Source organism: Acinonyx jubatus, chromosome D3, assembly GCF_027475565.1.
Source record: "Acinonyx jubatus isolate Ajub_Pintada_27869175 chromosome D3, VMU_Ajub_asm_v1.0, whole genome shotgun sequence".
NCBI classification, from domain to species: domain Eukaryota; kingdom Metazoa; phylum Chordata; class Mammalia; order Carnivora; family Felidae; genus Acinonyx; species Acinonyx jubatus.
This window is the reverse complement of record NC_069392.1, coordinates 29,955,815-31,094,263: the sequence shown is the minus strand read 5'-3', so window position 1 is coordinate 31,094,263 and position 1,138,449 is coordinate 29,955,815. Positions and strand designations below refer to the sequence as shown.

At 39.7% G+C, this 1,138,449-nt stretch overlaps 8 protein-coding genes, 2 long non-coding RNA genes and 1 pseudogene across 57 annotated transcripts; 7 read left to right on the top strand and 4 right to left on the bottom strand.

The window, feature by feature from the left end:
* Positions 1-45,432: 45,432 nt before the first annotated feature.
* On the bottom strand, positions 45,433-130,105 carry PTPN2 (protein tyrosine phosphatase non-receptor type 2). Of its 5 annotated transcripts, XM_027068413.2 has the most exons (11): positions 129,876-130,105; positions 107,063-107,153; positions 83,956-84,056; positions 78,482-78,580; positions 74,415-74,552; positions 66,655-66,864; positions 64,690-64,842; positions 57,841-58,022; positions 53,341-53,442; positions 52,452-52,544; positions 45,433-45,802 (listed from the first exon to the last, which is right to left on the bottom strand). In XM_027068413.2, the coding sequence occupies exons 1-10, from the start codon at positions 129,942-129,944 to the stop codon at positions 52,493-52,495; spliced, it is 1,197 nt and encodes a 398-aa protein (XP_026924214.1). In that variant the 5' UTR covers positions 129,945-130,105; the 3' UTR covers positions 45,433-45,802; positions 52,452-52,492. The 5 variants fall into 5 exon arrangements, with proteins under 5 accessions (XP_026924214.1, XP_026924215.1, XP_026924213.1 ...); XM_027068414.2 differs by lacking the exon at positions 52,452-52,544 and having other exon boundaries at positions 129,876-130,102; XM_027068412.2 differs by lacking the exons at positions 45,433-45,802; positions 52,452-52,544 and having other exon boundaries at positions 52,651-53,442.
* Positions 130,106-223,640: 93,535 nt separating this feature from the next.
* On the top strand, positions 223,641-256,755 carry SEH1L (SEH1 like nucleoporin). 2 transcript variants are annotated; one of them, XM_027068410.2, is made up of 9 exons: positions 223,641-223,905; positions 229,045-229,095; positions 231,452-231,598; positions 238,499-238,710; positions 246,250-246,348; positions 250,758-250,898; positions 251,624-251,781; positions 253,098-253,248; positions 255,960-256,755. In XM_027068410.2, the coding sequence occupies exons 1-9, from the start codon at positions 223,795-223,797 to the stop codon at positions 256,153-256,155; spliced, it is 1,266 nt and encodes a 421-aa protein (XP_026924211.1). In that variant the 5' UTR covers positions 223,641-223,794; the 3' UTR covers positions 256,156-256,755. The 2 variants fall into 2 exon arrangements, with proteins under 2 accessions (XP_026924211.1, XP_026924212.1); XM_027068411.2 differs by having other exon boundaries at positions 223,644-223,905; positions 254,316-256,755.
* Positions 256,756-260,406: 3,651 nt separating this feature from the next.
* Positions 260,407-386,651, top strand: CEP192 (centrosomal protein 192). 7 transcript variants are annotated; one of them, XM_053206755.1, is made up of 46 exons: positions 260,407-261,492; positions 262,149-262,321; positions 268,018-268,185; positions 268,909-269,034; positions 276,711-276,886; positions 278,877-278,929; positions 282,103-282,223; positions 290,559-290,707; positions 291,858-292,002; positions 293,321-293,454; positions 306,744-307,104; positions 307,560-307,703; positions 314,611-314,675; positions 315,331-315,540; positions 317,550-317,676; positions 319,068-319,186; positions 325,087-325,909; positions 326,004-326,130; positions 335,024-335,192; positions 337,305-338,226; positions 339,424-339,572; positions 341,168-341,398; positions 345,537-345,662; positions 345,855-345,998; positions 346,120-346,183; positions 346,818-346,957; positions 347,056-347,148; positions 347,656-347,774; positions 348,704-348,880; positions 353,570-353,660; positions 353,808-353,984; positions 355,204-355,464; positions 355,710-355,825; positions 357,610-357,719; positions 360,354-360,504; positions 365,449-365,627; positions 366,236-366,359; positions 368,122-368,227; positions 368,661-368,868; positions 371,525-371,604; positions 372,552-372,647; positions 377,225-377,344; positions 377,800-377,921; positions 380,512-380,638; positions 381,092-381,150; positions 386,204-386,651. In XM_053206755.1, exons 3-46 carry the CDS (start codon positions 268,022-268,024, stop codon positions 386,343-386,345), a joined length of 7,647 nt encoding a protein of 2,548 aa, XP_053062730.1. In that variant the 5' UTR covers positions 260,407-261,492; positions 262,149-262,321; positions 268,018-268,021; the 3' UTR covers positions 386,346-386,651. The 7 variants fall into 7 exon arrangements, 5 of the variants coding, with proteins under 5 accessions (XP_053062730.1, XP_053062725.1, XP_053062729.1 ...); XM_053206750.1 differs by having other exon boundaries at positions 260,408-261,492; positions 380,509-380,638; XM_053206754.1 differs by having other exon boundaries at positions 260,408-261,539; positions 380,509-380,638.
* A 35,934-nt stretch (positions 386,652-422,585) lies between these two features.
* Positions 422,586-423,500, top strand: LOC106986352 (transcription elongation factor A protein-like 3; annotated as a pseudogene).
* Positions 423,501-456,951: 33,451 nt separating this feature from the next.
* On the bottom strand, positions 456,952-476,595 carry LOC113602177 (uncharacterized). Of its 3 annotated transcripts, none has more exons than XR_008291811.1 (4): positions 476,462-476,595; positions 464,642-464,718; positions 460,058-460,229; positions 456,952-459,777 (listed from the first exon to the last, which is right to left on the bottom strand). It is a non-coding gene; the product is annotated as an uncharacterized LOC113602177 (long non-coding RNA). The 3 variants fall into 3 exon arrangements; XR_003423523.2 differs by having other exon boundaries at positions 460,151-460,229; XR_008291810.1 differs by having other exon boundaries at positions 456,952-460,229.
* Positions 475,410-917,516, top strand: LDLRAD4 (low density lipoprotein receptor class A domain containing 4). 25 transcript variants are annotated; one of them, XM_053206361.1, is made up of 10 exons: positions 476,074-476,213; positions 532,538-532,627; positions 544,449-544,553; positions 547,885-547,975; positions 548,688-548,796; positions 661,221-661,692; positions 719,125-719,265; positions 888,696-888,850; positions 908,592-908,645; positions 910,122-917,516. In XM_053206361.1, exons 6-10 carry the CDS (start codon positions 661,653-661,655, stop codon positions 910,650-910,652), a joined length of 921 nt encoding a protein of 306 aa, XP_053062336.1. In that variant the 5' UTR covers positions 476,074-476,213; positions 532,538-532,627; positions 544,449-544,553; positions 547,885-547,975; positions 548,688-548,796; positions 661,221-661,652; the 3' UTR covers positions 910,653-917,516. The 25 variants fall into 25 exon arrangements, with proteins under 25 accessions (XP_053062343.1, XP_053062339.1, XP_026924204.1 ...); XM_053206362.1 differs by lacking the exon at positions 544,449-544,553; XM_053206368.1 differs by lacking the exons at positions 476,074-476,213; positions 544,449-544,553; positions 547,885-547,975; positions 548,688-548,796 and adding exons at positions 475,410-475,752; positions 609,271-609,375.
* Positions 917,517-930,446: 12,930 nt separating this feature from the next.
* On the bottom strand, positions 930,447-958,132 carry FAM210A (family with sequence similarity 210 member A). 9 transcript variants are annotated; one of them, XM_053206713.1, is made up of 7 exons: positions 957,913-958,103; positions 955,689-955,857; positions 953,925-954,000; positions 953,013-953,182; positions 940,887-941,373; positions 935,416-935,527; positions 930,447-931,371 (listed from the first exon to the last, which is right to left on the bottom strand). In XM_053206713.1, exons 5-7 carry the CDS (start codon positions 941,339-941,341, stop codon positions 931,138-931,140), a joined length of 801 nt encoding a protein of 266 aa, XP_053062688.1. In that variant the 5' UTR covers positions 941,342-941,373; positions 953,013-953,182; positions 953,925-954,000; positions 955,689-955,857; positions 957,913-958,103; the 3' UTR covers positions 930,447-931,137. The 9 variants fall into 9 exon arrangements, with proteins under 9 accessions (XP_053062688.1, XP_053062689.1, XP_014933047.2 ...); XM_053206714.1 differs by having other exon boundaries at positions 955,689-955,786; XM_015077561.3 differs by lacking the exon at positions 953,013-953,182.
* Positions 958,133-958,184: 52 nt separating this feature from the next.
* On the top strand, positions 958,185-993,476 carry RNMT (RNA guanine-7 methyltransferase). 3 transcript variants are annotated; one of them, XM_015077555.3, is made up of 11 exons: positions 958,185-958,326; positions 960,916-961,370; positions 962,999-963,134; positions 966,372-966,497; positions 968,999-969,114; positions 970,742-970,923; positions 971,480-971,644; positions 974,802-974,919; positions 983,778-983,879; positions 985,243-985,276; positions 988,884-993,476. In XM_015077555.3, the coding sequence occupies exons 2-11, from the start codon at positions 960,954-960,956 to the stop codon at positions 988,919-988,921; spliced, it is 1,434 nt and encodes a 477-aa protein (XP_014933041.1). In that variant the 5' UTR covers positions 958,185-958,326; positions 960,916-960,953; the 3' UTR covers positions 988,922-993,476. The 3 variants fall into 3 exon arrangements, with proteins under 3 accessions (XP_014933041.1, XP_053062685.1, XP_053062686.1); XM_053206710.1 differs by lacking the exon at positions 958,185-958,326 and adding an exon at positions 958,380-958,920; XM_053206711.1 differs by lacking the exon at positions 958,185-958,326 and adding an exon at positions 962,671-962,840 and having other exon boundaries at positions 961,231-961,370.
* A 44,432-nt stretch (positions 993,477-1,037,908) lies between these two features.
* Positions 1,037,909-1,042,764, top strand: MC5R (melanocortin 5 receptor). The gene is made up of 2 exons (XM_027069260.2): positions 1,037,909-1,038,142; positions 1,039,465-1,042,764. The coding sequence occupies exon 2, from the start codon at positions 1,039,491-1,039,493 to the stop codon at positions 1,040,466-1,040,468; it is 978 nt and encodes a 325-aa protein (XP_026925061.1). The 5' UTR covers positions 1,037,909-1,038,142; positions 1,039,465-1,039,490; the 3' UTR covers positions 1,040,469-1,042,764.
* Positions 1,042,765-1,057,220: 14,456 nt separating this feature from the next.
* LOC128312430 (uncharacterized) lies at positions 1,057,221-1,112,388 on the top strand. The gene is made up of 3 exons (XR_008291749.1): positions 1,057,221-1,057,518; positions 1,068,031-1,068,074; positions 1,111,458-1,112,388. It is a non-coding gene; the product is annotated as an uncharacterized LOC128312430 (long non-coding RNA).
* Positions 1,112,389-1,120,463: 8,075 nt separating this feature from the next.
* Positions 1,120,464-1,121,466, bottom strand: MC2R (melanocortin 2 receptor). The gene has a single exon (XM_015077553.3). The coding sequence runs from the start codon at positions 1,121,464-1,121,466 to the stop codon at positions 1,120,573-1,120,575; it is 894 nt and encodes a 297-aa protein (XP_014933039.1). The 3' UTR covers positions 1,120,464-1,120,572.
* Between the last annotated feature and the right edge of the window lie 16,983 nt (positions 1,121,467-1,138,449).

The window sequence follows — 1,138,449 nt, the reverse complement described above, 5'->3', positions numbered from 1 at the left end:
TATCCCTTGGATAAATACCTAGTAGTGCAATTGCTGGGTTGTAGGGTAGTTCTATTTTTAGGTTTTTGAGGAGCCTCCATACTGTTTTCCAGAGTGGCTGCACCAGTTTGCATTCCCACCAGCAGTGCAAAAGTGATACTCTTTCTCCGCATCCTCGCCAACATCTGTTGCTGCCTGAGTGGTTAATGTTAGCCATTCTTTCAGTATATTTAAAGAGTTGTTTAGCCCTCAATTTCACGACCTTTTTTTTTTATCCCCCAAAGAATCTCCTTACTCATGTTAATGAATTTTTTTTAGCAGTTAGAAAAGATCTCTCCCCTTCCCCAACCCCTGGCAACAACTAATCTACTCTCTGTTTCTATGGATTTGCCTCTTCTGAACATTTCATATAAATGGATTCATAGAATATGTGGCTTTTTGTGTCTGGTTTCTTTCACTTAGCATAATGTCTTCAAGGTTCATCCATGTTTTAGCACATATTAGTACATCATTCCTTTTTACTGCCAAATAATATTCTATTTATGGATTATACCATGATTTCTTTATCCATTCATTAGTTGATGGACATTCAAGTTGTTATACTTTTTGACAATTACAAATAATGCTGCTATGAACATCTGTGTACAAAATCTTACATGGACATATGCTTTCATTTGTTTTACATACTGTATTTGTCTGATTTCTCTAGAAAAACAGAATACATATGTAAATATATATGTATTAGTTTGATATGTAAATATATATGTATTAATCTGATACATACATAAGTATATATGTATATCTGATATACTATAAGGAATTGGCAATTGACTCACATAGAGAGTCTCTAAGAAGCCCAAGATAGTCAGGTCTGAAGGCAGGAGAAGATAGATGAAGATTGATGTTCCAGCTCAAAGACAGTCTGGCAGAGTGAAGTCTCCCTTACTAAGTTTTTCTCTTCTATTTGGGCCTTCAAATGACTGGATGGAGGCCCATCCACATTGGGAAGGGCGATTTGCTTTACTCAGACTACCAATTTGAATATTAATTTCACCCAGATACTCCTTCGCAGACACACCCAGAATACTGTTGAAGCTCGTATCTGGGCACCTCATGGCCCAGTGAAATTGACACATAAAATTAACTATCACAGATATACACTTTAGGATTGGGATTGTTCCATCACAGGGTCGGAGGGTAACTCTTTTAACTTTTTTGAAAAACTGTCAAACTGTTTTCCATAGTGGCTGCACCGTTTTACGTGATCTCCAGCAAGGTATGAGGGTTCCACTTTCTTCACATCCTTTCCATGGCCACCCTGGTGGATGTGAATTGGTACCTCATTGTGGATCATTTGCACTTCGTTAATGACCAATAATGTTGAGCATCTATGCATGTGCTTATTAGCCATTAGTATATCTTTGGAGAAATGTCTATTCAGATCCTATGCCCATTTTTTAATTCAGGTATTTACCTTTATATTAGTAAACTTTAAAATTCTGGGTAATAGACCTTTATCAGATATTTGATTTGCAAGTATTTGCTCCCATTCTATGGGTTGTCTTTTTTACTTTCTTTTTTTTTATATTAACCCCTTTATTTTATTTATTTTTTTTCAATATGTGAAATTTATTGTCAAATTGGTTTCCATACAACACCCAGTGCTCATCCCAAAAGGTGCCCTCCTCAATACCCATCACCCACCTTCCCCTCCCTCCCACCCCCCATCAACCCTCAGTTTGTTCTCAGTTTTTAACAGTCTCCTATGCTTTGGCTCTCTCCCACTCTAACCTCTTTTTTTTTTTTTTCCTTCCCCTCCCCCATGGGTTTCTGTTAAGTTTCTCAGGATCCACATAAGAGTGAAACCATATGGTATCTGTCTTTCTCTGTATGGCTTATTTCACTTAGCATCACACTCTCCAGTTCCATCCACGTTGCTACAAAAGGCCATATTTCATTCTTTCTCATTGCCACGTAGTACTCCATTGTGTATATAAACCACAATTTCTTTATCCATTCATCAGTTGATGGACTTTACTTTCTTGATAGAGTCCTTTGATGCACTAAAGTTTTTAATCTAAAATGGATCTTTAAGGGGTGCCTGGGTGGCTCATTCGATTGAGCATCTGACTTCGGCTCAGGTCATGATCTCGTGGTTTGTGAGTTCAAGCCTTGCGTCAGGCTCTAGCTCGGAGCCTGGAGCCTGCTTCGGATTTTGTGTCTCCCTCTCTGTCTCTGCCTCTCCTCTGCTTGTGCTCTGTTTCTCTCTGTCTCTCAAAAATGAATAAATGTAAAAATAAATAAATAAATAAATAAATAAATAAATAAATAAATAAAATGGATCTTTAAATTGAGCAATATAAGCTCCCTCCTCCTCTCCCCTACAGAATCTTGAGTCATATCCACATTGCATTAATATGAGTACATTTTTTTTTTATCTTTACACCATAAGAAAATAAGTCTCTTTGAATTCACAGAAATCTAGAGGCTTGGGCTTCCCCACACCACAGTACTGGAGTTGGAGGAAGTTTAAATCAGCTTATGGACCAAGGGCCCCAGCTCTCATTTGGGTTATACCACTATTAAGGACATCTTGGTTACTATGTTTTATTGCAAATATTGGTTACTACTTTTATTTCAATTAACACACTAGGTTAGCAATACTTTGGGTAAAATAGACTTTTGTGGTTCAACTTGAGACTATATTTACAGCACTATTCCTATGGTGAAGTGTTTTTTTGAGTTCTAAACAACCACATGGTAGAAACACACAATCCACAAACAAGTTGGGAACTACCTGCATATGATTTCATGACTTATTTCAGTCTTACAACTTGGTAGATTTTGAGTACTAAATTTCCATCTCTTGCAATATGTATTTATTCTTAGGGAATAAACTCTTACCTAAAAGCAGAGATTGAATAAATAGACAAAAATTGTTGAAACAAGATCTTTTTCATTGAAAGAAGACATTTTTATGTACTTAATATTTACCAGCTTTTAAAACTTCTTACTGATAAATAGAATATTTTCCTAATTATAAAATCAATGCATGCTTATTGCAAAACATTTAGAAAATACAAAAGAGCATAAAGAAGAAAATAGGTATCATCTATAATCCTTATAGTCAAAATGAAAAGCTGTTGACCTTCTGGTGTAATTCTACCCATATATGTATATACATAAATGTATGAAATTCTAAAATGGGAGGGCGCCTGGGTAGCTCAGTCAATTGAGCATCTGACTCTTCACTTGATATTAGCCAAAAGGCCGAGAAGTGATGAGCATCTGACTCTTGATTTCGGCTCTGGTCATGATCCCAGGGTGTGAGATCAATCCCCATGTCGGGTTCTGCACTGGACGTGGAGTCTGCTTGAGATTCTCTCTTTCTCTCCCTCTCTCTGCCCCCTCCCCCTCTGCTCTTTCTCCCTCTCTCAAAATAAAATACGTTTTAAAATTGAGATTGTATTGTATGCAGAATTTTGTATCTTTTAAAAACAATTCTCTAATTATATAAGTGATGAATACACTCTCACTATAAAAAATATAAAGAATACAGATGGAAGGAAAATGCTTCCTCAGTTCAACCTTCCTGTCAAGCCCCCTCCTCTCCAGAAAGACCACCATGCAGGTTTGTCCTGTATCCTCTCAGACTTCCTGTGTATTCCCATTATGCAGGAATTCAGTAGGTCTACCTTTCTATTAAAACATCCAGTAGAGGGAACCATTAGACTGTTTTCTCCTTTGACATGTAAATTATACCTCCTTTTGATTTACAAAAACCTAAGCATCTTGGATGTCATTTACACAATGCAGAATGGTACATCGATTTAAAAATGTTATTTCTACTGACTAGTTTCTAACTTAAATAAAAAATTTAAATCTTATTTTCTCCCTTCAACTATCTTGTTGGTTTGTTTTTGCTTCCTTGGACCTTGAAATTATGTGGTTTTTTGAGGATACTTCTACTGGGTAAATTTATGAGGGAAAAAAATCCTTGCTGTTGGTAGAAATGTAGTTGTCTTTTTTTTCCCCCTTTGAGAAGAAGATAAGTCAGACACAATAAAAAAAATAGGTGAAGATGAAACTTAATGTGACAGTAATTCCATTCAAAATCCTAAATAGATTAGAATAATTGAATAGTCTCTTCATTTAGATACTCTGAAAATGGTTTACTCCAAAATGATAAATTCTGTGTATGTATTTCAGTAATACTTTATGTAAATAATATTCATATTTTTAATTCCACAGCAGTTCTCAAGAGAACCAGATAAAACCTGTGAGTATATTCGGTCTATTGTGCTGATGCTGTGGTGGTTTTGTTCTCATAGCCTTTGTTGATTTGCATTTTAACTAAACTACCCTGAAAATGGTGGTTAGGCAATGAGGTGTCCTAGTTGTGAGAACTCTCCAAGTAACAGACTCTCTTTCAAATGCCAACACTTTTAATGTTTAACCATTGGAAGGAAACGTTTCCAATGAGTATTCTATGGTTCACCCAGCTTTCTAAATAGAGGATAGTGAACCTAAGTGTTGTTATTGTTGACTATGTTATATTTTTAAACCCTGTGCAGTTGTCTCTGTGAACCATGATTTGTTTTTCTCTCCTAGACAGCTAGGCGTATCTTCCTAGTGCTGGTACATACCATATGCTTAATAAATGTTTGATGGAAAGAAAAAAAGAATGATGGGAGTGTCCTTCTACTGTCATTTTGTGTGTAATTAACAGTCCCTGCCTCAGCCATTCATACTGTGTCCCCCACCATGATTCTTTCACCCCTCCCTGACCCTTGCACATCTAATCTGCTGTGTACAAAAATAAAATAGGCAAGCCTATTTCTTAAAACTGTAGTACGTAACAGTGAATTAACAGCCAGTGGAGCTCAGAATGAAAGCCTGAGGGACCTGGTTTGGAGCTGTGTGTCAGCTACTACCCTCTCTAAAACACTGATTCATCCTTCTGAAGTAGGTGGCCCAAGACTGAAGCATTTTGTGAAATCCATATGTAATTTATCTACAGACGTGTTATAAACAAGATGTCTTTGGAACAATGAAAACTTAAAAACAAATGAAATTGGAGATTTGTTAAACGTAAAGTTGGGACATCTATAACATCTTTAAAAATGGTCTTAGACAATAGTTCACAGTGACCAAGATGTAGAAATCAATGGAAATCTGTTGGAAATGATGTATGTATGAAATGAGTGTCTATTTTATCATTTACCTTGAAATTAAAAAAATTTAATGTTTATTTTTGAGAGAGAGAGACAGAGCATGAGTGAGGGAGGGGCAGAGAGAGAAGGAGACACAGAATCCAAAGCAGGCTCCAAGCTCTGAGCTGTTAGCACAGAACCCAACATGGGGCTCCAACCCACTAACCATGAGATCATGAACTGGGCTGAAGTCAAACACTTAACAGACTGAGCTACCCAGGCCCTCATTTATCTTGAATTTTTAAAATTTTGTTTAACATTTTTATTCAGTTTTTGAGAGGCAGAGAGACAAAGTGTAAGCAGGGAGAGGCAGAGAGAGAGAGAGAGAGAGAGACGGAGACAGAGAATCTGAAGCAGGCTCTGAGCTGTCAGCACAGAGCCCAATACGGGGCTCAAACCCATCAACTGCAAAATCATGACCTGAGCCGAAGGCAGCTGCTTAACCCACTGCACCACCCAGGTGCCCCTCATTTACCTTGAATTTTGATGCATCCATATACATTTCTTTAACCACAAAAACATGTTATGGAAGAATAATGACTTGAAAAAAATGTTCATTTAACCATATGGTTAAATCAAATGGATTACAAACACTCTATCATATAATCTCAATTTAGGGGGAGGAAAAATATGTACACTATGGCAAAAAGTTGGGGTAGCTATTTACCAAAATGTTAGCAGCAGTTATTTATGGCTGATGTTTCATATTTTTCTATTTGTTTACCCACAAAACTTAAATTTTCTAGGGTTAACATACTGTTTTTTGAAGTAAAGGGGAGAAATGTTATATCCCAGAATACTTTGCTTTAGAGAACTTTAGTGCCTGAGCCATAGAGGGCGCCCTCAACAGCAGACACACAAGTCCAACCACCACCCACAAAGGAACCAGGTTCTTAAAGGTAACAGGTTGCCGAAATCAACTTGATGTTCTCGTTGTTTCAATATTGCCACTAAATGGCAGGAGTTACTTGTGCTTTCCATACTTCCTTTTGAGCCAGACTATAGTCTCCTCATATTCAGAAGAAGGCAACATTTTCCAAATTCAGTCTAAAGGGATTGATATTTCATGGGAACAAAACAGGCCAATTCCAATTAAAGTGATAATAATTTAGGAGAAAAATCTGGAGTTAAAGAGGTTGCCTAGGAAACAGGTTGTGATGTAATCATAAATTTACTTACTATCTTTGGTAAAATGACTCCAAGAAGAGAGTATAAAGCCAGAGGTACAGTAACTAGAACATGCTTTGTGTGTGTTTTTACTTATGAATAAATCATGTCAGATAATTTGCATTGTGAATAGGGTTTAGAACAGCTGATGTTTATCAATATATATTTGAAATGATAGAGATTTTTTTAAACTTCAATATTTAATATCTTCAGTACCATGGCTTAAAATTCCATCATGCTGCTGGTTCTTAAATTTATATTTCCAGCTCAGCTTCTCCCCTGAACTCAAGATGTAAACATCTAACTGCCTACTTAGCATGCCAAATTCATGGGCATGTAGGAGATATCTGTACTTCACTATGTTTAAAACCAAACTGCTGCCATCCTGGTCAAACCAATTCCTTATTCTTTCCTACCCCCACTAAGGTTTTTCACTTCCTTCAGTTGCTCAAGCAAAAATCCCAGGCACCCTTCCTGTCTGTTGCAGTTCACAAAGGCACAATCTGTCAGCAATCCCTGTAGGCTCCCCTTTCACCATATCTACAACTGACCATGTTTCACCATCTTCACCATCACCTGCTGAGAGCCACCATCATCTCTAAAAGAATTGTCTCTTTGTCTCACCTCACCAGTCTGTCCTGCAACCTCTTGTTGGGGATCCCCAAAGGCTAAACCCCTGGAAAGGAGTGGGCAATGGAGCCTGCAGATGTGGTCCTGTCAGAGTGGTCCTACGGGAGGGAGACAGGACAGAGAAGGGTGGACAGAGGACCCCAGGCACTAACAGACACAGGGGGCTGGTGACTTCATACTTGAAGAGCATAACTGGACCCATCGTGTGGAATTTTCAACTTACAAAGTAGTGTAGGAGAGGAAAAACAATTTTCCCTCTACCCTTCTAGGTTCTTGGCTGAGGAATGCTCCTCCCAATAATAAAATATGGATTAACAAGACAAAAATAAAAAATTTAAATTCTGTATGAACATATGTGCATACAGGAGCACCACCTTGTATACCTTTAAGACAAAGAAACAATAAATTTGTGAAGAATTGACAACCCAAAAGAGTTTGGGCTAGGAGTATTAATATGATGACGATGTCACAGGTTTTCTGTATACAGTCTTCTTTGCCTTAAACTCTCTGTCTCTGGTGATAAGGAGGGCTTCTACCCTCCTGGTACAGGAAGATTATCTTTCACAAAAAAGATTTATCTTCTGCTTTCATGGGGGCAAAGGAGGATCAGAGTATCCTTTGTGCACCAGCTGTTTCTTAAGTTTGTTTATTTCAAAATAATCCACATGCCAAAGTTACATATACCATATGCCAATATTTTGAAATGACATTCTGAACCTCTACAGTATCATTGTTGGTCAATCTCTTATCACATTAGTTATTTCTAAAACTTAAACAGTGCTATACATTTGAGGGGTACAACATAATTTTCCATTTAAAATTATGTTGGGTAGCTAGTAACATTACTGGTCACATTTGAGGCATTTAAATATACTGTGGCACCAGGGAAAGGGGAGAGAAGTTGGTGGAGAGAGGTGGGCTCAGTACCCAGTGATGATAAGGGAATGAGTGGAGGCAGCTTTCTCACAAATTCATACCAGGGTGGCAAAGGGACCTGCCAAGGAAGGAAACATGGTTCACATTCATGACCTCCATTTCCAGGACTGGAAAAACAAATGTACATCCCATGGATGGCAATGAGCAGACTGCATCTGTGTAGGCAGATTGTTCTTATTTAAAATAAGTCATATCTAGGCACCTGGGTGGCTCAGTTGGTTGAGTGTCCAACTTCAGCTCAGGTCATGATCTCACAGTTCCAGAGTTTGAGCCCTGCATCAGGCTCTGTGCTGACAGCTCAGAGCCTGGAGCTGCTTCAGATTCTGTGTCTCCCTCTCTCTCTGCTCCTTCCCCGCTCAACACTGCCTCTCTCTCTCTCTCTCTCTCTCAAAAATAAATAAACATTTTTTTTAAGTTAAAATAAGTGATGTCTTGGCACCTGAGTGGCTCAGTTGGTTGAGCATCTGACTCTTGATTTTGGCCCATGTCTTGATCCCAGGATTGTTGTGAGATCAAGCCTCACATTGGGCTCTGTGCTGAGCGTGAAGCCTGTTTAAGATTCTCCTCTGCTCCTCTCCTACTCACTCTCTAAATAAATAAATAAATAAATAAATAAAGTCACGTATGCTTTCATGTGAGCATGTGTGTGCACACACTTAAGATGATACACTTAACGTTTAGTATTCAGGCATGTTTTCTTTTCTTTTTTTTAAAGTTTTTAATTTCAGTTATGTATTTTAACAAACAGTGTTATGTTAGTTTCAGGTGTACAATATAATGATTCAACACTTCCACACATCACCTAGTGCTCATCATGACAAATGCAGTCCTTAATCCCCATCACCTATTTCACCCAACCCCCCCCCCCCACCTTCCTTTTGGTAACCATCAGTTTGTTCTCTATAGCTAAGAGTCTGTTTCTTGGTTTCTCTCTCTCTCTCTCTCTTTCCCTCTGCTCATTTGTTTTGTTTCTTAAATTCCAAATAAAACTAAAATCATATGGTATTTTTCTTTCTCTGACTTATTTAGCTTAGCATAATACTCTCTAGCTCCATCCATGTCATTGCAAATGGCAAGATTTCATTCCTTTTTAGGACTGAATACCATTCCATCATATATATATATATATATACCACATCTTCTTTATCCATTCATCTATTGATGGATAGTTGGGACTTCTTCCATAATTTGACTATTGTATATAATGCTGCTATAAACACAAGTATGCATATATCACTTTGAATTAGTATTTTTGTATTTTTTGTTAAATGCCCAGTAGTGCAATTACTAGGTGGGAGGGTAGTTCTGTTTTTAACTTTTTGAGAAACCTCCATGTTGTTTTCCACAGTAGCTGCACAGTTTGCATTCCCACCAACAGTGCACAAGGATTCCTATTTCTCCACATCCTTGTTAACACCTGTTGTTTCTTGTGGTTTTGATTTTAGCCATTCTGACAGGTATGAAGTGATATCTAATTGTAGTTTTGATTTGCATTTCCCTGATGCTGAATGGTGTTGAACATCTTTCCACGTGTCTGTTAGCCATCTGGATGCCTTCTTTGGAGAAATGTCTGTTCAACATGTCTTCTTCTCATTTTTTAAGTTGGATTATTTGTTTTGGAGGTGTTGACTTGTATCAGTTCTTTATATATTTTGGGTAGTCACCCTTTATTAAGGATATGTCATTTGCAAATCTCTTCTCCCATTTGGTAGGTTGCTTTTTAGTTTTTATGATTGTTTCTTTTGTTGTACAGAAAATTTTAACTTTGATGTAGTCCCAATAGCTTAGTTTTGTTTTTATTTCTCTTGTCTCAGGAGACATATAAATGTTGTTATAGCTGATGTCAGAAAAATTACTGCCTGTGTACTGCCTCTTCTAGAATTTTTATGGCTTCAGGTTTCACATTTAGGTCTTTAATCCATTTTGAATTTATTTTTGTGTATGGTGAAAGAAATGGTCCAGTTTCATTCTTTTGCATGTAGCTGACCAATTTTTCCAACACCATTTGTTGAAGAGATTGTCTTTTTCCCATTGTATATTCTTTCCTCCTTTGTCAAAAAGCTTTTTAAATGTTTATTTATTTTTAAGAGGGGGGAGACAGCATGAGCAGTGGAGAGGCAGAGAGAGAGGGGCACAGAGGATCCAAAGCAGGCTCTGTGCTGATAGCAGTGAGCCAGCAAACCTGATGGCTCAAGCTCACAAACCATGAGATTATGACCTGAGCCAAAGCTGGACGCTCAACCAACTGAGTCACTCAGGCACCCTGTCAAAGATTAATTGACCATATAATCATGGGTTTATTTCTGGGTTTTCTATTCTGGTTCATTGATCTTTGTGTCTATTTTTGTGCCAGTACCATACTGTTTGATCACAATAACTTTCTAGTATAACTTGAAGTCTGGAATTGTGAGAACTCCAAATTTGAGGGTTTTTTGTTTGTTTGTTTGTTTCCAAGATTGTTTTGACTATTTGGGATCTTTTGGGATTCCATACACATTTTAGGATTGTTTGTTCCAATTCTGTGAAAAATGCTGTTGGTATTTTGATAGGGCTGTATTAAATCAGTAGATTTCTTTGGGGAGTATAGACATTTTAATAATATTTATTCTTCCAATCCATAAGCATGGAATGTCTTTCCATTTATTTGTGTCTTCCTCAATTTCCTTCATCAGTGTTTTATAATGTTCAGAGTACAGTCTTTTACCTCTTTGGTTAGGTTTATTCCTAGGTATTTTATTATTTGCTGTGCAATTGTGAATGGGATTGTTTTCTTAATTCCTTTTCTGCTGCTCCACTATTAGTGTATAGAAATGCAACAGATTTGGGACACCTGGGTGGCTCAGTCAGTTAAACGTATGACTTCAGCTCAGGTCATGATCTCAGCCGTTCACGAGTTCGAGCTCCATGTTGGGCTCTGCTGACAGCTCAGAGCCTGGAGCCTGCTTCACATTCTGTGTCTCCCTCCCTCTCTGCCCCTCCTCTGCTCACACTCTATCTCTCTCTCTCAAAGATAAATAAACATTAAAAGAGAAAGAGAAAAATGCAACAGATTTCTGTATGTTGATTTTATATCCTGCCACTTTACTGAATTCTTGTATCAATTCTAGTAGTTTTTTTGGTGGAATTTTTAGGGTTTTCTTTATATAATATCTTGTCATCTGCATATAGTGGAAGTTTTTCTTCTTTACCAATTTGGATGCGTTTTGTTTCTTTTTGTTGTCTGACTGCTGTGGCTGGGACTTCCAGAACTATGTTGAATAAAAGTAATGAGAGTGGACATCCTTGCCTTGTTCTTGACCTTAGGGGAAAAGCTCTCAGTTTTTCCCCACTGAGTGTGATGTTCACTGTGGGTTTTTCATATATGGCTTTTATTGTGTTGAGGTATGTCCCCTCTAAAACTACTTTGTTGAGGATTTTTTTTTATCATGAATGGATGTTGTACTTTGTCAAATGTTTTTTTCTGCATCTATTGAAATGATCATGTGGTTTTAATTTTTTTTTCTTGTTGATGTGATGTATCATGTCGACTGATTTGTGAATACTACACTACACTTGCATCCCAGGGATAAATCCCACTAGATCATGGTGAATGATTTTTTTTAATATATTGTTGGATTCTGTTTGTTAGTGTTTTGTTGAGGATTTTTGCATCTGTGTTTATCAGAGATATTGGCCTGTAGCTCTCCTTTTTTGTGGTGTCTTTATCTGGTTTCGGTACAGAGTAATGCTGGCCTCATAGAATTAATTTGAAGTTTTCTTTCCTCTTCTATTTTTTGGAATAGCTTAACTCTTCTTTAAATATTTGACAGAATTTTCCTGGGAAGACTACTGGTTCTGGACTTTTGTTTGTTGGGAGTTTTGGGTTTTTTTTAATGTTTATTTATTTATTTATTTATTGGGTGGGGGCGGGTTTCAGAGAGAAAGGGAGAGAGAGAATTCCAAGCGGGCTCTGTGCTGATAGCACAGGGTTGGTTGCAGGACTCAATTGCACAAAGTGTGAAATCATGACCTGAGCTGAAACCAAGAGTCAGACACTCAACCATCTGAGCCACCCAGGTGCTCCATGTTGGGAGTTTTGTTTTTTTTTTATTACTGATTAAATTTCATTGTTGGCAATTGGTCTGTTCAAATTTTCTATTTCTTCTTCTTCAGTTTTGGTAGGTCATATGTTTCTCGGAATTTAGCATTTAAGCATTTTTAAAAATTTCTTTAAGAGAGACAGAGACAGAGAGCACAGGTGAGGGGCAGAGAGAGAAGGAGAGAGAGAAAATCCCAAGCAGGTTCCGTCTGTGCTATCAGTGCAGAGCCCGATGTGGGGCAGCAACCATGAGATCATGATCTGAGCTGAGATGAATAGTTAGGCACTTAATTAACTGAGCCACCCAAGTGCCCCTAGCATTTAGGCATGTTTTAAGGCTTTTTTATACAGTGCTGAATGATCAGTTTTCCCAACTAAATTCAACATGCTGAGTGACAATTCACTGAATATTTATTTGGAGGAAGATAATTAGTGGCTTCTGAATAGAAGCCAACACTGTGATCTCTTCCAACTCCTACTCCTTCCCACCCACAGCATGGTTTCCCACTTCCCTTCCAGTGTAAAATGATTCCTCCCAACATTGCTGTGACCAGCATTTTCCCAACCTAACCACTGTTTTCTCTGTCATGGCTTTTTTTTTTTTTTTTAAGTCAGACAGTTGAGTTTCATAGAAATTCATTCTTACTTTTTAATATCTCACTTTTCAGTATTTGACATTTTGAACATTTTTGGTCTTGAGACAAATCTGAAAATAGTAATTACTCAGTAAATATTTATCGAGCACCCACTATGTGCCAGGCACTTTTCTAGGCCCCCTTGGGAAACTAACATTCTAGATCGGCCATAAGTAAGAAGCATAGGAAAAATGTACCCTGCGTAACATGTTGAAAGGTGGTTAAGTGCTATGAAAAAAAGTAGATTCGTCTGGGAAACAGTCACCATTGCCAGATCACTTTTTTATGTTCCTGTCTCAGAAATATCTAATGCTTCCTTCAGTGTGTCACCCAAGCCTTTCTGTCTGTTCCCAGCCTACTCTCCCACCTCATTTGGTCCTGGGCCATCTATAAAAACTCACGCTTGGGCCCTCACTGTCTCCCACTGCCCTCCCAACTCCAAGCATTTGTTTGGATTGTCTCTTGAGTCTTGGAATGTGTATGGATGTGGTCTATAGAAAATGGTGGTCCACTCCCTAAAGTGTTTGGAACCGCTGGAGCACACACGCTTAGCCCATTGACCTTTGAACTTCCTGGTGTTTCTTGTCTGTCCCTGACATTCATGTCCCTAATCAAGTGCTTCCTTGAATTGCTACTTAATGATTACTGAACCGTGTGTACAGATTATCTCCCTGTGTAGATTATCCACTCCTGGGGGGCAGGAATCATCCTTCGGATTTAACTCAACTGCTTTCTATGTATATAATAGGTCCTCAGAAAAATTCCTGTTGGTGAATAAATGAAGGATAAACCATGTAAGTGGAGACATTTGTATACAACTTCTGAGTTGATGGACCAGACCTCCTTCCGTACTCCCCGAGGATGAAAACAAGGAAAAACAAGTGCTGATTTTGTCATTCTGTCTGCCAAACACCAGTTTTCAGTCTTTGCGCAATTGCTTATAAAACTGATTTGACACAAGACATGGTATTTCCAAGCCACTTATATTTTCTAGGATTACTCTCTGAAAGTATTCTGTAAAGGATTTTTGGTTGCTTGCTTCTAAAATTCCAGCTAATGTATGGCCTGCTTGGTTGTTAAGTAATTAGAGTCTCATTCAGTCAAGTCCTTGTCTTGGCTGCAAACAAGTCTCACTGAATTCAGTTCACCTTGCACAGCCATACCCAGTGCCATAATAAGAAACTCTGGGGGCACCGGGATGGCTCAGTCGGTTGAGCATTTGACTTCTGCTAAGGTCATGATCTCCCTGTTCATGGGTTCAAGCCCCCCGTCGAGCTCTGTGCTGACAGCTTAGAGTTTGGAATTTGGATTCCAAATTTGGATTCTGCTTTGGATTCTGTGTGTGTCTCTCTCTCTGCCCCTTCCCGAACATGCTCTGTCTCTCTCTCTCAAGAATAATAAATAAACATTAACAAAATTAAAAAAAAAAAGAAACTCTGAATGCTGTCATTACAATTCAGAACTTGAGAAGCTTTTTTTCAAGAGGCAGTAAATGTCAACATCTTTGAGGACATTTCTTCCAGGAATTGTTTTTCAGTGACTGTGCACGCAAAGGATGAAGAGGCGAGACCACAAAAGGTGGTCCGTGTCTTGGCAAAGTCAGCAGCCTGCTCCGGGAGATGTGGGGTTTGCATGAGGAAAACCCAGCCACACCATAGGTTTTATTAACAGTACCCTCTTGAAACTGCTCTGAATTTCGGGGCGCCTGGGTGGCGCAGTGGGTTAAGCGTCCGACATCAGCCAGGTCACGATCTCGCGGTCCGTGAGATCGAGCCCCGAGTCAGGCTCTGGGCTGATGGCTCAGAGCCTGGAGCCTGTTTCCGATTCTGTGTCTCCCTCTCTCTCTGCCCCTCCCCCGTTCATGCTCTGTCTCTCTCTGTCCCAAAAATGAATAAACGTTGAAAAAAAAAAATTAAAAAAAAAAAAAAAAGAAACTGCTCTGAATTTAAACACACAGTCCGAAAATAATTAAAGCACCAATTGATGAGCTTTTAAAAAATTTGTTAAAAACGATCATTTGGAAGCCCCTGGGACAAAGAGTGGTGTCAAATGTCAAAGAGGAGTACAGTGGTCAGCTCAATACTCTAAGTACAGACAAACTCAGGGCTGTTGCAAATGGTGCATGGAATCTTTGAGACTTTGGATAAAATCTGCAAACGAAGCCATGTCCAGTGAAATCATGAAGAGACAGAGCTGTCCTCGGAGGCCTCTATTTCCATGTCTGATCTGTCACCCTTTTTTCCTGGAACCTCTTAACTTCTTCACCTTCTAGCTCTCAGGAAAATGCAAGATATAGACTATGGTTTTACATAGAGTTATTGGTTTTTGCAAGAGAATTTGGAGACAGGTCTTTGGGGTAAAACATGAAACCTTGACCTTGGGAGCTCAGGGAAAGGCCTCATGAGAATGGCCTCACACTTCACGTGTGGAAGGTGAACTGCACAGCTGCACTGTGTCAGCGAGTGCTTCCCTGGTTGGGCTTTGGGTTTTTCTTCCCCTTTACCCTCAGAGCACTGGATTTGGGCCTCCAGCCATAAGAGATGCTTCTCACTGTCTGAACTCTTCCAAATGCTTCCTTCCACTGGGGTGCTCCCAGTCACAGTGGGGTCTGACAGAACAGAGAATCAGAGCCCATACTCATGTATAGGTGTTTGGAAGAACAAGAGCCTAATGGAATTGACCATCAATCGCGAATTAAGACAAATATTTGAAAATGGTTAGCCAACCATGTAATAGCTTACACTTTAAAAAGGTGAAGCCCCATAATTCTGCCCTGAGTTTCACTTAAAAAAAATGTATTTGGCCCACTGCTAGGGACATGTGGTATTCCCAGACTAAAACAAGTCCAAGATGGAGCTCTGTAAGAGGAACAATTGCCTAGTTTTGCTTACCCACCTTGTGTTCCAGAACCACAGGAAAATAAAGACCACATGTCAAATCCACACAGAGGGATTCTTTAACTTGGGAATGAATACATAGAACAAGGAGATTTGTTAAGAATGGGTGACTCCAAATTCAAGAACGACATTGCATGTAGTTTCCTGTATCTTCATTTTAGAACGTGTGTGTGTGTGTGTGTGTGTAGTGTAGCATGGTATAGTACAATAAGGTAGAGTGTAGTATAAATGTGACTATTTGCTTGTGAATGACAAAGCCTCAAAATGGTGTAAAGAGCATAAAAGGAGCATTTTTTAAAACTTAGTAATAGTAGAGAGAAGCAGAGTCTGTTGCTTCAAACACACTGTCACCTGGGCTTGGTGCCTGTCCATATCTTAACCCTGCTGTGTTGGACTCACTCTTGGTCAGATCCTCTCCGGGGAACGTCCCAGCAACTCCAGGCTTACACCCTCCAGTCTTAGGACCAGGGCACATGCTTCTGTTCTCCAAGGGGCCTGCTCAACCTGGGAATTCAGGCCATATCCTGCACCAGTGACCACATCTGGGATAGGCCAGGAAGTCCACTTGAGTGATAGGAAGTGGTGGCAATCAACCCCACCAAAATGCATGCACTGAGTGTGCATAAGGAAGATAAAGGAGTCATACCAGAGAGAAGTGGTAAGATGTTGAATCGGCAAAGATAGCAGGGCCCCACTAACAGGCATTCTAGATCCGTTCCTGGGATTTCTGCCTCTCCTGGATGAGGACACATGCAGCATTGGCCACCTGGTAACTTCAGCGGGCCTTGGCCTCAGGGTGAGTCAAAGCTGCGGACAGGGACACAGGACCAATCTAGGGCCCCAGGAACTTTTTTTTTTTTTTTTTTGCTTAGTTTCTTGATGCCTTTACTAGTCTTCTAGGATTTCTCATGATGCCACAGAAGATACATTAAAAATTGGGAAGTAAAAGTTCATGATGGATCATAGCAGGTAAATTCAATAGCATGTGTTCAGTCTTCACTCTTAAGTTTTGTCTTATTTAATTTCTAGAAATGTATTCTACTGCCTTTTGTATTTCCTAGATTTTGAAAATAAATATAACATAAATCTAGAATTAACCAACCTCTAATCTGTGGCTCTGCAATCTGGTTCTCTCATTCCTTTTTTTTTTTTTTAATATGAAATTTATTGTCACACTGGTTTCCATACAACACCCAGTGCTCATCCCAACAGGTGCCCTCCTCAATGCCCATCACCCACCCTTCCCTCCCTCCAACCCCCCCCCCCCCCCATCAACAGAGAACACTGGGGCAAGTAGGGCGCCATGTATTAAGACACGGTTATAATTAACTTGGATCCTGCCCTATTTCTGGACCCTTCTGTGAGATACAGTTCTCTTATTATTTAAGCAAGTCTGTGTCAAGTTTGTCGCTCACAGTCAAAAACATCCTAACCGATAGATCTATAATCTGAAAGATGAAAGACAAAAGGCACATTGATTTTTAAAAAACGATATCTTTTGACCCAAACGTCTGGCTCTTGACTTCAGCTCAGGTCATGATCTCACGATTTGTGAGTTCAAGCCCCATGTCGGGCACTGCGCTGGAAGTGCAGCGCCTGCTTGGGATTCTTTCTCTCTCCCTCTCTCTCTGCCCCTCCCCAGCTTATGTGCTCTGTTTCTCTCTCTCTCAAAATAAGTAAATAAACTTAATAAAAAAAGAAAAAGAAATTAAGAAGTGATATCTTTGTTATATCACAAGTTTTCTGAACCTGAATACTGAGCTGTGTCTCCTACGTGACAGTTTGTTTTGGTATACTTTGTAAATTCTCCTGCTTTACCTCAGCTCGTTAATGGAAAACATTTAGAGCAATCTGGGACTCTGAAAACAACTTTATGAATATCTGAAATAATTCAATCAAAAGTTAAAAGCCATATTGGGGCGCCTGGGTGGCTCAGTCGGTTAAGCATACGACTTTAGCTCAGGTCATGATCTAGCAATCCGTGAGTTCGAGTCCCACATCAGGCCTGCGCTGATAGCCTTAAGCCTGGAGGCTGCTTTGGATTCTGTGTCTCCCTCTCTCTCTGCCCCACCCCACCCTTGTGCTCTCTCTCTCTCAGAAATACATAAATGTTAAAAGTCAAAAGCCATATGGACATTTTTTCAATGGGGAGATCAGCTCATACCACCTGAAATGAACAGTTTAGCATCATCAACTGTGGAAAAAACAGGTATCGTGTGTAGTAATTAGAATGCAATATGAAGTATACAGCATCACTCATGAAGACTTGTCAAAAGTATTTAACCTGAATTTAAGTAACCTTTTAGATCTAATATGGAATCTAATATATGGGAAACATAGGGGATAGAGGAGTAAGTTAAACACCACCATGAGGAAATAGATGAATCTAAAAGGTGGGATATTTTACAGGACAATAGTTGTATTAGTTCAGGTGCCATAACAAGATACCACAGACTGAGGGCCTTAACAGACATTTATTTTCTCCCAGCTCTGGAGGCTGGAGGTCCAAGGTCAAAGTGCCAGCAGTGTAGGTTTCTGGTGAGGCCTCTCTTCCTGACTCAGAGACAGGTACCTTCTTGCTGTGTCCTCATATGGCCTTTCCTGTGTGTGTGTGTGTGTGTGTGTGAGGGGAGAGAAAGAGAGAGGTTTCATGCTTCTTCCTCTTCTTAAAAGAACACCAGTCCTATCAAATCAGGGCCCCACATTCATGACTTCATTTTACCTTAATTAGTCCCTAAAGCCCCTACCTACCTCCAGATATAACTAGGGATTCAACATATAACTTTGGCGGAGACACAATTCAGTCCATTCAACATTCGTTGTTCAGGCTCTCCAACAAGTCAATAACATTAACAAACAAAAAAGGTAAGGGGGCCTTACCTAGGAAAAACACCTAGAGATATAACAGCCAAATGCAATGTGTGGTCCTTGATTGGATCCTAGATTAAACAAATCAGTTATAAAAGATACTTTGGGGACAAAATTGAAGAAATTTAAATTTTTAATTTTTCTTTTTAATTTTTAAGTTTGTTTATTTGAGGGAGAGACTAAAAGCATGAGTGGGGGAGGGGACAGGGAGAGACAAGAGAGCAAGAATCCCAAGCAGGCTCTGCACTGTCAGTGGAGAGCCCAATGCAGAGCTTGAACTCACGAAATGTTGAGATCATGACCTGACCTGAGCCGAAGTCTGACACTTAACAGACTAAGCCACCTAGGTGCCTCCACTAAAGTTGAAGAAATGTTAATATGGATGGGATGTTAGATGGCATTAAGGAATTCTTAATCTTGTTAGATATTATAATGGTGTGTGGTTATGTAGGATGTTTTCTGCATTTTTTCAGAATTGTATAATAAAGCATTTAAAAGGACATGAATGATTTATGTAATTTATTTCACAATACTTTACAAACAACAGACACAGCAAATATGGGAAAAATATCTTTTTTTATTTTTAAAACATTTAATTTTTTTATTTTTTTTTATTTTTGGAGAGAGAGAGCACGTGCAAGTAGAGGAAAGGACAGAGGGAGAAAAAGAGAATCTTAAGCAGGCTCCACACCCAGCATGGAGTCTGGTGAGGGACTCAATCCCATGACCCTGGGACCCTGGGATCATGACCTGACCCAAAATCAAGAGTAGGACACTCAGTTGATTGAGTGCCCCAGGAAACATTATTCTTAAATCTAGTTGATGGGCATATATTTATATAATTCTCTCTATTTTCTCTGTATTCAAAATTTTTATAAGTTAAAAAAATGCACACAATTTTCAAAAATAATGTCCTTATAAGATGCTACTGTATCATTTCTATATGAAATTCTGCTAAAATTAAAAGGTGCCTTATATAGTTCTATTAATACTTTTACAATTAAAAAACAGACATTACACATTTGTTTTCTAGAGCTGCTGAAACACATTACCGCAAACTAGATGACTTAAAATAACTGAAATGTATTCCCTCATAGCTCTGGGGGCAGAAGTTCAAAATCAAGGTGTGAGTGAGGTCATGCTCTCTCTTAAGGCTCTAGAGGAGGCTCTTCCCCTGCCTTTTCCAGTCTGTGGTGGTGGCCTGCAGTCCTTGGTGTTCCTCAGTGTATAGCGTCATCACTCCAATCTCTGTCTCTGTCATCACATGGCCCTTACCCTGTGTGTCTGTGTCTGTCTTTTCTCTTTTTTATAAGGACACCAGTCACACTGGATTAAGGGCCCACCTATTCCAGTATGACTTCACCTCAACTAATATCCCCAGTGACCCTACGTCTAATTAAGGTTCTGGCAAGAACATGATTTTGGGTGGGCACTATTCAACCCCCAGTACTCATTACCTCAGAGGTTCTGCAAATCCACCTGGACATATTTGGCCAGGTTATCCCAGTAGGCTATTCCCGGATGTATTTAAAATTCCTGAAGGAACTTTAAAGTTGTTCCCCAGAAGTATTGAAATAAGATGTAAACTGATGGCTTAATATAGGACCAGAGATAATAGGTTCCCTATTTGCATCAGGGGTACCATGAGGATAATCTCTGAATACCCTTCTTTACCTCTTCATGTCAGTATTTTATTTTTATTTGTATTTAATTTTTTTTTGGTTTTCCTTTGTTTTTATTTATTTATTTAATTTTATTTATTATTTTTTTTAAATTTACATCCAAATTAGCATATAGTGCAACAATGATTTCAGGAGTAGATTCCTTAGTGCCCCTTGCCCATTTAGCCCATCCCCCCTCCCACAACCCCTCCCGTAACCCTCAGTTTGTTCTCCATATTTATGAGTCTCTTCTGTTTTGTCCCCCTCCCTGTTTTTATATTATTTTTGTTTCCCTTCCCTTATGTTCATCTGTTTTTTCTCTTAAAGCCCTCCTATGAGTGAAGTTATATGATTTTTGTCTTTCTCTGACTGACTAATTTCACTTAGCATAATACTCTCTGGTTCCGTCCACGTAATTGCAAATGGCAAGATTTCATTCTTTTTGATTCTGAGTAATACTCCATTGTGTGTGTATATATATATATATATATATACACCACATCTTCTTTATCCATTCATCCATCGATGGACATTCGGGCTCTTTCCATACTTTGGCTATTGATAGTGCTGCTATAAACATGGGGGTGCATGTGTCCCTTCGAAACAGCACACCTGCATCCTGTGGATAAATGCCTAGTAGTGCAATTACTGGGTTATAGGGTAGTTCTATTTTTAGTTTTTTGAGGAAGCTCCATGCTGGTGCAAGTGGCTGTACCAGCTTGCATTCCCACCAACAATGCAAAAGAGATCCTCTTTCTCTGCATCCTCGCCAGCATCTGTTGTTGCCTGAGTTGTTTATAATGTTAGCCATTCTGACAGGTGTAAGGTGGTATCTCATTGTGGTTTTGATTTGTATTTCCCTGATGATGAGCGATGTTGAGCATTTTTTCATGTGTCAGTTGGCCATCTATCTGGATATCTTCTTTGGAGAAGTGTCTATTCATGTCTTTTGCCCATTTATTCACTGGATTGTTTTTTGGATGTTGAGTTTTAAGTTCTTTATAGATTTTGGATACTAACCCTTTATCTGATATGTCATTTGCAAATATCATTCTGTCGGTTGCCTTTTAGTTTTGTTGATTGTTTCCTTCACTGTGCAGAGGCTATTTTGATGAGGTCCCAGTAGTTCATTTTTGCTTTTGTTTCCCTTGCCTCTGGAGACGTGTTGAGTAAAAAGTTGCTGCGGCCAAGATCGAAGAGGTTTTTGCCTGCTTTCTCCTCAAGGATTTTGATGGCTTCCTGTCTTACATTGAGGTCTTTCATCCATTTTGAGTTTATTTTTGTGTATGGTGTAAGAAAGTGGTCCAGGTTCATTCTTCTGCATGTCACTGTCCAGTTTTCCCAGCACCACTTGCTGAAGAGACTGTCTTTATTCCATTGGATCTTTCTTACTTTGTCAAAGATTAGTTGGCCATACGTTTGTGGGTCCATTTCTGGGTTCTCAGTGTTTTATTTTTTAACAATGTTTTTAATGTTTATTTTTTTGAGAGAGAGAGAAAAAAAGAGCAAGCATGAGTGGGGGAGAGGCACGGGGTAGGGGGGCAGGTTCAGAGGATCCAAAGTAGGCTCTGTGCTGACACCAGAGAGCCTGATGTGGGGCTCAAACTCATGAGCCATGAGATCATGACCTGAGCCCAAGTCACCGCTTAACTGACTAAGCCACCCAGACACCACCATATCAGTGTTTTAAAACAAGAAAGTTCTGGGGAGCCTGGGTGGCTCAGTCATAAACGTCTGACTTCAGCTCGGGTCATGATCTCAGGGTTCATGACTTGAAGCCCCACATCAAGCTCTCTACTGTCAGCACAGAGCCTGCTATGGATCCTCTGTCCTTCTCTCTCTGCCCCTCCCCCATTCATGCTTTCTTGCTCTCTCCCTCTGTCTCTCAAAAATGAATTAACATTAAAAAAAAACAAGAAAGTTTAGAGATTTTTATAACTTTTAAAATACAAAGTATTTTGGTTTTACAATTTATTTGCTTAACTGCTTGTAAAGAAGTTAATATCGTGTCACCTCCGGAACCTGGTAAGAGAGAGTAGAGTACAAATTACACAGATATTTGGTTTTAGGATGAGGAAAAATGTGTCCAGTTGTGAACTAAATATGAAATGGTTTGTTCTCAAATACACAAATGTACTCCGTGAAATAAGACTGCATGAGTCTATTCTTAGGTCATTATAATTAGAAGATTCTTTCCCTGGAATTTGTGTTTGTCACTGAGTTTCTCAGTTATTTATTTTATATCAGATTTATAAGGTCCAGGAATCCTACTTAATGCAAAGGATTATCTCTGGTTCCATTTAAGTCAAACAAAATTGAATAATAACATGGATACACTATCAGAAGTGTATATATTTATTAGCAATGTTCCCACCTCTCCTCACCTCACCCTCCTGATGAGTTCCGATCGATACAGGAAACCATTGCTAACATTTTGAGGTCTGTCCTTGAAAACCTTTAAGAGGAATATATAAAATGACTTCTATGTTTCTCAGTATGAGTGAATGTGTGTGCTTATTTGTTTATACAAAAATTGAATTATATCATATGTATTTTGGGACAATTTGGTATTCTTCGTAACTAAGCAATATGTCATGAACACTGTCCCGTGTCAATATATAGTATTCCATTATTCATATATAACAGTTTATTTAATCCAAGCCCCTTTTGATGCACACTTAAGTTGTCTCCAATTTTGAAAGCCTCCTTTTAGCCGAGAGTTCTCAACTGACAATGACTTTTCATTAGCAGTAGCTGTAGTTCAATCTCTTTAAAGGAATCTGGAAAAATAAGATTGGCATGGAGCAGTCAAGGACTTAGTTAAAGGAACGTTTAAAACTTTGTTTTTCCCTCCTCAATTTTATCATTGACACTAAAATTAACAAAACATTCAAGAGGAAAAAGCAAAAGGGACTTATGATTTCTGGCCCAGCATGTAAGGAGCTTGAAAGTTGTCACTGTGTTCTAACAAGTAAAAAGTTGAACAAACTGAGAAAGTAACTCTTCTTAGATCCGTCAGAGAAGTAGGGTCACACTGCAAACCTCTGCTCTCAAAAATAGGCAGAAAAAGAGAATCACAAGTTACCAGAACAGAATCCCAAGTGCAGAAACCCCTGGCGGAACAAATGCCAAGGTAGGAAAACCTCAATTATAACTGAAAACCTGCTGGAGGCTCACTGTGGGCTAGTCTGAGAGTTAAGCACTTCAGGGGGAGTCAAAGGGAGGGGCCTTTTGTTAGCTTTACCTCCAGAAGTTCTACCAGTTGCTCACAGTGAATACTGGAGACAAATATCCTCTTGTTTCTAACAGAGGGAGGGAAAAGTAATCATTTTTAAATTCACCAGAGCACTCTATTCTTCTTAACAAAGTCTGTTCTCAGGAGAAACTATTTGCCAGAGCCAAAGCTGCTGGGGTTTTATCAGAGCTGAAACTACCTGGGAGAAAGGAAATCTCCAATTTCAGTCCACTCTAGCCACCCAGTTCTGGGTAAAGTGGTAGAGGTGGAGGTGGGGGAATGAGAAGTACTTGGGAAGATCAATCCAGGGACATAAGTTCATTTAAAGACTGAGACACAGGGGCGCCTGGGTGGCTCAGTCTGTTAAGCATCAGACGTCGGCTCAGGTCATGCGTGATCTCGTGAGTTCGAGCCCCACGTCAGGCTCTGTGCTAACAGCTCAGAGCCTGGAGCCTGCTTCTGATTCTGTGTCTCCGTCTCTCCCTGCCCCTCCCCCACTCATGCTCTCTTTCTCCTTCAAAACTAAACATTAAAAAAAAAAAAAAGACTGAGAAACAATTATAAGTCTACAGAATGCTTTCCCTCTCCCCACACCTTACCACCACATTACTAAAGACGTACTGGTAGCAGTTCTTTTTACTTGGTACACATATATTGCTATAAAGAAAAAATTAGAAGACATATTGATGGCAAAAAACACAGTTTGAAGTTTATAGCAGCATTGTCAACAATAGTCAAATTATGGAAAGAGCCCAAAGGTTTATTGACTGATGACTGGATAAAGAAGATGTGGAATACTACTCGGTGATGAAAAAAGATGAAATGTTGCCATTTGCAACAATGTGGATGGAACTGGAGGGTATTAGGCTAAATGAAATAAGTCAGTCAGAAAAATACAGATATCATATGTTTTCACTCCTATGTGGAATTTGAGAAACATAACAGAAGACCATAGAGGAAGGGAAGGAAAAATAAGTTACAAACAGAGAGAGGCAAATCATAAGAGACTCTTAAATGCAGAGAACAAAGAGGGTTGATGGGGGTGGGGAGGCAGGGAAAAGGTGTAATAAGCACTGAGGAGGGCACTTGTTGGGATGAGCACTGGGTGTTGTATGTAAAGTGATAAATCACAGGAATCTACTCCCAAAGCCAAGACTACACTGTATACACTGTATGTTAGCTAACTTTTTAATAAATTATTAAAAAAAACAATTTGAAGAGACAAAGAAAGCATTAGAAGCAGATATGGCAAGTATATTTGAATTATCTGACTAGGAATTTAAAACAACTCTAGGGGTGCCTGAGTAGCCCGGTTGGTTGAGTGTCTGGCTCTTGATTTTGGCTCAGGTCATGAAGAATCGTAGGATGCAGTCCTGTGCTGGGCTCCATTCTTAAGATTCTCTCACTCTCACTCTCCCTCTGCCCCTTCTTCCACACTCTCTAAAATAGTAATAAAAAAACCCAACTCTAATTAATATAATAAGGGCCCTAATGGAAAAAGTAGAATGCATCCAAGAACAGATGGGCAATATAAGTAGTGTTGAAAATTCTAAGAAAAACCCCAAAAGAAACTAAAGACCAACAATACTGTAAGCAAAATGAAGAATGGTTTTCATGAGCTCATTAGTAGACTAGAAACTGCTGAGGGAAGAATCTCCAAGCTCATGAATATGTCAATAGAAACCTCCCAAACTGAAAAGCAAAGAGAAAAAATGACTGGAAAAAAAAAGCCCAACAAAACAGAACAGAATTTCCAATAACTGTGGGATGACTAGAAATGGTGTAACATAGGCATAATGGGAATACCAGAAGGAAAAAAATAGAGAAGGGACCAGAAAAATACAATTTAAGCAATAATACATGAGAATTTCCCCCAAATTAATGTTAGATACCAAAATATAGATCCAGGAAGCTCAGAAAACACCGAGTATGACAAATGCCCAAACAAATAAACAAAAGAACAAACCCCCCCACTATACCTAGGCATATCATTTTCAAACTAGAGAAAATCAAAGATAAAGAGAAGATCCCTGGGGCACCCGGTTGGCTCAGTCAGTTAAGTGTCCTACTCTTGATTACGGCTCAGGTCATGATCTCACAGTTTGTGGGATCAAGCCCCACATCGGTCTGCACACTGTCCGTGCAGAGCCTGCTTGGGATTCTCTCTCTCCCTCTCTCTCTGCCCCTCCCCTACTCACTCTCTTTCTCTCTCTCTTCTTCTCTCTCTCTCTCTCTAAATAAATAAATAAACTTTAAAAAGAAAAAGAAAATCCTTAAAGAACCCAGAGGAGGAAAAACACCTTACTTATAAGGAAGCAAATATAAGAATTACATATGATGGTGCCTTAGAAAGCACACAAACATGAAGAGGGTGGAATGAAATATTTAAAGTATTGAGAGAAAAAAATCTACCTATTAGAATTCTGTGACCTGTTAAATTATCCTTCAAAAGTGAAGGGGAGGGGTGCCTGGGTGGCTCAGTAGGTTAAGTATCCAACTCTTGATTTTGGCTTGGGTCATGATCTCACAATTCATAAGATTGAGCCCTGCATCAGGCTCTGCACTGATAGCAAGCAGCCTGCTTGGGATTCTCTCCCTCTCTCTCTGCCCCTCCTTTGCTCTCTCTCTCTCTCTCTTTCTCTCTCTCTCTCTAAATAAACATTTTTTAAGTGAAGGGGAAAAGGATTCTGGAAAGATGGTGGAGTAGGAAGCACCAGGAATCTTTCTCCCTATGCAGACAGCAATTGCACTGGTAAAATATGTCTGATGTAACTGTTCTGGAACTCTAGATTGTATTGAAGGCTTGAAACTTCCACTGGAAGACTTGGATGGTAAATTGTGTTTAATTTCAGTCAATTTCAGCTCTTAGCACAATAACAGCTACTCGTGCCCCAACATGTAGCAGGCAGCCATGCACATGTTCCAGGAGCAGCTTTCAGAGTGTGTGGGAACCAAGGTGGTGAAAAAAATCCAAATATCAATGATCTGTGCTCTGACTTATGAGTGATCAGAGAGCCCTATGAGGGGCTTGAACTCACAAACGATGAAATCATGACCTGAACCAAAGTCAGATGCTTAACCGACTGAGCCACCCAGGTGCCCCCATGATTGCTTTTTCTGATGTACACTCAACAACATTATTGTTGTAAGTGAAACTCAGGTGATTTAATAGGCCAGTGGATTTTCCCTGCTTCAGTTTTATTCTTTTCTCACTTTTGGGAGCCAGACATTAAAGACTAGGACAATCAGAAGCAATTTCATATATGGGGGGAGTTGGAAAGTCACTATGTGCCAAGATAAAATGCAGGCTCAGAAAAGACCTGAAAAGACACTAATTTACACTTCAGTCTTGTCCTTGATATATAGAGAGCTGACAATAATAAACAAAGAGGAAGAAGAAGGAGGAAGAGAAGGAGGAGGAGGGGAGAAGGGGGGAGGAGGAGAAGGAGAAGAAGAAGAAGAAGAAGAAGAAGAAGAAGGGGAGGAGGAGGAAGAAGAGGAAGAAGAGGAAGGAGAAAGTGAGAGAAAAAAAGAAAGAGGAGGAAGAGGGGGAAGAGGAAAGGAAATAATGGAAAGAAAATTAAAACCCTGGGGAAAGGGGGAAAATCTGATATCCAGAATTATCATTACTAGATTCAAATGTCCAAATGTTCAACAAAAAATGACAAGGCATATAGAAAGTATGGCCAAAACAAACAAACAAACAAACAAACAAATAAACAAACAGACAAAACTGTCCCTTAGAAAGAGCTGATGGCAGATCTACTATACAAAGACTTTAAAACAATTATCTTAGGAGCATCTGGTTGGTTCAGTCAGAAAAGTGTGGAATTCTTGACCTCAGGGTTGTGGGTTCAAGCCCCACATTGGGGTAGAGATTACTTAGAAAAATAAACTTAAAAAAATTATCCTAAAGAAGCCAAGGAACTACAGGAAGTTGTGGAGAAAATCAAGGAAATGACATATGGACAAAATGGAAATAATCAATGAAGAAATAGAAAGCCTAGAAAATAAACAAAATAAATTCTGGAGCTGAAAAGCACAGTAACTGGAATGAAGAATTCACTAGAGGGATTCAAAGGTATATTTGAGCAGGCAGAAGAAACAATCAGTGAATTTGAAGATTGGAAAATTAAAATTACTGGGTCTGAGTAACAGAAAGAAAAAAATTGATGAAAAGTGAATAGAGCCTAAAGGACTTGTGGGATGCCATCAAGTGGGACAGCACACACATTACAGGAGTCTCAGAAGAAGAGAGAGAAAAGGGCAGTGGGAATATTTGAAGAAATAATTGTCAAAAATTTCCTAAATTGGATGAAAGACATGAATATAAACATCCATGAAGCTCAACAAACTCCAAGTAAGATGAACTCAAAGGGATGCACAAGACACATTATAATTAAAGCATTGAAAGGCAAAAAACAAATTTGAAAGTGGCAAGAGAGAAGCAAATTGTCACATACAAAGGGCCCTTAATAAGATTTTCAGTAGATTTTTTTATCAGAAACTTTGGATGCCAGAAGGCAGTGGGCTGATATATATAAGGCACTAAAAAGAAAAAAAAAAGTCAACAAAGAATCTTATGTCTTGTAAAACTATCCTTCAAAAGTGAGGGAGAATGAAGACATTCTTAGATAAACCAAGCTGAGGGAATTCATTACCACCAGATATTCCTTGGAAGAAATGTTGACCACAAAAAAAAAGCTACAGAACACACACACACACACACACACACACACACACACACACACACAAGAGAAGGAAATTAAAACATTCTACTACTAAAAAATCAATAAACATGAAAGAAGACAGTCATGCAGAAAATGAGCAATGAAACCTATATGACATATAGAAAACAAATGACACAATGACAGAAGTAAGTACCTTCTTCACAAGAATTAATTTAGGGGTGCCTGGGTGGCTTAGTCAGTTGAGCATTGGACTCTTGATTTCAACTCAGGTTGTGATCTTGCAGTCATGAGATTGAACCCTGCATCAGACTCTGTGCTGAGAGCATGGAGCCTGTTTAGGACTCTCTCTCTCCCTCTCTCTCTGTCCCTCCCCTGCTCTCTCTCTCTCTCAATAAATAAATAAACTTAAAAAAATATTTTAAATATAAATGGGTTAAATGCTCCAATCAAAAGACACAGATTGGCAGAATGATCTAAATATAGGCTGTCTACAAGATATACTTTATTTTAATTTTTTCTTGAGTGAGAGAGAGAAGGTGCAAGTGAGCAAAGGGCAGAGAGAGGAGAGAGAATACTACAAGAGTCAAGAAAGAGAGAGACAGAGAGACAGAGAGACAGAGCAAGAGAAGTGGGGTTCACCTGAAGCAGGGCTCGTGTTTACCCGAAGTGGGGCTTGTGCTTACCCGAAGTGGGGCTTGTGCTCACCCAAAGCAGAGCTTGAGCTCACCTGATGTGGGACTCAAACTCACAATCAAATCATGACCTGAGGCAAAGCCAGATGCTTAACCGACTGAGCCACCCAGGTGCCCCTACAAGAGATACTTTAGATCCAAAAACACAAATAAGTTGTAGGTGAAAGAATGGAAAAAGATATTCCAAGTAAGTAATTAAAAGATAGCAGGGGTGGCTATACTAATATCAGACAGCATAGACTTTAAATTTTAAAAGCTTACAAGAGACAAAGGACATTGTACATTGATTAAAGCTTCAATACAGCAAGAAGATAAAACAGTTATAAACAATTACAGACTTAATGACAGACCATCAAAATAGGTGAAACAAAAATTAATATTTGAAGGCAAAAATACACAGTTCTAAAATAATTGTTGTAGACTTCAATATTCCATTCTCAATGGATAGAACAACCAGACATGAAATAAGAAAACAGAGGACTTAACACAATAACACAACTAGGTCTAACAGACAGATGCAGAACACTCTACCCAACAAGAACAACAGAATACATATTCATCTCAAGGGCACATCAGACATTTTCCAGGATAGATCATTTGTTGTGTCACAAATTAAGTCTCAATGGATTTAAAAAGACAGATAATATACATAGTATCTTGTCTGATCACAGTGGGATAAAGTTAGAGATCAATTACAGGAAGGAAATTGGAAAGTTCACAAATTGTGGAATTTAAACAACACATTTTAAACAACCAATAGATCAAAGAATACATCACAAGAGAATTTAGAAAGTAAATAGAAATAAATGAAAACATAACATAATATGTCACAACTAATGGGACACAATGAAAGCAGTGCCAAGGGGGAAATTTATTGCTCTGAATGCTTGCATTAAAAAAGAAGAAAGATCTCAAATGAGCAAATGTATTCAGGTAATAGACAAAGAAAATTAAACCAAAAGCTACCAGAAGAAAGAAGGAAATAATAAAGATTCGAGCAGAGATAAAGTTGAGAATAAAAACAACTGAGAAATCAGTGAAACTGCACATTGGTTCTTCCAAAAAATCAACAAAATTGACAAACCTTTAGCTAGATGGACTAAGAAAAGAAGACTCAAATCACTGAAGTAAGAAAAGAAAGTGGGGACATTAATGCCAATTCTAAAAAATAAAAAGGATTATAAGAGAGTACTATGTACAATTGTATGCCGTCAAATTGTTTAACCTAGGTGAAATGACAAAACCTGTCAGACTAAATCCGAGGAGATAGAAAATCTTAATAGAAATAGATGTGTAACTAGTAAGGAGATAGAATCAGTAATTACGAATCTCTTAATTAGAAAAAAACACACGAAAACAAACAAAAACAAACCCTGGATTTAATGGCTTCACTGGTGAATTTTACCAAACATTAAAGAAGAACTAACTTCAGTCTTTCTCTAACTTTTACAAAAAATTAAACAGAAGGGAACAACTTCCTAATTCATTCTACGAAGTAAGCATTATCCTGCACTAAAGTCAGAAAACACACTCCAAAAAAACCTAAAGACCAATATCCCTTATGAACATTGATGAAAATGTTATGAAAATCCTCAACAAAATACAAAATAGCAAACAGAATTCAGCAACATATTAAAAGGATTATATACCATGAAAAATAGGATTTTCTTTCTTGGAATGTAAGGATGGTTCAACATAAGAAAATCAATCGATGTAATACATCATATTAAACAGAACAAAGAACAAAAACCACACGATCATCTCAATTGATACAGTAAAAGCATTTAACAAAATTCAACACCCTCTCATGACTAAAATACTCAACAAACTAAGAATAGAAGGAAAATACCTCAATTAATAAAAGCCATATATGAAAAACCCACAGCAAACATCATACTCAATAATAAAAGACTAAAACCTTTTTCTCTAAGAGCAGGCACAAGGCAAGCACATTAACTTTCACCACTTCTATTTAATAAAGTAGTGGACATTCTAGCCAGAGCAATTAGTTAAGAAAAAGAAATGAGGGGCTTCTGGGTGGCTCAGTCGGTTAAGTGTCAGACTTTGGTTCAGGTCATGATCTCACTTATGATTTGTGGGTTCAAGCCCCATGTCAGGCTCTGTGCAGACAGCTCGGAGCCTGAAGCCTGCTTCAGATTCTATGTCTTCCTCTCTCTCTTCTCCCCCACTGCTTGCATGCTCTCTCTCTCTCAAAAATAAATAAACATTAAAAAACATTTTTTTAATGAAAATGATATTTGAAGTCAGGAGAAGTCAGGAGATGATATGCAGTTGATAGTCATAGAAGATTAGGACTGTCATCTTTCCATCAAGGAAAACCTTTTCTTCTGTGCTTTGAAGCTCTGCAAAACTGTCTCGCAACTTCATCTAAGCTAAAAAATAGTTTATAACTCTTTTTTGGGGGGGTATGCTAATTTCCTCCTCAAATTTAGATGGAGCTAGAGATGTTATTATTGGTCTTTTTAACAAGCTACAAAAATTATATTAAATTACAAAAGAACAGAGGATACCAGATCATTCTTCTTTCTGATAGCACTGTACTCAAGAATGTGTGTTGGTAAAACGAATTGCACATTGTCCTTTTGTGTCCCCCCAGAACCACCCTGTGCAGATGCAGCTGGTAATAGCATGTGGCTGCCCTTCTCTGTCCTCTGTGCTCCCCCTGAAGATGGGAAGAAGCATCACCTTGGTTGCAGCATATAAACATCTCTAGCCCAATGTCACATCACCAAAACAATAAAAGATGTCAGAGACCTATTAGTGCAGTATAGAAAGACCAGGCCTCCAAATGCACAAATATAGATTGATAGCAATGAGAAAGAATAATGAAAAAATAAAACACCATGAAATGTTAAGAAACAGCCTCAGTGTCAATAATTCTGAGGCAAGGCATCAGGATAGATAATATCTTTCCTTTGAAAAATCTGCTTGACATCCTACAAAGATTTTATTAGTTTTCCTTTAAAATGCCTGTGTCTGCCACCACAGCCTATATCTGGTATAAAAATATTTCTGTGAAATGGTATTTTGTCAGAGTTACCACTGCTGTCCCTTTCCTCTCATTATCTTTACACCCTAGCCAAGTCTTTAAAATAATCTGGTCTAAAACTTCTACTGCTTCAAATTTCTTGGAAATGGGTGGGGTCAGGGGGAAGGACCCTACAGACTTCCTTAAAGAAGGGAAATCTGAACTGAATTCCCAGTTTGGCTCCAGTTGCAACCTCAGTGACTACAAGGCATGTTCTCTGTGAATGCATGCTTTAGCTTTTTGGTATCACCTCCCATGCGTTACTTCCCAACTGGAGTTCCCCTCAGTGTAAAGGGTCTGAATCAGCCACTAAAATGTAGCTTAAAATTCTTCATGAAATTTCACATATTTAGATAGGAAAAGGTCAAACCCAGAATTACTCCCACCAGCAAAATATTTTGGTCAGGAAGAAGTCATTATAAAAGTAACACAGGCTAGCTGCAAAAATTTCAAACAGAAAAGATGTGTAGAAACAAAAGGGATAAAGCCCAGTTCTATCTTAGTCCCCAGGCTTACATTTTGGAGTGATTCTTTCCAGCTGTGTGTGTGCGAGCAAGCAACGTGATACTCTTACTACACCCACTGTTATTGAATTTTCTCTTTTGAATTCACAATATGTCATGGACATCTTCCATATTATTTTTAGCAGATCTTTTGAAGTATTATTTAATGGTGCAGATGTTACTTTTTATGTAATACATGGCCATGGTAAAATAGAAATATAAGTATATATTTAAAATATAAATATTAATATGCTTAAAACATAAACATATATATGTAACAGTACCAAAAGCTGTATTTCACCCCTACCTTCTCAGACTGCTAGTTCTCCCGTCGTGCTATTTGAGTTTTTCTTCTTGGTGGATCCAACCAAAGACACTGCTACTGCTATGTAGATATGAACTGACACCCCCCCTCCCGCCCTTCCCATCCTTCTGCAAGTCACAAGGTGACCTTCTCCCCTTTCAGTCAGACATATCCAAACCCAACTTCAGTCTCAGGAAGGATTGTCCTGAGAGGAATACAACAAGAGAGGGCCTGTGCTTAATGTTGGACTTAAAATCTAGGTTATGTAGGCTCCTGAAACCCACAGAGTCAACATGAAAGCAAATGTTTTGCTAATAAGAGTTGGGCTTCTTTAAAAAAATAAAATAAAATTGAGTAGTAACCTACCGATAGTGAAGTACACAAATCTGAACTTTACAGTTTGGTTAAGTTTTAAATATGTCAACTTCTGTGTAACCTTCTCCAAAGTTAAGATAGGAAACATTCCCAGACATCTAGAAAGGAGTCAGGCTTTTGAGAAAGGAATAGAGGTTTGAGTGCCAAAATGCTAAGAACCCAAAGGGATTAAAGCAGAGTTTATACATTCAAATGTCTTCAAAAAGAGATAAAATGTTCTAGGAGAAAACATTTGTTTCCCAGGAGACACCTGCATCCCATTAGAGCCAAGAATGGGGTGTTGCAGACTGAATTGTGCCCCCCTCCCCAAATTCACATGTTGAAGCCCTAACTCCAATGTGACTGTTTTTGGATACAGGGCCTTTAAGGAGGTACTTAAGGTTAGAGGAGGTCATTAGAGTGGGGCTCTAATCCAACAGGGCTGGTGTCTTTGCAAAAAGAGGGAGATTCCGGACAGCTTGCTCTGTCTATGCACGGGCGCCCAAGAAAAGGTCATGTGAGGACACAGATAGAAGGCAGAAGTCTCCAAGTCACCAAGAGAGCTCTAGCCAGAAAGTGAATTTGTGGGCACCTTGATGATGAGCTTCTATCCTCCAGAACTGTGAGAAAATAAATGTCTGTTGGCTTTTCTGCCAACCATCTGTGGCTTGTTTTGCAATACTATGGGCAAGGGACAATAGAAACCCCAGAGAGAGTCTGAGAGATAAGAGGCCTGGGCCCTCTTTTCAGGGTACAGCCTGGGGGACTGCCAGCCCCCCAGATGTCCCTGGTATCACAGGACATGGCAGCAGAGCAAATGTAACAGGCAGCAGTAGGAGGTGGCCCCCTGAGCCTTCCTCCCCATCCTCAAGCTTCCTGAAAGGCTGAAAGAGGGCTGCAGGGGCCTCAGGACTGTGGTTCCAGCCAATGCGCCCCAGGCTGCACAAACTGAAGCCCATGCAGGAGATGTGCCAGGACCACAGTCCCACCCTTCCCCACCCTCTGTGCCAAGATGCAGGTGAGAACTTGGATGCCTCTGCAGAGAGAAGGAGGGATAGAACCTCGGGTTTGCACCTTCACCTGCCTCCACTGACCACATTTACCTGAAAGAGAGTACTTTGCTCTTCTGCTTATCAAGCAGATCGAACACTCAAGGAAAAATCAGGTTCAGTTATAGGAAAATATTAACAGCTCTCTAAACCTAAGCTGTGACCTGTGAAATGTGTCCTAACAACAAAACCAATTATGTGGATGTGGTTTATGCATGTATATGTGCATGCTCGTGTGTGTGTGTGTGTGTGTGTGTGTGTGTGTGTACACCTTTATATATCCCTGACCTACCTATCTGCCGTTTTTCTAGTTTACAAGTCTTTTAGATTTGGTTTCTGGGAAACCCAAGATAGGGGCTGGTTACTAGACCATTAAAAGCTGAATATCTTCTTTCCCTGCAGATTCCAGGACCATTAAGGCAAGGACTATTTAACAGGAGAGTCACTAAGAAACTGTACCACACACCAGAATACTATTCCTTCCCCCAAGAATTGGATTAGCTTTAATTGAAGGCAGCACGACTTGCAAATTCATAATGCCAGTGTTAGCAGTTTGGGGAAGCACTTGATGGTAAATACCATTGCAAGGAAGGATTCAGGATAAGTTCTTCCCATTCTCTCTAGAGAGTGGTCTATTTCAGCAGTTTTGCTGATCTGGTTCCAGAAATCCTTTGTGATATCTAATCCTAGTATACAAATATTAGCGATGTGGTGGCTTTGGAATATGTCCAATTTTGTTAGGCTGAACTACATTTCCCAGAATTCACCTCCCTGTACATTTCCAGTTAAGGTGGCCATAAGAGACTTACGGGAGATTTGGAGGGTAGACTTGAAGCAGTAGACATTATGTGGCTTGTACACACTGCCACCTACCAGTGGGCTCAACTTGCGGGTATGGGAAAGCAGTGGGCTGCACTGTTCACCTTCCCTGAACCAAGCTCTGGGTCATGGTTGGACGTCAGCTTTGTGACAAATGGCACCAGCTTCTCCTGCAGGACACCCATACCACTAGAGGCTGACAGAGCTGTCACAGCTTCCAGCCCACCCTCACGGGTCCAGCTTATGCTTCTGAGTTCCCACTTGTCCTTGCTTTCCCCACTTTATAACATTTTATAACCATGGCCCACCCGTGAACCTCAGGTTTTAGCTGCAGGTGCTGAGACAACAGCTTTAAAGAGCCTGTTTAACTGGCTTCCCCAAAGTACAAGAGGCCAAATCCCTTGATAGTTTCATTTATGCCTACATATAACCATACCTCCCAGTGGTTCTGCTTCTTGAATTGATCCCTGACTGATAACAGAATCTGGTACTGGAAGTGGGGTGCTTCCAGAGGAACAGAATCTTGTTTTTAAAAATTTTAAAAATGTTTATTTACTTTTGAGAGAGAGAGAGACAGAGTGTGAGCAGGGGAGGGGCAGAGAGAAAGGGAGACACAGAATCTGAAGCAGGCTCCAGGCTCCGAGCTGTCAGCACAGAGCCCCGACGCCGGGCTCGACTCACAAACTGAGATCATGACCTGAGCCAGTCAGTTGCTTAACCGACTGAGTCACCTAGGTGCCCCAAAGAATGGAATCTTAAAGCTGAGTTCTCTCAATTGATTCTAGGCTTTCTGAATTTGGTTGTCTGGTCTAATTAGATTTAAGGGTATTAATGACTCTATATCCAGTGTAACAGGGACACTGACAGTCTGTGGCATGCTCTGGCAAAACAGTTTACTCAAATTATCATTTGTAGATACATGTAATCAGATAGATACCTAGAAAAGGCAAGGCTCTAGATGACCAAGCACTTGCTGCCACAGATGACATTAGTAAAAATAAAGACTATAATAAAGCTATTGGTTTGTTTCTAAGTGTGCTGGAGAACTTGGGAAGAAAGAGAATAAGAATCTTAAGGCTTTAAATTCCCAACTCAAAGTCCACATAAGGAATCTGAACATTTCTATGGCTGCTCAAAACAAAACCCTAATCACAGGGAAGGCTAAGGTTTCTTTTTCTTTTCTTCTTCTTCTTTTTTATTGCTTACTTATTTGAGACAGACAGAGAGAGAGAGAGAGAGAGAGAGAGAGAGAGAGAGAGAGAGAATCCCAAGAAGGCTCTGCGCTGATAGAGCAGATGTGGTGCTCAATATCATGAACTGTAAGATCATGACTTGAGCCGATATCGAGAGTCAGACACCTAACAAAATGAGCCACCCAGGTCCCCTAGGGAAGGCTAAGATTTCTGAAAAGCACACCCCAAGTCTAACCTAAGCATGGCTGAATTACAACATGGATTGAATTGCCTCCCAGGGTCTCTTGTGTTAACACGAGTTAACTGACTAGAAACGATGCAGACAATTGGAATGGGGCCATATGGCAGGTCTACTGCATCAGACAAAGAACAACATTTCCTAGAATCTCCCTCTCTGTACAGCTCCAGTTTGGAGGTTGCCAAGGACAGAAACATCCACAAAGTTGTGAGTGTGGAAGTGAATATCCCAAACACAAGCAAATTAATATTAAGAATTGCTCAAGATACTTTAGTAACAAAAAAATTCAGTGGGAATAATTTCTTTTGACTCATATAGCTTACAAAAATGATGTCTGGGTCCTACAAGTATCAATTCATAAAAGACACTGGCACATTTTGATAATAATATTGCATTGTTATGTTTATCATCCATTCTTCCATACATACCATACCCTGCACCCAATCCTGGCTGGAGTAGTGGTATCCTTGAAGTTTCTATTAGAGAAAGTACAGGTCATAGAAAACTCAATACAGAAACATGAAGCCTTACATGGACAAAATGGTGCCATGTCCATTCTTCCAATGTTGCATTCTAGAATTATTACTTGAGCACCACAGGTGAAATGTAAAGACACTGTGTCCTGTGCTACATGGACCCAGAAATGCAGTGAGTGATTGTTCCCCAAACCAAACACATTTACCAGGCATTCAGCTTCCTGCTTGGATGTCAGCAGAAAAGGGCAATGGATTTATTCTTAATGCCTATACTAGGTTGTGTGTGGGTGGCTGAACTCCATTTGTACAGAGCAGCAATATACCCAGCTGAAATATTTAGACTTCCTTGCAACTAAGTGCGTGCATGTGGACAAATTCTGGCAAAGGAGGTGAGAGTGGAATGCCAACTTCAGGAGAGCCTGCTTAACACAAGCTGAGCCAGGGGGGCTATTGCTCTCCTGGAATGTGAATGTGATAATTGGAGTTCCAGCAGCTATCTTGGACTTCAGATAACATTGAGAATAAGACCCATGCATGGTGGAGTAGAGAAACAGATAGCATGTGGCTCCCTGAGTTGCCCAACCAGTCCTGAACTACATGTGCCTGAATTTCTATCCTGTAAAGGCCATTCTTTTATCCAATCTGTGCATACTAGCCACAATATTTCTTAACTGGTATACTTTGTGACCCTGAGGGATTTCCATGTTCCAGGTGAACTAACTGCATTGGGGCTGTTATGGATAATGGGACAGGCCAAACCCATTCTATTGTCACCTCCACAAATGGCCACTGGCCATTTGGGGTGAGAAGGGGTGAGAAGGTTATGAGAATTTGGTCTCCTCTCAGGGAGCAGCTGACAACTCCATCTGGAAGCTCATTATTCTGAGAAGTAACACATCCAAACCTGATTCCATTTCTCCTCACTTGGCAGCAGGGGATTGCATTATCCCCCCACATCTCGTTTTACTTCCTGCTGTCATGGCTCTTTCAGCTCACTGTCAGTGCCTAGACAGGCACTGTAAGCTGCTTCCAAGGCTAGAAATGGCAGCATGGCTTGGCTGGGTGCTCTGGGATGATGGTCTCCCAAGGCTCAGTGAGCCTCCCTGGTCACAAGGGCTCTCTCTGCACCTGCTCCTCTCTCCTAACCTCTAAGAGGTGCCATGGCCCCTCTAGTTCCATTTCCTCCAGTGCTTTGGTTTGTTCCCTTCACCAGGTACTCGTTTTTCCTTTACCCCAACTTTACACATTCTTACCAATGAACACCAATAATTTGTCCTCCTCCAAGACAAATGATTTCCTCTTTTCTCCACAGCGTCCATAACATTCTTCCATATCTGTAACAGTCTGTATATAGCCACATGTAATATATCTTTTAAAATTTCTATCTCTCTGTAGAAAGAAGTCCGGCTCAGCATTTTAAATCTAGGTGACAGATAAAAACTTAATTGTAGAATTCACTCAGTTTGAATAGATCAATATAAATGTTTGGTAGAAAGTAGTAGAATTGGGCGGGGGGAAAGGGGAGAGGGAAGCAAACCACAAGAGACTCTTAATGACAGAGAACAAACTGAGGGTTGACAGAGGGAGGTGGGGGGGTGATGGGGTAGATGGGTGATGGGTACTAAAGAGGGCACTTGCTGTGATGAGCACTGGGTGTTGTAGTGATGAATCACTGAATTCTACTTCTGAAACAAATGTTGCACAGTATGTTAACTAAAATCTAAGTTAAAATAAAGTAGAATCTCTGGACTGCATTACAACAATGTTTTATTCATCTCTTCCTCAGATTAAAAGCCCTGGACTCAAGCAAAGTTTCCATAAAACGCAAAATACGCACCTTGCCTTCCAACCCCAACACTTCTAGTTTATTACCATCCTTTTCTATCTAAGTTGTCTATGTTATGGATAAAAAGCAATCTCAAAGTATCAGTGGCTTAACACTACAGTTCATTTCTCACTCTCATTACACGTCCCCTGAAGGCAAGGAATTCCGTTTGATATGATCACTTTTAGGGACTCAGGCTTGCAGACTCTGCCATCTTTTAACTAAACTATCAGAACACCTGGCCTCAGTTGCCTGGGCAGGGGAAGGGCTGGGAGAATTGCGCGTGGGCTTTCCCCACCTCACTTCTTTTTCATATCTCACAGTCAGAACTAGTCACATGCCCAATGAAGCTGCAGGGGTGGGGCCGGGGAACGGAAATTCGAAGAGTAAACAGAGTATTTGGTAAGGAGTAAAGGTCCCCATCCCTGCCATAAGTTCTACATAGAACTAGACTGAAATCAGATTTAACAGTTAAATGGAATCATCTTACAGTCATTTGAATTAAGAATATTTAATTTTCAGGGACTCATGGATGGCTCAGTCAGTTAAGCGTCTGACTTCAGCTCAGGTCCTAATCTCATGGTTAATGAGTTCAAGCCCCGGATCCAGCTCACTGTTGTCAGAGCTCAGCCACTTTGGATCCTCTGTTCCCCTCTCTCTCTGCCCCTCCCTTGCTTGTGCACTCTCTCTCTCTCACTCTTTCAAAAATAAACATTAAACAAAATTTTTTAAAAGAATTTTTAGTTTTCTACTTAGAAGCTGTTATTTTTCAGGCATAATATTAGTTTTTATTCCTTGTTTTAATATCAACTTTTTTTTTTTGTCTCGCTCTTTTAACATGCACAACTTACAGAGCTTTAGCACAGATCTTTCCAATCTTACCTGTAACAACAGCAAGACTGATTCACACAGGTCAATGTAATTACTATATAAAGGAATCTGATTTCTTTTCCCCTCCTTGCAATTTCCTTCTGTACCCCACGGCACACTTCTCCCCACAAGACATGAAAAGTTACCACATTCCTCAGCTTCATTCTCTCCTCCACACCTAAAATGGTAGTTATTCAATTTCTGTTTGGAATGCCACTGCATGGCAGTCAGAGGGGGTGTTCTTGGGACCTCTCTGATCCCACTGACTGATCAACTTTTGGCGGGGGGACCTTAAGTATTCCTACAGCCTCGATCAGGAGAAGCTTGGAATTGTGCTGTGCGCTGGGCTGCCTTGCTGTTATCTCGGTTTCCTTAAGCTGTTCACTGGGCCAGGCAATCTGAAGTACTGATCAGTGGATGAATTTTGCTGTATGGTTTGCTCTTAATGAGTCCCTCAACCACCCAGATGTCTCATGCCACATACCATCAGGTCTCCACCTCGGAAGTCAGGTCACTGCTCACTTCTTGGGTTTCTGAAAATGCCATCCAAAGTACAATCGTGGTGGTGGGGTTTTCACATCAATCTCATTTTGACAGTAGCTGCAGCATTTCAAGTGGGTTAAGAACTGCTGGGCAGAGATCCATCCAAAGACCCAGCAGGTTACATTAAATTTCTGATTCAATTAAGATAAACTGTTATCAAAAGTAAGGTGATCACCACAGGGCCGTGGCAGATATAGTTTATTTTAGAGGAGCTTCCCTTAAACGCCAGAACCCTCAGGAGTTATGTGCCTGTGAGTCTCAAAGACCACAGGGCAGTGTCTCACCAGGTCTGACAGCTTTGATTGTTGCCTTGCCACTGCTCTTTCCAAACTGGGGGCTTCTACTGCCATTCCAAAGAACAGACAGGAGCAATCTAAGCAGTTTTCTTTAACCTAATGCCATCACAAATTGGTCTCTTCTGTTCTTGAGCCAAACTTCTTGTGAGGCCCTATCCTTATCCAAGGAGAGTAACAGAATGTGCCAGCATCCCTGAATAACAACTCTGCTTCTGATTTCCCAAGTCTGAAAAGCCCTCTTCTCCACATCTAAGTAGGTACCTCTGTTCATCATGGCACTTTAACACTAGTTTTAACTGCATATTTGCTTATTTACATGCTTACTGTTTAGCTCTCCCACAAGACTGTAGTCGACCACAACCATGTTCTCCCCCGATCACTGAATACGAAAGCCCTAGTACAGTGCTTACCACATAAGCGTTCAATAAATATTCATTCAACAAATGAATGAGCAAGGAATATTCCACTAATTCCAAATAGTTTGGCATAGCAGCCGCTTAGGGTGCCCATTAAGAACAGGTAGGCACGCCTAAAGCATAAGCAACAAAAGCAAAAATAAACAGGTGGGACTGCATCAAACTAAAAAGCTTCTGCACAGCAAAAGAAATCATCAGCCAACTGAAAAGACCATCTACAAAGTGGGAAAAAGATATGCAAACTATGTATCTGATAAAGGGTTAATATCCAAACTGTATAAAGCACTCACACACCTCAACAGCAAAAGAATCCAAATAATCCAATTAAAAAATGGACAAAGGACCTGAACATTTTTCCAAAGAAGATATACAAATGACCAACAGGTACATGAAAAGATACTCATCGCCAGTCACTAAGGAAATGCAAATTAAAACCACTGCGATATCACCTCATGCTTGTCAAGAGGATGGACGTGGAGAAAGGGAACCCTGGTGCATTCTTGGTGGGAATGTAAATTGGTGCAGCCACTATGGAAAACATTATGGAGGCTCCTCAAAAAATTAAGAATAGAACTACTTGTCATCTAGCAATTTCACTGCTGGGGGGATATATCCAAAAATAAACACTAACTCAAAAAGGCATCTGCACTCCCATATTCATAGCAGCATTATTTACAATAACTAAAACATGGAAACAACCTAAGTGTTCATCAATGGGAGAATGGATAAGAATGATGTGATAGGTGTGGAATATTATTCATTCATAAAAAAAACAAAACAAAAAAACAGCAACAGGAAATTCTACCGTTCGTGGCATGGATGGACCTTGAAAGCATTTTGCTAAGCGAAAGAAGTAGAGAAAACCCAAATACTGTATAATGTCACTTAATATGTGGAGTCCACTTATATGTGTAAACAGCAAACTCAGAGAAAAAGAGATCCAACTTGTGGCTACTAGAGGTGGATGGTGTGGGGAAGGTGAAGTGAGAAAAGGTACAAACTTCCAGTCACATGTATTAGGGATGTAATGTGCAACATGATGACTAGACTTAACACTGTTGTGTGATACGTATGAAAGTTGTTGAGAGAGTAGATCCTGAGTTTTCAGCACAAGGAAAATTTATTTTGTTTATTGCATCTATATGAGAAGGTGGATATTAACTAAACCTACTTAGGGATCATTTCACAATATATGCAAATCAAACCATCATGCGGTACACCTTACACTTAGAGTGATGCGTGTCAATTATTTTTCAGTAAAACTGGGGAAAAACAAAAAACAACAAAAAAAGGAGGATAGTCAGGAAACAGCCAAAAGATGAAGTGGTGTACGCAGCATGCTGGGGCTTTGGGATTTAAAATGAAGGCAAATTTTTCTAAGGTGCCATTAGATCATCTTAAGAAGGTGACACTCAGATCTTTAAGTCACTTGGGGAGGCTGTGCAGACTGGATTGGCACAAACAGGCATGCCACAGGAGGCACGAGAGTCTACTGCTGTGTTCCCCATCTGTAATGAAAGTTTAAAGAAAAATTAACAGAACTCTGTGACCGACTGGATGCAGAGCCTAAGTAGAGGAACTTACAATGAATCTCCAGTTTCTGGTGGGTGGCACCAAATGAACTAGAAAATACAGGAGGAAGGTAGCATTCAGTATTGGAGTTTAAGAAATTTATGCCATTACCATTTATGGAACTGGGTACATAGCTTATAACTCAGAGCTGACATTGGAGCAGGAGTGGAAGAAGTTGCATATAATCAGCACAGAAGAATCAGATAAAGACTTGGGCAAAGATGAGATCATTCAAGGTTAAGTGTGTTAAAATTAAAATCCAAGGCCCAAAGATGGAGTCCTAGAGTCAGAAGAGAAACAGAATGAAAAGACAACCTACTAAATGAGAGAAAATATTTGCAAACCATGTACCTGATAAAGGTTAGTCTCCAAAATATATAAGGAACTCCTACAATATCAGAAAAAACTAACAAACCAGTTGAAAGGCAAAGAATAGACATTTCTCCACAGAAGACATATGCATGACCCACAGGTGTAAGAAAAAATGCTCAACTCCACTAATCATCAGGGAAATGCAAACATACACACACACACACGATATCACCTTATACCTGTCAGAATGGTATTATCTAAAACAAGACAAAATGTGTTGAAAATGTGGAGAAATTAGAACCCCTGTGCTCTGACAGTGAGAATGCAAAATGGTGCAGCTGCTATGGAGAATGGAGGTTCCTTCAAAAATTAAAAATCCAACTACCATGTGATCCAGCAATCCCACTCCTGGGTATCTATCCAAAAGAACTGAAATCAAGGTTTTGAGGAAATATTAGCCCTCCTATGTTCACTGCAGCACTCACTATTCATGACAGTCAAGATGTGGAAACAACCCAATAGTCCATCAACAGATGAATGGATAAAGAAAATGTGGCATACACAGTTGACTCTTAAACAACACAGGTTTGAACTGTGTGGATCCACATATTAGTGGATATTCTTCAAAATATATTACAAGTATTTTTTGGAGATTTGCAACAATTTGAAAAAACTCACAAATGAACTGTGTTGCCGAGATACATCAAATGTTAATGTTTCTAATACTGTATTATGAATATGACTCTAATGCAATATGCCATAAAAATTTTATAACAGTTCATTCATTTCTGTAATGTTAGGCTATCTTGCAACAATCATATTGATTACACCAAGCCACTGTGAAATAACCGTACTGATCACATTAGGTTACCATAACGCAATCATATTGCTGCTTGTTATCAATGCATGAAATCATTATTCCTATAAAGAAACATTAATTTCTTTTTCACATTATCTTTTCATTTTTGATCTAGTGTTAGTAATATGTATCACATCTACAGTTTTTTTGAATCATGTAAGACAATACCGATACAGGTTCTGACAGACAATTTCATCTTACACACACAGAACATAAACTTATGGTAACAATATAGTATAGTACTTGAAATGTATTTTCCTTATGATTCTAACATTTTCTCTTCTCTAGCTTACTTTATTGTATGAGTAGTACATAACACAAGTGCGAGATATGTGTTAACTGTTTATGTTATTGGTAAACCTTCCAGTCAACAGTAGGCTTTTAGTAATTAGGTTCTGGGGGAGTCAAAAGTTATAAACAGACTTTCCTGTGGGGGTTAGCACTCCTAATCCATGTTGTTCAAGGGTGAACTGTATATATACAATGGAATACTATTCAGCCTTATAAAGGGAAATTCTGCACTATGCAAAAACATGGATAAACCTTGAGAGCACTATGCTAAGTAAAACAAGCTAGTCACAGAAAACCAAATACTGCATGATTCCACTACATAAAGTACCTAAAATAGTCTAATTCATAGTATCAAAGAGTGGAATGGTGATTGCCAGTGGTGGGGGTTGGGGACCAGGAGGAAGTGGGAATTATATTCAACAAGCATAAAACTTCAGTTAAGCAAAATGAAAAAGCTCTAGAGATCTATCAAACATTGTAACTACAGTCAACATAATTTACACTTAGAAATTTGTTAAGAGGGTAGATCTCATGTTAAGTGTTCTTACCACAATAAAACAAGAGTCAGGCAGAAAGGTAAAGAAAGCAGAGAGGTCTCGTTGAGTCTAAGGAGAAAGTTTCAAAGAAGGAGTTCTTAATATTGCTGTCAAGAAGTCATATAAGGTAAGAATTGAAGAGTTAACTATATTTGGCTACAATACGAGCTAAGATGACTTTTCTGGGGCATTTCTGTAGTGATACAAGACAAAGTCAGACACTCTTGGGGTAAAGAGTATACGGGTAATGAGGAAATAGAAGTAGTTAGTTGAGTGTGGATGACCTTCAAGAACTTTGTTGACACAAAAGATGGATTATCCTGGGTGGCTCAGCTGGCTAAGCATCTGACTCCTCGATGTCAGTGCAGAGCCTGCTTGGGATTCTCTCTCTCCCTCTCATCCCCTCCCCAGCTCGCACACAGGCGTGCGTGCTCTCTCTCAAAATAAGTATTTTTTTAAAAAGGAGGATTATCCTCCTGCACTACTTTATGGTATAATGAATTTTTCATGCATTCTTTATGAAAGATTTACTAGGGATCAAGAATTTGCTTACTCCCAAAATAAACCAGAAACACTGGAAAGCAAGGCAAAATGAACATAAGGAGAGTCATTACATTTTTAAAAGATGAAACAGATGTATTCAATAAACAGTATTATAAAAATTTCACAGTTGGCAAAACAAAACCAATTATGAGTTTCTTATACTGTTAAGGTGATACTCACATGACACACTGGCTTGTGTGTGTCTAGACAAGAAGAATATCACCAGTAACCTGACAACTGACTGCATACACAGCCCAAACATATCGCTTGGTTGGGAAATTCGATGGTAAAGAAGCCAAAAGCTTCTCACTCAAGAGGGAACCCTTGGTCATTTTATAACAGGAAGTGTTTGAGGAACACACAACATCCAACACAAGAGTAACACTATGATTTTAAAAACTGCATTGAGTTGCTACATTTACTTAAAAATAATTTAATACCATAATCCATATTAATATTTTTTCCAAGTAACAAAAGGAGTATTATAACTTTTCTTCTGTGCTTTCATCTAACCTATTCTGACAGGAAGACTACTTGAGAGGTAACTAAAGAAAATTTTTAAAAGTAAGTGACCAACATTTTGAACCGATTTCAATTTAAATGTCGATTATGAGTTATAAAAAAGTGAGAGTAAACTCTTAAGGAAAGATTCATTATCTAAAGCAGTGCTGTCCTAAGATAAGGCACACAAACCAACATAAGTCTATTTAATAAAAATATTTAATGCTGCCAAAAAGTATAAAAATACAGTAGGAATGGCAGTACAATACAAAGTAGTCTCTCCTAATTTATTTCTTTTACATCTTTCTACATTTCATACACACATTAAAAAAACTTAACAATACATCAAATTAGAGGGTTCTGCAAAGTCTTCTGCTGGTGGTGCTCTTCTTTCCCTGGATGTAAAGTTTACTCTGTAAACAGACAAATGTGAGGCAATCTACAGGTTTATCAAGCCTCACTTTAGTTTCCGGAGTGGGCTTCAGGTCTTGCTTTGCACATCAATGGTTCAAAATTTATAGCTGCAGAATATTCTCAAGTCATGAATATTTAGGTGTCTGTCAATCTTGGCCTAAAACATAAAATAAGAAGTCATCTATTCAATTCAGATTTACCAAACACACAGACATACATAGACACACACAAACATAAAAGGACTAACAACGAACTAAAAAAGCAACTAAAAAACATTCCAACGTATCACATTCAACCACACTAAGTGCTTCACTGTTATCTTGGTAAATCTGCTTATGTGCTCGATTTTCAAACAGAATTGGTGGTGTGAGGGAGACTCATGTTAAAGCACCGTAACTCATACGGCTTTATCAAGAATTACTAACTATGAATTTCTCAGGTCATCCTGCATTACTCAAGAAATGACCTCCATGTGAAATACTGACAGACAGACGGGTTTAAAAAAAATGTACCCACAACAGTTTAGCAAGATTATATGGTATGTGCTAGACTTACCAATACTTTGGAATTCAATGCAAAAGTCTAATCCAATTTGGACCTCCACTGTATCATACTGCTAAAAATATTATGAACGTAAGGTCTGAACATAAAGTTGGCTTATATCTTTAAGTCACGGACTGTTAGCAGCATGCTTTTTTGTCCTGAAGGATAACACTAATGATTATAGCAATACAGAACCGAAGTGACATCATTTAGGTTACTACCAATATAAAAGAAAACACAGACATAAAATAATTGACATATTGTATTTTAATGTCAAAAAGTAAAGATTAATGAGAGTTCAAACAAGCAAGAGACAGATGATATAACTATTTTAAGGGCAGTTTTTGATGGTATTTCACAATATTTGCAAGTAACTGAACTCTGGAGGTAAATGTTATTTCCATTCTTCCCCTGACTTCCTTCGCTATGACACACACAAAAAACCCCCAAATCTAAATAAATACTTATTATTGTCTCCATATGTATAAATAGGAATATAAACCATACCCACACATTCTCCCGTAACGTTTAGTCAAAAACTTTCAAATACTACAAACTGGGCTTTTTCCTAATGACCGGCTCTTCCTACTGAAGAATAACAATACCAAGCACCTGGTCTTCTGAATACCCCATTTCTCTTGATTGTCCAGCACAGAGAAATGTCAAGTCACCAAGAAACATTCTCATTAGTTGTCTGTGAGTCACAAAACCTACTACGGATGCTTACTGCTGGGTTCTGCTGAGCCCTCAACCAAAGCAGACATAGTAAGGAAAAGTGCTTCTTACTGACTCTGATTGCTGTAAAAAACATATTTATTTCCCATGCATTGAGAAAATCTGCCCATCAAAACAAAGCAATTTAATCCACTCAATCAAAGTGAATCAAATAATGGTTTGCTTTAGAGAATATTCTGGTGTTGTTCAGTGGCAGTTCAACCTGTTTTCACAAAAATTGTTGGAGGAAAAAACTTCGATTTGTTTCACTTAAAAAACAAGAAGAGGGTTACTTTGGTTTTTAACAAGTGGTTGTCTAATTTTTTCCACTTAAGTATTTGAATATTCCATAAAAAACAAAGTCATAATAGAAGCAGAGTGAGGTATGGAGCTACTGGAATTTCACAGACAGGAGTCTGAATTTCAGCTGTCATGTACTAGCTGTGCAACTGTGGGCAAGGTACTTATTCTCCTCTGACTTACTTTTGTTATCTTAAAATAGGGTAATGTATGTAGAAGAGGTATTAGGCAGGTCAAATTTAGATTATGCAGTTAAGCTGACTGGCAGAACTGCAGGTGTCCAATAACACATTGCCGTCTCCCCCAGCAGTGTTAAAGATTCACTTACCAATGGCAAACTATTACTTGTAACGACTAAAAGAATTTGACAGCATTTTTAAAAATTCATTTTTTTCTTTGTAAATATTATTCTGGGGGATAGGAAAAGTCAGATGGAATCACTGGCAGTGTTAACTATTTTAAAAGAATGTATTTGTTTGCAGGACTGAGAAGACAGGCTTTATTTTAGGAAAAAACATGTTCACTTGAATCACTTTTTGCTGATTTAACAAGTCAAAGGTAAAATGGGTTCAAACAAATCAAGTGGAATTAGCCGTGCGTACTGCAAGCTTTCTGTGGAGAAAGCGCCTGTGCATACTGCCCACTGTCATTCTGGAACAGGGCCAGATTTACAGACTGAGCATGATCTTCCCAAGCTGGCTCCATACCTGAAGTAATAGAAAGTCAAGCTGCATCCGAAGTATTTTTTGCCACCAGATATTCACACTATTTTTTACTGAAAAGAATCACAAAACCTTTTGTAAAGGTGAGCAAAGAAAGCATTGCCTTGTAGAGAAAACAAACATATCTAGTCTCCCTTTCCTGAATTCACCAAACTCAAAATAACTTCGGTTTTTTTATAGTAGTAATCTGAAATACCGACACCATCACATCTACAAAAATCTATGTCAAATTAGAGCAACAATAAAGAATTGATGCTTTTCTTTAAAAAATGGTCTCTATTAAGAAAAAAACCTTCCATGCAATTCTTATATACTATAAATACTATGTATATAATATATACTATATATAATATGCTATGTATATAATAGGTACTGTGTATATGTATATATACATATATATATATATACATATATACACACATATATTAATACTACCTAATGAAAAACCACAGTACTAAAGTAGACTCTGTAATATCGCCACTATATCCTGTAATTCCTATATTCCGCTCTACATTATGAAACCAAAATAGAAGGAGTTCAAAAGATTGAACTTGGCAGTCTCCCAGTGGACTACCCAGAGATGGTCAGAGCTCTTTAAAATTTTTCACTGTCAGGTTGTTACTGATAAAGACGAAGCCTTTCATATCAAGTAAAAGCTTCTCATCTGAGTCACTGCTTCCACTTGGCAATGCCCTGTGATGGAATAAATGACAGTGAGGAAAACATTTTCCCCAAAGAAGTTTCCAAAATTTAATGGCTATTTCTCTGAAGAATGTTGAGGAAAAGCACTTATGCAGAATTGCTGTTGCTGGAGCAATCTGAATGTGGTAAATATTGAGAAAATGCTTGCTGATGAGGGAAAAATGAGATGGCTAAACTCATAACCATTTTCCTAGAAGTTTGTTCTTTAGAACACTACCCATGGAAGTGAGTGGCTTAAAATTCCCAAATTAAAAGCTTAAATTCTCAGGTCTGGAGGGACAATGAAATGGCCATCTCATGGCGAGGACATGGAAGTAGCTGAAAGCATGCAGTATCTGGACTGGGGAGGCCCAGGCAGAGCAGGCACTGTGCAGCTCACACAACCCGAGTCTCTTCCCACCGAAGCAAGTCAGCACTTATGCATCACAGACCTGATGGAACAAGAGAGAGCTGAAGTTCTAACATATTCACTCTTGTAGGAGCTATGGATGACGTCATCCTGAAATAGTGCTTTGAAGATAAATATTAAAAAAATGGAATCAAATCTAAACAAATGAACTAGGGAAAGAGATAAAAGAAACAGGTCAACTCCAGGATAAATCATTCAAGGAATGACCAAGACCCACATATTAAGTCAGTAGAACTTAGTTTGGTTATGTGGAAGAATATTACCTTCAAAATATTATTTGTAAGATTTTGTGCCCCTATCCTCTAAATAGTCAAAGTCAAATGAAAGGTTTCTTAAGAGAGACTTTATTATTAGCTATTGATGTAGAAAGGAGAACACAGAACAGACACTTCTGCACTTAGTTTCAGACCAGATCACTGCACCAAGGTCTGACCTCAGCTCCCCCCCACCATTGGGGTGCAACAGATTTCGGACATCTAAGCCCTTAATCCTTATTCCCCACTCCCCTGCCAAACCCACATGGACTGCTGGACAAAAAAAAAAAAAAAAACAAAAAAAAAACCAAATAGATGTTTACAGAAGGTGTGATTCCTCAACTCCTGCCTGAACATAGGAAGAAGTGGATGACATACATAATGGCATTAGGCTTATAAGAGACTATATCAAGAAAAACCTCTGTTAGGTTTTGCGTCTGAAAGTAAAAACCAAGGCAGACCAAATTTTAAAATCTGTACAATAACCAGGCAGGCACCCTGGGGATGTAGGTACTTGCTGAAATAGAATATACAAAGGTTAATGACAGTATTTCTAATATAATCAGGTTCTGGCCTGTGTCTATTTACATAGAATCTAGTCAGATATTTTTCTAAGAGGGAAAGGACTTGTAGGAGGTAAGTCTTTCTTTGAGAATGATCGATTCTAATCTACAGAGCCTTTGCAATGACTGCAGCTAAAAGAACCTAGCAATGTTAAGTCTCAGGTTGATTATGGCTTAATAACAACACCTACTTCAAAAGCGTATTGTAAGGATTTAATAGGATAATCTATAAAAGTGCATATTAGCACAGTGCCTGGTACATAGTAAATGATCAATAAATGGTAGCAGTTTATTGGTACCAATCAATAAATGGTACCAATACTTTGAACTGACACTGAAAACAAAGGACTTGATATAAAAAGTGGAGGCTGCTCCATTCCATAAACTACTTTTTAAACCAATATGTATTTTTTGATTCATACCATCAATTCTTGTGTATTTAAAATGAAAGGGACAAAAGCACAAATGTACATAAAATTAACTTAAGAATTACTTCTCGTAACATACTTGTTAAGCAGAGATATTAAAAAAACAACAACAACAACAAAAAAATCAATGCTTTTTTACTTCCTCTTTTTTGTTCATTCCTTTTGGTAGAAATATATCAATGCAGAGTCAGCATTAATTTGAAGATAGAAGAGGAAAAGGACAGAGCACATATATAAAATATATCCTAAACATGAAGAATGGTCTTTATATTGATCTAAAGTTCTCTATACACTTTCACATGTTACTTTTTTTTTTAATCCTCTAAGGATTCAGGAAAAGGTATTATTTTTATTTTATATACAGATAAACTAAAAATGGAGAACTGTTTTTACATGTTATATATAAGCAAGCATAGATAAAAATTGCTAATAGGCCAGCATAAAATATTTAGCTACACTTGGAAACAAATACGTGACCAGTTGGTATAGCCAGAGAAGACAGCATTAAATCAAAGACAGCTGTCAGTTTATCAGCAGGGACAGATATGAACACAAATGCACTATATATTAATGTAGACATCCTTTCTTAAAAATGATAAAGCCTCTGGCTTTTTAAAAAACCTTTTTTTCGTCCTTAACCTATTCCAAAAATAATACTACCTCATTAAAGTCAAACTACACAACTGACTTTTAAAATCTGTTATAATTAGAAAATATTAGGACACACAAATTTTGTAAAATGTAAAACCTACCGCGGATTGCTAACTTTGTCGTCTGGCTGTTACCCGAGAAGGCAGGAGCCCGGTCTGTGTCCTTCCCTCTGACTAGCACACCACTTTCAATAAAGGGGCCAGGATGATGACCCTGGGCACCACAGCACATGTATTTTTAATAATTAGTACATGGAACCCACCAAAAATATTATTACTGGTAAAAACTTAACACACTATCCTTCAGGATCTGTTTGAGAGGAAAGATGACTAACCCCTGCAGAAGTTTATCAACAAATGTTTACTACACTGAACATGATTAAGATATATGACAAAAAACACCACTCAGAAGGAAAGAAAGCAGACAAAAAGCAAAGCTAAAATCCAGAATCCAGGGAAACACATTTACCCTGCAAAGGAGCATCATTATCAGCATTTGTTTTTTGTAAGAAGTTTTTACCTTTTTGTTTAAGGCAAGGCTACTTTCAATTGGACACTCAGTATGATCTACCCATATATTACTTGCAGAGTAATATACTGCATTTTAGCAAATATAAACCAAGGCAAATAGAAAGGTTTTAAACCAATAATGACGGGTCCCGGTACCTGAACACAGGTTTAATGCAGACAGACATAAAAAAAAAAAGTCCCTCTTACCTCCTCTCCATTTAAAGGTTACAGGGCACAGTAATACTGAATTAGGACACAGGCACAAGTTACGTAAATCTTATTTAATATGTTGTACCACCTACATCCTGCTTTCAGACTTTCAGCATAATTTAACACATTCAAGAAGGCTACTCAAATCAATTCAAAATACCTATCTATACCAATGGTTTTCAAACTGTTTTTAAGATTTTAACTGTCCCCTTAAAATAATTAAACCTCATGCAGCGATCTTATGTAATATATAAAATAGATAAAGCAGAGATGCTCTGGTTGAAAGTAAAGGCTGGTAGCTTGGAGTCCTTCCAACCACCTCGGGGCGACCCTTCAAAAATCCAATAAGCGTAGTTCGAAAACCAGTGAAATAATGTGATTTTATTATATCAGTAATTAAATTTATAACAACTATTTAAAGTTTAAGCTAAACAAATTAAACACTGAATGGAATGTTGGGATATGAAGAAGGCTAGCACTCAAATGAGCAGTTAAATTCACCAGACAATATGCTTTAAAAATACCCATTAAGAAGTTAAAGGGACAAGGTCAGGTTTGTACATCATCATACTATTTATTGAAGTAGAAAGAACTTGAAAAAATTTTACTTCAAAACTTCAGTATAGTAAACTGAAACTGTGGATAATAAAATGCTGCTCCTTATTTTTATTTCCTAAAGCATGGTTTATCCCAACTGTAAATTAGGGTAATTACATTGAAATGTTCATGAAAAATAAACAGTATCCATCATGGGCTTTACAGAAACCAATTTCTTTACAAAGTCTTGAGACCAAATGTTACCTGACTATGCCAGTAAGGAGAATTTTCCTTCAAAGATATTTTTAGGGAAAATTTTTGTTTCTTTGTTTGTTTTTCTTTTTAAATTTGGGAAAACTGTAAAACATAAAAGAAATGCAAATATATAGTAAAAAGTGCTTATTTAAAGTTAGTTCTAACTGCTCATATCAAACTTCTCTTTAGGAAAATGTATCCAGTACAATTGAATCAACATACAATTTATTTTTTTTATGGTAACAGATTTTGCATATTGAGCTTTTAAAAAGTACATTTAACTACAAAAGTAAGATTAAATACTTATAAAATATATTTACCCTGAAATGATTAAGAATATAAAATGTTGATGCCCATGTCAACAATACATTATACATTACACGCATTATTTAAAGGTCATTTTCTTTCCAGTAATAATGTAGATAAAACCACAATATTTATTGCTTGTTATCAAGTGCAGGTTAAAATCCAGATAGCCTCCAAAAACAAATCTTTGTTTTGAGGATTTCTCAATCTGGTCAGGTGAAATATTACACTGAACATGTACGAATACAGTTGCAAAATGTACCAGTTTTCAACAAGCATTCAAGTCTTTATTTCAGATAGGTGTTTACAGTTTGGGGACAGTGTCCTGAGATGTTGGGCTGGGGACTGAATATATCACTTGTCTGGTTGGTGTCTATTCTACCGCACCATTTCTGGGGTGTGAGGAGTTTGCTAACAGACAAACCCTTGTGACTAACGCAACACTGTCAGCTATTAGTGCGGGAGCTTGCGGGGCAGAACTGTTATTTATAGGACATTCTGCTGAAACAACAGTGTCCAGCCAACAAAAGCGCCCACCAAAATGACTGACACAAACCCCATCTTAGTGAGAATAGGTTGCCAATATAACCACCTTTTCCTTTTTCGTTCAGTCTCATTTAGCCTCTGTTTCATCTGCTGCACCTTCTGAGCCGTGTTAGCTTTTCTGTCCTCTCGAATACGTTTCCGTAGAATGCTAGAATACATAAAAACAAATGAAAGGAAGTGCATGGTAAGACTTAGTTACTCTAATGCAGAGGACCTAAGCCCAAATACCCACCTCCCAAGCCCCACATTTTTAAACTCGTTAAAACACTAGAATGAAAAAGGGGAGGATTTTCAATATTCTAAGTGGTCCAGAGATGTACTCTAATAATTCAACAATTTCTGGTACAATTTTCTATTAATAAATACTTTTGGCAGGACCTGAAAATAAGTAATGGTGCTTTCTTTTCTTGAAATGTGAGCTGGAGGCTGTCAGCTTGTTTTCTTCCTAAGCAGCTGGAAGAGGTGAGGGATAAGAGTCCCTGGCATCTAAGCCACTTTTGTCTTTACGTGATTTTCCACAAAGGCCACTCATAAAAGCTATCTGCTTCATACTTCCATGAAGATGCTACCATGGGATGCCTACTTATCTGTTTGTGAGAATACGTTGCTTATTTCACTCTTATTTCTAGCATCCATCTTCCTATTCAATACAGAATGTCTGTTCCAATGGAAGTTCTCTGACTCCCAAGACACACAGTCCTAGGGCACTGTAAAGAAGAATGGCTAATGGCAACATGTACATTACTATATCTTGCCTTTAAAAAAATTTCACAAACTCCATCTCCTCTTTTCACTTATTTTCTATAATACAGCAAAAACCTAACCAGTTTCCTTGCCTCTGAATTAAACATTATTGCCACAGTAAGTGTTCTTAAGTCCAGCTCTCTAGTTGTGTAGCTTGATTACAAATTTTGAATGCCTTGTCAGTCTACTACATTAAGAGCCAACTTCCCCCCCCCCCCCAGCTGAAATGTTTACCCTGAATCTAATAATGAGAAACAATCAGAGGAATCAAGATTGTGGGGTGTTCTAGAAGGCAACTGGTATAGCAGCTGCAAAGATGTCAAGGTCAGGCAAGGGGAAAAAAAGTGGTGGTGAAAAGTTCCAGATTAATGGAGACTAAAGACTAACATCAATCAAATATAACCCATGATCCCTGATTAAATCTTGAATTATTTCTTTAAATAGCTACAGAAACTGGGATCATGAAAATATTCCAAAATTAGATTATAGTGATGGCTTCACAACTCTATAAATGTACTAAATCCACTGAACTTATGCTCAATAAAATTATTTTTTAAAAAGCGTTTTCTAAAAGGTGGATCTTTTAGACAACTAGAGAAATTTGAATATACACTATATATTAGATTATTTTAACAATGTTCTTTTCAATTCTGTTCTTCCATTTCTCCCTCCACTCGACCCCTAGAATCCCTCTATTCTTACCTTACAGCATTTAATTTACAGTAAATAAGTCATGTTGCTAATTTGGGATCTTGTTTTACTCCCTAAATATGTTGGCAACTTGAGGCTCTATTTTGCTTATCTCTGTGTGCCCTTTGAATTTTAATGTCTTCCTCACTTTACCTATCATACACCTGGGTATCTTTGGCAGTCTGAACTCTGCTGTAATGACTTGCAGAAATTATTACCTGAATTTAAAATTCATTATTAACAAATATGTGTGTACCTGCCAGTGAAAAGAAATTAAGTTGTATCCAAGTGCAGGTGAAACATATATAAAATATGTAAAAGATTACATGTACTTTCTCCTGCCAGAAGCCTGAGGCCAAACAACCAGGTTGCAATTCAGATAGAATCTTTAATAGATTATTTCATTTAAAAATTTCATTGCAATATAGAAGATAATTAGAATTTTTATCCAGTGTTGATATTTACCATATAACTCCAATATGAGTTCACTGTTACATGATTATGTAATTAGTGCTTTAAATATTATGTAAGAGTTTAAGAGGTTTTCTTTTTTTTTTTTTTTTTTTGAGAGAGAGAGAGGGAGGGAGATAGCAAGTCGGGGAGGGGCAGAGTGAGGGGGAGAGAGAGAACCCCAATAGGGTCAGAGCCCAACACAGGGCTCGAACCCACGAACCATGAGATCATGACCTGGGCTGGAAGTCGGATGCTTAACCAACTGAGCCACCCAGGCACCCCATGAGGATTTTTTAAAGAGGATTTTTATGATATTTAGAGAAACTGGTTGTGGTTTTGATTGGGTTGAAAACAGAATTATTTCCCATGTAGAATAATGGAATAGAGGCTCTTGCTTTCCAAAAATGTACTATATGTTTTCAGGAATGGAACGAAAACAAGTACCAAGAGATGACATTACTTAATTTAAGAATGCAATTTGAGAGAAGTAAGAACTATTCTCTATTTGTGAATCTTTATTTACTTAGTTGGGCCTAAGGAAATTATGCCCATGTAATAACCTTCCCAGGTCTAAACAATTCTATGATTCAAAAGCCACAAATCGGTAGGGAACGATTCCTGTGGGCCCTTGCCTTCGGAAGGCCACATGGAATTCCTTACAGTGGCACCAACAGCAGGCTACTACCAATACATGTCCTGACAGGCATACTTCATGCTATGCAAACACAAAGGAGAAGGATCCAAGTAACCTGACTTTTCATTTATCCAAACTGTTCTCCACTCAGTGACCTGGGTTTATGGGTTACACTATAATTGAGAACACTGGCTTTTAAACTTTAACAGCAAGAAATATCTTACGGTCATCACACAAAAGTAGCCTCACACATAAATACACTTATACATGTACACAATATATATGCCAATGTATAGAATAACTATATTATGTAAAGATATTAAAGTACTTAGCTATTATCTGTGATACTCTGATCTATTTTATCCTCTAATTTAAACTCTAATTTCTATTTTATTGTATTCTATTATTTAAAAAATGCTTTTTTATAACTCACTAAATTATTTCATGACTATAGGAATGTGACCTTCATTATGAAAAAACTGACTTGAAGGATATTTAATAATGAAAATGAAAGAAAACGTATTGTGTTCTATTCCCTTGAAACTGAAATTCCTTCAATAAGATCTTGATTTATTTTATTAGCCTCCCTAATGCAAAGCTATAAGATCAGTAGTAAAATTTATTAGGATTGAACAATACAATTTTTCATGGCAATCTTTCTTTTATGCCCTTTCACTTTTCTACAACTTTGCTCTCAGTCTTCTCTGCTCACAATCCTTACTTTCCTACTGGGGCCCTGCCTCTGCTTTCAAGCCCAACCTGGTCTGCTCTATCCTGGGGGTGGGGGAAGCAAACAACCTATGTATGCACACACCACTTCCCCTGCCCCCAATAAAACCACCTCCGCAATCACTCTGTAACTCCTGAGTGGTTTTCCTCTTTAGGAAAGATTAAAAATCAACACTTTTGAAATACTAAGGATACCGATTCAATCATCAAGCCTGTGTTCCATTTAATTCTGCACATGGTACTAGCCAAAACAACAACATTAGGAACCTGAGAATCTTATTACCGATAAAGACAATTTAAAACAATTTTGATCTCTTGGTTTAAAAGTATTCTAATTAAAGTGAAAGAAGGAATAAATAAGCAACTTCATGCTTTAACTTTAGTTTAAAACCACTAGAGCCATAAATAAGGAGTAACACTGCTAAGTCACTAAACTCTTCAGTACAATACATAATAACACATATGTATTTATTGTCATGTTACCTGTGATAGGATTTCAGGTAATTTTTATACTGGTGAAACACAGAAGTGAAGCTACTGTAATGTATAGGAGAACTCAATAATTTTCATGGTACCCCAACATCCCAATGTTAACAAACAGGACTACAACATGCAATTTTCCACAAAAAGCTATTTGACAAAAAGAAGAGAGAGAACATCACTGACAGATGAAGAGAGGAAATGAATGAGCTCTTTCACTCATACCTGAGGATACCAGCTTCCTAACTGGTGAAAGATAATCAGAGCCTTAGAAATGGAAATGTTTAATTTAAAAACTGAAATCGTTTACAGATTCCTATGGCTTCAAAACTCAAAAAGTATAAAAGGGCATTTTGTGTAATTTTTTTTTTTAAAAAGACTCTTCCCCTTCCAATAATGGAACGATGCTTAAATATTCATTTAACTATTTTATCATTTCATTAAAGGCATATTATCAATTCCATTACAACCATAAATATGAACACGAATACTTGTACAAATGTTAGGTATTCGTACAACTTATTTTCTATATACTGTACGTTTTAGCATCTAATTATATTAACTTTATAGCACTCAAGTTAGTATTGAGTTAAGCCATTTTCCAACTGGTTTCTATCAGTACTGGCCTCATAATAGGGCCAAAGCGCTTTTGAGATCAACAATGTCATCATATACTACTCAAATACCCTTAGGTAGTAAGTAAGTGAATAGCTACATTAATTCAATAAACAAAAGTCCTATATTAGTTCATATCCACTGAATTTATTAAAATAAAAAAGTCTCATCTTTTTAAGCATGCTATTGCCATCAGCTTACCTCTCGCTGTTCTCCTCCATGGTATCCTGCATTTTAGAGGATAGTCCTGTGTATCTGTCACCTGTCAGTTTTTCTTCTTCTAGGCCTATTCTATTCCCATTGTATTTTTCAGTCATTATTTTGGTTGGTGAATGATCAAAAGCAGGACATAAGTCTTCCTTAGAGAGTTCTTTCCACCGTTTCTAGGTAGGGAAGAGAAATGAAAAACAAATGCAAATACTAAAATTGTGGTTTTCTTTAAATAAGAAGGATATATGAATTGAAATTCTAGATTCAACTTAAGAAAACCCTGTGATGCTGACAAACAACAACAAAAAAAAAGGCATTTTACCAAAACCTCTTGTAGATGGGTAAGTTCAAAATTAAAAAATAATACAGCATTTAATATTTATATACATCACTATATAGTTGAATCTTAATGAAATTTAGTGGACTTTAACCTATTTAAGATAAACTATACCAGGACCTCACCAAACTATATGAGTCATAGGAAGATTTTAGCCAAAGCCGGGTTCTGCTGGACTCCTAACCCACAGGTATGTTATCACTGGAAACAGTGACCAAGATGGCAGTTGAATGTGATCTAGCATGTCCTAGTTCCTTGCCACAGTCTGGTCTGGTGGAGAAACAACAGTGAGATCTCCAGGCAGGTCTCTCTGATGCCAGAGGACTTTAATTTGGTTTTTTCCTACCACATATGCTAACAGATTCAGGTAGCAAGCCCATCACCAGGCTAGAGAAAACTCTGCTAGCATGCTTGGACTTTATAGAGGAGGCGGGATTTAGACCAAGATGAAGAGAAATTCCATTTCCTTCATCTGTCAAACAGGCTGTCATCACCTGTTGTGATTGAGACATAACATGCCTAGCACCATGTCTGGCAAATGTTAGATTCCTTTGCCCTCAATGTCACCATCCCTTGTAAGAGAGGAAGAGGTACAAAGTGTACCTGGGCACCTGGAAGATGAAGGCAGTGACAAAGTGCCAGCCAGAGAGGGAGAAGACAAGCATAACCTCGGCATGGGAACACCTCAAGTCCTTCAAGGGCTGGGAACACAACAATCCATCTCTCTGACAATGACAAGACTAGAAAAGGTGGCAGCAAGAGCCAATGGTTTGGATGATCTGTGACTCTGAAACTGGTGCAAAATGACCTGGTATGGACAGGGGTGGCCCTCTTAGAAGATCCTATCACAGAAGCATGGAGTCTGGAATCTAATGAATAAGAGACTCTGTAACTTACTGCCTGAGGATTTTAATGTTCTTGAACAGAGATGTAACACTGTAATTTATACTAGTCTGGAACGTAGTGAAACAATCTTTCCCTGGAGTTGCTTTGGTTAAAAAACTGCATGGTTAAAAACAATGCTTATATATTCAGATTAAAAAAAATCCCCGGAAAATTCACTGATACACTGATAAATTAGTTTCGAACTTGTTTCACTACCCTACAACAGAGGACTTAAAAAGAAAAAAGGCATTTTACCACATTCCACCTTTCCCATATATAGCTATTTTATTGCGATGCATAATTAATGTGTCTCTTTTTAAAAGTAATTTACAAAACACTTAGAGAATGTAAAATTTTGTAATTTGCTACATTTGGAGGACAGGGTGTAATACAGTATGGTACAATGTGACTAAGCAGATGAAGAACATGTGGAGCTTGGCCCTGAGAGATGAGGCCAGAAAGAAAGACATCAATGAAAGAAGTCTCTGAACTTATGTGAGAAATAATGGAACGGAACCAACCTCTCCTAAGCAAGGACCTCATAGGATGTGATGTAAACCACATCCAGAAAGAACATTCTGCCAGTATTTCAGAAACAGTTGTAATGAAACGTAAGAGTAAGAGGTGTTTTTTAAAGTTTATTTATTTATTTATTTTGAGAGAGACAGAAACAGCATGAGTAGGGGAGGGAGGGAGGGAGGGAGGGAGAGGGAGAGGGAGAGAGAGAGAGAGAGAGAGAGAGAGAGAGAGAGAGAGAGAATCCCAAGCAGGCTCCGTCTGCACTGCCAGTGTAGAGCCCAATGCGAGGCTCGAACCCACAAAGCCATGAGATCATGGCCTGAGCCAAAACCAAGAGTGGGATGCTTAACTGGCTGAGCCACCCAGGTGCTCCAAGAGTAAGATGTTTTCACTTCAGATGACTATGTCAGGTTTCTTTCTTCCCCTGTTTTACATTTTTGTTACTCAGTCCAGACAGCATTTTGTATATTGAAGATGCATGTGGGGAAACTTTTCAAGCACTTACTATACCCACACTGACCTAAAACTTCAACTGCACCAGCTCTTAATCCTCAGAAGAACCTCAGGAGGGAGGTGCTACCTCTGCTATGATTATCCCTTTACAGATGAGATGGGCTGAAAGAACAGAAGTAATTTGCCCAGGTTATGCAGCTAATGAACAGCAGGCCCAGATTTTAATGCTATAATCCCTGATTAACTGTACCTGTGAAAAGCTCATCAATTTCAGATACCACATAGTTTAAGAAAGTACCCAATAAAAATGTGAAATTGTCTCCAGAATTTAGGCTGTTCAAAAAAAAATTTTTTTTTTAATTTCAATTCTTCACTGGGGTCCTAGTTATAACAACTTGGCCTTATACTTGGACAAAACTCAACAATGTCAATAAACAAAACAATGACAAAAATCAAGTCTTACTGGACCATTTCCCAGAATATGCAACAAATTTCAGAATCTGTCAACATGAAAAGGATTCAGCAAAAGGGATGGGAGTGGAGGAAAGGAGATATTTAATGCTAGTGAATTTTTAAAGAAAATGTCATTTTGCCATGTCTCTGGGCAGCAAACTCACTCAACTTTGCCTTCCCTGTGACCCACAAGCAAGCAGGCACTCCAGAATCATCTGCCTAGGCTTGTCACTGCTGACTGGTGAAGCCAAGGAATCAATACTGCATTCAGCTACTTCATTCAAGCTCTCATCTGAAGGCCTGGAGGACAGCTTATCTGGACTGAGAGTTTCTCATCTCCCTTTCTAATTCTACACTCACACTGAACGAAACCCTACACATCACGTGCTGCCTGCACATCACCCTGCACAGTGCCTGCAACCCCACCCTACCCATCTTTCACTGAAGAAAGTCACTCGAAGGAGCAGTTAAACTTGAAACCCACTATAATTTGTTAAAAATAAATCATTTTCTTTAGTAGTAGTATCAAATTACCAACTAGAGATCTTACAGGATTAATTCTGAATTGCCAATCTGGATATTTTACTCTGTGAAGTTTGCTGTCATCATGGATACTGGGAGTGTGCTAATATGTGGTAATACCAGTAACTACAATGTGTTTTTATGCCCAGCCATGTGCCAAGAAAGATGTACGGTAAATGATATGTTTTTAGAGACAACTAGAACTTACCTGTATTTATCTACGTAGGTCAAGGTCATTGGAAATTCCCAATGATTACAATTATGTAGCATGTATTTATTGATTTCAGAAACAATCACCTTTGATGTGTATATTAACAGCTCTCCTTTCTCCTGACAGATTCTAAATCACTTTCTATCCACATATGTCAAAAACCTTCATAGGAAGACTAACATAAAACTGTATCCAATAATGAAAATACCACTCACACAATACAAATCTAAATTAAGACTGAAGGTGAAGACAGATATCCCCTTTAGGAACAAATAACAGAGACTAAGAAATATGGTTTGGGTGCTGCTGAACAGACAGTTCTCTGGGGGGACACCGGTTCAGGAAGTATCACCCTCCCACACCCCTGGCCACCATGCTCACAAAGAAAGAAGCTTCCTTCTTCTTACAAATATTAACTTTCCTTAAAATTCAGAGGTAAAGAGGAGGAGGTAGGCATATGGAGAGAAAGAAGAGTCTTTTTATAAATTGGCTATCATATCCTTGTATGTCAAAAGAGACAATTTCATGGGCTACAGTTATATTCATGCAGTTTGGGGTTTCTACATTAACTTTAGATCTTATAATTTAGGATCTCGGGGAACTTTCCTTTTCTTAGATTTTTATTCTAAGCTAAGGTTCTAGAACAGCACTGTCCAGTGAAATATAATATAGTGACATTTACAATTTTCAAATGTCTAGCAGCTGTGTCAAAAAAAGATGAATTTTAGCTATGTTTTATTTAACCCAATATAAAAAACACTGTCATTTGAACATACAATCAATATTTTAAAGTGTTTTTTTTTAATTTACTTTGAGAGACAGAGAGGAAGGGAGGGACAGAGAGAGGGAGACAGAGAGAATCCCAAGCAGGCTCCACACTGTCAGTGCAGAGCCCAATACAGGGCTCAAACTCATGAACCGTGAGTTCATGACCATAGCCAAAATCTAGAGTCAGACAACCAACTGAGTCATCCAGGTGCCCTAGATATATAATCAGTATTTTTTAAATTATTGAGACATTTTATACTTTTTCTCCCTGTATTTAATCTTCAAAATCTGGTATGTATTTTACACTTTAAGCAGATCTTGATTCCAACTAGCCATAATTCAAGTACTCAGTAACACATGTGGTTAATGGCTACAGTATTATAGCAAAGTTCCAGGAGGAGAAAAATATCTATGTAAGATAAACCCATATATATTTACTCATTAAAATACAGATACTCATTAATTACCATTATAATTAATAAAATTACAGCACATATAAATTATAGGAGCCTTAAGATCATTTCTGTGGAAACTGACCCCTCCAAATGGGTAATAGGCTTTTCTGATCCTTAATACCTGAAAAATACAGAGACATTTCCAATGTCTTCCTGAAGAAGGGGCAGAGAATGCCTTGGGTTTGTATGAAGTGCTAATGAAGCCAAAAGGAGATTCTGATGGCTACACCGTACCAGATAAATTGAGACAGAAAAAACTCCCCCAAGTCACAAACTACACTGTCATAATAATAAAGACCACAAGAAGTATGTTCATAAAATTCATCTCTGTAGTGAAAAAGATTCTCAAAGTAAGTGTGTATATATTCTGAAACTAAAGAAACTTGAAAAAATTTTAAAGCAGAGGGAGAGATACTATCCAAAGGATGGCACACTTTCCCTACAATTAGTGTGTTAAGAACATCCAGGAGATGAGCAGTGAAACAACTAGGGAACATACAAGTGTGTGAAAAAAGTCTGGTATAACTACTTAACTTTTTTAAACTCCACATTTAAACTGGAGAGTTCACTGGGATAAAAAAGACATTTTCCTAATGGAAGAAGGGTCTCACGCTTTGTGGGCTAAGCTAAGCTACATACTATCTTGTGGACTGATGCAATATTTTTCTTTACTAAAGAGTATTCTTTAATGCTATATAAATATTTGAAAAAAACATTTTAAATGAACTTTATTTTTTTCTTTCTTCATTTTAAAGGTTTTATTTTCATTCCAGTTAACATACATTGTTATATTAGTTTCACGTATATCATTTAGTAATTCAACAATTTCATACATCACTCTGCGCTCATCAACACAAGTGCACTTCCTAATCCCCATCACCTATTTAACCCACCTCCCCACCCACTTCCCTTCTGGTAACCATCAGTTTGTTTTCTACAGTTAAGTCTCTTGGTTTGCCTCTCTCTTACTTTATTTCCCTTTGCTTGTTTTGTTTCTTAAATTCCACATATGAACGAAATCATATGGTAATTATCTTTGTCTCTGATTTCGCTTAGTATTATACTCTCTAGCTCCATTCATGATGTTGCCAATGGCAAGATTTTAATAAAACTTTAAATTTTTTTTTAACGTTTATTTATTTTTGAGACAGAGAGAGACACAGCATGAACGGGGGAGGGTCAGAGAGAGAGAGGGAGGCACAGAATCTGAAACAGGCTCCAGGCTCTGAGCTGTCAGCACAGAGCCCGACGTGGGGCTTGAACTCATGAACCGTGAGATCATGACCTGAGCCGAAGTCGGACGCTTAACCAACTGAGCCACCCAGGCGCCCCATGAGTTTAATAAAACTTTAAAATCTCACCGGTAATAGTTTGTCTTGAATAGTTACAATTATACTAATGATGAGAAGAGTTAGCTGAGGAACAGAACTGCTTAAGAATATTGTAATGTCTCTGAAATCTACACGACACCTAACTTATATTTAATTCCATTATGACAGATGGTCTGATCTGAGTTATAAAAGGCAGTTTATTCAGAATATTCCTGTCTTGGCTAGTAATCACAGATATGAAAGAGCCAGTATATGTGTTCATAAGAGAAACATAAAGAGATTTTATCGACTTATGTTCAATACTATGTGATCAGATCAGACAAGAAATGGGGGTCTGTTGTTATTTCTGTTTCTATTTTACATTTTATGTTAGTACATTACACAGATTTCTGATATCAGTCTTTGAACGTAGTCTTTGCAAATGTGGAATAAAAATATCTTCATGAGAGTACAGCCAGCAACCCAGAGAAACATAACTTTGTACTGGAATTTCATTATGTTTGCCATAAGTACTCAAGTTGCTCACTGTTATAAAATTAAGTATTTATTACATGAATTATTCTATAATCACAGGTCAGGTTTTTAATGAGCTGAAAGTACGAACAATTTCTGGTTTATTTTAATACTTAAATGCTTATACCCTCCTTACATAAACATTTCGCTTTCTTTAATGAAATCTTATTCCCACTGGGGCTTTTGAGTAACAGGAAGGATTTAACATGAGGCTGAGGTATGTATGAGGCAATAAGCTTAAACTTTAGTTTTAAGACAGCCAGCTGGATTTACCACGTGAATGTAAATATGCTTTTTGGAAGGAAGGGAGAAAATATGTGCTTAAATGAAGTGTAGTTATTTGATGCTAATCATATATAATACACAGGTATTTTTGCCCCTAAAAAAATTTACCTGTATATTTGAATCTCCCTTTATAAATTTTGCTCCTTCTATTATAGTCATATATGAGAATCTGAGTTGGTCTGGTGTCTGAATAAGTCCCATTCGATATTTTCTCATATTCAGTAACAGTTGTTTAATGTTAATATCATCTCCTTTTTCCATCTGCAAGAAAGGTAAAAATTATTCAAGCCTTCTGTTGTTAGGGTCTAGGGAAAAGAAGCAATACAGGATAGCTGCTAAGCGCTTTACAATGAGCAGTGTGTTTCCCCCAAGAACAAGAAGTTACCACTGCAGCTGTAACTCTTTCTGTACAAAACAGGCACCCCAATCCACCATCACCCCCACAACTCAACTGTTCAAGCAGTAGGTGGAAGCCTTTAGCTGATATACAACTGATTCCAAACCAATCACAGTAATCTCATTCAGTTTGGCCAGTGTTTGCCTAAGGAAGGATTTATGGCCAGTTCTGGCTTAATGTAAAGATAAACCCACTGAGATTAGTGCTCTTCTTTTTTTCTTAAAGGTCTTGGCAGAAATAATTTTTTTTTGCCCAGTGCCCTTCTGCCTTCATGTCTGTGTCCAGTAGCCACCTAGAGATGGTGGAGAAGACAGAAAGAGCCTAGATGCACTATGACACTGTTGAGTCGCCCCACCAGCCCTGGACTATAGATCTGGTATTATAACCACCGTACTCCTCACCACAAATGAAAAACAAAAAGTGGAAGTTATGTTTGGCAGGGAATAGGCACAAACACACAATCCAGTTTTTAAGATTCACCATTAACTGCATAGACACCAGAGTTTTTAGACATGTCAAAGTTCACTTTAATGTAACACTCTGGCTTTTTTTAAAACATCTTTTTAAAAAAATTTTATTTTATTTATTTATTTTTTTTTTTAATTTTTTTTTCAACGTTTATTTATTTTTGGGACAGAGAGAGACAGAGCATGAACGGCGGAGGGGCAGAGAGAGAGGGAGACACAGAATCGGAAACAGGCTCCAGACTCTGAGCCATCAGCCCAGAGCCTGACGCGGGGCTCGAACTCACGGACCGCGAGATCGTGACCTGGCTGAAGTCGGATGCTTAACCGACTGCGCCACCCAGGCGCTCCTATCTTATTTTTAAATCAAGTATGCTCTATGCCCAACATGGGGCTTGAACTCATGACCCTCAAGATTAAGAGTTGCATGCTCTATTGACTGAGCTAGCCAGTAGCAATTGGCTACAAGTAACAATTGTTACATGAATTGCCATATAACAATTCAGTTTCTGATTGAGGTATATTACATATAGGCAGAGTGGTAAAGTAATACGGTAGGTGTATTAAGACTCAACTATTCTTATACTCTAGAGGTGCTCTGTACCCAAGTAAGGAAAAATGGACATTTAAAAAATGTCCTGTATCCAGGCTGGGGCTGGGAATGGGGTGGTGAGAAAGAATACAGCCCTTGGGGGCACATATCGGAGTCTCAGGGGACTAACAATACTAACATCTATTTGTATCTCACAAAATACCAGAGACTCTTCAGATTACTCTAAATGTATTAATTCATTTAATTCTCACAACACCCCCGTGAGGAAAAGTGCCATTATCCTTATTTGTAAATAAGGAAACTCAGGCAAGAGAAATGAAGTGCTTGTCTGAGGAGGCAGGAATTCAATATTACGTATCAATTTATATTTGAGAAACAAAGAGGGAGGAGGCTTATTGTTTTTGTAATATAAAGCTACCAGGAAAAAACAAAAAAAAAAGTCTTTTGGGAGATCTCTAGAATCACCTTGGACACAGGACCAGCACTCTCACAAATAAGAGGCAGTTCAAAGAGTATGAATGAGGTTTGTTTAGGTTTTTCTGAAAGAAGGCAGAAGTTTGAAAATCACAGTTCTGGGATAGTGGTATTAGAGCTTACTTCTGCCAGTGGAAACAGTAAAAATTAAACAAGACTAAAATTAGATCATAAGAAGCACTTACCAGAACAAGACAGGTATCTACTAGAGAAAAGGTGCCTGACCGCCCAATGCCTGCACTACAGTGGATCACTGCAGGCCCATGTTCAGGATTCAGGGAACCAGATTCTCTCACTTTAAATAAGAAATTGAGAAATGAAGCTGGTGATTCAGGGACTCCAAAATCTGGCCAGGTAGTATAATGAAAGTGAGATATTGTTCTGGTTTCACCACTCTACAAAGTGAAAATCAAGGGGGGAAAAGTTAGTTCTAATTTCAAAAAAAAAAAAAAAATTATTTCAGAGAGATTATGTATATAGTGTAATGCTTTTAATCCTTATGGACTTTTGTACCATGATTTTTCATTTGGTTTCTGATAATCACTCACACAAGTTTGAAGTTCTTTAGGAGAATCTGGAATTTATTAATAATAGCTAACATTTCTAAAACATTATTTCGCAGGCATGTTCTAAGCTTTTTATGTATTCAACTCATACAACAATCCTATTAAAATTCATTTTCTAGATGAGAAAACCGAGGCCAAAGGTTAAGCAATTTACCCAAGGTTACAGATTTAGAAAACAGCAGACCAGAATCAGAAGCAGTAGTCTGGGTTCTTAGCCACTAACCTGAACCATACATGTTGCCAGGATTTTAATTCATATATCGTGGATTTTTTTCTTCCATTAAAAAAAAAATTCTACCAGTATAATTTTACATTCTTTAGTGGTTTCCTTTTTAAGCACTCCCAAGATTTTTCAGATATAATTTTTCTCGTTATACGAGTCATCTTGTAGATTGTGCTACCCAGGCTCAGAGAAGCAACTCAAGAATTAATTTAAAGAAACAATCTTCACATTTTTTATTGAAATTGCTCTTCTAATTGCTGCTTTTCCCCATGGCAATAATTTCCAATCCTAAAACTGTTTATATGACTTTGTGATGTGCTAAAATGGTTTACCAATATGCTAAATGCTTCCTGTCTCTTAAAGCCTGCCTGGCATTCACTATCACTTCCTGGATATTCCTGATGAGCTTTATTTCTGACTAACTCATTATGAAAATGTTCCTAAGCTTCTGCCAGCTGCTTTTGCCCCAAGGAGCACTTCGGTGCCTTCTCGTCTTCATTTCTGTAAATGAAGCAGTAACCCTCAAGCATGTCTCTGCACAATTTCTCAGTTTCATTATAGGACGTTTTTGGAGGGAGAAGCCATATAAGCAACATTTAAAAAGTTATTTTTAATGGTTAAGAGCTAAAGATTATTATTACAGCATTGTGCTTTTGGTACCAGTTTTCAAAATTAAGGTTAACTTTCATTTTTTAGAAAATAAATTTTCCTTTTTTTTTTTTTTTTAAAGTAGAGATTAAGACTCCCAAATCCCAGATTTGGTTATATGAGGTATAACACTGATAAAATACACTGCAGAAACTTTTTAATGTCAAATTATATACTTCTAGTGATTGATTTTTCTTAACATTTGGCTTTCACAATTCCAAAGATACTCTGATCCATAGGTTCTCAATATACTGAAGGTACTAGATGATTTCTCTATTATTAATTAAAGTGACCATTGGGATTACTAGATTTCAAATCATTTCCTTTTAAATTCCAAAGTAAGCATGGTAAGTGAAAGAAGCCAAACTCTAAAGGCTATATACTATATAATCCTATTGATATGACAGTATGGAAAAAGCAAAATTATAGGGATAGAAACCAGCTCAGTGGTTGCCAGCAGCTGGGAGTGGGGTAAGGCTGACTGTACACAGGCAACCTGGGAAAATTTGTAAGACTCACAGGGGGAAGGTGATGGAGCTGCTCTGTACTTTGATGGGGGAGGGGTGTTATACAATTGAATGCATTGTCAAAACTCAGAACTGTACACTGAAAAGACTGTATCTTACTATATATTTAAAAAAAGGGAATTAAAAGTACTTTATTAAAAATGATATTTAAAACATTCCAAATTAAGAAGGCTAAACTTCAGTTTCCTCTTACAAAGCCATAAATGGACACGTAACAACACAACACCAACAGAGGAATGGGCTAAAGTGGCTGGTCTCTGGCTGGCTCAGAGCCATAGAGAACTCAGTCACATTTTACTTTAAATGGGGTCTAAGACTTCAGTGGGAGTGTTTAACCCCTTTTCTCCCCTGACAACTGCCCTGCTGTGGTCATCTGCCACTATGCAGTGCTGACAATACACAGCGGGGCCAGACTTGATCCATATGAGCTCCAAGCAGGTCCTGTGTGGACCTGCTGCAGCGCCCAGGTCTCAGAGGGGTGGCACCAGAACCCCGCTCTCCTGCGAGCCGTGCTCTGCAGGGTGTGACTCAGTGTTCCCAAGTGGTTGTATGCTCACTTATTGCATCACCTTCTGGCTCAAAACCTATAGTTAACCCACAATCCTGAGCAACTGCTTCCTTTTTCTCTGCTTGTATGATTTTGGCTCAAGACTAGCAGTCTCTTGATTTTTTTCAAATTCAGGTCATGCTGTCTGGGATACTCAAAGTCGGTTTCCAGAAATGTTCACGACTGTTTGTATGATGCAGTCTTCCCCACTAATAGATTTTTGAGAATCAGTCTTTTTCTTTCCCCTAACAGGACCAAATTAAAGAACTTCTTGAGAAGTTTAGTTTTATTAATGTGCCCCTACTGAAACAAGATTCAAAATCACAGCTCACAAAAATCATACAGTTCCCAACGGACCACTTCATGAAGCAATAAGATCCATATGTTTAGTACTGAGATAAAAAAAGGAATGTTTATATGCTTGATTAGATCTCTTTTCCCTCCTCTTCATGCTGGAAAAAAAATGAGAGGAGGGAAAAAAGGGTAGCCAAAGACTAGAGAGCTAAAACAAAATTCATCTTTATTCCAAACAAGCTCTACACGTAGACTTAACAATTTTTGACAAACTCCTTATTTCAAAACTAGTGGAAGCAGCCTTTTCTTCTCCCAGGTTACCAAATCACATCAGTCCTCCTGTGCTGCCCAGTTGGCGTCTTCCATTCCCTCCCACTGTTGACCTCACACCCCATGCACACCTGGTTGCAACCGCAATTAGGTGGCTGCCCCCGTCTCCATCCCCATGTGCACATGCCTGCCAAACCTTCTTTGTAAAATGCTGTGTTACGTATACCACACTGCAAAAATGTCAGTGGTTCACTGCTCTTTTTAAGACAAAATCTTATTTACAGTTGTTGAAGGAGAATTCTATCCTTAAAGGATATCTAATTCATTATATATGGAAGCCAGGAAGATAATCTATGAATTGAGTCAGCTATGGCAATTTAAGTGTATGCTACCTAAAGTGATTCAAATTCAAGTTTAACTATTATTTTATACAGATAAATAAGATTATGAATTTTCTATTTATATTTCTATTATGAAGAAATCTATATAGTTCTTTGGTCCTAGGCCCAATTATTTTCACACTTCAGGTATTTACAGAAGTACCAAGATAATATTCCCAGAAGACTTTCATTAGCCCAATACTGTCATCTGTAAATGGTTACAAACAGTACTTACCTTATAAGGCTATTGTGAGGAATAAATGAAACATTAAATGTAAAGTACCCAACTTATGCCTGCACATGGTAAATGCTTAACAGATACCTTTTCTGAAATAATTACACCAATTGCTTCCATTGTAGCTCCTAAAAAGCTCCTATCAATTGTAAGCCTCTCCACATTTCCAATGTTTTGGAAATACATACTTAATACTTCCTCTACATGAAGGAGTAGCGAAGTTTGGGAACCTTATCTCCTAAATGCAGATTTTTTTTTTTTAAATCAAATCTGTATCTCACTGTAAGTGCCTTAGTTCAGTCCCTCATCAATTTTTGCCACGATCATTGTACAATCTGTATTAAAGATTTAGTTACTGCAATTCATTTTGAAAGACGAACAGAACTCACTAGATCAGGAGGAGAGTGACAGAAACAGGTAGGCATGGGGCTTGCATTCTAAGCAGAGAGAAAAGCAATACACAGACGTGCGGGCCCCCAACCAACAACCTGTTTGAGAACAAACCCTGAGTGCCTGAAAGAGATGGAGGTGGACAAGTAGGAAGGACCAGGCTGTGCTGGGCCCTGGACTTCTGCATTGTCCACAGAAGGATTTTTAAAATTTTTTTTTTTTAACGTTTATTCATTTCTGAGAGACAGGGTGTGAACAGGGGAGGGACAGAGAGAGGGAGGGAGACACAGAATATGAAGCAGGCTCCAGGCTCTGAATTATCAGCACAGAGCCCAATGCAGGGCTTGAACCCACAAACTAGGAGATTCTGACCTGAGACGAAGTTGGACGCATAACTGATTAAGCCACCTACACGCCCCTGCAACAGAAGGATTTTTTAAGAGCAAGGTGGAAGGATCATGACTGTGTTTTAGAATACCACATACTCAGTGCAATGGCAGAGGGGAGCACAAAGTTAACAGGTAAGGACTATCCACAGGGAGCTGAGAACCTTGTTATGGAGTCAAAGTAAATACCTATAAGATGGTAAAATTTAAATTATGGAGAGAAGTGTAAGACGATCATAGCTGTCAAGAACGAATGTGTCAGAGATAAGTTGAGAAAGACCTAAGTAAGGAATGGGCCACAAGGTGGTACTGAAGGATGTGCAGGATATAAATAGGCAGAGAAGAGAAGATAACATTCCAGGTGGGATAAACTGTTTAAACTATTCTGAATCAAATCCCAGCTGAGCATCACAATAATTAGGCACTCATCCGGTTTTGGGCAACTCTACAGGGACAGAGAAATAGAAGGCAGCCAGCATTACAATAGTATTCCTGGAACTTGATAAACATAAAGCTGGCCAAAAATATTATGGAAAATAATGAAGAGCTACTGAAAAGAAAATCCTGAAAGACAAATAAGCACTCTAGATGACCTTATATTTTAAAAGCCCTGCAAAAGCTCCTTCGTAGCTTAAGCCACGGGGCCACTTTAAAAGCAAAGATGGAATCTCTTCATTCAGGGGCAAAAGTTCAGACTCTTAGCTCTGATGAAGACACTGGGAAGTGTCACTAGCGTGCAGCTTTACTGCTCTCTTAGACCAGAGGCCTCTAAAAAAGCAGGGTCTGCACAGACAATAGCCCTGGCCTCAGACCTGTTAATACATACAAGTCAGACTCCTTTAGAAGCAAACTGGTTCTCTGCAGCTCAGGGTGAGGTGGGTGACCACTCACCTACTGCACTATCACCTTTCTCTCTCTTTTGGTATTTTTCTCCCTCAACTTGTTCTGGTCAACTGCCCTTGCTCCTTCAGTCCTTCCCAACTCAATAATATTACAAAGGAAACAGATACACACAACTAAAGCTAATAATTATAACTCTTGCATGGAGTCTTAGGCCTATTAACAGCATTAATTCACTTGACCCTTACAGCAACCCTCTGAGGTACGTGTGTCCTTATCCTCATTATGTAGATGAGAAACTGAGGCATAGAGGGTAAATAGTGGGACCAATCATACAGCCAGGATTGGCAGAGTTGGAATTTAAACTCAGACCATCTGGTTCCAGAACTGAAATACCTAGTTAAATGCAATTCTGCTTCTCACACTGAAATGCTACTTTATTCTTCTAACATTCCTAGCTCTTACTAAAGATTGTAAAGTAGAATGTAAACATAATATTGCTATTAATTATGGTGGACTCTGAACCAGGCCAATAAGAAATCTCACCGTTGCTAGCAACTAAAACACAGTTTTGGCCAATGGTTGGCCGGCCAGTTCACATGCGGGCCTCAAATCCAGAAAGATGCTTCAAAACCAAGGGTTTTCCTTTACTTTGACAATTCATACTTTTTTCAAAAGACTTAGCCCCATATCATTACAAGTCAGGAGATTTGGATTTGAGTTCTAGAGCCTGTCACTTATTAGCTGAGTAATCTATTTATGGAAAAAAATCCTATAACCTAATGGATTTTAGGTTTTTAAAAAATACATGAAATACAGAGATATTAAGAATATTTACTCTATCAAATCATAGGAAGAATATGGGTCAAGTGATATATACGTAAAAGTGCTTTGCAAAATGATAAAATACAAAAGTCATTCTATTTTATCATGTTAATCAACTCTTAATTAGGATAGGTTTCAGAAACAGGGAAAAATATCTATGACCCTCTCCATCCAAATTAATTTTTAAAAAAAAAATTTTTTTTTTCAACGTTTATTTATTTTTGGGACAGAGAGAGACAGAGCATGAACGGGGGAGGGGCAGAGAGAGAGGGAGACACAGAATCGGAAACTGGCTCCAGGCTCTGAGCCATCAGCCCAGAGCCTGACGTGGGGCTCGAACTCACGGACTGCGAGATCGTGACCTGGCTGAAGTCAGACGCTTAACCGACTGCGCCACCCAGGCGCCCCAAATTAATTTTAATGCCAAAGCAGATGAGGTACTTGGGATAAATACCAAGAGAAGATGATTCAGAGAACTATGAGAAGTTTATGGAAAAGCAGTTCTGTTTCTGGGAATAAGCACTGCACAAACAGTTATTGATGTATCTCAGGGCAACTTAAGACATACGCAAATGGAATAGCTGGTGCAAAATAACTACAGTAAGGAAAATTTATAAATAAATCTAAGCCTTGTAATTCCCAACCCTGAGACTTCTTAGATAACCTAAGAGATCACATGAAAAGCTTAGTTATGGATGTCATGGGCAGTTGGGAGTGGGCCCTAAGCACACTATGTGCACCTGTGCTTAGAGTGGGCAGCAAAAAACAGAGGGGTTCCAAGAGATCAACTATACAAAGTATTTCTACATAACTAAAAGTGCGTGTATTTGTGGTGTGTGTGTGCATGTGTGTGCGTGTGTGTGTGCATGCACGTGCACACTTTATATATCCCTTCTCTATAAAGCTTTTTTTGGACAATGATCACATATTAATCACTTAATTCAGTTAATGGTTAACTGAAACAGATGTATTCCTGAAATTATTTTTTGGCAAACATTTTCCTATTTTCTAGTTTCCCTAGCTCCTAAGAGCATCTCAGAATCACTCTCATTTCATATTTTCCAGTTATCCCAATTACAACACAAGACAGGTAGATGGTAAAAGGGGGGAGAAACGTCCTGATCCCCAGCTTAACAGCAGCAGGTTCACAATCCACCATGAACACATATCTCCACCAAAAAATAAGGAACAATTCTTATATTTCTGGAAAAGATCCAAATAAATGTTCTTGAGACCATATGCTAAACTTATTTCACCATTTCCCTCAAATTTCTCTGTGGTGAATCATTCGAATGAACAACATTCCAGTAAGTTATTTTCTTGAATAGCCTGCTACTCTTGTAAGTACCAAGTGCCATGGTGTTTACTGGGCACCTATTCTGCATCAGGTGCTTTGCATACACCGCTTCATTTGATTGCCAAAACAGCCCTGAAAGGGAGCTATTACAATCTCCACTTTACAGATGAGGAAAGTTGAGAAACAGGTCCCAAGGACATTTAAACTCAACAGCAGAGCTGGGATTTGAATCCAGGGTGGCCTGATTCTAAAGCTCTCTCCCTCTCAATCCCCAAGAAATTTTAATAAATTATCTTCAATCCTCATATATCAAGCTGAACTTTAAAATTCTTAACTTCTAGGTTTTCTCAGGAGTCCTCAGAGAGCTACCATAAATATGAAACATAATGATTATGATTATATAGTATTATAGACAATATCGAAATGTATGTGCAGCCCCAAGCTTCAAATCTAATGACAAAGAATAATTCAGAAAATCAACACATAAGGTCCAATCTTTTGGGATGAAAAGTCTTACATTGATATTTTCTAACTGCAGTAGATGTACTGTATAATATGACTTCACATCTTCTGACAAGAACTTCACACTGAATCCTGTTTCTTTAAATAGCATCTCTCGGTCATCTTTTGTTGGCCAGTACTGTGCACATTTAACCTAAATTTAAGAATATGTATATATTAGTTCATAGACATGATGAAATCATAAAAAGCTGGGAAAGGAAGACAAACCACACACATTCATGCTGTATTTTTTTCAAGTACCCAAATCTATGAACAATTACACTATGTTTGATGCTTAATGTATTTTAAGAAGATTGACATTTTTATAAAAGCAGGTTTGCACAATGTTCCTGTAACTTACACTAAAAAAGCCATAAACAGGTAGGTATGTTCATAAAATAAAAATGAATCTGTCACTTCTAAAGCATGGTAACCTACAGTTTAACATCATATTGGTATTCACTTCACATTTCTAAAAGTATCAACCTCTTGTAAGAATCTTTTTTCAAACAGTATTGAAAAGGCTTTATTTTACAAGTATTTTCTAAAAATATCCATGAATCTGCTACTAAATACTACTTATTCTGAAAATAACATTGTATATTTATTTACTAAAATTAAGTCAGAGAAGCAAATCAGAAGATAAGCTCCCTCTACCTAGAGTTGTTACATTGTGGCAGAACTACTGATATGGAATTCCTATTTGTGACAATAAACGCATCTCCCCCAAAGCCAAATTATGAGGGCACCAGACTGAGGCAAGGTGAGATAAAGAGCGACTTCATCAGCAAGAATGCACCAGAAAAACAACGTTATAAAATAGGGCCACTTCTCCCTGTCCAAATCAGAAATGACTACAAATCACAAACAGTAAAAATACCTCCAAACAAATGAATACTATGAGCTGGTACTTCCAAAGGTGCTAAAAGACATTTTAAATATGATACAGGAAGTGAAAAGAGAGTAAATGAGAATGAGAACAACTCAGAAATGATGTGACAGGAGACATAAAAAAAAAAATTAGGAATCAAAGAACATATCAATTCTGAAATGAAGACTAAATTGAAAGGCAAAGAGGTGTGAATAAATGCTGCAGATATTGTCTCTGGAGAAAAAGATGAGGAAAGGAGGACATTTCTGAAATAAAAAAGAAATGAAGAAAGAGACATAGGATTTGAGAGAAAGTGACAAATATAAAAATAAGCAAAGAAAACCTAACATGCGTAATTGGAGGACCCAAAGAAGAACATCAAAGCAAGCGAACATCAAAGCAAGCAAACAGAAAATACTTACAAGTATAATCAATACATTTTTCTTTAAAAATCATATACTGAAAGACCACACTACACACTTGGAAAAATCTGAACCAGAATGACCAACCCAAAGACATATTTTGGTAAAATTAATGGAATTTGAAGAAAAAAAAATTACTTTGAGTAACCTAGATAAAAAAAAACAAAAACAAAAAAAACCATGTGACTTATAAAGGAAATAAAATACGATGTTCAATTTACTTTGGCAGTAATTTGCTATTCCAGGAGGAAATGGAGTAATAATGTATTTAAGTTGCTCAAAGAAAAGCAAATGTGAGCCAAGATTTTATATCCTGCCAAAGTGACTTTTAAGCATTAAGACAGCAGATAAACTGTCATTGACAGGTAAGAAATCAGGAACTCTAATGCCCATGAGTCCTTCCTTAGGATCCACTAGAGAATGAGCTATCGACAGGACAACTGGAGAGACATCAACAACACTGGCAATGAATATCAAATATATATTTACACGTAGAACTAAGAGCTTAAAAGGGATATGAAAGAGACTATAGTATGTTATATACTCTGAAAACGTAGGTAAAATACAACTTAAAAAACAGAAGAAGATGGAAAAAATTTTAAACTTTTTTAGTAATTACTTTGGTATTGGAGTTGATACCCTAATTATGAGTATTTTTGGTGTGTAATATGGAACAAAGGTAAAGAGTCATTATAAGATATTCTTTATCCGTAGTGTCTTTGAGGAGCAGAATTCATAGTATGGAAAAAGGAGATAACAGATACAAGGTAGAAAGGGTTAAGCCAACCCCTACAGTTCTAAATTTGAATCAGAAGTATCAGTATGAACCCTTGAAGTATGTTATCTAACACACAAACATATTTTTTTCTTAGCTCTCTTCACTGAAAAGCTCTAAAAACAATGACCAGTCCAACATCAAACATCCCTATTTTTACTGCCATCTTGAAATACCATTGCCCATTAAAAGGAAACCAAGGCTCCTTAGAGACATGGTTGACTCTATGAAGAAGAGGTTAACATAAGCTTCAACAAGTAGTCATTCCAGATATTAAGAAAATTATTAAAGACTCTTTGGTTTTGACTCTTAGGTTTCTGACTCAGAGCCCAACTTGAAGAGATTTCTGCCAACCAGTGGAGGGTTAATTAGAATACTAATAAGGATAATACTATTATTATCCTTATTATTATTAAGGATATTAAGGATATTAAGGATAATAATATTAGAATACTAATAAGGACAATAACTGCAATGGAGTGAAATGAATCAAGTATGTTTGAATCTATGAGTTCGTAATAATTGATCCCCTCCAGTGCCTGCCCCACACCAAAAAAAACCTACCTGGTCACCTGTTGAGGACACTAGGAAATGAACTCTATTTTGAAAACTGCTTTTCCTATATAAAAGTGGTCAACTAACAAGAATGGAAGTTTCTCTTTATAGAAGTATTCCAACAAAAATTCAAGAAGGAATGATAAAATTGAAATACCACTATTTCATAACCCCTAATTAATTAAGGAACTAAGTAAGCCCTGACCAGCAATGACCGCTAACACCATAAAAAGACATTATGGGACTCTTCACAAAGTAATACCACCCATGAAATAATCTTCCCCAAAATAATTAAATTTGAATATTATTAAGTATCTAGATCCAAGCACTATAAATATGATTTCTAATTTCCATGGGCAGTCTTCTTTTATTAATTAGTAATTATACTCCAAAAAGAGAGATGAGACTTATAAATCATCTAGTTTGCAATGCTGCTCAAACTGTTCAAACAATGTCATCATCACTTAATTTTTGAGTCACACTGAAAACCATGAAAAAGCCACCATAAAAAACTATGCTGACATTGCTGGACATTCTGGTATGTCAGTGCCATTTCAGATTAGAAAGAGAGTAGAATAATTTGTATCACCATTAAAAGCCACCAACTATGAATTTAGAAGAAAGTAAGAATCAGGCATCTGAAGAAGTAGAACAGTCTAAGATCTTAAGGCTGGAAGAGATCTTACAGACAATACTTTCCAATTTGCTTCTTTGACAGAAAAGGAACCTAAAGCTACAAAAGTTAAAGACTTAAATAATTATTAATACTTGTTTAGACTGCACCTAAAGTTTTAATAAATTTATACATTTCCATACTGATACATGTAAATTTACACGTCTCATGGCCTAAGAGCCAATTAAAATTTATCAAGATTAAAAAAAACCAACCCTGTGACTTTAATCTTTTATAAAATTTTCACGATTTTGATAATAGTAAATTATAAATTTTTAAAAATTTATTTATTTTGAGAAAGTGTGTGAGCAGGGGAGTGAGGGGCAGAGAGAGAGAGAGAAGGAGGGAGAGAGAGAGAGAGAGAGAGAGAGAGAATATTCCAAGCAGGCTGTGGGGCCTGAACCCACAAACTGTAAGATCATGACCTGGGCTGAAATTAAGAGTCAGACACTTAACTGAATGAGCTACCCAGGAGCCCCAATAAACTATAAAAATTCTAATAAAGCCTAGGGATTCCAAAGATCTATGTATCACTACTGGTCAATATTTATTTCATGACATGTACATCTTGGAGGGTAGTGGTGTGCAATCGTTACCTAAATGCTTACAGCAAGAAAGGAAAAGGTTATACTAGAGTTCTTCTGGTCAGAAACAGACTGACCTCTAGGCTTCAGCAATTCAAAGCCAAACTAATGAATGAATCAATATCCCAAAACAAATATGAAAACATTTATAAGCTAATGATAACAGGGAGTACGCCAAGTTGTAAATATTAAGTATTACTTACCGATTCCTTCTCCACAACTCGGTTTAGCATGACAACTGCCTTGGTCTTTTGCTGCCAAACCATGAGCCAGAAATGGCAACCTGTATTAGGAAGTGGACCCTGTAAGAACAGGCAAGAAAAAGTAGGTAAGAGAAAGGAGATGGAACAAGGCTCAAAGAAAATTCCTTCAAGTATGTTTCTGGTTTGAAACAGTTTATTGGATCATAGTAAGTAAATCATAACTTTAAATCTACTTGATTTAAAAAATAGGTCTGTACTAGTTGTTTATAAGTGATCAAAACTGACTTTCATTTACTTAGACAGAAAAGGAATTTTTTAGGCTATCAGATGACTTTCGGTGTTGAGGGCTGGAGAGCCAGGCTTTGGTGGGAACCAACGTCCAGGCAAGACTCTGCTCAAACCAGTCAGCTTGGTACAGTGCTCCTGACACTGGCACTCCTTATCACCTTGCTTTGCTGGCATCGCCATACTAAGGTGGCTGTAGCATTTACACATAACCTATAAATAAACCAAAGTCAAGATCACAGGCAGGAGTATCTGACTAGTCCAGTTCTAGCTGCAAAGGAAATTTCTGTCCCCTTCAGCTTTCATATTAGGAAAAGAGGCCCTGACTGTCATGATCATGGCAGTCTTACAAAAGAAGAAATCTATGCCATCACTAGCCAACCAACCACCCCGAGTTAACTGGCAAAAGATTTCCAGAAAAAGCAGAAATCTCAAAGTACCTGAACCACTACAAAGCTGCTAATCTACAAAAACCACAGCATGTACAACCTCAATAGCAGACTTAAAAGGGGCAATGGTTCATATTACAATATTGTCATGGGGGAAAAAAATCAAATCATATTATGCACTTCCAATTATCTTCATATTTTGCTTAATGGTAGCATAGGGCAGAAGAAAGGGCAAATAAGAGATGAAAAGGCCACGGCCAAATTGGAACTAATTTTAAAGGTGAAAGTGAATGAGGTTCTACTGCAGCTAATAAGGCAGCATGCGTCCCTTTCACAGGGCAGAGTGACAGGCAGCATCAGGGGCTGGAGGCCAGGTGTTCTGGAACATCAGCTTCCCATGTCAAACAAGACGATTCAAGTGGTTCAAGGCTGAAAGCATCTTTTAGGCAGTTGTATTCCCTAGTATATAGCAGATGCTCTGAAATATTATTTGAATTAATAAACTCTAAGCTTCTAAATTATAAAAAGGTTGGAAATCTCAGAATACTGAGAAACTACAACCAAATGTTTGAAGATACTGTTGTCCTCAATGTACATTATCTATTACTTGATCTACTTCTAAAACAAAGTGTAAAAATAAAAAAGAGCAATGAGAAAATCCCCAGTAAAATTAATGCCCTTTCTTTCATCTAAATAAATGGATCTATCAATTCACCAGAGAAGTCACTCCTTAGTGTATACACACACAAAAAAACAAAACACACTCCACTGGTGGCTCAAAAGGGAGGGGGGTGGGTTTATTGCTCAGTTTTCCCATCTACAAGCAATACTATCAATTTTTTTAAAGCCTTTTTTTTTTTAAAGTTTATTTATTTGAGAGACAGAGACAGCATCTGCAGGGCCTGAACTCACAAAACCATGAGATCATGACCTGAGCCAAAACCAAGAGTCAGACACTTAAGAAACTGAGCCACCCAGGTGCCCCAATACTATCAATTTTTTCCTGCAAAATGGAGATTTAAACCAAGGACTGATATATATATATATATATATATATATTTTTTTTTTTTAATTGCAAAAACTCAGAGGAAAAAGATGATAAAAATAATAAGCTACAAAGGACAATCAGAACAGCTGAGGTTTTATTAAACATATAGCATCTCTAGTTTTCTCTGTTCTTTAAAATATTCCCAGCCTTCAAAGAGCTTACTAAGTAAAAAGGCAAGAAGTCCTTGTCCCACTAACTGAAAAATATCAAGTGCCATAAGAGTAAGGGGTGAACCATCAGATCTTCAGGAGTAGGAAGGATGCTACAGCAGGGCCTTAAAAATGACAAGGGCACTGATACAGGGAGGCGTCATGGAAGGATGGGGAGTAAGGGTGCATTCCAAGCAGAAGGCAAGGCACATGCAAGTTCAGGGCAAATGTGGGAGAGACAAAGCAATCGATGAGGATGAAGTGGAAGTATGGAAGTGTGTACGAAACCAGAGTGAATACAGGAAACAGTCACCAAAGTTTTTAAGAAGTGGTATGATCAGATTTGTATGTTACAAAAATAATTCTGGTGGCATTGTTAAAGATGGATTAGGATGGGAGGGACTGGTGGCAAGGAAACAAGTTAAAAAGCTATTGCATTAGGATTCAGTACATGATGAGGACAGCTTTAGCCCAGGTGAGAAAAACAGGAAGGGAGATGGCTTGATTAAAAAAGAGAGGGGCACCTGGGTGGCTCAGTCAGCTGAGCATCCGACTTCGACTCAGATCACGATCTTGCTGTCTTTGAGTTTGAGCCCCACATCAGGCTCTGTGCTGACAGCTCAGAGCCTGGAGTCTGCTTCAGATTCTGTCTTCCTCTCTCTCTGCCCCTCCCCAACTCATGCTCTGTCTCTCTCTCTCTCAAAAATAAATAAACTTAAAAAAATATCCAGTAAAGACCTAGAAAATATAGGGTGGAAATTCAGAAAAGAATAAAAAACTGAAAACAGCCTTCTGATTCTGTCAGGACATGCAGAGCAGTCCAACAGGGACAGGATGCTTAAACACAATTAGGAGTGCGTTAATCAGGTATTTTCTTTATTGTTATGGACTTTATAATATTTTATATTTATATAAATGTTTATATTCTAATATTTTAATAAATATATTTATATTCTAATATTTTATAATTATTATCATTATTACTGCTACAAATAAAAAAGTAATAACAAATGCCACAACAAATAATCACTGGAGGGCTTACCATAGTACCAGGCACCATAAGAATTTTGCTCAACATCGTTCCATAGATAATATAGATATATTTATATATCAATAATATAGATATATATACAAGCTTGGAGAGTTAGGTAGCTTGTCCAAGGTCACAGAGCAATTTTATTATGCTAGTAGAGCTGAATGATTAAGAGCATGACCATAGTGTCAATGGGGCTTCAAATTCTGGCTTCAGCTCACTTCCCGTATGACCTTGGTAAAGTTGTTTAATGTTCCTGGTCTCTTTAGATGATTCCTCATGCATAAAATCAGGGTGATGACAGTATTTACCAGAGAGAGTTAGCCTGAGCCTTAATTCATACAAAACATAAAGTACAGAACAATGTTACAAAATTCCTAGCTCTTATTAATCTTATCTCCCACTACAATGTAAAGTTCATAATGGCATTTTTACTTAATGTCTATTTTATTTAATGCCTACCACACAGTAGGTACTCAATAAATCTTTGTTAGATGGATGAATACCCAGTGAAGCAGTGGGACCAGGATTTGGGCATAGATACTATGAATCCAGAGTCTACATTCTCTTAAGATACGAAGGTTGAACATATGGTTCCAGAGAGTCTGAAGCCTTGAGTGTAAACTGAAAAGGGGAAAAAACTCCTAAATCAGAATCCTGAGAAACACCTACAGAATTTGGACTACAGTAAGAAGAACCAATAAATGAGACTGGGAAAATGGGAGAAAGGGAGAAAGAGAAAGACAGGGTTGTGATAAGGGATCTAGAGTAATTATTCTTTTCTATTTTTGAACATTATAGCTTTTTCAAATAGAAAATAAACTGAAATTCTAAAAATGAGTTTATCAAAAATGTCATGAATGCGGGGTGTGCCTGGGTGGCTCAGTCGGTTGGGCATCCAACTTTGGCTCCGGTCATGATCTTGCGGTTTGTGAGTTCAAGCCCCACGTTGGGCTCTGTGCTGACAGCTCAGAGCCTGGAGCCTGCTTCAGATTCTGTGTCTCCCCCTCTCTCTGCCCCTCCCCTGCTCACGCTCTGTGTCTCTCTGTCAATAATAAATGTTAAAAAAAATTAATTAAAAATGTCACGAATGCTCATAAAAAATGCCAAATATTACAAAAGGGCAGGAAATGACAAATTAAACTCTATGTATTCCTAATTCTTAGAAATAACCAATATTAATGGTATATGTATAATTTATTTAGCCAGTCCCTCACAAATTATTTCTGTCCTATTCTTTCGGGTCCGGTACTATTAAAATTAAGTTTCAATAAACACCCTCACATGTATCTTTATGTCTATACATATGTAACCACTGAGTATTATAAACTTTTAAATCTCTGCTGTTCTGACTGGTGAAAAGTGGTTATTAAATGTATATTCCCTCATGACTAGAAAAATTGAGTATCTTTTCATATGTATATTGTCTACCTTTATATTTTTCTTTGAACTATGAATTTATGTTCTTTGCCAGTTTTTTTTTTTTTTTTAACTTAGATTGTTTCTCTTTTCCTTTTTTGACATACAGGAGCATTTTACTTTAAGTAAAATTATTTTCATTTCCTGCCAACTAGAAATAGTCTAATCTTTTTACTATATGAAACTGTTTTCTCTGTTTTGTTTTTAATGTTTATTTACTTTTAGGAGGGGTAAGCAGAGAAGTGACAGAGAGAAAAGACGAGAGAATCCCAAGCAGGCTCTGCACTGTCAGCACAGAGCCCAATGCAGGGCTTGCTCTCATAAACCATGAGATCATGACCTAAGCCAAAATCAAGAGTCAGACACTTAACTGAATGAGCCACCGAGCCACCCATTTTCTCTTTCAATAATAGGTTATTCTGATCTACATTTTTAAAAACCTCAAATATTATGAACATACAGCTTATATTTAAAATTTAAAAATCAGTAACTGGGGGATATAGCAGTACTGTTCATTAAGTCTCTGTCATTTGATAAAGGGAAGCTGGTGTGGATAAACCAAAATAATTTTTATTATCTAAGAATGGAAGAGTAGTAGTGCTAGAATATGGGTGTGGCCAATGTGCCAAGAAGCAATCAGGCAGAATGCCAAAGGGAACTGTTACGGTCTCTGGCTTCCTAGCCAGTATTCTGGGCACCTGGTCTTACCACCCTCACTCCAAACAAAGGGCAGATACCCATCAAAGGCATGTTCAAACTCTCTGAAACTGTATGTCAGAGAAGTGGGTCAAGAAGGGCTTTCAAAGGGCCTCTGGTTATGATACAAGTTATGTGAAGAGAACTTAACAAAGCATTAACAAATGCTTTGTATCAATATAAAGCAAGGAAGATAATTTGCCTGAAAAGAATTGGCCTAAACCATTTCATTAAAACATTTTCCTTCTTGGAATGTGCAACATTAAAAATTACTTTCATGTTCACATACAAACCTGCAAAACATTAAAATGTCTACACTCTACTATGTAACAACAGAAAAAACAAACAGCATCTCATTTCCAAAAGAAGTAAAGACATACTTTTAGCTATGTTTCAAAGCATACCAACCACAATAACTGCATTGCCAGGCATCTGCTCGACACCACATCACTTGCCTGTGTTAAGATGTAACTCCTTTTCGCCTCTTCTATGTCAACTAAACTGGCATTAATATAATCATTTTCAGCATTTTGCAGTTTAACACGACTGTGATCATCTGAAATAGAGAATGACAAACCATGATTGTCATTTCAAACTTCTCATTTTTATTGATATTAATGTTCTAGGTATTAATAAAATGATAGAAGAAACAAAGCAAAGAAAAATAACAGCACCACAAAAGAGTTGAATCAAGTCCTAAATTATTCCTTTTTTTGGAAGTATAAAAATGAAATCTTTTTGTTTGTTACTGTGGTATTGGAAATGCTTTTGTTTGTACTTGATTAGCTACTGTAACTAGAAAAACTGACCAAAGAGTAAAACATGGTGAAAGGAATAAAGCACCTACCTTCCTAAAAGTAAAAGGATCATTTAGAGTCTTGGGGTCTAAGAATTGATAGGTCTACCTACAAAAAAAACAAAAATAAAAGAACAACAAAAATACCAAAAAAACCACAACTGGCCTCAAATAGAGGAGACTTGATTTCCATGGTAACTACATTTGTTTCATTCCTCAATAGATCTGCATTCAACTATATTTAAATAATTTTTAGTATTTAATTATATTTAAATTAAGTGCTAAAAATATTTAAATACAGAGAGAATATTCTAATTTTTCTTCAGTAGGCCCCATGCCCAACATGGGGCTCAAACTCATGACCCTGAGATTGAGACACATGCTGTACTGACTGAGCCAGTCAGGTGCTCCAGAATATTCTAATTCTTTACAAGACAACTAAAGACGCCTCATTACTTAGACTGTGTTATAGCACAATAGATAAACATATCTAGTTTAGACATATTTCTAGCTTTTAAAAGTAAAAATTTCACCATCTACAACAATATGGATGACCTAGAGGGTATTACACTAATTGAAATAAGTCAGGCAAAAAAAAAAAAAAAAAAAAAAGGGAAGACTGTATGACGTCACTTATACATGGAATCTAAAAAATTAACAAATTAAAAAAAATAGAAACAGACTCATAAATACAGAGAACAGGGTCACACAGGTGGCTCAGTTGGTTGATCATCTGACTCTTGATTTCAGCTCAGGTCATGGGATCAAGCCCTGTGTCGGGCTCCACCCTGCGTATGGAGCCTGCTTAAGATTTTCTCCTTCCCTCTCCCCCTTCTCTCCCTCCCTCTCTAAAAAAAAAAAAAAAAAAAAAAAAAAAAAAATTAAAAAAATTAAAAATTCAAAAATTCAAAATAATAAAATAAATAAAATGAATAAATATTGAGAACAAACTGGTGGTTGTCAGAGAAAGGAGGGTGGGAAGATGAGTGAAACAGATGACGGGGATTAAGAGTTACAAACTTCCAGTTATAAAGTAAATGTCACAGGGATGAAAGGTACAGCATAGGGAATACAGCCAGCCAATAATACTGTAAAAACTTTCTCTGGTGACAAATGGTAATTACACTGATTGTGGTGAGCATTTTATAATGCATATAAAATTTATATATAAACATATAAATGCTGAATCACTATATTGTACACCTGAAGCTAGTATAATATCGTATGTCCACTATACTTCAATTAAAAAAAGAAAAAGCAGGCCTCAAAATTAAGAAAATGTATTTACAACATATACAACCAAAGAAGGATTAAGATATGAAGAGTACTTACAAATCAATAAGAAAATGACAGAGACCCCATTTTAAAAGATGAACAAGGACAATACACAAGAGACTAATAAATAGGAAAAAAAAATTTAATCTCACTATTAATCAAAATATAAAAATTAAATTGAAGAGATAATTTCTTTTTTAATTAAAAATTTTTGTAAAGTTTATTTTTCCAAAACCTTTTTGAAGTGCTGTCCAGGCCATGGCTAGCCCCTTAGTTAGCACTAGATGAGACTATAAGAGAACTTTCAGATGTCTGGTTTATAGGCATAAACTCTTACAAATCCAAGGTTTCCGTTTCTGTGAATGAAACCAATGGATATACCCAGAGATAAGCACAGTCTAACAGTAACACACACACACAAAAGGGGAAATAACAAATTTCCAAAATGCCTAATAACAGGTAAATTACAGTATATATGAAAGATGCACTACTTTAATGGAGCCCTTAAAAATCATGCTTTGGTGGGGGGGGAGTAAAAATCTCACAGATTTAGAAATTATGCTGATTTAAAAATGTGGACTACAAAACTTTACCTTGTATCATTTCTTTAATGTTTATTTATTTTTGAGAGGAGGCAGAATGGGGCAGAGAGAGAGGGAGACAAAGATCCTAAGCGGGCTCTGTGCTGACAGCAGAGAGCCCAAAGCGGGGCTTGAAATCACCAACAGTGAGATCATGACCTGAGCCAATGAAGTCGGACGCTTAACATTAAACGTTGTACGCTTCATGGACAGAGCCACCCAGGCACCCCAACCTTGTAGCATTTTGATGGAAACGGAGGAGAAGGTTTCTCAGGGACAGAAGGCATGTACATACAACAGAATTAACACTGGCTTAGTATCCTAAACATACAACTGTTAGAAGAATATAACTGAATTATAAACTGAACAGATGTTTGATGTTTAACTCTGGAGAATACATTCAATTTAAGCTGCTCCCCTGAAGGAAATCTATACTAAATGTCCTTTTTCTCCCCACTTTTAAACTAAAAAAACTGTTCACATGATCTCCATACGAAAGAAAATGTTAAATAGCTACAGTTTCACACATCAATTTATCTGAACTGTTTCTCCTGGACTGAACCCAAGACCTCTGTAAATATTACATGTCATTTGCCAACAGGAAAAACTAAGATCTTGTTATAGTAAATCACTTATACTAGTGTTCTCGGAAAGATGATGTCAGCAAGCACTTTTTTTTTTTTAAACACTTTTTTTTTTTAACAGCTTAATCACCCTTTAACTGTTAAATTATGTGAGATGGTAAAAAGGTCAGCTACCTAATTAGCAAAATAAAGACCATACATCTCCTGTATAACATGTATCAGGAGATGTATGCTTTTAGAATGCTACACAATCCCTAAAATTCACATTCCAGTAAAATATAATACAAAAGGAATGTATTTCCTCATGTTGTAATCACAGAAAACACAAACCCCAAAGGTTAATCATATCTATTGCACAAGTGAAAAAAGCAATTTGGCCAACAGAAGCAAGAATCCATAAAAACCGGGAAGATACCTTCCCAGGAACCTCCAGGAATTCAGTTATCTTGCAGGTTGCCTTCTGGGACCCTTCCACAGTTATGGAGGAAATAAGCCCAGAGAAAGACCTCTGGCAGATTGTTTTTAAGAGTTCTGCCATCCTCCCCTCAGAACCTTGAACTAGAATTCAGTTATTTTCCCTTCAGCTTCAAAATCTATACCAGCTGTCATTCCAATACATGGAAAACACTGAATCACACAAGGGTAAAAACACAGATACATTCCCTGGAGCCCTGGGGTCTAGCCAATAGGTGTTACCTGAAGGACACCCAGTGTCCTGCACAATCTGGCCCCAAACAGTGGCCCCACTTCCCTCTAACATTTATATAATCAACAAAAGCAAAAGAACACTGAATTTTCTCAGGAAAAAAAGTTTTTAATTTTTCTAGATTAAGACTAAAAAAAGAAAGGTAATCCTTAAGGAAAACTCTATAGCTATTTAGAAGTGGCTACAAATGTTCCCTGAACCTATATTTTCTCCTCAGGACTAATTACAAACAAAACTCTCAAATTCACCTACATTATTAGAAATTTATTTATTTATTATTTATTTATTTCAGTATATGAAGTTTACTGTCAAATTGGTTTCCATACAACACCCAGTGCTCATCCCAAAAAGTGCCCTCCTCAATACCCATCACCCACCCTCCCCTCCCTCCCACCCCCCATCAACCCTCAGTTTGTTCTCAGTTTTTAAGAGTCTCTTATGCTTTGGCTATCTTCCACTCTAACCTCTTTTTTTTTTTTTTCCTTCCCCTCCCCCATGGGTTTCTGTTAAGTTTCTCAGGATCCACCTAAGAGTGAAAACATATGGTATCTGTCTTTCTCTGTATGGCTTATTTCACTTAGCCTAACACTCTCCAGTTCCATCCACGTTGCTACAAAGGGCCATATTTCATTCTTTCTCATTGCCACGTGGTACTCCATTGTGTATATAAACCACAATTTCTTTATCCGTTCATCAGCTGATGGACATTTAGGCTCTTTCCATAATTTGGCTATTGTTGAGAGTGCTGCTATAAACATTGGGGTACAAGTGCCCCTATGCATCAGCACTCCTGTATCCCTTGGGTAAATTCCTAGCAGTGCTATTGCTGGGTCATAGGGTAGGTCTATTTTTAATTTTCTGAGGAATCTCCACACTGTTTTCCAGAGTGGTTGCACCAATTTGCATTCCCACCAATAGTGCAAGAGGGTTCCCGTTTCTCCACATCCTCTCCAGCATCTACAGTCTCCTGATTTGTTCATTTTGGCCACTCTGACTGGCGTGAGGTGGTATCTGAGTGTGGTTTTGATTTGTATTTCCCTGATGAGGAGCGACGTTGAGCATCTTTTCATGTGCCTGTTGGCCATCTGGATGTCTTCTTTAGAGAAGTGTCTATTCATGTTTTCTGCCCATTTCTTCACTGGGTTATTTGTTTTTCGGGTGTGGAGTTTGGTGAGCTCTTTATAGATTTTGGATACTAGCCCTTTGTCTGATATGTCATTTGCAAATATCTTTTCCCATTCCGTTGGTTGCCTTTTAGTTTTGTTGGTTGTTTCCTTTGCTGTGCAGAAGCTTTTTATCTTCATAAGGTCCCAGTAGTTCATTTTTGCTTTTAATTCCCTTGCCTTTGGGGATGTGTCAAGTAAGAAATTGCTACGGCTGAGGTCAGAGAGGTATTTCCTGCTTTCTCCTCTAGGGTTTTGATGGTTTCCTGTCTCACATTCAGGTCCTTTATCCATTTTGAGTTTATTTTTGTGAATGGTGTGAGAAAGTGGTCTAGTTTCAATCTTCTGCATGTTGCTGTCCAGTTCTCCCAGCACCACTTGTTAAAGAGACTTTTTTCCATTGGATGTTCTTTCCTGCTTTGTCAAAGGTTAGTTGGCCATACGTTTGTGTGTCTAGTTCTGGGGTTTCTATTCTATTCCATTGGTCTATGTGTCTGTTTTTGTGCCATAGAAATTTATTTTAATTCTTCTTTTCTATTAAGGAGATTAATAAAACTTTAAAGTGTATTTAACTTTTTGATTTCAAAGGAAACAAAAGCAAGACAGTTTCTAGTGTTAAATAAAACATCATGTTATAACTATCTACAAAGATAGTAACTATACAGAACATTTCAGGAAGTGAAACTATCACAGCCTTTTTATGAGAAATTGTGACTTTATGATTTCTGTAACAATTATAACAGGCAATGCCTCTTCCCCATCTCAGAATCACTTCATGTATGGTTTAAAATATCTGTGAGAGTGGACACAGGTCCCCTCACAACCTGGGAGTCAAATGTCCCCTTTCTCTGCCCTGTTATTATCAGGCAGCCCCAAATCTGTGAAGTGTTCATTCCAAACCAAACTTCGGACTTCTGAATTAGTACAAAAATGAAAAAACAAAAACACCAGAAAGTTAAGTGCTTTCTCCTCTCCTAGAGTTTATTCTGCCCAGAAACCTCTGAAATGCGATTATCAAAGAGACGGAGTCCTCTAACACCTGGGCTCTAAGTAATAAGCCCTAAAGCCCACAGTATTATTATCATCATTCTAGGTAAGTATATGGTTATCTCCCTCTTTTTTATTTTTTAAAAAAATTCAGCAAAGGGAGAAAAATGAAGACAGTTCAAATTACATTGCAAGAGATACCACCAAGCAATCAAACCATGCTTCACAGGAAATCTTATTTCTCAACATCTAATAACACCAAAAGCCGAACTAGCAAGAACATATGCTTTTTTTTTTTTAATGGGGGCATCATCTGCTCTTAATTCTTGTCACCAAGAGAATAAAGAAATGCAATATCCAATAGAATTGCAGCTTGTAAACTGGATAAAAATTAAGCAAACATCTGATGAAGATTCCCTTCACCTCCCACCCTCAAACAGTATGTTTTCCGAGAAATGGTTTCATCTGTCAAGAAATGACGCTCTAGCTGTGGCCTGAGCTGACAATACAGATTAGCTTCCTCTTTCACTAATGTCATAATAAGCCTTTTTTTTTTTTTAACACCGCTTCACTGGTTCACCTTTTATCATAATTGTAAAAAGATCTTCTTTTGGAAAGTTGGAAAGTCTTCCAGGTCAAACAGGAAAATGGATTTACATCCATCATAACTATCCTCCCTAGGTTACACCAAGGTAGAGATAAACAATCACTATCATCAACTGGGCAAGAAGACCATGTCTCCATTAGTAAGTACAGCATTGAAAGATGTTCCCCATTGATTCTCCTGTTCTCAACCAGGAGGAAACTGTTAAGTTTTCAAATACTGATGTCTATATTCATATGTTACCTCCCTGCAAGAATGCAAAGTACTTCAGGGCACCTGGGTAGCTGAGCCGTTAAGTGTCTGACTTTGGCTCAGGTCATGATCTCACCATTTGTATGTTCGAGTGCTGAACTGGGCTCTGTGCTGACAGCTCAGAGCCTTGAGCTTCTTTGGATTCTCTGTCTCCCTCTCTCTCTGTCCCTCCCCTGCTTGCACTCTGTCCCTCTCCCTCTCAAAAATTAATAAACATTTTATAGACATGTCAACCATCTCCGACTCTGTAAGTTAAATACTTGAGACAAAAATATAATTTTCTCTCATGAATCAAGCAATGAGCCAAAAAAAGCTAGAACTAAAATCCAAGTCATCATAAGCACTAATGAAGAAACACATACAAGAGTTTAACATTTCAATTGTTTCCTCTGAAAATAAAACTCAATTTGATGAATAGTTCCTTTACTGACAACATAACCAACTAGGACCACTCTATATAGGATTTAGTGCCTATATGTGTCAGTTATTGTATGACACATCTTACCGCATTACTTCTCTCAGTCCTCACAACCCTATGAAGTTGACATTATCATGCTCATTTTACTGACACTCAGGGAGTCAAGTCATAACCATACACACACTAGAGGAGCACAAGAGGAGATTCAAACTAGGTCTGTAACTTGAGGGACTACATAATTCCCACACTACATTATCTCTGATACGTCCAAGTTGGCTCCTTTACCACCCTTTTCACACACCCTAAGTTCTTCCTCCATCGCCTTTCACTGTTCTTCACATCAGGTACGATTTCTGTCTCATCTCTGTCACACAAATCTCACTTCCGTGAAGATCCAGCCTATGAATGACTTTCTCTAAATAGCCCGTTTAAGGGAACCCTCACCATGAAGTTCTGTTCTTCACATTTAATACCCTCAACAACTTTTATGCAATTTTCATTCAACAAATATATTTTAGGAGCCAGGCAACAGCAACATAAAGATAACAATAATTTGTTTAAAGCTTTTTAAAAGAAAAAAATTCTATTAAGTAGTAATTCCTACCACTATCTTAATTGCACTGCGTTGTGTGAAGAAAGCTGACCAACTGATCCCTAAGGAAGCCAAGTGAGATGAGCAGGCTTCGCTACCTAGAGGAAGAAGGAGCACACACACACAAAAGGAAAAAGGAATGGTGTTATCATGGACTGGCAAATTCAAAAAGGCTCAAGAACTGGGTAGCCAAAAGAGATCTCAAAACATGTTAAGGCCAGACTCTGAAGGGTCTTGTGTGCTGCACTCCAGGCACAGGTTACCTTAATAAAGCTCTTTAAAGGACTGACACAAGCACATTTGATTTCAAGAAAATAACTACGCGCACTCTAGAGGATAGACTGGAACAAGAAGACAAGTTAACACACTGATGCACTAACAATTTAATCAAGAGATGATGAGTACAGAGCCAAACAGCGGCAGGAGCAGAGAGAGTTACAATGAAACACATCCCAGTGCACACCACCACCAACTTGCTAACCAAGTAAATAAATACATGTTGTTCCAGTAGGTCCCATCTTTTTGAAACAATAGGGTAACTGTCTGAGACTTCCAACTCATTCAAACTATAAAGATTTCAAGTTTCTACGCTTGATAGGGCAAGGTCATTGATTAAATTTGACTTCCACACATCTCCAAATCTAAAAACAGGTCTTTAATCTACCCCTAAACGTCTCTGCAATGGAAAGAACGCCTGAGAAGTATCCTTTAAAAATGTGTAAAATGCATTAATATACTCTGGAACACGGATATCCTTCCTCTTTAATAGTGCATATAAAATAAGACATACAAAACTTTAGTTTAATATTATCAGTCAACACCTCAACCGTCTCCTTGAAACTCGTAATTGCCTCTTCAAGAAGAGAGAGAGCATGGAGAGTAGAGGGAGTTGGCAGAAAGTACCTTCCTTACATCCAAAAGTCCATGGGACATCATAGAAACAATACAGACCAAATATTTAGTAAATCCTTCCACATTCCAGGCACTGCTCTCGGCACTCAGGACCCACCATACTCTTGTGGAGCTCACCTTCTCAGAAAAGGAAACAACAGCCAAAACAACTAAGTAAATGATATGTTATACAGCACAAATGCTATGGGGGGAAAATGCAGAGTGAAGGGGAACATCATGCTGGGGAGGAGGAGCAGGATAGGTTACAATTCTAAATAGGGGGGAAGGTTGGCCTCATTAAGACAGTGACATTTTAGCAAAGACCTGGAGGAGTGGAGGAGGTCAATCATATGGATATTTTGGTTAAGAGTGTTCCAAGCAGAGCAAAGTTAATACCTTAAGGTGGGTATGTGCCCAACATGTCTGAGGGACACAAATAATGGAGCTTGAGCCCAATGAACAAAGGGGAGAGAAACAGCCTGCAAGTTAGGTTCAGAAAGTTAAGAAAATCTGTACTGATTAGTCACACCTCCTAAATTCAACTCAGAGAAAAAGTTTCTACTTCCATCTTCTTAGCGTCTACCCAGTACAGCGCCATAACAATTTAGGTTGGCAAGTGTTCAAGCATTGTTTATACACTGAATTCCAGAAAATTTTCATATTTAAATTGTTAAACTACGGTAGAATTTTGTTAGAATGACAAATCACTATTAAACCATTGTGAAACCTATGCGGGAGATGAGGTTATGTTAATTGACTTGGAGAGTAACCTAATTCAGTAAAAAGGTTAGAGCTCAGACACCTCCAGAACTTTCTAGCATAGGCATCTGGAACTCTGTGGCGCAGATGAAAGACCATCTACGGGGCCTAAAGATGTAGATTCTGATGTGTGTCCTGGCTCTACCAACCTACATGACCACAGACACAGCTGTGATTTCACAGTTGTGAAAAGAATAACCTGCTACTTCAGAAACATTATCAGCATCCAACTTAGTTACTACACCCTGTGATAACAGCCACATCACTAGTCTCAGTTTTCTTGTAAGATGAAATGGCTGGACTAGACAAATCCTTCTTGATTATTTTTACTGACTGACCCTAATATACTCCAAGTATCCATTACAAAACACCTTGGAAAGTCCTATTTTAAAAATATATAGGAACTTAAAATTTCTACTTCATTATGCATCTGTATTTTAATATATAAGCAATCACACCTTCCCTTCCCACGTTCCAAGTATAACCGATGGTACTAGAAGATGTGCCACATTTCCCCAGGACATTAAGTTCCCTCCCTGTACATTTTTGCTCCTTCTTCCAGTGTAAGTACTCTATAGGTGAGCTGCCCAAGTGATGAGCCATGGCTACAGTGGGGGTCCTCTCTTAGAAGGCTACCATTATGATAAGATTTTGATACACTCAGAAATTGGGGCAGCAGCAGTGCCCAGACCTCCAGCCATCTGTGGCCTTCTGTTAGGGTTAACCTCTGTGTAGCCAGGGACCCTGTCATGTTCATTACGTATTCCCACTGCCTAGCACAGTACCCTTACCCAGTACCCAAATCAAGAAGCCATCAAATTCAGAAACCTGGAAAGATACTGGTATAATCCAGACTGTACTCCAATTTCTCGTTTTATGGGCACAGATTTGTGTGGGTGTGTACAGTTCTATGCTATTTTATCACACGTGGAGATTGTGTAACCACTACCACAATCAAGATACAGACAGTCCTGTTCCATTACCACAAAGATCCTCTGTGCAATCCCTTTACAGTCATACTCCCCACCAACCCCATCCCTAACGCATTAATCTGTTCTTTATAATTTTATCATTTCAAGAATGCTGTAAAAATGGAATCATGTAATATGTAACCTTTGAGATTGGATTTTTTGACTCAGCATGAGTCTTCTGAGATCTATCCAACTTGTTGCATGTTATCAATAGGTCATTTCTTTTTATTGCTGAGTAGTATGCCATGGTATGAATATACTAGTTTGTTAACCACTCACCTGTTGGAAGGACATTTTGGCTGTTTCCAATTTGGAGCTATTACAAATAAAACTGCTATGCACCTTCACACACACATTTCTGTATGGACATAATGTTGCAATTCTCTAGGATAAATGTCCAGGAGTGCAATGGCTGGGTTGTATAAGGTATGTTTAGTTTAAGAAACTGCCAACCTATTTTCCAAAGTGGCTACACATTTTACATTTCACTAGCTTTATATGAGATCCAGTTTCTCTACATTCTTAGAGTATTGTGGCTTCATTATTTTATCTGTTCAGTGGGTGTGTGGTGATCTCTCACTCTCACCACCATTGTTTTAATTTTCATTTCCCTAATGGTTAATGATGTTTTTAATATGCTTATATGCTTACCTGACATCTGTGTTCATAATCTTTTGCCCATTTCCTAATTGGACTTTTTTTGTTTTACGCTTTAGTCTTTTACTATTGAATTATGAGAGATCTTTTTATTTTCTAGGTCTGAGTTCTTTGTGGCTTGTAAGTATTTTCTCCCAGTCTGTCCTTGTCTTTTCATCCTCAATTCCCTAACAGGGTCTTTAGCAGAGCAAAAGCTTTTAATTCTGGTTTAGTCCAATTTCCTGATTTTTTTCTTTCATGGACAGTGCTTTTGGTGTCACATTAAGAACTCTTCCTCTAGCCTTAGGTCCTGAATTCTCTCCTGTTTCTTCTAAAAGTTTTATACTTTACATTGAAGTCTATGATCCACTTTAATTTTTGTATAAGGAATATTAGGTTGAGATGGGGGGGGGGGGCTGCTGTGGATGTCCAATTGCTCTAGTCCTGACTATAGAAAAGATCATCCTTCTTCCATTAAATTTCTTTGCACCTCTGTCAAAAATCAATTCACTATACTTGCACGAGTCCATTTCTAGGTTCCCTGTTCTGTTTTCCAGTCTATGTTTCTATTCCTCTGCCAATATTACATCATCTTGATACCACAGTTAATACAGTAAGTCTTAAAATCAGGCAGAATGATTCTTCCTCACCTTCTTCTCCCTTTCTGAAATTGTTTTAGTTATTTTAGTTCCTTTGCCTTTTCACACACATTAAGAGTAAGCTTGTTTGTATCTACAAGAAATCTTTCTGAGACTTTGATAGGAATTGTGTCAAACCTACAGAAAAATCTGGGGAGAACTGACATCTTTACTACATTGAGAGTTCCAATCTGTGAACATAGTATGTTTCTCTATTTAGATCATCTTTGATTTCTTTTATCAGTGTTTTGTTGTTTTCAACAGACAGGCCCTATACATGTTTTGTTAGATTTATTCCAAGATATTTCATTTTTTAAGAGCAACTACAAATGACCTTATATTTTTAACCCTGTTTTCCTTGTGTCCATTGTTAGTATGTAGAAAGTTAATTTTAAAAAAATTTAATGTTTACTTATTTTTGACAGAGAGACAGAGCACAAGTGGGGGAGGGGCAGAGAGACAGGGAGACACAGAATCTGAAGCAGGCTCCAGGCTCTGAGCTGTCAGCACAGAGCCCAATGCGGGGCTCGAACCCACCAACTGTGAGGGTTAGTGTAGGGCTAACCTGTAGCCTTGAGAAGTAACAGCTTTGTTTTGACATTGTAGGTTAAGAGATAACAGCCCTGTCCTATCAATCAAGGGAACAAAAAGTTCAAGGAAAATCAACTGGATTGGTGATTGACTGGACTGGGGCAAGGGCATGTTGAGAACTTTGAAAAGGTGGTGCCAGAGGCAGGGACAAGGATGTCAACTGGTTGTGGCTTAATGGCAGAAGGTCTGAACTGTTTCCACCCCCATCTGGGAACTCTTTCTTTGTTCTGTTCCCAGGTGATGATAAGACGATGTGGTCGGCTATAAAAACTCTGTACCCCGGCTGTTCGAGGCCGCACTTTGATGAAGAGTGTCGGTGCCGATCGGTCGGCCTTGCCTCTCGTTGCAATAAACTTTGTTGTGACTGTCACTGGTGCCCGTAGCATTCTGTTTCAGGAGTCATGTGGACGCAACACAACCACGAGATCATGACACGAGATCATGCGAGTCGGACGCTTAACTGACTGAGCCACCTGGGTGCCTCAGAAAGATAATTTTATATGCTGCTCTTATACACAGCAACCTGGTTTAACTCACTTATTAGTTCTAGGAGGTTCTTGGGATTTTCTATGTAGACTATCATGTCTAGACTATCTGCAAATAGAGACAGTTTTATTTCTTTCTTTCAAATGTGTATGCCTTTTATTTCCTTTTCTTGCCTTCACATGTTGACTTGGATTCAGTATCCTCCCCTTTAAATAATCTTTAAAAAAATTTTCAGTTGAAATAACTTCAAAACTTACAGAAAAATGCCAAGAAAAATACAAAGAATTTTTTCCCTAAATCATGACAGCAAGTGCAAGCATGATACCTGATTATCCCTGAACATTTCTGTGTGTATTTTCTACAAAGAAGGACTCAATTCTACTTAACCACAGTACAACCATCAAAATCATAGAATTAACAATGATACTTTACTAATTCAGACCCCATTCAAGTTTCACCAAATGTCCTAATATCTTTTCTTTTTTTAAACTTCTTTATTGGAATCTTCCAATGATCATGTGGTACTTAAGGGAATATACATTTTTTTTTGAGAGAGAGAGAGAGCACGTGCATGCGCCCACACATGCAAGCAGGGAAGGGGCTGAAGGGTAGGGAGGGGGCGAGAATCTTAAGCAGGCTCCGTGCCCAGCACAGAGCCCAAGGCAGGGCTCAATCCCACAACCTTGAGATCATGACCTAAGCCAAAATCAAGAGTCGGACACATAACTGACTGAGCCACCCAGGCACCGTTTCCCACTCCCCCATAATACCTTTTAAACAAAAGGATCCAATACATCATCACATGTTACATTTAGATGTCATATTTCTTTAGTCTCTAAACTGGAACCATTCCTCAGTCTTCCCTGGGAAGGGTTTTATTTTATAACCCTTTGAAGACTACAGAGTGTCAATCCATTGGAGTTGTCTGGTATTTCCCCATGGATGAGTTTAGATAATACACATTTGGCAAGTTCAGCACAGAGTAATGTTCTGTACTCACTGCATTCCATAGGGGAAGTTCAGGATTTCAATGTGATGTGTCCCATAATTGGTCATGATCACCTGTTTAAGGTTGGTGTCTGCCAGATTTCTCCACCGCACACTTACTATTCTCCTCCTGTATTAATAAGTATTTTGTATAAGGACACTTTAAGACTATGTAAATATTTTGTTCCTCATCAAAGTTTTACCCACCAAGTTTAGCATTTATTTCAACATTACTTGACATCCTAAACTAAGGTAGATCTTTCCTTTCTCCCCATTTATTCATATTACTGATAGAAGTACAAACTCATGGATTCCTACTTTATTCAGTAGGTTATAATCATTATTTATTTCAATGCTCAAATCACTCCCAAGTTTGGCCCATGGGCTTCAAGCTGGCTTCGATATCCGTTTGACACAGCCTCATCATTTCTTCAGCATCCTTAACCTTCTGGGACTATAAGACATTCCAGGATACATTTTTTTTTTAATGTTTATTTATTTATTTTGAGAGAACAAGAGAGTGTACGAGCATAAGTGGGGGAGAGGCAGAAAGAGAGGGAGAGAGAGAATCCCAAGCCGGCTCTGTGCCAAAAGCACAGCCTCATCACAGGGCTCGATCTCCCAAACCATGAGATCATGACCTGAGCCAACATCAAGAATCAGGAGCTTAACTGACTGAGCCATGCCACTGAAACACTAATTCTAATCTAACATCATAGGGCTCACTTCACCTTCCCTCAACTCTTCAAATATGCCCCCCCAAGATGCCCTCCCTTACCTACATGCCTTCCACATGTGGGTCCCCAACCCCAAGGGCTTTTAGACTGAATTATTCAGAGGACAGAGGGGAGGCTTAATGATGTCTTTAATACCTTTTGTAGCTTCCCTATTAGAGATAACAGAAACTATAATTTTTAAAATATCAATAATGCCCTAATTGAAATAAAAATAAATGCAAAGTAATTTATATGTTAACATATGTAGATAGTTGAATAGAAATACACCAGAAGAAAAAAGCCTCCACAAATTTCCATAATGTCTCCTAGGAGATGGCAAGCATCCTTGTTAAATGTCACTGCTCTACAGAGTAAACGCAATAAATAAAATTATAAGGCAGTAAGATTAGAACCAGAATACAGAAATAAAGTGCTATAGAAGCAAACTAGTAACTTTCAGTAGGTACCTCTCAGAGGAGTGATACCTATGTCTTGAAGACTGAACAAAACTTTACTGGGGGATAGGTAGTCCAATTAAAAAAACAAAAAAAAAAAAAACCAGGCTGCACCTGTTAAGGAATCAACAGTGTAAGAGGAGAGAATGGCAAATGGGGGAAGAAAGTGAGGAAGGGATGAGGAATGGGGCAAGAAGTGAAGCATACAAGAGATATTTCAAAATTATCTAACCAACCCTCTACAATTTATTCACAAATGCTCTTTAGAATGTCTCTAATGAGAAGTCCACACTCTGAATAAAGACCTACAATAATGAGAGTGCACTAGTTCATATGGTTCATTTGTATGTTTAAATAGTAGCTTTTCAGGGCAAGAAAGATCCTGCATATTCTGACCTGAAATTCACCAACTGTGCTATTCACTTGTGAACCTCAGTTCTATTGTTTGAGCTTAATACAGGATAATGAATTCCTTTTGTCATTTGAAGTTCAAGTATCTGAAGTCAGCTATCATGTTGTTCAGTTCAAGTTTTCTTTCCCCACCTAATCAATTCTAGCTTCTTCACCAAGAGTTCTAATTCTTATACCTTGGATCCCCTCCAGTGCAGTGACCTGTAGAAATAAATTATTAAAAGTCCAAAATAGCTTTGATTTTGCCTTGATTAAGATCAAAGATTAAAAACAACAACAGAACAAAATTAAAGACAGAACCAAAGGCCAAAGTCCTAACAAAGAATGAGAAAAGAATGAACAGAAGCTGACAACAGAATGGATTTTGAGAATGCGAAGCGCATTAGGTCTTTATTTTTGAACTTCAGATGGGATAAGGAAGAATACTGACAAATATTTACATAAGAGTTACTATAAAACTTAAGTATATCTATACTTGCTCTGATTACTATTATACAACAGCTTTTATTTAAATCTGCTAAGGAAGATGATAAGCATATCCCTGTCAGGTATAAAGACCTATTTTAATAACTCAAATATCTGCTGTCTTATAATTCTGAGACTATCAAAATGGTTCCTTGTAATTCTTTGATATATCTGTGCTTTTGGATTACCAAGAAAACAGTATCATCTATAATTTTGATGGTTTTGAAACATGTCCACAATTCTTTGGTTAATTCTTCCACCTAATGGCGGAGCTTCAGTCCTCTCCCCTTGAACCTGAATGGCCACTAATGAACACAATGTGATGGAACTGGAGTGACTTCTAAGTCTAGGTGGCACAAGGCAATGCAGTTTCTAGCTGGCTCTCTCTGAACACTCACTCCTGAAACCTGGCTACTGTTTGCCAGGAAGTCCAGGTCACATGGACATGCCACCTGTAGGTGTGCCGGCTAACAGCCCACAACTGAGCGAGGAAGGCCTCAAGGGGACTCCAGCCCCAGCTACCATCAGCATGAAAGACCCTGAGCAAGAATCTCCTGAGTCCATATATTTGTATATATGATAACTGATTGCTATTGTTTTAAGCCACTGTTTTGGGGTGGTTTGTTATGGCACCAGATAAAATGACAGCTTTGTTTCTGTCTTAATTTTTTTTTTCCCCAATCTGTATGCCTTTCATTTCTTATTCTTCTTTCTGTAGTGACTAGGACTAAAGCACAATGTTAAGCAGAAGTGGCAATAGTGGGCATCCTTGTCTTGTTCTTCATTTTTAAAAAAATGTTTCTAATGTGTTATCATTTAGACTTATGTTATATTAAGTTACAGAAGTTCCCCCTCCCGTTCTAATTTGCTATGTGTTTTGTTTTTAATCATGAGCAAGAACTGACTTTAAAAAATCTTTCTGCACCTACTGAAATGTTCATATGACTTTTTCTCCCTTACCTAGTTACTGTGGTGAACCAACATTTTAAAGATTTTCTGATGTTAAGCCACCCCTATCTTCCTAAAATAAACTTACAGACTCTGCTGTATTCAGTTTGCTAATCTTTACATCTATATTCATGAGGGAGATATGCCTGTAACTTTTAGTCTTCTTACTAACTTTTCTGGTTTGGATATCAAAGTTCTATAATGAGCTCACAGAAAGAACTGGGGCACATTCTTTGCACATTAATTTTTATCCTTCTGTTGTAATACATTTAAGACAACATATTTTCTTTGTATTACTATTTTGCTGCTTTATTAAAGTTTTAGGTTTTATATATTATTTTATATAAACATTGTATATATTGTTCACTTTTTATTTACATATTTTACATATTATTCACTTTTAAGCATTTTAAAGTTTCCAAGACACATGAATTACTTGGAAATCTTTATATCTCCAAATTTATGTGATTTTTTATCCTTTTATTAATAATCTATAGTTTAATTGCATTCTGGTCAAAGAACATGGCCTGTAAGACAGCAATTTTTAAACTGTTAAGATTTACTTTACAGCCTAGTCAATGGTCCATTTTTTATAAATATTCCAAAGTCCTAGAAGAAAATGGACATAAGGTTTTACATATTTTTCTTATTAAATTAAGCTTAATTGTGTGGTTAAATCTTCTATTTCTTTACTTATATTTCATCTTATTAAGAAGCCCATGAATATGGACTTGTCAGTTTCTTCCTATAATTCTATTCTTTTTTGCTTAATCGATCTTGAGGTTATTTTATTAAGTGAATACAAATCTCAGAGCTAATACTGGCATTTGCATTCAGAGTAGCTATGCCATTTGGTGAGTTTTTTGTTTTTGTTTTTTTTTTGGAGGTGGAGGGGCACAGGAATTCTGCAAGTTTTCCTTACTTCCTCCCCACCTAGTAACTTTTTTAAAAGTTTATTGAGAATCTTCTTGTTTTGTAGCACTAAAGGACTATGGACTATATAACCTGTCACACTACCAGAATCATAAGTCTTTGTGTTACTTTCCTTTAAAAACTGACAGTTTCACATGGATGGACCTTGAGGATATTATGCTAAGTGAAATAAGCTGGTCACAAAAAGACAAATATTGCATGATTCTATTTATATGAGGAATTTAAAGTAATCAAACGGTTATAAACAAAAAGTAGAATGGTGGTTGCCAGGGGCTGAAGGGAGGGAAAACTGATGTTGTTCAACGGGTACAGAGTTTCAGTCATGCAAGATGAAAAGATGGGTTGTACAATGTGCATATGGTTAACAGTACTGTAGCATACACCTAAAAATTGTTAAGAGGGTCAATTTATGTTATATGGTTTTTTTACCACAATTAAAAAAAAAAAAGAAAAACTGCTTCAGAGCCAGTGAAAACAGGTGAGTTAGACCAAATACAGGATTTACAGAATTTCTACCTGGAAAGCAGAGAGTAAGAAAAATTAGCAGTAGTCTCTAAAAGTATAAATATAATTCTTCAAGTGATTATTACAATCTTTTACTCTCTTCTAAACCAACCAAGTTCTTGCCTCTTTCACAACTGTCTCACAGTTAATGGAGACAATAGAGGCATCTTTTGGTTGTGGCAATTATAGGAAGATTGTGGACTTCTTCAAATTCTATTTCAAAATATCCCTGTTTGAATACAGTTTTCATATTCACACCTCCAAATGTAGTTTCTATATGTCAGTCTGAGGACTGGTGCCAAGCTGGGTATATAAGAATCACATAAGGAAGAGACTGTTTAAAAACACAGATTTCCAGACCTACTGAATCAAAACCTAGAAAAATCTGGGACTCATAAAAAAATAATTTATGTTCAGTTCCCCTTTATTTAGCTGGTTACTATGTATTTTTTTTTTTAATGTTTATTTTTGAGAGAGAGAGAGAGAAAGACAGTGCAAGTGGGGAAAGGGCAGAGAGAGAGGGAGACACAAAATCTGAAGCAGGCTCCAGGCTCTGAGCTGTTAGCACAAAGCCCGATGCGGGGTTCAACCTCACAAACCATGAGATCACTGACCTGAGCTGAAGTCGGACACTTAGCCGACTAAACCACCCAGGCACTCCACCATGTATTCTCTTAAAAGCCACCCCTAACTCCTCAGACACAGCTCCACCAATACACAGTACTAGCTCATGATACATAAAGCACAACAGGTCTGTATCTCCCACTAGACTATAATTATCAGAGGGCATGGTACACATATTCACGGTATTCTCAACGCAAGCATATTGTCAGTAGCTGGTTTTCAATACATGTTTTCTGAACCAAATCAACAACTGTCAAGTATTATGTATGGAAATATATTTTTAAATGATAAAGTGACTATCAATCAGGTAAGGTACATCCACATCATCTTGAGAGTGTTTAAAAAATACACATTCCTGGGGCTGTCTAGATTTAGTGAGAGTCACCACCTTCATGACCTCCTCCACTGTGTGAGAATAACATCCAGGGGGAAGTGGTTGTAGATAATTAGAAGAAGATTTTGACTGTTCTGGGTCAGAAAGAGGAGGATGTTCCAAAAAAGTAATGATACCAGAAACTGGTCACACTGGGGGATGCCTGGCTGGTTCAGTTGGTGGAGAATGTGATGCCTGATCTTGGGGTTGTGAGTTCAAGCTCCACAATGGGTACAGAGATTACTTAAAAATCTAAAAACAAAACAAAACAAAACAAAACCCCACACATTGTGAAAATGGAATTATAATTACTTAGTTATCAAGTAGATATGGGACCTGAATGGGAAAGGAGTCTGAGTTTCTAGCTGCAGTAAATGTGCCAACAGTGGCACCATTTATGGATGGGGAAAAAAGGAGGTCTCAGGGCTGGGACCAATGGACTGTGTGGGAGGAATGCTAGCTCAGTATCTAGACATATTGAGTCTGAGGCAGCTACAGGACATCCACACAGAGATGAGTGCCTTGCATAAATGGGTTTATGGCTGAGAAGAGAGACCTAGGCTGAAGATGAGATTTAGGGTGATAAGCAGAAAGATGGTAACAAACCCACAGAATGAGACCACTCATACATACAATTGTTAAGAGTGAGAAGGAGGAGAGACAGAGACAGAACCCTGAAGAAGACAAAGTCAACTGAGGAAGGTAAGCTCTGAAATGGGTGACTAGCCAGAGAAGTAACAGCAAAATTAGAAAAAATATGGTTTTAGGGAAGAAAGGCAGAGTCAACATTATCAAAAGTCACAGAGGGATAAGAAAAGAAACCAATGGAAAGTCCCTTACTGCAAACTAGAAAGCTTGAAAATGGTACTTTAGAATAAAGGTTTCAGTGGGGAGGTTGGGGCAGAACCATGGGCTGAAGAATGCATAGGTGATGAGGATGGAGAGGCAAATAGTATGATGTCTTCTTTTGAGACTCTGTGCATACAGGTGTGCACGTGCTTATGTCCACACAGGTAATAGGACAAGTGGAGCCGAGATGAGAGAAGAGGGTTGAGATGACAAGAGGCTGAAGCACATTTATAGAATAAGGAAGAGGAGATGTGAGAAAAAGGTTGAAGACATGATTAAGAGTGGTAATGACAGAGAATGAGGTCCCTGAGGAGGAATGAGGCATTGGGATACAAACCTAGGATCAGAGCAGGGAGGTTCTTCTCCTGGGACTTAAGATGAGTGCAGAGAGATATTAACTTTCCAGGTGGTGGAAGCTGAAGAGTTATTTCCTGATTTTTAAAATGTTTCTCTGCAGGACTGAAGGCAGATCACATTGAGAGTAGTGGGCATGAAGGTGGGTTGAGAGCTGGCTTCCTCTGGGACAAGCCAGAGCGGAGGAGCAGTGGGAATGACAACGGTGTGTAGGAGGACAGACAGTGAGGCACCCCAGGTCTAATCAGTGCCCAAGCTTACCCAAGTGCACACATGAACCCAACGACAGCTTACAGAAGCTGAACAACAAACTACTTGAGGCAAAGTTTCATGGGGTTAGGGAGAATTACAGACCCACAGAGATTATTTTTCCAATATATTAGAACAATAAGAAAGTCATTAAGTAATAAGTAAGGTGGGGAAGGAAGTAATGTTCTACAATAGGTGAAAAAATCAAGGAACTAAAGATCCTGGTGAAGTCAAGGGCTAAGAAGACAGAAAGTAGCCGTCAAGATAGCGGCGTTTAAGATTTCAGGTTGTGAGCTGAGAGGTCCAGAACTGTAAGTCTATGGTATTACATGGTTCCTTCCCAGGGACACGACGCCATCCAGGCACAAAGAAAGAGGTACTGAGAGGAGAGGGCAAAGAGGAAGACAGTGAACGGCGTCCTCAGCATTCAAGCCTTTGGCAAATATGTGAGAGGAGGCTGCGACATGGGGACTGTGAAGTCGGGACAGATCCAAGGGCAGCAGTGTCATGTGTCTGGATGGCATGAGTCTCAGAGGAGATCATTTTAATATGCAAGTTGGAGAGTAATGGCTTGGACTAGGAAGCTCTGTGGTTACAGGGGAAGCAAGAACAAGTAGCCTCTACCTGAGAAAGACAGAAAGGTAGTTTACTCAGGGGACAGCCAGGCTTCTACAAGGAGAAGATGCAGGGACAGGGTTCACTGAGTGGCATGCCCATAGCAGAGTGCAGCTTTGGAGACCACCATATATAGAGAGTGGCCAGAAAGACAGCAGGGGGCATGGGGCCACACCTCCTCTGAGGAAGAAATGCCTGTCCCTAATACTAGGTACCCATACAAGGCGAATGGCTCTCTTCCTGAGAAGACTTACAGAAAAAAGAGCCCAAGCCAGTGAGGATGGAGGCAGGGTTACTAAGTACACTTGGTAACAACCAAGCTCTCCTTGCAGCCTTCAACTTGGCCTGTCCAACACGTAGTTGGGTAAATAAGTCTAACATTTAAGGGACAAATCACAACCATTTCATTGACTTGTATAGTTGAGAGGAATTTAAGTTACAAATGTCTTACTTTTAAGCATCTCCATTCCAATTTTTACCAATTCCTCGATTTAGATCAATTTGATCAAACTAATCAGGGAATTCAAACATCAATTATCATATCCAGTGATTGCAATTACAACAGATTTATGTAAAAAAACAAGGGCAACTAGGGACTTGGAATAGGAGGAAGGGAGCAAGGTGGCTGGGGCCACAAAAGGGAGGGATCTTGTGGTGGGGCTGGTCCACTGGTCTGTGCCCAGACTGTGATCCCACACTCTACCGTGTAACAGAGCCACAAAGAACTGAACACAGCCACAAATAAGTGCAGGTAAAACTGGGGAGATCTGAATGGGTTGCATCCACGTGGATTTCCTGGTTGTAGTTATGTAAGAGGTTACCACTGGGGAAAACCAGGCCAAGATACCCTTGTGCTATTTCTCACAACTGCATGCAAATCTACAATTATCAAAACAAGAAGTTTGGTTTTTTGTTTTTTTCTTTTTTTAAATTAAAGGCAACAAAGCAAAGTGTACACCTGGAACATAGGGTCTTCAAAGTCATGGTAAACACTAGAGATTAGTGTCTCTAGCTCAAGGATATTCAACCAGAAATTTGAAGAGGGTGAAGGAGCACCTGAATGTTACAACCACTGCCCACAACCCCATTGCCTGCACACACACCCACACCATATGGAAAGAGAAACCTAGTATTTAATAAGTAATTGATAACAGACATGAAATATTTTAACAGATTAGTCCATCTGATTTGTCCAAAATTAGCCAACATACTTTTCATGGAAATGTACTTGGTTGACAGAAGGAAAAACATTGTTCATGGAAGAAATAAAGTATGGACTTTCCCCCCAGTAATTAGATTTTCAATGGAATGTCCATATCCTTCTAACAAGGAATACAACATACATAAGGGTATATAATCTGCGACCTTGAATAGAGTGAGATTACTCAGTCTATACAGGAGGACTCAGCACACTAACACCGAACCATCATTGCATGTACATGAGTGGGTACATCAGAATCCAAATGGTCAACCACAAGGGAACCGTTACACAAAAGAATGGCACATCCAAAGCCACTATTAAAGCCACTAAAAGACTTAATGTAGGAAAATGTTTATAATGTATTGCTATGTGGGAAAAGAACTATAATCAATATGTGAAGGATTCTAATTTTAAATTTAAAAGAATGTGTATATATGTTTGTTTAGGAAAAATACAAAAAGAATATAAACCCAAAAGTTTTTATTTGTTTTTAAATTATAGGTTTTTTTCCTTTACATATTTCTGTTTTAAAAGTTTTCTGCAGTGAGTACATACAACTTTTATAATTTGGGGAAAAAAGCAAACTATACTGATAAATATTTTAAGTAAAACTTACAAAGCCTATGGAATAATAGGAAAAGGAAGTATGTTTATGAATACACATACACACATATATGACTACAATTATTTTAAAGAAAGGAAATTATGCATAAGAAAAACAGATTAGTAGAAAGTACACCAAAGTAACGGTGGCTGTGTTTGAAGGATGAATTATGAGCAGTTTTCCTTCCTTCTATTCTAGACCTAGAAATTTTTCCTTAAAGAACGCTTATTATGTTAATATGCAAAAAAAACCACTGTATTTATCAACCCTATCCCAAACTTTTTCACCGTAACCTGCCTAAAACAAACCAACATACACATGCACACAAAACCACAAATACTTACATGGGCTTACATCTCTGTATCTGTTTCGATTTCTGTTTTCTGGAAACTTGGCCACTCTATGAGGATAGTCATGGGACTCATTGCGAATTTCCTTAAAATAACAAAAATATATTTTAATATTCCTCTTAAATTGTATATAGCAAAACAGATACCTTCCCAGCCAGTATAAAGTAACATTTATTGAACACTTATGATATGCCAAGTACAACACAAAGCACGTTGCCTACGTTATCTATTTCAATTCTGACAACACTGGTAGGAACAGTTATCCCTGTGAGGAATGACAGACTCTGAGAGATAAAACAATCTGTCAAAGGTCACAAAACCAGTAAGTGGCAGGACAACAAAGGTCGTTCAGGCACCAAAGTCTCTGCTCTTGATGAATTTATATATTGCCATGCAATATTCAACCCCTACAAGTAACCTTAAACACGTTATGAAATACAGAACTAATGCAATGGAGGTTATCTAGGCTAAACACATCACACTCAGATTTCTGACTAAACTCTCAATAATACCCATCTCTGTTTTGGAGTTTCTACCTTAAAACTTTAATCTGTTTCTTCATCTTGGGCACCTGGGTGGCTCAGTTAAGCAGCTGACTTTGGCTCAGGTCATGATCTTATGGTTTGTGGGTTTGAGCCCCGTGTCAGGCTCTGCTGACAGTTCAGAGGCTGGACCCTGCTTCAGATTTTGTGTCTCCCTCTGTCTTGCCCCTCCCCTGCTCACACTCTCTCTCTCAAAAATAAATAAACATTAAAAATTAAAAAAAAAAAAAACCTTTAATCTATTTCTTCATCTTTATGCCACTTTACTGTTACTTTGAGTCCAGAAATATCCTCAAATTTTATTTCTAGAGCCATAAGTGCTTAGCAACCACCACTAGGCCAGAAGCTCATTTTAGGACCCTTACAGTTTTCTGTGTTCTACAATGGAAGAAATTCTGTGAGGACACAGCTGCACTAGGCACTCAGCTATTTGGTGTATCACCCAATTTGTTTTTTCACCCAAATAGAATACGTTTTTTCTGAGAATTCTGGTAAAAAGTGAGGGGCAGCTGGGTGGTTCAGTCGGTTAAGTATGCTGACAGCTCAGAGCCTGGATCCTGCCTCAGATTCTGTGCCTCCCTCTCTGTCCCTCTCCCACTCACTCTCTCTCTCTCTCTCTCTCTCTCTCTCTCAAAAATAAACATTAAAAAATTGTTTTAAAGTGTGCATTAACAGCAAAAATTAACTGGGTCTTTGGTCACACTATCACATGTGAGAAAAAGCATTTTAAGTTAGGCACCAGATAATTTTATAAATTAAGCATAAATAAATTATTGAAGTCACTTAGCAAATGACCTTACTGTGGGTTCCACACCCTCTTATATGCCACCAGCCCCAGAACAGGTAACTTTATAGTTCGTATTTTCACCCACTGAGCCTTCTAAGATGCAAAGAGTAGTGAAACACAGACCACCTCTCAGTGGGAGGAAATCTCAGTCACACTGTGTGTGCAGAGAATGTATGTTGGTTTGGCTACTTTGGAAAATGCAATCTGCCACACACACACACACACCCCACAATTGTTTCTACGGACTTTTAATGCTTCTCTCTCATCCAGCAATCTAGCTGAGCTCTCTATTATTTTGTAGTGACTCTGAATTTCTCAATATAACCAAATAGTGATCATTCTGTCTCTTCCCTATATTTCATATTTCTTATTTATTCACACCTCTTATTTCCCTTACTTATCTAATTTCATTGGCTGGGACTGCCTAATCAATATCAAATAGACATACTTTTTCCCCTGATTTGTAAACAACTGCCTCTAAGGTTTAACCACTAAACATAACATTTGCTTTGGGTTTCTGATCGATATACCCTTTTCAAATTAAGATGGTTTCTCTTCAACTTCTAGTTGACTAAACATTTTTTTATCATGAATGGGTGTTGAATTGTATTCAATGTGTTCCCTACATTTATGGAAGTGATCATATAGCTTTTCTCCTTTACTCTGGTAATGTGCTAAATTACAATTAACAGATTTTCACTTAGTAATATGACCTCAAGTTTCCTCTATGTCTTTTCATGGCTTGATAGCTCACTTCTCTTTAGTGCAGAATAATATTCCACTGTCTGGATGTACCATCATTATTTAATTTAAAATGTAAGCACCTATGTTTTTAAGTTAAACTGACCTCTAATTTTCTACTTGCATGTTATTTATTCAGTTTTAGTACCAAAGTTACACAATCTCATATAAGAAGTTGGATAGAGGAGTGCCTGGGTGGCTCTGCTGGTTGAGCATCCGACTTCAGCTCAGGTCATGATCTTGCAGTCTGTGGGTCCAGGTCCTGCATCAGGCTCTGTGATGACAGCTTGGAGCCTGGAGCCCGCTTAGGATTCTGTGTCTCCCTCTCTATCTACCCCTCCCCACTTGCATTCTGTCTCTCTCTAAAAAATAAACATTAAAAAAAAAAAGTTGGCTAGAAATACTACCTTTCAAAAAAAATAAAAAGAAATACTACCTTTCAGATTCAAATACTTTTCCATGAACGCATTAACAAATAATTGTAATTAGCTGAAAAGATGAAAAAGTGTCAACTATTTCCACACATTAATTATAAACATTCTTAAACATTAAGTAATAAATTTTATATGTAAAATTAAACAGGTCTCAGCTTATATTTATTTGCATAATCTGAAACACTTTATAGAGTTGAAACACTACAAAGTACAAATAATTTCATATTGCAAGTTAGTAACATATAAAAAATATTAATATGAAATAATACTAAAACATACGGTTTTCTGTTAATAGCTCTTCTGTATCAACTGTAGAGACACAAATTGGTGAGAATAAAAAATTCTGAAACACTATGCAGGTAAGAGTGAAGAAGCATTCTCATACATGACTGACAGAACGTACACAGATACAATGTTTGAGAATGATTTAATAAGATCATAAATTTGATTCACCCTCCTTACCCTCTAGGAGGGTTTTATATCACACAGCCACACAGGTATGTGTGAAGATGTACACACAAGGATGTGCACTGTACTTAACAGTGAAAAATTAGCAAGAATGTTAAGTGTCCTTCAGGAGTGAACTGGGGAGATAAATCACAATGCACCAACGCAGCAGAATACATGGGAATCAGGAAAAAGGACACTAAGTGCTACAGTGATATGACAGGATTTCAAAGATACACTGTGTAGTGAAAGAAAGTACAAAAGAATAGGCTCTCATGGGGGGAGGCAGCACTCCACTCAAACATATATATGCCTGAGAATACACTGAATACTTCTAGAAGAAGATGAGAAGTTAGTAACTTCCAGGGAGGAAAAGTGAACATCTAGGGAAGGGTACAGATTTATGTAACTAAAGAGTTGTTTTAATAATGAAAGCTACCAAACAAAAATATACATCACATTCATGTTACCATCAGTGAAATTAAACATTTATTGCCACTTTGAGTATCTCATTCAAATCTTTTTAGAAAAGGAATAAAACACATCATTGCAGCATTATTTACAACAGCCAAGATGTGGAAAGAACTTAAACGTCCATTGATAGATGAAAGGATAAAGATGTGAAATATATGTAAATAAAACAATGGACTACTACTCAGCCATAAACAAGAATGAAACCTTGCCATTTGTTACAGCATAGATAGACCTTGAGGTATGCTAAGTGAAATAAGTCACAGGAGAAAGACAAATACTGTATGAGTCACTCACATGTAAAATCTAAAAACAAAACAAAACAAAACAAAATAGGGGCACCTGGGTGGCGCAGTCGGTTAAGCGTCCGACTTCAGCTAAGGTCACCATCTCGCGGTCCGTGAGTTCAAGCCCCGCGTCAGGCTCTGGGCTGATGGCTCAGAGCCTGGAGCCTGCTTCCGATTCTGTGTCTCCTTCTCTCTCTGCCCCTCCCCCCTTCATGCTCTGTCTCTCTCTGTCTCAAAAATAAACGTTAAAAAAAATTTTTTTTTAAAAAAATAAAAAACAAAACAAAACAAAATAAAAACCTCACAGATACAGAGAGCAAACTAGAGGTTACCTATGTGGAAGGGGGTTTAAGGGTGGGTGAAATGGATGAATGAGGCCAACTGCATGGTGATGGATGGTAACTAGTCTTGTGGTGGTAATCACTTTGTCATGTACGCAGATGTCAAACAGTAAAGTTGTACACCTGAAACTTACATAATTAAAAAAAGAAAACCCCATAAATCAGATATAGCTAAAGGCTTTCCCCTACCCTGCCCCTCTTTCTTTCTAAAGTAACCTGTCCTTTTAACTCCTTTTTATTGAGCACTTTTTGTGCCATTTGGGTTTTAAACCATATATTTATATATTCTTGAGTTCATATATTACTTTAAAATAAACTAAAATTCTAATAAATACAAGTATAATATCAGTTCTAATGCTATATAGTTTTAAAATCAGATTGAAAAGTTGCTGCAATCCACAGAATGGGAGAAAAATCATTGCAAATCATGTATCTGATAAGGGATTGCTATCCGGATTATATCAAGAACTTCTTCAATTAAGAAAAAAAATTTTTTTATTGGGCACAGAGGGTCCCTCCATTATATGAGCCCTTCTTCAATGCTTGTGTTATACATATAAGCCTATTTTCCGGGGGCACCTGGGTGGCTCAGTCAGTTATGATCTCGCTCAGGTCATGATCTTTAGGTTCGTGGGCTCAAGTCCCATGTTGGGCTCTGTGATGACAGCTCAGAGCCTGGAGCCTGCTTCAGATTCTGTGTCTCGCTCTCTCTGCTCCTCCCCTACTTGCTCCCACTTGCGCTCTCTCAAAAATAAAACATTAAAAAAAATTTAAACCTATTTGCCACAGTTAAGTTTATCTGTCAGTTTCTGATTCCAATTTTTAGCCTAAAGAAACACACTTATTTGTGTACACTGTGACAAATCATTACTGATGTTACCAAAAAAAAAAAAAAAAAAAAAAAAATTAAATAGACGGAGCCCCAAGTATAGAGGTAGGGAAGAAATTTTAATTTACAAAACATCATAAAACAGCCAAGTTCTTGGGTTAAGAAATATATTCGTAACAAATACATTCTATTTTCTCAGTTAATTAAAATAAAAAACCACATAACTCTTACAGGGTCCATTCTCTCATTTCCAATGTTATTATTTGTTCTTCTTTACCTTTCTTTAATTTCAGTGCATTTAGGAAGACTAGAACCCCTAATACTTCTTTTTCTTCACCATGCCAGACTAGAGTCGACTCAACACAGAACCTATCCAATACTTAAAAAAGCAGCTCCAGAGGTACATACTAGTCGCCTATCCCAATACCCATTTTTTAATCAAAGTTCCTAATTTTACTTTCCAACTTACAGTTAGCCCAACTAAAAACCTGTATTTCCCAGTCTCCAATACAGGTAAGAATAGTCATGCGACACAGTTCCAGCCAGAGAACAAGCAGAAATCGCTGGGCTTCGTTGCAGATAAAAAGGGCTCTGCTGACCTGTGTCCTTCTCACGTCTGCCTGCCCTGGGTACTGGTTTTGCCACTAGGGGTCAGGGGTGGAAATGGGCAGGAGATATCCTGTGCCAACAAGGTAAAAAGCACATTCTTTTTTTTTTTTTTCAATTCTTATAATAACTTTATTCTTTTAAGAGAAAAATCTTTAGCATAGTATTTGGGACTATTTATAGCACTAAATAACTGTTCAGCAGCTTAAATGCAAACACTACCTTCTGGTCTGGTAGAATCCATTTTTTTTTCTTTAATACAATTTTTTAAATTTTACTTCTTTTTAATTTACATCCAAATTAGTTAGCATATAGTACAACAATGATTTCAGGAGTAGATTCCTTAATGCCCCTTACCCATTTAGCCCATCCCCCCACCCACAACCCCTCTAGTAACCCTCTGTTCTCCATATTTAAGAGTCTCTTATGTTTTGTCCCCCTCCCTGTTTTTATTTCCCTTCCCTTATGTTGATCTGTTCTCTGTCTTAAAGTCCTCATATGTGTGAAGTCATATGATATTTGTCTTTCTCTGACCGACTTATTTCGCTTAGCATAATACCCGCCAGTTCCATCCACGCAGTTGCAAATGGCAAGATTTCATTCTTTCAGATTCTGAGTAATACTTCATTGTATATATATCCCACATCTTCTTTATCCATTCATCCATCGATGGACATTTAGGCTCTTTCCATACTTTGGCTATTGTTGACAGTGCTACTATAAATAGGGTGCATATGTCCCTTCGAAACAGCACACCTGTATCCCTTGGATAAATACCTAGTAGTACAATTGCTGGGTCATAGGGTAGTTCTATTTTTAATCTTTTGAAGAACCTCCATAATGTTTTCCAGAGTGGCTGCACCAGTTTGCATTCCCACCAGCAGTGCAAAAGAGATCCTTTCTCCACATCCTGCCAACATTTGTTGTTGCCTGAGTTGTTAATGTAAGCCATTCTCACACGTGTAAGGTGGTGTCTCACTGTGGTTTTGATTTGTATTTCCCTGGTGATGAATGATGTTGAGCATTTTTTCATGTGTCGGTTGGCCATCTGGATGTCTTCTTTGGAGAAGTATCTATTCATGTCTTTTGCCCATTTCTTCACTGGATTATTTGTTTTTTGGGTGTTGAGTTTGATAAGTTCTTTACAGATTTTGGATACTAACCCTTTATCTGATATGTCATTTGCAAATATCTTCTCCCATTCCATCGGTTGCCTTTTAGTTTCGCTGACTGTTTCCTTCGCTGTGCAGCTTTTCATAGTTCATTTTTGCTTTTGTTTCCCTTGCCTCCAGAGATGTGTTGAGTAAGAAGTTGCTGTGGCCAAGATCAAAGAGGTTTCTGCCTGCTTTCTCCTCAAGGATTTTGATGGCTTCCTGTCTTATGTTTAGGTCTTTCATCCATTTTGAGTTTATTTTTGTGTATGGTGTAAGAAAGTGGTCCAGGTTCATTCTTCTGCATGTCGCTGTCCAGTTTTCCCAGCACCACTTGCTGAAGTGACTGTCTTTATTCCATTGGATATTCTTTCCTGCTTTGTCAAAGATTAGTTGGCCATATGTTTGTGGGCCCATTTCTGGGTTCTCTATTCTGTTCCATTGATCTGAGTGTCTGTTTTTGTGCCAGTACCATATTATCTTGATGATTACAGTTTTGTAATACATCTTGAAGTCTGGGATTGTGATGCCTCCAGCTTTGGTTTTCTTTTTCAGGATTGCTTTGGCTATTAGGGATCTTTTCTGGTTCCATACAAATTTTAGGATTGTTTGTTCTAGCTCTGTGAAGAATGCTGGTGTTATTTTGATAGGGATTGCACTGAATACGTAGATTGCTTCAGGTAGTATTGACATTTTAACAGTGTATGTTCCTCCAATCCAAGAGCATGGAATACTTTTCTTTTCTGTGTGTGTGTCTTCTTCAATTTCTTTTATAAGCTTTCTATAGTTTTCAGTGTATAGACCTTCACCTCTTTGGTTAGGTTTATTCCTAGGTATTTTAAGGTTTTTGGTGCAACTGTAAAACCCAACACATTTCCTAAGTATATTCTTAAGTATTCAAAAAATTTTTGTTGCTTAATTTTAACTGATCTCAATATGACTACACTTTTTTTTGTCCTTTAATCAATGAGGATGAATTCTATAGTGTTACTATATAGTGTTACTATGGTAACACTATATAACTATGTAACACTATACAACACTATATATAGTGTTACTAATTCTTTATATTCCCAGAATAAATTTGGGAATGGTGTTTTATACTTTATCTGTAGATAATATCTGTCGATGACACATTAGTTTTAGGGCTATAATCATAGGTAAAATTGAACTACCTATTTGGAAAGGGAGAGGAAATGCTTACTCATTCATTTCTACCTTTCCTGTGTATTCAATCTGCCCTTCTAAAGCTTTGTTTCATTTTATCATTCTTCTAGCTTGAATACAATACTTAGCTCATTAATATTCTTTTTTGTTTTTCTTACTTTAAAGACTGTCCAAACTTCTAAACTTCAAATCCTCTAAGTTTAGAATAGTGTCATCTCATTATTTTCTAGTCTTTAATGGCAGTCTTGATTTATTCTTTCACCCAGAAACGATTAGCTGTTTTCTATGTTATGCTTCCTTATTTCCTTTTCCCCGTTTTTTTCTGTATTAATCACATTTTCTTTGTTCCTCTTTACTTCCAGTAATTTAGAAGTAAAAGCACCATTCCTATTTTACCAGGAATTAGTCTTAAAATTTTGCAAAAGCATGTTTGGACTTATATATTTCTATTAATGTGAAAATATCTATTAATAAATCCCTACTGGTAAATATATAGTACAATTACTATAGGTTTCACTTCTCTCTTCCTACAGCTCAATCCCCCAAATCTTCTTGAAATAAGCTAGAACTTTGCATCCATATTTTTTAACATGTGCAATTATTTCAAAAATATTTATCATTTAAGTAAGGTTTACAAGTATAATTATAACTATTTAGCGTTAACTCTAGATTGTATTTGGCTTCACTGCCCAAACCTACTTTCTACACCTATTCCATTTCTCTCAGCTCTTGGGTGACATTTCTCCATTATCTTCTGGCATCCAATGTCAGAGTGCATTTGTCTGATGCAAATGTCATTGGTTCTTCTCTAAAGATTACTTGTTTTTCTACCTTGCAGGGGCTTTTTATTTATCCTGAATACTTAGAAAAGTCATCAGGATGCATGCAGAAATTCATGCAGGTTTTCCTGCTTTTTAAATATATTCCTGGTGAAGACTTTCCGGTCCCCTTTGATCTTGAAATTCAAGGCTTTCTTCAGCTCAGAGGTATTCTTACATTATTTCTTTGGTCATTGTATCACCTCAGGGTCTTTTCTTTCAGAACTGCCTATCACAAAGATTTGAGACCTTTATGTGTTTTAAATGCTTTCGCAGAATATTCAGCTTAAAAATCTTTTTCCCAAATGCAGAGATTTTTGTCAAGCTAACTTGGTATTTTGCACTATTTTGCTAGTGAGTCTTAAATTTTTTAAGTCTATTAATTTATTTTGAGAAAGAGAGCTCGTGCACATAAGCAGGGGAGGGGCAGAGAGAAAGAGAGAGAGAGAGAGAGAGATGGAGAGAGAATCCCAAGCAGGCTTCTCAGTGCAGAGCCTGACACAGGGCTCAATCTCACAAACTGAGATCATGACCTCTGACCAAGAGTCGAGGAACCAGTCAGGGCCACACAGGCACCCCGTTGAGTCTCTGAGGAGCTGAATTTTTCACATGCCTAACATTTGTTCATCTTCACAGAAAACGTAGGCATCAGCTCTTACCCAAGTTTTTGTGGATGCTTACACTGTTTACTATCAAAATCCCCTCAGTTTCGGAATTGGAGGAAGGTGGTCAAAAGATACAAACTTCCAGTTAACGAGATAAATAAGTACCAGGGAGGTAATACAACATGGTAACTATTGCTAACACTGCTGTGTGATACAGAGAAATGTTGACAGTAAATCCTAAAAGTTCTCATCACAAGAAAATTTTCTCCTTCCTTTCTTTTCTTTTGATTGGATTTATACAAGAAGATGGATGTTAGTTGAACCTACTGTAATCATTTTCCAATACATGGAAATCAAACCATCATGCTGTACACCTTAAATGTATAGTGATTTCTCAATAAAAATGAACAAAAAATCCTCTAAGTCTCAAATAAATGGGTAGGACCCTTCTCATGTCAAATAATAATGTAGATTTTTTTCTTATCACTGTATTTTGGTCATTTCAATGATAAATAAGAACAACAACAAAAAGCCTCTACTGAATGAGATGAAGAACCTGGAAAATTATGTCCACTTATCATTATCTATCACTATTCTTGCTGTCAATGTTTACTGCTATTTGTACAACTGTATCTAATGACTTTCTCTTTTTTTATAATCAAACTTGAGAATTTTCATGAGACTATCAAGGAGCCAGTCTAATAAGTACCATAAGAAAAGTATGCCCACATTTAAAATAAACAGAGGGTTGTCTGGGTGGCTCAGTCGATTAAGCATCCAACTTCGGCTCAGGTCATGATCTCCTGGTTCATGAGTTCAAGCCCCATGTCAGATTCTGTATCTCCCTCTCTCTCTGCCCCTCCCCCACTTGCATTCTGTCTCTCTCAAAAATAAACTAAAAAAAGAATACACAAATAAATAAAATAAACACAGAAAGTGGATTTATTTTCACCTAGGGGAGTGAAGATCACAGTGCATGAATAAACCTGAACAATGACCAGGAGTATGCCACGTAAACAAGTAGGGAATGACATGTCTAAGTAGAAAAAACAGCTTGTGCAAAGTCACAAAGATGTGAAGGTACATAAAACATAAATGAAAGCATGAATAACTGGTATCTTACAAGAAGTATAAGCAACACAAAACCTGTGGTGCTTAAGAGAGGAAAATACAAGAAATGGGGATGAACAAGTGCAGAGAGATCAGATTATACAGGCATTTGCTCATGCTTCATTCACCCAATACACACATATAGGAACTTCGCAAATTACAAAGATGGCAAATGGGGGGAAGAGGAAGGAGAGAGGTATAGGATACTCAACAAACAGTATCATAAAAGCAGGCAGTTATTTAGGAGGAAAAATGGTCAGAGACAAGACACGGATTCCCGCTTTCATTACTTTTTTTTTTTTTTAATTTAATTTATTTTTCAAATATTTTATTTTTAAGTAATCTTTGACACCCAACACGGGGCTCAAACTAATAAACCCCCAGATCAAGAGTTGCATACTCTATCAACTGAGCCAGCCAGGTGCTCTCCCACCCCACCCCCCCATTTTCACCACTTCTATTCAACACAGTACTGAAGTTCTAGCCAGAGCAACTGGGCAATAATAAAATAAATAGGCATCCAAATTGGAAAGAAAGCTGTTAAACTATCTTTATTCACAAATGACATGATGTTTTATGTAGAAAATCCTAAAGAGCCCACACAAAAAAGCCTGTTAGAGCTAATAAGCAAATTCAGCAAAGCTGCAAAACACAAAATCAACACACAAAAATCAGTTGTATTTCTATACAGTAGCAATGAATTCAAAGAGGAAATTAAAATAATCCCATTTACAATAAAATCAAAATACTTAGCAATAAACGTAACCAGAAAGATGAAAGACTTGTATACTAAAAAATACAAAACACAGCTGAAATTAAAGGCAACCTAAATAAATACAAAAACATCTTATATTCATGGATTGGAAGATTTAAATACTAAGGTGACAAAATGACCCAAAGTGATACACTAATTTAATGTAATCGCTATCAAAATACCAGCAACAATTTTTGCACAAATGAAAAAAGTCATCCCAATATTCATATGGAATTTCACAAGACCCTGAAGAGTTGAAACAATCTTGAAAAAGGGTAACAAAGTTGGAGGACACACACTTCCCAATTACAAAACTTACTGCAAAGCTATAGTAATCAAATCAATGTGGTATAACATAAAGTCAGTCACAGAGATCAATGGAACAGGATATAGAATTCAGAAATAAACCCTCAGATCTTGATTTTCAACAAGCAGGCCAAAATCATTCAGTGTGGAAAGGAAAATCTCTCAACAAATGGTTCTGGGAAAAATGGATATCCACAAGCAAAACAATGAAACTGGACCATTACCATATGCAAAAGTTAACTAAAACAGATCAAAGACCTAATGTAAGAGCTAACTCTATAAAACTCTTAGAAGAAAACACAGGGATTGAAAATCTTCATAATCATGGATATGGTAATAGTTTCTTAAATCATGATACCAAAAGCACACGGTGACAAAAAAATACATAGGACTTCATCAAAATTAAAGGCTTTTGAACATCAAGTAACAATATACACTTAAAAGGAAACACATATTGGGAGAAAATATTTGCATATCATATATCTGATAAGGGATTAATAACCACAATATACAAAGAACTCCTACCATTGAACAAGAGGACAAACAACATAAAAATAGGCAGACGCTTATTAGAATTGCCAAAATCTGGAACACTGACACCACCAAATACTGACAAGGACATAAAACACAGTAACTCATTCATTGTTGGTGATAATACAAAATGGTACAGCCATTTTGTTTTTTTTTTTCTTCTTCCAAGATTTCATTTAAATTCAAGTTAGTTAACATATAGTGCAGTATTGGCTTCAGGGATAGAATTCATTGATACATCACTTACATATAACACCCAGTGCTCATCACAACAAGCACCCTCTTTAACACCCATCACCCATCTAACTCATCCTTCCACCCCCATCTACCTCCCCTCCAGTGACCCTCAGTTTGTTCTCTATAGTTAAGAGTCTCTTATGATTTATTTCCCTCTGTTTTTATCTTACTTTTCCTTCCTTTCCCCTATGTTCATGTTTTGTTTCTTAAATACCACATTATGAGTGAAATCATATGGTATTTTTCTCAGACTTATTTCACTTAGCATAATACACTCTAGTTCCAACCATGTCATTGCAAATAGCAAAATTTCATTCTTTTGATGGCTGAGTAATATTCCATTGTGTATGTGTGTACACACACACACACACACACACACACACACACACCTTCTTTATCCATTCATGAGTCAATGGACATTTGGGGTCTTTCCATAATTTGGCTATTGTTGATAGTGCTGCTATAAACACTGGGGTACATGTGCCCCTTAAAATCAGTATTTTTTTATACTTTGAATTAATACCTAGTAGTGCAATTGCTGGGCCATAGGCTAGTTCTGTTTTTAACTTTTTGAGGAACTTCCACACTGTTTTCCAGAGTGGCTACACCAGTTTGCATTCCCACCAATAGGGTATAGTTCTAAAAAAGTTTGGCTGTTTTGGCCTACAAAACTAAACAGACTCTTACCATATGATCCAGCAACTGCACTCCTTGGTATTTACCCAAAGAAGTAAAAAATTTACATATACACAAAAACCTGATGTTTATAGCAGCTTTATTCATAACTGCCAAAACCTGGAAGCAACCAAGATGCCCCTCAGCAGGTGAGGGATAAACAAACTATGGTACATCCAGACAAATGAATATTATTCAGTGTTCAAAAGAAATGAACTATCGGGGCGCCTGGGTGGCTCAACTGGTTAAGCGTCCAACTTCGGCTCAGGTCATCATCTCACAGTTTGTGAGTTCAAGCCCTGCATCAGGCTCTGTGCTGACAGCTCAGAGCCTGGAGCCTGTTTTGGATTCTGTGTCTCCCTCTCTCTCTGTGCCTCCCCTGCTTATGCTTTCTCTCTCAAAAATAAATAAACATTTTTTAAAAATTAAAAAAAAAAGAAATGAACTATCAAGCCATGAAGACACATAGGAACCTTAAACGCATATTACTAAGTGAAAGAAGCCAATCTGAAAAAGCTACTTACTACAGGATTCCAACCATATGACATTTTGGAAAAGGCAAAACTATGCAGACAGTAAAAGAAATCAATGTGGTTGCTGGGGTTGGGAAAAGGAGGTAGGAATGAATAGGGAGAGCACAGGGTTTTTATGTATGATGCCATATGGCTGGATTCAAATACATTTGTTTAAACCCACAGAATGTACACCATCAAAAATGAACCCCAAGGTAAACTATGGACTTTGGATGATTATGATATATCAATGTAGGCTCATCAATTATAATAAACATACCACTCTGGCGAGGGATTTTGATAAAGGGAAGGATATACATGTGTGGGAGCAGGAAGTATGTGAGACATTTCTGTATCTTCCCCTCAATTTTCCTGTGAACCTAGAATTGCTCTTAAAAAATGAAGTCTTAGGGGGGAAAAAAAGTGAAGGACTTGAATAGACATTTTTCCAAAGTTTTACAATCAGTCAATAAACACATTTAAAAGATAGTCAACATGCTTAGTCATTACAGAAATGCAATCTAAACCATTTCATACCTACTAGCATGACTATAATTTTAAAAATGGAAAATAACAAGTGTTTGTGAGGATATGAAGAAATCAGAATCCTCAAACACTGCTAGAGGGAATGTAAAATGTTGCAGCCACTAAGGAAAACAGTTCACAGTTACTCAAAAAGCTAAGCACAGAATTACCATATTATCCAGCAACTCCACTTCTAGGTCCAAATCCAAAACAATTAAAAATAAGGACTCCAATGGATATCTGCACAGCCATGTTCACAGCAGCATTATTCATAGTCAAAAGGTGGAAACACCCTAAATGTCCATTAACAGATGAATGGAGAAACAAAATGTGGTATATACATACAAAAAAATATTAGTCAGCCATAAAAAGGAATGAAGTTGATAACAGGCTACAGCATAGTTCCACCTTGACAATATTATGCTAAGTGAAATGCCAGACACAAAGGAAAAACATTGTGTGATTTCACTTGCATGAGGTCTCTAGAATAGGCAAATTCACAGATAGAAAGTAGAGCAGAAGTTAACAGGAGGAGGGGGAAATAGGGAGTTATTGCTTAATGGGTACAGAGTTTCTATTTGGGGTGCTGAAAGGGTTTTGGAAACAGCGGTGATGGTTGCACAACAATATAAATGGAATCGATGACATTGAATTGTACACTTAAAAATGGCTAAAATGGCACATTTTATTATATATTTTCCCACACAAAAAAAATTTAATTGGATGGCTACCTTAGATAGACAAGGTCTTTCTAAGTCATGGCACAAAAACCTAGAAAGGCTCATAAATCTGATTTTGCAAACACGTAAGTTTTCTACATGAAAAAATACCATAAACAAAGTCAAAGGTAACTGATAGGTTGGAAAGTATTTGCAATATATGACAAAAGCTTAACTTCTTCAATGTGTAAAGATCTCCAACATATCAAAAAAAGAAAGGAAATACAAGCGGCTTAAAAAGAAAGAAGAAAGAAAGAAAGAAAGAAAGAAAGAAAGAAAGAAAGAAAGAAAGAAAGAAAGAAAGAAAGAAAGAAAAGTGGGGCACCTGGGTGGCTCAGTCAGTTAAGCATCCAACTTCATTCAGCTCAACTCATGATCTGTCTCACAGCTTGTGAGTTCAAGCCCTGCATTGGGCTCTGTGCTGACAGCTCAGAGCCTGGAGCCTGCTTCAGATTCTGTGTCTCCTTCTCTTTCTGCCCCTCTGCTCACACTCTCTCAAAAATAAATAAACATTAAAAAAAAATTTTTAGGGGCGCCTGGGTGTCTCAGTTGGTGGGTTAAGAGTCTAACTTTGGCTCAGATCATGATCTCATGGTTCATGGTTTCAAGCCCCACGTTGGGTTCTGTGTTGACAGCTCGGAGCCCGGAGCCTGCTTCGTGGATTCTGTCTCCCTCTCTCTCTGCCCCTCCCCTGCCCGTGCTCTGTCTCTGTCTCTCAAAAACAAATAAACATTAAAATCAAAAAATTGAAAAAGAGGCAAGCTAGAAAGGCTAGGGGACAACTGTGACTGTCTGAATTTCCACAATTGCAGACAGGCATCAGTACTACAGAACATATATCAGAGGCAAACCTAGTTATAACTTCCAGTTATATATTCTCTATTGGGGCACCATTCCCAAGGCTGCTCTCTCTTAAAGCAGTGGTCCTTACCTATTGTCATAGAGATCCATGTGAGAATGTGACAAAAGCTATGGAATCACCTAGAAATGAAATACTCAGGTACACTCACACATACAGTTTCAGGGGACTTGGAAATCACTTTCCAGTCTAATCGATGGATCCTAGATACTGTGTTAGAGGCCTCCAATCCCCAAAATGACCCCACCTATTATAACACATTCCACTCCCTCCTTGCTATGAAAAATTTAAATGACTCCCTCTGTTCCATTAATCTCAAGTAGATCTTAAGGAGAAAGCAATGTAAACAGTCACACTGACAAATTGGGGTAACACAGAAATGAGAATTATAAGGACAGGATTCAGGGTCGCCTGGGTGGCTCAGTCAGTTGAGCATCTGACTTCGGCTCAGGTCATGATCTCGCGGTTTGTGGGTTTGAGCCCCGCGTCAGTCTCTGTGCTGACAGCTCGGAGCCTGAAGCCTGCTTTGGATTCTGTGTCTCCTTCTCTCTGTGCCCTTCCCCCACTTACGCTCTTTCTATCAAAAATAAATAAATGTAAAAAAAAAATAAGGACAGGATTTGGATCCCATCTGTACCACCACTGGATATGGTAACCTTACATAAATCATAACCTCATGTTGGACGGGTGTCTCCTCAGCTGTGAAGGAGGGGGCTGGAATAAACCAAGGTGCTGACATTTTTTTTTTAAGATTTTATTTTTAAGTAATCTCTACACACAATGTGGGGCTCCAACTCACAGCCCTGAGATCAAGAGTCATATGCTCCACTGACTGAGCCAGCCAAGTGCCCCAAGGTGCTGACATTTTAAAAGGAAACAGTATTATTTTGTTTAGTGACTACTGGTCATCTAACATCTCAGACCTACAGGCTAATGATGGGGAAACAAAAACAAAGCATTCCTTAAGGAGCTAACAGACAATTCTAAAACGATGTGATTTATACTCCAATAAAAGAACACAGAGGGTTCAGGAATCAGAGAAGGAACATATAGCTTTGCCTAAAGAGACCACAGTCTAGTCTTAAAGAGGTTTCCTAGATAGATAAGGTAGGCACAGAACATATCCAACATGTGCAGACTCCAAGGTGTGAGAAAACAGGCTATTTTCAAGGAAATTCAAGGAATCTGATACAGCAAGAGCACATGCAACGATGTGAAACCCCAAACCCTAAGATTAAACAACTGCAGGGCAATGTGTAGTACACAATGCAAAGGGAAGTGTTTTAGAGTAAGCAGGCTTTGCTTTTTACCCTATGACTACCTACTATAAATACTAGAAGACTTCCCTTGATACCTTACTTCCAAAACGTAGTTGACGCCCAAGTAGTAAAAAACTGCTCTTGGGGCGCCTGGGTGGCTCAGTAGACTCAGCATCAGGCTCAGGTCATGATCTCGTAACTCATGGGGTTTGAGCTCCGCATAGAGCTAGCCGCTGTCAGCGCAGAGCCTGCTTTGGATCTTCTGTTGACCCTCTCTCCGCCCCTTCCCCACTTGCTAGTGTGCATGCTCTCACTCTCTCAAACAATAAATACATTAAAAACAAAAACAAAAAAAACCCACAACCTGCTCTTACTGACAATATTTGAACTACAAATTTCTTTTTTTTAATGTTTATTTATTAGGGCGGGGGGGGGTAAGGGTGGGGGGAGAGTATGTGCACACACGCAAGCAGGGAAGAGGCAGAAAGAGAGGGAGACAGAGGATCCAAAGCAGGTTGTGCGCTAAACAGCTGAAAGCCAGATGCAGGCCTCGAACTCCCCAACCGTGAGATCATGACCTGAACTGAAGTTGGACGCTTAACTGAGCCACCCAGGCATCCTGAACTACAAACTTCTAATAAAGAAAAATGACCAGTTAAGAGTTTCATGGTTCCTAAACTCTGATTAGTCAACCAAATTCTTTCTGAGCCACCATTTACTAGAAACATTATTCCATGGCTTACATTTTTTGTTTTTTTTGCTATTTCCCTACAGTTGTACTCCCTTCCCTGAAAGCTCACAAAACTCCATTCTTTCTCTGCCCCTCTCATGCCCCAGCCTGATTCAGAGAGCAATCAACAGTGACTAAAAGCAAAAAAGCAATCATGAACATTTCTCAAAAAGCGAGAGTTAACCTCAGACTACATTAATGTCATTAGTCAGTCAGACCAAATTAGATTTTTCTAGCAATCTCACTACTGCTAGTTGTGCCCTTTCAAGGCCAGTTCTTCAACCTGTGTGCTCTTACTCCCATCAGCACCTGCTTTCCAAGGTTTCTGGCTCAAACAGTAATTCCTTCTATTTTTCAACCTCCAACCTCTCTCTTTAGGCTTATCCTTCCCCCCACCGCCACCCCAACATGTAAACATATCAAGTCACCCTTTTCTGGTAAGAAGTCATTATTCAACAATATTTACCATGTACCTACTAGGTGCCTGATGCTGTGCAAGGCACTGGCACTGCCTGCATGAAGCTCTGATGAGGTAGTGAAAAAGATAAATTCATAGTCTGTTTGGCTCTGACACAAAATCTCCTATTATCAAAAGCTGTAAAACCAACTTTTCAAACTGGGTGAAAAAAAGTAAGGGGCTGAAGAGTTTCAGACTCAAATAATAAATTCACTGTTCCTGCAAGACTTTCAAGAAGGTGTAAAGTAAAAATTCTCATACCACTAAGCAAGTCCAATTTCTAGTTACATCTACTTTTTGCTCAAGAGCAAAGCTTTTCTTGGGGCACCTGCATGGCTCGGTTGGTTAAGCAGCTGACTTGATCTCGGCTCAGTTCATGATCTTGTAGTTCATGAGTTCAAGCTCCACACCAGGCTCTGTGCTGATGGTGCAGAGCCTGCTTGGGATTCTTTTTCTCCTTCTCTCTGCCTCTCCCCTGCTTGTGCTCTCCATCTCTCTCAAAACAAATAAACATTTAAAAAGTTAAAAACAAAAAAAAAAACAGCAAAGCTTTTCTTTTCCTAATCCAGTTAGCACTGCCGAAACAAAAAACAAAAACCACCACACACACAAAAACAACAAAAAACCTAACACAAATACCACCCTGTCTTGTGATCATCAAAGCAGAGAGCCCACTTAAACACTTTTCCCTACTCAAGTTAACAGTGGTTTGCTTAATGCAAATTTGTGTTCCCTAAATAATCACTGCTGCATTGCATCCAACACATTGCTATGAAAGGGGAAGTCATGTGATGCTATGGAGTATGTAACAGGGGATTATATCCTGCATGGGAGGGTCAGGAAAGCACCCCCTAAGGAAGTGAGACTTCAGGGATGAGTAGGAGGCAGTTAAGCAAAAGTGCGGGGAAAAAGGGGAGAAGTTGTGCTAAGGCAAAGACAGCTACAATTATGAAGGCCCTCAGGGGAGAATGGTCATGCACTTTTCAAGGAACAGAACCCAGGGGAAAAGAGGGAAGAAAGTCATATGGGCAGGCAGGCCATGTGGTCTTGCAAGCCACAGAAGGATCTGAATTTTACATTATGAGCAATGGGAAACCACTGAAGGTTTTCAGTAGTGAAGGGACATAAATGTGCTTCATTTTAGCTACCTTCCCCACTCCATTGGTCAAGCTGAGCTTATTTAAAAAAAACAGTCTACACTTGCTTGGTTGTACTTCTTCCCACCTTCTCTTCTCAATGCTCAGCATCTGACTTTGTACTCCACTGAAATTGCTCTCTTTAAAGATATGTTGGGGCTCCTGGGTGGCTCAGTCAGTTAAGCGTCCCACTTTGGCTCAGATCATGATCTCACGGTTCATGGGTTCAAGCCTTGGGCCGGGCTCTGTGCTGACAGCTCAGAGACTGGAGCCTGCTTCAGATTCTGTCTCCCTCTCTCTCTGTCCATCCCCTGCTCACACTCTGTCTCTCTCTCAAAAATGAATAAACATTAAACTTTTTTAATTTAAAAAAAAAAAAGGTATCTATTGACCATCAGTCCTTAAGTCAAAAGGCCCTTTCAGTTTTGACTTTGTGCCATCTGCTGCATGTGGCCCTCCTGACCATCAACTCCCTTCACACCCACCATTGGTTGTCTCCCCACTTCCATGGCTATTCCTCTCCACTCTTTTTAGCAAGCTCCTCTTTCTTTACCTATGCCCTTAATTGTTGTTGGTGGTCAAGATTTCTGTTGTTGGCCTTCAGCATTTCCAAACTCTCCCTATTTTCCCTGGAGGATCTCATCCACATCTAGGACCTCAAAGACCACCTATGTGCTCATGATTTGCAAAATGCTATTTACAGCTCAGGCCTCTCCTGAACTCCAAATTGATATATTAAACTATTTCCTTCCATTTTGATGTCTCACAGGTATCTCAAACTGAATTGAACAATTTCAAGACCAAATACATCTATCCCCCTCCCACTTCAAATGTGTATCCCCCCTTCCTTCATTCCTCCTGCCACTGCCTTAGTTCAGGAGGTCAACATTTCTCCTCAGGTTTATTTCAAGAGACTACTTCTCTGTGCTACTTGCCTAGAGTTAGCCCCATCCATCACACTAGTAGAATGATCTTACTAATTTGTTGGTAGTCCTCATGGGATTTTATGATCTGTGCCTTTGTACACATTCCTTCCTTCTCTGGAGCACTAATTCTTTTCCCCTCCTTTATTCTCTACACCTGGCCAACTTGTCCTTCAAGACTTTGGTAAGGTCATCCCTTCTCCAGGAAGCATCACCAGAATTCCCAGGTGCACCCCTCTGGGTGACTAGGCAGCACCCTGTGCTTAACACTAGCTTTTGCATTTCTTACTTTATGTTTTCATCTTCTTACCTATTTACTACTCTATGGCAGGGTGGATCCTTGAGGCTGGGACGCAGTCTAATGCTGACACATAATAGATGTGTTACAAGTAAATGAGTGAAAATGGGGAATTGCAATGAGGCCCTCAAAAGAACAAGTCCTAGAATGTGAACTCAAGAGAAGGAACTCCGTTGCATTCTCTGTTGAATCTCCAAGGCCCAAAGCTAGGGACTGGCACACCACTGATGCTCAATACATTTGTAGTGTGGCTGAATGGATATTCTAGAGTCAAAGGAAAATCTCTTCCTATACTTGCTTTCCATTACTAACTTTCTTGGTTCGTGATCTACGTTTACTGTAATAGCATGTATATTGCATGATTTCTTTTTTTTTTTAATTTTTTAAAATGTTTATTTATTTTGGAGATAGAGACAGACAGAGCATGAACAGGGGGAGGGTCAGAGAGAGAGGGAGACACAGAATCCGAAGCAGGCTCCAGGCTCCGAGCTGTCAGCCCAGGAGCCCGACGCGGGGTTCGAACCCACTGACTGCGAGATCACGACCTGAGCCAGAGTCAGACGCTTAACCGACTGAGCCACCCAGGCGCGCCCCCCCCTTTTTTTTTTAATTTTTTTTAATGTTTATTTATTTTTGAGACAGAGACAGACAGAGCATGAACAGGGGGAGGGTCAGAGAGAGAGGGTATATTTATTGCATGATTTCTACTGACCAAAGAGTGCTCTTCTCTTCCATTAGGAAAAAATAATAAGAGCAATGAACAACCCACTAAAGGATTCCTTGGCATGAGTCCATGGAAGGGTTTCCTGAACCCCTTGAAACTAAATGTGAAATTTTCAGTGGATGTAAGAAAGTACATTTTTTTGGTGAGAGGGATTACAGTTTTCATTAAATTTTCAAAGACATTAATGATACCCCCCATCCCCCCCCAAAATCAAACTGTCTAACCAAAATGTTAAGCTGAATTAAGCTGCAGCATTCACCTTTCTCTTCTCAAAGCTGTATTTTGATATACTGCTAGCAACTTGGAAACAGAAGCTTCTATTTAAACAAATGTAACTGGAGAAGAGACAGCTGGCAGGCTCTCACATAAAGATTCCTACTAGAATTTGCATTTAAAATGTTCTATAAATGGTAAAGCCCTTACCAACATTCTTAAAAGTTAGTACTCTATTCTAACATACTCTGTACTCCTGTGAATCAGGGTATTTATTACGCTTCCTGATAATGTGTTCAAGAAGAAAATGTTACATTCTAATCATAATGACCAAGGAAACACTTTTTACTGTCATTTAACTAAATGAAATGGGGAAAAACCCAGGATCATCCAAATTTACAGGAAAACTTTTTTTTTTTTTTTTAATGTAAAAAGAGTGAACCCAGCAGCAGGAGCAGCAGCATTTAACTCACCAACCACCCAATTCAATCTTGGGAATAATATGCTAATAATTAAACAGTACAGAACAAGCATCTAAATCATTTCAAAAGGCATAAAATCCTATTTGAATTAAAGGGTTCTCAAGTTAATCTAGTCACAAAAGAATTCAACTACATGATTCCATTCAGATGAGTTTAACAACAAGCAAGATTACTGTATGGTGGTAAGAAATCAGAACAGTGGTCTCTGAGATGGAAGAAGGGCATGACAGCACCTTCGAGGTAATGGAAAAGCTCTTTATTTTGACTTGGGGCTTGCACAGGTACATACATTTAGAAAACTCGCTTAATTCCATGTATAAAATCTGTGTATTTTACTGTACGTTAACTATTCCTCAGTAAATAAAATTTAAAAGAGAACATCCTTATTCTTTCTTTTAACTAAAACAACCAAACCCTATTCTCGTGTCTGGAAGCTGTTTGTGGAGGACGACCCACGCGCTGAAGACACTGCGCTCTCTGAAAACACGATGACTGCTGATTCGCCGGGAGCTTCCGCCACCACTACGGTTAGGCACTGCCATTTCGAGAGGCCCCGGAGTCACCCACAACAACCGGGGCAAGAGCCGGCCGCGCCTTTGGAAATGGGTGCCGCGGTCAGCCTCCGCCCGCGCGGCCACAGAACACCTGGCCAGCGAAAAAGGTGTCCATGGGCATGAGCCTGGCACCGGAGCATGCGAGCGACCGCGAGGCTGCCGCCGGCTCCCCGCCGCCCGCCCGCGCCCCCCGCCCAAGCCCCGCCAGGCTCCTCACGGCCCCCAGCAGCTTCTCGAATCGCCCACGGGTCTCACCGGTACTCCCCAGCCTCCCGGGGTCTCCCCTCCCCCGGCCGCGGAGCCCGTCCTAGCCCGCCACCAGGTGCCGCTGTGGAGCCGCCTTCGAGAACCGACTTTGCGCTTGCGCTCACGAAGAACCCACCCCCCCCCCCCCCATCTAAAGTCATTTTTTTCCAAAGGGATCAGAGACTCGGTCGGCGCACGCGCGCCCCTGACGCGGCCCGCGCTCCGCCACTTCCGCCCGGAGCAGAAGGCGGGGGAGGCGGGAGGGAGCCGGCGAGCGCGAGCCTGGGTCCTCGGCGGAGGACTGCGGCTGCTGCGCGAGCCCGTGACTCACCAAGTACAGCTGCTGCCAGCGATTCTCAGCATCCAACTCCTCAAACTCCCGCTCGACGGTGGCAGACATGGCGGCGGGAGCAAGCTGGCGCGAGCGGAGCCTGCGCCGGCGGAGAGGCTCAGGCCCCGCACGATCCGGGGAGAACGCTGGCGCTGCGGCGCATGCGCGCTCCGCACCCCGCCCCGCCCCCACGCCGGGCCCGGCCGGCCGCGGGGAAAGTACCTGGAGCGTCGGACGTCAGCGCGCCGACTCGCGCCTCCCGGAATCGGACGGCGGCGGGGCGGGGCGCCCTGGGGAGGCGTGGCCCATAGGGCGCCCAGGTGGAGGGGGCGGGGCCAAGGGGACCACCCTGAGGCTGTTGTCGGGAAGTTGGGCGGAAGGTGACCCGCTCGCAGGACTTGTGCTCACCGGTCCAGGGGAGGAGAAGCAGTACCGCGAATTTCCCAGGAATGGAGCGGATCAACAAAATCCCTTGGGAAGACCTCCTTACTTATTGCTGTCCCATTTCTCTTTTTCTCTTTACTTCTAATTTTTTGTTAATGCGATATTGTCATTTTATTTTAAACGTCATCTAGGTCAGTTTAGCAGCCTGTGTCCAATTTTGAAACAAATTTCTCAGCTCTCACAGAGAGTATAAACCAGCCCTGATGCCAGCTCTTATATACCTGAGGGGTTTGTGCCAAATAAGCCACTATAGCAAAAGGAGAGGCAGCCTCTCCCGGAGTTAGGAAGAATACGGGTGGTTAAGTAAACGTGACACGATTAAAAATTAATGTTACCTATAAAAAGGACAAGTCATCTATTACAGCCCAAACATGCTGGTTATGGAAATCATCTCTTTTCAGGTTAAGGTAATTCATTGTTGGTAAATTCTAAATGCTTATAGTATCTTGTTATATCATCATAAAAAATGTGAAGGGTTAGAAAAATTTTAGCTATGCTGTCTAATATTGAAGTTTAAATTTTAATTAAAATTAAATGAAATGACAAAGACTCACACCTTGACCAAATTCTATACAGGTTCCTCTGAGTACTTTTTCAACTAGGCCTTGACTTTTGGACTTTGTGTTTCTCTGCATTGTCTAATTTTAGCAAGAATCTTACTAAGCCAATTTATCCAGAATCCCCTGTTCTCAATATCTGTTCACCCTGGACATTTAATCAGGTTCCTCATCTTCCACTATCCCCCAGGTGATGTCTGATCACCCTGGCCTGCCTTCAGCAAGAATCCTATTAGGTTAGTCAGAATGTAGATTGTTTTCTGTGTTAAAAACAAGACAACAGTCCTAAAATGGAGTTGCTTCTTAAGCCCCCTGTCACCAAACCTACCCTTAATTACTGTTTTAGCTCTCCCACAAATGGGATCTTAAATGAGTCAATTAGGAGTCACCTGATCAGCACTAGTTAGGTAATCTGCCTAATAGACCGCTGCCATCCTCTGAAGGAAAGTAACTTTGCAGTAAGCAATCTCCTTTTCTGCTTAGTATAAGTAATTTGTTCCTGCCCCTTCTGCCTCTAAAAGTTTTTCGATTTGTACAGCTCCTCAGTTTATCTACTTGATTGGATGCTGTCCCATTCAAAGTTGATTTCAATCTCTCCACCACTGCATAACCCATTGCAGTAGTCATATACCTATTGCAATAGTCCCCCTCACTTTGAATAAAGTCTTCCTACCTCACCATTTTCAACAAATCTCATGAATAATTTTTTTTTCTTTCACAGAAGTTAAGAATTCAGTTCCTCAGTTGCACTAGCCACATTTCAAATGCTCAATAGCCATATGTACCTAGTAGCTAATGTATCACAGAGCACAAATATCATCAAAGTTCTATGAGACAGAGCTGCCTGAAAGGATTAAAATATGGGGCAAAAAAAAAAAGAGTCCTTATATACATAGTGAAAATTTTTATCAGTAAAGACAATACGCTGTGGGAAGTAGAAGAAATCATAGTAACAGAAAATTAAGCAGACAGCCAGCCTTTCTCCTTACATAGTGTAATTTACAAATAAATACATGAAACGTCCCTCCAGAAATATCCCACAATCTAATAGTCCTGGTTTCTAAGGTTCTGTCACTGAAACCGATTATTTATGTTAAAGACATGGTATCTCCCAAGATTGTTGAGAGGGAAAAAGTTTTCCTTCTACCCTTCCAGTTTCTTTGGCTGGTTCTAATAATCAATATAAAACAGATTAACAAGAGAATAACAAGTTGGTTACCTACATATGGGAGCCCCATAAGGCCATGAAACTCAAGGACAAACCTGGCAATTGAGGCTTATATGCCATCTTAAGCTAAGGAATGGGATAGAGGTCAAGGGGTTCAGAGAGGAGGAGGGTGATTCACAGAACAATTAGAAAAGCAGAGAAGATATTTGGTAATTAGATGTTTATCCTGCCGTATGGGAAAAAAGTTATCGCTTGGTAAACTTCTCTTTCTGAGCCAAGCCCCCTATCTAAATTCTTTCAGGTAGTTTAAGGAGAGGTAAAAATTTTTCTTGAGTCTGCTGGGTTTTAAGTACCTTCAGCTGAAAATAGTCCACATGCCAAAGTGGCACATTTTGGGGAAACTTGTCCTTTTTTGTTTTTAAGTTTATTTATTTTGAGAGAGAAAGCACAAGCAGGGGAGGGGCAGAGAGAGAAAATCCTAAGCAGGCTCTGTACTGTCAGCACAGAGCCTGACTCAGGGCTTGAATTCATGAGCCATGAGATCATGACCTAAGCCAAAATCAAGAGTTGGACACGTAACTGACTGAGCCACCCAGGTGCCCTTGGGGAGACTTGTTCTGAACCTCTTCACTCGTACCTTCGAAACTTCCCCAAGAAGTTTCACATTCCAGAAGTTAAGCTGGTTGATTACTCCAGCTCAGTGAACCAGGCTCTTAGTCTTGAGAATAGGCCAGTTCAGTTAAACAGTTGTGTCTCATTTCAGGGGTGCCTGGGTGGCTTAGTCAGTTAAGCCTCAACTTTGGCTCAGGTCATGATCTCACAGTTCATGAGTTCAAGCCTTGTATTGGGCTCTGTGCTCACAGCTCAGAGCCTGGAGTCTGCTTTGGATTCTGTGTCTCTGTCTCTCTCTGCCCCTCCCTTGCTCATGCTCTCTCTCTCTCTCTCTCTCTCTCTCTCTCTCTCAAAAAAAAAATAAATAAATAAACAAACAACAACAACAAAACCCTAGTTGGGTATCATTTCGAAAGACAGTGATTGAGGTGGGCTCCAAATATTAGGTCTATGGTACAAGCAATCACGTATTTAATAAGAGCCATTTGGGGGGGGGGAACAAAGGTTCATAATTGGAGCAGATTATAATCCCAGTTTCTGAATTCTGAAGGCAGCCAGGCAAGACTTCTAGATGTCCAGCTTGAAGCATCTTTGGATGGAGTGAGGGCAGGTAGTAACAATCTGATAGATTTTTCTGATTTGCAGTTTGAATGCCTCTGGTGGTCTTTCTGAATGGCGTGCACAGCGGTGGGCATGAAGATTATCTGTACATTAATGGTTGTGGTGATTTATCTGAAGTTTATATCAAGTTGTCTAGCTTTGGCTTGCATGGGTTCAGGAATAGGACAGTTTTAATTCTCAATGATTCCAAGTTAGAAGAGTGAGAGAAAATTGGAAATGTCAGTTTGAAGAGTTATAGATGAATTTTGGAGTAAATTAGAAGAATTCAGTCTAGTCCAGTTTATAGGTAGAAAACAAAATCTCAAAGACAATTAACAGCACTAGAATTTATATCCACAAAAATATATTACTGAAACATAGTTTTTCCCTGTACAATTGCTCTCATTTTGATCAAAGATAATCACAGCAAGACTAATTCATCTGCAAAACAAATCTAGTTTCAATAAAGTTGGCCTGATTATTTACATAAGTACATCAAGGATAGTGATTGGCCACTAGGCTCTTTTAAATCTACTTGGCTGGACCTTTTCGTAAAGAATCTACGATTGAATTTTTAAAAGCCTCTTGAGGCTAAGAAGCCACACCAAGGACTTGCCATAAGACTTTGCCTGCAATACCTAGAGATTTAGACGAATTCTCCTCTTGTCAAGGTCCCCAAAATATCCTGAAGTTCCTGTGCTTGCCCTGAAGTGAATTTTCTTATCTAGTAAGGCTTCTGGGAACCCTGTAAGCTGGTACCAGGCCAATTTTTACAATAGGCTTTATTGGCTCCATAAGGTCAACGTTAGCTCCTTAAAGCTATCTGGTTGCATCTAAGTCTATTTATATCTCTCTCAAATACAATATTTAGTTAAAGCCTTGGTATTTTAACCATTGTTTCCAATTGTGTCCTGTTACAAGGAGAATAGATTCTTATTGAACTTATGTCAATAACTATATTGCATGAAAATAAGAATACTCATTAAGAGTTTTTGAATTCTGGAGGGATCCAGTAGGGAGAAAAAATAGAAAATTTTCAGCTCTACTTACAAGGAGATAATTTACCAAATTTCTTTTTTTGTTTGTTTATTTATTTACTTAGAGAAAGTGAGCAGGGGAGGGCAGAGAGAGAGGGGGAGAGAAAGAATCCCAGAAGGCTTCACACTTCCAGTGCAAAGTCTGACGCGGGACTCGAACTCACAAATTGTGAGATCATGACCTGAGCAAAAGTCAAGAGTCTGATGCTTAATCTACTGAGCCACCCAACTTACCAAATTTCTGTAAGTCATAGTTAGTTTGACAGGAAAGATTTCTTATATCTGAAAAATAAAAATTTTTAAAAACAGCAATATTTCCTTTTTTTTTTCCTTAAAGTTTGTCTGTTTGTTTATTTTTAAGAAATCTCTACATTCAACATGGGGTTCAAACTCAAGACCCTGAGATCAAGAATCGCATGTTCTTCTGACTGAGCCAGACAGGCACCCCAAGAATTAGCAATATTTTAAACAAAAACTCATAAATAATTATAATTATCCTCCTTAGATCATGTAGTCCCATGTAATTAATAATTTTTTTATTTGAATCCAGGTTTTTTTCTTTGCCATTAGTTCTGGAAATTCTTACCCAGTTCAGTTTTATGACCTTAAAATTACCAGAAACCTGTGTTAGTCAAAATCCTTTCCACAAATCTCTTTGAAGATGAAACACATTTGCAAAAGCATCAGAGTAAAACAATAACTGTCTATAAATAGCAAAAAACTTAAAAATGCCATGGTTAAAGATATGATGAGAGTTCATTATAATGTAATTGACAAGGGAATTGGGTTGTTTTTATGACATACATCTTAAGAGAGTAACTAGAACTATGACTATACTAGGACATAATAGAATTTTAAGAATTTTATACAATATCTAGAACTCTTGTATTAATACTATTTGCCCATACAATATAACTTAAGAAAGTTTATCATCATTTATTTGACAATGCTTCCCATGTAATTTAACATACCACATAAGTTTAATTAGTTTAATATCTCTCTTTTATAAAAAGAGATAAATCCTTTGAGATGTTCCAGGGATCCTCTGGAATATCTTATATCTCAAAGTTAGTTCTAAGTCAAAAAGCCATTTTTTAAAAAATGTTTTTTATGTTTATGTATTTTTGAGAGACAGAGACAGAGTGTGAGTGGGGAAGGGACAGGGAGAGAGGGAGACACAGAATCCAAAGCAGGCTCCAAGTTCTGAGCGGTCAGCACACAGCCTGATGCAGGGCTTGAACTCATGGACTGTGAGATCATGACCTGAGCAGAAGTGGGACGCTTAACTGAATGAGCCACCCAGGTGACTGAAAAAGCCTTTGTTTAGAATTTGTATTATGGGAAATTTGTCAAAAATATCAAAAGGTTTGAACATTTGATTAAATGGGATCATAGGCCAATATGAAATAATACTTATCTATTTAACCAAAGTGACAATAAACATTTTAAAGGCAAATACAGAAGATTACATAGTTGTTAGCAAAACCTAGCTCTTATAATATGGAGAAGATTGAGTTTTCTTAAGTAATCAGAGACCTAATTAAGACAAAGCAAAGGACATTATTTTGATAAAACACAGAAATTTTGTTCTCTAGGTAGATTACTTTAAGAGCAAAGAAAATCCTGTTGCACCCGGGTGGCTCAGTCGGTTAGGCAGCCAACTCTTGATTTCAGTTCAGGTCATGATCTCATAGTTGGAGAGATCAAGCCCTGTGTTAGCTCTGTGCTGACAGCATGGATCCTGCTTGGGATTCTCTCTCTCCCTCTCTCTCTCTGTCCCTCTCCTGCTCACACACTCACTCTTTCTCAAAATAAAAGTGGGTTTTTTTTGGTTTTTTTTTTAAGAGCAAAGAAAATCCTTTCACAATCTTTTATTATCAAGAGCAGGGGCACCTAAGTGGCTCAGTCAGTCAGGCATCTGACTCTTGATTTTAGCTCAGGTCTTGATCTCACAGTTCATGAGATAAAGCCCCAAGTTGGGCTCTGCACTGACAGTGCAGAGCCTGCTTGGGATTCCTCTCCTTCTCCCTCTGCCCATTTTCTGCTCCCTCTCTCTCCCCAAATAAATAAACTTAAAAAAAAAAAAAAAGCAAACCAATAGTACAAGAAACGTTTGTCCTTTTAACAGAGAGAAAACCAAATTTTAATTGTGCACCATCTTATTTTGATATTAAAACTTGTTCACTTAATTAAATTTATTCAATCCTAGACAGTCCTGACTATGCAAAACAAAACAAAAAAATCCTTTCCAAAGATTCCTTTTCTACAAATCTTTTACAACACACACTTAATTTTCCTTGCACACTAAGGTGTTTCCCTTATTATTTCCAGCATCATTAATTAATATGGGAAACAAAGGCAAAAGAAAAAATTAAATTTCCTTACAACTTACAACCCATTGACAAGTCCTTGAAACAAGAAGAATGACATTCCTCTAGGATCTCAGCTGCCTCCATGACGACACTTTGCTAAGGGCAAAAGGCAATCTTAGCCCAACCCCTTACCCCAAGATCCTGTAAGTCTACTTTAACATATAAAAATTCCTTTGAAAGCTTCCTTTATCTCTACCCCCCAAATATATGTTAGCAATCATCCTCCAAGCATATGGCCCACTGATAGGCATCTGAAGGGTCTCATGCCTAAGGTTTTACTAGACAGTTATAAGTGACCTTTTCCTAACAACAGCTAGCCCCCTCAGGATCCTGCAAAATTTTGCTGCCAAAATTCCTTAGAGACTTATGCTGTCCCTAACCCCCTCCCAATTTGAAAGTATATAATCAGTCACCCTTCACAAGCCCAGTGCAGCTCTTTCTGCCCATGGGCTCTGTCCCTGTGCTTTAATAAAACCACCTTTTTGCACTAATGACATCTCAAGAATTCTTTCTTGGCTGTTGGCTCCAAACCCCAAAATTTTCCACATCATTAGTCCCATATATTAATTAGAATTCTTAGCCTTTAGAAACCTTAATTCCTAGTAAAAACTAAAAAGTAAGCAATCGTGAAATGTGTCATACCAGCACTCTTTACATTGGCAAATTTATTAATCCATTTCATAATTTCTAGAAGCATAGGCTTCTTCACAGTATGATCTTTCAATGTGACACATATTTACCAACAGATCCTAATATCTTTTTCTTTAATGGTGTTTTTAAAAACCCACAAAATTCAGGGCACCTGGGTGTATCAGTCAGGCATCTAACTCTTGATTTTGGCTCAGGTTGTGAACTCAGGGTCTGTGGGATTGAGTCCTGAGTTGGGCTCTGCACTGGCAGTGCAGAACCTGCTTGGGATTCTCTCTCTCTCTCTCTCTCTCTCTCTCTCTCTCTCTCTCTCTCTCTCTCTCCCTGCCCCTCTCCCATTCATTCTGTCTCTCTCTGTCTCTCTCTCTCTCAAAAATAAATAAACATTTTTTTTTTAACCCCACAGGGGCGCCTGGGTGGCTCAGTCCATTAAGCATTCAACTTCAGCTCAGGTTATGATCTTAGGGCTCTCTGCTGTCATCGCTGATCCAGCTTCAGATCTTCTGCCCCCTCTCTCTCTGCCCCTCCCCCCTTGTTCTCTCTCTGTCTCTCTGTCTCTCTCAAAAATAAATAAACTTAAAAAAAAAACCCACATGGGGTGCCTCGGTGGCTCAGTGGGTTGAGCATCCAACTCTTGGTTTCGGCTCGGGTCATAATCTCGCAGTTTGTGGGTTCGAGCCCCGTGTTGGGTTCTGTGACATCATGGAGCCTGCTTGGGATTCTCTCTCTCTCTTTCTCTCTCTCTGCCTCTCCCCCACTTGCTCTCAATCGCTCTCTCTCAGAATAAATAAACATAAAAAAATTCTAAAACCCACAAAATTCAACTGAGTAAATTTGAATATGTAATTGGCAAAATTCATGAATCAAGCAGAATCCCATGTAGCAAATGGAAAGGAGTTCTGTGGAGCTGAACAAAATGGAAGGCTTTCATAGGCAGAAGAGCTAGTAATAAATGTTCAATATTTTTTCTTATTTGTAAATTATCTAGATATTTAATGATTATCCATCATCTAATTCAGCTTAGCAAAACTCTAAGGTTTTAAGTTACCAAAATGATTTGAGGTAAGTATTTAAGTAAACATACCTTAAAACATAAATATTATGACAAGTTCATTCATAAATTTTTATCTTACTTACATCTTATTTAATTCAATTTTTCTTAACAACTATGTTTAGATTAGTCATGAAAATTTCATGTGACGTTAAACAGCTAGCCATCATCTTAAGTTATCTTTCTTGCTGACAAATTCTGTAACAGAGATAATTTGAGCTTATTTGACCTTTAGTAAACTTAGGTGGAATAAAAGTACTATATTTAATACTAAAGACCTGTCTGTATTAATTAAACCAACAAACTTAAACTAGCTTTTATTTTACTTAAAATTATCCTAGATCACAAAAACTCAAAAACATTTGGGTTAATTCCTATTATATTTCTGAGATTTAGAAACACTTAATTTAGAAAGGATTAATTTTTAAGCCAATTAAATAGAGCTCTTTTATAAATTAATTTTAACAATACATTCAGAGGCAGAAAAATATCACACATCTAAATATACACACATAGCAATACACAGATGTATGGATAGACACAGAGATTTTGTAGTTACTAACATTTGTGGAGAAGATTTTTCCTATGCCCAATTTCCTATACTTCCTCTCTCCTCTTTTTTTTCCCCCTTGCGATAAGAAACTTCTCTCTAAAGTTTGCATTTCGAAGAATGGCTCTTTGGTTATAAAGAAAATGGGAGTAGAAAATCTTCATCACAGGGGCTCCTGGGTGGCTCAGTTGGTTAAGTGTCCAACTTCGGCTCAGGTCATGATCTCACGGTTTGTGAGTTCAAGCCCTGCATCAGGCTCTGTGCTCACAGCTCAGAGCCTGGAGCCTGCTTTGGATTCTGTGTCTCCCTCTCTCTCTGCCCCTCCCCTGTGCTCTCTCTCTCTCAAAAATAAATAAACATTAAAAAAAATTTTTTAAAGAAAAAAAGAAAAGAAAATCTTCGTCACAAAGGTACAGAGAAAGTACCCAAGATCCTCCAACAAAAATGTTGGTTTCCTGAGGACAATACTTACAAGCCTTTTGAGATAAAGAAGGGAGGTTTGGGGATTGGTAAAAGGGAAAGATTGACATTGAATTGTTTCTGGGGTCATGTTTCTAGTTTTGCAAGGATTTGTAAAATAAGGACAGCTGTTTTTAATCCCCAAGGAATTGGGTTGCAACATCAGTGACATCATAGACTGATCTACCCATCCAACTACATTATCTTGAATATGCTACTTTCCCCCTGGGTACATAGTTTTTCTTTAGCTTAGGAGAGAAGGTCTTTAAAATTTTCTATCAGGCTCTGAGTAGCAGCTTCCAATCTGGCCAACTTTTGACTACAGAGCTACATTAAAAATTTTTTTTTATTTTAAATATCTTGTTAGTTTTCAGCCAGGACAAATAGCATTTTCAGGGTTTAATGCAACGTGCCTTTGTGAAGTCTGCATAAAATGTTTTAACAGAGGCCTTTCTGAGTGTGCAATTCAACCTTGAATTGATTCACCTTAGGGGAAAAGTCCATCAGTCCTTGAATATTGATCCTCAGCTAATCATTTGTAGGAAGGCCTAGAAGAAATTCTGATCACCTGTTTCCTCTGGAGGGGGGATGTTCCAGAGGGTTACGTGGCTAGTCTGGTAACTACAATATAATCATGGATGGGAAGACTACCCCTGAGAAGCCAAACAAGATCCTTCTGAGTGGGTTTGTAAATAGCCATTAATTCTTTTTAATTCATTTTAAATTCAGTGGGATCCTCTAAAACTGGGGAGAAAGGGGCTTTATAATTTAAAGAATCTGCTGCTGTCTATGGGACATTAATTCTTTGGGGAGCGAGAGTCTAGGAAATATCTGCTAAGATCATTGCATAGGAAGACCTGAAGCTGGGAGAAGCTAATTACAGAACCCCACAAAGCAAGCATTACTGCCAGTCCCAGGTGATTCTGCTAAATTCACTTCCTGACTTTCAGCTTGTACACAAGTAACCTGTATACCTGGACCTGGAGATCAGGCCAGAGCGCTCTCTGTAAATCTTGTAGGGAAAAGGAAGTTAAAACAGGCAGTGGGGCTGATTGTGAGAAGACCTTTATGTTGGTTTTAATTTTTGTTGTAAGTCTAACTTCTGTTCTTTCATCTTGTTAAGGGAGTCCCCAAGGCTAATCTTTATATTTTTGTGTGTCCTCTATTTAATTTGGCCCTTTTATAGGTACCAATAAGACAGTTGTGTCAATTTAGTTTCTGTTTTTTTAATTCTTTTTAATTAATTAATTTTGAGAGAGAGAGAGAGAGAGAGAGAGTGAGGGGAAAGGACAGAGAGAGAGAGTCCCAAGCAGGCTCCACGCTGTCAGAGCAGAGCCCGATGAGGGACTCAATCCCACGAACTGTGAGATCATGACCTGATCTGAAACCAAGTGTCGGACCCTTAAATGACTGAGCCACTAGGCTCTCCAAGGCAGTTGTTTAGGATGAGAGTTCTCTAATTTTTTTTTGTCTTTCAGATATAGCCAATTCAAAGGATCCATTGTCTGGCCACTGACAAGCAGGATCTCATTAATCTCAATAGCGACTCAAACCAATAAGCCTTTTTTGGCTAGACCAAGGATGCAAGAGGCACCACAAAAGACATAACCCTCACAAGATCTAGAAAATTCACTCCCAGACTTAGACTGAGAAAGCAAAGGACTTAATTGCACAGGTAGTAAGGATAGTGTAGTGAAAACAGTGTCTCCAGTTTTCCACAAGAATGTAAGACACCTCCAGTCACCCTGCCAATTTGTGACACCAGGCAGGTACTACTGGAATGGCACTAATTAGATAATGAAGGTTGAGACAGAAAAAAGACCACCTTACATGCTGGGACCCTTTATATCAATGTCCCCTAAGAGCTGGCATAGTCAAAGAGAGCATAGCTTGTGACTTCATGTCTGGGAAACCCAGTCTATTCAACTGGCCACCAAGATGTGGTACCCTTGTAAGTGCACCTTCCAGCTGACAGAGACCAGAGAGAATATTCTCACTGGTCAAAAAGTCAAGCTCTTAGGACATAGAATAAGACAACAAGAAAAACCTCATCTGGTTTTTACTTAGGGGACCCACAGTAAAGTTTGTCTAGTCTAGTGAGAACCATGAACTCACCAGTCTATGAGTCTGACTTGAACAGCAGGTTTATAGGGCATATGCCTGTGGTCTGCCCTATGGTTTTTCCTCCCTAAGACAAACAACACAATGGACAGAGACAAAGGAAAACAGCAACCATCTTTGGGTGGGAAAGGATCAGTAAAACCAGGAGTACTCATAGCAAATCTTTAGCAGGGTTGCTATACCCAAGGAAATAGTTCCACAAATATTTTCTCTTGCTAATCTAAATTTAGAAAAATAAAAAAGATTCTCACCACTCTCACTACCATCTGACCCTGAAGGTAGAGATCCAGGAGACTAATGTGGTAGGAATTTATATCCTCTCTGGCACTTGTCAGAGACCCCAGGATCTCTCTGCTGTGGCAGTGAGCAGTGTCCAGCCAGCAAAATATCCTGCCAGCTGTACCAACTGTCGGGGAGGGAAAAAATTTTATTATGCCCTTATAGGTTCTTTGGCTGGTCTAATAATCAAGTTAACATGAAACAGATTGACAGGAGAAAACCAAATTTGATTACATACTTTTGGGAGATCCACAATATGACACTCACAGACCAGCCTGGCAATTGAGGTTTATATGCCATCTTGAGCTAAAGAATGGGATAGGGGTCTGGGCTTCAAAGGGGAGGAGGTGATTCACAGGATGACAGAAAGAGCAGACGTTTGGTAATTCAATGTTTGTCCTGCCAGACAGATAAAAAAGTTGTCTCTTGGGAATAGTTTTCTTTCTGGACCATGCCTCCTACCCAAATTATTTTAGGGAGTTTAAGGGAGAGGTAAAAGTTTTTCTTGAATCTGCTGGGACTTGAGTGCCTTCAGCTGAAAATAGTCCATAGCCAAAATGGTACATTTGGGGGAGGCTTGTTCTGAACCTCTTCAGCATTAACCAGCTCATCAGGTTGCTTTCCAATCTGAAAATATATGCTGTTCTATAAGGAAAGGAAACACATTTGCCCACTTAAATCAACTCATTTTCTTCAAGGTTGGCAATATTGGGGTATTTCTACAAAAGGAAGAGCATCTTGATCTAAAAGCAACAATTCTGTCACCAGATTTTTACCACCCTTTTGGAACTCACTTGTCAACCTTCCTAGTTGGGGAAGTAGTGCTTGCCCCTCTGACAGTCAGCCCATGTTGCTGAGAGCAGCTAACGTTCTAAGGCAGTAGATCTCACCAGCATTATCAACTGTGAGCTTGTTAGAAGTGCAAATTTCAAGCACCAGCCCAGACTACTGAATCAAAATATCTGGTGATGGAGTCCAGGAAGTTGTTTTAACAAGCTCTCCAGGAGACTCTTACACATGTTGAAGTTTAAAAACTATTGCTCTAGAAGAATAGGTGTACAAGGCTTTCCTAAAGCTCAGAGATGAAAAGAAAACAAGAGAGTAACTTGTTTCTAGATATTCTGTGTACAGAGTATGGCTTGTTCTCTGGCATATAATGCCCAAGTCAACCAGGTCTTACCTTGCCAGTTCCAGGGACGGCACCTAGATCTTTGCCCAGTCTAAAGTTGAGATCAGAAGTTTTCAAGATTTGGGGTACCTGGATGGCTCAGTCAGTTGAGCATCTGACTCTTGATTTTGGCTCAGGTCAAGATCTCAGGATCCTGAGATTGAGCCCCAAGTCACACTCAGCTCAGAGTACAGAGCCTGCTTGATATTCTTTTTCTCTCCCAACCCCTCGGCCCCTCCCAGCTGTTGTGCAGGTACTCTCTCTCAAAATAAATAAAGAAAATGTTTTAAAAATGCCATTCTTTAAGAAAAAAAGAAGTTTCCAAGATTTTTAAGTTAACTAAGTATCCTTAGCTTCTAAACTGTTGAAGTCTCCTTGACAGTAGCTATACTTTTATGTACATAGTTTTATGTATTTAAGAAAATACACAGTGAACAAAATCTGTTAATTTAAAAATTCTTTTTAAAATAAATTTCAATTGGGATACCTGGGTGGCTCAGTCGGTCGAGCGTCCAACTTTCACTCAGGTCATGATCTTGCAATTCGTGAGTTCAAGCCCGGTGTCCGGCTGTGGGCTGACAGCTCAGAGCCTGGAGCCTGCTTCAGTGTCTGTGTCTCCCTCTCTCTCTTCCCCTCCCCTGCTCGCACTCTGTCTGTCTCTCTCTCAAAAATAAATAAACATTAAACATTTTTTAAATAAATTTTAATTTAAAAAAGCAGCCATGTGTATTTTCAAATCTATCAATCTATTTATTCATTTTACAGATAATGTTTGATGGAGTGTATACTTGAACCCGTAGTAATGTCTTGCCCCCTTCAGCTTCTGCTGCCACAGATTGGGAACCACTGGCCTAGACCAAAAGAAATGAACCATAACAAGAATTTAGAGTCCCTTCTTTTACTGGACTAAAGCCTACCTTCTGAATTTCAGTTTCCTCTCTAAGAAGTTCCTCTTCCTCCAATTAACGTAATAAATTTATACCCCCTTCAGGGCAAATGTACCTACTACCTTTAGTAGGGACAAACATATCAAAATATAACTCAAAAATTTATTGTCTGTATAGAAGATATACATTTACAGAACTGGGCAGACATTTGTTGTGTTGCATAGTTTCCAGTGAGAATGGAACTTCAATTTAGTGTGTGTATATATTTGTATATTTTTAAATGTTTAGTTATTTTTGAGAGATAAAGAGAGCGCAAGTGGGGGAGGTGCAGAGAGACAGGGGACAGAAGATCCAAAGTGGGCTCTGCACTGACAGCAGAGAGTCCAATGTGGGGCTCGAACTCACAAACTTTGAGATGAAGACCTGAGCTGAAGTCAGACACTTAACCAACTGAGCCACACAGATGCCCCCTACATACATATTTTTACAATAAAACATTTATCAGAAAAATTTTTTAAGTCCAAAATGGAGTCACTTGTGCTAGGCTCTATGTCAGTAGACCAAGACCTCACACCTGACCTACTTACAGTTTCAGCTTCTCGCAGGAATGTAACCTCTAACCAACCAATCTGGAATCACCTGGTCAGCATTAGTGAGGTAACTCACTTGGTAGACCCCTTCCCCAATAGGAAGGTGAGCTTGTCTGAAACAATCTACTCTGTTAGAATAACTTCCTTGCCATGTCTTCTTCTGCCTATAAAAGTCTAACATTCTGTACAGCTCCTCGGAGCTCCTTTCTTCTTGCTAGATGGGATACTGCCCAATTCATGGGTTGTTGAATATAGCCAATTTGATCTTCAAATTTACTCAGTTGAATTTCATCTTTTAACAAAATATATATATGGGAATAGACACAAGTCATAAATGTGTAACTTGTGAGTTTTTTCACAGTGAACACAGCTGTATACCGACACTCAGGTTAGGAGCAGGAACTCTAGCTGTCCTCCAGAAACTCCCTCTCACCCCGTCCTAGATACCGCATTCACCCTGGGTAACCAGCACACTGCCCTTTAACACCGCTGATTAGTTTTACTCTTTTTGTACTTTATTATACAGAGAATACTTTTTGGTGTCTAATTTCTTTGGCTCAACATGTTTGTGAGATTCTTCCATATTGTTGCATGTAGAAATAGTTCACTCATTCCCATTGCTAAAAAGTATTCAATTGTTTGATTATTCCACAATGTATTTATTTATTCTAAATTTGGTTGTTTTCAGTTTGGGGTTATCATGAAGACTACTGTTATGAATATTCTTGTACTTATCTTTCGGTGGATATATACACTCATTTCTCTTGGGCATATATCTAGGAGTAGGGTGATGGATCATAGTGTATGTGCGTGTTCAAGTTTACTATATATTGTAGAACAGATTTCTGAGTGGTTTTGCTCCCCTCCGATTGGACATGGGACAATGGTGCCCACTATTATCACTTATATTCAATGTTTTATAGCCATAACAACAAGAGAAAAATTAAGAAATGGTACAATGAATGCAAAATATGGAACAAAGTTAATATTACTACAGCCAATATATTATACAAACAGAAAATCCGAAGTAATCTACAACCAAACTATTAGATTAATAAGTGAATTTAGGAATGTCACCGAATACAAAGTCAATATTTACAAAAATCAGATTGTAATTTTATCTAATAACAAATGGAAAATAAAAATTTTTATAATATAAATCATTTGGGAGAATATTTAACAGAATAGCAAAACTTCTAGGCCGAAAACCACAAACTACTACTGAGAGAAACAAAAGAACTACATAAATGGAAGGATATATGATGCTCATGCCTTGAAAACTTTAGTGTTATAAAGTTACCAATGCTTCCCAAAGTGAGTGTGGATTCAGTGTAATCTTAGTTAAAATTCTGCCAGATCTTATTTGGTGGTGTTAAAAGAAAACTTTCTACAGATGATTTACTGATCTAGTAGGCTTTTTTTCAGCAATTCATGACATGGGTAGTACCCACTCTAGAACATAGAGAGGTGCTCTGAAGAGCCATACAAGGTGAAAGATTTGTATAGACAAAAGCGAGCAAAAGACTTTTTTTTTTTACACTTATTATTTTTTTAAATCTGGTGCAAAAGGAAATTATACTGGGCATTTGCTGATTGGTTAAAGTGGAGTTATTTTCCTTGTATAAAGGAAAGAGAAAGAGAAGTCTTGGCTGTGGATCAGACAACTTGCGCTGAGTGGGCAAGTACTAACTGCTTGACCTAGGCCTTCCTATTCTGGGAGAGCCAAGGCGAGAAACTTGGGTAAGTTCTGTGGAGCTCAGCAGGAGCAAGTCCATTTTAGGACTAGGCTGGACACTTCCATAGCATAAATTGACTAGCTGAATCTAACATTTATGTAAAAATGCCAGGGGCCAAAAATAGCCAAAATAATCTTAAGGAAGAGGAAACTAGAGGTTTTTTTCTGCCAGATATTAATACATACTCTAAAACTACAATAATTAAAACAGTGCAAAGATAGACAAATAGAATGAAACAGAATAGAATCCAGAAACAAACTGTAGGTTCCAAGAGTAGACAAGAAGAAGAATGGATCTGGAGAACTTCATCCCCCCAGATATCAATATCTATTATAAAGACAGTGTGATATTAATGCAAGGGTTGACAAGCTGACCAGTAGAACTAAATACAAAGTCCAAAAACGGGCTCACGCATACACAGTTGTGTGTGTGTGTGTGCGCGCCTCATAGAGGCAGACACTGGTACAATGGGGGAAATGATGGTGTCTTCAAATGGTGCTGGTTCCAAAAAAGTATATACTATATGTTTCCATTTATATGAAGTTCAAACATAGGCAGCAGACATTTAAATAAAGATGATATAAAGTTTGAGAAGAGACAACAGAATAGTGTTTACCAATGGGGCAACAATGGTGTGATGGGGATGTTGATTGTGAAGGAGTATGAGAGTACTTTCTGGGATCTGGAAATATTCTATATATTAATCTGGGTTATACATAATATACACATATTTGTGTATCTGTGTATAAAAATTTATTGAACTTTACATTTAAGATTTTTGTACTTTATTGTATGTATGCTAACCTTAATAAAAATTTAAAATTTTAAATAAATAAAAGTAAGTGATGCTTTCATTTTCTTTGGGTAAATACCCGGTAGTGGAATTATTGGTTCATATGGTATTTCGATTTTTAACTTTTTGAGGAACTTCCTTACTGTTTTCCACAGTGGCTGTACTGATTTATTTACATACCCCCCAACAGTACATGAGGGTTCCTTTTTCTCCACATCCTCACCAGCACATGTCATTCTTGTTTTGTGTTTGTGTGTGTGTGTTTTGAGATGATATATACGCCTCTCTGTTTATTGCAGCATTACTTACAATAGCCAAGTTATGGAAGCAGCCAAGTGTCCCTTGATAGATGAATGGATAAAGAAAATGTAAGATATATATGTAATGAGATATTACTCAGCCATAAAAAGGATGTGATCTTGGGGTGCCTGGGTGGCTCAGTTGGTTGGGCACCTGACTTTGGCTCAGGTCATGATCTCATGGTTTGTAAGTTTGAGTCCCACATTGGGCTCTTGCTGACAGCTCAGAGCCTGGATCCTGCTTTAGATTCTGTGTCTCCCTCTCTCTCTCTGCCTTTCCCCTGCTCACACACACTCTCTCTCTCTCTCAAAACTAAATAAACATTTTTAAAAATTAAAAAAAAAGGATGTAATCTTGCCACTTGTGACAACATGGATGGACCTAGAAGGTTTTATACTAAATGCAGTAAGTCAGACAGAGAAAGACAAATACCATTTGATTTCACTTATATGTGTAATCTAATCAAACAAAACAAATGAATAAACACATAGCAGAATCAGACCTATATATACAGAGAACAAACTGATGGTTGCCAGAGGGGAGCAGGGTCAAGGAATGGGAAAAATGGGTGCAGTGGAATGGGAGATACAGGCGTTCAGTTATGGAATGAACAAGTCAGGGGAAGAAAAGGCACAGCATAGGAAATATAGTGAATGGTATTATAATACCATTGTATGGTGATAGGTGGTAACTATGTGGTAAACACGGCATAATTTATAGAGTTGTTGAATCACTATGTTGTATATTGAAACTGATGTAACAGAGTATATCGACTATACTCAAATTTTTAAAAAAGTAAATGGTGCAGTTATTTAGAAATAAAAATAGCACACAGGATCTCACATGATATTTAACAGGCTTATGACATCTAGTGAATATAGCAAGAGACTATACACTGTTCCAAAGCCACACAATGCACCTAGATTTTCTCAAATTGCCAGTATCAATAAGGTATAGATATGAAGATCAAGGGATTGAGGTGAGAATTCACCCATTCCATATTCTGGAGCCATAAACTATACCTGCTGCCTGAGTTTGTACCAAATACAATCAATATATCTAACAAAAATGCTAATACTTACTCAGCTTTATGTACCACCTCCAAAATGGCTTTGGTAAAAGCCCAAATAAGTTATAGCTTCAAAGAAACAACAGGTGTTGGCAAGGATGTGGAGAAAGGGGAGCCCTCTTGCACTGTTGGTGGGAATGCAAACTGGTGCAGCCACTTTGGAAAACAGTAGGGAGGATCCTCAAGAAGTTAAAAATGGAACTACCCTACGTCCCAGCAATTGCACTACTAGATATTTACCCAAAGTATACAAAAATACTAACTCAAAGGATGAGTGCACCCCAATGTTTATTGCAGCATTATTTGCAATAGTTAAATTATTGAAACAGCCCAAGTGTCCATCGATAGATGAATGGATAAAGATGTGGCATCTATATACAATGGAATATTATTCAGCCATAAAAAGAATGAAATCTTGCCATTTGCAATGATGTGGATGGAGCTAGAGAGTATCATGCTAAGTGAAGTAAGTCAGTCAGAGAAAGACAAATACCATGTTTCACTCATATGTGGAATTTAAGAAATGAAACAAACAGCAAAGGGGAAAAAAGGGAGAGGCAAACCAAGAAACAGACTCTTGCCCTCTAGCTGCCATCTTGTGTCCCCATGTGTATGCAACTAATCTCAGCTGGTCCACCTGAGCCCCCTTGAGCACCAACCCTAGTCCTCTGCATGGTCTCATTTCCACTCCAACAAAATGAAAGAAACTATCATGAACCAGGAGAAACTTGCCAAACTGCAAGCACCAGTGCATATTGGTGGGAAAGGAACTGCTGGCCGAAAGAAGGTGGTTCATAGAATGGCTACACAGATGATAAAAAAACTTTCAGTTCTCCTTAAAGAATCTGTGGACGGAAAAGCACCACTCCTCAGGGGTGCCTGGGTGGCTCAGTCAGTTGAGCATCTGAGCCCAGCTCAGATCATGATCTCCTGGCCCGTGAGTTCCAGATCCACGTCGGGCTCTGTGCTGACAGCTCAGAGCCTGGAGCCTGCTTCAGATTCTGTCTCTCTGTCTCTCTCTCTCTATCTCTCTCAAAAATAAATAAAAACAGTTTTTTAAAAAAGGAAAAAAGCACCACTTGAGAGAGAATGATGATGATGAAGTTCCAGATCTTGTGGAGAATTTTGATGAAGCTTCCAAGAATGAAGCAAACTGAACTGAATCAACTTCTGAAGAAGATAAAACTTGGGTAGTTACTGGGAGCTGCTATTTTATATTATGATTGCTTTTTAAAATTTTGTTCATGGATCTGATACAATCTAGATCTCTAATATTTTTAAGCCCTAGCTCCTTGGACACTGTAACTCTTTTCTGTTTTTGCTTATTCACAATTCTTCTTTGCAGCTAATTAACCTGAAAAGCCTGGGGATACAGTTTAAAACAAGGTTAATGAAGTTCTTTGCCTAGAGAAAAGAGAAGGGAAGGGAAGGGAAGGGAAGGGAAGGGAAGGGAAGGGAAGGGAAGGGAAGGGAAGGGAAAGGAAGGGAGGAGAAGAGGAGAAGAGAAGAGAAGGGAAGAGAAGAGAAGAGACCAAGAGAAGAGAGGAGAAGAGAAGAGAAAACAGACTCTTAATTATAGAGAACTGATGGTTACCAGAGGGGAGGGAGGCAGGGGGAGGATTAAATAGGTGATGAAGATTGAGTGGCCTTGTGATGAGCACCAGGTGTTGTATGGAAGTGTTGAATCACTATACTGTACACCTGAAACTAATATTACACTGTATGTTCACTAACTGGAACTTAAATAAAAACTTTAAAAATTTTTCAAAACTAACTACATAGCTCAGCTACACGGCATAAGTGGTAGACTTCCAAATGAACTTTCATGATATTTGAGTATGCTGGTTATCAATTTACTGCCTTTAAGCTCCAAAGTCTCCCTTCTGGTCTTCTCTGTGAAAATAGATCTGGGCTCTTTAAACATTTTCCCTCTGCCAGCTGACACAATGTTAAATTTTATTGAGATCAGTGAAGAGACATTGCAAGAGAAAAGGATTTGCTTCCTGGCTCCCGTGTGCTTGCTCAGCAGTCTTCTACAGCTCAGGAGGCTTCTCCAGCACTAAGCCTGCAGCATCCTGTTCCTTGGGTGGTTTTGTAGCAGAGTGCCTTCCACAAGACATCTCACATGAACAGCTTTCCTGTGCATCCTAGACAGCTATTTCCAGCAGTGAAAGCAGTGTAGTGGGTTGAATGGTGGCCTTCCGAAAATATGTCTCCTCCAAACCTGTGAGTGTGGCCCTGTGCAGAAAAAGGATCTTTGTGGATATACGAGTCTCGAGACGAGGTCCTTCCAGATTTCCTGGATAGGGCCTAAATCCAATGACAAGTGTCCTTACAAGGGACTTGATGGGGCGCCTGGGTGGCCCAGTTGGTTAAGTGTCCGACTCTTGATTTCAACTCAGGTCATGATCTCATGGTGCCTGAGATCAAGCCCCATGTAGGGTTCCATGCTGACAATGTGGAGCCTGCTTGGGATTCTCTGCATCCCTCTCTCTCTGCCCCTCCCCTGCTCACTCTCTCACTCTCTCTCTCAAAATAAATAAGTAAAACATTTTTTGAAAAGCAGGACAGAGAGATATTGAGACAGGAAGCAGCAACGTGAAGGTGGAGATGGAGATTGGAGTGATGGAACCACAGGAACACCTGCAGCCACCAGAAGCTGGCAGAGGCAAGGTAAGAGTCCCTCCTGGTGCCTTCAGAGGGAGCACAGCCCAGCAGAAACCTTGATTTCTGACGTCTGGCCTCCAGAACTGGAAAAGAATGAATTGCTGTTGTCTTAAGCCACCGAGGTTGTGGTGATTTATTATGGCAGCTGGCTTGTGCAGGATTTCCAGCAAGTTCCCCTGCTGCAGTGCAGCACCATAGGGACTTCTCTGCTATTCAGTATATCAGGGGCATGACTCCTCAAGGAGGTCTGTCTCTCAGCCCCAAAAGGGTGTCTGTGGTAGGAGATGAATAGAGGCAGGGGGTGCTTTTTCTTGGACACTATCTCAGCTAGAGGAGGAGATGGCTGTTTCTTATACCTACTACTCTTATATTTAGAGTTCCATGTACTTTTTCTAGTAAATCCCTTGTTTCTGCAACATCCTGTTATAGTTAATAAATCTTTACATTAAATTTTCTTTGTTCAAATTATTGTGTGATTTCTCTCTTCTGATTAGACCCAGACTGATACTCTGAGAAATAAGAAGACTCAAAAAATTATGTTTCTAAATTTAACTTCTTGAATGAAGAAAAAGGTATACTTTCTTCTTGATAATTGGATATAACATTTAATTTCTTAATGAATGAATGAATGAAGAATGATACACACATATCTATGGAATTCACCTACCCTGCCTTATGTGCTGCCTACCCTAATGAATAATCATGTAAAAAAGGAGGGGAAAAAAACATAAAATAAATGAGGCTAGGTCATTGAATAAGCATACAGAAAAATTAATCTTGACCTTCTACTGCAGACCATTCACAATAAGCAATTCTGATAGACTAGAGACCTAAACATGGAAGATAAAATAATAAAGCCTTGAGGAAAAAAAGACCTATAAAAAGACACAGAAAGCGCTAAATGTAACAAAGACAAAAATATAAATTGAGCTACTTTAGATTAAGAACTTCTGTTCAGCAAAAGACAGCATTAAGAAAGGGAAATGGTGAGCCACAGACTGGAGAAGTGTCGCAATGGATAGATCTAACAGATGACTCAGGTCCAGAATGCATAAAGAATGGCTACAGATCAGTATGTAAAAGACAACTCAATATGAAAATGGGCAAGAGATCTGAATAGGCATTTTGTGAAAAGGATATTCAGATGGTCAATAAACATTTGAAAAGGTCACTAGAGAATGCAATGTCAATCTGCAAACAAAATTCCTCATCCCCACCAGAATGGCGAGAGCAGGAGTGACCACAGTCCTTCCACCCTGCTGAATAAGTACATTTGGACTGGGAGGAAGTAAGGTTCTAGCAAGTCGAGCCACACTGAACCATTCCAGAGGACAAAAGGTGGCATGAAAATCTGTTAAAAGAGAAGTTGCCTGAGGGGAATAAATATGTAACTTGCCACATCATTTTGCCTTGAGCAATCTTGGAAGGAAGTATAAATAATGGGTAAGGAAGGCAAAAACTAGGTAATGGTGACCAGGATTCTAAAATGATTCACTTTTACTACTTTATTACAACCATATTCTCTTGTAAGTGTCAGATGGTTCTTTTTTCTTTTTTAAGTTTGTTTGTTTGTTTGTTTGTTTATTTTGAGAGAGAGCATGCATGCAAGTGGGGAAGGGGCAGGGAGAGAGAGAGAGGGAGAGAGAAAAACCCAAGCCGGCTCCACACCACCAGTGGAGAACCTGATGCAGGGCTCACGAACAGCAAGATATGACTTGAGCTGAAGTTGGACACTTAACCCACTGAGCCACCCAGGCACCCCTGTGCCAGATGGTTCTTAAATCTCCTCAATTCTTGAAATTTAGGACGTATCCATTGATATCCTAGGAAGAAATAGTTGGTACACTCAAAAGGGTAATTAAAGAGTGTTGAAGAACAAGACAATTCACAAAGTTGTGACCAATATTAAAGGAAATCAGTAAAGCAGGGTGACACACTTTAGGTTAGCAATAGTGGAGAAATCTTAGCATGTATGGGTCTGAAGGTACAAAGGAAGGAAGCAGTTACCAAACCCAGACAGTGGCCAGGAGAGGGCTGCCAGATGGGCACAGTGACCTTCTTTAGAAGAACACAGCCGCCACAATCCAATGACTTCAGCAGGAAGACACACCGTATTAGTCTCCTATTGCTGCTATAACAAGTTACCACAAACTTTGCGGATTAAAACAAATTTATTTATATTAAAGTTTTACCAGTATAAATTCAAGGTATTGGTGGAGGCTCAAGGAGAAAAATCTGCTCCTTGGCTCTTCCAGCTTCTAAAGGCTTCCCACATCATTCCAGCAACGGCAGCACTCTAACCTCAGCACACATTGTCACATTGGCTCTTGTATTCTGCCGTTTCACTAACCTCTTTCATCTTTCAAGGCTCCTTGTGTTTTCATGGGACACACCCAGGTCATCTCCCCATCTTGAGATCTTTAACTTAACCACATCTGCAAAGTCCTTTTTGCCTGGTGTTAGAGATTAGGACATGGACATTTGCAGGGGACCATCATTCTCTCTGCTACACATACCCTTTCTCTCTCCTGCCCCTGATATCCTGCTGGTGTCTCTCACTGCTGAGAAACAGGTAGCCAGAGGCAAGGAAGCCACTGATGTGTATAGAAGTCAACCTCTGGGGCACACAAGAAGGAGAGAAGGGAGGAGTACAGATCTGTAGTTGCAAATGCCAACTATCAGGCACAAAGGCAATTAAGGATTTTATACATACTGGGGGCACCTGGGTGGCTCTGTCAGTTAAACATTCAGCTTCAGCTCGGGTCATGATCTCACTGTTCCTAGTTTCAAGCCCCAGATGAGGCTCTGCTCTCAGAGCAGAGCCTGCTTTGGATCCTCTAACTCCCTCTCCCTTTGCCCCTTCCCCACTCAAACTCTCTCTCTCTCTCTCTGTCTCAAAAATAAAAATAAACATTAAAAAAAGGATTTATACATACTGACAAGTAACCTCTTTGTTCTGATTAAGAAAATAGGGGCACCTGGGTGACTCTGTAGGTTAAGCATCCAACTTTGGTCGTGATCAAGTTCAAGCCCCTCGTGGGGCTCTGCGCTGATAGCTTGGAGCCTAGAGTCTGGTTCAGATTCTGTGTCTCCCTCTCTCTCTTTGCCCCTCCCCCACTTGTGCATGTTTGCTCTCTCTCTCTCTCTCTCTCTCTCTCTCTCTCTCATTCTCTCAAATAAATAAACAAACATTAAAAAAAAGAAACTAATATATGTGCAGCTGATCGGACCAGAGATAGATGCCAAACTCCAGCTGATCCAATTAGAACCTCTCCCAAAAATTTAGCACTGAGCCTATCAGTTTGTCTCAGTAGGTTAATGGAATGAAAATACTACACCATTATTTCACCATTAAGGCCAAAGAAGCAGAGGAAGCATGTATCTATGAAGAATGAGGGGCTCCTGGGTGGCTGAGTGGGTTAAGCATCCGACTTTCGGTTTCTCCTCAGGTCATGATCTCATGAGCTCTTGAGTTCAAGCTTGGGATTCTCTCTCTCCCTCTCTCTCTGCTCCTGCCCCGTTCACACTGTCTCTGTCTCTCTCAACATAAATAAATAATGGGCATTGAAGAGGGCATCTTTTGGGATGAGCACTGGGTGTTGTATGGAAACTAATTTGACAATAAATTTCTTATAATAAATTGCAAATAAATAAATAAATAAACTTAAAAAAAAAAAAAAACGAATGGCATACCCTTGTAGAAGGGAGCAGAGATTTTGAAACTCTCAATCAGTGTTAGAGTTAGAATGTATTTTCAGACATGCCAAAATATATGCATATATGTTATATATAAAAAATTAAAAATGATCCAATTATCTACAGAAAAATATTAATGTCAGAGAAAGGAAATAGCTTCTTTTCCTGCATTCTCTATCCCAGCTAATGGCTCATTCAAGCCACAAAACCGGAAGTTATCTCCAATATCTCACTGTCCTTTATCTTCTGTTTTTAATGGGTCACTTGGTTCGGTTGATTCTTGCTTTCTAAGAAATCTCCCAAATCTATCTATACTCTACTCTCTACCTTATTCTGTTACTATCTTTGTCAGGTTTCATCATTTTCCTGTTTGTCTCCTGTCCTATCCAATTATATGACATTTCATTTGGATATCCTGAGTGCCAGCCTAGTTCCTGGAATATAATAGATGCAGAATATATGTGGTTGAGAGAATGACTGAATGAATCTTTGTTGGACATTTAGATTGTTTCTAATTTTCCTATCATATAAAAATACCATAGTATCTGTTTTGGATCTAACTAGTTCCTCTTTTTATAAGGACTATTTCTCTTAGATAAACACCAAGAATGAGAATTATTGGCCAAAAAAAAAAGTATTGCTACTATCTCCATTTAGATTTTCCCAGAAGCAAGCCCTGCAGTGGAGATTTGAGTATAAGACTGCCATGTGGGAGGGGATGCCAGGAAACACTGGCAAGAGAATGCGGAAGGGAGGCAAGGCAAGGATGGAAGCTAATAAAGGGTTTGCTAACAACCAGTTACCATCATAGGCAACTGGATCTCAGTCCCACTGGGGAACTCCGAGAAGAAGTATGGAGCATACTGTTGAATTATTCAAACTGAAGGGCAAGGAAGCTGGGGTATTATCCACTACCAACTCCCCAATTTGAAGAATGCTTCTAGAGGTTATTAGGCCTCTGGCACTTCTAGTTTGATCTGTGTGAGCTAAGTATGTTCCTGTTATAGACTGAATGTGTCCCCACTAAATTCATATGTTGAAATCTTAACCCCCAAGGTGATGGTATTAGGAGATGGCAACTTTGGGAGTGATTAGGCCATGATGTGGATCCCTCAAGAATGGGATTAGTGCCCTCACAAAAGAGACCGCAGAAAGCCCTCTTGCTCCTTTTCCACCATGTGAGGACACAACGAGAAGACAGAAGATAGCCATCTATGAACCAGAAAGCTGTCTCCTCCCAGACATTAAAGCTGCTGGCACCATGATCTTGGACTTCCCAGCCTCCAGAACTGTGAGAAATAAACGTTGTTTAAACCATTCAGACTATGATATTTTTGTTAAAGCAGCCTAAATAGACTAAGACAGTGCCCATGGCTAGAATATCTTTAAGCAGAAAATAGCCTCTGAGAGTGGAGGTGAATGTTGAGAGGTTATGGGCAGGGCACCTAGAGCATCTACTAAGGTGTTTTTATAGCTTTTGAAATGCATTGCTAGGGTACCTGGGTGGCTCAGTCATTAAGTATCTGACTCTGGCTCAGGTCATGATCTCATGAGTTTGGGTTCTACATTGGGTGAACTCGAGCCCCACTTCAGGTGAGTATGAGCCTTGCTTTGGGTGAGCCCCACTTCTCTCTCTCTCTCTCTCTCTCTCTCTCTCTCCCTCTCCCCCCCCTCTATTTGTCTCTCTTGTGGGATTCTCTCTCTCTCTCTGCCCCTCACTCACTTGCCCCCTCTCTTTCTCACTCAACAAAAAAAAAAAAAAAAAAAGAAGAGGAGAAGAAAAGAAAAAGAAACACACTGCTAAATTGCTTTATGAAAGAATAGAACCAACATATACTACAGGTAGAAATCTAAAATCATACAAGTTTACCCACATCCTTACTAACATTAGTAATCATAATTCCTTTTAGCAAACTTAGATATTTGAGTGCATTATGTTGTTTTCCTTTTGCCTTCTTTTTATCTATAATTCTCCCACTTCCTACTATTTTATGCTTGTGTGCAAATTGGGCTGCTTCTTTTTTTTTTTTAATATATGAAGTTTATTGTCAAATTGGTTTCCATACAACACCTAGTGCTCATCCCAACAGGTGGCCTCCTCCATACCCATCACCCACCCTACCCTCCCTCCCACCCCCCATCAGCCCTCAGTTTGTTCTCAGTTTTTAAGAGTCTCTTATTTTTTGGCTCTCTCTAAATTGGGCTGCTTCTAAAGGGAGTTACAACTAGGGGCACCTGAGTGGCTCAGTCAGTTGCCTGTCCAACTCCTGGTTTCAGCTCAAGTCATGATCTCATGTTCTGTGATTTCAAGCCCCACATTGGGCTCCGTGCTGACAGTGCAAAGCCTGCTTGGGATTCTCACTCCCCCCTTACTCTTTGCCCTCCCCCACTCATGCTCTCTCTCACTCTCTCAAAAAAGTAAATAAGCTTAAAAAAATTAAGGTGAGTTACAACTAAATTAATATAAAATCACAAAGAATTAGTGCTTGTTGCAAAAACACTTTTACTCCTAAGTGGGACAGAAACTCTAGACAGTTTTAATGAATATTTTTATTAGAAAAATTCAAGTGAAATATATTCTTGCTACCAGATATACATTCAAATGCCCGAATCTTAGTCAGTTGCACTCAGCATCATAGCAGTGTGAAGTCTATCTCTGAACACGTTTTACTTCCTGATACTGTAGCATGGCAGACCCTAAAGAACCCACTATTCATCCAAACATGCATAACTCAGAATTGCAGGGAAGTTAGCACCAGTGGGACCACCCTTGACGAATGATGATCTCTTCTTTCATCCTTCAGGCACACAATTCTGAATATGTTTCTTAAGGTTTCTTATGAGATGCAGGTAGGAATGGGCACCATCTGTCCCTAGAGATGGCCAATATGATAGGGCGTTTTCCTCCTACTAGCTCTTTCTCCTTACCTGTTCCACTCCCCCATTCTACACCATTGCTCTTTAGAAGCACTTTTGCAGGTAATGCACCTGCACATAAGCCCTTGTCTCAGACTCTGCTTTCAGGGTATTCAGACTAACTCAGAAGTTGCTATAGATAGCAGACTCTCTGGATGGGATTTTGGAGCTGTGTTACACAGCAAGAAGGAACCCATTACTGGAGGTAAGTGCATGCAATAACATCACAATTGCTAAGGATCTGACCTGTGGTGGCTTGGGCTGAGGTGCAGGTGGAAGGTGAAACAGTGGATATGTGGTAGTCCTAGCATCTAAATGGTATTGAGGCAAGGGTTAATTTTAAAGATTTTGGCCTTTTCAAATGCTTTGGAAGCATTGAACAAAGTAAAAGACAGGTTTTGGTCACCGTCTATCAAGTTGAGTCAGGTTATAGAAGCAAGGGGGCTTGATGGCAGTGTTCAAGGTGACAGCTTCTTAGTCACAGATTGTGTTGAATGAAAATCAGGCACAAAACCTTGTTATGAGGAAAACAGAGGGGCGCCTGGGTGGCTCAGTCGGTTAAGCCTCCAACTTCAGCTCAGGTCATGATCTCACAGTTCGTGGGCTCGAGCCCCATGTCGGGCTCTGGGCTGACAGCTCAGAGCCTGGAGCCTGCTTCCAATTCTGTGTCTCCCACTCTGTCCCTCCCCTGCTCATGCTCTGTCTCTCAAAAATAAATAAATGTTAAAAATTAAAAAAAAAAAAGGAAAACAGAGATGCAAAGGAGATTAAGTGCATATCCATAAAAGATCTCTTCACCAAAATCAAACCATTAGGATCATTGGATGGATAAGCCTGGGAATTTTGCAACTCTAGTGTCTTTTGGACCCTGCAGGCACCAGATGTACACCCTCATTCTTGCTAGCCTTATTAAAGACCTCACCTGAAGAGGTGTCCAAAATGATGTTTCTGTGTCTCAAGATTTACCCTTGCCACCACTCATTACCTCTTGACTGATAATCAGGGTGCACTCTCAGCACAGCTTGAGTGGGGGAAAACAATTCATTCTACAAGAAGAAAGTATATACAATCAAAAGAATTGTAAGACCTGGCCAATATGGACAAATAGGAAGGAGAAGAAAATGGGCAACTGTGAAGATGTTGCATGAAGGAAAAGACAAATATAAAGATGTGTAGAAGAGGATTTATTGATATAGGAACACACTCCAATGATTTGGAAGCCCTAGTGAAAGCACCTGAATCCACTCTGAATCACTGCTGAGATAGCTTCTTGAAACATGGACAGGATCATGACCTACAATGAATGAGGTGAAGATGTTTGAATTTCCTGGGCAGAGTTCTAGAAAAATTCAGGGAGGTTGGATGTTAGAATGGATTCACTACGTGAAAGCCAAGAGCTCAGCATCCTGACCATGTTCCTTAGGAGAACTCAGAAGAGACACTCTTCACAAAGCACAAAGACAACACTGGTGAGGGAGGTATGGGCATCTTTGAGAAGCATGGTAGGGTGTGAGCTGACCTGGGGGAGATACTGCCAATGGGCTGCCAAGCATCAGTGTGCATGGTGGGATTCTGAACTAGTAGAGGGGAGGCACAGCACAAGGAGGATGAAATTACTGTAATGGGCAGCAAGGCCAGAAGGGCAATTGGAGTGCAGAGATCAGTAGTGATGACTAATAAATCATGGAGCTCTGTCCCAATAGGTGAGCTAGAATGAATATGCCAGCCAACTAAGGTGTATTTTGACATGGATAATTTTAAAAAAGAAAACATGGAGTATTAGAAAGATGAAGTTTGAAATTAACCACAGTAATGGAAAATCACAATCCCTTACTCAATTTCCAAAGCTAAATCAATCCACAGACGTAAAAGCACATTGATTGAAGGGAAGGCTGCCAGTTCTCCTTGATTAAGGACTCTGCAACACTGCTAAAAGCAGAAATGATAAATATTCCCCCAATCATTCCCCCAAGGAAATCTAGAGCCATATAATAGCACAATGGTGCCTAAGGAAATGGGTAGAAAATTTGGGTTGACACAGATACCACAGGACCTGAAATACCATTATGTCCCTCCAGTTTGAGTTGGGGCTTATGAAGGGCAGATGATACATGCAGCTTGATTCAAGTACACCCTACAATGGATCCACTGGGTCCATCGACCAGCCTGGTGGTTGTTTTCCCAGTTCCTACATGTGTAATAGGAATACTTAGTAATTTGCAGAACGCTTTCAATGATTTCTTGACATGTAGAATAAGAGACATAGAGAAAAGTCACTGAAACTGCCCCAAACCAGCCAAAGTAAAAAATAGAAGGAATCCTAGGAAGAATTACAGAATTAGCACCACTATTAGCACCTCGAGAGACTTCGAGGATGTAGTGTGGTGGTCCCCATCAATTTACCTGACTGGCCCTTACAAAACTCAGGTGGATCATGGTAGACAAGAGTGGACGACTTCAAACTTAACAGTGTAGTAGCCCCAATTACAGGTGCTATACTCCATGTAGTATGGACTGAACAATCAACACAGTTTCCAGAACTTGTTATGTGGCTATTGAGCTGTTAGTGTTCTTCTTCTCAATATCCATTATAGAAAATAATCAAAAGTAATTAGCTTTTACTTGGAATGAACAACAATACACATTCACTATTGCCCTGGGACTCTACTTTCTGCTACAATGTAGTCCGCTGGGATCTTGATCTGTTTGGCATCTGTGGAATATCAGACTGGCTCACTATTTCAGCTGTTCATTCCAAGTAAAAACTAACTCATTTTTTAAAGGTTTTTATTTATCTATTCATTTATTTATTGAGAGAGACAGAGAGAGAGAGAGAGAGAGAGAGAGAGAGAGAGAGAGCATATGCACACAGGCAGAGAGAGAGGAACAGAGAGAAAGAATCCCAAGCAGGCTCTGCACTGTGCAGAGCCCAACGCAGGGCTTGAACTCACGAACCTCAAGATTATAATCTGAGCTAAAGTCAGACACTTAACCAACTGAGACACCTAAGCACCCCAAAAGCTAGCTACTTTTGATCCTCTTTACTGATGGCCTCTTTGTTTACATAGGTGGTCTTTGGAACATGAGAATCATTCGTGAATGTTTTCTTGGGGCCCCATTTGAAATTAGGGCATCAGTTTAATTTTGTAATTGGTAATATTTAATTCTTAAAATTTAGATTAAATAAAATATGACACAATGTTAATATTTGTTCATTCCAGGTGGTAGCTATAGGGGTATCTGACTTTTTTTTCCCTTTTGGTATTTATTTTTTTTTCTATTATGGTAAAATACACAAAATTGAAAAAAATTAAATTAAAAAAACTAAATTTTAAAAAACTAGAAGCTTAAAAAAAACACAAAAGTTACCCCTTCAATGTACAATTCAGAGATGTAATTCTCAATATTATACAACCAATACCACTATTTCCAGAATTTTTCATTGCCATGGCTGAAAAACCCATACCTTAGATTATATTTAAATATTTTTTAAATTATAGGGGTGCTTCAGTAGTTCAGTCAGTTAAGCATCTGACTCTTGACTTTGGCTTAAGTCATGATCTCACAGTTCATGAGATTGAGCCCTGTGTTGGGCTCTGCACTGACAGTGCAGAGCCTGCTTGAGTTTCTCTATTTCCCTCTTTCTCTACCTCTTCCCTATCCATTCTCTCTCTCTCTCTCTCTCTCTCTCTCTCTCTCTCTCAATAAATAAATAAATAAATAAATAAATAAATAAATAACATTTAAAAACAATTTTAAAAACTAAAACCAGAACAGAATTTTTCTTCAGGGGTGTAAACAGGGTGGCAATCATGATCATGCAATGCTCAGCAGAGAAGTGCAGTGGGCAAAGACACCACAGTGTGGACCTGCATGATCTTCACCATCTGACTCACAATGACTACCTGTAATCTGAGCCCTTGAATGAATTCCCTCTTCTTCCCATCCCATGGCTACTCCATCCATCCATTGTTTCCTCTGGGAATTCTTTCCTGTTCCTTAAGACTAAACTGTATTTCCTCTTTTGTTGAGAACAGTGCAGGTGTTATCTCGTAGCATCTATCACTCTATCATAAATTCCTGCTCATTCATCTCATCTCCTAGATTGTCAGCTTCTTAAGGACAGAGACTATGTGGAATCCATCTTTATGGCTCCCACCCAGCACAGTTCCCAGCCCTGAGGACATGCTTCATTCATTTCTGCTGCATCCCATAGATTCTTGGACAAGACAGTGTGCTGGAAAGGGAATCTATGCTGCCAGAGGCATAATGGAGATGCCAGTAGGAAATATTCAACACAACCACCTATTGGAAATTGTATTGCTTTATGCTGATTCTCAGGAAAGGAAAGTAAACTCACTTCTTTTTTTTTTTTTTTTTTTGAGTAGACTTCATGCCCAGCATGTAGCCCAACTCAGGGCTTGAACTCATGACTCTGAGATCAAGACCTGAGCTGAGATCAAGAGTCAGACGCTTAACTGACTAAGCCACCCAGGTGCCCCAAACTCAACTTTAATTAAAAATGTAACAGTTGATCTTCAGGTGTCATTTTCATTTTAACAGTTCCATTTAAATGTCTCACTACAATTGATTTAATCAATCCTCTATTGTTGGACATTCAGATTGTTCCAACTTTTCACTATTATAAATAAGAGTAAAATAAAAAGCATTTTGACGCATGTTGCCAAATTTCCCTCTAGAGAAGCTATACTAATTCGCTTCCCATCAGAACTGTGCTCTGTGTGACTGAGGCACATTAGCCTGGAAATATGAATATATTTCCTCCAACTGTGTCTTTTCTAGATCCCTTCAGGTTGTAATAACTGTACTCCTAGAATGTGATCTCTTTCAATGATTACCCACTGTGCTTGTCATACCTAACACCAGGTGGGATGAGGGCCCAACCAGAGGTTCCCATGGACTGACTGAGCAGCTCATCCTGAAGGACTTAAGACTGACCAGATAAAATAAGACATCATAACATTGATTGGGTACAAGAGAGAACATCAACTTGAAGGACTTATTGGGGTCTGATAGCAAAGGCCACACAAGCCCTCAGAAGAGCTGACATATGGACTGGTGTCTGCAGAGGGGCCAAAGTTACAACTTTGTGTACTGGAAGGGGTGCATACGGTAAAGATACCTACTGCCAGCCCTGCTTCCCTCAGGTGCTGTTGATTGACTGCAGTCAGAATCCAATCTAGATGGGCCATGTGGGTCCACACATACAGACTAGTAGCAACTCAGAGCCCTGAACTTGCCATGTGCCAAAGGTGATTGAGAGTTACCAAAACCAATGTGTTAGCACCACGGTGGTGACCCAATCTCTCAGATTCTGTGAAAGAAACATTATACCAGTAAAAGGTTGTGATCTACTCATGATCCTTCAGGAACTTCCTTGGCCATAAGGCCTGAAATTACCCCATCAAAAGAGAGTCCTCAGTTTCACTCCCTACCTTCCACTCCTGGCTAGATCATTGTCAGGGGGAACAGAGAGTCAGGATGCACCCTAAAGGAGAGAAATGGGTTCCAAGCTTCTGAGGTATCTGGTCTGGGACCAGAGTGGCCACCCAGAGAGACTAGCCTCAGAGGGAGACAGAAAATATTGAGAAAGGCAGTACACAATGGACTTCTGGCCCTAAATTCCAAGAACATCACCCACAGCAATGACTGAACGATTGCTTTTGAAGTATATTCACAGAGAGTGAGGATTATTTTTGTTGTCACTGTGGGTGGTAAGTGTAATATCAGTATCAAGCAAATGTGGAAAGTCTTATGCCCTCCAGCCAGGGGCACCCCAGTGCTTGTTAGCCAGATTGTTGGCAAATGTACAGGACTGGCTTATAGAATAGAGGAGGGAAAGTATGGGAACACATAGTTCTCATCAACTAAAAATAACTTTTCATGCTAATTTATTTATTTTTTTTAGTAATACTCTTTCAGCTATAAATGTGCTTTGTAGGCTATTGGATCCTCTACTCTCCTTAGCTAAGCTCAGAGACTAACTTTTGTTAAAGTGTTATTGCAAGGCAGGCTAATGTTTTCATAGAGCTTGCCAAAATAGATAGGAATGACTTTAAAAAAAAAACAGTTCCAGGAAATATGTAATGACTTTTTTTAAACAAAGAACTCAGATTCTGGTTTTGTGAAAAACTCTGTATTGATGCCCCTATAACATTTTTGGGATCTTTAAAAGCAGAAATAATAGTTTAATTAACAAAAATGTGTGTTTTGAAAGACTGTTTGTGGAGTTGTTGAAATTTTTTAAAATGAATTTTTGGCCTTTTATAGGCTGGTAAGGTCTTTTCTGTATTATGAGAGTGAATAATAATTGTTTCTTCATTGTACAGACCTTAAACATAATAAAAATTTTAGTCTTTAACCATCCTGTATTCTTTTTTTTAATGCTTATTTATTAATTTTGAGAGAGAGAGGTAGGGGCTGAGAGAGAGGGAGAGAGAGAATCCCAAGTAGGCTCCATCCTGACAGCACAGAATCCAACGTGGGGCTTGATCCCATGAACAGTGAGATCATAACCTGAGCTGAAATCAAGAGTCAGATGCCTCACTGACTGAGCCCCCTGGGGGGCCCCTACCATATTGTGTTCTTTAGGCTCTAGCCTCAGCTTTCCCATGAAAACTTAACATAAGCAGTTCTGCCCTTTTGATTTTCTTCCATGGAAACTAGAAGAGAAGAAGGAAAAGGAAGGAGGGAGGAAAGAAAGAAGGGGGAGGGGCACCTGGGTGGCTCAGTCGGTTGAGCATCCGACTTCAGCTCAGGTCATGATCTCGCAGCTTGTGAGTTCGAGCCCCGCGTCGGGCTCTATGCTGACAACTCAGAGCCTGGAGCTTGTTTCAGATTCTGTGTCTCCCTCTCCCTCTCTCTCTGTCCCAACACACTCGCATTCTGTCTCTGTCTCTCTCTCAAAAAAAAAATAAACATTAAAAAAATTTTTTAAATAAAAAAAAAGAAAGAAAGAAGGGGGAGAGAGAGAGAGAGAGAAGGAGAGAGAGAGGAGGTACAGAGGGGGGAGGGAGGGAGGAAGGAAAGAAAGAGAGAGGCAAAATAGAACATTCTGGATTCACAGTTAATGAACCATCAATCTAATGACACCCATGTTATGGTGTGTTTGAAGGCCATTACCAGCAGATATCCCTTCAACCTGAATTCTCAGCAATGCCCCCTTAATAAGACTGCTTGTTGTATTTCTCTCTGGTCCACATGACTAGGTTGTTTGGGGGCAGGCAGGAATTGATGAGAATTATTTTGGAAAACTGACTTCTCTCAATCAGACATAGCTTTTCCGGAGCAGAGTATTTTCAGAGCATTTACTGGCAGCATAACATAGATGATATCACAGAAGTAATTCCCGCACTGCTGAGCTGCCTAATTCCCCAGTTAAACACTGCTCTGATGTCAACAGCCTCACGGCCAAGAAGACTGCCAAAGTCATGTTGCTTTTAAAAAGACTTCTTACCACCCCAGGGATGCCACTTTCCACTAATATTAATTTCAAATAATAAGTTATTCTTTTTCCTAATCAATATTTGATTTATTTTAGATATACAGATTTAGACATACTTTAGTTGGTTGTAGAGATGTGAAATTTTTAAACAAAATGTAAAAATTTCAAATGATTGAGCCTGATCCTATCACTACACCAACAACATGCAGAGTGAGGGATATGAAAAAACATGAATTTATAGATTTGCATGTTTGCTACACCTTTGTCCCAGGTAATACATTATGTAAAAATATGGAAGAATCAAGGATATTGGCATTTTGAGGCACCTGGGTGTCTCAGTCAGTTAAGCATCTGACTTTGGCTCAGGTCATGATCTCATGGTCTGTGGGTTTGAGCCCCAAGTTGGGCTCTGTGCTGACTGCTTGGAGCCTGGAGCCTGCTTCGGATTCTGTGTCTCCCTCTCTCTCTGCTCCTCCCCTGCTTGTGCTCTGTCTCTCTCTTGCTCTCTCAAAAATGAATAAACATTTTAAAAAAAAAAGAATATTGGCATTTTGTAGGAATGCAGATTCCCTGACAACAGAAAGACATCTAACAAGATATCTAATCCCCTTAAATGTCTAGCCCCAAGTTTCAACATCTGTAAGATATAAAATGACATTTTTGTAGATAACCTCTGTGGTCCTTATTATTCTAAGAATCCATAGTTTCATCCCTTGCTTGAGCAAAGGAGATAATTTAGTGGCTAAGATAGACCTTCACTACTAATAACCGTCTTGTTCACATTATGTTGTAACTCAACCCAGAGATGGGTGAGTATCTTGTCTGAGAAGGTACTCTGCTATTACAAGGTTGAAGGGTACCAGTTCAGTTTCAGCTAATCAACTTCCAGAAAGGATCATATACATGTCTTCATCAATCATAGAACAGAAGGCATCCATGGCTGGAATTTTAAGGAGGAGTTAATGTGGGGACTATTTTCAGAGCTGTGGGCAGGGTTCAGGGCACCCACAAGGGATATTGAAGTACCCAGGGCTAGTAATAGCAGAAGATTGTGTTACAGGAACCAGTGAGACTTGGCCCCATCCATGGCACAGCCCACAAGGCTGGGACTGACACTTTTCGCCCAGGGAGAACCAATACACCAGCTTAGCTAAAGCCAGTCAGGTATTCTTTCTCAAGAAATTGAACTCAGTAGCCAGAGATCAAGCCAGTCATATGACATAAGACCCTCCAGCTCTAAGCTCCAGTGGAACTGCAGGCAGTCAGTAAAAGCCATGTGAAAGCAGAAATTAAGAGCATCACAGAGGAGTCTGGTCTGAAGAGAGAAGGGGATAGATACAGAAGATGTAGGAATTAAAGCCCAGGTAGCCCCAGAAACATAGACAGAGAGATGGCCTCTCTAATATCTTTAAATCCCCAGTGCAGCCCAGCTAAGTTCATTTCAGTCCTTAGTCATCAATGACTCACAGCACTTAACACCATTTGGTTACCCTGGCCTGGAGCAACTCAAATTTTCCTGAGACACCATTAAGTATTCAACTAGTTTGTAACCACTGTAGCATAGTCCACTTCATGAAATAAACAAACGATAGTTTATTTATAAATCTCCCCATTTCCAACATTTTGCATTATAAACATCCTTGTAATCTGAATACATATATCATTTTTTTTCTAGAGATAAATTCCAAGAAATAGAATTGCTGGGCTATCTCGATAGTTTGATGTATATTGTTTATTGCCTTTGGTTGGGCTAATTTATACTTGGCAAACAGTGCATGGCAACCCCTATTTCAACCTATTATCTAAATACTGTCATTTTATCTTTTCACATATGCCAATATGTTAGGTTGAAAACAAGTATTTCATTGTCAATTTTTATTTTATTGATTGAACTTTTTCTCAAATATTGATGGGCACTTATATGTGTGTGTGTGTGTGTGTGTGTGTGTGTATCTTGAGTTTACGACCTTTGCTTTCTTTCCACTGCTGTAGTCAATTTTTCTTATTGATTTGTAAGAGACTTGAATTAACCACCCATTATCTGTTACCATGCTTAAATATTTTTCTGGTTTATTGTTTGATTTTAAAATTCTGTTTGTGGTTTTTGAACACATAGAAATCTTACAAATTTTCTCCTGAAGAGATGGTCCCTCTTCCTCTATAGGCATTGTCATGTCTGGATTTAGTGCTTAGAAATGTAGCCATGTTGTGATTTTGAGAACATCTGAGGACAGGGCACCTGGGTGGCTCAGCCAGTTGAGCATCTGACTTTGGCTCATGTCATGATCTCACAGTTCATGAGCCCGAGACCCTCATTGGGCTCTGTGCTGACAGCTCAGAGCCTGGAGCCTGCTTCAGATTCTGTGTCTCCCTCTCTCTCTGCCCCTTCCCCACCTGTGCTTTTTCTCTCTCTCTCTCTCTCTCAAGAATAAATAAACCAACAACAACAAAGAATAAATAAACCAATTTGACAATAAATTTCATATTAAAAAAGAATAAATAAATATTAAAAAAATTAACAGAACATCTAAAGCCATATGCTTGTCCTTTAAGGCAGACAGCATGGAAAGAAACCTCAGGACTGGCTAACATTGCTAAGTAGCTCGATCAATCAAGGTAAAATCCAGTTACCTCTTGAGTTTTTGTAATGTGAAATAAAACATTTCATTTAATCTAAAACACCACTGATTGTAAGATACAACATTATTTTATGTGCCACTAAGAAAAGAAAATGCTGCCAATTAAACCACAACAGCCATCAGTGAGAAGAATTGTCCTGATTTCAGAGATTTTAAAATGTAAAAGCCTGGATTTTAGAGTTGATTACACATGATCACACATTTCTTCAAGTCAAATGAGTCAAGATATTTCTGTTACTTGCAGTTGTAAGTATCATATCTAATACATCCAAAAACTTCTCTACTTCTCACAGGTGTACTAGCGTATGTACATGAAGACATATGACAAGAAAATTCACAAAACATTATTTGTAGAAGAAAAATACTGACAAAAATTAAATGTAAATCATTGGGAACAGATTACATAAATTACGGAAAAACACGTAATGAATACTGAGCATACATTTAAAAAATAAAGAAGAGGGGCGCCTGGGTGGCTCAGTGGGTTAAGCGTCCGACTTTCAGCTCAGGTCATGACCTCACAGTTTGTGAGTTTGAGCCCCGTGTCAGGCTCTGTGCTGACAGCTCAGAGCCTGGAGCCTGCTTCAGATTCCGTGTCTCCCTCTCTCTCTGACCCTCTCCCACTCACACTCTGTCTCTGTCTGTCTCTCAGAATAAATAAACATTAAAAAAATTAAAAAATAAATAAAAAATGAAGAAGAAAAGCCAAATGTTGTGGAGAACAACTTTCTAAGATTTATTATGAAGTGAAAATATAAGCATGCTTTATGTGTTTGGAGAAGTGTGTATGGTATGCTACTATATTTTTGATATATATTTGAATATATGTGTATACTTAATACACACACATATACAGACACACATATATTTGTTAATCATATCTTTGCTTCAAATGGTACTGAAGAACTAGTAAACATAGTTGCTTCTTAGGGAAAAAACCCAGGAGCTGGGAGATTAGGAAGGGAGAACTTTTTCTTATACACACCTTTCTGCTATTTGATTTTCAAAATATAAGCATGTGTTTTTATACAAAATTACATATATTAATGAGAGAAGCTCTTCCTCATGCCAGGAATATATAATATTTTTTATTTTGTGATATTATACTTTCCTGGTTTTCTTCCAGTTTCAATACTACTCTTTTTCAATCTATAAATCCCCTCAAGGCCAGTTTGGAGCCCTGTTTTCATCTCTGTCTATACTTAACCCCTTAGTGATTTCATTTAAATGCATGTCTTTAAATATTATTTATACTACTAAAATACTATTTTAAAGAGATTTAATCATTTTTCTTTTTCTTTTTATTTATATTCAAATTAGTTAACATACAGTGTACTCTTGGCTTCAGGAGTAGAACCCCGTGATTTATCTCTTACATATGACATCCAGTGCTCATCCCAAAAAGTGCCCTCCTTAAAGCCCATCACCCACTTAACCCATCCTTCTACACACTCACCACCTACAGCAACCCTCAGTTTGTTCTCTGTATTTAAGAGTCTCTTACGGTTTGCCTCGCTCTGTGTTTTTATCTTATTTTTCCTTCCCTTCCCCTATGTTCATCTGTTGAGTTTCTCAAATTCCACAAATGAGTGAAATCATATATCTGCTTTTCTCTAACTGACTTATTTCACGTAGCATGATACCCTCCAGTTCCATGCACACTATTGCAAAGGGCAAGATTTCATTCTTTTTCATCACTGAGTAGTATTCCATTGTATATATATACCACTTCTTCTTTATCCATTCATCAGTTGATGAACATTTGGGCTCTTTTCATAATTTGGCTATTGTTGATAGCACTGCTATAAACATCGGGGTGCATGTGCCCCTTCAAATCAACATTTTATTATCCTTTGGATAAATTCCATAGTGCAATTGCTGGGTCATGGGGTAGTTCTATTTTTAATTTTTTGAGGAATCTCCATACTGTTTTCCAGAGTGGCTGCACCAGTTTGCATTCCCACAAAGAGTGCAAAAGGGTTCCCCTTTCTCCATATCCTCACCAATATCTGTTGTTTCCCAAGTTGTTAATTTTAGTCATTCTGACCAGTGTGAGGTGGTATCTCATTGTGGTTTTGATTTGTATTTCCCTAATGATTAATGATGTTGAGCATCTTCTCATGTGTCTGTTTGCCATCTGGATGTCTTTTTTGGAAAAGTGTCTGTTCATGTCTCCTTCCCATTTCTTCACTGGATTATTTGTTTTTTGGGTGTTGAGTGTGGTGAGTTCTTTATAGATTTTGGATACTAACTCTTTATCTGACATGTCATTTGCAAATATCTTCTCTCATTTCATTGGTTGCCTTTTAGTTTTGTTGATTGTTTCCTTGGCTGTGCAGAAGCTTTTTATTTTGATAAGGTCCCAATAGTTCATTTTTGCTTTTATTTCCCTTGCCTCCAGAGACACGTCAAGTAAGAATTTGCTGTGGCCAAGGTCAAAGAGGTTGCTGCCTGTTTTCTTCTCTAGGGTTTTGAGGTTTCCTGCCTCACATTTAGGTCTTTCATACATTTTGAATTTATTTTTGTGTATGGTGTAAGCAGTCCACTTTCATTCGTCTGCATGTTGCTGTCCAGTTCTCCCAGCACCATTTGCTAAAGAGACTGTCTTTTTTCCATTGGATACTCCTTCCTGCTTTGTTGAAGATTAGTTGGTCATATATTTGTAGGTCTATTCTATTCTCTATTCTCTATTCTATTCCATTGATCTATGTGTCTATTTTCGTGCCAATACCATACTGTCTTGATGATTACAGCTTTGTAATACAGGTTAAAGTCTGGGATTGTGATGCCTCCAGCTTTGGTTTTCTTTTTCTTTTTAATTTTTTTTAATGTTTATTTATTTTTGGGAGAGAAACAGAGGGTGAGCAGGGGAGGAGCAGAGAGAGAGGGAGACACAAAATCTGAAGCAAGCTCCAGGCTCTCAGCTGTCAGCACAGAGCCTGATGCGGGGTTGGAGCTCACAGACTGCGAGATCATGACCTGAGCTGTAGTTGGACACTCAACCGACTGAGCCACCCAGGTGCCCCTGGTTTTCTTTTTTGACATTACTTTGGCTGTTCGTGGTCTTTTGTGGTTCCACACAAATTTTAAGATTGTTTGTTCTAGCTCTATGAAGAATGCTGGTGTTATTTTGATAGGGATTGCCTTGAATGTGTAGATTGCTTTGTGTAGAATTGACATTTTAACAATACTTGTTCTTCCAATCCATAAGCATGGAATGTTTTTCCATTTCTTTGTGTCTTTTTCAATTTCTTTCATAAGCTTTCTATAGTTTTCAGCGTGCAGATCTTTTATCTCTTTGGTTAAGTTTATTCCTAGGTGTTTTATGGTTTTTGCTGCAATTGTAAATGGGATCAATTCCTTGATATCTTTTTCTGTTGCTTCATTATTGGTGTATGGAAATGCAGCTGATTTCTGTACATTGATTTTATATCCTGCAACTTTGCTGAATTCATGTATCAGCTCAGCAGTTTTTTCGTGGTGTCTTTCCGTTTTTCTGTGTAGAGTAACAGGTCATCTGCGAAGAGTGAAAGTTTGACTTCTTTGCCAATTTGGATGCCTTTTTTGTTTTGTCATCTGATTGCTGAAGCTGGTATTTCCAACACTATGTTGAACAACAGTGGTAAAAGTGGACATCCCTGTCGTGTTCTTGATCTCAGGGGGAAGGCTCTCAGTTTTTCCCCATTGAAGCTGATATTAGCTGTGGGCCTTTCATATATGGATTTTATGATGTTAAGGTATGTTCCTTCTATCCTGACTTTCTTGAGGGTTTTTATTAAGAAAGGATGCCGTATTTTGTCAAATGCTTTTTCTGCATCTATTGACAGCATCATATGGCTCTTATCCTTTCTTCTCTTAATGTGGTGTATCACATTGATTGATTTGTGAATATTGAACCATCCCTGCATCCATGTTCATCAGGGATTTTGGCCTGTAATTTTCCTTTTTAGTGGGGTCTTTGTCTGGTTTTGGAATCAAGGTAATGCTGGCTTTATAGAATGAGTCTGGAAGCTTTTCTTCCATTTCTATTTTTTTAGAACAGTTTGAGAAGAATAAGTATTAGCTCTGCTTTAAGTATCTGGTAGAATTTCCTAGGGAAGCCTTCTGTCCCAGGACTCTTATTTGTTGGAAGGTTTTTGATAACCGATTCAATTTCTTTGTTGGTTATGGATCTGTTCAAATTTTCTATTTCTTCATGTTTGAGTTTTGGTAGTGGTGAGTGTCCAGGAATTTGTCCATTTCTTCCAGGTTTTCCATTTTGTTGGCATATAATTTTTCGTAGCATTCTTTTATAATTGTTTGTATTTCTGTGGTATTGGTTGTGATCTCTCCTCTTTCACTCATGATTTTATCTACGTAGGTCCTCTCTCTTCTCTTTTTTAGAAGTCTGGATAGAGATTTATCAATTTTCTTTATTCTTTCAAAAAACCAGCTCTTAGTTTCATTGATCTGGTCTACTGGGTTTTTTTGGATTCTTTATTGTTTGTTTCTGCTCTAATCTTTATTATTTCCCTTCTGCTACTGGCTTTGGGCTTATTTTCTGCTCTTTTTTCCTTTAAAAAATTTTTAACATTTTATTTATTTTTGAGAGACAGAGACAGAGTGCAAGTGAGGGAGGGGCAGAGAACAAGGGAGACACAGAATCTAAAGCAGGTTCCAGGCTCTGAGCTGTCAGCACAGAGCCTGACATAGGGCTTGAACCCATGAACTGTGAGATCATGGCCTGAGCCAAAAACCAGATGCTTAACTGACTGATCCACCCAGGCACCCCTTTCTGCTCCTTTTCTAGCTCCTTTAGATGTAAGGTTAGGTTGTGTATTTGGGACCTTTCTTGCTTCTTCAGATAGGCTTGAATTGCAATGTATTTTCCTCTTAGCACTGCCTTTACTGCATCCCAAAGGAATTGGATTGTTGTGTTTTCATTTTCATTTGCTTCCATGTACTTTTTAACTTCTCCTTAATTTCTTTGTTAACCCATTCATTCTTTAGTAGGATGTTCTTTAACCTCCATGTATTTGGGGACTTTCCAAATTTTTTCTTGTGGTTGATTTCAATTTTCATAGCATTGTGATCTGAAAATATGCATGGTATGATATCAATCTTTTTGTACCTGTTGAGGGCTGTTTTGTGACCTATTTTATGTTATGTGATATATTTTAGAGAATGTTCCATGTGCCCTCAAGAAGAATGTATATTCTGCCGCTTTAGGATAAAATGTTCTTAATATATGTTAACCCCATCTGGGCTAATGTGTCATTCAGAGCCATTGTTTCCTTGTTGATTTTCTGCCTACATTACCTGTCCATTGCTGTAAGTGTAGCATTAAAGTCTCCTACAATTATGGTATTATTATCCAAAAGTTTGCTTATGTTTGTGATTAATTGATTAATATATTTGGTGTCCATGTTCAGGCCATAAATAATTACAACTGTTAGCTCTTCTTGGTGGATAGACCCCTTAATCATGATATAATGCCCTCCTTCATCTCTTGTTACAGTTTTTGTTTTAAAATCTAGTTTGTCTGATATAAGTATGGCAACTCCAGCTTTCTTTTGACGTCATTAGCATGATAGTTGGTTCTCCATTTGTTCACTTTCAATCTGCAGGTGTCCTTGGATCCAAAATGAGTCTCTTATAGGCAACATGTAGATGGATCTTGTTTTTCTATGCATTCTGATACCCTATGTCTTTTGGTTGGGGCATTTAGTCCATTTACATTCAAAGTGATTATTGAAAGATGGATTTAGTACCATTGTGTTATCTGTAAATTTCATGTTTATTGTGGTGTTCTCTCATCCTTTGTAGTCTTTGCTTTAAGTCTTTCCACTCACAGAGTCTCCCTTAAGATCTCTTGCAGGGCTGGTTTAGTGGTCACAAACTCCTTTAGTTTTTGTTTGTCTGGGAGTCTTTATCTCTTCTTCTATTCTGAATGACAGCCTTGCTGGATAAAGGATTCTTGGCTGCATATTTTTCTTATTGAGCACTTTGAATATTTCCTGCCACTCTTTTTTGGCCTGCCAAATTTCAGTGCACAGGTCTGCTACTAAGCTTATGTGTCTACCCTTGTAAGTTAAGGACCTTTTGTCCATGGCTGCTTTCAGAATTCTCTCTTTGTATTTTGCCAGTTTCACCATGATATTTCATGATGTTGACCTGTTTTTGTTGATTTTGAAGGGAGTTCTCTTTGCCTCTTGGACTTGGATTCCTATTTCCTTCCCCAGATTAGGGAAGTTCTCAGCTATAATTTGGTCAAATAAACTTTCTGCCTCTCTCTCACTCTGTTCTTCTGAGATTTCTATAATACGGATATTGTTTCATTTCATGGAATCATTTAATTCTCTAATTCTCCCCTTGTGATCTAGTAATTTCCTTTGCCTCTTTTTTTCAGCTTCATTATTTTCCATAATTTTATCTTCTATTTTTCCTCTGCTTCTTCCATCTTCACTGTCACTGTATCTAGTTTATTTTGCATCTCAGTTATAGCATTTTTAAATTCATCATGACTAGTTCTTAGGTCTTTGATCTCTGCAGCAAGAGTTTCCATGCTTTTTTCAAGCCCAGTTATTAGTCTTATGACAGTTATTATAGTGTTTATTTTTTTAATGTTTATTTTTTATTGAGACAGAGAGAGACAGAGACAGAGCACAAGTGGGGGGGGGGGGACAGAGAGAGAGAGGGAGACACAGAATCCAAAGCAGGCTTCAGGCTCTGAGCTGTCAGCACAGAGCCCAATGTGGGGCTAAAACCCACAAACCATGAGATCATGACCTAAGCCAAAGTTGGACACCCAATTGACTGAGCCACCCAGGCACCCCATTACTGTCATTCTAAATTATTGCTCAGATATATTGTTTATATCTGTTTTGAGCAACTCTCTGGTTGTAGTTTTTTCTTACCTTTCTTTTGGGGAGAATTCCTCCATTTTGTCATTTTGGCTAACTTTCTGTCTTTTTCATGTTTTAAAAGCTTGTTATGTGTCCTGCAACTGAGAGTACTACTATATAAAAAAGGGGTCATACACTGTCCAGGACCTGGCACTCTAGGAAGTATTTTTGGTGCATGTTGCATTTTGGCTGTTCTATCCCACTGGTTAGTCTTATGCAGAGCTTCTCCTTGCTTGTAGTGGTGGAGTGTTTGGATCTTCAACCAGGTGTGCTTTGATTTGTTTGTTAAAGTAACTTTGGGAAAAAAAAAAAGAAAGGTGGAGAAAGCCTGATCCCATAAAAAAAAGAAAAATGAAATTGATGAAAAGAAAACTAAAGAGAGAATCAAAAAACTATAAGGCTAATTCCAGAGAAAGAGAAAGGAAAATAAAGAAGAAGAAAGAGAAAAGATGGAAAAAGAATAGAATAAAATGCCTGATTACAAATATATATATGTATATATAAAATATATCATAATTATATATTATACAATTATACAAATAATATGTATATATAAAAATATATATAAATAAATATATTATATAAAAATATATAATATATATAAAATAAGAATGACCAAAAACAAATCAGAAACTATGAGCCTGATTCCAAAAGAAAAAAAGAAGAGGGAGGATAGAAAAGAAAAAAGAGGAAAAAAAAGGAAACAATTGTCTCTTGGTGCCTGGGACTCATGACTGTGCTGGTCTGGAGGAGAAGCCAGCTGCCTGGGGTCAGTCAGTCTTGCTCCTGTAGGTGAGCAGTTGCCAGGCATGGAGGAGCAGGGTTTGGTGTAAGCGGGTCTCACCTCCGTGGGGGCCGCTGTGCTACTCTCCAAAGTCCCACGTGTTGTTATTGGGGGGAAAATGGCGACATCCCAATCTCTACTTCCTGGACAGGGTATCTCAACCCATGCTGTTCAGGCACCCCTCAAGGAATAGTGAGGGCAGTCAACTTGCCCTGCTCCACAGTTTTCCTGCACATTCTGGGAACTTGGCTGGGATTCAAAACCCTAAGTCTTAAAGGACCCAGCTCGGTGCTGCTCCTTTCCCCGTTTTCAGAGTAGAGTCTTTCCACTCTGCTATAAAAGGCCTTTGGCTGGCATCAAAGTCTGTCCTTGGGGAGGGAATAAACCCTATTCTGAATGTACTCTGGTAAAGGGACCGTTCTCTTCCAGTGCGCCCCTGAGGTTGCTACACTGCGCTGTGTACTCTGGGGCCAGCTCCCTCTAACCCAGGAATGCGCGCCTTGTCTCCCAGCTCCTCTCCAGAGAAAGTCACGCACTCCCGAGACCTCGAGTTTCAGCTCCAAAGCCTGTTTGTAAAAAAGAAACTGGAACTCTCGGTATTTCTTGTTCCCCAGTCCATGGACCAGAAAGGATTTCCTCTTGTGCGATGTCAATGCCACACTTTAACGGCCCACTCTCCTTCTTTCCCATTGTCTCTCCACAGAAAGTGTTCCCTCTCCTCTGTGCCTATGTCATTCTCTCTCCCCCAATTCAAATACACCCACCTTGATCCTGCCAAGCTGTCTCCCTTCAACTGTAGAAATCATTCTGCCACTCTGCAGATCAATTTCCTGCATTTTCCAAGTGATCTGGCCTCAATACAACTGTGTTTGAGGGGCAAGGAAAATCCTGGTCCCCCAAATTCTTCACCATCTTAATCCTATTTTTTTTTAAATTTTATTTATATACTTTGAAAGGGAGAGAGAGAAAGCATGAGTAGGGGAGGGGCAGAGAGAGAGGAGAGAGCAAGAATTGGGCAGCACAGAGCCCAATGCATGTCTCGAACTCACAAACCAGTAAGATCAGGATCTGAGCCAAAGTCAGACACTTAACCAGCTGAGCCACCCAGGTGCCCCTACTAAAATACTGTTTATCACTTAAATAATATCTATACTATGCACTCAAGTTTCTATCTCCTACAACTGCCTTCTCTTTTGGACTTCAGACTCAAATATCCAATTGTCTCATTGACATTTCCATCCAGTTATCCAAAAGGCATCTCAAACTTAACATGTCTGAATCAAATGGAATACTTTGAGCTCCGTGTAATATAACTTGGGTTCCAGGATTTGTTGGAAAAGTCCTGTGGTAGATTGTAGACCAGCAGTTTTTCAATGAACAGCATGACTTCACTCTTAGCACTGCCCTCCTGTGAGGCTTCATCCTCAAGCTGGATTCAAGATGATTGCCACAGTACCAGCCTCACTTCTACCTACTATGGCATCCAGAGGAAGAAGAGACATTATTTTTTGGTGGATTGCTCTTTGAAAAGAATAATCTTTGTTCTCATAAAGCCCCATGAAACCCCTCACTTGAACCCATTCCTAAACCTTCCCTCTGGCCAATGGAATGCCTTACAATGATTGGCTTAGGCCAACTCCTTAATTAGTCAATAACCAGGAGAGATAAAATTACCTTTAGACCAAATAGGCCAACTCTGGAGAAGAAGGTGAAGCCAGCTTTTCCTAAATCTCTTGGGTATATGAAAAACTGGTAAGTAAAATGGTGCTGGGAGAACTGGACAGCAACATGCAGAAGATTGAAACTAGACCACTTTCTCACACCATTCACAAAAATAAACTCAAAATGGATAAAGGACCTGAATGTGAGACAGGAAACCATCAAAACCCTAGAGAAGAAAGCAGGAAAAGACCTCTCTGACCTCAGCCGTAGCAATCTCTTACTTGACACATCGCCAAAGGCAAGGGAATTAAAAGCAAAAATGAACTACTGGGACCTTATGAAGATAAAAAGCTTCTGCACAGCAAAGGAAACAACCAACAAAACTAAAAGGCAACCAACGGAATGGGAAAAGATATTTGCAAATGACATATCAGACAAAGGGCTAGTATCCAAAATCTATAAAGAGTTCACCAAACTCCACACCCGAAAACAACCCAGTGAAGAAATGGGCGGAAAACATGAATAGACACTTCTCTAAAGAAGACATCCGGATGGCCAACAGGCACATGAAAAGATGCTCAACGTCGCTCCTCATCAGGGAAATACAAATCAAAACCACACTCAGATATCACCTCACACCAGTCAGAGTGGCCAAAATGAACAAATCCGGAGACTATAGATGCTGGAGAGGATGTGGAGAAATGGGAACTCTCTTGCACTATTGGTGGGAATGCAAATTTGTGCAGCCACTCTGGAAAACAGTGTGGAGGTTCCTCAAAAAATTAAAAATAGACCTACCCTATGACCCAGCAATAGCACTGCTAGGAATTTACCCAAGGGATACAGGAGTACTGATGCATAGAGGCACTTGTACCCCAATGTTTATAGCAGCACTCTCAACAATAGCCAAATTATGGAAAGAGCCTAAATGTCCATCAACTGATGAATGGATAAAGAAATTGTGGTTTATATACACAATGGAGTACTACGTGGCAATGAGAAAGAATGAAATATGGCCCTTTGTGCAACGTGGATGGAACTGGAGAGTGTTATGCTAAGTGAAATAAGTCATACAAGACAGATACCATATGTTTTCACTCTTAGGTGGATTCTGAGAAACTTAACAGAAACCCATGGGGGAAGGGGAAGGAAAAAAAAAAAAAAGAGGTTAGAGTGGGAGAGAGCCAAAGCATAAGAGACTCTTAAAAACTGAGAACAGAGGCACCTGGGTGGCTCAGTCGGTTAAGCGGCCGACTTCTGCTCAGGTCATGATCTCACGGTCCGTGAGTTCGAGCCCCGCATCAGGCTCTGTGCTGACAGCTCAGAGCCTGGAGCCCGTTTCAGATTCTGTGTCTCCCTCTCTCTCTGACCCTCCCCTGCTCATGCTTTGTCTCTCTCTGTCTCAAAAATAAATAAACGTAAAAAAAAAAAATTAAAAAAAAAACTGAGAACAAACTGAGGGTTGATGGGGGGTGGGAGGGAGAGGAGAGTGGGTGGATGGGTATAGAGGAGGGCACCTTTTGGGATGAGCACTGGGTGTTGTATGGAAACCAATTTGACAATAAATTTCATATATTGAAAAAAAGCTGGTAAGTACATGAAAGAAAATCAGAATATTATTAGGCAGGGTGAAATGGACACTGACCAGAAAAGTCAACCACGTCCAAATGAGATTTTTTTTTAATTCCCCCCTCCCAATCAATTTCTTCTTAGTTCTCCCAACCTTAGCAAATGGCACTGCCATAATCACAACTATCTAGGACAAAACTCTATGTGTCATATTTCATTCTTCCAGTTATCCACCTATTACTGACATACATTTTATTTCTATTTTATCTCATAAAAGCCATGATATATTGTTATTATTTTCCCTTAAGCAGTAAATTGATTTTTGAATAAATTAAGGAAAGAGAAAAATATATTTTATGTTTTACACATTTCTTTACTATTTTCTAGCACTCTTCATGTCTTTGTATAGATCTGGGTTTCCATCTGATATAATTTCCCTTCAGCTTTTGCTTAATTGAAAATATCTTTATTGTACCTAGGTTTTTTGAAGGATATTCTTAACTGCATATGGAATTCTAAGTTGACAGGCTTTTTTTTTTTCTTTCTGTACTTTAAGAATGTCATCTGAGGGAGCCTCAGTGGCTCAGTTGCTCAGGTGTCTGACTCTTGATTTAGGCTCAGGTTCATGGGTTCAAGCCCTGCGTCTGGCTCTGTGCACTGACAGTGCAGAGTCTGCTTGGGATTCTCTCTCTCCCTCTCTCTCTCTACCCCTCCTGTGCATGTTCTCTCTCTCTCTCTCAAAATAAATAAACCTAAAAAATAAAAATGTCATCTCATTGTCTTTAGCTTACCTTATTTCCAATGAGAACTCAGCTATCATTTTTGTTATTGTTCTCATGTAATCTGTCTTTTTTTTCTCTGGCCACTCTTAAGATTTTCTCTTTATCTTTGGCTTTCAGCAATTAGACTATGATGTGTCTAGGTGTGGTTTTATTTATATTTTTTTCTGCTGGGGTTGTTTGTGTTTTTGAATCTATGCTTAATGTTTATTACCAAAATTGAGAGATTTATAACCATTATTTATTCAAAATATTTTCTGGCCCATTCTTTTTTTTCTCCCTTTCTGGGACACCAATTACATATATGTTGGACTGATCCATATTGTCCCAGAGGTCTCTGATGATCTTTTTATTTACTTATTTTTTTCAATTATATTCCCTCTCTTGCTTCAGCCTGAATAATTTCTAATGAATTCAAGTTCACTGAATCTTTCTTCTGTTGTATCAACCTGATGTTAAATGTACCCAGTGAATTTTAAATTTATGTATATATATCTATATCTATATCTATATAGATAGATATACATAGAATAAAATTTAAATAGAATTTCCATTTGGTTTTTTAAAGGTTTCTATTTCCCTTTTGAAACACACATCTCTTCATATATATAACATATATATATTATATATGTGTGTCTATCTTTTAACATATTTATCATGGATTTTTTTTAAGTTGTTGTTTGCTAATTCCAATAATGAGTTATCTGTGGATCTGCTTCTATTGACTATCCTTTCTATTGATTATGGGTCATATTTTCTTTTTTCTTCATGTGCATCATTTTTGCTTGTTTTATTCTTTACATAGTGCAAAAAAGAACAGTGGAGACTAAAGTATAGATTTTGTGTTTGTATTTAGTTTATTTCAAAAAAAAATACAAGTAATTTCCTTTGTCTGGTACTTAAGGTGGAGAACTGATCATTTATAATTCTCATAGAGCTGGATTGAGTTGGTGTTGGGCCACAACTTCAATTAGACTGAGCTTATGTGTGATTGTCTTAGCCCTAATATTCTATATAGCAGTTACCTTTTTGATCTTCTCAGCCTTTCTATGGAAGGAGTTGGACTGCAACTTTAGGGTTTTTTTTTAATTTTTGTTTTGTTTTGTGTTTTAGAAAGAGAGAGAGAGAGAGAGAGAGAGAGCACAAGTAGGGGAGAGGGGCAGAAAGGGAGAGAGAGAATCTTAAGCAGGCTCCAACTCAGCATGGAGCCCAACATGGAGCTTGATCCCACCACCCTGGGATCATGACCTGAGGTGAAATTGGATTCTCAATTGACTGAGTCACCCAGGCACCCTGCAACTTTAGGTTTTGTTTTTTTGTTTATGTTTATTTATTTTTGAGAGAGAGAGAGACAGAGAGAGACAAAGCTCCAGTTGGGGAAGGGCAGAGAGAGAGGCAAACAGAATCTGAAGCAGGCTGCAGGCTCTGAGCTGTCAGCACAGACCTCAAGGGAGGGCTCAATCTCACAAACCATGAGATCATGACCTGAGCCGAAGTTGGACACTTAACTGACTGAGCCACTCAGGTGCAACTTTAGGTATTTTTGATTCACCTTTGGATTAAATTCCATCAGGATACCAGAATCCAAAAGCTCTGAGGAATGCATGGGACTATTTGATTATTCTCTGCTTACCAGCTCCTCTTCCACTACCCCTTTTCAAGATGTGGAGGCAAGATGGGGGATTATTCAGCCAAGTGTGTTTGCACGGGCATTTGCTTTGTACTTCTAGATTCTAATCAATCCTGCTAATCCTCACTTTCATCTAAGGCTTAGCCAGTCCCTCCTCTTTAAGTCTTAATTGATTGCAGGCTTGTTACTCCTGCCCATTCATGCTTGCCTCCAGATATGAAAGCTGGTGCAACTGTATTCACCTGTAAAGGTCTCCTGTGGGAAATAGGTTTAAGAATTCTCTAGCTTACACCAACGGGTTAAGGTTTAGGGCAGAAAAGTACGGCAGGGTGAAAGCACCCAAGTCTAGTCATTAAGTAAAATAAATTATAGGGCAGAAAGCTGCCACAAGGCTGGGCAGAAAGCCGCCGTAGGGCAGGGTGAAAGAGTCTAAGGTTAGCTAGCAAGAGTGACTATAGGTTGTTATCCTTAAAACTGCATGCTCCATCAAAAACTTTAGAGATGCAAAAAAACATTACCATCTGGCACCAGTATATCATTGTGCTTTGTTCACAACTTCAGACCCCACTTTCCCCCCACACTCTTTCCTTCTTACACAAACAAGTTAATGGCTACTATCTGATCGTTTTCTTCTGCAAGTTCATCAAATATGTAAGATCTTGAGAGCTCAATAAATATGGAGAGAAACCCCTGTTGGGGGCTCTTAGCCTCTCTCATTTTCATTTTTGCGTCCTCTCTCTTGCTGGACAAGAGAGAAATCCAAACTCAAAGTGCGACAGTTTCCTTTCTCTTTAAATTCATTTAATTGAAGCTTATTTCCCCCACTATTTATTAGGTCTATAGAAATGTATGATTAGGGGCGCCTGGGTGGCTCAGTCGGTTGAACGTCCGACTTCGGCCCAGGTCATGATCTCACGTCCGTGAGTTCAAGCCCCGTGTCGGGCTCTGTGCTGACAGCTCTGAGCCTGGAGCCTGTTTCAGATTCTGTGTCTCCCTCTCTCTCTGACCCTCCCGCATTCATGCTCTGTCTCTCTCTGTCTCAAAAATAAATAAATGTTAAAAAAAAAAAGGAATGTATGATTATTATTTTATTCAGGTTTTTCTTGTTATTATGAGAGGGAAGAATTTTCATTCTCACATCCTAACTGGAATCAGACTTTAGGATATCTTAAATTTCCTTGATTTCTTTTCTTTTCTTTACTCCTCATATCCAACTTCTCTGCAAATTCTGACAGCTACATCAGCAATACAAATTCTGAATCCATCCACTATGCTGTCTCCAGTGATTCTACTGAAGTTAGCATCACTCATGTGCGTTACTGGAGTAGCCTACTAACTCATCTCCATGCTGTGTTCTTGATAACCTCTATATTCCATTCTCCAAAGAGAAACCAGAATGCTCACTTAAATGAAAAATCAGATTCTCTTTCTCAAAATCAATCAGTTGTTTTTATTTTATCTGGACTAAAATCCAAATTTCTTATCACCACCCACAGTGCTCTACAACATGTGAATATTGCTTACTTCTTTACTTGCATCTCATACCACACTTTTTCTTACTGACCAAACATCCACCCACACTGATTTCCTTACTTTCCTATCACACCCCAAGATCTGTTTTTCTTTTTGCTTCCCACTTACTGGCCTTTGCATTGCTATTACTTGCCAGGAAAGTTCTCACAACTTTTGGCTGTCAGATATGTTCTTCACTGATCCTGTTTGCATTGCATGGTACCCAAATCTGCAAACACATTTCCTGAGATCCCCTTGCCTACTAGGTTTTGGCTAGGTTCCACCAAAGAAAGGCACTACCAGAGGTTAAACAGTAGCAGGAGGGGAGTGATTGTGGTATTCCCCTCACCTTTCTGTGAAGAAATATCTTCAGTAGTGATTGCATCTTCTCTGTGGTTCCAGCTCTGGCCTGGCAGCTCCTGCCATGGTTATGGTAACACTACCTCCTTTGTATTACTTCCATAGTACTAGGAGTGGATTCCCTTCCTGCTCATCTCTGGGTTGTCTTACCACATCCTTTTTTTTTTTTTTTTTAAGTTTATTCATTTTGAGAGAGAGAGAGAGAGAGAGAGCTAGCACAAGCAGGGGAAGAGCAGAGAAAGAAGGAGAGGGAGGGTCCCAAGCAGGCCTGTCAGCACAGAGCCTGACTCAGCAGCAGGGCTCAATCCCAGAACTGTGAGATCATGACTTGAGCCAAAACAGTGGGATGCTTAACTGACCGAGCCACTCAGATGCCCCACCACACCTTGTAGACTTAACAAGTCTTCCAACACCCATATTAAGTGACTTGTATTTAGCTACCTGTTGTAATTGTTTTGTTTTGGTTTTATTTCTGATGTAATTTGGCTGATGTGTTTAGCTATATGTTATCACTCAATTCTGAGCTCACATAATATCTCTTCAAAAAACTATTCCCTGACAATCCTATGTATAATAGTATCCTAGTAACTCTCATAATATCACCCTTTTTACTTCATTGCCCATCTTCTCCCGATAGAACACAGACTTTAAGAGAGTACAGGCCTCATTAGTCTTACTTAGTTCTGTCTCCCTGTGTCTAGAATGGTGTCTAAAACACAGTAGCACCTCAATAAATATTTGTGGAATAAATGAAAAACAATTTCTAGTACCTTTACAATTTTAAACTTCATGTTTACATTTTAATTCATCTTAAATTTATTTTTGTATATGATGTATAAATATAATTTTTGTGTTATATAGCCATTAGCATAAACCCATTTATTAAAAAAGTATTCCTTTGGGGTGCCTGGGTGGCTCAGTCAATTAAGCACCCAACTCTTGATGTCAGCTCAGGTCTTGATCTCAGGGTCCTGATCTCAGGGTTGTGAGTTCAAGCCCTGCATTGGACTCCATGCTGAGTGTGGAGCCTACTTTAAAAAAAAAAAAGAAAAAAGCCCCATATTGAAAAACTATACCTTCTGCCCTGTTTCATACTGTATTACCCTTTATATACTGTATCTTTATATATATTGAGCTTATATGTGTTACTAGACTTTCTAATCTGTTTCATTGTTCAACCCATGAAAGCAATACAATATTTAATATATTGTAATACATTGTAGTAACTGGTGGGCCAAAATCTCCCCTCTTTCTAAAAAAATTGTAGCAAAAATATATCATTTTTATTGATCTAGATGTACTTGAGAATAAAATTTAGAGGCCTACAAACATCTTACTGGTGTTTGTTGAAACTGTTTTAAATATATGGATTATTCTGAGGGAAAAATGACTTTATAGTATTGACTCTTCCCATATAGAAAAATAGTATTTCTTGCCATTTTTTTTCAAATCACTTATGTATAGTACAGCACTTTAGTAAAATTTTAGAATTCTTCTTGTATAAATCCTGCATAATTTTTCTTCTTAATATTAACAGCAAATATTTATTGAGCTCTGACTATGTGTCAGGAACTGTTTTAACTACTTTAAATGTATTAATATAATTTAATGTGCATAATCATATATTTACATCTACTACCATTATTCCTAAATAATTTATATTTTTGTTTTTATGTTGAATGGAATGATTTTCTTTTGCATTCTCTAACACTTTATCTCTGTCTGTCTGTCTGTCTGTCTCTCTCTCCCTATATATATATATATATATATATATATATATATATATGAAAGCTATTGATTTATTGATTTTTATAGATATATTTTGTAACTGGGGCATGTCTGGTTTTTTAAAAAAAGAGTTAAAGAAACTACCAGTTTAACATGCACTTGAGAATGCTGCTCTATGATAGATAACATATGATTATGCACATCCACATTCACATAAAAATTTTATTATACTTTATTTAAATATTTGTCATTAATTATATTTAACAATTAGAATTACTACTATCTAAGAAGATCCCATTCTGTGACAAACACTATGCTTGACACTTTATATATATGATCTCTTTGAATCCTTGGCACAACATTCTATAGTAGGAATTATTATACCCATTTTACAGATGAGAAAACTGAGGCTCAGAGAAAATAAATAGTTTCCCCAAGTTCACATATTTTTATTTTTATTTTTTTAATTTTTTAATTTTTTTTTCAATATATGAAATTTATTGTCAAATTGGTTTCCATACAACACTCAGTGCTCATCCCAAAAGGTGCCCTCCTCAATACCCATCACCCACCCTCCCCTCCCTCCCACCCCCCATCAACCCTCAGTTTGTTCTCAGTTTTTAAGAGTCTCTTATGCTTTGGCTCTCTCCCACTCTAACCTCTTTTTTTTTTTTTTTTTCCTTCCCCTCCTCCACGGGTTTCTGTTAAGTTTCTCAGGATCCACCTAAGAGTGAAAACATATGGTATCTGTCTTTCTCTGTATGGCTTATTTCACTTAGCATCACACTCTCCAGTTCCATCCACGTTGCTACAAAGGGCCATATTTTGTTCTTTCTCATTGCCATGTAGTACTCCATTGTGTATATAAACCACAATTTCTTTATCCATTCATCACTTGATGGACATTTAGGCTCTTTCCATAATTTGGCTATTGTTAAGAGTGCTGCTATAAACATTGGGGTACAAGTGCCTCTATGCATCAGTACTCCTGTATCCCTTGGGTTTGCTGCTTTAAATAAATAAACAGTTGTTATAACAACTGTTTTCATTTTTATTTTTTATTTTTATTTACATGTTTATTTTTTAAATATTATTTTATTTTCGAGAAAGAAAGAAAGAGTGTGAGTGGAGGAGAGGGGCAGAGGAAGAGAGAGAGAGAGATAAAAAGAGAGAGAGAGAGAGAGAGAGAGAGAGAGAGAGAGAAAGAATCCTAAACAGGCTCCACATTCAACGAGGAGCTTGGCAGTGGGGCTCAATCCATGACCTTGGAATCATGACCTGAGCAGAAATCAAGAGTTGGACGCCCAACCAACTGAGCCACTCAGGTATCCTTGTTTACATTTTAAAAAGTGAATTATATAAAAGTATAATTAGATTTTGTAGTAAAAGATGAAAATAAATGAGAAGAGTAAAAAATGGTTAAATTTCAGTAGCACTGCACTCTTAAATTTTTTATTTTGGAGTGAGGGTCTTTATCCATTTATGTAATTTTACTATAGTTTGAGGCATGGAGGTGTGATGTTGTCTGATTCTATACCCCTATGAATGTTTTGTTTGATTCTCAAAAAGCTTTAATTTCTCAGTGTAGTGAGAAAAAAAATTTCAAAAGAAAATTATGTATAATAAAGATACCTAGAAGTACTGAACCAAAGAGGGGAAAGACCTGTACTCTGAAACTATAAAACATTGATGAAAGAAATTGAAAATGACACGAAGAAATGGAAATATATTCCATACTCATGGATTGGAAGAACAAATATTATTAAAATGTCCATATTAGCAAGGCAATCTGCAGATTTAATACATCCCTATCAAAATACCAACCTCATTTTTCACAGAACTAGAACAAAACATCCTGATATTTATATGGAGCCACAAAAGACCCCAAATAGCCAAAGCAACTTTGAAAAAGAAAAGCAAAGCTGGAAGTATCACAATTCCAGACTTCAAGTTTTACTAGAAAGCTGTCATAAACAAAACAGTATGGGTGCTGGCACAAAAATGGATAATAGATCAATAGAACCAAATAGGGAGCCCGGAAATAAACCCTCAATTATATGAAATTAATCTTCTACAAAGGAGGAAAGAATATCCAGTGGGAAAAAGACAAGCAAATGGTGTTGGGAAAACTAGTCAGCTACGTGCAAAAGAATGAAACTGGACCACTTTCTTACACCATACACAAAAATATACTCAAAATAGGTTAAAGACCAGGGTACCTGGGTGGCTCAGTTGGTTCAGCCATGGACTCTTGATTTCGGTTTAGGTCATGATCTCACGGTTTGTGAGTTCAAGCCTGCCATTAGGCTCTTTGCTGTTAGCATGGAAGCTGCTTGGGATTCTCTCTCCCTCCCTCTCTCTTTGTCCCTCCCCCACGCACGCATGCTCTCTTCCTCTCTCTCTCTAAATAAATAAATGTTATCTAACTAAATAAATAGGTAAAGACCTAAAACCATAAAAATCAGGAAGAGAGCACAGGCAATAATTTATCTTATATGGGCCATAGAAACATTTTTCTAGATATGTCTCCTGAGGCAAAGGAAATAAAAGCAAAAATAAATTATTGAGCCCACATCAAAATAAGAAGCTTCTGTACAGTGAAGGAATCAACAAAACTGAAAGGAATCCGGAATGGGAGAAGATATTTGCAAATGACATATCTGATAAAGGGTTAGTATCTAAAATGTATAAAGAACTTATAAAACTCAAGATCCAAAAAAACCAAATAATCTAATTTAAAAGTGGGCAGAAGACATGAACAGACATTTCTCCAAAAGAGACCTAAAGATGGCCAATAGACACATGAAAAGATGTTCGACATCAGGGAAATGCAAATCAAAACCATGAGATATCACCTCACACCTGTTAGAATGGCTAAAATTTAAAAAAGACAAGAAACAACAAATGTTAGGCTATTGAGGAAAAGGAACCCTCTTGTACTGTTGGTGGAATTATGAACTGATGCAGCCTCTGTGGAAAACAGTATGAAGATTCTTCAAAAAGTTAAAAATAGAACTACCCTACAATCCAGTAATCACACTACTGGGTATTTACTCAAAAAATACAAAAACACTGATTCAAAAAGATATATGCACCTCTACATTTATAGCAACATTACTTACAATAGCCAAATTATGAAAGCAGCCCAAGTGTTCATTGACAGATGCACAAAGAAGATGTGTTATACATCTATAACAGAATATGACTTCAACCATAAAAAAGACTGAAATCCTGCCATTTGCAACAACATGGATGGAACTACAGAGTATTATGCTAAGTGAAATAAGTCAGTCAAAGGAAGACAAATACCATATGATTTCACTCATATGTGGAATTTAAGAAAAAAACAAATGAGCAAAGGGTTAAAAGAGAGAGAGAGGCAAAAAGGGTTAAAAGAGAGAGAGAGAGGCAAATCAAGAAACCCAGACTCTTAACTATAGAGAACAAACTAATGGTTACCAGAGGGGAAGTGGGGCGGGGGGGTGGGGGGGGGAGGGTGTTAAATAGATGATGGGGATTAAAGGGCGCACTTGTGATGAGCACCAAGTGATGTATGGAAGTGTTGAATCACTATATTTTAAACCTGATACTAATATAACACTGTATGTTAACTATACTGGAATTTAAAATTAAATTTAGCTTTAAACAAGAAAGAAAATTATGTGGATCACTCCCCAGCCCCCAAAGTATTTGCCCTTACTTTTAAGGTCTACTTTAAGCTGTACAAAGGCTTTACTTCAAGCTATCTCATACACTTTACCTTTCTCCTTAATTTATTTTGCTCAATTTGAATTAACTCACTAAAACCATTATCAATGCCACCATTAAGTTCTTCTACTCTCTTGAACCTGCCAACACTCAGACTGAAATTATGACAATGCTGTGAGGTTATTCTGTTTCTGGTACACATTGCTTGGTGTTTCTCTTTCTCCATCTAATCCAACACTTGTAGAAATTTTCATTTCTTTCTTGCTTATAATGGAATATCTAACTCCCATTTTTCATTGCATGCCAGGCATGTAACTAAAAAAATGTCTTTTTCCTTCTGCTTGGAAATTATAATCTCTTATGATTTACATACCTTTATGATAGTCTCAACTCAAAATTGCCCTTATATTAGAAAGAAGCATAACACTACTAATCGCCAAGGAAATGCAGATCATAACTATAATGAGACATCATCTCAAACCATTAGGGTGGTTACTATATTAAAAAACAGAAAACAAGTATTAGCAAGGATGTGGAGAAATTGGAACCCTTTTGCACTGTTGGTGGCAATGTAATATGGTATAGCTACTATGGGAAACAGTATGGAGGTTTCTCCTCAGAAAATTAAAAATAATATTACCATATGACCCAGAAATTCCACTTCTGGGTATATACTTAAAAGAATCAAAAGCAGGGTCTTGAATAGATATTTGTGCACCCATATTCATAGCAGCATTATCCCCAACACTAAAACATGGAAGCAACCCAAGTGCCCGTCAGCCAATGAATGGATTATCAAAATGTGGCAAACTCACACAAGTAATATTATTCAGTCTTAAGGAAGGAAATTCTGCAATATGCTATAATATGGATGAATCTGGAGGACATAACACTGAGTGAAATAAGCCAGTCACAAAGACTCAAATACTGTATGATTCCACTTGCATGAAATACTTAAGCAGTCAAAATAAAAAAGACAGAAGGTGTAATTGTGGTTGCCAGGGTCTGGGGAGGAGGGGAGAATGGGCAGTTGTTGTTTAATGGGTATAGAGTTTCAGATTTACAAGATGAAAAGAGTATGGGGTTGGACCGTGGTGATAGCTGCAGAAGAATATGAATGTATTTAAAACCACTGAATTGTTACCTTAAAAATGGTTAAGATAAGCAAGCAGAGTGTGGCAGTCGAAGCACACTGGGCCCATAACCTAGAGGTTGATGGATCGAAAAATAGTTAAGATGGTAAATGTTGTTATGTATATTTTAAAACAATAGAAATTAAAAAAACAAAGAATTAGAGTCCATCAGTATATGACTGAGTTAAAAGTTAAAGTTATTTGACTTTATGTAGATACATAGCAAAGGTTGATTTTACTGAATTCAAGCAGGCCATTTGGTATGGATAGAAAACCTGAATCTAGTCAATGATATTTCCAATATACCTTTGTTGATGTGAGAAATAGTCCATCAATCCAATCAAAAGAGGGATGCAGAGACTCTGAGCACAGTGAAGTGAGACTTTAATCAATGTTCTTGCAAGAGTGGGTGTCTGATGGACAGGCACACTTGAGGGCAGTTACAGTGGACAATTTATCTCCTAGTGTGCAAGTCCCTCTCCTGGTTCCTCATTGGCTGAGTAGTACAGACGTTACAGCCTTACCTGGATGTTGCCTATGCCCATGTAAGGCCAAAAAGTAGTCTGATTGGAACAAATTACATTCCCTGAGGTGATACAGAGAATTTCAGTCCCTCCTCCCTTTGTTCTTTGGCACAGGCTCATTGGAAATCTTGTGAAAATAAGCCTGCAAAATGGAGAGAGAAAGAAGAACCAGGAAGTGAAGTGTCTAAAGGTTTGGAACTCTATTGTTGGCGGGGGGGATCATATGTATTACCAATAGGTTGTAAACCTACTGTTAACTAGACAGCACAGCTTTTATTTGGTATTTCTGAAAATGCATCCTCTCCTTTACTTCTCACAGTTGAGAAAGAGTTAATAGCCTTCAGCACGATAAATGCTTGTAAAATTTATTAGTTTCAGATAAATAACTTTTAACTCCTTGGTTTTGGAAATTCACACACACATTATTAATAGAGAGAAAGGACAATGCCTATGGTTTTGTAAAATGTTACATTAATGAATCATTATTAGAAAAAAGAATCATTATTTTATTAATTTACTGGCTTTTCATAAAAGCTCCTGAGATCACTCAGACTCCTTCATAATGAAAGAGGTGTTGTGTCCCTCATTCCCACTTGCAAGCGTTGTGCCAAACTAAATGTTAAGAAGAACCGTAAAGAAAAGTTTCACTGCCAAACCACAAACTGCGCTCTGAAAGTGCAAAACAGCAAAGAAGTAAAAAGTCAAACAAAAACAAACAAGCCTGGGGCTCTGTGAAGCCAGAATAAACCACAAACCAAAGAAAAACACTTTCCTTTCCATGGCCTCAGTATCACCATAGTGGAGGAGTGTCGTGAGCAGGGATGTTTGGGTGGAGGCAGCTGCCATCCTGAGGCCTCAACCCCATCATTTCCCCTCTCAGTGGATGCTAAATGAGGACAGAATATATGCATGGTTTTGAGTGGTCTCTGTTGCCTCTCCTCTCCACATTGGCACCCAGAGAGTCTTCCTGTTGGCTGCAGCGATCTCTGTATTGTCAAGAAAGATCATCCAAAGTCACTAACTCCTCAAGCAACTTTGCCAAATCACATTCATGAGGCACTTGATGCATAACAAGCTTATTATTTTCCAAGTGGGTAGCATTGATTAGGAAAGGAGGAAGAGACTCCATGTGTACCATCAACTTGCCCCGTTTAGACTAAGCTCTGAAACATTTAAACAGCAAAATAGGCAGGTATTTACCAAAAAGCTCCTATAAGCACGTGAAATTCCAAATTTTAGCTGCTTAAGAAAAAGATATTTAACCACGGGACACTTCCATGAAAATATAAATATTTTGTTTTAATGACTAGTTTGCATCATGGAAAGGAATGAAGTTTGGCATTAAACAGCTTGGGATCATATTCAAAGATCTATAATAAATTTTCCTCTAATGAGAAACAGTTTGTCAACAGCTTAGTAAAGAAGCATTCATTGAAAAAAACACACATCTAGAAAACAAATTTTTAAAAATTCGGATTCATTATTCAGGAAATATAAACTGTTCTTTTAGCTACAGTAGGGTCTGAGTAACTCAAAAAGTAATAGGGACCTAAAATGAGATCTCAAGAAACATCACACAGTCTAGAAAACAGGTGGGATATTTCAACTGTAGTTGAGAACAAACTTCCAGGTGTTTGGTGAAATATTTATCAACTATTTAAAACATTTATCAAATATTTCAATCAAATGTTTACCAAATATTTCATACATTCATATCAAATATTTATAAAATATTTTAAACATATTTATCAAACATTTGGCATGGATTAAAGCACCTTACTCAATCAAATTTATTGTTTTACTGCCCTAATGGTCCAATGTCCATACTCATATCTTCACTCATCCCTCAAAAGTGATAGATGAGGTCATGGTGGGGCCGGGTCAATGCAAACCCATGTCCAAGCGCAGAGAAATAACAGAAGTCGTTCCCACTGTTCAGACAAGTGGTCCATTCAATCACATTTGCATATGCACAGCAACATTGTTATTGAAAACTGCTAAATTGCTAGTATTCTATTCTCTTTTGTGGAAAGGAGAGAAATAAAAGCCTTGTCTTTCTCTTAAATTGCGGATGGTCTGGCATCAAGTAAATCAAACACATATGAAACAACATGAGGAGAAACTACAAATCAATGTAGAAACAACTGGTAAATACTAGAATGGAAATTCAGGAGGATCATAAATGTTTAGAATGAGAAAATAGATGGTCCAGTTGCTTTATTTTGCAGGAAAGCCAACTGAGACCCAGAAAGGGCCAACATGTAACAGCCAGATCTCAAACTCATAGAGATACATAAATGGATGCAGCAAGGTGGAAGAACAAGTTATTTAAAAAAAATTTTTTTTCGGGGCGCCTGGGTGGCTCAGTTGGCTGAGCATCTGACTTTGGCTCAGGTCATGATCTCACAGATTGTGAGTTGGAGCCCTGTGTCAGGCTATGTGCTGTTAGCTCAGAGCCTGGAGCCTGCTTCATATTCTGTGTCTTCCTCCCTCTCTCTGCTCCTTCCCCACTCGTGCCATGTCTCTGTCTCTCAAAAATAAATAAACATTAAAAAATTTAAAAAAATTTTTTTAATGTTTATTTATTTTTTAGAGAGAGAAAGAGTGTGAGCAAGGGAGGGGCGCAGTGAGAGGGAAACACATAATCTGAAGCCAGCCTTGGGCTCAGAGCCCGACATGGGGCTTGATCTCGCAACTGTGAGATCATGACCTCAGCTGAGGTTGGATACTTAACTGACTGATCCACCCAGGCGCCCCACAGAGTAACAAGTTATTTTAACAGATAGTGTCACCAGCTAGACCCCAAGACCAGCCCTTTACTGCCTGGCTGCTTATACCCACTGACCTTTGTCCACATTTTTCCTTAAGCTCTTTTTCTAGTTTATCTCTTAACTCGGGCAAAAGACCCAAAGGGCATAACTTCCGGTGGTGGAAACTGAAACTACTCCTCAAACAATAACAACTGCCCATATGAAGAGCTCTGGTGGCCCAGACCACCTAGACCAATTTGAATTCAACCCCCGACTCATGCCTGTGTAGATGGACCATGGACTGACCAATTTATAATATTAAATTCTTCACCCAAGGAGGAACCTCAGCCTCAGTTACATAATATACTGTGTATGTATAGGCATGTTTCCTTCAGGTGAATGCGTGATCTATGCCCACCCTTACATACGGTGACAAGGTTTCCCTATCTAAATATTCATCCTAATTCTAAATAAAAGGAACCCATTCACTCTCTCTGAGGGAGTCAGAGCTTTGGAAATCATTCCCTTTCATCGCCTTATTTGCTGCAAATAAAGTTTTCTTTGTGGGACAGCTCAACTTAGTGTAATTTCTGTCTGTGACTCACCAACAAGCAAACTTTTGTTAGTTTGGTTCAAGAAGTCTTTGGGTAACAGTGAGACCTAAACACATGGTCTACAGGAGGGAGGAGAACAAAGTAGTTAGATGGTCTCTCTAAGAAGTGAACAGGAATTTCAAAAACAAAACTTTAATTTTAGAATAGTTTTAGATTTGCAAAATAATTGGAAGGATAGTGCAAAAAGTTCCCACGTACCACATACCCAGCTTTTCCTCTATTATCAATATCCTACATTTGTATTGTGCATTTGTCACAACTAATGAGCCAATATTGACCCATTATTATTAGGGTCCATACTTTACTCAGATTTCTTCAGTTTCATTAAAAAAAAAATTCAACTGAGTGAACTCTGAAAATCTTATTGGCTTTATTCAGTGATTTACGAATCAGGCACTGTCCCACCTCGAAGACAGAAAGGACCTCAGAAGAGCTGAACAAAATGGAGACTACTATAGACAGAAGGAGGCAGGGGCAAGGAAGGAGATTACCTCATCTTTCTTTGGGGGTCAAAAATGGTCTGTCAGATGGGTTACCTCACTAGTACTGATCAAGTGATTCCAGATTGACTGCTTACAGGTTACATTCCTGGGAAAGGTTGAAACTGTAATTAGGTCAGATATTAAGTCTTGGTTTGCTGATGTGGGGTTTAGCACAAGCGATTCCATTTTGGGCCTATTGTATCTTTTTTTAAATAACAACTTTTATCTATTATCATTTTTCCTATCCAGGAAACTACATTCCATTTGGTCCTCATGTCTCCTTAGGTTCCTTGGCTGTGAAAATTTCTCAGAGTTTATGTGCTTTTGATGATCTTAACAGTTTTGAGAGATACTTATCAGGTATTCTGTAGAATATCCCTCTGGAGGTTTATCTGACATATTTCTCATGAGTAGACTGGGGTTACGTGTTGGGTGGGCAGGGAAGACCACAGAGACCGTCTCATCACATCATAACAAGGCAACATGCTGTCAACATGACTTATCATTGTTGATGTTGACTTTGATCACCTGGCTGAGGTCCTGTTTGTCAGGGTTTTCTGCTATTTAATTACTCTTTTTCCTCCTGGATACACGTACTCTTTAAAGAAGTCACCATGTACAGCCCACAATTAAGGATTGGAAAGTGATGCTCCACCTTCACCTACATAAATTATGTGGAATTCTGCATGGGAGGGCTGTCTTTTCTTTCTCATTTATTTTTCAATTGTTTATTTTTGTTTGTTTGTTTTGAGAGAGAGTGAGAGAGTGAGCATGAGTGGGGGAGGGGCAGAGGGAGAGAGAATCTCTAGCAGGTTCCACACCCAGGGCCGAGCCCAACATGGGGCTCGATCTCATGACCATGGGATCATAATCTGAGCCATAATCAAGAGTCAGATGCTTGGGGCACCTGGGTGGCTCTGTTGGTTAAGCATCTGACTTCCGCTCAGGTCGTGATCTCACAGTTTGTGAGTTCAAGCCCCACATCGGCTCTCTGCTGTCAGCACAGAGCCTGCTTAGGATCCTCTGTTCCCTTCTCTCTCTGCCCTTACCCTGCTTGGTGCTCTCTCTCTCAATCTCTCTCAAAAATAAATAAGCATTAAAAAAGAAATGCTTAACTGACTGAGCCACCCAGGTGCCCCCAATTGTTTATTAATATTGGTTTAGATGCATGGATTTTATACTTTGGGTTATAATCTAATACTACTTTATTTGCTTAGTTGCTCAAATTGTTCCAGTGTTGGCCATGGGAGTTCTTTCACTTAGCTATTGTGTCCTTTAAACTGATACTAGAAACCAAGATGTGCGTACTATATGTGCTTATTGCTACTGGGCAGTTGTTGCCCCCACGTGACAGAACAAGGAAATATATGTGTGTTTGCTAATATCTAGAAATATTTCTATGTGTAACCATTTGTACCTATATTAAACTAACAAGGAGTTCATACTGGTGTCTCCAACTCTAATTCATTATCATATGGATCATTGTAGCTTTTCTCTTTTTCTTATCTGTGACCTCCTATGTCAATGGTGAGAAACCTGTTTACCCCATATATCATCCATTTACTAAATTGTTCAATATAAGTGTAGCAGTTTCAGAATTGTTAACCCCTACCCCTTGAAAGGAATTAAAAAAAATTTTTTTTAACATTTATTCATTTTTGAGAGACAGAGAGAGACAGAGCATGAGTGGGGAAGGAGCAGGGAGAAGGAGACGCAGAATCTGAAACAGGCTCCAGGCTCTGAGCTGTCAGAAGAGAGCCTGACGTGGGTCTCGAACTCACAAACTGCGAGATCCTGACCTGAGTCAAAGTCAGACACTCAACTGACTGCTCTACCCAGGTGCCCCGAAGGAATTTTGAGGTAGAGTAGAGCAACTAGAGAAAGGAGAGAAGGTTGGGGAAGACCCAAAGAGGCCATCAGTATGGTGGAAGTTGTAAGTGGGCAGTAAGGAACCAGAAAAAAATTTCTGGTGACAGAATGCCAGATTTATAAGAGAAAAGAGTTCTTTAACACATGTGGAGAGTTGTACAATCTCACTTCCAAATAGAGATATGTAGAGTTAAGCAATAAGGCCATTGTTATTTATCACATGGGGAAAAATAAAAAACTTGATAATATCCCAGTATTGTCTGATGACATGAGGATGCTGTTGGGGAAGTTGTGAACTAATAATCTGTCAGTGCTATCACTTACGGTTTACATGCTCTTTGACCCAGCAATTTCACAGTAATCTACTTTGCTGCCCTGTGTGTAATAGCAACAAACTGGAACTAAATGTCCATCAATAGGAGACTGGTTAAAAAGCCTGTCACATAGTAAATGCTCACTAAATGTTTATTGAATGAATGAATGCATATGCAAATTTATAAAATGAAACCTATATAGCAGCCTATTTTATATATATATATACACACACACACACATGCACACCTATATACATGTATATAAAGAGGGCCAAGATAAAATGATGAGTGAAAAAAGCAAATCACAAAATAATCTTATTTATAATAGGAGCCAATTTTTGGAAATAATGTTTGTATATGCATAACAAATTTCTGGGAGGATACATAAAAAACAATTCTGGCTATTTCTGGAGAGTAGAAATGGTAGAGGAGAAAGTGCTAAAGAACTATTTACCTTTGTCTTCATTGTTTGAATTTTTAAATGAGGAGTGTTTATTACATTTACAACAAAAAGAACAAATGATTACATTTCTAGGTCACTTCCGTTGTGTTTATATGGCAATTTCTGTTGCTATTTAAACTGTTCATGTGAAGGTTGACAAAGAACAGGTCCTCTATTCAATTTTAAGTGGTGTTTCTATGATGTAAATGTCCTCCATAACTCCAAACCTTCGTTAAACTTTGCCACTCATTTAAATGCTTTGTGTGTATTTATTTTAGGGAAATCAAGGAAAAAGGGTTATGATTTAATCAACATAGCAAAAGGAACACACCAAAGGAAGTGGGTGTAAGAGAGGTTGAGAATCCAATGGAGCGAGAAACTTGGAAATAAGGTGACTAGAAGAAATGTTTGCTTCTGGGGAACACTGAGACACATAGGAAGCTTCCAGGTTAGATGTATCAGCCATCCTAAAAGGGGTCTTTGTTGGAGCTATATTTTATTTACATCTGAAAGAAAGAATGAGCCCAGTTGAGACTTAGGTTGCAAATTAAAAACCACATGCTGTGCTTTGGGCCACAGTAGAGATGTGCACCAAGGCTTCTGGGAGCACCCAGGAGTGTGTGGCTGGCACCTCTGTCCATATAGCTAGGAAAACTTCACAAAAGACAAGTTGTCAAGACTGAATCATATAAAGGGAATAAGGAAGTTTGGTAGAAGAAGGGGTGTTAGGGGAACACTTCAGGAATAGGAAAAATCACGTGGTGGTAGACATTAATAGTGCCCACTGACTTCTGGTGACTGTACTTCCTGGCAACCTTGTAGTTAACCAGTGGACCAATTCTGTCCAATGGGCCATGAAAGAAAGTGATGTGCGTCAGTTGCAGACTGAAGCAGTGAAAAGTCCCCATAGAGCCCTCCAGCTTTCTCTTGTCTTGCTGAGGTTGCCTGGAAGCCGTGTATTGATGTGACAGAGCCATGGGATGTAAGTGGACGGAATTCCTGAGTCCCTACATGGGAAAGAGCTGTCCTGGAGAGGCGAGGAAGACTGAATAAGCAAAAAATATATACTGCAGTATTCATCCACGGATATTGCAGATTTAAAGTGTGACTGCAGCATAACCCTGATTAATAGACGCATGCTATCTTTCCAGGCTTTGCCTCCTCATTGTATGATACACAGCCAAAGCTGCTTTGTGTGGATCAGACCACTCCTATGGTGTGATCTTTGCTACAGTTTCTGTTGCCTCCAAAGTTCTGTAGGTTCCCACCTATTTTCCAAGTCATACCCTCCAGCCTCCTGTTCATTCTGTGAGCCCCAGTATCTCTCCAATAAATCTTCCCCATGTTTGAGATCGCAACCAAGAAATCTGATGGATGTGTATATTAAATGTGGTAAAAACAAATTCACTGTATACCAGATTTCATTTACAGCAAGCAGTACTATTTTTCAGTTCCAGTGTAATAATAAAGGTATCGCTTTTGAATTAGTTTGGTCATTTGCTGGTATACCAAATATCACTTCATCCCATAAGTAGTTTGGAAATAAAATGAAATCTCCTCACTTCATATGGATGTCAGAATGGAGCTCAGTAATTAGGAAGGCTTCTGGAAGATCAGAGGCTTCAACGAAGACAGAGGTCCCAAATATTTTACAACATGAATATATGTACACCAATGACAGTAAGTACAATGCACGAGGTTGCTGGTAGACCTATTGATTTAGTTGTAGTGGAGCAGCCAAGTAGGACAACAAACAAAGAAAAGTTGCAGAGACACAGAGGTCAAAGGCAAGTGGAGGAGAATTCTTTTCCATGTGGCTTAGGACATAAATAAGTACTAGGAAACCCAACAGATAGTGCTATTCAAAATCGGGCCTGAAGAAGAGAAATGGCAGGGGAAATAATTACATGCAATAGCGTTACACTCCCCAAAATACTGTCATCTAAGTTATCTGTATTTAATCTTCAAAGTAACCTTATGAGGTATGCATTTATCACACCATTTTGAAAATGGGGAAGCAAGCCTCAATCAAGGGAATGTATTCCTTTTTGTCTGGAAGGTCCAAAAAATAGACCCTAGGGCAAAGGCTAAGTCCTTTCTTTTATTAAGGACTGCACTTCTGATGAATAGTAGTACAGGCCCAGAGGAACGAAACAGGAGGAAGAGGAGTCAATCTGAGATCATGGTTTTTGAGGTGGCACTGCTGAGTGCAGGCATGGTCTGTGGGACAGTCCTGGGAGCTGCTGTACAGCTGACTGTAGGAACAGCCAGGGGAAGCAAATATTCACCAGTTCCTGTATCCTGTTGGATGGAACTTTACCTCACAGGGAGTTAACGCCCCATGCTTCCAACGCCCCATGCAATTCTGTGCATGTGTGAGCACTCTTGCCACGCCTCCTTATCAACTGAGAGCCCCGGGCAAGATGCAAGAGGGACAGACAAAGGCAAAGTGCTATAAGGGTGCATCTGCAGGAGCTCAGTTGGAACCATGTGCAGCTGATCCCTGCAGAGGCACCTGGAACCAGAGACAAGCATGTGGAGAAGACCAGAGGTGCCTGGCAGCTATTGAACTGGAGCCGAAGTTTGTTCCCGGTCTTCTGTAATGTGCAGAGAATGGGTGAGTATGCAAAAGTAAAGGAGGTGGCAGCTCAGTTAAATCCTAGGCCATAGATAGCTCAAGATCCTAGAAGGCTTGTTTAGCTCATGAGAATCCCAGGATTAGCTTTGGTATGATGCAGGACTTTCCATTAGTCTTAAAGTCACTGTCCTACAGTCAGAAACTGTATAAATTGTTTATGTATATGAGTGCAAAAAAAATTTAGCATGAAATAATATACAAAGTTGACTTTCATTCATTCATGATTTGAACAAATACACTTGCCAAATGTACTAATCATACCTTCTAGTCAGACAAAACTACAATGTAGGTACTATGAGTAATGAAAAACTTCAGCAGAAATTGCCTTCATGTTTCCCAGGGATGGGAAAATTGTTTCTAGGTGGGAGTTCCTGATTCCAAACCTCTTATCTGGAAGTAAACTTCCATGGAGGAGAAAAATATTCCTTCTCACTCCTATCTTCTACCCATAGTATAAATAGGGCTCCCACATTAAAAAACACTCTTGATGTAATGTGAGAAGTGGAATCAATATGCCAATGGATGAATCACAAAAATACATGTAGACTGAGGTTTATTTTTGAATTGAATTTCATTGCTATTGCAGATTATTCAATGGATATTGAGTTATTATTAGCAAGTTCTATCAGTTGCCTGGAAAACATCCATCACCAGGCAGAACAGCCACTAACCGGCAGAAATAGATGCTGTGCAGAAGAATCCATTACATTCTCCCACATCACTGGAGAAAAATGACTATATGGTAATTCATTGCAAAGGCCTGCACTCTACAAGGACTTTATAAATAACAATGTCAGCATATCCATTCATCACATATAGTGGCCAATATGTATTTTTCATGCAATTTTCTAAGAATTAGAATTTACTCAGAAAAATATCTGTCATTTATTTTGGTTGGCATTCTAGTTCATAAGCATGAAAAACAATGACTTAATTTGAATTTACTTGCCCCTCTTACCATCACCTAAAGCATTATTAAATGAAACTAAATGATATGCTCCTCTTCATCTCTAAGTGGAACTTCACATTCAATTTATTTTAAAACATTTAGCAAAGCAACATCACTTTCGGAAAACACTTAATAATTGCCTGGCAAGTTATTCTCTGATGGCCCAGTACTATTCTTGTCATAGTCAGGAGCATCTTGACGCAGGAAAACCTCAGGGGACTGAATAAGCAACGGCCTCCCTGCTGTAAGGTTGGGCCTGAGGGAAAGAAGCCCAGATTCCTAACTCTCTCCACAAACTGAGACATTAAATTAGCTCAGTCTAGCCATCCTGGCTCTCCATCTGCTCCCGTCTCTCTGCTGCACACAGAGCCTGTCCCTGCAGCATAGATACAGGCACAGGCAGGCAGGTGGGGAGCAGGGCACCAGCTGCAGGTGCATCCTGGGTTTCAGTATTGCCTGCAAACCTGCGCTCAGTGTGACATCCCTGGTTCTACACAGAGGCTGCTTGCACTTCTGCATCCCCAGCCTAGGGGAGATATTAAAAACATGGAAGGGCCAGGACAGCAAGGGCACTGACAAACAGAACAGATGTGCATCACCAGGCTGAACTGGGGCTTCCCAGCTAATGGTTAACCCTGCTCGAACCTGCAACATGCCTCCTTAGCCCTCCATTCGCCTGGCCCCCAGACGACGTTTCTAGGTACAACAGAGTACCAGAACACTTCAGAGGACATAGCCTTGGGAAAGAAATGTGAGAGCAGTGTTCTAATTTGGACAAATAACAAGGTTGGAAGAGCCTCATGGAACATGGCAGGAGAAAAAAGAAAGGACAGAGAAAGGAGACAAAAAAGAGACAAGGGGGCATCTGGATGGCTCAGTCGGTTGAGGGGCTGACTCTTGATTTCGACTCAGGTCATGATCCCAGAGCACGATGCAGGGCTCCACACTGGGCATGGAGCCTGCTCTCTCTCTCTCTCTCTCTCTCTCTCTCTCTCTCTCTCTCCCTCTCACTTTCTCCCCATCTGCCCCTCTCCTCTGCTCATGCTCTCTCTCTCTCTCAAATAAAATAAAATAAAATAAAATAAAATAAAATAAAATAAAAAGACAAGGACACACACACACAGCCCACTGACACATACTGGTGGGACAGGCCCTCAGGGGGTCCCAGGATCTGGTCGAGGTCCTGCCAGGTAGCTGGGAGTTGGTCTCTGCCTCCCCTGGCCAGCAGTGAACAGGCAGGAAGAGCTGGATTCTTCTGCACATCTGCAGCTGGCAGGCACAGTCTCTGGGAGTGGTCAGGAGGGGTGAAGAGGGGGTAAGACCCCCTCAGAGCATCCAGGGTGTCCTTCCCATGCCTGACAACATTGTCTTCTGCAAGGGGTTTTAGCCGGCAATAGCATGTCCCCAGGAGGATTCTGAGGAGAACCATCACATCCAGCTGGGAGGACACCACATTATTTCTTCCTCTGTGTAGTCTTTTCAGTGTGGAAACGTTTCTGTGTCCTTTGCTTTTAGAGAAACCTAATGCTTTTTTACTTTGCATCTTTTTGTCAATTTTGTGTGTTGTGACACCACTACACATGTTTACACATTTGAAGATAGATTCCAGAATAATGTAATCTACAGGCCATGACAGTACCCTACTCCATGCCAGAAAACACATTTTCTCCATCATTTCTTATTTCCTCCAGTTAGGAATCAGGCCTACTCACTGCCAGAGCTCTTGACAAAGGTTAGGATAAGATGTTTTCTGGCGCTACAACCTTCTTATCACCTGCAGTTTCTTCTGCTGTTTTCCCCTACTTGATCCTGGGAAAGGAGGAGCAGTCTACAGAAAACTAATTAGTTTGGCTGATTAGTGAGGCTTACCCTTGGAGTGTGTACCTGGCAGAATGCCAACTTCTACATGATTTTTGTTCAGAGGTCAGCAGTGCATGATGATGACTACTGAAAATGGAGCCCTGTGGCTAGTTGATTCACTAAAACAGTGTGATGTAGCCCTTGGCCATTCAGAGTGTGGCCCATGGGTCAGTATCAGTATCACCTGGATGGTCATCCATCCAAAATATAAAAACTTGGCCCCCACCAGACCTACTGAGTCAAAATCTGCATTTTAACAGACCCTCCAGGGTATGTAGATTCAAGTTTGACAAGCTCCTGTGTAGGTGTAAGGCCCTGGGCTTGGACTTGGAAATTTTTTTTTAATTTTTTTTTTAATGTTTTATTTTTGAGAGAGAGAGAGAGACAGACAGACAGACAGACAGACAGAGCTTGAGTGGGAAGGTGCAGAGAGAGAGGGAGACACAGAATCTGAAGCAGGCTCCGGGCTCTGAGCTGTCAGCACAGAGCCTGACCAGGGGCCCGAACCCACGAACCGCAAGATCATGACCTGAGCTGAAGTCGGATACTTAACCAACTGAGCCACCCAGTGCCCCTAGACTTGGAAAATTTGACTTCTTGTGACAGGCCTAAGTTTTTCCAACTGTGTGGCCTCTGAGGCTAAGCTTCTTTATCCACAAACTGGGGATGATTGTCCTTTCCACTCCTTCCTCACAAGATTGTGATAAGTTTATCTAACATAAATATGTAAAAGCACTTGTAAACCGTACATCACTCTGACCAAAGCACCATGATAATAAGGCCATGCTGCTTTTAATGTGGATTCAATGTTAACTAAACTTATTGGGACCATTTCACAACATATATACCAAATCATTATGTTGTATACCTCAAACTTGTACAATGTTATATGTCAATTATATCTCAATAAAACCAGGGGAAATTAAATTGAATTTTAATTTTAAAAAATTCATAATAAAATAACATAAAAATGAGTTACCTCAAACATGGATTCAATTCCTGTGTTGATCTATTAGCTAGATCTGTGTGTTGTCACAGGCTTAAACAGTTGCCATGCAGACACGAGCCTCAATACCCCCAAAAAACAGGTATGAGAGTGAGCTGGTTTAGTACTACTGAATAGTTGACATACCCAGTGCCAATCTCAGTCTTGAAACTGCATTTGGAAAACCTGCAATGCTAGACTGTGTGTTACTGCCAGCCAACACTGCCCTCCCTACATCTCCTTCCTCCTATTCCCTTCCCTTATTAACCGGGGACAATCTGAAGGACAAGGAGTTAACAAAACAAATACATAGTGGAGATATTATTTTTGAGGTGTTCTTTATATATGTAGAGTATTATAGCCATCCCCTCCTCCCACACTGGTCTTTTATACAGGGCATAGTATTTACGGGTGACTTGAAAAACTTGCCTAAAATAGAATATCGACTATAAGTATGAGAAATTTTATTTCAATTTTTTTAAAGATTTTTTTTAAGTAATCTCTACAACCAGGGTGGGGCTTGAACTCACAACCCCCAGAGCAGAAGTCGCAAGCTCTTCTGACTGAGCCAGCCAGGCACCCCCTGAGTATGAGAAATTTTAAAAGGAAAGCCTGATAGTGTCCTGAAGATGCCATAATCCATGCATGCGGTGTCAGTTACCAGATTAACGGTTCTGCATTTGATCTCCTTTAGTTATTGTACTCTTCATGGTTCTATTAATAACTCTACTTTAGAGGTAAGAAAATGAGGTACACAAGCTATGAAGTGACTGGTAAAGTGATTAAACAAAGAGGCCATTAGACTGGGGTAACTCTAACGCCTTGGCAGCCCAAATAAAGAAACCAAAACCAAAGCCTGTGTCAATGCACTCTGATCCGAGAGAATGAAACTTCGGAAAAACCAATCACAGACAGACAACTGGCTTTCTCAAATAGGGCCACCTCTTAAGCTTCAGCCAATCAAATCGTTTCCTTGCTTTGCTTCAGTGTCTTCTCTGTAAAAACCTTTCCCTTGGCTCCTCCTGTGGAGCACTCATATCCCCATTGGCTTGGTGCTGCCACATTTAGATTCATGTACAAACTGCTGAAAATTTTAATGTGCCTCATTTTCTCTTTTAACATGACTCACCAAAGTTCATGTGGCAGGCAACTGTTTAAGCCACGTCAACACCAGGCAGTGCTGATTCCAAACCCTGCATGGTGAACCCGATTTTGCCCTCCAAAGAAAAAAAGGAAATAAGTACTTGTCAGTGGTCTCGACCTTGGTTGCATCTTGGAATCACACTAAGGTCACATAGACTAGGAAAAACTGTTCATGGTTTATTTATCTGACAAAAGCATTATATCCAGACTATACAAAGAATTCTCACACATGAATAATAAAAAGACAAACAATCTAGTGTCTAAAAATAGTCAAAAGACTTGAACAGATGCTTTACAAAAGTAGACACATGAATGGCCAAAAAGCACATGGAAAGGTGTTCAAAATCATTAGTAACAAAAGGATTGAAAATAAGATGACCATGAGATGCCCTTTCACACCCACCAGAGTGGCTACCATCAAAAAGAAAAAAACCAAATGTTGGCAAATATGTAGAGCAACTGAAACTCTCATGTGTAGCTGTTGATTGGGTGTGTAAACTAATACAACCACATTGAAGAGCTTTGGCAAAATGTGGAAATAAAGTAAAAAACACATTTACTCTTCAACCTAGCAATTCTATCTGACATAATGACAGAAATGGACAGAAATGAATGGTTTCCCAAAAAAGACTTCTCCAAGAATGCTCATTGTAGCATCATTCCAGTTATCCAGTATAACTGAAAAACCACCCCAAAGTTAATGGCATACAACCAACCATTTTTCATACTCAGAATCTACGGTCAGGAACTGAGGAAGGACACAGTAGAGAAGCTTCTTTCTGCCCCACCATGGCCATTCCCAGATGGCTTGTTCACTCATATCTAACCTCTGGGCTGGGATGGCTGAAGTCTGGACTTAGCTGGGACTTTCAGCAACAGTGTCTACAATAGCCTTTTAGCATGGTGAGCTCAGGGTAGTCAGACTTCTTCCACGGCAGCTCAGGGCTCTAAGGCAGGTATTTCCAGAGAACTTCCCAGCTTTGGGGAGTTGCATGGCCTTTTATATTATAGCCTCAGAAATAATGTAAAGTTTATATTAGTCTGCTAGGGTTGCCATAACCCTAGCGTTGCCAAATACCGCAGGCTTAAACAAGAGACATTTATTTTCTCATAGTTCTGGAGGCTGGAAAGTCTAAGATTAAGGGTTGGTGTTTGGTTAGGCCTCTCTTCCTGGCTTGCAGATGGCCACCTTCTCACTGTGTCCTCACATGGCCTTTCTTCTGTGTGTATGCAGGGAGAGAGAACCCTGGCCTCTTTTCCTTTTTTTAATTTTTTTTTTATTTTTTAAAATGTTTATTTATATTTGAGAGAGAGGCAGAGACAGAGAGAGGCAGAGACAGAGTGAGCAGGGGAGGGGCAGAAAGAGAGGGAGACACAGAATCTGAAGCAGGTTCCAGGCTCTGAGCTGTCAGCACAGAGCCTGATGCAGGGCTCAAACTCACGTACCTGTGTGAGAACCATGTGAGATCATGACCTGAGCCACAGTGAGACACTTCACCAACTGAGCTACCCAGGTGCCTCCTCTTTTCCTGTTTTTATAGGGACACCAGCCCTATCAGGTTAGGGTCTTGGTCTTTTGACCTTATTTAACCTTAATTGCTCCCTACAGGCCCCATCTCCAAATTTAGTCATACTGGGGTGTTAGGGTTCAACATAGGACTTTTAGGGCCACAATTCAGTCCAGAACAGTGTCTTTTACACTATCCCTACTAGTTGAAGCAGTCACAAGCCTACACAGCTTTAGCAGCAAGAGGTAAGAAGACCATTTTCGATGAAGCAGTGGCAAAAATTTTGTTGCCATGTTTTAAAATCAGTACGTAGCCTTACTCATAACAACCCACAACTGTAAACAACAGTAAAATCCAACAACCTCCAAATGGATAAATTACAATATATTCATATAACCAAATACTAATCAGCAATAAAAAGTAATATACAAGTACATGGATGAATATCAAAAACGTTATTTTGAAGAAGCCAGACCCAGGCAAGGTCTGGCAAAAGTCACCTATAGTAATAGAAGTCACAAAGTGGTTCCCTATTGGAGGTGGAGGGTGGTCAGAATTCACTGCAAAGGGGCATGTAACTTTCTCTTGCAGTAGAAATGTCTTGTATATTATTTTGGGCAGTGGTTACATAGGTATATACAACTGTGGAAACTCTTTGAACTGAACACCTAAGATATGGACATTTATAAGATGTGGACTATTTCTCTATTAATAATAATAATAATAATAATAATAATAATAATGCTGTTTGGGTGCTACTCCCAGAGATTCTGATTCAATTATTCTGGGGTGTATCCTGGGTAAAAGGAGCTTCAAAAGGTTGCCACATGGGGCATCTGGGTGGCCCAGTTGGTTAAGCGTCCAACTTTGGCTCAGGTCATTATCTCACAGTTCATGAGTTCAAGCCCCACATTGGGCTCTGTGCTGAGAGCTCAGAGCCTGGAGCCTGCTTTGGATTCTGTCTTCCTCTCTCTCTGCATCTCCCCCACTCACACTCTATCTCTCTCAAAAATAAGTAAACCTTAAAAAAAAAAAGTTTTGCCATGTGATTCCAATATGAAGCATAGGTTGAGGCCCTCTGCACCAGGCCAAATTCCTTGGTGAGGGAAGAAGCCTATGTGATAATCAAGAACCCAGTGCTTGCTGTGTATATGTGTTCCTACTGCCGCTATAACAAATGACAGCAAATTTAGTAGCTTAAAACAACCCGAGTTTACATCTCTTGCTATTCTTGATGTCAGTAGGCTCAAAATGAGCCTTAAGAGGCTAAAATCTGGGCTATGCTCCTCCTGGAAGCTCCAGAAGGGACATGTCCCTTGCCCCTTGCAGCCTCTAGAGACTGTCCGCATTCTTTGGCTTGAATCCCTGTTTCCCATCACATCACCTTTTCCTGTGACTCTGGTCCTCCTGCATCCCACCCACGTAATCCAGGGTCATCTCTGTCTCCTGACCCTTAACTTAATCACATATGCCCAGTTTCTTTACCATGTGAAGTAACCTATTCATGGGTCCCGGGGATTAGGATGTGGGCATATCTGGGGAGCACTGTTCAAAACGCGATTATTTAGGGTCACTTGGCTGGTTCAGCATGCAGTTCTTGATCTCGGGGTCATGAGTTTGAGTCCCACACTGGGGATAGAGATTACTTAAAAATGTTTTTTTTCTTGGAGCACCTGGGTTGCTCAGTCAGTTAAGTGTCCAACTCTTAGTTTCAGCTCAGGTCATGGATCTCAGGGTTTCGTGGGTTTGAGCCCCACGTCAGGCTCTTCCGTGATGACAGTTCAGAGCCTGCTTGGGATTCTCTGTCTCCCTCTCTCTTGCCCCTCTGCCACTCACGCTGTCTTTCTCAAAATAAATGAATAGGGGCACCTGGGTGGCTCAGTCGGTTGAGCATCGAACTTCAACTCAGGTCATGATCTCATGGTCTGTGGGTTCGAGCCCCGCGACCGGCTCTGTGCTGACTGCTCAGAGCCTAGAGCCTGCTTCCGACCCTGTGTCTCCCTCTCTCTCTGCCTCTCCCCCATTCTCACTTTGTCTCACTCTGTCTCTCAAAAATAAATAAATGTAAAAAATTTTTTTCTTTAAATGCAGTTTTTTCAGATGTCAGAGTGAGAACTGACTCCTCACCTAGAATGTTGGAACCCAAAGGGCTGAGGAACGTCCCACAGCCATCTCAAACTACTTTTTCAAAGTGACCTGCAAAAATTTTCCTTTATCTCTCTTTGACTATATAGCATTGCATGGCAGCTGTCCCAGATAAGCAGGCCCTGGGGTAGTGATCGCATTAGCAGAAAACTCAATTTCCTTTCTCAGGTCCCAAGACAACAAGCCCCATTAAGATGTGAGAATGGGAACAAAAGAAGAGTAACTGCCCTCTATTGTGAAGGAAGAAGAAGTGCAAACATGAGTCAAAGTGCAGTGAGGAATATTTGTAGAGGCATAAACTCCCACCTATACTGTGATGGTAGGTTTGTAGAAAGCTGATTTTGAGAACCATGTATAATAGTAGAGCCAATTGTGAGACATTCTCTCTCTCTCTCTCTCTCTCTCTCTCTCTCTCTCTGTCTTTCTCTCTCTGTTTCCTCACAAATATTTTTGAGGGCTTGCCATGTGCCAGGTGACAAATGTTCCAAAAGAAGCTGTTCTTCCTTGCCCGCTTTCATTCTTCCAGTTTCCTCTGGAGGCATGAGCATTCCTAAGACACCACTCTTCTCTGCTAGTGGAGCACTCATAGCTCACTCCTGCCTAGAGGATGAAGACCGGGGTCTCTGTCTGGCACTTGGGGGCACTTGTCCTGCCTATGCAACATTCTCCCCAGCACTCACAAAATGAACTTTGCACTCCAGCAGAACCAATCTAAATAGAGATACTTAACTCTTTTTTTATTTTGTCACTCAAAGTCTTGACACAAAACATCATAAAGGATTCTTCCTGCATGTTTCAGTTGAGGATACTAAGGCTGCTGGATTCTGCCACTGTACCCTGTGGCCGTTTCCAGACACCCACAGTGCATGGTGCCTAATTCCTCATCCTGCTCAAGGCCACTACCTCCCACCTGGTCACCCCAGCCATACCAGGCACAACAGACCAATTTCTCCTTGCCCAAACTCCTGAGACCTGTCTATTCTATTTGATCCCCAGTCAAAAGACAAACATCCAGGGGGTCAAACATGTCATGCTAGGAGAGGGTTGGACCACTGAAACCTATATATAAAGGCTTGACGAGTCCTAGGAGCTCAGTCAAGAAACTCTTAGAGGGGCACCTGGTGGCTCAGTCGGTTGAGCTTTTGACTCTTGATTTCAGCTCAGGGTATGATCCCAGGGTCGTGGGATCGAGGGTCCTGTACTTTTACTCCTAATTTTACTCTTGTCTTTTTAATATATGATATTAACTATGGTAGGAAGTACAGATCCCAGGGAAGTGACCATGGAAAATTTGTGCTTCCATTATACCTACGATCACAGGCATCCTTGCCCTGAAACACAGACCTTTGCTGGCAGTTCAATCCAACTGCCCTGTGAACCCTTTGAAGGAAAGAGATTGAATCCTTCATCCCAGCCTCAAAAGCTATTGCTTGCACACTGGGAGATAGAGGCTAGAATAGCAAGGGTTTCTCTCTAAAACCTAACCAGTGTTTCAGAAACAGTCTCTATTCTCACGAAGCCTTTGTTGGACCTACATAGGAAGGTGGCCCTCCTGGGCTCTTACCATCTTCCTCTGCCTTTCTTAGTGTGGCTCCTGCCTCTACTGGAGCTGCAAATGCATCGCCTTTTCTCTCTTCTTCTGCCCAAATCAGAAAGGAAAATGTGTCCCCCGGCTCTCTGCATCTGGTTTAGATCAGCTCCCCGTTCCAAATGTCAGGAGCAAAGCACCAAAGATCTCTTCTCCATAACCCATTGGAAGGAGATAAGAGGGAGAATGCCACCTTCTCCAGTCCTCAGGAGGGGAACACCACGGAAGGCCACATACCCAGGCTGGTCTCCTTCTCTTCCAAGATCACAGTCTTTTACCCCTGAGGACTGACAACAGTGCTCAGAACCATCTTCTCATTTCTAGAGGTGCACCTCTTTCTCCACCAAATCTTCCAGTGGAAGAGGACCTCCCTCACCCTCTGCAATCCTCCTTTCACAAGATGATTCTCCATGGGTCTCTCATTTTCTGCATGTCCTTCAAGCAAGGCACTGGCTTCTCTGCCCTGGATTATCTTTTCAAGAAAGTTTGTATGGCACACCTGGGTGGTTCAGTCAGTTAAACATCTGACTCTTGGTTTCAGCTCAGGTCATGATCTCATGGTTTGTGAGTTCAAGCCCCAAGTTGGACTCTGCAACTGGCAGAGTGGAGCCTGCTAGGGATTCTCTCTCTCTCCCCCTCTTTCTCTGCTCCTACCCCACTAGCGCCATCGGTCTCTCTCAAAATAAATAAATAAACTTAAAAAAAAAAAAGAACATTTGTATAGTGAACAGACCTTCTCCAGAGCAAAGGCCAGTTTGCTTACACCAGGAGTAGATAGAGTGTCTTCCTCAGGAACAAAAGGGTAGGTGGGTTTGCTGCCCATTACCACATATTCAGAGTCCTTACACTCAGAGGTCCTTCTGAATTGCAATCACTTGAGTGTGCTGGTGTCATCTGGGTTGGTCATGTTGGAGCTCAGGAAAATGATGCAAGAAAATGTGTGCTGGGGTATTTCTTTTGTCATGAGTAGTCCTGCCAGCCTCCACGAGACTGGGACAGCCTCACTTGTTTGCTTGCAAGTAGGGTGAAATCTCAGACCTGTTCCAGGTGTGGACACTTCCTAGTGTTGGATTCAGGGCAAATTGCCCCTCCCACCCCAAACCCAGGCCTCTAGCCTATTCTGTCAAGGCCTCTGAGTCCTCAGCACTTCACATTGATTGAGTCAATTAGCACTGAATTTAAGAATGTAAAGATTTCATTTCTAATTTTATGATATGTTGTCTTCTCTGTTATAGATGCTGGAAAATTTTGGACATTGCAGTTACAAGGCATTCCTAAATTCTATCTACATAAGATGTTCTAGTGCCACCTACAGGCCACTGTCTAATGAGGAATTCTAGATCACACAAGTGGCCCAATTCTGCAGTCTATCCACAATGCCCACAATGGAGGGACATATGTAAAGCAGAAATGAATCGCACAAATATAATGTGGAGCAAAAGAAGCTAGATAGAAGAAGGATGTATTGTGCCATTTATAGCAAGTGCAAAACCAAGTGAAACTAAGTGTGTCACAGTTTTCCAGAGAAACAGAACAAATAGAATATATATATTACTTAAATTCCTACAATCTCCCTTATACAAAATAATATATAATAATTTATATAAATTAAATCCATATATGTTCAGGGAGATAAGAGGGAGAATGCCAACATTTATATTTAGGGATTTATTTTGAGGAATTGGCTCATGTGATTGTGAGGGCTGGCAAGTCTGAAATCTGTAGGTCATGCTGGCAGGCTGGAAACTCAGGCAGGATTTCTGTGTTACAGTCTTAAGGCAGATTTTCTTCTTTTCCCCTGTGAAATCTCAGTCTTTGATGGTAAGCTTTTCAGCTGAATAGATGAGACCCATCTCTATCATCAAGGGTAATTTTTACTTAAAGTCAAGTGATTATAGACATTAATCACATCTACAAAGTACCTTTATGGCAACATCTAGACTGGTATTTGACTGTACAACTAGGTACTATAGTCTGGCCACATAAAATTAACCACTGAAGTCAATGCCTTGTCAACTTGGTACCTATAATCATTTCCTTAAGCCATAACTATTTTCCAAATAAACACAATAACAAGGTCATAATTCTATCTAGCATGACACAACTATCCTGCAGGCAACTGAAAAGTGCACCAATCCTTTCCCTAGGAGAGGATGCCAAGTCCTTGAGTGACGTTTACTTTTCTCCTTAAATATTGTGATATAAAAGTCTAAATACTATAATGTAAAGTTAATACATCTTATGTTACATAATAAGGGAATAAGAGGGGAAGAAGACAAAGATATTTTACCGCGCACACACACACACATATACACACTCACACACATTTGTAACAAAATAAGAAAAAATTATTTATTATAATCACCATCCCCATTTCTGTAACTGATCATGTGGTCATAGTTTTTATTTATAACTACCTTCTTCCACTGCTTATTCTGTATTTCCTTTGCCTTTAGCAAGCGTCTCAGTTGGTCATTATTCTTTACCTGGTGCGGTAACACAAACATTCATTCCTGCCATTAGTAGTCCTGCCTGAATTGGGTTGTTGAAATTTTCCATTGATCTAATGGATCTAATGTGATAATACTAAGAGACACTCAAAGGGATATCCAGTATTCCAGACATGTTCTTCCTTACCTCCACTATAGAAGAGTAGCAGCCCAATTTCCCCTTACTAGTCATGACCAATCACCCCAGTCAGCATAGTAACCCCTTCTCTGCTGAGTCAGAGACAAGAGGAGCCTACAGTGGCCAGATAATAGTTTTAATTTCCAATTCAATGGAGTCATTTTTGTGTCTCTGTGTGGAAGCACTCCTCCCTTTAAAACTAAAATTTCTAGATTAGAAGGAAATAAGCATTTTGCTAATGGGTCACTAGGGGCAAAAGCCAGTGGTACCCCTCTCATTCCCACTTCTGGATTCCTGGTTATGGGAAAAACAGCACCATATATTAGATACTGATTCAGAGCAATACAGCCTCCTAGACAACATTGCCTCAGCCCTGCAAGGTATTGCTGTCTAGCTCACCACCTAGTCATTCACTGTAACTGAGTCTTCAAAGGCCATTCTACCATTCTATCATGACTACCGCTTCTGGATATTGGATATAGTAAGATCAGCTAATCCCATGAGCATAGGCTTATTACCACTCTTCATTCACTATTAAGTGAATTCCTTGATCAGAAGCAATGCTGTGTGAAGTATCATTATGATGAAGAAGACATTCTGTAAGTTCACAGATGGTAGTTTGGGCAGAAGCACTGCATGCAGGGAAGGCAAATCCATATCCAGAGTGTCTCTTCCAGTGAGAATGAAACACTGACTCTTCCATGATGGAAGTGGTCCATTGTAATCAGTTTATCACTAGATAGTTGGCTGATCACCCAGGGGAATGGTGCCAAACTGGGGGCTCAATGTTGGCTTCAGCTGCTGGCAGATTGGGCATTCAGCAGTGGCTATAGTCAGGTCAACCTTGGTGAGTGGAAATCCACATTGATGAGCCCCTACATAACCTCCATCCCAGCCACCATAGCCATATTCATGAGTCTACTGGGCAATAACAGGTTGGTTGAGACAAGAGGCTAACTGGTGTCCGCAGAACATGCCATCCTATCCATTAGAATATTAAAATCCTTCTCTGCTGAGGTCACCCTTTGGTGAACATTCATATGGGACACAAATATCTTCAAGATTTATTTTCCCACTCAGAAAGATCTATCCACACATCTCTTCCCTAAGTTTACTTGTCACCAATTTTCCAGTCATGTTCCTTCCAAATCCCTGACCATCAATTCACAGATTATGAATTGTTATACAATTTTATTTCTGGCCATTTCTCTTATCAAGCAAAATGAACAACCAGGTGTACTGCTGAAATTTCTGCATACTGGGAGGATTTCCCTTCATCACTGCCCTTCAAGGATGTCCCAGAAAAGGGTGGTAGTGCTGTGGCAGTCTGCTTTTGGTTAGTGCCTGCATAATAGGCAAAACCTCTGTGTACATGATCCCAAGTTTTGTCTTCCTCAGTCAACTGGTTATAGGCAACTCTCTATGAGTCCATAGGTGGTAGTTGCAACAGAGAAGGTAGTATAGCAAGAGTGGGAGCCAAGGGCCCTACTCAAATGTAGTAACTTTTTGGGTCACTCAGTAAACAGGCCAGAGTAGCACACCCAAATAAAGAATACATTGCCTCCAAAGTCCAAAAAGGCCCATTGCATGTTGTATCTCTTTTTGGTTGTAGGAGGACATAGATGCAATAATGTATCCTTCACCTTATAAGAGAAAACTGCATATGTCTGAGGCCACTGGACCCTATAAATTTCTCTAAGGTGCAAGTCCCCTGAATTTTTGTCATATTTATTTCCTATCCTCTGACACAAAATATCTTACCAATAAATCTAGAGTAGTTGCTGCTTCTCACGCACTAGGTCCAATCAACATAATGTCATCAATGTAATAGATGAATGTAGTATCTTATGGGAGAGAGAAGCAATCAAGATCCCTTGTGAACTCAAATTTTCCAAGATAAACATGTTTCCAACATCAGGAATCCTTCCTATGTAAATTTTAGCAAGATAGTTGAAACATAGTGCGTATAGGAAATGTAGTTTGGTTAGGAAAATCTCAAAATAAGATATTTGGTTAGCTTTACTGCATTTTAATTGTTATAGACAATAACTACAGATTATAATGAAGTTACTTTATTTAATTTTTTAATGTTTATTTATTTTTGAGAGAAAGAGATAGAGGGAGAGAGAGAGTGAACAGAGGAGGGGCAGAGAGAGAGGGAGACAAAGAATCTGAAGCAGGCTCCAGGCTCTGAGCTGTCAGCACAGAACCTGACATGGGGCTTGAACTCACCAAATGCGAGATTATGACCTGAGTGGAAGTCGGAGGCTTAACCGACTGAACCACCCAGGTGCCCCATAAAGTTACTTTACTTAAAAAAATCCCTGTGGGGGCGCCTAGCTGGCTCAGTTTGTTAAGCCTCGGACTTCCGTTCAGGTAATGATCTCACAGTTTGTAGGTTCGAGCCCTGCCACCTTGATGGTGGCACTAATCTCTGCAATCCCAGGAATACAATATTGCTTTTGGTGTACTATTTCCCTACGTAGAGGCAGTTCTAGTGGCTTCCATTTGTACTCCCTCTACTGATCAGAAAACCTAGGTGAAGATTCTGCCAGTTGCTGAGTATGTCTATCCCAATTATGTATTCCAGAACTGAGGAAATAACCACAGGATGGGTTGGGGGACCCCACTGGACCCACTGTGAGATGAACTTTAGCTAAAACTCCTCTGGTCTACCTGATCTTCATAAGCCCCTACTCTAAATGGTAGACCACAGTGATATTTTGGGTCTCCTGGAATTGGTGTCAGTTCAGAGCTAGTGTTTGGTAATTCCTGAAAAGACTAATTATTTCCTTTGCCCAACACATAAACACTATGGTCAAAGGCTGTAGGTCCCTGAGCAAGGCTGAGAGAAATAGTAACTGTACATATTTTTGACAGTCTAGCATAGTCCTTCCTCAAGTGGATTTGGCCTCCCCTTTAATTCAAGGGTTTTTGGGTCTGTAAACTGGGTCAAGTCAGGAATTCATTGAAAGATTGTGCCTCTTGGTTTTATGACACAAGTTAGGATTTTTTTGTGCGTGACCTAGGACTCTTCCATTTTTAGAGAACAAGTAAGAATTTGATAGACTGCCTATCTATTTTCTTCCAGAGACACCATGATCAACTAGCCAATGCCATAGGTCTCTGTCAATAAAACTATTCTGATTACTGCTTTGAATCTGTTGTCTGTTGTGGTAACTAATTCCACTTTGTCTTTGGCAATTATTCTGATATCCTGGGATTCAATTATTACCATTGCATTTAAGGATCCCAGTTTAGAGGCAGCAGTTCCTAATCTTCCTTCCTTCCTCCCTCCCTCCCTCCCTCCCTCCCTCCCTCCCTCCCTCCCTCCCTTCCTTCCTTTATTTTTTGTTTGAATTCCAGTTAGTTAATATATGTGTTATATTAGTTTCAAGTGTACAATACACTTCCATACACTTCCATACACCACCCGGTGCTCATCACAAGTCACTCCTTAATACCCATCACCTATTTAACCCAACCCTCTGCTCTCCTCCCCTCTGGTAACCATCAGGTTGTTCTCAACAGTTAGGAGTGTGTGTTTCTTGGTTTGCCTCTCTCTTTTTTCCCTTATGATCGTTTGTTTTGTTTTTTAATTTCCACATAAAAGTAAAACCTTATGGTATTTGTCTTTCTCTGACTGACTTATTTTGCTTAGCATAATGCTCTCTAACCTCATCCATGTCATTGCAAATGGCAAGATTTCATTCATTTTGAGCTCTTCCCTTAAGTTGGCTATAGTTGATAATGCTGTTATAAATGCCAGGGTGCATGTATCCCTTTGAATTAGTATTTTTGTATCCTCTGGGTAAATACCTAGTAGTGCAATTGCTGGATCCTGGGGTAGTTCTATTTTTAACCTTTTGAGGAACCTCCATACTGTTTTCCAGAGTGGCTGCACCAGTTTGCATTCCCACCAGCAGTGCAAAAGAGATCCTCTTTCTCTGCATCCTCACCAACATCTGTTATTGCCTGAGTTGTTAATTTTAGCCATTCTGACTAGTTTGAGGTGGTATCTCATTGTGGTTTTAACTTGATGAGTGATGTTGAGCATTTTTTTTCATGTAACTGTTAGCCATCTGGATGTCTTCGTTGAAGAAGTGTCTATTCATGTCTTTTGCCTATTTCTTCACTGGATTATTTGTTTTTTGGGTGTTGAGTTTGATAAGTTCTTTACAGATTTTGGATACTAATCCTTTACCTGATATGTCATTTGTAAATGTCTTCTCCCATTATGTCGGTTGCCTTTTAGTTTTGCTGATTGTTTCCTTTATTTTGATGAGGTCACAATAGTCCATTGTTGCTTTTGTTTCCCTTGCCTCTGGAGATGTGTTGAGTAAGAAATTGCTGCAGCCCAGGTCAAAGAGGTTTTTGCCTGCTTTCTCCTCTAGGATTTTGATGGCTTCCTGTCTTACATTGAGGTCTTTCATCCATTTTGAGTTTATTTTTGTGTATGGTGTAAGAAAGTGGTCCAGGTTCATTTTTCTGCATGTCGCTGTCCAATTTTTCCAGCACCATTTGCTGAAGGGACTGTCTTTATTCCATTGGATATTCTTTTTTTATTTTTATTTTTATTTTTGAGACAGAGAGAGACAGAGCATGAATGGGGGAGGGGCAGAGAGAGAGGGAACACAGAATCGGAAGCAGGCTCCAGGCTCTGAGCCATCAGCCCAGAGCCCGACGCGGGGCTCGAACTCACGGACCGCGAGATCGTGACCTGAGCTGAAGTCGGCCGCTTAACCGACTGAGCCACCCAGGCGCCCCTCCATTGGATATTCTTTCCTGCTTTGTCAAAGATTAGTTGGCCATATGTTTGTGGGCCCATTTCTGGGTTTTCTATTCTGTTCCATTGATCTGAGTGTCTGTTCTTGTGCCGGTACCATATTGTCTTGATGATTACAGCTTTGTAATACATCTTGAAGTCTGGGATTGTGATGCCTCCAGCTTTGGTTTTCTTTTTCAGGATTGCTTTGGCTATTCAGGGTCATTTCTGGTTCCATACAAATTTTAGGATTGTTTGTTCTAGCTCTGTGAAGAATGCTGGTGTTATTTTGATAGGGATTGCATTGAATATGTAGATTGATTTGGATAGTATCAACATTTTAACAATATATATTCTTCCAATCCAAGAGCATGGAATATTTTTCCTTTTTTTGTGTGTATCTTCTTCAATTTCTTTCATAAGCTTTCTATAGTTTTCAGTGTATAGATTTTTCACTTCTTTGGTTAGGGTTATTCCTAGGTATTTTATGGTTTTTGGTGCAGAGGGTAATTTCTTTTACTTTAATTCAAGTGATTACAGATGTTAATCACACCTACAAAATACCTTCACAGCAACATCCAGTGTTTGAACAAACAACTGGGCACCATAACTTAGGCAAGTTGACATATAAAGTTACCCATCACACTAACTTATGCCATTAGAAATGAGGATAGTGGTTACCATTGGGTCAGGGACATAATGCCCAGAAGGGTGCATAAGGAGGGCTTCTGCTGGTCTTGTACTGTTTCTTGATCCAATTATGGTTGCATGGATGTGTTCACTTTGGAAAATTCAGCAAGCTGTTCACTTACAATTATGTGTACATTTTGGAATGTATGTTTTACTTCATTAAAAAAGAGTAAAATGTTAAGAAAAAAAGAAATAAGATAAAAACAATGGAAACAAGAAAAAAAGCATTACATCAATTATGGAGCTTTTTTAATTATAAGAAATTACCAGATGTGGGACACCTGGGTGGCTCAGTCAGTCAAGTGTTGGATTCTTAATTTCGGCTCAGGTCATGATCTCCAGGTCATGAGATCAACCTCCATGTTGGGCTCCATGTGGAGCATGGAGCCTGCTTAAGATTCTTTCCCTCTCTTCTTCTACCAATCATGCTCTGTCTCTCTAAGGAAAATAAAATAAAAACTTAAAAACTTAAAAAAAAAATTTAATTTAAAAAATTAAGAAATTACCAGATGTAATAAATATCTCAGTGAAATGATTGATTTTTAAAGGAAACTAATGATCAAAATTGACTTGGAAAGGTGAAAAATCTAAAGACACCAATAGTTTTTTAAAAATTTAAGGTAATTAAAATCAACAGCTCCCTCACTACCAAAGGTATCAGGCCTGTACAATTTTGTGAGTGTCATCTACAAAACCTTTGTATAATAGTAATTCCTATGTTACTTTTTAAAAGTTTATTTATTTATATATTTTGAGAGGGGGGAGGCATGAGCAGGGAGGGGAGGGGCAGAGAGAGAGAATTTCAAGCAGGTTCTGCACTGTCAGCATGGAGCCCAATGCGGGGCTTGAACTCATGAACTGCAAGATCATGACCTGAGCGGAACTAAGAGTCACATGCTTAACTGACTGAACCACCTAGGCATCCCAGTTCCTATGTTATTTAAACTAGTCCAGAGCAGAAAAATATGAAAGCTTCCTGACTTATTGTTGGTTAATACAATTTAGAGACCATAAAAGGACAAGAACACCATGCATGTGTGCATGCAAAGTACACACAAACTATCTGCCTATATTCCTTTTAAATACAGAGTCAAAAATCCTAAATTAAATATTAGTGAATTACCAGCCACGCATTAGAAACATAATGGTTCGGCATTAGGAAATGTATCAATGTACTAATCAGAAAAGATGATAAAACACTAATTCCTAATGAAGATTCCTCAGAAGCTTGAAATAGAAATTCATTCTTTAAAGAAATTCTACCACATTAAGAACAGTTTCATTCACATTAGAAACAAGATATGTATGACCATAGCTCTTATTCAACAGTATGTTAGAATTAGCACTGGATTTATTATCCTATCCTTCTTTCTTTCCATAATACAGGAAACTGAAACCTCTGTTAGTTTCCCCAGACTCTTCACCAACTCTCCCTAGTCAGGTTCTTCCTACTAGAGACACTGGTAGGAGATTGGAATGCGAGAGAAAGGAGGAAGGCTTTTTTCCTTTTCTGTGCAGGCATCTCAGATGCTTGCAGCAAAGGTACAAGATGGTGGCAAAGGGCAAGGGTGACTTCCTGCTTAGGAGTGGGATTTTAATGGAAATAGTAGGAGCAGCACCCTGCTCTGGCTCCTGCAGTTGGGGCAGTGGCTCCAGGAACCTCTGCTGTGCAGGGCTTGTGGCCTTCGCTCCTTCGGCTGTGGCTACGGTTGGACACCTGCAGAGTCATCTGGAGAGTTAGCTCCAGGCTTCCTGCCTGTTGTTGATGTTCCAACATCAGCAGCCTGAGGGGCAGTGATGTCAGGCTCTATTTTCTCTTTCACTCTTCCTGCCCTATGGGTGGGATTAGTTTCCTGCAGTTATTAATCTCTAGGTAACCACACGTTTTTCCTTTTTGCTCTTAATTTATGCTTCCAATATATTTATAACTAGTTTTCTGTGTTGAATTCTCTGTTTCAAATAATTTGAATGGATACTGTTTTTGTGATTAAATACTTACTGACACAAAGTATCTATAACTCATTATTTATAGCTGGTGTGATTTTTTTTTAACCTATATGCCCAAGAGATTCAATGTAGAAGCTAAATGAGCTAAGAATGCAATAAGGGATCAAATACAAAATAAACATACAAAATTTAATAGCTCTCTTATAATCAATATAGAAAAAGAGTCTGTCCCCCCAAAGAGCCCATTCACAACAGCATAAGAAATTGTTAAAAGATTTAATAAACCTAACAAGAAATGCGTACAATTATATGAAGAAAATCTTTAGAACTATAGTGCAGCACATATAATTAAACTTATATGAATGAAGAAATAAAGCATGTCTATGGTGATCTTCGCATGTTGGTACATTAGCAGGGGGATGGCTAAATAAACCACAATTCATCCATATTTTGGAATGCATAGGTTACAAGACTGAAGGAATGAACTGGGCCCATGTAGAAAGATATCCAAGACATATTGGATATTTTTTAAAAAGCAAAAATTGGTATAGTATTTGTAAATTTATTTTCAAAAACCCAAACAAACTTTCTGATGCTTGGTACACATATATGTTTTATGTTCTGTAAATCCATAGAAAATGGGTAACACAGTAATAATCATATTCTTTGGGCAGGGAGATTAGACTGTGGGGTGAAAGGAAACTTTAACTTTTTATTCTATATATTCTTGTATTTTCAAACATTTCTTACAGCAAATAGTCTTGATAATTATGTAACTTTAAGAAATGGCCAAGAGTAAGAAGATAAGTCACAAAATGGGAGAAAATATTTGCAAAAGACACATCTGATAAAGGATTGTTATCCAAACATACAAAGAACTTTAAAACTCAGAAATAAAACAAAAACCTGGTAAAAAAGAAGAGGGCAAAAGACTTGAGCAGACACCTCATCAAAGAGGATATCAAATGAACATAAGAAAAGATGCTCCATATCATATGCCATCAGGGAAATGGAAATTAAAAGAATAATGAGATACCACTACACACCTATTAAAATGATGAAAATCCAAAACACAACACCAAATACCGGTGACGATGTGGAGTAATAGCAACTCTCACTCATTGCTCGTAGGAACGCAAAATAGTACAGCCAGTCTGGAAGACGGTTTGGTGGTTTCTTACAAAACTAAACATACTCTTACCATATGATACCTAAATCACAGTCTTTGGTGTATATATACCCAAAGAGTTGAAAATTTATGTCCACACAAAACCTGCACATGGATATTTATAGCAGCTTTATTCATAATTGCCAAAACTTGAAAGCAACCAAGATGTCCTTCAATAGGTGAATGAATTGATAAACTGTGGTACATCCAGACAACGGAATATTATTCAGCACTTCAACTATACTTCCAAAAGAAAAAAGTCATCTATACATCAATTAAAAAACATTATTCAGTGCTAAAAAAAAAAAAAAGAGCTATCAAGCCCTGAAAAGACATGGAAGAATCTTAAATGTACATTACTAAGTGAAAAAAGCTGATCTGAAAAAGCTATATACTTAATGATTTCAACTTTATGATGTTCTGGAAAAGGCAAAAATTTGGTGACAGTTGAAAGATCAGTAGATGTCAGGGATTGTGGAGAGGGTGGATGAATTTGCAGATCACAGAGAATCTGTAAAACAGTGAAACTCTTCTGTACAATACTATAATGGTGGGCATATGTCACTATCCATTTGTCAAAACCCATAGAATGTGTAACACCCAGAGTGAACCCCAAGGTAAACTATGGACTTTGGTTGATAGTGATGGTGGTGAGTCAACATAGGCTCATCAATTCTAATAATTGTACCACTGGGGGAGGTGGTGGGGGAGACTGTGTGTGGGGAGAGGAGGCATGTATATGAGAACTCTATGTGTTTTCTGCTCAATTTTACCATGAACCTAAAACTGGTCTAGTAAAAGTCCTGAAAAAGAAAATCCCCTGTACTTCACTTATGCAACTCTCCACCTGGATAATCTTGGCAAATATTGATCTGTTTAAAATGTTTTTTATTTATTTTCAACTTTTATTTATTTTTATTTTTTAATGTTTATTTTTGAGAGGATGCATGTGCACATGTGCAAGTGGGGGAGGGGCAAGAGAGAGGTGGACAGAGGATCCGAGGTGGGGCAGCAGAAAACTCAATGTGGGGCTTGAACCCATATAATCTGAGATCATGACCTGAACCAAAGTCGGATGCTTAACTGAGTCACCCAGGCGCCCCTGTTTGAAATTTTTTAATTTTAAAAATATTGTTAAAAAGTTTTAGAGCTATAGGTGGCACCTGGCTTAGTTGGAAAAGCATACAACTCTTGATCTCAGGGCTGTGAGTTTGAGCCCCATGTTTGGTGTAGAGATTACTTAAACCTTAAGAAAAAAGTCTTAGAGTTTTATAAATTGATTGGACTTTTATAGATAGTAGGTAATTTTTTAAAGAAATGAGTGTCTTCGACCTTAAAGCAGTTACATTTGTTATTAGTAATCATACCTGCAACTCACAGATGTGGAACCTATTAAAGTACCAGTAACATCTCAATTTGTAGTGGGGGAAAAAAAGGCAAGTGAAGAAAAATCCAGAAAGGCTAAGTCATTTCTCCACCTGCCTCTGCATGTTTCTGTGCAATCCATCAGGGGACAGCTGGGATTAATTATTTTGAAAACTTTCCAGCTTTCTAATCACACCATGCCCTACATTCTTGTCAATTCTGGCCAGAATCAAAAATATAAACCCTTTCTTGCAGGCTCATTTAAAAACATTTTTTTTTTTCTCTTTTCATTCCCCCAACGTAATATTCTGGTTTCCAATCCTAACTTTACCACTAAGCCCTCTGGAATGCCTGATAAACAAAATACCCTAAATCAGTAAACTGAATACAGGTATCCTTTGCTTTTTGAAAGTTGATGTTACACCACTTTGCTTTTACGCAAGACCTACATTAGTACCTGTTTTTGCTAACAGAAAAAAAAAATCTAAAGCGGTTTTTCACTTTTCAGAAAGCGGTGAAGAGCAAAACTATCAGTGTTTATTTTGCAGCTGGCTGTTTTAGAAGTGGCACTAAAGGTGAGCACCAGTGGCGCTGCCGAGCTCCTTCCCTAGGAATTACACAGCATCTGAGCACCAAGCAGCCAGACCTGTGAACTGTGCCTGTGAGCATTTGTGCCTTATGCTGACTTGTGTATCCATTAACAAGATGTGTGGTAAGGTATCAGAAAAGCCTATATCACTTATTGAGTCTGGGAACTCTCAAAAAAACCTTCCATGTACATTTATGGTAATTGGTTCTTCCCTTCATGCCATTTCAGCTTAGAAAAGGTTTCATTGGAATGCACTATTTTCAGCTAGGCAAGGGAAATTTGCATCTCTCTACTTCCTGGGTTTGACAGAATCTTTGATTTGAGGGCTCTTCTTCACTGGCCTCTTCTCAGGTTTTTTTTTTTCTTTTTTCTCTTGACTTATTTCTTTATTGGGAACTCTGGCTGCAGGTTCCCCAGTCTTTCAGTTCATTTCGGATCCTGCCATTCATTTTCCTAGATGACTTCAACTTTCTAGTTTCTTCATGAATATACATTCACGAAGTTATTTTTTTTTTTGAGAGAGAGAGAGAGAGAGAGAGAGAGAGAGGCAGAGAAAGAGAATCCTAAGCAAGCTCCAAGTCCAGCCGGAACCCAATGGCCCAACTGTGGGGATCCATCCCACAACCCTGAGATCAGGACCTGAGCCAAAAGCAAGAGTCCAATGCTTACTCCACTGAGCCACCCAGGCTCCCCTCTTTATGAAGAACTTTCTAATTTCTATTATCTCACTGCCCACCATCTTGACACTTGACACTACCAAGCCTGTTCTACCTGTGAAATCTTTAAACATTTTGACTTCGGATCCTTCCCTTTTCTGTCCCTCACACCTGCTCTTCCACCTCCATAACCCCCCAGTTTTTCCCTGTCAATCCTATTCCCCCGGTCTTTACTTTTCGGCTGAGCCTGTACTCCTCTGGTGACTCTCCACCCTTCATTGCTCCTTAGTTGTCCCAGCAAAGTTCCTTTTCTTCTCCACTTCTTCCGAGCATTCAGCCCGTGTTTGAGGGCGGTGGGGAATGACGCTGACCAATACTGACTCAGGGCCCAGGACTGTAGATGGTGTTTCTAATTTTCTTAGTTTTCCCAATTATCATACTTCAACAATGAATTCCTTTAATTTTCATTACAGCTCAGGAAAGGCCACTCTCTCCTAAGCCCTTGCCGCGGTTAGACTTAGGAAACGCAGGCGCAGTCGTCCTCGCCCTGGCCTCGCAGGGCATGACGGGCAAAGGGGTGGGGCACGGCGCGGGGGCGCGGGTGGCTCGCGCTGTGCGCGCCCCGGCGGCGGCGTGGTCCTGGTGGGCTGCGGTCCGCGCGCTGCCGCGGCCGCCCTCTTCGAAGGTGGGAGGGGCAGACGGAGCAGGCGCGGGCCCGGCGGAAGCCATGTTTGTGGCGCGCAGTATCGCGGCGGACCATAAGGATCTCATCCATGATGTCTCTTTCGACTTCCACGGGCGACGGATGGCTACCTGCTCCAGTGACCAGAGCGTCAAGGTGCGCGCGGAGCTTTTGGGTGGGGCCGAGCCCAGAAGGAGGGGGAGTGGGGACTTGCATGACCCGCTGTTAGAGCGGAGGGAACGGCGCGTGGAAAGGGGACTACCTCGGATTTTGAGGCACGCCGTTGGACACGAGGTCTGGAACCCAAGGAGTGTGGGCGGCTGGGCTGCTCCGCCGTGCTTGCCCCAGTATTTTGGGGTCACAGCCGCTCCCCCGCTCTCACTCTGCTCTGCGCTTGCGCGGAGGGGGAGGGCGGGCAGGCGTCTTAGCCACGTGCGCGCTCCCGCCAGTGGGGCCCTGGGCAGCACGCGGGTTCTACCTCCTGCAGGTTTGGGTCGTTGTGGGCGAGAGCTAGAGATTCGGCTTAGTCTGCGAGAAGAATTTGTCAGGCTGCGCGGGTGGGGTAGAGTACTTGTCCTGTTACCACACTGGTTCAGCCAGAGGCTTTTGCCTCGCCACCTGTAATGCAGTCGGTTCAACGTGTTGTCTCAAGTGCTGTGATGAGCTTGTTGCTCATCTTGAGATTGTTCTCTCCTTGCGTTCATATAGGAAACAAATCCATTTATATCCAATGAAGTTCTCTACTTGCTATTAAAGAAATGGAGTGCTTGTTTCATACAGTTCATGTAAATGTAAATGTCTGCACTACTTTGACCAGAATTTTCTGTGATAAGAGGATGGTCTTTGGGATTTAAGAACTTTAGAGATTATTATAGCGTTACCGACAATGGACTTGCAGATGAACGCTGGAGTTCGGATTATTTGCATTTTCGACAACTCCAAAATAACTGAAAATCTGAAGGATAGTTTTTATTACTTGCCTTTCACATGAGTCAAGTTTGATACCAGTGATCCCTCAATGATGAATTACAGCTGGTGTTCCCTTTCGAAAAAGTGGTGTCACCAAATACATGGAATAACTATAGCGTTCTAATTCCTAAAAGGCTTAAAATCACTTAATTTTTTTTTTTTTTTTTTTATTGTGGTAAGCTAACCATCTTTAGATCTACATTACAGTTCAGTGGCCTTAAGCATAACATTCATGTTGTGCAGCCGTCACCACTATACATCTCTGGAACTTTTTCATCATTCTAAAGTAAAACTCTACTCAATAACTCCTTTTTCTGCTCTGCCCCAGTCCCTGGTCACTTCTAATACTCTTCCTTTTTTTTTTTTTTTTTTTTTTAACGTTTACTTATTTATTTTGAGAGAGAGAACAAGTTGGAGAGGAGCAGAGAGAGAGGGAGAATCCCAAGCAGGCTCCATGCTCAGCGTAGAACTGGACATGGGGATCGATCTCATGACCCCTGAGAGCATGACTTGAGCCGAAATTAAGAGTCAGGAGCCCAACTGACTGAGCCACCCAGGTGCCCCTCTAATACTCTTTCTTTATAAATTTGACTCTGCTGGGTATCTCGTATAAATGTAACCATATAGTATTTGCCCTTTTGTGTTTGGTTCATTTCACTTACCATGATGTTTTCAAGGTTCATCCATATTTGTAGTATGTATTGTAATTTTATTAAGATTGAATGATAATTTTGTTGTATGTGTACACATCTTCTTTAGACATTCATCTATCCACCTGTTGTTGAATATTGCAGTAATTAATGTCTGTTAACTGAATAGGTCATAGATTTTTTTTCCTCATCCACTTATTACTGAATCTCTAAATCTTTCCGTTTGTAGGTTTTGTTTTTTGGAAGTAGTATTGCAATGGAAATCTTCATTACTTTAAGCTTTTTGTGTTTTGAATGATTTCCTTAGCCTAATTCAAGTAGAGAAATTAGTGAATATTTTAAAAGCTTTTGTGAATAATTGGCAGATTGTCTTTTTGAAGGTTATACAATTTTACAGTTAAAGTACTGATTTGATAGGATAATTGTCCATGTCAGGAATTACTAACATTTTTTCTCTAATTTTTAAAATTGTGGTAAGATACACGTAAAATTTACTGTCATAACCATATTTAAGTGTTTATAGTTCAGTGGTGTTAAGTACATTCATATCTGTGCAATCATCACCACCATCTATCTACAGAACTTTTTCATTTTGCAAAATTGAAACTTTGTACCCATTAAATTATAACTTCCCATTCTCCCTGTCATCACACCCTAGCTACTACCCCCATTGTACTTTCTGTCTATGAATTTGACTAGGTACCTCATATAAGTGGAGTCCTACAGTATTTGTCCTTTTTGTGACTGGATTATTTCACTTAGCATAGTGTCTTTGAAGTTTGCGCATGTTGGAGCATGTGCTGGAATTTTCTTCCTTTTTAAGGTTGAATATTACATTATATGTATTGTAAATAACACATTTTGCTTAACATTTATCTGTCAGTGGACTTGGGTTGCTCCTATGTTTTTTGCTGTTGTGGATAATTCTGCTATAAATATGGGTATGCACATATCTCTTGGAGAACCTGCTTTCAACTCTTTTGGGTATATACCCAGAAATGGAATTGCTGGATCATGTGGTGATTCTATTTTTAGTTTTTTGAGGAGTTTATCATTTCATTTTTTAAGAGGTTAAAATGTTGTCTTTTTATAATCTATATTTTTTGTTGATAGTAAGATTAAGTATTTTGCTTTTGTTTGTTACATAAACAGTTGGTCCTCATTATCAGCCAATTGTGTATTTGTGAGTTCACCTACTCTTTACAATTTATTTGTGACCCCAAAATCAATATTCTCAGTTATCTGCTTGACATGAGCAGAGTAGCAAAAAATTGGAGTTGCCCGGTGTGCATGTTCCCAACTGAGGTTAAACAGGGTGACACTGCTTTCTATTTTATTTTGTTTTATTTTATTTACTTATTTTAAATTTATATCCAAGTTAGCATGTAGTGTAATAATGAATAATGATTTCAGGAGTAGATTCCAGTGATTCATCCCCTATGTATAACACCCAGTGCTCATCCCAACAAGTGTCTTCCTTAATGCCCCTTACCCATTTAGCCCATCCCCCCTCCCACAATCCCTCCAGCAACCGTGTTTGTTCTCTATATTTGAGTCTCTTATGTTTTGATCCCCTCCCTGTTTTTATGTTATTTTTGCTTCCCTTCCCTTCTGTTCATCTTAAATACCTCATATGTGTGAAGTCATATGATAGTTGTCTTTCTCTAATTTCACTTAGCATAATACCCTCTAGTTCCATCCACATAGTTGCAAATGGCAAGACTTCATTCTTTTTGATTGCCGTGTGGTACTCCATTGTGTATATATATATGTGTGTGTATATATATATATATACACACATATATATACACACACATATATTGTATATGTATATATATATACACAGTGTATATATATATACAGTGTATATATATATATGGTGTGTATATATATATATATATATATCACATTTTCTTTATCCATTCATCCATCGATGGACATTTGGGCTCTCTCCATACTTTGGCTATTGTTGATAGCATTGCTGTAAACATTGGGGTGCATGTGCCTCTTTGAAACAGCATACCTGTATCCCTTGGATAAATACCTAGTAGTGTTATTGCTGGGTTGTAGGGTAGTTCCATTTTTTATTTTTGAGTAACCTCCATACTATTTTCCAGAGTGGCTACACCAGTTTGCATTCCCACCAGCAGTGCAAAAGAGATCCTCTTTCTTTGCATCCTTGCCAACATCTGATGTTTCCAGAGTTGTTCATTTTAGTTATTCTGACTGGTGTGAGGTGGTATCTCATTGTGGTTTTAATTTGTATTTCCCTGATGATGAGCGATATTGAGCAGTTTTTCATGTGTCTGTTAGTCATCTGGATGTCTTCTTTGAAGAAGTGTTTGTTCATGTCTTTTATCCATTTCTTCACTGGATTATTTGTTTTTTGGGTGTTGAGTTTGAGAAGTTCTTTATAAATTTTGGATATTAACCCTTTATCTGATATGTCGTTTGCAAATATCTTCTCCCATTCTGTCGGTTGCCTTTTAGTTTTGCTGATTGTTTCCTTTGCTGTGTAGAAGTTTTTATTTTGATGAGGTCCCAATAGTTCATTTTTGCTTGCCTCTGGAGACATGTTGAATAAGAAGTTGCTACAGTGACACTTTTCTTATTTGGACTCTCATACTGTAAACAAGTCTTTTGTTTTTTTGAAAGAGAGAGAGGGAGAGAGAGAATCCCAAGCAGGCTCTGCACTGTCAGCGCAGAGCCTGATGTAGCACTTGAGCTTGTGAACTATGAGATCATAACCTGAGCCAAAATCCAGAGTTAGGCGCTTAACTGACTGAGCCACCCAGGGGCCCCACAAGTGTCCTTATCATTGTCTATTTTGTGCCACATTTTCCACATTTTTGTTTTTTTGTTGGTGATTTCACTGTCTAAAATTGTCCCCAAGTATATATAGTGCTGAAGGGGTGCCTAGTGATCTTAGGTGCAAGAAGGCTGTAATATGCCCTGCAGAGAAAATATGTGTGTTAGGAAAGTTTCACTCTGCCATGAGTTGCTGCTGGCTCTGATTTCAGTGTTAATGAATCAATAATGTCCACTAAAGAAGTGTCTTTAAATAGATACATACATGAAACGAGATTATGTATTGATTAGTTGACAAATATTTCCCCTGAGAGCAGTGGTTTAGTATTTGCTGGTTCAGTGTTCACAGCAACATTGTAGAACACAACTACTACGATAACAAGACTTGATTGTAACTGTAGTTGTCTCTGTTACCTATGAGAGCACAGATTCCTTGACCCCCTCCTGCTTAGCCTGGTGCCTGGCACTCCGCAGGTCCTTTTATTTTAATGTTTGTTTATTTAGAGAGAGAAAAAGAGAGAGAGAGCATGAGCAGGGGAGGAACAGAGAGAAGAGAGACAGAATCCCAAGCAGGCTCCGCACAGTCAGCGAAGAGCCAGATGTGGAGCTTGATCTGATGAACCGTGAGATCATGACCTGAGCCAAAATCAAGAGCTGGATGCTTAACTGACCGAGCCACCCAGGCGGCCCCCCCCCCCCCCCCCCCCCGACCTCAGGTTCTTAATAAACATCTGAATGAATGTTTACTTACTGGTTGTATTATTTAGTGAACTTATGTTCATTTCTTTTGCCTTAATACTGATTCACTCTTTATGTTTGTCATGTTTATAGGAATATTTTGCATAAAATATGTCTTATTTTTTTACAGGTCTGGGATAAAAGTGAAAATGGGGATTGGCATTGTACTGCTAGTTGGAAGGTTAGTATTTTTAGTGATTTAAAAAAAAAATTGAGATGGTTACTATTTATTTGGTAGCGTCAGTGACTTGCTATTCTTCTTGAGAGAATTATAAAATGTATACTTTTCCTAAAATATTTTGATTTTAACTGCTAAAGTATCAAAAATATACTTCAGAAAATTTGAGAGTAGGGAAACGTACAATTTCATAGCATTCTAACATAACTATTTTTAGTGTTTTAGTATTTATTACTTATCTGTTCTTTTGCATATTTTTAATAGTTGTGATATTTTGTACAGTTTTTATTTTCAGCTTTATTCAGGTAGAATTTTACATACCATTAGAGTCATCAGTTTTAAATGTGTAGTTCAACAAATTTTAGTAAATTTCTATGTACACTTGCATGGCCCTGAAACTTCCCTTGTGACTGTTTGGGGTCAATTCCCATTCTGTACCCAGGCCCTAGGCAACCACTGAAGTGTTTTCTGTCTCTGTAGTTTTACTTTTTCTAGACATTTCATATAAATGGAATTCTACGATATGTAGTTATTTGTGTCTAGCTACTTTCCCTTTTCCTTGAGGTTCATTCATGTTGTGAATTCAGTAGTTTGATCCTTCATACACAATACAATGGCGTTTACTACATTCACAGTGTTGGTACAACTACCGCCTTTACCCATTTCCAAAACTATCGCTCTAAAAGAGAAACCTCCATTTCTTGCCTTTTAATTTAACAACATATTTCATAAATATTTTGGTATGTTTTTAAAGCTTGTTTAAAAACATAAATGTAGCAGTAAAACATGAATATACCAATAAATATACCCTGTTTTTGTTCAACTTGTGATAGCTGGTATAAGTTGTTTCCTTTTTATTGTGATGAACATCTCTTTGTAATCTTTAGTTTTTAGGTAGGTTGTGCTTTACTGGCAATGTAATATTTAACAGAGTCTCACTGGTCTAGTGTATTCTTTAACTAGTAACTTATATAAATAATAATTAAAAGTGAAACAAAAAAGACCAGACCAAAAAAAGGATAAAAAATAAGAGTGCAAAGTTTACCTTTGAATGACATATTTACCATGTGGAAATTACATGATTATGAAAGCGTTCTGAGATTATTAAGTGCGAAAGTGTTAGATATACAGAAGCATGAGACAAATTTTATAAACATAATTGGTGGACTGATGCTTGTTGTTATACTGTATTTTTACTGGAAAGAACAAACGAAATTCTGTCCATGTGAAATTCTTTCTTTCTTTCTTTCTTTCTTTCTTTCTTTCTTTCTTTCTTTCTTTCTTTCTTTCAGAGAGAGAGAGAGAGAGAAAGAAAGAAGTGGGACTCACCTGGGCTCGTGTTTTACCTGAAGTGGGGCTCAAGCTCACCTGATGTGGGACTTGAACTCATGAACCATGAGATCATGACCTGAGCCAAACAAAGTCAGATGCTTAATGACTGAGCCACCCAGGCCATAGTTTTTTTTTTGTTTGTTTGTTTGTTTTAAGTTTATTTATTTATTTATTTATTTTGAGAGGGCGAGAGAAGAGAGGAGAGGAGAGAGTGGGGGAGGGGTAGAGAGAGAATCTCAGGCAGGTTCCATGCTGTCCTCCCAGCTCCATGTGGGCTTGATCTCATGAACCTCAAGATCCTGACCTGAGCTGAAATTAAGAGTTGGACACTTAAGAGACTGAGCCACCCAGGTGCCCCGATGTGAAATGCTTTGAGACCTTTCTGTTTTTTTCCTTTTGTCAACACGAGAGTTGAAGAATAGTAATTTGACATTTTTCAAATAATAAAGGTAACGCTACTGAGCTTTAAATTATTTTTTCAGAATACAAGGATTTGGGCTTCTCTGTATTTTATCACTCGTTGCCTCACTTCCTAGAATAGTCGACTGTCTAGCCAGGTATCAGAGTCATTTAAGCATTTTACTGCTGTAGTTTCTATATACTGTTAGGCTTTTGAAGCAAACAGTTTTGGTTAGTCTTATTTATTTTATTAGATGGCTGTTTCCTGTAGAGAGAATTTGCAAGTAAAAAAAATGGTGGACTGGTAGATCTTTTTTTTAAAGCTTGATAAGGCTAAACTCTGAAGCAGGTCTCTGTTAGTACTGGAAGAGGTCAACTTTATCCAGCTGGATTTTTCTTTATTAGTAAAATGTTAGGAGGACTTGACTCCAGAAGGGCCATAATCCTAAGTAGAGAATATCTTCTAAAAGTTAAAAATTTCCAGAACTTAATTTTTTATTTAAATGTAAAATTGAATAGCATTCTGCTCTTATTGAAGATATCTGTGTTGTTTCCTCAAGTAAAACTTTGTGTGAAATATGAGTAAAGTCAACTTTTTTTTTTTTTTTTTTTTTAAATAATTCCTCAGACACATAGTGGATCTGTGTGGCGTGTGACATGGGCCCATCCTGAATTTGGACAGGTTTTGGCTTCTTGTTCTTTTGACCGAACAGCTGCTGTGTGGGAAGAAATAGTAGGAGAATCAAATGATAAACTGCGAGGACAGAGTCATTGGGTGAGACATTTGTTGGTTTTGGGGGTTTTGGGGAGGAGGGTGCATGATCTCCAAGGAACATCAGTCTTTCCAAGAACACTTTAGGCACTTGATAAGGTGTTATCACTCTTCTCTGTGTTTACCAGTTCTACTTTTCCTCTTCCATGTTTTTCTCTTACTTGTTCATTTAATTTTGTCTTGGGCCTGAAGTGGCACTCAGGAACACTCATGGCATTGTTTCATGATAACTTTCATGATAAATCTGCAGTATTTGCATTGTCCTAGAGTGAGTGCACTCTAAAAATCCATTAAAATATTGTTTTTTCTCCTTTGTGGTTATCTTTGCTTTCTTATAAAATATACTCTTTATCTGGTTCTGCTATTCTCTGCTCTTCCCTGATTGGATGTTTGATTTTAAGAGTCTCATGCTCTACTGACTGAGCCAGCTGGGCATGGATGTTTGATTTTAAATAAGAGTATAATGTGTGTACTAGTCAAGTTCCATGTCTATAAAGTGAGGGAATTGAAGTAGATTACCTTTAAGACCCATTCCAATGTTTTTTCTTTTTTTCTTTATTTCTTTAATAGATAATTAGGCACAAGGTATAAATGAATGTATACAGTGACAATTTCCTCCCCTTTAGTGACACAGTTGGCTCCCTAGAGTCAACCACTATTATAAGTTTTTTGTGTATTTTTCTGGATATATTCTCTGCCTTTATAAGGACATAAATAACAGTGTTTCCTTCTCTGTTTACCAGTCCTATCCACCTTCCTCTCAACACTAATGCTTGCATGTTATCAATACTACTTTTTTTCTGCTGCATATTATAAATTGTGGTAGGATATACGTAACATAATATTTATCATGTTAACTTAAGTGTACAATTCAGTGGTATTAATTGCATTCACAGTGCTGCGTACACATCACCAATATCTGTATATAAACTTAATTTTTCCTAGCATAAGTCAGTACCATTGAATAGTACCTCCTCTTTCCATTCCCCCAACCCCTGGTAACCTCTGTTCTACTTTCTGTCTCTAGGAATTTGACTGCTCTAGGTACCTCATATAAATGGAATCATAGAATATTTGTCCTTCTGTATCTGGCTTGATTCACTAAGCAAAAGGTCCATCCATATTGTTGCAAAGATCAATTTCATTCCTGTTATGGCTGAATAACATTCCATTGTGTGTATATGACACATTTTGTGTATCCATTTATCTGTAGATTGATAGTTGGGTTGTTCCTACCTCTTAGCTATTGTAAAAAATGGTGTAACCAAACTCAAGGGATTTGCCACTTGGGGTGCATCAAATTCAACACAACCCAAGAAAGTGTTGAAAGCAAAAACCTTTTTATTATTTGTTACAAAGAGACAAAGAGGTAGCTCCCAAAGCACTGTCTCCTTGTGGAGTTAGGAAGGTTTTATCCAGTGTATTGGGGACAGGGGCAGGGAGCTTGCATAAACACTTGAGTTGCACATGCCTAGGATGTCAACATGCTAGTGTGTACATCAGTGTTCAAAAAATGGTGGAAAACTCCGCCCATAGGAGATCTTAATATAAGGAGCTAAAAGTAGATTCAGGATAACTTGGGGGCTTCTCTGCTTGTCCTCAGGTCTAGTCCAGCTCACACTGGATCACGTAAGGGGCTATCAGTATCAGGTAAGACACCTAGTTGGGTGTCTCCTTGGTTAGAACTGTTGGTTCCCCAAAACAAAATCTATTCCCTGCTTTTGTCCCTTTCCCTCTTCCCTTCTGCTGATACCTTTCAGCCTTCTTACTTGATAAACTTCTTGTTGCATCCTAGCTAGCATTGCTACTATGAAATTTGTTATGTAGATATTTGTCTGAAGTCTTGCCTTTAATATTTTTGAGTATGTGCCTAGGAGTAGAATTGCTGGCTCATATGGTAGTTCTGTGTTTTAACTTTTGGAAACTGCTAAATTATTTTCAGAATGACTGTACCATTTTTCACTCCTACCAACAATGCAGGAGTGTTCCAGTTTTTCCACATCCTTGCCAATGTTTGCTATCTTTTTTATTTTTCCATTATAGCTATCCTAGTGGGTGTGAAATGGCATCTCCTTTTTTTTTTTTTTTTTTTAAATTTTATTTAATTCCAAGTTAGTTAAGATGTAGTCGAATAATGGTTTCAGGAGTAGAATTTAGTAATTCATCACTTACATGTAGCACCCACTGCTCATCCCAACAAGTGCTCTCCTTAATGCCCATCGCCCATTTAGCCCATCCTCCCATCTACCTCTCCTCCAGCAGCCCTCAGTTTGTTCTATGTATTTAAGAGTCTCTTACATTTGCTTCCTCTGTTTTTATCTTAGTTTTCTTCCCTTTCCCTATGTTCATCTGTTTTGTTTATTAAATTCCATTTTTTTTTTTTGCATTTCCCTAATGGTTAATGATGTTGAACACATTTTTATGTGTTAATTGGTTATTTGTATATCTTCTTGCAATGTCTTGATTTATAAGAAATTTATTTTTCATGTATATTTGGTTTTTCTAACTCAGTTCCTGAGTTACAACTCCCAGAACCCTTGGAATTTCCTAAGTGTACAGAGTGATAAAGGTATCTTTTATTATGTTAATGAGGTGACTTTGGGAAAGTGCCTAAGGTTGGGGGCTGGTTGCCAGTGAAGCCAACCTTGTGATTAGAGGGCTAGAACTTTCTGTGTCACCCCCAGCCTCTGGGGAGGTAAGAGAGGCTGGAAGTTGAATTGCTTGCCATTGGCTAATGTGTTAATCAGTCATGTCCTTGTAATGAATGAAATCTCCATAAAAACCCCAGAGAACATGGTTCAGAGAGTTTTGGGGTTGGTGAACTTGTGGAAATGTGGGGAGAGTGGTTAGCCTGGAGAGGGCATAGAAGCTTCTTACCCTTTCCCCATACCTTGCTCTATGCATCTCTCCCATCAGGCAGTTCCTGAGTTCTATCCTTTGATAATAAATTGGTAATCTATTAAGGGAAATGTCTGAAGTTTGAGAGCTGCTTAGGTGTCCAAAGTGGGGGCAGTCTTGCACGATAGAACTCTTAATCTGTGGAATCTGATGCTGTTTCTGGGTAGATGGAGTCAGAATTGAGTTGAATTCTTGGACAGCTTTACTGCTATCTGAGAATTGTGTGTGTGTGTGTTGGGGGGGGGGTTCTCCCCCAACCCCCGAACTGGAATTGTTACCAGAATTCTTTACTTCTTTAGGGAAATGTCTTTTCAAGTCCTTTGACCATTTAAAACAATTTTTTTTTTTTTGCTGTTGAGTGGTATTTCTTTATATTCTGGATATTAATCCCTTTTCAGGCATATGATTTGCAAATATTTTCTCCCATTCTGTGAGTTGCCTTCTCTCTCTCTCGACAGTCACCTTTGATGTACAAAATGAAGTCCAGTTAAATTTTTTCTTTTGTTTGCTGTGTTTTTGTTTCTTGTGTCATACTCAGGAAATCATTGTCAAGTCCAATGCCATAAAGACTTTCCCCAAAGTTTTATATTAAGAGAATTATAATTTTTAGCTCTTACATTTAGGTCTTTTGTTCATTTTTACTTAAGTTTTGTATATGGTGTAAGGTAAGGGTACAACTTCATTCATTCTCTCCCCCCCACCCCACCCTTCTTTTTTAAAGTAATCTCTACCCCCAACGTGGGGCTCAAACTCATGACCCTGAGATCAAGAGTCACATGCTATACCAACTGAGCTTTCCAGGCTCCCCCAACTTCATTCTTTTATATGTTAATATCCAGTTTTCCTAGTATCTTTTATTGGAATGACTGCCCCATTGCCCTTTGTAGTGGCCTCTTTTAGACAACAGGCTTACGCAATGGAATGTAAAAAGCAAGGCAGAAGGGCCCACAGTAACCCCCTGGGTGAATATAAACAGGCCCGTTAGGCAGCCTACCTCAAAGTGTTCATAGGCCCTAACTAACCAATGGGCCACTTACAACCAGGCAGTTACCAAAAAAAGGAAAGTTCCATATGTCCCCATACCTCCTTTACCTTCCTCCTTTAAATGCAGCCGCCACCTGCTGCCTCATAACAGACAGCCTGTGCTTTGCTTTCCTCTCCCTAACTCCCTTGTGTTCTATTCGATAAACTTCTATCTCCTTTGTTCTGCCTCAGGTGAATCCTTTCACTGCCCTTGCCTCCAGCTTCCACCCTTTAGGGTTGCCCCACATTTAGGGGCCCCCATCTGATCAGGAGAGACACCACACCCTTTCCCATTTGAGTGGTCTTGGCATCCTCATTGAAACTCAATTGACCATATATAGAGGGTTTATTTCTGGACTCTATTCTGTTCCATTGCTGTATGGGTTTCCTTAATGGCAATACCATAGTCTTCTAGTTACTCTAGATTTGTAGCTTGCATGCTATAAATTTTTAAAAAAAATTTATTTACTTAAGTAATTTCTATACCTAATGTGGCGCTTGAACTCATGACCCCAAGATTAAGAGTCACACACTCTACCAACTGAGCCAGCCAGGTGCCCCTACAGTTTTTTTTTTTTCATTAAAAAAAATTGTTTTTAATGTTTTATTTATTTTTGAGAGAGAGAGAGAGACAGAGCATGATCAGGGAAGGGCAGAAAGAGAGAGAGACACAGAATCTGAAGCAGGCTCCAGGCACTGAGCTGTAAGCACAGAGCCCCATATGGGGCTCTAAATCCATAAACTCTGAGATCATGACCTGAACCGAAGTCAGACACAAAACTGACTGAGACACTCAGGTGTCCTGTTTTAAAATTTGTTTTGAAGTTTATTTTGAGAGACAGAGAGTGGGAGTGAGGGAGGGGGAGAGTGAGAGAGAGAATCCCAAGCAGGATCCTCACTGTCAGCATGTAGCCAGATGTAGGGCTCGAACTCATGAACCGTGAGATCATGACTTGAGCTGAGAGTCTGATGCTTAACCGACTGAGCCACCCAGGTGCCCCGCCCCTACAATTTTTTTTTTTTTAATGTTAGGAGGGGCTGGTCTTATGTTTGGCCTAGGCCCTCCCTAAGGCAAACAACAGTTTAAGGTGAGGAGAGAAGAGGAATTTATACTAGGGATTTTTCTAGCAGTCAGTCTGAGATGGGTCAGTATCTGTGGTGGGTTGGCTTGAGGAGTAAGTAGTAACATAGGGTTTTTATTTGAACTTAGTTAAAGATGTAGGTTTCCCCTGTTATATGAAAGTAGAGCATTCTTAAGAGAACTTTTCTAAGCTGAAATGGCATAAAGTGGAAAAGCAGTTACCGCTAACTTACATGGAAAAAATTTTGAGCATTCCCAGAACCAAAAAATAACTTCTCTTAGGCTTTTCTGATACCTTAGGATACACTTTGATAATGGATGCATAACATAAATTGAGATAAAGCACAGATGCTCAAAGACCGTTCAAAGCTATGTCAGTTTGATGGTGAGATACTGTGTAGTTCCCAAGGAAGGAGCTGGTGGTGCTATTGTTGAAGCTGAGGGTGCTTCAAGTAGTGGCTTGCAAAACCAATGTTGAAAGCTGTTTTCACTTTTTGCAAAAGCAAAAATGCTCTTCAGATTTCTTTTGGTTAGCGAGAAAAGGTACTAATTAGGTCTTTTGCAAAAGCAAAGTGGCATAACACAAACCTTTGAAGAGCTGGGGATATCTGTATACTCATTTGTATTTAGTTAAACAAATTGTAATACAAGTGTAAATTGTATTTAGTCATTGATCATTCACTATTTCAGCGGTTGTATTGGTATTGGTTATTCAGTGGTGTTTGTAGACAAGAGTTTGCAAAGATACAATCAATCTTTGGGGTTTATGTGATATTCTTTTAATATTGAGACTCCTTAAGATGTATTTTAGTAACCATAGACACTAAAGTGCTGATTTCTCCATTTTGTTGATATTGTCTGTCAGAAATCTAGATGTTAGAAAGTAGCTTATACATACCATATTGGAATTCTGTAATTATCACAATGCCAGCTTTGTACCATTCATTCCCTTGGTCTCTAGTAAATGCCTTCTCTTAAAAGTGGATAGTGGTGATCCACACAGGGCTAACTGGCATTTATGCTTGAAAGATGGAAGTTGCAGGTCTTCCATCTTACTGTTAAAAAATCTTAATTCATTTAATTTACTGCTTGCAGCATACTTGGTGAGACAAAGCTACCTATGTGAAAATTTGAACATTTTCTGGTTCAGTGACTGGTCTGCTTAAGGGAGAGTACCTACTTTTAATAAAGTTAGGCTTTCTAAGGTCAACTTTTTTTTACCTTAAAGGGAATAATTAAAATTTTTTTTATACATTAAAAAATTTTTGTTTTAATTTTTTTTTTTTAATGTTTATTTTTGAGAGACAGAGAGAGAGTGTGAGTGGGGAAGGGGCAGAGAGAGAGGGAGACACAGCATCCAAGGCAGACTCCAGGCCCTGGGCTGTTAAGACAAAGCCCAGGGTAGGTCTTGAACCCATGAACCGTGAGATCATGACCTGAGCTGAAGTCAGACGCTTACTGACTGAGTCACCTAGGCATCCCCCCCCAATTTTTTTTAATGTTTATTTATTTTTGAGAGAGAGAGAGAGAGACAGAGCGTGAACGGGGGAGGGGCAGAAAGAGAGGGAGACACAGAATTTGAAGCAGGCTTCAGGCTTTGAGCTGTCACCACAGAGTCTGATGCGGGGCTCAGACTCACGAACTGTGAAATCATGACCTGAGTTGAAGTTGGACACTTAACTGGCTGAGCCACACAGACACCCTGGCAATAATTAATTATAGGTCACTCTTACTGCTGGCTGTGTATGTGGTATTTTGCTGTGGAGGAAATTGAGGCCTAAGTGATTTTTAAATAAATTTTTCAAGGGTTACATACCTAGTAAAATAGTGTGATTTCAGAGTCTATGTTCTTTCCACTGTACGATCCTTTATTTTGTATATAAATAATTTTTTTTTTTCAGGTTAAGAGGACAACTTTAGTGGATAGCAGAACATCCGTTACCGATGTGAAATTTGCTCCTAAGCATATGGGTCTTATGTTAGCAACCTGTTCGGCAGATGGTATAGTAAGAATATATGAGGCACCAGATGTTATGAATCTCAGCCAGTGGTCTCTGCAGCATGAGATTTCATGTAAGCTAAGCTGTAGTTGTATTTCTTGGAACCCTTCAAGGTAAGCTTACACAGAAAACCTGATAATGTAATCCTAGTAAAACAAATTTCATAATTTTTAAACTAAGCATTTGATGGTTTAATTTCCTTAAAATGTTTTTCTTAAGTAGTTATGTTTATTATTAAAAAAAAATTGTGTAGAATAAAAATTCTCCCTAATCTACCCTGCACCCTTCATGTCTCTTGTCCCCTATTTTTATTCCATAGAAGAAGCCAACCATTGTAAATATTTTGGTGTGTACCTTCTGGCTTTTCCCATGTAAATACAAAGAAATATTTAATGTGTGTATAAACATACAAATATATGCCAGTATGCACATATCATGTAAAGGTAGATCCAAAACACACAGATACATATAGACATACATTCTGCTTACTTGAAATTTGCCTTTTTCATTTACAAATACATTGTGTCTATTTTCCCATGTATTAGTATAATTAATCCTACCTTATTTATTTATTAATTTTTTAAATGTTTATTCACTTTTTATTTTTGAGAGAGCGAGCTAGAGAAAGACAGAGCATGAATGGGGTAGGAGCAGAGAGAGAGGGAGACACGGGATCAGAAGCACACTCCAGGCTCTGAGCTGTCAGCACAGAGCCTGATGTAGGGCTCGAACTCGTGAATTGTGAGATCATGACCTGAGCCAAAATCTGACACTTAACAGACTGAGTCGCCCAGGCACCCCAGTCCTACCTTATTTTTTTAATTGCTGTATAGAGCATGACTCTGACTAGATCATAGTTGGTTTTAATTAAACTATTTTTAAAAATTAAAAGAAAAACGAATCACTTGGTAAAGAAAAAATTTCAAATAATACAGAGGAGTATAAAATGAAAGGTAAAAAGTTTCTCTACCCTCTAAAAATACTAAAAGTTCTGATTTTATTTATTTATTTATTTATTTATTTATTTATTTATTTATTTATTAAGTAGGCCCCATGCTCAGTGTGGGGCTTGAACTCCCAACTCTGAGGTCAAGAGTCGGATGCCCTACTGACTGAGCTACGTGCCCCTAATAGTTCTTATTTTAGATTTTAATTCTGATAGTTGCTATTATATTTTTTTTAATTTTTAAATTTTTTTAAGGATTTTGTTTTTAAGTAATCTCTACACTCAACATGAGGCTCAAACCCCCAATCCTGAGATCAAGAGCTGCTTGCTCAACCAACTGAGCCAGCCAGGTGCCCCAGTTGCTATTATATTTTTAAATGATTTACTTATGCCTTTGATTCTGCTATGTTAGCTTTATACAGTATTTATAGTCACTGTATGAAAGATGAATTTATCATTTAGCACATTTATAAAGCTTTCCACTTCTCAAGGTATGACTAGAGAGATATCTTTTTTTTTTTTTTTTTTTTTTTTTTTGAGAGAGAGAGAGACAGAGTGTGAGTGGGAATGGGGCAGAGAGAGAGGGAGATACAGAATCTGAAGCAGGCTCCAGGCTCTGAGCTGTCAGCAGAGAGCCCTACTCGGTTGTTGAATTCATGAGCTGTGAGATCACGACCTGAGCTGAAGTTGGATGCTTAACTGACTGAGCCACCCAGGTGCCCCTGATACCTTTTTGTTCTTTTAAGATTTTATTTTTCTACAGCTAGTGTGGGGCTCAAACTTAACAACCCTGAGACCAAGAGTCACATGTTCCACAGACTGAGCCAGCCGGGTGCCCCGATAGAGATCTTATTTTTGGAAATGTTGATGGTTTTTTAATTATGTTTGTAATTATCATAATTTCAAATGATATATATCCATTTTTCTACTGAGCGATTTATCAATTTTTAGATTGTATATGGACTCACATCTTTTTAAAAAGGAAATTAGCTTATTTTGTTTCTACCTCCCATTCACCTATTTTGTTATGTTGCTTATAAAACTGGCAAAATGTACAACATTTATATTTACATTCTGTAAAAATTTAATACATATACAAATATTTAAAAAAATTTTTTTTAATGTTTATTTATTTTTGAGAGAGAGCGTGAGCAAGGGCAGGTGGGGGGGCATGGGGTGCAGAGACAGAGGGAGAGAACACAGAAGTGGGCTCCAGGCTCTATGCTGTTGGCACAGAACCCTACTCAGGGCTTGAACTCACGAACTGTTGAGATCATGACCTGAGCCGAAGTCAGACGCTTAACTGACAGAGCCACCCAGGCACGCCAATATAAGTATTTGTCTTTCACCACAAGTTGATTCTAAAAGTTAAGTAACAGCCAAATTTACATTATTAGACTGTAAATATTCGTTATAGATGCAAATCTAATCTTTTTCTTGAAAATTATTGTTCATGCAGAATATCTGGTGTTAACTTTTGTTTTTTTTTTCTGATTTTACTTTTTATTTTTAAAAATTTACATCCAAATTAGCATATAGTGCAACAGTGATTTCAGGAGTAGATTCCTTAAGTGCCCCTTACCCATTTAGCCCATCCCCCCTTCCACAAACCCTCCAGTAACCCTCAGTTTGTTCTCCATATTTATGAGTCTTTCCTGTTTTGTCCCCCTCCCTGTTTTTATATTATTTTTGTTTCCCTTTCCTTATGTTCATCTGTTTTGTCTCTTAAAGTCCTCATATGAGTGAAGTCATATGAGTTTTGTCTTTCTCTGACTAATTTCATTTAGCATAATACCCTCCAGTTCCATCCACGTAGTTGCAAATGGTAAGATTTCATTCGTTTTGATTGCCGAGTAATACTCCATTGTATATATATCCCACATCTTCTTTATCCATTCATCCATCGATGGACATTTGGGCTCTTTCCATACTTTGGCTATTGTTGATAGTGCTGCTATAAACATGGGGGTGCATATGTCCCTTCGAAACAGCTCCCCTGTGTCCTGTGGATAAATGCCTAGTAGTGCAATTGCTGGGTTGTAGGGTAGTTCTATTTTTAGTTTTTTGAGGAACCTCCATACTGTTTTCCAGAGTGGCTGCAGCAGCTTGTGGTGTTAACTTCTGATGGATGCTCTGTTTTCTTTCTTGAGTCTTCTGGGTTATACTTGGCTGTCACAATTTTCATATCACATGTTGTCTTTAGATTTTTTGTTTTTTTATTTTGGTGACTGACACACCTCTTAAAGTATATTTTTTTTTCATACGGATGGATGGCAAACTTCTTTGAATTCTGACATACCAGAAAACGTCTTAATTTTACCCCATGGTTAATTGTAGTTTGGCTAGCTTTAGAGTTCTAAGTTCAAAACGTAAGAATTTCGAAGATAGTGTCCTTGAGAATCTTTTTAATTTAAGTGTGAATGAGAAGTCTGAGGTCAGTCTAATGCTGGTTCTTTTGTAGGTAGCCTGTTCTTTCTGGAAGTTTTCAGGATTTTTGTCTTAACTACTTTGAGCTTTGTTGCATGTGTATTCTCCTAGTTTGTGGTTTGTCATTTTGACACTGTGATGACTTTTGACGGTAGGAAGTTCTGAATTTTATTGTATTATTACAAATTTTTGAGGCTTCTTTGTTTTGAGAGAGAGCGTGAATGGGAGAGAGGAGCAGAGGGAGAGAAAGAGAATCTTAATCAGGCTCTGCACTCAGCATGTAGCCTGATGCAGTGCTTTGTCTCAACGACCATGAGATCATGACTTGAGCTGACATCAGGAGTTGAACATTTAACTGACTGAGCCACCCAGAAGCCCCTAGAGAATTCTGAGTTTTAATGTAACCACGTGTATCAGTCTTTCCTTTATTCTTCTAGTGCTTTTTGTATTTTACTTGAGGGATTTGTCACCACCTTAAGGTTTTCAAGTGTATTCTGAATGGATTTTGGTTTTGCTTTTCACATTTAGGTCATTATACCTTCTGAAATTGCTTTGTGTGATTTGAGGTAGCAGAATTCTAAAATGTATCCAGGATGTTTCTAGGTATTATTTTTACAGTTTTTATTAGGCAAATTTTCATATCTACCAAAAATAATAATACAATGGGCAGACCCTTCACGTATTCATCACCCAGCTGCAATAACTCAAAAGCTAGTCTTTTTTCTTTTCTTTTTTTTTTAATTTTTTTTTTTTAACGTTTTATTTATTTTTGAGACAGAGAGAGACAGAGCATGAACAGGGGAGGGTCAGCGAGAGGGAGACACAGAATCTGAAACAGGCTCCAGGCTCTGAGCTGTCAGCACAGAGCCTGACGCGGGGCTCGAACTCACAGACCGCAAGATCATGACCTGAGCCGAAGTCGGATGCCCAACCGACTGAGCCACCCAGGCGCCCCGCTAGTCTTTTTTTCATCTGTATATGACTTCCCACTGTCCCTCTTCCCCTGATAAAAAACTGGATTATTTTGAAGTAAACCCAGACATATACTATTAGGTGTTGGTCTTTTTTGATTCATCCTGCTTGACATTTAGTGGTGCCTTTCAAAATGAAGATTCTTGTCGAATTGGAAATTTCTTATGATTTTTAAAAAATTTCCTACGATTCTTTGATAATTTTCTTATGTTGTCTCTGTTCTGCCTTTACGGAACTCATCTTTGAATATTCTTGGATTTACTCTCCCATTTCTTTAAAATGGTTTGGAGATTTACTACTCTGTCATCAAGATCTCCTGATAGTTCTCTGGGTATCCAGTCAGTTTTTGTTACATGGATATGATATTCTTTGAGGGTTGTAATTAAAATTTTTTTAAATTTGTGTTTCTTTCTTGAATTACAGTAGGTCTCCATATTTGCAATAGTTATGTTCTATAAAGCTCAGTGAACACTGAATGAACCGAACCGTTGCTCCTGTAACCAGAGCACTTGCATGTGTATTCTAGTTTGTGGTTTGTCATTTTGACACTGTGATGACTTTTGCCGGTAGGAAGTTCTAAATTTTATTTCATTATAAATAATAATAAATTTAGGGTTCTCAAATGGAACAGGTTCAGCCACTGGCTGCTAGTAAATCCAGAGGCAGAGAAATGAGTGGTGATGGAACAGAGTAATTTATATTAGTGAGGCCCACACCGGGAAGACAGTGGACTAGTGTCACAAAGGCTGTCTCCAAAATGCTGAAAATACTTCAGGTTTATATAAAGAAAATATGGGATAAAGGTCATTGGGTATGTTTAGCTGTGCAGTAAAGGTCAGGTTAGTCATTGTGTTGAGGTCATTCACTTTGGTCTTGCTGCAGCAGGGCAGCTGTTACTGCCTGAGGGGATAGTTTTGGTTCTCATTATACGATGCTTTTCAGGCTGGGTCTTTTGCCTGAGTTAAGAGATAAGTTGGAAAAAAAAATCAGAAAGTACAGACTGAGGTCCAAATGGAGGCAGTTAAGGGGACAAGTGTGTCACTCCTTTGAGAGATATAGGATTGGTTTCCCATGAGCCTTTGATCACATTTTTGTCAAGTGATAAATACTTAACCTTGTTTTATGAGTGTTTGTGTTTAAAGATACCTTTTTAAGCATATGTTGCTGGTTCGTTAACATTGAAGTCCGCCAACAGCATTAAAACTCAGGCCTTAACAAAGCTTATCTAACACAGTATTTTCTCCATGAGGCACATTGTATAGTCTTCTTGCTAAGCATAAAAACTAGACTGCACTTCAGTACTACCCATGGGGGCCATTTTAAGTAGTAAAATCACCAACACAAAGCACAAAAATATGAAAATAATGGTGGTGAATAGAAGGCAACACTTGTTTTCAGCATGAGAGCTGAAATAAGGAGGCAGAACCTTACCTTGTTCGATCTCAGTATGGACTGCATGGGTCAAATGACTCAAATTTTTTGCAGACCTGTTCCAGGCATGTTCATGGGTGACCACAAAAGTCCCAAATATTGAATTTGGGCGGGGGGGGGGGGTTACAAACAAATTTTAGTAAGTAGGCCAGTTTATAAATAAAGAACCTGCAAATAATGAGGATCAGCTGTATCTACTTTCTCAAAGATCGATTTGTATATCGTGGTCTTTATTTTCATGCTTTTTGTTTTCCTTGTGTGTTAGTCTTTGCTTATCTATTTGTAGTTATGAACAAGAGACTATTATGCCTAGTAGAGAAAACAGGTATTGGTATTTTTCTTCTGCTAGGTGCTCTGTTTTCTTAGTAGCTCACTCTCTTACCTAGGGGTTGGCTGAGTTTCATCTTAGGTGGAGTGTGTTGGCAGGATTTCCTTGTAGGGAGTATAGACCAAGGGAACTGAGGAAAACAGGCTGGGATACCCCAAATTGCCAAAGTCAGGAGGACTTGACTTTTGGGATGGAGCACCTTAATGTGTTTTGTTCCTTCTGTTCCTCTCCCTGCCAGTTTTGGAGTGCTGTTTTATTTCAGGGTCTCTTTCCTGTTAAGTTTTGATCATCTCACTTATCCTTCCTCAGACTCTCTTTAGCTAGAGCCCAGTTAGCTGCCAGCTAAGAGGTCTTCTGATTGCAGTTCTTTTAATGAATCATTTCATGATTGTCCCCTTACTCATTCCTGTTCTTTGCATGTATTGAGGAGGCTGGAGTTTGTGGAATTTCTTCCTTACTGATACTGATAGAGCTCTTTTCTTGTCCCCCTTGCATGTCTTCTTTCTTTCTGCTTCCTGTCTTCCTGGAATTCCTTTAAATTTCTTGATTTCTGATGGCACATTGATATCTAGGACTATTATGATGGTGTTATTCTTTCATCATTTCCATGGAATCTTAGGAGGGAGGGGAAGGAGATGTAGGTGATCAATCTACTTTTTTTTTTAGTTGCTACATTCTGTTTTCACCTTTATGAAGTTGGCAGATGACAGTGTCAAGGTCAGATGTTAAACAAGGGGTAATGTTCACAGAGATATTACTTAATTTGGGTGAGGGAGGCAAAGGAAATCAATATTGAGGTAATTAGGTATAGAAATGAAGAAAATAATGTAACCTAGAGTTTATTTCAGTAGAGTTCATTATCTTATTACTTCTCTTGCCTTTTTAAAAATGAATCTAGAGAAGAGAATGACATTGTGGGTAACATGCTTTCTTGAGGTGTGGTCTTTTTCTACTTTTTTCTCCTTTTATCAGGATTTCTTATTTATTTTTAAGTTTATTTATTTTGAGGGAAAGGGCCTGTGCGGGGCTCTATCCCACAAACCTTGATGTCATGACTTGAGCCTACTGAGCCATCTAGGAGTCCCCAGGGTTTCTTCTTTTTGTACAAAGCACTTAAAATCTTTTTGTCATGAATTGGTCACTGTAGGGTTGCTTTTTATTCCATAGTGAATGACCAAATCTTTCAGGAAGAAAAATTCTAAGACCTCTTGGCTGTCGCCTTTTTTTAAAAAATTTTTTGTTTGTTTTTTTGGCTTTTTTTTTTTTTTTTTTAATCTACTGAATGCTTGAAACCTTTTCTTTTGGGAAAAGAGCTACTTTTCTGTCAGCAAGAGGGGCAAGAGGATGGTATTATCTGTCCCCACCTTGAGCATTCTCAAGGACACACCCTCCCAAGGTGTGACTGTGTCAGATACATGGTGGGGATCTAGTCACAGTAGTGGCATACTTACATGTGGGTTGTAGAACTACTTGATGCCAGATTTTTCTAATTCTTTGAATTAGATGTATATTAACTTATGTAAAATAGTTTTTACTCTTCATTTCTAGCTCTCGTGCTCATTCTCCCATGATAGCTGTAGGAAGTGATGACAGTAGTCCAAATGCAATGGCCAAGGTTCAGATTTTTGAATATAATGAAAACACCAGGTTAGTACTATTTGGTCTTAATTATTGTTCTTAATTGCATTTGATTTTTTAAAATGTTATTTCTTCATTCACTGAATTATGCATCATTCATTACATATTTACTTATTTCCTAGGCTATGCCAAGTTGTGTGCCAGTCTACCATAATATAAAATTGAATGGTATAGAGGAAAAGGTGACTGATTTAATAATATGTACGATCTTGCAGAGAAAACAAACAAAAATAGTAAAAAATGGTGATGAATTTTATCAACTGGGAGAATCAGGATGTTAAGGGCTTACTACACCTTGGGAGAGGGGGCCAGGAAGGTTCACTCCAGACAAGACTTACAGGATGAGTGAAAAGTAAAGTGTTAAAGAGCAGAAAACATTCCAAATGGAGAAAACTACATGTGATAAGGTACATGAACAAGAGAAAACCAGTATATTTTTATTGTAGTTGAAATGTAATAGGCAAAAGGGAGTGTGTGAGAAATATGCAAGGCTTATATCTGCACGACCTAGTGTTTTGTGTTTAGATTTTATGGGTGATATGAAGCCATTGAAAGAGTTTTAAGTTGGGGAATAATAGGGTTGGATGGTAGTTAAACTCTTCCATAGGTGTGAAAAGTATTTTAGAGGGCAACATGAGTGGATTCAGTGATTGGGTGCTGTTATAACAGTCCAGGTGGGAGATTATAGTGGCTTTGGCATAGAGTAGTAACAAATGGGGATGGAGAGAAGTGGACAGTGAGAATAATTTAAGAAATAGTATCAATAGAATCTGATGACTAGATTTAGAAGGTGAAGAAAGGGGGATCTGTTGAGATGATTTTCAAGGTTCTGGTTAATAATTCAATGGGTGGTATGTAATTTCTTAAAATAAGGACATCTGGAAACAGGACACATTTGGGTAGAGTATAGCAGCATGTGAAGTAAAGTCTATTTTGGGTCATGTTGAGATACCTGCAGTACTTCTGAGAGCTGTAAGCTGTGTGTCAGAGGTGTTCTCAGATCTTGTAAGAGAAAAGAGCACCCATCAGTTGATCAGGTAGGCTTCACATGTGCTAGGTAACAAGCACATGGGTCTAGGAGTCAGATGCTGGGTAGGGCCAGAAGTGGAGGAGAAGAAAGAACTACAGTTGTCCCCCTTATCCATAGGGGATACGTTCTAAGACCCCTAGTAGCTGCCTAAAACCTCTAATAGTACCAAATTCTGTGTCATCTGTGTTTTTTTTCTATACATACGTACTTACGATAAAGTTTATAAGTTAGAGTATTAGATTAACAATAGTTAGTGATAAAATAGAAGAATTATAACAATACACTGTAATAAAAGTTATGTGATTGCAGCCTCTCTTTTAAAATATCTTTTTGTGCTGTATTCACTTCCTGTGACCATGAGAGATGATAAAATGCGTATGTGATGAGATGAGATAAAATGCCTATGTGAGTGATGTAGGCATGCTGACCTTCTGACGGTAAATCAGGGGCATCATCTTCTGGATGTAAATTTGATTGTGGGTAACAAACCGTGGAAAGTGAGACTGTGGCTAGTAGGGGGACCAGTATATTTTAATTCCTGTGGGCTCTGCATTTCAGAATGTTACTAGGAGTTTTGAGGGGTTCTTACTCCAGCCCTCTACTTCCCAGATTCTTGATTTCTTCAGAGACTGTTTACAACAGTGCTGTCCAGTAGAACTTGCTGCACTGATGCAAATGCCCCGTACTTGTGCTAGCTAATGCAGTGGCCACCAGCCGCATGCCACTGTTGAAGCTTAAATGTGGCTACTATAGCTGAAGAACTGCATTTGTTCATTTTTATTAATTTAAATTTAAATAGGCACATGTGGCTAGTGACTGGAGCGTTGGCCAGCACAGTTCTAGAATATAGGAACCTTCCTTTAGAACTATTTGAGGCTTTCATAGCCTTTTAAGCTATTAAAGCTATGAACCACATCACTAGCACTTCTTAAAGAGGCTTTATGAAGAGTTAATACTGTTAAAGTAATTTCTTTCAACCTTAGCTGAACAGAATGAATTTGGAGGCATAAATCTAAAACTTTGAATGTGGGACCATTTCTAAAACGTAGGAGAATGAAACTACTTCATAAATAATATTTGAGTAAAGGGATAAATAACTTGCAAGTTAATTCTGAAAGAATATACAGGGCAGATAGAAAGTACCTAAAACTTAAAAGAATTCAGTGATAAAGATAATCCAAAGTTGTGTATAAGTCTCTTAGCAGAATAAATCTAGATTAGGGGCTGGATTCCCTGTAACAAGGGAGCCTGACAGTAGAACAGTTCTGGGGTTAAGTGGCTCACTTGGTGCAGTGATGACATCAGAGTTTTTGGTATTTTCCTTAGTCATCCTTAGTGTGTTGGTGACAGCTCCCTCTTAGGATCACAAGAGCATTTCCAGGTTTCACATGCAGATACAAAGAAGGGCATTGGCTTTTATGTATCTTTTTGTATGAGGGAGAGAAGAAAAAGTTTTCTCGAAGCACCTTAGCAAGCTTTTTCATTGGGTCCCACTGACCAGAATTGGGTCACTTACTGTGCTTTAGCTGCAAGGGAGTAGACAGCAAGTGCCAGGCATTTTCTGCATCTAGAATGGCCAGGAAGTGGCATTGGGAAGGTAACTGTGTCTGTGTGTGAGTGTATGTGGGATTGACTTAGGAAGTTACCAGACCTTTTAAGATCAGCCATTTTGGGGATGGTCCTTGTCTGTTTCTTTGAAGTAAGAGTTGTTCAAAGGTTGTTATACAGATTGAACATGTTACGTAGAGGCTATGTGATAGTGGAGTATGTAGCATCCAATTATGAATACCTAACTGAGCTTTCTGTAAGTAATAGTAGTAGTAATAGTAATAGTAGTAACAAATAGAAAACATTTGTCGAATTTACCAGTATTGGATATATTTATTTCTATTGGTGAATGAAAATATTAAGACAGACCTAGTCTAGATAATAGTACAAGTGCCTATATTTATACAGGTTATATGGCATTTTTACATACATTATGAAATTTGAATTCTAACAATCACCTTATGAGGAGGGTAGGTAGCTTTTATATTATCACCATTTTCACGAATGAAGAAACAGATCAACAAAGTAAAATGACTTGTCTAGGATCCAACACAGGAGTTATGACCAGACAGTAGAAGCAGCAAGGGTGTGGATTAGATTACTCAGGATCATGTAGGGGAAGACGAGGTCAAGGAGCCTTGAGGCATGTGCTAGCTTGGAGACATTTGGGGAAAATGTTGGCATGAAAAGAAGGCCAAGCATAGATTTGTTGGGAACACCAGTATATTAGAGGAGGGTAGTGAAAAGGTAAGAGAGGTACCTCTCTCTAACTCCCTCTGTTACATACAGGGTTATGTGCTTCATTTCTGTCCCTGATATTGAACTTACAATGGAGAAAAACATAATTTAAAATTCTTATCTGTTGTCTCCTTCATTATCTTCTCCGTTTGCACATGTAGAAATAGAATTGTAAGGATGAAACAGATTTCAGTATAGTGCCCTTTATTACCACTAAAAGAACTCAGTTCCTCCTGTTATCAAATTCATTTTCCAATTTATACTCAAATACTTAGGACATTCAATTACCCTTTTCTTGAAAATAGATATTAATGGTTAATAAATCAGCATCTCATTCTTTTTTTTTTTAAGTTTATTTATTTTGAGAGAGAGAGAACGTGGGCAAGCAGGGGAGGGCAGAGAGAGGAGAAGTAATCCTAAGAAATAAGGAGCCTAAGCAGGCTCCTCATTATCAGTGCAGAGCCCAGTGTGGGGCTCAGTCTCACGAACTGGGAGATCATGACCTGAGCTGAGATTAAAGATTCAGCAATTTAACTGACTGAGCCACCCAGGTGCCCCGGCATCTCATTCTAATTAAAGTTTTGTTAAACTGTTCTAAGCTAAACTTACAAAATCAAAGAACAAAACCTGGGGGCTTTATATTAATTTTCCAGGGCTGCCATAACAAATCACTACAAACAAAACAATTTATTCTCACAGTTCTGGAGGCCAGAAATCTAAAGTCAAGGTGTGGTCAGCACCATGCTGCTTCCACAATTCTTCCTTGTCTCTTAAGGCTTCTAGTGGCTTTGGGAGGTCCTTGGTGTCTGGCTGCATAATTCCAATCTCTCCCTGTTTTCACGTGGCTTTCTTCTCTGTATCTCCTTTTCTGTCCTTTATAAGGATGGTCCAGGATGATCTTGTCCTGAGATCCTTAGTTATATACACAAAGACCCTTTTTCTAAATTAGGTCACATTCAGTTTCTGGGGGTTAGGCCTTGGTCATACTATATATATATACTGCAGAGGTAAACACTGTTTCATTGTGAACAATGTAAAAAACGTGTGGATTTTTAAAAATTTTAATTTCTGAAAATTTTAACATAAATTGTTTTTTTATTAGGAAATATGCAAAAGCTGAAACCCTCATGACAGTCACAGATCCTGTCCATGATATTGCCTTTGCTCCAAACTTGGGAAGGTCTTTCCACATTCTAGCCATAGCAACCAAAGATGTGAGAATTTTTACATTAAAGCCTGTGAGGTGAGGTTTTGAAGCAATTACTAATTTAAAAATGCTCTTAACTCATGATTATTTTCATTTGTGGAAGAGAATGAAGAGGCAACTGTGATCTGAAGAATGGATTCTTTAATGAACATTTTATCTATAAATATATGAGTTTTAGGGATGGGGAATTGAATAAAGATAGATTTATGTTTTCTTAATTGCATTTTATTTAGGCTACTACAATGAATTGGATCCTCTGAATATAATTGGTACTGTGTAAATGTTTGAACAAATGCGAGGTGTCAGGTAACTTAGGGACAATTAAATTAGCTCAGACATTCTTGTGAATAATGTATTCAGGCTTTAATTTTGGAATTGTGAATTTCAGTTCCTTTTTTTCTTCCTTCCCCCCTTCTATTCTTCCCTTCCTACTGCTTTCCTTTTAAAATTAATTGTTATGTATTTTATTCCTCAACTGTGTTTGGGTGAATAAAGCCTCTTTTGTTGTTCCTTTCTTCCATGAAATAATCACTGAATAATTTTTATGTGGTAGGATCATGCCAGGTGCTGGAGAATCAAATGAAAGTGACATGGCCCAGCTCTCAATGAGTTAAGGTGGGGGAGTATGGGAGGGAACGTGGTAGTTTTAGATATGAACATAATTATAAAATAATATGGTAAGTGTATGTATTTTTTTTATTTAGAACCGTGTGTGTAAAATCTTTTCTCAGCATTTCTTAGGAAAATCTTTTTATTAATAGGAAAGAACTTACCTCCTCTGGTGGACCAACAAAATTTGAAATCCATATAGTGGCTCAGTTTGATAATCATAATTCCCAGGTCTGGCGAGTGAGTTGGAATATAACAGGAACAGTGTTAGCATCTTCAGGAGATGATGGCTGTGTAAGATTATGGAAAGGTAAGGTTTTAATGAAAGGATTGTTGCTCTATGTTGCTACTTAAGAATTTTCATTTAGAAATGTAAACTCGGAAATATTTTGGAAAAAAATGATCTTTCTACAGTTATTTTCAAATTAATGTCTTATATTTGTGTTATTTTGAACCTCCATCAGTTTACCTAGTTCATGGCAGTTAATGACACTTGAATTGTTTTTTAAGTTTCCATGTGGATCTCCTTTTAAAACTAAAAGTAATTGTAACAATATGCAGTATCTCCAAAAGGTACCGTTTGCTATGTGTGTAACTTGTGTGACTGCTCTACAAACATAGGATAGGGCTATAGACATCTCTTATTAAATAATTGCTCTAGCTAACCAGCCCTTAATAGGAGAAAATCCAGTATCATCTCCACTTCTTCTCTGCACCTCTCGAAAGTTCAAGAATCTTCTGGCCACTGATTCTGAAAGTTTCTTGTAAATGGCATGCTGAGTGAGAATTCAGTTTAGTAACTTGATGCTAGCTGTGGTTGCTGTAGCATGGTCTACATTTTTCCATGGATGTTTATCTACTGGGTGGAGGTGTCCTTGGTCCTTGTCCCACTCTAGTCAGTGGCATCCCATATAACCTATAGCTTAGCTCACGTACCCTGAGTAGTTACTGTTTCTCAAAATGCAATTTGGCTGAGTGTCCCATGGTCAGTTTTAGGCTGTGGCAGAACCGGCCCAGACCTCCCTTTCCTCAGTATCATTTGCTGTCAAGGGCTTTGCTTCTCTTTCTTGCCCCTGGTCTTTAGTCAGGACCACCCAGCTTCACTCCAGCAGGCTCCCTAACTTGGGTTTCCTGGGCTAAGGGTCTCCAGTGACCTATTTTGTATTAGAAGAATTAGGCCATGTTGGGTTAGCCACTCAAACCCCAAAGGGGTCCGTCTCTGAGGACATTAAGTACCCACATGACTTACACTTGCATAACCAAGAAGACAGCTCCATAACCCTACATATACAAGTAATCGAAATTCATTATCATGAAATGAACAATTTATTTTGATATTAAAGTTAATGTGGTAGCTTAGAGAATTGTCTCTGTTAATATTTGTCTTACAAGGAAAGGAAATGGTAGAAACTTTGTTTTTTAAATTAGTAAATTTTCTAAAACTTTAAAAAATAATTGGTAAAATTGAGATACGTATTTCATTTAAAAAATGTCTTTAACATTTATCTTGAGAGATACGTAGTCCTCTTTTGTTTTTTTCATTGTAGTTTAAGAATTTGAACACAGATTTGTGTCCTTGAACAAAGCTATTAGCCATGTTAATGTATTTGACCATTTTCCTTTCAGCTAATTATATGGACAATTGGAAGTGTACTGGTATTTTGAAAGGTAATGGGAGCCCTGTCACTGGGAATTCTCAGCAGGGAAACTCAAATCCTTCCCTAGGTTCAAATATCCCAAATCTTCAAAATTCATTAAATGGATCTTCTTCTGGCAGGTAGGCTGTTTTTGTGGGAAGACTAGAAATTATCTCCTTTTTAAAATCATTCTGATAGCCAGACTAAAGGTGTGTAATTTCATGGATTTTAAGATTGAATAAAGAAATTCATACACAATTATAATACTAGAAAAAATTCACTTGGTTATCTCTGTATTTAGCTTACATAGTCATAATATTTATTAGGTAGATTGTTAAGCCATTAAACAAACTAAATTATATTCTGAAATTTAGTGGTCCATCAGAAATGTTTATAACTTAAAGATTTTACTTTGCTTCTCAAGTAAGATGAAGAGCAAATCTGGGATAATGCTGAGGATTTTAGTCCTAGATGAGCATTAGTATGTTAGTGGTAGTAGTGTAGCCTTTGAATTAGCTCAAGCTGAAATTTTCAATAAAATACATAAAGCCTTTGTAGATGAGAGTGAGTTAAATGTGTTTTGTGGGTGTTGGGTGTGTTTGTGGGTGTGTTTAAACCTAATGGAGATTGTAAGAGAAAATGGTAAATTGTGATTTCTTGATTTTTAGAATTTTTAATATATTTTAGATTCTTGTTTATCTTGACAAACAATGTGATCTGAAGAGTCATCCTTTGTTTTCATATTCAGATTTCAAATATGTGAATTTTTAAGATCAGCTTATTTTAATATGCCTTTGTGAATAATTTGGAATACGATTCAGGAAACTTCAAAGCATGGTCCTTATTAACAAACTGTCCTGTGGTTTCTGTTGTCATCTTAGAATTCTATTTAAAATTTCTTCAACTATTTTTATAATGTTAAATTTTTATTTAAAAAGTCCTGTTTGATTTTGAGATTTAAGTATTTGCATGTAAACAATTTCAGGTTACCACAGAAGAGATCAGATTATAAAAATGATTTCATGAGACAAAGGATACTACTGTTAATTTAAAAAAAAAATCTGATTTTTGGTTGCTGCCTGTACTGTGTATATTCTTTTGTAAAGAGCTTTGAAGTTTTGATCTGTATTCTTATTGTGCCAATAACCGTGTGTGTTAGATCTGTGATGCATTTTCCCTTCTCCATTTGTATTATGTCCTTTAACAGAAAGCACAGCTGAGTACCAGCTAACTGGAGTAACTTTGCTGTTTTGCTGCTTGTTGCATGCACACAGGAATGGAAAGCGAGCTCCTTTTCCCCTTCCCCAGCGCCGTTTGACCTCTCCCAAGATACACCAGCAGCCTGCTTACTACTAAACGCAATCCAAAAGGCCTTTAAAAATACCGTGTATATCATTTTTTTTGTACTAGCCAGTTTATTGACACTATTTGAAACTTTTGAAATATAAATGGAGAGGCTTTTTGTTGAGACATTGTCACCAAAACAATTTTTTGAAATGTTCCCGAAACTAACATGGGTTTAAAATTAAAAGGATTGTTACTATCCTTGTAAGTAGTTGGGAGGAGGGAAAATACCACTTTATTCCATTTGGAGAATATAGGCTTATTTCTTTTGTTTTCTAAAACAGTAAGCGAAAATGATGAATTTTTATAATTTTAATTTGAAGATTGAATAAATATTTTTCATAAAGATTGTTTTGAGTGCTAATCTGTTTATTACCTTTTGTAGAATTGGCTTATACGTGATATTATTTAATACAACTCTGTCATTTCTTTGTAATATTTTTAAAAAATATTAGTAAAGGAGTGAGAGAAGTAGTAGTGAAATGAAAGTAATTTGTACAGTTTGTGGCCAAATTAAACATATGGTATTGCTTCATTTATAATATGGTAGTAAAATGAAAACATCTTTGTAAGTTTTCAATTCATATTCACTAAAGAGCTAAATGTTTCTAATATGTGCTTGTATATTTTTTATGGTGTAATTCCATGGCTTAAGTTTTCCTTCAAGTCAAAATTTGGAAACATACTATAAGAGGAGCAGTTAAAAATTTGCTGAAATTGTGCATGCACATTAACCTCCACATTCCAAGCCTCAGGATTTTAATTTAGTTGGCTGCTTCATTTAGTTCATATTTTTTAGAACTTTGACCTTGATGACAAAGCTATAAGTCTTTGTTTGCTAATGTGCTTAAGTATTACGGGTAAGTTATAAAATGGCAGAAGAATAACAATAGGACATATTCTTTGAGCTCTTTTACTTATCAAAATTTTGTACTATTTAAAGTTTTTGCAGAAAAGCAGCTAAGTGTTTTCAAAGATTGTATTTCTTCAGAAGTATATTGCAATAGCTGGCCATACTTTGTGAAAGTATATTTGGATTGGTTCTCAGTGTCCTGTATGCACTACAAAACATGTGCCTGCTGCTACTACAAACGAAGCATTGCTTAAAATAAAAAGCTTATTAGATTTGTAAATTTCCAGGATCGCATCAAATATGTTTCTGAAAGATTAGAAAATGTTTTAAATTATAAAATGTCTTTTTTTGTAACATTCATACTGATAATTTTTTTTAACATTTTAAGTTTAACAGATTGTATTTCTTTCTTTCAAGTTTCTATACTTGTTTAAGCAAGCTTGATTTGAGTAAGGGTCTTGATTTTTGCGATTATGTTCTGTTAGTTTTGGCATGAATATACTAAAGCTTTTTTTTCCAGCATGTGTTTTCTCCTCTTTGGTTCTCTTTGTATTTACTACTTTTCTCTTTTTCTTCTGTTTTTTTTTTCTTTTTTTTTTTTTTCTGTTGTTTTTGTTTTGTTTTGGTGTTTTGTTCCTGTCTTCATTGTTTCAGGTATTTCTTTCCCCCTCTGGATTCCCCACGGGCTGGATCGAGATGGTCCAGTTATGCCCAGCTCCTTCCTCCTCCTCCTCCTCCTCTGGTAGAGCACTCTTGCGATGCTGACACTGCCAACCTCCAGTATCCTCACCCTCGCAGACGATCTCTCTCTCGGCCTCTTAATCCCTTACCTGAGAATGAAGGGGTTTAAAACACTGATTTAACACTTAAAGGCCTTATTCAAGTGCTTGTAAATGCTTTCATTCCTGGCTGCTTTTTGTTTTTCTTCATTTTCTTTCAGAAGATTTTTCTAAGTTAGGGTCCGTCTTGCATGTATTACAACCAGAACACAGTGTTTGGAACCTAAATGTGTTTGTGCTTCTGCATCAAAGGAACATTTGCCTCACTGGTTGATAACCTTTGATGAAATGCGATAAGTACAAGTAACGTGAACTATGAGATTTACAGTAGCTGATTTCACTTTCAAAGTGCCTATTCGTTTTATCTTGAACTGTTATGGTGTTAATTTTCTTATGGTTTGTCATTCTGGTTAATGTGAAAGCATATCATAGAGTTCACTTTGCCTTTGAGACATATTAAGAAATGTTTTAAAATTTACAGGCTAATGTTGGATCTGACTAGTTTGTAAAATAAATCATTCCTGTGTATAAAGCAGCAAAACATAATAATGGACTCTGGTTATTTTTTTTTTTTTTTGAAAGGAAATTGCCTTTTACTACTTGGAATTACTGTTTAAAGCTTTTGTAATTATTCTCCAAGTAGATTATTTAATAAAATATATTTTAAAAGATATGAATCTGTTGCCTTATGAAAACAGAATGAACAGCTGGCCCTTGAACAACATGGGTTTGAACTACACTCGTCCACTTATACATAGATTTTTTTCAGTAAATGCAGCATGGTACTGTAAATGTAGTTTCTCTTCCTTATGATTTTCTTAATAGCATTTTTTTTCTCTAGCTTACTTTACATGTATAACATACAAAATAGGTGGTAATTGACTACTTATGTTACTGGTAAAGCTTCTAGTCAACAGTAGGCTATTAAGTAGTCCAAGGTTAGAGTCAGATTTTTGACTGGGGGCACACTGGCACCATCTAACCCCTGAGTTGTTTAAGGGTCAACTATATTCTATTTGTTAGATGGTAAAGCTTATATCTCCTTATACAATGTTGAAAAAAAAAATCCAAACAATCAAAAAATTGGAGGTAAGCATGACATTTATTTAAAAAGGTAGGAAGTTAGTATGTAGACTAACACCTACAACTGACGGATGTTGACTTCCAATCTAATTGCACATTATTTTATTTTATTTTTTTATTATTTTTTCAATATATGAAATTTATTGTCAAATTGGTTTCCATACAACACCCAGTGCTCATCCCAAAAGGTGCCCTCCTCAATACCCATCACCCACCCTCCTCTCCTTCCCACTCCCCATCAACCCTCAGTTTGTTCTCAGTTTTTAAGAGTCTCTTATGCTTTTGCTCTCTCCCACTCTAATTTCCTTTTTTTTTTTTTTTTTTTCCCTTTCCCTCCCCCATGGGTTTCTGTTAAGTTTCTCAGGATCCATATAAGAGTGAAAACATATGGTATCTGTCTTTCTCTGTATGGCTTATTTCACTTAGCATCACACTGTCCAGTTCCATCCACGTTGCTACAAAGGGCCATATTTTGTTCTTTCTCATTGCCATGTAGTACTCCATTGTGTGTGTAAACCACAATTTCTTTATCCATTCATTAGTTGATGGACATTTAGGCTCTTTCCATAATTTGGCTATTGTTGAGAATGCTGCTATAAACATTGGGGTACAAGTGCCCCTATGCATCAGTACTCCTGTATCCCTTGGGTAAATTCCTAGCAGTGCTATTGCTGGGTCATAGGGTAGGTCTATTTTTAATTTTCTGAGGAACCTCCACACTGTTTTCCAGAGTGGCTGCACCAATTTGCATTCCCACCAACAGTGCAAGAGGGTTCCTGTTTCTCCACATCCTCTCCAGCATCTATAGTCTCCTGATTTGTTCATTTTGGCCACTCTGACTGGCGTGAGGTGATATCTGAGTGTGGTTTTGATTTGTATTTCCCTGATGAGGAGCGACGTTGAGCATCTTTTCATGTTCCTGTTGGCCATCCGGATGTCTTCTTTAGAGAAGTGTCTATTCATGTTTTCTGCCCATTTGTTCACTGGGTTATTTGTTTTTCAGGTGTGGAGTTTGGTGAGCTCTTTATAGATTTTGGATACTAGCCCTTTGTCCGATACGTCATTTGCAAATATCTTTTCCCATTCTGTTGGTTGCCTTTTAGTTTTGTTGGTTGTTTCCTTTGCTGTAATTGCACGTTATTTTTAATGCTACTTTTAAAATTTGAAATCAGAAAGTACTTGACAATAATTATGGTAAAATGATTAAAACTATAGAACTAGTAATGTTTGTTTTGGTTCAGTTTTCTCAAGAATTACCAAGTATTTAAGTCTCTTTAGGACTTGAGAAGGATGTAATTTGAAAAGTATTTCATATGTGTCTCAATCACATATATAATTGTTAAAATCATATAATTTATAACCTAATTTTCAAAGGCATCTTTCCTATGAGTAGCCTCATACATTTGATGCTTCTTAACCTGCAAAGGATAAAGAACTGATAAGAGATTAATTTTAACTTAAGGAACATTTGAACTTTCTTGTGACTAATCATTAAAATGTTTTGTCTATCAAGTTAGCATTTTAGCATTCCAACGTATGAAGAAAAGTCTTTTCCAAATCTCAGAGGTCTTCTGTTAAAGGACTTGTTTTAGACTGGTTGGCTTGTTTAGGTTCAAAGCAAGGGATCTCACTTAAGACTGAATCTAGCTCAGAATTAATAATCGACACCTTTGAGATTTTAATCATTGTAGAGGTGCTTAGGGTTAGAATGGGATAATGAAGTGAGATTATCCAATTTAGTCAATATTGAACATCTTCTGTGTGCAAGATACTGTGCTATAAAACACTGGGGTATGTAAAAATAGAGAAGGTATTTACAGAATTTACAGAAGGTAGTGAGGATTCAGTTTCATTATAAATGTTGAAACACAAAGTGATTTATTTGAGCTGGCCAGGTTTGGAAGCAATGTGGGATTTCAACAGATGGAGTAGTTGAAGCAGAGGAGGGTAGGATTTCCAAGGTGATGGCCCAGAGATGAAAGATGACAGGGCTGTGTTCGGGCAACAGGATATTAGTCTGATGTAAGGTTTATTTGGGGGAGCTGGTGGGAGATTAATCTAGAATCAAACTTTGTGGTAACATTGTAGGCGGCTTCGGATATCCGTGGCTGAGGTTTGCCACTTAAAAGCAGTTGGTAAAGGGGATCTATGGGAGATGACTGCCTTTTCCTAACTGGGTAGATGTCACGTCTCATTCCCTGGGAGGCATTCATCTCTAGCCCAGGACTTCTGCAAGCTCTACCCAATGTCTAAGAAGATTTGAAATTTACTGGGAGTTTTATGCCTCCTTTTCAGTTGGCAAGTAAGGGTGGATAACACTAATGTTTTTTGAGTACTTCCATGTGCCAGTGCTCTTCCAGATACTTTATGTGAATTTATTAATCCTTAGAACAAACCTCTGAGGGAAGTGCTCTAATTATCCCCATTTTACAGGTGAAGAAATAGGTAGATTTGAGCTATTTGCCCAAGGCTGCACAGCTAGGAAGTGAGAGCCAGGATTGAGACTTAGGTTATCTGGCATAAGTCTGTGTTCTCTCTCTTGCTTGCAGATACTTTGGATTATAGATCCTTGTCACTAGAGTCCCACTAGGTTGCTGGGTGTTGGGAGAGCTTGATCGCTTGATTTTTATGGAGGAAAAGGACATTTATGGAGTTGGGTACAAGGGGTGTAGGGTAAATGAATACACATATATTCCAGCAGTTCACCTCCAGTTATGTGATCATGGTGTAGACAGTTCAGCTACTTTGTGAAACAAGGATGGCTCATTACACACTCAAGTAGCATCCTTTCAGCTCTAAAGCTAATAGGTTTATTTTTCAGGATTCAGAAAATTTCCTCCACTTATCTTTGTTCATTGAGTGTGGACAAGGGTAGAATAGGGGTAATTACAGTTTGGAAATGCCAAGGCTTGAAGGTGTCAAGAAAAATGCCAGGAGAATTGCAGAGACATCAATTGAGTTTGACAGGAGGCTAGTTCTGATAAAGTAAGTATGGGATAAATGACATTAAGGTGTGAAAGTGGAGGCAGTTTAAAGGTGGGAGAAACAGAATGGTCTTAAGGTGATAAAACAGAATCCAGCAACAGGTGAGCTGGTTTTGGTTTTGGGTGGAGAGGGGCAGCATTTCTAAAGGTAGAAAGGTAGAAAGGAACCAGTAGAGAAGGTATGTTAGTTGAGCAGAAGAATGTTAGTTAGAAGAAGAATGTTAGTTAGAAGAAGAATGTTAGTTGAGCAGTATTTTAGAGGACGTAGAAAAGTAAAGTGATCAAAGAAACATGTCATTCCCCAACAGGCTAAAATTAGGAGTAAGGATTGTTAAACTCAATTTTGTGTTTTTCATTCTCTACTCCCAAGTGTGCCGGTGCATCTTAAACATTCAGTAACTATTGCATGAATGAAGTTAAAGAGTTAGCTTTGGAAAAGCAGGACTCTTTCTCAGACTATGGAAGAAATTTTGTAAGTAAAGGAAAGTGAAAGGCATGAAATTGAATTACCTCTATGGGTTCAGTAAAGTGGTAGTTAAAGCATTGGGCTAAGCAGAAGTCAGTGTGGCCCTAAGGAGAACAGGAAAACGTGGGAATTAGGGAGGAATTTTATCTCACTTCTTTCCACCCCGGACCATCCTTACTCCGTCACAAAGAGGCGATTAGATGTAGCGAACTATCGTGAAGCTTGGATCCTGAGACATGATTTCGTAATGAAGCTTTATTGCAGTGTATAACATAAGGCAAATCACGACACATTTCAGCGTCTGCCAAGCAGTGATAGAAAAGATTTGCATCTGATCTTGTAAAGACCAAAAGTGACAACGGTACTGAACTCAAGGTAGTATTAGCTAATTTGTTCACCAGAAATACTGCTTTGAGTGTAAGGTGAGTGATGGTGTTTTGGGGTCCTAGACTCCATACGGTAAGCTTTTTTTTTCCCCTCAAGTTGGCCAAGGCTTTCATCGCGTTGCTTTCGCTTCAGCTATAGCGGGAAGGACTTTCGCGGGGCGGTGAGCCTTTCGCAACACTCCACTCCTCCAGACCTGCGGCGCGCGGCATCCTCGCTTCAAATTCAGGGACTAGTTGTACTCGCCCAATCACCGGCCTCTTGCTCGCCCCGTCCCTTCTCGCCGTCCAATCCAAGGCCGGCTCTGAGCCCCCGCCCCGTGGCTCGTGCCGCGAACGGACGTAAACCTGAGGGCGCGCTGTACGGCCAGTCCGGGCGGCCTCGGGTGCGGGGGGATATGCGCAGGCGCATTTGCAGTGCCACCGGGACGTCCCCTCCCTCTGGACCTTTCCGGCCAACTCTCGGCTCCCGACCCTGGAGTCGCGGGCTTGGTGAGGAGGGGTCTACTGTGTCTTGACTGTGGTTTGGCAGGGGGCAGGTGAATCCACCTTCGGCAGGCATTTTGGTTGCCGAGCTGATAGGGCAGTGTCGGTTGGGCCGGGATAGGGCGCGGGGCTCAGGCTCCCGGCCCGGGACTACGGGGCGCTGGCTGGAGCCCGGCGGTCATGTTCCGTCGGCCCCTTTGCATTCAGCCCCGCCGCCACGCTGAATTCTGCTCAGTGAGTTTAATTGGGCGCCTCTGAGAGATTTGCCTTGAAAGAAACGGGTTTTGATTTTGGGGATCACATCTTTGTGTTCCCCACCTTCCACATGGTGACTTCCAGGGACCAATGCGCTTTGCTCTGGAGTTTCTTGTTGGAAAGTTCCTTGACTGGAGTGTTTGCTTCGTGTGTGTCGTGACCGGCGACTCTGTTTCTCCTTTTCATCCAAGACTGACCCACGAAGTAACGTTGTTAAGTAAATGTAGAGGTGTCTGCCAGTGTCACCCGATTTTTCACATTTTGTTTTGGTTTCTGCTAGGCCGCGTTCACATTTACTCCCAGTACCTTTCCTACATTCCTTGATCTGATTTCTGTATGAAGAAAAAAAAAACATGAAAGGAGACAATGTTTAATATCCCTATACTTTTGATGTCTCTTAATTTCAGAGTCTGTTTAGTAAAACATGAGGTCCTTTTCAAGGCAGTCGTTTGGAGGACAGCTGTTTTTATGAAAGTATCTCCGTTTGCTGTTGCCATTTTGAGGTCATTCGACTGGAGTTTTTACTGTTCCAAAAATCAAAATTTTTCACCGAATTTCAGTTTTGTGATCAAAGTTTACGGTAAGCTTTGAAAAGTAATATATTAAATGCATACCTGATTACAGATTGTTTCTTAGAACACCAAGAAAAAATGATGAATGTTAGGGAAGCTTGACAGCATATGGTTTTGAATGTTTATACGTGTAGACTTCCAATTAATGATTTACGTAAATGAATTTTTATGTACCCAGAAATGTAATTAAAGCAATTAAATATTAGTAAACTGAAATGTGAAACTCAAATGTGAAATTCCTGCTTTAAGGAAATAGCAAGAGAAATCCCAAAGATAGCTACATAGTTAAGATATAGTAAAAAGAAAGGTAATGTTATGTTGTGTTCACTTTTAGGTGATGGAAGAGGGGTGGGTAATGCAATATAGAGGGAATTTAGGGAATTTTTCCTTCTGGGAAAATTTAGGCGTGTAGTATATCCATGGATGGTTTAGAACAGGTGTAATCCTTTCTGGAAACGAGAGACTAGATATTAGATTACATCTCAAGGAATCTTCCCCTGGCTTGTATTACCACTGGTCCCATAGCAAAGCTGTATCCCAGCACTTAACACTGTCATAATTAATAAGGATCATAGTTGATCATAATTGATAGGAACTGTCAGCTCCCTGAGGGGAGCAGCTTCATTTTTGCATTCCCAGTGATAAGCAGAGTGTGTTTTATTGTTTGCATTTGATAATGATTGTTGCATGAATGATCTTTGCTTAATATCTGAATTTTGTTGGATTTGACTCTAAATAAGGATAAATCCTCAAAGAATTTGGTGTATATTTTAATGTGGTTCACATATGGGTAAATGAATGAATAACTTAGTGATTACAAGGTTGGATGTGGGGAGGCTACTTGGAAGACTTGTGCAATAGTTTAGATTAAAAGGTGATAGGTGGCAGATGTTGGGAATATAGAAGTGGATCTTAACTCCAGAGATCTATTTGGAGTTAGAAATCTATTTGGAGTTAGAAGCATTGGAGTTTTATAACTAATTGAGAGAACAAGAATAGGGATAACATAGGTAAAATTAAAGATAATAGGAAGAGTGGGTGGAAGAAAGGTAATGAGTTTGGTTTTATATTTGTTAACTTTGCAGCACTTAAGAGCCAGTTACGAGTAAAGTAGATGTCAAAGAGCTATTTGGAAATAGGAGTTTAGAGCTCAGGATAGAGAGGTCTGGGCTGAAGGTGATTTCAAAATGAGGAAGATGGCATTAGTGCAGAGGAAAAGATTACTCTGGGGCGGACTTGCCTGGCTGTGAATCCTCTGATCCTACTTGTGCTTTGTGGCCTGGAAAATTCTCATAATTCCCTTTCTTCGCTTCAGTTTTTTCAGTAGTAGGAATAATGACTATGTTGCAGATTTGATGCAGGGATTAGAGAAATGTATATAAAGTAGTTGGTGCATTATCTGGTAATAGAGTAGACACTGTATGTCAGCTAGGTAGCTAGGGGGTATAGATTATTTCTTTCAACTCATTTTTTGTTCCAGTTCATATTCCTAACTCTGTATAAGTTACTGAGTATATATGGGTGAATGAGATTGACGTGTCCCTAAGAAACTGATATCCTAAAATCAAAGATGTTATCAGTCATTCGTTCATTTCATAAATATGTGCTAGGCATTATTATAGGTGTTAGGTAAGAGTGATGGACAGATAGGCAAGGTTCATGTCTCAGGGAAAAATATTTTTAGTGGGGGAAGAAAAATACAAAAATAGTGATGAGTGCTGGAAGAAGTTAAAACAATTGTGAGAGACTGTGGGGCTACACTTGATTAATGATGAGGGATCACTTCTCTTACAATGGGACATTTAAATTAAGGTGAATGTTAGGAAGGAGCCAACTTGTGCAAAGATCTAGCAGAGTATTCTAGGCCCCAAGGCAGGGATGAGCTTGGGTGTTACAGCAACAGAGACACCAGTATGTGGTGAATGAGCCTCAGGACTGGAGGGTGGGGTGGCTCCCTGAAAATTTCGATAGGGGTGTGGTACCTGGTTCGTATTTAATGGTCCCTTTGGTTGCCGTGTGGAGACTTAGCTGTAGGGTGGCAAGAATAGAAGTGTGGAGACTGGTTGGGAGCCTTTTCAGTAGAGGAGAGTGTTGATAGCAGACACAGAAACATGTTTTGCCCTCAGGAATGGGCTCCACCAGTGGATGTGTTTTATTTGGCAGCGGTGTTTCTTACCGAATTGAAATGTGTTCAAGTGGGGTCTGTAACTTCTAGTTGACCTCCACTTGGAGTCCTATTGTCTGATAGTATTTGTGCCTAAAAGCATTTGAGTTTGAGTTCCCTACCTAAGGGTGTAAGATGTACATTGCATAACCTAAGCTCTGAGATCGGAATCCTGGGTATTCCTACCATGTAAGAAACAGAGAAAGATGTCAAGTGACATACAGAAGTTGTAATTTGGATTCTTCTAAGACACTTGGCTGTGAAGAGGAGGTGAGAAGGTGGTGGCAGGAAGTACTAACATGGGATGGTTTTGCACATGTGTATAGAAATCAAGAAAAGAAAATAGAAATACTGAAGAAAGGAAAATACTGGGGCATGATCTGTGAGAATGGTGCTTATATAATAGTTGGTGATAAATTTGCTATGAATTGGCATAGTATGAAGACATTCGTTCATTCAACAACTTTATTCAGGATCTACTCTAGGCAAGGCACTGCTTTAGATAGAAATTCAGTGGTAAAGTAGGCCAAGTCCTTGCCCTCATGGAGCTTACATTCTAATACAGAGAAAAAACAGTTAAACAGGTAAATTACATAGCATGCTGGATGGTGGTCAGCACCACAGAAAAAAGAAAGGGCAAGACAGTTGGCATTGATGAGGAAGATTGGTGAAGAAGACCAGGTGGGTAAGTGGACTTTTACCCAAAGACTTGAAAGAAGTAAAGGAGCAAAATGTGAGGCCATCTAGGGTTTCATTGTGCTGGGTGGAGGTTAGAGCCAGGGCACAGGCCCTGAGGCTGGAGCCCTGGTGAGTTGTTGGGACAGCAGGAAGGTTAGGATGGTGAGGATGGAGTGAGCAAGGGAGAAGAGTGGTAGGAGATGAGATAAGATTATTCAGCCCCTTGTTAGCCATTATAAATATTGATTTTTAGTCTGAATGAGATGGGAAACCAGTGGAGGGTTTGAGTTAAGGAGTAACAGAATTTGACTTACTTTATATGGATAATTTTAGTGTGTGGGGAATAGACTAGGGGAGGAAGAGTGGAGGTGTGGAGATAGTTGGAAGGCTTTTGTATTATCTGGGCAGGAGGTGGTGGTGGCCTGACCAAGGTGGTAGCAGTGGAAGTATGAGAAATGATAGGTTCTGGTTAGGGATTTTTGCTTAGGGATTGCATTTAGGGTGGTGTGTGTGTGTGTGTGTGTGTGTGTGTGTGTGTGTGTGTGTTGGGGGCAGTGGTTAGTAATCCCTAAGATTTCTGATTTGAGCAACAGGAGAATGGAGTTGTAATTTTCTCTCTGGGGAAGCCTCAGAGCAGGCCTTCTTGAGGGGGCTGCAATGAGATGGAATCAAGATTCAGATTTAGGTGCCTTTAAGATATGTAAGTGAAAACTACTAGACAGTAGGTAGTTGCGTATCTGAGGTTCAGGGGAGAGGCCTGGCTGGAGATACAAATTTCATATTGTATTTAAAACTTTGAAACTGAGGGCAATCACCCAGAGAGGTTGGGTAGGTGGAAGATATCTAGGAGCAAGCCCTGGAGACTTCACCGTGTGGAAGTCTGGGAGATAAGGAGGAATCAGCCAAGGAGAAGGAAAAGCAGCAGCTGGTTAGGTTGGAGAGCCCAGACAGCTGTGTCTTGGAAGCCAGTGAAGAAAGTATTTCTATGAGGAAGGAGTACAATCCCATATTGGTAGGTCAAAGAAGACGGGACTGAAAATTGACCATGGGATTATTGGAGCTCGGTGGTAATGTTGACAAGTGTTTTGATGGGGTGAGCCAGTTTGCAGCGGGTTTAGGAAATGGCAAGGGTGAAATCGGATGCCAGTAATGATTCCTTTTGGAGGAGTATGTGGTAAAGGGAGTGCAGATGCAAGTGGTGGCAGCTGCAGGGGGACGATCAGGTATGAGGTAGGGGAAAGCTTTTTTAAAAGATGGGGAACTAACAACATGCTGGTGGGAACTGACAGAGAATATTTGATGATGTTTAGGAGGAGCTTTTTTAAAACATGGGGATCTAACAGCATGCTGGTGGGAATCAACAGAATATTTGATGATGTTTAGGAGGCGGGCCAGTTGCTGGAGTGGTTGTCACTGCATTGGTGATAGGGGTGGGATCAAGTGCAGGTGGTGGAGAGGTGAGCTTCCAACAGGAGCATGGATATTTCACAGATAAATTTTATACCTCTCTAATGAGTTATGAATGTTTTCTACTTTATAGAGTAGTTAAGTTAGCCCATATCACCTAAAAGCTGTACTTTAATGTGTTTGTCATTGGCCCCAACACAGTCCATTGTTATCTTCTATCTCACCAGTTGTGGTAGCTCTTTGAATATCCTTTCAGGCATTAAGCCCTCTGCCTTCCTCTGCCATAGGCTGCCAGGATCAGTCCTTCCCTGGGCTGCAGAATACATACCATACTTCCTAATACACCATTTAAGGCTTTCAGAGTCTGACTCCATGGTTTCATTCACCATGTTCTTTTGTACACCCATTCCCAAAACACACTGGAGCACTTGGCTATTGCCAACATACACTTAGAGTGGAATTTGGAGTCAGACCTGGGTTTGAATTTTACTAATTGTGCAACCTTGGGTAAATTTAGCTAATTTAGACTCATTGTGTTTTCTTCATTCATAAAATGGGATAAATGAGTTAAGGTAGTAGGTATGCAATAAATCTTAATTCTCTTTACCCATTGCTATTGTTTGTCATCTTTAAAAGCCCCCTCATCTCATACTTTGCCTATAAAAGTTCTGCTAATTCTTCAAGGTATAGGACTAGTACTCTCGTTTATTGAGGCTTTCCTGATTTAATTTTTTACTGAATTCCTACACCCCTTACATGATAAATATTCTGAACCATTTTTGAGATTAAATCTCCTGAGTACTGTGATCAGGGTCAAGTAGAACCAGTGGCCAATGTTGGTTGAAGGCTCTCAGTAGTACAGATTCTGTGCTAGTGTTTTCGAGTTAGTTCTTTGTAGACCACTTTAACCATTTTTGCCTTGTCCATGTGCGAGGTATACTTTATTTAACATATTTTTATTTGAATGGACTCCCTTTTTAAACTAACATTTCCTCACCCTTGATAGTAATCTCTGAAATCAGGGGCTAGATTTTGCTGGTTCAATTTTTTTCTGTTCCATTTTAGAATCAATACTTAACCAGTAGACATGTAAGTACTCCTGAAATCATCTGTATATTCCTGCAGGGTGTGTCTTCTTTGCTTCTTTACTAAATAAGTGTGGCAATTGATACTCCTTGTTATAGCAAATATGAGTAAATTAAGCTGTGTTATATTTTGTTACTATGTTAATTATAAAAAGATAGTTTGACATTTATAGTCTCAGCTAGGAAGTAGCAAAGTACTCTGAGAATTACTTTACCTCCAAATGCTTGCTGATCATATCTCTTCGTGGTGTTCCAAAAAAACGATTTTTTCCCTTAAGATTTATCAGTTTTCTAAGATTTATGAGACTTTTAGTCATTTCAAAAAGTTTTATAGTAGTATTTGATTTATAAAAATCTTTTATTATTGCAGTGAGATGGAAGATTTTCGAGGTATAGCTGAAGAGTCCTTTCCAAGCTTTTTAACCAATTCATTACTTGGTAATAGTGAGATTTTGGAAAATGTCACTCTTTCTTCAAATCTTGGCTTACCTGTCGCTGTTTCAACACTTGCTAGAAATAGATCCATGACTGATAACAGGTAAGAATTGTTTGAAAAGACGATTTTTTGTTAAGGTCTTAAACACCTGTAATACACTGATACTTCTGTAAAAATGTCTCAGCCATGCTTGAGCTTTTGCTTTATGTATACTATACATACATAAATATATCACATGTGTTTATATCTATTATATATATTTATATATATATATATATAATTGTTATAAAAAATTTATTGTATGTTTCCCTAGACCATTGTGTTCATCACTAGTGGATGGGTGGATTTGGAACTGAGCACCAGGGACCTTTTGGTCTACTAATCCATTTTTCTGTTCATAGTGTTTTGGGTTTATATTAGTTCAGCCTTACTGGTAGCTGGTAATTTGAGTTGTATCTCCATATGTGCTGTGTACAGTTCATCCATCTTGTATGATGTGTAAAGTTTGCCCATACTTAAATATCTTAACTACTTCCCTTAAACGTTTGGAAAGAAGCATTATCTTTACCTTTGGAATGAAGGGGTTGAGTTAACTCTCTAAAAACTTTAAGCTTTAAGATTTCGGTGACTCTCTTGCTTAGTACAGACAGACCTCATTGTTGATGCACAGATATTCAGAGCTTTTTATATGAGATGATGATTTTGAACACCAGAGGCCCTATTTGTTTTCATCCCCCCCTCGGTTATAGTCATATAGCCCTATGTCATGGTGAATTTTAAATGTGCATCATTTAATTATTAACAAAACCTTTTGTGTGCGTGTAGGTATTCTGATATCCAGGCATCTTATTTAGCAGAAAGGAGGTTTTCAGTTCCATCAGAGTCATCTCCCAGTAGCCAGAGTGAAGCTGAATCAAGAGAGAAGTTACACCTTAGCTTCCAGGATGATGAGTAAGTTCATACCTTCATTTTGTTTTTTCCGTCCTAAAAGCAGGTCTCATCCTGTGTAAAATGAAAGTGTGACTCTGTCTCTGAGTAAGTCTAAGAATCTTTAAGAGTTTTCTTTGTATAATTTTAATCACAAACATTTTTAGTCTTTCCAAACAGCTTTTCTCATTCCAAAAGTAATATATGCTCATTAAAAAAAGTAGAAAATACAGAGAATTATAAGGAAGACAATAAGTCTATAATCTTAGTAACTAGACTGTTTTCTGTGCACCTATACATATGTATATTAAATTGTTTCACACATACAGGATTAAACTGTACATACTATTTTTAACTTTTAAAAATTAATATGCTCTTGTTTCAATTATAATTAATGTATATATGTGTCCTGTTAATGGCTGCACCATGTGAGGCATTTAGATTATTGAGATTTTGCTATTACAAATTTACTGAATTTTATTTATACATTTGCACATCTAGTAGGTTATTTTATTCAGATAAATTCCTAGGATTGAAATTGCTGAGTTAATATTTAATTTAAAGACCATTACAAATCACCACATTGCTCTTTAGAAGATTTGTACCACTTTATACTCCCACTAAAAGATGTACATGAGAATGCCTACTTCTCTGAGCCCTCTCCAACATTTGGTGGTATTATTTTTAATCCTTGATTTTAGAAGTAAAAAAATTTGTACACATGCATAAATGCATAGAAGAAAATCTGGAAGGCTATAAACCAAAATGTAAATGGTAGTTATCTCTTGATGGTGGTATTACAGGCATTCTTAAAGTTTTCTGTGTTTGAATTCATAATGGAGTATTTATGGAATTGAACATACTTTAATGTTTATTCATTACTTATATTTTTGTTGTGAATTGCCTCTTGGTAACATTTGGATATAAGTGCTTTCTATATATTAAAGATGTTAACTCTTTGTATACTCATTCATTCCATGTGTATTTTTGACCAAGTGCCTACTGTGTGTCAGGTACTTCTCTAAGTACTTAGGAAATACCAGTGAACGAAACTGACATTAAACAAAAAGACATTAAAATATACAGTTTTATAGTATATTTGAAGGGAAAAGTGCTAGAAAAAAGTAGAACATGATAAGGAGTGTAATTGGGTAGGCTGAAGGGAGTGATCAGTGGCGGTCTCATTGAGGAGGTGTAAGATATGAGCAGAGACTTGAAGGGGGTAATTGGTCATGTAGACATCAGGAGGAAGAGGATTTCAGGTGGAGGCTGCGTCAGTGTAAAGGCCCTAAGCTAGGAGCATACCTAGGTTCAGTCAGCAGGAAGGAAGCAGCTGTGGGGTGAGCAAGGGTTTTGAGAGAGATGGAAGCCTTTAGAGGGTTTTGTTTTAAAAGGTTCACTCTGGCTACTGTGGGGTGAATACACTGGATGCAAGTCTGGAAGCAGGAAGACCACTTAGGAGGTTGGATTATCAAGGGGGTGAGGTAGATGAAGAGAAGAGCACCAGGGCCTCATGTCGGGGCACTTCAACGTTAAGGTGGAGAGAGGAGGAATAGACATGAAGACTAATAATTACTGGCCTGAGGTAGGAAGAAAGCAGTATCTCAGAAGTCACATAAAGAGCATATGTGAAAGAAGCGAGAGGGGTCCAATTGTGTCCAAAAAACTGAGGACTAGGAAATGACCATTGGAATTAGCATAGGTTAGGTCGTAGGTAGCCCTGGCAGGTGGCTTCGGTGGAAGCAGGAGGAGGCACACTAGTGTCAGAGGTTAGTATTGGAGATGGTATGTTTTGCTGCAAAAGTCAGCCAAAATGCAGGGCTGTGATAGCTGGTGAGTATAGTAGGTCAAGAGAAGTTATTTCTCTTTTCTTTTTTATGGTGGGAGAAGTTATTGCAAGTTTACATGGAGATAGGAATGATCTGGAAAAGGAAAGTCTGATTATATAAAAAGAAAAGAGAATTGCCAGAGCAATGCCTTTACATAAATAAGAGTGGATGGGATCTAACATGCCATGGAGGAAATGACGAGAGAGGTAGGACTGTGGATAGTTCCTCTGTATTACAGGTGGGAAGGCAGTATGTGTGGGTACATGTGGTGGTAGGAATTTGAATGTTGTCTTTTCGGTGCTTGGGGTCTCTTAGTGCAGGAGGAGGCATGGTCATCAACATAGGGTGGAGGAGGAGGAGTAGAGAGATGTAAACAGTCACGGGAGTGTGGGAGTGTGAACAGAGAGGGAAATAGTGGGATTGTCAGACAGCATCAGGAGTCCCACCAGGGTCATGGTAATGAATTTAATGTGATTGTGGTGTTTTCCCCAACCACATTCAGCTGCAGGCATGCTGGCAAGGTGTGAGGGGAGAGTTGGGTTTAACTAGGCTTGTAGTTTGATGAAAGCAGTGAAGGATAAGGAAGTTGAGGATGTGTGATGATTGGTTATGAGATTTAGGTTAAGGAAGAGGAAAGGATAGCAGAAGTGTGAGGGAGTGTGAGATGTGGTAGTATGAATGAATTGGGGGCTTGGGTTGTGTCAGAACATTATAGAGTTGAGGTCCTAAGGCAGATGACATGAGGGGTTGTAGGACTCCAGGCCTAGAGACTTCAGCAAAGGTGATCTGGAAGTTGTACCAAGAGGACATGTTGATGGAGACACACATTCCATCTCTACACCCAGTGATTCCAAGGCTGTGGGAGAGATGACAGTTCTCATTTGCCAGTGTTTAGGGCAGGCAGTGTCCTCATAGGACATCCAGGTTTTCCCTAAAGCGTGAGGTGAAAGGGGTGTTCACAGGAGGAGTTCAGGAATAACAAGATTTGGCTGATCCAGCACTGTACCTTGAAGGTACAGTAGAAGGGTTTGTTGGGGAGGATTGGTGGGGGAGAATGTGCTTGTGGATCTTTGAATGAAGTTAGCCCCACTGAACTGATGTTGGTGATGAGACAGTGGATATGAGGAGAAGGGAGGAGAGTATCAGTAGTAGCCTCTTGATTCTTTGATGTGGGCCAGGAGATCTGGGAAGTGGTCTTGTAGATCCCTGTTAATGGAAGATAGGAGACCTGGTGAGGTGGAGTCCTAGGTACAGTGTACTGGCCTCATTCTAGACTTTCGATGGGTGGAGGTGAGTGCTTTGGGGCTATTCCTTGCCTCCATTGAGTAGTCTGAAGATCTGGGTTGTTGTCTGAGAGCCAGACTTCTATGTCTGCTGTGATGGTGCTCCACAGGCTGCAGAGCTATGCATTTCACCCATGTGAAGGATGGCTTCTGTGCCTCCTTCTGGGGGAGGGTGGAATTTATGTCTTAAAAATATCCTTATTCTAACTTTGGAATTAATGAATATTTTAGCTGAGGATAAGATTTAAAGATGAAAATAACTTTTCACAATATTTTGAAGGCATAGCTACATAGTATGAGAAGCCTGATGTCATTTTGATCCTTGACCTTTGGTGTCTGAACTTTTTTCTTTCTGGAAACTCCTAGAATCCTCTCTCAGTCTGTGGTGGGTGATTTTTGTACTCATCCCCCCCCACCCCCCCCCCCCCCACCAAATTCTAATTGGCATCGTCCAGAAATCTGTGTGCTTTAGTTCTAGATAATTATTACTTTGGTAATTTTCTATGTTTCTTTCTTTTTTACTGTTTGGATTGCCTGGGTTGATCTATTTCCATTATTTTTTCCTTTGTTTGTTTTTGTTTGTCTCAGTGCAAACAATGTTCTAGATAAGTTCCCAGTTTTTTTCCAACCCTTCAATTAAATCATTTGGCAGTCATAATTTTGAGAGCTCGTTTTTCTGGTCTCTCCTCCCCCCCCCCCCTTAAGTTTTTTTATTTATTTTGTGAGAGAGAGAGAGCAGGAGAGGGGCAGAGAGAGATTCCCTAGCAGACCTCGTGCTGCCAGTGAAGAGTCCAACATGGGGCTTGAACCACCAAGCCATGAGATCATGACCTGAGTGGAAATCCAGAGTCAGACGCTTTGCCCGCTGACCCACCCAGGTGCCCTAGTCTTCCATTTTTTATAACTCCTTTTTGTGGATGTAATGGCTACTTGAACATTTTCTGAGAATACTAATTGGGATTTTTCAAAGTTCTATAAATTATTCCTTGTCTCTGGGGTTGTTTAGTTTGTTCATCTTTATTTTTATCTCTCAAGCTGCTCCTTCTCCTGAATCTGATTTATGGCTGCCTTCTTGATTGCGAGTATGGGCTAGTGGGTATCCGGTCTCATTTCGGTTAGGTCTTCGTGCAAGCTAGGCAGTGCTCCTGGCTGGCTTCACTTTGGGTGAGCAGGCTGGGGAGTCTTCCGTTCATGCCAGGTGTTTAACACTGCTGTCACCACTATAGTTTCATTCTGCACAGGCGTTTCATATGCCTTGTGTGGAGAAGTGCCATCCTAGGTGTGTGGTGTCATGTTGACACCGTTGTTTTGTTTGGTTGGGGAGCAGGAGTGGAAAACTGCCCAGCACAGGCATCTGGTAGACTTTCAGTCAACCCCTCCCTCCAGACTCCCTCCTGCCCTCCTTCCTCCTGTAGTCAGGAAACATTTCTGGAGCTCTTCCTGGCAGATTTCCTTTCTGCTTCTGGGCCCTTTTTTTCTTGTTCTGGGCCACAGCTTTCTTTCTCCTGCATACCCCATCTGCTTTTCAGATTCGAGAATCTGACGTAAGCTTGGGCTAAGACTGGTGGCTCTCATTCAGATTGCTTTACTTTTATAGATGTTCTTACTGTCGTTTTCATGCACTCCTAGAAGTTACTCTTGCCACTTTTACTTGAAACTTATTTGACTTAATTTGAAGAATTTTAATGGGCAAGTGATAGCCCATTAGTTTTGAGGAAGTAGATTTGGGGGGAGGTGGTTAACTGGCTCTGTTATAAAGTTCTAACAGTCACACTACAGTTAACCCTTGAACTGCATGGGTCTACTTATATGCAGATTATTTTTTATAAATATAGTACTATACGTGTATTTTCTCTTCCTTATAATTTTCTAAATAACATTTTTTTCTCTAGCTTTATTATAAGAATACAATATATAATACATATACAAAGTATGTGTTAATTGACTGTATATGTTTTTTCTACATCAACAGTAGTAAGTAGTTAAGTTTTGGGGGAGGCAAAAGTTAGACACAGATTTTCAACTGTGCAGGAAGTTGGTGCCCCTAACCCTTATCTTGTTTAAGGGCCAAGTGTGTATGCTCTTCTTAGAGTGGGGGCCTTTAAAATATGAAATGAACCTGAATGTCATGACTTCTTTTTTATTTATTTCATGTAACCAACTTGCCTTCCCTACCACCTTCTATTTTTTATTTTTTTTTTTAATTCTTGGGAAAATGAGAGCGTGAGCGAGGGAGGGGAAGAGAGAGAGGGGGACAGAAGATCTGAAGTGGGCTCTATGCTGACAGCAGAGAGCCTGATGTGGGGCTTAAACTCACCAACTGTGAGATCATGACCTGAGCCGAGGTCAGATGCTTAACCGACTGAGCCTCCCAGGTGCCCCCACCTTTTTTTATTTTTAAAAAGTCACATAGAGATCTTTATTGTCTTTTTTCTCTTTCATATGCTCATTTTATTTATTTGAAATATAATTGACACATAACGTTATATTAGGTGTACAATGTAATGATTAGATGTTTGTATGTGTTGTGAAACGATTACCACAATAAGTCTAGTTAATATCTATCACCTTACATAGTTACAGAAAATTTTTTTCTTGTGATGAGGACTTTTAAGATTTACTCTCTTAACAATTCCAGATATGCAATATAGTATTATTACTGATAATCACCATACTGTATATCTCCGTGACTTATTTTATATCTGGAAGTTTATACCTTTTGACTCCCTTTACCCATTTCTTCTACCCCCAGTCCCCACCTCTGGGATACATTAATCTGTTCTCTGTATCTATGAGCTTAGTTTTCTGTTTTCATTTTTATTTTCTGCATATAAATGAGATTATGTGGTATTTGTCTTTCTCTGTCTTAATAACCATAACACCGTTAAAGTCCATCCATCCATGTTGTTACAAATGGCAAGATTTCCTTTTTTATGGCTGAACAATATTCCATTATGTATATATTATCACTTTTTCTTTATTCACCCATGTGTTGATGTACACTTAGGTTCTTTCCATCTTGGCTGTTGTATATAATGCTGCATTGAACATGGGGATGCCATATATCTTTTTGAGTTGGTGTTTTAGTTTTCTTTGGATAAATACCCTGCAGTGGGATTGCTGAATCATACGGTAGATCTATTTGTAATTTTTGAAGAACCTCTGTACTGTTTTCCATAGTGGGTACACCAACTTACATTCCCAGTTTACATTCCTACTAGCACTGTACATCTGCACCAATGCCTGTTATTTCTTGTTTTTTTTTTTTTTTTTAAATAATAGTTACTACAACAAGTGTTAGGTGATATCTCATTGTGGTTCTGATTCGCATTTCCCTAATGATTAGTTGATGTTAAACATCTTTTCATGTACCTGTTGGTAATCTGTGTGTCTTCTTTGGAAAATACTTTTTCAGATATGACCATTTTTTAATTGTATTGTTTGGGTTTTTGTTTTTAGTGTTTTGTGTTTTGTGGGTTTTTTTCTGTTGTTTGTTTTTTGTTACTGAGTTGTATGAGTTCTTTATACATTTTGGATATTAACCACTTATCAGATATGATTTGCAGATATTTTCTTCCATTCAGTAGATTGCCTTTTCATTCTGTTGGATTCCTTTGCTCTGCACCCCCAACTCTTTTTCTCTCTTCTATATCTTACAACTTTGTATCCATTTATAGTCTTTTCACCTACCCCTACCCTCTCTTTTACTCAGCTCCTGTTTGGGGTAAAACTTTCCTTTATCTACTTATGAATGCACTTTTGGATTAAACTAATGGTAATGGCTTTCTCAATAAAGCCTCAATAAAGAGATGGAAAACCTGGGAGGTGAATTAGAGTTGGGAGGTGAATTAGAGTTGGGAGTTGCCTTAGGCACAGGGGGTTAGCACTTGGAATAGAGAAGGACTATCTTCATTTCATCCATCCTGGCCAGATTATAGCCTGACCCTAAGATATCAGTTTGTCAGATGATGAATTTATTGCATTTAGAGGCCTTTTTCTAAGAAGTTCATTGCTACCCTTCCTCTTGCTGGTGGAAGGCTGTGGTGAATTGCATCGGACCCAAGAAGTTTTGTAGGAGATTGGGAGGAAAAAATTGCCTTTAAGGAAAAATACTGTCATCCATATATAAAACAATAGAAATACAAAGATGGGGACAAGGCCAGTAGCAGGGGCTAAAAGTAATGTAAAGCATTTAGTAATTCAGAGAATCAGCTTTTTGGCAAATATATCAGTATTGTTTAAGTCTGTCTTGTTTTTAGAAAGTTGAGTTTTTCTCTAGATGTGATAGATTCAGAGATATTTGAGAAAGAAAACACCCCCATTTTATAACGTGCAAGGCAGGATAGCAATAAGATGCTATATTTGATTTTGGTAGATTGTGTATCTCTGGACCCCAAATGGTGGTGCAGTCCCCAGGGCACCTACAGTGGAACCAGTAATAGTTTCTGGCTGGTCCTAGAAATTTTTCTTTTCATTGTATCCATTTTTTCTTTTTGGGAGATTAAATACATAACTGATTAATGACTATTTTATTGATTTACCCAAGATAACTAACATTTCATCATCATTCTGTTCCCTAATGAAAAAGTTGTATCTCTAAGAAAAAGAACCATATAGAAAGTCAGCATTTGTCAGATACTGTTCTTGAAGAGTCTGATTTGCAAAGAAATATAGCAAGAACAGAAGAGGAGCAAGCTAAAACTGCAGAATCCTTTGAGAGCCAAAATCATTTTGATAGGATTTCACCACTGGAACAAGTGCAAGGTACTGAACATTTAGAAATTACTTCTTAACGTATGTATTTCAATTTCCTTTCTCATTTGTCTTTGGTATTTATCTTAAGCTGTGATACGGAAACTGAAAACACTTATGGCTTGGCGTTTACCTATTAATATTTTTATAGGAAAAGGTCTTTTAATCTCTTAATTATTGTTGCTGATTAAGCTGAAAACTCCTTTCCTTAGGAAATCATGCTGTCAGATGGTTGCAGCACCCTTTGTGCAAGACACACTTTTCACATTTCCTGCTCCGATTAATTAAAAAAATTTTTTTTTAACATTTATTTATCATTGAGAGACAGAGAGAGACAGACTGTGAACAGGGGAGGGGCAGAGAGAGAGGAACACAGAATCTGACAATGTTTGCAAATCATATATATGATAAGGGATATATAAATAAGTCTTACAACTCAATAAAAAAAAACAACCCATACTGTAAAATGGGCAAAGGATTTCAATAGACATTTGTCTAAAGAAGTTGTACAAATGGCCAATAAACAAATGAAAAGATGCATAACATCTTAGTCATCAGGTAAATGCAAATCAAAACCACAAGATAATCACTATGCACCTACTAGAATAGCTATAATCAAGAAGTTGGAAACAGCAAGTGTTGGTGAGGATATGGAGAAATCGAAACTCTCCTCCTTTGCTGGTAGGTATGTAAAATGGTGCAGTTGCTGTGAAAGTAGTTTGACAGTTCTTTAAAACATTAAACATAGCACTTCCGTATAAGCCAGCAGTTCCAGTCCTAGGTGTGTACCTGAGAGAAATGAAAACATGTCCACGCAAAAGCTTGTACATGAATGTTCATAGCAGCATTAATGACAGTAGCCAAAAAGTAGAAACAACTCAAATCTCCATCAACTGCTGAATGGATAGACAAAATGTAGTGTGTCCATATAGTGAAGGGTTATTGAGCCATAAAAAGCAGTGAAGTATTGATATGTACTGTAACATGGATGAACTTTGAAAACATTGGGCTAAGTGAAGGAAGACAGATACAAAAGGCCACATGTTATAAGAGATTCTGTTCATCCACAGGTACATCTGTAGACACCAAATAGACAAATCGATAGAGACAGAAAGTTGATTAGTGGTTGCCAGGGCCAGGGAAGGGGAGAATGGGGAGTGAGTGCTACTGGTACAGTATTTGTTTCTGGAATGGTAAAAATATTATGGCATTAGAGAGTGCTAATGGTTGCACAGCCTTGTGAATATACTAAAAACTGCTGAAATGTACACTTTAGAAAGGTGATTTCATGGTATGCAAATTTTATTTCTGTTAAAAAAATCTCCTATACTTATCCCACAATCTAGTATAAGATTTATTCATACTTGCTTTATTTCTTCTGTTTTTTTATTACCTTTTTTCCTGATATTTTAACATCCCAAATGTCATTTTTTTCCTACATATTTTAGTGTGCATCTCTCAAAATACAGATACTTTCTTATATAACCACAATGCTATTAACACTGCTAACAGACTTGACAGTTCTTTTATTACATAGTACTCTAGTCTATATTCATTTGCTAATTATCCAGGTTGGTTTGCTTGAATTGGTGTCCAAGGAAGATTACCTTATGTTGTGGTATATTTGTTGTTGTGCCTCTTTATTCAGTGCCTGTTGACTAGGTCAGTCACCCTGTAGATTTTCCATATGCTTAGTCATGCTGTCATTTTTCTTGTTTCTCTGTTCCTGTATCCTCTGTAAAGCAAAAGTTTGCTTAAAAGGCTTGATTAGATTCATGCTCAAGTTTTTTTTTGGCATATGTATAATTTTTTATACTTCCCCACCCTGACAGTGTTTTAATTTAACTGATCAAATGATAAGTTCCTATACCATCATTTAAAAGTGCTCTATTCTCCTTAAAGGGAAAAAATGTTTAGTTCATTAATTTGCTATGTTTAGGAATTGTTGGGTATTTAGTTGATAAAATAATTTGGTCTCAGTTATTTTTGTTTTCTCCAACAGACTCGCCTATTGATTTTTGTTTACAATCATGGACGAATAATAAGGAGAACAAGGTAATCGTTTACATGTTATCAATTTTTGGAGTGTTACTGGGAGAGTAAAAGTTCCTATCTCACATGTGTAAGTGCTAAATAGTAGTGATATTAGAGGTCTCTTACTTGTAAGTAGTAGAAAGCCATGTTACTCCTTCAAGTAACTAGGAACTGAGTAGTGCTGGTCCAGAGCCTCATGTGTTATCAGGATTTCACCTCTGCTCTACTTCACTCCTTGCTGGCTCTCTCTGCAATGATGGCTCTGGGAAGGTAAGGGTTTCTCTCTCTCTCTCTCTCTCTCTCTCTCTCTCTCAAGTTTATTCATTTAAATTTTGTTTTATTTTTGAGGCAGGAGGGTGGGAGGGACGGACAGAGAGAGGGGGACAGAGGATCCGAAGCGGGTTCCACACTGCCAGCAGTGAACCCAATGTGGGGCTCAAACTCACGAAGCATGAGATTATGACCTGAGCTGAAGTTGGACAGTCAACCAACTGAGCCACCCAGGCACCCCTCACTTTTTTTTAAATGAGCAAGAGCACAGGAGGGGCAGAGAGAGACAGGACAGGGACAGAGGATCCAAAGCGGGCTCTGCACTGATAGCAGCAAGTCTAGTGCGGGGCTCAAACTCATGAACCACGAGATCATGACCTGAGCTGAAGTTGGATGCTCAACCAACTGAGCCACACAGGCGCCCCAAGTTTATTTTTGAGAGACAGAGTGAGAGAGAGAGAGAGAGAGAGCAAGCGTGCACATGCACAAGCAGGGGAGAGACAGAGAGAGGGAGAGAGAATCCCAAGCAGGCTCTGCACTGTCAGCACAGAGCCCGATGTAGGGCTCAAACTCATGAACTGTGAGATCTTGACTTGAGCCGAAATCAAGAGTTGGACGCTTAGGATCTGTAACCGACTGAGCCACCCAGATTCCACCCCCCACCCCCCTGCTTCATTCTTAACATTTATGATCAAAAAAGAAGACCATGATCTTTCTTTAAGGATGAATTAAAAAAGAAAAAGACGACAGTTCTAATGAGATCACTTGGGTCATGTGTTCTCCTTTTTGTAAATCACTGTGCCAAGGGGTTAAATTGGAATAAAACACTCTGTTGAGCCTGGACTTATGTCCACTTCTGTGTGTGTGTGTGTATGTGTGTATGTACATATGCCTCAGTGTCTATATATATGCACAGAGTGGAGTGTGGCTGACTACCCCACCAGGTCCATGTGATGTAGAAAGAGATGCGCTCCTCAAAGGAAGGGGCACTAAGCAGAGAAACAGTTCCAAGTCCAACATAAATGGTTAGCAGGGATTTTGGGTTTGGAGTTTCATATTTATGAGTTTTTTTTTTAAATATATAATATAAACAAAAAGTTCTAAAGAGTTATTTCTCTGTGCTATGTACGGGTTGGCAATCTGTGGCTTATTGTCCAAATCCAATCTGCCTGTTTCTGTAGTTTGTTGGAACACAGCCATGCCCATTTGTTTCTGTATTATTTAGGGCTGCTTTGTGCTACAACAGCTGAGTTGAGAAGTTGTGATAGAGACTGTAAGGCTGATAAAACCTGAAATACTTTGCTAGCTGACTCTTTACAGAAAATGTTTGTCAACCCCTGTTCTATATATTTGCTCCTTATGTATAAATAACTACTAATAACTTTCAAATTTGAGAGATGCTTTTTTGAGGAAGTTCAGGTGTAGTCAAATTGAAATTAAGTCAGAAAGCATGATTTCCTGAACATTTAGAAGACATGGTTTCTAAAGGGAGAGACTGCCTTTTCTTTCTTTCTTTCTTTCTTTCTTTCTTTCTTTCTTTCTAATGTTTCTTTCTTTATTTTTTGAGAGAGAGAGATCGAGAGACACAGAATCTGAAGCAGGCTCCAGGCTCTGGGCTGTCTCAGCACAGAGCCCGACATGGGGCTTGAACTCATGAACTGTGAGATCATGACCTGAGCCAAAATTGGACACTTAACTGACTGAGCCACTCAGGTGCCCCTATAACTTTTCTTTATGATAGGAAATTTATTATTTTTAGGATTGTTGAAGAATTGACTTCCTAAAAGTATTAGAAATCATTGATGGTAAGAGAGGGACCATAAAACTGGAAAGCAGCAAAACAAGTATAGAAATATAAGATACTTGCTAAAAAGGAAATGATGAAGTGAGAGCAAGAGGAAAATAAATATATTAGGAAATGTAGACCAGAGGGAACTACTAATACATTTGATTTGTGTGTGGGGGGAGGGAGTGGTGAGAATAAGCTCCTTTTTATTTTTAATTGAAGTGTGGTTGATATACAGTGTTATATTAGTTTCACGTATACAGTGTAGCAGTTCAATAATTCTGTGCTTATAAATGCTCCCCACCAGAAGTGTAGTTATCCTCTGTCACCATCCAAAGTTATAACAATATTATTGACTGTATTCTCTATGTGGTACTCGTCATCTCTGTAACTTATTTGTTTTATAACTGGAAGTTTGGACTACTTACTCAACTGTTTCACTCATCCTTCTACTCTCTCCCCTCCAGGAACCACCAGTTTGTTCCTGTGTTTGAGTCTGTTTTTTGTTTGTTCATTTGTGTTTTTTTTTAGATTCCACATCTTTAGATTTTTATGAGCATAATTCAGCACTGTTCTCTGCAAGTATGCAATTGCACAGAGAGGCCAAGTTTTTGTCTTAAAAATTGCTATGCATTTTGCAATCTAATTTTAAAGATGGTATTGTCTGATACATATTTAATATGATTGTGAAATAAAATTGATACTTAGAAGGCAACAACAACTTTTATTCTGGACTTGGAATGCCCTTAGCAAACTGCTGTGTGCCCTTAGGGTTATGTGGTTCTTGGGTTGAGGAAAAGAAAAATCTGTGGTTCCAATGTAAGCTGTGGAATCCAAAGCAAGCCTTGTGTTCAAATTCATCTGGGTATTTGTATACTGACTAGAATATTAGGTCCTCGAGCATCGTTCACACAATTTAAGACGTTAAATTTTAACAGTGTCTCATTGGGTGGGCCAGGGAAGGAAGGTGGCATGGGGGCAGGAAGAAAGTTATTGATTCATAATAAAACAGCTAGCCCTTATTACCTAAATGGTGAATTACACAGAGTGAGCACATTGGCGGTCTTTTTTGTAACCTTGTGCTGTGGTCTTCAAAGAAATGAGTTTGCTTCTCTTACTTGCATTTTATTTCTTACAGATTGTTGTTCCTCATGCTGGAAAGAAATTTGAAGACAAGAATCCAAGCAATGACTTAAGCCACACTAGTTTATTAGAAAATGAGAAACTTATGTCACTGACAAGCTTGGACGATTCTTCTGGTATTGTAAAGTGACTTGTGTTGTCCTTACCTTGCTGCTCCATGTCTTTCTGCTTCTTTGTTTCAGTAATCATTGCCAGCTTTTTGTTTCTTTGCCGCCTTCTTTATCTCCTCCATACCTATACTCAAATGGTCACTTCTGTTGAGTGATGGGATTTTTCAAAACTTATTTATTATGAATCCTGGTATGATTTACCTCATTCCTCAGTTTACTATCATTAGAGACCAGAGTATAAAGCACTATGTTAAGAAACTGGGGGAACAATGAAATATTTAGCCTCTGCTCTCTGAAAGTTTTGCCAAGTGAGAACAGAGATGCACAGCCAACCTTCTGACTACATCAGATGTGTGTCAACAGTACAAATTGTACAGGAATTGTAGGAGGGTAACAAATGAGTTCTGATATTGAGGAAGGTAGCTGTGAAGCCTTATTAAAAGGGGATGTAGGTGGGCCGCCTGGGTGGCTCAGTCGGTTGAGCATCTGACTTTGGCTTAGGTCATGATCTCACAGTTCGTGAGTTTGAACCCTGCTTTGGGCTCTGTGCTCACAGTGCTGAGCCTGGAGCCTGCTTTGGATTCTGTCTCCCTCTCTCTCTGCCGCACCCCTGTTCACACTCACTCTCTGTTCTTTGTCCCTCTCAAAAATAAATAAATATTAAAAAATTAAAAAAAAGAAAAGAAAAGGATTGCAGGGCGCTTGGGTGGCTCAGTCAGTTGAACGTCTGACTTGCACAGAACCTGCATTGGATTTTCTGTCTCCCTCTCTTGCTGTCCTTTCCTTGTGCACGTGCATGCATACTCATTCTCTGTCTCAAAATAAAGAAACATTAAAAAAAAATTTTTTTTTAAAAAGGGTGATGCATTTTTTCCTCTTTATTGAAAAGACCTGTGATAGGCCTAACATGGATCTGGGAAGAGAAGTATATTTCAGGAAGCTGGAATAGCTTCTTGTAAAGGCCCTAAGGTAGGGGCATTTTAGACCATGTTTGGAGACTAGCCAAACTCTTGTGATTTTGTGTGGCAGGTTTACAGCACTTGTAGGAGGCTAAATTGGGGAACAAACTCAGACAGGTAGGAAGGGACCAAATTATTCATGGCTTTGAAGGTCAGGCTGATGAACTAACTGATTGGGATAAATACAAATTATAAATTAAGGACAGGTTTTGCTGCCACAATTTTTAGATATTTTGGATTATGGAATTGTGAATAAGGAATCATAGATTGAATTTATATAGATCTTTGTTTTAGTAGGCTAGATTTTTATGTATGTATTTATTTATTTTTGATTTTTTCTTTTTTTTTCTGTTTCAAGTTTTTATTTAAATTCTAGTTAGTTATCCTATAGTGTAATAATGGTTTCAGGAATAGAATTTAGTGGTTCATCACTAACACCCAGTGCTCATCCCAACAAGTACCCTCCTTAATGCCCATCACCCTAGCCCCTCTCCTCTCCCTCCATCAACGCTTAATTCTCTATAGTTAAGAGTCTCTTATGGTTTGCCCCCCACTCTTTTTTCCCCCCTCCTCCCCTATGTTCATCTTTCTGTTTTTTAAATTCCACATATGAATGAAATCATTTAGTATTTGTCTTTCTCTGACAGACTTGTTTCACTTAATATAATAGACTGTAGTTCCATCCACATCATTGTGAATGGCAAGATTTCATTCTTCTTAATGGCTGTGTAATATTCCTGTGTGTGTGAACTGCATCTTCTTTATCCATTCACCTATCCGTAGACACTTTGGCTGCTTCCATAATTTGGCTGTTGCAAATAATGAGGCAATAAACAGGGATGCATGTCTCCTTTTGGATTAGTGTTTTTGTATTTTTTGGGTAAATACCCAGTAGTGTGATTATTGGATCAGAGGGTAGTTCTGTTTTTAATTTTTTGAGGAACCTGCATACTGTTTTCCACAGTGGCTGCAGTGCAGTTTGCACTGGGTTCTTTTCTCTCTATATCCTTGCCGACACTTGCTGTCTTTGTGTGTTTGATTTTAGCCATTCTGACAAGTATGAGGTCATATATCTCATTGTGGTTTTGAGTTGCATTTACCTGATGATGAGTGATGTTGAGCATCTTTTCATGTGTATGTTGACCATCTGTATGTCTTCTTTATAGAAATATGTGTTCATGTCTTCTGCCCATTTTTAAAAATTGGATTGTTTTTTTGGTTGTGTATTAGTTCTATATATATTTTGGATACCACCCCTTTTTCAGATATTTTGTTGATTGTTTCCTTTGCTGTTGAGAAGCCTTTTATGCTGATGTAGTCTCAATAGTTTATTTTTTATTTTATTTTCCTTGCCTGAGGAGACCATATCTAATAAGTTGTTACAGTCAGTGTCAGAGACATAACCCACCGTGCTCTCTTCTAGGATTTTTATGGTTTCAGGTCTCACATTTAGGACCCTGGTGTAAGAAATTGGTCCAGTTTTGTTGTTTTGCAGGTTGCTGTCTAGTTTTCTTAACACCATTTATTGAAGAGACTTGTCTTTTTCCCATTGCATATTCTTGCTGCCTTTGTCGAAGATTAATTGACCATATAATTGTGGGTTTACTTCTGGGCTGTCTGTTCTTTTTTTTGTTTTTGTTTTTTAAGTTCATTTATTTTGAGAGAGAGAGAGAGAGAGAGAACATGAGCAGGGGAGAGGCAGAGAGAGAGAGAGGGAGAGAGAGAATCCTAAGCAGGCTCCATGCTGTCAGTACAGAGCCCTACATGCTCTAACCCATGAACTGTGAGATCATGACGAGCCGAAATCAAGAGTTGGACACTTAACTGACTGAGCCACCCAGGTGCCCTCTGCCCTTTCTATTCTGTTCTCTTGATCTATGTGTTTGTTTTTGTGCCAGTACCATACTGTTTTGATTACTGTAGCTTTGTTGTGAATCTTGAAACCTGGGATTGTGATACATCCGGTTTTATTATATTTTTTAAGTAGGCTCCACACCCACTGTGGGCCTTGAACTTATTAGGACTCTGAGATAAAGAGTCCTGTGTTCTACCAACTAAGACAACCAGGTGCCCCCAGTTTTGTTATTCTTTTTCAAGATTGCTTTTGCTATTGAGGGGCTTTTGTGGTTCCATACAAATTTTAGGACTATTTGTTCTCGTTCTGTGAACAATAACTATTGGTATTTTGATAGGGATTACATTAAATCTGTAGATTGCTTTTGGTAGTATGCACATAGTATTTGTTCTTCTAGTCCATGAGTTTAGAAGATCTTTCCATTTGTGTCTTTAGTTTCTTTCATCAGTGTTTTACAGTTTTGAGAGTGCAAATCTTTCACCTCTTTGGCTAAGTTTATTCCCAGGTATTTTATTATTTTTGGTGCAGTTGTAAATGGGGTTATTAATTTCTCTTTTCGCTACTTCTTTATTAGCGTATAGAAATGCAATTGATTTCTGTATATCAGTTTTGTATTCTGTAGCCTTACTAAATTCATTTATCAGTTCTGATAGTTTTTTGGTGGAGTCTTTAGGGTATTCTACATATGATATCATGTCATCTGCAAATAGTGAAAGTTTCACTTCTTCCTTACCAATTTGGATTCCTTTTATTTCTTTTTGTTGTCTGATTGGTGTGGTTAGGACATCCAGTCATGTGTTGAATAAAAGTGGTGAGAGTGGACATTTTGTCTTGTTCCTGACCTTAGAAGCTTTCATTAGTTTTCCCCCACTGAGTATGATGGTTGCTATGAGCTTCTCATATATGGCCTTCATTATGTTGAGGTATGTTCCCTGTAAACCTACATTGTGGAGGGTTTTTATTGTAAATGGATACTGTACTTTATCAAATGCTTTTTCTGCATCTACTGAAATGATCATATGGTTTTTACCCTTTCTTGTTAGTGTGATGTATCATGTTGATTGATTTATGAATATCAAACATCCTTGCATTCCAGGAATAAATTCCACTTGATTGTGGTGAAATATTGTTCTAAATATATTATTGGACCCAGTTTGCTAATATGAGGATTTTTGTGTCTCTGTTCATCAGAGATATTGCCCTGTAGTTCTCTTTTTTTTTTTTTTTTTGTAGTGTCTTTATCTGATTTTGGTATCAGGGTAATGATAGAATGAATTTGGAAGCTTTCTTTTTTCTTTTATTTTTTGGAGTAATTTGAGAAGAATAGATACTAACTATTCTTTAAATGTTTGATAGAATTCATAGCTGTCTGGTCCTAGACTTTGGTTGGGAGTTTTTTGATTACTGATTCAATTTCATTGCTGGTAATTGGTATGTTCGTTATTTTTATTTTTTCCTCATTTACTTTTGGGAGGTTATATGTTTCTATGAGTTTATCCATTTCTTCTAGGTTGTCCAGTTTGTTGGCATATGACTTTTCATAATACTCTTTTATAATCCCTTGTATTTCTGTGGTGTTGGTTGTTACTTCTCCTCTTTCATTCCTGATTTGAGTCCATTCTCTCTTTTTTTATGAGTCCTGCTAAAGATTTATCAATTTTGTTGATCTTTTCAAAGAACCAGCTCCTGGTTTCATCCATCTGTTCTATTTTTTTAGTTTCTGTTTTATTTATTCCTGCTCTAATCTTTATTACTTCCTTCCTTTTACTGGTTTTTGGGTTTTGCTCTTCTTTTTCTAGCTCCTTTATTTGTAAGGTTAAGTTGTTTATTTGAGATTTTTCATGCTTCTTCAGATAGGTCTGTATTGTTATAAACTTCCTTCTTAGAACAGCTTTTGCTGGATCCCAAAGATTTTGGAGTGTTGTATTCCCATTTTCATTTGTTAGTGTATTTTTGGATTTCTTCTTTGATATCTTTATTGAACCATTCATTGCTTAGTAGCATGTATTTTTGTTCTTTCCAGATATTTTCTTAGGTTTGATTTCTAGTTTCATAGCATGTGGTTAGAAAAGATGCATGGTATAACTTCAGTCTTTTTGAATTTGTTGAGACTTGTTTTGTGGTCTAATATGTAATCTATTTTGGAGAATGTGTGCTTGCAAAGAATGTGTATTCTGCTGTTTTAGGGTGGAATGTTCCGAATATATCTATTAGATCATCTGGTGCAGTGTATCTTTTAGAGTCACTGTTGGTGATTTTCTGTTGGATGATGTGCCTATTGCTGTAAGTGGTGTGTTAAAGTCCCCTACTATTATTGTGTTACTGTTGATTGCTTCCTGTATGTTTATTTTCAGCTGCTTAATGTATTTGGGTCCTCCCATGGTAGATGCATATATATTTCTAATTGTTATATCTTCTTGTTGGGTTGTCCTCTTTATGTTTACATAGTGTCCTTCTTTTTCTCTTTTTACAGTCTTTGTTTTGTTCCAGGTAAGTATTGCCACCCTGGCTTTCTTTTCACTTCCATTTGTTTAAGAAATGCTTCTTCCCTTCACTTTCAATCTGCATGTTTCTTTAAGTCTGAAATGAGTCTCTTAAAGGCAGCATGTAGATGGGTCTTACATTTTTTATCTACTCCATCACTTTTTGTGTCTTTTGGAATGTTTAGTCCATCTACATTCAAAGTAATTATTGATAGGTATGTACTTATTGCCATTTTGTTACTTGTTTTATGTCTGTTTATGTAGTTCTTCTCTGTTCTTTCTCTTGCTGTCTCCTCTCATGGTTTGCTGGCTTTCTTTAGTGATGTATTTGGATTCCTTTCTTTTCATTATTTCAATATCTATTATTGATTTTTGATTTGTGGTTACTATTAGGTTTGTATATAATATTTTCTGCATATAGCAATCTATTATTTTAATAGCCACTTAAGTTTTAACCCATTCTTTACTCCTTTTCCCTCCACATTTTAGGTATATGGTGTCATGCTTTGCATCCTTTTATTTTGTGAGTCATTTGACTAATTCTTATAGATACACTTATTTTTACTGATTTTGTGCTACGTGCTTTTCTTACTCCTATATATAAGTCTTTCTACTCAGAGTTACCTTTAACATTTCTTGTAGGGCTGGTTTACTGGTCTTGAGTTCCTTTAAGTTTTGTTTGGGAAACTGTATCTCTCTCTCTCTATTCTAAATGATAGCCTTGTTGGATAGAGTATTCTCGGCTGCATGTGTTTTCCTTTCAGCACACTGAATATATCATGCCAGTCCCTCTGGCCTGCAAAATCCTGCTGAAAAATCTGCTGATAGTTTTATAGGGTTTCTCTTGTATGGAACTGTATGGAACTTGTATGGAACTGTTTTCTTATCTCCTGCTGCTTTTAGAATTGTCTCTTTATCACTGCTTCTTGCCATTTTAGTTGCTATGTGTCTTGGTGTGGACTTTCTTGAGTTGATTTTGTTGGGGGTTCTCTGTGCCTTCTGGATTTGGATTTCTGTTTTCTTCCCCAGATTCAGGATGTGTTGAGCCATTATGTCTTCAAATAAATTTTCTTCCCCCCCTTTCTCTCTCTTTTCCTTCTCTCTCTTCTTTCTCTTCTCCTTCCCTATAATGCAAATGTCATTATGTTTGATGGTGTTGCTGAGTTCTATAAGTCTATTTTCACTTTATTGTTATTATTTTTTCTCTCTTAACGTTCAGCTTGTTTTCTATCCCTTTGCCTTCCAGGTTGCTAATTTGTTCCTCTGCTTTACCTAGTCTATTTATTCCATCTAGTGTATTTTAAATTTTAGTTATTGAGTTGTTCATCTCTGAATGGTTCTTTTTTATGTTTTCTGTTTCCTTGTTAAGTGTCTCACTGATGTCCTCCACTCTTTTCCCTAGTCCTTTGTGTATCTTCTTTTTTTAAAGTTTCATTTATTTATTTTGCGAGAGAACAAGAGAAAACACGAGTGTGGGAGGGGCAGAGAGAGAGAATCCCAAGCAGGCTCCATGCTGTTAGTGCAGAGCCTGATGCAGGGCTCAAGCTCACAAACTGTGAGATATATGACCTGAGCTGAAATCAAGAGTCAGTCATTAAACCAGCTGAGCCACCCAGATGCTCCCAGTGCGTATATTTATGATCATTACTTTAAATTCTCAGTAGGAATATTACTTATCTCCCTTTTGCTTGGGTCTTTGCTGTGATTTCGTCCTGTTCTTTCACTTAGGACATATTACTCTGTCTTCTCATTTCATTTAACTCTCTGTGTCTGTTTCTATGTGGTTCAACAGTCAGCTACATCTCTTGCTCTTGAAAGTAGTGGCCTTATGAAGAAGAGGTCATTAGTGTGTTACAGTGCAGTGTCCCCTGTTCACCAGAACCTGCCACTTAGGGGCATCTCCTGTGTGTGTTGTGTGTATCCTGCTGTTGTGGTCAAACCACTTTTGCCTTCAGTGCAGTCATCTGCAGAGTTTCTCTTTGTCTGTTTTGGGCGGGGTTTATTCCCCATGTTGTAGTAGGCCACTCTGCACTGCCTTGGGCTTGAGTTGAGTCAGAATAGGCATTTGCCAGAGCTGTGGTAACATCAAACTGCAAGGTGCTTTCCCTGTATTGTCCTCTGAGAAGCTTTTGTTGGTGAGTAGGTCTGCAGTCAGATCAGCTGTCTGCCCTCAGCCCACTGTCAGGACCACAATCTGACCGGTGTGTGTGGTTTTCTTTCTCCTTTCCTGGGGCAGGAGTCACTTTGGAGTGGTGCTGGCCCCTATCAGGGCTGCTTGCATACTGCCAGACTTGTGGCACTACTTTGGGTGGGCTCTGGCAAAAGTGTATTGGAAGAGGTGTGTCCACAGGAGAATGCGGGGCGTACTGTTAGCATCTTCACCCCACTGGTCCCCACAGGTGTTTGTGTATTTAAGCTGCGGAGCAGGGAAGGGAAATGGCACCTGTCAGCTCCTTTTTTTTCTGGAGAAGTGTCCCAATGATCCCTGCCTGCCTAGCAAAGGCATCAGAATTAGTTCCCACATCTCCCTCCACATACCGTTTCAAACTGCTGCTTCTGTGTTGTGTCTCTGCAGGGCTGTTTGTTGTGCTGTCACTTAAAAGGCAGGGACTCCGTTTCCTCTTGCCCTCCTGGCTCTGCTAGAGCAGAGCTTGCTGATTTTTAAAGTTCCAGGTGTTATGCCCTAGTGATTGTTAAGAACCTGTGAAATCCCTCTGCACCCTTGGAGTCCCTCCCTTTTACAGACTATCCCATGGGTTCATTTAGCTCCTGACCATGTCTCTGCCCTTCCTACCCTCTTTGATGTGGCTTCTTCTCCACATTTAGCTGTGGAGTGTTTGTTGTGCCAGTCTTCGGATCCTTTTCTGGGTTATTCACACTGATGTGGGTGTTATCTAGTTGTATCCATGTAACTAGTTGAACTTAGGGTCCTCCTACTCTGCCTTCTTCCTCAGAAGTCTTTATCAACCTTTTTGATTAAATATTATTTATAGTTCAGTCAGTACCTTAAAAAATTTCCTATTTTTTTTCCATTTTACCGTTAGATGACGATATTGATGATGAAGAGTTTTATGATGAACATTTGGAGGCTTATTTTGAGCAACTGGCTATTCCAGGAATGTTATATGAAGACCTAGAAGGACAAGAACGCCCAGAAAAAGATTTTAAATTACCTGCAAATGATCTATTTCAGGTATGTTCCAGTCTTATGGTTTTTCAGAAATTTGACTTTAGAAAACTGTTACGGGTCCCTTTAGATATTACCATAAAACACAAAATTTGGTTTTCTTTGGTTTCTGTTTTTCTGGATAGAAAGTTATGAGAAATACCTTGCCCATCCTTTCCTGCTTCTTACTTTTTCTTCATCTACAGAAAAATGGAAGAATATTATAATGAACATGTATGTGTATTCCCCTTATCCAGATCAACCAGTTGTTAACATTTGGCCATCTTTACATTTTCTTTATCCCTCCATGAATACTTTTTTCCTGTATCATTTGAGAGGCATGTACAGATATTTTGACATGGCACCCCAATACTTTGACATTTATCTCCTGCAAATAAAGATATTTTCCTGCATAATCTCAATTCTGTTATCTAATTTTGATACAGTAATATAAATGGATATATCGTCCATATTCATTTACATTTACCCAGTTGCCTCTAAAATGCCCTTTACTTTTATTGTTTTTGAATCAAGATTTAATCAACGATTACAGTTGCTTTTGGTTGTCATGTTTCTTTAGTATTTTGATTTGTAGTTCTTCCATGTCATTAAAGTTATGTAAAATCTAGGCCTTTTTTTGTAAAATGACTCGTAAACTAGGTATGTCTGATTGCTTTTCCTCCTACTGATTAGATTAAACATTTTGACAATTCAAATTAAGCATGTTCATTGTGAACAGGTTAAGATTAAACATAAGGATATTGTGTGCTTCTCCTTGTATTACATCAGGAGACATGGGAGTCTCTTTGTCCAACTCTTAGTGATGTTGTGTTTGATAATCTTGGTTAATGTGGTGTTGGCTAGCTGTCTCTTTGTGTAAGTGCCTTTCTTTGCTCCTTTGTTATCAAGAAATAATCTGGGGATGACACATTGAGGCCCTGTGAGCTTTCTATTCCCCAAGAACCTTTTGCCAACTGGATTTAGTATTATTGCTGGGGCCTCCTAGAAACAATTATTCCTGTGGTGGTTATACTGGTGATGTTTCCAGTTCCTTCTATGTTATTAATTACCTGGCATCCTTTTGTCAAGAAGTCATCCTCTGCTTCTCATCTTTTTCCCCTAAAGAAGTTTTTTTTTTAATTAAAAAAATAATACAACTAAGTTATTTTTTAAACAGGCAAATGAAAATGGTAGCTTAAACTATAAATCTCAATCAGAAAATAACAGCTCTCTGACTTCCCATGGCTCACACTCTTCAGGAAATTCTGAAACAATCCACAAAGAGTCTGAAGAAGGCCATGTTGTTTGTGTGCCTGGGACCAGTAAGTATTAAAATACAATTCCATTGTTCTTAAATTGTGTTTGACTTTGCCTTTTTTCCAAAGAAAAATCATTTATCATATGATTTCTAAGTCCTATGATTTGTCATATGGTTGCTAAGTGTCATTTCTTTGGTATAATGTAACCTGTATTAATCATTGCATTCCTTCAGATTTTTAAACAGTCTAAAACTTTCAAAAGAGTTTTTAATAATACCTAAGTACATTAGTATTATTAGGAATACTGCAATATGAATTATGGAAAGAGCCTAAATTTCCATCAACTGATAAATGGATAAAGAAGATGTGATTTTTATATTCAATGGAATACTACTTGGCAATGAGAAAGAATGAAATTCTGCCATTTGCAGCAATGTGGATAGAACTAGAGAGTATTATGCTAAGTGAAATAAGTCAGTCAGAGAAAGATACCATATGTTTTCACTCATATGTGGAACTTGAGAAACTTAACAGAACACCATGGGGGAAGGGAAGGGGAAAAAATAGTTACAAACAGAGAGGGAGGGAGGGAAACCATAAGAGACTTCTAAATACAGGGAACAAACTGAGGCGGGGGGGGGCAGAGGTGGGGGACAGGGGAAAATGAGTGATGGGCATTGAGGAGGGCACTTGTTGGGGTGAGCACTGGGTGTTGAGCACTGGGTGTTGTATGTGAGCAATGAATCATGGGAATCTACCCCCAAAACCGAGAGCTATATACACTGTATACACTGAATGCTAGCTAACTTGACAATAAATTATATTCAAAAAAAAAAAAAAAAAGGAAATACTGCAGTATGAAGGGCACCTGGGTGGCTCAGTTGGTTAAGTCTCTGACTCTTAATCTTGGCTCAGGTCATGATCTCATGGTTTGTGAGTTCGAGCCCCGTGTGAGACTCCATGCTGTTCGCGTGGAGCCTGCTTGGGATTCTCTCTCTCCCCCTCTCTCACTGCTCTTCCCCACTCACATTCACACACGCTCCCTCACTCTCTCAAAATAAATAAATTTAAAAAGATACTGTAGTGTGTATTGCTTGCATTGGTTCCTACAAATGAGTGTGTTTTATTCAAACATTTGAGAATTAGAAATGAATTCTCTGTGTGGTAGCAGTTTGTCAGTTACTGTTGCCTTCTACTGATGGTTACCTTCTCTTATATGCAAATTGCTATATTTATCATATGATTTCTAAGTCCTATGATTTGTCATATGGTTGCTAAGTGTTAGGTTTACATGAAATAATTTAAATAGCAAGAAGCAGTTATTATATTAGATTACTGAAACTTTGACCTTGCTCCATTAATTTCTTTTCTTGTTTTTCAGGTAAATTTATAGATACTGGAGATAGTAGAAGGCATGTAGATGGTGTGTTATCATTTTCTTCTAGTACTCAGAGAACTGAGCAAGAGAAAGAAAGGGCAGACAGTTTGAAGGGTATTATGTCACATCATGGCAGAGTAAGTTTATATGCATTTTCTTTAAGTTTTCTATGAAAGGGATAAAAAATCTTTTGTATGGTATCAATTTTTTTCAAAGCAACAACTGTTGACTTCTGGAAAATGTAGAAAGAAGTATTAAAAAATTTCCCTGCTTGGGGCACCTGGGTGGCTCAGTTGGTTAAACGTCTGACTTTGGCTCAGATCATGATCTTGTAGTATGTGGGTTTGAGCCCTGCGTCGGGTCTGAGCCCTGCTCAGAGCCTGGAACCTGCTTTCCGATTCTGTGTCTCCCTTTCTCTCTGCCCCTTCCCTGCTAATGCTCGCTCTCTCTCTCTCTCTATCTCTATCTCTCTCTCAAAAGTAAACATTAAAGAAATTTAAAAAAATTTCCCTACTGATAATGTTTCTGTGTGTGTGTTTGTATGTATCTTTGAGATCACTAAGATTATGTTAAATGTACAATTACATACATTTTCTTAAATTTAAGTATTCATTGATTTGCATTTAGATCACTCATTTGAAAAGTTCTTTAGCTTGGTGTCAAAACAAAAAAGCGAACCATTCATCTTGCTCAAACATGTTTGTTTTTCATTTTATTGTTTTCTGTTTGTTAATGGTAACCCATTACTCCTACACTTGAAATTTGGTAGTCACTTCTGGCTCTTAGCAATTCTTTGTCCCCTTTTTAATGTATGCCTCAGGATTTGTTTGATGATTTTTAATTTGGAGGGAGTGTGTGTATTGATATATGTAGAGACAGTTATTTATCCTGATAGTAATCCTTTGACTGATTAAGGCGGTATGTGATAATGGGATTGTTGTTTTTAAAGCTCAGAAAACCTAATTTCTGTCAGTGTGTTCTAAGGACTGTGTCTTAAGTTTATTGTTTCTTATTTATTCTCTTTACCACTATTCAAATTCAAGATGCTTACTACCTCATGTCTGATTTATTGTGCCATCTATAGTATTTTTACTTTCTTTTATTAAATTAAAAAAATGTTCTTTTATGTTTATTTTGAGAGAGCGAGTGAGTGCACAAGTGGGGGAGGGGCAGAGAATGGGGGAAGAGAGAATCCTAAGCAGGCTCCGCGCTGTCAGTGCAGTGCCTGAAGTGGGGCTTGATCTCATGACTGTGAGATCGTGACCTGAACTGAAATCAAGAGTTGGATGCTTAACCAATTAAGCCACCCAGGCGCCCTGCCATCTACAGTATTTTTCCCATTCCGTTACATTTGTCAATACCAGGTTAATCTTGTTACAAAGGTTTTTAATGTGTATGATTGTATGCATGTGTACATATGTACATATATATGTATATATACTACATAAAATATTCTTTGTGTCTCGGTGTTTCAAATTAATAATCCTTAAAATGCTTTATAATCTGGCCCCATGTTAATCTGCTTTTCTCACGTATGTTTCTTCTATACATCTGTTCCTATTTTGTTTTCTCCCTTTCTTCCCTAATCCAGATAATGATCATCTTTCCAGTCTTTTAAATTTTATTTTTTAAATATTTTTTTAATGTTTGGGAGAGAGAGAGCATGCGTGAGCGAGAGGTGAAGGGGCAGAAAGAGAGGGAGACAGAGAATCTGAAGCAGACTCTGCACACCCAGCGCAGAGCCCAACGCAGGGCTCAAACCCATGAACCATGAGATCGTGACTGAGCCAAATATGGAAGCTTAACAGACTGAGCCACCCAGGAGCCCCAGTCTTTCCAACCTTTTATGAAGTCCTTGGTTACTTTTCAGTAACTCTGGACTACATTTATTTTTCTGAATTCTCATTACAGTGATTGTATTGTACAATGTAGTGCTTTATTGTGTATAGGAACATTTTACTTATGCAGAATTTGCCTATTGAGCAGCTTCAAGAATTTCTTACTCATCCAAGGAGTTAAGAACAGTTAACTGTACAGTTAAGTACAAACATGATAGAAAGCCCCTTGCCTCAGGTAACCAGAACAAGTGTTCAGAATCAGTGGGTTTTTCCTGCTCTGGATGCTTTGTCATATGTATAGTCATCTGACAGTATGGAGTTATGATTCTGATATATCTGGTTAACAGTCCAGCTCTCATCTGATTAGAGGTAGCCAATGAAAAAAGGGAGAGAGCATCTATTCATCTTGATTTTGTCAAAAAGTGATATTTGATAAATTTTACGAGTATGTCTATCCATGCCATTTAATTGTAGGCTAAGGAACTTGTCCTGTTATAGTAAGTATTTCTCTTATTAGCAATTATTTGTCATTAAAAACAATGTTTTTAGTTTTAATATTGTTGAATATTCACAAATTTCTTGGCAACAGGTATGGTGCTTGATGTTGTAGGTCATATAATCTCCTTTCATGAAACATAGTAGGAAAGTAAAGGAAATCCATGGATAACTATAAAATAAAGCAAAATCCTGGTTGTTGAATCTCATCATACCTTTGAAGAAAGTCCCCAAGTTCTGATTGAGTCACATTCTAAAAGTTTTAAGTTTCAGAGTCTTTCTAAGTAAAAACATAGTTTCTGATACTCTATTTCCAATCCTTCTAAAAAAGGATTTAATCACTGTTGGTATATAGAACTGCAACTGATTTCTGTATATTGATTTTATATCCTGTGACTTTGCTGAATTCATGTATCAGTTCTAGTAGTTTTTTGGTGGAGTCTTTCCGGTTTTCCATGTAGAATATCAGGTCATCTGCAAAAAGTGAGTTTGACTTTGCCAATTTGGATGCCTTGTATTCCTTTTTTGTCTGATTGCTGAGACTAGGACTTCCAACACTATGTTAAACAACAGTGGTGAGAGTGGACATCCCTGTCGTGTTTCTGATCTCAGGGGGAAGGCTCTCAGTTTTTCCCCATTGAGGCTGATATTAGCTGTGGGCCTTTCATATAATGGATTTTATGATGTTAAGGTATGTTCCTTCTATCCCGACTTTCTTGAGGGTTTTTATTAAGAAAGGATGCTGTATTTTCTGCTTTTTCTGTATCTATTGATAGGATCATAGGATCATATGGTTCTTATCGTTCTACTGATGTTAGCTAACTTGGCAATAAATTATATTAAAAAAATAAATATTAAAAAAATATTAAAAAATAAAGGATTTAATCACAAGATAGCCAGACTCTGGTGGACCATTCAGGTACTATGAATGTAAAGCCCTGAAGTCTTCAGTAGTGGTTTAAGGAGGGTGTTGAATGTAAAGAGATGGTGAGGGCTGGCCTCTGGTCACAGAGAATCCACTGTGTAATGAGCACTTCCATTAAAGCTTTGTTGCTTGGGAGCGCCTGGGTGGCTCAGTTGGTGAAGCATCTGGCTTCAGTTAAGCGTCTGGCTTTGGCTCAGGTTATGATCTTGTGGTTTGTGAGTCCGAGCCCCGCATCCGACTCTGTGCTGACAGCTTGGAGCTTGGAACCTGCTTCTGATTCTGTGTCTCCCTCTCTCTCTGTCCCTACCCTGCTCACGCTCGCTCGCTCTCTCTCTCTCTCAAAAATAAATAAACATTAAAAAAAAAAAAAAGCTTTGTTGCTTGGATAGGGGGAGGGGGAGTTCCTACTTGTTGGTCAGTCATAAAGTGTGTTACATTATTTCATGAGATGTCTTCTTTTTCCCATGTCTTAAGGTCATGCAGTTTGTGTTACCATGAGGTGACCATTTTCTGTCCTTTTGAGGGCAAGATTAGCAGCCCATTTTCCTTAAAGGCATTTAAAGAGCTCATAAATACAAGCTACTATCTTAAGTAAATTTTTTCCCTTTTTGTTGTAATATTGCTGTATATAAGGAATAGACTTTGCCCCCCACTAAAGTATAGCTTGCCCTTGAACAATGTGGGGTTTTAAGGGCACCAACTCCCTGCACAGTAAAAAATACACATGATAACTTTTAAGGTCCCAAAATTTAAGTACTAATAGCTTACTATTGACTGGAAGCTTTACTGATAACATAAAGGTGATAAACATATTTTGTATGTTACATATGTTATATACTCTATTTTTACAATAAAGCTAGAGAAAAGAAAGTTATTAAGGAAATCATAAGGAAGAGAAAATACATTTACAGTTCTGTACTGTTTCAAAAAAAAAATCCACATATAAGTGGTAAAAAAACTTCTTCAGCTTTTGTTTATCTGGGAATGTCTTAAATTTTTCCTCATTTTTAAATGACAGTTTTACCAAATGTAAGATTCTTGGTTGACAAGTTTTTTTTCCCCTCCCAGTACTTTGAATGTATCAGCCTATTGCCTTTTGGCCTGAAGGTTTTCTGATGGGAAATTTTCTGGTTATCTTACTGAAGATTCCTTGCATGTGACAAGTAGCTTCTCTTGCTGTTTTCAAGATTCTCTTTTTGAGAGTTTGATTATAATGTCTTGGTATGGGTTTCTTCAGATTTATCCTACTTGGAGTTTGTTGAACTTTTTTCAGTGTTTATAATCCTGTCTTTAATCAGCTGTGGGAAGTTTTCAGCTATAGTTTCTTCTTGTTTTTCTCTTTCCTGTGCTTTTTTCAGAAAGTGCTGTTGGTCCCCAGTGTGTTGATGGTATCCCATGGGTCTCTCAGACTCTGTTTACTTTTTCTGAAGTTTAGTAATTTCAGTTGTCCTATCTTCAGTTGTCCTCTCTACACATCTGCACAACCTCTCTAGTGAATTTTTCACTTTAGTTATTGTACCTTCCAGTTCCAGAATTTCTTTTTGGCTCCTCTGTATTATTATCTTTTTATTGATGGGCATTTTGTGTATAGATCATTTTCTTGTTTGTCCACATCTTCTTTAGCTCTTTGAGCATCTTCAAGACAGTTGTTTCAGTCTAGTGTGACATACAGGTTTTCTCATGCAAGTTCTCTGTTGATTTATTTTTCTCCTCTGAATGAACCATACTTTCCTGTTTATTTGTATGCTGTGTGATCTTTTTTTTTTGTTTGAAACTGTACATTTGAATCTTATTTGATAATGCTGGAAATCACATTCTCTCTTTTCTCTATGGTTTGTTCTTTATTTAATTTTTATACAGTGTGTCTGTACTGGGATCAGTATGTAGTGAAAGCTAGAGGTTTTACAGGTCTTTTCTGAGCCTGTATTTTTTCCTGGGCATGTGCAGCAGCTCTCTTAATTTTCTCCATATATGGTTGTTTTTGATAGTCAAAGAAATAGGTAGGACTCCTATAAATATGCTGGTGTTCACTTTAGCTGGTGGGTGTTTAATCACTGGTGAACGGGCTCTGTGCCTGCAGCTCTGCAGTGAGAAGCAGCAGTCTGCCATCAGAACACAGAAACCTGATAATTGGAGACAAAATCCTTATTGTTTCTCTGACTCCAGCAAACCATACTAAAAACTGGGGTTGCCCTTCCCACAGTTGTCTGCCTTGGGGTTCAGGGTGGGTAGCCACAATCATTCTAAAGTCTGAAGTTACTGACATTATTTGCAGTTTACCAGCCAAGCTTTTTTCTGGTAGCTGTAATTGTTCAAATAGATTCCAGAATTCCACAATAGTTACTTCATTTTTTTTCCTTCAAAATAGTTACTTCTGAGGTTTTTGCCAGTCCAGTCCTTGTCTAGGTGGAAAGACAGATTCCTGGTGCTTTCTTTTCTGCCATCTTTTTTGATGTTACTCTTTGTTCTTTTCTTTCTTTCTTTCTTTCTTTCTTTCTTTCTTTCTTTCTTTCTTTCTTTCTTTCAGAGCGTGTGTGTGCACATGTGCATGCAGGGAAGGTGCAGAGGGAGACAGAATCTTAAGCAGGCTCCACACATAGTGTGGAGCCTGATGCAGGGCTTGATCTCACGACCTTGAGATCATGACCTGAGCTGGAATCAAGAGACAGATGTTTAACCAACTGAGCCACCTAGTTGCCCCTTTATTTTTTATTTCTAACTTTATGGGCTTATAATCAGTATTTGGTCTGAAAAATCTAACCTTTCTAAATGTTTTGGATAAAAGTATATTTATATGTGTATTTCATGGACATAAGAAAAATGAAAACTGAAAGCTCTTGTTTGAGGAATGTTTAGTTTTAAAAAGCTATTAGGCTATTTAGTGTATTAATCAGTTTCTCCATGATCACTTTTATTTTTATGTAGTAGATGTATCAATTCCAGAAAAGATAAATCAAAGTCTCCAATTTTAATTGAATTTTTTTCTTTATGTACTTCTCTCCAATATTTATTGCATATAAGATTATAGATTTTATAACCTATTATAACCTATTTGATAAGAGTGTACCTTTTTTAGTAATTCTGTCCTTTTATCCTGTTACTGCTTCTAATCTTAAATTGTCCTTTGTATATTAGTATTGATATCTTTGCTTTTTCTATATTTTGTGTATGCTTGTTATCTTTTCCGTCTCTTTTACATTTTTCTTTATCGTTTGTTTAGAGAGCTTTTTATCTATAGCATGTAGCTAGGTTTACTTTTTAATGTACTCTGGTGGTCTTTTTTTTTTTAATTTTTTTTTTAAGTTTATTTATTTTTGACAGAGACAGAGTGCCAGCATGAGCTGGGGAGGGGCAGAGAGAGAGGGAGACACAGAATCCGAAGCAGGCTCCAGGCTCCAAGCTGTCAGCACAGAGCCTGAGGCAGAGCTTAAACTCATGAACCGTGAGATCATGACCTGGGCCAAAGTCGGATGCTTAACCAACTGAGCCACCCAGGTGCCCCAAAACTCTGGTAGTCTATTTTTTAATGAGCTAGTTAATCCTTTAACACTTACTGTAATTATTGATATTCTTGATTTTATTCTTACATTTACTTCATTTAATATTTATTTTATCATTTTCAAAAATTTTATTGCATTATTTATCCCTGCTCTCCCCTATCACTTCTTCCCATCTTTCCTCTTTATACATTTGGCCTTTCTTTGCATTTTCATTGATTCTCAGATCCACATTTTTCATATTTTAACACTTCTGAAATCAGTATGTTTCTTACAGTTACTAGTATGTCATAGCTTAGTGTTCTCTTTCTTAGTGGCACATACAGTAATGGTAAATCTTTAAATCAATGGTTAGATTCTATGAGGGATGCTGTTTTCCCCTTATTTGGAGGGCATTCATATATTTTTCAGCCATTATTTCAGATGATATCAGCACCAGAGTGCTTTGTTGCCTGTTTGTTTCCCTTAGATGCCAATAAGGTAGGACTTTGAAATACTTTAATTACCTCCTTTCAAAACCCCACCTCCTAAGAGAACTTTGGATTGCTTTTACTTTTTCTTTTCTTGTCACATTTCCTAACTCTTAAGTTTTGCTGAGAGAGTTACACTGTCAAAACATTAACAAAAACCAATTTTGTGTTTAGGTTTGAAAACTGTCGAAGCAGCTGCATTTGTGCTTGTATTGTTTATTATCAGATCACAGCAAGGGAGCTGTTCTGCTGCATAGGGAACTCTGACTTGGAAACAAGTCATTATGAAACAGTGTAGTACCAGGTTTCCCCCAGCAGTGCATGTATGTGAGTTAACAGGGTGGCTGTCTGAGACCCCATGCCGCTGCCCTATTGAGCCCAGGCAGGATTCTGACATAGAGGCTGCCAGTCAAAATCCCACAGCCCAAGCTACCTGGTCCCTGGCCCCGACCCCGTACTTTGGTCAGACTGCCTCTCCCCATCCAACCCTCTCTCCCCCCCACCCCAACCTCTCCTCAGAGCCCCACACCCTAGGTGAGTCCTAGGTCCCTTCTCACTTCACACGCAATGCCTAGCTGCCACCTTTGCCCTGTTGGATCCTCAGCCAAGCACAAAAAGGGTTCAGGTGCATTTCATCAGATGGTGCAGTGATTCTGGAGACTATCATTTGGCTGCGTTCCTACTTCAAGACTGTTTTAAGTAGCTTTCCTGAGGGAATAGGTAGTTTCCAACATTCTGACATTTCTTTTTTTTTTTTTTTCTTTTTTTAAAATTGAAGTAGAAATACAAGATTATATTGATTTCAGGTGTACAACATAGTGATTTGACAATTCTATGTGTCGTGAAATGCTCACCTTGTAAGTGTAGTTACCATCTGTCACCATACAAAGTTTTTACAATATTATTGACTGTATTTCCTATGTAGTACTTTTATCCCTGTGACTTATTTAATTACTGGAAGTCTGTATCTCTTATTTTTAAAAAAAAATTTTTTTTTTCTTAACGTTTTATTTATTTTTGAGACAGGGAGAGACAGAGCATGAACAGGGGAGGGTCAGAGAGAGGGAGACACAGAATCTGAAACAGGCTCCAGGCTCTGAGCTGTCAGCACAGAGCCCGATGCGGGGCTCGAAGTTACGCACCGCGAGATCATGACCTGAGCCGAAGTCAGCCGCTCAACCGACTGAGCCACCCAGGTGCCCCAAGGAAGTCTGTATCTCTTAAACCCCTTCACCTTTTTTACCCATCATCCCTCTACCCCTCTGACAATTACCTGTTTTTTTCCTCTGTATTTATGAGTCTGTTTCTGTTTTGTTTATTCATTTGTTTTGTTTTGTAGACTCCACAAAGAAGTGAAATCATACAGTATTTGTTTTTTTCTGACTTATTTTACTTAGCATAGTGCTCTCTAGGTCCATTCATGTTGTTACAAATGGCAAAATCTTTTCTATAGCTGAGTGATATTCCTGTGTGTGTGTGTGTGTGTGTGTGTGTGTGTGTGTACTACATGTTCATTATCCATTCATCTATTGATGCACACCTAAGTTGCTTCTGTATCTTGGCTGTTGTAAATAATGCTGCAGTAAACATGGAGGGTGCATGTATCTTTTTGAATTAGTATTTTCATTTTCTTTGAATAAATGCCCAACAGTGGGATTACCAGATCATATGGTATTTCTGTTTTTAATTTTTTGAGGAACTTCCATACTATTTTCCATAGGGGCTATACCAATTTACATTCGCACCAACAGTGCACAACATCCACATCCTTGCCAACACTTGCTTCTTGTGTTTTATATTTTAGCCATTCTGACAGCTGTGAGGTGATATCTCCTCATGGTTTTGATCTGCATTTCCCTGATAATGAATCATGTTAAGCATCTTTTCATGTGTCTGTGGGCCATCTGTATGTCTTCTTTGTAGAAATATCTGTTCATGTCTTCTTCCCATTTTTCCATTGGATTGTTTGAGATTTTTTCAGTGTTGAGTTTTAGGAGTTCGTATGTATTTTGTATATTAACCCCTAATTGGATATATGACTTATTTATATCTTCACCCATTCAGTAGGTTCCCTTTTCATTTTGTTGATTGTTTCCTTCACTGTGCAAAAGCTGTTTAGTGTCATGTAGTTCTAATTGCTTACTTTTCTTTTGATTCCTTTGCCTGAGGAAGCAGATCCAGAAGAATATTGTGAAGGCTGATATCTAAGAGATTATTGCTTATGTTTTCCTCTAGAAATTTTATGGTTTCAGGTACATTTAGGTCTTCAATTCATTTTGAGTTTATTTTTGTATATAGTGAAAGAAAGTGGTACAGTTTCATTCTTTTGCATGTAGCTGTCCAGTTTTTTCAACACTGTTTATTGAAGAGATTGTTATTCTCCAATGTATATTCTTTCCTCTTTTGTCCTAGATTAATTGACCATATAAGCATGGGCTTATTTGTAGACTCTGTTCTGTTCCACTGATCTCTGTGTCTGTTTTTGTGCCTGTACCATAACTTTTTTTTTTTTTTTTTAGAGAGCGTGTGCATGTGAGCATGAGCAGGGAGGGAGGGGCAGAGGGAGAGAGAGAATCTTAAGCAAGCTCCACGCCCAGCACAGAGCCCAAAATGGGGTCAGTCGCATGACTGTGAGATCATGACATGAGCCAAAATCAAGCATCAGATGCTTAACTGACTGAGCTGCCCAGGTGCCCCTTGTAACTATTTTTTTTTTTTTTTTTTAGCATTAACTGTTTTGATTACTATAGCTTTGTAGTATAGTTTGAAATCTGGGATGGTGATACCTCCAGCTTTGTTCTTCTGTCTCAACATTGCTTTGGTTATTTGGGGACTTTTATGTTCCATACAAATTTTAGGATTATTTTTTCTAGTTCTGTAAAAAATATTATTGGTATTTTGATAGGTATTGCATTAAATGTGTAAATTGCTTTGAGTAGTATGGACATTTTAACAATATTCTTCCAGTCCATGAATATAGTTTACCTTCCATTTATTTATTTGGGTCATCTTTCTTTTCTTTCTTTTTTCTTTTTTTTTTTATTTTAGAGAGAAAGTGTGAGTGGGGGAGAAGGGCAGAGGGAAAGAGAGAGAGAGAGAGAGAGAGGGAGGGAGAAAATCTTAAGCAGGCTTCATGCCGAGCATGGAGCCTGATTCAGGACTTGATCCCATGACTCTGGGATCACGACCCGAACCAAAATCAAGAATTAGACATTCAGCTTACTGAGCTACCTGGCACCCCTCTTTCATTGGTATCTTATAAGTTTTCAAAGTATAGATCTTTCACTTCCTTGCTTAAATTTATTCCTAGATATTTTATTCTTTCTGATGATATTGTAAATAGGATATTAAAAACTTTCTCTTTCTGCTACTTATCATTATTAGTACTGAAACAGAACCAATTTCTGTATATTAATTTTGTATCCTGCAGCTTCACTAAATTTATTAGTTTTAATAGTTTTTTGTGGAATCCTTAGAGCTTTCTATCTATAGTATTATGTCATATGAAAATAGTGACGGTTTTGTTTTCTTTTCAATCTGGATGCCTTTTATTCCATTTCTTGTCTGATTACTGGGCTAGGACTTCTAATACTGTGTTGAATAAAAGTGGTAAGAGTGGACATCCTTGTCTTGTTCCTGATCTTTGAGGAAAAGCTTTAAGCTTTTCACTACTGAGTATGATTTAGTTGGGGGTTTATTATATATTATATTCGAGTATGTTCCCTCTAAACCCACTTTGTTGAGAGTTTTTATCATGAGTAGATATTGAATTATGTCAAATACTTTTTCTGCATCTGTTGAGATAATTGTATGATTTTTATCCTTCATTCTGTTAATGTGGTGTATCATGTTGATTGATTTATGAATATTCAGCCATCCTTGCATACCTGGAATAAATTACATCTGATTGTAATAAATGTGTTGTTGAATTTGGCTTGCTAATATTTTGTTAAGGATTTTTGTATCTATATTTATCAGGGATATGAGTCTACAGTTTTGGTGTCAGGTTAATGCTGGTTTTGTGGAATGAACTTGGAAGCATTCCTTCTATTTTTTGAAAGAGTATGGGAAGAATGGGTGTTAACTCTTCTTTAAGAGAATTTATCGGTGAAGCTATCTAGTCCTAGATATTTGCTTGTGGGGAATTTTTTGATTACTGATTAATTTGTTGCTAGTAATCAGTCTGTTTAGATTTTCTATTTTTTCCTGATTCAGTTGGAAGATGTTTCTAGAAATTAATTCATTTCTTCCAGGTTGTCCAGTTTGTTGGATTATAATTTTTCATAGTATTCTCTTATAATCCTTTGTATTTCTGTGGTGTCAGTTGTAACTGCTTTCATTTCTGACTTTATTTATTTGAGTTCTTTCTCTTTTATCTTGATAAGCCTGGCTAAAGGTTTATCAGTTTTCTTTATCTTTTGAGAACCAACTCAGTTTCATTGATACGATCTATTGTTTTTTTTAATTGCTGTTTCATTCTGGTTCTTTTTTACTCTTTGCTAGTATTCTATATGAAAAATAGTTATGTCTTTAAATGGCATTTCTTTGTCTCCTTGTCTTTTTTTCTGTTGTAATATTCATATTTTAAGCATTGTTTTTATGAGCTTGCTATGTTAAAGAGATATTTTGATCCTTATGCATTTTATGTATTTATTTACTCATTTGCCAAACAATAGAAATTTATTTTCTCACACTTCTAGAGAATTCAGAGATTAAGGTTTCAGTAGGGTTGGTTTCTCCTTGTGCTTCTCTCCTTGCCTTATAGATGGACTTTTTCTCCCTGTGTCTTCAAGATGGTCTTCCCTCTCCCAGTCCTTATGCATTTTTAGACTTTTATGTTTGTATTAGTTTCCTAGGGCTGCTGGAACCTTAGCCTGCAACAAGAGAAATGTAGTCTCACATTCTAGAGGCCCAAAATTGGAAATCAGAGTATTGGAAGGGATAAGCTCCCTCCAAAGGCTCCTCTTCTTGCCTCTTCCAGCTAATGGCTCCTGGTTTTCTTTGCTTGTGGCAGCATCACTTGAATATTTGCCTTCCTCTTTACATGGCCTTTCTCTCAGTGTCTCTGTATCCTGCTAAAATCTTTTTTCTCTTATAAGGACACCGCTCACTGGGTTAAAGGCCCATTCTAACTCCAGGATGGTCTTATTTCAAGATCCTTAATTTAACTTAATCTGCAAAGACCCGGATTCCAAATAAGGTTACAATTTACAGGACCTGGGGTTAAGGCTGGGAAATTTTTAACCCAGGAGAGTGTTATACTTAGATGTTATCCACTAAAGACTTTAAAACTATTCATCTCTATTTTCTCCTAGCACTTTTGCATCTAAATGTTTAAGCCGTCTGGAATTTATTTTGATATAAGGTAGGATGTAAGTTTATTTTTTGTAAGACATTTTTGGAAGATCACCCAGTTAGTAAGTGCTGGCAGTAGGATTTAAACCTATGACTTTATTTCAAAGTCAGCATCTTTTCTTTTATGTAGAACTACCTGCTTTTAGTATTTTAACTTCAAAAAACTTGTGAGGCTGTTTTTGTCATCGTACATCTCATGACAGAAAAGACTGCTCTTACAGGTTTTATTGGCACTTGAAATTACAGTGGTAGCTGGATTTCTAAAAGTATTGTAGGCACTTGGGCTCTTTTTCAGCAGTTGTTATTCTAGGAAAGAATAAGAAATGCCATTTGGGAAAGTATGTCAGAGAGCATGGTTTTGAGGCGCTGGCTTAATTTGCCTTGTCTGATGCAGTTGTTATTTGGCACCTCATGGGCATCTGTAGTATATGCTGTTTTACTCCTGTTAAAAGATATTAGTACACCTGTTTTCAAGGGAGGTTACTCATATTAATTTTTGAGTCTGGTCGCATTAATGGGCTTGCCATGCTTTTAGAGAGTTTTAGTGGTAATTACAAGAGTTGAAACTGATATTTCTAATGTCCTGTATGTAATATAATGAACATGTTGAGCTCACCTTTGGTATCTGAATCTGTTGATAGACGTTTGCAATGACCACGGCATGAATTTTGGTTTTGGTATATTGCTTAAAATTGGTTCATATGTAGTCTAATAGAGTACAGTGAACACTATATAGTCTGCTTTACATAATAACCATTTACATCTACTACGTAATTTTTTCCCATAAAGTTTGGAATGAGTCATGAAAAACAAAACTTATGGCTGCTTTGTTAATCATTTTTAAAGGAGAGCGCAAGAGAAGAAGTTCCTGTGAAGACTATCAGGGCTACTAATGCGAAATTTAACCCTGTTTATTTTCATGACACAAATGTCAGTGAAGGTGATTTTGATGTAATGGACCCTTTAAAACTGGAGGCCAGGTCTCTTCATCAAAATAAGCACTTGGCATCTGGTTCAAAAACAGTTTTACCTATGGATAGATGTTTAGACACGGAGACTCCTAAAGTGTCCATTCAAAAATATATGGACAGAGCATCTTTGAAGCCTGTTAGTGACAATGAAATTAATTCCACTGATACTCTTCAGTCACCAACAAGTGAAAGAAGGACATGTGAATGTTACAAGTCCGCTGAAAAGAGTAAAGAGCGTAAGTAGGTTTTATTTTTCTTCAAATTTTTATTTAAATTCTAGTTAGTTAACCTATAGTGTAGTAAGAAGGCTTAAAAAAAATAAAGATGTATAAAATGTTTATACAATAGAGTATATTTTCAAGGGGAACTTGCCTAATCTTTCATATTAAAATATTTAAGTGTTTTATGGATTAAAAATTACATCTTTACTTACAGATCTGGTAGACATATACTATTTTAAGTCTTAGTTTTCTTTTTCTTTTTCTCTCATTCTCCATTATAGATTTCTCCTGGGGTTAAGGTCAGCTTTTCCACCATTGGAGGACTTTTGTGGGAATGGATTCTTTTTTTAAACTAGTTTTGGGTAGATTTCAATACTGTTGATATCTAAGATAAGTCAACTAAGTAAAATTATTTCAGAATATTGTATCATTTTGTTTCATATGTCATTGTATATTTTTGGATTTTTTAGAAATAGATCTGCCACAGAGTGTGGTCTATCAAAATGAAGAGGGCAGATGGGTCACTGACCTTGCATATTATACATCTTTTAATAAGGAACAAATTTTAAATATGGCTCTAACTGATGAGATAAATGAAGACTTCAGATCTGGTTGTAAGTGTATTGATAACCACCTTATTATCCCATTTTCATTGTTTTTAATGGTGTTCTGAGATTACTCTGTATATATTGGTTGGCCACATCAAATCATTTTTGGACTATACATTTGAACCCTGAACAATGTGAGGAATAAGGGGTGCCAGCTCCTTGCATCATTGAAAATCTGTGTATAACTTTTGACTTTCCAAAATCTTAACTACCAACAGCCTACTGGTTACCAAAAGCCTTAAGTGATAACATTGTCTATTAACATATATTTTGTGTGTTACATGTATTATATACTGTATTCTTATAATAAGATAAGCTAGAGAAAAGAAAATGTTAATAAGAAAATCATAAGAGGGCACCTGGGTGGCTCAGTCACTTGAGCGTCCGACTTCTACTCAGGTCGCAATCTCACGGTTCATGAGTTCGAGCCCCACAGTGGGCTAGCTGCTGTTAGCCTGTTAGCGTATAGCCCACTTTGGATCCTCCTTTCCCCTCTCTCCGTCCCTCCCCCACTTGCACGCTCTCAAAAATAAATAAACATTTTCAAAAGATATTTTAAAAAAAGAAATCATAAGGAAAACACATTTATAGCACTGTACTTTCTATATTGAAAAAAAAAATCTGTGTGTCAGTGGACCTGTGCAGTTCAAACCTATGTTGTGCAATGGTCAACTGTAATACTGAGCTTTTCAGCTGTTTTTATAGGAACAAAGGCTTGAGTTAGTGCTAACTATTGCAGAATGAGCTGAGCCTTTTCTTTAAGCAAGGACAGTGAGTCAGACTATCATTCTTTTACATCAGTTTAGAACCTTCATATGACAGAGTTGGAAGGGACCTTAGGGTTACATTCTCACTTTTTTTTTTTCCTTAAAGATTTTATTTTTAAGTAATCTCTACACTCAACATGGGGCTTGTACTTTTAACTCCCAGATCAAGAGTCATATGGTCTACCAAGTGAGTCAGCTGGGTGCCCCAGTTTACATTCTCACTTTTTTTATTTTTATTTTTAACGTTATTTGAGAGAGGGATGGAGGGAGAGAGAGACAGAAAGAGAGAGAGAGAGAGAGAAAGAGAGAATCCCAAGCAGGCTCCATGCTGTCAGCACAGAGCTTGACTTGGGGTTTGAATTCATAAACCATGAGATCATGACCTAAACTGAAATTGAGAGTCAGATGCTTAACTGACTGAGCCACCCAGGCACCCCTACATTCTCACTTTTAAAATCCTGTCTTGAACAAAAGAAATATTTTGATAAGTGAACAGTTGCAAAATCCATTTTAGAGTAAAACGTAAGAAATATAGAAATGATGGGAGAAAGGTGACAGAAAAGATAAATCTCAAAGGATGAGAGCATTAGGAATATCAGCTAGGTTTCTTGATTAGCAGAATCTCTGACCATGCAAGGAAAAACCAAGTTAGGTCTGCAGTACATATGACACATAGCATTTTGAGCCTTAGGTTATGGAGATGCTCTGCCACTGAGGCCTCCAGTGCCTGAGGACCTCTAAACCTGCCATGAGGAAAGGCATTCAGTGGCCTGTCAAGCCTGTTCTTATATATTTATTTATTTATCTATCCATCCATCCATCCATCCATCCATCCATCCATACATACATACATAATACATACTTTAGAGTGTGCATGCATGAGCCCAGGAGAGAGGCAGAGGGAGAGTGAGAGAGAATCCCAAGCAGGCTCCACGCTCAGCACAGAGCCTGATGTAGTGACTTGATCCATGACCCTGGGATTGTGACCTGAGCCAAAATCAAGAGTTAGATGCTCAACCAAATGAATCACCTAGGCTCCCCAAGCCTAGTCTTATTTTTCATAGCCTCAGAACATGCCACAGGAAGAAGTTATTCTAACTGCTGCTTGTACTAAGCTCCTCTTAAACTTCTAATGATGGGAATGGTGGAGATAAATAAGGCATTTTTCCAGCCTTTAAGCAATTGTTCATCAGTCAAGAGGGATAAGACAAGAGTGTAAAACAACAGTCAGTATCATAAGAAACACAAACTAAATGGTTTTGGAGTTTAGAGCAGAAAAAACTTTTGTGTGTGAGTGGGTGACAGGGATTTCATATAGGAGGTGGCTTTTGAGGTAAGAGTTTGAAGAGGTAGATGTTTGAGGGCATGAGATATTCCAAATGGATAGAAAACCTAATGAAAGACAATGAAATGAGGAAGTCTGGGTATGTTTTGAGACTGGCAGATAGTCTAATGTAGCTAGCATTTATGACAAGCTTTGGAAGGGGAGAGTAATAAAAGGTGAAGAGGTGAAGCTAGAAAGGTATAAAGTAGGGCCAGGGAGTGGGTTGAGCTTTGACTACCATGTTGGAGTTGAGGCTTGTGTGGCAAGCAGTAGGTAGCCACTGAAGACTTGATTGTCCAACTACCTTTGTGAGTCAATTTCTGGTACTGATGGACAGTTGAGTGGGAGATTCCTTAGGATGTTGTAGAAATCTAGGTGTCACAGAATGAAAAGCAAACAGTTGGTGAAAGACCTGGCAATAAAATGGTTAGGATTTGGTGACTGGATTTCAGGAGATAGTAGGAAGGCAAGAAAAGATTGACGTTTGTGGTCTGAGTTATTTGGGAAAATAGCAATACCATGAACTGAGATGGGAAAATCAGAAGAGATTGTAGAATTTTGGATAATTGTGGTTTGTGGTGGAGATATTCGGTAGTTGGAAGTATAAGCCAGGAATTGGAAGTTAAGTTACAGTTAAAGCTTGCTCAATGACATCTTGATTTAGGAAGAACAAGGGGGTACAGACTGGATAGTGGATAGTTGTACAGCATGGAGCCCAGTGCGGGGCTAGAACTCACGAACTATGAGATCATGACCTGAGCCGAAATCAAGAGTTGGAGGCTTCACTGACTGAACCACCCAGGCGCCCCTAAAATAAATTCTTTAATTCCAAGACATAGAAAAGCATATAAAATATTCTGACATTTGTATCACTTAGAAAGTGAGTGGTCATGGAATTCTCATGTGCAACTGGTGGGAATGTAAAGTGATAGAACCATTTCGGAAACTTGTCTAGCAGGAGCTTTTGGAGGTGAACTTTATGAACTTCATACTTGAGGACCCAGTAATTCTGCACCAGAGTTATATATCCAGTGTACAGGTATATGGTTAACCAAAAGATCTACACTGAAATATTCATAGCAGCATTATATGTTTATCTCCAAATTAGAAACTCCCTAATTCTCATTAATGATAGAATGGATTGTGTTTATTCATACATTGGAGTGCTATGTAGCAATGGGAATAAGTGATGTGTAGCTACTTGCAGCATCATGCATGAATTTCATAAGTATGTAGGATGAAATAAAGCAGACTAAGGATACCTGCTATGTAGATCTATTTGTATATATTTTAAATGTACCCTGCCCTGTGGAGTAAGGATAGTAGTTACCCTTGGATGGGCATGTAGTGATGAGAAGGAAGCTCGAGGGGCCTTTTGGGGTGCTAGTAGAGTTCTCTTTCTTCGTCTGGGGTACTGATCTGGCTATACGGTTGTGTTTATTGAGTTGTACACTTATATATACTTTTCATATGTATATTGTGCTTTGGTGAATAGTTTTTAAAAATTAGTGATCAAACTGAGAAAAAATATTTGCTATTCATGTTACAGATTAAGGCCCATTTTCCTAGTAGTAAATAGTTCTAACAAACAATAAGAAAAAGACTAGCTACTCAATGTAGAATTGGGCAAAGGTTGTAAACAAAATTTATGGGAAATGAAATGAAAATGGTTGTTAAATATTCCAAAAAAGTTCACGGAACTTACTCATGGAATGAAATGCAGAGTAAAACCACTCCATGATACTATTTTTCAGTTATTTCGTTGACAGTGATCTAAAAATTTGGTACTATAACTATGTTGGCAACAGTGTGAAGAAAACAGGTATTATAGTACTTTAATAGGCACAGCATGTAGGTAGAGCAGTATTACAGCATCTAACAAAGTTACAAATGTACATACCAAACAGTTCTTTTGGGAACTTATTCTTCAATTATACTTGCAGAAATGGCATGTGATGTATGTGCAAGGTTATTACTTATACATTGTTTATAATCACAAAAGGTTGGAAGCAATGTGGATGTACAAAACAGGACTAACTAAATAAGGTACATCCATATAAGGAAATACATTGTGGTCATTAAAAAAATGGAAAAGGGCTCTTTAGGTGCTAGTATGGAGTAATCACTAAAATTCTTTTTTTTTTTTTTTTTTAAGTTTATTTTTGAGGGAGCGAGCACGCACGGGGGTACAGAGACAGATGGGGAGATGGAATCCCAAGCAGGCTTTATCTACACTGTCAGCATGGAGCCCAGTGCGGGGCTAGAACTCTTGAACTATGAGATCATGACCTAAGCCGAAATCAAGAGTTAGCGCTTAACTGACTGGTGCCCCTAAAATAAATTCTTTAATTCCCAGACATAGAAAAGCACATAAGATATTCTGAAATTTGTGTAAAAAGGTGGAAGAAGGGAGGACACACATATTTGTAAATACATAAAATGGAAAGATTTTTTAAAAAGAAAGAAAGAAATGGATTGCAAGAATCCCTAGCTACTTGAACTCAAAAAGCAAATAGAGGGGTGTCTGGGTGGCTCAGTCGGTTAAGCGTCTGACTTCGGCTCAGGTCATGATCTCACAGTTCGTGAGTTCGAGCCCCGCGTCGGGCTCTGTGCTGACAGCTCAGAGCCTGGAGCCTGTTTTGGATTCTGTGTCTCCCTCTGTTTCTGCCCCTCCCCTGTTAATGCTCTGTCTCTCTCTGTCTCAAAAATAAATAAACGTTAAAAAAAAAAAAAAGCAAATAGATTCAAATCAGGATTTCAGGAGCATTTTATCTATTGATTGCTTCTGGAGGTGTGGGATGTGGGGTCAGGGATGAGGGGGAGACTTTTCAGTGTTGTATTCCCTTTTATGTCTTTGGTTAACTTCTGAAAACTCTTGTACATATGTGTACCTTTGCATTTTGAACTGTGTGGGTACGTTACTATTAAAGGAAAACTAAAATAAAAGAGATGTTTAATGAAGCCATCCTTGTGGTTCGGGAATAAACAATAATGAGCAGGTTGGAAAGGATGAGTAGCATGGATGGTAAAGAAATGGAGAAAATGATTATGGAAAACTATGGAAAAAAGTTTGATGGAAGGGAAGAAAGGATGAACTGGGTCAGGAAATCAGGGTCAGGGGAGCTGAATGCAGTGGAAGCATTTTTATAGGAAAGAGGAAGGGAATTTTGAAAATGTAAGAGGAGATATAATTCAGAAGAGGAAGGTGGGACCAAGGCGTAATTTCATAATGTCAGAATCATTTGAAACGAAAATTTATCTACTTAACAAACTTTATTCAGGAAGTTTACTTAAGAGATACGACTCCCTCTGCCCCATTTCTGTCTTACCCCTCTCTGACAGCTCCATGCATCTGAATCATTACATCACTTCAGCTTATGGCCTAGGATTTAAACATGGCCTGAGGCCTGTGGTATATGTGCTGCTTCAAATTTTAGCAACTAACGTATTCAGGAGATGTTTGAAAGGACTGTTTGAGATTTGGCAAAGAATTGGGCATAGAGTCTTATAAAAAATGAAGTTTTTTCATAATTGCTGACTGATTTGTGATGAGCATTCAAGGTAATGGTACTGTAGATTTTTCTTTAATTGAAGAATCTCTTAAAGTACAGGGAAAAAGTACTTAGGGATATGATAAACAGCTTTTGGAACTGTTTACTTAATGATTTAAAGAGCATTCAGTATTTACCTCATTGAAGTAAATTGTTTTTCTGGGTTATCTTCATTAGGCCTGATTTCCTACTTTCCCTTCTTTGGCTGTTACATTTGGTTGATTGATACTTTTATTTTTTAAGGCAATGGTTTTTAACTTACTTGGAGTCATGGGCCCTACAGAGAGTCTTCATAGAAAAATTTTTATGTGAAAGATTATATTTTTCATGTGATTTTGAGAATTGCATGGTTGTCTTCATACCCATTCATAGACTGCTAAGTTAAGGGTGTGTTTGTATAAGAAATGATGGGCTCACAAGGTAAAGGATGAACACTATCCTAACAAGTAAGGATCTGAGCTATCTCTTGTGTTCTGCTTTTCCTGATTGGAAATATTCTCCTGTTTCAATTTTCATTTGGTCTCTCAAGGTATTAATGTTGAACTGTCGGGTTTCCAAAAGGGCAGTTTGGATCTGATTAGCCCCTGATGGATAATGAGAGAGGGGGACATCTCCCTTGTTTGGGCCATGGTGGACACTTCTGGATTGCATGCACCCTTCCCATTTCAGCCATTCTCCTGAAGTACCAGGCAGAGGCCCAGCCTGGGCAGCAGGCAGGCAGAGAGCTTTGAGGGCAGATGTTGGGTGACCACTTGTTTCCATCTGTTCAGGCTGTGGGGTTTGCTGGGATGCGGAACTTTCCAGTCTAACACTGAGACAGTCCTGGGCAAACAGGTGGTTGGGCACCCCAGCCCACCTCTTCACAATAAATTTAGAGAGTGGCTTGACGTCGTGATGGTTCAGATAAAATTTCACAGGTATTCATGGGCAGGTACCTTAAATCAGGTGTGCCAAAATCTTCAAAGGCTAAAGTTAATGTGAATCTTCTACAAATAAAAAGCTTACATTGTAAAGCCCCTTTGTTTAATTAAGTTAGGGCAAGTTAGTAAGTGATAAAAACACTAACAGTAGAATGTTCATTACCAAAACTTTGAGAATCACAGACTTACATACTTAATACAGATGCATCAGTTGCATGATGAAAGCTTTCACATACTTTTTTCAAATTTATTTCTGTATTTCATCTTCCTAACTAGATAAGTTTTATTTATCTGTTGGTATTTAATTAGGCATTAGTATAATTTAATTATATAAACTGATTCTCTTTTAAGCTGAAGCATTGGATTTGATTGCACAAGATGAAGAGGAATTTAATAAAGAGCATCAATTTATGCAGGTTTGTATTTTATTGGCATTAACCAAAGTTTAAAATACACCTGTATTCTTTCTGGATAGGTACATAGTTTTATAGAATTATATCTTATTTGCTCATGTTTAGACAATTTCTGCTCTTTCCTTCATACCCTCAATTATTAATTGAAAAAGAACTGACATACTAAATGTTTAATTCACTTAAAATCACCCTAATAGGCTTCAAAGATCTCTCTATAGTTTTTAACCATGTTTTTTTAAAATTTTTTTTTTTTACATTTGTTTATTTTTGAGAGACAGAGAGAGACAGAACACAAGTGGGGGAGGGGCAGAGATAGAAGGAGACACAGAATCCGAAGCAGGCTCCAGGCTCTGAGCTGTCAGCACAGAGCACGATGTGGGGCTCGAACTCATGAACCGTGAGATCACGACCTGAACTGAAGCTGGATGCTCAGCCAACTGAGCCACCCAGGCGCCCCTTAACCATGTTTCAAAATGAAGTAATGCTATGTAAAGAAATTAAGCTGCTTTATTTATTAGCTGCTTGAGCTTGAGGTTTGTCCAAATTTTTAAAAAATTAAAATGCTTACGTTTTCTTAGTTAAATTTTTTTATTTTTGCATGTTAGAAAAACAGAAGCCTTGCTGGGGAAATAAAATGAAACAATAACTTTCTCCCTAGGAAGAAAATATAGATGCCCAAAACACTTCAGCTGCACTAGGGGATACGTCTTGGGGAACTTCAATTAATTACAGTTTGTTGAGGAAATCACTTAGCACATCAGATTTGGACAAAGATGATGCCAGTTATTTACGCCTGTCTTTAGGAGAGTTCTTTGCTCAAAGATCTGAAGCTCTTGGTTGCCTTGGTGGTGGTTACAATGTGAAAAGAGTAAGTATGATACGTGCTACAAGTGGTTGAATTCACCAGACCTTACATTTGGAATGGTATGATGGTATTAGCTACAGCATAGTATCTTTACAGCAGGGATAGAATAGGGACATGTTAGGACTGTGGTAGATAGGGTTAGGTTTTATAGTCGGTCAGACCCTGACTCCGGTCCTAGTTCTACCTTTTAACTAATTCTGTGACATGGAACAATTTATTTAACTCCTCTATGTCTTAATTTTCTAGTTTTTAAAATCCAGCGCTATTTAATAGGGTTTCATAAGAATTAAGTGTGATGGGACACACAAAGCAGTTAGCACCAAGATTAACTTGGAGTAAGTATTCAATACCTGGTAGTTGATGCTGCTATTGTTACATCATTAGTTGATGGGAAGAAATCGAGGATTGATTTTTTTCTTTAACCTCTTATCTGAAAACATGTTTTGAAATATAGGAATGTTTTTGTTTAATAAGTGGCAATACATGTAAAAATTTGAAAATGCAACAGTGGTAATTTCTATGAAGCATGCTAAGGAGAAGGAGTTGCTATAGCTGTGGTGGTCAGGGGTGGCCCCTGAGGAGATGTTACTGAGCTGGGACCTAAATGATGGGAAGGAGGCAGCTGCCAAAAGATATGGAGGTAGAGTGTTCCAAGCAAGGGGAGACCCTCTATGTGAAGGCTTGGAAGTAGGAACTAGAAGTGGCCTGTGGAGGATCAGAAAGCAGAACAGCGGAGCTAATGTGAATGGGGGAGAGGGGTTGGGTGATTTAATGGTAGAAGATTGGGCCAGATCATGTGGGATCCTTGTAGGACTTGGGTGCATCTGAAATGAACTGGGAAGAAGTGCTTAGAAGCAGGGAGCAACTTTGTCATGGTGCCAGCCTCATGTCCATGTGTGAAATGATGCTATTATATATGGAGCCTGGGTGGAGAGGGTTAGTGAACCAAAAAGGAGGAATAGAAGCAGGCAGAGGCTTAGCACGTGGGAAGAAATACGGTGAAGGCCGGGGTCTAGAATGATAATAGGGACACAAAAAAATCAAGGATTCAAGATTTCTTTTGGAGGTAGAGTCAAAAGGCTTGATAAATTCCATATAGGGAATTGGGTTATTGGAGGGAGTGGTTATTAAAACTGGATTTCACTAACAGTATAATTTGAAATAATAGCCATGGTATTAGAACTCTCAGTTGAATTACAGAACTTAAATTTGAAACTGAACTGTGGGTCCTGTCTGTGTAGTGAATTAAAAAATGAAAATAAATGCTTTAGAGAGACAGGATTAACATCCTGCCTGGATCGGTTTTTTACATTAGGGGAGAAGTTGAAGAGTTAATGAATTCCTTCTTACTAAATAAAGCACCAGGTCATGGAAAAATAGATCTATCATTTGGAGTTTCTGTTTTCGTTTTAGTTATGAAATGTTACTTGCATTCAGGTTGTTGGATCAAGGGAAGAAATTCCCAGGTAAAGATCAGTGGAAAATTGAGTGCATTTAATGAATTTACATTTCAGGTCTATCATGTGAAAGTTCTATAATAAAGACAAGTGGGAATTCCTGGCTCATTAACTGCTAAGAACATACCTAATCTTAATAAAGATTTTCAAGGACGTAGTGTGTAAAATAAATATCCTTATACTGTAAGTTCCAGGAAGGCAGGAAATTTTGTCTTTTTTTCTCATTGACATGTCACCCTATGATTAATAGTGCTTGACACAGTAGGTGCTCAATAATAATTACTGAAGGAACGAAATGTCATTTCTAGGTTGTTTCAAGTTGGATTTCTTAATAAGAGCGACTTATTTGACATAGTAGTTTTGATGATTGAAGATGGCACTAAGGAAATAAAACTAGACTTTTAAATTTTATCTCTAGTAATTTAAGTTTAAATGAAAAGAACAGAATTATTTTGTTGAATTCATTTAGTTAAGTTACCCATAGTAAAATAAAATAGTCTAGAATTTCTCAAAGTAGTTGAAATTAAGGAAATAATTCACATGTTTATTTTGTAGCCATCATTTGGTTATTTTATTAGATCACCAGAGAAGAGAGAACCTGTTGCTCTCTTAAGAAAATCTGATGTATCAAGAAGTAATTTGGAAAAAGAAACGGCTCATGTTAACCATGATGTATTTTCAGGTAATGGATTAAATGAAGGAGTTTTTAGTAACCTTTTTTTTTTTAACCTATGAATTAGTGGTTGTGTGATCATATTCTTTATGAGTGAAAATGTATACATAACCTTGGATATTGTCACTATTAGTCACAGATTTTATCCTTCTATCACCCCACATTGCCTTTTTTATTTATTTTATTTATTTTGTTTAATGTGTGTTTATTTTTGAGAGACAGAGGCTGGAGAAGAGTAGAGTGAGGGAGACAGAGGATCTGAAGCAGGCTCTGCATTGACAGCAGAGAGCCTGATGCGGGACTCGAACCTACGAACTGCGAGATCATGACCTGAGCCGAAGTCAGACTCTCGATTGACTAAGCCACCCAGGTGCCCCCCCCCCCACATTGCCTTTTTAATCAAAAGTGGAAACAAGTCAGCCAAAACCCACCTAAACCCTTTTGTAAAAAACCCAAAGTAAATAAAATATAATCTGTTCAAATGGGCTAGTTAAATTGGCCTATTAAACTAGAGTTAAAAAAATGAACTACTTAGTTAATGAACTGTAGCTATTATATTCAGGTAGACTTTTGGTTAAAAAGCTGTTTGAGATTTGGGGGTGCTTGGATGGCTCGGTCAGTTAAGTGTCTGACTCCAGCTCAGGTCATGATCTCACGGTTCCTGGTTTCTGGCCACATGTCGGGCGGGCTCTGTGCCAACAGCTCAGAGCTTGGAGCCTACTTTGGATTCTGTGTCTTCCTCTCTGCCCCTACCCCACTCACACTCTGTCTCTGTCTCCCTCTCTCTCTCTCAAAAATAAACATACATTAAAAAATTTTTTTTAAAAAGCTATTTGAGATTTGGACTATGATAGTCTCTAAGTATGATTAATATCCATGATATATATTTAAAATCAGACTTTCTTGCTTAACATACAATTATCGAACAGCTACTTTTTGCTAGTGTGGTGCCTGGTGCTAACATATCATATAAAATTGTACAAAATACGCTCCAGTCCTTAAAGAGCCTGTCTTCCAATAGAGGAGTTGGGATAAAGAGGCTGTATATATAATTAGTTGATTTTCTATTATTGTAAGGAATACTCATTTTTAAACTCAGCTTATTATATATTTGTGAAATGTTTAATTAATTGAAATATTAATTGAGTTTGTCAGTATTTGCAAAGGAGAGATTGAAATCCACAATCTTCAGAGTTTAAACTTGGCAGAAGCAAATTAACAATGCCCTGGTCCTTTGTCTTAGCAGCTATACATTTAAACAGTTTTTGTGAAGATGACTGATGTTGAGGTACAAAGACTTCTTCCTTGGCGGTTAATCATGTTGAGTGGTCCTTATCCCACAGGTTATTTTTGTGAGATAGTATATAGATGTAAGTTGAATTATTGTGTATTTTCTACAGGAGACCTAAAAGCACAGCTAAGTGAAGAATCAGTTACACTTCAGGCTGAAGAACTGGAGAGTATTTCACAAGTGGATGAAAGTGATGTGACATTAACGGCCAGTAACAGCAAAATAGAGGTATCTTAAGCCTTCCATGGAGGAAAACTAAAACCACATTGTCATAGTTCTTGTATAAGATCAACATAAGGTCACATGAGAAAAATACATGCAGTATAACATGTTTGGGGTTTTTTGGATTCAGTTTTATTATAAATGTCCTTTGATGTTTAATAGCATGTTAATCAATGTATAATAAATATACATGCTACATACCTACATACCTACTAAACATAATAAACATACATAAATTTGTTTATAAAGCAAACGGAGAGTCAATCAGTTATCATAATTTACACACTTTTGTACATTCCAGATCAAAAAAGAGAACATTGCTAGTAGCCCAGAAACCATTTTTATGCCCCTTCTGAATGCTGCTCCTCTTATCTTGACTCTAACACTGTATTAATTTTGCCTGTTTTTGAACTTTATGTACAAGAAATCATATAGCACGTATTCTTTTTCTTTGAGTTTTTTTTCACTTGTGTTTGCTAGATGCAACTATGTTGTTAAGTATTAATAGAAGCTTATTTTCATTACTATATAGTATTCAGTTGCTATGTTCATTAGATATGTCAGACATTTGGGGTCTATCTTATGTCAATATGATACTGTTAAAATACTGTGGCTTTATAAGTTTTGGATAAGTCCTCTTCTCTTACTTTTCTTTTAAAAGTATTTTGGCTGTTGGCCCTTTGCATTTCCATATATATTTTAAAATCAGATTGTCACCTTCAGTAGGCCAACCAACCAGCAACACTATTGGACTTTTAATTATGGTTGTGTTTTATCTTAGAACAGTCCAATTTACATCTTTATAATACTAAATCTTCTAATTCATGAAAATATATATATTGTTCCACTTAGGTTTTAATTTTTCTCTGTATTTTATGATTTGTATGTGTGTGTGTGCGCAGAGATTTTTGCACATCTTTTGTTAAATTTCTTGCTAACTTATTGAAATAATATTTTTTTTGAAACAAACAATATTTTAATACTATCTTTCTTAACTCCATTCTTCCTTTTTGTAGCTAAACAGAAATACATGTTATGTATATATATAATTTTTTTTCTATGTATGCAGTTTTATCATCTAAGAATAACAACAGTTTTGTTCCTTTCTGGTTTTGATACCTTCATTTCTTTGACTAGCTAACCTGACTACACCTCAAAATTGTGTTGAAGAGAAGTGCTGATCTTGGGGTTTCCTGACAGGGTGGGAAAGCTCTTCAGTATTTTATTTGTAAATTGGAAATGTGCTGTAGGGTCTTTTTTTTTTTTTTTTAATCATTGATTTTTAAAATTCCCTTCTAATATTTGTCTCCTAGTTTGTTTTTAACTTGTAAAGAGGTTGACTCTTGTCAAATGCTTTTTTGTATCTATCAAGGTAAACATAAGCTTTTTTTTTTTCTGGTAATGTGGTGAATTACATTAAATAGTTTTTTAATATTATACCGTTCTTCTACACTTGGAATAAACTTTACTTGGGTTATGATCCACTGTCTTTTTTATAGATCACTTGGATTTGGTTGCCTAATGGTTTATTTAGAATTTTGCATCTGTGAGAGAATGCCTTTTTGGTTTTGGTATCAAGGTTTTGATGGTCTCATTTTTTCTCTTTTTCCAGAAGAGTGTAAGATTGATGCTATTAGATTTTGGTAGAATACATTGGTGAGATCCTCTGAGTCTGGAGTTTTCTTTAATACTTTTTAATTGCTGATTCAATTTCTTTAATAGTTATAAGACTATTCTGATGTTTAAAACTTGTGTCCGTTTCTGGGTGCATGGGTGGCTCAAGTTGGTTAAACGTCCTATTCTTTGTTTCAGCTCAGGTCATGATCTCACAGTTTGTGGGTTTGAGCCCTGCTTCGGGCTCCACTATGACAGCTGCTTGGGATTTTTCTCTCCCTCTCTCTGCTCCTCCCTGTTCTCATTCTCTCTGTCTCTCAAAATAAATAAACCTAAGAAAATTGTGTCCATTTTAATAAAGTGTAGTTTCCTAGGAATTTTAACCTTTCATCTAAACTTGAGAGGCACCTGGGTGGCTCAGTCAGTTAAGCGTCCGACTATTGGTTTCAGCTCAGGTCACGATCTCACATTTCCTGAGTTCGAGCCCCACTTTGGGCTCCATGCTAATAATGCCGAATCTGCTTGGGATTCTCTCTCTGTCTCTCTCTCTGCCCCTCCCCTGCTGTCTCTCTCTGTGTCTCTCTCAAAATGAATAAATTAAAAAATTTTTTAAAAATTAATAAACTTGAAAATATATCACTCCATAATATCCTCTTGTGATTATTTAATACGTTAGGTTCTTAAGCGATGTCTTCTTTGTTATATATTGGTTCTTTTGCCTCTCTCTTTTTTCCCTTAGTAATTCTTACCAGATATTTCTTGATTTTATTAATTCATTTATTTTATTCTCTTTCTGTTCATAGTTTTTGGTCTTTGTTTCCTTCCTCATATTCTCTGTGGATTTAATTTGTTGTTTTTTTAACTTCTGGAAATGAATACTTAGCCTAATTTTTCTGCTTTTCCTACATAAACATCTGATGATCTAAATTTCCCTGAAAGCTGGGACTTTGTTGCATCCCATTCTATTTTTTTTATCACGTTTTGATATGTCATACTGTCTTTATTAGTCCATTTAATGTATTTTCTAATTTCTCTGGTCCATTGGTTTTTTCAAGTGTATTGCTTAGTTTCCAAACATTTGAGGATTTTCCTAATTTTAAAATATTGATTATAGGCCTGGTTGTACACTAGTCAGAGAAACTTGGGTTTTCGTCCTTTGAAATTTATTGAGACATGTTCAATGTTTGAAAATACTTTCTATGCACATGACAGGAATGCCTGTGGTGTGATCTTTGGTTTCTCTCTTCTGTATATTTTATTTAGGTGAAATTTACAAAATCATGGTGATCAAGTATTGTGCTTGTTCTTTCAGTTACTTAGATATTATAAAATCTCACCCTATTATTATGGATTTGTCTGTTATTCATTATGAATCTGGCAGTATTTGCTTGAAAAATTTCGAGGCTATGTTTTTAGGTACGTACAAATTAGAATTGTTTCTGGTGAATCGAACCTTCTGTCATTGTGCATGACTGCCTTTGTCTGCAGTTATGCATTATGCTTTAAGCCTAATCTGATATTAATATAGGTAATACCAGCTTTCTTTCTTCAGTGTTTAATTATTTAGTGTTTGCATGTTATATCTTTTTTATTTTGCTTTTTAACCTTCTATATCTTCATATTTTACATGTGTCTCTTAAAAGTACATAGAATTGGATTTTATTTTTCAACCAGTTTCACAGTCATTCTTTCTTTGTTACATTTAATGGAATTACCAATATATAGGCATTTAATTCTGGTCTTTTTATTCACTTTCATTCTTTTTTTTGGTATATTCTTGTGGACTTTTTAGAAGTATTTTTTTATATTACTCCAGTTTCCTCCCTTTGTTAATTTGGTGATTGTATATTCTTTTCCTGTTATTTTAGTAATTACCTAAGAAATTATAACCTGTTTTCTTTGATTACTAATGTTTAATAAAAATTTAAATTTGTTCTTTTTCTTACCTCTTAGCTAACAGGACCAAAAAACACTGTTTATTCCACTTCAGTCTTACAAGTTACTATTGTTTTATATTTTAATTCTCTATTTAAACCCTATAAGCCATTTGATGAAGGTTGTGGTGACTGCTATTATATACAAAACCAATATGCATCTCTGACTTTCCATCTGAGATTTTATTTTGCTTGAAGAATATCCTTATAATTTCTTTTAATAAGGGTCTACTGGTAATGGATTCTGTTTTTATCTCTAAAAAATATCTTTATTTCACCTTTATTCTTAAAGCATATTTTTGTTTAGTATAGACTTCTATGTTAAAAGCAACTTTTAGCAATTTGAATATATTATTTCACATTTCATTTAAAAAGTTTTCTATCAATCTTATTGCTAACTTTATTAAAGATAATATATCTTACCTCTGCCTTCTTTAAACATTTTTATCTTTGGTTTTTAATCTGTTTTGCTGGGATGTGCTTAGATACCTTTTGTTTTATCCTGTTTGGGGTTTGTAGGCCTTCTTGAATCTTGCGTTGTTGACTTTCATAAGTTTTAGAAACTTTGCAGCCAGTTTATCTTCAAATAAACTTTTTGTTCTATTTCTCTCCTTTTTCTTCTGAGAGTTCAGGTACAGGTATGTTAGACTTTCTCAGAGTATCCCTTTTTCCTGTTCTCTCTGTTCTGTTGTGTATTTTCTGTTACTTTCTCTTTTATGGTTCATTCTGAATATTTTTTCAGACTTTTAAGTCTCATTCTTTTTTCACTTGAGTCCAAGTTGTTGTTAAATCTATCCACTGGGTTCTTAATTTGTTATTGTATTTTTCAACTATATAATCTAATGTATATTTAGTTCTTTATAATTTCTAGTCCTCTGTGTTCTCAATATTGTCTTTTATTTCCTTAAGTATAATTTTAGATCTTATGTTTTAGATTTAGATGTGTTTTAGATTCTGATAACTCCATTGTCTGTATATCCTCCATGGGTCTGTGTCTCTGGGATTTTGGTCACTTTATCTTGGAACATCATGTGTCATTCATTGATGGAGGGGTGTATTTTTACAGGAAAAGTTATTGAAATGATTTGAGGCCATGGGAGTTATAATCTTCTAGACAGGGTTTATGTTTGCTTCTGACATGAATGAGGAATGCTAGCAATCTCAGATCATTTTAGTCTAGTTACTGAGATTGAACTGATTGGGGCCTGGCCCTCAGTCCTTATGAGAACCAGTCTAATTTTGGTTTCCCTTTTCTCTAGGGTGTAGTCATTTGTGGTCTCATACTAAAGCATGGATGTTTTGCAGGGCTACACCCTCCCCCTCGTTATTGGTCGACAGTGAACTCTTTTTATACCCTCACCACCATAAGAACAGCTTTGCTGAGCTGCTTCTTTTTTTTTTTTTTTTTTCCAACGTTTATTTATTTTTGGGACAGAGAGAGACAGAGCATGAACGGGGGAGGGGCAGAGAGAGAGGGAGACACAGAATCGAGAGAGGGAGACACAGAATCGGAAACAGGCTCCAGGCTCTGAGCCATCAGCCCAGAGCCTGACGCGGGGCTCGAACTCCCGGACCGCAAGATCGTGACCTGGCTGAAGTCGGACGCTTAACCGACTGCGCCACCCAGGCACCCCTGAGCTACTTCTTAAAGTCGTGTCCCCAGCCTTTTCTTGAAACAGTAGATCCCCATAGGGAAGAGCGTCCTCATTACTGGCTTCACCTCTCTGGGATTGTTGCTTCGTTTGGATTCTGACCCCATCGTTTTTGTTTCTTTTTTAGCTCTCCAGTGCCTTCTAAGAGAAGCTTCTGGATATGCTCTCCAGTTCTAATTGTTCTCAGCCAGAGTTGGTTTCCATCATTTAGTCTGCTGTTACTGGAGATAGAAGTCTTAACTTGCATTTTTGTATTAAATACATCTGTGTTTTTTGCTGTTAGTTCCATTTCCATTGTTTGCCCATGGTTCCTATTTGTGTCTTCTTAATAAGTAATTCCAACGGTTGAATGAAATTGCCAAGAATTATGCTTGGAATCACAATGGCTCAGTGATTTCTCAATCTCAGTATCTTAATTTTTTGTTTTAAATTACTGTCTGGTTCAGTTTTAACATCTTTTTAGCATCTCTTTAACTCCTAAAGATTTTTTTTTTTTTTAGACAATTGATAATCTAATTTTGTGGGTAAACCAGGACTCTGTAAGTAAAGTTGATAGTAGCTGTCTTTCTAAGTTACAGTATTAATTGGTATTACCATTAATTTCTTGTTGCTATTAAATCTTATGTAATGTCTAAAGATTAAATTAATATGTACATGCTCATGGAAAGGAGGTAAATTTATCTGATGTGAATTTTCTCATTTCTAGGACACTTCCTTCATGAGTAGCAAACCCCAAAGATACAAAAGCAAGCCACCTACTGGTGGTGATTCTATACTTAGGATAAGCACCATTGCTTCAGCCATTGCAGATGCATCAGTGAGTACTGATCCTTCCCAACTTGCTGCCATGATCAAGGCACTTTCAAATAAAACCAGAGAGAAGACTTTACAGGAAGACGATAAACAAAAGGACTATTCCATTGTGTCTCAGTTTGTGCCTAATGATACAGAAAAAAGTAATGGATCCAGCATGTTTGATATGGAGAAATACCTTAAAAAAACAGAAGTTAGTAGGTGTGAAGGTGGGCTGGAAAACTTTTCAAGAGCTGGTGTGTCTGATATTTGGGATTTATCTTTACCAAAAGAACAGACTACACAAGATATCCATACAGTGGACTTAGATGCTGCTAATATAAGGGAACCAGAAAAAAATACAGCATGTACTTTTTATGGTGAAAATGGAGAGCACAAGAATCAAGAATCATTTAGAGCAAGCTCTCCAAATTCAATTCTTACAAATAGAAAAGAGAGTGAAAGTGCAATAGTTGATGTGAAGACATACCCTATTGATAACAAATTACCAGATATTGGCAATCACAAAACAGCCACCTCAGTATGCACTCCAATACCTAATAATTATTCATTAGTAAAGAACCCCAGAGTAGCATCCGTTTGGATGTCAGAAGAGTGTGAAGAAATACAAAATAATAGAGAAAATCAGAGCCAAAATGAGTATCTTAGTGAAGGAAGCAACAGTGAAAAACATGTGACTTTTGGAAAACATTCCATAATTGCGCCTAAAAATGTTGGTAAGTGTCGAAGTAATTGGTCACATTTGCAAAATTGCACACAAGTGGTGTATTTTGTTGTTGTTCTCATTGGAAAATAACACCTTTCTGGTAGATTTGAAAAATCACTCTCCTGAGCATGGTGAACACAGCTCAGAGGACGACCAGGAAAGCTTCAGACCTTCCTCCTCTCCACTGAGTCATTCTTCTCCTAGTGAAATATCTGGAACAAGTTTATCAGGGTAGGTGCTTACCTTTTGTTTTCCTTTTTCTTTAATAAATATATATGTTCAGTATAAGAAAATTAGAAAAAGTGTGAAGAAGAAAAATCATTTATAGGTTCATTTCTCAGAGGTAAGTATTGTAAATACTTTGTGAATTTGTTTCAAGCCATTTTTCTGTGTAAATTCTTATTCACTTATTATGATGATTCTTTGTATATTTAAGAGGAAATTAGTAATGGTACAGTCTGCACAATGAATCAGGAATGGATTATTTGATGGCTCTGGTGGATAGTGGTAGATACTATAACATTTTACTGTGTTTTGCCAGTTAATTGTATTGTTTGTTTGCCATTTTAATGATACAGAGATGAACAACTTTGCCCTTAATTTTTTTTTTCTGTGTTTTGACTGATTTCTTAAGGATAGATCTCTAGAAGAGAAATTACCAGGTCAGGAAATTATTAGTGAATTATTTTCTGAGTAGGTCTTAAACACTTGCATTCTCACCATCAGTCATGGTAAGAGTATCCATTTCACTGTTTTCTTATCAGCATTAAAAAATTTTTTTTAGTGTTTATTCATTTTTTGATAGACAGAGCGTGAGTGGGGGAGGGGCAGAGAGAGAGGGAGACACAGAATCCAAAGCAAGCTCCAGGCTCTGAACTGTCAACATAGAACCTGAGTGGGGCTCGAACTCACAGACCGTGAGATCATGACCTCAGTTGAAGTCGGACGTGCAACCAACTGAGCCACCCAGGTGCCCCTTCTTATCAGCATTTTAAATAGCTTAAAGTTTTGGATTTTTTTTTTTATCTTGTAGTGTTAATTTGATTTTTTTAATACTAATGAGATTGGCAAATAATTTTTGAAGGGTTAGAAGAAGAATCATAGTATTTCATAGGTTTTAACTCAAGCCAATTTAACCATGTTCTTAAAAACCAAATTTTAAGAACATTTTAAAATGTAATTTTTTTAGGGGTGCCTGGGTGGCTCAGTTGGGTAAGCATCCAACTTTGGCTCAGGTCACGATCTCACAATTCATGGGTTCAAGCCCTGCATCTTGGCTCTGTACTGACAAGTCAGAGCCTGGAACCTGCTTTGGATTTTGTGTCTCCCTCTCTCTTTGCCCTCCCCCCTCCCACCTCCACTTGTGCTCTGTCTCTCTCTCTCTCTCTCTCTCAAAACAAATAAACATTAAAAAAAAATTTTTTTAATAAATAAAATGCAATTTTTTTAAAGTGCCATAATTTGCATTATATACATATATAAGTATATGTGTATGTATAATTTTTGAAGAATGTAAATTTACTGCTTTGTGAAATGTATGTATATGTAGTTATGTGTAGATGCACTCGTGCGCCTCTGTATATTTCCCTTCATTACTGTGTTCCTTGTCTGCCTAGTTCCCCAATGCCTTCACCAGGGAGCTGCTGTTATTAGTTTCTTAGGTATCTAGAGTTTCTTTATGCATTCATAACCAAATATGAATATATATTCTTGTTGGCATCACTTTTTATACTCAATATAGGGTCCTTTACACACTCCTCAATGTTTTGCTATACAAGGTTACTTTTGTTATACAAGCCTCGTCTGTATTATAGTCATTTTGTTCATGTGAAATAGATACATGTGAAATAGATATATGTAGGATACATGCCCATAAATGAGATTATTGAATCAAAGAGTATTTGCATTCGTGTTCATATTTAAATTAGTACAGCCACTCCATAGAGATTGTATTGATATAATTTTCCCACCAACAGTTTGAGAGCCTGTTTTCCCACAGCCTCATCAGCAGAATGTTTATAAAACTTTTTGATGGTTGATATTTTGATAGGTGAAAAAAACAGTGTTTCAACATGACTTTAATTCATGTTTTAGGAGTGATGGTGAGCATCTTTTCCTCTATATATGTGTTTCCATGAATAGATACTTTGTAGATACAAAGTATCTGATAGATACTGTGTAGATACAAAGTATCTGATAGATACTGTGTAGATACAAAGTATCTGATAGATACTGTAGATACAAAGTATCTATTCATGTTTGTTGCTCATTTTTCTGATGATTTTTAGTCTTTTTTGTCTCCAATTGTAGGGGCCTTTGATGGTCCCTACAATTAGGGGCCGTATATTAGGGAGATGAATAGCCCTTTGTGATATTAGTTATAGTTCCTAGTCTTAAGAAGTTTTTTATTTCAGGGTGCTTGGGTGGCTCAGGTGGTTAAGCCTCTGACTCTTGGTTTCGGTTCAGGTCATGATCTCACAGTTCATGGGTTCGAGCCCCACATCAGGCTCTGTGCTGACAGCAAGGAGCCTGCTTGGGATTCTCTCTCTCCCTTTCTTTCTGCCCCTCCCACACTCATGCTAAAAAAAAAAAAAAATACTTTTTTTAAAAAAGAAGGTTTTTTTGTTTTGTTTTTTTTTACTTTGCTTGTATTTTCTGCCATATAGTAAGTTTACTATTAAATTTATACATTTTGCCTTTTATTGCTTTATGAAAGATCTTTTATATGTTTCTCTATTGAAGGATGTTAATAAACAGCAATTGAAAGATGTTAATAAACAGAAAAACTTGCCTAAACAGTAAAATTATAAAAATTTTCAATATTAAAAAAAATTTCTTTTGAGTGTTTATTTACTTTGAGAGAGAGAGAGAGAGAGAGAGAGAGAGAGCAAGTAGGGCAGGAACAGAGAGAGGGAGACACAGAATCCGAAGCAGGGTCTGAGCTGTCAGCACAGAGACTGACATGGAGCTCGAACTCACGAGCCCTGAGATCATGACCTGAACCAAAGTTGGACACTCAGCTGACTGAGCCTCCCAGGCACCCCAAAAATTTTCAATATTTTGGAACAGGTTGAAATTGTATCTAATTTCAAAGTTAACTATTAAGTGTTTCTCTAACTGCCATTGAAGTTTTGCATACTCATCTGTAACGGTATGGGTAAGCTAGAGCTTAATATCAGTGGAGGGCTTAATAATTTCCAGTTTCAGTTATTCATACATAAGTTCATCTTGCAATACTTTTTCATATACGCAGCCACCTCTTATTTAATGGTTCATGTTTACAAAACATTAGAAGTCTCCAGCCCAACCACATTTGAAGGTCATCTGACCCTGACTTGTCATGATTGATGTCATCCACTGATTTTTCTCCTACATCTCCTCCCTGATATTTGTAAAGTTATCGAGTATTTATCTTTGTATCATTAAATACACTTCTGCTTCTGACACTTGTTTTAAAGGCTTTTAAATGATGTTCTTTGAGTTCCAGCTGTGTTAGTTTCCCATAGCTGCCATAATAGTGTCACCAACTGGGTGGTTTAACACAACAGAAAGGTATTGTCTCATACTCTGTAGGTGGGAAGTTCAGGGCCATGTTGTCTCTGAAGCTTTTGGGGGAGGAGGGTGCTTGGCTGGCTCAGCTGGTATAGCGTACAACTCTTCTTATTTTTAGTTTTATTTAAAAAAAATTTTTTTTAATGTTTATTTATTGTTGACACAATGCGAGAGACGCGGAGGAGGGTGCTTGGCTGGCTCAGCTGGTGTAGTGTGCAACTCTTTATTTTGTTTTATTAAAAAAAATTTTTTTTAATGTTTATTTTTGAGACCATGTGAGAGAGTGCAAGCAGCAGAGGGGCAGAGAGAGAGGGAGAAACAGAATCTGAAGTGGGTTCCAGGCTCTGAGCTGTCAGCCCAGAGCCTGACGTGGGGCTTGAACTCACAAACCGTGAGATCATGACCTGAGCCGAAGTCGGACGCTTAACCAGCTGAGCCACTCAGGCGCTCCATACAGTGTGCAACTCTTGATCTCGGGCTTGTGAATTCCAGCCCCACATTGGGTGTAGAGATTACTTAAAAATAAAGAAGTCCTGAAACTGAGGCTTTTAGGGGAGGATCCTTCCTTACCTCTTCCAGCTTAGGGTAGTCCTGGGTGTCCACTGGCTTGTAGATGAATTACTCTAATCTCTGCCTCTGTATTCACATGGCTGTCTTGTGTCTTTTTGTCCAGAGTTCTCTCTTACAAGGACACCATTCACATTGGATTGAGGGCCCAGCCTACTCCACTATAACCTTATTTTATTTTTTTTAATTTTTTTTTTCAACGTTTATTTATTTTTGGGACAGAGAGAGACAGAGCATGAACGGGGGAGGGGCAGAGAGAGAGGGAGACACAGAATTGGAAACAGGCTCCAGGCTCTGAGCCATCAGCCCAGAGCCTGACGCGGGGCTCGAACTCCCAGACCGCGAGATCGTGACCTGGCTGAGGTCGGATGCTTAACCGACTGCGCCACCCAGGCGCCCCATATAACCTTATTTTAATTAATTACATCTGTAGTGCCCCCATTTCCCACCAAGGTCACACTCTGAAGTACTGGGTGTTAAGACTTTAACATACATTTTTTGGGGAAACACCTCAACCCATAATAGTGTTTGTGACCAGTGAGACAATTAGAGAATTTATTCTCATGTTCTTTCCCTTTCCACTTTTTTCTTTTTAGGTACGTAGTTTTTCTGTTGGCATTTCATTTACATTTTGATTCATCACTATCCTACACTTGTTTAGTTTTTAAAAAAAAAATTTTTTTTTTTTAACATTTATTTATTTTTGAGACAGAGAGAGACAGAACATGAACAGGGGAGGGGCAGAGAGAGAGGGAGACACAGAATCGGAAGCAGGCTCCAGGCTCTGAGCCATCAGCCCAGAGCCTGACGCGGGGCTCGAACTCACGGACCGCGAGATCGTGACCTGAGCCGAAGTCGGACGCTCAACCGAGAGCCACCCAGGCGCCCCAACACTTGTTTAGTTTTTATTCTGTATTTAAATATATTCATTTTTAGCCATTAGGTGTTTCCTCTCTTGACTGAAGTATGTTCTGTGGTAATTTGCTCAGAGGACGGAGGGAACAATACTCCCTAGGCTCTTTTATGTTCCATAGTTAAACCTGTGTCTTTTGTAATGGAAGTATGGTGTGGCTCTGTTTAAAATCTTTGGCTTATGCTTTCCTCCCTTAAGATTTTTGTAGGGATTGCTTTGCTGTCACTGTAGAATGTAGGAGGGAAATCTGAGTCATCCCAATTCTTTCTGTCTCAGAATTGACTTGATCTTTTTGTAAGCTTATGCCAAAGATGCCTTATCTTTCAAGTCTAGTTTAATTTTAGTAGGCTCTATCTCTATGTTGACTCTTCATGGTTACTTTGTCCCATCACACAGTATACCATTCAGTATGTGGATTCAAGCATTTAAGGAAGGGAAAATTTTTTTGAATTACTTGTTAAAGTATGATCCTGCTCCATCACCTTACTGCCCCCAGGGCTCTAGAGATTCCTGTGTGGGATCTATTTTGCTTGACATCTGCATTTATTTTCTCTTTAATCATTTGTTTAAGAACTTACTATTTTGGAAAAATTATAGATCCACAGGAGGTTACAAAGATACTGTAGAAGGATTCCCATGTCCCCTTCACCAAGTTTCCCCTAGTGGTTACATTTCTTATAATTATAGCATGGTGTCACGACCAGTGAAGGTATGGGTAGAATTCAGTGTCATTTTATCACAGGTATGAATTCATGTAACAACCACCACCACCACAATGAAAGATACAGAACTTCACCACCACCACCATGATCTGACTGTTTCTTAATTTCTGTTTCATCTTGTTTGCATTTCACATGTTTGATCTCTGCATTCCTTACAATGTTTTCTGCAATGTCTCTTCCCTTTGTGTACTTTTCCAATTTCATCTTGTTTTCTGTGGTTTTGATATTTTTAAATTGTATGTGAAGGCATTTAATGAAAGCTATCAGTATAAAGACTTACATTTTTTCCTTCATAGTACCCTTGGTCAGACACAAAATGCTGGCTGGACCCACCCAGTTTTTCTTGTGCTCCTAAAAAAATATACTTCTCTATTATGTGTAGGAAATATACTTAGGGAGATACTAAAGTTTTTCATGAAGTTGGTATATGTTCAGATATTTTGAATGAGGGTATCATGTTTACCTTTCTAAAGTGATCATGGAATTGGTAAGCTTACGCCACATGGGTAAGCTAGCCAGTTACCTGCACCCTCACCTGTTAGCCTGGGACAAAACAACAGGCCTTAATGAGAAAAGGCCAATTTAGAAGTGGGTGAATGTGCTCTGAATTAACATTGCTGGGGAACATGCAAGGAGAGTGATGGTGTGTTGCCGAGTTGCTCAGCATACGTATTTTGCTGCCATCGCCACCAAAGTAAATACTGGTTGAGATCTCTCGATCAGTCTGTGACATGAAATTAATCCATGAATCATTTTGGGTGCGGTTTAGCCTACTAGCAAGCTTATTGTCCAAGTTTTGGCCCACTCCTAACCCAATTTTAGGATTTAACAGTATGTGTTGTTGTATTATATTTTTACTGATGTATAATTAACAGGTAGTAAAATACACAGATCATAAAGATTTCGGTCAGTGGATTTCTGACACTTACGTACACTTACTTAAATACCCCCTGCCCGCCGGGGTGCCTGAGTGGCTTAGTCGGTTGAGCGTCCAACTCTTGATTTCTGCTCTGGCCATGATCCCAGCGTTGTGGGATCAAGCCTGGTGTCAGATTCCGCGCTGAGCATGGTGCCTGCGTGGGATTCTCTCTCTCTCCCTCTGCCCCTCTCTCTTACTTGTGTGCTCGCTGTAATAAAAATTAAAAAAAAATAAATACCACCTTCTAAAAGATATAGTACATTTACATCCCCACCCCCCGCCCCCGCCCCATTAACAATCCTTTACCTTTTTCAAGTCAATTCTCCTCCTCCTTCCCTGGCCCCACCCTAGCATTCACTTTCTGTTCCATATCACCATAGTTTAGTTTTGTATGTTCTTGCATTTTATTTCGGTGGAATCATACATTTTTCTGTGTCTAGCTTCCTCCGCTTAATGTTTTTGAGATTGATCCTGTAGTTGCCTGTACCAGTAGCTCCTTGTGCTCATGGCTGCATAGCACTCCATCACATTACTATGACCGTGCCGTGTATCTGTTCCCCTGTTGCACAACATGTGTTTTTGTTCCAGCCTTGTTTCTAGCTCTGTTTTAGGTTCCTACTACAGCCTTCTTCTCTCGTTTTTCCCTCCTCAACTTCAAATGCTTATATCAGTCTCAGTTGATTTTCCTGGGTTATGCTAACCTCTGCATACATAATTCTTTCTTTCTTCAAGTTTTATTTTCTGTTACCTTTGATTGTTGATTGTGTTCCATCTATTCCCCCTTCCTTTTGAGAACCCTGGTTTCCCATTAGTGGACACTGTCTTCTCTGGTCATCTATGACTGTTTTCTTTTTCCTAATTTTCATTTTTTTATACATTCACTCTGTATGATGGTGTAGCTGCTCAAGTGTTTACACTCTGCATCATTGATTTTCTCTAGTATCAATTATGCTTTTTGTTCCTAAATAGACTAATTTTGTATACATTTACTTTTATTGAAGTCATCCTTTTTTATTATGATAAAATGAGTGTGATTTTTTTTTTTGAGTGGAATATTTTAATTCTTTTTCTCTAGTTTCTGCCATCTTGTATTCCTTTAAGTGGTTGTTGTTTTTTTTTTTTTTTTAACTCATGGTTTACTATTGGTCAAAATTTTCATCTGTCCAGTGGCAACATTTTTTTGGTGAGTGTACTTTTTCTGATAAGTTTTGCTGTTCATTAGCATTCCTGTTAGCTGATCTTCCACCTACTTTCCAGCAGGTTCATAGGACTGATTTAGACCTTCTAATTCCAGAGCCACCTTTGTGTCTCCATATGGCTAGCTCCTTCGCAGTTTTGGGATTCCTTTGAAGTTTGACATCTCAACTGAAATTTCTGTCTTTATTTCCATGCATTCTTACAGTTCACTTGTCATTACTTGAAGTAATACACCCAAAGTATATTTGTTCCTTTCCTTTTTTTTAATGAGTTTTTAAAAATTTATTTATTTTGAGAGAGAGCACACATGAACGAGTGCGCGAGCAGAGGAGAGACAGAGAGAGAGAGAGAGAGAGAGAGAGAGAGAGAATACAAGAAGGCTCCACACTGTCAGCACAGAGCCCCATGCAGGGCTCGAGCTCACAAACCATGATATCATGATGTGAGCTGAAATAAAGAGTTGGACACTTAACTGACTGAGCCACCCAAGCATCCCTCTAATCTTTTTTTTTTTTTTAATGTAATGAACATCTTTCTGAGTCAAAGGATAGTACTCAACAGCATGATTTAAAATGGATGCATAGTGTTTTATTGTGTGTTTGTGCCATAATTTCTATAGCCTAATTTCTCCTATATGATTAGGATTTCTTGCTTTATTAAAGGATGACATACCCTTTTGACAAAGTCTTTATAAATAGCATTGATTTTTTTCCTTAGGATTAATTCCTAGGTGTAGAATGTCTGAGTCAAAATGATATGCATTGCTTTTTTTTTGATATGCATTGCTTAATTGCTCAGCCAAAGGTTGTTTCACTGCATATTCCGCTCAGCGGTGTATGACTGATACCATTTCTTTGCACTTATATATGTGATTCTTTTTTTCATCTGTACTCTTTGAGGGCAGGAATTTTTGAACACTCTGCTCCTTGCTTTATATCAGGTATTCAATAAATGTTTATCAAATAAATGACTAGCATTGTTCTGTGACTGTATATGAAGTTTATTAATGAAAATGCCACAACCTTTTTCTTACAATAGTTTACCAAGTACTTTATTCAATAGGGATATGATTTATAATTTTAGATAATTAAGGTAAAAAAAAAAAGAATCATGATTGAGTTATTATATATGGCAGCTAGAGCAGAGACTATAGATTAACAAACTTGTAGGCAAGCAGAAATGGCTTTTTGTCAGTCTAGATAATGTTAAATAAGGGAGTGGAAAACTCTAATCATGAGATATTCTCCCTTTTAGGTGTGCTTCAGAGTCTTCTGGTTCAGCAGCTCATCAGAAGCTTCCCTGTGAGAGTGAGTTGTCTCAGTTGGTGTGTCCACAAGCTAGTGTGAGTAGGCTGACTTATGTGTCTGAACAAGAGAGCACCTGTCCCACTCTAGCCTCAGATCATTGCCTTGAGGACTGCAAGGTGGGCAGCGTTTCTGTTATTTCTTCATTAAGACTTATGCTTTAAAGTATTACTGATGTAGGAGTCAGACTGAAATTTAGGCCTATGTAATTTCTGTTGCTGTTTTACCTTTAGGGTGTGTGTGTGTGTGTGTGTGTGTGTGTGTGTGTGTGTGTGTTGATCAAACAGCTACTCATGTCGAGTAGGCACTAGATGTACACAAGTATTTTAGTATCTGCCCTCTAAAAGCTTCTAGTCTGGTGGGGGACCAGGTATACTGTAATGAAGTACACTGTGATCCACCTAGGTATGCTATGGGATTCAGAAGGAGGTAACTACAAATCTGACTGGACTTGGTGATGGTTCAACAAAGGTTTATGGGAGGGAAAAATAATGTATTGAAACCATATTTTTCAGAATTACTTGGCAGGGAGGAAGTAGACGAATGAGGGAAGATATGGAGTTGTACAATAGAAGGCTGCAGTGAGTCATACATGGGGATGGGGAGAGGCCAAACCATGAAGAGTCTTGGATGTAAAATTCGGGAGTTTGAAGGCTCTTAAGCAGGACACCGACATGACCTGTATTAATTTTTTAAAAGCTCATTAGAACCAGGAGGATTTGACACCAGACTGCTGTAGTCAGTCAGGCAAGAGACGCTGTGGGCTTGGATTAAGTTAGTGGCAGTGACGATAGGAGAGAAGCAGGTAGATCTGAGGGATTTATGTGGGAGAAACTAGATTTTATTATCTGTGTGTGTGTGTGTGTGTGTGTGTGTGTGTGTGTGTTTTGTGAATATGATAGTATTCAGTTTTTTAATGAGCTGAATGAATATAACTATTGCTTGCAATACAGTCCTCCTCCACTAACCCATTACTAAATATATCCACTAAAGTTACTATATATATGATGTCATGTTGGACAAATCCTTGAAAGCTGTCATTTTGATGGTGCTGTTAAATGTTGGGTCTTTATGTACTTAATATAATACAGGCTGAATTATGGAGTTAGATGGGCTCTCCTCTGCTACTTTCTGAGATAGACTGTAGCTTCCTCTTTCTTCATCTGTAAGGAGAGACAGTGATGTGAAAACAGGGCTTGGCACCAAGAAGTCACCACTGAATACGTACTGGCTGTTATTTATTTTTATTGATTTGATTGGTTGATGATATCTGGCAAATAACCTGGTCTTTGTTTATTAATGTCTCTATCTGTTTGGTGTAAGAAAAATTTCCAAACCAAGGGCCAAGAATAGTCAGTGAGGGTTAAGTGCATCTTAACTTGTACGTAAATTCCAGTTGGTTGACCCTGCAGAGCTGTAGATGTCACTCCTATGGTGATGCATTATCATGAAATGAATATATGAACATTGACTGCGGCTGTTACTTCTTATTTAAGAAAACAGAACCACATAATCTTAGACATCAGAAAAGAGTGCTCATAGAAATCAGCATGGAGGCGCCTTAGTGGTTCAGTCTGTTCAGAGTCTGACTCTTGATTTCAGCTCAGGGTGTGATCTTGCAGTTCATGGGATTGAGCCCTGTGTTGGGCTCTGCACTGACAGTGCTGAACTGAATATGCTTGGGGATTCTCTCTTCCTCTCTCTCTGCCTCTCCCCAGCTTGCGCATGCACACGCTCTCTCTCTGTCTTTCTCAATAAATAAAAAAGAGATTAGCATTTTCAAGCATAACAGCAGTATAGACAAATAATGGGGTGGGAGAGCCTATGAGTTACATTGATTATTTCTGAACTCATGTCGATATCACTTGAAAGCTTGCTCACCCCCAACTCCTGTGTTATTAATTTACTTAGATTTTAATTGTACTTCTTATTGTAGTTCCAGGAAAACAATCCCTTAAATTTAACGAAAGTACTTGTCTCTGGTCCTTTATCTGTGTAAATTTGTCAGAGATGTAATTGGTATATATCTCTTTAGTCTCCTCATAATGATTTCTGTGAAACAACTGTACACTTTTCTAACTTTTAATCTTGCATTTCACAGCTGTAAAAAGTTGGCCTTTTTTTTTTTCAGAGTTAATGTCATGTAGGTCTTTTTTATTTGAGATTATATCAGCATGATTTGAATTTGTAACGGTTTGTGGATTATTTAACATTTTATTTGTCACACACAGAGTGATGTCACCAGTGAATTGAGTACCACAATTATTCAAGCCAGTCCAGTTCCATCAGAGGAACAGGCTGTGGAAAAACTGACAGAAAAAGGTTCATTTCAAAGTAGAAGTAAAGGAGCACTATCGTATATTATCCAAAAAGACTCAGATACAGGCAATGTGGCAGAAACGACTTCTCTGAGTAGCAAACCTGAAGATGCAAAACCTTACTTTAGGTTGAGTGAAGATCTTTCCTCCAAGAGTGGAGATCTATCGGAAGCCAGTGCAGTCGGGTTGACCTCTCACGCCACTGAATTGGACCAGATGGGCCTGGCTCTACTGAGCAAGACAGGTCTTGCCCGCCCAGCCATGTCAGCGATGCCACACCTCCCTGTGTCACGTCAGGCTTCTGTGAACGAAAGTGAAAGAGTATCCTCTGAAGATACGCTAACTGCCAGCAGTGCAGTAAGTGGCCAGATTCCTCATCGGATGGCCCCTGGAAATGAGGGCGCCCCTATTCCCAGCACCATGGCTCGTGGCTCTGCTCCTGAGATGCAGAACGTGCCCACTGCACTTCCTACACTCTTGACTCAACATTCTTTTACCACGGCTCCCTTTGCCCAGCACTATTTAGGAACACTGTCTTCAGCTGGAAATGTTGTTTTGCCTCAGTGCCATGCTGGCAGCGCCACTGTCTGTGGATTTTCGGGAAGCTGTCCTTATTCTGCTGTTGCAGGAGAGCATGTTCAGAACTCTGTGGCCATGGGAATTTGTCTAGGGCAAAATACCAGCTCTGGATTGATGGGTACCTCTTCCCTTTATAACCCATATTCTAATGCCTTAAATCAGAATCTTCTAAGTACGGCAAAACCTTTTCCCGTGCAGTCCGTTGGTACAAACTGTGGAATTGAACCATGGGATTCAGGAATGCCATCAGGATTTGGTAAGATGTTTTTCCTCTGTTACTGCTAATTGTCGCTTGCTGTTATTGAAAAATTGTGTTTTCTCAAACGAGGCCACAAAACTAGTTTGTTTCAGGGAGATACTGGTTGGCCTGAATTTCTCTTAAGTTTTATTCTTTGTTCTCAATTGAAGGCACAGACCATGATATATTTCTGTGCAAGGGTCTCCAACATGGCTTTAGAAAAGCATGAACACTTAATGCAGGTGAAACTCCTGATGTCTTTGTCTTCCTGTCTTTCTTGTGCTCTGCACTTGGATTTCTGTAATTGCTTCAACAAGGAAACGTCCGGTTCAGGATTGGCTCTCTGGAGGAGTGAGTCTCCTTCCACTTAAAAAATAATTTTTTTTAATGTTTATGTATTTTTGACAGAGAGGGAGTGAGTGTGAGTGGGGAGGGGCAGAGAGAGAGGGAGACACAGAATCTGAAGAAGGCTTCAGGCTCTAAACTGTCAGCACAGAGCCCCACGTGGGGCTTGAATTCACAAACCACGAGATCATGACCTGAGCCAAAGTCAGACACCCAACTGACTGAGGTACCCAGGTGCCCCTCCTTCAGCTTTTTAAAGTCTTTTGGGGGATAACAGTTGTGGTGAGAGACAGTATCCTTCCACTTTTGTCTGCAGTGGCTGAACTGCTCCTGGATTCTTTTGCTAGAGATGGTCACTCTAAGCAGAGTTAGGTGTTGTGCGTTCCCTGACATCATACACACGGCCACTGGAGTGCTGTCTTTTCTACCCCCCTGTTCTTCTCAAGGAAATTCCAAAGTTACTGCATAAGGATAGTGAAAAGATTTGGTCTTATTAAAACTGAGCAGATGTATAAATCTTGAAAGTTCGAGCCCTGTGTTGTTTCTTACTAGGTTAGGTAGTGGCTTATATTTGTGGCAGAAAAAAGGAAGAGATTACTAATAGGCAGGACATTGAAGAGTTGATTCGCTGTAAATTGTGGGTTTGATCAGTTGTACTTGTTCTTCCTGAGCTGGATACAGCAAGCAAAAATTGTTGGCCTGGGCTGAGGCTTATACAATGTCAAGGACTCCTAAAGACCCAGTGCACTTCATCCTGTAGCTCTTAGGTGTAAATAGGTAGTCTTACATAAAAATTTCCATTTAACGAATTGTTCTTTTAATCAGATGTTTGATATCGCTTGCATTTGACTACCCTCTATCTTTACCCAGGGAAAGTCAGAGTACCTGAGGAGTTGAAGTTTCCTCATGCTTGCTGTGTTGGCATTGCTTCCCAGACCCACCTTAGTGTACTTAACCCAACTGACCGCTGGCTACAGGTCAGCATTGGGGTTCTCACTGTTAGTGTTAATGGTGAAAAGGTAAGCTTTCTGTGTCTTTCTCCTGTCACTTAGCAATTGCATTTTGATTAATGTTAGATCTCTCCTTTCTCTAGTATTTCCTTTTATACTTGGGAGTCTGTCCTCCCCGCCCCCCCTTGTATGCCTTCACAGAATCATTGAAATGGTATGTGAAAGAATAACATTGTGTCTTTTTCTTAGCACCTCCTTTTCTTGTAGTACTACATTGAGAAGTGAAATGTGATTGTGGTTCTCCGTTTCTATCAGTTATTTATTTATCATTATATTTCATTGTTATTTATTCATAAAACCATGTAAATATGCTTTAAGTGCTATTTAAACCACCGAAAACTTGGATTTCTGCTATTTGTTGGTTTTGTTAAATGTGATTGAATATAAGTTACTATCATTTATCAAAAAACAAGTTATTCTTGGGACCTATATCTTCATTCAATAAGTGAAATCTTTTTGACTAATTTATCTGATCATGTTTTTACATGATCTTTTGAAATATCTGGAAATACAATTTTAACATTAACTCTTAACAGCAAGGGTCTCTCACATGATCAGTTAGAGGTAGTAAAGTACAATACTCTAAATCTCCTTTCATGATTACAATGACGATGTAGACATGATTGAGCAGGAAAGGTGGGAAATGCGGTCAGCAGTTCCTATTTTGGAATGTCCTGGTTTTGCCACTGCCACTTGCAGATGAGCATGGGTGGATGACTTTACTTTCTCTCTTACCTCCTGGTAAGATTTACCTTGCAAAATAAGATTGTGTCAAGGGGCGCCTGGGTGGCTCAGTCAGTTAAGTGTCTGACTTTGGCTCAGGTCATGATCTCATGATTCGTGGGTTCGAGCCCTGCGTTGGGCTCTGTGCTGACAGCTCAGAACCTGGAGCCTGCTTCTGATTCTGAGTTTCGCTCTCTCTCTGCCCCTCCCCTGCTCATGTGCGTGCTCTCTCTCTCTCTCTCTTTCTCTCTCTCAAAAATAAATACACATTGAAAAAAAAAAAGGATTGTCTCTAGTCTCCCTCTTCCCTTTTCCTAGCCTTTCCCCTCTGATCCTGAGGTTGGATGGAAAGCATGTGATAGCAGGAAAGTGTTAAGGGTGGGAGGTAAGCTTGGAGGCCCTTTTAGGGGCATGTAGGAAGTAGTGTTGCCTCTGGATGCGGGAATAGAAAAGAATGCCCTCATGTATAGTGAGGAGGGAGGATTTGGAATGAGTCATAATCATGGACTGAGTAGCCTGATCACAACTTTGGAAGTCAGTCTAATGTCCCTGATCACACAAAAACCAGTCCTGGGTGATGTGCAGGGCACCAGAGTGCTGCCTTTTCCAGGGGCTCTTTCATTGGAAATGAGGGTATAGATAAGCTGTGTTTGCTTTAAAACAGACTAGGGGACACACAGTCAACTTATCTTCATAAGTCTTCATAATTTTGACTAATTGTATTTTATCGATAATGGGTTATAAGGCTTAGATATTTTGAAAGGTAAATTTCTAGATTTGGTAGTTTGAGAAGAAAAGGATCTTAAACTAGTTGATTTCTGATTCTTGATTTTCAATGTGAAACCATTTCTTAACGAACCGTGTGGCACTTTTTTTTAAAGGTGGATCTTTCAGCATATCCTTGTTTAGTTTTCAAGAATAAAGTCATCATAAGACCTCATGCCACAGAAGAGATAAAAGTACTTTTCATACCATCTGATCCTGGGATTTTCAGATGTATATTCAGTGTTGCTTGTTGGCCATTTTCAGCAGATGCTGAGACCATAGCACAAGCAGAAGCCTTGGCAAGCAGAGTCGTTCTCACAGCTGTTGCTGAGACGCCTGTGATTGAGGTAACTACTTGTAAGCAAGTCTTTGTCATGCCTGGCATTTGAATGAAGCCTGTTTAACCCTTAAGAGGTAATATTTGGGAGAAATGAATATGTGGGTAAATATGCCACAAAGTTACTTTCAAGCTACCATTAGTTCTTAATTAGCTTCTTACTTTAGTATTTAAAATTATTTCCGTTGGGGCTCCTGGGTGACTCAGGTGGTTGGGTGTCCAACTTTGGTTCAGGTCATGATCACACAGTTCGTGAGTTCAAGCCCTATGTTGGGCTCTCTGCTGTCATCATCTGCTTCAGATCCTCTGTCTCCCTCTCTCTCTGCCCCTCCCCTGCTTTCTTTCCTCTCTCTCACTCTCACTCCCTCTCTCTCTCTCTCTCTCTCTCTCAAAAATAAACATTAATGGAGCATCTGGGTGGCTCAGTCGGTGAAGCGTTTGACTCTTGTTTTCGGCTCAGGTCATGAGTTCATGGCTTCGTGGGTTGTAGCCCTGCATCAGGCTCTGCACTGGCAGTGGGGAGCCTGCTTGGGATTCTATCTTCCCGTCTCTCTGGCCCTCCCCATTTGTGCTGTCTCTGTCTCTCAATATAAATAAATAACTTAAAAAAAAAATAAACATTGGGGCGCCTGGGTGGCTCAGTCGGTTAAGTGTCCGACTTCAGCTCAGGTCATGATCTCGCAGTCCGCGAGTTTGAGCCCCACGTCGGGGCTGACAGCTCAGAGCCTGGAGCCTGTTTCAGATTCTGTGTCTCCCTCTCTCTGACCCTCCCCTGTTCATGCTCTGTCTCTCCCTGTCTCAAAAATAAATAAAATGTTAAAAAAAAAATTAAAAAAAAAAAACATTAAAAAAATTTACTGGGGCACCTGGGTGGCTCAGTTGGTTAAGTGTCCAACTTCTGCTCAGATCATGATCTCATGGTTCACGAGTTTGAGTCCTGTGTCAGGCTCTGTGCTGACAGCTCAGAGCCTGGAGCCTGCTTCAGATTCTGTCTCTCCCTCTCTCTCTGTCCCTCCCCTGCTTACATTCTGTCTCTCTTTCTCAAAAATAAACGTTTAAAAAATTAAAAAAAAAGTAATTTCTATTGTTTTACGGAAATTCAGCTCTACTTGCTAGATGTGGGTGTTAGTTTGGGATGTTCTGAAAAGTCACCAGACATATTGGGTTGTGTGTTTCAAAAGCGACTAAGAAATGTAATGAGATCAGTGATTTTCCCTGGTGGTATGTAAACGTTGGATGTTATATATTAACCTTTTAAATACCACTTTAAGAAAGAATACAGGAAGTGGTTACGTAGGGGACATCTTGAATATATGTGTATAGGGAAAATAACTGCCTTATGTTACATGAATGAGTGTTTCAGCTTGGAATAACTTTCAGTAACCACATCACATACGGATTTAAAAAGTGTTTTGATATCAGTTTGGATGCACATGAAGACTAAGCTTCATGGATGCTGGAAGACAGCTTAGATAGTGTCTCTAGTGATGAAGAAGCCACCAGTGTTGACTATCTTGCCAGGGTTTGAGTACAGTTGTTTTCTGCCTAGAATACTTCTCCCACACACCGCATACTCTCTCACTTTGGTGGAATGGCAGTCCCCACCTATTCCCTCATCCCTGCACGCCCACCTCCCTTTGCCCACTTTACTTTTCTGCTTAGCATTTTTAGCATTGTCATACTAAATATTTACCTGTTTATTGTCTGATCCTCTTTGCTCCCACTAGAGTGTAAGCTCTGTGGGGGCCAGGACATGTGTCTCTTTTGTTCACTTCCAAAATAGTGCTTGGCATATAGTAAGGGCTCAAGTAATAGTTGTTTGAACTATCAATTCAAATAGAAAGTGGAAATAGCAATATTTCTAAATATATGTGGTTTCTGAAACATTGTATTACATTCGTGTGGACCAAAACCAATGACTATAGTCAGTTAGCTATTTCATCCATATCATTAAAGATTTATGTAGTAAGTCTGGCCAAGGAAGACTTTTTGATCTTGGAGAAATTGGATTGTTACGCATTTTAAAGTACATTTATAGTTTCCAAATGTTTTGGGAATGTTCCAGCAGCCTCTCCCCATTGCATGCCCCATGTTGGAGTCAGAATATGGGTTGAGGAGGGGAAGAAGGAAAGAGATTCTGTAGTTTAGCATGAGTTCAATCTATGTTAATGTTTCTTGTGTGCTTGAAAAGAATGACTCTAATTTCTCTTAGGTGCAGAATTCTTTTACATGTCCTTTAGCTCTACTTTGTTACTGTCTTCTGTATCATTACTAACATTTCTGTGTGTTTAGTCTTTTTGCCTTTGAGAGAAGTTTTGTGGATTTGTCTGTTTCTCCTTATAATTCTATTGATTTTTGTCTTGGGTATTCTGAGCTCTGTTATGTGTGTTTAGACTCAAGATAATTTTATCTTCTAAGTGAAATTGTTCCTTGTTAAAGTTACAATTCTCTTGCATCTGCATTAGTTTGGAAGTTACACATTTCTGTTCCCTTCTTATTCAAATTGGTTACTGAAGTCTAAAATTAATCAGGAGCCCAAACAACACAAAAAGCTATAGTCATTTTAATGTTGATCTTTTCCTTCCGTCATGTCTTTGACTACTATTTTAATCCCAAATGGTTTTAAAACCATAACATTAAATGTTTTTTAACAGATTGCTCATGCTATTTTACTTTTTTTTTTTTTTTTTTTTGCTCACCATTATTTCTTGAATCTTTTGTTTTTACCTTTTTCATGGACTCTATTATCTGTATTTAAAGTGTACTTATTTTATAGTTAATTTCAGATTATTTCTAGTTCTTCAGGTGCTAATTTTTCTGCTAGCTTTTGCTAGGTCTCCCTGATTACTTTCTTCATGAGGTTTCTAATTTTTTTTTTAATGTTTATATTTATTTTTGAGACAGAGAGAGACAGAGCATGAGTGGGGGAGGGCAGAGAGAGAGGGAGACACAGAATCTGAAGCAGGCTCCAGGCCCTGAGCTGTCAGCACAGAGCCCTATGGAGGGCTCAGACTCGTGACTCGGGAGATCATGACCTGACCCAAAGTTGGACGCTCAACCGACTGAGCCACCCAGGCGCCCCAAGGTTTTTAATTTTTTAATTGATTAAAAAAATTTTTTAAATGTGAGCTCACATCATTAAGGCCGCTCTTTGCTGTAGTAATTCCACGTGTCCTGGTTTTTCAGAGTGTCCATAGAGAGCACTTTGTACAACTGCTTGGGGCATGAAGGTTGTACTGATTTTCAGCTTGGAGCTTTCATATCTAGTGTGGCATAGGCCTAGAGTTTTACTTTCTTGCAAATGATCTTCTGACACCTACCCATTGCTGGACAAGCTTCCCTCTTACCTCCTCAGACATATAAACAGGTTTTCTAGTTTCCTTTTTATAAAAGGCACTTCTTTCAATTTCTGCACTTGATGCAGGGAGCTCAGATTCCATTCTAGCCTTGCCCTGCCCACAGCAAGCTCAGGGTCGTACTTTCTGTGGTTACGAGGGTGTTGAAGCTCAACCACCTTGGAAGTAGCTCGATCCCAGACCTTCATGGGCTGCCATGGAAGTCAGTTCCCATTTGCCAGTCTGTTTTTGATTTCCCATTATATTTGGCCAGGTTGAAAAAATTTATGTGTGTGTTAAATATTATCCAGCATTTCTACGTGTGTGTGTGAGAGGTCTGTGTTAAGTTGTTCTTAGGCACACATTTTAAACTTTTGATATGCCTATTTTGGTATCATTTTAAACATTTTTAGTTTTGCCCGAAATTTGGACTAAATCTGAAAATTCAACGTATATTTTGAAGGGAATTGAGAAGTTAAAATTATAATAATAGAGTTCATAGTAAGTCATTGAAGGGAGGCTTGTATCTTTTATAAAATTGTCAGTTTGTCTTAAGATCTAACAGTCTTTTCGAAGTAGCAACAGCAAACATATTACTTTATTCTGTAGTATATTTGCATACATAAACTACCTCAGAAAACGAATTTACCATTTATTTTTGTAGAAAATAGCAATTGTAAAATGGCCTGGGGATATTTAGGTAGGCTTACATTTAATGCTGACTGTTTGTAACTGGAAAAAGCAGTGATATGAATGTAAGCTGTGATATTAATATATGACTTTTTATAAATTAGTCTTTTCTTTCATAATTAGGTAGAAACAGAAAAAAAAGATGTTCTTGATTTTGGTGACTTGACTTATGGAGGCTGGAAAGCTTTGCCATTAAAATTGATAAACAAGACTCATGCCACTGTGCCAATCAGACTTGTTATTAATGCTGTAAGTATTAATGTACAGTAAGAAACTTTACAGAACACATTGATTTGGAATTCTAGGTACTGCTAATATCATTCTTGGTTCATTTTTCTTATGGAAGTAAATTTTTTGGTAACGATTCGGTCAACAAATTTAACATCACATGAACATTGCACTGTTGGCTTTACTGAGACTGATTCTTCTATTTCTGAACAGAATGCCATAGCCTGGCGCTGCTTCACATTTTCCAAGGCACCCATCCATGCTTCTTTGAAAGCAGCTCCGTATGCTGACATGATTGCTCAGCTGGCAGCTCCTTCTGTGGTCAACCACATGATGCCTGCCAGTTATGACGGACAGGTAAGCTGGGTGGATTGAAGGAACTGGCTTCAAATTAAAGAGGGAGTTAAGTTTCCAAACTACTTATCTTTCATTAAGATTTACATCTTAATGCTAAATTAAATTTTATTTTATTTTACAGGATCCAGAATTTCTGATAATTTGGGTTCTTTTCCATAGTCCAAAGAAACGGATCACTTCTTCAGGTATTCATGTTTATGTTTTTTGGGGAATTGCTCTTCTCTGTAGCAAAATAAACTACAAAGTTGAGGCATGTTTCTTCCATCAGTGAATGTGAATACTTTGAGGAATTTGTGAAATATGTTATGTTGTTTTAAAAATGGGGCAGAGAGTGTGCTGTTTTGGCTCCAATCCATGTAATTGTGGTTAACCCCAGCAAGTACCACTGAAAACCTTTTGGGATCTTTTTTGTACACTGATTTTATCACATCTACCAGTTGGATGTTTTCTTTCTTTTTCTCCTTTCTCCTACACTAATTTCTATTCCTCTTCAAAGAGGAATTCTTCAAAAAATCATTTTGCTGGGGCTCCTGGGTGGTTCAGTTGGTTAAGCATCTGACTCTTGGTTGCAGCTTAGGTCATGATCTCATGGTTTGTGAGTTTAGGCCCCACATCGGGCTCTGCACTGACTGCTTGGGATTCTCTGTCTCTCTGTCTCTCTCTCTCTCTCTCTCTCTCTCTCTCAAAATAAATAAACTTAAAAAAAATCATTTTGCTTAGGATTTCTTGGGACCCCTGAGGGCATAGTGTTGGACCACATACAACATTTAGACTTAAATAACTCTCTGGTGTCTGAACTAAAAGAATGAGCTTTTGTAGAGATTTTAGGCTCAGCAGAAGAGTTCTTGGCAAGAGTCGATATAGAAGTTGATAGCCCAAACCCTACCCCAGTCATTAAAAGTATTGGTCTTCAAGCAAGAACAGGAATAGCTAGGATACATGCTCCAAAAGACTTACAGGTACCCTAAACTCTTTTCTTTGCCATGATTTTATGTTCAGGTTGATTTCATTCTAATTGTGACATTATTTAAGATGTTGGTTTTACTCCATTCTCTAGACTATGCACCTGTTTGCCAGTTTGGCTTCCTCAGCAAAGCAGCACTTACCTTTGAAAAATGCAGGGAATATTGATGTTTACTTAGATATCAAGGTAAGAATTTGTGTAAGAGCGCTATGACATAGTATTTCCTTAGTCTGTGAGACTCTGAGTATCTTCTGACATTGTGAACATGGCTGAGCTGCCCCAGAGATCAAACAGAGTGCTTAAAATCTGAGGATTATACCAGTAGGAAATAGATGATAGGACACTTTAACATCTGATGTTTTATATGTAAGAACCAAGTTCTAGATTAATTCCTGAAAAATGTGTATGTTATCCTGTGGATAGGTGGAATTGGAGGAGAGTGATCATATATGTAGACATTTCTGAGAGGTGTGGATGAGTAAGAGGGTGTTAGTGATAGGAAATAGGAATGGGAGTTTAACGTTTTTGTGGAAAGAGAAAGTGCCCTTTCCAAGAGAATAAGACAAAGTGGGATAGTGACAGACAAGGCAGAAGGGAAAAATAACCTGTCAGAGTAAATGAAAAATGAGAGTAACTGAGTAAAAGCCACATTTGCATAAGTCAGTATTTAGTTATAATTGTATAAATATTTAGATCCCAGACCAAGGAAGTCACTTTTCAGTGGATCCAGAGAATCTATTCCTTAAACCTGGAGAAGAACATGAAGTTATAGTTACATTTACTCCAAAGGATCCCAAAGCCTGTGAGGAAAGGTAATATAAAATTATTTATAATGACCAGTTTTTACTCTTCTCTGAAAATAGCCACTTATTTAGATGTGCTTCATTCCACAGTCTGAATGATCTAGGACATGTTTCGTCTCATCTGATAGATAGTATAGCTCTGTTTAACTTCTGTTAGCCTCAGATTTTCTTCTTTTTGTGTACTAAAACTCTCCTTTTAAACCAATTGACTAGAAATTAAGAAATGACTATTTTTAAATATATTCTGACAAAAGTAAATAATAAAATGTCAATCTTGATGTTTCTCATTAACTTTCTCTCTCTCTCCAAGGAAACCATCACCAGTTGTTGTAGTTTAAGATGCTTCCCCCTGCTCCCACACCCCCTCCCCCATTTCTCCAGGCTTATGACTTTTTGGCACCTAAATCATAAGTGAATATTACCTGATAGTGGTTGGAGCATCATTGTCATTAGTATTTGAATTTGCTTGGTAAACAGAGCTTAGAAGCACACACTGCTGAGACACATGTTCCCTGTCCCCTGCCTGGGTTATGGAATGCCTTAGTGTGCTCAGTCTGCTACTGTGACCTTTCAGAGAAGAGCTGGCCTGCACAAATGTGAACACTTGTGCCTGGAACAGCTGCCCCCAACTTCATTGAGTTACCTCCCCAACTTCATTGAGTTACCTCTTTCATCTGGGAAGCTTTCCTCAACTGTTCTCAAACTCCTCATAAATAGTCGGTAGTATTCCTGTGGCCCCATGAACTTCCCTTGTCCCATTGTGTAGATGGTATTGTGACAGTCTTTCCTTGTCGATATTCCTCTGGAATATAAGCTGTAAGTGTGGGAATGTCATTGTATCCTCAGCACCCAGTTCAGTCTCTTGGACAAAGGAAGCCTGTGGGAAATAGTTGCCAATAGAATTGTGGACATTCAACTTAGATGGTTTTCTTTGTTAGGATCTTGAAAATATTCGTGCAGCCATTTGGACCACAGTATGAAGTGATGTTAAAAGGTGAAGTAGTTTCTTCAGGAAATAAACCTCTAATACCTGGATCTTGCTGCTCAGATGCTCCATCAATTTTGTCCAACAAGCAGTTTCTGGCCTGGGGGGGTGTCCCTCTTGGTAGAATACAGTAAGTATGCATGTAGCAGCTCCTGAGCACAAAGATTATGCTGTCATCACCTAGCATTGTTTTCCACTCTGATAATTATGACCATGTTAATATTTTTAGAGTTGAAATAAAGTTGTCCTATGTTCCGTAATCTTCCTATTATGAATTCCAATGTTTTAATTAAAATTTTCACCTCTGGGGCACCTGGGTGGCTTGGTCAGTTGGGCATCCGACTTCGGCCTTGCGGTTTGTGGGTTTGAACCTCGTGTCGGGCTCTGTGCTAACAGCTCAGAGCCTGGAGCCTGCTTCGGATTCTGTGTCTCCTCCTCTCTCTGCTCATGCTCTGTCTGTCTGTGTCTTTTCAATAATAAATAAACGTTAAAAAAAAAGTGTTTAAAAAAAAAATTTTTTTTTAATTTCACTTCTGCAATCCAAAAAAAAAAATAGATTTCAATTTTCTTAAGCTGTTTGGTGGATTCTCTGCTGATTATCAGATTTAGGCACTTAAGAGTTTCTTTGTTCCTTCTCTGGAAAGCCCTATGGAAAGGTAGGAAGAAAAAATAATCAGAGACCTTGCATTCTGCTTCAGGAGTTTACAAAGTAGTAATATTTTTCCTTTCATAAGCGTAGCAACATAGTTAAATACTTCTAATTAATAACCTAGGCAATTATTAAAGCTCAGTGTTTCTTCTTCCATATTTTGCATTTTTGTGTTTGACCTAAATGTTTTACCCACACATTTCTATGGTACCTGAGAGATAAGAAACTTCTGGCTGAATCTGTAGTATAGGTGTGAAGAATTACTTTTTAAAATTATAGTTTTGTTAGTGCAAAAAAGATCTAATTGAGCTTCCTTACTTTATAGAGTTCATACATCTGCTTAACCATTCCTTGTAGTCAGTCATATGTACCTTGTCTTGTTGCAAAGGCAGCTTTCAAAAAGATATAGTAAGGTAAAAACTTGAGGGCCGACTGCTGTGGGATGATGAGATATGGTAATCATAAAGGTCGTGCCCGAAGGCTCACCTGCAGAAGGCTCACGCTTTGCACTCACCTTGATGTGGGTCTTATGCTTGGTTCTGACTCTAACCCCATCATCCTGAGATAAGTCACAGTGTTCAGAGGTTAAGAACAAACCAGTTACTGTGTGAGAGAGGATAGCTGTTCCTGCTGTAGACTTTAGACAGATGTTTCTTCCAGGGGTCCTTTCAAAGAGAAATCCATACAGCATGCCAAGTCTCAAAGTAAAACTACTTCATAGTAAATGCTCCCATCAGGATGCTCCCTCTTTGAGGTGCTTCATTCAGGTCTGGATGTGTCACACCTGAAGACCCAGCTGAAGATGTTTTCTGGGTGCTGAGGCAGATGGTGGCTTGAATGAGACAGCTTAGGCACCTAGAAGAATGGTGGGCTGCATGTTCTTTAGGGAGCTCTCAGTAAAGATTCTCTCAGCTAGACTTTTGAAAAGTCCTGATTGGCAGGGAGTGTGAGGTATTGTGCCCTTTTCAGTAGCTCCTGTGTTGTTGGTTATGTCATCTGGTTTTTGCAGACAGCCGAGATGGAATACACGTTGAAAGGAAGGGCGGAACAAGGGCATGTGCCTGTATGGAAGAATTATCTGGTTCTATACAGTTGAATCTGGACAGTGTATGCCAGACTTTTCCTCAAAACATTAGTGGTCTGCTCCACTACACATACAAATAGTGATTTGAGACTTTGAAGTTCTGTGCCATGGAATGTGGTCAAAATAACATAGCTGTTCAGCTCAGCCATCAATGTCTAAGGTAAAAGGAAGATCACTTTCTAATATGCCCTAGCAATCATAGTCATTATTACAGTGCAGACTCTGGCAAGCGTCAGCTACTGAGTGTTCCTGTTGATACACCGCTTATTCTATAACTGCTCTTTCCTTTAAGACAAAGGCAGAAGAGAGCTCAGTAAGGGCCATCAGCATCCTTGTGTTGTTCCTGACAGAATTCCCTGTCTTGTGATAAAATTTGCAACAGATGATTAATAGAGTAGAGATGGCTGCTCTTAAAATCTAGCTGTTCCAGATGCCATAACATCTTGAAATCTTAGAGCTCATCTGAAACAAAATTAATGTGTGTTAAACTTTTTTTTAATCAGAAATTAGTTAAGTTGAAAATGGGGGCACTATCTTGTGCGTGCTTTTGGACTTTCAGTGGCATTTTTCCCTGGCCCTCGCCTAAGTGAAAGGCATTCAGGCCGTCCTCCTTTATTTCTTGCTTCACTTCTTCATGGAGATTCATGGAGTGCCTTCTGATCCAACAGATCTAAGTGTAAGCCCCATGCCAGTACAGGGAAGTGACCTGAAAACTGTTCTATCCCTGTTTATGGTTGGTTAGATATCTTAACTCAGCCTGGAGGAGCTCGCCACTCATGTGAGAACGACCTTAGTCTGTGGATGCTGTGACACATGATGTCTTGAAGTGGACTTGTTGAAAGCAATAGATCCATAGGTACCATGCTAATGTATGTACAGTATTTAGCGCAGCGCCTGCCTAGGGAAACGATGGACTTCTGTTTCTGTAGTCCCCTTACTTCCATTGTAGTGTCCTACATAGATGATTTTGCCCACCCCAAATATCTCCTGCTACTCCTTTATAAGGATGTTGCAGCATGGTTAATGATACAGAGGTGTATTGTCTGCTTAGAAAGAGATCGTCTTATTTTCTCTCCCTAAGAAATGTCCTAGGAGGCAGTCAGAGGCTGTGACCCAGTGGGTGCTAGGAGAGGACCCAGAAACAGAGGGCAAGGGGATGCTGGTGTTCTTTTGATGTGGTACTTGCCTGCTGCCTGCCTTTGTGGAAGCAGGTGCTTGTTGCAAAAGGGAGATTTGAAGTGAGCTCTTCTTCCAGAGGAAAGAGGAAACAATTCATATATAATTTCAGGGAGAGTGTTCTCATTGAGTCATTGATTTTGCCTCAGTTACAGATAGAAATGATACTTAATAAATTATATTTTCTAAGGGTAAAGTGGTCCAAAGTGGTATTTCATTCCAGATTGATGTTTTTTAATTTTTGAAGTTCTACATTTTTCCATATATTCATTCATTTATTCTGATTTCTCTCTCATAAGTCTGCACATGTACTTTGGCTATTTGTTGGTTAGGATTTAGTATTTTTTAATTATTATTTTGTGTGGACTGTATATAATAAAGGTGTTAACCCTTTTTACTTTGTATAGTTCTTTTTTGAAACTAGAAACTGAGCCCCCCTCCCTCTACTTGATTACTACTTGCAAATGATAGCTACATTTCCTTAAAAATAGATAAAAATAAAAGGTTTTAAAGATTTTTTGTTGTTGTTGTTAGGTTTTTCCCAGTGTTCTTTGAATGCTTTCCTCAGGTCTTAGATTTAAATTTTTAAAATATAGTTATTTATTTATTTTGAGAGAGAGCGCGCATGCACGTGCATGAGCAGGGGAGGGGCAGAAAGAGAGAGAATCCCAAGCAGGCTCCACACTGTCAGCACAGAGCCTGATGGCAGAGCTTGAATTCATGAACCGTAACATCATGACCTGAACTGAAATCAGGAGTTGGCTGCTTAACTGCCTGAGCCACCCAGGCATCCCTAAAAATTGTTTTAATGTTTACTTATTTATTTTTAGAGAGATATTGAGCATGCAAGCAGTGGAGGGGCAGAGAGAAAGGGAAAGAGAGAATCCCCCGTAGTACGGGGCTCCATCTCACGAATCATGAGATCATGACCTGAGCCGAAACCAAGGGTCAGGTGCTTAACCAACTGAGCCACCCAAGCACCCCTGTAGGTCTTAGATTTTATTCTGAGGTTGAGCTCGGCAGCCTTTCCCCTTCAACCCAAGGTGGACAAGACATAGGCCACAGTTTAAATAATTTAACTGCCAATCTTCAAAATTTGAGTAAAATGGAGATGTACTCGTGTTCTCTGTTCTCCAGTGAAGAGAAGATTTGTATATTTTCACAGATTAAAGGATTTTTTTTTTACCACCAGCTAGCTAGTATTCTTAAGTCTATTCTACTTGCATATTGTAACTTTTTATTTATTTTTATTTTTTTGCATATTGTAACTTTTTAAAAATATGGTTAATTCAATATAGTGTTTAAATAACTAGTTTGTGCAAATGAGGCTCTTAGAGTGAAAAATCCAAGCAATGTGCCTGAGAGTGGTATTGACTTAGAAACTTAATTTGTTATCTGGCTTTTTGTTGTTTTATAAGACAGGTAAGACTTTATATGTATATGCATATGTATATGTATATACATATACGTATATATACATATGCATATGTATATATACATACATGTATATATACATATGCATATATATACACACACATATACACATACTATATATATATATAGTATATATACTATACACACATATACACATACTATATATATATATATATATATATATATATATATATATATATATAGTATAAATAATGAAGTTGGCTAGGGAGCTATAATAGGAGAGCATTTAAACCAAAAACTTGCTCTGACACGGTGAGTCTTGAATGTATGTTTTCAGAAATGGAGGAATGTGTGTTTTCAGGACTGTGGAGACACCTTTGCAGGCTACTAATACAGTGGCATATGCAATCCAGTCCATCTCTAAACATTGCGGTTAGTTTTAATTGATTTTGTTTTCATGGTTGTAGCAACATCCATGGAGTAAAACCACATTAATAATGTGTTCTTGTTTCTAGGCTTCAGAAGCTAGCTTTAAGAAATAATTGTACATCTACAACCCAGCATCTGCGACTGCTCATTAGAGGACAAGACCAGGACTGCTTTCAGGTTTGTAGTGTGCATGATGCTATTTCATGTTCTTTCAAAGCACTTACATGTGCAGACCATTATGTGTGCTTCATCTTTGAAGCTTTGGTTTGGTGGTAGTTTTGTCTTCTTGCTTTTTTGTATGTAATGATTGTTTTTAAATTGTAGCTTCAGCATACTTTTGGTTCAGAAGAGCGACTGACCAGTAACTGTGAGATTAGAATGCGTCCAAAGGAAGACATTTACATCTCTGTGTTATTTGCTCCTACTCGATTATCTTGTATGTTGGCTAAACTAGAAATTAAACAACTGGGAATTCGATCACAACCAGGCATTAAGTTCACGGTAAGATGATTTTATTGCTTTTTGTCCTCCCATGGAGTTTCTGACATGTTGTAAATATTTGTTTAATATTGGTAATTATATATCCTCTGCTTTTTATAAGTCAAAATAGGGGATTGCCTCGCTTTACAAACAAGTTAGGGAGTAATTATGTACTTTGTACAAGTGTCATGTGATAAAAATAGCTTCCATAGTATTCTATAGGAAACATTCTCTTCTCACACCTTTAAGTTTCATTTCAGTTTGAGAATTTTGAAATGTACCCAGTTTTACAGGAACACATTTTTTTGGTAAATCTGGATCAAACTGTTTCAGATACTGACTTTCCAAGTAAATTGTATTCTTTCAATTCAGCAAAATACCTATTGATACCATTTACTAGATTCTGTTCCAAAACTAGGGCTAAAGACAAGAGCTTTTATTTTATTTATTTGTTTAATTTTCAGTTAGTTTACAGTTCAATATTGATTTTAGGAGTAGAATTCAGTGATTCATCACTTACATACAACACCCAGTGCTCGTCACACCCATTTTGCCCATTTCCCACCCACCTCCCTCCATCAACCCGTAGTTTATTCTCTATCATTAAGAGTCTCTCGTGTTTTGTTTCCCTCTCTTCTGACAAGAGCTTTTATAGTTTTGTTTCTTCCCAACGTAATTTTTAAAAAGGATTTCAACTCATTTCTTTAGATTTATTTAGAGCAGTAAGAGATAAAGGTCGTAAATCATTGAAAAAAGGAGAGGACAGGGTCGTCAGATGAACCCCAAGCTCCATAAAAGTGCACACCTTAAATCTTCACAGTTTTGGCTATAATCCCACAGTTTGGGGACTAAAACTTTGGTCCATTTTCTAGAATCAGAGGGAATGTGATGAATTGCAAGATTAAAAATATCTAAACTTTTTTTTTTTTTTTTCAACGTTTATTTATTTTTGGGACAGGGAGAGACAGAGCATGAACGGGGGAGGGGCAGAGAGAGAGAGGGAGAGAGAGAATTTTCACACTGTCAGCACAGAGCCCAACTCAGGGCTTGAACTCTTGAACTATGAGAAATCAAGAGTTGGACACTTAACCGACTGAGCCACCCAGGTGCCCCAAGAATAATAATTTTAATTGTATTAAATTAAATTTAAATTGGTATGGGTTTTCTTTTCTGGCTTTAATTTAATCTTCTTTTTACTTAAATAAAAATAATTTTGGATTTATATATTTTCTCCTTTTAGATACCTTTGTCTGGATATGGAGGAACAAGTAATCTTATTTTGGAAGATGTTAAAAAGTTATCTGACAGTTACATGGTAACAGTGAATGACTTAATACCTGGAAAAGAAAGTAGAATTGTTTTTTCTGTTCATAACACTGGCTCTCGGGCAGCTTTTGTTAAAGCAGTAGGTTTTAAGGATTCTCAGAAAAAAATTTTGCTGGATCCTAAAGTATTAAGGATTTTTCCAGATAAATTTGTGCTCAAGGAAAAAACACAAGAAGTAAGTATGAGTCTGTGCACGAAAAATAGGAATTCATTTTTAGGTTAAGTTAATAATTATGTATTTTATGAATAAAAATTAATAGTTGAAAGTAATAAGGAATGGAAGTACTTACCTTTTCAGAAATGCTATCATATACATCCATGTCTGTTGACTGTTTAGGTTCATATGATAGTTAATTCAGAATGAAATGACTTAAGAAAAATATTTAATATTTACTCCTGATTTGTTTTTCTTGGCATCAGGATGTTACTATAATATATAATCCTTCAGACAGAGAGAACAGTTCTACAACTATAACAGAACTGTCAACTGTATACTTCTTTGGTGGCGATGAAATCTCAAGGCAGCAGTATCGAAGGTAAGTTACTTATATTAGATCATGTTGGGAACTATTCAGTAGAAATAATGAAGGCTTAAAAATGGTTTGGGACTTGAAATTTATAGAACATGCTCAGCTACTTCTTAGTGAACCGGTAGATGAAAAATCTTGGTAAAATTTGTGTGGCTGACAGTCCACCACATTGTGAGGAAAGAAATGCCTGTAGGAAACCCATCTGCTGTGTTTGCAGTGTGCATTCTTTATTAGGCATACCTATTGTGCCCCTTCTCTTTTATGCAAATAGGCACCTTAGACTTCATAACAGGACGATCTTCCTAATGATGGTATGTCAAGTTTAGAAAAGATTTAAGAACTACTGAAAAAATATATTGTATATAAACACACCTGACTTATTTGTAGTATTTCTAGGAATGTTGCGAATTATTGGAAAGGATCAAGTTGTGTTTAGAAGTGTGTAGGATGTTAAAACACATGCTAGCTTAAAACATGTGCTTCTAGAAAACTTGGTACCTCTAAATATAGTTTAATATACAGAAATGTCAAATTTAGACATTTAGATTTAGATGTGATTTAAACATAGGTAACATTCTTGTATGTTGAATTCAGAATTCTTGTGTTATAAAAATCTGCTTCCTAGCCTAGAGGACTGAATATAAAACGAAGCTCACGATATTTCATCTGTCAGTAGGAAATCATTAGCTCTCAGTGGGGGAAGGGTATATGCATATACTAATAGTTCCTTCTTCCAACCCTTTGTGCTCTGCTATGTTCTATTTTGGTATGTAATTTAGGAAATTGTTTTATTTTTAATCTGTTGAGGATTATTGGAATGTTAAAAACGAGATTTGAGGGGCTCCTGGGTGGCTCAGTCGGTTGGGCATCCGACTTCGGCTCAGGTCATGATCTTGCAGTCCGTGAGTTAGAGCCCCGCGTCCAGCTCTGTGCTGACAGCTCAGAGCCTGGAGCCTGTTTCGGATTCTGTGTTTCTCTCTCTCTCTCTCTGACCCTTCCCCGTTCATGCTCTGTCTCTCTCTGTCTCAAAAATAAATAAATGTTAAAAAAAAATTAAAAAAAAAAAAGAGATTTGAGTGATATGTTGCTACATGATGTTAGAATAGACCCAAGATCTCAACTTTGAACCTGCTTTTGTTTGTCAAGTAAGTATTTTAGATACAGAAACTGACATTTGGAGAAATTAGATTACTGGGTATTGGTTTTTATTTTTCCCTTTTTCTCTACTGGGATATAACAATCAGCATATTGTTTTAGAACCCCTCTTTGCTGCATGTGTACAGCATATAATTTCTTTTGTTTGTGAACATCACAGTATTACAGAGAAATTTACATTTCAATTCTCTCACCTCAGAGATTCTCTAGAAGAGTCCAGGTAAATATAGTTACATGGTAATTTAAATGTCCCTCTCTCATGTACTTAAATCATGTTCTTGGCCTATTCTTTTGGTTTTTTTCTGAGACAGATTTCTAACTATGATCAAATTCTTACAAATAATGAAAATGTAAGACCTGAAGATAATCTAATTTTACTCTTCTTTCTACTCTTACAGTAGGGAGTTCTCATTTTGATGTTAATATTTAACTGAAATTGATGACTGCACTGCCATGTATAACTTTTAAGGGAACGTCCAAAACAGATTTTCTTTTAAAAATTACTTATATTAGGATTTAAGACATGAGATCTATATACTAATGAATCATTCATGCTGTTTGTGAGATTTGCCAAATACACTAATGAAAATTGAATTTATGTAAAATAGTTTTTGAGTAAAAATCTCTGTTGGCAGAGCCCTATTGCGCAAACCAGGGATTATAGAACAAATACTTCCAGAACATAGTGTGCTGCAGAACATTGATTTTGCTGAAACATTTCAGGATGAGTTACAAGTAACTGAAGGTAAGAATTTCATCATGACCCAAAAGATTTATCTAGGTCCAGTGATGTAATATAAGGAGAAAGAGTATTAGTTTAGATTGTGGAGTTAGGCTGAGTTTGAGCCACAATTCTGCTGTATGGCTTTCGATGTTACGTAGATTCAGTTTCCTTATTTGTAAAATGAGAGTAATAATATCTATCTTCTCATGCATACAGAATTGTTGTGAAGATGAAATGAGAGAGCTTTGCTATATAAATGTTAGATGTTATGAATAATCTTATGACACCTACTTTATGGGTAGACTTGTAAACAGGAGAATGAATGGTCATTATTAAATCCAGAGTAATTACTATTTAAGATTTAATCATTGGAAAAACTTGAACTCATTTTGAGATTTGTGCCGGCTATGCAGTTTATGGAGGATGTGATGGTGGCAAAATCAATCAATCAATCAATCAATCCAAAATAGACAGCGGTGGAATAGCTCCAACCTAGATATTTAGTTCTATTTGAGCTGAACCATTCAAGCATCTAATAGTGTTTATTACTGATACAAAAAACATGTCTTGACACATACAAATTATGTGAAAATGGACAGATTTTTACCACAGTGTTGTTTATAATAGCAAGAAGTAACCTAAATGTCCAAGAATAAGGCATCGATTATGTAATAGAAAATGTTGATGCTATTAAAATAATGACATGATTTTAAAGACATGAGAATGTCTTATTATTTTCTTTTAAAATAACTTAATTATTTTAAAGTTGCATAATAAGGTCTTATTATGGTAAAAATAATTTAATGTGTCTATATACAGCTTCACAGGTAAAATCGCAGGATTTAGACACCAGATATTACCAGTGGTTATGTTCTGGTAGTAGAATTTCAGGTGGTCATGTTTTTTTCCTTCATTTTTGTTTTCTAGGTTTTTTTTTTTTTTATAAGTTTATTTTGAGAGACAGAGAAAGGAAAAGAGAAGGTGGGTGAGGGGCAGAGAGAGGGAGCCCCATGTTGAGCCCCAACATGGGTGTCAAACTCACAAACTGTGAGATCATGACCTGAGCCGAAATCAAGAATTGGACACTTAACTGACTGAGCCAACCAGGCACTCCTGTTTTCTAGGGTTTTTTTAATGGTAAAGTATATATTGCTTCTAAATTATGAAATGGTAAAAGGATATTTATGCCTATGTAGAGGTGATGCAGAATACTCATCTTTTCAGTAGTTAGGAGTCTGAGTCATCTGCTCAAAGGGAAGGTTGGGATGGATAGTTAAAAATAGTGAAAAGAGGGGCGCCTGGGTGGCTCAGCCAGTTAAGCGTCCAACTTTGGCTCAGGTCATGATCTCATGGCTCGTGAGTTCAATCCCCGCATCGGGCTGTGTGCGGACAGCTCAGGGCCTGGAGCCTGCTTTGGACTCTGTCTCCCTCTCTCTCTGCCTCTCCACCGCTCACACTCTGTCTCTCAAAAATAAATAAACATTTTAAAAATGTTATTTAAAAATAATGAAAAGATTTGAAATGAATCTTGTCAGCAGTTTGTTAAGGGTGCAGAGTATAGAACGAACCTTGGATTTGGAGGTGAAGCAATTCAAGACCATCTCTACAACTTCATCTCCTCTGAGTTTTACCTTCCTTATCTCTTCATCATAAGAAAGATCCTAATCAGAGAGTTAAACTGAACTGTGCTTTGTAGATGGAAACACTTAGAATGGGGAAGAGTTGATAAGATGGAGAAGATGAGGACCAGAATGGGAAGGATAGTCCAAGGAGAGGGAGTTGTGTGTACAGAAATTCAAGAAATGTGTTATATTAAGGGTCGTGTTGACAAACCCAACCAAGAGCCCAAGTAATCTGTCAAGACCACTCATCTAAGATGGGGAAGAGGTAGGACTTCAGGTAGGTCTTTGGGACACCAGAATACTGGGTTCCTTGAGGTGGTGTATTTATTGTCCAGAGGAAGGGAGGAAACAATCCCACTTTGTTTTGTGTTGGTTAGTTTTAGTAGATCACCTATGGGAGTGTTGCAGTTGAACTTTTTATGTGGTTATTTTGAATAACGTTTGTTTGAGTATATTACTATTATAGGTATTTATAATCTTGTTTTGTAAAATGTGTGATTTATGGCAAATATTTTCACACTTGATATAAACTTTTGTAGTCCGATATCTTTGGTTATTACAAATTTCAACTTACACTTACTGTGTTCTTTTAAACACTTTTCATTTAAAAAGTGTCATTCTTAATGTCTAATTTAAATGTAGAATCCAGAATACATAATTCCTACTTCAAAGAGTTGCTGTGAAAGCTAACTAGAATAATATGTATGAAGGGATTAAAACGTTACCTGGCCCACAGTCAGCTTGATGCCATATGTAGCTTTAAACACATTCATACTTTAATGCTCACAACAACCCCTGAGATGGATCATAATTTTTTATATTATCCTTGAGGAGACAAAAGCTTGGAGAGGTTAGGTCACCAAATCCAAGGCCAGAGCCTGAGCTGCCTATAATTTCATCCTCGTCAATAGTTGTAAACGTCAAATGTCACCCACCCCAACCTGTTGCTGTAAATGTATAAATTTATCTGTTATATTTTTGTGGTGTGATTATGTGAAGATTCATGTATTTCAAATATTATTTTCTATTTCAGTGTATGATCTTCCCCAACGGCCTAATGATATTCAGCTCTTTTATGGAAACATGCGTAAAATTATACTTACAGTAATTGGAGAATTCAGAGACTCCGTGTCTAGCAGTGAATTCCTTCAGCCTTCTTCCAAAGCTAGCGTAGAATCTAAAAGGTAAAACAGAAACAAAACATATCTCATCATATTTCAAGAGAAGTTAATTCACAGTAGAGCTGATCTTTCCTCCATACTTTTTTGCCTCAAAATGTTTATTACATCTTTATATTTTGGTTTAAGTTGAAATAATTTTAAATTTACAGAAAAGTTTAAAAATAGTACATATTAAACCTGCATTGAGATTCCCTGGTTGCTAACATTTTGCCACATTTACCTTATTATTGTTTATGTGTGTATAACTTTTTTCTGTACCTTTTAAGAATAAATTGCAGGCATGATGACCAGTTCATCCTGTTTTCTAAAAACGCAGACCCTCTCCTATATAGCTGTAGTAAACCCATTCAGATTAGGACCTTAGTGTTGTTACAGTACTAACATCTAGTCCACAGATTTCATGCAGATTCCCCAGTTCCCCAGTAAAGTTCTTTATAGTTAAATCAAAGAAATAAGCAAAAACCTCCTCTTTTCTTTTCCTCTTTAGTCCAGAATCTAATCTGAGATCACACGTTACATTTAGCCTGTCTCTTTACCTCTTTCAATATAGAATACTTCTTCAGTCTGTCCTTCTCTTTCACGACAGAACGCAGAAGGTTGGATCATCAAATCAGAGCCACAAAATCAAAGATACTACCCAGAACTAAGCTTTAGTAACAATTTTAGATGAAACATGAGGAAATCAGGATTGCTAATTGTGTTTCCTAGGTCCTTCTTGCAATATGAATACTCCACTCTAGTTCACATTTAACATGAGGTCTCTAAGCTGTGCACGTGATACATTACTAACACGAAGGGGTGGCTGTTTCCATCATGAAAGCTCTTTTATTCTTGTGTAATTACATACCTTATGTGATAATTTTTTTCAAACAACTATGTTGAAAAAGTTCATAAATTTTTATTTTCTTTACCATAACCAATTCTAGACAGACCAGGAACATTCTTCATAAGTATTCTATAGAAAAGTAAATTAGTATGATTGCTGGGAGATGTCATTAGGAAGATTACAAGGGGATTTGACTGAGTCATCTTTCTTTTTTTTTCCTGGGCTTTTCCTGCCTGGTAAAAAGGGGAAAATGGCACAGGCCAGCTGCTAACCCTTTTCTTACCAGTGAGTGACCTTGATGTTCTTGTAGAGCACAGACTAGTTACTTTGTAAAATGTCCCTCACATCACAGATACGATGCTGTTTGTTTCCTCAGTGCATCTCAGGTGCTAAACAATGCTGATTTGTCCCATTACTTGAAATATTTTTATCACTTAGTTAAAATGGTGTCTGCCAGGTTTCTTCATGGTAGTTAGTTAATAAATGTCTTAAAGGAAGATCCTTAGAGATGATGAGTTATCTTATTCCTTTTCAAACTTGTAGTACCCACTGATGATTATTGCTTGAATCATATTAGTACTGTCTTATTTACCAAATGGTGATTTTCTAATTCTATCTTTTTACATTTACTAGTTGTCTTTCCACTATGAGGAAGAGATTTACTTCACCCTCTTTTGTGTACTTATATTTGGGCAGACTGGTGAATTCAGTATAAATTCTTTACTGTCCTCATTCGGTTGCTTAATCTGACTTTTTATTCACCGGCATGATGGTTATTTTAGGTTTGTCTTATGCATTTCCTGTCCCAGCCCTGGGATAGGGGCCCTGGTTCATTTTAGTAGAAAATGGTATTAGAAACTGGGATATGAGTGTGCTATTGCTTTTCAGGTGTTAGTACTTCTAGGCTCCCTCCATGGACAGAGCTAGGAAATATATGCATTTTATATAAATCCACATGTATCCACATCTATTTATAAATATGTTGAAATCATGAGTTTATACTGATAACTCCAATACTGAGAATCTGCCTTCATTATCCTCAGTATATTTGAATTTTACTCTATCCTCCTATTTTTAACCAATCTTCTCATCTCCTTGGCACATCATTGCCAACTCATGTTGGCTGAGGGTTCTCTACAAGTCCCAGCCACCAACTAATAGCTGACTCAGACCCACCCACCTGGAGCCTCCAGCTCATTTAACCTTGCCCTCTTTTCCCATACTTTTTAAAAGTTTTTATTAGAGTATAATTAACATACAATAATCCTATTCATTTGAGATGTACATCATAGTGATTTGATTTTTTTATACATTGTGAAATGAAATGATCCCACAATAAGTCTAGTTATCATCTGTCACCAAACTTATAATATTATTGACTATATTTCCTATGCTATATATTCCATCCCCATAATTTATTTTATAAGTGAAAGTTTGTACCTCTTAATCTCCTTCACCTATTTCACTCACCCCTAACCCCTCTCCCTGCCTCCTGATACCAACAGTTTGTTTCCTGTGTCTAAGAGTCTGGTTTTTTTGGTCTGTTCATTCATTTTGTTTTTTAGATTCTACATATAGGTGAAGTCATTTAGTATTTGTTTTTCTCTGACTTATTTCACTTAGCATAATACCCTCTAGGTTCATGTTGTCACAAGTGGTTAGATTTCATTCTTTTTTTATGACTAATATTCCACTGGGTATATAAACCACATCTTTATCCATTCATCTGTCATGGACACAGGTTGCTTCTGTATCTTGGCTGTTTTAAATAATGATGCACTGAACATAAGGGTGCATATGTCTCTTCCAGTTGGATTTTCATTTTCTTTGGATGAATATTCAGAGTAGAATTGCTAGATCATATGGTAGCTTTATTTTTAATTTTTTGAGGAACCTCCATACTATTTTCCATTAGGGGCCACACCAGTTTACATTCCCACCAGGAGTGCACATGGGATTCCTTTGCTCTCCATCTTCGCTAACATTTATTTGTTGTCTTTGATAATAGTCGGTTTGACAGGTGTGAGGTGATTTCTCATTATGGTTTTGGTTTACATTTCCCTGATGCTTAGTGAGGTTGAGCATCTTTTCATGTGCCTGTTGGTCATCTGTATGTCTTCTTTCGGAAAATGTCTATTCAGGTCCTCTGCCCATTTTTTTGATCAGGCTAGTTATTTTTTTGATACTGAGTTGTATAAGTTCTTTATGTAATTTGGATTGTAACCTCTTATCAGATAAATGATTTGCAAGTATCCTCTCCCTTTCAGTAGGTTGCCTTTTCATTTTGTTTTGATGACTTCCTGTTCAAAAAGCTAATATTATTATACTAATTATTATACTCAAATTATTCCAGAAAGCTGAAGAGGAAGGAAGTCTTCTAAACTCTCTTAATGTGACCAGCATTACCCTGATAATGAAACTAGGCAAAAACACCGCAGAAAAAGAAAATTACAGGTCATTATCCTTGATGAATACAGATGTAAAAATCCTCAACAAAATATTAGCAAACTGAATTCAACAATATATTAAAAGGGTCCCTATACTTTTAATGATAATTTTTTCTAAAATATGTAATCAAATAATTAAAGATAGTAGTTCACATTAAAAATTATTTTGAAATTCACTTAAATTGTGAGAAACAGGTTCTTAGGAAACTAAAAAGCCAAGGATCAGCTTTATAATTTTTAAAAAATTGTTTCTGACTTATTGGCTGGTGCCTCCATTATTTCTCTGGGCAGTCGAGGTCTGATTTCAAAAGGAGCAGGTGAGAGGGTAATGGGTAAGAGGCGAGGAGAGGATTCCCTCTGTCTGCTGAGTGTCTGCTTAAAATAAAGATGTAGCTCTGCTGTATGGTAGAAGAATTTGGGCACCGCCCTGTTGAACTTCAGGTAAATCATGTGCTACTGTGATTACAAAATTTATTCAAGTTACAATTTTTTGTAATCTAAGGCTTATTAGAAAACACTTTTAACACTTAAAAATCTTAAGCCTCATCAGCATTTCTCACCATAGTATTTTGCCTGGAAGACTATGTTTGGTGTTAGCATCATGAAACCAGTTATCACTGTACAGTTATAGATACATTAAGAGTTTTGTTGTTTTGGGGGGCGCCTGGGTGGCTCAGTTGGTTGAGCATTCGACTTCAGCTCAGGTCATGATCTCGCAGTTCGTGGATTTGAGCCCCGCGCTGGACTCTGTGCTGACAGCTCAGAGCCTGAAGTCTGCTTTGGATTCTGTGTCTTCCTCTCTCTCTGCCCCTACCCTGCTCACATTCTCTCTCTCTCTCTCTCTCTCTCTCTCTCTCTCTCTCTCAAAAATAAACATTAAAAAAAAAATTTGTTTTTAATGAAAAAAGTTTTGTTGTTTTTAAAAAATTCTTAATATTGGGTAGTTTTCTGGTAAACCTTTTAAGAGACTTCAGATGGCATGCTGAGGTCAAGACAGTAAAGAAATCATTGAGTATTCTAATTAAAGATTAGTATAATAATATTAGACCTATACTGTATTTTTTAAACATTAAGAATACACAGTGAAGAATTTTTATTCCATGAAAGATACACAATATATTACATAATGCACCTTTAGTTTTATCTAAATGTTTTTTTTTTTAATTTTTTTTTTTTAACATTTAATCATTTTTGAGAGACAGTGTGAGCAGGAGAGGAGCAGAGAGAGAGGGAAACACAGAATCCAAAGCAGGCTCCAGCCTCTGAGCTGTCAGCACAGAACCTGACATGGGGCTTGAATTCACAGACTGCAAGGTCATAACCTGACCTGAAGTCAGACACTTAACTGATTGAACCACCCAGGCACCTGTAAATGTTTTTAGACTTAGGAAGAATTCATATAAAAAGGTGACACAGTCTGGCTTTTTATCTTTTTTTTTTTTTAAAGCAGAACATTATTAGATTTCTTTTTTTTTTTTTTGAGAACATTATTATATTTCAATACACAACTTCTATTCAACCAAAAAGTAAAACATCACAGTAAAAATGTTGGTGAGAAAACACATGGTATTTCATTTGCAGTGCATGGCAAATGGTTAACATTCTTAGTCATAAGCTTTTATTCATATTTTATTTTTTTCCTCTTCCCCTCTCTGTTTCTGTCTCTCTCTGTAGTGAAACTGACAGTTCTGGGAAACATGGTGGCAATGTTTCTTTGGATGTTTTGCCAGTTAAAGGTCCTCAAGGTTCTCCACTTCTTTCAGAAGCTGTTCGCCCACCTCAAGATAAATCATTCTCGAAGGAAATGTGGGCTGTCCAGCCTGAACACTTGATTTTGATAGCTCCTTCTCCTTGTGAGTATATCAACAACAACACAACAGCAGTGAGCTCTGGAAACCAGGCCTATACTCATTCTGAGTCTGTGGCTCATCTAGTAATGTTCATGGACTGTATGCAAAGGTGACCAGTGGCTTACACAGGTCCTCTTCTACGTAGGTCTCTTTGAGACCTACCTCACGCTCAACAAGAACATTGTCCGGCACAAGGCCATGGTCCTCATTCCAAGCTCCCAATTCCCCATATGGCAGGGCCACTCACCCATGGGCCCTTCATCCTACCACATCCCTTGCCCCAAGGTACTTGGCCTATTTTACTAAGTCTTAACATCGATATAGTTGGTTCAGAGTAGGAAAAAATATGGTACCAATGTATGTGCCCAAGATAAGACCAGGGGGAAACAATTTCCAGATGTCCTTTTTTCTTTGTTCAGGGTGTTGAACTTTGTTCAGTATCTTTATAGTTTCCAAGAGTAAACAAATGGTCTTCTTTTACCAGGGATTTGAAATTCCTGTAAAGCAAAAGATGGTAGACTAATGTATTTAGGATTCATTTTTACTATTTATTAATTTTTTTTTTCACTAATGCTAAATGTAAGTTATATCTTACTTATCTGATATAATAGGTGACCTGGCAAAAACTGCATGTTTCCAGATTTTAAATAATTCCATTAGGTTACTGAAATTTGAGTTGTACTGGCCAGCACATTGCCTTACAGTAACACCACAACATGGATTTATCCCACCAGAGTAAGTATGACTTCCTTTTCCTCCAGATTTTAGTCAGGTATTAACATGGTGACTTTTTAAGGATCAAATAATACGCCATTTTAACTTATTCATTAGAATTTTGCCATATGCTCCCCGTACTGAGCTCCATTTGGTTTTGTGAGACCACAGTGAACTTCAGGATTCATGCTCTTTAGCAGAATAGAGACCATGTCCACAGTCAGTTATGGTGTACATAGCCTAAAAGGGTCAAGAGGTATGAGTGAGTTGGGAAGGATTTCCTGGAGTGGAAAACATCAGAATGTGTAGATGTGTTACTCTGCCTACCAAATTACAAAGCAAGGGATGCAGTTGGGCATACGATGAGAGGTGGTAGTCCCTAAAGCCCAGAGGGTTCTATCCTTGGTTATCTTAGGTCTGGCTCAATTTATTCTGCTTGTTTTGTCTAAAGGACATTTTATAGACAAAGTTTCCTGATGTTTAATATGTCTGAACCATAACCTAGCTTGCTGTTTTGCACAAAGACTAGTCTAAGACAGAAGGAAGTATTTGGGACCAAATGCTGATGAACAGCTGTCCACTGTGTGCAGCTTAGTTACTGATAGGAGGTAAAGCTGCAGTTCTACAGCTTTTCAGGAACGTTGTCTGGGTCAGCACAGAACATTCACATCTGAAAGTCACTACCTGTTTGGGGATAGCAACTTTGCAGAAGAGCAGCATGAATTTATTAACTTTTGCAAAGTGATGGAGTATGCATTTTAGGAGAGTTTAGTGACTAGTATTGAGGTACGGTTAGGCATACTCCAGAGAAATATTCCTAGGACCAAAGCAATCAATTAAACATTGACTGATTAGTAGTTGGAAAGTTAGGGAAATGAATTGTTCATGAATCACTTTTTCTGTCACCCTGTGTATTTAGCCATTAGGAATGGAAAATAATCTTGCTCTGCCATTTTTGATATGTATGCCAACGTATCCTTTGTAACTGGTCGTTTCTTCTAAGTCACAAATCTGATTACATTGTCCACATTTAAAAGTCTTCTTTGACATTCCATAGCTCTTGAAGAGAACAGGGAGCACAAAATTTTAGCAACTGGGTAAATAGCTGTATTGTTGGGGCACCTAGGTGGCTCAGTCGGTTAAGCGTCCGACTTTGGCTCAGGTCATGATCTCACGGTTCCTGGGTTCAAGCCCCGCATCAGGCCCTGTGCTGACAGCTCAGAGCCTGGAGCCTGCTAAGGATTCTGTGTCTCCCTCTCTCTCTGCCCCCTGCCTGCACTCATGTTCTGTCTCTCTCTCTTTCTTAAAAATAAATAAAACATTTTTAAAAAATTAAAAAAAAAATAGTATTTCATTTATTTCCCATCCCCCCTTTTTCTTCCAGTTTCTTTCCCAGTTATTTAATTCCCTTTATACTGTGACTGTATCATTCTTTATTATGATAAGTTTTATGATAAAGTGCCTCAGAGCTTCTGTATTTTAGTCTTTTGCTCCAGAAGTTTTAATTTTGAATTGCTTTTTAAATGGTATTTCTATGGCCCGGTCTCTTTTCACATGAGTTTTCCCCTTCGGTTCATAGGTTTATGTCACTCAACTTTTTGTGAGCCACGGAGGTGGGGCTGATATAAAATCACATGTGGATGGGATCTCACCTCTTCTCAGCTCCTTCTTGAGCAACACGGAAAGAGTTGGTCATTGATGGAACAGTATTGATAACTCTGTGGTTATTACTATTAAAGTATAGGATGTTCTTGCTTTTCATTACTAAATTCTTTCTTTTTAGGAGTAAGCTACAAATTCTTGTGAGTCCTAATTCCTCCTTATCCACAAAACAGTCAATGTTCCCATGGAGTGGTTTGATTTATATACACTGTGACAATGGACAGAAGGTACTTTTAGTGTTTTTTAAGCAAATTTTTCCTGTTTTGCAGCTTAAGTGTCAGGAGGCTTATTAGCTCTAACATCTCAGAAATGAAATGAAGGGGGCTATTCTTTCAGCTGAACTAGACTTATTCAGACAGAGCACTTAGCACATAGTTTTTCCATTAGCGATCTGAACAGTTCTCCTGAGTGGGGGCAGGAATGGAGAGTGGGGCCTACAAACCATTACTAATTTGCAAAATCTACTTTGAAAAAGAAGGGAGTTGGGGAAGAGAGGGAGGAGTCAAAGATTCACTTCGAGATCTGAATAAACTTTCTCATCCATCAGTGTTTTCCATTTGTTTGGCATTACTTTTCTCCACCGTGATTTAAAAACAGGAATTGCTTCTTTAAAATGATAGCTCCATTTGTGTCTTATCTCCTTTATTTGGCTCATTTCAGAAAATTGTGAAAGTTCAAATTCAAGAAGACTTGACCCAAAAAGAACTCCTCACTCGTTTGGCTTCCAGCCCATTTGGAATCCTTTCCCCAGGAACTGAGCCTTCAGTTTGTCATCTGGTAAAACCAATGACAAAACCACCTTCCACAAAAGTTGAGATAAGAAACAAGACTGTTACTTTTCCTGCAACAGAACCTGGTGAAACTTCAGGTGTGGTTCACAAGTTATGTAATTCAAATGGTCACTGATCTGTTGAGTCTAACACTGTTCTTAGCCATATTGTAATGACAGGGATAAAATTGTCCTCTATTTCAGGAGAGAGGTGGTCACTGGTAGTCATTTCAGTGATGGGCAGGATTTGGGGGAGCTTTAAAATCCTAAAATGTTAAATCTAGGTGTTTAAGAACTATTTATATTCTGGGAGTCTCAGATTCTACCTGGTCAGAACCATCCCTTCTCAGTTCTCACTAGGTCTTTTACTAGACTGCTAATAAGCAGCTGAAGAAGAGAGGAAAGTGGGTAAAACCTGGTTCTGTCACTCACTAATGTGACTTTGAGGTGCTACAGAGGTTAAATAGACTCAGTTTCCCCATATGTAAAATGACCATCATAATTGACTCCTCTCACAGAGGGCTTTGAGGAGTAAATGAAATAATATATGTAAAGCACTTGGCACAATGTTTGTCACCTAGTGGACACTTCGTACTGCTAATATTCTTCAAATGTCCTGAGAACACTGCTTTTGCTCTCCCCTCTCCCCTGCCCATGATGGCTCAGTCTCAGTGAATGGGATTACATGTGGGACCTGTTGGAAAGGGTTTGGACCTTCTGTCACATGACCCTCCACTCCTTGCCTCTCTCACTGGCTTTGTCTCCTACTCATGCTCAGATTCTACTGTCCATCAAGACTGTCCCCCTCCGACCATCACCCATTGCTTCGCCCGTCTTACCCACTCGTGTCCTCTGGGAGTTCCAGCAGCTCTGTGGCTTCATTCAGATGTTCAGGCCACTGGCCCTGCTACCTTCTCACTCTCCACCACCCCAGCCTTGTCCGCTTCTGCTTGAATTCTGTGGTCTGTCACTGCAGTTACTGCCTTAGGAATGTTTTTAACTGCCGTGTGTCCCTCCTTCTGCATTCCTGTCTGGCAAGATCCCAACCCTTGTTAGAGCCAGACTTTTCCCAGCCCTATGTCTCTACTAGGCAGCACTTCTGGAGAAACCTGGGGCTGTGTCCACGGATTCATGGTCTCAGCTCTCAGATGCTCCTTAGTACCAGGCTTTCCTACCAGCCCTCCTTGGTGTGTGTCCTTTCCCATTTCTGGCCATCGTTTGACAGTTTCATCTCTTCTCAGCATCCATCTGCTGCTCCTGCTCTCACTCTTCCTAGCTCTTGACTTTGCCTCACTCTTCACTGCCAATATAAAAGCCATTAGACTAAATGCAAGACTTCTGCTTCCATCCCAGATAAACTCTTCTGCTTGGAAGCTAGGCTCTTCTCAAGGCCTTACTCCACCTCTTCTTTCTCCTGTGTCATCAGTTTCTCCCTTTGTTGATGCCTTTCTGTTGGCACACAGGGCACCCTGCCGTCACATGTTTAAGGAATACCTTCCTTGGCCTCGTCTCCTTGCTGCTCTCCCTGCTTCCTCGGCATCCCTCCCTCATGGTGGGATTGTGCTCTCTGCCTTTCTTTTCTTAGTCTGTAGCAGAGCTGGTGCTGCCATCTTGCCCTGACCCCACTGCTATAGAGGTCACTGAAAAGGGAGCATCTCTTCTATGGGTCTTTTTTTTCAATTAGCAGTAATTGCACTTCTGATAAACTTCATTGGCTATGATACTGCCACTGTGCAAAGCTTATGGGTCTTTGTTAATTTGACCTCTCGACACTGGCAACCACTCCTTCCTTCTTGGACTACATACTTCTTATGCCTCTCCTGGTTTTCCCTGCCTCACTTGCTCCTTCTCAGGTTCCACTGAGGGCTCTTCTTCCTGGGCCTGCCTATGTCCCCTTCTTTCTCTCTGCTCTCCCTTCACCCTGCTCAGCTTCTATGGGTGGGCATCTCACAAACAGAACTCTTAATTTACCCATGAAACCAGCTTCTCCAGCCTTAACCTGTGTCAGTGAGTGGCACCACTGTCTGCCCATTAAGCCAATTCCCTGGAAGTTGATTGCTTTTCCTCTCTTTCTCTCTCCTCATCCAGTCCACTAGCAAGTCCTTTGCAGTCTGTCTTCAGAATGGATCCCCTGTCTGCCCACTGCTTTTCCTCCCACTGCTGTGACTCAGGCCTGATACAGACCACCCCGTGCATCCTCTCTCAACTGCTGCTGTGGTGCCTTACCAGGACTCCTCATCTACTCTGACTCCCTAGCGGTCTCTCTTTCCCACAGCAACCAGTAATTCTTTACACATGTAAATCATCTTATTGCTCTCTTGCTTAAGCCCTTCATTATACTTTGATTAAAAACCAAAACAAGATAGGGGCACCTGGGTGGCTCAGTTGGTGAAGCATCTGGCTTCGGCTCAGGTCATGATCTCACAGCTCATGGGTTTGAGCCTTGCGTCAGGCTCTGTGCTAACAGCTCAGAGTCTGGAGCCTGCTTCGGATTCTGTGTCTCCTTCTCTCTCTGCCCCTCCCCTGTTCACACTCTGTCTCTCTCAAAAATAAACATTAAAAAAAAATAAGGTACTTGTAAATCTTGATTTTGTTAGAAAATACTATAAATTCCTGTTGGGTTCCTCTGGGGATCTAATGATTGTATTTTTCCCCCTATGATGAGGTAATTAGTCATTGTTACACATTGTCACAGTAATCTGCTTGTTTACTTACCTCTGCAATAATTGAGTTGTGATATGTGTGTTCCTTGTAGAAAATTTTCTGGAACTTGAGAATCATGGTAACACAGAAGTGAAGTGGCATCTGTCATCTTTAGCTCCACCTTATGTCAAGGTCAGTAGTAATGGCCTTAAATATATTCATTTTAATGTTTAAACTTTATGCAGGGTGTTTTAAAACTGAGTTATGAGCATAGGTTGAGATTACTGTCTTTTTTAGTTCCACTAATTCACTTACTTGATTTTCTCTATAGATGTGGCTAATATATGCCCCATCTTTTTCACAAGGTGGTTTTGAGAGTCAAATTACAGAATGGCTGTGAAAATCTGGGCTTGCTCATTTAATGAACTACCTTCTACAGTCCTGATTTTTATCTGAAATAACTATTTTGAAAAATATATAAAAGCGTTATTATGGAACATTGTGTGTATGCACGTGCACATGTGCATTCATTTTTCTCTCCCTTGTTCTGAGTGCTGTTTTGTGTTTTCAGCGGGTAGGAGCTAGTGCAGGAGACAGAAGTGAATGTTCTGTGTCAGTGTGTGCTAGCTACTGTATACTGCAAATAGTCTCTGCCAGTAGGTTCTGTCTGAATTAAGCATATTGTCATGTGTGTTGTTTACAACACTGTGGCCTTTTTGCCATGTGTTTTGTGTGACAGAAGCAGTTTTGAGCCACAATACCCACAACATATGTGCAAAAGATAGTGCTGGACCTACTGAAAAGAAATAAACAACTAGTTTTGCATAGGTTATTAAAATGCACATTCAACAGGGTCTTCAGGGTTTTCGAGGAGAAGGCAAATCCTTTGATATTATGAGCGTCATCCTAAAGATGACTATAGCCAGGAAGGAATGGTTGCTGATGGAGGGAGGAGAGGCAGCATGAGGTCTTGTGTGAGCTGAGTTTAGTAGCACTCCTGCTTCTAGGCAGGCTTTGAGCTCTCCTGTGCCCTACAAAACCGGTTTGTGTGTCCTTGGTAACCATAAAGATAACAGTCTCACTCTGAATTGATGAACTGACTTTTATATTTTTTCATTTGATTGCTTAAATGATTGTAGGGAGTCAATGACAGTGGAGATGTCTTTAGAGCTACCTATGCAGCATTCAGATGTTCTCCTATTTCTGGTATACTGGAAAGCCATGGAATTCAAAAGGTGAGTGTTGACATTTTTTTTTTTTTTTTTTACAGCTTTTGGTAAGAAACTGGTGTTGTTTGACCAGGAGTGCTTTTGTTTCCACCCAGAGTAGTTGCTTCATCTAGACTAGTGCTGCTAACAGCCAGGTTGCCATAGGAGAAGAGGTCTGCCTCAGTACAAGTCAGTCGAGTGCTTCCTGCAGCAGAGGTCTTGCTTTCTACATAGCTAAACAAAATGCCATACTTAGTGGTAGGATTGATTTACGTTTTGGTATAAGCACTTCATGTGCCTGCAGGCTGCCAGTACTTAGAACACATTTCGAGTAGCTCTAATCTAGGCAATAGTTTTGTCCACCAGCCCTATGAGAAACATCTACCACTACTTAAAAACAAGTCAGTGTTCATATCATAGTCAACAATATATCTTCATGGGTAAATGGTGATGGATCGTTTTAGTACCAAGACCCTCTTTTTATTTTTTTAATGTTTGTGTATTTATTTTTTAGAGAGAGCACAAGCAGGTGAGGGGCAGAGAGAATGGGAGAGAGAGAATCCCAAGCAGGCTCTGTGCTGTCAACACACATGGGGCTCAATCCCACAAACCATGAAAGCATGACCTGAGCCATAATCAAGAGTCAGACGCTCAACTGACTGAGCCACCCAGGCGCCCCATAGTATCATGACCCTCTTAAGTTCTTTTTTTTTTTTCTAAACTTTATTTATTTTTTAGAGAGAGAGAGACAGCGCGAGCAGGGGAGGAACAGAGAGAGAAGGAGACCAGAATCCAAAGCAGGCTTCAGACTCTGAGCTGTCAGCACAGAGCCTGACGTGGGGCTTGAAACCATGAACTGCAAGATCATGACCTGAGCTGAAGTCAGACGCTCAACCAACTGAGCCACCCAGGTGCCCTCATGACCCTCTTAAGCTCTAATTTGTTTGTAGACCTGACATAGTTTCTTCAGATATCTTAGTGACGCTAGTCATTCACTTGGCCTCAGTAATACATTTTTTCATGCCAACAGCTGAAACTCAGTTAAACTGTACCATTTATATGACATTGGTCCATTTATTCAGGGATTTAGACTTGTAATCAGTTCTATGCTACAGTTGTAAACTCATTACTGACTATAAAAGAATCTTTGAGCAATGATCATCACAAACTGTGTACTTTAGTAGGTCTGTATAACAGGCTTCTAGAGCCTGGCTTTTTGGGAAGGATCTGCTATTCTACAAGCATAGTTTATTTTACTTCCCAGCCCACGATAGAGGCAAAGCAGCATAATAGGGTACAGACACATTGTTCAACAAAAGGTGGGAGGAGAGTTGGAAAGAAAAAAAAAAAAGCCAGCAGGAAAGGCATCCCATGTTCATGGATCGGAAGATCTAACATTACTAAAATTGCAGTACTTCCTAAATTGATCTATAGAGTCATAATCCAAATTGAAAATCCCAGTTGGTGTTTGGTTTTTTTGTTTGTTTTTTAAAGAAATTGACATGCTGATCCTAAAATTCATATAGACATGCAAGGGAACCAGCATAACCAAAACAATCTTTTTTTTTTTAAATATAATTTATTGTCAAATTGACTTCCATACAACACCCAAAACAAAGTTGGAGGATTCACACTTTCTACTTTCAAAACCTACAGTAATCAAAACTGTATTGTTGACATAAGGGTAGACATTTAGAATATGTGGAATAGACTTGAGAGTCCCCAAATATACCCTAATATTTATAGTCAGTTGATTTTTTTCAATAAGGGTACTGAGACAATTCAATAGGGAAAGAGTATTTTCAACAAATGGTGCCCAGACAACAGATACCCACATGCAAATTAAGTTTGACCCTTACTTCACACTGTATCCAGAAAGTAACTTGAAGTACACCATAGACCTAAATGTTAAGAGCTAAAACTATAAAATTTTTGGAAGATAACATAGTAAATATCCATGACCTTGAGTTAAGCCTTGGTTTTTTAGATGTGACACCAATAAAGCACAAGTGATAAAAGAAAAAATAGATGAATTATCAAAATGTAAAACTTGAGTACATCAAAGGATACCATTAAGAAAGTGAAAAGGCAGGGCGCCTGGGTGGCTCAGTTGGTTGGGCAACCGACTTCAGCTCAGTTCTTGATCTCACAGTTTGTGAGTTCAAGCCCCGCGTCAGGCTCTGTGCTGACAGCTCAGAGCCTGGAGCCTGCTTCAGATTCTGTGTTTCCCCCTCTCTCTACTCCTCCCCTGCTCACGCTCTATGTCTTTCTGTCTCTCAACAATAAATAAACGTTTGAAAAAATTTTTTAAAAAGCGAGAAGTCATCCCAGATTATGGGAGAAAAATATTTAGAAGTCCTATGTTAATGAAGGGCTTGTATCCAAAATGTATACAACTAGATAATACAAAGACAAATTACCTGTTTAAAAAATGAGTACAAGAGGGGCACCTGGGTGGCTCAGTCGGTTGAGTGTCCGTCTTCGGCTCAGATCATGATCACAGTCTGTGAGTTCAAGCCCCGCATCGGGCTCTGTGCTGATGGCTCAGAGCCTGGAGCCTGCTTCCGATTCTGTGTCTCCCTCTCTCTCTGCCCCTTCCCTGCTCATGCTCTGTCTCTCTCTGTCTCAAAAATAAATAAAAACATTAAAAAAATTTTTCTTTACAAAAAATGAGTACAAGAACTGAATAGACATTTCTCCAAAAACAGATATGAAAGTGGCCAGTAAATACATGAAAAAATATTTAGAATTACTGTTCATCAGGGAAATGCAAAAACAAAACCACAATGAGATATCACTTCATGCCCCAGGATGACTGATTTCAAAAACCAGACAGTAATAAGTGTTGGCAAAGATACAGAGAAATTAAGACCTTCGTACATTGCTGGTGGGAATGGAAAATGGTACAGCTGCAATGAAAAATAGTTTGACAGTTCCTCAGTAAAGTAAATGTAGACTTACCCTATGAGCCAGCAACTCCACTTCTGGACATATATCCCAAAACATTGAAAACCAGCATTCAAACAAAAATTTATACACAAATATTCACAGCCAAAAAGGATAGAGGGTGGCTAGAGCCTGGGTGGCTCAGTCGGTTAAGCATCCAACTTCGACTCAAGTCATGAGTTCAAGCTGAGTTCTCACAGTCTATGAGTTCGAGCTCTGCGTCAGGCTCTGTGCTGACAGCTCAGAGCCTGGAGCCTGGTAAGGATTCTGTGTCTCCCTCTCTCTCTGCCCCTCCCTGCTCACACTCTGTCTCTCAAAAATTAAAAATGAAAAAAATTAAAAATGAAAAAAAGGATAGAAATAACCCAAATGTCCATCAACTGATAGGTGGATAAACAAAATGTATGTCCATGCAATGAAATATTACTTGGCAGTAAAAGGGAATGAAGCACTGATAATATGCTACCACATGAACCTTGAAAAAACATGCTAAGTGAAACAGTCCAGACACAAAGGCCACATAGTATATGATTCAGTGCGTGTGGAATGTGTAAAATAGGTAAAGCTGTAGAGACAGAAGGTAAATATGTCCTTGCTGGACATGGGAGTGAGAGAGGGGAGTGGGAAATGACTGCTGACGGTATAGGGATTCTTTTTGGATTGTTGAAAATATTTTAAAATCAGATTGTGGTGGTGGGTGCCCAGTTCTGAAAATATACTAAAAACCCTGACCACACTTGAAGTGGGTGAACTGTATGGTATATGAATTCTGTCTCAATGAAGCTTTGAGAAAGGAAAAACAAGGATGCAGGACTAGATTGTCTCTTGGGAATTTCTCCTTTCACATAGTACCAGACATAGAAATGAAACCTCCATGAAGTCTTTGTTTTTTGCTTACCATACTGCCAGATCACATTTGTTAACTGAATTCCAGGTCTGGGTACTTAATTTATGTTAGGGGAGATCTTCTAACATCTCCTGCCTAAGTAAGGCACATCATTCTGGGACCATTTAAGGAAATACTACCAAAAAGCACAACTATTGATGTGTATAGTTAGTGATCCAAATTAGGGTCACTTAAGAGTTTTAATGTTAAGTTACTGATTAGTGATCCAAAGATACTGATTAGTGATTAACCTAACTAATAGTATTTTTAACACTAAATTCTTTGATAAAGGAAGCACTTAACACTGGTAAACTTTGTAAGATACTACTTTTAAATATTACAGCTTTCTCATCCTGAGCTTTTTATAGGTTGTACTCATACAGTTCATATGTATAACTTTGAAATGTGTGGTCAGGGTAACTGGTTCTGGGCATTAGGCCTTTACTGCACGGCCAGCAGAGGGTTCCATAAGCATTGTAATGAAAGACTGGATTGTGTTTCTGGGATGACCTTCCTCATTTAGGTCTTGTACATGACAGCTCTAGAATTTTTTGATAATGTAAATAACATTTACATTTTGAGGAATATGTTACATAGAAATCTAAAGAAAAATGTATTTTGGATGTGGTATATAGTAACAAGACCACCAAAAGTAGAATTGTTCAAATTCTTTTTCAGTTAGCAGCAAAACTAGCCAGTGCAAAACCGTATACCAATTACAGGTACATGAGATTTGGGTCTAAACTTCTTCCCTGGATGTGTTGTTTTGTAGGTCTCCATCATGTTTTTGCCCAGAGATAGAGGAGATTATGCTCAGTTTTGGGATGTTGAGTGTCACCCCCTTAAAGAGCCTCACATGAAACATACCTTGAGATTTCAACTCTCTGGACAAGTGAGTGTTACACTGAATTTAAGTAAATTATTGTGTGTATATATTAAAAACATTAAGTGAAACTGACATGGAAAACTGTCCTGAAAGTGCAGACTATTTTCCTGGTATTCTAATTTCATTAATTCTGTTGTCTGGCCCTGTAATCTTAATTTTCTCATTTGCCTTGATTGATTGGCATGTTTGAAGTCTGAGTTTGGGTCTATGAAATCTATGTTTGACTTGATTAAGAGCGCGCGCGCGCGTGTGTGTGTGTGTGTGTGTGTGTGTGTGTGTGTGTATGTAAAAGAAACTGAACAGTATAAGGTATAGTGTTTGCAATTTAGGGAATTTAAAAATCTTAAGTTTTCTTTGAAAAATTAAGAAGGAAATAGTAGAATTCAAATGGGTAAATTTCCAGATATTTTCCTAGTATTGATTTCTCATCCCCCACCCTGTGATTTTTTTTTTTTATACAGAGTGTCAAAACAGAAAATGAGCCTGAAAATTCAGAAATTTCCACAAACTCTCTCATTAAACTAGATAATTTAGTTAAACCCCGGAGACCAGCTGTGTCAGAGGCTTCTGCTCTCGTACCTGGGTATGTTGTTTTTGTCATTCTTATGACATATTTTCCAGTACTTTACTGAGATATAATTATATACAGTAAAATGCTCAGTGACCTTACCTATGAGTTTCCATGCATTGCTACCACTCCAGTCAAGACAGAGCATTTCTCTCACCCAGAAAGCTCTTACACATCCCTTTGCAGTCAGCCCTGCCCTCACCCCAATATTTGTTCTGGTCTCATCTTTTGGCATAGGTTGGTTTTGTTGAATTTCATACACATACACACCCCTTGAGTCTGGCTTCTTTCACCACACATAATTTTGGGGGATTCATTAGTGTTGTTGAGTATGTCTGTAGTTTGTCCCTTTTCATTATTGAGTATTGCTTTATGTGAACATATCACAATTTATTCATTTTCCTGATGACACTTGGGTAGCTTCTCATTTGGAGCCATTATAAAGGAAGGTGCTATGAACACTATTGTGTGTATTTTTGTGGAGATATTTTTTTAATTTCTTTTGGGTAAAAATACCTGAAAAGTAGAATTGCTGAGTCATATGGTAAGCATGTGTTTAACTTTATTTATATTTTTTAATTTTTTAAATGTTTATTTTTTTATTTTTGAGAGAGAGAAAGAGAGTGTGAGCAGGGCAGGGGAGAAACAGGGGGAGAGAGAGAATACCAAGCAGGCTCTGTGCTGATAGCACAGAGCCTGACATGGGGCTCGAACATGTCTGAGCAGAAATCAGGAGCTGGCCACTTAACTGACTGAGCCACCCAGGCATGCTGTTTAAAAGTATGTGTTTAACTTTAAAACAAACTGCCAAATTGTTTTCCTGAAGTGGCCATACCATTTTATGTTCCCAAAAACATTGTACAAAAGCCGATTCTTAAAAACTTTTAAAATGTGTATTTTATACCAGTAGCTTGCACAGCTGTGATGAAAATATTTAAGTATTTTACCTAATACACATGTTTTTTACAATCCTTAAGTAACTAATATTTAGATCTTTGCTCTGGAGGAAGATGCTTATAAGAAAAATATATGTTGAATACCTACTAAATTTAATATAAATGTGGTCATTTATTTTCTAATAGGAGTAAATAATGTGTTTTATAAGAAATTAGGCTCCTTTAAAGAGTATGTGTTCTTACCACACTCTTTTGATGCTGTTTACTCATCTGCTCATCTCGTAATTACTGAGCACACACCATGTGCCAGGTAGTGGAAGCAGAACTGCCCTCGTCCTTGCCTCCATGGACTTCACTTCCTGGAGGAGGAGGCAGCACATCAACAAATTATCTCACTAAGAGGCTTGATTACAACTTGTGGAAAGGACTGGAAGGAAATAAATGGGAAACATGGGAAACATGACACAGGGAGCTTGATGTGTGATACCTGGGAAGAGCCTCCCTGAAATGGGACCTTTAAGTTGAGGAGGATGAGTGGAAATGATGGAGGTAAAGAGCATAGGAAAAGTTCCCAGCATTGTGAGGACTGGCTTGTGGGGATCGTTGGCCCTCGAGGAACCAAAGGCAGCACATAGGCCTAGAGCCCAGAGGGAGGGAGAGTATGTGAGGGGAGGCCAGAGGGTGGGTGGGCAGAGGCAGACCACACAGATCCTTGCATGTCAGATGTTAATTTGGGGGTTTATCTGGGAAGCTGTTGGAAACCACTGAGTGACATGATCAGATTTCAGTATTTATAGAAAAATCCTCTGTCTGTGGTACAGGCTGATTAGGAGGAGGCCAGGGTAGATATGGTAAAACAAGTCTGAAGCTATTATTAAGCAGACCAGGATTAAAGTAGTGTCAAGGAAAATGATGAGAAATGAACAGATCTGAGAGGTATAGAGGAAGAAAATTTGAAGGACTCCGTGGATGGGTTGAGTAAGGGGGCTTGAGAGAGAAAGGGGGTCAAAGTTGGCTCTCAGAAAAACAAGTGTAGGGTCAGGTTTGAGGAGAAAGATCCCGGGTTTAGTCTGTATTTATGGTGATATATCATTGTGTGGTGATAGGCATGTTGCCCAGAGGCTCAGATCTGGGAGTCATGGGGTCAGGTCGATGGATCACTGAGATGGGATTGCCTAGGGAGACTGCAGGAAGAACAGTTAGGGATGTTGAGGGCTAGGCCACACGGGACAGCAGCATTGGCAGTGAGGGAGTGGGCATGAGCCTGCTCAGACTGAGTATGGCATCTAGGTCACTGCCATCAAATGCTGCCAAGAGGCCAGAGCTTGTGTTCCACTCTCAGGGTAGTCTGTCCTGAAAAATGGGGATCATCCCGTGGACTGCACTGGGAGTGGTCCAGCTGAAATGGACTAAGGTGAAAGGAACACCTGTGGATGCATTGAGTGTGAGCCGAGTGGGGAGCTAGAGCCCCAGCCCCCCTGAGGAGAAAGGGGTACTGTCCTGTCCCACTTTGTGGCTGATCCCACACCTTATCTGAGTGCTCTGGTGGGCATTTTCTCTTCACACAGACTAGTGAAGTTGCTGTTACAGGACTATTTTCTAACTGAGTTGTGAGAGAAAACACAAATCAACACTTTCAAGATTAATGTATATAGCCTAACTTACTGTGGAATTTAAATGGTTAACTTTTCAACATGTTTCCAAAGCAGGCAGCTTGACTTGACTCACCGTGGGGTTTATGCCCCAGAAGATGTATATCAGTTTCTGCCGACTAGGGTCGGGGAATCAAGGACGCTGAAAGTCAACTTGCGAAATAATTCTTTCATTACGCACTCTGTAAGTTGGAAATAGTACTGTGGGCTTTGGGAAAGTGGATATATTCAACTATTTTATAAATATTTTCCTAATAATTTAGAAGCTTGTTTTATAGATTATACCTAAGTTATAACAATGAGTTAATTTTTTAAATGACTCATACTGCATTTGGAAAGATACTCATGGGAAGAATTGAAAATATTTAGCATTTGTTTTCATATTTTCATTTTTAAAGTTTTCTCTCATTTTCTCTTTCTTCTGTACCATTATACCAACATTTCTGGATAGCATTTACTCTAGTCAGAACTAGGATAAATTCATATTGAAATTCTTTTAAATTTGTTTTCATGTGCAATTATCTAATTTTGTGACTACACTTAAATTTACTAAATATCTTTAATTAAAGAAATGTTTTAAGTATGCTCAAATATCTAACTTGCATAATTTCATAAAGTGTTTCATATTAAATTCCAGCTGAAGTTTTTAAGTCCCAGAGAGCCTTTCTACGTCAAACATTCAAAATATTCTTTGAGGTGAGTTTATTATAAATCAAAATGTTCTCATCCTAGTGCAGGACTTTGTTTTCAGGACTAAAAAGAGCTGAGGAGCCTGCAGGGAAATCATTTCACGACTGCCCATAAGTGTGCTCTACTGTCTAGCAACCCAAACTTTGTGCAATGGTTTGGACTTAGCATATGATTCCTGTTATCTGGTATTTTGCCAGCCACATAAATACATAGAAGCTTAATCATCTTGTGATTAACTTTAGAATAATTCCTGCTTTAAATGTTATTTTCACTGTGCTAAGAATCAAGGAGTTAAATTCTCAATAATTGGGACAAAAACCTTCCCAGATTAACTGGGGAAACTTTTATTATGATATTTTCTAGTTGTCATTCTTCAAATACCCTGTATTGTTCTTAAATCCGGGCCTCATTTTCTTGTAATCCTTGCTACTTTTCATTTTCCATATGATATACATTTAGATTGATATCTCAAACCGGTTTAATAGTAGGGTTCTATCGGACTTAACACTGAAGAATAATTTTCTCTTCATCTTTGAATCTTTAAGCTACTTAATCATAAGGTATTTCATTTTAGCATTAGATGATTCCGAAAACATGTTGCATGAAAACTTGGACCACTGTGCCTAGGACTAGTCTAGGACTGCCTCTTCCTGAGGTGCTAAGGCCAGCAGTGCCATACTCTGGAAAGTTGCACGTATCTCTAGATCCTGAAAAGATAAGACACTGTGCGAGGGAGGCCCTTCTCTCGTCTCCTTCTCTTTCTTTTCCCTCCAAACCTGCTATTCCTGTACTTGAGGTTCTGGCACTCCCTTTGCCTCCCAGGGGACTGACTAAAGGGCACAAACTGCAAATTAAACAATGAATGTGTCTAGAAAGTTATCATAGGCTTCATGTCTCTAAGCCTAGGTTTCCTGATTTGTGAAATGCAGTGCTCCTGGCAACCTGGGCTCCTTAGGAGGCTGATGTAAGCCATCTGTGGGTGTCAGCACCTGGCCCTATGGGAGATGCTCAGCAGGTGGTGACATCTTCAGCAGTACTGACAATGCCCTAATTTCAGCCAGCCTACTGGGGGTGGGGGGGCGGTCTGTGAAGACCAGCCCCACAGATTTTGATGGAACACCACAGATGCCTGCATGTCCGTGCTTTTCCATTAACCCCTTCAACAGCCACATGGAGGAGAAAGACCTAACTTCATTTATTTGGTTTTTTTTTTTTAATGTTTATTTATTTTTGAGAGAGGGAGAGACAGACCAAACACAAGCAGGGGAGGGGCAGAGAGGGAGACACAGAATCTGAAGCAGGCTCCAGGCTCTGAGCTGTCGGCACAGAGCCCAATGCGGGCTCAAGCCCACAGACTGTGAGATCATGACCTGAGCAGAAGTCAGACCCTTAACCGACTGAGCCACCCAGGCACCCCAGAAAGGCCTAACTTTAAAAAACAAAAAACAAAAAACACTAACTGAACATTTTCCAGCTTCTCTACTCTTGAGTCCTTGACTCCCAGCAGCCTGTGGACCTCCAGTCAGTGAGCCTTTGCCCTACTGGTTTAAGACAGGTGGTGCTAGACTGTTACAGTAGATGGACGCTGCTAAATACATGAGTGAGAAGACCAAGTGAAGTACACTCCAGGTCACAGAAAAACTTCTCTCCTGACTCCTCCACAGGCTAAAATTTTACATAAAGTAAAGCAGAAAAGCTGGTTTCTTTATACATAAGAATGACTTCTTTCAACTTTGCAGAAGCAAAAATTTGCTACAGTAGCTCACTTGAAAATTTTTACACAAAACTGAAATAATGGTGCTTCTTCTTATAAGTTTTGAGTGCTTTTGTATTTATCCCAAATATTAGACACTTTGACTTTGAACAGGGGCTCATGAAATACAAGTGCTGGGGGAGAGCAGTGATTAGCTTGCTTTGGCAGGTGGAACAGAATCTATTCTGAGAATCTGAAAAGCAGTTCCCAGCTTTCTTTTAGTGGTGTTTTTGTTCATTAGATGGTTCTTTGCTCTATGATACCATTAGCTCCACCCTTCCAGAGTAATAATGTGACTTTACTCATCTCTAGGGTACATGAGGTAATCAGTGCCTTACTACAAGTATGCACCTCCCCAGGGCAGTTGTGAGGCATGATGGGGCTGCTTTTACACATGAAAGTGCCCTGAGGCCTTTGGGATATGAACCGCAACATAGGTAGGCCAGAAGAGCTTCACCCAGAGGTTCTGGGGTTTTGTCTAGTGCAGAGGCGGGGAACATGGATGGGTGTTAGGGATATACCCCCCTTTTTTAATTTTATTATATAAAAAATTTTTTTATGTTTATTTATTTTTGAGAGGGGGGGAGACAGAGCGTGAGTGGGGGTGGTGGGCAGAGAGAGAGGGAGACACAGAATCCAAAGCAGGCTCCAGGCTCCGAGCTGTCAATACAGAGCCCAGTGCGGGGCTTGAACCCATGAACCATGAGATATGACCTGAGCTGAAGTCAGACGCTTAACCGACTGAGCCACCCAGGCGCCCTGGGGATATACCCCCTTAAACCAATAGATTATAAGGAAGGTAATAGGGAGAAGGAAACCCTGATTATCAGTTTTTTTGTAAAGGTCATTTTGGGGGGTCTAGGTGACCATCTCTATCATATCTCCATAAAAAGAATTCATTCATGTTCCCACTTAGCCCTGAAAAGCATTCTTCTGTTAACCTATTGTTTTATTCTAGTTTAATCTCTGCTGTGACATTTTAGTGACATGTTTCCCCTCTCCTGTGCCCGCGTCTGCATGCACCAAGCGTCCTGGCAGGCTCCTGCTGCTGACCTGCCAGACCCTGCTGTCTCATTCCAGAGGGCTTTCTCACAAAAGTCACAGCCAGGGACAGTGCTGTCATTGAGCTGTTGTTACTTCTCACCAACACACACAGGAACCAAGCAGTTTGTTACTTTGTGATGGTACCTTGGCTGTGCCAAGAGTATTCCTTTTAAATTAAAAGAAAGAAAAGAAAAATGATGGTTTATAGAATTTTCAGGTTCTGTAGATGGGGGCAGGCAGTGGAGGAGGCAGTTTGAATGCATGTTCACAGCTGCTGTGTCCCTCTCTTAAAGCATCTTTGCTCTTTGTGTGCCTGTGCCGTAACAGTAGCCCTTGCCTGGTACCTGGTAAGGGATTTTGAGCTAGACCTGTCCCCTGGGTTCAGCATACTTTACTGTTACCTTTAACGTTTAAAGTTGTGTGTGTGTGTGTGTGTGTGTGTGTGTGTGTGTGTGTAGAGAGAGATTAAAAGCAGTTTTTAATAATAGTACAAGGTACTATGGTAAATATATCCATGTTACTTGAAGTGTTCTAGAACTATGTTAAATTTTATAGTTCTTTCTAAATCGCATTCAAGCTTATTCAGAGTATCTGTAAGTCTAAAACAGATGATATATGTTTATCATAATACATTTTTAAAACACTTTCTCAGTTGAATATAGAACAGTTCTGTGTTCTATATTAAATTTGTTAATGATGGGATCTGTCAGATTTATTTCAGGATATTTTATTACTTTAGCAATTCATAAGTTATAAAGCCTCTTAAGTTGGCAAATTGTACTACATTATTCTGGGTACTGAAATGCTAACATGAAAGAGAAAATGGTAGTTTGTCAGTGCCGGGCACTAGGTACTGTGTTTTTAAATTTGGACATGGGAAATTAGGGTATAATGCATTAGGGGAAAATAACCCAGACTTAAAAATTTGGTGTGTGTGTGTGTACGTAGGCATGTATTTTTAAAATTCTGCATAATCAGTTATATCCAGGAAAAGGGCTTTGAAATACTAAAACTGTTTTCTAAATTTTTAGCCCACTGCAGTTATATACCCAAAAGCTGACACTGTACACAGGAAATGTGTTGGAAACAAAAGCATATATCAGTTCCGATTGCTGAACTTTAAGACATGTAGTTTGGAAATGAGACTCAGGGATGAACTACCTTCCCTCTGAGGGAAGTCTGAAAGCTATTAATTTTCACTCAAAACAAGACTAAAGGTCAGTGACATCACATAGGCTTTGATGAACTTTATGTAGTTTCATTCACCATGAGGATAAAGGTGTATTTTAAACTCTTGGGACCTGGTTTTGTGAACAGAAACCTCCCAACATAATACTTTTAAACACAGGGTACTCATTACCTGCCTCTATACAGCTGATCCTTGAACAGAGCAAGGATTAGGGGTGTCAACCCCCAAGTGGCAGAAAATCTGTGTATAACTTTTGACTCCCCCCAAAACTAAATTTACAATAGCCCACTGTTGACCAGAAGCCTTACCAATAACATAGTCAATTAACATAACTTTTGTATATTAAATGTATTATGTACTATACTCTTACAATAAAGTAAGCTAGAGAAAAGAAAGTGTTATCAAGAAAATGATAGTACATCAAGCTCTGGCCTCTTGGCAGCATTTGATGGCAGTGACCTAGATGCCATACTCAGTCTGAGCAGGCTCATGCCCACTCCCTCACTGCCAATGCTGCTGTCCCGTGTGTACATCAGTTCAAACCCGTGTTGTTCAATGGTCAAACGTAATCTGAAAATAAATTTTCAGGACAGTTTTTTAATAAAAGTTCACACGAATGCTGGTGGAGCAGAACCTGCACAGCCCTGTTAATGACCGGCACGAGTGGCGTGGGTTCATACTCTCTCCCCAGTTGAGCATGCTGCTGAAGGAGGGTCGGGGGTACCCTGTTCCTCTGCCCTTTCTTGGGCAGATGGCTACCTGCCTGCGGACAGAACACTTTCACATGCAATAGAACAGACCTCTTGTTTCCCTTTTCCTATTGTTTTGGATGGCCAGGAATATATATGCAATATTATTTGAATCAGGTTTTAGATTTTCCCCTTCTCTGTGCCAGTTTCTTGTTAAATAATATCATTAAAGAAATGAGAACCAAATTTAAACCAAACATAACTTCGCTGAGTTCTTCCATCAAAATCCGACCGCACCCTGCCATGCACGGAGCTGGTTACAGTGGTGGGTGATGCACGTGCTGCTGTAGCACCAGGCCGACGACCTTTCCTTTCTCTTTCCAGAGCCCAGCATTATATCAACATGCCTGTGCAGTTCAGACCAAAGTCGGCAGGCAGATTTGAAGCTTTGCTGGTTATTCAAACAGATGAAGGCAAGAGTGTTGCTATTCGACTCATGGGTGAAGCTCTTGAAAAAATTAACTAGATACATTTTATGCAAAGTAAACTACATAAGTTATATTTTGGTAACTTCATTTTATTTTTACACTGCAATATTCTTTTGTATATATTTTGTAAGATTGTTTTGATAACTAGATTTTTGTTTGTTTTGAGAAGCTAATACTGAATGAAGACCTGACTAAAATATCATGTATGTAGCCCACAGTATTGTACTTAACTTTTTTATAGGGGACAAGAGAGTTCTATTTTTGCATTGATTATGATACTCTGAATAAATATGGTATATATTTTAATGTGGTATAACCAGAAATAAACTTCAATTTCCATTGAACCTGTCTTTTTTATATCACGTAATACAGAAATCAGAATATTGCTTTATTCTAATTATTTTCAAGCTACTGGGTCTGTTTTGTGATCCCCCCCCCCCCACTCCATTACACAGTTTCCTTTCCTCTAAGAAATTCCTTCTTTGGTCCTTCTTTCTGTTAGCTAATTGCCCAGATTAGAACAGAAGTGTACTTTTAAAGAAATTATTTTTCTCCAGAGTAGCAGAATTCATATTCTGTGCAAATACATTGGAGAGGTTGATGTATTTTAAGATAGCATTTATTGTAATTAAAGCCAGATGGGACAGCTGCTCCAGAACACCGCATAGAAGGTATGCTCCACAAGCAGGTGCCTGTGGGAAGGCAGTGAGTTGCTGAGGGGGCAGAACAGTCCTCCCCTTATGTCATCTTGAGCTGTGAGGTAGAAAAGGTGACACAAATACCTGGTTTTACCCAGGAGGAACATGATTATTAATTGCCTCTCAACCATTACTGTTAAGTCCCCGAGCCCTAGCTAATAGCCTTGGTCTGTGGAGCAACAAAATTCCAGATTGTGAGCAATTGTGTAATGGGTTAGGGTGATCACAGTTGGATATTACTGATGGAATAGAAAGACCGTGGAATGTGCAAGAAGCTGCCTAGATGGCTTAAATCTACAGCAGTTTGGAAGCAGCGATGGTGAGCTGGAGACAGGAAAACATTTCTTCTTTTCTCTTCTACCTTATTTCTCTGGCTTAGACATTTATAAAAACATTTTTCACAAGTTAAACAGTTGTTGCTGTTACTGATACTGTCCTACTCCAGTTTTAGAGTTCATACATCAAATGTCAGTGACTTCATGCTTGAACATGTATTATTTGACAACATTCAGCCTCAAAAATTTTGAAATGGTGGTACTGCTTTTTAAAAATATTTGCCCTGGTCTTTCAGTTCCTAAGAATTGTTACATTTCTGTGTAACCATCACTTTGCCTTTTACATTCTACTCAGGAGGTTTAAAAAAAAAAAAAAAGGTTTAGGCAAACAAAAACTTTAAAAGTGACTCTCCTTCCACAGACCATATGCTTTTATGGGTATGCATTTCTTCCTGTCCCTTCTGTGTGTTGGAAACCTGATGCTTGGAATTTGGGAAACAGTTGGATGTGAACCAGTGGTTGACTGCAGCCAGTCATCACTGTAAAGCAACTCCAGTCACTGGCTCCCTTCACTGTGATCTGCGGTGTGGAAGAGCATCTAATGGGCAAAGTTACCAACCCCTGATTAGGTTTCCATCTAGAAGCTGGTTCCCCTTGTTTCCCATCCCTTCCCAGATTGATATCTTGAGTCTTAAACTCTCCTGTAAGCTTCAGGCTCAGCTGGACATTTCCACCTGGTTATCAAATAGGCATCTCAAACTTGGATTCACTCCCTGCCTTACATATGTTTCTCTCTAGCTTTCCTCATCTCCATAAATTTCCCCACTTTTCATCCAGTTATTTAGCTAAAACCCTAGGTTTGGGTGTTTTACCCTCATCCCCATCGACTCTACCGAACTTTTCTCACAGAAGTCCTTCAGTCTGTGTCCAGAGGTGGCCACTGTGGCCCGGGCCACCATCCTTTCAAGGACCGCTGTCCTTGTCCCCTCCCCACACTGCCGCTGGTGCTCTTGCCTCAGGAACCCCTTCTACACCAGCAGGCAGAGTTACAGTTTGTAAAAAGGTAGACCAGAGCCAAGGCTCCTCTGCTTATACCATAAAACCTTGGTTTGTGAGCATAATGTGTTTCAGAAACATGCTTGTATTCCAAAGTACTTGTATATCAAAGAGAATTTCCGCATAAGAAAGAATGGAAACTCAGATGATTCATTCCACAACCCAAAAATATTCATATAAAAGTGATTACTGTAATATGATACAAACTAAGAAAATACAAAATGTAAAGAAAAATAAATTAACCTGCATTTACCTTTTTGAAAACCTTTGTGGCTGGTGTGAGGGAGACAAGAGAGGAGGGTTATTGTGTGGGGTGACTTTCACTATCACTAACGGAATCACTGCTATCTATTGGCTCATTGGAATCTTTTTCTTTTCGTGCAACTTTAATAACCTATCCAATGACACTTGCTTTTGTCTCCTTTTGAGGATTTCACAGAAATGTGACATTGCATTGTCATTAAGCAGATTCATTGCTCGCACTGCTACAGCCTTATTTGGGTGGTGCTTTTGTACAAAATTTTGCTCCGTTTCCCACATTTTACACATCTCCTGATCTCATTTGCAGTGAGGGATTCCTCCGCACTTTTCTCCTCCTTCTCTGCAGATGAGATACAGATGTAGACTTCTTGTAAGATCTTGCAATTTTGACCACTGTGTACTTCTCAATGATTTCCTTCTTTCACCATAATCATCTTCTTCTTATCACTCTTCAATATTTTTCTGAATGAGGCCATTGTATACACTTGCATGGATGTTGACTACAGTACAGTATTAATAAACTCATCATACACTGTATTTAATGTAAGTGGCAATAAGGCAGCTGAGGAAAGGGTCTATATCTGCAGGCAGCCTGACTTAGAATGAAGCAAAGCATTCCTAGGTGTACTCTTGTATGGAAAAGCAAAGGACTGTCCATAGGTGCTTTGAAGTGACAAAAAATACACTAGTGCCAGTTATGGGCACCTTCCAACGTTCTGAAAAATCACGGATTTCTGCCAACCGCTGCAGGTTGAGACCGAGCATCTAAGCTTGAAAGATCATCACCCACAATCCCACAGCAAGGGAGAGAGAGAAGGACCATTGGCTCAGTTGTGATCATGTGACATTTGGCATCACGTACTACTCGTACTGCAAAACCTCGCTTGTTTTATCAAGTTAAGACTTATTAGAAAGGATTGCTCTTCTTGCGGAACACTTGCAGAACAAGTTACTCGCAATCCAAGGTTTCACTATGTATAATTACATTACGTGCAGTCTGAGCCCACACTCACTCTCCTGTTGGCCTGGGCGGCTGTTGGTCATTTGGCTTCTGCCTTCTTTTGTGGCCTCAACTGCTGCCCCTCCAACCACTTGCACCAGCTCTGTGGCTGTTGTTTTCTGGCTCAATCACTAGGGCCTTCTCAGTTGCTGGGCCCTTGCCATCTCAAACTCTCCCCCAGATCTTGGTATGGCTGTTTCCTCCCCTCCCTTGGGGAGCCTTTCCTGACCACTGTGTCCAAAGGAACCCTGACTATCTCACATCACACTGCTTACTTCCCATTACAACCCTCTCTCTACCTGACCCTTTCTTATATACTTATTGACTAGTTAATTATCTCCCTCTAAAATGTAAGCTCTGTGTGACCACACACCTAGCTGCCCTTCTGACCACTGCATCCCCAGACCTGGTCAGCCCATGCATGTATGATGATCACATTCATTGTTCTGGAAGTTTCTCTGCGCATCGTCCTGATCCAAAGGCCCAGCCATGCTTCTCACCAACCCCAGTACACAGCATCCCAGGTTTCCCCAAGATTTCTTACCTAGTTTCTTACCAGTCTCCTGTGGACTGTTCCTCACCATAATAGGTAAATGTTTATTGAGTGCTTCCTATGTGGCAGGTAGTGTCTCAGTGCCTTACATGACTGTCACCCTAAATTCATATCAACTTCATAGCGATGGACCCTTTCTTGGCAGGGAGGCCTGGGGGAGAGAGGATCAGAGGCCTCCCTCCTGCTGCAACCTCCAGGTACCTGTGACCATGTCTGGGGACAGACCAGCAGATCAGTAGCAGGCTCTGGGCTCAGGAGGGCAGGATGGCCTGGTGTGGATGAGCAGGCCAGGGCTGGGATCCAAACCTTGGTGTTGCTGACTTGGGTACCCAGTTGCAGATAATAGGAACTGTTCTGGAAATAGAGAAAATGTAACATTGGTATATGTCTTCTTTTAAAAATTTGATTCCCTTTGTAAAGTGACCCTGAGATCACAGATGAGTGTGTCCCGCCTGGGTCCCACATCTGACACACGATCCTGCTTCTCAGCCAGCCAAGATATTTAGCAGGCAAGACCCAAAGTTCCGTAGAACTCAGGGATGATTAATGTGCATCATTACTGATTTAATTAGTCCAGAAATGAGACCGGGTAAGAGGGCATCTGTTTTTAGTCTCCAATTAACTCAGGGATGATTTTATACATAGGATACATATATTTTATGGGACACGGATCTCTGGGTAGAATTAAATTGGGCTATGTCTCACAAATATGAACTTGTTCTCTTTGTTTATTGAGTGGCTTTCCTCCCTTTTCGATTCAGTATTCATTTTCTAAAATTTTATATTTAACATGGGGGATTCTTGTTATTCTATAGAGGTTTGATGAAAACCTTGTTCTGAAGTGAAAAGTCTATTTCCCAACATCTTCCACTTAGTGAGAATTAATGCATCATTCTTCTCAAAGACACATCCCCTGGCTGCTGCTCATGCTGGATGCCCAGCCTGGCTCAGATCTACGGGTGTCATGTTGCTGGCCCTCGGATTCCAGCCGCCGGCTCATTGGCCAGCGAGTTTGATAAAGTTTACTTTTCAAATTGTGTGCGAGCTGTATCTTTTTAGGTGGCTAACCAGCTCTTATTAAATTTCAAAATGCCATTGTGATTCTCATAACCACACATGTCCAGCGTCCTGCCAGCTCCCCTGTGTGCTGTCATGCTGTCTTACAAACAGTGCTCCTTGTCCCAGACCTTCCTAAATCCTTGAACCCTACAGGACCTTGGTTATGGAAATTATTTGATATTGCTACTTTGTCATTTTAAACAGGCCAATGACATATTAAAGCAGTGAAACTAAACCATTCAAATACTTATTTTAAAGAAATAGCTCACTTGTTTTTGTGTTTTTATACCATTTCCTATAGTTTGGATAAGAGAATGAGCAGATAAAAATGTTCAGAGCTGTAATATTCTAAAAATAGTTGCTTTGTAAATAAGGATGACTTGAGTGATGGGTGTGGTGGGCATTATGGGCAGTTTCTGAGATGGCCCAAAATGATTCCTGTCTCCTTGTGTTCACGGCCTGTGTAATCGTTCCACCTGAGCAATGTGCTTCTAACCTCAGCATTGGTGGACGTGTCATTTCTATGATTAGATTACAAAGAGATGTCCGTCTTGCCGAGAGACTCCCGCTGGCTTTAGTGGAACGAGATGCCATCTGGGGAGGTCTTTGTGGCAAAGCACTGAGGACAGCTCCCAACCAACAACTGGCTAGGAACTGAGGGGCTCAGTCCAGCAGGTCAAAAGGCAGTGAATACTGTGGACCACCACGTAATTGAGCTTGAAAGTGGATCCTTCCCCAGTTGAGCCTTCAGACAAAACCCTAGTCTCATCCAACCCTGGGTTGCCAAGCCAGGCCCCCCACTCCCAACCCATAGAAACTGATATCATACATGCTTATTGTTTAAGCCACTAAGTTCCTGGTAATTTGTTATGCAGCAGAAGATAACAAAGTGATGCTTAATGAAAAACTGCTGCCAGTATAACAAGCTCATATAATCAGCCACATTGGTAAATAATTACATGTAATGAATGGAAACAGTCCAACAACTATTGATCTTTCTGTGATTAGAAAGCTCTTTTTTTTTTTTTTTTAGTTTATTTATTTTGAGAGTGTGTGTTTGTGAGCGGGGGAGAGGCAGAGAGAGGAGAGGGAGAGGGAGAAACCCAAGCAAGCTTTGTGCTCTCAGTGTAGAGCCCGATGCGGGGCTCAGTCTGACAAACTGTGAGATCATGACCTGAGCCGAAATTAAGAGTTGGGATGCTTAACTGACTGAACCACCCAGGCGCCCTAGAAAACTCTTTTAGTCTCAAATGGGCACTCCCCTTTATGCCCAAGCAAAGGTCTTGGCATACTGGAACCAAGAATCCTATAAGTTTTCAAATGCACACCAAATGATTACAAGCAGTTAGAGCTTATTGAGCATTTAGGGAGACAGAATGAGAGCCTATGTTAACTTACCTCCAGTTGCCAGAGCGATGGACTTGTTTGGACAGGAAGTCATGTGGGGTGGGTGACCCTATGCCTAATGGAGCTGAGCAGCACTGGCTTTGAGAGCGTGGCATTGAGGTATAGGAGGAGCTAGGTGGATGAAAGCACAATTGGACGTTTGGTCCTCCTTGGCATTGTTATAAATTTTATTCTTACAGCCAGGGCCTAACCTGAAAAATACATATAAGCACATTGAAGCGATTGTATTTAATTCTACAAACAGGGTTGGCATACACAGCCTATGGCAACTTTCTTACTATGACTTCAGGTGGGACAGGACACTGCTTGGTTCAAGCAGATTCTCCTTATGTCGTGGCTGATCCATAAAACTGCCCTTGTGTAGGAATCAGTGTGAGGAAATGCAGTATTTTATGCTTTGCCACATGTGAGGCTTGGGCCCTGAGAAGCTTTGAGGCAGGGCCAGAAACACCCTCGTCATCTGAATGGACTCAGCAGGCATCCTCCACATCCGTGCTGTGAGGGGGCAGGACTGCTGGGGAGAGGGGGCAGGCACCAGCGCCACTTGACTGCGGTACAGTTTTGCAGAGGGCACTTCTGTGGATGGAGCACTATGTCCTCAGTCTTGGAAGGTGATGCTCCAGCAGCTTCTTTGGCAACTGTCTTTATTAAAACATCCAGAGAGGCCAGTTTGTTCTGCTGCTGGGGCCAGGTGTACCTAATCCCTCTGGTCCAGCCTGCTTTCCCCTCACTTGCTTTCCACAGGCAAGGCCACCAGGGAGTGGGCCTCCCAACACCTTCTCTTTCACAGGGACACTTTCCCCACAGGGGGACCTTTCTTACCTGCCTTTCAGGTCCTCAGGGAAGATGGCCCATTGACTAATGGGTAACTGTTGAATGGTGCTCTGAGTGTCTGTTCCATACATTCAATTGGAAGTGCTATGAGGGCAGGGACCAGGGCTGGTTGGTTTACCTCTGAAGTCTCTGCCTAAAGTAGTGCTGGCTTATGATAGGTTTTTGTATGTTTTGAATGAATGAATGCATCATCACTGAAGTTTCCATGTCTTAATATTTCAAAGGAAATACCAAGAGTATATAAATAATAACATAGGAATGGATGGACCCCTGTTTAATACAGTGATTTTTTTTTTTTTTAAAGTGGGCTCCACACCCAACGTGGGGCTTGAACTCACAAGCCTGAGATCAGGAGTTGCATGCTTTACCAACTGAGCCAGCGAGGCACCCCTAATAGAATGATGTATTCCTATCTCAAGCCACAAGCAAATGTTGCTAATGTAAAAGCACTAGAATCAGGAGCAGGCAACCCTGTTTACACCATTGCTGTCTCATGGTGTGGTCCTGATGGCCTACCTGCTGGCACCTGTGCAGGTGAACAAGTGGAAGAGATGAGATGGATCAGACAGGTGATTAAATTGTTGATGTGTGTTTCCAAGAGATTCCTTTAAAAATTATGAACAATAGGGGCGCCTGAGTGGCTCAGTTGGTTAAGCGTCCGACTTCGGCTCAGGTCATGATCTCACAGTTTGTAGGTTCAAGCCCTGCGTCAGGCTCTGTGTTGACAGCTCAGAGCCTGGAGCCTGCTTGGGATTCTGTGTCTCCCTCTCTCTCTGCCCCTCCCCTGTTCACACTCTGTCTCTCTCTCTCAAAAATAAATAAACATTAAAAAAATTAAAATAAATAAAATAAAAATTATGAACAATAAGCATTCAGTCATGTGACTGGTACAAAATTGATATACAAAAATCCATAGCCTTTCTGTATATAAAAAAATAATAACGGACAGTCAGAATATAATGGAAGGCAAGATGAAACACCTAGGAATAAAAGTATAAAGAAATGTGTAAAATGTACAGGAAGGAGACTTTAAAGTCTCCCTGGAGGACACAGAAGGAAGCTTGAATAGGAGGAGGACATGTGCCCACCGCGCCACTGAGCAGGAAGCTGTACCATGAATCACACAGGCGGGCCTGGTGGTGACCCCCCAAGACTAATGCTTTCCAACCGCTGTTGGTTGGGGGTTTTCCACAGAGACAGTGAAGGGTCTCAACCCTCCAGCTGCGCTTGGAGCTGGGCCTGCAGCTAACTGTCCAGCTGCCACGTCTTTGCTCTTGGCCCGCCCCCTCCTTAGCACACCTCCATCAACCTAGCACCTCCTTTCTTTAAAGGGTAAAATCCTACACTTAACATATATCTTTATTAGAATTTTACATGTCCTTTTAATTGCGCTAGAGTTTTGTGAATATTGCACAATTATTACCGCTTTTGTTACAAAGTTGATTTTAAGTAGTCACCCCCAATTTTAGCGTGTGAATGGAGGCAGGTTAAGAATACGTATTTTGCATTACAGCGGAAAGACCTTTTGAAGAAAAATTCCAGTAATTAAATCTGTCAGTTCTCCCTAAACTGATCTCATTATTTAATGGCTTTCCAGTAACAATACCTACAAAGTATTTTTTAGGTGGAAGATTGACTCTAACGTTGATATGGAACAATGCCATGCATAAATCACCAGGACAGTGCTGAGAAAAGGTAATGAGGGAGGCTGGTCCTGCCAGGTGTCAAAGACAAGGCTCCAACTGTTGGCCTCCTGGCACCATAGAGAGGTGAGGACACCCCAGCCCTCAGAGACATAGCAGAGCAACCTCACCTTCAGCCTCACCCCCAACCCCTGGGCAGAGAAGTCAACTCTGGGCCTTCTCCCCTCTGTACCAGGGCCATGGGCCACTTGTGGTCCGGGCTGCAGTCTTAATTCAGGACAGGAAGTACTAGGAAGCAACATAGCAACATATGAAGCTCATATTTAATCTCCCACCTGTCAGTGGAAACCTGTGGAAAGAAATTGGTGGTGTGATTCATTGGCCACTTCAACTATGACAACCTCAATGAAGATAGCCTGGATGAGACTGGTTTATGAAAAAGTAATGAAACAAAATGGATTCTGGAAAGACCCAAATACATATTTAGTATATGGCAAATGTGGCATTTTAGTGGGGAAAACATGGGTTATCCCAAGATATTTTCCAGATGAGTTGTAGGTTAAAAATGAAATTATAAAAGTCCCAGAAGAAAATATAGGACAATTTCAGTTAATCTCTTTTTTCATTTATTTACTTATTTATTTAGAGACAGCAAGCGAGCAAGGGAGGGGCAGAGAGAGAAAATCTCAAGCAGGCCCTCGCTGTCATCACAAAGCCTGATGGGGGGCTGGATCTCATGAACTGTGAGATCATGACCTGATCCAAAACCAAGAGGCAGATGGTTAACCAACTGAGCCACCCAAGCACCCCTCAGTTAATTTCAAATTACAAAACAAAAACTCCTATAAGAAGTCCTATAAGGAAGACTGATAAATTCAACCACGTACAAATACACACAAATTAAAATTTTCTGGGTGGAAAAAGCATAACCACAGTCAAAAGACAAATGACAAGCTGGGGAGAAATTTACAACACTGTAAAGGGGCTTTAGATGTTAATTTAAAAAAGCAACAATCCATAAGAAAATAGGCAAAAGACATGGGCAGTTAATAGAATGGGAAAATAAATAACTAAAAATTTTTTAAATAAGTGCTTTTAAATGACCTCGGTCTCAGTGGTCTAAACTGACGCATTTGTCTTTCTCACTCATGGGGCAGGGAGACCTTTTCAAATTCCACCTTCTTATTTAACTAGTTGTGTGACCTTGGGCAAATATGACCTGTGCTTCATTTTCCTCACTAGTTCAATTGCCATACTAGTATCTATTTCCTAGATTTTTTGTGAAAGTGAGTATTTGTAAAGTGCTTAGAATGGTGTCTGACACATAATAAACGATATAAAGTTGTTTATTTAATTGTAGTATAATTATATATATAATTTTTATTAAACAAAATTTAAGTTTACTTATTTATTATGAGAGGGGGATTGGAGAGAGGCAGAGAGAGGGAAAGAAAGAGAATCCCAAGCAGGCTCTGCACTGTCAGTGTAGAGCCTAATGCGGGGCTTGAACCCATGAACTGTGAGATTATGACCTGAGCCAAAACCAAGAGTTGGATGCTTAACCAACTTAGCCACCCAAGCACCCCTAATTATATATATATATATATATATATATGTGTGTGTGTGTATAATATTTATTTTTGGGAGAGAGACAAAGTATGAGTGGGGGAGGGGCAGAGAGAGAGGAAGACACAGAATCTGAAGCAGCCTCCAGACTCTGAGCTGTCAGCACAGAGCCCGACGCGGGGCTCGAACCCATGAACTGTGAGATCATGACCTGAGCCGAAGTCGGATGTTTAACCAATTGAGCCACCCAGGCACCCCTATATATATAATTTTTGAAACACCAGTGAATATTCTATATTTGCTCTTTTTTCCCCCGTTTTACTTAAAAGTATACCTTGGAAATCATTCTGTATCAGCACATATAAAACTGCCTCATTCTCAATGTCTGCCTAGCATCTTTGTATGGCTGTGCCATTATTTATTTGACAATCTTTATTTGATAGACGTTTTGGCTGTTCTAATATTTTTCTATCATGAACAGTGCTACTAAGACTGTCTACATACAGATGTCATTTCCCATATGTTCAAGGATATCTGTAGGATAAAATACTAGGAGTGGGGAATTGCTGGGTCAAAGGGTATGAGCAGTTTTAATTTGGATAGATAGTGCCAAATTGCTCTCCATGGTGGTTGTACAAGCTTTTACTCCTGCCAGAAATGTATGAAGAGCGCCTGTTTCTCTACATCCTTGCCAAGACAGTGTGTTAGCCAACTTTTAGCTTTCCCACTCTAATAGGTGAAAAATGGTGTCTGGTTTAATGAGCACAATGGCTTTGAACACTGGGAGCAGAGCCCACCATGGCAGGTCCTGTGGCTGCCCCGCCAGTAGCTATCCCTCACCCACTTCCCACCAGGGCTGACTCCAGCAAAGAAGGCCAAATATGCCAGATTGGCTTGCTCTGCACGCCCTGCAGCTGAGCTCAAGAGCGAGAACCCTGGGGACAGGACCCCTGTCCTTCCTTTTGGGCTCTAGATGCTGTCACATGTGACCTGGAGCAATGGCAGCCATCTGTGACCGAATATTGACAAATATATGGATAAGAAGACACTTCTGAGAATGCGTGGGGCAGAGGATGATGCCCTGGGCCACCTAGGCCGCTATGGAGCTGCCAGCCCAGACATCCCCTTGTCTTACAACAGTAACAGCCAACACTGAGCTAGGATCCTGCATGGATTACCCTGCTCGTGTGCTGGGAACCCTCCAATGGCAGCAGCCTGTAACAGCAGTTGCCTCCAGGCAGAACCACAGGACCTTTGGATAGATAGGGGGAGGGCTTGCCTTTAACGGACTATTCTAAATTTTCTACCATGTTCAAGTATTAGCAATTTTTGTAATGATTTTTTTAAGGTAAACATAACAAATGAATTGTTTTAGTAAGAGATTTTTTTTCCCACCAACATTCAGGAAACTTGACGGAAGGTATCACTTATTAATTAAGGTGATTAATGCCCAATGAATTGGGCAGCCAAATGTTAACTATCTATAGTAGCCCTTTTCAGAAGGCTTTTGAAGTGACACCTCCCAGTAAAATTCCAGATGGATTCTTTCCCTCTGAAGAACCTGCACTCCAGATCCCCACTATTCTCCTGCGGAGGCTGGAGTCCCTCTCTCGCCCACAGGAGGAGCCAGGGAGCCAGACGCTCCACATCGCCTCTGCTTACAAAATGCTTCAGTTTGGTGTTTACGGCGAGACACTGAGGCTTGCAGAGCTGGGTGGCTTGGTTTCCTCTAGTGGTCACCCTGGAGAGCCTTTGGTGACCTAGACTCCAGGTCTGAGAGATCTGGAAAGGTTTTCTCATTCTCAACTGCAGGGCTGCTCCCTGACACCTGCCCTGTCTTTGGGAAGTGAAATTTTAACCATGCCTGATACCTTTGGTGACAGTGATTCTGTGTGGCATTCCAAGTTTGGCAGCCTGGTGTTTTTCTGTTCGTAAGTTTTACTTATTTGAGAGAGAGAGAGAGAGAGAGAGAGAGAGAGAGAATGAACATGCACACAAGCTAGGGAAGGGCAGAGAGAAGGAGAGACAGAATCCCAAGCAGGTTCTGCACCATTAGCACAGCAGCCCAATGTGGGGTTCAACCTGTGAGAGCATAACCTGAGCTGAGATAAGAGTTGGGCACTTAACTGACTGTGCCACCCAGGTGCCTCTGTTTTTTTTTTTTTTTTTTTTTTTTTTTTTTATTGAAGTACAGTTGATAAGGTTTTCTGTTATTTTAATGTTCATCCTAGATTTAATATCCAGCAGGTTTTACGTGTTTCTGGCTATTTAAATCTTTGGACATGAGGCACACTCTATTTTCACAGTGCTGAGGGCAAGAGTGACGGGCAGAGGAATGGCTCTGGCCAGGGTGGTCTCTGGCCAGCGAGGTGAGCCTTGATTTTTAGGGTTGCTGACTCCTTCCCAAGCTGAGCTACCCCTAAAACTGATCAAAGATCAGTTACTAAGAATTTCAGTCATGCAAAGATGGCCAAGACAGAATAAAGCTGTAAGATAGTGTGCATAGTGCAATCCTTTTCTAAGACAAATTACTACTGATAGTGTGTACGTTAATAAATGTACAGAGAGCAGGGGCACCTGGGTGGCTCAGTCGGATAAGCTTCCAACTCTTGATCTCAGCTCAGGTCATGATCTCATGGTTTGTGAGTTTGAGCCCCTCATCAGGCTCTGTGCTGGCAGTGGAGAGCCTGCTTGGGATTCTCTCTGTCCCTTCCCTACTTGCGCTGTCTCTCTCTCTCTCTCTCTCTCTCTATCAAAAATAAACATTAAAAAATATTTTAATAAATGTAAAGAGAACATTTTGGAGAGCATGCTCTGCACTCATGGGAAGGTGGATAATGTTTTAATAATAAATATATATATTAGTTCTGTAGTCCAAAAAGGGAAGTGAGGAAAAAAGACCCAAATTCAGAGACTATAACCAACTCAATGCACCCGACACTAGCTAAGCCATCTAAGGGACAAATCCCAGGGTCACTTCCTGCACTAAGGAGTGGAGCTGGGGGGTCAGACTGAGAGCATTGCAGCTTCTTTGAGGGGGCTCTGCGCCAGTTCAGTTTGGTGTGTCTGCTTCCTTCCGACACAGGATGGCTGCACTGGGGACCCCACACATGGAGTCCCCATGAAATGTGCACAGCTAGGTGCCTGGCTGCAGCGATGTGTGCTGTCCCTCAGCCTGGCGAGGGCCCGACTCTTGACTCTGGAGGCCCCGGGAAAGCGGATTAGGCCCCATCCCCATGGGAGCCTGCCTTCCTCATTATGTGCGAGGGGAGTGGAGAGCCTTGTGTGAGACAATAGACGAATTCTGTAGGTGTGCTCAGGAGTCCTCACTCTTCAGTGCCACCAGGCTATCAAGTTAAAAGCAAGGGACCCCGAGGGTGAGGAAGGGCTTGTGGTGCTCAGTGCCCTCCCTCCCTGTTTGTACCTTCCCGCCTCACATTCCTCAGAGCCTGGCCGTCAGTGGGACTCATCCCACAAAGGGCTGTCCCTCTTTGTGACTGCTCTGTCACCAGCCAGAGCTGTCAGGTACGTCAGTCATGATGCTTTGTGGTCGTGTCACTGGCATAATCGGCAAGATTAGGTGGCCACAAAGAGCCGTGAATGAGGTGGTAATTGTGTTCAAGGGAAAAGAGAGTTAAAGAAAGAGAGACTTTCCTTTCTCACAAGACCCTTGAAAGAAGTGACAGCTGATATTTTAAAGCTGGAACAAGATAATTGCAGTAAGAGATCTTTGTATGTTCTCTGACAAACGCCACGCACTCACAATAAATATTCAAACGCTCAGTGTGTGTTGTGAGCACCAGATAACCATTTGCAGTGAAACCATTTACATTTGCCATTTTGGAAGTTCAGACTCAGCCCTGCGGTGCCTGAATCAGTGGACCACACAGTCTCCAGGACCTGGGATCGGCTGAGCCACACTGCAGGAGCCGCTCTGCAGAGCACACATGTTCCCCCATTCGTATGAGAGGCAGCTATGCAAATCCAGGTCAAATCCTTTGGTCAAAAAGGAAAACCCAGCCACGTGGGAGTGGATAGGAAAAGGGAAAAGGTAATACAAAAAACAAAACAAAACAAAACAAAAAACCCAAGCCTGCAGTCAGCCCACCTTGGGGGTGGGGGATGGGTGGTGGAAGAAAAAAACAAAACAATTAACCTCTTTTCTAGCACAAAATTAGTAAAGTCGGTCACGGAAAGATGCCAAAACTTCCCAATATACAGCTCTTCCTGAAAACGTTTCATACGGTCTGGAATTGTATATCCTGCCAGGTGACTGGACTATTGCAGGGCAGGGCCAGGAGCTCCTCATGGAGGGGACAGGAGTGAGGGCAGGACCTCGCATGGCCCCAAGGTCCCCGTGCAGTTGGATTTGTTGTCCAGTTTGGGCCTCAGGCCCAGGAAGAGGCATTTGACACAGATGAATTCCCTTCCCAAAGCTGTTCGGTGTGATGCAGGCAGAAGAAAACCCAACCACAAACAGAGCCACGCTGAAGACCATTCAGGAAACAGTGCTTGCTTGCTTTTTTCGAATGTCCTAAATTGAACCTTTGGACACATTGAAGGCCGACAAATTCCATGTCTCGCACATTCATCGCATCCTTTATCAGTCCCTCAAAGTTTCTTTCCTTCTTTCTTTCTCCTTTCTTCCTTTCTTCCATCCTTCCTTCCTCCCTCCCTCCCTCTCTCTCTCTCTTTCTTTCTTTGAGTTGGCATCTCTTAAGTTCCTGGTGAGTAGACCCCCATGAGCTCAGAACCACACACAGACTCAGTCCCCCCCCCCCCCCAGCGGCCCACAGAAACCTCTGTGCTCTCTCTGCAAGCTTTTGTGTCCCACAGGTCTCCCAGACAAAAAGCTACAGGGGTCCCATTTAGACTTTTCTAGCAGCACTCCATTTGGAGGGGGCAGTTTTTCTCACTGAAGTACTCTCTTCTGAGCACATTCAAGCAATCCTGTTTGCTTTCACGTTTGGTGCTAGAAAATGCACAGAGGGACCCAGAGACCAGACCCCAGGAACCTCTTACCACAGGGGAGGTGGTGCTCCTTTCCATTTAGGGTGCCCTGAATTTCTGTCTTGAAATATCTTGAGTCTTGACCGAGAATTAAGTGATGTTCCAACATCCTCGGCCTATCCATCCTTCTGTGGATTCCAAAACTCATGAGACCATATAAAGGCGTAAAGAAAATGCTGCAGGAGCTCACTTAGCTTTTGGCAAGGACTCGTGCCTCCAGACCCATCCCAAGTCCCCATTTCCCAGCCTCAGGAGGCCTGACCCCTGTGGGGAGCCCGTTTTCATGCAGGTTCTCCTGTGCTGATAAAAAAGAATGAACTCGAACACAGCCAGGTGCTTCAGGAACCCTAAAAGCAGAGGGGCAGAAGCACCTTCCTAGGACCACTCCCCAGGAGCAAGGGAGGAAAGGCAAGCTGGAGCTGGAATACTGAATAGGACAACTAAAAGGGGCCAAAACGGCTTCCGCATGTGGAGAGAGATGGGAGATTGCACCTGCAAGCGGAAAGAGCCAGGGAAAACCTGCTTTCACCTCCCAGAATGACACACCGAAGGCAGGCACCAACCCCCACACGTACATGCGCACCTTGAATTTCGAAAGGGATAAAAGGGTACACATCTAATTTGCTTCCTATTTGAGCCCAAAGCGTAAAATTCAGTCTTACTGCAGTTGTGCAGACTAAAGTGTTAGGATAAAAATGTTTTGCTAGATCCAAGTTCTGGCGAGGTTGGTGGGCCGGCTGGGGTGGTTTCGGGTGCAGTCTACATCCTGGACGTGAGGGAAGGAGCTCGGCCACCTCTCTCTTTCTTGGACTGGTCCGGGGTGGAGGGTTGGCTTGGAGCTCATTCCTGGGCCAAAGAGGGTTGACGCCCTTTCCCTCTGTCCACACCGCCTCCAGCTTCACCGATCTGATACGCCTCTCTCTGGTCTGCTCCCCTCTTCTTCCCTCCCTGTCTCTCACTCTCTGCCGTTTATTCTTTTCTCCTTCTCTCTTCTCAAAATCCGTCTCCAGCCTCAGTTTCTCCCCTAAGTCCCTCCAGGTGGCTAGACTACACGCTAGCCCACCTGCCCTGGGTGGTGCAATGTGACGCAGAGGACAGGAGGGGGCGCTGCAGCAGGCCCCTGGGCTCAAGTACTTGGCGACTAGACCTCGGAGCCTTTCTGCCCTGTGCCTCTTTTCCTCCTCCGCAAAGTAGGGCTTCTAATAGTTCTTCCCCTGCAGGCGGTGAGCACGTAATGGAAAGGCGTAGAACGGAAGGCGGCTGTCGCTGGCTGCCACTCTTCACGAATCTCTTGCTTTTGGACAGCTGTCTCACGGGGGCAAGTTTTTGGTGACCTCAGCTAGGCTCTGCCCCTTTGGAAGGGTAGTTTTCTGCTTTGGTTTTGCCCATTTGTTTGTTTTGTGGGGTGGCTGGGGGAGGGGCTCCTGGAGAGTCTGCCTAATGCGCACCTGCATGGTCAGGCCTGTGATCACTGGTCCGCCCCGCTGTGCGCTGGCTGCAGGTGCACCTGCTGAGGAGTGTCCTTGAGCCTTGCTTTGTGTCAGCCTGTCTGCCGTGCACACACACACACACACACAGTGCCTACTCTTCCAGGGCGAATGAAGTCTTGCTCACTTCTGAGACAGCGTGATTATACTCTGCGCCCAGTGGGGCCACGGGAAACGGTGGCAATTTCTTGCCCAATTCCTGGCTCTATGCAGGTGTCACCTCAGGTGTCCCCTAAAGAAGGTGAAGGGAGGTGTTCAGTGCTCAAGTTTCACAGGTGGAAATGCCAGCACAGGCAGGCGGGCACCACCAACAGCATGGAAGAGTGAACCCACTTCAAGAGCCCAGAACATCAGATGGTAACTAGACTTCTACTGGGGATCATTTCATAATATACACACATATCAAAACTACCGTGTGCATCTGAAACTAACAGGATATTTTATGTCCCTTATACTTCAATTTAAAAAAAAAGTCTCAGAGGCAAAGAGAGAGAGAGAGAGAGAGCAACCACAGCAGTCCGAGGCACCTTGTTTGGATCTCGATTCAAACAAACCACCTATAAAAAGACACTTGGAGACAAGTGAAATTGGAAAGTGGACAAGGGATTGGATATGAAAATATTGTTAACTTAATTGGGAGTGATGACAATTTTTAAAAATGTCCTTATGTCAGTGGTATATACTGAAACATTTATGGATACAGTGATACGCTGTCTTGAATTTTCTTTAGATTCTTTGGCAAAGCAATAGACAAAAGCTGGGAGGGGGAGAAAAATATGAAGGAAAACCTGAAGAATGTTGATAATCATAGAAGGTGGGTAATGGGTTTGTAGGGCTTCATATTCTCTATTCTTTCTACCTTTGTGTTTAAAAATGTCTACAATAAACAATGTAAAGGTTGAAGAGTAAATCACAAAATAATATTTGGATGTAACAATTTTTTTCTCATATTAAGTAATGCAGAGGCCAGGGTAGTGCTGACAGCCGTTCCCATTCTGGCCTCAGGCCTTGTACCTCTGTTCCCGCTACCTGGAATGTTCTCCCACAGACTGTCATGGATGACTCTCACCCCCACATCACTCTCTCTGCTAGCTCTTCCCTGCCGTCCCCAAGAAAAATGTCCCTCGCCCCTTGCTTCCTTTCCTCTCCCCCTTTAATTTTTCATGACAGCATCTTTTGCCCACTAATATTCTGGGCAACAGAATGAAATATGGAGAGAGCAGGTTCTGTTTGGGATCACGGATGTGCGTGCAATGCTAAGGCGCGTGCGGGGCACATAGAGGCTCACCCCCCATCCCTCACCGAGCGTTGGTTGAGAGATGAATTGTGTTGTGGGTTTCCGGTCAGCTGCGCCTACTTTCCAGGCACTTGTCTCTTTTCTTAAGACACACCTACCCCCTGGCCTGCCTCCACCTTTCCCTGGACACCCAGGAGAAGCTCTCAGGGGCCGGTGTGCCCTCGAGGGCAGTGGGAAGGGGAGGCTCCACCTCCACCATCCTGACTGCCCTTTGAGCGCTAACGGTTCCACCTGTTCATGCCTTTGACCGATCCCCTCGCACCGGTACTGAGCGAGACTCTTGCTTATTTAATGTTATGGAACTCCATCTTTTCAGGGAAGGAAATGAACCTGTGTAATGTCCTCAGTGGAGCAATTTGACACAGAGAAGCTTTAGAAACATTTTGGAAGCTTTAACCAACTTGGGCAACCGCTCAGTGAGGAAAGCTGAGGCCTCTCTAACCACAAGCTCCTCCCTCGGGGGTCCAAGATCAACACCTGTTCTCCTCCACCTGGAGAGGCAGGACTACATCTCTTATCTCCCTCCTTGGCCAGACAAGTTTTCCCTTTTTCCCCACAGACTCAGTAGGTGGAGAAGTTGCACTGGAGCCTGCTTGTGGAAGACCTCTCAGCCAGAGTGGAAGCAGATTGGCTTTCACAGGACTTCTGTGTAGACACCTGCCCAAGTGCACAGGGACACATGCACAGGGGTCTCTGTTGTAGCATAGTAGGTGGTGAGCCAGCATCAGCCTGGATGATGCTGGGGGACCCGCTAAGTCCCCCTCATACAACAGAATGCCATGCAATCAGGAAAGAAAAGGAGGTGGGTCTGTATTTTGATATAAAGGTCTAAACTATAACATTGAGTGAGAAAAAAAGTTGCCTACCAAAAGGTACAGCACATTTCCCTTTAATAAAGGATAGATGGAAGGACATATGTATGTAACAGTTATGTATATGTAAATTCAGGGGAAATCAGAGACTTTCTTGGAGTCTTGGACACTTCTTGTTTGGCACTGGAATTATGGGTGATTTATAATTTCATCCTTTCAAATTTTCTAACATCTAAAAACCATGTAAAGAATATCAGAGCTGATGAGGACAGTGAGACCTGTCAGATTCCACCATGAAGGCTGAGAGAGGATGCCAGCAAAAGGAGGCATCCAGCTAGGTGCCTGGGCATAGGCTCAGGACACTGTGGTGGCATCAGGGTCACACCTGACTCCTCTATCAGACTCTGTAGAATGACTGCTGTGTGACTGGCCAGCCTCAGAGTGGCTCCATGACTCCAGAGCTGCTGGAAGGCAGAGTGTGTATCATTGGGACCCAGATCAAGCACAGCCTTGCCTGGGCCCTGTGGTGGAAAGAGCCCCAGGACCAGCGGGGGCGCTGGATGTGGGTGCTGCCCTCCCAAGGAAGCAAGGCCCTGTCTCGAATCACTGGGTTTCTTTTGTAAAACAGCATACTAACCCTGTCCTTATTACCAGATGAGTACTTGGAACACTGCAGGCAAAACAGTAAGGCACTGTTGTTTCCCTGCTCTTTGTCATTGCAATGGGCAGTGCTGAGACCTTACACTGGCAAACAGGCAAACAGATCGCTACTTCTCAGCCCCCCAAACAGTGTGGGTTCAGAATGCTTACTCTCGCTCTCTCTCTCTCTCCCTCATAGGTGACTACAATGACATAGTGATGGAATCATGTATATTAATATTTTAAAAAGTAAGTTTGGTTTTCATTCTGTTTTATCACTTACATAAAATTAGTTCTTTTTAGCAGATTATATTTAGGAGTAATTTTTATTTTTATTTATTTTTTTTAAAGTTTACTTGTTTATTTTGAGAGAGACAGAGACAGTGTGAGTGGGGGATGGGCACAGAGAGAGGGAAACACAGAATCCCAAGCAGACTCCATGCTGTCAGCACAGAGCCCCAAAAGGGGCTTGGACTCACAAAACCACAAGATCATGACCTGAGCTGAAACCAAGAGTCAGATGCTTAATCAACTGAGACACCCAGGCACCCCTAGGAGTAACTTTTAAAAATAGGTAAGATAAAATAATAGCCAACCTGAAATGGAATAGAAGCAGTGTGGTAATTAGTGACTCTTTTCATTCATTATGTTTCTCCAGGGCTGTAGAGTCCACACTGAGCTCATTATTTGTCACTGCTGAAACTGATCTTCAGAAAAGGATACAGTTCAAAACAACAATAAACCTTCCACTGCTTTTTTATTTTTTATTTTATTTTTTGCAGAAAGCTGAGTGTCCTGACTTATTTTACCTAAAACTGAGCTATATTCACTGAATTAAAATATTGATTATAACTTAAATCTGGAGATGACTGTAAGTTTCTCTACTTCAAAATTGATAAGATTCTTATTTAGGTAATTCTCAAATGTATATCAATCCATAGATTTTTCCAAAATGTATTCTTCAGGGAGATAGTAGCTTTTTAACATTCTATAAATCATGTGCATTGCATTCTCTAAGAATGCATAGGAATGCTTTTTGAAAAAGTTTAGGTAAATGTGCCCTAATTGCTTGCTTGGGTGATTATCAACCAAATGTTTAATTTCTGAAAAAAAAATTATCAGATTTATTACACAAATAGTAGGCAGTGGTCAGAGTTTCCCTGGAAAGTCATAGTTAACTTATTTCTAAAGGTGAAATTTGCCTAATTAGAAAGCTTTGCAATTCATTATTTTGTGTGAGTAAAAATTAGTAAAATTCCAATTCTTTTGTTAGAGCACTATTTTAAGTTCATGTTTATAACTTGACCCTTTCAAGACTCATTCAAGTCAGCCAGATTACTCCAGCATGAAATAGTACATGTACTTGCTTAGACCTCTTCATCTCAAAGGCAAAGCAAACTTGTTCATTTCATGCATAGCTCTTAATGGAATTTACAATCTGTACTAATTGTTTAAGAGTTTCTTTAAGCAGAGAGGTGGCTTTGTTCTGAATACCCATGGAGACTAAACAACATGACTATGTCTATTTCCAGGGGTTCCTCATGATAACTCCTTACAATTCTGTTCACCAAGACACCTGGGCATGCTTAGTCTGATATAGATTATGGTACAGAGATGACTGATTAATATCTTCATTTATTTAGTTAAAGTTTTCAAAATTAGTTATTGAGATAACATTTCAATGCGGGAGTATTCAGGTTTAAATCTAGAAAAATATGTGCAGGATCTCTATGCAGACAACTACATACTCTTATAAGAGAAATCAGAGACCTAAACAAATCAAAGGATGTACCATGTTCATGGATTGGAAGACTTAAATTGTTAAAATGATGATTCTCCCCAAACTGAGTTTAAGATTTAATGTAATCCTAATCAAAATCCTATCAGAATTTTGTATAGATATTGACAAAAGTAATTCAAAAATTATGTGGAAAAGCAAAAGGAATAGAAGAGCCAAACAATTTTGAAAAAGAAGAACAAAATAGAAGGAATTACACTACCTGATTTCAAGATTTATTATAAAGCTACAAGAACCAAGAGTAGAGGCAAAATGATAGACATATATAGATCAATGGAACATAATGGGAATCCAAGAAATAGACCCACACAAATATATTCAACTGATTTTAACTGCAAAAGTAATTAATGGAGAAATGACAATCTGTTTAACAAATGGTGCTGGAATAATTGGATGTCCATATGGAAAAAAAAGAACCTAGACATATACCTCACACTTGGTATAAAACTAAATGAAAATGTATCATGGACCTACACATACATAGTCAATTAATTTTTGACAAGGGTGCAAAGGCAATTCAGTGAAGAAAATATAATCTTTTCAACACATTGTGCTGGAACAACAGGACATCCATATGAAAAAAAAATTAACTTTTAGGAGCTTGGGAAGATGGCAGAGTAGGAGGGCTCTAAACTTACCCTGTCCCACATTTTCAACTAGATACCATTCACATCCATATAAATAAACTGAAGAGTGATCTGAAGACTGGCAGAACAAGCTCCATAACTGAATGCAGAGAAGCAGCAGCATCTGAGAGGTTAGAAAGGGCAAAAATGGTGGTCTGAAGCTGCCCACAAGAGGGAGAGAGCTGCAGCTGTGGTGAGGGGAAAGCACCAGGGAACTCACATAGGGAAGACAAATCCCTATACCACTTAGCTTTGAAAACCAGAGAGGCTGAATTCCCTGAATTTGTATAACCAACAGGACTCAGAGCCTGGAGGTTTAAAAATCAGCTGACTCAGCAATGGGTCAGCTGGGAGGGCCAGAGATAGCTGGGTCCCTGCCCTTAAAGAGACAGCAGCCCATGGAAACGCAACGCTTTGCACAATGCCTGGGTCAAACAGGAGAAGGATCTGTTTATTCTGATTTTGGAGTCTGTTGGGGGACTTCTCTGGAAACAAAGGAGAAGGCAAGCTCCATTTTCCTACCCTATCCCCTGGCATAAATACAGGCCCTGTGGGAGGCGGTCAGCACAGACACTTGCTACCTACCAGCTAGTGGTGCGCCCTACCCATGTGTTCTCCAGAGGACTCGCCCACTCCTAATCTGCTGGCCTGGGCCCTGGACTCAGGACAAATTCTGTTAACTCCTGAGACTGCTACATGCAGATGTTCTATATAAACCAAATGATAACCACAAATAAAAACAGTAATATATATGTAAAAAATAAAGAGTAGAGAATTCAGGTATATCAATAAAGAAAACCAGCAAACTATGACAAAGAGAAAAAGAAGAAAGGATCTGAGAAAAACTACAAAAACAATCACAAAACAAGTAACAAAAGGGCAATAAATACATATCTATCAATAATTAGTGTGAATGTAAATGGACTAAATGCTTTAATAAAAAGACATAGGGTGACAGAGTGGCTTAAAAAAACAAGACTTATATACTGCCTACAAGAGACTCATTTAAGACAAAGACACCTGCAGATTGAAAGTGAGGGGATGGAGAAACATTTATTACACAAATGGATGTCAAAAGAAAGCCGGAGTAGCAATACTTATATCAGACAAACCAGACTTTGAAACAAAGACTGTAAAAAGAGACAAAGAAGGATACTATATAATAATAAAGGGGGCAATCCAACAAGAAGATATAACAATTGTAAATATTTATGCACCCAACATGAAAGCACCCAAATACATGTAACAGTTAATAACAAACATAAAGGAACTAATTGATAGTAACACAATAATAGTAGGGGACTTTAATACCTCACTTACATCGATGGACAGATCATCCAAACAGAAAATCAACAAGGAAACGGTGGCTTTGAATGACACACTGGACCAGATGGATTTAACAGATATATTCAGAATGTTCCATCCTAAAACAGCAGAATACATATTCATTTCAAGTGCACATGGAACATTCTCCAGAATAGATCACATGTTAGGCCACAAAGCAAGCTTCAACAAATTCAAAAAGATCGAAGTCATACCACGCATCTTTTATGACCGCAATAGTATGAAACTAGAAATCAACCACAAGAAAAAAATCTGGAAAGAGTACAAATTCATGGAGGCTAAATGTTACTAAATAATGACTGGGTCAACCAAGAAATCAAAAAAGAAATCAGTAGATACTTGGAAACAAGTGAAAATGAAAACACAATGGTCCAAAACTTTTGGGATGCAGCAAAAGTAGTTCTAAGAGGGAATTTTATAGCAGGAATTTTATAGCAATACAGGTCTACCTCAAGAAGCAAGAAGAATCTCATATAAACCACCTAAACTCACACCCAAAAGATCTAGAAAAAGAACAAATAAAACCCAAAACCAGCAGAAGTAAGGAAATAATAAAGATCAGAGAAGAAATAAATGATATAAATTAAAAAAATAGAACAGATCAATGAAATCAGAAGCTGGTTCTTTGAAAAGATCAACAAAATTGATAAACCTCTAGCTAGACTCATTAATAAAAAAAGAAAGAACTCAAACAAAATCACAAATGAAAGATGAGAAAAAGCAACCAACACTGCATAAATACAAACAATTATAACAGAATATTATAAAAAACTATGTCAGTGAAACGGACAACCTAGAAGAAATAGAACAATTTCTAGAAATATATAAACTGCCAAAACTGAAGCAGGAAGAAGTAGAACATTTGGGAAGACTGATAACCTGCAAAGAAATTGAATCACTAATCAAAAACTCCCAAAAAATAAAGTCCAGGACTAGACGGCTTCACAGGGGAATTCTACCAAACATTTAAAGAAGAGTTAATGCATATTCTTTTCAAACTATTCCAAAAAATAGAAGAAGGAAAATTTCCAAATTCATTCTATGAGGCCAGTATTACCCTGATACCCAAACCAGACACCACACACACACACACACACAAAAACCAACCAACCAAACAAACAACAAAAAACAAAACAAAACAAAAAAACCCAAAACACTACAGGCCAATATTTCTGCAATTTTTTTCTGTAAAAATCCTCAACAAATACTAGCAAACCAAATCCGACAATACATTAAAAAAATCATTCACCACAATCAAGTAGGATTTAGTCCCAGGATGCAGGAGTGGTTCAGTATTTGCAAATCAATGTGATACATCACATCAATAAGAGAAAGGATAAAAACCATATGATCATTTCAATAAATACAGAAAAGGTATTTTACAAAGTACAACATCCATTCATGATAAAAACCCTCAACAAAGTAGGTTTAGAGGGAACATACTTCTAGATAATAAAGGCCATATATGAAAAGCCCACAAGTGAACATCATACTCAGTAGGGAAGAACTGAGAGCTTTCCCCCTAAGGTTAGGAACAAGGCAAGGATGTTCACTCTCACTACTTTTATTCAACACAGTACTGGAAGTACTAACCACAGTCAGAACAACAACAACAACAACAATAACAACAACATCAAAAATAAAAAGCATCCAAATTGGTAAAGAAGAAATAAAGCTCACTGTTTGCAGATGACATGATACTATACATAGAAAACCCTAAAGACTCCATCAAAAAACTACTAAAACTGATAAGTGAATTTAGTACATTGCAGGATACAAAATTAGTGTGCAGAAATCTGTTGCATTTGAATACACTAATAATGAAGCATCAGAAAGTGAAATAAGAAAACAATCCCATTTACAACTGCACCAGAAATAATAAGATACCTAGGAATAAACCTAACCAAAGAAGTAAAAGACCTATACTCTGAAAACTATAAAACATTGATGAAAGAAATCAAAGAGGACACGATGAGATGGAAAGACATTCCATGCTCATGGATTGGAAGAACTAATATTGTTAAAATGTCCATACTTCCCAAAGCAGTCTACAGATTTAATTCAATCAGCATTTTTCACAGAGCTAGAACAAATAATCCTAAAATTTATATGGAACCACAAAGGACCTCGAATAGCCAAAGCAATTTTGAAAAAGCAAAGTAAAGCTGGAGGTATCACAATCTCAGACTTCAAGTTATATTGCAAAGCTGTAGTGATCAAAACAGTATGATATTGGCACAAAAATAGACACATAGATCAATGAACAGAATAGAAAGCCCAGAAATAAACCCTCAATTATATGCTCAATTAATCTTTGATAAAACAGGGAAAAATATCCAATGGGAAAAAGACAGTCTCTTTAACAAATGGTGTTGGGAAAACTAGTCAGCTATATGCAAAACAAACAAACAAACAAAAACAAAGAAAAATAAAAATAAATTGGACCACTTTCTTACACCATACACAAAAAGAAATTCAAAATGGATGAAAGACCTAAATGTGAGACCTGGAACCATAATAATCCTAGAACAGAACACAGAGAAATGTCTCTGACATTGGGCATAGCAACTTCTTACTAGATATGTTTCCTGAGGCAAGGGAAATAAAAGCAAAAATAAACTATTGGGACTACACCAAAATGAAAGTTTTCTTTTTTTTTTTTTAATTTTTTTTAACGTTTATTTATTTTTGAGACAGAGAGAGACAGAGCATGAACAGGGGAGGGGCAGAGAGAGAGGTAGACACAGAATCTGAAGCAGGCTCCAGGCTCTGAGCTGTCAGCACAGAGCCCAACGCGGGGCTCGAACTCACGGACCATGATATCATGACCTGAGCCGAAGTAGGACGCTTAACCGACCAAGCCACACAGGCGCCCCCAAAATGAAAGTTTTCTATACAGCAAAGGAAACAAACTAAAGGCAACCAACAGAATGGGAGAATATATTTGCAAATAACATATCCAATAAAGGGTTGGTATCCAAGATATATAAAGAACTCATACAAACCCAATACCCCCCAAACAAATAATCCAATTAAAAAAAATGACCAGAAGACATGAACAGACATTTCTCCAAAGAAGGCATCCAGATGGCCAACAGACACATGAAAAGATGCTCAACATCACTTATCATCAGGGAAATGCAAATCAAAACTAAAATGAGATATTGGAGCACCTGTGTGGCTCAGTCAGTTAAGTGTCTGACTTCCACTCAGGTCATGATCTCACAGTTAGTTCGTGGGTTCGAGCCCTGCATCAGGCTCTGTGCTAACAGCTCAAAACCTGAAGCCTGCTTCAGATTCTGTGTCTCCCTCTCTCTCTGCCCCTCCCCTACTCATGCTCTGTCTCTCAAAAATGAATAAATGTTAAAAAATTTTTTTAAATAAATAAAATGATATATCACCTCACATCTGTCAGAATGGCTAAAATTAAAAAAAAATACACAAGAAATAAGTGTTGGTGAGTATGTGGAGAAAAAGGAAACTTGTGCACCATTGGTAGAAAAACTGATGCAGCCATTCTGGGAAACAGGATGGAATTTCTCAAAAAGTTAAAGAGAATTACCCTATGATCCAGTAATTGCACTACTGGGTATTTACCCCCGAAATAAAAAGCACTAAATCAAATGGATAATTTATAGCAGTATTATTTACAATAGCCAAATTATGGAAGCAGCCCAAGTGTTTATTGATACATGAATGGATGAAGACGATGTGGTATAGATATAGTGAATATTATTCAGCCATAAAAAGGAATGAAATCTTGCCATTTGCAATAACATGGATGGAGGTAGAGAGTATAATGCTCAGCAAAATAAATCAGTCAGAGAAGGACAAATGCCATATGATTTCACTCATATGTAAAATTTAAGAAACAAAACAAACAAGCAAAGGAAAAAAGAGAGACAAACCAAGAATCAGACTCTTAACTATAGAAAACAAACTGATGGTGGGGCGCCTCAGTGGTTCAACTGATAAGCGGCCAACTCTTTATTTTGGCTCAGATCATGCTCTCACACTTCCTGAGCTCAAGCCCCACATCGAGCTGCACACTGACAGTATGGAGCCTGCTTGAGATGCTCTCTCTCCCTCTTTGTCTGCCCCTCTCCTGCTTGCATGCATACACATGCTCTCTAAATAAGTAAGTAAGTAAGTAAATAAATAAATAAATAAATAAATAAAAACTGATGCTTACCAGAGGGGAAGTGGGTGGGAGGATGGGTGATATAGGTGATGGAGATTAAGGACTGCGCTTGTCACGATGAGCACTGGGTGACGTATGGAATTGTCGAATCACTGTATTGTACATTGGAAACTAATGTAACACTGTATGTTGACTATACTAGAATTAAAATGAAAATTTAATAAAAATTTAACTGAGATGTCAGGTTTATAGATATTTTCCACTTTAATATTCCAAATAATCTGGAGGTTAGCATTTAATGAATACATTTTAAAGCAAATAGGAAAAAAATAAAAAAAATTAACTTTAATGTGTCCTTGCATCTTATACCAAAATTTTTATATTAAGAATGGACCTTAGACTTAAATGTAAAATTGAAAATCATAAAACTTTTAGAAAAAAACACAGGAGAAAATCTTTGGGACATTGAGAAAGGCAAAGAGTTTTTAAATACAATATAAAAATTAAGATGCATAAATGAAGAAGTTGATAAATTGGACTCTATCAAATTTAAAAATCCTGTTCTACAATAGATAATATTAAGAGAATGAAAAAAGGAGACACAGACTGGGAGAAAATATTTGATATCACATGCATGACAAGGGACTTGTACTCATCACATGTAAAGAATTCTCAAAACTAAACATAAGAAAAATTTTAAATGAGCAAAAGATTTGAACAGACTCTCCATTAAAGAGGAACAGATGGCAACTAACGCCAACAAAAGATACTCAATATCATTATTCATTAGAGACACACATATTAAAACCCCAATGAGATACCGGTGTACATCTATTAGAACAGCACAAAAAATTAAAAGAACAAACAGTTGACAATACCAAATGCTGATGAAGATGTGGAGGAACTGGAATTCTCATTCATTGGTGGGAATGCAGAATGGTATAGTCACTTTGGAGTCAGTTTGGCAATCTCTTATTAAATTAAACATATAGATACCATATAACCAGCAACCCTACTCCTAAGTATTAACTGAAGAGAAATGAAAATGTGTTTATGGGAAAATCCTTACATGAATGTTAATAGTAGTTTTATTCTTAATAGCCAAAAAGCTGGAAACAACCCGAATGTCTTTCAACTGGTGAATGGATAAACACCATAATGAAATACTACTCAGCAATAAAAAGGAATAAACTGCTGATAGGTGCAATAACATGAATAAATGTCAAATGCAGTTTGCTAAGTGAAAAAAAAAGAAAGCCAAACTCACAAGCTGTATACTGTCTGATTCTGTTTATAGGACATTCTGGAAAAAACAAAATTATTGGTACAGAAAACAGATCAGTGTTTTCTAGGAATTACAAGTGGAGTGAGGGGTTGATTACGAAAAGACAGCTTGGGGAAGTTTGGGGGGTGATAAAACTGTTTTGTATCTTGATTGTGATGGTGATACATCACTGTGTGCATTTATTTATGCTTTTAGAACTATACACCAAAAAGAGTAAATTTCCTGCATGTGAAGTTTTAAGATAATAAAATGGAAGTGAAACCACAGCAACAACAAAGGGGATGAAGGAATGTATCTATATCCTTATTTAGGATGAGTTGTAGGAAACATTAAGTGGAAACAGGAAGTTCAGAATGGTGTAAATTATATGCTACCTTTTATCTAAGAAAGGGGAGATAGCCGGCCAGATCCTAAGGTGGTCCCCATGATTACTACCCCCTGCGTACACACCCTGTATGCTCCCCTTGAGTGTGGGTGGCCCTCTAAATAGAATCAGATCACAGCTGGGATTATCTTATGTTACCTGGCAAAAGAGAGAGCATCTGGGGTGGATGGGACCTAATCAGATGAGCCCTTTAAAAGGCAGGTTTTTTCCCTGGAGTTGCAGAAGGAGACTAAAGATGAGCTCCTGCTAGCCTGGAAGAAGCAAACAGCTGTGGTATGACCTGCCCAAGAAGCTGAGAGAGGCCTCTAGGAGGTGACAGTGACTAGAAGTCGACAGCCAGCGGCAAACTGAATGCTACCAAAGGAATGAGCTTAGAAGGGGCACTCCAAGCTCCAGATGAGAGCACGGGGCAACCGACACACTGATTTTAGCCTCATGAGATCCTGAGCAGAGAATCCAGCCATGCCGCGCCGGACTTCCAAACTACAGAACTGCGAGCTAGTCAGTGGGTGTTGTGTTAAACCTCTTAAGTTTGTGAGGATTTGTTATGCAGCCACAGAAAACTAGTACAGGGGCCTACAAATACAAATGTGTATTTGTTCATACTTTTTTAAAATGAAAGAATAAATAAAAAGCTAATAAAAATCATTATATTAGTGTGAGGGAGGAAACACAGGGTGAAAGTTACCCTAACTTGAATGTACTTTGCTTTGTAGATTTGACTTTAAAACCATGTAAACACGTTACATAATTATAAATCAATATTAAATTAAAGTTAAAAAATCAACCTGTAAAAATAAAAAATTAAAATAAAACAAGTGAAACTAATTCACACCACACAAAGAGAATTACTTCAAATGACTTCAAATTACTTCAATAATTTAATTGTGCATCCCTAGTGGAATGTATCCTAAGGGCAAAAAGTATTACAAATGCATCTTCAACTCTATTGTGAAGAATTGTATATGAGCAATTAATCATATGATTACTACTAATAATATTATGGGTATTGTTACTCAAAAGCTATGAAGTTTGGTAGGCTGAAGCAAATATTTAATTGTATTATGTCATTAGAAACCAAAATTTTCAATAGAAGAGAAGAGAAAGAAGTATGAAATTAAACAAATTAAGTAAAAACTCTTTAATACTAAGTTTGAATTGTGAATAGTAGAATAACCTCATGGTATGTTTCTTTTGAAAAAATTTATTTCCTGGCTCGGTCTGTTGAAAAATTCTACAATCAATGTTAACTGAGGAGCAAAGGGCACCCCTGCCTTCCAGGAAAAAGAACCAGACATCCCTGGAGAAACACTGCTTCCAGGCCTGAGGAATAATATGTCCAGAATCCGGAACACCCTGTCTCACCAGAAAGCAAGGAATCCATCACAGACAGCCAGGGTCACATCAAAAAGACTCAGATGCCAACTTGTAGGGGTTTTCTTAGGCCACAAATGTGACCATTTCAACATTAAAAAGGATAGTAACTACAAAGGGTTGAAACACATTTAATACGTCTAAATCCAGGACTTCATACTGAGACAAGTAAAAGTCACAACTCATCACTTACCTTTGGAGGATGCTAAGAAACCAATACTTTGTTTCTGAAAACTTGCAAATAAAAGAAAACAATCATGTACTTATCCTGCAGTTGTGTTAAAACTGTAACTCACAGTAATCAAATAGTTGATAAGGGGAAATCCTTTTTCTTATAGACAAATTCCAGCTTATTGTCCAGAATAAAGAAGGAAAAATAGAACATTACCATTATGCCACCTTTAATGAAAGAATAGACCAAGGCCTATTCCTGCCATCCAGGGTTGCTCAGACAATCTGGGCACTGCTGATGTGGAATGGGTACATCAGGCTGATGACAGCCACACCCACTGTTTAATCTCAGCCTCACAAAATGAAAGACATTGTATTTCCTCCTTTGGTGCATTGTGAAGTCCACACTATAACATAGTCTTGCCAAAGAAATCAAGCCTGAGTATGTTCATATCTCTAGATTTAACTACAGTTTACAGCAAATACAGGTGTACAAAGAAATTTCAGTGACAGTGTGGTAGGCAGAATAATGCCCCCCCTCCCAAAGAAGTGCACTCCCTTGTGATGTCCCCTGACCCTTACTTGCCAAAAAAGGGATTTGCAGATGTGATTAACATTGTGGACTTTGAGTCCTTAGAGCAGAGAACCCTTCCCAGTGTGACCAGAGAGAGATGGACCCGCTCTGCAGTACAGGCTTTGAGGATGGAGCCACGGACTGTGGGTGGCCTCTAAAAGTGGGGAATGGCCTTCAGCTGACAGCCAGCAGAGAAACAGGGACATCTGGCAACAACCATAAGGCACTGAATTCTGCCAACCACCAAATCAACAGGGGAACAAGCTTTGAGGAAGACAGGCAGCAAACCAACACCAACTTTAGCTTGGTGAAACCAAAGGGGACTTCTGACTTTCAGAACTACAGAAGAAGACATTTGTTTTGATTAAGGTGCTAAGACTGTGGTGATGTGTTTTCCAGGCAAATAATTTTATTTAGTGTAAGTAAGTACTTAAAACATTTCTATACAATAATTTCTACAGAAATCCTCCTATAAAGTTGTTTTGTGACCATGAAAAAATTACAGAACTGCTTTGAATTACAGTTTCTTTTTCCACTAAATGAACAGACTAGACAAGATAATTCCAAATCTTCAAAATAAGATGGCCATTACCACTTTAGAAAGAGAACATCAGAATAGTTAAAAGCATTGGATTTAAATTCATGAATTCATTAATTTATTCAGCAAATATTTATTGAACAGCTACTATGTGCCAGCACTGTGTTAGACCTGAAGACAAGGTCTTTATCATCATAGAATTTATCTTCCATTTCTTTTTAATGTGATAAAAAACACAAAACATAAAAGTTACCATCTTAACCATTTTGAAGTGTTGTACAGTATTGTATTAACTATCAACACTTTGTGGTACAATAGATGTCTAGAACTTTTTCATCTTGCAAAACTGCACTGTGGTTTTGTAATATGTTTTGAATTCAGGAAATGTGAGGCCTCCAGCTTTGTTTTTCTTTCTCAGGATTATTTTGCTTATTCATCATTCTCTTAAATTCCATATGAATTTTAGGATGGTTTTCTCTATTTCTAAAAAAATGCCACTGAGATTTTGGTAGGTATTGTGTTGAATCTCTAGGACACTTTGGGTAGTATGGACATTTTAACAATGCTAAGCTTACCAGTCCATAAACATGGTTTCTTTCCATTTGTTCATATATTCTTGAGTTTCAGCATTTTGTAGTTTTCAGTGTGCCAACTGAAAGTCTTTTGCCTGCTTGGTTAAATTTATTCCTAAGTACTTTATTCTTTTTCGTGCTATTGTAAAAAGTATTTTCTTTATTTCCTTTTCAGACTGTTCATTGTCACTGCATCAAAATACAACAGCTTTTTATGTGTTGACTTTGTATTCTGCAACTTTGTTGAATTCATTTATGACTTCTAACCTGTGTGTGTGTGTGTGTGTGTGTGTGTGTGTGTGTGTGTAATCTTTAAGGTTTTCTACATATAGCATCATGTCGTCTGCAAACAGAGATAACTTTACTTCTTCCTTTCTGATGTGGATGCCCTACACTTCTTTTTCTTGCCTAATTTCTCTGGTTAGTACTTTTATTTACTACTATGTTGAATAGAAGTGGCAAGAGTGGACATCCTTGCCTTGTTCCTGATCTTATACGAAAAGCTTTCCATCTTTCACCATTGAGTGTGATGTCCACTGTGGGCTTTTCATATCTGGCCTTTCTTATGTTGAGGTAGTTTCCCCGTATTCCAAATTTGTTGAGTTTTTTTTATCATAAAAGGATGCTGAATTTTGTCAAATGAATTTATTGCATCAATTGACAAAGTTATGTGGTTTTAAAATTTTTTTTTAATGTTTATTTTTGAGAGAGAGACAGAGAATGAGCAGGGGAAGGGCAGCGAGGGATGGAGACACAGAATCAGAAGCAGGTTCCAGGCTCTGAGCTGTCAGCACAGAGCCCAACGTGGGGCTCAAACTCATGTACCTTGAGATCATGACCTGAGCCAAAATTGGATGCTTAACCAACTGAGCCACCCAGGCACCATGAAAGTTATGTGTGTTTTTTGTTCATTCTGTTTATTTTGTTAACATGTGTATTACATTAATTGATTTTTTTTTCTACATTGAGCCATCCTTTCACTCCAGGAAAAAAATCCCACATGATCATGGTGCATAATCCTTTTAATGTGTTGTTGAATTTGGTGGCTAGCACTTTGTTAAGGATTTTTGCATCAATGTTCATAAGGGATATTGGTCTATAGTTTTCATTTCTTGTACTGTCTTTGTCTGGCAGGTTAATTCTGGATTTTTAGAATGAGTTAGGATGTATTCCTTCCTCTTCCAACTTTTTGAAACATTTGAGAAATATTGGTGTTACTTGTCCTTTAAATGTTTGGAAGAATTCATCAATGAAACCATAGGGTCCAGGGCTTTTCTTTGTTGGGAGATTTTTATTACTGATTCAATCTCCTTACTAGTTATAGATCTATTCATATTTTCTGCATCTTTGTGATTTTGCCTTGGAAGGTTTTTAGTTCTAGACATGTGTCCATTTCATCTAGGTTATCCCATTTGTTGGTATATGGCTGTTCATAACATTTTCCTATGATCATCTTTATTTCCATCAAATCAGTGGTAATGTGCCCATTTTCATTTCTAATTTTAGTTACTTGAGTCTTCTCTTTCTTTCATAGTCCATCTAGCTAAGGTTTGTCAGTTTGAAAGAATTTTTGGTTTCATTAATTTTTTTATTGTTTTTCTATTTCTGCTCTAATTTTTATTATTCTCTTCCTTCTGCTAGCTTTGAGTTTAGATTGTTCTTCTCTTTCTAGTTCTATAAGTTGTAAAGTTAGGTTGTTGATTTGAGATCTTTCCTGTTTTTATTTTTTAAATTTATTTTTTAAATGTTCATTTATTTATTTTGAGAGGGGGGATGTATATGAGTGAGGCAGAAGCAGAGAGAAAGAGACAGAGGGGGGGTAGGGAGAGAAGCCCAAGCAGGCTCTGTGCTATCAGTGCAGAGCCTGACACAGGACTCGAATCCATGAGCCATGAGATCATGACCTGAGCTGAAATCAAGACTAGGATGCTTAACTGACTGAGTCACCCAGGTGCCCCTCTTTCCTGTTTTTTTTTTTTAATATATGAAATTTATTGTCAAATTGGTTTCCATACAACACCCAGTGCTCATCCCAAAAGATGCCCTTTTCAATACCCATCACCTACCCTCCCCTTCCTCCCACCCCCCCCCATCAGCCCTCAGTTTGTTCTCAGTTTTTAAGAGTCTCTTATGCTTTGGCTTTCTTCCACTCTAACCTCTTTTTTTTTTTCCTTCCCCTCCCCCATGGGTTTCTGTTAAGTTTCTCAAGATCCACATAAGAGTGAAACCATATGGTATCTGTCTTTCTCTGTATGGCTTATTTCACTTAGCATCACACTCTCCAGTTCCATCCATGTTGCTACAAAGGGCCATATTTCCTGTTTTTTTTTTTAAGTTTATTTATTTATTTAGAGAGGAGAAAGGGCAGAGAGAGAGAATCCCAAGCAGGCTCTAGGCCTAATGTGGGGTTCAAACCCATGAACCATGAGATCATGACCTGAGCTGAAATCAAGAGTTGGATGATTAACCAGCTGAGCCACCCAGGCACCCCTCCTCTTTTCTGTTTTTAATGTAAGTGCTTATAGCTATAAACTTCTCACTTAGTACTTCTTTTGCTGAATCCCAAAAGTCTTGGTATGCTGTGTTTTCATTTTTATTCATCTCTAAGTATTTTGCAGTTTCCCTTGTGATTTATTTTTTGATCTGCCAGTTGTTTAATTGTGTATTGTTTAATTTTACAAGTTAATGAATTTTCAAATTTTATGTCTGTTGTTGATTTTTAACCTCATCTCACTGTGGTTAGAAAAGATACTTTGTCAGATACTTTGTTTATATATAACATTATAATATAATATATTATATATAATTATATATAATCCATAATTATATATATAATATATAATATAAGATTATATATATATATATAAATCTACTGAAACTTAATTTGTGGCCTAATCTATACTGGTCTATACTGGAAAGTGTCTCATGTGCACTTCAGAAGACTGTGCATGCTGTTGTTGTTGAGCAGAATGTTCTGTATATGTCCGTTCTAGTTGGTCTACTGTATTGTTTAAGTCCTCTATTCCCTAACTTATCTTCCGTCTGGTTGTTCTATCCAAATTGAGAGTAGGATATTGAAGTTTCCAACCATTGTTTTATAACTGTGTATTTCTCCCTTCAATTCTAATATATTTTTGATTCACATATTTTGATGGCCTGATATTAGGTGCATAACTGTTTAAACTGTTATATCTTCTTACTCTATTAAATATTTTATTAATGTATAATGTCTTTTTTTGTCTCTTGTAAACTTTTTTGATTTAACATCTATTCTGTCTGACATTAGTATAGCCTCTCCTGCTCTCTTTTGGTTACTATCTACATGGACTCTTTTTTTCATCCTTTCACTTTTATTTTTTTATTTTTTATTAAATTTTTTTTAACGTTTATTTTTGAGACAGAGAGAGACAGAGCATGAAAGGGGGAGGGTCAGAGAGAGGGAGACACAGAATCTGAAACAGGCTCCAGGCTCTGAGCCATCAGCCCAGAGCCCGACGCGGGGCTCGAATTCACTGTCTGTGAGATCGTGACCTGAGCTGAAGTCGGACGCTTAACCGACTGAGCCACCCAGGTGCCCCTCATCCTTTCACTTTTAATCCATTTGTGTCTTTGAATCTCAGGTGAGTCTGTTGTAGCACACTCACCTTCCCTGTGGTCCTGTCCTTGCACTATTCACTACCATTGCCTGTGAAGAACTAGTTCTGTGAGCTGCCTGGCAGTGGGTGAGGGGGCTTTGGTGAGACCAAGAAAGTACAGGCCTGCCCCAGGGCCCCCAGGTCTGTGTGTCTGTCCCCAGCACTCAGCAAGGCTAGAAAAGGAGGAGGAACCTGTCCAGAATCCCTGAGAGACAGGAAAAAAAGGGGAAATCTCAACATGAAAAAACTCTGCAATGAAAATGAAGCAAAGCTGGAAATTGAGGGCAAGCCAGAAGATGAAGCAGAGTCTGACAATGAAGGAAAATCAGAGAGGAAGAAAACCTAGAAGTGGAGGAGAATCCAGGGCACGAAGGAAATATCCAGAATGAGGGACAACCAGATGATGAGAAACAACCAGAAGATGAGAGAAAGCAAGAAAAGCAGGGCATGTCCAAAAATGAGAGAAAACCACATGGTGAGGGCAAGCCAGAATCCCTGGGAAAAACTGGGAGTAGGCCATGGGCCATCAAAAATCCCGCAGCTGAAGATTATGTGCCCAGGAAAGCAAAAAGAAAAATGGACAGGGGGATGGAAAATTCCCCCAAGGACTATCATGAGGAATTACAGGAAAGACACTTGGGCAATGAGGAGATGATAAGAGAATGTGTAGATAAGGGCTCAGGAAGAGCTAAGAAAAAAAAGAAAGAAAATGGGTTGTTTTCATTGGGTGCAAAGAGATGTACAGGATCCATTCACCCTAAAATTGTCAGGAGAGTGAGGGGTATAGGTAGGGGCCAAAGGGGATTACATGATATACCACATCTTTAATGTCTTTGGCCTTCAATTCTAATTTCTTTGATGAGAATATTGCTGACCCTACTTTTCCTGACAGGAATTTGCTAGGTTATGTGCTTTAACCTTAAGCTGATACTTTGCTTTAGGTGTCTCTCTTGTTGCCAGCAGCCTTTCGATCCAACTACAGTATTCTCTGTCTTTCAGTAGGAGATTTTCACCCATGTGCATTAAAAAGCTGTTCATGGTACATTGTAAAATAACAATAAAGAAAAACAGTTTCAGAACCACACACATAAAAAATAAAGTGAAGTCTGTTGTAGGCAGAATATAGTTGGGTCATGTGGTTTTTGTACATTCTGTCAACCTCTGTCTTTTGACATTCTCTTTACATTTCAACTAACTACTGATAAGGAGGGACTTACCTCTGTCATTTTGCTATTTGTTATAGCTGTTTGCTATTTGCCTTATAGCTTTTTTTGTCCCTTATGTCCTGTATTACTATTCTATCATGTTTGATTTTTTTATAGTGAAGTATTTAAATTCTTTTTTCATTTCCTTTTGTGTATATTCTGTAGCTATTTTTCTCTTTGGTTACCATGGGGATTACATTTAACATCCTAAAGTTATAACACTATAATTTGAATTTATACCAGCTTAACTTCAGTAATTACATACGAAAACTCTGCTTCTCTATAGCTCTGTCTTCACCCCTTTTGGTTGTTGATATCATCAAATAACATCTTTATACATTGTGTGTCCCCAAACATAAATTAATAATTCTTTAAATGCATTAATGTCTTAAATTATGTAGGAACAAAATTTGGAATTACAAACCAAGTGACAATAGTACTAGCCTGAAGAACATTAGCTGTTGTTGTTGATTTTTAAATGTATTAGGTTTTAAAAATCAGGTACAAAACAAAAAACAGAATCAGGGGCTCCTGGGTGGCTCAGCTGGTTAAGCATCTGACTCTTGATTTCGGCTCAGGTCATGATCTCACAGTTTGTGAGTTGGAGCCCCACGTTGTTCTCTGAGCTGACAGCATGAAGCCTGCTTGGGATTCAATCTCTTCCTCTCTCTCTCTGCCCCTCCTCCCTCAAATAAACATTTTTTTAAAAGGTAGAATTATGAACCACTGTTACAATACTACTAGCTTTGATAATTACCATTGAATTTACCTTTATTTAGATCTTTATTTCTTCTTATGGCTTTAGGTTACTGTATAGTGTCCTTTCATTATACCTTGCTCACTTGAGTATTTCTTGAAGGGCAGGTCTAGTGGTCACATACATCTTCAACTTCTGTTTATTTGGGAATGTCTTAATTTCTTCCTCACTTTTGAAGGACAGTTTTGCCAGGTAGGATTCTTGGTTGACAATTTTTTTAACACCTTGAATATATCAACCCTCTGCTTTCTGACCACAAAGTTTCTGATGAGAAATCTGTTGAAAATCTTATTGAGGATCCCCTGTATGTGATAATTATTTTCTTTCTTGCTACTTTCAGGATTCTCTCTTTGTTTTTTGAAAGTTTTATTATAATGTATCTCAGTGTCAGTCTCTTTGAGTTTGAGTTCACTGGGCTTCTTAGATGTTTACGTTTGTGTCTTCCATCACATTTGGGAAGTTCTCAGCCATTATTTCTTCAAATATTCTCTCTGTCTCTTTCTCTCTCTTTCTTCCTCCTGGAGATTCTTACAATCTGTATGTTAGTCCAGTTGATGGTATCCCATGAGTCCCTCAGCTTCTGGTCACATTTCTTCAATCTTTGTTCTTTCAGTTCCTCAGATTCAATCATTTGCATTATCCTATGTTCAGGCTCATGGATTCTTTCTTCTGCCTGCTCAGTTCTGCCTATGATTCCCTCTAGAGAAATTTTGATTTCAGTTATTGAATTTTTTAGCTCCAGACTTTGTTTTCAGTTTCTGTTTAGGTTTTCTACCTCTTTATCAATGTTTTTATTTTGCTCACACATCATTTTCTTGACTTTATCTACATCTTCCTTTAGTTCTTTGAGCATTGTTACGATAGCTGTTTTAGTCTTTGTCTAGTATACCTGCCACCAGGTCTAATATACCTGTTGCTGTTTGATTTATTTTTCTCTGTTGATTTCTTTTTTTTCCTCTGAATGGACCAGACCATAATTTCCTGTTTTCTTTGTGTGCCTTATGATTTTTTGTTCAACACTAGATATTTGAATGTTCTAAGAATGTGGCAACTGTGGAAATCAATTCTCCCCTTTCCCCAGTATTTGCTGGGTTTTGTCATTGTTATCGTTTTTTGGTTCTTGTTGGTTTTCTCTGTGGCAAGGGTCATTCTCAGGTGTGAATTTAAGGTCTTTTCAGGTATCTTCTGAGCTTTTCTTTGGGCATGTATGGTTACTTTCTAATATTCCTCCTATATACAGTTGTTTTTGAATGTCCTAGTCTTTATGCCTGGCTCCCCAGAGGGAAAAAATAGAAAGATGAAATATGAGGAGGGAGGTAGACATTGGTTCTTTAAATCCCCAAGAAGTCACTCCAGCCAGAGAGAGGAGGGGCTTGCTACAATTGGGCAGTATAAGAATGGCTGCTCACTTCTGTGTGTTCTCTTCTGTGATCAGAAGCAACGATCAACACTCAGGGAATATTATCTCCAAGGTTTGGAAGACAAAGTCCTTTCTGCCCACCTTGGATCCTGCAAGTTGCAAGCAAGCTACTTCAGGAACACATGCCTGTGTTCCTGCCTGTCACATGGCTAAGGGTTGGGGGATAGTAGCTGTTACTGTGGTAAGAGCTAAAATGGACTTAAATTAACTAAAATTTTTCATCTAAGCCTTCCTCTGGAAGTTGCAAGCTTCAATAGACTCCAGAGTTCCAAAATAATTATAGCAGAAGATTCTGCCAGTGCAATTATTGTCTAGATGGGGAGAAAGATTCCTGGTGCTTCCTATGCTGCCATCTTCCCAGAATCTGTTTGGTTCTTTTTTACATGTTTATGTCCTTGTTTATATTTTCATTTTTTTCATGCATTTTTTTCCTGATTTTCCTTGATTGTCTATTTGTAGTCTCTTGTAGTGCACTGAGCTTCTTAAAGATGATTATTCTGAGTTCTTTGTGAGGCAATTAATATATTATCTCTTTAGGATCAGTCTCTGGAGATGTGTTTTTCCCCTTTGATTGGGCCATGTTTCCTTGTTTCTTCTTTTTTTTAAAAAAAAAAAATTTGTGCTCTTTGACTGGCTTCATACAGGAAAAGACCTCACCAATCAGCATAGTTAGAGATGCTGGGAGACTCTCAAACCTTTTCTGGGGATATGTCCTCTCTGGGCTTGTATGGCCATTTCCCAATCAGAGAGATTTGCTTTTTCTTTTCTTTCTTTCTTTTTTTTTTTTTTGATTTTTTAAATGTTTATTTATTTTTGAGAGACAGAGAGAGACAGCATGAGCAGGGAAGGAACAGAGAGAGAGAGGGAGACATAGAACATGAAGCAGGCTCCGGGCTCTGAGCTGTCAGCACAGAGTCTGATGCAGGGCTTGAACTCACGAGCCATGAGATCATGACCTGAGCCGAAGTCAGACGCTTAACCAACTGAGCCACCCAGGTGCCCTGCTTTTTCTTTTTTAAAAACTCATAATGTCTCACTTCCTCTGGTGTCTGTCTATGGTACTGCAAGTCCTCTGGTGCTGCAACAAGGCTTTGCGCTTTCTTTTGCTTTCCACAGCCCCACATATCCAAAGTATGTTGGTTCCATCAACCTTCTGAGGCAGGCAAGACCAAAGCCAGTCCCTCAGGAAGTCTCTTGAAAAGCTGGAATATTGGACATAAAATTCACACTTCTTTTTTCCGTCCTGAGGAAGAAGCTACATGCAGGATGCTTTCTCCCTATTGCATCAAGCTTTCCAGCTTGGGGGAAAGGCTATTGGGTTGAAATTAAACAGCTCTTCTTACCTGTTTCAATTTGTCTCTTCTTGGCTTTGAGTTTGCCTGGGGTAATATGACTTATTTCTTGGTTCCTAGAGTTCTCATAAAGCTGTTTTGGACCATACATTGTTGTTCAGTTGTGTATCTCTGTGGGGAACTGAGATCTGGGGCTTCCTATTCTGCCACCTGGCTGATATAACTCCCTTCTAGTACTTATTATGACAGCAATAGAAATTAATGTGGACATCAAAAGGATGCAGGGAGCAAAATTCTTGAGGAACTAAAGAACACCCTACTAAGGAGTCACGTCCCTGAAATGCCTGAACCTCACCTCCCTCCCTTCACTGTGGATGGGGAAATCAGCTGAATAACAAACAAGTATTAAGTGTCCCTCCTGCATAAGGTGTTGGCCAATGTGATGGAAGTCTTGGTCTCTTGCTGGCCATCAGCCTTCTGACTGTTGTGGCCAGTTTTTGTGGCCAGTGGGTGACAGGTGCCCTGATGAGAAGGAAAGGAAGGAGGCACTTTGTGGACTGGTGCAGAGCAGGGGAGGCACCATGAGAGGGTGGAGCTTGGGTTGGCCACCTGAGGGATGATGACAGGTATGTAGGAGTGACAGGAACATTCCAGTTTGAGATGGATAGTAGGGAGTGCTTTTTATGTGCATGTAGAAAAATTAAAATAGAATAAAATTTACCATTTTAACCATTTTTATGTATCCAGTTCAGTAGCAGTGAGTAGGGAGTGTTTTTGTGCAAGAAGTAAGTTTATTTGGGAAAGGGTAATCTGGTGCTGTCTTTTTCAATGGCTAAAAGACTAAAATACTTTTAGAGAAAAAAAGTAAAAGGACTACTTAGGAAGTAATAAGTCAATGAACAATTGAGCATTGTTTGTAGTATTGGCTAAGGAAACGGTTATATGGTTCGAGTAATCTTGCAAAAAAGAAAGAATAGTAATCCCCATTCCTCAGATAAGGAAACTGAAGCACTCATTAAGTGACCTGCGCCAACTGCACAGTATGAAGGGGCATATCCAAGACTAGAACCCAAGTCTTCGCATTCTGACTCCAGGCCTCTTTGCACCACCCCTTGAAGGGCAGTCCACCTTCCTGAAGCTGACGCTTCCTTGGTCTCTGTACAAAATTATCTCCCAGGGAAGACACAGGATGCCAGAGCTGGTTAGCAGCAGGTGACAGCAGTGTTGGACTCAGGGCCACTTGAGCTGGACACTGTGTCCTCAAGAAATCACCACTGTCATTCTAGCAGGCAAGAACATCATTTGGCAGGTCACAAAGTGGGGTTTGGGGCACCTGGCTAACTCAGAAGGAAGAGCATGAGATTCTTGATCTCAGGTGGTGAGTTGGAGCCCCACGTTGAGTGTAGAGATTACTTGAAACAAACAAGAATGGTTTGAATTTTATGTTTATGTGAATGCCATTTGTTGAGAGACACTGTCCCTTCAGTTTTGCGGTCCGTGGTGAGGCCATCTGCGTGGTGCTGATTGCCAGGGCAAGCTGGGGTCCTGGAATCAGAGCATTAGGGTTGGCATAAGGTGCATGGCGACGACAGAGTGTGCTGCTTGCTGGCCAAAGTGTACTCAGCCAGAACAAAGTCCCAAGAATAGATTTTGGAAGCCTAGGAGAAGTGCAGTTGTTCTGGAGGAGGAGAGAACGATAATAAAGCCTGCAGTATGAGCACCTTGGGATCCCTTTGTGGAGGCCACCAGCCAGGAATGAAGACAGCTTGGCCTTGGGGCCAGATTCTGTCCTCTTTGAGCAGCCTCACCGCAGGCAGTGTGACTCGGTCTGTCTGCCTGACAGGAGAGTTGAATCCTAGCTTAAAGGGGTCAAAGTCCATGTGGCCCAGATCTCTCCCCAGGGACAAGACCCCTCTCCCCCAACCCCGCTGACGGAGGCTCTCCAGCTTCTGGGCAAATAGTCCCAGCAGTGAGAGACCCACCATGGGAGGACAAACATTTTCACGTTGGGATAATAGTTACTGTCATCACTTTCCTCTCGGCCTCTGCTTCCCCTTACCTTCCAGAGAGTGAGCTCGGTGACTTGCCCAGCAGTATGGAAAGGGCTCTATCTGTGTCTCCGCCTCCCCCCTGGAAGAGGCAGAAAGGAGGGCCTGTGGGTGGGGCCTGAGCATCCCCACTGCAGTCAGTATTCACCCCCAGGGTCATCCTTGGTATTCACCCCAGAATTCTCCAGCACGAGGAGCCCAGTGTGTCCACCTGCCCCCACCCCAGATTCCAAGTGTTAGAGTGGGGCCCCAGCAGACGTGGGATTTGGTCCCAGTTCTGACGCTAATTGGCCACAGGACCTTGGGCAAGTTGGTTACTTCTTTACACCTCCCTTTCCGTGCTGCATGAGAGACTTAAACCAGATTTGACTTTTTGTTTATTCAGCGCATTTGGAGCACTTCCCACAAATCAGGCTTTGTGTCGGAAGCCGGGTATGCCAAGGTGAGCAAAGCCCAGATTGGTGGGGGACATTCCTCCACATGTGGGTGGTGATGCAGAATGTGGTAAAGTCCGGCAGGAGAGGCCCGTGGGGACAGTAAGCCAGACAGCCCTCCCGGGCAGGGGTGGCTGAGCCAGGCAGCCCTGGGAACAGCGGGCAGGCACTGCGAGGCTCGGGTCTACAGCATAGGGACCACTAGTGGCCTGATCCGAGCACCCCCTGCCCCCGCCCCAAAACAGGCACTGTTGGAGTCTGGACAGGGATGACTTCAGATAGCGGGCTGAGGGAGAGGAACAAAGCAAAGGAACAGAAGACGGAAGAGAACAGAAGTGCTGGGAAACTGGGGGGGGGGGGAGCCGGGGAGGGGGGAGGGTCAGGAAGGGAGTCACTCAGGGCGTGGCGCAGGCGTAAGGACAGAGAATTGGGAAAGGGCCCTCCCAGCTGTGTCACCTTAGACGACAGACGACTTGAGGACGTCGGGGAGTCCACCAACACCCTCTGGGTGGCTAAGAGCACGCGACTTTGGTTCCCTGGGTGCGTGTCGGGGAAGCACCCCGCGCGCCCCCTGCACCCACCTGTCTGTCTGCAAGTGGTGCATCTTCTCCCTCAATGAAGTCAACGACTTAACTGGAGCTGTAAATGGTCTACAGAAAGAATTTTATCATAATGATGGGATTTGTGCAGCTTCTAGACTCGCTTGAGCCATTATCAGAAAAGTACCAGCCCCCAAAGGTAAGGGTAAGTGCTGGGATGTGTCAGGAGACCACTTGTTCCTCGGTCTTGCTGTCTGACCACCATGCCCAGGCGACCCCAGCCTGGAGTAGATGCTGAAGTGGGGAATATGAGGTCGAGGTCAGGAGAAGAGCCTCTGCTCCAAGCACCCTGAAAGCTGGCTTTCTGGAAGCCCGAGACCTGTGTAGCATTGTGCTGGAACTAGTCTTCGGGAACACCTGCCAATATCCACAGGAGGATTGGCTGGTGAGGGTGGCAGCTCTGTGAGAACCCAGGCACTCTGAATATGAAGGCCTGGAGAGAGGAGAAGCCGGTGTTTTCGTGAGCAATAGCACCCTATGTTGTTCTTTTTTTTTTTTTTTTTTTTTTTTTAAGGAATGAACACATGCCAAGGACTTATTTAACTCAATGAAGGGACAAGTAGGGTGATAGAGCCAGTTTAAAAAGTATCTTAGTCACTGAAAGATTGTAGGAATGAAATTGTTAAATTCTATGCAAAACTGGTCAATGCAGGGGCTCCTGGGTGGCTCAGTAGGTAAAGCGACTGATTTCAGCTCAGGTCATGATCTCACAGCTTATGGGTTCCAGCCCTGCATCCGGTTCTGTGCTGACAGCTCAGAGCCTGGAGCCTACTTCCAATTCTGTGTCCCTCTCTCACTCTGCTCGTCCCCTGCTCGTACTCTCTCTCTCTCTCTCAAGAATAAATAAAACATGAAAAAAACAACTGGTCAGTGCAATAAAACTATAACCTGTGGATTGTAATCTTTCCCAGTGGACAGTGACCATTTGTATGTTTACAGGACAAAATTCACTCTTTGCTATTGGGCAAGGATATTTTGTGTTGCTATCAGTTTCCTACAAGTTACCATTAACCTTATCATGTTTATAAATTACCTTAGTCAATAGTGCATATTAAGTGAAGGGGAGCCTGGGTGGCTCAGTTGGTGAAGCATCCGATTTCGATTCAGGTCACGATCTCCCAGTTGGTGAGTTTGAGCCCGCACCGGGGTCTTTGCTGACAGTTCAGAACCTGGAGCCTGCATCAGATTCTGTATCTCTCTCTCTCTCTCTCTCTCTACCCCTCCCCTGCTCATGCTCTGTCTCTCCCTGTATCTCAAAAATAAACATTACAAAAAAGGTAAAAAACAAAAACAAAAACTGAAAAGTAAGGTTCACACTGCTGGAGAATTAGACTCCTTCCCAGTGGCTGGCTAGAGCAACATTGAAAGAACAGGCCATCAGCTGTTTTCCTATTTACAAGTTTGGTATAGTTCTTTTCTTAATAGTTCCTTGTAATCATAAATAATCTCCCAATGTTATCCTTAACACAGGAAGGCCGGTCTCACTGTGTCTTGGCTGATTTATTGACACAGGTACGACCAGAGGCGTTAGGCCAGGTAAGTCTCCTTATAGTTTGTCCACAGAACTAGAACCCAAAGTCTTGAGTAACAAATGAGACCAGAACATTAACTTCACTTTGGAGATTGCATGAGGATACAAGGACTGCATTTTCAATAGCCTTTACCCTTCCAGAGATTTAAAAATTCTCTTATATGTTCTACCCTGAGGCTGGGACACTAAACGCACAGAATGAATCTCCACTCAGTATTGCCTGCAGAACCTATAAAAGAGGGTGAATTCCACTCTCCTTGAGGTCTGAAAATCTGCTAAGATTCCCAGCCTGCCAGAAAATGCCCTTCCTTACTTTTGTAAACGGCAGCAAACCTTTTCCTCAGGAGGGCTTTCGAGGCATGATTACCACATATGAAGTCCAGGCCATGTTCCTCAATGATCAGTTTGTCACATCTGATCAAATGGAATTATTGTCATATAAAACACCACAGAAAATGCAAACAAAGTTGCATAATTTTTTTCCGGTTTTATCCAGATAAAAATGGGGACAGATTCTTACTGAAAGTATGAAAATAATGCCATTCGAGGCAAATAAACTCAGTAAAACTATTTGTTTCTGATTCCTGAGATAGAATTAAGAATAAAATATTAAACAGTATTTCATATCAACTGGCAAAAGAATAGTCTATTAAATGAAAGGTTAGAGAAAGATGGAGAAGAAAGAGAAAGGGCTTCATCATATTCTAATCAGAAAATAAAACATAGGTTTCCTTCACTCATCCATTTGGCTGTCTTTAATTAATTCTTATTACAAGGGATCTTGTACCTAAAATTCACTGCTTTTGAACTACAGAGAATCCTGGAAATCCTAACTCAGTTCCCTGGGATAAGCTGACAGTATCTAAGCAATGTCAACTCTAAATGTATAAATGACTGTCCCTTGAAGTGGATTCCTTCCACGACGCTTGATGACTCATCTTTCTGTTAGGATGTAAATTTTCCCCTGGCTTGGTTTAGCTAGCAGTGTGTCTCCAGAATCCCCCCTCTGCATGGTGCTGGATGAGAGGGAGCCCAAAGAGAAATCCTCCTGAAGTTGGGAAGGCAGGGTGGAATGGTAGCTCTCATCCGCTGTAGGTCTCACAGAGGGGCCAACTGGTACTCTTCCTCATGAGTACCTGGTGACAGTGCCCAAGCCCATGCCAGACCAGAGGCAATAGCTTCACACACCTGTCCACCACTACCTGCAGGGGCCTGGCATCCTTGGAGCCCCACTACTTCCAATATGGAAGCCTGAGTGTCACCAGAGATGTGGCCATTAGCTTAGCTCTGTCTCCATACCAGAAATTTCCTGCCCCAAAGACTAACTCTTCTCCTGAGTGCCAGGGTACTTACACCTTTGCCTTTCTATGGTTTTAAATCCAGGTTCCTGAACACACACGTACATACACATTCACTCACACATCATATATCTGTTCAGTTTTCTATGGCTTCGAACTCATGAGTGGAATATTCCTAATTTTTCTGACATTTAAGTTTTTGACATCTTTGTTATCCAAGTTGATGTAGGATCATCTTAGTAACTTATGATCATTTTTATTTTGTTTTTTGTTTTCACTTATTTTTTATTAAAATTTTTTAACGTTTATTTATTTTTGAGAGAGAGAGACACACACACACACACACACACACACACACACACCATGAGTGGGGGAGTGGCAGAGAGAGAGGCAGACACAGAATCCCAAGCAGGCTCCATGCTCTGAGCTGTTGGCACAGAGCCTGATGTGGGGCTTGAACCCACTGACTGCGAGATCATGACCTGAGCTGAAGTCAGCTGTTCAATCGACTGAGCCACCCAAGTGCCTGGTCATTTTTTTAAATACCAAATTAAATACCCCAATGCTGAGAAACCCAAATTCCAGTTTTGCATTAATATAATATTTGGCAGTGAAGAATTCATACACTTGTATACTTTCTTATGAACAAATCCATTAAGTATGAACAAATTTTACAAAAGTTTAACACAATTCATATTTCTTTTCAGACCATTATTTGCAACGTTTCAAACCAAGGAAAATAAAGTTCACTGTCTTCAAACCTTCTATAACTTACTATTTTCATTCAAGTTGTATCTTTCACAGCCCTTTTTCCCAATCTGTAGTAAATAAAAACTTTAGACAAACGAATCTCTTTTTCCTTGATAAACAAAAGCACATCCTGAGTGCACTGTCATATTTCTTTACCACTGTTGCTCCTGGTATGGTCTCAATCGCCACACGTGGGGGTCTCTGGAGCAATTGCTGGGATGCAGATGGTTTCTAGGGTCCAACACTTGGGAGGAGAGGGAGGAAGCAGAATTGGGCAGAGGGAGGAGTCAGGGCCTATAGGACTAGAAGTGACAGAGAAAGGGGTCCTGCAATGGCTCAATAGTTGGGGCTGTGAACGCCCTCCTTGCTCAGTGGTCACTCTCAGGTGAGGTGGCTCTGCTAAGGAGGAGGAGACTGGCAGTGTGTTCCTCTTCAATGGGGCTCCCTGGCTGTGTGCTCCCACATCCACCACAGCTGTGAGGTTCACAAACATAGAAGACCCCTATAGCGCACCTGTCAAAGTGGTAAAAATGGACACATTTGTAACATCTCCCAAAGGCATCACCACTCTGTGACATATAAAAATAAGAAGAAATAAGTATTTAAAGATTATCTGTTGACTACCTTAATATTAATGCAAAGTCTTAAACTTAATTAAGGACTTTGGAAATGATATGTAAAAATAACATTTTCCAGAACATAATTACTGTTTTATAACAAAGTTTGCTGATTTATGATTCAATACAGTTTAACACAATTTTACATTTTTTAAATCTGCTTTATATGGAAATATTAGCTTATTTGATCAATATAAGAAGAGTAGGAAGTTCAGATTATCTAATCTATCCAGGATAAAACAAACTCAAATTTATAAAAAATAAAATGTATGCTTGCATTACACTTCACATAGGTAAAAATCAAGAAAAAAAGCATATTAGATGTTTTTAAACCAAATTTATTAACCTAGTGTGATTTGTTTAATCGCTTTGATTATATTAACTTAGTTTCTTACAGAAAAATGCTATAAGTGATAGAAGTTTGGGGAGAAAGATTTTCTCTTAAAAGGTTAGAATATTAAATAAATAAAGTATTAGAAGTTCAGTTTCTATATTTTCTGGGAATTCTGGGAAAATTAAATTTATATAAGCATTATTAGTGGCTATAGACCAATCAGAACATTTATCTACTGTGATAGACTTTATAATCTAATTTATTAATACACTCTTCACATGAGAAAATATTTCAGGGATACCTGGGTGGCTCAGTTGGCTAAGTGTATGACTCTTGATTTTGGCTCAGGTCATGATCGCATGGTTCATGGGATCAAGCTCTGCTTGGGGCTCTGTGCTGACAGTACAGAGCCTGCTTGGAATTCTCTCTCCCTCTCTCTCTCTGCCCCTCCCCTGCTCTCTCTCTCTCTCTCAAAATAAATAAATAAACAAAAAAGAGATAATTGGTAAATTGTTTGGACTTTAAAAAGGCATTTTCAAGCAGCCGTAAATCACTGCACTAAGGTGTGATCAAATCTCTGCCTGGTATCAGTGACGTGTTACATGAAGACACAGTTGTAAATGAGTAAAAAAGGGAGAGTTTCCAGAGCCTTATAACTGTGTTTGACATTTGAGCAGTTTAAGTGGATTTACACATAGAATCGTTGAATTGAAGGTGTTACTGTAGCTCGGGGATGTTTGGGGCAGGACTTTAGAAACAAATCACCAACGTGGGGAATCATTTCAGGATTACATGAGAAGTTTGAGGGAGAGTTGCCCGAGCTACTCCACACTGGGTAGTCTGCAGAGGAAGGGCCCGCTGCCAACCTGGGATGTGCCTTCATGTCATCAGAAACATGCACAGAAACATTTGCTTCTCTATGCTGCACATTTAGTGTCACCAACTTCATCTCACAGGGATGTATTACTTATCGAAATGTATAGGTTTTACTTTCTGGTCCATATTAAAATGGCTTTTTCACTTACATGTGTTATAACTTCTATTTATATAAAGTTTCCACATACATATTTAATACATATGTGACTAGTACATATATTTACTTATGGTTTAATTTTCTCAATAGCAGAATCCATACATTCACATTTTACATGGTCTTCATGGATGTTTATGCAATCTATAATGCATGCCTATCTTTCACTGCTTATGTTGATTGGCAAACTCAGGATGTAATTCATCATTAGAGACCAGATCACTGTGTTTTTGTTTTTTCATGTTGTTATGGGGTCCTAATTCATCTTTCAAGAATATGATATTGTAAATTTTATTGTGATTTTTAAATTTTCTTCTTTAATGAATTTAATGGAAAGTACAAGAGAATTGAGTTTACATGAGCTATTTTCTGTATTCTTTCTTTAGAGTTTAATTATTAATTATCTCCTTGATTGTAATTATTAAGTGATACTGACTTTATCATCTTATGGTTATTTAGTGTTCTTAAGAATTAGCATTTGTTAGTGCCCTCCGTGTGTGAAACTATCAGTCAAGACACATAGACATATAAATGATATTACTAAAACTCCCACTTGTTTATAAATAGAGATTTGTTTCCAGGTTAAGATCATTTGTTGTCTGTGCCTGAGATGTGGGGTCGATTTGAATGTAAAGAGCTTAGACCTGGAGCTGCTCCAGGGGCCCTGGGTTGATGGTGCATCATGTAGGAACACTGAGCCACCGCCTGGGCTTTCCCTTGTCAGAGGGTGCCAGAGAGCCTGTATATTAGCCACTTCTCACCTGTCCCCTCCAGCATGCTTCCTCCCCTGAGTGTCCCCCAGAGGGCCCTTCACCCTCTCAGAAGCTCATAGACCATTCTGCTCTATCAGGCCTATTGCCCAAGGCATTTTGAGGCACATTACAATATTAACACAAATAGGCAAAAGGGCTCTCAGACAAAAATAGAGTCCAGAAACCTTGTAGAAAGAGGTGATACAATTGTTCAGGCAGCTGGCATGGACCATCATCACTTTTGGGGTTGCGGTGGTTATTTGGGTTTTTAGTTGTTTTATTTCTTTGCTCCCTTTTTTTCCCCTTAATCTCTATACCCGACATGAGGCTCAAACTTACGACCCAGAAATCAACTCAGATTCTCTACCAACTGAGCCAGCCAGATGCCCCGGGGGTTGTTTTGACAGCTTTATTGAGATATAAATTATATACAACTGGCCAAACATACTTAGAAGTATACAATTGGGTAAGTTCTGACATGTGCATACCATGTGAAGCCATCATCACAGTCAAAGTAATGAGCACATCTATTCACCACAGTTTATTCACAGACATTAGCATTCAACAGCTCTTGAGGGCATAAAGAAAAGGTGTTTCAGAAGAAACACCTGAGCAAGGTATGGACCATGATGATAGGAAACACTACTAATATTAGCCACAAGGGAAATTCACATCAAAGTTACAATGAGGTACTACTTCACATGTGCTAGGATGACTATGATGAAAAAGGCAGATAAAAAGAGTTGGAAGGGTGTCTGCGTGGCTCATTCAGTTAAGTGTCTGACTCTTGATTTCAGCTCAGATCATGACCCTACCAGTTCATGGGATCAAGCCCTAAGTTAGAGTCCATACTTACAGCATGGCTTAAGATTTTCTTTCTCCCTCTCTCTCTGTTCTTCCCCTGCTCATGCTGTCACTCTCAAAATAAATACATAGAAATTAAAAAAAAAAGACATACACTTGAGAGACAAGACACTAAAACATCTAATTGTGAAAGACAACAGGGCTTATTATGTCCCAAGACCCACAAGACTCTAGTGACCTGAGAAACAGCTCTAAAAGGGCTCACTCCTTCATACTCACCTGCTCCAGGACCCAATTCACCTGGGCCCCAGGTGCCCAGACTTAAAGTGAGGGAGCTTCACCTGCTTACATTAAAGCATTGCCCTGAGGGGCAGGCATATAATTTAATACAGACATTAAGGAGCCTGCTGGAACACTCCATGGGGACCCAGACTGGTGGGTGCCATCTCTGAGCTCTCCCTTTCATGTGCCCCAGAATACCAGCATCTCCTTGAAGGGAGCTTTTACACATGTCTGGTGCCCTGATTTTTGCAGCTGCCACCTATGGGATGTCTCTTGATCACCTGGCTCTGGAGGCCAAGGGAGCTTGTGCTCCTGGTCCTATGGGACTGTAATAATTGGTGTCACCCAGAGGGGAGCTCATACCCTTGTCTGACACCCTGATTTTTGCTACAGCTGCCAGGGACACCTGTATATTACCTGGCTCTGGTGGCCAGTGGGACCTACAATGTGGGTCCCACAGGACTACAACAAACAGAAAAAGAGTTCTTAAATAGCTACCACCCCCAGGGCACAGCAAGAGGCAGCAGACCCAGAGCTCATTCTTTCTGTGAAGGAGGTCTATTAGCCAATCACCATGACTGTGACCTGAGGGGAAGGCTTCTTTTTTTTTTTTAAGTTTACTTATTTATTTTGAGAGAAAAAGAGAGTGTGCGCATGTAGGGAAAGGGCAGAGAAGGAGGGAGAGAGAGAGAATCCCAAGAAGGCTCCACACTGACAGCACAGAGCCTGATGCAGAGCTCAAACCCACGAACAGTGAGATCATGACCTGAGCTGAAATCAAGAATGGGACACGTAACTGATTGAGCCACCCAGGTGCCCTAAGCCTTCTTTTTTTAAATGCTTATTTATTTATTCATTTATTTATTTATTTTAAGAGAGAGAGAGCATGAGTGTGTGCACGAGCTGGGTAGGGGCAGAGAGAGAGAGGGAGTGAGGATCCCAAGAAGGCCCCATGATCAGTGCCCCATGTGGGGCTTGATCCCATGACAGGGGGATCATTAGTTGATATCAGGAGTCAGACGTTTCACCCAGGTGCCCCAGGGGCAGGCTTCTAATTAAATATGCATCTTGTACCTACATTCTTTCCAGAGACCTCAGAGGGTGGGCACTATCTTCATACTCACTCTCTGCCATACTCCAGAGTGCCAGTGTCTCATGGAGGGGAGCTTTACACACATCTGGTGCTCTGTTTTTTTGTGAGAATGCCCCTTGATCACCTGGCTCTAGTGGCTGTAAAGGAGTTTGCATTCTTTGGTACCACAGGAGTGTGGCAATTGGAGAGATGATTCTTGGTAGACTATCACTCCCAGGACATTGCACAGAGAGTGGACTGAGGCACACTGCCTAGTCTTTCTGTGAAAGAGAAAGAGGCCTCTTTGCTTGTCCTGGATCTTTGTTCTGAGGGGCAGACTTAATTTAATGGCGTACAGAACTGCTCTCCAGGAACATAAGCTGTGGATGCCATTTTGGTGCTATCCCTCTGCCTTGCTCCTCTTCACTGGGATCAGCCAGAAAAGGGCTTATACACTCACCTGCAGTCCCAATCTCTATGACTGCTGCCCAGGGAACGCCTCCAGACTACCTGGCTCTAATGGCCATCAGGGCTTACACTTGTGGTTCCACAGGAATGTATATATTTCCATACTTTAAAAAGCTGGTGCCTGGAGGTCTGGCATCCAGTCAGCCTGAATCTAGGTGCTGAGATCCTCCCTTTTGGTACACAGACAAGAGTTGGCACATCCTCAAGCACTGGGAGCTATTAAAATATATAATAGGCTGCTTGGACAAGCACAAAGGTTTGAGAGGCAACCAAGACCTGATGCAGGGTTGAATGATAAATTTCATCTCCTACATGAGGCCATTCCTCTAATATGGGAGAGGAGGTTGTTTTGTCTACTGTATAGAACCCAACACAGACCAACAAACAAAATGAAGAAACAGAAGAATGCATTTTGAATGAAATAACAAGATAAAATGTCAGGGGAGAGGAAAAAAAACTTAGGTAACTTAACCTGAAAAGAGTTCAAGTAATGGTTATAAAAAGAGCACCAAGGGGTGCCTAGTGGCTCAGTCAGTTAAGCCTCTAACTTCAGCTCAGGTCATGATCTCACGACCTGTGACTTTAAGCCCTGCATTGGACTCTGTGCTGACAGCTCAGAGCCTGGAGCCTGGAGCCTGCTTCAGATTCTTTGTCTCTGTCTCTCTCTGCCCCTCCCCACCTCTCAAAAATAAATAAACATGAAAACATTTTTAAAAAGACAAACAAACTGGAAAAAAGAATGGATGAACACAATGAGAACTTCAACAAAGAGATTGAAAATGTAAGAAAATATCAAATAGAAATCACACAGCTGAAGAATATAATAATTGAAAAAAATATGCTAGAGGGGTTCAACATCAGACAAGATGAAGCATAGGAAAGGATCAGTCAGCTAGAAGACAAAACAGCAGGGCACTTGGGTGGCTCAGTCGGTTAAGTATCCTACTCTTGATTTTGGCTCAGGTCATGATTTCATGGTTCATGCATTTGAGCTGCATGTTGGGCTCTGTGCTATCTGCACAGATTCTCTCTGTGCCTCCCCTATTGTGCACACACTCTCTCTCCCTCTCTCTCTGTGCCTCTCCTATACATGCACACACTCACTCTCTCACAAAATAAATAAACTTAAAAAAAAGAAGACAGTGGAACTCAATCAGAGCAGCAAAAAGAAAATAAGAATTAAAAAAAGGGTAACTTAAAGGAGTTATGGGACAACATCAAACAGATTAACATTTGCAATATTGGGCTACTAAAGGAGAAGAGATAGAGAAAGGGGTGGATAGCTTACCTGAAGAAATAATGGCTGAAAACTTCCCTAACCTAAAGAAGGAAGCCCAGAGGGTCCAAATAAGAGGAACCCTAAGAGGCACATATAAAGACAATTATAATTAAAGTATCAAAAGTTAAAGACAAGGAGAAAATATTAAAATCACCAAGAGAAAACTTGTTCTGTACAAGGGAACCCTCATAAAACTGTAAGTGGATTTTTCAGCAGAAATTTTGCAGGCCAGAAGGGATTGTCACAATATATTCAAAGTGCTGAAAGAAAAAACTGCCATTCAAGAATACTCTATCCATCAAAATTATCATTCAGAATTGAAGGAGAAATAGAGTTTCCAGACAAGCTAAAGGAGTTCATCACCATCAAACAATGCTTACAAGACAAGTTAAAGGGACTTCTTTAAGCTGAAAAGAAAAGGTGTTAATTATTAACAAGAACACATAAGAAAGAATAAATCTCATTGGAAATGTGAATATGTTGTAAAGGTACTCACTAATCACTTATAACGCTAGTATAAAAGTTTAATATATAGTAAATAACTATGATTACAATAATTAGTTAAGTCATACACACGTGAAATCAAAAACATAAAACGTTGAGGGGGGAAGTAATAACGTTGAGCTTTACAATGAGATCAAAGTTAAGTTGTTATCAACTTAAAATAGATTGTTATAGATATAAGTAGTTACGTAAGCCTCATGGTAACTACAAAGCAAAAACCTATGGTAAACACACAAAAAGAAAAGAGAAAAGAATATCACTAAAGTCATCAAATCATAAAGCAAGAGAGCAAGAGAAGAAGGAACAAGGAAAACAATGAACAAAATGGCAATAAGCACATATGTATCAATAATTAATTTCAATGTAAATGGACTAAATTCTCCAATCAAAAGGCATAGAGGGACTGAATGAATTTCAACAACAACAAAAAAGACTCACCTACAAGACACTCACTTTAGATGTAAAGACACATACAAACTGAAAGTGAAGGAATGGAAAAGATATTCCATGCAACAGAAACCAGAAGAAAGCTTGAGTACCTATACTTATATCAGACAAAACAGACTTTAAAACAAAGACTGAAATGAGACAAAGAAGGGAATTTCCTAACGACAAAAGTGTCAATCCAACAAGAAGATATACAACATTTGTAAATATTTACACACCCAACATCAGAGCACCTAACTATATAAAACAAATATTAGCAAACCTAAAGGGAGGGACAGACAGTAATATAATAATAATAAGGAACTTAAATGACTTGCTTATATCAATGGAGAGATCATCCAGGCAGAAAATCAGTAAGGAAACATCAGCCTTAAACAACATTCTAGACCAGGTGGGCTTAACAGACATTTACAGAACATTCTAAGACAGATCACATGTTAGGTCACAAAACAAGTCTTAATAGGGGCGCCTGGATGGCTCAGTCGGTTGGGCATCCGACTTCGGCTCAGGTCATGATCTCACAGTCTGTGAGTTCGAGTCCCGCATTGGGCTCTGTGCTGACAGCTCAGGGCCTGGAGCCTGCTTCCGATTCTGTGTCTCCCTCTCTCTCTCTCTGCTCTTCCCCTGCTCATGCTCGGTCTCTCTCTGTCTCAAAAATAAACAAAAACGTTTCAAAAAATTAAAAAAACAAGTCTTAATAATTTAAAAGGATTGAAATCATATCAAACACTTTTTCTAAACATAATTATATGAGACTTGAAATTAATTACATGAAGAAAGCTGGAAAATTCACAAATATGTAGAGATTAAACAATATGCTACTGAAGAACCAACGGGTCGATGAAGAAATCAAAAGAGAAATAAACAGAGAAAACCAAAATTTGTGGGATGTAGCAAAAGAAGTTCTGAAAGAAAAATTCATAATAATCAATGCCTACCTCAAGAAACAAGAAAAATCTCAAATAAACAACCTAACCTCAAGGAACTAGACAAAAAATAACAAAGCCTAAAATTAGCAGAAGAAAGGAAATAACAAAGATTAGAGCAGAAATAAATGAAATAATGATTAAAAAGACCATGATTAATGAAACTAAAAATAGGATCTTTGAAAAGTTAAAAGCTTGAGAAATCTTTAGCTAGACCCATCAAGAAAAATAGAGAGAGGTCTCAAACAAAGTCAGAAATGAAATAGGAGATGTTACAACTGATGCCACAGAAATACAAAGAATCATAAGAGGTAATTATGAACAATTATATGCCAACAAATTGGACAATCTAGAAAAAAATGGATAAATTCCTAGAAACATACTGTGTACCAAGGCAGAATCATGATGAAATAGAAAACCTGAGGTGCCTGGATGTCTCAGTTGGTTAAGTGCCTGACTCTTGATTTTGGCTCAGGTCATGATCACAGGGTTGTGAGATGGAGATCTGCATCAGGCTCCATGCTAGATGTGGAGCCTGCTTAAGATTCTCTCTCCCTCTCTCTCTCTCTCCCTCTCCCTCTGCCCTCCCCACTCAAAAAAAAGAAATAGAAAATCTGAATTTTTTTCAATTTAGATTGAAAATTACTAGTACTACTCCTTTCAATTGAATCAGCAATCAAAAACTTACCAACAAACAAAAGTATAGGACCAGACAGCTTCACTGGTGAATTCTACCAATCCTTCTTAAACACTTCCAAAAAATAGAAGAGGAGGGAACTTTTCAGAACTCATTTTATGAGGCCAGCATTAATTACCCTAATACAAGGATACCACAAAAACTGGAAATTACAGGTCAATATCCCTGAAGAAAATAGATGTAAAAATCCTCAAGAAATATTAGCAAACTGAATTCAACAATACATTGAAAGGATCTTACACCCTGGATTTGTTCCAGGGATGCAAGTATGGTTCAACATCCACAAATCATTCTATGTGATACGACACATTAATGAAACTAAAGAATAAAATTCACATGATCATCTCAATAGATGCAGAAAAAGCATTTGACAAAATTCAGCATCCATTTGTGCTAAAAAAAATCTCAAGAAAGCAGGTATAGAGGGAACATACTTCAATATAATGAAGGCCGCACATGACAAGCCCACAGCTAACATCATACTCAAAAGTGAAAAGCTAAAAGCTTTTCCTCAAAGATCAGGAACAAGACAAGGATGTCCATTCTCACCACTTTTATTCAACATAGTATTGAATAGTCTATGTCTTTAACATAGACTAACATAAGTTTAACATGGTAAGTCTTAGGAAACCATCAAAATCCTTGAGGAGAAAGCAGGCAAAAACCTCTTTGATCTTGGCCGCAGCAACTTCTTACTCAACATGTCTCTGGAGGCAAGGGAAACAAGAGCAAAAATGAATTACTGGGACCTCATCAAAATAAAAACCTTCTGCACAGCAAAGGAAACAATCAGCAAAACTAAAAGACAACTGAAAGAATGGGAGGAGATATTTGCAAATGACATATCAGATAAAGGGTTAGTATCCAAAATTTGTAAAGAACTTGTCAAACTCAACATCCAAAAAACAATCCAGTGAAGAAATGGGAAAAAGACATGAATAGACACTTCCCCAAAGAAGACATCCAGATGGCCAACCGACACATGAAAAAATGCTCCACATCACTCATCATCAGGGAAATACAAATCAAAACCACAATGAGATACCACCTTACACCTGTCAGAATGGCTAACATTAACAACTCAGACAACAACAGATATTGGTGATGATGTGGAGAAAGAGGATCTCTTTTGCATTGCTGGTGGGAATGCAAGCTGGTGCAGCCACTCTGGAAAACAGAATGGAAGTTCCTCAAAAGGCTAAAAATAGAACTACCCTGTGACCCATCAATTGCACTATTAGGCATTTATCCATGGGATACAGGTGTGCTGTTTCGAAGGGACACATGCACCCCCATGTTTATAGCGGCACTATCAACAATAGCCAAAGTATGGAAAGAGCCCAAATGTCCATCGATGGATGAATGGATAAAGAAGATGTGGTATATGCATACAATGGAGTATTACTCGGCAATCAAAAAGAATGAAATCTTGCCATTTGCAACTATGTGGATGGAACTGGAGGGTATTATGCTAAGTGCAATTAGTCAGAGAAAGACAAAAATCTTACGACTTCACTCATATGAGGACTTTAAGAGACAAAACAGATGAACATAAGGGAAGGGAAACAAAAATAATATAAAAACAGGGAGGGGGACAAAACAGAAGAGACTCATAAATATGGAGAACAAACTGAGGGTTACTGGAGGGGTTTTGGGAGGGGGGATGGGCTAAATGGGTAAGGGGCATTAAGGAATCTACTCCTGAAATAATTGTTGGCACTAAATGCCAACTAACTTGGATGTAAATTTAAAAAATAAATAAATAAAATTGAGCTTCCCTGAAGCATTAGTACAGCCATTTTGATTTGTGTTCAACTTTACGCTTTTAAGTGATTTCACTCATCACTTATTTAACCCATCCCCCCACCCTCCTCTCCTCTGGTAACCATTAGTTTATTTTCTATAGTTAAGAGTCTGGTTCTTGGTTTGTGTCTCTCTCCCTCTTTTTTTTTTTTTTTTCCTGTGCTCATGTGTTTTGTTTCTTAAATTCCACATATGAATGAAATCGAATGGTATTTGTCTTTCTCTGACTAACTTATTTTGCTTAACATTATACTCTTTAGCTTTATCCATGTTCTTGAAAATGGCAAGATTTCATTCTTTCTTATGGCTGAATAATACCTCATTGTATATATATTCCACATCTTCTTTATCCATTCATCCGTCAGTAAACATAGTTTGGCTATTATAAATAATGCTGCAATAAACATAGGGGTGCCTGTATCCCTTTGAATTCGTGTTTTTGAACTTTTTGGGTAAATACCCAGTCATGTGATGACTGGATTGTAGGATGGCTCTAACAACATAGGTATTTTTAAAGAGATAAAAGGACAATATATGCTGACCTGAGAGCTACACAACATTCAGATACTCAGAGAATCACACTTGTTTCCTGATACCTCTTTCTCTGGTCTTTGGAGTACAGCAGTGCCTGAGTTTTCTGCTTCTCTCTCTGCTCTTTCCTAGGTCTTGCCAGATCCTCCTTCTCTAGTTAACCTTTACAGTTTAAGTTCCTCAGGGATTTTGGTAGGGGTGCCCCTATCTTATTTTCCCCCAAATATCAATATGAATATTTTTCCTTTGTGTGTTTTTTCCTTACATTAAATGATTTTTAAATTATGGTGAAATATACATAACACAAAAACTACCGTCTTAACTATTTTTAAGTGTATAGTTCTATAGCATTAACTACATTCACACTATTGCTATTGTGCAACCATTACTACCTTCCATCCCCAGAACTATTATCATCTTGAAAAACTCAAGCTCTGTACCCATTAAACACTAACTCCTCATTCCTCACACCCCCAACTGTTGGCAGCTACCATTCTACTGTCTACTGCTAGGGACCTCGTATGAATGAGATCACACAGTATTTTTTGTGTGTGTGATTAACTTATTTCATGTAGCATAATGTCCTCCATGTTCATCCATGTTGTAGCATGTCAGAATTTCCTCCCTTTTAAAGGCTGAATACTATTCTGCATATACTACATTTTGTTTATCCATCCATCTGTTGATGGGCACTTGGGTTGCTTTTACCTTTTGGCTATTGTAAATAATGCCGCTATGACCATAGGTGTACCAATGTCTCTTTGAGACTCTGTTTTCAGTTCTTTTGGTTATATACCCAGAAGTGGAATTGCTGGATCATAAGGTAATTAATTATATGTTTAAATACGTTTTACTATTTTCCACAACAGCCGCACAATTTTAAATCCCCACCAACAGTGCACAAGGTTCCAATTTATCTTCTCTAATACTTATTTTCCTTTTTTTTTAAAAATAGTAGCCATCCAAATGGGTGTGAGATACTCTCATTGTTGCTTTGCATTTCCCTAGTGATTAGTGATAGTAAGCATCTTTCCATGTGCTTATTGGTCGTTAGCATATCTTCTTTACAGAAATGTCTATTCAAATCCTATGCCCATTTTTAAAACTAGGTTGTTTTTTTGTCACTGTTGTCATTGAATTGTAGTTTTCTGTAAATTCTGGATATGAATCCCTTGTCAGATATATGATTGCACATATTTTCTTCCATTCTGTAGGTTGCCTTTTCACTCTGTTGATTATGTTCTTTGATGTCCAGAAGATTTTAATTTTGATATAGTCCAGTTTATCTATTTTTTCTTTTTTTGCCTATGCTTTTAGTGTCCCATTCAAAAAATCATTCCAAAGTTAGTGCTATAAAGTTTACCCCTATGTTTTCTTCTAATAATTTTTATACTTTTACCTCTTACATTTGGGTCTTTGATCCATTTTGAGTTAAATTTTTTATATGGTGTTAGTCAAGAGTCCAACTTCATTCTTTTGCATGTGGATATCCAGTTTCTCCAAAACCATTTGCTGAAAAGGCTATCTTTTTGATATTGGATGGTCTTGGCACCCTGGTCAAAAATCAACTGACCATATATGTAGGACTTATTTCTGGTCTTTTTATTCTATTCCAGTGGTCTATGCTTGACTTTATGCCAGTACTATACTGTTTTGATTACTATAGCTTTGTAGTAGGTTTTGATGTTTCTTATATTGATGTGTTTATGCTAATACAATTTGAGATGAGGATTAAATTTTTTTTTTTGGTCAAATCATATTGATAGCTGGGAATAGTCACAATGCTGGAACCTACCTTCAGAAATCACTATAAATCAGGGCTTTTCTTTGCACCCCAGATCTTGTTGTTAAATATTTACCAATGCACCACTGTTTCAGTATCTACATTTTTAATTGCTTTTGAACTTTACTAACAATAACTTATACTACATATTTCTTCTTGAGTATTTGGCTTTCCAATGTAGTGTATATTCATAATACACATGTATATAGTACATATTATATATTCCAATAATTCAAGAAATATTTTTGAGAAATATATTTGCTGAGACCTTGTATGATATATGAATGACTATTTGGCTGGATAAAAATTTGGCTCTTCAAATTTCTGTACCTACTATGCTATTTCTCCTGAAACTTAATGCTATGGAGAAGTCTACTTTGACTCTTACTCCTTTGTAGGTAACTCATGTTTTTCTGATTGGATTCCTGTAGAATTTTTCACTTTATCCTTAAATATAAAAATGTTATCACTTAAGTATGGATCTTTTTTCTATTAATTTTATCTGAAATATGCTAAGTACTCTTAATCCATGAACCAAGTCTTGTTTCAACTCTGGAAAGCTTTATACTTTTTTTAAATTGGATTTTTCTTATTGGGCCTGATAATGCCTATGTTTTATTCTTTCTTGCTTACTATTTGCTGTTGTTGTTGTTGTTTTTGTTGTTGACTTTTATTTATTTTTGAGAGAGAGAGAGCAGGGGAGGGGTGGAGAGAGAGGGAAAGAGAGAGAATCCCAAGTAGGTTCCACACTGTCAATGCAGAGCCTGATGTGGGGCTTGAACTCATGAACCATGAGACCATGACCTGGGCCAAAATCAAAAGTCAGAAACTTAACTGACTGAGCCACCCAAGCGCCCCTTTCTTGAGTACTCTTGAGGAAACCTGTAATATATAGATTGGATCTCCTTTCTTTCTCCCTCTATATTATTATTATTATTATTATTATTATTATTATTATTACTATTATCATTTAGTAATCTCTACAACCAATGTGGGGCTTGAGCTCATGACCTCAAGCTTAAGAGTCATATGCTTTTCCAGCTAAGCCAGCCAGGTGCCCCCCCATATTATTTTTCATTTCTTCATGTTCATTTCTTTGTATTTTTGTCTCTACTTTCTTTTTAAAATTTTTGATTCAAATTTTTTTATTGAGATGAAATTTGCATAACATAAAACCATTTTAATGTTTGTTTGTTTGTTTGGGTTTTTTGAGAGAGCACAAGCAGGAGAGGGGCAGAGAGAGAGGGAGACAGAAGATCCAAAGCAGGCTCTGTCCTGACATGCTTATAGCAGCAAGCCCGATGTGGGGCTCAAACTCACAAACTGTAAGATCATGACCTGAGCTGAAGTTGGATATTCAAGGGACCGAGCCACCCAGGTGCCACAAAAGTAACCATTTTAAAGTGAATGATTTACTGGCATTTAGTACATATGCAATGTTGTGCAACTACCTCCTCTAATTCCAAAACATTTTCATCATTCCAAAAGAAAACCCTGTACTTGCTAAGCAGTTACCCACCATTTTCCCCTTCCCCCCAGCTCCTAGCAACCAACAATATGCTTTCTGTTTCTATAGATTTACTGGCTCTGGATATGTCATACAAATGTCATCATATAGACTTCTTTCACTTAATGTAATATTTTTGAGATTCATCCACATTGTGGATTTGAATTACTGTTTGGGGTCCTTTGTTTTTAGTCTGAATTTTTTTCTTTATTATTTCTTAGAAAGTAAGTTAGCTAGCAATAAATTCTCTCAGTTTTTGTTTATCTGGGAATGTCTTTATTTCATCTTCACTTTTGAAAGACAGCTTTGCTGTCTACAAGATACTTGGCTGACAGTTTTTTTCCTTTGAGCACGTTGAGTGTTACTTCACTGCCTCCTGGACTCCACTGTTTCTGCTGGTTAAGTCAGCTGATGTTCTCACTGGGGCTCCCTTGTAAGTGATGAGTTGTGTTCCTCTTGGTGCTTTCAAGATTTTCCCCTTGGGGAGCCTGGGTGGCTCAGTTGGTTAAGCGTCTTTCTCTTGATTTTGACTCAAGTCATTATCTCACGGTTTTTGAATTTGAGTCCTGAGTTGGGCTCTGCACTGATGGTGAGAAGCCTGTTTGGGATTCTCTCACTCCCTCTCTCTCTGCCCCTCCCCTTCTCTCTCTCTCTCTCTCTCTCTCTCTCAAAATAAATAAATAAACTTAAAAAATTTTCCTCCTTGTCTTTGACTTTCATCATTTTTACCACAAAGTGTTTATGGATCTCGTTGAGCTTATCCTACTTGGAGTCTAGGAATGTCAATAAATTGGAAGTTTCCAGCCATTATTACTTTAAATATTTTTCTGCTCCTTTCTCTTTCTCCTCTCCTGATACTTCCATTATGCATATGTGTTGTGCTTGATGGTGCCCCACTCTTCTCTGAGGTTCTGTTCATTTTTTCTCATAAGTTTTCTCCCAGTTCTTCAAATTACATCACCTGTAATCTCTATCAACCTATCTTCTAGAGTGTTAATTCTTTCTTCTGTCAGCTCAAGCATACTTCTGAGCCCCCTCAAAGAAACTTCACTTTACTTCTTGTACTTGTGGCTTCCAGAATTTCTGTTTGGTTGTTTTTAATATTTCTCTTTATTGATGGTCTCTATGTGATATGACAATGGCATCATACTCTTCTTTACTTCTTTAAGCATGGTTTCCTTAGTTTTTTTTTTTTAAAGAGAAGTTTCTGTTCCCTGCTTGTTTGTGGTGTGTGTGTGCATGCTTGTGTGTGTGTGTGTGTGTGTGTGTGTGTGTGTGTGTGTGTGAATACAGGTCATGCTTTCTTGTTTCTTGGCACATTTCATAACTTTAGAAACCGGACATTTTATTTTATTTTATTTTATTTTTTATTTTTAGAGGGAGAGAGAGTGTGTGCATGTGTGATTGAGAGAGAGAGAGGGAGAGAGAGAGAGAGAGAGAGAGAGAGAGAGAGAGAGAGAGAGAGAGAATCTTAAGCAGGCTCCATGCTTAACACAGAGCCTAATGTGGGGCTCAATCCCATGACCCTGGGATCATGACCTGAGTCAAAATCAAGAGCTGGTTGCACAATCATCTGAGCTACCCAGGCATCCCAGAAACTGGAGACTTTAGATAAAATATTTTAGCACCTCTGGGTAGTGGTCCCCCACCTCCACCCTGGGGTTTGTTGTTATTTGTTTGTGTCTGTGTTCAGCAACTGGCTGGATTAATTTAGTGAACTTATTCCCTCTGTGGTGTTAAGCCTCTGATGTTGGCTCCTTGGGGAGGCACAGATTTGGATATGCTCATGGTCACCCTTCTTCCTCTCTTACCCACTACCCTCTTTATTTTACTTAGCAGCTGAAATAATTCCTTAAAGGTAAGTTAAATAATTTTACTCCTCTCTGCTATACCCTTGGGTGTTCCCTGCATCACTCAGAATAAAAGCCACTGTCCTGACTAGAGCCTAGAAGGGCCTGACCCATCTGGCCCCCATTGCTTCTGTAACTCCATCTCATCATCCTATACTCTTACCTTCACACTTCCACATCAACCATACCATCTAGCTTTCTACACTCCAGGTGTGCTAGTTAACTGTTGTGGCTGTAACAAGTTACCTCAAATTTGGTGGCTTAAAACAACACAGATCTACTCTCTTATAGTTTTGGAGGTCAGAAGTCCAAAATGCATCAGCAGGGCTCATTCTTTCTGGACTCTGGGCAGAATCTGTTTCCTTGCCCTTTCCAGCTTCAAGAAGCTGCTTGTGTGCCATGGCTCATGACCCTTCCTCCATATTCATAGCTAGCAGTGTAGCATCTTTAAATCTCTCTCTCTCTCTCTCTCTCTCTCCACTTCTTCTTCTTTATTTCCCTCACTTAGGTGTCTTCCCATTATCACATCTCCTTCTCTGACTCTGACCCTCCTACTTCCCTCTGATAAGGATCCTTGTGATCCTTATCTGGGGTCACCCAGATAATCCAGGATAATCTTCTCATCTCAAAGCCCTTAACTTAATTGTACCTGCAAATCCCTTTGCCACATAACATGTCCACAGGTTCCAGGGATTAAGACGTAAACATCTTTGGGGGCCAATACTCATGATACACACCAAGCATGCACATATCCTATGATTTACTTATAGTTGTCTGCTTTAGAGAGACTTTCCCATATTTACACAAGATTATATGGATAAGAATGTTTAGTGTAGCAACCTGCATAATAGTGAAACATAGGAAATAACTTCTTTTTTCCAGAACGGTGGTTACGAAGATAAGTCCAAAGCCGAACTGCTTTGATTCAAATTTCAGCTCAGCCATTTACTAGCTGAGTGACCTTGAGCCATTTTCTTAATTTCTCTATAGCTGTTTTTCTCATCTCTAAAAGGGTTGTCACAATAGTTATTGTATTTTAGGGTCATTTTGTGGACTAAGCCACTTAATACAAATAAAGTGCTTAGTGCCTGGAAAATTTCAAGTGCTGGATGAGTGGTTGGTGTAGTGCTGGTTTGTTCATTTAATACCACTCTCTCCAACAGTTAAAATGAATAAGCTATTTCTCATATCAGTGGAAAAATCTCAAATATATTCACATTGAGTGAATAAATCAAGTTACAAAAGATATATACTGTATGATATCATGTAATTTTAAAAACACAAAGCAATAGTTCAGATTGTTACAGATATAATAATAATTAATAAAAGTGCAAAAGGGTATAATGCCCATTAACTTCACAGTAATGTTTATCTGTAGGGAAGGAAAGAGAAATTCACCTATATTTATAATATTTTTCTTTTTTATTAGTTCACCCATTCATTTTTCAAAATAGAAAGATATGAAACAAGTAAAGCAATGTGTCAGTTTCTATCTTGCCAGTGATATTAGGTATCATTATTATTCTTGTATTTATACATTTGAATTATTTTATATTTGAAAATTTGGGGCACCTGTGTGGCTCAGTTGGTTAAGCATCCGACTCTTGAATTCGCTCAGGTCATGATCTCCCAGTTCGTGGGTTTGAGCCCCACATCGGGTTCTGTGCTGACAATGAGGAGCCTGCTTGGGATTCTCTCCTTCTTTCTCTCTGCCTGCCTCTCCTCCTCTCTCTCTCTGTCTCAAAATAAATACGTAATTTTTAAAAAAGTTAGAAAATTAAGAAAAAATGGGAACTGGAAGCTCTGTGTGTACATGTGGGGGGATCTTTTTGTCTAGTGTCCTGGGGGACAGCTTTGGCGTATGACCAGGGCTCTAGCACCTTTCAGCATCAGACCCGGTGCTGGTAGGTAGAGTTTTTCTCGGAGGCTATTTGTTGGCACCAAAAGAGATCTTCTTCCCTCCTACTGGTATGCTAGTGGTAATGGGAATCTGGTATTGGTGCTCTGTGATAGCCCCTGACAGGTCTGGCCACCTCCACCATCTTCCCTTCATCTGTTTTCCACACAGCATCTAGAGTTATTTAAAATGGACTGCAGATATGTTCAGATTCTTCCAGTGATTTCTCAGTCTCTCTTAGGATCCATCTTATATTCTCATCATCTTGAACCTCTATAGGATCTCTCCCACCTCATCCACTGCATGTCAGGCACCCACTGGCCTCCTTAGTGTACATGGAGCAAGCCATGCATGCGTCTGTCTCATGGCCTTTGTACTTGGTGCCTGGAACTCTTATCTCAACTCTCTGGTGGGGCCTTCATTGCATTCAAGTCTCTGCTTCTGTGTCACATCCTCTGACATCCTCTTCTGACTACCCTTCAAAAGCAGAGTCCTGCCCAGAGTCTGTCCCATTATTCTATTACAGTTTTCATCAAGTATTACTTGTACTTTTAATATACATTTCTTTCCATAATTTGGCTATTGTTGAAAGTGCTGCTATAAACACTGGGGTACATGTGCCCCTATGAATCAGCATCTCTGTATCCTTTGGATAAATTCCTAGTAGTGCTATTGGTGGGTCGTAGGGTAATTCTATTTTCAATTTTTTTGAGGAACCTCCACAGTGTTTTCCAGAGTGGCTACCCAGTTTGTATTCCCACTAACAGTGCAAGAGGGTTCTTGTTTCTCCACATCCTCGCCAGCATCTGTAGTTTCCTGAGTTGTTTATTTTAGCCACTCTGACTGGTATGAGGTGGTTATCTCAGTGTGGTTTTGATTTGTATTTCCCTGATGATGAGTGATGTTGAGCATCTTATCATGTGTCTGTTAGCCATCTGGATGTCTTCTTTGGAAAAATGTCTATTGTGTTCTGCTCATTTCTTCACTTGATTATTTGTTTTCTGGGTGTTGAGTTTGGTAAGTTCTTTATGGATTTTGGATACTAACCCTTTATCCGATATGTCATTTGAAAATATCTTCTCCCATTCTGTCAGCTGCCTTTCACTTTTGGTTCAGTTTTTAGAGCCCAAATGTCCATCAACTGATGAATGGATAAAGAAGATGTGGTTTATATATACAATGGAATACTACTTGGCAATGAGAAAGAATGAAATCCTGCCATTTGCAACAACATGGATGGAACTGGAGGGTATTATGCTAAGTGAAATAAGTCAGTCAGAGAAAGACAGCTATCATATGTTTTCACTCATATGTGGAACTTGAGAAACTTAACAGAAGACCATGGGGGAAGGAAGGGGGAAAATAGTTTCGAACAGAAACAAAGGCAAACCATAACAGACTCTTAAATTCAGAGAACAAACTGAGGGTTGATGGGGGGGGGGCAAAGGAGAGGGGAAAATGGATGATGGGCATTGAGGAGAGCACTCATTGGGATAGGCACTGGGTATTGTATGCAAGTGATGAATCATGGGAATCTACCCCCAAAGCCAAGAGCACACTGTATATGCTATATGTTAGCTAACTTGACAATAAATTGTATTAAAAATAATAATAATAGGGGCACCTGGGTGGCTTAGTTGGTTAAGCATCCAACTTTGACTCAGGTCATGATCTCACGATTTGTGAGTTTGAGCCCCGTGTTGGGCTCTGTGCTGTCAGCTTGGAGCCTAGAGCCCGCTTTGGATTCTATGTCTCCCTCTCTCTCTGCCCCTCCCCCACTCATGCTTTCCCTCTGTCTCTCTCTCAAAAATGAATAAAAACATTAAAAAATTTTCAAAAAATAAAAATAGATACTTTTTTTTGATATATTTTTTATTGCCTGTCTGCCCTATCAGAATGCCAGCTCCATGGGATCAGGAACTTGCCCGTTTGGTTCACTGTTGAATCCCCTAAAACAGTATCTGGCACAAAGTTGCACTGAATAAATATTTGTTGAATCAATGATTGAGAACAGGTCAGAAAGAAGTGTCAGGGGCCACACAGTTGGGCACTTCATCTCTCTACTTTTATCATCATGCTTCCTTGTTTCACTTATTGCCTCTAGTCTAGTGCCCACACATGGGGTATGACGTCTCTGGAGAATAACGCTTGGCCTCTAAGGAGGGAGTTGAAGGAGGAAGGTCTCTTGGGTCCTCAGGGTGGGAAAGGGGACTCAGTAGTTAAATCACTCTCTATACATGCTCCTGTTCCCAGTCTCACACCTACCCATTCACTGTCCCCTGCCATTACTCACAGGTTTTTGCAACAAATTGACTCACTGAATGATCTACCCATCTCTGAGGTGTTTTTCTAAGCTTCATCTCCTTTCTATTCTCCAAAAATCCACTGAGATGCACTGAGCTGGTCTCTTTTCCCATTGTTTCACACCTTGTAGGTTTGCACTTTTTCTAATCTTTTATTATCACTTCAGCAGGACTTTCAAAGGGGGAGCAATAAAAGCACAAGGCTAATCTACTATGCTTAACTGGAAGCCCAAATCCCTTGTCCTACAAACTAGTTTTTAAAGTATATGTACTACTAACTTTGTAACAGGTTGAATTTGATAATTGAAGCAACAAATATGGCAATATAATTAATGAGCCAAACATAAAATAACTATTAAGAATGTTGATTTTGTTGGACACGTACCTGGGTTTAGCTTAGAGATTGCTTTGATGACCATCTTTTGAGTCTATTGCACCTGTGATGCATAGATAAACCTTTGTTGTTGAACCAATCTTAATTTCTAGCTATGTGTGGTAATAAAGATATTGGCTTATTCTCCTATTGGAGACTCCATTTTATGAAGTGGGTAGGCAAGAAACTAGCAGTTTTATTTTGACTAATAAACTTCAGTTTTTGGGCAGTTTTGGATTTACAGAAAAATTGAGTGGAAAGTATAGTGGATTCTCATATATTTTCTCACCTTCTTTCCTCCATTTCTTTTATTATTGACATTTTGTGTTATTATCATACAGTATTGTTTCTTTCTTTGAAGCTTTTTAAAAAATGTTGGGGCACTTGGGTGGCTCAGTCGGTTAAGTGTCTGACTTCAGCTCAGGTCATGATCTCGCAGTTCGTGAGTGTGAGCCCTGTGTCAGGCTCTGTGCTGACAGCTCAGAGCCTGGAGCCTGCTTCAGATTCTGTGTCTCCTTCTCTCTCTGCCCCTTCCCTGCTCCTTGTGCTCAGTCTCTCTCTCTCTCTCTCTCTCTCTCAAAAATAAATAAACATTTAAAAAAACCTTTAAAAATGTTTATTTTTGAGAGAGAGAGAGAAAGAGAAAGAGAGAGAGAGAGAGAGAGAGAATGAGTGGGGGAGGGGCAGAAAGAGAGAAGGAGAGAATGAATCCTAAGCAGGCTCCATGCTGTCAGGGCAGAGCCCAACTTGGGGCTTGATGTCACGGTTCAGTTCGTGAGATCATGACCTGACCTGAAATCAAGAGTCAGATGCTCAACTGACTGAGCCACCTACGTGCCCTGATACAATATTGATGAGTCAATACTGATACTTTCTTATTAACTAAAGTCCATAATTTACATTAAGGTTCACTCTTGGTGTGAAAGGGCAGGCCTACGCCAGCCAATTCCATCTTGTTCTGTGTCCTTCATCTCGACCACGCCTCCTCCCCTTGAGTAACCTCCCCTCACCCGTTCAGACTTCCCCATCAAAACACGCCCGGCGACCTGCGAAACAGGACTCCGACCCTTCCCCAAGCCAATCGGCTGAGGCCACGGCCATTACCTCACCAATAAACTGCCCCTAGACCCCAATAAAACCTTTGTGCTTTTGAAACTCGCTCTCTCTCCCAGGTATCTCACCGCTGCGTCGGTGCAGGTAGGGGATTGAGCTCAAGCTAGCTCGAATAAAGGCTCTTTGCTTTTGCATCAGACTCGGCTCCCTGGTGGTCTTTGGGGATCACGAATTCTGGGCATAACAGGTGTTGTACATTCTGTGGGCTTTTACAAATGTATAATGACATGTATCAACCATTACAATGTCTATTCACATAGAATAGTTTCACTGCCCTAAAAATCCCCCATACTCTACCTATTCATCCCTCTCTCCCCTGAGCTACTGGCAACCACTGGATTTTTTTTACTTTTTTTGCTTTTTCCAGAATGTCAGATAGTTGGAATCATATCGTATGTAGCCTTTTCAGATTTGCTTCTTTTAGTTAACAATATGCATTTGGGGTTCTTCCATGTCTTTTCATGACTTGATAGGTCTTTTTATTAATTATTAAATAATGTTCCATTGTTTGGATGTACCATAGTTCATTTATTTATTCACCTACTGAGGGACATCTTGGTTTCTTGCAAGTTTGGGCACTTGTAAATAAAGCTGCTATAAATATGTATGTGTACTGGGTAAATACCAAAGAGCATGATTACTAGAGTTCAGTTTTCAAAATTGTTTATAAAAGTTTCATTTAGATACCGTTTTGTACACTTGTGCTTGCCTTCGTTTTTGGATAACTGCATCCCTACATTGCCAACATATAATTAATTCACTTTACCTTAAGATTAAGAAAGGACATAAACAATGGTTATTTTTTAAGTTTACTGTAATCATACCTTTATATTCTTTAAAATATTTTTTAAGCTTATTTATTTACTTTGAGAGAGAGAGAGAGAGAGAGAGAGTGATCAAGGGAGGGGCAGAGAGAGAGAGGGAGAGAGAGAATTGCAAGTAGGCTCCACAACAGCATGAAGCCCGAGGTGGGGCTCAAACTCATGAACTGCGAGATCATGACCTGAGCTGAAACCAAGAATCAGATGCTTAACCAACTGAGCCACCCATGCGCCCTATATTCTTTCTTAAAAAAGTAATCTGTACCCCCAACATGGGGCTTGAATCCATGACCCTGAGATCAAGGGTTGCATGCTCTATGGACTGAGCCGGCCAGGTGCCCCTATATTCTTGAATATGATTTAAGATTGTCAACTTAGGTGATCAGAACTTGAGTATATGACTCACACAAATCTCATGGCTTTTCACAGCCTTAACATGCTTCAGTTAACTATAATGGGTACTTTCTTTTTGAAAAAGCAATGCAGTATGGTCAGTGTGAGTTCTTTGTTTTATTTAGCAATATCTCAAAACAGTTTAGAAAACGTTCTCTGGCAAGTGTCTTGGGCCCATCTTGATTTTTGCCATCCTTAACACAAATTTAATGATCTTTCAAGGATTTTTGAGCCCTGTTTGTGGGGAAGGTAATACAGACAAAGACCTAGGCCTTGGGGCTCATAGGCTGTAAACTGCGATTACGCCCTGGGGGGTGGGGCTGCCCAGTTACACTGTTAGTGATAGAATTAGAATCCCTTTAAAATACATGAGTTCATGCTGATGTTTCCCATTCAACTCTAACTTTCCCAAGTCAGTCTTTATTTTGTTCTAATGTTAAGATATTTTTAAATTAAATTTTGTCTTTTTCAAACATACGCAGATTTTTTTTAATTGCCTCCACCAAAATAAATTTAGAGGAGCTTCGTGTCAGTTAAATATCTTTTATCACCTCTTAGAAGGTGCCTTTTTCCAAGCTAGCATCCATTTCCAAGACCTTCACCCCTCAAAGTCAATTTTTAAAGCTCAATTAATTACAACACATTTACACAAATCACACAACTTTAAGTCACAGCTCATTGGCAGAAAGTACTCTTGTCTGAAAAAGCAGAGGTTTTAACTCACACATACTAAAGCAGAATTACTCATAGTCAATAGTGATAATATTCAAACAGAGTGCCCATTAAAATGAAATTTTCCTGTAATTGGTCTCCCTTTTGTGGTCTATGGGAAGGATTTAATCTCCGAAAATATGAAGCTTTTTTCTTCTTCTCTTTCTCTCTCCTCCTCCTTAATTGAGGAAGACTCTCTCAGTTATTTTATACTGTAAACAAGTCCCTAGTTACCAGAATCCTGGCTTCACCGGTGGTGGTGGTGGGGGGGGGGGGGGAGGTAATTTGCCTGTACCTGTGGCGCCTTCTGTGTTTAATCTTTCATGGTAGCCATGTGTCTGGACTCTAGCCGTTTACTTCACTCCCAAGCCTGCTTTGTGAGCCAATGCTTTACTTTCATTTTTAATCTCTTTCTACATCTAAGGCAACAAATCCTCAGGATTGTGTGAAAGAATATCCTTCTAGTTCCACTGTGTTAAATTTTCTAGAAGGCCCTAGAATTCCCAGGCAGCCAGATATCAATGTCTCCATTAGGCTGTCCTGACAGCTGGGAGGCTTCATTCTCCCTGCTTTTATACCACTTTCCAAATCCCATAATGCTGCCCCTGCCATTAAGCTGCAGTGGCCATATAAAGGTTTTGAACTAATTTCTGTCAAAAAAAGTGATGCCCTCAGATTTTAAAGAAAGCAAGTCTTCACTTTATTAAAGGACACAGTTGTATCGATGAGTCAGTCAGTTGCTTCTTGGAGCCCTCTTGTCCTACCCTGAGTTCAACAGCCTGTAGGTAGTTAGGGTTACTAGGTGTGGAGAGTCCCTTTGGTTAGTGTTCCTCATCTTTTGCTGCCAGGTGCTGCTTGATACAGAAAAAAGAGGCTACCAGCCCAAATCCAGAGCATCTAACTCCTCTGTTAGCAATGGATTCTCATGTCCTTTGTATTAAACAGATAGATCTCAGAGCAACTGTAGAAAATCCATCTTCTGGCATCTTTATATCTTGTACTTCCCACACAATGTCCGATGTCTAAACGCAAATTCACAGCCTTCCCTCCAGCCTGATAGCTCCTGGTGACTCTTCTGGATGAATGCAACCGTCTTCCATGTGGCTGTCCAAATCAGAGGACTGGAGGGCATTCTGAGGCCCATTACCACGGTTGTCCTGGAGAGCTTCCAGATAGTGCTTCTTGTTCCATGTCCACCACACTACCTTGGCCACATCCCTATGATCTTGCCTTTAGCCTCACAAGACAGCCCTGCTGTGGACCATTTCTCAGCCACTCTCTCCACAGTAGTTGCTGTGCACACCCATGTGCTGTGTCTGTGTTGGGTTCTGTGGGCACAGCAGAGACTCTTAGTGGAGATTTTGCCAAGGGCAGAGACTGATATCAAACAGACATTCTGTTAGTAATGTGTGAAGAATGAAACAGAACAGAGAGGTGGAGCAACGGTGAAGGACAGGAGTGATATGGGATCCTGTTCAATCTCAGGTGGCAGGGGAATGAAGCAACAGAAGCAGACAGCCAGGGTTGGGAAGTTGTCGGGCAGCTGAACTCTAGGACAAGAAGATAGCAAGACTGGAACAGTGCATGCAAAGGTGAATGGTAGGAGGAGAGCATTTGGCTTGCTGGAAAGCTACAGGGAGGCCAGAATGTGCCAGGAGCACAGGAGAAGGTGACAGGAGAGGCCAGAGAGGTGAGCAGAGGCTATGTAGACTCTGGGAAAGACTTTGGGTTGGATTCCAAGTTAGATGGGAGCCATTGGAGGTTTTGAGTACATTCTCATCAGGTACCATTCAGGTTGCCTGTGAGAAGAGACCACAGAACAGGGAAGTTAGGGGGCTGTTATAATTGTCTAGGTGGGAGAGATTGGTGGCTTATACTAAGAAGGTGGTGGGGTGCTGAGAAGCAATCAGATTCTGGGTGCATCCACCTGAGTGTCTATCCAAACTAAGTCCATCATCCAGCCAAGGTAAACTTTTTAAAATTGAATCATGCCATATCACTCCCCCTTCAAATCTGAGCAGGAGAGTGAGGACGCCTGCCCACACCACCCACAAGATACTGCTGTCAATTCCAGGTTACCTGGTGGGGATGCAGGTCTGAAGAGCTAGGCCTTCTCATTTTCCAGGAGAGGCAGAAATGTAAATTTTTTGTGTGAAATCTTCCAAATCATACCTTTTAAAGTAATGAAGTTCAAATGAGACATGTCATTGAAGTTTTGACTTCAGTTCATAGGAGGTAGTTGCCAAGTTTGCTGGATGGAAAAAGTGATAGAATGAGTAGGCATTGAAAATATGAAACATTTATACAGTTTAGGCACTTTTTAAAAATGTTTATTTATTTTTGAGGCGGTGGGGGGGGGGGACAGAGAGAAGGGGACAGAGGATCCGAAGCAGGCTCTGTGCTGACAGTAGTGAGTCAGGTGTGGGGCTTGAATTCATGAACCGTGAGATCATGACCTGAGCCAAAGTCGGACCTTAACCAACTGAGCCACCCAAGTGCCCCAAGTTTAGATATTTTTTTTTATTTAAAAAAAACATTTTTTAAAAATCTTTATCCATTTTTGAGAGAGAGACAGTGTGAGCAGGGGAGGAGCAGAGAGAGAGGGAGACACAGAATCCAAAGCAGGCTCCAGGCCCCGAGCTGTCAGCACAGAGCCCGATGCGGGGGCCCAAACTCACCGTGAGATCATGACCTGAGCCGAAGTCGGGCACTCAACCGACTGAGCCACCCAGGCGCCCCAAGTGTAGGTATTTTTTTTAAATTTTTTTTTTAACATTTATTTATTTTTGAGACAGAAAGAGACAGAGCATGAACAGGGGAGGGTCAGAGAGAGGGAGACAGAATCTGAAACAGGCTCCAGGCTCTGAGCTGTCAGCACAGAGCCCAACGCGGGGCTTGAACTCACGGACTGTGAGATCATGACCTGAGCCGAAGTCGGACACTTAACCGACCGAGCCACCCAGGCGCCCCAAGTGTAGGTATTTTTAATATTACTGTTGGTCTTCAAACTTTACCCCTGACGCAGCTGAGGAAAAGTGTGAAACAGTGGTAGTGATTGTGACAGGAGGGGGGTAAGGGGAAGAAGGTGGAGGGCAAGCCTCCAGGGAAAGTAGGATATGTCAGGCTCTCTGAAAGGGGTGGGATTGAAGGGAGCCTAATGACAGCAACGTTGTCACATGGTTATGATCACCAGGCACTGTCCATGTCCACCACTAGGTATAAGGACAAAGACAGGGAGGGCAAATAACTCTAAAAGAGGACTGGATTTGCAGCCTTAACTTCACATGATGTTGTTCAGAGGAAGATGCTCTTGTTGCCATCAATGATCAAGAGTTAGACACTTTACTCATTATGAATGACCAATATTAAAGCATCTATAGTGGTTTCATTATAATTTCACTATAGTGGCTTCATTAATTTAAAGCAATTTTATTAGCTTCAACTATTTTTTTCATTTAATAACATTATACAACATTAGTAGGAGGACATGTGTGTCCTCATGTGATATTTTAATGTTAGAGAGGCCAGGACAGGTAGCCACTGTGGGCAGCCAATTTCAAGATGTGGAGATGTGGCAGGAAGATGTGGGCCTGGGATTCAGATGCCAGATGCAGCGGTTGTATGATGTGTGCACATCATTTAATATACATGAGACCGAAGGTTTGCTTTTAAGGATGAAATAAATATGTAACTTCTTAGCATGGTGCCTGTGTGCTCATATGTGCTCAATAAACAGTAACTGGCACAGAATTATTTTAACATAATTGGTCTATTTCTTCCTCTGGTACAACAAAGATTATTATCAGAATTTCCAATGCTTACTTTAATGTCCTGTTGATACTTTGATATACTATACATAATACACTGTTGGGCATTGACACATCACCCACTCAGCCTACAATTCACTGGGTCCTTGAGCATATATAAGACTAAGATGAGTTTTTTTTTTACTTTTTTTCTTAACATTTATTTGTTATTGAGAGACAGAGAGAGATAGAGCATGAGCAGGGGAGGGGCAGAGAGAGGAGGAGACACAGAATCCGAAGCAGGCTTCAGGCTCCGAGCTGTCAGCACAGAGCCCAACGCGGGGCTCGAACTCACAAACCGCGAGATCATGACCTTAGCCTAAGTCGGACGCCCAAACGACTGAGCCACCCAGGCACCCCCAGGACTAAGATGAGTTTTAAGACTGGTTTGGAAAGGCAGCTGCTTACTCTGTGTGATTACAGGGACATAAGGAGGTTTACCCAAGAATATTTCCAATCAGCTTACTGATGTCTGAAAGGTCATAATGAGGAATTAATTTATTTAACTTCATTTCATGTTAATTAATCTCCCTGGATTAAACCTTACAGCCATTTAGTGTGAATGATGTTGTTAGTGTTTTTTCTAGAAAGGGCATGGATGGGGAGGGTGAGGCATGTAGGGAGGGTGACACAGGGGACAAGACTGTGATGCTGGGGTGGCTGATGCAAACTTTGCCAACTACAAGAAATCCCTGAGAAATTCAAGAAATCCCCAGCTCATGGTCCCCCAGATTTAATCTGGACATGGCTAGCCACTTTCTTCAGGCATATAATTTACAGAAAGTTTCAGTCTCTGAGCTAGCCAAGACCTTATTTATACATTGTGGTTTGTTTTCAGGTTAAAGTTACCACTTACCACTGTCCCCATATGTGTATATAAATTGGTATAATCTTTCTGGAAAACGATTTGGTAATATGCATCAAGAATAACTTTGAAATACTCTTTGACACATTTATTCAACTTCTAAGAACACCTTCTAGAGAAATAATCAGGAATTATGAAAAAAGGTGTAAAAAAGGTTCATATTGGTGTATATTATTTATAGGCACACACACACAAAGAAAGAAAGAAACATGATTCTCTAACAATAGAGGAATAGTTAGACAAATTATGGTATATCCATGAAATAGTAACCATGTCTTAAAATATGTCATAAAGAAGTCTTAATAACTTGAGGAAATGCTTACACTATAATGTTAAGTGAAACAAAGAAGGTTACAAAGCAGCATGCAGTATCACCTATGTTGAGAGGGCTGTTACTGCTCTGCACAGGCACTGAGCTTGGTGCTGATTCCAGGCCTGGGACAGGTGCGGGGTGGGGGGCAAGATTTGAATATGGCTGACATGGCTAGAGTGAATGTTTACTGGCTTTTTTTGAGAGAGAGAGAGAGAGTGCATGAGCAAGTGGGGAAGGGGCAGAGAGAGAGGGAGAGAGAATCGTAAGCAGGCTCCACGCCCAGCACAGAGCCCAACTTGGGGCTTGATCTCACAGACAGTGAGAACATGACCTGAGCCAATAACAAGAGTCAGACACTTAACCTACTGAGCCACCCAGGCTATTTATTGTTCTTGACTAAGCAGTGCTCCTTCTGCCTTCATTTGGTCTTAGAAACACTCTTTTCTCTGTGGAGCCCTTTACACAAGGGTGAATACAAAACTTAGCCCTGACCAATTAGTGCACCCCATTTTCCTGCTTTGGTAATTTGATCTTGGGTGAACATGTGGTCAGCCAGGCTAGAGTTCTCCTAGGACCTTGGGATAGATGTAGTTTTTCACTGGGGCTGTGAAACTGCTGATAGGATGTATGCTGCTGCAACTGGGGGCCACTGCTACACTATGGGGAGGCTTTGACTGAGAATCAGACCCAACTGAAGCAGTAGAGAGGGAGTGTGGCATGGAGAGAGACAGACGGAATCATGACATTTTCCTTGAAGACCTGGCTTCAGACCTGCCTAAAACTTCATCTGACACTTGAAATTCACAGATAAAGTGAGCCCAAAATTCCATTTTCAGTGTCACTTTCCTTTTTCAAATGTCTTATCATTTGCCATCAAAAGAACCCTGTTGAAAAAGAACTTTGAGGTTTTAGATGCTTAGTTGTAGGCTATTTGCAGCTGGTGGCTAAAATGAATTCACAGATATCAGTTTGCACTAACCAGACTACCATATCCAGGAAGGTGACCAGTCTGACCTAAGTGGTGAAAGCCAGACATGACATTGGGCTGGGTTTTGGCACCAGACTGCAGGAGGGAGCTGATCAGCCAGGAATGTCTGCAGAAGAGTGGCCAGGGTGATGAGGAAACCCAAGGCCACAGCACACAAGAGATGGTTAGAAGAACCACTGCTGCCTGGAGAAGGAAAGCATGGCAGGCAGGAAAGAGAGGATGTCCTCTTGCTTGGGCACAGAGAGCCAGGGAAATGGGAAGAAGTCTTCTTGGACCCTGGTCTCAGCTCAACGCAAGACCCAGCTTTCCAAAGCTCAGCATGGGCCACAGGGTTGCCCAAGAAAGCAGTGAGTTTGAGGACAGTTTGAAAACCACTTGGCAAGAATGTGGTTGAGAGATTTCTGAGACTGGTTTACCTTCAGGGCACTTCCCCAGGGATTTTAACATTTTATAAAAATGTCAAGCTATTGGCTCCTTCTTTAATTGAGATTAGTTGGCAGCTAGCTGAGAACAAGTTGCCTGCTTAACATTTTTGGCCTAATCAAGGGTTGGCCTTGATTCTAAATGTTTTTTAATCACTCCTTCAGTGGCCAAGTGAACTGAAGGGAGGTTCTTGCCCAAAACAGCTGAAACAGAATGAGTTGAGTTTCTACCATTCCTCACAGTCCTTGCTCTTCCAAATCACACTTACCCATTTTGGCTTTCCAGTGTTTTTGGTGGATGAAGCCACCCTGGCCGTGGTGGGGTGGGCCTGACCTGAGATTTCACCTGGAAAAGGCAGGATGAAGATAGTGAGAGCTGGAACAGCCTAAAACACCCAGGTTTTTTTGTTTTGTTTTGTTTTGTTTTTAAATAGGAGCCCTCTTTTTCCTGAGCTGTCAAATACTCCTATGGGAAATTTGAGTCCAGTGAATAGACTTCAATTCATAGCTGCAGTCCCAGTGCCTGGCTCAGGGCCTGGCACATAGGAGGACCTCAACCAATATTTGTTGAATGAAAGTGTGAAAGGTCTTAAGGGACCTCTGAGATCATCTAGTCTGAGTCTCTCATTTTCTAAAAGAAGCATTGTAGCTTAGAGAGGTAAAGTAACTTGCTCACTTCTGCACAGCTAGCCAATGGCAGAGCTGGGTTTCCTGATGATGTTTTCTCCTTTTTATAAGGGTCTTAAATGGAATGATGAGATTTTTTTTTCTTTTTTAAATTTACATCCAGTTAGTTAGCATATAGTGCAACAATGATTTCAGGAGTAGATTCCTTAATGCCTCTTACCCATTTGGCTCATCCCCCCTCCCACAATCCCTCCAGTAACCCTCTGTTTGTTCTTCATATTTAAGAGTTTCTTATGTTTTGTCCCCCTCCCTGTTTTTATATTATTTTTACTTCCCTTCCCTTATGTTCTCTGTTATGTCTTTTAAGTCCTCATATGAGTGAAGTCATATGATATGACTGACTTTTGTCTTTCTCTGACTGACTAATTTCACTTAGCATAATACCCTGTAGTTCCATCCACGTAGTTGCAAATGGCAAGAATTCATTCTTTTTGATTCTGAGTAATACTCCATTGTATATATATACCACATCTTCTTTTCCATTCATCCATTGATGGACATTTGGGCTCTTTCCATACTTTGGCTATAGTTGATAGTGCTGCTATAAACGTTGGGGTGCATGTGTCCCTTTAAAACAGCATACCTGTATCCCTTGGATAAATACCTAGTAGTGCAATTGCTGGGCCAGAGGGTAGTTCTATTTTAGTCTTTTGAGGAACCTCCATACTGTTTTCCAGAGTGGCTGCACCAGTTTCCATGGAATGATGATATTTTTATTTATTTTTCATTTCTTCTAACATTTTAAAAATAATGTTTATTTAATTATTTGGGGGGGGGGGTGGCGGTGAGGGGCAGAGAGCAATGGAGAGAGAGAGAATTCCAAGCAGGCTCTGCTGCACTATCAGTGCAGAGCCCAACTTGGTGCTCAATCTCATGAACCACAAGATCATGACCTGAGCCGAAATCAAGAGTCGGTCACTTAACTGACTGAACCACCCCTGTGCCCCCATTTTTGTTTTATTTAAGTAAGCTCTATGCCCAATGTAGGGCTTGAACTTATGACCCTGAGATCAAGAGTCCAATGCTCTACCAACAGAGCCAGCCAGGTACCCCTGAAATGGTGAGATTTTATTTTATTCATATATTTATTATTAAAATTTTTTTCTGTTTATTTATTTTTGAGAGAGAGCAAGAGACAGAGCATGAGTGGGGAGGGGCAGAGAGAGAGGGAGACACAGAATCCGAAGCAGGCTCCAGGCTCCAAGCTGTTGGCACAGAGCCCGATGTGGGACTCAAACTCCCGAACTGTGAGTTCATTACCTGAGCCGAAGTCGGACACTTAACTGACTGAGCTATCCAGGTGCCCTGAAATGGTGAGATTTTAAAATATTACTTTCTGCATCAGTCCTCGGCTTGTCCTTACATCTGAATCTGGCTCTGATTTCTGACCCAGAAATGTACTGGGTCTCTGGGAGTTAGCCAGAGCTGTTCCAGAAGCTTGTTTAGTGTCCGTAAGAGCTTGGTGCCTGGTAGGCTACATACTCAGCCCCTTCAACCATCCTTCTTTTCCGTTTGAGAAATGATTGTTAACAGGGGGCAGGACCAGGCAGAACAAAACACATTTGGTTGGACAATGTTTTTGTATTTTAACTTACTATATTAGTTTTAAGTTGCCAAGTAACAAATTAACCACAAATTTAGTGACTTAAAACAATACCCACTGATAAGCTTGTGGGTCAGAATTCCACACCCGGTGCAGCTGGTTTTCCACTCAGGGTCTCATCTGAGGCAATTAAGGTATTAGCTGGGTGGGGTTCTTATCTGAGACTTGAGAACCACAGATTAAGGCAGAATTCCCTTCCTGTGGCTGTAGGATCCATATCCTGGCTGGCTATCAGCAGGGGCTTCACTCAGTTCCCAGAGGTCTCCCACACGCCTTACCATGTGGCCCCCCCCCCCATCTTCAAAGGTGGCACTGGAGAGGCTTCTCACTTGGAATAGCTCGCAATGGTTTTTTTTTTTTTTTTGAATGTTTATTTATTTTGAGAGAGAGAGAGAGAGAGAGTACGCACACATGAATGGGCGAGAGGCAGAGGGAGAGGGAGAGAGAGAATCCCAAGCAGGCTCTGTGCTGCAAGCGCAGAGTTTGATGTGGGGCTCCATCCCATGAATACTGAGATCATGACTGGAGCCCAAGTCAAGAGTTGGCTGCTTAACCACTTGAGCCATCCAGGCGAGCCATGGAATAGCTCTCAATGCTTTGAATCTCTGCCTTCCTTTTCTGCCTCCAGCCAGAGGAAGCTGTTTTTCAAGGGCTCATGTGATTAGGTTGGGTACCCCTGGACAACTTCCCTATCTGAAAGTATAAAGTAACCCAATACCAAAGGCATCACATCTTCCTATTCACAGGTTCCACCAAGGCACAGAGAAACATTGTGTGTGGGGGGGGAGGGTTGTTCTGTCCCCCACACCTTTAATAAACACGTTCCCCTATTTTCTTCTTTCCTTTCTCCTCCATTCAAGCAAGTAACTTGCCTTGTACTTCAATGGATTAGCAAGACAGGTGGTAGGTTGAAAACAGAATAGCCTGGGTTTTCCTGGCTTCTGATTTTCAAAAATCCTAGGCTTCTAGTAGAGCTCAGGGGATGCCTAGGGAGGTAAAAAGGAGAAGGATTTGTGGATGAAGACAAAGTGCTTCTAGGATCAAATCAAAGAACTTCTAGAAGCAAATGGAATTGTAGGCAGGAGCAAGAAAGATGTCTGTGTCCAAGGGACAGGAGTGGTAAGCTGCTGCATCTCAGGTGGCCACACAAATGGCAACAATGGATGGCACAATGGAAATATTTGTGCCCCCTGCCCCCAGTCCCACCATTCCCAAATACCCAAGCGTGGTGCCAAAATTCGGAGAGAGGGCGGCTCCAAGGACTGGGGTTAAGTTTCCCACCAGCTCTGTAGAATGGAATCTTAGGGTCAGAAATTATATGGAGTAGTAGAAAATAAAATTACATTGTTGTACATCTGGGTTTGTGGACTGGGATTCATACTTCCTACATAAGAAAAAAGATGGGATGGCACTTCAGGAAAAATGTGCTAAAGAGAGTATATAGACGTGTAGATTCAGAATGTGTGTATGTATGTGTGTTATGGATATGGATGCAATAATAGCAATATTTATATACACACGCACATATATCAGAATGTAAATGCACATATATACCAGCTGTGTTGACATATATCCACATATATATATATATATATTTTATGTAGCACTTTATTTTTTTTACTTTTAATATTTCATGAAATCATTGCTATGTAACGGACAGCCAATTTATGATTTGAGCTGAAATTAAATGGAATGCCTAGTTCTTGAATCTGATGGATTGAATTGGTTGGAGCAGAGAACCCCCTGAGAATGGGGTCCATAATCCAGATCTCAAGTCCCATGATATGTTACCAACTCTCCAGGTAGAACAGGTTATAAAAGAACATTATAGAAGCTTCCATGGGGCATTGCCTTATTGATGGAAACATGCTATCATATACAGGCTCTTGCCTTCATGCCCATGTTAACATGTCTTATGGGTGAATGAGCCCCATGTTTTCTTCAGCACCAGCTAGACATTCAGTCCGGAGAAATGAGTCGAGACCTTCTGTATGGCCGGGGGAAGGTCTGTGAGGTGTTTGTGGGGATAGTAGAGTGGGTATAGTTCCTCTCTGATGCTCCCCCTGTCTGAGAAAGGTGGTCTTGCTACTGAGTCACCCACCTGACAAAAGGCCTCCTACATCCAATAAATCCCCCCTTTTCAAAACTTTCCATTATAGTGCATAACACATATATAAAATACACTGATTTTAACTGCACAGCTAATGAATTTTTATACATGCATACACCCTTGCAACCATACCCAGATCTACCCCTTACCCTCCAGAGGGTTCTATTTTGGATCTTCCCACTTAATACCACCCACAGGTAACCACTATCCTAACTTCTATCACTGTCATTTAGCTTCTCCTGTTTGGGAGCTTCACATAAATAAAATTATACATTAGTATTCTTTTGTACTTACCTTCTGTCACTCAAATAAGTTTCTGTGACACTCATCCATGTTGTGTGCCAGCAGTTTTAAATTTTTGAAACTGCTGTGTGATCTCCCATTATATGAGCATACCACAATTCATTTATTCTTTATACACTGATGGACATTTGGATTGTTTCGAGTTCTTTTCTTTTTAATATTAATGAATAAACTGGTATGAACATTCTTGTATTTACCTTTTGGTGGACATCCACACACATTTTTGCTGTGCTCTCCAGCAATTGTGGAATTGTGGGGTATGCAAGCGAGTTCTAGTTGTGCCACGTCCTTGTGAACTTTTAAAATTGTCAATCTTTTAAATTTTTGCCATTCCAGTGGGTGTGCTATTTCATTATGGTTTTAATTAACATTTCCCTAATGAGTTGAGTACATCGTTACAGGTTTATTGGTTATTTAGTATCTTTTTTGATAAAATATCTTCTCAAGTGGTTTGCCTGTTTTGGGGGGGAACATCTTTCCTTAAAAAAAGCTAGATAGAGGAGGTTATGTTCTTTGCAAACAACTGAATACTAGCTAAGATAGGGAGATACATAGTTGTCTGATTCTTAGTCAGGTTAGATCATAAGACTCTTTGTAAGTGATACAGAATCAGGGCTTCCATGAGAAGCCCATGGAAGGCCATTGAATCTGGGGCTGGCAGGCCCGGCAGGTAAGCAGGAAAGCCGACCATGAAGTGGGCAAGAGGAACTGACTGGAACATACAGGGACAACCTGAAGCCCATGAAGGCGAACAAATCATGTCTGTCTTTTGTCCCTTCAACTTCAACATCACAGGCAACCTGTAGAAGAGGCTACCAAAGGGCTATGCACACTGCCATCTGACACAGGACCAGGGTAAGGGGACAAAGAGAGAGCAGGTCAGGGATATGAATGGGCTTCACAGTGCTTTATGCCCCACGCTACCCTGCACGGGTACCAGCCACTGCTTCATTTCCTCTGACAGCATCCCTAGCCTGTATTTTAAAAAAAGATAAAAGAAGACAATCTAGGTGGTACAAATAAACTTCAACATTTCATGAAATGGACAGTTTCCTTTTGAAGAACTGCAAAATGGGGCAAAGGCAAGAAGCTTTTATAGGATTAAGTATAAAGAAAAAAGAAGAGACAAATGGGAAATACTTGATGGGCTTGTTTGGGATGAGAAGGCCCAGTGTTGGCTTGGCATTTGGGGACTGGCTGACTGGACATACTGCATTTTGGATCAAATGCTGCATTTACAGGGACACGAAAGTTATTTAAGCTTTTCGTTTGCTGATAAGGCACCCAAAGCAGGGGTGGCTCCATCTTGGGCCTGGAAATTTATTTCAACACCTAGAACCCCATAGGAGGGGAATTCTGGGAAGCATGGTTCCAGCATGGCTAAATTGTCAGGGTATAAAGTCACCAGAGAGCCTGTCTTTGCTGGCAAGAAAAAGGACTAAAGGAAGCTAATATTTATGGAGTACATTTTGGGCCAGGTACTGTGCTAAGCGTTGAACTTGACAATGAAGACCCTGGTAGAGAGCTGCCTGGACCATGTGTCAGGAAAGCAATGGAATAGGGTGGGGCCACAGTGGCCACTTTACACCCAGCTTTTGATCATACATCACATCCTGAAGGCTGTTGAGATGCCCTGCCCTGGTGTGGGTTACTTGAGACAACCTGGGCACCAGAAGAGGCAGAAGCTGTGAACTGCTATAGCCTTTTCATACTAAGGAGACTTTAGTATACTTTAATCATTGTAAGTGGTTTGAAAATACACATGTCATTGCCCAGGAATTCTCCATCATTTTTTTAAAAAAGATTTTATTTTATTTTTTTAAGTACTCTCTACATGCAGTGTTGGGCTCGAATTTAACAACTCCAAGATCAAGAGTCACATACTCCACTGACTGAGCCAACCAGGTGCCCCATTTTCCCATTATTTTTGTTAACTGATGTATAGATACCATACATGAACATGTCTGGATGGAGCATCTGTGAAATAATCATTTACATTTTTTTTCCTTGCTGTATTTTTCCTTTTCCTCTACCTACCCCCCTCTCTTCAAGGAGAAAGGACAGATACTGTTTTTGTTTTTCCCAGGAAGAGTATTGCAGCAAGGCTGAAAGCAGAAGTTGTCTGCAAAACGTTTTCCTTTCTGTCTTTTATGATTTTAAACAGAAGGGGAGTAGAATATACTACCCCAAGATATGCTTCTTTGGCATAAAGGATTATTTTAGACTGATCATTTTTTTTTTTTTAAGGCAACAGACAAGAGAGAGGCTCTGAAAACCAGGCAGTTACCCTTTTGTAAGAGACATTTTCATGTATAAGGCAAAACTCTATTTGTAAGGGTGTCTCCTCTCTGTACTAGGAAGAGAAGGGTGACTCTAAATCTCTAGAAACTGTTCTCAATGGAGATGGCAAGGACTTAAATATACATAACAATCCTACCTTTGTTTACTCTGCTTTTCCAAGTCTCATCCCATAACTGGTCTCCCCCTACCAACATCTTTTGTCTTTAGCTGGAGATGTTATTTAAGGTCAGGGCTTGGGCTCTTTTAGAGAGTTACTCAGTTTTCCTGGGTCTCTCCCATGTATGGGGTCGGGGCAGGGGGTTTGGTATGTTACCAAATTTTTTTTTCCTCCGGTTAATCGGTCTTTTTATTACAGAAGTGTCTTAGCCAAGAGCCTAGAAGGGTAGAGGGAAAATAATTTTTCTTCCTCCATAAAACCTCCACCCATAGAAGAGTAATATTTGTAGGTCCTGAAGCAGTGGGGACATTTGTAGTTCTCTGAAGCAGAGAATAATATGTATGTACACAGGGATGTAGCCAACCTCACAACAGACCCTGTGAGGTAGAACTTACTATCTCTGGTTTACAGACTGAACTCTGACACAGTTTGATGGCGCAGAGTAGTAACATGATGAAACGTGCCTATGCCATCATTGAGAAGTATGGGACTAATCCTTGTCTCCTGGAGCTGAGCTCATCCATGGATTTTGGGTCTAAGTATTTAGCTAGACTGGGACTCTCACTTCCCTAGAAGAACCTGCAATGCAAGCTTCTCTTTCTCACTTCCTCCTCTCCATTTCTTATTTAAATTAAAAAGTACAAAGAGAAGGAAGGATCATTTTGAATAGTTTAAGTTTCATCTAAATGTTATGCATGAGATCCAAATAACAGAATTATATTCTCTGATTCATATGTATTTTGTGGTCAGTTGGGGCCCTCAGAATCTCTTTTTTCAACATTTGCTCATTGTGGTGTCTAAATGTGGTGTCTCTCCTGATCTGATGGGGTCCCTGGTTGGGTGGAAAGAATTCACCTGAGGCAAAACAAAGCAGATAGAAATTTATTGAATACACTGCAAGGGAAGGAGTGTGGGGGAACTGGACTGCAGAGGAGAGGCTGTCTGCAAGGAGGCAGTGGGTGGAGGGTTGTTTTAAAAGGGGGAAGATGAGGAGGTATGGCGATGTATGGAATTTTCCCTTTTTTGGTAACTGTGCCTGGTTGTAAGCACCTCATTGGTTAGTTAGGGCTTATGAATATTTTGCGGTGGGTCCCTGATGGACCTGTCTGTATGCAGTCAGGTGGTCGGTGTGGGCCCTTTCTATATCCCATGGCTCTTTGCCTAAAAGTGTCCTCTACACTCATGTTTGCCCTTTCTATCTTTGTCTCCTTAGATAAGTGACCTTCTATGGAATAAATATTGTTGGTATATAATCGACACCAGGTAAACTGTAGTGGATTTATACTGAGAAAGAATTTTTCTCACACCCCATTACTTGAAACCAATTTCAGTTGATTTCTGCCCAATTTAGTGATATTTTACTTCAATATTATTTACTTGTTTATCCCAATACTAGGCTCCATTCATTCCCCAAATAGCTCTTGAATCCTTAGTGAGGGTCAGGCATAGTTCTGTGTGTTGGGAATACACACAATCCACTATTTTGAGCAAAACAAAGTCCTGGTCTCCTGTGCTTCAGTCTGGGTCCTTGGAGGGAATGTGATGGATTATTAATGGGCAGGGTAAAGCTAACATATAATTGTGTTGAATTTTACGAGAGCAAACATATATCTAAAGGCCTCTAACTCTCTCATTGCCATAATGTGTGTGTGTGTGTGTGTGTGTGTGTGTGTGTGCGCGCGCGCGTGCGCGAATGTGTGTATGAATGTAGGGGTATGAGAAGGAACAGCTGAAATGGAAAACAAATACAGGGAGGACTGAGTGGAAAATGCAGGGACAGTTTCCTGTCATGGCTATTTTCTAGAAATAGAAATAGAGCCCTGCAGTTTCTAGTTATAAATTAAAGAAGACAAGAAAAGGCAATGCAAGATGAGCTAAGATTCATCATAAATGATAAAACTGAGGTTAAGATTTTAAAACTCAGCTCTCAATTTAAAAAGGTTAAATTATACACAAGGAAATCATGCACAAGTGAAATAGAAGAACAAATTGTTCATGGTCTTAGAAAAAACATTTTCTTCTTCATTGTCCCTGGGCAGTTTCTCATTTAGAAGGGAAAAGTTATTTTTCTTTCTACCCCAGGAGGGCAAGAACAGTTTCTCCAACACCACAGCCTCTGAGCTGCTATGAGTGTGGTATGCATTCATGTACATGAAATATAAACTAATAAGTATATACTTGCCAGATTCAGATAACCTGTATTAAATATTTAGTTCACTGCTCATTTAATGAAAGTTTACCCTAGCAGCCAGATTTAAAGTTGTCCTTGTAGTCTAAATGCTCCTCTGTCAGCCTAGGACCTGGGCATTCTCTACAGGCGCCAGCACAGTTCCTGGCCTAGAACAGATCCTGTCCCTTGTGGCTGGGCTGAGCTTAAATGAACTGGATGTCAAAGCTACTGTAGGTAGGTGGCAGTATGGTTCAACTCCAGGCTTTTTGTGTAACCAGCCAGTTAGGAATTTTAAACCCATCTCTTTGTGGTCCAGGAACAAGTTACCGAAATCTTTTATAGCCTCAACTTTCTTGTCTGCAAAATGGGAAAGTATTGGCTATCTCAGTTATTGTGAATACTAAATAAGACAATCTACTTAGTGTGGGACTTGGCACAATTAATGGTAGCTACTATATTACATATGAGGAATGACCAAATTCTACATAGCAATTACCGTAAGTTGAGGAGAGCAGAGGGCTCTTTAAAGAAAGCTGAATTAAGCCAATGCTTCACTAACCAAAATATTACTGACAAATTATTCATAGTATTCAAAAGATTCTCTTCTCTGACATTACAGGAAATTGAAAATTAATTTAATTAGCTGCACCTCTATTAGATCCTGCCTGAAATCCCAGGTTAGTATATTTTGGTATGTCTGCAGGGGTTTAATTTGGGCAGAGGGGAATTATCTAATTTTGGCGACTCTAATAAAATTGGGTTAAAATGCCCTATGCTAAGGCAGTACCCAAACTGCTTGGGTGTCAATTCTACTACTGTTGGAGGACAAAATACATTTTGTCTGCACTCAGGTAGAGTTCAAGTCCTGAACGGCTTTCAGAGGAGGAGAGCTGTAGGTCCTTTAAGGAGAATGGGTTCGTAGCAGGAAGAATCCGGATGACCTTCCATTTTGGAGCCACTGCCCTTTATAAAGGGTGGAGAATCCTTAAGGGGGTGACTACGTGGGGTCAGGAGGAGCCCGGGCCGGGCTGGCTCAGCTAGGATTCATCGGTTCCACTACGTGTCCTGCAGCCCTACTGTATGTCTAGGGACTGGTGTCCAAAGACCCGCAGCCCATTGGGCGCTGATAGCCCGCGAGGTAACTGGCGCAGGGAACAAGTCGGCCTGCTCGCCCCAGACCGTCCTTAGCCCGCCCCGGCGAGCCGGCTCCTCCTGGTGCGCCAGCCAGCCTTCTCTCTGCACTTGGAGTTCCCCGTCCGGCCGGCGGTGGGCGCGCGCCCCACGAGGCCCAAACCCGCTGTCGTGTGTTCTGCCTGCCGGCCCGGCTGAGCCTTGGGGTCCCGCGGCCTCGGCGCCCACACGCCCCCAGCTCCTTGCACGCAGCCTGCAGAGGTTGGTGCGGCCCGTGAGCGCGGGGTCGAGGCCGGCCCACCAGCCGCCAGCACCGCGGCCCCCGCCACCCCCGCGGCCTGGCCGCACGCCGGGTCCCCGCCGCGGAGGGGGATGGGGAGGGAGGAGAGACTGGAGGAGTTGGAGACAGACACAGCCTCGGCGAGCACAGTTACGGCTGGAGACAGACGGCGGCGGGAGGCGGAACACTTTCCCCCCTCCGGCGACGGGAAGCGGGACACCTCCCTCGGCGGCCGCAGCACGGTCTCCCCCTCCTCCTCCCTCCCAGAGGCTGCGGGCCAGGCCCGGCGGGACAGGCAGGCGAGTGCGGCTGGCCCTGCCTGCCCCGCGCGCCGCCGCAGCCGGCAGGGGATCCCCTGCGAGTCGGGGAGGAGCCGCCGCCGCAGCCGCCGCCAGACAGGCTGCGAGTCCCTGGGAAAGTGAAAGGGGGGCGGGGAGCGCGGGGGAGGCCCGGGGGTAAGGTCCCTGGCTCTTAAAGAGACCCGGCGCACCGCGCCGCGCTCCCCGCCGGCCGGCTGCGCGCCCCCCGCCGCGGCGGCCCCGCATCCCGCGCCCCTCCCCCGCGGCCCGCAGGGCCGGTGGCCGGGCGAGCCGCACTGCAGGCGGTCCCCCGCCACGGCTCCGGAGGGGCGGCCGCAGGTGAGTGCAGACCCGAGGTGGTTGTTGTGGTCTCGGCGTCTGGCCCAAGTTCAGCGCGGCGCGGAGGCGGGGTGGTGGTGGCGTTGGTTGGGGAGGGCAGGGGGCGGAGGACGCGGGGACAGGACGCTCAGGGAACGGGACGTCCGCTAGCCTGCGCCGTCGGCGGGGGCCAGAGGGAGCTGCCCAGCCCCGCGGGTCCTCCCCACCCGGACGAGTCCCACAGAGACGAGTGCGCGAGGTCTGAGGCAGTGTAGCCGGTGGGCACGGCGGCGTCCCGGCGCGCTCGCCCGGGCCGGGTGTGGGGAGGGCAACCCCGCACTCCCGAGCGGAGGCCGGGCCGCCTCTGCTTGTGTGCTCCGTTGGAGGAACGTTGCCGACCTAAATCTCAGTGCCCGGCGCGGGATGTCCTGCGGTTGCAGGATTTAATTCTGCACCCCCGGGAGGCTGGGGTCAGCGCCGAGGTAACTGCCCAAACTAGGGTCTCGGTTCCCTTGGGCCTGTCAGCGAACCACTGCAGGCGGGGGGACTGGAGGTCGGCGGGAAGCGGTAAGATTGTGCAGGACCTTCCTGGGGAGTTTGCGGGAAGAAAAAGGGGCGGGAGCGGCCCTTACCCTGAACCCTGCATCCCGCTGCCGGACACCCCGCAGCCCGCGGCTCCGAGCCCCAGCACCCCGCATCTCGCGCCCCGCGCCCCTGGGGCCCGCCTCACCCGGCGTCTGCTCGGGTCCCCCCGCGCACGTTGACGTCGGTCGCGGGGCCGCCCGGAGCTCCCGGCATTGGCTGGGAAGTCGATTGTCTGGGGCGGCTGCTATTACACTTAGGCTGGGTCTCCGAGCCCCGGAGGAAGCAGGCGTGTGTTGAATTTCTCTTTGACCCTCACGGTGGAATAAACAGGAAGCGACGAGCACCCAGCCCGGGCTCGGCACTTGCCTTTGTTGTGGGGTCCGCTTTGCTCAGTCGCTAGGAGGCTTCCCCGCGACCCCTACCGGGTGCGCCGCCCGGGGTGGCTTTGGGGGCGCGCCCCGTAAGTACGCGACTGGAAGACAGTGGGTTCTGTTCAGGTTAATTCAGTGTGGTGACGGAGAGGGCATTTGCTTGTTTCAAAACTTTTTTTTTTTTTTTTTTTTTTAAACTGGAGAAGGAAGAGGCTTCCCTTTGAGGCAGAGATTTTCGGGAGGACGACGTGGACGCGTGGTGGGTGGGTGGCACCTGGAGAAGGCGCGCCAGTGCCCTGGTTCTGGGTTTAGCTGGCGGGGCACCGTGTCGCCGGTCAGAACAGCGAGGAACTCTTTAAAGTAAGCAGGGCTTCCTTGCTCCTAACCGGGCATAGGAATGATTGCTGAGTGGCATTGGCCACGTAAGCTAGCTTAATTTTTGTTTTCCCCAGAGTCTTTTAATTAGCTAGAACTGGATAATTTTGATTTGCTTCTTTTCTCTTTCTCTATGTCCCAACTATTCTCTTGCCTTTCTCGCTTTGCAATTACTTTGGCAACTTATCCCCAGACCCCACTTATGATTCAGTGCTACTTTCTAAATGTTAATTAAGATTGTGGTAGGTATTCATTGATGACCTACTATGTACTAGGCATTGTGAGCTGTGAGGTGAGATGAGCTGTTACAGAATGTTGATTCCGAGAGCTACTATTAGTAAGTTTCTTGCAGTGGAGGTGGGTAGAGATGATGAACAGCCTTGGTCCTTAAAAATATGTGGGTCCTGTGGCTGGTGTGGAGGTTGTGGCTAGTACTAGGAAACTTCCCTTTAAAATGGCCCTTTCCCCTTGTTTGGCTAGCCAAGAAAGCTTTTCTTCCATTTGTATCCCTCCTAGAGCTTCTGGATTGAGCTCGGAATTAACAGGGAAGGTTCTGTAGAGTGTGCTCTGAGAAACTGCCATTGCATCAAGATATGTTCTGCATTTTGTATAAAACTATTTAGTCCTTTCTAATATTTATATTGAGTTTATGGTCATCTGTACATCTGCCTTTGTACTCTACACAGTTTTCTCTTGCAACATATTCTTTATGTTCAGTGAAGAATCATAATGTCAAACTTGAGTCATTACAGAGACAAATGAGATCTGAATATTACCCATGCACATATATTCAGTTATAATATTTGGTTTCCTATCGACCTTGGAATGCCATTTGATGGCCCTTGCAAAGCAGTGCTTTTTAAAACATAGGGGTAAATTCCTCATGATCTTTGGAAGCTTAATTCTTTTAAGAGCTTCATTTTGCTGTTGACATTGAACACACTGTTAGGAATTAGGGCCAAGACTGTAAATGCTGGTAAGGATTTGCTGTAATGGAGTTAGTTGTAGCTACCTTCCTCCCTTGTTTTAAAAGACCCTTCTAATTTCTTAATGTTCTTTTATTGCCCCGGGAAGAGTTTGTTGTCACTGGCCATGGTTCTAGTTCATGTAGGTTTGTATTTACTATGGAGAAGACTTTTCCCAGCAGGGTTTTAGGGCTGTCTCTTGGATCCTTCTGGTTTGCATGACCACGGTCCTGCAGAGGAACCCAGCTAGTGCCACCTGCTTATTAAGGGATTTTGTGCCAATTTGTTGGCACATAATTTGAGAATCAAAGTCCCTCCCCCGCCTTGTCCCCCGCCAGAGTATATACATACATAGACAGATATTTCCCCCTAACTGCTGACGGTGTTCTAAGAATAGTTTTCTTGCCTGGCGTGCTGAGAGCAAGGACCCATCTGCAGAGGTGTTTACAATTTGGGACTGTGCTGTAGTCTTGGTTGACTTAGCAGCCTGGCAGAACAGCCTTGTAGCTCATGGGACACTGCCTGTTTTTCATCTGGGCTGCTGGAGGGGCAATTCCCAGCTGGACAGGGGAACATAGGTGAGAATGACTTTTGCTCTATGAGGGTAGTTTCTGTCCTGATGTCAAGTGGAGACCCCTAGGCTCTGTCTAGATCCCTTCACTGTAGCCTAGCTAGCAGTCACCCTGTGGTCTAGGCATGAGATGACTGCTCTATGTCATCATGTGAAACCCAAGTACTCTCAGGGCTGGGGCAGTGACACGTGCTGTTGTGGCTGGTCAGATCTTTCTGGTAGTCCTTGCCATATTTCTTGTCACCTTTCATCATCTAGGCTTGTGGAGTTTCTATGATGTGTCTGTCCTTTTGGGTAAGAGTTAGTAGAGAGGAAAGAATACTCAAGGAGCAATAGTTGTAAGAAACATCATTTCATATTAACCTGGAAAGTTTTTAGAAACATTAAACATACTTGATGTAGACACATGGGTATTAAATATAAACAGAAGCAAAATCTCTATGTAGTCCCATCTTGCCCTTTTCTCCCTTCTTCCTTCTCCCCTTCTTCCTCATTCTATCCTTGCTCCCTTCTTTCCTTCCTTCCTTCCTGTCTCAGAAAACTCTTCTGGAAGCCATTATTTTTTGGTGTCAAAGTGACTTTCTGCCTACATGGGATTTGTTAGTCTAGAATTACACCTTGACCTATATTATGGGTGTTCATGGAACGTAAATCTTAAGTTTTAAAATAGGAATGTAAAGCTTCTTCCTACTATTTGGAAATTTAGGCCACAAGACCTGCCTACATTTTAGGGAGATTTTTTTGTGTGTGGCATTATTCACTTTACTGTTACGCAACTAAAGCAAACAGTCCCAAGCACCTGTACTATTAATTGCTACAGAAATATTGGATTCATATTCCCAGCGACTATTGTTTTTTTCCCTCTATCATAGGAGGAATTGAAAATAGTGTTTGTGTTGTCTCTTATCCATGTGATTTAAGTATGGATTGTTTTTCTCTGAATTTCCACTAAAAATGGCACTTTGGCCTTTTAAGCTGTTTTTGTGAGGACTTTTCTTTCCACCAGGCTTGTTTTCCAGATAGGTCTTGGAAATTACGAAGAACATAGCTATAATTTCTCTCTTGATTGGCAGCTGAGAGCTTTCCCGGACAAAAATAAGGCTACACTGTGCCAAATGGTTGACTTTTCTAGAATAAAAACTCTAAAGGGTATGCAAAAAGTCCTCTGGTTAATATATTGGCATTCCCAGAACCCACTAAAACTCCGGCAGCCTTCCAGACACCACTTAATGAGGATGCAGAATGTCTGGCTCAAATCCCCATGAGCAGAAGGGGGTGGGGAGCTGATGTCCACACCCTTTATTAATTTTTAATGACTGTACTTTTGTTTTGCAGATTTTGCTCCGTACCCCCCTCATGACTGACCCCCACCATGCCACCCCCCTCCCCCATCCATTTATTTACTCATTTACTTGGCATTGGAAAAATGTTGAGACTTTCAAGGTTAAGAATCCTGCTGAGGGATCATTTCTGTTTGCATAGGTTCTTTTGTTGTTGCTTTTCTTTTTCTCCCCTCCTCCCTCTTTTTTAGAAGAGGAAGAGAGAAAAGGAACAGAAAAAGAGATGACAACTTTTTTTTTTTTTATGATGCTTTATTGTCTGCTGGAGGAGAACCATTTACGAAACTTTAAGTTTGTCAGACAGTTTATATGACAGTGCAAGTTGGTGCTTGCCAAGCTCCAGACAGATTGCTAATGTTACATGACAGGGATAAATAAATTACCGCTGTCTGCAACACGCTTGCACTGCAAACGCACTCTGCAGCCGGCGGTCGGGCGCTGCGCACCCAGGGAGCCTGTTGGATGTGCAGCTGGGAGGAAGGCCTCTGCCTATTGCCTAGAATTCTGTGACTTGGTTCGGAAATGAAAAGGGTGTGTCTCTCGCTTTTATTTTTGGCAGTGCTGCAGGGCAGCAGAATGCACGTAGCAGCTGTGTGTCCTTCGTTTTGCTAGGCAGCTCTGCCCCCTCGCCTTGCCCTTCCCCTTCCTCCTCTCACCCCAGCACATTCTTCCCTGTGCACCACGGGGCATGGCACCTAGTCTTCCTCCCAGGGACCTGCTGTGGAAGTAACTAAACTTTGTTCTCAGCTGCTTAGGCCCTATGTTTTCTCAAAGCCAAGTTTCAAGCTGTTTACGGTTGCGTTCTTTCTGCAGGTGCAGACATTGAGAACAAATTGTCTGAGATAAGTGTATGTGTGCTGCCCTGGGAGGGGGCTGGGTGGCACTCCTTGGGCATAATGTACTTTCATCTCTGGCAATTTGGATAGTCAGCTGGCAGAGTGACAGGTGTAATGAACTTAATGGTCTTGCTCTAGTTGTTAGCGGACACACTGCTCATATTACAAAGCCACCTCCTAAGTTGGGCCCCTGCCAAATGACTTACTCTTCCCTTTGCAGACAAGATTCAGGGCTTGGACTACTCCAGTGACGTTAAGGTCAGGAATTGGGTAGGTGTGAGCAACATCTGTGTGTCCTCATCCACACGGTCCCTTTCTCTGCAAAGTAGAGCCATTGCATCCATTTTGCAAAAAGAATCCATCCCATCTGCCTCTGGCTAGTCATCCCTCCTTGAGAGGTGTGGCAAGCATCCTCTGTGTAGGTGTGTGGACTTCTTGCCCCTGGCATTCACAGAATGGCAGGTTTCCTGCTGTGCCTAGTCAGTTCCTGTGCACAGCTACCATTCTGCAGAAGTGGGCTTGGGCCTATGGCTGGTGGAGGCTCAACCAGGCATTGTTTTCATTGTCTGTGGCCCCACAGGCCTGCAACGTCTGCATAGAGTTGGGGAGGGGATTTCCATAGTAAAATCTCACTGCTTCCGGAAGGAAGGCAAGAGTGGAGAGCCCACGGCAGGAGGCCAGGCTGCTTTTGGAAGGGCTCCTGGACCTCTGGCGGGCCCTCCTCCACCAGGGTACTTGGTCACAGAATAGTAGCAGCAGTTCCAAACACTTGCATAGCACTGACTATGTGCCAGGCTGCTCTTAGTGTTGCACACATATGAACTAATTTAGTCCTTAGTGCAGCCCTCCTGTGACATCTGTACTGCTACCATCCCCAGCTTTCAGGAAGGCAATAGGAAGCCCGGAAATTGCCCAGTCACACCTCTTGTAAATAAAGGGTGGAGTCAGTAGGAGGAAGCCCTTGCATTCTCTCTTTTGGGGTCTGGGCTTTGACTCCAGGCTGCCTGAAGCTGGGCCCAAGTCAGAAGTTCATCAGAGATCATTCATTTACCAGCTGGGAGGGGGAGGATAGTACCCTTTCTGTCCCTTTCTTCTTCCTTCCTGCCTTCATCTGTAACTGATTATACCCCCCCTCACCTCCAGTCCCCATTCTTATTTCTAGCTTCTGCTTTCTGTGCCTGTCTTGCTGGTGACAAGAGCCTGAGTTTTGAGAATTAGGCCATTGGTGGCTTTGTTTTGTCCACATTGAACCTTGAGTCCCTTGAAAGACAGATGAAATAAAATCAGCAGCAGTTTTATTGCCTGAGGTATTCTGTGCCATTCCTTAAAAACCTCTTCTGTTTGTCTTGTCTGGGTATAGATTGTGGGAGCATTAGGACCTATTTTCTGGAGGGTGAACTGAGGCCATTGGAGGAGAAGCCCTCTCTGCTGTGAGTCTGGGGATGAGGCTGGATGAGGTCCTACTTAGTTGTTTGTTCACTCAGAAGGATCCAGCTCACCCCAGTTTGTGGAATGCTACGGTTTTAGTTTTGTTCCCCAAATGTGCTTCCCACATTTGGGGGAAAAATGAAAAAATAATCATATCTTTAAGATTTTCTATTTTGCTCCATGAGGGCATAGATTAATCATCCATGCACATCACTGTGTACTTTTCATGAAATATAGTCTGTCTTGGACAAACCTAACTGTTTGAGATTATGAAACCTAAAGTGAGTTCAGTTTGCAGGAGATCCAGATTTACTTGGGTCTGACAGGATAGTTCTTCAGGTGTTTGCAAACCTTCCCATGGCAGTGGGGCAGGGAATGGAACCCATCACAGCCCCTGAATTAAGCCAGGTGACTGGGGTGGTGCTGTCCCCTATATGATATGGTGCCCACACAATGTATGGTACTTGATCCCAGCAGTCACCTGGATGGGGTTGGACAAGTGCTGTTCTCCTTGGGGTTGAGGCAGTGCAGGCCTCTGGAAGTTCCTGTTCTGGTCTGTGCTCTGTCCCCCCCATCTCCACAGCGTTGAGCAGCCATGTTTTCATGTGGTGTGTCCCAGAGTGCATCATAGTCATCAACCCCCAGGATGCGCCCGTCACTGCCTGTGTGGCAGGTGTGAGCACCACCTGTCAAGGACAGACGTGGAGGCCAGGTACCCTGGCCACCAGTCCAGCTCTGCCCACTCTAGTTGAACCTAGACTTTTTATTCTACAGAGTCTTTTAGGCTTGCTGAACCCATCGTCATAGATCTAGGCTCTGAAATTCTTTTTTTCCTGATTATATTCTCACTGAAGATAGTTTGGAAAATGAAACGAAGAAAAAAGAAACAAAGAAGAAAATAAAAATGACTAAAATTACCTTTGATTCTACTACCTTTAGAAGACCACTGTTAATAGTTTAGTAGATTCTTTCTAGGCTTATTTACTGATTAAGTATAAAATCATGTATAGAATTTGTATATGTTTTCAGACTTAGCATTTAATCCTGAACATTTTTTCATGTAATTTAAATATTCTCCAAGAGTACCACTGCTGATAACTATAACATTCTACTCTATGGTCATATTATTATTTTTTAAAAATTTGTTTTGGGACGCTATTACCATTTTTCTCTATTATAAATGATACTGCGTTGAACATTTTGATTACATCCTTTGGATAGATTCCTAAAAGGGACGTTCATGGGTACAAGAACTTTTAGAGGGTCCTCCAAAAGTTATCACCAGCTTGCTTTTCAGAAAGCATGAGGCATTTTGCATTCCCACAGATATGAGGGTGGCTCACCCTTGCCAGTATCAAATATTATTACAAAACTGTGCAAATTTGGCAGTAAATGTTATGATGTTTAAATTTTCCTTTCCATCTTTTTGTTACAAGAATCTAGGTCTATATCATCTGGATCACAAGTGAAGAGAGTTCTGCTGTTTGCCAGAGTTTTGTTATGGGCAAGTACAGTGATGTTTGTGGATGATCTCCTCAGGGACGGAGAAGACCTTTGTGCTAGTTTACTTTTATTTTTTATTTTTTTTAAGTTTATTTATATATTTTGAGAGAGAGTGTGTGTGTCAACACACATAGACACACTTATGCACAAGTGGGGGAGGGGCAGAGAGAGGGAGAGAGAAAGAATATTAGCAGGGTCCATGCCCAGTTTAGAGCCCGAGGTGGGGCTCAATCCCAAGAACTGTGAGATCCTGACCTGAGCAGAAACCAAGAGTTGGCTGCTCAACCAGCTGAGCTGCCCGGGCGCCCCAGCCTTTGTGCTATTTTAAATTGGAGATACATTCTACTTAGGTAGGTTAAGGACACTAAACAATCTACTATATTTTAAAATAAAATTAGAGGATTTTATGGCCAAGAACTGCACCTGGTTTTCCCACCATCTTCACCCTACCCGCTGAGGGTAACTTGGACTCGCAGGGGAGAAGTGGGGACCAGGAGAGAAAGTGGATTCAGTAGCTAGCTGCTGGAAGATGGTGTGCCATCTTGTTCAGTCACTTCTCTCTGTTTGAATGACTACTTTCTGAGACCACACTCTTCCCTAGCTTTGTCCCCTAGGATGCTGACATAAAATTCTCTTAGGTTTTACCTGATGGCTGATGCTCAACACTTGACGTGGGTGCCTCTGCAGAGGGCACTCACTTCCTCCCTTCCATAGATCTGGCAGAGTCTTCTGCTTCCAGCAGAGGCCTGCGCCCTTTCAGAGTCACATGCTACTATTAACAGTGTCTGGCCTCCTAAGCTGATTGCTCCTGAAGCTTGAGAGAAAAGAAAAATCATTTTAGGAGGTTTTTGATTAACTAAAGGCAAATCAGTTTTGTATTCTTTGAAAGGCAGCCTTTTCAGCTGAGAGGCTGGGATGGGCTGGCTGGAGGGGAGCCCATTCACAGGGCTGGTTGGAGGAAGCAAGATGTAATACCCGCATCTTGGGGGCTAGTCCCATTTTGCTTGTTATGTTCACATGCACCTTCATGCATCCATTTGTTCAGCAGCTGTGAGGGCTTACTGTGCTCTGGGGTGTATGCTGGGAGTGTGCCTCATCTGTGGCATGGCCTAGTGAGCAGTGTGCGAGATCCACAGGGCCCAGGTGGGCACCGTCCTCTCCTCTGTGCCGAGGTGAGTTGATCCCTGGCACCACAGGCATGGATGGTGCCAGGCTCTGCGTGGGCATTTGTCTCTTGGCCTGCATCACTCCCTTGCTGGCCATGCCGTCAACCCCATGCTGCATTCTAGGTATAAACCCACTCTTGCCATGGCTGGCAGTGTGGATGGTGCCAAGACCTTGGAGATGGAGTATGCAGAAAACTGCCAGTGGGTGGCAGGGCTGGTTGGTGGCCACACAGGTGGTCTGACCATAAGGGGTCAGGCAGTATCTTTAGGGGAGCAGCTTGTGCTGGTCCCTTTCTGCAATTGGGAGGGAGGCTCCCAGACAGTTGCGTGCTAGTGATGTTATTGAATAGTTTGCTGGAACATTTACTCAGGGCATTTTGGGTGACTGAAAAATACACCTTGTGTACTTTCCCCCTGTTTGCTGTTGGCTGGTGTGTGCGGGTCTGACAGACTTTTGTTTAATTTGACCTTCCTGCATTTGGCTTGTTCCTTCAGCAGAATGAGAAAATGCCAGACTGTTTTTTCTAGGAGGGATAGAGGGCCTTTTTGGACATAATGCATGCGTTATTTTAAAGGTAGAGGTAATGTTTACCGTTGGATGGCTTGGGTGAATGTTTGTTTTTCTGCTACTTCAGCTATTAAGATAAATATTGTACCCTTACAGAACTTAGCTTTCATCCTATTCATATTTAAATGTGAGATTCAGAATCTTTATTTCTAAACTAGAGGTAGGTCCTGGGACTTAATTTTTTTTTAATCTGAAGAGTAATGTAAAAATAATAAATATTATATATATACACACATATATATATATACAGTCATAACTACATAATTATTAGTAAATTTAATCCAGAAAAATCATATTTGTTTTCTGATAAATACAGTGGGACATTAAATGGAGTTGGAATTATTTAATGGAACTCTTAGTGCATTACTTTGCAATGTGAATGCATCCTTTTATTGTTATAACATGGTTTATATATTGGGTTTTAAAAATTGGGGCATATTTGTGTGCCTAAGGGGATGGCTCCCACTCTGGCATCTGCCATGTAGCAGGCCTTCCACTTGGCCCGCCTGAGGAAGCAATGTCAGGGCAAAAACGTGGGCCTGAGCACACTGTCTGCTGCACTCTGCTGTCCACACTCTGCTGTCCAGTGTGTGTGGAAGTATCTGAGTAGACGTGTTATGAGGGGGGTGCTGTATCTTCTGAGCTCTCGTCTGACTGAACCCTTGGGAGGCTGCATGACCTTGGGAAGATCAGTTTGCTCTTCTCTAAAACAACTATTTGCCCACCTCTTAGGTTTTGAAAAGGATTAAGTAAGATAATGCTTATGCAAACCAGTTGGGAGAGGCTCAGTGAACTACCATGGTGAGTGCCCAGTAAATGGCAGCTGTCATTAAGTCAGCTAAGGATTTGTGAGGCATCTGCCCAGCCTGGTATGGAGACCCAGCTCCTGCCTCTGTAGACTATGTGTACAGGAAGCAGCCAGCAAATAAGAGCAGGCAGTTTATAATCAGGTCTCAAGTTAAGAGTTGGGAAGCCCCAGGGGTGCTTGGGTAACTCAGTTGGTTAAGTGTCCGCCTTCTGCTCAGGTTGTGATCTCACAGTTCGTGGGCTCAAGTCCTGCATTGGGCTCTGTGCTGACAGCTCAGAGCCTGGAGCTTACTTCAGATTCTGTGTCTCCATCGCTCTCTGCCCTTATCCCACTTGCAATCTGTCTGTCTCTCAAAAATGAATAAACATTAAAAAAAAAAAAGAATTGGGAAACCCCATTTAAGCCCCAAGTCAGTTAAGTCTTTGTACATGGAGAGAGTGAGATGGCTGGGTATGAAGGGCAGTAAACTCTGCCAGCTTGCTTCTGTTACCCCTTGCTCTGCTCTACATTCTTGTGGAGCACTGTGATGCCCAGGCACTGGCTCTATCCCCATACTGCTGGAAGGCAGGTACCCAAATGGTTACTGCACCGGGTGGTGGCCTTGCCAGGGTACTGGCAGCACGAGGAGGTATAAAGATCCCAGAGGAGCAAGGAGGACATCTAGGTCTACTCTGGTCAGTCAAGGAGGACTTCAGGAAGAAGCTGACTTTGGGCTGAGACTTGGTGAAAGAACACAGTTTTCCCAGGTGGACAAGCAGGAAGAGAGTGTTCACTGTCAGTGGCTTTGAGAAAGCTATGTGCACTGGGGTCTGGAAGGCAAATACCAGAGCTTCAAACGTCGGTGTATAAGTGTGTGTGTCAATTTATAGATAAATATACATGACCCATGTGTGTGCTCCTACATTTTTGCTCATAGGAGTATGTTCTTAAAATTGGGGGACTGGGGCACCTGGATGGCTTAGTCGGTGGAATATGTGACTCTTGATCTTGGGGTTGTAAGTTCAAGCCCCATGTTGGGTGTAGAGCTTACTTAAAAATAAAAAAATCTTTTAAGAAAATTGGGGGACCACTGGTGAGCAGTGGGAACAAGTGTACAGAACAGGGATGAGAGAGAGTAGCTGTAAGGGTAAGCAGGGGGCTGGTTATTTCACAGGTTAATAGTGATGCATATAGCTCTTGAAATTTAGAACTCTAACTGCACTTACCCCATGAAGGGGTGAGCCTGGTGAAGAAAATCCTAAATTATTTGTTAGTGTTTAAGTGCCACCAGCTTAAAATCCATGTGCCATATTTTGCCACTTTGCTGCCCTCACTTTTGCAGGCACCTTTTCTTGAGTTTATGACTATTGGAGTATGGCGAGGGGTGGGGGTTTTGTGCTCCGGTTTAGGTAATATGAAATGCTAATATAAATGCTTTGTTGACCCAGAGAAATAATTGTCAAGAAATTGAGATTGTTTATTCATGCTCTGAGTGGGGGTAACAGTTTTAGAGGCCATGTGCATCTATGAAAATGGTCAAGTTCAATTAATATGTCAAGGGGGCTGTGGGGGCTGCAAGGGACAAGTAAAGACTGGTTCTTTTCCTGCCTGCCTTCAGAGACTGTACATCATGGCCAGAGTTTTGTGTGTCAGACACACGTTGGTGTTAGTTGGTGAGGCAGCATGCAGGTAGGAGGGAACTCCATGCTGATGGTGTTGGTGGAAGAGGCTCTCGTCGGGGATGGGTGGAAGGGCAAAAGGGCTCAGGACAGATTTTGTGGGGAAAAAAATGGCAGTTGATATGTGCCTCTGAGATGGGCAATGACAGGAAGAAAACAGCTTGCTGGAAGGGTGTGGATCAATGCAGGGGAACACAGAGGGGTATTTGGTGAACACCAGTTTGTTGGAAGCTCTGTCCTTATTGGATCTGATAAACGTTAGCTGTTGTCATCATCATTTTTGTTCTTGTTGTGTCAAGGCGCTGGATTAAGGTAGGTAAGACCAGTTCTGCTGTGGAGTGTTTCATCCCATCTTTACTGAACACTGAGTCAACAGCCAGTAACGGTGAAGAAAAAACAAGCCTGTTGGGAGACCTACTTTCTATTTATTTCCTTAATCTGTTTGTTTGCACTGGATACTCTGTCTTGACTGTGGTTCTGTAATACTCAATATTTGTTCACATTTCACAGAATGCTTACTTTTCATCCTCCGTGCAGTTCACACCAGGAAGCCAGGTTTATTCCTTTCATATGGTAATTACAATGCCTTCTATTTGCAAAACATTTGTAACTTTTTAAAGCTTTTCATAGACAATATCTAATTTCAGGTTCCTTGGCTTTAAGGAACAAATAATTAATGAAATGTACATAGAAGTGTAATTAATGGATTCGTTCCTTACTCTTCTCTAATGTGGCCATTAGCTGAATGTGGAATTCAGATTGGAGTTTATTTTAATGTGCAAAACCTAATGGGAAAGAGATGTCCTGTCGTTGTCCAAGCCACATAACGAGGTATTTCTGAAGTTGCTGGGACCAAGGCTTTTGCCCCTTGCTTCCTGGGCGGGCACTCAGTCGACATAATTTTAAAGCACTCAAGTGCTCAAGAGTGGGGTAAAGCACTCAAAATCCAATTCAAAAGTACAGCCGAACACCCATGCAATCCTTCCTCAGGTGGACTGTGCAGACCAGAGACCTCACTGAATTGAAGTGTATGGGCAGCCTGGGTGGATGTGGAAGCCTCCTCTCATCTCTTGTCCTTTGTTAAAGGGAGGCTTACCGGTGAGCTCCTTGTGGCACTTAAAAAGCTGTAGAAGGTTCTGGCAAATCTAAAGTGTCCAGCCATTTTTAACAGCGGAGCAGGCGCACACCCTCTTGTGTGCTGTGGGTCCAGGGCACTTGGGATCTCTGTCCTCAGCCTGCGCTCCTTTTTTTCAAGGTGGTTTTGGCTTCTGTCATGGTATCAGTTTGTTCAGCTGTGCAGGCAAGTCGCTGTCAGTTCTGTCTCTCTCCTTTTAGCAAAAGAGTTTTCATTCCGCGTTGGGGCCCTTTGTCCGGGTTACATAAGACTGTTCTGTGGCTTCAGCCCTTGGCCAGCACCTGGCCACCTCTGCCCAGCACCTGGCCACCTCTGCCCAGCCCTTGCCTCTCTCTACCTCTAGCGGCCCCTTTTCTCCACTCAGCTATTTACTGTTGTGTGTGGCTCTGCTTCTTCCTCTGTGGTTGCCAAGTATTCTGATCCCCTTCTTGTATTCCAAGTGGAAGTCATTCACACCGCCGTTCACACTTGCTTTGCAGTTTTCTGCTCTCTCTCCTCCACAGACCTCAGAAGTGCTGTGTCTAACTCTCGCTCCCTGAGGCCGTGTGTGGAGACTGCCTACCTAGTCCAAGCACTCAAAGCCTGCTTCAGCAGTCCTAGGCCTGTAATAGAGACACAGGCTGGAGTGTCTGCTGGCTTTTCCTAATTTGGACACCCCCTGACAGTGGTGTAGATATGGTTCAATGGTTTTGGTGGCAAATGAAGTGCTTTCTGGTCTCCTTGGGTATTTAGTTTGTGTGATCAATAAGGACTGAGGCTCAGTTGGTAGCTGCACATGGTGAGTTATGTGGACAGGTTGTAATGAAATAGCCCTACCTCTGCAGAAAATGGGTGCCCTGAAGGGTGGTACTGATGGGATATGCTCTTTCCGTTGCTTAGAAAGTGAACTTGTCTCCTATACCATTTGAATATATTCTCTGCTGTTGGAAAATAGAGTGGTTACGTGATTCATTGGCTTGTTCACTGATTGAGAGAGGATGGCAAGATGTCAGTGGGCTCTCCTGGCTTGCTCTCAGAGTTGAGAGGAGTATGGCAGGCAGAACCCAGCAAAGAATAGAAGAGCTGCTCTTGCAAGCTGGCCGAAGAACTGAGTGCCCTCTTGTTTGATATACACCTTTCTGTCACTTATTTGCCACTGTCTCTGGTGCTGTTTTATTGACAGCCTTCTCCAAATGTGTCTGAGCGCCTGGTCACCCTACCTCTATGATGAGGCCTGCCAAGCAAAGCTGCTGAGGACAGTCGTTCTCAGAGGTGTTCATTGGTGTCTCTCCCTCATCTGTCAATGGAGGTTTCCAAACCTGGAACCTTATACCCACATCTGGGAAGCTTAGAGGCAGAATTCTTTTGCCTGTATTGAAATTCATTATGCAGTTTGAACAACATGGGCTTGACCTGCACAGGTCCACTTACACGTGTTTATTTATTTATTTTTATAAATACCATACAGTACTATAAATTAAATATATTTTCTTTGTGATGTTCTTTTTTTAAAAAAAAAACATATTTGTTTATTTAAGTAATCCCTGCACCCAATGTGAGACTCAGACTCATGACCCCAAGATTGAGAGTCCCACGTTCTACTGACTGAGCCAGCCAGGCGCCCCCTTGTGATTTTCTTTCTTTCTTTTTCTTTTTCTTTTTTTTTTTTTTTAAAGTTTATTTATTTATTTGGAGAGAGAGAGAGAGAAAGAGAGAGAGAGAGCGTGCACGTGCATGCAGGGGAGGGGCAGAGAGAGAGAAAATCCCAAGCAGACTCTGCACTGTCAGCACAGAGCTTCATGAGGGGCTTGAACTCATGAACTGTGAGATCATGACCTGATCCAAAATCAAGAGTCAGATGCCAACTGACTGAGCTACCCACGTGCCCCCCCATTGTGATTTTCTTAATAACATTTTCTTTTCTCTAGCTTAAGTTATTTTAGTAATACAGTGTATTGTACATATGACATACAGAATATGTGTTAATCAGTGGTTTATGTTGGTCAGGCTTCTGGTCACCAGTAGGCTTCTGGTGAACAGTAGGTAAGTTTTGAGGAGTCAACTTACAGGTGGATTTTTGACTGTGCAGGGTTAAGTACCCCTCCCCACTGCCTTGTTCAAGGGTCAACTATATATAGAGGATCTCACCCCTAAACTCTGAAGTGCAAACTCATATCTGTCAGATGTCTCTATTGTCCGATGGGCATCTCTAAAGCCCATGTCTAACAATGATGTCCTGATTCCCAGCACACCCATCCACCTTGTCCCTTTGGTTTCCCCCATCTGCCCTTCACTGTCCCATCTCAGTGACAGTATATTCCAGTCTGCCTAGTGATTCAGGTCACACATCTTGGAGTCCTCCTTGACTTTTTTTTTTTTTTCCATAGCTCACCTCAATCCATCAATAGATCGTGTTTGTTCTGTCTTCTAATTCTGCCTCAAACCTGCTCACTTGTCAGCAGCATGGCTGCTAGCAGCTCAATGTGTCCCTTCCCCACTCAGGTTAGAGTCTCCTGACTGCAACCCCTCCAACTTTGGAGTCTAGTCTCAGCCCAGCAGACTGTGAGCCAGGGCCCAGCAGTTGAGTAGCTCCTCTGCTGGGGTCTCTGGGGTCTGGCAGCCTTCCCTCTGCGGTGCCTCCTCACAGGCCTTTGTGGTTGCTCTGCTGAAACTCCCCCTTGGTGGCCATGCATCTGTCCCTCGCTTCATTCAGGCCTCAGTCTGGTGACCCTCGTCAGGAGGCTGTGCCTTACCTTGGGGCCCTGCCCGGACGCTGTTCCAGTTTTCTCCGTCTGTTCACTGGTGCTGGTTGTTACCCCCCACACTGGAAAGTAAGTGCGGGAGGGCGGGTGTGTTGCCTTGCTCCTTGTTCTGGGAGGTGCCCAACAGCAGCCCCGGGACTGCAGTGCATGACCGCAGGTGAACTCAGGCAGGGCACAGGCCAGCAGGGGGACACAGTGCCGTCGGGCGAGTTGTCCACTCCCTCCTGGGTGGGGCAACTTGTGGGTGCTGGGTGTCTCCCTTCAGTTACCATGGGTCAGGTCAGACCTCAGTGCAAACAGAAAGTTCTGCCAGAAGGGCTGAAGTACAGCTGCAGGAGTGAAAGGGGTGCACATGAGGCTGGCACATCCCAGGTGACATCATTGTGGTCACCCCTTCCACCCCTTGTCTCCTATGGTTTTTCTACTCACCTGCATTAACACTTTGTTTTGCTATTTCTCCCTGAAGTCAACTACCTGCTGGAGGCAGGAGAAGCAATTGTTTTCTAGGCAGGATCTTGCCTTCCTTCTCTCCTCCATTTGACTTGCTAGCTGTATAAATTATGTATGAAGTAGATACTATTTATATGTTTCAAGACAATTGATAAACCTGTAAAAGATCATCAGATTTATTAATTTTAGTAAAATCATCGTAGGTACACATTTTCTCTTCAGACAATGTGTCTCTATTATAAGCTTGGTTCCCCTCAGCTTGGTTCCTTGGTTTTCTTCTGTTCTTGGGATCATGAAAAGTTCAAAATAGAGAAAATTGTGGCCTGTGAATCTTTTTTCCATCTTTTCACAGAAGACTAAGTGGTTGACAGGTATCTGGAAGTCTGACTCATCTTCCAGACATCTGACTGTGCTTTTATTCTGGTATTAGATATGTGTTCTTGAGTTTTATTTTCTTGCTTGGGTTTAAAATCAACAAGGATGTGAAAACTAAGTACCTAGTGGAACAAGGCAAAAAACCCAAATAAGACAAATTCCAAATAGTGGTGAGTAGTATAGCATTTTATTTTTGTGTGATATATGGTCACATGCTAGCCTGGCCTGCAGATGAGAAGGGCAGCCATGGACAGGTCAGTCTTTCCTTTGCAGGTTCTCCCATCCCATCCAGACCACACATCTACAGTCCTGCCTGAGCAGTGATGGCACATGTCCGGCCCAAGGTTGGGTGGCTTTTCTTGAGGGCAAGCTTCAGTCTTACCTCCATCAGAAATCTGATTTGAATGACATAGGCACCTCCATCCAGAAAACCAACCAGAAGGAAATGTACCAGAACATTAAAAATAGATACCTTCCAGCATAGTGCTATGGATGATTTTAAAAATTCTGTCTTTTTACCTTTTCCATATTTCCTACAATGAGCATTTATATAACAAGAAAATTCCCAGTGAACTTGATTTACTCAGGGCGTGGAATAAAAAGTCAGTTTCTGAAAAATTGTGGAAAACAATTTGATGTGTGTCTTTTTAAGCATTTTGGAAGCACGGGTGGAGTTGCTATGGGGATGGTAAGGTTTACTCTCTACAGAGAGTGGTTCCATCTGGCACCACATGCTCCCTGAGCCAAGCTGGGCAGTCCTACGCACAGCAGAGTTTCTCATTAGATGTGGAAACAATTACACATAGAATCACGATTCCATCTTCTCCGCCCCCCCCCCCCCAAATCACCATTTAGCTTTGATCTAATAGCAGGACACAATGCTAAACTGCTTTCCACAGCCTCTGACCTCTCTGCCTGTTGTCACCTCTGAGACGGGTGCATTGCTGACAGTCAGAAGGGGTTCTGTCTTTGCTGGTGGAGCAGGGATGTTTCCTGAACAGGGTATACAGCATCGTACCTTTATCACAGTTGGAATTAATTTTCTTTTGCATAAATGCTGACATCTCTTTGAGAGGCATTGTTTTCATTTCCCTTTGCAGTGCCCCTTGAAACCATGGCCTCCTTCCCTTCGTGCACTTGCTTAGAACCAATATGGTCCCATCTCAGTTAGAGATGAGGTTTTAACATTCTGCACTGGGGTCATGGTGGGGACATGATGCATGCAAATAAAGTTCAGTTTTACATTTTATGGAGGATGAAACAAAGTGATTAAGAAAAGTAGTAGGTTTTCTCTTTGTCTTTGGGTCTTCAGTTATCACCGGAGGACTCGTGGAGCTAACATAGTGGTGGAGATGCTGGCTTAGGGATGGTTGGCATCAGCCAGTTGGAATTGGTGGTGTTCTCAGAACTCTGGTAGGGGCCCTGGACTAGATGTCTGGGGACCCCATGTTGTTGCTGCTCTTGGTCTCCTTATAGGGGTGTGCTCTTCGGCCAGTCTAAGTTTTGGTTCCCTCATCTGGAAAATGGCATTGGCGATGCTTATTTTCTCATAAGGTTATTATGATGATCAGATACGACGGTGCAAGGGTCTGCTTTGAAAAGCAGAGAACTTAATTCTTCAAAGGTGCGTTGCCCCCACAGCCTGACCACTGGCTGAGTCACTGCATGTCCTGTTGTGTCCTGTCCACTTCCTTTGATGATATGATAGGACATGGCTCTATGATGCCATCATGGATGGCCTGTTAGCACCTCAGCTTCTAGCTTAGATGCTTGTGATGATGGACCTGTAGACAATGGCTGGCTAGTGTGCTGTTTCATTCTTGCCTTGGAGACAAAGGTGATAATTTCACTCAGCCCCAGGACCAAATGGAACTAGGGTGGTTCTACTTAATGGAAAAAGCAGTTGGAAGACATTCAGGAAACATGGATTCTTGTTCCCAGTTCTGCCCCCAAGCAGCATTGTCTGTGAGCAACTCAGGATCTAGTCTTTCAGTGGTAGGATTGCTTGGCTGCCTTGGGTCAGGTACTATGGACACTCAAGACCTATGGCCTCAGTGCCCCCATTGAGAACCCCCTTCATGTCAGCATGGCTGTCTAGCACTTCCTGTGCGTTAATTCATTTGACCCATTTAATTCATTTGTGGGGTTGGGTGGTATTCCAATCATACATGCTGTTAAGATCTTGTCTCCAAATGGTGGCTGGTATGGAGCCTGGTGGCTCTCTGGGCCCCTCGTGGCTCAAGAGTTCAAAGACTCTGCTTCCTCAGGAGTCACAACTCTTGGGCTGATTGTGGAGGACATGGACAGTGGCATGGGGCTGTTCCCATTCTGTCCTTACCATTGAACATGAGCTCTGAAAACCCACCTAAAACCCCAGGAACTACTGGCACACAGAAACTTAAAATAACAACACCCAGAATATCTGCCTTTCTTGAGCTGTAGGGGTATTTACCACCCAAGCACCAAACCAGATCTAGGATTTTTCTTTGTTAGTTTCCAGGGTAGGAACTGGAGGCGGAATTCTAAGGACTGGCCATGATTGATGGTAGAATGAGGTGGAAGCACCTTGTCTTTACTCTCAAAAACACACTCCTGTCTGTCGTGTGCCCTTCAGGTGTCAGCTCCTGTTGGAATTCCTTTGCTCACCTGAAAGGATATTGGAATTGCCTATGCTGTGCAATCTTTTATTATTTTTAAATGTTCTCAAAGCCCTTTGGATGGAACTGAAGCTTTCTTTATTTGGGTTGCTAATTTTCACACCAAAGGAAGACTTCTATATCTTACACTGTATGCTAAGTTTCTGTGATAAGTTGGATTATTTCAGAGAGTTCCTGGTTAGTTGAGGAAAGGATGAGCAAGATGCCAATCAGGGAATTTACATACACAAAACCAAGAGGCAGCCTGGTGCAGGGTGGGGGATGTGGGCTGTGGAGTCCCACCAACGTGGGTTCCAATCTCTGCTGAAATATGTACCAGTCAATGGTGTGTTACTTTTTAGAATCCTGGAGAGACTAAACGAGATGCCTGGGGTGGGGCTTGCACATGGCAGGTGCTATGGAAGTGGTGGCTGCCTGTGTTTAGAGTGTGGAAATACACATTTATAGAGCCTGGATTCAGACTGCTTGTGAAGGCCAGTCTTGCCCACAACCCACTGGCCCCAGCCCCTTCTCCAGCAGATCCACATGAGTGGCAGTTTCTGCACAGAGTGTAGAAAGTTGCTGTTTGCTTGTAACCGTGGGTTTGATAGAGTATTTGTGTCCTCGGACCCAGCTTGCTGGTGGGGGTGCCTGGTGGAAGGGGAGAGGGTACTGGAAATGTTAATGCAGCTAATCCAATGAGATTAGCCTCCTGAGCTGAGGGATTTGAGGGAACAAAGGGTATTGAAGGGACCACTTAGAAGTTTAAACAGACTCCGTTCTCCCTTTTCACCTACGTCTTGTATAAGGATTTCAATAGCTCCTAAATGAGCTGGCCTGAATGGCAATAGCGCCCTTTTAAATTCTAATTAGCTGGTGAATTAACTAGTATGAATTTTGATTAGTTAGGATGAATTACAGGTATTAATGATTGTACAGTCTTAGAGCAAATGAAAGTAGCGGTTATCCAAAGGGGGCTTTGGCCAGCCATCCGGCCGGAGGACTTTAAATAGTCTCAGAAAGGCTGTGCTCTCTTTTTTTTTTTTTACACTGCATTTTTCACCCTTTAAAGCCCAGACTGGAGCAGCGTGGAGTGGGGACAAGATGCAGGTCCTCCCTCTCTCCTTGGTGGCCCTGGAAGGAGCGGAGCCCGCATCCATAGCTGGCGGGCCTCCAGACGCCCTTTGCAGTGTGCCCCGCCACGCGGCTGCACCAGCTTCTTTACTGGAAAGCCCGTGGCTGTAGCTGTTCCCTCCCAGGGCCGGCCTTGACCTGTTCTGGAGCAGCAGTGTTTATGTTTGCTTCAGCTGGCGCTGCAAGCCCTCCTTGTGCCAGTGTGGGGGGCTGCTCCTGTTTGGCCAAGGAAGGGAATTCGCAAGCGTATTGATATTTCTTTGGCTTTGCTGTGTTTCAGACAGCCTTGCACATGGAGACTCATTGCTCAGTAGTTAAACAGGCGAGTGTTTAAAAATACCCAACTCAGACCCATTTCAGTGATGGAGACGTGTCACATGCGTGGTCAATGTGCTCTGGAAAGAGTCACGGGCTCATGTACAAAAGGCCTCGCGTACAAAAGGCATCGCATAGTCTAGCTTGCTGAAGGACCAGTTCCTGGTCGGCAGGTGCTGTGAGCTGGAGGTTCAGTACCCTCACCCCTGCCCTTCTCCAGGCTCGCACTCCCTGCCCCCTGTCCTTCCTCTGGGTCTTCTGACTGGGAGGCCTGGGAGGCGCTGCTTCACCTTCCCTCTTCCCCTGAGGCACTCTGAGGCCACGTCTGCACCCTGGGCTGGCAGTTCCCTTCCCTCCCCTGTGCTCAGACTTTGGTCATAGTTGTGTGCGCCTATGTTAGTGTGCATATGTGTTTATGCATGTGTATACATTGTGTGTGCGTGGATGTCCATGTGTGCTCACACCATTGTTTCCTAATATACTGTGCTCACGCCTGCCTTCCCCATGGACCATAAACTCTGAGTCTGTACTGTGTGTTCTTACATTTAAAGGCCCAGCATAGGGCCTAGTGCATGTAGGTCTTGAGTGATCAATGGGAGAATGCATACATGAGACACAGCAGCTTTGGGGGATGATGGCAGATTGTGGCCTACTCTCACACTTTTTGTCTAAGAGAGAATTGGCTTTTTTTTAAAGCAGACTTGGTGCCCTACTCCTTTGTTTTGTGTCCTGTTGGGCACCTCATATGACACAGTGCTAGTTTATGAGGACCCAAAGACATGTGAAGTTCAACGCTGGACATAGTGTGATTTCCCATCACTGTTGATTCACGAGTTTGGCCAGAATGTTCTTCAGTGGTGACCCACACACTTTTCAGCAATTCTTACATGCATCATCGCTATGAAAAGCAAAGTTTTGATACTTTGAGAATTGAGATGGTGGAGGTCCCACCTGAAGAGAGTGAGAAAAACCTTGGCTAAATCGATTTTACCATGGTTGGTCTTTGGACATATCTGAGGGACAAACATTTGTGCAGAGGGAGTAGCAGGTGAATTCAGGCCCAAGGTTTTCTTGGCAAAAAGCTGCTGTCTGTGGGCCTTGATGGTCAGCCAGCCTCACAGCTTCTTCACCCTCACTGACCAGCTGGCTGTTGCAGGCATGACCCTCCAAACTTTGGTGTTTCCCCGCTGAAGATGGTGCTGTGCAGTGCTCTTCCTTCAAAAGCAAAATATCCATTACTCTCCCTCCGCCCCAGCCCTCCCCCCACCCCAGTTCATCTCATGATGAGGCCTTCTGGAGGTTGGTTTTTGGGACATTCCTAGGCACATCCTACATCATAACCACTCCTGCTGGAGGCCAAGGTTGTAAAGATGACTACCCCACTGTCTGCTGTATCTCCGTATTTTACTGTAATAAATAAATAAATGACTGAGAGACTCTCATGTACCACAGAGTAGGCTAGATTTCCAGAGAATGGATGAATTACATCCATACCTTCTGCCACCTGCATGAGACAGGATGACCTTGTCAGGCTGTCTGGAATAGTTTGTGTTGCCTATGCTGGCCACCCACTGCTGTGGGAAGAAGGCTCAGGCCCCAGAGTCTAGTTTTGTCATGATTGAGAGTAACTCAGACTGAGGTCTCCATCAGAGAATAGATCCTGTAGGAGGGTTTGGTATGTGTTCCTCTGCCTGTATTGCTTGCATTCTATTTATTTCTTTCTGCATGCTCAGCTTTCTTCCAGAAGTGATTTAAAGACAGCTTATAAAATACATATAATGTTAAAATAATAATAAAAGATTGAGGGTTTTAGGAAAAAGAAAATGCATGTTTAACAGTTTTATTAAACAAAGAAGTGCTTCAGACATGTTGACTTACTAGAATCCTTTATTTAAAAGTGTCCAGGAAATTCCATCAAAATAATTTTGTTTAGAATTCTGGTATTTCAAGTTGTACCAAAGAGAAGGAAATTTCAAGTGGCCCCAATACCAGTTCACATTTCTTTTACAGATAAGGGGTTAAGGTTTTTAGGACGCGCTCTCTAAATAGGCTGTTTAATTCCTACTGGTGTTTTGGTTTCAGGCCTGGAGCTGTGTTTGGGTGATTAGTGACATCTAATTACGTATGGGAGGGCAGGCAAAAGCTTTATAGCCTTGAGTCAGATATAGAGAACTACCTTCAAGCACTTACTAATGATTTTTGTCAAGGAATGGATTTTTCAGAACAATAATACAGAGATTGATAATATTTTATGTTGTAAGATATGGTAATCATGGAATATTATGCAGTCTTTGAAGTATGTAGAATAAGAAATAAGAATTAAGTGCCAAAGGTGTATTGTTTTATTCACTTTACTAAAAGTAATTTCCAAGTAGTTTATTTTAATATCATCTAACAGTTTTGTGTGCCCTTGCTCTCAGCTCTGACCCCACTTGTCCCAACTTAATTTCAGCTGTTAAACACTTAGAGCCCCCGTTAGGTCCAAATTAGCACTGTCATCTGACTTATCTGGAGCAGCAGTGCTGGCTGCTGGTTTGCCTGCTCTCCATTTTGCTGGGAGCATCTAGTCTGCTTGTCTGTAGAGGCTCAGCAATCCTGGTACTTGCTCCGCCTTTGTGCCTTTGTTCCCGTATTCCTCAGTTCTGCATCCCCTATTTGAGTGTCTCTGAGCTCTTTTATGCTGGAAACATTTAGAGCCTTTGTGTCTGATCCCAGCTGATCTTAATTTTCCAACCAGGACTTGATTTCTTTGAGAGCCACCTTGCCCTGGGCCAGTCTGCTGGAACTGTGCCTCGCCCCTGCCACTTCCGGCTCTTAACCTTGGGCATGTTATGAACTTATGTGAGTGAGCATAACACCTCTCATACTGTGAGGAAGAAAAGTGAGACAAAATATGGGGACAGCACTCAAACTTTACATCAGCACCCCATCCCTCCATCTGCCTAACTCCACTTACCTATCATTTAGTAACTTAATTGCCAAACATAAATTAAATTAATATTATAGTAAGGGCTCCCAATTTTCTCTATTACCTACCTGTGCCTCTCTTTTTGCTATTAACCTTTGAAATCTTTACAAATTATTTATTGATCTATATCGAGTGTATTGTGGTTAATATAATCATTTAAATCTACGCCTGCAAATGTTGCCATCAAAAGTTTATTTTTATTTTTTTATTTTTAAATTTTTATTATTTATTTATCTATTTATTTATTTAGTTTTAAATATATGAAATTTACTGCCAATTTACTGTTGGTTTCCATACAACACCCAGTCCTCATCCCAACAGGTGTCCTCCTCAATACCTATCACCCATCCTCCCCTCCCTCCCACCCCCCATCAACCCTCAGTTTGTTCTCAGTTTTTAAGAGTCTCTTTATGCTTTGGCTCTCTCCTACTCTAACCTCTTTTTTTTTTTTTTTCCTTCCCCTCCCGCATGGGTTTCTGTTAAGTTTCTCAGGATCCACCTAAGAGTGAACACATATGGTATCTGTCATTCTCTGTATGGCTTATTTCACTTAGCATCACACTGTCCAGTTCCATCCACGTTGCTACAAAGGGCCAGATTTCATTCTTTCTCATTGCCACGTAGTACTCCCTTGTGTATATAAACCACAATTTCTTTATCCATTCATCAGTTGACGGACATTTAGGCTCTTTCCATAATTTGGCTATTGTTGAGAGTGCTGCTCTAAACATTGGGGTACAAGTGCCCCTATGCATCAGTACTCCTGTATCCCTTGGGTAAATTCCTAGCAGTGCTACTGTTGGGTCATAGGGTAGGTCTATTTTTAATTTTTTGAGGAACCTCCACACTGTTTTCCAGAGTGGCTGCACCAGTTTGCATTCCCACCAACAGTGCAAGAGGGTTCCTGTTTCTCCACATCCTCTCCAGCATCTATAGTCTCCTGATTTGTTCATTTTGGCCACTTGGACTGGCATGAAGTGATATCTGAGTGTGGTTTTGATTTGTATTTCCCTGGCCATCAAAAGTTTAGATCCCTCTTCCTACCTTCCCCTGAAAGACACACATACATAGACTGATGTACACTCATATATGTTCAGATACACACAAAGGTACAGGCACATATATAGACATACATACAGTCTTCTGTACTTTCAGACACACACAAACTTGCTGATACACATTCAGACACATGCATGCATATGCACACACACTGCACACAACTTACATTTGACTGTTCCTGTGTGCAGTTTGAGCTTCTAGCAGAGCTTATGGATTGACCCTGTGGTTGAGACTTTCTGTGTTTAGGGATAGGTGGGAATACTCATTTTAAAATTAAATTTAATAAATATTTAGAAAGCATGTATTGTATGCCTCATTAGCAATTTTGTTAGATGTTCTGGAAGAAACAAAAGCACATGTATTATCTGTGTCCCATGGACACAGATTTTTTGGGGTTGTTACTTTTTTAATGTTCATTTATTTTTGAGAGAGAGAGAGAGAGAGAGAATGAGAGAGAGAGAGAGAGGGAGAGAGAGGGAGGGCAGAGAGAGAGGGAGATACACATTCCGAGGCAGGCTCCAAGCTCTGAGCTGTCAGCACAGAGCCCAATGCAGGGCTCGAACTCACGAACTGTGAGATCATGACCTGAGCCGAGTCAGATGTTTAACCCACCCAGATGCCTCAAAGTGGGGTCATTACTCTTTATGCACATGAGATGCTTGGCGAATATTATCATTTGTCTCATTTCGCTGGACCTGCACACACTCCATTTAGTGGAGGTGATGGGTTCCCGAAAGTCGAGCTGTGCCATAGTCAGTGCCATAAGGGGAAATGTCAAGAAATGCTTTCAAGGGTTGAGCGGTTTGCATGAAGTGTATAAACAGGAATAACCCTGACTTTTAGGGACCACGTGTCCCTGGATTTGGAAGAACACCATGTGTGTCACCCAGCAGGTTCTGAACCTTGTGGAGGGCTGACTATGGGAGGCATGCTTAATTCCACCCTGGCCCCACTGTTAGTGACTTCTCACTTAGTACCAGAGATAATGGGGCAGGTGAGACAGGCAGGTGAGGGGAGACTTTTTTATTCATGCATTGGGTTTAAGCAATATCAGTTTGGGGAGCTGCCTAAAGTTTTTGCTGAGTTTATTCTAGCAGGAAATGCTACTACTCCTAATTAATATTCACATAAGCCTTTGCCAAATGCTTACTGTACAGATATTATTGTCATCCTCACTTTCCAAATGTAGAAACTGAGAGGTTGAGTGATGTGCCCAAGTTAATCTGGGTAGGAAGGTGTGGGCTGTGTCCCTTAAACCCACATCTTGGGCCCTGGCTCTCTACTTGTTCCTAAGGACCATGGATAGCAGAGTTTTTCCATGTGGGATGAAAGCAAGCAGCATGATTGTTTCTGCTTCAAGAGGAGCAAGAGAAGTGATATGGTCTCCCAGATCACCTGCACAGACTGCAGCTCCTGGCTCTCAAATGTGAGCATGAGCCTGCTCTTTCCCTCTCTTCTCCTGGGCTTCCACATTTACTTGTCTGCAGCGCAGTAGGATTACTAAGGGAACAAGGCTTGCAGAGGGCGGAGGGTGTGTCTATCATGTAGTGGGGTTCAGGGGCTCAGAACACTGTAGCTGCCATTACTCTTTTCTGCAGAGTGGGTCTCTGCTTGGAATTACAAGGCGGGCACTGACAGATGTATAAGTAGATGCTCAAGAGCAAATTAAAAATGCATTGTTAAAAATGGATTCAATGTGTGAACAAAGATTGGCATGAAGGTTGGGTCCCTGTATTTTTAGAGGCTAATTAAAGTGCATGAACAATGATAAATTCAGATAACCCATATCGTGTAAAATCACCATAAAGCATTCACTAAAGAGCTAATTGCATAGGATGCTGTGCTGGCAGGCTGAGAGGTCCAAGTGCTCTGCGGCCTGCACTGCCATCAAGTTCTGTCTGCTTTGTCTGTATAGAGATCAAACTGTGCCTATCAGTCCTGGCCCTGAGGACCTCAGCTGTCTGGCACCTGGTGATGTGCATTCACTATGTTTCTGCAGCCCTGAGTTTGGGACACGTGTGGAATTTTCCCGGGCCACTTGTCTAAATCATTCACAGAAATCTGTGGTCAGGTTTCTGTAAAGTGCTTCATTGGTGATGGGGAGAGGAGGAGAGAGAGATTTATTATTGATGCATGTTCACACACCAAGGCTATGTGCAGTTTGCTTCCCTTTGTGTGGCCCCTGCCATAATGTAAAATGTAGATACTGCAGCCCCCCCCGCCCCCGGGTGCCTTGACTACAGTTTATTGGCTTGAGTGGGCAGGGTTCTGCATGATCCACGGTGATAGAATTCCCCATGTTTATCTGTCTTGGAAAACTGGCCTCCAGAGATGAACTGTAGAGTGAGCTGTGTCAGAGCCTGTCTGCTGCCATTGCAACATTTACCTGGTTTACTTGGAGGACTTGGTGGTCTGTACTCCTGATGTTCTGTTAGTCACATGTAGAAATAAGAGAACATGTGCACTTAGTAATCTCAGGGTTAAATAGTCTTGCAGGTAGATCACAAGATCTATACCTCAAGATTTTAAAAAATTAGGTTGATTTTGTTCCCAAAAGTCTGTGATGACTTTTTATCTACAAGCACTTTAAAAAATGTTTCCTAATTTTTATAAGCAAATGTATATTTATCCCACACAGATACAGTAATGGCATGCTAAGGACAAAAAGACCAGGGTAAACTCAAGACCTTTAAACATCATAATTTGGAACACATCCGTTCTCACCAGGCAGTCTGTTAAATTCCAACCTGGCTAGCTTTTAAATGCCAGGAAGTAGTTGGTATTATGGGTTACATTTTCAGGGTGGCTGCAGGATTTTAACATGCATATCCCTCCCCTTTCTATCACTAAGCCATTGCTTTTTTTTTTTTTTAACTTTCCATCAATTACTTTGCAATAATTGTTGATTTATGGAAGAGTTGCAAAGAAGGTGCAGAGAGTTCCTATATACTCTTCACCTAGCTTCCCCTAATATTTACATTTTGCATAACCACTGCATACTTATCACATTAACATTGTGATAATTTGATCATGTATCAAATTAAATTAATATTGGTACAGAACTGCTAACTAATACCACAGACTTGATATGGATTTCACTAGCTTTTCTACTAAAGTCCTTTTTCTGTTCTTGGATCCAATCCAATATGCCACATTACATTTAGCCACTGCTCTTTTTTATTCTTTAAACAATTTTTATTTTTAACTTTTTATTATGATAAAATTTCAAACTCTCTAAAAGTAGAGAACAAGAAAGTGTGTCTGAGTTGGTCATTACCCATTCTCAGCCATGATCAGCGTATGGCTAATCACACTCTGTCACCACCAAATCTTATTTCCTGTTAAGTAAGTCGGCCTTAAATGGGTTATTGTGATCCCTGGCAGTGCCCTTCCCACGTGTGTACCCATGACCTGTAGAGTCTTGCCTGGCATGGTCATGCGGTCTCTTCTTAATGTTCTAGAATTGCTACTGCATGCACCTTTAAAATGCAGACTTGGCTTGATCTTTTTCCTGCTTTTTCCCACAATTTCCAAGAAGAATGCTTCACATGCAAGGAACATGGGGAAAGAATTATTGGAAAAGTCTCTCTGGAGCCTTTGTCACTTCCAGTTTGTGCTTGTTATTCGTTGTGACCCCGCATGACCTCAAGAAAAGGTCCATTTTTCTCGAGATGTGTGACTAAGAGCCAGGCTAAAGGGCAAGCTCTCACAGGAGAACAATGGCCTTACTTCCATATTACACCTTCCCCAGATGCCCTGGATCCTTACGTCACCCTCTTGGATGCTGATGGGTTGAAGAGTTACCCCTTGCTGCAGATGTACTCCTCCTTTCTGCTGGCAGAGCTGTCTTTCTTGTGCTTTCCCCCAGTCATTGGCTGGTCCTGGGCACAGTCATTATCCTCATTAGGCGTTATCTGGTAATTGTTTGTTGAATGAATGAGTGACCACCAGATTACTAATAAATAGGTTTATGGGTTTCACTGCTAAACTACTTCACACCAAGGTGTTAATAGCTGTTAGTGTTTTCAGAATTGACCCCTTGGGATTATTTACATTTTAAGGAGATGATGTCTTGAGGAACAATTGCTTAATCCAAATGTGGCATTCCTGACCTTTGGCCTTCAATGGAGGAGGCTAGGACGCCTTTCTTAACTGGTCTTTAAAACAAGTGTATGGCTTCTATGAAAACTCAACTCTGGTGACTAACTGATGCAAATTGAAAAGAATGTTATTTTTATGGTTGCATAGAAACAATTATTCCAAGGGAACTTGGGTCTTCTAGTGAGAGACAGTATGTTTTGGAAGTCTCCTCGTATTGGAGACTGTAAATGAGTTTTAATGAAAGGTGGACATTATTGCTGAAGCTCAAATGCAAATATACGTTCATTCCTTCAACAGTTGTTTACTGTGTACGTTCTGCCCCATGCAGCCAGATACTGGCGACCCAAGGGGGCCACAGCCCTGATCTGACCTGGTGACTGACCTCAGGTAGCCTTTGATGCACATGAGGCATACTTCCAGTAGTCATTGCTAAGATTATTACAGTTATGAATAGAAAACCAAGACCGATGACGGGGTTGTCACTGTAGTTACTCGATTGGGAGTTGGTGGGTGTCCCGTGCAGTGTTAAGCACTGAGACTGCTGTAGATGTGGGTGACAGGGTCCAGCTTCTGTACTTAGTCATCTCAAGAATTAGGAATTCATTACACGTATATAGTGAAGAATTTTTCATGTGCCTGTGACATACAACTGTGATATTGTGTCTGTGGTGTCACAGTGTCCTCACGTGAATTAGTCCACACTTACCAGAGTGCAATCTCAGAGACGACGTGTGTGGCAAATATCTGAATATATGTGTAAAGGCTGTTGAAAAATGTGGAGAAGCCAGTGTGAGAAACTAGATGCCATTGGCTGATATTACAAGTAAGGCTTACATGAAACATTTAGAAGCAGCCTCGTTTGCCCTTTCCTTTCACATCCACAGTCATGTCTACAGAGGAATATTGGAACCTGGGCCCTGTTCTAGTTTAGTATCCGTATAGCCTTGTTAGGTTTATCTTCTATTTTGTATCTGGGTGTTCTGCTTGTTTTCCAAACCACTGCCTGCACCACAGGGCCTCAGAGAACAGATGGCACGAGACAAACATGTGCTCGTGTAGAAATTGGGGCAGCCAGAGGGTCCAGGGTCCATGCCTGCCTACTCCTGGCACACCAGCACTCCCACCCCCGCTCCCAAGTCTGAGTGATTTCTGGCTGGCCTGGCTCCTGATACAGGATCAGACTGCTGGCTGTCCCAGGGGAGGCCTGAGTGGCCAGTGTTGGTTGCCTTCAGTCTTGATGCATTGTCAGTGCAGAGAGGCGCCACAGGAGAGAAGTGGAGGGAGCTGCTGAGGACATGGGAAATGGGCAGCAGGAGACAGAGCCTCCAGGTGACCAGAGACAGTTGTTGTGAGTGGGGCCCGATGCTTTTTTGTATGCTGCCATTCTTAGCATGAATATGCTGAGGCAGTTTACTGAAGTGTGTTATTTGTTCCGTTTTTTTTTCTTTAGAGAGATGTGAGAATCTAGGAAGAGTAATATTTTGAAAATCCTTTTTTTCTTCTCTTTTCCCCCTGCTCTTTGATGACATTTCTAAGCCTGCAGGTAAACTAGCGTTAGATTGGCTAATAAGTCTTTCTAATGACTGATTTAATACCAGCAGACAAGGTTCCTTTTGGGATTGATTATGGCACATGATGCTAATGGGGGTTAATTTGTAAAGGGAGGTACAGTGTGTGTTACCTTGTGAATTGTGCACAGAAGAGAGGGAAAGAAAGAATGAAGGAAGGAATGTATTCAATGGAGACAGAAAAAGCTGGAATTCAGAACAGTCTTTTTTAAGTTCTAATGATCAGGGTCTATGATATTTCATTTCCTTTCTGTGAAAATGGACACAGGCTCTCTTGATTGAGCACAGAGCATGTGACCCTTTACACTCAGGTGTCGCTGATCGTGAGACCTTTGCGTGAATTTCTGACAACCTTTTCACGGACTCAGCGAGTTCAGCCTGATCTCACAGAGCTGCTGGTGAAGTGGGAAGAATGCAGGGATCAAGCAGTCCTGTGGATAGATGTAGACTTGCCTCTGGGAGAGCTAATGAGGGCAAACATAAACAAGAGAGAGAAAGAGAGAGAGAGAGAGGTTCCCTGGTTTCCAGGGGTGGATGGGGATTTCTGGAGGTGAGAGAAGAGCCAGCCCAGAACATGTGCTTACACCAGAGGCAGGGGAACAGACCCAGCAACTGGGAATGGAAAGTAGCATGGACAGGGAGTGAGTCAGGCCAGGATAGGGGTTCCCACCGGAGTCCTGAGGGTTTCCTCTACTGAGACTGTGGGATGTTGTAGGCTTTGGGAAGTCAGTGGAGTGCTTGAAGCTGAAGGATGACAGGCTCTAGGTAAACAGGTTGCAGTGTGGAGAGTGGACAGGGGTATGGAGGGTCTCCCCTTGCACTGTCTGGGAAGACTGGGTGCAGACAGAGCAAGGGCTGCTTTGAGGCCGCTCAGCTGATCTGGAGGTATAGCTGGGCCTGAAAATATAAATAAAGTCCTTGCCCTTACACATGCATCCAATATTGTATTCCTGTAAAACTCCCCTGTTTACAAAAGTGGGGTTCTGAGTATAGGGGTCCAGGAAGGCTTTAGCAGTTAGGTGACATTTGAGGAGGGACCCAAGGGAGTGGCCCATGTGGGTATTTAGAATGATTTCCAGGCAGAGAGAACTCTGTACAAAGGCCTTGAGCAAGGCCTCAATGTAACTGAAGAGGAGCAAGGGGGGCAGGGGGGAGAGTGAGAGGAGGGAGGCCAGATGTGCATGTGTGTGTATGGTCCTGGAGGGCCCTGGAGGGTTATGGTGAAAGGGTGCCATTCCAGGCGTGGAGCAGAGTAGTTTCTTGGCTTAGGTTCATGAGGATCTCTTCGGAGTGAAGTGGGTGATGGAACAGGAGGCTGTTGCAGTATCAGGTCTCTGGAGATGATGGTTTCCCAGGCCAGGGTGGTCCAGGTGAGAGGATGAATCAGGACTTGGAAGGGTGGAGTTTTGAGGATTTGCTGAGGGCTGAGAAAGACAAGCGTTCATTAGAGCTTTTGGTTGAGCAACTGGAGTTGTATTTTATCAGAACGGGGAAGATTAGGGAAGGAGCTACTTTGTTGTTTTTTATAAGAAGACATTTTTTTTTATAATGAAAAGTGATAATAATTACTAGTAGTGGTATTTTGACTTACTTTTATTACTATGGTTTGTTTTCTTTTTGTTTCTGCTTAATCTTTGTTCTCAATAACCTTTTAATTATTTTTATTTTTTAAACTATTTTTTTTTTTTTTACAGAGAGAGTGTGTGCGTGTGCACATGAGTGGAGGAGGCGCAGAGAGAGGGAGAGAGAAAATCTTAAAAAAATTTTTTTTTTGAATCTTCATTTATTTTTGAGAAAGAGAGAGATAGAGCGTGAGCGGGAGAGGAACAGAGAGAGAAGGAGACACAGAATCCGAAGCAGGCTTCAGGCTCCGAGCTGTCAGCACAGAGCCCGGGGTGGGGCTTGAACCCACGAACTGTGAGATCATGACCTGAGCTGGACGCTCAACCGACTGAGCCACCCAGGGGCCCCAGAGAGAAAAAATCTCATGCCCAGATATGTGCTCGATGTCACAACCCTGAGATCATGACTTGAGCCAAAATCACGAGTCAGATGCTGAATTGACTGAGCCACCCAGGTGTCCGTCAATAACCTTTTAGAAAACAGTGTGCTGCTTATTTAGGACATTATGAGTGTTAATCGTTGTCCAGAAATCAAATGGAATTTCTTTGCAAGATTCAATTTAAGGGACTTGGATTCCCCAGGGGAAGGGGTGCTGTACACACACAAGGTTTTAATGCTCTATCAATAATCAGAACAGTGATTGTATATGTTGACAGGACTGAGATCCATGAACTGCCCTGAATCAGTTGGTGGGAACTTTGGGTGAATATAAATCAGTTTGCTTCCTTTAAAAACATCCTCCTGTATCTGAGGTAGGTCCTAGCTATGTTGGGAGTAGATATCACTCATCTTTTAAGTTAGAGTCACTTTCCTGGCCCTGTTATCTGAGTTACCTCCTGGGATCTTGGTTAGAAATGCAGGCTCTCAGCCCCACCCCTGACCTGCAAATCAGAACCCACCTTTTTACAAGGTCTCTGGGGGGGATTCAGGCACCTTACAGTTTGAGAAGCACTGAGTGAGAACAATTGTATGTGTTTCTGAATCCTTCTGGTTTTCGGGGTCAGCATTTCATCCGGTCTGCTGGGTTTCAATCCAGAGCTGGTATGAACAGGGTCGAGTTACAGAACACCCCCAACAGCATTTCCAGCAGTCTGGCGCCCTGTGGATGCTTTCTTAGACTTTTGCAAATGAGACCCCTGGTAAGCTGGTGTGCGTTCTAGCATGCAATAGAGAGCCTTCTCTTTTCTAGGGAGAGGGTCAAAGTTGGTGGGGTTGAGTGAGTGGAAGGGGGAAGTCCAGGTGTCTGGGCATCCAGTGCTGCAGGTGCACTTGGTGGGGTGAAAGGAAATTCATATTGCTGAAATGAAATAGCTGTTTGCTGCACTTATTTGGAAAACATTGCCCATAGATCTCAGAACTGTTTGTTGCATTTTCCTTAAACATTTCTCTTGTCAGAATGATGAGAAAATTGCCTGTGTGGGAACTCTGAGAAGTGCAAATTTGTTAATACATCCTTTGACAATGGTTTGTATTCAGAGCTGTTTATGAGCTGTCACAAATAATTTCCAGTTAAAAATGTGCTGCCTCGAAATCAAGTAGCGGTAGAAGAGTCTGGGAGGATATATGCACGGCCTCATGGCCCCAGCTCAAGAAGGGCCCAAGCATGTATACTGTGAGTCTGGTTTTTAAATTGGTGAATTGGATTGTAGAGAGTGAAAATGGCCTGGTTCCTGTGGAAAAGCTGTGTTTTGAAAATTGTCTCTGTTTTAATGATCTTCAGAAGCCTAATATTAAGGAATGGGTTTGAGATATAGCCATTCTCTCAATGGGGAGGATACAGAGGTATCCAGTGCCTCAGCTTTTGTTCCTGTATGATAGTGTTTGTCAGACTCAGGGGTGGTGTTGTGCTCCGTGTTCTCATCACTGTTAGGATATGGCATGCAGATGCTTTCCCCCGATTACGGTGCATTTGTCCTGACCTATCTGTCCTACCCCATCCACCTTGTGCTCATGGCAGACATTTGCAAGATGGTTGTCTGGGGTTCAGAGTGTAGCCTGTGGGCTCATTTAGTGAGAAACTAAATGATCTGGTGGGGTATTTTATTGTGGGTCTGGATGCTTTACAGCAGTTGTTCTCAACTGGAGGCAGTTTTGTCCAGGGGACATTTGAAACTGTCTGGACACATTTGGTCATCATAACTGGGAGGCAGGAGGTGCTACTGGCATCCAGTGTGTAGAGACAAGAGATCCTGGAAATGTCCTACAATGCACCCAACAGCTCCCCCAACAAAGAATCATCCAGCCCCAGTTGTCAGTGGTACTGAGGTCAAGAAACCCTGCTTTAGAGCGAGTGTTAGTTTTGACAGGTAGAAAATGGTGGGTAAAGATTAGAACATATCTGTTGGCCAGATAGTGGTTGAAAAGATGTCAGATGTCTTATGTCAGCTTCTAATCCTTTTTCATTTGTTTACTTAATATTCAGAAAAGAAAATTCATTGTCATTGTCCCAAATCTATTTTTTCTAACAAGGACAGATAGTTGCAAAATGCTGAGGTCCAGATGGCAGACCCCTTTATCAGAAGTGGCCCTACTTCTCTTCTGTGCTTCCAGAACATTTTGCTTGACAATGAAGAGGCACGTCTCTAAAGACACAGGAAGGGTTTTCTTTTTTAAACTCTGTTTTAATCAGTAAATTCTATGAAATTCTTTCTTGTTAGCATTAAAATGGAATCTGCTAGTAAGATAGCCACTGGGACAATAGTGAAAACACTAGAAATGTGATACATTTTCTTGAAGACTTTATGGTCACTGAATTTGGATATATACTTAACATTTTGCTTTCATGACTTCACAATTCAAGTCTCTTTAAACAAGTGTGTACAGATGACTAGAGGAAAGTCCAGGGGATGGAATAACCTGTTACCTGTGCACTGAAGGTCTAGTCTCTTTTCATAATTGCCCTTCCTTCTTTTACCAGGTCCCTTAAAAGCTTTTGTGATCTGATTACATCTTATAGAAATTTGTAATTAGTAAATATGTTGTTTATTAATTCAGTATTTAGGCCAATAGTATTTCTTTCTAGCTTGTTACTAAGGCCGTGGTTCAGTCTCTCATGGTACAGACTTCCTCTTGCCCTGGCTAGATTACCAGTAATGGTCAAGCGAGGCAGAGAAAGGATTACGCCCAAACAAGTGGACTTTTAACCTCTTTAAAACGAAGTCTTCCCTGAAAATGCTCTCTACTGGGGACTCATAATTTTAATCCAGAATTGACTGGGCTGCTGCCATACATAACTGGATCCAATGCCATGGCACACCAGTGAGTCCTGGGGCAGGTTATAGCTTATCATCTTATGCTCATATCAGGATGACAGCATGTTCCTGAAACAAACTCTGTTGTTAGAGACTGCTGTTTTCTTGTAGCACTTATGCAACTCCACGTGTTTGAAATGAAAGGTGAATTTGCATAGTTTGTGGCTACCTCCTAATTTCTAACTGACTTTTGGGTAGAGTGAGTTTTAAATGCTAAAACATCCCACAGTTGTGGCTCTTGGAGAGGTACTAAAATACTAAATAAACGACAAGCCTAGAATGTTCTGTTATATAGATTGTTAGATGATTTTGATTCATGTTTTTCCAATTGTTTCTTTAGCTTGTTTTCTGAGTTTATCTGACTTTTTGTATTTCTATCATCTATCCCTATATATTTCTATCATCTTTATCAACTATATCTGTCCACCTACCTGCCTTGTCTATCATATTATTTATCTTTATTATCTGATTCTGCCTATCCATCCATTTGTCTGTATATCTGTCTGCCTATCTATCATCTACATCTATTTCTATCAACCATCAATCTATCATCTATATTATTTATCTATCATATCTATCTATGTATCCATCCATGCATCCATCCATCCATCCATCCATCCTGCTAACAAAATTCAAGGAGCATGCATTCTACCTTCCTCATAAAGAGAAAAGGCTATAATTTATTTTCAAATAATTTCCTAAGAGCACATACTGCCTTTTATCAAAGGTCATTGCTTTGACCTACTGATTTTCATGTACAAGCTCTTGTGCTGCAGCTTTAGAAATACACACTTTGCTGCCTTGAGCTTCTTTCTGGCCAAGACTGTAAACATTCTCACGTAACAGATAGCTCCCTTGACATAGAACCTTCTCTGGCTTTCCAGCAACCCTTTTGGGAGTTCTGAAGCCTTTCTTTGCCTTAGGAACCTAACTGGAGAAGATTGTCTTTTATATAGTGTCATGAACAATTAAAATGTAAGAGGGCACTTTGCAAATCTTTCTCTAATCTGTTTTGACAATAGCTGAGTAGTATTGGTTTTACATGAACTTGGCCAAATTTGTTCATGTTTGGTGTGTGAATGGGGGTATAATACAATTAGTGGGGAATGGTGAGATTCTAAAGTATAGCATTTCTGTGACTCAACCACTTATTTCCTTTTTCATATTGTGTTATTTGTTGTTGCTATTCTTTCTCCCACTATTTCCTTGCCTCCTTGCAGATGTCTTTTTTTCTAGAACTTTTTTCTAGGACTTGTCTTTTTTGACTTTCTGTCTCATAGACATTATAGTCACCTACACCCATCCAACTTTGAATTCCCTCTGCTATGTTGCTTGATTAAAGGAGCCATCCTTGGTTTGAACCTTTCTGGGGACAGGAAGTTCATCACCACTGAATGCAGCCCATTTTGAGGACGGTACAGCAGCTGGAACACTGCTAGACTGGATTGAAATGTGTCTCCTCCTGGCCTCCTCTGGCCTATGATTCAGAGCAGAGTTTGCCTTTCATCCATGTTGGCAGATATTTGAAGACACTTCTGATGCCCTCTCTGATCTCCCTCTCTTCCAGGTTGGATGGCTTCACTTGCTTTCACCATTCCTTCTCTGGCATACTGACCATCCCTCTGTGTTCTTCCTCTAGGCAAGGGCATGCTCACCAAATGGTGGTAGGGATGCTTTCCAGAGTCCAGCTACAATGCACTGTGTCCTAGTGTGGTAGGCTTGGCGAGGTGAGCAGAGCACTGGCCAGGAGGAGATGCTGGGGGCATCTAGTCCTGGCACCAGTGAGTAGCAAAACTCTGTCCCAACATTCCATTTACTGGTAGAAAAACAGACCAGTGGGTTCTTGCTGTTCTGCTTACTAGATGATAGATTTTTCTTTATATTGTTTATCAAGAAAGAATGTGGTTTTGTAGCCAAGGACTTGGGTTCCTGGTGAATGGTTGTTAGAGCACTCTGAGTCTCTTCATTTATAGAAAGATAATTTCAAGAAAATGCTCTGCCTGCAACAGGGTAGATTTTAGCAAGTATTTGTAAAAATCCCAGTTCATTTCAAGCTGTGGGCTAAGAATCCTTGCTGTTGGTTTCAACCTCTGACTTTTGGAACTTTTGGGGGTTGTTTTGGCAACTGTTTCCCAAAGACAATCCTGATAAGGTCCACAGAGCTAGTGAGAAGCCCACCTGGGATATGAAACTGCGGGTAAGAACTTAGGCAGTGTTATTAGAAAGTACAGTATTTCTGTCCTACTTTTGAATTTCAGAAACGAGCTTCAAGATTTTTAAAGACCTCATTGGTACTGAAGGCTGACAAGACTTATGGCTTAGTAGGCTAGTGGGATCATTCCAGGCCTAAATGCACAGCCTGTGCTGTCCGTTAGGAAGGGAATGATGGTGGGGGCTGTGGAGGCAGGAGTGCACATAAAGCCAGGCCTGGGAGTGAGTAAAGCGGAAGTAAGGAAATGGGGGTGACGCCATGGGGATGGTGTGGTTCCCAGTGAGTTTTGTACATGGGAACTGAAGTTTGAACAGTGCCCGTGCTGTGTACTCCTGAGCCCCATGAGCCAGCCTTCCATCTCTGATCTCACTGATCTCACAGCAGCCTGGCAAGGCCAGCAAGGGCACCAGGTGAAGGACTCGGCTCATGGAGACAGGAGCTGGCCAGGAGAGAGGTGGTGACACATGGTGATACCTCACCCACTTGCCGGTTCAAATCCCAGCTCTGCCCAGTCCTAACTGTGTGATCTTGCATGAGTCAGTCAAACTGCCAGTGCCTCATTTTTCTGTCTATAAGAGGAGGATGTTGGTAATAGCATTACCCACCTCATAGAGTTCTTATAAAGATTTCAAGAGTTAATAATGTAAAGTGCTTAAAACATGCCTGGCCTATCCTAAGTGTTAATGGTTATAAGTGAGGACACAGGTCCACCTGACTGCATTAGCTCTTTTTCTGTCTGAAGGTCATTACTGAGTTATAGCTAAACTTTAGCTTCTCCAACTCTGGAGTAAGTCTGTAAGGTGGTTGTTGCATGCAGGATACCCCAGCGAGCAGTCTGTAGGGTGCTATGATGGCGTCAGGGAAGGGCATGTGACCTTGTCTCTCCTGCGACAGATCAGACCCTGTTCCTCCCTTTCCAGACTCGCTGCTGTTGCTTGGTTGGATGCCATTTCAAAGAGCAGTGGTGGGAGGCAGACAAATGTGGCTGTCAGTGGCCCTGTACAACCAAGGACCATAGGACCTGACAGTCCTGTCAGATGACTGCTTTGTGTTAAGTGGCCAAAGGAAGGCCAGGACCTAGAGATGTAGACTTTGGATAGCTTCCCAGCTCCCTGGAGTCACATCTTCAGAGTGGGCCTTGTTGCTGTTTTAAAAGGAAATATCCAGAACATGAGACACACCCGTATTTAACGATGAGTGTAAAAACATTTCATAAAGCCAAAAATTATTTTTGAAGCATTTGCCATTGTTCAATTACACAGCATCCCTTATGAGTATGGCTAATTAAGAATGGACTTTTTTTCCCCATAAATATCTTGAGCCTAATAACTTAAGGTAAATAGCATTCTTGGGCAGAGAAGCCTTTACCATGTGTTTTGTATTAGACAATGTTCTGTGTTTTCTTTCTGTTCAAAATCATGAGCATTAAGCAGTGTTTCATACTTTTCTCTGCAAATGGCTGTACTTTGGATTGTGTGAAGTAATTTCTCTATAGCCTTCCCCTTCTTCCAACACTTTGAATCTGGATTGATTTTTGTTTATAAAGCTTTCCAGGATGCATTACTGAAAAATATAGTTGAAGAATGTATCAGAAGAAAGCACATGGGTGCATTTCACAATTGTGCTGTTTTATAAAAGCATTTAAATACAATCTTCCTGAATCTGGAAGACTCCAAGCTGGCTTATAAACAGAGTTGAGTGTTTCAAGGTTGAGGCAGACATTGGCACATTTATCTGTACAATGATATAAAAGATCTCTTTCACCTGATTTAAAGCTGGTTATCCAGGCCAGAAACCTGGACTTGTTCTGGCTCCCCACATTTCTCTCTGCACATCCAACCTCTGTATCACCAAGTCCTGTGATTTTACTTCTAAGTATTTTTTCACATGGCTTTTCCCCTTCCTACATGTAGTTACTGCCTTAGATTCTTCGTGCTTCCTGTGTAGACTTCTGCAGCAGCCTCTGGACAGATTGCTCCACCTTTGACTACTGGTTTTCTCTCCCCTCCTCCTGTGTTCTTCCCTGCGCTATAGAACAAGGGTCTCAGATGAGGGCTCCTTAAAATGCAGTTTCTGATTGGTAGGAGTGGAGCCTGAGACTTTGCATTTCTCACATGTTCCCAGGGGATGCAGATGCTCCTGATCTGGCGCCCCCTCTGAGAATCACCACTGTAGTTAACCTGGCCTGCACAACTGACAAGTGTCACTGCCTTCCTTCCAAGGGCAAAGTAGCCACTGGGTCACAGTGACCTGATCTGGTCTCTGACTCCAGGCCCCTCTCCCACTGCTTCCTGTTTCATCCCATTTCTCTAGACACCTCGTAGACCTTCTTCCTGTCTCCTTTGCCTGGAATGCCGCCTCCTCTGTTATGCAGCCTGGATGTCAGCGGGAGAGGTGAACACTTTTTTTGGGCTCCTTTTAATTTGTTAAGATGCAGAACAGGACTGAATTGTTCTGTGACACTCAGAAGCAAGGCATGCTACATCTCTATTTTTCTAGAGCAATTAGATCTCACTTGAGCCCTGACTCCCCAAGAAAGGTAAGATGGCTTCTGTCAGTCATTTGGTGGTGGGGTGTGCACCCCAGGACTTGTCACTTAACCACCCCTCCCCCCACCACCTGCTCCCTTGGTGGTGGGTCCTGTTTATCTGGCATTCAGGCACATTGAGCCACCCCAGGTAGGGGGTGCCCTGGAGCTGGGCCTGGCAGGCCTGCTCCTCCTGTCTCCATCCCTTCCACCTCTGGTCCCTCAGCCTCCTCTCCTACACACATCAGTTTAATTTGGGTTTAGACCTGTTTAAAATGTCGGTATGTTTGAGAATTTGGTGGGGGTTGGGGGGAAACGCATTAAAAATACAGATTCCCGTGGCTCTGTTCCAAGAGATTATGACTCAGAAAGAGAGGTGGTGCCCAGGAGTGTGTGTTGTAATAAGAATGTCAGGCCCTTTTGTAGTTGTTCTGAGTGGCAATTGCCCTGGTCCCTCCTGCCTTCCTCCATTAGATCCAGAAACACAGAAGGCCATTTTACTGCAAATTGTTGGATCAGTTGGCCACCCAGCTTGAGACTCAGTACTGGACTCTGGACTTCTTGAGGTCAGGGCAGATGCTGTACTCCTCCTGCATGAAGCCCCCTGCCTCAGACTCCAGGTTGATGTAGACAGGCATAGTCTTGGAGACAAGTACACACCACAGACGGAGGGAGGCACCAAACTCAGGGGTTTGCTTTTTGCTTTTTTTTTTTTTTTTTTTTTCCTGGTATGATGCTCCCATGTCCAGAGGCAGGAAGGATTCTGAGGGTCTCCAGTGGTTGTCTTCTCCAGTTCTGGGCATGGCTGAGAATGAGTTGCTTTTTAATTGGCAAAATGATCATCTCAGATCAAAGGAAAGCAGCTGAAGTGGCGTTCGTGTTGAGATGGCAGTCGGTGAAAGCTTTTAGTGGAAGGAAGGGAGCTGCTTTAAAGGAAGCCCAGCTCTGAAGTCCTGGCTGGCCTCCTGCTCACATCCCTGGAGCCTTGTCCCCACCCCACCCCTCGGAGTTGCCTTCAGGGTGTTAGCTACAGTTTTCATCACAACCTCAGAGGGTGGTGAGTCACTGATTTGGTGTAGAACTGAAATGAACAACAGAATTCTGAGTAAGAGCAATTCTAAAAGTTGCAATTTTTACGTTCCAGAGAGTTTGAAAATCTGTGTTAACTGAACGATAGATCTGTGTTCACATGGAATCTCTTCCCATAATAACATCATTGTCTGAGTTCTGCTCTAGCTCTTGGTTAGATTCAACAGGGGATCTTTGGCAAGGCCTGGGTGAGGAGAGGCTGGTAAAAATATTGTCAGACGGCAATTCTGCATTATGAAGATGTCTGAAGTCACTGTGTACCACTCACTCTTCAGTTATATGTGTATTTGAAAAATGTACTTTTACTTGGAAGGCCCAAATAATTAACTGAATTAGAAACATTCGCTGCATGTGATAGTGTAGAGTCATGCACTTTTACTTATTTTTTATTTTAATTTTTGTTTAATGTTTATTTTTGAGAGAGAGAGAGAGAGACAGAGTGTGAGCCGGGTAGGGGCAGAGAGGGGGAGGGAGACACAGAATGTGAAGCAGGCTCCAGGCTCCAAACTGTCAGCACAGAGCCCGTTGGCTGGGCTCAAACTCACGAACTGTGAGATCATGAACCGAACTGATGTCGTATGCTCAACTGACTGAGCCACCCAGGAGCCCCTAGAGTCATGCACTTTAAAATTATCAGAGAAATGTTTGGTACTTTTGAAGACTCATACTTGAAGTGACTGTGTGTGTGTGTGTGTGTGTGTGTGTGTGTGTGTGTGTGTGTGTGTGTGTGTTTTGTTTTTGGTGCGTGTACGCAGGCCTGCAACATTAAAAATTACCAGAAGAATGGTCTGTCTTACTTATTTTGAAATCAGCAGCACCAGTTCCACCTGTCACATGTCGTAGTGGGGATCTGAGAAGAATGAGGACAGTTTTATCAGGACCATGAAGTTTTGCAGGGGAATAGCCTGTGCATGATCATTCACTTTCTAAAGTAACCTGTTCAGGGACCGTATGCTTGAGACGAGCCATTTTCACTCAGATCCAGCTCCTACACCACACAGCTTGAGATGAATTAGACTCGCTTCAGATGCATTGTGCAGCTCGGCCACTTGTTCATCCTCCCGTTTGCTTCCCTGGGAGTTTGAAGCAGAGGTAGTGGAACCTCACTCAGGTTGGTGGAGGCCAGTGGTGGCCCCCACCCCCGCCCCTGGTAAGCTCTGCCCAGCCTCGTCTGGAGGCTTCCCTGGGGCCTGTGGTAGCAGGGAACACGTTGCCTTGCCAGGAGGACTAATGCAGACTGTGAGTCCTTAACTGTCCTTCCTGAGCTTTGATTTAAGTAGTGTGCAGACCAGTGCATTCCTTCATCAAACTTTAATTCTTATACTTCTCAAGAGGTGCGTGCAGAGAGATTTTTCTAAGGGTAAGACCACAGTGTTGTACTGGCTTCTTTTGTTTTCATACCACATGGCAGAATATTTTGTTATTTCTGTTGATGGGTTGCAGACAGTGCTGACCCTGCCTTTTCTCTGAGTCCCTTCTCTTTCCGGTGCCTCAGTTTCCTCCGTCACCCTCCTCTCCCATTTGGGCCTTTTACTCTAGCTTTCTCCTCTTGACCCTGACCCTTCACCTTTCCCCTCTGCCTCCTGTCTGGCAAGCCATTGTAATTGGGAAGTTGGCCAGTCGCATTGTGTGTTAAGTTCTTGTGGTTGTAATTATTTTCCTTTTCACAAAAATTCCAGTTTTGGATTTCCCAGCTGTTTCGATTCTGGCTAACTAAGTGGGACTTACTTCACCTAAGGATCTGAAAACATGGTGCCAATTGGTCTTTACATGCATACCTGAGTTTGCTGTTCAAGACACCAAGGAAGGGGGAGATATTTTCATAAGTCAGCAGATGCAAAATGGGATGCTTTCGAAATCCCTCTTCTGTCTAGTACTTAGCAGCTAGAGCCTACGGCATGCATTGCATCCTGCCTTTGGCTTGATTTTCCCATCATACAACGTTGCTACACCAAAGTTACTTCATGCTTTTTCCTTTTAAGTGTCCCTTTGTCTTTCCTATATCACCAATTTTAGATTATACTGCTTTCTTAAAGGCGGAAGTAGTGCACAGAGTAAAACCCTAACATTTTTAGAAGCTATACAGCATTATATTGTAAACGTGTAAAAATTCTTAACAAAGTTAGTGGTTTGGAAGGATTTCCATGAGAACTCGTTCGGCTAAAAGGTAGTAAATTCCTTAAAATAACTGAACTTTGGCTTATAACAAGGTCATTGTTTGGCAATGTCCACATTTGAAAAACTTTCCAGAGCTAAGAGGAGGAAACAATTCTGAGACAATGTACCGGTTTAAAAAATAAAGACAAGAAATTAACATTTGCTTTATTTGCCAACTACTGCTTTCCTTTCTTCCAACTTTTTACCTCAATTCTGAATACATTGGACCATGTGAAGAATTAGATTAACTTTCCCTTTTTTTTTTTTTTTTGATTGAAATTGGTTTTGCAGAAGTGGAAATTTGGCAGCAGGTATGGAAAGTAGCAAATCAGTTTACAGTGTTCTGTGCTTCTTAGTTTAATGAAACCCACAAGAATGAGGAAAGGCTGCATGGCTTCAAATAAGAGAAGGCTCTAGGTAAAAAGTGTAGGTTTTGCCTTTTCTGGAATTTTATTTTTACCCTTATTAGTTCAGTAACATGTGGAACAGCATGTCCAGACTTTAGTTGGGTAATAGTGACCTCCAAATGTGTGGAATTTCAATTCCCAATAGTTATTTTTTGATGATTTGGTGGAGAAAAGGCTGGGAAATATTTTCTAAGAATTGTGTAAAATGAAGAGGAATATGGTAATTTAAAAACAACAGCAGGGGTGCCTGGCTGGTTTAGTCAGTAGAGCATATGATCCTTGATCTTGGGGTTGTGAGTTTGAGCCCCACACTGGGTATAGAAATTACTTAAAAATAAAATCTTAAAAAACAAAATAAAAATAACAACTGTGACCTACTGGAATATAAGCAATTGGCTGATGTTCTAAACTTGACCTCTAATGAGGTAGTAGAACCATGTATCTAATTTCAGTTAAAAGGACCAATTAACCTGGGAATATCTGGAACATCTGTGTTCCTTTCAAATGAAATATGGTAAGTGGACATTTTTTTTTGAAAGATGGTTTTCATCATCAATATATGTTTTTCAGCCAGCTGGAGCTCTAGCAAGCCTGTTAGACATAGCATGGCTAACTTTTAGTGTATCCAAGTTGGTATTATATGGGTTACTTCCAAATAGATGTTATCTTTTCATCTGTGAATCGTCATAGGTTTCTGTAGGTGGCCTGGTCCTGCTTTCCAAGCCGATTTCCTCTGTGTTTCTTTAACTCCCTCACTTCATTCTTCCCAGTGGCCCTTTCTATTATCACCATTGATGGGTTGCCATCACCTGAAACCCACATTAAAATGCTTGCGGATATCACCTAAACATCCACCTTCGCAGCAGGTGCTGTCTGCTGGGGGGGTTTGCTGTGTATTTGATGTATTTTTAAAAGTATTTTTATTTATTTATTTATTTTTAATGTTTATTATTCATCTTTGAGAGAGAGAGAGCGCACACAAGCGGGAGAGGGACAGAAAAAGACAGGGAGACACAGAATCTGAAGCAGGCTCCAGGCTTTGAGCTGTCAGCTCAGAGCCCAACATGGGGCTTGAACTTACAAATCTTGAGATCATGATCTGAGCCAAAGTCAGATGCTTAACTGACTGAGCCACCCAGGCACTTCTGATGTATTTGTTTTTAATGTTCATTTATTTATTCAGAGAGAGAGAGAGTGAGAGCAGGGAGGGGCAGAGAGAGAGGGAGAGAGAATTCCAAACAGGCTGTGCACTGTAAGTGCAGAGCCTGATGCAGGGCTCAATCTCATGAGCCATGAGGTAATGACCTGAACCAAAATCAAGAGTCAAATGCTTAACCGTTGAGCCACCCAAGAGCCCTGTGCTATGTGTTTGAACATATATTATTATATGGGGGCTAAGGAGGGCTACCTAGATCTGTAAATGACCCAGTGCTTTTTAGTGGTATGTTACTGGACCACTGTATTGGCATCCCCTGGGAGCTTGTTGGAAATGAAGAATCTTGGGGCTGACTACAGACCTTCTGAGTCTGAATCTGTCCTACGCTGGAATGCAGAGTGGTGCTTATACTGGTCCCATTTGATTTATTAAAAAATTTTTTTTAATGTTCATTCATTTTTGAGAGACAGAGTGTGAGTGGGGGAGGGGCAGAGAGAGAGGGAGACACAGAATCTGAAGCAGGCTCCAGGCTCTGAGCTGTCAGCACAGAGCCCCATGTGGGGCTTGAACTCACTGACCGTGAAATCATGACCTGAGCTGAAGTCAGACGCTTAACCGACTGAACCACCTAGGCAACCTTATACTGGTCCTATTTTTTTTTTAATTTTTTTTTTTTTTGAGTTTATTTATTTTTGACAGAGACAGAGTGCGAGCATGAGCTGGGGAGGGGCAGAGAGAGAGGGAGACACAGAATCCGAAGCAGACTCTAGGCTCCAGGCTGTCAGCACAGAGCCTGACGTGGGGCTCAAACTCACGAACTGTGAGATCATGACCTGGGCTGAAGTTGGACGCTCAACCAACTGAGCCACCCAGGTGGCCCAATACTGGTCCTATTTTAATGACCATTTACAAGTTTATCAAAGCACTGGAAGCCAAAGAAAAAAATCCTTTAGCAATGGAATGTGTTTTCATTAAGTTATTTCAGAATACTGGAGACTTTATTTGACAAGTTCATGCACATATAGTGCAGATACATTTTCTATTTGCCTCCAGCAGAGAACAGTTAGCTCCTTTCTGCTTTCTGGTTAGTCATGAGTCTTGCAGGACTGTGCTGTGAAGGATCATCCTTTAGAACACTCTGAAGTTTTACTAGTAGACTAGAGTTTGCTCTTCTCTGCAGGTTCTGAGGGTAGGTGGACAAAATAGGGGATAGTTGATGTGACAAATGTGAGGTAATTAATTAATTAATAGTTTTTAATCAGTTCAGTGCCTTAACTACTTAAGTGCTTAGACTAGTGTTTTAGCACTGCAACTCATTGGCAGGTCATGAAATCCTTTCAGTAGGTCACACCAGCATTCGAAAAGTGATGTGCAAAAGAAGAGAAGATAGAATGCAGTTCACGTAATAAGTCTAAGTAGTGGTTTTAGAAACTTAAAAAAAAGTTATACATGTGTTTATATACATTTGTATATAAAGATATTTAAGGGGCGCCTGGGTGGCGCAGTCGGTTAAAGCGTCCGACTTCAGCCAGGTCACGATCTCGCAGTCCGTGAGTTCGAGCCCCGCGTCAGGCTCTGGGCTGATGGCTCGGAGCCTGGAGCCTGTTTCCGATTCTGTGTCTCCCTCTCTCTCTCTGCCCCTCCCCCATTCATGCTCTGTCTCTCTCTGTCCCAAAAATAAATAAAAACGTTGAAAAAAAAATTTTAAAGATATTTAATATCACAACTCAGTGTATGTATATACATATATGCATTTTTATATATATGTATGTGTATAGATGTATGTATATATACACAAATAAATGTATTAAAGTGTTTGAAAGTACAAAATGACTAGTATCACAGGTGAGTTACAGAGGAAGTATTAAGAAGATATAATCTATATAGTTTAATAGAGGAGAAAGACCAAACAGAGGTTTATCATTGGCCTACTTTACCAAAATTACAAATAAATATCTAGCTATCAATGAAGAGTAAACATTCTGCCATTTATAAATATTGGGAAATATAGGGTGTTATGTTGTTTAAACCATTGTAGATATAGAGCTATCATAATACCACCAATAGATTTAAATATTTCGAATCTAATGAGGTATAGTCAAGACTAAAATGATTTTGGACTTCATTTGATCTTCACTGCTGATTTATACAACTTTCAGATCTTCTGTATTTTTGGTGTTCTCATGGTAAATGCTCAGGACCTGTATACGTGTAAAGGATGGAGGGGCATCCTTTGAGCCCACTGAATGTTCATTTCCAGGTTCCAGGCATGTACTCTTGGTTACTTAGTGTACTGAAGAAGACCTTAGCTACCACCGAAGGTTGAGGAGTCTAGTTTTTGCCTCTTCTCAACCTTCTTTCTGTTTCTATGTCTTTAGCATCTGGCACAGGGCTTGGCATGTTTAACATCTGGTAAGTCCTTGTTGAATGAATGCATGACTCACTAGATGTTCATTTTTCTTGAGTAAATGCCAAGTCCTTACAATTGCCTGCAAGCTCTTGTGACCCCCCACTGCCTCTCTGACCTCATCTCCTGATGCTTTTGCCCTCATTCACTCCATCCAGCCACGCTGCTTCTTTGTTCCTGGACCCCTTTCTGAAATGTTTTTTCTCAAACATCCATGCACCAGACCCCCTTACCCCTTTCTAACCTTGCTCAGATATCACCTTCTCAGGGAGCATTCTCTGGCACTGTTTCCTTCTGGCTGTACTGGCTGTCCTCTGTTCTGCTCTGCCCTTGCCTTTCTACATGGCCCTTACAATTTCTGAGCAAGTTGCTTAATTTACCTGTTGAGTAGGTTTATCATTCAACTCTCCACCCTTGTTTTGCTCACTGATATGCCCAAGTGCCTGGAATCATGTCTGGCACTTGGTGGGTGCTCATACAGCCTGCCAGTGGAGTGCATGGTTAATGAGTTTGAGTGTGGAGTTTGACATACTTGGGTCTCTTCTTTCCACCTCACATGACATGGTGACTTCTCTGGTCTCTTCCTGGAATTTAGCATTGCTCCCTCATAGTACATAAAACAGCTTTCTACAGAGAATTAGCTCTATATTTAATGTTAGATATTAATAGAGGTCAGTAAAATATTGAGAACAATTTTTATCTTTGGCATATGAAAACCAGTCTTGACATTTTATGATAACAGCACAGACTTATTTATGTTTGTCCTCTTTTCCATACTAAATTTTAGAATTTCAGAGAAATAACAATGTGGGTCCTTTTTATTTTTTGATGGTATGTGGGTAGAAAAGTTGAGACATAATGGGTCTCCAAAAATATTGCTGCCTCACCAGCCTGGGACTGAGTCTGTTGTGGTTCCTGAGAAGTCCTCGCTGTGCCCTCCCATTGTGCCAGTCTTTGGGGGTCAGGACTCTCATCTGCCAATGTGGTTCTACAGTATTCACATTTGTTTCTGCCTGTGGAGTGTTCACAGGAAGTGACCAAAAGGGTCTGAAAGAAGTGTGCTTATTGGTGAATGACTTGTTGCTGTTTCCAAACAGAATCATAAAGTCTGAGTTTGAAGAGAATATTACAACAAAAATACACCTTAGTTTTCAAAGGAATTCCCAAGAACAAAGCATATTCATTTTTTGATACCTCATTGTGCTTTATTTCTTACTATAACCATTTGTTTTGATTTCTCCGTGGATCTGCTAGTAGGATGGAATAGGGCTCAACTCATGGCTTTGCCTCTTGATAGCTGTATGACCCTGGACAAATCACCTAATTCTCTAGACTCTGGTTGTCTCATCTGTCAACTGGAGATACTAATAACATCCATACAGGGTTGCTGTGAGGATTGAATGAGATAACATACATAGCGTGCCACACGGTGGGAGGCACTGAGCAAAGGTTAAATGAATGTTAGCTTTATGGTTATTGTTACTATTATTACCTAGAAATGAATGACCGAGATGCCTGAGTATCTTTATCTGTTTAATTTTTTTTTGTTATAACTAATTAAGTATCCAAACAGGAGGTCAAAAAGGGCAGAGAACAGAACACTTGGGCCAGAACCCAGAATCCTGAGTATGCAGAGCTGTTTCTTGAAGCAGGCCTGCCTTGCTGTCAGGCATGTTGAAGCCTCAGGGCCCAGTGCTGTGTGGTAGGATATGTGGGTCATTTGGACATTTATCTTTATAATGTCAGTGGCAATTGTTCTTTCTTATGAGGTAGGCTCTATAATAAGCAGATGCCAATGGCATGGTGGGAGAAGCAAGAGGCCCAGGTCTTTGCCCCTGGGACTTGACCAATCTGTGTGACTTGGTCAGCATGCTTCACCTCCTCTGCTCCTTGGTTTCTTTCTCACTCACACAAAGGGACAGGGCTTGAGGCATCAAGTGTGAAAGCTTGTAAGATGTGAAAGGTGGGAGTTTACCTCAAGTCTTCCTCTGAGGCTGCTATTCTGGGGAATGCCAGCTATGGAGATACACGTATGGTTGGGCGTTGCACGGTGGGTGGGGGTGGGGGGGTACAAGGAAGGAAGTGAATTGTATTAAAAACCCAGAAAATGTGAGACTTGTTTTTAAGAGTTGGTATTCTCATGGAGGAGTCCTGAGTAAACATGAGGAAGGGTATATGCAGACAGCCCAGGAACACTGAAAACTGAGTGAGGAGGACTGTGGAGGGTGAGGTAAACCAGGGGGACTTTTGGATAGAGGTACTTCTGTTATGAGTCATATGTATTAGCATCCAGTTTTCTCTGTTCAGAAGCAATGCTGCTCTATCATTTGACTATATTAATACTTATGATCAAATACTAAGGCCCCTACAGTCTCTCTAACACCGTGCCGTGACCTGCAAGGTAGATAACCTTATCTTTATTTGTTAGCTGTTGTGTCTCAGAGATGACGTGATTTGCCCTGGTGTTGCAAGCAGTAAGTGGTGGATCTGGATTTGAACTCAGGGCAGGCTGTGCCTGTGGCTCTTTTACTCTCCCAGTCCACATGCTCATGGAGTTCCTGTGATAGTGACTTGAGTGTTTGATTCCTGTTTTGGCTTGTAACGGATATGGTAACATCTCCATTTGGATGTGCGCTAGTATGCTTTAAAGGGTATAATTTGACCCTGAGAACTCCTTCCAGGATGCTTGAGAAATGAGACAGTACTTCATTGCTTAAGAAGCAAAAGAGGATCTTGATGTCTCCCAGTCATTATTGTTAGGGTCAGGCGTAAGGCAGGGTAAAGATAGGAGTCAGAGGCTAAAAAATTTTATCAGTCAAAGGCTTTATTTGGGAACTAAGGTCTCAGGCGAGGTTCTGTGACTCAGGGAGGGAGAGAGAGAGAGAGAGAAGAGAGAGAGAGAGAGGAGTCAGGGAAGTCGCCCCCAGGTGTGGTGGGGTGGGGTTTTTAAGCTGCAGCGGTTCCGGGTTTAGGTCCCGGTGGGTCTTTTTCGCGTCTGGTCGTGCTGTCGCTCGGTGATTGGTTGACCTCCAATTCATTCTGGCACGCTGCTAGGGGCTTTTCATTGAGTTGCTCTGGCAAGGTGGCCGTCCCCTCTACTGTGGTTCCAAGGACATCCTAACAATTATCAAGTTTTTCATTACTTTAAAGTATTTTGTGATTTTTTGTGGAGGTGTCAGCCTTTGTCTTTTCCCCCTCCAGTTTGGAAATATCTAGGAAACTTCATTGTTGGATTCGAATGTCACTTAAAAGAAATCATCCCCTTTGTTATTGTTTCTTGAAGGGGCTCATGCTAGCGTTGTTAAAAACTTTTTTCACCTTTTGTGCTTTGGAACATTTAGTTCTGCCTTTACGGGTCCTGAAGCATCCCATCTTAAGATTTTCCAAGCGTACTCAGCTTGTGCCTGAGCGCGTGCCTACTACTGTGCGTGCGCGCTCATGTGCATCTGTGCGCGCGTGAATGCGTCAGTCACCTTACCCGGCAGGAGCCTGGGATGCCATGTTGGCTTTGATGCTGTCTTGCTGTGCAGGGTTGCCCAAGGGTGGCTTTGTCCTAGTTTCCTCGTAGGTAGTTCAGGCCTTTATAAAGCTTAGCTGTGGGAGCTTCAGAACTTTTGCAGCCTGAAGAGCTCAAGCCAAAACAGCAGGGAAGATAGGAAAACCTACCTGTTTAGCCATAGGCAGATGGACTGTTTTTGCTTTGATTGAAAGATTTTCCTTGGTTGAAGGGCGAGGCGGGGCAGGGAAGCCTGTGAAGGTCCGTTGGCCGCTCCACTGCCCTGTGAGTGCAGCCCTCGAAGTTGTTCCTGTCCTTCGCTGGCTGGGAGGAAGTGTGAGTGTGGGAGCCCCCCTGCACTGCCTTACTCCAGTATTTGCACCCCGCGAGGGTCTTTGGGGGCCAGATATTTGAGAAGGCTAGCCACTTCAGCTATACCCCAGGAAATGTCCCCTTGTACGGTCCTCTGTGCTCCAAAAGAGATGACTTTTGGGTGTGGCTATCGCCGTTCTTTATTTCTTCCTGGCAAGCAAAGTGGGACTGTTTCTTTGTTGCATCTGCTTTAAAGAGGTCCTTCGTTTCTATTTTGGGAACAGAAATCTCTGTTAGAAGTAAGCTAGACAGCCGACAGAAGGCGGCTGGCTTTGGGATCCCTCTCGATAGTCCTGGTCCTGGCTGGCTTCGTTGTTGGCTGGGAGTTGCCCAAAGCCGCCCTCTTCAAGTGCATTCCTGGATTTTGAAAGGCAGGGATGAAATGGTCGGTGATGCTTTGTTAAGATGCAATTTGTCAAACTCTTAGTTCTGGCCCTGAGGCTGGAGCCTGTATTCATTAGCTTTGCATTTCACCCTGGGCTCTTCTGGGAGGCTGCTGGCGGTGCTCCCTGATGGCCTGACCCTTCCCCAGGGCAGAGTCAGCTAGTGAGAGATCCTTGTGCTTGGTACTTGGGCTGCAAAAACATACCTTTGGCCCAGTACTTCTTGGCATCAGCTTACTCTGAACTCAGCCCCCCAGAGAAAGACACCAACTGTATGGCAGTTATGGGTTGAATAAATGCACACGTGCCTTTTATGCCCTCAAGACATGCCTGATAAAAATTTTTATGCATCTGTGGTAGAAGTGTAGTTCCATCCTTAAGGAACGTCTCAACATTTCTGAAAAATGATGTAGAGCAAGTACAGTTTTGGGAAGGAGACCTCTGTTTTCTGTTTTTCTTGATCTGTTTCCGTAGCACCAAATAAGTATATATTAACTACTACTTTGTTTTTTCCTCTCCCAACTTATAATTTACACAAAATGGCTCTCTCGTCTCCAGGCATCATTGTGTTTTAAACGACTCCAGTTCCTAGCTGGAGCCAGGCCTGTTTTAGAGAAAGAAAGCATGCAACTAGATTTCTCTCTTAACCTTTGTCTGCAACAAATGTCTTCCTTTATTTTAAAGAGAGTGAGAATGCTGTGAAGGTTAAGAAGAAATGCGCCTCTCTTCCCTTATGATTTTTCAGTCTACTGCCACTTATGTATCTCCTTGGGGCAAGGGAGGTGACCTCCTTGCTTCATATTACTTTCCAGGAATATCTGCAACTCTGCCTCTTGCGCTGCCTCTCACTAGCTCATGGTTCTCAAACTGTGGCCACTCAACCTACAGTACTAGGTAAACTTCTGGAAACGTGTCAGGAACATGGCACTCAGAAGAAGATGGTTTGAGGCTAGTGAGATCATCATCCCCACAGGACCATACTTTATCACTTAGGAATATCACTTAATATTCCTCAAATATTTAGAGCAGCATGGTATGGTACATGTGTGAGGAACTCTTCCAGCATCTTCTCTGAGGGTCTATGTTCATTAATTCTTTTTAGGGTCTTTCTCTTGGGTGAACCATTCTTCTGAAGGCTTAATTTCCTTTGTGGGGGCATAATATTAACGCCCAGTCTTCTTATTTTGAAGCACTGGAGTTTGTGTTGAGCTGTATTTGTGAGATTATGGAAAAGGCATGCACTTATTAGAACTGAGGGTGGAGGGAACAGGGTGGGGACTATAAACCGGGTCTGTTTCTTTCTTTGCACGGGGAGGGGTCAGCTCAGTGACCCCCTTCAGTTCCCTGTAGTGGGTCATTGATTATTTTCACACAGAAGAGTTGGGCCCAAGAGAGTTAAAATTATGCTGAGAAGAAGAGGTGAATTTATTGAAATTCTCTGCCTCCTATGTCATGGAACTGGTGTTTTTCATTTTTCTTGGCTTGAGTGAGAGAAATCTGCTGCCTGAGAGGCTCAACACCAGGGAGTAAACCCTGGAGATAATGTTAAGGTTTACTGAGTGATTTATGGGGGACTTGGAATATATAATACAATCATGCATATAGATTTCAGGAGAGTAGTGAATGAAGTTTTATTTTGTGTCTTTTAAGTAATTCAACTGATTTGGATGTTTTAAAATCACTCTTTTATTAAACCAGTCCTTTCAAAATCTAAAATAAAGCTTTAGTCACAGTCTTCTTTATAATAAAAAACAGTAATTTATCTCTTAAGGAGAGCAGAAACAATATATTTACATATGCAACTTTTATTTTAAACAGGGCTTAAGGGGTACATGGGTGGCTCAGTCAGTTAAGTGTCCGACTCTTGGTTTCAGCTTAGGTCATGATCTCAAAGTTCGGTGAGTTCGAGCCTTGCATCAGCCCTGCTCCTGCACTGACAGTGCAGAGCCTGCTTGAGATTCTCTGTCTCCCTGTCTCTGCCCCTCTCCTGCTCACACACTTGCTCTCAAAACAAACAAACAAACAAACAAACAAACAAACACAAACCAAAAAATACCCACTAAAAAAATAAATTGGGCTTAAGTAAAATCTTGCTTAAAAGAATTAAAAAGCATCAGTTTAAAAAAAATCGTGGGGTGCCTGGGTGGCTTAGTTGGTTAAGTGTCCAACTTTGGCTCAGGTTATGATATTGGGGTTCACAGGTTTGAGCCCCGTGTTGGGTTCTGTGCTGACAACGGAAAACCTGGAGCCTGCTTCAGATTCCGTGTCTCCCTCTCTCTCTGCTCCTCTCCAGCTCACACTCTATCTCTCAAAACTAATAAAAAAAAAAAAACATTAAAAAATTAAAAATAAAAAAATGTTAAAGCCCTTTTGTCAGGAAGTTGGATTTGCATTTTGTTTCATAATTAGAGTTGGGTTTTTTGACTTACACAGGTTTTTCCATTTTGGTTGGGAGTGAATGATTGATATGAATGGAAAACTAAGAGTGAGTCACAAATTCTTACTTTGGAAAATTTCTTAGGGATTTGTTGTTGTGGTGTTGTTTTTAACCTTTAGCTAAATGCCAGAAAAGTGGCAATGGTATTTGGCAAAAGTAGTGACTACTGAGAAACACTTGTAAGCATTGACTCAGGTTCACAGGTACAGTGAATTAACCTGTACTGGAGTAATTGTGGATTCATCATTTGGGGATAGAGCACGAGGCTGTGTCTTCCACCTATTTTGTAATTAATTTAGGGGCACCTAGGTGGCTCAGTCGGTTAAGCGTCCGACTTTGGCTCAGGTCATGATCTTGAGATTTGTGAGTTCAAGCCCCGTGTCGGGCTCTGTGCTGACAGCTCAGAGCCTGGAGTCTGCTTCAGATTCTGTGTCTCCCTCTCTCTCTGCCCCTCCCCAACTTGCTCTCTCTCTCTCTTTCTCTCAAAAATAAATAAAAACATAAAAAAATTAATTTAGAAGCTCTGAGCTCTGCTTTGAAGGATTGTATAAATTCCATTGCTTTGGCTTTATTGCAGTAAACCCAGAGATCGACAAATCAAAACTCTTTTAATTTGGTTTATTTAAAAAAATGTTAAGGGCCTCCCAGGTGTCACATACTCTAAGGGGATGCCAGGATGATGATGATGTGGTTCTTGTCCACCAGGAGCTCATTGTCAAGAAGGAGAAATAAATTTTCACTTATGGCTGGATGAGGCAGGTAGGAAGCGTTGTTCAGTTGTACCAGTTACGGATGCATGTAATATATATGTATTTAAGTATATCCCTATACTTAATTATGAAGTTAAATTCATTTTCTATTGCTGCATAACAAATTGCCATAAACTTGATGGCTTAAACCAGCACCCATAAATTATCTCATAGTTTCCATGGGTCAGGAGTTTGGACATGGCTTAAATGGTTCTTTGCTCAGGATCTCAGAAGTCTGCAATCAAGGTGTGGGCCTCGAGGTATGAGTGGGAAGAATCCACTTCTAAGATCATTTAAATTGTTGACAGAATTCATTTCCTTGTAGCTATCGGACTGATGTTCCTTTTTCTTTGCTGGATATCTCTCTCTCAGCTCCTGGAGGTCTCTGCAGTTCCTTGCCATGTGGCCTTTTCACAGGCCCTGTCACGATATAGCAGCTTCTTCAGAGCTAGAAAGGGAGTCTGTCACTCTTTAGTCTGCTGAGATGGAGTCTTACATAGCATTGCCTGATCAAGGGAATGACATGTCATTACTTTTGCCATATTTTGTTGGTTAGAAGCAAGTCACAGGTTTGCCTGCACTCAAGAGTAATTTTGCCTACCAAGGTACATTTCTGGTTATTTCACCAACTTCTTTTCCCAATTAATCTGAACATTTGAATCCTAGGAAGACTGATGATAGCAGTCCCAGTTGGGGAATAAAAACTACTATTTGGAAAACCAGAAGTGGATTGTTTCTTCTCTTAGCAGATAGAAAACAGGAGGAGAAAGTAATGTCTCTGGGTTCACAGTATTGATAGTAAGGGGTTACATAAAAACAGCGACCTGTTAGGCTCATGTGTTCAGGGTGGACCTCCATAGGAATCTCTCAGGATCCTCTGGCTAGACGTAGTCATTTTTTATCCGGATGTCTTAGCATTGGCTGATCACCCAGGAGTGACATATGGCAGGAACACACTTTGAGGGACAAGTCTCCTGGAGGGTACACTATAGCACACAAACTAGACAGATGGTAGCTTATTCAACCTTGGACAGGAGTGTAATCCTACACTTTGGCAGGCTGGGTGCTGAGAGGTGCTTGTGGTATCTGAGGCAGAGCTGACTGAGTTTACCTGAAACTGCTTTGTAAGGCACAAGGCAGTCACCTTATATGACCTGGAGTGTGTGATGCACACAGAGCATACTCGTCGAGTTGGGGTGAGGATGATCGTGATAGATTGTGTGAACTGGAACTGGACAAAGTCTAGAGCTCCAGACTGGAGGATGTTCTACCTGCAAGGTGAAGGGCAGGTGGAAAGACAAGTCTTTCAGACAGAACCATGGATGTTCACCCTAGGGTCTTCACTAAGCAGGGGTCAGTGTTGCTTCCGCAAAATTAAACATATTGCGTGGGAGGAAAAAGGTGCCACTGGGCCTGCCTCTCTTTACAGTTAAGAATTGTGTGGATCCATGCGCTTACAAGATGATTTGGACTGTTAAGAAAGAAAGTGGGCTTTACAGAGCCATACTTAGTACGTCTATGATTAGAACCCCCCCCCCCCAATCTAATAAGGACATTGTTCATTATTTGTTCTTGGTCCTTCATTGAAGAAAAGGTCTGTGTGTTTGGAGAATGAATCATATCTCTTTTGTTTGGAAGATAAGAACAGGGGCCCCTTGTGGATGCTAGAGAACTGATAGGGGGATTTTGTCCCTAGCTCAGTTGTCCCTTACCTGAGATTTTTTGCTGTAATTCTCTCTTCATTATTTGATGCTTATCTTTGTGTTCTTCTTTTATTCATTTTAGTAATTGTGGCTCAACTGTTTTTTGGAACTTGGGGAAAGGGATAGTCTGTTAAGAGAAACCATGAAATGGCTCACTGACATTCTTTATTTTTCCTTTTAGCAGTTCAAGCTCTATATTTGTAACATCACACTGCTATCTCCTGATTGGACCATTTTCAAGAACTCACATCTTTTTCATACAGCTTAAAAGGTGAGTAGAACTTAAGACTCTTCTCTTTGATGTTTGTGAAGCAAAGCTTGTCACAGCGCTAACTATTCTGAGATGGTGTACCTCTTAAGAAAGTCGTGTAATTTCTAGGCACAAAAACTATTTACTAATTTAGTTTTTTCTGGTACGAGGAAAGTTGCATGATATCAGATTGAATGTGGCTTTTCTTTTTTGTTTATAATTCACTTTGGGCTGTGAATGTATATAAAATATGTATTTCTAGATTTACTGAAAAAATAGTCTTACTGTTCAACTTGTATTTGTTGCTGAGCCTGAGCACTTAAAGCCCAGATACTTAAAAACATTTAAGGTCAGTGGGAAATGGGATTCTTTCTTTCTCATTCTAAATTCTTTGTTTTGTTTGATTTCCTACTTCATAAAATGAGGATAACAATGGGATTGCCATGAGAAATAAATGAGCCATCATACTTAATACAGCATCTGGCATATAGCATACACTAAATAAATACTAGTTCCTTTCTCTTTCTTAGCTATTGTGATATCAGGTGGGTAGGTTTTTCTTTCCCTGTATTGATAGCATGTATGGTTTATACTGTGAAGTGGGGGGGCGGGGGTGACCTAATTTGCTGCATTTGTTCTTACATTTGTGTGCCTGTGTGTTTCTGTTTTGGAGAGTGGGTGAGCATTGGGTTATCTGGAAGCTTAGGTGATCCCTATGTATTTTGGTCATCTCTGGACATCCTCAGACCCAAAGATCAATTCAAAGGCTGCCCTTGTTGGGGGACAGTCAGTGAAGGTGCTGGGAGGGTGCCAGGAGCATCCTACCCTGCCTCAGCTTGCCTGCCCTGAGCTTTTCACTTTAGGTGTACCTCTTTAGCTCTTGGTGCCTCTGTTTTGTCAACTCTTAATTGATTTTAGTGATTCTTGTTCTGCCTAATTGCTAGGCTGTAGGGAACATTAAATGAAAAAATACATGAGAGTCTTCAGGAAAGTAAGAAATTCTGTAAAATATAAAGTGCAACTTTTTCCTAAAATGTAATATGCCAGGTATGACTCATTGTTTATTCCAAGTTTCTTACTAGAATGTAAGCTTTAAAAGGGCAAGAATCTCCCTCCTTCCCTTCTACTGCCTAAAGCAGTGCCTGGTACAAAGGAGCTCAGTAAAACTTTTGTCAAATGAAATGAATTGATAAAGACACTCCCTTCCCCCACTGGAGCATATCCAAGCTTTTTTATTTGTGGTTGCATTTGGAAATAGATGAGGCAATCTATTAATGTGCTCCCTCACTGAGGCACACAGACCCTTGAATTTAAATGGACTTTTCATAGTTTGGAACCTTCCTAAAACTAAGTGCTATGAAGCCTGCAGTATGTAACAACCCACACTCTCTGAGTCCATGTTGGGTGCATTTCCTTTCTGTTGTTGAGTGGGTGCAATTTGTATGTGTTTCTTTCCTGAGTGGATTTTACTATTAAATATCTGAAATATACTTTACTTTCAGATATTTTATTCAGATACTTTATTTTCAGATATTCTGCTATCAGGTATTTCAAGCCCATTTGATGTGCTATTCCAGGGTAGGTGGTAAGCTTTCATGGGGAGTATTCCAGCTATGTGCCTTAAGGATATGTTCGGTGACTGACGAAATATTTCTTATTCATGTGATTCTTTATTGCCTCATAGGGCAGCATTTTGAGAATCCCTTACCTTCCCTTACTTGGTGAGTGTTGATGAATTGTGCTATTTTTCTTCCATAATTTGGCATACCCACCACCACCTTAAGGTGGGAGGCAGCAACTCATCTCTACCAGGGCCGAAGAGAGCGCAGGCATAATTTAGTTTCTTTTCTATCATTTCAGATACAGTTTTCTTTAACTTTACTCACCAAAAACTAAAGCCATCTTCACTTAGAATTTTACTGGGTAACCAGAGCTACCACTGGACTATGCTCCTAAGGACAGTGCAGCTTGATTTATAAAATTTTGACAAATGTAGACATATACTTGCAAATTACATAAAAACCTGATTTCCCCCCATATATGGAGTTACCTCATTCTGTCAGCTATTTTAAGCAACTTTCAAAATTGGTAATGGAAAACTTTTTCTTGACTACATTCCTCTATATGGATTTTAAATGAAATACAAAGCTTTGTTGCTCCTTATGAACATTAGAATGGTTGAAGAACAGACCCCTGTCTGCAGAACTGCATGTTGCTTTGTGTATCCCGGGTCACTTTCAAGCACATACTTGGATTCTGAGGTGTTGCAAGAACTTTCACACCTCTAAAATAGGTTCTTACAGCTGACTGTCCTGGAATTTATATTTGCTTTGTTACTTGTAAAATTCTGTCTCTCAAAGCTCACAGCTGGACCGTGAGACATTCCTAAGTGCTGATAAGATGGACAGGTGGCATTACCACTCTGCTTCAATTACTTGGCTGGATTTTTGCATTAACTGCAGAATGTGCTTGTCTTACTGAACAGTGGGTTTTTTGGACTTGGTTCTAAAATGGAGTTGGGTCCCATGTTTAGGTTGTTATTAAATGTATTTCAAAATTTTAACCTCTCAGATAAATTTGAAGACAGATGCCTCTTCGGTGTGTCACATTTGTAAAGTGTAGTTGGAAACACGGCCTCTGGCTCAAATTCTGTCCTTGCCACTTTCATTCACGTTTTTACTCTGACAAGTCCTAAGCCTCTCTGAGTCTGAGCTTTTCTCCTCTTTAAATGGAATAATATTTATCTTGTGGGATTTTTGTGAAGATGCCTCATTCGGCATTCATGCATAGTGGGAGTTCAATAAAATGCCAGTTATTTGCCATCCAAATACTAGCTCTTACTCAAGCACCATGTGCTGGCAGGATCAGAGGAGGAGAAGGAGCAGAGGCGCGGACCTCTCTGTCCTCTCTCAGGGTGAAGGAGGTTTGCTGAGGAATTTCCTGAGGCATCTTCTTGCTGGAGCCAGGTGTGGTAGACTGCTGGTGCTGGTGACTTGACTGAGCACAGTGCCTCTGGGATATAGGTGAAGAAATCCCTAATTCAAGCTTTTTGCACCATTTCCTGTCTTTGTCATGAAAGAATGAAATCTCAGACTTAGATCTGGTTGGCTCTCAGCACAGATGAGAAAGGTTCAGATGGGGAAAATCCCACCTCTCTTTTGGTTTCCTTTAAGGTCCTTAAAGGACCTGAAGTAGCTGATGAGGAATTGGGAGCCTTGTGAAAGTCTTCCTGCATAAGACCTGTGGTCCCAGTGGGGAGATACTCCAGCATTAAAACATCACCTCAGAAACCAGCCTGGCATTCCTGACTTCTTGGCTTTGTGTTAAATTTAAACTTTTAAAGTTTAAAAACCAAAGAGGATCAATAGTGCTGGGAGAAGCAACACCTTTGAGTGTAGGTCCCTGCTTTCTACACTGGTAAATAAAGCAATGCCTATTTTCTCCAGATGTTTCCTTGGCATGTACAGTAAAATAGATTAAACTGTGAAAATGTGATCAAACAAAAACATTTGGAGCTGTGGTATAAATGACCATATTGTGCTGGAGGTTCCCTAACTTGAAGGAAAATTTAAACTCTGCTTTACAATTAGGTTAGGATCATTCAAAGGCTGCACTGAAACTTCCTGTCTGTGTGAGAAGCCAGACAGTGGTGGACCGGTGCCTCTCTGGCTTTCTAGTTTGTCATTAGAGAAGTGACACCAAAGTTCCCAGTGGGAGGGGTCCTGGGACAGATCCCAGGTTGACTAGTTCTGGGTTGCCCCTGGACTTCTGAAAGAGTTTTTGGGTTCTCGAGGCCTCGTTCAGGCCCTTCTGCTTCCCACTTGCTTTCCCTTCTCTCTCCTCTGTGTCAGGGGCCTCAGGTCTGAAGTCCATCTCACCGCTTTCCCCTCATTCTTTAGATTTAAGTTTAAGAGTGGCAAAAGAAAAATCGAAACTCAGCAAGAGCATCAGGGATGCTTTGTGCCATGTTTGAATTAGGAAAAACCAGCAATGTGAAGAGGAAGTCCAACAAGCAGGAGCACCACTTTTAGAGACAGGGAAGAGAAACTTGTTATCTCTGTCATTTTTGTCTGTGGTCTGGGAACTTGGGGAATTTTCTTTTCCTAATTTGTTGGATTCTGTCCTCCTATTATTGGACTATATTATTTTCTTAAAGTAGACTCATTCAGGGCTATATCAGAAAAATACCTTTTCATTTTGCTTTAAAATCAAAAGGAGTGTGCTAACAGCTTCGTCAGCCCATGCCTAGCACAGTTGTGTCAAACTGCTAAAAAGCTAGCAAATTTTCCACCTAAAATTTTTGTGGGGGAGGTAAGAGTAGGGGGCGTGGGGAAGAGTATAAAAATAAACCTTTCAGAGATTCTGGGTTGCTTGGTGGCATGTGTATTTTTCCATGGTGAGGGTGGTTAGAAATAGCATTGCTTTTTATGGGAGTCTCAGCAGCAGCTCAGAAGTTTGGCTTTGTGGGCTCGGTCTCTCTGTGTGGGTGAGGCAGCTTCTGCAGCCTGTGGGGTGGGGGGCATGCCTGGCAGCATGCTCTGGCACTGTCACTGTCACTGTGTGTCTTCCTGCCTCCCCAACCCCCGCTTGGTGTCACCCGGATGAACAGCACTCAAGTGTAAAATGTGCTTACCAAGGTCAGGTTCTTGTGATGACTTGCCTGTGGCAACTGATGCCAATTGTAACAGACTGAGTCTCAGCGGTCCCCACAAAGTCACATTGGTACCTGTGTGAGGGCAGTCACAGGGAGCAGGTATCATAATCTGGGAGGGAGTCATCCTTCAGGGCTGCTGTGTGTCAGACTGGCTGAACCTCTTGAGCTTATGTGACCTCCCTTAGAGTCTTGATATCAGTGGGGTGGATGGGCCACCCTATCAAAAGGAGTCCTTATGGATTTTTGAAATTTGTTAGTTACATAATTCTCACAAATGGAGGTAGGTTGCCAAATGTTTCTCAAACTCAACATAGAATGGAAATGGAAGGAAGCAGCCACTGGGACAGAGGTTTTTAACCTCCAGGGGACCCAGGACATATGTGAATTCCTTGAAATTGTGCCTGTTCCTGCAGAGAAAGCCAAGGCTTTGATGGGATTCTCAGTAAGATTTTGACCTCCAAAAAGGTTAAGAGCATTCGCAGTAGAGCATGAGACGTGAAGTTCATTTAACTTGGGAAAATCATTTTGGAAATGTAATGAGTGTGGGCAGAGAGAGATGTCGACAGGCAGAGGGAGGAGAGGGATCCAGTTATAAATTGTGTAACCTAACAAAAAAGGGGACTGTTGGAGGTTTCCACTGGGGTTTTGTTTTGTAGGCTTTCTTCTTGAACTTCATGTAATATTTGTTTTTGTGTTGGAGATGGTTCCTGCTGAAGGCTGCTCGGTTAACTTTGCCAGCTGAGGGCAGCTGAGGTGTCTGCTGCTTTTAGGATGTCTGGGGTCTGTGTGGATTCAGCCTGACATTTAATGGTTTTTCCCTCTTTTCCTGGGATCTACTTTGCATGGTTCTCCACATTTTCCTACACCTGGAGATTACAGTAGGGAAGTTGGGGGACATACTTGTCTGGAGATAGATGGTGGAGGAAACGTCAGGCAACAAGAGTGCTTCATCTTGGCTTTCACAACTTGCTGTGGGTGTTGGGGGTGCTCAGCAGTGCTCTGCTTCAGAACCTTCAGTCTAACTGGGCCCATCGTATTTTGGGGACAAGTCTGCTGAATAAGGGTACAGATAATTTACAAATACAAAGCATGACAGCGGCTAAATGATCATGTAGGAGAGAGTGCCTAGGACAGGTCAGCAGTGGTACTTACACTCCCTGGGCTGCATGTTCCACTGAGGAACAGAAGTTGTTCTATTGAGTTCACAGAGCTACAGGATCAGGGGGACCATGGTATTGTTGGGCTTGTGAGTTACAATGGTCACTTCTCTGTCTTCCACAGCAACGCTTTGGAAATGGGGCATTTGGGCAGTGAGTACTCATCCTAAGCACTCTCTGACCTGAGTCTGCATTAATTTTTTAAAAGTTTCTAAGTTGCTACCTGTTATGTAGGTTCTGTTCTGTTCTAAAATTTTTCCTGTGCTGTTACATTCCAAGAATATAATGCTTTGGCTTTTTTACTTCTAGACTTGGGTTGAGCTGCATTTACACAGTACAGTGACTGGGCAGGGAGTTCTACTTCCTCTGGTGTTTAGTCTGGCAACTGCCGCATGTCCCATTACCTCACTCACGCCCTGTACCCCCAGTGATCTCATAAAAATAAGAAAATGCCATCATTTGAGAAAGAATTGTTTCTTGGGTCCAAGTAGGTTTGTGAAGTGTTTTTTATTGCTTTGCAAGACATAATGGTACTTTTGAGTTATTATTAAAAGAAATTATTACTATTTAGGTTAGTTACCTGATTTTTGATCTTTAATTAGTTCCTAAATCTTCTATTCCTCCACATTGTAGCATGTGTCAGCATTTTCTTCCCCTCTTAAGGCTGTTAATATTACATTGTATGGATATGCTACATTTTGTTTATCCATTCATTCATTGTTGGACACTTGGCTTGCTTCTAACTTTTGACTATTGTGAATAATGCTGCTATGAACATGGGTGTCCATATATCTCTTTGAATCCCTGCTTTCAGTTTTTTTGGGTATCCTCATTTAAAAAAAATTAAAACTCCCAAAACTTATTTTTTAAAGCACACTCCCAAGTAGATTCTGTTAGGAATTCAAAAGAAAGGTATGTTGAAGTGTGGAGGGAATCTACTTGAAACTACAAGATTTATAAATATAAACTAATTAAGGGGAAATAAAAGAGTAAAGTTGAGAACTGTATTATAGAGGTAATAAATATTATCAGCGGCCAATAAGCCTCTAACACATGTTTCTGAGTGAGGCATTATTCTTTTTTTTAATGTTTGTTTATTTTTGAGAGAGAGAGAGACAGAGTGTGAGCAGGGGAGGGGCAGAGAGAGACAGAGACACAGAATCTGAAGCAGGCTCCAGGCTCTGAGCTGTCAGCACAGAGCCCAACTTGGGGCTAGAATTCACAAACCGTGAGATCATGACCTGAGCTGAAGTCAGATGCTCAGCCGACTGAGCCACCCAGGTGCTCTGAGGCATTATTCTTTAGACAGGACTCCAAATAGAGCCAGATGCCAACTTCCAGGAACAACCCACTTAGCCTACAAGTTGCTTTTGTTTTGTCAGGGCTGCTAATAAGGGGCATCGTCAGGAAATGTGAAGAAATACAGAAATGGGAAAATTTCTGGTCAGATTCTTGTATTTCCTGAATATTGGAAAAATAATAAATTGTGATCTTTTCAGGATAATAATACATGATTTTGTAATAAGAATTCCTTATAAGTTTTTACTAGAGCGACTTCTAACAATCATGTAATAGGAAGGTTTTCATGTTAAGTTTACAGTATCAGTTCATTGCAGTGCCTTCTGTGTGGTACAGCAGCTTGTAAGGCTAGACTCACCCTTAGGAGCCTACCTACTTACTATGCTTCCATTCTCTGTAGTGTGTGAAATGCCTCCATCAAATTGAGAAATAAAACTAATATGTGAGAAGATAGAGAAGCTCGTCTTAATCTGGGCAGACTTTGGCTTTCAAAAGTACATGAAGATGTTTGTAAGTCACCAAGAAAAGAAGTTGTTGGAAGAAGAGCCATGGGAAAATAAGGGTCACAAACAGCTGTTTGGATATACTTTATCTTTAACACACATTTATAGAGCTGGGCACTCTGAAAAGAACTTGGGCACAAAGATGAATGGAAAGCAGTTCCTGCCTTACAGTGGGATGCATGATATGATGGAGGAGACCCACAATATGTCCTTAGTTCTAGTCCCTGGTGACGTGTGCTCAGCATGGTGTCCAAGGGGACCCCGGGCAGAGATATATGTGTACATCTGTCTAGGAAGCTTTGTTGGTTCACTCAAGAGGTGGTGACATTTAAAGTGGGTCTTAAACTTTAAAACTGTAGTTTTCCAGGTGGACAAAAGTAAGGAGAGAGCATTCTGAACACTGGGAAAGTCTCACACAAATGTGTGGGTGTGGGAACACTAACAGTGTGTTAGAATAGAAATGGGTGGGGTGCTTGAGAAGGAAGACAAGAGATAGAGATAAGGTTGGAAAAGAAAGCTGGGACCAGACCATAAAGCATTTGAATGCTCTGCATAGATTATCCTGTAGTGTGGGGAACACCATTTTGCATTTTTCAGGGAAGATGATATTAGATACGTGTTTAGGGAAGGCGAGTCTGGTGGCCATGGGTAGGAGTACATGGAGGGGAGAGACAGAAGCTAAGCAGACCAGCCAGAAAGAATAACATAGCATGGAGGCTCTTCCAGGGAAGCAGTGAGAAGGCCTGAACTGGGTAGTAGTGACAGGGAAGAGGGCCTGAAACCGAGAGGCTTTGGGTGTGCCCACTAAGCAAATGTGGATTCCAAAATAACTTTTAGGCGTCATCCTTGGGAAAATGAGAAGATGGTATGAGTAGAGACAGGCAACTTAGGAGGTGGAGCTCACCCAGGATGAGATTTCTTGACTGGCATGCCTGTAGGACATCATGGGGAGATGGCTAGAGGTTAAACAGCAAGCGGTCTGACGCTAGGAGAGGTCATGATGACAAGATGGAGATTTGGGGGTCATCAGCATGATCATCACAAAAGTGTAAAACAAATAAGAGAGCAGGACTTCTGAAAAGGCCATGTAGGCCACAAATATATAACTTGTCTTATACATGACGATCATCCATTCTGTTAAGTTTTTGTCTGTCTCTTGAGTTGTCAGAAAACAGTTGTTAAACTTTAACATTTAGTACTGTGTATCCTTTTACCTCATTAGTACAGCCATAGAGATTTTCCTCTTGGTCTACCCATTATCCAAAGCATTTCTTGTCTATACCTGGATGCCTTGAGGCCTGTTGCAACTCACACTCACTCATGCTTATATCATCTGAAAAAAAGTAACCCTAAAGCATGCATTATTATAGTTAACCTTCAATTTGGGTGATTTTGTTCAGTGAACTCCTGGTTTCAAAATCCCCTAACCTAATGTCTTATCTTCTTCCTATAACTACCTAGAAGTACTTTTAAGAATTTTACCCCTTTTGTCAGTTATACCTCAATAAAGCTGGAAAAAAAGAATTTCACCCCATCTCTAAATGCGATTGGAAAATTTCCTTGTTGATATTCTGCCATTAGAATTGGGAACACTCAAGAGCTTTGTAGTCAGTCTTCTTTCACAAATGCATTTTAATGAATATTAGGTAACCAAAAGTAAGGATAAAATGGATTTTGTGTTCTGTATCTCCTGGGTTGGATCTGAAATAGGGATGTGAGAAATGAGCTCTTGCTTTACTTTGGAAGATGGGTGAGAGGGTGGTGACATCTTTTGGATAAATAATCTATTCTTGGCCTGTACATACTCATTTACATTCTTGTCTCACGCCCTGGCTGTGATGATTTGACTCTGTTGAGTGGGCTTATACATTTTCTCCACCATCTGTTCTCACATTATGGAGGGGGCGCCCAAATTCTTATTACTATTACTATTCTGATTTCATGTGGAACTTAGTATGGGTGAGTGGAGAGAGAAACACTTATTATGAGGAATGGACTTAGTCTAAATTAAAATCAGATAATTAAATATTTCAGAGAAAATGGTAGTAACTAATATAAAATTCATAAAATTAAGAATAATTAATAGAAGATCAATTAAAGAATCACTGATGACATTGGTTCAATACAGAGAAAAATGTTAAAAACTTTATATCAAAGGAGGCAAAGAGATTAAAGCAAAATGTACCTGTAAAGCTAGTTTTAGTATAATTATCTAAGTTTCTAGAGTTTTTAGAAAATTTAATATAGACCTAGAAACTATCAGATAAATGACCAGAAACTATTATCATTATCTCCAAAAATGATTACTGTATTCCATGAAGAAGGTGGGATGGGAATAATTTATCAATTTATATTCCTCTCACATTTGGAAGAAAAGAGTTACTTATGTAACAATTTTAATGTGTTCTGTGGGTTTGTTTTTAATTGATAAAACATAGTGGTTTTATTATTCCTTAACTAAATGTAAGTAGAATATAATCTAGAATTATACAACTTTGGCTATTTCATACTAAAATATTGTTAACATAATGCAATTTTAACAAAATAATATTTTATTTATAATAATAATTTTATTTAATAATTAACAATTAAGCAGTTAATATTTAATTTAATATTAATTTAATTTTAATTAGTTAAATCAATCAATTTATTAAAATTAATTAATTTAATGTTAATAAATAATTAATGCTTATTTAACATAACAATTTAAACAAAAGGATCCATAAAGTAATTTGCACAATATTGTGACTACAAATGAAAAATGCTTTTGAAACCACTGCTATAAAGTGAATCAAGGGCCATAATAAACAGTTCTCACCAACTTCGGCAATAGACCATACCTCCTGTATTTTGGTGACACTAACAAAGCACTTAAGACTTGCTGATACAATAGCCTACTCAGAATCATTTAAAACACTACCCAGAGGGGCACCTGGGTGGCTCTATCGGTTGGGTGTCTGACGCTTAATATCAGCTTGGGTTGGGTCTTATGGTTTGTGGGATCGAGCCCTTTGTGGGGCTCTGCACTGATAGTGCAAAGCCTGTTGGGGATTCTCTCTCTCTCCCTCTCTCTCTGCTCCTCCCCAGAATGCACACATGCTTTCTGTCTCTCAGTCTCAAAATAAATAAACTTAAAAAAAAAATAAAACACTACCTAGAAAAAAATAAGTACGGAGCTTTGACAAAAGAATTAAAACACTGTTGAAGCAGCATCATGCGGGCCTTTGAGCATTTTGGCAGTTGGGGGCTGTTATAAGGGCCAGTTGACCTCATAAGGAACTTAGGCTGTGTTCTGCTTTGCAGAAATTGAGAATGCTCCACTGGTATTTTCCACATAACTGTAAGGGTCCCAACACTACACCTGTTGTTTTGAATATGCTCTGAGCTTGTATTGTATTATTCTGTTGAGTTCTAATGGATTACTTCTTAGGGACTTAAATCACATTATGTTTTTTTCTCAGTTGTACCTATTACATAGATGAATAAACTGAGGGAATGAGAGATTACAGGAGGCATATAATAGGATTTCTGATGACTGTTACAATGTCAGAAGGAATTAATAGAGTATTGTAGATTGCAGTACATTGACTGGTTTAACGATTTATAAATGTGTAAATGTGAGACTTAATACTATTAGATGACTAATTGTCTAATCACTTCAAACCTTCTTGAGAAGTGTCATCTGTCTTTAATGTACAATTGAATAAAAACATTGACTCCATCTTTTGGGAACTTTTTAAAAAATTTTATTTTATCTTATTTTTTTAAAGTTTATTTTTGAGAGAGGGAGGGAAAGAGAGATAGTGCATGCATGTGGTAGTGGTGGGGGTGTGCAGAGAGAGAGAGAGAGAGACAGAGAATCCCACTGTCAGCACAGAGCCTGATACAGGGCTCAAACTCAGGAACACTGAGATCATGACCTGAGCCAAGATCATGACCTGAGCCGAAATCAAGAGTTGGATGTTTAACTGACTCAGCCACCCAGGTGCCCTTATTGTATTTCTTCAAGTAGACTCCATGCCCACTGTGGGGCTTGAACTCATGACTCTGAGATCAAGAGTTGGATGCTCTACCGACTGAGCTAGCCAGGCACCTTGGGAACTTTAATTTTTAGTGGAGAAAGCATAAATAGGGATTGTGATTAAGAATTGCTAGTTGTCCATTGCAGTACTTTGCAAAGTAAAGCTAGATTGGTAAAATCATCTGGGGTCCATCTGTCTCTGTTCTAGAGGGCTCTGCTCACCTGCAGACCCAGCTGTGTCCAGTGCTGAGCTGTGGGGACTGCCATGGAGAGAGAGTTATGAAGAGAAGAGCTGTACTGCAGACCAACAGATGTAAACTCTTATTTGTTGAAGTTTGGTACTTGAACTTGCAGCTTTGGGGGTGAAGAATCAATCATGCTAAAATATAGGCTTCCTCCTACCTAAGGAAGAACCATATTCTATCTTAGTCTTTCATATGAACATTGGGGGATCTATGAGAGGTGCAACAACTTCTGGGGAAATTACTGGAACATTCTGTATTTTTAGTTTGGGACAACAAGACTGATTCTCAGCCCTGGGTATATAGCTTTCCCATATCCAGTGTGTGGTTTTTATGCATTGGTAGATGTGGTGGGTTCAGAAACTGGGTGGGGTGATAATCCTGTAGAAGACTTCAGTACTCCTCAGTGTGGCTGAACAGTTGATGCCTCCTGTTTGTTGACGGGAGCATCCATTCCTTCCTCTTTATCATTAGACTGGATGACTTTGTTTCTCCATGATTCTCAGGGATCTCAGTTCCATAATTTTTTTTTTCAACGTTTATTTATTTTTTGGAACAGAGAGAGACAGAGCATGAATGGGGGAGGGGCAGAGAGAGGGAGACACAGAATCGGAAACAGGCTCCAGGCTCTGAGCCATCAGCCCAGAGCCTGACACGGGGCTCGAACTCATGGACCGCGAGATCGTGACCTGGCTGAAGTCGGACGCTTAACCGACTGCGCCACCCAGGCGCCCCACAGTTCCATAATTCTTGAAGAGAAATTGGAGTTGGGGATTCCTTTCTGTTCATGGTTCTTCACGGAAAGGTGTTAGTACTTTGGGTGTCTTAAATGTTTATCTTGTAGTCAGTATGATGGTTAATTCTGTGTGTCAACTTGACTGGGTCAGGGGTGCCTAGATTAAACATTTCTGGGTGTGTCTGTGAGGGTGTTGCCAGATGAGGTTAGCATCTGAGTTAGTGGACACAGTAGATTGCCCTCCCCATTGTGGGTAGACACCATCCAATCTGTTGAAGGCCTGCATAGAACAGAAGGTGAAGGAAGGATGAATTTTCCTTTTGCTTTTTGCTTTTGCTTCCTGCCTGCCTTCTTCAGCTGCAACATTGGTCTTCCCTACCCTTTGACTGGGATTTACACTGTTGGCTTTCTGGTTCTTGGGCTTTTAGACTCAGACTGGAATTATGTTACTGGCTTACTTGTATATGCAATTTGCAGACAGCAGATCCTGGGACTTCTCAGCCTCTCTAATTGTGCGACCTGTTCTTCATAATCAGTTTCCTTTCTTTTTCTCTCTGTCTCTCTCTCTTATGTGCACATGCACGTGTATTATCCTATTGCTTTTGTTTCTCTGAAGAACCTGTGACTAATACAGTCAGTTTAAGAGTTTGTAGAGCTGCCTCTTCACTGATCTGATTTTGTTTATGTCCTAAGCATTCTCCTACTATTTCAACATATACCTTTTTGCATATCTAACTTACTTAGATGAAACAATCCTGAAGTCATGAGAACACTATACAAGTTTTGCTTGGCCAGCTATTAAAGATTCCATTTTTTCAGTTTTCTCTTTTTCTTTATTCATTCCTCAGACATATATTCTTAACAAAAAAGATTTGAGTTTGTTTTTGGCATCTTTTTGGGCCTTATTCCTGTACTAATATGTGCATAATTTCCTTCTTGATAAGAAGCAGATCAGGGTATCCTGAAAGTTTTGTCATCCATCATCAGTTGTGTGACCTACTCCTTATTGGTGGGTAGCAGTGAAACACTTAGTGAAATATGAAACTAATTAGAGATCAAGCTCTGGGTATATCCTAAGAAGTTAGAGTATACCAGAAAAATGAAAAAGTCTTATTTCTAATTTTAAACCATAGCTGATTTATACCAAACCTTTGCCTCTAGGGTAAGCCTATAAAAATATAAGAGGGTACAGTCTATATAAGGACTGTCATTGCCAGCACCAGGGCACATATCTGGAGACCTTGCTCTGTACCACAGCTTTCTGAGAGAAAGTTAGCCCATGTAGAGGCCAGATCTGGATCTGTTATGACACACGCAGATTTTAATTTCTGGAGGCTATAAGTATTTTCTTAGTTTATAGGCAGTAAAAACCTAAATAAAACTAAAATGGACTGTCAAGATTGGGTGGAGTTTGGGCCTCTGAATCACAGCAAAATAGCCCCTGAAGAGAGTCTGAGTAGTGGCATATATATCCACCGCTCCTCCTCTTGTCCTGTCAGTCTGTGTTCACTAACATCTTTACATCTTTCTGGCTGAGGTCCAGTCTGTAGTGCTCCAGAAAACAAAATGATAAATGATAATAATGAACATCAAAGCCTTCTTTGCCACATAGAGGGGCATCTGAAAGCAAAATAAGTTGTTAGTTTTTGCATTCATTTTTATATTCACTCATTTAGTAAATAATTACTGAATACTTGTTGATTGAAACCATAAAATATTTGTCCTGTTAAAAACCTTTTCCCAGTTGAATTGTGTAGTTGGAGAAATTAAGGCTCGGACAGCTATAATGATTTGCATGTGGTTACAGAGCATGTAAATGGAGCAGCAAGGTCCTGGCTCAGGTCTCTAGGTCCCTCATGCAACTTTCACATCCTCACAGGCTCAGCCCATCTTACTCTCACAGAAAACTCTGCAGACTGGCCTGGTCTGAATTGCAACTGATTTATTGGCAACTAAGATCTTAAGATTCTTTGGAACAGTAGGGTCACATTCAATATAAATGTGATTTATCTTTAAGAATTCCTGAATTTTAACAAAGCAGTGTTTCTGAGGGGAAAAAATGTGCCATTTCACAACCAATGTAGTTTTCTCCTGCATTCTTAAGCTTACAATTCTTTCTTCTTTTTTTTTTTCCTAAATAGTTAGTGAACCAGACTATCTCCTTGCTTGCTTTTTTTTATTTTTTATTTTTTTAGTTTTTATTTATTTATTTTGAGAGAGAGAGGGGAAGGGGCAGAGAGAGAAGGAGAGAGAGAGAGAGAGAGAGAGAGAGAGAGAGAGAGAGAGAGAGAATATCCTATGAAGGCTCCACACTGACATGGGCCTTGAACTCACGAATGGTAAGATCATGACCCAAGCCAAAATCACTAAGATGCTTAACTGACTGAGCCACCCAGGCACCCCTACAATTCTTTTTTTGAAAATTGTGCTTTTTATACTTAAGATTAGAACTGAGTCGCAAGCAGTGGCAATAGCATAGGAGTTTTGTGTTTACCAGAGGAGTATTGCCCCCAAATATGTTGGGCTAGCTTTTGACCAATCAGGTGAAATTTTGGAAAATGTCCCAGTGAAACAAGATTCTCCCTTCTAGGCTACCAATAAGAAGTGTTAGATGTTGGGTACTTTTAGTATAGTGAGTCTTCATGCCTTTGTTGTGTGTCATCCAGGGGCTCAGCAGTAACAAGGAAGCGCTATGGGATTCAGAAGTTTCATGTCCTCACGGAGCTATTTGCTGTTTGGATGGTTGAGTGGATGGAGGTAATGATAAAGCATTTCTGAAGGCCTAATGTTTTTCTGGATTCATTGTCTTAGGTGCTTCAAAAGCATATGGCAAATAGTAACAACAGTCAACAGTGTTGAGTGCCTCTTCATGTGAACATAGATTATCTGTAGGTTGGCTTACTGATATCATTCTTAGATGTGTTCAGTGCATATTTGTGATTCTGTGAGCCATGCTCTACTGTGTTGTTTCTCCAGCTAATTCATATGACTCTGTGACTTGAGATGACTAAAGGTCAGGGAAACCTGAAGTATAAAATCTCTTTAGCATCTAGAAATATCTCAATATTCTTCACTCTTTACCTTCGCAATATCACATGAAATAAAATATCTCTAGTACATTTTGAGAAAGGAGAGAGGCTCTTGGAGTAGGTTTTCTCCTATCCAGTTCTCCAAATTTTATAATGGAAATGTTAAAACTTTTAAAAACCATGCCTCGAGGTGAAGAAAATGAAGCAGAAGAGAGCCACATGATTGGTTGAATATCCTGAAGCATGGAGGGTAGAGAGTTCTTGGTTTCTGCTTTCTCCACCTGATTTAGCAGCACATTATTTTCTGGTTATTATATGGAGGAATTATTTTACAGTAAATGAGGCAGCAATAAGCTGCCTTATACTTTGTGAGAGATCAACAGTCGTGATATAAGTTTTTTTTATTTGCTATCCTTTTTTGTTCCTTGATAATTCTGGAGAACAAAGGCCACTGGAGAGAGATCTGGGATCTTTCCAATCCAGGAGATACTTGGAAATGGGATGATGACCAAGGCAGTGGTTACTCCAGGAGATCAATTCTGGGTGTTGGTAAGGATGCTCCTGAAGCAGGGGGGCTTTGTTTCTGGGGCGTGGCTACCCTGTCAAACGAATACTGTGAGACTGTATTGTTGACCTATTAACTTTTAAGGTAGACATATGAAATAAATAAACCTGAAGTCAATAGTTTAGGTCTTGACAGGGTTACACATAGTTTGATGACCTTTGAAGCATTGAGCATGGGTTGGCATTCCTTATAATTCAATTTTATATCCTTTCTGTGGCCTCTGTGGAATTAAATCACTTTTCTTTTTTTGGAAAACTGATCTTTCTGTGGACATATTAATTTAGTGGAGGAGACCTTATTTTTAGGTTGCTGCTGCGAAGCTTTTGCCATATAGACTAACTGTAGCTAATCTCATGTGTTGGTGTGTGTAGAGAAAGTCAGCAGTAGCTGGACTATGGTTATTTTTTGGCTTCTGTTTCCCCTCTACCATCTCTGAACAGATACTGAAATTATTTAATTAAATTTAGATGCATGAAGAGAACACCTACTTGTGTAGAAGTTATGCAAAGGTATGCAAATCATGCACAAATGAGTTGGCTTGTCTGGACTGGAATATTCATTGCCATCACAGAAGAGGAAATACAGGAAGACAGTTGTCTTATTGTTCACTTTTGGATTGAATCATAACTTCAAGATGCTTTTTTTAAAAAAAGTTTGACTGCCTCATTAAATAGAAGTCTTGGATGAATGTCACCTTCCTTCTTCGTTTTTTTCACAGTGCATATGAATTTTTAGGTGTCAGTATTAACTCATTAGTCATTGTCACCTCTTCTGATCACCCTCTGAAGGTACTTTTAAAGTATACCTTTAAACTTTTTTTTTTTAATATTGCATTGTACCTTGCTTTAAGTCACAGAAAATCGTATGTTAATGGCACTGTCTGAAGCTAGTCCTATCCTCTTTAAGGATCTTTCAGGAGTCAGGCTCACAGACTTGTGGGGGCTGGAGGCGTTCTTTAGTACAAGTTTAGTGGTAGCTATCTCTAAATTTATGGTAAATTATTTGTGAGGTTGGAATGACAGATTTGTCCTAGTGGTTCTCCTATTAACCTCTAGCTATTTAAGTTTAATTCTATAAAGTAAGCTGAGAAATGTACATGTTAAATGCTAGTTACTGCCCATGATGAAAGGGCTGATGATGGTCAAGGTGACTGTCACTTTGAGGCTGTAGGCTGGGAGCATATCATGAAGGACCTGACTAGAAATGGCTTAAATAAGAGATAATTATGATAAATGGCCTTTTCTTAAAAAGGCTTAATCATTCAATCTGAATCTATAGCAAGAGATTTTTGTCATCAAAAGGATGAGGTCTGTGGTAGTTCAAAGCTGTTATTAACAAAAGAACAAGTTATATCTTTTTCTTCAGAATTGAAAGGGACCAAAGCTATCAGAGATATTCAAAAACCTCAACTACAAGCTAGGAAATACAAGTCAGAGAGGTTAAATGACATGCCCAAGGTCAGACCCTGAGTAAATGGTGGATTGAGCCTTTATGTGAAAGCCTATGCCCCTTTCAGACCTCATTCTACACTGCAGGGTGTGGATGGAGGGTATTGTAAGCTGAGTTGAAAATGATAATTTTAATGGTTGCTAGGAAAATTCTGGTTGTACACTTTTTACATAGAAATTGATGTTAGTGAAGCTTGCCTACTTGTTTGAGTACCAGCCTGTTGTGTAGACTAGTAAAAAATGTTTATCTTTTTCATTTGGTCTTACATGGAATAGCTGAGAGATTGTTAGAAGAGCTGAGAAATTGTGAGTATTCTCAATGGATATATAAGTGAATTCTCTCAGAATTGTTCACCAGAATTTGTTCATTGGTTATTAGGAAATGCTCAGCAATGAAGAACATTTTGGGGAATGGCTAGTCAGATTTTAGGGACATACGTAAAAAAATTTGTAGTAGTCAAGTACAATGGAAATTAAGCATTTGATTTGTAGATAAACCCTTCTTGCCCTGGAAGAAGTAAATAAGTTGTGGAGTCTTTGTTTGCAACTGAGGAATTAAACCAATAGCTTTTCTAAGAAAAGTTCCTTAAACAAAGATATCAACAGTAGTGAGGGCCCTTGTTGACATCTGGACTTTGTAGAAACTCGAGATATTTACTCTGCTCTTTTGCTTGGAATTTCCTGTCATACAATGGCTTGTTCTTGCCATACCAAGATGAATAACCTTGTGTAATGTGCCCAACATTTGGAAAGCTATGATGGACCTGTCATAGGGAAAACCTTGGAAGTTGATTCTTCTGTAGAGTACCTATTACAGAATCATTACCCTATCAAGCCATGCATGTGGAGATCACACAGTGCCTGAACCTGAAGGGAAAACCAGTGGCTCCTACATTTGGAAGCCCAGTGTGGGTACAGGGCTCCCTCAGCATCTCCCCACATGTCAGCCTATGGTTGTGCTGCCACCCAGGACTACTTGGAACATTAAACATAACTTTACATATCCAAATGTCTTGTATATAAGCTTAAACCTGTGGAAGAAGTAGAATGAGTTTTAAAGGGTCATCTGGCAGCTTGAAATGTTCAGCATTATTATACTCAGGAGTTACAATGGTCGTGGTCTGGTGACTTCCAAGTGGGAAGAGAACCTTTATGATGCTATTTCAGCTAATACATGTTCTTGAATACCTGGAGCAAATGGCATAGCCACTGTTAGTTAAATATGCATATCCTATCAGATGTTAAGACCTTCCCAATAAAGTATCATGTGTATTTTCATGTGTGTGCTTTTAATGATTATACGATTTTTTTATTGTTTGTGTGTGAAAGTTAACACTGTGCATGAACAAAGGCAGAAATCATAAAGTCAGTTTTAGAACTCCAAGTAACTGTAGAGATCACTGATTCCATTTTTTGTATTACACAAAGAGGAAAACCTGAAGCCTAGAGAGGTGAAGTGGCTTGTGTGGGACCGTGTAGTCAGCCCGCTGTAGACACAGGAGCAGAGTCAGTGCGGCTGCCTACCAGTCTAGAGCTCCTTGTGTTCTGTTAGGCTGTCCTGCTCCTGTCCCTTCAGTTCAGTCCCACAAGGTGATCTGCGGCATTATGCCAAGGAAAGGAGGCGTGACCTCCTGTATTCCTGTATTGTAGCAGGAATAGAATGTAGTAGATTACATCTACTTAGCAAGAGGCCATTTCAAATGGAAACTTTTGGAATTCTTAAATATAAGCTAGCATAAAGTAGGGAAAGGGAACTCTGGAAAGTCTTGTTGCAGCAGTTTCAGGATCTAGCCCAGAAATGATCAAGACCAATCACATAGCCCCCCTCTGACCATGCAAGGACAGGGGTCCTTGCCTTTCATGTGCCCTTCAGTGAATAGCACTTGATAACTGACAGGCCCCATTTTGTTTTCTTAAGAAATTGTAATAGAACTAATGGAAAGTACTTGTTCACTGATATACATGCAGTTTTGATTTATAACTAGCATTTTATTACTTAATTTAAAACATTTTTAAATAAGGGGCACCTGGACGGCTCAGTTGGTTAAGCGTCTGACTTTGGCTCAGGTCATGATCTCGCTGTTCGTGAGTTTGAGCCCTGCATCAGGCTCTGTGCTAACAGCTCGGAGCCTGAAGCCTGCTTCAGATTCTGTGTACCCCTCTCTGCCCCTGCCCTGTTTGTTCTCTCTATCTCAAAAATAAATAAAAAACATTAAAAAAGATTAAAAATTTTTAAACAATAAAAGCAAGAAAATTTAGAAACAAAGAAAAAGGCAAAAGTCACCCATGGTTTCATGATTTTCATACAACTATTTTTCTTCCTGTGTATTTGTCTTTTAATATTTAAAAAAACATTTCTATTATTTTTTTTGAATTTAGAGAGAGAAAGCATGGGGGAGAGGGGCAGAGAAAGAGCATTTCAAGCAGGCTCCACGCTCAGCACAGGGCCTGACGTGGGGTTCAATCCCACGATCCTGGGATCATGACCTGAGTCGAAATCAAGAGTCGGACACTCAACCAGCTGAGCCACCCAGGCACCCATGTCTTTTAATATTTACAAAATTTAAAACATTTAAAAAATATGTGCTTTCTACAAGGTGATAGTTATGTGGCTGTGTGAAAAGTTCATGATCTTTGGAGGCAGACAGACCTGGGTTTGATTTCTGGGCCTACCAATTACTAGTTATGTGACCTTGGGCAAGTTCCTTCACTTCTGTGCATTTCAGTTTCTTCATCTGTAAAATGAGCTAATGCCTTAAACTCACATAGCTTTCTTATAGGGTTGAGGGAGATACTGTACATGAAGTACCTGGCCTTTTGTGGTACACCATTCACTGCTTAATGTTATCTCCCTGGCATTTGTTTTCATTTTGCTGCATGGTCTGAAAGGAAATTACTGCCTTCTTTGATAAGAGAAGTCCCCAGATCCCCATGACTGGCTATGGGAGAATGTTCATAGGAGAGGGCATTGAGACTGAGTGACTTTGGGGCCCTGAGGATCTCTGCATCTTGGAGGGTACTTTGCTTTGCTGACCTGAGGGTGGAGGGGAAGGGAGAGGAATGGCACTGTGCTCTTTGGTGTTTTCTGGCCCAGTAGAGGTCACACAGCCCTTTTCCTAGTATCCTATAGAGGGCTAAGATAATTCAACCCTCTTTACTGGCGCCTGGTAACATAGGGACCAGACTGAAGGCAAGTACCACTTCTAGTTATTAAAACATCGTTTTTTGAATGCCAGAGCCATGATATTGGTGTACAGATTTCAAGTCTAACTTAGAGTCTCTACCAGGCCTGTCTGTTATATCTAAGACAATGGGTAGGGCTTTCTTTGATTGTTTAGACAAGAAGGCATATGGAGTTGGGCTAGGATTTGGACTAAACCTGGAACTAGAGTGGGACCTCTCCTATTTGCAGGAACTGACTAAGAGGGCCCCCTGGAACAGGCGTGTAGGGGGCCATTCAGGGGCACTGCAGTAAGAGAGGCACAGTATAGCCATGGGGGAGCCAGGTGACTATGGAGGAGCAGCCTCCCTGCCCCTGTTCAGGGGCAGAGCTCTGGTCCCAAGATGAGATAGTACATGAGTGAGGGGGTGGTTAGCTTTTATTGATTTTAAAGATTTTATTTTTAAGTAATCTCTACACCCAATGTGGGGCTTGAACTTACAACCCTGAGATCAAGCATTGCATGCTCAACCTACTGAGCCAGCCAGGTGCTCCAGTGGTTAGTTTTTAAAGACAGAAGAGCCACCCAGCATTTATCAACAGGAAACTGGAATTCTGTAGAATCCAGTAGAAATTCACTGGCCTGTGGGGCCTGGGGCCAAGGGGTTTGGATAAAAATGCACTTTCATCAGAGCATCTCTAGGGCACAGCTCTTGGGGTTAGGTTGTATCTGGGGTGCAGTATTCTAGTGCTGCTTCAACTTGGGATTGTTCTGAGGTCTGGATAAGTAGGAATATCAGTGGACCCTGTTGTCACATTCTGGGAAAGGAAAAGTCAGTAAGTCATGTGTAGTGTGTAGTTTGAGCATGTAGGCTTGTTCAAAATTACTCCCATTTTTGAAATTTTGGGGGCAACATCCGTGGGATGCCTTTCTTCATCAATCCCTCTGAAGTTCAAGGATGGAATGCTTAGAGTGAGGCTTTTATGTAGCATGTAGGTAGCCTTCTTATATGACATTTGTAGTTAATAAAAGAGGGTGTTGATTTCCTTTGAAAAATGAAGGCCATTTACAATGCCCAAGTTAGTATAGGAACATTAGAGCAACCTTCACAATCAGCTGTACCTGCTGCTATGGACAGTGCATGTGTGTGAGTGGCTATGGAAGATTAATGCTGGGCCAGGCTCTTTCTGGACATTAACAAATTTTAATAGCAGTGGTAGACCTTTTAAAGTTTATGGTGTGCCTATTTGAGATCTCAAAGTAAAAACCTTTCTTTAGAGTTTTGTTTTAGGAAGACCTGCCTCTTCCTCACAAAGTCAAGTGGGTAACACACTCCAACCCCTTCAACCTCCCTCCTTCAGTGGAAGAGAAAAGCCCAAGTAATTGATGACATGGGCCAGAACTGTGTGGAACCAGGACTATAGCACTATTGAGTCAGCCCTGGATTCAAGATTAAAGCCCTCTGTGATGCAACTTTTAGTTTTTAGTGGGGAGACATGAAAATTACAGGTGAATTTCAGGATGGTGGTTGGTGATGTCTGCATTGGTGGTAAGGTGTGTTTTAGGGTCCTCTTGTACGGGGAATGAAACAAGGGGGAGTCCATTGCACCTGGGCTCCTAGAGGATAAATGAGGATGTTGTTCCCCTGAAAATAGGGGGTGGATTGAAAGGTTGCCTATCTGTGTTCACTTGATGCCTGCACAGATCGGTAAAGTTGCTGGCTCTGTCTGGAGAGAAAATGCCTGCATTCAGGAGAATCTACTGGAGATAGGAACAGCTGGTCACAGCCCATCTGGCTCTACCCAGTGCCTGACAAGTTTTGGCTCCTGAGGAATTCCACCCTCCCCAGCTGCAGCTTCTGGTCCTTGCTTGTCTCTGGAGAGGCATGGTTATAAAGCCCAGCCAGTGCTTTCTTACAGGTGGGGCTTATCCAGGGCACAGAGAAGATTGTGGCTTCTCTTCCTGTGTCCAACTCACCCCCTTGTCTGTCCAACCTCTCAAGGCAGAATGAATGGTTGTGGTGGGAACCCAAACCTTTGTTGGGGGGCTCTGGGAGCAAGAGGGGCACCCTCTGCTCTGATGGTGTTCTGTCCTAAGGACATGGCCAAGGGAGGGCCGTATGCAGGGACCAGTGCCTGTACTTGTGCAGTGTTCTGTCTCCAATGGGCAGCTTTACTCCTAAGCATGTCGCTAAGTGGAGATGCCTAGAACCATGTCAGCTTATTTTTTTTGGACGGGTATGTGAAAATTGGCCATGAGATGAAAGCTTGAGTACTCAATAGCAGGATGAGGGTATTTGGTATGTTTATTTCATCTTTATATTATCAGCCACCGTACTCAAGAATTCCTTGGGTATATTAACACTAAACAGTATGAAGTGGGCAAAGGGGATGCATAATGTTCTATTTTAATGAAGGATTTAGGCTTCTCTATGGAGATCTTCATCTGCTCTTATGTTTCTAAAGCTGAACACCTCTTATGATCAGAGATGGGGTGTGGTAAGGAAGGAAGTGTGGTGAACAGGGAGCTGGCAACTAGTTCAAGTTCTGAAACCGGTTGCTAACTAGCTGCATGACTTTGAGCAGTTCACCTTGCAGAGTTTCCAAATCCTCAGCCATGAGTGCCTGGAGGAGTATGTATCTTTTCCATGTTTATATCCCTGACATCCAGCATGTGCCTGACAGGAGTAGGTGCTCAGCAAATGTTTGCCTATCAGTTGGAAGGAGAAGGTGGGCCAGAGGCTAGCCCAGCATGTGTTCAGGGTAGCTTTAGGAGGTGGGCAAAAGAAAAGATCTTCTAGTCAACTGAATTTATAAATGCTGCCTATTAAATTCCTTTCTTGGAGATTCTTAATGTACCATTGGCTTATTAGACACTGTGAGAAGTCCTGCAATAAAGAAAACCTCAGTGATGTTTAACCCAGAATTTGCTAAACTTATTTGACCCAAGAACACCCTTTGCCTACAGCGTCATGAAGCCTGGAGGAACTTTTGCTGGACCAGATTACCTTGCTGGAACATTCTGGAATTTGAGAGTAGGGGTGGGAGGATGGGACATATTTAGCAGGGTAATAAGGTGATAGAAGGTTGAGGGTTGGGGTGGGGGATAGGGTGGGCTCAGTCTTTCAATAGGGCTCAGACTCCAGATTCTGAAAGTAAACATTGTAGGGCATGAATAGGAGCCTTGGATGAGCTATTTATCTCTTAAGCTGGTCTCACACAGGCATGGAGAGATGCTCATCTTGTCCTTATCCCTAAGGATAAGTGAACAAAATGACCATGTTTCTCTCATATTCATGCACTTTTTCTTGTTTTTCTTTTTAGCAGATTGTATCTTGAAACCAGGAGGATTCTAATAAAAACTCTGTAAAACTCTCCTGGGCACTGATGCTGGTCATTCACGTACCGTGGAAAACAAGAGGAAAGTGCTAAAAGACACCGTGTAGACACTTGGTTTCCTCTGTCCCCTTCCTTTCTCTGTAGGGTCTGAGATGGGTGCCACTTAACAAACAGGGCAAGCAAGAAGGTGTTGTGTTGTCCCCTTTTCCTTTGTGTCAGCTACACTGGGTGGGTTTGGTGATGCCGGTGACATGCCCAGTAGCACTGCTGTCTCTGGGGACCCATGCCCCAGCCCCCAGAGTTTCTCTCCATCCACTCCTCCTGCTAGAGAAGTACATATAAATGTGATTATGTTTAGAAGCTGAAGCATTTGAATAAATCAGATGCTTTTGCCCAACCCTAGAATAAAGGCTGTAGTTATTTTAACAACAACAACAACAACAACAACAACAACAACAACAAAAATCCTGCAGTCTTCAGCTATTTCTGGATGTAGACTGGTAATTAGCATGCCATTTGTAATTCATTGCTGTCTCGGGCTGTTTGTTTCCTTGTTCCAATGCAGTCCAGTTTGGGAGACTGGGGTTTATTTCATTTGGAAATGTGATTTTGTGGAGACCTCTAAAATGCCATCATAAGATTAATGGTTTTCTGTAGCCAAAGTTTGCCAAAGCTGGTGTTTGCAGCTCAATTATTAGTTTTAAGCAGCTCTGTGGAGGGGAGGAACAGCTTGCTATAGTATTTAGTTTCCAAGAAAACTGTTAAAAAGCAACTGCTTCAAGAAGGATTTGATGCTACCTAAGGTAAGTGATACTTAAGGAGAACAGGTAGTTTTGGGATAGGTTAAGGAGGCTTGCATTGTTTTTACCTGTTTCAGTGTTACTCATGGGAGATAGTTCACATTTTTAGTTTATATATTAACTGATGTGCATGAAGGCCAAATGCAGAGGAGTGCCCTTTGGTAATTTATACTGCTGGAATGAAAGGAAAATGTTTGCAATTGTTCCTGTAACTGGGCCGCTGGTGAGAAAGCTCCTGGAGACCCCTGTGGTCTCTCCCTCAGGACTTCATGCTTACTCCCCAGCTGCAGAGGGAAAAGAGGAAAATATGTAGTTACTGTTTCTGTTTTGGAATGCTGGGGCCTGCTGCTGGTTGTAAAATGAGAACTTGGCCATGGTCCAAAAGGAAAGCTTTTGGTTCCTTCTTTTTAGAAAGATTTATTGGGGGGTAGTCTTTAATGAATAGACTGATTCTCTAGATTTCTCCAGCAGTGTAAGGCTGTTTGACTCTGGCTGATCAGTTGACCCTATAGTTGCCAACAATAAAGGCAGGAGGTGGGCAGGAGTGTAGCATAAGGAGAGTATGTGTTAGACTATACACCGTACGTGTTCTTGATGCCTGGCTGGCCATCTTGGGGTTACCCATGTATCTTCTCATATCCACTAAAGGGGAAATAGATTAACTTTGCCCTCTGATGAATGAAAAAAGGAGTTATTTTATATGTGAGCTAAATCTTTCAAAACTAACTTTCTTGCCCCTCACTGTCCAAGATGATACAAAAAAGGAAGGAAGCTAAAACAAAACAAAACAAAACAAAACAAAATAAAGCACTCTTGTGAATTAAAGCACAAGTGTTGTTCTATGGATCTCTTGATAAAAGGTTTAGATAGAGGAGCACTGGGTTCTAATAGAAAAGAATTAATGTGGTCCTAATTGCTCTGTAAGATACAATAAGAAAGAACTAGTTTTAATTGTACAGAGGCCAAGGAGTCATGCAAAAACTATGGCCTAAAGTTTTAGAGAATGCAGTTTGTCACCAGGGAAAATCATTTCTGGAAATTTTTAGGATGTAAAGGTTAACAGCTAGAAAAATTTGAGTATAATTCTGGATCCAGGTACCTCTATCCAAGTGGGTTATCTTGGACTCCAGCACAGTCTTTCATGGCAGGACCTGTGGGTGGCTTGGAGGCTTCCATGCTCAGATCCAGTTTTGTTTGATGTTGTCGAAGGCATCAAACCTTAGATACATCTGGAGGTGTGGCACAGGGCAGGGTGTGGGTCAGAACACCTGGAACAGTACTGGGGGAGAGACTAGGGAAGGTGGTTGTCTTTCAGACTCATCCCTGTGCAACAGTATCAGCCAGCTGTCCTCAAACCAAGAGGTTTTAGCTCTTTCAGGTTTGCCGAGTGCAGGTTTAGGAAAATGGATTCCATGTGTTTGGTTTCAAACTATGAGATTTAAGAATAATTTCTTTTTTTCTGAAACTCCTTGTGTAGAAACAGGTTTGAAGATAGAGGATTGGTAAACTAAGTACTGTGAGTGAATATTAAGGATCCCCTGAGGATGGGGAGGGGTAAATGATGTTGGAGACAAAAGGATCATCTGAGCAAAGTGGATTCATAATCTTCTTACACCTTAGCTTGCTGAGACGGAATCTAGTATGAAAGACAACTGTAATGTCATGTTTAAAAAGCTATTATTATTATTATTTTATTTTTTTAAATTAGGTAGTATCATTACATGGTTCAAAAATAAAATAAATTATTAAAAGGTATTCATTGAGAAGTCTACTTCTGTTTACTCTGTCCCTGTCCCTGTTTCTATAGCCACTGTTATTAGTTTCTTATGTATCTTTCTAGGATTTATTTATACATTTATAACTAAATTTGAAAATATATTAATCATCACCACCCTCTGTGTATCCAAAAGGTCTCCTACCCATTTTCCTGCACCTCGCTTTTTATGCTTAACATGTCTTGGAGATCCTTCCACATCAGCGTGTAGGAAAAGCTTCCTTCCTCATCTGTCCTCTCCCCCTTCCTCCCTTCCCCTCCCCTCCAGATGTCTGGTGTCCCATTTATATTTTATTTTATTTTATTTTATTTTATTTTATTTTATTTTATTTTATTTTATTTCATTTTATTTATTTTCTTAAGAGAGAGCAGGGGAAGGGAGAGAGAGAGAGAGAGAGAGAGAGAGAGAGAGAGAGAGAGAGAGATTCCCAAGTAGGTTCCATGCTATCAGCACCAGAACCCAGTGAGGGGCTTGATCTCATGAATTGTGAGATCATGACCTGAGCTGAAATCAGGAGTCGGTCTCTTAACCAACTGAGCTACCCAGACACTCCCTAAATGTAGTTTTAATGTACCTTTCTATTATTATGAGTGAGGTTGTACATCTTTGGTGTGATTATAAGAGCCTTTTCTATTTGTGGATTGTGATACTTTTTTTTTTCTCATGCCTTTCTAGAAGCATTTTATATATTAGGGAATTAGATTTTGTGATAAAACTTGCAAATATTGTTTCCAAGCTTTTGTCATTTGTATTTTAACTGATTTTTGCCAGACTGGAATTTTTGATGTTTATGTATTTATTATTCTTTTCTTTTGTGGCTTCTGGATTTTGAGTCATAGTTAGGAAGGAATTTCCAACTTGGCTGTAGAATCACAGGGTTGTTTAAGATTAACTGGTTTAGAAATTCTGTTGGTTTCTCTTTCTAAAACCTAAAAATAACACAGATTATTCAAATTATATTTGCTTTTTGTTTACATAATTTGCTTTTGTCCTTTCTTCTTGACTTTATTTTATTAAAATTTTTTTTCATTTTATTTATTTTATAGAGAGAGAATGAGTGGGGGAGGAGATAGAGAGGTAGAGGAAAAGAAAGAAAGAAAGAAAGAAAGAAAGAAAGAAAGAAAGAAAGAAAGAAAGAAAGAAAAAGAATGAATCTCAAGCAGGCTCCACACTCAGTGCACAGTCCAACATGAGGCTCGATCCCACGACCCTAGGATCATGACCTGAGCTGAAATCAAGAGTTGGACACCCAGGCGCCCCTATTCTTGATCTACTTAGTACATTTTTCCATTTCCCATAACTGGAAAGAGATTATAATTGCCACCCAAAATGGAAAATGAAGGACATATTCTCAGTGGGGCAGATTAGATTTATAGAGGGCTATATGTAGCCCTGGGGCCTGTGAGTGATTCTGCCTGGTGGGACCATGTATTGTCACGGAAGGGAACATTCAGCTTTGCTGGTAAGTAGGGTGTGGCTCTGGATGTCAGTCTAGAGTGCCTTAGAATGCTGGTGTAACAAACACCCATCAGGTTGCCTTGGGAATTCTTGAGTTGGACGAGGGTGATTTGGCCAATGAAAAAATAACTACAAATGTGTCATTTTCTATTCATTCTGGTTCCAGTTTCTTTTGCAAGCAATTATTAGATGTGCCAGGCCTGTTACGTTTATTACCTACAATTCTATTTTTCTTTGTGTGAATTTACTGAGGATTTGGGGGTTGGTTCATGGGGAGGATTTTGATAAGATACAGAACCCCATTTCCTATAGGCTCGATAGTACTCTTAATAATCATGTGGTAAAGACGTTAAAAAAACAAATTAGGGTCAGTGAGATAACTTAGACCTTTGTGGTGCGATTTATAAGAAATATATTTTTGGTTATTCATGTGACCAAAATGTATTTCTTATATATATTTGGTCCTTGTTCATAGTTACTGGTTTATAGCTTCTAAAACTCTTGGAATTTTCTAAGCATTGAGAGTGATAAAAGGTGTCATTTGTTATGTAGATGAGGAAACTTTTTTTTTAAGTTTATCTTTTATTTATTTTGAGAGAGAGAGAGAGAGCAAGCAAGCAAGCAGGGGAGGGACAGAGAGAGAGAGAGACAGAATCCCAAGCAGGCTCTGCACTGTCAGTGTAGAGCCCAGTGTGGGGCTTGGACTCATGGACCATGAGATTATGACCTTAGCTGAAGTCAAGAGTTGGACGCTTAACCCATCAGCCACCCAGGTGCCCATGAGGAAACTTTTGAAAAGCACTGAAGGATGGGGGTGCCGACTGCCAATGGAGCCAACCCTGTGATTAGAGGGTTGGAACTTTTAGTCCTAAGGGAGGGAGGAGGGCCTGGAAGTTGACACAGTTGCCAATGGTCAATGATTTAATCAATGTGATGTATGTAATGAAGACTCTGTAAAAACTCTGAAGGACAGTGTTTGGAAAGCTTCCAGGTTAGTGAATACCCAGGGATTGGGGAGAGCATAGCGCCTGGAGAGAGATTGAAAGCTCTGAGCCTTCTCCACACCTTGCCCCATGCATCTCTTCCATCTGGCTGTTTCTGATGGAACATCCTTTTGTAATGAAACAGTTATCTGATCTGTGAGCCACTGTAGCAAATTAATTGTACCTGAGGAGGAGGTCCTGGGAATCTCTGATTTTATAGTTAGTTGGTCAGAAATAACAGGTAACAACCTGGATTTGTGACCAGCATCTGAAGTCCAAGGAGGAGGTTGTGTGAACCTCTCATGTGTAGCAGGTCAGGAGGACAGGTGACAACCTGGTCCTGCAATTGACCCGTGAAGTAGCGGGAAGAACAGTGTTACAGGACTGAGCCCTTAAACTATGGGATCTTTGTTATCTGTGGGTATATAGTGTCAGAATTGATTTGAATTCTCCTTAGACACCCTGTTGGTGTCTGAGAATTGCTTGGTTGTTTGTGTGGGGCCCCCAACACTGCACCCACACATTGGAATTGGTCTCAGAACACCAATTTGACCTTGATCACTTAGGATAAGATCTTATATATAATCCATCGTTGTGGAGTAAGCATTTTCTGCGACCTGGAAGATGGGCTGAGAGTGTGGTCTGAGGGACACTGGGTGTGATAACAGGAGAGATTGGAGAGAGAGACTTTGGGATGACTATATTTAAGACTGAAAAATACCAGCTAGTCTGGTGCCTACCTCTCTGAAAAATGATTTGTTGAGGATTCTGCCTGTCCTTGCTGGAGCTGTTATCAGCTTATACTGGGTATTATATTTGTCAACTGTGGTAAGTCTGTCTTGCTGTACTTGTCTGTTAACAGGCAGCTGTTTTAACTGTATGTCATTTTAAGCAAATGAAGGTGACTTTTCAGCATTAGGTCTTGAATTCCTGCCATTGGACAGCCTCAACTAAATTCTATATACAGTTGAGTCTTGGCTGTGTGGTTGCCAGTTTTATAGGTGTAGTTGAGCAAGCCTGTGGTTTATCCTTGTCTCCTTCCTCCTCTCACTCCCTTCTTATTGTCCTTCATTTAGTATTTCTCCACTGGTAAGCAAATTTAGGTAAAGTGAGTAAGATTCAGGATGGATGATTTTCTGAGGACAGCATGCTGGGCAGTAGCAAATTTTCAGGGCTCAGTGTAGGAAGAGATGCCTGCAAGGGTGTCAGAGATGATCAATGGTCAGAGAGAGACTGGGACAGTGGTGTCCTGATAACTGTGGAGGGGAACAGGCAGGTGCTGTCAGAGCATTGGATGCTACTGAGAGGTCATATAAGATGGGGACTGAATGATGCTCATTGAATTTGGAAATTATGAGAACATTGGGAAGTTTTGCCAGAGCACTTTCAGAAGCCTAGCTATGTGATGAAAAGTGAACATCGTGCTTGGTTTCATGAGTTCCTTCCTCACAGACACTCTTGAACAAAAAGGCTGGCCCGTGGGAGACCATTGTTCATCAAAGAGCATCTATGCTATATGAACTATTTCATAAATTGTCACAAAATTGGCATTGTTAGAGCTGCTGGTGTGATATAAAATTCCCATGTGACTTAACTTCCAAATTATTGCCAAACATCAAGTTTTTTAAAAAAGTTTTTATTTAAATTCCAGTTTTTTAACAGTGTAATATTAGTTTCAGGTGTATAATACAGTGATTCAACACTTGTATACATCACCAGGTGCTCATCACAACAAGTGCACTCCTTAATTCCCATCATTTATTTAACCCATCTCCCCAACCCACCTCCCCTCTGGCAACCATCAGTTTGTTCTCCATAGTTAAGAGTCTGGTTTCTTGGTTTGCTTCTCCCTGCCCTGGCCTTTGCTTGTTTGCTTTGTTTCTTAAATTCCACATATGAGTGGACTCATGGTATTTGTCTTTCTCTGACTTATTTCACTTAGCATAATACTCTCTAGTTCCATTCCTCTTGTCATTGCAAATGGCAAGATTTCATTCTTTTTTGATGGCCAAGTGATATTCCATTGTATTCCATTGTATGTATACATAACATCTTCTTTATTCACCAGTTGATGGATACGTGGGCTGTATCCATAATGCGGCTATTGCAGATAATGCCGTTATAAACATTGGAGTACAGTCATTCCTTTGAATTAGTATTTTTGTATTCTTTGGGTAAATACCTACTAGTGTGATTGCTGGATCATAGAGTAGTTTTATTTTTAACTTATTGAGGAATCTCCATAGTGTTTTCCACAGAGGCTGCAAGAGTTTGTATATCCACCAGCAGTGCAAGAGGGTCCCCCTATCTCCACATCCTTGCCAACACTCATTGTTTCTTGTGTTGTTGATTTTAGCCGTTCTGACGGCTATGAGGTGATATCACACTGTAGTTTTAACTTGCATTTTCCTGATGATAAGTGATACTGAGAATCTTTTATGGTAGCCATCTGTATGTCTTCTTTGGAAAAATATCTGTTCATGTCTTCTGCCCATTCTTTAACTGGATTATTTATTTTTTGAGTGCTGAGTTTTAGAAATTCTTTATATATTTGCATACTAACCCTTTGTCAGATATGGCATTTTCAAATATCTTCTCCCATTCTTTAGGCTGCCTTTTAATTTTGTCGATTGTTTCCTTCACTGTGCAGAAGCTTTTTATTTTGATGTAGTCCAATAGTTTATTTTGCTTTTGTTTCCCTTGTCTCAGGAGACATATTTAGAAAGAAGTTGCTACAGCCGATGTCAAAGAAATTGTTGTCCTATGTTCTCTTTTGGCATTTTTGTAGTTTCAGTTATCACATTTAGGTCTTTAATGCATTATGTATTTGTTTTGTGTGTGATGTAAGAAAATGATCCAATTTCATTCTTTCGTGTGTTGCCATCCAGTTTTCCCAATACCATTTGTTGAAGAGATAGTCTTTTTCCCATTGGATATTCTTTCTTGCTTTGTTGAAGATTAATTGACCATATAATTGTGGGTTCATTTTTGGGTTTTCTATTCTGTTCCATTTATCTATGTCTCTGTTTTTGTGCCAGTACCATACTGGCCAAATATGAAATTAAAAAAATAGTTTCTATTTATGATTTATCAGGATACCCAGAAGTGAATTTGGTGTGTGAGGGGGGAAATTATTGCCTTTCTTTGTGACTTGAATCCACATGGCCTTCAATCCACAGGGTCCACCTTCTCCAAAGAATTCTTTCAGTGAACTTAAACTATTGATAGAATGACAATGTGATCACTTAACATCGCATCAGGACAAATATAGAGCTAGATAAATGGCCAAGATGGTAGTGCTTGTGATTGGCAGATGGCATTACCCACCTCTTTCAAATCAAGACTAAGAGAGGAGATGCTGGTAGGCCTGCTCAGGCTTTCAGTCAGAGGAAAGAAAAGAGCAGGACTGTGTTTGCTCTAATAACCAAAAGAAAGTCTTACCCTTTCCATTGCCAGGGAGCATTTCAGGTTTTTTGTTTTTTATTGTCATTATATTTGATTTGCTTACAGAGTTTGCCATTCATTTGTTCATTCATTAATTCAACATTAATCCAACTAACATTTTTGAATCTTTGTGATATGTGCAGTGTGGTGAGAGATGTCATGGTAGGAAAAAAATATATAGGTGGAAGTCACAGTCCTTGCTGTCAGAGATTTTATAGTCTAATGTGATCAGAGAGGCCATCAGCCCTGGAGTAGGATGACCAGTAAATTCCCTCTGAGGGAGGGTTGGAGGAGGCAGCCTCAGCTGGCCCTGAGCCTTTCTGTCGCCTAGACTCCTCTTCTATATGTGGTCCTGGCTTGAGTTCCTCTCTCTGGGTCTGAGGTTTGCAGGTTTCTTTTGCTGTTTCCATCTGGAATAACACCTTCCAGATGGGTTTTGATCTTCAGTTTTGTGTTTTGGCATGTTTTGGTTTATGTTATTTACAGTAGACAGTATAAGAAATATTATTTTTTTAATCCTGAAAATAACATATTTACTTTTGCTTATTGTTTTATTTTACTTGGGAAACTTTGCAGAGTTAAACTTTCCTTAAGAAGGTGATTTGATGTGTTGGAAAGGTACAGGTTTTGCAACCAGAGAGATAGAAGTTCAAATTCCTGTTCTGCCCTTAGCATTAATTACTATGGTCTTAAACTGTTTAACTCACTGAAGCTCTGTTCCCTGTTCTACAAAATAAAGAGAACACTGTCTACCTGGAGGGCTGTTATAAAGATAACAACATATTAAAAGCTTTGACTGTTAAGTGTGGAAGGGAGAAGATCCATATGACTTTCCTATCTTATATTTCAAATTCATTCATTCATTCATTCATCCATCCATCCATCCATCCATCCATCCATCCATCTGCCCATTTTACTGTTGAGTCAGTTTATTGGGTGCTTCCTATATGCCAGGACTTGTGGTAGGTGGGACACAAATACAAATGAGATTCCATCCCACACTTAAATAGCTACTCAGGGGGCTGACTTTCAGTCTTTTTGGGGGTGGGCAGCAGAGGCCACTCAGGGCCTTCTGATATTATGCCTACAGATCCATCCTTATGTGAGAGAGTACTCATTTTCCTGGGAGCAGTGCTGGGCGGTTATTGCTGATGGTGGTGGTGTAAACAAGAAGCTCTGATGTCCATCAAGTCTCTTTGATGCCAGCAGCTATCTTCCATCAGACTCTCAGGGACCATTATTCTTCCTGGCCATTGGTAGCACCACTTGCATTGGCCAGCAGAGGTGACTTTTACTCCAGTGTCATCCTCAGGGATGCAAACCACAGTGAATGATGTTTTCAGTGGGTTATTACTGTGCACAGGGGAGACTAAAAAATAACCTTTATGGAGGTCTTCAGAAACTGAATATGTTAGGGATGGTGACAACTGGCGATGTCTTCTGGTTTCCTTGTCATCCTGCTTAGGAAAGATGGTAGATTAGCCTGGAGGTAGAGGAAATGCTCCCAGGTCTGACCAGAAGGAGTCCTACAATTTCAGGTTGCTTTGGAAAAAATCTTCTGAGTCATCCAGGCTGCCCTTGGCTAATTTGGAAAATAAAAATCCAGGGGAAGCTATATACTTAAAGGAACTATAGGAAAGCACTGTTAAAAAAAAATGAGTTCACAGTTAAACTACTGCATAATTTTCCTCTTAAGGTTATATGAATGAGATACCTTAAATAATTACAATGATAAAACCAGTGGGGAAAACTTCCTAAGCCTCAAGTGCATTATATGTCTTATGTTTTTTGGCTGTTTAAGCCTATAGCTTAAAAGAGATGGTAATAAAATAATGTAAAAGGAACACAAGGTTCTATTTGTATGTGGGATTTTCCATTTTTTTTTTCTTTACCTTTGAGCTTTTTACTGATTGTTAACAGTAGGAGGGGTTGGTCTGCTTTGTGTTCAGCTGTGGGGCTTGATCTACATACGTAAGGATTTTTGTTGATGAAATGCTAAAGAGATTCTAGTGCTTCACAGAATTAGGGGTTACTAGAGAGGCTCTGTTATTTTGTCCACCCATCCTCCCACCTGGCCCCATCTCTGTTCTTTGGAACACAGAAGAAGCTTGCAAACCTTTTTGTGTCCTTAATTTCACAGAGACCTGTGTTGATCAGCAGATGATGTATGGCCAACCTGTTTGGGTAAGGATGCTAGCCTCATCCAGCCTCACATTGGAGGCTGGAGTCAGTTATACCCCAGCTGTGTGCCACAAACAGTTAGTTAGTGGGCAGCCCCTTGCCTTAGCAATGTGGTAATAAGGGAGTGGTTATAGGCTGCAAGTACCATTCACATGTGCCCTTGAACATTTTCTTTGCATGGCAAAAGTGCAAATTCGGGTTGTTTTTATTCTGTGGTGAACCTGACTTCCTCATGGTAAACAGTTGTTTAAAGGACTGTCTCCCCCCCCCCCCCCCCCACAGTCTACCCTGCAATGGCAACACAAAGTTAGTCTCCTTGGCACTCATGTGTGCGTTTCATTTGAACAAGAACATTTTGCACCTGTTGATGTACTGCTTTTTAATTGTTCACAGCTGTTTTCTTTCTTTTTTTTTTTTTTCTCTTCTAAATTGTAAGGATTTTCAGGACAATGATGGTTTCTGCCTGTTTTTGCCTTTGCTATCTTTACCTCATGTTAGTCTGCATGGCCATGTTCTTAAACCAACCCTGTGCAGGGGTGGCCTGATCTTCTCCTCCCCTGACTGATATTTTAGTGCTTGGGTTGAGGACAATAATTTCTTTTTGTAGTTTTTTATGTTTTGGAAGTCAGAAACAGAGGGAAGCAGGAGAAATCATTATTATTTTATTGTGAATTTAGGTGCATCCAAAAAATGTCTTTTCACTGATCTGAGCCCACGATTTAGTAATATCTTCTGAAGAAATTTAGCACAAAGTCCATGTTTTCAAATTGTCAGTATCAGGTGAAGAAGCAATATCTTCATGTCATCCTGGTAATGAATTTGAGAATCAGTGGGGCTCAAGGGGAAATATCTTGGTACGATCTATAGTGGTTTTGGCATATTTCCTAGCAGACTGGGATTTCTCAGTCATCAAGTAGTAGATGAGAAAGGACACTTTAAAAGACTATTTAAAAATTTTTTATAACTCCAGTATAATTAACATACAGTGTTATTAGTTTTAGGTGTACAATGTAGTGATTCAGCAATTCTATACATCACTCGGTGCTCATCATGATAAGTGTACTCTTAATTCCCTTCACCTGTTTCATCCATCGCCTCAGCCATCTCCTCTCAGACAACCACTAGTTTCTTCTTTGTATTCAAGAGTATGGTTTTTTGTTTGTAAAAGACACTATTTTTCACCTGACTCAGTGGAATATTTTATGAATTAGAGGTAGCAAGGGGTTATGAGCTAAGGGCTCTGGGAAAAAATGGTAATTGTTTTTATATTTTTAAACTATGTCAGATAATTTATTTAGAAAGTGTTCTCTTATTATTTTTTTTTATTTATGAAATTTATTGTCAAACTGGTTTCTTTTTTTTTAATGAAATTTATTGTCAAACTGGTTTCCATACAACGCCCAGTGCTCATCCCCCAAAATGCCCTCTTCAATACCCATCACCCACCCTCCCCTCCCTCCCACCCCCCATCAACCCTCAGTTTGTTGTCAGTTTTTAAGAGTCTCTTATGCTTTGGCTCTCTCCTACTCTAACCTCTTTTTTTTTTTTCCTTCCCCTCCCCCATGGGTTTCTGTTAAGTTTCTCAGGATCCACATAAGAGTGAACACATATGGTATCTGTCTTTCTCTGTATGGCTTATTTCACTTAGTATCACACTCTCCAGTTCCATCCACGTTGCTACAAAAGGCCAGATTTCATTCTTTCTCATTGCCACGTAGTACTCCATTGTGTATATAAACCACAATTTCTTTATCCATTCATCAGTTGATGGACATTTAGGCTCTTTCCATAATGTGGCTATTGTTGAGAGTGCTTCTATAAACATTGGGGTACAAGTGCCCCTATGCATCAGTACTCCTGTATCCCTTGGGTAAATTCCTAGCAGTGCTACTGCTGGGTCATAGGGTAGGTCTATTTTTAATTATTTGAGGAACCTCCAGACTGTTTTCCAGAGTGGCTGCACCAGTTTGCATCCCCACCAACAGTGCAAGAGGGTTCCCGTTTCTCCACATCCTCGCCAGCATCTATAGTCTCCTGATTTGTTCATTTTGGCCACTCTGACTGGCGTGAGGTGATATCTGAGTGTGGTTTTGATTTGTATTTCCCTGATGAGGAGTGACATTGAGCATCTTTTCATGTGCCTGTTGGCCATCTGGATGTCTTCTTTTTTTTTTTAATTTTTTTTTCAACGTTTATTTATTTTTGGGACAGAGAGAGATAGAGCATGAACGGGGGAGGGGCAGAGAGAGGGAGACACAGAATCGGAAACAGGCTCCAGGCTCTGAGCCATCAGCCCAGAGCCTGACGCGGGGCTCGAACTCACGGACTGCGAGATCGTGACCTGGCTGAAGTCGGACGCTTAACCGACTGCGCCACCCAGGCGCCCCTGGATGTCTTCTTTAGAAAGGTATCTATTCATGTCTTCTGCCCATTTCTTCACTGGATTATTTGTTTTTTGGGTGTGGGGTTTGGTAAGTTCTTTATAGATTTTGGATACTAGCCCTTTGTCTGATGCGTCATTTGCAAATATCTTTTCCCATTCAGTCGGTTGCCTTTAGTTTTGCTGATTGTTTCCTTTGCAGTGTAGAAGCTTTTTATCTTGATGAGGTCCCAATAGTTCATTTTTGCTTTTAATTCCCTTGCCTTTGGAGATGTGTCAAGTAAGAAATTGCTGTGGCTGAGGTCAGAGAGGTTTTTTTTTTTCCTGCTATCTCCTCTAGGGTTTGATGGTTTCCTGTCTCACATTCGGGTGTTTTATCCATTTTGAGTTTATTTTTGTGTATGGTGTAAGAAAGTGGTCTAGTTTCATTCTTCTGCATGTTGCTGTCCAGTTCTCCCAGCACCATTTGTTAAAGGGACTGTCTTTTTTCCATTGGATACTCTTTACTGCTTTGTCAAAGATTAGTTGGTCATATGTTTGTGGGTCCAATTCTGGAGTCTCTATTCTATTCAATTGGTCTATGTGTCTGTTTTTGTGACAATACCATGCTGTCTTGATGATTACAGCTTTGTAGTAGAGGATAAAGTCTGGGATGGTGATGCCTCCCACTTTGGTTTTCTTCTGGAATATTACTTTGGTTCTTCGGGGTCATTTCTGGTTCCATACAAATTTTAGGATTGATTGTTCCAGCTTTGAGAAGAGTGCTGGTGCAATTTGATTGGGATTGCATGGAATGTGTAGATTGCTTTGGGTAGTATTGACATTTTAACAGTATTTATTCTTCCAATCCATGAGCACGGAATGCTTTACCATTTCTTTGTATCTTCTTCAATTTCCTTCATAAGCTTTCTATAGTTTTCAGCATACAGATCTTTTACATCTTTGGTTATGTTTATTCCTAGGTATTTTATGATTCTTGGTGCAATTGTGAATGGGATCAGTTTCTTTATTTGTCTGTCTGTTGCTTCATTATTAGTGTATAAGAATGCAACTGATTTCTGTACATTGATTTTGTATCCTGAGACTTTGCTGAATTCATGTGTCGTTTCTAGCAGCCTTTTTTTGGAGTCTGTCGGGTTTTCCATGTATAGTATCATGTCATCTGCAAAAAGTGAAAGCTTGACTTCATCTTTGCCAATTTTGATGCCTTTGATTTCCTTTTGTTGTTTGATTGCTGATGCTAGCACTTCCAACACTATGTTAAACAACAGTGGTGAGAGTGGACATCCCTGTCGTGTTCCTGATCTCAAGGGGAAAACTCTCAGTTTTTCCCCATTGAGGATGATACTAGCTGTAGGCTTTTCATAAATGGCTTTTATCATGTTTAAGTATGTTCTCAGGGTTTTTTTTTTTTTTTAACAAAGGATGCTGAATTTTGTCAAATGCTTTTTCTGCATTGATTGACAGGATCATATGGTTCTTATCTTTTCTTTTATTAATGTGATGTATCACATTGATTGATTTGTGAATATTGAACCAGCCCTGCAGCCCAGGAATGAATCACTTGATCATGGTGAATAATTCTTTTTGTATGCTGTTGAATTTGATTTGCTAGTATCTTGTTGAGAATTTTTGCATCCATATTCATCAGGGATATTGGCCTGTAGTTCTCTTTTTTTGCTGGGTCTCTGTCAGGTTTGGGAATCAAAGTAATGCTGGCTTCATAGAATGAGTCTGGAAGTTTTCCTTCCCTTTCTATTTTTGGAACAGCTTGAGAAGGATAGGTATTATCTCTGCTTTAAATGTCTGGTAGAATTCCCCAGGGAAGCCATCTGGTCCTGGACTCTTATTTCTTGGGAGATTTTTGATAACTGATTCAATTTCTTCACTGGGTATGGGTCTGTTCAAGTTTTCTATTTTTTCCTGTTTGTTTTTGGAAGTGTGTGTGTGCTTAGGAATTTGTCCATTTCTTCCAGGTTGTCCAGTTTGTTGGCATATTATTTTTCATAGTATTCCCTAATAATTGCTTGTATTTCTGAGGGATTGGTTGTAATACTTCCATTTTCATTCATGATTTTATCTATTTGGGTCATCTCCCTTTTCTTTTTGAGCAGCCTGGCTAGAGGTTTATCAATTTTGTTTATTTTTTCAAAAAACCAAGTCTTGGTTTCATTGATCTGTTCTACTGTTTTTTTTAGATTCTATGTTGTTTATTTCTGCTCTGATCTTTGTTATTTGTCTTCTTCTGCTGGGTTTGGGGTTCTGCTTCTATTTCCTTTAGGTGTGCTGTTAGATTTTGTATTTGGGATTTTTCTTGTTTCTTGAGATAGGCCTGGATTGCAATGTATTTTCCTCTCAGGACTGCCTTCGCTGCATCCCACAGCGTTTGGATTGTTGTATTTTCATTTTCGTTTGTTTCCATATATTTTTTAATTTCTTCTCTAATTGCCTGGTTGACCCACTCATTCTTTAGTAGGGTGTTCTTTAACCTCCATGGTTTTGGAAGTTTTCCAGACTTTTTCCTGTGGTTGATTTCAAGTTTCATAGCATTGTGGTCTGAAAGTGTGCATGGTATGATCTCAGTTCTTTTATACTTATGAAGGGCTGTTTTGTGACCCAGTATGTGATCTATCTTGGTGAATGTTCCATGTGCTCTCGAGAAGAACGTATATTCTGTTGCTTTGGGATGCAGAGTTCTAAACATATCTTTCAAGTCCATCTGATCCAATATATCATTCAGGGCCCTTGTTTCTTTATTTAGTCTCTCTCTAGATGTTCTATACATTGCTGTGAATGGAGTATTAAAGTTTCCTGCAATTACCATATTCTTATCAATAAGGTTCCTTATGTTTGTGATTCTTTTATATATTTTGGGACTTCCGAATTTGATGCATAGACATTTATAATTGTTAGCTCTTCCTGATGGATAGAGCCTGTAAGTATTATATAATGCCCTTCTCCCTCTCATGTTACAGCTTTTAATTTAAAGTCTTTTGTGTGATATGAGTATGGCTACTTCAGCTTTCTTTTGGCTTCCAATAGCAGGATAGATAGTTGTCCATCCCCTCACTTTCAATCTGAAGGTGTCCTCAAGTCTAAAATGAGTCTCTTGTAGACAGCAAATAGATGGGTCTTATTTTTTATCCATTCCGACACCCTATGTCTTTTGATTGGAGCATTTAGTCCATTTACATTTGGTGTTATTATTGAAAGATATGGGTGTAGAGTCATTGTGATGTCTGTAGGTTTCATGTTGTAGTGGTGTCTCTGGTACTTTGTGGTCCTTGCAACATTTCACTCACAGAGTCCCCCTTAGGATCTCTTGTATGGCTGGTTTATTGGTAATTAATTCCTTCAGGTTTTGTTTGGGAAAACCTTCATCTCTCCTTCTATTCTGAATGACAGACTTGCTGGGTAAAGGATTTTTGGCTGCATATTTTTTCTGTTCATCACGTTGAAGATTTCCTGTCATTCCTTTCTGGCCTGCCAAGTTTCAGTAGATAGGTCTGCTACTACTCGTATGGGTCTATGTTTGTATGTTAAGGCCAGTTTATCCTTAGCTGCTTTTAGAATTCTCTCTTTATCCTTGTATTTTGCCAGTTTCACTATGATATGTCCTGCAGTAGATTGATTTAAGTTACATCTGAAGGGAGTTCTCTGTGCCTTTTGGATTTTAATGCCTGTTTCCTTCCCCAGATCAGGGCAGTTCTCAGCTATGATTTGTTCTAGTACACCTTCAGCCCCTTTCTCTCTCTCTTCTGGAATTCCTGTGATACGGATATTGTTCCATTTGATTGCATCACTTAGTTCTCTAATTCTCCCCTTGTACTCCTGGATTTTTTTCATCTCTCTTTTTCTCAGCTTCCTCTTTTTCCATAATTTTATCTTCTAATTCACTTATTCTCTCCTCTGCCTCTTCAATCTGTGCTGTGGCCCCCTCCAGTTTATTTTGCAGTTCATTTATAGCATTTTTTAACTCATCATGAGTATTTTTTAGTCGCTTGATCTCTGTAGCAATAGATTCTCTGTTGTCTTGTATGCTTTTTTCAAGCCCCTCGATTAATTTTATGACTATTATTCTAAATTCTTGTTCCGTTTTATTGCTTAAATTGGTTTTGGTCTATTCATTAGGTGTCGCTACTTCCTGGAATTTCTTTTGAGGAGAATTCTTCCGTTTCATCATTTTGGCTAGTTTTCTGTCCCTTGTGTGTTTTAAAAGCTTGTTGTGTGCCCTCCACCTGCGAGCACTGCTATATTAAAGGAGGGTCATACACTGTCCAGGGCCTGGCCATTCAGGAGGTATTTTTTCAGGGATTGTTACTTGCTGTCTGTTGTTGTGACTTTGGTTAGTTTGTTACCCTACTCATAGTGATAATTTGGACCCTCCACCAGGTGTGCTTTGGTTTGTTCCTTGCAGTAGCCCTGTAAAGGAAAACAGACAAACAGGAGACAAAAACATGCAAACACACAAACAAATAAACAAAAACAAAAACCTAAGGACCCCAAACAAAAAAGCCTAAAACACCTACTACAAGTAAAAAAGAGGGTTGAGGCGGTGCTGTTGGAAGAGCACATACAAAGAGAGAAATGACCAGAGTGGGGGCGGGGGAGAAAAAAATAAACATTGATTAGGCAGAAGGGCTAAAAGGCTTAATCCAGAGAGAGAGAAAAGAAAATAAAGAAGCAGTTGGGGAAAACAAAACGAAAATAAAGTTACCCAGACAGAGAAACTACATGGCTTGATTATTCCAGAGAGAGAGAGAGAAAGAGAAAGGAGTGTAAAGAAGCAAGTGTAGAACATGTATCAAGACAATGGATTAAGTATGTCTGTTTAGACAGAGCAATAACCAGAGTAACCAGCCTAGGGGAGGGAGGAGATAAGGAGGAGAAATGGTGTGTGTGGGGGGGAATATATCTAAATATCCAGAATTGACCTAGAGTTAATCCAGGCAGTGCTGCATCACTTGTTGGGAGTAGGTGTCCGCAGAGTCTGTGCCACTCAGGTGGATATGCAGTTACCCAGTGCAGAGGGGCGTGGTTTGGCGTAATCTGGACCCACCTCCACTATGGACCCCAGGACTGGTCCCTGAGGCGGGCTTGGTGGTGGTGGTGGTGGGGGAATCGTGACCCCCCCAGTCTCTTCGCCATGGAACCGGACCTGGTGGACTCAGTTTGAGTCGTCCTCACTGTGCCACGGGTGCAGACGGGGTGGTCCTTCTCTCACCGCCAACTCCCCTGACCCTGCCCTTGGTTAGGATTCAAAGTCCCGCTCCGTGCGCTCTGGCACTGGGGAAGCACCTCTCAGTGAGGGGATATGTGGTCCCGGCTGGCTTTGTCTGTGTCCCTGCACTTCAGGGAGGACCGCCTTCTCCTGCGGACTGAGCCACCGCTCTGGCCGCCGCCAGCCCCCGGGGTGGTGGATGCAGGCAGCGTTTGTCTTTTCCCACAGCACACGAGGGAAAAGGTGGCTTTTTCCTCCTGCAGACTGTGCCCTCGGCCCAACCACTGCACCCGGGGGTGGCAGATGCAGGCAGGTTCTGTACTATTGTGCAGCCCTCCAGGGAAGGAACCACTTTCTCCAACTGTGGACTGAGCCCCTGACCTACCACCGCACCCAGGTCTGGCTCCCCTCCTCCCCAGGTGCACGAACAGGGAGTCGGCTCCAGCCTGAAGAAAGCTCTGCAGTTAGAGATCAGATTCCCCTCAGTCTCAGTCCGAGGTCTTTCTCCTATCCAGATATGGTCCTGCACTTCCCTGGCGGCTCTTTCTCTTCCCTTTGTCTCTCAGCAGAAGGGGGTCCCTTCCCTCTGTGCCCACGTGGCCCTTTTTTATCTCCCCCAGTTCGCAGTTACCCACCTATCTTTTTAACAGCTTTCCCATTTTCTTCGTAGTAGATTCAGTCTCCTTTCCTCCCAGGCTCTGGTGTTCAAAGTCCTCTGGCTTGTATACTTCTTTGTTTGAGGGACATGGGAAGTATGGATTTCCCCTACTTCTCCACCATGTTAGCCTCTCTCCTGAAAGTGTTCTCTTAATGTTAACACTTTTTTGATGTGGCTGTTACTATTTTAATAATATGTACCTGTGTGAGGAATAAAAATAACTTATGTGTATTTTGGATAGCAGCATTAAAAAGCACACATTTGTTGAAAAAGTGTCATCAACTAGAATTAAATAGTGGTCCCCATTGGCCCAGTGCATTTTAAAACTTTCTAGTGATAGTTAAGCATGACACGTGAGTGTTACATGTTTTAGAGGTAACCATGAAACCAGTTGTTTAACTTCCTGTCAGAAGGTTGACCTGTGTATCTAAGCAGGTGTCCGTTTCCTGGGTGGTGTAGGTAGACTGACTTTGTGTAAACCATCAGAGCTGCTCCCCCTCCCAGGTGTGCTCAGAGGGTCTCAGGTCATTGGCTTAAAGGAAGAAAGCTCTACCTATTTTCTCTTGGGTAGTCCCATCAGGCCATAAGAGTTCTTTAAAACAATTTTTTTAATGTTTATTTTTGAGAGAGAGAGAGACAGAGCGTGAGCAAGGGAGGGAGGCAGAGAGAGAGAGAGAGGGAGACATAGAATCTGAAACAGGCTCCAGGCTCTGCGCTGTCAGCACAGAGCCCAACGTGGGCTTGAACTCAAAAACTGTGAGACCATGACCCGAACTGAAGTTGGATGCCAAACTGATTGAGCCACCCACATGCCCCTGGCCATAAGAGTTCTTAATGAGGCTTCAAGGCTTCAAAACCCCAGATTGCAGGCTCCGTGAATAATGGATGATGGGGTTCTGTGCCCTGAAGTCCATGGGAAGGAAGCTTTGCTTGAAAGGGTGTAAACCAGAAAACCCCACCTCTTTCACCATTTCATATATATGAACCAGGTTGCCTCCATCCATGAAGTTCTTCTTAGAAAGCCCTGGGTAACCTGGATAACTGACCACTTCAGTGACCCCACTTCTTCCTTCCTGTTCCCTAATTCACACAGTTATGTCTTATATTTACCAGTAAAGAGTGAGCCCATGAAACCCTAACCCCCACCCTCAGACCCTAGTAAAGGCAGAGCACCAGATCTGTGGGCCCTCCATCTCTCTCTACCTTTGACTTTGCTGTATGGCCCTCAAGCCTGTCATGTACCCTCCAGGAACTTTGAGTAATAAATCTCATTTTTCAGGGTTCCCTGATGGTTTTTTTGCTTAGGTGCATCTTGCATTCATAATAAGAACCACAAAGCTTTCTTGGCCACATTGACTTTGGGTAAATGTCTGGGTGGGGAGGCCTGCCACATGTAGTATGTGGTCCAGGTGAGTGTCTCAGGCATTCCTACCCACAGCATTTCTTTTAAGTTTCTTACAGTCATTTCCAAACTGTGTGTGTGTGTGTGTGTGTGTGTGTGTGTGTGTGTGTGAGAGAGAGAGAGAGAGAGAGAGTGCGCGTGCGCGTGAGAGAGAATGTACATATGTATGTGTAGTTGTCGCTAGCAGCAGGGTGTCTGAGAATTCAACTCAATTTTGACACTATCTACCTGGAGATAGCATCAGATTCCACAGGCTAAGGGTTCAGTCCTACAAGACTGCATCCTTGTCCCCCTTCAGATGCCAGGCTTTTTGTTACCTGTGCTTCTGACCAGCTGGCTACAGATTGGAGGATCCAAGGACCTCCTCCTTAGGTTCAAATAATTTGCTAGGTGGCTTATAGAAAGAACTCAGGGAAACACTTCTGTTTACCAGTTTGTTAAAGGATATAATAAAGGATATAATCAATAGCCAGAAAAAGAGATACAAGGGCAAGGTCCCAAACAAAAGGAGTTTCTGTCCTTGTGGAGCTTTAGCCTGCCTCAGTGGCATGTGAAAGTGTTCTGGTTTCCCATCCATGGAAGGTCTGTGAAAAAATGACAAAAAGGCTGTCCTCTTGAGTTTTTATGGAAGCTTCATTACATACTCATAATTGACTGAATTATGGCCATTGGCTGACTCAATCTTCAGCCCCTCTCTCTCCCTGGAGGGGAGTCCCTGCCCTTGGGTGGGTTTCAGAAGTCACCTTTATTAATAATAAGACATCTTTTTCACCTTCATGACTCTGAAGCATTTTTGGGAACTATGGGTGAAGACCAAATATATCTGAGAAATATATTTTGGTTATGTGAATGATCAAATATTGCTTATAAATCATTGTATTGCATATCACTTCAGTAGGCTGAGACCAACACAACAGAGCTTAAATACCTGGTCTTTCTCCCCTGAAAGTGAAGACCTGCTTAATGTCAGAGTTCATAGCTCGGACTTGAGAAAAGGGAGGTGGGTCTCAAAACTTGGAATATAAACATTGGATGGTGCTTGACTGGGGTTGAGAGTATGGGCAGATTTGTTGAGAAAGGTGGAGTTGAGTCTTATGTTTGGGTCTCATTATGTGGTGTAGTGACTAGGAATATGGAGCTTGTGGGTCCAAAAGGAAGACTCTCCCATAAGATAAAATTGGTTGAACCAGATGTAAGTATGTTGGATCATATGTAGAAGAGAACCCAGCAGTGAGAGTTGGCAAATCCAAGTTTGTCAACCCCCAGGAAATGGTCAGAGTTGTAACCAGAGCAGGGCAGTGTATGTAGTGGGCCTGGGTAGAGTTCTGATGGATATTTGAAATAATTGGATGCTGCTTATCTAGACTTTTTTTTTTTTTTTTTTTTTCAATCAGCAGCGATTTAACTATGGGGCTTTTAGAGCAGCTTCAAAAAGAAGAAAGAAGCATATCTGGATAGGACAGAGCTCCAAAAATTAAAGCAGTAGTTCATTTCTGCTTTTAGTGAAAGTGAAGTAGCTTATAGGTCAACTTTACTACAAAGCTATCTAGAAAAGCTGGAAGTACAAAAAAAGTGGGCAGGACTTGAGGGACTAGGGTCCTGAAGAGAAGGAGGCATACTGATCAAGCTAACATTCTGTGATGCTTTTCTACTTGAGGTATTTGCTGATTCTTAAGGGCCGTGGGGATAGACAAGCAAAGAAATCAAACAGAAAGTGGCTTCCAAGAAGCTGGGACCATTAATGGATCTGTTAACAGTCTTATGGTGCTGGGGAGACAAAACGTGGAGTTGAAGCCATGAAGGCTGTGCACACTTAAGAGGTTAGGAGCTAGGGGAGAAGAGAAGAATGTTAAGATGAGCCCAAGAATTTGCACTGCTCTTCTTTTCAAGGCATTTGCAGATGTGTTAACAGCTCACAAGCTAGATAGTGAAGAGAAAGTTATTCTTAAAGGCTGGGAGTCTTAACAGGCAGTGTTAGAGATCTGGGAAAACAAAAATTGGAGTTTAGGACTTGCCAAGGAAAAAGAGACCTGTTAAGTACCCTAGCCTTCCTGCTTGGGCCTGGCCTCATCCAGGAATAAGAGTAAACCTGAGAATAGGACATCCTTCACAAAAGAGTGAAATGTAGCTTTGAACCAGTTTAACTCAGAGTGGGTTACAGTGATCTGTCCCCATTCTAACTGCCTGCCAGAAAGCAAAAATAAATCCTCCCTGAAGGATAGCACTAGCCAGAATCTCATATTATTAGTTTTAGATACACAGTGTCTGGCATTCAATGAAAAAGCAACAGGCATGCTGGGATATAGGGCTAAATGATTAAAAGAAAAAAAAAAAGTAAAAACTGATGATGAAAAGAGCAACAGGTGATCCAGCTATTAAAATAATTAGATACAGATTTTTAAAGAGCTGTCATTAATATGTTCAAGAAAGTAGATGAGAATTTCACAAATAAAAGGAACGTATGTAAAAAAGGGCTTAAATAGAAATGCCTGGAATGAAAAATACAGTAAAAAATGAGGAATTAAATAGATAAATTTGATAGCAGATTGGACATAGGAAATTAGTGAACTCTGCGATATAGGTCAATAGAAAATACCCAGACTGAAGCATAGAGAGAAAAAAGAGTAGAAAAATAGACCATAAGAACATATGAAATATGGTGAAATGATCCAGCATGTGTGCATGTAAAGGGAAATGCTGACAGAAGAGACAGATTGGGGTAGAAGCAATGTTTGAAGTGATACTGGCTGAGAATTAATCCAAAACTGTCTAAACATGTTAAGTCAGAGAGTCAAGAAGTTCTATAAACTCCAAACATGATAGATACAAAGAAAACCACACCTGACATCATAATAAAACCAAAACACAAAGAGAAAGTGTGAAAAAGCAGCCAGAGGGCTTTCTAACCAGGGCCCTGCAGAATGGCTCCCACAAAGAAGGGTGACAAGAAGAAAGAGCTGTTCTGCCATCAGTGACGTAGTGACCAGAGAATACACCATCAGCATTCACAAGTGCATCCATGGAGTGGGGTTCAAAAAGCTTGTCCCTTGGGTACTCAAAGATTCTGGAAATTTGCCATGAAGGATATGGGAATTCCAGATGTGTGCATTGACAACAGGTTCAACAAAGCTGTCTGGGCCAAAGGAATAAGGAATGTTCCATAGTGTATCCATGTGCAGTTGTCTAGAAAACATAACAAAGATTGAAGAGTCACCAAACAAGCTCTATACATTGGTTACCTATGTATCTGTCGCCACTTTCAAAAATCTACAGTTAATGTGGATGAGAACTAACTGCTGATTATCAAATAAAAGTATAAAACTGAAAAAAAAGCAGTCAGAGGGGAAAAACATTATTTTAAAGGGGCTATTGTAGGACTGGGAGCAGGCTTTTCACAAAAATAATTGAAATGAGAAGACAATGAAATGTTCTTTTTTTTTTAAGTTTATTCTCATTTATTTTGAGAGAGAGAGAGCAAACAGGGAGGTGCAGAGAGAGGGGGAGAGAGAGAATCCCAAGCAGGGTCTGCACTGTCAGCCCAGAGCCCGACATGGGGCTTGAACCCACAAACTGTGAGATCATGACCTGAGCTGAAATCAAGAGTCAGATGCTTAACTGACTGAGCCACCCAGGTGCCCCAACAATGAAATGATCTTTAAATTGATGAGGAAAGTAACTGTCAATCTAATTCACTTCCCAGCGAAAATATCTTTCAAAAATGAAGGCAACCAAAGGACATTTTCAGACAAAAGCAGAGAGAATTTGTCACCAGAAGACCAATAGTAATAGAAATATCAAAGAAAACTCTTCAGGCAGAAGGAGAAATGATTCCTGATGGAATCATAGGAAATATAGGAAGAAATGAAGAGTAACAAAAACAATAAACATGTAGATAATTTTACATGAGTATGGACTATAGAGTGTCAACAAAATAATATCTTGCATATACCTCAATTAAAAGTACCTTATTAAAATGCTAACCATTATTTGAGCTTTCAGCTACTCTAAACTTTTTGCTGGTATAGGGTCTTGCTTCAATATTGATGGCTGCTGACTTATCAGGGTTGTGGTTGCTGAAAGTTGGGGTGGCTGTGGCAATTTCTTAAATAACACAGCAGTGAAGACTGCCTCACCAATTGACTCTTCCTGTTATGAATGATTTCTCTGCAGCATGGGATTGTGTTTGATAGAATTTTACCCACAATAGAACTTCTTTAAAAAGAAGAGTCAGTCTGGGGAACCTGGGTGTCTCAGTTGGTTAAGTATCTGACTCTTGATTTCAGCTCAGGTCTTAATCTCAGGGTTGTGAGTTTAAGTCCCATGTTGGGCTCTGCACTGGGTGTGAAGCCTACTTAAAAAAAAAAAAATTAGAGTCAGTCCTCCCAAACCTTGCCACTGCTTTATCAACTAAGTTTATGTACTATTCTAAATCCTTTGTTTATGTACTATTCTAAATCATTTCAACAGTCTTCACCAGGAGTAGATTCCATCTCAGGAAACCACTTTCTTTGCTTGTCCATAAGAAGCAACTCCCCATGTGTTCAAGTTTTGTGAGATTGTAGCAATTCAGTCACCCCTTCAGGCTCCACTTCTAATTCTAGTTCTCTTGTTATTTCTATCATGGCTACAGTTACTTTCTGTACTGAAGTCTTGAACCCCTCAAGGTCATCTGTGAGGTTTGGGATCAACTTCTTCCAAACTTGTGTTTATGTTGATATTTTGACCTCTTTCCATGAATCATGAGTGTTCTTCATGGCATCTAGAATGGTGAAGCCTTTCCAGAAGGTTTCAATTTACTTTGTCCAGGTCTGTCAGAGTAATCACTATTTATGGCAGCTATAGCCTTATGAAATGTATTTCTTAAATAATAAGATTTGAAAGTTGGATTACTCCTATTCCTTGAGCTGCAGAATGGATTTTACGTTACAGGAATGAAAACAACATTAATCTCGTTGTGTAGCTCCATTAGAGCTCTTGGGTGACCAGGTGCATTGTCTATGAACAGTCATATTTTGAAAGGAATCTTTTTTTTTTCTGAGTAGTGGGTTTCAGCAGAGGGTTTAAAATATTCAGCCAACCATGTTATAAACAGATGTGCTGTCATTCTGGCTTTGTTGTTCCATTTATAGAGCCCTGGCGAGTAGATTTAGCATAATTCTGAAGGGCGTTGGAATTTTCAGAATGGAAGTGAGCATTAGCTTCAACTGACAATCACCAGCTGTATCAGTCCCTAACAGGAGAGTCAGCCTCAACTTTGGAGCTTTGAAGTCAGGCATTGATTTCTCCTCTCTAGCTATGAAAGTTCAAGATAGCTTCTTCTTCTGATACAGGCTGTTTCATCTGCATTGAAAATCTGTTGTTTTGTGTAGCCACCTTGATGAATTGCCTTAACAAGATCTGGATAACTTGCTGCAGCTTCTACATCAGCACTTGCTGCTGCACCTTGCCCTTTTATGTTATGGAGATGGTTTCCTTAAACTCATGAACTAACCTCTGCTTGTTTCAAACTTTTCTTCTGCAGCTTTGTCACCTCTATCAGTCTTCATAGAATTGGAGAGTTAGGGCCTTGTTCTGAGTTAGGCTTTGGCTTGAGGGAATCTTGTGGCTGCTTTGATCTATCTAGATCCTTAAAACTTTCTCCGTATCAGCAATAAGGCTGTTCTGCTTTCTTATTATCCGTGTGTCCACTGGAGTTCCACTTTTAATTTCCTTCAAGAGCTTTTCCTTTGTATTCACAACTTGACTGTGTTTTGTGCAAGAGGGCTCGTTTTTGGCCTGTCTTGGCTTTTGACATGTCTTCCTTCCTCAGTAAGCCACATCATTTTCACTTTTGATTTACAGTGAGAGACCTGCAACTCTTCCTTTCTCCTGAACACCTAGAGGCCCTTGTAGGGTTATTGATTGGCCTAGATTCAATACTGTTGTGTCCCAGGAAATAAGGAGGCCCAAGGAGGGGGAGAAAATGGTGGGACAGTCAGTCAGTAGAGCAGTAAGAAAACACATTTATTAAGTTCACTTTCTTTTTTAAAAATTTTTTTAATATTTTAATTTTAATTTTTATTTTATTCAATATATGAAATTTATTGTCAAATTGGTTTCCATACAACACCCAGTGCTCATCCCAAAAGGTGCCCTCCTCAATACCCATCACCCACCCTCCCCTCCCTCCCACCCCTCATCAACCCTCAGTTTGTTGTCAGTTTTTAAGAGTCTCTTATGCTTTGGCTCTCTCCTACTCTAACCTCTTTTTTTTTTTCCTTCCCCTCCCCCATGGGTTTCTGTTAAGTTTCTCAGGATCCACATAAGAGTGAACACGTATGGTATCTGTCTTTCTCTGTATGGCTTATTTCACTTAGTATCACACTCTCCAGTTCCATCCACGTTGCTACAAAGGGCCAGATTTCATTCTTTCTCATTGCCACGTAGTACTCCATTGTGTATATAAACCACAATTTCTTTATCCATTCATCAGTTGATGGACATTTAGGCTCTTTCCATAATGTGGCTATTGTTGAGAGTGCTTCTATAAACATTGGGGTACAAGTGCCCCTATGCATCAGTACTCCTGTATCCCTTGGGTAAATTCCTAGCAGTGCTACTGCTGGGTCATAGGGTAGGTCTATTTTTAATTATTTGAGGAACCTCCAGACTGTTTTCCAGAGTGGCTGCACCAGTTTGCATCCCCACCAACAGTGCAAGAGGGTTCCCGTTTCTCCACATCCTCGCCAGCATCTATAGTCTCCTGATTTGTTCATTTTGGCCACTCTGACTGGCGTGAGGTGATATCTGAGTGTGGTTTTGATTTGTATTTCCCTGATGAGGAGTGACATTGAGCATCTTTTCATGTGCCTGTTGGCCATCTGGATGTCTTCTTTTTTTTAAAAATTTTTTTTTCAACGTTTATTTATTTTTGGGACAGAGAGAGACAGAGCATGAACGGGGGAGGGGCAGAGAGAGGGAGACACAGGATCGGAAACAGGCTCCAGGCTCTGAGCCATCAGCCCAGAGCCTGACGCGGGGCTCGAACTCACGGACTGCGAGATCGTGACCTGGCTGAAGTCGGACGCTTAACCGACTGCACCACCCAGGCGCCCCTGGATGTCTTCTTTAGAGAAGTGTCTATCCATGTTTTCTGCCCATTTCTTCACTGGGTTATTTGTTTTTCGGGTGTGGAGTTTGGTGAGCTCTTTATAGATTTTGGATACTAGCCCTTTGTCCGATATGTCATTTGCAAATATCTTTTCCCATTCCGTTGGTTGCCTTTTAGTTTTGTTGGCTGTTTCCTTTGCTGTGCAGAAGCTTTTTATCTTCATAAGGTCCCAGTAGTTCATTTTTGCTTTTAATTCCCTTGCCTTTGGGGATGTGTCAAGTAAGAAATTGCTGTGGCTGAGGTCAGAGAGGTCTTTTCCTGCTTTCTCCTCTAGGGTTTTGATGGTTTCTTGTCTCACGTTCAGGTCCTTCATCCATTTTGAGTTTATTTTTGTGAATGGTGTGAGAAAGTGGTCTAGTTTCAATCTTCTGCATGTTGCTGTCCAGTTTTCCCAGCACCATTTGTTAAAGAGATTGTCTTTTTTTCCATTGGATGTTCTTTCCTGCTTTGTCAAAGATTAGTTGGCCATGCATTTGTGGGTCCAATTCTGGGTTCTCTATTCTATTCCATTGGTCTATGTGTCTGTTTTTGTGCCAATACTATGCTGTCTTGATGATTACAGCTTTGTAGTAGAGGCTAAAGTGTGGGATTGTGATGCCTCCTGCTTTGGTCTTCTTCTTCAAAATTACTTTGGCTATTTGGGGCCTTTTGTGGTTCCATATGAATTTTAGGATTGCTTGTTCTAGCTTCGAGAAGAATGCTGGTGCAATTTTGATTGGGATTGCATTGAATGTGTAGATAGCTTTGGGTAGTATTGACATTTTGACAATATTTATTCTTCCAATCCATGAGCAGGGAATGTCTTTCCATTTCTTTATATCTTCTTCAATTACCTTCATAAGCTTTCTGTAGTTTTCAGCATACAGATCTTTTACATCTTTGGTTAGATTTATCCCTAGGTATTTTATGCTTCTTGGTGCAATTGTGAATGGGATCAGTTTCTTTATTTGTCTTTCTGTTACTTCATTATTAGTGTATAAGAATGCAACTGATTTCTGTACATTGATTTTGTATCCTGCAACTTTGCTAAATTCCTGTATCAGTTCTGGCAGACTTTTGGTGGAGTCTGTCGGATTTTCCATGTATAATATCATGTCATCTGCAAAAAGTGAAAGCTTGACTTCATCTTTGCCAATTTTGATGCCTTTGATTTCCTTTTGTTGTCTGATTGCTGATGCTAGAACTTCCAACACTATGTTAAACAACAGCGGTGAGAGCGGACATCCCTGTCGTGTTACTGATCTCAGGGAAAAAGATCTGAGTTTTTCCCCGTTGAGGATGATGTTAGCTGTGGGCTTTTCATAAATGGCTTTTATGTTGTTTAAGTATGTTTCTTCTATCCCAACTGTCTTCAGGGTTTTTATTAAGAAAGGTTGCTGAACTTTGTCAAAGGCCTTTTGTGCATCGATTGACAGGATCATATGGTTCTTATCTTTTCTTTTATTAATGTGATGTCTCACGTTGATTGATTTGCGAATGTTGAACCAGCCCTGCAGCCCAGGAATGAATCCCACTTGATCATGGTGAATAATTCTTTTTATATGCCGTTGAATTCGATTTGCTAGTATCTTATTGAGAATTTTTGCATATTCATCAGGGATATTGGCCTGTAGTTCTCTTTTTTTGCTGGGTCTCTGTCTGGTTTGGGAATCAAAGTAATACTGGCTTCATAGAATGAGTCTGGAAGTTTTCCTTCCCTTTCTATTTTTTGGAATAGCTTGAGAAGGATAGGTATTATGTCTGCTTTAAATGTCTGGTAGAACTCCCCTGGGAAGCCATCTGGTCCTGGACTCATTTGTTGGGAGATTTTTGATGACTGATTCAATTTCTTCACTGGTTATGGGTCTGTTCAAGCTTTGTATTTCCTCCTGATTGAGTTTTGGAAGCGTGTGGGTGTTTAGGAATTTGTCCATTTCTTCCAGGTTGTCCAGTTTGTTGGCATATAATTTTTCATAGTATTCCCTGATAATTGCTTGTATCTCTGAAGGATTGGTTGTAATAATTCCATTTTCATTCATGATTTTATCTCTTTGGGTCATCTCCCTTTTCTTTTTGAGAAGCCTCGCTAGGGGTTTATCAATTTTGTTTATTTTTTCAAAAAACCAACCCTTGGTTTCGTTGATCTGCTCTACAGTTTTTTTAGATTCTATATTGTTTATTTCTGCTCTGACCTTTATTATTTCTCTTCTTCTGCTTGGTTTAGGCTGTCTTTGCTGTTCTGCTTCTATTTCCTTTAGGTGTGCTGTTAGGTTTTGTATTTGGGATTTTTCTTGCTTCTTGAGATGGGCCTGGATTGCAATGTATTTTCCTCTCAGGACTGCCTTCGCTGCATCCCAAAGCGTTTGGATTGTTGTATTTTCATTTTCGTTTGTTTCCATATATTTTTTAATTTCTTCTCTAATTGCCTGGTTGACCCACTCATTCTTTAGTAGGGTGTTCTTTAACCTCCATGCTTTTGGAGTTTTTCCAGACTTTTTTCTGTGGTTGATTTCAAGCTTCATAGCATTGTGGTCTGAAAGTATGCATGGTATGATCTCAATTCTTGTATACTTATGAAGGGCTGTTTCGTGACCCAGTATGTGATCTATCTTGGAGAATGTTCTGTGTGCACTCGAGAAGAACGTATATTCTGTTGCTTTGGGATGCAGAGTTCTAAATATATCTGTCAAGTGCCTCTGATCCAATGTATCATTCAGGGCCCTTGTTTCTTTACTGACTGTGTGTCTAGATGATCTATCCATTTCTGTAAGTGGAGTGTTAAAGTCCCCTGCAATTACCACATTCTTATCAATAAGGTGGCTTATGTTTGTGAGTAATTGTTTTATGTATTTGGGAGCTCCTGTACTCGGCGCATAGACATTTATAATTGTTAGCTCTTCCTGATGGATAGACCCTGTAATTATTATATAATGCCCTTCTTCATCTCTTGTTATAACGTTTAATTTAAAGTCTAGTTTGTCTGATATAAGTATGCCTACTCCAGCTTTCTTTTGACTTCCAATAGCATGATCTATAGTTCTCCATCACCTCACTGTCAATCTGAAGGTGTCCTCAGGTCTAAAATGAGTCTCTTGTAGACAGCAAATAGATGGTCTTGTTTTTTTATGCATTCTCATACCCTATGTCTTTTGGTTGGCGCATTTAGTCCATTTACATTCAGTGTTATTATAGAAAGATATGGGTTTAGAGTCATTGTGATGTCCATAGGTTTCATGCTTCTAGCAATGTCTCTGGTACTTTGTCTCACAGGATCTCCCTTAGGATCTCTTGTAGGGCTGGTTTAGTGGTGACGAATTCCTTCAGTTGTTATTTGTTTGGGAAGACCTTTATCTCTCCTTCTATTCTAAATGACAGACTTGCTGGATAAAGGATTCTCGGCTGCATATTTTTTCTGTTCATCACATTGAAGATCTCCTGACATTCCTTTCTGGCCTAGTTTCAGTAGAGAGATCGGTCACGAGTCTTATAGGTCTCCCTTTATATGGTAGAGCAGGTTTATCCCTAGCTGCTTTCAGAATTTTCTCTTTATCCTTGTATTTTGCCAGTTTCACTATGATATGTCATGCAGAAGATCGATTCAAGTTATGTCTGAAGGGAGTTCTCTGTGCGTCTTGGATTTCAATGCTTTTTTCCTTCCCCAGATCAGGGAAGTTCTCAGCTATTATTTCTTCAAGTACCCCTTCAGCACCTTTCCCTCTCTCTTCCTCCTCTGGAATACCAATTTTGCATAGATTATTTCTCTTTCGTGCATCACTTAGTTCTCTAATATTCCCCTCATACTCCTGGATTTTTTTTATCTCTCTTTTTCTCAGCTTCTTCTTTTTCCATAATTTTATCTTCTAGTTCACTTTTTCTTTCCTCTGCCTCTTCAATTTGAACTGTGGTTGTCTCCATTTTATTTTGCAGATCATTAATAGCATTTTTTAGCTCCTCCTGGCTGTTACTTAGTCCCTTGATCTCTGTAACAATAGATTCTCTGCTGTCCTGTATACTGTTTTCAAGCCCAGCGATTAATTTTATGACTATTATTCTAAATATACTTTCTGTTATATTGTTTAAATCGTTTTTGATCAGTTCATTAGCTGTCGTTATTTCCGGGACTTTTTTTGAGGGGAATTCTTCCGCTTTGTCATTTTGGATAGTCCCTGGAGTGGTGGGGGACTGTGAGGCACTTCCCCTGTGCTGTCTTGAATAACTTGCATTGGTGGGCGGGGCTGCAGGCAGACCTGATGTTTGCCCCCAGTCCACTGCTGGGGCCACAGTCAGACTGGTGTGTGCCTTCTCTTTCCCTCTCCTGGGGGGGGGGATTCACTGTGGGGTGGCGTGGCCCATCTGGGCTACTTGCACACTGCCAAACTTGTGGTGCTGGGGATCTGGCATGTTATCTGGGGTGGATCGGCGAGGTGCACAGGGGCGGGAGGGGCAGGCTCAGCTCGGTTTTTCCTTCGGAGATCTGCTTCGGGAGGGGCCCTGCAGCACTGGGAGGGAGTCAGACCCGCCGGAGGGATGGATCCGCAAAAGCACACCATTCAGTGTTTGCGAGGTGCAAGCAAGTTCCCTGGCAGGAACTGGTTCCCTTTGGGATTTTGGCTGGGGGATGGGTGAGGGAGATGGCGCTGGCGAGCGCCTTTGTTCCCCACCAAGTTGCGCTCTGTCATTGGGGGCTCAACAATTCTCCCTCTCGTTGTCCTCCAGCCATCCCGTTCTCAGAGCAGAGCTGTTAACTTATAACCTTCCAGATGTTAAGTCCCGCTTGCTGTCAGAACACATTCCGTCTGGCCCCTCCGCTTTTGCCAGCCAGACTTGGGGGCTCTGCTTTGCCGGTGGGCTGCCCCTCTGCCCCCGCTCCCTCCTGCCAGTCCGTGTAGCGCGCACCACCTTTCCTCCCTTCCTACCCTCTTCTGTGGACCTCTCGTCTACGCTTGCCTCTGGAGAATCCATTCTGCTAGTCTTCTGGTGATTTTCTGGGTTATTTAGGCAGGTGTGGGTGGAATCTAAGGGATCTGCAGGACATGGTGAGCTCAGCGTCCTCCTACGCTGCCATCTTCTCAGAAGCCCTGGTATGTTGAATTTCTAATGGTCGGTACCTCAGAATGTGACCTTGTTTGAAAATAGAGTCTTTGCAGATGTTATTAGTTAAGATGAGGTCATAGTGAAGGATGATTGGTCCTTAGTCCAGTATGACTGGTGTCTTTAGAAGAAGTGGAGAACAGACACAAAGACAGAAACACATGGGTGAGGGGCAGTGGGGGAGGTGAGAAGAATAATCCTATAGTGAGAGAAGCAGAGATCCAAGTCAAGTTTACTTTCTTATACAGTAATTCAATTACAGTAATAACATCAAAGATTACTGATCATAGGGGTATCTAGATGGCTCAGTTGAGTGTCCCACTCTTGATTTTAGCTCAAGTCATGATTCCAGGGTTGTGGGATCCCGCCTTGCATTGGGCTCTGTGCTGAGCGTGGAATCTGCTTAAGATTCTCTCTCTCCTTCCTCTCCCCCTCTCCCTCCTCCCCCCTCCCCCTCCTCCTCTCCCTCCCTTTCCTCCTCATGTTTCCCTCCCCCTCCTCCTCTCCCTGCCTTTCCTCCTCCCCCTCCCCGTCTCCCTCTCCTCTCTCTGCCCTTCTCCCCAACTTGCATGCTTTATAAAAAAAAAGATCACTTAAAAAAATGTAATAATGATGAAAAAGTTTGAAATATTGTGAGAATTGCCAAAATGTGACTTCATGAGACATGAAGTGAGCAAATGCTGTTGGAAAAATGGCACCCATAGATTTGCTTGATGTAAGATTGCCACAAACTTTCAATTTGAAAAAATTTCACAGCACAATAAAATGAGGTATCTCTAAATTTAGAGTGTATGTTATAAACTCTAAAGTGATCATTAAAATAATAATAATGTATAAGTTGTAGGGGATTTAAAAGGGAAATTGAAATGATGAAAAGTATTTGAGGAGTCAAAAAGAAAGTAAGAAAGGGGTTAGAGAAAACAGGTGGGACAAACAGAAAATAAATAGTAACATGGTCAGTTTCTACCTATATATATTATCACATGAAATGCAACTGGGTTAGGTACTTCATTTAACTGACAACAATTACTGCTCAGAGTATTAAAAAAAAACAATTGTGTCTTACAGTAGACATTACTTAAATAAAGGGATAGAGAAAGGTTGAAAGTAAAAGGATGGAAAAAGATAGATCATGCTAACACACCAACTAAGAGAAAGTTGTGTAGCTATATATAATATTAGATGAGGTAGGCTTAGGCAAGGAGCATTGCTAAAGATAGAGACATTTCATAATGATAAAGTCAATTCCTATGGAAGATAATTTATTATAAAAGCAGAATCTATAACCATAAAGGGATAGTCCTTCAGTTACCTCCAAGTGTACCCAAAGGTCTGAGGGACCATTTCAGTCAGTGACGAGTGAAGACTCCCAATGTCTTCAACTCTACACATCCCCAAGAGCAACTTGGATGGAAGATGCTTGCCTGCTTGGTTACTGAGATTTTTTTTTTTTTAAGAAGAAAGAGTGTTTCATGTTTGTCTGGATTCATTTTGGTGGATTTGCAAATATTTTTCACTAGGAGGCATCCCTCATTTAAAAAAAATTAACATTTGAAATTGGTCATCCTCCCATCTTTTTGTCAATTCTAACAGTTAGGGGCCGGTTGAGTAATTGGTAGTACACCTGTGTATTTTCTGTGATGCCATTAGAAGACCTTACAATACTGTTGAATTGTAGTCATTGAACATGGGATCTGTTAAAGAAAGCAAGTTACAAAACAGTATGTACACTATGATTCTGGTTCACTTAAAAATGTGAATGTTTATATTCATACAGGAAAAATCTGAGAGAATACAACAAAATAGAAATAATATTTCTGTCAATAAAAGATTATGGGTGATTTTATTTTGTCTGTTTATCTGTACTTTTGTATTTTCTCCAGTGAATACTTATTACTTATATGGTAAAAATAAAAGTTATTTGAAGAAAAAAATTTATCACATGATACCAGTTTACTTGGCCTTTTAAAGCTTGTCCATAAGTAAGGTGATTGTTCCTGTAATGTGTCAGTGTTAGGAGTATTCACTGACATAGGAGTTGGACTTCTTAGAGGTGAGGCCATGCCTTACCGTTAGTCCCCACTTTATAGCACCACATGATGCTTCCCCTTCTGATTGGCATGGAGCTTGCATTAATGGTGGATCTTTAGTGTGTCCTCAGAAATTACAATAAATGCCTAACAATAGTCTAACATTTCCTGTTTTCTTCCCCCCTTCATCTGAGTTTAAAATGACACTGGATGACAATGAGAACTTTAATGCTATAGCTGGTCTGTAGCTGTGGCAAAAACAGAAGAGGGCACTCAAGTGACTGAAGTTTTGGTAACTTTGAATGAAGTGACTTCTAAATGTGTGCATTTTAGGGTATTGATTGACTTCTGGCTCTAAAACTTGTAAGTTTAATGCTCAAGTTAGGAGGCATTACTCAGGATCACTATGGTGAATTTTTGTTATTTTTTAAAAGTAATAATTTTATAATGAAAGAGTTCTTGACTTATATTCCCAAATGTAAGAAGGGGTGAAAAACAAGACCAAACCCAGTGGCTGATTCACATACCATAAAAACATTTTTGTATTGACTTAGGAACAATGTTGTCTACATTGCTGCAGAACCATACTTACTTCTTATGGTATCCTGAGACACCAACTTTCTGATGAAATAATGAACTTTATTGCATATTGCATTAGAAACTCTTCAGTAGCTTTCATTTTCAAGTCTTTTAGCTACATTTCTGAGTCTGCTCATTTTGCTTTCAAGATTGTGGTAATCTAATTAGGCAGAATATGCTATGACTTTTTTTTTTTTAATTTTTAAAACTTTTTTATTTGAGAGAGAGAGCATGAGCAGAGGAGAGGGGCAGAGAGAGAGAGGGAAAGAGAGAATCCTAAGCAGACTCCATGCCCAGTATGAAGCCTGACAAGGTTCAATCTCAGGCTTGATCACGGCTGTGAGATCATGACCTGAGCTGAAACCAAGAGTGAGACACTCAACTGACTCAGCCACCCAGGTACCCCATAGGAAGTCTTGTGTTGACATAATCCTGTTGCCTCTTCTTTATTTTATTTTGATATTTCATATTTTATTATAATTTATTGTCAAGTTAGCTATACAGTGTATATACAGTGTGCTCTTGGGTTTTGGGGTAGATTCCCGTGATTCATCACTACATACAACACCCAATGCTCATCCCAACAAGTGCCCTCCTCAGTGCCCATCACCCATTTCTTCCCCCCCCCTGCCCCCCCCGCTGCCTATCAACCCTCAGTTCTCTGTATTTAAGAGTCTCTTATGGTTAAGACTGTTCTGTCTCTCCAAAATAAACATTAAAAAAAATAAAGCAAATAGCCTCTTCTTTATTTTTATTTTTATGCTATATCTATCCTAGGAGGGAACTATTTATTTATTTATTTATTTGTTTGTTTATTTATTTATTTATAGATTTTGTTTTCAGATTTTTTTTAATGTTTATTACTTTTTTGTTTTGAGAGAAAGAGAGAGAGGGAGAGCAAGCAGGAACGGGAGAGGGCAGAGAGAGAGGGAGACACAAGATCCAAAGCAGGTTGTAGGCTCTGAGCTCGAACTCAGGAACAGAATTTGACATCTGAACTTGACATCATGAGCTTAACTGACTGAGCCACCCAGGCACCCAGGAGGGAACCTTTTAAATTAAAATATTTAAAATGCATCCTCTAGTTTAGGGAAAAGATCTTTTGTTGTTGCTCTTGTTGGTTTTTAAATACATCATGTGAATGTTTCTTTCCTTAGAATTGTAGCAGGAACTGTTAGCAGGAACAGTACTGAATCTCTTGGTATAGTTAGTTTTCTGCAGTTGAACTCTGACGAGTGGTTACCCTTGACCGTGCTTGAACTCTTCCAGTATCAGAGAATTCACCACCTAAGTAGGGAGCATAATCCTATTTCTGGACAGTTCTAATTTTGGAAATCTCTTCTTTATATGGAGGTGAAAAATCTGTTTTTGTAATTCTCATCTGATGAACAGTCAAGGCTTGAGGAATACTGCTGCCAGGTGGTAACATGGCAGGAAGGGGTAAACTAGGGTGAGAAGTAGGGTAATTCTGAGTTTGAGATGTTTCTTGACTTCATTGTTTCCTTTGACATAGTGTGAATGCCCACAGCATAAGGTGGACTGTATTCAAATGTAAAGCTCAGCATTATATAGCTCAGTAGGAATGGTTTTGGGTCCTGTCCTGTATTGAATCCTTTAGGACTTGACCCTTCTCTGTTACCGGACCTGTGAAGCCTTGCCTGTGTCTGTGGATAAAATGATTTCTGATAAATTAGTGGGAGCAGGGAAAAGTAAATTGGAGGCAGGAGTAAACACAGTATTTTAGTGAGCCAAAATGAGCTTTGTAAGGAGAGCATAATTTGAGATATTTGATTTTGCAACTTCTTTTCGAAGCAATCTTTTGTCCCCCTTTCTCCCTGCATGTTTGTAAAGTCAGCAAGCAGAAGGTAGTTAATTTTCATCCCAAGCTTCCTTTAGGGTTCTGAGAGATTTAGCTCCCCATTTGTTACCTGGCCTAACAGGTTTGAAGAGCAGGTTTATTTTCTACCCCTGAATCTCTGAGTCTGTGTGCTTAGGAACTGCTTTTCACCACAGAAATCTGTTTATTATTTGGTTCCCTCTTTAGCTTCCTTCTTTGAAAGTTACTACTCGGTGCTCTCAGATGTAGTAGCAGACATTTTCAAAACCTGTTTCTATGACTGCATGATTCATAAAAGCCATAGTTTGTCTGGCTTTTAGTGGCTATTTAATTATTCTCTTTTGTACTCTATTAATTGCCCTCAAATTTTAAGTGGTTGTTTATAGCTCTGAATTAGTTTCTTTGTGTCTTCTCTTTTCTAGTCTTTTCCATACAATTTTACAGCTGTTGGCTTTGGATAATTATAACAGTGACTTTATTTCCAAAAATACTCTGTGAAAAATTGCATTTTCGTATTCGAATTCTTGTTTTTTAATAAAAGGAATTTATTTCAAACCTGCTTTTGAAAAATGGCTCTTGCTTTTTGTATTTAACATTATACCTTCCAGATTGTTTTTGGATAATGTATATTTGTGTCACGTAAAAAACAGACATATAGACCAGCGGAATAGAGTAGAGAACCCAGAATTGGATGGCCAACTAATCTTTGACAAAGCAGGAAAGAGTAGCCAATGGAAAAAAGACAGTCTCTTTAACAAATGGTGCTGGGAGAACTGGACAGCAGCATGCAGAAGAATGAAACTAGACCACTTTCTTACACCATTCACAAAAATAAGCTCAAAATGGATAAAGCACCCGAATGTGAGACAGGAAACCATCAAAATCCTAGAGGAGAAAGCAGGAAAAAACCTCTCTGACCTCAGCCACAGCAATTTCTTACTTGACACATCCCCAAAGACAAGGGAATTAAAAGCAAAAATGAACTATTGGGACCTTATGAAGATAAAAAGTTTCTGCACTGCAAAGGAGACAATCAACAAAACTAAAAGGCAGCCGACGAAATGGGAAAAGGTATTTGCAAATGACATATCAGACAAAGGGCTAGTATCCAAAATCTATAAAGAGCTTACCAAACTCCACACCTGAAAAACAAATAACCCAGTGAAGAAATGGGTAGAAGACATGAATAGACACTTCTCTAAAGAAGATATCCACATGGCCAAGAGGTACATGAAAAGATGCTCAATGTCACTCCTCATCAGGGAAATACAAATCAAAACCACACTCAGATATCACCTCATGCCAGAGTGGCTAAAATGAACAAATCAGGACACTATAGATACTTTAGAGGATGTGGAGAAACGGGAACCCTCTTGCACTGTTGGTGGGGATGCAAACTGGTGCAGCCACTCTGGAAAACAGTCTGGAGGTTCCTCAAATAATTAAAAATAGATCTATCTTATGACCCAGCAATAGCACTGCTAGGAATTTACCCCAGGGATACAGGAGTGCTGATGCATAGGGGCACTTGTACCCCAATGTTTATAGTAGCACTTTCAACAATAGCCAAATTATGGAAAGAGCATAAATGCCCATCAACTGATGAATGGATAAAGAAACTGTGGTATAAATACACAATGGAATACTACGTGGCAATGAGAAAGAATGAAATATGGCCTTTTGTAGCAACGTGGATGGAACTGGAGAGTGTGATGCTAAGTGAAATAAGTCATACAGAGAAAGACAGATGCCATATGTTTTCACTCTTATGTGGATCCTGAGAAACTTAACAGAAGACCAGGGGGGAGGGGAAGGAAAAAGAAGTTAGAGAGGGAGGGAGCCAAAGCATAAGAGACTCTTGAAAACTGAGAACAAACTGAAGGTTGATGGGGGGTGGGAGGGAGGAGAAAGTGGATGGTGAGCATTTAGGAGGGCACCTGTTGGGATGAGCACTGGGTATTGCATGGAAACCAATTTGACAATAAATTTCATATTAAAAAAAAAGAGAATGTTTTTTAAAGACATATATCTCTGTGCATTTTTGTTTTTCTGACTACATGTTCTTTGTGTGTTTGCTTCTACTAGTGATGTTCCTTTTTTATTATAAGCTCCTAGAAGTGAGAACTTGTACTGTGTAAAATGGCAGGACCAGCAATTAGGAGAGGGATGGATGTCTTTAAATGGCATTTTAATGCAAAGGTACAAGGGCTATGTAAGTAGATCATTTTTGTATCCTAAGCAGGAAATACAATATGTTAGTACTCTTTGCTCTTTTTTTCCCCCCTTAAATCATGTATCAAGAGCCAGGACCAGAGTCAGTCACCAACTTTAAGAAGGTACCAAAAGTTTATTATTAGTGCTCAAGATAAAGAATATTTTAAAAAATCAAAATTATGACCAAAGCCCATGATGAACAAAATATTAAAATTTTAAATAGACACAAGGTTAGTATTGCTGGTATCCTTTTGCTTCAGGCTCCAATATGACTTAATACTGAAACAACTTGGGGCCCCTGGGTGGCTCAGTTGGTTAAGCTTCTGACTCTGGATTTCAGTTTAGGTCATGATCTCATGGTTCATGAGATCAAGCCCTGTGTCAGGCTCTGTGCTCACAGCAGAGAACCTGCTTGGTATTCTTTCTCTCCCTCTCTTTCTGCCCCTTCCCTGTTCATGTTCTCGCCCTGTTTCTCAAAATAAATAAACTTAAAAAAATGCTGAAACACCTTGTTTGTTGTACCAGTTTTGTTAAGCTACCTTAATCTCAATTTTTTTTGTTTTGCTTTTTTGGTGGATGATTTGTATGTGGATTTTAAAGGATCTGAATTGTATGCCTTTCTTTATATTTAGTTAGGAGAAATAAAAAATAGTGAGGTGCTTTTACCATGTAAGCTTTCTTGGGGTGTTTAAATACATTTCATGAAAATATCTTAATATATCACCATAAACAGAAACTTCTGGTAATGTATTATATTGTTATAAATTGTAGCATTTATACTTTCATGGATATACTGAGATGAATATTTGATTCTATTTTAGCTGTATGATTGGAATTCTTTCTTAATTGTGTATCAGCAAAAAAGAGGATTCCATTTCTGATAAGATGTAAAATATTTAGCATATGGGGTCAGATTTCTTAGGAATGATGTTAAATGTATATGGGACATAGGGTTTCCAGTGACTACTTTTGAATATTTTATTAACCTCTTTGTATTGATATTGTTCCTTAGTGTCCATTTATAATAAAGAAGGAAAGACTTAGGTTCAGGTAATGATGTAATCTTTTAAAAGTTGTCAGAGCTCACATGCCATATCTTGAAAAAGAATTGTATACCTTTAGCTCCACTAACCACATTGGGCTCAGTGTATTTTTGAGGGAACAAGGTTTAGAAATGATTTACTTGGTATTTGTTGAACACCTACAATATATAAAGAACAGTGACAGAAATTGGGGAAGATGGAAAAGGAACAGACTCGTGGGTTTCAGTGCTGGCTTCAGGTTTGAGAATTTTGATTTTGAGGCGGAGGTGGGACAACCAGGTGCATGTTACTAGGCCACTTGGAAGGGCTAGCCTGGAACCCAGCCAATAGTCTCAAACCTTGAGTCCCTATCATGCAAAGTGAGACTTGAAATAACAGGTATGGATATCTGTGGGAGGTTGATGTTAGGTCTTTGAACCAGCAAAGAGGACTGAGAGAAGACCGAGATGGAAGATCTGGAGAGTGCAGTAAGCCTACAAAATACTCTAATCAAAACACCACCCTGAGGTGGTTCATTAGGTTAAGTGGGTTAAGTTTATGATTCTTGATCTCTTCTCAGGTGTTGATCTCAGGGTCATTAGTTCAGGCTCTGCATTGGCCTTTGCACTGGGCATAAAGCCTACTTAAAAACAAACAAACAAGCAAATACCCCTCCCCCCCAAAAAACCCAACTCCACCAAACCCAGCTCAACCCAGTGGCACCCCAGATCCCAAACCAATAACTGACACAACCCCTAGCGCCCCACCCCGTAGGCCAATTTGTCCTTCTGTTTGTAGTTCACCTCCTTAAAGGATGGTTAGGGCTGTCTTTATTTCCCGCATCTTGTTCACTTTTTAGTGGCTTGCAATTTAGCATCTTCCTGTGCACTTCACTGAAATCGCTTTCATGGTGACCTTCATGTTGGCAGATCATGTTGTATACTTTTTAGGCCTGTTCAGCTGGACTTACTTGTTGCATTCAACTCTGCTGAGTACTCAGTCATCTTGAAACTTCCATGTGCTTTGGAGTAAATCTCAATATCCTCATCTGTATAATGGGGATAGCAATACATACCTCAGGAGGTTATATGTGGTTAAATGAGACAATATATTAAAAAATGCTTATCATACCTAGCAAGTGCTTCAATAATAATAGTACAGTAGACACTGTATTATCATCATCATTGTCATCATCATTATTGCTGTCATTAGTGAACTACTTCTTTGATATGTGATTCTCCCTTTATCAGGGATCCTTCTTTTACCTTAAAAGTTAGCATTTTGTTATGGGCCCATTGCTTTTCTGTTTGACTCTCATCTGTGGGCTGAGGACTTAGGTGTAGATCTTCATCTCCCTGAGTCTGATTGGTTATCCTCTTGTCTTCTAAATAAATGATGCTATAAGTATGCTGATAGTAACAATGATGATGGTGATTGAACCACTTTTCTAAACATTTGTGAGTATCAACCCATGAATTGTCACCACAGCTGTATGAGGTTATTGGAACACAGTGTCTAGCCCTTAATTGATAACAAGTACTTGTATCAGTGAAGAATATGGTATTGCTGAAATTAAGGAAGGAACTTTAAGAAGTGGACTGGCAACAGCATCACCATGTAGAAAGATTAAAATTGGATAAGGACTGGCTGAGAACAGGTTGTCCTCATGGCAAGAGGGGAATCATGAAGAGCAAGTTTAGTCAAGTCTTCAAAATGAAAGCCAAATTTTAAGGAAGTTGGAAGAGGAAGATGGAGAAAAAGGAGGTTTCCTGTCCTGTGGTGCTTGCATTTGTTTTGTTTTGTTTTGTTTTGTTTTGTTTTGTTTTTTGAGAGAGAGAGAGAAAGAGCATGATCAAGAGTGGAGGGAGGGGCAGAGAGAGAGAGAGAGAGAGAGAGAGAGAGAGAGAACCCCAAGCAGTTTCCACGTTCAGTGTGGAGCCTGATGCGGGTTTGATGTCACAACCAAGAGTCAGATGCTTAACTGATTGAGCCACCCAGGCATCCTGCATTTCTTTTTTCAATTAAAGATTTTGGTGTCAAATGGAAAGAGTACTAGATGGCCTAGTAGGATGAAGGGAAGTTTTTTTTTTTGTTTTGTTTTAATAATAGTGACTAACATTGACTGCATGCTTCTTTTTTATTTAAAAAAAAATTTTTTTTTTGAGAGAGAGCGAGCAAGCATGAGTGGGGGAGAGGCAGAGAGAGATGCAAGAGTTACAGAATCTGAAGCGTGCTCTGGCTCCAACCCAGGACTCGAACTCATGAGCTGTGAGATCATGACCTGAGCCAAAGTTGGATGCTTAACTGACTGAGTCACCCAGGCACCCCCAGGAAAGTTTGTTTCTAAATATAGGGGGACATGAGCTCATTTTATTTATTTACTTTTTATTAAAAAGATCTTTTTTAATGTTTACTTTTGAGGAAGAGAGAGAGAGACACAGAGTGTAGGGTAGGGGCAGAGAGAGAGGGAGACACAGAATCCCAAAGCAGGCTCCAGGCTCTGAGCTGTTAGCACAGAGCCCAACATGAGGCTTGAACTCTTGGACCACGAGATCATGACCTGAGCTGAAGTCAGATGTTAAACTGACTGAGACACCCAGGCACCCTGTCACTTTAATGAGAAGGAAGTGGCTAATGAATTATGAGAAACTGAAGGTGCTGGAAACTGGATCTCTGAAATGGCCCAGAGAGCCGAGGAACACAGGGTTGGAAAAGAAGAAGTGTTTTCCAACTCCTAGGCCTCACTGGGTTTCCATATGGGATGTCGAGAGTCCAACATCATTTCATGGCCCTCTTGCTTTGGTTTTGGGCTTGTCATTACTATGCTTTGTAGTATTATCCTTATCCTGATAACAGCAGGAGAACTTAACATTTATTGAGCATCTTCTTTGTGTTAGGGACTCGTCTTTCTAATATTTTCACAGCTCTGTGGAATATATTGTGTTCACTTTTAACTTTAATTTTTTGAATATGCCTTGTAGTCAGATGGCTCAGAAGCATACAAAAACATATTTATTGAATAATTTCCTTCCCATCCTTATTCTCCATCCATCAAATTCTCCCACTTCTCAGTATTTAACCATTTTATTTTCTTGTATACACATCCTAAAATTTTCAGCATATAAATCAAATACAGAATATGCTATTATTCACCTTTTATGCCAAATTGTGGATTCTATGCACACCTTGCTTTATTTCACTTAACAGTTTAACTTGAAAATCCTTATATATCAGTTCACAGAGAGTGGTCTCATTCTTTTTTTTTTTTAATTAAAAAAAAGTTTTTATTTAAGTAATTTCTACATCCAGCTTGGGGCTTGAACTTAGGACCCTGACACCCAAAGATCAAGAGTTGCATGTTCTTCCAACAGAGCCAGCCACACGCCCGGCCTCATTCTTTTTTAACAGCTTCATAGTATTGACTGGATACACCAGAATTTATTTACTCAATGCCATATAAATAGATAAGTGTCTATTTGCATGTCGTCATTTAGTATTATTACAAATGATGCTAAAATGAATAATCTTTTTTTTTTTAATTTTTTAACGTTTATTTATTTTTGAGACAGAGAGAGACAGAGCATGAACGGGGGAGGGGCAGAGAGAGAGGGAGACACAGAATCGGAAACAGGCTCCAGGCTCTGAGCGGTCAGCACAGAGCCCAACGCGGGGCTCAAACTCACGGACAATGAGATCATGACCTGAGCCGAAGTCAGCCGCTCAACCGACTGAGCCACCCAGGCGCCCCATGAATAATCTTATATATACATATTTTCCTACATGTAAATGTACATCTCTAGGGTGCGTTCCCAGGGTGGAACTGGTTAAGATTATATGCACTTATTTTATTTTTAAAAAATTTTTTATTTGGGAGAGACAGAGAAAGAGAGAGAATCCTAAACAGACTCCGTACTGCCACTGCAGAGCCTGATGTGGGGCTCAAACTCACAAACCATGAGATGATGACCTGAGCCAAAGTCAGACACCTAAATGACTGAGCCACCCAGGCACCCTGAGTGTATGCATTTTAAATATTGAGTAGTTAGTACTAGTGCTTTTCCTTAGGGTTGTACCAATTTACATCATAATTAGCAATATACTAGAGTCCTGGTCATCTTTCTTAATTGATTTCTAGGGGCTCTTCATATAATAAAAGGGTTAACCTTTTTGCTGTGATATGCATTACAAATTTCCTTCCATTTTTTCATTTGTATTTTACTTTACTTACGTTTTTTCCCCCCTTCCATGTGTAAGTTTTTGATTTCCTGTGGTCAGATCTGTCCATCAAATCTTTCTTTTGTGACTATTGGCTTTAGAACCATAGTTAGGAGGGTCTTCTGAAGTTACAAAGGAATTTTCTCATGCATTCTTTTAATTTTAAGGCTTAAAAAAATTTATTCTTTCATCCATTTGGATATATCCTGCCGTGGTATAAATTACTGATCCATTTTTTTCCTCCAGATAGTTACCCAATTCTAATACCATTTATTGCACAGTCTACTTGTTACTGATTTGAAATTCTACCTTTATCATATGGTAAATTACCATTTGTATTTGGATCTAGTTTTGGACTTTTTATATAAATTCATTGGTCTATCTCTGTTCATTGTTCTTCATTTAATTAATCTATTAATTATTATGTCTTTATTCATGTGTCAATATCTGATAGTTTCCTACTCCCCTCCAATTTCCTTGGTTGTATTTTTTTGTTTTTCCATCTTAACTTAAAGTTTTTTTAATGCTTATTTTTGAGAGAGAAAGAGCACAAGCAGGGGAGGGGCAGACACACACACACACACACACACACACACACACACACACACACACACACATACACACACACACACACAGAATCCGAAACAGGCTCCAGGCTCTGAGCTGTCAGCACAGAGCTTGATGTGGGGCTCGAACCCACAAATCATGAGATTACGACCCAAGCCAAAGTCGGACGCTCAACCAACTGAGCCACCCGGGTGCCCCTTCCATCTTAGCTTTAGAATCAAACTTGTGTAGTTGAAAAAAAAGTGGGTATTTTTTATTGGGATCATGATAAAAGTATACATTTTTGAGAACTGACATCTTTATGGTGTTGAGTCTTCCTTTTCTAGATCATAGTATATCTTTCCATTTGTTCAGGTCTTATTTTTGTCCATCAGTTACATTTTAAAGTTTTCTATATATAAATCTTACTGGTATTTAATTTGGATACATATTTTTTTTATTGCTACTGATTAAGTAAGATCTGATTATTTGTAGCAGTATTTCCCACCATTTTCTTGAATTTCCAGGTATACAGTCATTTTATTTGCAAATAGCCATTATTTACCTTCTGTTTTCCATTTTTTAACAGGGTCTTCAGTTTCTTTTCTGACAATTATTAGATCACTTTGGCTAGTACCTCCAGTACAGTGTTAACTAAATGTATTGGTGGTAGGAGGTATCTTTGTGTTATTCCTAGCCTTGTACCTTGTGTTTCTTTATTAAGTGTGACCAATATAATTAATTATAATAATAAATGTATGATATTAAAATATGTTTTTGTTTCCTAAATAAATGGCACTTGATCATATTACACTTTTTAGTTGATATTGGATAATGATTTATGATTTTTAAATTGAATGTAGTAAGTGAATAGTACACTTGTTTTGGTATCAAATGTTATATTTGCTTCTTATAAAAAATAGTTTCTATTTTCTGTCTTCTGGAGCAAGTAATTGACTACTGTAGTGGAATTGGTTTGGCACTATTTAAGCAGGTAGCTTTTTGACACCTTTCTTTCTCTTTTTTTTTTTTTTATGTGGCAGTCAGTCAATTAATACATCTTTGGTATGAATTTGGTAAATGGTTATATTTTCCTAGAAACTTATTTCATTCAAAATTTCAAATATTTTCAAGTTGAGCAAAACAACCCTTTATGGGTTGAATTTTTTAAAAATAGATTAAAAAATTGTTTTTTACATTTATTCATTTTTGAGAGATACAGAGAAAGCACAAGCGGGGGAGGGGCAGAGAGAGAGGGAGACACAGAATCTGAAGCAGGCTCCAGGCTCTGAGCTGTCAGCACAGAGCCTGACGCGGGGCTCGAACTCACAAACTGCGAGATCATGACCTGAGCCGAAGTCGGACGCACAACAGACTGAGCCACCCAGGTGCCCCTTAAATAGATTTTTTTAGAGCAGTTTTAAGTACACAGAAAATTGAGTGAATGTTAGAGATTTCCCATATACTTCCTGTCTCCATATAGCACAGCTCCATTATCAGGATCCCATAGTGGAGTGGAATATTCATTACAATTGATGAACCTACATTGGTGTGTGATTTTCAACAGAACTCTATGGTTTACATTATGGTCCATTTTTGGTTTTATACATTCTATGTGTTTTGACAAATGTGTAATAAAGTGTATCTACCATTATAGTATCATACATTTTTATTGCCCTAAAAATCCTCTGTGCTCTACCTATTCTTTCCTCCCTTCTTCAACCCTTGGTAAGCACTGATTCTGTTATTGTCTTCATAGTTTTACCTTTTCCAGAATGTCATAAAGTTGGAATCTTCTAGTAAGTACCCTCTTCAAGTTGGCTTTTTTTTTCCATTTAGTAATATGCATTGATAGTTCTTCATGTCTTTTCATGGCTTTAAGAAAATCACATTTTCTTTTAGTGATGACTAATAATCCATTATGTGGATGCACCATAGTTCATTTATATATTCATCTATTGAAGGACATCTTGGTTGCTTCCAAGTTTTGGTGATGTTGGATAAAGCTGCTGTAAATATCCATGTGCTGATTTTTGTGTGAATGTAAGATTTCAATTCATTTGGGTTTATACTGAGGAGTGCAGTTGCTGGATTGTAAGGTAAGAGTATGTTTAATTTTGTAAGGAAATACTAGACTGTCTTTCAAAGTGGTTATATCATTTTGCATTCATTCCAGGAATAAATGAAAATTCCTATTATTCCATATCTCTACCAATATTTGGTGTTGTCACTGTTTGGGGCTTTGGCTATTCCAATCATGTGTAGTGATACCTCATTTTAATTTGACTTATGATATGGAGCATTCTTTGCATAGGCTTATTTGCCATCTGTGAATCTTTGGTGAAGTGTCTGCTCAGGTCTTTTGCCCATTTTTTAGTCAGGTTGGTTTGTTTCTTACTGTCAAGTTTTAAGAGTTCTTTGTATATTTTGGATAACAATCCTTTATCAGACATGTCTTTCACAATATTTTCTTCCAGTGTATGACTTGTTTTCTCATCCCTTTGACATTGTCTTTCACAGAGCAGAAGTTTTAAATTTTAACGAAGTCTAGCTTATCAATTATTTCTTTGGTGGATTGTGACTTTGGTGTTATATTCAAAAGTCATCACCATACTCAAGGTCAACTAGATTTTCTCTAAATGTTATCTTCTATGAGTTTTGTAGTTTGGCATTTTACATTTAGGTTTATGGTCCAATTTGAGTTAACTTTTGTGGAAAGTATGAGGTCTATGTCTAGATTTTTTTTTTTTTTTGCAAAGTTGATTTTCAGTTTTTCCAGCATCATTTCTTGAAAATACTACTTTTTTGCCAGTGTATTGCCTTTGTTCTTCTGTCAAAGATTAGTTGACTATATTTAAATGGTCTGTCTGGGCTCTCTATCCTATTCCTTTGATCTGTCTATCCATGCTTTCATCAGTATCATGCTAAGTCTTAAAGTCAGATAGTGTCTGTCCTCTGATTTTTTTCATCTCCTTCAGTATTGTGTTGGCTATTCTGATTCTTTGGCCTCTCCATGTAAACTTTAGAATCAGTTTTTTGATTTTCACAAACTAGCTTGTGATTTTAATTGAGATTTCATTGAATCCATAGATCATGTTAGGAAGAACTGACATCTTAAAACATTGAGTATGCCTATCCATGAACATGGAATATTTCTTGATTTACCTACTTCTTTGATTTCATTCACCAGAGTTTTGCAGTTTTTCTGTTATAGATCTTATACATATTTTGTTAAATTTATACCTAATTTCATTTTTGCAGGTGTTAGTTTAAATGATACTGTTTTAAATTTCAAATTCCACTTGTTTATTACTGGTAGTAGCGTGGTGATTGACTTTTTTGTATTAACCTTGTATCTTGCAACCTTACTTTAAAGGTTTTTGGGTTTTTTTAAATGTTTACTTATTTATTTTTTTGAGAGAGACAGACAGACAGACATAGTGCAAGCTGAGGAGGAGCAGAGAGACAGGGAGACAGAATCTTAAGCAGGCTCCAGGCCCTGAGCTGTCAGCACAGAGCCCAATGAGGGGCTCAAACTCATGAACTGTGAGATTATGACCTGAGCCGAAGTTGGATGCTTAACCAACTGAGCCACACAGGCCGCCCCCCCCCCCCTTACTTTAATCATTTGGTTTAAGAGTTTTTTGTTTGTTTGTTTGTTTATATTTGTTTGGATTTGCTGTAAGGCAATTATGTTATCTGTTTAAAAAAAAAGACAGTTTTATGTCTTCTTTCCCAATCATATACCTTCTATTTTATTTTCTTGTCTTACTGCATTATCTAGGACTGCAGTACGATGTTGATGAGAAGGGACATTATTGCCATGTTTCTGATCTTAATAGGAAATTTAGTTTCCCACCATTAAGTATGATATTAGCTGTAGGTTTCTTGTAGATGTTCTGTGTCAAGTTAAAGAAGTTCCCCTCTATTTCTGTTTTGCTGAGGATGAATTGATTTTTACTTTATGACCTCATCTGAGTAAGTTTTATTTGGTGAGTTAAGCTTATTTAGTTTGGATTTTAGCTTGTTGTTGACATGATAGATATGTTTGATATAAATTCTGTTACATTGTATGTTTTCTGTTTTTATAGTTTACCTTAAGTCTTTTTCATTATGTGACCTACTGTTTATGCTTACATGTTTTGTTTGAGTTCTTTCATATTATTTTATGGTTTCTGTTTTCAGAGTTTTGTAAGTCTTACTATGGGGTCTTTTTATACTTTATGTTTTATTTTTGTTATTTATAATTGTTTTTTTCTACTAGTAATTTTTTTTATTACAGCTTTATGAAATACCTTTACTCCTCTCTTTTGTTTGAGAGAAACTTCTAAAGTGGGCAGTGCTGTTTAGCCTATATCTTTCTTCCTCTCTGACCCCTCTTTCCCTTCTGGTACTTGATATTAGTCAATCATATTGTCTAATAGTGTTTCCCTTTGTATTGTTAGATAAGGTTATACATATTACTTTTTTCATTACATTTGAATGATATCTTTTGAGTTTCAGCCGCTAGGCAATCAGTGACATTACATTATATCTCACCATCTTTTACTGCTTCTTCTTTACTGCCCCAATTTTTGCTGGTTGTATCATTTTTACACTGTCATACATTATAAAATTTACTTTTGGCTTATCCCTTTAATCTTTATATTTGTTTTAATCTCAGTTGTACAGTTAAATGAATTTGACAGCTCTTTTGCCCAGTTGTCTCTTGGATTCAGTGGGACAATAGTTCCTGAGTTCTGAGGTATACAAAACTATTGGTTTGTGGGCTTTGTACTTGAAGGAATACCTAGCTGGATATGAAATCCTTGGTTCATACTTTATTTGCTTATGCATTTTAAGTATTTGGAAGATTTACTCTCCTGGTTTATGAGATTGGCTATTATTGTAAAGAACTATCAGGCAAGATTAATGTGTTTACATCTGATAGGTGACTTGGCTTTTTTCTTTTTGTCTAGCTGCCATAAAGATTTTTTTCTTATTTTGAAAGTCCAAATTTGTTATGTCCAGTTTTACTAAGTTATGCCTGATGGTTGACAATTCTGGGTCAGTTTCCTTGTGACATAGGTTGCCTTGTGTGTCCTTTCATTATATCCATTTAAGTATCTTTGTATTCAGGAAAATTTTCTTGAATCATGTCTTTAAGTATTTGTTTCATTCTATTATCTTTTAAAAATATTTTAGAGACATATGTTGAATCTCATTTGCCATTTTTCAGAATCTGCCATTTTTCTCCCCAATTCTTCTTAAGTCTTTCTGCAGTTCAGTTTTTTTTTTCTTTTTTAAATCCCTACCCTCTGCCCCTTCCTTTATTTTCTGAGGTATCTTTTCTGTTTTGTGCTCATTTCAAATTTATTTTCATTTCTGTGATTTTTTTTCTTCCCCTAAAATTTCTTTTCTGATTTCTGCCAGCCATATTTTATTTCCTTCCTCTTGATTCTCACCATATCTATCTTGAATTTTTCCATTTGTACTTTGTAGTCTTTTTCCTTCCCCTTGGTTTTCATAGAGATGATTTCCTTGTTAAGTTTTAAAAATTTTTGGAAAATATTTGGATACTATTTTGACCTGTGGCAACATTCTAGGGAGTATTCCTTGTCTGTTGGTAAGTTTTATGGTTTTACATTTTTTCTGTAGAATACCTTTTTTTTTGCTTCTCCAGTTCTTTTTTTTACTACTCATCACTGAGTACACTGGACTTTCTGAATCCAGGTTTTTTTCAAGATGTATTGTGGTATGGGGAAGCTTTCAGTATAGCTTTCCAGGTTTCACAACCCAGATCCTCCCTTCATCTCTGCTGCAACAGAGATAGGGCTATTTTCAATAAATATGGCTCATTCATGAGATTTTTTTTTCCAGCTGTGAAATGTTTTGAATAGTCTCATCTCTTCTGATTCTTTGAACCTTTGTAAGTCCTGGAGAGCTTCTGCTACCACCTGGCTCCTACCATTTCTTGCACCCATTGTTGCAAATATAGGATATAGCTTTTGTTCTTCAGGATGTGCTCTTCACCTTTTCAAGCATGTTTTCACTTATGATGCTTGGAATCTTCTAACACTGAGTCCTTTGTAATTCTCTGTGCTTCTTTTCTTCACTTCCCCCTGTTTCTTTCTGGCCAGTCTCACCTGCTTGTGGTAGTTATTACAGATATTTTGAAGTCTGTAGATTGCACCTATCTCCTAGTTGCAAGGAAAATAATGTTTGAAAATTCCATGTAACTTTTTTTCATTGTCTTTTGTGTTTGTTTAATATCCAGAGGAGGAGAAAGTTCTGTTGTTTCCATTATTATGGATAAGGATATGGATAATAGTTTCTTGAAAGTTAAGGAACTTGAAAATTGCCACCCAGCAAAAGGCAGAGTGAGGATTCAAAATTAAGTTTAAAATTTAGCTTATGTTCTGTCACTACAACCTTATGTGTCCTCAGGTTTGGAAGTATACTCACAACAGAGAGTAGTCATATGGTCAAAGAAATCTTACTCTCATTGGATATTTGTTACAGAGGTAGGTGCCTTTAAGTAGCAAGTAATGGTCCTGGAAAATTTTTGAAGTTTAATTTACTGGAACATTAAGAACTCCATGATCTTCTACAGCTTCAAGTTTCTTCCCTCCCTTCCATTTTTCCCCCCATCTTTCTGTGGCCCCAAAAGAAGACTATAGATAGATAAGGCTCTCTATTTCTTCTGCTGTCTTTTTTGCAACTTCTTTAAACACGATGATGTTTTATATTACCCATCATTCTTCCTTTCTATTCTACCTTGATTATTCCTTTTTAGAAGTAGACTCACTAATATAATATGTGCTCTCCCTTTGTTTTGTTTAAGGGGACCTCCAGTCAGACATTCTTTGGAGAGAAGGGATGAGTGGGTAAAATATGATTTCTTTTTTAATCTTTCCTAGTTCCACAAGTTTAGGGTGGTTGTACTTTTTGAAACAGATCTAAAAACAGTAATTGCTGCTGTTGACTCTGACAGGATCCTCAGCCCTGAACACTGCTGTGCCCTTCTTGAATATAGCATTTGTGGATTTGTTTGTGAATGCTTCTGAGAGTGTAAAGGTTACTCTCACACATGTGTTTACTTTGTCAAGATAAGGTTCTGGTAAAAATAGAATTGAATTGCCATGGTCTCCATCTTTATATTTCTGTGAAGAACAGTTTAGTTTTCAGAGATTATTAATGGTTGTTTCTCTCTCTCTCTCTCCCTCCCCTCTCTATATATGTAGGTAGATATCTATCTATCTATCTATCTATCTATCTATCTACCTATCTATTTATCTATAGATACAGACGATATATATGTCTGTATCTAGATATCTATCTGTAGATATATCTATATATAGATATATGTCTGTATCTATAGATAGATAGATAGATAGATAGATAGATAGATAGATATGTGTGTGTGTGTATGTGTGTGTGTATTTGTGTATTTAAAGGCTTAATTGCTAACTCTTAAGACATCTTAGGATCAGACTTAGTTGTTTGTGCATATGGGCCCTATACACAATTTCTGGCTTATGTGCTTTTTTTTTGTTGTTGTTTTTAGCTGGGTAGATTTGTGGGAGATTGAGGGTGGAGAGTAGACAAGGAAGATGATGGTGTTTTCAAATGATGCTTTCCATTGACTTTGTTTCTTCTGAAGAGGTCATTGGTGAGTCTAGGGGATTTTTTTTTCTTTTTTTTTTTTTTTTTGGTCTGCTTTGGGGTTGGATAAGCAAAAGATATTCTTTCTGAAGAATTCATAAGATAGTTAAAACGTTTGTTTATGCTTAATTTATAATACCTGTGACATAGCAGCATAGTTTGGTAGGAAAGACAGAGGCATTTGATAGTTTTATTTTCCCTATTTCAGGGCCTCCTTTGCATTGCAGCTTAGGAGTATTCTGTATTCTTTTTGATGCTATTGTAAATGGGATTGTTTTGTTAATTTCCTTTTTGTATTGTTCATTCTTAGTGTATAAATTTTTACATGTTGATTTTGTATCCTGCAACTTAACCATATTCACTTATCAGTTCTAACAGGCTTTCTTTATTTGTGTTTGTGAAAAATCTTCAGGATTTTCTACATATAAGATCATTTCATTTGTGAACAGAGATCATTTTATTTTATTTTTTTCCAATTTGGATGCCTTGTATTTCTTTTTCCTGCCAAATTGCTCTGGCTAGGACTTACAGTACTATACTGAATAGAAATAGTGACAGTAGGCATCCTTGTCTTGATCCCAGTATTGGAGGAAAAGCTTTCCGTCTTTCACCATTGAGTATGATATTAGCGGTTTTTCATAAATGGATCTCAATAATGTTACAGGGTTTTCTTTCTGTTCCTAGTTTGTTGAGTGTTTTTATCATGAGCAGTGTTGAATTTTGTCACTTTTTTTCTCTATCAATTGAGATGATCATGTGTTTTTCATCCTTCATTTTGTTAACATAGTATATTACCTTGACATCATTTTTGATTAGGCAAATAATTCTTACATTCAAGGAATAAATCCTACTGCATTATGTTGTATAATCCTTTTAATATGCTGTTGAACTTGGTTTGCTGGTAATTTGCATCAGTGTTTATAAGGGATATTGGTCTATAGTTTCCTTATAGTGTTTTTGTCTGGTGTTGGTATTAGAGTAATTCTGATCTCATAGAATGAATTAAAGAAGTGTTTGCTCATATTCATTATTTTAAAAGAGTTTGAGAGGGATCAGTGTTAATTCTTTAAATGTTTAGTAGAGTTCACCAGTGAAGACATCTGGTTCTGGTATTTTTCTTATGAGAGGTTTTTTTTTTTTTATTACTAATTCAGTTGCCTTACTTGTTATAGGTCTTTTCATATTTTTTACATTTTCATGACTCCGTCTTTGTGGGTTATGTATTTCTAGGAATCCATTTAGGTATCCAACTGGATACCATCTAGGTGTCTATTATGTGGCATGTAATTTTATTTCTGTAAAACGAGTAGTGTTTCCACATTCACTTTTGATTTTAGTATCAATCTTTTCTTTTTTTTCTTGGGTAAAGGTGTGAAAATTTGGTTGATCTTTTCAATGAATCCATTCTTGGTTTTGTTAACTTTTCTTTAATGTTTTTCTATTCTCTATTTCATTTATCTCTAATCTTTATTATTTTTTGTTCTTCTAGTTATGAGTTTAATTTGTTCTTTTTTTTAGTACCTTAAGGTGTAAAGTTATATTGATGATTTTAGATCTTTCTAAAGTTTATTATTTATTTTGAGAGAGACAGAGACAGCATGAGTAGGGGAGGGGCAGAGATAGAGGGCTAGAGAGAGAATTCTAAGCAGTCTCTGTGCTGCCAGCACAGCTGCAGGGCTTGATCTCATGAAACTGTGAGATCATGACCTGAGATGAAACGAAGAGTCAGACACTTAACTGGCTGAGCCACCCAGGTGCTCCTAGATCTTAAAAAAAAAATTTTTTTTTAAGTTTCTATATTTGAGAGAAAGAGAGAGAGCAAGTGGGGGAGGGGAAGAGAGAGAGAGAGACAGACAGACAGACAGACACAGAATCCAAAGCAGGCTGTAGGCTCCAAGCTGTCAGCACAGAGCCCAACATGGGGCTTGAACTCATGAATCATGAGATCATGACCCAAGCTGAAATCAGATGCTTAACCAACTGAGCCACCCAGGTACCCTGCCCCTAAATTTTTTTAAAATATAAGTGTTTATAGCTATAAATTTCTGTCTTAACATTGCTGCATTTCATGTTTTAGTATGTTGTGTTTTATTTTCATTTGTCTGAAGAGCTTTTCTAATTTCTCTTAGGATTTTTTCTTTGACCCAAACAAGAGCATATTATTTAGGTTCCTCAAGTTTGTGAATCTAACTTTTCCTTCTGGTATTGATTTCTATTTTTTTTTCCCATTGTGGTTGAAAAGATACTTTATATGATTTCGGTCTTTAAAAATTCATTGACTTGTTCTGTGTTCTAACAAATGTTGTGTAATGAAGAATATTCCATGTGCATTTGTAAAAAGTGTATTCTGCTATTGTTGGGTGGAGTGTTTTGTGTATGTCTGCTAAGGGTGCTGTTGGTTGTAATGTTGAGTTTCTTTATTGGTCTTCTTTGTGTCCATTATTGAAGGTGGGGTAGTGAAATCTATTATTTTAGACCTGTCTAATTTCTCTCTTTAATTCTGTTAATATAGCTTCATGTACTTTTGAGCTTTGATGTTGTTCCATATATGTTTATAATTGTTACATCCTTTTGGTTTGTTTGTTTTATCTTCTCTATTTATTGTAACAATTTTTGACTTAGTGTCTTTTTTTGTCTCATTTGTATACCCACTCTTGCTTTCTTTTCATTAGTATTTACATATTTTTCAGCTGTATATGTCCTTAGATCCAAAGTGAGTTTCCTATGGGGGTGCCTGGGTGGCTCAGTTAATTAAACATCCAACTCTTGATTTCTGCTCAGGTCATGGATCTGACTTTGAGCCCCACATGGGGCTCTGTGCTTACAGTGCATAGCCTACTTGGGATTCTCTCTCTTCCTCTCTTTCTGTCCCTCCCACATGCACTCTCTTTCTTTCTCTCTCAAAGTAAATAAATAAACTTAAAAACAAACACACACACACACACACACACACAAAAGTGAGTCTCTTATGGACAAAATATAGTTTGATATTTTTTTTTTGAAATTCCAAACGCTGACAGTCTATGTCTTTTAATTGAAAAGCTTAATCCATTTGTGATAGGGAAGAACTTTTTCTTCTGTTTTGTGTTTGTCTTATAGCATTTTTGCCTATTATTTCCTCCATTACTGTTGTTGGTTGATATTTTTGTAGTGATGTGTTTTACTTTCCTTCTCATTTACTTTTGTAAATAGTCTGTAGATTTTTTTTGTTGTTGGTACAATGAAGATTACATGTAATATCCTAAAGTTATAACAATCTGTTTTAGGTTAGTACCAATTTAAACTCCATTGCATATAAATATTCTACTTAAAAAAAAATCTCTGTTCCTAGTCTATGTTATTGATGTCATAAATGATACCTTTGTTATGTTGTGTACCTATTAACATAGATTTGTACTTATTCTTTAGACATTTCTTTTAAGTCCTATTGATAAATAAAAAGGTTATAAGCCAAAATTATAATATTACTCGTTTTTATTTTTGTCCATGTGTTTACCACAAAACTGTATATTTTTGTATGGCCATGAGTTATCTGTTGTCCTTTCATTTCTGCTTGATGTACTCCCATTAGTATTTCTTGAGAGTGGGAGGTCTAGTGGTAATGAACTCTATTATCTATTATATTAGCTTTTGTTTATCTAGGAATGTCTTAATTTCCCTTTCATTTTTAAATAATGCAGTTTGCCAGATACTGAATTCTTAATTGACACTTTTTCGCCCCTTTCAGCATTTTAAATTTATCATTGCACGGTGTTCTGGCTGGCTAGATTTCTGCTGAGAAATCCACTGATAATCTTATTGAGGATCTGTTTTATGTAATAGGTTGTTTTCTTCTTGCTGCTTTCATGATTCTCTCTCTGGTTTTCTGTGGTTTGATTATAATGTGTCTTGGTGTGAGTGTCTTTGTATTTATCCTGTTTGGAGTTTGTTGAGTTACTTAGAGTTATAGGTCTATGTTTTTTTTCTCTCAAATTTAGGAAATTTTTGGCCATTTTCCTTCAAATAGTGTCTGCCTTTTCTCTCCTTACCTTCTGGGACTCCCATAGTACATATTTTGGTTCGTTTGATGGTGTCATTAAGTTCTTTAGGCTCTGTTCACTTTTCTTCAATTTTTTTCTCCTTCTCTGGCTCAATAATTTCAAATGACCTATTTTCAAGTTATCTAATTCTTTCTTCTACCTGTTGGAGTTCACTATTAAATCTCTCTAGGGAATTTTTCAATTCAGTTGTTGTGTTTTTCAACTTAAGAATTTCTTTTTGGTTCCATTTTATAGTATCTGTTTTTTTTTTTTTTTCATGTACTGTTTTCTCGATTCTCTTTAGATCTTTGTTCATGGTTTCCTTTGGCTCTTTGAACATATTTAAGGCACTTGTGTTAAATTCTTTATGTAGTATGTGTACTTCTTGTGTTTCTTCAGGAAAGTTTTTACCATTTAATTTTATTCCTTCAAATGAACCATGTTTTCCTGGCTTTTCCCTCTCCAGTTTTATTGAGATATAATTGACAGACATCACTGTGTAAGTTATGCTTTTTTTGCATCGCTTATTTTTATTGCATGCAATAAAATAAGTAAAATAGTAAAATAAAATAAATATAATATATATTATAATATATAATTATAATATATATAATATATAAATATATAATATATAAATATATATAATAATATATATTTATATAATTATAAATATAATATAAATATAATTTATATATATATAGATATATATTTAAATAAAATAGTAAAATAAAACTATGCATTTGGCAAAAAAAAATCCCAGCCACTTCCCCATGTCTTTTTATAGTGGCTTAATTCCTAGGGAAGACCTTCATTGATTAGTTGGACATGTTATGAATTCGGGATTACTAAGTTGTGAAGGCTTAATGCTTTTTGGGCTTTTTCTGGATATGTGTCTTGCCTGGGCCTGTGTGTATGCTTTCTTGATTTTTCCATATATACTGCTTGTAAATGTCTTAATTCTCTAAGATTCTCACCTTGATTTTTTTCTCTTGACCTTTCATTTTCTATTATATGCCTCTCTATAAATTTCTTGCCACATGCATCTATGCATCTTATAGTCTCCCTGCAGCCTTTACTGCTGCTTTCTATTTCCTAGCAATTTTCCTAGCCTTAGATCCAAGCTGTGTTGGTTTTGTGCTGTCGGAGCTTTGAGTTAGGTGACACAGAGACTAATTCATTATTCAGTGCCCAGACAGGTTAGAACTTTGCAAAATAGGTCTCATCTGCTCCTTCTGTTTCAAGAGAGGAAATTGGGAACTGGGTTGCCACCTCTTCCAGATTAAGGCCATGCCAAGCTAGAAGGTTTTGGGACGGGGTGAATAAAAGTGCCAGGAAATTTCTTACTTTGAATGTGGCTTCTTGATCAGTCCTTTGCTGCTTGATTGCTGTAGACTTTTGTTTTCTACAGCTTCTGTAAAATTAATGTAGCCAGTCTGAAGTTGTGTGTTTTTTGTTTCTGTGGATGAATGAGGGCGTGGAGTCTCTTAGTTTGCTGTGTTGCTGACATCCCTTCTCCAGATGTTTGCCCAAGTAATACATCAATGATTTAGCTCAAATGACTATAGACATTTAGTTTATTTAACTACTTTTAAAAATGCAGTATGAAGTTGTCAACGTTTTACAGTAAAATTTCTCATATCAAAGTTTTCATTTTGCTGATATAAGTGCAATGCCACTTCCTTTTATTCACAAAAATGAAATTTGCTCTTAGTGGTGATATGAATTTTTGTCTGATTTTGGGCAATCAGCCATAATATGGGAATCTTTTCTAACTGCTATTGGGTTTCCAGTCTTTAGTTTTCACATAGGGTACTGTCAATTAGAAATTACATTTATTTTTGTGATGGAAAGATGTAGAGAACTAAAGGCAGTCTGAACTGATGTATACATAGCCTGTTAAAGTGCAAATGGAACTGGGCCTGTGATGACTTAGATACTGTGCTTCTTGAAGGAAGGAGAATCGGTAAATGACCATTTGAGCCTTCTGATTGTGTGATTCGGAGACTATTCATCTGGTGTTCTGAACCCAGAATCTGTTAATAGATCTAAAGCAAACTTTCTTGTAAAATATATTCCAAAATCATCTTGCCGAGGATTTGCTGAAGTCTTCCTCAGTGTACAGTTTGCCTCTCAATACTGATCGAAAGGCAAGGGTGCATGTTGTTAGATACTGATAGATGTACTATAGGCCTTTAGTGAGTTCATGGCAGTTTAGGGTGTACCTTGTTTCCAGAGGCCATCTCCAATGTCACCAATATCCACCTTTTTTTTTGGTTAATTTTTGTTTATTTTTGAGAGAGAAAGAGAGAGAGGCAAAACTTGAGCAGGGGAGGGGCAGAGAGAGGGAGACACAGAATCCAAAGCAGGCTCCAGGCTCTGAGCTGTCAGCACAGAGCCCGACATGGGGCTCGAACTCACAGACAGTGAGATCATGACCTGAGCTGAAGTCGGAGGCTCAACTGACTGAGCCACCCAGGCGCCCCACCAATATCCATCTTTATGGTTGTCTAGTCTGGAACCTGGTGTCAACACAGAGTGACTGAATTGGACCCCTGAAACTAAAATGAATGGAAAAAGGTGGCTGTTTCCACCTCACTTCCATGCCTTTTTGACACATTGATAGTAATATGTTAAATATACAGATTAAAGTTGTCATACTGTCACACTGTGGCAAAGAATGTTTGGCACAGGGAAACTTTTAGAGGCTGTGAGTGCTCCTCCAATTAGGTCTATGTTGTCAAGTTTTGTTTGTTTGTTTCATTTAATCAGACGTTACCTATTCATTTTATCTAAAATTGGATACTCCTAACAGTGCTTAAAACTTAGGAGCACTTGGAGACTTGATGAATCTGGAGACCTAGTGAGAAGCTGACTTGATCTTTCCATGTGGATAACCTGGATGGTTCTCCAGATGCTGTTTAACAGAAGGCTCTGGTAATCAACTCACAAGAGAAATTAAGACCCTTTGCTCTTTGTCTTTCTTAAGGAGTTGATATTAGATGCCAGTTATTAGGGAGTCTTATGAGAGAGTTACTTAATCACCCACATTAAGTAGTGAAAAATGTTGAGGCATGCTGATGGCATTTAGTGTTTCTAGAATGACAAAATGCTTACTCATTATGATTTGCTGAGACTTCTCATACCTATCAGTAGTTTACTTCTTTTATGCCAAAGTCACTTTGGTCATTGCAAAAGTGGACTTTTCATTTTCAAGTCTTAAGTTGGTTTTCTAGAAGCAGAGCCTGAGACAGCAATACAGTTGCAAATGATTTATTGAGAACATATGCTCAGGAACAGGGGGTTAGGGAGAGCAGGATTGGACAATAGGGTGAGGAGCTAAACACATAAGTAGTTTCAGCCAGAGTCTACTTTGGCACCATCCTCTGGGGTCTCCTCAGCATGAAGTGCTCTTATTTTGAGGAAGGTGGTAGGGCTTTTGTACTCATTACAGTCACTCTTTGGCTACTGGCTGCCTGAGGGCTGGAAGTGCTGAGGTATGGGGGTGGGCCATTGGGCACACCTTCTGAGGGTGGTGGCTCCCATTCAGCCAAGACATCTGTAAACTGTTGGGAGACAGCGCCCACAGCCTCAGAATGGGTGCAATGCCAATAAACCAAGCATGCAACGGACTCAGATAATGTAAATGCATTGTTTCAGGCAGTTTAGCATATTTAATTGAGGAAAAAAATACTCTAATTGTCCACTTTTATTATCTGTTTTATCATAAGTCAAGTGGAGAAGATGTAGGGTTATAGAAGGAAAAAAAAAGCAAGACAGGCATTTTATTTAAAATGAAAAATAATCGTTCTTTTTTTAATGTTTATTTTTGGGAGAGAGAGGGAGAGCATGCTTGTGAGTCGGGGAGGGGCAGAGAGAGAGGGAGACATAGAATCTGAAGCAGGCTCTGGTCTCTGAGCTGTCAGCACAGAACCCGATGCAGGGCTTGAACTCATGAACAGTGAGATCATGACCTGTGTCAAAGTTGGACGCTTAACTGACTGAGCCACCCAGGTGCACCTAAAAATACTAAAAATAATACTTCTAATTACTAATTTACTGTAAGATAAAACACAGATAAGAGAAACATATGGAACAAATTTATAGATAAGTAAATTATGCTATGGTGAATATACCTGTAACTGTCACTGACAACAAGAATAGAGCTTTGCCACCCACCCAAGAAGTCCCCATATGCACCCCTTTCCTATCTCATTTTATTTCTCCCTTCTTCCTTCCGAAAGTAACTGCTATCTTGTCTTTTATAATAATGGCTTATTGGCATTTCTTCATGATTTTATCATACAAATTTATAATTAAATCTTTAATACTTAAAAAGAACTGGATAAGTCTTTTAAGTTTCTTTTAATTTATAAGTTCTCCCTTTATACCTTTATTTTCCTTTAAGTTTATTTGTTAAAGACCTGGGCCCTATTGACCTATAGTTTCCTTCACTCTGGATTTTGGTACTTGCATAGTCATCATGCAATTCAGCACGTTTCTCTGTCCTTTATAATTCCTGTAAATTGGTAGCTATATCTGGAAGATTCAGAATTTGGTCTAGAAGATGATTTGTGTTCTTTTATCAGGAGGCATGTAATGTCTGCTTGTCTACTCTTTTAAGTTTTTTAAAAAATGTATATTTATTTTTGAGAGAAGGAGAGACAGAGGATGAGTCGGGGAGGGGAAGAGAGAGAGGGAGACAACAGAATCTGAAGCAGGCTCCAGGCTCTGAGCTGTTAGCACAGAGCCTGCAGCGGAGCTCGAACTCACAAACTGTGAGATCATGACCTGAACCCAAGTCGGACGCCCAACCGACTGAGCCACACAGGTGCACCGGAAAGTTGCATTTTAAGAGCATAGTCTGAATACTAGGGATGCTCACTGGTACTACGTTCTTGTTTTTAGGCCTTTTCAGTGAATAGAGCTAGGCATATATACACAGTATAAGATTAAAAAGGCCTTGTGAATTTATCTTAATATGTTCAATTCAAGTTTAGAATTTCAGGATTACTGGGTTTTTACCTAACCTTTTCTGTATTACATTATCTCCTTTCTTCTATACTAAAAATCCTGGTTCTCAAGGATATGAGGAATGATATGAGGAATGATATGATCCTCATATCTCAAGGATATGAGGAATTAGAATATCTCATGCTTATTCCTTTGATTTATCTCATTTTACGTGTACAGCAGAGCTAGAGGAAAAATACTAACACTATAACCACCAATTATGATTACTAAAAATAGTTGTTTTCGGAGGAAGGGATATTCTTGCCCTGTCCCATTTAGAGTTTTTCAGCAATTAAAGTTTTGAACGATGGTGCTAAGGTCTGAATGTGCCCCCAAACTTCATATGCTGAAATCCTAGCCTCCAAGGTTATAGTGTTAAAAGGTGGGGCCCCTGGGAGGTGATTAGGTATGAGGGCCAAGCCTTCTGAATGGAATTATTGCTCTTAAAATGGAGACACCAGAGAGTTCGCTTGTGCCTTCTGTGTGAGGTTACAGTGAGAACATGGCTGTTTGTGAGGAAGTACGCTCTCAGACACAACACATTGAATCTGCCAGCACTGTGATCTTGGACTTCTCAGCCTCCAGAACTGTGAGAAATACATGTTGCTTATAAGTCATCCAATTAATAGGGTTTTTGTTATAGCAGCCTGAGTAGACTAAGACAGATACTTTATATATTTTTAAAATTTTTAAAATTTATATCCAAATTAGTATAGTGCAACAATGATTTCAGGAGTAGATTGCTTAATGCCCCTTACCCGTTTAGTCCATCCTCCCTCCCACAACCCCTCCAGTAACCCTCTGTTCTCTGTATTTAAGAGTCTCTTATGTTTTGTCCACCTCCCTGTTTTTATATTATTGTTGCTTTCTATCTGGAAACAGTAAATATATTATAAAAGGGTCATAATTTAGAATGGCATTGATAGGCTAGAAACATTAATTAACACAAATATGATGAAATTTAATATGGGTGAAAATGCAGGTTTGAATTGTATTTTGGTTCAGAAACCAAGTTACATAATTTTAGGATGGGAAAATGAAAAGGACTAGATGGAGAAGGGGTTAGTAGTAAAACAGAACACAGCAAAACTAAAAACTATGATATATATCAAGAATATGAGGCAGCTGAAAATAAACAAAACCCCATGGATTTTCATGCTGCATTCATAGAAGACTAGTGTCTAATCAGTGCCTGTCATTTCCCCATGGAAACCCACATTGGTTAGGCCACATTTATTTTCAGTTTTAGGTTTCATGCTAAAGTATGGATGATGATACACTAAAAAATTTGGACATGATATCACACGAGAAGTAAACTGAGGAGCCCAAGGATGGAGAGGACTCCATATTTGTAAGACAGAGGCCTTATATAAATGGAGTGGCTCTTTGGTGAAAGAAGTGGGGTTTTAGCATTGGAATTATCATTCTAGGGCCTGTGAGTACAAGGTATAGGGAAGCAAAATTCTGCTCCATCGTTGGAAGGTTGTTTCTTTGACAGTTGAAGTTGTCCAACAGTGGGATGGACTTGTCAAGTAATGAACTTCCCTGTCTTTTTAATTTTTTTTTTTTAAGATTTTATTTTTAGGTAATCTCTACACCCAATGTGGGGCTTGAACTCACAACCCTGGGATCAAGAGCTGCATGTTCTACTGACTGAGCCAGCCAGGTGTCCTGAGTGTACCTGTCTTTACAACTGTTTAAGTTAGTTTACAAGCAAAGTCATATTGTTACCTGTGAACTTTAATACTCTGCTTTCCATTTACTATGTAATAATAGCAGGGAAGGCATTTTTTATGGCAGATAAACATGATTGTGAGCTCATTTTTGAGAATTTAATTATCAGAGAGTTGTCTCTTGTGGACAGATACCTAATAAGGAGACACTGCCAGTTGAGTTTGATGTTATAATCACATATATGATGAATGATAGGAACGTTGGTACTTCATCAGAAATATTATCCCGAGGAAGGAAACTTTCTGGTGACAGCTACATTAAACACATCTTGGTGAAAACTAGACACAACAGCTGCAAAGGGTACACATTCCTCCAACCTGTTCAACCCTCACATGACACTATTCTTGAGATCGGCATGTGTGTTTCAAAGATTTCCTTTCAACCAATAGGCATATAGCTAAGACACGGTTGGAAATTGATTAATTTTTTTCTGACTGTTGTTAGCCTTTGAAATCAATGAGACTAAGGTGTTTGCACTTTCTGATGGAGCATAGAGAATGTGAGCTGTGGGTGGGCCATGGAATCAAAAGACTTAAACTTCACGCTGTAGCCAGTTTTGGAGAATGGTATCTCTCTGGAGTGATAAACAAGGTGTGGCCTCCCAAGCTCTCAGCCAGGTTCTTTTTATCCAAGACCCAGGCTTTCCACTTTCTTGATTTCTCTTGTTATCAGTGGAGAAAAAAATTGCATCTCTGGGCCACTGTGGAAGCAGGTTTATTTTAGGGTCAGACCAAGAATAAATAACCTGTAGAATTTCTCTTTCCAGAAAAGTGTGTTCTCTGCTCTCAGGAAGGTTGTAATTTAATTGAGTATGTAGCTAGATAAATACAAGTGAAGAGATATGCAGCATTACAGTGTACCTTGCAAGGACAGTTATCAGTATTTCTCAGTGATAATTCTGTGTAGTTTTTGGTCTCCGTGTTATCATGTGTTTTGCCCTGTTAGACTTTGGGCCTCTGTTATAGATATCAGTACTAAAATAAGTAAGTATGACAAAAGATGCCTGCAGTTTTAACTCATGGAATTTTCAAGTCATACTTACAAAATGACCATGCCTAGCCATGAAAAGAACATAAGTAAATATAATGTGGATTTTCCAATTTCTGTCTTTAAATATACTGGCCATTTAAATTTATTTACAAAGATAATTTGGCTCAAAAAATTCTCTAGTATTATTACTTGAAGGTGAAAAGGCCACTGAAAGGGTAGATGGACATCTTCTCATACAGGGCCTCTCAGGAGTGGAAACGGAGTAAAAATAGAAAGACTGACATGCACTGCTTTTTTCATAATGCAAGTAAGAGGGGATATGAAAGTGTCCGCTCATGGCCCCAGTGAGAATTTCTGAAATATATACATATGCATATGTATTTCTTTAAGTTTATATATTTTGAGGGAGAGAGAGAGAATGAGAATGCAAGTGGGAGAGGGGCAGAGAGAGAGGGAGAAAGAGAGAATACCAAGCAGGCTCTGTGCTGCCAGCGTGGAGCCAGATGCCAGCTTGAAGGCAAGAATTGCAAGATCATGATCTGAGCTGAAATCAAGAGTCGGTTGCTTAACCGACTGAGCCACCCAGACACCCCTCTGATATTTTTTGTCCCATCTTTTTTCTCCTTTTCTCCCCACTGAATTTGGTCTCTTTTACCCTATGAGGAGAAGGCAGATGGATGGGATATGAATATAACAGCTTCACCAAATTTTGTGTTAAGAAATGCCTTTCGTGCCTCGTGACTCAGTCAGTTAAGCATCCAACTTTTGGTTTTGGCTCAGGTCATGACTTCACAGTTTGTGAGTTCAAGCTCCCCATCAGGCCCTGTGCTGACAGTGTGGAATCTTCTTGGGATTCTCTTTCTCTCCCCCTCCCAGCTTGTTCTCTCTTTCTCAAAGTAAATAAGTAAACTTAAAAAAAAAAAAAAAAAAAGAATTGCCTTTCAGAAGAAGGAAAAAAAAGGAATTGCGTTTTAGGTTTGCAAAAAATATTTGAATGTTCAGCTCGGGTGCATTGTAGTTACTGGCTTATAGAGAGAGGGAGTAGAGATAGTAGTACATGTTTCAAGTTTTGAGTACCAAGCAACCCCTGTGAAAGGAGCCTAATTGTTCATCAAGGAGATAGTAGATGTGGCCTCAGGGCTTCCCTTTTGGTGTTCACTAAACATGGTGGCTCAGTCAGTTAAGGTTAAGCATCAGACTTCTTGATTTCAGCTTGGGTCATGATCTCAAGGTTTTTGAGTTCCAGCCACACATCAGGCTCTGTGCTGACAGTGCGGAGCCTGCTTGGGATTCTCTGGTCCCTTATCCACGCACGCACAATCTCTCTCTCTCCAAAATAAATAAATTAACATTTAATGGGGCTCCTGGGTGGCTCAGTCAGTTAAGCGTTTGACTTCGGCTCAGGTCATGATCTCGTGGCTCATGAGTTCGAGCCCCATGTTGGTCTCTGTGCTGATGGCTCAGAGCCTGGAGCCTGCTTCGGATTCTGTGTCTCCCTCTCTCTCCGCACCTCCCCTGCTTATGTGTGCTCTCTCTCTCTCTCAAAAATAAATAAAAACATTTAAAAAGTTAAAAAAATATGCCTCTGAATCTAAGTTCTTATTCTTCTGTCATTTTAGTATACACAGCGTGCCAGCTCTTCTAGTGATGAATTCTAGTAGGGAAGAGATAGTGGGTTTGAGGAAGAGTGAATACTTCTTTCCTTAAATTCTAAGTGCTTCTTTTTTGCACTTCGCTTAGGGGGGTGATTCCATGGGCTCTAAGCACAATCCCTCAGACAGGAGAGCCAACATCACTATGGCCCTGAGTCAGATTTGTATTGCTTTGTATCACCTTTCTGGGCCTTTCCATGTGGGTTCTTTCATCAGTTCACATGCATGTCATCTCATGGGTTGTCTGGATGACATCATTGTTACCCTCATCCATGTCAGGTATTATCACTATAGTGAAGACTACACTGACAGAGCTGAGAAGGGCCTGTTACAACAGTATGATGGATGAGAAATAATGAGTTGCATGTTTCTCATTAAGGGCATCTCTCTTCTAGCATGATGTCAGCTGCACACTGTGTTGTCCCTCATGAGGGTTTTGCCCCTGGTCAATGAGCACAGGGTCATGGCAGAGCCAGGCATGCCTGATCTTATTCCTGTCAGCACCAGGCTTTGACACAGTTGGCACATGTTGACTGTACAGTAATGGGTAAGGGGAACATAAACTTGTGATTGTTACCCACAGAGAAGGTGGATGGGCAAAGACATGTACTTGGAATATGGTGTTAGCAGAGGTGTTAAGAGAAAAAAGGCCATTCTTGTAATTTGCATAGTTGCTTTGCCTTGTACACTGACATTTCTGTTGAGGCTAGTTGTGTGCCGTACTAGCTTATGTAGGACTGTCTGGCAGCAGTTGTGATATTCTCACAGCTTGTACTAGAACATTTCTTGTTTTTTCTGCATGTGAGTCACCATTTTACTTTCATGTATTTATGCCAGTATAGTGTTCTGGTGACCTTATCGTTCAGAGTCTTTTGCAGTCCAAATAAACCTTCCATGTGGAACTCTGAAATATACCAATAAAGTCTGTAGGTAGGGGGAGCGGCTATTTAGGAATACCACAGAGTCCACCTGGTTTCGATGTCTGATTCTGAAATACTGCCGTGGCAGGACAGCCCAGGTGAACTTAAGATCTCAATCTACTTGCTTCAGGTATGCACCTGCATCTTTCCAGCTGGACCTGAGTAGAAATATAAATGCCTTTTAGAAGACAAACTGAATAAACCAAGTAGAAAATTCAAAAGGTAAAAGTAGCAGAAAATAGCTTGCTAGATCTAACAGTGTGGAGACCAATTTAATAGAAATGAAAAGGGGAATACAAAGATGATAAACATCATAAATTATTCTTGAGTGAGATTTAGTATTTATTTGTGTTAAGGGCAGGAAGGTTTCTTCTGGCTTCCATTATGAAAATTACATGAGAAGTCTGTGGATCACTGGATATGAGCTTGTTGAATACTTCTATGCCTTCAGAGAAGAGCTTAATTGGAAAACTACGATTTTTTTCTTTCTTTGCTTGAGATAGAGAGCTTGACTCATCTTTTGGGAAAAAACTAATCATGTTTCTAACCAGTTCTGTGTGTGTAGTTATCAGGTTAATCACAAAGACGTCACCCAGCAGAAAGGCTTGAGAATAAGAAGAATGGAGAATGGGGGTGGATGGGCAGGCTGTGAGTTGCTTCCCTTAATGAAAGTCTTTAGGATTGACTGCACCAAAGGAAAATTATAGTAGAAATTAAAATGCAGATTTCTCAAGTGTGCCTGTGTGGTTTAATTATTCCAGCACCAAAAAGAGCTTTGTCTAAACAGAACAAAACCTGTTAGGCATTATGGCAGAGAGGCCTAGGAGTCAGCTCTGAGGACAGTTTTGCATTTTTAACTATCATGTTGTCTTTGAGTTAGTGTTGGCTTATGACCTAGGCTTTTAGGAAGTGTTTTGACAGCTGACAATGATAATAGTAGTTCTCATTTCCACAATAAAATATGTAGTGTCAGGAACAGTACTGTAATAGAAATAAAATAAATATTGGTTGGGATCTCATAGATACCTTAAGTCTTTATAATTATAATTGAGTCTCATTTTAAAAAATGTGCAACATTTTAATTGCCAGATCAACAGCACTAGAGTGCTCTTTTAGGTGGAATAGTAATATGACTTGACACTTTACTTTTTGTGATGCCTGTCAGCATTAAAAGCCTCTAAATAATTTCATGTACTGTGCATGTTCTTTGCTGCCTCTCTTTTATTTATTTTAATTTTTTTAATATTTATTTTTGAGAGGGGAGGGTAGGGGCAGAGAGAGATGGAGACACAGATTCTAAAGCAGGCTTCAGGCTCTGAGCTGTCAGCACAAAGGCCGATGCATGGCTCAAATTCACGAACCTCAAGATTGTGACCTAAGCCTAAGTCGGCGCTCAACTGACTGACCCACCCAGGTGCCCCTGTTGCCCCTCTTTTAGACCTAATCTTGTTATCAGCAAGGAGTGACGATGAGTTTTATTCTGAACTTTAGAAGATTGTCTTCAAATATACCCAGGTCATATAAATGTTCTGTTCCAAAGAATAATTAACATAGAATGAGTTTTAACATATATTAAATGAAAACTTTATATAATAATCTGTGGTATGACACTGTTTTTGTTAAAAAATATATATGCATATTTAACTGATATGAAGGATATACCAAGATATTAATACTGGTTAGCTTTGATGATGGGAGGTTAAGTATTAATTTTTTAAATTACTTACCTGTATTTTCCATTCTTTCCCACAGTGAACATTATTGTTTTTTGTTTTTTAGAAATGTCTTTAATGACAGGTATTGTTTGATTTTTTTTGTGTAGAGGCATATGTTATACAAATAGCACATCAATTTAAAAATCTTCAGTGGAGGCACTTTTTTCTCCTTTTCCTGCATACCTAAAGACAGCGATGCTTTGAATAGTGTCATGTGTGCAAGAGTCTCTCAGTAATTCCTCACTGAATGCGGGAAGGAAGGGGGCAAGTAACCCCAAAGGCAGGTAGTATTAAACTGTGTATTTGATAGAGTACCTGCTACATTTGAAGTGTGTGAAATGTTCAGAGGGAGTAGATGGGAGGAACGTAGGGCAATGTCCTTGTACCTTCAGCAGTGTGTAGTCTGATTAGGGAGACAAGGCATACCCTCAAAGCAGTCAGTGGAGGATATAGTATGTGCTGTGCTGCTAAGTTCTACAGTACAAGTAGTTAGAGAAGCTGCTCATGGTGTGTTGCAGACAGTGGGAGTGAAGCACATAGGAAGGGAAAGGTAAATGTAGATAGCAGCCACTGAGGAAACTTTGTCGTATTGTTTTGTGTGTTCTTCCCCCTGGAAGACAGGTGTCCATCCTTGGAAAGGTCTCCTGCATAGTGGTGCCCTCGGTGCGTCAGCATCAGTCCTTTGCTCTTCACCTTGAGTGTTGGCTCTACAAGAGTTACTAAAATAGAAAGCTCTCTTAACTAAATCTGGGTGCTGTCTTCTTCTAGATACATGGACAATTTTGTTTCCCTCACATGTCTTCATTCATGCCACCTGAGAATGGAAGCCGGGCTGTGGGAAACAAGATAGATAATTCTAGCACAGTCAGGCTGCTTTTTTAATTCTGTAGTCACTGTTACAAAAATGATAATTTTCAATATTTGTAGTACTCTGTAGAGAGTGGCAAAATTCATTAAAACCTTCTCCACTTTTTTTTTTTTTTTGCTCATAAGAAAAATTCAACCATGTTACTTAGAAGACAGCCTGTGCATTTGAATACTCTTCACTGGCAGTTTCCTTTTCTGATAACACTCAGTTTGTATCTAGACATGGGGAAATGTCATAAGAATAAATTGATTTGATTCTGAAATATACTTCCTGTAAAAACCCATTAGACTGAAGTCATTTCACTCAAAAGGGCTGTCTGTCTCAAATCACAAAGATTCCCTGCAGGTTTTATTTATTTATTTATTTTGACTGTAAGGAAACACTGATTATTTGAAATTCAAAGTAAATATCTGTTCCTATAAGTTCTTTTTTTAAAAATTTTTTTGAATGTTTATTTTTTAGAGAGAGACAGAATGCAAGCAGAGGAAGGGCAGAGAGAGAGGGAGACACAGAATCTGAAGCAGGCTCCAGGCTCTGAGCTGTCAGCACAGAGCCCAATGCAGGGCTTGAACTCATGAACCATGAATCATGACCTGAGCTGAAGTCAGACGCTCAACCAACTGAGCCACCCAGGTGCCCCTGTTCCTATAAGTTCTGAACTCACAGTGAATTGAGTGTTTATCTCAAAGTCTATGAGTGTTCTGCAAGAGACCCTGCTTACTTTTAAAGGAAAGGAGAGAATAATTTGGAGCATAGTTTCTTTCTCACACTGTCTCCCTAAAGACAGTTAATGGAATGATTCACAGATTCTTCTGTGGAGAAATCATGCTTGTTGAATGTTCAGCTAAAATTAAATACTTGATTTTTGAACACTGGTATTTCCTTATCCTTGGATTTACCATTTTTATAAGCTCTTAGAGAGCAGGCTCTGTAATATATTTATTTGATATCATAAACTTCAACATGAGAAAAAATCCATCTGAATAAATATGAGGGTTTGATCTTTAGCATGTAAATTCTATCTTTGAAAGAAAAATAAAAAAAAATAAATTTTATCTTTGGTTTAATCCCTCCTAAAACAAATAAACAAATAAAAAAATAAACAATAAACCTTCCTAGCTCATTGCTTCTAGTAGCAAGAATGCTTGAGATTCAAGTCCCATTTCTAAGGCAGAGCTGATGAATACTGGCCTTGACTCCTGAAACTCTGTCTATAAATGGCTCCTCTGGGAGTCTGGGTAATGACTGGTCTTTATGGTAGGTATCTAAGAGAATCATTTGTTCTTTTAGGGTATGTTCTTAAGGTCACTGTTAACAACAGGTCTGTGAGCGAAATTCAACAAGGGTTAACCCATACACAATTACTGTTTTATAAAATCGTTCAGAAGTGGAAGGGCATTTCCTGGCTCTCTGATGCAATCCTATCTGATGGATGAATTCCTCTTCAACACCCTTGACATGTGGTCATTCAGCCTTTCTCCAACAGCTGCAGTGATGGGGAGCCTACTGCCTCATAAAGCAGTCCACTTCAGTTTTGCATGGTTCTAAATTACTTAAATTTATTCCCTGTCAATGAGTAGAAGCCAGTTTTTTCACTCAGTGGTCCTAGTTCTGACTATGAGCGTCATGTACAGTAATCCTATTTGCTGTCCATATGAAAGTCCTTTGGATATGTGAGGGAATGCACATTATAACCCACTCGAGCCCCACTGAACCACAGCCTGTGATAGAACTTGGAATCCTAGTTTTAAATAAACTCCCCAGAATGTTTTGATCCATGCAGAGTCTGAGAATCGCTGTGTGGGTGGGAGAGACCAGTGGCCTGTGACAGCGTGAGAAGGCTGTGTGTCAGGTGGTGTGGACAGCTGGTGGGATGTAGTAGGTCTGGCAGAGGAGGGCACATGAAGTTTAAGAAAGACTCCCCCAGATACACAGGGACTGGCAGGCAGGGAAGGAATGAAAGAGGTCACAGGCTCAGACTTGGGTGTGTCATTCCTTGGGACAGGAAGGAGCCTGGTGAGTTTAGGGACAGGCAACAGACCCAGTGTGGCTGATTGTAGGACCTGGGTAGAGGGCAGGCCAATAGTCTGGAGAGGTCAGACTGTAAAGGACTCTGTCAGTCACACTCAGGAATTACACATCATACCATAAGTATTGGGGAACCGCAGTCAGCTTCCATCTAGGAAAGCCCTGGAGAGAGGGATATAGAAACATAGCCATGGCAGTGTGAACAGAGTGGACTGAAGGGGGTTGGTAGGCACATGGGTGGCTGAGAGTGAAGTCAGGAACATAAAGTTTCTAGGATGACCATACCTTTTGTTTTAAGTCAGGGTGTATAAAACTAGAAGGGACAGGTTTGCTTTGGAGAAAAGGTTTGTTTTTGATGTCTTAAAATTGGGTATGTTTGGGAGATGAGCAAGTGAGACTATCTACGGAGTGGATTGGATTTCAGGAAAAGTTTTATGGGCTGAAGTTACAGATTTGGGGTTATCAGTGATGGCTATGAAGATAAGTCTCTAGAGGGAGATGAGGGGCCTGACAATGGGACTTTGGGAACACCAACACTTAGGAGATGAGCCGAGGAGTAAGAAGCACCAAAAGAAAGAGAGGAAAAACAGACACACAAAGAGGGGACCAGGAGAGGGTGAAGACCTGAATGTCCGGTGCTACAGTGGGATGGGGAGAGTGCCCATGGCAGTTCTGGCCATCAGAAGTGGGAGTGTTATGGAACCTGGTCTGGATCACCTGGTGGAAGAACCAAGTGGCACTCAGAGATCTTAGAAGGCAGGAGGTTTATTTCACACTGATGGGCTCAGAGGAGATCACTCTCCAGAGATCTTGAGTCCGAGCATAAGCAGAGGGAACAATTGATAGTCTGTTATGTCGCATTCTGCATTAGTAGTAATTTGGTGCGCACATGGCAAGTGGGGTAGGAAGAAGAACCCAGAAGGGGAGTCTTCGGCTGGGGACAGGAATTTCCCTGTCAGTCCTGTAGGCCATCTTATAACAGACTTTTCCCTATCAAGAGCTTCCCAGTTGTGGCTACTTTATGTTTAGGGAGCTACAGTTACTAATTGCCTGGCCTACTTCAGAACTTTACAAATCATATCTAAATTGGACAAATATTAAAAACATAGATATGAAGCAGTTTTTTCTCATAAAAAACTATGGTTTTTTTCACCTGTCATCTATCTGTTGTCCCTCTGTCCTGTTCATCTGTCTAGGTAGATGAGAGCCTGCTGTGTGCCAGGTGCTCTTCTAGATGCTTCCATGGCACTTACCTGCTTTATTTAATTTATATTATTTCTCTAGATATTTTGTATTTAGGAATGCCCTAAGTTTTAGAAGGTGTTCCTAGCCTAGGACCTGTTTGAACCTTGTAGAAAATATTAATAAGTGGTTTAATTTGTGCTCTTCACAGATTTCTTCTTTCATACATTTTGGGGTGGAAAGGGACTCTGCTAGGGTTCTAGTTCAATCTTTCCCTTTACTTGTGAGGAACTTGAGATTAGAGAAGTTATCCAAGGTCACAGGGAGGGTGGTGGGACCCCAGGCCTCAGTGAACTAAGTCATCTTTACTCCTTACCAACCAAGCCCTATTTCCTTCCTTCCTCCTTCCTTCTTCCCTCCCTCCCTCCGTCCTATCCCTTCTTTCCTCCCTCCTATCTATCTATCTATCTATCTATCTATCTATCTATCTATCTACCACCATTTCCCTTTTAAAACCCGAGTTTATTCATTTAACCAAGTGCTAGGGTTTTCTTTTATGGTTTTTTTCTGTCCCATTTATGTTTTTGCCCTATCTGAACTATTTTAATTGGGAAGGGTGGAGTAAAAATTGATTGGCTTTCTTTGTTTTATATTATTTCTTGTTTATTATTTATTATTATAGGTGCTGGATCCAGCTGCCCAGCTTCTGGGTAGACATGGTTTCATGGAGCATCTCCTAAGGGCAGGAAAGCCCCCTCCCAACCCCCAGGCAGGGGAGGGGGCATTTTACTCTTATTCTTTTGTGGTAGGGATGTCTGAGATTGCTGCGGCCTGGCACAAAGATGCTGGCTTTCCACTGGGAAGAGCTCCTATTAGCCAGATTTTGTTACAGTCTAACCTTGCAACCTTCAGCAAAGCCTTTGGCCTTTCTGATATTTGTCTTACCTGTCTATAAAGGAGGAATGAGTAGAATTATTGACTGTGGGGGAAAGACCAGCCTTATAATAGATATGAAACAATATTATAGTATAAGTAAATATGTACACATATCAATTTTCATTTTGAAGTATTATTTGAAATACCCATCAGGATTAAAAGGTGACCCCAGGGTCGTCTGTAAGATGAACTGTTTGATAGCCTGAGGGTCTGTGACTCAGGGAGTCCATGGTGAGGAGTGTTTGGAGGTAGCTGCCTGGAGCTAATCACCAGGGAGGAAGGATTGGAAAGGAGTAGAGCTTCTTCCTCGCAAAGAGTGGGAAGTGTTCCCCTTCTTTCTTTTTTACTTTTCTTTTTTCTTTTCTTTATTTTTTATTTTTAACGTAATTTATTGTCAACTGGCTAACATACAGTGTGTAAAGTATGCTCTTGGTTTTGGGGTAGATTCCCGTGGTTCATCACTTACATATAACAGCCAGTCCTCATCCCAATAAGTGCCCTTTTCGATGCCCATCGCCCACTTTCCCCTCTCCCCCACCCACATCAGCCTTCAGTTTGTTCTCTGTATTTAAGAGTCTCTTAGGTTTGCTTCCCTCCCTCTCTGTTTGTAACTAATTTTTCCCCTTCCCTTCCCCCATGGTTTCTCAAGATCCTCATATGAGTGAAAACATATGATATCTGTCTTTATCTGACTGACTTACTAACTTACTATAATACCTTCCAGTTCCATCCATGTTGCTGCAAATGACATGATTTCATTCTTTCTCATTGCCATGTAGTATTCCATTGTATATATAAACCACATCTTTATCCATTCATCAGTTGATGCACATTTAGGTTCTTGCCATAATTTGGCTATTGTTGATAGCGCTGCTATAAACATTGGGTACATGTGGCCCTATGAATCACTATTCTTGTATATTCGGATAAATTCCTAGTAGTACTGTTGATGGGTCGTAGGGCAGTTCTATTTTTAATTTTTTGAGGAACCTCCACACTGGAGCGGCTGCATCAGTTTGCATTCTCACCAACAGTGCAAGAGGGTTCCCATTTCTCCACATCCTCACCAGCCAGTATCTGTTGTTTCCTGGGTTGTTAATTTTAGCCACTCTGACCAGTGTGAGGTGGTATCTCAGTGTGGTTTTGATTTGTGTTTCCCTGATGATAAGTGACATTGAACATGTTTTCATGTGTCTGTTGGCCATCTGGATGTCTTCTTTGGAAAAGTGTCTATTCATGTCTTCTGCCCATTTATTCACTGGGTTATTTGTTTTTTGGGTGTGGACTTTGGTAAGTTCTTTATAGATTTTGGATACTAACCCTTTATCTGATATGTCATTTGCAAATATCTTTTCCCATTCTGTCAGTTGCCTTTCAGTTTTGTTGATTTTTTCCTTTGCAGTGCAGAAGCTTTTTATCTGGATGAGGTCCCAATAGTTCATTTTTGCTTTTAATTCCCTTGCTTTTGGAGATGTGTTGAGTAAGAAATTGCTGCAGCTGAGGTCAAAGAGGTTGTTGCCTGCTTTCTCCTCTAGGGTTTTGATGGTTTTCTGTCTCACATTTAGGTCTTACATCCATTTTGAGTTTATTTTTATGTGTGGTGTAACAAAGTGTTCTAATTTCATTCTTCTGCATGTTGCTGTCCAGTTCTCCCAGCACCATTTGTTAAAAAGACTGTCTTTTTTCCATTGGATACTCTTTCCTGCTTTGTAAAAGATTAGTTGGTCATACATTTGTGGGTCCAATTCTGGGTTCTCTATTCTATTCCGTTGGTCTATGTGTCTATTTTTGTGTCAATACCATACTGTCTTGATGATTACAGCTTTGTAGTAGAGGCTAAAGCCTGGGATTGTGATGCCTCCCACTTTGGTTTTCTTCTGCAATATTACTTTGACTATTTGGGGTCTTTTGTGGTTCCATACAGATTTTAGGATTATTTGTTCTAGCTTTGAGTAGAATGCTGGTGCAATTTTGATTGGGATTGCATGGAATGTGTAGATTGCTTTGGGTAGTATTGACATTTTGACAATATTTATTCTTCCAATCCATGAGCACGGAATGTTTTCCCATTTCTTTGTGTCTTCTTCGATTTCCTTTATAAGCTTTCTATAGTTTTCAGGATACAGATCTTTTACATCTTTGGTTAGGCTTATTCCTAGGTATTTCATGGTTCTTGGTGCACTTGTAAATGGGATCAGTTCCTTGATTTCTCTTTCTGTTGCTTCATTATTGGTGTATAAAAATGGAACTGATTTCTATAGATTGATTTTGTACCCTGTGACTTTGCTGAATTAGTGTATCAGTTCTAGCAGACTGTTGGTGGAGTCTTTTGGGTTTTCCATGTATAGTATCATGTCATCTGCAAAAAGTGAAAGCTTGACTTCATCTTTGTCAATCTTGATGCCTTTGATTTCATTTTGTTGTCTGATTGCTAATGCTAGCACTTCCAACACTATGTTAAACAACAGTGGTGAGAGTGGACATCCCTGTCGTGTTCCTGATCTCAGGGGGATAGCTCTCAGTTTTTTGCCATTGAGGATGATATTAGCTGTGGGCTTTTCATATATGGCTTTTATTATAGTTAGGTATGTTCCTTCTATCCCGACTTTCTTGAGGGTTTTTATTAAGAAAGGATACTGTATTTTGTCAAATGCTTTTTCTGCATCTATTGGCAGAATCACATGGTTCTTATCCTTTGTTTTATTAATGTGCTGTATCACATTGATTGATTTGCAAATATTGAAACAGCCTTGCAGCCCAGGAATGAATCCCACTTGATCATGGTGAGTAATTCTTTTTGTATGCTGTTGAATTCGATTTGCTAGTATCTTGTTGAGAATTTTTACATCCATGTTCATTAGGGATATTGGCCTGTAATTCTCCTTTTTTTTTGTGGGGTCTCTGTCTGGTTTGGGAATCAAGGTAATGCTGGCTTCATAGAATGAGTCCGGAAGTTTTCCTTCCATTTCCATTTTTTGGAACAGCTTGAGAAGGATAGGTATTAACTCCGCTTTAAATGTCTGGTAGAATTCCCTTAGGAAGCCGTCTGGCCCAGGACTTATTTGTTGGGAGATTTTTGATAACTGATTCAATTTCTTCACTAGTTATGGGTCTGTTCAAATTTTCTATTTCTTCCCGTTTGAGTTTTGGTAGTATGTGGGTGCTTAGAAATTTGTCCATTTCTTCCAGGTTGTCCAGTTTGTTGGCATATAATTTTTCATAGTATTTTCTGATCATTGTATTCCTGAGGGATTAGTTGTGTTAAGTCCATTTTTATTTGTGATTTTATCTATTTGGGTCCTCTCTCTTTTCTTTTTGAGAAGTCTGATTAGGGGCTTATCAGGTTTGTTTATTTTTTCAAAAACCCAGCTCTTAGTTTCCTTGATCTGTTCTACTGTTTTTTTGGATTTTATATTGTTTATTTCTGCTGTGATCTTTATTATTTCTTTTCTTCTACTGGGTTTGGGGTCTTTGCTTCTAGTTCCTTTAGGTGTGCTGTTAGATTTTGTGTTTGGGGTTTTTCTTGTTTCTTGAGACAGGCCCAGATTGCAATGTATTTTCCTCTTAGGACTGCTTTTGCTGCATCCCAAATGGTTTGGAGTGTCATGTTTTCATTTTCATTTGTTTCCATATATTCTTTAATTTCTTCTTTAATTGCCTGGTTGACCCATTCATACTTTAGTAGGATGTTCTTTAACCTCCATGTTTTTGGAGGTTTTCCAAACTTCTTCCTGTGGTTGATTTCAAGTTTCATAGCACTGTATCTGAAAGTGTGCATTGTATGATCTCATTTCTTTTATATTTATTAAGAGCTGTTTTGTGACCCAGTATGTGATCTATCTTGGAAAATGTTCCATGTGCATTCGAGAAGAATGTGTATTCTGCTGCTTTAGGATGAAAAGCTCTGAATATATCTGTCAAGTCCATCTGGTCCAGTGTATCATTCAGGGCCATTGCTTCCTTATTGATTTCCAGCCTAGGTGATCTGTCCACTGTTGTAAGTGGAGTATTAAAGTCCCCTGCAATTACCACATTCTTACCATTAATTACTTATGTTGTGATTGTCTTATATATTTAGGTTCTACTGAATTGGGTGCATAAACATTTATAATTGTTAGCTCTTCTAGATTTCTTCTTCTGAAATTATGATATAATGCCCTTCTTCATCTCTTGTTACAACCTTTAGTTTAAAATCTAGTTTGTCTGATATAAGTATGGCTACTCCAGCTTTCTTTTGACATCCAGTAGCATGATAGATGGTTGTCCATCCCCTCACTTTCTTTTTTTTTTAACTTGTGAATTGACCCTGTTTGTTTGTTTATTTATTTATTTATTTATTTTTGTTTATTTTTTATTTTTGTTCATTTTTTATTTTTTTCATATATGAAATTTATTGTCAAATTGGTTTCCATACAACACCCAGTGCTCATCCCAAAAGGTGCCCTCCTCAATACCCATCACCCACCCTCCCCGCCCTCCCAGCCCCCATCAAACCTCAGTTTGTTCTCAGTTTTTAAGAGTCTCTTATGCTTTGGCTCTCTCCCACTCTAACCTCTTTTATTTTTTCCTGCCCCTCCCCCATGGGTTTCTGTTAAGTTTCTCAGGATCCACATAAGAGTGAACACATATGGTATCTGTCTTTCTCTGTATGGCTTATTTCACTTAGCATCACACTCTCCAATTCCATCCACGTTGCTACAAAGGGCCAGATTTCATTCTTTCTTATTGCCATGTAGTACTCCATTGTGTATATAAACCACAATTTCTTTATCCATTCATCAGTTGATGGACATTTAGGCTCCTTCCATAATTTGGCTATTGTTGAGAGTGCTTCTATAAACATTGGGGTACAAGTGCCCCTATGCATCAGTACTCCTGTATCCCTTGGGTAAATTCCTAGCAGTGCTATTGCTGGGTCATAGGGTAGATCTATTTTTAATTTTTTGAGGAACCTCCACATTGCTTTCCAGAGTGGCTGCACCAATTTGCATTCCCACCAACAGTGCAAGAGGGTTCCCGTTTCTCCACATCCTCTCCAGCATCTGTAGTCTCCTGATTTGTTCATTTTGGCCACTCTGACTGGCGTGAGGTGATATCTGAGTGTGGTTTTGATTTGTATCTCCCTGATGAGGAGCGACGTTGAGCATCTTTTCATGTGCCTGTTGGCCATCCGGATATCTTCTTTAGAGAAGTGTCTATTCATGTCTTCTGCCCATTTCTTCACTGGGTTATTTGTTTTTCGGGTGTGGAGTTTGGTGAGCTCTTTATAGATTTTGGATACTAGCCCTTTGTCCAATATGTCATTTGCAAATATCTTTTCCCATTCCGTCGGTTGCCTTTTAGTTTTGTTGTTTGTTTCCTTTGCTCTGCAGAAGCTTTTTATCTTCATAAGGTCCCAGTAGTTCATTTTTGCTTTTAATTCCCTTGCCTTTGCGGATGTGTCAAGTAAGAAATTGCTACGGCTGAGGTCAGAGAGGTCTTTTTCTGCTTTCTCCTCTAGGGTTTTGATGGTTTCCTGTCTCACATTCAGGTCCTTTATCCATTTTGAGCTTATTTTTGTGAATGGTGTGAGAAAGTGGTCTAGTTTCAATCTTCTGCATGTTGCTGTCCAATTCTCCCAGCACCATTTGTTGAAGAGACTGTCTTTTTTCCATTGGATGTTCTTTCCTGCTTTGTCAAAGATTAATTGGCCATACGTTTGTGGGTCCAATTCTGGGGTTTCTATTCTATTCCGTTGGTCTATGTGTCTGTTTTTGTGCCAATACCATGCTGTCTTGATGATTACAGCTTTGTAGTGGAGGCTAAAGTCTGGGATTGTGATGCCTCCTGCTTTTGTCTTCTTCTTCAAAAGTACTTTGGCTATTCGGGGCCTTTTGTGGTTCCATGTGAATTTCAGGATTGCTTGTCCTAGTTTTGAGAAGAATGCTGGTGCAATTTTGATTGGGATTGCATTGAATGTGTAGATAGCTTTGGGTAGTATTGACATTTTGACAATATTTATTCTTCCAATCCATGAGCAGGGAATGTCTTTCCATTTCTTTATATCTTCTTCAATTACCTTCATAAGCTTTCTATAGTTGTCAGCATACAGATCTTTTACATCTTTGGTTAGATTTATTCTAGGTATTTTATGCTGCTTGGTGCAATTGTGAATGGGATCAGTTTCTTTATTTGTCTTTCTGTTGCTTCATTGTTAGTGTATAAGAATGCAACTGATTTCTGTACATTGATTTTGTATCCTGCAACTTTGCCCAATTCCTGTATCAGTTCTAGCAGACTTTTGGTGGAGTCTGTCGGATTTTCCATGTATAATATCATGTCATCTGCAAAAAGTGAAAGCTTGATTTCATCTTTGCCAATTTTGATGCCTTTGATTTCCTTTTGTTGTCTGATTGCTGATGCTAGAACTTCCAACACTATGTTAAACAACAGTGGTGAGAGCGGACATCCCTGTCGTGTTACTGATCTTAGGGAAAAAGCTCTCAGTTTTTCCTCATTGAGGATGATGTTAGCTGTGGGCTTTTCATAAATGGCTTTTATGATGTTTAAGTATGTTCCTTCTATCCCGACTTCGAGGGCTTTTATTAAGAAAGGTTGCTGAATTTTGTCAAAGGCCTTTTGTGCATCGATTGACAGGATCATATGGTTCTTATCTTTTCTTTTATTAATGTGATGTCTCACGTTGATTGATTTGCGAATGTTGAACCAGCCCTGCAGCCCAGGAATGAATCCCACTTGATCATGGTGAATAATTCTTTTAATATGCCGTTGAATTCGATTTGCTAGTATCTTATTGAGAATTTTTGCATCCATATTCATCAGGGATATTGGCCTGGAGGTCTCTTTTTTTACTGGGTCTCTGTCTGGTTTAGGAATCAAAGTAATACTGGCTTCATAGAATGAGTCTGGAAGTTTTCCTTCCCTTTCTATTTTTTGGAATAGCTTGAGAAGGATAGGTCTTATGTCTGCTTTAAATGTCTGGTAGAACTCCCCTGGGAAGCCATCTGGTCCTGGACTCTTATTTGTTGGGAGATTTTTGATAACTGATTCAATTTCTTCACTGGTTATGGGTCTGTTCAAGCTTTGTATTTCCTCCTGATTGAGTTTTGGAAGCGTGTGGGTGTTTAGGAATTTGTCCATTTCTTCCAGGTTGTCCAGTTTGTTGGCATATAATTTTTCATAGTATTCCCTGATAATTGCTTGTATCTCTGAGGGATTGGTTGTAATAATTCCATTTTCATTCATGATTTTATCTCTTTGGGTCATCTCCCTTTTCTTTTTGAGAAGCCTCGCTAGGGGTTTATCAATTTTGTTTATTTTTTCAAAAAACCAACCCTTGGTTTCGTTGATCTGCTCTACAGTTTTTTTAGATTCTATATTGTTTATTTCTGCTCTGATCTTTATTATTTCTCTTCTTCTGCTGGGTTTAGGCTGTCTTTGCTGTTCTGCTTCTATTTCCTTTAGGTGTGCTGTTAGGTTTTGTATTTGGGAATTTTCTTGTTTCTTGAGATAGGCCTAAATTGCAATGTATTTTCCTCTCAGGACTGCCTTCGCTGCATCCCAAAGCGTTTGGATTGTTGTATTTTCATTTTCGTTTGTTTCCATATATTTTTTAATTTCTTCTCTAATTGCCTGGTTGACCCACTCATTCTTTAGTAGGGTGTTCTTTAATCTCCATGGTTTTGGAGGTTTTCCGGACTTTTTCTTGTGGTTGATTTCAAGCTTCATAGCATTGTGGTCTGAAAGTATACATGGTATGATTTCAATTCTTGTATACTTATGAAGGGCTGTTTCGTGACCCAGTATGTGATCTATCTTGGAGAATGTTCCGTGTGCACTCAAGAAGAACGTATATTCTGTTGCTTTGGGATGCAGAGTTCTAAATATATCTGTCAAGTCCATCTGATCCGATGTATCATTCAGGGCCCTTGTTTCTTTACTGACTGTGTGTCTAGATGATCTATCCATTTCTGTAAGTGGAGTGTTAAAATCCCCTGCAATTACTACATTCTTATCAATAAGGTTGGTTATGTTTGTGAGTCATTGTTTTATATATTTGGGGGCTCCTGTGTTCGGCACATAGACATTTATAATTGTTAGCTCTTCCTGATGGATAGACCCTGTAATTATTATATAATGCCCTTCTTCATCTCTTGTTACAACCTTTAATTTAAAGTCTAATTTGTTTGATATAAGTATGGCTACTCTAGCTTTCTTTTGACTTCCAGTAGCATGATAAATAGTTCTCCATCACCTCACTGTCAATCTGAAGGTGTCCTCAGGTCTAAAATGAGTCTCTTTTAGACAGCAAATAGATGGGTCTTGTTTTTTTATCCATTCTGATGCCCTATGTCTTTTGGTTGGTGCATTTAGTCCATTTACATTCAGTGTTATTATAGAAAGATATGGGTTTAGAGTCATTGTGATGTCTGTATGTTTTATGTTTGTAGCGATCGCTCTGGGACTTTGTCTTACAGGATCCCCCTTAGGATCTCTTGTAGGGCTGGTTTAGTGGTGATGAATTCCTTCAGTTGTTGTTTGTTTGGGAAGACCTTTATCTCTCCTTATATTCTAAATGACAGACTTGCTGGATAAAGGATTCTCGGCTGCATATTTTTTCTGTTCATCACATTGAAGATCTCCTGACATTCCTTTCTGGCCTGCCAAGTTTCAGAAGAGAGAATGGTCACGAGTCTTATAGGTCTCCCTTTATATGGTAGAGCACGTTTATCCCTTGCTGCTTTCAGAATTTTCTCTTAATCCTTGTATTTTGCCAGTTTCACTATGATATGTCATGCAGAAGATTGAGTCAAGTTATGTCTGAAGGGAGTTCTTTGTGCCTCTTGGACTTCAGTGCCTTTTTCTTTCCCCAGATCAGGGAAGTTCTCACCTATTATTTCTTCAAGTACACCTTCAGCACCTTTCCCTCTCTCTTCCTCCTTTGGAATCCCAATTATGCATAGATTATTTCTCTGTAGTGCATCCCTTAGTTCTCTAATTTTTCCCTCATACACCTGGATTTTTTTATCTCTCTTTTTCTCAGCTTCTTCTTTTTCCATAATTTTATCTTCTAGTTCACCTATTCTTTCCTCTGCCTCTTCAATCCGAGCCGTGGACATTTCCATTTTATTTTGCAGCTCGTTTATCACATTTTTTAGCTCCTCCTGACTATTCCTTAGTCCCTTGATCTCTGTAGCAATAGATTCTCTGCTGTCCTCTATACTGTTTTCAAGCCCAGCGGTTAATTTTATGACTATTATTCTAAATTCACTTTCTGTTATATTGTTTAAATCCTTTTTGACCAGTTTGTTAGCTGTTGTTATTTCCTGGAGATTCTTTTGAGGGGAATTCTTCTGTTTGGTTATTTTGGATAGTCCCTGGAGTGGTGCAGACCTGCAGGGCACTTTCCCTGTGCTGTCTTGAATAACTCGCGTTGGTGGGTGGGGCTGCAGTCAGACCTGATTTCTGCCCCCAGCCCACTGCCGGGGCCACAGTCAGACTGGTGTGTGTCTTCTCTTTCCCTCTCCTAGGGGTGGGATTCACTGTGGGGTGGTGTGGCCCGTCTGGGCTACTTGCACACTGCCAGGCTTGTGGTGCTGGGGATCTGGTGTATTATCTGGCGTCGATAGGCAAGGTGCACGGGGGCGGGAGGGGCAGGCTCAGCTTACTTCTCCTAAGGTGATCCTCTTGGGGAGGTGCCCTGCAGCAGTGGGAGGGAGTCAGACCCGCCATGGGAGGTGTGTATCCGCAGAAGCACAGCATTCGGTGTTTGCGCGGTGCAAGCAAGTTCCCTGGCAGGAACTGTTTCCCTTTGGGAGTTTGGCTGGGGGATGGGCGAGGGAGATGGTGCTAGCAAGCGCCTTTGTTCCCCGCCAAACTGAGCTCTTTCGTCCCGGGGCTCAGCAACTCTCCTTCCCATTGTCCTCCAGCCTTCCCGCTCTCTGAGCAGAGCCGTTAACTTATAACTTTCCAGATGTTAGGTCCCGCTCACTGTCTGAACACACTCCGTCTGGCCCCGCTGCTTTTGCAAGCCAGACTCAGGGTCTCTGCTTGGCCGGCAGGCTGTCCCTCTGCCCCAGCTCCCTCCCGCCAGCCCTGTAGCGTGCACCGCCTTGCCGCCCTTCCTGCCGTCTTCCGTGGGCCTCTTGTCTGCGCTTGGCTCCGGAGACTCTGTTCTGCTAGTCTTCTGGTGGTTTTCTGTGTTATTTAGGCAGATGTGGGTGGAATCTAAGTGATCAGCAGGACGTGGTGAGCCCAGTGTCCTCCTACGCCGCCATCTTCTCTCCTCTCAATCCATCCCCTCACTTTCAATCTGAAGGTGTCTTCGGGTCTGAAATGGGTCTCTTGTAGATAGCAAAAAGAGGAATCTTGGTTCTTTTTGTATCCATTCTGATACCCTATGTCTTTTGATTGAAGGATTTAGTCCATTTACATTCTGTGTCATTATTAAAAGATATGTATTTAGAGTCATTGTGTTTTCTGTAGGTTTCATGCTTGTAGTGATGTCTCTGGTTCTTTGTGGTCTTTGCAAGATTCCACTTACAGAATCCCCCTTTGGACTCTTATAGGGTTGGTTTAGTGGTGATGAACTCCTTCATTTTTTGTTTGTCTAGGAAAACCTTTATAACCCCTTCTATTCTTAATGACAGGGTTGCTGGATAAAGGATTCTTGGCTGCATATTTTTCCTATTCAATGCATTGAATATGTCCTGTCACTCCCTTCTGGCCTGCCACGTTTCAGTAGATAGGTCTGCTACTACTTTTATGTGTCTATGCTTGTAGGTGAGGCCCGTTTGTCTCTACCCGCTCTCAGAATTCTCTCTTTATCTTTGTATTTTGCCAGTTTTACTATGCTATGTTGTGCAGAAGATTGATTCAAGTTATATCTGAAGGGAGTTCTCTGTGCAATGTCTGTTTCCTCCCCCATATTAGGGAAATTCTCAGCTATGATTTGTTCAAGTATACCTTCCACCCCTTTCTCTCCCTTCTTCTTCTGGAACTCCTATGATACAGATATTATTATGTTTCATTGAGTCATTTAGTTTTCTAATTCTTCCCTGGTGGTCTAGAATTTTTTTTTATCTCTTTTTCTCAGCTTCATCTTTTTCCATAATTTTATCTTTTATTTCACTTATTCTCCCCTCTGCCTCTTCAGTCCTTGCTGTCACTGCGTCTAGTTTATTTTGCCCTTCATTTACACCATTTTAAAATTCATCCTGACTAGTTTTTATTTCCTTGAGCTCTATAGCAATAGATTCTCTGCTGTCTTCTATGCTTCTTTCAAGTACAGCAATTAATCTTATGACTCTTATCCTAAATTCTTGTTCAGTTATATTGTTTATATCTGTTTTGATCAATTATTTAGCTGTCATTTCTTCCTGGAATTTCTTTTGAGGAGAATTCTTCTGTTTCATCATTTGGCTACTTCTCTGTCCCTTATGTGTTTTAAAAGCTTGTTATGTGCCCTGCACCTGTGAGCACTACTATGTTAAAGAGGGGTCATATACTGCCCAGGGCCTGGCCTTTCAAGAGGTATTTTTTGGTGTGTGTTACTTGCTCTCTGTTGTTGTGACTTTGTTTGCTTTATTGCCCTACTTGTAGTGATGCTTTGGACCCTCCATTAGGTGTGCTTTGATTTGTTCATTGAAGTAGCCTACTACCGCTCTCTGTAAGTTTTCCCCTCAGTGAAATTTTCCTCTCAGCTTCTGTTTGTGTTTTTGGCTCATTCACTCATGATTACATGATATTAGATGATTTTGGACAAGTTAATTCTCTGCGAATTTCAGTATTCTTTTTATCAAATATGGATAATGATAGTAAGCACTTCATTTGGGTTCTGGTAGTATCTGTTTATTGTGGTTTGAAGTATGGTTCAGAGCCAATGGCTAAGAAAGAATTCTTGACACATCTTTCATGAAAAAAGATCAGTGTTACCCTTCTCTCCTCACACCTCACTTGGAGGTACAGGGGTATGTAGATAGCAAATATGGCAGGAAGCCAAGGGTGCCATGAACAGGAGTGGGTTTGGGGACGGGCATTAAGGTTCAGGTTTGGGGCAGGGTGGAGGCTCTGAGATGCCCTTAGCCCCACTGATCATATTGCTATTGCTGTGCAAAATGAATAGCCGTGTGCCATCTTTGACAGTTCCCTTTTCATCTGGAACACTTAGATATGTGAAGCTGGGAGGGTTAATACAGGAAGAAGGAGATAGAATCTCCAAGGACAAATCCACTGTAGCAGTGAGCATTGTTTCCAGGTCCTAACAAGTTTACACTATTGGATTAAAAACACTAATGACTCTTTACCTGGGCCAAGGTTTTGTCAGTAGCAGCAACTAGGGCAACTCCTCTTCCTTCTTGTCTCCTTGGGTAGTAATATCCCCTTTGTACATAAGAAGAAACAGATAGGACTTCCCCTGTGGTTGTGGCCTGAGCTAAAAGGGTGGGCTTGCCCCATATGAGAAGATGAGATTTACTCTTGCTCAAAAGTGGTCCAGTTTGGAAGGCAAGGACAAGGATACAGGCTTTCCTGTCTTTTCATCACACCCAATCCCTTCTGAAGCAGGCCCACCTTACGTACCTGCCAGTGGCTCATGCAGGTGAGTGACCTGGCTTACTCATGAAGTGATGAGTTTCTGTTACCCAGGTGGGTAGGCTTGAGCAGGCTCAGCAGTGCAGAGAATGCTTTGGGTGCTCAAGCACTGGGTGGAGTCACGTCACATTGTTACAGAGAGCTTACCAGATGCAAATGTTTTGTTTTTGTTTTTGTTTTTTCCCAGTAATGGCTTTGTCATTTGTAGTTGCTGCTGTTTCTAGTGTTTATTATAACTTTACAAGCACAGTCATCTGTTGTGTTTTGGGAGTGAACTCGTCATCTTGTTGAGATGAACCTATTATGTGTGCCTTCCCCCCACCCTGCCCAGTGCCATGTGTTAATCCATCCTAATTAATAGATGTGTTCTGTCTCTCTCCTTATCTCTGTTTCTATGTCTGTCTCCACACACGCATCCTCATGTATGTACTGTGTATAATATGTAATGCACAACATATAACATGTATATAATGTGTATATAACTATATAGTTTTCATATATCATGAAGGTGTGTTTACCTGTTACTTGTAACAGTCCTTATCAGCTCAGAGTATTTACCTTGGAAGCTGTCTGTCAACATTAAGTGCTATCTGTTCCCTTTTGTGGTCAACCTGCTGGTTAGTGTTTTGACTTTATGTCTAGGTGGGGTGGAGGGTCAGTGGAGAAGGAGGAAAATGTCATATGCCATAGTTCTTTCTGCCAGAGGAAGCTGTCAGTTGTGTGTGTCCAGCAGTAAATTGGACATCAAAATCACAAATGGAAAGGCCAAGGCTGGCTATAGGACAGTGTACTTTATCCAGATGTTGATGCCAGGCTCATAAAAGTAGGGCATAGGCAGACTGAAGAGCAATGACCACTCCCCATCCCTCTAAGAGTAGTTTTGTCTTTTTCCATTCAGTTAAGTATTTATGGAGCACTTCTTACCCCTGGATCCCTGTGTTTGGAGGCAAAGTGATAGGCATTTATTGCCCTCAAGAAGCCACTCAGCCTGAAAGAGACAGAAAACTGAAAAATATGTCAGGATGACAGTTGCTTTTAGAAAGGGCTGCATGTGGCAGGAGCCCCCAGAGGCAAGAAAGAGGCTCAGGTTGGTTGTATGTGTTTATGGGGGAGGTGCTGGTGAGGGCACTGCAGGCACTGGGCTGGCCGTGGCATCTTGTGGAGTTGCTCAGGATGGCTGGAACATGGGATTTGCACAGGAATTCGGGGAGATGAGTTGGGGAAAAGGAAACAGCAGCTGGACCACAAAAGGCTCCAGATGTTTCAGAATTTGAACTACATCCTGCAGGCAGTGGGGAGCCACTGAAGAATACTAAGCAGGGAAGCAACCTGATCAGATTGGCATTTCAGAGAGCTACTTCAGGGTTCCCAGATCTTTGGTAAATGCTCTTACTACCTCTTAGTAAATATTGAAAATGAACTTCATGTTCTATAGATAAATATGCTGTCCTTGAGTGTCTTTTCCTCTGATGACAGGTTTCTTAAAATTTTTTTTTAATGTTTATTTACTTTTTTGAGAGAGAGAGAGAGAGACAGAGCTTGAGAGGGGAAGGGTCAGAGAGAGAGGGAGACACAGAATCTGAGGCAGGCTCCAGGCTCCGAGCTGTCGGAGCTCAGCTCATCGGGCACAGAGTCTGATGCGGGGCTCAAAGTCACGAACTGCAAGATCATGACCTGAGCCGAAGTTGGATGCTTAACCGACTGAGCCACCCAGGCGCCCCTCTGATGACAGGTTTCTTTTAAATAAAGAGTGGGATTACACAGTTAGACTGCCTCTCTCATGTCTTCTGCCTCATCTTCAAATCAGGGATAATTGTGAAGATCATCACTTTCAGACCAGCCATGCTGGCTACCCAGAAGCAGGGCTCAGGCTTGGAACTATGGGGGGTTCTGGGGAGATTTTGAATTCTTGAGATTTTTTCACTAGAATATGTCTCCATTAGTATGGAGTAGTTAGTGCATGGACATTTTTAGTATTCAGCCAACACAATAATTAAATTCCTGATTACAAGTGGCCTTTCACACAGGGAGCTGTGTTGCTGATCTGTGTTAGTAGCATAGTATTCCTCAGTAGGAAGTGAATTTTATATCCTGACCACGATTCACAGTAAGAAGTAAATGTTACATTGTGACCCAGTGCACACATACCAGTACCCACAATATCTATCACTGTACAGAAGTTTCTTGAGGCAGTACTCACCCTTACTTTCTGAGATGTACTTTGTGTTAAAAAATGTATATATACTGGCTATTATCCACAACATTAATCTCATAGCCCATGAATGGGTCACAACCCAGTTTGAAAAACATTGTCCTATAGGAACTTACAGTTTTGGGTGTAATGGACTTGTGGCCTCTGTTCATGTTCCAGTGGGCACAAAGGGGAAGAAGTGAAGGGTGGATATGGAAAACTAGAATCACTGAGAATCTAGGCTGGGATTGAACATGGTCACCACTGAGCCCCATGTGAACACATTATTTGAAAACTAGTTGAAAACTAGTTTTATTGCTTTTATTTACTTGAGTTGACTGTGTTGACTGTCCTTAATGATTCCATTATGATGGTGCTCAGTATAATAGTAATACTAGTAAGTGCCTGCTCTATGTCAGGCATTTTACATGGACCCTACATAGTTTAGTATTTGTATCACTCCTATAAAGCACAATAGTAAAAATGGGAAAGATGATGCTCTTTCCATTTCCTGTACTGCCAGAGTGGCTGAAAGAAACAGCTGGGGGGGGGGGGGGAGCACCTGGGTGGCTCAGTTGGTTGAGCATCTGACTTTGGCTTAGGTCATGATCTCATCGTTCATGGGTTCAAGGCCCGCGTTGGGCTCTGTGCTGACAGCTCAGAGCCTGGAGCCTGCTTCAGGTTCTTTGTCTCCCCCTGTCTCTGCCCCTCCCCTCACACTCTGTCTCATTCTCTCTCAAAAATAAATAAACATTAAGAAAAGGAAGGAAGGAAGGAAGGAAGGAAGGAAGGAAGGAAGGAAGGAAGGAAGGAAGAAGAACAGCTTGGAATGGTCCAGGGAGCTGGCCATTTTCTGTGACATCAGACCTTACTTTGTTTTCAGATGTAGGTCATGTCTCCTTCATGGTTTTTGATCCTTCTACCTTTTCTTATCAGATTATGTTAACAAGATTTTCGATTGAGCTAGTGTTGTTCTTGAGACAGCAGTGGGAGGTAGAGATGGCTGCAGAAAAGACTCTCCTCCTTTGGGATTAAGTGGCCATGGAAATTGCTGCCTGTGTTCATCTTTTTTTGTTTTTTTTTTTTTTTTTTTTTTAATCATCATCTATTTTTGAGAGAGAGACAGAGTGCCAGCCGGGGAGGAACAGAGAGAGAGGGAGACACAGAATCCGAAGTGGGCTCCAGGCTCTGAGCTGTCAGCACAGAGCCTGTTGTAGGGCTCGAACCATGAGATCATGACCTGAGCCGAAGTCGGACGCTCAACTGACTGAGCCACCCAGGCGCCCCTGCCTGTGTTCATCTTAATTTGATGCTTCATGGGAACAGCATACAGAGAAACTGAGATTGAGGACCCAGGTCTGTGAAATGCTGCTGAGACACGAGATGGTGTCTCCTGTGCTCTAAGATTGAGGCTGTCTCCAGAGGCATGGTGTTCCATACCCTGCTCCTCCTGGATCCCAAGCCACAACTGTATATCCTCTCTGCTGTGCCACTTCCGACTGTCATAGTCTCCTGTATGAACACTGTAAGTAGTGACTGGTATGCCTTCCACTAGGCAGGTTGAGTCTGTGAGAACCCAGATTCAAGGAACTGCTCAATTAGGGAATAAACATCTTTTTACTAATGCATATGCTTTTATTTATGAGGAAGATTTGTTATAGGATCCCCTAAAACATCAGGAAATTCTCTATTGTATCTAAAAGAGCCTGGGATCTAGCTCAATTTTATGTTCTGTTCTAGGCCCAGCTCTGCATAACTTTTGGTGATATCTGAGCCATAATTTCTGTTTATGTGGGATGAGTTGAACTGGATGATGATATCTAAAAGCATTTCCTATTCCCATATTCCACAGTTTTGTTCAAGTGTAAGAAATTAGCCTGGTTCACCATACAGTTCATCATACTATTGAATTTAGTAGATATTTCCATGTGCAGTGTCTGAGGACACAATTGGGTAAGGCCAGCCCTAGCCCTCAGGAAGTTCTAATGAATATGTTCACTGTGTACTTGGTTTTCATAGGGTAGACCTGAAGATCGTCCTCTCTACCAGTCATATTGGTGGTAAACATAAAAGATGGTAGTGTCTTTTTCCCCCCGGTTAGCCATTTTTTACCTCCCCTTGAGAGGTGGGGAGGATTTGTTTGTCAGCAGTATCTTTTGCTGAACATTAAGCTAAATTCTGAGGGAAAGTGCAAATTACAAAGTCTTGCCCTTGGGACTATTAGAATCTAGTGAAGGAAACAAGATAAATGCAATAAAGCACAAGACAAGATGCAGAGAACACAGCACACAACAAGTAATTATTATATGTTAATTACTAGCAGCTGTACAGGGCTAAAATATAAGTGCTGGGAAATGCTAGAACATTTAGGAAGAGTCCAAGGAATTCCTTAGGGGTGACTGAAAAATGGATACAAGACAGATCCTGCAGCCTTTTTTTCTCTTCCCTTACCTAAAGCTATGGAGAGGGTGTTGAATAAGACATTTCCTTCAAACTACGGAGTTTATAGTCTAGTCCGGTGGTTTGTAAATTGTAGCTCAGGCCACATCCTGGCTAGCACTTGTTTGTGTAAATAAAGTTTTATTGGAACATATCACACTTATTTGTTTATGTGTTTGTGGTGGCTGTTTTCATGCTGTGATGATAGAGGTGAGGAACAGGGACAGAGACTGTATGCCTCGCAAAGCCATTTACCATCTGGCCTTTTGGTGGAAGTTTGTTGGCCCAGCTCCAGTTTCTTCTTCATGTAAACACAAAGTAAACAAACACATGTACACACTAAATACCTACAACTGATTCTCTGGCTAGGGTCTCACAGACTAACAGATTTCAGTGGCGCTGTATTAGAACAACTCTGCATTTACTCCCAATTATTTTTATATTTTTTAATGGAGCATTTAACAGCTCACACCCTTTTGGCATCCTCTACTGCAGCTGTTTAATTTGTTATTTTGTGTGTGTGTGTGTGTGTTTGTTATCTTTGAAGCAAATGCAGAAATCCCTCATTATGACTTTATTTTCTTATCATAGCAGTTGTAGCACTCTGGCTTCATGTGCTTTGGGAACCTAAAAAGCAGCTGAGTCTCAAACTAACTCATGGCTTTTTTTAAAGTTTGTGTGTGACATTATATATGCATGTATAAATAAATATATGTATATTTTTGCCTCATTGGAATGAAAATGTGTCACAGACTGTATGTGCGAAGTTTTCTTTGGCTGCCTGCAGGACTTACAGGACTCTGCAAAACGCTGAGCTCTCTTTGTTACGTGTGTGCTGACTAATCAAAGAATTGATCTTTTTCCCCATTTATATTTTTAGAATCAGAAGATTGTTTTTCAACTAAGCTTGTAACATAATTCAATGATTTATAGTTGAGTTCTTTGTTCATATTTTAATTTCCAAAGATTAATGTATGTTATGCTTTTTGAAGAAGGAGATTCAAAATGTATTTAATGAAACAAACTGAAATAGCTCCCTTTTTATACATAGGCAAAATGAAGATTTCTTAAAATAGAAAATCAGTGACTTGCTTTTGAATAACACACTGGCATTTTATGTGGTTTAAAGTTATTTTGTGGTTCAGTATAGAAATCAACATTACTTTTGTATTACTCTTCATACTTTTAGCTGAAATGTGGAGCCTACTTTTACTCTGTACATTTTCTACTAGAATAGGGATTTTAAGGCTAGCTGAGTTATTTCCTTATAATTATAGAGTTTTTCAAAATTATCTCTTATTTCTTTTAAAATAACATGTGGAGTTTCATTCTTCTTTGATAATATATTCTAAGTATTTCATACATTTTTCACCACAAATTGATCCTCAGCTATGTAGAATTTGCTTTTTACCTTTAGAGAAATCTGATTTGGAGGAGACAAGCATGGTTCCCCTAAGGACTATACATAAATTTTGACTATTTTGTTACCATTTTATCCATGTAGGATTGTCCCTGGAGGTAGTGGAAACAGAGGGATGGTAATATAAAGCATGACTCAACTCCTGTTTAGCCCCCAACACCAAGCTGTCTGTCTTAGAGGCCTTGCCTGGGTGTGGACTGATGGCTGAAGATGGGAATAAGGTGCTCCTATGGGAATGGCTGCAGTCTCTATCTTTGGTCAGTTGAGAAGTTTCTAGAGCCAAATCACTAGAATCTGGATTCTCACTACTCAGATGTGGTTCAAGTAGTAGAATCATCAGTATCATCTGGGAGCTAGTTAGAAATGCAGAATCTCAGACCCTTCCCCAGACCTGCTGAATTGGAATCTGCATTTCACCATGGTCCCCACAAGATCCATGAGCACCGTAAACTTTGGGAAGTTCTGGTCTAGGTCATTGGTTTCCCAGAATGGCCAACTATTAGAATCACCTCTGGAGCTGATTAAAAACTACATAATCCTGGTCCCAGCTCCTGAGATATTATTTCATTAGGTCTGGGATGATCCCGCTGCCTAGCCAGACATGGAAACCACTAGTCTGAAATGTATTACCTCTGGTTGGTGAAGGAATGTTCGAGAAGGTGAATCACCTGCTGAGTGGGTGTCTGGAGGTTTGCAGCTGCTATTGGTGTGAGGTTCCCTTTCTCTAGACTCCATCCCTGAGTGGAAATATCATTCTTGACGAGACCATGGAAGCCTGCAGGCCGTTGGACCAGTGTGCCAACACTGTCTGCATCTCCATCTGATGGGAATGGAGATTTGCAGGCAGTCTAGCTACCCAGCCTCCATTCTCTTCTCTTCCAGTTCCCATGGAAACAGATTGCAAGAAAACTGGGCATGGTGCTATCTTTACCCTGTTTTTGGCGATCTGAGGTCTGTTTCCATGGAAACCAGTAAGGAAAGGATGGTAGTAGAGTAGCTAGACTGCTTTTAAATTTCAATGGCAGCCTTCGTCCTCACTATAAAACCCTCTTTTGCCCAAGTTTACCTCTAGGCCAGGGGCCCGTGTGTCTCTGAATATTGCTGTGACTCATCTGTGGGGGGAGGTGGGTGGAGAAGGAGGAGAAAAGATGGAGCTCTTAAAATATCCTTGAAAATGCCTATCATTTCCTTTTCTTCCAAGAAGCCATTTTTAGGTGTTGGTATAAGTTATTTAAATGTCATCTTTAGCTATTATTTCTTGTATGGTTTTATTGAACATAATAACATGTTTTTATCCAAAGGAAGTGAAGAGATGAGTCACTTCAATAGGAGTGATTTCTATGATGTGGGGAATCCCTATGGTTAGTGGGTGTGCAGTAAATATTGACTAGTTCTACATGTTGGGGTAGGAATGAGGGTGTAGTAGGGTGACGTAGGGCAGATTAATAGGGGTCAGGTGAATGTTTGGGTTAGATGGGGGACTTTTCGCCTGTGGCCAGGACAAAGTGAAATGTCCCTGATGTTGAACTATTTAAGTATTTGGAAATGAGAATATTGATTTCTAATCTAACAGGTCCTAGATTTTAACTCTTTGAGAATTCAGCCACGGAGTGGAGCTGAATGGGTCCCACCGAGGCTCTCTATTTTTCTTATCCCCTACCCTGTCCTTTTTTTTTTTTTAAACTCTCTTACAGTCTTGTCAACTGACCTCAACTTCGATGCATTTTCTAAGGGTCAGACAACCATAGGTAGCATCATTCCTGCCCTTCTTCGCTGCTTCCTATTATTGCCTTAACCTTTTTTTTGAGAGCCTGTTAGATTTTCTGGTGCCATGTACATACATTTCCTATATTTTCTCACTTAGTCATTGCCACTGCCTTACAGTTACATTAATGCCCCATTTGACAGATGAATACACTGAGTCTTACAGAGATTGTATAACCGGCCCAAGTAGTGTGTAGCAGGCTGCTCAGCAGAATTGTCATTCTAAGCTCCTTCTGTTAGACCCCAAAGCTGTGCTTACTTCTCTGAGCACAGCACACCCACAGAGTGAGTGGCTGTGTCAGTGCCAAGGGGTATTGTAGAGCTCCTGACTGTAGTAGTTCATCACTTAATGGTAGCCTGTCTTAGCATTCAGCCCCACCCTCTCTATCATTTCTTCCAACCAACCAGCCCAGATAAACAGGCAGCTTCATGCTTTTTGATATTAGCCTTGTGTGTTTACATTTGCGTGTTTCCTATTTTAAATTTATTTGTCAATATATTTAGCTTTTAGGTCAAAATGGACAAAATTTAGTTTTGATGATTGCATGTCTCCTTTTGAATATTTGGGGGAACAGTGGTCTAGAGAGAATATTTTGGTGAGAAGCAGCAATAGGAGGAACAAAATTAAATCCTCATTCTTGCTGTTTAAAGGAACTCATTTACTCACTAGACCATGGGAAGGTGGGAGTGGGGTGATGTTGTTGTACACTGTGGAAAAGTCTCTTCCTTTCCTCCCATCTTATGTTCTCTTCCTACCTGTGCCTCCCTCCTACCCTCCTGGGGATGTGGAAGCAGGAGGTATGGCTTCTGTCTGAAGAAGCTTGCTGAGGGCTCCCAACTGCAGATTAGAGGTTAGAATGTGCCCAGAAGGGAAGGGAATAAATAAGGGCTAGATTTCGAGAAGGAACATGGAAGAACTGAAAGAAGATGCTATTTTAAATGCAGAGAAAGTCGCCTGTCAGGCTGGCGAGGTCCATGGTGTACTTAAATCATGAAAAGCCTCACAGACACTGTGTAGCTAACTTTGGCAAGTGATGGGAACATGAATAGTGATTTCAGGTTTTGAATTTGGTAGTTAGAATTTCCTCTTGCTGCCAGAGTTCTGCAGTTTTCTTTGGTGGCAGAATTCTCTTGTCCAGATCTGATGGTGTACATATAAGACAGACAGACTGACTCAGCATCGAGGATGCTGGGTTGAGTACACTATTCAGAATGAGACAGTTTCTGTAGCTGCCAGGAAGTGCTTCTAAAGCTGAGCAAACTCAGCAAACTTGCAAGCACCTGGCCTCAGGTGCTATGGGAGACTGCTTCCTGTCACACTGGGCTTGTGGAGGGACCAGTTCTACACTGCAAGAGGGCAGGTTTCTACTGCCCTCTGGGCTGCTGGGTGGGACACGCAGTACCTGTCTGTAGTGCTTTCCCCCATGAATAACACTCGTTTGCTTTTACTGTGTAAGAGCACACGCATAGGCCTTTGTTACCAAGGCAGCGGAAATTGGTCTAATGAACTCTTTCTGCTTGGCTGGAGGCCTCCAGACACACAGGGACAGGGTTTGTGTAGTCCCATTAGTTAAATACCAGGCAGCCTTTCCCCTGAATTCTCTGTCCCCTTCAACAGCTGCTCTTCAGGACAGATGCACTTTCATGGCTCTGCCTCATCCAGCCTTCCAGGAAGACGTGAAACTCTATCAGTGTTTCCCTAATATATGTGGAGTCAGGCACTGCTTGTCAAATGGCTTGGTGTGCTGGGGCCTCTCACAGATGTAGCGTTCATTATTGTGCGTAACTGTATCACCGAGAGCTCGTTTGTCACACTCTCAGACTGGTTGCTGCCGGTGACATCAGCTCCGGGGGCCAACCTCAGACAGTACCATTTTGTGTTATGTCCTTCAGACATCTGCTGAAATGTTCATCTCCTTGAATTTCTGTGATCAGATTAAGTTGTTCCACCAACGCTAACTGACTGGGCTAAATGAGTTCTGTTTCCAGAATTTGGTATGTCTCAAATGACAGCTTTCCAGTTGAATTCCAAGTCATTCTTGAAAGGTTGCTCTCGAGATTATCTTTTCACTCTCATATGGCAACATGTGTTTTCTCTAAGGTACTCAGGGAATCTATGATCTTAGTAGGATGGTGTGTGATCCAGCACATATCATTTTTCTGGTTTCCTTAAATGATAGAAACAGTACTGTGTTGAGTGGAAGTTTAAGTTCTAAAAGGGTATGGGATGGGTCTGTGTCTATGTCTGCTGTGCTGACAATAGGAAGGAACTGTCTTCTCTTTCTGGAGGTAAGTGGGATTCCCCTAAATTTTGTTATAATGGGCGTATTTAGGCCATAAGGAGTCTTTCTGCCAGGGCACAAATTGCTCAACAGTTGTATGTATGTGTGTGTGTGTGTGTGTGTGTGTGTGTGTCCATCCCACAGTTGCAACTACATTAAATTGAGCAGTGGAGTCTGCTGGCCACTAGTCAGAGTGTCGCAGTCCCCAGGTGTTGGGGAGATGCCTGTCAGGTGTTCAGTATACATCCCTCTTCTCTCCTATCTGTCCCAGATGATATAGACTTTTCTTTGGAAATATCTTAAGAAAAGTATTGTCAAAGTATTTCTATCCAACACAACCCACCTCAAACTGGATATTGAGTTGTAAAAAATTATAAAACAGAGGGGTGCCTGGCTGGCTCAGTCAGTAAAGAATGTGACTCTTGATCTTGGGGTTGTAAGTTTGAGCCCCATGCTGGGTGTAGAGATTACTTTAAAAAGATAACATCTTTACAAAAATGATAAAACAGAAAGTTTTCTTTTTTCTAAAGGAATATATTTGTCAGAAAATGAATACAAGCAAATAAGACAAAACTATATAATGAAAGTTTCAGCATTCCCTATGTGTTTTGATTAAAGATGCAAATGTGGAGCTGGCTTGGAGCTTTGTAAACAAGGGATGTTTAGGAAACCTTTGCTAATGCAAGTGACTGAAATTATATAGATCTTTCATTTCTATAGGGAGCATTGGCTCTATTATTGATCAATTTTTATTAGCTTTTAAAGTGTTGGTGTTTCTGTTCCAAAACCTGCTGTTTCATAGAAGAGAGCTGGGTTTATCAGGCTGTTGGGAGGGGTTGGTAAGATATCCTCGTGCAGAGTTTAATTCTTGGGCCTTTTGGAAGCTTAAGAAATGAACATTAAGGGCTTAAAAAGTTAGCACTTTACAAAGGGAACAAACCAAATGGGGAAAAGGATGGAATAAAGTCAAATTGGAAGATTGGACCCTGCATGATTATTTTCTGGCAAAGAGATGTAAAACCTTGGTTAAGTTCATTTATTATTGTCTATTGCTGTTTTTTAAATTTGATGTTCAATATGAAACATGAAAAAAATTGAGTATCAAGAGGCTCTTTTGCCTTTTAAAGGCAAGTTTCTTTTTTGTCATTTTTTCTTCTACTATTCTACCACATTTCATACCAAATATCTCACCCACACATTTTGTCTAATTTTGTATCCTTTCTCCTGATTCTTTCTGTTATTAATTTTAGCTCATATAAAATGATTTTAAGCTTAGATTTTTATCTATTGAGAACTTTAAAAAAATAAATCAAGACAAATCAATTGAGGAACTATGAGATAAAATCCATTTTTTTGTCTCATTAGGTCAATTAGAAACTGGAAAAGTGGGAGGGAATACTCTTTAAAGACATAATTTATCAATCTGCTGAGGGGAGTTATAATCACTGTAGCAACTATTACTTCTTTACCGTTTATTAGAGACCAGTATTCTGTGTATGTTTCCTCATTAAATGTACAAGAATTCTATGAGGTAGGTTCCACTGTTGCTTTCATTTTACAAATGAGGAAACTGAGGCTCAAAGGGGTTAAGTAACTACTGAAATCACACATAGCCTAGAATGAGGTGAACCCAAGGCAGTCTGACTCATCCTGGCCTTTTGTCCTCTGGCCTGTTGGTGTATAAAGCTCTCATTTGAGTGTCTTTTACATAGTGGAGGGGTTGGCACTGCCTGGGCTCCAGACTTCTAGTTGGAACTTCTCAGAATGCCCTCTAGGCTTTGAGTGCCCTGTGGCTAGCAGCCTCTTTGTGTACCATGCGTCAGGACTTTGTGCAGCCAATACAGAGCAGAGGTAGTAAGAGTGACAAGGGGGTGATCAAGCTGAAGCTCATATGTGATTCAGTGCAGTATAACCTGTATTTATTGGACACCTGCTGTATCCTAGGCCCCATGGTCAATGCTGAAGATACAAACATTAGCAAGAAAAGGTTTCCATTAGGAAACAGCTCCATAAACAGCATAGACACCATGGGGACAAGAACTTGGTTTGTTTTGTTCACTCCTATTTCCCCATCATCTAAAATAATACCTTGCTAGAGTAATATCCACAAAGAGCTATTGAAATACTGAATGAAAGGATGCAGCTTGTACAGCATTCTGTAGGACAGAGAGCAGGGCTTGTCTTAGGCAAGGCCTAGGTGTTGTATGGAAGGCTGCTGTTAGCTGGGGCAGGGAGTGGCTTGGTGTGGGGAGTGCATATGGGCAGGACAAACACTGTTTCACACAGATAGCTCCTCAGTCCTCACTCTCTCCTACTCTTACCGAAGAACCAGAAGACAGCTTCTCCTCCTTATTGCTCACACTTGTTAGCTCCCTGTGGGAGCCCATTTTTCTTTGCCTGTCATGCCCATTGCAAGCTAATTTTATCTGAAGACAATTGGAATGGGGGAGAGTGCTAAGTGTGGAGCATCTCAAGCCCAACTCCCTAGTGTGGCCAGTCTGTACCCCTTGTACCAGGCATGGAGGGGTAACCATTTCTCATGCAGCCACCTTCTGCTTGCCTGGCGTTCACAGCTGAGGTGACCATGATGTGCTCAGACTGTGTCAGGTGAAACTTCAGTGCACATTCTGATTCTGTACCAAGCTCCCGACCCTTCCTTGACTTTTCTTTTTAGCACATTGGTGTTGTGGTGTGGGCCTGGGAAAGTGGAAAACTTCTCAGGATTCCCTGGTCCCCATTGGTAGTGGTATAGGTGTGTACCACATCCCTTTTTCAGCTTCTTCCTTTTGGCCAGTTTGTGTGAATGGGAGAACTTGGGAGCTTGGGCCTAGACTGATACCTGGTTTCATTCCCAGCTCTGCCTTTATCATCACAGTCACTTTCAACACATTGCTTCTCCTCCATGAACCTCAGTCTCCTCCATAAAATGAAGGGGTGGGATAGACAACCTCTTGCTTCCTTTGCTCCTAGATAGCATGAGGAGATAGTTACAGACTTCCTGATTCACTAGGGACAGTATCCTATTTGCTTATTTGGGGGGAGGGGAACTTTCTCCCACCTGGTTTGAGTAGAACCTCAGACTATAGTCCTTCGGATTTATCAGGTGTCATATTTGTCAAAGTGACATTTTAAAGGATGTTCTAATATAATTACTGCGTTTTCCAGTTTGCAGCTTGTGTGTATATTTGATTTTGCACTTGTTTCCTAAAATGCTGACCTAATTATCTGGAGCCCATCAAGCTTCCCAGGGCTAGGATGTTTTTTTGTTTGTTTGTTTGTTTTTAATTTTTAAGTTTATTTATTTAGAGAGAGAGAGAGCATGTGTGCACACACACGAGCAGGGGAGGGTGAGAGAGAAGGAGAGACAGAATCCCAAGCAGGCTTCACACCGTCAGCACAGAGCTCGATGTGGGGCTCGAACCTACGAGCTGTGAGATCATGACCTGAGCTGAGATCAAGAGTCGGAGGCTCAACCAACTGCGCCACCCAGGTGCCCCTTTATAGCTTTTATAATACAACTTCAAATTGTTTTATAGCCCCGAATCATAGAAATTAATAGTAGCATGAAGGATCTATAATACCCAACCTGGCCTTCCCTGGTTGCAAGCAGCTCATTTCTCTGACTTGTTCTCAGACTTGGGTTTATGTGCAGATTTTCTGTATTTGGTCACTATGTTCTTTTCATACACATTTGTCCTATCTCCCTTGACCAGAGACAGGGCCACAGCGGAATATTCAAGGGGGACTTATTCAGAAGGGACTTCAAGTTTCATGTCTTCACTTCACAAATGAGAAAGTGTGAGTTTGACAGGCTGAGGGACTCGACCAAGTTCTGTAAGTGGGCCCAGAACCAGGGGAAGGATGTCCTATCTGGTGTTGTCTGCCCCATGGCTGCCTTGAGGGCAAGGGCTGTGTTTTTTCCAAGGACATCCTTTTATGCTATTAGGAAATGTTGAGACATGGAAACTTGCCAAGGTCCAGATTATCTGTTCATGAGGTTGAGGAGCTCATGTGGGTAAGTGTGACATCTCTTTCCCAGGGTGACACCTGATTCAGACTCTGGTTAGAAACAGATCCTCAGGTTTCTTCTGTCTCCTTTTTGTCACATCTGTCTCCCTGAAAGTCCATTACCCCTTTAAACTTAAGTGAACCAGCCAGTAATTGAGATTTTTTTCCCATAAGCAGTGACTCTTCATGTATTAATTTTCATGGTGTGTGTGTGTGTGTGTGTGTGTGTGTGTGTGTGTGTGTGTGTGTTGTCAAGGTTAGAGCTGTCTCTTCATTTCTCAGTGGACTTTCTTCCTAGGACTTATTTGGTGATTAGAACAGTGACAGATCATCAGACATAGGCACAGAGCCTCAACTCTCAGAGTCTTTTCGGCCTGGAGCCCGTTGGGCTGCTCAGTCTAGCCATCACCTAGGTAACCGACACTAGGCCAGTGAAGCAGTCTGTCCACAGTGAGAGGAAATAAAAAATGAAGCTGCAGTGTTTATTTCTTATGCACTACAAATTTTTTGAATGTTGCTAGATTTTTAAAAAAGTTCGTTTCGCTTTCTCTTCTGGGTTTTGGCCTTTGTGCCTAGTGTATAACCCTAATGTTTCCTGAATTGCATATGCCTATTTTTGTAGTGTAGTTTTGTGAGAGCTGTGAGCTGTTGAATGCAGTTAAGATTTCATTCCCCAGCGATTTCTAGGAGGACTGCATTTCATGTAAGTTTTTAGGAATAAGTGGTAAGGCAAAAACATATTCTACAACTTATTTGGTTAGGTTTTGTGGGTGTTCATGTTTTAAAAAAATGTCCCTTCCTGTAGGGATGTTTTTCCATTTGGTGTGCTCTATTTCCTTAGTAACTGTTGCTCTGTTGTGGGAGGGACTTAATGACATTTTTCAAGTGCAGTATTGAATTAATTTACTTCCTGGTTAGGCCTGTCCATCTTTCCAGTATAAATAGAATGTGTGTGTGTGTGTGTGTGTGTGTGTGTGTGTGTGTGTGTGTGTATAAAAGACAGGATGATGGTAGCCTGCTTTCTGTAGCAAGGGATCTTGAATGTGTGACTCAGGATGACTCTGTGATCTTGCTAGCTGGGTAAGTTGCCTCTCTCTCTTTACTCTTTTCTTTTCTTTTCTTTTCTTTTCTTTTCTTTTCTTTTCTTTTCTTTTCTTTCTTTTCTTTCTTTCTCAGTATCCTATCCTCTACTTGATAGGACAGGACGTTCTGTGAAGTGAGTAGGAATGATCACTGGTAGTCACTGCCTCATCTTGACCGGTGGGTGGTAAGAAAACCATTTCAGAGAACCCTCCCAGTTCAGAGGCTCTGAGCCAGCCATGCAGAATAGTCTCTCAGGAAATGCTACCTCTGTTCACTGCTTGGGGTGGGTTTGTTTTGTAAGTGTTTGCTGAGCTCTTCTGTGTGTACCCCTCCGAACACCAATGGCCTTCATCCACTCTTCCATTCATTCAGCAGAACAGGCATCAGGCAGTATCTTAGCTGCTGAAGGGAGGTGGAAAGTCAGTCAGTCACTGTCCTTGTCTTCAATGCACTTAGAGTCCAGCAGGAAAGATGGGTGCTAAGTGATCAGGACCCCTGCATGCAGCTGTGACTATGGCAAGTGCTGGGAAGCTGGGTAGATAGGCTGGGAATTTATCCTGGGGGATGATCATGGAGGCCTCTCTGACCAGGGACATTTGAGCTGTGATTGGAAGGTGAGAAGGATCATGAGCAAGAGCCATAGGAGAGGGTTAGATGGGGAAAGTGGGTGAGACCACCATTTGTTCTGTTTCTCTGCCTTTTTTGCTGATTCTTGGTTGGTTGTTAAGCTGTGAAAGCAGATGTGCTTTGCTTCTCCTAATTCTGGGTTCTAGTCATCCACCTCTGTTCCCCAGCCTGTTGGGTCATCTGACACTTTCTTACTGAGCGTGACTGGGTTCCTTGTCCTGTCCTGGATGCGTGGGTCCCTCACTGAACAGAACAGAGTCTTCAGGTCCTGGGCACTCTTGCTACTTTCTTGTATATTTCTACAAAAGGAATATGTGTTAGTAGTTAAGAAGAAAACATTTTATGGAAGTTACAGTTTCATTTTAACTTAAAAATTGCATTTATGGAGACTGAGTATATGCAGGAATTTGAAAGTTACTCACTAATGGGATAATACTGTGTTCCTCTGGTCTTTATTAGTTTACACATTGCCCTAAAAGTTCTGACCAATACCATTCCTGAGACCCCAATTTGAGCTGTTAGACACCTGTCACCATACTTCTCTTTTAGAAGTAAAGTTAAGAATTGGTGAGTGTGGGGGTGCCTGGGTGGCTCAGTTGGTTAAGCATCCAACTTCGGTTCAGGTCATGATCTCACAGCTCATGGGTTCAAGCCCCACAGCGGGCTCTGTGCTGACAGCTCAGAGCCTGGAGCCTGCTTCAGATTCTGTGTCTCCTCCTGTCTCTGCCCCTTCCTCGCTTGTACTCTCTCTCTCTCTTTCTCTCAAAAATAAATAGACATTATAAGGATTGGTGAGTATGATGAAGATGGTAAAAGGAAGAAAAGAAAAAAAATTGTTGTTTGTTCCATTTTGGTCCACATCTGCCTCAGTCTTTTCCATAGCCATTTGAAATGTGTTATAGGATAACTTGATTTTGTTTTTAAAAATTGAGGTAGCATACCTTTTGCAATGAAACAAAATAAAATAAACAGAAAGCCCACGATAAAGTAACAAAAACCTCATCACGCTTCGTTTGTCTCTGAGTTTAAAGAAAAAGAACAAGTAAAGTCTACTGTTTCTGTGCATTGAAAGCACCATAGCAAAGGGCAAAGAAAATAGAGGTTTTATAGGGGCAGGTGGTTTTGTTTTTTTCTGGCACTTCCATTTCCTCAAATTGATAGGTATAGTGCATGTGGTTAGTTTACTTTAGAAGTTAGTGTAGGCCGTTAGGATGCTCACACTGTGTGTGTTGGTCATTTTACATGGAATGTTTCAATTCAGAGAAAAAATGTTTTGTCACATTTTCAAGCACTTCAGAACTACCATTTGCGTAAATTATTTTAATTGGAATAATTTTTTCCACCTATTCATTAAATTTAAGGACTTGTGGTACACTACACCTTATTAACTGTGATTGTTACTGCAGGTACATGAAGGCAATACAATTGAATTTATTAACATAATTACAGCACTTCATTAATACATAAGGTCTTCCTTATAGCTAGCCTGCATTAGTGATGTTTCCTTTGCTACTTTATATTTACAACAAGAGGGCTTAACAGAGTGTTCTTTTCTGTTATGTGCCATTTTCTGAAATTATTTTTCTTTCCTTTAGTTTGATGGTGAAAAAGAGGAATAAGGTTGTATTTTTGAAAGATCGATATGAATTGATTAGAGTGAAGTGCTGATAATGGAAAAAAGATTTTTCTCTAATACTGGAGAGTCCTATTCAGATTCTATTTTAAAAAGTCTCATCTTTGGGCTTCTAACGTTCTTGTTATTAGTGTTGCTTCTTGTATACTATAACAACACTAAAGTATCTGAGAAATATTTTGTAAAATGCTTTTATATTATATAATGGTATGTAATAGGTAATGCAAAATTTCAGATTAAACTTGCTTTTCCTTCTCACTCTTTAAAATATTGTTATAGGCCTTTGTTTTCCTCCTTGAGAGTCATTTTTTAAAACTCCTCAACACAAGTCATTCTAGGAGTACTGACAGCAGTGGATAGGAACCTCAGACCTCACTTCTAAGACCTCAGGAACAAGCTTGGGAAATGGGTTTCTTCTTCAGGGTACCTGTGAACTACAAGTAACTGAGGGAAAGACATTTGAATATTGTATGGCCTTTGTAGCCATTCTTAGAGAGGCTCGGAGCAGTGAATACTGTCTTCTGTCTTTTTTCCTGGGGTGCAAGTAAAAGCTACCTCTGCTCCCTGCCCCTTCACAGGCACTCAGAAAAAGGTGGTGCACCTACCGCCTCCCCAGAGCTCCTCCAGTGCCCATAGCGTGACCATGAACATTGCTCTGGGTAGCTTTTTCTTTTTCTCCTTTTTTTGGCCTCAATGGGTCTACTAAATTTCATGTTCCTACAGGTCATCAGGAAAGTGATCTCTTTCTTTTTAATTTCAGCAAGGGGAGAGGCGAAGCACAGAGAGCAGCAGATCAGACCATACTGAGCTCCCTTAGAGCGGCTGAGACCCGTGGAGGATGCTGGCTGCCAAGTGGCTGAGGAGGGCCTCACTCTAAGGTGGGAAAGCAGGTCTCAGCGGGACAGCTTCCTCTGCTCCTGGGCTCACCATGGCCTTCACTCTCTGGCTGGACGGCTGACGTGACTGTGTGCCCCAAGTGTGCACGCTGCTGGACTGGGTGCCGTCCCAGGTACCACCTGCTCTCAGGGTCTGGGAGCAGGACAGGTGGGCATCAGATGCTACCAAAAGCCGGACGGGGCAGAGCGATGGACTCCGACAAGCTAAGATGGAAGTGACCTGAGGCCTCGCCCAGGCAGTTTTCTCTTGACAGGATAGCTTAAGAGTTGGAGCACAGGCTTGTCTGGGGAGCAGTATGCAGGAAGCTGGTTTTCAGGCCACAAATGCTTTCACAGGTGAGAATTCTCCACGCTTAAAACTTTATTTGAACTTAGTTGGTAGGTAATAAAGTAACAAACAATTCTATAAAATGAGTATGCATTTATGTTTATGAACTGAAGGCAATTCAGAGTCAAGGGGCTCAGGCTGCCATGGTGACTGATTTTGACAAAATAATAGTATGTTTTTCTCTCTAAATAGAAATTTGAAAAAGCATTTGACATTGTATGATTCTACTTTTGTCGAGTAATATGGCACACACAATATTCTGCAAGTCATTGTTCTCTAAAGGAAATATGTCACTTGCAGAGCTATGAATAGAGGATATGTTTTTCTTTACAGAAGTGGGAAGACTCTCTGAGGAAATAAAGTTATTGATGATGAGTGACTTCTCCCTCCCCATCTTTAGTTTTCCTTCTCAGATTTATTTGTGTGCAGATGGTGGTGGGGGTGGAAATTCTGCTGAACTAACCACTCAGTTGAGATTCTTCTCATGTAAGTGAGCTTATGGAGAAGCCCCGCATCACTATTTGACATTGCTTTGCCCACTGGCTGCCAGTTTGCACATTTCTCAGGGAACCACTCAGTCTGGCTGACGCCCCAGACCCATGGCCTGAAACACAGGGCCTTTTGAATTTGGGTCCTTGTTCCTTGTCAGATTCACTTAACATCCCAGGCTTCTGCCTCCTTATTTATAAAATGGGGGCGGTGAAGTTAAAGAAACTAATGGAATCAAGGAGAAACATTTTTATATAAGAAGATAGTTTTTTGGGCTTTTTTTTTTTTTTTTTTTTTTTTTTTAAGGAAAGATGGTAGTATAATCACAACAAGTGACCACATTCTCTGGTCCTGTGAGTCTTAAAAGTTTGCAACATTTCAAATTCTGTGGAGAGAGCAGGTCAGGTAGTTGTGTGCCTGGAGAGGTTGTGGCTCAGCCTGAGGGCCACACAGACTTGGATTGGGGCTCTGCCCTCTCCCCTGATGAGAGCTCTGCTCTTGGACAGTCATTGAGCTTTTTTCTGTTTCCTTTTGCTCATTTCTAAATGAAGATGGACATGGACTCAACTGCCCTGCTCTGGGGAAGAAATGAGACTACATATGTGAGTGCTGAGTATGGAGTTCGATCCTTTCCAGACCTTGGCTCTTTCCTAACGTGGAGTTACAGGGTTGAGCCTGGCTGCCCAGTCCAGTCCTTGTGCTCTGTGCTCACACTTTGAGCGAGCTCCTTAGACTGTCACCATCTGTGTCTATAATATGGGAGCCTTCATCCTGGGGGCTGTGCTGGGGACGGTCCTCTTGGGGTGGTAACAGCCCTTTGAAAATGAATGAAACTGTATTTAAGTGTAGATTCAGAAAAGCATACAAAGTTGAGTGCTTTAGACCATCTCAGACTTCCAGTCTGGCTGATTGGAAACCCTGTCCTCCTGCCCTCCCTTAATGGGTCCACTTCAGCTGTTTCAGTCACATGAGCTGCTCCTTCATGGAATGTCACTTTCTCTATTCTGTGTGAAGGGTAGCATACAGGGCATACCTCTGTGAAGTGGCCAGGCCCTTCAAACTCTTCTTCCCCACTCTCTGGAAGACATCTGGGGAGGAGAGGCAACCAGGAGGTGTAAGGAAAGAAGCTCCTAAAGCAATTCTGAGAGGAAGAGGTAACAAAAAGAACTGGAGGAAGAGCAGCACATGGTTCAAAATGTAGACTAGCCTCGTGTTCACGCTCCTCAGCTGTTTCAATGCCTGCCCAGGAGGTGAAAAGCTCCTGTAGTTGTTGCCTCCCCCTGCATGGCTTTTGAGACTCCTACTTTACTGCCATTGCCTTCTTGGGCAGTCAGCCTTTTAGAGGGGCCTGACCAGGGAGTGGAGGTGAGGGGGGCACCCCATTGGATTCTACACACAGTCTCTCCTGAGCCTGACATTAGTCTGCCATGGTTCACAGTTAACAGAGTTGTGTCCAGTCCTCACCAGTTTCCTCATTTTCTGAGGAAAAATGAAGACATCCCCCATTCCTGTCAAGATCCCAGGCCATCTTGAGCCTGGGGCCTTGAGACAGTTGGTTCTGAATAATGGAAACCACTGGGTTCTGCCTGGAAAATTCACAGTAGTTAGGACAGTGCCTGAAACATTAAGGCCCGAGAAAATGGCAGCTGTAATTATGACTGTTACTGCCCTGGTTATGGGCACAGGACCATGGTCACCTCCTCCTACATTTGCTTTTAGCCACCCTCTCAAGGCTCCTCCCCAGTTCATATTTTCTGAACTTCTTTTAAATTATAATTTACTGAAGAACTCTATTTCCTTACAAATTTGACCTCCTCCTAGTTGCATCAGCCTACCTGAATAATAATCATATTGGTAGTAGTAGTAAAATAATATCCATGGCCAATATTTTAGAGAGCTTACCATGTGCTTTACCTGTGTGTGTGTGCTGGTATTGTTGATGCAGGGGCACACTCAGAGCCAGCAGTTAGACCAGGCTGGTGGCCTTTTGAAATCTCTTAGCCCTGTATGCAAACTTGGCTGCACATGCGGGTCACCTGGAGAGCCTTACCACTGCCTGGGTCTCCCCCTCAGAGAGTGGGGTTTAATTGCATCAACTAGCCCTGCTAAACCAGGACCTATAGTCTAACAAGATCCCCAGGTGCTCGGTGCTTTTGAAAGTCTGGCAAGCTGTGAGAGCCAACACTGTACAAAGAGTGGTGGTTAGAGTTTAGAGGAGAGGGTGGGTTGGGAGAGTCAGTACTTGAAAAAAGGAACTGACTTGTCCCATTTCCTCAACACAGGTGATTGAATAATCTGCACATTCTCAAGGAAGCTGTGGATTGTTGGATATTAGTTATAAGAGCCAGGCGCACAAGTACCTGTAGGACAATGGTTTTAGTGCCCCACTTTCTCTAGGGAAATAACCAGTGATGGAATAAAGGAGATAGAAGTACCCAGCCTTCTCTGGAGTGGGTCCCTGTGGAGTGGGCTCATCATTTTTATTTTTTGCCTGCTCTTCTCATCTTTCTTTCCCCACATGGTTGGTAATAGTTACTTATGATGTAGGATGAAAGGGCCGATCCTCTGTCCCTGCCCAAGCAATGCAGTAAAGCTGTAGTCTTAGAGGTGAGTCAGAGGCTGGTGCCCACCCACTTAGTTGGTTTGCCGTTCTTATGTTTCTTGACTTTAGACTTTTCTTATCCCAGGGCAACTAAAGGTGCTGATGTCTTAGTTTCTGGAATTGAAGATGCACTGATTTTGTGGATTTTCTAGGCCAGTGGAAAAAAGTCTTGCCTTCGATATTTGAAACGGTGAAGGGGTTAAAGCATTTGTCCTTGGCTTTAAATCTTGTCTTAGAGTGTGACAAAGTCATTATACAGTTAACCATATCTCCACTTAAAAAAATTTGTTAGTTTATATTTTAGGTTTCAATTCCCTTGGTGATGGGAGTCTGGAGGGCTCAGGATTCCTATTAAAGAAGTACTTAGGGGCTGCAGTCTGGCCAGGAGGGAAGCCTGGTAGACCAGTATGAAGCTGTGTTTGCATGGCAAGCCCACTGCTTGTTTTGCAGTGAGTGCAATTACTGTGACGGCTGGTGGGAGCTTGGAAGCCCCTTCGTCCCCATGCCATTGCTGGTTTGCCTGTGTCTTTCAAATCCCCTCTTACATTTTGCTTCCTGTGTGAATATAGGTGTACACCCATGGATACATATTGCAAATTCATCCTCCTAATTATGATTTTCTATTCTTGCATATAAGAATTTACACATTATTGTAAGTTTTCTCAGCACATGTAATTTGGAAATGATTTTAATCAGTTAGGTACTATTTTATAACAAAAAAGACTTAATTTTCTCTTTTACAAGTAATGCCTATTCATTGTAAGCAAATTTGGAAAGCTCAGACAAATTGCAAGAAAAAAATAATTACCCATCCTATAGCCTTGCCATATGAAGCTTTCCACTGTTAACATCTGGCTTACATCTTTTCCATCTTTTTTTCCCGTGTACATTTCTTCCTATAAACTGTTTTTATAACATGTGTTCACTTTTATAACCTGATCATTCCCCTTTAACATTACGAGCATTTTCTTTAGAAATATGCCTTAAAATTGCTACATCATATTCTTTATGTATGTGTACTTGAATTTTTAAATTGTGCTTTTATTATTGGATATTGAAGTTTTTGCCCTTATAGATAATGCTTTGATGAACACTGTTGTGCAAAAAGCTTTTCTATGTATTGGGCTATTTTCTTAGGTTAAGGTCCCAGAATTAGAATTATGGAGTTCAAAGATGTGAACTTTATTAAGGTTTATGACTGAATTTTTAAAAGATTTTATTATTTTTTAAATAATCTCTACACTTAACGTGGAGCTCGAACCCACAACCCCGAGAATGAGTCACATGCTCCTCTGACTGAGCCAGCCAGGCACCCCTGTGACTGAATTTTCAAAGGGATTGGTTGGTCCTAGCTTCTGAGACTGTGCTGAGCTCCATTTCTTCCAGGTGCCTGTTCCCAGTTACTGTGGCCTGTTCTGCCATTCAGCTGTGAGATGGAGCAGCCCTGCTTGCATTGCAGGGTGTCATGAGATTAATGCATGTTTATGGAGCTCTTTGCAGCATGATGCTGTAAAGCCTACCTGAGTGCCATCATTACGACAGTGATGCTAATGTTTCATTTTGGCAGTGAAAACTCAAGCATCCTAAGTTCATTGTTTTTGTTCTTTCAGATAGTCTCTGTCTGGCTTTAGTTCATGGAAGCAATAATGTAGATGAATAGATGCCAGCAAGATAAGACTTTTGTAAGAACACCCTCTCTACCCCCCACCCCCCACCCCCCCGCAACCCTGGTGCCTCTGGGCATAGAGAAATGGGAATCCTTTCAGGCTGGGTCAGTCAGCTCTCTGTTGAAGTGTCCTAATAGTGATGGAGATTTCATCTGAGGTTTGCTGTACTTTCTCCTGACTTGGAAAGCATCCTGCCTAGGTTATCACCATTACATCCTAAAGAAGATGCCAGTGTTAGGATTCTGCTCCCTCCCCACCACTAATGACACCCTTAAATACTGTTTTGCATAATTAAATTTCTTGGGCTTCTGGAATCATTTCGTTCAGTGTTAGAAGAAACATATATCCTTGGATGACTAAATAAATGAACCAAATTCCTATAGAATTTACAAGTCTTTCTTGTGAAAAGGATCGTCAGACCTAGTTGTTAAACAAATTAAGGTTATATCACTCATAAAGGAGAAGAATGAGAGTTGATTTAATAGTCTTCAGATATCCAAAACAGAGCTATTTTATGAATTTAGGTGATTGTGTTTTCTTAGCCACTAAGAACCAAAAAATGGAAAGAATCACTTAAATGGAGTTGTTGTGATGCTTATTTTTCCATGGAAATCTTTCACACTAGCTCGAGTGCTGGGACCCTGTGTAGGATGGACGTGGCCTTACTTGGAGGCTTGACCAGTGCTACACTATTCCAAGGGCTCTGAACAGCCCTGAAGGATCTTGAGCCACCTAGACTTTGAGCTTATTACTCACCCCTTTGAGGCTGTGCCTGTGTGCCGACCATGGATGACCTTAGCTCACACTTTCCATATCTGCCTGAAGGATGCTTGTTTTAGTTGATAGTGAGAGCTGTTTATCAATTAAAGGGAGGTGGGGCTGGGGGGGGGGAGTGATTCATGGCCAAATTTTGGAGGAAGAAATTTAATTGGTTTCTTTACTGTAGAACTTTTCAAAGTGTTTAATATGAAACTTGGAATATGAAGGTCCCTAATGGGCGATAATGGGCAGCATTTCCCAAATGACAAGACATTGAAGGCTTTTTAGAAAGCAAAACACAGAGGGACAACACATGATGCCAGTCTGTGATGTTGCTTTCCTTCTAGCTGAGGTTTGGGTGTCACTGTCCCACGGCACTAGTGAAGCAGAGCTCTTGCCAGACGTGTGTAATGTGCTGCAGATGAAAAGAAGGTAAGGAGGCAATCTTTCTTCTGCCTCCATTCTCCCCCTTAGCTCATTCTGCCAGCATTCTTTAAAATGCAGCTTTAATTATACCTTCTCTTGTCCTCAAACTTTTCATGGTTTCTTGTTTCCTAAAAAGAGTCTAGACTCCTCAGCCTGGAGTTCAAAGTTCCCTTGTGTTTTCTTCCATCATTCTCTTGCTGTGACTGAAGTTCCAGACAAACTGGACTACTTGCCAATCCTCAAATAGTTTTTACATTTTTAAATACCTCAATGCCTTTGCTAACACTTCTTCATCTCCCTTAGACTTTATCCTTCTACGATTTTTCTGACTTCAGGGTCTGTCTCAGTTCCATGACATCTTTTGTGATGTGCGTGAGAGAAGCCCAGACGATCTTCCTACTTGTAATTTAACAGATATAGAAATGATTGATAATAATAGCTTTTTGTAAAATCTTGCATGCTCTGGCTTGAGGGAAGTTAGATTTACTAAGAGAGCTATCGGAACACACTGTGGTGTGTGTGCTTGGTTTTTACATTGCCCTATTTAGCCTGGCATCTGGTCCTCAGTTCCAAACGTAACCCTTATTTAATAACATTGTTTCTATGTGTAAATTGTTTTCTAATAAGCTCCTAAAGCATCCATTTTCTTTCCTGTAAACTATTCTGCACTGTTTCCAGAGTTTTCCTACTGTGACAAAGATGATCATCTTTTTTAGAGGCATTATGGTAGCCTGATGCCTGACGAGTGTATATACCCATTTTAAATAAGAAGTAATGTCAGTATTGCTTGAAACTGTATTTATTTTAAGGTTACTTAAATACGTACAACATAAATATAGTTATAAAATCCTTATGTTTATAGCTTTTAAATAGCTATAACATCAAAACAAATATAGGAATTATAAAGTTGAAATCATTCAAATTGCTGCTTAATCTGACATACTTTTATTTTGCTGAACCTTTCCATTTCCCAGCCTTTTAAATTCTGAGCAGAGCATCCTAAAGGGTGACTCAAAGTGATGATGGGCACTCATTGCTGGATTTTAGGATATACACACAAAAGTCAACAAGGCTGGTTTGAATGACGGTTTTAAGCAATCAGCACTGGTTTAAGATGAATTCCTTGTCCTTGAATATCCAGGGTCAAAAACTACCTACAAATCTCATTAGGGTTCTTTAAAAAATGTTGGCTTTTGACCATCATACTTCTGAAACTTGGATGTTTAAGTTACCCCTGTAAAGAATGGTTTAATTCTGGAGAAATCAAAGACTTGTACAGAAACCAGGTTACTGCTTCAACATGTGACCCCGTGAATTTCTTTCTCGGGTCCTAGATTCTTGCTGTATTGGTGTGCAGAGGGTTTGGAATCCTTTGTTTGGACTACCTTGTGCTTACCACTGCAGGATGAGCCCAGAGGCCAGAAAAGGCCTGGCTTCCAGTAGAAGTAGCCATTCCTGTGTTGAACTTCCCCCAAATTTCTACTCAGTGATGTTGACAAGTTAGCTGAATATTCTGAAGCACACCTTTTACAACACTAAAGTGGATATAATAATAACTAGTCAGTAGGATTTTAGTAAGGATTAAATGAAGTAACATATGTAAAGTATCAACTGTAGAGCCTAGCAGATAGATGGTGCTCAGTAAGTGGTTTTCTTCTATCACCATCTTCAAGAGGTTAGCTACATGTAAAGGCCTCAGAAAGCAGGGGTTCATTTAGCAAATGTTTGATGGGAGCTCATGCCATGCCTGTGAGGGGTTCAGAGCAGATTGATATGATCCTTCCCCCTGGATATAGATGTTCGGTGCAGAGCAGATGCATCACTGCTATTGTGGACCTGGGAGCATGGTCTAGAGAGGCTGTCTTTTGCTGAGACCCCCTGGCCTCTCTGCTTATGGAAATCTTAGGCATATAGCTTCCTTTCTCCCTCATTTATATTCCACCCAATATGATTTCTGTCTCTGCACTCAAGTCACTCTACCTGCCTTACTCAGAGATGGCTCTGGGTGATGGTTTGTGGGGCAGCGATCCTGTGCAGTCATCACAGGTCGTGAGTGTGTGCCCTGATGGGTCTAAGTTGGAGTTACAGGTCTGCATGTGTTTATTTCAGAACATTATGTTCAAATGTGAAAACTCTGAAAGGGATGCAGAAATAAACATGTTTGGCATCTGTGTAGATGTTTTATGGTTCTATTTAAAAAATTTTAACCAGCAATAGTGAATATGGTAACATGGACATTTTTTCCCTCTCAGCTGACTTGGGTATTTTAGAGCATTTCCAGAGCAGTGTGAGGAAGACACCTCTTGGTTACAGATGCAGGATGACAGTACGTGGCCCTGCATACCTGTAGGTAGCATCTGGGCACAGGGCTCCTCTGTATCAGTAGTAAGATGGGGAAACTATGCTGTCTTACTATTTAAATTTATTTTTTATGATAAAATTTCAGAAAATTAAGGATGTTTTCCTTGCCCTTTGGAATTGCTTATCCATGATCTCAGATGTGGTATTTCACAGAGCTGACATAAGGAGTGAAGATTAATTGTCTGCTCTGCCAGGTGCTTTCACATATACAGTCTCATTCACTCCTTGGAACAGCCCTAGGAGGTATAAGTATTATGCCAGGTCTATTTGTAAGGGAACAATACAGGCCCAGAGTAAGCCTGCTTGAGGCCACATTGTCTAGCAAGCCTCAGTGCCAGAGTTGAAACACAGGTCTGTCTGTGCTGGAGCTGGATCCCAAGCATGGAGAGAGAAATAGTCCTTCTCCTTTATAAATCAATGCAAGGCAAGAGGGACATAGAGAGAAAGAGAGAGACGGGCATTTGAAGCTTGAAACTGAACTCACATAGTAAGTGTTTGTCAGATAGTGTTGTGTGTTTTCTAACTTAGAAAATCTTTTACATGTCTACCTCTTAACCTCACCAGTTTTTATGTCATTCTGCTTTTGGAATATTTAGGAGTGAAAGAAGAATGACCCATGGTGGTGATGGTTGTAAAACAATGTGAATATACAGAATGCTGTAGGACTGTACACCTAAAAATGGTTAAAATGGCAAATTTTATATATATTTTTACCACAATAAAAATAAACACTTAAGAAAAAAACAAACTCGTTACACGTTCACTGATGGCTTTCTGCTGTCATCCAGGTTTGACTGAGTATGCCATGAATGTAAGCATTCCTTATCCTTGCTTCGTTGGAGTGAGGGTTATGGAGACTGAGTAAATGATAGTAATTATTACTATGTGCCAGGCAGTATTCTAAGCACTTTATACTCTTATTCGAGCCTCAAAACAATTCTACAAAATAGTTGCTGTTGTGAAGTGCTTTTCACAGATGAGGAAAAACAGGCACAGGTTAAGCGAAGGTAACACCTCTGATAAGATGAGTAGCTAAGATTAGAACCTACAACCGCCATAATCAACACAAATGACTGGACTGTGCCATGACTGGACTATGGCCAAGGCCAGCCTTTGTCAGGAAGTGTTTCCCTTCCAGCTTATCAATGTCCACAGAGATCTATGATCCAAATGCTTCTCTTGGAGAGGTGGTTTAGTTTATGGAGAGATGCATATTATAGTTGTATATTTAAGAAAACTTGGCCTATAAGGACATTTTTTTTTTTTTTTACATAGTATGATAGAATCATAGCCTGTGTATAAACTGTAGCTTCTAGTATATGGGCTTACAGCCTTGTTTACCTTCTCTAATTCTAGACTCAGACCACACAGGCGTAGGTCTTGTCACTGTGATAGTCTTTTAGGGTGTCTGCAAGTAAGCACGTGCAGAAGCCCTGGAACACCTGTGTTTCCTCTGTGTTTGCAGCCAGTGCAGTACATTTAGCGTTCAACTGTCTAGCTGGTATGTTTTCAATACAAACCTCATTTCTCACAAAGTCTTTTTCTCCTTATAAAAACATTAAATGAACATTAAGAAAAATTCCATTTATTTGGAGATATTGGCTAATATTCTAGAATGGAAGAAAAATCTGCCTGCCTCATGCTTCTGGTTTGCTCCTGCCCCATGGTGTTCCATTCAATGCTTAGACATTGGATAACAGTTCAGAGTGTAGGAAGAGGTTCTTTTGGACCCAGAGCATAGAGAGTCTGGCGAACACCTCTTGTGAGCATATAGCAGATCATCCTTCACACACAGGATGGGAGAGAGTATGGGCTTAGGCTCATAAGCTCTGAGGTTTGTTTTTAATGTTTATTTATTTTTGAGAAAGAGAGACACAGAGAGAGGGAGACATAAACTCTGAAGCAGGGCTCTGAGCTGTCAGCACAGAGCCTGATGTGGGGCTTGAACCCACAAACCGCAAGATCATGACCTGAGCCGAAGTCGGATGCTTAATCAACTGAGCTACCCAGGTGCCCCATCATAAGATCTGAGTTTTGATGTAAGTCCTACCATTTGTTGGGGTGAGATCTGGGTAAGTTACTTAATCCGGAGCCCAGCTTTTTTTCCTCTAAATTAGTAGTTATGATCTCAGCCCATACAACTGATAGCTAAAGAGAGAACCTAAGTGACAGTGCTGGACCAGGCTGCCTGTTTCCTTCCATGGTGTCTATGCCGTGATGTAAAGCCCTCCTAGCTGTGCTCTGACATCCCCTGGAGTCTGCTGAGGCCTTGATGTGGAGATAGGCCTAGCCTGCCTCAGAGACAAGTTGTTCGGGATGAGGCTTCTCCAGCTAGACCTAGGCCTCCTCTGTGCCTGCCTGTAATCTTTATTTCATATGTCGGGCACATTCACAGAGGGTGGACGTGAGCAGGGGGGCAAATTACAACTTAAACCTAGCCATGTGGTCTCATGTAAGTAGTGTAGACACCGTTTAGGTGGTTGAGGTGCTGGGCCCTATAGGCCAAAATGGGGCGAGGGGATTATGGATGTATTTGGCAGTTAATTTTGTCCCTATCCTGCCCTTCTGTGGGTTTGTGATGCATAAAGAGACAGTACAGGACCTAATGTGCAGTTGTTATACCTCTGTTGTTTCTTCATCTAGTTTTGAGCAACTTTCCTGTTTTGGAGGTGGGGCAGTTATTTGGCCCAAACTATTTTGTAAAAAATTTTTTTAATGTTTATTTATTTTTGAGAGAGAGAGAAACAGAGCACAAGCAGGGGAGGGGCAGAGGAAGAGGGAGACCCAGAATCCGAAGCAGGCTCCAGGCTCTGAGCTGTCAGCACAGAGCGCGATGGCTCGAACTCAAGAACTGGGAGATCATGACCTGAGCTGAAGTCAGACGCTTAGTCAACTGAGCCATGCAGGCGCTCCTGGCCCAAAATTTTTTCTAATGTTAAATATTAATATATTGGCATATGACATTAGACTTAGTCAAGTAAAAACCAACACTGGGAAAACTCACCCTTGTCGTTTGTTCCCTCCCTTGTGGTCCCACAGAGGTGCCCTGCTGGAAACCTCGTGTTTGTCTTGCGATGGTGCCCTCTCCCTTTCCTGTCACTTGCCAGTGCTGTTGTCTTTTACCTCCAGAAGATGGCCTCTTGGAAAGTGAGCTGAGTGGTGAGAGCACATCAGGGCACACAGGAATGGTAGACATGCAAGCACTGGGTCTGGCTGGCTCTTCCACCTGGCAGCTATGCACCTTCACAGATGTTTTATTTCTCTGAACCCATCCTCATCTGTAGGATGGAAAATGTTTAAATGCCCACATTCCTGGGTGGGGATACAGGGCCAGATTTTAAAAAGCATATGGAAAGTGCTGTGTAAGTTTTAAAATGTTGCACAAGAGTGAATAATTCGGATAATTATGTTTAGATAACTGAGAGCTCTTCTCATCAGAGGTTTGCTCTAGGTAGGGTAGCCAGGTGTCCCCATGTATGCCTGTTGTGGTGGTGCTTCCTTTCACTCTCAGGAATGTCCTGGTTTGAACGATTAATTATATATATGATCACCTTACTTATGGCTGATGCCCTGACTAAAAGAGTGACTTTTCTGGCTCTGAATAGTGATGGGAAACCTTACTTGGATGGTCTTCACTCTCTGTACTATCTCTGCAACAGCTGCGTATGGCTTTTGTAGCAGTGGAGGTTTTCTATTGCATGAAATGTTTATAATTGGAAGATAAACTCTGCAGCAGTATGGCACGGTGGAAGAGGTGTTAACCCCACAGTTGGATCAGCCCTGTCTCCCCACTGGGGAGCTATGTGGTAATGAGTATGGATGTTTACTTATGTCTCTAAGGGCATGGTACCTCCCTCATGGGGCTGTTGTGAGGGCTTGATGAGGTCTGTTGAAGTTGCCAGCAAACCACATCGCACCAACTCATGTACATGCAAGTAAATGTTTTTTGAAAGTAAAGTTTGTTGTGTTTTATTTTTTTTGTCAAAAGTAACTTTTATTATTTTTTATTACTACAAAACTGTACATATTTACACTTGTTTGAGGTTGTGGAGTTTGTTCTCCCTTTAGTTGTGGAGTTTGTTCTATCAGTCTTCAAGTTGATTTCTGGGGTATTTAGGATGATTTGAAAGTAATCTAGTTGTGTTCATGGGATGAGATGAATCTAGGGTCCTCTTATTCCACTGCCATCTTCTCTTCTCACCTGTTGTTTGTTTGTTTATTATTTATTTATTATTACTATTTAAAATATTCATTTATTTTTGAGAGAGAGAGAGAGAGAGAGAGAGAGAGCAAGTGAAGGAGACGGGCAGAGAGAGAGGGAGACAGAGAATCCCAAGCAGGCTCTATGCTGTCAGCGCAGAGCCCAATGCAGGGCTCTAATTCACAAACCATGAGATCATGACCTGAGCTGAAATCAAGAGTTGGGTGGACCCTTAACTGACTGAGCTACTCGAGAGCTCCTCGCCTGTTGTTTTTTTAATTTAAGATGTATAAACAAAAAGAAGTATGATGTTCCTGCTGTTGACTGAACTGCTGAATTGGGTGCCCGGCCGTGGAGTATAGGGGAGAGATGAGGGAAGGGGACACTTCAGAAGTTTTTGTTGATGAATAATAGAAACTCATCAGAGCTTGTTTTTGCTTTTTGTTTATAAATCAGCATAGTGGCCTTGGTCTTCAGTTGCACCACGGATGAATACCTTGTCTTTCTGGCTTCACTGAAGCACCCTTAGTAAGTGTTGCTTGTTTATTTGTTGTCCATCTGTTGTTGCTCACCTACTCTTGGCCTGGAATGGAGGAGCAATGTCAATTAATTTGGTGTCTCTCCCAACCTTGGTGTCCTGTTTTATTTGGAGAGATATGTAGCACATGTGGACAGGACAGCTACCATGTGAAGCAGAAGGTTCAATGCTGAGGAAGGCACCAGTGAAACTCTCTGAGAGTTCAGAAGATGCAGGCTCCTGGGGTAGCTTAGGGAATATGAGCTGAGCCCAGAGCCCAGGTAGGGAGATTTCAAGCAGAGGAAGAAGGAAATCGAGGTGGAAGCAGTGCAGACACAAGTGGCTCTTGACCAGGAGCGTGAGGAAACGCGGAGTCAGAATGAAGATTTGGAGTTTATTTGGTACTGGGTGAAGAGCCTTTGAAGGTTCCCAGCTGGGGAGTGACTGTATCAGAGCTGCTCTGGCACCAGAGGACGGTGTCCCAGAGAGGGTAGACACAAAGGAGGCCGGGCAGAAGGAAGTTGGTGCTTGGTCATAAATAATGCTGAGCTGGGGCGGGGGGTGGGGGATGTTTTTAAATTCCCTTTCACCTTCTCCCTTGATGGACTGGACAAGGCTCACTAGCTTTTTTGTCTGTTTATCTCAAAGGCACGCACTCTCCTTTTGAACACAAAGAACCTATTCCTTATTGTTCAAAGTCAGAAGTATGGTCGAGAGATTTGTGAACACCTGTGAACACCTTCGAGAGTGGTTAAGACAAAAAAATAAGTTAAGATATGTACATCATAAATGTAGTTTTTACCAAGAGGTAGAATAATCTGCAGACAGCAAGTTGCATAAGTTTAGCTTATGGAATGCTATTTTCTTCTTGAAATTGCATTGTTTTAAAAGCCATTATGTGCTTTTTTTCTGGCTGTGGAGTTCAGGTGGCTGTACGACCATGGACAACCTTGTGGGATTTGCTCAACTCAGTGTTTTGGAAAAGGTGAACGGAGTGACCAAAACCAAGTTGTGATCGATGGTCACATCTTTCCATCCTCTTCCCTTTCCCCTCTCATTTAAAAAAATTTTTTAATGTTTATTTATTTTTGAGAGAGAGCGAGAGAGAGAATATGAGTGGGGTAGGGGAAGAGAGAAAGGGAGACACAGAATCTGAAGCAGGCTCCAGGCTCTGAGCTGTCAGCACAGAGCCCAATGCGGGGCTTGAACTCAACAAGCCATGATCATGATCTGAGTTGAAGTCAGGCACCTAACCGACTGAGCCACCCAGGCGCCCCTTCCCTTTCCCTTTCTTTTCCTTCTTGGCAGACCTTGTGTCTCTTCCTTATAAAGGAAATGTTTGCCAAGTGAAGTTATCAAAATATTACAACTTCTTAGCTGAAGTAGGGATTACATATTGAAGAATTAAGTTGTGTCACCTTGTTTCATCCATGTTAAACACTGCACCTAAAAATGATGGCTATATAGACCTCTGCTGATGAGACTGAGCCACTAAGTGGAAACCAAAGTCATCCATTCCATCTGCAGTAGTTGTTGGGTTTCTAGTGTGTTCTGGGCATGGTAGGAGCTGATCCCCAAGGAGCATAAAGCCTGAGAGAGGACCTGGACAAGGGGCTGAACCATTGTCATCAAGACCCATTTCCATGGCCTACGTAGTATTGCTACCTGCACTACATCATGGTATCAGAGAAAGGCTTTCAATAAGAAATGATTTAGAAACAGAGATCAGAAGTAGGACTTGGCCAAATGAGGGAGTAGAATGGAGTAGGAGGGAGTCCCAGGAAGACTTGGCAGTAGGAGCAACAGCAGCAACAGCCCAGAGATGAGTGGGAAGAGCCTGGGTGGTAGTTCCGTCCAGCCAGAGTTAGAGTTTACATGGTGGTAGAGACCGCGTGATGGGTGAGCAGGCCCCAGACAGTGGCAGTGTGAAGTGAGAGACGATTCAGAGGTAAGTTCTGTTGAACAGTGATTGGCTGGGAGTAGGGTATGAGGGAGAGGAAGAGTCAAAACTGATGCTAAGATGTCTTGCTGAAGCACCTGGAGAATGGGTGGGTGATCTCAGGCTGGTCATGTAGGAGGAGGAGGTGTTGTGGGGAAGCCCTCAAGTGTAATCTTGGATGTATTGAATTTGAAGTACTTTGGGACATCATGGTGGAAAAGACAGGCAGACAGTTGGATATGAACCTGCATATCCAACCATATCAAGGATGGATGCGGGGATTTGGGAATCATTTGTAGCTTAGAGCACTGTGTGTCCTGCAGATACCTGCATCCCTTCCTTGCAGCCGACCTCTGCAGAAAGGAGCACATTTCACAACCCTTCCTTCTCTGTGTGCACCGACACTGCCCCTCTGCCACAGCACCTCCCTTTTTGTCCTGCTCCACTCTGAGCCTCCCACCCCCTCTGTCTGCCATAGTGAGAACCGCACTGCTACCCTCCCCTAAAACATTGTGGTGGAGCTGTTCTTGCAGGGACTGAAGCCAGCTCTCCATTGCCATCTGAACCCTGCAATAATACTAACATAAGACTGTGGGTGGCCTGCTTTACCAAAGGCTGCAGATAGCCAGTAGGAGCTACAGTTTAGGGAAAAAAACATTTAAAATCAAGTAAGACAATTACATAATTTGAGAGAAAAGCAAAGTTCTTCACAGATGATTTTCTCATGGGGCAGCCTACTCCTACCCTTTCTTTTCTATGGGTCTGCCCCCTCTCTTATCTCTTCAGAATGAGAGCTCCTTCCTCCTTCATGAAGCCCTTCCCTGTAAATCTCCATTTTCCTGTCTTTTAGGGAAACCCCACTTCCTACCCACATGTGTTGCCCTAGGATTTACCCTCTTCCCTCACAGAGCAGGCTGCAGGACCCATGAACCCTGTATATAACATTGCTGCCTAGTCCATGGTGGATGATGCGCCAGATCATACTTCCCTTTGAGGTCTCTGGGCCAGTGTGAGCTGAAGCTGTATTCCCTGTGTTCTCCCTGAGTCTTCACTTCTCTTGGTGACTGCTGTACAACTGTGCTCACACACAGACATCTCCCAAGGAGCCCACGTTTTATGTCCTGGAGGCAGTAAAGCCTGTCCAGAGACTTGAGTTCTATTGCTGCACTTTATTATATGCTTCCTCTTGTGTTCTGCTTCCAGACCAACCCAGAACCCACTAACATACAAGAGGCAGAGTCCATCACTAGGCCTTTCTGAAAAGGGGCCATCTACTCCATGGATACAGAGGCCTGCAGGAGCTTCAGGATTAGAAGTTGTTCTTCTTTTATCTTGGGTCTCACACAGCTTCACCATATTTCTAGTGGAAATACAGTGGAATACATGGAAGCTCCTGGGTCTACTTTTCATCATTATAACTGGGAATGGGGGGGGGGGTAAAAATTGAGGCCAAGAGACGGAAGGAACACAGTTATGGAAAGATGGTATATAGCTTGAGAAGAGAGGATCGGGGTAGGACTTTGTGGAATTCAGTATTCAAGGACACTGGAAATGTGGAGGGCACAGCCAGAGTGAGGAGGAAGCCAATCAGGGGAGGGCGTCAGGATGTGGCCTGAGGGGTCAGGGGTGGATGTATGAATGGACAGTGAGGAAGCAGAGACAAGGAGTATAAACAACTTTGCGTGAAGAAGTTTAGAGAAAGGAGAAAAGGGCTAAAGGGAGAGGTGGGTCAAGGAGGGTATAAGGAGCAAACTGACAGAAAAGTATGTGTTAGATTAGAAAAGGTAGAGCAGTGGGAAAATGGATCCCAGCTCAGTGAGATGGCTGGGCCAGTGCCACTGCTGTCTTCATGACAGAGCGAGGGGAGGCAGTGAGGCCAATGCTGTGGTCCTGATGCCCAGGAGAGTATTTGGGATCAGATAGTTTCCTCTTCCTTTCCTCCTGGGCCCAGAGGAGGATCTGCAGGGGAGCAAGAGTGACTGTGGAATGGAAATGAAGCCCGTTTCTGGGTCAGAGGGAGAGGAAAGACATGATTTAGACTTGAGAGCAGATTCTGGGAGTAACTAAAGATTCTAGAAATCTAACTGATATTATCCAACATCCAGCTGAAAATCTGGGAGCTCTTTTGGCAGACCGTAGTCAGGGCTAGAACAGAAGGAATTTGGTATGGGTGCCTTATGTATTTTGCCAGCCCAGGCTATCCTTGGCTAGACTTTAGAGTTAGCAGAAGGTTGCCTCGGCAAACTCACAAGTACATGCCTTGTTTCTGGGTCCTCCATTTAACCTCCACACTTACTGCCTGCTTCCTTGGAGGATTACTCAGGTTCTTTTGGAAAAAGTCCGATATTACCTGGATTTGAGCTCTGAGGACCCTCAAAGTCCACTCCTTGGTTTAGAACAGGTAAGGAGGTTCCATGTGGCCATGCTTGCTGGAAACAGTCCATCAGCCCATCCAGGTCCGGAGAGAGAAACTGGGCTAGCTCTGCTGCTTTGCTTCTGCCCTCCTCACTGGTTCCCACTCCTCTCAGCTCCCATGGATTCCAGCTTGAAGTTGAAAGGGCCTTGCTAGGGGTGATTGTATTTTAATAGAAGATTTTGTGCTAATTGTCACTAGTGGGAATTCACTACATGGACAACATGGGGTAGGAAGTTCAGGAAGTGTGGGGGTGAGGGGAGTAGTTTTTTATTTAGTGATTTTTCCCAAAATGTTTGCATAATATTTGAAATATTTTCAAATGATGTTTATAGAAATAAAGGCATGTGTGCATGTTGTACAGCCAGTAATTAGAAGGCAGAGACTTCTCTTGTTTCTGCTTCCTTCCCAGCATCAATGCCTTTGTGGGAGCTGTCCTGCCACTCTACTTGATTCTAGTGATCTGTCAATCATAGGATTCCAGAGACAAGCTAAGCCAAAATGATCAGGCTCTCTCTTCTAGGAGCTTTAATTGTGAGCAGGGACACACAGGACTAGGAGGTAGATAGAATGGACTCATCTGATGGCAGCTCCTAACATAGAGAACACAGGAGTTCCCCAATATATATCATTTTAGTGCTCAAGTCCCTGGCTTTCCTAGACCTGGTTATTCAGCATGCTGTTCATCAGCCTTAAAATAAGTTTACCCAGCTTGCATGCTTGCTTTTATGCTTTACTTAACAAGAGTTTGTTAAAATACTAGTGTATGTATCATCAACTTCTCATGATACATTTTTTCTCCTAATACTTTGAAGTATGTATATAGATCATTTAGTTACAAAGAGGATAATGAACTTGGAGGATGAAAAGGTCTGTGATGAAAAACATTATTGTGTTTTCAAGTACAGAAATGATGGCAAGAGAATGTGGCACAGGGTGGAGTTGTTGTTGTACCAGAAATTGTCTCTGACTTTTCCAGCACCGTCCCCAACTTGAACCTGGTCTTGGTAAAATCTCCCCATCAGTGCAGCATTGTAGATTGTGAAATAAAGGGAATTTAAGGAAGGACAAAAATAGATAAACAGTGAAAGGAATAGTTAGAAGAAGGAAGAGAGTAAGAAAGTGAAGGAAAATATGAGTCAGTAATGTCAAGGGTAGACTGCACCCACCCAGAAGTCAAAGTCTATACATGGGGCCAAATTAGGACAGTCATAAGGGGACGGCCTCATCTATTTCTCTTCATCACAAGCCCTTAGTGGGAAATGATATTACGCGCGCGCGCACACACACACACACACACACACACACACACACACACCATGTATTTTAGATCCCCCTCATCTCTTCTCCCCCCACCATATGTAAAATACCTAGGAAGTCGGTTAACATCTCTGAACAATTTATTTATTGTTAAAATGAAGAAGTTGAACTAGGTGGTTTTTTTCTTTCTTTTTATTTAAGCTAAAGAAACCCACGAACAACCAGTTCACCATTTTTCCCACCCCCGCCCCACCGCTGACAACCACCAGTTTGTTCCTTGCATCTGTGAACTTGGTGGGGTTTTTGTCTGTTTTTGTTTTAAGATTCCACATATAAGAGAGATCATGTAGTATTTGTCTTTGTCTGACTTATTTCACTTAGCATAATGCCCTTGAGGTCCATTCATGCTGTTGCAAATGGCAGGATTTTACTCTTTTTTTGTGGTTAATATCCCTGTGTGTGTGTTACAATTTATTTATTGATTCATCCATCAGTGGACACTTACATTGTTTCCATGATCTTGCCTTATAAATAATGCTGCTTTGAACATGATGGAGAGGGGGGTGGGGGAAATCTTTTCAAATTAGTGTTTTTGTTTTCTTCACATAAGTACACAGGAGTGGAATTGCTGGGTCATAATGGTAGTTCTATTTTTAATTTTTTGAGGGACCTTCATGCAATTTCCCGTAGTGACCACACCAGTTTACATTCCCACCAACAATACATAAGGGTCCCCTTTCTTCACATTTTTGCCAACAATTTTTACTTTTTATATTTTTGATAATAGATAGCTATTCTAACAAGTGTGAGGTGATATCTCATTGGGGCTTTTATTTGCATCTCTTTGGTGATTGATGATGTAGAACATCTTTTTATGTGTGTATGGCCATCTGTATGTCTCTGGAGAAATGGTTTTCAGATCTTCTGCCCATTTTTAAAGTATATTGTTTGTTCTTTTGCTGTTGAGTTGTATGAATTCTTTACATTTTTTTTGATATTAGTCCCTTAGCAGATACATGGTTTACAAATATATTTTGTCATTCAAAATGTTTATCATGTCAAGGAGTTTTCTGCCTGTGTTTTCTTCCAGTTTTATGGTTTTATGTCATACATTCAAGTCTTTAATCCATTAATTGTAATTAATTTTTGTCTATGGTGTAAGATAGTAGCCCAGGTTCATTCTTTTGCATGGATGTCCATTTTCTCAACACCATTTATTATAGAGATTATCTTTGCCCCCATTGCATTTTCTTGGCTCCTTTGTTGTATATTAATTGACCATATATGCTTGGGTTTATTTCTGGACTCCCTTTTCTGTCCCATTGATCTATGTGTCTGTTTTTATGCCAATACCATACTATATTAATTACTAAGACTTTATAATATAGTTTGAAATCAGGGTGTGTAATGCCTCTAGCTTTGTTCTTTCTCCAGTTTTCTTTCGCTGTTTAGCATTTCATAACTACTTATAAGATTGGTCCTATGAACTCTCATAAGACTAGGATGTAAAGCCCACCAATGGAGATGGTGCTAGATTCGTGACCTCCTTCCAAGGGTTCTCATACCTAGAACTTACTGTCCTCCTATGAAGGAAAGAGCTCTTTTCACTGAATTCCCAATCATAACATACATATCCCATACATTGACACTTCCCAGAGGTGTCTAAAGCTTTTTTATCCAAATGAGTGATATTCTAAATAGCAGTCATCTTAAGACGCTATATATATTTTGTGGTGGAGATAGATAGAATTGCAGTATGCTTAAGCACATGTGGTCTGTGATCCAGACTACCTGGGTTCAGATCCTGGCTCTTTTATAGCAGCCTTTATGGCACTGGGTGAGTAACTTAACCACTCTGTGATTCACTTTCCTCATCTATAACATGAGAATAATGGTAATAGAATATACTTAAGAGAGTTGTTGGGAAAATACATGAGTTTATGCAGGTACTACTTTATGGCAACAAGCAATTGTTAGGCATAGATTCACCTCATTTACACAACTTGGTCCCCAGATGAATTTTTCCTGCCTCTGCAAACCTCCGTCCACCATCAGCAGGTTTATATGTGGCATCATATTTGCCCATGGGTTCTGAGGACATTTCCAGAAGAGCCATTCCAAAGGGTTTTGAATGACTGAAACAGTATTGGAATTAATGGGTTAAACTCATGTCAATATGTGCTTTTCTAGTTCATTTGTCAAACAACAATAAGAAAACAGACTTCTGAATCTTGGATACCCCTTGTAATTTGAATTTAATATTACCATGTGACTAAGTGTTCCCCATGCATTCACTGAAGATTAATTTCCTACTAGAGTGTGAATCTTTATTACATATTTGTCATTTAAATACAATTTTTTTTGCTATATGTTATAATAAGGCAGAAATGTAATTTAAACATACGTGTTGCTAAACAGTTTGAATTCTGTATCTTTTTGTTAATCTTCCTCTTGTTGTCTTGCTAGATATAAAGAACACTCTTGGGGCTGGAGACAATCAGCACTAATTGTCTTGTTCACTTTTATTGAATTTTATGCTAGACTCTGAGCTAGGTGCTGGGAATATAAGGATGAAAGGACTTAGCAAACAAAAGAACGGGGTGCCTGGGTAGCTTATTTGGTTAAGCATCTGACTCTTGATTTCAGCTCAGGATGTGATCTCACAGTTGTGAGATTGAGCCCCATGTCGGGCTTTGTGCTGACAGCGTGGAGCCTGCTTGATATTCTCTCACCCTCTCTCTCCACTCCTCCCCTGCTCACATGCAGTGTCTTAAAATAAATAAATAAACTTTTAAAAAAAGAAACAAAAGAGCATTTCATTTAATAAAAGCATGACATAGTTTACTTAGATGGCAGTCTTCGTTAGGGCAGTGTGCTCATGTCATATTTGTTTGTAGTTAATTTTTAGTGTGGAAAAAAAAGGGAAGCACGCAAGACTTTGAGATTTTATTTCTGCATATCAAAAAAGTACCGTAAGGGTGTTTTACATGTCTCCTTGTATCCCTTTAAGATCCTGGGGGCCTTAAGAGATTTCTGTTTCTAGCAGAAATTTGGAGTTGGGTCAAAGTCCAGAGGGGTGAGGGTAGGGCTGCACCCCTTAGGAAGCTCGGGCTTGGTACTTGGTACTCTGTGTGGAGCCCAGACTTGCTGGCACCAGGCTTGTCCCTCTATTTGTGTAGCCCAGTTCACAGGTGAGCAGACAAGACTCTTAAATGTGGCAACAGAGAAGGAGGCCCTCTAAGATGGTGAAAAGAGTATTTATGATGGGAGTCCATGGTTGGAAATGAACCAGGATAATAACAAACCCAGCTCTGTTCACATGTATTTTTTATAAGTTGATCAGGATTGAGAGCATGTGTGGGAACAAATCTCTCTTCTCTCTTATATCCTCTAAAAACAGTGACCAGGAGGAGGCCTTACTTTTGCCTTAAGGATGATTGAGGAATGGATGTGGTTTATTTATGAGTCCATGACCTGAGGTCCACTTTTAGATTTATTCACTTAGCACATATTTATTGAGCACTTGCTATATAATAGGAGCCATAGTAGGTACTGGGATTACAGGGGTGAATAAGACAGAGCCCCTGCATTCAAGGAATTTACAAGTTGGCTGGGAGACAGATAATTAGAAGTAAACAAACACATCATGTGATTTCAGATAGCTGTGAAGTCCTATAGAAAATAAAGGGGGGGGGGCAAAGATGAGAGAGTGACAGGGAATGCTGTTGCTGATAGGATGATCTGGGAAGGCCTCTCTAAGGAAAAGGAAGGGAGAAAGAATGTGGAGATGGAAAGAGAGTTCTGGGCAGAGGGCCCAGCAAGGACAGAGGCCTTGGGTTCACAACAAAGTTGGTGTTTGAATGGCAAGATGGTTGTTTGGATGGTCACATGCCCTGGAATGGACTGGGCAGATGGGTGATCCTTGGGCTTTTGTTTTGATTTGTTTTGATTCTCATGTTCTCTCCAAAGGGGGAGAGAATCTGGGTAAGTATCTATAAATTTTAGGTAGCACTGTTTGCTGTATATTTAGTACATTATGTTTTATTTTGAATCACTGCTTTTTAAAAAATTGTCTATCTTCCAAACACTGAGTCTACTAGGACAGTCCTATATTCAAGGTCAGTTCTTAGACTTCAGGTTTTTTATTTCTTGGCACTTTCTAAGCACGTTGCTCAGACATTTTGATACAGTGTGAGAGAAACAACTGCAGGTGGTAGCGGAGCAAATTCTCATGGTTAGTGGCTGAGAAATGTGGAACAGAACAGCCAGTCTAGTTGGAGAGAAGATGCTCCACGTGATGAGCTTCTCAAGCCTGGGGAGAGCCTGAGAGCCTGTGCTCTCTAATGGAGGTCGAGGAACATGAAAGACATGACAGACATTTGCATCTTAGTGCTCACAGTTTTGTTCCTCAGATGCAGGCTGTAGTCATTTGGGGCCAGACATGTAGAGAATGTCTTCACCCCTTGTTCTTTTCTTCCATACGGGGTTCACTTCAGCCAAGACGAAGGCTATTTCTCATTATCCATCCTTTCAGAATGCCACCCTCTAGCAGGTAATATCATCACCAGTTCATGTTGGAATTTATTTTTCTTAGATTTCTGGATTTACTTAACAGGCACAATTTCCAAGGGTGGTTCGTCCTTAAGCGGGGCAAGTATATAATAAAATAGCGATGGGAATCAGTACCAATGGCACTTTGCCAAATCACTTTTTAATCTTGCCATACTTTGTCTCTTCTCACTTAAAATGAGAACATCTGATGCACTTTTCATGATATTTTCAGCATTAAATACCGCCTTTTAAAAAGATATGCACCAAAAATATCCTTTGTCCTTCTCTTCCAACTCTTCTTTTGAGGCTTTCAGCTCTTGGTTCCTCTTTGCTTGTAACTACACGAGTTTCCTTGTTTGTTTGAAGAAGTCAGGTACAGCCTATTGTCCTTTCTTCAAAACCAAAGCTGCTGCTCTTGTTACAGGACTGTGCTACTGTGACCTGAATTCATACTTTCATTATAAACATCCTATTTTCAGAAACTCATTGCTTAGCAATGATGATAGTTGCCCAATAGCTAAATCTTGAAGTGTGAGATTTTTTTTTACCTCCAGTAACTTGAATAATTTTTTATAGTCCAGGTAAGTTTCAAAAACATGTTTTTTGTATTGCAGTGATTTTTTTTTATTAAAAAGAAACTTACAAAAAAATTTAAAGTCTCTTAGATTTAAAAAAAGTGAATAACACTGTAACTTTTGGGATGCCAAATCTAGGTGTATTTTTGTCAAGAAGAGTTATAAAAGTTCTAATTTATATAAGTCTTCCTAACACTTTGCAGACATTTTTAGAGCTTCTAGGTCAGTGCTGTTTATAGACAGAAGTAGGTAAACATATATTGAATGAATGAAACACCAAATATTTGTGATGATCGGGGGCTCTCCCATAATTTGAATTCCTTTTTTTTTTTTTCTAATTTGAATTCCTAATTGGTGATCCTAAAGAATGTTTATAAATGAATAAGTGTCAACCAGGTGGGAACTGTCTAATGGTTGTATCTCAAGGATTTTGTCAAGGTGATAAAAAGCATGCTTATTAAATTTGGAAATGACAGGGAGCTAGAAGGAATTGCTCAGTCCTTGGCTGACACAGTCAAAATTTAGAAAGATAGCAATATTAAAATATGATGAGGGGTGCCTGAGTGGCTCAGTTGGTTAAAATGCGCTGACTTCAGCTCAGGTCAAGCTAGGTATGTGGGAAGGGGTGGAGCACCCATGCTGTCTGGGGGGCCACTCTCCCAGAACCTTCTTGTGTTCACCAGCCTGGAAGCTCTCTGAATCCTGTCCTTTTGGGTTTTTATGGAGGCTTCATTGCATAGACATGATTGATTAAATCATTGGCCTTTGGTGATTGAATCAATCTCAACCCCTCTCTTCTCCCCAAATATTGAGAGGTGGGGCTGAAAGTTCTACCTCCTTAATCACACAGTTAGTTCCCCTGGCAATCAGTCCCCATTTTTAGGGGTTTCCAAAAGTCACCTCATTAACTTATACTCAGGTGTGGTTGAAAGGGGCTTGTTATGAATAACAAAAGACATCTTTATGGCTCTCTTATCACTTAGGAAGTTCCAAGATTTTTAGGAGCTCTGTGTCAAAAACAGGGACTAAGATCATATAATGTATTTTCTTATTATAAATCACAGTATCATGATTCCCACGCCCTACCCTAATGGTAGGAAATGGACTGGGAAATGACTTTTACATCTCCTTTAAAGTATATTTTACTAAGAGGCCAAATAATGTCATATTCTGCTATTTCTTGATTGACGTCTTTTAGGGTTTACAGGTGCCTTGGAGACTGGAATTCTTTCTTGAGCATCTCTGATATGTGGTTTTACATCCTGAACTTGACCCCTATATTCAGGTGTGTGTGCTGTGTCACAAGCCACCCTTTTCTGTGGTGGCTTTGCTGTCACATTGCTCTCTTTTCTCACTGTTTCTAGTGCCCCCTAAAGCTGGTGTCCATGTGTGCACATTATACTCCCAAGTCCAGATGTCTGAAGGCAGAAAGTGCAGTGATATGTGACCTCAACCTGGGCTCTAGGCTTTACCACTCAGCCTGAGATTATATTAATCTTTTTGGCAACCTTCCCTCCCTGGCATGATCTACTTCCTGTGAGTATCCTCTGTGCCAGCCATTGTGCTTGTCACAGTGTGAGTTGAGAGACATGCTGAGTTACTGAACATGAAAACTCCTAATTCTTTTCATGGGGAACTGTTGCTAAGCAAGATTTTCTCCCAAAATAATATTTTTTGTTGTTATTTTAAATTTGTTTTAGATTTTTAAAAAGTAATTATGCAAACTCAGGACCCATTTTAACATCCATTTCAGTTGTCTGTGATATTTCAGAAATGCATGCAAAGAACAGAAATCAGAAATCTAATATGTAGCTTATATAAGTAATGGAAAAAAATGTGGTGCGAGAGAAACCTAATGAAGATATATTGGTACAGAAGTGGATGTGCCATAGCAGCCTGAAGTGCCCCTCTTTCATGAGGACTATGCCGCTATTCCCTGATGCAGTGAGACCCCCTGGGAAATGGCTTGGTTGTCTTAACTGTGGCTTCACATTTGTTTCTTGATGAACAGATGATAATAATGACTAATGATAATATGAAATACAATATTATTAGCTGCCATTTTATTATATGTGAATCATGGATCAAACACTGTGGTAAGCACTTCATGTGTAGCATCTTGTGTAATCTTCATAGCACCTTAAGAAGTAGGTATTAAACCTGTTTTATGCGTGAAAAACTGAGGCTTGAAGAGACAATGCAACACAGCTTATTGATGGCACAGTTGGAATTTGTACCCAGGCCCATTGCCTTAACTAGTATATGTGATCTTCTTAAAGTACCATGTTGAGAATGGAGTCTATAAACTACTAAAGTTCGTCACCACCTCCTCAAAGACAACACTATCACAATAATTTGATCTCCACCACAGGTCTTTTTTCCTCATATGTCAGAACCATGGGCATTCATTTTTTAAATGAAAAAAAAATGTTGAAATGTTGATATGTGGATGTGTGAGCATTTTCGCCATTCAGAGTTTCTACTGTTGACTTGTTTGGGCATGCGTGGTGCTCTGCCCCTCACTGAGTGGGAGCATGTGTGATGGTGCTGGGAGTGTGAGAGAGCACCGAGGGGCTCCTGGACCCTTTCCTCTAAAGCAGGTGGTTCCTCCCTAATTTCTTTTCTTTAGACTGAGCAAAGTTTTTGTGAAGATTCTTACTATATACCTTTCAAAACATCAATTTCACAGTCTTTATGGTGACTGATACAGTCACCTCTAGTTTTGCAGCATATTTCATCCTGTGGTCTAACAGAGCTGTATGCCATGACAGCTGCCCCTTATGACAGTGGTATGCCCAGGACTTCTAGACAGATCTGCCCTGGATTCTTACTAACCAACCCTCCTGACTGATGACACCTGGCCAGTCTCCAAGCCCAAGTGACTGTGGCAACTTCCAGATGGTAAAACTCACACGTCTCAATTGGGAAAGTGATGCTGAGGTACTAAGGGCTGGATTTTGTAAGTTAATTGGCTTCTTGAAAATGACAGTAACCTGTAAACAAGAAGCGGGGATCCATCTTTATTAAGAAGTGACATGAACGATGCTACCTAGGCATTTTTTGTTGTTGTTACAGAGAAGATGAAGGATTTGAGATCATGTAGGACCAAGAGAGGATGATATATTAAGGATGACACGTTGTTCTCTTTGTCCCATCCACGTCATGGAGCACATGATGACTATGCTTACTGGGGAACATGCTTCCCTGTCATGCTAAACTGGTCTGCTCCAGAATTTCCATTCACACTTAGCCATTCTTTTTTTTTGAGATAGAATATTTTTTTAAACATTTATTTATTTATTTTGAGAAAGAGGGAGAGAGCATGATGGTGGGTCAGAGGGAGAGAGAGAGAGAGAGAGAGAAAGAGAGAGGGAGGGAGAGAATCTTAAGCAGGCTTCACCCTCAGTGTGGAGCCTGACTCAGGGCTCCATCCCACCACCCTGGGATCATGACCCGAGCCAAAATCAAGAGTCAGACACTCAACCCACTGAGCTACCCAGATTCCCCTCATGCTTAATCATTCTGCTTGCCTCTGCAAGGGGAAATTGGAGTGGAGCTAGGGCAGACCCCAGGACCTGATGGAATGTAACACAGAGCCAGCTGTGTAGCGCACTATTTCTTGTGGCACTGGGGCTGACTCACACATAGCACATTGCCCCTGATTGCTTGTGGGATCTCACTATAGCAGTCCTGGCATGTGCTGGGTGAGAGGACACAGAAGGAAATAGATGGCTAGGGATCTCCGCATGGACACATGGTGAAGTGTATGTCCTCCAGAGGCCTGCTGTCTGTGAGATGAAATACGATTGTCAGAGTGCTAAAGATTGGGTGGTGTGGCAATTGAAGGTGGATTTGAGTCCTTGACCTTTGGAGCCCAGACACTGATTCAGCAATAAAATAAAATGACTGTTTATTAATGGCAATTTAAGTCCAGGACTGTTGGCCTCTACCCTTTCATATGTCCCATAAATTTAACATGGTCTGACATACTGTGGAACAGAATAATAAACAAGGCACATGGTGGTATGGATTTTAAGATTTTTTTCTGATTGTTTTTTTCTTTGCAGAGTGTTTTGGATAATCTGAGAGTAAGTGTGTGAGAGAGAAGAACTTGGTAGATTCTTATGATTAAATGTATATTATATTGTTCTTTACTCTTTGACATCACCTGCTTAACTTGGGGTGCTTCACTCATAAAGGCAAATCTGTGATTGCACAGCTTCTCAAATTTCATTTCTTATTAGAGACATACAAATAATCTAGCTTATAGGAAAATGCCATTTCCCCCTCATTATAACAGTGCATTAATTGAGAGTGGTGTAATTATCTTGAATAATTTTTGCCCTGTATTTATAGAACTACAGTGGTGAGGCATTGCATTAACACTGTGATTAGGTGTGAAGAGGAACAAGAGAAGATGTCTCCCATCCAGTTATTTTTACACATTACCTGACTCTTCCCATCTATCCCCAGATTGCCCGAGGGAGGAACTGTGCCAGTGCTCTGTGTCCAAAAGGTTTTGACCTTTGTTAGTGGAGATGGCTGTTCGGAGCTCAGAGAACTACCCCTGGGCCAAATGATAGGAATGCAGCTGGTCACTGTCCAAAAGGGTACCCTGGGTATTGGCAGGAGTAGGCTGCCTTTCTATGAGGCACACACCCCTTACCATAATTTCTAATGATATATTTATGCGATTGTTTTTACTAGTGTCCGTCTCCCCAAGTCCCTGACGCTTCTAATGTACTAATTAGTCTACTTCCAGCACTTAGCACAAAGTAGGTGCTCAATAAATATTGAGTAAATAAGTGAATGGGTGAACTTTCTTGGAGGTAATTTGGCAGTGTATATATATCAATATATAGCTATTAAAATGATGGGGAAAGGCATTTTTAATAACATGAGAAGTATTTTTTAACCTAATTTTTTATACCTATTTATTTATTTATTTATTTAATTTATTTATTTTTTCAATATATGAAATTTATTGTCAAATTGGTTTCCATACAACACCCAGTGCTCATCCCAAAAGGTGCCCACCTCAACACCCACCACCCACCCTCCCCTCCCTCCCACCCCCCATCAACCCTCAGTGTGTTCTCAGTTTTTAACAGTCTCCTGTGCTTTGGCTCTCTCCCACTCTAACCTCTTTTTTTTTTTTCCTTCCCCTCCCCCATGGGTTTCTGTTAAGTTTCTCAGGATCCACATAAATAACATGAGAAGTATTTAAGAAACCCCAAGTAGATAGTCTAGTTGAAGCATGTTACCCTCCCCCCCACCATTGTGATATCTTCCAAACTGGGATATAGTCACATCTGAAAATTGCTTGTGTTTTCTTTTTCTTTCTTATTGATACACAAAATAGGGTCTTACAGTTACTATCCCCTTTGATTCAATTAAATGTAGTGTATTAGACATAAAGTAGGTAAATTGTGAGTCCATTTTTGTAAAAAAGAAAATACCTGCATATTAAAAAATTGTCAATAGAAGGGACACAGCAAGCTTGTTAATAGTGCTTTCTTCTGGTTTGTGAGGTTGGGATGCATTTTTTTCTTTCTTCCTTTTTTTTCTTTTCCTTTTTCTTTTTCCTCTTTCTCTTCCTTGTTCTTTTGTTTCTAATTTGTCTAAGTTTTCTAAATTTTGTACTATGAATATGAATTACCTTTTTGAGCAATGGAAATTAGCTTAAAATCACTTTACAGAAAGTGATGATTATTTTTGTTTTAGTGTGCAGAAAGCAAAGATGTGTGAGCACACTGAGTTCAGAGGAGTTGTGAGATTGTGTCTGTGTGTCATAGCCCCACCCTAACCCCCCAAATAGGTTTGCCCTTGATGAACTCCATTCTGCTTGTTTCCAGCTTTATGTATGTTACATGAAATAATTACATCGTTTTCTCTCACCAGGGAAGTAACTGGGCCACCTTCATAATGTAGACGAGACATGCCTCCTGGTAGTGAGTGATTAAGTAGAGCCCAGGAAGGGGAAAGTTGTGTGGGGTCCCCTTGGTGATACTGTGTAAAATGCTTTTAATTGCCCTCTAGGGGATCTGTCCTTGGCTATAAGTAATTCTTTTTTTTAAATTTTTTTAATGTTTATTTATTTTTGAGAGAGAGACAGTGCATGAGCAGGGGAGGGTCAGAGAGAGAGGGAGACACAGACTCTGAAGAAGGCTCCAGGCTGTCAGCACAGGGCCTGAGGCGGGGCTTGAACCCACAGACTGCGAGATCATGATCTGAGCTGAAGTCAGACGCTTAACCGACTGAGCCATCTAGGCTCCCCAACTATAGGTAATTCTACACTGTACCACTTGTGGTTACCTTGGCTATGGATTATTAAATAACCTTGCATCTTACTTACTGCTGGTACACATAGGAAGTTGGTAGGTGAAACTAAACCTATTATATCTTAGGTGGGACTTATATTCTTAGAACTCTGTCTGCAACCTATATTTCATCCTTTAGTTCTAGAACATGTGGAAGTTTTGCATTACATATTGCAATATGAGTGTCCCCTCGCTTAATTCTTGCATTAGGTACAGTTCACAAGTATAAAAAGCGTTATGCGATGGAAGGGAAGGAACAACTCTCCCTTACAGAAGAATTCCAGTTAATACATGTAGACGAAATGAGGAAAAGAGAAATTCATCATTAGCATACCATAATAATAATTGCTGTACATGAAATTGAAGGAGAAACAGCATATTTGAATAGTCTGAAAGTATCTCCCATAAGGTAAATATTTATTAATTACAAAGAGAAAAATAATAACTCTATGGTTAGAGAAAACAGGCAGACATCAAGTGCTCAAGGTCAGCATCAGCAGTAATAAACATACTCACATTTTATATCCTTGGATAGGATGCTATGAGAGGGGAAGATCACCTCTCACCTGTGGTATTCTTCCCTATATGCATAATCTTAGTCTAATCATGATAGGACACCACACAAACCCAAATCAAAGACATTTTACTGAATTGCCTGACCAATACTTTTCAAAAGTGTGAAGGCTCTGAAGGCAAGGAAAGATTGAGGACATGCCACAGATGGAGGAGACTAAAGAGATGGGACAAGTAAATGAAACCTGGGCTCCTATATTAGATCCTGGAACATAGAAAGGACATTATTGAGAAAAATTAGTGAAATCTGGAAAATATCTTTAGTTAATGTGTTATACCAATGCTAATTTCTTAGTTTTGATAAATGTCCTATAGTTGTCAGATTATAACACTAAAGGAAGTTGGGTTAAAGGTATGCAGGAACTCTGAAGTACTTTTGCATCTTTTCTGTAAGTCTAAAACTATGTCCAAGTAACAAGTTTAAGAAATTCATCATGGATATTTATATCCCTTAAATGAACATATAGCTTTGGTAATGTTTATTAGTCTTGCTTGATCATCTGCATTAAAGGATAGAAGCATAGGCTATAGGAAGTCCAAAATTACAGCTATTGGTTTACATTGGACTTTAAAATACAATGTATATAAATTTTTCCCTTCTTCAGATTTGCCTTGTGATCAACCTAACAGAATATGAGGTGAGATCAAACAGGTTGGATGCCTAGAAAAATTCATAAAACTGATAAGCCCTTTTATGGGTAACTGAAAGTTCTTTTTCTAAAAGGATAGCTTGGTTTTAGTGATGATTTTTTTGCAAGTGGGAAGCAGAGATTCAGGACAAACAAGAGGATGAATTTTGAGCACAGCAGCAGCCCTTTGCAGTTGGAGGTCTGTGAAGCACATGGCTGCCGTAGAAAGTGGCAGTTAGCTTTAAGCAAATCTATAGATTGCTAATGAGGAGAATCATCTTTTTTAGTCTCTCTATTTCATAATTTTGCCATAGTAGGTGCTCAATAAATGTTTGAACAAAATGTTTGCTACAAACTGATATGTAACTACTTTAGTAGTAACCTCCTGTAGATACAATGGCTTCATATAAGAGAATGGGTATTTCAGTTACTGTTTTAGGCCTGTGAGGAATTTTGTTGTTGTTGAAATTGCCATTATAAGACTTAACCCGGTAGTCTACACTGAGTTGGTGTTCACTCAGGGTAGCTCCCTAAGTCCTTCACAGCAATCAGCTCGGTGACATGACTTTGCCTTAGTTACTGCATTGTCTGCCTCTTCCCCGTGCACATCCTTCTGTAGAGCATGGCATGTCCTTTACCACCAGCCTCTGTTTGTTGTTTCCTGACCTTAGAGCGTACTCACCTTTCTTCTCTGTCTGAGAAATTTGTATTCATCTTTGGAACTTAGGTCAGCAAGTGTTTCTTCTGTGAACTCTACCCTGTTTGCAGAAACCCATAGTTCTCTAGTATAACGTTTACTATGGGGTTTCTATTTAAATGAATTAAATTCATTCATTCATTTACCCATTCATGAATCTGATGTTGATTTTCTGTTACAGGCTGGATACTTGAGGAACTAGAGAGATGGCAGTAAAAGGACAGACAGGATTCCTGACTTTATAGGTCTCTGTTTTAGCAGGGCAGGCAGACTAAGCTAATTATGTTATTTTGGATGTGAGAAGATGATCTAAGTACCAATTTCCATGTCTAGATTATGAGTTCTTTGAGGGCATGGATTTTGTCTCCCTTATATTTATAGGCCTAGTATATAGAATAGCAGTCTGGCAGCTTATAGGTGCTCAATAAATGTACAAATGAACTGAGCACTTAATGTGCCTATTGGTACATGATTATATGGCTGATCACTTTCTCTCAGCTGCCTTCCAAATTTTTATTTATCATCTATGAAGTGAGCTAATCAAAGGAAGACTGTTACTGATTCCTCTCTGACTTACTGGAAGTGCTGCTGCCTTCTTCTGGCATATGGTGAGAGTGGCATATGTGATAGTGCATGATGTAAGATAGAGACCAGCAGGATGGGCTCTTCTTGACCTTTCTATCTTGTACCACTAACTCCAGGTCAAGCCCAGGAGGGTGCATTGAATTCTTGAAACCAAGGTTCACATGACTGCACCCTAGCTACAGGTGAGGCTGGAACCGAAGGCTGTATTTGTTTTTGCACTTTCTGTTGTGATAGACCTGCACTTCCCATAAGACATAAAGTAAGGAATTCCCTTAAAAAGTGTTTCAGGGCTGTGTAAGAAAAGAGAATTGTAAATGTATACTAGCCACTGAAATGCAGCTGCTTGATTGTTCATAAATTCCAGCTAGTTTTTGTTGCTTCTGCAGGAGTTGTATCACAGTATACTGTATCACAGTATATTTTAATATTATAAACTGCATTTTTCCTTTTAACCCTGTCTCTAGTATAATCAAGTCTGTGACCAGGCGTTTGTAATTTTCCCAGAACAGTGTCTTTTACGGAAATCAGCACGGTGGAATGTGACTTGGGGGAAAGAGATAAAGTCTTTGCTTGAGTACAGAAATTACATCTTTAAAAATCAGGGAATTCTAGTCCATCAATTCTAGTCAGTCAAATAAATTTACTGGATGTCCAGCGTCCACTGAGGTTGCTGCAAAATAATTTGCATTACCTAGTAAGTTTTTCTGAGAAATTTCGTATCTTCTTTCTATGACAGAATAAAGTTGGCACATGGAAGATCATTGGGGAAAAGAAGAGTTATATGGGTTAGCATTTCTAGCCAAAAACAAGGTTTCTTTGTTTGTGGTAATTAAATAAATGGGTGATGTTTTATCTGGTGGTATTCTGGACATACTTTCTCAAGTCATAGATGAACTATATGATCAGCTACATTTTGTTCTACAAATACTGATTTGAGGCCTACCTGGTACCTAGTTTCATGCTTGGCTAAAAAGAAATACAAAGATGAACAAGTTGGAGTGCCTGCCTTTACAAAGCGGTTCTCCTGATTGAAGGGACAAACAGGTGGGCTTTGGAGCTAAGCAGACTTAAGAAACCGTCATTCCTGCCGTTTCTTGGAGTCTGTTTCATCCTTTCAGTATGGGGTTATTTATACCTGCCTCATTGGATTCAGCAGAGCAATGCATGTACAGTGCCTGGCCTAGTTCAGTTCCTTGTACAGTCAACATCACTATTGTCATTATCACTTAGAGGTCAGAGGGCAGGCAGGAATTTGGGTTTTACAGAGGGAAATCATTTTTCAACTTCATAATTATAGGACTAATTGGAGAATATGATAACGTCCCCCATTGACACAATGAACCATTTTTTACTTACTTTTGCATTTCTAGTTGCTGCAGCCTAGCAGGAGGTCCATTAAACCAAAAGACCTCATTATCTTCTTAGGCCAGGGACAGTAAATGGGGAGGCTGGTTTTCAGATGACCACCTTCTCTCTATTCAGCTTGAAGTGTTGGGGAGCTCAGAGTAGGAGGAAGCCCACACGACCCTAAGCCCTTAGACAGTGTAGCCCTTCTGAGGGGGGCTTCACTATTCACTATGAAGTAAAATCCCCATACACCAGGCTCAGCTTTATGCAAAAAGAGGGTACAAAAATTCTTTGTGAAGCCTGTGTAAGCAGTTCTTTGGGGATCATCCTTACTACTCTTCACCCGTGATCGTGGATAATTGAAATTCATCTCCAGTTGAAACTGGAGGTAAGATATTTGATGGCACCCTTGCATGGAGGTCTCTGTACAGTGTAGGGTCCTTAGTCCCAGAAATGCTGATTTACTCCTCAGCTAAGAGGTTGTTCACATTTCTAGAACATATACAATGTCTGATGACCTGAAAAACGCTACCATTTTTATTTGTTCATTAAGATGGGTAATAGCCTAGAAGAATGACCTTTCTCCAGATGATTATCCTCCCCCCAGAAGTGGGGTTTGTGTAAGTTCATCCAGCATGTGGTGTGCTTGGGTTGTTGGTAAGAGTGTGACAAAGAGCAGCAGGGGAGGTCCTGATGCTGTTCCACTGAGGATGGGGTATGGGTGCTTTCTTCATTGAGGGAGGTCTGATTGCATGCAGATGCCTCTCCTTCATGGTCAAGAGTATCTGAAGGAGCTGGCCATGGTCTCAGGGCTGTGAGGCATATTGTGCCTTGTGGGGAAAGGCGACTTGTTTTTGAACAGCTCCTGGAGTTGATATATGAAGTGGGCAACACCCTCAGCTTACGAGAGGGGCAAACCTCACCCTGTAGGACAAGTCTCAGCAACCCGTTGGAATCCATTGTATCATCTTTCCCATGGGATTCCAGTTCTCCAAGGCTGTTGTCTGGAGAGAAGGACAGCTAGTTGCCTCATCTGCTGCCCCATCAATCAGCAGGGTGGGTAGGCAGGCTGGTCTGCCTAGACCCTAAGTGGGTCCTTCCTGAAGCTGCATTTTAGTTCTAGCAGAAAGCCTTCCAGGATGGAAAGTTGGGTGGCTAGGATTGCGTTTGGCTGCTGGCCTCATCTCCACAGTGCTTTGCCCACTGTGGGGATCTTTTGTTTTGGACTCTACATCAGCTGTTAGCTGACTTGTAGGTCAGGGGATCAAAGGGGGGGGGGTCAATCAGATCTTCAGTAATGACATGGGACTGGTGGGGGGTTTTGAATCTTTGTGATAATGGAAGCTGCTGGGTTGAATGAAAGATAAAAGGATTCAGAGCAGGTGGGCAGCAGCCTGAAAAGCAGGGCCATGAACTAAGACAAGGAATACCATGGTTGTCCAGTAGGACATAATTAGGAATTTGATGCTGAGGGTAGTTTAAAGTTAAGTTTAAGGTTAGAAAAGTCATCAAAAATCTTCTTTTTAGGTTCCTCATTTTTTTTTCAGGTATGAAAAACTAAGGCCCAGAGTTCAAAATCATACAATCACCTTTTAGCAGACCTGATATTAGAAACTGGAGTCCTAATCCCTGAGTATAAGTCTCTGCTCTGCCACACACTGGTTGTTCTGAACTGTGGCAAATCATCATCCTTGGTTTACCCTTGGGAAAGTGGGCCCAGTTATACCCGGGAATACCTCTTGTGGGTTTGTTGTGAAACTTACATGGGATAATGCACAGGAAGCCCCTTCCCTAGTTATAAATATGAATGATCCTGAATGATTGCTGTGTTCATCAGCCAGAACATGAGGCAGCCCTGGGCCTCTTCAGGTTCTTGCGTTTTTTCAAGTTATGTGAATGGGATCATACCAGCACCATCACCTTTTGAAATTCTGGTTTTGTTCCCACTTTTCTTTCCAATAATAACAGTGACTTTGTCTTTAGTCGTTTGCAGTTCCACCTTCATTTATGGGTCCATTATCTTACATGATGTCTCAGGTCAGCATGGCTCATTATCACACCCTGCTGTAGAGATAAATAATGAAAACAGCCCTTATCCAAGGGCCACTGTGTCAATTATATAACAGCTGTGTGAAGTCAGTTTGTACCTCAGATGTCTGTGTTTCTTGGTATGACACTGGTGCCTGTATCTAGTGAAATAGGAATTCATTCATTCACTCACTTATTCAACAAAACTTTATTTTCTATTTGCAAAAAAATGTAATTGCTATAGCAAAAATAGTTATAGTACATGTTATTGGTGAAAAAATGTAAACTGCACAAGATTTATAATAAAGGGTAAAGACCAAATTTATATAATAGAAGGTATCGTTAATAATCATAGCACACACTTACGTGGTGCTCTCTATGCCACACACTATTCTTGGTGCTTTCTATGTATGTTACTAGAATTCTCATAGCAACCTTATGAGACAGATACTATTTCTGATTCCTTTTTATAGCTAAGTGAACTTCAGCACAGAGAGATTAAGTGACTTGTCCAAAGTTGCACAGCTAGAAAGTAGTAGAGCCATGCATCAAATCCAGGTACTCTGGCAGCAGTGTCCACTGTTAACCACTTTGCCACACTGACTCTGAAATCAACTGCTACATTAGAAAAACCAAGGTACATAATTGTGAATGAGAAATGGCTCATAGCTTGAGTTTCCATAGTTCACAGCCCAGTGTGGTAGGGAGAGGCCAGGCCAAGATCTGATCAAGATCTGGAGATCAGAAAAGTATTTTCAAGAAATGTATTTGTGAGGTGCCTGGCCGGCTCATTCGGAAGAGTGTGCGACTTTTGATCTCCAGGTTGTGAGCTTGAGCCCCACGTTAGGTGTAGAGATTACTTGAATAAGTAAATAAAAGCTTAAAAAAATAAATGCATTTGCACATAAATTGATTCCTTCTCTGTCAAGTTGACCTGCCATAATTCACAAGCTTTGTACAAAATTTCAGTGCAAAAGTAAGGGGCTAAAGACTACCAATTATTTCTACCTTGGTGTCTTGGCCTGAACACATCTCTATTTGCAAATAGTAATTTGATGGTTTGATATATTTCAAACCACATGAACTCATGCTCCTGTCACAGTGGCCTGGAGTGTGGCCTACAGATGTCAGGATTCCTTTTAGTTCAATTTATTATAGGTAATTTTTTGTGTGTTTCCTTTTATCTACCTCTTTTACTATAGGTTTTACAATATGGCACATCCCAACACCATCGGGCATCTACTGAGGAAGAGAGGCCCTGGGAAATAAAGGCTTTTCCAATTCTGTGGCTCACCTCGTGTTTTAGCATTGACATTGATAGTCTTGGAGGCTTGGCTTCTCAGATGTTCAGGAGTCTTGAGCCTGCACTGAGCCCTTGATCACCTGCTCATTACCTGAGACCTTCAAGGGCTTGTCCTGTCCTCCCTCTGTAGCCTTTTCCTCAGTTAGTCTCTTTTCTACCTCCCAGCCCAGCCCTGGCCATGGTGGGCATTCACAGTGCTGGGGGTAGGCTCCTTCATGCTCCCCCACTCTAGGCACTGAGTCTATGCTGGGACCTCCATGCCTGCTTGGACACTCATCTGGGACCTCCATGCCTACTTGGATACTCACCTTTAGGAGCCAGCTTGATGCCATTTTTATTGGGAGTCTCACCTGGTTCTGTCAACTCAGTGTCCCTGTGCTCCTGTCTAACTCACCACCTGGGACAGGGAAGCTCATGCTATTGGACCTTACCTCTGCCAGGCCTCTTTTAGATCATTCTTCCTGCCTGAGGGGATTTTAAAACCGCATCTCATATTGATGCCCTGAATCATTATATTTTCTTTGTCGTTCATCTCTTAGGGGTTCTGGGTCTTTATGATTCCATTGTGGGCACTTGTGACTATGGACAGCCCACAGGTCTAATATGGTCAGCTCTTGAATAACCTGTACTTTTGTATGTTGAGATACCTAAACTACCTTTGGTATACCAAGTTCAAAGGTTTGAGCAGCAGCTAGTGAACAAACACTTTGAGCTATGGTTGGCTGGCACTATATGCCAGACAGTAGTTTGGTTCCAGAAACATATATTCGTGGGCCAGGCATTGTGCCAGAGAATGCTGGCTGGTCACTTGTAGCTCCCATCCTTAAGGGATTTCAGCCCAGTCCTGCCACCTTTAGACCCTGATCAGTTGGGTTTCAAAACCAGACAATAGAAATTCTGTATAAATAAAAGCAAAGATTTTTTAATTCTATGGTGGCTTGATTGTATGACATAGAAAAATGCTTTATGTACTTTTGTCACCAACAATAAAAACTTGCAGTAAATGCTTCAGTTGGAATGTATTTTATTAGCTTTATAAATTACCTTAGGGTTATATTTATAGAATCATTAAAAGTCTAAAGGGGTCCCTTAAATTTTTCAGTTATACTTTGCTGCATTTTATTGGGGGAAATTATGTGCCATAACAGTATTTGGAAATTCACATACGTTTGGGGACAAGGGCCTCTGTGTGTATACATATATAACAGAGATTCATGTTTTTGATGTTCATTCAGTCTTTTTGTCCTTTTACAACATGTTGTACACTCTAAGTGATGATCCATGTTGGAAAGCAGTTAGCTTGGAAATCATTAAGCCAAAGTTTTGGATCATGGTTTGGTTCAAACTTAGTTTTAGGTACAATATTATCTATCTGGGAGTCTTTTAAGTTCCTTACATGAATTATACAATTTCATCCTTAAAATATTCCCATGAAGTAGATTTGGGGGTTGTCTGTATTTTACAAGTATGCAGACTGTGACCCAGAGAAGAGGACTAACTTGCCCGAGATCAGCTAGGTAATCAATGCTCACATCAGGATTTGAACTCAGGGGGTCTGATTCTAGTTCCACCATGTTATAGCTCCTCCTTCTTTGGGACTGAAATTTCTCATCTCTAAAATAAGGGATTTGGATTTCACGATTTCTAGTATTCCTTCCAGCTTTAACGTTCTTTGTTCTCAGCTGGTAGAAGACTGGACACACACTCCTGTGCCCATGTTCACATACGTGCCACATACAGAGATGTCAGCTGAATGGTCTTGTTGAAATGCCTGCGTAAATATTGTGTCTGAGTGCCACGGATGAGGACAGAATCTCTGTGCCAATCTGCATGCACCTTCAGAGGAGGAAAAACTGTTGGTCTCTTGCTAACTGGCTATCACACTTGTGATTTATAATGAAACAGTGCCACAATATTGAGAACTTTTTTAAAGAGGGAGGTTCTTAGGACACAGCAGAGCACAAAATGTCTTTTCAATATCTTAATTCTTTACAAAAATAAAGAACACGGGTCTTTGTTGAAGATAAATTTCACAAAAGCATACCTGAGCTCTGATATTTATTTTGCTGGGGATATCTGATGAAATGTTGCTCAGGTTTCAGAGCCCAAGTGTAGAGCTTACTTGCATGGCTTATAAGACATAACAGTCCACATTCAGCCTTGATTTAACACTTCCTGAACTTTGCAGAGGGTAATGGCTAACTATGGAATACTCCCTTTAGAATGATCTGTTGGCATCCTAGAAAATATTAGTTACATTCACTCATGCTAGAAGGCACCTCAATCCTCTGTGTCCCAAATGTACAAGGAACTCAGTGCATGCAGCCTAGCAGATGCTTAATTTGGCAGGATGTTCTCATCTGAGCAAGCTGCTGAGTATGGTGATGGCATAGAGAACCTCCTCTAAGTAGTCTTCCTCCACATTATACAGAGAAAAACATACCAGGGCCACTGAACAAAGTAATCATTGAATATTAAAAGGAGCAGGGATTATCTTTCTGCATTTAGTACCACAGACTAACTTTTTAAAGTCTCTGTAGGAGGGGATAGCTGTGCAGGATGGAATAGTCAAGTTGCCTTTCAGGTTACTGCTGTGTGTGTGTGTGTGTGTGTGTGTGTGTGTGTGTGTGTGTGTGGAGGTGTTTGTGGGCATGAATCCATGTATGAGGATATGTTTGTATGTCTTGATCGTTTCCAGATCAAGGACTGGGAAAGATGGGCGGGGAAATTATGTGGAATTTAGGAAGCCAGCCTGGGCTCTGCACCCCTCTCCTCCAGTCTGTAGATGCTGCAGCACTGCCCCCATCACTGCAGGAGATCCTCTGCCTGCTCTTCCACCTCTGACCTACATAGACACCATAGCTCCGTGTGGGTCCCAGGGGCCCAGTGCCCAGAGCAGGAGAAAGTGAACATGCGAAGAATTGTTTTCTGGCTCTTCCCCAGGTGACCATCTACTCAGAGAAGCTTTCTGAGCATCAGCTTCCTCATCTATGATGTGCAAAAGCCCTCTAATACAGGACCTGGCATTCAGTAGTTGCTGACTAAATACTAAGTGATTGAATAAATAACAGTGGGATAAAGAAAGTAAAAGTTAAGGGCATCTGATATTTGGTGATGGTAAGGTTGGAAAGGCAACTGCTTTAATTGTGGTTAGTCTGAGGCACTCAGGCAGAAGGTGAAGAATAAGGGAAGCTGAAACTTGTCCAAGGCTGTGGAGAAACCAGTAGAGGCTTTCATGTTCAGGGGTTGAGTGCTGCCCATTTGGGAAAGCTGAGGTGTCCGTTCCACCCAGTACAAGCCTCCTACCAATATAGAAGTCTTTAGAGTTCTGTGAGTCTCTGTTAGGCCTCTCGTCACTGAGGGCAGAGCTCTGTCCCTCGTGGAAGAAGGCATGGTACCGGCTGCTGGATGCCCCTCATCTCTGCCTCTGTGTTTTTGTAGATCTTCTGAGAGGCTGTCCCCATTCACCCCAGTCTTGCCCTGATTGCTGCTTATAGAATTAAAAGATATATTGGGCACTCTAGGGAAAGCAGAAATGTGGATCTTCACATGAGCTGGGGCAGCTGCAGGGGAAAGCACATTTTGCAGAGCACAGTACAGCAGGTGTGCTCATGGGCGGGGCTGGAGGCTGTGGGCCTGACCAAGCCTGCATGGTACCTGCAGTCTCAGGTTTGTGACACGACCCCGTGTTGGTGTCCTCCACACTTGGGAATGCCTTGATCTAGGGCCCAGGCAATAAGGTAACCAAATGGTTCCAACAGAATGGCTTACTTGTAGTTTCAATGCTCATTGTAGACTGAATACGTTTTAATTTCTGGTGTGATGAACAAATTATTCATCTCTAAGTATTACTGAATTAATGGCAACTTTTTGCATATGTGCATTTCTATAACCCATTTGATTATTTTATCATTCCTTTCTTCATCAAACGTCCATTATTGCTGAGGAATACTTCTGTGAACTGGTCCCATAAGGCTCACACTATGGAAGATGAGGGGAGAAGAACCACAGTTAGGAAAAGGGCTTCAGCCCTTCAAGTTCCAAGATCCAAAGAAATATTCCCTCTAGCCCTATAAGGCCATATTAATTGCCACTTGCAAATAAAGTGAGACACTGCATACTGCTACAAATGTTTGTTTGTTAAAAACAACAACAAAGATAAAACTATGCTTACTGGTTTGTCTCTAGCAACATGTCTCATTTTTCCTTTTCTCCTGTCTCCTTCATAAACCACGCACCAGAAGAGTATGTTGTTAGATACAACTGTTCAGATATAACACGCCCAAATTTCCCTTTTGATTTGCTTGTGCAAGACTGCAGGCTGTAGTTGCAGCTTAATCTTGGTAACGTGAGTTTCGCTGACCAGAATTAAAAGGTGATGCTGGGAAAGGAGTGTGTCTCTGGAGTTATTAGCAGCAGCTGGGGTTGCTGAGTGAGCCCCATGATTAATCCCAGCAGTTTTCACTGGCTGGGCATAATTTAACCTCCTATTGACGATTGACAAGCAAAGGTCTGTAATATTACTGATGCCCAGGGCCTTAGTTTTATTTCATTAATGTTGGTGTAATCATAGTGAGTTACCACTTGTCTTGAACTCTGATAATTTTGGGCCTTTAGGGAAGAAAGTTTCTGATTTTAAGGATACTTAGGAAAAACCCTGTTTACTACCTTTCCCATTGAGCTGTGACTTCAGCTGATTTTGAAACTGGGAGGGCTGAGTCCATGGGTGTTCACACGCATTGTTTCTGCATTTCTCACAGCTAACCCCCTGTTTTCTTTTATCTGTACAATTCCTTGGGATTATTCCCCATATGTGCCCCTGAAGAATTGTAGAAAGTCCTTTTCATGTGGTTCCTTCTCACATGTCCTTTATCTCAGAGGAAACCTGTGATCATTGACATTTTATAATTTTGGTCTAGAATTTGTGTATAATTTTCTCTGTGTGTAAAACATATACTTACATTATCCTTTAGCATTTATTGGCTCTAATTTGGACATGTAGTAGAGGAGGTGAGTACAATAGTTTATATGATTTACACAGCTTTAATAGCTTAAATTAGCAAAGACAAATGGGCTTTTCTGATTCAGTATGAAACCAATGGAGTGAAGTGTCTTCTGCTTCTTTTATGTCTTTCTCTTTAGCTTGTATGTCTGTGTGGATAGTCTGTGGGGAAAGCATAGATTTTAGGTGCAAGTGAAAGAAAACTGAACCCCAGAGTGTACTTCTCTTCACCTCTCCCAGTGCTTTGGATTCAATTTAAGTCCAAACAGTTACTACACTTGCTCTGCTAGATGCTGGGGATGTAAAGATGTGATGTTTTGTGGGCTGGAGAGGTCTCACCATTGGGTGAGGCAGACAAATAGACAAATAATGACAGCAACATGGGAAGCACTGTACTAGAAGGATGTGCTGGTTGCCATGGGAACATAGAGACAGAAATATTTTATTATAGCAGGAATGTAGAGGTTGGGGAAAGCATCATAGACATGGTGCTTTTCTTTTTTCTCCTGAAAGGTCAGTAAGCATTTGTCAGGTAAGGTGTGGGAAGAACAAGTCATTCTAGGCAGAAGAGATCATGTGCACCAAGGCAAAATGATGGGAAGCCATGGTGTGCTTGAGAACATCTTTGTGTTTTGGTGGGTCTGGCTTCCAGGGTGATGTGTAGGGGAGTTGGGAAGTAAGTTCATAAAAGTGGTCAGGAGCACTTTAGGAGGAAGAGTCTTACACACCTAATTGTTATGGACTAATATTGAAGGTGATGGTATTCTTCTGAAGAATTTAAAATAGAGGAGACACATGATATTTATCATTTAGAAATAGCAATTTACTTGATAGAATAAACTTTATTTCATTCAACAAAAAATTATTTTTGAGAACCTATTACATGCCAGATATTTTTCTAGGCCTCAGGGAAGTAACATTAAACATTACCTTAAGGGGCATCTGGTTGGGTCTGTTGGTTGAGTGTCCAGTCTCTGTGCTGACAGCATAGAGCCCATTTCAGATCCTCTGTCCCTCTCTCTCTCTGCCCCACCCCTGCTTATGTACTCTCTCTCTCTTTCTCTCTCTCTCTCTCTTTCAAAAATAAACATTAAAAAAAACTTTAATAGAGAAAAAAACATTACCTTAAAAATTTCCTACATTCAGGCAAACTTAAATTCTAGTGATCAGAGACCATAAACAAAACCAAAAGTTAATTGTAGGGCTTATTAAAGTGTTAAATGCTTTAGAAAATATAAAGCAAGGAACACAGATAGGCAATCTTGGACATGGGTCAGGAGGGTTACATTTTTAAATGGGGTGCTTTGTTTTACTTGAATATAAAGAAAAATTACTTTGGTTTGTATTTTTTTATGAATTTATTTTTGGTGTAGGTTTGAGTCTCCGGTTCTGTCACATTCATATTTTATTTCTGTCAATTATTATTGCTATTTTATAAATTTGTGTACAGAAATAGTATTGAGAGGGGTGCCTGGGTGGCTCAGTCAGTTAAGCATCTGACTCTTGATTTTGACTCAGGTCATGATCTCATGGGTTTGTGAGATCGAGCTCCATGTCAGGCTCTGTGCTGACAGTGCAAAGCCTGCTTGGGATTCTTTCTCTCTCTTCTTTCTCTCTGTCTCTCTTCCCCTGCCAAATAAACAAACAAACAAACAAACATTAAAAAAATTACTATTGAGAAAAATCTCCTATATTGGCTGTGAAATAGCATTAAAACTCCACTCCATGTCCATTTAGTGTATGTCCTCCTCCGGTAATGTGGATAAATATGACAAATTGGGTATTTGGAGATGAGAAAGCCAAAGAGTAACCTCAGAACGCTATTGTAGTGTGTGAATGGTTATTTAAGTGAGAGCATTTACTTCTATCTCCATTAAGGACAGAACAAGATAGAATGGGGTTAGCTTCCGCAGGAACATTAGAGCTGAAGTGATGATGTGAGTTTTCCATACTGAAGTGGCTGGCCTAAGGAGCTGGATGAATTGTTCTAATCATGTGCTTCCATACTTATGGAATCATTGATAGTACTGTGGTTATCAGTTCCAACTGATCTGGGCTTTGCAGCAACAACAGTAAACAAATCCATGGAGTAGGTCATGGATGGTGTTTGAGGCCCATTCTGTTTGAGGGGGTGTAGAAGGGTGGCCAAAGGTTGACAGTGATTCTAGCCTATGAAGGGAGACAATTCTACGAAGGTTAGTGTGTGGAGCAGAGTAATCAGTGGGAGGACATTTGAGGACAGTTGACCAAGAGCAGCAGGATGCTCAGAGCTCCCGTGTGTTAGGTCATCAGGTCATACCACACAAATGCAGTAAGCTTCCAACTGGGTGTACCTTCAGGGAAGAATTGAGCAGAATGATAGGTTAATTGCTAATTGCAAAAGGTAAGTATTTTATCAACCAGTGTTCCATTGAGGAGGATGGATTTTAAGACCTTGGTCCAGGTTATTATTTATTTATTTAGTTTGAGAGAGAGAAAAAGAGGGAGGGAGAGAGGGCAGAGGGGCAGAGAGAGGGGGAGAGAATCCCAAGCAGGCTCCCTGCTGGTAGCCCCGATTCGGGGCTCTATCTCATACAGCATGAGATCATGACTTGTGCTGAAATCAAGAGTCAGTCACTTAACTTACTGAGCTACTCAGGTGCCCCAGTCCAGGCTATGAATCAAATTGTTTTGAAGTCTCTTAAGTCTACCAGAAATAGTCTCTTTTTGGTTATTGGGGAGATAGGCAAAGGAATTCAGGAAGTCTTATTTTGCCTATGGTACCATAAAGAAATTCTCTTTCAAAGACATGAAATGAACATGTTCAGGACAAAAAATTTCTTGTCTTTGAGGAACTTAGGATTCTCACTGGCCTCAGTTGTCAGAAGAAGGTCATTTTCTCCAATTAAGCAGTCACCATGGATGCAAGTAGAGTACAGGGCTACAGGCTTCTACATCTCTGCTGTCCAAGGCAGGATTGGCCCTGGATCAGTGGGAGCCTCCTGCTGAGAGCAAAGAGGGACTCACCCGCCCTGGTTTTTCTCCTTCTAAAGTATGGCATTTGAGGGAGGACATGGCAATGGCTTTTCACCCACATTGATCCCTGCTTTGAATTTGATTAGTTGTGGAAACCAAAAGCCCTTTTTTAAGTATCTCAAAGATCTTCCTCTAGACATGAAAAGATAGCTCTGTCTACTGACACTGAGCATCTCTAGGACTGTATGTATTGTGAGGGAGCTTTGAGAGTTGGCTGGATATAGCACCATCATGGATAGGAGGCCATCAGTTTATCCTTGAAGACAAGCGGGGCTGAATAAGGCCTACAGTGGGAAGTTTGCTTGAGGGGACAGAGAAGAGCTTCTAAGGAATCAGTAGGGGAAATAAGACAAAACAAAATGTAGCAAACCTTGTTTGATTAGGGCAAGGTACATTCTCCTTACAATGGAGCATCCTGTTATCCATTAAAGAAAGTATAAAGATACCATCTCAAAATTCCAGTGTGGTTTGGGTAAAGGAGGCAGGGAACGCAGGAGTTTATATGGCTGTCTCCCTGCTGCTCCTTGAGGTCAGCGAGGTTGGATTTTGTGGAGTCTCAGAAGGTATAAGTTTTCGGAAGGGAAATTTCATAAAGGGTATGTGACAGTTGGAGGACTCCGGGCAGACACCCTTGTCAGGCTCAAGACAGGAAAGTAAGGCAGTTTTTACCCAAATAGGAAAAAATAACTAGCTGTGATCAACTTGAGGACAAGACTGGGTCAGTAGTACCATGAATTGATAAATACCTGCCTTATTCTCTGGCTCCTATGAGCTTGTTTGTAAATATTAAAAAATAAAACAGGTGGAGAGCTCAGTATCCACACCCAGTTCTCAGGGTGCTGGAAGCTGTCAGGGAAGGAGCTAGCTGTTTCCTGAACAAACAGTCCAGTGCTTTAGCCAGACAATGGGCTTTCTCTCCAAGACACACAGGGCTGCACTGAGAGAGAATATTGTGATTTAGGAATTAGGCCAGATGACTGGGAAGGGACAGATGGAAAAAGCCTAAATATTTATGACGTTGAAGACTAGAGAGAGAATAATTCCATAAATGAAGGCCACAGGTAATTAAAAACTATTGTGGCTAATCATTTTAATTCTTTGCCTTAAAATATCTTACATAATTTGCTAGTAATATATTTGAGTTTTATCTCCTCTTTGTCTCTTTTCTACCTCATTTTCTGTATATGTATCTCTAGTGAAGATATTTGCTCAGTTAGAGAAAACTTTCTTCACTTGAATGAATACCAATTGTGTTAATTGTGTTTCCTATAAGAACCTCTGGATGAGCTTTTACTTCTGTTCTTTGATTTATTTAACAAGTATTTATTGAATGCTAATGATATACTGCTCTGTTTAAGACCCAGGGAATTCCTTAGTAAAACCAGGCAGACAGAAATCCCTACTGCCTTCATGCAATTTATGTTCTAGTGGAGGGAAAAGATTATGCATATATATAAGTATTACCTTAGACGGAAATGAATAGTGGAGAAAAAGGAAATAGGAAAGGAGGATGGGAAGGGCCAGAAGTATGGGGAGAGTGTAATGGATAAGAGGTTCCGATTTTAAACAGAGTAGTCAGAGCATACCCCACAGAGATGTTGACATTTGGGCGAAGGCCTAATGAAAATGAGAGAGTTAGTCAAGCAGATATCCCAGGAAAGTATGTTACAGGCAAAGGAATAGCAAGTGTAGGTGAGTCTTGTGTGTTCAGGAGACAGTGAGGAGGCCACTGTCCCACAGACAACTAAGGGATGGAGAGGGGAGGTTGGAGTTGGTGGGGGTCCAATTATGGAGGGTTGTGTAGAGTTTCTTATAAGGACTTTGGATTCCCTCTGAGTGAAATAGAAGGTATTTGAGAGTTTTGAGCAGAGGAGAGAGCTGATCTGGCTCCCATTTCAGCAGGAACATTCTGGCTGCTCTCTTGGGACTAGAATATGATGGGAAGGACAGAGAGAAGATAGGATACTAGTCAGGACACTGTTGAAGTAATCTGTTGAGAGATGTTGGCAGCTTAGACCAGGGTGACTATAGTGGGATGGTGAGAAGGGACCAGTTTCTAGATGTGTTTTGAAGTTGAAGCTAATAGAATTTTTTAATTGATTGGAGAAAAAGAAAGAGTCAAAGAGGACTCCAGTGTTTTTGCCTGAGCAATTTGAAGGATGAAGTTTTGAGATGTAGAAGGCTGTGAATGGAGCCAGTTTGCATGGGAAAACGAGGCATCCGGTTTTGGCCCTGGTAAGTTCAGATGTCTGTTACATTCTGCATGGAGATGTTGAGCACGTGATTGGAGGAATTGAGAGTCTAGGGAGAGGTGGGAAGGCCCAGTATAATTGTGGGTGTTATTAGTATGGAAATACTAGACTGCTTGAGATATCAAGAGAATGAGCTGAGGGTGAGTCTGGGCACTCCAAAGTGCCCTCCAAATGAGGAGGTTTTGAGAAGGAGTGGTCCTTAAAGTAGGAGGACATGTCTCTGGATCCTTGAAGCAGTTGGTTCCAGGTGGTTGGGATTGATCAGATCTGTCAAAGGCAGTCTGGTAAGATGAGGCCTGAGATGACCACATTGAAGCAAACAACATGGAGGTCATTGGGGATGTGGACAAGCAGTTTTGGTGCAATGATGGGAGCCAAAGCCTGACTGGAATTTTTTTAGGGGAGAATTGCAGATTAGAGGCATTAAGTTGTGGGAGCAGAGGAGTGGAGAATGGGGACAAAACCATTTTTATTTTCAAGATGGGGAAAGTTCTATCATGTTGGTATAGCTGATGTGAAGAATCCCAAAGAGGTAGTGTTGATAATCAGTATGTACCAAAATTTCCAAAATTCAGAAATTTTAAAGATCACCTGTCATTTGGATAATCAAGAGCAGGCAACAAAAGCAACAAAGGGCTAAAGTGGAATTTCATTCTTTAAAATTTCTTTCTTAAAATTTTACAGAATCATGATTGTAAGAATTGAAAGAACTTTGAGGATCTAAGACATTGGGTGGCTTTCAGAATTTTTAGCTGGGGACCTTTTTCCAGTGAAATCTCAGAGAAAAGTCTAACTGTATGCAGATCTTAGTAGAACTGCCAGGATTCCTTTACTAACCCTACTCCCAACCCCATCTCTTGCAGATGATCCTGAGGACTCAAAGGGAACACGTAGGTTGTTTAGAGGAAAGATTCAAAAGTACTGGTTTAATCCAGGCACCCCATTTACCAGTAAGGAATCTAGAGGTTAAGATTCTTGCCTCTGGAGAAACATAATATTCACTTTAAGAACTGGAGGAAAAGCCAGTTTTCTGAGTTTCAGGCCAGTGGACTGTTTACATTTATCCTTGCTGCCTGTGGCCATGCTCCTTGCCCCAAACAGTGCAGGACTCTTGAATGAATGAATGAAGTATTGAAGAGGGAGAAATGACTTAGAGAGAAAGAGCCTGAGGCCCAGAAGTTGCAATATCCAAGGATAAATGCCTCCCTTTCACCTGTTCAGGTCCCCCGTTTGGGGCCTAGGTTTGTGCTATAAAACACTTGTACATTCATTTATGTTAGTCTTACCAGTTGGGTGTGGTCCTCATAGGTTGTGTACTTCAAATGCATATGGAAAAATCTGTTAGTGGACAACTTAAAACTCTTGTTGAGTTTCATGGTTTATGCTGCTTATATGCTGTTTATTTGCTCAGTGGAGCAAAGTAATAAGAGAACCATTATGCAAGGTTAGTCTTGATAAGTATATATTAAATGCTCTGTACTATCCAGTTACCATTACATTCAAATACATTTATTTAAAACCTATAGATTGAGAGCCATTAATAGTCCTCAGCAAGGCGTACAAGGTTCTTCATGACTGGATACCTGCTCCCTACCTCCCCTGCCTTATTTTCACATACAGTGAAATCCTGTCAAAATGAAAGTTAGAACACCCCAAGGAATCACATTCCCACCCACCCATTGCTTTTTCTGTTTCTTGATCAGTGCACTGGTTATATGGATGTTCTTTTTTTCTTTCTCTTTGTATAAACCCATTGACGTGGATCTCTCTGTCTCTCTCTGTCTCTGTCTCTCTGTCTCTGTCTCTCTCTATCACCCCCACACACTTATACATACTGTACTGCAAGGAAATATTTTTTATAGTGTCAGAGTGTATCAGTCCTTATGCTTGATATTCTTTAATGCCTCAGATCTCATAGTAAAGCAGCTTTCTGTTCAGTGGCTCACAAGCCTCCACAGGCTTGGCTCCACCTCATGGCAGACTTGTTTCATTCGCCACTCCCCTCAGGCAGTTACTCAAGCAGGTACTACCAGCTGTATCCCTTCTGCTACTACTGTTCCACCCATGGAAGTGGTCAGCATGTACTTCATGAAATGAAATGTAACTGAAGTAGTGTTTATCCTTATGGGGTTGGAGCTGTCTCGATTTCTGTTTGGATGATGCCATGGCCAATTAGGTATTTTATTAGCGCCTTTAAAATTAGGATTGTGTGGCACCTGGGCAGCTCAGTTGGTTGAGCCTCCAACTCTTGATTTTAGCTCAGGTCATGATCTCAGGGTCGTGAGATCGAGTCCCACATTGGGCTCCGCGCTGAGTGTGGAAGCTGCTTGGGATCCTCTCTCTCTCTCTCTCTCTCTCTCTCTCTCTCTCTCTCTCTCTCTCTCCCTCTCTCCCTCTCCCTCTCTCTCTCTCTCATTCCCCCTCTGCCCCTCCTCTGCTCGCGCTCCTGCTCTCTTGCTTTCTCAAAAAAATAAATAAAATTAGGATTGTGATAGATTTAGAATTCTACAAACATTTGGTTCTCACAGAGATTTTCTGCCTTAAAATAGGACTTTATATTTTTCTTGATTATAAAATAATACTTAAAATTATCAAGGAACTTATAAATTACTAGTGACCCCAGCACCCAGAAGTAGCCACTATTTATATTTTGATCACATACTTTCAAACTATTTTCTCATGTGCATTGCATATATTGATATGCCTTTTTTGTTCCTCAAAGTATTTTAAGGTAGTTTTTACCTGCTTGCTTTTAGTACTGTGCTAAGAAGTTAGTAAGAATACCTCCTCATATTTTATATACAGAAAAACACAGAAACAAATTCACTCATTAATTGGTTTTAAACACAAAAAAGTAATAGCGCTGTTTGCCAATTCAAGTCCTAAAGGACTTTTGCTGACTTTTAAAATGCCTTATGGTGTTTTGATGCAAGTTGGGCAGTGTTTAAAGCTGCTCCAAAAGGTAATTGTAGGACTAGAAGTCTAAAGCCTGAAAGTACCTTGGAGTTTTAAGGGCACATTTTTCACTTATGGTTTTCAGATAATTTCAGACACATTAAAGTTATCTTTTCAGCACCATATTGGGAGTGATAAGCCATATCATAAAATGGATTGAGTTAAAAAAACTTTATTACTATCTTTGATGGGAAGCTCTTCTATGTTAATCTTATTATATGGGCAGATATCCTTTTATCATGCCATATTCATCTTTTTGAAGGACAACTATGGTTTTAGTAGCACCATTTAAGATATGACTTTTATGAAATGCTTGTGGGTAACTTAATTCATTATACAGAATATAAACCTTCTAATTAAATTCCCCTTTGTTCCAAATTTATAACCAGGAGAGTCAGCTCTGTCTTTGAGGGAGGGGGGAGAGCATCATTAGTGATACAGTGGTCTTTACATTTGACTTTCGGCATGCTGTGTAAATCACTATATGATATTAGGTGAGGCACATGCAACTTCTGCAGACCTCTTCCCTCAGATTTCGAGAGAGATCAGTGTGCTAATATGTAGATATTAAGTCTCTTACAGGTTACTCAAAATGTATTCTTTGCATTGAAAAATTTTGTAGGAGAATATGCATATTATCAATCATCCTTATGCCATTCATATACTGTCAAAACCTGACATTTGAGAAGAATAGCCCTAAGGATTAGCTTTTCATTTCTGAAGATTCTCAAAGCCTTATCTTCATAATTTGCTAAATCACTACTTTCTGGTGCTGTCATTCTGGCTCCAGTATTCTAACTTCACTGAAGGCTGATAAAAGAAATAACCATATAGGGAGCTCTTTTCTCTTTGTGACAAAACTGGTATGTAAGATAGCTTCCATACTGTTGTACGGAATTCATACAACAGTATGTTGTAGTATTCCATACTGTTTAATAAAAACAGTTATGGACGTTTTTAAGTCTTAGAAGCAGGAGATTAATTGGAATGCCTACCACTATCAGCTATCGACGGCTTGCCACCATGCCTCTGGTTTCCTGTCTCTGTGGCAGCTCATTTGCTTGGACTTCATTTTAACGGCTGGTTAGTAAAGCTTTCTTAAGTCACAGAGTTGTTCTCTTTTCCCTTGCATTTTTTCATTTTTTTGGTTTGTTTTTTACTCATTGATTTTCATTTTTATTGGACTTTACCTTGTGTGGGGGGGGTAGGCAATGTGTATACGTTAATAAAAATATTGTTGTCATCTCTATACTAGGAAATGTAAACTTACATAGGTTGTGGTAAAATTGTTTATACTGATTTTAGAAGCCTATTAATTCTTCACCTATAGGTTACTGACAGCTAAGTTTAATCTCTGTTATTCACAGTGTAAGTACATAGAGAAGGCCCCTATTACTGAGAGCAAATTCTAGATTTTTATGTCAGAAATGTTGCAGCCAGAATCACTCTCAGTTTTCAGGTTTGTGAATGGTAGAAGTGTGAACTGAATGAGCCGATGTTGCTGTATGAATTTTAACTGAAATAGCTACCATAGACTACTTTGCCAGTTCACAAAAAAGGCTGATTTTACAGCTGTGATGTAATACTGTATATAGGTCCTTATTTTGTGACTGAGATTATATCCGTGAAAACTAAGGCTTTACAAAGAGTGTAGGAAAAATTGAAACCAATGTTTTGTTCCCTGTCCCCCAGATTTATTGATAATATAATTGACGTATAACATCACATAAGTCTAGGATACAGCGTGTTTGATACACTTATATATTGCAAAATGATGACTGCTATAGCATGAGCTAACACCTAGGTTAGGTCACCTAATTACTATTTCCTTTGTTGTGGTGAGAACATTTAAGATCTGCCCTCTTAGCAACTTTCAAGTACTTTTTATTGTCTTAACTAATAGAACGTTAACTCTACCAAGTCTATTAACTTTGGTCTCTGAGATGCAAGTTTGTTCTCTAGGAAGTAAAGATTGAGCATTTATCTTTGAATCCTGTTCAAGTTTAGGTGTAGAATATAAAATTGTTAAGCTACTGGGAGGAGGCTCCAGGCCCAATGTGGGGCTCAAACTCATGACCCCAAGATTAAGAGGCACATGCTGTACCAACTGAACCAGCCAGGCACCCCCCCTCCATTTTTTTTAATACAGTGGTTTTTTGTGTGTGTGTATAAGTTTGGGATTCACAGAATAATTCTTTTCTGTTTTCCTCTCTAACATAGTATACTCCAATTGGCTGATATTAATTTATACATAATTGGAATGACATTTAGGACAAAAAAGTTTTTCCTTCAATTTGATAGAAATTTTGGGTTTTATGTTCCATTACAGGGAATTCATTTTTTGACTTTGGGTAAGTCAGGAATTCTCTCTAGACTATTTCCTCATCTGTGACATGAGAGGTTGGACCACTGTGTCTCTAGGGCGCTCTTAACATTAGAATTTTATGAATCTATGACAATTCAAAGTCACAGAAGCTCATCAGAAGCTTTATGTAGGAACGTAGAAAAACTAAAGAAGACCCTAAATCTGGATGAAATTCTCTATTACTAAGAGTATATAAAGTGATTATCTAAAATCTGTTGCTGATTCTGGAGTTTGTTTTTTTTTTTTTTCATAAGAAATAGAGAGTTATGGCAGAAAGGGATGCCATTTTCTTCATTTAAAAAGTCCCAACTTTAGGGGTGCTTGGGTGATTCAGTCGGTTGAGTGTCTGACTTCAGCTCAGGTCATGATCTCACGGTACGTGAGTTCGAGCCCCGCATTGGGCTTTGTGCTGACAGCTCAGAGCTTGGAGCCTGCTTCAAATCTGTGTCTCCCTCTCTCTCTCTGCTCCCTCCCTGCTCACGCTCTGTCTCTGTCTCTCAAAAATAAATAAATGTTAAAAAAATTTAAAAAGTCCCAACTTTATTTTTTTTTAATTTTTTTTAACGTTTATTTATTTTTGAGACAGAGAGAGAGCATGAACAGGGGAGGGTCAGAGAAAGAGGGAGACACAGAATCTGAAACAGGCTCCAAGCTCTGAGCTGTCAACACAGAGCCGGACGCAGGGCTCGAACCCACAGACTGTGAGATCATGACCTGAGCTGAAGTCAGACGCTCAACCGACTGAGCCACCCAGGCGCCCCCAAAAGTCCCAACTTTAAAGAAGATAAATTATTGAAGTATTACAGATTTTTAAATCATATCTATAGGTCCCAAAGGAAAAACTAAGTTACGTAGTTAGTTGTTCTTTCAGTATTACACATCTGAAGTCACCACAAATTTGGTAGCCAAAATATTTCCAGTGTTTAAACAATCTTTGATATCCTTCAACTTCTGGCTTGGCAGAAATACTCAAGTTCCACAAAGAATGGATGAAATATAGTAAGAAAACATTTTTTTTATTCTTCTATCTTCTTTCTCTCACTTGAGTTTTACTTCATTGAGGACATTTTCTGTTGTTAGTGGGTCAAAATGGAGTTTGGGGTCACAACTGTGGTCACAAAGCTTCTGAAATACCCTATTGGCAGTACAGAGTTGTAGCAACTGGGCCTTATGTCCTGGAGTCATCAAAATACCTGCCTCTTTTAAGAGATACTTTTTAGTAAATTAGCAAATACCAACTAAACATTCCAATAAAATATTATTAGCTAAAAAAGGGGGCCTTATTAGGGCTTAATATAAGTAAGTTACCTAATTCTCACTAGGCAGTGGTTCTTCATCCTGGCTGTGCATCCGAATCATTTTAAGGATCTCTAGAAACAACCACTGCCCAGGCTGTACCTTGGGCCATTGAAAGCAGTTAGACTGGGACTCGGGCATCAGAAATGTTGAAAGATACCCCGGTGATTCCAGTACACAGCTGAGGTTAGAGTCTCTCATCTAGGGTTCTTAGTTTGTTTCACATACCACAATAACCTGGCTATTAGAGGACCACTGAACACTGGGATTTTGGATAGCAAAGTGTGGTGGAGATGGCCTTGCAGGGTGAGTCAGGATCAAGTTGAAAGCCTGCTTCTGTTGTCACCAGTTGTGTTACCTTAGACAGATGTTTTACTCTGCAATTTCATTCCAGCTTTAGCATTAATCTTTAACACTTAATAGCATTATAGTGATTTTCTATATCCCATCAAGAAGTCGATAGATTCAAAATTTCATTCCAGTTGTTTTGATTCACATGGCCATGTAATGGAAAGACCTTTAGTTTGATACTTAGCTAATGACTCATCATTGAGGAGATTTAGATTTTATGAATTTGAAATTCTATGGATTGCTGTTGATGTTTGCACTAAGAACTAAGAACTTTCTAAGCACATTACTAGCAAAAGCCTTATTAATGCATCCTGAGTTATGTTAAGCCTACTTAAGAAAAGAAACTGTTTTGGGCTCCTGTGTGGCTCAGTGGGTTAAGCATCCGACTTAGGCTCAGGTCATGAGCTCATAGCTTGTGAGTTCAATCCCTGTGTTGGGCTCTGTGCTGACAGCTCAGAGCCTGGGGCCTCCTTCAGATTCTGTGTCTCCCTCTCTCTCTGTTCCTCCCCCACTCACACTTTGTCTCTCTCTCTCTCTCAAAAATAAATAAAGATTAAAAAAAAAGAAACTGTTTTGAGAACCTTGTTACATATGTGGACATCCTCATTACAAATGAACCTTACACATTTGTGAAAGCACACTTGGAAACTGAGAGGCAGTTCTGGAGAGAGCCTGTGACCAGAGGTAATGGATTTGGACACACATCTGAATGTTGCCATTTATTAGGAGTTTAATTATGGACAAACCACTTAATCTCTGAGTCTTAATTTCCTCATCTATGAAATGGGAATAATATCTAACTTAATTATTTCACAGGGTTTTTATGAGGCTCAGATTAGATCATTCATTTATTCAACAAATATGTGATTCATTGAGTTGCATTCACTTGTTGGGCAGCACTCTAGATATGAAGGAGATAAAGAAGGAAAATATGTCATTGGAAAGAGTTAGCAAATATATTGGTCACGTCTCATATGATTAAAAAAATTCATGTTGTGAGCCCTTTGAAGAGGGCTTGCTCTTTCATTTCTGTGTTTCCACGTCTCAATACCTGGCACATAACAGAGAAGGGGCTAAAGTATTGATTACATAAATTCATGAATCACATAATTCATTTCCTTGAAAACATTTTGTTCTCTGGACTGGGTCTCCCTTGAACAAGTTGAAATAAGTAAAAGTGTGGGTGTGGTTTCATGTTCCTGCTGGTTTAAAGTTCCACACAAACTAGGATGTGGTAGTCTAACCTGATATCCTTTCAATCCATAGCAATGGTTAATCTTTTAGATGGAGTTTGATTCAGTTTAGGTTAGTATTCCCTTTATTCCAGTTACCATTTCAACAACATCAGCCTGTTTTTGGCTAATGTCCTTTTCATGTTTGGTATTAATCTGAACTGTAATATTTCTTTTGGAAAGTAAGATAAATTCTTTTCTTGACATCCCTTTTTTCCATTAAGTAAAAAAAAGTCACTTCATAAATGTGATTTCAAACAGCTGGATTTTAATATTTCTACCTTATGAGAAGAGCATTTGGCATCAGGATTGTTCCTACCACATGGCTTGGATCACACTCTGTGCACAAATTTTTTAACCCAGACCCTGTGGCCGGCAATGAACTTGTAGATGTGCATTTGGGCTGTGTTCACATGCTGTTCTAAATTAGGTCAGGGGGTGGGCTAGTGTCTTTTATACTCTTTGAGGAAAATGTGAACAAATGGAGAATTGTAATATCCTTTTCATACTGGGCCACAGAAATATTTTGAGGATTTAAGTTCTGTCTCTTTGCAACAGGTAAAAGGGTTATTCTCTTTGCAGCCCCGTTTATTGTTAGCATAACGGGAGGAGGCCTTGGTGTGTTGATGCCCAGTCTTTCATCTGAATAATGGAATTTTAGAGTTGAAAGGACCTAGGAATTGATCCAGACCTGCCAGCAATATTCTAGACAGACAAAATTGAGGAGAAATGAAGAGGCTGTGATAGTCAGCATCAGTAGTGATCTGAGACGCTTTTCCTGAAGTTTTTTTTGTACCCAGTGATGTGGACATACTGTGCAAGTTCTGCCAGCTTTTGTGGGTGCTCCTGGGAGAAAGCTCACTGTCAGAATGCAAGGTGATATTCAATGTAAGATATACATAGATGTTTATGTGCTCATGTATATATAATTGTGTAATTTCCATTATTCTTAAAAGCTTACTTTGATAGAACGTGTTAAGTTTGCAAATTTATTTTAAAGTCTTGTAAAAGTAAATTCCATTTTCACATACTGATTTGTAGAGATTTCAGGGATCCCATGTTCAGTGTGGCCTATAGGGATTTGGGCTGGGCTCTATCATATTCTGTAAGTTACTCACATGGCCCTTGGCATTGATGTTTCTTAGCTAGCAGAGAGCACACGTTATTTTCCTATGCTTTATATTATAAAGTCAGTGCTCCCCTTGCTTGCTATTAAAATAGGTTTTACTGAGGCACAAGATAAATGAATACCAGAGAGGTTAAATATTTTGCCCAGAGCTTCACAACATCCAGTGATGAGTTGGAAATAAAATATCTGAGTCTCCTTTTGTTAAGCCTGAGCTCCCAAGTTCTTCTGGACTTGTGCTGCTTCTTCTCAGGGTCCCCACATCCTTGGAGGCTTGGGAAACTGCCACAGATTTTTTTTTTTTTTTTTTTTTTTTGCTGGGCAGGTCATGGAAAGAAAGCACCTGTATTACTTATTTTGTGGGTTAGAGACATGGGTGAGTAATGTACAGCAGGCTCCAGAGTGCCCCTGGGACACAGTCTTGTGTATTTCATAAGATCCTTACCAAGACAGCCCTTTCTGAGTTCAGTTTCTTGGGATCTACAGATAGACTGATTTCCCAAATTGTCATGGTGCACAAATGCACAAATGGGGAAAAAAAAATTCAAGTATTGAATTCACTACTTGTATTGACTACTTTATGCTTTATATTGTACTTTTCCAGAGTGCAAATTCACCTGCACCAGCGGTAAATGCTTGTATCTTGGTTCACTGGTCTGTAATCAACAGAACGACTGTGGGGACAACAGTGATGAAGAAAATTGTCTCCTGGTGACCGAGCATCCACCTCCCGGCATCTTCAACTGTAAGTCCCTCCTACTTACTTTGGTATCATTAAATTGGATGTGTTTTTGAAATAATTAGGAGGTGAGGTCATAGGGAAATAGAAAGGATGTTGATTTTTGGTTAAGAAAATAAATTTTATATTTTCACAAAGGGAGTGTTTTTTTCTTTCAGGATAGAAAGATGGTGTGTCTAAACTGGGAAATTCATCCTACTTTCAGAAATGGCCAGTGGCATTGTGTTTTAGAATAGGCTTTGGCTACTTACCTTAGAAACACTAACAGGATTGTAAGAAATAATATATTGATTTAATATTCATGCCAGTTTTGTAAAAAGTTTTAGAGTAATTTAAAATAATAATTTGAAAATAATTTAAAATAAGCAAAGAAAGATGTGGAGAGTTCATAATTAACCATGTAATTAAAATAATAGAATAGAAAAATTTATATGGGATGTGAAAAAAAGTTCTGATCATGTATTTTTCTGCCTGGTACTAGATAGAAAACAAATTAAGTGAGGTGTTTACGTGTCTGCATCCCAAGGCTGAGGCTTTGACCATTTCTTATACTTGAAAAGGTGAAATCAGAGTTTGAAGTTCATTCATTTTTTGATCTCATGGTTTTTATGAAGAGGAAGGAGTAAGAAGGCAGCTTTGACACACTGCTGAACTTTTCTCTTAGGAAATTTGCCTTACCTTTTCCTGTGTTTTCTTGAGCTGAGTGAAGTGGGTTGATGATGAGCATGTCTTTGCAATAGCACATCCAAGGGGGATGTTTGCTCCTCTTCATGGGGTCCTACTGAGATCATTTTATGAAATTCAGCTTCTCTCCCCAGTTTTACTGACATTATCTTGAGAAGTTATATTTGTTTTTATTTACAGATTTAAAATTTCTATTATGGCTATCATACTGCATAAATATTGATACTGTAATGTGAAATGGGAGGAGATTTTTTAAAAGAAATGGTTTTCTATATTCCTGCTGTATTTTTATATTGAAGGCAAGCTCAGAAAATGGCCACGCCTAGTGAGTTTTAAGGCCTATTCTTATTTATGCTTGCTAAATTCGGGAGTCTAGTAGTGTAATAATTCTCTTCATGTCAGTTTGCATTTTCTTATACTGAGTGTTCTTAGAGTCCTATCTCTATACTTTAAGAAGACAATTTAAGGTTAGGAGGAATGCTTTCCTGATATTTGGTCCTTGTGTCTCCTGTGGAGATTTTTTCAAAGCTTGTGCCACATCTTGGTTGGGGAGAGCAGAGTTCCTTTGACTTACCAGAAGCAATAATTGAGTAGCCCTTGTGGCCATAAGTACTGTAATTTTCATAATGCAGCTTGTTTGGACACAGGGAAGGGATCCCCACAGTGAACTGTCCTGCCTGCTCCGAGTTTGACTTTTGGGTTGGGATCCTGGCCATGGTACTCACCTAACAGTGGGGCAGCTCTTTGACTTTATCTGCACAGTGGGGCATGAGGATGGGTATTGTGAGGATTAAGCGGGAGGGTCCACAGAAAGCACTTAGAATCTTGCTAGTCCTAAGCACTTGATGTAGGTCAACTAGACTCAAGCCAGGGGGTCTTAGAAGGAGAAGAACAATGTAAAGGCAATTTCTTATTTTGTTTTCTCTAGACTTGAGTAACAGCAAACATATTACATGATAGACTATGGAGAGAATATTACAACTGTGTGATATTTTGACTGGTTTAGAGAGTTCTGTGTGAAAAGCAAGCCAACTGAACCTTTGTCCCTCTAAGCTTGGGCACTTCACAGACTGTTTCTCTGTATCTTGAAGGTGCTTCTCCTTCTCTTTAGGATAATTCAATTGCAGTCCTCTTATTGTATTGAACCCTCTTCCCTCCACTCCCCCCTTCTCCTCCCTTTCCCTTCCTTTCTTTTCCCTTCCCTTCCTCCCACCTCTCTCCCCTTCTTGTTAGCATTCTTTTCTGTTTTTTAAAATGTACTTTTCTTAAAGTTTATTATTTTTGAGAGAGAGAGAGTGAGAGCACAAGCAGGGGAGGGGCAGAGAGAGAAGGAGAGTGAGAATCCCAAGCAATCTCTGTGCTGTCACAACGGAGCCCAAGGATGTGGGACTCTGCTCATAAACTGTGAGATCATCTCCTGAGCCAAAACCAAGTGTCAGATGCTTAATTGACTGACACCCAGGTACCCCTCTTTTCTGTTTTTGAAAGCCTATTTCCAGGTAACTTTTTCATTCATTCATTCATTCATTTTATTATTTATTTATTTATTTATTTAGAGAAGGAGAGCATGAGCAGAGGAGGGGCAGAGAAGGAGGGAGAGAGAGAGAATCCCAAGCAGGCTCCATGCTGTTAGTGTGGAATCTGACATAGGGCTTGAACTCACAAACTCTGAGACCATGACCTGAGCCAAAATTAAGAGCAACCAACCAAGAGTAATCAACTTAATCAACTGAGCCATCCAGGCACTCTTTTCATTCATTTTTTAACAATGTGAATGCTTTAATTTTGCTTAAAGCAAGGTGAAGGAGTTACAGGTATAAATGTTTCAAAGTTGCCCAGGCAGCTGCAAAAGTTTGTCCTAATAAGAATCTTAAGATCCTGTTGACAAGCTGTTGGTCCTTGATGTTCAGATATAACTAACATTTGTTGTGTCCTTGTAGCTAAAATAGGGCATTAAGACAAAAACCAGGAGACATAAGGACACAGAGTGAGACCATGGCTGTGACTTGGGTTCAAGTTTCAGCTCAAGGAAGTGACTAAACCACTTTGACCCTTAGTTTCCCTATCTATGAAACGGGAATTAGTTCTCAGTCATATAAGGGTGCTATGAGAATTTAAGTGAAATAATACACACAAAAAGTATAGTCTACATAATTGCATCATTACTAGCATCATCCCCTCTCATGGTGTGGCCATTTCTTGGAGAGGTGGACCACCATGGCTTTGTATCCTTTGTTTCTAATGTCAGGTTCACTCTTCATATGTTACAAAATTTTTCACCTGTCCAAAGGTTAGTTCATCTTCACAAATTCTAGATGTTTCCTACCTGCTCTGTCCCCTCCTCAGCTGAGAGCAACTTACTCTGATGTGGCCAGCGGCCCTTCTGCACTCTTTTGCCCCAGTTCTTCACAGCCACCAGAGGGAACTCAGCCCACTTGTCACATCAGGACACTTGCTCTGAGTTTGTTGTAGCTGGTGTGTTCTTTGTAGTCAGGAGTCTTTGGGAAAGGTTGTAGCTTCCCTGCTCTTTGTTGATGCTAGAAGAGGATCTAGTATTGAATCAATATATTTTCTTCCCCATACCCTATTGGGCAAGAATATAAACAAAGGATATGTTTCTTTCTGTTAATAGCTGTGTAACGAGGCTTAGAAGCTCTCCATTTGGAAGTGGGTTTTAATAGATCTCCCAATACATTTCCTATAGCAGATGGACAGTATGCCTTTCACCGAGTACTAACTCTGATGTTGAGGCTCCCCTTCCTCTCTACCTTGAGAACTTGATGTTTTATAGGAATTCCTGCATATAAAATATCACATTCCAGAAAAACACATAGTGCTTCCTCCTTGTTCCTGTTTAAGAACAAGATCCATTTACTTGATTTGCTTTGTTTCCACCTGTAGGAAACATTTGGTATTCTGCTATTTGATTGTGCTTATGGTAAAGCAAATTGGAATCTTCTGGATTTCCAGATGAGCTAGAATCAGTTTTATGCCTATGTTATTGGCTGTGGGTGTGCACCATGGCTCAGATGTCTTGGTAATCTCTGTCTCTCACTTGATATTTGCTAAAATTTACCATGAATTAAGGGTAGTAAGAAAATGTTACTGTCATTTGTGGAGTTGGTAATACTGATAATCATGGAGGCCCTTATAAGAGCTGTAAGTAGTTTTTCCTGTCAAAAAATGTTGTTGGAACTTAAACTGAGTGGTTTCACCTCCTTGTCTACTTTGCTAACTATGGTTAGGCTCTCCATCGACTGAGGCTAGCTTATTTTCCTGTTAGCCTCAAAGGATTTTGCACATATGGGGATGACTGGGCTGGTGTTGATGGCCTTGCGGAAAGAATTTTGTTGGATGCATCTTTTTATAGAGGAGGAAAAATGCTATCAGCCTAAATTGTCAGTTTTTCTCATGTCTTTTCTCTTGGCTGTTACATCAATATATTGTACTCGTGGGCACTAAAAATACAAATTATATAAATAAAATGATTTATTGTATAGAAAGAATTATTTTTGTACATATTATTATATTTACAAATAAAATTATTAAGTGCCTTGTTTGAGCATTGTACTAGGAATTGTGTGGGATGAAGGAAAACATAGATCCTGTTATCAAGGTGCTGATATTCAAGGAACTGAAAGATAAATAAATATTAACACAGGATAGTGAGAGCTAAGCAATTCTAGTATCTTGTGGTTCAATAGTTTAGACAGAATTATTTTTATTGGACTGGTAGTCATGGTGACTTTGTAGAGGAGACATGCTGGGTGGCATAGAGAGGACAGCGTGTCAGAGCCAAGAACAGCATGAACATGGGGAGAATCAGGGGTAGCGAGCGGGTAGCTTGAGACAGGGTTGGAAAGGTGAGTTGGGTCCATAGAGAAAAGCCAGTAAGTCATGCTATACTTTCTGCTCATCTCTAAAAGATGGACTGCCTATGTGTCTGCTGTGCATGTGCAGGGGGGAGCTGCACAGCTCACCTGTTGCCCTGAGTGATGTTGGCATTGCAACTCCCAGACATTCAGTGAACTCTTCTCTCCGTACCAGGCTGAGTGTTTCCTGTTACACTACATTTTCAAAGCCACTGTGCTACATCTTGGTTGGGGAGAGGCAGAGTTCCTTTGACTTCCAAGAAGCAATAATTGAGTAGCCTTGGAAAGAGCTGTGTGCTTTGGAAGTGTTGGCAAGAACAGACCTTCCTTAAGCAATCGCTGCTAAGGAATTCATGCCACTAGACCTTAAGAGTAAGCCCAAATTTGAAACGAAGCCAGCAGTTTAATCAGAACAACTTTCACTTTCAGCTTCAGTGGAATTTCCAATTAACTGAGGGGATCTGATTCAGGGAAAGTGGGGAGTGTAGGAGCTCCTATCCCTACTGGAGGGGGAAGTTGCTTCTTTCTCCATAGGTGGTCTCATAAAACTGAATCTCAAAATCAAATGAACTCAAGCTAATAAAGCATACCCAATTAAGCCAGGATTTTAACTACAGGTCTTTGTAAGGAGGAAATTTTTTTTGGCTCAAGACATTTAGGGTAATAACAAGCAAATAAGATAAAATTCAACATATTAAAATCTGAGCTGGGTATCTTTCTTCCCAACCCGCTCTTCTCACAGTCCTCTCCCCTCCCCGCCTCCCACCCCCCACCCTGCCAAAGGGACTGGCACCTAGGCTCAAGTCATGTTTAGGCACTGAACTGTACTACCATGTACTTCACCTTTGACTGTTAACTTCCTACTTTCCAAGTATGCTTGCTTGTTTGTTTGTTTGTTCATTCGTTCATTCATTCATTCATTCATTCATTCAGTTTTAAGACATAATTGACATACAGCACTGTGTAAGTTTAAGGTATATAGCATAAGACTTGACCTTAATGTATATTGTGAAATGATTACTGCAATAAGTTTAGTTAACACCAAGTATTTTATATTTGGGACCAGGCTTATAACCAGGTGGAGAACTTACCACGATCAGTCTTCACAAAGACCAGGCCTTTAATTTTTTCTGTAATTATTTCAGTAAATGTTAACCCTCACTACTGTCATCACATATCCTGTCAGAGTTCATATTTCTTCAATTGTCTTATAAATGTGTATGTTGTTTTGTTTTAAAGTCTGTTTTTAAAAAAATATTTATTTTAAGTTCTAAGGCCCAACAGGGGGCTTAAACTCATGATCCCAAGATCAAGAATCTCATGGTCTACCAACTAAGCCAGCCAGGCACCCTTGTTTTGTTCTTTTACAGTTTGTTTGAACCAGGATTCAAAGAGGCTCCAAAAATTGCTCCAAGATGGATTGATATCACCCTGAAGAATTTTTTACTTTCTTACATCATGTAACTTTTTGGTAGAAGGGTCTGGATTGTTTGTTCTATAAGGTTTCCATACTCAGAATTTTGCTAACTGCTTTCCCATGAAGTCACTAAATGTGCTCCTCTATGCCTTCTAATTCCTGTAATTTGATAGTTACATCTAGAGTTTGGGGAGATTTAGGTTTGAATGTTGTGTAGGTGAAGTGGCTTCATAGGTGCCATTGTCTTCCATTCTGAGGCCCACGCTGTCTTGTTGTCCCTCTGTTGTATGATTATTGTTAGTCATGAGGGGTTGCAAGATAGTCATAACCTAATACTACCCTTTTTTCTTCATTTATTAGTGGGGATACTTGTATAAAGAGAAACTTCTCATCAACTATGTGATTACCATGAAGTAGATATCATGTAGGATCAGTTTTATTAATAATGAGAAAGTTCCCTATCACCCTTCAGAGGTAACCAATGAGATTTTCTTTATGTGTCATTATGAACTGATATATTAAAACACATCTAATGTATATATGGCACCTTTTGGCAAACCCCCTCTGGTGTATTTGGGTGATCCACTTCCTAGGTCTTATCCAGAATTCTGGATCCCAGTGGCCTGTTTAAACAGGTGAAACTCCAGGAGTGGAGGGTCTGTCCAGTTCCCCAGTGCCCAGGAGCCTCATGAACTCATTTCCTCATGCCTGTTCTTTCACCTCACCCAGTTGACCCTTCCTTTCCCTCCCTTGCCCTCTGAACTCCCTACAGCCCTGTGCCTCTGAGCCCACCACTCTGTGTTGCATCTACTTTGTAGACCCTGGGATGTAATCTGCTCTCCAGCTCTTCCTTAGAAGGCTTCAGCTGCCAATAGGCACCACACCTTGACTGGACATGGCCTCCACTTGGACAGGGCCCTCAGCATCTGTGAGAATCCTTGCAGTTCCTTAGTTGGAGCCCTCTACTGCTTTTCTCCACACTTGTGCAGAACTTCGCTGCTTGCTTCTACCCTCCATCCATTCCCTGGCTCACCTTAAAGTGCATTTGGAAAACAGCTTGAGAGCCCCTGACTGCTTCCTCTGTAACCCCTTTGTACTAACCACCACTCTCTCCTAGCTACTTTTGCTGGCTCACTTACTCATTGCCAAGTCCAGTGGACTTTTTTCCATTTCTGATTTTACTAGTCTTTTCTCTGCCATTGACAAGGCTGATCATCTATCTCCTTTCTGAAATTCCGTTCCCTTGGGTCACAGGATCTGCAGCTGACTGGTCTCTGGACACCTCCAGCTGTTCCTTCTCTTTGGCAGCAACTCTGTCCCCCAGGTGCTAACCTTGGCTTATAGTTCTCATTCCTAGCCCTTGTCTGGGTAATACCAGACAGCACATGGGCATCAGAACCGTGTGCATATTCTTATCTCCAGCCCAGACCAATGTATCCAACTGCTTATTGGGCCTCTTCCAAGCCTCTTAAGCCCTGAGCATCCAAAGCTGAAGCAATGATTTTTCCCTCCACCCTAGACCAGTTTCTCATTTGGTGGTTTTTTTAGTGTTTTGACCATCTGCCAGTTATATCCAGGTGGTGGTTACCCCTTCTAATCCCCTCCCCAAAGCCAGAGACAATTTCTCCTACTTGGAACTCTACAGCACATTGTGCCCTTCGTAAGGTGCTGTCTGTTCTGCTTGATCATTATATGTGTACAAATATAGTCCCCACTAGATGTTGAGCTCTTTGAAGGCAGGGGCTATGCTTACATCTTTGGGAGCACTGATGCTCCTAACATAGCATAGACTGTACATATATGGACACTTGAAAAGTATTTATTGAATTAAACTGAAAACCATTTATTCTTCCTCTGCTACTTTTCAGCATGCTATAAGCATGACCTTCAGTGAACAGGGCCTATACGGGTTTCTGCTATAGCCCCTATGCCCACCAGAGTCCATGGCATATATAGCATATGGTGCATGGCATATATTTAGCATATGGTGAGTGGTATATATAGCCTATGGTGCATGGCATATATAGCATACGGTATGTGACATATATAACATATGGTAATATGGCATATATAGCATATAATACGTGGAATATATAGCATGTGGTTCACGGCCCTGTATGTGTTTGCTGAATGAATGGATGAACGTGATTATTTTTGAAAACTTAAGTCTGACCAGAGGATGCAAAAAAATTTCTGTTGGCATGGCCTAGTGCCCTGCTAGTGGAACTGAAGAGTTAAAAATATCTATACAATCCTGGCAGCCCACATGACAATACACAGAAAGAGATGAAGATAAGGTCTGCCCTCCCAAATTGTCTGTCATTACAGTATATATTGGGTTACCATAAACACCCAAACTAACCAGAGTATAAGCCTGCTCTAGTGTAGTGTTTATTCTGTGATCAACAGTATGATAGACTTTTACTATGATGTATATAAAAGTATATAAAAGTAATAGACTTTTAATGTGATGTGCTTTACTGAGGTCAAGGTTTCCCAATACAACAACACTTGGGAGATCAATCTTTGGCTTCTGGATACCCACATGCTTTATATGAAGGGCTGGTTCATGCCGAGCCCCGAAGAAATGTAAAACACTTCCTTCCAGGCCCTAAAGAAGTGTGAGTGTGTGTTCCAGAGTGTGTGCTGTGTGTGTGTGTGTGTGTGTGTGTGTGTGTGTAAGTATGGGAGTGCGTCTCAGTGTGGACATGTTGTGTAGCTTTAGTTACCTGATTAGTCCTACCAGGTCAGGTCCCTGTTTTATGCCAGTGTATCTTTAGCATCCCAGGTTTCTTATTGCTCCTGGAGAACATATTCTCCTGTAGTCCCATAAACTGTGATTGGGCTCCCAGACTAGCCCTACAATTTGCTTAAAATACAAAGTATAGGAGTGCCTGGGTAGCTGAGTCCAACAGCTCAGAGCCTAGAGTGTGCTTCACATTCTGTGTCTCCCTCTCTCTCTGCTCCTCCCCTGTTCCCACTCTCTCTCTCTCTTTCTCTCTCACAGAAATAAATAAACATTAAAAAAATTAAAATACAAAGTATAGTATTAGGTCGTGAGTTCCAATCCTGTAGTCACCACTTACTCACTGTAGCTTTAGGCAAGTTGCTTAACCTCTTCCTATCTTGATTTTCTCATTTATAGATGAAGATGATAATATTGGTATTTCCTTCAAAGGGTTCTTCTGAAGATTTAATAAGATAGTTTAGGTAAAGCAATTACAATAATGCTTTATAAATGCTCAGTAAATATTATTGCATTTATACCCTGTTTATCTATTTGCTGTCTTTTAAAATTCACTTTGAAATAATCATCAAACTTAGAATAAAGCTACAAAACTAATTCTTTTTATCATTCTGTCTCTCTATATTAACATCTTAATTTTTCTGACCCAGTTTAGAGTAAGTTGCAGACATCATGTCTCTTTACCTCAAAATATTTCAATGTGTATTTCCTAAGAAAAAGAGACGCTTTCATAACCATAACATAGTTACCCAAACCCTGAAAATGTAATGTCGACACAGTTCTGTTTCCAATATACAGTTCACATTAAACTCGTGCCAGGTGCCTCATTTGGGTCCTTCATAGAATTTTGTTTGTGTTTCTCAGCAAAGGCTCAGCAGGAGAACTGCTTGTGAGGAGGCTGCGCTAGGACACCTGTCAGATCCCTCCCACTCTTAATCTGTTGATCATCTTGAATGTTGAAAAACAGGAGTGCACACCGGGTGCTCGCTGACCCTGGTTTTTTACCCATTTCTGGTTCCCGTGTGTTTTGTCACTCTTTATTCAAAGAGGATGTATGGAAACACTGTTCCCTTTCTCTGATGACCAGTGGGTACAAAGAGTTTATCTGAAGGCCTGCAGCTTCAGGGGTAGAGATGAGGTAGGCACAGAGCTGCCATTACTGAGTGCCAGCTGTTTACATGCATCATCTCATTCACCTCAAAACCATCCTAGAAAGTTTTCATACGAGACAGTACTCAGAGAGTTTGGGTAATTTATTCAGGCTCACAGAGCTAGAACATGCTGCAGTTAGGTATTGAACTTAGGCTGTGGTTTTGTTTTTGCTTCTAGGTGTTTGGGGTTTTTATCATGATTTTTTTTTGAGCAAGGTTAAGGATCTACTCAGCAGTTTTTAGAGGTTTGTAGGGTTTGGGGCTAGAGATCAGACAGACTGTTATTATGAGCACCCATAGAAGTGCGTGCTCCAAGAGAAGTTGTTTATATGATAATTTTTAATCAATACATAGATGCTGATAATCTTGGTTTCACCCTGGATTTTAAAATAGATTACAAAAAATTAACCCTGTAGTCCTAGTGTGTCAAGGATTATTGGGTTTCCTCTACTAATTAATTAATTAATTAATTAATCCCTTCTTCAGTTCTGCCCAGGTTGTGTACTATTTAGTGACCCGGGGGAAATCAGTTCCCCTCTCTGTCTGACTTTCCCCATCAGGAGGGTGAGTGTGATGACAGCTGCCCTGTACACATGAGAGATTGTGTGGCTCACGCTTGGTGGGATCCAGTGAGCAAAGCGAATTTCTGCCATTACCCTCCCCCTTTTACCTGCTGTGAGCACCAAGAGCCCTCCTTGGCCAGATGTGGGCTTGTGGCCCTAGACCCCTAATTTCCCTTCAGATCTTGTGTGTGCCCTGTGGTCCCTTCAGACCCCTTTCAGCTGTCCCAGTGGAGGGAGGGCACTGCCTATTTCCTGGGTCCTTAAGCAACCCAGTGGATTAGACCTTTGATATTGCTGACTGCAGGGAGGATGGAACAAGGGTCTTCCAGTGTGTTGTGTTATCCTAGAGCATGGGGGGATGGCTGTGCTTTGAAGGCTCCACTTGCTGAATTCTGGCTTACCTTGGTCAGGGCCAGCAATAGAGGCTGCTTGTAGTAAATCAAGCTGTTCTACAGAGCAGTGTGTATGTATTCTTTGACAGGGCTCCCCACCCCTGTTTCAACGTTAAAAAAAAAGAAAAAAAAAGAATCCATGACAAAAACCATTATTGACTTGTATGAAAATGATCCAAGATGGTATTTAAAACAAGGTGAGGAGAAGGATGTGCATCTGTTTGGCTGAGCCGGATCAGATTGCGGGTTATCACTGGCAGCATTCCACCTGGATGTGTTTTGTGGGGTGAGCCACAGAGGAGGCACTAGCAGCGTGCTCACCCTCCTTCTTCACTGCCAAAGAGGGGCCTCCTTCCCCTGCTCCCCCTTTGGTTTTCTGCCTTTGTTTCTCCAAGACAGTTTTCCGATCAATTAAAATCTTGTAGGGTCTTGAAAGGCAATTCTGCCTTTTCAGATAAACAAAGGCAGAGAACGAATGGGAGGGAAAGTTTCAATAAACCTGAGGCATCATTTCCTCCTGCTGTGACACTAAATTTACGTGGATAAAAACAGCCTCTTAGATTTACATTTTGATTCTGTTCCTGCTTTCATGTGTGCAGGGCTGTCCCACTTCAGATGAAATTTATCCACTTCTTTAAATATTTAGTAGTCTAGCGTGGATGTTAATGAAAGTCTGGCGGTGCTATTTTGAGAATTGCAACAATGATAGTAATTTTCAGTGTCAGATTCCTGCTTTGCAAAGGGAGAGAGGGATGGGAGGAGGAGGAGGGAAAAATGGTTTCAGTTCTAATAGAGTTTGCCATCCGCTGGGCCGTGCCAGACAGATGGGTCATGAATACTGTCTAGACGCTCTCTGCCTGAGCGAAGCCCTGGTCTCTAAGGACACGCAATGAGACGCCGGCTTAAGTAACCGGGGAAAGTCAGGGCAAGCTCTCCTGTAATCAGATAGAAATCAATGTGGATCCTGCTTCCTGGGGGAGGCCAATGGGTGGGAGAGGAGGTTAGATGTGGCAGGGGTGTTAAGAGAAACCGCCCTCTGTTACTGATCAATTTTAGTGCAAACTTGACTAATACTAGGCATTAGGGAGAACGTGAAAGGAGAGTTGTAGTATGATAACACTATTGATTTCAACTGTACTCTGCCACAGAATGCAGAATGATTTAATTCAGACATGGTCTTTGGAAGGCCAGAGAGCAGAAAAGGAGGATGTCTTCTTGTGTCATTAAAATAAGAACACAGAACGTTGGGTGACCTGCATTAATTGTGTATATTGATGAGCCAGGTACCCCACCAGTCAAGGCTGTCCATTCTGACTGTTCATTTTCTAGGGTTTAGCCTCTTAATTAAGAAGGGTTTTAGAAACTCACCTGGCTTGATTTCTTTTCTGATGAATCTCTTGAGAACTTTCCAAAGCTGGATCTCATCACAAGCAGCTCTGCTAATGGGGCTATGGGAAATGAGATAAAAATCTTACAAGTACCCTGCCAGGCTGTGCTCTAGTACATGGCTACTTTTTGATGGTTATTTTACTCTATGTTTCCTCAGTGCCAAGAATGGTGTTTACATGATATAAGTAGTGAGTTTCTGTTTATGAAAACTCACAATCTAAATGTGGCGGTGGTGGGGAAGGGGCTGTTTGCTATCAGGATGAAATTATGGGGGAAGGCAAGGGACCACCAACGAGGAGCATGACTCAACTCAACTGGAAAGGGCTTCATTTTTGGGCTTGATGTGAGTAGTCATATATTTGCCTTAGAAAACTTACTCAAGGGGAGCCTGGGTGGCTCAGTCAGTTAAGCGTCCAACTTCGGCTCAGGTCGTGATCTCACAGTTTGTGGGTCCAAGCCCCGCGCTGGGCTCTGTGCTGACAGTTCGGAGACTGGAGTTTGCTTTGGATTCTGTGTCATCCTTTCTCTCTGCACCTTCTCTGCTTGTGCTCTGTCTCTTTCTCTTTCAAAAATAAATAAATAGTAAAAATTTTTTTTAATTTAAATTAAAAAAAAAAGAAAACATTCAAAAGCATCTGTGGTAAAGCTTGAAAGGAACCATCTTTGAGTAATTGTAAAAATACAGCTAAAATACAACTACGATGTGACATGTCCTCTACTGCAGAGCTGGAGTTGACCCCCCTATTCCCCTCCACCCCAAGTGTAAGGCCCCTGAATTCACTATCTGGGCTCATAGGTTTTTTTGATCATGTCTCAACAGAGAGGTGAACATAAACTTTTAATTTGGAAAAAAAATTCCAACAACATAAATTTAGCAATAATAATTTTTTTACTCTTTCATCCATTCTTGTTATGCTCTGAGAGCAGAGGGAAAAGTAGACAGTTTTTGCTTCTTTCTTCCCAGAAAGAAAAGGAAAAACAAAGATGAAAAGTATTCTTAAAGTATATAATTCCTGGAGAGGGAAGAAAGAAATCCTGTGTTCAAGAGCTGCAGCCATAAGCAAGGAACAAGTCAGTCCTTGTTCCAAAATGTCTCTTCTCAGAAATACTGCCGAGGTAGCCTGGAAGGTGTGTTGGTATTTCAGAAAGGCATCTTTCTTCCCCCAAATTTTTGCCTGTTGTCCCCATCAGACTCTTACACTTATGGCATAAACTTGCCCGCCCTTTAGATAACCTATAGAGAGTGTCCATTTGTGGCAACAAGGCATGATGTTGCGGGAGTGATGTCAGCTCACACCAGCGGCCTTGGGTGTCTGGAGGGTGAACCACAACACTTGGCAGAACCCCAACACTTTTTGGTTCTGTTCACTTACAGTCAGAGAAACAAAGCATGCATCTGCCTGTTTTAGAGACTCCAGAGATTTTGTGGGGTGACTTGTGGGCTCATGAATGTGCCTTGGCTAGGAGAATATAGTATTGTTCCCCTTCTTTGAGAAAAGGTACCTGCCCTCACGTTGGCACACACCTGTAATGGAAAGGGTGCCTAGGTGTGTTGCCTCCTTATCTTTTCTCTTTATTGGGGGTTTGGGGCTTCTGTTACTTCATTTGATTCTAAAAAAGGGAAGAACAAGGAACATGAGCTAAATTTCTGATCCCTTTCTCCTTAGATCTTGGGGGGAAGGCCTAGCTGTTGTTCCTGTAAGGTACACCAGTGGGGTTTGCTCATACTCACAGCCTCTCCCAACCAGTCTGGGTTTGAAGCAGGCAGCTGGTTGAAGTTTGACGGCAACTCTCTCTGTCATGGAGGGAGTGGCTGGGCCAGGCAAGGACAATTATTTACCTTCTGTGACTTGATTTAAATCTGTGTCTATTATTTGATGTAGTTTTCCAGAGAAGGGCGACCAAGGAAAATGCACTCCTCAGAGACACCCTCCTCTTTCTGTTAGGTATACTTAGAAGATAGAAATGTCAAGTGTTGTCTGTTCCATGGGGAGAGAGCTTGGCATGACACCAAATTTTTAAATGCTAATCTGATCTTAGGAGATGGAAAGGGTCTTCACTTCCTCAGACCTATCAGTGCATCCTGTTAACCCCCACAAGGCTGTCAGGGGCCAGTAACCACTGCCTCTTCATGCTCTTGTAGTTCCATGTTTGTTCTCATGTTGAGACATTTAATCTGGAAATAAGAACTGATGGCCAGGGTAGTTAGCTTCTCCCAAAAAAAACCCCAGCATACCAGGACTGATTAATTTTTAAAAGTTGAAAGAGAATTAGTTGCTGAAAGATAATATCTGAACAGGAGGTTGGAGAGTGCTCTAGATATATTTAGGGTACTTACTTGCAGAAAATGATATACTAAATAGAAGCAATGTACCCTTTTTTTGGAGGCATGTTTCATAGAGAATATTTTTGGGGTTGAGTATGTAAGAGGCACAGGGCTGAGTAATAGGGTGGGTGCAGGATATATGGAGGATGGGATGGGTGCAGGGTATGCAGAATATGATCTCTGTTTTCCAGATGTTTCCATCCAGTGCTAAAAATGATGCACTTGTCAGGGCACCTGGGTGGCTCAGTCGGTTAAGCGTTGACTTTGGCTCAGGTCATGATCTCATGGTTCGTGAGTTCGAGCCCTGCGTTGGGCTCTGTGCTGTCAGCTCAGAGCCTGGAACCTGCTTCAGATTCTGTGTCTCCCCTCTGTCTCTGCCCTTCCTCCACTTGCACTCTGTCTCTCTGTCTCAAAAATAAATAAAACATTAAAAATTTTTAAAAAAATAATGCACTTGAGAAGATCCATAAAAGCTTGGGGCAGTTTCTCTAGTGCTAGTGTGTGGGACAGCAGGGAAAATCTCTTTGAACTTGGGTGCTCAGGGCAGACCTCATCATGGGGCTGGAGAACTCTCATTTTCTTGAGCAGCAGGAGGGGCTGGAAGCACGGGGGGTGGGGGGGGCGGGGAATGGGTTCCCAGAGATGTCATGTAGGAATTGTCATGATAAACCAGCTTGCTTGGAGGTAAGGGCTGATTTTGAGAAACAATACTACAAAAGGCAGGTTGAGGCCAGATTCTGAAAAGCCAGGGATTTCAGTCCAAACAGTTTTTATTCTCTATCTTGAAGGAAGTCATTGAAGGTTTTTGAGTAAGCGAGTGAAGCTATGCTATAAAGCAATTATGTACAGGAAGATCCCGAGAGATCACCTAGTTTAGTGATCCTCTTTATAGACCTGGGAACTTTAAACCCAGGGAGTGTAAATAACTCTCTCAAGGTCACAAAAATAGTCAGTGGCAGATACCCTGATATGAATGCTTTCTATCTCTTAGGCCAGTTCTCTTTCCACTGTATAACGTCAACATACTAACTTGTCCAGTTAGACAGTGACAGGGAAAGACAAAGAATAAAGAGGAAGTTGCCTGGGAGAACCCTTCTCCACAGAATAGGTGGACTTCAGGTGATCTTGGTATGCACCCCATAAGGGCAGAGGCACAGAGACGTAACTCAGAAGGTTATTAGAGGCGGTAGGCACCCCCCCGCCTACCCGCACATTGGCCACAAGTGGCACCTTTTCAACAGTTTTTGAGGATAGTCCTATTGCTATGATAGTTGTTAAGATCATGTAGAAAAAAGCATTTGGAGGAATCAGTGTGCAAGCCACATCAGGAACTAGATAGATAGGTAGAGTGTGCTCCAGCTTGCAGGTGTCTTAGTTTGGGTGGCCCTAGTGTGGGTCCTGCCTGTGCCTCTGCAGCCTCCCTCATGCTGTAATGTCCACTGTAATGTCTGTCCAGTACCCTCCTAGAGGCTCTGGGAAGGAAGGGGAAGGAGATGGAGGAAGGAAAAAGTCTTTGAGGGAGACAGGATCCAACCTAGTGAAGGGGAGAAGCCACGAGGTGCTGAGGTGGAGCAGCACACTGAGATGCAAAGGAGGAAGAAAGACGACCTCATAGGGCAGATCTTCACAGTAATGGGACCAGTCAGCTGGGGCTCCAGAGTCATAACTGTCAACATCTTGGTTGTGCTTAGCAACTTTCTTTAATTTTTTTTTTAATTTCAGCTTTATTGAAGTATAGTTCACAAAAAAAGATTATAAAATATTTAAAGTATACATCATGGTAATTTGATATATGTATACACTGTGAAAGGATCCCCCCATCTAGTTAATTATGTATCTATCTCACCTCACATTTTATCTTTTTTTTTTTTTTGGTGAAAATATTTAAGTTCTCTCTCAGCAAATTTCATTTACACAGTGCAATATTTTCAACTAAAGCCACCTTGCTTTACATTAGATCCTCAGATCTTACTCATATTATAGTTGAAAGTTTCTTCCTCTTTACCAACTTCTCCCTGTTTTCCCTACTCTCTGGGGTGCATGTGAGTGAGATGTATGTGGGATTTTATTGTGTGCAAATATAACATTTGAATAAGAGCAAGAATTGTGGGGCGCCTGGGTGGCTCAGTCGGCTCAGTCGGCTAAGCGGCCGACTTCGGCTCAGGTCATGATCTTGCGGTCCGTGAGTTCCAGCCCCGCGTCGGGCTCTGTGCTGACAGCTCAGAGCCTGGAGCCTGTTTCAGATTCTGTGTCTCCCTCTCTCTGACCCTCCCCTGTTCATGCTCTGTCTCTCTCTGTCTCAAAAATAAATAAATGTTAAAAAAAATTTTTTTTAAAAAAAGAGCAAGAATTGTATTTGAAGAAAGATACAGGTTCGAGCTCTTTTTCCCTTTGAAAGCAGAGGATGATGGACCGTGTTTTGCTTTGCTGCTGATGGGTTTGGTGTATGTTCATGTGTGTGCATTGTGGAGATCAGGAAATCTGTGAGTTGTGATAGTGGTAGGTAGAAACTTTGGGTGTAATGTTCTCTGAAGGGCCAGGACCTTTAATGATATTTTTCTTGGAGGACCAGTGCTGAAACTTGTTTTTATCATGGATGGCAGTGGATTTGTGTTTACTTGTGTCACAGGAATGAGTTAGAATATGGAAGCAGCAGCTCTGCTACTCTCTGTAAGGACCTTGTTTCATCAGCACTTTGGGCCTGGGGTTTCTTGGTCTGCTCGCAAGTGAGGTGGTTTTTGATCCTAGAGTCCCATGTCGTTCAAAACAGCATGTGAATCGGTGACTTTACTTCCGTTATTAACTTGAATGAGATGTTGGATACAGCATTTATTCAAGGGAGGTGTTTATTTGTACATAATGTAATTATTTTCAGGTTTTTGAGAGAGGTGCTCATCAGACCAGAATATGTCTACCAGTGCCCACTCAAATTAGAACCTCCCTCTGTGTGATCAGCACATTCGTTCATTACAAAGTGCCAGGTGCTCCGTCTGCTTTTCCCACTGTTACCCCTTCTCATTACCTTTCAACCTCCATCCCCAATATTGCTGTGTAATCTGTTCACTGGGGACAGTAATGACGCAATGTGTGAATCCAGTGTCTGGCACCTAGTAGCACCTTGACAGAAATAGAAAGCTGTGATCTCAGCATTAAAATATGCTAACAAGCTGCAGGAGCTAATGGGCACTGCTTTTATGCTGCAGATGTTCTTTCAAGTGCGGGTGCCTCTGCTGAGTGCGGGGACAGAACAGGAGGGTGTGCTGCTCATATCCCAGCATTTGGTGGTGGTTTTTGTTTATTGCAGTGTCATTCTCCAAAAGGGACCTCCTGTCTCCTTTGTAAAGTATGCTGCCTTTCTGGGGCTGTGATGATGGAAGAACCCCCCTTTAGTGAGGACTGTTAGAGAGCACAAAACAGCAGAGATTATGTGGAAGAGAAATGTTAACAATAATGATAGAATGCAGTAGTTTGATTAAAATAAATTAGATTTTATCCTCTTGGTGGTTGATTGTTTATCTAGACAGAGATTTAGCCCTAGAAAGAGGTTCTAAATGTATTATATAAATGCGTAAAGAATTCTAGCATACCAGATTTAAAGGGATGATTTGAGTGCATTACATTAAAATTTAGATATATAGAATTTTGAATTTGTCCTGTATTTGCTTCCTGACTCATATTAACAAATGACTCCATTCTGTTCATAGTCTTTGCTCTTATTACATCTGAGACACACCCTCAGCTCCCCTCACCCTTTATTTGTTTGCTCTCACTTTGCAGAAGTCAACTGGGTGAAAAAATGTAGTCAGACTGAGTGGACAAGACAGCCAGATGCTATCCCTGCTGTACAGGGATGGTGGTATTTGTCCAGACTGAAGGATGACTCTCTCTGTAGGGAGGGTGCCAGGAGGACATGCTTGGCCCACAATGGGAGTTTACCTAAGCTGCAGATCCAGGCAGAGTTGAGGTGGACAGGGTGCCAGGATACTCAGGTCTTGGGCATACACACAGCAGGCCTCATCTGGAAGGTGCTGGGGAGCAGAGAAGCACTGCATTCCTATGACAGATGCCGTTATGTTGGATGTTTTGTGTTGCCTTGGATTATACACTCTGAGTCCATAGATACAGGTCATAATCATTGATATATATTCATCCTTTCATCCAGTGTCCCACTCGGATGTACACTTAGCTGTACATCCTCCAAAGCAGAAACAAGGCATAGAACCTAGTAGGTATTCAATCAGTATTTCTTGAGTGGATTCATACACACCAGCCATTGTACTGGGTAATCCAAATCATGTAAGGCTTGATGGTCCTCACTTGCAAAGGACAAAGAAGACTGATGCTGGGATACCTGTATACACATATGAGCTGGGGGTCAGAAAGGAGTGAGAACTGCCAAGAAAGGGCCAGGAGAAGGCTGGCAGGGAAGCATGCATGCTGAAGCACATCCTGGCACTGGGACTGGGATTTCCCCAGGCATTCTACCCAGTGGGCAGGAGCCCAGGGTCTCCAAGCCTTTTGAGGGCCTACACAAATAATGGAAACCTGGAAAAAAAAGTGTACTGCCTCTGAGACAGGAAAAGAAGACTGCAAATTGAAATGAATGCATGTAATTAAATGTCAACATAATGTAATAGCACACCAACTAGTCAATTGTGGTTTATTGTTTCATGTGGGATGTGGGTGCACTTTAGTGGTTTAGGGTGCATAGGTGAGGCCCTTGCAGATGCTGATGTGACCCTGGGAAGCCTATGGTGAGAAGAGCCTGGAGCCTACAGTGATTCCTGCTCCTGATTGGGAAGGTACAGAAATACCAGGAGCTAACTTCTCAGCATTATTCCATAGCCTAGACATCTCATTGAGGGCGTGTCTTCCTCACTGTCCCATGTATCCCCACTCTTCATGGAGGAGTTGGGCTTGGTCACTTTGTGTGTGTGCTTAAGTCAGGAGCCAAAGGGCAAGTACAGAGATGTAATCCCCCTGCACCTGGGCAGAACATGTGTTCCTTCCTTTCCCCCTTCTGCATAGCTCCCAGGTAAGCTGCCCAGGAACTTTCCTGACTACCTCCCCTTCACCTGTGTTCAGCCCCACACCAGGCAGCAGTTGAGGAAGATTGTGAGCACAGGGAACCCCTGAAAATATTAATTGAACAGTAAAAATTTATCAAGAGGGGAGCCTACTATGTGATAGCAGAATGAATAAAGCCAGAGTCCCTGCTCTTCTGGAATTTACAGTTGGGCTTAGGTGGTAAGATGCATCTTAACTGTTAAAGGACAATAGCAAAGGGAGGGTATGGTCACTGCCCATACCCTTACAGACTGCCCCAGCCCCTTAGTTGGGTGATCCCATGCTTCCCCCTCAGTTCCATCTGCGTAGGAACGTTTGCTCTTGTCCTAGAATCCAGCCTGTCGGCCTAGCCCAGACACATGCCAAGATTCTCCTCTTGAGGCAGGAACTTCTTCCCACAAGAGAGGGGAGAGGGCACCCCTTCACCTGAAGAACAGAACAGTAGGGGAATTGCCAAGGGGGAGTTTCAAAGAGAAATGGCTCCCAATAGTCTGGTGGATGGCACTCTGTGTGTGTGTGTGTGTGTGTGTGTGTGTGTGTGTGTGTGTGTATACATATATATATACATACATACATACATACATACCAGGAGCATATTCTTTTGCTATCTCTCTCTCTCTAGTACAGTTCATTGCTAATATGTCCCACCTGCAGTCCGGGTCACTAACATACAGTTGAGGAGACTGTATATAAACTGCTTTGCTGTGTAGTAGGAAACTCATCATAGATTCTAATTAAAACCACAGTCACCCCTTCTGCAAGCTTTTCTTAATACATTAATATAATAATTTTAGAAGGATATTTTGCTATACCATTTTTTTTCTGCTTCCCACACAGGAGCTAAGCTTTGAAACATACGTGTTCTCTTCTCTCCCCTCATCTCTTTCCCCTTCCCTCGCTGCACCCTCACCATCTGATTCCCTCCTTTACTTCTCTTACTTTCTTCTTCCTTTTCTTTTTTTCTTAGACTGGATAATGATGTCTGCTGTCTGTACTTAGGGCTGTTTCAAATGAAATGTGGAAGGAAGGTTTCAGCACAGGCGTTATGGCTCAGGGAATGAGAATGTATTTCACGGGGAGGCAGAGCTCTCCAGAGAGTGCACAGCTCTATAATGGTAGCTCCTTCACACACTAGAAGAAGTCCACACTGGGAGTCCACCTGCCTGCAGATGTGGCCTCTCTCTTTTTGGGATCTTTTCAGACACTGTAGGCACTTGCTTGCCAGACAAGTTTTTGAAGACTTTGAAGTGTACTACTGAAATGAACATGGGCACAAAGTGCAGAGTGACAAAGTATCTCTGTGATGTGTGTGGAGGGAGGGAGGCTGTACATTTCTGTAGTTTACACTTTTTATTATTTAAAAATGGTCTCCTGCCTGTCTAAATTGCAATATCGCAAGATCTCATAGGATCCTGAGATGGCTTTTTCAGGAACCAAGCCTCATTTATAACATTCCAAGCAACCATCTCTTTCTTCTGGATGCAGCCCTGCATCATTTTGAGCAGAAGTCCCATCTTGAGTAATTCTTCTTGGATACCACTTACCGGACAGCAATGACAGGGAACCAAATAGGGTCTTTCCCTCCTTTCTTAAAGACTCAACTCCACTAACCTTATATAAAATGCGCAGTCATTATCCTTGCCGTCAGTAAGAACAGGAGAATGAAATTGCCCTTTCCTACAATGGGAAATACTACCTATTAGAGGAGATGCATTGTCAACTCATTCCCACAGAGTGTAACAGGTGCAAGAAAGAGATCAAAGTAATGAATGACAAGAATTTCATCTCAACGCCTCTTTGTTTGTTTCTTTTTTTCAGTCCTCTGCCTCCTCTGTGGCATAGATTTTCTGCTTGGCAATTCTGTCTTAACAAATTCTTTGTACATAATTCTTGCATATTAATAAACTGCAGGTTTGCTATCTGTTCTAAGAATGGATATGTTGGATATGGCAAGGTCAGGTTAATGTGGCCATAGAGGAGAAGAGAACAAGGTTTGGAAGGAAGTTTATTATGTTCCCAGGTCCCAGAGAGGGAGTCAGTGCATGTCATTCAGAGCCACAGGGGAGAACATCAGAGTGGAGGCAGACGATGGAAGTGAGGAGAGTGTGGGCCACAGCCTTTATTGGGGTTTCTGTGGGAAAGACAAGGTAGGGCAGGGTAAGTGGTTTGTTTGGTTAGTCTGAATAATTTTGGCAGGCTTTGGGCTACAAGGGTGGTCCCTAGCTGCCTGGTACCTGGCCCTGGGTATGATTGAGACACAGGAATATTGCCTCCTGGGGTATACAGGCCAGAGAGAGTAGGTCTGACTCTGGATAGGTCAATTCGCATATCAAAGGCATGCTCTAGGCTGAACCCTTTGCTAGGTCCAAAAATTGGCTAGTCCCGGGAGGGTCAGTCTCTTCCCAGCTAAAAAGGTTTTTTAAGATGTCAGGGTATCTTTTGGGATGAGCACTGGGTGTTGTATGGAAACTAATTTGACAATAAATTTCATATATTAAAAAAAGATGTCAAAACATCATAATATACAGAAAATAAATATATATAAAACATTATCACTGTATGTAGACACACAAGTGCTGTATCAAACAAGTCACAGCTTTAAAAATATTATTTAGTGTATAAATTTGGGGGCAAAATAAGCATATTTGTTAACACAAAGGTATTGATTTATCTGCATTTAAAAATATTTTTTTAAGTTTATTTATTTTTGAGAGAGACAGAGAGTGCAAATGGGGGAAGGGCAAAGAGAGAGGGAGAGAGAGAGAATCCCATGTAGGCTCCAAGCTGCCACTGCAGAGCCTGATGTGGGGCTCAAACTCACAAAACGGCAAGATCATGACCTGAGTCGAAACCAAGAGTCAGATGCTTAACTGATTGAGCCACCCAGACACTTCGATTTATCAGCATTTAATAAAATGCTCTTATTGCATTGATATTGGACATTTACTAATAAAGGACTAGAAAAACCAAAATCCTAATACATACAAGGATGTGTTTTGAAAAATAATTTTATTGTATCTATATAGTAAAAAGTGATTCTCAATTTCTCAAAATGCAGTTACTGGTCCTCTTGTGAAAACTGCAATGCTTTTGATGTCATTTTTGGTGACTTAATGTGCAGTTGACAAATATTGGTGTTGCTAAAATGAATGGATGATAATGTTATATATTTTTAAGATTATGAAGAAAGCAAAAATATTTGTGAAATAAGCCTGTTCATTAGTGTACCTTTTATTCTGATTCCCAGCAGGTGACTGTTCCATTATATGCTTCTTTTTATTTCCATGTGTATGTCTGACAGGTCTCCTCACAGGAGAACCAGTTGTCTCACAAGTGCTTTCTGTTGTTAGGACAAACATGTTCTTGTTTGGCTCCCAGCATATGGGGGAAGAATCACATATTTCACTGATGTGGTAAGAAAACATCTTCTAAGCACCAAGTGGCATCTTCTCATGGACGTCTAGGCAGGAGATGGGTCAAAAGTCCAGTATACCCTGTTATCTGGGTTGGGGTCTGAATCAGTAATTACCAAAATGACCAACCATGGTGGGGAAGTGAGAGGCTGGCCTGAGGTTTGCTTGAAAAGGGGAGACTAGATTTTGAAGATGGTAAAAACTTTTATTTCTCTCTGAACATCTTTCTCTGAGCATGCCTTGCCTGTGAGAGATTGCTGCTTCCTTAGCCGGGGTGCACTGCCTGCTTCCTTCACCACTTCCTGTACACCTCAGTCACTCTTTTGGTTAAGGTGTTCCCAGGAAGGGCAAAGAAGCAGTTGTCATGGTATCTGAGCCATTTTACATTCTCAGTGAGTTGATGTCCCTTACTTTCTCTTTCTGTTGTGTTCTTTGATCACCCCGAGGAACCCTCTAAGCCATATCGCTTTGGGTTTTAATTATTTGTTTAAATATCCCTCTCTACTAGATTATGAGTAATCCCTCCAGGATACGGTCTATATTTTATGCATTTTTAGATCCTTAGTGCCCAGCACAAAGTCTATCACACTCAGTGCATGTTGATTTTGACATAACACAGACTTTTGCATATAAATGATTATGTATGCATATATTTATTATAATTTTATTTTATTTTTAAATTTTATTTTCTTTTATTTTTTGAGGAGGTGGGCAGAACGCAAGGGAGAGAGAGAATCTTAAGCAGGTTCCAAACCCAGTGGAGAGCCTGACGTGGGGCTTGATCTCACACTGTGAGATCATGACCGGAGCCAAAATCAAGAGTTGGACACTTAACTGAGCCACCCAGGCACCCCTATAACTTTATTTATTAAACCATTTGTATAAATAGAGATGAGAAAACAATATTATATTTGCAAACATAAACCAATTTGTACTATTAATGTAGGTTTGGACCCCAATCTCAAGCTAAAGAATCTTAATTGTAGTTCAATAGGACTATGCCATGTGCTTTTCCTTAAACACACATAGTTTATTCTGAATTCTGTGGTTTACAGTGTTATCTAAAATTACTTCTGTCACTTCTTTGCCTTTTCTCTCATTTCTAAAAATTCACATCTCACCCTCCTTCACGGTCCCGCGCTATTGCCTCACCCTCCAAGCTGCCTCAGTGCTCTCTGCTGTGAGGAATTGCTCTGTCAGCTCCATTCTGTTAACACATGAGGCCCTGACTTCTCTTTTGCAGTTTACTTACTTCAGTGCTTACCCTACCAGTCTTCCTGGTCAAAAGTTCCCTAAAGAGGGAACCATACCTTAGAGATCTTTCTGTCCCCCGTACTACCATGAACATGACTAGTACTTAATAAATGTTAAGTGAACAAAGCCATAAATGTTTGTAGAAAACAATGTGTTATAGCACCATAATGTTGGTCACTGGTACATGTTCCGATGATTTCTTTGCTTTTTCCTAATGGTGAGAAGTTGTAAATTCTTTCATTTCTTGTTGACAAGTATAGTTATAGTAAAGACTCCCAAATGGATCAAGAACACAGCATAAAAGTCCTGGGTGGAGGGAGAGGAAGGGAAATGCTTGGTGGCTGATTCTAAGGCAGGAGCAGTGGAACAAATCTACATAGTTGTATCAACTCTACATGACAAGGGATTCAAAATACCATTCAGGCAAAAAAAAAAAAAATTAGCAACTAAGAAGGAAAGCTGCACATTACTTTGAAAGTGCTATTTGTCAGCATGTGCAATGTAAGACTTAACTCTTCTTCTTTGGCTGGGGAAGGAAGAGTCTTTTTTTTTTAATGTTAATTTTTGGGAAAGAGGACACAGCATGTGTGTGCATGTATGCAAGTTGGGGAGGGTCAGAGAGAGGGGGACAGAGAATCTGAAGCGGGCTCTTTTCTGACAGCAGAGAGCCTGATGTAGAGCTTGAACTCCCAAACTGTGAAATGACCTGAGCCGAAGTTGGACACTTAACTGACTGAGCCACCTAGGCACCCCGAGAATGAGTCTTTCTTATGCACATATCATTTATACAAATATCATCCTGGGCTTTCTACATGAGCAGACTTGTGGCCATGCTGGATTGTGCATGCCAGGTGAAAATTAGACCTGTCTCCATGACAGCAGTTATGCACATATGCTGAGACATTCACTGCATTATTTTGTCTTTCTGTTTAATTACATAGGTGCAGTATATTACATAGGCAGAATCACATCCCCCCAAAGTTGTCCACGTCTTAATCCCCAGAACATGTGGATATATTACCTTCAGTGGCAAAGGGACTTTGAGTCCCTAAGGATCTTGAGTTGCAGGAGTTATCATGGACTATCCAGACAGGCCCAAACACATAGGCCTGAAAAAGGAGAGAGCCTTTCCTAACTGTGGTCAGAGGGAGACGTGACAGTGGAAGAAGGGTCAGAGAGATGTGATTTGAAAAGGAAACGGCCTGCCATCACTCACTTTGAAGATGGAGAAAGAGGCTTTGGGCCAAGGAAGGTGGGCAACTTCTAAAAAATGGAAAAAGCAAGGAAACATTGCTTCTGAGACCCTCTGGGAAAGAATGCGGGCCAGCTGACACTGTGATTTTAGCTCAGTGAGATTCAGTTTAGACTTTTGGCCTCTAGACCTGCAGGGTAATAAATTTGTGTTTCAAGTCACTAAGTTTGTGGTAATTTGTTACAGCAGCAATAGGGAACCTAATATACATGGTCTTGCATACATCAAGATACTGTCTAAATAAAAAGAAGAAAAAGTATTCCACTTCTACATTTTCTCAGTGTTAATACCCTGTGAGCAATATGGACATTTATATTCACTGCAAGTCAACAAATTTTAGCCCAGCCACTTCATTTTAGTAAGCATTTCCTAAGTTTCTGTCTCAGGTCACTTACACTAGCAGTGACACTAACTTTACTGAAGGACAGTGGAAGGTTCTTATAGGAAAGGAAATTATGCTGAAGAAGGAGTTTGGGGTCAACTGTTCAGTTAGTTAATGTAGTTGAGATTCATTCTACAGAAACTACAGAAAATTTTTGAGCAGTAGGCTGACATAAACCAAGACAACAACAACAGCTACAGCAATAGAACACAACTAATGCTTATGTAATCCTTCACCATCCACAAAGTAGACAGATTGTCAACAGTGAACAGATAGGAAATAAGTGTGCCAAGTGTGAGATAGGTCTGAATGGGATAGTGGCAGTAAGACTAGGAAGCAATCAGTCAATGTGAATACTCTTAAAACTTAAGGGAAGGATAATCAAAGGACTATGGAGCTGGTGGGAGAGAAGCCCAGGGGAAGCTTTCAGGCGTCAAGGGAATGAAGGTGTGATTCATCAAACCATGCAGTCAGGGAGGAGGGTGCTTCTCAGGAAAAGATGCCAAGTTTGGTGTAAGATGAGCTGAATTTTAGATAGGACTGTGAGACGTTCAGTGTCCTATAACTAGTCAGATCTTGGAACTGATTTTAATGATTATAAAAAAGAAATCCGGAAGGTATGTAATTGGAATTTGTTCTCTTAATTGATGCAAAAGTCTACTATGCTCAAGCCTTGAAAAGCTCTCCAAGGAAGGGGTGTGTCAGTGCAGCAGGGAGATGGTCCAGAAGAACAGGGCAGGCTCAGTTGTGGTGGCTGTAAGGGGTAGAGCATGGACAGTAAGGACATTGCCTAGAAATGTAAAGACCCCAAGCAAAGCCTGATCCAGGAACTTTTCTATAATGTAGGAGCCAGATGGATCCAACCTTTCGGTGAACAACTTGCTGCCTAGACTGAAAAGGAGGATAATAGTTCTTGTGAAGAAGTGTTCATGTGAGATCTGGACACTTTGGGTGGGGTTGCCATGGGAGTCTTCCCTGGGCTCTTTAGGGACAGCTGATAGGCAAGTCCAGCCCTTCAGCCACAGTAACTAAGATTGGCTTGAAGGGTAGTAGAGTGTTTTTCCTACTTGCTCTTCTTACAGGCCCATGGCTGTAGAATCTTTGTGAAACAATTGGTGGTTCCCACACAGAATGTCTAAGATTCTGGCATGATGTGTGTGTGTATGCAGGGGAAGGGCTGCTGTGTGGATGCTGACTTCTTCCTGGATGTGGCCACATCATTGGGCTTTGACAGGTGAGGACAGACTCTCAGGCTCCCTCCTTTTCCCCAACCTTATTTGTGTCTGAAGAGAGCTCCTTGCTCCTCCTCCTCCTTTTTTTTTTTTTTTGTGTGTGTTTTGTTTGTTTTTTGGAAAGGGATCCTTTCTCCTCCTTTGAAAGGGTACACTGCTTGTCAGGCTCCACCTGCCAGTTGTTGTGCACCCTGTACACCCTAGCCAGGGGGTTGGAAGAGCATAGCCAGTGAGCTACCTGTGGACACATGATTGATGAAGAACAGGACACACTGCCTTTGTTGCCTGTTAGTGTTGTAGCTCTGTTCTGTTATTTTAATATTTAAACAGGCTTAAAAACAGTTTCTAACACATAGTCTCATCTCTTAAATTGTCATTTTTTTGAGATAGTGACTGGACCAACGTACATTGTGCCTTCTGGAGGCTCTATTTTGCATCATATAGTACACACTCCACCCACACAATTCTGATACTTAGTCCTAATTCTGAGAAATTAATTTCAGGTTACATTTCAGGCATCCCCAAATACTCTCATGGGCACTCTTGTGCGTAGGAAAGATGGCGCTGGCATGGAGACCAGTTGCAGAGCACTGCATTTTCAGACCATCTTGACAACCACCCTTCCATCTTTGGAGGAAATATAGCAGCTAAGAAATCTGTGCTGCAGAGTAAGAGAAGAGGGCCCAAGATTTCTTTTTAAAAATGTGTTTCTTAACTTGTTTTCTGGCATAATTTTTACATTTATGGATAGTACTTCTCAGCCTTTCATGAAATTTCTGCCTCTTATATGTGGAAAAAACAGAGGCTATTTTAAATTATAAAGACAGGCTTTAATCTAGTCCAAGAAACTGGGGGAAATAGACTTCTTTTCTCGCTTTCAGCCCCATTTCCTTACCTAATGTTAAATATGGCTATTTCTCTCAATTTAGAGGGTTTTCTTTGTAGAATATGAATGAGCTATTTACTGGGTAACAAAAAGACAAGCCTTTTAAGTACAAATGGAGCTTTGGAGATCTCTCAATTTGAAAGACTAATCTCTGCATAAACACAACTGTTTCTCCATATTGCTGGAACACTCCATCTAGCTGTTTGGCCACATTTTCTATTATGGTTTTTATAAAATGAAACTATGGCTAATAGCTCAGCAGAGAAATATTTGGGCACAGTAGCAATAGGAATGTGTTTACATTGCCTTAAACTATGCTGATGAACAAAGAATAGTAATTTTCTATAGAAGTTGATCTAATCTAGTAAATAAAATTAAACATTGCATATTTTCATCCCCCTACATTTTTCTGAGATCATGGCAACCAGCAGTCTCATTTCAGTGTTTTGGGGGTTTTTATGAAATGTCTGATTATACGTGTTACCTCTCAGGCTCAAAATTTTACGGCAAGCCTTCCTTCTTTATGTAAGAGAATGACATAACATCAAGACTGTCTACCATAGAGAATAATTTGGAGGTCACTCTATATCTAGCACCTTCCACCAGGAAGTGCATCTGGGTATGGAAAGATAGAACCATTGCATTCAGAAATACCTTTTGGGGCTGACAGAACCTGACTGTTTCAAGTTTCACATCCCTGTAGATGGGGCTTGGGAAACCCTTCTTCCCTTCTGCCCCACCCCCAGGGTTCTAGGATAAAACTGGATTAGTGAATTCATGGCTTGATAGACTAAAGAGAAAAATGAGGCTCTGTGCTCCATATTCATGTGCATCTGCCCCTCTTGGTGACATGCTAATTGGTTGGCCTGGGCACAAGACTAGGAAGCACAGGTTTCCTGTTGCTCACACAGTGCATCCTGTCTGCTGTGATGGGAGAAAGGCGAGTGAGGTGAACACCCTTAAAGACATCGCTCATCCGACAATTGGCAGTCTCTTGGATATAAAGTCAAATGATTGTTTTCTCGAGGAAGCTCCTTATGAAATCTACATAGCTATTAATAAGTATATTGCTATTTTGTAATTTAAATTAGGTTGTGTTTAACCTGCATAATAACTGGTTTTAAAAACCTGGATATATTTTATTTCTGTGATTTAGTTAAGTGGCATTCAGTTGTTGCTTCCATGTACACAGTCAGTTTATCAAATAGCATGCCTGCTCTTCATTCTCATGCTGCATTTTTCATTATTTTGAAGGTAGATGAATATGTTCAAGTTATTTTTTTTAATGTTTGTATATTTTGAGAGAGAGAGAGAGAGCACCAGCAGGGGAGAGGCAGAGAGAGAATCCCAAGCAGGCTCCATGCTGTCAGCACAGAGCCCAATGCAGGGCTCGATCTCACCAACCGTGAGATCATGACCTGAGCGGAAATCAAGAATCGGCTGCTTAACTGACTGAGCCACCCAGGAGCTCCTAGTTCAAGTTCTATAGCACATTGGAGTAAGCAATGAAAAGACAATGTAATATTTTATAACTTCTTAAAGAATCATACAGTATCGAGAAATTAGCCTACAGGAGTTACAGACAAATGCACAGTCATGAATATTTTCAGCTGTCAAAAATGAATAAAAGAGATGAAAACTGGAAAGGGTGGGTATATTGAAGTATTTGATTTTGGACTATTACTCATTTATCAGTCGATGAATTCTACAACCTTGTTCTGGTTGAAGAGGCCAATATTTGCTACCATTTATGCCCTCATTGGCTCATAACACCTAAAAAACCATGTTACATTTGGCCACATGGTCAGTAGAGGACATGGAGCCAAAAGGAAATGGTATTTCCTAGTAGGGATTGTGGCTTGGCAGAGGATTTTTGTGGGAGACATTAAGTCTATTTAAACAATTTCTTCCTCTTCATTAAAAGTGTTTTTCTTTATTTCGAAAGCAATGCTATTATGGACATGTGTGTAAACTGTAATGCTGCAAGTTAAATAGGCCTCTACCTAAAAGAGCTCTTCATATTCTCTGCCCTCTTTGTTGTTTTATTATTTTTTCTTATCACTTGCCACTAATTAACATACTGTATATCTTACTTATCGTCTGTCTGCCATCCCAGAATGTTATTCCAGGGGAGTAGATATGTCTGCTAAGTTCACCGGTGTGATATACCCTCAGTACTTAGAATAATGCCTGGGAGTGCAGTTAATATAAGTTGAAGGAAATAATGAACTAATCTTTAAAATGATGCTCAGAGTGTAGTTTTTATATAGTAATACATATTTGTGATTAATTATCTTTTAAAAAATATTGGAATTGTAGTTCAGCATAAGAAAGCCAACCAAAGTAATATACTACATTAATTGAATAAAGGGAAAAAAACCGTGATCACTCAGTAGACACAACTATGGCATTTGACGAAATTCAACATCCTTTCACAATAAAAACACTCACAAAAACAGGAATAGAAGGGACCTTCCTTACCAAAACAAAGGACATTTATGAAAAGCTCACAGCTAACACCTACTCAGTGGTAGGAGACCAAAAGTTTTCCCTGTAAGATCAGGAACAAGACACAAAGCCCTCTTTGACCACTGCTACTCAATATTGTACTGGAAATTCTAGTCAGAGCAATTAGACAAGAAAAAGAAATACTAGGTGTCCATATTGCAAAGAAAGAAATAAAACTGTCTCTATTTGCAGATGACATTATCTTATGTATAGAAAATCCCAAAGAATCCACAAACAAGCTACTAGAGATAACTTTTAAAATTCAGCAAAGTTGCAGGGAAGATTAACACAGAGAAATCCATTGTGTTTCTATACATGTGCAATGAACAATCTGAAAAGGAAATTAAGAAAGTAGTAACATGTTGGTATCTAAAAGAATAAACTACCTAGAAATTTAACCAAGTAGAAAAGACTTGTACACTGAAAACTATAAAATGTTGCCGAAAGAAATTTAAAGAAGCCCTAGTTAAATGGAAAGATACCATATATTCATGGGTAGGAGGACTTAATATTGCTAACATGGCAATACTACCCAAAATGATCTGCAGATTCAATGCAGTCCCTATCAAAATGCCAAGAGCCTTTTTTTTTTTTTTACAAAAATGCAAAAGCCAATCCTCAAATCACATGGAATTGTAAGGGATCATACATGGCCAAAATAATCTTGAAAAACAACAGTGTTGGAGAATTCATACTTCCCAATTTTAAAACTTAAAAAGCTACAGTAATCAAAACAGTATAGGATTGGCATAGGAATAGACATATAGGCTGATAGAATAAAATTGAGAGTCTAGAAATATACACAGATTAGGAGTTGCCAGCTGCCTGGAGGGAAGAAAGGGAGCTTAGTACTTGTTCATTACAGAGTTTTTGTTTGGAGTGATGGAAAAGATGGAGACACACAGTGATGATTGTTGCACAACACTGTGAATGTAATTAATACCACTGAATTGTATATTTAAAATGGTTAAAATGACAAAATTTGTTATATATTTTATCACACAAAATTAAGATGGAGTTATTGAGAATGAAATTAATGTTGAGTTTTATTTTTCCTCCTCCAGAATTAGTCTTATAGTTCTGGGGATCAGAAGATATTGAATAATAGGCTTTCTGTATAATGACTGTATACGACAAGAAAGTAATATTCAGCAGATCCTTTCCATTCAGAAGGATGCACCTGAAGACTTTTGTAATATGTCTTAACTATGAGGCTGCAGAAATGTTTTAGGGCCTCCTGGCTTTCTCCAGAATCATGTTTTCATAGTGGAATAAGTACTTTCTATATATTTCTTCACCCTGAAGTTTAATGGTCATGCTTCATGAAAAAATGAAGTTTTCTGCATTTAACTGGCTCCCTCACTAGCCTCGTGGTTGTATACAGCTTCACAATCCATGACTCAAATTTGTACAAATTGCAACACAGCAAATGTCCTGGACCACTGGAGCATAAGCTTCATGAGATGTATATGAAATCATCTTGCATCCTACCTAGCATATAGTGTAAACTCTAGAAATATTTGTTGAATCAGTGGATCCATAGGTCACTTTCAAGTAGTTGAAATCACAGACTTAAATCTGTCAGTGGATATGGCTATTCTGTACAGTATTGTTTTTAAAGAATATGTTTTGAAATTTGGGATACTTTCTGAGAAATGGAATGTTTGATCTACAATAATCATACTTCCTCTTTCTCATTCTGAACTGGGGCTTGCAGCTTGGTTCTCTCATCCTGTGGGCAGGGTTCAGGAAGACTGGGGTGCAAGGAGGTTGTTTTCTCCTTCCCTAGATTGACACCTTCCCTGTTGGCTGCACAAGCACTTAGTGGTGCTCCCTTGTGCCCTGCCCTCAACTTCCATCTCTCCCCGGTATGCTGGGTAACTAGAGCACCCCCACTGAGAGCATATGTGGACCATCAGATTTTCTCCCTTCCTCTTGCTTCTGACTGTACAACCACACTCACTTCTCCATGCCCGGACTGACCTAGTTAAAGGAGTGTGTTTGTAGACGGTGTGTTGGAATGCCATTGCTGTGGGTGACATCACACACTTGGAGATATTTTGTGAAGTCCTGTAGGTATCATTAATGATGTCATAATTAGTATGCGACACTTTTCACTATGTCCCAGTGACTGATGGCTGTTCCCTCAATTGCTCTCCATGGACTTTCTTACTGGTTTGTTCCAATGGGCCATATACTTCCCTATGAGGACTGATGTCTGTCTCAGACTGTGGACTTCCCTTTGTAGCCTCAGAGTGGCCCAGCATAAATAGGCATCTGTAAGAATCAGACTCATAACCTTGATCTGATTAAGGCAATTTGCAAATAATAATAGTGAACACCGATCAGGTTCTTTGCTCTAGTAGCCTGTCACTGTCTGCAACATAGGGACAGTGATGGTGGTGAAGAAGTGAAACACTTAGCATATGTCTCAATCATAGTAGGCATCATCATCACCATCAGAAAGGAACAAAGCACTATTTTTTCTTTTTTAATAGGGAGGAGGAAGAAAAATGTTCAGGCAGTGATTGTCCAATTTTCTGTGCATCAGATCATTCTGTCCTCTGAGATTCAGAATTCCTGGGGTGTTCTGAGAGTTTGTGTTTCCTACAAGTTTTCAGATAATGCTGCTGCTGCAGCAGCATTAAAGGGACTGCATTTTGAGAACCACCAGCCTAAGAGCACTAGAGAATGTGGTGGAGTCAGGTCTTGAAGGCAGCTGGAGGAAGAAAGGAAGGCTCAAAGTAGACTCACATACCTCATAGCTGTGCCTGAGACAGCCTCCAGATCCAGAAAAACTGGGTGCTCCCCAATTTCTTGCTAATCACTCATTGATGATGCTACATTGTTCTTGAACAACAGGCTTGTTGTTTCAGGCTTTTATGGAGCTTTTGGCACTACAGAAGACATTTACTAAATAATTTATACCTTATTGTTCTAAGCGTTCTCATAAGGGAAAGTCATGAAGAGAAGGAAACTCAGATCATAAAAATATTGATATTGACTTTCTACTCAGAGAAACGGGATTTGTGGTTTTAGGCAGAGGATTCAGTGGAATGAATTTGTCATGGGCCACTGAAATTAAAGCCTCCCACCTACCACCACCCACTAGGACAGAGGGAGAAAAAGGCATGCCTATTGGATGAGCCCTCACTCTGTTTCATCCAGCCAGCACCACAGCATGGCCAGTCCACAGGCAGTGCTTTTTCCTGCACCCTGCCATCTTGTGAAGAATGGCCTTCCAAAGGCCTACTAACCAAATCAGTTCTTTGCCCTCTGAGATGCTGTGGAGTTCATTGAAACCTGGAAATGTGACAGCACTGGCCTTCCTTGTTTTCATTCAGGCACTTGAAGGGAATGGCCAGCAAGCTGGGCAGATAAAAGGAGTCATTTAGGCTTCAGTTTCAGATAAAAGACTTGAGGTTCATGAAATGTTCTGACATAACAGTGTAGCTTCTGTTCTGTGCCGTGAAGCACATTAGAATAAGAACAAAGGAGCAGTACTGTGGAGTCGGCAGGATCTCGACCTTGCCAAGGCTGAGAGCCAAGTCTGAGGATTTGGGCGTCCTCTGAGCTAATGAAAAATCCACCTGACAGGCTCCTTCACCCTATTCATTCTCCTACCCCCATCCTTTCTGTCTCGTTACCTTAACTTGCACCTGCCTGGCTTTAATGTTAGCAGGAAGGTCATGGAGAGAAAGTTTAAGGTCAAGTGCAATAAAATGATTTTATTTATGAATCACATAGGTTCCTGGTTAGTGCACTACAGAATTTTGTATTATCTCATGAATAATCTTGCTCCACAAATCTATTCCATAATTTCAATGGATGAAAAGGGGCAGGTTTCCTAATTCGCAGTGGGCATTTATGAACAAAAATGCATCTCTCTCCTTGGGTAATATGTAGAGAAGATTTTGTGGGTGCTTACATGTCTTTTACAAATTTCCAAAGATCTTGTTAATTTTTAATTTACTCATAGTCTCAGTATGTCAGTATCATTCTCTGAACAGCATTTGTTTGTAGTCAACATTAATTAAGCTTCTCAATTGAAATAAAAATACTTTATTGGTATAGAGTGAATGCCACCAGTGCCCCCCTACCTCCAGCACATCAGATGGGCTTAAACACTTGATGGCAGAATATAGTTCACAGAAGAACTAAACCTAATTATAGCCTAATGATCATATGCCAGGTGAGTTGTGTTTTGTTCAAAATGGAGATGTTAAAATTTGTTTTCATCTTCCTCAGACGGCAGTCCTAGACAGGAAAGGAAGAGCGTGCTGCCTGTACTCCTCCTGCCATCTCTAGCTTCTCTAGTTGTTGCAGGCATTTGTCCACAGTCAAGATGTTTCTGAGTGAATACAATATCCCAGTCAGACACATTCAAACACTTGGTGGGTGTTGGAGTCCTGAGGTCAGGCTGGATATGTTTGGCCCAAAGTTTGCTGGTGGCAGTTATAGAGGACTCAGGACAATGCCTAGGAAATGCCTAGGAATGACCTAGGGAAATGTATAGCCCTAAGATTCCAGGTAATGGGGTTGGTTCAAGATTGCTCCTAGAGTCAGTTCACTGACAAGAGTATAGGTCCTATTTGGTCTGGGGTTAAAGTGACTCATGGAACAGAGACCAGATGCTATGGTCTCCTAGGAATTACAGTTTGGGACCTGAGTTTGCCTTGGGTCTGGTATGACTCCAGTTTCCAGAAAGCCTCCAAGTAAGGTTTAGCAGCTGAGTACTGATTTGATTCTAAAGGGAAATAGAGTAGACTGGTGAATTCAATGATGTGAGCATTGGTTTACTGTTTTCAGTTCTGTGCTTTACACTGTTTCTTTTTTTTTAATTTTTTTATTTTTTAATGTTTATTTTTGAGAGAGAGAGAAAGAGAGAGAGAGAAATTGTAAGCAGGGGAGGGGCAGAGAGAGAAAGAGAGGGGGAGATACAGAATCCAAAACAGGCTCCAAGCTGTCCACACAGAGCCCAGTGTGGGGCTTGAACCCACGAAACATGAGATCATGGCCTGAGCCAAAGTTGGTCGCTTAACCAGCTGAGCCACTCAGGCACCCTGCTTTACACTGCTTCTTAACTAGACCTTTTTCATTTAGGCTGGGTAGCTCTTCTCCCTCCCACTGAAGAACTGCCAAGCCAGGAGTGACTGTTCTGTTTTATTTTAATTAATGTAGTGTGTTTCGTGACTGATGTCCCACATGCCTTTATATCTTATGATATGTGTGAGCTCCTGTGACCCTGCTTAAAACATGTGGAATCTTATGAATAGTCAAAAAGACCTTGCTCCTCCTCCCCCACCCCAGCCTAAAATAATGAATACATAGGTGACAGTTGGCTCACAATAACAGCAGTGTATGACTACATGCTAAACTGTAGTGCTGATAATAAAAGATACATTCACCAGAGGCATAGAGGAATGTGGTGTGGAGAGGTAGGTTGTGATTGTACAAGATGAGTGGAAGGGAGAAGAGGGGCTATTATAAGGAAATAACATAAAATAACCTAAGCAAAGGGACAGAGATGGAGATGAAAATGGTATGTTCATGGAGATGCAGGAGATTGTTTTCATTAGAAAGGAATGTTTGTAGGGAATATGCAATATAAATTGGATTGATCTGGGGAACCAGACAATGAAGCATCTTTAAACCTGTAAGAGCATTAGCACTTGATATGGAAGCAAGTGGGAGTCTTGATTGTCAACCCATGGACTGTAAGTTCCTTAGGGATAGGAGGTTGCTTTGTATGTGAGAGGTTGTAAATTGGCAGTCCTGGGTCACATCTGGTCCAGACATGTGTTTGATTTGGCATATACACTGTTGTCTTTTAGTGTCTTAGAAATTATGAATAAACTGCTAACATTCAAAAAATGAGGGGACTTCACATTAATCTGATCAAATTTCTCTTCAAAAAAATGGGAAGGTACAGTAGCAGTTGAGACTGCGTTGCTGGTGGTCCTTGGTGGGGATCGAGTAGTAGTTGGTTCCCCATGGCCCTTGCTGTCCTTCACACAGAGGCAGAGAGTCTTTTGCGGTGTTGTAACTATTGTCCTCTTCTTTTCCCTCCAGCCCATTTCACTCACTGACATCACCTGCTCAGCAGCTGGCAGTGAGTGCATCTGGCCGTATGTTATCATCCCCTGCAAATGTTTGCCTGGCCTAATATCTTTAAACAAGAGAATGAAGTGATGTAGAGAATATTTAAATTAAATCAGGTTATGTCTTATATCAGAAAAAGTTCTCTACTAATATTTTTTTTGTCTTATCCTTTTTGATGTATCGAGAAAAGTTATTTATACAAAATGGTTCCAGTTGGTCAAAATAAAATAAGTCCTGGAGATGTACCATGCAGCATGGTGACTGTAGTTAATAATATTCTATGTATATTTGAAAATTGCTAAGAGATTAGATGTTGAAAGATCTCACCACAAGAAAAAATATTTGTAGCTATGTGTGGTGATGGATATTAGCTAGACTTATTATGGTGATCATTCACCATACATACAAAGATTGAATCATTATGTTGTACACCTGAAACTAATATGTATTATGCCAACTGTGTATTGATTTTTAAAAAATGGTTACTTAAATCAGTTCTTACAAACATGTTTGAGTTTGGCCCCACAATGGACTAGGCCTTTTAAGGGACCAAAGTTACATTAATGAATATTTTAATAATTTGGTGGAATTTTTCTGAGGTAAAGAATAAAGGAATGAACAACAGGAGTAAGAAATCCTGATTGTGCCCTGATTTTCCTGAAATGGGGAACTTCTTTTATATTTTATTTTCCCTCTGGCAAAATGGCTATGGTATTAGATAGACTTCTTTGCTCAGTCTGAATGACCAGAAGAGGTATTTGTTGCTAGGACTCATGGTCAGAAGAACAAGCTGAAAAAGATATCCACTTGCTGGGAAACTCAAACTTGCCTGAGAGAGTAGCCTCTCTGAGAGGAACTGCAATTCCTCCATGCCCACCCATCAATCTTTATAACCAATGAAGGAAACAGAAACAATGGTGGGAACGTTTCTAGAAAAGTGCTTCCCAATCTGCTTTTATTTTGTGAACTACTTGTATTTTCTTTAAGTAGCTGCTGGAGGCCAAAAGTTGGGGTAAAGCCCAACTCTGTGCAGGTAGAGAGGCTTGGACATAAACCTTTGGGAAGAAAGAGGAGAGCTATAGAAGGCTGAGGACGGAGCTCAGGTTATAGGATTATTGGAAGAGGATGATGGGCATTTTTTAGTCCAGTCCCTTCTTTTCATAGCTGAAGAAAACCATGACCTGGAAAGTAAGGTGACAGACCAAAGGGATATTTATGTGTGTATGTCACCCCCAATTCATTGCTCCTTTTGATAAGCTATGTTCACATTGAGGAAGGAGAAAGAAGGTGCAAGAGAGACACATACCCATGCTGATGGGCAGTCAAAAAAACCCTTCAAATTAGGGTAGTGGAGGACCAGCACTGTAGTATAAATCCAACAAGCACATCCCATTGGCCAGGAAAAAGGTGGAAGGTTTTCCTTGGTCCCTGGCTCTGATGACCCATCTCAGGTCAACTGTAAGTGCCAAAGATACATGGTCTTCATTCATCTGTCCACTGACCCCTTTATCTCCTTCCCTCCCTGCTCTGGGCCTACTTCTGATAATTAGGTGCAGAGAAACAACAAGAATGACAAGAAAAATGCACTTGCCTCTGGAATCTGTCCTATCCTCACTGACTCTCCCTGAGCCGCATTCTCTCTCTCCAAGACCCTGGTGACTCAGAGTCTGAGAACCCACAGCATTTGTATCACCTGGGGCCTTGTTATAAATTCAGAATCCTGGACTCTATCCAGACCTACTGGATTATAGTCTACACAATTGCTAGGCTATGATTATGCACATCCAAGTTGAGATATACTGCCCTAGACACCCCCTTACCCCCATCCAAGCATCTGTTCTCCTTCAATCCATTCTGAACATCAGACAGAGTCCTGATGTAAAACAAAAATCTAGGCTAGCTATGTTGGTTCCTTCTCTAAAATCTTTGCTTGGCTCCCCAGTGCTTAATGGACACAACACCCTTTGCATGCTAGCTCCCACTTGACCACCTGACAACCCTGGTCCCCTCTGTAATACCTTCTCAGTTCTTTGCCTTGAACCTCACTTCTTGAGTGGTCTTCTCCACCTCCTCAGGTGGCTCAACACCCATGCTTGCTTTAAGGCTTTGCTCAGACTTCTTCTGTGAAGCATCTTGTCATCTCCAGGCTCATGTGCCCAGTGCTCTGATGGTCCATCTGATGCCTGCTCTCCATGTGATCATTAGAACATGCTGTGATCCTTACTAGGGTGGTGTTGGGCATAAGTAGGTTCTCAGTGTGTATGTGCTGGATGAGTGAACAGTGGTAGAAGAGGGCACCAGGAGGCCTCAGCTCAATAAGAATCTTATTCTGCAGGTTAACAGGCTGCTTTGATGATGTGATGATAGTTCTCATACATTAAGTGAGCCATTTAAAAAAGAGCCACAATTGTGGTTCCCTCTTAGACCTGGAGTTGAACATTAAGTTTTCAAGCAAGAAAAGCTTGAGAGTCACTGATGTTATATATCCCTTTGCCTGGAAGCTGCCTGTGCCTTTAAGACACTTCTGGAGAAGGATCTTCTACAACAATGCTTGGTGATATGGGCCTGTGTTTTGTAAATACTAGTCTCAGTGGCTGACCAAGATAGGCAAAGTCCTGGCCCTCTGACATCTGAAACCGCTGCTACATCTCTAAGATTCTGGGAGGTTTTTCATAAATGTCTTAACTACTGTGATCTAAACCTCTTCCCTCTGACTTTGCCCTTTTATTTAGGAGTAGAAACTTGGACTCACAGGTCTCTGGGGGAAGGAAGAGAACTCTACTCTCTACTCCCAAAGCTTTGGAGGCTACGGTTACAGTATGGTCAGACTTAGTTCTCTGGGATTCAGGGTCAGCCAGGGCATGAGGGAAGGAAAGAGACAGTGAAGGAAGAACTCTGAGTGTGCAGAGGCCTTACTGGAGCATTTCCCTGTTGATATCAGACATGTTTGAGAGAGTACAGATGCAGGGTATGAAAGGGATGGAAGCATACAGAAGCATTATGTACTCACAGGAGATGTGAGCCAGCTCAGTAGGTATGAGAGTGAATTACTTTCTTAAAGAGTGGAGTTCCTCATGTAATAGTTTTCAGGATTTATAAACAGAACAGTTCTTCAAAAACTAAAGGTTTGTTCTAACAAGCATGATAAAGTGCTTTTGGCTTCTTCATCTTGTGGGAAAATAATCTCTTCTAATGAGATTATATTGCTATCGTGCCTTTAAAATAACTCGGTGAAACGTTGTTAAACCACACAAGCGCTAACTTTACTATTGTCACTGTGTCTTCTAGGTTCAGTTGTCTTTAGTACAAGAGTGTCACCTCACACAGGGTGTTCTCTGGCAAGTGGCTACACCCGTGCTAGAGTGCCGTGTTCCATGTTCTTGCTATGACTATTCATTTCTATCTTAAATGAGTCTGACATAGAACTATGTAATTATAATGTGTGAAGTCAAATTAGGCTTTCTTTTTCTTCTTAGGGAATTATTTGATTACTTTGGCAAAGGAAAGAATCATATAGTAACTTATAGGAAATAAGATAAAATTACTAAAAATATTTGAACTATACTATTGTGTAAAAGTTTAGTGTTTTCAGATTTTTCCTCTTAAAAACATCTTGAAAAGAGCTTTGTAATGTGGAAGAATGCTCTGAAAGTTAGATTTGGGCCAAGATCATATGTGTTAGAAACAAATGGCCTGAAACAGAACATAGAAAAGTCACTCCAGCCACACCTCCACCACATCCCCCACATTCAGGCTGTCCCCAATGTAAGCTGGAGAGGCACGGCCAACACAGTATCTAAGAAAGAATATGTAAGGATCACCTAAGCAAAAAAGTTAGCATTCTGGGAAAGCCCAGTCAGTCTTCCCAGCAGATCTTACCTGGAAGCTGTGAATGTGTGAGTCTTTGGACCACAGACAGACACACCAGTATAAGCTGGAGAGTGGCTTCAGTCCTCGCTGACAGCACATGTAGCCCTCCTGCTGCCTCCTGCAGTCATCTGAAGATGGCAGATTCTCTGCTCTTGAGAGTGAACACACCTGCCAGGAGAGGTAGCCTGGCTGAGGAAGTGCCAATGAGGAGAGTATCTTGTTGTAGAGAGTCACCAAGGAGATGCTTCCCTCCCTCCATCCCCTGGAAGCCCTTAATTCCACGACTGCTTTCTGGGCAGACAGGGCGATTCAGGCTCAAACCTGGGGAGGCAAGGTTTCTGCAGATGGCAGCTGATGGTTTGACATTAACCATGTTATAGTAGTGGCTTGATTTCTTAGGGGACATGATATGACAAAGTTGTGCCTGTGTCCCCATCTGCTGGGAAGAGCTCCAGTGGCCCATGAGCTGTCAATTCTATCTAAGGCTTGGCTCCTATTGTCACAGTTATATCCCACCCCTGCCCCCCCACCCCAGTCCTGTGCACTTACCCCCACCACTCATACTTCTTCCAGGTACAGTCTTGTTCTATCCCTGGACACCATCACTAATTTATTGGTTCCCTAAAAAAAAAAAATATATATATATATATATATATATATATATATATATATATGTGTGTGTGTGTGTGTGTGTGTGTGTGTGTGTATAAATATATATATATAAATATATATACACATATATATTTATATATATATATATATATTTATTTATTTATTTAAGTACCTGACCTATGTTGGATCCTGTGCTGGATGTGTAGATTCTGCAGGGCTCAGGATAGACAAAGTTTCATCTGTCCTGTACAGCCTGCAATCTGTTGGAAGAGGTAGGCAAGTAGATAAATAATTATAGGAGGGTCCTGAATAAGGGGCTTCAACTAGAGTGTCAGGAAAGTATCCCTGAGGAAATGACATTTAAGCTGGGATGTGAAAGGTAAGCAGAGTTTGTGGGCAGGAGAATTGCATGTGGAATCCTACAGTGGAGGAGAAGGAGAGAGAGTAGGCAGAGTCTAACGGAGGGAGGAACAGAGTGACAGAGGCTGGGCCAAGAAGGCCTGATTCTGAGGGACAAAAAGGAGAGTGAGAGGTGTCTGGGGCTGCAGGTGGAGAAGAGGTGGACGTGAGCAAGCTGAGAGCAAGAGATGGGGAGCAGAACCACAGTTAGAGCTGGGGGCCTGCAGAGAAGGGCCAAAGTGGGGCATTTCTGGGAAGAGCCTGTGATGGATGGGTCCAGGCAGCTCTAATGCACCACATTATTGTCTTGTAGGGACACCAGTCTTCCACCATTCCCAAAACAGATTCCTGTTGGGAATGTGATTATAAGTAAGTTCTTTTGCTTGGCACAAACTGCCACTCTTACTGAGCAACTAGATGAGAAACTATTATAAGTACTTAAATATCTTAGCCCTCTCCACCTCCCTTCAAAAATAAAAATAGAACTTGAGTAAAAAGTTACACAAAGGGGAAGGAGCACAGGGAGACTGAGTGTGGTGCTAGGCCAGTGGTGTCCTGTAGGATCTGGGGCCTGGGGTCACTGCAAGGCAGTGCCACTCTGAGGCCGGCTGATGAGCACACTGTGGGACACAAAGTGAGTGAGTTCGTGGCTCCTGAAGGTGATTGGCAAAGAGGTCACCACCGGGAGTTGCTCAGCATCTTGCTGGGCAGTTTGAGGTGATGAAGCTCGGGGGCAGTGATAATTAGCCTGGGTCAGGGATGCTGGTATCGACCCTCGGCTCCCGGTGGAAGTGTCCATCTGTGCCCAGTAAGCCCTAAGGGATGGGTTGCAACTCCAATTCTCAGTGGGATAGAGAGCTGAGCCCAGAAGCCGTGAGGAGTAAATACGTAGCCTAATGAGCTGGGCAATCAATTATGGAAAGAAAGGAAGGAGAGAAAGCTGGAAGACACTGAAGCAGAAATGGAAGAAGTCTCTTGGTCAGTACTCTTAAGGTTATACCAGTCTGAGGTAGTAAGCAGGGTAAGCGGATATCTTTCTGTCTTCTGTGGGAGGACCTCTAGGCACTGAGATGTTTAAAAGACAGATAACTGGAATGATGGTGAATCGAGGGAAGGAAGAATTGATTTTTATTTTAGAGGTGTTTGATTCAGAGTTCTATTTCAGAAATTTATCTATCCACAAAATGCCAAATCACTTTTCCCAAGTTCTGAAACCATTTAGAGCCCTTCAAAACAATCACAACTGTTATTTCCAGTTTCAGATAAACAAACAACCCCTCAAATAGTAAGCTTTCTGCCTTTGAAATCACTAACTGGAAATTGGTTGCAAAGTCTGCAGGTCTTCTAGGTACTTTCTGATGGTTCAGATTTTAGTTTATTTTCATATCAGAAGAATCAGGACACTTGGCATTCCTAATAAACAATGAGTTTTGGATGCCCTTAAGTGATTTTGCATAGTTGGACCAAGCCTCTCTCATATATATTTTTTAAACTAATACATCTTTTTAAAGACTCATAGTAAAGATTAATAGTTCTTTAGTACTACTTCAAAGCTCCTTGTCTGCTTTCTGAAATAGTTGTAGGTATATCCATGTATCACAGAAAATAGTATTTGTCTTGAAAGGGCTCACATATTAAAGAGATGCCTCATGAAATGAGTTGATAGAGAGGTTTGGGAATGGAAAGGCCCAGAGAGAGGGATGTGAGTTGTCTTTTCCATGGAGAAAGAGCTATAAACAGACTGGTGAAAAGAAAATCAATTAAATATCGGTTTTGTGGTGATGAAAAATTTTGGACTCTAGATTTTCCCCTTGAGTTGAAAGGTGGGACTGCAGAGATATCTGAAAGTTGACATTTAATAAAATAATATGTGAGCCCTATATGGCAACTTAAGGTGAAAATGTCGTTCATTCATTCGTCCATTCAACAAATATTGAGCACCTCCTATGTGCCAGGCACCGTGAACAAAACAGACAGTACCTGCCTTCATGGAGCTTACATTTTGGTGCAAGGAAAGAACCAATAAACTAAATCAATTAATTAAATGTATAGTAGGTGATGATTGCTTTGGAGAAAAGTAAAGGAAACAATGGGGATCGGAAGTGTCAGGGGGTTCCAATTTTAAATAGGTGGTCAGGGAAGGTCTCACTGAGGATGTGACATTTGCATTATGACCCAAAAGAGTGGAGGCAGTAAACTATGCAGACCTAGAAGGAAAGGATCGTCTAGTGTCAAGGCCCTGAGGCAGAGCATGTCTGATATAGTGTCTTGAGGGACATCAAGGAAGCAGCTTCATCATGGCTGAGTGAGGGGCCAGATCATATTGGGCTTCATGAACCATTGAAAGAAGGAGTTTCTTACTCTGAAATGAAGAGGCACTGGAGGGTTGTGAACAAAGATGCAGGATGATGTCACCTGTGTTTTAAAAGTTTCATCTGAGAATAGACTGTGTGAGGGCAAGAGTGGGAGAGGGAGATTGAAATAATACAAACGAGAAACAGTGATGGTGGTGTGGACCTACAGGGTGCAACCTGTGAAGGGGTAAAAAGTAGTGGGTATATTTTGAATGCTGAGTTCACAGGATTTTCTGTGGACCAGGTGGATCATGTATGGGATATGGGAGTGATGGAAGAGATAGGAGGGCTCCAGGGTTGTTGGCCTGAGCTCATGGAAAGATGCAGTCACCATTGACTGAGATGGGGGGTGGTCTGGATTTGGACATGTTAAGTTTGTGATACCTGATGAACATCAGATAGTGACTGAGATGGACCATTGGATGGAGCACTATGTGTGCCTGGTTCCCAGTGCCTGAAAAGTGAAAGGAAGTGAAGAAAGTGGGTATGAGGCTGAGGGAAAGCTGGTGAAATTTTCTGCCCAACTCTGGAGTTGTTGATGATTTCTCTTGTAATAACATAAGGAGTTTTAAAGTTGTTCACAGTTTTTATCCAGAATATTCTGATTTTCTTTCATAAACCTCCCATTTGTCTTTATTTCTAGTAATACCCTTGCTTAGTGTAGTCTGGATGGAAAAGCATTTTTCCAGGACCCTAATTCATCTCTGTTCTGGGTTCTTTCCTACCCCTGCCACCCCCAATTGGAGAAGCACATAAGAAATGTCTTCCAGAAGAGAAAGGATAACCTTTTTACTTGCAAAACAGCCTTGCAGCTCTGCTAATGATTTAGCATTTGATTTGCCTATGGCATGCCTTAAACCCTTGTCCTGGGGATAGAGTAAGTCCAGAAAATGCCAGAGGTATGCTGCCTAGCATACCTAAGGAGGGCACAGGCAGAAATTGCATGAGTTACCAAAAGTCAAAATTGATTTGACTTTCTTAGAAATCAGTGTTTTAGTTTGTATGTTTAATGACCCACACCCCCATCCCCTCTTTCCCCTTTCTCACCTCCACACAACTTACACTTTTATCACGTCTGTAGCTGCTCTGCTGGAGAAACTGATCTGGTTGATAAACCTGGGAAGGCTGTTGAGCCCAGGTGGTGATCAAGTGGTTGACTAGAAAGAAATAGTAGAAAGCGAGGTAAGGAAGAGTTTAGATCGGTAACAAATCAGTCCATATCCTGGACAGTTTTTTCCTCTGTAATGTGATAACATAGGGAAGAAGGGGTCTTGGAGGGAACGTGGCCAGTTCCCTCAGTTTAAGTGAGTTTTAAGCTACTTGACCAAGTCCACACAGCTTGTCAGTAGCCCAACCTTGCTGCGATTCTGTTAGCATCTTTCCTCTGCTGCTGTCACAGTAGGTGAAAGCATAAAAGAAGAGGTATGCTGGTAGGGGAGGAAAAGAATTCTTTACATTTAAGTCACAAAGATCTGAGAACTTGGACTGGAAGTTTCACCCCTCCCACAGGAGAATGAGCTGCATTTCTTCAGGGCCCATGACCTGGGACTCTCACACCTTGGAAATGCCCAACGGTGCATCAGAGTGGGGGTCTCCTTCTCCCCATCCCTTTCTAGCTGAGGGCTCTTAAACATTTGCCCATGTTTCCACGTGGGTTCCATCCCTGAACCCAAACCTGGAGGGAATATGTTGAGCCCCAGGCTCCTGGGCTCAGTATCTATCTAACAAGAGCTGCTGTGACTCAGAGCTATAGTTACTGAATATCTCATGTTATTTTGAAGTTCAGAGCTTTGCCTGGTGTATCAAGAACTGCATTTTCTACCCTTGAAGCTCCTTGTCCTCAAGTCCAGGCTTCCATATTTGCTGCTGAAACCTTTGAAAACACTTATCCTGCTCCTGCCTAGATGGACCCTGGACCTGTCATCACTAAACCATGTGGCTGCCAACTCCTGTGTTGAGAAGGATTCTGAATCTGCATCCACTGGAGTGGAAAGAAGTGCTGATACTGAGTGCACCTGCTATAGTGGGGGCAGAGGGCATGGACCCTGTGCCTCAAGGCCACTTTCCTGGCCCAGTAGTCTTGAAGAGGTAGATGAGGCCTGTTTGTTGACCATTTGCGAAATGCCAGGCACTGTGTCTATTGTGTCATTTAATTTTCCCAGTCTCTGTGAGGGTAGATGTTTTTATCTCCATTTTACTGATAAGGAAATGGGCTGAGACAGGAAGCTAACAGGACTGGTCATTACCTAGGTCTTGCTCTGCCAGTTCTGAGGCCCTTCCCCCCAGGTTCTGGGAGGGTCTCTCTGTTCTCACCAGGGGTCTGCCCTATGTAAGGGACCCCAGACTCAGCATGTTTGCTTTGTCTCCTGTTGGTTCCACTCTCACCCACAACCTGATCTGATGGGCTTAGATCTGGCCCACTGTGACCAAGCCTGCAGGATCTCCATCTAGGAAAGGAATTCTCAGCAAAAGCTCTAAACTGCAGGGGCAGTGGAGTAACACAGGTCTTTGTTTTGATAGCCAAACGGTTTCTTGTTAAATTTTATATTGATTACTGCCCCCCACCCCAAGGGAAAGGGATCTACAGAGGTGTGTATGTGCTCACCCTGGTCACATCTTTTACTCCCAGCTCAGCAGGCATTTTTTGAGTGGTCCTTCTGTGCCAGGATATCATCCAGGCTGCCCAGGCCCCCACCCAGCCTGGTTAGGGAGAGAAGGACCAGGTTCTAGTCAAATAGGAAAACATTTTGTCTGACAACAATTACAATGTGTCCAGGAGGGGAATCTGACATGTGGTGCCCTTGCCTAGCTTCTCCTTCCCTCTCCTAGTGGGTGTGAGTGGGAGATGCCAGATTCTGCAGGCATCTGAGGGGAACCGGAGATCCAGCAGTTAGGGGGATGAAAGATCAGAGTGGGCAAGATATGTATTTTTGGAGTAGTTTTAATAACAGTCTTTTTTTAATGTTCATTTTTTATTTTCAGAGAGAGAGCGTGCACACATGTTGAGTGGGGAAGGGGCAGAGAGAGAGAGGGAGAGAGAGAGAATCCCAAGCAGGCTCCACGCTCAGCATGGAGCCTGATGTGGGGGCTCAATCTCATGACCCTGAGATTATGACCTGAACCAAAATCAAGAGTTGGACGCTTAACTGACTGAGCCATCCAGGTTCCCCTGGAGTAGTTTTAGAAAACAGGTTTTAATAAAGCTATGATTTTTATGTTACCTTTAGAAGATACTAAAAACAAAAGATATTTTTATTTCAGGGGTGCCTGACTGGCTTAGTCTGTAGAGCATGTGACTTTTGATCTCAGGGTAATGAGTTCAAACCCCATATTGGATGTGGAGCCTAGTTAAAACAAAGCAAAACAAAAACAAAAAACAAAAACAAACAACGTTCTATTTCACTGATGAGAATTCTCCAGAAAATAATTCTCCTTTATCAGACTTAAAAAGATATAAATCCCCCCCCTTCACCCCCAGAAGGACAGTCCCCAGTACACATACCCAACATAGGTGCCTATACTTATTTGGTTTTTCAAATGAGTATCAGCTAATATGGTACTGATTTGGATGCTTTGGGGGTGGATTTAAATATCCTTGGTAGTTGCTTCAGCCTTGGATATAGCAGTATTACTCAGCATTTTAACGCTTATGGTAGAGATTTATTCTAAAAAATTAGAATATAACTTTATTTCTGCAGCTCCTCTGAGAACTTTAGAAAGGCATATTACCTAATGGAAGTGATCTATCATGATCTATGGTGACAGCTTCATATATGGAGGAATATTCTACAGCACATATCTAGACACTATTTACTGAACACCTATTATTTGCTAGGTATTGGGCATCTAAAGATGAAAAGACAAGCCACCATTGAAGGTCATAGGCTGGTAGGAAAAGACATGAGAACAGATAGGAAGTATCACTACAGTGGTGACATGTGCCAGCACAATGAGGCCTCATCCCAATATCTGAATCTGCTTGGGAGATCAAGAGGGCTTCATGGAGGAGTACCACCTGACTGGCCTAGAAGACATCCCTCACCTCCTCCTGAATGGTCAGAACTTGGGCTCTTGTAAGAGCTTTCAGAGCTCATGTGTGTAGATCAAATGACAGAGCAAGGTGGCACCTTGGGTTGGTTTTCTGCTCTGGGCTTACACAGTGTCCTTTGTCTAGGAACCCCAGGGATTTGCTCACTTCTTGTTTTTCTGGCTGTGGGCACCTGCTCCTTCAGTGTCTCTGGGATCAGGGGAAACACTTTCCTATGTATTGAGAGTGGCTATCAGTGTGCCTACCCTCTCATAGCTGACTAAAACCTCCTGGGTGAGTATTTGCTTTGCTCATCCATGCTGTTGTTCTCTGGGCATCTTGCCTTGGTGTGAGGCAGTGTAGCTCCACAGTAAAAGTATGGATTTGGAAGTCAGGAAGGCCCAAATTTGAATCTTGTCCCAGCGGTCCTGGCCAAAAAAGCTTGGCCACACAACTGACCTAGTTGTGTTTAGAGTACAGACGTGTGTGATAATGGTGGCTGCTCGTATCTGGGTGTTAACCTGGCCCAGCGCATGGCCCCAGTGTTACCTGCCCATGCTCTGGAGTCTCACTGCTGATGTGCTCAGGTGCTTCAGTTTTAATAATTCAATAATTTCCCCCATTTGTCAGATAGTACTGAATCCTGCATTATATAATTTTTATATTAAGGCACCAGGATAAATAAGTAATATCACCACAAAAAATAAGAACAGAAAACACCAACTGTGGCTGAAAATACAAAATGATAAAGCCTTATTAGTTGCTTTAAAAGGGGCCTTTTCTCTTTTTTTCTCCTGGTTTATTTAGTAGTAATCTGGAAGCTGCCTCTGCTAAAGAAGTGATGGATTATTGACAGTTACCCATGGTTCTGTGATGCATCAAGCACTTGGAAATACCAAGAACTAAGAAACAATCCTGGAAACTGAATTTTAGCTCCATTATCTACTCTCCAAACAGTAATCAGATGGGGCTTCAGAAATCATCTAGGGGTGCCTGGATGGCTCAATAGGTTAAGTGTCTGACTCTTGGTTTCAGCTCAGGTCATGATCTCAACTGTTTGTGAGTTTCAGCCCCACGTTGGGTTCTGCACTGACAACACAGAGCCTGCTTTGGATTCTCTCTCTCCCTCTCTCTCTGCCCCTCCTCTGCTCATGCTCCTTCTCCCTCTCCCTACCTCTCTCCTCTCTCTCTCTCTCTCTCTCAAAATAAATAAACTTAAAAAAAAAAAGAAACCATCTAATGAGGAAATAGTTACTAAATACACACCATCATTTCTCCAAGGGCCTTGAGTGCTGTTAGCATGGTGAATGCCAAGTATGAAAGTACTTGCATACTTTAGCCAAAGTTCCCTGGGATATGTGACACTGTACATGATTTTCACAAGCATAATAATTTTGCCACACATTTATTTTTTGGTTATTATTACTTCTTTATGACTTTTCCCCTTACTGAAGAAAACAGTTTCCTTTCTCCAAAGAGCTGGAAATGTATTGGCTTGGCTAATTGTGGAAACAAATAGCAAGGTACAATTTAAAGCCATCTGAAAAGGTTAGTGATGGGTTTTGTCACATGCATAGAAAGCCCATACACCATCCAAGAGAAGGGATCTGATGATATGTAACCAGACTGACCAAAGCTCCTTCTACCAGGTAGAAAGAAGAAACAACAAAGAGATAAAAGATAGCTAAAGAGAAAATGCTGCACACACCTTTCCTCTGTTTACTAAATAAATGTTCTTTTAAGAAGTGGGAGGGAGAAAAGAGATCTCACTTTTATTTTGTCATCCATTTTTAAAATATGTATTGAATTAGTATATACATTAGGAAAGGGCATATATCAAAAACTCACTGATCCCATTAGCAATTGCACCAAGAACCATAAAACACCTAGGAATAAACCTAACCAAAGATGTAAAAGATCTGTATGCTGAAACCTATAGAAAGCTTACAAAGGAAATTGAAGAAGACACAAAGAAATGGATAAACATTCCATGCTCATGGATTGGAAGAATAAATATTGTTAAAATGTCAATACTACCCAAAGCAATCTATACATTCAGTGCAATCCCAATAAAAATTGCACCAGCATTCTTCTCAAAGCTGGAACAAGCAATCCTAAAATTTGTATGTATTTTTTACACAGTAGACACACTGGTGCTAAATGCCACTGAATTGTTCACTTTAAAATGGTTAATTCTACATTAATGTGAATTTCATTAAAAAAAGCAGCAGCAGGAGAATTCAACAAGCCACCTACAGAGCTCCCTTGATCTGCCTTTTTATTAGAAAAATCTGAATGAAATTGCTGGGGCCATGTCTACTCTGACCAGTGACCAGCGGAGTTATGAGAGTTCAGCTTGCTCCACGTACCTCCGCAATGCTCGCTATTGTACAGCTTTTTCATTCAGTTGTTTTTGGTGGGTGGGTAGTAGTATTTTATTGAAGCTTTAATTTTCATTTCCTAGATGACTAAGTGACCTTTTCATATGTTTATCAGTCATTCTGAATTTTTATAATTATGTGTTAAATAGAGATCCTTTTTTTTTTCCTTAGTAGAATTTCTGTGAGGGTGATCATTTCTCTTTCATTCCCCAAACATAGCCCAGTTCCAGAAACAAGGAATTTGTCTTCCTCCTTTTTCTCCCCTCCCCACTATAGCAAAAGGCACACTGCCCTCAGTAGTGGCCAAGAGCCCTGTATGTCTAGGTTTACCCTTTTCTCCTCTTGTGGGATGTCTGCAGGTTGCATTTGAGCTGAAGGACTTCTCAGGCCCTTGCTGTTTGGTTGGGGATATGCTTAGAAAGAAGTACAAAGGCATGCTGGTTCAGGGAGCCTTCATGACTTCTTGACAGTAGCACATGGCAAGGGCAGGGAGAGGGAGGTGGTGGAGGAAGACGGCTGGCTCCCCTGACCTGTGGAGGTGCAGTGCTGCCTGACTTGTACAGAAATGCCAAAACCTGGGCACAGAGGTAATCACAATGTCAATGTCATTACTTGCTGCTGCTGTTGCTCTGTCTCACTGGCAGGGTTTTTAATGCCCATAAGCTGCCTGCATACATTAATTAATTAATTTGTTAATTTCTTCTTTATTTCACCCAGTATCATTGAGCTCTTGCTACACCTTCAACCTTGGAGATAAAACACCAATAAAGCACCTGCCTTCTAAGAGATTTAAAAAAACAGTAAAAATATAATGCAATATCATGAAATTAGAGATACCCTGGAGAAGAATGAAGTGGGGAGCAGGGAAAGAAGGGAGGGGATAGAGAATGGTGGCAGCAGATGGTGGGGGAGGTCTTTGTGAACACAGCATTTGAGCAGAGAGCTGAACCAAGTGAGGGAGTATCCATGTGTCCATTTCATGGAAGAGTATCCGGGTACAAGGAACAACAATTCAGAAGCCTGAGCCAGGAATGTGCTTTCCTTGGAGGGACAGCACAGAGGCCAGTGTGGCTGGAGCATCATATGCAAGGGTCACAGAGATCAGAGGCCTGGTTAGGCCCTCATGGTCCTTGGTAAGGAATTTGGATTTTGCTTAAGTGAAAGGGGAAGGCAGTATAGGGCTTTGGGCCAGGAAAAACATGAGCTGATTAGGGTTTTTAAAGGATAATCCTACCTGCATCATGGAAAAGAAACCATCAGACTCCTTGGCTCCGGGCACACCTGCCCCACTCCAAGCTGACCTTTTCCCCAGACCATCAGGGACTTCAAGAGACAGCTTTGCCCCCTTTGCCCCACTTACTTCTACATCTGCCAGCTTGGCCTTGTGTGTCATTGCTCCTGCTTCAACTTTCTGCTTTTGAGTCTTTGTCCTCTATATCCACACCCTGGTGGTGGGAGTATCCCAGGGAAGAGCTGGGGGCAGGACCCACTAAAGGAGAGCTGACAACTCCTTCAGCACTCCTCTGTGCCCTCTACATCCTGCTGTCTTGGAGGGAAGAGGAGCAAGATTCAAATATGCACTCAATGTTGTGGTAGCTTAAAATCCACCTGGTCCTTCTCCCTGCCGCCATTCCAGGTGCATTTCTGAGGTATGTTGTAGGCTGCGTGAGAGCTGCACTAATGGTGTTTTCTGTTAACCAGCCCAGGACACTCATTGTTGAGCACCTCCTATGGACACACAAGGGGTGTGAGGCCTCTGGAGACACTGGTTTGATGTTTGCTTCTCGGCACCTTTAATTATAACAGAATCCTCCTTATTTTTCAGAACTCGTTGCTATGCTCTTGATCTGGTGTCCTGTGTCTCCTGCTCTATAGATGCACACAGCATACACACAAACTCACATGTGAGCACTGACACCCTGTTACATTGATAGCAGATACACAAATTGGAAATATTGGTCAGCATTCATAAGTCAAAGTACTTCAGTTCCAAGAGCAGCAGGGTGGGGTGGCGGCTACCCCCCACCCCCAGCCTAGCATTCCTGACACAAACAACTGTAATTGTGTCATAGCAACAGCCTTTCCAACATGTGGGTCAGAGTCACATCTCTGCTGCATTAAAATAACCCTGTGGTCTGTCCGCTTTTTTCAACATGAGTGACTTATGGGAACCTGGATTGAAGAGGAAGGTAGGGAAATGTGTGCCAGGCATGAAGGAAAATGGCTAAAAAAATGAATAAAATTATGTATATCTCTTTGCCTTCTATAAATAACTCAGATAAACCTGAATAAAATCCAGCTTCTCCACTTAGAAGAGATATGGCCAAATGAAGTGAATGCTTATCCTAAACCTCCATAAACACTTAGAAAATTGTGATTAGTTCTTCAGAGACCACAAGCCTCCTGTCTTGGATGTGCCATCTTCCCCTAGCTCACCATTATGGGACATAAAGCTAAGGTACCCAAAGTGACCTGTGACCTGATGTGGTCTAGTGGTTATATTCCCTTCAGCTTTGTTTTTAACCTTGTTACCATCCGTTATGAAATGATAGCAAATGGGTTTCATTGAAACCAAACATTTTTCACTTCATGTATCCTTCTGTCAGATTTTTATTTCAAAATATTACAGTCTAAGTTAAAACATTTGCATGGGTGTGTTCAGTTGCTGAAAATGTAACTTGTGATATGTGTGCTTGACATTATACCTCAATAAAAAAATTTAAAATTACAGCCCAAATCCCTTTTTTTCTTTATTTTAAAGCCCCTTACCCATTTAGTCCATACCCCCTCCCACAACCCCTCCAGCAACCCTCTGTTTGTTCTTTATATTTAAGAGTCTCTTATGTTTTGTCCCCCTCCCTGTTTTTATATTATTTTTGCTTCCCTTCCCTTATGTTCGTCTGTTTTGTATCTTAAAGTCCTCATATGAGTGAAGTCATATGATATTTGTCTTTCTCTGACTAATTTCTGTCAGCATAATACCCTCTAGTTCCATCCACGTAGTTGCAAATGGCAAGATTTCATTCTTTTTTGATTGCCGAATAATACTCCATTGTATGTATACCACATCTTCTTTATCCATTCATCCGTCGATGGGCATTTGCAGCCCAAATCCCTTTTAAGCTTTATTTCATCTTATGGTTTACAAACTTCATGGGAAGTTTTTAAAATATTTTTTTAAAGTTTATTTATTCTGAGAGAGAGAGAAAGAGCAGGAGAGCATGCATGTATGTGCACAAGCTTGAGGAGGGTCAGAGAGAGAGGGGAGAGAATTCTAAGCAGGCTCCATGCTGTCAGCCCAGAGCTGGAGCTCAGTCTCACAAATCATGAAATCATAACCTGAGCTGAAATTGAGTCAGATGCTTAATCAACTGAGCCACCCAGGCACCCCCAGAGGAAGTTTTTTTAATGTTTTCCAGAAAGGAAAGAAAGAAATATTAAAAGCAAAAAATGACCTTTTCTCCATCTCCCTGACAAGTGTGGCTTTGGTCGTGGAGGGCGTTTTGCCATCTGGGCTGGCCAGAGCAGTCGGAGCAGTGAGTGTAGGCAGTGAAGGGACTGCTCCATGCAAGGACCAGTGGGCTGCATGAAACAAGACAGGGACATGAGGTGGGACTGAGGCAGCCTTTTGAGAATTTCTTTTCTGTGATGTTGTGAATGGGAAGTGCTTCCCCTCCTTAGAATTGAAATAGACTCATCTGGCAGCGCTTTTCTCCTCAGAGGATGTGATGTAGTGGGTTTTGGTTCATTATACAACCAAGGAGTTTACAAGAAGTTGGCTGTGCCAGAGATTGCAGTCTCTTGGCACAGGGCAGGGAGGTGCAGGCTGTAGGCTCCTATACTACCTCTCCCTTCAGATATTCTGCCTCCTCCCTCTAGTGACAGTGTTTTTGTGACTCTGTTGTGAAGCTTTCAGAAAATTGGCAACAGAGTGGATCCCTGGGCTGCAAGAGGGGTTTAGTTGGACATATTGGGTGGCCAACCAGTCTCTATTCCCTTTCATGAGAAAAAGGCCCACTCTGGGGCCATCTAGACCCATTATGAAAAAGGCATATAGATGTTTGACCTGCTACATACCATGCACGGTCCTTTGTAGTTAATGAGGAGGGTTTGAGATGTGCTATATTTCTATGGTACCGTTTTGTACATAATTTATTATAAACGTCTACGTGTAAGGCAACTGGGATAATGACAACATCCCGAGAATTATTTTTTCTGTATGTAGCACATAACCTCTGGGACCTGAGTCTAGTGTCTGGTGGTCACTGGCTCAGTCACTGAGTATATCTACTTGTGTATGTGTGTCCAGCTTAACAGAGACTTTTGGAGAGATGCCCTGAGACAGACACATGTAAAGTTGAATGACAGTAAATTTGACCTACTGCTTTTTAAGATACTTTATATGTTTCAAGTAATTAATAGCTGGTACCATTGAATCCAACTTGTGTCTCTTTCCTTTAAAGATAGGTAGTGTTGGTAAGTGTAATTTAGTAGCCCATAGTCAACAATGCTAACATTTGATTTATAGCAAAAGAAGCACCTGAGTGTAGCAAGGATATTTGTATATAAGCAATAATAAGGTTAATGTCAGGTGGCCTATCACTGGGTTTTATACATATTTTACAGACAAAGCATAAGATCTAGAACTAGAGGCCCAGAAAATAGATCTCTTCTTTTTCCACCTATTACTTTTCCCACTAAGCCACAGTGTGAAGGTCTGTACCTTGTCATGCCCAAGTTTTGCACATGGGTGCTGTCAGATCACTGAATTTGTAGAACTCCACAGAGGCTTGCATTGATCACTAAAGGAGAAGTAAAGGTGTTTCCATCATCAGCTTATGAATGGAGATTAAACTTGCTTCATTGTATCTAACACTGTAATGCTGTATTTTATAAATATAATTAACACAGATATAGATTATTTGTGTTGTTTTTATATAGTTTTTGTGCCCCTCCCAACCCAGATTCACTGCTGATCCAGAACAGAGTTGGTATAGGTAGATAGGCATCTAGGCAGGAGTTGAAAATGCTCTAAGACCCATGCCACCATTGGCCAGTCTGGCCAGAAACAGGTCATGTTTATCCCTTGAATGGTTGGGAAGGGCTTGAGACTATGAGGTGACACTCCGAGGGCTTAGAAATACAGAGGTGCACATGCGAGTGGCCTGCTTGCTGTCAGGCTTCTCCATAGTCCAGTCATTCAGGAAGGTGAACCTTGGTATTTCTCCTCCATGTTCTGGACTCTTCATGGAATCATGCCTTTCTGAGAGACTTCCCTTTCGTTCCAAGTTGCCTTTACCTGAGGTGACATCCTTTGGCTGCCTAGGATTTTGCTTATTTCTTTGACTTGCTATAAAGGTAAAAATCATGTGAAATGATTATTTTATTTAGTATAACAAAAGTAGTTATCCCTTCCCTCTGTGTCCTAGTCCCAATTTGCTCTCATTCATTCACTCTTGTCATCTGTCAAGAAGAAGGAGTTCCTTAGCAAATGCCTCTCTTTAGGCCCAACAGGACAGTCCACCTCCCTGAAGAGGACACAGTCTGGCTAAGGGGAATTGTCTGGCCTTACCTAGCAGTGGGGTCTCCACAGACAGGAAGCCTTGGGGAAGGTGTCCCATGCCCTAGATCTTTTCCAGAGAGATCTTGAGTGTGATACACTGACCCTCCTCTGAGCCCCTGTGCACAGAGCCCACCAGAGCTGGGTGTATACCCAGAATCCTCATGCTGAACATGCCCTACAGGGGTCTCACTGCTCCCCCAGAAGACTGAGACTCCCTGGCTGATGCTGATGTACCTGGGCTGTCTGGGTGCCCTGTGGGAGCACCAGGTCAGGCCATAGCCCCACCCAATGCCCCCCCGCCCCCGCTGCTGTTTCTGAATGTCTTTTCCCTAGCAAAATGGTATGATAGAGGAGAATCTAAGACATGACCCCTGTCTTATAAATAGCTTGCCATGTTTCTCACAATCGATACATTTAACTGTTTCCAATAATTTTAGAGCCATTTTCGACAAGCCTACCAATGCTGGAATGTGCATGCCCTTCATTTGGAGGCTCATCCTGACAGTCTGGTCTTTTTAATTGTTTGAGTCTTCCTTGTTTTGTTTTGCACAAAAGCGTAGTTCTATGTAAAATATCATAAGTTCCTTTTTACATTTTTGTTAGACCACAGAATCAGCTTTTAGAGCTAGAAAAAATTTAAAAATTATGAGAGAAAACTGGATCTTGGAAGTATTAGTCATTAAAGATAATTTATGTAAAAACAAATAATATCGTTTTTCCTCCTTTTGCACTGTATGCCCCCTACTGCTTCTGGCTATGGTATCCCTAATGTTCTGAGAAAAAGAGGTATTATTAGTTGGGAATTGCTTTGAATACTTTGGAAATATTTTCCAATATTTGAACAGTATCCTTTCATTAAATCATAGAACACTCTGCCTGGCTCATAATATAAGAGCTTTTCTTCTTTCAGCAAGAAACAGAGGGAGGCCAAGATTCAATGTTTTTCTCTTTGCTGCACCGGGAAATCCCAGCGTAGTGCTCAGAGCAGAATATAGTTTCTTTACTTTGTCCATCGGTGGGCCCCTCTATTTTAGACAAAAAGAATACACAGAGTAGGCCGAGGGTGGCAGGAGTAAAAGCCGCAGTCGTGCCCACCTATGCCCCTGGCCCCTGCCCCCTGTGGTCCTTAGGAAGAAGAATGCTTGTTAGCTTGGACCTCTCTTTCAACCCCTGTTGGGCCCTTGCTTCCTCCTTACCCATGTGCTGGAGAATGTGAGAGGTCCCTGCTTCCCGAGGATGTGCTGGCAGTGCCCTGCTGTACAGAGGCAGACACGCTGATGACCCTAGACATAGTAGCTGCCATGCTATTGTCTTCAGATGTGGAGTGGCTACCTGGAGGCCATCTTCCCTGTGTTTGGAGGACAGCTGACTGCAAACTTTACCTAGCAACAAAAAGAACTGGAGTCAGGCAGGAAGAAGAAGTGAGATAGTTGTTATTAATCATGCTGAGAGGATGCATTGTGGTTTAAAAATGGAAAAGGAAGGGACAGATTAAATATTGACATTTACTGTATTCCCACTGTGGTCACTTTTGGTTTGTCTGACACGAAAACATATATTCCCTGAAAGGGGAAATAAAATCTTTAACTTCTGCTCCAAGAGGCTTCAGTTAAAAAAAAAGAGAAACAGCTTAATATGATTAATTTCCAGCCTGGCCTCAGTTGAAGAGTTTGGTTATTAAAGTCTGTAAAAGCTTTTTCTTAGTGTGTCCACTGAAACAAATTCTATCTTAAGACTTCTCTCAAGTCGATGTCTGAGTTTTATAAAGCAAGTAAAATAAATCTTCTCTTATACTGCATGTTGACAGTATGCCTATACTATAGAAATATACATTAAATAAATGACATTTATAGTGGAAACTTGAAGAAAATATGTAACCTGTAAGAAGTTTGGGTGTCCCCCTACCACTGCCTCCCAGGATATAGGTCTTATCAGTGAATTATTAAGTGATTGTTAAACAAGTCTTGTAAAATGTTAATTTGTAATTCAGTTGTTTTCTCTCTGTACGTATTGTCCTTCAAGGCCACTTTTTCCTGTTGTTACAATAGTGAGAATGAACCTAATGGACTAATATTCACTTGGCCCTAGTATCCTTGGCCTCCTGGCACAGTGGTTAGGTGGCTTTTAAGGTCTTATTTGGCATCCATTTTCAAGTTTGCCAAGGTTTCAGTGAGTAAATCATTGTCTGACAAAATGACCTTTGAATGCAAATGTATGGGACTTTTCAGAAGGACTCAAGTGGTGGGATTCTGAGGAAAGACTATTAAATTTCCAATCTACTTCCATAAATACAGAGTTTTGTCGTAGAACAGAAATTACAAATTAGAAATCTCATGGACTCATTCTGTAAATTGGGAAACAGTTCAATTCCAGTGTCAAAATGGTGGGCATAGATGGGGGAAAGGAAATATGGAATTGAGAAAGGAATTGAACCCAAATCTCTTTTGTTCTTAGTTGACAAATCTCAGAGTCTAAAATTCTACTGACGAATGAAATTGTAAATGTGTCTCATCTGTTTCTCTAAGCCTGCCTTCAGTCAACAAATGTTTTCTATTCATCAGCCTAAGAAACAGCTTTGGTGCTGTCACTCTTAGTGAGTCCATTTATTTATCTTTTAGAGAAAATACAAGGGCATATTTTTTTCTCCTTTTTTGAAATATGGGATGGTGTTTTTGAAAGGGGGTTGTAATGTGGCTTAGTAGAAAGGAAAGAAATACATCAAAGATTCTTAAATCTTCCCTTAGCTGCCTCTCAGAATTGGGCCAATAACCTTTAGAGTGGCTGAGATAGGTCAAGAATAGGTTAATAAAATTACAAAATCTAGAACAAGAAAAGACCTCCAAGGTCATCCGGCCTAGCCTCTGTCTTTAGGTAATTAAGGTGTTAATTTTGTACTGAGATGACAGCTGAAACTCAAAGGGATTATATGCTCCACCTAGATCACATAGTAAAATCATAAGCACTGTTTTATTAAATTAAGTGAGCTCAAAGATCTCCACTCATCTTCTAGCTTAGTGAGCTTGCCTTTGCCTTCACTGCCAGCCTCTTTGCGGAATTGTTTTTCCTATTGATTCCCCCCACCCCCACCCCTGCCTTTTAAGGTCCCTCTTTTAATTCTGTAACAAACCTCAGGCTCTCCAGCTCTTCTGGCCCCTCTGGACTCCCCTGCTTGGCTTGGAGGAGATCGGCTGTGTCTGGAGGGACAGGAAGAGTTATTATGCAGACGACAGGCACCAGCTGTTCTGCATCGGTACCAGTGAGAACACGAGAGGAAATGAGCACCAGTGGCAGCTTGGAAGATTTAGGTTAAACATAAGGAAATGAATCCTGAGTCCTGAAGACTGTCAGGAACTAGAGTAGATTGCTAAGGAAGATTGTGGAATCTGCTTCTCTGGAAAAACAACAAACACACCTTAAAAATAAGGCAGGCTTGCTGCCCAGAATGATGTTAGAGGGGTCTGCTTGAAGTTAGGGGGTAAACCGGATGACCTCCCATCCTCTCTCTTGATTCTATTAAAAGATTTGCAGGGGATGAGGTTTCCACAGTCAGTAGCACAGTCTAATGCTTAACAAGTCTTTTGTTGAAGATATTAATACCATCTTTTCATCTGACCTAAATCTTTCCTGTGGAAGTTAAGCCATGCTCCCAGTGGGGATGAAGAGCAGAGGAGATCAGAATTCAACCTTGAAAGTATCCAGTTAAATTTAGAGTGTTTAGAGTTAGGGAGACTCAAGAATCGGCACTGAACTGAGTCTCATCATTCAGTGATTTCAGAGACGGTTTATCACAGAACCTTGACTCTTGGTTTTGGTATTAGAGTCAAAGGCTCCCATAGTTGAGATTAATAAAAGGATTGGGAGGTGGGAGGAAAGGAGTGTGATTTCAAGGTTTGTGGCAATTACCACCAAACCACTGCATTAATGTAAGCCAAAATTAAAACCACATAGTATAAAATGTCATGCTCACACATTTATTTGCTGTAGCAAATCTGAAAGCGGTCAGCTCTACAACCAGCACCTCAGTGAACTTGTAGACAACCAAGTAGCACAAGGATCAGAATCTCTTCATTAATCTTTCAAAATTGTGTTTTTATTAGCTTAACAAAACATAAAAAATGTGCATGTATTCAGGAAATGCAGTAAGATGAATTAATGAGTTTTAAAGCTATAATGTTCAATTAATTAGTAATTTCCATTCAGCCTGTTGCCCGACTCATAATGAACATTCTCCAGTCTAAATAAAATTTAGACTGATTCGCTTTTGGGAATTTTATTTGGCTTCTTTTTATTACAGCTTTAAAAAGGGCCTTTTAGCATTTCTAAAAGGGTGACTACTGTACATTTTCAGCCTTTCTTAATTATTACCATTTTTCAAAAGCAGTTCACTAAGCCCTGTAAGAAGATACAAGTGACTTTCATGTCATAATATCAGGTCAAAGTACATTTGGGGAGCCTTAATTTTCTTGAATGTGACAAAAGTCCCCGCTTTTTGAAGACAGAAGGATGACTTCTGAAAACCAAAGCTACAGTGAGAAGAAATATTTTGTTTAGGGGAGGGAGAACAGGAAAAGTCCTTTCAGCTGTCACAGTGGGAAGATGCCCAGGTGAGAATGACATTGAAGAAATCCTTCTGAGCACACACCTTCCCCAGCTGTGGAAAACCTCCATGATCCCCTTTCGTTTTCACCCCCAGTTCTCCTTTCAGTATTACTCTTGGGGCAGGCAGCTCGATGCCCACTCCCATAACAATAGAATACCTTACCACTGTCTCCACTTCCATCTCCAGTTCTCATCTACAATGAATCATCTTCCTGATTAATAGGGAATCTTGGTTTCCCATTTAGAAGCATATATATGTTGTACAAAACTTTGAAATTTGGAAATGTTAAGAATACCTTGAACTCTTTGCTTATAGAGAGTTGTTTGATCTTTTTTTATAAGTTTATTTATTTTGAGAGAGAGAGTGTATGCAAGCAGGAGAGGGGCAGAGAGAGGGGAAGAGAGAGAATCCCAATCAGGTTCTGCACTGGTAGTGCAAAGCCTGATGTAGGGCTCCAGCTCATGAACCATGAGATCATGACCTGAGCTGAAACCGACTGAGCCACCCAGGTGCCCTGGGTTGTATGATCTTTAAATAAAAACCATATTATGGGGCACCTGGGTGGCTCAGTTGGTTGGGCGTCCGACTTCAGCTCAGGTCATGATCTCACAGTCCGTGAATTCAAGCCCCATGTCAGGGTCTGTGCTGTCAGTTCAGAGCCTGGAGCTTGCTTCGGATTCTGTGTCTCCCTCTCTCTCTGCCCCTCCCCTACTCATACTCTGTCTCTATCAAAAAATGAATAAACGTTAAAAAAATAAATTTTAAAAAACAATCCACATTCAACTAACCTCATGGAGTCACTGTGTGTAGATGTTAGCAGTTAACTGGGTTGGGCTGGCTCTAACCAAGCACGGGAATAGCATCCTTCTGTTTATTTTCTCATCTTTGGTACATTTGAGGAGGTGTCTCCTGATTCCATTCTTCAGAGCTCCTCCTTCCCTATAAGACGATGTAGATGATGTCAGAGTGAAGAGGCGCATCTCTCTTTCCTTGCAGGATGATGTTGGGTTTCAAATGTTGTTTTTTGTTATTCACACAAAATACTGCCTTTATGGTGCCTTTTGCAGAAAGACTTTGCCTTGGCATCATGCTTTCTTGCCCCTTATGGGAATAATACCTGGGAGAGGGAAGCATTATTTTCAACTCTTTGATGACAGGAGATAATATTGGTGAAAGTTTGACCATCCCTCATAGGTGGTCCTTCATGAACCCATGTAAAGTTTGATATTCAGTTGCTGACTAACAGAACACAAGTCCTGTCCTTTCAACTAAATCAAGACTGACGTCAGAGGCCTCATCCAGTAACAACAGGGAAAATTTAAATTAAAGAATCCCTGAGCATTTCAGTAACTCCTTCTACAAGATCATATGCTGTGACATAAATGTGTATTGTTGACAGTAACCACCTAGACAGATCATCAAGGGAACAAGTCATGGGACCTGTTCAGGATCAGCACCAGGGTGCCCATAATTTGTGAGGCCATAAGCAGGTCATCAAAATATAGATGGTGTAGCAAATTTGGATTTTTTTTATAAGAAAGAAGAAACCATTAGCAATCTACTACATTTCCAAATATTACAATTATTCGGGTAGCTTGAAGTGGGCTTCAAGCCCCACCTACATACCACCCCCACCCTTCTCACAGACAGGATGAAATGGGGGGAAACCTGAGCACGGTTCCAGATTTACAGCCACTGGGAGAGAGAGTTTGTGCAGCTCAGAGTGTGTGAAAGGGATTGCAGATCAGTGCTGTGACCATCATTGTTAGGGGAGCGGGGGTGGGGGGTGCTTACTTTATTTCCTCCTATATCTGCCAATGTGATTTCAGCAAAAACCCTGATTTTCTATCTTCAATCTTAAACAGGTATGATGGCTAAGTATTAATATTAATGAGCATAATAACAATAATAAAACTGGCAGCAGCATCAAATGAATGTGGTCTCCTGCAGTAGAAATATTTACCCAATGTGTCCTGCCAGTTAGAGAGATTTTGGCATTAAACCTAGACATTACCTCATCCTCCTGGGCAGACAGCCGATTTCGATGCTAAGCAAGTCTGCCGAAGTGAAGAGCTGAGTACCTGCCTGATTAGCTGAGTAGCCTCAGACCCTGGTTGGGAGTGATTTTCTTGAACAGGTCTGTCTGTCTGTCTTGTGTCTTTCTTTCTCTCTGCATAGCTCCATAGGGTTTCATTGTTTTCAAACTGTGCTGATGTATATTTTTTTAATCTTGAAGGGCACACTGTGAAAAGGTCTGCCAGCCAGGTAGGGAGATATTAATACACATAGAAATCTGAAAGGTCAGAATTTGGGGGAAAAGTGAAGTGCCTGTGTATGTGTGTATGTGCACATGTGTGCACACGTGCCCGCACATACACACACACACATACACATACACCCTTACACTTGCAAGCACTCGTGCTCCTCTGTAACATTCAGTCAGGGACTGGGGGACGAAACCAGTTTTTTTGTTTGTTTTAATTCATGATAAATACAAGGGACATTCCACAATGATGAAGTTTTTATTTCAGGATCTTTCACAACTAAAATAATATTTTGAAACATTGACATTGTACTAAAAATGTTTTTTTGCTACTTTCAACCTTAGAGAATATAACACTTAGAATTCTTTTATTCTATTGGCGTCTTTAATTAGTGGTTTGACCACTAGTGGAAATTAGTGGTCCAGGACAGAGGTTCAGGGTGAGCACAACAGACAAATATGGGGTTAGAAAGTAAAATCTTTGGGTAATATTGAAAATATTGACAAGGCTTTGAATTGTCACGAAAGTACCAAATGTTCGCTCTGTAAGTTTTCCAAATAGAATATGGGAAACCACTCCACCTTCTCCCCAGATCAGCTTGCCTTATGTTTGCTTTAGCTCTTGACTCAAAGTTTCATACCATACAGGTTTGGGGTTATTACTACTAAGTGAATTAATTTTATCAATTGGTGTCACATCTTCTAAAATTCCTTCCCAGAGCTAAACATTTTTTGTGTTGGCCCTAATTTTTAACCAGAACTTAGGACTATATTGAGGTACATTTTGTGATAAGTTTTTTTCCTAAAATGCTCTTATTTGAGTTTAAGTTGTACTAATTCCTTTATACATTCACAATTGAATACTAATTATTGGCCTATGCATTACCAATTTTTTTAAGTGTGAACTTCATTCTAGCCACCAAGTCATTTAAAAAATGTAATTCTGTAAGTGCTAAGCTCATATGTATACTGTTTTGCTATCTAGTAAATTCTTAGGTATTTGTCAACTCTTTACAGAAAAAATAATGTGTTGAGAAAAAGATAAAGTAGCTTCCTCCTGGTGCAGAATGAGCCAAACTCTGTAACTCTGCTTCCCATGTACTCTCAGCCAGCTTGGGCTATCACTGTCCAGAATCCATAGGGACACTGGAACAGGGACTGCCCACTGGGAAAATTGTTTGGGCCAAGCCCAGGAAGGTGATCTGCCTATGAAACAGGCTTTCTGAGTGCTTCCGCCTGGATTTTGACTTTTCCCCAGTGTCCTCAGAGAGTGCAGCCATCTGGGAATCATCAATGGACCAAGCAGCCCTATGTTTGTAGGCTGAGATCCATTCTCATCAGACAATTCACTATGGGCTATTTGGGGAAGGGATTTATTTCCATGTTACAGGTGCTTTGTGTCCAGACAGTTGTAGGTCAGTAGATGCAGCAAATATCTGTGGTAATGGAAGGAATTGGGGGTAAGAAACTTTGGAGAATGAAGGGTGACAGCAGGGTTTGTTGTAGAAATCAGGATTATATATTTGTATTAATATGAACATAAGGTACTGGTGGCATTACATGGAGTTTTAAGTTTTGACTGTGCATGAGTGGTATCTCTTACGGTTTATTTATGGCCACAATCAACTGATGATATGTGATAAAAATGTTTATAATTTATATCCTGAAAGTGGAGATTGATACTAAGAGCATTTTTTAAAAGTTCTGAAGCTTTGAAATTTTTTAAGTTTTTATTTTAATTCCAGTTAGTTAACTTACAATGTTGTGTTAGTTTCACGTGTACAATAAAGGGATTCAACACTTCTATACATCACCTTGTGTTCATCAACACAAGGGTAATTTTTTCAATGTTTTTATTTTTGAGGGCGAGAGAGAGGCAAAGTACAAGCAGGGGAGGGGCAGAGGGAGAGGGGGACACAGAATCTGAAGCAGGATCTAGGCTCTGAGCTGTCAGCACAGAGCCCAACACGGGGCTCAAACCTATGAAACACGAGATCCATGACCTGAGCTGAACGAAGTCAGACGCTTATCCAACTGAGCCACCTAGGTGCCCCAAAGGGTATTTTTTTTAAAGCTTATTTTACTCTATGCCTTTTTTCCCTCAGTTACATGGAAGATGGCCCTAAATACTATTATCAGTGGTATCATTGAAAAATGCAGCTTTTTGTGCTCGAGCAACATTTCTATTCTGTGCAGCCTTTGAAAATCCTTTCCACAGATAGTTGGCAGTCTGCCATCGTTTCCAACAGACAACACGTTTCCTCACCACCAGGTACCAGAACAAGTACTGTGACATGTATGGGGTTCCCTCTCTTAAGTAAAAGTACCCTACACACTTTAAATGGGAATTGGGACTTTTAAAAATCTTCTTTTGCTACTTTAATATCAGATAAGGGAAACAGATGAGAAAAGGAAAGAGGAAAAAGGATCAGAAAGGAACTTCCTCACTATAAAACAGGTCTGTATATTTTAGCAGCTCAATATAAAATAACCACAGGTATGGGAAGTACAAGCATAGATGTGCTACAGAAGACCCAGACAAGCAAAGCATGTGTGCATTATGAACAAGGCATGTACTGAAGTGAATTTTGTTCTATTCTGGAAGGCTGTTGTAAGCTATACACCAGGCAGAAGTGAGAAAGGAAAGACCAAGACCATGGTTTTAAAGAAGAGTATCTATTGTCTTTAAATGAACAATTGCACACTCAAGGATAAATAAGTAATAAAGAATACAACTTTTTTCCTATGCAAAGGCAAGAGTGTGAGTTAAGATTGATCTCGTCATTGGTTAATAGTCCTGTGCCAACCTTCCCACAAAGATAGCCCTGTTACTTGCCATTGCTGTTTATGATGGATTCTGATGTGGGACTATCCCTCCTTTGTAAGAGATACCACCCTTCCCACCAGAGGACCTAGATGGGTTGTGGAGGGGTGGGCAGAGAAGGTGGCTTGGAGTCAGAAGAACTGGCTTGGTTCTGCCATGTGGCTTGGAGAAGTCACTTGATTCCTATCTCACAGGGTTATCATGATGGCTTGTAGTATAATCCCTGGCACACTCTGAGGACTCCCATGATATGATGGTTGCTTCTGAATATAGAGATGTAATAATGTCTTTCAATTCCCTTAGGTTTTAGGAGCTGGTCACCCATACGCTAAGTCTCAGTTAGCTTCTACCAACAGTAAAAAGGAGATGTTTTTTTTTTAGGTTAGCTGTACTAATAATCATGGGGAAAATTACAGTGACTTCTTGACCTTTAAACATTTTTGGTCAAAACATTAAACATTCTCTTATTATCAATTATAAATGTATAAGGAAATGACAAATGGTAGTAAATCTAATATTTATCATATTATAATTTAAAACATTAGAAACATTGAGAATTAAACTGTTCTTTTTTAAAAAAAATTTTTTTAATGTTTATATTTGAGAGAGAGAGAGAGCAGAGAGATTGGGGTCACAGAATCCAAAGCAGGTTCCAGGCTCTGAGCTGTCAGCACAGAGCACGATGCAGGGCTCTCAAACTCACGGAGTCACGAGATCATGACCTGAGCCAAAGTCAGATGCTTAACCGACTGAGCCACCCAGGTGCCCCTAAACTATTCTGTTTCTTTGTAAAATGTATTAAGAGTAGTTTGAACAGAGTCTGTTGTCTCCTTTCTGTCCTATAACTTATGATAGGAAACAAGCATTTTTCCTGTGCCCTGATGGATTGTCATACTCCTTTCTTAGTTTGGACCAGCTTCCAACATTTTACCCTTTGTGTTTTCAATGTTGTGAAAAATATCTGAGAGTTCTTTTAGTGTAAATTTTTTTGGGTCCCATCATCTCTCCTGGGTCAGCTTTCTCCTTTTTGTCACAACTACTTTCCTCCTTTATGTCGATAGGCTCGCCTTCACTGAGTTTTTCTAGCTGCATATCATAAGTCTAGAGCAGCATTGGAGGATCACTCTTCCCACATCAGCTATTTCTTCTATACCTCCAGTTATGATAGATTCAAATTTCCCAGCAGTATCACTTTGCATTTCTTTTTATCTTTGTTGGCTGGTTCTCTCTTCTGATTACCCATTTTTGTAAAATGGCATGTATGTACCCCTGGGACACAGGATACAACACAACTACAGTCTTTGCTGTTTATGTGTAAATAACAGCTGTGTGGTGACCAATCACTAGCAGATTTTGAAGGAAGTGATGTGATTGGTTACTGATCATGATGCTCACACTGTTATTTACATAGTGATTTGTGGACTAAAGAGCTAGCTGTAGAGTTGTACTCTATGCAATTACTCATAGTCCGTATACTCTGATAATTGAAATTTGAACTGTGTTGCTTAGGGATGGTGTTATTTAAAGTATGGTAATTGACTTTTTTTTTTTCACATCTGAACTGTGTATAAAGCAAGGATAGCCTGTACTCACATCTTGAACAGACCTGGTAATATGTTTCATAGGAATAGGAATCGTGACTTATAGTTAAAAGTAGAACAGTAAAATCTAGTAATCAGCTGGAAGACTTTTTGCATGGGTCTCAGTTTTCCCTGCTGTAAAAGCCTGGATGACTTTACAATGTCTCTTCCAGCTCTAAAATAATTTGATTGTATAGTATAGGGACACTTTAGAAAGACTTCAAAACAAAATCATATAAAGATGGTTCAAGGTTGGAAGAGGAGACCTCTGAGGAAAGATTATGACAACTGGGTTAGCTTTCCTGACATATAGTGACAGGTTGCAGCATCTTGTGAGGTTCGCACCCAGAGCCTGGTGAGTACCTCTCCATCTCCATAACTGAGAGTGGGGGCTGCAGCCTAAAGGATGAGGGAAATACAGCTTGAAGCGATTATAGGATTAATGTGGTCTGTATGAGGAATAAGAGGGAAAAAAACAGGGAATATGTATAGATGTAGTGCCGAAGGGGTCATTTCATATACTTGGGAAACAAGATTGAAGTTAGGTCCTCCAAATAAGAGCTAACACACTGAGGTTAGGGAAATGGAAATAATTTCTGAGAGGAAAGGTCCTTTGAGCCTGGAATGGGTTACCCATGGAAACTGTCAGTCTTGTGTCGCTTGTGTCTTTACAAAAAGGATCTGTGAGGAATGGCCTGAGTGTAGCCCAAGGAACAAAGAGGAAAAAACTGGACAGGTTCAGAAGGCCTCTTCTCCACTGTGCTTTTTAATCCTGTTCCTGAAAAGAGAAAGCAGAATATTCTCAAAAATAATCACACAGCTAGCAGTTCACTCCAAAATGGGCATGCTTTTCAAAAATTATAGATAAGGAAAATATGTATCATGAATGCTGTGACCTCCTGAGAGGGAAGATTTTCCTAGAGAACTGACTTGGAAATTTTGGGATGGGAAAGTGGGTGACTGGTTCTGACCTGCTGATATGAAAGACTTATAGCATCAGTATATTTGCCATAACACCATCCAACAGTATTTCTCTCTTTTTAAACATGCTGTATTAGGAAGTGTTGACTCTCAAGAGTAAAAACACCTAACCTAAAACAAAGAAAAGACCTTAGCCTCCCTTTTATTTGCTTGACTTGACTCCCCCAAATCAGACTATATTAGGAACTGCCCCAAATAATCTGTTTTTACTGTCATTGGCACTGCGAAAGATGTTCCAGAGACTGCATGATATAAAACATCTGGAGTGTACATTATTGTGACTGCTTATGCATTTAGTTGACGACATTTCTTGGGTGTTGAAGTTAAATTATAACAAGGAGTACTTTCACTGCTTCTCACTAAAGTTCTTTGGATTCTCTTCTACCAGTCATTGTGTTTATCTAAGATGGTTTGGAAGGCAAACTGTAGTGTTTTGTTTTTAAATGTGATTTGCTTCTGTTTCTTTTGATGATTGTCTCTTACATTGGACTTCTAGGATGAATATAGACTTAATAAAGAAATGTGTCTATATTTTAGCTATACCACTTTTTAAAAGTTTATTTATTTTTGAGAGAGAGAGAGTGCAAGCAAGTGTCTAAGTGGGGGAGGGACAGAGAGAGAGAGGGAGAGAGAGAATCCCAAGCAGGCTCTGCACAGTCAGCATGGAGCTTGGTCTCACAAACCATGAGATCATGACTTGACCCTAAATGGAAAGTCAGATGCTTAACTGACTGAGCCACCCAAGTATCTCTAACTATATCATTTTTTAACCCCTCAGCTGTACATCTTTTGTGGCATGAACTACCTGACTAAAATAAGGACTGTCCTCTAGAGTCACAATATAGGATTGATCTTTTTAGATCCCTGTGTACTTAATAGTTGCCTAATCATCCATGGCCTTGTTTCCTATGAATAACTTTGTAAGAAAATATTCTGAAACAGGAATGTTCTACATAGGTTTTGTAAGGCACTTACCATGAGCTTCTGGAGTAGGAAAGGTAGGGTGCTCACAATTTTGATGCTGGGTTCCTTTCAAATGTTGATGCTTTTGAATGTGTGTTATGTCCCTAATAGGATTGCTGCTTTTGTCGTTTACATGCTGGATTCATACTTCTTTAGATTCACTGACTAATTTTATGTAGTTCATAGTTACGGTGTTAAAGTGCCTTGATTAATTCTTGCTTGAACAGTCTTAGAAAACTAATGACTACAGCATTTAACTTGAGAAAATTGGAGATCGATTTTTCCTAGTATTCTGCCTCCTTCCACTTCTAGTTAGCCATAACTGCATCTTTAATTTAATTTTAAATTTTCCATCTATTTTTTGAGGGTTAATTAGGTTCAAATACTATCCTGGGTATTATAAGTCAAATTCTCATTGACTATAATATTTTGGAGTGTCAAATTTTGCTTGAAGATAACTTTGACAACATAGAGTACTTGCCACAAATACTGAAAAATAAAATTCTTTTGACCTACATATTACCCTTGGGAAAATATCCTATCTTCTCTCACTGCATTTGGACCTCAGAGATTGTGCTCTGAGTTATCAGATGATGAGAGAAGTGGCTCCTATTTGACTATAGACACTAGTTGCCCAGCAGCAATTCTTTAAACTAATGAGGACCTAAACTGCCCAGAGGGTCTCCTTAGCACCAGAAAAGAGTCTTGTAGGGTTTGTAGGCTTGATAAATGTTTATGGTTTGATTAACAAATTATCCCAGTCTGCCCTACATTTTGTGGGTTTTCTGTATAGTCTTGCCTTGTGGTCACAGAGGTGGTCCTGAAGGGACTATGATCTCTGTACCATTCCTGCTACCATGGTTCTATTCAGCCTGGTACTAGTTTCTGGAATGTAACTTGTAATGCTTCAGAAAGCATGTAGACAGCAGAAGAGTCATATTTTCCACATTATTACTATGAGCTAAACACAAGATCTTTTTGTGGGTGGGCAACTTTTTCCTTCATGAACTTTTTTGCAGTACAGAAATAGTTAAGAAATAAATTACATGCCTCTTTCCCTTTTTTCATTACAGAAAATTGAAACTTCAGGAGCTTCAGATGTTCCTTAGGGGCTGTGGGGGCATTGGGACCACATTAGCTGATAGATAGCTCAGACTTTCACCTCTCAGCTTTCTGACTATCAGTTCATGACATCTCAGTTTTCTGTGAGCTTGAAGAACTTTTGCTGAGTTTTTTTTTTGTTTTTTTTTTTGTTTTTTTGTTTTTTGCTGAGTTTTCTTAAAGTCAAGGCCTTAAACCTTGTTAAGCTTTGATTTTGCTAGAGTAGGTTAAAGGATATTTATAGAATACCTGTCAGACCAAGGTAACAGTGAAGGTGTATCCTAACCTGGCACACAATTAGCTTATCCTTTTAAGTTTGCAACATGTAAGAGAGTTTAGAAGTCCAGTTGATGAAGACTCTCAAAGTCAGAACTTGGAGAAATTGTAGACACATTGGGAATTCACACCAGAAAGTAATGAAGGTTTCTTCAGCTATAAGGCTCACAAGGTGTCATTATGGATAAATGCAGGCAGCTGGGTGCTGAAAAGAGGATGATTCACACAGTGTCAGAGTTATGTCTCTTACCTGTACTGGTTTCACCATTTTCTAAATGGGAAAATTGAGAGATTGTAAATTGCTATTGTATTTCATTTATACCATGTTGCATGTATTAACTTTTACATTTACTTCTAGTAAACCGTATGTAGTTATCATTCCGTAATATGGACCCACCTGTTTTCAAAGAGTCCATAATATCTTTGGAGTGCTGAAATCCTGGGTTGAATCCTGATCCCTCCATGACCAAGTGTGTGACCTAGAAAGAGTTAACTTACTTTCTTTTAACCTCAGTGTCTGTATCTATACAATAAGCTAATAAATGGATTTCATTGAATTATGTGGGTATTAAATGAATGCAAATAAGTCACTGAGCTCAGTTTCTAATATATAGTAGTCAACAAATATTAATTCCATTTCCTTTCTCCTTCCCTCAGACTTAAGTATCCCATTCTTGTTTAATTAAACACATATCTGAGTTAAGTGGGCCTAGCTAACAGAATAACCCAGATTCTGGGGTACAAAATAGAAATGGAGCAGGGCCAGTATGGCCGTGGTATCCCTAATCAAGGATACATAGAATCTTGACTCCACTTTGAGTTAGTGTGTGTGTCATTATGTAAATTCATTTGAATAAGCTATGGGTCCACTTAGTACTTTAAATTCTACTTTGAGCAGCAGTGACTCTGAGCCCATTCCAGAATCAAATTTAACCATTGTAGCTTGATGCTCTCAATGCATACATCAGCCCAGAGATGAAACCCAGGCCTATGTTGCTGTCACAGCCTCTTCCAGTTTCCCAGTGAGCAGGTTAGTTCCAGGTTCAACCTCCCTGTTCGAATCTGCCTCATCTTGCTGTTTATAGAGGAGAGGGATAAAAAGGCTCTTCCAAGCAGCAAAATATAACATTGCTGTGTGCTGTAATCGGAAGGCATGTTAGCCAAAACCTCGGTTTTTTCTCCCGTTACTACTATGGGCGCAGCACTGACGATGTTTTAGTGGGTGGGCAACTTTTCTTTTCATGGACATTTTTTGTGATGTTTGAATAGTTAGGAAGTGGGGCGCCTGGGTAGCTCAGTCAGTTAAGCATCAGACTTCTGCTCAGATCAGCTCATGAGTTCAAGTCCCACATCGGGCTCTGTGCTGACAGCTCAGAACCTGGAGCCTGCTTCGGATTCTGTGTCTCTTGCTCCTCTCTCTGCCCCTCCCCTGCTCACACTGTTTCTCTCTCTCTCTCTCTCTCTGTCTCTCTCTCTCTCTCTCTGTCTCTGTCTCTCTCTCAAAAATAAATAAACGTTAAAAAAATTTTAAAAATAGGAAGTTATTAAGTTACATGAGTGTTAAAAGGTTGACTGTTAGAGACAGAATGCAAATGGTGGAGCACAGTGTAAATAGCCTTCCCTTATGGAGATAGCTCAGAGAGCATACCTGCTTCTTGCACAACATTGGCTCTATTTCACCAGAGCCTGTTTCAAATAAACCCAAATCCATGGTGAGCTGCCTGTGGGTGTGAGGGAAAGAAAGATGAATAGTTCTGACTTTGCTTTTTGTAAAGCTTCCAAATATATAGCAAAGGGCCAGAGACAAACAGGGTTCTGGTCCTAGAAGTGGAGGATTGCTCTAGCATTTCCATTTGAATGTAACTATAAAAGCTAACTTTGTCTTAGAAGCCTTGCAGTTATAGGACAGTAGTCTTTAAAAAAAAAAAAACAACAAAAAATGAAAGTATGTAAAATCCAAGATAAAGAAATAAAACTGTCAGATAAAGCAAGCCATTGATGAGACATTTAGGCAGATTATCTGAAAAGTACAGAAGCCTGTATTGCTAATATACAACACTGATGAAGGTCCTCTCATGTTTTACCAATCTCTTGAAGAAATCTCAGTAGATTTGCAAATTCAAATGTTTAATTCCTCTCACTGAACAATGGTTTCTGTTTTACTTTTCTTAGGACCTAAAAAAAAAAAAAATCAGACAATGATACAAGATCTGTAGGGCCAAAAAACATTTCTAAATTATATTTAGATCACTACTGCTTGAGGTATTTATTTGCATTTTATGGTGAATGTTTCTTAAGCAAGCTGAAATATTTTGATTCTTAAGAGTCTCCATATGTGAGAAAAAAGAATTGTGGGTCTTTGGACCTATATCAAGATTTATTTAGATCTCTTCCTTTTTCCCTGCCCCCCAAACTGAAGGTAGAAATACTGAGGGTGTTGCAAATACATGTTACCATAACAATGTTCTATTAAGATTGAACCTTTATAGCAGCCCCTTTAGCAGTAAAATCATGAATGATCTCTTTTAATTGTGTTCTGAAGATCTCATCTTTTACGGAAAGCTGTAGACCTCAGTGCCACCCTGGGCATTCCCATCTTTGTTCACTCATCACTTCAGTCTCATAAGCTAAAGAGCTACAATGCTGATCCAGTGAGTATGTCTTCTTCCTGTGAAGCTGCAGTTGAGGGTATGATTTGTGTATCTGTCGAGGATGTAGACAGAACTCTGTCTCTCTGTGACAGCAAGACACTTTGCAGACACATGCTCATATAGTTGGGCTTTTTATTGTTCAGGTAGCCTTGTAAATTTCAGTTGTTCCTAAACTAACAAAGCAGTATTTCAAGTTGACACTATTTTTGATTCAGAGGTCAGTGTATTTTGATCCTAAAAAATTTTCTAAACTCCGGATGAATTTATGTAAAATGGACTTAGATTTGGTTATTCTGGAATTTGGCAACTCACTGTGAGTAAAAGGCCTTGGTGATGCTTCCTGAATGCTGAATGGTGGATTTTTTTGTTTTTGTTTTTGTTTGTTTCTTTGTTTGTTTTTGAAGGAAAGCAGCTTGGCATCAGCCTGTGCTCCTCAGGCAGTTGGCATCCCTTTTTTAAAAATGGCTTCTTACAAGCACATATTTGTAACATACTGTGAGGTATTGAGCAACATCACAGTGGAGTGGACACTCATGTTCCCACCACTTGGTTCAAGCAGAAGAGTGTCACCTGCCTTCCCTATCTTGTGTGTGCCTACTCTGGGCTCACCCATTTCTCTCTCTTCTCAGAAGTAACCACTAACCAATGAATTTGGTTATCAAAATGAATTTGTGGTTATCATTTATTTGTTTTTCTTTATAGATTTTCTCATATACATGTGTTCCTAAACAATTTGATTTTTTAAATATGCTTTTAAACTTTATATGATGAATCATAATATCTGTATTCTTTTCAACTTTATTTTTCAGTATGTTTCTGACATCAGTCCATATTGCTGCATGTGTGGTATTCTCCCATATAAATATGCCACAGAGTGACTATGTACATCCTGCCAGTGGTAGATATGTGAGTTGCTTTAAATGTTTTGTTATTGCAAACAATGCTGGTGTAAATTTTCTCGTTCTGGTTTAATGGTGCATGTGTGCAAGGGATTCAGTATATCACTTTTGAATGAAATTGCTAGGTCATGGGATTTGTACACCTTCCATTGTACTGAAAAGCCAAATTGTTTTCCAGAGTTATGAACCAAGGTATATTCTTCCACCAGCAGTGTCTAAGTGTTGAGTTTCTTCCTGTCTTCACCAACATTTGATATTGTGAGACTCTTCAATTTTTGTTAGGTTTTTCATTGTGTAATAATATCTCATTGGAGCTGTAGTTTTCATCTACTTGGTATGTTTATTGGCTATCCTGATTTTTCTGAGGATTACATCTTCAAGTTTTTTGTCCATTTTCTTTTAGGCTGTTTAAGTCAAGATCTGTGAAGTGTCTGAGGTTCTACCCTAGTTGCAAACTAACAATTTAGCCTGCCAGTTTTATGCATGCCGGCAGAAGATATGAGACTCCTGGATTAGCAACAAAGGACTCTATTACTTCCAGAATAACAAGCAGCATGAGCATCAGCATATTTGCATCATTTCTCCTTGCCCCACGTCCCACTGGGGCGCCAATGGGCCCAGATGGATGCATATGCAATGGGTTGAATTAGTCCCTGAGTTTAGGGAATGCAAATCTTTTATAATGATGCATTATAAAGGAGGCATGCCCTTCCTTTAGTTTGGAGGGAAATACTCTCTTTTGTTTTACTGAAGTAAACAGACTTGCCCTTGGCTCTAGAGGGGGACACTGTCTTTATCTTGCAAGGTTGATTCCTATACAGACATTCTTAAAATGATAATCCAGAACAAAGGACAGTAAGTGCCTCCGCTCACCAGATGTGCAGAACCACCAGACCCATGGAGAAGTATTTCCCAATAATATCCACCTGTTGTTTCTACACCTACTTGGCTTCTGGGTTTCCCCTGAGTACATCATTCTATTGATCATGACAAAGGCTGGGAACCAAATCCAGTCAATTTGTTTTGTACAGCATTTGATTAAGGTTGTTATCAACAGAACAAGACCAACATGCAGTAATGACCTCAGCTTTGACCCTCAGGATCCCAGTCCCAACAAGCTTGAAGAAATCCCATTAAACCATCAAAGTCTACCTAAGAAAGTCAGGTGACTTTTCCTTACATATCTCTGTTGACCTTTCCATGTGGCCTGAGGCATTTATCTGGGAATGACAGGGTGGATCAGTTCTTGCACAGATTGTTTTGGCCCAAGAAGCCAGGGCAAGTCTGTCAACCATTCCAATCATGCCCAGTGAGTTGAGACTGACCTGAGTGCCTTCCAGAACCAAGAAACCATTGATCACTAAGTTCAAGGACAGATATTATTCCACTTTTTCTAATCAGATTACTCCCTTTGTAGGATCCTCATTACCTGCAGGATGCACATAAATAATGAATCAGTTAATCCTCCAAGAGCCCCTCTGTGTAACCAAGAGTAGCTTCGTTTTGGAGAGAGATCCACAGTTGCCTGAGGGCTACATGATCTACTGGTAGTATTTCCTTAAACCTTCAAATGATCTCTTATGACCACCACTGAGGTTCAAATCACTATGTTTTGGGGAAGCTGGTGGGTGAATACCTGTCTTGCTCAGTGTGAAGCCCAACATGGGGCTCCACCCAAGACCCCGGGATCATGACCTGAGCTAAAATCAAGAGTCAGATGATTAACTGAGCCACCCAGGCACCCCCAGAGTCCTTTTTTTTTTAAGAAAAAGACCTGTTAGCAACTTGTGGAACTTGCATGTTCTGTGATCCCAGTTTGAGGGGAGACATTGTTCTAACTGATGCTCTTGTTTTCCATTTCTCATGCTGCCTGGTATTACAAATTATGAGGATATTCAAGCTTTTAGTTTTTTGGAACATGAGTACTGCAGATGAATTCTAGTGTGGGAAGAAACCTAGAGTGTGGAAGACAGTGTACCCATCCTGCCTAGGAGCTTTCAGAGGTGCCCACACTTAAGCCAAACTTGAGATAACCACTGCAGAGCTCGGATTCTTTTCCCCATGCTCTGCATTTTAGATCCCAGTGTGTCTGTCTGCTTTAAATAGCAAGTGTGTTTTCTCTGAACTTCCTAAATGGAATTGTTCTGTGTCTTAGCTATGAATATTTGTTTAGAAAATTTGGTTGGGAAGATTAATTATCTTCTTGTTAAACAAATTTACATGATTAGACTATTTTGTAATTTGCTACAGGTGTGAAAATCAGCTTGTTGTGGAAAGTATAGTGTAGTCATTAAGAGCCCTTGGCTGTTCCTGTCATTAGAGATGGGACACAATAAAACAAACCAGGAGATTTCAAATTGACAGAGTGTCTTTAGTAATATCCTCTGTGAGTACCTGTGTCAGATATACTGCCAATGGCAGGAATTGGGAGGTGGCACAGACACCACAAGATCACACCTTTGTCACTGCTCTGTTTCATGATGAGTGGTGTGTGGAGGAGCTTTGATTTGGAAACCACCCTTGTACTGGGGTCCATTCTAGTGAACACACCACTGGGAGTCATCTGAGTTTACTTCAGCCCTATTGCTTAATTGCTTTGCGTTTTGTATAAAAATATCATAAATGTGAGAGGTGCCTTAGGACAAGAATGAGAAATATGGAAAAAATTTTATTATAAAATAGTAAGAGTCATTACTGGAAATACAATTTGAAACTTAATAGCCATCCATGTTTTCTCTAAGGCTGGTGAATAATCAGCTCCAATGGTTGGTTTTGTTTCTGTAGGCAAGTTATTGAACTTGTGTTTTCTACGTCTCCTGTCTTCAGTCTAGATAACAATATTAGTTTTTACTTTCCAGGGTTATGGTGAAGTAACTCACCTAAACTCTTACTTAATTCCTGGCTCCTAAAATGCCCCTCACAAATGTTACTTGTGATTATGTTTGCTTATATCATTTTTCCCCTAAAGGCAGTGTATTGAAACAGGAAAAAATTTCTGATCGGTTCTTTTGTATAAATGCCTCAGTATTCCTGTCTAATTTACTTTTCAGCTTTGGCTGCACCAGGCTGAGTTCTTACTCCCTGGATAAGCTGTGTAATTCTCTGACCACATTGTTTAAAGGCCTTGCTGGTATGTAGAACAAAAGAGCCTTTGATCCCACTAGCCAGGCAGCCCCTTGAAATAGAACATTCTCCATAAATGACTTTAGAAAGTCTTCTACAAAGACCGATTTTTTACATTTGTGTAGAATTATGCTGTATCCTAATCATGTAAATATGCTTAACAACATGCCTTTTATATGCTTAGATAGGCCATGTCTGCAGTGGGTGGTCCTGAGGGTTTAATTCTATGTAAAAAATTACTGTGCAAACAAGATGTGTTTTCTGAAATGTGACTGACTTACTAAGCTTCATATCATGGAACATGGCACCTACCCAAAATATCAGTCTTGATCCACATCATTCAAGTAGGAGCTTGCACACTGAAGAAAGGGACCAAAATGATGTAACATCAGCCACAAAAGTGTATCCTGAATCTTTAGATTTGTCTTCTTTATCTGGGCCAGAGGACTTTTTTATTCCTTTAAATGAGCCCAAATTCTTAAAAACCCAGCAGTGAATCCTAGAGTGATTTTGTATTGTCATTGTTTTTGGAATTTTAGTTAAGAAACTCATGATATGATCAACTTTTTTGTAAATAATATTTTATAGTGTTATGTTAATGTGGATACTATATAAAAATGTGTTTAATGTATTTATTAGGTGTTTAAAGTTCGGAAAGCATAAGGAAAAAACCCAGGTGGCCTCTTGGTAAGGTATATGGTATATTTACCTTGGTATAAGGTAAATTCCTTATACAGTTATAAGTCAAGCAAGAGTCAAGGGTTAATTTAAAAACATTTTCATTATTTGTCTCCCACAGGGGTTCTTCACCCTTCCTGGTTAAGTTCAGGCATTTCCCCGACTCTTCACTTTTAGGCAATAAAAAGTACCTTGGTCAGCATCACAAATGAGTAGTTAAAGCTGTAACATCCCCTATCACCACCACCTCCACCCAAGCCGGGCCCTATCTGTAGGTAGGAGTCTGGAGAGCGGATGTGGCCATCTGTCCTTCTCCTATCACACTTCCACCCTTCCTCCAGCATTCTAACCAAGATAAATCATACAAGGAGAGAGGGTAAGGGAAGTAGGAGTGCTGGCAAGGCCACAGGGTAGTTTGTGTTCTTTGGGTCTCCACACGTGTATAGCTATCTGTTTAGAACTTTCATGGTATGTGAGGCAGAATTCTGATATGGTCCCCAATATCCCTGTCTCCAGATATACATGCCCTAGATAATTCCTTCCCCGGAGTGTGGGTGGCAGCTGTGACTGTGATTAGGTAGTCGTTCTCAGGATTATATGGCAAAGGTGAAGGGATTTGGCAGATGTAATTAAGGTCCCCAACCAGTTCATGAAAAGGGAGATTATCCAGCATGGGCCTGATCAAATCAGGTGAGTCCTTAAAAGAGATGACAAACAGCAGCAGATGACTTCCTGCTGGCCTTGATGAAGGGAGCTGCCTGGTTTTCAGAGGAGTGGGCTATGCTGAAGGAAATGGGACCCCAGCCCTACAAGAGTAAGGAACTGGATTCTGCCCCCAACTTGGGTGGATGTGGAAGAGGATCCCAAGCTCCACTTGAGAGCACAGCCTCATGAGAACCTGAGCAGAGAACCCGGCCATGCCATGCTGACTTCCAACTGACAGAATTGTGAGCTAATCAGTGGTTGTTTTAAGTCACTGAGTTTGTGATTATTGGTTATGCAGCCATGGAAAACTAGTCCATGTGGGTTCTTTAGAATCACCCACTGGGAACTTTCTCTTGCACTTTCCTTGGTGTGGGTGATGCATTTTCCTCCACTAGCCACTTCCCTTGCTATTTGGATGATGCCCTGTACACAGACCCTTTCTGTTAGGATCGCTTCTTTTTTCCAGTTGGACTGTTTGTGGAAGATTTGAACTGACTTTAGTAGGCTCTCCCTCATGATCCACTTTGTTTTTGGAAGACTCTGGCAAACCCTCAACCCCCATTCCATGCAGCAGGTGTAGCTGCTTTCCTTTACTGCCATCAGAGCAGGCAGTCTGCATCAGAGCAGGACCATCTCGTTGGTCCCTGGATTTCTTGGGTGAGAGTCAGGCAGCAGTGCACTGAGCCTCTCTGACTTGTTTGAAGCTTTTTGAATGGCCCCATGACCCTCTGTCTTCCCAGACCTGGACGAAGGGGAAAGCACCATTCACCCTGTCGTGGCCCTTTTATCTTTGACTGCGAGTAAGCATTGAAGGGTCTTATAAATATCTGGTGCCAATTATTTATTTTTGCTAGGTGCTTTCATATGAAAATACACACTTTGTCCATACCCTTGCTTTGACATATTATATTTATTGCATCTTGACACTTCATTCAAAACTACCAATTTCATATCCTGTCATACCCATTTTTTTCCTAAAGAAAACTAACACATAGTTTCTTTGTGTTTAAAAAAATGAAGTTTGTTAGATAGAGGCATATCTTTTAACTTGGGGTTTTTAGGGAAAAAAATTAAGCAGAGTGGTTACTTTATTGTCTGGCAATAGATTTTGAGGCAGTCTTATCACTAGAAAGGAAAGTTACTGTCTGTATCAGTTAGCTAGTACCTCAGTTACACTGTGTAACAAACTACTCCAAAAACTCTATGGCTAATAACAGTAACCATTTATTATTTATTGCTCACTAATGAGCTCTCACCTGTCTTTCCTCTAAAACCTGCTCATTCTAGCAAAAGTCAGGGCAATCAGATCATGTGGAATGAACTGTATATATTCCAACTCCCACCAAAGCAGATGTTGCTTAATGCATGGTCTCTGTGGTTGAAGCTCTGCATTTTTTTTCCCCAGGTCAGAACTAAGCCTATGATTTTATTCTCAGCTTCTAAAGCTTTAAGTGTGACTTGATCTTCTTGATCTTAAAAAGAATTAAGATGCCAATTAAGTTGGCTTGTGTCACTATCCATCTCACCCTATTTCTAAATTAAGACTGCCCTAGTTTAAAGGTACTTATCCTCACAGTGCCTAGTGTTAGAAGAGCTTAATTACAATCCCTGTGCTTGATTTGTGAGTATGTGTATGCCCTTGCATGGATGCATGCTTAGAAACAGGCTAGATACACTTGTATTCAGGTACTCTGGTACAATGAACTAGATTATTTTGGAAAACAGTGTTTGATGATAGAGTAGATTGGGAGTTGGCAGACCTGCATTTTATAAGTCCTGACTTAGTATTTTTGTGACTTTCAGCAGATGACTTAATATCCAAGAGTTTTAGTGTTCACACCTGTAAAATAGAGATACTGATATCAACTTCTTATTTTGCTGGAAGAATGAAGAGTGAACAGCATCTGGCATATTCAGTGAGCATTAGTTCCCATGTGATTTGAATCTCTCATTCAGATATTATATTTAAACATTTTAAAGTGTGCCTTTCAGGACATAGAGCCACCTCTAGATCCTGGTAATTCTGGATAGCTGGGGGTACTAACCAGTCAGGATCCCCAGGAAAACATGAATATCCCTGTAAACTTGATTGATTGTACATAAATTTCACCAACACCATTGAGAGTTAACAGGCATGCTTCAGGGGGCAGAGATTCCATCTTGAGTCTACATTGTATCTGGGAAGGTCTTAAAGTCTGGTGGGATGGCCTGCTTACAAGAGCCCCATCCTCATGCACGTTGAGGAACCTCTGAAAGACGAACTTGAGTAGGGGCATTGCAGGTTCGAGGTCATCCTCAGAAAAGGGCACCAGGCATTGGGAACTGGGCCCAGCCATACCACCTGAGCCATTGGAGACCTGAGCACAGGTTGCATACCCAAACTCTACTTTAACAGGGACTGGTTCCCAGGAAGAATGATGCCCTATACATGAAAAACTGAGGGCCTTTATTACTGAACTATGTAAAATGCTGCTGTGACAATTCTAAAGGAGTGTAACAAAAAGGAGAAACTGCCATTCTCCCTCCCTGCACTTGGGCCACTAGGAGTTTAGGCACTAGGACAGGTTCAGGGCACTGGTGACAGGATAGCAGGGCCCACGTGGCCACCAGGGTTTGGCAGAAATTCTTAAGCAAAGAGTGACTTTGTAGGGACAGGAGATCCTATATCAGCGAGAAGGGACACAGATCCCTGGAAATTTCTGTTAATGTGATTTCACTTGACTACTTGGTGCTCTCAGATATTTTGCAGTTCTTCCTGGGAATATTCTCCTTGTGTCCACAAATAAGTTCATTCTGTGCTGCCACTACCCCTTGCTGGGATACCCTGGGTCCTGGCCCCTAAGCTCCACAGCCTTCTACTAGCAGTACCCCCTGCCATGTGCCTGACCCAGAGCCCCACCTGAGGGCCCTCTCCACTCTGGCACTGGGCTACCTCCTATCACCTCCACCTTAATGTGGCTCAGCAAGGGAAGACCAAGACTCTGAGGCAAGATTATAACAACAGTGGTGTTTACTACAGGATCCTATATTAAATGGTGGCTGCCACATCTCACTGGTTTTCTAACTGGTTTTCTTATAGCACTGGTTTTCTAACTGGCAACTTGACTCTCGTGTGTGTGTGTGTGTGTGTGTGTGTGTGTATGTGTATGTGTGTGTGTTTTCTTGGTGCCTGCAAATTTTGAGCAGCTCTTTACATTTCAGAACATTTTTAAGTATTAAACATGCTTGAAACCTCATGAACTCAATTTCAATCTGGGAATCTTATTTTATTGGGGGGGGCTCATTTCCTGTGGGATTTTTTTTTTATGATACTATTATAAGCAAACACTCCCATTGGAAATGTATAAAGGATGTTCTCTGTGCATGTTCATTTCCCTTCCCAATTTAGATGAACAGTATCTCTGGAGCCTTCAGGATTTCTGTAGGAGCCTGTTAGGCCTCTTCTTGCCAATGAGCCTATAGTGACTCCTTGATCTGCATGTGGCGGGGAAAGCATTCCCAGATAAGCTGTGGCAGATCATAAAGTGTGTGGAAGGGATTTTCATAATATTGGAAAACCTATCATGCACCCTGAATAGGTTTACTTGTGTGAGAAGAGAAAAAGAAATATTCGTAATAGGGAAAATGATGTTAGCTGTAACAAAAGCTGAAAGTATGGAAGAAAAAAATAATCTGGTACATATTTTCTGTATCCTGAGGTCACTTGTACTTGAGCCATACATTTAAAATAACAGACAAAAGTTTCTCCATTGTCTTGAGCATTAATCACTATATCTTAACTCTTTTGTGTGTATGTGTGTTATTTCATCTTGGAGCAAAAATAAAATGTCAATTCTATGATGATATATAGTGTACAAGTACTTTCCATATATTATTATTTCATCTTTACCAAAGACTTGGAGGTGTTTTCTCCATTTGCATATGAGTGAACTGAGACTCCAGGGAAGAGACTTGCTCAGGGACCTAAGGATAAGAGACACAGCTGGAACTGAACTCCTGAGTCCTGGTCCAAGGTCCCCTCCCTCCCCCTTCTCTTTCCTTCCTTCTTTCCTTCCTTCCTTCCTTTTCTCCCTTCTCATGGTCTCTTTCTTTTTTATATTACATTTCACGAGTGTGAAAGATAATCTGGATGAGTGTTTACAGTGCATGTTATTGTTAAGTTTGTGTTGTATAATGAAAGCATCTCTGCCATTTGTAGTGACCATTGGCAAAGAGAGGCAAGTCTGAAGGTGATGCTGATTGGGGTTGGAGTCTTCTGTAGAACACAGAAAATACTAGCCCTTATGACCTGATATGTTCCCTTTGTAAGACACTATTAAGTTTCATGGTGTTGACTTTACTCAGCTCAATGGAGAAAGCTCTGAGGCAGAGAAGCTAATAAATGAATGTAATGGTGCTCAAAAAGTGACAGTTCTACAGACACTTCATGACATCCTTTACAGATCAGCCTTAGAAAGCAGCGCATGGGAGATGTCTTCATATTGCTGACAGGACTGTCATTTAGCATATGAATTTGTCCTTGAATGAGGCATATACTGTGCCTTTTATAGGTAGGCAGGCCCCCAGGCTGAAGCATGGGTTCGTGTGGCCTTTCAAGCTTGCCTTTGGAAAGTTGGGCTGCTCATAGAACTGGGCTATGTGTTGAGGGAGTCTGCTGCTTTGAGAAAGCCCTCTTCTTCTCCCACCTTCTCCCAACCCCATCCAGAAACCTACTTCCAGGTTGACCAAATGTTAGCCACTCTCCAGCCTGAAGTCTCACTCCCAGTGGTCTTTCTGGCTTTTGACCTTATTCTGGCCACTACCCCTCCTAAGGAATTTGTGGTGACCTGACTGCCTGGTTGGCTACAGTGGAAGAAACAGAAGAAAGGGCACAGATGGAGAGAGAAAGAGAGGCAGAGTCACAAGAACACAAAGGACAAGTAGAATAGTGAGCAGCTCTGCTTGGTTTAGACTGGCAGGTCTAATGCGCAAGATAGACCTCATGGGACCTGACTGAGTCCAGGACAGCACCTGTGATCTTAGAAAGGCACAGTTGGGTCTAGGGCTAGAGCATCCAGTTTCCCACACTCCTTCAGCACAGCCTGTCCCTCCTCTGTGGGCACCAGTGCCCTACAGCTTGCCTTCTGCTTTATTTTGGTTTGCCATCTTCAACCAGCTGCCTCTACCCTCTGCTAGCTCATGAGGCACAGTAGGCTGTGACCATCCCTCCCAGCTTCCTTGTGACTGTCTCTTTTTACTCAAAGGTACAACTTCTGCATCTGGCCTTTTCACTTCATTGCCTAATATGCTGCCTTGGACAACTTACCTGTAGTAACCTGGTAGCAGATGCCTGAGATTGCTCTTTTCCACCCTGTGTCTAAAAGTACATATGGGAAAATACAAATTCATAACAGTAAATGTTTATTGGCTATTATCCACATGCCAGGTGCTGAGCTAACTACTCTTTACCTATATTACCCAGTTTAATCCTCACAGTACCAGTATGAGTCAGGTACTATTATTAATATCTTTTAAAAAAATCAAAGTGGTTAACATAACTCAACCAAGGTCACATAGCTAGTTTATTCCATATTTAAAAGAATAGTTTGCTCAGAACTGGCTTTTGTTAGTGAATCAGATTGTGCAGTAATACATGAGGCTCCCATTGGATACCCAGCCAGCCCTTGTATAACAGTGTTTCCCCACCTTCAGTGTACACAAATCTCCAGGGGGGTTTGTGAAGATGCAGATTCTGATTTTGAGGTCAGGGTGAAGCCTGGGATCCTGCCTTTCTAAACAAACTTCCAGGTGGATGTGCCTATTGCGAGTAGTGAGATTTAGATCCTTGCCTGTAGTTCTAGCTTTGCAATGCTCTGGATTACAGGAGAGCCAAAGAGACATAGGACCCACCTGAGGTCAAATGATGGGAAATTAACATAGCATTGGCTACTTGAAACATTTGCTTGGAAAATAGATTAAAGATGTATAGAGAAAACTGGATCAAAGACTGTACTGTCAAATTCTGAGCATACCAGGACTTGCCCAGCCTCTCCCCTTGGTAGGCAACACTGGCCCTCCAGGTGCCTGGCATGGGCCAAAGATCTAGCAAACAGCAGTAGTGGCCTTTCAGGAATAACTAGGTGGTGGGGGAGACTTCAAGGCATTTTCTGATTTATTTCTCTCATGTTCCAAATAGTATGGTACCTCAGAAAAGCATTCTGAGGATGACTTTTGATAATACAAATGGGTGGTGATTACTGTAAGCTACCTGAAACATGGCTCCCTTAAAAAGGAAGTCATCCAGGAACTGGAGAGTGTTATGCTAAGTGAAATAAGCCACACACAGAAAGACAGATACCATATGGTTTCACTCTTATGTGGATCCTGAGAAACCTAACAGAAACCCATGGGGGAGGAGAAGGAAAAAAAAAAAAAAAGAGGTTAGAGTGGGAGAGAGCCAAAGCATAAGAGACTCTTAAAAACTGAGAACAAACTGAGGGTTGGTGGGGGGTGGGAGGGAGGGGAGGGTAGGTGATGGGTATTGAAGAGGGCATCTTTTGGGATGAGCACTGGGTGTTGTATGGAAACCAATTTGACAATAAATTTCATATATTGAAAAAAATAAAGTAATACATATAATTAAATGATTAAAATTATTAAACTTAAGCATATATTAAAAAAAAAGGAAGTCATCCAGATGATGATAACATGCATATGGACACTTTGGCGGCCTTCAAAGACTGTAGCAATGTAAGACTTTTAGAAAGCCCTGTAGGGAGCTGGGATACTGCAGAGTTCAGAGCATGAGGCACAAGTAAATAATACATGCTTTTATGATGATACCTATCAAGTTGCTTTGTGAGGTGTCTTTTTCGTATTCAGAGTGGACATGCCAAGAAACAGGAAGTGAGCTGCCAGCCCTTCCAGTGGGAAAAACATTAAGAAAGAAAGATTAAGCTTCACATCAACAGAGAGCCTTTCTCTGTATATTGGGCAGGACATTTGAATATATGTGTGCACAAAAGACAGCTTGGTGTTGTGACTAACTTGTATTTTGTCCATAAATATTGTCCACCCAAATTGCATCCTGTTGCATTATGTTGTTATTGTTTGTTAGAGACACACTGTGGCATCATCCCACTGAGATGGAAGAGATTCCAATTTGAAGCTCTGTAATTCTTGGATAGTATTTTCTCTCATGAAAATGATCTGCTTATCACTTTAGTGGGAAGCTTTCTATTTTGAAATATCTCAAGTAATTCAGGGTCACTAAATTTTATTTTAGGGTGAACCTCATCCTCAAATGTGTGCTCTTAGCATCCAAGTTATAGAGAAAAACAATTACCTGATCATAAATTTCACATTTGAGTCAAAAGAATGAAATTTTCCCCTACCTGTGATTCTAGCCATGTATCTCGAGATTCTTTGAAGGATAATTTGTGAAGTCACCAAATTGCTGAAATAATAAAAAAAAAAACATAAAAATCAATATAACTATGTTGAAATGTAGTGTGTAGCTACTGACTATAAAAGTAACAAGAGGAAGAAACACATCTCTGTTTTTCTCCCAGAAGAAAAACAATCTTTGAATCTAAAATATATCCTTAAAATTTTTCAACTGTATTCCATAGCCATTTAATGAACAATCTTAAATTATGAAATACCCAGTATGTTTCTAGTTAGGGAAGAGCATGGTTCTAGCGGTGTTTGATATTCTTGGGCAGTGTCCTTCTAGCATAATTCCAAAAATGTCCTGGCCAAAATGAATGAAATATCTAGCAACATCTACAGTATAAGCAGACTGACCCAAGAATAATTTAAACATGGTCCAGAGGGGAGAGGCAACCAGACTAAGTCTATTGGCTCATGTTTCAGGAAGTACCATAGGCTCTTGAGTTCTGGCTTGAGTCAGAACCCTTATTCCCTTGGTGTGAAAAATATAGGTTCTTAATTACAGTTTGGTAATATGTGTAATGTGCAGGGACTATGCAGAGCTCTGAGTGGATCCCCAGAGAAAATTGTAAATCCTGCCCTCTGGAAGCTTATCGTTGAGTTGGGAGGAAGAAGTCAGGGTGTAAGAAATGTTAGCTGGGGCACAGTATTTGGTGAGTGGCACAGATTTATAGTCCTGTGGCCTGCGGTGGTCCCAGGCAGTAAATCTTCATTCTGAAGGAGCTTTATTGAAAATGCTTCCATACTCAGAGTTGGATTTAGAATAGAATTTGGCTAAAAAAAGAAAAAGAAAAAAAAAAGGAATAGAATTAGGCTGCCTCTTAACACAGTAGTTCTGATTAACTTCATCTGCTGATCACACTGTGCTGCCTTCAGGACTGGTCCGCCAGTTCACTGCTCCTGCACTGTACAGAGCCACATGTTGCTGTTTCTTAACTGCGAGGTCTGCCTTGGGCTCAAGATCAGCCCAATCCTGGAGGCAGCAAAGTGTCTAGGAAGGGATGACACCGGTTATGAGTCGGGATCTGGCCTCATGTTTGATGTTCCTTCAACACAAAGACCATAAGTACGGAGACAGATGTGTGAGTATCCTACTTGTGGAATCTGTCTTATGGCTTAAGAATCACACTTTATGATAACAAGAGAGTGGAGAAACGTTGTATAGTGGGAAGAAAGAGTTATTCTGGCTGGCTATTGTCTGAATTAGAAGGAGGAAGAATGCCTAGTAAAACAGGTCTGCAGTTTGGGTTAGAACCTTGATGCCTCTTTTAGTATGAAAGGTGAAAGGTTTTACTCCCTCTGACCCCTGGTCATAGTCTGAAAATACAGATTGCTCTTGAGAGCAGTCTGGAGTTGTGCTGACAATCAGACAGTGTGAGGGGTTCAGAATAGGTGGGGAAAATGGAGAAATAGTACTTGTGGGGAGGCAGAAGTCATATGCAGAGGTTGGCACTGAGGAGGAAGTGTGGCTGATCAAGTCTCTGCTATTGGGGTTGCTTGGAGGACTTTCATATGCTGAGCAGTGATGGTATTACTGATGTATTACTGGTGTTGTTTTGGAGAATAAAGAATGAGGACCATGTGTCATACAGGGTGATGGTACTAGAAGGGATCAGGGCAGGGGCTGACTGGTGGAGAGCTCAGTGGAAGTGGTAAATAAGATCTGAGGACATAAATGCCTGGAGATTGTTAAATCTTGAGGAGGATATGAACTTCCCACACCATATGGGATGGGAGGGCTCACATTTTTTAATTGAAATATTGAAGAGTGATTTGAGTAGTGGTGGGCACCACAGCTGCAGACTTTCTGGTTATATTATTCCTCCCTCTTTGAGATATTGTAACTTCAAATTTGAGACTGAGGCTTCTGCTGTAGTGTTCTGTCTGGACTAGATATGGCATTAAATTGATGACTATGAAATACGTCTGTCAGTTACTATGATTTGGTGATCTGAGTTTATTTCCAAATAGGTTTGGCCAAAGTACTACTCCATGAACTGTAGTTAGGAAAAAGGAAATATTGATACAATTAGAGTTCCTGTTTTCTATATTTCTTTAAAAAAAAATGAAAGGGTATGGGTGGAATGGCATTGGAATAAGGTCATTTGTCTAAGGAATTATAACAATCCAGGCAACCAGTTGACCTTGGTAAGTAGTCTAATCTCACCCCTAATCTTTTGATATTTATCGCCTTGTCTGTGGTTTTATACACATGATGAAGACTCAGCCATCATCAGACTTGGCAGAACAGAGGCATGTTCGTCTATGTAATAATGTTAATAGCAGTAGTGCTTGTAAAATACTTGGATTCCTAGCCCCTAGGGCAGAAGCCCTCTTTGCTCCTTGTGCTCCTGCTACATAATGGCACACTCAGCTCTGTGCTCCAGAGGGGCTCTGGGGAACAGGGACCTCATCCTGGGCAGAGGCAGTAGTAGGAGCCCTTGGCCAGGAGTTCAGAAACTCAATGTCAAGTCTGCTATCTGAAAGCAAAACAAAATTCACCAAAATAAAAGTGAGCCTTACTTGATTGTAAATAGTTTGTAGTGTGATTTTCTTGGTTTTGGTTAATAACAGCTATTCATTCATTGTTTTCCATTAATCCATTCATCATATTTCTAAGCACCTACTGTGTGTGAAGGGTAAGGGATATATATGCCTGTGAATAAAATAGTGTCCTTGCCTCTCATAGCACTCATTGTTATATTTATAGGCTCAAGTTTAATAGCAAGAGAGGCCTCTATCAAAATAAACTTGAGCACATTAATCTGCATAGAGAGCTATTTTTCTTGCTGTATTGATTTTTCAGACTCATAATCCATTCACTTTGATATACTTCTGGTCCCCAACTGTTGTCAAACAATTGACTGTTTAACTCTCCAAACTTGCTTTGAAAGAGTGAGAAAGGGTTGATAAAGAAACTAACATTGAAATTAGTAGATCTTGTGATTGGAGAGTATCTTAAGGAGAAAAGGCTTCATGGTGAAGGAAGTAGAAACAAAATTAAAGATTTACTATTAGCCTCTGATCTCAATTTTTCATATTTTTTTTGCACAAACCAGAGCATTTTCCACTTTGCCTAGCAAGAATTTGCTTTTAAATATCTAAGTTTAATTTAAATATTAATTCTATTTATGAATGGTACCCCAGTTGCCCACCATTGATGTTTTGGAAATGATTATGCTGTGACCCTTACCATAGAGTAGTATTTTATACATCTGAATTTATATAATAAAAGGTTTTTTTTTTTTTAATATCTATGTCTATAGCTGTAAAGATGAATGGATGAATGGGTAGGCTTTCTTGAATTGAGTTTAATGACTCAACTGAATAGGTGAATAATGTTCTACTTTGGGAAATAAAGGGACTTCTAAGTTTCTCACTTGAATATAATCTGCCTCTCACTGAACTGTAAAGGTCTACAGAAAAGAAACCTGCACGGCTCCTTTGACAAAAGACAAAATGGAATGATGCTGTGAAAACTGTATGAAATGCTCTAATTTAAAATACAATTTTAAAGTGCATTTAATTTGAATGAGCCATGAAGCTGTTGCCTCCCTATTTGTATTTCTGTTAAATTCCCTGGAATAACTTCAGGTGTGTCTCTTGGCTCTTCAAGCTGCCTTCCCTCTTGTGCTTCCTGTGGATTTTTAGAACCAGCCACCTCCTTCTCATTTCTATCACTGAAACTCCTGGTGGGTTTATATTTTGCTGCCTTCTTTAGATTTATAGATTATTATTTCAAGGCAGCTCTTGTCTGCACTTTCCTGTAACTCTCTTTTTCTTTGGTGTAATATCCACATGAATATATCAACACTTTAAAATTAGAGGGTAATTAGCTCACTGCACAGTCTGGGTATGTTTGGTATTTGGACTTCTTGGTGATGGTTCACATGTATCATATTTTATTTTCTAAAGCTGGTTAAACTTTTAATGTGTCCCAGAGTTAAATCTTCTTTCCTTCTTTCCTTCCTTCCTTCCTTCCTTCCTTCTTCACTGCCTCCCTCCCCTGCTTTCTTTCTTTTTCATAAAGAGGAATGTTTACATTTTTAACCCAAATAAATAAGGTTTGCTTGTATTCCTTTTAGTTAGTAGGAACATACCTTGGAACTGGAAAAATTTCAAGAAAGAGGACTAGAAAGCTTTATAATTTCTCTTAAACAATAGCAAAAATACTCTAGCAGCATCCTCAGATGGTTTAGCCTAGAATCTGATCCCTAGCTCTGCCCAGCTTTACACAGGTCAAAGGAGGAAACAGCCAGGCCCAGGTGTGGCCCCTTGGGATTTTATTTATTTGTTTGTTTATTTATTTATTAATAAATATATATATTTTTTATTTTGAGAGAGTATGTGTGAGCAGGGGCGGGGGGGGGGTGGTGGTGAGGGGGGAGAGGGCAGAGAGGAGAGAATCCAAAACAGGCCAATGGAACCCAACACAGGGCTCTATCTTAGGAACCTTGAGATCATGACCTGAGCCAAAATCAAGAGTCGGATGCTTAACAGACCAAGCCACCCAGGTGTCTCCGCTTTGGGAATGTTTTTTTTAAAGATATTAGAATTTACTGTCTACTTATTTTTGAGAGAGAGAGAGACAGAGCTTGAGCGAGGGAGGGGCAGAGAGAGAGGGAGACACAGAATCGGAAGCAGGCTCGAGGCTGTCAGCACAGAGCCCGGAAGCGGCACTCAGACTCATGAACCTTGAGATCATGACCTGAGCTGAAGTCGGACGCTTAACTGACTGAGCCACCCAGGTGCTGCAGGGAATTTTAATTTTGAATGTGCTCTCTTAGTGGAGGGGATGTCAGGCCTGCTGGGTTCTCATTACTTTTAGTTATATGTATGTTGACTCTTTATCAAAGAGAGTAAGGTAGGTAGAGAGACAGACATAAAGTGAGTGGTGAGTATTCAAGAAGCTAACCTATCCATTGGAACACTCTGGAAGACTACCACAGAGGGTATTTATTTCCTTTGCCATTGGCCATAGAGACTGTATCTAACTGAGCAGACTGGTTTTTAACCACAGCTATCAGTGGGCCAGTCAGAACACACATATTTATGTTTGCCATCTGCCTTTGTATTTAGTTCACTCCCCTGACCTCAGGCCCTAGGCCCAGGGCACTTCTGATCTGCTTTCTGTAATTCTATTTTCCCCTTTTATAGCATATAATATAAATAGAAACATATATAGTTCTTTTTCTTTTGCTTTTTTCATTTAGTATAACATTTTTGAGGTTCATCCATGTAGGTAGTATGTATGTCTCTCTCTCTCTCTCCCTTTCTCTCTCTCTCTCTTTTAGAGAGAGAGAATGCCCAGCATGGAGCCTGATGTGGGCTAGATCTCACAACCCTGAGATCGTGACCTGAGCCAAAATTAATAGTCGGACACTGAACTGTCTGAGCCACCCAGGTGCCCCAAATATTTGTGTTTCTTTAATTCCTGAGTAATGTTGCATGGTGTGACTATACTATAATTTGTTTCGGAGTTCATCACTTAATAGATATTTGAATTGTTTCCAGTTTGGGAACAATGCTGCTATAAATATTCACATAGAAGTTTTGTGTGGACATATATTTTCATTTCTTTTTTGTAAATACCCAAGAGTTGACTGGCCAGGTCATATGGTAAGTATATATTTAATTTAAGAGATAATGCCATACTGTTTTTCAGAGTGACTGTACAGTTTTGCATTACATCAAGCAGTGAATGAGAGTTCCAGTTGCTCCACATTCTCATTCACACTTGATATCGTTAGTCTTTTTACCATTAGTCATTTGGGAAGTTATGTCATACATCTTATTGTTGTTTTAATATGCATTTCCTTGATGACTAGGCATCTGATGTTAAGCAACTCTTTATGTATGTGTTTATTGGTTATCTTTGTATTTACTTTTGTGAAGTGTCTATTAAAATCTTTTGCCCATTTTTTAATTGGATTGTCCTCTTTTTTCCTTTATAAGAAACATGTATATATTCTGCATATAAACTTTTGTCAGATATTTCTCCAAGTGTGGCTTGCTTTATGTTTTCTTAGCTGTGTTTTGAAGGGCAAAATTTAATTTTTATGAAAGCCATTTTATAATTATTTTCTTACATAGATTATGGTCTGTGCCCCAACGTCACAAAGATTTTCTTCTGTTTTCTTTTATAAGTTTATAAAGGTAATTTTACCTCTTATGTTTTAGTTCTATGATCCCTATCAAGTTAATTTTTGTGTATTGTGTAAGATAAAATTCAAGTTCACTTGAATCTTTAATTTTGTTTCTACTTCCTTCACCATGAAGCCTTTTCTCCTTAAGATGCTCTCCAATTACAAGATCTACTAATTTCAATGTTAGTTCCTTATCTACCCTTTCTCACTCTTTCAAAGCACATTTGGAGAGTTAAACAGTCAATTGTTTGACAACATTTGGGGACCAGAGGTATCTCAAAGGGAATGGATTATGAGTTTGAAAAATCTCACACTTTCGTTTATCTTTCAAGAAATTTGTTCATTTTTGTCTGAGTTGTCACGAAATTGGCACAAAATTGTTCATAACATTCTTTTTATTGAGAAGGGGGAGGGACAGAGAGAGAGAGAGAATCTTAAGCAGGCTCCATGCTCAGCATGGAACCTGATGTGGAGATTGATCTCATGACCCTGGAATCATGACCTGAGCCAAAATCAGGAGTGGGATGCTTAACCAACTGAGCCACCCAGGCACCCTGTCCATAACATTCTTTATTATCTTTTTAATATTTATAGGATTTGTAGTGGTATTTTCTCTTTTACTCCTGATATTGGTAATTTGTGTCTTCTCTCTTTTTTTTCTTGACTAGTCTAGCTAGAGGTTTATCAGTTTTATTGATCTTGTCAAATAACCAGATTCTCTCTTTGTGATTTTCTTCCATTTACTTACTTGGGATTGAGTTTGTCCTTTTTCTGACCTGTCAAGTCTATCTGGTCCAGTGTATCATTCAGGGCCATTGTTTCTTTACTGATTTTCTGTCTAGATGATTTGTCTGTTTTGTAAGTGGAGTATTAAAGTCCCCTGCAATTACCACATTCTTACCAATAAGATTGCTTATGTTTGTGATTAATTGTTTTATATATTTGGATGGTTCCGAATTTGGTGCATAGACATTTATAATTGTTAGCTCTTCTTGATGGATAGACCCCACAATTATGATATAATGCCCTTCTTCCTTTCTTGTTACAGCCTTTAATTTAAAGTCTAGTTTGTCTGATATAAGTATGGCTGCTTCAGCTTTCTTTTGACTTTCTTTTGACAGTAGCATGATAGATGGTTCTCCATCCCCTCACTTTCAATCTGAAGGTGTCCTCAGGTCTAAAATGGGTCTCTTGTAGATAGCAAATAGATGGGTCTTGTTTTTTTATCCATTCTAATACCCTATGCCTTTTCATTGGAGCATTTAGTCCATTTACATTCAGCATTATTATTGAAAGATATAGGTTTAGAGTCATTGTGATATCTGTAGGTTTCATGGCTATAGTGATATCTCTGATACTTTGTGGTCCTTGCAACGTTTCACTCACAGGATCTCCCTTAGGTTCTCTTGTAGGGCTGGTTTAGTGATGATGAGTTCCTTCAGTTTTTGTTTGGGAAAGTCTTTATCTCTCCTTCTGTTCTGAATGACAGTCTTGCTGGATAAATATTCTTGGCTACATATTTCCCTGTTCATCACTTTGAAGATTTCCTGCCATTCCTTTCTGGCCAACTTTCAGTAGATAGGTCTGCAACTACCTTTATGGGTCTATCTTTGTATGTTAAGGCCCATTTATCCCTAGCTGCTTTCAGAATTCTCTTTATCCTTGTATTTTGCCAGTTTCACTATGATATGTCCTGCAGAAGATTGATTCAAGTTATGTCTGAAGGGAGTTCTCTGTGCCTCTTGGATTTCAATGCCTGTTTCCTTCCCCAGATCAGGGAAGTTCTCAGTTATGATTTGTTCAAGTACACCTTCAGCCCCTTTCTCTCTCTTCTTCTTCTTCTGGAATTCCTATGATACAGATATTGTTCCCTTTGATTGAATCACTTAGTTCTCTGATTCTCCCCTCGTACTCCTGGATTTTTTTTTATCTCTCTTTTTCTCAGCTTCCTCTTTTTCCATAATTTTATCTTCTAATTCACCTATTTTCTCTTATGCCTCTTCAATCCGCACTGTAGCCACCTCCATTTTATTTTGCACCTTATTTATAGCATTTTTAAATTCATGATGACTATTTTTTAGTCCCTTGATCTCTGCAGCAATAGATTCTCTGCTGTCTTCTGTGCTTTTTTCAAGCCCAGTGATTAATTTTATGACTATTATTCTAAATTCTTGTTCAGTTATGTTGCTTATATCTGTTTTGATCAATTCTTTAGCTGTCACTTCTTCCTGGAATTCCCTTTGAGGGGAATTCTTCCATTTCATCATTTTGCCTAGTTTTCTGTCTCTTATGAGTCTTAAAAGCTTGTTATGTGCTCTGCACCTGCAAGCACTGCTATATTAAAGGGGGGTTCATACACTGTCCACGGCCGGGCCCTTCAGGAGGTGTTTTTTGGAGAGTGTTACTTGCTCTCTGTTGTTGTGACTTTGGTTATTTTTGGTGTTTTGGGCCCTCCACCAGGTGTGCTTTCATTTGTTCCTTGAAGTAGCCCTGGAAAGGAAAACAAACAAACAAAAAGGAAACAAAAATACACAAACACACAACAAATAAAACAAACAACAACAACAAAAACAATCCAAAAGCAAAAAACCAGAAATACCAGCTACAAGTAAAGAACAGGATGGAGGTGGTGCTGACGGAAGAGCACATACAAAGAGAAATGACAGGAGCAGGGGAAAAAAGAATAAACATTGACCAGGCAGAGAGGCAAAATGGCTTAATCCAGAGAGAGAGAAAGGAAAATAAAGAAGGAGGTGGGGCAAAGAAACAAAGATAAAGTTACCCAGACAGAGATATGGCTTGATTATTCCAGAGAGAGAGAAAGGAAAGTAAAGAAGGACATGTAGAACATGTGTCAAGAGGATGGATTAAATATGTCTGCTTAAACAAACCAACAACCAGAGTAACCAGCCTAGAGGAGGGAAGAGATAAGAAGGAGAAAGGGAAGGAAGAATATATCTAAATAACAAGAATTATCTGGGGCGCCTGGGTGGCTCAGTCTGTTGAGCGTCCGACTTCAGCTCAGGTCATGATCTCACGTTAGTGATCTCGAGGCCTGTGTCGGGCTCTGTGCTGACAGCTCAGGGCCTGGAGCCTGTTTCGGATTCTGTGCCTCCCTCTCTCTCTGCTCCTCCCCTGTTCACATTCTGTCTCTCTCTCAAAAATAAATAAAGATTAAAAAAAATTTTTTTAAATAACAAGAATTATCCTAGAACTAATCCAGGCAATGCAGCAGTGCTGGTCTGGAGGAGGGGGCCGTCTGGTTCCTCAGTGTCTATCCCACTCCAGTAGATACACAATTACTGTGCACAGAGGGGCATGATTTGGTGTAGGCAGGTCCTGCCCCCACCCTGGGCCCTGAGAACCGATCCCTGAGGCCCTGCCTTGGTTGTGGTAGGGAGAAAAGTGGTGACCACCCCCAGTCTCTTCTCCACGGACCTGGTGTCCCAAATCACTCCATTCGAGCTGTCCTCACTGTGCCGTGGCACAGATGGGGCAGTCTTATCTCGCTCCGCGGACTCCTGCGCCCCAGCGCTTGGCTGGGGTTTAAACTCCCACTCCATGCACCCTGGCACTGGGGAAGCGCCTCTCTATGTTGCCAGATATGTGGTCCTGGCTGATTTTGCCCTGTGCTGTAGCACTTCAGGGAGGTGACCACTTTCTCCGACTATGGACTGCGCCTGTGACCTACCACGAAACCTGGGGGTGGCTCCCCTCCTCCCCAGGTACACAAACATGGCAGCTGGCCCCAGTCAGAAGAAAGCCCTGCAGTTAGAGACGGGATCCCTCTCTGTCCCCATTAAAGGTTTTTTTCTTGTCCAGATAAAGTCCTACACTTCCCCAGATGCTCTCTCTCTTCCCTTTGTCTCTCCACAGAAGGGGATCCCTCCCCTCCATGCCTACGCGGCCTGTTTTATCTCCCCTGGTTTGCAATCACCCATCAGGTGGTCCCGGTGTCTCCCTGTAGACTCAGTCTCTTTTCCTTCCAGACTCTTGGGGTTAAAATTCCCTTGGCTTCAGCCCTTCTTTGAGAGACACGGGAAGTATGGATCCCCCTACTTCTCCACCATGTTGGCCCCTCTGTCCTCTGATATGTTAAAATAGAAACTCAAATCAATGATTTTATATCTTTCTTCTTTTCTAATACAAACATTTAAAGCTATACATATCACTCTAAGCACCGCTTTACCTTTATCTCACAAATTTTAAAAATTTTTATTTTTACTCTTTTTTTTTTCTTTTTTACTCTTCCCTCATGTTCTCTTCTCTGACCTATGTATTATTTAGAAATGGCTGGTTTCATTTCTAAATATTGGGACTTTCTTAGTTATTTTAACATTGTTAATTTCTAATTTAATTCCATTGTGATCAGTATAATGTGTATGATGATTTCATGATTTAAAATTAATTGGCACTTGTTTTAAGGTCTAGACTTGAAAAGAATGTCTGCTATGGTTAGATGTGATACCTTTTATAAGTCTTGGTACTTGATAGTATTTTTCAGGTCTTTCATGTCTTTGTCAGTTTTTAAATAATGTCATTAGTTTAGGGGTCAGCAAACTTCAGTTTGTGGGCTAAATCTATTCTGCCTATTTTTATAAATAAAGTTTTATTGAAACAGAGCTATACTCATTTTTAACATATTGCTGACTGCTTTTGTGCTACCAAAGTTATTAACAGAGACTGTATGCCCCAGAAAGCCTACAATATGTGCTATCTGGCCCTTTATAGAAAAAGTGTTGATCCCCACCCCCACCCCATCACCACGACCATGTTGTTCTAACAATGACTGGGCAGAGGGGATTAAAATATTTATTTGTGATGGTTGGAACTGTCTATTTCTCCCTTTGATTCTATTTTTGCTTTATGTGTTTTGATTCTATTTTCAGGCATATACACATTTGTGATTGTTATGTCCTCCTTATGAGTTGACCCTTCATCATAGTGAAATATCCCTTTTTATCTGTGGTGATACTTTTTGTCATGAAGTCTATTGTATTTAATATTAATGTTGCCATTCTAGACTTCTTATGCTTATTATTTGTATTATGCAGTTGATCCATGAACAACATGGGTTTGAACTGTGGCAGTCCACTCATACTCAGATTTTTTTCAACAATTACAGTACAGTTCTATAAGTGTGTTTTATTAATAATGTTTTCTTTAACTTTATTGTAAGAATGCAGTATATAATACATATAACAAAAATGTGTTAATCTATTGTTTATGTTATCTGTAAGGTTTCTGGATGAAAGTAGGCTAATTAAGTTTGGGGGAAGTCAAAAGTTATAAGTGGTTTTCACTGCATGGAGGGTTGGTGCCCCTGATTCCTGTTTTGTTGAAGAGCCAACTATAAATTTTTCAGGCAGTTTACCTGAAGCTATTTATTTATTTCTGAAAGTTGGCTAATGCACTGGATAGGGTATAGAGGAAAGTCAAAGTCTGTAATGGAGCCTGAGAAAGTGCCTGGAAACTGAGGAAAGTCCAGGCTGGCAGTTTGGTTGGTTTGCACTTTGTACAAAGTTCATCACTGTGCCTGCTGTACCTGAGTTGCAGCAGGAAACCAGGTCTCTTGATTATTGTAATCCAGGCATGGATGAGTTTAGTTTGCATAACCCTGAGTATGGTATCAAGGATTGATTTCCTCATCAGTAAAATGGGGATAAGAATACATTTGTATTTATCTCATACCAAATTAATGTATGTGGATAGTTCTGCATATGATGAAGCACCATTAAAGAATCATTTTAAAGAGTGGGATAGTATGGTGTAAATGAGAGCAAAAATCAGCTTTCCAGGGCAGCTGGATGGACTAAGTCAGCTGAGTGTCTGACTTCGGCTCAGGTCATGATCTCACAGTTCATGACTTCAAGCCCCTCATCTGGCTCTGTGCTGACAGCTCAGAGCCTGGAGCCTGCTTCAGATTCTGTGTCTCCCTGTCTCTGCCCGTTCCCCACTCACACTGTCTCTCTCTCCCTCGAAATAAATAAACATTAAAAAATTTAAAAATCAGCTTTCCATTCATAGATTTTCTTTTTTTTTTAATGTGAAAGGTATTTAAACTTTTATTTCTTCTTATGACTCTTTTACTATCACTGTGAAAAGCCATCTTTAGGGAAGTTTGGCTCTGGTTTATGTTCAAGGGTCTGGGGCTTAGCCACCTAATGAAGGCTTTGAAGGAATGATGACTAATCTTTTTCTTACTTGTCCCTAGGAGGGAAATTGAGCCTAGTGTTTTTGTGCCTCTTTGGTTCTAAATGAGAAGTTCACTTTCCTTTGGTGTAACTTTTGATTTTGTCTTGAATTCTCCTCTCCTCATTACAAAAAAGGGATGGGGGAAAACACCACAAGTGATTCCTGTCAGTTCTCTTTTTCTCAGAGTGGAGTGATTGCTCTCACAGGCTTTTTTAAGTAGTGAACGCCTGTTGGGGAACCATCTTTATGCCTTACCATCGACACTGTATTCTGAGGCCTCTGGAGAGACTTGGGGTCCAGAAGTGGGTGTGGAGCATCTGAGGGATGTGCAGCAGTGACCCATCCTGTGAAGCAGGGTGTGCCTGTTTAAAAACTGACTAGCTGAAGGAAGAATTTTGTAGTGTAATTTTTCAGTCACTAAATGTAGTTCAATTTCATTTTGTCTTATTGGCATAGAAATAGAGCTATTCAAGGGAAGATTCAGAACTTGAGGAAGCTTAAGTTTTGCCAAAAGGAAAAACAGATACAAGCTTTTTTTTTTTTTTTACTGTGTCCTTCACTATAGGACCTCTTGTGTTTGTGCATTGCAGATAAACAACATAGATTATTTCCACCCATATATGATCTATGCTACCCTACTCCATTTCAGCCTATTTCAGTATTCATCACTGTTATAATGTTTACATTTTCTTCTTTGCCCAAATGGGAATAACAAATGGATTAGGTATGCATCATGATGGCTGTTTCTTGTCTAGAGGAGTTACATTAGAAATTTATGGGAATAGCATAAGGATTACTTTATGCATATTTGCTCAGTTGCATCCTGGATTAAGTACATGCAACATGTAAAGAATATACTGTCTAAATATAATTCTTATTTCAAAGAGAAAATCTCCAGTGCATAAAAGGGAAGTATTACTAGTATCATAGTGGAGGAGAGGAATAGGTGCTTAGCTGGCAGACAAAAGTCTTGATATGGAGCCAGGTGGCTGTGCCCTGGGCTAACTGTAACCAGTCACTGGGCCCTTGAAAACTTTGGCTAGGCCTACTGGGACAGCTCTAGTGGCCCTGACATCCCTGGGGGGTATGGACAGACTAAATGGTAGGCACCAGTATGCTGAAGCTCCTTTTGGTCCAAGAACAAGAAAAGAAGTAAAACATACAGTTGAAAATCACATGACCAGCTTCCAGTGGAGGTTAGGTAGGACAGGGTTGGTTTTTTGGTTTTGTTTTATTTTTTAGTTTTTGCATCAAATTTTCCCAATCTATCTGTATTTGTCTTTTGACAAAAAGACAAATTAAAAAAAAAAACTGGTAAGAGACATGTGCAAACAAGTTGAGAACTCCCTAATTCTTTGTTTAGTCTCTAAGGCACAATAGATTTGTATCTAAAATTAAATGGACATTAAATAAAGTGATGTTTGCAGATGTCTGCATTTGTTAAAAGTAGAGGTAATGGAAACAGGAGGTTCTGGGACTTGTATTTTTTTCTGGAAGGAATAGGCATTTCAGATGTGTCCTATAGAGTCCTTTTTTTTTCTTCAGATACATTCATAACTAACAGAGTTTCTGAAAGGTATTCAATCCTGGTTGGGAGCTGGAGATGTGTTTATGCTGTGGGTTGTTAAATATATTTACAACCTTTTCAGAGAGTTCAGTGGGGGTTCTACAGTGGTTATTTATTAGTCTGCTTCAACAGCTGCTGGCTGGAATTAAAGAAAATAATCTATCCAGTGTGATTCGGAGAAATATTATAAATCACTTCAGATTATAATGAGCAGTAGGAAAGGTAATTTGAAGGAAACTCCACACATGCTGTTAGTTACAGCGTGTCAGGAGAAAGATCTGGTGTGAAATACATAGATAATCAGTGTCTGCTGAGAGCAGTTTTTAAGATGGAAGACTCTCTTGGTGTCTCAACAGCATTTTTTTCGCTACTCTTACTTTTGGGGTTGCCAGGAGTTTTGCCCACTCAGGTCCCATCAAGTCTGTTGACACCTCCACGTGGCCATTAAGAGCCAGTGCCTCACCCCCTTTCTGTGGGCACCGCCAACTCTCTGTGCTGGGAGTTTCATGGGGCCGACATAGCCCATGTGGTCCCTTCAGAGGGCAAGGAGCTGAGACCTCTTCCCTCAACTTCAAAACCAGCCTGACCCAACAAGGCATTTTTCTACCAGGGTATAAATTGGGCTGCCATTGTTGATGGATTGGGGGAAAATGTAACAAAATATAAAATGTGCATACCTCTCTTTACTCAGCAGTTTAGACCAATGCACAAGATAGATATTGAAGGATGCCTATTGTAACAGCTAAAAATGATTCACTTTAAATTGCTCATTATAATACCAAGAACTCAAATTCACATAAGCAGTGCCAACAATGGGAACTTGGTTTAAGAAATTACAGAAAGAGAACCACCACAAACTACTGATTTGAAAAATAAAGCAGCAAGAGCCCTTTGATCTCTTAGGTAAAAGTGTAAGTGCACACTTGTGTGTGGGTGTGTTTCAGTAGGGTAACTACTGAAACATGAACCGTGACTTTCTTGGGTGGTGGGGCAACAAGGTTCCCTTTTGAGACATGAGCTTGTTGACACTAGAAGTGGTGTTTCTTACCAAAAGATCGTACGGTGTTCAACAGTCTGTATATGTCTAGTTAATGCTGAATATTATTAGCAATTAAGATGCCCTAGGACACTATTCCATGGTCACAATGCTTGGAAATGTTCTCCAAATCTGTGAAGTGTAGATTACCTTTGGACTTTGTCTGGTGTGAGAAATTTAGCTCACTGAATAAAATATATGAAAATAATAATTTTGAACTCAAATTCAACTTCTAATGGTAGTTAAAGCTCTATTCATGGAACTAGTGTTGTGTCATTTACATTGGAGATTCAGTTAGTGGTTTAAAAAGTTGTGTCAATTCAGAATATAAGCCAGTATATTTTGTGGAGAAGTTATTTAATATCCACTTTTGGACTAGGCCTTGCCGAGTCAGTAAATATTTGGCAATTGCATAATCCTGAAGCACGCGATCACCATCTGGCATCATTTCTCTTCCTACCTCATGTCTGATCGCTTCCTGCACACTATTTCCCAGGACTACTGGCTCTTTCATATCTGCACACCTGTTCTCACACTGTTTCTTCTACCCTGATGTATCTTTTCTATCCAAATCAGATTGGCGTCCCTGCCTTGATGAAGCAAGACCCCCTGACCCCCCAGACAGAATCTGCTAGTTGCTCCTTGCATCTCTGCACTGGCTCTGTGACAATCCTGCGCACACTATGCCACCCTTCTTGTTTAAGTGTCAATCTCCCCAGCCCTTCTGTTGGCTCTTGGAGGGAGGGTGGGCTTGCAGTCCTCTTCATAGCAGCCTTTGGGAATAGTGGGACGGGAAGGGAGGTGCTGTTTCAGAAACACGGAACTCCCCCCTTCTTTTTATGTTGCTTTTTTAAGTCCCTGGTGTTTTAAAACAAATCCTCTCCCAGCCTCAGAGGCTAATTTGAGCACAGATCTGCTGACTCTCCGGGTTTATAAAGAAAAAGGCCTCTTGTGTGTCCAAGCTCCAGGGAACAGAAGGTGCTTCCCATTTGTATCTCCTCGGAGTCCTTCCTGATGTTTTCCTTTTCCATCTCCTTTTTGCCTGGTTGCCCAGGTGTTAAGGAAGAATACGATCTCCGGATAAACAAGGAAGGTGTGGTCTGCAGTTGCTGCCTTTTACAGGCAGTTCCTGGGTGTGGTTGGGCAGTGAAAGAACGGCCCTCTTCCATTCGAGGAGTGCCCCTGCTGTGTTAGCTGGATGCTTCCGGAAAGGCAATTTAGGGGTCACCCATTTCCATTTCTTAAGGATTTATTGAACATGGTTTTGCTGATTCAGTCGTGCCATTAAATCAAATCCCCACCCTCCCTTGAAAGCTTGCTTGTCAGGTGTGGGTAACAAGTTCACATATGAGTCGTCAGCTTCACATGTCCTTGTGCCTTCCTTCCTCGGACAAGCACAGTCTCTGAGTTGGGCCGGCTGAAGGTCTTAAGCTTCTGCTCCTAAATTTATCTCCATCCCATCTCTGCAGCCTTCTCCTGCCAGAATGCTCCCAGCAGCTGTGAGCCTCTTGGGTGTGGAGTGTGGAGCCATTTGAATTTTGAGACCATCTGGCTCTTTCTTGTACAGCTTTGTCCATTGTGCTCCTGAGCCCATGGAATGTTTGCGGCAGTGCTTTTGTTTACTGAATGGTGGGTGTGCTGGTGGGGGACAAGGGACATGGATTGTGTAGTTTAGGGGTCTGAAAGGTCTAAGATTCCCTGAAGGAGGTTTAACAAACTGAATTGAAGAAGACTTTTTTCAATTGGAGAAAATTCACACTGTTGCATTATTGTTAAAATTAGCATCCCATCGCTTGATAAGCATTTACAAATTATCTTTGTATGTTGACCCTCTTGGTCTGTCATACATTAGGTCTCAGAGCTAAATTGGTGGAGTCACCTGGAGTTTGTTAGTGAGTGAGAGGCAGCCTATGGGGTCAGCCAGGCCCTGGTTAAAATCCAAATTCTGCCCTTCATCTGCTTTGTGCCTTTGGGGAAGTCCATTAACCTTTCTGAATCACAGTTTCTTCAGTAAGGACCTAATATTTACCCCGAACAGGGCTGATGGGAGGGTGAATTAAGGAGATGTACATGAGGGGAACCAGCACAGGCACTAGTATGGAGTGGGTGTCCAGGGACACCTGGACAAGGCCCACCCTGAACATGCACACCGCACATGTGCACACGCACACGCAGTGTGAGTCACTCACGGAACTGCACCTAGCATTTGCCAACACTTAGTCCTGACACTGTTGTCTAAATTGCTGGGCCTGCTAGGGAACCATGCTGCTTTTCAAAAATAACATTCAGGAGAGGATTGAGAAACGTTAGCGAAAATGAGATTATTGCCCTAGGCACTGCTCTGCCTCAGGGCTGTTTTCCTGGAGTGTGATTTCCTAATCAGGGTGCTACAGTGGGCCAGGACATTTTTAGGGTGCCATGGAGTCACAACTGTTGATTTTGTTAATAGGGTAAACAAACCTTCTTGGTCACCATAAATAGTAGAAGCTATGCTTTCCTTCCCACCTCCTAAGCAGGGAAGGTATTTGAAGCTGGAAAGAATTGAGCCCTGAGCTTAATACAGTTACAGATCTGAAAAGAAAACTATGTATAAAGATGTGTTTTCAGGAGACAGAAAATTATGAAATCAGCCCAGCAGTAGGCCAGAAATTGATTTACCTTGAGTGGCTTCTGGAAATAATTGATTGTTGGTGATGGCAGCCTGCATGAAAATGGAGTTTGTGTTTATTTGAAAAGCACCTACTGGAATCATATTGTTTTCCCATAAGGAGACAAGAAGGGATGGCAGTTAACTTACAAGTAGACCTAACCAGGGACTTTCTGATATTTAAAATAAAGTCTGAGCACACCAGCAAATTTTCAGAGGACAGAGAGAAGCCACCTTTATAATAATGATTTTTCATAGGCCAAGAGAGGTTTAGTTCACATTCCAGATGCCATCTAGGACAAAGGGTTCAACTCCCTGAAACATGTCAGAGTGTCGGAAGTAATGGGGGTGACATTTCATGTGTCTCTTCTTTACATGCTTGTCTGTATATTTCAAATTTTCTAGAATGAGCAGGTATTACTTTGGTAATTGAGGGTATTATTAGATAAAGCATAAATTAAACTTTCTTAGAATGTAAACATCCATTGTATGAAGTTAACCCTGAGTTTTTGATGGTCAGACCATTCAGGCTTATCCATCAGTGTTTCTTGGAAGGTTCTGATCTGGGAGAAGAGGGCAGAGTTAGCATTTTCTTCTTGATGGTCCTAATTTTCTAGGCAGCATGGATCTTGTGGACATTGCACAGAGTATAGGGAAGATGGTTCTAGAACTCCAGTAGTCTGTGTGTTTCTCACCGTGCTCCTAACACTCATTGCCTATTGAGCTACCCACTGGTCCTGTATATTTAGATCAGAGGCCTGGAATCCAAGACCTCTAGTTTATAAACAGGGAAGAGAAGGGGACTCTTTGGGGCTTTGCTCCATAATATCCAAATTATATATAAGCGAATCCTTTTGGCGGAATGAAAATTCAGGCTGAACCTTTAGTTGAGGTATGGGAAAATATAAATTTAATCAAGTGTAAACTTATGCAGATTAAGACCTATTCAGGGATGCTGTCACATCCCAGTGCCCAAAAAGAGTGGTTCTACATAACCTTACCTTGTTCCTGTTGGGATTCAGTAATGGCTTTCTCTTTTATCGAGTGATGTGTTTAGTACCAGAAGTAACCTTGGTTGTTCCTTGATGTGGTTTCCAGCAGAAGTCCACCATAAGTAATTGTATTTTTCAGCGGCAAATGTGTCACAGGGGCAGGGGGGTGGGGGCTGATAAAACTGAAAGCACAGGAAAGAGATGGGAGATGTTATGGAGGAAAGAAAGCTAATTTATTACACCAAAGCATTTAGTTAGTTGCCTGCTGTGTTCAGGTCATTGTGGGGTTGAATCATTAAGAGATGATACCCGTTAATGTTTCTTGAAAGGGGGGGAAAGCCAAACCGAACAAGACTGGGATTATGAAAAGAACCCAGTTGGTGACAGAGCCATTTGCTTCATTTGGGGTCATAGTACAAGAATTACTTTAAGCCCAAAGCTGAGATGGAATTATTTAGTAGCAGTATGGGAGGATGGGGTTCTGGTACAGTCACTGTAACTGTGGGATCACAAGCCCATCGCTTCCACTTTCTGGGCCTCAGTTCTCCCACCTGAGTAATAAGCAACTGTGTCAGTGCCAGGAGGCCTTTTGGGATTAGGGCTCATCGGTTGGCCTCTTCCATTCTGTTGGGGGCCCAGCTAGGAGTGGGCTTGAAAGCCAACGGCAATTGTGGCAGAGAAACAGATTTACCTACACAAATGGAGAGGGGGGGTCCAGTCTTTATCTGATGATGTTCGTAGCTTTTCAGGTGGAAAACTGTGGGTTGAGGGAAAGGAAGTCCGCAAGGAAAGCTCTGCAGAGGAATATTACAAACTTTTCTCCTGCCGCTTAATTACCATGTGCTGCCTAAGAGTGATTTGTCTAATGGTAAAACAGCCCAGGAATAAATGGCTGAAGATGGTGTGTGTTTTTTAATACCACAAACCCCACTGCAGTTGGATGTAACTAAATAATATAAGTGGGTTTACTCAGCATCCTGGAGGAAAAGTGACAAACTGTTGTCACACCTGAAGAGGCATTTGTTCACAGTGGTTTGTAGGTCACTTATATGAACTAATTAGGCATGATGCTGTGGAAGGGCACCCGGTCCCCACCACACTGCTCACCTGGCTTAGCAAAAGTGCAGATGAGAGAGTGTGGCTCCTGCCTGCAGGTGGGCTCACCTCAAGGGTTATGAATCAGCAGGAAAGGTTATGAAATCTCTAGGGAACAGTGAGCTCACTTAGAGGGATGGCATTACTACATTCCCTTGGTGGAGGCATCCCATTCTCTTGAATTTTTTCCAGTTAAAGAGATAACATTTAAAGTTCTGGTGGGTGAGGTAAAGCTGTGAGCTGTTGTAAAAAAAAATTTTTTTGCCATCTTGAAATTTATGGATGCTAGATAAGATTACAACAGGCCCAGATGTTGGCATTTACATTCTCATGCCTGTGAGAATTATGCCTCTCCCTTTGTTACTCTCCTTTCTGTTACTGACTTTATTTCAGTTAGATTGTCTTGAGATAAAAAGGAAGGAAATATGTAGCATTTCCTCATTTACTGGAGTAGCATCCATTCAGAGTGCATGGTTCTTTATACTAGAAGTTGGGATTGCAGATTCTGGGCTTCTTTGAAAGCCAGAAGTATTTGAAAAATTAACTTCCCTGCACAAGCTGCTTAAGAGTAAGAACAAGGTCTTAAACTTATTGGAAAAAATTGATCAATGTCTAACAATGTGGGTCCACTTTATTAAGTATTTAATAAGTATTAGATGGCATAATATAATGAATACTGATTGCTTCCATTTTACCTTCTTAAGGTGGGACTCTTAATTATTTCATGAGTTCTAGGGCAACTTCTTGAATTTCCAGCCCCCCAGAAGCAAGCAGCTATTTAACTGAGTTTCACTTTTGTCATGAAATAATGCTGGTATGCACCTTACAAGCACACAATCAAATGGGGCAGAGAGGTGGGGGTGCCTGGTTGGATGTCACTATGATGTTTCAGAAAAGCTGTATAAAGATGAGAAATATTTGCATCTCGGCACAGAGGGAGGTACCATGCAAGCATCTAATTTGCTAAGCTCCCTGCTGGTAGTTTTTAACGCCCTGTTGATTTTATTAAACATTCTTAATAATAAGTTGGAGTTTTGTTTAGGCTAAAACTATAATGAAAACAGCTGTCTTCATTTCTCAGAAACCATGACAGTCACACGGTTGAGGAATCAACACTGAGCGGGGGCACTGGTCCAGGTCACAGGCTGAGGTGCAGCTTCTAAAAGGTGCTGGGGGTACATCTGGTCAGGGAGCTCAAGGCCATGGTATTTTTATGTGTAAGGTTCAAAAAGACCAAATGGTTCTGTTAAATGTATTTTATTTACAGAGGCATTTACAATGAAGAACAGATACATAATTGTGTTTCTACATGTCTAAAGAAAGGGAACTGAACCTAAATATTTGAGCATGAGAGTGAAACATTTAAAAGGCTGTGGCTACTGAAAGAAGAGGATTTGGAGCTCTGGTAGAAGACCCAAAAGAAGAAACTCCATAAGAATAAAGAGTTTTAAAAAAAGAAGAGAGAGTTAAAATTCGTCCCTGACCCTATTGTGCTCCAGACAAACAAGGCCTGGGGGCAGATAGGACTCTTGTTGAATTTAACAGCTTCCAGCTTTTGTAGCTGCAGCTTTCGTAGCTTTTCTCCTGAAGTGGACAGTAGAGTGGTCAAGAGGACAATTTTACTTTTTTAAGCAAAACTTGAAAGTTCAGACTTAGACATTATCACTTTAGTAACCCAGGGAACTTGTTTGGTCCCTGGGGAACTGAAGTTGCTTTATTTTTCTGAACTGCATTTGTTCTATAAAATGGAGATGACATTACCTGCCTCATGGGTCATTCTGAACTACTGCTGTCATCCAACTAGCATATTTTTATTCAGCAGGACTTTTTTTTTTTTTTAATGTTGGCCATGTCCGCAAAGAGACATCGGCCACAGCTGCTGTCTTCGGTGGGCTTATTATCTACTTAAGACTTGAAAACAGATTATTATAAATTAGAACAGGAGAAGTACCATAAAAAAGGTTCCAACAAAATGTTGTAGTAGTTCTGAAGAGAGAATAAGGAATGGCTTCAAGAGGAATATAAAAAATGCAGAACCCTGAAACTCACTTCAAATGTAACAGGAAAATGGTTTCATTCATAGCATTATTTAATTTCTGAAATTAAGAGAAAGCTAACATAAGAAAAATCTTTACCTGATTGGTGTTAGGCACATTGTGATTGATGAAAACAAAATTCTAGAACCCATAGTGGATTTGTGGAGAGACTTCATACTGGGAACTGCAAAGGGCTTAGAGTAAACTAAAGCTCACTGGTGTAGAACATGGCTGGGTTCAGTTGTGTTATGAAAACACACTATGGTCACATGAAAGGGTATGTGCCTGATAACAGTGATAAGGAAGGTGCTGGTTGTGGTGGATTAGACTGGCTATATTGAGGCACTTGTAAAGACGGAGTACTACTGTAATAAACTAAAACCTTAGTTTGGGAGCATCATTCGTTCCGGAAACATGCTTGTCAACCAAACCACTTGTATATCAAAGCAGATTTCCCCATAAGAAATAATGGAAACTCAGGTGATTCGTTCTACAACCCAAATCTAGGGATGTTCCAGAGAATCTCATGAAGGGCAAGAACCTGAGTCACATTGAAAGTGGTGTCCAGAGTCTGTCTCCTGACCCTTGTGTCAAGTATGAGCCCTTTCCTCAGTGTCCAGCCATTGCTGATTTCCTTTTAGGCATGTCCCATTTTTGCCTCCCTTGAGCCCTCTCTGATGTGCACAGATCCTGCCACCCTGGTTTGGGACCCTCTGGCACACTACCACCATCCACACCTTCCCTGCAGCAGTGTGCTGTATGAATACTTGTTCCTCATCCACTCCCAGAGATTTGACTCTAAATCACCAAGTAACAGAGCAGTCAGTGCTTCTTATCTTCTGGGTGCCCTGCCAGTTGATTTCTGTGTATCTCTGAATGTCACAACGACCACCAATACTACTTTCGAAAATTCTTAGAAGCACCCAATTTTCGACTTCACTTCTAGTGGTCATGAACAAAGCAGGGTCTTTCATCACCCTGTAAGCAGTGTTGGAGCCTGTCTGATGGAATAACAGTAGGCATCCCACATAGTCCTGGGACATAGGCACAGACCTTTCCTTCAGGGTCATCTTCTACAAAGAAGCCATTTTATGTTCTATGTACAGACTCATTTGTGTTATGCTTCTGGACCAGAATTACATATTCTGGGAAAGAGTGAGTCCTTCAAGGTGGCTGAAGCCTCAGCTGTCATAGAGCATATGTGATAGAGCTGAGAGCAAGGAAGTGACCCTAATACTCTGTTTGCAGGGGCAGTCAGAGTGAACCATGAAAGACAGAAGAAAGTATCTGAAACTTGGTACAGTTGGGGGAAGTGATGTTAGATGAGTGGGCAGGATAATATCACAGAGCACCTGAGAAGGGAGGGGACAGTCAAGGGCCCCTAGCCAAAGGGGAAAGCAGGGAGAATGGGAAAGAGACCACTTGCAGAATTAGGCTAAGAAGCCCTTAACCTGCAATGCATTTGGACTTGTGAAGTGGGCAGATCAACCAAGGGAGGCACAGAGACGAAGCAAGCATCCCAGTCCTGCAGCACCCAGTGATGAGATAGGGCAAGAACCCATATCTCTTCAGTTGTCTACTAGCTTTTTTCCATGACACCTCTGCTTCCTCCTTGCTGTTGGAGTGCTGGTGGATAGCTGCTGATGTAATGGAATCCCAGTGTTCTGGGGAAGGCATGTGGAAAGATGTTGCTCACATTTTGTGCACTCACTCTACACCTTGTTTTTCGCACCTTTGAAAATATCTTCAAGATTCTTTTAGTTCCTGGTTCCTTTAGGCCCTGACAAATCATGATGCTGCCCAGCCTCAGCATGTTTCCTTGATTCTGCCTCTCTCCATGGTTCTTTGCACAGTTTGGTTTGGGCCTTTGGTAGGTGGCCAGGTACTCTTTTTTCTCCCACTATTTCCTAATGATTGGGGGCTAATTTTCCCCATGGCTTCTAGGGGAGTTTTTCTCTCTACTCCCTTTCCCTATTATGTCCCAATTTTGGAAGGTGATACTCTCCTGGAAGGTATGGGGAAGGTGACAAAACCTACATTTGGCCAGTTTCCCTCTTCATTGGCTATCCTAGTAGAGAATGTGTGTGCAGTTATTTACTAAGTTTCAGTTTGGGATTACCTATAGATTTTCTTTACCTGGCTTTATTTCTGTCTCGTTAAGAAAAATTGAGGGTTTGCTGTGCAAAAAGGGACCTAGAATTTAGGTTGAAACTAACTATAATCATTTTATTTGATTTGGATTTATTTATTTTCTTTATTATTTGATTAGTTAAGACTTCACCCATCCTTGATATATTCTTAAGGAAGCATTTGAAAAATGATAATTCGTTAGTATTTAGTTATTATATATTTTTAGCAAATGTGACATTCTAGTTGAGTCTAAATATATGTAGACCTGGCACAACGTTAAAGTTGTTTATGAGTGGGAAATAGATGGAAATAAATAAAAAAGACTTATAGTTGGTGATTTGTTCAGTATCACTTAGCAACATCAATATTTTTATCCACAAATAAAGGTCTCCTGTTTGGTGCATGTTGAAAATATTTGTACACTTACGTGTTTGTGACCTTGTGTACACATTATCTAAGGCACAAGGATCGTTTTGGATGTTGCTGGGTTTACAGTACTTAATTTGGGTGTCTAGACACTGGTTATAATGACAGAAAAGCATCTGAAGATGTGAGACAAGATTTTAAAGAATGGTGCTCTCAAAGTATGTCTGAAAACTGTCTCTTAACACAGAAATAAATTACAGAGTTAGCAAAATCCTAAATTAAAAAGATTTGTTTCCTCAAAAATAATTATTTGCATGATTTGAACATCAGTTTTTCCTTTTCAGAAGTTGAAACATTATGTTCCCTGAGCTGTGCCAAGAACAGGGGGTGATTCCCATTAATAACCATGGAACTTAATTAATCTTTAGTTTTTTGATATCTTTTTTATTTAAATGTTAACAACTCAGATACATCAGCAAATCTCCATTTCTACTGTCGATAATAGTGTCCGTCCTTTATATAAAAACAATAGCATTGGCCCACCACCATGTGTTGTGGTGTGTGTTTTAGTGTGTTTCCTCCTTTGGTGTTAATACAGGATGAGGAGACCAATCCTGATGGGTTTCATGACTGTAGTTTCTGACCTGGGAGCAAGTCAGGTTGCCATTTGTACAGTGAATTATTTTTTTTAATGTTTATTTATTTTTGTGTGTGAGAGAGAGAGAGTGAGCGGGGGAGAGGCAAAGAGAGAGGGAGACAAAGAATGTGAAGCAGGCTCCAGGCTCTGAGCTGTCAGCATAGTGCCCAATATGGGGTGTGAACTCACGAACTGCAAGATCATGACCTGAGCCGAAGTCAGACGCTTAACCAACTGAGCCACCCAAGCACGCCTGTACAGTGAATTATTAAGTCTCATGATCCAAGGCTCTGTCTATCTAGGTGTCCACTTTAACGCTTAGTATCTTTTATTTCTTCTAATCATTCTAGTCATATAGCTTGGATTTAATCCCATTATCCCATTTGTGGTCTTTCTTGTGCCTGAAATACATAATATAATTATCTTATTTTTTTCTGCTTCCCTGATACCTGGCACACAGTAGGCATTCTACACATAAATGGCATTGAAACAATAGATTGATGAATGAGTCATACGCAGTGCAAGCATTATTATAAATGTTTTATATTTCAGTTGTTTGAACAAAAAAACATAATTCCCCTATAAAAATATTGCAAATTATGGCCAAAATCCAAAATTAGCCGAGAGCAGTATATATAACTGAGAATGTAAAAGATAAGTTGTTTTTTAATTTTTTCCTAAGTCAGCAAGTCCATATATGTTAAGTGAAATTGTTGTATATTTTGGTAGTACTATTTTAAGCATTTAATATAACTTATGGCTTTAGAAAGGATCTTTTCTGTTAATATTTCACCTTTATATGATCAAGTCTAATGTAGGAAGGGTAACATATAGGTAGAGTGTGTAGACACCAAATCTGCACATGAATGTCTAGACTAAACTAGACAACTAAAGACTCAGGGTCCAAAGTTACTTTCAAATAGGTCTACTTAATATTTTGCTACAATGAACTATTGCCCTTTAATATTATTATTTCCTTTAAGGAAAACTGATGTTTAGGATCATAATAACAGAATTTAAATTTTAGTACCTTGACCATTAAAAATAATATTTTAGGGGTGCCTGGGTTAAGTGTCTGACTCTTGATATCAGCTCAGGTCGTGATTGAGCCCTTTGTTGGGCTCTGCACTGAGCATGGAGCCTTCTCCTTCTCTCTCTCTGCCCCCCACCCCTCCACACACTCTCTCAAAATAAATAAATAGAAACTTTAAAAATAATTTTGGGTTAGTAATTTCCACTTGTGCATATTTTCAAAGGGTAATCAGTAATTATATACATATGTCACCCCCATAGAGGGGGAGCATAACTCCTTATTCCTTAGGTGTGGGCTGTGCATCATGACGGCCTTCGAATATATAATATAAAAAGGAGTGGAGAAAGAGTAACTTCACAGTCGGGAAACCTGACAAACACTACCAGAGCCAGGTGGTCAAGGTTAACATCCACAGTCGAATCACATTGATAGTATGTACTCTAGTGATATGATGTAACAAAAATGACACTTTGCCTTTATGGTTTTTCTCCCTCAAATCCATAACTTTAATCACGAGGGGGAAAAAATCAGACAAATCCCGTTAAGGGACATGCTATAAAATATCTGACCAGTATTCCTCAGAACTGTCATGGTCATCAAAAACAAGTGAAGTATGAGAAACAGTCACAACTAAGAGGAGCCTAAGGAGTCATAGTGACTACATGTAATGTGGTATCCTGGGTGGGGTCCTGGTCAGAAAAAGGACGTTAGGTTAAAATAAATAAGGAAATATTAATAAACTATGAACTTAAGTTAATTTTCCTTTTAATTGTAACCCATAAAAGGAAAGAATAACATAGAGTCCTGTTACTTGAATGCTACCTTTCTCAGTTAATTTGGTGTACAAAATTTTAAGTTCAACTGTAGGAAGACAGCAGTAAAATTGGTCACAACTTGCCTTCTCCCTCTTCCTCATCTATCTCTTCTCTTTCTGTTTTTAGAAATTAGCTAGATTACTTCTGATGAAACCTCTTGATGTTCTCTTACTGAAAATAATCTGCATTTGAAATGGGCTAGAAGATAGCAAACTCTAAGTATCTAAATTTTGTTTTGTAGCTCTATCACATATACAGCAGATGTTACCTTAGGGTACAAAGAAAAGTAGATCAGTTGGTTTTAGAGTTGAAGAGTTACATGGTCTATCCTAATATGTAAGCCAGGTGTGCCTCAAAGAGACTCACTGTAATTAGAGAAAGACACAGAATTATAAGTTGAAAGAAGTTTATACTGTATATAATCAAATTATTTTGTAAATGGAGTGAAACTGGGGCTTAGATGATTACTTAAAGCTTGGAAATTGTTTGGGATTTGTATTATTTTCTAAAAAGGTGGTAGGTAGTTTTGTGTGTGTGAATCTTTCTCTCCCATTCTGTTTTAATAGCTTTGTCAGTGTCTTCCTTGTGACTTCATGGTTATAGAGAGAATTGCAAGTCCATGTTAATCTAGGTAGATTAGATTTATTATCTACCTAGCATGAAGCAAATGATAGTTTTGGAATGCATTTCTGCCCTATCTAGCCAGTTGCTGAGATCTATAATTTGCATATTCATAAATTGAGTAAATAAAACTCATCTTCTTTAGCATTAGTGATATTGTTTTGTAGAATTCATCATGTCTGGAAACTTGATTGAAGCGTAAGTTATTTATCATCACTTTGAATTTCTGAGACTATTGTTTATTATATACAGGCAATCAGAGAACATTTTCAGTGAACAGAGCTTACCTTCTTGTGATAGGTCATGTCATTTCTACATGTTATTAGGAGGCCACAGGGCCTCACTGGAATGAGTAAGCTTGAGTTGACAGAAATTAGATAGGTATAGACTCTGCTTTTAAGAATCTTAAAATCCAATGAAGACACATGATTACCTGCAATGTATATGCCTCTTTAATCATATGAAATACACAGGTGAGGGTTGAAGTAGATGCATGGTGCTTGGCACTACCTGAACCCAGAAAGGCTTTTTATAAAAAGAGGAATTATGAATCTAGATCAAATAGCCACACAGACAAATTTGAAAGTAATCACTTCTGACTTAGACAGCAAGGACAACTTCATGGAATAGGTAGCACATAAGCCCAGTCTTATTTGTTTTATTTTGTTATTTTTTTAAATGTTTATTTATTTTTGATAGAGAGAGGGTGTGTGTGAGTGGAGTAGGGGCAGAGAGAGAGGGGACAGAGGATCCAAAGGAGCTCTTTGCTGACAGCAGAGAGCCCAGTGTGGGGCTTGAACTCATGACTGAGAGATCATGACCTGAGCCAAAGTTGGACGCTTAACCAACCAAGCCACCCAAGTGCCCCAAGACTAGTTTTATTTCAGGTGTAAGTAGGTTTCCAGAGGTAGGGGATGGATTTGAGGAAAAAGGACTTTCACCTGGTAAAGAAAGACATGCCAATGGGAGAAGTTTGAATATATTGGGAAAATTCCATGATAAGCAATTGGTTGTTGCTGATTACCTCCTAGTCTTTGTACATCTGATCTAGGGTACATATGGCCAAGACAATTTATGACTGCTGATTGGCCTTGATCACTTGGCTGAGGTAGTGTTTGTCAGGTGTCTCACTGTAAAGTGATCCTTTCCCCCCTTGTCTAAAGGGAACTCCTCTTGGAACTGAGTGGCTCAGTCAGTTGAGCGTCCAGCTTCAGCTGACGTCATGATCTCATGGTTCATGAGTTCGAGCCCCGCATTGGGCTCTGTACTGACAGCTCAGAGCCTAGAGCCTGCTTTGGATTCTGTGTCTCCATCTCTCTCTACCCCTCCCTCACTCATACTCTGTCTCTGTCTCTCAAAAAAGAAACATTAAAAATTTAAAAAAAGGTTAAGGGAACCACCCTTTAAAAGGTGATTAATGCTGTATAAATATGGATAATTATCAGTGTATTATTTTGTTTTGAAAATCAACCCATGAAAATCATGGATGTTCCAGACCATTCATCAGGTTTAAGAAAATAATAAGCAAATGTTAGACTTTGTCTATACTTTGAAAAAGATCCTAATCTAAATTTGATCTTCTCAAAAACTAGTACCTAAAGGCAGTTTCCTTTAGACAAAGTTTTTTATAAGGAGATCAGAAGCTGGTAAGAAATGAGTTAAGAAATGACTACCTTAGCATCTGGCATATAGAAACCACTATATAAGTTGTATATATAAGTGTTAGCCATCATTTTTGACGATGACAACATCATCATCATCATCAATCACTTTCATTGAATAGCTGAGGCACCCCGATACTAGATTCCAGTATACCCAAATTCTTAATAACCAGTCTCATTTTTGCTTTGAATTTGAATTAGAAATTTTTTAAAACAAAATCAAAATCTGATCATTTTCCAGGGCATAAGGAAATTTTACATATTGAAATATAATGAATGGTTTTTGCAGATTTGATTGGCACTTTAAAAGTGTGTTGGAGTAGGGTGCTCTGGGAAACTGCCTATTGATTGTACTGTTGTCAGTTCCTAAGCAACCATTGCCAAATTTATCTTCACATCACACAACTTGTGTGTTTACCCAAGCTGGTTGAAATTCTTACCCTTGTACAAAAATAGACCAGGGAGAATGTTGAGTAGGACTAGAACACTGGAATGGACTGCATTTCTACATACTTTCCAGTAGGTGTCACTCTGGCAGAAGAAAATGAAATAGTGAGTTCAGAAGAGTAGGAAGACACTATTGAGAGACCAGCCCAGGGAGGGATGGGGTGGGGCATACAAAGGCCCCTGTTCTGTCCTTAGTTCTTTCATTTTCACATGAGTTTTTCTGACCAGCAGGGGCAGGTTGTCAAGGGAATGTGAAGAGGAACAATTGTGGAAGACATTTCTGAACCCAACACTTTGGCCACAGCTAACTCAGCCTACTCATAAAGCATTAAAGCAGCAATATAAAGAAAAGCTATAATTTTTGTAGGCAAAACCTGAATGATGTGCAGCACTTGATGTAGCATGGGGAGCAAATTTTTATTTCTAGTAGGGTACATACATACAGGGCCTCCATAGTAAATGCTTATTGGCTAACCAAAAGACCCATAGGGATTTCATATGTTTCTGGGTAATCTTTCATATTAGTGTTTGCTCAGAAATGCAAAATAATTTTGGGGCATCTGGATGGCTCAGTCAGTTAAGTGTCTGACTCTTAATTTCAGCTCAGGTCATGATCTCCAGGTTCATGAGATAGAGCTCTGCCTCGAGCTCTTCACTGACAGTGTGGAGCCTACTTGGGATTCTCTTTCTCCCTCTCTCACTGTCTGTCTGTCTATCTGTCTCTCTCTCTGAATAACTAATCTTAAAAGAAGAAATGCAAAATAATTTTGATAGGAGTTAAATACATTATAACTATGAAAAATATATAATAGCATCATACACGAATTACTAAAGAATATTTATGCCAGTGTTACTTTCTGTTAACAGGTATAGTTAAGAATAAATGTTATGGTGTAATTTGACTTAATGTAATAAATGTATACCTCTAATTCTTCCAAGAGTAACTCCTCCCATCCCTAACATGCTCGAGAGAAATCATCAATTAACCATCTCATGAGCTTGGGCAATCATGGGATTGTGAAGCACATCAGCTACCTAGTTGATACCTTTGATACCTTTCTTCTCAGAAATGCCTTGCCAATTTTCAGGAACTTATATGGGTGCCATATAACACCCAGTGCTCATCCCAACAGGTGTCCTCCTCAGTGCCCATCACCTACTCAGTGAGTATTTGTTCTCAGTATTTAAGAGTCTCTTATGCTTTGCCTCCTTCCCTCTCTGTAACTTTCCCCCCGCCGGTCTTCTGTTGAGTTTCTCAGGATCCACATATGAGTGAAAACATGTGGTGTCTGTCTTTCTCTGCCTGACTTATTTCACTTAGCATAACACTCTCCAGTCCCATCCATGTTGCTACAAATAACCAGATTTCATTCTTTCTCATTGCCAAGTAGTATTCCATTGTGTATATAAACCACATCTTCTTTATCCATTTGTCAGTTGATGGACATTTAGGCTCTTTCCATAATTTGGCTATTGTTGAAACTGCTGCTATAAACATTGGGGTACAAGTGCCCCTATGCATCAGCACTCCTGTATCCCTTGGGTAAATTCCTGGCAGTGCTATTGCTGTGTCATAGGGTAGATCTATTTTTAATTTTTTGAGGAACTTCCACATTGTTTTCCAGAGCGGCTGCATCAGTTTGTATTCCCACCAACAATGCAAGAAGGTTCCCATGTAAACATCTCTTTAAGGAAAGAGAAAATCCCTACTTCCATTTTTCCTTAGTAAATAATTATTGACTAATAGCAAAGGAGTGCTTAAGTACTTAGCAGGTGATTAGAACAACATCTACATTGCTGCTTCATCACTGGGGTCTCTGAAGTGCTACAACTACTTCTATTACTCATTCCCCTAGCAAATGAATGGCAGAGACCTGGAAAGGTGGTACCTACCCTGAAATAGCATTCATGGAAAATGTCTAGATACGTAAGCCAAGTTGATTTTATAATTTGCTAATTACATTTACAGGCCAATCAGCTAAAAAATTACAACAGATTATTAGCCTCTATTTGTCTAGAATTAGAATTAATAAATGTATGTGTTTGTGGATATATATGTGAATATGTATGTGTACATATGTGTACATGTATGTGTACATGTCATTTCTCTTCTCCTGGCCCCAACTTGCCCATCACAGGAGTTGGCTAGAGATCTGTGAGGCCTCTTCTACCTCAAATATTGTGTGGTTTACAAGATTGCTACAAGTGTCTGGGAAGTGCCTTAACACCCTCTAACCAGGAGACACGAGTCTTCTGTCTGTGAAATGCTGTCTGCCATTTCACAGTCTACCAGGCAGAGTGTTGAAACCCAGCAATAAAGAATCTCCTAGTTCAGTCCTTTGGTCTGATAGTTTTCAAGTATACTGGGGACTTTTTAGCTTTTAGGTTAACTGTTAGCAGAAAAAGTGGAACTCCTCAGTTCCTGTTTTGCTTTTATATTTTCTTTCTAAATTTATGGGTTCAAAACAAATAGGGGAACCAGGGAATTACTTTTAGGGAGTTGAAGCCATCAGTAGTAGGTGAAGTGATTATAAGAGTGTCCCTTTGCTTTTGTGTCTATTGGCATGAGCTAGCTATACCCTGAAAATATTATAGGTGAGACTACTGAAGGAAGTTGTGTGAAAACCCAAGTCACTAAACATCTGTCTGATTGCTGAGTTTTTCTCTGTGGCTCTGAACAAATGTTGGAAAGTGATAGGTAACTTGGCACAATCTCAGAACTCTAAGGAATTCTGGTTTCCTACTTCCCAGGCTGGGACTACTGACTTTGGCCAGCTTTAGAAGAGATCTGCATCTGAAGTATCAGTCTCCATGTTTCTGGAAAGAATTGGGGCTGACACATCATCCAAAAGGTCCCAGGGGACTTGGATTTCAGCTATGACTCAGTAGGATTCTGAGGGACTCCCTTAAAGATCTCTGGGTTACTTAGTGACAAGATTTTGAAAAACAAAAAAATTCTCCTTATCCCTATTTTTGAATTTAATTTTTTCCCACAAGAAATCAGAGTTCATCTTATTGGTTTGTCTGTGAAAGGGTCCTGATGAGATTAAGCTTCCTCTTTAAACCTCAACCTTTTATGTTGAGAATAGTAATTAAAGAAGACTCCAATTTCAAGCGTTTTGAGTGTTCAAGAAGCAGTAGCTCTTGTTGGTGTGGCTGATAAGAATATAGGAAATAGGATGCAGAGCTATGGGGTACCTGGGTGGCTCAGTTGGTTAAGCATCTGACTCTTGGTTTTGTCTCAGGTCATGATCTCACTGTTGGTGGGTTCGAACCCTGAGTTAGGCTCTGCACCATCAGTGCAGCTTGGGGTTTCTCTCTCTCTCTCTGCCCCTCCCCTGCTTACATTTTCTCTCTCTCTCTCAAAATAAGTAAAACTGTAAAAGTAAAAAACAATGCAGAGCTGTGGTTGAAATTACCCATTGAAGATTCTGCAGGTGATCTGTGAGCCAGTTGGTACGCACAACTATGGCTCTCTCAACAAAAACACTTCAGGTCTGTGTGAGATAAAGGAAAACAGTGAGCCTAGTCCTGAGTTTTCTACATACATCTGTGGGACCTTGTGAAAGCATCCTAAGAGTTTTGATTTTGTCTTCTCACTTCTACAATGGCTATGATTATGTCACATAAGGGGGATATAAAACTTCTCAGTTTCCAGACCTTACTGTCTCTGGGAATATCCCAAGTATATATTAGGGACCTTCCACTGTAGCTATTCTTCAGGTTCTGTGTTTAAAACGTTTTCAGATTTTTTATCTGAAATGAACAGGTAAAATTATTTTGGGAGACAACGTGTTAATAATTAGTTTTGTTTGACCCTTTTTAAGATGGGCTTCTGTTAATGTATCATATTGTCCTTTACCCTTTTCTTTTGAGCATTACCCAGTAATTTTTCCTCAGGTCATACAATTTAGGATTTTGAATATTTCTAAATAATAAATAGATGCATGCTTTACAATTCCTTAAGATTTTGTACTTGTAATTAAATTTTTGAGTACCATTTTTACATTGGAGTAAATGAGATAATTAAGAGATTTTTCAAGAAGGAGAAATATATGAGAAAATAAATGGTTTCTGCCATGTGATTAAACACTGCAGCTGAGATACTTGATGAGCAGAGGAGTCATTTCATTTGTTGGAAGTGTACTTCATCATCATGAGTGGTGTCCTGATTATAGCTCAAGAAACATGTTCAGAAAAATCAGGAATGTGGGGACACCCATTCGCAAACACATACACTGCAACTTGCCTTTATTTGATGAGGGACTTACGCTGATGTTTCTTCGACCTTGAGAGGGATCAGGCATTAAAATATACATTTGTTTACCTTAGTGATATGGCACAAGGAGGATGCACTATGAATCTGAAATTAATTTTGGAAAAGCTGAACCTAAAAGCTTTTCTGATTATCAAATCCCCCTATAATCATAAATAATTGTACTATTATGCTAGAGAAAACTTAAAAATCCAAAGATATTTATCTTCACCTAAAAAAGGAGAAAAGGGAAAGTCCAAAATATCCAATAGGAATCATAAAGCTCCTCAGTTTTACTTACCCATCTGGCATCAAAGACTTTCTTCACCTCTGGGATTGTAGAGTGATTGAGAACTTTGGGGTTAAGGGGATTCAGGCCCCCAAATCATGGTTTCGTCACTTTTAAAGAGATGTGTCCTTGGGGAAGTTGCTAATGTCTCTAAACTTCCATTTCTGCATGTGTAAAAAAGGTGATAATCATACCTACTTTATAGGTGGATGTAGGCTGTTAGGAGAGTAAATGACAACATACACTGTATTTGGTAGAGGGATTATCAGGGACATCATCATCCTTGACCCCCAAGACCCAGATTGACCACCTTGAAAATTTGTAACTCTCAGCCAGCTCTGCTGACCTAAATCAGTTAAACCTGATCTTGTCCCATTTCTCCACCCACTTGACAGGATCCTTTTTTTTTTTTTCAGATTCATTTTCAGTGAATTTCAATTTAAAAAAATCAGGAAAGGCTATTGATAGGATATTGATGAACTTATGACACATAGGAGTTCTGAGTTGTCACCAGCCTTCCTCCCACCCCAGGAATCTCTGTACTTTTCAGGCTATGCCCTCATATGTGATCTGAAGTAGGGAAGTGACATGCTAACTTTTGGAAACATTCAGCTGCCAAGTTTCCTCTGCTGCAGACTTAAAATAGATCAGACTGAGAAAGGAAGGTAGAACTTGAACCAACTGTTACCCTCTATATTGAGACTGTTTTGCTTGATCTAGTGTATCTAGTACAGTTCTTTGTTAGGAAAGGAAGAAACTTAACCCTCAATTTCCCATTTATGACTATTTGGGGACAGGCCCTATGGTTTACCATCGGTATACCCCAGGTTTACTATTTCCCGTCACTTTATTTTTTTTAATGAAACAATACTTTTATCATTGAGGATGACAGCTATCTTTCAAAGGTTTTAGGGATAACTAATGATATTTTTTTTGATAACATGAGCATGTTCACAGCACCTAATTAATCTGTAAACCAAAATCCACAAAGCATTTTTTAGGTTGATAATTATATCCAGTTTAACTTTGAATGGGTGGCGGAATTAAAGAGATGCCTTCCAGGCACCCCAGATGAAAATCTTTCCAGCCATGCTTGTGGATGCCAGCAGGAAGAGGGGTTTGGGTTCTGGATGGCTGGACTATATCCCAACTTAAAGAGTTGCTGGTGAGTGAATATTGAGTGTCCTGACTCCCAAAATCTGTTCACAAAAGAATGGTTTTCTAGATATATGGCATAAGGGAAGAAGTAAAGGGGGATAGCTGTTTCTCATTTAAGAATAGGTAAGTCTATACAAAGGACATTTTCTGTGGCTTTTCCATGTTACTCCTTTCAGCTCAACCAAAGAAATATAGGGGACAGAGCTTCCTTATAGAAGGCCTCGACAGTATTGACATGAGCAGGTCAACAGGAATAGATGGTTATAGCTTCTGGGGTTGATAAACAGAAGAACCCATAGTTCTCATACATCAAGAAGTACTTAAGTGTTTATCAAATGCCTGGCCCCATGGGAGATAGAAAAGCCACAAAACAGATCCCTGTTCTCAAGGATCTTTAAACAGATGGCCTTTCAAGACCCCTCAATAATTGTCTGAGCTGTGGTTTAAATCCTCATAGCCAGGTCATAGCTAGACTGTTTTCAAACCACCACATTTCTCCCCTTACTATGCTTTTTGTTGGTAGTTATTAGAAATTTTATTTTCGTTTTTCCCCCTAAATGGAATAGTGTTCTAGATCAGAAAATGGCTGTTATTTCAAGAAGTCCTCTTTCGAAGCAAGTGTAAGTTGTTATGTCTGAGGGTAAATCACACGTCTCTGGCTATTTTCCCTCCTGTTTGTAAACTAAGGCCAGCACCCGTGCTGCCCACCTTTGCTGAGTAAGCCAGTCCCTGAGGGTTGGGGTTGCTTGTCTGGTAAGACCTGCATGATCAGTGCTCTAAGAACCTTTTCCTCACCTATTCTCCTTGGTTTTTGTGTTTCTGAGAATGTAAACAGTTTATACATGTGTTCCCATTTTCTTCAAAAAACACATACTAAAAACCCAAACCTAAAACCTTCATGGGAACTAAGTCAGTATTTACCCATAGCAAGTAAAGAACACTGAGGAACCCCAGCGACCTTTCTTCTGCTCCTGCTATCTCTTCCCTCTCCTCACCACCTCCCATTTCTCCTGATTTGGCAGTTTGCCTGAAACCATTTTTCTTTCATTACAGTGGCAGCCATCTAGTCTTCCCTTGTTAACTTCCCTGTAGCTTGTGGGGTCATTAAAAAGTCCAGGTGTATATTATTCTTTAGGTTTGGCACAACTTAGGTTTAAATCTCCTCAATTATCTGAAGAAACCTTGTTTTCTGTGCCTCTGCCAACACTGTTTCCCTTTCCCCAACACAAAGAAAAAGAAAAAGGAGAAAAAAAGAAGAAAGGAAATGGAGACACATTAAAAGTGATGCTAAGCCAGTGGGAATTTGTAGTGAAACTTGCTCCTTGCATGTTAGTTATGCCTACAGTACTACTTTGGAACTCTGAGTATTTCATCCAGTATACACTTGTCTGAAAAGCAAAGACAATTAAATCTCATGATTTGAACTCAAAGTATTAATGTATCTTATCATGATTTGAACTCAAAGTATTAACATAAAACAAAGCCATAGCACCAAAGAAATAGGCTTCCTGTGACTGCAGTTCCCCATAAAGTATCCCTAACTCCCAGCTAGTTATGTCCTGGAGGGCTTTTGTAATGCATTGTCTTTTAGGTCTACCAGTTGTCTATAAGAAAGAGGAAGGCGAGGGATGCCCAGGGGTTGGGCCAGAGCCGCCTTAGCTGAAGAAGTGTCTTCCGTGGTCTCTGATGGCTGCCTCTGCTGTGGCAGGGGGCCTGAGGAGCAGAAAGGAACAGAGCTATCTCCAACAACAAGCTGGAGTCAAGGCTCGCCAGTGCCATTCTGAGAACAGCTGGGCAGCCCTCCAGGGTGCTGGACAGAGAGGGACTACAGATCCCCAGCCACACAGCCGGGGCCTGCTGTCTGCCAGCAGTGGGAAATAACAGTCTCTTGTAGTAATGGGGTCGTGACATTGCCATGAGCTGCCCCTCACAGCTGGGCTGTCCTGGCACCTGGTCTTGAGCCTATGGAGGGAGCCAGCCCAGCTGTACTGAAATACTCATTCTTTGCTCCCCTCTCACACTCCTACATCAACAGGAAAACAAACAAAAGGGATGATATTGTGGTTCATGCAGTGAAGAGAACCTTTCTCAGCCCAGGGAAAGAAATGGTTGCACTCACTGATGGCAGAATCCAGTAACTATACCTTATTTTTGGGTGAGGAGAGGAAAACTTAGTATTTTCTATTTTCATAGTTCCTAGGACAGAGCTCATCTTTACTTGTTGGGTCACACATTTCAAGTGGAGCCTTAAAGGATTTGTGTTTGTAGCAGCGGGAAGAATTCCATCAGTGTTGATTGGATGTGGCCCTGAAAAATAGGATGACGTTATATGTAGCATTTAAAAAGCAGCCCTGGGTCTGCACTCCGACCTGTCAGTTGTCATTTCATTCATTCAGCAGATCTGACTTGTGAATGTTCTCTATACAGGCACTGTCTGATCATAGGGATACAGAAATATACCTCTACGATCCCTGCTCCCAGGAGTGTGGCATCTGTAGGAAGGAGCAGGTGTCCTAGACGTGGAGCTTTAATAGTCACACCCATTTGGGGAATAAGACTGAAGAGCCTCAGGCAGGGACCTCCAGTCAGTGTAGAAGCAATCATAGGGAATGCCATTGAGAAAGGTGAAAAAAGGTGTTCTGTGGCTACTCTCTTCCCTGTCTCTTGGAGGGAAGTACAGTACTAGAGTGGAACCCAACATTCGTCTCCTGCTTGGCATGATGGGCTTGAGTTTTCTTTTATTTTCGATAGTATAGTGTTCCTGGTCTGGCATGCTTGTTAGGTGTTAAATGACGACAGGTGTGTCTTGGCCCTGTGAAAATAACTGATGTAGTTTTATACTATGGTTTTATATATACTATCCTTGACACATGAGTCTCCTCCACCAAAAAAAAGAAGGGAGGATTTAAAAAAAAAAAAAAAAATATATATATATATATATATATATATATATATATATATATATATAGTTTGCTTTGTTTTATTTATAATCATCTGCCCAAAAGGATATGAAAGTGTCATGGAAAGTGAAAAGTACTTAGATTTACTGAACATTTGCTGTGTGCTAAGTACTGTGCTGGGAATTTAATCAATTCAGTATCCCTCTGAAGAATGTTACTGTACTCACTGAACTGAAGAGAGCACTGAAGCCCAGCATGGTTAAGCACCTTGCCCAAAGTCCCATGGCTAATGTGAAGGAAGTAGGCAAAATCCAAGCCCAAGCCTGGTCCATATTCCATGAGGGAAGAAGCACTGCTAACACTTTTTAGGATTATTCCTAATTTGGATTCACTGACCTTTTCTTCATCTTATGTTGTTATGGTTTATTTTGGTAAATAGTAATCATTTTCCTCCATCATGCAGCCTCACTGTTTTAGCTGTGACATGCACTTTTGTGAGTATAGTAAGCCTTCATGGGTGCAGCTGAGATGAATACACTTAAGGAAGAAAAGTATATATCTCGTATATTCCTAATTCAGAGGTATCTGAATTGCTTGAAATTCCTGGAGATAGACTAAAAGTGGAGATGAGGCCTTTTAACCTGTGGGGACTTATTGGCTTAGAAGCCCTGATAGCTAATTTTGCTCAACTTCCTAGTTACTCAGGAGTGGAAGAACCACGTGTGTGGCTGGCCCTACAGGGCCTGCTTGCAGAGACACTGTCTTCATCTGGCATCACAGGAGCCCTAAGGAATTTAAGCTTTTGCAAAAGATCCAACTGCGTACATAAAAATAAAAAAACTCTTGAATTGTTTACAGATTTTAAAAACCTTTTTCTCAGCATTGAAATTCTCTGAAGATTTGAGACTATTAACACCAAACCAACAGTTTTCTCTGGGCTCCTTTTTTCTCTTTCTCCTCAATGCAGATCAATTTTCTCTGTTGGTTTTTATTCATCTTACTGGTCATAATTGTTATGTTGGTAGAATAAAGAAAGTTCTCCCTTTAAAATAGAACTATGAGAACCTTTTTGGCCAAAAATATTAGAATATTTGTTTATTTTAAAATGAGATTAACAAAATGGTAACTGCTACTTTTGAACTCTAGCTTGAAAATGTCTTGGTTTCTTGAAGATATGTAGCTATTTAATACAATTATAACACTATGGATTTGCTATTATATTGTATCTAGCTATCAGGAATTGTGAGTAGCAGACTATAGTGCCTTAAAACCACAAGCATTTTTTCCCTCACATTAAAAACAATTCTGGATGAAGGTAGTAGCATGGGGCCGGTAGAGTGGTAGAGTGGCTCCACTAAGTCCTTCAAGACCCAGGATCTTTCTTTTGGCTCCACCCCCTCTGCACTTAGCTTCCAACTTTAAGATTGCTTCATGGTCTAGGATTGCTGCTGAAACACCACCCATGACATCCACATTGTGAGCTGGACCACGGAGGAAGAGCAGAAGTCTAAAATGATACCTCTTTCCTTTAAAGATCCTTTCTAGAAGCCCTATAAAACACATCTGCAAATATCTCATGATGAGGAGGTCATCATATAACCCTGACCAGAGAGGCTAGGCAGTGCACCCATCTTGCCAGAGAAGGAAGAGGAGGGAGGAATTAAAGCCAGAGAAGTTCATGCCACATCAGGACGTATGACCTTAATTACAATTATGGGTTCACAGGTTGTAGTAGACAGAGCATGTGTTTGGAGGCCAGTGAGGTCTGATTTATCTTAGTCAAGTTATTTAAATTTATGGCTTGGATAACTTATCTATCCAATAGCATAAGCATCCCTAGTCTGCACAGTTGTCATGAAAGGACACATGGAAAGGCTCTTGTACCCCACCTTGGTAAGTACCTCAGTCTTAAGAGATGTTAGCTTCACTCACCCTACACCCTCTGCTCAATTCTCTTCATGGGCACTCAGTTCATAAACATTTTATGAATGGATTGATTTCAGCAGATTAACAGGAGCAAATGCATAATTTGAAAAAAAAAATGATCATAGGAAAGTAAGAGAAGTTGTGACAGTAATTCATTGTTAGAGGCTTTATTCCCTTGAGATGCTCATGTTAGGTAAGGTCTTTCATTTAAGAAGCCTGGCACATCATAGAAGTCAAAGTATCCTCTTCCCTCCTCCTTGCCACTGAAATGTTCAGCTCATGCTCCTCAGCCCCAGAAGCTTCTTTCCCTGACCTCTGCCCTCTAATGGCCACCCTCTCCTCCTACAGGCACAGGGTCTCAGACTTGTGACTGAAATATTAGCTTAGCAATAGAGCTAACCTTTTAAAGGAATAATTCATTGTACTCTTGTTTCCACTGGAAAAAAAATGCTTATCAGTTGCAGGATAAGTCAATTATAATTGAGTTTTGGGAACCAATCTAATCCATAAGTTGGACTCTGCTTATGTTCATCTTGTTTTAAAAGGAATCTCTTTTATGTCTTTCGAGGAAGAAATACTTTTTTAAATGATTAGCATTACTTTGAGTTAATTTCTCTTTTGATGACAACTGATAATTGTGCCAAAATTTGGTTGAATTGTATTAAATTCTCCTGGAAGAATAATGTAGTATTTATTTTTATTTATTTGTTTTCTTTTTTATGCATAAATGAGGCAAGACAGCTGATCTCCATCACAGTTAAGCTGCAGGGCTTCAGAGATGCATGTTGATGGAAGTGGTGGTTGGTATTTTATTTTGCAGGTGTTTTTTTTTCTTCTTTTCTAAAAGATCATTAGGCCCTTGAAGGGCATTTTCAGTCCAACTGAAGCAAAGATAAAAGGCTGTGATAGAAGATGACATTTTAGTTTGCTCAGCAAACTGACCCTCATAATACTTTATGTCGTACAACAAAGAATTACAGACACATGACCAAGAGGGTCTGAACAATAGGAAGTGGAAATCTGGCTCTGTGTGTGTTTGTGTCAGCCCTACCCTAAGCATTGGGTCTTGTAAAAATGCCGCTACATGGTCTAGGATATAATGACCTTGTCCTGCAGCTCATTGCTTAGACTGCTGCCAGATGGGAACCCAGACATCAGCTATCGTGGGAGCCAGGGAGAGGCGAAGACTCCAGTGAGGATGGGAGAGCTCATGGCACCCTCAGGGCTCTGCCAGGTGCCTTCCTGCCTACTGAGTGGTGGAGAATGGCAGGAGTCTGGCAGCAAGGAAGTGGCGTGGCTTTGGCCAAGCAACTTCTTAACTGGGAACTTAGTAAGTGAAGACATGCCATTGATCAGCATAGCTCTAGGTACATTTAAAGGGCATTTTCCTGATTTTGTACTTGGAGAGGTAAATGGGGTCTGGCAGGTCTCCTGTGCCCAGGACTGCTTTGAGGTGGGCACTACCCTGGTGACCATAAGGTACAGTCTTGGGCTGCCTTTTTGAAGTGTGGAGTTAGTAAGCATGTCTTCTCTTTCCTTCAGAAAGCTGTCAAAAGCCTAGAAGCACTAAATTGAAACAGAGCTTCCATTTCCCTGAAGCTCACAGCACTGCCAAGGACCCTATATAAAGCGCATGAAGCTGAACATGACCCTATAAAGCAAGTATTATTTCTGCCACCTTCACCCACAGTTCCCCGTGTGGGGGGATTACCAAGAAGCCATGCCTCTTCCATGCCCACTCTATGCCTACTGCTGTCTCTGGTAGCCAATGAGATGAGCACCTGAGCATAATCTTCACCAGAGTCAGAGAAAATGTGTTCTTCTAAAATTATAGGTGATCATTTTGGGTAGTTCAAGGTTGCCTGACACTGCTCACATGTGAGTGTTGCTCAGAATTCTGAACAAAAGAGTTGAACAATGATTCATAAACTAGAATGGATTCATTAATCATTGTTAAGATGGGTGAAGAATATACAGGATTCATTCTTTAGACTCAGCCATCATTTTAACTGTTTGGGAGTATAGTGAAATAGGCTTAAAGTTACAGTTTTTTATGATGGATTTCAAATATCAGAAGATATCAGTCCCCCATCACATCCTCCCTCTGGCTACCATCTATGCCGGCTGTCATTCTGTAGTTGTTGAAGGTTAGTTGTGAATTCCCTCAGCTCCTGCACTCTGAATGGTGATCTGAATGTAGATGACAGTGCTTGCAGACCTGGGCTTGGAACGGAAGGAGATTCTGAGAACCCTTCAGCCTTTATACTCATTTTGTGTTTGCCTTAGAAGATTTAGGTATCCTTCAGTCTTTGTCAAGAGGCTCTCTAAATCTTTTGTTGTGCTTCAGTGCACATAGAGTAAGAGACCCCAGAGGAAGGCAGAGAAGGGAACAGTTAGTGGGAGCAGAGTTGATGTGCTTGGAGTTGTTTTATGATTTCTAAGTCATGCCTCTTGCTAATGTTTCTCAATGCCCAGAGTTTACTATCTTTTACCTAAATTAGGGCCACTGAATCCTGGTAATCGGCAGGTGGTGTTTTGGGGTAGCTTGTTATTCATCCAGAAGTGATCATTTTTACATGAACTCTCATAATGAGGAGTTTTTCACTAATACCAGCTGTGAGTGTTCTATCTGAAGGCCTTGCATTTCCCTGTCCTAACAGTAGGAGAACAGAGGGTGCAACATAGCCCAAATAAAATTTGCAAATTCCCAGTGAAGTCTGGGATGCTTGTGTGATAGCTCTATGGATGGAGCTCTTCCTTCCTGTACAGGGTGCTTGTTACAGGACACTGGGAAGGGCCCTGTTCAGTTGTGAAGGAATTGTTTTGCAAATTTTGCTCCACAGTGATTCTCCTGTAAAGTTTTTCTCAGTTTTTTCTTAGAAATCTTAGGAATATGCTGGGCTTACAGTGAGAGGTCACAAGAGTAGATGTATGTTGCTTACATACACTGTAAGCAAATGAACATTGGATTGGAATTCATTTTTTTGTTAGATTGGGGAGGAATAGTTTTTGGTGGAAGGAATACAGTCAGAGAAGCCAACTCAGGGTGGAAAGACTGATGGCATATTCAATTTCACGTGTTTAGAACTTTCTCAGGTAATGAAGGTGAGACCGCAGGTTTAGATCTCCTGGAGGGAAGAGAAGCCAGATATGTTATAGTTGACATGCTCCATGTCATATCCTCATCTCATTATTTTCTGGTCAGGAACTTCATGAAAGAGAAGCTGCATCTTTTCCAGGCCAACATCTATAACCACTTTGAGGTCTGTGGGCTTCATGTGTAGTCTGGGATGGAGACTGTTTGGCCTGTTGATGAAGACATCGAAGTAAACTTAATTTCTTGATCACCTAGTAGAAGTCTGTATCTTTCAGTCATTTGTAATGCTCACTTCTTGGACAATTGAGAAGGCTTTAATATGACCAGATTTGCAAAAGTCCAACTATTATCAAGTTTAATAATGGCTATTCTATCATCTTTTATGTTTACCTGTTACATGATTATTTTTTTACTATTAATAAGTATTGTAGGAAAAAAGCAGAATGTGGCTGGACTACAGCTCTTGGGTGGAGCCAGCCAAGGCAGCACTTCTCCCATGTTGTCTCCAACCCCAGGTAAAGTGGCTCCTCTCCCCACTGTCCACAGTGTGCTGTTGAGAGTCTTGTCACATTGTAACCCATCCACCTGGACATCTTCCTTACCACAGCACTAGCTCCTTTGGGGAAGGAGTGACATTCTGTTCATCTTTGTTCCCCAACCCACACCTGATATCTAAGCCCTCCATAAATGTTTCCTGTACAAGGTGTTGCAGAGCTGCAGAGTATTGTGGCTCTCACTCACACTTTGCCATCTCAGGGTTCACTGTCCTTACTGCCTGAGAGTCCTGGGCATTGATGCTGATGGAGCTCTGGTACTAGGTGCAAGCACTTCCCAGATCACTGCTCTGGGTTGGCCCCCTGAAATGCCAGAACTTAGAAGGGGGTCCCAATGTGGCAAGCGTTCTCAGAACCTCCTCACAGATTATTGTGAAGTTTTAGAAACAAAGACCTTCCTGCTTCTTTTCAATCAGATTCTACTGGATTCTGACAGTAGCTGAAAGATAAGAATCCAGAGCTTGAAGCTTGTGTCTTTGTTGGGAATATTTGTATTAGAGACCTCTCCCTTTTTGTTTCTTGTCCCCATGCAACACCTCCTTAGAGCACAGAGCTTTTTCAGAAGGAAAAGATATGATATATCATCCCATTTGTCTCTTTCCCCAGCTGAGTCACTGATTATACTTTAAAATGAGAAAAACTCCCAGAAATACAAAGGAAACATTTAAAGGGAGGGTTACTATGAAGAAAGTCTCTGGAGAGGATATTTTGTCTCCTAGAAGTTATTGCAGGTGTCAAGAGAGTAGATTCCTTGCCGAATTTCTTGCCCTAGTTTATAAGCCCATCATTTAATGTTTGCCATGTCACATGTCACATTTTAATATTCTGATGTTAAACCTTTCTGATTGAAATTAAAAATTGTTTTAACTAAGCTTATAAGTTGGATGACAAATGCTGTCTAGGGTTAGGCAAATCAAATCCTCATCCTTTTTTCACTAAACAGACTAGATTATCTGCTGTATCTGTGGCACTCTCCTAGGCCCTTTGTCAGAGCTCTACAGTTTGTTGGGTGAGAGAACAAACACATATGATGAGTTAAATCATTATCCAAGGCAGTAGCAGGGGAAAGGCTGGTGGCAGTGAAAGGTGGAGTGTTAAGTGAGCGATATCCACAGTGTGGTGTTGGGGTCTCAGGAGGGAGGCCTAGAGGAAGGCCATGAGCACTGCTTAGGGACACCTGCCTCCTTGCTTACAGCGAGGACATGGTTTTGGAGGAAGAATTGACAACACTAAGCAAAACAATATGTTGTTTCCTGTGGAAAGGAATCCTTAGTATACATTTTTAAAATACTATTGGATGTCTTGACCTGACATTTAACAAATCCTGGTGGCATTTTTGTTTTGCTTTGTGGTTTAGCCTTCTTTTAAGTGTCTGAATTTACATGAGACTGGATTCCTATTTCTGCAAGTTTCAACCCGTGCAATTTGAGGCAGATGTGATAGTAAACACAAACAGGATTCTTAACAGGAAAGTAAACTCTTGGGCATGCCGTTCCATGCCTGCATTGACTGGAAAGAAATTTGATTACTTTGGGAAATGAGACTAATATTTCAGTGGTTGTGTAATGGACAAAGAAAGGCATGATCACCAGCCTTTGAGAATTGAGAGTTAGCTACTCTGCAGTTGCAGCACTGAGTCTCGGAGTGGCTTGTATTGAAATTGGTTTGCTGGCTGTGGGGGAACACCTAGAGATGTCAGTGACAAGCCTTTGCTCAGCTGAGTCCAGTCTTTTTAATGTGGTAAGTTAGAAATATGACCAGAGTGAGTTATGATTCTGTTGATTGTAATTTTAAAAAAAGAGCATTTTTTGAGAAGAATCCTAAGAGAAAACATAAGAAATGAAGATGTTCTTATTCTCTAAAAGCTAAAATGTGAATTCATTCTTAGTGATAGTGAAGGAAAGAGAAAAAGTGAAGGAAGAAGAAAGCTTTCGTATATAGTATCTCTAGCATTATACAAATTCTCTTTAATGAGAAAATGGAACTTTAATACAGAAAACTACCAGCTGCATTATCAGTTGCAAATTGATTTGCTGTAGGCTAATTCTAATATAGTTTGACTATGTGAGGCATACCTCTTAAGGAAACAAAATCAGGTTACCTGAAAATGGACTCTTACTTCCTAGGTGAAACAACCAGTAATGACATAGTATAGTTTTATCCTGAGATTTCTACTTACTCCTAAATCATGGATGGGCTCTTCTATTGTTATCTCTAAAGTTGAGCTACCATTTTTATCTTTAAGTAGATACTCTGCATACCTTCCACACCCAAATGAGGCTGGAATGAGAATGAGGAGGGGGAGGTCAGTGCTTTTCTGCTCCTTATTGGTGGGGCAGGAGATCGAGTGGAGGGAATCCATCTCTAATATCCAGTGGTTCTTAACCTTTGAGAATGTGACACAGGCCAACCACTCTCAACGCAGAAAAATGCAAATATACCAAGTTTCATATATAGTTATGAGGTCTGCATACTCCTAAAGCCCATCCATGGATTCTCAGTTTAAAGCACCTGCTGTATACTCAATTAGGTGCCATTTTTTAAATAAAACAATTGGTTGTATCATCTTTTTGAGAAATGATTACCTTGCTATTATTATATTTTCTAATTTTCATACCTGTTTCTATTCCTATGGAACACCTTGAAAATGTGCCCCAAAGTAGGTAACCTAATCTGAGATGCTGCTTTTCCCAGGAGATGAGAATGACTTCCTACTCTTACCTTGTGACCTTCCAGACAGCGTATCAACACCTCCACCACCACCACCATCACCACTACCTTCTTCTTCACTGCCCTTCTCCAGATAGTGTTTTGTGTGTGTGGGTCTAGATACCAGAGAATGAACTGGAGTGGGGATGGAGGGGGTTGCTATATAGGAAAGAAGAAACACACATGAGTATTAACCTTCAAAGGAAGAAGATACAGTCCCCCCTTGGGAGAAGTGATAGCGATACATAGTGTTTATGGATATGTATTGCAGACCATGAAAGCAGCTGAATAAGATGCAGATGCTGGCTTATTAACTAACTGTAATCTATTTAGCTTGGAGCAACTTTTGGTTTCTAATGGGATGAAACACAAGCTGAAATTCAGTGAGGATAAATACAAGAGATCAAAATAAAACTCATGAAAATACAATGACCAGTTTAAAAGTTGTCCAAGCCTTTTTTTGAGCCGAGGATCACAGTGGACCATAAGTTGCTGTGAGTTGGTGATGTAATACTGTGTGCTTAAAATGATAGTGGTGAGTTATGAATGTGAGAAATATACAGAAATGCATACAAAAGAAGGAATTATTAAGTTATAGTCATTTGATTTTATGTATAGTCTTCTGATTGTGTATGGAAAGTGTTTAAGTGGGCCAGTTCCTTTTTAACAGGAAATCACTTCTTCCCCACTCACTAAGCCCAGAGTGTTCCAGTCTCTCCCAGCCTGGGGGGACCTCTTGCCTCATGAATGACTGGCATGGCTGAAAGGAAGAGAATTCCTTATCTCCACATGGTGGCTGAAGGGCATTCTCTTGGCTGGTGATTGCTGTGGCTGGCAGATGCCAATATAGTTCAGCTATTCCTGGGGCATCCTGAATTTGAAGTTTAAGCTGATGGAGACATGATAACATTAGATTTGGCTTCACAGGCAAAGTCATCAAAAATTCTATGTATAAGAGCGCTGAAATGCCACCTTTGCCTGTAGCATGTATTTCAGTTACATATGGATCATAGAGACTTTTGTGACATATCCTGGACACCACTCCACCGTTTGTGATATATTTTTTTCTACAGAGAAATTAGTTCCCATTTCCACATAACTTTTGTGTGTATTTTTGGATTGCAGTCTGTCTGTACATCATCTGGGGGCCATATGTACTTGGCAAGAGTTAGACTTTCCTCTCTGTGCAGAGCTGGTGTTGGACACTGTGAGCTGCAAAGTCCCATCAAGTGTTCCTTCTTAAAGCCTCTTATGACTCTCCCTTCCCTTCCTCTGGTTCACCACATGTTAGCTATAAATGAATCTAGGTTATTAATGCTGTGCCTTTCACATATTCTTTGCTTATAAATTTCTTGTTTCTACTGACACCTTTCCTCAGGATGACTTCAGGGGCCTCCTGACCAGCCTCCTTTTTCTAGCCTCTGCTGCATATGCCCCAGCCCCTGCTCCAAAACTGTCAGCATCTTTTCACTGCTGATAGGATAGAGTTCCAACTCCTGGTCCTGAGGTGCTCCACACCAGACCCCAGGCCCCTGAGCTCCCTGCTATTCCAGGAAGGCAACCTGGCCCCCAGCGCTGCTGTGTGCATAACCGCCTCCATTCCTTTGCTCAGTCTCCTTCAACTTTCCCACCCTTTCCAGCCTCTGCAGTCATCCCCGGTCCCTTAGGCTGTCCATGCCTGGGGGTGTAATAGGACCATCTCTCCAGCTGGTTGGTGGGTGAGTCCTCCAGCTCAGAGATGTGTCTCCATCTGCCGAATTCTCCAGCATCCCCCCCCACAACATAAGAGGGTGCTCAGTGAGTGTTGGCTGCTGCTGACAAAGATGCTCTTGGAATAAGCTTAAACGATGACAGGAACATTACTTCAGCTATTGGGAGGACTCTTCTGGAACCTGAAGATGATTAGTGCTGGAGCGGCTGCTTAACAGAGGCACAAGATAACTTTCCCCTCCCTTGATCTCTCCTGGGACTGACCACCCTTCATCTCTTCTCCTGGTTGACTGGATCATGGCCTTGTAGAAAGGCAGGGCTCTGGACCTAATAATGGTCACCAAGGATTTTATATTTTCCTGGCTTATGAAACCATTAAAATGTCTTTAACTATAGTTCTGTTTTTAAGTGAACCCTTGGCAAAGAGAAAAGCAGCATCACTCAATTATTACAAGTTCACCGTTGTTTTTTTTTTTTTTAATATAGCACATAACTTTTAGTTCTGAAATTGGTTAACTACAGGGTTACCAAGTGGTTAATACCTGGATTTGTGCTCTGTGTAATATGTTTCTGCTGATCTGTTTTCTTGTAGTGCAGTTTTTACAGGGGCTTGTCTCTCATTTTCTGTCTCCCTAGTAAACTGTCTGGAGACAGTCTAGCATATTTCAAACAGCTGAGCTACTTGCATTCTGTCTTCTCTGGATAGACTCTTCTAAATTCTTTGGAGCCTTCTCTCTGGGAACATGAAAAAGGGACTCGTGCAGTTATAAAAAGAAACTAGAGATCATCCAGCTATAAAATTGCATCTTAGCATTAGCTTCTGTTTTGTCTACCATTCATTTTCTATTCATCCTTTTCTAAAGTTTGTCCAGCAATTTGAACCTGGTAATTTTAGTTCTGTGGTTTCTATTGGCTCCCAAACACTTAACTGGTGTTTAAAAATAAAAATTGCAAAGCCATACTGGTGAGTGTGTGAGTAGGCAGAGGCTGAGGACTCACTGCACTACTGGCATCTGAGCACTCTGAGCCTGGCTGCCATGCTTACTAGGACTGGTGTGCACGGGTGTGTGTGTATGCTTGTGTGCGTGTGTGTGCAAGCGTATGCATGTGTGTGAGTATGTGTGTAAAGGGCAGGTCACAGCATTTGACAGTTTAGAGCTTTTCTTAAAATGCATGTATCTTTTCATGATTTACTCCACACTGAAATGATCATGGCCTTTGAGGGTTGGAGTCACTGAGTCATTGGCACTTGCTAGTTATGCATCTTTAGTCAGGTAACATACTGCTCAGCCTCAATATCTTCCTCTCTAGAAGTGTGCATAGTGAATCCTGGCAAAAGTAAGAGAAAAGAAAAACCAAAAAGGCATAAAGTGGTTGGCACAGTGTGTGGCACAGAAGCACCTAACAACCAGCAACCACCCTTTACCTTCGAGCCGCCTGAAGGGCGTGAAGCTACTGGGGAGAGAAGGAGAAGGGATGAGTATGTGTCCCTATCTGTTCTGTGCTGGGTACTGTGTTGAGCCCTGTGTGGGTGTTCTGAGCAGCATACTGGTAGTTGCACAATCAAAGAATTACATCTAAACCTCCCTTTGAATGTGAATTAACTCAAGAGGAGCATGCTATTTCAGAGCGAATGTAATTCTTTCTCAGGTGTCTGTCCTAAGACCAGCAGTCAGGCCTAGAGGAGAGTAGCTTATATGCAGCTCTTCTACTTTGTCCACTTTGGTTCCTGTGAGTGGGTGTGATGAGGCATTTGACAGCATGTGGGTTTCAATACCCTGTACCCCCTGGGCTGAATGCCTGAGACAACATGGTGGGCAACAGGCATCAACCTGGGCCCATGTTCTCACCAGCACACCCCTGGGCTCTATCCCTAAATGGCCCACCTCTCATGTGGCCTCACTTCATTTCAACATGTGTCTAAATCAAACCTTGATACACTTCCTGCTTAGGAGCTCTCTTATTTGTATTGTTATTTTTAATTACTTTACCTATACTGTAAGACTGTGAGTTGTAGTGTAGTTCATATTCTAAGGTTTAATACTACTCAGAGTGGGCTATTTGCTATCCCAAAACTAGTTTCTCTAGCTGTAATATCATCGAATCCTATAAATATATATAACTTAAGATTTCAAAGTACTTCCTTTGTATGATCTCATTTTTTCTAAAACAGCTCTGAAATAGGTAGAGGAAATGTCGTTTGCCTACATTTGCTGAGGACAGTGTTAGGTACAGAAAGGATGGCCAACTCACCGAAGGACTCCCAGTTCCTGGGGCCAGGGCAAGAACTCCTCTCCTGATTCCCATGTGTTTGGTGAGTGCCCTTGGATGCTGAACTGTCTGAGAAGGATGTGGCTCAGGCACTGCCTTTCAGATGCTTAGAATCTAGTTAATAGTCTTAGAAAACTGGCTTGGGAACCTAAGTAAGTTGGGAAAATGGTAAGTTTTATTAGAGTTCCAAAAAAGAAAGCGGCTTGGCCCCTCAGGTATTTGGGGGGACATTTTATCTTTACCACCTTCAACTGAGAAATGAGATTTTAAGAGACATTGTTATTTATCCAAAGACACACAGAGTAAGAGACTAGGTGGCTTGACCACTGATGTGGTTTTTCACTCATTGACTCTCTTAACAAGTAGTTGTATGTGCCCACCATGTGCCGGGGTGCTTGAGTCATTGTGGGTGGGCCATCTCTGCCATCACAGATGTCTGCCAGGGGTCATGCCCCGGTACGGGGTTCTGCTGCCCCATGGCCTTGCTGCCAAAGTTTCATCATGGTTTTCTGGCTTTGCCTGTGGTTTTCTTTGGGGCTCCTCTCAGTTCTACAGTTTTGGTGTGTCCCTGGGTTTAATAAATGTTATGCTGAGAGAGAAGAGAATTGAATTGGTAACCACTTTATGCCACACTCTGACAACCAGGAGTCCTTTTTGACACTTGCTTCTTCCTCTCCTGCCAAGTCCTATCTTCATACTTCTGTGTATTTCCATGACCACCTGCCCTCTCTTCCCACTCTACCATGGCTCATGGCTTCATCTCCTCTTCCCTGGAGTACCACTAGGCTTGTTAACCCATCACCCTGTCCTCCTCTCATCCACTTCCCACACAGCACATTCTCCATAGAACTCAGTTGACCTGAAGCCCAAACTGGCTCACATAACCCCACCCTCTTCAGTAGCTCCCCCACCTATAGGATCTGGAGTCTGCATCCACTTTGTTTAGCCTCTTGGTCATAACGCCCTGGCCATGTCACATTGCTTAGAGTTGCCCCAGAAAGATCGTGCTCTTTGTCATCTCAAAGCCTTTGTTTCACGGTAGTCATTCTCTGTTGGAATCTGGTCCTCTTCTCCCCTCTCTCTTTCATCTGACTAATTGTTTCTTATTTCTTAATACTCAGATTAATGGCCAGCTCCTCCAGGAATCCTCCCAGCTCTCTCTTCCTCCTACCGGCTAGGTATTTCCTATCTGTTCGTACTCTGGGCTATAATATCTGCATACACCTAGATGCTAACAATCATTTTATGCCCTCCCTGTCCCCAGCAACTCCAGACTTCTCTAAGAACAGGAACTTGTCCATCTTATGCTCATCAGTGACTAGCACCGTGCCTGGTACTCACGAGGCTTTAAGAAACGGATGGACCATTGGGTGGCTAGGAGGAGGGACGCCTGCAAAAGTGATCTCTCCTCATACCTGTTCTTTGTTAACTCTGGACCAGTGGTTACATATCTCTACTTCTTTTAGTTATGTTTAATTTAGGATAAATTGAATTTAAAAGCATGTAGTGGGGAACAAAGTGAAGAATATATCTGAGAATCATGTTGCAGCAAGTGCCTTAAAATCTGTCTCCTGATTCATTATATAACCAGGATAAATCATAATTGTCCAAATCCCTCAGAGCTTTCCTTCCAAATGAAGTGATTAACTTCCGCTGTAAACTTCCTCTGGTCCGGGCTTCAGGCTTTGTGCTGGGCCTGACAGCACTCAAGCTTTCCTGCCTACGTGGGCATTTAGATTGTCCTTATCCTTTGGTTCTACCGCCTGGTGAAATATTCGATAACTAGGACAGAGCTTATCTTACACACGGCTGAGCTGACAAATATGGCAGTCTTTCAGGGAAAAGGCGAATGCAGACGAGACCCCTTCCCTGGCTGGAATACGAATGAGCCTCATGCTTGTCTGGCCCCATTGCCGATGGTCAAATGCACTCGACACGATTTCCATAGCATCCAGACAGCCTGAGTACCTAATATCTACCTGTCTAGTCGATACATCAGCTTTGCTGGAGAGAGAGCAGGAGTTTGTCACAGGGTCTCATTTCTAATGCATCAGGAACAAATCTGTTACCAGCTTTCTTTATTCTGGCATAAATGCTGTAAGCTGCATTAATTTATTATCTTCGGTGGTAAATAACAGTGCCTTCTGGGTTTTGTTTTAAAGGGGGTCTTTTTAAAGCTTTTAATGTCAAGGTGAAGAGAGGGGAGAAGAAACGGATTGTGTCTGACCACAGGGATTAGCAGCTCACTCCAGGTGAAGGGTGTCCACACGTATTAATGCACTAATGAGCAAGAAGGTTCATTTTGATGATTAGTAATTTTGGCAACATAACTTCTGTCCCAGATTTGATTAAGCCTCTGTACAGACTTCCTCTTCCAGGAGATTATCTTTCAAATGCACATTTGGTTTCCCTCCCCCTTTGAAGTCCATTAGGAAAATTAAAACATTTAATTTTGGTGATGAATTTTACTGATGCAGACAACTGCTCTTCCAGATTCTCTCCAAATGTAAGCGCAATTGCTACATCAACTAAAATATCTGTTACTTAACACAGACTGGTGTTAAATTGTGTGGAGATTGCAGATTCCTGGTAATATATTACAGAATAATAAACCCTGTGTTAGAAGAAAATATCTCAACATTGAACCAAGCCATTGCGACAGATCAACTAGAGGAGCTAAAAGTTAGCTAATACCTGTAAACTTACTTTCTGCTAAATGGAGGTTTGGTTTGATTTACCTCAGATTTACCCTGCTTCTTCCCTTAAAGAAACTGATCATAAATACTTCGTACTGCACAAAGTAGCTAATACCTGAATAACTGATGAATTAAAGTGGATGAACAAGCTGAAAGTGTGGCAAAATCCTTAAGGCTAAAGTTGCTGTCATTTAGGCGTTGAAAAAAGTACCTAGTAAAGAATAGAAGCCAAGAAAGGTTCTGAGTCACAGTATTTTGTCTTTTCTCTACTAGCCAAGTGAGTCAGATCATGATAGCAGTTGTCCCATTGTAAGGAAAGCCTCAGAGCCCTGAAATACACACACACACAATCTTTCCTCCCCTCCCCTCTCCTCTTCCCTCTCCTTTTCTCCTTCCCTACCTAAATATTAAGTAGTATCTTATTCCTTGTGTTTGTTTGATTTCTTTCGTTCTTTCTTTTTTTAAAGAGAATCACTTGAGCTCAGACAAAACAGCCAATGTAAAGTAAAAAGAAAGGAAATAATATCATCTAAGGAGAATTATTTTTCAAATTTAGAATGTAGAGCAAATGCTTCTGTGTTTGATTTGAATGTTCTAAACCTAAAGATTTCAAGTAGGAAGTTTGCAGAAATGACTTTTAATAAGAAAAGGTTTAATTTTTCAGAATGTTCTCAGTTGCATATTATGTATTTGTCTGCATGAGGTGGAAGCAGGGCAGGGAGTTTGTGTTATTTATCTGCTAGGGCTTAATAGATGGATGCTTTTTATATCCTTCAGATGTGACAGAATAAAGAACTATGTAACAGACACAGTCTCATGAAAATATTATGAAATGTATTAGAATAATTACTAAAGATGAACTGGCAAGTTGCTTTAACTAAAATGCAAGTAGGAGAATTAAAGTAGAAAGCTACTTCTGTACTTCTAATGCATTATTTATCACTACCTCCTCTAGCACCTAAATGCCCTCCTGACCTTAGTTTTTCTGTGACATTTATTGTGGTTTTGAAATGATGGAAGGAACTACTTGATTCTCTTAGCCAGAGTAACATAGAGTAGGGGAGTGTGGGGGAGGGATGCAGTGTGATCATAAGTAGAGTTTTCTTTTGATCGTTAAGATATATTGACTCAATAGCCTCTTTGTAAATTCATTTTAATGAACATGGCTGTTAGTACTATATTCTCCATTGCAAATGAACATGAATGCTGAGTCAAAATGGAAATTAAAGAAACTCAAAATATAGAATGGTCCACAAGTTTATCTTTGTCTCTGGAATTCTTTTTTTTTTTTTTATGTTTAGTTTTATTTTATTTAAAGAGCGGGAAAGGCAGAGGGGGGGGAGAGAGAGAATCCCAAGCAGGCTCTACCCTCAGTGTGAGGCCTGATGCAGGGCTCAATCTCGTGACTGTGAGATCATGTCCTGAGCCAAAATCAAGAGTCTGATGCTTAACCGACTGAGCCACCCAGGTACCCCATCTCTGGAATTCTTGAAAAAATTAGACCTTCATATGAAATGAGCAGAAATTAGAAATGTTAGAGAGAGAGCCAATTGATTCAGTCACAGTATTAATTTAAAATAGTGGATTGCTAAAAAACATTAAGTAAAACTACATAAAAAGAGGCCCTACTTAGGAAAATAGGGGAAGGCTGTCTTATGTAGGCAAGGGCTTCCCTGAGGCTGTCTGTTCCCAGACAGCAATAATTTTCTCTGTAGTCTCATTGGAAGTCGGAGAGCACATGACGAGATTGTTATTTTTACAAGAGTCCCTTTCAGGAAATTGTTTCTCATCATACAGTTTTTCAGAATAGGTCAGTTGAAGATACTGTACACTTTCTGATTCTATATTTATTTACAACACATCGACACACTCATACACACATGTCTGCTCACAAACACACTAAAATACTCAAGGATCTAACTTTCAAACAGTTCAATCTGAAACAGTCTGGGTGCCTAAAAAATTAGGGTGGATCTATACGTGTATGTGTCCCTGAAACATTACACTATATTTAATCAAAAAGACAAAAGGGGTTGCCAGTTGAGTTATAGTAAATGAAAGACTTAGGGAAATCTAACTGCCTAGGAAGGTGGCAATATTAAAACATTGTATCTGTTTTCATTTTCTTAGAGATTTTCTGTCTTGAAATGTCACCCCTCCCCTAGGCCAGTAGCTTTCGAACTCTAGCATGCATTACAGTCTCCTGGAGGGGTCCATAAAACTCAGATTGTTGGCCCCATGCCCAGAAATTCTGATTCAGTATATTTGAGGTGGGCCTGAAAATTTGCATTTCTAACAAGTTCCCGGAGATGCTAATGCTAATGCTGCTGGTCCAGGAACCACACTTTTGAGAACCACTGTCCTAGGTATCCCATTCCAGAATTCTGTCTGTGGTGTCATGCTTATATATTTTGCATATATTTATTGAGCACTCACCAGGTTCCAGGCACTGTGCTAGATGCATGGAATATGAGAAACACACTGTCCTGGCCTTTGTTGAGAGCAGACAACTGTTCATCATCCTTCACAGGAAAACCCACATTCACCCTCAGCCCACCCTTCAATTACCAAGTTGAAAACCTGGTAATTCCTGGGTCCACACTTAGGTTAAGGTGGTGGAATGGTTCAAGACACAGAAGGGTAAACAATTCCAATTACTATTTCCTTTCCTTATAAAACCCTCCTTCCCATCTCCAGTAGACATGTGTTGTTAGGTTTTGCAGAGTAACTTCTCTCAGATAGCTGGATCTTTGTATAGATTTGTAGGTCCTTGGATTTTTTTCTAGGGCCACTGCCCAGGTCAGGTACATAGTGGGGTTATTTTTCTCCAATACTCAAGAACCGTTGTTTATGATCAAGCCTTTACCATTCATAATCCTGCTTACTCATATCAAATCCTTTGTCTGGTTTTTTTTTTAGCTTATATAGTGTCTACAAAAAAAGAACAAGGTCACTTTCAGCCTTAAACATTTAGCCCCCAGATAACTTTTGAATAATTATAGCTGACCTTGGATCTCTTTCATGTAAATTGGATGGCTGTCCTTCAAGTTACCAGTAATTTCTTTATTTTAGATTCAAGGAGCACCTCATATCTGGAATTGAGAAAGCTTTTTTGTAAGTTGCATCATTTTCTGGGTTCCTGAGGAGGACACAGTCCAACATCATTCGTCTATGAAATAATATTTTCACAAGAATAATTTACTTGTCCTCTTATCTCACTGACACTTTGAGGAACTTTATGAAAATACTGTGAAAAGACAGACTCATTCCTGCTTGAGGTTGAAACCCCTGTGACATTTACACTAGAGGTGGTGTCACTATGTTTGGGATTGCACCTGTGCCTTCTCTCTCATCCCTGGCAGATGCTTCCTTTTTATTACCCATTTGAATATCATTTTGAGTTTCTTTGAGTGAACCAGTTCAAGCTGAACATTTTTACACAGGGATTCTATAGATAAAATAATAATTTATGGGGGCTAGGAAACAAATATGTATATTGATTTCTTTATTTTCTGAAGATTTTTGGATTATTATCCCTTTTTTAAGCAGAGTATTAAATTCACAAATGGGGTTTCAATAAGGGATATATTTTCAAATATATCATCAAAATAATGCAGTATTTTTAAAATTTCAGTTACATCCCTTGCTTTAGAAGTTTTTTTAGAAAAGTATAATATATCTGGTTGTTTTACCTTATCAGGTAAGGAAACAAAAGGCACGTTGTATCCCCATGGTTTAGTTTGCAACTGACTCACCTGGTGTTTTCCATAAGCAGCTCCAGTTTTAGAAGACATATTTTAGGCCTACTTCCTCTGTACTCTTAGGACTGAATTGTTCTTGTGCTATCAACATAATCCCCTCACAAAGAATCACATGATCACCACTGGTTCCTTGGAAATATCCTGACCCTATTTCAGAGGAACTGCTCCCTTAATCCCAGAGTCCAGCAACATTGATTTTATGTATTATGGTGCCCTCATTCAGCTGTTTGTGCACTCAGGAAGCTCAGCTAAATCATCCATCCCTCTGTCTTTTTTTCTTTTATTGTTAGTACCTGCCTCCAGAATGTTTTCATCTTTTTAAAATAACCTGTGGTAGGAGAAAGACAGTGAAATGATAGTTTGATGCCACCGCAGGTTGCCTTCCTCAGCTTAGGTTTTTGTCTGTGTGTGGTGGCTCATGAGATGTAGAAAAGGAGCTCAGGCCTCCGCAACACACTCAGCTTCATCCAGAGAGACTGAAGGTATTTGTTTTTGTTGGCACATTCTTGGTGGAGACCCAGAGAGAGTTTGCAAGAACTATATTTCTTCTATTTGAATCAAAATTTTTGCTGCTCTTCCCACGGACTCTTCTGACAGCCTAGCTTGTTTTGATGTTTTTCTTGGGGATGGATTATGGCAGCACAGCTGTGCTCACTCACATATACCCCAGAAGTCAAGAAAGAGTTGAGTCAAGGTAGCTGCAGAGGGAAGATGTCTGTCTCTGACTCCATCTCTAACAGAACCCATAGTTATGTTCCTGAGACTCTTTCATCTGCTCTAGCACTCCTTGGTCTATCTTTCCCCTGGGGTGGGGGTGGGGGGATCATTACATCCAGGATTGCCATGACCATAAGCATCTAGCACTCCTTGGTCTATCTTTCCCCCGGAGGGCGGGGGTGGGGGGTGGTCATTACATCCAGGGTTGCCATGAGCATAACAGGACTTAGATTGCAGGGACTGATCAGACTTCACATACTGAAAGTTAGAAAGAAATAAAAACTCAAAAGAGAGAGTGAAATCTAAGCGATCAGCAGGTTGAGGTGAGCCCAGCATCCTCCTACGCCAAAGCATAAGAGACTCTTAAAAACTGAGAATAAACTGAGGGTTGATGGGGGGTGGGAGGGAGGGGAGGGTGGGTGATGGGCATTGAGGAGGGCACCTGTTGGGATGAGCACTGGGTGTTGTATGGAAACCAATTTGACAATAAATTTCATATTAAAAAATAATAAAATGAAAAAAAATCAAAAGGGAGAGAAGAAGCTCAGAGAAGGAGAAAGAGGGGTTTTGGAGAAAAGGAAAGGTGCCTTAAGAATTAAGGCCATCTCAGGTGAGGTAAATGAGGTGAAGGTGTGGTGGAAGGGAGTAAACTTAGCAAAAGGAGTGAAATCAAGTTTTGTCCTCTGTTTACTCACTGTAGAATTCCATTTCTTTTCTCTTGTAACAATTTTAAAATAATGCCATATAAATAAGAAAAAACTCTTTGGAGATTTCCTTGAGAATATCCAAGTCAATAATTTGTCTAGATTAAAGATTTTATTATATAAATTGGTTTGGTGTCAAAGATTTTGAGTTTCACCTTTAACATTACTAGGTAAATTAGAATAGGAATGAAGAGGTTTAAGTAAATCAGCCTTAGTTTTTTGTTTCTTTCTGAAGTCAGCTGCAATATGAAGGAATGATTCCAAAAGGATGTCTGTGTGTGTGTGTGTGTGTGTGTGTGTGTGTGTGTGTGTGTGTGTACATGAGTGCCTGCCAGCCTGAATATATAGAGAGAGGAAGACCGCAGACTGAATTTTTAAAATAAGGAAAATATAGCAGTAATCCAGTCTAGGACAGCATTTCTTAATCCTGGCTGCTAAAATCACCTGGGGGGCCTTAAAAATTACAGATGCCTAAGCCTACCTCTGGGGCTTCGATTTAGTCAGTTTGAGATGAGGCTTAGGTATTGGTATTTGTAAAATACTGAGGTGATAAAATCTGTAGCCAGTTGAGAGCAACTACTCTACAGAGTCTGTACAGAGTTGAATTCAAGGATAGTGAACAATGGAGCCAATATTGAACTCAGCTATCCCTTGTAAATGAGGCCAATGAGAACTCATGCGTGCTTTATAATTATATGCCACTTACACACATACTGCTTTATTTTTATCACACTCTTAGGGCATTTAGGGGTGAGGATGACCATTTTATAGATAAGGAAACTGAGGCTAAGGAAGGTTATGTGACTAATCCAGAATTACACACAATTTGCAGGTAGTGGGTCAGATTCTAGCCCAGTGTGCACGTGTTAGTCTTCTGAATTACAACCACAAACCTCAAAAAGACCTTCAATAGTGTTTTGTTAGTATGTTCTTGATGAAGAATGGAATTTTGAGAGAGATGATTTACCCTGTTTAATTGGGGAGGAATGAAATATTTGAATAGTCAGTTACTTTTTCACCCAGTGCCTTTCAAAGTTTTCAACCCTGACCAACAGTGAGAAATACATCTTCTATCAAAACCCAATGCAAACACAAGTACATACATTCAGAGCCCAAACACACCTTCTCATCATGCTTATCCTTATTATAGATAAACAAACCGTCTCACAGTGCTTACTTACCCTTGCTATTTGCACTCCGATATTTTCCATTCTATTCTATTTCTTTAAATGCTGGTTGCAGTCTACCGCCCTGACTGCCCTAATGGACTGTGACCCATGGCCTGAAAAACAGTAAATCTTCCCTTCTCTCTGATGCCAGAAAAAGGGTAACACCATTATTAGAAAAGTGAATGACCTGTCTTATACAGCTTTTATGGAAAGATCTGCTGTAGACCAAAGAATGAATATTATTTGGTAGAGTATATAGGAAATATTGTTACTTGCAAGCTTCGCCTCTTGATGCTATGTGGTCAACCAGGCTTTTTACCCTTTTAAGGAAAAATCTTACACAATGAAGAGTGTAGGTATGATTTTTCCAAGGCAGAATTATGAGTGTTGTTATCCCTTCAGTTTTTAATGTTGCCTTTAACTCTTGGAAGTCTGAGATGAGAAACAGGGGTGTAAAAAAGTAAAACATATAATCTACAAGTATTTTAGAAGGAATTTGTAGTTTCTTGTAGAAGTCATGGTTCCTAGTTGGGGTGTAGAAGGAAGCAAAATCTTGGTGAAGTGATTCAGGTTCTAGCAATTTCTTATGAATTTGTTATCTGACTCACATTTGAAAACCTTATTATATTAAGTGACAGTCTGCATGTAGAAGTCTTTTTAAATATATGAAATACTATTTGCAAAATAATAGTATTTAAAATTTTCTAATTGCCTTTTTGTTGTTGCTGTTGTTATTGTTGTTTTCCAGTCTTGTGTTCCCAGCAAGATTGTGAGGTTTTTGCGAGCTGACCTAGGCATGGATTTCTCTTCTTCCTCACAGGGCTTTTGCCAGAGATGGTTACATATGAGATGCTCTGTGATCATTTGCCACAGGAAGGCTCAGCCTGCATCTAGGTGTCTGGCCTGTGGCCTAAGAATAGAGGAGTATGGGGATGGGAACATTGGGCAGCCTTTTAAAATGTTTCTTTTCTTCCCAAACATTCTTATATCCTGATTTTCCATCAACATCCTCATTTAGCATTTGCATATATTCATATGTGCACACCTGTATCTCCCCTCTTCACACAAGGGTATATGCCCATGAGCTCTCCTGGTGGGAATAGAACTTAAAGGAGGTGGCTCCTGGCTCAGTCCCTCTAGAGGCCCGTCTGCCACTCAGCTAACACTGCCAGCCACCATGGTGATTCCAGTTAATACTTATTCCAGTTAATACTGTTTAACTTCTACCCACCATGAACCACTGGCTAGCAAAGAAAACACTAATGTTGAAATACTAGTGAGGAGATTAAAAAATTATATTCACTCTGAAAATTTATCTCAATGTCTTGCTTAGATCTATATGGCTCATTATCCTGATAGATGTTTTTGGTTTTTTCAAAATTTAATGTTAAAGAAGAAAAATATACTGAAAATTATATTTTGGTTAGGTTTATATTCATTGAGAATAAGCATCATTCACACCTAGAAAGGTGCTTACAAACAATGACACAAAACAAAAATTGCAAAAGCAAGCTCATTGATTATTAAAGCTGAAAATACAAAAATCATAAACTTTAGTATAGGTAGTTACATTAATCATAAAACAATTTCATTTCATAGTTTTTTTATTATTGAGATATAATTCACATACCATGTAATCCCCCCCCACACTTAAAGTGACATTTAAGTATTTTTTAGTATATTCATAGAGTTGTGCAGTCATCACTACAATCAATGCATTTTTGTCACTCCAGAAAGAAACCTCATACCCATCAATGGTCATCCCCATTTTCTCCCAAGCACCCAGCTCTAGACCACCGCTAATCTACTTTTTGTCTCCATACATTTGCCAATTTTAGACATTTCATATAAATGGAATGATATAATATGTGGTCTTTTGTGGCAGGCTTATTTCACTTAGCATTATGCTTTCAAGGTTCATCCATGTGGTATAGCATGTATCAGGGCTTCATTTCTTTGTATAGTTAAATATCTGTGCTGACAGCTCAGAGCCTGGAGCCTGTTTCGGATTCTGTGCCTCCCTCTCTCTCTGCCCCTCCCCTGCTCATGCTCTGTCTCTCTCTGTCTCAAAAATAAATAAAACATTAAAAAACATGTTTTTAAATATCCACACTTTGTTTAGCCATTCATTTGTTGATGAACATTTGAGTTGTTTCTACTTTTTGGCTATTACGAGTGTTACTGCTGTGAACATTTGTATAGAAGTTTTTGTGTGGACATATATTTTCATTTCTCTTGTTTATGTACCTAGAGTAGAATTGCTGGGTCATATAATAAATGCATGATTAATGTTGAGGAACTGCCTGACTCTTGTCCACAGCAGCTACACCTTTTAACTGTCTCATCAACAATGTTTGAGGGTTTCCATTTCTCCATGTTCTCACCAATACTTGTTATTATCAATCTTTTGATTAGAGTCATCCTAGTGGATGGGAAGTAGAATCTCACTGTGGTATTGATTTGCACTTCCCTGATGGCTAATGATGCTGAACATCTTTTTATGTGCTTGTTAGTCATTGTATATCTTTTTGGAAAATTGTCTGTATAGATCCTTTGTTCATTTTTTAATCAGATTGTCTTTTTATTATTGAGTTACAAAAATTCTTTATATACTCTAGATATATAACCAGACACATGATTTGTAAACATTTTCTCTCATTTTGTGGATTGTCTTTTCACTTTTTCTTAATGCACAAATTTTTAATTTTGTTAAAATACCTACTAGGTATCTGCTTTTATTGTTTGTGCTTTTGGTGAGATAGCTAAGAAGGCTTTGCCTAATTAAAGATCACAAAGATTTACTCCTATGGTTTTTTCTAAGAATTTTTTAATAGTTTTAGCTCTTAGATTTAGATCTTTCCAGGTGTGTGATTACCATTTGTTGGAAAGACTCTTCTTCCCCAGCAATTGGTCATGGCACTTTTGTCAAAAATGAACTGACTATAAATGTGAGGGTTTATTTCTGGACTCTCTATTCCATTGGTAATACTTAGCCTTGTGCCAGTACCACATTGTATGATTACCACATTGTTTGCATCTTTTGAGATGATCATATGGTTTTGTCCTTTATTTCATTGATATGGTGTATTACTTTAATTGATTTTTGGATGTTAAAATAACCCTGCAGTCCTGGAATAAATCCCAGTTCAGCATATATATTGCTGGAGTTTGGTTTGATGGTATCTTGTTGAGGATTTTTGCATCTGATTTTATAAGAGAAGTTTCTGTTCTTGTAATGTCTTTGTGCGATTTTGTTATCAGGGTAATATTTACCTCTTGGGATGAGTTGGGAAGGGTTCTCTGTCTTTCTGTTCTTTAGAAGAACTTGTGAAGAGTATTAATTCTTTAAATGTCTGGTAAGATTCAACAATAATGTCATTTGGGCCTAGGCTTTTCTTTGTGAGAATTTATAAAATTACTAATTCAATGTCTTTACTTGTTATAAGTACATTCAGACTTTCTATTTCTTGTTAAATCAATTTTGGTAGTAGGGGCCTTTCTAGGAATTCTTCCATTATATCTAAGTTATCTAATTTGTTGACATACAGTTCATGTTATTTCAATATAATACTTTTTATGTTTGCAAGATGGGTACACTGACATTGCCTCTTTTGTTCCTAATATTAGTAATTTTAGTCTTTTTTCCCCCTTTTTTCTTTGTCAGTCTATTAAAGGTTTGTCAATTTTGTTGATCTTTTCAAAGAACCAAATTTTGGTTTTGTTGATTTTCTCTGTTCTTTTTATATTTCATTATTTTCTGCTCTAATCTTTCTTATTCCCCTCCTTCTTCTTGCTTTAGGCTTAATTTGCTCCTAAATATTTCTTAATTTGATGTATGCCCTTTGGATAGTTTTCATAGACTTTAAATAGTTAATTTTAAATAATCTTTGTTAGTTGCTTTCCTGGGGAGTGAGAACATGGATCTCCTTACTCCCCTATTTTAGAAGTGGCTTTTCCATAGTATGTTTTAAATATGTTCAATTTCAAACACATTATAATATATATGTGGATAAATCATGTTTTCCTTATGTAATTGACTAAAACTAAATTTTACGGCAAACATTTTTTTATTTTTTATTTTTTTATTTATTTTTTAATTTTTAAAATATTTATTTATTTTTGGGAGACAGAGAGACAGAGTGCAAGCAGGGGAGGGGCAGAGAGAGAGGGAGACACAGAATCCAAAGAAGGCTCCAGGCTCCGAGCTGTCAGCACAGAGTCTGATACAGGGCTTGAACCGACGAAATGTGGGATCATAACCTGGGCTGAAGTTGGATGCCTAACTGACTGAGCCTCTCAGGCACCCCTACAAACATTTCTTTCAAAAAAAATTTTTTTTAACGTTTATTTATTGTTGAGAGACAGAGAGAAACAGAGCATGAGCATGGGAGGGGCAGAGAGAGAGGGAGACATAGAATCTGAAGCAGACAGCAGTCTCTCAGCTGTCAGCACAGAGCCCGATGCGGGGCTGGAACTCACAAACAGCGAGATCATGACCTTAGCCAAAGTCAGACGCTTAACCCACTGAGCTACCCAGGTGTCCCAAAACATTTCTTTTTAAATGGGCAATAGTAAGAACTTTTTCTTTATATCTTATAAATACTATTGAAAGATTTTATTCAAATGTATGTTTACTGTAAATTTTTAATAATATACTTCACAAAAAAATCCCTAGCATATCATACGAGTGATTTCATAAGTGTTATTACTTAGAAGAGCTCAAGATTTTTTCAAATGAATTAAAGTCCAGTTAAAAGTTGCTATTAAGTAAATTATAGTACAGGTGAAATGCAGATATTTTAAGAACCCTAAGGGTGGGCCTTGAAGGACTGAAGTGTGCAGAACACTGGAATTTGATTCCAGCAGTGAAGTGAGAGAACATCTGAGGACTGAGCCTTGATATGACTTACTAATGGCAGTCTCAGGCAACAGTAGAGGTAGCACTAGAAACTGGTCTCCTGACCAGCATTAGACCCTACCAGGAGGAGCTAAGGCTGAAGTGTTCTGAGGGCAGAACGACAGCAGAGATAACCTACAGCCTAAGAGTTAGGAGCCATTTACCTGAAATCTGATCAAGGTTCTCTATATGCTATTTTATCTGTTTGAACTAAGACTCCCCAACAAGAGTACGTGTGACCAGATTGTACCCTGCAGCCAGCCTTGGCCAGGATTTCTGCCTTTAAGAGGAATAGATGGTAAATAGACAGTTTGGAAAGTTTTTCTGTTAGGCACATTACAGGGAAAAAATTGTAAAGGCATCTGCAATATTACCATTTCTGGCCCTTTAAATTAAAAAAAAAATTCTGTTTTATTTGTATAACCAAGATTGAGTCTCTGCCAGAAAACCATTCATCCTGTTTGAAAATTCCAAACATTTTTATTATCACTACTCTATTTTACTGTATTCTATTGGTTTACTAATTTTGAGTGTTTATTATTGGGAATAACAGATTTGGTTAAGGTCACTTTTTATAAAAACAGGACCACATTTCCCCTTATCCACATAAAAGGCACTCTTGAGTGCCTACTCTCCTGACCATTTGGGTTTCTGTTTGTTTCATGGTGGTAAGATGTCCTCAAAGCCTAGTTGATCTTCATTATCTCTAGCTAATCAGGGGCCTCAAGCCCATTTCCTTGTGGTGATTTCATTGCCTTTGGAGAAAGATCCCTCATTTAAAAAATTTTTTTTAAATGTTTATTTATTTTTGAGAGAGACAGAGACAGAATGTGAGTGGGTTAGGGTCAGAGAGAGAGAGGGAGACACAGGATCGGAAGCAGGCTCCAGGCTCCGAGCTGTCAGCACAGAGCCCGACACCAGGCTCAAACTCAAGAGCTGTGAGATCATGACCTGAGCTGAAGTCGGACGCTCAACTGACTGAGCCACTCAGGCGCCCCAACATCCCTCATTTTAAACAAAGAAATCTGACTGACATTATAGTGGGCTTAAAAATTGTCTTTTAGTTTCAGTAATTTTCAATTCACAAATGAATAAGATATTACGCTGAACAATTCCTTCAGGCACATTACTATTTTCAGTATTAGAATGGGTTCCAATATGAATCTCTAAATGAAGACGACATTTTAAATTAAAGAGAAAGGGTTATGGACATAATAAACTAGAGATAGAAAAAAAAAAAAGGATGGGATGCTTTTTTTCCTGGAAAACTCTGATTTTTATCAATACTTACATTTATTTTTATTTACCTTTTTATACTACCAGTATAGAACCAGCCACTTCATCATTTCAGAGCCCAAGAAAAGGAAAGGGATAAAAGACAATAGCCTTAACTTACCAGAGAACTGGTTTAGTTTAACCTAAAGGAATAATTACCCAACAGTGCAATTAAGTTTGCTTCCAACAGTGTCTTCCTTGAGATGTGAAGACTTCCTTCTCAAATGGTAGAGTTAAATGGTCTCTGTGTTCTGTCAGCCCTTCCAAGAGCCTTGGTCTCAGAGAATTAATTCATTCCTCGAATCATTTGAATGGGGCTTATTGATCAAGTTCCTTCTAAAAAATAGGATTTGGCTGAGGAGTGTTCCTTGAACCAGTCACAGTTTGGGTTCTGATTAGTAGATAAGAGTAGATTCTGGAGTGAGACTTTCTGATCTAAGTCCTGGCACTGCCACTTAGCTGTGTGATGTTGGGCACAATGTTGGGCATGACCTCTCTGTGACTCAGTTCTCTCATCTGTAAAACTGGGATAAAAATCAGTACTCATTTCATATGGCACCTGTAAGGATTAAATGGCTTAATTAAATGAGTAAAATACTTTGGAATACTTCCTGACACATAGTAAGTGCTATGTAAGTAGTAACTATTGTTTACTTAGGTTAAAAACTCTTCCTTTTATAGGACCCTCATTTGTTTGTTTGTTCATTCATTCATTCATTCATTCCTTCATTCACCTGCTCCTTGCTGAGCACTCTGCCAGTCACAGTACTTCACTAGCTCTTGCTCAGGATGAACTAGGGATGTCATGGACAGGACATTTCCTGGCTTCCTTTGTATCCTGTCTCTTCATGGTGACTGGTATATAATGAGTGCTCTGCTCTGACAGAAATGAGGATTGACCTCATGTTTTCAAAGTTGATCTGATACCAGAGAGCAGTGGTTCTTGTTTTTAAAGCATATGTGTGCTAGGCTTGTCTTAAAGTGCCAAGGATGAGAACTGAGTATAGTTATATAGATCTGATGTGATTTTGGATTAATTTGGATTTTAGCCTGTGATTTTTCTAGTGTTTGCCTTAGTATATGCTTTAAAACAGTAACTAAAACCCTGAAATGTGCTTTGACTTTTTCCCAACCTTTGGATAAATTAATGCTTTCACAAAAGCCAGGAACCTAAAGGTCTCAGAACTACCCAAACACATCCTAGAATTTATAAGCAAGACAAAGAGAAGCATCAGAGACAACAGCGTGCACCTCACCTCCACATTCAGATTGTCTAAGAAATGCTTGTGATTGCACAGGGACTTCTGCCTTCGAATCGTCAAGAATAATGATCATAACATTGTTCAGTAATTTAGTAATGACACACAGCAAGTATAGATGCCATGTACTGTGCCATATACTGTATAAGAATGCACAATGTTTGCCTGGAGTAGAGTGCTAATGAAAGTGGTATTTCCATCTCCAAGGGGCAGTTAAAGTTTTTATGGGGTTAAGAACTGGGAATAGAATCGTAGTGTCTAGGATCTGAGTTGTAAACATCTTGAGCTTTTTTTTTTATGGTCTTCTCAGAAATAGGATGCGTTGTGAAGGTTATTCAGCCTTCTAGCTTTTGGAAGAAATTGAGAAATATATTTGAAAAGCAAAATTAAATATTTTTCTAAATAACCATATTGAATATTTTAAATTTTAAAATATTTGGTGTGTTTGTATATAGAATATATGCATATTTTACCTGAAATGTGAAGAGGCTAGAGTAGATCATTTCTACCACACCTTTAATGGGTACCCCCCCTTGATGATGATGTGGCAGTTTTATGAAGGCACCATGAACAGGTCTTGTTGATAGGAAAACAGTTTGGGAGGTGTCAGCAGGTGACCGCTGAAAGAATGCATGCAACACAGGTGGAAAGCCGGTGGGGTATGTAGGTGGCTCAGGTGGTTAAGTGTCTGACTCTTGATTTTGGCTCAGATCATATCTCACTGTTTCTTGGGTTCGAGGCCTATGTCAGGCTTTGCACTGACAATGTGGAGCTTGCTTGGGATTCTCTCTTTCCCACTCTCTGTACCCCTCCCCAACTCAGGCTCGCTTGCTCTCTCTGCCCCCCCCCCTCAAAATAATAAACTTCTAAAAAATCACTAAAAAAAAAAAAGAAGTGGAAAGCTGTTTCTGGAACCCAAGTGCCAGGACTCTACTTTCCTGGTATCTGGCTCTCTCAGGGAACAGAGAGGCCCAGGAGGACATGAGAGTCAGGCCAAGTTCATAGGAGTGGACTGACAGCATCTTCATAATTCTGCCTTTAAGAAGAGTCTGCTCATGGCACTTGAGTTTTCCCAGAAAGCAAAATTACAATTCTTTCTTAACATATATCCAGAAGTCCTCAGGGACTGCTGAAGTTTTTATGAGGCATGCCAAATATCCTAGAAATTGTATTCCAACACCAGAGACTCTTACCATAAGCTAGTTGGCTTCACCATTATTGTGAGCCCTGACAACACAGTCCACCTCTCCTGCTTTTTTCTAAGAGGTATGGGTGGATCAGTAACAGCCTATTAGTACAGTGGGGAAGATAGCAGCAAACACCTGCCCTGTGGTGCTGGGCCTTGCCTTTAGCCCAGGAGGGCAGCATCATGATTTTACACAGATGTGCATACAAATCCATGCATGTTGAGTACCATTGTTTAAAATCATTGTTGAGTAGCAATTGCTTGGGCTCTAAACGGGAGACCTAGGTTCTACTCTCATTTCCTTTGTGTGGTGTGCACAAGTTATATATTCTTCAAGCCCCTGTTTGCTCATTTAATCTGAATGAGGAGTTTGAATTTGACCAAAGTTTCAGAAGAAACTTTGATGTGCAGATGAATCACCTAGGGATATGGTTCAAATGCAGACTCTGGTTCAGTAAAGTCCAAGGCAGGATCCAAGATGCTGTACTTGTAACCAGCTCCCAGGTGATGCTGATGCTGCTGTTCCTTGGATGAATTTGGGGGTAAGGGTTTAGATATGTCTTCTTATTCTGTCCGCCTTCTACCCTATGATACAGGTATTCTTGGCCTCACTTTACAGATGAGGAAACAGGGGCTTAGCTCAAGCTGACATGGTCAGATGGCAGGACTGGATCCCAAACTTGGGTCTAACTGGTCCCAGAAGTTAGCCACCATGAAAACTTTATATTGCCTTCCTTATTTTTTTTTCCTGGGGCTTGAAAGAGTAACTGCAATTTTCAAAGGTATGTAACCTACTTGGTAGGGAGTAGCTTAGCCATTATGAAAATCTATATCACCATAAACACAAAATAATATATAATTCTTTTTTTCATTAGAAGAAAAAATATTATGGTGGCATAGATAAACTCCAAAGTCTTTTAATATAGGGAGTATTGTTGCATATTAGGAAGCTATTTTAAGGCTATTTAATTTAGACTAACTTATTTAATAAGCTTTTAATCCACCTTGTCAGCTTGCTAACTCTATTATCATGTTGCATATTTTTATATTTGCTGACATTTCTACCAGATGATGCGGGTATCAAGCACTGTGGTTGGAACATATGCAGAGCATTCATATTTCTACATAAAAACCTAAGTGTTGCAATTTTTAAGCACTAAGAATACATTAGTAAATTATTCCATGCTATAGGCTAATGTCCACAAATATCAAACTATTACTATGTTTTGAGTCTACAGGAGTCAGCGTTATTTTAAAATCCTCATTCATGACTTTAAATGTAGCAAACTTACTTAAAATGAACTGTTTTGTTTTCTAAAGGCCAAATTCCAGGGCTTAATTTTTATGTGGAAAACTTCACCTCAGAGCAGAATTTTACAGCATAGTCATAAACCTCAAAGAATAGGAATTTGTAATGGACAGAACCATTGATTCTTAACAGGAGTCACATTAACAGATATACAAGACACATAAAATGGTTCCAAGAGCCTCTGGCAACATTGAGATACAGAATCTTTAACATGGATTTGCAAGTTAGTGCCTTAAAGGAATCAAGCAGTCAGGCTTTAAAAATCCAAGTATTGATCTGCTTGACATACTTTGGTTAGTTCAGGGGACTTTAGTTTGGATAATTCTAGGTTCACTGCCCATTAAGCAGAATGATGGATAGAGTGGGTAGGAGCTTCTGAGTCAAGCTTCCCAGGGTTCTGACCTGCAGCTTGCCTCTTAGCAGCCATTTGACCTTGGACAAAGTATTCACCCTCTCTGAACCTCAGCTTCTTCCCCTATAAAGTGGGAATAAGAAAACATGACATGAATGTAAAAGATACACGGTGCCTGAAAGTGCCCAGAACATAACAGTAGATCTTTAGAAATGTTTATAAATGCTAATTTTCTGCTATATAATCATTATAAAATATTCCTAACTCTCCAAATGATATTTATCTGTGAAAATTTCTGTTGTGAGTGGGATACCCTTTGAGGGTGGGAATATGGTGACGAGAGACAGCAGGGTATGACCAAGAAGCCCATGGTGATTAAATGCAAGGATTGGACCAGACAAGATGCTAACCCAGGTTATATGTGATAGAGAAAGATTCTGGTATAGCAGAGCACCCCTTTACCACCTAGAGATATTTTGTGAGGCTAATGACCCCCTAGTAGCCCCTGAGCTAAAACCCCTGCCCTGTGCTGCCTCTTTTGGCCATTGAGGTCGCAGATGCTCCTAGTCGCTTCAGCTTGTCACATTCAGACCTGGCTGGAAGCCAGTCCTTAGAGCTTGGTTGTTCAATTTCTTAAATAAGTAACTACCTACATACACATAGCACCTAAGACAAGTTCAACCCTACAGTAAATGCTTGTCTGTCAGATTGCATTGAAGGTCCAGTATATTTCCTCCTAGGGTCTTGTAATCACTTAGTAAATATTTGTCAGATGAATTAATGAAATGAAGATCTTTATAGAGGAAACCTGAAGATGTTGATAGAGTGGGCTTATGGAGACAACAGCTCTTCAAGTCCTTGTTGCTATCAACAGACCCTGTGAAAATGTCTATCTTAGGCAACCCTTCCAAGGTCTCTGCTGTACTCAGGGAAACCACATACAGCTTTGGGACATTTTTTTTTAACTGCTAGTAAAAGCAGTTAGCCCATCAGAGTACTCATTTTAGAGATCCATATTTAAAGACCAGGAGGGAAGAAAGAATTCTTGAATGCAAATGGCTTTTACACTTTCCTACTTACGTGTTTTTATTCAGCAGACTAGTCTCTTCCCACACCCTTCTGCTGTGTGTACTGCCATTTTCTCTGAATTAAGGGAAGAGAAATATTGGCACTCATCAGTTAAAAGGCCCCAGCACAGCGATCCACATCCCATCAGCTAGAATTAGGTGTTTATCAGGACATAAACCCCTGGCTTCTGGGAACCCCTGGTCTGACCTCTGTGTTTTCTTCCTGAAGCACCCTCCCAGGCCAGTGCTTAAAAGAAAATAGAACAAAATCAAGACCACCACCTGGTGATTTAGCCTTGACAACCCTGTAGTGCATGCTGACGGGTGGTGACACGCTGGTGTTAATCAGGCAGCATGGCCAGCACACGTCAAACACAGCCCAGAGCGACTCTGGTAAACACCCACCTCAGCCAGCAGTGTGCCTGCTGTGCGCTTTGGGCATTGTTTTGAAAACAAACTCATCCATAAAGTCAAAAGCTTTTAAAGTGATTTTTAAATAGATTAAACATTGGGAACAATTGAACAGAATGAACAAGGAGCTTAATTAAGATTGACTCCCGTGGCTCAAATGCCCAGTGATAAGGAAGCCAGCCAAACAAAGTAAGTGTGTTAAGGCTGAGTGGAATACAATACAGCCATTAAAGGTGAAAAATATGCTGGGTTCTGGGTTGTTTTTTTTTTTTTTTTTGATACATGAAATACACATCTCAAATAATGTTAAACCCCAAAGTGGACTATTCACAGTCATTTCAAAATGCAGGTATATCCATTAACAAACGACAGAGCCAACTTTTTTAACATTGACTAATATTTTCATAATATTAACTAACTCCTTGATTTTCAAAAACAGACTTGCATGACAGTCATATGCAATCTTATGAATATTCCCTTTTAAGGACTTGATTTCGAGTGATCTTGTCACTGGTACCAAACTGACTAGAAAGTGCCATCCCCAGATGGCAAGGACCTGAGGTTGTAGTGACAAGGGAATGTCAAAGACCAGCAGAGCCAGTCTGAAGCCATAGTGTCTGAAGCTTGATGCTTTCTGATGCTGACTCTTCTCTGAGGAGGGTCCCCTGCCCTGGTGACCACACCCCAGCCCAGTTTCCTGAGCTTCACCCTCTTCATTCACCCAGCCATGTGACTCTGAAAAGAAATTAGGGAAAAGCAGAACAAGAAAGGAGAGTTATGTTTTAAATTTGGAAATTGCTCGAGAAAAATCAGGCTGTCTTGATTGGCACATGCAAATGTACGCAACTGTTAATTTTCCTGCTGAAATTCCCATTTCTTTTATCCACATGAAATCTCTGAAAAATCTTCTTGATGGTTCTTTTGTTCCTTTCCTGCCTCCACCACCAGTAATTAAAACATGAAATAGTGGTGTCTTCTGGCCAACCTGAGGACGTGGTGGTGACATCAAGCCCAGAACACTGCTGTTAGCCCCAGGTGACATGCTGGGGCCGACAGCAGGGACAGGCTGCTGACGTAACTGTCTTCGTTTCTAATGCTGGTAGTAACCAACAGCGTTTAGTTTTGCTTTGACAACTCCTCCTACAGCCAAAACTATTGTTATGGCCCACATGTCATTGCTATTTATCCTAAATAAGGAAAAACAAAGGCTATTCTGGGCGCAGAGCAGTGCTTGTGGCTGGGGTTATTTGCAGTATTACTATGGCACTCTGCCCTTTTCACTGTGGCCACACTGATTTTTTATGAAAAGTGCTAGAGCAGACACACAGCCTTCCCTTAAGTCTCTTCACACAGCCCCAGGGCATCAGAATGCACCGGAGATGTCTTAACGCACATATGAAAAACCGTGTAGACCTCAAGGGAGACAGAGACCGTGCTTGCACAAAATGAACCAGGAAAAAGCTCCCTCCTGAGAGATGTCTCTGCTTTACCATTTGGACTCTTTAATTTCTGAACGTTGTAAACTCAAACTGCCTAGTAGTTAAGAATGAGAGTCCTGACTTTACAGCATTCTCTGTGGTATATTTTTGCTACCATGCATTGAGAAATAGAGGGGAGAGAAGTGAAGGGCTGACAGGGAAGCGAGAGTGGGAGGGGGAGACACTGAGTGTTTCCTGCTGTGGTTATGACTTTGCCAGTTGCTAGTGCACAGCTTAGCTGCAAGAGCCATGCGGACTGCTCCCATCAGTTAGAGAGAGACTCTGGGGAGAGGGGGACCCCAAGGATGGCCTGCAGCCTAGCTCCTGGCATGAGGGACGCTGTGGGCACTTCAAGCCAGGACGTGCTCTTAAAGCTGGATCCAGAGCAGAGAAGCGTGAGTGGCTAAGAGTCCGTGCCTGTTTGCACGCGCTGCCTCGGTAAGCTCTCTCTCCATTTCTTCAACCTTGAAAGCTTCTAGCTGAGACCAAGGGAAGAAATATTGTGTTGAGATTTGTAGATCTCCCCCTTTCTGCTTTGTCTGGTTTGATATTTGCCTGTTAAAAAGATTATTGAATGCAGTGGAACAAGATGATCCGTTTAGCTGCATTCTGCTCGTCCGTATGTGTAACATGTCCCATGTGAGGCCAAACATGAGAAATGCAGACTAATCATTGCGTATGTTGCTGAATACAACACTGGGTGTTCAGCTGCTCTCAGGATTTGAGACCCTGGACTTGTTATCTGCTCTGTGACACCACCGGCTTCCTACCACAGAGCTTCTGATTTCTGTGGATGGCAGTTGATAATTGATAGCCACAGTCTGCGGTCGGAGCCACAGCATTTGAGTCTAGCACCTGGGCTGGGCCCTGCTGATACAGTAGAGAGAGAGAGAGAGAGACAGACAGAAGCGCGCACACACACGCGCACACACACACACACACACACACCCCACGCTGGCTATAACTGCAGCTCTGAGCTGCCTAAAGAGGAGATTGCCTGAAGCTGAAGGGATGCTTTGAACTGGGGGCGGGGAGGGGGGGACTGCGTCACAGTTGGACTCCCCCTGGCAGAGGACTCGAGTATGTCCAGTGACCACCTGAACAACAGCACACTGAAGGAGGCCCCGTTTAAAGACCTGTTCTTGAAAAAAGGTACACTTTCAGAGGCCAGCTGTGGATGATGCCTGCTTTCTGGGGTTTGTGGTGGTTGTTCCTGAAGTTTGGTCTGAGGACAGAGTTGAGAAGAGTAGAAACTCTTTCTCAAGAAGTTTGTATTTCCTTAAGAACGGTCTGTCAGCTCTGAGAACGCTTCAGGGCTTGACTCTGTAGGAAGATGTATTTTAGGCTTTTTCATCTTCTTTCTCTTCTGTGATCAGTTTGTTCCTGTTGGAGATGCTATACATAAATACACAGGTTTGTTGCTTTGGAGTTTTATTTTTTAAAATGTTCTGTACATGAGACTAACTCCTCCCCACCCCACCCCCAGAAATGCTATTACTTATCACTAGACTCATGGGTACTTTTTTTCACCCTGAGTCATTGAAAACAGCATTTGACAGAAAAGATGTATTTCTCAAGATGTGGGTGGTTTACTGGGTTGTTTCTCAGGTCACCAGTCTACTAACAGTAGACCTTAGGAAAGCAAACTCTGACTCTGAGAGGGAGACTGTGAGAGACAGACAGACTACTAGCTAGGGAGCATTCAGGAGTCACTGCTGTAAAATGTGAAGAAATGGTTACTTGTGCAGCTGTATATTTTTTCTGATACATTTTCCTAAATTAATAATGTGGCGGTGTGATGGGGGTGGATTTTAAATGAATCCTATAGAGAGAATTATGGGTTTATGTATGTATTTTTTTCCATTTATAACACAGCAGAGGGATAGACTTCTAAAAGGTTTGTAATTGCTCTTACTCCTCTGCTATGTTTTCAGAAAATCCTGTCAATCATCTTTGATTGGAACATAGTTAGCTAGATTCCTTTCTGAAGAGATCGTGAGACTCTAGATTCTAAAATGCATGATGAAAAGTTGTATTGGATGAATGCTTGGACCTTAGTGGATTAAAAAGATGTTATTCTAGCAGCTGGATGGACTCGCAGTGTCTGCATTCTAGGGATTTGGTAGTCAGTCTAATGATTGCTCACTGATACTTGCCTGCCAGTGTCATCAAAGGCACCTGGCCACGGGCTAGAGTCAGGCAGATGTGGGCCACACCTTGCCCTCAGAGCTCCCCATGCCATTTGACTACACTGTGCTTTCACCTCTCCTCCTACAGAACATAGGTATCATTTCCTACATTTATATCCTGCAAAACATTTTATGTAAATATATTAATATAAATAGGATTCTGTAAACAGGTAACTTATAGCAACCATGAGGTTCTTTTTCCAGTGACTGTTTACACTGCCTAGAATCGTAATAATTGGATAATTTTTATGAGATATGAAAACCTTTGGTAAAACTTCATCACTGAAGTCATTAGTGTTTGGTGGAATTCTGTGCTAGACATTGTTAAAAGCAGATTAGCCAATTGGGACCCTTCCTTCCAGGGATTTCTTTAGCATTTTATCTAAAATGAACACTGACTTTGTGCCAGTCATGTGATGTGCTACCTACTGAAGATACTAGAAAAGATCAAGATACTATCTCAGAGCTTACTCCAGAAAATGGGCTCTATAAGTGATAAGTGCTATGACAGAGTGCAGCTGCATGCTAGGGAGCCCCCCAAGGGTAGTAAGCCTGTCATCAAGTGGTTAGGAAAGAGCTTCTTAAGGAAGATAAAGCTGGGGGGGGGGGGTGACAGACACCAATTTGGGGTATTTCTATGGGGTTGTTCTTCTCCCTTTCTTTTGTTCTACTTGTTATGGGGTAGACTGGAGTAGCCAACCCACCAGGGAAAAGAAAATTCAAAATATATAAGATAATAATCATTACGATTATAGCTCTTACTGTTTTACCTTCTGAACTTCAAACTGTGAAGTTATTCATATAACACAGGCTGAATTTCCCCCCCTTCGACCATGGTGTTTAATGAGTGTGAATTTTCATTCAGCCATTAAAGTCTCCAAGAGTATTTTTAAACTAACAGTTCACAAACTTGAGGCAATTATGGTCCATGTAGATTCCAATTCCTGCCCCCACCTGTCTTCCTGCCTCCACGTCCCTGTCTCTGTAGGATTGGGGAAAGAATTTACCAGCCTTTAGGAACATTCAGCACTTTAAAAGTGTCACAGAGCCATAAATAAAGAGCAAGGCACCCCCCACCGGGGCTGTCATCTCACCACACCCACTCTGCCCCGGAAAAGCAGATACTTGGTGGCTGTGCCTGAGCCATGGTGGGGACCTAGGAAAGCTCACTGGGAGAGAGGGGCTGCCCGGACTAAGTCTCTGTGGCAGCTAACCAGGGTCTCAGTGCTGCCAATAGATTGTAGCACTTGGGGGAACGAAGTGGAGTGCTGCCATTGGTTAGGTGGCAGAGGAGCCATTTGTGGTGGCATGCAGGGATTTGTGGAAAGCATTCAGCCCTTACAGTGATGTCACAATATTCTGCATGGCACCCAAGGTATTTCCTTAGTGGGGTGAAAGGAGGGGGTTGATGAGAGACACAGACTTTGCCCCCAACCCCCCATTTATAGGGTCTGTAAGGCATAAATCACACATCTGGAGCTTTAAACATTTAGAAAATAGGACTTCTGTGAAGTTGATATATTAATCAAGGAAAGTTGATATATTAATCATGGAAGATGGTGTTAGCCATCCCACAAATAGAAATAAGTGTTATATTAGGAACCTAAGGTGGTAGAACCACGCTTTCCCAGAGTTCTTTAAAAATAGTACAGACACTCATGCTTCTAGTATGAGTCAGTTCAGCTCCTCGTTGAACCAGAGAATAGACCCACAGGCCTCACACAATTTTCTCTGTTCCTATAATTCTCCACTGCAGAGCTTGGAGTTTCTTAGGGATAGTTCTATAAAAGTAGAGAGATGTAATCATCACCATCATCACTGTCGCTGTTATAGTAATAAAGTAAGGTGCTATGATGCCTTCCTGTAAGTTGTAGGCTGAATGTATTATAACATTTCTTGTGTTTGGATTGCAATGACTCATCCATTATAACCTTATGAACTAGAACCCCCATGAAAGGAGGGGGGAGTGTAAAAATTTGACTTTGGCCTAAAATTCTTTCCTTGCATGTATTGCTTTTTGGCATTGCTCTGTTGATGTCAGTATCTATTGGAATCAAGAAAAACTGACCAAGTGGGCTGTGTTCAGAGTCCATATTGGGCACATGAAATTTTAGAAACCCTAAAGTATCCTATTATTTTCTCAGGACTCTACTATTTCTGTAGTTTTTTTTTAATCTTTCTGTTTTTAATAGTTCTTCCAGAATTCATTCTCTCCTTAGCCTCTCCTTCCCACCCCATTCCCAAAACCAAAATCACAAGCATTTTTCCTTTCTTTGTACCCCAAGTTCTGTGCACCAATGCACATTGCCTCTCCCCCACCACAAGAAAACAGACAACATCTTGTAAGGCCAGATGTGGGCAGACCAGGGTGAGGGAGGTGAGGCAGCAAGGCCCCAGTGTAGTATAAGGTCTCAGCTGGCATCTGCCTCACTTCTATGCACAGACTGTTGTTCCTAGGCACAGGGCTGGATGCCACCTTGATTCAGAAAGCAGTAATGTGCATGCATCTGTCTGAAGAATATGCCTCTCAGGGCCTGTTTAAATTGTCTCCTATGGGGTGGGTAGTAGGCCTCACCATACCTTCTGCTGCTCTGTATCTATACCCTTTGCACCCTGGGTCTCCCAAGCTTGGAGCACGTTGAGGAGGAATCAGTGATGTGTAAGACAGGAGGGTGTGTGTGTGCACGTGTGTATGTGCGCATGCATGTGTGGGAAAACATGTGGCCAGGAACTGCTACCTTGAAGGGATGGTGGTTTCAGCAGGAAGTGAAGAGTGCTCAGCCTGCCTGAGCCCTGACTGTGCAGTACAGGAAATTGCTGGGTAAGGTCCCCAGAAGTCCCAAAAAGGTCTGTGGTTGAGATCTGGAGTGCAGATGTCTTAAAAATGGACACCTTGAACAGGTGTGCTGAATTTCACCCGATACTTGCATTCAGAAGTGAGAGGTTTTGTTTTGTTTTATTTTGTTAATATAAAGCTTCTTTTACTTGTCCTGTGAGTTATTTTCTTGAGGAGGTGTAATATCAGGCCCTTGGCAACAGAGCCACATCCGGGTACTGCAAAATACTGTGCGGGCCCAGCTGCCTCTGAGCAATCTCCATGCAGGAGTGAAGGGTTCAGGAGTGGCAAAGGAAGAGACAGGAATCACCTATCACTGTTATTACACAATGTATGCAGAGAGAGGAGGGGGACTGGGTTTCCCATCTACCATCCAAGCTGTGATATCCTATAGTGGTGTGGTCTTTACTTAATTTGCCTTTTATGATGCATTTTTAGTAGAATTTTTCCTGTTTAAAGTAGAAGAGGGTGTGGGAAGACAAGTATCAGGCAAAGGTGCTCACATACCCCCTTGTGAGCTCGAAGGGGGAGTCTTGAAGGGAGAAGTTATCAGTAGCAGAGATCTCTGGAATCTGGATGTCATCATCATACTTGTCCTCAAGAATACTCTCTCTGTTCACTCTAATTTTCATTCTGAGAATTCTCTGGACCCTTTTAGCCCCTTATACTTTCTAGTTGTTAGTGTTTGAGAAAGCAGTCTTTTTTCATTGATGCATTTTGCCCAGAGTTCAAAGTGAAGGTCAGCTGCACATTTGACTGGGGCTGTGCCGCTCTGCTGAGGCTCCATCCCCAGGAGCTCCACATGCCTCTCTGACTTCAGGGTTTCAAGAAACATGACAGGTGACCCTGGACTGCAAGCAGGGCCAAATCACTGCTGCTGTGCTTACTATTGCTCCTGTGTCTGATTAGTACTTGGTTGTTAGGATGGTGGCCTTTGGGACCTGGGCCAGTCTCTGCAGGAAGAGCTGCATCTCATGCTGGCCCAGGTGCTGTAGTAGCTGAGGCTCTGATTGGGCTTCTGTCACCCAGATTGGCCACTGGGCTACACTGCTGGGCTGCTTGCCTTAGTGAGTGGCACCCAGGGTGTGCCAGCCTGTGCTCTTGCCCCAGGTGAGTTCTGCATTATTCGGATGCCTGTGAACCCCTAGGGTCTCTGTGTGTACTTTGCTCCATAGATGCACCTGCTGTGGCTGTACTTGTGCATGAAAACTCAGGAGAGTGGCCCAGGAGCTGTCCTGACTACATCTCAAATCCTAGCATCAGGAGTATCTCCAAGAAATCCAGGCCGTTAGTGTTTGTACTAGAGTGCCTGCTGTCAAATCAGTCTAGACCACCAGTTCTCCACGTGTGGCTCAAGAATCTCTGGGGATCCCTGAGACCCCAGTCCCCAGTGGTCAGTAAGACCACATCTCCTTCATATACCTCAACCAGAACCAACATATCCCAACAGATTGAAGGTGAAGCAGGGAGAAGAATCCAGCTATCTTCTATTAAGACATATAAGAGGGGAGTCTAAGTGGCTTAGTCCGTTAAGTGTCCAACTTCAGCTCAGGTCATGATCCCACGGTTCATGGGTTCGAGCCCCACATCGGGCTCTGTGCTAATAGCCCAGAGCCTGGAGCCTGCTTCAGATTCTGTGTCTCCCTCTTTCTCTCTGCCTCTCCCCAGCCTGTGCTTGTGCTTGTGCTTGTGCTTGTGCTTGTGCTTACTCGCTCTCTCTCTCTCTCTCCTTCTCTCTAAAATAAATAAACATTAAAAGAAATTTGAAAAAGTCATATAAGAGATGTGCAGAAGTGTAAAGAAATGCCACCCGTATCAATAAATTTGTCTTGAAAATAGCATATATAGTTGTTATATATTTTAATATATAATGTTTCTTTTTTAATAAATAAATATTTAAAATTTTCAGTATTGAATGTAAATATGGCAAACATCAATAGATGTCATCCATACAAATAAAGCTCTTTGGGGTGTAACCAGTAGCTTTTAAGAGTGTAGAGGGGTGGGGCGCCTGGGTGGCGCAGTCGGTTAAGCGTCCGACTTCAGCCAGGTCACGATCTCGCGGTCCGTGAGTTCGAGCCCCGCGTCAGGCTCTGGGCTGATGGCTCAGAGCCTGGAGCCTGTTTCCGATTCTGTGTCTCCCTCTCTCTCTGCCCCTCCCCCGTTCGTGCTCTGTCTCTCTCTGTCCCAAAAATAAATAAACGTTGAAAAAAAAATTAAAAAAAAAAAAAGAGTGTAGAGGGGTCCTGAGATGAAAGCACTGGAGAACTGTTGGTATTAAGCAAAGCAGGAGCGTGGGAGGAAGTGCAGCAAGTTTGGACATTTGGTGGGGCGGGAGGGGGGGCTGTGCTTTCCAGCTGTTGGCACCTTAGCAGGGCCAGGGGAGGGCCCACTATACATAGCATGTTGACAAGAAAGCTGATGAAACACAACCTTAGAGCAGGTAGTCCCCTTTAAAAGAAAGATTCCATACACTTTCCACAACTAAGATCTTTCTTATTCATGCTTACGATGAACTCTTTAATGTGCTGTTAGATCAAAAGATCCATGTCCTTCAAAAGATATAAAATGTTCCATGTGCTGTCTCAGACCAAAAGAAATCAAGTCCAGAGCGAACACACATCTAAACATAAAAATGCAATCTATAAAAATCTTAGAAAAAATATTTTTAGAATACTGGAGAAGACCTTCTTAATCAAACAGGAAGCTTGGAAGCCATAAAAGAAAAAGTATTTCATGACATAAAAATTATATCTTTTATACAGAAGCTCACAGCAAAGTTAGTGACAGACTAGGAGAAAATACTTGCAGCACATGTAACAAAGATTTGTAGTCATAATATGTAAAGACTGCTTACCAGTAAACAAGAGAGTTACAAATAAACTGATATGAACTAACATGATTATGAAAAAGAAATTGCCAATCAGGGAAAGACCTAAAATTACTAGTAAAACAGATTAAAACAAGATATATGTTTTTGTCCATCAGATTCGTGCAGATGAGAAGAGTGAGTATTCAGTGTTGATGGGCATGTGGGGCAAGAGCCTTTTCATGAGGCAGGGTCTCAGTAGCTATCAGCACTTAAAAGGATATGTCCTTGACCCAGAAATTTCAGTTTTAGGAATCTTTCCTGTAGGGATACTTAAAATGTGGGTCAACACTCACATTACACACATACATACACATGCACATACAATCTTTTGGTCACAATAGAAAAAAGCGGGGGGAACACCTAAATATCTATCACTTGGAAAATATAAATTCCAGTATATCAGTGTTCTGGAATAGATAGCCACCATAAAGAATGAGGTTGGTTTTTATATATTCTTGTTTTAAAACGCCGTGATACATTGGGTGGAAAAAAGCCAGCAATGTATTTGTACAATGATTCCACTCATTAAAAGAAGAAAGCCCTTATTTATTAAGCAAATGCACAGATATACACAATGGGTGAACTGTGTGAACCCCAGAATGGCATGGGGTTCAGTGGGGTCAGGGAATCCTGCAGGCATACAAAGGACTGTTACATTGTACACTATTTCCTTCTGTATTGTTTAAATAATTTAAATTGTTTAAATAAGTCTTCATTATTTTTATAATAAAAATCCTTTTAAAAATCATAGATACACCCCAAGTGCCCATAGAATTATGGAAAATATAATTTGATTGCATTGCTACAGATGGTTATCTACATAGCTTTCTATATTCAGGAAAACATAACCTAGAAAGACGTCCTTCAGGTGAAGAATTAACCCATGAAGACTTTGTACAGGACCCCTCACTGTAATCATCACTTTTCCTATTTTTCCATGTCCATAAAGCAATGAAGCTTTTTTGAGAAAAGAAAACATTTGTCAATTTCAGGGCATGATTTAACCTGATGATCAGCCATTAGGCCTTGGGGTGTGTCCAGAACAATGACAGCAATGCAAGGTGGGGGTGAGGTGGAGAGCGCAGCACCTGGGTCTCACCGACAGCCAGGCTTCTCTGTCAGCCATGCCCATGAGATCCACCCTTTCACTGCCCACTAGGGCTGTACTCAGCAAGCCCACCCGGCCACAGCCACTCAGCACACAAGCATGGCAGTTCGGTTCCCTCATACTCAGCTCTCCATTCTCCAGGGTGCATATTTGGGCCAGCCCCACGATAGGTGCAGGTGCAGTCCAGCCAGGTCCAGCAAGCATGTATGTATATCTTTGTCCCTCGGGTATGTAGAGGCCGAAGGCAGGAGTGGAGGGGTAGTGTCACAGGACAGGACATGGTGGGATCCAGGAACACCCTCCATTTACTCCCATGCCAGTTCTAGCCCTTCTGTTTCCAGAGTATGGATGGTGGGGGCATATAGGTGAGATTTGGGGAGGAAGGTGCTACCCCAGTCCTTTCCTGCATCATCCCAAATGTGAGCCCATACAGTGAGAGATAACACCTCCCCACTGGCTATCAGCCTGGGTCGTGCAGCAAGAGCATGTGTGTGTGTGTGTGTGTGTGTGTGTGTGTGTGTGTGTATGCATATGCACGCATGTGCATAAGCATGCTCTGTATGTATGTATATCCACATCTGTGTGTATTCAAACACATGCATACATGTGTGTATATGTGTACATGAATGCAGCATGCCCGTGTGTGTACATGTGTGTTGCTGTGCTCATGTGTATACATGCATGTGTGTATGTGTGGGTGTATGCATGTGTGTGTTACTGGTTCTAGGCAGTAACACAATTGACAGAGCTCTCCCCTTTTTCTTGCTCTTCATTAAACCCCACACCTCCCCACCTCAGAGCAAAGTTGTGTGCTGTCTTCCTCATCTTCAGAGCCTCTCACTCTTTAAGTTGACACCCCTACACAATCACTTCCTTTGATTGTGTGGGGAGACTCAGAAAGACAGGTGGGCAACATGCAGCAAGGCCGTGCTAGAAAGCAGAAAATGTGTGTTCTAGGGTTGACCTTGAGCAATGGGACTCTGCTTCCTCCCTGCAAAACTGAAGGACTTGAATTGCCCATCTTTAATTGCCAACTCAGTGCGCTGTTTTGCTAGAAGTAATTCCATGGCACTGTACTAGAATGTGAAGCGTGTGCTAATGGCAGTTAGAAAAGGCTTTGTAATGGCAGTGTCAGGAACCTGGTTTCCGACTGCTCATAAAATATGGTGTCTGCAGGGTTAGAGACAGTGGAGATGTGTTTTCTAAATTGCCTCCAAAGGCAAAGTAAAGGAGGCAAAGGAGTAAAGGAGGTTGGAGCTTTTTATCAATGTATTATCCCTTCAGTATAATGTGTAGATTCTGTGTGGATGTGCTTTGGGAAATGTGACTCAACCATAAAGATGGGGTTAACTTTCCTGGAGAGATTACACTGGAAGGAGCAGCTTCAGTTTTGTGAGACTTTCTTACCTCCCCTGGGTGGCAGGGCCATCTGGCAGGACCAGCAATCAGATGTTGGAGAGGTGACTGCACTCCTGGACCTGCCTGCCCAGGGCAAAGGGGCAGTGTGCAGCGGCCAGCTGGTGGTCTGCACACTGGGCTAGATATTCGAGTTCCATGTGTGAATGGGGTCAGTTACAACACAGCCCCTCTAGAGGTCTTGTAGAGCCAACAGAATACGTTTTCCTAAGGCCCTACTCATTATAAAATTTGCAAAGACAAGGTTTGTCTGAGCACCATGCTTGGGCTGAACACCAGAGGCCTACTGGAAAGAGCCTCATGCCTGGGTCTCTCTTTCTTCAAATGTTATTCAACTGTTTGTGCTTGTGTGTGTGTGTGTGTCTGACAATGGTCTTGGGCAGCAGGCCTGGGGAAAAATAGTTTGTCTCTGGGAGGACCAGGTGCTTGCAAGAAGCGCTTGGTGACTGGTGGGTGTGTTGTTTAGAGAACTGGGTGACTGCACAGGGGATATGTCGCTAATATGCCTTCCCTTTCCATCGCAGCGGAACTGGAGTTTGCCCAGATCATCATCATCGTCGTGGTGGTCACGGTGATGGTTGTGGTCATTGTCTGCCTACTGAATCACTACAAAGTCTCCACACGGTCCTTCATCAACCGCCCACATCCAAGCAGGAGGCAGGAGGACGGGCCACAACCGGTAAGTGTGGCCTGAGCCTTTCGGTGCTGCCTAGGCCTCTGTCTCGGGCTCCAAATAGGCTGGGTGCCAATAAGAGCCCCAAAGCGGGACGGCCTCTTGAACCCACCTGCTATGGTCCGAAGCATTGAAAACTCTATGGAAGGTTCTGATACTTCAAGTAAAGCATGTGCGTCATGAGAATTCTGCTCAGTGAGTCCTCACAAACTAAAGACACCTGTGTAACCACTCAGAAAAGAGATAGGACCAGCCCCCAGGAACACACTCTGGCCGTACTCCTAGGCCTGCCCCCCACAAGGTCAAAACTACCTGCACAGCTGTCTGCACAGATTAGTCTTACCTGCTTCTGAACAATATGTTTAACAATAGAATCATACAGTAGGTGTTCTTTTGTGTTTGGCTTCTTTCACTAAATCACCCATGCTGTTACATGGAGACCTGTTTTGAAAACTGGCCCTGGAGGTGTCCGGTGATCCTTAATACATTTGTGCAGCACTACCTGCATCTGTAAGACGTCACTTGTCTGAGATCAGCAGCATGGCAGGTGTGGGCAAGGTAGAAGTAGCGGGACAGCAGGGGCTCAGGGCCTCCTCAAGTGGATCGGGCTGGGCCGGGCTATGTAAGGGACTCACAGAACAGCCCACAGTAAGGCTCTACAGGTTGTTCTTTTTACAGTTTCTGGCTACTTCTTGCCCTGAGTCACACTCCTCTGGAAAATAAAATACATATTCAGTTAAACCGGTCTGTGATCTGCGCTTAGGAGGCAAAAGGCCACTGGCACTTTTTATTCTGAGCTGCTTTTACAATCTGTGATTCTCGTGGCCTCCAGTGAAAGGCTTGGGACTGTGAGTTTAGACAATTACAAGTTCTTGGTTTTCTGGTGGGCAAAAATGATACTGGATACTCAGCCCCTCAGAGCATGTGTCAGGACCAGGGAGGTCTGGTAACTGGCCTAGGGAGGCCATCCTGGGTTCTGGCAGGCTACTGGGCTCAGGGCCCCTGGACCCCTCAGGAAGGCAGGGTCATAGTTCATCAGGGCTGCAGAGTTGCTCAGTGACCCATCTGCTCTGCTGTCCTCATGGGAGGAACTGAGGTTTGCTGGGCATTCTGTGTCTGAGGCAGGCAGGGAGAGAGGGAAGGGATGGGACTGCTGTGCACCACCCGTCAGACTCACAGAGATGAGACAGGATGCCATGGGGCTATGGGGAGCAGTCCTGAGAAAGAACCCCTTTCTCTCTCTTGCTTTCCCTTGTCCTCTGCTGTTCCCTTCCTTTGTCTCTCTGGGTCCCCAGTTGGGCCCACTAGCCTCCTCCGGCCCTATTAACATGGCTTTCCTCACAGCATGACAGTTTCCCTGTGGTCCTGGGCCCTTTGTCATCCCAGCAGTCTGGTACCTGAGGGGTCCAGACTCACTGAACGCTGGTGTCCTAATGCCTATAGATTCCCCACTGTTGTATAAGGACAGTTCAGTTACCTAAAGGAGAGAACTAACTCTTCTGAAGTTCTGGACACAGAATATACACAACTCCCCTGAGTTTAAAGGGAGAGGACAGAGAGAAAATCATACTCACAGCAACAGTTTCAGAACTGCAAAAGGATGAGCCGTCACTGCTTTGCCTAAGCCTTAATGCAAAGACTGGAAATGCGGACTCCAGCCTTGGGGGAAAGAGGAAAACTATCCTTATTCATTGTCATCAATAGATAGCTCTCAAGTTTCTATGAAGTACCTGCCATGAATTTACCCAAGTTCCCTGCCTTAGGCTTTCTGTTCCAATGCCTGAGGTATTTGGAGTCACTGCACACAGGGAACTCAGAATGCTTTTCTTATGCCTAGCCTGGGTCCCCACCCACCTCTGTCTTCCCCACATATTTGCTTTGGGGATCATCTTGCTTCTACCTGATTCACCTTGCTTGGTGAAGTGGCTCCTTCTTCCACTCCTCAGTACATATATGGCCATTCCTGCTGTCACTGCCCCCATCCATGTATCCTCAAATTGCCCATGGGTCTGCTCCTCAGACTGGGAGCTCCATGACCCAGTCAGGTGATGGGACAGGTACACACACAATTATACCCTTACCAGCAAAGAGGTTGCAGCAGGATGACAATTTTACAAAGGCAGAAAAGTGAAATTTTAAGTTTGTTTTAATCAGAATGTGTCTTCTGTTTCATTTGGGAATGGCTTTGAGTGGGGCGCCTGGGTGGCTCAGTTGGGCATCCAACCCTTGATTTTGGCTCAGGTCATGATCGTCATGGTTCATGGGATCAAGCCTTGCATTGGGCTCTATGCTGGCAGCATGGAGCCTGCTTGGGATTCTTTCTGTCTCTCCTTCTCTCTGCCTCTCTCCCACACTCACATGCGTGTGCACTCTCTCTTTCAAAATAAATAAATAAACTTTTTTTTTTTTTTTAAGGGAATGGGTTTGTGTCAAGGCCTCTTCCTGGAGCAGTGGCTCACCTGTGTCCACCCTGTTCCAGGACTTCTTGGGCAACAGTGCCTCCATTTCTTGACATTGAAAAGATAATTAAGTGATTTTTATATGCCCCTTCAGGGCTATACAGCAAGTGAAGATAATCAGTATCTAGTGATTGTGTCTGCAGAGGTCTTTATCACACTCTGTGCCTAATTTTGTTAATAACGTTTGAAAGTTTTACCCCTGAGAGCTGGACCCTAGTTCTGAAATGCAGGCTGCACACAGCTTAGGGTTTAATTTCTTGTTACTACTATACTATTTTTTCTTTTCTTTGAGTGGTCCAGCACTGACTGGCTGCTGTTGCTTCTCAAAGCTTGGATTTTCCTCCTCAATAAAATGAGAATATGGATATTGCAAAACTTAGCAATGCACTGTGTTCACCATTTCAAAAAAAATTTTTTTAACGTTTATTTATTTTTGAGACAGAGAGAGACAGAGCATGAATGTGTTTACCATTTCAAACTCAAGATGTATTTTAACCCAGTGACCAGAGACCATTCAGGCCCAGTCTGTAGCTCCATATCATGACTAGGACTATTAGCCTAATGTATAGTCCAAAGAGAGAGGAGAGAGAGTGAGAAAAAAAACCTTACTTTTCTTCTGAACACAAATACAAATGTAGACAGCACTGTGGGCCACTTACACTCTTTCTCTCTACCCAGGAATGTGCCCCCAACCAGGCTTCTTGCCTCCTACTTGTCTACCTCTCCTCCCTAATGCCTTTATAAGGCATAAGGAAGAAATGCTGCTTCCCTTAGTACAGTACTGGGAGAGCAGTTGATTAATATACACTCATGGTTCCCAATTGGAGTGATTATGCCCCCTAGGGGACATTTGACAACATTGAGAGCCATTTTTGGTTGTCATAATTAGGGAATGCTACAGGGATGCTCTAAACATCCTGGAATGCACAGGGTAGCCCCCGCAACAAGGAACTATCTGACCCTAAATGTCAGTAGTGCTGAAGTAGAGAACCTCTAATCTCACTAGTGTTGAATGCCATCCTTCCTAGAGGCGCTTTGCTGTTCAAAGAGGTTGCCTATTAACATAAGTGGATCTCTCATGGCTGGCTCTGAGGTTTCAACAGAGAGAAGAGTACACTTCCCAGAGGCTTGGCAGAAAGTGTTGGGGGTCCCTTGCATGATCAGAGGGTCCTGGTTTGAGACTCTGCCTTGGGAATAGTTTCCCCTACCCATTTCTACTTTCCTTTGTTCATTCAGTCATTCACTGGACATGAACCAGACATTGAGCAAAATAATGAAGGAACAATGTGAGGTTTCCTTGCCCCTGACCCTCCCTGCTAGCATCAGCAGCATCCAGATGGCTAATTCTACTTGGCATTTTCTCAATCTTAATTGGGAGAGGCTAGGGGTCTCCAGTGGCCATTTGTATATATCAAGTGGCTGTTGGCTATAGGAGGAGTCTGGGATGGGGCGTGAGGACTCAGCATGAGAAAGGAAGGCTCTGCTCTTACTGACAGAGCTCATCGCTGACAGCCTCTTGGGTTCCCAGTGGCATTGTGCATATTTGTACTCCTTGGGGGAAAGGTGACTGGTGAAGATGGATGCCTTTGTGGTTACTGCTGTCTGTGTGGTTTCATGTCTGTCACTAGAACACCTGAGGGCTACTGAAGCACCTTTCCCGATGTCAGCATCTAAATCCCACCTTCCCTGGAGCCTGAATGGTGGGGCTGCAGTGCCCTCTAGTTGGCAGCTTGTGGCTGTGGAATGCCCCTTCCAGCCTCACCTGGGTGAGCATCTCATGGTCTGAGCCTGTCATTGCTGACATCCCCTCACTTCTGGGAGCCTTTTAGCCCCATTTGTTCTAAAACCATGTGAGGTCTCCATGAGCATGTTAGTAAAAGGTATATTTATTTATTTATTTTTAAATATTTATTTATTTTTGGGAGGGAGAGACAGAGAGAGAGAGCAAGCTCGTGCAGGCGAGAGCAGGGAGAGACAAAGAGAGAGGAGAGAGAATCCCAAGCAGGTTCTGCGACATCAGCACAGAGCCCAACGTGGGGCTTGATCTCACAAACTGCAAGATCATGACCTGAGCCGAAATCAAGAGTCAGATGCTTAACTGACTGAATCACCCAGGTGCCCAAAAGGTATATTTATTTTAAACTTGTGAGAAGGGCTGTGCATCTAATTTATCAACTTCTCTGTGATTTGGTTTAACACTTTGTTAAGTTTATTTTTATATATTTCTTCCAGAAGACTTGTTAGTCAAGATTAAAAAATAAAGGACAATAGTTGGATTTTGTTTTCAAGGAAGAGGTTGCACATGTAGATGTTCTGATTTGACTGAGGAAATTTCACTGCCAAGATGTGCGCTGCCCCTCTGCTCACTGATGATTTGCACTTCAACCAAAGGGAAAAGCAGAACTGAGGTTAATAAGATAGAATCTTAGCTGTGAATATTCCTAGTTCTCAGGGAGATTCTTCTGGAAAATGGTTGGTTGGAACAGTTGCCCCCTTGGGCCAAATGCCAGACTCACCCTGATTCTGGGAGGTTTGCTTTGTAAAGTCAAAGACACTTTCCTCCCTGACTCCACCACACACACCTTCTTCCTCATGCGACACCCCCTCTCAGGGTCTTCCCTGCCAGTTCCAAGTGTCTTTTGGAAGCACACACTTTCTGTACCAGGTCCCTCTGGCCAAGGAAGGAATGGATGGGAATCTGTATTGGCCCAGGCCAATCAGCCTTCATCACCATGGTGTCTCTGACACACCGTGCCAGGGGAGCCCAGGGACAGGACAATACTGGCCATGAATTTGTTGGTAACAGTCATTTCTGGATAAAATTGGAAAATAGCAACCTAGGCTTAAATCAAGAAAAGTAAATGTTTATCTAATGGCAAAGAGCAGTGAATGGCTTTGTGACATAAATCTCTATGTATTCTTTCTGAGGTAGCCTCAGCTTATTTTTTAGAGCCTGGGTTTATGTGATTTCAGAGCTTTGATACTGTCTAGATCTCTTTTCATTACTTTAGACTGCCAAGTAATAGGAAGACAATAAGGGGGCATAAATATTCAAGACACAGCCCTGAAAGGTATTTGCTTACATCACTGGAGCCTCTCTTACCAGAGCTGGGTGGGCGTGGGGGCATGAGCAGCCTTTTCTGACAGCCTGTAGCCCCACCCAGAAGGGCCACCTGAACCCACCTGGACAGCCCAGGGTGCAGTGGGAAGTGGGCGAGGTCAGAGTGGCCAGCCACTTACTGAGGAGCAGCAGAGGGACAGAACCTTTTTACTTACCTGTATGAACTGTATGAAATTGTAGCGCTTCAGCCATTGGACCTATAAAAGCAGCAATTTCAATTAAAAAATTCATGGAAGGAGTCATGTCAAGCATTTCTTCCTTAGGAACTGCTGCAGGGATTAAATCACTTAGGAAAATACAGGTGCCTCAGCCTCCCTGTGGAGACAGAGCAGCACCAAGCCAGCGCTCAGCACAGTCTGTGCTGCACCAGCTCCAGGGAGAGATGCAGGTGGGATGCTGGGAAGGAGGCCGCTTGTTTTGTCCCCTGGCGTTTGGAAGGAGGACATGACTGCAGTGACCAGTACAGAAGCTGGAATTCTTCTGATCCAAAGTGTCCCAGTATAGGGGAAGTCCACACCCAGAGACTCTCCCTATAGCTGTTGCAGACTTGGCTTAAGATGTGGCCAGTGTATGGTTTGCCCCACAGGGTGTTTTGACAAAACTTGGTTGACAGTAACTATTGGGAGATTTCACATAAAAACTGGAATTTACATTTTCTCTTGAAAAGTCTGCATATCAGGCCTCTATTCCTGCCTCTGGCACTCTCTAAGATGGGACCACAAAGCAGTTGCCAGGCTGAATGGGTTGGTGCTCACCTTTTGACTATGGTTCCATCTCTCTTGGGGGAACCCCCAGTTGTGGGTGGGGTGCCATTGCTACCTATTGCTTTGCACAGTGGTGGTTGTTTTTTAGAGAAAATATATCCTGCACTTATGTCTTTATCACAAGGGTGAAAACAAAGATAGACTAAGAGGCCCACTGGTTTCCAGAGAAATGGGAGGGAACTTCCTTGTGGAAGTAAAGATCATTCCTGAAAGATTAGACATTCAACCAAGTATGTCTGGGCCAGCAGAGTCCAGTGTCTCCTTTGCCCAGCTGGATGTGTTTGTTCTGGACCTTGCAGTTCAGTCCAGGCCCCAGAGCAAGGCAGTCTTCTCTGTGGCTGGTGTCTGTGGCCAAGAGAGTAGAGGTGACTGTGGGCTCCTCTTGTTGGCCTTGGGAGCAGGGGTGGCTTGAGAATGGGCAGTTCTGGACACCCCTAGAAGCAGCTCGGGAATCCACTGCAGTGGCTCAGAACTCACCATGCTTGAAAAGCCCACAGGCTGTGTCCTGGGCCCAGTGAAGGGTGCAGGGAGTCAGGGGAGTCACCACACACACAGTTCATTCCCACAGTGACTAAAGAGCTAGACTGCTGTGTACCTGCCTTTTCTCATTTCTACTTAGGTTTAGAAAAGCGTTTAGAAAAACATTTCTAAAATGATAGAAATGAACTATTTTCAGTAAGGTGCGAAAAAAAAAGAACTAAAGGGCTTGATGAGGCAGTTATAATAGGCATGTCTCTGACACCCCAGACTACAGAAAAGAGAGCCCCTCTGGCTTTATTTAGCATCAGATTGAGATGAAAGATGGCAGGGGATAGTTTCTCTGTGGGTGAGGGAGATTCTTGCTGCACTGTAAGACCGGGGGTATTTGTTGTCAACTTTGTCCCATAACAATTCTCCATTATTTCATGAGCCACTGAAACTACATTTCCTGATGTCACAGGGACTGCAAGAGGTAGGTGAGCACCTACTGTAAACTCCAAGCACAGATTCCCTCTTGGCAGTCAAGCCGTTTTCTCCCTGAATAAGTGAGGATGCAGTCAAGCCACCAGACTGGTCATTTAAAAGGCTTTACCCTTTGGTGTATCTGATTGAAGCATTGGAAGATAGATAATTTTAACAGCTTCAGAGTGAGAATGTCTCCCTTCAAGTAAGAGAAACAGGAGGCCAAGTTGCTAGCAAAAATTGGATCAGGTTGCTGGGCCACAGCTGTTAATATAGCAGATTCTCATCTGAACAAAAGTAGAAAGACCTTTTCAGTGGCCAAGATTTGTCTTTGCAGCAATGCGAGTAGCACAGATTGTCCCTCCACTGTTGTTGCCAGTGCTCAGAACAGTTTTGGAATTACCCTCAGAGCTTGCAGGTCATTTTTTGGAAATTTTTCAAAGGAAAAATATTTTTTAGTGTCTTGATGGCAAATCTTCCTTTTTCTTATTTGTTCACTGAGGATGGATTTGATTTTTGGTATCAGCCAAACTCCATTTGGAGTTAAATCTTACAAATGATGAGACTGATCAGACTAACTGATACAATTTTGGTGCAAAACCAAGTGTGGCTCAATTAGTAAGACTGATGTTTTCTGAGCTACAAACTGATGCTGTAGAGAAAGGTCAGGAAGGACCCACAGAAAACGAATGGCTTCCTCCGGAGAGGATCTGGGATTGCAGGAGGTGGGCAAAGAGAGCCTGGTTTGTGTGTTAAAAGTTTTGTGGTTAGGGGGCTCCTGGGTGGCTCAGTTGGTTAAGCTTCTGACTTTGGCTCAGGTCATGATTTCGTGATTTGTCAGTTCGAGCCCTGCTTTGGGCTCTGTGCTGATAGCTGGGAGCCTGCTTCTGTGTCTCCCTCTCTCTATGCCCCTCCCCCGTTCATGTTCTGTCTCTCTCTCTAAAAAAAATAAAATAAAATAAAAACTTTTATGGTAAGGATGTATTTGTGTATTACTTTTGGAATTAAAAAACATTCTCTGCTCACATAAACTGATGCTGAAGACAACTGCAATAATGTTCTGAGCATCTATAGACTATTAAGGTAACTGATTTGAGCTGGTTTGTGCTGTGACAAAAAGCATGCTAAAATCAGATTTTTAAGTAAAATTGATGAAAATTTTAAGAAACAAATTTTAGTCATGTTTTAGATAGACAATATAGCTTAATAATCTAATGATAAAGGTTGTTTGTTTATACTTAGTCCTTAGAAATTGGTGTAAATTGTTCTGGGGAAAGAAGAGTTCTCTAAATCATTCTAATTCTGTGGCCTTTGTTGAGGATGCTCCCCGGAGCTGTCAAAAGACACCAAGGGAAGTAGCTGGGTTCTGACTCTGTATCAATCCCCTACCAGCTCTATGACCTTGGGAAAAGCATTTGCCCTGTTTCTAGTCTTACTCTCACAAAAGAGGAGGTGATTCAGCCGACGCTGAATAGCATGTAGTTCCACATTTCTCTGTTGCCCTGAGTTTTCTAATTCCCAGGCTGGTTTCTCTCCAGGTCTAATTGCTCATTCTCCCCCAGCACCAAACCCAGGAGAGGGACCTGTGTGGCTCCTTTTCTGCTTGCTCAGGACTATAGATCTCTCTGATCCATTGTATTGTTCTGGAATTATAAAGGATTCCCTTTTCTTCCCAACAGATCTTCCTGGATGAATTGTGTTTCTCTTAAGGGATGTGCCCTAGATTGAGCAGTTGGGAAGGACATTTTAAGTCTTGAAAATAAGTCTGATGGTGGATTCCCAAGGAGGAATAATGGGGGAAGTCCTGGGGAGAATAGTTATTGATACCCAGAGGTATCACCTTTGCATCTAAGCTGTTACTGCCATCTAGAGTGGAAAGACAGTAATACTAAAGTATTTGGATGGTGGAGAGGCTGTGTGAGGAAAAGGAAGAAATGAGAGAAAATGTATTTTTCCAGATGGTAAAGGTGTTGCTGAATATCCAAAGATGAGTTTTACCTGTGCTTTGAAGTTCTCACCCTGGGACAAGGAGAAAATATATTTCCAAATATTTGAGGGCATACAATACTTTTCATTCACTGAGCCCTTCGGTACAAGACAATATCCAGCAATGGCCTTGCTTTACCACAAACTGGCTGTCACCTCCAGTGAACAGTATAAATCTAAATCATATCTAAAATGAGGGATGACTGGCTTAGATCAGAGGCCTTCAGATGGTTTGTAACCCTGAAGAACAATAAGAAACACATTTTATATCATAATCCACGATACACAACTAAGGCAGAAATTTTGCAAAACAATACTTACAACGTACTCAGGCATTATCTATTCTGTTTCAGTTTTTTGGAATACTGGTTGTGACCCACTTAAATTGATTTTCCAGTTCTCTAAGAGGCTGCAACTCACAGTTTGAAAAACACTTTTTAAAAGGTATTTCCAGTTTCACAGAGGGCTTATTGTTTCCAGTCCCTAAATCTGATTCCTGTTGTCCTCTGTATGTGGTAAGGAAAGTTTAGCTGAAAGCATAAAACTAAGAAGGTTCATAAGGTCATAGGAGTGGCCTTACACATGGATGCAAGGCAGCAGGCTTTAGCTGCAGCTCACAGCAGAAGCCCCAGTAAGTCATGGTCACATCTTTCTCTTTTAATGCTATAAATGTTGTATCTTTTGGATGGAAAAAGATCCAAAAGATAAAGAAATGAAAAAGATTATAAAAGAGTACTATGAATAAGTTGAAATGGACAGATTCCTAGAAACATACCCTACTAAGATTGACTCATGAAGAAATAGAAAATCTGAATAGATCTGTAACTAGTAAGGAGGTTGAATCAATATTCAAAACCTCACAACAAAGAAAATAACCTGGAACAGATGCCTTCATTGTTAATTCTACCACACATTTAAAGAAGAATTAATCCAATCTTTCTCAAACTCTTCCAAAAAATTTGAATAGGAGAGAACACTTTCTCACTGACTCTGTGAAGCCAGCATTTCCCTCAAGCCAAAGACCCGACAGTAAGAGAAAACCATAAACCTATATCCTTTATGAATATTGATACAAAAATCTTCAACAAAATACTAACAAACTGAGTTCGGTAGAATACTAAAAGGATTATACACTATGACCAAATGGGGTTTATTTCTCTAATGCGAGGATGGTTCCACATATGAAAATCAATCAATCTACTGTTCATTAATAGAATGAAGGGGAAAAACTACATGATCATCCCATTGACGCAGAGAAAGTCTTTAAAAGCATTCAACACTTTTTCATGATTACAAATACTCAACAAACTAGAACACAAAGAAACTATTTCAACATAATAAATGCCATTTTTTGAAAAGCCCACAGCTAACATACTTAATGGTAAAGGAACAAAAACTTTTCCTCTAAGATCAGGAACAAGACAAAATGCATGCTCTCACCGTTTCTATTTCAATATTGTATTTATTGGAAGTTTTAGCCAGAGAAACTCAACAGAAGAAGAGATAAAAGACATTCCAGTTAGAAAGGAAAAATTAAAATTGTCTCTGTTCAGAGATATCATGATTTTATATATAGAAAAACATAAAGATTCCAACAAGCAAAAACCTGCTAGAACTAATAAACAAATTGAGCGAAGTTGCAGGATACAAAAATCAATATGGAAAAATCAGTTGCTACTTGACACTAACAATGAACAATCTGGAAAGGAAATTAAGAAATCAATTCCATTAAAAGTAGCATCAAAAAGAATAACATACTTAGGAATAAACCTAACTAAGGAGGTGAAAGATTTGTACACTGAAAACTATACAACATTGCTGAAAGAATTTAGACACAAATGGAAAGACATCTTGTGTTCATGGATTGGAAGACTTGATATTTTTTAAATGTCAGTACTACCCAAAGCAATCTACAGATTCAGTGCAGTTCCTATCAATAATGTTTTTTTGCAGAAAAAAAAAGTCCATCCTAAAATTCATATTCTATCTCAGGGGAGGTAGCTACACCACCCCCCCAACCATAGCCAAAACGATATTGAGAAAGAATAACAAAGTTGGAAGTCTCACACTTCTTGGTTTCAAAACTTATTACACAGCTAGAGTAAAAAAAAAACAAAACAAAACAAAAACAAACAAACAAACAAAAAAAAAAAAAACAATGTGGTACTGGCATAAAGACAGATTTATAGACCAATGGAATAGAATAGAGAGCCCAGAAATAAACTCTCCCATATATGGTCAAGTGATTTTTGACAAGGGTGCCAAGACCATATTCAAGGAAAAAGGACACTCTTAAAAAATGGTGTTGGAGGGGCACCTGAGTGGCTCAGTTGGTTGAGCGTCTGACTTCGGCTCAGGTGATCTTGCAGTCAGTGAGTTCGAGCCCCACATCGGGCTCTGTGCTGACAGCTCAGAGCCTGGAGCCTGCTTTGAATTCTGTGTCTCCCTCTCTCTCTGCCCCTCCCCCATTTGTGCTCTATCTCTCTCTGTCTCTCAAAAATAAATAATTGTAAAAAAAAATTTTTTTAATGGTGCTGGAAAAACTGGGTGTCCACATTCAAAATAATGACATTGAATACTTACCATCTTATACCATATACAAAAAATTATCTCAGAATGTTCCAAAAACCTAAATGTAAGACCTAAAGTCATGACTCTTAAAGAAAACAAGGGAAGGGGTGCCTGGGTGGCTCAGTCGGTTAAGCATCCGACTTCAGCTCAGGTCATGATCTCACAGCTTGTGGGTTTGAGCACCACGTTGGGCTTTATGCTGACAGCTCAGAGCCTGGAGCCTGCTTTGGATTGTGTCTCCCTTTCTCTCTCTGTCCCTCCCCTGCTCGCTTGCTCTCTCTCTCTCTCTCTCTCTCTCTCAAAAATAACAAATAAACATTTTTTAAAAAGTTTAAAAAAAAGAAAACGAGGGAAAATTTTCATAAAACTGGGCTTGGCAATGATTTCTTGGATATGACACCAAAAACACAGGCAACAACAACAAAAATAGATAAATTAGAATTCAAAAATTTAGAAGTTGTTCATCAAAGGAAGTTGTTCACTGCCCAGAGAGGGAAAGGCAAGTCACAGAATGAGAAAAAAATATTTGCAAATCATATAGTATCAAGAATATATAGGGGCACCTGGGTGGCTCAGTCAGTTGAGTGTCTGACTTTGGCTCAGGTCATGACCTCACAGTTTGTGAGTTCAAGCCCCGGATCAGGCCCTGTGCTGACAGCTCAAAGCCTGGAGCCTGCTTCCAATTCTGTAATTCTGTGTCTGCCCCTCCTCTGCTCATGCTCTCAAAAATAAATAAACATTTAAAAAATTTAAAAATTTTAATTTAATTTAATTTAATTTCCTACAATTCAACAACAAAATAATAGACAACCCAATTTAAAAATAGGCAAAGGACTTGAATAGACATTTCTTCAGCGAAGATATCCAACAAGCACACTGAGAAAAGCTCAGTATCACTAATTGTGATGATAATTTTATGTGTCGACTTGACTGGGCTAAGCAATGCCAAAATAACTAATAGAACATTACGTTTGGATGTGTCTGTGAGAGTAATTCTGGAAGAGATGAACATTTGACTCAGTTGACTGAGAAAAGAAAATCTGTCCTCCCCAGTGTGAGCAGGCATCATCCAATCCCTGGTGGGCTCGAATAGAACAAAAAGGTGGAGGAAGGTTAATTTTTCTCTCTTTCTTATTGAGCTGGGGGTTACATCTTCTGCCCTTAGACATCAGAGCTCCTGGTTCTTGGGCCTTTGGACTCTAAAACTTAACACTTGTGGCCCCCTGGCTTCTCAGAGCACCAGACTCAGACCAAACTATACTACTAGCTTTCCTTGTTCTCCATCTTGCACATGGAAGATTGTGGGACTTCTCTGTCTCTAAAACCACATAAACCAATTCCTATAATAAATATCCTCCTTTATGTGTGTATATTTATAATGATGTTTCCTACTGGTTTTGTTTCTCTGGAAAGCCTCAAGTTAATACAATAATTATACACAAATCAAAACCAAAAGAAGGCACTACATCACACCCATTGGGAAGGCTGTTATCAAAAACAACCCAGAAAATAACAATTGTTGGTGAAGATGTGAAGAAATCGGAATGCTGTACATTGCTGCTGAGAAAGTAAAATGGTACTGCTGCTAGTAAACCAGTATGGTGGTTCTTCAAAAAATTAACCTTAGAATTACCATGTGATCCAGCAATTCCACTTGTGGTTAAATACCCAAAATAATTAAAAGCAAAGATTCAAAGAGATATTTGTACACCCCTGTTTATAGCAGCATTATTGACAATAGTCAAAAGGTAGAAACAGCCAAAATATCCATCAGTGGATGAATGGAGAAACAAAATATGACACATATCAACAATGGAAATTAGGTTTAAAAAGGAATGAAATGTGGACACATGCTACTACATAGATGAACCTTAAAGATATTATGCTAAGTGAAAAAAAGGACACAATATTGTATCTGTCCACAAAAGAACAAAAGCAGGATTCCAGTTATGTGAGGTACTGAGAATAGTCAACTTCATAGAGACAGAGAGTAGAATGGTGGTTGCCAGCGGGTCAGGGAGAAAGGAATGGGAAGCTGGTGTTTAATGAGGACAGCATTTCAGTTTGAGAAGATGAAAAATTTCTGGAGCTGGATGGTTGTGATAGTTGCACAACAATGAGAATGTACTTCATGCCATAGAACTGCACAATTTAAAAATAGGCAAAGGACTTGAATAGACATTTCTTCAGCAAAGATATCCAACAAGCACACTGAGAAGAGCTCAATATCACTAATTGTGATGATAATTTTATGTGTCGACTTGACTGGGCTAAGCAAGTCCTTTAAATTATGAAGGAAGTAAATTTTATGTTATATATAAAAGAAGACAAGTTGGTCTTGATTTCTGACTCACCACCCATCCCCTAAAATATATCAAATGGTCAGATTTAAAGGGAAAAAATACAGTCATTGTGTTCCAGATCTGCAAATAACACATCTTGATCTTTTGCATCATAAAGACAATCTTTGGAAGATAGGTGATTATTTTTTATCTTTAATGCAGATGTTTTAGTGTCAAGCAGATTCAACTTAACAGGAAATTTTTCTGTCAGTATGGCTATTCATTCACCAGTGGGAAGGAGGAAAACACAAAGCAAACTTCTCAAGTATAAAGGAGTCTAAAGGGTGCCTGGGTGGCTCAGTTGGTTGAGAGTCTGCCTCTTGATCTCAGCTCAGGTCTTGATCTCAGGGTCGTGAGTTCAAGCCCTGCGTTGAGCTCCATACTGAGCATGGAACCTACTTACAGAAAATAATAATAAAATAAAAGAGTCTGAAAATACATGTCTTCAAGCCTGCAAGATTTAGGGCTGTCCTATGTCCCTTTTCCATACAGCGTATATTCAGAAGCCCCCCCCCCCTTAATGACCAGCTAGTCACCCAAGGTGGTCCAGGGGGTTCGGGTTACTTTTTGTGGATCTAGGCTGAGGGGCACTGTCATGAGTGGAAGCCTCTCCCTTGGCATGTTTCCGCCATCCAAGCTCTGCCCACAGCCTTGCAGATGCAGAACAAAAATGTCACCCTACTCAGAGATGATCAAACATGAGTGAGTGCAACAAATAGCAATGTACTCATCCACAGTAAAGATTCATTATAGCAAATAAAAGAAGATCCAAGAGAAAATAAGAGCTTATGACCAGTTCTCATTCTTTCTGTGTACTGCCTCCCTGCCTTCACCTCATGACACCAGAAGGAGCAGTGTGCGGCAGAGGCAGCCTCTGCTGACGGCTGTACTCATGGTGGTTCCCTCAGAGGGCAGCTGATGCCAGCTGACCTAACGATTGAAGAGCACAGAGAGTCATCGTGCAGCTGTGGGCCTTTGTTCTGTGCAGCACCTGGGGTTTTGCTGAAACCCAGTGGTGGGAAGTTGTGAGGAAGAACTTTCTGTGAGGGGTCTCATGGGTGATGCTGCTTTTAGGAATCAGCTTCTGACCTTATGAGAAAGGTTCTGAAGAAATGTGAGATAAACGCAGTTTTGCCTAAGCCTGTCTCATGTGTCCAGCCTTTCCATTCAAAATGCCACCTTTGGTGACAGAGGGTAGCTACGCCTGTGGTGAGCAGAGCCTAATGTACAGAGATGTTGATGTACATGAGATGTACATACCCCTATGCTGTATACCTGAAACTAATGTGACATTATGTGACAGCTATGCTCAAAAAATTATTTTTGAAAAATACAAAATGCCACCTTTGGAATAATCTTGTTAATAAACAAATATGGAAATTTCAATGAACTCATTATTTTAAAAGAGATAACTGAAAATTATCCTCACTTCAGTTGTGTATAACAGCAAGTAGCCAATACCTGTGATGTTAGGAGCTACCATTTACTGAAAACTTACATGCAAGGCATAGAACTAAAGAATTTACATATATTGTTATATTTGAGCCTCACAACAACCTCCTTTTACAAATTGGAGACACTAAATAAGCTTACCTGAAGTCACATATTGAAGAGGGGCAGGGCCAGGATTCTGGCCTAGGGCTTTCCCAGCTCAGAGTTCACTTGCCCTTACAGGTCCACATCTCTGTTGATAGCTATGTTATCCATCTGGGTAATATTAAGTTGTCATCAGATAATCGGTCATTACCTTTCTTGTTACAGTGCCTTTGTTCTAGGAAGATAACTAGATGTAACATACATGCAAGACACCACACACACACACACACACACACACAGAGACCCAAGGCTCACTTCCTTCACCCCCAAGACTGGATGCCCTTCTTGTAAGCTTCCTGGAGCAAGTGTGACAGTCTCCCATGTGTTGTCCTGCTCAGTTTTAATGTGTGTTACAACTGGTACTGATAATAGATGCAACATGAGTGATTTGAGGGTAATATACCTTAAAAAAATTAACTAGAATTGATTCAAAGTGATCCTTGAATATCACATTAGGTCACATTCCAGAATGCTTTCTTGAGTGGAACAAAGGGGTGAGAGTGACAGCTTAACCTCGGGGATTGTACAGACAAAACAGGTTGGGGAAACAATCCCAACCTCCATACCATGGGGAAGTGTGGCATAGTGCCTGTTGAGTTATGCACATCATCTCGTGTGTTGGGAACAAGACCCCTTGTCAGGAAGTATTTGGTAGATGTATGATGAAGTAATGAATAAATACTTCCCTTCCTTTTGGTGGGTATTCTAACAAGGAAACAGCTGTAATGGAAGGAATGTGTTTAAGCCTGTATAAAAATATTAGCAAAATTTTATTCCTATTGCTCAAATTTCTATGAACTATTTTAAGAATTATCTTATTTGACAGCTTATTCCAAGTATAACACCATGTAAAGATACAAGCATTGGCCAAGAACATTAGAGCCTTCATTGTTGAGATAAACATTGGTTCCATAATGAAGATCCAGAAATACTGCCATTTGAGCAGATGCCAACTGTATGATGAGCTCCTTCTCCCTGAAAATGTCACCACTAGTGTTTTGGAGATGAAGAAACAGAGCAGTCTAGACAAGAGGGCCCACATCTTTGAGTTCAATTGGCCATAGCTATCTGAAAAGATAGTACAGGGCCCTTGGAAGACACTGGTCTGGAGTCAGATCATAGTCCAAGAACTTCACCTCACCCTTGGGGCAAGAATCAGCAAGGCCAACAGTGTGAGAGTTAGTGCTACTGAGGACAGTCTGGCGATGGCCAGCATGAGACAGCCCGGAGGGGAGTGGCCAGAGCAACTTATGGCATGAGGCCCGAGTGAGGCAAGTTGCTAACCATCAGGTCGGCTGAGATCCAGTGGGATCCAGTCTTTCTAGAATCCTGGCCATCTTCTGGGTCTGGATTCTCCAGGTACCAGCACAGAACTGGAATGACAGCTTTCTGGGCTGTTGATCCTAACCATTTCTACCATAATAGCATCTTGTAGATCTCATAGTTTTAGTGATCTCCTGTATACCATGTGAGTCAAAGGCCTGAAAAATACGTGTCCCGTAAAAGTGAATAATTGTGGGGGCAGGGAGTTGTTAGTGAATAGTTAAATAAGTCGTGTCATTATTAAAATATTAATGATGGCAACGAGGGGGGTGGACTGGGGGCCAGGGGCACGGTAAGTGCTGATAACCTCCTCAGCAGAGGAATGTGAGGTTTGGGGAGGAGCTTATGAGCTCCACTTCAGACAGATCAGTGCTGGCATTCTGTGGGTATCCAGGAGACGCCCACGGTGGGGCTGGGGAGGGAGGGAGTGGCCCAGAGAGACTGTTAGAGGAGAGCGGCCCCAGACGGGGCTCTGAGGAACTCCCAACATTTTACCAAATGCAGAGCTGGAGGCACCCCCAGGGATCAAGCAGTGTGGCCATAGAGGTCAGGTGCCGCAGGAAGGGAGGATGTCCCTGAAGTTAGCAAGAGAGGCCCCAGTGCTGCTAGGAGGCCCGGGCACAGGAAACCACAAAGCGCCAAGTCAAATTGGTGACAAGGAGGCAGGTGTGAATTCGGTGAACAGAAGTTTGAGTGTGCGCAAGGTTTGGTCTCTTCTGGGCAGTTTCCCAGTTTTGCTCATTTTTAGGCAAATGAAGCCATTGAGGATGGTTATTTCCATTTTCAGAAAATGTGCAAGCCCCTACTTTTGGATTATGTGCCTCCCGTTTCACATGGTGCCGTGGTTCTGGCCCTTATGCTGCGCACTGTGCTCTAATCTGCTGCTTTCGCTGTCGCCAGTTCTCAGGATCGGGGCGGGGACCAGTGCACAGGAGCAGGACTGGCACTGAGCTCATCTAAAGGACAGGAAAAGGAGCTAGGGCAGAATTACGAGTTGTAGAAATTATCTCCGAGGATTACTTTTTACGCTGGTTTCAATATGAGAGTGACCACAACCACCCAAAGCCATACTGATTGTTTTGCTTTGATCCAGAGGAACCTGTGCTCTGAAGTGCAGTGCAAGCTGCCTGTGCCTGGTGCAGGGCCGCCTCTGGGTGTGGCTCAGCTACGTTATTAGATTCGACTTGGGGTTGTCACCTGTCGTCATGCCAGAGCCATAATGGTCCATTACATAATTTTATCATCAGACCCTAAGCCCCAACTTCCTCTAAACACAGCTGGGCCTGATCATATTTTTGCCACTGATTCCATGATGTCCTGCGGGTATCTTAGGAACAGGTTGTATGTACTGGACAAACACACGTTTAGCTGCAAAGGGAGTGTTTGAATTAGAATTCAGGCCTACAAAAGGGAGTTAGAGAGGGTTGGCCTTTGCATCTGAAGACTTAGAGATGTTTTACCTCACAGGTCTACATGTGGGCATTTTTAAGACTTCAGGAGGCTCAGTGATGGCACAGGGTCTTAAATGCATATTCCTAGGAATCCAGAAGTATAGGCATCTCCCTCCTCTACCCTCACTGCCAAGCCAAGTGTTCTCATTCTCTTTATTACAGTAATAGGCCTTAAGGTAATAAATAGCCCAGGAGACACTTGCTAATAGCCAATAATTTGGGTTCAAAAGGGATAATATATCAAAATGCCTTCTAAACAAGTCTGTGGTGTTAGAAATAACCCTTAATAATATCTGTTTGCTTGTCACCTTGTCAGTCTGATCAAACATTTTTGAAAAAGATACTAAACAACTAGATGTCAAGTTAAATCTGCCTGTGTGAACATATGGGCTACAGAATAAATTCACCAGAAGACACTTGAAGGGCATTTGGGCTTTGGAAACTCAGTTTTCAGTGTGAAAGCCAACCCACTGTGTGGCTGGGTAGTGCTTTTCTTCTACTCCTGCTGCTGCTTAGGTCAAAGCTGGTTGCAGTTCACAAGGGCATGGTCTGGTGCTTGGACCAAGGCAGTTAGTGCACATCTGCATGGGGGGTTGGCCTCCAAATAAGAGCTTAGATTCACCCAGACCCTACGCAGATCCAAGTGGTGATTGAATGTGACCGTGAGGACATTTTGAATGTATTGCAAAAATACAGCTGTATAGTTTGGCACATATTTGACTTCAGAACTATTTTATTATTATTATTTGAATTTTTTGTTAGTGTTTATTTATTTTTGAGAGAGAAACACCGAGCATGAGCAGGGGAGTGGCAGAGGGAGAGGGAGACACAGAATCCAAGCAGATTCCAGGCTCTGAGCTGTCAGCACAGACCCACAAACTGTGGGCATCATGACTTGGGCCGAAGTTGGACACTTAACCAACTGAGCCACCCAGGCACCCTGACTTCAGATCTATTTTAAAATGTATTGTGGCTAAGACCAAACCTCCTAACTTTTCCTTGTGGTCACAATTCTCTGTTTTAGATGTTAGGTGTGAAAAGGACCAGTTCTTTAAGGGTCATTCCATGTTCTAAACAGGTGTGCTGCTATCAAAAGAGGAATGTGATCCCTTGATTTTGAGTGCTGTTGTATGAAACTAATGATTTTCTTGTGATGTTTCTTGCCCACCCCCCCCCCCTCCACCCCTGCCAGGAAGGGCGCCTGTGGCCTTCAGACAGCTCCGGGCCTCGGCCAGGGGCCTCAGAGGTAAGGATTTGGGGAAGGGTTGGGGGCAGGCAACAGGAGGTGGCTGCTGCACCCGTGTGTGCAGAGGGGAGGGGAGGGGAGGACAGGAATAAACCATTGCAACAAAATTGGTGGAAGGGCTAAGTGTATTACAGCACAGATTAAGAAAGAACACATTTCACTGAAGGCATATGCTGGAACCTTGGTTAAAAAGGTGGGGAGGAGTTTTTCCCTAGAATGTCCTAGGGATTATCTTTGCTCCTTATAGAAACCAAGTTGAGAATCACTGATCTTTACATGATCCCATAAGCTGCTAATAATGAGGCTTGGCAGATGTGGGTATAGTTTATAAATACATCTCCCAATTTAATAATATGACTTTTAGAGGTACCTGGCTGGCTCAGTCAGTTAAGCGTCCGACTCCGTCCCAGGTCATGATCTCGCGGTTTGTGAGTTTGAGCTCCGGGTCGGGCTTGCTACTGTCAGCACAGAGCCTGCTTTGGATCCTCTGTCCTCCCCGTCTCTGCCCTTCTGCTGCTTGCGCTCTCTCTCTCTCTCTCTCTCAAAAAAAAAATAAATAAATAAATACACATTAGAAAAATGAATATGATTTTTAAAATAACATATTTTTTTGCCTATAAGTTAAAAATATGGTGTGAGAGAAATCAGTGGAGACATATATCTGTGTCTTTCCTCTAGAAGAAATTTGGATGGTGGAAGAAGCACGAAGATTATGTAAGAAGTCCAGTACCTGGCTTCATTTTGGGAAAACAAATCTGTAATCATATTTACTTTGGAGTACAGAATATTTTTCATGTCAATTACTAAAAATATCAGGAAACTTTTATTCAGAATGAAACAACTAGAAAAGCCTAGAAATCAGAAAGAAAAAGAAGTCATGTGTTCTGTATTTTCTTAAGTAATTGATAGACCCAATGCCTTATACCTGCTGCAAGTACCATTGTGTGCAATTGAACTTATGCCCCACTCTTCTGAGCCACAGGTGAGAGCACGGGCGGCCCAGTCCCCCACTCCAGGTGAAGGGGTAGGGCCCAGACCCAGTCACCTGGTGGGCAGTCCTGGAGCGCCTCCCCCCGCTCCCGCCCCCAACAGCGCTTTCCACTCTGTTACTGTTTACTGCACTCTGGAAATTGCTGTCATATTCTAAAGGAACCATCAGAAAATGTATACACAGCATACACAGCAACTCCCATTAAACCCAAATTTTCAGTTAACCACAGTTCTCCACAGTGAAACCATGCTAGATAAACCATAGTTTGCCCAGGTGATGTTGTAGGTCATGAGGAATAAGAAAACTACTTTTTTTTTTTCCTGAAATAGTCTTTTCCTGTTGTTTTCTGTTTTGAGGACTGTTTGGAAAGTCTTCAAACTGCTGAGAACATAGATCAAGATCAAGCATGACTTTCCTTGATACCATCCCATTCGTGATCACTATTGTGTCACGAATGTCTTCAACCCTTTCCTCTTCCCTTGCAGATCATGTATGCCCCGCGGTCCAGGGACAGGTTTACTGCCCCATCCTTCATCCAGAGGGACCGGTTCAGCCGCTTCCAGCCCACCTACCCCTACGTGCAGCATGAGATCGACCTTCCTCCCACCATCTCCCTATCCGATGGGGAGGAGCCGCCTCCTTACCAGGGGCCCTGCGCCCTGCAGCTCAGGGACCCTGAACAGCAGAGGGAACTCAACCGAGAATCTGTGAGGGCCCCACCCAACCGAACCATATTCGACAGCGATTTGATAGACATTTCTGTGTACAGTGGGGGCCCGTGTCCGCCGAGTAGCAACTCGGGCATAAGTGCCAGCACCTGCAGCAGTAACGGGAGGATGGAGGGGCCGCCCCCGACCTACAGTGAGGTGATGGGCCACTACCCTGGCGCCTCTTTCTTCCATCACCAGCACAGCAGCGCACACAGGGGGAGCAGACTGCCGTTTCAGCAGGACAGCTCAGGGGGCACGGTGCTGCCCATCCAGGGCAAGGACAGGAAGCCTGGGAACCTCGTCTGACCCTCTGACGTGCACTGGAGGAGGCAGAAGCCAAGGAGGGATGAGGGCCTCATTGCCTCCGCTCCCAGGCACAGTGTTGTTCCGTTTCACGTGCTACAACGAAGTAAAACCAAATGTGCAAACATGGTCTTTGTTTCTGATTCCTTTCAGGGGAATTGCATGCAGACTAGACTGAAATAATACAAACTTCCATCCGGTCTGACCGCAAACAGTGTTTATTTGGGGACAGGCATCAGGACGGGGGCTGGTTTTGGCAAAGGGCGGGCATGGGAACACAGAGAAAGGGATGCTTTGAAGATATCATGAAATAAAACCCACAGAGGTATTTGATTTATTTAATTATGAAAGGAGACTTTGCAGAGAAAGAGGCCAGAATGGCCTGGTTTATAATCAATTGATAAAGAAGGATGCATTATTATATATTATCACGGGGAAGTATTGGCCAGTTTGCTTTTTCTCCCAAGGTGTGGAACTTTTATTTTGTTTTAAAAATATGATTCAGAATTCCCGTTTTGTGTGCCAAGGTATAACATGAAGAAGTTAGATGAGCGCAAGGAGCTAATTTGTGTTGTGATGATGTGTTTTTGAAAGTTGCACTATCTAAATGTTTATATACGAGGGAACTGTTCTGTGTGGAGTTCTGTATGTTGTCTTCTCGCCTGTGGATTCTTATTAGGCCCAAGGAGCACCTGGAGTGTTCCCCATACTCACGTGAGAAAAGATGTTTGGGGTTGTAGCCTAACACATGCCAGCTTACAGAAACCAAGGCAGTGTGACAAGAGTCTGCATCATGTAGCAGTGCGTCACCGAAGTGTTTGGAGACTTTTGGATGGAAGAGAGGAAATACTAAATCCCAGCATTTCTGATGTGTTGTGTTACTCTGCTAGTCTTAGGCTGCATATTTTATTACATTTGAACCTGACACTTGCATTTATGTACCCAGTATCATGCAGTGCTGCCCCTGTCCTCCAGCAGTGCAGTTTCTTCAGTAATTTAGAGGGTTTTTTTCACTGTAGCATGAAATATACTCAGACACATACATTATTTTATGCAATAAATTGTTTAAAGTGCAAGGTGGTTATTCTTAATACTGTTGAAATACGTGACTTCTCAGTGTATTCCCGTTGTCTCTCTCCTTTTCTAGATAGCAGATAGTTCAGTTCAAGCCCAGACAGCTGGTCAGTGCTCGAGAGGCAGTGGTCCCCACGTGGCCTGCCCGGCCTCGGTGTGCCAGGGATGCCACCAGTGGCTTCTCCGTGTGCAAGAAGCCCCTGGAGAGTGAATGAGAGAACACCATGGTGCAGAGCACAATAACAAGCCGTTGCATGTCACTCTCGAAGGAGTGCGGTGTTCAGGACCCACCGCAGCTCCCAGGGGAGTTTCCTTTCCCTGGGCGGTGGTGGCCAGAACTGGACAGTTACCAGATAGTACAGGGCGGGGTCGGGGGGAGGCATGACCATAAGAGCACAGGATAAAAAGCACAACATGCAGTTAAAATGCAACTAGAAAGCTAATTTTAAATATTGTTAGTCTTAGCTTTAAAATCCTTGATATTTACAAACATTCGCTCTCATGTGGAATGGATAACTTCCTTCTGTGGAAGCTGCCATCTGGCCTGTCTGTCAGCCATAGCCTGAGGGTTAGGCCGCGCCACGCCCCAGGAGGGCTTGTCCACCGCTGCCAACCCTGGGCTGGCCAGGCCCCTTTGGCCTATGCATGTAAAACAATGAATGGACTGGAATGATGGCTTGGTGACTCTGATCTCCGCAGTTTTAATGCTGCGTCGGCACACGTGTGTTCGTGTCTGTTTGTGGGTCTCCAAGGTGGTTTCTCAGGGAGGTGACTTTGTGCTGTGGGCTGGGGGCTGGAGAATGTTCTGAACTAAAAGTCCTGTCGGCTGCTTCTTTCTGTTGCTTCTCTTGGTCAGTAAGTGGCTGGTTTTTGTTTTGTTTTCAGGATTGGAATCTCTATTAGATTCCTCCATTTCCCACAGTTAAGATCCACAGAACTAGTCAAACTCTTAAAAGAAGAGTGAGAGAAAATGTGAGCAGCAGTTGCAACTCAGGCATCAGACCTTATTTGAAAGTGTGTGTGCCAGGCGTTGCTGCAGGGATTCTGAGATCGGGCAGATCGCTGGGAGCCTGGACTTGGACGTGGAGGCTGCCTCTCCCATGCTGTAGGTGCTCCCGCAGTTCAGCTCACTGCCTGGGTCACAGGCCTGCACTTAAGGCAGCTGGGCATCCCCTTGGCATGAAGCCTTGACTCACCCTGTAGAGGGATGGCAGCACCTATGGGGGCTCAGGGTAAATTATGGATCAGGTGTCCTGTCAGATGCAAGAGGAGGTTGGTTACCATTCTAAGCCTCACCTGCAATTTTGATAAAGGGTGAACCCCCCACCCCTATAGCTCTAGCTCAAAATGGTTTCACAATCCTTATTGTTCTACCTGCTACAAGAAATGAGCTATGGTCAGAAACCGGTAAATTCCTTAGTCACTTTGCAAGTATATGAATGTTTTGCAGATGTCCACAGTATTGGCGAAGCAATTATTTAATTCAAATAACTTTAATCATCTTTCAGAAGAGGTTCTTCCCATTCTTCCACCCTGGAGAATTGCCCTTTGAGTTAAATAGTTATTTAAAGACACAGCCCTATCAAACCATGACTTAATGGTCCTTGAGGCTGGACCTCTGTAATGAATTAATTTAAAAGCCAAGGTCGTGAATTGAATTAATAGTCAATTTCCTTTGCCACGGGGAGAAGGTGATCCATAACTTCTTGGAAAGTGACCGCCCTGTTTACACAGCATTGCCACTCACTGGCTCTGTGCAGGTCAAGGGGTGCCGTGCGGAGGCAGCTTGTACGGGGGTGAATGTTCAAGAAGATCACATGCTTGGGGGACACAAGGGTCTGGCTTGGGAACCAGATTTAGGCAATCTGTGGTAGGTTTATTATTTCAGTAGGGTGTTAAAAATAAAGAATTGTATCGTTCAAAGGAGCAGTGGGTGGGAAGGGGTCCTCCCGGGCATCCTGCTGTGACGTTCCCATCCATTGTCTTGGGACTTCCAGGAGCATGAAACCCAAGCCATGTTGAATCCCATTTCTAGGAACACAGTTTTCAGGAGTATATTTGCTTTTGCAGAAAGTCTACTGTTCTTGAGTCACCAAAGCAGTCCTTAGTACAAGAGATTTTGCTAAACAAATTATGTACTTAAGTAAAAGTTGCTCCATTCTTTGTGTACCTGACGAAAATTTAGTGTTAAAGGAGCTTGGCAAGCATGCCCTCTGATCTTCACCACCATATATGCATATGGACACCCAGCCCACAAGAAATTTCAAGATAGCCAAAGAGCATAGCTAATGAAACTTTACGAAGACTTGTCATGAGGACTACATTTGTATCCACTGATTGTAGCTCAAACTCTTGGGAGAGCACAGGGGCAGATGGCAGGCCTTCAGAAGCACCCACATAGGAATGTGGCACACAAATGACGGTGTCCGTCTTGGGCTTCTGAATATCTTCATTGATCTTCTTTGCCTGTACTTTGTAAGAATGGGACAGGCTCACATGCATGCGCTGCTAGAGAGCTGTTCTGACCTAGAATCCGGTCAAATGGCAGCCTTCCCCTTGGAAGCAGAGTTGTCCCTGGACAAGGCTCAGTCACCTTCCATCCAGTTGCTTTTCTGCCTAAGGATTGCCTGTAGGAGGTTCCTGGGGTCAGGGCCTTGGAGGCAGGGCCGGGGGCTGTTCCTCAGCACGCTCCAGCTGTGTTTGCTGGGCTGGGGCCCCTGCTTGAGGCTTGCCGCTTAGAGTGGCAACATTAACTGCATGTCGTTTGGTATCCCTTTCATTTTTCTTCAGATTCCCAAAGCTCAGCAGTGTGCAAAGGAAAAAAAAAAAAACTGGGAAGGACACTTGGTTTTTGTTAACTTTTTGATTTTGTCTGTGTGACTAAAGCAAGACATATGCCCATGCTTGGCACCAGGCAACCCCCCCCCCCCCAAGCCCGCCTCCTCGCTCTGCCAGCGTCCCCAGTCATCGCTGAATGGCCGTGATACAGGCTTCGTTCTGCTGACGTTCACCCAGATCACCTTGGCCTTGGTGAACCTAAATAAAATGACACGACTGGGGGACGGGCTGGTGGGTGTCCCCTCCTTAGTGTGAGCAACACTGTAGGTACCAGTTGCCCATCCAAGTCACAGATGAAGAAAGTGCTTTCACCCCAGATCACAAAAGTTAGTCTCAGCAGCTTTGCTGCTCCCCTGATGCCAGCTGCCAGAGCCTGGCCAGAGGTCAGTGACGGACTGTGCGAAATACCTGCCTCACCATAGCCTACAGTTTTCAGGAACCAAGATTTCAGCTGAGGTTAGTTTACTACCCAAAGTACTGCATCTTTTGCATAGTTTAAGTTTGTAATTTACTGAATTTACTGCCAGGGTTAGACAGTTGTTTGCTGCTGTTGCTGCTGCTGCTTCCCAGGCCGGCTGTGTCAGGAAGCTGGTGTGTGTGAGCCGAATGCCTTGCCAAGAAAGCGCTGCCTTTCTTTCATCCTCTTTCCTTCCTCTGCGTGTGCTTGTCTGTGTGCAGTGTGGTGGGGGTCCCGACGCACTACTCGCATGTCATGTCGCCCATGGTGTTCCAAAGAGCTCTGCATGCCAGTCGCTTTGAAGCCCCCACGGGGTCTTGTGCTGACATCAGCAGACCCAGGAACTGAGCCCCCACTGCCGCACTCTGCTCCCACCTTTGTTGTGCCTCACTTACAATGGTGCTTTTTCAGTTGTCTGTCTTCTGTTTTTATTTGTAAGGTGCTGTATATAACTTGAATATATTATGCACATATCCTACCCAATGGGTAGAACAAAAAAATTGTTAATACTGTAATATAATGTATAGATACCGATTTTAACAGAAATGGCATAGAATTTGTGAATGCCTATGTGCTTTGTCCTCTTTTGTAAGGAAATTTGCAAATGGATGCATACAGATAAAAGTCTATGTAGTTTATTTTCCTATTAAATATCAATATTATAACACAAGGGAAAGAAGTCTGAACAAGCAAGCCACTGTTTATGACCAGCATATGTATAGCAATTGAGAGTTGCACCTTTGCTGTGAAAACCCTTAAAAAAAAAATCCTACAGCTTTTTGGTTGCCATTAGATGCTTCTCATTTTAATCTCTTCAGTGATGCTCAGTTGGACCAGTGTAACAGAAAAATTTTTGCAACTTGTTTTATGAAAAGATACTATGTTGTAGAATAAGGAAGATGTCAAACCCCAGAGAAAAGTGCACATGTTGTTAAAATTGCAAAACTAATGTCCCGGTTAAGTAAATCAGGCTGCAGAAGAGGACTTTGTTCAGTACAGAGGCCTTGTTGGCCATCTGTGTCCCTAGTCTCTCTGTGCCTTTTTCTTTGACAAACCGAAGCTATGGAGCCAATGAACCAATGGGTTTGTAGGGAAAAAGTATCTCAGGAAAAACAAAAACACTTAGGAGAAGACCCCACTCTTAGAAAAACTTGTTTTCTTTTGGGTTATCATTAGCAGAGAATTAGCTATCAGCCAGCCAAGTGAAGAATCTTCTATCCATTCCTGTTGGCGTCTTGTGGTGATCTTGACAAACTAGGTTTTGCCAGCGGTTAGGGATTATGTTTTCAGTTGCATGTTCTGTCACACCTCTTACGCAGCATCTATCCTTCCAGCTCAGTGTTAGCCTCTGTTAGGACCTCTGCATTTATTTTCAAATATCCTGATACTAAAGAAAGAAAAAGAAAAACCTAGCACATTTTTGCTAAAACCACTGAACCATGGGTGTGCACATCCTTTCTGGTGTTGTCCGTAAAGGCAGTCAGTGAAGTTTTGCCCGTCTGATCCACAGTTCCACTCTATTCTGTCATCAGAATAATACATTTCATGTTTTTTATTTGCTCTGTGGTGTATGTTCTGATTTTGAAAACACAAGAGAATCATGCCCTTATCCTCCAGAAAGCAAATTATTACCGATTATCCTTAAACTGAAAACACCTCTACAATGCAACTCTTGATGCTGAAGGACTAAAGACCAGCCCTTCTCTCACTGTTCTGAAAGGGCATGACAAGATAGTTAACCTCGTGGGTGCTCTGTCCTGTCCAGCCCCCACCTTCTGCGCCCCTTGTGTGTCCTGCAGGGGCCCCTCGTGCTTCTGGTTCAGCATCAGGAGACAAGGCTCACTGCTGTCAGGAGCAACACTTCCACCCTTCCAGGTTCCATCTCTTGGGAGAACTGTTGAGCATGAGTGTCATCAGAGAATGTTCTAGACTCAGAGGTACTAAAGTGTGTTACCGCACCATTGCTTCCTTTCTACAGAACTGAGGCTTAAACTTTACTGTTAATGATACTGGTTTATTTTAATGTGCTTGTCAGTATATTGCTATTTTTCATTTCATGGCTTTCAAAAATCACATTTTCTAATTGTATTTGTCTAGTTTAAAGCTATTTTAAAACGTGTAAAACACTATTCACAGCATTTAGTTCATTTAATTTTTATTATAAAGCAGCCTACTAAAAAAGTACAAACTGTATATGAACTTTTCAGTAGTTCATGTGAGCTCTGATAATCAGAAGTCATTAAAGTGTTTAACAGCTATTTGTGCTTACTTTTCAGAATGATTTCCAGTTATACACAGAGAAATATTTCCAACTGTTGTGTATCTGCCTCTTTTAACTGAGCAATGGTGATGTAGTTCTTAGACCTAAGGTCTGTAATTGCAATACTTTTAAAGATGTTGCTCTAAGTGCTGTTAGTTATGAAATCAGCTTTTTCTGCTTGTTCTTAGTGCTGTGGTCAAACCATAGCATAAAATCATTAAAAATAATCAGTGATATACATGTGTCTCCTATTTTTCTTTCTTGTAATCTTTCAAAAACAAAGCACATTATGTGGGGGGAGAAAACCACACGTGTTTTAAAACCCGGTCTCAGAGAAACATTCAGGGATTTTCCTCAAGTCTCATCATGGGAGAAGCCATTGAGAACTGCTTCGCTGGAGCCCAGGTGCCTGAGGAGGGGACAGATGCCTCAGAGGTTTAGTTTCTTGGCATTGGAAGTTTTCAGTCTGTGATCATGTAGCAAAAGGACTCTAAAATTTCCTTCACTGAGAGATTATAAACTTTCCTCATGGACAAAGTTCTGCACAGGAAGGAGGGGGTTGGGAGCTTGAGATGCCTACTTGATCCTGTTCACTAAACCCTGGAGTGTGCCTGTCACAGCAGAGAAACAGCTCCCTCCAACTCTCCCTCTGCCACAAGGAGTCTATACCAAGAGTCAAGTTCCCTGAAAGCAAAAGCTGAGCTGAGGATCTCCATGAGGGTAACTTGAAGGGTACCCTTGTCTGGGAGCTGCTCCCAGAGGATGAAGCAGGTAATGAGAGACAAGGGAGACAAAGTGTTCACGCTCATTTCCACTGTAGGCAATTGGGGCTCAGGATGGTGCCAAGAAGCAGGGGAGGTAGGGAGACGGACCATTCTCCACTATTGCCCTTTGGGGTTATCTTCCCAGCCAGTCGCCCTGGGTGAGAACTGAAGACTTCTGAAGAAGCCCTAAGGCAGAAAAATCCAGACACCTGTGGTCTGGAAGCTGCCAGCAAGCCCAGAAGCTGTCCCTCCTGGCTGGCGCTGAAATGACAATGGCCACAGAGCACTGGAGTGGAGTTCTCATGCCTCTGCCACAGTCACACCACATTCAAGTGGGTCCTTGGAAGAGCCAGGCACTGCTGGCTGGGGAGAGAAACACCCAGTTCTGGACCCACAGTTTTCCCAGCTAGGCCTATACTTAGCACAGGACATGAACAGAACCTAACACCTCCTCTCCGTGATGATCTCTCCTTCTGCCTCAACTTCCTTGTGTCCCACCCTGGGGACCTGGGGAGTTATCTGCTGTTCTTCAGTGCTGCCAGCACGTGCCTGCCTTGGACCCCAAACCTTTCCAATCTCCCGCTTCCTTTGACCAACTTAATTCTGTACATTAGCTTGTTTGTGAAACAGTAGAGCTGCTGGCTGCTAAGCAGAGCACTGGATAATCACACTCCTCAGGCTGCCCTCTCCCTGCCCCCTTAAGGGAACATTTGGAAACACAGGGTGTCCTCTTCCAGAGATCCACTCCTAGTGAGCCCTGGAATAAAACACTGCATTTCTGACTCTCCATGATGATACTTGCACATAACAGTCTATAATGAGTCTGTTACTTAGAACATCATAATTAGATTGCTCATTATGCTGTTTTGCTTTGAATGGATTCTAATTTAAATGTTCATTTTAAAATAGCAGCCAAAAAGTAAAAATTTAGCATTTGCGAAGTTCTTTGTTTTAACATCATGTTTCTGTTCAGACTGTAGCTTTTACAAACCTCATTCGCCCTATTTCACATACTCTTCTAAAAAATCAGAAGTGTCAATGCTACAGCTGTAGTCATTTGAACACAGCACAGTGTGACTGAAATGCAGACTTTCAAAATACCTTACCAGGATGCATGTATATATATTTATAGACAATTGTATACAGGAGCTCCTGTATAACTTACCTGTTTACAAAGCCATTTGCATTTAGAGTTGTGCTGTGGCTACTGTTACCATGCATCTGTAAGCATGCTTTGAAGCTGGAGTACAAAGGTCAGTCTCTAGACTGTGGTGGGCCAGGTGACCCCAACCCCTCCTCGTCTGCTCTCTGCCCTGAGGGCACTGTCACTCCCATCTTTGGCATGGGCTCTATGACGATTTGGCATCTGTCCCTCCTCTGAGATTTCCTACTTACAATTAAAGGGAAGCACAGGCTTTGGAGCCTACAGACCTGTAGGTTCAAATATTAGCCTTATCTCAAATTAATGTACCTGATGGGCAGTTGTTTTTAAATGTTACCTGTCCAACAGGAATGCCCATGGGAAGCCGGGAGAATGGAGTGTGCTTGCCACGAGGGGCTCTCGATGAAAGGAGCTGCTATTGTTACAACATCCATATTCTAGATTTAACTTAAAAACATTTTGCCCAATTACTATAGACCTGTAGACAGCACTTTGCCTTGGAATGCTGTCTACACCAACCACTGCAGCTTAAAATGCCAGTGAAAGAAACAAGCACCAGAGTAAATTAAAGGAGAAATTTAAAGTTTTTTTGAGGGATGCCTGGGTGGCTCAGTCAAGCATCCAACTCTTGGTTTCAGCTCAGGTCATGATCTCATGGTTTGTGAGTTCAAGCCATGTGTCAGGCTCCATGCTGCCCGTGTGAGGCCTGCTTGAGATTCTCTTCCTCCCTCTCTCTCTGCCCCTCCCCTTTCTCTTGCTTTCGCATTCTCTCTCTCAAAGTACACTTTTTTTTAAATAAAAGTTTCTTGAGACAATCAAAAATGGAGACAAAAAATATCAGAATCTACAGGATGCTGCAAAAGCAGTTCTAAGGACATTCATAGCAATAAACACCTACATTAACAAGCAAGAAAGATACCAAATAAACAACCTATACCTCTAGTCTTAAGGAACTAGAAAAAGAACAAAGTGAGCCCAAAGTTAGCTGAAAGAAGGAAATAAAAATCAGAGCAGAAATAGTGAAACAGAGAATAGAAAAACAACAGAAAAGCTTAACCAAACTAAAAGTTGGCTCTTAGAAGAGATAAAATTGACAAACCAAGAAAAAAAAGAACAAATCAACAAAGTTACAAAATTATAAGTGAAAAGGGAAACTGATACCACAGAAATTCAATCATAAGAGGCTACTCTGAGCAACCATACGCCAACAACTTAGACCACCTAGAAGAAAGGAAAAATTCTTAGAAACATACAACCCACTAAGACTGAATCAGGAAGAAACAGAAAATCTGAACAGACTACTAGTAAGGAGATTGAATCAGTAATAAAATAATGTCCCAACAAAGAAAAGCCCAGGGCCAGATGGCTTCACTGGTAAATTTTACCATTGAAAGAAGTAACCCCATTCTTCTCAAACTCTTCCAAAAAAAACTGAAGAGGAGAGAATACTCCCAAACTCATTTTATAAGGCCAACATTACCCTGATACCAAAGCCAGATAAGGACACTAGTAGAAAATAAAATTACAAGCCAATATCCCTGATGAAGAGAGATGCAAAAATGCTCAACAAGATATTAGCAAATCAATTCAGCAGCACTAAAAGGATCATTCACCGTAATCAAGTGGGATTCATCCCTGTGATGTAAGGATAACTCAACAGAGGGAAATTAACCAATGTGACACATCACATTAATAGGAAAGAAAATCGTATCATCTCAGGAGATGCAGAAAAGGGATTTGACAAAATTCAAAATCTGTTCATGGGGTGCGTGGGTGGCTCAGTTGGTTAAGCATCAGGTCATAATCTTGCAGTTCGTGAGTTCCAGCCCTGTGTCTGGCTCTGTGATGACAGCTCAGCTTCGGATTCTGTGTCTCCCTCTCTCTCTGCCCCTCCCCCACTCACGCTCTGTCTCTCCCTCTCTCAAAAATAAACATCAAAAACATGTATTTAAAACAAATCTGTTCATGATAAAAACACTTAAATTAGGCACAGAAGGAACACACCTTATAATAAAGGGCATATGTGACAAGCACACAGCTAACATCATACTCAATGGTAAAATGTTGAAAGCTTTTTGTCTAAGATTGGGAATAAGACAAAGTTGCCACTCTCACCACTCCTATTCAACACAGTACTGGGAAGTCCTAGTTAGAGCAGTCAGGCAAGAAAAAGAAATAAAAGGTATCAGAATTGAAAAGGAAGAAATAAAATTGTCTCTATTTGCAGATGCCCTGATTTTATATATAGAAAATCCTAAAGTCACAACCAAAAAATTGTTAGAAGCAATCAACAAATTCAGTAAAGTTACAGGATATAAAATTAACACACAAAATCAGTAACATTTCTATATACTAACAATGATTTTTTTTTTCTTTTAGTTTATTTATTTTGAGAGAGAGAGACAGAGTGAGCAGGGGAGGGGCAGAGAAAGACTTTGAGGGACAAAGAGAATCCCAAGTAGGCTCCATGCTGTCAGTGCAGAGCTGGATGCAGGGCTTGAACTCAAAAACTGTGAGATCATGACCTGAGCTAAACCAAGAGTCAGATGCTTAACCAACTGAGCCACCCAGGTGCCCCTAACGATGAACTTTCTGCTACCAATAATGAACTTTCTGAAAAAACAATGAAGAAACTGATACCATTTATAATAGCATCAAAAACAATAAAATACTTAGGAATAAATTTAACCAAGTAGGTAAAAGATCTCTACTCTGAAAACTACAAGACACTGGTAAATTTAAGAAGACACAAATAAATGGAATAGCATCCCATGTTCACGGACTGGAAGAATTATTATTAGTAAAATGTCAATACTACCAAAAGCCATCTATAGATTTAATGCAAACTTTATAAAATTTCCAATGGCATTTTTTATAGAAATAGAAAAAAAACCCTCCTAAAATCTAGATGGAACCACAAAACAAAAACAAAAACAAAAACAAAAACCCAAATACCCAAAAGAAATCCTGGGAAAGAAAGAACAAAGCAGGAGGCACCACATCTCCTGATTTCAAGCCACACCATAAAGTTATAGCCATTAAAACAGTATGGTGCTGACATAAAAACAGACCAATACACCAATGGAACAGAATCAAGAGCCCAGAAATAAACCCAAGCATATATGGTCAACTAATATTTGACAAGGGAGTCAAAGACACACAATGGAGAAAAGATAGACACCATGGTAAATGGTGCTGGGAAAACTGGATATTCACATGTGAAAGGATAAAACTTGACCTCTATCTTATGCCACTCACAAAAATTAATTCTAAATAGATTAAAGGCTTACAATCTAAAACCATGAAATTCTTAGAAGACACAAGATAAAAGCTCATTGGCAGAGGACTTTGTAATGATTTTTTGGAAGTCACACCTAAAATGTAAGCAACAACATAAGATACAAACAAGTGAAACTAAATCAAACTAAAAAGCTTCTGCACAGCAAAAGAAAACCATCAACAAAATGAAAAGCCAACCTACTGAATGGGAGAAAATATTTCCAAACCATATAGCCGGTAAGAGGTTAATATGCAAAATATATAAAGAACTCCTACAACTCCATAACAAAACAACCCAATTAGAAAATGGGCAAAGAACTCCAACATTTCTCCAAAGAAGATATATGAAAGCTCAACAGGTACATGAAAAAATGCTCAATATCACTAGTCATTAGGGAAATGCAAATTAAAATCACAATGAGATATCATGTCACACCTGTTAGAATGGCCATCATCAAAAGGACAAGAGACAATTAGTACTGGCAAGGATGTGGAGAAAAGGGAACCCTCATGCACGGCTGGTGGAACTGTGAATTGGAGCAAGCCACTATGGAAAACTGTATGGAGGATCCTCAAAAAATTTTTATTTAAAAAATTTTTTTTAACATTTATTCATTATTGAGAGATAGAGAGAGACTGAGCATGAGCAGGGGAGGGGCACAGAGAGGGGGAGACACAGAATCCGAAGCAGGCTCCAGGCTCCAGGCTCCGAGCTATTAGCACAGAGCCCGATGCGGGGCTCGAACTCAAACCGTGAGATCATGACCTGAGCTGAAGTCGGACACCCAACCGACTGAGCCACCCAGGCGCCCCTGGATCCTCAAAAAATTAAAAATAGAACTAGCATATGATCTAGTAATCCCACTTCTGGGAATATATCCAAAGGAATATATGAAAACATTAACTCAAAGATATATGCACCCCTATGATCCTAGCAGAATTATTTACAATAGGCAAGACATGGAAACGACCTAAGTGTCCATCAATGGATGAATGAATAAAGATGGTGGGGTGGCGGTGGTGCTAATGTATGCATGCACACACAGTGAATATTATTCAGCCATTTAAAAAAAAAAAAGGAAATCCTATCACATGCAACAACATGGATGGATCTTGAAGGTATTTTGCTAATTGAAATAGGTCATAGAAAAACAAACTATATGATCTTACTTATATGTGGAATGTTAAAAAGCAACCAACCAACAAAACCCTACCAAAGTGATAGAAAAAGAGATCAGGTTTATAGGTTACTGGTGGAGGCGGGGGGGGGGGGGGGAGGTAGAGTATAGGGAGGGGAATTAGAGGAAGCTCGTTCAAAAGGTACAAACTTACAGTTATTAGATAAATTAGGCACTAGGATGTACTACACAACCTGATGACTGCAGCTAACTCCGCCCTATGATAAGTTTTTAAGAGTGTTGTCTCTCATCACTTTGTTTTTTTCTTTTTATTCTGTCCATATGAGATGATGAATGTTAACTAAACCTATTGTGGGGAGCATTTCACAATATATACAAATCAAACCATCATGCAGTACACCTTATAGAGTGATGCATATCAATTATTTCTCAATAAAACTGGAGAAAAATAGTCACTGATTTTAATGCTCTGGCAACTAGTACAATGTAGGTTTGAAGTATCCAATGTCAAGGTAAAAACTAAATCACCAGCCCTAAAATTTCCTTCCCATAGGTTTTATGTAAAACACATGTTTCTCCCTACGTTATTATAGACATATACAGATTTTCTGGTTAATGAACCACATTGCAGGGCAGGGAACAGGGTGTGTGTGTCTCTTATAGTCCTAGAAACAAAATGTGGAAACCCCAGGAAAGAATAGTTTGGTGGTCTCCATTTCTCACTCTGATGTTTCTTTCTCCATGGGCTAGTCTCTGCCTGCCATTGTTTCAGCCAAACACAGCAACAGAGGCAGTGAAGCCAGATGTGGCAACCTGCCCAGTGCTCTGCATTCTGACAGAGGGGCTGCTGCCCATGAACAAGAGCATATCTGGTTCTCAACACCTTTGCTGTTCAGCTGTGAAGGATGCATGTGTGCTATGTGAGTGATGGAAGGACACAAGGCAAATGCAGCACAGCAAGTTTTAGACTATCAGGTCCACTAATGTCTGAACACGTCTCTCTGCACAGAAAGTATATAACAAGACAACACTGTGAAGAATACAGCTTTTCTCTGCAACACCATACTGCATAACCGCTCACTGGTGTATGATGTGCCAGGGTTTAAATTTGGTCATTTTCCTGGGACTCAGTAAAGCCAACCTCTGTCCTTTGGTGAAACCTGTTCTTAATGAGGGATATACTGAACTTATCAGTGCTAAAAATTTCCACAAATGCCAGCTTATTCAGATATTCATTCAGATATTCCAGTGATAGGCACCCAAGTAAATGGAAAATTCCAATCTGAGCTGGCTCTAAGTATGCAACAGATACAGGCTCAGACATCATGACCACTAACGCAACCCTCCACACAGGAACAAAAGGAAAAAGCAAACTCCCTTTTACCAAGGGGATAATGTGGGATTTCCTAAGGTCAAATCCTCTTTGGATATATGAAATATTAAATGTGCAGATGTATAAAGACTAGATCTAATTACCGAAGTTTTGATTACTTGCTCTCCAGTATGGATTTAGGTGTTTGAAATTAGCTACTAACTGCTTTGCCAAAGTCAACCTGGATAGCAATAAGATGCCAGCATTGCCTGGCCCTGGGCAAATCTTCCTGTGTCACATGCTGAGGGAAATGAAGCTGGAGCACAAGAAAAGAAGCAATGTTTCTTTTCTGTAACCAAATATGAAATAATGGAATAGCTACTCTTTCCCCTTCCTGCCATTTTAAAGAGAGAAGGATGAAAATCGTAGACTGAAAGAATTAAAGAAAAATTATAAAGTAAAAAGCCAAAAGAAGATGGAAGGCATCAGCAGAAGAGAGGGTAAAGAATGTTAATAAATGAGCTTTAGCTTCAAAAATACAAAAAATTTCAGAAGACCCAAAGCATGGACTTGCTTTATTTTCATGCTTGGCACAAAACTAAATAAACTGAAAGTTGGGATCTGAATTCCAGACCCAGCTCTCCTGTGCCTTTCTTCAATTAAAAAATACTGGTTTCAGGGTGCCTGGGTGGCTCAGTTCGTTGGGCGGCTAACTTTGGCTCAGGTCATGATCTGACGGTCCGTGAGTCCGTGGGTTTGAGCCCTGCATTGGGCTCTGTGCTGACAGCTGAGAGCCTGGAGCCTGCTTTGAGTCCTGTGTCTCCATCTCTCTCTGCACCTCCCCCACTCGCGCTCTCTCTCTCTCTCTCTCTCTCAAAAATAAACATTAAAAAACTAAAAAAATACTGTTTTCAGTTCTAAAATGACCCACTAAAAGCAAAATTCTAATAAACTTCGCTGCAAGCCTTGGTTACATGACTCGAAAAACTCCTATTAATCTAAAATGCTTCCAAAAGAGTTACTTAATGATCTAGATTTCTCAATGAAAGCTGCATTAGGTTTTGTGGACAAAAGTGTTTGGTGATATTTCAACTTTTTTGGGACACTATTAAACTCGTCCCTTATTTCTGAACCAAAAGAAGTAACTTTAATTATGACACACCATATCCTGCATCCTCTTTAACGGCTGAATAAAAAAGTGCGTGTTGATGGAACACCATGGCAACCAAGCCCTGTAATTCTATCTCCAGAGGTAACTGAAGGGCAGTCAGAGCCATGGGTATTTGAAGACTTCACAGACCTCGCTTTTAGCACCCTTTGCATAAGGGAGAACAAAAGCAGCCACTATTCTTAGGAAAGTAAAAGCAATGATGACAATTAAGTCACCACATTAAGCATCCAAAGAAAATACTGACTCATATTCAATAAAATGCAAATTAATTAAAACATGCTTCAATCATTATAGAATTTCAAATCTACTACTTAGAGGTTCATAAAAAGTAATAGCTAAAATATTTGTGAACTGAGAAAATGCTATATGATTCTTTAAAAAATGTAATTTAAGGAGCTAAAACATCTAATTGGCAAAAGGGAATATAGAGATTTGCCATAATTTCCTATGTCACAGGCTTAGAGTAACATTTAAGGAATTATCAAAATAGAGTAAAAGGCTTTCACCATGTATTTGATTAAAAAGTCAGGGAACTGGAAGTTTACTGTCCCACTCTTCCTGAAGCCTGGGCCATGTGGACCTGCCCACTAGAGACAGACAGGGAAAACTGGCCTTCACCGCATGGAAAATCAGGCAAGATCATGTGCACATTTGCTGTTTCCTTTTTCACTTCAAAGAGAGTTTTCTAACATTTAAACTGACCAAAACTGAAAACATAAAAAGCTGGACAGAGGGAGAGGGAAGGAAAGAAGAAAGAAAGCTCTACGCAATCTGCACTTTCAGGAAGAATGAAGACACATTCTGGCAGCATGTGGAACATCTTTTAACAGTCCTGTAACTTCTGCCCTCATAGACCATGCTGTTCCAGAGAAAACACAATGTGAAAAGCGCTCTTTTGTCTTATTCTCCGTGAGTACTCCCATCTGTGAAGAGAAACTACATGCTCTGAGAATGACTCTTAGGCTGCCTGTGCACTTCCCCATCATGGCTGTCCAATCAAGCCATCAGAATAAAGATCAGGCTCAACATTATATTCTGCCCTGAAGGTTTCTGAAATCAAGATGCATTCTTTCTACTAAGAAGATCATACTTATCAAAATAGCCAGATAATTGCCACAAGATAATTATGATCTGTAATTATTATTGTTGGTGATTGTCAATGATGCATAGGGAAGAATACAGCTTGATTTTCAAAGCCTAACCCTGAAGAAGCATGACAATCAAAAACTTGTTTTGACTAGTTAAAATGAACCAACGTGACACAGAAGTCACAAAAGAAAAATCTCACAGAGGGAAAAATATATCCAATTGGCCTGACTCAGCTTTTCTCAAATGTAAGTTACAAGTTCAAACTGTAGGAGGATCTTTCAAGAATCAAAAGGCTAGGCCAAAACTCATGGCTGAAGATAGGTTCTGGAAAGGAGTGGGACCCCTAGGCCATTCAAGTCTCTAAGGGAGAAGGATGAAGTCTGGACTCTGCTGTACCTTTAGGTACGTGCGGCAGAATCTTGTGGAATCTCATTGAATGCTATCTTGATACTACATGACATACAGATGGACAATAGAGACTGGACAAAGGTCATATTTGCAGTGAATAATTAAAAGTACCCACCTCTAGTTCTATAGATTTCTGGTTCAAGTTGTTCAATTCCAAGGCAGCAGAGAGGCTCATACTCTATTTGAAAGCTCCTGTGCTACTTCAGCACTAGGCCAATATGATTTGATGCATTTTGACTGTGGCATGGATAAAGTCAATGTAGTAAGCTTTTAATACAGCCAAATATTTCAAACTAACTTTGGTAACATTTAATGTTTTACCTTAGGCCCTATAGAGACCCAATTTTGAAAATCTCAAATAAATGAAGATTCCCATTTCAAAAGATGAACTGTAGCCGACAGAAGAAATGTGTCTATATTACCATGAAAAAAAGTATTTTTCAGAAATGTGTATCTCACAAATACATTTTACAAAAATGAGATTTCAAAAATATCAGGCAAGATGCACTCGCTTTTTCTGCCTCATTTGTTAAAATCACTTCCTGTCCATTTCATCATCATCCCCATATTCTACCATACAGTGGCCTTGTTTATAATGCCTGAATGGATTAAGAAATCCTGAGGCTTGGCCTGAACCCAGTGGAAAGAAGACAGGATAAAGCTAGATGTGTCTAATACTTGCTTCTTTCCTCCCAAGACACCTTCAGCCCAAACTATTAAGATCTTTCAAATTCCTGCAATTACCTTCTAAGATCACTGAAGTAGGACAGCCTATAGCTCCATTTCATCCTGGAGCATAAAGACTACAGTGGGGTCTTTTATTTGTAAATAAATGGGGGTATATTCTGTAACAAAAAAATAAATCAAAGATTACATTTGAAGGCATAATTTTATTACGTTCACTACTGGGAGAAAGGTAATCTCAATATATGCATTCTTTCTCTACTTCATTGAAATCTAAACAGTACACTGTTGTATGCAAAAGGTTGTTTCAGTAAAAGATATTTTTGGTACTTTAAAAGGCTGGTTTTGCTATTATTCTTGAAAAAACTAAGTCTCTTGCCTGACCTATTTTTCATGTCCTTTGTTAATTTGCTGAGCAAACCCTTTTCATCCACTTTATATATAAAGTATGTAAGTTAAATCTCAGTCATAGCTCCCTCTTTATCCTGTCAACATATCTTAAAGACAGATATGCATATCAGACTTGGGGTGCTGCTCTGCCTCACTGCTCACAGAAAGTAGGGGCAAATTAATCCAAAGTACAAAGTTGACTGTAAATGAAATGGAGTTTACTATGTATAACAAACTGTACACATTTACTGTGTATGCACACACACACACACACACACACACGTGTGTATATATATATATATCAGTAATTTATTTAACTTGATGCACATTACTATATTCTGTTACCGTGCTATTAATATTCCAAACATTTACAAGTATCCCCTTTTAAGCTATTTGTAGCTTCCCTTAAAGACTAGGTTAGCAATATGGTAGCAACAGCATTTGATAGGATACAAATATTCCTGATGATAAATAATGACAAAAAAAACTCATATTTCATATAATATTTTACTAAACAATTTCAAAGTACTCATCAGTATCTCACTTTCTATAATTGGATAAACACAATAATGAAACTGGAGGGCAACAAAATTCAAATGGATTGAACAAAAAGTGGATAGTCAGGAAAAGCAAATCTTAGTCTCAGGATTATTGACTTCTAAGAACCCCAAATTTACCCCTATTGGAAAATATGCCCTGTGCAATGTGAAAAATAAAAGTAATTTGTTTTAGAAAAGTTCATATAAGATTTTAAAACACAGGCATAGTCTCAAGTGGTTAAAAAAAATAAGAAATTTGTTAATAGCATTTAATATCTTCAAAATATAATTAGCAAGCTAAAACATGTAAACTGTGTTTAGATTTGAATATGTGCTGTCAATCTGAAATCATGGGTTCCATTGTGTATCAGGAGACCAAACTGTTCTGCAAATAAAAGTGTGTGTGGTAGAGCAACAGTGGCCCCCTCGCTGCTCCACCCTGCCTCCCCCACAAAAAAGGAAAGATTCTAAACACAGCATATTAACTTACAAAATGTTCCAATACAATGATTAGATGTATCATATGTAAGCCTTTTTTCCTTTAACTTATTCTCCAAATTTGGCCAAACTAAATATTTAATACATAAATCCTGCCCCATAGCAGTGATCCCCACAGGATTGTTTCTTGTAATCCCTTTGACATTCTCTTGCCTTATCGTATCACTCAAAACAATGATGGTCTAGAAAGAGGTTCTGAATATCAACTCAAGGGTTAGAGTTTAAGTAAAAGCAGTTAGAGCAAAAGGAAACAGACACACACATCCTCAAATGCACTCAACCAGGGCAACTCTCCTGACAATGGCTGAATTTCATTCCAAACAGATTAATTTAATGATAGCTTTGCTATTAAAACAATTTTCAAGTAAAATGTTCAAGCATATTTCAATATAAGGAAAAAAGGATATTTCACTAAAAGGGAAAAAGCAGCTACAATTTAAAAATTTACTCCACGATGAAATGAACATGAACTCTGAAACAAAGACACGGAGAGAGTGTTGGCCTGTGGAGACAAAGGCCTGCCACGTGGCAGGGGGAGTGACTCAGCTCTGGGACAAACCTAATGGCACTTTCCTTCCTCCCACACCTGTATCTGCTTGAGAACCACAAACTTGAGTCATGGCTTAAGAATATTTGATTTCAACAATAAACTTAAGGTAATATTATTTTCACTTTTCCTCTGAAAGATAAGTTGAGAGAGAACACAAATGACTCACAGTAGAGATTTATGCTCTAGGTGTGTATATGGCCATTTATATTTGTTTTAAAAAATTTGATTATGACAAGCTTCAGGTAAAAATCATTTTCAAAGGTTCAATTTTTCATTTACATATAACCAATACATCTTATTTACACATGTATGACTCCATTTTTATTCAACTTCCTTCATATTAAGTGTATATTTTAACTGGTGTGTAACTGTTATATACTGTGTTTACAGAAACACTAAACATCCTCTTATTCACTAGCAGTTTTGATAATAGTTTTGTCTCCACATTGAGAAATGAATATAGTTAAAAGCTCAATGTATAACATAAAGATGAAAACCCAGTGTTAACATCCTGTCTAGGGCCACATCAGGTATTCAAGGAGTCAACTGCCCCAATTGCATATATTATAGTTGCAACAAAACACAAAGCAAATATGATTCTGAAGACCCTGAAAAAGAGATCTGACTTATTAGACATTAACCACTGCTTAATGGTATTGATGTTCATTCTAACCTGGGTTCATTTTTTTTTCCCAAAAGAACACTGATTTTTTTAGTAATATTTAACCTTAAAAAGGTATCTTAGGTCTTTAACCCTCAGAGAACTGGTATATTTTGGCAGCTAATCAAAAAAATAATCAGGAACATGTATCTTTGTGCAGTCTCCAAAGGGTTAAAGTGCAGAAATTGTCTGTCACTTGTTATATAAGGCACCCTATTTCACTTTTTTCTTAAAAGAAACTTTTTCTTTGGTTTCCTGTAATTTTTCAGTGAGTCTATCCTTTGTTTCTTCCATTTTCTCTGTGAGAAGCTCCTTGGTCTCTTCCATCCTGTCCTGCAGATACTCCTTAACAGGAGGTGGTGTTGACATGTAGCCCCGACTACGCAAATACTTCACAGTAAAGGAGGTTCCTCCCAAAGTCACGGTATATCGGGCAGGTGTTGCGATCTGAGGAGAAAATACAGGCAGATCAACAGCCAATCATGATTATCGTCTTAAGCAAAAACAATTTGAAATTAAAATTCTTAGTAATAGCCAAACAGCATAAATTACTCTATTGCTTGATCAGGCCAACATAGTTACAGCCCACATGGTTTACCCTCCTAACAAGGGATGCTTCTTCTGTAAATGCATTTCACAAATATCTGTCACTTAGGCACTGACCCAAAGATTACAGAATATTTTTTTAATGTTTATTTTTTTAATTTTTGATAGACAGAGTATGAGCAGGTAAGGGGCAGAGAGAGAGAGGGAAACACAGAATCTGAAGCAGGCTCCAGGCTCTGAGCTGTCAGCACAGAGCCTGACACAAGGCTCAAGCCCACGAACCAAAAGATCATGACCTGAGCCAAAGTCAGACACTTAACCAACTGAGCCACCCAGGCGCCCCAAGGATTACAGAGTATTTGCAATAGAAGCACTGGGGCCTATAACCATGTGCTAGTGAACGTGGGGACATGCTCATTGGGAAATGAGAAAGATGGCTCAGGACCACTACGAACAACAAACATGCAAATGCTTCTGTTCCTTAAAAACCCTGCCAATTTATAGACTGTGCATCTAGAACTAAACCAGAACCAAACTACTTCAAATGGGCGAGAGGCAAACATGAGCCAAATGTTTATTCTTTACTGAATTTAGTTTAGTTTCACTTCCAAATCCCTTTGACTTTTCCAGGCCTTATGCTACTTTCTCATTACAACGCACCCTGGGTCTGGAATCCCAACTGGGAACTTCCAGGAAGCCAAAAAAAGTAGTTGGTACATATGTTGCAGGCACACACAGGTTTAACTCTGACCAGAGATTTAAGGACTAAAGCTAAAAAGCAGACAAACTGGTCAAAGAGCAACACAAAAGTGGAGAGAGTCTATATCACATTCTGAGGCTTCCGTGTCAAAATTCAGTACCAAAACTCTTTGAAGGAGCCACCTCTGTTCTCTACCTCCAACTTCCCTCTTCATTCTCTCTTGAACTTACTCTAACCGAGCGTTCACCCTCCACCTCTCATCATAGTCACTGTAGAGGCCTGTGAACCATTAGAGCCAATGGAGATAGCCCCCTGCCCCCATCTACACCTTGGAGCATGCCCTCAACTGGCTGCCATGCCCTCACTTCCCTGGTTTCCTTCAGCTTCAGAGGCTGCCACTTTCCAGTCCTACCTGTCCATTCCTCCTCCTGTTGCCTACCTCTGAGCACTATGGGGCAGCATTCAGTCCCTGCACTCCTTTTCTCTGCCTCGCTCACTCCCTTCGCAGTCTTTTCCAGTTTCATGTCTGTAGTGCCATCTATACATTAATGATTCTTAGATTTCCAGACCGAGCCTTTTCCCTAAATTCCAGTATATACAACCTCCTACTCATTTCTGCCTGCACGCCTAATAGGATCTCAAAATATCATTTATTCAAAACTGATCTCATGGTGTTCAATGGTCCCACCCCAAACCTGCTCCTCTTAAAGCTGTCTGCATCTCAGGAAATGGCAACTCTATTCTTACGTTGCTCAGGCCAAACATCTGTAAGACAGCTTCGACTCCTTTCTCTTGCATAATTTACATTCAACCATTAAAAAATTCCATCAGCTCCACCTTCAAAACATATCTAGAATCCACCTACTACTTAGTGCCTCTTCTGCTACCACCTGGGTCCTAGCCTCTATCAGCTCTTGCACACACCACTGCAATAAACCCTCCTTTGCTAGGTCTCCGGGCTTCTGCACTTGCCCTGCTATATATACAGACAATACAGCAGCCAAAATGATTTTGTTAAAACACAAGTCAGATGCTCAAAATTGCCCAGTGACTTCCCATCTCCTCTGAGTAAAAGCCAGAGTGGCCTGTAAGGCCTCTGTTGCCTCTCTACTGTTCACTCATCCCAGCCACACTGGCTTCCTCCCTGTTCCCTCAAATACGCCAGGTATCCTGCAGCCTCAGGACTTTGCACTTGGCTTTCTCCTCCTTGAATGCTCTTCTCCCATACAACTGCCTGATTAACTCCCTCACCTTCTGGCAACCATCCCTCTGAAAAAAAAAAAACAAAACCAAAAACCAGAAACAAACCCCGAACACAAACACATCCTCTCTTGCTGGTTTGTTCTCTCTTCTGAGCATTTACCATCATCTAAACACTGTGTGTGTGTGTGTGTGTGTGTGTGTGTGTGTGTGTGTGTGTGAGAACTTTACTTTCTTTGCTTAACCGCCACCCACTATTAGAATGTAAGTTCCATGAGGGCATGTACTTTGTGCCATTTTATCGAATTAGTTATTCCCAGTACCTAGAATGGCACTTGGCACACAGTATGGGCTCAACAAATTTTTGTCAATTCAAACAAAGGTGCACTTTCAGGACAGTGCTAGCGGGCTGAGGAGTGTGTCACAGTCAGTACCAGAAGGTCACACACAGGTTGTTTTTCTCCTCTTTGCCACACCTCTTTTTGAAAGGGGCTTTGCCTTATTGAAGCAATAAATCTCAGTCTTTGTTACTCCACCTGAGAAACTGTGGGTTACAGAAAATACCCAGGAGAATCCCCTGCACGTTTCCCACCTCAGAGGGACAGTGAGAGGGAAGAAACACTGCTGATACTAACCTAACTACATGTACAAGTTCATGTTTCAAATCCCAACCTACAAACACGTACTGAGCACTAATGTGCCAACAAAGCACAATACCAGGCATAGCGAAAACAAAGAGAAAGAAGAAATGACTCTGAATTCTAGGCTCTTAAAATCAAATAGAGAAACCAAACATTAAAAAAACAAAAGCAAAAAAACCCTAACACCAGACCAGGATATGAACACACATAATATGGGAGCACAGGATAAGGAGCTATTATAATTAAGGAAATAATAATCATACCCATTATAACTAGAAACTTGATAATTTATGAATTTAATAAGTTTCAATGTTGAAAAACTCAGCAATTAAATGTTAGACCTCTGGTCAAAATTACAATAAAAAAGGAAATCTCCCAAGATTTCAGAGGATTTTAATGAAGATGACAGAACAAAACAATGATACTTATACTACTATAAAACCGTAATTCTAAGCATTTTTATACAACAGAATTAAAGTAACATCTAGTTTCCAAATGTTTTCTACTTGTTTTCTTTCTTAGAATGAAGACATATAGAACTTCTTAACTGTCAACTGAGAAAAATTAGATTAATATGGCTAATTTCCACAATTCACAATGAATCTCCTTTTCTAAAATAAAGACCAATAGATATAGAAACTCTATTTATAAAGATGTCATTGTCTCAAATCCAGAGAACAGGTATTAAAAACTATAAACTTCTAAAATGAAATATATGTAATGCTACTAAGTCTAGGTTTATCCCATAAAACAATTTGAACTAAACTTTATTATTTTACTTATTAAGAAGAACTATTATAAACTGTAAAAATAAATGCTAAATATCACTAAAAATCAGGTGGCATGTGGATCTCTGAATAAGGAAAATTAATATACTGTAAGTGGGAGAAATGTCAAAAAGATGACTTCTGGAAATTTGTTTCACATTTGTGTGATCACAACAGGTTAGGAATGATCTACCTATTTTCAAGGCACTTCTTCCTAAACCATCATTTTATTTATACTTAAAATTTTTATTTTTAATTAAAAAAATTTTTTTTAATCTTTATTTATTTTTGAGAGAGACAGACAGCATGTGAGCAGGAGAAGAGCAGAGAGAGAGAGGTAGACACAGAATCTGAAGCAGGCTCCAGACTCTGAGCTGTCAGCACAGAGCCCGACGCAGGGCTTGAACTCACGAACTGTGAGATCATGACCTGAGCTGGTCAGATACTCAACTGATTGAGCCACCCAGGCGCCCCATACTTAAAATTTTGAAACTTAAAAAACATTTTAAACTGTAGCCATTAGACATACATGAAATTTGGTATTTTAAGTTACAAAAGAACTAATATGGAGTTTTATGAGGAACTGAGCAGGTCATTAGTTAAGTGTGAAGAGCAACTGATTTACAACTGTACTTACCTTAAACAAGGCATATGCTGTTAGGGCATTTCCACTCTGGGAATTTTTCAGAATGTTTACTATACTGTCAGGTAACCCAATGAGTTCTAGAAAAGGAACGACATTCACTCCTCTAAGAAAGAAACAAAGTAATTTAGATATATGTACACACAAACTTAAAGGGATAAATATTTTCAAAAAATTTTCTGAAAACACCAAAACCAAATTTTGTTTAAAAGTCACTTCTGCATTATCAAGCACTGTGATTTCACTCTATAAGAACACGTACAGAACATCGGTGTTGTACTGTATCTGTTTGCGGCTTCTGCTTTGCTTCTGCACATGGTCATCCCTAATTACCACATTAAAAAAAAAAATAGAAGGATCTAGCTGAGTTAAATTAATTGCTTTATGTGATCTAAAAGGAAATAAAGGACCAGAATTATTTACCTGGTTTTAGTTTCCTCAATCAAATACCACTTTCTTAGAAAGCTCCAATTCAAACTTCAAGACCTAAGCTTTTCACCTCTAAAATTTTATGTCAGGTTATACTATTATTGTAAAAGCAATACTACAGTATTACTTGTGTTATTATGCAAAGAAGAAATAATTCTATGGGTATTCTAAAAGGATGCCTCTATTCTATTAGCAGGCTTAAAAGGCAGGTGAAGAAGCAATTACCATAAATTGCAACACATTTTTGGAGGGAGGGACAGCAGGCAAAGTCTCTAATATGAACTGTTAAGCTCTAATTTATTTTTAGTTTCCCTGATTATCAACATTTCGCATACTGGTGTGTGCTCTTTCACACTCTTGCTCTATCACTGTGTGTTGTTTTACAGACATTGTGACCCTTGACTCCTAAATCAGAACAAGGTTCTTGTTCTGTGCTTTCCTACATGCACATAATTATCACATTCAGGAAATGTAACATATAACATGAGTATATAATGATACACAATATATTATTTAATATTAAAATTTCCTGAATTGTCCCAGCATGTCCTTTAAATCACTATCTTGTCATTTCTCTCTGGTCTCCTTTTCTCTAGAAGTACTCCCCAGAACTTTTTGTTGAAGACAGCAGGATAGTTTTTGACACTGAGATTTTTGAAGCATCCAGGCCTGTTGCATGGGAGAATATCCCTCAATTTGGATTTGTCTGATTTTTTCCTCTTGATCAGATTCAGGTTAAACATTTTTCAACAGGAAAAATGCACAGTTAATTCTGTCTGTCTCAGTGCATCATAACAGAAGCCACATGATGTCACTTTGTCCCATCGCTGGTATTGTGACTCTTGGTTAAGGTAGGCTCCACAGTGTGTTCCACTGTATAGATATCCTTTCTTTTTGTAATTAAGAAAGGGAATTGCCTAGATCCATTATTATCATGGATAGCTGTATCCTGTATAATATATAATAGCCAGCAAAATCCTAATTTATTCTTAATATTAAAAAAACAATTTGGGGGCACCTGGATGGCTCAGTCGGTTAAGTGTCCAACTTCAGCTCAGGTCATGATCTCATGGTTTGTGGGTTTGAGCCCCGCATTGGGCTCTGTGCTGACAGCTCAGAGCCTGGAGCCTGCTTTGGATTCTGTGTCTTCCTCTCTCTCTCTCTGCTCCTCCCCTGCTCGCATTCTGTCTCTCTGGCTCTCAAAAATGAATAAACGTTAAAAAAAATTTTTTTTAAATAATAATAATTTGGGGCATCTGGGTGGTTCAGTTGGTTAAGCATCCAACTTTGGCTCAGGTCATGATCTCGAAGTTCCTGAGTTTGAGGCCCACATCAGGCTGTCTGCTGTCTGCACAGAGCCCGCTTCAGATCTTCTGTCTCCCACTTTCTCTGCCCCTTTGTTTGCACTCTCTCTCAAAAATAAATATTTAAAAAGATTAATTAATTGGGGGAAAGTTGTTATCCCTCTATGACTTCACTATAATACTACAAAATCAGGGACTACTCTCAAGAACATATGGCTGACCATCAAGGAAAATTACCTATCATCTATAAGAGGAAAGCAGATAACTGAAGGAATCTTTAAAAAGTTTTATGAAGTCGACTCTAAGTCCAATCTGGTTTCTTCTTTCTCCACCATCAGTTCCTTTTCAAATCTCTTTCTTAGATAATGACAGAATCCCACTTAAAGCAAGACTTAGTACTACAAGGACTTAGCTATTCTGTGGATCGAATCAAGTCACAATGCACCAGAATATGCTAATTATATATTCTAGAACCAATACAATTATAAAATTATTTAATTAATCATTTCCTAGCCCAGTATGTACAATCTCCCTATTTAATAGCAACCATGAAGGGGGAAAAAAGACAAAGATTTGGCCAAAAATCAGACAAAATTGAGTGATGAAAAAAAAAACCTATCATAAAGATCAAACAATAATTACCTCAGACACCTTGCACAAGTATCTTTTATAAAATTAAGAAGTAAATACTTGGTTCTATTTAATTCTAAAATATTGATTTGATGATTTCATTATTTTAAGAATAAAAATAACTCTCATTTTCTTTGGAACTGCTGTATACGAAATACTAATGAGGGACTGATTTAAATAGTAATATCTACTTGTCACTTTTTACTTGGAAGTTTCCATGGTCTGACAGAAATCTGTGCTTCACAAACTGCCAGCTTTATGGATGTTTCAATTGATGAAGAAATACGCAAGGGCATAAACACATTCACAGTACATATAAAATGCAGTGAAAATTAGGCAGGATTTTGCCTCAGAATGGATCTGTAACTTTAGAGACTTAAGGCCTAAAACACAAGGCACCTCACTATGATGCCCTACAGACAAAACCATCCTCACAAAGCTACATTTGATCAGAGAGCATTTCTGGTTGGAAGATGTAAGATCTCTGCAAGGTTTGCCAGATAGAACAGACAACAAAGCTTAAAGTAAAATCTATTAACATATACAATTTAGATCTCCCTGAAATAAAATGTTTCAGAAGCCTAAGATCTTTATCACTGAGTTAACTAAATACAGAATGGCATTTCGTTCTCTGATGTCTAGAAAAGCGGTAATAATTCTAGTTGTCAGAGTGACTAAAACAAACACTGGTCAGTAACACAGTGTGATGTCAAATGCCCATCTTCCAAGTTACAAACTATTTTTTCCCTTTCTTTTACTAGTTAAGTAGGTAATAAGCAAATAACAGAGAATTTGCCCAGCTACAACAAAAAAAATAAAGCCAATCTCGTCAGTTGAATTGAAAACCTATATTTAATACAATCAACTTCAATCTAGTAATAAAACCACATCCCAGTGAAAGATACACTGCCATTAGAACATATCCTCAATCCTTATTTTGTAAGTATTACCTGTGATAAGATCGTTACTTAGAAGAAATCAACTTTCTGAAGGCATAGGATTTAATAAAAACATTAGGGACTGTTCTGGGAAGCAACACATCCTACAAAATTGAAATTAACTGTGTGATGGTAGAACAGAACTGGACCAGTGCAGTGGTGGTGGGTCTGGCAACCACAGTCCCATGCTGACAAACAGCCAAAAGGCAAACTGTGATGGATAAAGGGACATGACTTTAAAGTGGATATTCTTACCACCACGTTTATATACAAACCATTCTGCAGAAAAAGAGGGAGAAGATAATGCACACACAGGGAACAACAGAATGTCACCACAACCACCTGAGTGCCAGACAACACTGAAAAAGTCTTAAGCATAATTATTCACATCACTAGGTTACTTGGGGTCTGCTTTTTCAGTTATAGAACTCTTTTACTTAAGAAGGTAAGGAAAAGGAAAAGGAACAAAAGTGCTCCTTTTAACAGTCCAAATGAGACCTCATATTCAATTAATTAAAAACATAAATTGCTCCCTCCAAGGCCTCCTGGCCAAATGCTTATAAAAGGCAACCTAAGGTGGACAGAACTATCACTCATATCATTTTCCAGAGCACTGCATCAGGAAACCCTCAATAGTTCAAAAAAGAACATTTGATATGTACACATTAATTAAATACAGCTAAATCCTATAATAATTTTTACTCAAAATGGTACATGATTTAAACCAAGGGCAGTTTTGAAGACTTCCATAAATATTACACACGTTCATAAAAATGTCATTAATGAGAAAGATAATTCCATTAAGTAGACATATAAGTATCTTCTATAAAGGATAATAATACATGATGAAGAAGGATATAATTGAATATTAGGAAGATAATGGAGAGAAAGATGTAAAGAGAATCAGAACAGCATCAACTACACAAGGTAAAAAACCCTTTTAGAACTTTTGTAAAGAAACACCTCTAATCCTGTGTTTTCCAAAAGTAGTCTTCAGTATCTTTTAGTTTGTAAAAAATAACTTTGTCCCCAAAATGACATATTCTATTAATACCTTAATATCAAACCATTAAATAAAACCAAATATTGAATATCAGTGGACTTTTAGAAAGAATAAAATAATTCTAGAGCCATAGGAGATTTTACTAAAATGTCAAAGTAGTGTACAACATCGGGCCATTTCATTGCCCTCAGGATGGTGAGCTCCTTCAGCTCTTATAGCCCAGGCCACTACAAGAAAAGCCCACACAGTACGTTCAAAGAACAGGCACACACGCATCAAAATGCTTTGGTTACTAGTGGCAAAAACAAACTGGAAATCATTGAGATCTGTTTCAATGTGTGCTCCTGCTCCTAAAACACCATAAATAACTTACCTTAAAAGAAAGGAAGAATATTTATATTTAACAAGAAAAGCACATTTAGAAATTTTGTGTTTTACAATACCTACAGGCTAGGCCCACCAAATTAACTATTTTTAAAAGTTTATTTTAGTGGTGGTAAGAACACCTAACACAAGATCTACACTCTTAGTTTTAAGTATACAACAAATTAACTTCTGATTAAAACAAAAGACTTACCTTGACATTTATCAGATGTGGGTAACACTAAAACATAAGTCTGCAATTTGTTTATTTTTGTATCTGCAACAGGTATTAGCCAGGTTTTGGCAAAAATATCATATTAACTTCCCACCAAAATCATACATAAGGCAAAATAATACGTAATTTTTTTATATTCATGAAAACTTCAAGAAATACAGAAGTATAGAACTCATGGTGCTGCCAAATTTCTGAACTCTCTTACATTGACAGATGAGCATAAGAGCACGGGCTCTGAAATAAGCCACCAAAATATTTTGGGAAAAGCTAAGTTATTTTGACTTACTATTGTTTAATTTCATTAATAAAATGGGAATAATTACACTACCTGCTTCATATAGTTATGAGAATTAAATGAGATGATACCGTTTAAAATGTTAGTATAATGCCTGTTATACACACAAAGCAAATTTAGCTAAGAAAATATCAAAAACAGCTATGACAAACAGTCATCAGTTAAAGACATTAAAGCATTAAAACTATTTAAGGCTTTCATTAGTACAATTAAGAAGATTAACATTCTGATAAAACAGGGAAAGGTGCTCAACCAAGCAAAAACTTACTTTATGGCTGCATAATAAAATGTTCCAAACCAAACACCAGAAGTTATTAGATGTACTGGAATCAAAACTTTTCCATATTGTCTAAATGTTTTCTTAAATCGCTGATAAAGACTAATAGATTTGTCTTGTAAAGGATCAGGCTCTTCCTTTCTTTCCGAAGGAGTTCCTGGGGATGTGGCATTGGATGATATAACCCTCTTGGATAAAATATCTTGCTCCCACTGTTGATGGTGAAGGACCCCTGGTTGGGGTGGATGAGCAGTAAATGGCTTCTTTTCCTTTGCAACACATTGGACAGCTGATAAGTGCAGCCATTGTTTTTGAGGGCCCTGTACCAAAACTACTCTGGATTCAGCTTTATACAAAAGTAATTGTCCCTTTATGTTTTGACAGTGTGGTTCCATGCATGTCCTATGTGCCAGTCGGAATATAGACCTTGATACATTCCATTGCATTTTGAAGAACGGTGATTAGTGGATTTCGGCTTCTACAGAGACCAGATAAAAAAAATTAAGACTATACATAGATTTCCATTTTAAACCAATCCACTTAAAAATAAATTAACTATTAGGAAATAAAGGACAGACACTGCTACCAAATCCACAGAAATTAATGTTAAGGTACATAGTTCTAACATATCACAATTTTAAAACATTGCTAAAATACATCATTTAAATAGGATATAGTAAACTAGTCCAGCAGACATCACAGAGGATAATGTTTTGAGGTTATCTTATTGCTACAAAAGGGATGTTTGTAGGACTTCTGTTTTTCTACAAAGAAGCTGTGTAGTATAATGGAAAAATCATAAGATCTAGAAACAAAAATCTGGGCCCTCATGTTGTGGGGACATAATTCTATTCAATCGCCCTTGACATTTTAAGTCTAAATTCACTAGTAAAATGAGGATTACTTCACAGGGTTGTTATAGAAATTACATGAAATTTCTGATGTAAAAGTGCTTTTGTAAGTGAACAAGCATCATGTAAGTTATTACAACTGTTAAGGTCTGATAAATAGTTGATACAAGTACCATTTATTCTATAATCCCTTTGGACTAAATTAATTGCTTTCGCCGACGAGGAGATAGTTTCCAGATGTCTAAAACTTTTTGTCAGAAAGACAGTATAATGTAATTTTAAAAGAATATAGACTTTGGAATATGATAGACACAACTGAGTTAACAGTATTATTATTTTGAGCAAATTACTTAGCTTCTCTAGACATAGATTCTCCCACTGGTTAAACAGAATTACAATATGCATTACTATACAGCAAATTAGTTCCCTTCCCTTAATATCAGGGAGTGTCACCTGACCACTAATCTCCACCCTGAACCCACACCAGCAATCTTACTACTTCTACTACATTGTGAATAACTGATCTTATTTTTTAAACTGTACACTAAATAAGTCAACAGTATTTGAGTTAGCACTCCAATAAATACAGATACTCCATTTCACATGAATATCTGTTATCTGGGGTACAAAGCTGTCTATCATTATATAAAAATATCCACTAATGAATTGTCCCCATATAATCTCCTGACTCATCCCTAATTAAAAATTAACATCAGCTTCTATTAGGCTCTCGCTGATAATCCAACAACATAATGTAAATAAATTATGAAATGAAACTGCATATCTGAAAATAGGCTCCCAGGAAACCTTTAAAGGGGATACTGAAGATAACTGCAATGAAAAGCAAAGTCAATGACAAGTAACAATCTGAAGAATCAGACCAGTTAACAATAAAAAACTACAGGGATGATAATAGGTGCTTCAAATAATGACTTAAATATTAAATGACTAAGAAAGACCACAGAGAAAAATGATTAAGTCCTTAATTACTTTTATGAAATTGACTTATTATTTGTTGTGAAAGTCAAGCATTAAGGATGTCTTATTGTGCTTTCTTACAGTCTCTGTCCTAAGTTGTTTTGTTTTCTATAAATCTATGCTATGCCTATTCCAAAGGTGAAAAGCATCAACTGATCATTTAGTCTAAGAATTAGCTCAGGTGGAATTATAACGTAAAATTTGTCAAATATATGTATGGCTTCATTTTTCACACACAAAAAAATTCCTTTTGAATATTTTACTATGTTTTTTTGGTCTTTACTTTTGTTGGATTTGAGGATTTTCTCCAGCACCATTATCTTTGAATCATTCCTGTCTGTGGCTTTAGTGGTGTTTTCTGAACTCAAAGACTTTGTTTTGCTTTTAAATCTACTTCCTTTACAAGGCTGTTTTCCAGGAGTTCAAGTTCCCAGACTAACTTTCAGATAATCAGATTATTGTGTGTTTGTGAATAAAAGAAAAAAAAGATTAAAAAATTTTTTTTATAAAGTAGTTTTATTTTTTAAGTTTTATTTTATTTTATTTGAGAGAGACAGAGACAGAGTGGAGGAAGGGCAGAGAATCTCAAGCAGGCTCTACGCTGCCAGCACAGAGCCCAGTGCAGGGCTCAAACTCACGAAACCATGAGATCATGACCTGAGCCGAAACCAAGAGCCAGATGCTTAACCGACTGAGCCACCCAGGCACCCCTAAATTTTTTTTAGTGTTTATTTATTTTTGAAAGAGAGAGAGAGAGAGAGAGAGAGAGAGAGAGAGAGAGAAGCACGAGTGGGGGTGGAGCAGAGAGAGAGGGAGACACAGAATCCGACAGGCTCCAGGCTCTGGGCTGATGGCATGGGCTGTCAGCACAGAGCCCAATGCAGGACTGGACCTACAAACTGCAAGATCATGACCTGAGACAAACTCAAAGCTTAACCGACTGAGCCACCCAGGAGCCCCAAAGAAAAAAAAGATTTTTAAAAAGCCTCTTTCCAAGCTTCCAGTTTGTACCCTTTTCCCTGGTTTCCCTAACTACTCCCTCCTAAAGAATATTTTTTTCCTATCCCACTTCTTATTGCCCATTAAAAAAAAACACACATCTTTATTGAGATACAATTCTCATGCTCATTTAAGGTGTAGAATTCAAGAAATTTTAGTATATTCACAATTGTGAAACCATCCTCACAATCTGTTTAGAACATTTTCATCACCCCAAAAAGAAACCCCATACCCACGAACAGTCACTCACCATTTCCTCCCCATCCCAGCCCCTGCAACTATTAATCTATTTTCTGTCTCTCTATATTTGTGTATTCTGGAAATTTCATATAAATGGAATTATATTATGTGGTCTCTTGTGACTGGCTTCTTTCACTTAGCATCACATTTTTAAGAGTCACCCCTGTAATGTTCCCTTAGAAGCCAACCTTTGGACTAGTGGTTTCTAAAACTGGCTACATATTAGAATCATGGCAGGGTGGGGATACTGAAGGAAAGGAGAGGTAATCTGAAAAACCAGATTCCTGGTCTCCATCTAGACCTAACAAATCAGAATCTCCTACTGCCAGTTCACACCTGACAGTATGAATTTGGGGATCATTTCTCTAGGCCCAGCAAATGGCTTCAGTGACAAGAGGCAACATGGTGGCAAAGGTATCATCCATTATTGTTGCCGTCATCATCATCATCATCATCAAGATATTTTTGAGCCCCTAATATGTGGTAGGAGTTTTATAAACACTTTACATGTATTAACTCAGATTATCCTCATAACAATCCTATGAAGGAGGGACTATTGTCATCTTTTCATATTTGAGGACACTAAAGCACAGAGGAAATATCATTCAACTGGTGAGTGGAGGAGCTGGGATTCAAACTTAGTCACTAAGCTATATGGCCACTTCCAGAAGAAAGAAACAGTGCCAATTTTCAGTAAACTAAGACATGTAAGACACATGATAAAAGTGCCCTAAGGAAATACAGGGCCCAAGAAATTAACCTTTTTTAAAAAGTTTATTTATTTTTGAGAGAGAGCAGGGGAGGGGCAGAGAGACAAGGGAAGAGGGAGAGAATCCCAAGTAGGGTCCGCACTGTCAGTGCAGAGCCCAAAGTGGGGCTCAAAACCACAAACTGCAAGACTAGGATCTGAACCTAAATCAAGAGTCAGACACCTAACTGACTGAGCCACCCAGGTGCCCCCCAAGAAGTTAACTTTTACCTTAAAATTAACTTTTAAATTAAAAACAAAAATTAAAATTAATTTAAATTAAATGGCAACATATGGGTAATAGCTACCATATTTGACAGTACAGCTCTAGACTTCCAAAGTGATCACAATACCGACGACATACACAGTAAGACTCATTAGATTTCAAGGAACAAACCTACTTCAGATGAATGCAAGTAAAAGTAGAGGGCAAGTACAGACTGAGTAGTATCATACATATCCTGGAATGAACAGGCTTCAGGAACAATAAAACCAAAGCAAGGTAGGAGTTATCTTGTCTCACAGCAAGCACCTGTGTATAATGGCCTCAGCCCACTGGCAGTTTCCATTTCTGGATTTTATTAGTCTGTTCATCTTTTCAGTTAAAGATAAAAGTTTTCGGTTATCGGTCAATGATGGAAGTGCTACTCCTCATAAACACTACTCAGATCAAATCAGTTATATCTGGACAAGTGGATGAGTGGCCTGAAGAAGCTGTGAACTAACAGGACTCTATTTCAGATATAAATGCAGAACCTGGAGTGATGAACAACTTAAATTTGAATTTCTTCCAATGAAATACAGTAATTTCAGTAATACATTTTTTAAATCATGAGACTTAGCATATAACAAAAGCTGCCTGTTATTTCCTACCCCTAGATATGAAATTCTCACATCTATAGATGAGGAAGTATTCTAAACTGCTTATGCTTCAGTTATAGAAATAAATGATGAAATGCATTACAGGACCCAAGAAAAGTGACACGATTACACTGCTTGTTATGACTATCCTTTTCCACCTTAGAATTATGTCATTAAGCTGTTAACACTACAAGTGAATGGCATATGATTACTGGTGCCTAATTCTCAGTATACAATCCTACCCTGTATGGTAGCGATACTGATTCTGTCATGACTTAATTTTTGTGAGCAGGCAGTAGAGTTTAACAACTGAGAGTATCCAAGAGGTCAGACTGCCCAAGTTCACATCCTGAAAACACTATAACTATAAACTATCTACTAATAAACAAGTTAATTAGCCCCCTTGTGCCCTGGTTTCCAATTTGTAACATGGGGTTAATAATAGCACCTTCTTCATAAGGTTATGAGATGAAAATAAATGTAAAAATGTTCAGAAAATGACTAGCATGTAGCAAGTGCTCATAAAATGTTACAAGTTATTATTATAAGTAAACAAGATAGTCTGTTGCCCTTATTCACAGTGAAAACAGCCTAAGGATCAGTGCCTGAGCTGAACAGGGATTATACAGGATAAACGAAAACAGTTGCCTAGGATGGCTCTGGCACAAAACTTGAAAAACTATATGAAACTGTACTAATCAAACCAATAATATCCAGTCTCTTAGGGATAGGCTCAAGACCAGGCATGAAGCAGCAGTAATATACATGTCTGAAAGTCCGGTCTCTCATGTAGCAATTCTGAGGCAAAGAGAAGATGAAGACATAGTGGCAAAGAGTAAAGCTTCCAGTTTCAGGATGAATAAGTCATGGGAATAAAAGACACAGCATAAGGAATACAGTCAATGATACATTAATAGTGTTGTACGGTGACAGATGGTAGCTACACTTACGGGAGCCCAGCATAATGTATAGAATTGTCAAATCACTACCTTGTACACCTGAAACTAATGTAACATTGTATGTCAACCATGCTCAAGAAAGAAAGAAAGAAAGAACAAAAGAAAGAAAGAAAAAAAGAGAGAGAAAGAAAGAAAGGAAGAAAGAAAGAACGAGAGAAAGAAAGAAAGAAAGGAAAAGAAAGGAGTAAAAGTATAAGGAAGCAGTGGGAACCAAAAAAAGAGAAGCCAAGTTAAAGGAATGACAGAGAAGAAAGAATGGATTGGAACAAATGCCATTGAGAAAGCACAAATGTTAGAATGCTGTTGAAATTCTAGAGAAGCTATATCCTCAAATTCCAGTTCCATGAGGCAAATGAATTAGTTCATGAGATTCCTTTACTCCCTCTGTATCCTAACCAAACCCACACTGCTTAAGATTATATGAACATGTTTCTGTTCCTCACAACCTGGAACACTAAAACATTCAAACAGCACTAGAAATACAACTGAGTGCAAAAGGAATTAAGTAATTTATATTCCATTTTTATATACCAAACAACACGCTAACTAAAAAGACAGTTGAAAAAAATTCCAATAGCAAGATTTAGTTTTCTATTGTGTGAATTCAAAAAACTCTTGTCAAACAAAATCTTACTTGGAAGTTCAATAAAAATAAATAAATCAAAGCAAAGTTGCTCAGGTTAAAGCAGGAGTGGGAGGAATAGTCTTCTGGCTTGTTTCAAGTCCTCCAGCCCACAGGGCACTGTCACAGATGCCTTATGAAAACAAAATCACAAAGTAGACAAATCCTCTATAAAGAATGGTTCTACTTTGGGGCACGTGGGTGGCTCAGTCAGTTAGGCATCCAACTTCAGCTCAGGTCATGATCTCATGGTTCACTGGTTCGAGCCCCGTATCGGGCTCTGTGCTGACAGCTGAGCCTGGATCCTGCTTTGGATTCTGTGTTTCTCTCTCTGCCCCTCCCCTGCTCACACTCTGTCTCTCTCTCAAAAGTAAATAAACATTAAAAAAAATGGTTTACTTCTTCTAACTACCATTTTCCTGCAAGTCACAGCACAGCACTAATTCCTTCTGAAGTCCCTGAACCCCACAAACTACACAGAAAATTGCACTGAAAAGGTAGATATTGGAATCTTCTTTTTCTCTGTGGACTTTAAGTTCCTGGAGAGTGAGGAGTTTGTCTTGATTCCCAATAGTGAGAGGGACTAGTGCAAAACGTGGCATCCAGTGGGTGTTCAACTAATTCAATTCCATGAATGTCAACAATCTGTCAGTTTTTAAAAGACTCAATTTATCTCTAATAAATGACTTCTAAAATCAATGTAGCATCTTCAATTTGGACAGTTTTGAGCAGTTAATAACTATAATATGTTAAGAGCTTGAATGGGAAAAGTAAACAACATACAATATAAGCGAAGTGGAAATTCAAAGCATCAAAAGGAAATGTTACAAAACAAATACACTGTAACAGAAATGAAGAATGCCTTTAATGAATTCCTGGTGGATTTATAATCCACATACCCAAGGAAAGAATCAGTGAACCTGAAGGGATGTCAATAGAAACTTGCTAAACTGAAATGCAAAGAGAAAAAAAAAAAATGCACCCTTTTCCCCATACCAAGACACATACAAAAATACCAGAACAAAACATCCAAGCATATGGGACAACTTCAGAAGTTGTAACATACACATGGTAGGAATGCCAGAAGAACAAAGAAAGAAGTAAAAGAAATATCTGAAGTAATAATACATGAGAATTGACCAAAATTACTAACAAACACCAAACCACAGGTCCAGGAAGCTCTGAGAATCAAGTAGGATAAATATCTAAAATCCCTATCTGGGCATATCATATTCCAGTTGCAGAAAATTAAAGACAAAGAGAAAATCTTAAAAGAATTGGGGGTGGGGGGTGGACCTTACCTAGAGGGGAGCAGGAATAAAGTTAGAGCCAACACCTCATCAGAAACCAGGCACAAAAGAGAGTAAAGTGAATATTTAAAGTGCATTCAGAAAAATTATCAAAGTAGAATTCTGTATGCAGCAAAATTATCCATCAAAATGGAAAAGAAATCAATTATTTTATCAAATAAAAAAAACGGAGGGAATTCATCGCCAATACACTTGACCTTCAAGAAGGAAACAACATGGAAATTTGGATCTACATAAAAAAAAGATTGACTGAGAAGGAATCAACAAAGGCAAAATCTTTTTTATTATTAATTGATGTAGAAGATAACTGTTTAAAGTCATACTACTAATACGTTAGGTGATTAATAGCACATAAGTGAAATGAAAGATAGCGTTGTCACAAGGAATTGAGAATACCCTATGATAACACTCCACAGTAAGGCACATGTAACTACACATGAAGTATTATAGTATCATTTGAATATGGACTTAGATGAGATAAAAATGTATTATGAACTCTAGAGGAAGAAAAATACTATGTGATCTCACTTATGTGTAGAATCTTAAAAGAAAAAAGAAGAAATCTGAACTCATATAGAGAACAAATTAGTGGTTGCCAGAGCCTGGGAAGGAAGACATATATGGCAATGGATGTTAAACAGACTTACTGTGGTGCTCATTTTGCAATATATACAAATATCGAGTCATTATGTTCTACAACTAAAATTAATATCTTATATGCCAATTGTACGCCAATTAAAAAATAGATGTTCAACATCATTTGTCACTAGGAAGTTGCAAATTAAAACAGTAATGAGATACCACTACACACCTATTAGAATAACTAGTATTCAAAACACTAACAAACACCAAATGTTTGTGAGAATGTGTAGGGAATGTGCTGGTGGGAATGCAAAATGGCATAGGCATTTTGGAAAACAGTTTGGCAGCTTCAAAGAAAGCTAAACATAGGCTTACCGTATGATCCAGCAATAGCACTCCTAGGTACTTACCCAAATAAGTTGAGAAGTTATGTCTACAGAAAAACCTCCCACACAAACATTAATAGCAGCTTTATCAATAATTGCCCCAAACTGGAAACAACCAAGAAGTCTTTGATTAGGTGAATGGATAAGCATGCTGAGTACCTCCAAACAACAGACTATTATTTACTGATAAAAAGAAATGAGCTATGAAGCTGCGAAGCCATTAAACGACACGGAGGAATCATGTTGCCTAGTGAAAGAAGTCAGTCTGAAAGGCTATATACTATATGATTCCAACTCTAACACATTCTGGAAAAGACAAAACTACAGAGACAGTAAGAACAGCAGTGGTTTCAGGGGCACCTGGGTGGCTCAGCTGGTTAAGAGTCCGACTCTTGGTTTCGGCTCAGGTTGAAACCCGTGTTTCATTGCTGACAGCACAGAGCTTGCTTGGGATTCTCTCTCTCCCTCTCTCTGCCCCTCCCCCAATCACTCTCTCTGTCTCTCTCTCAAAAATAAATAAATAAAACTTAAAAAAAAATTAAACAAAAAAATAACAGCAGTGGTTTCAGAGGCTGCACAGTGAGAGAGGGAAAAGATAATTAGGTGGAGCATAGGGCCCTTTTAGGCAGCAAAATATTCTATATGACCCCGTAGTGGTGGATAAATGTCATTATACATTTGTCAAAACTTACATAAATAATTGTACAACAAAGAGTGAACCCTAATGCAAACTGTGGACTTCAGTTAGTACTTCAATTCTAACAAATGTGCCACACTACTACAAGATATAGGGGAAACTGTGGGGGTAGGGTTAGATAATATGGGAATTCTCTGTTATTATCTGTGTTCCATGTTTCTACAAACCTAAACTTCTCTAAAAAATAAAACCCATTAACTTTTTTTTTTTTAAGTACACTATGTGGCCTTGCCAGATACAACTCATATTTAGTACAGCTTTAACCTGAAGAATAGGTATGAGGAAGGGATCAATTGTAGAACTCATCAAGCTGAAACATAACAAAAGGGATAGGAAAAGAATTGCCTCTAGTTATACAAACCCTCTCAATTACTATCAAACAGGAGGACACTCAAATTTGCTTCTTTCAATAGATTAATATTCTAATTTGTTCATTTCAATTTCTTGTCTTAATCACACCTTGACTGATGCTTAGAAAAAGTAAAAGCATGCAAGTTTATTTGTAGTATTTTCTGGGCTGTTACTCTCCTCCTCCTTAATGCATTTGATGCCTTCAATTTAATTTATATTATAAAATCCACCTCCTTCAACCTATTCTGCTTTTGAGCTTTCTAATACCAGAACTGAGTGACATATACAAGCTGTGGTAATGATGGAGCCATTGTTAAATTCTTAACTTTCAAGAAGAGTTAAATCATGCCGCCTAGTGAATTCCTAAAGAATTTCATTAATAATTGATTTCCAGAGCAGTGTTAAATGTGAAATGTATCATTTGTATAGAAAATCAGTGATTTTTTCCAAAATTACCATGTAAATATATTCATTTACATAAAATGTTTATATCTTTATGTCTTTACAGAGGATCTAAATTTCACAAGGCAAACCATGGTGATCTGTAATCCTAACACTGGTCCAGAATCCACATGGTTCCACTTCTACTCCCTTCTTTTCTGGGCTGGCAGGTGTTATCCCATTGCAATGGGAAAAAAGTAGGCTTTGCAATCAGAAAGATCTGAGTTCCAACTTTTCTGGCATTACTTTACTTAGTTTTTTTCCTTATCCCTAAAATGGGGTTAATTACACTTTTATCATACGGTATTTATGACAATGAAATGAGATACAATATGTTAAGCATCTAGCATTTAGCATGCTGTAACAATAATTAGTTCTAGTTTTCCTTCTTTACCTTCTCATCTGTCAACCCAGCCAAATCAAGTTTGTATTCTTCCTTCATCTAAACTTTTACCATTACTCCATTTGGACGACCCATGCAAAATCCCAGCTTCTTTAGCAATGCATTCCACCTTGAAATTATCTGATATTGCCCCACAACTGAAATCCTGAAACTACACTATCCCACCCTCTGCAGCCTCTACTTTGAGCGTTCACTCCCTTACCTTCTGGATTCTAGTTCCAAGGCCTTACCCCACCCTACCTCCTTTTTTCTTTCAAATGTAACAGCTCCTCCAGGTTTCACTCAGAAGTCTTTACCCAGCTTCAATTCTATAGTGCATTACTTGAATTACTACTCTGTCCATCTGTAATACCAGCCCACAAAATCTAATCTGGAACTAGTCCAACTATCTGTTCTTCCTACAACTACATCTCAATAGCTGAGCACTAACATAAATCACGCAACTGAGTAGATTAGTACCAGCATACACTGAGGGTAAATTACCTGATCTCAGAGAAAGGCTCTGAATGTTGTGTGACAATCCACAATGGTTCCTGATCCAATCAGCTTCCCTTTCCCTTTCCTCTCAGTGACCATTCCACACCTTTCCCAATCTCTTCAAGCCTCTTATACGTTATTTTCAGCCTCATAACATAGAAAAGATACAATCATCTCTCCTATTAAATTAAATTAAAATTCTACAATTTCTCTTACAATAAAGGCATAAGTACTTTTGCCTCACATAATCTCCTTCCCTTCCCTCTCTGAATGCATCACCCACTCTGTCTTCTCACTCTGCTCCAGCCACGGTGGCCACCCTTACAGCTCTTCCAACACGTTAAAAAGAGTATTTTTAAATTCTCTTAAAAAGAGAACTTTGCATTAGCTGTTCCTTCTGCTTGGAATAGTCTTTCTCCAGATGTCTGCATGGCTAATTCCTTCACTTCTACAAGTCATTCTTTCTTTTTTTAATGTTTACTTATTTTTGAGAGACAAAACCTGCTTGCACACAAGCAGAGAGAGAGAGAGAGAGAGAGAGAGAGAGAGAGAGAGACAGAGAAAATCCCAAGCAGGATCCACACTGTCAGTGCAGAGCCAGGTGCTTAAATTCACAAACTGTGAGATGATGACCTGAGTCAGATGCTTAACCAACTGGGCCACCCAGGCACGCCAGTACAAGACTCTCTTCAAATGGTATCCACTTAATGAAGTCTAACCATCCTATTTAAAATTGCAACACCACCTCCAATCTTCCCCTCCTTCCCAACGTCCCAATCTTCCTTATCTTGCTCTATTTGTTTCTTTTCTCACAGCACTTACCTTCTAACATCCTATATAATTTACTTATTTATTGTGTTTACTACCTAATGGTCCCACAAGAAACACAAAACTATCCCACCTTCCCTTTAAAAACAAGCCAAAGTTATTAGGAATGAATTTTCTCAACTTCAGCCTTCCCCCTTTTAAAGTTAACTACATTAACACCCAACTCAGAATCCATTAACTTCCTCAGAAAAGGAACTATCTCAGCTCTCCACCATGTTCCAAATCTAACTTCTTCCTGTCTTTTCCAGGACTCCACTCAACCACATTTTCTTTATATTTTTTTTACTGCTATTCTCCTTCCTATGTACTTCAACCGCCCTCTCCTCTGGCTTCTTTCCTTCAACATATAGATATGCCATTAAGAAAATAGGTCTCTCAGGGCACCTGGGTGGCTCAGTCAGTTGAGCGTCCGACTTCAGCTCAGGTCATGATCTCACGGTGAGTTCGAGCCCCACATCAGGCTCTGTGCTGACAGCTTGGAGCCTGGAGCCTGCTTTGGATTCTGGTCTCCCTCTCTCTCTGCCCCTCCCTGTTCGTGCGTGCGCTCTCTCTCTCTCTCAAAAATAAACATTAAAAAAAATTTTAAAAGAAAGAAAATAGGTCTCTCTGTAATATCTGCCCAATTTCCAATTATCCTCACTGTATTTAAGGATCCCTAGTTCATTGGCAGCAGTTTCTGCTAGAATTCTTGACCCACAGAGAGGAGCAATCCCACAGTTCTTCATGGATGCTGGGGTTCTCCTCACCAATTTATTTCTCACTTTCATGGTGAAAGGTATCTCTTCTAGACCCTCCCAGAGCGGGTGAGTTGTTATTACATGATTAAGACACCTTACCATTCCAATCTCCCTAGGCCTCTGGATCCATTTCTCTGTAATATAGCAAGGCAGGTCTGGTATTTTAACTTCATTTGGCGGTGGGGGGGGGGGGGGGAGTCACCTTTTGTCCATGCTTCAGCCAACCAACCAAACCCCTAAGGCTACAACAGTGAATCCAGAATCTTTGCTTAGTGGTCCCTATTATCAATAAATTTGGCCCTGTCCAACTTTATGTTCCTTCCACCATTATCCCCCACCTTTAATATCCATTCCCACAAAAATCCCCCAGATTTCTACATGTATAAGTCAAAATAAATCATGTGGTTTTTAGAGTGCAGCACACCTTGTTCTGGGACACACTTTGAAGCTTCCCCTTGAGGGCCTGCGGGGACTTGGGAGTCTACTTATAGGTCTAGAAACAAAGAAGGGTGGTAGGGGTAGTTCCTGAGGAGAATCAGTTGTCTTGCAGGGCAATTACCTCAGGGAAGGTACCATTACAGGGACTTCCCACAAAGCAAGGTTAAATTCTTCAAAGAGGAGTGGAAGGACTGCTTCTACGGGCAAAGACAAGGGATTAAAATTAGGCGTTCAGTACCCCATTCCAAATTTAAGGATTACATTCCTTCTCAATCAATGCCCTCATTTTAATAGCGGATACTCTGCTATACATTGTAATTCAGCCACTTTGCAGGATGAGACTTTGGGTTTGGTTTTCAGCAATCTCAGCTCTGCAATTACAGGAGATAAGTTTCTTTAAGGCAGATATAAAAAATTTCAGGTTATTTATGTAGAGTCTGAGCTGGGAATCTGAAGACCTGAGTTCATCCTTTTCTTTTCCCTTTCCCCAGCACAGTTAGTAGCCAGCAGTCGGCAACCAGTCTCATTGTACTTGTTAATTTGACAAAAATGTTTTAAGTCATCAAATATGTGATCATCCCATCCTTATCTTGTATAAATACTTGCAAAGGATGGTGATGTTCTGGGTTTCGCATATTTCTGTTGTCACATCACACTATGGGCTATCAGTGCCCTTTTCACTTATTAGTGCCTTTAAATCTAATTAGATTAGAAATGTCATTCCAGGAACATCATAACCAATTCAGAAAACTCATCTTCAAGAATCTGCTTCTCTAGAACCACTCTCAGCACCAAAATTTGAATCAGGCAAGTTTCTCCAGAGATACAGAACCAAGAGAAAAAATTTATACATACATCTCTATCTATCTTTAGATTTATCTGTATTTAGATAGACATTTCTATTAGAAATCTATTATTATTTATCTAAATACATAAATATTTATTTTAGGATTGGCTCACAAAATTGTGGGGGCTAACAACTCTAAAATGTGTTGGATAGATTGGCAGGTTGGAAATTGGCAGAAATCAATGCTGTAGTCTTCAGGAAGAATTTTTTCTTCTTGAGACACTTCGGTTTAAAATTCAGGTCTTCGGGGCGCCTCGGTGGCTCAGTCGGTTAAGTGTCCGACTTCAGCTCAGGTCATGATCTCATGGTTTGTGGGTTCAGGCACTGTGTCAGGCTCTGGGCTGATAGCTTAGAGCCTGCAGCCTGCTTCAGATTCTGTGTCTCCCTCTCTCTCTGCCCCTCCCCCACTCATTTTCCCTCTCTCTCTCTCTCTTTCTTCTCTCAAAAATAAATAAACGTTAAAAAAAAAAGTCAGGTCTTCAATTGATTGGATGAGGCCCATCCACATTATTGAGGGTAATCTCCTTTACTTAAAGTAAATTGATTGCAGATGTTAACCAGATCTTTAAAATACCATCATAATAACACACAGATTAGTGCTTGATTAAATAACTAGGTGGTATAGCCTAGTCAAGTTGACATATAAAATTAACATCACACATAATAAACTTACATTTTTCAACCAAATCTTACTTTCAACTATACCAAAAATCTTTTGAACAAGAATATCTTATGTGCTCCAAAAATGCAGTAAAATTTCAGCAGGAACGCTTTGGCAAGTGTACTGGAGGAACAGTCCTTCCTCCAAGACTGGAGAAACAAAACTTCCATAAACCAATTCTCTCCCACCTCAAAGAATACCATCATCTTTAGGAAGCTATAAGATTGTATCAACATTTACAATTTTTTTATGTTTCAAAAATGTGATCTTCAACTACACAACAGAAATCACACTTTAAAATTATACTTCTGAGAGCTGTCATTTTGGAAACTAATGACTTAAAAAGAGGGATGGTATCTACTGAATCTGTTGCTTACCTTTACTTTGACCAGAAAACTTGCAAGTTACTAGTCCATTTCCTTTCACTGACAAAAGTATAATCCAAACCAGGAGAAATCCAAAGCAGGCTGGATGACTAATGAGCCAAATAATCAAAACAGTGCATAAAGAAGTCTTATAAATGAATTGAAATAAATCTTGTATGTCCTTTAAAAAAAAAAAAGGATTTTTACAAAACTTTTCTTGGTAATTCACTCATTCAATCATCACCCAAGTATGCCAGGCACTGTTCAAGGCACTTAGGTTAAATCACTGAACAAAATGATGATCCTTGCCTTGTTGGGAGCTCACATTTTAGCAAGTAATGTCTTTATCGAGTTATTTTCTCTCTGAATATAATAACCCAAGCATTGGGAAGAATCAAGAAATTTTCTGAAAATCCATTATGTGCCAGCCAACTTCTAGTTCTGAGCCTGGCCTTCTAGCAGGCAGGGTTTCATTGTTAGCACAGCTTCTGGTCTCTGGAACCAGCTTGCCTGGGTCCAAATCCTAGTTTATTACTTCCTAGCTTCATGACCTTGGCCAAGTTACTTAACCCTCATCTATAAAAAAAATAAATAAAATAAATCATAGCAACTACCCCACTGGATTATGTAAGAATTAAATGAGTTCAAATATGTAAAGCACTTACTCTGGCACACAGAAAATACCAAAATATTTGCTATTATTAATTCAAATTTCAGAAAATCAGACATTACTCAGGCAATAATGGGGGAAAATAACAACAATAGTAACTTTTAAAACATTTTTGTCTGGGCCATTCACTCCTTCCACTACAACTACATTCAAGCGTTCTTCCTCTATTCTCAATTTACTGACTTTCAGTTAAGTTTTATAAAGTTTACAAAATGTGATCTCTGTATCTCATGCATGACATCAATTCATGGTGGAGTTTGCATGCACACATATTTAAGAGGTTTTTAATTTAATGAAAAAATTTCTTAAAAAGTCAAAATTAGATTCATTTTCCCTAAAATTACAACAGCAATTATCTCAAGAAATTTTAGCATCAGAACCAGTAAATATGGCCATATGATCGCCTAGTTTTAATGCATGGATATGTACATAGTACATTCAATCCCTAGGACCTATACCTTTGCAGTTCTCAACATTCAGGAACTGAAGTTAATTCTCAAAACAGCTCACTCCGTACAATTAAAAATACAAGCACAGTCATCTGAAATTGAAGGCTCATTCTCATTTGTTAAAAATAGGCCTCATTCTTGGTCCAAAGTTTATAGAGGGTCAACAACCTCAAAAAAAGGTTAATGCCCACAATTTAGAAGTGACTGGATTGGAAAGTACATGCTGCAATGTTGCCACCCCCAATGCAAAGTCTCAATGTAACTACCTACTGACAAGGCAGGCCAGTAAAATACGTTTTCAAAGTTGTTTTTAAAGGGATCAATTTTGGTAAAGAATTCAAGATGAACTGTAAATCTAATCACGTTTTTATACCCCTAAGATGGGAGTGCTGAGGCACAACAACGTTAAAATGTGCACGCCATCAGTAACTTTAGTTCAGATACAGTTTTGACCCCAAGTCCCTGGTTGAAAGACCTGAACTATGGAAATCCCAAGTTTCAGTACAGTGGGTGCCTTGGGCTCTCCAGTGGAAGCGTGAGGGGATGGCCAAAGTGAGTTTTCTCCCCCAACTATCCCATACCAAAGTCCAACCAACACAGAATAACACCACAATGTTTCTCAAGAATAGGGATGGGCTGCCCCCGCTCCAGAATCTGACAGATGAGAATGGCCTCCTCAGCGGGAGGTATGGCAGGTCTTCCCAAATACAGCGGTAGGGAACGACCTGCCAGTCCCTAAGACGTTGCTCCTTTTTAAAGTAACTCCAAGAGCGGCGGCTCCCAGGCCCCTCCCTCAGCCGTCTTCTGACGAAGGGAAGAACAGAGGGCAAAGGGTTAACAAAGCACAAAGCTGAAAAACTATCCCCAAACCGGATTTGCCGAGCCAGGGGCCTAACAGAGAAGGGCGGGGGTGATCTCTTTCGGCCGCCAGGGCTTGTGGGCAGGAGAGTGTGCAGGACCCTGGCCCTGCAGGCGGTTTCCCGGCACGGCCCGAGGAGCGGTGGGCGCCGGGCTGGTGTTGGAGTCACGCCCCAGGTCTTTTCCCTAACATGCACCGAATTGAAGGTGCCCTCTCGACCCCTCCCGCAGTTCTTTTCAGGTCTTGGGCCCGGGCTACCTCTTAGGACGTTGAGGCCACCGCGTTTCCCGCCGCACAGGCCGAAAGACAGCTCCTCTGACGCCACGGCGGTGTCACTCAGGAGAGTGACCTGACCAAACGTGGGTCAAGATGCCGGAACCCACCCGGGTCAGGCAGACTCTCGCCGCTCCCGCCCCGCCGCGCCCCCCCGGGGCCCGCCAGCCGCGCCCACTAACAACGTGCTCGCCACTGCCCGAGCCGCTCCGCGCGTCCCACAGCTGACCCCCACGCGCTGCACGACGGGACTCGTAGTTCCGGCGCAAAGGTCGTACGACGCTCCACTCTCCGCGGAGAGCGACGTCACGTGATCCGGCCACTCCCCGGAAATGGCGTAACAACAACGCGTGGCGCCGACGGTCGCTTCCGCAAACAGAATCGTGGATGGATGTGTAGGTGAGTGTGGCGGCTGGGACGCTGGCTCTTCTTTGAGTTTAGGCCCTCTGCTGCCTTCGTTCTTGAAGGAGGACTCCAACTCTTGACACGCGCTCGCTTCGCGTTAGCCCTGTTCCTTCGCTACTAGTAGCGAGGGATTTATTGTGCACTCAGCCAGGAGCTAAGTGGGCAGTACTTGTAGGAGTTGGTGGGCTCTGTTGCTTCTCCAGACCGAGCGAGCCGGGATCTGGAGAAGCCAGAATTGGAGCCTCAGGCCGCACCTCAGTGGTGCCGAGAAGGCGGGTTGGGGAGGGGTTGTCAGATCCTAAGAAGCGTCTGTAATGAGCGGCGGTTTGGAAATACGGACCCGAGGTTTAGTAAGAGCTAGGCCGCGCCAATGACGGAAGAGGGTGAACTTGTCTGAAGATTTCCCTTCTCGCCTCTGTTGCGTCCTCCTAGGCCCCCGAGTTGACCCCCATCTAGCTGGCGGGTCGGGGCGGAACACTTACCTGCTTGAGGTTAAGCCAGGTGGCCCTGGCGCCCTACTCGGTCGTTCTTTGGGAAACTGAAATGACGAAGACATGGCCTGCCTCAGAGGTGTGACTGGAAAGCTAGGTCGAAATGCCTATTTGGATATTTAATAAACTTCCATCTCTATGTCAGTTTACTCAGTACCCTAAGCTCCTTCCTTGAGGATTCTGAGGGGCAGCTTTCTTTAGTTTGGAGTTTATTCATGATTGCACTTTGATGCTCAGTTTCTACTCTTACCTTACCCACCTCTGCGGTTCTTTGAAATTTTATGTTGTTTATTCTGACCTATTCGATTTTTTTTTTTTTTTACATCCCTTTCGTAGATATAGAGTTGCCTATAAAATACAATCCACTCTTACTCCTAATACTAATTTTAGGCGCTGATTGCAGCCAGCGATGTTAAATCACATTGGTTTATTGGACTTTAAACCAATTTTTGTTTCCTTAATAGGAAATAAGTGGCAGGGTGGAAAAGATAGGCGTTTGATAATTTTGTGGCCAGTATTGCTACATAATGATTTTAAGTGGTTATTCTGAAAATTACATTTCTGGGTGATTTTTTTTTTCTTTTATTCAGTTCTTCCTAGTTTGGCACGTCTTGGTATTTTGTTACCTACCCCTTGGTTATTGAAAGCTAATATCCCTTGAAACTTTTCCTGGTTTATAGTGACTTGTTTTTACCTATTCCCTTAAGCAACCTCATTTCTTACTCTATTTCTTTACTCAAAAGACCTTTTCCCCCTTCTTCATAATTTTCAGATTCTGAATTTGCTGAATTTCATGGATTTTTTGACTGTTGCTCTCCCTTATCCATTTGGTTTGAATAATACAGCCTGACATTTTAAAAGTGGTATTTAGGCTGTAAGCTTCTTGAAGACTAACCAAATAGTGCCTTATTGAGATCCTTGTAGTAGGAGTATAGTGAAATTGTCAAATGACTCAATAAATTTCTGTCCCAGGGGCGCCTGGGTGGCTCAGTCGGTTAAATGTCTGACTTTGGCTCAGGTCATGATCTCACTGCTCATGGGTTTCAGCCCCGAGTGTGGCTCTGTGCTAACAACTCAGAGCCTGGACCCTGCTTTAGATTCTGTGTCTCTGTCTCTCTCTGCCCCTCCCCTGCTCACACTCTGTCTCTCTCTCTCTCTCTCTCAAAAATAAATAAACATTAAAAAAAACCCTCAAAAAAAATAAATTTCTGTCCTATAGTTCACTTATTTCTGTCCCCCTTCCATTTTACACATTGGTCTGTGAACATTTGAAACGGACTTAATAGTCATTAAGTTGCAGGCTGGGTCATGAAACTTCTTGTCCAAAGCTATTTATACTGTCTTTCCTTTCCAATTCTGACACCCATTATGAAATAAGGATTTCAGAAGTTAACTGTAGGTTCCCAGACTTTTCCTGTTCTTGGTGCCCTTAATATCTCTGATTATTTTTCTTAGTTAACCATGAAGGATTACTAATGGGATGTATACACCTGTTAGGTACTCTCAAGCTTTGAAGTCAGATTTGACATTGCCAACTTCATTTCCTGATTCACATTGATTTCCTGTGGTACCACCACAACCTCAGCTTCACAAAGTTCTGATGTCATTGAAAGGAATGTAGTGCAATCTATTCATTTGAAACCTCTATTTGAAGCTGTATTTGTGATATCTTCCAGATGTCAGATATCATGGTTTCCCTTAAAATTTTAAAATACCCTGCTGTACCTGTACAAGTTTGCTATAGTGTCCAGCTCACAATTTGGGAACCAAGGCTATAAAGTAAAGATCAGAGTAGAAATAAAACTAGTGCTTGTATAATACCCCCACTTCATCTGTCAGTTTCAATGGCAGTAATGACTTTTATGGATAAGATTGTATAAAGTGTTTGGGGATTATAGTTAGTACTTGCATATTAGCATATTCAGAGATTCATTTGTAATATAGACTAGTTAATATTTTCAATATTCTGTCTATAATGAGATTTTTTAACTCGTAGTTGATAACTGAGATTAAATGGCTAGCTTCTGGTTAAAATTGTTTTAAAGTTTCAGCCTTGATGTTTACGAGTAATATCAAACTTTTGCCATTCCAGTGTTAGTTCATGAAGTTTTACCATCTAAGTAATCAAAAATGGAAAATTCTGTAAAAGCAGAGTGTGAAAAGATCTCTCTTGAAGAGGCAAAAGTATCAACAGATTCGGAAACAGAGTCTTCATTCAGTATTAATGAAAACACAACCACTCCTGGGACTGGGCCCTCTGAAAAGGCTCCTATCTGTGGACACGTAGACACACCAAAAAAGAGAAAAATGGAATTTGAAGATGATATTGTAAAGGAAAGTTCTAGTTGTGGGGAAGACACTCCAACCAAGAAAAGAAAACTTGATGCTGAAATTGTTCCAGAGGAAAAAGGTTCTGGTGATGATGAAGGCATTTCAAGGAAAAGAAGAATGGAAACTGATGATTTTCCAAAAGATGAACCTTCTACTGGGGATGGCACACAGAAAAAGAGAAAAATAGAACTTGAGGATGTTCCTGAAAAGCAAAAAGTATGTTGAATGTGTTTTCTTTTACTCATAATGGAATATGTCACATTGGAATGTGGAGAAGCTGTGAGATAATACTGTTTTTTACATAATCTTAAACCTTAAGAATATAAGTTTGTAATTATTTTTTATCTATTTGTAATAGATAATGTCTTAAAAGATAGAGTAGGTTTTTAACTCTGTAATTTAGTTGCTTTTATTTAGATGAAACTTCTAATTGAGATAATTTTTGTTATTTAAGAACTCTTATTTGACTAGAAACTTGAAAACCAGTTTTTATAGTTTGCTTTTTCTCAGTGTTTTAAAAAACCAGTTGATACATTTTTTTCCTTTTTTGTTAGGTATTCATCACTTTCTTGTGTCCTAAACAGTAGAGATTATGACTTAAGATGATAAATTTCAGTATTACACCCAGCTTTACATTCCTTTCTTTAAAAACATTTCTTTTTAATGTGTTTATTTATTTTTGAGATAGAGAGAGACAGAGCATGAGCAGGGGAGGGGGCAGAGAGAGAGGGAGACACAGAATCTGAAGCAGGTTCCAGGCTCTGAGCTGTCAGCACAGAGCCCAACGCGGGGCTTGAACCCACGGATTGTGAGATCATGACCTGAGCTGAAGTCGGACGCTCAACCGACTGAGCCACCCAGGCACCCCTACATTCCTTTCTTAATGTGATTCTTTAAATGATATTGTTTCTAACTTCTCATTGGTGTAGTACATGCAATTTTAAGGCTGATATTTAGCATGGATATTCTAGAACAAGGAACAGCAAGTTATTTTCATCTGGGAATACCATATTATGAAGGAATCTGAGGCAGAATCTGGATTTGAATAGAAAGAGTACTTCAGTGAATGAGTAAAAATTCTGCCATCAGTCTTGAAAAGTAAGGTGTCAGATAGGCCAGGCATTTGTCGTTGGTGGAGTGTGAATTCTTGTTAACAGAGGGGAGCTTGTATTATAACCACAGTTTTCAAACTTTATTAGCAGCAGAACCTTTTTTTCAAGTGGAAATCTTAAACCTGATATGTAAGATAGGTAAAAGATGAAGCACTTTGGTTGAACGGGGAAATGTGGGAATTTGAAGCCCTTTACCTACCATAGCATTTTTGCAAAATGCTTAGTATCAGGTAAGGAGCACAAACTGAAACTTTGGAGTTAGATGAAGAGAAAAAAAAAAAAAAACCACAAAAACAAAACCATTGACATGAATACAGCTTATTGAGTTCTAATTCCTTTGTATTATTTAATGCTTATGTGAGTTTTAGGGTAATATAACTTATTCCTATTTTATTCTCTTATAGGAACCCCATCCACTGATGGACATTTATTGAATTGAATAAATCAGAACTCTGGAAGAGTACTGGTTTTATTAAGACATTGACACCAAAATTATACAGATGAAAGATCAAGATGAAAATTTTAAACCAAGAGATGTTTTTAAATACAGGAAACAGGGGAGAACAAATCTTACGTATGATTATAATTAGTAGGATTATGTGGTCAATGTCATTGCTTTTTGAAGTTTACCAATTTTATTAGTATTTTATCCTTATATAGGTCAGATGCTCTTTTAAGGCTTATTTTTGCCATGTTCTGATCCTTAATTTTATTCCATTCTCTTATTTTCAGAACTTAGAAGAGGGACACAGTTCAGCAGTGGCTGCCCACTACAATGAACTTCAGGAAGTTGGTTTGGAGAAGCGTAGCCAAAGTCGTATTTTTTACCTCAGAAACTTTAATAATTGGATGAAAAGCGTCCTCATTGGTATATATGATTGATTTTTTATTTATAGTTTGGAATTTTTTATTTTAGCTTATGTCTCGTTTTTTTTTTTTTTTTTTTTTTTTCTTTCCAAATGGTTATACATTAAACTACTTGGTCTTTCATTCCTATTCATTTAATTATCCAACCTTGACTTGGTAAAATTGGAGCAAAAATGAAAACTAGGCCTTTAAGATACATTTTTTTCATATTTACTTTTGGAGTAACTAAGATATTGCTGAGTGTTTAATTAATATTAAGTTCATAAGTTAACCAGGCTTTCAAAAGGCAGTATGCTCCTTTTATACTAAGAATTAAGGTTACCTAGTGCTATTAAGTAATTATTCTATGTTACTCTAATAGTTTTGGGGCAGTGACTCATTGTTGGATTAAGCATTCAGCTTCTATTAAGTCAAGAAAATGGGCATTGTCATGATTTTTCATCTCTAGGCCTTTAATGAGTTGGTAAAGATGGTGGTATCACCACATATGTGGTAATTTTTTATTGAACTTACACAGTGTCTGGGGAAAAGTAAAGTTTACTTTGAGGCTTGATAAAGACATCCAACTTTTTGGAGCCAGCCAGCATTTTATTTATGGAAACTCATCTTTAAAATTAAAATGTGGGGTGCCTGGGTGGCTCAGTCGGTTAAGTGTCCGACTCTTGATTTTGGCTGAGGTCGTAATCTCGAAGTTCATGGGATCCAGCTCTACACCTGCTTGGGATTCTCTCTCTCTGTCTTTCTGCCCCTCCCCTGCTCATGTGCATGCTCTCTCAAAATAAAAAAAACATTAAAAAAAATTAAAATGCAAATCATTGGAGAAATATGATTCAGAACATATTTATTGCTCTATATATTTAACATATTAAGTAGATTCTTAGGTGAGTTTAGAGAATTTTTAAAAGCCAGTGTGAAGTTTTTCACAGTAAGATTTTGGTGTTTTTTTTTATTTATTTAAAAGCCAGCCTCAGGAAAAGTGAGAATGCTTTTGTGATGACACTGGAAAGAATGAAGTGCTAATTATGGAGACTTTTTAGTAGTTTTGATGATAATTTACTAATTTTTATTTTACTTATTTTAAAGATTTTATTGTTTTAGTAATCTCTAAATCCAATGTGGGACTTGAACTCACAACCCTTAGGTCAAAAGTCACATGCTTTACTGACCGAGTCAGCAAGGCATCCTAGTAATTTACTAATTTTTAAAGATACCTTATTCATTCTGAATAGTTATTAGGAGTGGGAACTAGGCTCATTATTTCGAACACATATTAATATTTTCTATCTCACTTTTGTTTTTCATACTCATTTTATTACAGAAATATGACTTATTTGTCTCTGATAGTTTTCAGCTAGGGTAATTAAATGTTGCCTCCCAATTCCTCCCCACCCCACCCCCCTTTTTAAGGTTAGTATTACGGCATTTTTAGTCTATACTTTTAAGGTAATCTTTGAACCCTAATTCTCATTTCTTTTCAGTTTTTCTTTTCCATTCTTCATCATCATCATCAGTAACATAGATAACTTCTTGGGTATTTTTTCTGATGTGTCATTTGTTCTTGTATTATTCATTGAATAAATATTTTTAAGTTCATCTGTATTTTTTACATCATTGTATTATTTTTATAATCAGGGAAACAGGTCATTTTCAAAAAGTCATAAGTCAGATTTAATAAATTTTTTCTCCCTGCATATTCATGCTATTCTTTCTTCCTTCAGCAACTCTCTCATTGGGTGCTTTGCTATCTGCACCTGTCTTTCTGATTCTTTTGCAACAGTGTGGTCTGTGCCAAGTTCTGTCTCTGGCTTTTTCCTTTCTCTTTTCAAACACCCATTCTTTGTCATTCATTTATTATGCTATTTAAGTTTTCTAGGAGAAAATTAAATATAGAACACTGTGCTTCTGTCAAAGTTACTTTAACATCTTATGGACAGTGAAAGGCAGAAATATTTACCCAGAGTATTTTAGCAGTCACAGTAGTACACACATGAAATAGGAACTGTTAAACTCAGAATAATAAGGACAAGAAGAGTAGATCTAGGATTCAGCATTGTATCAGGTTTTTGAATTGCTGAATACTTCAGTTTTTTAAGAATATTAATAGGCCTTTAACTGATATTTGAACCATTTGGCTATTGATACATTGGACCATACTGATACTATTTGTTGGTTATTAATGTGATTTGGTAGATTGGGATGAAAGATTTTTTTTTTTTATTAAAATTTTTTTTTTCAACGTTTTTATTTATTTTTGGGACAGAGAGAGACAGAGCATGAACGGGGGAGGGGCAGAGAGAGAGGGAGACACAGAATCGGAAACAGGCTCCAGGCTCCGAGCCATCAGCCCAGAGCCTGACGCGGGGCTCGAACTCACGGACCGCGAGATCGTGACCTGGCTGAAGTCGGACGCTTAACCGACTGCACCACCCAGGCGCCCCAAGGGATGAAAGATTTTTTAGAGTGGTTTAAGAATTCTGATGATACTGGGGCACTGGGGTGGCTCAATTGGTTAAGTGTCCGACTTCAGCTCAGGTCATCACCTCACAGTTTGTGAGTTCGAGCCCTGTGTTGGGCTCTGTGCTGACAGCTTGAAGCCTGGAGCCTGCTTCAGATTCTGTGTCTCCCTCTGTCTCTCCTCCGCTTGCACCCTGTCTCTCTCTTTCTCTCTCAAAAGTAAATTAAAACGTTTAAAAAAAATCAAAAAAAAAGAACTCTGATAGTAAAGTTAAGAGGTATGTATAGTTTTTGGACTTATATTTGTTATATTTGTTTTGGTGGTAAGCCTGACACCTTTTTTGAAAATCAAGCACTCTTGACCCCATAATTACTTTGATTTACGTAGGTATATTATAAGCTAAACATTTAGCTTTCGGAAAGAGAAAACTATAAAAATTACGAGTAGGTTTTTTTCTTTATCATGAGCAAGTGTTGGATTTTCTTGTATTAATTAGAATTTAAAATGTCTGCTATTTAGTGTTGAATCAAGTTCTAAGAGTAACCTTCAAAAACCTGTCTTAACTTTCTAAAATACCAGACAGATACTCTTTTATCTTTAATGCTAGAGGATGAACTTAACTCTTAGTCATATTTTGAAATGTTTACCAAAAGTTATGAATTATATAAATGTTTAATAGTTTATAGTAAATGTCAGGCAGAAGTTAGTAGGTTTTTAGGGGTTGCAGTTGATGCTGTAGTAAAAATGGAGGAAAGATCATTTCTTATGACTTATTTCTTTTAGGGGAATTTTTAGAAAAGGTACGACAGAAAAAAAAACGTGATATCACTGTTTTGGACCTGGGATGTGGCAAAGGTGGAGATTTGCTCAAGTGGAAAAAGGGAAGAATTAATAAGCTAGTTTGTACAGGTAACGTAAATAATGATGTGGGGAAGAATAATTCGTGATCAGTCAGGTAAATGGAAAATGAACAGGATCTCATTATCACATGATACTAAAAGATCTTATAAGAAGATATCTGAGGCTGTGTGTGAGATGGGTGTTTTTTAAAAATGAATTATGAGACTTTACTGATGGTATTATGCAGTATAGTTAATGAGCCTGGTATAACTTGTCCTCCCTAAAAGGAAGGAAGTAATCAAAGAGTCATGTCTAAAACACAAACATGAAAAGACTTCCACTGGCCAAAGATAGGACAATTTCATCATCAAAAAGAATAGTGATTACAGTAGATTGAAACACCAAATAAAGGGGAAAAAAACCCCCCCAAACCCTCAGTATTCACCCTTCGAGGTTGCTATAGGAAACTTACTCATCATTCTGAAATTCATAAATTAAGGGGTGGGGGCTGAGTATGTATCTTCCTTACCTTATGTGAACTGTATTTCAAAGTAACCAAATGGTTGACAAAGAAAATTCCTCTTAACTAAAAACTCCTAATGAATAAATGCAGGAGGAATGATGAAAATCACTATTTTCCACCCTCAATGAAATAATAGATCTAAGCAACAATCATAGAAGTTGCTAAATCTATTAGGTGAAAAGTTGATAGGAATTTAATAACTGAATGAATCAAGCTCCTGAACCCACTGGTCAGTCTTAACACTGAAGTAGGACAAGCAGATGTTATGTTCTTCCAGTGCAGTGAAATGTACAGCACCATCTATATAAAGTTACCTATTTTGACACTTCCCAAATTTTTGGTTTTATGAGTGCCATACACCTTTATTTTTAAGATTGAGGATGAGAAAACTTTTGTGTATGTGCCTATATCTATTGATTATAGAAATTAAAACTGAGAATTTAAAGAATATTTTTCATCAATAAAAAATAAAGTTTAGTGACAAGACTAAAAATATTTTAGTCTTTAAAAATATTTTTCCAAATCCCTTTAGAGTATAGAAAAATAGGAGACAACTAGATTTTCATACCTGTTTCTGCATTCATTGTGTTTTGATGTGTTATTTTATTTGATGAATAGTTGTAGTGAAGGAGTATTTTAACACTTTTCAGATAATTGAGCATATTCATCTTTGATATTATATCAAAACTCAACAGATAGGGGCGCCTGGGTGGCTCAGCCGGTTAAGCGTCCGACTTCAGCTCAGGTCACGATCTCGCAGTCCGTGAATTCGAGCCCTGCGTCGGGCTCTGTGCTAACAGCTCAGAGCCTGGAGCCTGTTTCAGATTCTGTGTCTCCCTCTCTCTGACCCTCCCCTGTTCATGCTCCGTCTCTCTCTGTCTCAAAAATAAATAAAAACGTTAAAAAAAAAAAAAAACTCAAGAGATAGTAGTTCCTTACAGATAGTTATAATGTGGCATCTGAATCTGTATCAATGAACTTTTTATATTCTGTTACATTTAAATCCATTGGTCTGTCTTGCGCTTTGAATGGATCTTTTCCCTGTAAGATTTGTAATATTTGGAAAATAATGTTCACTAAAGTTATGCAGATCTTCTAAATGTTGACATCAAGAAATCACATTTTTTTTAATGTTACCATCAATCAGAAAAGTTTAAGTATTGGGAAGATGCCCAGCCTGTTGTGGTAGAAGTGTTTCAGATTGTAATTTTCACTTGAAATCTCAAGTTTTATCATGGGTAACAAATACTGTCCTTTGTTTTCCTTGCAGTGGAGGTTCACTTTGTTCATTTTCAAAAAATGTCTGCCAAATCACCAAGTCTAAATAATCAGTTTATCTGTCACTGGTTCTTTCAAGTGAAAACAATTTTCTATGAAAAAAGTGTCCAGTACAGCTCACAACACAGTCACACTGGTCCTGTTCAAACTTTGTTAGGTAGCACAGATATTCTGTTACTTTCCATTTCATCAAACAGAATATTGAAAAAGAGCTGAGCTTTATCAAGAGCATTCTTAAATGAAATTAGCTTTTGGGGTTTTTTTGTCCATGCTAGTTTGTAGTGGTGAAGAAGATATTAAGTATTACGTGTACCATTTGGTGCTGCTACCTTGTATTCATGATAAGGTGCCAGCATTTTACTTTTCATTGCTTTTGCACCATCAGTGCAAATCTCAACATGGAAAAAGCAAATAACATTCTATTAAAAAAAGCAAACTTGATATTTTCTGAGCTGGGCACGTAGTTTAGGTTTTATAATTCAAATTGGAGTCTAAATTTTCTACTTTTAACTTGGAATAAGCATTTAAAAATAATGACAGGACGTTTCTGTTGTCAGTATCTATTGAGAAAGCTTTTAATCCTTTTAAAAAGTAATAGGATATTTGCATTTGAACAGAGACTTTCTTTTGTTTTGAAGAAAATAGAACCTCCTTGCTTTTACTAAGGTTCAGTTTGGATTAATGTGTAGATTTGTTCCATCTTTGCATTTACATTTTATTTCTTTAGGTCTTTGCCAGTTACTAATGTCTGTCCCTTTCTGCCTTGCAGATATCGCTGATGTTTCTGTCAAACAGTGTCAGCAGCGGTATGAGGACATGAAAAATCGTTGTCGTGACAATGAATATATTTTCAACGCAGAATTTATAACTGCTGATTGTTCAAAGGTACAGAATTTTTTTAATTTGTCTATTTATTTATTTTATTTATTTATTTTTAGAGGTGGGGGTAGTGGCAGAGGTGGAGAGAGAGAAAGAAAGAAAGGGAAAGGAAGGAAAGAAAGAAAGAGAGAAAGAAAAAAAGAAAGAAAGTCAGTCAGTCCCAAGCAGGCTGCATGCTGTCAGCACAAGGCCCAGTGCAGGGCTCCATCCCGCGACCTTGTCAATTTATGTTTTATATTTTTCCTTTGGATAAATGATGTGTTTTAAAAATCAGTTCATTCTTTTAAAATGTGCTTTGAAACATTAAAAATCTCAAGACATGCATTTTCAGTTTCAACTGGAAATTCTATTAATGGTAAATTTTCTTAAATGACCCACTGAGTATTTCTGGGAACTTTTTGCTTTTAATAATTTGAACTCTTGAAATCACTTGTTGCTTTTCCATTCAGACAAGACTTATTTTCCGGTATTTTGAAAAAGAACTGAACTTATGTTTTGTTTACAGTATAATTTATTAGGGTAGTTTCCCAGCATATCAGAGTTTGGTGCTTTCCACCTTCCACCTGTTTCTGAATTTCCTAACAACTATGAAGTTTAAGAACTACAGTGGCACTTGAATAGTGAAAGTCTTACCTTGACCTTTAATGCTTTGTCTGACTCATTTGCTCATTAAACTATTATAGCTATCTTTAATCCTATACGTTTTGTTTGCAGTTGTGAAAGTGAAGTGGAAAAGTGGTAGTATACTGCTAGAATGTCAGAAACCTTTAAAAACACTTCTGCATGTTTATAAAGTATCCCAAAGGCCAGCTTTATGTTTTTTAAACATACTGTTAAAGTTACTGTTCAACATCATTTTACTTCAGCTTTTAAGTAAACCAGATAAAAGCATCAACTCTTTTAAATGTCATACTTGGTTGATAAGTTTTTAAACATGATTTCAGAATCCCTAGTTTTTAATTACTTTATTGAAGGAAAAGATTGTTTTATTGTGGGCCTTATTATACATAATGAGAGAAAAGATAGGTGGTTGGGAGGAGCATGTCTACTTTTGTTTTAAGGACTCTAATTCTGGGATGCCTGGGTGGCTCAGTCGTTAAGTGACCAACTTCACCTTGGGTCATGATCTCACGGTTGGTGAGTTCGAGCCCCCCATTGGGCTCTGGGCTGGCAGCTCAGAGCCTGGAGCCTGTTTCGGATTCTGTGTCTCCCTTCTCTCTCTGCCCCTCCCCTGCTCATGCTCTGTTTCTGTCTCAAAAATAAAAAATAAACATTAAAAAAATTAAAAAAAGGACCCCAATTCTACAAATTATGTTACTAAAAATTTTTTATGTTGCAGTTAACTTCAAAATCTTGACCCATTGTATTTTATTTATTTTTTAATATATATTTTTTTTAATGTTTATTCACTTTTTGAGAGACAGAAACAGAGTGTGAGCAGGGTAGGGGCAGGGAGAGAGAGGGAGACATAGAATCCGAAGCAGGCTCTAGGCTCTGAGCTGTCAGCACAGAGCCCAACACGGGGCTTGAACTCATGAACTGTAAGATCATGACCTGAGACGAAGTCAGATGCTTAGCCAATTGAGCCACCCACGTGCCCTGTTGACCTGTTTTAATTTTTAATTTGTTTCAGGAACTTCTAATTGACAAATTTCGTGACCCAGAAATGTACTTTGATATCTGCAGTTGTCAGTTTGTCTGTCACTACTCATTTGAGTCCTATGAGCAGGCTGACATGATGCTCAGAAATGCTTGTGAGAGACTGAACCCTGGAGGCTATTTTATTGGTACCACTCCCAATAGCTTTGAACTGATGTAAGTACTTTTGATACATGGCTTATAAGCTACTCAGAGTTAAAGTTTTTTTTTTCCCTTAAGTTTATTTATTTTGAGAGAGGGGGAGAGAGAGAGAGAGAATGTGTGCACAAACGGGGAGGAGCAGAGAGAGAGAAGGAGAGCCCTACCAGGGGTCCATCTCATGAACTGTGATAAGGGCTGAGCACTTTGATAATGTATTTGAGTAGATACTCAACATTTAAGGTCAAAAGATAGATAATACAGATGGATCTTTAAAACATTTTTATGTATAAATTGGAGACCAATGCTATATCCAGCCAGAGGTTATAGTGCTAGACAAACTCCGGATCAGATAAACAAAGACTTACCCAGGAGTCATGAGTGGTGAAACCAATTTCTAGCCTAATTTTATGAGTGAAATTGTTCATTATCTTTTACTTTATTGCTTCTTAAGAGTAGCTGAAATCCAATTAAAAATCCGGTAGTTTTTTCATATGCATAATCTGATCAAAATAAGTCTAAGCTAATAACAGCTTTAATCTTTTTATTTTGTTTTGGGGATAACCTTTAACAGAAGACGCCTTGAAGTTTCAGAAACAGAATCATTTGGAAATGAGATATATACTGTGAAATTTCAGAAGAAAGGAGATTATCCTTTATTTGGCTGCAAATATGACTTCAACTTGGAAGGTGTTGTGGATGTCCCTGAATTCTTGGTCTATTTTCCATTGCTAAATGAGTAAGAATGTCATTAATCTGTTATTCTTCTCTTTTTGCCTTAAGAGTGAAAAAAAGGGGGGAAAAATCAGTCTTTCCATTCATTCCTTATTTTACATAGAACCCAAAGAAAAAGTATAGCCTTGTAAAGAAAAAGAAAAAAAAATAACGTCATATCCAGTTTTGTGCCATAGGTCTCTAATAGCCTTGCTTATTTAGTTTTCTTTCATCCTTAGAATTACTTTATCCTGTAGGTAAGAAAGGAACCTGTTGCCTTCAACTTGTGGCAGAAAATACCTTACATTGCAAATAGAGAAGGATTTTTTAAAAAAACTATTAGTAACTTTGGTAATATAAAATGATCCTCTTTTGACAAGGATAGGTATTAAAAGTTGTTTTACATTTCACTATAGCTTTGAAATTGCCTGTGTCTCACAGGCAGTGTTGATAATAATATCCTGATTCAGGAATGTATTCACTCGTGCACCTGGACCTAAGAGTCTTGGCAAACTACAGACATAGGGAAACTTGGGCTATCCAGGCTTCAAGGCCTTATGAGACCCCTGGGTCTTGGAGGTTTCCCTGAGACAGAAAGTGGAAAAGTCAACTTAAATCTAAGGCCGTGTCACAGTTGACCAAACCTAAGTTGATTTCGTACTTTTAAAGACAAAAGTCTTTTATTGATGAAAAAGCTTTATTTGCTACTTATTTTGAGTTGGTGATTACTTGAGTTGTGCCTCAGTCAGCTTATAAAATTATAGATACAAGATTTTTAGGATTCTATAATATATAAAAATTTTATATAATAGTATGAGAAAATCAAATAGCATGGGGACTGAACATGAGAAAAATGTTATGTACAATTTATATAAGCTGTAAAATTTAAAACTTTAAATCACTTTTTCCCCCCTTAACATTAGTAAACTCTTGTGAAATGTTTCTGCTCTTTCTAAGAGAAGAAATTAAATTTTTTTAGTATGTCATTTCATATGTTTAGTATGTTAGCTTGGTGTTTTTGGTTAACAAAGTTGGTGATTTGAGTAGAACCAAAAAGATAAAGGCTATAATGAAACTTTTTTTTAAATGCTAAGGAAGCACTAGCAGTCTTTTGTACTTAAATTGCTTAATGGTGATGCATGTGTAAAGTGTCAAGTCATCTCTATAATATCTAAAGTTTTAAAAAATTAATTACTAAAACAGCTATACATTCAGTGGGACAATCTGAAAATGCACAGGATTTTGAGATGCCCTTCTGCCATTTTGTTAAGAAACTGATCAAAAATATAATTAGCTTTTTATATGGCAAACCCATTCAGATTGGTCAAACTGAGTCTCAGTTCTTTGTAATTATGGTATTTCTCAGGCATTAAGCTTGGTTTTATTTCTAAAGCCTTATTTTGTAGATTTATGAGTTTCATGAACTGCCAAAAATAGAAGAGACTCTTTTCTTTGCTCATGTTGTCTTTCCAAGGAAGGCTAATTCAAATTATGGGGAGGCCTTACAGATGCCTCACAGATGCCTCTTACATACAAATCCAGTGGCTCTCAAATGTTTCCATTCTCACTGTTCCCTCAGTTGTCATCTTGCAAATCTTCTCATGGACTCTTTCAGAATTATTTTCCCTTCATCTCCTCCTTTACCTGCTGCCTGAGATCATATATGAATTTTGATATATATATAAATTTTATCTATGTATATCTATGTATATATATATAAATTTTAACAAATGCAGTGAGGAAAAAAACGAGTATAACAGGGAGACCTAATGTAATTGAGGATTTTAGAGTCCACCTAGGAAGAAGTGATGTTTAAGTCAACATCTAAAGGATGAATAGAAGTTGGCCAGTTGAAGACTGGAAGGGAGAATGTTCCAGGTATAAGTGACAATATGTATGAAGGCCCTGAAATGGGAAAGGGCTTGGCTCTTTCAAGGAGCTAAAGGAAGGCCATTGTGTGGTCATAAGGAATGAGGGCCCAAGTGGCTCAAGATAAGGAGCATTTTCCTTTTTTTTTTTTTGAAAGTAAGCTCTACACTCAGTATGGGGCTCGAGCTCACAACCCCAAGATCAAGAGTTGTATGCTGTACCAACTGGGCCAGCCAGATGCCCTAAAGCAGCATTCCTTTATAGATGAGTGCCTTAAAGGCCATGCTGAAGCCTTTTGAATTGTGTGGTGGAGATCCAGTGAAGGGCGTAAAGGGGGAAAGTGACATGTGTGTATTTTTGAAAACTCAGTCTGGTTGCAGTTGAAATATTCATTGAGGGAGAGTAAGAATAGAACCATGGAACCTAGCGAAGTAGTACAGCTGAGTGGTGGTGGTGGTGGTTAAAGCAAGATGGTAGCCAATGAAGGGGTAAGAAGACCTATTTGAAGTATATTTTATAGGTAAACAGAGGATGTAGTGGTGTGTTGAACACAGCAGGCATTGGAGAGAAGAGGCATGGAGAACTCTGAAGTTTCTGGCACGAATCATTAGATGGATTTACTGAAATAAAGATTGGCAGAATGGTCTAGTGGGATTCAGCCTTGGATTTGGAAAGTTAGAGAATTCCTGTGACACATCCTGGTGGAGATTTCTAGGAAACAGTGGAATAAATGAGTGATGAGAGAGCTGAACTACAGATAGCTGTTGGCATGCTGTGTAAAGTCAGGAAGGAGAAAATGAGTAAGGCTGTGGGCCAAACTCTTCAGAACATTAAAATTTACAAGTTGGGTAAAAGGCATTTGTAAAACAAACTGTGAAGAAGCAGCTACAGGTGTATTATAAAAATTAATAGTGTCTTTTGCTAGAGAATCCAAGAGATGAAAGAATATTTTAAAAAGGAATGGCAGCTGTTTTCAATGCCACTGTAAGGGATTAAGTTAAATAAATGAAATTGATAGAAAAATGTTCCTTACAGCTTTCATCCCTGTCTCACAGCCTTTCCTTTTACTTTCATGACCCATTTATTACAGTAATAGAGTTACCTGTGGCCTATTGAGATTGAGAATGCATGTTTTCTTATAGATGTAATTATTGGTATGTTGCTCTTCACTCATTTTGTATCATCCTATTGTGAATTTATAATGATAGTTTTTTTAGTGATGCCCAGAAGTTGTCACTGTTGTGTGAAAGTAAACTATTGAGGAATTATAAATAATGTGGAAGTGTTTTAATTAAGTAATCTATTTTGGACAGAATGGCAAAGAAGTACAATATGAAACTAGTCTACAAAAAAACATTTCTGGAATTCTATGAAGAAAAGGTTAAGAATAGTGAAAATAAAATGCTGTTAAAACGAATGCAGGCCCTGGAGGTAAGTATTTAGAAATTCTAGGTCATGATAAACTTGTTTGACTGTTTCTGAGATTCCTTTCAAGACCATATAGATGCTCAATATTTATATAAATCACACAGATTATTCTTAACTGCTCTAGACCCTTCAGCACCCAGGACAGAGCTCATTACAGAAACTTTCCTTCATGGCTGCTCAGGAAATACTGGAATGAATAAATGAATGTCACTGTCATCAAATTCTGTTTTCTAGATAGACTGTTTTAAGATAGGATTTCTTAACCTCAGGATTGTTGGCATTTTGGACTGGGTAATTTCTTTGTTGTGAAGGGCTGTTCTAGTCACAGGATATTGAACATCATCTCTGGCGTCTATGCACTAGATGTCAGTAGTACCCCTGCCCCCAGTTGTGAGCCAAAAATGACTGCAGATGTTACCAAATATCCCCTGGGGTGCAAAATTACATTACTTCTTCACAATAATTCCCTTTGGTTACATTAGTAATTTAAAATCTTCCTGGCCAGGATCTAAGATGAGCTCATACCATGCCTAGTTTTGTTCTTTGGTGACTATCTAGCAAGATTCTGGTCTTTTAGACTATATTGCTGCTGAGACCTGTTTTAACTCCTGGATTCCTCTCTGCTTTCCCAAATTGCAGCAATGGCAGCTTCTATACAAGCATTTCAGTATTTAATGAGATCTGAAATAGTGAACATTTTTGTTATTATCAACAGGATCATATTAATCAAATGGTTATTAAACTTCTTTAGAGAGTTCGTTCAATTGAGAATATTTTTTAAAGTACTGCAAGCATACTCACTTATTTTGCTAATTACCCCCATGAAATAGGCAAAACAGTCCCCTTCCACAGTTTAAAATGGGCCATCTTAGGTTCAGAGAGGATACATGAGTTTTTCAAGGCCACAAAGTTGTAAACCTAAGATACTCTTTAGTTTTTATAGGTGGTTTTCAAACAAATCTCCTGCTGCAATTGCATCTATACAGCTTTCCCAATTTTGAGTGGAAAGATCCTCTTTAAATCCTAAGTTATCTTTTGAAACTACTAACGACTAAAATGTTACATTCTTCATTGGTTATATTTTCTGTATTTTAGAATTAAGAATATTTGTATTTTTTATGTTAGCAGGAGAGGTTTGTTTTTGTTTTGAGAGAGAAAAGAAAACTAGAAAAAGTGTGTGTACACAAATCACCACACACACATGCCTGTAGTTTGTCATCCTTAACTTGGTGGTGCTTTGCATGTACGATGATCAGTTATTTATATTTTTCTCTTAGCATGTATGTAATGACTTGATATGTGTAATTTTTTCAAAATTGTATGTGGAAAGTGGGATATGGGATAGCAGGGTCCCCTTTCTTCAAGGATCTTATGGTATGTTGAGGAGATAAACATTCAAGCCAGTTATTCAGTACAATATGAGAATTGCAGTAATGAAATACTCAAAGTGCTTATCCGAAAGGGTCTTTTGTGAAAATAGTAAACTAAGAGTGAAGGCAGAGAAGCATGAAAGAGTAGGGGATGTTTGAAGAAGTAGGAAAAACTTTCTTTAGCAAAGTGGTTCTCCAGTCTTCCTTTTCCCCCAGTGTTGCCTTTGAGGATATGACTTATCCCTCTGGGAACATACATGAATGTAATAGCATGTAATTGAAAAAGTCCTTTGGTTTTTCCTACTTCTTCACCAAGTTACTTCTGCAAGTCTATAAAGGACTTTGAGCAGGAGACAACATGTTCCACGAGTGGGAACATGACTCAGATGGTAGTATAGAGGATGGTTTGGAGGGGTGTGAAGACCAGAGACACAGTCAGAATGCTAATTGTTTTAGTCTGTGTTAGAGTTTTAAATGGATCTGTTTTCTGATGTTTGCTATTAAAAAAAAAAATCTTTTCCTAAAGCCATCAGCCTTGAGCTGACCCAGAGATTCAGCAATAGAACCAATAACTTTGCTCTCCTAGAGCACTGTAGCAGAGGGAAGGAAGAATGAAAAGACTCAAGGCACTATGGTTATAAAATCCTGACACCTGTTTTCTTTTCTTTCACCTGTTTTCAAAAGAATAATCAGTTCTGCAGCTTTATAGTCGTATGTTGTTTGGTCTTTTAAAGTGATTGAGAGGGGAGAGAGATAGATGTCTAGTGAGAGGCAGATAATCACATGCAGGAATCTTATACTTACTGATACTTTGAAGAGCATATTTACAACAGAATAGTTTGCAGTCATTCACATTGAAGTTTTGAAGCTTTATAATAGGATGAAACCACAAGATATGGGATTAAAGTTTCAAAAACACTTAAAAGTGGTGTTTCTTATATCCCTTGTATTAAGATACCATAAAAGGTAAAGTTGCTGATTATAGCAATATGGGACTCCAAAAAGCTAAGTACTTTTTAAATAGTAAACAACCAAATTTCGAATGTCTGAGCTTACTGTGGGATACATTTAAAGAAGGGAAAAAGGAAGATAGCAAAGTAGACATTCCTAGATCATTTTCTTTCTTTCTTTCTCTTTCTTTCTTTCTTTTTCTTTCTTTCTTTCTTTCTTTCTTTCTTTCTTTCTTTCTTTCTTTCTCTCTCTCTCTCTCTTTCTTTCCTTCCTTCCTTCCTTCTTCCTTCCTTCCTTCCTTTCTTTCCTTCCTTCCTTCCTCTTTCTTTCTTCTTTCTTTCTTTCTTTCTTTCTTTCTTTCTTTCTTTCTTTCATTCATTTAGTTTTGAGAGGGAGAGAGAGCTCATGTGTGCCAGAACTGGGGAGGAGCAGAGAGAGAGAGACAGAGGATCTGAAGCAGGCTCTGTGCTGACGGCAGAGAGCCAGATGTGGCATTCGAATTCATGAACCTTGAGATCATGACCTGAGCTGAAGTCAGATGCTTAACTGACTGAGCCATCCAGGTGCCCCTGAAACATTTTCTTAAAAATTTACTAGGAAGATCTAGGTCTGAAGTGATTCTTTGCTGGCTGGTTTGTTGTAAAAAGACAAAGGAATTAGAATATATAACCTTTGTAGAGTAGATGGTTGTTAAATATTAAGTATTCTATGTAGTTCATTATGGTTTCATTTACATATATTACAAAGCAATACACTTCATAGTATAAAGGGATGTTACTTGAGATGGATTAAAAATAGCACTTGAAGTAATTTGAATAAACATTTGGCCAGCATAGCCTTAAAACAGCATTTTTGTGTATGTGTAGCCCTTCTTCAAATTCTTAAAGAAATATGGAGACTGCCTCTATTTTGGAAGCTGGATTATTTTCCTTACCTTGAACTCACAGGGTTCTCTGTTGATTCATTTTTCATATGTATTTTTAATTTTTTATTTTAATTACCTTGTGCTCATCAGGACAAGTGGACTCCTTAATCCCCATACCCTATTTCACCCATCTCACCCCCCCTCCCCCACCACCAACTGCCCTCTGGTAACCATCAGTTTGTTCCCTATATTCAGTCTTTTTCTTGTTTTACTTCTTCCTTACCAATTTGGATGCCTTTTATTTCTTTCTGTTGTCTGATTGCTGTGGGTAGGACTTCTAGTACTATGCTGAATAAAAATGATGAGAGTGGACATCCTATCTTGTTCCTTGGTTTTTAGGGGAAAGGCTTTGAGTTTTCCCCATTAAGAATGATGTTAACTGGGTTTTTCATATATGGCCTTTACTATGTTGAGGTATGTTCCCTCTAAACCTACTTTGTTGAGGGTTTTTATCATGCATGGATGTTATACTTTGTCAAATACTTTTCTGTGTCTGTTGAAATGATCATATGGTTTTTATCCTTTCTCTTATTGATGTGATATATCACAATTGATTCATGAATATTGAACCACCCTTGCAACCCATTAATAAATCCTACTTGATTCTGGTGAATGATTTTTTTATATGTACTGTTGGACTTGGTTTACTAGTTATTTTGTTGAGGATTTTTGCATCTATGTTCATCAGAGATATTGGCCTATAGTTCTCTTCTTTTGTGATGTCTTTATCTGATGTTGGTATCAGGGCAGTGTTGGCCTCACAGAATGAATTTCGAAGTTTTCTTTTCCATTTTTTTTTTTTTTGGAATAGTTTGAAAAGAATAGATTTTAACTCTTCTTTAAATGTCCTGCACTTTTGTTTTTTGGGAGTTTTTTGATTACTGATTCAATTTCTTTGCAGATTATCAGTCTGTTCACATATTCTATTTCTTCCTGTTTCAGTTTTTGTAATTTATATGTTTCTGGAAATTTATCCATTTCTTCTAGGTTGTCACAATTTGTTTGCCTATAGTTTTCCATAAGATTCTCTTATATTTTATGTTTGTATTTCTGTGGTGTTGGTTGTTATTTCTCCTCTCTCATTTGTGTTTCTATTTATTTGGGCCCTTTCCCTTTTTTTCTTGTTGAGTCTGGCTAGAGGTTTATCAATTTCAATTACCAATTTTTTTCAAAGAACCAGCTCCTGGTTTAATTGATCTATTGTTTATTTTTTATTTTTGTTTTTTGGGTTTTTTTAGTTTCTATATCATTTATTTCTGCTCTAATCTTTATTATTTCCTTCCTTCTGCTGATTTTAGGTTTTATTTGTTGTTCTTTTCCTAGGTCCTTTAGATGTAAGGTTAGGTTGTGTATTTGAGATTTTTCTTCCTTCTTGAGGTAGGCCTGTATTGCTATAAACTTCCCTGTTAGAACTGCCTTATTGCATCCCAGAAGTTTTGGATTGTTGTGTGTTAATTTTCATTTGTTTGCATGTACTGTTTAAATTTATTCTTTTATTTACTGGTTGACCCATTTATTGTTTAGTAGCATATTGTTTAACCTCCATGTATTCGTGGTCTTTCCAGATTTTTTCTTGTGCTTGACTTCTGGTTTCATAGTGTTGTGTTCAGAAAAGGTACATGGTGTGATTTCTATCTTTTTGAATTTGTTAAGCTTTGTTTTGTGGCCTAATTGTGATCTATTTTAAAAGAATATTCCATGTGTACCTGAAAAGAATGTGCATTCTGCTGTTTTAGGATGGAATGTCCTGAATATATCTGTTAAATCCATCTGGTCCAGTGTGTCATTCAAAGCCATTGTTTTCTTGTTGATTTTCTGTTTAGATAATCTGTCCATTGATATAGGTGGGATGTTAAAGTCCCCGACTATTATTGTATTATCATCAGTTCCTTTATATTTCTTATTGTTTTATATTTCTTATTGTTTATATTTCTTACTGCTTATATTTCCTATATTTCTTATTAATATTCTTAATATTCTTATTGTTTCTTATTGTTTATATATTCTTATTGTTTTACCCAAGTACTTGGGTGCTTTCATATTGGGGCCATAAATATTTACAATCATTCTATCTTCTTGATGGATTGTCCCTTTTATTATCTAGTGTCCTTCTTGGCCTTTTGTCACAGTTTTTGTTTTAAAGTGTATTTTGTGTGTTGTAAGTATTGCTACCCAGCAGTCTTTTGACATCTATTTGCATGATGAATGTTTCTCCATCCCCTCGCTCTCAATCTTAGGTCTAAAATGAGTCTCTCGTTGTTGTTGTTTATTTTAGAGAGCGCGAGCAGGGTAGGGACAAAGGGTGAGAGAGAGAATCTCAAGCAGGCTCTCCACTCAGCATGGAGCCTGATGGTGAGGCTCAATCCCGTGACTTTGGGATCATGACTTGAAACAAAATCAGGAGTTGGACACTCAACTGACTGAGCCACCCAGGCGCTCTGGGTCTTGTTTTTTATCCATTCTCTCACCCTGTGTCTTTTGATTGGAGTGTTTAATCCATTTACAAATGGAGTGTTTAGTCCACTTACATTCAAAGTAATTATTGATAGGTATATATTTATTGCCATTTTATTATTTGTTTTGTGGTTGTTTCTGGAGATTTTCCCTGATCTTTTCTTGTCTTTCTCTCTTTCATGGTTTACTGGTTTCCTTTAGTGATATATTTGGATTTATTTGTCTTTATTCTTTGCTTATTTATTAGTGGTTTTGGATTTGTGGTTACCATTAGGTTTTTATAGAACATCTTCCGTATGCAGCAGTCTGTATTAACCTGATGGTCATTTGAGTTTGAACCCATTCTTTATTTTTCTCCTCTCCACGTTTTAGGTATATATCTTTACATCTTTTTATTTTGTGAATTCTTTGAGTTTTTATAGAAATACTCATTTTTACTGCTTTTGTGTTTCCTACCTTCATACTGTCATTTTTGGTCTTTCCACTTAGGACAGTCCTCTTCAATATCTCTTGCAGAGCCGGTTTAGTGGTCAGAGTCCTTTAGTTTTTGTTTGTCTGGGACACTTTTTATCTCTCCTTCTATTCTGAATGATAGCTTTGCTGGATAGAGTATTCTTGGCTGCGTATTTTTCCCATTCAGCACTTTCAGTGTGTCATTCTACTCCCTTCTGGCTTGCACAGTTTCTTTTGAAAAATCTCTTGCTAGCCTCATGGGTTTTCCCTTGTAAGTTAATGACTTCTTTTGCCTTGCTGCCTTTAATGTTTTTTCTTTATCACTATATTTTGCCATTTTAATAACAGCATGTTTTGATGTGGATCTGCTTTTGTTGATTTTCATGGGGGTTCTCTGCTTCCTGGATCTGGATATTCACTTTCTTCCTCAGAGTAGGGAAGCTTTCAGCTAATATTTCTTCAAATAAATTATCTGCCCCTTTTTCTCTTTCTTCTTCTGGGACTCCTGTAATACGAATGTTACTGCATTTGATGGAGTCACTGAGTTCCCTAAGTTTATTCTCGTTTTGCATAATTCTTTTTTCTCTCTTTTGTTCAGCTTGATTACTTTCCATTACTCTGTTTTCCGGGTCATTAATTTGTTCCTCTGCTTCTTCCACCCTGCCGCTGTTCATTCCATTGGGTGTGTTTCTCATTTCATTTATTGAGCCCTTTATCTCTGCTGTGTTATTCCTTATCTGCATTAATGGCCTCACTGATGATGTCCTTCATTTTTTCCTCAAGTCCAGTGGGTATCTGTATGATCATTGCTCTAAATTCTCCATCAGGCATATACTTCTATGTATTTCACTTAGGTCTCTGATCGTGGCCTTGTAGTGTTCTTCATTTGGGACAAATTCCTCTGTCTTCTCATTTTGTTTAAGTCTCTGTGTATTAGGAAAGTCAACTATATTTCCTGTTCTTGAGCATAATGGCTTTATGAAGAACAAGTCCCATAGTACTGCGCTGTGCAGTGTTCCCTGGCCCCCAGGGCCTGGCACTTCCAGGAGTATCTCTGTTGTGTGCTGTGTATGCTCTACTAATGTGTCCTGGTCTTTTTATCCTTCACGCCAGTTGTTTGCAGAGGTTTTTTTGGTTTTTTTTTGCCTGTTGTGAGCAGGGTTTGTTCCCTAACCTGAATGTGGGATATTTTACCTAGGTGTGCTGTGGTCTGCTTGTGAAATGGGACCTCTTGCCACTGCCCCTGGAACCAAGGCCCTGTAAAACACCGGCTAGGGAGATGAATTGTGGGCAGGGGGTTGGGCTGGTCTTCTCCTAAGGGGGGCCCATCTCGCTGGACTAAGGCAAGCATGACTGGGAAGGGCGGTTCCACTAGAGTATAGGCAGGGCAAGGCTTGGTGTAAGAAGTTAGGTAGTGAGTGTTGGAGTGCATTGGTTCCTGCACATGGCTCTATGTTTATGCTGAGGGGTGGGGGAAGGAAATGGTGCCAGCCAGTTCCCTTGTTCCCTTAGGGGTCTCTTTGTGAACATAGTCTCTCTGGGACACATTTAACCTCCCCGCTGTGTGGTCCAGGCAATTTTCAGATGACTGTTTCCACACTGTATGTCTGCAGGCTGTTTGCCCTGCCTTTTCTCCAATAGCAGGTTCAATGCCCTCTGAGCTCTCCCAGAGCCAAGCATGCTGACCTTTAAAACTCCAGGCTTTAAACCCCACTGGTTGCAGGAACTCATAAAATTCAGGCCTTCTCTATTTCCAAGCCAATGGCTATGGGAATTTGTTCTCCCTGTGCATTCCCCTATGTGTTGGTCTGTCTCTTGCCCTTTTCTGCGACTGCAGCTTTCTCCCCACCAGAGTGGCCACTATTGGTTTCTGTCCCGAACCATGTCTCTGCCTTTCTTACCTTCACTGTGACCTTTTCTCTACTTTTAAGTTGTGGAGTTTGTTTTGCCAGTCTTCAGATCAATTTCTGGGGTATTTAGGATGATTTGATAGTTACTTAGTTGTATTCATGGGACAAGGCAAGCCTAGGGGCCTATCTCCCCACCAGCATCATTCCTCTCGGCATTTCAAGTTTTTCATCTGTATTCTAATTTCTGTTCATGCTTCTGATGGCTATTATATCACCATAATGTTTAAATTAATATTTAGCTCTTTTTTTTTAATTTTTTTAATGTTTTTATTTATCTGAGAGACAGAGCATGAGCAGGGGAGGGGCAGAGAGAGAGGGAGACACAGAATCCGAAGCAGGCTCCAGGCTCTGAGCTGGCAGCACAGAGCCCAACATGGGGCTCGAACTCACGGACCGTGAGATCATGACCCGAGCTGAAGTTGGACTATTAACCGACTGAGCCACCCAGGTGCCCCAATATCTAGCTCTTTTGATAATAACTTCCTTCAGTTTTGTGTTATAACAGAAAAACTTTCACTGGGAGTCAGGGAGATGCAAATGTTTGCTGCTAAGTGGACCAGTTTTGTCCAACTGTAAATATCCTATGGTTATCATCAAAGTTGACCATAACAACTGCTTTGTTAGGAGAGGATTCTCTTCACCCATTTTTTTCACATTTCAAAAGTATGTGTAGTTTGTATTCCTGAAATAATACTTAAGGATTTTCTTAAGTATTTTATTTTTGTGATTTAGTATTTTTAATTCTGAACTGTAAGTTTCATTTAATTGCCTAACTAGGAATTTCCCTTGTTTCCCTAGCCATATCCTGCAAACGAGAATTCCAAACTTGCTTCTGAGAAGGTGGATGACTATGAACATGCAGCAGATTACATGAAAAACAGTCAAGTAAGGTTACCTTTGGTAAGTGTTCATTTGTAGCATGTTTTATAGAAAATGAAAAAAAAAAGCATATAGTATATGGAGACTTACGAAATTATTTCACTGGTTTACAAATCAGATACATGTTAGTCTGTTTCCCCTTTTTATAGGCATAGAATATAAAATAAAATGTATTTCAGTACTGAGAACTGAGTCCTATTTCTGAGGCAGTAAGGATGGGGAGAAAGTTGTAAGCTTGGTTGGAGAGTTCCTTACTATATCATTATATCTTAACCTGGGCACTGCTGACTCACTGTGTTCCCAAGGTAAAATTCAGGGGCTCATGAACATTGATGGAGAAAAATTACATCTCCATTTTCAATGACTTCTGCATGCAAGCTCACATTTCTTTAATTAAGAATGTAACAGTACCACAGTGGTATTAGATATAGCTGTGATTGTCATCAATAGAAATTACAGATATTTTCATAACACGTTTCTGCTGAAATCTTAGACTATTGTTTACATTTATCACTTCTTCAAAATCACATTAATTACTGGAATGGCTACTCTATCTTGTTAGTCTAAGGACATGGACAAAGTAGCACATATATTACTATATCAGTGTGTTTTTTAGTATTTTAGTAACTAAAATATAATTTATTTCTTTTGTATGATATGTATGTTGTGATTCCTTTGTAAAAACACAAAAATCTTATTTCTTCCTACAATGCTATTGGATGTTCAAGAGAGGCTTTTTAATGTTTTCATTTTCCACGTTAAAAATATAAAATTGATGCTTTTTCCAATTATACACACACACGAATACCCTCTTTACACAGATTCACCCTTTGGTTGAGAATCAGTAGTTTAGAGAATTAGGCAGGAGAGCACAATTGAGAGGATAACATTAAAGTCTCATTGACTTTTTTGATATATTTAGATCACAGTAATATTAACAGTAAATTATGTATACAGTTGACCCTTGAACAATGTGAGGGTTGGGTTACTGACTCCCCATGCAGTTAGAAGTAAGCCTATAACTTTTGATTCCCCAAAATGTAACTAACAATAGCCCAACTGTTGACCAGAAGCCTTACCAGTAACATGATCAGTTAATACGTATTTTGTATATGTATTGTATACTATATTCTTATAGTAATGTAAGCTAGAGAAAAAATGTTATTTAAAAATCATAAGGAAAACATGTTTACAGTATGGCATTTATTGAAAAAATCCACATATAAGTATATCTGCACAGTTCAAGCTTGTGTCGTTCAAGGGTCAACTTATATTTATAGCGAACTAGGGTTGTTTGGGCACTTCTGTCCATTGTTGAAAAATATGTGTTTATGTACTTCCATATTCAATCTAAAATGTTCTTTCTTTTTTTTTTTAATTTTAGGGAACCTTAAGTAAGTCAGAGTGGGAAGCCACAAGTGAGTATATCATCAGTGTAGATTTACAAAGATTGTTTCAGAGTGATTGTTAAAATTTGAAAACTTTGGAATTTTTTGATATATGTTAGTATGTGTGTGTGTTTTATGTTTACACAGAATCCCTATATGTGTCTAACTCACTTTTTCTTGCACAGCTATTTAGTGCCAAGAGAAAATATATGCGGGGCGTTCCTTAACATAAACTTTCATGAGCATTATTTTTTTTTTTTAAGTTTATTTTATTTATTATGAGAGAGACAGCATGAGTGAGGAAGGGGCAGAGAAAGAGGAGAGAGAGAATCCCAATCAGGCTGTGTGCTGAAAGCCTGGTGCAGGGCTCCAACCTGCAAAGCCATGAGATCATGACCTGAACTAAAACCAAGAGTCAGTCGCTTAACCGACTGACCACCCAGGCACCCTTAACATTCTTAAACATTTTCATTACCTAATTGTTACTACATAGGCATCTGTATTTGCTGTTTTTACCTCAGATTTCTTTGGAAATTTTGGCTTATGGAACACTTCCATGTATTTTGTTTCTAGCCACTCTGATGTTGACTACAAAGGCATAATTAATAAGTACTAGAACATTTAGTGAAGCAGCAATGAGCAGGATATTTTAGAGGGATGTGTGATTGGGAAGGGCCTGGTACAAAGACATTCTGAAGTGAGATACCTGTCTTTGGAAGAGAAGTCAGAGGCCTGGCAAATCTGTGAAGTCCGTGGTTCTTCAGCAAATGGATGCTGAGAAAGCATCACCCAGGGCCTCTGTGTTAAGATGATAATACCCTAATGTGGCTGCCCTGAGGACATAAAAGGTAGTTCCCACTGTTGATTTAAGTATTTGTTGATTATGTTGAAGGCATAAGTGGTAATCGGAGACAATCTATTTGATAAATGTTGAGTATTAACTTACATAAAGTTCTGTGAAAGGGCTTTGGGGGATAAACAGAGTAAACAGTTGCAGTCTCTACTTCCCAGATGTTTGCAATCTAATGGAAGAAACAGACACAAATAAATGCAGTGCTAGGCAAACTGTTTTAAGTGCTGAAGTTTCTATAATAGGGAAAATAGCTGTAGGAGAGCCTAAGGAAAAGTAGTAAAATCTGGGAAGTAATAATAGTTGGTATAATTGAATATTTAACATGTGCTCAAGCATGACTGGAGCCTTTTCATATGTTGTAACTTATTTAATCCTCACAACTTTAAGGGTAAACTAGTCTCACTAATATCTCCTTTTCACAGATAAGAAAGCACTTAAATAACTTACCTGAGGTCACAGAGCTAACCCAACTGATTCATACTTGTACCCATGGCCTCATGGAAGCCTGTGTGAAGGGATTTTTCTTAGGACTTGCTAAATTGGAGAGAGAGGAAAAGGAAAAAATACAAATAGAGCCAACATGTTGAGCCTGTTTGTCCCAGAATATTGGTGCCCTTAGTGGAAATGGGATTAGAGGACCATCAGACTGAGAAATGTGTGCCTAAACTTGTACTTTTCCCAAAGTGGAGACTTAGGTATCTTAGACATCCTGCCAGTCCTAAAGTATGATGTAAGGAAAACTTTGGTCAAATGTCGTGATGGTGGTACTAGGTATAGTTTAGAACTGTGTTTCTGTACCTCAATGTGGACTTTAGTGATAGCATGCAGATGAAGAATTAGATGCCCCCAGACAGTGGAGGGAGAGATAGGTTAGAGATGTGAAAAGCAGTAGGAAAGGAGCAGTGGCCACATTGCAGCCAAACTCTAGCATGTCAGGATCAGTGTGGTCTTTCATGAATTACACTATTCTAAACTGGAGGATTTGTGGGCTGGAGTCACAGTCTGATAAGTAGAAGCTGTACTTCAAACTCCTACTCATCTAATTAAACTCCTATTACCAGAACCTGTTGCTCCTCTAGAAGATTCTTTAAATGTGAAAATAAAGTAGAGAATTGTTGCTTAATTGCTTTTATAAGAGGTTCAGGATTTATTTCTTTAAATTCCAAGTGAAGTGCCTACACAGAAGGCATTTTAGAGAGGAAAGAAAGTTATTAATTGTCGATCTGAAGTCAGACACTGCATCTGAGTGATTTTAAATGACCTTAGATTTAGGGAAGGTCAGGATTGTTGGATTGTCTGCCGTAGGTACCAGTGTGTTTGGGGTGGGTAGGACTGGAGACAGATCACTTGGAGTGTGGGACAAGCTAAATAACACTGCCTGCTCCTAAGTCCTGTGATGTACTTACAGATATCTTAGACTGCTTTGCTTCCTTGTCTTCTGGAGGAATCTGATGTGTTGCTATGACCCTGACTGTTCTCTGTCTGTCTATATACTGTGTTGCCAGCAGTATTTAATTTCTTTCTAAGTTTATTGATTTTGAAAGAGAGAATGAGCAGAGGAGGGGCAGGGGGCGGGGGACAGAGGATCCAAAGTGGGCTCTGTGTTGATAGCCGATGTGGGGCTTGAATTCACAAGCCGTGAGATGATGATCTGGGCTGAAGTCAGATGCTTAACTGACTGAGCCACCCAGGTGCCCCAATATTTCATTTCTCCTAAAAGAAAGTAGGAACTAGTAGGTAAGAAACAGAGAATAGTATTGCCAAAGTAGCACTTGGAAGGACTGGTGTGGTACTCCTGGACAGCTTGAGTAAAAAGCTAGAGGATCAGGAGGTTTTCACATGGTCTGTAGATATTCATCTGTACCCTGTTCAGAAGTTAACTCATGAAGGGAGGACACCAAGGTACATGGCCTTCTATCTTGACTTGCTGGCTGAGTGTCCCAGTGTATGCCCTGAGCATCCTTGTGATGTTTTGAGGATTTTTCTTCTTTTAGATGTTTGCTCACCATAAAATCTACTGGTATCTTAGAAGATATAACAGATTTGAACTTCACTGTGATCCAGAATGAGGAACCGTAGATGCACTTAGGTGTCTTTGAGTAAACACGTGCCAAAACAGGAAACCATATTTAGAGGAGAGTATTCTTGGGGCTGGAATATCACTGTTGGGCCAGATAAATATCTCTAAGCATCAGTTATCAATATCTTAATTATCAGTTATGTAGCAAAAGCTACATAGCTTTTGGCTCACTTTCCTTATCAGGCCCTACAACACAATAATTGGGTAGGTGGATGAATTTTAACATGCACGTCATGTATGTTCCTTATAGTATGTTCCTTATAATTCTTACTAGTGTTTTTTTGAACAGAAAACCTAGAGAGTCACTGCCAGAAGTCCTCGAGGTAGTGCAGCTATCCTACCCATCTCGTTCCAGATAGAAAGAATTAAGTTGTAAGATTTTTTAATTTTAATTTTCTTGGTTTTATACTTTTAATTTTTCTTATCTCAAACTGTTTTTAGAGGTGTTTAGAACTGTTGAATTGGTTTTCTCAAGAGATGTAATGTCACTATTATAGTAAGTGGATATATGTTTTCAGGTAAACAGATGTAATCCCATAGCTACTTACATATGACTCAAAATAATTGAGGACCCTTAGAAATAATGGGATTTTTCCCTTCAGAAGCTTGAGAATTTTCCCCAAATTATGAACAGGACTAAAATTGTACTGTTTAGCATGACGATATGAGAAACCAAACTCTAATTTCTATTACTTTCTTTTTAGGTATTTACTTGGTCTTTGCATTTGAGAAGCAGCAGTGAGCACATATACAGTAGCCCCAGGACAGCTGTGGCCTGTCTTGTACAGATTTGCGTGATCCATCCTAGATTTGACAACTTCCTGTTTGTTTGTTTTAATTAGTCTAAATGTGCAGGACGCTGCCGGAAACTCCAGTGTATAAATTCAACATTTGCTGTCTGTGACAGATGAACTTTTGTGTGTGTATATAAGAATGAGTTGGGACCTTTGTCTTTAAAAGTCTATTTTTAAGTAATGTTCTAAGAATTCCATTTGCCTCTCTACTCTCTTAGCGCATAAAAATTATAATATGACTTGTTAAAGCTGCTGGACCCTTTCCACAGTGCTCTGATTTGTTTAATGTTTGTTTATAGTATTAAATTTATTGTAGTTGTAGAATTGATGAGGGAGCATACTGGTTTGCCGGGAGTGTGTGCTCATTTCTGTTTTGATGTATAGTGTTTTTCAAGATTAAATGGATTGTGTTCTGTACAACTGAATATGTTCAGTATACATCGCTAAAGTTACAAGTTTAAAACAAAATTGTAGATGCTCATAAAGTTATTTACCTAGAATTGTAGCCAGTTATTACATTTTACTGTAAATACTAACTGTTTGCTAATACGATCTAATTTTGGAACTGGTTGGAACGTTTTAGATGCCAGCATAAAATTGTTTTGGACTTTAGGGGCTTTATCTTAAGAATTTCCTTCCATAACAATTAATGCTTCTTGTTATCAAGAATGTATTTAGACACATTTCCCTTTCTTCATTTAACAAAAATGCCATAGCTGTTTTTCTCAAAATTTAATGAACCTGTCCCATGTGAACCTGTTGCACATTTTCCTCAGACTTACGTATGAAACTGCAATAGGAGGATGTGACTAAAGGGAACTGACAAGCAGACTTCAGATTAATTCTCCCTGATGTCAGAGAGGATACTGGCACTGTGTGCTGTATAGATTTGTTACTCCCCTTCAGCCCAGAGAGAAGCAGTACCGGTTCTTCTATTACAGTGTTGTACTTTGCACAGTAGGGTCCAGCATCTCATCACCATTCAGAATTTGCATTTGCCATTTCAGAACCGTTACTGTTTTCAGCCCTGGCTTCTTGCTTGACTCCTCTTCCAACAGACACCTAGGTGAACTGTTGTCTTTACTTTACATCACTGTTTAAAAAACTTGCCAGTGTTTAGATGTAGTGAAAAACTTACAGAGAACAAAGCAGAGCAATTGTGTATTCTTTTAAAAATCATTTATTTAATGCATAGGTCTAAAGACATTACTTTCTATAACTATCCAGAGTACTTGTTTAAAAGGTAAAGTTTCTTAATTTGTTTATATATGTAGATTATTCATGGTGTTGGAGTAACAGACCTTTTAACAAGAGAACACGGGTTACCTAATTTCTGTTCCTTGTGCAATCTGTCAACCTCCAAACTGTTACCGGTTTACAAAAATGAAGTCTTTTTGCCTTATGTGGTGGTTTGCCATAAGTCATTTGGAGAAATAAATAATAGTACTTCTGACTGTGGTGGCTGCCATTAACTAACAAAGTTTTGGTAATGGTGCTGGGGAGGTAGGGATGGTGAGCTCTTAGTGTACATATCCAGGTTCGTTTTAATTCTGGGGCAGGTACCAGAAAATGTTTTGATAGTTTGATAGAGGATGTAAAGCTTCTTTATCATTTCCTATCATCATTTTCATTTAATGGTCTTAGTTAATTCTAAGCAAGTAATAAGACGTCTTTAGCCTCCTGCTCTTTAGGATCCCACTGAAGGATGGAGTGTTTGATGGTGATACAAAGCAGAAAAGGAAGGTGGAGTCCCTGGAGCCTTCACTGAAGGGGTAGAAAGGAGCAAAGAAAACACGAGTGTATTGAGCAGATCTCTTCAGTCTGAGCAAGTAAGCTGTTGTGTGTGCAGGAGGCTTGCAGAGCCATACCAGGAGGATGCAGAGTTCTAGTGTTTCCCTTGCCCCTGAGCTCTGTTGGTCTCATGGCTGCGTAAGCTCTTCCCCCCATTCCCTGATGCGTTCCTGCTGCAGCTAAGTGTCTGGGCAGTGACTCAGGGATAACTGTTAAGAAAAGGTGGATCCTGCCCATCATCTCCCATCACCACGGTAAAAGCTGGGAGGACTTAGCACCCCTCCCCCCCCACCCCCACATACCCACAGTCTGAGAGTTTGGGGATTTTCCATTCGAGACTTGTAACTTACGAAGAGGACATGGCTCTTCACTGTCAGGTCAGTGATGTGTGAGTAGTTGTGGGAGTGACTACAGGCACTCCAATTTGTCCTCCAAGGATGAAAGTGAAATGATCAAACCAGCCATTTGTGAGAGGACACAACCTAAGGATTGGGAGGATTGGTCAGGGAACATGGCTGGATTTTGGCATAACAAGAATACTCAGGTTGAAGTCTTTGGGCCTAGAATACACTAAAGGAGAGGTACTGTGTAGCCACAGCGTTCAGGGAGACAAACCGACCATTTCCAGCTGCATCCAACGCGAAGGGGTCCTAACCTGTACACTATAGCCATCTGCGGGTAATGATTGCTCTTCCAGTTCCCACCAAGCCTCTGGTTCCAGTGTTACTCCCCAAAGAAATTTGACTTCTGTTAAGTAGTATGCATGATGACTCTGAAAGGTAGGTTACCAGTACAGAGTTTCCTAGCCTCCCTGGTCCCCAAACTTGGAAATTGAGGAAATGTGATTGCTATTTAAATTATGATAGCATTGATAGGCATCAGAGCAGAGGTGTACCAAGTGACGGGCTATGAGACGGTGCAATGTTGGTCAGCAGTGGAGATGCAGAAAAAGCATTGTCCACTATCGGAGGTCCAGATTTCCAGTCTCATTAGTTCTTCTGGGGATGTGTTCTTTGGCCTGTTTATTGCAACTAAGTTATTTTTTGGTAGATCTTCAGGTATCTTTCTACTGAAGATTTGGCTTCTTCTGTAGGTCTGCCTAACAGGAAATGCCAGTGTGAATATTCTACCGACTGATTATTATTTTGCATTGTGATAAACTGACTTTTTGTTGTCTACCTCAGGCTTTGTATGTATTGTGAGCCAGTCACTGCCAACACTTCTGCATCTTCAAAGTAAAGGCCAGATCCAGAACCCAGGGCCCTAAATAAAAGTTGTACTAAAATGCCTGTGGTGTTTACTGGCCCTTTAGTCAAATAGGAAGTATAGGTATATGGAATCACCACCTCCCTAGATGCTGTTATGTCAGAACTACACACCTCATTTCTCACCCTCTGACAGAGCAACATTCCTGATTCCTTGAAGGCAGTCAGTGCAGAAGCTCCTACACTTATTTATTTATAGATATACGTGACTAGGCTGGGGGGACAGCCAGCTCTTTACCTTCTCAATTTCTCCTCTGCTCCCATGTAGCCCTGAAGCATGGGTACTCCTCACTGCAGTACTAAGCAAGTGTGGGATGCCCAAGGAATGCCCTCCTCAGTTTGGGGAGATTTTTGGGTTAACCCCAAAGCCCTCATCTCTAGATTCATCCCAAGCCATGCTTGGGGACAGCATACCTTGGATAAAGCCAGGTTGACAACTAACATTTATTGGGTCAGTTATTTTTCTAAATCTTTTATATGTGTTAATTCATTTTGATTCTAATAATGATTTGAAGTAAGCACTAATCCCTATTTTAATAATGAAACTGAGGCACAGAGAAGGTACAAATTTGCCCAAGGGAGAAGCCAAGATTTGAACACCCATATTCCTCAAGTCCAGCCTGCACCCCAATCTCCAGGGGTGTTAACAAAGACCCAGATGACTTCTCACCCGTGCACTACCCACAACTTGAAATGTTAACTGGTTGGTGCTCCAACCTTTTGGTTCAAACCTTTGATATTTAAATGTTCCCTGAGAGGAGCATTTATCTGAGTAAGAGGATTTGGGGCAGAGAGAGTAGAAGAGCATTTGAGTGTCCTAGGGGAGGAGGGTAAAAAGTGAATAATCAACAGGCAGGAGGGCAAAGATCAATTTGGACTTCATATTTTGGTAGACTTGCTCCTTTAGCAACCAGCCCTGTAGCAAATGTAGTTTAGTCTGCATGTTAGGGAATGGGGGATGGTTCTTTTCCCACCCTCATCATTTGGAAGTGGCAGGAGGTGGTAGCATAAGTGTGAGAGAGTGTAGCCAAAGGGAGAGGTCAAGAAAAAGAATCACTTCAGTCTGAGTTGATTAAGCAGAGGCAAATCATTTTGTTTTAAAATTTTTAAGTGAAATGTAACATATACCAGTCGATTTTTCACAAATGGAACACAAATACAGTCATCACTTAAATCAACAAACTGTTACCACCAACCCAGATGGCCCCTCATGTTCCCTTCCAAGTACTACCTCCCCAAGCATAACCACTATCTGACTTCTAAGAACATAGAGTAGATTCGTCTGTTTTTGGACATCATATAAATGGAATCAAATAGTATGTATTCTCTTATATCTGGCTTATTTGCTCTACATTATGTTTGTAAGATTTTTGTTGCATGTATTTATATGTGGTTCCTTCTGTCTGTATAGTACTCCATTGTGTAAATAAACCACATATTTATCCAATGGATGTTTGGTTCATTCCCAGGTTCGGAACTATTATTGATAGTACTGCCTCAAATATTCTAGTACATGAATTTTGGTACACATAGGTACTCATTTCTGCCTAGCATTGTAATTACAGGGTCCCATTATGTACATTATATTCAGTTTACTGGATACTGCCAAACAGATTTCAAAAGTTCCAATTGCCCGACACTTGGTAGTGTCAATCTTTGTCATTTTATTCTGGCAGGCATGTGGTGGTATCTCACTGTGGCTTTAGTTTTCACTGATTATTAATCAGATTTCATTTCACCTTTCATATAATTCTTGCCTTTTGATTATCCTCTTGTTAAATATCTGTTCAGGTTCTTGCCCACTTTTCTGTTCGATGGACTATCTTTTGTATTGTCTTGTGGTTTTCAAAAATATATCGATTTCGGATACATGTCATTTGTTGAATGTATTATGTTGTGAGACTATATGAAATATACATATAATACATATGAAAATAAGCTGTTAATTTTAATACAGTATACCAGTGTTCTCTTTCATAGTTGGCATATTTTGCTTAAGAAATATTTGTCTGTTCTGAGATCATGAATGTGTCCTATGTTTTCTTCAAAATCTTTTTTGTTTTACCTTTTACTTTTAAATCTGAATCATACTGATTTTTTTTGTTAATAATGTGAGGTAGGGTTTAAGGTAGAAGTTTTCCTTTATGGATTTTTAGCTCTCCCAGCACCACTTCTTGATAAAAACCATCTTGTTTCCCCTATACCACTGTTTTTTTTTTACCTTTTTGATGTATAAGGTGATCATACATGTGTGGGTTTGTTTCTGAACTCTGTTCTGTTCCATAGGTCAGCTTATGTATCCATGCACCAATATCACACTATCTTAATTATGTCTTTGTAATAGGTCTTGATATCAATAAAAGGATACAAAGGTAGTTTTAGCTTGTTACTTAAGTTGAGCAAAGTGAAGAGTGTTACATGATGAATGCATAGAGATAGGCAAGGGTGGAAAGAAACCTAGATATTCTAAAATCAGTGGAAAGCCACAAGAGGATTATATCAGTGTGACAATCTTTTAAAAGATAGCCCTGATCAATAAAGATAGAAAAGATTTAAACAACCTTATCAATGTCATATATATTATATTATTATATATTATATTAATATAAATTAATATATTAATATAAATGTCATATATTATATAAATGTCATCTATAGAACACTTAAACAATAACAAAATAGACATTGTTTTTAGGCATAAATGAAATATTATTCAGGGTAGACCATAGAACAAATGTCCATAAAATTAAAAGGATTAAAATCATACAAAACATTTTTCCTACCACAATAGAATTAGAAATCAAAGGCAGAAGGAAATTTGAGAAATCTACAAATACTTGGAATTAAACCAAAGGACTTTCTAAATAGCCCATGGGTCAAAAAAGAAATGACAAGGAAAATCAAAATATTTTGAGCTAAATGAAAATAAAAACACATCAGGATGTGTGGGATGAAGCGAAAGCAGTACTTAGAGGGAAATGTATAGCTATAAAAACCTATATTGGGAAAGAAAAAATAAAAAGATCTCTAGTCAATAACCTAAGATTCCACTTAAGAAGCTAGAGGAGCATAGGCACTGGGGAAGAATAAGCATATTAAACCCAAAGCAAAAAGAAAGAAGGAAATAAGAATGAAAAAGAAATAGAAGACAGAAACAATAGAGAAAATCAAAATAAAAAATTGATTCTTTGAAAAGATCAACAAAATTGACAAACTGTTAGATGATGAAAAAAAGATAACTTAGCAAAATGAATGAAAGACGAACTCACTATCCAAAAAAAAAAAAAAAAAAGGATTGTAAAGGAATAATACGAACAATTTTCTGTTAAGGAACAATTTGTATTCAGACAAAAAGGACCCAAAATACTGAAACTGACTTAAAAAAATAGGGAATCTGAATAGTAAAAAAAAATTGAATAAGTACTTAAAAATCTGTCCACAAAGAGAAACTCAGGCCCAGATGGCTTTACTGGTGATTTCTGTGAAAAATATTTAAGGAAGAAACAATACTAATCCTTCATAAACTCTTCTACAAAGTAGGGAAGGAGGGAGTATTTCCCATCTCCTTCTATGAGACTCTGATACCAAAGCCAGGAAAAGACATCACAAGTAAAGAAAACCAGTATCTCATGAATATAATTCCAAAAATCTCCAACAAAACACTAGCCAACAGAATCCAGCAGCATATAAAAAAGATTATATACCACAATTAGGTAGGATTTATTCCAGTAATGCAAAGGTGGTTTAACATCTGAAAATAAAATTAATATCACTCACCATATTAATAAAAGGAAAAACCACATGATCACTGCAATAGACAAAGTGTTTTATAAAAATCTGACATCTCTCATGATAAAACTCAACAAACCTGGAATAGAAGGGAACCTCTTCAGCCTGATCAAAGGCATCTGCAAAAACCAACAGCTAACATCATACTTAATAAAGACAGATAAAATCAGGAATAAGACAAAGATATTCACTCTCACCACTTCTATTTAATGTTATACTGGAGGTTGTAACCAGTGTAATCAAGCAAGGAAAAGAAGCGAAAGACACCCACATTGAAAACGAATGAGTGAAACAGTCTTTTATTTGCACACAACTATATATAGAAAATTCTAAAATATTCACACCCATAAAAAATTGTAGGTTCAGCAGTTACATGATACAAGATCAATATACAAAAAGTAGGTTGTCTTCCTATGTACTATCAATGAACAATTCAAAAATGGGATTAAGAAAAAATTCAGGGGGCGCCTGGGTGGCGCAGTCGGTTAAGCGTCCGACTTCAGCCAGGTCACGATCTCGTGGTCCGTGAGTTTGAGCCCCGCGTGGGGCTCTGGGCTGATGGCTCAGAGCCTGGAGCCTGTTTCCGATTCTGTGTCTCCCTCTCTCTCTCTGCCCCTCCCCCGTTCATGCTCTGTCTCTCTGTCCCAAAAATAAATAAAAAACGTTGAGAAAAAAAAAAAAAAAAAGAAAAAGAAAAAATTCAGTTCACAAATAAAATACTTAGGAATAAGTTTAGCAAACAAAAACCCTAAGGTTTGTACATTGAAAATTTCAAGATATTGCTGAGAAAAATTAAAGACCTAAGGAAAGAGGCATTTCAAGTTCATATATTGAGATACTCAATATTGTTAGGATCACAACTTACCCCCAAATGGTCTATAGATTCAATGCAATCCCCATAGAAATTTCAGTAAGCTTTCTTCGCAGAAATTGACAAACTGATCCTAAAATTTATATATTACTGCAAAAGACCCAGCAGCAAATTTTTAAAAGAACAAAGTGAGAGGACTTAACACTTCTTGATTTCAAAATTTGCTATAAATATATAGTAATTAAGACAGTGTGGCATGAGCATAGACATACAGATCAATGGGAGAGAATGTAGAGTACAAAAATAAACTCATATTTAAGTCCATTGATTTTCAAGAGAGATGCCACAATATATAGGGAAAGGGTAGTCTTCTTGACAAATGGTGATGGTGCAATTTTGACCCTTATCTTACACCATATGCAAAAATTAACTCAAAATGGATTCAAGACCTAATTTAAGAACTGAAACTATAACACTTTTAGAAGAAAACATAGGGAAAAGTCCTCATGACCCTGGGTTAGTCAAAGATTTCTTAGATATGATACCAAACTCATTCATCCAGTAAAACATGATTGATAAATTGGACTTTATCAAAATTTAAAATTTTGTGCACTAAAAGACACTGGTTAAAGAAATTAATAGTCTACAGAATGGGAAAAATATTTGCAAATCATATTTGTGGCAAATGACTTGTATCCAGAATATACAAAGAACTCTTAAAACTCAATGAGGCAAACAATCCAGTTTACAAATCGGCAAAGTATTTGAACAGAGGTTTACAAAAGAAGACATACAAATGGCTAAAAAGCACAGGAAAAAAATCATCATCATTAGTCATTCGGAAATCCAGTTTAAAACCATAACACAGTACCACTTTTCATCCTCTAGAATGGCATAACCAAAATGAACAGAAAAGTGTTGGGGAGGACATGGTGAAGAGAGAGCCCTCATATGTTGCTCCTGAGAATGCAAAGCAGCATAGCCACTTTGGAAAGCAGCTTGACATTTTCGTAAAATGTTAGACATAAATTTACCATATGACCCATAAAATCTACTCCTAGGGGTCTACCCAGGAAAAATGAAAACATATGTCCACACATAAGACTTGTATGTCAGTGTTCACAGCATTATTCATAGCAGCTCAAATGTGGAAGCAATCCACATATCTATCAACTGTGAACAGATAAACAAAATGTGGTGTATCCTTACAATGGAATATTCAGCAATAAAAAGGAATGAACTTCTTATACATGATACAATATGAATGAACCTCAAAAACTGTATGCTGAATGAAAGAGGTCAGATTCAGAAGAGTATATATTGTGTGATTCTATGCATATGAAATGGCCTTTGAAAAGGCAAGTGCATGGACAGAGGTCAGCAAAAATTTTCTGTAAAGGGCAATGCAGTAAATATTTTAGGCTTTGTCAGCCATACAGTCTCTTTTAACGAAGCTCTGCAGTTGTTGGGAGAAAGCTGTGGTACACTGTAATGTAAATGAATGGGCACGGTTTGTGTTTCCAAGAAACTATTTACAAAAACAGGCCACAGGCTAGATCTGGCCCATGATAGTAGTTTGTAGACCCCTACTATGGAGGCAGGAAGTAGATTAATGTTTGTTTGGGGCTGGGAGATGAAATCTGTGAGTAACTGAAAAGGGGCAAGAGGGGTATTTGGGATAAGATAGGGATCTGCAAACTACTGTTAAAAAATTTTAAAGGAATATGCAGCACAGACCGTATGGGCCCATAAAGCCTAAAATATTTACAACAGCCTGGACAATGTGGAGTGATTGGTTGTATGACTAGATTACTCTGGAAGTAAAAGACTTGGTTCCTGTTAATAAGAAGTTTATAATGTGTACTGGAAAATGTAAAAAAAAATATGAAGGTAAAGTTTCTGGAAATCTAGAAGTTACCTCTAACCACAGAGATTTGAGTGGATAAGGTTGTATATTGTTCTGACATCAAACCTAGAAGATGACCAACAAAGTCATTTTTGTGAGAGTTCTTTGCAAACACTGCTAGAACAGAAAGCACTCCTATTCTTCTCTGCCTCACCTTTACTCCAACTGCTCTATGAAAACAACCAATCCACACAAAACTGAAGTTGCTCTTCCTGCTTGTGAGATTGAGGAAGATAAAAGTACATTTTAATGACTTTTAACAGTGATTTCCTACCACAGATTGTTGCAATTTCTTTAATTATCCAGGGCTAAACTGGCATGCTAACAGGAGATATTTCCTATAACATTTACCTTTGTGTTATTAATGCAACAAATGGTCTTCGTTAGCAGTTGTCTGAAGCTTTAAATTTCCTTATATTTCATCCATAAACGTTGGCAGTGAATCCCCACACTTAAAATGAACAGAAGCATTAGCAAGAGACCGAAACCCCTTCTCTTTGGGTTTCTAGTGGCTGAGGTTCCTTAGCTGGGAATTCCTTCCAATTCTCCAGCAGGGTATAATCCAGACTTCTCTACACCCTATGGGTGCCCAATAAGTAATGTAGACATGTAAACTTATTGTATCCTGTGGCAGCCTTTTCCTGCATCTTCCTCCTCATCCTGCACTCCATTTACTTGTCTTCCTTCCAACAAAAAACTACTTTTGGGACATCCCTTTCAAGGAGATACAGAGAAAAATTTTGTGGTTTAGCGGATAACTATGCATTGTCTATATAGCACACTCTTCTAGGTTATTAGATCCTAACTCCATTCATTGTAACTCTATACATGATGGTAACTGAAGGATATGCACATTATGCCTTGTTTGGTGAAGACCACCTTTCTGCTCCCTTTCCCCCCACCTCACACATACAGTGTAAAAACCATTTTTGGTCCCTACCTGCAGATTGGATTGGATCATGTCACCTTGTCCAAATTGTTAATCATTATCCAGTTTTTAATTCTTCCAGTTTCTGTCAGTATCTGGCTACAACCCTCCAAACAAATCATTGGTTCCAACTTTCCTCCTTCCCTCCTGACTCTGACTGCCCAGCTCCTAGGCCACCTCATAATCCTTACGCCAGGATCTGGGGGCCCCTGTGAGCTTAAGGAATGCAAAATTCTGTGACAATAGGCAGCTGAGATGAGAGGCAACAGTGAGAAGTAAACCCTGAGAGGCTGAACATACAATGGACAGCAGACCATAGATGACCACAGAACTCTGACCCACTCCCTCTGCAGTAGCCAGCCCTTTAAGCCATGACCTCTACAGCCATGGCTCAGAACAGCCAGGACTTGGTCAGTGACTCTCAGCTTCCCTATCTTTGTTCCTACCTCCATTTATGACCAACCAGAGAAAGCCAAATATCCTCCCCCAACCAATCATGATTGGCCTGCTTCCAACAGGCTGCTCCAGCTTCCTAACACCACCAACTTCCAAACTGGATTATCCTTTTTTTTTTAAACTTTCTCCCTCCTCTGGCTGCTCATGAGTGTGTCAGAGGCCCGTAGTGGTGCTGACTCCCTTGCTCCAGCAAGTTCTGAGTAGATAGCTTCTACTTATTCTTGTGACGGGGGCTTTCATTTATTTCCATAGATCCCAGAGAACAACTATGAACTGGAAGGGAAGTTACTAACTTCACACATTATTTGAGATGTCTCTTGAACCATACTTGTTCAAAGGCTGAAGAAAAGGTTTCAGCTCAACGTGTGAAGAACTTGGACCCTCCTGCTTTCCTCTTTAAGAACTTTTGTGATTATATAGAGCCCACTGGATAATAAGGATAATCTTCCCACCTCCAGATCCTTAATCACATCTGCCAAGCACCTTGCCACAGGTTCTGGAGATGAGGATGTAGACATCTTTGGGGGCAGGTGGCATTAGTTATTCTGTCCACCACAGACATGTGACCCAATGCTGGTTGATGAAATACAGGGGAGTCTATTTAGGGGTTTCTGAGAAAGGCTTTAGTCCCTAATAAAAAGTCATAAGACTGTCCCTTGTCTCTGACATTTTGGAACAAACTGATGTGATACCCATCTTGCAACCATGAGGGAACAAGCCTAAGCACAAAAACAGAAGACAAAAGGAGCCTGGATCCATGAAAACAATTTTGAGTAGCTCAGTTAACCTTGACTGGAACCAGCTACCACAGGACATCTTGTTTTATGAGTTCTCTTATGGGATGGGGACAAGATTGAAATTTTATATAGGAGTAGACACTATTAATAGATATTGAGTCTTAATATACATGGAGTCAAGATATATCCCTCTTTAAATATAAAAAAGGGCAGTGAGAAAGTTTTTAAATTTGGTGTGAGGTATGGGTCAGTGAAAGAGCCTAAAATTAAGAGAGATTAAGACCCAGGGCAAGATAGAGACCTATTGAGAGGTCTATTTGCCAGACTGGATTTACAGAAGAGTTGTTCAAGAAGACCAGTATGTCTCCTAATTTAACTCGTGATCTGGGACCTATTAGGAACATGAAAGTTCTAGTGAAGGCCTTTTCAAAGAGCACAGCATTGTTTTTGAGAAGTGAAATATGTGTCTTGGTTACTATTAGTAATGTCTGTAACTCTGAAAGGAATAAGGAGTGTCTTGGCAAAGCTTAGTATTGTGGCCTTAGTACATGTAAAGACATATGCCATTTTGATTTATAATTTTGTGTATCTGTGAGGTAAGAGATTCCCAGGTTCTTTACCCTGAAGGGGACAACTTTTAGGTAATGACCCAGCAGTTTATAATAAATGTGAAGATGGGGACACTTGTTGGCTGGGGCATCTGGTACTAAGATGACTGCCTGAAGTTTGGTCTAGTGTGTTGTTTTGGAGTCCTGTCCTTATTATGGACATCCTGGCTGAGGGGAACGTAGCACATTCTGCTGGTGGTTAGCACTGTCACTTGTATGGTTCATGAACTCCCATTGTTGTTCACTCAGTTAATCCCAAGGGATGCCCTAGGTAGCTGAGGAGTCTGGGGAAGGGGTGACTCCTCTAGAAAGACACTGAGGACAGGGAAGACCACCCCCTCCTGCACATGGAATATGCCAGAGGGGCCATGTTTAGCTCCATCCTATCTCAAGGAGACCTCAGTTGCTGTGCTGTTTCCATGACCCAAAGCACAATGGGCAACAAAATGGAGAGTCACAGGCTCAGGGTCTATGAGAGTCCCTATTTTCAGGAAAGTCCAGTATGTAGATATTTGTAGTTTTAAGGGTAGAACATGAGGTCAAGAAGGGCAGTTTCTTGAATTAAATGCCCTTGGACAATTTTGGCCATTTAAGTGAACTTGAGACTCCAGGAGACTGGAAAAGAAGTTGCCAGAGCCTCAAGAGTGAAGGGTTTTGAGGGCACTAATAGGAGTGTCTGTTGATTTTAATTTGAAATAAAATTTGTAAATGAGGAAGTGTTGCCACCAGAACCCCAAAGAATGAATGAATATTAGAGTTGTGCAACTGTAATGAGTGTGTCAAATGGTCTTGGAGGAGGAAGTCCTCAATGTAATGTCATACCTGTGCTCCTGGAGAAAGGCGCATGCAATGAATACCTTGTCTGCGAAGGTTGTGTGCAGTGGTGGAGACACTAAGGTGTCCCATGGGTAGAGAAAGGTGTATTGTATCCCTTCAGAGACAAAGACAAATTGCAGCTAAGAGGCTGTTGAAACAAGTATTGAACACAATATATTAACCAAATCCATAAGAGCAAAATATTGATAGGTTGTTGATTGGACAAAATCAGTAATTTTAATAATATTGGCTATTGGGAATGGGACTTTAAGAACCGGGAGCCACAGTATTCAGGTTGTAGTTGTCCCATGAGCCACAATTTATTTTTTCTAGGTTTAACAATAGGCACAGGGTGCCTGGGTGGCTCACTCAGTTAAGCCTTCAACTTTTGATTTCCACACAAGTTACTCTTCATCCCCTTTAGACAAACCTATTTCAGAAATGGATGTTGCCAATTACCTTATACACACCAGACGGACCCTGAGTGCTCTACCAACATGGAGAAAAATGGAGAAATGTGTTGAGTGACCCCTGAGTACTCAGTCCCAGATACCTGACACTCCAGCTTGTGTGACAGCTAGAGGAGGATTCAACTTTTGGAACTCCTCAATTTAGGATCAGGAATTTATGGCAAATCTGAAAATAAACCCCAGTACAATGCAGTGGGTGTTTTTTCAGGTACATGGATGTTTATGAGTGTTTGTGCATGTTTTTTAACACTGGTTTTAACAAATTTGTGATGTTTTCTTGTTTCTTGTTCTTGGAGTTCATTGAGCCTCTTGTGTGTGTGAGTTTATTATCTTACTAAATTTAGAAAGCTTTCATCTATTATTTCTTCGAAAGGTTTTTCAGTCTCCCCAGTCTCATCCCCTTTGGAGGCTCAAAATATACATATGACCTGATATTGTCCTATAGTTCACTGAAGTTCTGTTCATTGATTTTCACTCTTTTCTTTTTCTTCATTCCATTTTGGATAGTTTCTATAGCTATATCTTCAAGTTTACTAATTTCTATTCTGTAATGCCTAATTTGCCATTAATTTCATCTAGTACATACTTCAGCAATTCTGTGGGTTCAGATCCAGACTACTGCAATAAATAAATAAATAAATAAATAAATAAATAAATAAATAGTGAATATCACAATGAAGTGAGTCAAATGAATTATTTGGTTTCCCTGTATTTGAAAAATTATACATACATTGTACACTATAGTATAGTATAGTAAGTGTACGGTAGCATTATGTCTAGAAAAACAATATACATACCCCAATTAAAAAATACTTTATTGATAAAAGTGCTAACCATCATGTGAGCTTTCAGCAAGCCTAACCCTTTTGCTGCTGGAGGGTCTTGCCTCAATGTTGATGGTGGCTGACTTATCAGGGTGGTGGTTGCTGAAGGTCAGGGTGGCTGTGGCAATTTCTTAAGACAACCAAGAAGATTGCCTCATTGAGCAACTCCTTTCACAGCTGATTTCTCTGTAGCATGTAATGCTGTATGATAGCATTTTACCCACAGTAGAACTTTTTTCCAAATTGAAGTCAGTTTTCTCAAATCCCATCAATACCTTATCAACTAAGCTTATGGAATATTCTAAATCCTTTGCTGTTGTTCCAACAATCTTCACCAGGAATAGATTCCATCTCAAGAAACCACTTTCTTTGCTCATCCATAAGAAGCAACTCCTCATCTGTTCAAGTTTGATCATGGGATCACAGCAATTCAGTCATATCTTAGTCTACTTTCCTTTCCGTATAAATTTGGGACCTCTTTTTCATATACTGCTATGCCACATCTCTGAGGCCTGGCCAGAATACTGATAGATAAAATATTGTGACTGGGTTTTTCCCTTCCACCTGTCTCATGATGGGGTCCTGACCCACTTACCCAAGGAGCTGCACATGGTTCAGAGATTTTTCAAGAACTAAGCTGCTAGCTATTTCAGACTCATGTCTTACAAACTGATGAAATACCGTTAATACACATTTTCAAAACATGTCTTCTATTTGCTTTTCCTACAATCTAGTCTTTGGTCTTCTAGCAAAGAGCTCATGGCTCCCTCCCTCCCTCCCTCCCTCACTGGATACTCTAGCCTGAACCTGAAATGTCTTTCTTTCTTTTTTCTTTTTTTTAAAGTTTGATGCTATTATATTTTAAGTTTATTTATTTATTTAGAGAGAGAGATGCAGAGAGAGGGAAAAAAGAGAGAATTTCAAGAAGGCTCTGCACCATCAGTGCAGAGCCCAATGTGGGGCTTGAACTCAACTGAGTCGTGAGATCAATACCTAAGCTGAAACCAAGAGTCGGACACTTAATGGACTGAGCAACCCAGGAGCCCCTGAAAGGTATTTCTTAAGTGGGAAGACTTGAAAGTCAAAATTACTTGTTGATCCATGAGCTGCAGAATGGATGTGTGTTTGCAGGCATAGAAATGACATTAATCTTGTTCATCTCCATCAGAGCTCTTGAATGACCAGGTGCATCGTCAATGAGCAGTAATATTTTGAAATAAATCTTTTTTTTTCGTGAACAGTAGGTCGCAGTAGTGGGCTCAAAATATTCAGTCAACCATGTTGTAAACAGATGTGCTGTCATTTCAGCTTTGTTTTTCCATTTATAGAGCACAGGCAGAGTAGATTTAGCATAATTCTTAAGGGCCCTAGGATTTTCAGAATGGCAAATGAGCACTGGCTTCAATTTAAAATCACCAACTGCATCAGTTCTAACATGGAAAGTCAGCCTAAACTTTGAAGCTTTGAAGTCAGGCATTGACTTCTCTCTAGCTCTGAAAGTCCAAAATAGCATCTTCATCCAATAAAAGGCTCTCCTTTCATCTATACTGAAAATCTGTTGTTTTGTATAGCCATCTTCATGAATTATCTTAACTAGATTTTCTGGATAAAATGCTGCAGCATCCATATCAGCACTTGCTCCTTCACCTTTTACTTTTACGTTATGAAGATGGCTTCTTTCCTTAAACCTCACAAACCAGCCTCCGCTTGTTTCAAACTTGTTTTCTGCAGCTTCTTCACCTCTCTCAGCTTCATAAAATTGAAGCGAGTAAGGGCTTTGCTCTGATTAGATTCAGTTTGCTAATATTTTGTTTAGGATTTTTGCATCTTTGTTCATGCATGAGATTGATTTGTAATTTTCCTTTCTTATGACACCTATCAGGTTTGGTATCAAGGTTATACTGGCCTTAAAAAGCTCACAGAGAAGTTTTATTTCTTTTTATATTTGGTAGAAGGTTTTGTGAGAGATTGGCATTATATCTTCTTTAAATGTGTGACAGAATTTGCTGGAAGCCATCTAGGCTTGGGATGTGTGTGCGTGTGTGTGCGTGCATCTGTGTGTGTGCACGTGTGCCTGCATGTGTAAGTACATGCACATTTTGAATTGTTATATATTTTCCATGAATTGAAAGTTTATAAAATAAATAACTCTAGTAATAATTTTTGCCTTAAATTATTCTTTGTTTGAAATGAAATATAGTTACTGTAGACAAGCTCTTTTAGTTTGTGTTTACATGGTATAATTTGTTTCTTTCTTTTACTTTCAACCTTCCTGTGTCCTTACATTTAGGATATGTCTCTTCTAAGCAGTATATCATATTTTTAAAATCTTGTCTGACAATCTTAGCTTTTAACTGGAGCATTTGCTCTATTTACATTTAACATATTTCCTGTGTAAGTCTATGTCTGATAACTCCACTACTGGATCCCATCTGACTGTGTCTATTATGTGCTGATTATTTGTGATTGAGTGCTGGACATTTTGTATGAAAATTATAGAGATAATTCAAGGCACCTGCCGATGTTACCTTCCTCCAAGGGGGATTTATTTTTACTTCTGGTAGTCGGTTTCACTAGAGGCAGTAAGTATTCAAAATCATCCTTATTTGATTAGGATTTGAGATAATTCAGGTCTGAGTTTAAGATCCTGTTGGTCTATTTCTTTCTAGTTTACCCTTATTCCTAGGATATACCTCTTCAGGATCCTAATACAAGTGGAGAGTAATTGGTTACCTAACCCTCATTTTTGGCTAGCCCAAACTCCAGTTTCCTCCAAGCCCTGTGACACTTTGAAAGTTCTACTCACATTTACAGCCTCTCATTAGCCTATTCCAGAATCACCAAGTGCTCTGGGGTAAAAGCTATTCCAAATGCAGGGTTTACTTCTCAGAGTTTTTTTCTTCTCTCAGGTTTTGGACCCATAACTTTCCTATGACTTCATAAAAAATATTTTGTCTAGCTTTTCTAGTTCTCTGTAGGTAAATTGTTCTGAATCTCAGTCTAGCATGGTATACATAGAACTCTTCCCATACATTTTATGTGAGATAACAAATCCCTTATTGTTTATATTTCTTTGGCTTGTCTGTTACTTGCTACCAAACACATCCCAGTAAGTACCAATGCCCTGTGAAGAAAGTATTTTCAGTCTAGTAAGTCTGAAAAACACCATGTAGTAAATTCTCCACTTAGAAATTCATAGTATACATCACATTAAATATCAATGAAATATTACATAAAGAAAATTTGTTTAATCTTCTGCCTAAAGACATTACATGAAGAAACAATCCTTTTAAATAAAATCACCTATTAAACCCTATGGAATTAGGCTTGTCTTCTGTTGGCTTGTCAACTACCTTTTTTTTTTTTTTTTTCTGAGCATGAAAGTTAACTATTCTTGGGGAATTAATCTGACTTCCCATTCAGAGACTAAACTCCATCTTAGTACTCCTGAAACTACATATAATTTTTTGTGTTTGTGTTTGTGTTTTGTGTTTGTTTGTTTACTTGTTTGTCTTTCTCATTAGACTGTGTGCCCTTGAGGTAGTTGGTGGGGTGCACCTTTATTTAGTGTGACTCCAGTGCCTGGCATTTTAATTTGACATTTAATAATTCTTTTTTTTAAGTTTATTTATTTATTTTTAATGTTTATTTATTTTTGAGAGAGAGACAGAGTGTGAGTGGATGAGGGAAAGAGAGAGAGAGGGGGACAGAGGAACCAAAGCAGGGCTTTGGGGCTCAAACTCATGAACAATGAGATCATGATCTGAGCTGAAGTTGAACGCTCAACCAACTGAGCCACCCAGGCACTCCTAAGTCTCTTTCTTTCTTTATTTTGAGAGAGAGAGAGAGAGAGAGAGAGAGAGAGAGAGAGGAAGAGAGAGCACTAGAAAGGGAGGGGTAGAGAGAGAGGAAGAGACAGAATTCAAAGCAAGCTCCATGCTTAGCATGAAGCCCCAGACAGGGCTCAATCCCACAAACTGTGGGATCATGACCTGAGCCAAAATCAAGAGTCAGGCGCTTCACTGACTGAGCCACCCATAACTATTCTTATTCAATCATTTGTCAAGAATTATTAAATGTTAGAGTGCCTGGGTGGCTTAGTCAGTTAAGCACTAACTCTTGATTTTGGCTTAAGTCATGATCCCACAATTCATGGAATCGAGTCCTGCCTCAGGCTCTGCACTGACAGTTTGGGATTCTCTCCCTCTCTCTGTCCCTCCCCTCATCTCTGTCTCAAAATAAATAAATAAACATTTAAAAAAAAGAACAGTTATGGGACACAATAGCTCTTTGGACAGATGAACTACAAGGAAATGTTTGGGGTCAATACAAAAGAGAGGTTCTTTTTTTTAAACCAGAAACAAATTTTTATTACCCAAGTGTTATCATGTAATTGAATATTTCTCTACTTTGTACACAATTATTGTTGTTTTCTACAGAAAGGCTGTTTCTTAGCTTCTCATCTGATGATGGCAAGTATTAAAATCCCGATTTTAACAGAATAGTTAAATGTGGTAAAAATGCCTCAGTGATTTAAGCTGAAAGCAGTACATTGGAACACAGCTCTTGTACTCAGTTATCAGGAATGTACAAATGTCTTTTTATTAGTGATTTTCTTAAACATCATCCATCTTTTTCTTTCGTCATTTCCTTCAATTGACTTCTCTGAAGTTATCGTTGAGGAGCACTATCTTGAGCTTCACTACTTCATTACTAATGGTAAAGCACTATTCTAGGAATTAGAACAATCCACCTGCCATTCCACCCATTCTGCCTATTACAGAATCCTTCTCTTCCAAAGAGAGTTTCTTAACCTGTGAATCCATGGAGAAGCTTCCCCATAGTCTGTGAGCCTCCTCAAATTGCAAGCAGAATTTCTTGTGAATAGGCTAATTGGTCTGCAGGACTCTTACTCTTCCACATGGCTTTTCCTTACTTTTTTCATTCAGACTTCTATAAAGTGGAACCTACCTCCACTCTCCAGCCCCATTATCCTGCTCCTGCTTCAGCTTTTTTTCTGAGATTTATCACCATATGGCATTGATAATGGTCTTCTCACCAGCATGAGAGTTTCACAGGGATGGAAACTCTTATTTATTTTACTGCTATGCCTATAACAATGTCCTGAACAATACCTATGCGGTCAACACATTTGGTGTGTATAATCATACACTATTTTCTCCCCAAAGGAGAGGCCTGCCTGGATCTGACCTTATGCTGAATTTACTATGCAGACCTGAACAGATAGTAGAAATGAATTAGTCTGGAAAATGACAGGTGGGTGTGGGGAGAAAAGTTTGCTTTTCTATGTCAAATTTTTAACCAATTCTATGGAGACTTCTAAGCTGTATAAGTCTATTTATTTCCATTTTGAACGTAAAAAGATGTTTAGAATGTTTGAACAGAGAAGACTTGCTACACACATGTTTTTAAAGGACTTTTGGAAATTTCTGCCTACAACAGAAGAGATAAGTATTTTATACGTAGTCAAATGAAAAATAAATATGAACTATCCAGGTGTCTCTTTCCTGCCCAAGTTCTCTCTGACCTTCACGGAATACTCTAGTCAGCATGCAGCTTATTGAGTCTTTGGAGGGCAGGAAATACTCTACATATTTAAGCCATTACACATGTCCAAAAGGAGGGGAATGGGGGAATATTTACATCAGTTACTTGGATACAGTCCAATTAACTAGCAGAAACTGCATTTTGAAGCACTATTCCCTTGAAGCTGCATAAATGTGTTTTTAATAATATAGAGAGGCAAGCAGATAGTATCAGAGTTGCAGATAGGAGAATTTTAGTCTTTTTGCAGTGATTTATTTTGAAAGAGTCAGGGGACCACAAAGGACAGGGAAGATATTTCCCCACACAGGAAAGGGGGTTCTATCAGCACATCAGACAATGGCCAGAGATGAGGAACCTGTCCTTTTCCAATCACAAAACACACATACTCTTATGGAAGCAGAGCTATAGTCTGGGGCCAATGAAGCAGGGGGAAAAGTGTGAGTGATACAAACCCAGGATTCTTGAATCCACAGGGGATTCACCAAGGAGCTCTGGAAATAGACAGGCACAGCAAGGGGTCACAAAAGTATTTAGCTAAAAATGCTCTGAGAGCATTGCACCCATAAGGGGGCTCTTTGGTGGCAAAAGGTGTTTTATTCATTGGTAGCATGATTCATCTTATTTTCAGGAAAAAGAAAGTCATTTACACCAGGCTGGTAGAATACCCACCTAGCATTTGTTATTTTTCCAAATAGGTTTTAGTAGGTAAGAGTGTCAACCTTAATTCCTCAAGTCTCCTCCACCCCAAAACAATGAGCCCAAACAGACAATCTCTTGTCACTGTGCCCTCACTGCAGCAATTCATCTAGGCCACACATATCTACCTTGCTCCCACTCAGTTGCTTTCCTTTATCACCAAGGTTGTTGGATAGACCTATGCTGCATGAATAAAATAAGGGTTCTGATAATAAAGAAGAAACAAAAAGCAAGTGTGGAATTTGGCCACTTTCAGGGTCTGCCATACTTCTGTCCACTTCTCAGCCACAGCAATATGGCTTCCACCACACATGACACAGAAACTTCTCTGTCAAACCTACCAGTGCTTTCTTTGTTGCATCTCGCTTAACTTTTTTTGGGCACTGGTCTATTGAGCCTTTCCTCCTCCATGACACCTCCTTTTCCCTTGGCTATTGTGGGGCCACTTTCTCCTAATTTCTCTTTTCTGTTTCCTCCACACACACAGTAAATTTCAGCATTCCTGAGGTGCTGGCCTAAGGTTTCTGCTCTTCCTCAGGATACCTGTTCCATGTTACTTCATCCAAGCCTTTGGCTTTAAGGGCCACCTCCTGCTGATACTCTCCCTCCATCCTTCATCTCTTTATTCAGACCTCTATGCCCAGTGCCCTTCTGGACAGCCCCACAGTAATGGCTCACAAGCACCTCAGACTTAACACATACAAAACAAGTTCCTCACTTTTTATGGTAAGCTTGCAATTCCATCTATGTTTCTTCTTTGAGAAATGGATCCATCATCTCACACATTTCCCAGGTAGGAAACCAGGGCACCATTCCTTTCACTTAACCTCACATTCACTGTAAGAGATGCTATTATGCCCGCACTATGGGGCTGGCACACCTGTTAATCAGCTGCTTGCTGCAGAGATTGATTGCTGGTGATCCCCACACTTTCACTCTTTTCTGGAGGACAACTCTTGGCTGAGCTGTCAACTGTAAGGTTCCTAGGGGATTACATTTCCTCACCCCTGCATGGCCTGAAGCCAATACTGACTGAGGTAGAAGGTATGGCAGCCCAGCCCTCTCACCCCTGGACAGGACAACCTCTGGTGGAACTTAACTCCACATCTACTCTGAGAGCAGGCTGAAACCAGACTTACCATGAAACCACATTTGTGCCCAGGTTCTTCTGCCCTCACTTGCTTTCCTCACTTCTGCATGGATTGTTCTGAGACTCCCCCATAAATTGATTGTGTAAGGATCCCCATCTCAGGTTCTGCCTGAGGTACCCTGGCCAAAGGTCTCAGATTCCATTTCCAGGTTCCGTACATCTGTGCACCTGTCATCTGCCACTATCTTAGTCATACTGCACTGGTTTCCACCTAGCCCAATGCCACCAATAGAAACAGAAAGCGAGCCAATGCAGCATTTAACTTTTTCTAGCAACCACATTAAAAAAGAAGAGTGGGGTGAATTTAATTTTGGAAATATATTTTATTGAAACCAGTATACCCAAATTAGTATCATTTTAACATGTAATCAATGTAGACATTAAATAAAAATTATTAATGAAGTAGTTCAAACTCTTTTATTTATCAAAGTTTTCAAAATCTAGCATATGTTTTACTCTTACAAGCACAATTCATATGCTGAATTTTCAAAGAAAATACTTAATCTTTAGATTTAATAAAATTCAGCTGGAAAAAGATTCACATACCCAAATTGTTTTCAAGCATATATCAGTCTTCCAATCACTGAGTTGTGTATCAATTTTAAAAACTTAAGTTAATTAAGATGAGATGATATTAAGAATTCAAGTGCTAAGTAGCCAGTGGCTACTGTATGGGGAAGCACAGGCCTGGACCTTCAAACTTGCATTCCTTAACTTCCTTGCTCCGGATGCCAATCTGTCTTCTACAGTCACTGTGCTATTTTAACTATGCAACTTACAAAGGAAAGATCAGTAGCACTTATCCTGCCTTTATTCAAATATTGATAATTTATTCATAGTGTACTTTTGGTATTAATTTTGATTTTTTAAAATAGTGCATTACCATATTAAGTTATCTTGATTACAAGGGCTTGGCACTCAAATTTTGTGTCTGAGTGAATGCCTCATTTGCCGCTCTCTAGTCCTGGCCTTGCATAATGTGATTCCTGCTTATGTCCTTTCAAAGTCTCCCCATGGGGACTTTCTGGATCAAGTCCATGATGGACAAAATATCTCCTGTGGGGGCCTTCTTTCCTGCTCCCTTACAGACACTTTTCACTAATGGTGGGTGAAAACTGATCTGGAGCATGTCACCTTCCTACCATCATTCACCCTGTTTACTTTTCTCAGAGACTCACTTTTCTGTTTTCTTTACCTAATTCCTACTCAGTCTTCAAACCTCCTCCCTGGGAGCAGGTTGGGGACTATGCTGCAGTAAATTCCCCCACAGTCTCCACCTTCTAGGCTGCACTGGGTAGTCTACACATGCCTGCCCTCACAGATCCCTCTTCCTGGAGGGACTCCTGGGAAGGAGCTGGCAGGAGTTGAGATGGGAAGAGAGAGTGGCTGCCTGGATCCCAGCTCTCTCCCTGGGTTCTGACAGAGACCACACCCAGCCCCATCTCCTGCTGGCCTGGGTGCTTGCCTCTCCCTGGGCTCAGATCAACCTCCCCTGCCCCACAGACCCTCATGGCCTCCCCCCTGTAAGTGGTCCCTCCTGACTGTCACCCACCCTAGTCTAACCATCTTCACAGAACTCCAGATTCTGCTGGGATTTTGCTAAGACCTTAGACACATGCCTGTTTCCCCCCACCCCTCAACTCCTATAATTGTTAGTTCTTCTGAGTTTCCCTGTCCTCCTCCTTTTTTCCCCCTCCTCCTCCTTTTCCTCTCCTTCTCCTTCTTTCCTCCTTTCTTTCTTCTTCTCCTTTCTCCTTCTCGTTCTCCTCCTTCTCCTTCTTCTTTCTTCCTCCTTCTGCCTTCCCCCTTTTTCCTTCTTCCCTCTCCTTTTTTCTTCTTTCTTACATCCTGGGTTATATAATCATCACTCCAGACTTATCTCTTTCTGCTTCACTTGAGTATAACCTCCCTGAGCATGAAACGGGACTTCCTGATCCTGATGTCGCTCATGAAACCCAGCACTGAGCCATTTGGCAGGGGCTCTGGCCTTCGTAAAGAAAGGGCAAACATTGAGTTGTTTAATTCATAGATGTTTGTATTTTTAAATAGATCATCCATGAGACCAATACTCAAATTATTCTCAAAGGGGTTTTAATATGAGACAATGCTTTCTGAATATTACTTCTTTTTTATTTTGTCTGGAAATAGCCTCTTCTTGATATATATTTTCTGAAAATAGAAATCCATGTCAAGATACTACATTACTCAACTGATCTATCATTTCATTCCACAAAAGCCTTGTAACTTCAATTGGAGATGGGCATGCCATTTGAACTCCTGTCCACATGGATTAGAACCTGTTTATACATGGATATGGCTGCTGTTGCTTCTTAGAGTCATACAGTGTTTCATTTAAAAACAGATTGTTCCAGGTAACATAAAATGGAAAAAATGAATGGTGAAAAGGAAAGTGTTTTTAGAGTTCCAACTCATCCCTTTTAATTTTTCTTTATTAGAAATTTGTTTTTACATAAGCCACATTGGAGTTAGACTTGTAAAATCCTAGTGCCACCACTTTCTAACTGTGTGGCCTTGAGCATATTAATCATATTGAACTTCAGCTTCAGTATCTGTAAAATGAGGATAGCCCCTTCTTTGTATATGTACAAATGTATGTATATGATGCATATACCATATACCATATACACAATATACAGTTATTCTCAAATTTTACTGTGTCTAAGATAAGGAGCTACTTAAAGCCACAGAATCTTAGGCAAGTCTCCCAGAGTTTCTGATTCAGAGGCCTGAAAGATCCTCTGAAATCTGTATTTGTAATAAGCTTCTCAGGTAAATCTAATGCAGATGGTTCATGGTCTGCACTTTAAGAAATGCTGCCATAGATCCTAAGTTCTTTGGATGATAAACATATTTCTAGGAGTTTCGTACTTCCCATGACCTGCTCATGACATGCGTGCTGTAATACAGCCTTGTGACATCAAAGGTCATGCTCATCCTTTCCATGCTGCTCTGTGATCTATCTACCTTGACATTCATGCCTCTCTGGGCTGTACAAGCATGGTTGGCAGCTGAACACTAGGACTCCAGGTCCGTGTAGACTCCAGTCAGATTCAAAGCCCTAGAGAGAGAATCCATTGGCCATCTTATGTAATGAGCTGACCTCCATGAAGAGAAGGAAGGTCTGGATTGCAGGTGGGAATTTCTTCTCTTTTCACTCATATAAATTTGCTTATTCTTCACATTCTCCATTATGAAAATAAAACCTTGGGCAGTAGAGCACCAATTCAGGGAATTGGAAGGAAGGGTAAGAGCCCGTGTCTCACAGGTAATGGAAACCTTAGAAAATACATTCTCAACACCTTATGTTTGGCATATTGTTACTCTCCAAATCTCCAACCCCTTTTCTTCCTTAGTTGGCCAACTTTTCTGCCCACTTCCCTCACCACATCGTATTTCTAAGGATTATTTCTTTATATATTATGGTTTTTTTTTCCATTTCCCTCCCTATACCCTAAACTAGATTCTATGAGTTTAGAAAGGGGTAAAGAAGAAATGTCAGGGTGGTGTCTCCAGTATTTAGATTATAAAGAGGAGGAAGATTTGACTTCTTGCAATTGGCAGTTGAAATTGGATACAGTTATGCCTGATTTTCTCAAACTCTTGAGTTTTCTGAGAAAGGATTTACAGTATGGCTAAAATTTCTATGAATCATTTAAAAAATTCATTTTTTTAATGTGTGACTGAGCTGGAATATGGAGTACCCATGGCCTAGAGGATCTCAATTGCCCAGGTACTTTCATCTAACTGCTCATCTCATACCCAAACACACATATAGAAAGAGAGAGAAAATCTTGATTATTTCTCTTCTCCCTACCAAGTGACCAGTAGGTAAGTCAATTTTGGAAAGAATGTTTTGATAGTTGTCTCTGAGGTATTGGCAACCAGGAAAGATAGTCAATTGTTAATAGACTCTCAACAAGACTTTTCTTTCTCCTCCCCCCCCCCCCCAAGATTACACAGAATGGAATATTGAAAGAACTGACTTTGGTTTCCAGTTCAACATGCAAAACTTTAGAAGTTGTCACTCTCATCTTTACAACAAGAAAAAAGCTGAATAACACCAATTCATGATAAAAACTATCAAAAAACTAGGAATAGACCATGTTATGCTATATGTTAGCTAATTAAAATTTAAATAAAAATTGAAAAAAGAGAAAACTAGGAATGGAGGGCAACTTCTTCAGTTTGATAAAGAACATCTACAAAAAACTTACTGCTTACATTATATATAATGGTGAGAGACTGGATACTTTTCTGTTAAGATTGGGAGAAAGACAAGGATATTCCTTCTCATCACTCTTATTAAACAACATACTGAAAGTCGTAGCTGATGAAATAAGACAGAAAAGGAAATATAAGGTATAGAGATTGGGAAGGCAGAAATAAAACTATCCTTTTCCTCAAGTGACATGATTGTCTGTGTAGAAAATCCCAAAGATTTGACAAAAATACTCCTGGAACTGATAAACAATTGTAGTAAAATAATGTGAGGTTAATATACAAAAATAAATCACTTTCCTATATACTAGCAATGAACAACTGGAATTTGAAATGAGAAACACAACACCATTTACATTAGCACCAGGGAAAAGCACAAATCTAACAAAATATGTATACTATGAATTGAGTTATATCTTCCCAAAATTCATGTTGAAGCCCTACCCCCTCAATGTGACTGTATTTGGAGATAGGTCTTCAGGAGCTAATTAAGGTTAAAAAAGATCATAAAGATGGGGCTCTAATGCACAAAGGATAGGACTGTGGCCTTAAAGAAGAGGAAGAGAGAAATATCTGTGTCTCACCACTGTGTAAGGACACAGCAAGAAAGTAGCTGTCTACAAGGCACGAAGAGGATTCTCACCAGAAACCAAATCAGCCAGAACCTTGACCTTGGACTTCTGGCCTTCAGAACTTTAAGAAATAAATTTTGTGTTGTCTAAGCCACTCAGAGTGTCATATTTTGTTATTGCAACCTGAGCAGACTAGGACAATGTACAAGATGAATATGAGGAAAACTACAGAACTTTGATGATGGAAGTCAAAGATGATTTAGATAAGTTGGAGAGAAGTTCTATTTTCATTAATATTGTTTAGATGCCAGGTCTTCCCAATTTGATCTATAGATTTAACACAATTCCAATCAACATCTTAACAACTTATTTTGTAGATCTCACCAAATTGATTCTAAAGTCTTTACAGAAAGGTAATATGCCCAGAATAGCCAACACACTACTGAAGAAGAACAAAGTCAGAAGACTGATTTTACCTGACCTCAAAACTTAACTTTATAGTTAAGTGATCACATTGTGGTGTTGGTGAAAGAATAGATGTATTTGTCAGGGTTCTCCAAAGAAACAGAACCAAGAAATAAACCTACAGAAAATATACTCAACTGATCTTTGACAACAGAGGAAAGGCAGGTCAATGGAGAAAGGATCATCTTTTCTTTAAAAAATTTTTTTTAATGTTTTATTTATTTTTGAGACAGAGACAGAGCATGAGCAGGGGACGGTCAGAGAGAGAGGGAGACACAGAGTCCGAAGCAGGCTCCAGGCTCTGAGCTGTCAGCACAGAGCCCAATGTGGGGCTTAACTCACGAACTGTGAGATCATGACCTGAGCTGAAGTCGGACGCTTAACCGACTGAGCCACCCAGGCACCCCAGGATCATCTTTGCAACTTTTCAAAGGATAGTGCTGGAACAACTGGATATCCATATGCAAAAAAATGAATCAATATATATATATTCATATAAAATGAATATATATATAAAACTATATATATAGTTAATTTATCATATATATAGATGGTTATAAGTATATATATACAGTTACGTATATATAATACATATATTATATATATATATGGTTTTGTTTATACAGATATAGATATTATGGAGGATGAGAAATCCCATGATCTACCATTTTCAAAGAGGTGGCTCAGGGAAGCCAGGGTGCAGTTGCAGTCCAAACCCAAGAACCTGAGAACCAGGGGAGCCAAGGTGTAAATCCTAATCTGAGTCTGAAGGCCCAAGAACTAAGAGTGTTGATGTTCAAGGGTAGGAGGAAATTGATGTTCCAATTCATAGAAAGCAAATACACCCTTCCTCTGCATTTTTTGTTCTGTTCAGGGCCTCAGTGAATGGATGATGCCCACCAGCATTGGTGAGAGTGGATTTTCTTTACTTAGTCTAGGATTCAATGCTAATCTCTTACACATCCAGAAATAATGTTATACCAGCTATCTTGGCATCACTTAAATTGACACATAAAATTAATCATCACAGTAGACAAATAGATCAATGTATTCAATGTATTCAATCACAGAGAAAAGGGGTCAGAAATAAACCCACACAATATATACTCAACTGATCTTTGACAACAGAGGAAGGACAAGTCAATGTAGAAAGGATTATCTTTTCAACTTTTCAAAGGACATCCATATGCAAAAAAAAAAAAATCAAGATATTGAGTCTACACCTTTAAAAATCAACTCTAAAAGTATAGGTCCAAAGGTAAAATGATACAACTTATAGGAGATAATATAGGAGATGATCTAGATGACTTGGGGTTAGCAATAAGTTTATAGATATATACCAAAAGCATGACCCATGAAGGAAAAAAATTGATAAGCTGATCTTCATTAAAATTAAAAACTTCTGCTCTGCAAATGACACTGTTAAAGAATAAAAAGACAAGCCACAGGCTGGTAGGAAATATTTGCAAAACTTGTATCTGATAAAGGACTTGTATCCGAAGTGTCTGAAATATACAAAGAACTTTGCATAAAAAATATACAAAGAACTCTCAAATTTCAACAGTAAAACAAACATCCCAACTACACAATGGGCAAAATGTCTGAACAGACATTTACCAAAGAAGATATATAGATATCAAAGTATATCAAAAAGATGCTCAACATCATATTTTATGACATATGCAATTAGGGAATTACAAATTAAGACAACAATAACATGCTACTACATACCTATTAGAGTGACTAAAATCCAAAATACCAACAACAAATGCTGATGAGGATGCGAAGCAACAGGAGCTCTCATTTATTTCTGGTGGGAATGCAAAATAGTGCAGCCACTTCAGAAGACAGTTGGATGGTTTCTTACAAAATTAAGCATACTCTTACAATAGAATCCATCGATAACACTCCTAGGTGTTTACCCAAATGAATGGAAAACTTATTTCCACACAAAAACCTGCACAAACCACACAAAAACAAATGTTTTTTTTTTATTTTTAAGTTTTTATTTAAATTCTAGTTAACATACCATGTAATATTAGTTTCAGGTGTACAATATAGTGATTCAACACTTCCATACAACACCAGATGCTCATCACAACAACGCACATAAATGTTTATAACAGCTTTATTCAGAGTTGACAAAATCTGGAAGCAACCAAGATGTCCTGCAATAGGTGAATGGATAAACAATTGTGGCATATCTATACAATGAAATATTATTTAGTGATAAAAAAGAAATGAGCTATTAAGCCATGAAGAGACATGGAGGAAACAAATGCATATTCTTAAGTGAAAGGAGCCAATCTGAAAAGGCTCTGTACTGTATGATTACAACTCTATGACATTCTGGAAAAAGCAAAAGTATAGAGATAATAAAAAGATCAGTAGTTACTAGAGGTGTAGGAGTGGGGAATGAGGAATACATGGAACACAGTACATTTATAAGGCAGTAAAACTATTCTGTATGGTACTTTAATGGAGGGTAAATGGCATCTTACATTTGTCAAAACTCACAGAATGTACAACATCAAGCGTTAGGCAGTGGTGGGAGCCCAATAAGTTCTCTGTTCCTCTAGAGAGCCCCTTTTAAGGCATTGACAACAAATAAGTAAATGAATTTCTGCTAGTTTTAGAGGGTGCACATCCATAGTTCTGTGCTTCAAAGACACGCTTGGATGAGCAAGTCATTGACACATGAGCTATCTGCCACCTGGGATTTGGATCACATAGGCCTTGGGACTTCAATTGCAATAGCAGGAACCTATGTAGGTTCAGTTCCATAATACTTAATAATGACATTTTTTTTTTTGTCACGAACGATTAAGCGGCAGGTGCTATTAGACCAGTGTCTAGAATTTGTTAATGTGTGTTGGACATTCAATCAAAAAATGTCTGATGAGTAATATGTAGAAACAATATCTATTTGTACTTGGCACATCAAACTTGGTTCTGTCCCAACCTGAGCCCTTCTAAAAGAAATAAACTTTTTCCAATTCCGCCAATAAAAAGAACCCAAAGAAGCTCTATCTGGTACCATGTTCCTGCATTTGCCAAATTGCCACTCCCTTTATCAATTTGGCCTCCCATCCATTTTCTAGCCAGGAGGACCTAAGGTCAATTGTTGGACTTTTCCTGGATTCCTGGTGTTTGAATGCTTGTGCTAAATATTCAATTACTTGACATACTTTAGACAATTTCTTGTAACAAAAAACAGCTTATCAGAGAGCATCTATGACAAACATTACACCGCACAAGGACCCAGTCAAGAAAGTAGATGGGAGTCGAAGTCAGTCTGCTTCTCAGGCTGTCCATCAGTGTTGGTAGGGGTGAGGGGCTATCTTCCTGGAAGGAGGGATGGCTTTTTCTGATTTCCACAAAGCCATTGTTCAATAACCAAGCTATGTGTCAGTGTGGCTGTCTGCCCAGAGGAGACCCCTTTTCCTAATTTGTATCACACCATCATATAAACTAGCTATGATTTGGTGACATATTTAAGGATGGGAAATTTGATATGGTACCCTGTTCAATATATTACAAAAATCTGACTCAGTATGTAACTTTATTAGATTGCACTATCTTTTCAGCTTTTGTTTGAAAATATCAGGCTATGAAGGTGCTAGCTCAGGGAAGTAAGTCTTCCCCCAAGTTCTTCAATGGGATGAAAGAGAAAGAAAACCATTATTAGAAGCTGCAATGGTTAATCTCTGAACTGAAAATGACTGACATAGATGTAGTTCGAGTAGGATTGGACCCAGGAGTGTTGTTGAGCCATATACTCAGAAATTTATCCCTCTGAAGCAGTCTTGTATTTCAGAGACTTCAGAAGATTCCAGAAGTTGGAGCAGTTTCCTGGGATTTTTAATGGCTCCCACCACAGATATCTGCAGAGGATGCTTTTTCCTAGCTTCATAGGTAAGCGCAAACTTTGAAGCACTGAACAAAAGTAACAGCCTATGGGTGCTGTGGATGCTAAGATAGTAGGAATCAGCTCTTCCCAGGGGCTTTTTTGCATGGCAGCTTTTTTGTGAATGATTGTCTTTGCTCATTCACAACATAGTCATGCACTGCCACAATGGTAAAAATCATGCACATCTTGAAGAACACAGGAACATTAGCAACTTGGGAAGAGAGCTATGCCATTTACAATGAATTCCACCGCAAGCCAAAGGAACCTTGGCTCAGGCTAGCTTAAGAACAAGAAATTAATGATCTCCTATACAAGTTGTCCAGTAGTGGAATGGGTTTAGAGTTGGTTGACTCAGAGGCTAACCAAATTCCCAGGTTGTTTCTTTCTCTCTCTTCTACCATACACAACGAAGACCTCACCTTCATGCTTACTAGAAGTTGCTTCAGCAGTCCCAGAGTTTCATGCACACTTGATGCTGCCTCCCAAAGAAAGAAGAACCCTGTTTTGTTTTGTTGCTGTTGTTGTTTTGTAGCTCTCTTAGAAGCCGTTCAGCAGATTCTTCTCCTATTTTATTGACTAGAATTAGCAAAACCATGAGGCCCACTCCTGGGACTGGGTATGGTAGGGAGACAGCTTCCTCTGAGGAATGTGGTAGGCAGTGGGTGGGGGGAATGGATCCCTGAACACAGTCCAGAATCTATAGGGAAGGATAAAGGATGAAAACCCCCAAACTCCTAAGCAAGAAAATTTAAGTGCTGCTGTGGAAGATTCCTATACCAAAGCTAATGCATCAGTGGATTTGATTTCCATCTCATTCTCTAGCCTTTAAGAACCACACTGGAAAAGACTGGACAAGATAGTGCCTGTGAGAGCTTAAGATCTCCTAGTGTCACACATTCAGAGTTTTAAAAATAGTTCCTGAGCTTTACTTTCAGTAGAATCTGCACTTAACATTCTTACATCTGCAGATAGACTTCAAGTATTTAGATTTCAGGGTTAGGACAGAGACTATGAAATCCATACCTGATTCAATTTGTGAAATTTAACTCTTAGAACAATTATTGGGTCCTGAAAGTTGCACTTCCACTAATCCCTAAAGTTCTGAATGTACCAGTCTTAGGTGAAATAGTGATGAATAATAATTTTATTAGGGAAAATTAGACTCCCAACTTTCCAGGAATGCAACATGCTTTTTGTTCAGCTACTTTGTTATCTCCTTTGTTTAAGATAGAATAGAAGGTTCTCAGAAAATGAATGCTAGAACTCTTCTTCCTAACTTCCCGGTTTTGTCTGAATATTTGGGAGATTTAGACTTTCATGGGGCTGCCTAAGTAGTGCCATCTGTGATCAGGAGAGGGCAGCAAAGAGTCATCTGAGTCAGGCCTCTGAGGGCCAGTCTGCCAGTCTGCCCAGGAATCAATTAAGGAACCAAGGGAAAATCCCAGCCTCAGTTGATACCAGCAGAAATCAGGGAAGATTTAGAGCTAAAGCAGAGTCCAAAGCAATGTGTATTGCAACAGGGTTGAGGTTAAATGGTGCTAGAATCCAGGAGGAATAATCGCATCAGGAGGGCCTTATATTTCCAAAACAAAAACTGGTGTTAGCAAAGTGAAAACTGGCAAATTTGAGTCAGATAGAAGTCAGGCCAGAGGGATTGGGTTGGATCAGAGAGTTATAAAAGGTTAATTACATTGATGGTTTGAGGTGAGATGCAACATTTTTATTTTAAAAATACTGGGGTGCCTGGATGACTCAGTGGGTTAAGGGTCTGACTCTTAAATTTGGCTCAGGTCATGATCCCAGGGTTGTGGGACCCAGCTCCACGTTGGGCTCTGCATTGAGCATGGAGCCTGCTTAAGATTCTCTCTCTCCTCCCCTCTGCCCCATTCCCCTGCTCACACACTCACTCTCTCTCTAAAATAAAAAAATAAATAAAAATAACATTTGTAGTTTATAATTACAAATATAAAATACCTTCACTATAGAAAATCTGGAAACTAGAGAAAAAGACACAGAAGAAAATAAAACTCATTTGCAATTGTTAACTCATCAGAGATAACAGTGTTGGTATATATTCAATCAGTTAATCATGTATTTGCCCAAATAAAATTGGGATCATGCATGTAACCATATACTATCAACATTTCTCTTTGCTATTAAATATTTTTCCAAATCATTTTAAAAACTGTCTTCATAACATTCCACCATATGGATGTGTCATGAAGCGTTTAGTATGTGCTGTCTAGTCCTCTGGAGGTCATCCTGGAACTGCTTTGCACTGATTGATGTCAAACCTCATCAGATGCTCCAGATCAGGCATGATAAAATCAATACATTCAAAGCTTGGGAAATTAAGAAAAAAACAAATCATTCCTGAGCCCAGTACCCTAGTCCATTTTTATTTTTGTATATTTCCTCCTAGTCTTTGTCCAAATGCATAAATATTTTAACATGATTACAATCATTATATACCTTTGAATCTTATTATATCATAAACATTTTAAAGCTGATTAATGATTTTCTAAATTTTTAATGACGGGGTAATATTTCTGTCAGTAGACACACAATGATTCAATTAGTCATTATCCTATTGCTTCTTTTTGGTATTATGAATAATTCTTCAATGAACATCTTTATGATATTGCCCTTATCTTTTATTATTTGGAACATACCTTAAGCAAAGTCTTTCAAGGGGGTGATAGAGTCTGCTTAAACTCTAGTAGTAATGTAAAATTTCTTGACTTAGACATTGAGAGTGGATCAAAAAAGGTTTTTGACAGTGGATTTGGATTGATTTTGTTACTCAATTATTTTTTAAATTGATTTCATTTTTATTCCTAGAAAACATGTCAATTGGATAGAGGCACAATTTAGAAAAGAAAAAAGCTGATTTTAAGTGAGATGAGACAGTGATTGATTTTTACAGAGGTATTTTTGAGTAGATGCTCTTTTCCTTCCATATGCAGCCATAGAGACTTGAGAGGACTAAGACACACTCATAAAAAATAACTAACAATATACTTGGCAAAGTCTTTTCACATTAGGTTTTCCTTATGTGTAAATTTTTAGTTTTATTTATTTTTACTTTTTAATGTTTATTTATTTTTGAGAGAGAGAGGAAGGGAGAGAGAGAGAGTGGGGGAGGGCCAGAGAGAGAGACAGAGACACAGAATCCCAAGCAGGCTTCAGTATCTGAGCTGTCAGTACAGAGCCCCACGTGGGGCCCAAACCCATGAGCCGTGAGATCATGACCTGAACCAAAGTCGGACGCTTAACTGACTGAGCCACCCAGGCGCCCCTCCCTTATGTGTAAATTTTTTAATTTATGTGTAAGTTTTTAAAGGCCAAGACCAGTTTTATGTGTGTACTAGATTATGTGTGATAAATAAGGAAATTCAAGAAGTAAATGGAAAACTATGAAAACTCTTCCTTAGTTTTATATATCTCTCCTTGGACTAATTTATGTTCAGTACTGTATTTAGTAAATGATGTTTGATAGGATGGGTCCAAAAGCTAAGATCCTAACAAACTTTTTTCTGTAAGAATTCCCACAAAAATGGAAAGCACAAGCCACAGAATGGATCCAGAATGCTTTTGGCTCATTGTCATTGCTCACATTATCTATTGCAATAGCAATTATAAGAGACTTCATGGCTAAAACTTATCAAATTAATAAACATAGTTTCTAAAAACTTGTAAAATATATAACAACAAAAACCAACAGGTAAAATATATATTTTTAAATTTTAATTTATTTTGAGAGAGAGCATATGTGAATGGAGGAGTGGCAGAGGGAGAGGGAGAGAAAGAATCCCAAGCAGTCTCCATGCCCAGTATGGAGCCCTATGTGAGATAATGACCTTAGCTGAAATCAAGAGTTTGATACCTAATTGGTTGAGCCACCCAGGTGCCCCACTGAGAAGTAAAATCTTAATAACAATGACCACCTTGCTGTAAAAACTGAGGAAAGATATTCTTAGCATCACATCCTGATTTTTCTCTCTCTTATCACTTACCTTTTCTTCACATCTTTCCATGCTCAGAGGAGGAAAGCTGATGTTAAATTTGTCCTATATTTTTAGATTTATATTAATTTTCTATTATTTATTCATGAAACCATTGATTTCTTAGAAATTAAACATATTTTCAAACATAATTCTTTCAACTGTTCTCCAGGTTACAGCCAAAGTAATACTGCCACATGCACTGAAACTTCAATGTGTGGCTTTCAAAGGTCAAAACCTTTCCCTCCTTTTCAGATGTGACCAAAAGTGTGAATGAAACACTTCATGGCCATTGCCTAGAGTATATCCTCTTTCTGAGTACTGCATGCCCCCTCCAGTCCTAGTGGGAAGGTGTGGGGCCCTACTGCCAAGCTTGTATCAAGGGAAGACCTACCTGGCCAAGGCTGATTGGCCCATAGCTAGACCAATGATCTATGTGCTGGGCCAATCTTATAAGGTTTTGAATTTGAGTACAGAGACTAGTTATGACATTCTACATCACTGTTCAGCAAATATTTACTCCATTTCTCTTTCCCCTACATTCTGATACTGAGCGTGACCATGCAATTTGCTTTGGCAAATGGAATATTAGCAGATGGGTTACAATCATAGGCATTAATTATGTTTGCATGTCTTGACTTGTTAATGTTTGCATGTTTTGACTTGTTTCTTACACTCTCTGGTGGTAGGAGGCCATGCCCAGGTCACCACTGTGCCTTCATCTTGACCTCAGGATGAGGTAGGGAGATATTCATGGTAGCCAGTGGAGCAAGGACTGAGCAGAACTGAAAAACCCTCTAGTCTGAAGTCTTGGAGCCTGATGTCTGGTGTAGCCTGGTGGGGTTGCAATTGAAGTGAGCATGAGAATAGGTTATTTTTATTTTAAGCCTCTGTATTTTAGTGTGCTTTATTATGTAGCATTATTGAGACAATAACTGACTCATAAACTAGGAATTATTTTATTGTGTTTTTTGGAGATAACATGTCATTCAGCCTGGGCTTGAAGTGGCCATTTTGGGACCTTGTAAGCTAGTGAACAAGTAGAGAGAACTGCAGCTATCTCTTGTTCCTTTCTCCATTGAAATGTATTCCTTGTTTCTTGGGGACTGATTTTTAAGTGGTAGAGAAATAGAACTGACTCTTAGTCAAATGTATGATGTGAATTTTTCCCCAATGTCTTTTAGACATTATTTTTCCATTAGACTGGAATTTTGTAATGCAGAAGACCAGTATCTTGAGTACACTTTGTTGGTAAATGTAGGGAAGGACTATATAGTGATTTAATGGAAAGTGGTACTGGATTTAAATGTTCATAATAAATTCAAATTGGTTTCCTTTCAAAGTAGTCACAATGTAAAATGAGAACAAAGTGAAATCTATTCAACTTGAAAGCTGTTGAAGTTGTTAAATGCTCAGAGAATATTGTAAAAAATGCACTTTCCTGCTTGCAGATGTACAAAAGGACTTCCTGGAGATTCATGAAAACATAACAGTCTACATTGATCAGTGGGCTTATTGGTTAGTTGAAAACATAGTCAATGAGCTAGATGGAATCCCAGTCTTCTTGATGTGAGAAAAAGATTTTTTCCATAAATGAGTTTGTATCACTGTATTTATGAAACTATCAATGTACTTATACCTTTTATAAAATGTCAAAACAGAAAAATCCTTGAGTTGCTATGTAAGAATTCAGATGTTCTGTGCTACTGTAGGATAGTCAAGACAAAAGAGAGTGTGCAATAGAATTTTAAGGATGGTAGGATCTTTTTAGTTGCAAATGTAAGAAAGCCAAATCAAATTTATCTAAATAATGAATATAATGTATTAACTCATGTAACTGAAAGTCCTGAAAATGTTGGTCTTGAAGAAGGGCTGGACCTGGTCAGTCAACATCAATCAGATCCTGTTTGGGCTCCTATCGTTAGGCTCAGTCCTAAGGCTGGCTGTCTGTCCTTGGGTTGGCTGTCCTATTAGTTAACTATTAATAGGACTACATAGGGCTTTAAATCATACTTAGCAGGGGAGATAGAGTGCACCTTTTGTGGTAGCTGCCACCAATAGAAAATAAAATTCCTTCTCAGAAGTCCCTGAGAAACGTCTGCTTTCCTCTTGTTTTCCTGAATTGGGTCACATGGTTAGTCTCCAAAGAATCCTGTGGCTAATGGTTAATCAAGGCCACACTGAGTTCACCTGAATGGGAAGAAGAAAGGGAAATGTCAGGCTAATGCTGATTATGGGGCCACGGAGGAGAGTCCTGAAACCAGGAAGTCTATAGTCTGCTAGGGAAGATGTCAGACAGATAATTATAATACAGGGAGATCAGAAGGGGGCAGCCACTTGCATTGTAAGGATATCTTTGCAAAGACTCTCAGCAGGAGGTACTGGTCTGGATCTAAAAGAATGAATAAGAATTTAGTGGACAAAGGAGGAGAGAAAGAAAGAATTTTGGGTAGAGGGAGCATCATGTTATAAAACAAAACAAAACAAAACAGTTTTATTGGGAAGCCTGAAGTATAGAAGAAACTTCTTGAATAAAAATTGGCATGGTAGCCACAAGAACAGTAAGAAAAGATTTAAAAAGTGGCAGAGGCCTTCCTCTCAGATCTTGTGGCTAACTTCCTAATGATTATCTGAATGTTGACCTAAGAAATCTCTATATGCCCCTCCAGTGAGCAATACAGTATCTTACACACACATTGAGTGAGTTGTTTGTTCATTAGGATTTATATGCTTCTAAAAGGGGAGAACTTTCTCCATTCAGTTTTTTCTCTAAGATCCTTAGCTTTATACCAAATACAAAGATGGTTATTAAATCTGGTTTAAGGTTGAGACGTACATAGGATTTTAAAACTTACCCTCCTCAAGGACTTACAGAATCTTGACTTACATAGCTTGATGTGACATGGCATTACAGAGACCATGTCTTTCTGGTGGTCAGAACAAAACAAACTTGAAAACAGTAAAAACAAACAAATAAAATTTAAAAGCCCCAAACTCCATGTCCTCCCTTTCTTACCTGAGAAGGAACGTGGTAGTGTTGGTGTGATAAGCATTGTACTGTCCAGTGTCTCTTTGTTCAGGGCCATCTTTGGTTTTCAGTCTTGGTGTGCAGGGGGGTCTACAGGATGACTTTATAATTTTGCTGCTACTGCAAAGAGTTTGGTCCAAGCAGAATCAGCCCAATCACAGGATACTGGGTGGATATAGAGACACAGCCCAGGGACCTATCTGTCTTATTGTGAGGCATTGCCACTGACTTGCAACCTTCTTCACTCTTGAGCTCCTCTGGTTCCATCTTATGACTGTATTGATGTGCTTAGGACTTTGCAAGGCTTCCTGTTGCTCTTAGAATGAGGTCCTAAGCTTTCACCACAACCTACAAAATAATGCATGGTCTGGTTCTGCTTCCTCCCCAGCACCTCAGGCTCCAGTCACCTGGAATTCCCCCCAATCCTCAAAGAAATCAACTCCTCCAATCTCAGTGCATTCATGCCCTCTGAAGTGCTTCCTTGCACACTATGCTCCCACCTATGGCTGTCCTTACCTACCTACCTCTGCCCATTTGCCTCTCACCCACTTTGCTCAAGTCCTCCCTCTTCTCTTCTCTGGCTGGCTTCTGGAGTCCTGAATTTCCTACTCTATAGCATGTGACTGAGTCACAAGATTGAAGACACTAGACTCTGTGTTAAGCATAGTTGTGGTTAAAAACTGGATTCAGGTCCTGATTTTATCATCAGTTGAAGAGTCAGTCACACAACTGCTCTGAGCTTCAGTTTCCTCATCTGTAAGATGGTGCTAAGTATATTGACTCCCAGGTTTCTGGGAGAATTTGCTGAGAATCTGGACATGCAGAACATGGTAGGCTTTCAATAAATGTTTCAATAAATGTAGGAAATCTGGTGCATATTTAGGACTCCACTGTCTATTGTTCATACGTGAACAGGGGAATGTGTGTATATGCAGGCATGAGCTTGGGAGCAAGAAGACCTGGCCTCAACAGCTGGTACCACTACTTATTAGCCATGTGATGTCAGAAAATTCATTTAGCTTTTCTGAACCCCAAATTCCCCAACTATGGAAATGGCAATAACATTAATAACTCCCAGGGTTGCTATGAGGATCAAGTGAGTTAATACAGGAAAATGTTTTATAAACCTTGAAGTTAAAAATACTGTAATCTACATTTCTGTAATTATTCTTTGTTCTATCAGTGTTTAATCAGGTAAGTTTTGTCTCTGTAGAAGGACTCTAAGTCCCATTGGCTGGACCCATGATGGCATTTAACATGGACCTCAGCACAGCGATCATATACAATAAGAGTTTGCTGAAAATCTAACCCACAATGAGATATCATCTCATGCCTGTTAGGATGACTATTGCCAAAAAGACAAGAGGTAGTAAGTGTCAGCAAGGATGTGGAGAAAAGGGACCCCTTGTGCACTGTTGGTGGGAATGTAAATTGGTGCAGTCCCTCTGGAAAACAGTGGGAAAAACTGTCTCCTAGTTTATTTAACAAAGCCAAGGTAACTTAAATAGCAAAATCTGATAAAGACAGGAAAAAGAAAAAAAAAACCTGCAAAGCAAATCCAACAGCATTTTAAAAGATTAAGCCTGGAGAGGGGCCAACATGGAGAAGTAGGGGGATCCATACTTCCAGTGTCTCTCAAACAAAGAAGGGCTGAAGCCAAAGGACTTTGAATCTCAAGAGTCTGGGAGGAAAAGAGACAGAGTCTACCAGGGAGAAACTGGGACAACCTGATGGGCCAGAGGTGGGTGATTGTGAACTGGGGAGGGGGGGGGATAAAATGGACTGCACAGGCACAGAGGGGAGGGATCCCCTTCTGCGGAGAGACAAAGGGAAGAAAAGAGTGGCTGGGGAAGCGTAGGACTATATCTGGACAAGAGAAAAAAATCTCAGACTGGGACAGAGAGGGATCCCATCTCTTACTGCAGGGCTTTCTTTGGACTGAGGCCAGCTGCCCTATTCACACACCTGGGGATGAGGGGAGCCACCTCTGGGTTTGGTGGTAGGTCAGTGGTGCAGTCCACAGCAGAAGAAACAAGTCTCCTCCCCTGAAGTGTTGTGGCACAGAACAAAACCAGCTAGGACCACATATCCAACAGCATCAAGAGGCACTTCCCCAGTACTGGGGCGCACAGAGCAGGAGTTTAAGTCCCAGCCAACGCTGGGGCACAGGAGTCTCGTCTGCTCCCGAGGCACAGTGATGATGGCTCCAAAGGAGTGATTTGGGACACTGGGTTGTGGAGAAGAGACTGGGGGGGTTGCCATTTTTCTCCCCATCACCACCAAGGTGGGGCCTCAGAGATCAGTCCGATGGACCCACAATGGAGGCGGGACCAGCCTGCATCAAACCACACCCCTCCATGCCAGTGTATCTACTGGAACAGGATAGACGCTGTGGAACCAGATGGACTCCTCTTCCAGACCAGTGCTGCTGCATTGCCTGGATCAATTCTAGAACAATTCTTCTCATATAGATATAGTCTCCTTTCCATTTCTCCTTCTTATCTCTTTCCTCCTCTAGGCTGGGTACTCTGGTTATTTGTTTGTTTAAACAGACACATTTAATCCATTCTCTTGATACATGTTCCACTCCTTCTTTACTTTCCTTTCTATCTCTGGAATAATCAAGCCATATAGTTTGTCTGGGTAACTTTATCTCCCCCTCCTCCTTCCTTATTTTCCTTTCTCTCTCTCTGAATTAACCTTTTTAGTCTCTCTGCCTGGTTAATGTTTATTTTTTCTTTTTCCCTGCCCCTGTCATTTCTCTCTTTGTATGTGCTCTTCCATCAGCACCGCCTCCACCCTGTTCTTGTAGCTGTTGTTTCTGGTTTTTTGCTTTTGTTTTTAGTCTTTTAGTTTTTGTTTGTTTTATTTGTTTGTGTGTTTGTTTGTTTATTTGTAGTGTGTTTTTGTTTCCTGTTTGTCTGTCTGTTTGTTTTCCTTTCCAGGGCTACTTCAAGGAACAAATCAAAGCATACCTTGTGAAGGGTCCAAAACATCACTACGAGCAGGGAAATAAAAAACTAAAGTCACGACAACAGAGAGCAAGTAACACTCTCCAAAAAACACCTCCTGAAGGGCTAGGCCCTGGACAATGTATGAACACCCTTTAATATGGCAGTACTTGCAAGTGAAGAACATATAACAAGCTTTTAAAACTCATAAGGGACAGAAAACTAGCCAAAATGACAAAACAGAAGAATTCTCCTTAAAAGAAATTCAAGGAAGAAGTGACGGCTAAAGAATTGATCAAAACAGGTATAAACAACATAACTTAACAAGAATTTAGAATAATAGCCATAAAATTAATCGCTGGGTGTTGTAGACTCTAAGTCTAAAGTTCTCTTTGGCAGCAAAAGAGTGGACATAGGATTAAAGCAAGACATGGCTAATGTCTGGGAAAAGACAAGAGTCCCAAATAAGAGTCCTTTGCCCGTATTTATTAAGATCAGAAGGCTTACAAATGTGATGAATGTGTACAAAGAGACAAAGAAACTGGGAACATTAACTTGGGGACATGAAGGGAAAGGGGAGTTTTGAAGATGTACGGTGTTTGGGGTTTGGGTCAATGTAAAACAAAATCCTGGCACTGGGCAGATGGGCAGATGGCTATTAATGGCAGACAGGAGGCGCTGTGTCTATTTAACTTAGCTATCCTAGGGGATGAGGCAGATAGGGGGAATAAACTCAGGGTTAACAAGACACCTTTTCTTTTGTTAACCATTTCTGCTCTGGGCTGCTTCACATCCAGTGCAGTGGTCTATAGTCCAATTCACCAGTTTATGTAACTTGGCACTTTCCTCCTGTGAGAGCAGATTTTCTGCTATAGTACTAAATTGGGGGGCATTTTCACCCTGCATGCCTGATCTTGCTTACCTCAATATATCCTTGTATTGGGAGCCTTTGCTCCCATTCCTATTTTGGGCCTTTGCCCCTCCCTTTCTATCCTGGGGTCTCTGCAACCCCTTTATATGTTGGAGTGCCAATCAGGTTTACCCAAACTTGGGTGTGAGCATTCTATGGCTTTGTATTTCTTTATGCCTTGTTAACCCATTGTTTTATGCCCAGGGGATTACTAAGCTTATCACCAACAGCTGGGCTTGAAAAAAGCCTAGAAGATAGCAGAGAATCTATTGTTGTAGAGATAAAGGGACTAAAAAATCATCAAGATGAATTTAAAAATGCTCTAAGTGAGGTGCAAAATAAAATGGAGGCAGCAACAGCGCAGATTGAAGAGGCAGAAGGAAGAATAGGTGAATTAGAAGATAAAATTATGGAAAAACATGAAGCTGAGAAAAATAGAGATAAAAAAAATCCAGGATCACGAGGGGAGAATTAGAGAACTAAGTGATTCAATCAAACAGAACAATATCTGTATCATAGGAATTCCAGAAGAAGAAGAAGAGAAAGGGGGTGAAGGTGTACTTCATAGCTGAGAACTCCAATCTGGGAGGAAACAGACATTGAAATCCAAGAGGCACAGAGAACTCCCTTCAGACAAAACTTGAATCCATCTTCTGCAAGACATATCGTAGTGAAACTGGCAAAATACAAAGATAAAGAGGAAAATCTGTAAAGCAGCTAGGGATAAACAGGCTCTAACTTACAAAGGTAGACACATAAGAGTAGCAGCAGACCTATCTACTGAAACTTGGCAGCCCATAAAGGAATGGCAGGAAATCTTCAATGTGATGAACAGAAAAAAATATACAGCCAAGAATCCTTTATCCAGCAAACCTGTCATTAAGAATAGAAGGAGAGATAAAGGTTTTCCGAAACAGACAAAAACTGAAGGAATTCATCACCACTAAACCAGCCCTACAAGAGATCCTAAGGGTGACCCTGTGAGTGAAATGTTTCAAGGACCACACAGTACCAGAGACATCACTACAAGCATGAAACCTATAGATAACACAATGACTCTAAACCCATATCTTTCCATAATAACACTGTAAATGGACTAAATGCTCCAATCAAAAGACATATGGTATCAGAATGGATTAAAAAAAGAGACCCATCTATTTGCTGTCTATAAGAGATCCATTTTAGACCTGAGGACACCTTCAGATTGAAAGGAGGGGATGGGGAAATACCTACCATGCTACTGGAAATCAAAAGAAAGCTGCAGTAACCATACTCATATCAGACAAACTAGACTTTAAATTAAAGGCTGTAACAAGAGATGAAGAAGGGCATTATATAATAATTACATGGTCTATGCATCAGGAGGAGCTAACAATTATAAATGTCTATGCGCCAAATACAGGAGCCCCCAAATATATAAAACAATTAATTGCAAATATAAGCAATCTTATTGGTAAGAATGTGGTAACTGCAGGGGACTTTAATACTCCACTTACAACAATGGAAAGATCATCTAGACAGAAAATCAGTAAAGAAACAATGGCCCTGAATGATACACTGGACCAGATGGGCTTGACAGATATTTAGAACTCTACACCCCAAAGCAGCAGAATACACTTTCTTCTCCAGTGCACATGAAACATTCTCCAAGATAGATCACATACTGGGTCACGAAACAGCCCTCAATAAATATAAAAGAATCGGGATCATACCATGCACATTTTCAGATCACAATGCTATGAAACTTGTAATTAACCACAGGAAAAATTCTGGAAAACCTCCAAAAGCATGGGGGTTAAAGAACATCCTAAAGAATGAATGGGTAAACCAAGCAATTAGAGAAGAAATTTTAAAAAAATATGGAAACAAATGAAAATGAAAATACATTGCAATTAAGGCCTAACTCAAGAAACAAGAAAAATACCAAAAACAAAATCTAACAGCACACCTAAAGGAACTAGAAGCAGAATAGCAAAGAAACCCCAAACCCAGCAGAAGAAGAGAAATAATAAAGATCAGAGAAGAAATAAACAACACATAATCCAAACAAACAAACACTAGCACAGATCAATGAAACCAAGAATTGGTTTTTTGAAAAAATAACCAAAATGTAGAAACCTCTAGCCAGGCTTCTCAAAAAGAAAAGAGAGAGGACCAAAGTAGATAAAATCATGAATGTAAATGGATTTATTACAACCAATCCCTCAGAAATATAAGCAAGGAGTAATTATCAGAATTATCAGAAATATTATCAAGGAGTACTATGAAAAATTGTATTCCAAACAATATCCAAACTGGATAACCTGGAGGAAATGGACAAGTTCCTAAACACCCACACACTACCAAAACTCAAATGGGAAGAAATAGAAAATTTGAACATTCCCATAACTAGTGAAGAAATTGAATCAGTTATCAAAAATCTCCCAACAATAAGAGTCCAGGACCAGATGGCTCCCCTGGGGAATTCTACCAGACATTTAAAGCAGAGTTAATACCTATCCTTCTCAAGCTGTTCCAAAAAATAGAAAGGGGAGGAAAACTTCTGGACTCATTCTATGAAGCCAGCATTACTTTGATTCCCAAACCAGACAGAGACCCAGAAAAAAAAAAGGGAACTACAGGCCAATATCCCTGATGAATATGGACGCAAAAATTCTCAATAAGATACTAGCGAATTGAATTCAACAGCATATAAAAAGAATTATTCACCATGATCAAGTGGGATTCATTCCTGGACTGCAGGGTTGGTTCAATGTTTGCAAATCAATCAATGTGATAGATCACATTAAAAAAAGAAAAGATGAGAACCTTATGATCCTGTCAATAGATGCAGAAAAATACAACATTGACAAAATACAGCATCCTTTCTTAATAAAAACCCTCAAGAAAGTCGCGATAGAAGGAACATAACTAAACATCATAAAATCCATTTATGAAAAGCCCACAGCTAATATCATCCTCAATAGGGAAAACCTGAGAGCTTTCCTTCTGAGATCAGGAACACGACAGGGATGTCCACTCCCACCACTGTTGTTAAACATAGTGTTGGAAGTCCTAGCATCAGCAATCAGACAACAAAATGAAATAAAAGACATCAAAATTAGCAAAGATCAAGTCACACTTTCACTTTTCGCAGAGGACAGGATACTCTGCATGGGAAAACTGAAAGACTCCACTGAAAGGCTGCTAGAACTGATACATGAATTCAGCAAAGTTGCAGGGTATAAAATCAACGTACAGAAATCAGGTGCATTCCTATAGACCAATAATGAAGCAACAGAAAGGGAAATGAAGAAACTGATCCTATTCACAATTGCACTAAGAACCATAAAATACCTAAGAATTAACTTAACCAAATATATAAAAGATCGGTATGCTGAAAACTATAGAAAGCTTATGAAGGAAATTGAAGAAGACACAACGAAAGGGAAAAACATCCCATGCCCATGGATTGGAAGAATAAATATTGTTAAAATGTCAATACTACCCAAAGCAATCTACACATTTAATCCAACCCAATCAAAATTGCACCAGCATTCTTCTCAAAGCTAGAACAAACAATCCTGAAATTTTTATGGCACCACAGAAAACCCAAATAGGCAAAGTAATATTGAAGATGAAAATCAAAGCAGGAGGCATCACAATCCCAGACTTTAGCCTCTACTACGAACTGTAATCATCAAGGCAGTATGGTACTGGCACAAAGACAGACACATAGACCAATGGAATAGAATAGAGACCCCAGAATTGGACCCACAAATGTATGGCCAACTAATCTTTGACAAAGCAGGGAAGAGTATCCAATGGAAAAAAAGACAGTCTCTTTAACAAGTGGTGCTGGGAGAACTAGACAGCAACATGCAGAAGAATGAAACTAGGCCACTTTCTTACACCATACACAAAAATAAACTCAAAATGGATGAAGGACCTGAAGAACCTGAAGGACCTGAATGTGAGACAGGAAACCATCAAAACCCTAGAGGAGAAAGCAGGCCTCAGCCACAGCAATTTCTTAGTTGACACACCTCCAAAAGCAAGGGAATTAAAAGCAAAAATGAACTATTGGGACCTCATCAAGATACAAAGCTTCTGCACTGCAAAGGAAACAATCAACAAAACTAAAAGGCAATCGACAGAATGGGGAAAGATATTTGCAAATGACATATTGGATAAAGGACTAGTATCCATAAATCTATAAAGAACTCACCGAACTCCACACCAGAAAAACAAATAATCCAGTGAAGAAATGGGCAGAAGACATGAATAGACACTTTTCCAAAGAAGACATCCAGATGGCCAATAGGCACATGAAAATATGCTCAGCGTCACTCATCATCAGGGAAATACAAATCAAAACCACACTCAGATACCACCTCACGCTGGTCAGAGTGGCTAACAGAATAAATCAGGAAACTATAGAGGCTGGCAAGGATGTGAAGAAATGGGAACCCTCTTGCACTGCTGGTGGGAATGCAAACTGGTGTAGCCGCTCTGGAGAACAGTGTGGAGTTTCCTCAAAAAATTAAAAATAGAACTACCCTATGACCCAGCAATAGCACTGCTAGGAATTTACCCAAGGGATACAGGAGTGCTGATACATAGGGGCACTTGTACCCCAATGTTTATAGCAGCACTTTCAACAATGGCCAAATTATGGAAAAAGCCTAACTTTCCATCAACTGACGAATGGATAAAGAGATGTGGTTTGTACATAAATGGAATACTACTTGGTAATGAAAAAGAATGAAATCTGGCCATTTGCAGCAATGTAGATGGAAGTGGATGGTATTATGCTAATGGAAATAAGCCAGGCAGAGAAAGACAGATACCATATGTTTTCACTCACATGTGGATCTTGAGAAACTTAACAGAAGACCATGAGGGAGGGAAAGGGGGAAAGAAGTTACAGGGAGGGAGGGTGGCAAACCATAAGAGACTCTTAAATACTGAGAACAAACTGAGGATTGGTGGGGGGTGAGGGAGAGGGGAAAGTGAGTGATGGGCATGGAGGAGGGCTCTTGTTGGGATGAGCACTGGGTGTTGTATGGAAACCAATTTGGCAATAAATTATATTTCAAAAAATAAAAAATAGTAGTTGAACAACACACAGAAAAACTTGTTTACAATAAAAAGTTTTTTCCACAAAAAAATAAATAAATAAAAATAAAAGATTAAGTCTGGTAATAACCGGGGTTCCTTGCACTGGGCATCAAGCTGGGGAATTGCTTGGACTCTGGACTCAGACTGCCAGGGTTCTTGCCTAACTGTGCTTCCTGCCAGTGTCAGGAACTTGAGTTTGCCATGTCATCTCTCTATGCATTGTGAAACAAGACTGGTAATAGGACCGACTTCCTAGTAAAGATTAAGGTAATTCATGTACTGAGTATCTGCGCATAGGCTTAGAGATACCATATGACCATCATCAAAGACAGCCATGCCATGTAGTCCAGACAATTATCTTTAATAGAAACCTCTAGTTTTACTATTTTGTTGGGAAACCAGGATCTTTTGAACAGCCTTCTGTGATCTAGAATATGAGGGACAAATAGAGAATGCTTGAATCTTATGTTTTGTCATCCATTCCCTTTGTGGAAACAAGCACTACTATTCTCAGCAAAAGAAATCTCTTCACAAAATTCCATCCTATGGCTCTCAAAATGGCACTAAGACACTAGTGTCACTGGACCACTTAGTTTGTGGCCTTGTGTTCCCTGTTGGAAAGGTTGTCTGATCAAGCGTGAAGCTCTAGTCACATTTCTGGTAGTAAAGCAGCCCTGAACATTTCAGCCCTGGGCTTGTCCTGGCAGTACTTGTGCATCTTTCTCTTGGGTTGTGTGATAAAGATCCTTTTGAGAGAAGAGGTCAGTGTTTTAGGTAGCAGAGGTCTTGAAACCATTGCCAAAAGCCAGGATATTTGGCCAGAGGAATGTCTATTTTCTTCTTTTCCTAGTGGCAGACAGTCTTGAGCCAACAAAGGGGTGTGTAATCAGAGTCACAATTGAGGGCTTCCTAGACTCTGGTTTCTCAGTGATAAGGGAGCCTCAGGTCGGCTGAGGACAAAGTGCAAGCTAGGGCAACCTCCTCCCACCCCCTGCTGCTAGGTGAGATGTCTGTGATATTCCTCAGGCACTCTTGGTTGCCCAAGGCCAAAGAAAGGAAAGAAAACAAATGGCGAACTGACAGAGATCACAGTCACACAGGACATGGGTCTCCATCAGTTTACAAATATCTTAATAAATTACAAGAAAAAGGCAATCTTATCAATTGCTTAATCTCCAGAAACCTATAAACTCAGTTTCCTGGAGTCCCAACATCACCCCTCCATGATATGGGGAACAAAGGCAAGAAGGAAATGACAGGTAAAATTAAGTTTCCTCATAACCTGCAGCCCATTGGTAGATACTTGAGGCTGGCAGAGTAAAAAGTTTCTCCAGGAACTCCCTACTGTCTTAATTTAATGTTTTGCTACAGGGAAAAACAACCTTAGCTTGACAATAGCTAGGACTCCAGTATCTTGTGAATCTTCCTTAGCATATGAAAATCCCATTGAAAATTTCCCCTTGACTTTACCTCCCCCAACTCCCACATATATAACCACAGGGTCCGATGCAGCTCTTTCTGCCCGCAGGTCCTGTCCCATGCCTTAATAAAATACATTTTTGCACCAAAGACGTCTTCAAGTATTCTTTCTTGGTCCATTGGCTCCTGATCCCCCACTATCACTGCAAAAATCTCATCACCCGGGACTGGCTGTCCTGGATAGAAGGACTTAACAGGGATGGGAGAAGCTGAGCTGTCACACTTTCTGACAGCATTTGCATCAGTGCATAAGAGAAAAAGAAAAAGAAGCAATGTCAAAAAGATCAACTAGCTAGAAAATACATCTGAACACACTTTGGGGGAAAGATTATCCACAAATAGGAGAACACTGTTCTATGCAAGTGTCACCAGAGCTCCAAAGGCCAATGGCCAGAGCTACCAGGAGGGGCATGCTCTGTCTCTGACCACTAGGTGGTAGCTCAGCCCCTGACTGAGAAGAGAGAAGGCACAGACTCCCATCTAGAGGAGGCGGCGACAGAGAGGCGGGCCTGCTAGGCTGCATAAAGGCAAGGGAACTGTGACTGAGGCTCAAGCTGCCTTAGCACTTTGTTCAGAAGATCCTATCCTAGGGTGATGGCATTTAGCCTGTGGATGCCAGGTACCCAGGCTGAGCTAGCGTCCCCAGTGAAGAGCCCAAGGGCTGCTGTGCAAGAGAAGAAGCACGAGGGAGCACTGGTAAATAGCCAAACTTTCTATTAAAATTGCCTTGAAAGAAATGCAAAATCATGTCTAACCTACATGTAGGAGGCAGGTAACTGGTTATTTAAACAATCTGATATGATGTTTAACATAATAATACAATTGGTCATTATCTCTGAGATAGAATTAGACATAAATAACAAATGATTACTGTTCAAAGCCTACTTTGTATCGATGATGAGAATGAGAATGCTGACAGAAATTCTAACTCTCTCCCTAGATGTGGTCTGAGTTTGGAGGACAAAGGCATTTGTGAATATAAATCATGGGAGAGAAACTGAGCAATAAAAGAGTGAAGTATCTTGCTCTAGGATTTGGCAAATTTAAATCCCTTGTTTCTTTGTACTGTGTTTCTGGGAATTTTAAATCTGTTAATCACACTTTGTGGAATTTCAAATGCAGAAGTCAGGGAAAATATTTATAAAGTTAAAAACAGCATTCTGTGAGCTCCAATTTTAACACATATGCAATCTAAATTTACGTATTGAAGACAGTAACTTTTTACATGTAATTAGGCTCAGATTAACAGATCACAGTAGTTAGTCTTAGTTACAAGTAGGGAGACTGAGTCCTAGCAGGTTTTAGAAGTGTGTGAGGACAAACGTTGACAAGACACCTGTCTTTTCTCTCTTAAGAGAACGTGGGCCTGTATATCATTTAGAAATCTGTGCTCGCTTGAGAAAAATGCAGTCCATAGCCTCAGAAATGTAAAAATCAGACTGGAAGGGACTTTGTAGGTTATGAGTTTGGTACACTTTTAAGAGAAAACTTGGGTGCCAGGACAACAAGCATAAAAAGTGAAACCATTCTGGGCACACTGAGATGTCTGGTCATTCCAGTAAGAGGTATGTGAAAGAATGGAAACTCAAAGGCAGAGGAGGATGGTGAAAATTCTAAGCCTGTGTGCATGTTGGAGAGACACTATTCCAGGGTTCCAGGCAGACTGGGACACACTAGCCTCATGCTAATGTGTTGAGCCTATTCAACCTCATTCTTAGGTTGTGCTAGCTTTTGGCAAGCTGTTGTACTTCTTTGGTAGACTGTTGACCTCTCAGAATCATGGATTAAAACCTGTTTTACAGGGGCACCTGTGGCTCAGTCGGTTAAGTGTCCGACTTCTGCTCAGGTCATGATCTCGCAGTGAGTTGGAGCCCTGAGTCAGGCTCTGTGCTGACAGTTCAGAGCCTGGAGCCTGCTTGATTCTGTGTCTCCCTCTCTCTCTGCCCCTCCCCCACTTACTCTCTGTCTCTCAAAAATGAATAAATGTTAAAAAATTAAAAAAAAAACCTGTTTTACAGTAAATTTGTTGCCAAGAAGAGGAGCAATGAATTCCTCATTTCACGTGCTTTTCTTGGATCTCAACCTGAATGCCACAGAAGGCAACTTTTCAGGACCAAATGTCAAGAACAAATCTTCCCCATGTGAAGAGATGGGCATCGCTGTGGAAGTGTTTCTGACTCTGGGTCTCATCAGCCTCTTGGAGAACATCTTGGTCATAGGTGCCATAGTGAAAAACAAGAACTTACACTCCCCCATGTATTTCTTTGTGTGCAGTTTAGCAGTAGCTGACATGCTGGTGAGCATGTCTAACACCTGGGAGACCATTACCATATATTTAATAAATAATAAGCACCTGGTGATAGCAGATGCCTTTGTGCGTCACATTGACAATGTGTTTGACTCCATGATCTGCATTTCTGTGGTGGCCTCCATGTGCAGTTTGCTGGCCATTGCAGTGGATAGGTATGTCACCATCTTCTATGCTCTGCGCTACCACCACATCATGACAGTGAAGCGTTCTGGGGTAATTATTGCGTGTATCTGGACCTTTTGCACAGGCTGTGGCATTGTTTTCATCATTTACTATGAATCCACTTATGTCATCATTTGCCTCATCTCCATGTTCTTTACCATGTTGTTCCTCATGGCGTCTCTATATATACACATGTTCCTCCTGGCAAGGGCTCATGTCAAGCGGATAGCAGCTCTCCGTGGATACAGCTCCGTGCGGCAAATGACCAGCATGAAAGGAGCTGTCACCCTGACTATGCTGCTGGGCATTTTTATCGTGTGCTGGGCTCCGTTCTTTCTCCATCTTATTTTGATGATTTCTTGCCCCCAGAACCTCTACTGTTCTTGCTTTATGTCTTACTTTAATATGTACCTTATACTCATCATGTGTAATTCTGTGATTGATCCTCTGATATATGCCTTCCGCAGCCAGGAGATGAGGAAGTCCTTTAAAGAGATTATTTGTTGCCATACCTTCAGAATACCCTGTAGGTTCCTTGGCAGGTATTAAACAAAAAGTTTTTCTCCCTGTGGCTCTCTTTTATCCTTCATTTACTTTATGACAAAATCAGTTGGTACAGCCAAGGAGTAAGCCAGAAAACTAGAAATCAAAAATGTGTAGAACTGTTTCTCTTTTTTCTGTTGAATTTGTGCTTCACTTTTTCCCCCTGTGGCAGTTGTTAGGTCAGACATGCATATGTTGCTTTTAAAATTTGGGAATGGGGTGTGACAATTTTTTACTGTCCTGTTTTCCTCTTACTTTTTCTTCTGCTCCCACCCATTTCTGGTAGTCCAATCTATCCTCCATCTAGTAAGTGTGTGCTCAGGGAAGATAAAACATCCTGGGTGCAGGTCTCAGTGTGAGGAATAGCTATAACTGAAACTATAATTATAACTGAAAGAAAGGCTGTGTCATTGCTTTCTTTCCATGGAAGCAGTTTCATAATTTTGCTTGATGCTCGTGGGAGTCATGCATGCTTTTCAAGGCAGAATTGAGTGGTCAAATTCTTTGCATTTGAAATTTCCATTTCCATTTCCATTTCATTTGTTATAGGATGACTCTACAGCTCTCTTTTTCTGAACTTTTGATTTTATGGCTTATGTTCATAATTGTCCAAGAATGGAATTTCCTTACCTACACTCTGTCAATCATGTTTTTGCACTTACCTGGACATAAACCTTCATGCTACAAACCTTGCTTCATGTAATGTGAAAGTCTCTGTGACCCTTTCTTAATTGTCTTATTCTGATTCACTCCAGGGTTTCCAAATGAGTGTTTTGGGGTCATGTCAGGGACTCTAGATGCCCCCATCCTGCATGTAGCACATGCCCATAGCCATGTTATCTTTGAACTTCTCAGAATCTGTCATGGAGTCTGAAACCCCCTCACCATATTCTTTTCACATTGCAATCTAACTCCAGCAGCCGGAGGTCAGGTGCCTATCTTTAACACAGGGAGTCTTGTTTTTTCCAATGTAGAATGGAGGGAGAAAATTTGAGTTCAGGTCTTAACTTTGCCACCAACCAGCAATGTTACCATAATCATCTCATTTCAGATTCCACATCTGTGCTGACCTCATAGGATGGTCATGAGAACTGTATGGAAAAAATGTGAGAACACTTTGAAAACTTGTGAAGCACCATAAAGATTGATTATTTATTTTAAAGAAATGTTGCACATAGAATAAATACTAGGGAAAGATGCACCAGTCAGTGGTTGGAGGAATGGCCCAGAAACCAGGAGGCCTGCTTTGCCATAGAGCAGTTCTGTTACGTTGGGCAAGTCTCTGACCACTGGGTTGCAATGTTCTTATCTGAAGTGAAGAGCTTGGTCCGTACAGCTCTCATATTTTTGGTATTAATACCTTCTCTTTTGTTTTGGATATCCATGTCTAGACTGTTCCCAATAAAGGAAATAGTATAAATAAAGCTATGGTCCATTAGGGTCACATAATGATGAACTGTCAACAGCTCAGGGGCAGAGGAACTTCTTGGGTATGGCTCACATAAATAACTTATAGACATGATCCCCACCCTTGACAGCTCAGAGTCTAGGAAAACAGAACAAAACAAAACAAAACAAAACAGTGCTGGTACAAGCAGGAAAGTGCATAAAACATCCAATGCTTTGGAAAATAGCAAATTAGCAGGTTGTTGACAACTGAGGTGTGAAGGGACAGCTAGCTCTTCAAATGTTTCTGGTCCTTTTAACTGAACAATCTTGTGTGTATCCATTAATGTAAGTGATCAGTATGCAATTATGATGGGAAACCACAGTCCATGTTTTACATGGGACATCTCAGGAACCTAGGTTCTGTGAAAGCTGGCTCCTCAGCCTATATGCTCATCTCTGTGGTCCTGTTGTCTGCAGCAGTTTCTGGTACAGAGTAGGCACTCAGGTGATGTTTGTTATTGTTGCTAAACAAATGTGTACTTAATCTGCTGCTCAATAGCAGATTGCCTGGTAGCATTCACTGAGTGCTAATTGAGGTCACTAGGTCTCTGATCCTTGGGTATAGTCAAACTTTGGCTCTAGAGGTTTACATTGGCTTCACCTGGGAACCCAGTACTTGTTAGGCTCACTCTCTGCTCTGGTGCTTCAGGGTTTCAAACAAGGTCTGACCTTTTCTATAAGGAAATGCTTTAAGGAAATGCTCAAATGTCTTAATATCTATATGAATGAGACAGAAATAACCAGTATTGAGATGTGTCTTCAGTTGGAAGGAATACATGTATATAGTGACATGGTAAATATCTGTAAACAAGCCAATCCCTAGAATCCCAACACAAAGTCCCACTGCCCCCTCCTCCCCCCCCCCCGCCCAAAATAATCTGTGTAACTATTGTATGGTACTATATATTAACTTTTGTTGCTTATGCAGGGACTTTATATGATGTAAAAATATGTGTTCAAAGAAATGGTTAATAAAATGGAAGGACCAGACCACTCATTTTAACTGGTCATTCTGATGTGTGATATTCAGAGTATTTTTGGTCTTCCTGCCAAATTGTCAGTAACTGCTGCAAAATGAGAAGGTACATTCATTGGTGATGAAGTGTCCTTGACAGTATTTATCATCTGTAGGATGGCCAATTTCTCAGTTCCAAATGATTTAACTCCTGAAAATAAAACAAAATTGTAAACTTGACATTATATACTGTCCCCAAATCTGTTTTTTTAGTAAACAAATAAGAATTTTTGGGGATATCAACTATTAGTACTCAGTATGGGGCTAAAACCAGTGGCCATTAGATAATGTCCACCTCTGCTTATGAGGCATAAATTATTTCAAAGTGTGAATATTTCAAGATACATAGAAACATTGTCCATAGTTCAAGATGCTGCACATAAGTGTGAATTTATGAGGCCTTGTCTCTTCTAGGTTGTAATGGCAATTTTCGTTGGTGGAATGTGGGGTGCACATCAGAGTTTTGGGGTGCAGGAATAACTTTGAAAAGGTAAAAAATGTCTCTACATCAGGTCCAGATGTGGCTCCTCTTGATCTGGAGACCAATAAACCAAAAGGACAATTTATGTGATACCTTCCCTCAAGCCAGTGAATAATGGTGGAATAGGGGACCACACAGATACTCCCATTCAAGAATGAGAAGAATAGGAAACAGGCATTATACTTTCAGGGCTCACCAGCACCCTGTGGCTACTGCCACCATATTGGACAGTTCAGATCTAGACCTATTTCTTAGGTTTGTTGTATATTTCTCCTTTTGCCTCATGACTTGTTCTTTCTTTCTTTCTTTCTTTCTTTCTTTCTTTCTTTCTTTCTTCCTTCCTTCCTTCTTTTTATTCATGTATTCTTTGAGTCTAACAGGCTTTGGGGGAGACTCATGCATTTAGTCTATTTTCCTTAGATATTTTGTCCAGCTAAAGTCCCTGACTCTGGATTTTCTTGAATCCTTTCTTTTTCTTTTTTCTTTTTTTTTTAAGATTGTTTCTTTGTTTGTTTTTTGAGAGAGAGAGACAGAGAGACAGAGAGAGAGAGAGATGAACAAGGGAGGGGCAGAGAGAGAGAGAATCTCCAGCACGGAGCCTGAGGTGGGGCTCGAACTCATGACCGTGAGATCATGACCTGAGTGGAAACTACCAGTTGGACACTCAACCAAGTGAGCCACCCTGGTGCTCCAAATCCTTTTTTTCCTTAATGATGGGTTCAAATGTGTCACTAAAGAATCTTATTTATTTCTAACTTTGTGATAAAATACATATAACATAAAATTTGCCATTTTAATTTTTAAGTCTACAGTTCAGTGGCATTAGTGCATTCACATTGTTGTGTTGTCCTTTTGAATCCTTTTTATTCGTGCTTGTATTCAGTCACTTCTTTCTGTAGCTCATCTCTTTCTTGTAGTATCTCATTAAATCCAGCCAACAGTAACAAGCACACACTACTGATGTCCTGTTTTTCAATCTTTCCCTGTATAATTATATGTTTTCCATCAGTCAAGCTCTCCTTTTTTTCCACCACATAGCATGCACTGCCATCCTTCCTTGCTCTCTGTGTACCATTTTAAGTTTTGATTCAGCCACTTTTAAGTTACAATTTCTGTACTTGTCAAGATAGTCTTGGCCAGTTTTTCTCAAACTTCAATAACCATATGAAACATGAGGAAAGCTTTTTAGAATCAAATACATATCTAGTGGGTCTTAGGTAGGAAATGAGATTTTCCATTTTGAACAAGCTTCCAGGTGCTGTTTGTCCAAAGGCCACACTTTGGGAAGCAAGGATATCCTGTAGAAACAACAGATTCCAAGTGTCAGTGACTTAACATAGCAAAAGTTTATATTTCCATCATGTTACATGCTTAGTGCAAATTAGCAGGGAGTCTCATAGTTACTCAGGGACCCAGGATGATGGAAGCCCCACCCTGACATATGAGTTTCTATTTCCACTTACATTTCCATTGTTAAAATAAGTTCCATGATCTAACATCCAAGTGAGCTGGATAAATCAATCCTACTCTGTACCTGGAAGGTACATAGACATTGGTGAATAGCACCTATCATATGCTCAGCCATAATGCCAGGAGTGTGGCCATTCAGTGTTTTTGTCCTCAAGTATCAAACAGGCCAAGGCCAATTATAATAGGCATATGTATATGAAAGTACATTCCAAGTAATTAAAAATGAACTAGTATGGCATAGTGTGATATTGTGATGTATAATAAAAGTATATATATTTGGTCTGTATCCCTATTCCCGGTACAGAGTTCTTCAAACCTTTGGAATTTCCTAAGCAATAAGAGCAATAAAGTTGTTTTTTGTTATGTCAATAATGTGGCTTTTAGAATGCCCCTAAAGGATTTGTAATCACCTAGAGCTGTCATCAGAGGAACTGACCATGTGATTAGAAGGTCAGAATCTTCAGTCCCACCCCCACTATCACCCCACTCCCTGACCTCCAGGAAGTGGGGGTTGCTGGATATTGAGTTCAATTGCCACTGGTCAATGATTTTATCAGTCAGGCTTATGTAATGAAGCCTCTATAAATACCCAAAAGGATAAGCTTTGGAGAATTTCCAGGTTAATGAACATAGGGAGATTTGGGGAGAGCAGTTTGCCAAAAGAGCATGGAGGCTCCACACCCCTTTCTCTGTATGTTGTCCTGTGCATCTCTTCCAACAGGCTGTTCCTGATTTTTTACAATAAACCAATAATCTAGTAAGTAAAATGTTTTTTCTGAGTTCTGTGAGCCTTTCTAGCAAATCAATCAAACTGAAGGAGGAAGTTGTGGCAATCTCTTGTCTATAGCCAGTGGGTCAGAAGCACAGGTGATAACTGGACTTGCCATTGGTGTCTGAAGTGAGGTGGAGGCAGTCTTGTAGGAACTCAGCTCTTGCCTTGTGAGACCTGATGCTAAGTCCAGGTTGGCAGTGTCAGAATTGAGTTGAATTGTAGGACACCCTGCTGGTGTCAGAGAATTGCTTGGAGATGTGTGAAAATATATACACATTGTAACTGGTGTCAGAATCAGAATAGTATATAACTTATTTATAGCAATGAGGAATGAGGGATATGGTGCATTCTCATATCAGTAGCACTAAAACTCACAGATGATTGTGGGCACACAGCAGAGTTTGGGGATGGGAGTAGGGGGATAAGTTTGGAAAAGGCCCTAAGGTGATTAGAATATACTTGGCTCTTTCCTTCTTCATCAGGGAATATCACTATGTAAAATTTGAGAGAGGAAATATTAGATTTAAAATTAGTAAAATCAAGGGAGATTAATACATGAGTATGTTTATAAATCTTTGAAGGGTGGAGGAAAAGGGAACATAAGATGTAAGAAAGCAACAGCTTTTACTTGAGTACTCGTTAGTGGCAAAATAGTCTGACTACAGCCAAGAGCATATGTTGAGGTTAAGAGTGGAAAATCCCTGATACGTATTGGGAGTGATAGAAAGCCAAGGAGAAGAATCTATTTCACTTTTTTTCTTTTTTCTTTTTCCCTTTTTGGTGGAAACTAGGGGAGCCATTGAAAATTTCTCTTTCTTTTTTTTCTTTTAATAAACATGGCCATGATCCGGTAAAATATGTGCTTGTAAATTAGCTTGATGGAAAATGTGCATTTATGTTGGGAGAAATGGGAGGGAGGCTGTCACAATCAGACAGGATGCAGGCCTGAGTCTTGGATCAGGTGTGCAATTGAATGTAGAGAACAGAAGTCATCTACAGGAAGGATCCCTCTGCTCAGTGTCCAATTAACTACCAAGTTTTACAAAAATGTACTCAGATTCTAGTTTGCCAATTATTGCTACTGTCTTCTGACATTATGTTGGTTCCTCTCTCAGTATCCAATGAAATTATGTTTAGAGTTTTTGACCTCTAAATTGAGGGTTAACTCTTATTGTCCTTTTCCTGATATCTTTCAGATCACAATTTGCTCTGTGTCTGTCCCATCCCTCCTTCTTCACCCCCCTTCCTGGTTTTTTTGTTTTTTGTTTTTCGCTTGTTTGTTTGGCATCACTACCCTTACTTGAAGAACAAATACACTTTTAAGTCAAGTTAAAAAAAAAAAAAAAAAGACTTGACTACATGTTTTCCACATATTGACTTTGTCCTTACCCGTGATATGCATTTTAGGTAGAGAATAATGACATTCTTATGTGTTGATTGATGTATAAAGAAGAGAGGCTTGACCCTTCTTTGCATTACACTAGAGCATGCCTCAATCATATCAGCAGAATTCAAAGCAGGAACCTATAAAAAGACCCTTAGAAATCTCCCAACAGAAACGTGATAACTTCTTAAGCTAGTTCTCTATTTTTGTCCTCTGCTTTTACCACTAAACTACTTTTCTTTTCTTTTTTCTTTTCTTTTTTAAATCTTGGGCTATTTTTTAAAATTCTTTTCTTTTTTTAAGTTTACATATTTCTTTTGAGAGAGAGAGGGAGGGAGAGAGGGAGAGAAGGAGTGAGAGAGAATCGCAAGCAAGCTGCCTGCATGGAGCCTGATGCCGGGCTCGAACTCATGAACTGTGAGATCATGACCTGAGCCAAAATCAAGACTGAGCCACCCAGACACCCCAGCCTACTTTTCCTTTCTATCTGAGGACTGCAGGGCCTGACAGTGTGTTGTCGGCTCACAGCACCCTGCTGAAGTACTGCTGATCAATTTCAAACACCTTTCTCAGTCTCCACCCTCTTTACCTCTTTTGCAACCTTTAAAACTATCTTCTGCTTCTTAAAGCTTCCTTCATTAGCCTCCCTAATAAATGCTCCCTGTCCTGTTCTGGGCCACCTCTTTGTGCCAGTGTTCTTACATTCTTTCTGATCTCTTCCATTTTCCACAGTTAGCCCTGCCTTAAGATTGTATCTTTAGAATTTTTTCTCCTCCTTTTAACTTATATGTTTTTTAAGTGGTCTCATCAACTTCTGTGGTTTTGATTTTTATCTCTGAGGATATGGCCTCCAAATCCTTTATCTCTAGCCTTAACTTCTCTTCTAAATTTCTGCAAGTTTGGGGGGAAATGCACATTAGGCATCTCTACATCTGCCTCATAAGCTCCTCTTCCCACCTCTCCTCCATATTGGCAAAACCATTTCCCTGGTCCCTAAGTCCAGAGACCTTGGCATCATCTTTGGCTCCTTTCTCTCCCTTGACCTCTCTATATAGTCATTTGGAAAATCCTGTAGAATCTACTGACAAAACGTCAATGCCTTAATTCCTTCTTTCCATCCCCACTGCCATAAAAAGGGGCCTATGTTTTTACCTTTAAGTTTGGATTTTTGTATTAACACCTAAATTACCTCTAGTCTCTTCCTGTGCTGACCTCTCCTAAAGTGCTGTTCTGTTAGTATAATTCCTTCTATTCAGAAACCTTCAAAAACCCAATACTTGCCTAATTAAGTACTCAATCCTCACCTTAACCTTCACTGAACTCCAAAATATTATCTAATCTTCCTATCATCTTACATGTTAATAAATTGATACTCCTCTGAATATGACTTGTGGCTTTCTGCTTCCAGATTTTGTTAAGGCTGCTCAATATGCTTGGAAAACCCTCTCTACATCCATGTGAGCTTTATTTAATGTGCATCTCAAATGCCTCTTCTTCAATGGATCAATTTTGATCACATACTATGGCACACATTCTGCCAGGAACTTCAGAGAGTAGGCAGGATTTATGTCCTTTACCAGAACATAAGAATCTCTGTGGGAAGGGACTTGCATCAGTTAGGGCAGCACTATCCAACAGAACTTTCCACAATGATGGAAATGTTTTATATCTCCTCTGTCCTCTACAGTAGCCAGTAGCTACATGTGGCAATTGAACATTTAAAATGTGGCTAGTATGACTGAGGACCTTAATTTTTCATTTAATTTATATTTACATTTAAAAACCACATGTGGTTAGTGACTACCATATTGGACAGTACAGAATTTAAATTTGGTTCATTGCTTACAACAGAACATCTGCAAACACCAGGGACCTAGTTAAGATGAAACTTTATTTCTCCTTTACAGAAAAAAAGCCCGAGGTAAGCATTTCAAATCTACACTGGAGCTCTAGGGGGCCATAAAGAATCAAGTCTGTATCATTCTCAAGGTAGATCCATGGTCCGAGATGACTGTTGGAGCTTTAGCTATCATGTTCAATTAGACATGAAGGAAAGATAGGAAAGTCAGATTTCCATTACAAATGTTTTTATTCAACTCTGAGAAATTATCTTCTATTATTTCTAATTATTTTTTGTCTTTTCCTTATTTCTCTGTAACTCTTTTTGTAGCTCTTATTAGTCAGATGCTGGTCTATCTGGATTAATCCTCTATGTATCTTAATCTTTCTTTTCATATTGTCTTCCTCCTTTTGTCTTTTTGTTATGCATTCTGGAAGACTTCTTCAACTTTTTCTTTTTTCCTCCATGTCTTCTATTGAATTTTTAATTTGGCAATTGTATATTTTATTTCTATGACTTCTTATTTATCTTTTCATTGGCTTGCTTTCATAGCAAACTGTTTTTGAAGTCACGGATCCATACCTTGTCTAATCTTTATAAAGATAAATTCAATTAAAAAAATCTGTCCTCTTATTTGAATCACTTGTTTTTTTTCAAAAGTCAATGATTCTATTGATCTTGCTCCTTTCCATTTGTATGGCTCATTCCTCTCCAATGCTTTGTGAACCTACATTTTCCATTCATACATATAAGTGAAGGAGTGGGTGTGATTGGTTTAGTTCTTGGATAGGATTCCTTGATGTTTTCCTAAATGAAAAAGAGTCATCAGGTGGCTCTCTGTGTGTGGGTGGGGCACATAAATTGTCAGAAGTTACTTGAAGGGTGTGAGAGGGCAAATAGCTATGGCACATCTCCCACCCTGCTGAGCTAAAATGGGAGAGGATTGTTCTGGAATGCTGATCCTCAGTCTGAGAAATTAACTCCTCCTGGGTGACCTCCTGGATGCTTTAAGGAGTATTACTTTACATTCACTTTGAAGGCACTCTCAGTGGTGCAGTTTGTATGCCATGCCATTGATCTACAGATAATTCTTATATGGATCACCTCAATTTCTTCCTTTCTCCCATCCTAGCTTCCATCCTGCTGACCCTGGTGGACTCCTCTGTGAAAAACTGGTGGGCTCCATTCCAGGTTTCTCTCCTGTGTGTCTTGGGTTATGGTACTCCTTAGTCTATCTGTCAGTATGACCCATCCACCTTCCAGCTCCCTAAATTCATCACAAGTTTTAGTCCTCTGACATCTCCCATCCTGTTCTCAGTGCTCTTATGACTTTATTCCCTTTTATACTTTTTTTTTTTTTTTTTTTTTTTTACTGTCATTGCTGTGGATTTGGGGGAAGAAGTGGTGATAGATATTTGAATGAGCAATTTATTTGGGCTACACTTCAGAGATAGCAGGATCTGACTTCTATGCAAAATAGAAAGGCAAGAGATTGCCCAGAATCCAGCACCAGGTTCCAACTGTGGTTCTACTTACAAGGACATGGCCACACCAAGGACAAGAGCCTTTGCAACATTAAGGAGGCACGGGAGTCTTACCTCACTCTGGCACCTTGATCATTGTTTTGTCATCTTTCTTATCTTCACTCTTAATTAGAGAGTGCAAAGCAATTTGTCAAAGACCATAACCCAAGTCACAGGAGATGAGCAGAGTCCCTGAGGCATCCATTCATCTATTCAGCATTTGGTGGCCTTTCAAAGTTAATGGTCAAACTTTTTTTTTCTGCCAGTAGGTGGCAGTGAACATATCTCAAATTTTTTTCTGTCTTCTATCTAACTCTCTGACTAGTCAGTTAATGAGTTAAAGTAACCCCAGGTCAGAATTCTTCCCCAAGCTTAAAAACTACTCATTTTTGAGTATATGTTCTATGTATTTGGAAAGGAGTATCTCATTTACTCCTCTAACCACCATAACAAATAAATATTACCATTCTCAATTTAACCACGTTAAATTTTGAGACTGAAGCTCAGAAAATTAAGTTGTCTAAGATTGTACACCTAATAGGTAATTGTCTTTCAATTCAAAGTTAGAGGCTTCCAAAAAAATTACTGCATTTCTTTGTTGTAAGTCCTGGAATGCCTTTGCTTGCTTTGGGTTCCTCCTGCACTTCACATGGGCCCAGTTTGGCTCCATGCTCCTTCATGGGACTCTGCATTCCTGCACCATGCCACCCTCTGTGTGTGGGAGACAGGGTGGAACGGGGATGGGAGGTGGATAAGAGTGACTGGTAAGTTCAGATGCTGGAGGTAGCTGTAAAATTTTGGTTTAGACCCATGGTTCTGCAGAAGCTGATATGGCCTCAGTCAGCTTAGTTTTACATTCAAAATGGCACCTTGTGGCTAACTGTTGGGCATTGCTATGTTATGTGTTGTAGCCTAGAAGCAGCAGCATCTTATCAGCAGGGTCATATGGGAGAGTGGCACTCGGCCTACTCCAAACCCTCTTTCTGTGAGCACAGTGGCACAGGCTCCTCAAGCCCTTCACTGCCCAGATATGCATAATAGGAAGAAGACCCTTCATGAACTTGTGGGGCCACTCCATCCTCCATCATGTCAAGGGTGGCTGCTGGATGCACTAGTGGCTTAAAAAGAGCACCTCTTTCAAGACTTCCTTTATGAGCCTGTGTGAAGTACACTTGAAGACTGCTAGCATCTCATCCAAATATTCTCCCAGTGTTCTTTTGGAGTGCTGGAGTTCCTGCATTAATGCCACTTCTTTTGGGTAAGTCATTGTTTCCTAAGACCCCACATTCATTCATTTATGCACCAAACAATTATCAAGCTCCCAACACTGGGAACACAATAATGAATAAGTGGAAGTTCTTTCCCTAAAGGGTCTCATGGTCTATTATGACTCTAGCAATAAATGGAATTGGGAGAGTCAAAGCCAAAAGGGAAAGGGCCAGCATGCAGGACACATCTGTCATGGCCTGAGCTCCCACCAGCCTGAACCAGATGCTGGCTGGACGGGACTGGGGAGAGCCAATAACTGGGATACCAGGACAAAAGGGGGATGGAAGGGTTTATGGTTCTGCCTAACAAACATTTTATTCTTGCTCATAAGTGTTTCTGTCTCTTCTTTATTCTCTTCCTTCTTAGAATTCGAAGCTGAGAAGGTTTATGTGTGAGTGTGTGAGAGGGCTTCAGTTGCCAAGGGTATATTGTTGTGGTCCATCCAGAGGTACTTGGCTAGATGGTGCTTTGGAAAATTCACAACTGCCCTCTGACTTGATTTTCTCTTGTCAGACTGTGGTGTGCTGTCCTGAGATCCCAGAACCACTGAGGAGCAGGAGGGGAGATTGGAGACATTCTGGGATTAGACCCAGCAGACAGAGCATCTAATGTCTAATGAGAACTATGATTCTTCACCATATCCATCTGCTTCTGCCTTTCCACTAGTAATGGAAGCCAGCTCCATCTCCAGTAAATTTTGCCTTCATGCCTTCAAACCACTCACTCTTGTGGCCACATATCAGCCAATTCCAGAAACCTAGTAAAGTCTGTCCAAACCTCAGAATTCCATAAATGACTGGCAATGCTCTTCACAATTTGGTTTTTGCTTATCTCTTCACCTTCATGTCTTTCCACTCTTCCCTGTGCTTTGTGTTTTTGTCACATGGCCCCACTTTTTTCTCTCAGTTGGAACTGTGTTCTCAGTTTCTTCCTTTCAGACCTTTGCCTGTCTAGAACATCTTGTGTTCCTTTTTCCTTCTCCCCTTGGCTGATTCCTGCACACCCTCAACACAGTTCCCTGCAGGAGACAAGTCCCTTTGTCCATCCTCTGAGCTCCCTTATCCAGGTATTTTCCACTCAGCATTGGCACTGCTTGTTTAATTGTCTTTATTGAGCAGTAGACTCTAAGTTGCATGAAGAGGAAGAGCAGTGTCCTCACTGATTTTTTTGTTCAATAAATCTTTTGAGTGGCTACCAAGCACCAGATATGGTATTAGGCACTGGGGGTACATTCATAAATATACCTATGACTTTCAAGGATGTGCCTTCATTTTGTGACTCTGGCTTGGAACAGTTTGCAGGTAATAGATATTTGTGGATTGAATGAATCAATTTTCCCAAACGTATTTAGACCTACTTGTGATGCTTTAATGAAAAAGACAGTTCTCTATTTATCATTTATGAATTGTAACACAAGCCAAGACTTGTCAATCTTTTGCCAAGTCACAGTATCTAGCACACCCCTCAGCAAATGCATCTCACAGGTGCCAAGTGTAATGAGTCCTGGGAATATATTTTAACCAATAAGCTGACTGCAGTTCTCAATCATGGTGTAGTCTCCTGAGAAAAGAGGTGCATATGTAAAAACTCACAGAAGCCTTCTCTTTAGTAACTGTCCCACCTTGGGTTCCCACCTAGGGCTGGGCAGATTATACTGTTGGGGTGTCTCTAATTCTAGTACACACACTTGTACATATGTGCACGCATACACACACACACACACACACACACACACTCCTGACTAAAGTCACTATCGGTGGAATTATTTAAGGGTCAGGAGGCTAAGATGTCATACAAAGGCCTCAAAAGTATGAGTGCCAGGTAAAAGCAGAAGGGGCCCAGATTCTGGTCAGTGCTGCTCATGTGTATGAGTGCATCCCTCCATCATCCATAGCTGTAACACATAATGACTAGAACATTTGCTGTACTCTCTGGGCTATTCAATCTAATCATATAGTTTAAAGTTTTAATTCAACTCAGTTCAACTCAGTTGTAGTTATTAATACTTATACGATGGTCTTTTTCTGATTTTAATGCTAAGTTATATTTCCCCTTTTTTAAAAAATCGAAGGCACAGGTTAGCACAATACAAAATCTGTATCCCACTGGACAACCAACAATTAAGAAGCAAATCTCTAGGTTGTGCAAACAGGTAACACAAATATAGTAGTACCTAAAAAAATCCATGTGAGGTCTTGGACAGGCAAGTAGGAAAGATGTTTGGTAGTGGCTGGTTTAAAACAACTTCTGAAAGAATTTTCTCCACCCTGATCTGCTACTCTTTCCATTAGAACTAGCAGTTCTATCAAATCCAGCTGCCAGAGCTGTGGGGCATATTTTATAGGCAGTAGACAGCAAAGTGTGTTCACATTCTAATGCACTGATAGGAAGTCATGATGGAAAGAAGCAGTTCACCAATATTGGGCCTTGTGCATTCGCTGTTAAGAACAAAAACAACCGAAGCTGGTATATTGTGCATTTGAGTATAAACGTTCTGTACTTCAAATATAGACCTCTGCTTATTAAGAGACTGAGAACTCCAAGGCTCATATGAGAGTGACCAGAATGGGGTAGAAACACATCATAGACTAACATTAATTATTCCTAAAGATTAGAAGATGTATGATTACCTATGATTATTCATAGCTCAGAAAACAGCACAGTATAATTGAAAAGGAGGAACCAGCAACTACCCAAATACTTTTTTATCCCAGGCACTCCTGTCTAAGGACATCAAGCCTAGGAAGCAGGATTGAGTGGTTAACACCAGGCTTGAACCATAGTTTAACTACATATTATTTCTAAGTTATGTGCATGCAAACATTTATTGTGCATTTATAATTACTCCTGCCTCCAGCCATGTTCCCTAAAGGAAGACTTACTAAGACTCTTACCATGTACCAGGTACTATTCTAAGCCCCTGTCATGTAGAAACCCATTTAACCATTGTAAGAACCCTAGGAGGCAGGTACCATCATTGTCTCCATTGTAAGGATGAGAACATGGAGGCAGAGAGAAGAAAAGTACCTTGTCTGACTCACTTATCTGTTAAGTGGCAGACATGGGATTTGTGCTTCGACAGTCTAACTACAGAGTCTATGTCCTCCATTACTGTATATGTGTGTATATATATATATATATATATATATATATATATATATATAGCCTCTATGTGTCAAAGTATTAATTGGCTCTGTAGAGTCCATTGCATTTTGTAGGATTATTTTCTTTTAACCTAATCTTCTTGTTGACTTCATAAAATTCGGAGTCAGGTGTCTGTCACTTCCTCTGATCCTTCATCTCCTTGTAGGTGCCCATGCCTAGGGTAAGGAGGTGGAAAGAAAAGAGCAAGTCAGACCCAAGAGTTCCTTCCTCTGGGGTAGACTAGGTGTTGGTAGCACTGGGCTGGTGATTCCTGCAGAAAGAAGCAGTGGGATGGGAGGTGGTGTCGTTTCCAGGCTTCAGTCTCAGAGGGCAGGTGACTGCAGTGGCACTCAGCGGATGTCACTGGTGTGTGAACATCATGGAAACTAGCGGCAGAACTCCCAGTGGCAGGGCCTAGAGTCAAGGAACCTGAGGCAGCAGGCAGGTTTGGGCAAATGTCAATGCCCACATCAGGCATGCAGGACCCTGGGACTCTAAGCAAGGCCTGCTGCCTCTCAGAGTGGCAGTTGAGTGTAAGCAGGCTGGTGTTCTCAACAGAGCCTGGCAAGAGCCAGAGAAGTACTATTTTCTGGTTACTTATGGTGATTTAAAAACTTCAGGATTCGTTTAACCTGGAAAGCACAGTTTATGTGTTTGGTCACTCTCAGCTTTCAACAGTCTTGGATGAACCAGGTGGGAATTTTCTACTCTTTTGGATAAATTAAATTATAAGTCACTATTCTGTGACTCGAGCTACCTCTGCAAGTGTTTGTTTTTCCTCTGCTCCCTTAAATTTCTTGCTTTTTTAATGATCTCTACTAGGGTTGAAAATAGAGAGAGAGGAGTTTCAAAATACTGATTTTTAAGGCAACTCTTTGTTATTGGTTCACTGTTAGACTTTGGAATAAAAGAATTAGAAAACATTGATCAAAAAGATTTTGAATCACCTGTCATTTTCCCTTATTTATACTATCCATGACTTTTTTTCCCCTTAAAGTAATGGAAACTTCTTCTCATATGAAATATGTGGGAAGTTAATAAATCAAGTAAAAGAGTAGTATTCATATTGAAATGGGGTAGAGCCCTGAGCCCACTGAGTGGCCTCTTCTGATCTTCTCTTACTTTCCAGGGTAACTGAAACCATTTCTAAAACATGACATAGGAGGTCAAAGACTGAGGGGTTCCTGGCTGGCTCAGTCAGTAGAACATGTGACTCTTGATCTCAGGGTTATAAATTCAAGCCCCATGTTTGGTATAGAAATCACTTGAAAAAAGTTTTTTAAAAAACAAGAAGGTCAAGGACTGAATATGTTCCAAAAAAAAAATTAAAGCAATAATACAAAGCGATCAAGGGAAAACTGGTCTCCCTGAGGTCCAAATGCTGCAGTGGGGAAACCATGGCCAGATAGTTCAAATCCCCACCCTGATGCTTGCCAGCCCTGAGACCCCAAACATGTGGCAAAAGTTCTCTGAGTTTGAGTTTCTCATCTAAGGTAAATTCAGGTTTCTTATACTGTCAAATATTGTTTCATCTGTCATTGTAGGTGCTAGGTATAATAAAATATGGAAGAACTTGACACAGAAAACTCTCAATTAATAGATATTATAGCAAGGATTCATACATAATTATTCATCAGAAAACAAGCTGATCAGGTCCAGGCACTTCAAATTTTTGCATTCAGGGTGCTGCAGGCATGAACAGACATGATGTGTGTTCAACTGAGAGCTGGGTAGTTTAGTTTCTCTGTTGTAAGTGATCCATTAAGATTCTGTCCAGATGACTCTCTCTCTGTGGATTCAAAGTGATGAGAAGATGGAGATGAGCTAGATGCTCATGATTGGCCTGTTTCCCACCAAGGAGCAGAGCAACCTGGGGGATGGAGGGAACTGACCTGTGGTGGGCCTTATAGAGGCCAAGAATAAATCCAGCATCTGTCCTGATGAGTCACTGGAGTGGCAAAGCCATCTAAGACAAAAGGTACTGAAAACGGCATGCTCATTCCATAGCTTTTACTATACATATCAGCTAGAAAATTATATTGAATTGAGAATGGTGGTAATAATAGCATTTTGAAGGAATGCCAAGAGATTTCATCACCAGATTTGGCTTGCCTTTTCTGGTAACAACACTTTTAAGTATGAATGGAAGTCCTTGAGACCAAGAGAGAGGTGGAGTCAAGAAGTGGGGTAGCTGGTTCACTGTGGGTGTGGGAAGGTATAGCCTGGCACGTGCAGCCTGATGATTTCAGGAAAGGTGAGCACTTCCATAGGTTCCTAATGGATCAGGGAGCATATGATCATCTTCTAAGATCACTCTGTGGGGACATTATGGGAGATTACTGCTGATTTTCTCAGTGAAAGCAAAATATGTTGCAAGAAACTGAGTGGGAAACAAAATCATACATATGCATCCTGCACCCTGACAACTGAAGTCATAGTGGGAACAATGGGGACAGAGGCAATGATCAAAGATCAGAAGGACCAGAGATGTCAGTAGGTGCCAGCTAAGAGCTGTGGACAGACATTCCTTTGTCACCAGTCCCTTGCCATCTTCTGGCCTTTAGATGCTACTCTGAGAGGGAATGGTGATAAGGGTGAGGTGGGGCTAAGCCATTAATCCTCGGAGTGTAAGTCTGAAATGGTGGAGAAAACAGTGAATTGATCGAATCTATCTGCAATTTACCAGATTAAATTGTTGCATCAGACATAGTAAGTATGCAATTAGAAAGTAAATTTAGTTAAAAGACAATAAAATTACAATTTTGTACACCTGAGTGGTGTGAAATGTAATTGTAAAATATTGGGTCCATTAGACCGCCCATGAATTATTGGGTTCAACAAAGTGAGGAAATTATCTTTTTAAAAAATTAATTTATTTTTAAGTTAGTTAACACACAGTGTAGTCTCGGCTTCAGGAGTAGAACCCAGTGATTCATCTCTTACATATGACACCCAGTGGTCATCCTGAAAAGTGCCCTCCTTAATGCCTGTCACCCATTTAACCCCATTCCTACCCCCTCCTCCAGCACTCCTCAGTTTGTTCTCTGTATTTAAGAGTCTCTTATGGTTTGCCTCCCTCTCTGTTTTTATCTTATTTTTCCTTCCCTTCCCCTACGTTCATCTGTTGAGTTTCTCAAATTCCACATATGAGTGAAATCATATGATATCTGTCTTTCTCTGACTGACTTATTTCGCTTAACATAATACCCCCCAGTTGCATCCACACTGTTGCAAGTGGCAAGATTTCATTCTTTTTCATCGCTGAGTAGTATTTCATTGTATACATATACCACATCTTCTTTATCCATTTATCAGTTGATGGACATTTGGGCTCTTTCCATGATTTGGCTTTTGTTGATAGTGTTGCTATAAACATTGAGGTGCCTGTGCTCCTTTGAATTGGCATTTTTTTTATCATTTGAATAAATTTCTAGCAGTATAATTGCTGGGTCATAGCGTAGTTCTACTTTTAATGTCCGGAGTAATCTCCATACTGTTTTCCAGAGTGATTGCATCAGTTTGCATTACCACCAACAGCACAAAAACGGTTCCCCTTTCTCCACATTCTCACCAGCATCTGTGGTTTCTTGAGTTGTTAAATTTAGCCATTCTGACTTGTGTGAGGTGATATCTCATTGTGGTTTTGATTTGTACTTCCCTGATGATGGATGATGTTGAGCATCTTTTCATATGTCTGTTAACCATCTGGATGTCTTCTTTAGGAAAGTTTCTATTCATGTCTTCTGCCCATTTCTTCACTGGATTGTTTTTGTGTGTTGAGTTCGATAAGTTCTTTATAGATTTTTGATACTAACCTTTTATTCTGTATGTAATTTACAAGTATCTTCTCCCATTCATAGGCTGCTTTTTAGTTTGGTTGATTATTTCCTTTGCTGTGCAGAAGCTTTTTATCTTGATGAGGTCCCAATAGTTCATTTTTGCTTTTGCTTCCCTTGCCTCCTGATACATGTCAAGTATGAAGTTGCTGCAGCCAAGGTCAAAGGGGTTGTTGCCTGTTTTCTCCAGTAGGGTTTTGATGGTTTCCTGCCTCACATTTAGGTTTTATATCCATTTTGAATTTATTTTTGTGTATGGTGTAATAAAGTGGTCCAGGTTCATTCTTCTGCATGTTGCTGTCCCATTCTCCCAGCATCATTTGCTAGAGACTGTTTTTCCATTAGATATTCTTTCCCACTTTGTAGAAGATTAGATGGCCATATATTTATGGGTCTATTTCTGGGTTCTCTGCTCTGTTCCACTGATCTATGTGTCTGTCTTTGTGCCAATACCACACTGTCTTGAAGATTATAGCTTTGTAATGCAGGTTAAAGTCTGGGATTATGATGCCTCCAGCTTTGGATTTCTTTTTCAACATTACTTCTGTTATTTGGGGTCTTTTGTGGTTCCATACAAATTTTGTATTGTTTGTTCTAGCTCTGTGAAGAATCCTGGTGTTATTTTGATTAGGATTACATTGAATGTGTAGATTGTTTTCTGTAGTATTGATATTTTAACACCGATCCATGAGCATGGAATGTTTTTCCATCTCTTTGTGTCTTTTTCAATTTCTTTCATAAGCTTTCTATAGTTTTCAGTGTACAGATCTTTTATATTTTTGGTTAGGTTTATTCCTAGGTATTTTATGGCTTTTGGTGCAATTGTAAATGGGATTGATTCCTTGGTATCTCTTTCTATTGCTTCATTATTGGCATATAGAAATACAACCAATTTCTGACATTGATTTTATATCCTGCGACTTTGCTGAATTCATGTATCAGCTCTAGCAGTTTTTTGATGGAGTCTTTCAGGTTTTCCATGTAAAGTATCATGTCACTGCAAAGAGTGAAAGTTTGACTTCTTTGCCAATTTGGATGCCTTTTATTTCATTTTTGCTGTCCGATTGTTGAGACTAAGACTTCCAACACTATGTTGAACAGTGATGAGAGTGGACATCTCTGTTGCACTCTTGATATTAGGGGGATAGCTCTCAGGTTTTCCCCATTGAGGATGATATTAGCTGTGGGCCTTTCATATATGGCTTTTATGATGTTAAGGTATGTTCCTTCTAGCCCAACTTTCTTGAGGGTTTTTATCAAGAAATGATGCTGTATCTTGTCAAATGATTTTTCTGCATTTATTGACAAGGTCATATGGCTCTTTCTTCTATTAATGTGGTGTGTCATGATGATTGATTTGCAAATATTGAGCCAGACTGGCAGCCCAGGAATGAATCCCACTTGATCATGATGAATAATTCTTTTAATGTACTGTGAATTCAATTTGCTGGTGTCTTGGTGAGAATTTTTACATCTGGGTTCATCATAGATATTTGCCTATAATTTTCCTTGTTAGTGGGGTCTTGGTCTGGTTTTGGAATCAAGGTAATGCTGATTTCACAGAATGAGTTTGGAAGATTTCCTTGCATTTCTATTTTTTGGAACAGTTTTAGAAGAATAGGTATTAACTCTTATTTAAATGTCTAACAGAATTCCCCTGGGAAGTCATCTGGCCCAGGACTTTTATTTTTTGGGAGATTTTTGCTAACGAATTCAATTTCTTAGCTGGTTATGGTCTGTTAAAATTTTCTGTTTCTTCCTGTTTGAGTTTTGGTAGTGTGTGAATGTCTAGGAATTTTTCCATTTCTTCCAGATTGTCCATACTGGTGGCATATAATTTTTTATAGTACTCTCATAATTCTATGTATTTCTTTGGTGTTGGTTGTGATCTCTCCTCTTTCATTCATGATTTTATCTGTTTGGGTCCTCTTTCTTTTTGAGAAGTCCAGCTAGGGGTTTATCAACTTTGTTTATTCTTTCAAAAAACCAGCTCTTAGTTTCATTGATCTCTTCTACTGCTGTTTGGATTCTATATTATTTATTTCTGCTCTATTCTTTATTATTTCCTTCTACTGGCTTTGTGCTTTATTTGCTGCTCCTGTTCTAGCTCCTTTAGGTGTAAGGTTAGGTTGTGGACTTGGGACCTTTCCTGCTTCTTGAGATAGACCTGAATTGCAGTATATTTTTCCTCTTGGGACTGCCTTTGCTGCATCCTAAAGGGTTTGGACTGTCACGTCTTCATTTTCATTTGCTTCCATGTGTTTTTAAATTTCTTCTTTAATTTCCTGTTTAAACCATTTATTATTTAGTAGGATGTTCTTTAACCTCCATGTATTTGGGGTTTTCCAAATCTTTTCCTGTAGTGGATCTCAATTTTCACAATGTTGTGATCTGGATATATGCATGGTATGATCTCAATCTTTTTGTACCTGTTGAGGGCTGTTTTCTGATCCAAAATTTGATGTGTTTCAGAGAATGCTCCTTGTGCCTTCAAGAAGAATGTATATTCTGTTGCTTTAGTATGAAATATTCTGAATATATCTGTTAAATCCATCTGGTCCCTTGTGTCATTCAGAGCCATTGTTTCCTTACTGATTTTCTGCTTAGATGATCTGTCCATTGTTGTAAGTGGAATATTAAAGTCTCCTATAATTACACTATTATTGTCCAAAAGTTTGCTTATATTTGTGATTAATTGATTTATATATGTGGGTTTTCCACATTGGGGGCATAAATATTTATAATTGTTAGCCCTTCTTGATGGATAGACCCCTTAATTATGAGATAATGACTTTCTTCATCTCTTGTTACAGACTTTGTTTTAAAACCTAGTCTTTGTTTTAAAATCCGCATCTTTGTCTGATATAAGTACGTCTACTCTGGCTTTCTTTTGATGTCCATTAGCATGATAGATGGCTCTCCATCCACTCATTTTCAAGCTTCAGGTGTCCTCTGGTCTAAAATGAGTCTCTTGTAGGCAGCATATAGATGTATTTTTTTTTTAAATCAATTCTGATACCCTATATGTTTTGATTGGGGCAGTTAGTCCATTTACATTCAGAGTGATTATTGAAAGGTATGAGTTTAGTGTCATTGTGTTTTCATTGTAGATTTCATGTTTCTTGTGATGTCTCTGGTCCTTTGTAGTCTATGCTGCTTTCCCCTCACAAAAACCCCCTTAGGATCTCTTGCAGGGCTGGTTTAGTGGTCATGAACTCCTTGAGTTTTTGTTTATCTGGGAAAGCCTTTACTTCTCCTTCTATTCTGAATGACAGTCTTGCTGGATAAAGGATTCTTGGCTGCATATTTTTCTTATTCAGCACATTGACCATTTCCTGCCACTCCCTTCTGGCCTGCCAAGTTTCAGGGAACAGGTCTGCTACCAACCTTATATATCTACCCCTGTAGGTTAAAGACCACTTGTCCCTAGCTGCTTTCAGAATTTCTCTTTATCTTTGTATTTTGCAAGTTTCACTATGACATATCATGATGTTGACTTGTTTTTGTTTATTTTAAAAGGAGTTCATGGTGCCTCTTGGACTTGGATGCCTGTTTCCTTCCCCAGCTTGGGGAAGTTCTCAGCTATAATTTGTTCCAGTAAACCTTTTCCCCTTTCTCTTGCTCTTCTTCTTTTGGAACTCCTGATATGGATATTGTTTCATTTCATGCAATCAGTTAGTTCTCCAGTTCTCCTCTCCCAATCAAGTAATTTAATTTCTCTTTTTTCAGCATCATTATTTTCCATAATTTTATCCTCTATTTCATCTCTTCTCTCCTCTGCTTCTTCCACCCTCACTGTCACTGGGTGACATTTTTTTAAATTCATTATGACTAGTTCTTAGGGCTTCAATCTCTGCAGCAAGAGATTCTCTGGTGTCTTCTATGCTGTTTTCAAGCACAGCTATATTGTTTGTATTTGTTTTGAGCAATTCTCTGGCTGTGATTCCTTCCTGAATTTTCTTTTGGGGAGAATTCCTCTGTTCTGTAATTTTGGCTAAGTTTCTGTGTTTTGCATGGTTTTTTTTTTCATTTTTTTTTAACGTTTATTTATTTTTGAGACAGAAAGAGATAGAGCATGAACAGGGAAGGGTCAGAGAGAGGGAGACACAGAATCTGAAACAGGCTACAGGCTCTGAGCTGTCAGCACAGAGCCCGACGCGGGGCTCAAACTCACGGACCGTGAGATCATGACCTGAGCTGAAGTCGGACGCTTAACCGACCGAGCCACCCAGGCGCCCCTGTTTTGCATGTTTTACAAGCTTGTTATGTGTCCTGCACCTGTGAATACTACTATATTAAAAAGGGGTTATACACTGCCTAGGGCCTGGCCCTTCAGGAAGTGTTTTTGGAATATATTGTGTGCACTCTGTTGTTGAGGTTTGGCTGCTCTATCCCACTGGTCAGTCCTCTGCAAAGTTCCTCCTTGCCTGTAGTGGTGGCATGTTTGGACCTTTCACCAGGTGTGCTTTGATTTTTTTGTTGAGTAATGCTAAGGAAAACAAAAAAGGAAAGGAGGGGGGACCTGATCCCATAAAAAGAGAAAAATGAAAGGGGAGAAAAAACCAAGCAGAGAATCACAAAACTATAAAGCTAAATCCAGAGGAAGAGAAAGGGAAATAGAGAAGAAATAAAAAAGGTGTAAAAGGAATACAATAAAAATGCTTGATCAAACAACAAGAATTACACACACACACACACACACACACACACACACACGAATTGACCAAAAACAAATCAGAAACTGTGAGCCTGATTCAAGAAGAAAAGAAAAAAAACCCCAGCTGTCTGTTGGTGCCTGGGCCCAGTGGCTGTGCTGGTCTGGAGGAGAGGCTAGTTGTATTGAGCCAGTCAGTCTTGTTTCAGTAGGTAAACAGTTGCCAGGCCTAGAGGAGCAGGGTTGAGTGTAAGTGTGTCTCACCTCCACTGGAGGTGGCTATGCTGCTCTCTTGACCCTGACAAGCTGTCTCCCTCCAACGGTGGAGATCCTTCTGTCACTCCACAGATTGATTGCCTGGGTGTTCCAAGTGATCTGACCTTTATTAAAGTCAGCTATGTTTGAGGGACAAGGAAATTCCCAGTCCCCTTACTTCTCCACCATCTTAACTCCATCCCCATGAAGAAATTATCTTGAAAAGCCCAAAACAGTGTCATGAAGGGCAAGATAACTTGAATGAGGAGAGACAAGAACAAATTTCCAGCCTAGAGTCACTGCATACTGAAGTGGGAGACTTTGGTTGTGTAGTGATGGATGAAGTTCTCGAGGATGCTCATGGATTAAACCCAGGCATGGGTTAGAGTGAGCTTCTTGTCATTGAACAAAATCTCGTCAGTTTTGATTCCTGTTTAGAATTCCGTGGTCTGGTCAGTTGTGGCATCTTCCCAGAACAATGCTTAAATCTGAAGGGGTTCAGAACAAGTCTCCTCAAAATGCGTCACTTTGGCATGTGGACTATTTCAAGCTGAAGACAATCAAGATCCAGCAGATCCAGGAGAAAATTTTACCTCTCCCTTCAGCTATCTGAAAGAATTGAGATAGGGGACCTGGTGCAGAAAGAGTACTATTACTAAAAGATAACTTTTTTATGTGAATGACCTATTTGTACAGCAGGACAAACATCTAATTCCCAAACACCTACTCTTCTTATCCAGTGAATCACCTGCCTCCCTTTTGCAACCCCAGCTCCTTTCCCATTCCTTAGCTCGAAATGTCATACACGCCTCAATTGCCAAGCTTGCTTTGGATCTCATATTATCAGATGGCCCCATGCATTGGTAATTAAATTAATTATTCTCCTGTTAATCTGTTTTATGTTAATTTGATTATTAGACCTGTCAAAGAACCAATCAAAGTAGAAATTTTTTTCCTTCCTAACAAATCTAAGCCTAGTATAGCAACAAAATGTTTCAAACCTGTTTTCTAAGAGGGCTTTAGAAAGTGAAGGGGCTTTCAAGATGAAGGGAGAAGGCTCTGCATGGTGTTTCCTTTTGCCCCCTCATCTAAAAAAAAAAGACCATTATAATTAGCTCATAAGGTTGTTGAGAGTATCAAATTAAAACAAATGATATAGCATAAGAGAACATGCCTGGCTTATAGCACATGGTTGACAATTGTTTTAAAAATCTGAATATTTCTGCTAGACAGATGAAAGTAGAGATAAGCTGATTGTTCATCTTAAATCTTCGTTTTAAACTGCCTTTTGCTGTGAGCTGTATCTTTATATCATATGTTATATATTGTATGATGATTCTTGGTGAGAACAGCATAATGTAAAAGTCCCTTCTAGAATGTAACATTGTTCCCAATGTGACAGTTGTTGGGAATCAGTTGTTGCCTGGGGATGGCCCCCCTCGCCCTGCTCCTCCTTTTCTTTGTTACCTGTTCACTCTCCATATTTGTTCTCTTTGCTCTGAAAGGGTTTGTTTTTCTTTGGGTGAGGTGCCTTGCATTTGTTTTCAAGGCTGCTCTTTCTTCATGGTCACCTGTCTCTGAAGTGTTGTTTCCAGCCAACTAGGTTACTGAATTTAGGCTTCCTAAATTCAGAGCACAGGATTCACATCTTTTCCTCCCTTGTATTATGCTAGATATCTTGGACAGTGGGCAGTGAACACATTAGCTCCATATTGGATTTCTAAAAATTGAGTTTATCAGGCAGCTGCAAGGCCCATTGATTTACCTCTAAGTTTGTGTATATAAAGAAGAGTCCCTTGTGCAGATAACCCTTGTCAGGGGGAGAAAACAAGACAATCTAATACGTGACTTCTTATTCCTTCACCTTGAGCCTTTCATTCTTCAGTAGCTGTGGGGCAGGAAGCAAAATATCTGCTGTGAACCTCCTGACATGAAAGTATCTTTCAGCCCATCCTTTAATTCTTTAACATTTTCTGGATCTGCATATGAGCTCATTTACCAACATGAGGTAGTTATTCTCAAACAGAGTAAAAATATTTCCAGAAAAAGTATTACATTACATTTTATTTATAATCTTGGGTTATAATCATTTTCGCTTAGTTTATTATGTGGCTTAGTCTTTGGTCTATTATTTCCTCTTTATCTGCACAGCTGTGAAGAGATACTTAAGGACATTCTTTTCCTCCCCAGGGATTCTTTTTGTGGGAAACCAATCTCAACTGTTCTATTCTGCATTTTTACCTAAAAGCCCCATTATTCATATGAATCAACACTCTACTTGTTCTACCAAATTTCCTGAAGTTTCAAAAATGATAGTCTAATAATTCCCTGCAACAAGATGTAACTCACTCATAAACTTATTTGAAAGCAAGTTTTTTGGTGTTTGCATAATGTTTGTGATACTTAAAATTAGTATTGAAAGTAAGTTAACAGGAAATTAATTTTTCTGTGTATTTATTTTGCGACCTAATATTCAATAATGAAATCCAAAGAACAAATGGAGTGAGAGGACTACAATGCTGGAATAAAATAGATAAAATATAAAAGATATAATTGCTTCTCTTTGCAAAAACCTTCACATTTCCTCAACCAGTCTGAAGTGAATCATAGAGTTATAAGGTTTCAAATACAAAATTTGAAGGTCCTTAGGCTGAGCACTTCCTCACCTCTCATTATCATGACCTCTGATTGTTGAGCTTATTTTTGAATGTTTCTTAAAGGATGGATGAGGAAGTATCATACTTAGAGTGTAAAAGTGAGACAAATGTCATCTGTTTTCAAAATTAAGAATGCTGGTTTTCTCTGTCAAATAGCTCTCAAATTTCATCTCTTTTGACCTTTACTAATCATGATGCTCTAGGATTCATATTAATGGCAAATCAAAATCTTCAGGTTTATATAATCATAGAACCTCTATGAGATTATTTAGGAAAACGTTCTTAGTTTACAAGTAAGGAAACCTCTCATAAGCTACCAAGGTCTGCACAATGTGTAATTTAAATATGGATAATTTCTTTGTGTGATATTGTGACTTATAAGAAACATATATTTGGTCATTCAGATGACTTTGGTCATTCAGATGACTAAATATATATGACATATATCATACATATTCAATCTTAGTCCATTGTTCCTGACTCATAGCTTCCAAAATCCTTGGAGTTTCCTGAGAATAAGACCAATGAAAGCATCTTTTTTCTTTTTTTTTTTTAACATTTATTTATTTATTTTGAGAGAGAGAGAGTGCTTGAATGAGGTGGGGAGGGGCAGAGAGAGAGGGAGAGAGAGTATCTCAAGCAGGCTCTACACTGATAGTGCAACACAGGGCTTGATTTCAGGAATGGTGAGACCATGACCTGAATCAAAACCAGGATTTGGACACTTAACTGACTGAGCCACCCAGATGCCCTAGGAGCATGTTTTGTTACAACATTTGCCCTCTTGAATCATCAAGGTGAGATGGGTGTCTTGTTATTCATAATAAGCCCCTTTCCATCACAACTGTTTATGTTAATAAAATGACTTTTGGAAAGCACCTATGGAGGGGGGCTGGTCACTAAGAAGCCAATCATGAGTAAAGGGTTGGAATTTTCAGTCCCACCCCTTGACTTCTGTGGAGGGGAGAGGGGCTGGAGGTTGAATCAGTCACCAATGATTCAATGGTCAGTGATTTAATCAATAATGCCTTTGTAATGAAGTCTTCCACAAAAAAAAAAAAGAAGCTTGGAAAGTTTCCAGATAGGGCAACAGAATGCTTCCACATGCAACCATACCATACCACAGGTCCAAACTCCATGGGGACAGAAGCTTCTTTGTTCAAGACCTTGCCCTGTGTATCTTGTCATCTGGCTATTGATTCAAACATTTTTTATATCATTTGTAATATAATTCTTTTAAAAAAATTTTAATGTTTATTTATTTTTGAGAGAGAGAGAGACAAGAGTGCAGGCAGGGGAGGGGCAGGGAGAGAGGGAAACACAGAATCTGAACCAGGCTCCAGGCTCTGAGCTGTCAGCACAGAGACCAAAACAGGGCTTGAACTCATGAATTGTGATATCATGACCTGAGTCAAAGTCAGTCGCTCAACTGACTGAGCCATCCAGCTCCCCTAAACTTCTTTTCTATATGAGTTAACATGACTAACATGCCAGATCTAAATGAAATAATGGGGGTAATTATTTAGCACAGTACCTGGCACATGGTGGTAATCAATTGATCATTATTATTTGTAATATTTTCAAATAAACATAAAAGTATTGATTTAAAGACCTGTACAAAAGCATGCTATATTTCTTTTTGTTTACAGCATTCTGACATAGACTACAAAAATGTCTCATGAATCATTTCAGCTAGTCACATTAAACAATCATTGTAGGCATTATATTTAGAAAAATTATGAGTTCCATTTACTTTGACTTTGGAAAATTAAAAAAATATATTTTTGGTTTATGAACAACAGATATTTATTTCCAACAGTTCTGGGGGTTTGATATCCAAGATCAGTGTTCCAGGATGATCAGGTAAGGGTCCTCTTCTGGTTTGCAGATTTCTTGTTGTGTACTCATATGGCGTAAGAGGCAAGGGAGATCTCTTGGGACTCTTTTACAAGAACCACTAAAAGTTGTATAGACTGTAAAATATCTATATCAAATGCCAGTGATAGAAAGCTTTCATTTGAGTCTTCTTTTAGATAACATGATATTTAATTAATTCCTCAAACATGCCTTTACCATCATTTATTTAGTCATTAAACAATTACCAAGTATCTGCAATTTATCAGCTGCCCAGATAAGTGCTGGGGACTCTAAAATAAAAAAGACAAGTTCTTGTCCTGGAGAAGTTTGTGGTCAAATGGGGGATACAGAGCTATTGGCAGGGATTCACAAGGATACAGAAGCATCAAAGAAAGGACAGTGACCCTAATTGGATAGGGCTGATGATTACAGAAATCTTCCTGGAGAAGAAGATGTTTGAATGAAATATTTAAGAAAGAGCATGTGATAGTGGAGGGAAGGACATTCCAGGTAGGAGTGACACATGAACACATAGAATGAGATGAGAATCATGAAGTGGCACAAGGCAAAAGACAAACAATTTAGTAATCTGGAATGTAAACTGAAAACCAGGGAGTGCTGAGAACTGGGACAATGAGAAAGAAAGGTCTTAGAGGCCATTGTGAATCAGGATAAGGAACTTGTATATTCATTATATTATCATGGCAAATTTTCAGGGGTTTAAAACAGAAAAATGATATGACCAGATATGCAACTATGGAAAGCACATCTCTGGCTACTTCAGGCAGGGAAGGTGCACAGATAAGAGAGAGTTGTGTGAAAACTAATATACCAAGAACGAGGCTGCCACTGCGCTCTAATTGAAAGATGATCATGGCTGAGACAAGAGGTGGTAGTGAATATGGAGAGAAGTGACATTGAGGAGGCAAAGTCAATAGGAATTGGTGACTGATGGGTTATGGTAGGGGAGAGAGTGGTGAAGATAAGAAGAGTCTAAGAAGAAGATGGTGCAAGAAGAATATTTTCACAGATAGGAGCAGAGGAGGAGAAAACTTAGGGGATTCTGGATTCAGCTTGAGGCTGAATGTGTTCATGGGACTTCAGTAAGGATGCCCATTAGGCATGTGGTTATTCAAGAATGAAACCAGTGGAGGGGTGCCTGGGTGGCTCGGTTGGTTGAGTTTTCAACTCTTGATTTCAGCTCAGATTATGATCCCAAGGTCATGAGATCAAGCCCCATGTTGGGCTCCATGCTGAGCATGGAACCTGCTTGGAATTCTCTCTCTTTCTCTCTCTCCCTCCACCCTTTTCCCCTTGAGCTCTCTCTCTCAAAGGAAAAAAAAAAAGAATAAAGCCAGTGGAAAAGTTTGGGTTGAAGATATGTAGTTGTGTGTCTCCAGCCTAAAGGTACAAATGAAATCAAAGTCTATCATGTTGCAGAAGCAAAGACAGAGTTTTACAGGAAGAAGAGGGTGATTGACAATAACAAATATAACAAAAGTCATTTTATTAACATAAACAGTTGTGATGGAAAGGGGCTTATTATGAATAACAAGACACCCATCTCACCTTGATGGTTCATGCTCCTAGGGCGCCTGGGTGACTCACTTAAGTGTCCTAATCCTGGTTTTGGCTCAGGCCATGATCTCACCATTCCTGAAATCAAGCCCTGTGTTGCACTATCAGTGCAGAGCCTGTTTAAGATACTCTCTCTCTGTCCTTCCCCAGCTCATGCACACACACACACACACACACACACACACACACACACTCACATGCACTCTTTCAAAATAAATAAACATTTTAAAAAGACACTCTTGGGGCAACTGTGTGGCTCAGTCAGTTAAGTGTCTGACTCTTGGTTTTGGCTCAGGTCATGATCTAATGGTTTCATGAGTTCAAGCCTCACATAAGGCTCTGTGCTGGCAATGTGGAGTCTGCTTGGGATTCTCTGTCTCCCTCTCCTTCTGCCTTTCCCCCATTTGCACTCTCTCTATCTCTCTCAAAAATAAATAAACTTAAAAAAATCCTTTCATTGCTCTTATTGTCAGGAAATTCCAAGGATTGGGGCTTTTGGCAGGTCATAGGTAAACAGGTAACTATAGTGAGAACTCTTTTGCCCGAATGGGAAGGAGCCAGGTCATAGTGGGCTGATGAGTGACTCTGAAAAGTTGGAGCAATGCTTATAGATTTTAAAAACCTTTTTTGTTTTGGAAACATTTACATCTATAAAAGTAGACAGAACAGAGTAATGAAACTTTGTTCCCAACATCTTGCTTCAACAATAATCAACTCAGGGCCATCTTGTTTCATCTGTACCTCCTTCTACTTGACCTTATTCTTTATTATTTTAAAGTAAATTTCAGACATCATATTATCTCATTCTTTAATATTTCATCAGGTCTCTAAATGTTAAGGACTCTTTAAAGCTATCATAACCACAATACCATTGTTCTAATCTATTCCCTCAACAATTTTAAATAAGGAGAAAACAGAAATCAGACAGTAGTTAGAAATGTGAAGTCAAGGGAAAATTCTTAGGATAAGTGAAATTTAACATGTTTATAGAGTGAGGAATAAAATTACTAAAGAAAAAGAGATTTATATGTTATTAGAGAAAGAAAAACTAAATGACAAAATTGAGTCCCAGAGAAGCATGAAAATGTGGGGCCAAGAGGCCAGATGGGCTTTCCAAGTCATGAAGAAGGGAAATCTTCTGCATTAGAGGGAAGAGAGGCAGTGTTAGAGTGTTTTGTAAGCAGAAGGTAAAAGAGTATGTCAGTGGTAGGAGGTTAGGATTGAACGAGGTATTGATAGAGGATAGCATAAGGTTACAAATAGATTCTTTGGGGAAAGAAGAAAAGATGAAGAATAACATGAGGCAAGAGACTACAAGGGCTTAGGGCCATAGCAGGCACAGGTGCGTTTCTCCAGTGGCACTTGGAGGTCTGACACATGAGGAAAGTGGATGGGTCTTATGGAGTGTGGAGTACATCCTCTGTACTTGAGGATGAGGTGTATGGGATGGGCTTCAGGGTGTGGTTTTCCTGAGTAACAATAGGGAAGGGGAGGGGAGAAAGGAAACTGTGTTTTGGTGAGCCTGTATCTTATATAATCAATGACAGTGCACTGGGTAGGCAGAAAGGAGAGACGGTAGATAGAAGAAGCAACTGAAATTCATTTTAGATTAAAGTTCTTTCTGAGATTGAAAAGCAGAAAGTGTGAGAATGAGGATGTAGAAAGTGCCTCAGTGGTTCTCAACTTTGGCTGTTCTTTAGAATCAACACAGGAGCTTAAAATATAGAATAATGTCTATGGAAAAATGTCTATTCATGTCTTCCTCCCATCTTTTTAGTTGGGTTATTTGTCTTTTGGTGTTGAGTTTTATATGTTCTTTATAGATTTTGAATACGAACCCTTTATTAGATATGTCATTTGCAAATATCTTCTATTTAATAGATTGTTTTTTAGTTTTGTTGATCGTTTCCTTCACTGTGCAGAAGCTTTTTATTTTGATGAAGTCCCAATAGTTTATTTTTGCTTTTGTTTCCCTTGCCTTGGGAGACATTCCTAGAAAGTTGTAAGAGCTGATGTCAAAGAGATTATTCCTTGTGTTCTCTAGGATTTTAATGGCTTCCTGTCTCGCATTTAGGCCATTATTCTATTTGAATTTATTTTTGTGTATGGTGTAACAAAGTGATCCAGTTTCTTTCTATTGCATGTTGCTGTCCAGTTTTCCCAACACCAGTTGTTGAAGAAACTCTTTTTCCTCTTGTATATTCTTTCCTGCTTTGTCAAATATTAATTGATCATAATTGTGGGTTCATTTCTGGGTTTTTCTATTCCATTCTATTGATCTATGTGTCTCTTTTTGTGCCAGTACCACACTGTTTTGATCACTATAGTTTGTAATATAAGTTGAAGTCTGGGATTGTGATCCCTCCAGCTTTGCTTTTGTTACTCAGTGTTGCTTTGGCCATTTAGGGTCTATTGTGGTTCCATACAAATTCTGGGATTGTTTGTTCTAGCTCTGTGAAAAATGCTGGTGGCATTTTGATAGGGATTGCATTAAATGTGTATATTACTTTGGGTAGTATAGACATTTTAACCATATTTGTTCTTCTAATTCATGATTATGGAATGTTTTTCCATTTCTTTGTGTCATCTTCAATTTCTTTCATTAGTGTTTTATAGTTTTCAGAGTACAGGTCTTCCACTTCTTTGGTTACATTTATTTCTAGGTATCTTATGTTTTTTTGGGGCAATTGTAAATAGAACTGATTCCCTATTTTCTCTTTCTGGTGCTTCATTATTGGTGTATAGAACAGATGGCCAATAGACACATGAAAAGATGCTCGGGACACCTGAGTGGCTCAGATGGTTAAGCGTCTGACTCTTGGTTTCAGCTCTGGTCATGACCTCGGATATCTGTGGGATTGAGCCCCTCATCAGGCTCTGTGCTGGCAGTGGTTCTCTCTCTCTACCCCTCTCCTGCTTGTGTTTTTTTTCTCTCTTTCAATAAGTAAATAAACATTTAGAGAAAAGATGCTCAACATCACTCATCATCAGGGAAATGTAAATCAAACAATGAGATATCACCTCACACCTGTCAGAAAGACAAAACCAACTACACAAGAAACAACAGGTGTTGGCAAGGTTTTGGAGAAAGCGAAACCTTACTGCACTGCTGGTGGGAATGCAAATGGGTGCAGCCACTCTGGAAAACAGTATGGAAGTTCCTCAAAAAGTTAAAAATAGAACTACCTTAATATCTGGCAATTGCATTACTAGGTATTTACCCAAAGAATACAAAAATACTAATCCATAGGGCTACATGTACTCTAATGTTTATAGTAGCATTATCTACAATAGCCGAATTATGGAAAAAACCCAAATGGCCATGGACTAATGAATGGGATAAAGCAGATGTGATGTATATATACAGTGGAATATTAGCCATAAAAAAGAATGAAATCTTGCCATTTGCAATGATGTGGATGGAGCTAGAGAATATTGTGTTAAGTGAAATAAGTTAGAGAAAGACAAACACCATATGATTTCACTCATATGTGGAATTTAAGAAACAAACAAACAAAAGGGAAAAAAAGAGATAGGCAAATAAGAAAGAGACTCTTAACTATAGATAACAAACTGATGATTACCAGAGGGGAGATAGGTGGGGGGATGGGTTAAATAGGTGATCAGGATTAAGGAGTGCACTTGTTGTGATGAGTACTGGCTGTTGTATGGGGATGTTGAATCACTAAATTCTACATCTGAAACTAATATTACACTGTATGTTAACTAACTGGAATTTAAATAAAAGCTTAAAAATAATATCTATATCTGGACTCCACCCTCAGTGACTGCTCTATTTGATCTGAGTGGGTCCCAGGCAATGGTATTTGTTTTGTTTTGCTTGGTTTAGTCTGCCTAGTCTTTTTTTTAAATATGAAATTTATTGTCAAGTTGGTTTCCACACAACACCCAGTGCTCATTCCAGAAGGCGCCCTCCTCAATACCCATCACCCACCCTCCCCTCCATCCCACCCCCATCAACCCTCAGTTTGTTCTTAGTTTTTAAGAGTCTCTTATGTCTTGGTTCCCTCCCTCTCTAACCTTTTTTTTTTCCTTCCCCTCCCTCATGGTCTTCTATTAAGTTTCTCAGAATCCACATATGAGTGAAAACATATGGTATCTGTCTTTCTCTCTATGACTTATTACACTTAGCATAACACTCTCCAGTTCCAACCACATTGCTACAAAAGGCCATATTTCATTCTTTCTCATTGCCACGTCGTATTCCATTGTGTTATAAATCACAATTTCTTTATCCATTCATCAGTTGATGGACATCTAGGCTCTTTCCATAATTTGGCTATTGTTGAAAGTGCTGCTATAAACATTGGGGTACAAGTGCCCCTATGTATCAGCACTCCTGTATCCCTTGGGTAAATTCCTAGCAGTGCTATTGCTGGGTCATAGGGTAGATCTATTTTTAATTTTTTGAGGAACCTCTACACTGTTTTCAAGAGAGGCTACACCAGTTTGCACCAACAGTGCAAGAGGGTTCCCATTTCTCCACATCCTCGCCAGCATCTATAGTCTTCTGATTTGTTCATTTTAGCCACTCTGACTGGCGTGAAGTGGTATCTGAGTGTGGTTTTGATTTGTATTTTCCTGATGAGGAGCGACGTTGAGCATTTTTTCTTTTCATGTGCCTGTTGGCCTTCTGGATGTCTTCTTTAGAAAAGTGTCTATTCATGTTTTCTGCCCATTTCTTCACTGGATTATTTGTTTTTTGGGTGTGGAGTTTGGTGAGCTCTTTATAGATTTTAGATACTAGCCCTTTGTCTGATACGTCATTTGCAAATATCTTTCCCCATTCTGTCGGTTGCCTTTTAGTTTTGTTGATTGTTTCCTTTGCAGTGCAGAAGGTTTTTATCTTCACGAGGTCCCAATAGTTCATTTTTGCTTTTAATTCCCTTTCCTTTGGGGATGTGGCAAGTAAGAAATTGCTGCAGCTGAGGTCAGAGAGGTTTTTTCCTGCTTTCTCCTCTAGGGTTTTGATGGTTTCCTGTCTCACATTCAGGTCCTTTATCCATTTTGAGTTTGTTTTTGTGAATGGTATAAGAAAGTGGTCTAGTTTCATCCTTCTGCACGTTGCTGTCCAGTTCTCCCAGCACCATTTGTTAAAGAGACTGTCCTTTTTCCATCGGATGTTCTTTCCTGCTTTCTCAAAGATTAGTTGGCCATACGTTTGTGGGTCTAGTTCTGGGGTATCTATTCTATTCCATTGGCCTATGTGTCTGTCTTTGTGCCAATACCATGCTGTCTTGATGATGACAGCTTTGTAGTAGACGCTAAAGTCTGGGATTGTGATGTCTCCTGCTTTGGTCTTCTTCTTCAAAATTACTTTGGCTATTCGGGGTCTTTTGTGGTTCCATACAAATTTTAGGATTGCTTGTTCTAGCTTTGAGAAGAATGCTGGTGCCATTTTGATTGGGATTGCATTTAATGTGTAGATAGCTTTGGGTAGTATTGACATTTTAACAATATTTTTTCTTCCAATCCATGAGCATGGAATGTTTTTCCATTTTTTTTATCTCTTCTTCAATTTCCTTCATAAGCTTTCTGTAGTTTTCAGGATACAGATCTTTTACATCTTTGGTTAGGTTTATTCCTAGGTATTTTATGCTTCTTGGTGCAATTGTGAATGGGATCAGTTTCTTTATTTGTCTTTCTGTTTCTTCCTTATTAGTGTATAAGAATGCAACTGATTTCTGTACATTGATTTTGTATCCTGCAACTTTGCTGTATTCATGTCTCAGTTCTAGCAGACTTTTGGTGGAGTCTATCGGGTTTTCCATGTATAATATCATGTCATCTGCAAAAGGTGAAAGCTTGACATCATCATTGCCAATTTTAATGTCTTTGATTTCCTTTTGTTGTCTGATTGCTGATGCTAGCACTTCCAAACGCTATGTTAAACAACAGTGGTGAGAGTGGACATCCCTGTCGTGTTCCTGATCTCAGGGAGAAAGCTATCAGTTTTTTCCCCATTGAAGATGATATTAGCTGTGGGCTTTTCATAAGTGGCTTTTATGATCTTTAAGTATGTTCCTTCTATCCCGACTTTCTCGAGGATTTTTATTAAGAAAGGATGCTGAATTTTGTCAAATCCTTTTTCTGCATCGATAGAAAGGATCATATGGTTCTTATCTTTTCTTTTATTAATGTGATGTATCACATTGATTGATTTGTGAATGTTGAACCAGCCCTGCATCCCAGGAATGAATCCCACTTCATCATGGTGTATAATTATTTTTATATGCTGTTGAGTTTGATTTGCCAGTATCTTATTGAGAATTTTTGCATCCATATTCATCATGGATATTGGCCTGTAGTTCTCTTTTTTTGCTGGGTCTCTGTCTGGTTTGGGAATCAAAGTAATGCTGGCTTCATAGAATGAGTCTGGAGGTTTTCTTTCCCTTTCTATTTTTTGGAACAGCTTGAGAAGGATAGGTATTATCTTTGCTTTAAATGTCTGGTAGAATTCCCCTGGGAAGCCATCTGGTCCTGGACTCTTATTTGGAGATGCTGATTCAATTTCTTCACTGGTTATGGGTCTCTTCAAGTTTTCTATTTCTTCCTGTTTGAGTTTTGGAAGTGCATGGGTGCTTAGGAATTTGTCCATTTTTTCCAGGTTGTCCAGTTTGTTGGCATATAATTTTTCATTGTATTCCCTGATAATTGCTTGTATTTCTGAGGGATTTGTTGTAATAATTCCATTTTCATTCAAGATTTTATCTGTTTGGGTCATCTCCCTTTTCTTATTGAGAAGCCTGGCTAGAGGTTTCTCAATTTTGTTTATTTTTTGAAAGAACCAACTCTTGGTTTCATTGATCTGCTCCACAGTTTTTTTAGATTCTATATTGTTTATTTCTGCTCTCATCTTTATTATTTCTCTTCTTCTGCTGGGTTTGGGGTGTCTTTGCTGTTCTGCTTCTATTTCCTTTAGGTGTGCTATTAGGTTTTGTATTTGGAGTGTTTCTTGTTTCTAGAGATAGGACTGGATTGCAATGTATTTTCCTCTCAGGACTGCCTTTGCTGCATCCCAAAGTGTTTGGATTGATGTATTTTCATTTTCATTTGTTTCCATGTATTTTTAAATTTCTTCTCTAATTGCCTGGTTGACCCACTCATTCTTTAGTAGGGTGTTCTTTAACCTCCATGCTTTTGGAGGTTTTCCAGACTTTTTCCTGTGGTGGATTTCGAGGTTCACATAGCATTGTGGTCTGAAAGTGTGCATGGTATGATCTCAATTCTTGTATATTATGAAGGGGGGTTTTGTGACCCAGTGTGTGATCTATCTTGGAGAATATTCCATGTGCACTTGAGAAGAAAGTATATTCTGTTGCTTTGGGATTCAGAGTTCTAAATATATCTGTCAAGTCCATCTGGTCCAATGTATCATTCAGGGTCCTTGTTTCTTTATTGATCCTGTGTCTAGATGATCTATCCATTGTTGTAAATGGAGTATTAAAGTCCCCTGCAATTACCACATTCTTATCAATAAGGTTGCTTATGTTTGTGATTAATTGTTTTATATATTTGGGGGCTTCCGTATTTGGTGCATAGACATTTATAATTGTTAGCTCTTCCTGATGGATAGAGCCTATAATTATTATATAATGCCCTTCTTCATCTCTTGTTACAACCTTTAATTTAAAGTCTAGTTTGTTTGATAGAAGTATGGCTACTCCAACTTTCTTTTGACTTCCAGTCAAAAGACTGGAAGATATCATGGTAGATAGTCCTCCATCCCCTCACTTTCAATCTGAAGGTGTCCTCAGGTGTAAAATGAGTCTCTTGTAGATAGCAAATAGATGGGTCTTGTTTTGTTTTTGTTTTTGTTTTTGTTTTATCCATTCTGATACCCTATGTCTTTTGGTTGGAGCATTTAGTCCATTTACATTCAGTGTTATTATAGAAAGATATGGGTTTACAGTCATTGTGATGTCTGTAGGTTTCATGGTCATAGTGATGTCTCTGGTACTTTGTGGTCCTTGCAACATTTCACTCACAGAATCCCCCTTAGGATCTCTTGTAGGGCTGGTTTAGTGGTGATGAATTCCTTCAGTTTTTGTTTGGGAAGACCTTTATCTCTCCTTCCATTCTGGATGGCAGACTTGCTGGATAGAGGATTCTCAGCTGTGTATTTTTTCTGTTCATCACATTGAAGATTTCCTGCCATTCCTTTCTGGCCTGCCAAGTTTCAGTAGATAAATCCGTCACTAGTCTTATCAGTCTCCCTATATATGTTGGAGTGTGTTTATCCCTAGCTGTTTCAGGATTTTCTCTTTATCCTTGTATTTTGACAGTTTCACTATGATATGTCATGCAGAAGATCGATTCAAGTTATGTCTGAAGGGAGTTCTCTGTGCCTCTTGGATTTCAATGCCTGTTTCCTTGCCAAGATCAGGGAAGTTCTCAACTATGATTTGTTCTAGTAAACCTTCAGCCCTTTTCTCTCTCTCTTCTTCTGGAATCCCTATTATACAGATATTGTTGTGCTTGATTGCATCACTTAGTTCTCTAATTGTCCCTTCATACCCTTGGATTTTTTTATCTCTTTTTCTCAGCTTCCTCTTTTTCCATAATTTTATCTTCTAATTCAACTATTATCTCCTCTGCCTCTTTAATCGGTGCTATGGCCACCTCCATTTTATTTTGCACCTCATTTATAGCATTTTTTCGTTCTTCATGACTATTTCTTAGTCCCTTGATCTCTGTAGTAATAGATTCTCTGCTGTCCTCTATACTTTTGTCAAGCCCAGCGATTAATTTTATGACTATTATTCTAAATTCATGGTCTGTTATTTTGCTTAAATCATTTTTGATCAATTCATTAGCTGTTGCTACTTCCTGGAATTTCTTTTGAGGAGAGTTCTTCCATTTCGTCATTTTGGATAGTCCCTGGAGTGGCACTGAACTGCGGGGCACTTCCCCTGTGCTGTCTGGAGTAACTTGGGTTGGTGGGTGGGGCTGCAGTCAGACCTGATGTCTGTCCCCAACCCATAGCTGAGGCCACAATCAGACTGGTGTGTACCTTATCTTCCCCTCCCCCAGGGGTAGGACTCACTGTGGAGTGGTGTGGCCCCTGTCTGGGCTACTTGCACACTGACAGACTTGCCGTGCTGCTTTGATGGGATTTGGTGTATTAGCCAGGGTGGATCCTCAGGGTGCACAGGGGCGGGAGGGGCAGGCTTAATTAGCTTTGCCTTAGGTGGTCCCCTGTGGGAGCGGCCCTGCAACACCAGGAGGGAGGCAGACCCAACAGAGGGATGGATACACAGATGCACAGCATTGGGTGTTTGCGCAGTGCAAGCAAGTTCGGTGACTGATTCCCTTTGGGATTTCGGCTGGGGGATGGGATAGGGAGATGGCGCTGGCCAGTGCTTCTGTTCCCCAATGAGCTGAGCTCTGTCTTGTAGGGCTCAACAACTCTCCCTCCCAGTGTCCTCTCACCCTCCCGCTCTCTGAGCAGAGCTGCTGACTTTTAACATTCCAGATGTTATGTCCCGCTGGCTGTCAGAACTCATGCAGTCCAGCCCCTCTGCTTTTGCAAGTCAGACTCGGGGGCTCTGCCTTGCTTGGCGGGCTGCCCCTCCACTGCCCCGGGTCCCTCCTGCCATTCCGTGTAGTGCACACTGCCTCTCTGCCCTTTCTACCCTCTTCCGTGGGCCTCTTGTCTATGCTTGGCTCTGGAGAATCCATTCTGCTAGTCTTCTGGTGGTTTTTTTTGGGTTATTTAGGCAGATGTGGGTGGAAACTAAGTGACCAGCAGGACACGGTGAGCCCAGCATCCTCCTATGCCCCCATCTTCTCCCCCTGCCTAGTCTTTTAATTTTTTCTTTTTTTTTTTTTTAGATTTTACTTTTTGGAGCAGTTTTAGGTTCACAGCAAAAATTGGGTGAAAGTATAGATTTCCCATATGCCTACTACTCCACTGCCCAGCCTCCCCTTTTAGGGAAAAATCTGTTATATCATGTCCAACAGGACTGATAAGGAACTTTCAGTCCCTGCCTGAAGACTTCCTTCCAGATTCTTGTTCCACACCCTTCTTGCCTCAGGCGCCAAATTACTACTGTTGGGAAAATAAGTAAAGTTCTGCACCATAAGATGGCCGATAGAACTAAAACAAGCTCTAGTTCCCAACTTAGAGACTCCTCTTCTGGGTTCTTCCTGCCCTGTTTGCTGTGCACGCAAAAGCCACCACGAATGCAGAATGCAGAATGTAGAAGATGATGCTATAATTTACCCTTCCCACCAGCATTCGGCACTCAGATCTCTGGAGAATGATCTCTGAGCCCACTGATGTAAAATAAACCTCCTTCCTTCCAAGATCTCTTAGTGCCACTTGGTTCTTCTGCCGGGTGATCCAGAACAGTTTCCAAAACACCCCCACTATCAACACCTTCACCAGATTGGTTCATTTGTTACAATTGTAAAGGAGGAAAAACGTTTTTACTTTATCCTTTTAAGTTCAGTCCTTGAGGACCTGCAAATCAAACTGATAAAGGATTAACAGGAGGAGAAAAAACCCCTGTAGGGTTTATTTATGTATATAATGCACACACATGGGAGACTTCAGTGATGAGTAACTCAGAGTGGAATGTGGAGTTTTAGATGCCATCTTAACAAAGAGACAAATTGTAGAGAAGTGACAAGACACAAGAAAAGGGGTTTGGGGTTCTAGGGGCAGTAAATTGTAGGGAGGTAAATATATGGGAAAACTAATGAAAGAAGATAAAGGTCATTTTCATTAGAATTGTTACCCAGACCTGAATCTTACTCAGCCTGCAGTGTGATAAGAGCATCTCTGGTGATTAGGAGTAATTCTCCTCTTCCTGATAAAAGATGCAGGAGGGGGAACATCTTCACATCTTCACAAAGGGAAATTTATACTCTGCCTTTATGCAGAGATGGGGGAGATAGATAACTTTTCCTCTGTTTCTCAACTGACTTCAGCTCAAAATAATCTTTATGCCACAATGGCATATTTGATACCTTTCACATCTATGGGCATATGGAACCTACATATCATTATTACCCAAAGTCCATAGTTTGCGTTAAGGGTCACTCTTGGTGTTGTACATTATATGGGTTTTGACAAAAATGTAATGATATTTATCCACATCATAGCATAATACAAAATTATTTCACTGCCCTAAAAATTCTTGTGCTTTGCCTATTTATCCCTCTCCACAACCCCTGACACCTACTAATCTTTCTATAGCCTCCACAGTTGTGTTTTTTCCAGAATGGCATATAATTGGAATCATACAGTATGTAGACTTTTCATATTGGTTTCTTTCACTTAGTGATATGCATTTAAGTTTCCTCCATGTTTTTACATGGCTTGGTAACTTATTTCTTGTTATTGCTGAATAATATTCCATTGTATGGATGTACCATTTGACAGCTCATAGCCTGGAGCCTGCTTCAGATTCTGTGTCTCCCTCTCTCTCTCTGTTCCTCTCCTGCTTGATCGCTCGTGTGTTTTCTCTCTCTCTCTCTCTCTCAAAAATAAACATTTAAAAAATTTTTTTAAAAAAGCATCTAGGTGATAATATGTAGTCATATTTGAGAACCCCTGAAGAAGGAAAGGAAGCTGTGTTCTGTGTTTATCTGGGAGTCGAGTAGTTTTTGGGTTGGATCAGATATGGTGTAGCTTGGGAGTATCAAACCATTGAGAAGTGGTAACAGCCATTCCAGGTTTTATTCAATTTTTAACGTTTATAGTTTAACATGTGAAGTTTAGTAAATGTTAAGTGACTTGCTTAGGTCATCTAGCAAGTCAATGACAATACAGAACATACCACAGTCTTGTTTTTTAAACAAGATATAGAAATCAAATGATCTCTTTATTTGCTTCCCTTCAGTTACCTTTCCTTCCTGTAACTTTATCCACCCTCCAAACAAATTACCTTGAAGAAGAAACTTTAATAAAAATGTAGATATATAAAACAGGGGAAATACCAAGGTTCATGCCATGACATGTGAATGTTAGCTTCATCATGTGTGTTTGTAGTGAGGACTAACTCTAATGGTATAACTTGTACAGAAATCAGGGGGATTTCACTTATTCAGTTAAAATTTTTTTTTAATGTTTATTTTTGAGAGAGAGAGAGAGAGAGAAAGAAGAGAGACAGAAGGCAAGCAGGGGAGGGGCAGAGCAGAGAGAGAGGGAGAAACAGAATCTGAATCAGGCTTGAGGCTCTGAGCTTTCCAGCACAGAGCCTGATGCAGGGCTCCAGCTCATGAACAGCAATATCATGACCTGAGCTGATGTTAGACACTTAACCAACTGAGCCACTCAGGCACCCCCATGTCACTTATTCAGTTTTACACTTCCTACTGACTCCTGAAATAAAGAGAAGATATGGGAATGTTATTTAAATATGACAATATCAAATATAGCATCAGGAAAAAAAAATAAAACCCATGATACATTTCTGTATCTGCTTAAGGAAATCTAATTCTAAAAACAACTATTTAACAAGCACCAATAAAGGCTTAATATGTGCCCAGAATTAAGAACATTCTTTTAATCCTCCTGACAAATTCATGAATACAGATACTATCCTGACTTTACAGAGAAGAAAAAGCAGGGGAAGTGAAGTCACTTGCTCAAGGTCCCAGGAGAGTAAGTCCTATGCAGAGCTGGGATCTGAACCCAGATGATCTCATAGTTTGTATGCCATGCTGAAGCAGCATAGGTCTGAAAAAGGGGTGGGGTTCTACCTTTAGACAAAAATACAGACAAAACCCTCTGTGTATACTCTGAAATGTACAAAACACATTAACAACAACAACAGCAGCAGCAACAGCAACAACAAACCAAGCTGGAGATTAAGACATGGAAATTCTGGCAAAGTAAGTGTAAATTAAATAGATTGCTATGCAACCCTCATATTTTTATGTTTTTCTTTCTTAGTGGAATAGATTAGATGATATTCAGATAGAGCTTTAATGAAATATGCATAAAAGTTTTATAAAACTGATCATTTGTGACATTTATCTATTATAGAACAATGGACTTTTAGATATCAAAGGGACTTTTGATGTTATATAGTTAGACAATTTCACTTTATAGATGAAGTATCAGGGCTTAGAGAGTTTATGTGACTTTTAAAATGCAATATAGCTTCTTGAAAGTCAGATGAGAACTAGCAGAAGTTAAAGTTTTTTCATTAAACCAGTTTCTCATATAGTTGATTTATTCATGATTCTTATATTTTTTGTAATGCTATTGTGAAATTTAATAATTTATCCCATTTTTAATACACTTATTGTTAAGTCAGAAGTTTTGGGATTTTATAAAATCTCCACAACTTGCACACAACAATGATAGTCAATATAATCATTTAAATTTATTTCTTTTTCATGAATTTTTGAGTGATGAAAACCCCGTGTTTACACTTATGCATTTCTACTTTTGAGTTTTACCTCACCTATAAAGTATAGATTGTTACTTATGAAATCTTTTTTTAAATTATATATTAAGGGTTAGCAGTTGCCCATAGTCAATGATATTATTAAAGAAATTATTACATAAGAAATATAACATATAATATCTTGTACCATTTTTATCTCCAACATACAGATTTAGGATAAAATAAGCAGAACCTAAACTTGATCACTGTCAGGATTTTCCCACTACTCTTGAGGTGAATGAATTAATCATGGAGAATAAAATCTTTAGAAGCTTTTTATCTTGATGAGGTCTCAAAAGTTCATTTTTTGCTTTTGATTCCCTTGCCTTAAGCAACATGTCTAGTAAGAACTCATTTCAGCCAAGGCCAAAGAGGTTGTTGCCTGTGTTCTACTCCAGGATTTTGATGGTTTCCTGTCTTACATTTAGATCTTTCATCCATTTTGAATTTATTTTTGTGTTTGGTATTAGAAAGTGGTCCAGTTTCATTCTTCTGCATGTAACTCTCCAGTTTTCCCAATACCATTTGTTGAAGAGACTTTTTTCCATTGGATATTCTCTCCTGCTTTGTTGAAGATGAATTGATCATTTAGTTGTGGGTCCATTTCTGTGTCTTTGTTCTGTATAAAATTTGTTTGTGTGACTTGTCATGCAATTCTACCTAGAAAGCACATACACAATCATTGGGGACTTAGTTGGCTTGTGCTCCATGTCTGGTCTTAGAATCAGAATTGGCCCTTCTGTTTCTGATACCAAGAGGGATTAATGGGCTTCACATTCCTCTTGAACCCAGACCAGGCTACCCCCCTGGGATGGACCCAGGAGGGAAGAGGAATAAACAAATGCCAGTCTCCTAAGATTATGAGATATGATAAGACAAACAGAAGAGGAAAAAAAAAAACCAGCTCGCTCAGGACTGCACTTAGGTAAACGTAATAACTAACCATAAATCACACACGGATGGTATATCTGTTGCCCTCGTGAGAATAGTTAGTTGGAAGCTTCACCTGAGGACTGAAACTCTGTCCAGGACCATCAGTTGGGACTCCAACTGGGCTGTTCACTGTGGGGCTTCAGTAGCCAGAGGTTGGATGTTGTGAGTACCTGATTTGATGTACGAACGCTTCTTTGTTCTTCTCTATACTTCTCTCCCTCTTTATGTTTACTATAATTGTTTAATTCCATATATTCCCTTTCCCTTATAATTAATAAAGCTTTCCTCCAGGAAACAGAAAGTACGGTTATTATGAATTACTATTATTCAGAACAGTCCAAAATTCTGTTCCACTGATCTATGTGTCTGTTTTTGTGTCTGTACCATACTGTCTTGATGATTAAAGCATTGTAATACAGGTAGACCTCCAGAATTGTGATGGCTATTGCTATGCTTCTCTTTTTCAACAATATGTTGGCTACTTGGAGTCCTTTCATGTTCCATACAAATCTTATTTTCTTTTATTATTAAAGTTTATTTGTTGAGAGAGAGAAGGGTGGAGGGGCAGAGAGAGAGGAATAGAGGGAGAGAGAGAATCCCAGTCAAGAGTCAGATGCTTAACTGACTGTGCCAGCCAGGAGCCCCTGGTTCCATACAAATTTTAAAATTGTTTGTTCTAGCTCTGTGAAAAATGCTGGTGTTATTTTGATAGGGATTACATTGAATGTGTAGACTGCTTTGGGTAGTATAGACATTTTAACAATATTTGTTCTTCAAACCCATGAGCATGGAATGTTTTTCCTTTTTTAATGTTTTCTTCAATTTCTTTCATAAGTGTCCTATAATTTTCAGAGCACAGACCTTTTACCACTTTGGTTAGATACATTCCTAGGTATCTTACAGTTTTTGATGGAATTATAAATTGGATTTATTCTTTGATTTCTTTTTCTGCTGCTTCATTATTGTGGTATAGAAATGCAACAGATTTCTCTGTGTTGATTTTATATCCTGTGAGTTTGTTGAATGCATGTATCAGTTCCAGCAATTTTTTGGTGGAGTCTTTTTGGTTTCCATGTAGAGTATCATGTCATCTGGGAATAGTGAAAGTTTGATTTCTTTCTTGCTGATTTAGATGCTTTTTATTTCTTTTTGTTGTCTGATTGCTGAGGCCAAGACTTCCAGTACTATGTTGAATAGTAATGGTGAAAGTGAGTATGCTTGTCTTGTTCCTGACCATAGGGAAAGGTTCTCAGTTTTTGCATGAAAACATGCATTGGTGTGATCTAAATCTTTTTGTAATTGTTGAGGGCTGATGTGTGACCCAGTATTTGGTCTATAGTGGAGAATGTTTTGTGTACACTCGAAAAGAATGTGTATTCTGGAGGAGTTGAGATGGCAGAGAAGGGGACCCTGGGTTTTCCTTGTCTCTTAATCACATCTGTATTGAGGTCATGTCACTTGGAACACCCAGGAAATCTATCTGCAGACTGGCACAGGGATCTCCATGGTCTGCTCCTGCGTGGCAGGAGCAAGGTGTGTAGAAGTGAATTGGGGGTGAGAAAAATGGTGGTGCTGGGGGGGGAAGGGAACCATTCCAGAGACAAAAGGAGAGAAGGAGAGAGATGTTGAGAGAGTGCAGCATCGGGTTTGCACAAGAGGAGAATCTCTCTGGACCATGGACTGGGGAGAGAGAAGTACTGAGTGTTGTGGGGTTTTTTTGGGTTTGTTTTCTTTTTTTCAAACAAAGTGTGGGACTCAAGCACTGAGGTTTGGAAATGTGTGACTTTCTCTGGAGCAGAGCTGTGGCACTTGTTCCTGGGGAGGAGGGAGATGACACCAGAGTGCATAGCATGTTGTAGGGATCTCTGGGGGCAAATTGGGAGAGAACATTCCTCCTCCTGGAGTACTTTTGGAAGAAGATATATTGCCTCTAAAAGGAAAAAAGACCCTGTAGGTGCCAGCAAAACACCTTTAAGTGGCAGGAGACAGAGACATGCCCAGGGGGCATATAACCTTGTTGCTGCTTTTAGTGGTGTTACACCATAGATTCTATGCTCTGTACAGGGGTGAGACTCTTTTCTGGGGCAAAGAACATCAGATACAGCATAGAGAGGTTCTACTCCCTAGGAGAGGGGCAGGTTTATGCAGTTCCTGGTCCTTTAAGATTTCAAGTTTTGAATTCCAGCCATGTGCCAAAGGAAAAAAAAAAAAAAACAAAGGAGAGCTGGGTACAGGGAGTGCTGACTGCCCTTGCTATTCTGTGAGACCTCCCTGAATAGTGGGGAGTGTTAGATTCCCCTGTTCAGGGACAAGAGATTGGGATGGAACCATTTCCCCCCCAACTCCAACACAGTAGGACTTCAGAAGGCAACATAGTGGTCCCTAGTGTAGGTAGGACCCACTTACACCAAACCTCACTCCCTGTTCCTGGTCACTGCTTAAACTAGAGCAAGACTGACTCTTAACCAATGCAGTGGGCTTCTCCTCCAGACGACAAGCATAGGCAGCACCCCACATGCACTATTGTACTGAAAATCAAGCACTTCAAAATGACACCTGCATTTCTGGTGGAAATAGGACCAGACTTACTTTTTTTTTTTCCTTTTTTCATCTTTTGGAATCAGGTTTATAGTTTTTTGTTTGTTTGTTTGTTTTTTCATTTGCTTTTCTCTGTATTTTTTGGGGGGCAGTCTTCTTTTTTTCTTTTTTCCTTTTTTCTCTTTCTTTTTCTTTGGAATCAGCCTTATAATTTTAGATTGTCTATTTTTTGTGGTTTTTTTGGGTTTTTTTTCCCTTTCCTTTTTTCCTTTTTTGGGGGATCAGACTTCCCCTTCCTTTTTTGTCCAGGCTTATTTTAACAAACAAATTAAATCACACCCAGATAAATGTACAACATTCTCCACTACAAGGAAGAAGGAGCTCTGCAGAGAACTAACCAGTGGGAAAGAACAGCCAAAACACAACGGCAGAATGCACACACCATACATCAGAAACACTTCCTGAGGTGCCCGGTTCTGGAGAGTGCACAACCTTTTTAAACATAACATTACTCTAAGATGCAGGAAACATAAAAGCATTCAAAACACACAAAAGACAGAAATTTAGCCCAAATGACAAGATGGGGTAATTCACCCCAAAAGAAAGGTAAAGAAGAAATCAGAGTCTGGGATATGCTCAAAATAGATATAAACAATATATATGAACAAGAATTTAGAACAACAGTGATAAGACTACAAGCTGGGCTTGATAAAAGCATTGAAGACACCAGAGTAACCCTGGCTTCAGAGATCAAAGACCTAAACACTAGTCAGGCTTAAATAAAAAATGCTATAACTGAGAGGCAAAGCCAACTGGATGCAGTCACAACAAAGACTGAAGAAGCAGAGGAGATAATAGATGATATAGAATATAAAATTATGAAAAATAATTTATTAAAAGAAAGAGGGAAAGAAAAGTATAAGATCACAAGGGGAGGCTTGGGGAACGCAGTTATTCCCTAAAACAAAACAATATTTGTATCATAAGAGTCCCAGAAGAAGAAGAAGGTTTATTTGAACAAATTTTAGCTGAGAACTTCCCTAATCTGAGGAAGGAAGCAGGCATTCAAGTCCAAGAGGCACAGAGAACTCCTGTCAAAATCAATAAAAACAGGTCAACACCATGATATATCATGGTGAAGTTTGCAAAATACAAAGATAGAAAATTCTGATGCACCTGGGACAAAAGGTCCTTAATCTACAAGGGTAAACACATAAGGTTAGCAGCAGACCTGTCCACTGAAACTTGTCAGGCCAGAAAGAAGTGGCAGAAAATATTCAGTTTGCTGAATGGAAAAGTATCCAGCAAGACTGTCATTCAGAATAGAAGGAGATATAAAGAGTTTCCCTGACAAACAAAAACTAAAGGAGTTCCTGACTGCTAAAACAGCCCTACACAAAATTTTAAGGGGGACTATCTGAGTGGGTAGAAAAAAAAAAGACCAAAACATCAAAGACTAGAAAGGACCAGAGAAGATCATTAGAAAATCCAACTCTAGAGAGGTTACAAAATGGCACTAAATTCATATCTTTGAATAATCAGTCTGAATGTAAATATACTAAATGATCAAATCAAAAGACATAGTGTATCAGAATGGATACAAAACCAATATTCATCTGTGTGATGCCGACAAGAGACTCATTTTAGATCTAAAGACACCTGCAGATTAATTGTGAGGGCATGGATGGATCATCTGTCATCCTAATAGCTGTCAAAGGAAAGCAGATTAGCTATACCTATATCAGACAAATTAGATTTTAAAACAAAGACTGTAACAAGAGATAAAGAAGGGCATTATATCATAATTAAGGTATTTTATCTATCAAGAAGATCTAACAATTGTTAATATTTATGCCTCCAAGCTGGAACACCCAGATGTATATATCAGTTAATAACAAACATACAGAAATTCATGGATAATTAATACAATAACACTAAGGGACTTCAACACCCCACTTACAACAATGAACAAGTCATCTAAGCAGAAAATCATCAGAGAAACAATGGCTTTAAATGACACACTGGACCAGATGGACTTAACAGATATATTCAGAACATTTCATCCTAAAGCAGCAGAACACATTCTCTAGTGCACATGGAGCATTCTCCAGAATATATCACATACTCTGTCACAAATCAGCCCTCAGCAAGTACAAAAAGATCACGATCATTCCATGCATATTTTCAGATCAAATCTCTCTAAAACTTGAAGTTAACTACAAGATAAAATTTGGGAAGCCCACAAATACATGAAAGTTAAAGAATATCTTACTAAAAAAATGAATGGGGTAACCAGGAAATTAAAGAAGAAATTAAAAAATACATGAAAACAAATGAAAATGAAAACACAACCGTCCAAACCTTTTAGGATGAAGCAAAGGCATTCCTAAGAAGAAAGCATATTACAATTCAGGCCTATCTCAAGAAACAAAAATGGTTCCAAATACACAATGTAACCTCACACCCAAAGGAGCTAGGAACAGAACAGCAAATAAAGCCTAAAGCTACCAGAAGAAGGAAAAGAAGGAAAATAATAAATATCAGAACAAAAATAAATGATACAAAAACAAAAAACTCAGTGAAACATATCAACAAACCTAAGAGCTGATTCTTTGAAAGAATAAACAAACAAACTTGGAAAACACCAGCCAAACTTACCAAAAATAAAAGAGAAAGGACCCAAATACAGAAAATCATGAATGAAAGAGGAGAGATCACAACCAACACCACAGAAATAGAAACAATTATAAGAGAATATTATGAAAAATTATATGCCAACAAACTGGGCAATCTGGAGGAAATGGACAAATTCCTAGATATATACAAACTACCAAAACTGAAACACGAAGACATAAAAAATTTTGAACAGACTCATAACCAGCAAAAAAAAAAAAAAAAAAAGAAAAGAAAAAAAGAATCAGTAATCAAAAATCTCCCAACAAACAAAAGTCCTAGGCCAGATGGCTTGCCAGGGGAATTCTACCAGACATTTAAAGATGAGTTACTATCTATTCTTCTCAAGCTGTTCCAAAAAATAGAAATGGTAGGAAACCTTCCAAAGTCATTCTATGAGGGAAATATTACCTTGACTCCAAGCCCAGACAAAGACCCCACTGAAAAGGAGAATTACAGGCCAATATCCTTGATGACCTGGATGCAAAAATTTTCAACAAGGCTAGCAAATCAAATTCAACAGTACATTAAAGAATTATTCATCACAGCCAAGTGGGATTTATTCCTGGGCTGCAGGGCTGGTTCACTATTTTCAAATCAATAAGTATAATACACTATATTAATAAAAGAAAGGATAAGAACCATATGATCTTGTCAATAGATGCAGAAAAAAATTTGACAAAATACAGCATCACTGTTTAAAAAAAACCTCAACAAAGTAGGGATAGATAAAAAAAATACTTCAACATAATAAAGACATATACGAAGGACCCACAGCTAATATAATCTTCAATGGGGAAAAGCTGAGAGCCTTTACCCTAACGTCAGGAGCACAACAAGGATGCCTACTCTCACTATTACTAGTATTGGAAGTCTTAGCCTCAGCAATCAGACAACATGAAGAAATAAATGGCATATGAATTAGCAAGGATGAAGTAAAACTTACACTATTTGCAGATGACATTGTACTCTATGTAAGAAAACCTGAGAGACTTCACCAAAAAGTGCCAGAACTAATACGTGAATTCAGCAATATCACAGAATATAAAATCAATGTGCAGAAATCTGTTGCATTTCTATACACAAATAATGAAGCAGCAGAAACAGAAATCAATGAATCAATCCAATTTACAACTCTAGCCAAAACCATAAGATATCTAGAAATAAATCTAACCAAAGAGGTAAAAGATCTGTATTCTGAAAACTAAGAAGATTTACGAAAGAAATTGAAGAGGATACAAAGAAATGGAAAGCATTCGATGCTCAGGGATTGGAAGAACAAACTTGTTAAAATGTCTATACTACCCAAAGAAATCTACACATATAATGCAATCCCTATGAAAATAACACTAGCATTCTTCACAGAGCTAGAAAAAACAATCCTAAAATTTGTATGGAACCACAAATGACTTCGAATAGCCAGAGCAATCCTGGAAAAGAAACAAAACTGGAGGCATCATGATTTTGGATTTCAAGCTATATTGCAAAGCTGTAGTCTTCAAGACAGTATGGTACTGGCACAAAAACAGGTACCTAGATTAATGGAAACCAGAAATCAACTCACAACTCTATGGTCAACTAATCTTTGACAAAGCAGGAAAAAATATCAAATGAAAAAAGATAGTCTCTTCAATAAATTGTGTTGGGAAAACTGAATAGTAACATGCAGAAGAATGAAACTGGATGACTTTCTTACACCATACACAAAAATAAATTCAAAATGGATGAAAGACCTAAATGTGAGACAAGAAACAACAAAAATCCTAGAGGAGAGCACAGGCAGTAAAGTCTGATCTCAGCCATAGCAACTTCTTACTAGAACCTTCACTGAAGGCAAGGGAGACAATATCATAAATGTGCTATTAGGACTTAACCAATATAAAATTTTTTGCACAGCAAAGGAAACAATCAGCAAAACTAAAATGCAACTTATGGAATGGTAGAAGATATTTGCAAATGGCATATCTGGTAAAAAATTAGTATCCAAATCTATAAAGAACTTATCAAAATCAACACCCAAAAAACAAACAACCCAGTTAAGAAATGGGAAGAAGACATGAATAGACACTTTTCCAAAGAAGACAACCAGATGCCTAACAGACACATGAAAAGATGCTCAACATCACTTATCATCAGTGAGATACAAATCAAAACCATGATGAGATTCCTCCTCACAACTGTCAGAATGTCTAAAATTAACAAGAAATAACAGGTGTTGGGGGGATGTGGAGAAAGGGGAACCCTCTTGCACTGCTTGTGGCCAGGAAAACTGGTGCAGCCACTCTTGAGAACAGTATGGAGATTCCTCAAAAAAATAAAAATAGAACTACCCTATGATCCAGCAATTGCATTATTATGTATTTATACAAAGGACATAAAAATACAGATTAAAGGAGGTACATGCACCCCAATGTTTATAGCAGCATTATCAACAATAGTCAATCTATGTATAGAGCCCAAATGTCCATTGACTATTGAATGGATAAAGAAGAGGTGGTATGTATCTACAATGGGAAATAACTCAGCGATAAAAAGAATGAAATCTTGTCATATGCAATGACATGGATGAAGCTAAAATGTATTATGCTAAGTGAAATATATCAATCAGAGAAAGACAAATTCTGTATGATTTCACTCATATGTGGAATTTAAGAAACAAAACAAATGAATATATTGGAAGGGGGAAAGAGAAGAGAGTGAAACAAATCACAGGAGACTCTTAATGATAGAGAACAAACTGAGGGTTGATGAAGGGAGCTGAGTGGTAAATGGGCTAGATGAGTGATGAATAGGAAGGCACTTGAGATGAGTACTGTGTGTTGTATGTAAGGGATATATCACTGAATTCTGCTTCAAAACCAATATTGCACTGCATATTAAAACTAAATAAAATATAAATAAAAAAGAAAGTATAAAATTAAAAAAAAAAGAAAATGTGTATTCTGCTTTATGATAGAGTGTTCTAAATATATCTGTTAAGTCCATCTGGTCCAATATGTCATTCAAAGCCATTTTTTTCCCTGTTGATCATCTGCTTAGATTATCTGTGCATTGTTGTAAGTAGCATGTTAAGGTTCCTTACTCATATTTTATTATTATCAATGACTTTCTTTGTGTTTGTTATTAATTGATTCATATATTTGGGTGCTTTCCAGTTGAGGGATACATATTTTTAATTGTTAGATCCTCTTGATGGGTAGACCCCTTAGTTATGATATAATTCCCTTCTTTATCTCTTGTTACAGTCTTTGTTTTAAAATCTGGTTAGTCTGTTATACGTATGGCTACTCCAGCTGTTTTGACATCCATTAGCATAGTAGTTGGCTCTCCATCTCCTCACTTTCAATCTGCAGGTGATGTTATGTCTAAAATGAGTCTCCTGGAAGCAGCATATACATAGGTCTTGTGTTCTTTCTTATTAATCCTTTCTGATATCCTATGTCTTTTGTTTGGAGCTTTTAGCCCATTTACATTCAGAGTGATTATTGAAAGATATGAGTTTCGTGTCATTGTGTTACCTGTAAAGTTGGTGTTTCTGATGATGTTCTCTGTTCCTTTCTAGTCATTGATGCTTTTGGATTTTTTCCCCCTCACTCCAAGAATCCCTCTTAATATTTCTTGCAGGGCTGGTTTAGTGCTCACAAACTCCTTAATTTTTGTTTGTCTGGGAAACAAAAGACTCCTTGATTCTGAATGGTAGTCTTGCTGGATAAAGTAGTCTCAGTTTCATATTTTTCCCATTCAGCACAATGAATATATTATGCTATTCCCTGCTGGCCTACCATATTCCTCTGGAGAGATCTGCTGCAAACCTTATTATTCTTCCTTTGTAGGTTAAGCACTTTGTATTCCTTGCACATTCAGGATTCTTTCTTTACCTACATATTTTGCAAATTTTACTACAATATTTCTTGGTGTTGGCTGGCTTTTGTTTATTTCAATGGGAGTTGTCTTTGCCTTTTGGATTTAAATGTCTGTTTCATTCCCGAGATTATTTTCTCCTATAATTTTCTCAGATTAACCTCGTGCCTCTTTTTCCCTGTCTTCCTCTTCTGAAACTCCTATCATATGAATTTATTAAACTTTATGGAGTCATTGAGCTCCCCATGTCTACATTTGTGATCCATTATTTTTCTTCCCTTCTTCTTTTCACTTCATTATTTTCCGTAATCTTATCTTCTATATTACTGATCCATTTCTGTGCTTCTTTCATCCTCATTGTCAATACATCAAGTTGGTTTTGGATCTTGGTTATAGCATTTTAAATTTTGGTTTGACTAGCTTTTAGTTCTTTTATCTCTGCAGAAAGGGTCTCCCTAGTGTCTTCTACGTTTTTCTCAAGCCCAGATATTATCCTTATGGTTGTTGTTTTAAATTCTGGTTCAGGAATATTACTTATATCTGTTTTAATTACATCCCTGGCCATGACTTGTTCTTTCTTTTGGGATGAATTCCTCTGTCTTGGAATTTTGCCTGGATCTATGCCTTCTGTGCGTTAGGAAAAACTATGTTTCCTTCTCCTGAAGATAATGGCTATGTTAAGAAGAGGTCATATACTGTTGACAGCCTGGTGCTTCAGGACTTTTTTTGATGTATCCTGTGTGCACTTTGCTGTTGTGTTTTGGCTGCTCTTTCCTCAGATCAGTCCTCTACAGAATTTCTCCTTGCCTGCAGTGTTGAATGTTTGGACCTTGTCCAGTTTGTGGTGAGTTTTAACTAAGTGTGTTTTCATCTGCTTGTTGGAAAAGGCTAGATTCTATTTACCCTAGAGGTGAATCATCAGTAGACTTGGTGCACATGATGGGGATGGTGGTGTTGCGCTGGTCATTTGTGGGAGGGACCTACTGTGTTGTTTCTCAGGCTGACTTGCCCTAGTAAAGATGTTCATACAGGGTGTCATGGCACTGGGCTTGGTGTAAGCAGTTCTAGTATCCATTGGGGGCGCTGAGTTACTCACTAAAGTGTCTGTGCTGATCAGGGGAAAATAGTGTCACCCCACTCTCTTGTCCCTAGAGAGGAGAGTTTGCACCTCTGCTGTTCAGGAAGCCCTTGTAGAAGAGTGAACAATCTCCCCTCTTGTGTCCCAGGCTTTTGTCAGATCCAGACACTGTCTGGCAGTGTGCCTGCCTTGCACTGCAGTATTCCTGTGTTTTATCTCAGATGCATGGCTGGGTTTCAGAACTCCAAATTTTAGGGACCTTGTGCACACAGACCCATGCTGATCCTCTGGGGTAAGATCTTGTCGCACCGTGGCTGGTGCCGATTTGTTCCAGAAAGCAGTTGAACGACCACGGAGGGGCTTGGAGTGTATGGTAAAATGCAGCCAAAAGCTGGCTTCCACGCTAGATGCCTTCAGGAGGTGCTTTTGCTGCTATGCTAATTAGTGGTGCAGCTCAATTTTGCCTTTTTTTGTCCCCTGAGAGGCAGTGCCACCTCTCCTAAATGTGCTCCAAGAAGGGGAACTGTCTCCTGGTGTGACAAAGGGGATCTTCAGACCAAGATGTGTTATCCCTTTTCCCTCCTTCCCACAAGAGCATCACTAAACCTGCCAGGCTTGACACTGGTGTTGGTGCAGACTACCAAAACTTGAGCTCTGCTGCCTGTAAAAACTTGTGATAATCAGCCCCTCTCTTTTTCCCAGTCATGGTTTTGGAGAAGTGTTTTTCTTGTGGAATCCCCTTCAGTCTGCTGTCTCTCCCTCTCCCTCTCCTTCTCCCTCTCCCTGTCTCTCTCTCTCTCACTCTCTCTCTCTCTCTTCATGATCAGGGCTCCCTTACCATCTCCATGATCAGGGCTCCCTTACCATCTATAGCATGTGCAATTCTTTTCTCCCCCAAATCAACTCTCCACAACTCCTACCTTCCACAATGTGGCAGTTTTTCTCCTTCTAGATATGCAGTTTGTTCTCTCTGTCCTCAGATTGATTTCTTGGTAACTTGGTATTTATCTGGCTATGTTCAAGGGACAAGGCAAGAATTGGGTCCCCCTACCACTCTACCATCTTAACTCCTCCCCTTCAATCATTATTTCTTTAAATATTTTTTCTGCCTCTTTATCCATCTCTTCTCCTTTTGGAACCTAATAATTCACAGATTATTTTTCTTAATTGTATCCCAAATGTTGTCCTACAGGGTTTCTCCATTCTTTTTCTTTTTTCATCATCCAAATAGATACTTTTATTTTCTTTTTTCTTTTTTTTTAAGTTTATTTTTTAAAGAGAGAGGACAAAGGCAGGGGAGAGGCAGAGACAGAGGGAGACACAGAATCTGACGCAGGCTGCAGGTTCTGAGCTGTCCTTGGAGAGTCTGACAAGGGGCTCAAACCCACAAGGTGTGAGATCATGACCTGAGCTGAAGTCGGGCACTTAACTGAGACACCCAGGTATCCCTGAATGGATAATTTTAAATGATCTGTTTTCAAGGTCATTGATTCTTTCTTTTCCTTGGTACAGTCTCCTGTTGAAGCTCTATTATTGAATTCCTTGCTTCAGTCATTGTATTCTTTAGCTCTGACATTTGCTTATTTTTTTAAAAAAATTCTTATCTCTTTGTTGAACTTCTTATTTTGTTCTTGTAGTTTTCTTGATTTCATTAAATGCTCTATCTTAGTTCTTTTGTAGCTCTCTGAGCATCTTTAAAAAATTTAATTATTTGTCAGGCAATTCAAATATGTCCACTTCTTTGAGGTCGGTTACTGAAAGTTTACTGTGTTCCTTTGGTGATGTCATGTTTCCCTGATTTTTCATGATCTCTGCAGGCTTGTGTAGATGTATGTACATTTGAAGAACCTCTTCCCACATTATGGGCTGAATTTGACAAGAAAAGTCCTTCTTCTATGGGTAATGGCATGCTGGGGCATGCTGTGACCCTGAGTCTACTGGTACTACCAAATGTACTGCATGTGGCAGCTCCTATTCCTGGAGGGTGTGTGATGCCTTGTTAGCTTAAGTTTCAGGGGCTTGAAAGATCTATAATTGTGTGATTCTTGGTGAGATCTGTGTTGGAGGAAGGACAGTTAGAGATGTCACTGGTATTACCAGGTCCATTGGCTAGGGACCAGGGTAACTGGTGGTGGTGGCAAGAACTGGTAGTGTGTACATATGCTTGGTTGTGGGGGTTGACTGCTGGTGCCTGTGTAGTGGCATGGGACAACTGCAGATACACATGTAATGGCAAGGGCTAGGACCAGCAACAAGGTTGATGACCAACTGTTGGTGCACTGGCAGCTACAGCTCCTGGTTGTCAGTGATGACTCATGCAGCTGCAGTCTTCCCATAGGTGCATGCACAGAAGTGAAGACTACTGACAGGAGTCAGGCTGCAGATGCACAGTTGCAGGGATTAGCTACAGGTGAGCCCAGCAGTACAATCCAATGAAAGGATATGGCAATGAATCTAGGCCCACAAACAGCTGTGGGGACCTTGGCTGTCAGCATGCATTCCTGTGACTTCCATTTGTTTTTGTGTAAAGCTTAGGTGGCGGAAAGTAAGTACATGAATGTGACTATTTTTTTCTGACAAACAAATATGTTAGGCTCATTAGACAAAGTGTGTGATTTGCCTCATTGGACAATACCACTCAGCTAGAAATTGTGTGTTTACAGTCATGTATTAATTGTGTGCATGCTGATCTGTGATCTGCAGACTAAGTAGACTTTTGGTTTTCCTGCTGACCTATAATCTGCCGATATTCTGTTGGCTTCTCTGCCAGGACCACCATAGGACAGGGAAAAGAGTCACAACCAAACCTCTCAAATTTTCAAGTCAGTGGCTTTAGGTTATTGCTGAAGCTTATATATTTCTACTGACTCTTTTTCAGGCTATCAGGACACCCTGGTTTGCCCAGATTACTCTGGTTTTAGCATAAACATTCCATCATCCTGGGAAATCCCTCAGTCCTAGGCAAAGCTGGACAACTGCTCACCCAACTTTTATATTCCATTGCTATTGATAATGGAAGGTGGTCTATAAATTTGATTCCTGGAGGTGAATTTTGGCCTCACCTGAGTTATAAACATGCTACATTCCTGACTCTTCCTCATATTCTGCACTTTATATGCCATATTTTGTTTTTACATAATACCGACATGTTACTTACCTGTGTTTTTAATCTTGGTAGCTGTTTATATTTCTTTAAGTGTTCACTTGTGTGATTCTTTTTACTCTTATTTTTAATTTTTTTTTTTTTTTTTACAAATTAGGGACAATCTGCCCTCTTATTTTTTATAGTACCACATTTGGATTGATTAATTCTTTTAGAGGAAAATTTTATGAAATATAGTTTTTTTTGTATTATTTAGACAAAAGTTTCCTTTTGGTACTAAAATTCATCCTGGTGATATGAAGACATAGAGTTGAGAAGGACTTAAAAAGTCACTTAGAGCATGAAAAACTTGTTTCTCAAGGCAAACAGATGAATGAGATAAAAAAAAAAAAACCTCACTGAAATGTTATTGAACAACTGCCTCAACTTTGTATACTTTTATTTATTTTTTTAAAATATAATTTATTGTCAAATTGGTTTCTATGCAACACCCAGTGCTTATCCCAACAAGTGCCTTCCTCCATGCCCATCACCCACTTTCCTCTCTCCCCCACATCCCACCAATCCTCAGTTTGTTCTCAGTCCTTAAGAGTCTCTTATGGTTTGCCTCCCTCCCTCTCTGTAACTCCCCCCTCCATGGTCTTCTGTTAAGTTTCTCAAGATCCACATATGAGTGAAAACATATGGTGTCTGTCTTTCTCTGTATGACTTATTTCACTTAGCATAATACCCTCCAGTTCTATCCATGTTGCTACAAATGGCCAGATTTCATTCTTTCTCATTGCCAAGTAGTATTCCATTGTATATATAAACCACAACCACATCTTCTTTATCCATTCATCAGTTGATGGACATTTAGGCTTTTTCCATAATTTGGCCATTGTTGAAAGTGCTGCTATAAACACTGGGGTACAAGTGTCCCTATGCATCAGCACTCCTGTATCCCTTGGGTAAATTCCTAGCAGTGCTATTGCTGGGTCATATGATAGTTCTATTTTTAATTTTTTTGAGGAACCTCCACACTGTTTTCCAGAGTGGCTACACCAGTTTGCATTCCCACCAGCAGTGCAAGAGGGTTCCCATTTCTCCACATCCTTGCCACCATCTATAGTCTCCTGATTTCTTCTGTTAGCCAATCTGACCAGCGTGAGGTGTTATCTCAGTGTGGTTTTGATTTGTATTTCCCTGATGATGAGTGATGAGCATATTTTCATGTGTCTGTTGGCCATCTGGATGTCTTCTTTGGAAATGTGTCTATTCATGTCTTCTGCCCATTTCTTCACTGTTTTGTTTTTTTTTTGTTTGTTTGTTTTTTGTTTGTGTGTGTGTGTGTGTGTGTGTGTGTGTGTGTGTGTGTGTGGAGTTTGGTAAGTTCTTTATAGATTTTAGATACTGGTCCTTTATCTGACATGTCATTTGCAAATATCTTTTCCCATTCTGTCAGTTCCTTTTAGTTTTGTTGATTGTTTTCTTTGCAGTGCAGAAGCTTTGTATCTTGATGAGTTCCCAATAGTTCATTTTTGCTTTTATCCCTCGTCTTTGGAGGCGTGTCAACTGAGAAATTGCTGTGGCTGATGTCAAAGAGGTTGTTGCCTGCTTTCTCCTCCAGGGTTTTGATGGTTTACTGTCTCACATTCAGGTCCTTCATCCATTTTGAGTTTATTTTTGTGTATGCTGTAAGAAAGTGGTCTGGTTTCATTTTTCTGCACGTTGCTGTCCAGTTCTCCCAGCAGCACTTGTTAAGGAGACTATCTTTTTTCCATTGGATACTTTTTTCTGCTTTGTCAAAGATGAGTTGGCCACACATTTGCAGGTCCAATCCTGAGGTCTGTATTCTATTCCATTGTTCTATGTGTCTGTTTTTGTGCCAATACCATACTGTCTTGGTTATTACAGCTTTGTAGTAGAGGATAAAGTCTGGGATTGTGATGCCTGCTTTGGTTTTCTTCTTCAATGTTACTTTGGCTTTTCGGGGTCTTTTGTCGTTCCATCCAAATTTTAGGATTGCTTGTTCTAGCTTTGAGAAGAATGTTTGTAACCTCTTTTTAAGGAAATAATTATCCTATGGTAAAGGCATGCAATGGGTGAAGAAGGTAGGTGGAGGTGTATTTTGGGACAAAATTTCACTTGTTACTAGAATTTATTATGACCATCTGAAATTCTCTAATATCCTTAAATGTTCTAATATGCTTAAATAAAACTAATCACTCTTTCAAGTGTAGGTGCTCTGATATTGGTAAGTGGCAGACAGGGTGGGGCTTGGAAGTGATAGCTGACATAACACAACTGAGTGGAAATTCAGGTAAACTAGGAGTTCACAATAAAATGCCATATTTCAGCCCACTCATCTCAACAAATATTCAGACTAGTCTTGCCATGTTAATTGGTCACAAATCCTGGATCACTGGCTGATTCATTGATTAGTCAGATCTGAGTGAGTTGAGAAGCACTAGTTCACTGCCAATTCTGTCTTGGTTGATCTGAGTCAGAAAGTTTTGTGACTGTTTCTTGTTCTCTTATGTAAGGTATATAATGCTGAAGGCCTCCAAAAGGATGCTCTGATGCAGCTGTAGTGAGGCACCTAAGATGTTTTGTTAAAGGCAGTGCAGAGGAATGGCAGAAACCAAAATAAGGAGCAAAGGGCTGGAGAAGTGGGGACACTAGGCATGGAGCTGTTCATAACTCCTGCCTTCTCCCAAAGGGAAATTTGGAATCAGGAAAGCAAGATGTAGTCTGCACAAATTTGGGGAGCAGTGAGTGTTTGTTCTTTTTTTCAATGTTTATTTTTGAGGGTAGGGGAAGGGAGAGAGAGAGACAGAGAGAGAGAAAGAGAGAGAGAATCTGAAGCAGGCTCCAGGCTCTGAGCTGTCAGAGCTTAAACCCACAAACTGTGGGATCATGACCTGAGCTGAAGTCCGGTGCTTAACTGACTGAGCCATCGAGGCACCTGAGAGTGTTTGTTCTTATGGACATATTGAAATTAAAGTAGGTGGTGGTAAAGAAAGGAAGAGAGATGAATAAACAGTTTTTACTTTGCTTTTATAAACTTGGATTAAATTCTCTCTAGAATAAGGAGATGGGGAAACAATAGCTCACTCTAAATTAATGAATAACAAAACTTGTCCTTACACTAAAACAAGAGAAAAGACAAAGTTGTTATATAATATTCCAATCAATGTATGTGTGTTACATATATTTTCTAGAGAGTGTATAACTAAGGAATAAAATATTTTATTACTTAGCTGGAACCCAGAAGTAAGCGTTCTGAAAAATCATTACTGGTGGCTTGACTCTACCAGCTAATTGGTTTTAGTATTTTTTGGTATTTTTCAGAAATAATGAAAAAATATTAGGACAGTAAACTAAACAATGAGGACAATAAGAAAAAATATATACATTATCCTCCAGCATTCACTTCCTTCCTTCTTGATCTGTCTAGATAAGTTTATTTCTTATTTTGCTAGAGGGAAAAAGGCTACTTGAAATAAATTCCTTTGATTTCCTTCTTTTCTTTCTCAAAATATTTTTAAATTATTTACTCATCCTTTTCTCATTTTTTCTTCTCAGAGGAAGAAGTGTCTTCTCTCCTTTTTATGACCCATCTGTCTTGTACTTTCCACTATCTTCTGCTTCCACACCCCATATGCCCACTTAACTTTTTATCATCAACTTCTCCCCAACTTTCTAAATAGAAACTATTTACCTCTGTCTATAAATAATCTATCTTAACTTCTGCCTCTGGTTACAGTCCCCACTTCCTACTTTCTATTATACCTCAAAATCTTGGAGTATGTTTTTCCTCCAGCAGACACTAAGGCATTTTTACTTTGTTTGCAAAATCCCTATTTGTCACTCTCTTTGGCCTCTGTTCAGTGTTCATTGCTAAGAATTCTTATTCATTGTGTCCCTGGCTTCCATGACACAAGCTCTTGGCATCCTTCTTCAGTGCCTTTTTTTGATATCTGCCTTTTTCACTCTTATTCCTGTTATTATGGTAGCATAAGAAATTATTTCTAAACTGAGGTGCCTGGTGGCTCAGTCGGTTAAGCATCTGACTCTTGTTTTCAGCCCAGATCATGATCTCACAGTTTGCGAGATTGAGCCCCACATCGGGCTCTGCACTGAGAGTGTGGAGTCTGCTTGGAATTCTCTCTCTCCCTCTCTTTCTGCCCCTTCCTTGCTTTCTCTATCTCTCTCTCACAATAAATAAATTAACTTAAAATTAAGAAATTATCTTCAAAATTAGTAGTGTGAAACTACCATTTATTATGTTCGTGGATTCTGTGGGTCAGGAATTCAGATGAGAAATAACAAGATTGGCTTGCCTCTGCTCAGTGATGTCTGGGCAGGCAGGTAGGCTGAGCTGGAATTATCTGAAGGTTGGTTTGCCCCCATGTCTGGTGCTTTATGCTGGCTTTTGGCTGAGGGCCTCATTTCCTTTTCATGTAGGCCTTCTATGTGGACTTTCAACATGGGCTAGTTGGCACTTCCTCACAGCACTGAGGCTGGTTCCAGTGGATTTTATCCCCATAAAGAGTAGGCCAGACAGGAGCTATTACTTTGAAGGATTTGTCTTACAAATAATATAGCATCATTCCTGCCATATTCTATTGGTAAGGAGTAGTCACAAGCCCAGATTCACTGGAAATATTCTTCAGTGAAAACACTGAGTACAAAAGATTGAATTTCTTTCTCCAAATTAAAGAGAATTTTATTGATTTATTTCTTTAGAAGAGTAAAATTTTAGTACTCTTTAAGCACATACAATATGAGTCTGCTGGTCAGCAGCTTTTTCACTGATTACATGCATTAAAATGTTTAAGAAGAACACAGGTACAATTATACATTCTACAACCTAAAATTTTCTATGTTAACTTCAGAAAATATTCTTATATTTATTGCCAATTGTTTAAGACGAGCTCATTTCTTCTATTGAGTCACTGGGTAATTTTAAGAAAATTGATTTTCCTTTTGTTTTCCCTGAAATGAATTCTCAAAAGACAATTTTCAATTGCTCAAATTTGTTGGTGATGTGGCTGAAACCCCAATTAAGGAAAATTACCAAATTTTAGAACCTTTGATCTTTAGCCAACCATTTGCTGGAAGAAATTGACTTTGGGTGATGAAAGTACATTACATTTATAACCAAAGTTGTTGCAAGGATAAATTCTGAGACTGGTCCAGAGAACCAAATACTGTCATTGCTCCCAAATGGATTATGATTGAAAACTCATCCAGATGTCCCTATGTACTTAGAAGAGTCTAGTTGATGATCTCCCTAGAGCTAAGTAACCTGGAGGCAGGTTGTGAAGCATTAAAATATTAAAGTTTAAAGTCCATTAATAGGTCAGAAAGGGAAATGAAAAGACAGAAATGAGGAAAAAGTACGGTGATACTTTCATTGTAAAGTCAAATGGCAGAAGGTCAGGAATGATGATTTTGTTTACATTATTAACTATTTTATTATTTTTTAAAAGTTTTATTTATCTAAGAGAGAGCAAGAGAGAGCGTGTAAGTGGTGGAGGAGTAGAGAGAGAGAGGAGAGAGAGAATCCCAAGCAGTGTCCACATCACAGAGCTTGATGCAGGGCTTGTTCCCACAACCCTGGATCATGACCTGAGCCAAAATTAAGAGTCAGATGCTTAACCGACTGAGCCATCCAGGCACCCCTGAACTACTTTATCATTTATAATGATACTTTGCATTCACAGGACTATGCCTACAAAGTAAGGATTTCAGTGTGCTTTGTAGATGAATAATATCATTCTTATGAGAGATCTTAGGGAAAAAAACTATATTTGTATAAAATTGGCAAAATAGGCTACAAGTCAAAGCCCTCTTAGAATTATTCACCTTATTAGTTAACAGGTGACTGTGGTTTCTGGAATTCTGGGTTTCTTATTTCAGATCAAAATTCAAAACATAGAGCATGAAAGTATCTCCAGAAAATTCATGATTGAGAATGTTTTCCTTATAAATTCTTACTTTTATTGTACCATGAGGAATTTAGTTTAAAAAACGTAGCAACCATGGTTGAGTTTTCCTGAGATGTTTATTTCTTTTCCAAGTCTTGGTGAAAAGTAAATACAATATATTTATATGTAGCTGGGGTTAGAAGACTATGATTGGTGACTGGTTTGAAGACCATCAGGGGATTCTGGTCAATAACCATTAGTATCTTAGTGGTCAGGGTTGAGAAGCAGATATTTGATTTTGAAAATTCAATAGAAATAAAGTTTTCTATTACAGGCTCTTTCTACATAGATCACATGAAATTGAAAATTGGGAAAAGCCCACTACTAAAACCATCATTTATATTATTAAAGCAAAAAAAAAAAAAGTAAGTATTTTGGTTTTGCAACTATTATATTTTTTCCAGTAGGAATTTATGTTCTCATAAACTGTGCTTTTAATTTCTCCAGCTTTGGGGGATCTTCCTTCTCTCAGAATTTAATAAGACAGCACTGATTTCCCATTCCATATCCTGTTGCAAGTCCAACACATCAAAAACTCTCAGGCTTTTCAGAGAATTTGCGAACCTTTGGTGGCTACCCCTTCTGAGCTCTGGCTCTTGTGGACTTCTCAATCCTTCCTCACTAGTAGAGCTTTTCTGGATTATTTGGGCTAACTGAGAAGTTTACCACATGCTATAGAATAAGAAACTACTTGAAATTGTATATAAGTGATCTCTGCTTTTAAAGGCCTTGACCATCTTTGTTATAAAAGGAAATTTCTTACTGACCCCTTTCTCCTAAGAACTTGTCTGCTATGATTTGTCAAGTTCCACTCTTACCCTCCTAATCCTGAACTTTTCCCCTTAATTACCTTTGCCCTGGACTGATCACCTCTTCCTTGGGCTGCTGCTGGAAAAATCAAAATAGTTGTTAACTTTGTTGTGAAGATCTTATTAGCTCTCTTTTGCTCAATCTTCTTCCTGCCTGAGTTTTTTTTTTTAAGTTAAAACAAAATTACCAATAAGCAATAAAATAGACCATTATAACGATCTTCTAAGTAAATTTACTTTCTATCTGAATCTAATTCTTAACCATACAGAACCAGCAGAAGCTTAGAAAGTACAGTTTTTGTTTAACACGTCCAGTTAGAGTTGCCTCAGGAGGGCTCATCTTCTAGAATAGGGGTCTCAGTGAGTGTAAGGGAAGATATAAAGTTGTTTTTCTCCTATTTTTTAAGGGTAAATTTTCCTAGTTCATATGTTGATCTATTTTGGACATGATCCTAGAAATTGTGAATATTATGTTGTAGAGACTTTGATTTTTATTATATTCTTCTAAAGGATTTTTATGATTTTGTTTAGCATGCAGTTAACTCACTTAGACTCAAACTGAAAATGCTTTATTACCTGTAGTGTTAGCAGTTCAAATTCCTGTTTAGTTCTTTAAGCCTTATATGCAATCTGTACAGTCTTTTCTCTATATGCTTGGTTCAGGGGTCAGACCGAGGCTTGGGCAGGATTCATACTTAAAATTTAGAGGTCCGTCTTTTCTGGTTTATCTCCTCTATGACACCTCCCTTCACTGGTTCCTTAGGCCAGAAAGATGGTAGGCTTTACTTAAGAATTTGAATCATCCTGCACTACACTGAGACTGATGTCCTTCAGATCAAAACCAAAGAAATGGGGACTCATTCGTGTCAGTGTCCTCCTCCAAGGTAAAACTTCTCTCCAAAGCATGCCTGCTTTTTGTTCAATTTTCATGGTCTTTAATGTATTTAAACATTGTATCCAGAGTTTATAGCGATCTGCTAGAGAGCTGGTTTTTAGGAGCCTGTTCCACTATACCTGAACTTTCTTTTAAATATTTTTTTTATGATGCTTCCAGAATGTCCTCTGTAATATATTTGGTCACAGCCCAAGATTAAGAATTAATAGCTTAACCTCAGTCTCTGTTTAATTATATGAAATGTTAGAAATAATAATAAATAACCATACTGTCATTTGTTAACTATGTACTAGTCAACAAATGTGTTGTATTTTATGCTAAGTGCTTTAAAGACATTACCTCATCAAATCCTCATTATATCACTATGTAGCCATATCAAGAGGGAGTATTAACTCAGTTTTATAGATGAAAGAAATGAAGCTTCAAAGAACTTAAATAATTTTCTCAGGCTTCCCCAGATATGAATCTAGCTCTCTCTGACACCAGAATCTGAACTTTTAAGCACTAATCAATGTGCCTGTTTGGATTGTTTTTAGGAGTAGAAACTAGCGAAACTCATAATAACACAATCTGTAAATCTAGAGCTGTAGTAAAGACCTGCCATGGCAATATTTAGAAGCATGCAAGTAGTTTTCAGTAAAGCACTCAAAATTTTTAGAACTGGGTTTTTCTTTGCCATGGTCATGCAGAAGTGGTTTTCCCATTATGCTGAAACCATGGTTTTTTAGACTTAAATTCTTGCTTATTGTTAGAATGAGTGTAGAGATGGGCTTTTAAGTTAGAAGTACTTTTACATGTTTGGAGTTAGAGTTTAAAAGCACGGGGAAGGTGAGCAAAGAAAAGGCTGTATATAGTGAGAGTACCAGACAAGGAAACATTAAGCTAAGCAGAGCATTTTTATGCTGTGGTTAAAAAGTTTTATCAGTAGCACCAGGTGGCTCAGTTGGTTGAGCACCTGACTCTTGATTTCAGATCAGTTCATGGTCCCAAGGTCATGGGATTGAGCCCCACATCAGGCTCTGTGCTGAGCGTGGAGCCTGCTTAAGATACTCTCTCTGTCTCTGTCTCTCTCTCCCTATGCCCCTCTCCCCTGCTTGTGCTCTCTCTCTTAGAGACATAATTAATTAATTAATTAATTAAAAAGCTTTACCTACTTGTCTTCTCACACTGGAGGAGGAAGGAAAATAACAACAACAAAAACAACAACAATAATAGCAATTAACACTTATTAAGTATTAATAAGCTCTGTCTTATTTATTTCTCACAAAAATCCTCTGAGGTAGGTAACATTACTGTCCCTATATAACTGGTGGAATTATGAAATCTAATTAAAGTAAATATCTTGTCCAAGGTTATATAAATAGTAAACATGGATCTGGATTTGAACCCAGTAGTGTGAATTCTGAATCACTCTATCACTTGTCATGACAGTATTTTCCTATTTGAAAAAGGAAGTTCTTACCACTTCTAGGTATATTCTATGAAATTATTGGATCATTTTAGCTTTATTGGTATTGGGACAGTTTTCCATGTGCCCCAGCTCTTTTCAGTTGAGTATCATCAAAGAGGCAGGCTGTTATAAAGAAGCAGGGGGAAGTTTTCATTCTTCAGCAAGGGCTGGGAGAGGCCATATAATGTTCTATCCCCATTCAACAACCCCCAGACTGCTAGGCTGCTAGAAAATTGGGAAGGATAAATTAGGAACAGATAAAACAAAGAGTCTTAACATGTTATGAGCTCTTAGAATTTGTCATCTCACATGTGGCATACATTCTACCAACATAGAACTTTCTTAAAGAATTAAAATAGGTAAATTTATTAATAATCCCCCCAAATCAAGAGAAATGCACTGTTCTTGAGGGTGTACTTAGTCTTTTGTGGGTCTCCTGCCTTCTGTAATCCCTATTTTGGGCAAAGTTCTGGGAACATGGTTAAAGTCTGACCTTTAGACATTAGGAAATGTGAAGAAAGCTATACTTTCACTGCATGAGTGTATATACATATTTAAGGGCTCCTAAAGACTTAATATACAACCAAAAATTTCAATTATAGCACAAACTACACTTAATGTCAATAAGGGAGCATGTATGTAGATTTGCAGAGAAGAATAATGATTACTTTCTCAGCAATACTTTCTGAAGAATAGTTAGATTTTAAATATGCAACACATACTGGCAAAATAAATAACAGTTGCTTGCTATTTCTTTAATGACCATATAGTAATATCCACAAGAGATTGATATCATAAATCTAGCTTCTAGCTTCACAAATCTCTTCTAGCTTCAAACTGCTTCATGTGTAGCAAACATGGGTCTGCACAAAATAGATTAAAAACCATCACTAAATGTATGTAAAGAAGTAGCCAACTAATTATTACATGTAGAATTTCTTCTTTTTCCTTCTTTTCCATTATTTTAATGGGAATACTTATGGAAGCCACATATATTGAATTTTGGTTTTTTGGTACTGCTCCCATTTCTCATAAAATTTGTTAAAGTTTGTTCATGCAATATATATTAAATTATATCATTATAAATAATTTTGAATATATAAATCTAATTCAAGGATAAGTCTTTGGTCAAACAACATATTTTGACTTTATAAATATGGCCATAATTGATATAATGCATGTAAAAGTTTGAAAATATAGCTCACTATTAAGTAATCTATTAATATAATATACCACATTAATAAATTAAAGGAGGAAAAATGATTATGTGATAGATGTTGAAAAAGTATTATATAAGATTCAACATTCATTAATGATAAAGATACTGTTAGGAAACCAGGCAAAAGAAGAATATCTTCAATTTGATAAAAGGCTATTTTTGAAAAATAAATATACTGGTGACATTTTAAAAAGCATTCCTAGTAAAGTTAAGAAAAGCATAAGTAATTCCTCAATCTTTGCTTCTTTTCACCAATTTACTGGAGGTCCTAGCCAGAGAAATAAGAGGAGAAAAGAATAAGAGATGTATTTGCAAATTTTATCGGTGTCTACATAGAAAAATCCCAAAGAATCCAAGACAAACCAATAAAATGAGTAAGTGTCATCAGTAAGATTTCATGAAACACAAATGGTTAACAAACATGAAAATCTACTCCACCTTATTAGTCATCAGGATAGACATTTGATACCAGTCAAACTGATGAAAGTCTGAAGATACCATGAATTGATGAAGATACAGGCAAACAGGAATTTTCATGCATTGCTGATGGAATTAGAACTTGACACAATCATTTTGGAAAATAAATTTGCATTTTCCAGTTAATTTAAAGTGAGCCCACCCTGTGTGCTCCAGAAGAACTCTTACATGTTCACAAGCAGACTTACACAGCAATATTTATAGAAGCATTTCTCATAATAGTGAACAATTTGAGGCAACCTAAATATAAAGCAATAGGATAATAGACAAATTGTTTTATTCATACAATGGAATAAAATACAGCGGTGAAGTGAATGATCTATACCTACTGGTATTAATACAAGCAAACAAAGTTACTGAAAAATATGTTTACTATGTTACTATTGATATAACATTTGTAAAAAGTGAAACAATACAAAAATATTAATGGAATAAAAGTCTGCACTGTCTTGCACAACTTCAAGAAGCACCATTCACATGACTTCATTTGCAGTGGAACTCCCATTCAATGTAACAGGAATGGTGCTTCTTGGAGTCTTGCAATGCAGAACCCCTGGTAGTTGGCTCTGGGAGAGCAGAAAAGGGCACGGAGGAGTGAAGTGGACCCCAGCGTATCTGTAATGTTGATTAACTCCCATGCTCAGAAAGATTTGCATTTCTGCCTCTCCCCATATCACTTGTAGAAAAAGAATTTCAAAATAGACACACCCAGAGAGAGATGTTAACTGAATTTGAATAAATATGTATAGGAGTGAGAAGATAAAAGGGTTTCTTATGGTCAAAGTGTGAAAATTAATTTAATATTGGCTTTAGTACCAAATTAGTTAAGGCAGCAGCTAGGTTATTGTTGGAATAAAATTGCACAACATATTTCAAATCAAATATGGGTGCTATTTTGAATTATCCATGTCATTGCATTTTCCCTTTGAGGTACTGGTATGAAACCATTAAATCTCAAAATACTATATTGTCATAGGTTTCAGACATTCATAGAAGGAAGGCACTCAGTAGGAGCATTTGGCAGAATTCATCTCCTTTGAAAGGGAATTAATCACTAGCATTTTAGCAAATCTTTATTTGGCAAAAAGATTAGAAGTAATTTGAGCAGTAGATATATTAGAAATTTGCTCAGTTGGGGTAGTGGTCTCTGAATTTTAAAAACTGTACTTTGAGCAGATGCAAACAGAGAGGAGCCAAAATCTCTGTGCATAAAATATCAGTTGAGATGTAAAGGAGTGACATGTCTGATGTGTCCCATTGTGGGAGGTCTGAATGGACCAGAAGAGCACCAGGTACAGAAAGAAAGGTGAGGGTGTGGACAGAGCAATGAAATGTCAGATAATCCTAATATTTCACCACTATCCTGAAGATGGGTTAATGAATAATTACAAAAATCTTACTAGAAATGCATCCAAATATTGTTTGTAATGTGCCATATCGGTTATATTAAGAATGTTAGATATTAACAAGTGTTGATGAAGAAATGGATGGTGAGCGCAGTGTCTGAACAAGGTGGTTTCACTAAATGCCAGTGCCTCAACTGAATGGGTAAGGTAAGAACACTTTTTACAAAATGATGCTCAAACAGGTCCATTTTGTTTGAGATATTCCATAATATTTATACAATTTTATTTTATACATGTTTTCTTACATCTGCATGCATACAAACACTGTTAGTAAATTAATACAAGCATCCTTCCAAGATCTTAAAATTAGCTTCACCACATTCAGAATATTTTTGTGGAGCAATAAGCTAGGATGTTCTTGAATGAATTTATTAGCTAGACCATGTCAGTTACATCCCTCTGAGTCTCAGCTCAGAGACTGAGACTCAGAGACAGTGTGCTGTATTTCTTACCAAGGAATATTTAATATGCAGAGATTGGTGGTATGGGTGGTAATTTTAACCCAAAGGAATAAAATAAAAATTACTTGCTTCTGAAATTGTGACTTTCAGCTGTTCTTTCTTTTTAATAAAAGTCAGAATTAGACATGTTCTCAATGAAATTCACCTAGCTTGTCTACTGGACCAGTGTCTAGCTTATTAAATCCAGTTGGCTTGAGCCTTGTGCCAGGGACACAAAATTTGTAAGTGTTTTCTTTCCAAGAGCAGTAGAGCTTCGGCTGCCTTTGTGACACAGGCCCCTAGAAAATCATGCACGATATATACAGGCATACCCTTTGGCTCCTGGGACAGCATCGTTACTTTTTAACATGAAGGGCAGCATGAAACATAGAAAGAAATGAATGAGCACATAAAAGGTATTTCCTCTACATAACCTGAGTATCTGAAAGCCTTGCTGTGCACCTGCACTGCCATGTGGAAAACTGCTGGCTGAGTCCACAGGCATGGGCACTGCCTGCAGCTCACAGCTGGGCTGCTTTGCCTTCATTTTTGCTGCTGCAGGCACTTTTTCCTCCATGAACCTCCACGAACCTTTCCTTTGGTAAAGGCCTGTTCAATTCTTCGCATGTTAACTTGATACTGGAGGATTGGGAACTGTCAGGCAAAGTCTTTCTTGTGATATTACCATTTCCAAGAGCCATTAAAATATCCCTGTTACCTGTCTGTGTATGTAGACTCTGAGTTCAGCAAAGGAGCAAAATATAAGTGGTAAATGGTACTAAAGCCTAACTGCACTTGGGAAACTTTGATTTTTCTGTCTGCTGGCTTCTAATGTCACTGTCAAGATGTATTGGACTTCTCTCTTTCTCAATATCTCATAATAAAAATCATGGTAATTATAGCTAAGAATATTAGGAAAAGATTAATCAAGACCTCAAGAACTAGAGGTATCTCATACCATTCTGAATAGCAGGGATGATGAGTCCGGGTCCCTCCTGCTCAGAGCCTTGTCACTCCCTGGTCCCTGAGGGCTTGCAGAACTCCACCTGAATTTTGAAAAACCTCATAAACTCTCATTAACTGGCCTCATAAACTCTCTCATTACAGCAAGTGCAGGTAAAATGAAGGAATTACCAAAAGGTATGTAGTTGCTAACTTACTATAACTAGGGCAAGAATCTAGATCTCCTGCTTCAGCCAAAGTGTATTTCCTACTGCACCGCAATGTATCCTATAAAATGGAAAAGGTTTAATTTGTTGTGTTGTTGTTGTCATGGAAGAAAATGGTACTCAGTGCTCCCGTGCCTCATGAGGCTATGAGGTGGCAGTGATGAAGCAGTGTAGTGTGCTGTATTTCTTACCAAGGAATATTTAATATGCAGAAAGCAGCATATCAGAGCTGAACCCATAATTGGGCCTTCTATGGGGTAGGTGGGTCAGGGGATTCCTGAGAATATGGCATTTTCATTACTTTATATTCTTAAGGTCTTCTCTTTTGGTTTAAAAGAGGAGGAATTTTTTTTTCCCATAGGAATCTAAAAGAGGAAACTGAGGTGAGCAAAGGAAATGGAATGACACCAGCCATCCTCTCCAGCGCTGGTGGTGGGTTCTCATGAAGAGAACATGAAAGAACAGTTTGCACAACCAACCTTGTGAGACTCTGAGCATAAGAAGTAAGAGGCAGATCCCAGGAGAGGGAATCTGCTCACTTGGCAGAGACAGAAGCCTCATCAGCAGCCCTAAACACAGGCAGCTTTGGAAGCCTTTCCCTGGATCTAGCAGTTTTCCAAGTTTGGTTCCCACACCTGCCTCTCTGTATACTTCCCCCTCAATGTGCCATTCACTCACATGGCTTCCATTATCACCTAGTCTGCTATTGACTCCCAAGTTAATCTTGCTTAGGCCTCCCTGTGCTCCTCACTCAAAATGCCAACTCTCTAATTGAAATCTATGCTGTTTCCTGGGCACCTCACAACACACTTCTCGTCTTCCATTCTCCATCTCTGTCTGTAATGCCCTCTCTACAGCCCAATCAGACCCAGAGCCATCTCAAGTTCCTTTATACCCCTTTCCACATCTAAGCTTTGGGCATGTCTGTCCAATCTACCTCAAGACTGAATTCCTGCACCTCCTACTCTCCATTAGTGATCCAGACCACCATCATCTCTTGCCCAAAGAACAAAAACAGTATCTAGATGATCCCTGCTTTGCATTGTTTAATTCATGATCCACACAAGTGCCGGAGATGTTTCTAAAATGAAAACTTTTGTCATGCCACTCACTCCCTGGTTAAAATGTCTTCAGTTACATCCAATTACCCTTTAGATAAAACACAACTTTAAAATGGTTGGAAGGCTGTTGGTTATTACTCTGTCTTTTGCCTGCTGTACTTTGCCTCCACGTCTGTACTCTTTCTTCTAGTGTCCAAATTCTTTTAATCATGAACCCTTGTCAATAAAATACTGTTCTGTATGTTTTTGCCAGTCGTACATTTTGAGTATGTATTTGCTATGTACAAATCTTATTATGAATCCTATTTTACATAAGTAAAGCATAGCTCTTTAGATGTAATAGAAAACTCAGCAGATGTGCTAGTACTTCTGTCCTCCTGGGTGGAGGGTGTCCTCCTCTCTGTGGAGACTTCTCCTGTGTCAATGTAGGGTTGCCTTTAGACCTCTGCATGTGATTTTTTTTTTTTTTTTTTTTGCCTGGGACACTTTCTCCTAAACTTCATCTATTACTCCTGCTCACAGATAAATTTGGATATTTATTAAGCCATTAGGCACTAAAAAGTTATTGCTAAGAGGAAATGAGCCAACTTAAGCTCAGTAATTAAGAGTTATATTAATAATTTTTAAGTAGGTGTTAGATTTTGCTAGTACTGAGTACCAAAACATACAGTTACAAATACCTGACTTGAACTTCAACCCTAATCTCATGTCATGTAAACCTGGAGGCTGGAAGTTTGGGTACTGCCAGGCAAAGTCTTTTTTGTGATATTACTATTTCCAAGAGCCATGTTTGCTCTTTGCCCTGTCCTTCATCTCTTCCCTGGTGGTTATGGATAGTGTATGCTTTCACTGGGTATGTTCTAGGACCTTGCTCTAACTCAAAGCAGGTAAAAAGTTAGCTTCTGTACTGGTCCCTTGAGAAACTACCAGACACTGCAAAACACACAGCCTTAATTTTTGAGAACAAGGTCCACATTTCCCTCCAACAGCAGCAAGCCACACAAGAAATGTGGGTCTTCATTTCCATGGTCACTAGCAAGTTGGAAGTTTGGGGATGATAGGCAAGTAATAAAAATGCCACCATGGGGAGGTAGAATTGGATGAAGGTGGTCAAAAGGTGGAAAATTCCAGTTATGAGGTAAATAATTACTGGGATGCAATGTACAACATGATGACTATAGTTAACACTGCTGATGTGGGAAACAAAGGCAAGCTGAGGACAAAGCACAAGCTAACAACCCTCACCTGTAACCCCAGATGGGATATGTGTGACATTCCTCAGGTACTTCTGGCTGTCCAAGAACAAAGAAAAAGGAAAAACAAATGGTTAGCTGATACAGATCACAGTCATGCAGGATATGAATCTCCATCAATTTACAACTGTGTTAATGATTTATAAGGAAAAAAGCAATTTTATGAATAGCAAAATTTCCAGAAACCTATAGACTCAATTTCCTGAAGCCCTAGCATCACCCTCCACTACATAGGATAGAAAATCTTTTATAATCAGTCACTCCTCACAACCCCAGTGCATCATGGGGTCCTGTCCCCATGCTTTAATAAAATCAACTTTTTGCACCAAAGATGTCTCAAGAACTCTTTCTTAGCTGTCGGCTCTGAACTTCAACACTTCAAACCACATCACTGCTATATAGTATATTTGAGTTACTAAAAGAGTAAAAGAATAAGTCCTAAAAGTTCTCATTACAAGGAAAGCAATTTTTTTTTGTAATTATATGAGGTGATGGTTGTTAACAAAACTTATTGTGGTGATCATGTTACAATATATATGTCAAATCATTCTGTTGTACCTCTTGAACTTATACAGTGTTGCACATCAACCAAATGTCAATAAAACTGAAAAAAAGATGCCATATGTTTTCTTACAGAAATTTAGTTGCTTCTTTCTTTATTAAACACTTTCCTGGTTGCTGTGTTTGGTTAGATTCTAGAGTTCAGAAAATTTTATGTAGTCAGTTTTTGCTTCAGTGAAAAGACCAAATCTTGGAGCTCACTACTCCATTATTTCTGTGGTCTCACTTCTGCATTCTCTTTAAATCGTCCAGTTGTTGCACTTTAATCTCTATAATTTGCATTTAAAAATAATGTATATCTTTTTATTGATAGTCTGTTTTTGAAGTGACATTGCCATCATACTTTCTCTTCTTTAATCATAGTTTTCTTTAATTTTTTGAACATGTTTATAATAACTACTTTGGCATCTTTGTTAGACATCTGGTTGCTCTCACAGGCAGTTTCTATTGCCAGCTTTTCTCCCCCTGGCATATGGATCATACTTTCCTGTGTTTTTTGCATGTCTTGTAATTTTTTACTGGGAACTGGGCATTTTAGGTAATATAATGTAACAACTCTGGGTCCTGGTTCCCTTTTCCCCTTCTAGGACTTGCTATTTTTAGTTGCCTATTTATTTGTTTAGTGACTGGCTGAATTATTTCACCCTGCAGTATGATGCAGTATTATGCCTCTGACATTCCCCTTGATGCGGTTTTGGAGTGGTGGTGAGAGTCCAGAACTGATGACCAAAAAAGAATTCTTGAGATGTCATTGGTGCAAAAAGGTGTTTTTATTAAAGCATCAGGACAGGACCTGTAGATAGAAAGCGCTACACTGAGGTTGTGAGGAATGACTGATTATAGAATATGGAGTTACAGGAGGTAAAGGCAATAGGGAAGTTTCCAAAAGAACTTTCATATTCTAAAGAGGACTCATAAGATACTGGAGGCCTTGTTATTGTCAAGCTAAGGTTGGTTTTCCCTCTAGCAAAGCATTAACATTAAGACAGTAGGGAGTTCTGGAGAAATGTCAACTCTGCCTGCTTCACGTATTTGTCAATGTGCTGCAGTTTATAAAGAAATTTAATTTTATTTACATTTTCTTCTTGCCTTTGTCCCCCACATCACTATGGAGGAGGGGGGTGATATTAGGGCTCCAGGAAACTGAATCTATAGTTTTCTGGAGATTGCCTTTTTTCTTATAAATCATTAACATAGTTGCAAAGGGATGAAGACTCATTTCCTGCATGACTGTGATCTCTATAGGTTAACCATTTGTTTTTCCCTTTCCTTTGTTCTTGGACAGTCTGGAGTACCTTAGGAATATCATACATATCCCACCCAAGGGGGAATTTGTGGGGTGTCAGCTTGCCTTATGCTCCCTCATCACCCTCAGGAGATATAGTTTTGGGTTTGCCTTGGAATGATGATGGTTTGGACAGGGCTATTTGATGGCTCTTTCCCTGGCCATATCCAGCTGATAATCACCACTAATTGCTGACTCTGTTGTTTTCCACAATGTCCTGTGGCATAAATTGCTCCAAAAACTAATCTAACTAAATTTGGGATCGCTTATAGGGAAAGTTCTCAAGGTCAGTGATGGAGATTTGTTCTGACCCTAAGAGGGCTCCCACTGCTGCCCCACTTCTTTCAGCAAACTTCCCAGCATATATACTCACCTATACCTTCAATGTATCTATTGTTCTCACAATTGCTTTTTGCCAAACCTCTACTGTTTTCAAGAGTACGGGAACTTATCCACACTATTGAAAATGAAGTCTGCTACTTTGAAAAGATATTAGGAGCTATTTGTTTTGGAGCCTACTTCTCCCCTCAGGCAAAATCCCTGAGCCAGTATCTCTGGAGGTGGGTGGGAACAATGGGGTCCTTCTTTCTGAGTGACATCCTCACTTTAGTGTTTAAGTGCCCAGTGAGGTGGAGCAGTAGGCTCAGGTGCTCCCACCTTGCCTGTCTTGGTGTAGAATGAGACAAAGTGAACAGTCACTATGCCATGATATGGCCATTTGTTTGTGTGTGAGGCATCATAATTACAGAGCTCTGGGGTAGGTGGCAGCCTGGAAGTTGACTTTTGACTCTGCCATGCACTGTTTTGATTTGGGTAAGTATATTCATTTTCCATAGCTGCATAACAAATTGCCACAAAATTAGTTTAAAACAACACACATTTGTTATCTCCCAGTTTCCATGCCTCATAAAACTGTACATGGCTTGGCTGGAACCTCTGCTCAGTATCTCACAAGGCTAAAACCAAGGCCTGAGCTGTGCTGCATTCTCATCTGATGCTGAAGGGCTGGTTCCAGACTCATGTGGCTGTCAGCAGCATTCAGGACTCAGAACTTCTGGTTTTTTGCCCAGCTCCCAGAGACTGCCTGTAATTCCTTACTACCTGAGGTTTTCCAAATGTCAGTTTACTCAAGCCAGCCTGTAGCAAGATGATGTTTTATATAATGTAATATAATCATGAGCGTGATGTCCCATCACATTTGCCACATTCTATGAGTTAGAAGCGAATCACAGTCCCAACTATACTCAAGGGACAAGGGTTATATGATGTGAAACACCAGGAGGCAAGGATCATGAAGATCACTTCAGAGTCTGCTGAATCAGAAGGTACTTAATATCTCAGAACCTCAGCTTATTCACTAGAAAGAAGAAGAAGAAGAAGAAGAAGAAGAAGAAGAAGAAAGTGAAGGTATAATAGTACCTATTCTTAGGATTGTTGTGAGGACTAAGGCATGCAAAGCTTTTAGAATAATACCTGGTTTATTGTAATTGTTCAGTAGTACATAGGTACTGTTGTCACTGCTTTTAATTCCTAGATCTCCACACAGCCCAGGAAACATCAACTCTGACAATTGTTCATGATTTATTGATTTGACAGCTCTTAAACAGATGATCTGGGGGTGCTCTTTGGCTGCTCTCAGTCCCTTTCCATCCTCAGTCCAGTAAATGTGTGGATGAAAGAATGGGGTGTTTATTGAACTACCTACTCATATCTGTCCATGACTAAATGGGTGTCTTAGTCTTTGCAGGCTGCTATAACAAAATGTCATAGGCTGTGTAGCTTATGAACAACAGAAGTTTATTCCTCACAATTCTGGAGGCTGGAAGTCTAAGATCAGGATGCCAGCATGGTCAGACTGGTTCACAGCTGATGACTTCTCTTGCTGTGTTCTCATGTGGTAGAAAGGATGAAGGATCTCTCTGGGGTCTCTTTTATAAGGAAACTAATCCCATTCATGAAGGCTTTACCTTCATGACCTAATCACTTTCCAAAGGCCCCACATCCAAATACCACCACCTTTGGGGTTTAGGTTTCAACTCTGAATTTTGAGGGAAAACAAACATTCAGACCATAACATAGTAATGGGAAAGTGAGGGAGAGGAAGAGGAAACTTCCCTCCTTTTTTACTATGTTATGGAACCAGGCTGGAATGCTGGTGGAAAAACCAAGTGGCACTCGGAGATCTTGGTGGATTGGAGATTTATTTAACACCGGCGGGCTCAGAGGAGACTGTTTCTCCAAAGTCTGAGCCCGGACTGTAAGTGGGGAGGGTAACTTATAGCTGACAGCCTCCATATCTGTGGGGGTTTTTGCACACACAACAAACAAAGGAAGAAAAAACTGGAGGAGGGGTCTCTAAGCTAGACACCAGAGTTTGTTTTAGTTCAATCAGCCATCTTTGGTGTACTTTATCCACTTCTCCAACAACTAGAGAGGGTTCAAAAGTACTATAGGAACTTAGAGAGTAAGTGAAACAAGTCAGAAAAAGAAAGACAAATACCATATGATTTCACTTATTGTGGAATCTAAAACAAGAAAACAAATGAACAAATAAACAAAAAACTAAACAGACTCTTAAATACAGAGAACAAACTGGTGGTTGTCAGAGGAGAGGTGGGAGGGTGAATGGACAAAATAGATAAAATAGCTTAAGAAGTCCAAACTTCCAGTTTTAAAATAAATATAAGTCACAGAGATGAAAAGTATACCATAGGGGATAGAGTATAATATTGTAGTAAGGTTGTATGGTGACATATCATGACCACATTTATCTTAGTGAGTGCTGAATAATGTATAGAATTGTCAAATCACTATATTGTACACCTGAAAATAATATAACATTTTATGTAAATTATACTTCTATATAAAAAACCTAAAAAATAAAAATAACATGAACAACAAAAAGAAAGGCAAAGAGATGAAAAAAAAGAGGACATCAAGTCTGCTATAGTACTTCATCCTTTATCTAATCTTAGCTGTCTGGTCCAAGGCTAGATTATCAATAAAACTGTACACATGCTTATGGCATCAGCAAAACAGTTTTAAAATGTGCTATTTTGATAAAAAAATTGAAGTGATCATCATGGGAAAAATCTGAGCCTTGTTGATCTTCCTTAACTCAGATGTGTGAGGCTTAATACTGCTTTTGTTTGAATTACATATGAAGGTACAGGTAGGGAACCACACTTTTTTCAGTAATTATTAGTATTAAAGACTTTGAACTGATTTGAATATAGCTAAGGACCTAGAATTGGAAATATCTTTGACTTGGCACTCAGTCTTTATTTTTGTTTTATACACTATTAGAATAACCTTCTTGATTTTGTTTCTCAGATTAAATGCAACAAATGAAAGGCAGTGAGAGGTGGAATTTCTAGGTGATTTCCTCTGACAACAGATGTGACAACTGACAGCTTGGGAGTGATGAGGGGATGGAAACAAATGTAGATTTCAACAAGCATGGCAGTTTGGGACCTTTTATGACAGGTGTTAAGTTACACTACTCACCCCTACAGCATCATAGAATAGCACAGCATCAAAGAAAGTTTACATTTTATTGAGAATACTCAATTTAATCACAGAAAAGATGTTTATACATTATTCTTCGGTGGAAATAACATTTAAAAATCATTTATAAGCTGTGCTTTAGATTTTATGAAAAATAAACTTACATGTACTTAAAAACTTAAATCCAGGTTAGCATCCACTAGAATAATATTGTGCATTTGGTGAGATGTAACCAAGGAAGGAACACAGAACACAGAAGGCAAGACATACTTTGGGTTCCATCTTCAATCTGTGATGTACACCGTGCCAGCTGCCATCTTCCTTTTAACTACGTACTTCTGCTTTGCTTCTTAAGTTCATGTGCTTACCCCCATCTGATGTCAAACCCACTACCAGACCAGCAGTCCTGTTTGTGGCTGGCTTCTTCTCTTGACAGCTCAAGGAAAATTCCCTTGAGGGTCAAGTATTTCCTCTTCCAGAAGACACAACCACTCTCATTGTGTTCCAAGCAGCCCTGCTCTGTGGATTAAAGACCTTACTTCTTTCCTCTCATCATTCATCCCTTTAAGTTACTCTTCAACTTAGTGAGGAATTATGGTCAGAATTTGCTTCTTTTTTAAGCTTTACCTTTAACTATTAAAAATGGATGAACTTACCAATTTTTTTCTATATTGTCACTGGGGTGCCACTTTTCAATATCTAGCATCTTTCCTGTGGCTGATGGTAGGATGAAGTTTTCCAGTGACTGGATCTGCCTCTTAGACTTATCTGTGGCAGGAGGTAAAATGTTTTTCATCAGTCTCTGGCTTGGGTCTCAATAATAGGGCTGTTCTTGAAGTGGTGTTTTGTTTTTGTTTCCCCCATAGTTCCAAAGAATAGTGAACACCCACACATGCACACACACACACACACACACACACACACACACTCCAAAATATATATTGGGGCTTGGGGTCTCTTTTCCTTTACCCCTAATGTTCCAACAAATACACAAAGACTGGTTATACTTTCTTCAAATAGTCACAATTTTCTTCTGGCCTTTGTTTCCATATAGGAAACAAGTGGATTAAATTTTTATTTCTTCCTCTGAAATTCATGCTTCTAAAGCATGAGGAGTTTTAACGAGGAAAGGACTTTAAGGCCAGTGGTACAGTGGTATACTACATGAGTAAAGAAGACTAACAGAGAAGGTTCCTTTATTATTGAAGACTCAAAGTTGCTTATTTGACATTTATAATTTATACCATGCCTGCTTCCAAAAAATTTGAGATGGCATACAGTAAAGCAGGCAGGCAGGAGGGAGGGAGGGAGGGAGGGAGAAAGGGAGAGCAGGGATTCTGTGTGGTAGTGCATGATAGGCAAATTCAACTGCAGTAATTTATTGGCATCTTTGACTTACAAAGATATTGCAGCTTGTGCCCTGAGTATTTGTCCTTGTACTTTAACTTCTAGAAATTGATTACAACGGTCTCCAGGCCAGAAAGGCCACCCCAGAAACAGACTTGATAGATAGCTATAGAAGAACAAGTTTTTGCCTTAGTGCAAAGCTCTCAAATTTGTACTACTGTCTGTGCTTTGTATTCTGTACCTCTTTTTAATATATTATTTTATCTCCTTAGTTATAAAAGTTGTACTTACAAGACTTCACATAGGGTTAAGCTATTACAAACACTAGTCTGTGGGATAATCCTCATGCACATTAGGGAAGGAAAGGACAGTTGGAAAGCATTAGCATTTGTTGGTATGTCATGATATTCTGTCCCTTGACAATATTATCTCCATGGCTTCTAAAATCAGGGACTAATAATTCTACCAGTACTTGCTACAGAAGATCATCTTTTTAAATGCATCCCTGAGCTCTTGGCTCCGGAAGGCATATATAAAGGGGTCAATGACTGCATTGCACATGATCAACATGCCATTCACCTGGAAGAGGGACATGTAGCAGGCACAGTAAGGGTTATTTGGGCAAAACGTCATTAACAGGATGTGAAGGACAAAGGGGGCCCAACAGAAGATGAAGACCCCAAGTAGGATGGTCAGTGTGATGGCCCCTTTCATGTTGGCTCTGGGAAGGGTCAAGATCTTCCTGGCATGGGACCGAGCAAGCAAAAACATGTGCACATAGAGGCACAGGATAAAGACCAACATCAGAGGAAATAGCGATGTGAAGGTGATCACTGTGGGGATGTGATGGGAGAAGATCACCATGGTAATGGCGCTGCCTGTGCAGCTCACCCAGATGACCATCAGGACGACAATGGCACGGCGCATGGTCACAATGCTGTGGTACTGTAGAGCATGGAAGATTGTGAGGTAGCGGTCAACAGCTATCACAGACAGGCTGAAAATGGAGCCAAGGAGGGAGAGGATGAACAGGGAGTCGATGATGTCATCTGCTGTGGTTTCAAAATTACCACGAGGCTTGAGATAACCCATGTTTCTGAACATGATCAGGATATTTTCCAGGATCTTATATAGGCTGCCCAACATATCAGAAATGGCCAAGCTGCAAATGAAAAAGTACATGGGTGACTGAAGATTCTTATTCTTCATCACAGCCAGAAGGACCATCAGATTTTCCAAAACTCCGATGATGGATATTGTGAAAAATATCTCTTCTGGCAAAACCACATGAGGGCAGTCTGAATTATTTCTTGTTGTGTCATTGATGTTTTCATATAGATTGATAATATGCTTCATTTCTCCTGCTAGTGGTTAAGACAGGGGTGTTACTTGGACCAGACAGAAAACTTGACTGATTCTTCAGAATCTTTTCTTCTTTGGAGTACTTGTTGGAGGTACAAGGTAAAACCACCTGACCACCTAAAGAATATACAGCAACATTAGTTGCAAAATACTCTACAAAGTAAAAACTAAGTCACATTTTCTTTCAGAAAGCTCTATTGCTTCAACGAAATACGATGGTGTAGTAATTTAAAAACAGCAATTTACTGGACCCTCATATTAACTTCTCTATGAAAAAAATCTTTAGTGGAATTTTAAGCCCAGAGATAAAAATAATCATCCTTTGTCATCTGTCCTTTCCATTCCCCACCTTTATCATGAATCCAACTGTGTGTGAGAAAAATTAAAATAAGAAAATAAGTAAAAAAAATGAAAGCCATGTGTAGAAACAGGAAAGCACATAACTACCCTTCTTTGATTTGGAGGTAGTGGCTGGATTCAATGAATTAATGAGATGTTTAGGTTCTTTCTATTCCACTCTTTGTCTTTCTGGGTCACTGACTAACCCTACAACTTATGGGGTAATGGCAAGAGTATTGATGTGTCATCCTCAAAACTGACTATGAAAATGTGTTATTACTTCCGTTTCAAAGGTAGAACTCACAGGAGTGGTAGTTCTAGAGACTCCCAATATTTTCAAGGTGTTGGAATTGAATTATGACAGCAGAAGTGTTCAATTTCCCTTAATTAGAAAGGGCTGAGTAGATAGATGATAGTTGAATGATTTTGAGAAGTCTGCTTCTGGTGAGAGCTTGTGGAATTTTTACTGATTTAGTTTTCAGATAGTTGGACACAGGTAGTTTTATGAAATGTATAAAATTTGCCTTCGCCAAGATGATGGTTTTAAAAGTCACAGATTCTTTATACTTTTCCCCTCAAGAAGTGGAGCTTAATTCCCCTTCACTTGAGTATGTGGGAAGCCACCTGCCATATTGTAAGGTTGTCCTGGGGAAAGTAAATCTAGGAGTGTAGCATTTGATCAAAAGTCTGCAAGGCACACATTACTATATTACAGTAAGATTTCTCCTGGAAAGGAATTAATTTCCTTACAACGGACTGAAGTCATAGGTCATGTATTAAGGTGGAAGTTTATGAATTAGGTAAGTCAATGTTAAGAAAGATGTGGAGTGGCAGTTGGTAGCAACTGATAGGGTTCTGCCTAGGCTGATCAATTTGTCTCTGTTTGCCTAGGGCTGAGAGGCAAGTATCAGGCTTCTCCCTTAGCCCCAGGCAAACCAACATGATTAGTCACTCTAGTTCCACCTACTTAGGTCCAGGGAAGTCTGTAAGTTGTCAGTGTGCACTCAAGTGTCCACATGTGTTCAGGAGGATGGGGTGAATAATGGTTAATTTTATGTGTCAACTTGACTGGGCCCTACATTAGGTCAAACATTATTCTTGGTGTGTCTGTGAAGGTGTTTTGGGGTGAGATTAACACTTCAATCAGTATATTGATTAAAGCAAGTTGCCTTCTCCACCAGGCCTAATTCAATCTGTTGAAGGGCTGAGTAGAATAAAAAGCCTCCAATGAGTGAGGGGGAGCTCCTTCTACCTGCTGCTGAGATGGGCGTTGGTCTTTTCCCACCTCTGGACACAAACAGGAACATCAGCTCTTGGGTCTTGAGGCTGCAGCCTTCCTGATGGAACTATACCATTGGCTCTCGTGGGCTTTCAGCGTGTGGACTGAAGATCTTGAAACTTCTCAGCATTGATAATAGTGTGAGCCTATTTCTTATAACTGATCCCTTCATATCATCTATCTATCTATATCTATCATCTATCATCTACCTATTGTCTATCTATCTATCTATCTCTCTATCATCTACCTATTATCTATCTAGCTATCTATCATCATCATCATCATTATTATCTATTATCTATCTATCTATCTATCATCATCTATCTATCTATCTATCTATCTATATCTCTATCATCTACCTATCTATCATCTTCTGTTGGTTCTGGTTCTCTGGAGAACCAAATAATACAGGGCTCAAGACTGTCCAGCATGAACCACCTATGGAGATGCTGTCTGGAAAGAGATTCCTGTCTTCTACTTGAGTGAATTAAATGTGATCAGACTTGGTGTGTGTGTGTGTGTGTGTGTGTGTGTGTGTATTAAAGTGTTGTTGATATACAATATTATATTAGTCCCAGGTGTACAACATAGTGATTCAACATTTAGATACATTCAGAGCAATTACCACAATAAATCTAGCTATTGTACAAGGTTGTTACATATTACTGAGTATATTACCTATGCTGTACATCATATCCTCATGTTTTGTTTATTTTATGATTGAAAGTTTGTACCTTTTAGTCTCTTTTCCCTATTTTACCCATCTTCCTCTTCTCCTCTGTCAACCACCAAATTATTCTCTGTACCTGTTTTGTTTTGTCTGTTTTTTAGATTCTACATATAAGTGAAATCATACAGTATTTGTCTTTCTTGTCTTGTTTAGCATAATGTCCTCTATGTCCATCCATTTTGTCACAGATATCAAGATTTCATTCTTTTTTATGGCTGAGCAACATTCATGTGTGTTTGTGTGTGTGCATGTGTGTGCACATGCACCACATTTTTATCCATTGATCTATTGATGGACACTTAGATTGCTTTCATATCTTGGCTATTGTAAATAATGCTGCAATGAACATATGAACGTAGGGATGCATGAATCTTTTCAAATTACTGTTTTCATTTTCTTCATATAAATACTGAGAGTGGAATTGCTTGATCATATGGTAATACTATTTTTAATTTTTTGAGGAAACTCCATAATGCTTTCCATAGTGGCTGCACCATTTTGTATTCCCATCCACAGTTCAGGAGGGTTCCTTTTTCTTCACATCCTTGCTAACATTTGTTGTTTCTTGTCTTTTTGACACGGCCATTCTGTGAGATGTGAGATGATATTTCATTGTGGTTTTGATTTGCATTTTTCTGATGATTAGTGATGTTGAACACCTTTTCATGTGTCTGTTGACCACCTGTATGTCTTCTTTGGAAAAATGTCTATTCAGGTCTTGTGCCTACTTTTTAATTGGATTGTTTGCTTTTTCATATTGAGTTATGTGAATTCTTTATGCATTTTGGATACTAATGCTTTATTGGTTATATCATTTGCAAATATCTTGCAAATGGGTTGCAAATAGGTTGCCTTTTCATTTTGTTGATGATTTCCCTTGCTGTGCAAAAGCCTTATAGTTTGATGTAGTTCCATTTATTTATTGTTGCTTTTTTGCCCTAACCTGAGGAGACAGATCCAAAAAAAATTGTTCAGACCAATATCCAAGATCTCACTGCCTATATTTTCTTCTGATAGTTTTATGGTTTCTAGTTTTACACATAAGTCTTTAAATTATTTTTTATTTTTGTAAATGGTATAAAAAAGTGGTCTAGTTTCATTCTTTTACATGTAGCTGTCGAGTGTTCCTAACGCCATTTATTAAAGAGACTATAATTTTCCCATTATATATTCTTGCTTCCTTTGTCAAAGATTAATTGACCATGTAAGTCTGTGTTTATTTCTGGACTCTGTTCTGTGTTCCATTGATCTATGTGTCTGCTTCTGTGTCAGTACCATAGCGTTTTGATTACTATAACTTTGTAATATAGTGAAATCAGAAAGCAGGATACTTTCATCTTTGTTCTTTCTCCATGTTGCTTTGGCTATGTGGGGTCTTTCATATTTCCTTACAGATTTTAGGATTCTTTGTTCTAGTTCAGTGAAAACTGCCATTGGTATTTTGATAGGGATTTTATTGAGCTTGTAAATTGCTTTAAATAATATAGACATTTTCACAATATTAATTCTTCTAATCCATGAGCATGGTATATTTGGTATATTCTTTCATCAACTTTTCAAAGTTTTCAGAATATAAGTTTTTTATCTCCTTGGTTAAATTTATTCCTAGGTATTTTTTGATGCAATTGTGAATGATACTGTTTTCTTAATGTCTCTTTCAGATAGTTTATAAGTGTATAGAAATGCCACAGATTTATGTATACTAATCTTATACCCTGAAACGTTTTTTTTTTTTTTTTTTGGTGGAGACTTTAGTGTTTGTCATCTGCAAATATTGAAAGTTTTAGTAAATTTTTTTTTCAGTTTGGATGTCTTTTATTTCTATTCTTCTCTCATTGCTGTAACTGGACTTCTCAATACTATGTTTAATAAAAGTGGAATAACTGGGCATTCTTGTCTTTTGATATCTGATCTTAGAGGAGAAACTTTCAGCTTTTTGCCATTGAATATGACATCAGCTGTGGGTTTGTCATATATGGCCTTTAATATGTTGAGGTGCATTTTCTCTCTCCTAACTTTGTTGAGAGTTTTATCATAAATGAATATTGAATTTGATAAGATGCTTTTTATGCATCTATTGAGACGATCATACAATTTTTATATTTCTTTTTGCTAATATGGTATATCATGTTGGCTGATTCGTGGATGTTGAGCCATCCTTGAATCCTTGGAATAAATCCCATTTGGTCATGGTGTATGATCCTTTTAATGTACAGTTTAAGTTGGTTTGCAAATATTTTGCTGAGGATTTCTGAATCAATTTCATCAGAGATATTGGCCTGTAATTTTCTTTCTTTGTGGTATCTTTGGTTTTGTTATCAGGATAATTCTGGTTCTATAGAATGAGTTTGGAAGCATTCTTTCCCCTTCAATTTTTTGGAATGGTTTGAGAAGAATACGTATTAATTCTACTTTAAATGTTTGGTAGAATTCACCTGTGTAAACTGTTTCGTTTTTTGGGAGGATATTTTTTTAATTACTGATTCTATTTCATCACTAGTAATCATTCTGTTCATTTTTCTATTTCTTCTTGATTCAATTTTGGAAGACTGTATGTTTCTAGGCATATGTCCATTTCTTCTAGGTTATCTCATTTGTTGGCATATAACTATTCATAGTAGTCTCTTATGATCCTTAGCATTTTTGTGCTATCAGTTGTAATGTCTCCTTTTTTGTTTCTGGTTTTATTTGAGTCCTCTCTTTTTCCTTTATGAGTATGGCTAAAGTTTATCAATTTTGTTTGTCTTTTCAAAGAACCAGAACTTAGTTTTATTATTTCCTTCCTTCTACTAACTTTGGGTTTTATTTTATTTTATTTTTCTAGTTTCCTTAGGTGTAGGGTTAGACTATTTATTTCATATTTTCTTGTTTCCTTTTTTAATGTTTTTATTTATTTGAGAGAGAGTGAGCAAGCAGGAGAGGGGCAGAGAGAGAAAGAGAGGGAGAGAGAGGGAGACACTGAACCTGAAGCAGGCTCCAGTCTCTGAGCTGTCAGCACAGGGCCCGATGTGGGGCTTGAACCCACGAGCCATGAGATCATTACCTGAGCTGATGTCAGATGCTCAACCGACTGAGCCACCCAGGCGCCCCTTCTTGTTTCTTGATGTAGGCCTGTATTGCTATAAACTTCCTTTTGCTGTATCTCCTACATTTTGGACTATTGTGTTTCCATTTTCATCTGCCTCAAGGTATTTTTTGATTTCCTCTTTGAAATTTTCATTGACCCATTGGTTATTTAGTAGTGTGTTGTTTAGCCTCCATGTGTTTGTTTTCTTCTTGTAATTGATTTCTAGTTTCATACCATTTTTGGTCAAAAACGATGCTTTATATGATTTCAAACTTCTTAAATTTACTGGGACCTGTTTTGTGGCCTAACATGTGGTCTATTCTGGAGAATGTCCTATGTGCAGTTGAAAAAAATGTGTATTCTGCTACTTTTAGATGGAATGCTGTGTATATATTAAGTCCACCTGGTCTAACGGGTTGTTTAAAGCCAATGTTTCCTTATTGGTTTTCTGCCTGGATTATTTACCTCTTGATGTAAGTGGGGTGTTAAAGTCACCTATTATTATTGTATTGCTGTGAGTTTCTCCCTTTATGTCTGTTAATATTTGCTTTATTTATTTAGGTGTGCCTATGCTGAGTGCATAGATATTTACAAGTGTTATATCCACTTGTTGGATTGATCCCTTTACATAAAGCCTTTCTTTGTCTCTGGTTACAGTCTTTGGTTTAAAGTCTATTTTATCTGATATATGTACTGCTACCACAGCTTGCTTTCTGTTTCAATTTGCATAGATGTTTTCCATCCCTTCACTTTCAATCTCTGTGTGTCTTTAGATCTGGAGTGACTCTCCTGTAGGCAGTATACATAGATATTGTTTTGTTTATCCATTCAGTCACCCTCTGTTTTCTGATTGGAGCATTTAGTCCATTTACATTTAAAGTAAGTATTGATAGATGTGTACTTTTTACAATATGTTGGTTGTTTCCAGGTTGTTTGTAGTTCTTCTCTGTTCTTTTCTTCTGCTCTCTTCTGTTGTGATTTGGTGACTCTCCTTAGTGTTGTTTGTATTCCTTTCTCTTTGCTTTTTATGTATCTTTTATAGATACTCAGTTTGTGGTTCCCATGAGGTTCATATATAATATCCTATCTATTATCTAGCTAGCTAGCTAGCTAGCTATCATATATCTATAGTAGTCTATTTTAAGTTGATGGTTGCTTAAGTTCAAGTGCATTCTAAAAGCACTACATTTTAATCCCTCCTCATTTTATGTTTTTGATGTCATATTTTACATCTTATTATTTTTCTATGCTTGACTAGTTATTGTAGATCTAGATGATTGTACTACTTTTCTCCTTTAACCTACACACCAGCTATGTAGGTGGCTGATCTGCTACACTTCCTTTATGTTTACTTTTACCCATGAAGGTTTTTTCTTTTATAATTTTATTATTTCTAATTATGGCCTTTTATTTTCTGTTTAAATAAGTCAATTTAACATTTTTTATAAGGCTGATTTGGTGGTGATAAAATTCTTTAGCTTTTTCTTGTCTGGAAAACTATTTCTCTTTCAATTCTGAGTGATAACTTTTGTTGTAGAGTATTCTTTGTTGTAAATCTTTTCATTTCACCACTTAGAATGTATCATGCTACTTCATTCTGGTCTGCAAACTTTCTGCCTAAAAGTCAACTTATAGTCTTATGGAGACTACTTTGTATGTAACTAGGTGTTTTTCTCTTGCTGCTTTTAAGATTCTCTCTTTAACTGTTGACATTTTGATTATAATGTGTCTTCGTGTAGTTCCCTTTGGGTTCATTTTACTTAGGAATTTCTGTCATTCCTGCACTTTGATGTCTGTTTCCATCATCAGTTTCCTTTACTTCTTTTTCTGAGGTTTTGTCTTTCCTTTCATTTGGAACATATTCCTTTCTTTCCTTATTTTGCCTAACTCTTTGTTCATTTCTATGTATCAGGTAGATCAATTATGACTGATCAGTTATGATTCCTGGTCTTAAAGGAGTAAACTTATGCAGAAGGTGCCCTGTGGAGCTCAGTAATTCAAATCCCTCTGGTTATTTGAGCCAGTTGCTCTATAATTAACCCTTGTGTGGTCTGTGTGTACCCTCTTAATGTGGCTGGGTCACAATTGGTGCACACTCACTGGTGTGTGGGGCTGTCCCCTGGCATGGCTGCCTGCAATGTCTGGTTGTGGTTGCTACAAGCATGCTTGTAAGCAGGGATGGCCTTTGGCTCTTCTGGTTTGAATGCTGTGGGTGCACTGGTGGGTCTGATAGACATCTGGTGTAGCTTGCTATGAAATGTGACTGAGACTTTTCTAGGCATTCTGGTGTTCAGTGTTTGCTTCTTTGGTTGGGGGTGCTTGAAGGAGCTCTGTTGTTCACTGAAGGTACTCGCTGGACTGGTAGGGCAGGGAACTGCTTGGAAGAAGCTCTGATGCTGTCTGAGGGCATTTGCCAAGTATGGTGGGGTTGTGAACCACGTGGAATGGGCTCTGGTGCAGGCTGAGGCTGTCTGCCAAGAGTGGCTGGGCAGTGAACCATTTGGCAGGGGGCTAGACCCAGCAGATCGGTTAGACAGGGCAAATCCACAGGGGAATTCTGGGTCAAGATGAGCAGAGCTAGTACAGCAGATGTCAGTGGTAGGGCAGCTAGAAAAAAATGAATGCCCACCAGTGCTTCTGTCCCTGGGGAATGTTATAACAGATCCTCACTCCTGTGGCACAAGCCCTAAAATTAGTCAGTGGATCTCCATGTATGATCCAGGTGTTTTTCAAACTGCTGTCTCTGTGCTGGGTCTCAGAGCAAGTGAGATCATGGGCATGCCACTTAATAGTGAGATCTGGATATCCTACTGCTTTCTGGGTTTCTAAGAGATAAGCCCCATGTTTTCAAAGCCAGATGTTATGGAGGCTCACCTTCCCAGTTCAAGTCCCCTAAACTGTGGAGCCCAATGTGGAGTTCCAACTCCTTGCTCTTCAAGCAAATCCTCTACAGTTCTGATATCCTTCCTGCTTGCAGACCACCATGCTGGGTGTGTGGATACTGACTGAACCATATATCTGCTCCTCCTAGCAACCTCAATGTGGCTTTTTCTTTATATCCTTAGTTGTGTATGATCTGTTCTGCTAGTCTTCAGTTTGTTCTCAGAGATAGTTGTTCTCTATATAGATTAGATTTTGGTGTGTCTGTGGGAGGAGGTGAGCACAAGATCTTCCTACTTCCCCATCTTGATCCCACCCTCAGAGACTATTTAATCAGATTTAGTATACATTTTCAATATGGAATGAATTTGATGGTAGAACTGGTAAAGAAAAAAAAAAAGAAATGTTGAAAGAGATTCTGGCACTTCTTAGGAAGAGGTGGTTCTGAAACTCAGCTTCAGTCAATATGCTGCTGCCAATCCTATATCTGAGAAGAGTACTGAATTTGAATAGAACCCTGACTTTGAAATAATGTAGTCCAGGGAGCCACCTTGAACAGGCCATGAATCAGCCACTGTTCCTGTGAATTCATGAATTGCTGCCAATCTGGTTGGTAGGGTCTACAAGTGGTGTGCAACCCTATTTTTTTTTTAATATTTAAATTCCAGTTAGTTCACATACAGTGTAATATTAGTTTCAGGTGTACAATATAGTGATTCAACCATTCCATACATCACCAGGATCAAATTGGCTTCCATACAACACCCAGTGTTCATCCCAACAAGTGCCCTTCTCAATGCCCATCACCCATTTTCCCCTCCACCCCACACCCATCAATCCTCAGTTTGTTCTCTGTATTTAAGTCTCTTATGATTTGCCTCACTCCCTTTCTGTTTGTAACTTTTTTCCCATTTCCCCTCCCCCATGGTCTTCTGTTAAGTTTTTCAAAATCCACATAAAAGTGAAAACATATGGTATCTGTCTTTCTCTGACTAACTTATTTCACTTAGCATAATATCCTCCAGTTCCATTCACATTGCTGCAAATGGCCAGATTTATTTCTTTCTCATTGCCAAGTAGTATTCCATTGTATATATAAACCACATCTTTCTTTATCCATTCGTCAGTTGATAGACATTTAGGCTCTTTACATAATTTGACTATTACTGAAAGTGCTGCTATAAACATTGGGGTACAAGTGCCCTATACATCAGCACTCCTGTATCCCTTGGTTAAATTCCTAGCAGTGCTATTACTAGGTCATAGGGTAGTTCATTTTTAATTTTTTGAGGAAACTCCACAGTGTTTTTCAGAGCGGCTACACCAGTTTGCATTCCCACCAGCAGTACAAGAGGGCTCCTGTTTCTCCACTTCCTCACCAGCATCTATAGTCTCTTGATTTCTTCTATTAGCCACTGCAACCAGTGTGAGGTGCTATCTCAGCGTGGTTTTGATTTGTATTTCCCTGATGATGAGTGACATTGAACATCTTTTCATGTGTCTGTTGGCCACCTGGATGTCTTCTTTGGGAATGTGTCTATTCATGTCTTCTGCCCATTTCTTCATTGGATTATTTGTTTTTCGAATGTGGATTTTGGTGAGTTCTTTATGGATTTTGGATACTAGCCCTTTATCTGATATGTGATTTGCAAATATCTTTTCCCATTCCGTCGGGTGCCTTTTAGTTTTGTTGACTGTTTCTTTGCAGTGCAGAAGCTTTGTATCTTGATGAGTTCCCAATAGTTCATTTTTGCTTTTAATTCCCTCGCCTTTGAAGTTGTGTCGAGTAAGAAATTGCTGCGGCTGAGGTCAAAGAGGTGTTGCCTGCTTTCTCCTCTAGGGTTTTGGTGCTTTCCCATCTCACATTTAGGTCTTTCATCCATTTTGAGTTTATTTTTGTGTATGGCATAAGAACGTGGTCTAGTTTCATTCTTCTGCATGTTGTTGTCTAGTTCTCCCACCACCATGTGACAAAGAGACTGTCTTTTTTCCATTGGATACTCTTTCCTGCTTTGTCAAAGATTAGTTGGCCATACATTTGTGGATCCAATTCTAGTTCTCTATTCTATTCCATTAGTCTATGTGTCTGTTTTTGTGTCAATACCATACTGCCTTGATGATTACAGCTTTGTAGTAGAGGCTAAAGTCTGGGATGGTGATGCCTCCCACTTTGGTTTTCTTCTTCAATATTACTTTGACTATTCAGGGTCTTTTGTGGTTCCATACAAATTTTAGGATTGCTTGTTCTAGCTTCAAGAAGAATTCTGGTGCAATTTTGATTGGGATTGCACTGAATGTGTAGATTGCTTTGGGTAGTATTGACATTTTAATAATATTTATTCTTCCAAACCATGAGCATGGAATGTTTTTCAATTTCTTTGTGTCTTCTTTAATTTCCTTCATAAGCTTTCTATAGTTTTCAGCATGCATATCTTTTACATCTTTGGCTAGGTTTATTCTTAGGTATTTTATGATTCTTGGTGCAATTGTAAATGGGATCAGTTTATTGATTTCTCTTTCTGTTGTTTCATTATTGGTGTATAAAATACAACCGATTCCTGTGCATTGATTTTGTAACCTGCGACTTTACTGAATTCATGTATCAGTTCTAGCAATCTTTTGGTGGAGTCTTCCATGTTTTCCATGTAGAGTATCATGTCGTCTGTGAAAAGTGAAAGTTTGACTTCTTCTTTGCCAATTTTGATGCCTTTGATTTCCTTTTGTTGTCTGATTGCTGATGCTAGGACTTCCAACACTATGTTAAACAACAATGATGCAAGTGGACATCCCTGTCGTGTTCCTGATTTCAGGAGGAAAGCTCTCAGTTTTTCCCCATTGAGAATGACATTAGCTGTGGGCTTTTCATAAATGGCTTTTATGATGTTTAAGTATGTCCCTTCTATCCCAACTTTCTTGAGTGTTTTTATTAAGAAATGATGCTGTATTTTGTCAAATGCTTTTTCTGCATCTACTGACAGGATCATATCCTTTCTTTTATTAATGTGCTGTATCACATTGATTGATTTGCGAATACTGAACCATCTCTGCAGCCCAGGAATGAATCCCACTTGATCATGGTGAATAATTCTTTTTATATGTTGTTGAATTTGATTTCCTAGTATCTTGTTGAAAATTTTTGCATCCATTCATCAGGGATATTGGCCTGCAGTTTTCTTCTTCTTCTTTTTTTTTTTTTTTTTTTTTTTTTTTTTTTTTTTTTTTGCTGGGTCTCTGTCTGCTTTGGGAATCAAAATAACACTGGCTTCATAGAATGAGTCCAGAGTTTTCCTTCCATTTCTATTTTTTGGAACAGCTTGAGAAGGATAGGTATTAACTCTGCTTTAAATGCCTGGTAGAATTCCCCAGGGAGGCCATCTGGTCCAGGACTCTTATTTATTGGGAGATGTTTGATAACTGATTCAATTTCTTCACTGGTTATGGGTCTGTTCAAGTTTTCTATTTCTTCCCGTTTGAGTTTTGGTAGTGTGTGGGTGTTTAGGAGTTTGTCCATTTGTTCCAGGTTGTCCAATTTGTTGGAATACATTTTTTTCATAGTATTTCTTAATAACTGCTTATATTTCTGAGGGATTGGTTGTAATAAATCCATTTTTTTCGTGATTTTATCTATTTGGGTTCTCTCTCTTTTCTTTTTGAGAAGCCTGGCTAGAGGTTTATCAATTTTGTTTATTTCTTCAAAAAAACTAACCGTTAGTTTCATTGATCTGTTCTACTATTTTTCTTGGTTTCTATATTGTTTATTTCTGCTCTGATCTTTATTATTTCTCTTCTTCTGCTGGTTTTTTTTTTTTCTGTGCTGTTTCTATTTCCTTTAGATGTGCTGTTAGATTTTGTGTTTGTGATTTTTCTTGTTTCTTGAGATAGGCCTGAATTGCAATGTATTTTCTTCTTAATACTGCCTTTGCAGCATCCCAAAGGGTTTGAAGTGTTGTGTTTTAATTTTCATTTGTTTCCATATATTTTTTAATTTCTTATTTAATTGTCTGGTTGACCCATTCATTCTTTAGTACGATGTTCTTAACCTCCATGATTTGGAGGCTTTCCAAACTTTTTCCTGTGGTTGATTTCAAGTTTCATAACGTTGTGAAATGAAAGTGTGCATGGTATGATCCCAATTCTTTTATAGTTATAGAGGGCTGTTTTGTGACCCAGTATGTGATTTATCTTGGAGAATGTTCCATGTGCACTCGAGAAGAAATTATATTCTGTTGCTTTAGTATGTAAAAATCTAAATCTACTTGTCAAGTGAATCTGGACTAGTGTATCCTTCAGGGACATTGTTTCTTTACTGATTTTCTGTCTAGATGATCTGTCCATTTCTGTAAATGGAATATTAAAGTCCCCTGAAATTACCACATTCTTACCCATAAGATTGCTTATGTTTGTGATTAATTGTTTTATATATTTGGATGTTTCTGAATTTGGCACATAGACATTTATAATTGTTAGCTCTTCCTGATGGATAGACCCTGTAATTATCATATAATGCCCTTCTTCGTCTCTTGTTACAGCCTTTAACTTCAAGTCTAGTTTGTCTTATATGAGTATGGCTACTCCAGCTTTCTTTTGACATCTAGTAGCATGATAAATAGTTCTCCATCCCCTCATTTTCAATCTGAAGGTGTGTCAGTTCTGAAATGAGTCTCTTGTAGACAGCAAACAGATGAATCTTGTTTTTTTATCCATTCTTATACCCTATGTCTTTTGGTTGGAGCATTTAGCCCGTTTACATTCAGTGTTATTATGGAAAGATATGGGTTTAGAGTCATTGTGATGTCTGTAGGTTTCATGGCTGTAGTGATGTCTCTGGTACTTTGTGGTCCTTGAAACATTTCACTCACAGGGTCCCCCTTAGGATCTCTTGTAGGGCTGGTTTAGTGGTGATGAATTCCTTCAGTTGTTGTTTGTTTGGGAAGACCTTTATCTCTCCTTCCATTCTGAATGACAGGCTTGCTGGATAAAGGATTCTTGGCTGCATATTTTTCCTGTTCATCACATTGAAGATTTCTTGCCATTCCTTTCTGGAATGCCAAGTTTCAGTAGATAGGTCTGTTACTACCTGTATGTGTCTACCTTTGTATGTTAAGGCCTATTTATCCCTAGCTGCTTTGATAATTCTCTCTTTATAGTTTCACTATGATATGTCATGCAGAAGATTGATTCAAGTTGTGTCTAAAAGGATTTCTCTGTGCCTCTTGGATTTCAATGCCTGTTTCTTTCCCCAGACTGGAGAAGTTCTCAGCTATGATTTGTTCAAGTACACCATCAGCCCCTTTCTCTCTCTTCTTCTTCTTCTGGAATTCCTATGATATGGATATTGTTCTGTTTGATTGCATCACTTTGTTCTCTAATTATCCCCTCGTGATCCTGGATTTTTTAATATCTCTTTTTCTCAGCTTCATTTTTTTCCATATTTTTATCTTCTGATTCACCTATTCTCTCCTCTGCCTCTTCAATCCGCTCTTTGGCTGCCTCCATTTTATTTTGCACCTCATTTATAGCATTTTTAAATTAACCGTGACTATTTTTTAGTTCCTTGATCTCTGCAGCAATAGATTCTCTGGGCTCTTCTATGCATTTTTTTTTTTCAAGCCCGGCGATCAATCTTATGACTATATTTTTAAATTCTTGTTCAGTTATATTGCTTATATCTGTTTTGATCCATTCTTTAGCTGTCACTTCTTCCTTCAATTTCTTTTGAGGGTAATTCTTCTGTTTCATCATTTTGGCTAGTTTTCTGTCCCTTATGAGTTTTAAAAGCTTGTTATGTGTACTGTACCTGTGAGCACTGCTATATTAGAGTGGGATCATACACTGTCCAGGGCCTGGCACTTCAGGAGGTGTTTTTTGGAGAGTGTTACTTGCTCTCTGTTGTGGTGACTTTGGTTATTTTATTTCCCTACTCATAGTGATGTTTTGGACCTTCCATGAGGTGTGCTTTGATTGTTTCTTGAAGTAGCCTTAGAAAGGAAAACAGACATACAAACAGGAAACGAAAACATGCAAACACAGAAACAAATATACCAAGAAACAAACAAAAAACAATCCAAAAGTAAAAAAAAAATCAGAAACATCAGCTACAAGTAAAGAAAAGGGTGGAGGTGGTGCTTATGGAAGAGCAGATACAAAGAGAGAAATGACAAGGGTGGGGAAAAAGAGAAAATAAACATTGACCAGGCAGAGAGACTAAAAGGCTTAATCCAGAGAGAGAGAAAGAAAAATAAAGAAGGAGGCTGGCAAAAAAGAAATGACAATAAAGTTACCCAGACAGAGAAAGTATAAGGCTTCATTATTCCAGAGAGAGAGAAAGGAAAGTATAGAAGGAGGTGTAGAACATGTATCAAGAGAATGGATTAAATATGTCTGCTTAAACAAACCAGCAACCAGAGGAACCAGCCTAGAGGAGGTAAGAAATAATAAGGAGAAAAAGAAGAAAGAATATATCTAAATAACAAGAATTGTCCTAGAATTAATTCAGGGAATGCAGCAGTGCTGATCTGGAGGAGGGGACCATCTGGTTCCTCAGCTCCAGTAGATACAGTTACCCAGCCTGGAGGGTCCTGGTTTGGTGTAGGTGGGTCCCACCTCCACTGTGGTCCCCGAGAACGAATCCTTGAGGCTCCTCTTGGTGATGGTGGGGAGAAAAATGGCCACCCCCAGGCTCTTCTCCATGGACCAGGTGTCCCAAATCACTCTGTTCAAGCTGTCCTCACTGTGCTGTGGTCGCAGACAAGGCAGTCTGTTTCTCTCCACCAACTAGTGTGCTCTGGTGCTTGGCTGAGACAAACTCCCAGTCTGTGCACCCTGGTAGTGGGAAAGCGTCTCTCCATGCTGCTCAATATGTGGTCCCAGCTGTTTTTGTCCTGTCACGCAGCACTCCAGGGAGAGGATCGCTTTCTCCTACTGTAGGCTGTGCACCTGACCTAGCCACTGAGCCCAGGGCTGGCTCCCCTACTCCCCAGGTGAGTGAACAGGGCAGCTGGCCCCAGTCCAGAGAAAGTCCCACAGTTAAGGATTGGATCCTTCCCAGTCCAAGGTTTTTCTCTTGTCCAGATACAGTTCTACACTTCCCCAGCCTCTCTTTCTCTTTCCTTTGTCTCTCTGCAGAAGGGGATCACTCCCCTCTGTGTCTACATGGCCCATTTTATCTTCCCCAGTTTGCAATCACCCATCTATGTCCAATCAGGTGGTCTCGGTGTCTCCCTGGTAGTGACTCGGTCTCTTTCCCTCCAAAACTCTTGGGATTCAAAGTCCTTTGGCTTCAGCCCTTCTTTGTTTGAGAGACATAGGAAGTTCAGATCCCCCTACTTATCTGCCATGTTGGGCCCTCCCAAGTGCACTTCTTAATACCCATCACTTATTTAACATATCCCCCAATCCATATCCATTCTGGTAAGCATCTGTTTTCTATAGTTAAGAGTCTGTTGTTTGGTTTGCCTCTCTCTCTCTTTACTTCACTTTGCTCCTTTGTTTTCTTAAATTCCACATATGAGTGAAATCATATGGTATTTGTCTTTCTCTGACTAACTTATTTCACTTAGCATTACACTGTCTAGCTTCATCCATGTCACTGCAAATGGCAAGATTTCATTCTTTTTTTATGACTAATATTACATTGTGTATATAGAACACATCTTCTTTATCCATTCATTATTCAATGGACATTTATATTGTTTCCATAATTTGACTATTGTAAATAATGCTGCCTTCAACATAGGAGTGCATGTATCCCTTTGAATTAGTGTTCTTGCATTATTTGGGTAAATACCCAGTAGTTCAATTGCTGGATTGTAGGGTCGGTCTATTTTTAGTTTTTTGAAGAACCTACATACTGTTTTCCAGAGTGGTTACATCACTTTGCATTCCCACCAAGAGTGGAAGAGGGTTCTCATTTCTCCACATCCTCCTATCACCTGTTGTTTCTTATGCGGTTGGTTTTAGCCATTCTGACAGGTATGAGGTGTTGTCTTATTGAAGGTTTGGTTTATAATTCCCTGATGATAAGTGATTTTGAGCATCTTTTCATATGTCTATTGGCCATCTATAGTCTTCTTTGGAAAAATGTTTATTCACGTTTTCTGCCCATTTTTTAAGTGTATTAGTTATGTTTTGGGTGTTGAGTTTTATAAGTTCTTTACATATTTTGGGTACCAATCCTGTATTGGATATGTCATTTGCAGATATCTTCTCCCATTCCATAGGTTGCCTTTTAGTTTTGCTGATTGTTTCCTTTCCTGTGCAGAAGGTTTTTATTTTGGTAGGTTCCAATAGTTCATTTTTTATTTGTTTCCCTTTCCTCAGGAAACATATCTAAAAAGAAGTTTCTATGGACAATGTCAAAGAAGTTATTGCCTGTGTTCTCCTCTAGGGTTTTAATGATTTTCTGTCTCACATTTAGGTCATTATTCCATTTTGACTTTATTTTTGTGTAGCATGTAAGTGGTCCAGTTTCATTATTTTGCATGTTGCTGTTCTGTTTTCCCAACACCATTTGTTGAAGAGACTGTCTTTTTACCATTGGGTATTCTTTCATGATGTGTTGAAGCTTAGTTGACTATATAGTTGTGGGTCCATTTCTGGGTTTTCTATCCTGTTCCATTGACGTATGTGTCTCTTTTTGTGTCAGTATCATACTGTTTTGATTACTACAACTTTGCAATAGAA

Excerpts from the sequence above, each read along its gene's own strand:
- MC5R (XM_027069260.2), top strand. The coding sequence starts at position 1,039,491 with ATGAATTCCTCATTTCACGTGCTTTTCTTGGATCTCAACCTGAATGCC.
- SEH1L (XM_027068410.2), top strand. The coding sequence starts at position 223,795 with ATGTTTGTGGCGCGCAGTATCGCGGCGGACCATAAGGATCTCATCCAT. Across the intron at positions 229,096-231,451 it reads ATTGTACTGCTAGTTGGAAG|ACACATAGTGGATCTGTGTG; the intron begins GTTAGTATTTTT and ends ATAATTCCTCAG. Across the intron at positions 251,782-253,097 it reads CTGTGTAAGATTATGGAAAG|CTAATTATATGGACAATTGG; the intron begins GTAAGGTTTTAA and ends TTTTCCTTTCAG.
- CEP192 (XM_053206750.1), top strand. The coding sequence starts at position 268,022 with ATGGAAGATTTTCGAGGTATAGCTGAAGAGTCCTTTCCAAGCTTTTTA. Across the intron at positions 347,775-348,703 it reads CCCAAAGCCTGTGAGGAAAG|GATCTTGAAAATATTCGTGC; the intron begins GTAATATAAAAT and ends TTTCTTTGTTAG. Across the intron at positions 377,922-380,508 it reads GCTTCTGCTCTCGTACCTGG|CAGGCAGCTTGACTTGACTC; the intron begins GTATGTTGTTTT and ends ATGTTTCCAAAG.
- FAM210A (XM_027068399.2), bottom strand. The coding sequence starts at position 941,341 with ATGCAATGGAATGTATCAAGGTCTATATTCCGACTGGCACATAGGACA. Across the intron at positions 935,528-940,886 it reads TTTTATTATGCAGCCATAAA|AGGAGTGAATGTCGTTCCTT; the intron begins GTAAGTTTTTGC and ends TTTCTTTCTTAG. Across the intron at positions 931,372-935,415 it reads CAGCATATGCCTTGTTTAAG|ATCGCAACACCTGCCCGATA; the intron begins GTAAGTACAGTT and ends TTTTCTCCTCAG.
- RNMT (XM_015077555.3), top strand. The coding sequence starts at position 960,954 with ATGGAAAATTCTGTAAAAGCAGAGTGTGAAAAGATCTCTCTTGAAGAG. Across the intron at positions 961,371-962,998 it reads ATGTTCCTGAAAAGCAAAAA|AACTTAGAAGAGGGACACAG; the intron begins GTATGTTGAATG and ends TCTTATTTTCAG. Across the intron at positions 974,920-983,777 it reads AACGAATGCAGGCCCTGGAG|CCATATCCTGCAAACGAGAA; the intron begins GTAAGTATTTAG and ends TTGTTTCCCTAG.
- MC2R (XM_015077553.3), bottom strand. The coding sequence starts at position 1,121,466 with ATGAAGCATATTATCAATCTATATGAAAACATCAATGACACAACAAGA.
- PTPN2 (XM_027068412.2), bottom strand. The coding sequence starts at position 129,944 with ATGTCTGCCACCGTCGAGCGGGAGTTTGAGGAGTTGGATGCTGAGAAT. Across the intron at positions 107,154-129,875 it reads GCTGGCAGCAGCTGTACTTG|GAAATTCGCAATGAGTCCCA; the intron begins GTGAGTCACGGG and ends TGTTATTTTAAG. Across the intron at positions 74,553-78,481 it reads GAGTTGTGGAGAAGGAATCG|GTTAAATGTGCACAGTACTG; the intron begins GTAAGTAATACT and ends TCTTAAATTTAG.
- LDLRAD4 (XM_027068403.2), top strand. The coding sequence starts at position 661,653 with ATGCAGGAAGCTGGTTTTCAGGCCACAAATGCTTTCACAG. Across the intron at positions 888,851-908,591 it reads AGGAGGACGGGCCACAACCG|GAAGGGCGCCTGTGGCCTTC; the intron begins GTAAGTGTGGCC and ends CACCCCTGCCAG. Across the intron at positions 908,646-910,121 it reads CTCGGCCAGGGGCCTCAGAG|ATCATGTATGCCCCGCGGTC; the intron begins GTAAGGATTTGG and ends CTTCCCTTGCAG.